The 1153433-nt window shown below is 46.0% G+C and overlaps 3 protein-coding genes and 2 pseudogenes across 10 annotated transcripts in view; 2 read left to right on the forward strand and 3 right to left on the reverse strand.

The window, feature by feature from the left end:
* Window positions 1-40433: 40433 nt before the first annotated feature.
* Window positions 40434-620638, forward strand: CLCN2 (chloride voltage-gated channel 2). Of its 2 annotated transcripts, XM_085635528.1 has the most exons (24): window positions 40434-41052; window positions 266598-266754; window positions 332295-332426; window positions 361114-361242; window positions 367980-368113; window positions 374041-374118; window positions 401358-401436; window positions 411110-411235; window positions 412216-412300; window positions 418873-418974; window positions 426224-426308; window positions 430163-430318; window positions 473781-473850; window positions 482449-482559; window positions 484912-485125; window positions 499958-500091; window positions 535233-535417; window positions 535595-535709; window positions 541841-541911; window positions 544721-544783; window positions 549900-549938; window positions 593826-593930; window positions 615714-615800; window positions 618431-620638. In XM_085635528.1, exons 1-24 carry the CDS (start codon window positions 41002-41004, stop codon window positions 618623-618625), a joined length of 2703 nt encoding a protein of 900 aa, XP_085491654.1. In that variant the 5' UTR covers window positions 40434-41001; the 3' UTR covers window positions 618626-620638. The 2 variants fall into 2 exon arrangements, with proteins under 2 accessions (XP_085491654.1, XP_085491655.1); XM_085635529.1 differs by lacking the exon at window positions 544721-544783 and having other exon boundaries at window positions 40638-41052.
* LOC146786081 (alcohol dehydrogenase class-3-like) lies at window positions 318715-319968 on the reverse strand (annotated as a pseudogene).
* Window positions 620639-625859: 5221 nt separating the features above from the next.
* Window positions 625860-717094, reverse strand: LOC146786082 (heat shock protein beta-7-like). The gene is made up of 3 exons (XM_085635531.1): window positions 716594-717094; window positions 627823-627971; window positions 625860-626191 (listed from the first exon to the last, which is right to left on the reverse strand). Exons 1-3 carry the CDS (start codon window positions 716775-716777, stop codon window positions 626018-626020), a joined length of 507 nt encoding a protein of 168 aa, XP_085491657.1. The 5' UTR covers window positions 716778-717094; the 3' UTR covers window positions 625860-626017.
* An 86639-nt stretch (window positions 717095-803733) lies between these two features.
* FAM131A (family with sequence similarity 131 member A) overlaps window positions 803734-1153433 on the reverse strand; it is a 571148-nt gene continuing 221448 nt past the window's right edge. For 4 of the 7 annotated variants that reach the window (XM_085635533.1, XM_085635534.1, XM_085635532.1 and 1 more), the window contains exons 2-6: window positions 1066088-1066227; window positions 943020-943113; window positions 938023-938205; window positions 870084-870212; window positions 803734-812129 (exon numbers count right to left, since the gene is read on the reverse strand). In XM_085635533.1, the coding sequence (XP_085491659.1) occupies window positions 811621-812129; window positions 870084-870212; window positions 938023-938205; window positions 943020-943089 (891 nt within the window). In that variant the 5' untranslated portion in view covers window positions 943090-943113; window positions 1066088-1066227 and the 3' untranslated portion in view covers window positions 803734-811620. Of the gene's footprint in view, window positions 812130-870083; window positions 870213-938022; window positions 938206-943019; window positions 943114-997368; window positions 999283-1066087; window positions 1066228-1153433 lie in introns of those variants that run through there. The other 3 variants (XM_085635537.1, XM_085635538.1, XM_085635536.1) reach the window with 2 other exon arrangements.
* Window positions 1069651-1070592, forward strand: LOC146786084 (uncharacterized; annotated as a pseudogene).

Here is a 1153433-nt window from a genome sequence, read left to right on the forward strand (position 1 = left end):
GTTGTCCCAACGGACTCCCAGATTTTTTGCCGAGCGACTAGGGGAAGGGGGCGGGCCCATTGCCATCGGCCACCAGAGCTCAGAGGGGGGCGGGGTGCCTTTGCCAAAGAAGAGCACGTCCGTTTTGTCCGCATTTAGCTTTAATTTATTAGTGTTCATCCAGCGCGCCACATCATGAAGACAGCCTTTGAAGCTTGACAGGGCCGCCTCTCACACCTCTGCATATGGGAACACAAGCTGGGTGTCATCGGCATAGGATACTGCATTGACCCCCCAGTTAGCAATAAGCGTAAAGAGTGGGGCCATATAGATATTGAATAATAATGGACTGAGCCCCGAGCCCTGAGGTACACCACAGCATAACGGCTTAGGTGTAGAGGAAGCAGTCCCCAGGGCCACCTTCTGGGTTCTCTGGGACAGGTAGGAATGTAACCAGTCCAGCGCTTGATCCTGTATGCCCACTTCTGCCAATCGCATCATCAACCTTACGTGGTCGACAGTGTCAAAAGCTGCCGAGAGATCCAAGAGCACCAGCAAAGCTGAGTCTCCCGAATCCAACGACCATCTTATTGACTCTGCCACCTCGATCAGAGCTGTCTCGGTACTGAAGCCGGGTCTAAAACCTGACTGTGTCTCATGCAGAATCTTGTTATCCTCTATATATTTACTGAGCTGCCGCTGGATAACTTTCTCCAGCATCTTGCCCGGGGCAGCCAGTAGAGAGATAGGGCGAAGGTTGTTAAGGTCCATAGGATCTCCATTAGGCTTTTTCTTTAGTGGGAGGAGGGTGGCATGTTTCCATATATCAGGGAAAACCCCCGAAGAAATGGACGTATTCCAAACGTGTTGTAGGGAAGGGGCAACAAAATCCGCCATTGTGCACCACAATTTGGGGGGGCAAGGATCGTCCGGCGAGCCCGACTTGCAGCATCTTAATTCCTTCAAAACCGCGGACAAAGTAACTGGTTGAAAACAGGCCAGCGGCCCGCCTGTCAACTCTTTGACAAACTGATCTGTTTTCACTGTTGTTACCTCTGGGCCAAATGAGTCGTAAACACGCTTAATTTTTTGGTCAAAAAAGTCCGAGATTTTATTGCAGAGGGAGACCGAAGGCGGTATCTCCCTTTCAATACATCTAGGTTTGAAAAAGGACTGAACCACCTTGAAAACTTCCTTGCTAATGCCTTGTGAATTGGCCCAAAATATCTAAAATGAGAATAAAATTGGTATATGTATATACAATGAATGCAAATAGAAAGGACTGTGTCCACCTTGGGCTTTTATTTGTAGGATTTGGACATTCCAGGGCAGTCAGAGCCGTTTTAAGGCATGGGCAAAGTGGGCTCTGGCCCAGGGCTCCAGTCCTTCAGGGGGGTCTCTGATACAGCCAGTTCTGTTCTGCTGAGTCTTCTTGCCCTGATGACCTTGAATAATCCTTAAACCTACTATTTTAAATACTAGTTTCCTTCAATTTATTTTTAAGGTGGGTAATGTTTGAGAGTCTTTTACAGACATTTAGATGAGAAATGTGTTTATGGTTCATGCAAAATCCATAAAAAATAGTTCCTTTAAATCACAACAAGACCTCACATATGAGAAATGGGAGGGGGGTCTCAGAGATAATTTGCATTCATATTAGTGAGCTGCTGCTGGGTTACAATATTGAAAATACGCCTCACTGTCCTTGCAGATTAGATGTAAATACATTTAGCAATTGGACGAGTGCGACTGTGCACTGTCAGTGACCTGGGCAAAGAGGGCATGAAAGAGATGAAATTGATTCATAAATTCAAAGCTGTTCCAAACAGGGGCTCCAAAAATACGTTTGGCCCATGGCCCCCGAAATCCTTAAGATGTCCCTGCCAGGGCTGATTCTCATAATGCATGAAATGGGACTCACTCCGGTAGTAACCCCATTCTCTCAAAGGACTTTGTGAATCAGCGCCATTGTGTTCACTTCATCCCACACAGCAGCCTGGGGTTCTGCTCTACAGAAAGGGACCTATCCAGTCCAGCAGGGCTAATGTCAGAGTCGATTAGGTAAAGTTGGTTGTAGATTGCGGCAGGCTGTAGATTCACAATAGGGCTTAGTCTCTTGAATGCAATTTTCCCACGATTTGGGGAGAAGGCTTCCTACCAACAGATACTCAGAATCACAGACAAGTTTTAGAACCAACATCAGCTCAAAAGTGTATAAACTTTTCTGCTTTGGATATTGCTAATAAGGATATGACATTGGCGCCTAAGGTAGAGTAGTTTGGTGCCGCTGGGTAAAACAAAGCCCCATTACTCCGCCAAGATCAGGACCTGAGCTCAGATGAGCTTTAATTACAGCCTGATGTGTTTTGAAGCTGTTTTTTATTGCAGGCTGGGAACAAACACCATTAGAGCGCCGAGGTTCAGTGGGGACGCATTTAACAGGTCAGCACACCTCACCCTAGACTTCTGAGAACACAGTTGTGGAAGGTGGATTATTATGGGCTGTCTCGGAGCATTCACTAACTGTGGCTGAGCAGCAGTAATGCTCTTGAACTGTATACAAGAGCTGTGCTAGAACGTGTTCCACAAGAAATGTTATCAAGTCAAAAAAAACACAGTGCAAGTTTAGTTTGTGAGTTTGTTACTGTAGCTTGAGCTCTGTTTCTGACAACAGTCACGCCGTACTTGAATGAATATTAATGATTTAGCAATTTATAAAGCACGCACAAATGCCCGAAGGCGACAACTGGATAATGCTAACTCAAGAGCACTGACATCATTAATGTTAAATGTATGATTCTTGATAAGATCATAGGCATATAATAAAAAATGAAATTAAGAGGTATTAAAAGGTCAAAGACACAGTGCTCCCAAGGATTGTCTATCGAACACGTACTGAAACTGCATACACTCGACCAGGCCCTCATGCCAACCATGTTGGAAGTATCAGGCAGTAGCATAAAATGAAGTTAACACATCTTGGCTCTCATTATCAGCTGCGGTGAATGGTATAATATGTATTGCACCAGATAACATCTGACTCTGCCCAGTGGAAATTGAAGGAGTTTGATAAACACCAGTCAATTGTGAACCTTTTGGGGAATAACATGCAGATTTTGTTGCCTATCCTCCGGACACCAAGTTTTAGAAGTCGGGTTGAGGGATAATATTAGCACCCCATGCTTACCCTCTTTCTGACATGTTTCCTCCAGCTGGCACCTCTGTTCAAGCAGTTTACTCTCATGCTTAGACCCTGCTGCCTTCCTAGATACCAGGAGCCTGCAGAGAGTCCAAAGAGATAACCACACACCCACCTCTTACTGCTGTTTGCCACAAGGACCTGATGCGTACCATGAACATTGCGCTAATCGCAGATGCTGTGCTGCTGGGGAACAGCGTAGTAATCAATCAATCCACCAATCAATCAATCAGTAGATTTGTAGAGTGCTACTTGTCACCCATGAGGGTATCCAGATGCTGGAAGGGTCCAGTTGATTAGCTGAGTAGCCAGGTCTTCAGGGACTTTCGGAACTCTGGAAGAGATAGGGAGGTCGATCGTGCTGTGGCGCAGCATTCACAGTGGTGACCGCCCTCGGTGCCACAAGATCGATTTCCTGCATGCGCTCTCCTGGGCTAGAGTCAAGTCCACCTTTCTGGTCCACCTGTCTGCAACACCTCTTCCACCAGAGTTGGCCACCCAGACAGAAGATGGGAACACTATATGCACACAGCATGGAATGTCAGCCCCCGTGCAGCAGAGTAAGGCCTTGCAGAACAGTAGGACAATTTCTTTAAGAGTACAGAATTCATACATCCAGAAGATTTAAAGCAATACTTGGAGCAAAAAAAGAGAAAACATTGAACATTACACCAACAAAAAAAGAGACAATGAAGTAAAACACACAACAGCTACAAGGAGAACAAATCAGATGGATTTCTCTCCAAGGTTGACGAGGAACATACATTTAGTAACACCTTGAGGATCATGCCAGAGGAGGGCAGACAGTAAAAAAGGAATGAAATACAGAATAAAATCCAGACGGCAACCATGAAGAGCATTGCAGCAAATGCATAAACTCTCGACAGAGGAGAGATTGGCTTTAGGGAGCCCGTGCAGCTGGTCCAGGTGATGAGATCTGGTAGTGGTACGATGGAGCCTGAACAGCAATCGAGCTGCTAAATCTGCTACCAATTGAAGACATCATACTGGAAAATGAGGGAGGCCAAGGCAAAAAGCATTATAAGATTCCACCAAGGATCCAACAAAAGCCGGAATCACAGTAAATCACAGTAATCAAACCTCCGCAGGGAAGAAATCGAAGAATACTTTTCAGAATTTTCAGGTGAACAAAATAAAATAGAAAAACTGTTGAAGAACAGTGAGACAGACCCTGGTCATAGGCAAAGCCTAGGTTGTGGACTGACCACTCTTGGCGAGACAGCGGCTTAGATTGGGAGGCCAGAAGCTGGTGGGCAAAACAGAAGAACGGCCATCGGCAATCAGGACCTCAGTCTTTTCTGAATTCAGTTACAGGCAATTGCTGTCCAACCATTTATATACAGCGGGCAGTGTAGGAAACTGGGTCTGGACCAGTTGTAATTTGCAGTCCAATCACAAATTGAGTTGCATGTCATGCGCATAAGGCAAAAAAAAAAGGTCAAAAGCCTTTATAACTCTAGCAAGTGGAGCAACATGGATATTAAACAAAGTAGGGCTGAGTGAGGAGTTCTGCAGGACACCGGGGCTCAGAGACTTCAGCGAGGACTGAAACGGGGCAAAGTAACAGCTTCAGAATGAACAAATAGAAAAAAATCAGTCAAACACTTTGTATCTGATTCCAGCCTCTCATAGACGAGAAAGAAGGGCTCTGTCAGACTGACACAGCATCCAAGGACCAGAGAAGCAGAGTTGACCATGTCCATAATCAATCTTAGCTCATTCCGAACAGATCCAAACTTCATCTCTCGGCCATGAAGGTCAGGGAAACCTGCACTAGTGGTGTTGAGAAGTTTACCAGTTTGCAAGAGTGTATAAAAGGAGACAATTGACAGCTGACTTCCATCTCTGCCAGCTGAGTGGCAACAGAAAGCACAGAGATTGGCCAGTACTTGGAGGGCAAAAGACAAGTCAGCAGAATGGATTTTCAATGAAGGGGCATTGAGTGCCTTCTTCGTTCAGCGGGAACTAACTACAGAAAATTAACAATACGAAGTCCACTATGCTGTGAATGCCTTTAACACAGTGGAATGTGGGTACCTAGTAATGGCGGTGTGGTTATTTGTGGTTACACTGATCTTTAGACTGAGAAAATCATTTATTGAGGAATGTAAAGTCTCATACAAACATGGTGGCGAGAGTGGAGCAAATGGTCAACAATCACCAACAGTAGGTGTTCTAGAATGTTGCTTTGTTTGATGATGTCAGCTGGGGTTTAGAGATGTATTGTGACATCACTCACCAGCTGTCCCCAATAAGAAAAGCACTAGACGGGGATACCTTTTGTCTCCTCTGCTCTTTCTGTTGGCTCTGGAGCCAATATTTATTGTCTTCAGAAACAACCATTACGGGATGTGGTTTGGCACCGGACGGAGATGGCTGCCATTTAAGTGAGCTCCGTTGCAAACGCGAAGGAGAATCGGGCCGTTCCCACCAGTGAGATCGCTGGAAGCCCTAGGACAGCAGAAAATGCAAGGATAAAGTTTTCTCCTTCGGCCGGCTCACTGTTGATTCCGCTTCTCCTCTCATTTCGGTAATTACTTTCAGCCGACGGCGTGAGAGCTGACGGATTTGTCGCACCGGCCATTTTGTTTAATAAATGGGGGTGATTCCTCACAGTATTAGACCTCAAAATGATTTTACATTTTCTAGGGGTGGGCGGAATTTGCGAAAGTGACTTTCGCAAATTATCGCGAAAATGTTAAAAATCTCCGCAGACACGCGGAAATATCGCGAAGATGCAGAAGTTTTTTTCCCGCCCGTTCGCGGTATTTTCTGCGTGGTCGCGGCTCGCCAACTTACCCATGTGGTTGCTCGCGGGCGCGGCCATCTTGTTTTCACTCTTCTCGCGGTGCATGATCGCGAGAAGAAAGACGTGATCGCGCGACCAATGACATTACTGCGGGCGCGAACTGTCACGAGACAGCGCAAATGGCTACCAACAATCCAACATCTCGTGGAGAACGCGACCGGATCGGGAAAACTTGTCGGCGAACGCGGGGATTCAGGTAAGGCGATCGCGCGCGCGCAAGAATGTATTATTTTACAGCGCGAGGAAGAAACAAATTATCGCTAAGCTGCGGAATGCGGAAATTTTGACATTTTCGCGCTCTCCGCGGAACGCGAAAATGTAAAATTATCGCAATTTCCGCGAGCGGAACGGAAATTTAGCCCAGGCCTAACATTTTCCAGGAATTTCACATATCATTCCAGGCAATAGATTCTTCATAATTTAAACACAATTCTGGCATTTACTTAGCAATATTCTTTCACTCAGACTGCTATTGTCTGGTATTCACTGTGCCATTTTAATGTGCCATTTAAATTTTGCCTGAAGAGGAAAACTAGAAATTTGAAATTGCATATGCCTGTTTCACCTACTACTGCCAACACCACCGCAGTTGATACTTTTAACTCTTTCCCTACTTTGGATACCCTCATGGAGGCTCCTACAGGTGCACGCCAGGATTCTTATCCTTCTTACACAGCAAATATCATTCCAATCACTAAAATGGCCTCAAATGGTAGTTCAGATTGAAGTGCGGTGGAGTAGGGTAGGTTGGTGTGGGGTGGAGTGCGATCCGATGAAGATGGGGAGCAGTAGTGCCATGAAGAGGGAGGGGCAGCAGTGCCATGAGGAAGTGCACGATTAAGTGCACGTTCATCTCTATTATCAACAGCTGTGTAGGCAATTTGTCTTGAAAAGACAAAAAAAAACTTTTCCAGCCCAGGACACATTTATCCCATGATTGCAGGTACACAAAGAAAAACCCAACTATCTAGTTTCAAACGCTTGGCAGCTGCTTTAAATGTAGGTAATTTGTTAATAAAAACATATTCACATTGTGTAATTTTTTGTCTTTGCATTCAATTTGTGTTGCTCCAGGGAGTCCAGGCAGACAACTGCTATATTGACGAATTCTGTTTCCCTGCATATCAGATTAATTTCTTATTTGTCTAAAACTGCAATGTTGAGAAAGCCATTCCAGGATTTATGTGCATGCCCGTAATGAATGTACGACGGAATCCCGCATGAGTTTAGCATGCATGCTTTCATCAGGCCCGCATTAAAATGAACACGTCGTTAATACGCATTAATTCAGCACACAAGTCGTTATAACGACTTGCCTTAGATCATGGGTTCCCACAAATTTTCTGTCGGGGCCAAAATTACTGCGTGGTGTGAGTCGAGGGCCGCACCTGTAGTGGTGGGGTCAAGGTCTGAGAGGGGGCGGGGCTAGAGTAAAAAAGCATCAAACCCTTTTCAGAACATTAAATAATGCGACAATGCTGTATTTCACAAGCAGATGTAACTACAAAGAGCACATTTTGATAATACATTTTTATTAGCAGACAATAGCAATCTTAAGAGGCATTGCATAGCGTCATACACACTTTGACCCCAATTCCGTCACAGTCTCTCTCTCTCTCAGTCAGTCAGTCAGTCTCACTCAGTCAGTCTCTCTCAGTCAGTCAGTCAGTCTCTCTCTGTCAGTCTCTCTCAGTCAGTCTCTCTCTCTCTTTGTCAGTCTCTCTCTCTGTCAGTCAGTCTCTCTCTCTCTCTCTGTCAGTCTCTCGCTCTCTTTGTCAGTCTCTCTTTCTCATTCAGTATCTCTCTTAGTCAGTCTCTCTCTCTTAGTCAGTCTCTCTCTCTTAGTCAGTCGCTCTTTCTTAGTCAGTCGCTCTCTCTCTTAGTCAGTCTCTCTCTCTTAGTCAGTCAGTCTCTCTCTCTCTTAGTCAGTCTCTCTCTCTTAGTCAGTAAGTCTCTCTCTCTTAGTGTCAGTCTCTCTCTTAGTCAGTCTCTCTTAGTCTCTCTCTCTCAGTCAGTCTCTCTCTCTCTCAGTCAGTCAGTCTCTCTCAGTCAGTCAGTCAGTCAGTCTCTCTCAGTTAGTCTCTCTCTGTCAGTCTCTCTCAGTCAGTCTCTCTCTCCGTCAGTCTCTCTCTCTGTCAGTCTCTCTTTGTCAGTCTCTCTCTCTCTTTGTCAGTCTCTCACTCTTTGTCAGTCTCTCTCTCTCTCTCTCTCTCTCTCTCTGTGCCAGTCTCTCTCTCTCTTTGTCAGTCTCTCTCTCTCAGTCAGTCTCTCTCTTAGTTAGTCTCTCTCTCTTAGTCAGTTTCTCTCTCTTACTCAGTCGCTCTTTCTTAATCAGTCGCTCTCTCTCTTAGTCAGTCTCTCTCTCTTAGTCAGTCTCTCTCTCTTAGTCAGTCGGTATCTCTCTCTCTTTGTCAGTCTCTCTCTCTCTTTGTCAGTCTCTCTCTCTCTTAGTCAGTCAGTCTCTCTCTTAGTCAGTCTCTCTCTCTTAGTCAGTCTCTCTCTCAGTCAGTCTCTCTCTCAGTCAGTCTCACTCTCCCTCAGTCAGTCAGTCTCTCCGTCCCTCAGGCAGTCAGTCTCCCTCTCAGTCTCTCTCTCTCCCTCTCTGTCAGTCAGCCAGTCAGTCTCTCTCTCTCTTTGTCAGTCTCTCTCTCTCAGTCAGTCTTTCTCTCTTGGTCAGTCTCTCTCTCTAAGTCAGTCGCTCTCTCTCTTATTCATTCGCTCTTTATCTCTTAGTCAGTCGCTCTCTCTCTTACTCTCTCTCTCAGTCAGTCTCTCTCTCTCTTAGTCAGTCTCTCTCTCTCTTAGTCAGTCAGTCTCTCACTCTCAGTCAGTCAGTCTCTTTCTTAGTCAGTCTCTCTCTCTTAGTCAGTCAGTCTCTCTCGTAGTCAGTCGCTTTCTCTCTTAGTCAGTCTCCCTCTCATTCAGTCTCTCTCAGTCAGTCTCTCTCTCTCTTAGTCAGTCAGTTTCTCTCTGCCTCTCTCAGTCAGTCAGTCAGTCTCTCTCTGTCAGTCTCTCTCTGTCAGTCTCTCTGTCAGTCTTTGTTAGTCTCTCAGTTAGTCAGTCTCTAAGTCAGTCAGTCTCTCTCAGTCAGTCAGTCTCTCTCTCAGTCAGTCAGTCTCTCTCTTAGTCTCTCTCTCTCTCAGTCAGTCAGTCTCTCAGTCAGTCAGTCCCTCTCTCAGTCAATCAGTCTCTCTTTCAGTCAGTCAGCCTCTCTCTCAGTCATGCAATCTCGCTCTCTCTCAATCAGTCAGTCAGTCTCTGTCTCTCTCTGTCAGCCAGTCAGTCTCTCTCTGATAGTCTCTCTCTCTTAGTAGTCAGTCTCTCAGTCAGTCAGTCTCTCTTAGTCAGTCTCTCAGTCAGTCAGTCTCTCAGTCAGTCAGTCAGCCTCTCAGTCAGTCAGTCAGTCAATCTCTCTACTCTCTCTCCACTGTCTTTCTCCCTCCACTCTCTCTCTCTGCACTCTCTATCTCCACTCTCTCTCCCCCTCCCTCTCTCTCCCTCTCCCCCTCTCTCTCTCTCTCTCTATCACTCTCCCTGGCGCCCTCCACCTATCTCCCTCTGTCTGCCACTAGCGCCCTCTCTCCCACTCCAATTTCTCTCCCTCTCCACTTTCTCTCCCTCTCCACTCTCTCTTTCTCTCCACTCTCTCTCTCCACTCTCTCTCTCTCCACTCTCTCCACTCTCTCTCTCCACTCTCTTCTCTCTCTACACTCTCTCTCTCTCTCCACTCTCGCTCTCTCCACTCTCTCCACTCTCTCTCTCCACTCTCTCCCCACTCTCTCCTCTCTCTCTCTCTCTCTCTCTCTCGCTCTCTCCACTCTCTCTCTCCACTCTCTCACTCCACTTTCTCTCTCTCTCCACTTTCTCTCTCTCCCCACTCTCTCGCTCCACTCTCTCTCTCTCCACTCTCTCTCGCTCTCTCTCTCCACTCTCTCTCTCCTCTCTCTCTCTCTCTCTCTCTCTCTTTACTCTCTCCCTCTCTCCTCTCTCTCTCTCTCTCCCCACTCTCTCTCTCTCTCTCTGGGGGGGCATGGGTACATTACCTGTAAGGTCCGTGGGCCGCCAAAGAAGGCCCGCAGGCCGTACTATGAGTACCAAGGCCTTAGATGGACGCTGGACTTTGGAATAGGATCATTTACTATTCCAACCCCAGTCTGCGTAAAAGTAGGGAAGGTTTCAGACTTTAAATCCAACACTATTCCACCATTGCAGCCCCTCTGAAGCAAGTTGTAACGACTTGAGTGCTGAACGAATGCGTGCTTACGACTCATTTGTTCTATTGCCGGTGTTGTGAACGCACAGCATGATGGTGGCTTCGTCCTAAAGGACGTTTCCCACCCGTAATGCCATGGGATCTAATTGCCAATTTAAGCTGCTTTCTCCTTTTTGGTTGTCTTTTAGCCACACCAGCAATAGGTTTGAAAGTTGCCAGTAGGCAGCGCAGAGTACATGGGCAGTGCGACTGCTGCAGCCGCACCGGGCGCTGACCTGGGGAGGGGGCGCTGACCTCGGGGAGGGCGCTGTGTTTAGCAATAACTTATGATTTAAAAACACATTCAGAAGAGTTACTTGTGCATCCAGTTTTCAGGAAGCAATAATAATGTCAAGGTAACTCTTGTGATTAATGTTCTTGCGAGAGAGAGAGATCAGAGTTTTATCTAGGGGCAGTTTTGACTCACCAAAAAGTAGTGCAGAGGGTTAATGTGCCTGCTGAAAAGAACAGATCTGTATTTTATGTGGATAGCTGAGTGGATTACTGCTTTTGTCACAGAGATCCTTTTGTTACCGTAGTTCATAAGATACCACCCTATTATAGAACAGTGACTCTTATGAACTTTCATCAAAGAGCTGCATGCAAACTGCATAAAATAGGTTAGGACGTTCTGTTTTCCCCCCGCAAGTCTTTCATTATCTATTCCTAATGTTGCTGAAAAGTGTTATAAGTAAAGTCAGCCATAACCTTAAATGCTTTATAGCAAATGCATGTGAGAGAGGGGTTATGGAGAGATGTGAGGGGCACTTACGCCTGGTGGTGGTCGTGAGTAAATCCGAGGAGGTGGTCATGGGGGGGGGGGGTAAAAATGATGGTCGCACCAGGCGCCAACAGCTCTAAAGCCAGCCCTGTTTCAAAATCACTCTCACTTTAAAATCGTTTCAAATTAGTGTTTTATATACTGTACTGTAAGAATTTGCTGTAGCTCAAACTCTGCCTGCAAAACGTTGCAGCTTCTCCTGCTTCCACGTGCGAAGGAGAAGCAACGGCAGCTATTGAGAAGGAGGGTGTGCAGGGTAGTGGGAAGCGATATAGAATACTGAGTCAGTGCATTTGCTTGTTTGTTACTGTGAAAGTAATAGGAACGGAACCTCACTCATATAAAGTGCTTAAATGCAATTAAAGAGTGGCAGGGGTGGGGGAGGTGAAATGGAAATTAAGCAACACAGATGGAGAAAGGAGCGAGTGAAAACACAAGCACTTTTGTGGAGTGCGTAAACACAATAAAGTAGCTCCAAACAACGGTTCAGGGGATGGACACAAGTACTTGGTCCATGCTCTATGGGGAGTGCCAAACACAGGAAGAGGCATGACACATGCATGTCATGGCAAACTGAAACGAAGGATATGATAGTGATGTTGCAGTTAAAAAATGGTAAGCCTGTCGGCGGACTGTAGCCCACTAACTGTAAACAACATGTCTCAAAGAGACAGCACATGCGCTGTCTAACTGAGACATAAACATGTTTAAAGGAGATTACCGAGTTAAAAGCGATGGTGGCCTTCCACAAAAGTAGGATCAATGAGCAAATGTGCTTAGTAAGGAACTTGCAAAACACTCATGTGCAGCCCAAGAGGTATTGCTCTCAATATAGAGAGTTGTCTATGTACATACAGCACTGATGGTGAGTGGGACGCGATGTTCACACTCAGTGGCAAATACATCACCGCTACTACCTTCACTCGTAACAAACATGAAGGATCCTATGATACAAATGAGGATGTTGACTTGGCGGGACTCAACTGGGTGTAACAGAGCCTTGGCCCCCAGATTAAGGAACTTACCGATTGCAAAACACCCTTTGGAAGAAGTTCGGGGAAGGGGGAACAAGAAGTACATCTGAGATACCCATCCCCGACCAGCCAGGAAATTAGGCGTTACCGCAATGATTGGTTGTGAGTTGAGTCTTGTTCTGTATTTATGGTGACTGTAGCTAAAACCTCCTTCTGGAGTGGAGAGGATGAAGACTCCCTGATTAACAAATATATCCATTGGATATGCACAGTCCGCAAGTCCCATTTGTTGATCTGCTCTGATATTTTGTGGGCAAGACACTATCCCCAGTCGACTCCAAGTGCAAACCTTTTAGACTATATTGAATTAGGGTTAATAAAGCAGGAAACTGGCGGATGGGCTCTTTGGGATGGACCTACGCACAAGTTCGCCTGCAAACTCTCTGATACAATTCAATGCAATCGATCACTGGACCTCACATGCACTAATCGACATAATATTACATCTAGGTCATTCACAAGCCCTTGCATGGGATTCAGGGCTAACACAGGTTGACTGGCTGGACAGAATAAGTGCAGAAACCATTAATCTATTTAGCACGCATGTCCAGCTTGGCGTAAAAGAGCATTCCACATCAATACAAGGTATAGGGCACCAGGTCGAAGTGAGTCTATTAGGTACAGATCAGAGGGTGCACATAAGTCGCGCACGCGTTCAAGCTGAAACACCGATCAAGAACTTCAAATATCTTTCTGGAACTTAGCAGGTATAGAATCGAAAGTAGAACTACCAGAATAAGAGTCATAGATAGATCAGTATGACATATGCATTCTCCAAGAGATATCGAGGACCATACCGGTTTTCAGACCAGGTTGCATTCCAGCTCAAATGACAAGCTCTCTGGATAGAAATGGCATTAAACTGCAAATTCAAACAATTAATTGTAAACTACAGGGACATCTTAGGAGTCACTGAGAACCCCCTGAGGTGACACATATTTAATATGTATAATATTCATACCTCTATGGGAAAGAGGGGAATTCAAATTATTAAAGCAAATTGAACTACATGTGTATATATACTCTGAAGCAGGACCCAACATTGTTGAGGGAGCCTTTAATACCACTTTTGAACCCTTAGATAGTAATGAAACATCGATTACAGAAGAGGAAGATGTGAAATGGGCTATAACCGCTACATGCTCCCCGCAATAAAAAAGCGGACCACCTCTGCTCTCCAGTTGACTTCTTTACTATTGGTACAGCGACTCGGCTTACAATGGTTGGGCGCGGGAGATTGGTGGTAGCCTTACTTTCACCAAGAGTAACTGCACAAGCAGAATGAACTATATCCTCGTGATGTGATCGATATTAAAGTAACAGATAGGTGGTATAGCGACTCTAATGCTTTGCACCTTTCTATGAAGGACATTACCTGGGTTGGGGATGTGCCAGGTAGTCAGTCGATAACCTGGGATATACGGGTCTGGAACAACAAACGATCTATTAAATGGGCCCTGGTAGAATGACAGCGAGAAGTGATGGACAATATACATAGAGAGCTGATTGCAGCCACTACCCAAGCCATTGCTGCATCCAAATCTCCCAACAGTATTGGTCTCCAACTAGTTGTATTTATTTACCACTTTAAGAAAGATCTTCCAGAGAAACGCAGGACCCACCCCTAAAAATGCCAGCATAAGCTGTACTTGGTTCAGTAAGGAATGCAAAAGAGCTAAAAGCAATTTAGTGCAGGCAATAAAGAGCAAAGACCAGTTGTGTGTAAGAGAAGCTTGGAAAGCACACAAAATCTCTTGAATAGTGACTCGGAGGAGTTGGATGAGTAACATGGGCAGGACCTACTGATAGCAGCAAACAACAATGGCAGCAAATGGTTCTGGCATAAAGCGGCCAATGGGAGCCATAGTTTACAGAATACAATTGATCATTTCATTCAACCAGGGATCTGCTACAATTGTTTTACTGAGCTGTAGGAATACATTGGTAGAACATCAGTAGCGAAGCAGACCAGGGACTGGGTGCGCTGTCTCCGAATGTAGGGCATCTTGTGATAGACCCCAAAGACACTCTGCACGCAATAAAAATGTTATTCGAGGTAAGGCGCAGGGCCCCGATGGAATACCCAGTGATATTTTCCTACAGGACTCTAGCGGGTAGGAAATTTACAGAAATCTTACAACAAACGCCATATTTGGCGAACAGCCATACCCAGTACTTGGCATGGTGCTGAAATAATTTCATTATACGAGATGGGGGGGGGGTTATCCGTTCAATTATAGACCCTTTAGCCTGGTTGACAGTCTGCAAAACGTTTTCTTTTGCCAAGTTCTCAATAAATTGCATTATTTAATGGAAGAGGGCAAATTCTTTCAATCCTGCAGGCTGGCTTCAGAACAAATATCAGTACTGTCGACCTTGTGTTTAGATTTCTTGCCATATATTGGAGTACCGTGGCTCTCAACATGGGTCATCTGTGCATTGCTTTTGTTGACTTAAAGTTGCATTTGATCTGCTAGTACGTAAAGAATTTGGGTAATTTTTAAGGGAAAGTGGTCCTCGGTAACATAACATCAATATGAATCCATTTACACAATAAGAATCATGCCAGGTGCGGTGGGGCAGCCAGGGCGAATTGACAGAACGGAGTGCGGCAGGGATGCGTTCTGGCCGCAACACTATTTTCCTTGTATCCAAATGATTCTTTTCCATATTTGATTGTTTGCGTAAATGACTCTCCAATGCTCACAGGTAGTAAAGTCCCTTCATTACTCTTTGCAGACGATACTCTGCTGGTCTCAAAAACCCACAGAGGGATACAACTCCTAATGTGCCGCTTTGTGGCGTTCCACACCGAGCGGGGATTGGAGGTAAACTTCTGTAAAGCAAAATATTAGACCATCAGTCTGCACAAATCGTATCGGGGGAGAATATCTTTGGGTGGAGTAAACCTTGGAAGGGTATCTAATTGAGTATCTGGTACAGAATTATTGGAAAATGTGTCTTGGACAAAGGTCATCATTAAGAGCTGCTTAAAACTCCAACTGATCATCTCTGGCATTCTAAGACTTTGAAAATCAACAACAACCAGACCAGCATCACCAGCTCTTCACATCTACCACGGTAAAGCCATAGCAGGACGCATGATGCAGCTGAACTATGGGGCTTCCTGCTGCCAAGCGGTCTTACCACAATCGAAAACAAATGTATACGATCTTCGATCAACCTTCTCCCGAGCTACCCGCTGCTTCTGCTATGTTTGGATTTTGGGGTGAGGAATGTATCCTTATATGTAAACATTAGGTCCCTGATATACTAGCGGAGGTTGTGGTACACCCAAGAACTATTACCACACCATGTAGCCTTAGAAGAGATTATTTCTCTTGAGAGGCAATTTACAATCCCTTGGAGTATAGGTGTGTGCTCAATGTTGACATCGCTTGGTTTGGAAAAGCAGTGCAAACATACGATGGGTTCTCAACTAGGCCTGGGCTAAAATTCCATTCCGCTCGTGTAATTTGCGATAATTTGACATTTTCGTGTTCCGCGGAGAGCGCGAAAATGTCAAAATTTCCGCCATCCGCATTTTACCGGAAATTTTTTGATTGCTCGCTCTGTAAAATAATACATTCTCGCGTGCGCGTGATCGCCTTACCTGAATCCCCGCGTTCACCGACAAGTTTTCCCGATCCGGTCGCATTCTCCACGAGATGTTGGATTGTTAGTAGCCATTTGCGCTGTCTCGCGACAGTTTGCGCCCGCAGTAACGTCATTCGTCGCGCGATCACGTCTTTCTTCTCGCGATAATGCACCACGAGACAAGTGAAAACAAGATGGCCGCGCCCGCGAGCAACCGCATGGGTAAGTTGGCGAGCCGCGACCACGCAGAAAATACCGCGAATGGGCGGGAAATAAACTTCCGCATCTTCGCGATATTTCCGCGTGTTTGCGGAGATTTTTAACATTTTCGTGATAATTTGCGAAAGTGAATTTCGCAAATTCCACCCACCCCTACTCTCAACCTTCAACCAAAGTACAGTTGAAGGAATTATACTGGGACCATGTGTCGGAGAAAGAAATCACCAACTCTCAACTCAAGACTCTACCTGTAGCCTTATTGGGCATTAAATGTACCCGTTCTTATGAACATTATTTTGACTTTATCACTCTTCCAGCGGCTAAGCGATTGTATGTAAAATTTAGATTTGGCACTTTCTTAGTCAATGGCTTTTGTGCCACCTCGCGGAACTTGCATTGACTGCCAGTGCTTCCCCATGCAATTCACCAGCCTCAACAATGCAACCCTGCCAGGTGCCATGCATCCGACGTCCGGCCAACGCATTTCAGTGCCATGGTCCGCATCACAGCACTGAAATGCGAAGTCATGCATTATTGCCTCTCCTCAGCTATCAAGCCAGAGTACTGCTATAATGCACCATAGTGACTGAAAGCTGCAGTGGCGGCGCGCTGCTCCCGGCAGGCTAGGGGGCTGAGTGAGCCGCTTGCAGCTCTAGCTGCTACTCTGCTACTATGTAACACATAATAGGATGCCTTATACCACGTGGCATTACATTCACTCACGTCAGGAGTCAGACACAGTTTAATAGGTGGGTCCGGCCTGCCGCCCGCGGCTCGAGCTGGCGGCTGTTCATTAGACTGCATACAATTTTGGTTGGTGCTTGAAATGGCAGCGGTAAATGATCCCTCGACCAGGACCCAACCCCTCTGGCGCCGGCAGCTGAGTCAAGTGAACCACAGACCATGGCGGCCACCGAGTGGTTCTTCAGCAGCCCAGAGCACACCAGTCCAGTGGGCAGCTGAGCCAGAATCATGCGGAATTGCCACAGGAGTCTACGAGTTGCTGCGGCCACAGCCCGCCAATTGCCACCAGCGGGCTCTCGCCTCACAAAGTAAGTGCATGAGTGTGACAGCGAGGTATCTCCTAGTTAAGTTGCCAAATTCTAATAAAAATCTGCTTTATAGCGGCATGCAGTGTCATGAACATCTTCTGTGCTGCCTACCCTGTGTAACAGCTGAGAGCAGTCTATCTGCTCACTGGCCGTTTTCGGTTGTGTTGGTAGTCGCACTAACTCATTTTGGGGCTCAGCGCCGAGCATCACTAAGTCAGCAGAGCCTGAAGTGTTGCTCTGTGGCAGACTGCGGCTGGTGCGGAGCTGGGCAGGAAGTGGGCGGTGAGCCGGACCAGGGCGGACCGCTCAGCTAATCGTTTTTACAGGAGTGAGCAAGTTGAAGTCTTGCCTGGCTGTGACCTATGTATGCCTCAGCCTCACTCTCCTGAGGGCTTATATGTTTCCTTTGTCTTTATTGCATGATTTTGCTCACGAGAAAGTGTCACTCATAATCGTTGGAATGTCACTCATTTTTTTTTTGTTTTTTAACATACTTTTATTCAGTTTTTGCATAGGAAGAAGCAATGAATTACAATATGTACGAAGCACAGTACATATACAGAGATCTAAGGATAAAACATAGGAATCTTGTGCAGTTTTACAAATGGTGCCCCATAGTTGTCGATGCACACCAATTAAGCCACAGATAAGCTTGAAAGTACATCAGTCCAGCACACCACTATGTATCCGACCATGACTATGTGCTACCTTCACAACCTACAAGGTTCTGAATCTATGGGGGCAATGCCTCCCGAGCAACCCTCCAACTCCCAACCCAATCGTTGGAATGTCACTCATAATTAGATTGAAATTATGAAAATGTCACACATAAGCAATCTGAAATCTTGGCAGCTATCACAATGGCCCAGCTATTGGTATTTTGCACAGCCTACAAAATCCCTAGGAGGAAGTGGCTATATCCGATTTGCCGGTTGTTGGGGGTAAATCAGCATGTAGAGGCGTTAAGGATGTTGAGATCAGATACTTGTGAAATCACTGTATGTTGTTTGACAAAGTACCATATACTGTATGGTGTATCAGGAAAAGTTCAACAGCAGGTCAACTGTACAAGGATCATGATAACAACGGCACATCAGGAAATACTGATAAATTTGACAAAACAGGACGCGTATTGTTGTATGCTCATATTCATATCCCATATTGGTTTATCAATGAGTTTTTATTGCAATATTGATATGAATTTTACAAATGTTGTTTTAAACGTTTTAATTACACCTGCAGCCAGATAGAAGGAATTTGTCCCTAATGTTTTAACTGCATTTGTTATTTGTTTTTATCTTTTATCGTTGTAAATAACCGGAATAAAGATTTATGGCTGGCTGAAATTCCAACATCCTACACGTCACCCTATGTGTCACCATCACCTCTGATGCCCCTAAGGATCTGCAAACGTTTGCCAGGGAGTGTATGTAGGTGTGTGTATGTATGCTACTCCAGATAGAGAGAATTTACCTGAGCTGAACATTAGTGATGGGATCTGTTTCAAAATTGTACTTCGGGTAAAGGATTTAAAGGAGAAATGGGAACAAGGTAAAATGTAGGATTTATCATAGAAAGGCTGATTATATTTTGGGGAATTACCTACCGTAGGAGTTTTACGTTATCCAATAAATTGAGACAAGTTTTCGTTAGTTAAAGATTTTACTGTTTGTTGCATCCGCACTTAGAGCAAGTCAAGAACTTTCTGAAGGACATGATCGTTCAAGAAGGTAAGAAATAGTTCTTGCGCTTTCAGGCAACATGTTCGAACACCTTGCGATCATCGCGTGGCGGAGCAGCCATTTTCTCCCCCCATACCCCACTTCATTTACCTCCTGACATTGCTTACCACATCCCCACAACAATGTACATGGCATGATACATTCTTGCAACTGAAGTCTGCCATCAACAGGCAGGTGCCTCCATTGTCCTCACAACAGTTGCAATGTTCCATTATCAGGCTAGAATGTTGCCACATTCCCTCACTGTGTCAACCAGCAGCAGCAGGGGTCTCATGCCAAAGTGAATGGGATACAGCCTCACCGATAGGCTGCAAGCGAGCCAGTAGGAGCCCAAGGGCAGCGGCTGAGTATCGTGTCACCTCTGGTCTTGGTATGGTTTTACTGCCACTGAAGATAAGCGTATCCGTAATAAATAACTTTTACATGTGCGCAGCCTGTCTAAAGGGCCAGTACATGTTGGGCTTTCATCGATTCCTACAGTGGCGACAAGCTAGATGAGGGATTTGTGGACTTGGGCCAGGTCACAAGAAACAAAAAGAACTTGAAATGTATGTGGCTCAACTGTATCTTATCAACTTCAGAGGGATGGGCAGGTGGTTACAACAGGTGACCAATATTCAGAGTAGAGGGTACCGCAAGGTGTGAGAAGGGGTAAGGAAGCTGCTGAATGGAAGAGCTGCTTTTCAGAAGATTAATAGGAGGTGTTGGCAGGTGGAAGTAAGAGGGCTGGAACGCCAGAGAGAAGATCCTGCTGGAAGAAAGAGTCACTTCAGGAAAATGGACATTGCAGTGTCTTGCACCCAATTCCACCGACCAGCGATGACTTCTGGATGCTAGTCGTGAGCCTTTGGCGGGCACTGCAGTCCCAGTTACTCCTGCAACTTATTGTATTTGCATCAGGAGATGGTTGCCAGTTGTGAAGAGGTAATATATAAATGAATCAGTTTGCCCTTGCGGGTCTGAGTAGGTGTGTACGCTGAATGTTTCTGGTGCATTGGGAACCACATGGCTTTGCACAGTTTAAAATGCACTCCACTAGGTGGTCATGATATAAATCTGAAAGTGGAAACAATTGCATTCAGTTGTTGTGCATGTCTGCATGTGGGGGATTGCTATCCTGGGTCTGGCTTGCATCCTGAATGATCACCATGGGAGCCCACTTTTAATAAGCATGAGAGGACCTTAGGACGATGGACTCAGGCTGCAGCCCTGCTCTTGGGCTTATACATGTGATATAAGATCCAGATCTTGCAATGAGATGTATGCATTGACTATATTATAGACCAAGGCCTGTATATGAATGCAGATTCATCAGAGATAGGATGAGGTATTTATGTATGTATGTAGATTAATGAATTTTTAGAGATTGAACCTAGCTACAAAGCAGTAGGTGCTACAAAGAGCTGGGAGTAAAGGTGATGAGTGAAGTGGGGATGAGGGCTTCTCTACGGTCAGGTCAAGGGTCACTGTCAGTTGGGGGTCCTCATCCAGTGGTCTACACCCAGTGCTTAATTTGAGCTGGTGGTTTCCGGTGCTCGGCACCAGCATTGACTTGTCGACACTGGCACTTATGACAGCTTATCATGTGATGGTGCTGTTTATCTGCTTTTTGTGAGGCACACAACAACAATTGTTTAGTAATTCAATATGCATTAAAATGACTGATGCTTCCACCCAAAGCTATAGGAATATCTTGGGCAGCAGGTGTTAGTCATTTTAATGTATATTTAAAGCCTGTTTGTCACACATGTGAGAGTGCAATGGTTACTTCTGTTGGTACATTCACTGGCAGCGTTGGCGGCGGCAACGTGTGGTGCGAACTACAGTGTCATCACCACAAGGGCCCATGCACTTATTTTTTTACAAATTCAGCACTTGCTACATCCGGATGTGAAGCTTCAAAAGGAGGGACTTGAGTTCCAACCTAATAGGCGCCCTGACGATCTATCCAGATTTGCACTGTGAGAGAGTTTTTGGTGCTAGCGGCACAGAAGGGGAAGGGTTGGTGTCTTGTCTCCCCCTCCCTGCCTTGTTTTGCCTTCAGCCTGATGTGGTTACTGCTGTGAGTGTTACATGCCCGCGCTTGCCAGACATGGTGGAGTGCTCAAGCGTACCACTTTGTAGATGATGCAGCATACTTCGAAGGTGATGAGGGCTGGAGGAAGGAGCCAGTTTAGATTTTTGAGGGTGGGTGAAATTATGTCAAGTTTCATGAAGACCGTGAACATTTGGGTAGTGACGTAAATTATGTATTTTGGGGGGGACTGGTGTGATTATGGGATGTCAGCGAACAGGGTGTTGCCTCCGTTTAGGTGAGATTAGCACAGGCAGTGCTTAACTTGAGCCGGTGGTTTCCGGTGCTTGGCACCGGCACTTAATTGTCAGCACCTGCACTTATGCCCGTTTGCCACATGGTGGTGCTGTTAGAGTAATTTAGAGATAAGCACAGTAACAGTTGTTGATTAATTTATTATACATTAAAATGATGAATACTGGTCACCCAAGCCATTTTTATGGCTTTGGGGTTCTGGAACACTGTGAATTGACAGACTTACAGGAGGACAATGGTTAATAGTTGAGTTGGTACTCACATTGGCGGCACTGACAGGGGAAATGGGTGGCGCATGCTGTAGCGGCCTCCTGAAGAAAGCCCAGGCACTCTTCTTTTTTTTTCACAAATTAAGCACTCAGCTTTAATATTTTACCCCTATTCTGAAGTCTGTCCTGGTGCTCCAGTGCTCTTGGTTGGCCTGGACACTGCAAAAGTGGGGTGAGGAACTTCACTTACGTCCAAGCGATGTCAGTGTTGAAGGGGTTAAGCGGCACTGCCTTTATGATGGAGGTTCAGCTGAGCAGGATCTGTGGCCTTCTAGAGATGCTCCGAGTGGTACCATGTTTAATTTTCTACGAATAACTCTTACAGCCATTCTGGCCACGTTGGGGTATGTGTTTTAAAAAACACTTTTTAAAAATTTTACAGCTAACATTATGGGTGCACTTGAAGAATGAAGTTATCGGGGTCTGGTGGCTTAGTGGAATAATGTGTCTACGGCAGGGGCGTGTGTTCGATCTCATGGTCACAGGTTCAAATCCTGGTGGGTCCACTCAGCCTTTCATCCTTCTGAGGTCAAAAAAATCAGTGCCATTGAGTTGGGTAACAATAAACATCTGTTAGTTAGCACCAAGATACCCTTGGGTGATCATGGGCTTTACAAATACATGTTATGTTATAAAACTCTTATGGTAGTAGTTCCACTACTTTAACCCTAGTCATAATTAGTGCATACATACTTTGAACATTAATAGCAAAGGGTCTCCCGTGTTTTGAATATGTGGGAAGTTATTTACTCAAAGAAAATGCTTATACGGTGCAAGTGTTTCCCGAACTGTGTTATTAGCGCAGTTATTTATGTTCTCTGTTAAGTTTTTTGTGGGCCAGGGAGAGTGCCCATTTGGGTTGCATTTAATTATCTTGTGACTTTCGTGTCCGCGTTTGATATAGTCAGTGCTTAGTTTGTAAATTATTAAGTGCCAGGGCTCTGACCAGGAGGCCACTGCAGCTTGCACCACCCATCGCCCTTGTCATCGCTGCCAAAACAACTACTAACCATCTCTCTCGCATTTAAATGCGACAGTTCAGATTATTCCAGGTCCCCAAAGCTAAAGGAATGGCTGGGGAGGCAGGCATTAGCATTTTTAATGTATATTGCATTCCTAAACTACCGTTGTTCTCTTCATCTCTAAATTAGATGAGCAGCGCCACCATGTGGTGAAGTGTTTTGAGTATGGTGTTGACAATTAGGTGCACGTGCCGAGCACCGGAAACCAATTAAGTGCTTAGCACCGGAAAGCCCCGGCTCAAATTAAGCACTGGATATAGTGCAAGTTATTGAAATGTACGTCTGTGCATGGTACCTTTTAATTGTCATTATATGTAAATTCGTACTGCTATTGAAGTAGACAGTGTGATAGAATGATTGGAAGATAGTCATGATATGACATTATGTTGTGTGTGCAGAATTCCCCTTCAAAGTGGGTGAACGAGGGTTCAAAGGATAGCCCCCCACTTCCCTGGCTGCAGGGGTCAAAAGGATACATAGGGGCTAATTATGGGTTGGTTGGAGCAGAGTTACATTGTGGGATTCTTCTGTGTCTGATTCCAAGTGGGTCGGTTTGCCACACCAGGGGGCAAATTTATGAAAAGTGTTGCTTCTCTGGGGGATACCAGCGATGCAACACGTTTCATAGCTCCATCCTTTTGACGCCATAGATGCGCTGTATTGACTGAACGGTGCTCCGTGTCGCAAGGATTTACAGATACGTCAGCATTCTTTAGGTGCAAAATTGGCGCATTGATGGAGTGTGTCTGGAAACAGGCGCAACTCCAGCAATGTGTCACTTCACATGGGGCAAGCCCCATGTGAAAAGGCCAGCGCCACTCCTTACATCTGCTTTTGACGCAGTGGCGTCTCAGAAGTGGCATAGTGAAATTTCACAGATTTCACTGCGCCACCTCTACGAGGCTTTTGCGGGGGAACGCCCACCCTGCATACATTATACCTGGCGCAGGTATAATGTTAACCAGGGGTTTACAAAGTGACGCATCTGCCTAGATGTGTCACTTTGTAAATAGGGTGCAACATGGTGCACTTTTGAAGCCACCACATCGTCACAAACAGTGGTGCAATAGAGGCATAAGGGCTCATACATAAGGTCCCAGATTTCCAGCTGTGTGAGTTCTAGACCCAAATTTTTCTGACTGGTAATTCCGGCTGGGAAGGAGCACGTAGCTGTCAATGCAGCAGCAGTCAATCTAATTTATTTCTGTCTGTGGGACCATACAATGCTTCAACTGGCAGGAAACATCTTCCCTTTTTCACACTAAGGGCCAGATGTAGATAATCCACAAATATCGAAGTCTTAATACCGAATTTTACCGATTCGGTATTAAGAAATCGGTATTTCTTATGTAGCTAATGAATCGGTAAAAAATACAGATTCCTTAATATTCCTTATTACCGAATCGGTAATACCGATTCGGTAATAAGGAATACCTACCCATTCATTCCCATGGGCTTGGAGGCCCATAGGAATTAATGTAAAGCCATTCTGTATTAGCGATTCGGTATTACCGAATTGGTAATACCGGGAGGTATTTCAAGGGTGCCAGGGTGTCCAAAGGACACCCTGTTGCACCCCTGAAATGTGCCTGTGTGCACATGTGGCACACATACATGTCTTAAGGGCATGGATGTGTGCCACATGGCACTTCAAAAAAAATTAAAAACTGAATTTTTAAAGGAATTTGTTAATTACCACCAACTTGAAGTTGGTGGTAATTAACAAATTCTTAAAGTACATAAGCACTCTTTTATGTGCTTTCTACATTGCATTTACCGATTTGGTAAATACCGAATCATCACCTACATTAGGAATGGCTAAATACCGGTCGGTAACCCTGAAATCTACAGAATTTCGGGGTTACCGACCGGTATTTAGCCACCTACATCGGGCCCTTAGTCTCTCCACCACCACTTCTACACACAACGGTCCCTGCACCCATTTACCACCTGCTCAAACGAAAGGTAAATGTAACGTAAACCCAATCAATTTCAGAATTCCCAGTGGTTTTACGACGAGAAATATCCACATGTTAGTTCCCCTTTCCAGATGATTAAACTTGTGACTGCACTGTACTGGGGCAGATTTGCCCCAGAGTAAAATCAAATGACTGACCCCCTTAGTAAAATCGAATGAGATTCCACTCATAATGAGTTCCAAAGGTGGTTATTCAGGGACAGACATATTGGGATCTCTACTGAAAACCAGCTGAGGGCCTACTCCACTCCCCTGCCAGATTTGGAGGTGGGGGAACTGCTGATTGGACACCAGTGGAGTCCGCCAGCAGCCAATAATTGGAGGCGGTCCATCATTTTTTACTCAGATCCTCCACATTTGCTGGATGTGGGAGATTGACCAATTTAGGGCATCCTCCCGATGCAGATTTTTTTCTTCCTGGTTCCACCAGAGGAGACGCAGATGATTCAGGTGTGGAAATCAACAGCAGCCCCAGTCGTAGGAAGAAAACTCCATGAACGCAAGAGACGATTTTTGTTTTGCTGGGTCTAAAAAAACTTAGCTTGTAAGTTCAATTCTGCAAATCACATTACACTGTCTTTGTTTCATGGTTATTATCGAGTTAGTGTGCTATGGGGGTGAAAGGGTTCTTGTTTGATAGAGGACTTGCAAGTATCAGTGGTAAGAAAAATGCGCACCCATGATTGTTTTCTGGTTTTCAGGCGGCATGTTTTCTGATTATCAGAGCAGGTGAAAAAGTCCCTCTCGTGGTAATGGACGTGTGCCCTCTGACCTGAGTGCCCTTACTGTAATGATACCTGGCCCGATGCTGATTTTCATTGTCATTGGCGAACATGGATCATGCGTGTGCGCCATGACATAGACTTGTCTCACATATTGCAGTCTCTTTGGACCAGGAGGGGCGCCCAGAGCCCCCCCTCATAGTGGTGAAAGGAATTAAGCAGCACAAGCGCGTGGTGGCCGCGCACCGTGTAGTGTCAGTGGAAGTGAATAGGCCTTTTAGCCTCTATCACTGTAGTGAGGCCTACAGGCTCAATCACTCAATCAATCATTTGTAGAGCGCACTACATACCCGTGAGGATCTCAAGGCGCTGGGAGGGGGGGACAGGGGGCCACTACTGGTCGAACTGCCAGGTCTTGAGTAGCCTCCTGAAAGTCAGCAGGTCTTGGGTCTGTCACAGGCTCAGTGGGAGGGTGTTCCAGCTCTTGGTGGCGAGGTGGGAATAGGATCTTCCGCCGGTGGATGTTCTACGGATGCAAGGGACGGTGGCGAGTGCGACATCGGCAGAGCGGAGCTGGCGGTTGGGGATGTAGAAGGAAAATCATCTGTTGAGTTAGGCTGGGCCGGTCTTGTGGAGTGCCTTGTGTGCGTGGATGAGGTGCTTGAAGTATATCCTCTTGTTGACGGGGAGCCAGTGCAGGTTTCTCAGGTGGGGGGTGATGTGGCTGTGGCGTGGTATGTCGAGGATCAGTCGTGCAGAGGCGTTTTGGATGCATTGCAGACGTTTGATGAGCTTGGTCGGGGCTCCCACGTAGAGGGCGTTTCCGTAGTCAAGTCTGCTGCTGAAGAGGGCCTGGGTGACTGTTCTTCTTGTGTCTGCCGGGATCCACCTGTAGATCTTGCGGAGGAGACAGCGTTGACTTGCTTGGTCATGGAGAGCGTTGAGTCGAGGATGATTCCCAGGTTGCGTGCGTGTTCTGTGGGTGTCGGGGCTGCCCCCAGTGCCGTCGGCCACCAGGAGTCGTCCCAGGCTGAAGGGTTGGAGCTGAGGATGAGGACCTCCGTCTTGCCCGTGTTCAGCTTCAGTCGGCTGATCTTCATTCAGTCGGCCACGGCCTTCATTCCTTCGTGAAGGTTGCATTTGGCAGTGATGGGGTCCTTGGTGAGGGAGAGGATCAGTTGAGTGTTGTTGGCGTAGGAGATTATGTTGAGGTGCTGCTGTCGGGCGAAGTGTGCGAGCGGGGCCATGTAGATGTTGAACAGTGTCGGGCTGAGGGAAGATCCCTGGGGTACGCCGCAGGTGATCTCGGAGGCTTTGAATCAGAATGGGGGAAGGTGCATGCTCTGGGTTCTGCCAGAGAGGAAGGAGGTGGTCCATTCCAGAGCCTTGTCTCAGATCCCTACGGCGTGGAGGCACACACGTAGTGTGCAGTGGCAGACGGTGTCGAAGGCGGCGGAGAGGTCCAGGAGGATGAGGGTCGCGGTCTCACCGTTGTCCAGCAGGGTCCTGATGTCGTCGGTGGCGGCGATGAGGGCAGTCTTGGTGCTGTGGTTGCTGCGGAACCCTGACTGGGAAGGGTCCAGGATTTTGTTTTCTTCAAGGTATCGGGTTAGCTGTCTGTTGACGATCTTCTCGATGACCTTGGCAGGGAACGGAAGCAGAGAGATTGGCCGGAAGTTCTTGAGGTCTCTAGGATCCGCCTTGGGTGTTTTGAGTAGGGCGTTGATCTCGGCGTGTTTCCAACTCTCTGGGAAGGTCGCGGTCTCGAGGGAGAGATTGATGACGTTGCATAGGTGGGGTGCGATGGAGCTGCTGGCTTTGTTGAAGATGTAATGTGGGAGTGGGTCTGAGGAGGAGCCGGAGTGGACTGTGCTCATGGTCTTGATGGTGTGATCGAGGCTCACGTTGGCCCAGGCTAGCAAGGGGTCGTGGTCGATGGTGTGCGGAGAGTCTGTTGTGTTGATGTCTATTGGGGCTGTCTGGGTGTTGAAGCTGTCGTGGATGTCTGCTATCTTGCGGTGGAAAAAAGTGGCGAGGGAGTCGCAAAGGGCTTGCGACGGCGGGATGTTGTTGGTGTTGGAGCTGGGGTTGGAAAGTTCCTTCACGATGTTGAAGAGCTCCTTGCTATTGTGTGCGTTGTTGTCGAGGCGGTCTTTGAAGGAGGTCCTCTTGGCAGTCCTGATGAGGTGATGGTGGTTGCGGATGGCGTCCTTGTGGGCTGCGTGGCTGTCCGGAGTCTACTCACTGTGCCATTTCTTTGTTAGTTTCCGGCAGGCTCGCTTGGAGGCTAGGAGTTCTGGGGTGAACCAGCTGGCCCTCTTGCTGGTGTCTCTGTAGGAGGGTTTCTTCAGCGGGGCAAGGGTGTTGGCGCAGTTGTCGATCCAGCGTCTGAGGCTGTGGGCAGCGTTGTCGGTGTTGGAGGGTTCGGTGGGTGGGCTGAGAGTGAGGTTTGTGTGTAGCTGGTCTTCGGTGATTTTGCTCCAGCAGCGGGGAGCGATCTGTTGGGTGCGGTGGTGTGTGGTGGGTTTCTGGAAGGTGAAGTGGATGCAGCAGTGGTCGGTCCAGGGGAGTTCGGTGGTGTGGCTGAAGGAGACGTGGGAGCTTGAGGAGAAGACGGGGTCGAGCGTGTGGCCGGCGGAATGGGTAGGCATTGTGACGAGTTGCTTCAGTCCGAGGTTGGTGAGGTTATTGATCAGGGTGGTGGAGTTGCTGTCATTGTTGCTCTCAAGGTGAAATTTCAGGTCCCCAAGGAGGATGTAGTCGGTGGAGGTCAGGGCGTGCGTGCTGATGAAATCGGCGATGGAGTCGCTGAACTGGGGTCGGGGTCTGTAGACGAGGGTGCCTCTGAGGGTGGAGTTGGGGTCTGCGTGGACCTGGAAATGTATGTGTTCGGTGGTGCTGAGAGTGTCGTCGGTGCCTGTCGAGACCCTGATGCTGTTCTTGTGGACGATGGCGATTCCTCCTCTGACTCCGGTTGGGCGGTCTCTGCGGGTGATCTTGTAGCAGTCTGGGATGGCAATGGCGATGTCGGGTGCGGAGGAGTTGTTCATCCAGGTCTGTGTCAGGAAGGCGACGTCCTGGGATGAAGTGTCGAGCAGGTCCCAGAGCTCGACGGCATGTTTGCGTGCAGAGCGGGTGTTCAGTAGGATGCATCGGAGGTGATTGTGGTCGTTCTTGGCGGGTGGTTCGGCGGCTCTGAGGTTGGTGTAGCTGCAGTTCCGGCAGGTGAAGGTACCTGTGGGCATTTTGGCACGGCTTTGAAGCAGGTGTCGGTCCGTACCAAGTTGAGAGCGTGGAGTGTGCTGACATCGTAGCAGCGGCGGTCGTCGTGGCAGGTGCGGGGACCAGGGGTTCTGGCGCTGGGCGCGGTTCAGGCAAAGACGGGCGCAGACAGACTTGCCTTAGGCGCGCCAGCGGCGCGGCCGCACAGCGGCTGCCATATATGGGGGGGTGGGAAGGAGGAGCAGCTGGGAGGCAGGGCAGGGGCAGCGAATGAGCGGTCAGGGGGCGGGGACGCAGGGGACGCAGCAGCTGGAGCGGGAGCGGTGAGGGGCAGCGAGGGAACAGAAGGCAAGCAGGCACAGAATTACGGGGCAACGAAGGGAACAGAGGCAAAAAACGGGCACAAAATTACGGGGCAACGAAGGGAACAGAGGCAAAAACGGGAAGAGAAACACGGGGACAGCGAGGGGAACAGAAGGAAAGGAGGGCACAGAACAAGTACAGGCACCGGGGGAAGACAGACAACAGCAGTCACAGACACCAAATAGCAATAGAGGCAATGCAGTACGATACAGATGGTGATACAAACCTAGCAGCGGCAGCTGGGGCAAGGACACACAGGGGATGCTGTGCGGAGGGGGAGCGACCTATCTAGCAGGGTCAAGGGTTGCTCCCCACTCATTTAAAGTTCTGATGACGTGTGCTTGTAGTGTAGTGAGGAATGAGGATGTGGCTGCTGCATCGATCGGGTCATTGCCCATGTGCAGGAAAAAGTTGTCGACCCCCATGTGCCAGAGGAGAGCCACAGTGAAGTGAGCTGTGACTAGCGCTACACCGATCGGGTCATCGCTCGCGTCTAGGCTGTGAGTCAGCAAACGTGTATTCCAGGTGAAGAGTGCTGCCTTGCCAATCGGGCCATTTATGTGCAGAACAAGTTGGCAACCCCGTGTGCCAGGTGGGGCTGCCATGCTGTGCCGATCGGGCTGTAGCCCGCATGCAGAGCTATGTGTTTGCGAATGTTGTATTTTACTTTGTGTTTGTACATAAATACTCCTTTTTTCATGAAAGCAAGTGTTTGACTGGACAATCATTTATTGCTGCAGCAGAACGTAGGTTTGTGAGCCTGTGTTCACACCCTTATGTCTACCTCCCCCCCCCCCCCCAGAAGCTTTGGACTGCTCGACCCGCGCTACCACTGAGAGTCAAGTGCTCAAGGGGGACCTGGCCCAGTTTCCCAGGCTCACTAGTAGGTCGAGCCCCAGGACATCAGGAGTAAAGGGCCTCAAGCACCTCGGTTGGTCCCCATAGCTCCTGCTTACCCTGTGGCCCTTTGAAAGGGGTTCTGACAAATAGGTATCATGGTCCATGGTAGGACGATCACCTGTTGATGCAGGGTGAAGGCTAAACCCGTTGTGGTGTGCACCTGTTGAGGTCAAAGAGAGGATCTGTTTTCTATCTTTCAAATTTCTCATTTCAGTGTTGTTTTTTGTCTTTACTCACTCATCCATCGGTTGCTGTACGAGTGTGTGTTTGCGCGTGTGTGTTTGATCCTGTAAACATGCTTGTTTGGAGTATTGGATGGGGGTAAGCAGCTGGACCTCTTGCCCCTATAGATTTTAACGCTGTGCCCTCCTGTTACAATATTTTATAAATATAAATCAGACGGCTGATGTTTTGCTTCAAGATGCAGCTAAGGCGGCAATACCCCTAGGTGGCGCCATTTCCCCATAGTACATTCCTTCTTCATTCCCAGCTGGTCCCTCAATCCAGCATCAAAGAGAGACCCCACAATATTTTCGTCCTTCGGACCCACAAAAACGTGTGACATGCCTGTTTGCAGCCTGTGATGTTTCACAGCTGTCATCTGGTGGGTCCAAGTGGGGCAGAGCTTCTGTGGTTAGGGAAGATATTGTGTCTTGTGTGTTTGTGATCGGGTGTGGGGATGTGGATGTTCGCCTGTTCCCTGCTTGACGTTCCTCATTAAGGACTAGGGTGTGTCCTGTTCTGTGTGCTGTCTTCCTGTTTCAGCCTGTCACTGGTTCTTCTGATGCAAAGCGGGACTTGTGTGTCTGTGATGCACAGCTGGTGCCTTTTAGGTGCAGCCACAAGTCTAACATCAGGAACAAGTGGTGGGTGAGTTCCTTATAATGATGACGATTTACACTCACTCCTGTGTCCATGAGGCCAAGGACTCCCAGAGTTCACCTGGCACTAATCGCCCTCCACACCAGCATGACAGGAGCGATAGCACGCACAAACTGGACGCAAATATTGTTAGGGCAGATTACAACTCATTTTTTTACGTGTAGGAGTAACTGAGTGCAATGCAGGGCCGCACCGCGGCGGAAGAGTTATTGGTTCACGGGCGGTTTTTGTTGCTGTACTTTACGCACATGTCTACATACCCCTTCATAGCGCCTTGTGGATGTGGCCTTAGGGAGTCTATAGGCGACGGATGCCTGTGGCCGAGTTTTACGTCATCATTGGTCCTGATGGGACTTTACTTCTATTCAAGACAGGGGTGACTGGATTAACCAACCTGCACTTTGAAGCTTCCTGACACCGACTCTCCAGCTCCTGCGCCAGGCTCCGGGTTGGATGGGACACTGACCACCCATCCAGGGTGACACAGGCTTTCTGCCTCCTTCTGAAACACCACCCTTGCTCAAAAGTAATCAAGAATGTGAACGATGAATGTCGACACCATTTACAATTTAAAAGCTCTCACTCTCTCTCTACCTCGCTTCTCTCTCTCTCTCTCTCCCCTTCTCTCTTTCTTTCTCTCTCTCTCTCCCCTCTCTCTTTCTCTCTCTCTCTCTCCCTCGCTCCCTCTCTTCTCTCTTCTCTCTCTCCCCTCTCTCTTTCTCTCTCTCTCCCTCTCTTCTCTCTCTCTTTCTCTCTCTCTCTCTCTCTCTCTCTCTCTCCCCTCTCTCTTTCTCTCTCTCTCTCGCTCCCTCTCTTCTCTCTCTCCCCTCTCTCTTTCTCTCTCTCTCCTTCTCTTCTCTCTCTCTCTCACACACACACTTTCTCCTTCTCTTCTCTCTCTCTCTCTCTTCTTCTCCCTCTGTCTCTATCTCCACCCGACCCACCCCCCGCATGATGTTTCATCTGCCAGCATTTGGACGAGCAAACCAGAAACCATGATCAGCCCCGGCAAAAATGTTCAAACATGAACCACATTCCACCAATCACCTTGCAAGTGAGTGTAACAAAGAAATCCATCCTACTTCAAACGGCATGCCGCAGGTGGGGAGGGGCTGTTTTCTACCCCAAAGTAACATTCTACAACAAGCATTAGCAAAGCCAGTAATCCTCACATTTCAAGTGTGCGTGCAGAGCGACTGGCTTGCCAATGTTTGTTTGTTTGGCATACTTTGTAGCCAAAACAATTCAAACAACAAAACCCATGGAACTGCATATGCTTGAAAGGGTAGCAGCAATATTGGACATTTTTATCCAACAATTCCAACATGGCTGCCGATGCAGCTGCATGCCTGTGCGTGCGGTGGCGGCAATCTTGGAATTATTTGTTATAATCGTTAAAAACATACCACAAATGTATTCATACGCCTGGACGTGTATCCGCAGCTATCTTGGATTTTTTTTCAAGCTATATAAAAAAAATTCACGGTGGCTACTGGTGCTTGCTCATGAGTTCACGTTTCTGCTCCAGCAGAGGGGCCATCTTGTCCTTTTTTGTTATACTTTGTTATTAATTTACCATTCCAAGATGGCCTCAGCCATTTTGTGATATTAAATTAATAAATAAAACGTGTGTGGGGATGCTGCACCCTTAGACAATGTGTGAGGCTGCAGCAGTGTGTACCTGCCAGACCGTGGCAAAAAAATTTAAAGAAAAAAGGAAGGGGGGGGGGGGGGCCTTGTTGGCACGCAGAAAGGGGATGTGGTGGTGTGCATTTAATGGGGAAACAGTGGACTGGGGAGAAAGTGAAAAGACACATGAGTTCCCTTGGAGTGTCAAAATAAAAATGAAGCAAGCATTGGCAAAGCCAATACGTCTCGCTTATGTGAGATCTACTGGCTTTGTTTGAGTGGCTTGGAGTAGCATGGCATGGAATGGCATTGTGTAGCGTGGAGTGGCACTGCGTGGTGTGGCATTTTGTGGTATGGAGTGGAATCATGTGGAGTGGTATTGTGTGGGGAGGAGTGGCATTGTGTGGGGTGAGGTGGAGTGGAGTTGAGTAGAGTGACTGTGTGGTGAGGAGTAGAGTAGCATTTTATGGAGTGGGGTAGAATGACATTTTGTGGTGTGGAGTGGAGTGTCATCATGTGGCGTGCAGTGGCATCATGTGGAGTGAAGGGAAATGGAACGGAGCAGAATGGAGTGCAGTGGAGTGGCATCATGTGGAGTGGGGGGGAGTGGCATTGAGGGGAGTGGAGGGGAGTAGAGTTGCATTATGTGGGGTAGAGTGGTATTCAGTGGACTGGAGTAGAGTGGAGTAGAGTACTGTTGTGTGGCGTAGAGTGGAGCGGAATGGCACTGTGTCGCGTGAAGTGGAGTGGAATGGAGTGACATTGTATGGTGTCAAGTGGAGTGGCATTGTGTGATGTGGAATGGAGGGGAATGTCATTGTGTGGCATAGAGTGAAGTGACATTGAGTTGCGTGGAGTGGATTGGCACTATGTGGCATGGAGTGGAATGAAGTTGAATTGTGTGATGTTGAGGGGAGTGGCATTCAGTGGAGTGTCATTGTATGGTGTGGAGTGGCATTGAGTGTCATGGAATGGAGTGGTATTGAATGGAGTAGAGTGGCATTTCGCGGTGTGGAGTGGCATTGAGTGATGTGGAGTGACATTGAGTGGCGTGGAGTGGTATTGCATGAAGTGGAGTGGCATTGTGTAGCGTGGAGTGGAGTGGCATCCTGTGATATTGTGTAGAGTGGAGTGGCATTGTGGGACATGGAAGGTTGTCAAAACACAGGGAGGGCCAGAGGAGGTTTAGAGACCTTCAGGGGTTGACCCCCCTACTCAGAAACCAACAACATAAAAGAAAATCTCCTGGGTCTAAAGAAGAGGAAGAGTACTACTGGAGTGTCCCTTTTAAAGAATCGTTTTCCTCACCTACACGAAGGTGGCATGCTTCATCATAGGGTAAGCGCCTCGCATTATCAATCTAGTCATAATGCGGGATACAACTCCCTCTCTGAGAGGGAGGAGCTTAGGGATGTTTTATGGTAGAAAGGGCTATACTAAATACCTTAGATGAGCTGAGTGTGATGAGGGGTGCAGAGCAAAGTGAGTGTGAAGTAAAACTAGCTCTAGGGTATGCAATAGACTTTATTGGGGTGCCCCTGGACCAGGATTAAAAGCCAAGCCATAACAGGAGGGAATTCAACCTGCCATGGAGAGAAAAATAAGTCCACATGTTTCAGCCTAATACCCTCAAAGGAGGTGTGGCGGCCTTCTTCAGGATCATATGGAAGCTACTGCAAGGTAAACAACGGTGATAGAAAACAAAAAGCAAATTTGCCAGATAGGGAGGAGCCGACCTGACTGTCTGGCAGATCTGTGCATGGTCCAGCTGATGAATGGTCATTGTGGAGCAAGCTGAGCTGTCCAGAGGCCACAAGGAGAGCTCAGATCCTGGGTCCCCACCCTTCGACTGGCCAGGAACAAGAAGTGAGACAGAGATCTACCACTATGCCAGGCCCAGCGGCTGAAGTTGTGCTTCTCAGGCCACCATTTTTAGAGTAGCGGTGGGTCTCCACCTCTATGTTACAGATCCCAGGGAGAAATGATGAAGCATTTGGATCCAATGAATGACCCCTACTTCCAGGACTGTCCCTATTACTGGAAAACAGGGTCGGACTGGGACAAAAAATAGTCCCAAGCACCAAAATAAAAGTGGCCCCCATTAGTGAAGCAAATAGCGAAACAAAAAGCGGTAATATCAGGGAAATCAACAAGGAAAACCGACTCACCTGGCCATTAAACCGGCCCACAACTGCTTAAAACAACAGCCCACACACTGATCTGTCAGACCCATCCATTGGGCACTGCCTGATTGCCCCATAGTGCTACACAAACAAATGATGGATGGAATGCTGAATAAATCATACATTCACCCCCAGTCAAGAGATCTGGGTTAAATCTATCATTCTTTTGATCACTATGTCACCCCAGTTTAGACCCAGCCATATGCAAATCAGTCTTGACTCGGCTCCTCGTGGGAACAGTCCAGTCCGAACTGTTGAGCCATGTCCTCCCTGGACCAGAAACAAGCATCCAAGGATCGGTTCCGGGGTATCACCCCTCATCAGCCAGGCTAGCTTGAATCCAGTGGCAAAGTGAGCAAGGGACCCACATCTGGGCATACCCATCCCACTTAAGGCGAAAAGTTCTACACAAACAAATTGGCCCTTCTGAAAAAATGCGACTATCACTAGCCAGTTTAATGACAAAGGCCCCTAAATGTTGGTACCCTAAGGGAATGCTATGGTGGGGTCTGACCCATTGCTACATCTGCCCCCTCCGTTCAGAACAGTGAGGCCAACTGGGGCATTAATTGGTCTGGAACGAGACTAGGTCCTGATTGAACACCCACCATCGATCCCGAGTAACGCTCTGGAACTGGACACCTTCAAATCTCCATTCACTTAACTCAGGTGGGACCGTTGCTGTTTGCGTGGTTGGTTTTTGGGTACAAAAAATCTGTGACAGTTTATAATGGAAACTCAGCCGCTGAGCCTTCATCCCACTGAGTTGTCCGGCCGTGCACTCAGAGCCAGAGACCATGGATAAAGAGGATGCCCAGGCTTTCAAAACAATACGGCTACACTGTATACCTGTGACCGCTCAGTTCCATTGGCTACAGTATCATAGCAAGGATGCCATGGGCCCCGGTGCACGCATTGAAAATGGCCCCTTTGACTGCTACTGGGGTAGTCAAATACAGCAATTATCAGGGTTCAATAGGTCCCTCAGGGATTTGGTCCCTGGTGCAACTGCACCTGCTGCACCAGTGGTAGTTACGCCTCTGATTAACTGAGAGAATGTTTCTAAACTGAGCTGGGTGTTGATTTTTTACGAAGATCGGCCTCATAGAATAGCATTGGCTTTACGGCCGATGTGGCTGAGAATCTGTGACCAGAGTGTAAACATAATAAATGTTTGGGATCGTATCGCGTCCCTGACGCTGCTATCACCTACTGCTTATCACTGGGGCGTAAAATGGTGGGACGCTGCTAAATACGAGACACGGCAGGGGACACGAGGAAGAGGAAGAAAGGCAGGGGCAGATTGTTGGGCGTTGGAAGGGCAGTTCAGGGGTTATAAGGTGCAAAGAAGAGAACTTAACCTAAATAGTGTCCTCCCTTATAAATCAATGTGATGAGGAGAAAAAAGATACACCTATACTCCACCGCCCTTAGAGGTGGGAAAGGGGTGGGAACACTTTTTTTTATATATAATATAATATTTAAAAAAACATCCTTTTCCCACCTCTAAGTGCGGTGGAGTATAGGTGTATCTTTTTCTCCTCATCACATTGGTTGGGAGGCAGGGGCGTAACACAGACCCCCGCATCCCCCGCATCCCCCGCAGTGTGGGGCGCCCCCAAGCTCCAGGGGCCCCCCTCAGCACTGCACTTTGGCCGGGGAGCTCCTGATAGAGTCCGGAGGGGGACCCGCCACGTATGTTGCAGGGGGGCCCCCTCAATTATCGTTACGCCACTGAAGGGAGGATTCTATTTAGGTTACGGTCGTTGCACCGGGAGTATGTATCCCCTTTCTTTTCAGCCTTGAAAGGATCGCTCTACCCTCTTTGGGGTCTGGAGTTGCGCTCCAGACCCCACTTGGTAAAGGTAAAGATGGAAAGACCCAAACTCTTCTTAAAGCTCAGTCGTGATAAAAACCGAATTCCTTGTGAAGTGCACAGAAAGGGCCATAGGGTGATTAAGAGAAGTGCAGAGAGCATGGAGCGAAGGGGCATGCCTTCAGAGGACATTTCAGGGTGTTACACCCCCAATGTATTTTCTGGAAAATAGCTGGAAACAGGTGCTTTAAGTCAGGTATGGTGAGGTGTCTGTTGGATTTCACAAGGAATTACATAAACACAGACAAAAATGCACACACGCTCTTTACCTCCCTGCTTTGAAAGTCTTCAAAAATGTTGGTTATTTTACAAAATATTGTGTTTTCTCTCACTTAGGGCCGTATGTATCAAAGGTTTTTTCCCATTCTGTGTCTATGGGAAAATGTGTTCATACATATGGCCCTTAGTCCCCCTACCAATCCGCAATTGTTTCCCTTTCCACCAGTGGCGTAGCTAGGGGGGGCCGTGGGGTCGGTCCGCCCCAGGCGGCACTATTTTGGGGGAGGACAAAGGCATTCAGATAAGGCTCTGCTTGCTTTCGTGGACGTTCGTGGACGGGCAGAGAAGGAATAGGGCTCGGGCAATGTCCTCTTCTTTTTTGTGCTGGCAGCTGCCACCCCCCCCCTCTCTTCCTATTATTCCCTCTCTTTCTCTCTTGCTCCTCACTTACTGTGACTTGAAGAAACGGTTCACAACCTCTTTCCTTCTTTCATTTAGTTGCTTCCCTGTGAAATGGATCCAAAAAAGAAAAACACTCTTGCGAGAAATGCCCTTTTTCTGACATTTTTCTATTCTAAAGTGCAGTGGGATGGAGAGAAATAGAGGTTTTAAATATGAAAAATAAATACATAACTAAATAAAGCAAGACAGAGTGGTTGCAAAGTGGCCAGATTGGTTTTATTCACATCCAAACACATCAGCCTCACTTTACAGACTTTGCCAGTGAAGCGCTACTTGTGTTTTCTCGTCTTTCTTTGAGCAGCATTGTTGTTCCCAGGTGGGAAAGTGTACCATTCCTGGAGGTACTGCAATACCTGGTTGATGGGTGGATTGGAAAACAAAATGTGTACCATGGCTCTGTTTATGGATGTGGTCTTTTTAAACCATCCTGCTTACGTTTTGTAAGGATATAAGCAATGGACATTGAAACGGTTCCCTTCAGGGCCCTCTTGTCATGTCCTTAACTTTTCAGGTAAAACCACTTGCTGATTTCTGAATAGTGAGTGAGAGTTCATAAGGTAACCATTTTGTTTCTGCTTACATTTCAAATGCTTTACTTAATCCTGCATTCCCTATGAGTGTTTGCTTTTATTTATTTTTTAGGCAGGATATTACTCTTATCAAGTGCATAATTTGAATTGAGCCACATCCAAGTGTTTATAGCGGGCACAATTAGGTTATAGCTGAAGGCAGTGCGAGTTTCTCTCAGTGGGGAAGTATGGTGTTTAGTGGGGGAGAGGATGTGGCACTATGGCCAGAGCTGTCGAATTTGGAACTGGGGAACCGGGTTCAGCCTTCATGACCAGTCCACCAGACCACTCTACTGAGGGAGCACATTCCCATGCTAGACCTTAGAGGGCCCCACTAGACCTTAGAAGGCTTGATGTCTTAGCACAAGCAGGTGTACCCTAGTGGTGTCAATTGTGTGTTAACCTTGAAGCCCTGTCCACCACAATCCATACTGAAGTTCATCTCCAGTCTTGCGGACAGGCCTACGAAGCAGCACACCCTAGAGCAACAGTGATCCAGTCGCTCTGACTCTCTCACTGAGGTCACATGAACCTTGAGCAGGTTAGGGCGCAAATCGTGTGACCACACTGGGTACCTATTTGGAGTTAGTGCGTAGTGTTTGCAAGTATATTATGGTTTTTAAAAAACTTGCTGCCTCTTTCCTGGCCTCCAGCAATTTTCAGAAACAATAAAAATGTCATGATAACTTTGTGATTAATGTTCTTCCTAGAGAGAGATCGGAGTTTTGTCTAGTGGAAGGGTTGACTCCTGGAATGGTAGCACAGAGGGTTAATGTGCCTGCTGCAAAAAACATGTACAATGCAGATCACAAAGTGCACTGCTTTAATGGGGGGACCATGATGAATGGTCATTTAATGTCAGCTGTAGATGATGGATCCCTGAACAGTGTCATGTATGTGCATGTTTGCATTGTGCTGAGGGGATTACCAGGTAATTATTCACGCAGCTCTCCGATTGATGTCACATGCGGTTTTTCTGAGTCCCCAGATAGATCATGCAGTCTGTGTGTTCTCTTTTGTACTGCCAGTCACTGCCAGCCACCGGTGTATTCAACTGTGTAGCCTTGGACCGTGTCATGTATGTGCATGTAACTTGCATGATCGAGGTAACTATTAGCGGCGATACTACGTGTCTCTCGGACCTCTTTCAAGTGCTCGCTGTCCTTTTTCCCCAGCAACCCCCCCTCCCCAGGGGCGGCAATCTGAGGGATAGCCCCGGGCGCCACAAGCTCTAGCTACGCCTCTGCTTTCCACTGCCTCTTTAGCCCCTCTCATGTGCCCTGCTTGTTGTATCTGGCATTTTAACATTATATGCCAGCCTGATTGTTTGAAAATCTGAAGCTCGCACCCCCCTAATGTTACTGACCAAGCTACGCCCCTGATGAAGCAATGCAGAGTTGCCACGTTTCACAGGTCTATGCCTGACTATTTAGGCCTGTCCAGGTTTTTTCTCAGAATTCTGGGACTGGTAGTTCAGTTTAACCCAGTCTAAAACAAGGACTACCAGTCCCAGAACTGTAAGATAAAACAGGGACTGGCGTACCTAGTCGCGCACGGACCTGGAAACTTGGCAGTTATGGAGGTGCGGAGTGGTGCGGTAGAGATAGGCACAGCAAGGGCGATTTGAGGGGCAGTATCTAAAAGGGCAGAACAATGAGTTAGGGGGTGGGCAGATGTATGAAGTGCTGGTGCTAGCATAAATGCTATGGTAGTCACAGAAACGGAGATGTTTTAAGGCCTTGGCAAAATGAGCTTTGTCCTATGGGCCCCGGCCTTTCAGACGAATATATGACGTTACTTCGCATGCGTTTAGTACGCATGCCATTACTACGCGGTCGTTAGTAAGACCGCGTTTTTAGTTCGCATACCTTTCCTACGCAATTCGGAACAACGACTTGAGGAGCGGGTGCGCTGGATGTTGGAATAGTATAATTTACTATTCCAACTCCAGTCTATGCGGACACTAGGGAAGGTGTTGGTTTTTAAATCCAACACCTTCCCCCCCCTAACGCAAGTCGCTGTTCCGACTTGCTTAGGAAAGGTATGCGAACTAAAAACGTGTGCGTACTAACGTCCGCGTAGTAATGGCATGCGAAGTAACGCATGCTAAGTAAACGCCGTTTACCTTTCAGACGGGCCCCATGAAAGATCGGGCTCTGTTCCCCACACAGTTCTGCCCTGATGACCTTGAATAATTCCTAAACATAGATTGCTGTAAATACCATTGTCCTTTAATTTATTTCTAATGTGGAACATGTGTGAAGGTCTATTACAGACACTTAGAAGAGAAGGGTTGTGTTTATGTTTTTCAACATCAAGCAAAATCCATTCAAAAGTTCTTTTTAGGTCACCACAAGACCTCACACATGAAAAAGGGCAGTGGGTCGAAGAGATTATTCGCACTAATGTCCGTCAGCTGCCGCTATATTACAATATTGAAAACACACAGCACTATCCCCGAATATTAGATGAAAACACATTTAGGGTTTGGACCAGGGTGCCCGTGCAGTGTCAGTGACCTGACCAAAGAGGGCATGCAAGAGCTGAAACAGGATCATAAATTCGAAGCTGTTCCACAGGGGGCCCCCAAAATATGTTTGGTCCAGGGCCCTCAAAACCCTTTAGATGTCCTTCAGTTTTATGTAGTGCAAACTCGATCCAAAGGTATCAGAGCGCTTTACATGAGCACCAGTTGCATTACAGACGGACACATTCATTCCTATTTATTTAAGGCACGGGGAGATTAAGTGATTTGTCCGGAATCACAGGATGTTTGAGCCTCCCGCCAGACTCGAACCTGGTTCCCGAGCTTAGAAGTCGGCCGCTGTAGCCGTTAAACCGCATCCCGTGAAGCAGTTCTAAGTTTTCTTTCCATTTTCAATGTGGTAGTTGTAGTTTTGTGTGCTCTGACTTAACTTTAGGACTACAAGTGCTAGAATGCTTTGAAAAAAATAAACAGAAGTTCCTTGGCCGTGGGTCATGGAAAGTGAAAGTTCTGGGTGACAGTGTGACAGCCCAGGAGGGGCTGTCACGCGGTTCTGCGCATGCCATGTGTGACACTTTGCCCCAGACCTGGGTTTTAGAGCACAGCACGGTGCATGCTGGGATTACCTGCTGATATGTGCACTGAGCCAAAGGCGAAAGGACAAGTCCCAGAATGCCTCGTTCCGGTGGCTTAAAGGCCAGGCTGGCTGCGGTGGCACGCATGGCATGGGGCACTTGACATCTGGGACAGGGTGCAGAGGTGTGCTGGGGGAGGGCCGAAGAGGGGGGCGGGACCCCTGGGAGGGGCAGAAGCACTGTGCCCAGCACAGCTGGGAGGTCCCGGGGCGGTGCTGCCCGGCCCCGGAGTCCCGCAGGCAGTAGAGAGTTGGATCCGGGAGCGGGAGAGAGGGAGCCGGGCAGAGAGCGGACGGGAGGTGGGGACAGGGAGACCGGGGAAGGAGGAGAGCCGCTGCTCCCGGAGCGAGAGGCTGGGCCTGGGCAGGACGGGAGCTGCAGCCGCCGGAGAGGGATCTTGAGCCGGCGGAGGTGGACAGGCTGAGCACAGACAGAAGGAGCCGGACAGCACCGAGGACAGAGAGGTGCCCGACACCCGGGAGAAGCACCGGGAGCCAGGGGTAGAGCCGGGACCCTCCCGGGCAGCATCACACCGAGCCAGGAGAGCACCGAGCCGGGCGCACAGCTCGACATGTCCGGGGACGGGATGGAGCCGCGGGCGCTGCAGTACCAGCAGACCCTGGTAAGAGACCCCCCAGCGCGGCACCCCTAAGACCAGCGCTGCTCGCACTTCTGCTGTTCGGGGACCCCAAATCAGCACTTCACACACGTCTACTGGCAGAACCCGAAATTTATTAGCATCTGGTGCACGTCCGCTGTCAATAGAGCCTTAAAGCGGGCACAGCAGGCTCTCACTCCCAGCCTCCTGCACACCGGGCCCTGGGGGTCAAGATACCACTTAGCAGCACCACAGAATCGGCACCACACACCGATTGTCAAAAGACCCCCAGCAGCAGACACCACACCAGCTACTCTCACCCAGCACCCTCACCCAGCCACCTGTAAACCGGACCCTGGGGTCAAGAGACCCCCAGCAGCTCCCACCTGCACACAGGACACCGGGTGCCAAGAGGCCTATAGCACCCCCCCCCCCCCCAAATCAGCACTTAACAAACTTCCATTGTCATGAGACCCTAGCAGCAAGCATCACACCAGCCTCTCTCACCCAGCCCCTTGCACTCTGGACCGTGGGGTCAAGGGACGCCATAGCAGCTTCTCAAAATAAGCACTTCACAAACATCCGCTGTCAAGAGACCCTAGCAGCACCATCACACCATCCTCCAGCACACAAGACCCTAGCAGCACCATCACACCATCCTCCAGCACACAAGACCCTAGCAGCACCATCACACCATCCTCCAGCACACAAGACCCTAGCAGCATCATCACACCATCCTCCAGCACACAAGACCCTAGCAGCATCATCACACCATCCTCCAGCACACAAGACCCTAGCAGCATCATCACACCATCCTCCAGCACACAAGACCCTAGCAGCACCATCACACCATCCTCCAGCACACAAGACCCTAGCAGCACCATCACACCATCCTCCAGCACACAAGACCCTAGCAGCACCATCACACCATCCTCCAGCACACAAGACCCTAGCAGCATCATTACACCATCCTCCAGCACACAAGACCCTAGCAGCACCATCACACCATCCTCCAGCACACAAGACCCTAGCAGCATCATCACACCATCCTCCAGCACACAAGACCCTAGCAGCATCATCACACCATCCTCCAGCACACAAGACCCTAGCAGCATCATCACACCATCCTCCAGCACACAAGACCCTAGCAGCATCATCACACCATCCTCCAGCACACAAGACCCTAGCAGCACCATCACACCATCCTCCAGCACACAAGACCCTAGCAGCATCATCACACCATCCTCCAGCACACAAGACCCTAGCAGCACCATCACACCATCCTCCAGCACACAAGACCCTAGCAGCACCATCACACCATCCTCCAGCACACAAGACCCTAGCAGCACCATCACACCATCCTCCAGCACACAAGACCCTAGCAGCAGCATCACACCATCCTCCAGCACACAAGACCCTAGCAGCAGCATCACACCATCCTCCAGCACACAAGACCCTAGTGTGAAGAAGCACTTAGAAGGCACGACGCCAGCCTCTCACACCTAGCCTCCTACACACAGGGCACTAGTGTCAAGAGACCACACGGCAGCACTTACATGTCCCTTGTCAAGAGACCCCTAGCAGCCATCCAAGCATCCTTTCACACCAAAGTCTCCTGCACACAGGACATTGGTGTCGAGGGACGCCATAGCAGCACCCCAAAGTCAACACTTCACACAAAGTCTCAGCCGCAGATCACTTGCATCACCACAAAATCCATTTACTCCCTAGACACAACACCAAATCAAAAAAACTGCAAATCAACCCGTTAAACTCCTCACCCATTTGAGGGACCCTCCTGAGTAAAATAAAGCGTCCCTCACACTTAGTGCTGCCAAGACACTCCCGGGACAGGGCTCCCAGGTGAATCCATGTCACCTGCACACCTCAAACCCAGTCCTGGGTTTCATTAACCAGGCCAGTGGCATCTGGGAGTTAAGACCTTTGAACCCATGCACCTAAAACAGTGATTTGTAAAAGGGCCACCTTGGTCAACAACTTGGAAGGAAGTTGTGCCAGAAAACATGGCACCAAGTGGAACCCTAGCCTGGCTAATGCACAAAGGTAATCACTCCTGCTCAGATTCCTCAAACGTGTAACCTGTAAAGAACTCCTCCAAAGTAACCCCAAAAGTTAACACTTTACATGTAGTTTCCCCCAATAGAGCATACTTCAGCAGTATACCGGGTCAAAGATCCCAGCCAACATCCATATGCAACTACTTAAACCCCACCACACTAAAATAACCACTTTGCACAAACCCAAACTAGCCCCCTAAACTTGGTGACATCCCACTCCTGCTTATAGAATATGACATCGTCATCCAGACCCAAGTGGTGTCATACAGTCACCTACTTAAAACCAGTACCTCAAACCTGTCCCCTCATCACCGCTCCGAGAGTCAAGCCGCGCCTTGAAGACTAACCAGTTAACTAACCTAATTTCACTTGTCACCTATCCTTACGGTTTTCTAAATAACCCTCCCAGCCCCATTGACATTCCAGACCCAAATCCCACATTATTGGGGAGACCAGATCACTCCATGTCACCAGGACTCGGTTATTGAGAAATGGACTTCTTTTACAAATCATTTTTAAAAAATATGTTAGTTCAGATGATTTAGTTCAACTGAACTGGACTACATCTCCCAGAATGCACTAATTTAATAAACCAGAGGATGTGGGCTCATGAGATGATTTGGAGGTCCTGCTAGTCATCTATTCAACCATCTTCGGTTTTGTTCAACTCCCCTCCCCCCATGCCATGAAGAACACACATTTCCTTCTTGAAACCCTTCTCCTCTCAGCCTACTAAAAATCCTGTCCAAATCATCTCTAGGCATTTGACCTTTGTGCACTATGACCCAGCCCTCTGAATGACCATGTGCCTGCACCATCAACATCTGAACATTGGTCCTTCCAAAAACGCCTCCTTCCTGTACCATGTCCACTACTCTCATACAAGGATGAACGGAATTTGAGAAGGTTAGGAAGTTCTCTTCTTGGAGAAGTGCTTCAAAGAGAAGTCCAATTAGAGAGACCTGAGGGTGGTGGGGAGAAACCGCATGCGGATGAGTCTTGTCTCTACTGGTTTCTGAAAGCCGGGTCCCAGTTCCGGGAAGTTCCAGATTCCTGCTTCTCAGGCCATTCGACGTGATTTTCAATTGCCAGACCTCCAGTGTGACCAGCTGTGGTTTCTTTGATGGGTTGTTTGTTTATAAATGAAGTTTTTGTTCATGTCTCTTTAGTCGTAGTTTTCGCACTTGCAGGGTACGAGCACGCAGTCAGATGTGTATGATACATGCTTAAAAAGTTAAATCTCTCCTTACAAATTATCATTTACAAAATAGGACCTATGAAAAATTCAGCGCTGAGGTTCATTCAAGACTGTCGAGATTTTGCAAGGTTTGGGAATTTAACTGTAGTCATTATGGTGGCCAAAGGGTGGAGAAATGTGTTTTTCCATACGAGTGGGCAATGCAGAGGTGATGACCCATGTCATGGATTAATTAAAAGTCTTACATGAAAACCAGTGCAGTTACAGTAATCTCGCCCCCAGAATTACTGATGCTAAATGGAACAGTAAAAACCTGATGAGGTCTTTCGAGTTTCAACCATCACAGTGAGGATTAAGCATAGGAATTGTTGTTTGTGGTAGAGTTTCTGAATGATTTCCCCTCATTCTGAATACTTTTGTCTGCACCCATTCCACCTATTTTTCACTGGGGTAATGTGTCTGGGGGAAAAACACAAAGTTGTGAGTTTTATTACAAAACCAGTATTTCGAATTTAGTTTGAATAAGGATTACCAGGAGACACACATGGAGGGCCAATGTCAGAATTTGTGGGAATTTACAAACCTTTTCAATGGTGTTCCAGTACTTACTACAATTTTAAACTTGTGTACATTCCAGGGTGCACATCATATGGGGAAAACGTGGCATTACTGGGTTACACCCCACGCCAAGGACCAAATCTCAGAATGGTGTTGAAATTGCGCACTTGGCGGTGTTGGTATTGACGTAGCGCTGACTTAACGCCCTGGATTGTGTGAATCGTATAGTGACGCTTTCTGTTTATATTCCATAAGCGTAAGCTTGGGGAAAAAGGCATGCTTTGGAATGCTACAAAAATCCATATGTGGAAATCTACGAAAATCCATCTTTTCTCTGGCATTGGCCAAACTTGTATGAAAAGTCGCAAATGTTTGAGTTTAGATGACTTTTTTTCTGTGATCGGTGCAAAGCGTAAGAAATATCTACATTAATAGTGGAAAGAATTCTTATCTGATTTAGTGACAAGTGACCTTATGTTTATTTTGTGAGAACTGGTAAGACGTATGAGTGGAGCTCTTGACTCAACTGGAAACCAGTGGAGAGGCTTCAGGATTGGCGGCATCCCAGAGAGCCTTGTTGCTCCATATGTTGAAGGCCAGGAATGTATTTGTCAGTTTCTGTAATCAAGCACCACATTTTGGGAACTCCAATAAACGGGGGGGGGGCCTGACTACAGGTTGCCTGCAGCAGTCTCCCAACGGGGGTGGGTGTTACAGATCTGTGGGATTCTGAGGTGCCGGTTGTCCGGTATGGAACAACAAACCCATTTAACTGGTAAGAAAAGCAATGGTTGTAAAACCAGAGATTTCCATGGACAGTCTCCGCTTGCTTAGAGCTGGTGGAAAATGTTTGCATGAAAGGCCCCAGAATCTGACATACCTGCAGTGTTTGCTCTGGTAAATCAAAGTCCTGCTGGTTATTCCCCATTCCAGGCCCTGTAAACCATAAAGGATGGAAACTGTTGCATACGCTCTAAGATCATTGATTATATCCCCCCCCTAAAGGCGCGCCAACCTCGGGAAGCGGGCAAGGGTGTTCTAATAGTATTTTTTCTCATTACTTTGCCCTTGCTGCAGTGTCCAGGTGTGACTGCTGATGGTCAGTGTGTATCAGTCCTGATGGATCTACTAAATGGAGTCGCTGACCCCTTCAGCTGTGCGACTCTCCCAGAGGGGGAGGTTTAATCTCTAGTGATGGGGTGTTGAGAGCCGTCAGCTTTGGTTCTGGGTGATTTGTCTTCAGACACTCAGTCTTGGGTGTTCAGCGCTCAGTCTACTGACTCTACAGGTGGGAGTCCAATGCACAGACCTCACTCCTCAGCTGCACGTGTCAAGTACGGAGTCCTCACCCTTAGCTGGGAGTCTTGTACGCTTGGGTTTCAAACAACTCCGCTGGTGGGCTCTGGTTTAAGGTCTTTAAACAGTATGTCTGGTTGTTGAGTCCAGAATTCATCAGGCACGGGTCCCTGGTCCGTAATCTTCAACTGATCAACAGCGCTTCTATGGTGTGTGGACGTCAGTCTTTCACCGTGTGTCTCAGATACATGGTCTTTACACCTCATTTACTGGTCCGCGCACATGGTCTTCAGATTCACCAGCTCTGGGTCTCGGGTACACACGGATTCATCAGTTCTGGGTGTCTGGTACACACAGATTCATCAGCTGTGGGTCTTTTGTACACACAGATTTATCGGCTCTTGGGTACACACGGATTCATCAGCTCTGGGTCTCGGGTACACACAGATTCATTAGCTCTGGGTCTCGGGTACACACAGTTTCATAAGCTCTGGGTCTCGGGAACACACAGATTCATCAGTTGTGTGTATCGGGTACACACGGATTCATCAGCTGTGGGTCTCGGGTACACACGGATTCATTAGCAGTGGGTCTCTGGTACACACAGATTCATCACTCTGGGTCTTGGGTACACAATGAATCATTGCCTGTGGGTCTCTGGTACACACAGATTCATGAGCTCTGGGTCTCTGGTACATACGGATTCATCAGCTCTGGGTCTCGGGTATGCAAAGATTCATCGTCTCTGGTACACACAGATTCTTCAGCTCTGGGTCTCGTGTACATACGGATTCTTCAGCTCTGGGTCTCGTGTACACACGGATTCATTAGCTGTGGGTCTCTGGTACACACGGATTCATCAGCTCTGGGTCTCGGGTACACACAGATTCATCAGCTCTGGGTCTCGGGTACACATGGATTCATCAGCTGTGGGTCTCGGGTACACACAGATTCAACAGTTGTGTGTCTCGGGTACACACGGATTCATCAGCTGTGGGTCTCGGGTACACACGGATTCATTAGCTGTGGGTCTCTGGTACACACAGATTCATCACTCTGGGTCTTGGGTACACAATGAATCATTACCTGTGGGTCTCTGGTACACACAGATTCATTAGCTCTGGGTCTCGGGTACATACAGAATCATCAGCTCTGGGTCTCGGGTATGCAAAGATTCTTCAGCTCTGGGTCTCGTGTACACACAGATTCTTCAGCTCTGGGTCTCTGGTACACACGGATTCATCAGCTCTGGGTCTCGGGTACACACAGATTCATCAGCTCTGGGTCTTGGATACACACGGATTCATTAGCTGTGGGTCTCTGGTACACAGATTCATCAGCTGTGGGTCTCGGGTATACATGGATTCATCAGCTGTGGGTCTCGGGTACACACAGATTCATTAGCTGTGGGTCTCGGGTACACACGGATTCATCAGCTCTGGGTCTCTGGTAGACACGGATTCATCACTCTGGGTCTTGTGTACACACTGATTCATCACTCTGGGTCTTGTGTACACACGGGTTCATCACTCTGGGTCTTGTGTACACACGGGTTCATCACTCTGGGTCTTGTGTACACACGGATTCATCAGCTCTGGGTCTTGTGTACACACGGATTCATCAGCTCTGGGTCTTGTGTACACACGGATTCATCAGCTCTGGGTCTTGGGTACACACGGATTCATCAGCTCTGGGTCTCTGGTACAACCGGATTCATCAGCTCTGGGTCTCTGGTACACACGGATTCATCAGCTCTGTGTCTTGGGTACACACGGATTCATCAGTTCTGTGTCTCGGGTACACACGGATTCATCAGTTCTGTGTCTCGGGTACACACGGATTCATCAGGTCTGGGTCTCGGGTACACACGGATTCATCAGCTCTGGGTCTCGGGTACACACGGATTCATCAGCTCTGGGTCTTGGGTACACACGAATTCATCAGCTCTGGGTCTCTGGTACACACGGATTCATCAGCTCTGGGTCTCTGGTACACACGGATTCATCAGCTCTGTGTCTCGGGTACACACGGATTCATCAGTTCTGTGTCTCGGGTACACACGGATTCATCAGCTCTGGGTCTCTGGTACACACAGATTCATCAGCTCTGGGTCTCTGGTACACACACGGATTCATCAGCTCGGGTCTTGTGTACACAATGAATCATTACCTGTAGGTCTTGGTCAAACTGTCTATGCCTCAGATATGGGTCTCCATCGCTCCCTCAACTCCTGTATTCAGGTGCACGGTCCTGAAATTCTTAAGGTCTCTCTAGATCTTGGGTGTCCGCTCTTTGCTTATTCACTCTGGATATGTGATGCTTCCTCTTTCCTCCTCTTTTGGTCTTGGATGCATAATGTCCACTCAGCTGTGCTCCCCAGGTGCATGTTTTCAGGATTATCAGCTGTGGGTGTGTGACCTTGTGCTTGTCAGCTGTTGATAGGTAGATAGACAGGTAGATTGATTTTATTGCACAATTACTTAGTCATTGCAAAACACTGCGTGAATAAAACACTGATATTACCTTAAAAACACTTTATAGCCCCACTCATCATAAAAACATAAGTTTACAATGTCAGTAGTTTAGAAAAGTGCCCGGAACTGGCGTGCAGGCGACCTTAAAGTTAAGAGGTATATTCGGACTTCGTCAAGGCTATTGTCGCTGTCATAAAATGTGCAGCCATTTGCACCGAGTCACCTCTCATGCACTCTCTCAGTGCATCTTGTCAGCTGCTCTTTCTCTGTGTATTCTCTACACACACACACCACACACCTTGTGTGCAAGGCTCCGTCACCTGTTGTGCCTCCAAGGTGCATTATCTTTACTTATCCATTTTAGTCTTCACATCATAATCATGTCTTTACTCATCTACGGATTTTTGAGAAATTATCTTCAATTTCACCAGTCATTGACCTTGTGTGCATGGCCTTCACTTACCTGACTTTCTTAATTGTATTGTTGTCTCTGATCCACTGCGGGTTTTATATGTAAGCCTGGGCGGTGAACTCCCTCCCGCTTGCGGAGTTTTTCACATCCGCAGAGCTAGCGGCGTTCTGAAAAACTCCGCTCTGAGGAGCGGAGGTTATTCCTCACTCGCGCTCGCCAACAGTAAGTAGGTTAGTGCGAGCGAGGAAAATCCACCGCTAGACCACTCCCCTACGAGATTTCTCAATGCGGGTGGTCACGGATGTTCTCTTCCACTCGCATTGAGAAATCTTTCATTCGCGTTTAGGAAGTTGCTGCTCAAGTAGAACTTCTACTCGAGCAGCAGAAAGAAGCAGCGCCCTCTTGCACTGTGCGAGATGCTGTTCGCACTGATTTTACAGCTCGGGGCAAACACCTGCCGCTAAAAATCAGTGCGAACAGCGCGAGATAACCCACTCCGCTGCTCACTGAACTCCACGTAGCTCTGCAACTTTTTTTTGTCACTTTGCGGAACTCCGTAAACTCCCCGCAGGCTTACTTATATGCATGGTCTTTACCCATCTGATGTGGGCGTCGGGTGCATGTCTACACCCACTGTGGCTCTTGGGTTCAGTGCATGTGTTCCCATATCCCCTATGGTCTTCAGAGCATGGTATTCACTCATTTGTGTTGTGTGAATGTCTTCGATCATCTGTTGTACTTGTATTTATATAGCGCTTACTCCCCCGATGAGGCGTCCAAGCACTTTTCGGCGAGTAACCCACCCAAAAAGGATTTGTGGTGGATTAGTATAGGGAAATATGTGTTGATTTGAGCGGTGGACGTGTAAGTCTGTTGTTGGATTGAATCGGATAATGAAGGGATAGAAGATCGAAGAGGCTGAAAGAGGTATTTGGGAAATTATAGTAGTATAATGAGGTCTGGGATGAGTCAAAGGAGGGATACATGAAGGAAGACATTAGAATGGCTTGTTTGGGAGATCATAGAAGTAAAATGAGGTTTCAGGAGACCAAAGATGGGATAGAGGGGTGAAGAGTTTAGGAAAGGTTTTTTGAGAGATCTTGGTAGTAGAATGAGGTTTGGAATATGTCAGAGAGTGGAGGTAGGGGATATATTGAGAGAGGTAAAGGGTGAGACAGTAGTGCATTGGAGAGATTCAAGGTTTATTTTTTTCCTCTATTCTCCTTCTAAAGTAGGAGTAAAGTAATGCATTTATAGATACATAACTACATAGAAAGGGTATACGCAGTATATATATTTTTTAATTCATTTTTTTCTTCTTCTACCGTAGGAGAAATAAAATAAATATATAAATGCATAACTACACAGAGAGGGCATACATGCATAAGGAAGATAATACATTGAGATTTAAAGTTGTATTGTACAAACTCAGACTTTCAACTGAAGCTGTACTTGAAGCTAATTTATTTATGTTTGCAATGTTATCCTTTTCTCTATATTTCAGTAGTGAAGCTCTTGCCGTGGTCTTCCTTCATCTGAAGTGGGTCGTAGGAGCTCGCCCTTTTCTCATCTGCTGTGGCTCCTCAGCGTATCCCTCCATTCATGCACAGTGCATCTTAGGTGCTTGGTTTTCACCTATCAGCTGTTTTTCTTTGGGGGGTTAATTTGTAAAAAAAAATATATATATATATATATATATATATATATATATATATATATATATATATATATATATATATATATATATATATACCTGGGATCTCGCCACTGAAGCTTGCACCACACATTGCTCCTGCAATGCTGCCAATGACAGTACCAACACAATTACCAACCATCAGACTCCAACAAGTGTGACAGTTCAGACTATTTCAGGCCCCCAAAGCTATATGAATGGCTTGGCCAGCAGCTGATAGTCATTTTTAATGTATATTCAAATAATAATTACCTGTTGTTGTGGTCATCTTGAAATTAGCCTGATAGCACATCTTGTGCCAGACTGTTTCAAGCGCCGGTGTTGACAAATAAGAGCTGGTGCTGAGCACCCGAAACCACCGGCTGAAATTAAGCACTGCTGATAGGCTTGGACCTCACTCCTCTGTGGTGGGTTTTGAGTGCAAGTTTTCACTCATTTGTTCCGGGTGTTAAGTACATGGCCTTTATTTTTATGGGGCTGTTGGAAAATTATGCTCACCTGTGTTACGTGTGTCCTGTGGGCGGTAGGTCTTTACTCACCATAACTCTTTAGAAAGCTCAGTTTTTGACCCATTTGCAGTTCATAGACCATCTGATCCAAAACAACCAATGCTTGTTGGAGTCTTTTAAACACTTTCAAGGGTCTTAACATAAATGAAACGTAGATAAAAATGCATTAAGCTATAGTAAAACAAAAAACTTGTGTATCATACAGACACCGTGGGGTGGACGCCCCTTACCTAGAAAGAGCCGTCCTCACCAGAACACACGTGATGGTACAGGAGAAGAATTCAAGAGCTGCAGTTTTAGGATGATGACCTGGGAGAGCCTGGGAAGGGGTAAACCCCTTAATCACATCACTCCGAAGTGTGTGGTACCCAGCAGTAACCTCATGCAACAGCACTGAGTTAAAAGTGCAAACAGTTATTGGTGAACCTTCACATTCTTGGATGCTTAGATAGTAAACAAGAACACAGGGTAAGTCCAGGGATCTGGTAGCACCATATATTAGGAAAAGATCAAGGCTGTGTTGTCTTAATTAGCTGTTTTTAGGTCTCGCCTGACCCAGCGCATGCGCTACTCTGGCGAGACTTATTGAGAGGGCTCCAAAAAGTGCTACCAGGCCAGCCTAGAGCTATAGTGCATGTGAGCGGCCGCGCTTGACCGCGATTACTTTCACTTTCGCGGCCGCTTGGCATAGCCAATAGGTCTCCCTTTTGGGACCTTATAAGTATTTAGTTGCATGGCTAAACACTTATAAGGTCCCAAAGGCGAGACCTATTGGCTATGCCAATGCTGTTTTAAGTGGCATTGTTGTTGGCTAAATTAAGCATGTTGTCGATCGGCGAATGTGCATAGCTTAGTGGTGCACTTTTCATAGACTAGCACGTGACCGCAGGGAACAGATGTGGCATAGTGGCTGGAGCTGCTGACCTTGAAACCGCTAGGTTCGAATCTTTAACTCACCAATTGACATTGTGTTATTCTGGTCAAATCACTTGATCTCCTTGTGCCTAGAAAAAGTGATCTATAATTGTGAGAAAAGTAACACAAATGTGTAATTCCCGCTTGATGTACGCAATCGTCTCGCAACACCCCTCATAATGAAAGGTACTCAATTGTTCTCTAGGTAGGATTGCATGATATATATGTGTACACATATACATGGACATACATGAATATGTAGAGCGTCACTTGGTTTAGAGGCTCACCTGAGTTTAATAGTGCTTTACTGTGGGGTTCTGGAGACACGGTTACATGGATAGGGCTGAAGGTACTTTGTGTAATACGGCCCCATATAGTGTAAGAAGCTATGTGTCCTGGGTGCGCCGCAGGCGTTTGCGCCAACTGGTCACTTTGGTATCACAGAAGGCACCGCAGACGCTTCTGCGTCCCCATCTGTAATACTGAAAGCACTGGTGCACATACAGCACCAGCGCTTCCTCAAGATGGGCGTTCCCTCATTTGCATGGGGCCGTGGCACCCATGCAAATGAGGGAATCCCTTTGCCTCTGCACCCGCGCCATATTATAGATGTGGGAATTATAGATGTGTCAAAGAAGCTGTCAGGGGGTGCACTGACAGTGCGCTACCTAAAATGTGGCGCAAATGGCAGTGTCACTCTTCTTGTTTGCACCCGGTGCACCTGTTTCAAGTTTGCACCTGGCGCAACAGGGAAAATGCGCCCCATACATAATAGGGCCACTGGTGTCCTAACGACCCCAAAGGGGAACGTACCTTTTATACACACCTAACTGAAGCCGTAGAACCACCGCCCCTATCCTAAGCATCCAAATTGTCCTAGAGACCATTCACCCCTAAATCGTTCCAGAGTGCGGACACTAGACTAAAATGCATTAGTCTAACCCCTGATGCGTGGTGCTTGGCAGGGCTGAAAACGTTCCCGAGTGTTGCACGCACCACACAGCCCAACATTCCTGTTCAACCCCCCAGTGCATCTGTATGTAGACGGAAATCTATTACCTCCGACCTGTTGAGCTGTTGTAACCTATTAAAAGACCGTTCAAAGGCCAGTTTCTTCCTTCCTGGGAGGATCAGAGGTCAGTTTCTCCCTCCTAGGTGACGTAAAGTCGGTGAGGGTCACCTCCAGGTTTGACCATAATCTCGCTGCCTGGTATTCATCGCAGTAAGCCCTTTAGCTCCACTGGGGCATTCATCTGGCCAACTGCTAATAAGCACAGCAGGGCTTTATTAATTTTTTAACTAATTAATCTAATGGAGGAGCCTGTGAACCTGGCATCCAGGCAGACAAAAATCGTTTTAATTTGATCGCATACATTTAACTCGTTGTTTAATTTTTATTTCTTTTCACTTGTTTTTTTTTTTTTTAAATCATAGAAAATTGCTATAGTTGAAATGCAAATTATGTTTAAAAAAAAAGTTTATTGTCTTATATCGGGGGCGACGACGGTTTCTGCTAGCTCAAAAATAGCTTTATAGGCGCCCGAAAAGTTAACGATTTGGCAATGAAAGAAATTGTTTGTATGCATTGTGTCTGTTTCACGGTTGCCAAGTAATGCAGCTAATCTTTGCTATACATTGCCCCGGCCTAGTACATTTTGTTTTTATTGGTGTGTAAATATGTTCCTTTGCTCGATGGCCAGTTCTGTCCAGTTTCAGGAACAGCGTGCACTTTTCACGGTCTTTGCATGTTGTATTTTCACACGTGGCTTCAAAGTCTCAGCTGGAGTCATTTGTTCCAAGTTTCTCTCTTCTCTGAGCCCCTGATTTTTCATCAGACTTGTTTGTGAGATGGCTTCGCCCTCGGGGTGTCTTTTTGTCCAGTTTGACCTGTTAAGCCAGACATTACATTGTTGCAGCCATGACCTGTTACTCTGTCACTTTGACAAATGCTGGCAAAAGCTGCAACTGTCACAACTTCATTTTCTCATTAGTAATTATTATTATTATTTTTTAAATTAACATTTCTGAAAATTGCTCCTGCTTTCCCACTGTTGGCATCGATCCTGGTAACGGAAGATACTGCTGTACTGTTGATCATCGGACAGCAGATCGTGCAAAAGTTGTGAAAATGGTGATAACACTTTTCACTAATTGTTGCCTCCACTGTTTGACCTGGTGGACAAATTATCAGAATTTCCGGAAAATCTACAAAGATGCACATAAAGAGGAAGGGGGGGGGGGGGGCAGCCATGGGGCTTTTTAAATGAGAAATATGGCCTGCCAGCGGCCATCATTGTAATTCCTGCTGTTTCTGGTGCCCTACAAATGTACCCTTTTACCTTATAAATACCCACAATGCAAAGGGCAGTATTGTTTGCATTATTTTAGTTCTGCGTTTCGGAGTGGGAATAACAGTAAAATGCTTCTTTATCTCCATTCCGATGTGCAAAAAGCTAAATCTTTGGGGGGAAACTGTAGGGTATGCCAATGTCTGTGAACCTTGTAAACTTCAATTCAGGCACAAAGTCCCACTTGAGCGGGGTTGGACTGGGAACCCAAAGCAGCCCGGGCAAATGTTGTACGACCAGCCCCGGTACAGTGCATAGTGAGTGCAGAGAGTAAGCGTGACCACTACAAGGGGGGGTTTGAGGCAGCGGCGGCCACTCTATCAGAGCGGAAGAGCACCGCCCCCCCACACCCACCACCTGCAAGTAAAACGATAATAAAACGGGTTTTAAACCTGATTTAGTTTTATCCCCTGGGGTCCCGGGTCCAGGCGATGACACTGCTGGTGGGGGAGTGGTGGGGAATCCCTTCACTGCACATGAGGGTTTGGCCGGCCGTCTCAGACCAACACCAGTGGCGTTGCTGGAGCTGGAGAGAGCAGGCACAGGCTCCCAGTCTGCCTGGGAGGACAAGTTGCCGACGCCCAGGCCAGTCCCGACGCTGCTTTCATGCAGCGTCCGGATTGGCCGCACTGCAGTGTGGTATCCTGTGCCCAGAAGAAGAGCGCGATACGGCAGAGGCGATGCTCAGGGAAGTTGTTTTTAAAAGCAGTAACCCACTGAGCTATGCGCACGAAATGCTGTTCTGTGATCTGCTTGATACACGTCCTTTGCAGCAGGCATATTAACCCTCTGCGCTACCTTAGACGCGTCAAACCTACCACTCTGCTGTCTGCAGCAGGTATGTTAATCATCAGAGCTATCTTGCTATCTTAACACTTTTATTGTTGCCTGAAAACTACTGGATATACAAGGAACTCCGCAGCAAGTCTTTTCAAAAGTTCTGCACTGCTATAAAAAAGACCCCCGTAACAAAACTGCCCCCCTCCCCCACCCTTCCAGCTTCCCGGGGAAACGCTCGATGCCAGGTACAGCCAGTTCGGCCTTGCACCTAAGACCAAATCTACATTACCCCAGGAAGTAAATTGTGCGCCTGTTGTCAGATGTGGGACCATGAGACCTGATTTCTAATGTTGCCTTCCTTCTGTGACCTCAATGAGTGAACATTGGTGTAACACCTCATCGCACCCATCTTGCACAGCAAGATTTTAAGCAGTTAGATGCTCATTAAATCTCAGTTTTGGGGTCTACAAGAAACAGGATATGCGTAGTATTTGTATGGCCTCGAAGGCGCTTACGGACCGGTACGTGGTGTCGAGGGTAAGAGAAGGGACTGGGTGCAGTTGCCGCCACATTGTGGGACCGATCCCTAGTGTCTGTGAGCTTCACCCCTGCTACATTGACTCCACTAGATCTGCTTACCCCTGCATGGACACCACAACAATGTCTCCCTACACCTACATATCTCTTCCCTGCCAACACTACAGTGACCCTGTAAGGCTAAGTTAAGGGGTAGGGTTGGAAATAATGTTTCAGGTTTGTTAAGGGATTGACTTAATGTTGAGGTTCATGCTAGGGTAAAGTTTAGAAGCTGGGAGTAAAGTTGGGGTGATGAGTAGAGTTAGCCTTACTTGTTAGGGGAAGTTTTATTTTAAAGTTAATGTCTGTGTTGTGCTTAATGCCATATATACAGTGGCTAATTACATTACTCAGGCCCCCCCACACCCCTAGCGCCTTGAGACCCTTACGGGTGAGAAGTCATGCTTAACAAACACCTGATTTGATTTGAAACTGGGCTCAAATTGTTATAATTGGAGCCTTTTACTGCTAAGTTATTAAGCTTTACTTCACTACTGAGCCCAAAACTGAGCACCAAGTACAAACCCTTGCGCACTTGGCCCCGGGGGAGGTGACGTCGAGCCGCCCAATGCTTATTCAGAGAGTTGTTGTGGGCTCGATACTCCGCAAAGTAAACAACTTCGGTCAGTAAACCATTGTCCAATCAGTTATTTTTCTTAAAAGGAAAATGACTTTCCTTCTACTCACAGAAATCCATATGGTACATAAATGTTCAGTTCCACCAGAATAGACACAGTTATCTCTGGGTTCTAATCAGAGTGTTGGAGAACCCACGGGTATTGCGTAGATGATTCCAGTAGACACTGGACAGTTTGGGCAAGATAAATTGACCTTAGGGGACTGGGACACCGAAGAATGCTCTCCTCGCTCTCAGGCCGTCTTTTGCATGGACGTCGTGTCCCATTGGTCTGCACGTTGCCCTTTACATTGTTTTACAATCTGTGCACAGTCCATATTTGGAGGCTCCATTGGCATTGGCTGTCCTCACCTGCTGAGACTGGGCCTACTCTACTCCTCCCCACCTGCTTCAGGCTTCAGGATGAGGTTGCGTTGACTACGTACCGGCCAAGGTAGCGTTATAGCTGTCCCTTGCGTTTGTCTCTAGAGGGCTGGTATGCCCTCTAATGAAGGGAGCGGTGGAGCAGCCCGTGCAGATGAGCATCGATCCCACTCCATTACCCGTGATTGATCGGAGACGGTGGATCCTCCTTCCGGTGTCTTCTGCACGCACAGTCACAAACCGGCCCCCAACAAACCAGGCTATGGGAGTGAGGGAAATGAGCTAATGGAGTGGGGAGTGGATGGGAGGATTCCCTTTCAGAGCCACGGGCAAGCAGGCCGCTGCTTGGTGAAGGGATGTAGTTGGGGAGCAGGGTCTTATGGTGGAGTTGGAGGAAGCAGACAATATCTCTGACTGGGTGGGATGGCTAGGGGTGAGCATTGCGACCAGGTTTTGTCGGAAGTGGTGTCTCTTTAGCTGTTTATTGCTGTGGGGGGAGAGTTAAAGCTGGTATCTGAGCAGTGGCGGATGCTGCATAGCTAAAGTGGAGGGTGGGGGAGACACTGGATAAGGGAAATAATTTTAAAAAACGTACCTGTCAACACCGGCCTCCTCGGAGCTATGTTTCGGCTCTTCTTCTGGCTGTCACTAGGACAAGGGCTCACCACCCAATCCCGGCACTGCTCTCATGCTATACCTAGCATGAGAGCAACACTATGATTGGTCTGAGCAGCCTGGGAGTCTGTGCAGTTTCTCCAACCCGGTTGTGCAAACAAGTTGGGTTGGAGAAACCTAAGTGCGCATGTCTGTTTGGCCGGCTAAACCAACATGCGCACTTTACAGTGCCCATCACTCCTCCCCCTGCCATGCTCCGGCCCCACCTTACACTGACATCGGGTCAGTAAGTCAGCTGAAAATAAAATGATAATATTGTTTTATTATCATTTTATTTTTCGCTGACTGAGACTTTGACAGGTGGGGCAATGCTCCTCTGCCATTACAGAGGAGCCGCCTCTGTAGTTGAGTGGTGCTGCAGTTTCCAATGTCTTCCTGGTGCTAGTTGCCACTTCCTGCTGTGGTTGTTAATTTATGACACGTGCATGCATTTGGTTATTTAGGTTGATCTGTCTAACTCTACTGTTTAAGACTGTGAATTCTGTGGATATTTTAATTTTTATTCCCAGCTCTTCCCAAATAAAACTTCAGCCATAAAATGTTACTTAGAATCTACTTGAAAGGGATTGCATGAAAAATAAAGCACTTGAATTGATTAGAAGTGAAGGAAAAAATGATCAATTAATTATAAAACTACCCACAACACGTGAAATGACCTATCTGCAATTATAAAAGTGCCTCAGATTCTCAGCTACTCATTAAAGAACTTGTGTTGAAAGTGACATTTCCTGGCCACGATTTGTTTAAAAAAAAGTTTTGGGGGGAAAGCGAACCCCCAAACATTCCTGGGAAGATCAGGCATGCTGGCACATGATGAAGTGAGCGGAATAATTAATGAGTGCCCCATCAGAACCTAAGGCTTCTTAGCCAGTGTGCTTTACCCATACTTTGTTTACAGCATATTTAGATGCTCCACCGCTGACCATGGTGCCCCTTGAGCAATGCGCCCACACTGTACAAAAACCTACCTCTGCTACTCCATTCACACGCGAGCAGGACACCCATCTGCCCTTCCAGCAGCAATGAACACATTGTCTGTTAACTTCTCTGTCCCCGTCGCTCATGCTCTCTTTGGCTTCTGGCCAAGGCTGTTCCCACCACACTGGGATCTTCTACTGTGCGGGCCGGATACTGCCCGCTCTTGAACACACTGTGCGACGGACAGCATAGGGCACGGGACATGGGCGAACACCATGTGGCAGCAATACTGTGACTGACTTTGCGGTGTGCACTGCCACACCGAAGGTGCGAGCACAGAGCCATGCCCATCTGCAATAGAGCCTCACTGGTGCCGCCTACGTAGGGTAACGTACCATAAAGTTCACTTTAGAAATACACGTTCAATAAGTTTTGGGTCTCTTGACGTTGAACTAACAGATGCTTATTGTTACCCCACTCAACGGTGCACCTTCTATCATTCTTGAGAGTATGAGCTTAGCGGGCCCGCCAGGATTTGAGCCTGCCACCATGAGGTCAAACACAGATCCCTGGAGTGGATGCATTAGTCCGTTGAGCCACCAACCCTTAGTTCCTAAATATGAGCTCAAGGATGGAAACCAGTTCCTCGCTCCGCCCTATCCCCTCTAGAGTGAAACGAGGGACCAGAAGGAAGTCACAAGTGCAGTTGTCCAATCCCACTGCATCAGCTGAGACGGACAGCATTCTAGCCATCAGAGAGCACGGCCCCTGGATCTTGTGTCGGAATAGCGGCGGAGGTCTTAAAGACTGCCAAGATATCCAACATGTTGACCTTAGTTGAAACTCGGGCGACCCCGGCCCAAGGAGTTGCTTCCAGTTAACCCAACTTCAAGGGCTAAATCAGTGTTTTCACCAAATAAGAGATGGAAGGGACACGTTTCAAATCACCAGTCTACCTGAAGACTTCTTTAGGACAGATCAGTGGTTGAGATCACAATTGACATTTTAAATAGTTTTTTGCAAAACATTTCAGAAAAAATTGTAAAGGTGCCATCTCACCTCCTTCAGCTTTAGGGTCAACCTTCATTCTGGAAGAGAAAGCTTTATAATCAGAGTGTCAATGTGTTAACCACTTTCACCTCCCTGAACCTGCCCAGGGTCACAGGCTTTGTGAGGGTGACAAATCAAAATGCAATGTGTCATAATGGCATTGGAACTGTAGATACCTTTTCGAATGAGAGCTGTCAGCAATCGTGTGGAGGGGGGTAGAGGAGTTGACATCGATTTTATAAGCCTACGTGCTCTATGTCTCTTCCGCAATGCGCCACTTTTTTGGCATTGGAATCCCTGTCTACTTGGGCACGTGTTGCGCAACCATCTCTTTGCCAATGTGAACACTGAAATGGAGCACTGCCTATCCTTCGCTGTGCTGAATCTCTTCGATGAAGCAGGGCTCCTGAGGAGGAAGATGCTATATGCTGTGCCTGAGTGATGCCCTCCAGCACCACCCAAGGAGTTGGGTAGTCCACATCATATACGCTGTGCAAACACAGCTCCACCACAAGCCAGCTACTCGTTTGGCCCATGGTCCTCCGCTTTGACTGTTAATGCAGGAGAAAAATGTGTGACTTTAACCTAGACACATCAATATGTTGACCTGACTCCTTCCCCACTCTCCAGCCTAGTCATCTTTTACTATAACTTTAGGGGAGGTAGTTAAATTTACAAATTTGTCATACGTGGACTTATTGAAGGAAGCGCTGAGGAAATGTGGAGTTGAGACAATCAATTGCACATATTGTGCTGCGGCTTATTATTCTTTTTTTTTGCAGATTTATATAGCACAAACGCGACCTGGAGGTATTGGAGAGCTTTACATGAGCACCAGTTACGGTACACAAGGACACAATCATTTTTTGTAGGCACAGGGAGATTAAGTGATTGGCCCAAAATCACAGGTTGTTGAGCCGACGCCGAGGCTCGAACTTGGTTCCCCAGCTCCAAAGTCTGCAGCTCTGGCTGTAGGGCCACATTCTCTCCCCTTGTTTACTCTCTGAGGATCATTGTTTAATTGTTTTCAGTCTTTTTTCATCCTGTAGAAACTTGTGGTTCGTGGCCAGCTGAGATGCTTAAACACCATGGCAATTCTTTTTTTTCTGAAATAGTTATTTATTATTCAAAGTTTTGGAGTTTTTCCAAAAACTGCTACAATTGACTGCATTTCTGTTTAAGCAATAGCAAAAATATTAGAACCCCAATCATTGTTTTTTTAAAAACAGATCATAGATTGAAGGTCTTATTTTGAATTTGGTGGCTAAGATGCTCCATCAAAACCTTACAGATATCCCGTCCACCGTATTACAAGTGTCCTAGGCTGTAATGCACATGTAATATCCTGTCTCCCGTATTACAAGTGCCACAGACTGTAATGCGCGTGTAATATTTTGTCCGCCGTATTACAAGTGTCATAGACAGTAATGCACATGTAATATCCCATCTGCCGTATTACAAGTGCTATAGACTGTAATGCACATGTAATATCCTGTATGCCGTTTTACAAGTGCTGCCAGAAGAATGGCGGAAAACCATAGTCCATGCATTAGTAACATCTAGATTGGACTATGCGAATGGCCTTTATCTGGGCTTGCCAAAGTAACTAATTAGACGTCTTCAGATGGTACAAAATGCGGCTGTGAGACTGATTAGGTGTGTCCCTTTCCGCGAGCATGTCTCTCCGCATTTAAAATAACTCCACTGGCTACCAGTTGCTAAAATAATTGAGTTCAATGCCCTGACGCTTGCATTCCGAGCCACTCCTGGTAAATGCCCCAACTACCTAAAACACAGACTACGCGTTGTCGCAGGACAAGTGAATGCGTGAGGCAGGGTTTATACTGCAGGGGGGGTTTTATTTAGGTACTTTGCACACAAAAGGAAAATACGCCACCGTTCACAGGTTCTCCACTGGGGAATTGGCTCCTCGCTCCTCTGGGGTCGCGTTGTTCCTCACGGACTCTCCCAAGCGGTATGAAAAGACAAAACGAAAGGAGAACACAGCCTTAATATCAGGCGGTTTTGTGACTACGGGGGAGGGGATAGTGAGGGAGCACCAGTACGACGGGGTGTGGGGGGGGGGAACCACCACCGAAATGCTGGCACGCGGTGACACCCACAAGGCTATGGATCCCGCCTGTTAACTGCCACCCGGGAATGAGGCACCCGCCCGTCTCCCAGGCCCCCGGAATCGGTCACGCACCTGTTGGAGCCACGAACCTCCAGGTCCGTGGCTGGGCGCTTGGCGGGAACTGCCTCCTGGCTCCTTGCTGTCCTGCCCGGCATCGGGGTCCCGCTCCGCAGCAGTCGCCCTTCCCTCTCCACGTTCCGCTCCTCCGGGCTTCTCCTCCTCCTTCCTTTCTCCTCCGCTTCCTGGTTGAAAGTCCAGCCTCTAAGAAGAGGTGAATCCTGTCCATCGTTTCCCTTGGGGGCGGGGCCTTGCTGCAGATCAGCTCCGGTGTTAAAGGGCGAACAGCCCGGGATATCCGGAATTCCAGGGTCGCCAATGGCAACCTCCGCTCCCGGAAGCTGCAAACATGAAGAGGGGCGTGCGACAGGTGAGTCCTTGGACTGTTGTCCGGGGGCGGGCGAACCCTGACACGCGTATATAAGCAGTCTAGATCCATAAGGTCCAATTCTCTAAAGCTACTCTGCACACCTCGTTTCAAGAGGGACCGCATGAGGGGCAGATCCTCTATGGTCGGGGCGGCAAAATTGTGGAATTCCTTGCCAAACGATCTCCGCAGTATGGATACAGAACCACTTATTAGAAAATTGGTTTAGACCTGGCTCTTTAGGGCAGAATAATTGGGCCGGGGGCGCGGCTGTCCGGCTTGCCATCTACACACTACTGATTGCTTTAGCGCCGGGACACCTCTGTTTGAGGTAGCTGTCGCACTCTAGAAGTGTCTGTATTATTATAATTAACTGTAATGCACGTGTAATATCCCATCTGCCATAATACAAGTGCCATAGACTGTAACGTACAGATAATCAGCCACATTTGTGATGGAGTGTCTTGTCCTCCAAACTGTAATTGAGGCCCTAAGTCTTTCAAGGTTGGTTGTAGCTAAGAGTTTTATCCGTTCTGTGTCTATGGTGAAAGGAGGTGTTACAGGAATGCCTGGGTTTCTTAGAGAGCTACTCATAGTAACAACTACTCTAGGGTGTGATTAGACCATGATTAGTTTGTGTTTCTGGGAAAATGGCAAATGATCTTGAGGAATGCAACGAGCAGCATCTGTTAGAATGCCTGCCCTCCATGTGCGGACTTATGCACGTGCAGTTGCCACTAATTGTCCCACGACGAGGTTGTCCATGGAATTATCTGGTCAGTTCTTGTGTAGCCGAGATCAACTTACAGGTTGGAGTAATACACCAGGATTTAGAATAAATCAAACTATGGGCTCTAGTTAATGGATGTTCAGAAACATAAAACAATTGTGCAAGTCCCACTTTGGCAATAGAATCTGACAGGCCAGGAAACAACATTTGCATTTCGAAATATTTCAATATCTAAGACTTGTGATTGCAGCAGAATGCAATGCACAGGCCCTGTACTTTGATTCAGTGTGCCCTGATCCGCCCTGCACCCCGAGCTCCTCCAACAGGCTTACAATCTCCCTATATGCATCTAAAGCTGATTACGTTTCTCTCATAATCCTCTGAAAATGCCAAGAAATGCAGGAAATTGCTTTTAACAAACACAATCTCCACAATAAACATTTGTAATACTGTGACTGCATTCTGTAGTGAGATAGGGAGAGATTTGTTTTTACTTTTATTTGCATTTTACTTTAGAGATCTGTGTATTTTATCATTTATTGCTGTAAAATCTGCCTTGCCCCACAAAAGTGTAGTTTGCATACTGTACTGAAGCTTGAATTGCTACATATGGCTGTATCTAATAAAATTAGGCTGTGTGTCGAAAGTCAATCTTGCATTGGGACTAAAAGAAGTTGAGATGTGCCGAGCAGTCCAGGTCAGATGGAACCAGGTCCCACCTCTAAGGAACCGCGCAATATCACACATGTGCACCTGGCCCCCTGATGCAATGGCCTAGGGTTGGGAAAATGCACACTTGACAAGGACCAAATATTGTATTTCTGAGTCCAGTGGGCTATCAATCAAGTCCATGTTATCAATAGCTTGGCCTTTTACCGTGTTTCAATTTAAAACACTACAGGCGGACATAAAGGCCTATTTCGGTTGCATATGTGCGCACTGACCCCCAGCAGCTGTGGCTAGGCTGACATCTCTTTTAAAAAGAAAGATTATGAGAGTGTATAAAAGAGACTTTTTCTCTACACCAGAAGACTTGTGACATCTTCCCGGAAATATTAATTTGAGATTGAAGTCTCTCCTACATGATTTTGATGGACTAATGTTTATCACTTATATAGGGCTCCTCCCTATAAAGTATAAACCTCCATGTGAAGAAATTCTATATTAGGGTACTTTGGTGACTGACCAGTTAGTGCGTTATGGCCCAAGATGTGTAATCCCATGAATGCAGCAGGTACAAAGGGAACTTGCTTTAGCTGCTGAAATTCTCTATGTGGTACCCTCAGATTATGGCCACGTGTAATGGACCGTACTGAAAAATGCAGTGGCGCGCGAGTCTAACATATCGAACTGAGACACCTCCGCACATGAAGACAACGCGTGCACAAACGAGTACTTTACAGATCATGATGGGAGGCTCTGGAGAAGTCCATGAAATGGTTGGCACACACTGAAGCGTATTTGTAGAACCTGGATGCCAACCAAGCATACACTGGATCAAGCTCCTTTGTGATACAAACCTCTGCTTCTTCCTGCATGACGGATGCATATTGTATGGACCTGAGGCTGACATAAATTCAATCTAATGGGGACAATGGCCTTCCCACATGGGTCAACGACGGATGGAGCAGCTGAAATCGGGTGGGAGCCGTATGCGCCCTTGAAGAAGGATTGCCAGTACAAACCAATTGAGGGATCCCACACCCGAACAGTGGGCACTCGCTGAAGGTTCACACCAGCACCATCCATGTGATGACCAGGAGTGGAAATGCAGCTGAAACAAGTCTGCTGACCCGCTAGAGGACTTTGGAGTGTGTCCGCAGATGCAATACCAACCCAACAACATCCGATGGGAGAAGGTTGCAATAGTGAACACACCCGAGCCACATCTTATAAAAACACTCTCATACAACAAGATAAGACATAAACACATGGACTTAAGACCTTGTGCCCAGTGCATGTCAGTAGACCATCAGAAGGCAAATGGAAGCAACAGGGGTGTGTAAGAGATCTCCGCGAGATCTCAACATCAATATGTAGAAACTCTGGGAAAAGCAGGCCCAGAAAAAACAGAAAATCACGGTTTTCATTTTAGTTGCACACAACTGGCTTTACCTCAATAGGAGGGTGAAGTGCTTTCACAATCAAGGCACTTTTTAGAGAGCTTAAGTCAAAGTTAATAAATGTATCCTTTTAAAAGGGTGTGTAGCTAGTGTGACCTGATGAGGTTGTGCCACCAGAGATGCAGCTAACTGTGAAAGAAGCAACGCTTAAGCCGAGTTGTAAACTGTGTCTGAGTGTTGTATTAGAAGATAACGGAGGGCAATAGACTCAGCATTGGAGCGTCCCCAACAAGTCCTTTTGGACCCTGCTCTGACCTTTCATCCACACACAAATCAATGAAAACAAACCCAAGGTTATAAACCCTCATATAACTGGCACAAACACTTCTGCCATTGGCTGTCAGCCTTTTGGCTTTGTCAGCACTTGTTTTGTTTCGTCAGGGGTTTTGCAAATCCATATTGTTGGCGAAGCTGCAGGGCCCTTTTCAATCTAAAAAAAAAAGAACAATAAATAAAAATATGTGTTGGTTTCTAAAAGGCCACATTACCATAGTAGTCACCGGTACTGAAGGGAACTACTTTGTGTGTGGATGTGCTCCTTGTGAAAGGGCAAATGCCATCATTCACTGTGAGGTTACCCAGTGGTTGAAGTGGCCCAGTCCATTGCCTCATGCTGTAGCACGCAGAAGAAAAATGTGAATGACACAATAACAGACGGGAGAATGAAGAGCCAGTTGAAAGCCCCTATAATTAAATATGCTGTACATATAATTTAAGTGAAATTCTAACTTTGTGCCTAACACAAGATCTAAAAGGTCTCCTGTTGTTCATGCCTGAACATGAAAGAAATTCAATTTCTTTGTTGTGGGCGATAACAAATGCATAATCTCAAATGATCCTGTGTCACCCCAGTGATTGTCAACCATTTTTCTTCTGCTAAAAGTTGTAAGCATGCTGGGACTTGTAGGCCCATGCATCAAAGGGAACATTCAAATACAAGTTCTAGGTTGTGTGCTGGGAAATAAGGAAACCAGCCAGACTGAAGGTCCCTGTCCTGACATGGGTCAGCAGACAGCTATGAGTTGTATAGTTGTATCATGGAGATCTGCCTTCTGAAAATGCATATTTACGTGGCAAGGTTGCCTAGTTCAAGAGAAGTACATTTTAGAGCCCTCCATTTTTCCCCAGTGCTGGATAAACAGAATAAGCATCGGCCTGTGAGCCGCGCTTTCCCCTCAAACTGTTGGTCTTTACCAAATCGTGAGCCCAGATCCAAAATGGTCACCCACACAATCAAGAGTCTAACAAATGGAAATTTATTTCAGTGGAAATTTGGAACACCTTCACCAGAGCTATTAGAGCGCATAGCACCCGTCATCAGAAGTTTCCTAATCACCTGAAGGCCAATCGTTCTGAAGATTGAGAAATGGTGAACCAATCACAGTATTGCTTTAGGGTGCACACTCCTGTGGCATCTAAACCTGTGTATACAGGAATTATTGGAGCTGGTCAGTATTGAGGTCCTTGCTCGTTCCAACTCATCCCCCCCCCCGAACTGCAAACCAGTTGTAAAATTCCCCAAAGCATCCTCTTAGCATCATGTGGTACCCCAGAGATGCAGCAGGTGATCCAGGGACCAGCCTAGCTGACCCCCTAGCACCAGGTCATGTATGATGGGGAAGTACTCCCTGAGGAGTCTGACACTAGTCCAAGCTTCAGGAGTCATGCTAGGTTTTCAGGATAACTAAGGACTTTGTAAATGATCCCCATTTCTATGCCTGATGGTTGATTAATCGTATGGACATCTCATTTGCTGCCGTATGTTCAGTAGAATCCATACCATGCAGGTTCAACTTTCTCCAACATGAACGTTGTACGCATCCCAAGAGGGAAGGTCCTCTCTCTGATGTAAATAAATATCCACATCAAAACAGAGCTCAATTTTGCTAAATATCCTTCTAACTGAAAGATGAGCAAGAACCAAAAATGTTTGGGTATAACAACGACAAGTGGCACCCCCGCAAAGTGGACTCTCCCAGTCATTAAAGGTCTTGGGCAATAGATCTTCATCGGGTGAAGACCACACTGTCCAGTAACTCCCAAGTGCCACATGTGCTACATTGCATGTCCTTACTGTGCGCCTTCTTATGCAGAGCATACCTTTGAATTCGATCCGCTCCATGCAACCACAGCAGTGGAGATGAGTGACAGACTCTGGTCTAGTGTACCAGATATTGCCAATCAGAGCAGTAGTACCAGGTTCAAGGCTATGATTGATTGAGGAGTAATCTTGATTGATTAGTATAAACTGTTTTGTATCAAAGTTGTGGACACCTGGTTCGTATACGCTAATATTGCTCTTCCGCTCTAGTCTCTGAGTCGTTTCGTACTGAGCCCTCCGCCACCTCATTGAGATTTCAGAAAACCAGACTAGAAACTTGAAGATTGTGTTGTACATTTAAGTAGTCCTAGCTCAACCATATTATTTGCTCATCTTTCTACTAGTCTGACTTGCTGGTCCGTCTGGTTTCCTCTTACTCCCTTCGAGGTAGGACTCTTTTCTGATCCTCCAACTCTTTTGGAGCCCAAGTTCTCTCCACATTGTTCTGTCTTTCCTAGAGCTTGGCTCTGGGTGCTCTCCCTTCTCTATATATGGGTTCCCTCCCACAGTAGAGGTGGGTTCCTTTCTAGTTCTCAGTCTTTGCGAGGGCTGTCTTACCTCACGTGTCTGCTTACTTCTAACTCAGCGTACGTACTTGTACTTTCAGGAGTTCTCTCTTGTGTGGGACTGAAGTTGCTCCCAAAGGATGGCTCCCCTGCTGGACCGACTCTCTTACACATTACTAGGTTGTCTCAGAGGTCGTCTGTCTTCCCTTGGATGGGTTCCGCCCCAGCGTCTCTGTTTTTTGCGATTTGTCTTCCCTCTCAGGGACCGTGCCCTCTTTGCCTAGGGTTGGTTCATCCGAGGTTCCCTGGAGTTGGATTCCTTCCCGGTTGCCTCTTCTTGTCTGTGGTTGGTTTCTCACTTAGAACTTCTCTGCGATGTGGGGTGGTTTCCTTCAATGGCCTACTAGTTTTCTTGAATTTCGTTTAACTTGTCAATGATAAAAATGCAGTATTATTTCTCTGCGTTGATCCTGGTGCAAGCAGGTTTGAAGACTAGGGCTGTATGTGAACATCCGTGACAAACAGCGGGCACTGTGATTTCAAATTTCAAATTCACAAATTGAATACCCATCTCAACACCCAGCACTACTTTGGAGGCTACCTAAAAGTCCTGCCCCAGTGCCACCTGTTGACACAGCATCCTGCAGGCTGGATGAAAGGCCTGGCCTTCCAGTGGACCTAGGGACCCACAGGCCATTTCAAATCCCTTTCCTATCGATGGACATAGCCTGCAGGTGAACTCCATGCCGCGCCCTTCATGCGGACATATCATTGTGCAGCTTAATGGGAAACCGTGCAATACTGGTGGACCTAACACCCTGCATGTTACCTCAAAGCCCTGTCCTTTCGGAGGACATAATATCCTACAGGCTGGTTCAAAGCACAGTCCTTTGTGTTTCTATACACCGCAGGTTGGCTCAAAGCCCTGCGCTACTGGCCGACGTAATACCTTGATACCTGGCTCAAAGCCCTGTCCTATGTGGAGACGTAATTCCCTTTACGATAAGTCCCAGCGATGCTCAAACTCTCCTCACCTGAGCACATGATAGCCGGCAGGCTGGCTGTGAGCCCTGCCTCATAGGTGACCATGATGTCCTGTATGCTAGATGAAGGTCCTGCCCAACCTATAGCCATGATGCATTTCTATTGGCTCTAAACGAAGCTGCACCTGTGGACATTATTTTCTACAGGTTGACCACATACACTATCCCACTGCAACATTTGGCCATGATGCACTGCCCTTCCTGCTGACGTGACGGCCTGAAGACCGGCAGCCACTTTGCGCCACCGCACCTCTGCCAGCCCTCCACCCCCGTTCCAGTCATCACTTAGAAACTTCTGCAAGATGCAAAATCCTTCTACATCAGAGGGAAAGAGTCAAGCAAGCCCTTAAACGCATTATTTGCACGATAGCTAAAAGGTTTTCAATTACATTCCAAACAAGCATTGATAAAGCCAGGAGGTCTGACCTTTGCAAGCATGCAGTTATTTTGTAAACCGATGCAATAAAAGTGTTACAGTAATAAAAAGTAATACTGCCTCCTAAATGTAGCATGCATGTTTGTAAATAAAAAAAAAAAAGGAGGCAACAATGAACCACTGCAAAAATAACTTGAATAAAAATTAAATGAAAGCAGAAATTGGCCCGCTAGCACTGATCTGCACTAACTTGTAGGCACGTGTTCAACGGCAAATTATATCACTCACATTGAAGAGAGCCTATGGCTGAAGTAGGCTGTCTCCGTGCCTCATGCTATAGGCTGTGTGCTGAAAGCAAATATGAATGGCGCTTGGAAGACCAGCGGACAAAGAGGGCTCAATGAACGCCTTTTGGTGGGAAATATGAGGCTGGGGAGAGAGCTAAAGCTGTTTCTAGGCCAGACCCAAAAGAGAATAGCAACTTGGACAGTCAGACGATCACAAATTCAATTCATTTTGCATATTGTCAACCCAGTTGCGTTTCCCCCCCCTTCCTTGTATCTTGTTTGAGTCACTGAAGAGCCTCCGAGACCTTCACTCCAGTTCACCAAAGGCTCTAACACTTTGCTCTGCTGGTCTCCTAGGCTGAATGTCTGCCCAGCACCCCCCACACCCCCACCCAGGTGGACCTAACCTGGGCAAACACAATCAACAACTTGTGTCTTTCAGATACTGTGCCAGGTCCTAGCCTCAGCCTCGGGGTCCTCATAAATGTTGGTCATAGTCCACCTAAATTAAGCACCACATCTCTGTACAAATTCTACATATATTCCCTACTAAGTCTGTTTCATTCATTGTCTTTGCCAATTGTGCATGATCCGGAAGCCTAGAATTCAACAATGCCCACGCCCTCACCAGCAGAAGTAACTTATCGACAGATCTACAGTTTCTCCTTAGTTCTGCCAATTTAGCCTCCAGAAAACCACAGAGCAGCCTTTTATCTCCCATTTGCTGCTTTATCTGATAAAAGCGCATTAGCATCACTTTCCTTTCCCTCAAAAATGATACCTTTAGGTGATAATTAACTTTGGAAGAAAAAACAATTACCCACAACTTGTAGAATTTGCCAAATGATTTGCAGTGCAGACTGCACAAGTTCCAGGAGTGTAGTGAATTCTTACCTGCTCTTGTTTCTAATCTCTCCAGAATGTGCTGAAACTTGTTGTGGGGTCAGACGTTGTTGAGGGTGCTTGTCGCACACCCCAACAAACAAGTGGGTGCGACCGTGTCAATTTGCAGTGCAAATGGCGATGGAGAAGTCGCAACTTTTTTTTTAATTTATTTTTTTAATTTTTTTAACTCTTTATTTAGGTTTTATGCAGCACAAACCAATAAAAAAATGCAACACACTTGTCCAGACATGGAGGCAATAAAAGAATGACATATTACATGGAATCTTGTACATCGACCATATATATGTTACTACACAACACTGTCCCCCCCAAGGCCATCCCTGATCCCCGAGTCATCCCAGCATAGGCCCCTCCCCTCCCCGATAGGCCCCTCCAATGAGCACCTTCAACAAGCAGTGTGCCCCTAGAGACATCCAGCCGCACTACCTCGTACTGGCAAGTGGCATTCCCGTATGGCTCGCTGTGGCTCTGTGGTGGTATGTTATGTAAGGGTAGCACCGCGGGCGGCCATCGTCTATGCCTCTGCGCTGGCAGCATCCCCACCGCATCCCCTTGGGTAGGACAGGAGCAAAGGATACAATCCCCAAAGGCCTGCACTAAGTGCCTCCCCCCCCGCCGGGGCCAGTAACAGGAGAGTCATCCCTCAACAGAAGCGGGAGGCGATCGCTGGTCGCTGTGTGCTGCGAAGTACTGTGTCAGGGGTCCCCAGATGTCGGGGGCCGGGACGTAGGTGGTAGCAGCCCTGAATACAAAAGGACATTTTCCTGACAGGTAATCAAATCCCGCAGCCATTCCTTGAACTTGGGACTCCTGCCCCGCCCCCACCGGCACGCCACACGGCGCTTAGCAAGCAGCAGCGCACTAGTAACAAAGCGGCGGTCTGGCTTAGGTATGTCTCGAGTATACCCCAGTAGGGCCTGTAAAGGAGAGGGCAGCAACGGGGACCCTAGTATTTCCCCCAAAGCCTCGTATACCTGGCTCCAATATTCATCTATGCTTGGGCAGGTCCAGGCCAGGTGTAAGAAATCCGCTCCAGGAGAGTGACATCTGTCACAGCGATCATTATCACGAAGATGAAACCTATGCATCTGGGCCGGAGTGCAGTAGAGGCGATGCAGGAATTTATAATGGATAACACGGAACCTACTACTAGGGGAGATCATCTCTGTCTGCAAGCAACAGAACTCCCACTGGTCATCCGTAAACACAATGCCAATCTCGGCCTCCCAGCTCGCACGTGACCTCAGTACCTCCCCCCCCCCCCCCCCCCCCCCTCACAATTATATATCCGCCGATAAAGCAAGGAAACCATGTGCGAAGGCGAAGAGGAGTCGAGCATGTGATGAAACGGCTCCAGAACGGGGGTTTCACCCGGGTATGCCGGCAACAGTTTCTGCAGCCCACTGCGAAGCCGAATGAAGGCGAAGGCTTCCAGGGGGGTGGGGACCACGTCCCGGTAGAGGAGCGGGAGATCACGGAACCTACCGTCATGAAAGAGGTCACCCCAGCTCACAATCCTCATCTTATTTTTATTCTCCGGAACATCTCTTCTCCTAAAAGTGGGAGAGACGGATGATACAACCGGGGCATCAACGGAGAATAGAGAAATGACGAGCCCAGACGGTCAGCGATAACACTCCATGCATGCGCCGTAGCATGTACAGGGTTGCGGTCCGCGCGTGACGAAGGCACCTCAGCGAGGGCCACTCCCTCAAGCCGAACCGGATCCGCCAGCCAGTGCTCCACCGCAGTCTGCGGCATGAAGGGCGAGGGCCGATACCAATAGTACGCATAGTGCGCCTGAGCACTGCTATAATATAGTTCGAAGTCCGGTATATCAAATCCGCCCTGCCCGTATGGACGCGTGAGTACAGACCACTTGAGCCGCGGTCTCTTCCCTCCCCACACTAAACCGATAAGCTCCGATCTTAATTCCCGAAAGAAGTAACCTCCCGGATGAAACGGTATGTTGAGGAAGAGGTAGAGCAGCCTAGGGAGTATAACCATCTTTATAAGGGAAATTCGTCCGGCCATGGTCAGCGGCAAAGTCGGTCACATGCGAGCGTATCGCCTCGAGCGCCCTGCCATAATTCATGCGCAGCACCTCCTGTCGGTCCCTGGACACCCACACTCCCAAGTACTTCACGCCCTCGTCGCACCACTCCAATGGATAGTCAAGCGGGACTCTATCAATACCATTCGTGAGAGGGAAGACAGCGGACTTACCCCAGTTAATGTGGATCCCCGAGTACAGCGCGAATAGAACAAACTCTCTAAGGATAGGGTTCAGATTGTCCCGAGGGTGCTTAATGTAGAGTGTGAGATCATCCGCATAGAGTGACAGTAAGATTTGCCGCCGTTGGCATCGCAGGGATGCCGCGAGGTAATTCTGCCGCAGGCGGGACGCCAGAGGCTCTATCGCCAATGCGAAAAGAAGCGGCGACAGTGGGCCCCCCTGTCGAGTACCCCTGGTTACTAGAAAGGGAGCAGAGATGCGGCCATTAATAAGGATTCTTGCCTTGGGGCAGCATTACAAAATCTGAATCCATCTGGAGAATGCCACTGGTATGCCCATATTTTTAAGGATCAGATGAAGATAGTCCCATTCGATCGAATCGAACGCCTTGGTGGCGTCCAGAAAACCGCCACCAGGGCAAGGGAGGGGTCCGCGTTATTCAAGACTGAGAAGAGCATCCGCAAGTTATGGGAGGTAGAGCGGCCCGGAATAAACCCCGCCTGATCCGGCAGTATCAGCCCTCCAATCAGGAGATTGACCCGATTAGCTAGCACCTTGGCCAGGATCTTTACATCGCTATTAATAAGAGAGAGAGGCCGGTATGAATCACAACTATCCGGGGGCTTTCCTGGCTTAAGAAGAGAGACGATGAGAGTCTCTGACATACTGGGCGGCAATGAGCCGGTCTCATTAGCCTCCTCGAACACCTCTCGCAGAACTGCCGCGAGTGGGTCGATGAAAGTTTTATAGTACTCAATGGGGAAGCCGTCCAGACCCGGTGACTTACCCGACGCTGTCTGCATTATGGCCTCCTTAATTTCGGCTAACCCTATAGGAGCCGCCAGGAGTTCCCGCTGAGCATCAGAGAGCCATCCGAGGGTAAGCTCGGACAGGTACTCTGTCATCTCCAAGGGCGATTCACGCTGGGACGTATACAGGGCAGAATAATGAGACACGAAGGTGGACAGTATAGAAGACCTGTCACGTTGCATAGTACCGTCTGGGGCCCTGACGTCCAGGATATGATTAGCGCCGCGCTGAGGGCGGACAGCACCCGCCAAGAACCTGCCAGGTCGCTCACCCTCGCCATATGCGCGCGCAGTGAAGTATTTACCGCGGAAGCACACTTCTCTCTCAGCCGCGAGCTTAAACTCTGTGAGTTTGGTGCGGTAATCCAACTGTGCCGCAGGGTCACCCATAAAATTAGGGTCTGTTTCTAGGGCTTGTAAGGCGCGCTCTAAGGTGGTCAATGTAGCGCGGAGCGAGCGCAGCACTCCCGAGCCCTTAGAAATACACACTCCCCGCATGGTGGCTTTAAAGGCCTCCCACACCGTCGCCACGCAAGCCACCGACCCCCGATTCCGATCTATAAACTCCGTAATCTCCTGGGCCATCTCAAACTTAAACAGTTCGTCCAGTAGGATGTTAGGCTGCATGCGCCATGGAAGCGGGTCACCAACCATTCCAGTCCTAGCCAGAGTGAGGAGCACAGGCGCATGATCAGAATAGGTATGAGGCAAGTGTCGCGCGCCCAGCAGGGAGGGTCCCAGAGTCCTTGACAGGAGCAGGTAATCCAACCGAGCCCAAGTGGAATGCAATGTCGACCAGTGCGTGCCCTTCCGCGTATCCGGGTGAATGTGTCGCCACGCGTCAAGCAGCGAGTGGTGCGCCATTAGGTCAAGCACATAAGCCTGTGAGCGGGGGTGGTGCGCAGTGTCTGCGTTAGAGCGATCCAGGGCAGGGTCTAGGGTAACATTGAAATCCCCTCCCCAAATCAGGTGCGTGGACCCTATGTCTAGTATGGCTTCCCACAGGGAGATGAAATGTGTAGGTCCGTCCACGTTAGGCCCTTAAGAAGATACAATGGTAACGGTAGCATTACCCATCCGTCCCCACACCACACAGAATCATCCCTCAGCGTCAATTTTGTCCCCCAGAGGCACAAACGGGGTATGTTTTTTGACTAGGACGGCCGTCACCCTGGAGTATGTAGAGTATGAAGAAAAGAGGCTATATGCTGCCCACCTTGACCAAATGTAGGTGCCCTACGGGGGTCTGTATGTGTCTCCTGTAGTAGTGCTATGTGGATTTGATGGCGGTCTAGATAACCCAAGACCTGACGACGCTTACGCGGGTCCCCCAGCCCTCTTATGTTCCACGTCAATACATTGATCCTACTATGCGGGTCACTCTGTGCACTTCGCTCCCCCAGCGCCATCACTCGTGGGGACCCCAATGGTCAAAGCCAGGTAGGCCCTGCGGCCAAGCCTCCACGTCCCACTGTCCAACCTGCCTCATGCTAGGAAGGTACCATGACCCCACCCCCAGGCCCCAAAACAGAGATCGCCAAAATTCAGGCCCGAGCAGAGAACAGTGTGTGTGCCAGTACTCAAGTGTGTTGTCATAAATACAAATCCCCCCCCCATCCAGCCCCACCGACTTCCCCAACTCGTCGGGGGGAACCCTCCCCAAATACCATTCCCCTGTAAACGCCTCCATCTCCCATTCCACCCCCTCCCACCGCAGCAGCCCAATCCTGCCGGAATCCAGACCCCCTCCCATCCCTTACAGTGAGCATAACTGTTAAATTGGGGTATACCCTCTACGGGAGACACCAGTGTGCCGGACCTACCCTCCCCAGCCACATCTTTGCACCCACCACACCATCACCCCATTGGGCGAGGAGTCTACGTGGGATAGGGGGGGGGGGGGGGAGTGCCAAGGCGAAACATGTCATCAACGTCCAGACCAGCCCATCGTAAGCATTGGGCATCAGTACATGCGGGTCCCCAGATAGTAATGTCTCCTCATCCCCCACTTCTGAAAGAGAGGTCTAAAGGCTAAAGCAGCCACTTCCATGGCAAAAGCCATCGCCCCAATGAGTGTGGCCACTCCATATCCGCCGCCAAAGGGACGGGTCGGCCAAAGGGAAGATACAAGAGCAAGGAGAAACAGACAGTGCCAAGCAAGGGGGAAAGACGGGCGCAGAGGGAAAGAGATAGAGGAGAAACCATGACAGCAGTACTCATCAGTCTGGAGCAGACGTCGGAGAGCGGGAGCCCGATCGTGTCCCAGGACTGCGCCTCTGTGAGGCAGCAGAGGGTTGTTCTTTTAGGAAGTCCTCCACCTGCTGCGGGTTGCCGAAGAAGAGGGGCTTGCCATGATGAGTGATCTTGGGCTTGGCGGGATACTGCATGGAGTACGGAATGTCCCGTTGTTGCAGCTTCTTCTTTACTCCTGCAAACTTGCGGCGGCCCTCTTGCACCGTCTGGGTAAAGTCCGGATAGAAGGAGATAGTGATATTTTCATGCAGAATCGGTTGCTTCTCCCTGGCCAGGCGCAGCAGATTGTTGCGATCCCTATACTTGAGGAATTTGATGATGACAGGGCGCGGCGGAGCCCCAGGGACCGGTCGGGGCCCCAAGGAGCGGTGGGCACGTTCTACCACCAACTGCGACAAAAAAGAGTCCCGACCAAATTTATCGATCAGCAGCCGCTCAATGAAATCCTCCATGCGGCCCCCACCACTGGACTCCGCAAGGCCAATCAGGCGGACGTTGTTCCATTGGGAACGTGCCTCTAAATCTTCATTTTTCTCAGCAATAACCTTGAGCAGCCGGTCCATCTGTGACACCTTAGCTGCACCAGTCGCGGCACCATCCTCCAGCTCCGATATTCGCCCCTCCGCCTCCTTCAGGCGCTCCCCATGCTGGTCCAGCCGATGCACCACCGCCTCCAGGCGCGTATTCATGTTGTCAATTTTGACGTCTGCATGCCTAACCGGATAGTCTTCCAGTCCACCTCCTCCTCCTCACCGGGGCCCGACTCTCCGCCATCCACAGGTGGCGCACGCGTTTTCTTTTTTGAGGGGTTAAAGTGTATCGTCGATTGCTTAGCGTCTGTCTTGCCCATGTTGACCGCTAGCGAAAGCCCAGGTCACCAACAGCCAGTCCGCACGGTGGTCGCTATGTCGCGACACCCCCTCGGCCCCGCAGGGATAAGGTAGCAACACACCACGCCACAGGCACCGGGGTCCCAACGCGGGCGAAGATCCAAGCGGGAAGCCGGGAAGCCCCTGTCGGGTCCGGTCCGCCGCCGCCTCCCAGCGCAGGTCCAGAGAAGGGACTTCGTCACAGCCCCCACCCCTATGCCGCTCCAGGCGTCTCCGACCACGGCTCCCGAGCGATGCCCAGGCCCAGAAGAGCGCGCATCGGCCTCAGGGTGCGCAGGCCAGGCAGGTAGGGCAACAGCAGGCGCTCCGCCCGGGCCCTCGACACAGTGAGGTCCCACCCTAGGGCCCCAGCTCAATCGTCGCCACAGGTGGTCGCAGGCAGGGCCAATTTAGAAGGGGGAGGCCCAGGCTCACCGCAAGTGTTCAATGAAGGGTCAGCTGCTCCGGCCACAGTCGCCGTCTCGACTGCGGCCTACAAGGCCCAACGAATCCCCAGGCTCGAGTCGGCAGAGGTCGCCACTCCATGGGTCCGCACCGCGCATTGCACTGCGCCCGGTGTCAGCGACTAGCTATATCTCCGCCGCCAGGTCGTCCACTGTCTTCAAACTCGCACCGAGTGGTCCCGCAAAGCTGTGCTGCCCTTCGGTAGCGTAGGGTTGGTGATAAGTGGCCCGGAGGATAGTGCTGCAAGGTTTAGTTTCGCCCGGCCGGCTGGAGCCTCACTGAAGTGCGGCTATGTTGGTCCAGCGCCACCTAGCGCCCCCGAGAAGTAATAACCTTAGTAGGAAAGTGTAACCTACACACGTTGAAAATGTAAGAGTCACTTCTGAGCCTCCAAGCAGTCAAGTGCAAGGTATTGCGGAAGGTTGTAGACCTTCTGCTCTAGGGTAAGCCGAAGATTCCTTCTTTGTAGGGTCAGTAACTTTAATCTGAGCATCACTGTCCGGTGCCTCAAGAGGACCCAAACAGGGCCTTTCTTGCCCAGATACATGACCACATATTGCTTATCCCATCGGTTTATGCCTCAAACCCCTAACCAAATTCATCAAGAACGCCTCCCACCCATGGTGGAGACGCGGCAACCGGTGCCACTCTGCAACCGGCGCTACAGTTTAAGAGAACCAGCAACAAAAACAAGTGAGACTGAACTGTAGAGAACTGAAAGTTCACTTCTGCATCCTGGAAAAAATACTATAGATTCTTTATATTTGGTAGAAGCTATGTTTTGTCTATTATAATGTACTATTAAAAGTCCTACTCGATTCTAAAAGGAGTAGAATGGGCGGGGAGTGGCATGGTGACCTGTTCTCCAGCAAAGTCTAGCACTCTGCTGGTGGCCCGGGTCACCAGCACAGACCAGCACTCTGCTGGTGGTCCATGTCACCAGCACTCTGCTGGTGGTCCATGTCACCAGCACTCTGCTGGTGGTCCATGTCACCAGCACTCTGCTGGTGGTCCATGTCACCAGCACTCTGCTGGTGGTCCATGTCACCAGCACTCTGCTGGTGGTCCATGTCACCAGCACTCTGCTAGTGGTCCATGTCACCAGCACTCTGCTAGTGGTCCAGGTCACCAACACAGTCCAGCACTCTACTAGTGGTCCAAGTCAACAGCACTCTGCTGGTCATCCATGTCACAAAGACAGACCAGCAGTCTGCTAGTGGTCCATGTCACCAGGAACCTGCTAGTGGTCCATGTCACCAGCACAGCCCAGCACTCTGCTGGTGGCTCAGGTCACCAGCACAGCCCAGCACTCTGCTGGTGGCTCAGGTCACCAGCACAGCCCAGCACTCTGCTGGTGGCTCAGGTCACCACCACAGCCCAGCACTCTACTAGTGGTCCAAGTCACCAGCACTCTGCTGGTGATCCATGTCACCAGCACAGACCAGCAGTCTGCTAGTGGTCCAAGTCACCAGCACTCTGCTGGTGATCCATGTCACCAGCACAGACCAGCAGTCTGCTAGTGGTCTGGGTCACGAGCTCAGACCAGCCCTGTGCTGGTGGTCCATTTCACCAGCACTCTGCTAGTGGTCCATGTCACCAGCACTCTGCTAGTGGTCCATGTCACCAGCACTCTGCTAGTGGTCCATGTCACCAGCACTCTGCTAGTGGTCCATGTCACCAGCACTCTGCTAGTGGTCCATGTCACCATCAATCTGCTAGTGGTCCATGTCACCAGCACTCTGCTAGTGGTCCATGTCACCAGCACAGTCGAGCACTCTGCTGGTGGTCCATGTCACCAGCACTCTGCTGGTGGCTCAGGTCACCCGCACAGCCCAGCACTCTGCTAGTGGTCCATGTCACTAGCACTCTGCTAGTGGTCCATGTCACCAGCACTCTGCTGGTGGCTCAGGTCACCAGCCCAGCACTCTGCTAGTGGTCCATGTCACCAGCACAGTCCAGCACTCTACTAGTGGTCCAAGTCACCAGCACTCTGCTGGTGATCCATGTCACCAGCACAGTCCAGCACTCTACTAGTGGTCCAAGTCACGAGCACAGACCAGCACTCTGCTAGTGGTCCATGTCACCAGCACTCTGCTAGTGGTCCATGTCACCAGCACAGACCAGCACTCTGCTAGTGGTCCACGTCACCAGCACTCTGCTAGTGGTCCATGTAACCAGCACAGACCAGCACTCTGCTAGTGGTCCACGTCACCAGCACTCTGCTGGTGATCCACGTCACCAGCACTCTGCTGGTGAGTCACCGGCACAGACCAGCACTCTGCTGGTGGTCCACGTCACCAGCACTCTGCTGGTGATCCATGTCACCGGCACAGACCAGCACTCTGCTGGTGGCCTTCTACTATTCATGGCACTCTTCTCGAACGCGTGTCCCTCAGCAGAAAAGATGCTCGGTGACAATGAGGATGCTATCAGTATCCGGGTGGCAGTGGGGTCCTGTGTCCGGCCCTACAGACCGGCGAGCTTGGTCGCTCATTGCACCGTGGGTTAATCTGAAAACAGTTTGCGGGGCTGCTGGTGGTTCCTCGCCTGGCCCTGTCTGTGCACCATCACAGGTGCCTTCTTACCTAAGCTCTCTGTGCAGGTGCCTTGGCATGGAGCCTGGCTCACACAGCTGTGGCTCGCCTGCCCACTGAAGTTCCTTATGTTTCTTTGAAGCTTTGTTTAAATCTATTCTTGGAAATTCGATTGGTGATGTAAGGTTTCACGGTTTTGCTCGTGGTCTCAGAATGTTTTCAGAGAGGAGAACAGGATTTTCCCACTGATGGCTAAGTTGAGAAGCATATATATCAGAAAACACAATGGTACCTGTGGAGGAAAATAAAACAGAGGCAATATTACTTATAGTAATGATAATTCTTGTGTTTTTTTCTGCTATATAATATGTACCCTGGTTCCTCGTGAGTAGGGTTACCCTTGTTTCTCCTAAACGCGACATTAAGTTGAGATGCAGACATTTATTTATTAAGGGAGTTCCTTCCAATCTCGGATGGATTCGTGTTTTACGGGAGGGGCAAGAGATGGCGTCAAGGGCCCCTCTCTCCTAGAACAAGCGCTCCTAAAACGTCATTAAAATAACGTAGCGGGGCCGGAAACGCCTTCATGACATATTCCCTTTTCTGTGTTTTTTTTTTTATTTTTTTTTTTGGAACTCACTTTGCAGCTCTGTAGATTTTTCTACATATCTTTCTACATATTGAACACCAGTGGGTTTCTGCGGAAACTTATGTGAATCTCAGAACATGCTGTTTGCGTATAAATCAGGATAAAGTGGCCTGTGTGATTCTAGTGATACTGTATTGGTTTGTTAATTAGTTTCTATTTCATCATCTTTGGCAAAACAGCCTCTATGTTCGATCTTACATGCGTTATATTTTAGTCACATTTTATCATTTTATTTTGTTGCTGTTTATGACTTTAAAATCACCAACACTTCCCCCATTCTACTGTAATCCATTTTCTATTATGTTTTCCATATCTCCTGTTCTTCTCATTGCTGGTGATTTACCAGCCCAGCTTCCTTGGTGTCTGATAAATCCAGTATCGGCCCTTCTTTTCTTGTTATAATATGGTGGATTGCTTTTTTTCCCCCTATTGAATTGAGAGAATAAGTATTATGTTAATGTGCTGTGCATCAAAGTGATGTCAGGTCACAACTCATGTAACCCTTTTTGTCCATGGCCTACCTGGCAGCATCAGTAGTCTTTGCCTGCTGTTATGTGCTTTGCTGTTACTGGGTTGGGTGGATGTTTGGTAGGTTTTAGCTTCATGCAAGAGCGGTGCCTTACACAGTCAACCTTGTATCATACCTGCCAACCTGAACGAAAATCTTACAGTGTGAGGAGGGAACAGGGCCTTGGAGGGAGTAGGGCCTTGTGCCAAGAAGCACCCCGCCCCATGCCCCCTCCTTCCCAAAAAAAAAGAAAAACAGCTTGCTGAGGCTGGTGCCAATGTCCTGGAGTGTTTTCACACCGCTTAATGGATGTGTTCTGTTCATAGCCTCAGAGAATGAGCTGGAAAACCATTATTTACAGTGATTTTTCAGCTCGTCTTCCCTGCCACCATGTGATATCGGCTCCTCACCGGGTGACCACGAGATGGGCGTGGATATCGTGTGTCATTCAGATATCTTTGCACCCACTTGGTTCACTCTAAAGGTGGCTTCCACGGTTTCACTTGGCACTAAACCCCACGTGGGATGCAAGCTTAATCTGTGGTTTCTTCTCATCTTTACATGCAGAAATCCTACTCCAAATTTACAGACTCTCACTAAGGTGGTCTGTTTTCAGATCAAGTAAAACACAAGTCTGAGTTTCTGTACCCTTCCTTCCAATTGCTGAGAATACTTTTTGGCGTCTGCCTAATTTTATCACCGCTGAGTGGAAGCTGTTGACATTTCAAGAACCTTGGAGACTTCAAAACATAAACGGTCTATGAAAGACCCTTTCACCGAAGCACATCTCAGGAACTGAGGCATGAGAAAATACCTCCAAATAGTGGTCATGTATATGGCCAGAATTGATCGTCATTTTCCTTATCCTAGAGGACTGGCATTCTACCTTTCCACATGTTGCGGGGAAGGGAGGGGGATCGCTTGCACCCCTTCAGAGACTGCAGGGCTAATCTTCCCGTTCCCCGCATCCTCAGCTGTTCCCCGCATCCTCAGCTGTTCCCCGCATCCTCAGCTGTTCCCCGCATCCTCAGCTGTTCCCCGCATCCTCAGCTGTTCCCCGCATCCTCAGCTGGTCCCCGCATCCTCAGCTGGTCCCCGCATCCTCTGCTGGTCCCCGCATACTCTGCTGGTCCCCGCATACTCTGCTGGTCCCCGCATCATCAGCTGTTCCCCTATGGTACACCTGTGTTAATATTATCTGCCCTTCTTCAAAACATGAATGTCAAAAGTTAGGGCTGATTACCATCTTGGCGGATGGGATACTCAGTCACAAATGTGACGGATATCCCGTCCGCCATGGCACATTTCCATTATATCCTATGGAATTTGTAATACGGTGGACCGGATATCCACCACGTTTGTTATGAAGTATCCCATACACCAAGATCGTAATCGGGCCCTTATTTTTGACCTCCGCTATGATCGGGAAAGTGCCAGCATAAGCATCATGCAATTTTGCAAACTAAAATATTTGGTGACCCAGCAATGCCAAACTCGCCCTAACTGCCTTTAATACATTGACTGAGGCTTCATGTACCACACTTCAAGGGAGCGTCGGTCATATCACAGGCTTGCACCATTAAAATATTTTCCACCGAGAATGACCGATGCTCATCTAATCTACCCTTAATGCAGGTCTGCAAATTCTTATTTCTTTTCTAATGCCCTGGACTGAGCGCGCCAAACCTAAGATCCTGATACGACCCGTTGGAAGGCGTGCGCTTCCTCGAAGAATGGGGAAAACAGAAGTGCTACACCGTAGTTATCAAAGTGAGCTGAGAAAACACAAATATAATGTTGAAAATTGGGAGGGTTGCTGTCCATGGTTTGAGGGTTTCTGGCTATTCTTTGATTACAGCCATGCTTCTTTAGGGCAATCGCCTAATCTTGATTAAGATAGTCTGGAGTAGTACCATAGTCTAGCCATATATGTGTGTACCCCTATGTGCATCTCCAGGCTGTCACCTCCACTTTAAGCAAATTAACAACAGCTGTGCGAGTCTTGGTAATGTGTGTCCTGATTCTCTGATCAGGCCATTTTGTTATTGTTATTTGTTTAGAAAATCTTCAAATTGTCATGGATAACAAAATGTATTATTATTTAAGACCAAATAAATTCAGATTGAAAATCCCCCTTCATAATCATTTCCGTTTCAAGATGATTACAGGTTTCACATCCGAGGTACTACACCAAAGATTGTTCTAGTGTCTCTATCCAAGATACACATTCGTGGTATCCCATTTCTAATACACACGCCACTGAGGATTGTTTTGAGAAGGTGTCTTCCTGGTTAGTCCTGCAAAGGACAAAAGGCGGGATGTTTTGTTGTTTCAATAGACGCTCAATCATTATAAGATATCTTTCTAATTCCATTCTTTCACGTGCATGCGCCCATATCAAATTTATCCTTGCTAAGAGTGATTTTGTAAGTAGTACATGCAGCACTCTATTCCCACACTTCAAATAAATATTTCTTATTATACAGGCTGGTGTTCCTTATAGTGTAATGCTAGGTTGAGCTGTGCCTGTTTTATGCCCATCTGTCTTCAGTGCCTGATTCAACATTTTTCTAAAACCATTAAAGACAGGAAATATGATTCCCCAGGCAATTTGGAGCAAAAAAATCCTTATCTTTCCACTACTCTCTTTGTTGTACCTGCTGAGTCTGCACTTTTCAGAAAAATCATGTCCTGATGTCTTTACTGCTTCATGTACTTTTTTTAAAACCATTATAAATATTACTGCTAATCATATAAATGTTATTAGACATCAGATTTATTTCTAAGGGTTGGTGAATGGTTATTGTCACCTCGCCCAGTGCATTGCCAAGGAACTTTGCTTCACTTTCCTCAATTTATGAACATGTAATGCACCACTTTCAAAAACCCAATATTTTCCAAATGTGTCTCTGCTCTTAACACATTTCTGTTTTGCTACCTAAGTTTGACCGGTCTTTGAGTGACCAGCAAGAATTTTTTTAAGCATTAAAATTTGGTAATGACTTAATACTTTAGTCACCCAATCATGCCGGGGACCCCCATCGCAGTTTTTCACCTGTAATCCTATGTGAGACAAGCCCCTTTTTGAGTGGTCACCCCATTTCTGGGCTGAATTTTATTGTTGGTTTTTAGACTCTGCATACTGGGGAACCTCTGTCCAGCTCTTTTTCAGAACCTCCCCCCCCCCCCCCCCGGATTTCGCGATTTGCCCCAAAAATTGAGAAGTCTGCACTTTTGTAAAAATGCCGTGATTTTTACAAAAGTGCCTCCAAAATATGTTTTTTTTGTTTTTAAAACTGCAGTTCACCCTCTCTTTACTGGCTCTGTGCTGCCACTGAGCCAGTAAAGAGAGGGTGAGCAATGGGCCAGCAGGCAGCTGAGGTGTTAAATGCCTCTGCTGCCTGCCTTTGAAATGTACCTAGCCCCCTCCTGAGCAGAAGCCTGCCACCTCACATGCTTGCGTGCCCCCTGCGGACTAACCCCTAACCTCCCACATGTCTCCTATTGATTTTTTTTTATCTACCCTCAACCTTCTGTGCCGCCACCTCCCACCCGTGCTGCCCTGCACTCATTCTCAGGTTGTCTGATGCCAAAAAGAGCAGGTTTCATATTGTAATCTGCTCTCTTTGACATCAGACACCCTCTGATTCCAGGCGCTGTGCTGCTGGAGACTATCCAGCATTACAAACCGTGACATAACACAGTCTCCAGCAGTGACCGAGCACAAGCTTTCGGAATTTTTGTGGCTGGCACATTCTTTGCCAATCGCAAAAATACTGCAAAGTTTGAAGTTTTGGAACGCAAATTTTGCATTTATTTTTTTTGCTGCGTAATTTGCCACTCATAGCCGCAAAATCCTGGGTGGGACTGCTTCTTGTAGGTGTTTTGACCCCTAAAACATGTAAAAATTGGGTAGTCCCTGATTTACATATTTATAGAACAACTTTTTATTGATTTTCAAGGTTCCCACCATAACCAATACACAGCTTATTCGCCTACAACCTTATAGGCCGGCAGCCAAAGAACTCAGATAATGAAATGCAGGGGTCTAAGAGACAATGAGGCCATACTATAACCCAAGAACAGGTCTAGATACAATCACCCACTTGAACAGAATCCCCCGCCCCAAAAGCTCTATATCCAACCTGGTCAAAACTTCAGATGAACAATATCAGACAAGTGCGGGGGTTCCAGCAAGTAATAGCAGAGGCGAAAGGCGCCGCCCGCGCCCTAAGAGGGCGATAGGCCCTGTTCGGTGCATGACGCTAGGGCAGCCTCCTGGTTTCCAAACCCTTCTTACTGCAATTCCAGCCAGACCTGAGGCTATGCCGCCCTAGAGGTAGCAGCACACCAACAGATCGGGCAGCACCTCCCCACAGGCAGCGGCCATCCAGGAGGACGGTGTCAGGGGGATCTCTTTACCATGCCCCCATCCCATTCTTCAACAGGGGTACCCCTGAGCAAGTCACAATGGCAGGAGTAGAGTCCTATGGAAGCACCAAATCGTTCGCCAATTACTTGCAGAGCATAAAGTGGCACACCAGCTATCAGGCTAGACATGGCAATAGAAAGACAGGCAGTAGGGCAATCCAGCGTTACCTTGGCATGGCGGCGGGCGAACCCTCCGCTGTACTCCCTGAATCAAAGGGTGCCTATACGGCAGTCAACCAACTGAGGCGGGGTGATTTACATATTTAACTCCCCTGTAAGGCCATAGTATAAAGTGTAGATTTTGCACCGGCAGCATGGAAAATGAAATGGCAGCTGTGACTTGCAGCACTTGTTGTGCCGTCCATTAGGGTCACATGAGACACATGGCTTCAGACCTGTCAATGTAGCCTGACTGCCTCTGTTTAAATCCACATCCTGGCCTGTCAAAATGACCCTTTTGAAAAGAGGAACACCTTCATTTTAAGTAGAAATCATCCCTATGTAGACCTCGTAGTTCATAAGGTAAGATGCATGGTATTTAAAACTGGGGCATGTAGAAGTTTAATTGTACCATGGCCATGCAGTGATAACCTTGCAAATGTTCTTTTCCTTATGAAAGACTGTATCAGTCCTATGAGAAAAACTAGACTGCAGATTAAAATATTAATGTTGTTATCTTGGGTTTGGGACAAGGTAGCTAAAGAGGTCCACCTCTTTTTATACTATTCATCACAAATCTAAATCAATGGTGAAGTTAGATTTTTACTAAACATTGAGGGAAAAGTGACTTTGGAAAGGTACCTTTTTCATGTCTGATGCTCCTGGGGGCTAATTTGCATGATCCTGCCAGCAGTTGCCCTGTCAGTATTTACCTTAGTAAACTGTTCCAAGAGGAGAATAATGGGTTAGACCTAGTAACAGAATGGGTTGGGTCTGGGGCAGGTGATCGTTATCAGGTCAGGAAGTGCCTGGTCAGCTTCCAGCAGCTTCATTAACTTGAAATGGACCAATGTGAAGCCTGCCGATTCATAGTTTAGTGAACGGGGAGACTTGAAAAATGAGAAGCCTTTGTTTTTTTTAGAGCCCAACTCAAGCATTTAACAAACAAGCTATAAAATCCAATTTTAGTTGGCTGCTTATTATCGGCCATAGTTGTGGGTAGCATTGGCATTTCAAAATAGTATAGGGCAAACCTCCTTTGGCTTGTTCATCATAACGTATGATGGCAAATCTAGGCACAGTCATTACCAAATTTGAGATATTTTTATCTTGATGTTATTAATGGTTTGTAATAAATTAAATATTTTAGATTTAAAGTGAAACGTGTACATTTGACCCTACTGATGTCATGTTCATCTTAACATGATTCCCTTTTCCTTACATTTGTTGTGTCTGTCAATGCAGCAGAACGCCTATCCTGCTTAACAAGCAACAGCGTGACATTGCTTCTTGCCTAATCAAAACACCCATATACTGTTTCCTTCCCATCTCGTTTAATCAAAACACCCATATACTGTTTCCTTCCTAGTATTTCTGTACGTTACCTAATTTAATTTGCATTACTGTAGACTCAAGTTTCAAGTCTAAGGTTATTAGATATAGAATATAACCATTACACCAATATACTGTGAAAGTTTTCCACTTGTATCACAAGCTGTCTGCATTTTGGTCCAGTAGTATTTGTTAATGTCATAAACCAGACTCCGTATATATCATTATATTTTGAAAAAGGTACACATATGTCAGGAGGAACCTATAAATCAAAGCTGAAGCATTAGTTAAAATGGCCTCCACCAACATCCTACTTATGTCCTTATTCTAATTCACCAGCAGTGAAACACAGTAAAAGTATTATACATTGTTTGTAGACTAGCAGGTATGCAGATGTGTGCAAGAAGTGTTTACCTGTCATGTTGTGTGTGAAGAACAGAGTTGTGAAAGTAAATGTGTTTTTCAAACTGAATATAGTGCTCACTATGGACACATTTAAATAGTTGTTATTGTTTTACCTCCACACTCTTAATATTATTATTAGAAAATAAAGACAAAAGCTTCAACTGGTTTAGTTACTCTGGAAAAAGTTCAGGCCATGATATTTGTTTAAAAAAAATTGTTTGTCAAGTTATTTACATTATAGAGTGCTGACAGAATTTTTAACGTTCTGAAGGGGTTACGAGGGTGCAGTGCTTTAGTGTTGAGGTGTGTGTGTGTGTGTGTGTGTGTGTGATATATATATATATATATATGTATATATATATATATATCCAAAAACTATCGTTCGTCCACTTTCACAAAAACGATGCCTCGACCACAATATCCTTCACAGCGTGTCTTATATTCTTTTACAGCCTTATCACTCTACGCGTTTCGGAGAAACACCTCGTGAACAAGGGGGTGTTTCTCCAAAACGCGTAGAGTGATAAGGCTGTAAAAGAATATAAAACACGCTGTGAAGGATATTGTGGCCGAGGCATCGTTTTTGTGAAAGTGGACGAACATTTTTTTGGGAATATTTGGGTTTCGCTACCCCGCCATGGGCCGCCACTGAAAGCGGCTCGGGGTTTCTAAGCGAACAATTTGAAGTGGATAGATATAGATATAGATATAGATATATGATTAAAAGTGTAGAAAGCAGCAGAATGAAAATCACAACACTGCAATTTCTCCGTATGTTTTCTTCCTGACACCTTGCATGACTACGTATGCCGAAGGGCCAACCCTCGTCGTATGATTGGACAGCGGCTTGTGTCCGAATTCAAAATGTAGAGTTTTGCAGCATGAGCTCTTGCATTGCATTGCTGAGGAACATCTTACCCTACCAGTCTTCTGCATTGCTCAGTTTGAATTGGTTATTGAAAGAAATCACTTTGTGGATGTTGCCACTGCTCAGGATTGTGTCTGTCCCCTTGGCTTCACACCAATCTACACAACTCAGTTCTCAGTTAAGCATTGAGCAAATTCTCTGCCCAGCCTTACACAACCGAAAACTATCAAGTATCGGACACAAGTGATCAATGGCCTTCCCATCTCCACACAAAGGGGCTGCCGTATAGAGAATGTGCCTTCAGTGTCCTAACAGTGGTAATTAGCTCTGTAAAAACGAGAATTGCATAACACCACAATGGCCACAACTGGCAACAACTTCAAAAGAGGGTTTTGTGATTAAAAGTGTCATAAATCTGGACACATCCTCTGGCATGAAAAGAGCATCATTCATCCCCTACATGTGCACCCTCACGCGCCAACTTGGGCCATTAGGCTGTTTCCATTTCATGGCCTGAGTAGCAACAAAGTTGCACCAGAACATTGGAATGTTGAGCGCTCCATTGAAAACCATGGAGTGTTCTGGGCTTCCAATGTTTGTTCACAGCAACAGCTGTGAACAAAGGCCTCACGGAGCCCGAGGGGATTTCAGTCCCTGCGGGCTCCGTGAGGCCTTTGTTTTTACAAATTAGAGCATTCTGCGCACTGAGACAGAATGTATAATAGCATTTGAGCCCGTCGTCACGGTCCTTACCAGCTATTAAAGGCCTATTCCTTTGTTAAAGGACCTCGCCTTCGACTCAGGCCTTTAACACTGCAGCGGGCCTTTAATGGCCAGTATACCCTGCTACGGCGGGATTTAACGCTATATTAGAACATCGGAATGTTGAACGCTCCATTGAAGACAATGCAGTAGCTCTAGGCTTATAATGACTGGTATAAAACTCCTGCTACAACATTCGAATGTTTGTCCTAATGTTTCTCCTTTTCTAATTTAGAACATTCTACCGTTAGTGGGTAGAATGTTCTTATAGCCCTTCTGCCGAGGGCTATACCAGTTGTTAAATGCCCTGTCTCTCAACTCCATTGCAGAGCCATTAACATCTTCTACAGACCTCGGCAGCAAGCAACAAGGCTTTAGTAAATCCAGCTGATGCTTCTGCAGCTTCATACAGCATTGTTGTGGTTGAATAATTTGGCTTGTCCAGCTGCTGTAATGTAGACCTTTTTAGGTCTCGCCTGAGACAGCGCTTTAGCGCTGCTCTCGCGAGAGCTTTTGTAAATGGGGGATCTGGAAGTGCAAACGAGTGCTTTCAGGCCTCCAAATACAGTGCATGTGCGCCGGGCGCGCGCACCCTTTGGCAGCCTGCACACCGTTTGCTTTCACTTTCGCTGGCCGCACGGCCGCTTTGATGTGATCGCGATCACTTTCCCACAGTGCATGTGCGCCGGGCGCGCGCACCATTTGGCAGCCTGCGTGTACATTTCGCGGGCGCTTTGATGTTCTCAGTGAGCCGCACGGCCACTGCGAACATCAAAGCGCCCGCAAAAATAAAACTATTTGTGCTCACTGTACTTCTAGCCTTTTCACTCTCAGCCATAAAAACAGCGGATGGGGACTTGCAGTTTGTGCATTTACTGGCACCAGCGCCGAAAGGGTGCAGGACATTCTCTTGCTAGGAAATGGGGGCAGATCCTTCATATCCGTGCTTCTCTCTTTGTCAGCCTCCATGCGCTGGTGATAACGCCTTGCAAGTTACAAAATGTCTTCTCTGTGACTCAGCTTTCCAGAATCTCCTCTAACTTTAAGCTCGCTTTACACATTCTGGGCCTCAATTCTATGTTTTACTTTGTTGCAGAATTCATTTTTTTATTCGAAACTTCAATTATCTTCCACTACCTGAAAAGATAGCGCTCTTTTTCAACTACCATGTGCTATTTCTTATAACGTACGTGTGGGATTTTTTCACACTTTACTGTTCCTCTTTTTTTTTTTGCATAGGAGACGCGGGATTTGGTGGCTAGCTTCAAGCTATGCTAGCAGATGCTATTAAGTGTCTCTTTCAAACTTATATGCATTCCAGCAGTCGCGCCATATGTTCTTTGTGACCTTTCCTAAACAAAACGAAGCGGCAAGAAAAAAAGCCACCGAGATAATTCAACATTGGAGCGCTGAAAAGAGGATATTATTACACAGGCACTAATCTATACAATATTTAAGGAATTTAAATACAGTAACGAGACGGGGAGAACTCATTGATGTCTTCTCGATCGTAAGTACAGCCTGACAATGAAATTCAAAAGACACACCCGGTCAACTTGCGCGCACACACATTCACACAGAATGTGCACAGGGCGGGGCTCGGAGTTGTAAGGTCTTTTGCAATTTGCAATGCAATAGGTCTCGCATTTACGCGAGTTTGAGCTATTGACATTCCAAATAATAATGCCTTATTTTTTTTTTAAGCATAAATAAAAGGCATTGTTATTTACAATGCCAATAGCTGAAACTCTCGTAACTGCGAGACCTATTGCATTGCAAATGCTTGTTAATTATGTTCTCATTCTCCTAATCACAGTAATCTTAGTATGACCTAAGGGTCCACCATTCTTTCTTTATTCCACTCTGAAAATGAAAGTATTCTTCCTGCCCATGATGATTTGCTTGGCAGTATAGGCTGGACTGTTCCCATGAGGCACAGGGTCAAGACTGATTTGCATATGGCTGGGTTCAAACTGGAATGGCATTATGAGCAAAAACGATAGATTTAGGCTCAGATCTCTGTACTGGGGTGAATGTATGACATTGTTCTGCATTCTGTCCATCAACTGTTGTTTTTGCATTTGTCACCCCGAGTGGGACGGGTATGCTCAGAAGTGAGTCCCGTGCTCTCCTTGCCACTGGAATCAAGCTATCATGGCTGAAGAGGGGGGAAACCCCGAAACCGGTCCTAGGATGCTTGGTTCCAGTCCAGGGAGGACCTGGCTTGGCAGTTCGAGCTGGACTGTTCCCACGAGGTACAGGGTCAAGACTGATTTGCATATGGCTGGGTCTAAACTGGATTGGCATGGTGAGCAAAAAACTATGGATTTAGGCCCGGATCTCTATACTGGGGTGAATGTATGACATTGTTCTGCATTCTGTCCATCAACTGTTGTTTTTGCATGATGATTTGCCTGGTCATTAATTAGGCAGCCTGTCTGGATTAATCTGCTTTAACTGGTTTACATCATGGATGGGAACAGTCTGGGTTACTTGATAATTCCATGTGGTTGGGACACTCTTGTCGTTATAAGTCTTCCCTACAATGTGTGTTAATTCAGTTACCGCTATAGATCCGAGGTATGTGCCCAAGCCAGCAAAGCTGTTTGACATGTAAGTGCAACTGACAGATGCAAAAAGTATTCTTTAGAGTGTAAAACCCCATATACACATCACAAATGTTTGTTTTACGCTCCTAAAGATATTTACTCACACCAAGACTTTCATGTATGCTAATCTACTTCTGTAGGTGTTGAGTGGATGTGGTGGTCTTGTGGCTACTACTTGGGGAGTGGGCATGCCAGGGCTGGTGTACGCTGGGACTACGTTAAACCTAAACGACCACAATTCAAGGGTTAAGGGGCTTCCTATCAGAATTAAAGAAAAATGCATTTGTATGCATGGGAAGGTATTCTCCATTATGCACTCATTAATACATACAGTACTGAAAACGGAAATGCCTATGTGTGTAATTGTAAATTATATTTATACAGTGCTTACTACCCCTGACAAGGCAACAAAGCACTTTGCTGCAAGTAGCACGCTACTCTGGAATCCAAGATTAGAGGTTAGAGGGGGTGACCGCAATTCAAGGAACCAGCACGTAGCACTTTCTACAGAGCCCCTGCCCTGCTCTGGACACACTCAGCACTTTGTGGCCGGTCCCTGGAGAGAATTCAAAGTACCGGTGGCGGCCCTGCTACGCGGGAGACCGCAATTCAAGGAATCAGCACGTAGCACTTTCTACAGAGCCCCTGCCCTGCTCTGGACACACTCAGCACTTTGTGGCCGGTCCCTGGAGGGAATTCAAAGTACCGGCGGCGGTCCCGCTATGCGGGAGACCGCAATTCAAGGAACCAGCGCGTAGCACTTTCTACAGAGCCCCTGCCCTGCTCTGGACGCACTCAGCACTTTGTGGCCGGTCCCTGGAGGGAATTCAAAGTACCGGCGGCGGTCCCGCTATGTGGGAGACCGCAATTCAAGGAACCAGCATGTAGAACTTTCTACAGAGCCCCTGCCCTGCTCTGGACGCACTCAGCACTTTGTGGCCGGTCCCTGGAGGAAATTCAAAGTACCGGCGGCGGTCCAGGGCGAAGACCGGGCCAAGACGAGCCCGTCTTAGCCCGTCTTAGACCGACCAAGGCCGGGCCGGGCCACATCTCTTTCATCCACCATACGTAAGGTACTGTACCTAGGGCTTGACTAGAAAACCCATGCTTTAGGCCTACTTCACAACTATACCGTAGAGTTATTACTGGCAGAACATATAGTTTAACTTGTGCCATCACGCGCCGCTCCCTCCTGAGTTGGAAGGAGGGAAGGAACTAAGTGCGAAGTAAGACTCTGTATTCCGACTGATCGCCACCATATGATCATTGGTTTAAGTACATTAATTTTAAGGGTGCATACATAATTCATTATCCATTTATTCTTTGTTTAACCTTGTTTATTTTGAATTGTACTGTTTTGATTTGCCACCTACTTGATTGATCATGGGGAAAAGAAAACTGCCGACTAATCAGAACAAAATATCAGTAAAGTCGGGAGAACACCCACGCCAGTCATTATTTAATTATTTAACGGGCGCGGTGGGGGCTATTGAACGCCATATAATAACTGTAGAAGAGACTTTGAACCCAGTCATGGAGGGGGGCGTAACTTGGGACATTAATCCCTCAAGTGCAACAGATCGGGGAAGTGTTTCGATTTTAAATGGGTGTGTGGTAAATATCTCTGATCAAATAATTGATGGTGAACAAAATAGCGAACATGATCACGAAATACAACCGCCGACCAAGCGCCCTAGAAATCCTGACGCATGTCCTTCTATTCCCGAGACATCACGTTCAAAACAAAGTAAACCTCTACCTAAATTATGTCAAAAGGCCTCCATAAAAGCTAAGTCCCAGAATCCCGAAAATTGGGAAAAATCATTACTCAGCTCTAATGCGCGTATACAGAGCGAGGTGGGTAAGCTAAAAGTCAAGCTGGAGGCCCTGGAAACGTATATTAGAGATAGTATAAGTAATCTGTTGTCGAGATTTGGGCATGTGGAAGAAAACTTGACCAAATGCTTGGACAAATTGGAGTTTTTTGGGCAGGGGTGTGTTCCCACCCATGAAAGTTTGTTGGGTAAGGCAGTTAATAGACTGAGAACTGATACAAATACCTCTGCCGTAGGCATCGCTAATGACATAGGATCAGGCATACATAACACACTGCATCAGCCCCCCACCATAAATATACGGACCTCCCTGCCAACCACGCCACCAGCTAACATCATGCCTACATGTACTACTATTGGTAATAATTCCAATACCCCACATGAAGGGAAGAAGGACCAGCGTACAACATATCTTGATCTACCTCCAGCCGCCACGCCTTATATCGTGGTGCTGGCAAATGTCCCTAAATTAAATCGTGGGCCAGAAGAGTCATTGGAAACATTAAAAAATAGGTCACTTCATTGGCTTGGCACTAGGACAGGCCTCGCGGGGGAGCTATTCCATGAATTTAAAATGGCAAGGAGAATAGGATGGGTTGGTAGAGGATGGAAAATATTCCCAGGGGATTGCGTAGTCTTGACTTTTAGGACCCCTGGCTTAGTAAATCTGATTGAGTCGAACAGGTAACTACACTACACTTGTACAAGGTATTAATGTGCTCCCATTAGGCTTTTTTTTACCAACCGCCATATAGCAGTCGCGTACGGTCAGATGCGGAACCCCGCATGGTAAACTCCAGCAATCTTTTTAACATCAAACATATAACCGCTTCGATGTATTCATCAACCTCAAGGCGGTAGACTGGGTGCCTTCCCAGATAATAACACCTAGAAATATTGAAAACCGAGCAAGTTTGGGTATGTCAATAACTGTCCTTAATACTGAAATGAACGATATACAAGGAAAAGATACAATGGGATATATACAGGCAAGTGCGGGATTAGCAACAGAAATCCCGGCTGCGACAATTTCATCTTCCCCTGTTCAAACGGGGATTATTAATCTGCAGGGGGGGGGAGGGCCAGGGTGGGAGCAGGGGTATAGACAGGCGAGATACATGCCAGTTCCTATTTTGGAACGTGACTGGTTTAAAAAGCAAGACATCCATTAATATATGGTTGGACTTTATGTGCAAATTTGAGATAATAAGCCTCCAAGAAACTTTGGGTTTTGGAACCAATCCATATAAACGGGTTTAAAACGTTCCATACCCCTGCAATAAGATCCCATCATGGTAGAGCTAAAGGAGGGCTATGTACCTATATCTCTAACCATTTAAACCTGAGGAAAGCGGAACTAACTATAACTAACAGGTACTATCAACTTATAACTTTACAAGCTGATTTAGGCACACAAGTGATTATATTAAATTTTTATAATAACATTCCAATTGATTCGATCGAGACTACATTGCGTAAATTAATTGGTGAGATGAACAAGCTACTACTTCATTCGATTAATTAAGCTATTGTTATATGGGGTGGCTACTTTAACTCCCCGATCTGCCAAAGGGATGCTAAGGGGGCATGTGGAATAATACTTGGAAGAGATATTACTTTGCCTCATTTTCCACATACACCTCTAGGAGACCTACTAAACGAGATCATCTTTTCATACGACCTGGGTTTTGCAAACAATTTATGCTTACAGATGGTCCCTTTTTCCTCAACGTTTAACGGACGAGGTTCATTTTCTACTATTGATTTTATATTGGTAGCATGTAGGCACTCCACACGTGTTAATGCATTTACAACATACAATATGGCCCTAAGTGATCATTACCCGCAGAGCATTGATCTCGTAGTTTGGAAAAAAAGATTCCCATTCGAAAAGCAACCCTAACCAGTTGTTGAAAAACATTACATTAACTAGACAAAATGGGTATGCACTAAGGTGGGAGAAACTGAATATAGAGGACTTTGTTACAAATATTGTCTCGAAATGTAAAAACATGTTTTACTCTTGTTTAAATGAGAAGTCTACTGATCAGGAAATCATTATGAGCTTTCTGAATATTGCCTCTCATATTAAAGACACATTGTGGGTACAAACAAGAGGGAAGAACACACGCAATGAAGGATGGTTTGATTCCCATTGTACAAAAGCCTACACCAAACTTAAGCATGCCCTGAATATGGGGGTATGGATTCAGGATTATATCAGGGAAACCAGAAGGAACTATAGGAGGGTCCTAAACACTAGGAAAAAAACCTTAAAAGAGGAAGCATGGAACGCTTTGCACAAGGCATCAACTGATCGAGACCCTATAGCTTTCTGGAAAGCAGTAAATGCCCCTTTTTTGGTGGAGAGTAACAAAGCAAGCATAGACACTGCTATAACAGAACTGGAGCGGATCTCACACTATTCCAATTTGTATAATAATGTCACTAGAGACTCTAATGAGATCCCGGTAAATGGCGATGTAATGGAACCCCCCCCCGCCCCCAACATTTCTAAAGTTACCTTTGGTTTTTACCCTGAATGAGGTTAATTGCAAGCATGGGGGGAAAGGCGCCAGGGCCAGATGGCATTCCAGTCGATTTATTTAAATCCAATCTGGCCCTGTGGGTACCGATTTAAACGCAAGTTTTTAATGCGTGTTGTTGAGAGGGATTTTTAACGACCTCGTACGATTCCTTAATAGTTCTAATTTTTAAAAAGGGCGATAGGCTGTGTCCAGCCTGCTATCGCCCAATCTCATTATTGGATTCCACAGTGAAGATTTTGGGTCGGGTAATTTTAGAAAGAATGCAGGCTTGGATGGATGAACATAGAATTATAAGTGATCTACAATATGGTTTTCGTCAAGGCTTAGGGACCATCGACCAGGGATTAAATTTATAGATTTTAATTGATAAATATACAAAAGCAAAGGGAGAAAGGTTGTTTTTAACTTTTGTTGATCTAACGGCTGCATTTGATTGCGTTGTGCATGAAAAGCTGTGGTCAATTTTAGGGGAGCAGGGGGCAGATCCTATTTTAATTTCCTTTTTAAGGCAACTTTACATGGGCGCAAGGGCAAGGGTGCGCTTTGGGCCGGACGGGGAATGCACAAAACGTTTTAGAGTTAGGAAGGGTGTTAGGCAAGGCTGGGTCCTTGCCCCCTTCTTATTTACTATGTATATAAATACCTTAGCGACTACCCTTGTAGAGGAGTGCAGGGATTTACCATTAGTATCTACTCGACCCATCCCTGCGCTCCTCTACGCAGACGATGCGGTTCTTATGTCACGTACGCCACTTGGCCTTCAAAGGGTAGTTACTTCTTTTAATAATTTTATGTCCAAACTGGGCCTTACTATTAATTGCTCAAAAACTTTTGTTATGAATTGTGGCACTGGATCAGATAAAAAGAGTAACACTATTTATATTAATAACAAGGCCATAGAACGCTCTAAAACATATTCCTATCTAGGGTTTTTATTCGACCAAAGAGAAAGTTGGACTAGTGCAGTTAAATCTAGAAGACTCCTGTTTAGTAAGTAATTGGCGGCATTGGCAAACTTCAGTAGAAAGTTGGGAAAACGCCCTCTGAGGGAATTACTCCATATATATAAGGCAAAATGCATTGCGATCGTCACTTACGGGGCAGGAATTTGAGGTTTTTCCAACGTCACTATACTGCAAACGACAGAAAACATGTTTCTTAAATTTCTTTTGTCTGTACCAGACAGTACGTCTAATTCTATGTGTCATGCCGAACTTGGCCTACCCTATCTGGAGGACACCATTAAGATCCAGCCTGTCCTCCTTCGGCATAGGGTCTGGACCACAGATGAGTCGATTTTTAAACGCCACATACTAAAAGATGTAATGGGCCTTGATGGAGCAAAAAGTATAAGATGGCTAGAATACGTAAAATTATTCTTAGGCCTGATATGCCATTAGGAATATTATTATGATCCCCACACTTTACGCAAGGTGTCTAGAAAGGACCTAAAGTCTAGTTGCATGAAATTTCTAAGTGAAAAGAGAATTTCGAGTGAAATGGACAAAACAACAGTTCAATCCCATTATCTAACTCTGGCCTTTGAGCATATGCAGCCCTATATTCTAATGGTCACTAGCGATTATGAAAGATTCTTGCTAACTAGATTTAGGCTAAACATTATATTTAGGTCTTTAAGTTTTCCAGAATTGAATGACTGGTCAAGAATTTTATGTAAATACCCGTGTGATGATCTCTCCGCACAATTCTCCTTACACATTTTGTTTTTCTGCAAATTTTATCATAATCCTAGGAAAAGATGGATTGTACCAGTGCTTAAAAAACTAGGATTGAGACCATGCCGTCCTGCATTACTAGCACTACAATTCTTGGATAGTGAATATACAATTGCTGCTTTTTTTAAAAAAAATGTTTTCAAATTGCGGAAATCAATTGTGTTCTGATTAAGCCTGGGCAAAGCACTACGCTACGCTCGCGTAGTTTGCGAAGTTCGCGCTACTTCGCACTACGCGAACTGCACGTAGCACAGTGCGAACACGCGTAGCGTAGTGCTGCGGTCATTTTTTGCTTGCTCGTGGTCCTCAACGTCAAGTTGGCGACCGCGAGCAAGCAAAATGACATCCCGGCGAGACTTTTTCCTTGTTCGCGATCAGCAACATCAAGTTGGCGATCGCGAGCATGGAAAATAAACCTCCCGGCGAGATTCCCAACGCGAGGCGGTCAGGTTTCTCATTGCGAGTGGTCGCGTATGTTCGCGACCGCTCGCGATGAGAAACTACCAGTTTGCGTTGAGAAAGCTGCCGCTCGAGTAAAAATCTACTCGAGCAGCAGAAAACTACAGCTCGCACTGTGCAAGATGCCATTTTCAATGATTGCACAGTGCCGGTTGCTTGTCCGCACTGTGCAATCATTGAAAACGACATCTGGCACAGTGCGAACAAGGTACTACGCAGTTCACAAAGTGCTACGCGTAGCTCGCATAGTGCGAACTGCACTTTGTGTAGCTTCGCGAAGTGCTACTTCGCGAACTACGCCCAGGGTTAGTTCTGATATGATCGTATTATAAACCGTTCCCTGTTATTTTTCTTTCTTTCTTTTTAAACTGTACAAATTATGATATGTGCTTTTATGGTATGCTTATAAAGTATCCGAATAAAGTATTTTGAATTGAATTGATTAGAGGTTAAAAGTAGATTAGTACAATTTGTTTCAGTTTCTTTGTGTATTAGTTGTGTTAGGTTTGTGCTCTTGATTTCTTACGTGTTTAGTAGAGTTTGGAGTGGGGCTAGAACGATGGGAGTGGATTTGTAAGGAGAAGTAGTAAATTGTTTTTAGGTCTCGCCTGACCCAGCGCATGCGCTGGTCTGGCGAGACTTATTGAGAGGGCTCCAAAAAGTGCTACTAGGCCAGCCTAGAGCCACAGTGCATGTGCGCGGGCGCGTGCGCCGCGCTTCACCGCAATTACTTTCACTTTCGCGGCCGCACGGCCGCTTTGATGTTTGATCGCGATCAATGCTTGTGCTGTTTGCCATTGCTAAGTCGGTTCTAGAAGTAGACTTGTTTTATTTTAAAGTCCCGACTCTGCTGCCTAAATTTTGCAAATGGGAAAGGCTTTTTTTAAAAGTAACAACTGCGACTTGGAACCCTAAATCAACCCAGATTAAGTACTGCAAGATTATTACACGCTTGTTGGTTTGAAGACAGAATACCTTCCTGGATGACAGACAGATGTTTGAGTGCTTTCTAGTCATCTGTCTTGAATTAAAACGGCGCATAGCTGTCCCATGTCTTGTCATCACAACGCCTTTTTTGCAAGACAAACCTTTTGTGCGAAAGAAGCACATTTAATTAATTTGGCTGACGTGTCAGCAAGGCACCTTCTGTTTCAAACCCATAGAGAATCTTGGTCACACACCTTCAGGACTGTGAGAACAGCTGCTGCAGAACTCATGTAGTGAGATCTACATCACCCACTTCCAGTAGTGTGCGTGAGTAGAGCTATTGCACGACCTTTGGCAGTAACTTTTGTAATCTACTTTCCGAACTGTGAGCAGAACAGTTTCCGAATCCCCACGGAGAGATCTAGGTAACCCCCTGAACACTTGCTGCACTGCGAGCACTTTATGATTATGTTTGGAACGAGGGCTAAGCCTTCCGTATACATTTACAAGCGAATACAGCAGCTTCACAACGTTTGACAGCCAGGTCTCACACCTTCAGCAGTCTACAAGCACATCCGCTTTCAGTACCTCACTTTAGTTGAAATATCTTTGTAAGAAAATAGAAACTTCAACCGCTCCAATTGTTAGCTAGGTGTGTGCCAAAAAGTATTAATGGGAACACAATAGCTTAAATGGCCCAAACGATAAGACCTAACTACTCATGTAGCAATGTGTGCAGAACAGTTTTCACAGCTCTGGCTTAAGGGTCATATCAGATTAGCAGTCTCGACTATTACACCACACTGTTAGCCTGGGTATTTCAGGGTTATTGGTAAGTGATGTATTCTCTTGTTTTGTACAGCTATGTGTCACAGTCCCTACCGTCTCCTGAACAGATGTCATTCTTACAAGTCTGGCAACATGCTAAGTCCCTGAAATGTCAGTATTATCTCTACCCAAGTCATAAATACCAATCTGTGTCTGTTTGAGGCTCTTTGGGCAGGGTTTGTCTACTCTATTGATAGGCAGTGGGTTGCAGAGTGTAAAGACCGATGCCTTTGGTATGACACTAATGCTTTGAGTACTTTAATATTTGATGTTGTTGAGAACTGTGTGAGTAGTTTGGGGTGGGTGTGTTGAATCTGACGATGCTGGGGCCAAACAGTGCTGATACTAGACACAGCAGATTTAACATAATGTTTTTCTTTGTTGCTTTTCCTGGATTAGTGTTTGTCATTGTTGGTGAAGCTATATTTCTGGGCATGACATTGTGCACTCAGGTGGGGGTTCCCGGCATCTTTCGTTACTTGCATAAATGTGTACAAATCAGTGGTGCTTATATTTATAGCACTGTAAAACAAGCATTGGCATAGCCAATAGGTCTCGCTTTTGGGACCTTATAATTATTTAGGTGTACAGCACAATATCCTTGGTACACCAACATCAACTGTTGCATGGTTAAACACTTATAAGGTCACAATGGCGAGACCTATTGGCTATGCCAATGCTTGTTGTAAGTAGTGGTCGTCTGCGCCTATTGGGTGGGTGACATGGCTAAAAATGGAAGGAAAGTTTGAGAAGGATGTTTGGGGGTTCATAGTAGTAAGAAAGTGTAGGGATGAGTCAGAGAGAGGAGGAATGGGACAAAGGTTGAAAGGAGAAATTATTTTTTCCTCTTTTTAGGTCTCGCCTGGCGAACGCAGCGCGAAGCGCTGCTGTCGCCAGCGAGATCTATTGTTGCTGACTTGCCTCAGAAGTGGGACAGGAGATGGGCCCGCGCAGGCTTTTGGCGGATTGGAGCCTGTGTACGCGCTTCAGGCACGCGGCGTGCACATCTCCTGTCCCTCTTCCCTCGCAAGCCAGCATGCAGTTTCACTTTCGCTTGTGTTTTTTTTTTTTATAAACTCGACATATGGATAATCCCCCACTCACCCGGTCTGCGGGGGGAATCCTTCTGAACGGCGGCTTCCGGAGCACTCCAGCTCCACTACTGCCAGCACGACGCGGGGCTCTCTCCTTAGGAATGGGAGCCCCGTAATGCTATCTTCCGCTCTTCACCCGGGCCCCCTCCTGGGACCCGGGACTTCAGCTCCCACACTTCCTCTCTGGCGGACAGGCGCTGTCTGCACCGGCTGCACGCGAAAGTGACAGGTACTGCGCATGCGCGGGCAGCCCTCGCCCTCCCAGGTCTCCTCCCCAGCTCGGAGCTGCTTTCTGTTTTGCTTGTTATCCATTGAGCTCGACTGCATGACCAGTGGGGAGATAAACCAATGCTTATTTGAGCTACAACTAAAACCGTCCAACCTGCACCAGCCAATGACAGCACCTGCTCATCAATGACAAATGTAACACAATGTTTCTCTAATCAATCCATGCTCTTTTGTCATCCCAGCCAGCCTTTCCAATCCCTGCACTCTACACACAACCCTTCCTGTAATAGCTGAGCCCCTCCTTTCACCTCTCCTCCATCCCAGATATAAGCAGGGAGGGTAGGCCGAACCTACAAAGGAACACAACGCGCTCACTGGGTATCTCGCGCACTCACAGTGATACGACTGTAAATAGGGCGGCTTTGATGAATTCTCCCAAATGTTGCTACTTTATGAATCGAAAAGCATCTGCCTCCTGCTCATCGGATGGATTTACTGAATATTCTAAGGCTGAGAATCCTCCAAGCTCGCCCACAAGTGTGCATTAGTCATCACTTGTTTTACATTAGCATTGTATTGGAATCAATGAAGGGGAGAAAAGTGGTTGAAAAGAAGAAGTAACGTTTCCTCCCACGGATACACGTCACTCCCTGGGAGAGGGCATCATGCTGACGGATGTGCACGCAAGCAGACGGAACACGGTGCATCGCACAGCTTAACTGTCATGAAAGGAATGTTCATACGGGCTGGTAAACTGGCGAGTGGGCGGCACCTTTTGCATCTGGTTATGTACTAAATTGATAATTTACGTAACGACTCTTCAAGCAATTGCCGCAGACTTGTCTTATAAATAGGTTTCTAACAGCGTCTAGTTTTCTATCTTATGGGTAAAGTGGATTTGTTTTGCAATGTATTTCATAAAGAGCACACCAGACATGGACATCCGAGTGCTGAAGGAAAGGCCAAGAACTATAGAGAAACAAGCCTTTGCAATGCAATAGGTCTCGCATTTGCGAAATTTTAAGCTATTGGCATTGTAAATGACAATGCCTTTTATTTATCTGTTTTCAAAACCAACACATAGATAAAAGGTTTGTCATTTACAATGCCAGTAGCTCAGTCTCGCAAATGCGAGACCTATTGCATTGCAAATGCTTGTTTTTAATATTAATGATGTCTTGCGGTTGCTCTAGGAACAACTGTGTGCATCCTGATTGTAGACCAGCACTCTGGGGCAGTCGTATGGGGTGTGAAGCACGTTGTAAACCCCCAGCCCCCTTCAGGGGTATTCCTGGAAGCCTGTGACTTGTGCAATTTTCCAGCAGACCATTGGAAGCCTTCTTGAATTCCAAAAAGTCACAAACTGCAGTATGCACGTGCAGCTTTTCAACTTTTTCTGTAAATTGAGCAGGAAGGCTACAACCCCCAGAATGACTGCATTAATAGTCCAGATTTTAGTGTCCTGGTGACGGTCATCCAGTCACCAAAGCATTATGCCCAAATTCCAGCAGCAAGTACAAGGTTCACAGTGTACTTGGTCATATGGCTGATTACATAAAGAACACTGGCCCCAATGTCCATCTCAGGATGGAATGTCGAAGGGACATGTGTACAGATGCGTTGTTCCAAGAAATCCAGAGGCCGGGAGTCAGGACTTTATCTTTAACAATTACTACAAAACCACAGAAGGAGATGACATGGACATGCCAATAAAATGGATCAAAGGCCTCTATAACAGCAATCTCATGGTTTGGATCCAGGCCATGCCAGGAAGAAAACTAGGAAAGAGAGTTTTGGGATGTGGGCAAATGACCGAATAATGCAGCCGTGCCTGCTCAGGGCAACGTACCTGAACAAATCAACCAAACTACATCAGAATCACTCTAAATCCAGAAACGTCCATCGTAACTTGGGATGGACAGCTTCTCAGACCAAGCAAAACCAGCGACGTCATTGGCTTGTCTTAAAATGGTTCTTTTGCATGGAGTCTGGGGCATTTACTAGAGCAATCCGGTGGAACTTGGATTTGGCAAGGACAAAGGGTGATCTATTGGAAATGCCTCATGGCATGCCACCTACAAATATATACAGATGGGTCCTGGACAGAGTCATGCCACGGAACAATGTAGTGATGTGAAATCTGGAGCATTTACCTGAAAAACCCAAAAGGATGGAGCCAAGAGCTTCACAGTGAGCAACTCAGTCGAATTAGTTCAAGCAAATGTATTTACTTAATTGGAGAACAAGAAATAGAATTTTAAACACATGGGTTGTGCCTAGGACAAGTATTCGTTCAGTGTATGAGACATTAAACTGAGCGGGAGGAGTTATGGAAACCATTGCATGGGGTTGTTTATGGTATCTGCTACATAAGATGTTGTGTGAGAGCAATAACAGCAGAGGAAAGTGGGCACCTTAATACAACAAAGTAGTAGAGTATATACAATTGGCCTGCGCAAGAATTCCTCACTTCCGGAGCGTATACAGAAAATTCTGCATTTATATGGTTTTGAAATTTAGCAGAAATAGTTCAGCTCCATGGCGTGGCCCCTAACTTCTAAGAGGTGGCTTATTAAAGTTCTTTAAGTTTCTTTTCTGTTGGGCTTGCCCTTATTGTCAGTGTAAAAGTATTCCAGTGTGTGGGTCCTAGAAGGCGGGAGGACCAGATGTGAACAGTGTGCACAGGGGTTTCGCTGCAATTATGCGGTACTGAGCAGATGATCTTAACTTGTAGCAGGTAATATATCTGGATACATAGCAGAAAATGTAGCTTCTTGAAGTCCTGCTAATGACTTTGAAGATGAGTTTGTAGAGGCCCTGCTCTTTGTGAAATTTATTGATGTTAATAATGTGAAGCAGGAGTATTTCTAGGGTATTGTATAGAACTGTGGTGGTGAACTTTGACTTGGTCAATGAGGGATGGGCAGGATGAGGAAGGTGCACTGAAACTAAAACTATATTTCAATAGTCCTTTGTGAGGATAACCAGAGAGTTAATTAAGGCTTTGCTTTGCGAAAGGGGATACGAGTTATACTTTAGGCAGGTTTAGGATTTGGTTCACTATGCAGTAACTATGCTGGTGATCAAAGATTCCCCCTGCATGGAGGTGTTGAAAGCATCTCAAGTTTCTTGCGGAACTGACAAAGTGCAGTGTGTCGGGGTGGAGAAGATCGAGCTCAAGGTAGTGGAGATAGCGGAGGAGGAAAAATATACGACCCCCATCTTAGAAGAGTTCAGCATTCGATGTCGAATGGCAGATATACAGGAGTGTAGAAGAGTTGGGAATGTTGGGTAGAGAGATGATTTGCATGTTGTTTGAATATGGGTGTAGGAGAACTCAAAAGAAGAGATTATGTTACCAAGGAAAGCAGTAAAGAGAACTAAAGAGGAGAACCCAAGACACAGCCTTGGAGGGAGGCCGACAGGTAATTGTGTGAGTGGTGAGCTATTGAATTGCCAATTGGTAGACAAGGACAGGTCAGAGAGAGAGGAGGAAAACCAATTGTGGGCTGGACCGGACTATTAATCAACAAGCCACTAGAGCCTTCCTATGGGGGGGGGGGGTAAGGTGCTTCAGCATAGAAACACAAGGACACAAACTGATTGGATGTGTTTCACGACTCCTTTCAGAACTTAATAGAAAGGCCATGCTCCTTGCCATGGCAAAGATGAAAGTACCAACGTGCCTAAATGAGGGTATTTAGTGTGGCGGATTTCATTTTTCAGACTTGGGACCAATTATCATTTTTTTGGTGCTTGTGCAGTTGACTTTAAGGGTATTTGGTGAAACCCTGAGTTCAATTTCCCCAAAGACATCTGGGTGTGGTTTGGGTGTGTTTCTCGTTGTATTTAGGTATGCTTATGTTTCTTTATGTATGTTTGTGTTTTTTGATGATGGTTCATTGTTAGTAGTGTGGGTGTTTGTTCTGCTTGGGTTTTCGGATCAGATAGAATCCGCTCAACAGAGCCTCTCTAACCCAAACCAGAACGTTACCCCCTCCCTAGGGCCTATTTTCACCTAAGAAACCACATATATACGTACCACCTAAGGACAGGGAATTCCTATTACATACATGTATATATACCTACAAGTGGCGGCCTCGCGGTCCCAAACGGACCCAGGACTTCCTGCCCAGACGGCAGCCTCAGACAAGTGGCGGCCTCGCGGTCCCAAACGGACCCAGGACTTCCTGCCCAGACGGCAGCCTCAGACAAGCGGCGGCCTCGCGGTCCCAAACGGACCCAGGACTTCCTGCCCAGACGGCAGCCTCAGACAAGTGGCGGCCTCGCGGTCCCAAACGGACCCAGGACTTCCTGCCCAGACGGCAGCCTCAGACAAGTGGCGGCCTCGCGGTCCCAAACGGACCCAGGACTTCCTGCCCAGACGGCAGCCTCAGACAAGTGGCGGCCTCGCGGTCCCAAACGGACCCAGGACTTCCTGCCCAGACGGCAGCCTCAGACAAGTGGCGGCCTCGCGGTCCCAAACGGACCCAGGACTTCCTGCCCAGACGGCAGCCTCAGACAAGTGGCGGCCTCGCGGTCCCAAACGGACCCAGGACTTCCTGCCCAGACGGCAGCCTCAGACAAGTGGCGGCCTCGCGGTCCCAAACGGACCCAGGACTTCCTGCCCAGACGGCAGCCTCAGACAAGTGGCGGCCTCGCGGTCCCAAACGGACCCAGGACTTCCTGCCCAGACGGCAGCCTCAGACAAGTGGCGGCCTCGCGGTCCCAAACGGACCCAGGACTTCCTGCCCAGACGGCAGCCTCAGACAAGTGGCGGCCTCGCGGTCCCAAACGGACCCAGGACTTCCTGCCCAGACGGCAGCCTCAGACAAGTGGCGGCCTCGCGGTCCCAAACGGACCCAGGACTTCCTGCCCAGACGGCAGCCTCAGACAAGTGGCGGCCTCGCGGTCCCAAACGGACCCAGGACTTCCTGCCCAGACGGCAGCCTCAGACAAGTGGCGGCCTCGCGGTCCCAAACGGACCCAGGACTTCCTGCCCAGACGGCAGCCTCAGACAAGTGGCGACCTCGCGGTCCCAAACGGACCCAGGAGTTCCTGCCCAGACGGCAGCCTTAGCACGAGTTCATCCTATGATTACCACGACATACAACAGGGGAATCAGTGTTAATATGTATCAGATCACACAAAGACTGCTAGTTGAGCACAACCTGTTCTCCAGTTCGAGGGGCTCCTTTCTCCCTTATTCAGTTACCACTTACCTGATCAGGGTTAACATCTGTTCATATCAAGTCACAGCTGACTAGAAGAATAGGCTACCCTCTTATACAAGAACACGCAGCTCATGTTGATTCACGATAAACTGGATACTTTATTTAGTTACTACATACACACTCACAGAACATAATACATATCATAACCTGCAAAGAAAAGTGAAAAGATTAAGTTGTACACTCTAATAAAAAGGGGTTGACATCACCTTGGTCGTATGTAGCCTGCACTCAATGGTCATCTAGGTTCCCTTCTCGTCTGTGCCTCGGCTTCGCCTGGAAGTCACACCTCCGCAGTCACGGATCTACTCCCGTCTCCCTCTCCGAGTCACTGGGACCTCTTCCTCATCGGCTACTCTCTTCTCTTTGGAATATCTATTTCTCGGTTTTTCTCCACCTTCAAGTTTGTCATCTGTCTTCCCTGAAATAAGTAGTAGCTTTACTGCTAACGGCCAGAGGCCGCCTACGGACTAAAAAGCAAGTGCCAGTATCTGCCTCAGACTTTCACTAATATAGAGGTGCATTCTCTCATGGAAAATTCCAGCCCGTAACCTGCCGCCCACCAAATTCTTGTACCTCCCCGTGCCAAGGACACGTTCCCAGCCGGCCGGCCTGATGTAGTGTCTTCGGCATGAAGAAAAATACAATCCTTCGATAAGGGCCGGCCTGAACCGGTTCTCTCCAAGCGAATAACACCTCATAACTAAAACACTGCCTTTGACCTAGAAGCATCCCAAGCTGCCAGAGCAGGAGGAAAGATGGAGTCTCTCCCGTTTAAGGCCTACCAGGCCTGAATTCAGCACGGCTCCATGAAATACCCTCACTACAGAACAGATTACCCCTAATGCTAACGAATCTATCCCCTAGGATATGTATGCAAACCCTGATCTATGGGGAAGAACACAGGATCATGTCGAAGTGCCTAATAAATAGGCTCTATACACTACTCTAACCCTTAGACTTGAATGGAAAGAGACTGAAGTCATATTAATCACCCTTCAACACAATAAGGCCGGAAAAATCGAGCAGTACATTTCACCCTTGACTTCAGTCTATTATACATTAAACAAAGCTAACTGATCTATGTCTAGTACCAAGTGTGCAGAATTGAAGTAGTGAAGGAATACACTGAATAAAGCAACAGATAGAAATCAAAACAGCAACAGCAATCAAAATACCACCTAATGTTTGGCGTAGCATGTGTATATCGGGTAACCAATTAAAGAGCCAGTCAAACCAGCCCTGGTCAACGTGTTTTCTAACTTCTTCCGTTAAGTCATGCAACTTGTCAATATGTGCACGAATGGATTGTGTATGATCAGATAAGTTAAAACAGCAGAGACCTTCGAAGTCAGAGCAGTCATGTCCTTGTTTAAGCAAAAGATAATCAATGGCTGCTCTATTTTGCAAAATGGCCCTACGTTCACCCTGGGCGTCTAATAGCATGTCAGACAAGACTGTAGAAGTATGATTAATAGATTTCACCATCCAGCAGGCCATTTTCCCAATGGATTTGGCATTATAAACCGCCAAAGCAGGAACACCAATAATTGAAACAGCTAAGCTAAGGTATTCAGACTTGGAATATAAATGCAAAGATGAGTCACAATCCTCCTGTAACATCACAGTATCTCGAAGCACACGAGAGTTGGCATTCGGATGTGATGAAAACATCAACAAACTGAGTCTCGTAATGGCACAAGGGCCTCCGGAAATGTTTGCAGGGACATATGGCCAGGAAGTATTACCACATGAGAAAAGCCATCCGGCAGGTAGTAACATCGTGCGATAGTGACTGGGGGTAACTACCAAACTATTGCAAGTCATATTGTTCTGAACTGAAACACATGTGGTCGGTGTCCTTTGAAAGCACAAAGTCCGTTCATGAGACAGCGTCCAAAAGTTCGATGATGAATCCCACGCATCGAAGGAACGCAACACTCGGGTTCTTAGTTCATCCCGGGTTGACGGGATCCCTTCTCTCTCGTCGAACCATCCCAAAAGGAGTCCAGCGCCGACACATCCTGCAGCAACAGTCCAAAGAATGATCTGAAAGAGAACCAAATACAGGCATTAATCATTCTCGTAAATAACATTTGTCAGCTGGGACCGCTTCCCAGCTATCTTTCCCTGGTCTCCTAACCAAAATGGTATTGTCCTGACCGGTGGCAATGATCTCTGCTGGTTCAGGGGGATTCTTAGGCGACTGAACCCAAACCCTAGCCCCAGGGTTATCCGTAGAGCCAAAACCTTTCTGGCCTCGTATAGTTAGCAAAGTTGGGGCAGTGCCTTTCGTAATCTCACCACTGAAAACAGGCATTATGAGTAATTGAGCCACTCGGTCAGTGCGATGTATCAGTAAATCAACCTCACTGCTATTCAGCAGGAGCACCTTAATCTCTCCCTGATAGTCACTGTCAATTATTCCTCCAAGCACCTGAATGCCTTTTACAGCCAGCCCCGATCTAGGGGCGATCAATCCGAAATTCCCAGGTGGTATATGAACACCAACACCAGTAGTAATGATGACCCGGTCCTTGCTTTTGATAACGGTGTCATCCATAGCATGCAAGTCTAAACCTGCCGACCCAGGGGTCGCTCTGCATGGAGCCAAAGCTCCGGGAGTAATTTCCCAATACATCACAGTTTCTCTGATTTCATTAGGCATAGTCTCAACATTCGGGGGAAACAAACGCATAAGTGGAGATTCAGCATTTAAAAAGGACGATTATTCAAAATCAATAGTGCTTGGGGTAGAAAGTCTCGCCAATTTTTATACTTGTCATCTGTTAACTTACGCAACTGGTCCTTTAACAGGCCATTCAATCTCTCCACCAGGCCCGAGGCCTGTGGGTAGTAGGGTATATGGAATATCCATTCAATATTATTTTCCGCACAGAATTCCTGTACCAATCTTCCACGAAAATGGGATGCATTATCAGATTGAATTTGGAATGGCACACCATAATACATCATAATCAATTCTAGTGTTTTAATGGTATTCAATTGGGTAGCTTGCTTACATGGAAGGGCTACCAGCAAGCCACTGTATGTATCGACAATTGTGCAAACATATTGACAATTCCTACTCATAGGAAGTGGACCGATGTAATCAATCTGCCAAATTTGAGCGGGCAGTTTTCCGCGATGTAAATGACCTTTGACAATTTGGGGCACCTTACGCTGTCTGATATGCTGACAAACTGGACAGTGTAAAATAACATTTTTAATTAAATCTAGGGGAATATAAATTCCTCGATCAGCAGCCCACCTGCTAGTGGCCTTCTCTCCAAAATGTCCTGCCTTCTGGTGTGCCCATTTCGCCAATCCCGCAATATCAGAATCTTGCCTGTCCACCACTGCCTCAGCAATTTTAGATTTCTCATCTGCAATGTTATGAAAAAATTTGTCAAGGGAATCTATCGGGGTGTGAGCATCCACATGGAAGATTGTAACAGTACTCTGTGGGAGCATCTCCCAAATCTCTTGCCATAACTCTTTTCCCCACAGTTCTTTGGAATGTAACTTCCAATTATGAGAATGCCAAGTCGGCAACCAAATAGCCAGTCCATTGGCAGTAGACCAAGAATCGGTGAAAATATGACATGTACCAGGTAACTCTTGTTTCAAAACTTGGTAAACAGCGTAAAGCTCGGCAAATTGGCTGCTTTTACCTTCACCAGTTGTGCTCAGCAGTTTCTGTGTGACCGGATTATAGGACACCGCCTTCCAGTGCCGTGTCGTCCCTATAAACCTCGCTGAACCATCTGTGAACCAAACATGGTTTCTTTCCGCTGCGGACAAATCATCAAAAGGCTTACCCCATTTAACAGGAGACTCCTGCGCTAAAGGTACGGAACACTCACTCTCAGTCTCAGTCGACGGTGCTCGCGCCACCTGCTCATGTAAAGAAGCAACTCCTTTCGGGCCCACACGTGCCCTGTCTTGTATGTACCATTTCCATTTAATCACACTCGCCTCTTGAGCATGTCCAATTCGGTGAGTTCTCGGTGAACTCAGAACCCACTGCATGATAGGAATTTCAGGACGCAAAACTATATCATGTCCCAAAGTCAATTGCTCAGTATCCACCAGAGCCCAATAACAAGCAAGTAACTGTTTCTCAAAGGGTGTGTAACGCTCACCAGCATCAGGTAATTTTTTGGTCCAAAAACCTAACGGTACTCTACTCCTGCCTTGTTTCTGCCACAAACTCCAATTTGCATAAGGGCCCTGTACAGACACATTCAAATCCACATCACCATCACGTACAGGCCATAAATCCAGAGCATGTTGAATTGCCTCTTTTGCCAGACTAAACGCATCTTGCTGTGGTTTACCCCATTCAAATGCATTCTTTTTACGCGTAACCCGGTACAAAGGGGCCAATATTTGACTCAAATGAGGAATATGCTGGCGCCAAAAACCAAACAAACCAATGAAGCTCTGGGCTTCTTTCCTATTCCTCGGAACTGCAAAATCAAGAATCCTCTGTTTAACCTGAGGGATCACTTCACGGTGCCCTTCATGCCAATTAATACCCAAAAAATTTACAGCCTGGGACGGACCTTGCAATTTATCCGGATTGATTTCCCAACCTTTCTCACGCAGACACTCAATGACTCTGTCCAATTGTGTCTGAACTTCCTCTTGTGTTTCGCCTTGGATCAAAACATCATCAATATAATGACATATCTGAATTTGGGGATGAACCGGTACCTCAGCCAAATGCTCTGCCACCAGCCGGTGACATATCGTAGGACTATGCACATAGCCCTGGGGAAGACTTCTAAACGTCATCTGACGCCCGTTCCACGTAAAACTGAACTGTTCCTGACACTCAGGGGCAATTGGGATAGAAAAGAAAGCATTAGCAATATCAATGGACGCATACCATGTACCTGGATGTTTTTGAATTCTTTCAATTAGGGTAATAACATCCGGTACTGCAACAGTCAAAGAGGGCGTGTGTTTGTTCAATTCTCGATAATCAACAGTCATGCGCCAAGAATTATCACTCTTACGCACCGGCCAAACAGGATTATTCCAAGCAGAAGTAACTGGAGTTATAACTCCTGCATCCACCAACTCCTGAATAGTGGTACTAATCTCCTCATGGCCACCTGGAATACGATACTGCTTCTGACAAACCACTTTTGTCGCCTGGGGAACTTGTATGGGGGGCATTCTTAAACGACCAACCCGTATAGGCCTGGACGATATATAATGTGTCGTTCCAAATTGGTAACACCCATCATCTAGATGTAACGTCATTCCTTTCAAAATATCAATTCCAATTATGAATTCTAAGAGTGGCACCACTAATACAGAATATTCTTTTCTAGGGATTCTACCTATTCTCATTTTAAGCAAAGTTTGAACTGCAGGGGTTTCTTTTCCACCTAATCCGGTAATAGTAAAAGGCTGACCTGTAAACTTCTTTGATTTTCCATGAATAAGAGTGGCCTCCGCTCCTGTATCTACCAATGCTCGGGCCCTTTGGATATTACGATGTCTCCAATAAATATCAATATCTACATAGGGTCTATTATCTCTGTGAGCCCATCTGTGTACCGGAGCTTGACCTATTTCCTAGTCATTCTTACTGCATTCTGTGTACGAAGACAAATCAGGATAAAGACTCTCACGTTTCTTAGGTATCGGTACCTCCTGTTCATATCCATTCCCCGTACGGAACGGATTCGAGTCTTCAGTATTGTACCGCGGGTTACGATCGACCAAACTGTGACGATCCTCTCTCCTCCTCAACTCAGGGGATTGATCCCTATCATCTCTACGTCTGCTGTAAGCATAATCATTTCTTCCCCTCTCTCTTTCCCCCTCTCTCTCCCTGTCTCTCTCTCGACGGGGGGGACACATCACGTACAGAACGCCGATCATCACGACGATCAGAGCGCCCACGGCGGTCGTCATCACCGCTACCGTCGGAACAACCACGATCACACTCAGTCGTCCGAACACGCCGGGCACCCTCCTTCCGATCCAAACCACGTTTGCGAAACAACTCCCACAAACGAGTAGTGGTCTCACCGTCAATGTCTTCCCTACGTACACCATCGGCCACAAGACCAAAAAAGATATCACGTCTAGTAAGTTTATTCTCACCAGGAGTACGAGTGTCAGGCCGGGACTGACGTTCAGGTTTAAACCACTCACCCAACTCACCGAGTTGGCGCACTGATTCCAACACTGTAGATAACACATTGCCAGTCTGATTAATCAATAAAGTCATCATAACCTGCTTGTAGGCAACAGGAGAAGAACGAATAATACGATTCCGCACAGAAGATGTCAACATCCCATCAAGCAACCTGTCAGCAGTACCCAGAAAAATTGCCGTCTTCATCACCTCCTCTTTGAGACGTTGCGCAGCGTCACGCAGAGTATACCACGGCTTGTCATTGACAGGCCAGTCAGATTCAGTAGGATATTTCAAATTACAACCCTCAGTCGCCAATTGGAGTAAAGAAATTTGAGCGCCATCATTATAGTTACGAAAATGATCCTGCACAGTAGAATCCAAACTCAAGGAACAGAACTTCAAACAATCGCCAGTATCCAGCATAATACCAGCAGCGCCCAGTTCATAAAGGCGCACCATCCATGTGAGTAAGGCCTCACCAGTCCGCTGCCTAAATCGCTGCAAAATATCACTAATTTCCTGTTGCGTAAAGTCTTCCAAACAGTCCAAAGAAACACCCTGCGGAGCATTGGGAGACTGCTGCAACTACCGACGAAAAACTGGATGCGCAGAGTCCGCGGGACGAGCAGCACAAGGAGCCCGATCAGTACTCGTAGAGGGGCAATCAGTGTAAGAGGCCTCGATCCCACCCGAAGAACGAGCGTAATCACAGGGTGCACCATCAGAGGTGCGAGAAGTAGACTTACACTCATGACGGGAACGAGAAGACTCGCGTTTGGCAGACTCCTCACCCGAGGAACAAGAGTCAGTCGAGTTCCAGATATTACCATCCCATTCATCAGGATCCCAATCCAGTCCGGCTTTCGCAACGACTAGACGCACCTTTCGCGTCGAAACCCGACCGCGCCTGTTCTTGTATTTATAACGAGCAATTCGCACAGCCGCCCTTTCGGCAATCGTTTGGTAAGTCTCCAGTTTATCAGCAAGCAACTTATTTTGACACCGCAACAAAGTATGAGAATTCTGAATCTCAACAAAGTGCGCTTCCACATCCTTAAGAGATATCTGTAACTTCAACAACCTCTCATGTAGAATCCTGTACGCAGACAGAACAATCCAACCTCTGCGCCCCAAAATGGGAATCTCCTCACCCTTCGATACGGGTGCCTTCTGTAAACAAGTAATCACATTAGCCGGCTCCGCCAGCTCCAAAGAAGAATTCCAATTCTCACTCAAACCAGTAGAATCAGCCCACTCACGGGCTAAGGCTTCATAAGGCGTTGAATCCCATCCGGGAATATCAACGGGCAACTTAAAAGTAGATTTAGATTTTCTAGAAAACATCGTGAAAAAGAAAGAAGAAAAGAAAGAAAAAGAAAAGAAAGAAGAAGAAAAGCTAGACACACAAGTATACCACAAAGAATATACAAACAAAACCACGCACACGCCGAAAGCAAACACGATACAACACGACGCACACAGGTTTCGTAAACGGTTCGTGACGCCAAATGTTCTGCTTGGGTTTTCGGATCAGATAGAACCCGCTCAACAGAGCCTCTCTAACCCAAACCAGAACGTTACCCCCTCCCTAGGGCCTATTTACACCTAAGAAACCACATATATACGTACCACCTAAGGACAGGGAATTCCTATTACATACATGTATATATACCTACAAGTGGCGGCCTCGCGGTCCCAAACGGACCCAGGACTTCCTGCCCAGACGGCAGCCTCAGACAAGTGGCGGCCTCGCGGTCCCAAACGGACCCAGGACTTCCTGCCCAGACGGCAGCCTCAGACAAGTGGCGGCCTCGCGGTCCCAAACGGACCCAGGACTTCCTGCCCAGACGGCAGCCTCAGACAAGTGGCGGCCTCGCGGTCCCAAACGGACCCAGGACTTCCTGCCCAGACGGCAGCCTCAGACAAGTGGCGGCCTCGCGGTCCCAAACGGACCCAGGACTTCCTGCCCAGACGGCAGCCTCAGACAAGTGGCGGCCTCGCGGTCCCAAACGGACCCAGGACTTCCTGCCCAGACGGCAGCCTCAGACAAGTGGCGGCCTCGCGGTCCCAAACGGACCCAGGACTTCCTGCCCAGACGGCAGCCTCAGACAAGTGGCGGCCTCGCGGTCCCAAACGGACCCAGGACTTCCTGCCCAGACGGCAGCCTCAGACAAGTGGCGGCCTCGCGGTCCCAAACGGACCCAGGACTTCCTGCCCAGACGGCAGCCTCAGACAAGTGGCGGCCTCGCGGTCCCAAACGGACCCAGGACTTCCTGCCCAGACGGCAGCCTTAGCACGAGTTCATCCTATGATTACCACGACATACAACAGGGGAATCAGTGTTAATATGTATCAGATCACACAAAGACTGCTAGTTGAGCACAACCTGTTCTCCAGTTCGAGGGGCTCCTTTCTCCCTTATTCAGTTACCACTTACCTGATCAGGGTTAACATCTGTTCATATCAAGTCACAGCTGACTAGAAGAATAGGCTACCCTCTTATACAAGAACACGCAGCTCATGTTGATTCACGATAAACTGGATACTTTATTTAGTTACTACATACACACTCACAGAACATAATACATATCATAACCTGCAAAGAAAAGTGAAAAGATTAAGTTGTACACTCTAATAAAAAGGGGTTGACATCACCTTGGTCGTATGTAGCCTGCACTCAATGGTCATCTAGGTTCCCTTCTCGTCTGTGCCTCGGCTTCGCCTGGAAGTCACACCTCCGCAGTCACGGATCTACTCCCGTCTCCCTCTCCGAGTCACTGGGACCTCTTCCTCATCGGCTACTCTCTTCTCTTTGGAATATCTATTTCTCGGTTTTTCTCCACCTTCAAGTTTGTCATCTGTCTTCCCTGAAATAAGTAGTAGCTTTACTGCTAACGGCCAGAGGCCGCCTACGGACTAAAAAGCAAGTGCCAGTATCTGCCTCAGACTTTCACTAATATAGAGGTGCATTCTCTCATGGAAAATTCCAGCCCGTAACCTGCCGCCCACCAAATTCTTGTACCTCCCCGTGCCAAGGACACGTTCCCAGCCGGCCGGCCTGATGTAGTGTCTTCGGCATGAAGAAAAATACAATCCTTCGATAAGGGCCGGCCTGAACCGGTTCTCTCCAAGCGAATAACACCTCATAACTAAAACACTGCCTTTGACCTAGAAGCATCCCAAGCTGCCAGAGCAGGAGGAAAGATGGAGTCTCTCCCGTTTAAGGCCTACCAGGCCTGAATTCAGCACGGCTCCATGAAATACCCTCACTACAGAACAGATTACCCCTAATGCTAACGAATCTATCCCCTAGGATATGTATGCAAACCCTGATCTATGGGGAAGAACATAGGATCATGTCGAAGTGCCTAATAAATAGGCTCTATACACTACTCTAACCCTTAGACTTGAATGGAAAGAGACTGAAGTCATATTAATCACCCTTCAACACAATAAGGCCGGAAAAATCGAGCAGTACAGTGTTGTGGTGTGCGGCAGTCTTTTCATATGTGTAGACTGTTCGGTGGCTGTTTTATGTTCTTTGGTTGTGTTTTTCTGTTTGTGTGACCTGTAGGCTGTTTGACTGTGTTGCTACATTTACTTGGTTTATGGGCAGTACTTAATTTGCAAAAACAAATAAATAAATAAGTAGAGGGGCTCAAATTGTTTTAGACCCCGCCTACTGGGGCTGCCAACGCAGGGGTGGGTGAATTGCAAGGCTGTCTAGACTTGATTTCCTCTCATGTCTCTTTGTTTCACCACCATACACTCCAATATCTTTATCTGACTCGTGCAGATTCTTTTTCATCCCTGCGTATTCTCCCTTTGTCATTTCTCTCCTGTCTATCTTCCCACCTCGTCCTCAGTTTTCTTCCTTTCTCTCTCTTGCGATGGGTCAAAGTCTGATTATGGAAAATAAGCCCCAGTTTAAGAAATTGGGTTGTTGGTTGACTGAGGAGTCGGCCCTGGTCAAGCAGTAATGACAAGCCTTGTTAGGGTAAAGCATACCCCAAATGAACCTGTCCTCACCCCCTTGGTAGCTTGGCACAGATCAGTCAAGCTCAACTCAGAGGCAACACTACAAACACTAAAACAGTGAAAACACAGTGCTAAAGGAGCCCACAACAGATTTTTAAAAAATAGAGTAATTGTTAATAAATAAATGTAAAAAAAGACAAAAATCCAATTAATAGAGTCTGAGATATTCAGTTTTAAGTTAAAATAGCGCCCAAAATCCCCAAGCGCTAACTGGGGATATCTGGTTGCGCTAGACCAGGACAAAGTCAAAAGTTCAGATCAACCGCGATGGAGCATGGGCTGGCTACAGGAACCCAGTTAGAACCGCTGAACAAAGTACCTTTAGTCCTGGTTGTGGAGTGATGCGTGGATTGCATCGAAGATGCACCCCGCAGGCTGAGCGTTGCGTCGGTTCATGATGCGGCAAGGCTGCAGTGTGAGGTCCTGTTGTATCGTCATTGAGTATCCCATCGACGGGACTCATGATGTCAAATCCGGCATTGGGAATGCGGCATGCAGCTGGCAAAGCATCAGTTCCGAAGAGCTGCGGGGCTGCGATGCAAAGTCTGGCATGGTTGTCGAGGTTGCCATCGACGAGAGATCGGAGTTCCTGGGCTGTGTATGTGCTGTGCCGTCGGGGCGATGCATTGGTTCCAAGAACTGCGGGAGCGCCGCAGGTCTTTGCAACTGGTCTAATCCACACATCAGCAGGGATGTGTCGGTTCTGCTCGGGGATGTGCCTCTTAGCTGAGGGGATGCGTCCGTTCTGCTCAAGGATTCACTGCTTTGAAGGGAAGATGTGTTTGTTCCGCTGGCGAGCACCTTGGGCCCACTTCCAAGGGTCCAGGACGGAGGTGGCACAACTTGCCTGGGTAGACTCACAGATAGCAGAGTCCAGGTGAAAGGTTGTTGGAAGCCTGTTATGTCCCTGAGGCTTCACATAAGGCGGCCAACCAACTAGTCCTTGGAGTCATTCTAGGTTCTGGATTTAAGAGATCCAAGTCCAGTCCTTCTCACCCAGTCAAGACAGCAGCCGACAGTAGGTCAGCACAGCAAATCTGGAGTCGAGCAGAGTGGCAGTCCTTCCGCCGCACAGCAGTCCTTCCTGGCAGAGTATCTACAAGTCCAGAAGTGTACTGAAGTGGAGCGTCTGAGTTCCTTCTTTTATATATAGTTGTGCCTTTGAAGTGGTGAGCAGCTTCCACAGCATGCCTTTGAAGTGCACAGATGACCTGCTCTGGCTCCAGACCTTCTACAGGGGATATGCAGCCCATTGTGTGGAGACAGGACACAGCCTATTCAGGTGTAAGTGAAGATGGGCCCAGCTGCTCCCTCCTATCCTGCCAGTGGTGGCCCACTCAGTCACACCTAAGCTCCCATTGTGTGTTGCTATCTATGGTGGATACACAAAGCTCAACTGCAAACTACACCCAGCCATGTGACCAGAGACAGACTGCAGGCATCAAATAGCAACAGCAAGAAAATGACAACTTTCTAAAAGTGGCATTTTAAGAATTGTAACTTAAAATCTGACTTCACCATAAGTTAGGATTTTAAATTCGGATTCCAGAAACGCCAAACTTGAATCGGTCATCTTCCCATTTGGAAATTACACTTATAAGATGTAATAAAGGAATCCCAATGTTATCCTATGGGAGAAATAGGCCTAGTGAAAAACTAATTTAAGAGTTTTCACTACCACAACATGTAAAACTTAAAACTACATGTTCAACTTTAAAAATACATTGCATCCTGCCCTCAGGGCTGTCCAGGTCCTACCCTAGGGGTGACTTGTATGTATTAAAAATTAAGGTTTGAGCCTGGCAAAAGGTTTATTTTGCCTGGTCGAAATCGCTGTTTAAACTGCACACACAGGCTCTGCAATGGCAAACCTAAGTCCTCTTTAAAGGGTTACTTAAGTGGGTGGCACTATCAGTGCTGCAGGCCCACCAGTAGCTTTCAATTTAAATGCCCTGGGCACATGTAGTGCAGTGTACTAGGGAATATGCCAATTGGGTTTGAGCCGATGTTGCTATATTTAGAGGAGAGGGCACATGCACTTTAGCACTGGCTAGCAGTGGTAAAGTGCTCAGAGTCCTAACGGCAACAAAATCACATTCAACAAAAAAAAGGCATAGGAAGGCTAAAGGTTTGGGTGTGACCCTGCAAAAAGGACCATTTTCAACACGGAGTCATTTACAATGAGGTGTGTTACCCGTCACCTACAACCATCGGCACCAATTCAGCACTGTGGGCGTACTGTGAGTGTTACGGCTATGTATGCGTGTGTTTGCCTCCATCTCTTTACAGTAGTGTGTATACTTCTATTTTGCTACAAGATTAACTCTGGCACAAAGCTCTTAGGTAGCTCCACATAAGACCAGCCGCATGACAGAAACAAACATTTTTATTGCACGGCAACAACAGCCTGACTGACTGCCCAGGCCTTTGTTTGTGGATAGAGCTTGTCGGGGGGGGGGGGGGCACTGGTTAGCACTAACTCCAGGGAGGGGCCGAGGGGGGGGGGGGTAGTGCCCTGCCGCCCCTCGGCTATCACGTCTTGGCATTCCAATACTTAGTTCCATCTATTTCCAATAGGGACCGATTCCTGGGGCGCAGGATGCTGGGAGACAAAATAAAGCTGTCTGTACTAAGTGTATTCAAGGCTCACTGCACTCCCAGGCTCCTAGATTACCAGTTCTGAAGGCCTCTGGCAGCCAGTGGCTTAGAAGGGGCCAGGGAGGGGTGTGCTTCGGATGTACCCCCTACCACCACTAATCTTCGACTGCCGCCCCATGTGCGGCTGGAGCGTGCTTAGCCCGCGAGGCGGCCCTGGGGCACGCGCGGCGGCTGTCCAGCCGAGGCGCCAGAGTAGCCTGCTGGACCATACCACTTTCAGGTGCCCGGGGTGAACCAGCCCGAACTAAATGGAGACGTATGGAGAGGGGTGACCAGGTGGCGCTATGCCAATGGGAGACCACTTTTCTAATGAATGCGTTTTGATTTTACAAATCATTATTACATTTATTTTCCATTCAATTCAAATTACCGGTATCAGACTACAAATTCCAGAATGCACTTAACTGTTACGTGGAACCCAAAACTGGGCACGAGGCCTGCTTCTCAGCGCTATACTGGCATAATGGCTCGCTGGACTAATACACCCACTGGAGGGGACTATGTTTGAACTCATGGTCGGACAGAGGTTGAAACATTGATGGGTTCACTTGGCCTCTCAGGACGGGGTTTCTCCAGTGGGAAAGTATTTTTTCCTCTGGTGTACCAAAAAGGTGCATTTGCACGCGAGTCAAGCACTTTTACGTCCCCGTCTGTACATTTTGTATAATTACGCAAGAGGGAATGCCTTTCCATGGGTTTAAATGGAAATTCCTAAATTTTCATGGACTAATCCTGTAAACTGACACTGTCACAGCTTTCTGTGAGTAAACCTCCGAGATTCCAATACGGTTTGAACCTACAACCAAAACGATTTACAGTTTTTAAAAAAACTTTCTTAAGAATCGGGGCATTGAGGTCCCAGTGTAAGAAGGGAGATATGGGAGCGCCTAACAGACCCCACCCTAACCTAACTCATCCTCTAACATGGAAGAGGGCAGGCGGCTGGCAGATCTGTAACCCTAGTCTGCTCAAGAGTGTACAAATCCTCAGAAATTCATTGGCACTACGGGCTGTGCAGTTCTGTGTGTAAACACAAAGCCACAAGTTCGACACAACAGGACTGACTCAAGCGAAGAGTTAAAATATTGTTATTTGGAATTCCGGAACATGTCAGTAAAACATAATTTAAAATGTGCCACAGTACAGTGTTTTTATTTACATATGTTCAACCACTGGTGCACCCCGAGACGCTGATCCTTCCGACTTCTGGGGCTCCATTTCAAGGCCCCCCTTCCCGGTTCACGCCGAGCTCCCTGCCTCCCACCCCACCAAAGTTCAGACCAACTTTTGGACATGCCAGTTAAAAACAGTGAAAGGCAACATTCATCCAGCACATTCCTAGGCACGGTCGCCAAATGACTCCTTTTATATAGATGTGTATATTTCTGTGTAAATATTATTCTGGCATATGTATCAAGCCCTTTTCCCGTTCGCAAACCGGCCGATTCTCAGTTTGCCAACGGTAAAAGGCCTTCTGGGATGTATCATCCCAAAAGGGAATCGCAAATTAGAGAATCGCAAAATTTGCGATTCTCTAATTTGCGATTGCATTTAAGGAATCGCAAATTACGATTCCTTAAATGCAATGTAGGAAGCTCAGATTAAGTACGATTTGGCTTTAAGGAATCGCAAATTACCACCAACTTCAAGTCGGTGGTAATTTGTGATTTCTTTGAAAAATGCACTTTTTTGCATTTTCAAAGTGCCATTTGGCGCACATACATGCCCTTAGGGTATGTATGTGTGCCACATGTGCACACATACATATTTCAGGGGTGCAACAGGGTGTCCTTTCGACACCCTGGCATCCTTGGAATTACATTCTCATTTGGAGATTCTATAATTGCGAATCACAAATTGAGAATGTCTTCCCATTCATTCCTATGGGCCTCCTAGCCCATAGGAATGAATGGGAAGGCATCTCTTTATTGCGATTCGCAATTTGCGAATCTCAATTAAAGAATGCCAAGGAATCGCAAAATATTTGTGAATTTTTTATTACATCCTGTTTTGCGATTCTCAAATAGCGATTGTCTAAAAATCGCTATTTGAGAATCGCAATAACGGTATTTGATACATATGCCCCATTCTTATTACTACATGTCTTTATAAACCCTTGTTCTGATGGATACTTCTAACTGCAGATTCCTCACCTTGTCAATATTGCCGGACACCAGACTTGATGTGGTCTTTTCTCAGCATTGCTCATGCTTGCCAGCAGGTTGCATTGTGCGGGTTCTTGTCGGCTTCATCCCGATCCAAAAGTGACATTGGACCACATACAAGTGCTGCCCCTGCTCACTGACGTCTGTTCCTTTCTTTCTGTGCCTTCAGACATGGATCCAAAGATCACTCACAAACTTTTTTTCTTGTCTCTGAAGTGTTCTTTTACTACCAAATTCTTATTCAGTGTGCTAGAGACATGTTCCCTTCTAAAAACACATGGTTTAAGACTTGAAGGGTCTGTCACTAGAAGATGTCTGTGATGGATCCCCACAAGGTGTGACTCTGGCGTCTAGGGTCGTCATATGACTCCAACGCTGGCGAGGACTGCACCCAGATGAACCCCAAGGCCACCTGGACAATGAAGACAAACTCTGTCACTGAACACCGGCGGAAAGTTCGTAAGTTCAGCTCCAGTCGAAGTCGCGTGCCTAGACCTGCCCTCACTCTTGAAGCTGTTCTCTTGACAGATCCTCTTCTCATTTGAAGTCTTCAGGTATGTGCAAGAAGAATATAAGTAAGAAGTCAAAATGGGCATCCTTCCCATCCAGGCCCTCTCGACCCGAGCAGTTGTGTGGACATCAGGGTGGCTCTCGGTGCCAGTTCTCTGCAGAGGAACTGAACCCCCCAATTGATTCAGATTCACCCAGTTCTTCCAGGCCTACAACAATGTTGCAGCAGACCGACGCTTTCAGGGTAGCCATGCAGCGCATATTTGATAACGTTCCGGCTCATTCTGGTGCCTCTGCCGGTCTACAGATCTGAGAAGGCCTCCGTCTGGTTACTGTCGGCGGATCTGCCCTCCATGCCATTTGTGCCGCTTGATCTCACTGTGGGGGTCTGACCTGACTCTGGGGCTTACGCCAAACCCAATTTTGATCCTGGCACCACGACCAATGCCTGTGCCTGCCACGTCAACACCGCCCAGACACCAGAGGAGGACCCGATTTATCTTGTCCAACTCCGAAACTAATCCAACTCTACCTGTACCTCAGTCAACATAATCCCAGAGAGGACATTGAGATGATGTTGGGGATGGTGCCCAATAGTATGATGGTGTGAATTTGAACATAAATTTGCAGAAGGCCAGTAGTTTGACAACTCTAAGGACGCTGGACTGAGTCCACTTCTCCTCAACAAAGGAACCAGATTATTTTGCTGTGGCCATCCGGTGTGTGGTCAAATATTTGGGCCTACAGCTCCCTTCCATTGAGGCCAATCAAGACCAATGTGTTGATAGAATTTATGCAGCCATGACAGGCATTTATAGAGCCACTTCTCTGCTTAAATGAAGCACTCACTGACTCGTTATTGGGCACCTGGGCTAAACCTTGCTCTTGCCTCCTGATATATATTTATTTAGTTTATTTATTTATTTATTTATTTGACAGGTTTTATATATCGCTGGCTAGACCAAGAGGTATCCGAGCGCTTCACAGGTGCCTAAACAAGATTCCAAGAGTTGATCAAAAACTCAGTATATACAATACAACAAAAAAGACGTTCCAGTGAAGTATGAATAACATGGTCACTACAAAAGCATATACATTTGCACATAAAGTGTTGGTGATGGGAACACGCTTTAGGGCTGAGCTATAAACTATAGAATAACAGCAAATGTTTCATTGAGGTCTAGTGAATATATACATAACAAAAGCTGGTAGATATATGTATAAAGTGGTAGATGGGGGGAAACAGGCTTCAGGGGAGGAGGGAGTATTATAGGGAGATAAATGGGGGAGGGGGATGGGTGACGGGGAGGCAAAGAAGTAGAGGAGGGGGAGGTCGGAGAAGGTCAGAGGACTGATTAAGGACCCCAGTATTTGCCTAGAAGGTGTAGTTTCAAGTCTTTTTTTAAGGCACTGTAGGAGGGGTTGCAGCGCAATTTTTTTGGGAGGGCATTCCATATGATCGTCGCGTTTCCAAAGAAGGAGTGAGATTGAGTGGTTTTCTTTTTGAATAAGGGGGGGATGGGGAGGAGGGAATTTGTTCTCCTCATCGTTCTGGCGCAGCACGCTTTTTTCAGTGTGTTCGCGAGGTACAGCGGGGCATTCTGGTGTAGGGATTTGTGTGTGATGCATGCTGTCTTATAGGAGGATCTACCTTCAGCTGGAAGCCAGTTGAGAGCCTTCAGGGATGGGGAGATATGGTCAAAACAATTGTAGCCAGTGATAAGCCTGGCTGCTAGGTGGAGCACAGATCTGAGTGGGGCTAGGTGGACTCTGGGGGTTCCTGCGAGGATAGCATTATCATAGTCAATTTTTGAGAGTACCAGGGATTGGACGACCCATTTGAAATCTTCGGGAGGGATGAGGGGTTTGATTTTCTTCAGGTGACGGAGAGTGAAGAGAGCTCCTTTAGCCAAGTTTTTTATGTGTTTGTTGAGGGTAAGATTTTTGTCAACGGTGAAACCAGGGGATTTCGCTGAGTTAGACAAAGAGAGCGAGCAGTTGAGCGCATTGAGGTCAGAGATCCAGTTTTGGATGGAAAGTCTGTTGTCTTTAGGGGAGAAGAGGACGATTTCAGTTTTCTTGGGGTTGAGTTTGAGATGGTTGGTGTGAAACCAGTGTTGGATCTTGTTTAAGGTGTGGTTAAGATAAGTATATCAGCGTGGGACCTAATTTTGTAGTAAAGTTGTGTGTCGTCGGCATAGAGGTGGTAGTTAATTCCAGCTAGTTTCAGGATGAGCGCAGGAGGTTCCATAAAAAAGTTAGAGTGAAGGGGAGAGAATAGAGCCTTGGGGGACACCTAGGGTGACCGGATGGGGTTTAGATACAGTCGTTCAGTTTGACTTGTTGTGTTCTGTGTTGGAGAAAAGAGGTGAACCATTTAAGGACCTGGCCGTTAAGGCCAAAGCGGGACTCGAGTGAGTTTAGAAGGTAGTTATGGTTGACTGTATCAAAGGCAACCGAGACGTCAAGGAGAATGAGTAGACAGGCTTCATCGTTGTCAAGGGAAGAGTGGATGTCATCGATTATGTTTAGCATGGCGGTTTCCATGCTGCAGCCTTTTCTAAAGTCGGATTGCAGGGCGTCAAGGAGGTTGAAGTTGTTAATGGGTTTATCTAGTTGGAGCAGGGCACATTTTTCCAGGGCTTTGGAAAGGAGAGGTAGGTTGGAGATAGGGCGGAGGTTGTTCATGTCATTTGGGTCTGAGGAGGGATTTTTAGCGATAGGCATGATTTGACTGAGTTGAAGTGAGTCCTGGACACTACCTGTGGAAAAGGAGGTGTTTATGATGTTGGTCCAGTACGGGGCAATGGTGTGGTTGAGATCCTGTATGAGACTAGAGGAGATAGGGTCTTTTGAGTGTGAGGACGGTTTAAACTTGGTTATGATGTTGGAGACTTCGAGTTCGGTTACAGGGTGAAAATTAGTCCAAGATGCATGGTTTTTTAATTGTAGGGGGGTAGGCTGGGTTCAGGAGAGGTATAAGGGAGGGGGGGTAAGGAGACAGAGTCAGGACGGGTGGATCGTTTAGTGTATTGACAGCGACGAGAGGGGAGCTCGGTGGGATCCCATTTAGATGGAAGGAGTGATCGATTTTAGCGACTGTATCCGAGAAGTTGGCAATTTCCTCACATCTAATTATCGAGAAAGTAAGTTTGGGGGCGGCTATGGTTGTTTGTTTGCGAACAATGTTGAATAGTTCTCTGGGTCTGTTTTTAGCTCGATCGAGTTGTATTCAGAAACAAGCATTGGCATAGCCAATAGGTCTCGCCTTTGGGACCTTATAAGTGTTTAGCCATGCAACAGTTGCATAACTAAATACTTATAAGGTCCCAAAAGCGAGACCTATTGGCTATGCCGAGCGGCCGTGCTGCCGCGAAAGTGATCGCGAGCGAACATCAAAGCGGCCGCGAAAGTGAAAGTAATCGCGGTAAAGCGTGGCGCGCGCGCCCGCGCACATGCACTGTAGCTCTAGGCTGGCCTGGTAGCACTTTTTGGAGTCCTCTCAATAAGTCTCGCCAGACCAGCGCATGCGCTGGGTCAGGCGAGACCTAAAAGGAGGGTTTATCCCTGAAGATGTGTTTTTTATAGGATGATCTAGCGTACCTGAGACTGGCAAGGTGGGCGGCTGAGGGGTGTTGTCTCCATGATCTTTCAGACAGTCTGAGTGCTCACCTTTTGTCGTTCAGGTCAGGGTTAAACTAGGATTTGGATTGAATGGTTCTTTGCTTTTTTAGTTTGGGAGGGGCTGGGAGGTCAATGACCTCACTGGCGGTCTTGTTGAAGAGTTTAGTGAGCTCATTTGCGTCTTGGGAGGGGGGGGGTTGAGAAGAAGTTGCGTTTGTAGTTTAGACTCGAGTTCGCCTGGAGGGATTTGGTTAAGGTTTCTGATCCATTTCATGGGAAGTTGGTTTTTGGTATGGGAGGGGAGGGGAGCCGATTCAATATTGAATAGGACGAGGTGGTGATCAGACCAGTCAATGGGAAGGATGCTGGGGGAGGGAGACCAGGTCATTTTTGGATATGATGGCGTCGAGAGTGGCCCCTTTGATGTGGGTGGGCGAGTGACAAAGTTGAACGAGGCCATTGATTTCTAGAATGTTGTTGAGATGGGAGACTGTGGGGTCAGCAGTATTGTTCCAGTGGATGTTAGTCTCCAAGGAAGAAGTTTTTCTCAAGTTGGAGAGAGCAGATTGAGAAAGAAGGTCGGTTAGTTCCTCAGCGAAGGGAATTGGATCACCCGGAGGGTGGTAGATGTTATGTAGTCGAATTGGGGGGGAACCCTGGATAGAGAGATCGACGCCAAGGTATTCAAAGGTTAAGTGTTCAGAGTTTTTAATATAGGAGAGTTGCAGTTTATTTTTGTAAATAATAGCTTGGCCACCTCCAATTCTGTATTGTCTGTCATTCCTAATGATGGAGTAGCCCGGGGGGGGGGGTGAGTATGTCCAGGATGGCCGTTGAGTGGGCGTTAAGCCAGGTTTCTGTAAGGAAGGCAATGTCGATGGATTCACTAAGGAGGGTTTCGGATATTTCAGTTGCTTGTCGGACAGCTGAGCGGCAATTTACTAGCATGCAGGAGATGGGCGTAGGGTTGGCTTTGGCGGTAGTGCACGAGTGTATGGTGTTAAGTTGGGTTGGGGGTCTGGGTGGTATGGGAGAGGAGGGTGTCCTGCTCGTACCCAGAATCCCAGGGATGCGGGAGAAATGGGGGGTATGAGCTGGGGTTTGGGAAGGTAAGAGTTGCATAGGTCCGTAGTGGCCGAGGGGGAAAGGTCGTTCCTAGCACGATGCGGCCTAGAGGATCTTTTTTTGAGGGGAATAGTTTTCCAGAGGTTATGTTGGGAGGGGTGAGAGAGGCATGGGCAGGCGGAGCCGTAATGATTGGGGAGGATCTTGTTGTTCAGACCCCTGACGTCTTCTCTGAGTCTCATAAGTTCAGTCTGAACGATAGAGAGATTCAGTTCAATGTTGGAAAGTGTTAGAGCGATATGGTTGAGAGTTGGGTATGGGGGTTCGATGTTGGCCGGAGATGAGAGCCTTAAGGATGAAGGGAGGAGATGCAGCTTGATGGGGTGGGGGGGAGCTGGTGCAGTTGTACGCTGAGGAGGGAGCTCACTAGTGCTGGTAGGTCGTGGGACCGGGGGGGGGGAGAGAAATGTTGGAGAGAGGGGAGGGCGGCGATGAGGGGTTTGAGCTAGAGCTGTTGGACGCTGTGGTGGGGGGGTCACTAATGTTGGTAGGGCGGTGGGGGGAGGTGCGTTTGAGATAGGGGGAGGTAAGGTTATGGTGAGGGGGAGGAGTGTGATTCTGTGTTGGAGGAATAGGTGTAATGGTGGGAGGGGTGGGCAGCACCGGGTGAGGGGTCTCGGACTTGCATTCCTCCGCATGCGTGGGAGGAGTGTAGTTTGTAGTGGGTGTTGTGTGTTTTGGGAGGGGGGACGTTCAGGGGGGAGGGGTCCTGCAGATGTGGAGAGGCCTACGGCAGTGAGGAAGGTTTGGGGATGTCGATTGGTAGGTGAGGTGGGGATTTGGGTGGTGGGACGTCAGCCAGACGCCACAGACCAGCCCCTTGAGACCTTGTCTTCCTGACCCAGCATCTGACACCTAAAAGCCTGGTTGCCCAGGCCTACACAAGCAGGCTCAATCCCATCGCATTCCCTACAACTTTTCTTGTTAGAGAATCCAAATGAATGGACAGGATCTTCTGTCGCAGCAGCAGGGCAGGGTCCTGCCCCCAGGAGTGAACAATCTATGCATCCCGGCATGAAGATTGACTGCAACAGTTGACTGCTTTTGACCTCCCACCCTAGGTCGTTGATGTCATCTTGGCGACCAAGGGCCATTCTTATACATTTTGTCTTCTGGGTGCTGGGATTTGTTTGCACATTTTAGCAATTGTGCATATTGACAATATAAGGCAAAAAAGGATGAGATTTCCTGATCAATCTTAAATTGCTGCAGTGATGCTCATGTGCTAGCACTGCAATGTTAATGTTCTCACGCGAATGTTGTGACTGCGTAGCGCATTAAAAGCCCGAAGGAATCATAGAGCGCATTTACTAGCTAAATAAAGGTGCAAATGTAATCGAGGCAGCTTTATGTTTTCACTTGTGTTAACATGAAATTTTGATAAAGATCCAGAAGATGAGTAGAGATGAAATATGGATAAATGGAGCTAGCCATGCAAGAATAAATAAATATCACAAACTTGGAAGATCCTACTTTTAATATTTTTTTTTTCCACCGTCCACTCTCCAAACACCGCTACTTCACGGGCATAGTCCCACCACTGCTAAAAATGTTACCTCCCACCTGTTTTCTGTGCTTCGGAGCATCTGTTTGCGTTGCTAATAATTTTAAAGACATATTCAAGTAAGATACACTGTACAGTGAATAATTTGTAAAATACAAACAAAAATAAAACCATAAGTTCCAGGGCCCTCATCAGGAGGGCACTGCAGCTTGCACCCTCCATTGTCCATTCCAGCGCCACCAAAGACAGAACCAACACAACTACTAACCATCACACCCAACAAGTGTGACGATTCAGACTTTTCCAGGACCCTAAAAATGTAAAAAATGGCTTGGGTGGCAGGTATTCGTCATTTTTAATGCATATTGACTTAATAAACAACTGTTGTTGCATTCATTTCTCATTTAGACAAACGGCACCACCATGTGGCAGACTGTCATAAGTGGCGGTGTTGAAAATGGTGTGCCGGTGCTGAGCACCGGAAACCACCAGCACAAATTAAGCACTGGATGAAGGTGCAAAGATTACTGAATCTTTCCTTTCAGTGATCGTGTATCACTTTCTCCAAACAAGTCTTCCTCATCTCTGAAGGTATCCCAGTGAAATCCAAATTGAATTATTCCAATGCGAATCGCCCAGATTTGCACCTTGTTCAAATTAACACTTCATCCTATTTTGGGGGTGACTATGCTATGTTCACTTTGATACCGCACTTGCATCCTCCTCCATGTTGTAATATTTTAATTTACTATTTCTAAATCCTTTAAGTTTACCTGAAATGATTTAACAATTTACACCAAATTTACTGCAAACATTCTGGCTGCCACTCCCCCACGCCCGTTACTTTATCTCACTCTCTTCTTCCTGCAGGGGAGATTTTGTTACTTTGAACTGACCCAGCTCCAAGGAGCTCCCGCCACTTTAAAGAGAACATTTTTATTGCAGCAGGAGCGTCTCAAACAGGTGGTGGTGCATGTGTGAGGTTCGGTTAAGACCTGATTTCAGAGATCAGGATATGACTGGGCAGTACTGGCCAGCACACCACACAGCTGGTTTTTGCATTTTTAAACTATACACATTAATCAGAGGCACATGTCAGAAGAGTGATTTGCCCAGAATCCCATGCGGTCAATGGCTCCTTTGTTCTGCTCGGTCTTGGACACAAGTTCAAAGCTTGCATTCAAAGTTTTGTTGTATAAAGAGTTTCTTTTTATCCCCTGTCGACAACATTATTCTTAGTTCTGTGAGACCTTTCTGCCTCTATTAATCAGTTGTCTCTGGACAAGAAACCATGAATCCAGCTGAGTTTGCCCAAGTAATTTTTTTATACAGGCAAATATTATTTTTGGTGGAGTAGTGGGACTGGAATGGCTAAAGTCAACTGAAGATGGAGTAAACCTGATCTTTGGACCTGGGACAGCCTTGAAGGGATGTGCTCTTCCGAGAGGTGATGATGAAGGTTGGGCATCTTCCTCTGTAGAGCTGGGGTGACCTGGACTCCCCAGTCCCTTTGGAAGAGGGGAGCTCTATCAAACACGCCTGGTCTCCTGCCATGCAGCGTTGGGTACTCATCCGAAATCCAATCATCGAGTTCTGAAAGTGTAACTCTTCACTCTTTTGAAGAGAGAGTGGATGCACAAGGCGCTAAAACTGAAATCCTAAAATAAAAATATGGGGAAAGATGTCAGCAGTATGTGCACTGTGGATCCATTCAAGTCACATTGAAAGGCCGCACTCCTTCCAAACCCAGTCCTGATCCTCTGAAGTGATGGTTGTAGGTATGGTAGGGCGACCACTCTTCACAGGTCCTCTTGAATCTCTGTGGTGGATGAAGCTGGGAGTAGGAGGCCTGCTCAATCGCTCACAATACTTAAAGCCAAGTGCGCGGCAGGGGATCAGCAGTTTGCAAGACCTGTGCTTAGATGGGCACCTGGGCTAGCTGGCAATGGTGGAGGGCAGTGATGAAAGATGCTCATGTCAAAGATAAAATCAACAGGTCATGATGATCAACAAATTTCCTGTTGACTAGTACCATAGCATCTACCAGGTTGAGCAGTTGGTCGGATTCCGATAAGTCTGGGCTCCTGATTGGACCACAGGTGTCATCTGCTCCACCCTTGGGACCAATGCTGCTTGCGTGCCATGGATACAGAAACCCGAGGAACCGGGGAGGTCTGCAGAGTTTGTCCATGTAGTCTTGACCCTAAATCTATGTGAATCCTACAACTGGGGCCCTCAACATAGACTCACGTGGTATTCTTTGTTTAGAACCAGGCTCACTGAATAATACGAGAACCTTTATCGGACTCTTGAGTTCCAAGAGTACTTTCTGTTTGCAGTGTCTGTTGACCTCAACGTCTTTGAATCTGGGTATGCAGTGGGGGTAAAATACACTTGTGAATTTTCGCTTTGTCATCTGCACCCTACCGTACCATAAGGCAACATTTTGTTGTGGCCCAGCCTCACAAAGACTCGCTATAGGCCAGTAAACAAGAAGAAGTCCGGAAGCTATGCAGATTGCCACCCTATCAAGTGTGTGGTGTAAAGAAATGCTTATATCACGTACTATGTACATGGCATTGACTCTTGGCCTCAAACACACGTTGAGTACTAGTTAGGTTACAGTTGTGGTTGTTTGCACCAGTTAGACAAACAGTATGCTCTTTAGGCCTTTATCCAGAGGTTGGGTGTTTGGGTGTGCTAAGAGGGTTCTGGAGTTAAAAGACTTTGGGTGGTTGGCCAAAGGTCTGCCAAATCTCTCTACTAATGTTGGCATTGTGTCGCTTCAGCACAAAGTTGGTGAGCAAGCGAAGCAACTTCTAGGTTTGTGGTGAGCCAGCTGGAAAGGTAGGTGGTGTGCAGCTGTAGGCCTCTGTCAGGAATGTATATATTATATGGTTTTGAAGGTGGCCTTGGTTTGGATGAAAGCTGATTGCAGACCACTGTAGAAGCCAGAGATAGGGGGCTAATAAAGTCCTGCAGGTGGTCAAATTTGTGTTTGGTTTCACTGTAGTCCAGTTTTATGTTGATAACCAAGCAGTTCTGTAGAGATCAGGCCGCAATATCTGGAAGATGTTGCAAAACCTGCAGGTGTGTTGAATTGGATTATTTACTCAACCTTCAAGCGATGGTCTCAACAATTGAGCAGGACCCAAAATTGATTTATTGAATAAATACCCTTCGTAATGTACTAAAATGAAATGGTTGGTCAGCTGGAGAGAGAGAGAAAGAGAGGGAGTGAGTGAGAGTCGCCGAGAGAGAGACGCTCTCTTGCTGTCTCTATCCCCCTTTGTCTCTCTTTTTCTTTGTGTGACCCTTTCTGCCTCTAGGTTGCTATATCTGTCAGTCTTTCTTTTTGTGTCTCTGTGTTTTTCTCTCTTCTGGGTGGAAGCCTTGTCTGTGAAAGAGCAGTGAGTATTGAACATTCTTTATAGTGGTTATTTTTATGGCTCATTCATCTTTTAGGTCCATGTGGAATATGGTGTTTTTGTAGGCTTTGGAGGACTGAAAGAGCATTGTTGTGCTAGTGTTTAGATCTGAATCATTTCTATTGAGTTTGGAACAGCAGTGGGTAGTTTGTTTGTGCCCTGTTTGATTGGTGTTGAACCACCTGTGGTGGTGAATCTCGCTGTAGCTCCACTAGGAGGTTTTGTGTCGGTTGCACTGGAGTGGAGAAGGTACTGATGATCCTATTTTCAGATATGGAAGGGTGAATTCTTTTTGGTAATCCTATATGAAATTCTTCAGTTTAAAGGACAGTAAGAGCATTGAAGAGGATCAAGGAAAGTCCTGTATTAGTGAAGAGGTGTAGACGAGGATAGGATAAGAAACCGAGACGTGTGTCTTGAAGTTTGAAATTGGTGCAATAAAGATCATCTGCGACTGATGGAGGCTATCAAATAATGCCATGTCTGCATTGGGAAGGACAGTAGGTTGTCATGAAACACCTGGAACAGCTGGAGGATGTGTAGGGAGTGTCTCAAACTCAAACTTGAGCGAATGGTAGGTGAAGATAAGGGATTGTTCTCCATTATAAAACGGGTTTCGATCATGACGAGGCGGTCCATGTTCAACCACTGTCTTTGTAGAATGGAAGAGATGACTTTTATATATCACGATACAATGTGGTCTGGAAGCGTGGAGGTGAAGGGGCAGTTAATTGTTAAAAAAAAAAGTACTTTCACAAGGGATCAGTCATATATATGAAATCATTCCATCTCAATACTCTAAAGAGATTGCTAGGTTTATAGTAAAAAATGAATGGTGGGGGGCCGAGCGCGATGGCCGCCACCTAGAGAAGCTCCGGGGACACAGCGATTTCCCCGAGCAATCTGGGCTATAATCTGGACGAAATACGGAACCAAAGGGCCCGCAACGCAATCCGGAGGCGCTGGTGTCCCGATCGCGGCACTTATGCGGAGAGAGTCCAGTCTGGAACGCCGGTTCGACCACAGCGCGAGGAGCGGCCTGGACGTGCACCGGGAGCCGGGGACTCGCCTGACTGCTAGATCCGGTGGAGCGGCGCTCTGCTTCACTACTTCGCTGGGAGGTGCGCAGCGCAGACCCGGTGACCGCTCTTGGAGGGGGCATTAAGGAGTGGCCCTGCCGGCGGACATTCCCCCCCCTCTTGCTACTTGGGTGGCGCTGTGCTGCCCGCCTGGGACCAGCTGCTGGCGAGGCAGGGGCGGGGAGGAGAGAGACAGGTGCCCATGGTGGAAAAAAAACAACAACAAAAAAGGTACTGCCGAATAATAGGACCACAGGGCCCCATCGGCGGAGTGCCCCGGGGCGGGGAAAGGCAGCCCTGAATGCCTAGTGCCGGCCAGTGACGACCAGGTCGGATCAACAGGTGCCATAGACGCCGGCACTGAGAGCAGCGTGGGCATGCGGAAGAGGCCCTTCACTGAAGTTTCTGGAGCCTTGCTTTGGTGCACCAAAACTGGAGAATGCTGGACGGCTCGGAGCTGGACGGCGGCGCTGACTCTGGCCCCTCTGAGCTGCGCTCGGGGGACTAAGGTGCAATAGCCCCTGAAGTGATTGTTGGAAGACCCACGGCCTCGGGGCCTTCCAGGTGCTGGCGCAGCGAGAAAACCAACAGGCCGCACGTGAGACGACAGCCCCGTGGCGGGCGGCGGCGATTACCGACTGCGACAGAACTCATCACGGAAAAATGGGAGGCAGGGGCCCACGCGCGAACACCGAGGGCAAACTGGAGAAGTACGCCTACATGAAAGAAATGCCGGCTTCCGTGTCCTGCAAAGAGGTGCAGGAAAAAGCAGCAAACCAAGGGGAGGCGAGTAAGGTGACGCTTGATGATATTATGGCCGCGCTTTCTCAGGTCCAGTCTACGGTGGGCACCATTTCAACCGATGTGTCTTTTTTGAGAGACGACTTTCAAAAGATGGCGGCGCGAGTCACGGAGGTGGAACACACGACAAAATCCCTGGTTGGTGATACCACAGCGCTGCTTCGGAGGGTGACACACCTTGAGGCCGAGAACAAAACTATGGTGGCGAAGCTCGATGACCAGGAGGGGCGCTCCCGCCGCAATAACGTCCGAATTACGGGCCTTCCCGAGGGTGAAGGGGGTCAGGCCATGGATCTGTACGTTGAAGAACTCATCAAGACACGACTCCAGCCGAGAGGATTATCCACCTTCTTCTCGGTTGAAAGGGCGCATAGGGTGCCGGGTGGTAGGCCTAAACCGGGGGCACCCCCCAGGCCGGTGTTAGCGCGCATCTTTAACTTCTGTGACCGAGATGCCATTTTACAGACTGCAAGAGTGGCCCCACCAATTCGTGTGCATAACTCACTCATCTCCTTTTTCCCGGACTTCACAGATGCAGTCACTAAACGCCGCAGAAGCTTCCTTGAGATCAAAAAGGATCTCCGGCGAAAGGACATTGCCTATTCAATGCTATTTCCGGCGAAGTTGCGAGAAGTAGCTGATGGAAAAACGTGGTTCTTTGATTGCCCAGAGGAGGCCCGAGAGTGGCTTGAGGGGTGGCGACAAGTGAAAGGATGTAAGTGACCAGACAAACATCAGCAGCGGCGACGAGTGGAAGAGAGCCCCGAGGATCGCGAACAGACACGAGAAGGAGGCGCGGAGCAGGATGCAGAGACAGAGAAATGAGAAGAGGAACCATGGATCTCGCATAACTGCACACGCAGAGACAGAATATGATGGTAGGGTAATGCTGCCCAGGTTGATGGTCGGCGGGGGCCTCATGTGATCTTCTATACACACTAAATGGGTGGGCATGGACCCGCCGATGCAGGGTACACATGGCGGCCGCAGAACGGTCTCGAAGAACAATGGCTCTAATGAAGGGGATGGACTGTGGTGAACACCGGACTTCTCACCCCAACACGCAAGTACTGTTACTGGGAACGGGTATAAAGCGCTCTGCAAAGTTGGGGTGGCGTATAGTTGTAAGTCCGTCTAGCAGGGAGGCAGAGTGGGGAGTGGAGGGTTGTGTTTTAATGTTTTGGTTTGGTTTTGTGTTCATGTTTTGTATGCAGGCACTTGGAAATGATATGTCCTCACATGAGAATGGCAGAGACTCCTTCCACACATATCCGTCCCATTGACTATACGTCTTGATGATTATGACAATGTCACACTCGCAGTCCACTGAGCAAGGGCAACGGTCGGACACAAAGGAAAGATCCCTAACACTAATGACGTGGAATGTACGTGGCCTGGGGGATAAAATCAAGAGGGGACTTGTGCTGCAGTGTATTAAGCGAAGCTCCCCAGCTGTTGTCCTGCTGCAAGAGACTCATCTCACTGGGAGTGCATGTCAGGCGTTAGATAGATGGGGGTTCAGGATGGTGGCCCACTCGCAGTTCACGTCAGGATCCAGAGGGGTGGGCATCTTGGTACGTAAACAATCGCCACTTATAATACATTAGACAAAAACGGACACGAATGGCCGCTTTGCGGCTCTGGTGGGACAATGGGAGGGACACTCTATCAACATAGTGTCGGTGTCTATTCCCCCGGCGCTACAGGCAGTTGCGCTTCCGGCCCTGAGTGACTTCCTCCTTGATCTCCCGGAGGGGGAACTGCTGATTGGAGGGGACTTTAACGACGTGGTGGATGGAGATGTGGACCGGCACCCTGTGAGGGAGCGGGCGGTGGGGGGGTCGCGACTCTGGTTTTTTTTGGAGGCAATGGGGCTGGTGGACGCCTGCCGACATCGGCATCCCACGGCGCGTCATTTTACTTTTCATTCTGCGGTACATGATAGCTTATCGAGAATAGACCACTTTGTGGCCTCCGAGGAGAACCTCAGACACGTAGACTCAGTGGACATTCGGCCTAGAGGTATTTCAGACCACTCGCCGGTGGTCTTAAGGTCCACTCCCCGTCCACCCTCTGGGAGGCCTATAAAACGGTACTCCGAGGGCACACTATCTCCTCTATATTGGGGTATAAGCAAGAACAGCGGCTAGAACTCACTGCCTTCGAATCAGAGCTCCAGAAGGCTGACGCACAACATTCACAGGACCCGACTCCCGTTACGGCCCGCACACTACGCCTCCAACAACAATTACACAGGGAACATTTGAGGGGGGTGACTGTACTTAGACTGTCAGCAACGAGGCATAAAGTGTACGAGGCCGGTGATAAAGCAGGGAAGCTGTTGGCGTGGCTCGATAAGAGGGAGAGAGATAGAAAGTGGATAGCACAGCTTAGAACGACAGATAATGCAATGAACGCTGACCCAAGCGCCATAGTCCACAGGCTAGCGCAGCACTTTCAGCAGGTATACATGTCACAGTCAGCGATGACAATGGAAGAGGCACTGACCTATATCGGGGATATTGCGATGCCCAAGATTGTCCCAGAGACAGCCCTCACATTGGAGGCGAATCTGACAACCGAGGAGCTGCAGGTAGCAATTGGCTCCTTGCAGACGGGAAAAGCGCTAAGACCGAATGGAATCTCCGTAGAGCTTCATAAAAATCTGGCGGGGACACTGGCCCCACACCTACTTAACATGTACCGGGACAGCTTGACAAAGGGAGAACTCCCGCGGGATCAACGTGTGGCCACAATAGTGCCGATCCCGAAGCCAGGGAAGCCCTCGGAAGAATGTACATCGTACCGCCCCATTTCCTTAATTAATGCGGAAGCTAAAATATTAGCGAAGGTCCTTGCGCTGCGGCTTACTCCGCATCTCGCAACCCTGGTTCACCCGGATCAATCGGGGTTTATGCCTAATAGGAACACGGCGTTAAATCTGAGGCGCCTGCATGGAGTGATGGCCCGTATACCTTATCTTCAGGAGCCAGCAGTTATCCTGTCATTGGACGCCCGTATGGCGTTCGATGTGGTGGAATGGCCCTTCCTATTTGAGGTTTTGACACACTTGGGGTTTGGCCCACGGTTTTGTGTGTGGGTGCGCCTACTCTACACAAAGCCACTGGCCCACGTAGCGGCTAATGGACACATATCCGAGGACTTCCCACTGTCCCGAGGCACGCGTCAGGGCTGTCTGCTGTCACCGTTACTGTTTGCGCTGGTGCTGGAACCACTGGCGGCATGGATCAGGTGGGAGCCTCAGATCCGCGGACTGAGATGGACAGAAGACTGGGAAGATCGTATATCGCTTTACGTGGATGACGTTCTGCTTTACCTGGCCTCACCCAGACGCTCCATCTTGGTACTTCTCAATTTATGTGACCAATTTGGTCGGGCATCAGGCTATACTATCAATTGGTCCAAATCAATACTTTTCGTACTCCGGGGCCCACCGCCACAGCTCCCGGAGGATTGCCCACTGCAGATCTCGGTGGCGGGATTCCGATATTTGGGAATCTACATCACGGCGGATCCCGATTAATTTTTTAAACAGAATCTTATGCCTCCCCTGGAGCGTCTCAAAAGAGATGCCACCCACTGGGGGACTCTTCCCCTAACGCTGCTGGGGAAGGCAGCGCTTTTTAAGATGATGGCACTGCCTCGATTCCTGTATGCGCTCGAAAATACGCCATTCTCGGTGCCGCCCACCTACTTTAGGCACATTGCGGCTCAAGTCACGGGGCTACTGTGGGGGAACAAACCGGCACGCATCGCACAACGCAAGCTCAACAACGGGTGGTATGATGGGGGCATTGCACTGCCGGACATCCAGCTATATTATTGGGCGGCGCATTTGAAAGTCATTAATCAATGGGTGCATGCTCCACAGGCGAATCCCGCCTATAAGGCAGATAGATATGGGCTTGGGGATAAAGGCATGATGTCCGCACTTTATAACAGAAAGCGTACACCGATACTACTCGGACCCACTAGGCAGACGATTGACATCTGGCATGTAGCATACGCTAAAATGGGATGGGCAGGAAAGATAACACAGCTCATCCCTCTGTGGGTGACACAGCGGCTGGGCGGCTTGGGACACTGCAAGGGCTTAGACAAGTGGGATGCAATTGGAATATCAACAGTGAGTGATATGTGGCATAAGGTAGGAATAGCCACGTTCGAGCATCTCAGGGCGCAATACGACCTGGCGCCCTCTGAGCGCTTTAGATACCTGCAGATCAGACATGCGCTACAGGCGGCCCTACCACCCAGCACAGAGGTCCCTGAGGCCACCCCCTTGGAGGATAGGCTTTTGAAAGACTGCATGTATAAACGAGCCATTTCTTTCACATATAGAAAGTTAGTGAACAATCTCCCGGACCCTCACGGGGCGCTCAGGGGAAAATGGTCACGAGATGTGGGCGATTTCGACGACTATGAATGGCGAGAGGCGCTAGCCTCACCACGGGAGGTGGGGATATCGTCCAGACTTAAACTTGTGCAACTAAAAATCTTACATAGAACTTATTACACTAGACATATCCTACACACAATAGGGTCGGCTCCACATCCGTACTGCCTGAGACGCTGTGGGGAGGAGGGCACTTTCCTCCATACCTTGTGGGAATGTCCCAAGATAGTGGAATACTGGGTAAAAGTGATGAGGACCATATCACAAGGGGTGGAAATATCGTTGGCGCCCGAGCCCAGAAGATGCATTTTAAATGTATGGGAACCGAATGACCTCACACGCCCAGCACAGAACTGGGTAACAATGGGGATAATGGTGGCTAAGCGCAACATCGCACAAAAGCGGGGAGCGAAAGAGACACCGTCACTTGCCGCCTGGTGTGGGGATCTCGATTTGGCCATGGTGGCAGAGAAAGCAATGTTTGTAAATCGTGGCTGTCCGGGGAAATGGAACAAGATATGGGGGGCCTGGAATAAATACAGGGGATACATTTGTGAACCCCCCGACATTGGAGTAGAGGAGGACTCAGATACTGAAAACAGAGGGGTGCTGGAAATGTAATGTGAAGACAGTTACCAATTTATGGAAATGTTTAGGATTTTATAACACCAAGTGCCATAATTTTCAACAATGTAAAGGTAATGATTATATGTATTTGCCTAAATGTGTCAGAAATATCTATGCCTTGAACATGAAAATAATAAAAACAGTTTTCAAAAAAAAAAAAAAATGAATGGTGGCAACTACCACACTCTTAATTGGTACCAACTTGGAGATCATGATGGTTCAAAAGTCATCTAGAGACTCAAGCATTTTAATGGCCAACTGTTTGTTAAAGGAGCTGGGGTGCTCTCCGGCCACAAGGCCCCTGCCTACAAATCTGGAGGTCACATTCGAAAGTGCGCCTGGTATGTCTATATCTACCGTCCTCAATTCGAAGGTTTATACTGTAATATATTTGTGTTATTTTACCACCCGAAACTGATCCTGTCATAGATGCAACAATCAATAACTTGGTATTTTCTTTATTTTGTTTGGTCTTGGGAGACTAAAATTATAAAATGCCACTTCCAAGGTATAGCAACCAGGCTGCTTGCACCTGGGCTGCTCAAGGCATACCGCTTGGGTCTCCAAGGCGTATAACCTGGGCTCCTAGAGTCCTGGCTCACCCACAGCGTATCACCCAGGCTGCTCGAGGTCTACCACCTATCGCTCAAGGCGTTCCGATGCTCCTGAATATAGTTATTAGTGTATGCATTTGCACTATTGGGACACTGTTTATGGGAACGGATATTGGTCTGCATAGGAGGAGCTGAGAAGGGGGAGTTCCATCCTGGAGACCTGGGTTCTGATCCGGGCTTTCGAGTTTCACGTGTTTAAATAAAAATGGTGTGATTGTGGGCAGTTAACTATCACTCACTGTGCCTCGAACTCTAACTTTACGCAACGTTCAAAATATGTGTGATGGGAAATGAAGGACGCATCTTGTGTCATCACAATTCCATCCTAATTTTTCTAGTCTGATTTGAACATGATTTTCCCCTAAGTGAGAGTGTGTGCTCCCCCCCCTTCCCCCAACTCCTTCATGATTAATTAAATTCAAAAGTAAAAGCACTCAACTGTAGTAGGGCACAGGTGGGCAATAGGCCTGTAAAAGTAAAGATCAGTGTTTGTGGCATACGCAAGTAAAAAATACAACTACAAAAAAACGTCTAGGGCAAACTTCTGTCTTCGTTAACTTTGATGCCTAGTCGCCATTCGCTTCCAGTCCCTCAATGTTTCCCACTCTGCTGAATGTTAATTTCACCTGAGCAGCACTTACACAAGGATTTTGGGAGTCCTAAGGCAAAATTACAGTTTGCTCTTCTTAGTAAAATGGTCATCTTTGAGGCTATTTGTTGTAATGTGACTCCCTCTTGTGGCCTGATGCGGTGTTGCAGTAAGACAGCTGCCTACAGCGGTCTTAAAATATACTGCCTCTCCCCATACACCACCGATATGCACCATTCGTAACCCTGCGGTCACAAGCATCCTCTTTCTAGTGATTATGACTCAACGCCATCTCTCTCTCTTGCTTCTGCTTTTCCTTCTTGGTGGTTGCTTCCCTTCCCGTCATGTGGTTGGCTGGTAGAATCTCCGCTACTTGTCATTTCATCTGCTGTGCTGTGATTCACCCTGTGTAACACCACTCAATGTGCTTTCTTCTTGGAGGTAACTGTGCTATATATAGATCAAAATGCAAATAGAGTTCTGTTCTCATAAATGCTGATAATAAATGTGTTTTTTCTTGGTACGAGATGTATCAGAATTGTAGGAATAGCATAAAAAATACCTAATTGTGGCGAAGAATTTGAACACCTTATATTGTTTCCTCCACCCAAGATCTGTGATGTCATTTATTAATCCAAGATATGTAAAGCGCAAACTTATCCAAGCACTGGGGGCTGTCGGAGAGATTAAGTGCCCAGAATCACATGATGCTGAGCCGAGCTGCTGTTTCATTAGTGACAGCCCTGCACAATCTGTGTACTTGGGAGAATTTGTGTTCATTGTGTGGCCAATGTGGGAAGTGTGTATGAGGTATTTGTACAGCACAATCCTAGCCAAATGACAATGAAGCAGTGCACAGGGTCAAAGGTTTGGATACAGTCAACTAGAGATGTCTTGACTTGTACTGCATCGCGATGCGGTGTTCTTCGATGCGTTGCACAGGGTTAGGGTGGTCCTTATGGACCCAGGGATGATGCTCCAGATCCAAATGCAGGATGTCCTGCTCAAGGGCAGTGTCATGAAGGGATTTGTTTGGGAAAGAAGGGCCATTGGAAGGAGACCTCTGAAGGTCTGAAGGACCTCCATGTTGGATCGAGAGGGTCAGTGCCGTGCCAGATTATAAGAACCGTTCATTCTGTAAATGATACACATTTAGTCTTATTTCACGTAAATATATCCCAGGCATCTTTGCAACTTAGTTTAGAATATGGCACCAGAAGACCTCCATTTTAAGCCTCGCTTTAACACTTAACTAAAATGCATAGTTCCAAATGTATCGCTATCCTCGTTTAACTTAGTTCCCACATCTGACCGCTTCTCAGGAGGAACGTGCACACATACAGTGCCTACCTCATAAAAAAAAGGAACACCTTCCTCTGGTGAAGTTCAGTTTAATTATCATTCTTCTATCTCCAGCTCTAAAGCAAGCCCACCACCCAACTAACTGATATAAAGGAGAAACTACTGAAGAACTCACATTTCCCCAGACTTTTGCATGATCACAACCTGGACCATGTTCATTTCCTCAAGTGAATATTCAATCTATCACCGTGGAAAGGCAGGTCGTCCGAGGCCATTGGTCGAATGGTGTGGGACATTGGGAAGGTAGCATAAGCAGTTCCGCTGAAATAAAAATTAATGACGATAGAACCCACAAGGGGACAGCAAAGAGGAGACCGCGACACTAGGAGAGGTGGGCCATACAGGCAACGCCAGACAGTGAAATAGCAAGTTTGACTTAGAACGGGGTTGTAAAGGAGACAAAAATCCAACTAACCAAGAGTACAAGTGAGCTAAGAAAATACTATACTATGAAAGACCGAAGTCCAGGGCGCAAAGGTGGAAGGAAGCCCTTATCAGCAGAACAGCGGTAGATCAGCAGAACAATAATAGTACAACACAATTAACCTTTGCTACAGACTTAACAAGCCAAGAGCAAAGGCAATGAAGTCACAACATTGCAGAGAGAATTAGGCAGAGCTATGAATACAGGGTGTAACCTTCCTAAACATACCGGCTCCAGTAGTTAAACCTTATACTAGAGCCAGCAAGTTCTGTGTTTAATTAGGACAGGGGTAGGTCTTCCACCTTAAATTCAAGTCTTTTTTTCCTTCCGATCTCTGATAAGGACAGTCCAAAGGCAAAGCTTGGTTGCTGACTAGGATTTACTTCCCCATGGGAGAGCTGGAAATTGGAACTGGTAGGCAGCCTTCTAGCGGGAGAATTGAGGTCCTACTTGGTTGACGTACGAGGTGAAATTGGAACATGTGGAATTGGAGGAAATCTCCACAGCGAGCAATTAGCAAGAGTCATGTTGTGGGCATTCTGGTGTTCAGTGGAGGTCCCCAAGTATGCTGGGAAATGTGTTCTCTAAACAACTTCTTAAATCTCTACCGTCTGGTGGGCGTGCAGACCAGTAAAGCTCAGTAAACTCTGGACCTTCATAAAGGAGTTTTTAGGAGTCAAGATCCTACATTATTTAAGCAGAAATCACTGTTTTTGTGTGATTTTGCTCAACAGAAGGAGGTTTTGATCATATATGATGATTCATTTTTCTTTTACAAAATTAATATGAGAAAGCAGGAAGGGACTTAGGTTTATCCTAAACCTGGCTCATGCCTAAATCAGCCTCAGATAGTCACATACAAATAACCAAGCGTCTTTAAAAACACCTACAAGTCATAACTGAGAATATTGTTATCCGTCCAAATTAAATTATTTCCATTCAAAGTGAATGAGATCAGTTAAGTTAAAAAAGAACCAGTTGAAACAGAAGAACAGTAATAGACCGAAACAATATAAAAAGAAAAGTAAAATAACAAGGTAACTTAAGCATCTAAAAAACAAAGAAAACCTCTGGCTTGGGTTAAACCACTCTTGTGTAACAAAATTTTGGACCAAATGATAAGAAAATCCGGGACAAGATGCTGATGAGAGAACACATGCTCACAAGCATAATCAAGTGGCGACGTATCACTGTCAAAAGAACATAGTAGATTAGCCTGGACCAATCTCTGGATTCCATCTTGTCCAGGCAGTTCCTTAACATCCTGAGCACTCTGGTCTCATGCCGTTGAATGACTTCAGTGGGAGCAGACCTTGTCTCAGGCAAGGTTAATATAGAACAGAGTGATGCTACCTCTGGAGGCAGAGCAGATCCTGGTGCATTGAAATTAGATTATGACCAATCGCTCATCGCCTAGAAGACATTAGGCGCCACATAGTCTTAATGGCACCAAGTCAAGTCACCTGGTACCAACTGACAAGGGACTCGTTGTTTGATTAAGACGTGTGCTTTTTCCGCACACAATCTCCATAGTGCAGTTTCTTTGTCAACAACCTTCAGACCCACTCTCTTAACATGGGTCCTTGTAGGATAACTAATCCTGAACATTACTGGGGGCATCCTATCGGTGGTTCCGGTTTAACTACAACTACTTAGAATTGTTTTAAGTGCCAAGTCTTTTATACTTGGCCTTTGCCTCATCTTGTCTTTAAAATATCTCATGGCCACCTGGATAATATTGCAGCCTCCATCTTTCTTGATTGTGAGTTCAGTTTCGGGCCGGGTTGACTCAATTGGAAGAAGTTGCAATTATTTTTTGTTTGTTTGCTTAATTCACCAGGATCTAAACTGCCTCCATCAATCTAGTGATGTGTAGACTAGTGTCCTGAAAAGTTTGCAGAATAGAACTTGGAGCTAAGTGCCACCAGATCTTGGCTGCAGCAGGAGTGCCCATGAGTCTCTCAAGATCACTGGTTGGGAGTGTTGGAGCCTTTAGCACTTCTGTTCAGGAAGGAGCCTCACTTTTCTGTAAGTAGGGATTCAGGCAACAGCAAAAGGGTGATTCTTGGAGTCAAGTTCTTGAAGAGATGAGTCTCAACAAACAGTTCAAGCAGTCAATCTTCCCTTACTCCAGCATCTTGGAGGTAAATGGAAAGCAGCGATGAATGCATCCCTTAACTCTCAAGAGCCACCACTCAGGAATTCACCTTTTCTCTTACTGTCGGCTCTGCAGGAAAGCGAGGAGAGAATATCCTGTAGATTGATCCCAGTTGATATATTCCAATTGAGTTGAGTGCTCTACCCAGATAAAGGAACAAAATGGCTTGGAAGGAGCAGAAACCTGGTCAATAGTCTCCCAAAATCAAAACACCAGAACTTAGTCTCCTCTAAATTCACTCCTCAGTCTCATCTCAGAAAATAAATGAGAAAGTAGTGAAATAAGAAATGGCCGAAAGAAATGGTTTATGGGAGACTCCTTGGTTGTTTCCACACACATGAAATCAAGCATGACAAGATCCCACTAAACACAAAGGATGGACCTGCTCAAATAATAATTAACCCTGGGTGGACAACTACGCTACGCTTGCGAAGTTTGTGTAGTTTGTGCTACTTCGCACTACGCGAATTGCATGTAGCACAGTGCAAAATCGCGTGGCGTAGTTGGCATTGTTTGCTCACTAGCAGTCCTCAACGTCAAGTTTGTGACCGCGAGCAAGCAAAATGACATCTCGGAGAGACTTTTTCCTCATTCGCGATCAGCAACCTCCAGTTGCCGATCGCGAGCGTGGAAAGTAAACCTCCCGGCGAGATTCTCAACGCGGGGAGGTCAGGTTTCTCATTGCGAGTGGTCGCATATGCTCGCGACCACTCATGATGAGAAACTACTAGTCCGCGTTGAGAAATCTGCTGCTCGAGTAAAAATCTACTCGAGCAGCAGAAATGACTGCTTGCACTGTGCAAGATGCCGTTTGCAATGATTGCACAGTGCGGACAAGCATCCGGCACTGTGCAATCATCGCAAACAGCGTACTACGCAGTTCGCGTAGCGCTACGCGTATCTCGCATATTTCTTTACGCATAGCGCTACTATGCGAACTACACCCAGGGTTATAATCTGCATTTTAGGTGGAACTGTACCCATTTCAGGTGTCCTCTAGATGACCTGATGAACCATTGCTCAAAGAGTGGAGGTGCTTGCAATGCAGTCTAAATGGATGAGGGGCCATCACCTGGGTTATGCACCTGTATACATTTGTGGTACATTTCAGGATAGTTGCAGAGGCAGATGTCCTTCCTGCTCCCAGAGTACTGGACTCAGGACCTCAATATTTGAATATCCTGTAAGCTGTGTATGAGCCATGCACACTTTACCCTCTTCTCAACCATTAGAAACAGTTTACTTTCTAGAATGATGGTATTTTGCCCATCACATGGAGTATGAAAGTCAACAGCTAGAGCTTTAGTAGAGTTCAAAATCGATTTTACGCCATCTATCTGGCTTATTCCTTGATGAGATTGATACATCCTGGCAGCGTCTACACCATAGAAGCCTCCTGATACCAACGCAGTGCCTTCATTATACTCGTGTAATGTTCTCTGTTTCTTAAGCGGCTAACAAAGAAGTGCCTTAGAAGAAGTCATGTCAGAGACCCCCTGGAACTCCTTAATTATAATGCTTTAGCCCCCTATGAAAAACATCTAACTAGCACTTGACCAGTGCTAATTCTTGCCACCCCTAAGGGTCACGTGCAGGGCAACACATTTTAGGGAGTCACTCTCACAATATATTTCCGTCTGTTGGTGGAGATGCACCCCCTTCCCCAGACAACAGAAACCTAAGTTAGCCTGCCTCCTTGTAAAAGAGATATCCTGGGGCTCCCCCCTATTTTCAGTGCTCCGTTGCTCCTCACCTAGGATTGTACTATATAAATACTGCTATGTAAATGAAGATCTGTTTTATAGTTGAGCTGTACAGGTTGGCTGCTAAATACAGTGCTTAATTTGAACCGGTGGGTTTGGGTGCTCAGCACCGGCACTTAAATGGCAACACCAGCACTTATGACAGTCTGCCACATGGTAGTGGTGTTTGTCTAAATTTCGAAAGGAGCACAACCACAGTTGTTTATTAATTAATGTACATTAAATATGACTAATACCCACCACCCAAGCCATTCTAATAGCTTTGGGCGTCTGGCTAAGTCTGAATTGTCACACTTGTAGGAGTGTGATGGCTTGTAATTGTGTTGGTACTGTAATTGCCAGCGGTGGCAGGGGCAGTAGGTGGTGTAAGGTGCAGTGGAATCCTGATGAAGGCTCCGGCACTTATTTATTTACAAATTAAGCACTGCTGGAGCATTGGCTTCCTCCAAAATCGAGTGCTCTTGGCCAACCATATATCTATTGTGAGTGTCAGTGAGGACAGGGGAGTAGGCCTCAAACTGAGGCATATAATAAGGGCACATTTTAGTTGTTCATTGTAATCTCTGATTATAAAGGAGGAGGGAACACACTACCTCACATCTCAGCACTCGGTCCACCCAGATGCATTATGGTAAATGCAGTGCCTGATAAAACTTCAGTGAAAGTCTAATTTTCACCATTGTTGGTGCAGCCAGTGCTGTGTATCTCTAGACACGTGTTTTAGGATTGTTGACCTCCTTCAGTAGAGAGTACCGAGTTGTGTAGAAGGGCTGAAAATGCTGCTCTGAGCCTTCTCGAGTCTCTGTCCAACGGATGTATGATGCTACATCGCAAACGTTTACATCGCATGGCATGACATCGCAGTTTTCACATCGCATGTCACTTTACATCGCAAGCATCCACCACGCAAACCATTACGTCGCATTTCCATTGAAATGCATACAAAATACATTTACAACGCACACAAACAACCCGCATGCTTTCACATTGCGATTTTTACCCCTAGGCCGACTCCCCTAAACCCGCAATTCTAAAACCTTTAATTTTTACCTTACACAAGGACCCCCTGACCCAATCCTGAAGCCTAAAACAGTACCCTACAGTACGACCCTTTAACACTTCCCTAAACCCTAATACAGTACCCTACAGTAAGACCCCTGACACTGCCCTAAGCCTACCCTACACTACGACTCCCTAACAATTCCCTAAGCTCTAATACAGTACCCTACAGTAAGACCCCCTGACACTACCCTCAACCCTAGGCCTACCCTACACTACGACCCCCTAACACTTCCCTAAGCCCTAAACTACACTTTAAGCACAATCCATCTTACCTCTCTCTCCTCGTCTCGTCCGCCTCTGTCCCAGTGCTCTGCCCCGCGTCCATTACACCACATGCGATTTAAAAGTGCAGGCGATGTAATGGGACGCGACGCAATGTGTACGCGTCGTAACGTCGCTTGCGTTGTAACGCATGCGACGTAAAGGCATGCCTAGTAATGCCAGCGTTGTAATGGGTTTTCGCTTTCATAGTGCGCAGGCGCATCAACCAGAGCTCGTCAGCTCATCAGCTCAAGGGAGCCTTATCAAGCAAAGGGGGAGGGTGCACACTGCTTCACATCCCACACTGAGTTCACTCAGATGCATTATGGTAAATGCAGTGCCTGGCAACACTTAAGTAAAATCTTTAGTTTTCACTATTTAATGTGCAGACAGGGCTGTGCATCTCAAGACGTGTTTCAGGATTATTGTTCTACATTAGTAAAGAGTAACAAGTTGTTTTAGAGGTGCTGAAAGCGCTTTTACAATAATTGTTTGATAAGTTCCCGAGTTTATAACAAAAGTGATGGGTGGACGGTTTGAATTAATCTCAGCCACTGGTAATTACTCAAGGCTGCATCCCAGTCCATCGTTATTTTGCACGCCATGCCATCTCATATGCAAATCAGCCTTTACCCTGGTCCAATAGAAACAGTCCAGCCTGAACTGCGAGGCTGGGTCCTCCATAAACCAGAACACAAGCAGCCCAGGACCGGTTTCACCCCGATTAAGGCTCTTAAACCGGTTGCAGCTTAGTTCCAGAGGCTTAGTGAGCACAATATAAGGAAGACATCAGTGAAAGGCCGAAGTGCAAGAGAAATTGTCACAAATAACTTTATTATGATGCTGTGGAATGAATATGACACAACATTGTTTAACGATTCAATAAAATATTTCTCAAGGGCACAATAAAACACCGTTCAAGAATATAAATTTTTTCAGTGACGCACGTAAATACTGTTCAGAAACCGACACTGCCTAAATGCACTAACAAATAAATAATTCTCAAAAATTGACAATAAAATCCTATCCAAAGTCACAAAGAAGTGAAGCTTTGCAAATACAAAAATAAAATATTGCTTAGCTAGAAAATGAGTGCTACTTATAGCTGTATACCATACAACACTGATCAAAGTTCTGACCTTAATCCTGCTGAAAAACACAAACCACTACAAAAAAGATGTAAATAATTAACCCACTGAAAGATTCAAGTCAACACTGCACAATAATTGCATAGCTTAATAAATGAACAGTGCTATCTGGAAGTTTGAACAATACCGCACTCATTAAAGATACAAACATGAATCAAATGCTCATTAAAACACTGATAAAGGTGCAAACAGTGCTCGAAGATTAAAGAAAACTAGCAATAAAATATGACTCAAAGTCACAGCAGCTGATCAATGAAACAAAAATACTGCTATCAAGACACCCATGAAAACGGATTACAGATACTACCAAAATACTTTTCATGGCTCCAAACAGTCATTGGTCAGTGAAACAAATGGTAAAACTCTTTAAAAACTACCCAGATGCTGCTCACTGGTTAGAAAAATAAAAAAAATAAAAACTAGTGTAGCTCAAAGACTAATATCCCACTGATCAGATATAAACAGTTAAGCACTAGTCAATGACACAAACAGTAAATCGCAGCTCAAAGGCCAAACACTGCTCAGAGACTAAAACAAACGAGACGTAACTTGTAAGTATTTAGGAATTCCCTGGACCCCAACTGGTGAGCCCCTTTTTTTGATGCCTGGGACTCTTTGTGCTTTAATCTTCACAACCTTTTCTCCGCGACAGAGGTCCAAGCCAAATTTGCTTCCTTTTTAGGTCGAGCATATACTTTGATATATACTTATATATGTATGTACATTTTGGGCTCTGGAGATCAGCCCTAGGACTTGTCTGCTTCCGCTTAGGGACTTTTTTTTTCTTTTGAACTGCCTCTATTTAACTGTCTTGATAGAAAACGACCAGCAGAGGTCAGTAGAATACCAGAATTGCTTTCTGCTGAGGGACTTTCTTTTCTTTATTTTTCTGGCAACTGCCTCTATTCAACTGTCTTGATGGAAAACGACCAGCAGAGGTCAGAAAAATACCAGAATCACTTTAGCATTCTCTAGATTCCAGTCCATAGAAACTGTTTTCCACAAGCACCCGTAGACAATAATATTTTTTTCAAATCTTGTATTTTCAGTGATATGACCACCGATATATTAAAAACAGAGCTTTGGACTATACCATTTCCCGCTGCAAGGCAATTTTTCTTTCCACGTGTTCCCATACCTAGTGTGTCACACAGTTTGGTGCTTACTTTCCCTCCATGTTAAAGAACAGTAGATGTTTCAGCACCCAGGCTAATGTGCTGCATAGCTAAATACATATAAGGTCCCAAAGGCGAGACAGATTGCATTGCAAATGCTTGTTTCACATGTTGTGAGTTGTAAAGGTACCCACTGTTTGTGGTTTCCTTGGAGAGACCCAAATAAATTGCCCGAACATGGCGTTTTTTTAATTGTCCCTAAAAATGGGGACCACGTGTGGTATATTGACATGCGTTTTATTTCTTTTTTTTTATTTCAAAAGAATTTTATTATTTTAAAAGCGCAAATATGAAACATAAGATACAGGCCAAAGTGATACAATTGATATCGGACAATAAAGTAATAAATACATTAAAATAAAATTAATTAATAGGAGAACAAATCAATGTCATTCATTAATCTGCAGACATCAGATAAATAATTACTTAAGGAGGGAAGACCCAAAATGATATCTGGCAAAGAAATATATCAAAAGTATCACCCACAGATGGCAAATTAGGGAAAAGAGGGAAGATAAGAAAGGAAGAAAGAAAAGACAGAAAGAGTAGGAAAGAGAAGAAGAAAGAAAAAGAGAGACAGAGAGGAGAAACGGAAGAGGAGAGGATTTCCAGAGGAATCACCCAAACACAAGACAACACTAACCAGACAAATCAAAGGGAAATTGCGCCACCAACCCTTCAGAGGCCAACTCCATGTATGAATCTAAGGCTTTCCAAACACCAGAGGAAATAGAAGGAGAAAGATGAGCATGGTCCACTGACGTATGAGCACTTCGTAGAAAGGAAACCCAAGCCCACCAAGTATGGTAAGAGACGGACGAAAAGGATTTCCACTCCATGAGAATTACTTTGACTGCAATAGTTAACAAGAGGTCCAACAACTGTAACTCCATGGGATCTAAAGGCAGAGGGACTGGGGTCGCCAATGGACCCAAAAGAATTAATGGAAAAGACAGTTGGCGTTTGATGTTAAAGATGAGCATGAGGTGTTTGTGAACAAAATCCCAAAAGGATTGGAGAAGGGAACAATCAAGGAACATATGTTGAAAATCACCTGGTAAAAGCCCGCAGCTCCAGCACAAATTGTCTTCTTTAAGATTAAGTGCATGCAGACGAATGGGAGTCCAGTGAAGAAGATTAATAGAGAAAAACTTAGACTGCGTTAGGGAAGGGGCAATTTTGTTACGAAGAGAAAATTTACCAATATCTTGCCAGGTATCAGGAGAGATATGAGCAGTAACACTCTGATCAAAATGATGTACCCATTTTTGCTGTGTGACAGTTTGGGAGGGGAGTGTAGAGGACGATAAAAATTTGTAAATCCGAGACGCAACATGACCAGTCCTAATCCAAAGCTGAAAAAGCGTAATCGTAGGGGAAGAAGGATGAAGGTGTACTTTAGCAAGTGCAACTTTAATCTTAAGAAAAGTATAAAAATCTAAATTAGATAAAGAGAATTGTTGAGCAAGGGATGAGAAAGGGGAAGGATCATTATTGGAATCATAGAGATGTTTAACAAGTGAAACACCTTTCCCAGCCCAGTAAGACATCAACTCAGGGTCAATATTAATTTTGATTTTAGAATTGCGCCAAATAGACGACCATCTAGTTTTATGTAAAGGAATTGCTACTCTCTTATCAACCTTACGAACCGCAGCAATAGTGTCTAAAATAATAGAGCGAGAGAATGGAATAGAAAGGGTGTTTGTGGTTAAAAAGGATGCAGTCGGCAGTGGGGAGGCCAATTCCTGTTCTATTGTCAACCATGCTGGAGCATGAATAGATGGAGAAGAAAACCAAAGAGCACCCTGGGACGCCAGAAAAGCAGTTTCATACTTCCCCCAATCAGGAAAATTACAGCCGCCCTTATCATAAGATTTCCGTAAAAATTTATAAGCAATCCTAGCCCTTCTATCATTCCATAAAAATTTAGAAGTAAGCAAATCAAGTTCATGAAAGAAGGAATCAGAAAGCCTTACTGGAAGCATAGAGGAAACAAAATTAATAATAGGAGTGATCATCATTTTAAGAGTCTGCATACGGCCCCACCAAGAAATATGCTTCGGAGACCAATTTTCTAAGAGACGTCTCACCTTAAGAATAGTTTGGGATTCATTATAAATAGCCGTAGCATATAGGGTGGAACAGAAATGGATACCCAGATATTTTAGCTGTTTAGATTGCCATTTAAAGCCCGCCGAACCCATATGAGAGGAGAAGCAATAAGCATTTAAAGGAAACATCTCTGTCTTATCTTTGTTCAGAGTGTATCCTGAAACTTTTGAAAAAAGAGCAATCGTATCCGAAATAGCAGGAATGGCCAGTGCAATATCATCAGAAAAAATGAGAACATCATCTGCGTATGCAGCTGTTTTTATTTGATGAGACCCAAAAGAGAACCCCTTAATATCTGGATGCGAGTCAATCATTCTGAGGAGAGGATCAATGGATAACAAAAATAAGAGAGGGGACAAAGGACACCCTTGTCTAGTGCCCTGACACAGGTTAAAAAAGGAAGACGTAGCACCATTCACCCGTATATTAGCCCTAGGTCGGGAGTAAAGAGACATAACCATACGAATAAAGGAATCACCAAGAATATGTGCACATAGAACAGCTCTTAAAAAAGGCCAAGAGACCTTATCAAAGGCCTTTTCAGCGTCAAGGGCCAAGGCTGCCGCCGGAAGATTAGATCGCTTAGCGGCACCAAGAATATGACAAAAAGTACGAATATTATCCCGTGCAAGACGCCCCTTTACGAAACCTGTTTGTGAGGGATGAACCAATTGGGGAATAAAGGACTCTAATCGTTTAGCTAAAATTTTAGCAAAAATCTTGGCTTCCATGTTAAGAAGGGAAATGGGACGAAAATTTTTGGGATCTGCGTGATACTTCCCTTCTTTGGGGATAACTACAATAGTAGCATCAGCCGCGGAACCAGACACAGAACCATCCTTAATAAAAGCATCAAAAACGGATTGGAGTTTCGGGACAAGCACGGGAATAAAGGTTTTATAAAATGCAATAGGATATCCATCCGGACCAGGAGCTTTACCAGACCGAGTAGCTTTAATCGCGGAAATGATTTCATCAGAAGTAATCGGGCAATTTAATGATTGATTATCTGCCTCCGAAACAACTTTCAAAGGAACCGACTTCAAGAACTCCTGACATTGTTCAAAAGAAGCTTGAGCCGACGGGGTATATAAATTATTATAAAAATCGCGGAAAACATCAAGGATTTCTGCAGTTTGAAATTTTTTCTTACCAAGCTGGTCAGTAATAGAAGGAATTTGGAAAGTATTACAAGAAGATTCCTGAAACTTTAAAGTGACTGCAAGAATCTTGCCCGCACGATTTTTTAACAGCAGTCTCTTAGATTTCTGAGCCTGCAGGCCAATATGAGCTCTCTTAGTGACTATAGTATTGTACGAATACTTTAAATTCTTAATAGATTGGAGGCAGGTCTTGTCCTGAGAATGTCGAAAAAGGGATTCCTGACGTTTGATCTCATCTGCTAAGTCCGTGAGTTCCTTCTTAATGGCTGTGTTTCTCCTTGACATACATTTAATGACCTGACCACGGAAAGTACATTTGAAAGAGTCCCAGAGAACAACAGGGGAACTGACTGACCCAACATTCTCAATAAAAAAAGTCTCAATGTCATTGGAAAACTCTCGCACCAAGGACTCATCATGTAAGATTTCTGTGTTGAGTCTCCACGAACGAGCTCGTGCCCTAGGGACAAAGGACGTAAGAGTAAATGTCACTGCGGCGTGATCAGAAACTAAAATAGGGTGAATAAGCGGAGAAGAAGAAGATTGAACCAAAGAAGAGTGAACCAAAAGATAGTCAATGCGTGAAAAGGACGAATGAGGGGAAGAAAAAAAGGAGAAGTCACTACCAGTGGGATTATGAAGACGCCAAACATCCTGAAGATGGGTAAGAGAACACATATTAGTCATTTGTTTGTGTGCTTTAGGGGGACGAAAGTTAAAGGCAGAATTCCTATCCAAAATAGGGTCCATTGGCAAGTTAAAGTCACCACCTACAATAAGATTGCCAGAGTGAGGGGTATCCTCGAGCTTTTTGGTGATAGCATTCCAAAAGGACGGGTCATCCTTGTTGGGGGCATAAATATTCATGACAAATAAGTCAGCATTACCATTGGATACCTTAGCTAATAACCAACGACCCTCTGTATCCTGTTCAGAGGAAACGATAAATAACCCAGAGTGTTTAGAAACTAAGGTAATTACCCCATTCCTTTTACCACAAGCATCCGAACAAGCAACATCAAAGACCCACTCTTTCTTCAGAAACAACGCCTCCTTGGCAGAGAGCTTTGTCTCCTGAAAAAGGACGAGGTCCGAAGAAAGAGACTTACAGTAGTCCAAAATCTTTGACCTTTTTACTGGATGATTTAACCCTTTAACATTAAGGGAAAGTATATTTAGTCCAGACATAGAACCAATATCAGGAAAAAAAGATATTCCATATGTGACACATGAAGCGCAACAACCAGGAGAGCTAACCAGCAGACATCAACAGCCAACACAAAACAGGGTGAGACCAAAGAGGAAATCCGAAGAGAAAAAAGGAAAGAAGAGGAAAAGGACAGCAAGAGAATACACAGAAAGAGAGAGAGAAGGGCCCATCCGGCAGGTCTGGAAGAGACCAAATTCATACAAGGGGGGACATGGGAAAAAGAGCGAGGGCCAACAGGAGGAATAACAACAATGGCATAAAAAGCCCCAGAACAGAGCATAGCTGATTATACATTGAAAGGAAAGACTATCTAAAAGCTAAGAACTGGAATTAATGATAGCTATTTAGAAAACAAAGCGAAATGAGAGACTATAAAGGCAACACGCTTGACCAAATTAATATATAAATAACAACTAAAATGAATCATAGAGAACGGTAAGAGCAGGAAAGAGAGAGAAAGAAAGCACTTTCAGGCAATAAGAGCTGGTGGAAAGTGAACTAAAAGATAACATTATTATAGGTAGAACCATACCAAAGCAGACTCCATCAAGAGAAAAAGGAACATAATGAAGAGAAAAGAAGAAATACAATCTAAAGCATACTATATGATACAATATGAGAAAAATAAGTGAAACATAATAAAAAACGGTATATAACCTTCTATCAATATTACAGTCAATGAATCCCTATGGCAGTTAAATAAGAGACCTAATACTATATATAAATGTGTAAAATCTATATGCAATCTTATAGATAACTGACCATGAGTAAATAAAGCCATATACACACAAACTAGCAGAATAAATATGCTTGCCTAAGTAAGAGAACATGTAGATAAGAGAGGCATAAATCTATCAAGTACAAAGCATCTATAAAAAACTAACCTACTCGAAAAAGACAATTAATAACGCAATGTAATCAAATCACTCAATGAAAAAATCAATAAAGTAGTTATAACTAGCAACTATATGAACATCACATATTGATTCTAAATATAGCCATAAATAAACACCTAGTAAACATATATGCTTAAAACACCTAGACCCACCATACAACAACACGTTGATAACGCAACGGAAAACACAATGACCTACTCCGTAAAATACGGAATAACAGGAAACAAACATGAAGCAAAAAGACCGACCACAAAGGGATAAGATAAACCAACTTTACCACAAAAATCGACGCACATATCGAAGACATGCAACGGGAGAGGAAAAGGACCATGACCTAATACGTCGAGAGACAAACTGGGGAGGCAAGGAGTAACAAGACGACACGCGAACAGGAGTGAAGTCAAGCCAACAAGAAAAGCTACCACAAAAAATTAAAAGGTTTATACAATAAAACTAACAACACTAAAGACCAACACATCATACCGATAATAGGGAAGCACCAAGAGACGACAAAAATACGTCAAAACCAATAAACGTAAAGACCACCGCGCAGATCTAAAAGCAGCTAGACTTAATAGATCTGACAAAGACAAAAAACAACGCAATATGTATAGCCACATCAGGTGCCAGAGGAACCAGGAACATGTGAAGCCCCTGTTTGAAGATCCATCTGCAACTCCATTTGATTATCCAAAAACGAGGCCAAATCCGCAGGTTCGTCAAAAATTCTGACACGACCTTTGAAAGTAATGCGGAATTTTGAGGGACCAGCAAAAGAGAAGGGGATATTCATCTCAGACAAACGCTTCCGGAGATTAAGAAAGCCCTTTCTCCTTATCACCGTGTCCCTGGCAAAGTCTTGAGAAATTGAGATACGATGGCCATTCCAAGAGACAGCTGTAACCTTCCGCATATGAGCCAAAATCTGCTCTGTATGTTGATGACGCAGCGGTTTAAAAATTATCGCTCTTGGTTGCGTAGCAGACTTGGGGCGAAAGGAGGGGACACGGTGTGCCCGTTCCAGTTCAAAATCTTTATGGAAAGAAATTTGTAGTGTAGATGGAAACCATTGATAAAGAAACTCAATCATGGAAGATGCATCCTTCTCAACATCCTCTGGAAGACCAAAAATACGCAGATTGGATCTACGATTACGATCCTCTTGTTCAGTGAGGTCTTTCCTCAATGCTGCCATGGAACGCTCTATCTGCGTGAGAGATCTAGAGTGCTTTTGCATGGTATCCTCTGCGCCACTAATCCGTGCTTCTGTACCTGAGACACGAAGGGAAAGGGCCTTGAAATCATTCCTGATGGCTAATACCTCCACCTGCAATAAATCTGTATTTGTCTTAGTAGACTGCGCAATTTCATAGACCTCATTAAGGCGCGTCAGGATGGACTCAAGAGTCGAATTAGTGTCTTTAGGAGCAGACTCAGGAGTTGGGGATACCTGTTTGGACCTCTTAAGAGATGCTTTAGAGTCCTTAACGTCTTTAGCATTCGGTGAAGGGGCCATATTCTCAGCCATAGGGCAAACCACCTCCACAGGAACAAAATACACCTCCTCAGATAGAGCGAGAGCAAAAAATGTCAGGGGCTGTAAAACACTCAATGTGCGAGAGGAAAAATGAACAGGAAGGAATAATGTACTTGCATCAAAAGAGCCGAGCAGAGATTATGGCAGGCGATCCCCGTCAGAAAAAAAAAAAGACACCACACAAAAAAAAAAACTCACGTGCTGCAGGCGCCAGTAGGCACACACCGACACCTGAAAACAACCAAAATCAGGCCAAGAGCAAGGAAGTCTCACATAGGGAAGTGGCAGTGCGTCTGACGAAAAATATAGTAGCAGAAACCACAAAAAGATCACGCAGTGGGCAGCACTACAATAGGCGGCAAAAAGAAAGCAAAATAAACTCAAGAAAAGTGAAAAAACGTCACCAGCTCCTGTATGCCTCCATTCCTGACAGGACAGTGCAGTAGCGTCGTCGTGTAGAGGTGATCGTACAAACTCCCTCACAGAAGAAACAAAATGGCGGCCGCTCGTGCAAACATGAAGCGCTACCTCAAAATGCCGATATATGGACTCTGGCCACTCTCCATCACCAGAAAAGTCCCTCGTGGCGTACACGGCAGTTTCCCAAGCAGGATGTCATCCTCTGCGCTGAACAGGGCATTCCTCAGCGGCAGAAATGTCTCCGTCGGCCCCTGCTCTTTACGGAGCTCAAGCGCGATCCGCCATCTCGCAGCGGCGCGCAAGCCACGCCCCCACATGCGTTTTATTTCTAACAACATCAACAAAAGTTTTGCTGTGCTAACATCACCTTGTTCCTAACTTTTAAAAACGTTCATAGTTTCAGTTGCTGTATTTGCAATTTTTTAAGTCGAGATCAATATTTCCTATTTTTATGATGTCTACCTAATTCCAGTTTGAGAGGGAAACCTCTACCAGACTCTTTCCGTCGTTGAAATTTACAGTGTTTGTCGGTTGTCGAAAACCGCAAGATACCCAGAACCACCAACCAGGCTGTGGCTTATCATGATTTTTCATTGTGTTTTTAGAGCGGTCGACCTCGAAGCTGAGGGAACCGGGTTCGAGTCGCAGCATGGACGCTCAACATCCTGTGATTCTGGGCAAATCATTTAATCTCCGCGTGCCTAACAAAATGAATGTGTCCGTCTGTAACGCAACTGGTGCTATTGTAAAGCGCTCTGATACCTTCGGGTCGAGTGTGCGCTATATAAAACTCCCCCAAAAATATTTATATATAATAATCTACTGAATACAACATTTGTATGAAGGAAAGCGGTCAATAGTTTAAATGGTCCTTAGAATCTTGAGTTTAGCAATAGGAGTTATTCATACCACTCAGAATTTTGGTTTACCCATAATATTAGGTTATTCTGAGGGTGTTTAGCTTTGGTAGTATAAAATTTGGAGAAATTCAATAGATGAAAACAATTAGCCTGCTATTCTGCGTTTACAAACTTCTGATGAAACCTGCACTCAACTTATGTGGGTGGGAAACTGCCCGCCACATGAAAGTCCCAAACACACATGAGGAAAACACCCAGATTGTTTTTATTTGAATTACATAAATTCCAGGAATGAGGGTAGCTGCTGGATGTGGACCTAGGCTTGGCCAGCACGCACGGTAAACTACCAACCTCAGACAATAAATTTTTTTTTTTTTAAAATGGGTTATTGTACAGGACATTGTATACTGTCTGCCAATGCCTGTGACAAATTTAAAAATAAGACAACCTGCAGAATCCAGGTTTAATGTATTTCACTACTTTTCCATGCCCAGAATGGAAATTTAGTTTTTTTCAACTTAACTTTTACATTTGTAAGACATAATAGGTAAGTAAATGTGCAGGGACCCACTTAAGCCACAACCCCCTCAGTTCCTCTGGGTCTTCAGAAATGCCTCCGGTTGGTATGGTTTCTTGGTAAATCCTGCAGCCATCCATCATTGAAATGAAGAGGAAACTGTTTTTTGAGCTTACTTGTGACGTTGGCACTGCATTCTGGGTGTGAACCATAGAGGAGCCATGCAGTGCAAAGCACCATGAATTCCAGGGGGTGTCTAGTTTTCAGAAATGTCTTGAATGATGGGTTTCCCTAGGTGCTGGCCAACCTGAGACCAAATACATTAGCCATCGCCCTGGAAATGTTGCGGAAATTGGCTGTTTTTTTGGCATACTTTTGACTTTGACAGGACATTCTGGGTACGAGCATGTAGTAGACCTGTAGTAGCCACACCACCATGGTCTCCACTGGATGTTTTATTTTCAGAAGTGCCTCAGGGTAGTCGTTTGTCCTAGCTGCTTGCCGACCCAGTATCCAAAATTACAGCCTTCGAGTAATTGAAGTCAATATTGACTCCACGTGTGTTTAAGTTTAAGCCCTTTACTCTCCAGTCCGAAAAACCTCACAGCCATGTTGGAAATGATTTTAATTAGAATAATTGTGGAAAAGGTAGCATTCCTTGATGACACATATTGTGAACCTCAGAACAAAATGCCGAAATTTCACTAAATGTGTACATGTCAAATTTCACCCACTTCTTTATTGGGTGTTTCCTTGTCCTGCCTATGGCACATAAGCGATTTAGGAGGCAGACCTAACCCATAGAATGTGGCATGCTTTCTTCTTTGTTGTCTGGCCATCGCACAGCAGGTACTAGTGTGTGAGTGTGTGTGGATTAGATAGTTTATATGGATGGAGGATCCGCACCCACGCAATGTGCCGCGTTTCATCAGCCGGTCCTCAAATCTAGCACTGAGGATTTTTCTTTTGCTGTGTGAAATGCAGTGCTTCATTTGAGCCGGGGCTTTCCGGTGCTAAGCACCAGCACTTAATTGGCTTCCGGTGCTCGGCACCGGCACCTAATTGTCAACAGCATGCATAGAACAGTCTACCACATGGTGACGCTGCTCATCTAATTTAGAGATGAGCAGAACAACTGTTGTTTAGGAATACAATATACATTAAATTTACTAATACCTGCCTCCCAGCCATTCCTTTAACTTTGGGGACCTGGAGGAATCTGAACTGTCATATTTACATGCAATAGAAATGGTTAGTAGTTGTTTTGGCAGTGATGACAAGGGTGATGGGCGGTGCTAGCTGCAGTGGCCTCCTGAGGAGAGCCCTGGCACTTAATATGTTACAAATTAAGCACTGGTGAAATGATAACCGATGCTCCTGTATCTATGAAGGAGAGGTATGTGATTGTAGTATGACCCGAGTAGGGTTTGGTGAAGTGATTTGTGTGTCACAACTACCTTGACCTCCTCTCTTCTACATAATGTTGAGATCTCTTTAACAAGCTAATGCTAGGCTTTGACTCCCTCTTAATGCCTTTTATCTCAATGGGAGACCTGACTTCAGGTCTGTGGGAAGGCTGATGAACTTTTACTGTAGCCCCCACATTGCAATGTGGATGGGCTCAGGAGGGCTGCCTTCATGCACTTTTCGTTCACTCACTGTGTTTAGTAAGAGCCATCCTTGGGGAATTTGAGGTGCTAATAGGCCCCTGGATATGCAGTTGGTTGTCAAGAACACAGTAGATATTTGTCGAAATCCAACTCCTCTCATGGTGTTGGTAGTTAACCTGGGACATTTCTGAAACCTCCCCTCTTTTGACGTGGCGAAAATAATTAAATGTGCCCATAGAGGTAGACTTCCTGAGGTAGACCTTCCTAAATTCACTAAAAACATGTCCAAAAAGATGTACCCTAACAAATCAGAATGTTAGCGAGCAGGCCACGAGTGTCATCAAGATGTACTATTTTTACTTGCACCAGTGCAAACGAAACTGTTTGTTTTTATAAGTAGTAAAGAAAAAGTTAGGGATTATGGTAATTGTTTGGGTGAATACTTTCGTTTATTTTCGAGTTTAGATGGAGCAATTTCAAAGGTAACAGGAAAGTTAAAAAAAAAAAATAGTCCATGGAAGGTATTTATTCTGGAAGATAGATTTGAAGTTGGATACTAACTCACAGACGACTGTTCAGTGTCAGTCAATTTACCATAACTTCAACTTTGTGTGGTATAAAGTATAGCAAGTCAAAGGCACAGACCTTGTTTAGAAGAGCATTGAGGACAGAAGTAACAAGACTACTTACTACTGTCTTTCTTGTCGAGTATAAACTCTTTCTTGCAGTGCTTAATTTGTGCCGGTGATTTCCGGTGCTCAGCACTGGCACTTAATTTTCAGGACCGGCTCCAGTGACTGTCCACCACATGGTGGCACTGTCTTTTTTATTTTGAAATGAGCACAACATCGGTGTTTATTAAGTTAATATACACTGAAAATGAATAATACCAGCCTCTCCTGCCATTATTATAGCTTTGTGTGGCCTGAAATAGCCGGAATTGTCACACTTTTAGGAGTGCGATGGTTGGGTGTTATGTTGGTATTGTCATTGGAAGCGCTAGCGGGGTATGGGTGGTGCAGGCTGCAGTGGCTTTCTTTAAAGGGCCCTGGTACTTGATGTTTTACAAATTAAGCACTGCTTTCTTGATATGGATGATTCTTCATCTCTGCTAGAGGAATGCAGTCAGGAGAGTGTCAATGCTTCACCCTGGTGGTACGCCCAAAAGACTAAGTGGAGGCTTATGCTTGTTTATATCATGGTCATCTTGGTCACTGGTGTACGAGTCAAAGTCGAAGAAGGACTTCAGTCTTCCAGTGGTACTCAGGCAATACACAACATATGATTGTACAATGCCAAATGGACCGTGTGGCTATCCAACTTCTTGCACCAAGTGTGAGTTCCACGAGCCTCATCATACGGTTGAAACAATTGGCCAGTTGAATCTACCCCAACCATGTTCTGTCCTCAAACCGTGACCAGAGAAGTGCTTTCACTATGAACAATAGTGAGCAAATGTACTTCCACTCTTCTTCCCAAAACCTCATTTCTAGCTATCTTTTGCGATGTTTGGCACTGCGCTTACCTTGTTTGAGATTTTTGCAGACAAGCTCTGAGGCAAACATTTGCAGTTTCTTCAAATTGTCCCACGCTGCAGTGCCAGCATTTGACAGTCTGCGAAACAGCTGTTGTCTTCTATAGATAGTGTGTACATAAAGGCTATAACCTTTATGAAAGAGAGAGTGAGCAAAATCCCACAGAATCTTCTCATAAATCCCTAATGAAGAAGGGCACCCAGCAGGCTTTATTTGTAGCCCTTTTCAGTATACACTCTGACTGCATGCGGAACCGGTGGAACTCTCGCGCAACATATCAATGTAGATGCCGCACCAAGCTCTCGTACTAGGTACAAACTGCTTGAACAGAACCCTCTCCTTTGTATAAGATTAAAGACTCATCCACCGCCTTCTTCTACCCTAAGGTATAAACCTCGGGAAACTTCGCTGAGAAATGTCTCATTGCACATGTAAAAAGGTTCTGTTGGATCAGCTTTCAAATAGAATTCAATATATGGGAGTCCAGAATACAGATCCTTCCAATGAGCGAAAATGGTGCCTTCACTTTTCACATATAAGCATAAGTAAAAAGAATTTTTGGGGAAAAAAAAATATATTGTCTTAACAGAATTCATTACATTAAGGAAACATCATGAAAACAAGAAAAATCAGAGAAGGGGTGCTCCGTGCATATGAAGTGCTCATGCAAGGAAGTGTGTGTGATATGACAATTGGTTAGAGATTATTTGACATTCTATCCACAGGACAGATCACAGCACTTAGGGTTGTTTAGTCATAAATACAATCTTCTAGCGACAGCGCTTCGCCCATAATCTTGATGTCTTCCTTTGTCTCATTGGGAGTATCTGAATTTCTGTATTCTGGACTCCCATAAAATGAATTGCATTTGAAAGTTGACCTCATAAAACTCTTTAATATGTTTACTGTACTGAACTCAGGTTCTGAGGAACACAGGGTAACCTCGCAATGTGTTGCGCTTCGAGAAATGTTTCATTACAAGCTAACACTTCAAGAGTCTATAATGATCTCATTTCGGATCGAAGGGAGGTCACCCCAGGATCTGATCAAACCGGGGAAGGGTACAAGATCAAACATGTTTTACCACTCAGGGGGGGGGGGGGAGGAGCGGGGGGATTGAGTCCTATGCCAAAAGGGACCTTCCTCCTCCCACCACACCAAGAAAACAGTCTTGTGGTATCCAGTATAGGATTCCTGTGTGGGGATCACTGTTTGACCATGATCTCCAAGCAGGAGTCCTTTGGGAATGGGCACCATTGCATGCAAATGGGAGACTTTCCCCTCTCCAACTAGCTCTTTCACGATGGGAGGTGTTAAGGGAGGTCCCCCCCCCCCTCCCCAGGACATAGACTGCAAGACTTTCTACAAAGGCCATGTCTTTCGCCCAGATGATGACATTGGTACCCCCCAGTATGCACTGAGCTCATCGTTCTAATGTGACAAAGGAGGAGGCCTCCAGGGCAAACCTTGGAGGCTTCCCCACACACTAGTCAGAGAAAGTGACTTTCACGAAGAACGTGAATGTCACATTCTCTGCACTAAAGGGGTTAAAGACTCGAATATTTAAGAGAATGGGCGTAAAAGTGGTCTTCCTTCATATACACCTGGACTCCCGTCTATTACATTGGCTTCATTTAAAACAGAAGGGAAGCTTCACTATGCATTGCATAACCCACAGAGCAAGTTGCTCTTGGTGTGTGAGATGCCTGTCTAAATTATTCCTCAACTACGAGCCATCTTGCACCTTGAACTGATCATCCCTACATCTTTTAGTAAGTAGGGTACGGGTATGGAAGCCCTTGGAGCATGTAGTCTGAATGCATGGAACGTCCTACCACAGTCTCCGATACAACTGGAGCACCATCTCAAGTTCAGAAGTGAATGAAGTTCATCCTTTTCCTGCAGATTTTCCCTCAGCGCCTCCCTGGTCCACTTGTTATCTATTCATGCCGTTTTTTTGTTTATAAAGCGTGATGCACTCATTTGGAGTCTCCTGGTGTTGCATTGCCACAAGAAGAAGGCAAATATCAGATCGCAGTTTACGAGCTCCATAGCCAAGTTTTAACCCCTTCCCTGCGGGGGTAATTCCCCCACGGAGGGGGGGCGGCGGCGGCGGCGCTATGCTCGTGACGAGCTAAGCTCGTCATGACTCACAGTGGAGCTGTGCTCATGACGAGCTGAGCTCGTCACGACCCCGCCCACTGATTTATTCTCCCGCACAGGTGGGGAATTAATCGTGCGTGGGCGGGCCGCGACGGTTATGACGCGCCCAGCTCGTCATGAGCACAGCTCTACTGTGACTCATGACGAGCTGAGTTCGTCATGAGCACTCAACCAGTTAAGGAGTTTGCAGAATTTCTGGTGATCAGTCACCAACTGCATAAACTGAGGTATGGAGACCCATAATGTTGAATCCAGAATCTGCAAGGACCTTCTACCACAGCAATGTAGTTTATATGTTAGAATTATAAATGTGGGGTTGTTGGAAGATCTCAGGCAGCCTCTTGGCACCACTTTATGAGAACTTCCCTTCAAAAAAGATGGTGCTGTCCCATGAAATGACCAGAATATGACTGTGAATCCGATCCGTGGGCAGACCTATTAATATATGGTTGCTGGCTGAAACATCTCCTGATTGCAGCACAAGGAAGATAGTTATTTCGGTCTTTTTTGCATAGGGAAAAATGTTCAGTTCACCTTGATATATAGACACTTGTCTATAATCTGTGAACTGTGAATATTACTTGTCTTTACCTAAGGACCGACACTTATATTTTTATAAATTGATCCTTGTGTGCATGTATTCTTGTTCTGTTGTCAATTGTGGTCTGGCTATCAGACTTCAGAGACTTCTCTGGTGTGTGGCTTATCTAGAGATTCAAATTTAAGGCCTTGAATATAGTCCATAAGGCCTTACACAATGTGGGTCTAAATTATTTCCAGAAGATTTTTTTCTGGCATGCTCTTAATCGTTATCTGAGATCAGGTACTGCAAAATTAATGGCAATTCAAGATTGGGAGGTAGAAGTTTCTCTTTCCTAGCAGGTAAGCTTTGGAATACTACGCCTCTTTCCTTGAGATCCAATCAAAGACGCTGCTTTTCAGGAAGATGCTAAAAACTTGGCTTTTTTTTCATCCATACCTCATAGATATCTCTGCATACTCATTCGGACGCTAGATCTAAGATGCCTTAGCAGTTGCGCGGCTTGTGGGTGGCACTCCGGAGCTGGACAAAAGGCGCCAACAGGCCGGCCTCTACCACTGACCAGACTGGTAGAACTTTGAGTTCCCAGATGGTGCGGTTCCAGTCGCGTGTACCCTAAAAGGCTGATCTTGAACATATAAAGCCCATGGCATGTTATTTTCTTAAAATTGTTTAGGAATTTGTTTGATGCATTATGAAACTGACCCATTCGCCACAACCCCAAGAGTTGTGATGACCAGGACCAGAACCAGCCCTCAGAGGCCAGCACCTGATGACAGACCTCAGCAAGTTGCACTGAATTGCAGGTGAGGGTGTTGGATGCAGGCACAGTGTGGAAAGTGACAAAAGTTTGTCTTGCGTAGAGTGGTGTTTGTTGAAGCTGCTGGGCAGTGTATGCTCTACATACAGAACCACAGTGGCCACGAGCTTAGTAACGCCTTCTTTACATACCTTTGACTTCGTGGAAGCCCTCGCGGCAAAACTTGCTTTAGATTAATTGATGTTGTTCTGTCAAATAGGTGTTTATATTTCTCCTTTCAATGTATTGAAATGATGCTTTTATGGTTTATTTAACCTGAACCGAATACAGTTTTGAAACGTCTTTACATTCAGACGCGTTGTGAATACAGACCTTGGTAATGTATCCTTTCGTTATGTGGGCATTATGTAAACTGGCATTGTAATGCATGCTTTATATACCTTAACATGTGTGGAAGCTCTCCTCGCAATACATGCTTTACATTTAGAAGCATTATTGATTACTGGCTTGGTAACGTGTTCTTTCGTTAAGAGGGATTTTGGAAACTGGCAGTGTAATGTATGCTTTATATACCTGGGCCTTTCTGAAAGCTGTAATTCAGAAGCATTATGGATACCTACTTGGGAATATGTTCTTTGCATATGGGCAAGTACGGAAATTGGCAGTCTCATGTATGCTGTACATACAAGGGCCTTTTAAGAAGCTGATTATAAAATGTATGTTTTACATATAGAGGAAAGGTGGATATTGTCTTGGAAATATTTTCTGTGTATATAGGGGTATTATGAAAACTGGCATTCCAGTGTATGCTTTATATAAAGTGTTGTCAGGGCATTCTGTGGTTTTACATCCAGGAGCATTGTGGAACTTGTCATGCCATTATATAATTTAAATACAGGGGCCATTGTAGTAACTGTCCTGGTTTTTTTTTTTACGTATGACGACTAACAATCACCCATGACTGCCTGGCACATGAAGCAATAGTCTGTAATATTTGGCCATCACCCTTAGCAGGTTGACATTCTGAGCATCATTGTATAGGCAGCATCCTGGCACAGTCTGTCCGAACAAAGTGTTCAAAACCGAGAGGAGGGGGGTCTAAGGGAAACTTTTTAAGACCGGCGCGGATAAATTCCCCAAAACAACTGTTACAAAACAGCAAATTATCTGCGGGTCTGGCAAGCTTATAGAAGCTCTAAGAACATACAGCACAAGCAAAAGCAGAGACTCCCAGTCATACATGTGGGGAATCCTTTAATAAGGACGGAATCCCATCACCCACCGAAGTATGTCATCACAACCAACCGAAACTGAGACTACTGGATGTTGTAGGTTGTATACGTTCCATCAAACTACCAAGTGTTCTTATGACAATTTTCTTCACTCTTTCACTGTTACGAAGTAGCATTGAACATCTAGGTCCTGAGGAAGGTCACAATCCCATTGAGATCACATTGCCTGAAACATGTAGACCTCTTTTTTGGACAAATGCAGTCAATATTTCTCAACTGCATATGCACTGTTTTTAACTTTGACACCAGGAGTTAATGAATAAAGGTCTTTTCTCTCTTGGTAGCCAATTTTAGATCACATATCACTCCCCTTGTTTGCACTCCGCCCCTCACTCCAATACTATAGCGCTTTACATCTGATGGATTTTAGTAGATCCTACCACTGAGTAGTATCTAAAAAACATCCCAGAGCTCCTCCCTCACAGTAAGTGGGTTGTAGTCCTTGCCGGCACTAGGTGTTGCAACCAAGAGGAGATCCCAGATGATGAAGCATGCCACTTCGGTGGGTGATGGGATTCCGTCCTTATTAAAGGATTCACCACATGTATGACTGAGAGCCTCTGCTTCTACAGTCTGTCAGAACCCTAAACCAGCATTTTTAGCACCCTGAATACTAGAGCAACAGTTACGTATGTCTTGCACCTGCCCTGACAAGAATGAAGGACGGTGCCATTGACTGTGCCTTTATTCACTCACTCATGAGTTTACTGGGCCTTGAACTGGCACAGAAGAAAGTTGTGCGCACTACTTAAAGCTAGTGTTTCTTCCACCACCAGAATGTTACTTTCCGTTCTTTGGAGTGGGACTGAGCTAGGCACATGTGGTGTCTTCATCTTTGCCATGCATTCTCCTCTTAGGGTTATGTCCCCTGCTCCTCACTCAGAGGGACTGTGATGTAATTAGAATGTTGGTGTGGGCCTGGTTTGAGAGATGGTCCGTGGAGTACGTGGACTGAGCAGCAAGGATGCTGCTCCCGGTGGGGGAGGGGGGGGGAGGCTTCCTTCATACCTACTTTACCTGTAACCCGAGACTCCTAACTTATGAATAAACCCGATCCTGTTTCACCTTACTACTGGCTACCATGTATCGTCATTTACCACAACGGCGACGAGGCTTTCCTTGCTACAGGCGCTGGTGTTTTGTATCGACAGCACGTTTTTCCCAAACTGTAATAATTATTTGTCTCCATCTCTGAATAAGTGCCTGTAAGACCTACATTTGTCAAACTGTGCTGTAAAATGCACATTTAAATATTCCAAATGTTTTCTTGGCAGGAGAACCTCTCTCTCCAGCCCCCGGTGATGCGGATGGGCGTGGCTCGCTGCAGTGTGGGGCTGGCAGGGACACTTACCCAGAGTCCACCTTGTGACTCCTGTGTGCATCACAAAATGTGCATGAAGCTCGCTCTGTGTGGGTCGGTGCAAGGTTTGTCTTTATACAGGTGCACATAAGCTCTGGTGTACTTATGTCAATCAAGGACTCACTTCCCTTCTGAGCGGGCACGTTAGTAGGGAAAGTTCGTCACCAGCTTAGGGCACCACCAAGTGTGTGGCATTAAATCACTGACAAAGGGCCGGAAATGTTCCATTTTGTCATTGTACTGGGAGCTCTCCAGTGGGGAAATGCTATTTTGCTTACCTAGTCACTTTGCCATCAGTGCAGCGCCAATTCCTGTTCCTCGCTGGTCCACATAAAGTTTTTTTTTGCTGATAACCATATTCCAGCAAAATGGCTGAATGAATTAATGTTTCACTTAGGTATCAGCTGTGATCTGCCTGTAATGAGTTTCCAGCCATGATAGCCATCTTAGTATAATAAATTAGCGTACCATGAAGTTGGGTAAGAGGAACATCTTTTATTTACAGTGCCTAGAAACCGCAGTGGTGCCATAAGACGCGCTATGTGGAAATACTACATAGGAATATGTTTCCTTCTCTTTATGCCCCCCTTTCTGTGGTTGGGGGTCATGATAACTTTGTTCTTACACTTTGACCACCGGCTGCCCGGTCCTTTATCAAACTTATTCTCAGATCTCGTGTTTTGATTCCCTTTTGAGAGATGCCGACGCATCTCTATTTATTTTGACATAAAAGCGCCTTTTTAAAGCACTAAACAAAAGTGGCATTGTGAGGTGTGGGCAGAGAGGACACTGGCGGCCGGGTGCTGGCAGCTGAGGGGCAGGCGGGTGGGCAGTCCGCTAACCAAGGCCTTTGTAGTGAGATAACATATGAGCAGTTTGTAGCGTCACCCACAGACCTGGGCACCGCTGACCCTGCGTGACCTCTGGGGACGTGGGCGCTGGAGACGCGTGGGCGCTGCGCCGACGCTGGCAGCTGCGACCAGCTGAGAAACGGAGTAAGTTTGGGTCTGAATTGGTGCATAATGGACGAATAATGTATTTCTAAAGAGAAGGAGAGAAAACAACATATCATGGTGGAGAGAAGCCAGAGAGCAGGACAGACAAGGAAAGGGAAAAAGGGGAGAGCTGGAGGTGGTTGGGTGGGGAGGGGGGGGCGGGGGTGAGGGGTCAAGAGGTGACTGGCACATGGACATAAAATAAGAGTAAAAGGTTTTGGTGGAGGTGGATTTCTAGGCGCAGAAAAGTAAGTGCAGCTCTGATAGAAAGTATCGTTTTATGTAGTGTTCACTTTAGATAAATTGAATCTTGGCGCTAGCCATCTCCCTGGGAGCCCAGATAGATTTTCCAGTTTGATAGCGGCCAAAGCAGGTAAAATCTACGTTCTGCGCCTAAACATACGGGCATGGAGCGTCGCAGATAATTCAATGCCACGAGAATGAAAGAAAAATTCCTAAGTGAATTTTCAATCCACTTAATTTAAACCAGAATAGGAGGCATCATAGGAATAAAACAGTACAACCCTAGGCAATCCCAATGAAGTGTTTGCAGACTGGTTCTGTGGGATACGCCCCATGGCACGATGGGAACTGGGTGCATGGGCAAGGGTTTCTGGCACGGGAAACGTCCATTAGAACGAAGCCGGAATCCCGCTGTGCCTTCACAGCGCCGGCAATAGCACGAACGCCTCTTTAGTACGCATTCGTTCAGCACGCAAGTCGCTATAACAACTTGCTTTAGGGGTTGGTATTGGTGGAATGATGTTGGATTTAAAGTCCAACACCCTCTCTACTGTTGCGCAGACTGGAGTTGGAATAGTAAATTAACCTATTCCAAAATCCAGCTCCCCCTAAGGCAAGTAATTATAAGGACTTGTGTGCTGAACGAATGCGTACTAAAGGCACGTTTGTTCTAATGATGGCGCTGTGAAGGAATACCATCATACATTCATCTGGCACAACCCTTGACTAGACTGATACTTCAACCTTAACGTCAAGATCGGTTCTTCTTCTCAAGCATGTTTGGGCATCCTCAAGGGGTCTCTATGGGACCTGGTATTGTTTAATGCTGAAATCCAGCCTTTAGCCCAACGTCTTGAAGTATACAACCCTTACTTGCCAGTGTGTGCCGACGGTCCTCAGATCCATCTGCGACTCGATGAGGCGGAGTAGGAAGACATTCTCTACCGGAAAAGGAGAGCCGCCTTGTTGAAGTGTAGAGATAGGTAGGGATCTTAAAAACTGGTGGTAGCTCTACCAACACCATCCTGTTGATCCAGTCAGGCACTCGGAGAAGCCTCCGTTGCAGCCGAAGAGGCCAAGAATTGACATGGGTATTGACTGGGCATTGTGCTAGGCAGCAACGTGTCCTTCACACTCCATTAGAAGCCATGATCATGGCCAGTTACGCTACGCAGAACAACTCCACTACGCAGAGTTCCGCAAGTGGTAGAGTGAGTTACACCGCACCGTTCATGCTGATTTTTAGCAGCAGGTGTTTGTCCCGCACTGTAAAATCTGCGTGAACAGCACCACGTGCAGCGCTAGAGGGCGCTGTTTCTTTCTGCCACTCAAGTAGATGTTCTTTTCAAGCAGCAGCTTCCTCAACACTAACGGAAGGTTTCTCAGTGCGACCGGTCGCGACCATCCGCGTTGAGAAATTCCACTGGGAGGTGGTCTGGAGTAAGAATTTCCTCACTTGCGCTCGCCAACTTAACGTGGTGAGCGAGGAAAAAACTCTGCTCTGCTGAGTTTTTTTAGAAATCCGTGTGCTACATGGCGCATAGTGGGAAAAGCTCTCCAAACTCCGCGAGCAGAGCGGAATTTCACGCTCAGGCCTACATAGATTAGTGGGAGCTTTAGTGGGAGCTTTAGTGACCAAAGTGCAAAACCTTCATCTGACTGTGTCCAAAATTGTAGAAAAAGCATTCGGTGTAGGGGTGTTGATCCTTGGACGTTTCCCAATGTGTGCGATGACGTACTTTCAATGCTTCTTAAACATATTCTCTCACCCGTAGTCGATGACGCGGGAGTGCTCATGTTTCTTCCCTTTTTACATCACAAGGCTTCTCCTCATAACTACAGACCACTGAATCTTTCACAGGATGCTCTGTTGATATCATTGGCCCCTAAGAAAACTTTATTTGGTTTGTAGGCACGTTGGTTCCTTTTTTCAGTTTAATTGTATTTTTTTATATTCATTGAGGTTTTAATCATACAAAGCAGGGAAAGAAGTATGCAGGACGAATAACGCACTTCTTACATACATTATCACCTACTCAACATCGAGCTTCCAACATACATTATCACCTACTCAACATCGAGCTTCCAACATACAATATCACCTACTCAACATCAAGCTTCCAACATATACTATCACCTACTCAACATTGAGCTTCCAACATACATTATCACCTACTCAACATTGAGCTTCCAACATACATTATCACCTACTCAACATCGAGCTTCCAGCATACATTATCACCTACTCAACATCGAGCTTCCAGCATACATTATCACCTACTCAACATCAAGCTTCCAACATACATTATCGCCTACTCAACATTGAGCTTCCAACATACATTATCACCACCTCAGTGTGCCTAGGTGGCAACAAGTGTGCAACACTCTCTGCAAATGTAATAATAAATATATGAATGTGAAGGCATTAAGCAAGGGAGTACCTGGGACATAGGAATCGGGGAGACAGCCCTAGTTTTGAAAGTTGACATAGATATTCAGCCCAACAAGGAGAGAGGAGTTGGCCTAACGGTTAGGGCGCTCGACCTCGGACCTGGGGAAACTGGGTTCGAGTCTCGGTAACGACGCCAAACCTCCTGTGATTCTGGGCAAAACACTTAATCTCCCGTGCCCCAAAAAAAAAAAAAAAATGAATGTGTGTCCTCATGTAACGTAACTGGTGCTATGTAAAGCGCTCTGATACCTGATTGGATTCGGGTCAAGTTCGCGCTATATAAAACTCTGCTTAAAAAAAAAAACATAACTCCAAATGGAATTGTGGGAAGCATCCATGTTGTACTAAGTTAAAAAGTCGCCTACACCCATCAAGGCCGTGAGGAAGCGATCTTGACGTCGCACGATATGCCGTCAATCCTTATTACTGTGTTCGAGGCCTCAAGATATCAGGGTTTCTCTTATGCGATCATCATAAATTGTCTAGCTTTGCGGCACTCGCAGTACGATGTCACTAACTCAACATAGTGTAGACGGTGGTGCACTTATTTTTTTTTTATATAAAACTTTAAGATGTTGATTATGGTCCTCCTTCACCTCTCCTTCTTATCCAACCCTTTCTCCGTGACCTCATCCTTCCATGGTGCTCTTTGTGAATTCATGAAGCTAGAAGACTCCTGGGACTGGGATGGGAAACAACCATTACAACGCATGCATTACAACGCATACTTTTACCCCGCATGCCATTACAATGAAATGGCTTGCTGTAGGGAGTATAAGGTGTTGGATTTAACTCCAACAACTTCCCTACTGTTGCACAGACTGGAGTTGGAATAGTAAATTATACTATTCCTAACTCCAGCACACCCCGACAGCAAGTCGGTGAAAAGAAATTGCGTTGTAACGGCATGCGGGGTGAAAGCATGCATTGTAACGTCATACAAACGACTGGGACTATATTCCATAGTAATATTTTTGTAATATAATGAGATTTGTAAAACGCTACATATGCTCATAAAGAGGTTCTAGGTGCTGGATACTCAGTGAACAAAAGAGACCGGAGCTGAAAGCATTATACAGAAGAGGCTTAAAGTCTAACTCTGTTGAAAATAACACGTTTTAAGATTTTTCAGGAATCATGAGCGGTCTGCTGTGGCACGGAGGGTGGGAGGCAGGTGATTGCACAGTTTAGCTCCTACCACAGCGGCATAGGTATCTTCTCTCCTGGTATTGTGGTTCATGCTTTCACTGGTGGTAATATCAAAAACAATGGTCCTTATCCAATGATTAATAAATCTGAGATATGTTTTACTTAGTCAGTTAGTTAACTAGTCATGAGCCTAAACACGATTTTTCTTAAACAGAGGCTCGTAATATTCAATAGGTAATTACAAATCAACGAAGGACAACAACCAAAACACTGAAGACCGTTATATATACATTTATTTTATAGTTTTGGCAATTTTCTACAATATTCATAGAACAGAACAAGGTTGCTCCAAGAGAAAACGTACATCAGAGGAAAGTGATTGAAAAGTGCGTGGATAGGACAAGGAATGAAAGATGCATAGTAGTAGGAGTGATCAATAAATTACAATTACAGGCAATGTGAATCGGTTGTAATTCACCGTCCACAAGCCAAAAACCTGGTCACATTTATTGAGTACACAATTAATATATTTCAAAAAAAGACCCCATTGGTGGTCTTGCACGAAGGACTGGAATTGTGTCCCAGGTAGCAAAGGGTGGGCGTCGACGTTTCGACCCGTCTTGATGGCCTATGGGGATTTTAAACCTTGGCCTTGCGGGTCTTCATCAGGACCAATAAGGGGCAACCTGACTGGAGGGTACTTTAATTGAACCACCTGAAATATCAAAACAATGGGGTGTGAGGAAGTTGTTCTAATTAAAAACATTTAAAAGTTGCGGTTTGTAGGGAATTGTTCGCCTACCTAGTGGTATGGTTCCACTGAGAGATTTGCCGGGTTAGAGAGCTTGGTTTGGAAGGGTCTTTTAATTAGTGTCTAATGGAAAAATAATTAGAATCAATAAGGGTAAGTATGCCAGACAACCAATGTAAAACATATTGGATTACGGAGCCTCGGACGAGCTCACACTGCGCCGGGCCCTCAACGGAGACAGACGTGGGACACAATTCCAGTCCTTCGTGCAAGACCACCAATGGGGTCTTTTTTTGAAATATATTGCCTGTAATTGTAATTTATTGATCACTCCTACTACTATGCATCTTTCATTCCTTGTCCTATCCACGCACTTTTCAATCACTTTCCTCTGATGCACGTTTTCTCTTGGAGCAACCTTGTTCTGTTCTATGAATATTGTAGAAAATTGCCAAAACTATAAAATAAATGTATATATAACGGTCTTCAGTGTTTTGGTTGTTGTCCTTCGTTGATTTGTAATTACCTATTGAATATTACGAGCCTCTGTTTAAGAAAAATCGTGTTTAGGCTCATGACTAGTTAACTAACTGACTAAGTAAAACATATCTCAGATTTATTAATCATTGGATAAGGACCATTGTTTTTGATATTACTAATTCACCCAGGTCCTTTTTCCTTGGGTTACCCCATTTTTGTAATTCACTGGTGGTAGGCGTGAATGCAGCGTCACTATTGTTAGTCATGGTGTAAAGCAAGGAAGCTTGATTACTTGTAACTGTAAAGATGGTGAATGAAGCTTGCTGTAGGCCTGGGCGGTAAATTCCGTTCCGCTCGCGGGATTTGTGGAATTTGGGTAATTTCGCGTTCCGCGGAGAACACGGAATTGCCCAAAATTCTGCGTTCCGCGGCTTCACAGAATATTTTGCTTGTTTGCATTCTCAAAATGCGTGTTCGCAAGACATTTTCCCCCGAGCACGCAAACAGCGTTCGCGAACAGGAAAAAAGCATCGCGAACAAGCAATTCCGCGTGTTCATGAAATTTCTGCGAGCTCGCGGAGAATTTTTACCGTTTCGCAGAGCTTTGCGTAGCGTGACTACGCAAATTTCGCCCACCCCTAGCTTGCTGTGCTACTGCTCATGCTGTGTGTGTGTGTGGAAGATGCTTGCACTAGTAGTCGATGTGAATGAAGATTCACTGGCGAGTTCCTGGTGTGAATCACCCAAAGGTCTCCTGGATCCAGGTGGTAAATAGATCTGTTTTGAGGACTTTTCCCTAAAATCAGCCTGGGAAATGGTGACTTTTGGGAACAGTTGAAGGGCATTCCAAACTTGTGGTGCAAGAAAGGAGAAAGAGCATCTGCCCAAAGATTATTTACAGAAACGAGGGATCTTGAGGAGACAGCAATGTGTAGAGCGAAGAGTTGGAACATAAACAAATCTGGAGATTCGGAGACCAGAAAGGCAGGGGCTGAACTTAAAAGGCATTTGTACAGGATACATAAGATTTTGAGCCATGCTCTATTGCATATGTGAAGCCAGTGATGCTGACCCAGACGAGTCTAGCCTTCACCAAAGCAATGATCTCAGAAAACTGATCTTGTTTGATGTTGTATAGAAAATGTTTACTATGTTGCTAGGTGCTAGGAAGCGCCCAACGATGAGAGGTCAAAAAATAAAGGGGCACTAAATACCATACGATTACTGCGAATATTTTTAACATCAACTAGTTGCAGCATACTTTAAGAACTCCTTATGTCTCCGCTTAATAGTACAGGCACATGTCAGTATACAATTTTTTGTTTTCTACAGAAAGTCACATTAGTGGCCAATGTTTTGCCCATCTCTTCCCCAAGGAGTACCCTTACAGGGAGCTGGTGCATGGAGAAGCTTATATCCCAATTGGACGATATTGACCAGGGCTTGAACACAAATATTATACTGAACAAGCTTGAGTCGTATCATTTGCACTGAAATAGCAGAACCTAGGCAGCAAAACTTCCTCAAAAATCCTCCATTCATAGATATTTTAAGACGACCAATTGGAGATGGATGTCTACTCAAAGACATAACTTATGGTAGGCCGCATTTTAATTTTGTAGATTTGCATAAGTTAATTGAAAACAATTCTCCCTATAGAGTTAAGGGTATTGGAGAGAATCCGCATGCTCCAGGGATTTATCACCAAAATTTGTGTAGTGTATTTTGGTCACGTAGATCGCTAGAGACGTTTTATCTAAATCAACACAATTTCTTACTATTTCTAATTTCTGGTGTCTCAGATACCAGTTATACGCCACCCCTCTTTTTTTTCTTCCCAAAGCTAAAATGTATATCTTTAGAAAATTATTTTCCGCATAATTATATAAGACCCGCAAAGTTCTCTGTAGACATAATGGAGTCAAGTAAAATAGAAATACATCATGTGCATTCATAAGAAAATGCATATAATTAGATCCTAATTTGGAAGAAAAAATATTAAAAGACATAAATTGATGTGGAAAGTCTAATGTTTTGAAAATATGAATGGTTCCAGCAGGCAAGACCGTTATTTGCAGCGATAGGAGGAAAAAAACCTTTAGTGCCCGCCAACAAAACTTTACAACGTGCCGAGGGATAAAAGGAAATAATTAACCGTAATAAATTGTCCATAGTACCTATTGCAGACCGTCTTACCCGTACTGTCGGAAAGTCCAACTGATCAAACGCTGTAGCCAGATCAATAAAAGTTGCATATACAACTGGCTTATTTTATCTACATAGTTATCTAAAATAGTGTGTAATACCTCAATATTGTCCGGAACCAGGCAGTTCGATCTGAAGCCAGATTGTTCTAAGAGGATAATGTTGGCCTCATATTCCCAAATTCTCCAGATGTTCCAAACTTCTTCCGGTAAAGATCTTTCCTGTGGCATCGAGTAAGGCAATTTGACGGTAGTTTCCTGAAATGTGTTTTGCATCCCTTTGCATGGAGCAGCATAATACTCCCATTCCAAGATTTCTGGAGGATACCTTTAGTAAAGCAATAAGTTAATAGAGGTGTAATGGTTTTGGACCTCAATTCTTGATACGCTTTGAACTCAGACATCGCAATTTCATCTGGGCCCATCTCAATTTCATCTGGACCCATCACAATTTCATCTGGACCCATCACAATTTCATCTGGACCCATCTCAATTTCATCTGGACAGATCTCAATTTCATCTGGACAGATCTCAATTTCATCTGGACCCATCTCAATTTCATCTGGACCCATCTCAATTTCATCTGGACAGATCTCAATTTCATCTGGACAGATCTCAATTTCATCTGGACCCATAGCAGCTGAGGCTCAGGCTCTTTTTATATAACTGGCCGTCAGGTCACGGGTAGGGGGAGAAATGTAAATCCTCAGTTGGTTATTAAACTGAAACACTTGTACCTCTTTGTTCATTTTGTATAGGTTGGAAATGTAGTCCACCTAAATTGACACATGTATCACAACATTTACCGTAGCCTTGTTTTTAAAGTCACAGCTATGGGCAACAATGCGCCAAAAAGTCCTTGCGCAATTGAGATCCAGCTGTCGTTGCTTGTATGCTGAGTGATTTCTATTTTGTTTTCTCCTGCGCAACCTTATTGTTTTCATACGGGCAGGAGAAAAAGATAAACTGTTTTTAGATTAGGCTGTTTATTTCGACTGATTCATCAAACTTCTTCTTTGTTTTTCACTAATCTCTGAGTGCAAATGCTACAGTTGCCCTCAATTTTTATGCGTTTATCCAGATTTCCCATGAACAACTAGTTAGTGATTGGGTCTCCCCTGATAGTGTCCTGTGATGTCGTATGTACCGACGCAACCACATAATTCAAATAAACAATGTTACTAGGGGGGTTCTAGTGTAGTCTAGCATCTTTTTGTTGGATATCTGCAAGGCTGGAGGCGGTGTTTAGCGGGCAATCCAAATTTGTTTTAAGAGGCAGATTCAGGAGTGTTCACAGAGAGGCATTATCACAATAGGGTGTAGTTATGACATTAATTTCTAAAACCAAATCAAATGTTGTATAAGATACAATCAAATAATTGATGATAGAGGCTCCAAGAGGGCCTTTCCTTGTCATCTTGAATGGTATTTCTGGATCAGTTCTTCCATTTAATTTTATAGCACACAGGGTCCTCGATTCAATTCAATTCAATTCAATTCATAAAGCTTTATTCGGAGCTTGACAACAAAGTCCATAAAAGCAGTACACATAAAAACATCATGATACACATAGGCTAAAAACAAGAGTAATTCATAAAAAACATCATCAAGGTGTTAAAACAGGTAATACATAAAAAACGGCAATATCGATTTTAAAAGATGATAATACTAGGCCTAGCCTTGATTGCTTTTAAAAGGAATGTGGCTGTAAAGAAACAGACATCAGGGGAGGGGTTAAATATCAGTTTCAGGACATCCTTAACTGTTCTGACACCTAGTTTCTTATATAGGGGTTTTAAAAATGCAATACGGTAGTTACCATATAGTGGGCAAAACAATAAAAAGTGCATTGTACTTTGTGCTGTAATTCCATCACAGGGACAAGGACCCATGGGGTATTTTTTGATATTAGGAAACGCCACCAGATGGTGAGCAATTCCAAAGCGCAGTCTGGTTAAAACAAACCTGTGAGATGGCCTAGTAACAAAGCTCAAATAAGATTGATAACCTGACATCTCACAATTGCTGTCATAGAGCTTACAGGTGGATAGATTGCTACCGGCCTTCAAGTGTTCCTCGAACTTTAATGACAACCAAACAGACTTCATTTCGCTTTTAGACATAGTGTTGGCAGCATAACAATCCTCATATAGATTAACACCATATATGTCCTTAAAACTGTGCATAACAAATTTTACCCAGGGGATCTTCAGATGGTTATCTAGAGATAAACAGTCCTTGATAATATCTCTATTCATGGAGGTCTCCTCCTTAGCCCATATCGCACGCCACAGCATTAAAGGTCTATGGGCAATGGAATCTAATAGATGGGATATCCCAAATTCCCTATGGACCAAATGCGTGGATGCTGAAGTAGGCAAACAGAGTAACCTTTTTAAAAACAGGTTTTCCTCCACTTGGAGACTCCCAACCGAAACATGCCCCCAGACACCCGCTCCATAAAGGGCAATTGAAAGGCACCTCATCTGATAGATCTTCAACATATCACTAATTCGTTTTTCCCCGATCTTGCAGGCGAACGTGAATACCCCGTGAGCACATTTCGCCATTCTTGCTCTAACGTGGGTAACTTCGCTGGTCCAGCTACCTGTCTTGGAAAAGGTGATACCCAAGTAGTTAAATGTATCTACCGTCTGTACCCTCTGTCCTTCCATAAAGAATGAATGAGGTTTTTTACGGCCCTTACCACATTCCATGACAAAAGTCTTTGTTTTGTTAATGACCAGTTTCCTCTCCCCAATAAACAAGGAAAACCTGTCCATGAGGCGTTGGAGGCCTACAGGGGTCCTAGAAAGAAGGACTGCATCGTCCGCGTACAATAATACCGGGATATAGGAGTCAAGAATGGTTGGGGCATCAGCCCCCACTGACCTTAAGACAGAGTCCACCTCGTTGATAAAAAGTGTGAAGAGCAATGGGGCTAACACACACCCCTGCCTAATGCCACGCTTAACAGGAAACTTAGGGGTGCGTTCCCCTCCCGGGCCATATCTGACGCTAGAGCTAAGGTTAACGTACAGTCTGGCCAGGAAATGGACAATGCCCTCCGGTGCCCCCATTCTCAGTAGTGTCTCCCAAAGAATCTGATGGTTAACCATATCGAAGGCACTACTGAGATCGGCAAAACAGAGGAAGAGGGAACCCTTCTTGGCCATAGTATATTTCCCAATTAGCAGTTCTAGGTTGAGGCACTGTTCGACTGTGCCTCTGCCCTTCCTAAATCCATATTGGGAATTGGCCAGAATATTGTTATCTTCCGCCCATTCTTCTAATCTGACAAGGAGCACCCGGCTCATGATTTTCACGGACGAATCGAGGAGGGAGATAGGCCGATAGTTCTTAGCATCACCCTTCTCCCCCTTTTTATAGATGGGAATAATAATAGATTCCTCCCATGTAGGCGGTGCACCATGCCTCACAGCAGAGTTAAAAACCTTGGTCAATAGTGGGCCCCAGATTTCAGGTTCTTTTTTATAGATATCCACCGGCACACCATCTGGTCCCTGGGCCTTCCCACCTTTACTTGCAATAATGCATCTCTGAACCTCGGCACATGTTATATCTAGGGGGAGAATTGGCCAGGCCCCACCACCATTGACCATGTGTTTATCAGAATCAAAAATCAGGGAAAAATGGGAAACCCAGCTTTCCACGCTAACGTTAGCAGACAAGATAGGCGCAGTCTCGTCCCTTAAAAAAGGGCTGTTGACTGTGGCCCAAAACAGCGAGGAGTCAGAGGTTTCGGCGGCCCGATCTAACTTATCCCAAGCCTCACGCTTAAGTTCAGCCTTTCTATCTGTGAGGGCTGCCTTATAGGTTGCCCTAAGATGCCGGATGAGTGTAATATCCCTTTGTTTTTCTGCCAATGCCACCTTAAGGCTCTTCAGGGCAGCAGTACAAGCACGATCAAACCACCCCCTCGGCCGATTTGAATCTCCCTTAAGATTTTTGGTGAAAACTGCTTCTATGGAGTGATTGATGTCGACAAATGAATTCAGTATAACCACTGTCGATTCTTCACTCACTAGGATTGTTTCGATTTCTTTAGAGCAGTTCTCAATGATGGTACTAGACAGGAGGTCTGCCTTTTCTCCCTTCCACCTAATTCTATATCCATTAGGTCTATGTGGCTCGATGTTATCCACAATACTAGGTTTGGGATCTGTGTTGGTTTTCCAAAAAGCCAACTCCATGGTCAGGCAGTTGTGATCACTAATCAGATTATCAACTACTAGAGGGGCAGAACACCAAGGAATAAGGCTACTGGAAGTGCAAATAAAATCGATGACGGAGTTAGCGTTTCTGCCCGTGAAGGTAGGGACAATTTCATCATGGATACCCCTCGCATTCCCCATGATCTCCATGTCATATGTCATCAAAATTTTATTTAATGAATCCCCATATGGATTATGTGGAAAATGGGCGACTCCCTCTCCTTGGGTACTTAAAAAACCACAAACCCTTCGGGCAGAGGACACACAGGTAGAAATATTGAAATCACCCAACCAGATAAAATCAAAAGCGATTTCATTACATGTAACAATTTTAACCAAAGCTTCCTCCAAAGCAAAAGCTATACGTTGCCTAGAATTATCAAAAACATTATTATAAAAATTAATTAAAAGGATATTCCTATCCTGCTCCTTATAAAGCCAAAGGATCTGGGAATGGTCCCCCACCGGGACATGTTTCTTTACTACAAACGGGGCGTCAACAGAAATCAGTGTCAGGAGGCCACCCTTGGCTCTTCCAGAACTAGAAGCCACTGCAGGTATTGAATATGAGACAAACCCGTTATAGTTGATGGGGACCAAACTCCAGGTTTCCTGAAAACATAAAATGTTAAAAAGATTGATAAAATCGAACCAACCTAAGCAATCATCCTTGTGGGATAGTCCCGCAACGTTCCAACAGGCTATGACACTAGAACCAGGGTTGACTAAACATGTGGAAGGGTTCTTCGGGGACCTATCCCCGTTCGGGTTTGCCAGATTCCCTTGGTCGCATGCCACAGTAGAGTTCAATTCGCTTACCCCAATATTATTATTAATTAAAGTTGATATCCTGGGTGCCCCAATATGGCTCACTTTGCTCGAGTCCGAGTCCTCCGACCTGACACCATCAGTAGTCGGCTCCAGTCAGTCATTGTAATCAAGCCCACTTAACGGCTGGAATCTATTAAACGTAGAGATAGTGGGTATAGCACCCAGGGCCTGAACTCTAGGCCTATGCCAATGGCGCTCATCAACAGATTGAATAACAGGTTGGGTTGCAAAATCTCTATAAAAGTACCCAAGCGGCCGCAGGGATATACCATGGTCCTCGATTCATCTAAGAGGAGATCTCCGCGTTTACCCACTCTACTTGTTTGTGGGAACCGGAACTCTGGAATATTCCAGCTTTCCACAATTTCTGTGTTCTTGAAAAATTGCATAGATGAATTTGTGATCTTGGCATTCAAATCACCTGCAATAATAACCCAGGTGGTCTTCTCTCTTAAATATTGACTTATTTACAAAAACAAATGCACCAATAAGAGTGGAATTATTTTGTATGCTGGGGAAATGTAACTTGAATAAAAGGAGGGAATGGCCTTGGGCTCTGTTTGACAAAGGAAAGCTGATCACTAAACATTGAAGGTTATTGGTGCAATATAAAATACTGCAGGTTTTCTAATACAAATCAATTGATGTTTAGATGGCAGTAACCTAATGGTAAGCAAAAGACACACAATTGATGGACAGAATGCAGAACAAATCAAAACATTCCCCCCAGTCAAGAGATCTGGGTTAAATCCATCATTCTTTTTCTCACCATGCCACCCCAGTTTAGACCTGGCTATATGCAAATATATATGCCCCATGGGAACAATACAGCCTGAACTGCCAAGTCAGGTCCTCCCTGGACCGGAAACAAGCATCCTAGGACCGGTTTTGGGGTTTCACCCCTCTACAGCCTGGATAGCTTGAATTTATTCTGCATTCCGTCCATCAAGTGTGTGTCTTTTGCTTTCACGCCATAAGTGCGCCGGGTAGGCCCAGACGTGGGTCCTGGGCTCACTGTGCCACTGGAATCAAGCTATCCTGGCTGATGAGGGGTAAAACCCCAAAACCAGTCCTAGAATGCTTGTTTCCGATCCAGGGAGGACCTGGCTTGGCAGTTCGGGCTGGACTGTTCCCATGAGGCACAGGGTCAAGACTGATTTGCATTTGGCTGGGTTCAAACTGGATTGGCATGATGAGCAAAGAAAATATGGATTTAGGCCCAGATCTCTGTACTGGGGTGAATGTATGATATTGTTCTGCATTCTGTCCATCAACTGTTGTTTTTGCATTTGTCACCCCGAGTGGGACGGGTATGCACAGACGTGAGTCCCGTGCTCTCCATGCCAGTGGAATCAAGCTATCTTGGCTGACGAGGGGTGACACCCCGAAACCAGTCCTAGCATGCTTGTTTCCAGTCCAGGGAGGACCTGGCTTGGCAGTTCGGCCTGGACTGTTCCCATGAGGCACAGGGTCAAGACTGATTTGCATATGGCAGGGTTCAAACTGGAATGGCATGGTGAGCAAAAAAACGATGGATTTGGGCCCAGATCTCCGTACTGGGGCGAATGTATGACATTGTTCTACATTCTGTCCATCAACTGTTGTTTTTGCAGTAACCTAATGCTGATCCACTACAAAAACATCCTCTTTTCAAGTTTGCTGAGGACAAGTAATTGTTGATTGTTGAGACCTCCGTTACCTTATTTCCCCATTCTCCAATCCTGACATATTCCTTGAAAGAAGGGTTTTTTTCACGCTAAACAGAGTGATGTGCTTGGGAGTAAGATCTATGCCTATTCAGTGCACCTGAAATCCAGGACCATGAAAGGTCTGAGTTAGACTGCTCGCAAATATACGCTTACGCATGCATTTTTATAGATCTCCCAACTTTGTCTAACTCTGCTACAACTGGCAGGAGTAGATTTAGTAAGACAAGTCATTGGTCAAAGCAGTTACTGGATTCTTGTTCAAGAACTTAAAATCCGGTAATTCCCCAGCACTAATCTCTTTACACGTACTTTCATATAATCCATTACTGGCAATATGTCATACCCATTCCTTCTGAAAAAAATGCAGTACATAAGATAAGCTCATAAGAACTGCATCAAGGACCTAAAACCTGACAATGTTGTACATTTCTTTCCTTGTCGAATGTCACTCTACTCAACAGCACGCCCTTACTGTTCACCCAGCTTACAACTGTAAAATTGTCCTATGATAGGTGATGTGTAACAGTTACCCTTAGGTCAAGCGCACTGTCAAGCTCTGCATGGGGCGCTATATCTATATATAAGACCAATATATAATTACCTTTAGAGAAACAGTAACAGCACTTCCTTGCCGAAAACAGATATTGAGTAAGTAATTGTGTGTGCCCTGTGCTTAGCACTTGCACTGATAAGCAGCGGCGGTCCCTCAATTAGGGCGAAGGAGCACCGCCCCCACCCTGCCACCACCCTCACATAAAACGATAATATTATTTCTTTTATTCCCATAGACCCGCCCCCACTACTCTGACGAGTCTTGGGGGTGGGTCCAGGGGGATACTGCTGGCGGGGGAGGGGTAGTGCGCTCCCTTCACTGCCGATGATGGTTTGGCTCTCCGTCTCAGGCCGGCCAAACCCTCATGCAAAGTGAAGCTCTCTCCAGCCCCAGTTTGTGGTGTGTGTCAGGTAAATGGTCCTTCACTTTCAGACACCCCCCTCTGCGACTGGCTCAGACCTGTCCTGATGCCCTATGTCTCTTAAATCATGCTCACTCCTTCCTTTGATGCCCTGGGAAGCCAGGGACAAAGGTTATCACGCGCACACATTGCTTGTGTAATCACAGCAGTAGTTACAGGTGTTTTATAATACCATGGTATCTGCTCGCTGTGCGACACGTGGGGCTTGTGAAACTTTGTGCACAATGTGATAATCTGCCCCAAAGTTCAAGGCTGCAGATTTCACACGTGGTGACGTCGGCACTTTTTTTTACCAACATTGTTGGACTGATTGCTTCGGGCAGATTGGCACTGCCAGATAGCCAAGCTTGAAGGGGCCACTGTATGGGAGGAATTTCCCTTTAGTGTCCTGTCACCACTCATGGAACGAAAAAACAAGCATTGGAGAAGCCAAAAAGTTTTTCATGCAAGAGCTATTGGCTTTGCCTGAATCTTTTAGCCGTGTTGTAGAGCCGTGCAGCTGCTGTGCAGCATGGCTAAAAGGTCTAAAACAAAAATCACAATGATGCGCTGGCAGTGTCATCGCCTTTTTTTCCCTTATGGCAGGTGGGGCTGGGCAATGACAGACAACAGTCGGAAGGGTGTGAAGGAACAGGCAACACACCGACAGCAAGACGGAGGGTGGACAGTTAAGGACAACAGGACAAAAGGTCTATGATGCAGACAGCATTGGCCGCGTTATAGTGCTTTTTATTCGTATGGTGTGTGGGGATTGTTAACACGGACACCGAGAGAATGGGTGATGGGAGGGGATGAAGCAATGACAACAAAGTGGTTGTAGGGGGAAGAAGGAACACAGACAACAGGGGTGGGACAGGGACGAATCAACACAGATAATGTAGGGGTGGCAAGAGAAGAAGCAACACAAACAATGGGTGTTGGGGGTGGGAGGGGGAAAGAAGCAACACACACATGGGGGTGGGAGGGAAATACACCACATGGGGAGGGGAAAGCAACATGGACAAAGGTAACCTGAAAGAAGAAAAAAAATACTACCTCCATCCCAGCATGATCAGCGAAAAGACAGCAATCAAGCTAAAGCATTCAGTACTTGGTCCGTGCTCCAGCCAAAAGGAGAGGAAGTGAAGCAGGCATGGTCAGGCCAATTAGAAGGTAGCAAATAAGCAATGAAGCCAATGATGGGTAAGCAATGGGCGGGCTGCAAACAACTTGTATACAATATCTCTCGCAGGTAAGAGAGAATGCAGCTAAAACGGCTTCTATCACTCCAACGCTTTCAAGCTGGCCCATTTGGAGGTGCCAGACTGTCAGTCCAACACAGTGCCTTGCAGTCGTACCCTGCATCCACATAGGCTGGAACAGTGCAGCACCACCTCCCTACTAACGCCGGACAGTACTTCCATGCTGCTTGCTTCATTGGCACCTCACCCTTGCACTGCCTCTCACAACTTCCACACTACTAACACACCTTTACACTGAACCTTACTACTTCCACACTACATCACAGCTGTAACACCTTTTCACTTCTTCTCACTGCTTCCAGATTCCCTCCACCACTGCAGTTTAAACTCTGCACCGCCTCTTCCGCCTTCAGCACAGCCTCCATCACTACTTTTGTACCTTTGCACTGCCTTTCATTCCTTTCACACTGCCTCCGTCACTGCCCCCACCCGACTCGGGTTGGCAGGACGGGCAGTCGGGCACCGGCCGAAGGGCCCAAGTCTGAGACTCAGGCACGGGCACTTTTGCCTCAATCTGCCTGGCCCGAATTTCATCACACAACCCAAAGCTGCTGCAGCCTTGGGAAGGTGTGCACAAGTCACACAACGGGTTGTCCCGTTGTCATGCCAGAATGACCACGGCCCAGCTGTGCTTTCATTGTGGCTCCTCGCTCGCTGTGGGGGCAGGGACCTGGAAGGTGGTTCTTTGGGGATACAGAAAATAACGAAAAAAAATTAGAAAAGCAAAAAAGAAATAAGGGGAGATGGCTGAAAGAGAGACTGAAGACAAAAATAAACACAAGCATGTACAGAAGAGAAGGAGACAAAATTAAAAATCAATATTAAGAAAACAAGGGGAAATAAACAGGTGCTTTATGATAAAGCATTAAACGAAAGAAAAATACCATTTTAGATCAGTAAAACAGTAGCAATGTTCTTTGGTTAATCTGAAGGCCAATGGCTTCCAGGCCAGCTCCAGGAGCTTGATTGGTTAATGTCATCAGTGCTAAGATCTCACAGGCTCTAATCTACTTTCAGAGCACTGTGGGTAAACGCACCTACTGCAGAGGTCTGTGCACAGATTCTAATCCCAGCCCGTGGCTCCCCCTGCAGGATGTAATGAGGTGCCCCCGACTCTCGCGTTTCACATATATTCATTGGCCATGGGGGCAATGGGGACCCGTAAATGGATGGGGGCCAAACTTGTTACCTTTGATGTGAACATTTATTGTTGTAAAGTGCTCTGATACCTTCGGGTCCAGCTTAGCCCTATATAAAACTCTTAAATAAATAAATAAATATAAGTGTAGAGTTAGGGGCCCCTGCATCGCAGGGGCTGCTGGAATCTGAGTTACACCCTGGAGACCAGCGGCAATGTTCAGTGAGTGAATACCTTGCTGTTCTTCTTCTAAGCACCCTGGGGACCACAAACCTACACACCTGCCCAAGCTCATGGATACCCTCTCGGGTGATTAGTGCTCTATACAGATCAATATAACATAACCGAACACCTACTCCAGAGCTTTGTGTGTCTCATGATGCAGCTTCTGGTGCGAGGGAGATAGCTGCACTCGCAAGAGTGCACGCTCAGCGAGAGATCTATATAGACAGCATCAGACTGTTCAATAGATGAAACTGGAAAGCAAATTGAAACCTTTACTCAGTGCTTAATTCGTAAAACAATAATTGCCAGGGCTATCATCAGGAGGCCACTGCAGCTTGAATCACACATTGCTCATGCCATGCTGCCACTGATGGTAACAACACAACTACTAACCCTCGCACTCCTACAAATGTGACAATTCCGACTATTTCGGGCCCTCAAAGCTATAAGAATGGCTTGAGTTGCAGGTAATAGTCATTTATATTCAATTATTAATTACCTGTTGTTCTGGTCATCTCTAAATTAGCCAGACAGCGCCACCTTCTGGCAGACTGTGACACGCGCCGGTGTTGACAATTAAGTGCCGGTGTCGAGCACTGGAAACCACGGCTCAAATTAAGCACTGCATTTACTTCTAAAATACAACAATGTTGCACAGAAGACCGCCTCAAAGTCTGACCACCCTAAACTATAAATCTACTCCACATAACACGGGCACCTTGGGTTTTCAGTTCCTCTTCTCAGTTGTGGTTTCATGATTTAATTTATGTCCTTCACCTGGGTATGTTTTGCACACTTGGGGAGGTCAACATCAAGTGAAATATAACCATCTGTATAAAGAGAGCTGTAAGAATTGGGCAAAGCAAGAGGAAAAGATGAAATAAGGAAAGTGTGTAGAGAAAATGGGAGAGAGTGAAATGTAAACCGAGTGTGTGGAGAGGTAGAGATTCATAGAATAGGAGTTATGCGGAGGGGAAGAGGTAAGGAAATTGGGAGATGCTGTAGAGTGAGGGGAAGGGAGTGGAGTTTAGCGATGGGCCAAGTGGTCGCCACCCAGGAGAAAGTTGGAGACCAAGACTAGGGTGAAAGTTTAAAATGCGGAATCTGGCAAAGGGTGAGTGGTGAGACTGAAGGTGGAATCACAGTAGTGTCCGGTAGCAGAGACAGGAGAAGATGGACTGTAGAGTCCGAGGAAGGTGCTCAGGTAGGGGAGTTGGGAAAGGAGACGTGTCTTGGATCCGGAAGGAGAGCCTTTAGTGGTGGCGAGGGTCAGATTGTGGTGGAGTGACAGGAAAGGGGGAAGAGGTGGCCCAACAATAAGCGACCATTTAGTGGACCACTTTGGCCACATTTTGGATACTGGTTATTGGACATGGTGGTCCTATGGAAGAGGAACACAGACGAGAAGACAGACCTTAGGAACAGGAACTCATATTAACACTCAGTGAGCCAGGCTACTTCATGCATGTTCCAGTCCATGGCATGAGTTGCATGACAAAAGGGTGTCTCAACCCTTGATCCACTGCCCTCTACCAGGTTTCAGGCATTACCCATCTCTCCTAGTGTTGTGTACTGGATGTGGCGTTCATGCTCCAGTGGCTCCACTCCCTGCGCCTATTCCATGCCCTCGATGCACTGAAGAATAGAGGTGCTCCAGCTGGATGGCTATTATTGCCATATAACTTCCCTTTCAGACTAGTTTTCACAGCTGTGATGGAATAAAGGTGTTTTCACTATTGACACTGCTGGAACACCATTGCACGGATTGTTACTACTTCCACACTTCCTTCGTCACTGCCGGAACACCTTTGCACTGAGTGTTACTACTTCCACACTGCCTTCGTCACTGCCGGAACACCTTTGCACTGAGTGTTACTACTTCCACACTGCCTTCGTCACTGCTGGAACACCATTGCACGGAGTGTTATTACTTCCACACTTCCTTCGTCACTGCCGGAACACCTTTGCACTGAGTGTTACTACTTCCACACTGCCTTCGTCACTGCTGGAACACCATTGCACGGAGTGTTATTACTTCCACACTGCCTTCCTCACTGCCGGAACACCTTTGCACTGAGTGTTACTATTTCCACACTGCCTTCATCGCTGCTGGAACACCTTTGCACGGAGTGTTACTACTTCCACACTGCCTTCATCACTGCCGGAACACCTTTGCACTGAGTGTTACTACTTCCACACTGCCTTCATCGCTGCTGGAACACCTTTGCACGGAGTGTTACTACTTCCACACTGCCTTCATCACTGCTGGAACACCTTTCCACTGAGTGTTACTACTTCCACACTGCCTTCATCGCTGCTGGAACACCTTTGCACGGAGTGTTACTACTGCCACACTGGCTTCGTCACTGCTGGAACACCTTTGCACTGAGTGTTACTACTTCCACACTGCCTTCGTCACTGCCGGAACACCATTGCACGGATTGTTACTACTTCCACACTTCCTTCGTCACTGCTGGAACACCATTGCACGGAGTGTTATTACTTCCACACTTCCTTCGTCACTGCCGGAACACCTTTGCACTGAGTGTTACTACTTCCACACTGCCTTCGTCACTGCTGGAACACCATTGCACGGAGTGTTATTACTTCCACACTTCCTTCGTCACTGCCGGAACACCTTTGCACTGAGTGTTACTATTTCCACACTGCCTTCGTCACTGCTGGAACACCTTTGCACTGAATGTTACTACTTCCACACTGCCTTCCTCACTGCCGGAACACCTTTGCACTGAGTGTTACTACTTCCACACTGCCTTCGTCACTGCTGGAACACCTTTGCACTGAGTGTTACTACTTCCACACTTCCTTCGTCACTGCCGGAACACCTTTGCACTGAGTGTTACTATTTCCACACTGCCTTCGTCACTGCTGGAACACCTTTGCACTGAATGTTACTACTTCCACACTGCCTTCCTCACTGCCGGAACACCTTTGCACTGAGTGTTACTACTTCCACACTGCCTTCATCGCTGCTGGAACACCTTTGCACGGAGTGTTACTACTTCCACACTGCCTTCATCACTGCTGGAACACCTTTCCACTGAGTGTTACTACTTCCACACTGCCTTCATCGCTGCTGGAACACCTTTGCACGGAGTGTTACTACTGCCACACTGGCTTCGTCACTGCTGGAACACCTTTGCACGGAGTGTTACTACATCCACACTGCCTTCATCGCTGCTGGAACACCTTTGCATGGAGTGTTACTACTTCCACACTGCCTTTGTCACTGCTGGAACACCTTTGCACGGAGTGTTACTACTTCCACACTGCCTTCGTCACTGCCGGAACACCTTTGCACAGAGTGTTACTCCTTCCACACTGCCTTCATCGCTGCTGGAACACCTTTGCACGGAGTGTTACTACTTCCACACTGCCTTCATCACTGCTGGAACACCTTTCCACTGAGTGTTACTACTTCCACACTGCCTTCATCACTGCTGGAACACCTTTCCACTGAGTGTTACTACTTCCACACTGCCTTCATCACTGCTGGAACACCTTTGCATGGAGTGTTACTACTTCCACACTGCCTTTGTCACTGCTGGAACACCTTTGCACGGAGTGTTACTACATCCACACTGCCTTCATCGCTGCTGGAACACCTTTGCATGGAGTGTTACTACATCCACACTGCCTTTGTCACTGCTGGAACACCTTTGCACGGAGTGTTACTACTTCCACACTGCCTTAGTCACTGCCGGAACACCTTGGCACTGAGTGTTACTACTTCCACACTGCCTTCGTCGCTGCTGGAACACCTTTGCACAGAGTGTTACTACTTCCACACTGCCTTTGTCACTGCTGGAACACCTTTGCACGGAGTGTTACTACATCCACACTGCCTTCATCGCTGCTGGAACACCTTTGCATGGAGTGTTACTACATCCACACTGCCTTTGTCACTGCTGGAACACCTTTGCACGGAGTGTTACTACTTCCACACTGCCTTAGTCACTGCCGGAACACCTTGGCACTGAGTGTTACTACTTCCACACTGCCTTCGTCGCTGCTGGAACACCTTTGCACAGAGTGTTACTACTTCCACACTGCCTTCGTCACTGCCAGCATACCTTTGCACTGAATCCTAATGCTTCCACATTTCTCTCAGTATTGCACCCAACTCTGCAATGCTTCCCAATTCTTTCACCTTGCCATCACCACTGCTGCCTCACATGTCAATGTCAAATGTTCTTATTAAGCGCACATATCACCGGGGAGGTCTCATGACGCTGATTTCACCATCTCTGTATATCCACCCTGCCACACCTCTGCTCTCACTGCCTCACACTATTTCCATACTGCCTATAGTTCTGCAGACCCTACTACACACTTATTCTCAAATGTTCCACCTCTGCACTGCCTCTCCTGATAACTTCATCGCCTTGGAAGTGTTACCACTGCTACATGGCTGCTCACTATTTACGCATTGCTTCTTACGTGTTCCACCACAACCTTTTCACTACTGCCAGGGTTCCAGACTCCTCCTACGCTGCTTTGATCTCCGCAGCCCCACATTGCTTCTGCCTATTTCCACTTTGCCTTCAGCACCACATTATTACTGCCTTTCACTATTCCCACACTGCCTGTAGCACTGCCTCGCTACGCATTCATTGTTACCGCCACACTGCCTCTCAGTACCGCCATTGTTTCTTTCTCCTTACTATCATGAACTACGTCCAACTGGTTCTAGCACAGAAGCCCCACTTCCTTAAATCTTATTTACTACCACACTCTCTCATCCTGCTGCCATCACTTCAGCCCCACCTCTTTACTGCCCCTCACAGCACTGCACTAGTTTTAGCACTTTCACACTGCTGCCACACCAACTTACTGTCACTTGCTACTTCCGCCCTGATTCAAGCACCTCTTCACAGCCACCTCACATCTTTACTATCTCTTACTACTTTCACAGCCACCTCACATCATTACTACCTCTCTTAATACCTTCACAGCCACCGCACATCTTTACAACCTCTCTTACTACCTTCACAACCACCTCACATCTTTACTACCTCTCTTACCACATTCACAGCCACCTCACATCTTTACTACCTCCCTTACTACCTTCACGTCCACTGCACATCTTTACTACCTCTCTTACTACCTTCACAGCCACCTCAAATCTTTACTACCTCTCTTACTACCTTCACGGCCCCTGCACATCTTTACTACCTCTCGTACTACCTTCACAGCCACCTCACATCTTTACTACCTCTCTTAATACCTTCACAACCACCTCACATCTTAACTACCTCTCTTACAACCTTCACGACCACCTCACATCTTTACTACCTCTCTTACTACCTTCACAGCCACCTCACATCTTTACTACCTCTCGTACTACTTTCACAGCCACCTCCCATGCCATTACAACGCAAGTCTTTACATCGACTTGCGCTAGATGGCGTGCTAACATTAGAAAAGTGTAATTTACTACTCCAACTCCAGTCCACTTAACAGTAGGGAAGGTGTTGGGATAGTAAACTACACTATTTGTAATGTTAGCACGCCATCTAGCGCAAGTCGATGTAAAGACTTGCGTTGTAATGGCATTGCGTTGTAACATCGCATGCGTTGTAACGCATGCGATGTAAAAGCTGCGCGTGGTAAAAACCATGTTGTAATGGCTGTTCCCCCCCTTCACAGCCACCTCACATCTTTACTACCTCTCTTACTACTCTCACATTGCAACTGACCATGCCACGTTGCTCGCAGGATGACATAGAGGGGACTACAACCTTGCCTTGCTTCCTTGCTGGTCAGAATGGGCCAACTTTGTCTTCAGAGTTTCCGCAGGCCAACAAGGGCGGTCCCTTCCGCCATTTTGTCGTATCACAGGGAGCAGGAAGGCCATGTAAGGGGACAGCAGGAAAAGCGTGGAGTTGTCAGTAGACCATGTGGGTCTTAGCCGCTGAACGGTCTGTATCCCTTTGGGTTTCTTGAACCCGCCCCTTAACCTCCCATCCATTACTTCCCCCAACCACCCCCCTCTTTTCAAAGCATATCTCTTATGCTGACTTGGCCATCATTGAAGTTGGCTTCCTTACAAATAAAGGCCAAGAGTGGTGTTTTGATGCTTGGATTCTGTGACTTGCTGAACTCGTTGTCCGGTGTACCTATGGTACAGAGTTACGGGACCGCGCGGGAAGCACACAGAGTGCATGGTCTGGCAATGGCTGCTAGAAAGGGTGGCAACCACTTTCATATAATGAGCTGCAGGGATAATTACGTGATAGTAGTTTGATTACAAATAGGGCAGCTCTAGCCTTCTCAGGATGGGTTCATCTGTTTGCTGAGCTCATTGCAGGCCCCAGGCTCACCTGAAGCCAACCCAACATGTGTAATCAATAAACATGCAACATAACTCTTTCCAGAAAGACTTTACTGTGTCATTTATTATGTTGCTAGCAGTATTCTTTTAAGCTTTGACTGTTTCTAGCACAGTGCTTTATTTGAGCCGGTGGCTTCTGGTGCTCAGCACCAGCACTTAATCAGCAACACCGGTGCTTTTCATGAGCACCAATTAAGGACACATTAATTTTTGGTAGGCACAGGGCAATGTAAGTAATTTGCCCAGAATCACAAGATGTTGAGCCAACACCAAGACTCCAACATGGTTCCCCAGCTCCGAAGCGGCCCCTTAGCCTTTACGCCACATCCTCTCCCCACGTTCATGGTTCTGTTTTAGGTGGCGCTAACAGGAGAAATGGGCTGGTGCAAGCTGCCTCTTGACGCGAGCCCTGGCGTGTATTATTATTTATTTTTACAAATTAACCACTGAGTCTCACACATCCTCCAAGGGCGCCAGGTAGCAGTGCTATTTTGTAAGCGCTGTCTCCGAATACGTTGCCACCCCACCTCCGCCTGCCGGGAAGTGTAGGCCGTAGCGGTAACATTCAGCCCAGACTGGTTTGTTGATTGGTTGAAGACCTTTGTCTTGAATGCAAGCTGGCGCCGAGGCAGCCTGAGGAAGGAGTGGTTTCCTAGGTTCAGCCCATCTGTTGCCGATTCTTTTTCAGATTTGGACCTTCTTCTGGGCATGAAGTGGATAAGGAGGTCAGTGAGGCTGAGACACCCTTGACTTTGCTCTGCAGCTACTAGGGCTGAGATCCCAGGGTGGACTTGTCTTGCTGTGGTTTTAAATCTCAATCCTGGATTGATCGCCCCTTGGATACTATATGGCAATGACCAGGACCACTTTGACCTCTCAAAACCTGAAATGTATTGTTGTGGTTGCAGACATTGAGGTGATGAATATTGTGTTAAATTGTTAACAGAATATTATTTGTGCAACCTCACACTTTCTCTTACTGTGTTGCATTTTTAATATTTTTCTTTCTCTCTTTCTTACTCTCTCTCTTTTTCTTTCTTTCTTTCTTTTTTCTTTCTTTCTCTTCCTTTTCTTTTTCTCTGTATTTCTCTCTCTCTCTCTCTCTCTCTCTCTCTCTCTCTCTCTTTCTCTCTTTCTCTCTCTTTCTCTCTTTCTCTCTCTTTCTCTCTCTCTCTCTCTCTCTCTCTCTCTCTCTCTCTCTCTCTCTCTCTCTCTCTCTCTCTCTCTTTGTTCTTGGATGTTGTAAATACTTGCAAAATCTTGTACTTGGTGGCAGTAAAGCTCTGATCTCACAGACTTGTGCTCCAGGAAAGCTGATGCCCGGGGTGCCACACTGTGCCCGGCACTGGCCGCTGTCTATAATGCAGATTAGTTTGATTTGGTGACTGCATAAACCCTGCCCATGTTGCACTGGTGGTGAATAGGAATGGTATGCAGAATAAACTCTCAGCTCACCAGGGCCACAGGCCGCCTCCTATAAAATGAATGAATGAATTTACATTTGAGTAGCACAAACCGCTATCAGAGTGTACAGTTGTAGCAACCACACTAAACTGCCTGCTTTAGTTTAGTCCTTTAAAATGAAGTTTTTAAGGCATCTCCTGGAAAGGGTTTTGGAGCCAGCAGAGTATTCCGTATATTTGTCACCACATAATTAAAGATGCACTTACCCCACATAACTTTTCTTATTCTGAGGATTGTTAACAAGCTCTGCTTCAATTATCAAAGTGTTCTTCTGGGCACAATTGTTTTATGAGAGTGGACAGGAAGGTGCTTTAGAGTCTTTTTTAATGCTTTTAGAGGGACAAACAGGTAGCCGAGACAGCCAGAAGTAGAGCAGAGGTCTTCAAACTGTGGCTATCCCTTACATTTGTGTTTTACATTTACTGCCGTAGTGTGAGAATGCATTTCATGAAATGGAATATAAAGTAGGGTTGTCAAAAGAAAAATGACAGCCATGTGTTTTTTTAAAGAGCTTGCAAAGACATTGTCTTGACACTGAATAGGGTTATAAATAAAAAAGTATGTTTGTGACTTTTCTGTCTTTGTTCCCTTTAATTATCAGTCGGGAATCATTCAGGCCGCCCTAGAGCACAATGAAAAGTGCTTTCTATTTATATTTGCTGTTCGAAGTACACACAGATAATTGCTGAAATTACAGCCTTAGGTGACTGTTTATTTTTGTACCGTCTGCGACATCAACATAAGGAGCTGGCAGCCATTATCATAAGACTGGAAGTTTGCTGCAGGATCAGCACATTATTTATTTCCTCCACCCTCGATCCCTGAATAATTCCATAATAGCAATAGTTTAACTTGTATCTGAAACCCTACGCCGCCGTCAATAACAAGCTGAGTTACTTCAAGTGTCTGGGAATGCACCCTGCATCAAGACAACTCACTCCTCACAATGGTCTAGGAGACAGAGGAAAGGAGCGATATTCATAGATAGAGAAGGCATAGAATAGGGAGCACTGTATGGGGACTCATTTTTATGTTTACAAATGGCCAGAGACAGCTTCTTCAGAGAGATACCCCAAAGAAGGGGACAATATAAGTGGGTTTTAAAAAAAAAAAATTAGGGGACATTCATTAGTGAAGCTGGTACTGCTGCCAAGTGTGAAAGTGGCCACTGCTTGTTATCATTAAGTAAGCAGATACAGCAGTACTGGGGCCCAGGAATTTGAGGGGCCCACTGCATGACAGTTATGGCTGTGTACCTTTAAAAAGGGGCCATCAGAGCTCATTTTCCTTTCAAGCATTAGGACCGAGGTGATGATCCGTCATGGTGGGGAAGAGGTCAGAGATGCAGAGGAGATAGCCCACTACTCAAGACTGCAGTTATCATTAGTGCAGCAGGTGTATTTGCATTGGGGTCAAAGAGTGTGAGGGGCTCACAACACCCCAATAATGGGGAGCAGTTTGTTTGGGAAAATATCTGTGTTTGTTCAATGCATTTGCTGTTTTATAAGTCTCATATTTAGTGCGGTTCATAAGCTATAGAAAAAGTATTCCTGAAATCGTCTCATAAGCCCCGCTCCCTGCACACAGCCATGTCCCTCCTGCTCCCCCAATCCTTGCCATAAAGTTTTTGAGGGGGGCCTGACCTCCAAATATTTTGCTTAGGAGGGGCTCAGAGTAAAAAAAGTTTGAAGACCTCTGAATTAGAGGCTTGAAAGATAGCTCTTGATCCAGTTTCAAGCCCACAATCCCTGGCCGAGAGCAGCCATTCTGTATTTCCAGTTCTGTATTTCCACTTTAAGTGAATTCTCAAAGAACCGAATCCCACTTTTCTCAGCATTCGGCTGCATTCATCTGTTCTGCATCCATCTAGCAACTGCACGCAATCAGCTCTGCAAACTATCAGTGATGGGTTTGCCTCCTTTTTGGAACGCCAGTATCAGGTGAATGCCACCTGTGTATGACAGTAGGTTCATACCCCAAGGTTCTACCGCTTGCGACAGCGAGGCCAAATGGATATTGAATTGAGTACGGCTCAAGGCTGAACTACTCCCTGTTGGACGAGAAATAAGGGGGGAGGAGGACAGATTGTTGTGGATTTCAGACATTGTCTAGCTATCTCCCTCTCCCACTTCATTCAACCGTTCAAAGAGGATGGAAAGAGAGACAGTGTTGAGGCGATTGATGGGTTCAAAAGCATTACCATAGATTTCAGGCTAGGGTCTAGCTTAGTTTTTACGAATTCAGCTACTGCCAGCAAGCTAATCTCTGTTCCACAATCTGGACGGAAACCTGAGGAGTAGTAAACATTTTTAGGGATTGATTGAGTATTGTGTTAACCATAAGTTTAAAGAGTAAATACTGTAACATTTTCGGATCCAGGGTGGGCAGGGTATCAATGGGGGAACCCGAGCTACAAGATAAAACTGCCTGGATGTTTTCTGCTAGAGATTTTGTTTAAAAAATACTATAGCCGTATAGCCCGCCGTAGCGGGCTATACCGGCTATTAAAGTCCCGATGCAGCGTTAAAGGCCTGAGCCAAAGGCGAGGGACTTTAACAAGGCAGCGGGACTTTAATAGCCGGTATAGCCCTGCTACGAAGGGCTATAAGGCTATTAGAACATTCTGCCACTAGAGGGCAGAATGTTCTAACAAATTAAACAAAGGCTTCAGGGAGCGCGAGGGGATTGAAATCCCCTCAGGCTCCCTGAAGCCTTTGTTCACAGCCACAAAGAAGCGTTGTAATGTTGGAGCTCCGGGCTTATACCAGCCATTGTAAGCCCGGAGCACTCCATTGTTTTCAATGGCGCTTCCAACGTTCTAATAATGCTTAATCCACCTCTATCACTGGTGCCCCAGGGAACGTTATTATTGCATGGAAGGGTCCGAGGTTTATCAATGGACCTATAGATCTTTTCTACCTTCTTATAAATAATAATCTGCCAAACTGTCATATAATGCTTGAGATGGAAGCCCATCCTGTTGGCAACCACGGGGAGCCTGCCCAGGAACATTGCTTGTCGCTGCAATTTGTGTAGAGAAAGCCTCCACCTCAGCTTTCCGAATAGACTTCCTAAAGCCCTTAAAAACACTCTTTATATAACTTTTTTGCCTCCTAGTCATAACATTACCTCCAGCGCCTTTCTATCTGTGTGCAATTGTGTTTGGCCGCTCTTACTTCGGGGAAACCAAGGGGCAGATGGTTTCAGTCTCCTCCAAGAGCTCCTTCCTAAGAGGGCAGTTTTGTGTTAAGCCCAAAGAAGGGCCTCAGACCAGTAACAGTTTCTATAGGAAGAGCATTTTTTGTGTTGCTAATCACTTTGTTGACAATCTGCACTAAACTTTCATTAGAAAAAAGGTCATCTATCTCGACTCCTTCTTGGACAGGTTCTGTCCCGATCACTCAAGCTGGGACCATGAAAAGGGGAGTTTCAAAACCTTGTTTTCCCATTTTAAATCCCATAGAACATTTTGCTGTCTGATACAGGAAAAAACAGCTTAACAGAATTACACCAAATATGGCAAAAATGTAAAACTTTACTTAGAGTGCGTGCTTTTTATGATTTGATGTAAATCTGTTCAGCTGTTTTCGAGAAATTCACATTTAACCCCTTGCGTGCGGGTTTATTTCTCCCGCTGTGCGGGAGAAATAAACAGCGTTCGCGAACATGACGGCTCCCGGCCGTCATGCGCACACGCCCACCGTAATGCATGACGGCCGGCAGACGTCGTGCGCACTCAAGGGGTTAAAGAGGTACTCTGGGACATCATGAAGGGGTTAAAAAGTTAGGTATTTCTGGACAGTTAGTCCTGTGGGAGTCATGCGGTACACAAAAATTAAAAGAAAAAAGGACCCTCTGATTAGCCAAGGGTGCTTTTTCTCCCATTGGCCATTTCAATACTGCGGGACCGGTACTGAGAGAGCTGATCGGCTGGTCACAACTTGAATGAAAATGTTGCGACCTCCTGTACAGAGCTCTGTCCCCGTATCCTGAAAATGTTTTGGAAATAATGCAGAAGAGGAACCCCCACCACCCCAAGGGCAGTGAACTGGCCAAACAGAGTGTGGCCATCCCCTGAGGTACTGCAGTACTCCTACGAGAGACCCCATTCATGTGGTACTGTGGTACCACATAAACTTCGCAAAACCAAAGGAAATGATGGACGGAGTGTTGAACATTGCAAGCACTCACCCCCAATCAACTGATCTGGGTTTAATCCATCACCGTTCTTTAGCCCACTCTGCCACCCCAGTTCGGACATGGCCATATGCAAATCAGTCTGACCCTGTGCCTCATGGGAACAGTCCAGCATATGGCCATGTCTGAACTGGGGTGGCAGAGTGGGCTAAAGAACGGTGATGGATTAAACCCAGATCAGTTGACTTGCTCACTTTGCCACTGGATTCAAGCAAGCCTGGCTGAAGACGGCTGAAATGCCAGAAACCGGCCCTAGGAAGCTTGTTTCCGGTCCAGGGAAGGCATGGCTTGGCAGTTCGGGCTGGACTGTTCCCATGAGGCACAGGGTCAGACTGATTTGCATATGGCCATGTCTGAACTGGGGTGGCAGAGTGGGCTAAAGAACGGTGATGGATCAAACCCAGATCTGTTGACTGGGGGTGAGTGCTTGCAATGTTCAACACTCCGTCCATCATTTCCTTTGGTTTTTACCACATAAACTTCCTCGTCGGAGGCTTGCATGGTGTTGAAGCTTGAGTGGCTGCAGCCTCGTACCACGGAAAAATAAATAAATATTATAAAGCAAAATGAGAGTTGTGTGTCCGCTGGTGTTTGCCCGTAGCAAACCCCTCACTGCTGTGGTGTCATTTAATATGTCAGTAATGATGTAATTTAATATAAGCAGTGCATAAGGGAGATGTAAGCTATAGCTAGCTCAGTAAACTCCAACTAGTAAATTTCAGTGTTTTGTTTGTTTTTTAAAGCTCGGTTTTTATCTTCTTTCAACACTTAAGTATAACCTAATTTTAAACTTTGTTTTTTAAGCGAAGCCACTTTCTCTCTCTCTCTCTATCGCACCCCCTTTTCTTTCTTCCTCTCTCTTTCTCTCATTCTCCATTTCTCCTGTTCCGATGTCTCAGTGCCGGTACACACTGTTGGTGTAATCAGGTGCTCTACAAATGGAAATTAAAATTAAAAAAATCTCAATCTCCTCTTCTTCATCTATCAGTCTGATCAGCATAAAACGTTTCAGGTCTGTCCATCCACTTTGTCCATTGTCTCTTTTGTTCTATGAGTGACGCACTTTTTCTGATCCCATGTACATCCACCTAAAAAAAAGTGCACTTCTCTGCCTAGTCCGGTGGGCCAATAAACTTTGACAATAATTTTATATTTATATTCTGTACTTTTTTTTTCATTCATTCTTCTGTGTTTGAATTAGGTCTTCTTGATGAGTACTTTTTTTCTTTGCACCAGTAAGAATCATGTGAGCCTTTAAAGTGCATTAAAACTAAAAAAGGTTTCTTTCCATCTTCTAAGTACACCTAAATGCCAGGAATCATCTGTAGTGCTCTATTAAAACTATGTACAATGGTTACTTTATTTATAATTTTAATGTGAAGCTTTTATTGCAAACATAAGTCTGCCGCATTCTGTTGGTGGTTTCTTAATCTCTTTTGTCTCTCTTTATTTTTATGGCATATGCTTGCAATAAAATAAAAAAAGAAATGTAACCTCATTGTCCTAACTTGCCAAGACCTATTAACTTTGCCAGTGCTTATTGCAATTTGGCATGCTAGACGTGTCTTGAGTGTTCTTACAAACGTTTATTGACACTGTCCAGCTAAAGGTCCTACAATGGAGTGCGCAATGGGAAGGAATTGCCAAGGGTTTTGTTGTGAACCCCACTTTGACTGAGGCACAGTGAAAGTATAATTGCTGCTTTATGGGAGCCCTTCTGTCTGTTCTTTATAAGGGTGCTCATAAATACAATTTAACTAGAATGCCATGTCTGAGGTAAGAGGTGATAGTCCAAAGATGTCAGTGAAGCAAAAGGGATGTAATAGACAAAGACAAATGATGAAAAACTGAGAAGAAGGAAGAGAGAAAGAGGGGGGAGAGAAGAAACAACGTATGTCAATGAGAAACAAAATGTGCATGGAAATAAAAAGGAAAGATAGTAAAGGCCAGAAAAAGATTTCTTAGGAGTAGTATATCCCCTCTGAACAAACTCACCTCTCTTGAAAACTCACTCTGTGCCTTAAAGGAATGGTTAAAGTGGGAACCATTTTAATTTTCTGGGTGCACGCTTACCTGTCGGACACAGACGTTTTTAGGTCAAGCCTGGGCAGCGCATGCGCTGCTCTGCAAGGCATGCTGTATTCAGGTATGGACTTGAAGCTCCGCCCACTCTCCCCCCATATTTTTCATTGGTTTGTGTCATTGTCCTTTGGAAACTGTGGCTTTTCATTGGTCAATAGGCGTAGTAGCCCCTCCTTAGTACCACCTTGTCTCATTTTGTAACCTCCCATGAGGACACCCCCTTTTACATGTGTTGTTGCTCTGTTGGCTTTAATTACAGCTCCGAGCACTATTTTGTTTAATGCTGTTGCAGGCAGGGCACTCTCTCTCGCAATGCTTTATTATTATTTTTTTACACAGCACGGCATGCAACTCGGTTAGTGGCGGCCATGCCTTTGCTTTACCTACTTCGCCAAACGAGGCTGCATGTTTTTTTTTCTATTTATTTAATTCTTTTATTTTTAAATTGCCCCATGCCGCACTCGCACTTTAATGACGGCTACGCCCCTTTCCTTAAACAAGCCGAGTCTAAGGAAAGGGGCGAGGCCACCATTAAAGTGAAAGCGCCGCATGGGGTGCTTTTACAAAAAAAAACATTTGTTTGTCAACTTGACTTGCTCTTGTCTCAGGGTAATTGTTTGCACTTTACAAACATTCAAATCAAACCATGAGCATCCTTATGCAGTCACTGATGTTGGAGAAATATTTAAATGAGAGTTAATGGAAAGCTGGCTCCCATTGCACCCCTCGGAGAGGGAGAGCTCAAAGGCACTGCAGTAAGGATCTTATAAAACAAATCTCGTGAAGGTGTTCTACCGATCCCTAACGCGTTGTACTGTCACCTTGTCACCGGATTTGAGGGTATCTTAACGATTTTGTGTAGATATAAGAAGAATTTTTTTTAACTAATATATTGCAATGCTTTTCATTCTTTATATAGTTGACGTGCCCGGCATCATTCATCGCAAACATATTGTATTCTGTAAATAACTTGGGGGGCTTTGGAGCAGCCTCCTTCAGCCATTGGCTTGTTTTTGGCTGCGAAGCATTCAGCAAGAAATTCACACACATCTTGGATCAGCCCACGTGTTATCTTCCCTGATATTATTGGGGTCACACCATGTAGATTTCCTAAGCTCCAAAGGGAAATGCTGCCTTTTTGTTGAAAATAAAAGTAACCTGTGTGACCAGAAATCATATTGGGAATACAACATTGAATTTAACATTGAGCACCATTTTTGGGTTACCTGGAATCATTGGGGTGGCAAACTATAGATTCCCAAAGCCCCAAAAGAAAATTGTGACATTTTTGGAAGAAACAAAAACTGGCAGGCGTATCTCTCGCCCTCCTCACTGGTCCTGTATGGAAGAGTGTTATGAGTCCCACCAACCGGTCAGTGAGTTTGTCATCTGCAGGTTATCATGCAGATCCGGCCCTGAACCCCAAAAGGACTCCAAGCACTCACGGATACACACATGTACCTATTTGTATTTTACTAGTATTTATAGGTGTTGTTCGCCTACTGATAGAGTAAGTATTATCCCCATAATTATTAGTGTATCAGTGCATACAGTAGATAAAAGGGTGAACCCCTAGGTAAACTCCCAATCATGTTGTGTAACCCGTCCCTAACCAGTTAGTCAAATCCTGCCTATGTTCAAATAAGCTGATTTTCAGCCTGGTCATTTTCGAATAGTTTACTCTGAGTCATTCAAAGCTCCCACATTCCTTTATGGCATTGGGGCTGAACTCTCAGACTCACCTTTCAGCATCCCTGCAGCATCTGCCTTTCCCTGTCCCAGTCATCGGTATCTATTATACCTTTTCACATAGCATAACGTGTATTTGTAAAGTGCACGTTCGCCAAAGGGTATCTTGGCGCTGAATAACAGATGTTTATTGTTGCCCAACTCAATGGTACCCATTTTATCGACCTCAGAAGGATGAAAGGCTGAGGGGACCCGCTGGGATTTGAACCTGTAACCAGGAGGTCAGACACAGGCCCCTGCAGTGGACACATTAGTCCACTAAGCCACCAGATCTGACTATATAAGGGAGTTTATGGAGCAAAGCTGCTTTTCCTCATGCTCTGCTCCTTAATTTCTTACATTAGAAGGTGAACAAGTACCGCCATATTGATTTTAGGATGCACAATTAAGCTGGTGCTGTTATCTCTCTCCAGCAGAAACCACAAGGCGATAGAAGGGATGCTTAATGCCATCCACTTCCAGTCACTCCTGGCCACATTCCAGACAATCCTTTTCACCCCCAGTGCCGTTCTAAACCGAGAATTGCCTTCTGCAAATCAGTCTTGGTCCTGCCCAAATAAAACCAGTCTAACACGAATGACCAGGCCATGTCCCTCCAGATGGGAACACCAGCAACGCCGTACCGGTTTTAACCTACTTGGGTCTCATCAGTGAGGGATAGCTTCAGTCCTATGGCTCGGGGAGCACGGGAACCATGTCTGGGCATACCCAACGCAGTTAGGGTGTCTACTACAAAATTAACAAGGTGATGGAAGGAATGCTTGAATTAATCTCAGCCACTGTCAATCACTCTGGACCGCATTCCAGACCATCGTTTTCCACCACTGTCCCAATATAGACCGTTCTATCTCTCCAGTTCCTTTTCTACGGAACCATTACAAGGTTGGTTACCATGTACAACTGACCATCAGTATGCCTGAAATATAAAATACATCGGAGAATAGAAAAAAATCCTTTATCTGGCTTGTTATTGTGAGCAATAGAAACATATCTGGTAATAGAGGACTTATAGTTTGCAAGTTCAATGAGTGCCAACATCAGTAATGATCAGGTATTTCTTCAAATCCCCACATTTTGACCATGCACCTAAATCTTTTGAATGTACAAAAATGATCATGTTAACATACAGCAAGGCCTACATTCTATACAACATTATACAAACTCATAACAAAAGCGATGCCCTCATGTCACAAAGAAGTATTTGATTTTATTTATTTTTCTTTATTTATTTATGTTAGGTTTCTTTCATATACTGTTAACCTAACTGAGAGGTCATCAGAGCTGAGGAATTGAAATAACAGGACTTGGCAGGTTAATCAGCAGCGGCGTAACATAAGCCCCCGCTGCCCCATGATGGGGAGGGGGGATCCTGAGCTCTCTCCAGGGGTTCCCCTCAGTAAAAGTGATAGGTGGTGGGCTGGGAAGTGGGGCCCCCCCGCCGTGTACTTTGGAAGTGGGCCACTCAAGTTTTGTTATGCCGCTGAGGTTAATAGGGTATGGATGGGGACATATGACTAAGTCTGAGCACAGGGTAGTTGGTCCAAGATCTGGAAGAATAGACCAGAAGATGCTTTTTGAGGGGTTGAGTCTTGAGCTGTGTCCTAAATGAAAGGCGGTTTGAGTTCATGGGGAGAGCTTAGGAGATAGAGTTCCAAAGACAGGGCGCCGTGCAGGGGAAAGCTTGGTTGGCAGTTGTACTTTTTCTTGATTTGGGATTTGTGAAATGTTTTCTGTTGGCTGTTTTGGTGTGTCTCACATCCATTCGAATGCACAAGGACTATTTTATATGATGAATGGCACAACAATATGTAGAATTCCATTCCAACATGGCCGCCATGTTTACAATCCATTGGCAAGTGGCTCGGAGGCCTAGCAGTGACAAATCTGGAAAACACATGCTGCAAATAAAAGGTTGTTTTCTCTGTGGTATTCGTTCTTCCGGTGCTTTGGCCAGCACTTGCAACCACTGCTGCTGTGCCCTTTGCTGACTGCTTATAAAAATACCCTATTATTGTTTTAGTTTTCAAAGAAAGCTGCCATGTTTCTAATCTGTTGGCAAGCAGCCTGGCAGCACTTAGAGTTAAAGCTTACAAAAGCATCTGAAAAATGTATGCTACAGAAAATAAAGCAGCTATTTTTATGCCTATTGTTTCAGTACACATAGAGTGGGCATTGGGTCACCCCCTTACCCATTACTAAATGACTTTTTTTTTCTAGCTAGTATTCCTGCTCACCATTTGATGACTTTCTTTCATATTCGTGTGATTATCCTGCCAAAGAACATTTCTGTCTGTGTCCTTATGGGATTACTTGTGCCCTATGTCTGCCAACCATGCTTGCATTTGGGGAGCTGTTTTTTTTCTTCTAGTTAAAGAGCTCATTGAGAGTGTATGTGTTTTAATGCTCTCCCCCCTTGTGCTGCTTTCCCCCACACTTTCCACCTTCCCCTTCTTCTCTATGTTGCTTCTCTACCCCTTTCCCAACTAGCCTTCTGCATCCGTCGCTCCCTATAACACACAATTAATTTTTTTATTATTCCCCTCATGGCGGCCATCTTTGAATGCATTTGTAGTGTTTTACAGCCAGTGATAAGATGCCAGCCGCACATGCATGCATATTCCCAGCGGCTCTGATTTAACTTTAAATTCTTTTTTTTTTTTGGTAGCAATATCTTCTTTATATGAAGTTCAATATTAATTCATGAATTTCTATTACCAGATGTTTAAGGAAGCAGCACATGGCGGAAAATGCCAGCATATTTTATCACTAGAATGATTCCCATGTAGTCTTTCACACAACTGTAGTAGGGTTTATGCACAGGAAGCTCACCTATTTACTAGTCAAGCAATAGAAGATCTCCTATTGGGTGGATGTTTGATACGAGATTGCGGACTGTATCTAGGATTTCATCTTTGCAAAGATGCTCAGTTACTAAAAATTAAACTTCAAAGGCAAGCAGTAAAATTATGAACATAGCAGGTATTCTAGTTAAAACTTCACTTCTTGACATTCCCAGACAATCTGAAATCCTAGTTTGGAGTAAAGGAATTGCTTTGACTTAAGGGAACTTAGACACTTCTGTTCTGGGTGTCGGGGCAAAGACTTGTGTGTTTTCTCTGCTCATTTCCTGTTCTCGGCCCAGATCCAATAGTTCCAAGGGTACAAAATCATCCCTTTGAAGCTCCCCCCTCTAAACTTAAGCCTCGGTGGGAAACACTTACAAGTACCATGTGCCCCAGTTGAAGCTGTACTTCTGTCAATTCCCAATGATCTGAAATCATTGATTGTAATAAAGGCGTTACGTTGACATAAGCAATATCAAACAATTCTGTTCTAGCTGTAGTGGGGAAAAAGTATGTACTCTCAGCTTATACCCTGTTTGAGCTCAGAGCTGATAGTTCCAACGTGTAATCACTTCATAATAATGGAGGATGTCAAATCACCTAAAAACTATGCCCTCTTCTTCCCACCATAATGCAAGTCTGACCTTTTTCTTAGGGTAACATTGGGTTACCTTATTACATTTAGCAAGTGATAACTTTTTCTTGGGAACATGTAGAAATGTCATGTTTAGTCTCTGAAGAATTGTAATTTAAAACCCTCTTTATTGGTGAAGTCAGATTTTAAGTTACAATTCTAAAAATGCCCCTTTTAGAAAGTTGCCATTTTCTTGTCCTAACCATTCGGTGCCTGCAGCCTGTATCCTGGGTTGCATGACTAGGTGAAACTGGCAGTTGACCTTTGTGTATTCCTCCAAGACAGTAGCACAAAAGGGGGCCTCTCTGTAGACCGGATGAGCCATCCTGACCTGATAGAAGGGCCAAAGCTGTCACCTACCACACTTGCACTTCAAATGAGCTGGTTAAACACGCACACACACACTACCGCTGCCGCCACCTCCACCTCCCTCCTCCTCTCCAGAGATCCTGGATCCAGAGAAAGGAAGGCAATTCCAGAACCAGATGTTGGGGGAGATCTAGAAGTTTCTATCGCTTTAAAGCTTGCACCAGGTATAAATATTGGACCCTCAAACTAACTCTTCAGGACACTTGTGGACACATGAATAGTAAAGAAGGACTGCCCTGCTGCTAGAAGACTGCCCTGCTTGCTTAGGCCTGTCCTGCTGTCTGAGAAAGAAGACTTGATCTACCCTCTCATCCCAGGTTACCTGAAGTGACTCCAAGGGTCAGCTGACTCCCATCCTGTTCAAAACTACAGGGACATACTACACTCCATGGATCTCCCTTCAACTACCCACCTGACATGCAGCACTGTACCTGCCTGAGCCCTGATGGAGTGAGTTCCTGATCCCTAAGAGTTACTTCCCAAGTCCTGGATCATTGGTTTGCCATCAGTCAAGGTTCTTCTGGAAAAAAGGAGAAATCCTGAAGTTTTTGGCTCTTCTCAACCAAGCATTGGCCCATTCGCGCCAAGATCTTGCCACTCATGGAGACCGCCAACCCGAAGCTCTGCTGAGCCAGACTCTTCACACTACAGCGACTGGTAGGTAACACAAGATCTGCTTGTCGTGCTACAGCATCGACAGTCCGTAGTGACCGCACACACAAAGCCCCTTCGGTAACCATCCATGATGCCTGACAGGGTCTTAGCGCTTCAGGGATGACCGTCCGTGATGCCTGGCCTGTTGTTCACGCTACAGCGATGACCATCCACAACACTATCCCTGCCTCCTCCACCACCACAAACTGGATTCTTCACTTCAGCCTTTGAAAAGGTGACTTTTTCTGTGGGACTAACCCGGTCCCTCTATGCAACCCGCAATCCATCACGGTTGGCCTGGACTTGTCACTTTGCCATGGTCTGATAAAATCGGACGACCGCTAGTAATGTGTTTTGTTTTTAAGCTCTATATCTTTTTAAATCTATAAAATTGCATATCTTCAGTTTTACTGATTGGAATTTTGTCATTTTTGGTGTCAAGTAATTTATTGCACTTTACTCTATTTTTCTAAATTGGTCTAGAATTTTATCTTGTTTTGTGTTTATACTTTATAACTGTTTAAGTGCTGCATAATCACTTCACACATGGCCTCTAAGTTAAACGTGACTGCTTTGTGCCAAGGTAACAGAGGGTTAAGCACAGATTAATTTAGGGACGTTTTGTGGGTCATCCTGGCAAAAGACTGTGGTTGTTGCTCGAGTTGGATTTCACCCCCTCAACCAATGACCCAATTTCTCACAGTTACCATTTTTCATGCGAGCTTTGGCATGATAACGAACAGAGCATTCTCTATGTGCTTTTACAGAATTTCGATGTACATTGTTTTCACCCTCCTTTTTTATTGCATGCTCAATGTGTGTGCTGGTCCCCCTTTTATGTTATGCTTCACGTAGAGCAAGCTATCTCCAGGAGATTGGTTGAATGCATGAATGAATAAAGGCATTATAGTGCAGTGAACCAGGTTGCTCGCTGTCGACATCTATTGCAACCTGCAAAGGCACGAGTGAGCGTGCCGGCAGTCGGAGTTTAGTCTTTCATCATTCTGAGGTCAACTAAGTGCCATTAAATGGAGTGATAGTAGCAACTTCATTGACACGGTTGAAAATGGCAAAAGTGTGGTATTTAGTGGTATGTAAAGATCATGTTTTTTATTTATATAATACCACATAGCCATACCATGCAAGGGATTTTTACTGTTTTCATTTGACGAGTTTTGATCAGCATAGTATCATTTAGTGTCTCCCTACCAAATTAGCGGAGTAAAATTGGTCAAACCTGTTAGGATTTGCAGACCGCTGTTAAGTGGAATTTGGTGGTTTACCCACAAAGTATTTCAGTTCAGTTCAGAGCAAACTGTGAGGCGTTTCTAGACCAGTGCTTAATTTTTGCTGGTGGTTTCCGGTGCTCCGCACCGGCACTTAATTGCCGGAACCTGCACTTATGACAGCTGACACACGGTGGTGCTGTTTGCGCAGTTTAAAGATGAGCAGAAAAACAGTTGTTTGTTAATTCAATATACATAAAAAACTAATACCTGCCACCCAAGCCATTCTTAAAGCTTTGGCGGCCTCGAACAGTCTGAATTTTCACACTTATAGCAGTGTGGTGGTTAGTAGTTGTCGAAGTACAGTGGCAATGTGTGGTGTAAGCTGCGGTGGCCTTCTGACAAGGGACAGGCACTTATTTGTTTTACAAATTAAGCACTGTTCTAGACACCTCACACTATTAACGTTGGCGAAAACTAGGATTCGAAGACTATTTTACAAGGGGTTTGGGAACCCTCCCCAAGGATGTTTTGAGAAATGCGCTGAAATGTAAGCGAGTTCGGCATGTAGACATACAAGACTCAGTGTAATAAGCCTAATTGAATAACTGAACACAAAGCACTGTCCTTGCGTGTTAAATGGAAGAGAGAAAGATGGAACCTTACAGTCTCTGAACTGTACAATACACAGTCCTGGATTCAAATCCCAGCTGCTCACTTCATCAAATTGTGTGATCCGTGGGCTACTGCTTTACCTCACAAGGTATCATTTTTCTTAACAATCCAATCTGAGTGCACATTGAAGTAATTGCGTCTGCACTCTAAAAACCTACCATATATTAGTTAGTATAAAATAATATTGCTTCACATTCAATAACAATAGACTATATAAATAAAGAACATGATAGACACTTTTTTGTTAACTTGTGGCAACATCGTTAGGACATGGGGTATTCTTGAAAGTTTAATGTTTGAAAATAATATTACTTCCAATAAATGTCACTCAATTCCCTGATATAATAGTATGTACTGGACACTGAGAAATGCTGAATAACATATTTTTTTCATTTTAAAGTCTTTATCATTCTATTTGACAACCTTTGTTGCCTGTTTTACATCCTTTGATGGCTCGGCTTGTGCTTGGCTCTAAGAGCCGGAGCGCCGCCTAGCTATACTCAAGGTTGCCCATGTCCCCCTGCCCAAAAATGTAGTGTCTCCTACGCCCCTTATTCCTAGCCTGTCGGCCACACAGATTGGTTAAAGTAGAACACGTTCCTCTCACATTTGGTGAAATTAATGCATTATTTTCATTTTTTATTTGAATTAACAATGGCCTTTGAGAGACGGAACTTAGTGCAGCGCATGTACCATGGTATGCTTAGTGTTCTCAAGACCCGGAGTTCAGTCCCCAGCTTTTGTAATTTTGTCTGCCGTCTCACAAAAGTCACTCTTCCCTACTGCTCGACTACCACAGAAGCGGAGGATAGGCACATAGCAGCTGACCTGCTGTGCAAACACATGGAGATGATGGACGGAGCGCTGAAACTTTTCAGACACTCACTCCCAGTCACAGATCTGGGTTGAATCCATCATCGTTCTTTAGCTCACTTCACCACCTCAGTTCAGACACGGCTATATGCAAATCAGTCTTGACCCTGTGCCAGGGAGTGGAAGACCTGCGTGACTTATGGTTCAACTTAGCCAAGAAACAAATATTGGCTCTCCACTTCTTAAGTGTCGCAGTTTTACAGAGAGTCACTCCCAGGACCCACAATAATGGCCGGTGGTGTTGCAGTGCGGGTGTCAACTCTCCGCTTATTTTCACTGAATTGCACAACACCCCCACAACTTGTAACACCAGCTGTGCTCGCGCCTCCCCAGAAACGGTGCAGAGTGAGCCCCACCGATGTACAAATCAGATTAGACTCTAAGGGCACCACCGTTTTACAGCATCACGATTTTTAGGTCTTGCCTACCAGAAAGCTTTTAGCCATCTCAATCAACCAATCAGGATTTATAAAGCGCGGCTAGTCACCCAATAGAATATGGAGGCGCTTGCAGGCCCCGGAGGCTTATTCGAACAGCCAAGTCTTGAGGGCCAGTCGGAATTCCAGAAGTGAGGGGATGGTCTGGAGGTGCGTGGGGACCTATCTGTGGGCAAAAACCTATTCGGACCACAGAACTTTTAGCGGGTTGAAAAAGGTGAGGGTCTCTAAAAGGGGCATGGCCTATGTCATTAAGGGCGTTGTTTAAAACATGTGAACTAAAATTCTGTGCTTCACACAGCATGCCACGTAACCAGTATTTTGGTGCTGCGCTGTGAGACTTCTGTTGCTGCGTACAGATGTGTCGCGCAACAGCGAACGCACGCCTAAAACAAGCCAGGCCGTTTGGCCTTGCAAATGCTTGTTAGCAGTTTCATATAAAAAAGTAGCAATAGTGATTTTGTGGTGAATAATTAGAATTGGTAATTACAAATGGTGTATATGTGACCATCACTATGTGCACTGATGAGAGGCCATGTATTGGCTGAGCATGTAATGTGAACACTATTATGCTCCACTGACGGGCGCTGTGAGAAGCACGCACTGCCTTCAACGTGCGCTCCAGCGCACTCCATGAACGCTCTCCCACAACCTGCACTCACTCAGACACCCAGAGGTCACTCAGTTTACAAGCACTATCAGAGTTTGGTAAAGCCAGCAGGTCAGCCTTTTAGGGCCAAAACCCCTTAGCTTTGCCAGTGCTTAGTAAACTAAATTGCAATGACAATGCGTTTACAATCTGCCAACAACTGGACATATAACAAAATGCGCAAAGATAATTGCAGTAAAACAAACCGAGTTTATAAATACCAATCAAGACTTCGAGCAAAAATGAAATGTACTTTGTACAGTAAAAATACTACGACCAATAAAAACTTGGCAAAAAGAAGTCTCTACTATTCTCAAGTCGTTCCTTTCTAGCCAAGCCAAGCTTGACATGAACATTGCCAATGTTTGTTCATCTCCACTTCCTCCATTTGTTACTCTTTTCCCATCTTTTTCTTCCCCCTTATGTCTTTCTCTTTACACTTTGTCTCTTCTACTATTGATGAAAAATAGGTCTTGTTCCCCAAAAAATGAATGCCAGCCCAAATAAAGCGGGATTCTCATGTGAACCCTTCGTGACAGGGCAGGGCCGCTTTTGATGGGGAAGTGGCGGTTTTATGGAAAGACTTGTGGAATGAGAAGCAGTATTACTGCACCGTAAGAGCTCTTTCTGCACCATAATGCAAAATGCAATACATTTCAGAGCTTAACTCTGGCAAGAAAATCTGATATTTCCACTTCACGAGTTCCAGGTCTGGCTTCCCGTTGCTCAGGAAAACAGTCTGACAGGATCTGATCCTGATCGGGACTGAATGGAAATTGATAACCCCACAGTGGGAAACAAACCTTAAAACCGTATAAACTCTTGGCAACAGGAGGTCCACCAAGCGTCTGCAATCCCAGTGAGATAGTACAGTGCCTCAGGTGCCTGCTGCGAGGGTGTGGATGTCACCAACTGAAACATTGTTTTTTTAATGAAGGTAGCGGCTAAAACCTCCAAATAATGGTCACTTAAACGCTATTCAGTGGCATAATTGTCTTTTTATCTGAAATGACGCCTTCACTTTGATGCAAACAATAGTCCACTCCAGTGCTTGAAATGGGAAAATAGAAGTGCAGGTACTCCGTGCCAGAGTACCTGCTTGTTTCTGAGAAGTGCCGGTACTCTCCAATTACAAGTATTACGTCTGTCTTGAGAAATGCTGGTACTCTCCGTCTCAAAATGAAAAAGTGCCGGTAGTCCGTAGCGGACAGTACCGGCCCATTTAAAGCAATGGTCCTCTCTAGTCTCATGCCCCACGCACCTCCAGACCATCCCATCACTTCTGGAATTCCGACTGGACCTCAAGACTTAGTTGTTCGAATAAGCCTCCGGGGACTTCAAGCGCCTCCATATTCTATTGGGTGACTAGCCGCGCTTTATAAATCCTGATTGGTTGATTGAGATGGCTAAAAGCTTTCTGGTAGGCAAGACCTAAAAATCGTGATGCTGTGAAACGGTGGTGCCCTTAGAGTCTAATATACTTTGTACATCGGTGGGGCTCACGCTGCACCGTTTCTGGGGAGGCGCGAGCACAGCTGGTGTTACAAGTTGTGGGGGTGTTGTGCACTTCAGTGAAAATAAGCGGAGAGTTGACACCCCGCACTGCAACACCACGGGCCATTATTGTGGGTCCTGGGACTCTCTGTAAAACTGCGACACTTGAGAAGTGGAGAGCCAATATTTGTTTCTTGGCGAAGTTGAACCATAAGTCACGCAGGTCTTCCACTCCCTGGCACAGGGTCAAGACTGATTTGCATATGGCTGGGTCTGAACTGAGGTGGCGAAGTGAGCTAAAGAACGATGATGGATTCAACCCAGATCTGTGACTGGGGGGTGAGTGTCTGAAAAGTTTCAGCGCTCCGTCCATCATCTCCATGTGTTTGCACAGCAGGTCAGCTGCCATGTACCTATCCTCCACTTCTGTGGTAGTCGAGCAGTAGGGAAGAGTGACTCTTTGTGAGACGGCAGACACAATTACAAAAGCTGGGGAGTGAACTCCAGGTCTTGAGAACACTAAGCATTCCACTGTACATGCGCTGCGCTAAGTTCCATCTCTCAAAGGCCATTTTTAATTCAAATAAAAAATGAAAATAATGCATTAATTTCACCAAATGTGAGAGGAACGTGTTCTACTTTAACTAATCTGTGTGGCCGACAGGCTAGGAATAAGGGGCGTAGGAGACACTACATTTTTGGGCAGGGGGACATGGGCAACCTTGAGTATAGCTGGGCGGCGCTCCGGCTCTTAGAGCCAAGCACAAGCCGAGCCATCAAAGGATGTAAAACAGGCAACAAAGGTTATCAAATAAAATGATAAAGACTTTAAAATGAAAAAAATGTTATTCAGCATTTCTCAGTGTCCAGTACATACTATTATATCAGGGAATTGAGTGACATTTATTGGAAGTAACATTATTTTCAAACATTAAACTTTCAAGAATACCCCATGTCCTAACGATGTTGCCACAAGTTAACAAAAATGTGTCTGTCATGTTCTTTATTTATATAGTCTATTGTTATTGAATGTGAAGCAATATTATTTTATACTAACTAATATATGTTAGGTTTTTAGAGTGCAGACTCAATTACTTCGATGTGCACTCAGATTGGATTGTTAAGAAAATTGATACCTTGTGAAGTAAAGCAGTAGTCCACGGATCACACAATTTGATCAAGTGAGCAGCTGGGATTTGAATCCAGGACTGTGTATTGTACAGTTCAGAGACTGTAAGGTTCCATCTTTCTCTCTTCCATTTAACACCTAAGGACAGTGCTTTGCGTTCAGTTATTCAATTAGGGTTATTACACTGAGTTCAATATATACACTTAGCACACCTTTGATCAAACTGATACTATATATTGTCGTGTGTTTGTCCTAAATAAAGATCAAGGACAACTGTTCCCATGAGTGCTGGTATCCTTACGTTACCGCGAGCTTGTTTGTTATACGTGGTCTCCTTCACTGCATCCGAAAGCACCCGACCACGAGTGGTTGTTTCCCTGGGTGTATAGGTTCAAGAGTACATATGGAAACACCTGTATGGGTGGGTGAGTGTGCGTATAGGTGTGTTGGTGAGTAAATGGATGTCTCAGTGGTGCATGTGTGAGTAACTACATATGTTTTAAAGCAGTATATGCGAGTGTTGGAATATATACATGACTATATGTGAGAGTGAGTGATTGCAAGAGTATCTATATGGATGAGTGTGTTTTTCTATGAGTGATTGTTTAAGAGAGTAAGTATGTGTTAGTATCTGTATAAATAAGTGTGGTGGTGTGTGTACGACTGTATAAGCAAGGAAATGGGTGTGTGATAGTTTCTTTGCATGACTGGCCAGGTGTATGAGTAACTCTTTGGGTTAGTGGCATTGTGTGAGTGTCTATATGGGTTTGAGTGGATATATCAGTGGCTGTATAGATGAATGACTGTATGTATGAGTGACTGTATGGGTTAGTGGGTGGATGTGTGTGTAGACGTAGGAATCACTGAGCAGGTATGTACTAACTGCTATTGGTCTGTCTATGGTTTCGATATTGGTGGTCTGTATTGTAGAGTGGGAGTATAAAAGGTTTTATTAGGGTATGAGGAGGTGCATCAGATGATCACGTAGATGATGTCATCAGTGATGTCATTTGAGATGTCATCAGTGATGTCACTGAGCATGTCATGAGTGATGTATTATGTGATGTCATCAGCAGTGCATTGCGGGGGCGCGAGTTATAGTTAGGTCTACTAACTATAACGGCTAAATTTCCATGGTTTTATTCGAGTGAAATCTCCAACTAACTATAACGTCCCTGAAACCTATGGTTTTTCTCAGTGGATTTCTAAGGTTTTTAAAATGCTAATTTCTAACTATAACGTGCCTGAAACCTATAGTTTTTATAGTGAATATATGTATGTGTGTGTATGTATGTATATATATGTATGTATATATATGTGTATATGTGTGTATATATATATATATTCACTGAAAAAACCATAGGTTTCACACATGTTATAGTTAGCGGAAATTTTACTGATAAAAAACCAATGAAATTCCCCCGTTATAGTTAGTGCAGGAAACTATAACTCACGCGACCGCAATCCTCTGCTGATGCTAATACTGTATTTAGACACTTATTTGCCCATGTCTTCTTCCATACATTTTTAGCTATACATATATCACAAATATTTTTTTTTCATAAAGACACATATGTCATCAGCAGAAGATTGCGGTCGCGTGAGTTATAGTTTCCTGCACTAACTATAACGGGGGAATTTCATTGGTTTTTTATCAGTAAAATTTCCGCTAACTATAACATGTGTGAAACCTATGGTTTTTTCAGTGAATTTGTACGGTTTTTTAAATGCTAAGTTACTTTACGCGATTCGTGGCGTGCGCGCCCACTTAACGCAGTTCGTTCCGTGCGCGCACGGTGCGCTTCGCGCACCGTGCGCGCACAGTGAGCACGCGGTGCGCTTCGCGCACCGCGCGCCCACTTTACGCAGTTAGTGCCGTGCACGCACGGTGGGCACGCGGTGCGCTACGCGCACCGCGTGCCCACGTTACGCTAGATGGGCCATGTACGCACGATGCGCTTCGCGCACCGTGCGCACATGGAGGACATATTATGCGCTTCCTTGTGATAGGTAATCTGTTGAAATTTTTTGGGGAAATGCTGTGCTCTTATATGCCATGCACAAATGGTGGCCTTCGGACAACATTTGCACACGGGGTGGAGAGAGTGGGTTTTTTTTTTTTTAATAATTTTTTACCGTACGCGTACGGTAAGCGTACGGTAAGCGTAATCGGCGAAATTTTCGAAAAATAAAAAATTACCGTTTTTTGCCTTGGGGGATCTTTGAAGACTCAACTAACATGGTTATGTGCATGGGCGCTGTCTAAACAGCCCCTTTATATGTTTTTGGCATTTGTTTATCAGCTCCCCCCTCAGAGTGCGAGAGAGAAAATGGCGGCCGCCGCTTCCTGGTTTCGACCGATTCGAATGTTTACTAAGATCTAAAAACCAATCATAATCACGCTCGCGCACGCCACCGTACGCGTAAGGTAAGCGTACCGTAAGCGCACCGTAAGCTGGCTCAGATATATATATTGATTTAAAGGCTATTTTCTCAGAATCTACTGAACAGATTTACACCAAACCTACAAAAGGCACTTCCTTGACCTGAGGACTACCTCTCTGCCAAATTTCAAGTAATTCTGTTCAGCCGTTCGGGCTGTAGCTGTGTCTAAAGGTCCTATGGAAAAATGCATGGGAAAAACGCGTTTTGGGACCCCCCTTTTATATCAGCCCCCGCTTGACGAATCCCCCCGAGACTTTCAGGGTAGGAGCGGAGCGTAGCGCCCCACCTATTTTGAAAAATTCGCGAGGATTCGTCAACCGGCGCCAAAGTTATTCAAAATAGAATGTTGCGGATTTCCTATGGAAACGTGGTCCTAACTATAACTACCTACTGGCGACCGCCAGTAGGTAATATATATGTGTATATATATATATATATATATATATATATATATATATATATATATATATAGATTGAACAGTATAATTTTAGATTGGCATGTTTACACAGGCACTGAAGATCAAACACTGTAACAGAACTTGCCTGCCTGAAATTCTTCTACAGCTGTACCCTGAGGAGTAAACTCTGTGGGGGCTCCGATTCCTCTTATGTTTTTTCCTAATTATTAATTTGCCGTCATTAAGGTGTTGAGCCTCCTCTAAAATTGGTCAGCCGAGCAAACGGTAACATTTACATAAGAGGGCCTTTTCTTCCTTCTCTTACTCTGCTGGCTTCCCTGGCTTGCCTAACAGAGCCATTTTAGGTGAAGCTTAACACCTCAAAGACTGCAATTAAATAATTTACAAAACAAAGAGGTCTTGGAGCCCCCACTGGGGCTGCTGCTTGGGTTACAGCTTCAAGGTGACCCAGGCCATGTGCAGCAAGGCTTCAAAGAGAATTGTTCTGTCTCCCACTGTTTGTTCATCAGTTTACACTTCAAAAGTGGGAGATATTATCCAGTGTGCCCCTACCCCACTCCACAATCTGATGGGCATAAATCCCCTTCTCCCTTATGGTTCATGGCCTGTGCTAGTAATTGCTCGCTGACGGGCTCCTTGTGTGTGAAAGTAGCGACCACATTTTATGAGGCTTCAGGAGTGGGGGACTAGGAGCCAGGCAACAAGGCTAGTACTGCAGCCCAGGATTGCTCATGCTACATAGACCGTATGGAACAGGTGATGTCATAAGGACAAGTTGGGAAGAAAATAGTCCAGTTACATCAGCTGTGGAAGGATACAAGGCATCCATTGTGAAAAAGCGTTGGGGAGTGCGCTTTTCTCCAAGAGCGGGATAAAATGCAATATGTTATACATTTTTAAAGCGCAGTGGTCACTCCAAACGGGGCGTCCCCGCGCTAGGATTGCCCTACACGAACATCAACAAATATCGGAAAAAGAGAATCTGTTGAGAAAGGGGAGAGAGAACTGAGCCGGGAGCAAGAAAGAGAGGAAAACAAAGAATTGAAAGCAGAAAAGATAAGAAACGCAGCCAATGAAAGAGCCTAAAGCTGGTGGAAAGGTGTAGGGTGCAGTGCTGCCGGCCACACCACTTGTAGAGAGACCACGAAAGAAACCGCAGTGCAGGAGTGAGCTAAAGAGACAGGAAGTGCAGGTGGTGAAAGAAAGAGGCATATGGCTGAATCAAAACTAGGCACTCTCTGTATTGCCAGCCCCAGCCTATGGCAACACCAGTGAAGGGTTACTAAGGAAACCTCTGGGTGGGCCCTACACCTATTTATTTATTTTTTGCAGTTTTATATAGTACAAACTCCACCCGAAGCTATCGGAGCACTTTACATGAGCTCAGTTGCGTTACACATGGACGCATTCATTTTGTTAGGCACCAGGAGATTACTGATTTGCCCAGAATCACAGGATGTTGAGGGTCCCTGCCGAGACTCAAACCCGGTTGCCCAACTTCGAGCTCGACCGCTCTAACTGTTAGGCCACATCCTCTCCCCTATACTTTTGCAGATTGAGAACTTTGTGGGTAGAGGGATTCCTGTTGTCTTTCGGTCACTCTGAGAATGTTCTGCATTCAAACATTTAGCATGGAAAGACTGCTCTTTCTAGTGTTATAGAATTAGGTAAGTAAGTACAGTTTCATATTTAATGGAAAATATTTTTGTAATAATCACTTTCTGCGTAATTGCTCAAGGTGCTTTGAGGAGCAGGCGGCGTGAAGTTTTTCTTTCCAAGTTCTTGATAACGTTTGCTATTATCTATACAGAGTTACATTGATTTTTCTACATTATCTCACAATTAGAAATCCTTTTAAAGACTTTGCAGAGACTTTAACCTTACCATTATTGCTTAACAGTTCTCTCTTATTGGTGTGTTCTTTCCAGTCTTGCTAATCTACTTGGGTGTGTCTCAGTTCTTACAAGGACCCTGCACTTCGCCGGATACAAGTACAATTTCCTGTAGTCCGTTTTATAAATTGCTGAAATTAGAGATGACCCTAGTGACACACTTGAAATTTTTTTGTTTTCAAGCCATTTGCAATAATTAGTAACTTCCTCCCAGCGGCACTTTATCAAAGCGCCTTGCCTGGAAAGTAAATCAATAAACATCATCTGTTAGCGGGCAGCTGGATCATTGGCAAATCCCGATATGTTCCTGGCTTGTGACCATCCCTGAACCCTAAATTCACCCCTACCTTCCTTTAACTCTACCAATCCCTGATCCTTAAAATCACCCTTCCCTCTCTTTACTTCAACCACCGTGGAACTATAAAATCCCACTTAACTCCCGGTATCCAGACCCAATCGGAATTCAAAATTCAGCCTTCACTCCCTTTATCTCTACCCACCCTGATCCCTCAAGTCACCCTCACCTCCCTTTACATCTACCCACCCCTGAAACAACAATTCACCCTCAGCTCCCTTTACATCTACCCACCCCTGAAACAACAATTCACCCTCAACTCCCTTTACATCTACCCTCCCCTGAGCCCTCCAGTCACCCTCACCTCCCTTTACCGCTACCCTACCCATAAACCTCACATCACCCACCCCTCCCGTTACCTCAAGCCACCCTTGAGCATTCGTCACCCTCTCCTCCCTTTACCTATACCTACCCATCACCCTCATCTTCCTTTACATCTACCCATCCTGAACCCTCCGGTCCCCCTCACCTCCGTTTACATCTACACACCCCATAACCCTCAAGTCACCCTCACCTCCCTTTACATCTACCCACCCCTGAAACAACAATTCACCCTCAGCTTCCTTTACATCTACCCACCCCTGAGCCCTCCAGTCACCCTCACCTCACCTCCCTTTACCGCTACCCTACCCATAACCCTCACATCACCCACCCCTCCCGTTACCTCAAGCCACCCTTGAGCATTCGTCACCCTCTCCACCCTTTACTTATACCTACCCATCACCCTCATCTTCCTTTACATCTACCCATCCTGAACCCTCCGGTCCCCCTCACCTCCGTTTACATCTACCCACCCCTGAAACCACAATTCACCCTCTCCACCCTTTATCTCTACCCACCCTGAAAAAACAATTCACCCTCACCTCGTTTTACATCTACCCACCCCTGAAACCACAATTCACCCTCATCCCCCCCTTTATCTCTACCCACCCTGATCCCACAAGTCACCTTCACCTCCCTTTACATCTACACACCCCATAACCCTCAAGTCACCCTCACCTCCCTTTACATCTACCCACCCCTGAAACAACAATTCATCCTCAGCTCCCTTTACATCTACCCACCCCTGAGCCCTCCATTCACCCTCACCTCCCTTTACCGCTACCCTACCCATAACCCTCACATCACCCACCCCTCCCGTTACCTCAAGCCACCCTTGAGCATTCGTCACCCTCTCCTCCCTTTACTTATACCTACCCATGACCCTCATCTTCCTTTACATCTACCCATCCTGAACCCTCAGGTCCCCCTCACCTCCCTTTACATCTACCCACCCCTGATCCCTCCAGTCACCCTCACCTCCCTTTACATCTACCCACCCCTGAGCCCTCCAGTCACCCTCACCTCCCTTTACATCTACCCACCCCTGAGCCCTCCAGTCACCCTCACCTCCCTTTACATCTACACACCCCATAACCCTCAAGTCACCCTCACCTCCCTTTACCACTACCCATCCCTGAGCAGAGCTGTTTTAAGGCATGGTCAAAGTGATCTACTGCTTTATTATAATATTGAAAAGATGTCCCTATCCATAAATATTAGATGTGTAAACATTTCGAATTTAAATCAATTTGCCTGTGCACTGAGGGGGACCCGGTCAAAGAAGGTGTGAAAGAGCTGAGATGTAATCATAGATTCAAGGCTGTTTCAAACAGGCTCCCCAAATTATGTGTGGCCCAGGGCCCCTTAAGTCCCTTCCCCTGAGCCCTCAAGTCACCCTCACCTCCCTTTACCTCTACCCACCCCTGAACCCTCAAGTCACCCTCCACCCCTTTACCCAGGGCTGGACTGGCCGTAGCGGGCACCGGGCAATCCCCCGGTGGGCCGCATGTGTGGGGGCCGGTTTTGGGCCCCTGGGGCCTGTTTTTGTTACAGGGCCGTTTTTGCAGCATAGCTGCAAAATCGGCTCTGTAACAAAAACGGCCGAAAATCGGCCCTGGCAAAGAGCTCGGCGGCACCCCCGGGTGGTTGAGGGTGCCGCCCGAGCACTTGGCCAGGGCCGGTTGTGGTTCCCAGTCCGGCTCTGCCTTTACCTCCACCAAACTCTAAACCCTCAAGTCATCCCCACCTCTCTTTACCTCTGCCCGCCCATGAGCCCTCAAGTCACTCTTACATCCGTTTACCTCTACCCATTCCTAAACCCTAAAATCCTTTTTTTTTACTGAAAAAGTAGGTTATAAAAACAAATACTTGTGTGGTAAAGACTGTGTGGTAAAGGTTGTGTTCCTCTCAGGCAGGACAAATCTATGTCCCTTCCTTTAACATTCTCCTGCTTTCAACTTGAGTCCCCTAAATGTTTTGGAGGCACTGTTGGTTGATTTATGCCCTTCTGTATCTTTGGTGCGTACCTTCGCATCTTAAGCATTTTGCCCCCTCCCTCCTCCACACCCTGCACTTTAAGTCTCTTTGTGAGGCAGTGCATGCTCTGTCACTTGCAAGACTTTTTGTTTACTTACATGGAAGTAAGAGCCCACCCATTGCTTACCTTTGGTGTTCTTCATCACCACTCTCATTTCCTTGCTTTTCTATGGTTTGAGAGAGTTGGCTTCACTTTCTCTTGGTATATTTGTCCCTACCCTGGAGCATGGCTCAAGTACTGCTTCCCTAGCCCAGTATCCTTCCACTGCTTGTACTTTCAGAGGTACTTTTTTCAGTTTTACCTACACTCTCTTCCTCCCACCTACATTGTTGCTTGCCATTCCCCTTATCCTCCTCCTGCATTGTTTCTTGCCCGTTCTGTCTTTGCTCCACCCCTAACCCTTTGGTGCTTGCTTCATCCACTCAGCTTCCCATCCACCTACCACAACCTGCCCCTTTTTTACTTACCTCCTTCAGTCCCACAGAATACAAGGGCCCAGAATTCATGCAAAAGGGTTTGAAGACACTGCAAACAAGTAGATGGTGCTGCTCTCCTTGCTTTGCATGGCCTTTTTGGCACTGTCTGTGTGCTCGGCCAACACTGCCACGGCCATAAGATAATTAAACAGTTTTATTTGTGAAGGCTGAGAATAATCCCATACTAAGAAAATGGATCACTGACCCTCACAGTCAGCGTTGGCCACGTCTTGTCGCTTTTTAGTCGAGCCTGGGCAGCGCATGCGCTGCTCTGCGAGGCATGCTGTATTGAAGTATGGAATAGAAGCCCCTCCCACTCTCTGCCCACATTTGTCATTGGCTTGTTTCACTCCCCTTCTTAAATGCAGGCTTCTGATGCAGTAATCTGCTTTCTGATGTGGTAATCGGTTTGTTAGTCCCTCCTTAGTACCCCCTTGTCTTCATTTGTAACCTCCCATGAGGACTGGCCCTTTTACTTCAGTTGTTGCACGGTATGTCTTATTTAGTCTTTAAGCACTATTTTCTTTAATGAGTTTCTCCTACTGAAGGCACCATGTGCTTTCCTGTAACATTTAGAGCGCAGAGAGGAAAGCTCGGGGAAGAAATGCTTAACATGGGCATTGATCCTCCCATTGTGCATTTTTTAGCTGCCATGCACCAAGATGTGACAGGGAGAGTCCAAAATAAAGCAGGTGGCAAACTTACGACACCAATAAAAATTAATCACGGGGTTCGCTAGGGTTGCGTTCTTGCATCCTTTTTATTTTGCCTGTATTTAAACGACCTAGAAACTTACATTACACAGGGGAAAGTGGACGTTCCCCTGATAGGTCGCAGGCGGTTACCTGCATTGTTATATGCAGATGACTGCTTTTTAATGTCCAGGAATGGGGTGGGGCTGCAGAGGCTTTTAACTAGGTTTAATGATGTTGTGAATGACCTTGGCCTGAAGACTAATGTAGGGAAATCTTATACTATGGTGGTGGGTAAACCCCCCACCGTTTTAAAAACGTGGTTTATAAATAATGAAAAATTGACCTATGTCCCCACATTCTCGTATTTGGGAATTCTCTTTGACCAAAAAAGCACATGGCATCACCTAGTAGAATCTCTGGTTTTAATCGAAAGCTGGAGACGATTTGTAGATTTACTAAAAAATTAGGTTCAAAACCTATGAATGCACTTATTAATATTTATAAAGCCCGCTCATGCGCCGTCACTTTGTATGGTGCTGGAAATTTGGGATTTTGTGACACAGAGGGGCTACAAAGAGTACAGAATATGGTCATGAAACGTCTGATAGTCCCCAAAAGCTCTGCCGACACTTTTTGACATAGTCAACTTGGTTTGACTCCTTTGACTTTTCGAATACAATTAGCCCCGTTATTATTATGGAAATAACATCTGGGCAAAGGAAAAAGCAGTTCTAAATCGCGCTGTCATCTTAGACTGTTTAAAACTGGAGTGCGTGAAAAAAATACCTTGGATTAGCTATATAAAAGAGCAGCTAGAGACCATGGGGCTGGCTGATTGTTTTTACAATCCAAGGAATACTGCCAAGTTGTCAAAAGTAAAGTTGAAAAGAGATTTCTTAACACACTCATATTTGATTAGAGGGTTGTAGAACACTCATTGTTAGTCTGTACTCCAGGCATTGAGCCTTAGCTCTCTTTCTTTTTTACTCACGCTAAATTGTTTTACCTTATAAGGTTCGGGTTTGGCATCTCACACTTTTTGGTCTTATACCCACGCAATGTATATTGTGACGCCAAACTGGACCTATGTACATGTAACTCAGTCAGTCCAGAGCACCTTACATTTTATGTTTTTCTGTACATTTTATATTGTTCCAAGGCGTGCCTTTTTAATACCTTTTTTAAAAAAATTAAACATTAGACCATGTTGGGCTACATTATATCACCTCCAGCTTTTAAAAGATGAATTTACTTGTCTTATGATCTAGAGGTACATCTCTTCGGCTGTTCGGTTACAGGACATTGTCCGAAAATGACTTTATGAATTCATTTACATTTTGTGCCTTGGCTTTAAGATGCTTCCCTGTGGAATTAATTATTTATGATATTGATATTTTGACAATTGAAACTGCCACTGGAATGGATTATTATTATTAGATTTTTGTATCTATATCTGTAATTTTTGTCTGAAATGCTCTTTTATGATGCACTCTTTTATGGCTGGTACACAGCCGAATAAAGACTTTTGACTGACTAGAGTTTGAGCTATTGCCATTGTAAATGACAATGCCTTTTATTTATGTGTTAATTAGTAAAACAGATAAATAAAAGCCATTGTTATTTACAATGCCAATAGCTTAAACTGTTGCAAATGTGAGAACTCTTGCATTGCAAATGCTTGTTTGTTCTACATTTTGGCCATGCTGCACAGCATGGCTAAAAAAATGACTGAGCCAATAGACTCTCCATAGGCGCGACCTATTGACTTTGACAATGCTTGTTATTTTTTGTACATTCCACTCCTTGCTCCTCCCCAAATTCCATCATCAGCAAATAGGTGGCTGTTGAGGGTGCAAGGGTGAGCCTAAAGGGTCAACCCTGAGATGTCATCAGGTATCAGTGTGTGTGATGTAAACTTGGGGGATAACCCTATTTAAAATTCGGACAGGACAACCCCAAATTTGGTGCAGACTGATCAAATTGTTCAAATGTTATAATAGGGCAGAGGGGAGGGGTTTCAAAATGTGTGGCTTTTAAATTGAACATGAGTTTTCCCCCCAGTAAACTTTAGTTGTAAGGTTGAAACCACTGGCAGAATGGGCATAACATTTGAATGGACCAGCATCATCCCATCATTATGTACTTTTCTCAGTTTGATTGATTTTCGTCCAGTCTTTCCTTGAATGTAAGCAAAATTGCACCTGCCTAGTCCAAGCATGGTATATTTCATTAAATGCTTGTGTAATCCATCACGAACTACGAAAAACACACCCTGCACTCACGCACTGGAAAATAATAATTTGTAAACATCTCAAAAGACAAGCAAAAAAGGCAAACACAACTGAAAAGCTGATGCTGTACTATGCATAAGTGCGCAGGCCTTGGGCCGACCATTTATGCAGACCTCTTCCCTGCAAGTCACGCAGGGCTCGAAGAGAAGTACATGAACAAGCATTTGTAATTAGGCCTGGGCCAAAATTCCGTTCTGCTCGCGGAAATTGCGATAATTTGGCATTTTCGCGTTCCGCGCAAAGCGCGAAAATGTCAATTTCTGCAATCCGCATTTTACCAGTAATTTTTTTCTTGCTTGCGCTGTAAAAAAATACATTCTCGCGTGCGCGCGATCTCCTTACCTGAATCCCCGCGTTCGCCGACAAGTTTTCCCGATCCGGTCACGTTCTCCACGAGATGTTGGATTGTTGGTAGCCATTTGCGCTGTCTCGTGACAGTTCGCGCCCGCATTAACTTCCTTTGTCGTGCGATCACGTCTTTCTTCTCGCGATCATGCACCACGAGAGTATGAGAAGATTGAGATCTCGAACACGTCATTCTCCACCGCGAGCGAGAGCAGGCACGTCATATCGAACGCAAGCGGGCGGGACAAGTGAAAACAAGATAGCCGCGCCCGTGAGCAACCGCATGGGTAAGTTGACGAGCCGCGATCACACAAAAAATACCGCGAACAGGCGGGAAAAAAACGTCCGCGTCTTCGCGATATTTCCGGCGTGTTTGCGGAGATTTTCAACATTTTTGCGATAGTTTGCGAAAGTGAATTTCGCAAATTCCACCCACCCCTATTTGTAATGCAATAGGTCTCGCATTTGCGAGAGTTTAAGCTATTGGCATTGTAAATGACAATGCTTTTTATTTATCTGTTTTGATAATTAACACATAAATAAAAGGCATTGTCATTTACAATGCCAATAGCTCAAACCCTTGTAAATGCGACACCTCGGCCGCCATTTTCACGTTCTGCTTGGAAAGTGAAAGCGGGCATGGCGTGCTGAATGTTGCAGGATGTGAACAAAGGACAAGGGAACCCTGTAAGTCAGAAGGGGCCAAGGGTCCCGTATATTAGAGACAGATGTCCCTATCAAGGAAAATATGCAATCATAAGCACAAAGCTACAATCAGAGTTGGGTATGTTAACGTCCAAATAGAAGGTATTCTATTTATTTGCACATTAAATAAACATGAACCAGCATATAGTATCATGCAGTGAGCAGGAAGTGACGGGGTACTGGAACTTAGCAAATTTCCAGACCTCAGGCATAAAGCTATAACGTGACTTTTGGTGGTACATAAGTTACAGTAGTCACAGTAGAAAGAACAGCGTATGCTCCACATAAGTCATGAGTCCGGGTATGGAGTCAAGATTTAGTTGTTGACGACGTTTCGATCCTCAGGGACGGTTATGGGATCATCAACAAAACAAGGGAATCGGAATGCCTGAGAGGTGCTGTCATTCCGGGAAGCGGACCACAAGTTCGGGGGTGTGCAAGAACCGGTGCTCAGCGCGTGGCAGCACGGTACCTCGGTACGTGGAAGTACAAGGTTGCCAAGATCCGGCTGGGTTGGGGGAGATCAATGTCTCGTTTGTGGCGTTTTCCGTAAAGCCCAGAATCGGGCGGCGGTGAAATCTCAGAGAGACTGCTATGCAGATGATCTGGGGGTGTCATGCTTGCAGTGGGAGAAACGCATTAAAGAAAATCGTGCTTACAGACTAAATAAGACCTACCGTGCAACAACAGAAGTAAAAGGGCCAGTCGTCATGGGAGGCTACAAATGAAGACAAGGCGGTACTAAGGAGGAACTAACAAGCGTATTAACAAATCCGAAGCCAGCATTTACAAAGGACAATGACACAAGCTAATTAATAATATGGGTGCAGAGTGGGCGGAGCTTCAAGTCCATACTCTAATACAACATGCCTTGCAGTGAATGCGCTGCCCAGACTGACCTAAGGGCCTTTAACCTCTGTTCTCCAGGTCTCATCAGGACCGAGGGCATGGATACAGATGTTAGCCTCCCTGACATGGTACTGTGGGCCTGCAGGAATGTCTGCGCCCACCCTGCCTCGCCCAGGGATGGGCCAAGCATGGAAAGACGTGAAAGAAAGGGCAGCTTCCAGCTATCCTGGCCATTCTCCGCCCACCCTCCACTCCAAGTCAGGGTCCTGGTAACTAGTTAACTATCCCACCTTTCCTTGAACAGTTTGACCACGTTCTCGCCTGTGTCCAATCGAGTCACTTCATACATGCCAAATCTTAAGAACAGCAAAGTGAGAGATTTTGTAAAAAAAAAAAAAAATGGAGAATTTATTTTTCCTTTTGACTTCTATTGATGCTACGGAAATTTCAGGCGGGAGACAGCTAAAATAACATGTTTAGCTTAAAAAAACGCATGCATTTGGGCTACCAGCATGTATGTGATTTAGGGGAATTCACTACACCTCCCTGCATTTCCCAAGGGCCGATATTTGCCACTTGCCACCACGCCGTGCCCAAGGGTCACTGGTGGGTAGTGGGGGTACAAAAATAAATATGTAGTTTATGAAAAAAAGAGCAACTAACAGCAGCTCTGCTCCTCTGTGGCCCTTTGTACACAGCAGAGAAGAGCAGGGCAGCTCTGAGGGGCGGGGCCAGAGGGACATGTAGAAAGAACAGGGCAGGGACAGAGGACCTCTGACAGGGACAGGGTCAAAGCACACTGGCCAGAGAGGAGCAGGGCAGCTCTGAGAGGCAGGGACAGGTAGAAAGAACAGGGCAGCGACAGAGGAACTCTGACAGGGACAGTGCACACTGTCCAGAGAAGAGCAGGGCAGCTCTGAGGGGCTGGGACAGAGGGACAGGTAGAAAGAATAGGGCAGGGACAGAGAGGGACAGGGAGAGACCACACTGGCCAACAAGACATCTCTGAGGGACGGGAACAGAGGAACAGGGAGAAAGAACAGGGCAGGGACAGAGGACCTCTGACAGGGAGAGAGCGGGACAGAGAGACACTGGCCAGAGAGGAGCAGGGCAGCTCTGAGGGACGGGAACAGAGGGACAGGTAGAAAGAACAGGGCAGGGACAGGGACAGAGCACACTGGCCAAAGAGGAACAGGGCAGCCCTGAGGGAGGGGGACAGAGGGACAGGTGGAAAGGAACAGGGCAGGGACAGAGGACCTCTGACAGGGAGAGAGTGGGACAGAGCGACACTGGCCTGAGAGCAGCAGGGCAGCTCTGAGGGACTGAGAGACGGGGACAGAGGAACAGGTAGAAACAACAGGGCAGGGACAGAGGACCTCTGACAGGGACAGAAAGGGACAGGGACAAAGCACACTGGCCAGAGAGGAGCAGGGCAGCTCTGAGAGGCAGGGACAGGTAGAAAGAACAGGGCAGCGACAGAGGAACTCTGACAGGGACAGTGCACACTGGCCAGAGAAAAGCAGGGCAGCTCTGAGGGGCGGGGACAGCGGGACAGGTAGAAAGAAGAGGGCAGGGACGGAGAGGGACAGGCACAAAGCACACTGGCCAGACAGGAACAAGACATCTCTGAGGGACGGGGACAGAGGAACAGGGCAGCTATAGAGGACCTCAGACACAGACACAGAGGGGCAGGGGTACCGAAGGGGACAGTGACAGAAGACAAGCTCAATGAGCAGAGACCGAAAATGGGACAGGAGTAATTAGGTATAAGTGTAGGAGTTAAATTAGGAGTGAGTAGAAGTGGGAGTAAGAGTAGGTGTTACTAGGAATGAGATGCGGTGGGAGTAGGAGCAGGCATAGATAGGAGTAAGTTGTAAAAGATGCTGTGTGCTGTGGAAGTTTCCTGTGACTGCTCTTTGTGCACAGTAGTGACTCCTTTTCAGATGCACGTGCAGCTAAATGCTGCGCGTGCATTAAAAACTACAGCGCTCAGTAGAAACGTGTTCACTTCTTGGCACAGAACCAGGATCGTCTATATATTTCTCAGCCGAAAGTAAACCATGCTGACCTGAAAACATCTCTGCATCGCTTTTATGGCCACGAACAATCCTTAGCCCAGGCCGGAAACTGCTGCAGGGCAGGGCTTCGAGGGGAGGGGTATGGGTGGTCACTGAACTGGACTGTCACTCAGTGGGCTATCTGGAATTCACAGGGTTGGACTTGTGAGTAACTGTTGGATGTGAAATCAATTCTGGGGGTCTGTGGAATGGACAGTGAGAGGCCAAGCAGTGATGGCCCGGGACTGGTACTTGCTGGACTAGAATGGAGGCCACTTTGATGGGCTAGCTAGAGTTCACGGCGTCAGACTGGCCGTCAGGAGACTTGGTCACTGAAATGGGCTGAGTCTTAGTGACCTGTCTTGGTAGCACTTTTCATCTATCCCCGGTTCTCCTTGGGCCACACCAGTTTGTGGTCAAGGCGACCGGGGCCAGTGTCAGCAAACCTATTGCCATGTTTGTTATTGTTACAGGGCATCTGGGCAGTTGTGACCTCTACCAAACTTCCTTTACCCTGCCATAAAATAGGATGATGGAAGCCAGGGACTACTGACCGTGTCCATGGCACTACGTTAAGTATAGCGAACATGGCGGCAGGAAAAGCTGTGAGCTTCCCCCTTGTTCTCAGCCTGCGCCCCGGCCTATGCGGTCAAAGGAAACCTGACACAGGACCAGTGCTTAATTTCAGCCAGTAGTTTCCAGTGCTCGGCACCAGCACTTAGTTGTCAATACCTGCGCTTGTGACAGTCTGCCACAAGGTGGCGCTGTCTGGCTTCATTTAGAGATGACCACAACAACAGTCAATTATTAATTCAATATACATTAAAAAAGACTATTCCCGGCCACCCAAGCCATTCTTGTAGCTTTGGGGGCCTGAAATAGTCTGAATTGTCACACTTGTAGGAGTGTGGTGGTTAGTAGTTGTGTTGTTACCATCATTGGCAGCACTGGCAGAGGCAATGTGTGGTGCAAGCTGCAATGGCCTCCTGACTAGAGCCCTGGGCTGGCACTTATGTTTTTTTACAAATTAAGCACTGCACAGATCACAACTAGCCCCGTGCCCTCTTTGAATTGGCGTACTGGCCACCGCTTCTCAGATGCCCTCTGCCTCCTCATCCTCAAAAAATGAGGGGGAAGAAGGCCCCTGTGTCCGGAAAGCAGCTTTACCGCACTCCTTTCAATGACGGGCAGGCCCCCGAAAGAAGCTCTCACCTGCCCCCGGCCACCCTGAGCCATGTCATGCTGAGGTAGGGCACAAGTGGCAGCTGCCCAGGGCTAGGTATGCAACTGCGAGCCGTGTACTGTCCCGGGTGGCAGCGGTCATACCCCCCCCCCCCCATTACCTCATAAAAGATGAGGAGCGGGGAGGGCTGGGACAAAGTTATGGTAGTATCTGACGGTCTTCTGAGGCTTAGTGGTGTAGAAACTATTACACCCCTCCAAGGAGATCTGTACTTTAATTGAAAAAATATATTTTTAACATAACCTTATGCAAGCTTCCTCACTATGAGAGATGACGGGGCAATGAGTTGGGCAGAATATTCTGTCATTCTATTTTTTTTTTTTTAGCTCCAAAGGCACCACCGGCTTCATACTACTCCCTTACCGCTCTCCTTTGAGTCTGCGTGGCGTATTTGCTACACTGGATTTTAGTTTGACGCTTGGGTTTTACACAATCCCTATGACTTTAGTGATATAACATTGGTGGCAGAACCCCCGCTCTGAAAATTGTTCCAGCGCCACTGGGTCTGGTGGGTAATAATGACTTGGGTATGGATACCAGAAAGACAATATTTTCTGTGTCAGATGTGAGCTTGCTATTCATTTAATTGGCTGTAGTCCCACAAGACGGCGTTCTTTTTTAAGTTTTGCTTGCAAAATCTCTTGTAAATAAAAAATACTCCTAAAAACGGGCTTCAAGCCTGCTTATTACTTACCGTTACTTACCATTGGTTAGCTCCAATGTCACTCTCTTTTCCTTAATTCTCATTGGGCAGCGCCTACTCCCCATGGGACCCTTTCCCCTTTTTGTCTGCAGTGAAAATATTTTTTAAGAGCAGGCAATGGTCCCATGGTCCACTGCCAACTGTTAAAAAATGAAACCGAAACGTTTCATTGTTCTTTTTTAAATGCATCCTGTTTTTTTTCAGTTCTTCCAGTCTTTGTTGGAGCTTGGATGAAGTAGTTACCTGCCTGCGGCCACTGTCTTCCTGCTGGCCGCCCGCTTGCAAGGGCAATTTTTTTTTCGATTTTAAACTAACACTCCATAAGAGTGCATGTGTTTTAAGACCCTCTCTATCCCTCCCATCTGCCTCCTGATCTTGTTACATGCCCCCTCTCTCCCACCCCCTCCCAAATCATCCTTGCAAGCCTCATTCCTCCCCTTCCTGCTTCCTCCTTGCTTGCCCCCGCCTCTACCCCTTGCTTCGTCCTAGCATTCCAATCTCTCCCACTCCCTACTGCTTCTTTGCATGCCCTCTCTGTTCCACCTTCTACTGCTTCATCCTTACATGCCCCTCCCTCTCACCCCCTACCGCTTCATCCTTACATGCCCCTCCTTCTCACCCCCTACCGCTTCACCCTTACATGCCCCTCCCTCTCACCCCTTCTGCTTCATCCTTACATGCCCCTCCCTCTCACCCATGCCCTCTCTGTTCCACCTTCTACCGCTTCATCCTTACATGCCCCTCCCTCTCACCCCCTACCGCTTCACCCTTACATGCCCCTCCCTCTCACCCCTCCTGCTTCATCCTTACATGCCCCTCCCTCTCACCCATGCCCTCTCTGTTCCACCTCCTACCGCTTCATCCTTACATGCCCCTCCCTCTCACCCCCTACCGCTTCACCCTTACATGCCCCTCCCTCTCACCCATGCCCTCTCTGTTCCAACTCCTCCCGCTTCATCCTTACATGCCCCTCCCTCTCACCCATGCCCTCTCTGTTCCACCTCCTACCGCTTCATCCTTGCATGCCCCTCCCTCTCACCCCCTACCGCTTCATCCTTACATGCCCTCTCTGTTCCACCTCCTACCGCTTCATCCTTACATGCCCCTCCCTCTCACCCCCTACCGCTTCACCCTTACATGCCCCTCCCTCTCACCCCTCCCTCTTCATCCTTACAAGCAGCCTCCCTCCCACCCTCTCCTGCTTCGTCTTTACATGTCTTCTCCCTCCAACCCACTCCTGCTTTGTCCGTACATTGCAAGTTTAGGCAAATGGGCAGAACATCAGACAGGGCCGGACTGGGGGGGGAAAAGCAGGCCTGATTAAAAACAAGCATTGGCAAAGTCAATAGGTTTTGCCTATGCAAAATTCATGCGGTTTGCCAATGTTTTTTACATGTTGCATCATAGCCCTTTATATAAAAAAAAAGATTTAAGCCATGTTGCACAGCAGTTGAGCTGTGCAACATGACTTAATGCTTTTTGTAAATAGATTTTGCATATGTGAAACCTATTGGCTTTTCCAATGCTTGTTCTGAGATCCCAAAACAAATAGAACAAGTACTGACAATGCTTATAGGTCTGGCATATTTCTGTAAGTGACCTATCGGACATTGGTGAGTTTAGGCACTCAGAATGTCATACATGAACTCTCATATATGCACTCTTTCACTCTTCTTTGCATTCATGCATCTATTTCTCGACACATTCACTTATAGCATTTACCAGCTCACTCATCCATAGTAAAACACACACACACACAAACTCAACAAGTGTCTACAAGATAAATTGGGAGAATACAGGTATAAAGAAAAAACATGCCACAGCATAAATATGCAAAAACAACAGTTGATGGACAGAATGGAGAACAATGTCATACATTCACCCCAGTACAGAAATCTGGGCCGAAATCCATCATTTTTTTGCTCACCATGCCAATCCAGTTTGAACCCAGCCATATGCAAATCAGTCTTGACCCTGTTCCTCATGGGAACAGTCCAGCCCGAACTAGCTAGCCTGGCTGAAGAAGGGTGACATACCCTGAAACCGGTCCAAGGATGCTTGTTTCTGGTCCAGGGAGGACCTGGCCTGGCAGTTCGGTCTGGACTTTTCGCATGGGGCACAGGGTCAAGACTGATTTGCATATGGCTGGGTCCAAACTGGGGTGGCGTAGTGGGCAAAAGAACGATGGATTTAACCCAGATCTTTTGACTGGCGGAAAATGTTTGCATTGTTAGCATTCCGTCCATCATTTGTTTGCTGTAACACAGCATAAATATGGCAAGTATGCACTTGCAATAAAAAATACATTAACAAAATTAAACATAGCAGCGAGCTTCCATCTTGGAATGGTACTGTGCCTCGTGTATTATTGCTCTACAAATCCAATGTGGCCAGCACGCTGCTTCTACTAAACATGTTTGCCATGTTTTAAATGGTAATACAATGCTGCACTATGAAAAATACCATTGCAAGATGGCCACCCGATTTAGATGCAGTTGTCGTGAGATGTGGTGCAGATTGCAGATGAAATGAGTAGCAAGCAAGTAGCTCACCAGCATTGACTGGGTAGTTGCTGGGCCCTTCAAAAAACAGCAGGGATCCAAACATTGCCATACACGCAGGGCGCTTGAGGTAAAAAATGCTCAAGTGCAACCAATGCAGGGCGGTCCTACTTTACAGTTCATGGCAGGGAGGGCTGAAACGCAGTCAATGCAGGGCAGTCTTCCCATGCAGTTCAAGGCAGGGAGGGCTCAAATGTCATCAATGCAGGGCGGTCCTCCCATGCAGTTCAAGGCCGGGAGGGCTCAAACGCAGTCAATGCAGGGCGGTCCTCCCATGCAGTTCAAGGCATTAAGACTTTTTTGCAGCCAATGCAGGGTGGTGCTATGTGGTTTTCTATCAGGAAGACCTCTTGTGCAGCCCATGCAGGGTTGTCTTCCCTTGCAGTTAATGGCAGTGAGGCTTCCGTGTAGGGATGGTCCTCCATTGCAGTTTACGCCACGGAGGCCTCGTGCATCTAATGCAGGGTGGTGCCCCTCGCAGTTCATTGCAAGGCCATCCTTGCGCAGCCCATGCAGGGTGGTTATTTCTTTCACTCCATGTCATTGTGGCCCTATCATGTAGTGCATTGGAGGCTGCCTACGCATGCAGCAGCTTGGCCTCTTTGGAGTCAATGTCAGGGTGGTCTTCACCATAGTTCATGGCAGAGAGCTCTCGTGTGCAGCCCATGCATTGCTTGGCATTGTGGGTCATTAGCTTGAAACAGAGCTCGTAGCAGGGTATTCCTCCTCGGCCATTAATGATTTGGTGGCTGCCTGACTAGCCACTTGCAAGTTGCAGTGCATGGCTTTGGGGACTTATCAAGCATTCCAGAGGAGGATTCCTGCGTCCTGGATGGCATGGTGGACTTCCTGGGAGCTCAATGCCATGTGGGCCTCCTGTGGCTGGCATGGTGGACCTCATGTGTGCTGGGTGGCATGGTGGGCCTCCTGTGTACTGGCTGGCATGGTGGGCCTTCTGGGAACTAAATTCCATTGTGTGCCTCCTGTGTGCTGGATGGCATGGTGGACCTCCTGGGAGCTCAATGCCATGGTGGACCTCCTGGGAACTCCATGCCATGGTGGACCTCCTGTGTGCTGATGACATGGTGGACCTCCTGGGAACTCAATGCCATGGTGGGCCTCCTGTGTGCTGGATGGCATGGTGGACTTCCTGGGTGCTCAATGCCATAGTGGGCCTTCTGTGGATGGCATGGTGGACCTCCTGGGAACTCAATGTCCTGGTGGACCTCTTCTGTGCTGATGACATGTTGGATCTCCTGGGAGCTCAATGCCATGGTGAACCTCCTGTGTGCTGGATGGCATGGTGGACCTCCTGTGTGCTGAATGGCATGGTGGGCCTCCTGTGTGCTGGGTGGCATGGTGGACCTCCTGGGAGCTCAATGCCATGGTAGACCTATTGTGCCGGTCAGCAGGGTAAGCCAACTGTGTACCCCATGGCTGGGTGGGCCGGCTGGGTGCTCCATGGTAGGGTGGACCAGCCTTCCACCTCCATGGCTGGGTGGACCAGCTGTGCACTCCATCTTAGGGTGGACCAACGTTCGACCCCATGGCTGGGTGAACCAACCGGTGCACCACATGGCTGGGTGGACCGGCTGTGCACTCCATCGTAGGGTGCACCAGCCTTCCACCCCATGGCTGGATGGACCAGTCGGTGCACCTCATGGCTGTTTGGACCAGCCGTGCACTCCATCATAGGGTGCACCAGCCTTTCACCCATGGCTGGGTGGACCGGCCATGCACTCAATCGTAGGATGGACCAGCCTTCCACCCCATGGCTGGGTGGACCAGCCGGTTCACCCCATGGCAGGTTGGACCAGTCGTGCACCTCATGGCTGTTTGGACCGGCCATGCACTTCCATCGTAGGGTGCACCAGCATTCCACCCCATAGCAGGGTTAACCAGCCGTGCACTCCATCATAGGGTGGACTAGTCTTCCACCTCCATAGCTGGGTGGACCAGCCTTTCACCCATGGCTGGGTGGACCAGCCATGCACTCCATCGAAGGATGGACCAGCCTTCCACCCCATGTCTGGGTGGACTGGCCAGTGCACTCCATGGCTGGTTGGACGGTCTGTGCACTTAATCGTAGGATGGACCATCCTTCCACCCCATGGCTGGGTGGACCATCCTTCCACCCAATGGCTGGGTGGACCAGTCAGTTCACCCCATGGCTGGTTGGACCAGCCGTGCACTCCATCGTAGGGTGCACCAGCCTTCCACCCCAAGTCTGGGTGGACTGGCCAGTACACTCCATGGCTAGTTGGACGGTCCGTGCACTTATCGAGGATGGACCAGCCTTCCACTCCATGGCTGAATGGACCAGTCGGTTCGAACCATGGCCGGTTGGACCAGCCGTGCACTCCATCGTAGGGTGCACCAGCCTTCCACCCCATGGCTGGGTGGACCAGCCGTGCACTCCATCGTAGGGTGCACCAGCCTTCCACCCCATGGCTGGTTGGACCAGCCGTGCACTCCATCGTAGGGTGCACCAGCCTTCCACCCCATGGCTGGGTGGACCAGCCGTGCACTCCATCGTAGGCTGGACCATCCTTCCACAGCATGGCTGGGTGGACCAGCCACGTACGTGCACACACTCGATAACAGGGTGCGCCTCGAGGGTTCTCCATTCACCGCTTGCTTACTTGGATTTATGGGACCCCTGTAGCAGATGCACCTATGCCGGCGGCAGTGAGCCTGCGGCCTACTCCGTGGGTGGGCGTCCTTCTATGCCAGTCCACCTGGCACGGCGGAGCTTCTGTGCACGGAGGTGCACGCACAGTGGAACACCCCCATGGCCTCTGAGAAGCGAGCTTTTGAAAAGTATTGAATGCTCGCGTGCCACAATATTGTTCTCGAAGAATGAGGCCCATTTCGGCAGGATGTTTTTTCTTCGAAGTTCGCTCATTTGCGAGCCAGACTGCGCTCAGACAGGGGAAGTGGTGTGTGTGCGGCCCGGGGCCCCTTATCTCGGGGATTGTTCAGCAGACAGAGGGCCCGGGGCGTGCAGACCCAGGGCGGGGCATTTTGGAAGGATCTTTTGTTTAAAAATATAATGTAGAGGGGAAAGGCGGGGCAGGGACCAAGGGCTTGCTGGAGTGGGGTTAGAAGACCCTTTTACACCCCCCACACCCCTCCGTCAACCCAGGAGCCAAGGAGACCCCAAACCACTCATCTGTCGCAGCGCCTCGATCTGCAGAGATGCTTGAGGCAAAGACGGTCTCTCGGAGGTATCGAGTAGTACACCCAGGAATTATGTGGCGCAAGAGGGCAAAATAATGTGACGGGATTGCCCTACGTTTTGCGGCAAGAAAAGGCAAATTATGCGGCATAATGTGGCACATTTTGTGAGAGTATTACTTCGCTATTTTGTCATTTTAATAATTACGTTATCTGGAGAAAGTTTTCGTCCCATTAGTATCTGTTTAATGCCTAAATAGAGTAATCAGCAACTAAAAGGGGAACTTTTGCAAAGTGCGTGCCACTGCGATCCAACTACTGTGGCAGAGTTTTTAGTCAAGTTTGATCCCTTTAAACTAGAAACAATTATGTTTGCGTAAAAATCTGCAAATTGCGCAGCAGATGATGGATTATGTGGCAAATCCATAATCCTGCAGAAGTTGCCACTGAATGTCATAATTTCCGTGGCCCTACCAGTACCTCAGACAGGCTGAAGTTTGGTGACCGCGTCAAAGCCAATCGCTGCAGCATGCGGTACATGCGGCAGAGGGGCTGAGTTAACTTTAGAGTCCATGTCAGAGCCAGTCTGTTAATCCTCTTAAAACAGACAGGGCAGAGGTCACACAGTGTCTGCAGTAGGGATGTCTGTGCTTCCTTTGCCCAGTGACACAATAACACAGACAAACATAATGTACTTCGCAGTCGCTGTGTGACCAGTGACATGCCCAGACCTGAGGTCGCACCACTGTTTTCGTGGTCAGGCAGGGCTGTGTGTTGCACACGGTACTACAAGCAGACATATTGTAATGTCACATCAGTGTGTAGTCCGGAGGGTCTGTGTGCTACACACAGTTCCACAGGCAGAGCTGCGATCACACCAGTCTCCGTAGGCCACAGGGCTCTGTGCTGCAACCAGTAACACAGGCAAACCTAAGGCCACTACATTGTCCGTAGGCTGGCAGACGTGTGTGCTGCACACACCACAGACAGACCTGGGGTCAGACGGCTGTACAGCGGACCTCTGTGCTGCACTCAGTCCCACAGGCTGACATGGGGTCAGGCGGCTGTACAGCAGAGCTCTGTGCTGCACTGAGCCCCACAGGCAGACCTGGGGTCAGAAGGCTGTACAGCAGAGCCCTGTGCTGCTCTCAGCCCCACAGGCAGACCTGGGGTCAGACAGAGCTCTGTGCTGCACTCAGCCCCACAGGCAGACCTGGGGTCAGACAGAGCTCTGTGCTGCACTCAGCCCCACAGGCAGACCTGGGGTCAGACAGAGCTCTGTGCTGCACTCAGCCCCACAGGCAGACCTGGGGTCAGACAGAGCTCTGTGCTGCACTCAGCCCCACAGGCAGACCTTGGGTCAGATGGCTGTACAGCAGAGCTATATGCTGTACTCCGCCCCACAGGCAGACCTGGGATCAGACGGCTGTACAGCAGGGCATCTGTGCTGCACTGCACTATCTCGCTCCTTCCTGTACTAGCAAAAGCCCTTGAAAACATATCAATCAGCAATCCTTTGATTTTCTTGATACTGATAATGTTCTGCGTGCCTCGCAGACAGGCCTTCACCCCCTCCGCAGCACGGAGGCTTCTCTTTTGCGGGTGACCGATGAACTCTAGGCCAGGGAGGGAAGCACCGAAGAACTCCTTTTGTTGGACTTGAGTGCTGCCTTTGACACTGTGTCCCATCACGTGCTCCTGGGAAGACTCCGGGAATGCCGGATTTGTGACAAGGCTCTGGAGCGGTTTAGACCTTTCTTGGAACGGCAATCTTTGTGGGTAGTCTCAATATCTTTTTCAGCTTCACTAAGACCCATAGCTTCTGATGTACCTCAGGGACCATCAGTGTGCCCGACACTCTTCAGTGTCAGTCACTCCACTGGGACAAACTGTAGAAGTACCTGGCCTTACTTTTGTAACTTGCAACTCGCGATTCCTTATGTAAAGCGCTCTGATACCTCCGGGTCTAGCCAGCGCTAGATAAAACTCAAGAAAAATAAATAAATCTAATATGGGGTTGATACCCAGGTTGTCTTGTTATAGTTCATACTAAGTTCAGGAGAAATATTTCTTATTGTGGTTCTTTCTTACCAGAGTACACTTGCTGCCTTGGTTGTTATTTTATGACTTGTCTTAAGGCTTTTTGTCTTCTGTATCGATAAAGCTTTTATGATATAATCCCAGCTTTTGGCTGAGCCCTAAGCATGTGAGATGGGTGTAATAGATCCAGTATCTGAAGCTAAGATGCCTGTGGGGGTTCAGTGGCACCACTGCATGAGCCGGTAAGGTGTGTCCTTCACCGCTGTCTACAGCCTTTGGCTGTGGTCTTTCTATAACCTGTATTTGCTCAGCCTGCCTTCTTTGAAGATTCTCAGCCGGAACCTATGAAAGAGAATCTACCAGAAGGGGGCTGGATGGAACAATGAATGAATGAATGAAGGAAGATGCCACATGGATTTTGGAAAGTTGGGCAGTGTGACTTTTCACCACCAGATTTCTTTAACTGGCTGGAGTGACCACAGCTTTTTGTCCAACTTTTAGGGGGTTGAAAAGTCTACAGTTTTGCCGCCATTCTTTTAAAATTGTCTTTAATGAGTACAAGTCCCAACACCCAAAGGGACATTAAAGGCTTCCCTGGCACACCCAAGACTGTTCCAAAAATTCAGATAGCCATTTTCAGAATCTATAGATTGCACCCCATTTATGTAAAAATTCTGTTGGAAAATGCACCATATGGCCTGGTTTTTTTTTCTTCCAAAAATGTCTGAGAGAGACAAGCCCTCCTTAATGAAATCGGGGTCTCTTGTTCCAGTTAAAGAAAGGTGTTTATTCCTCACCACTGCTTCTTGCCAGGGCTGGACCACACATCTTTCAGAAATACATTCCCAGGACCATGTCCGTTCTCTGTCCTCACATCTTCAACTCCGTCATCCATTGGGGTGTTCTACGTCCATGCACGAGTGCATGTCTCTCTCACACACTCTCACACTCTCACATTCACACTCTCTCCTCTGCCCCATCCCCCTTCCAGTGGCGTACCGGTACGTCATAGGTCCTACAGCATGGAAGGAAATACCGCCCCCCCTCCCCCGTCTGCCCCTGGCAGCTGTTGAATTCTAAAATTCAGCAATAATAGGGGTTCAGTGGGCCCCTCAGGCCTTTGGGCCACGGTGCCACTGCACCTGCTACACCCAGGAAAGCAACGCCCCTGCCACCCTGGCTGTCTTCTACTAACACGAACTCCCCCCACTCCCTTGACACACACACACCCTCACCTTTCACAGCCCTGCCCCCTCTCTGTATCCTGCCTTCGTGGCACTGGTTCCAAGTTCCCCCTTTCCCCACATTGCCCCCCCTCTTCAGCTATCAATATTTCCCTCACGTCGCTGGAAGTTGCAAGTTTTGTTGCCAGAAGGTTTTGGGTTCATTCCTCGTGTTTTTTTTCTTCTTTAGTTTGAGTTTGTTTGCTCTGTGTGTCCGGTCCGTGTTCCCAGATAACACGAGCTGTCTGCATTCAGTGCCCGTAGCTAGGAACAGTGAGGGACAAAGATGGAGTCAGGCTTGGCAGAGACCACTGTGTACAATAAATAGTTCAACATCAGCAGCCCGGAAGGAAGGGTTCTCCTCTAGCCGGAGGTGTGTCCCCTCATACCTTCAGTTCCCTCTCCTCCAGCCGGAGGTGTGTCCCCTCATACCTTCAGTTCCCTCTCCTCCAGCCGGACGTGTGTCCCCTGAACCCTCTCTCGCTTCAAGACCTTCAATATGTGTCCTCCCACTCTCCATCGACCCCCTCACCTCCAGCCACAAGATCATTTTCCTCTGCTCCTCTCTCCCTTCTTCTCCTCCCGACTTCCCCATCCCTACTTCACTCCATTTCTTCCAGCTGCACCATCTTTTCCCTCTCCTCCCTTCTCCATCGTTTCTCCTCCTCCTGGCTGTTCCTTCCCTCTTAACTCCATCTCTTCCATCCACACTATCTCTTTCCTTTCTCCCCTTTAGATCAGGTTATGCTATGTTTATTTGTAAAAGCGCACTATCACCCAGGTCAGGGCTCGAAAAATCCAAAAAATGGAACTAGTCCTGCAGGTCTAGTACCTTGAAAAATCTCCTTGACCTAACTGCAACCTACTTGACCTCCGACTCTGAAAGGGGCGCAAATGTGGCAAGATAAAGACATCTTTATTGCTCATTCCTTTGCGAGCAATAAAAATACCTTTAAATCTTGTTATCTTGTCACATTTGCTCTGTTTTCAAAGACAGAGGACAGTAGTTTGTCTTCCTACTCGCCAGAAAGGCCAGTAGGACCTAAAAATGGTAAACAACGTTTACCCCAAAACTTTTTCCCCGCTTGGAATCAAAACGCAGTCGTTACAACGTCCGCGTTGTGAATCCGCATACCATTACTCCGCAAGTCGTTCTTCCGACTTGCGGAGGGGGGGAAGGTGTTGGATTTAAAATCCAACACCTTCCCTAGTGTCCGCACACACTGGAGTTGGAATAGTAAATTATACTATTCCAACATCCAGCGCCCCCCCCCTCCACAAGTCGTTGTTCTGACTTGCGGAGTAATGGTATGCGGAATCACAACGCGATCGTTGTAATGACCACGTTGTGATTCCAAGCGGGGAAAAGGCGGCGGAATAACGTCGTAGATTCCCTAAAAATAGCTTGTCCTCATTAATTCTACCTCGCAAATTTGAGCGGGCGAGGGGATTTGTCGAGCCCTGCAGGTGGGTATCCTGGTGCTGAAAGTTGGAGGAGTCTGACCTTGCCCAGGGCTAAGTAGGAAGGCCTATTTGAAGAGGCATGTCTTCATCTTCTTGCGAGGGTTTACAGTTGAGGCTGCTGCTCTAATGTACAACCACAGGTCGTTCCAGGCTTTGGGAGTGATGTAGGAGGAAGTCTGACCGGTGGAGCTGGTTCTGTGTGTGCGTGGCATATGTGCAAGTTGGAGTCCAGCTGAGCGGTGGCGGCTGGTGGATTTATGGAGTGTGATAATGTGATGCAGTTGTTGAGGTAGGCTGGGCCCTTGTTGTGTAGGGCTTAATAGGTGTGCGAGAGGAGTTTGAACTGAGCTTGTTTCTATATTGGAAGCCAGTTTCTGTATTGAAAACTAGTGGAGTTTCCTGAGGTATGGGGTGTTGTGTGCGTGTGTGGCATTCAGGCACGCAACCTTCATAGGGCTAAAAGGGCTTCAGCCCCCCTCCTCCCCCGTCGTGTGTCTCAGCCTGGGCTGCTGCAGCTGGAGCTGCTGCGGGCTCGGCTGGGCAGTGTCTGGAGTGTCCGGCACGCCCAAGTGTTTCACAGGTCTTTAAAGACCATTTGCATATTTACATACCTTTGTAAACTGGATACCGAGGCTTAGTAATTTTTTCCGGTTGCAGTACCCCGGGGACCCGCTGTCAACTGCCGTGAGGAGGGGAGGGCTACTGCTCCCATACTGCCCTGCTGCCCACGCTCGCGCCAGGAGGCGCTGCCGCCATTCCACCGCGCCCGGAGGCCCATAAATCACAGCGCGGCTCCCGCTTCGTGGGAACCGCGGTCAACTGCAGTGAGGAGGGGAGGACTACTGCTCCCATACTGCCCTGCTGCCCACGCTCGCGCCAGGAGGCCCTGCCACCATTCCACCGTGCCCGGAGGCACATAAATCACAGCGCGGCTCCCGCTACGCGGGCGCGCGCCGTGCGAAGCCTGGGCCAAGGGCGGGCCTGTCCGAGGCCGAAGGAGGCTGGGCTGGGCCACGTAATTTGGCCCTGGCGGTAGCAATCAACGTTGTTTTGTCCTTTCATCTCAGGATATCCGGTGTTAAGGTACTGTGAAGCAGCTCACTGCTCATTGTCTTTTTATTTTTTAATGTTTGGTGGGTCCACAATCGTGTAATTGGGCTACTACATTACTATATGATATAAAATGAGCAAACTAAAAGGGGTAGCCGGGACCCTGGACGCATTTATTGTAAGGGCTGAATCGCTTCTAACACATGAAATCCATCTGACCGAAAGACGGATGTCTTTGGACCCTGCCACGCTCCAATCACGTCTGTCGCTGGGTGGTTCTGCTAATGTCAACACAACTTGTCCGAATATACCAAACACATCACCAGCGAGGCCTGACTTTGTTTCCCCCAACCCACTTTTACCATTTGGGGACTCCCCTAATGTGTCTGTTTCAGACGTGCCCTGTATTAACACCAGGGGTAATGCTGCCAAGTCACAAAGGAATATCAAATCAAGTGTTCAATCTACTAAAAAAAAAAGCATGTTGTCACTGCCAAACCCAATTCTAAAAATGCCAAAGGCCGTCAACCTGTTGGCAGTTCAAATATTGACGTGGTCACCATTACAAACTCAGTAGCGACCCAGACACACACTATTTTTAAATTTATGTGTAATGAGTCCAACATAGGTGTCGTGGGGGGGAGTCACACAAACAGGGTCTGCAATGGAAGCACTTGAGACTATGTTGGTTACCTTCAAGGATGTGATTGATAAACATTGTGAACTGTTGTGGGGGAAATTTAAGCAACTGGACCGTATTGTGGATACTTAAGCGGCGGGAGGTTGAACAAAGTTTTTGATGAAGCGGAACGAGGGAATCCTATAACATCCGTGGTCAACAAATATGGTCCTGTTATGCAATCGATGGGTGCTGCTTTCCCCCCCCCCCCCCCCCCCGGTTACCAATTCCTTGGTTGAGTGGAGTACACCAAAGCCTGTGCAGTGTCTATAAAGAAAGTATTTTCTTAAATCCAAACATAGCTGACACCTTGTCAAAAAGGGAGCTTAGAGATGTTCTCTACTCTTTATATAATACAGAAAGGATTGGTCTAGAATCCAAGGAATCTTCTGTTCTTAGTTATATGTCTATTGAACAGCCTCACCATCCCCTACCTATATATCTCACCCTACGCATGAGCCACTGGGAAAGGAGCCTATTATTCCGTTTTAGAGCAGGAACTGTCAGATTTGCACTGTGCTTTCCTCTCGGCTGCCACCTTAATCTTAATCACGTACCATGCCCCTGTGATGGGGTGAGTGGCCAATCAATTTTACATTTTTTATTTTTTTGTAAGTATTATATAAAATATACAAAGTGGCTTTTAAACCCATTTTTTTTAAAGAGAAGACCTATTAGTCTGGACGATGCTTATACATGCTTAGTCTCCCTCGCTGATGAAGAGCTGATCCTTCGCATACGCACCTTTTTGAGAATCGCCACCAGAGCACGTAAGACTATGCCCGATCCCCGAGTTCTCATCTGTCTGGCCATCTCTGTGTAATTGTTAGTTGATATAATGGTTTATTAACAGTAAATTATTTATTTATTACCAATGAAGATCCTTTTTTAATCTGTCATCAAATTTATCAAATGCTATAGTTATATTACTACAAATGTTTGATCACAGTGTACTGTCAATCCTTCATTTTGCTATTCATTTTGTTATGATGTTGTGCTTTTATGTGTATTAAGTTACCCAAATAAAGTTTATGAACTGAGCTGAGCATTTGTATTTTACATTTACTGCCGTAGTGTGAGAACGCATTTCATGAAAAGGAATATAAAGTAGGGTTGGCAAAATAAAAATGGCAGCCATGTGTTGTTTAAAGAGCCAGCAAAGACCTTGTCTTGACACTAAATAGGGTTATAAATAAAAAAGTATGTTTCATTTGAAATGTGACTTTTCTGTCTTTGTTCCCTTTAATTATCAGTCATGGATCATTCAGGTCACCCTAGACCACAATGAAAAGTGCATTCTATTCATATTTGCTGCTCGAAGTGTGCACAGATAAATGCTGAAAATACTGCTTTAGGTGACTGCTTATTTTTGTACCGTCTGCGACATCAAAATAATGAGCTGGCAACCCTAATCCTAAGACTGGAAGTTTGTGGCAGGATCAGCACATTATTTATTTCCTCCACCCTCGATCCCTGAATAATGCCATAATAGCAATAGTTTAACTTATATCGGAAACCCTACGCCGCCGTCGATAACATGCTGAGTTACTTCAAGTGTCTGGGAATGCTCCCTGCAGTCAGACAACTCGCTCCTCATTCTCGCCCTTCACTTTCACACTCACCCTGCACTCACAGCGATCTCAATGCACTCACACTCATCACCATGCACTCACACCATTCACCCGCTTACCCTGCACTCACACTGATCACCATGCACTCACAATGCGCTTGCTCTGTTCACCTTGTACCTCACCCTGCAGTCACACGAGCACACTACTCACTGTGCACTCATGTGACACTTTACCCACTGCTCAATCTGCAGTCTCACTCAAACAAGCCCATCACAAACCATGCATTAATTCGCCCCACTCTGCACTTACAACCGCACCCAAATTCATATGGTCACCTCGCTCGCCTTGCAGTCACTCCTATTACCCTACTCTCACACTGTGCTCGCCGTGCACTCACATAGGCACTTCTGCCACCCACACAGCGCAGAGGGTTAATGTGCCTGCTACAAAGAACATGTACCATGCAGATCACAGAACTGAATGTGAGTAAACTAGGAGCAGCGCTTTAAACAAATGAAACGTTTGTCAGAAAGGTGGTACAGAGAGATGAGGTGCATTGTTGGTGAGTGGTAGTGAGGGAATTCAAGGAGAAGGAGGAAATAGAGGAGGGTCGCCCCCAAAAAATGTGGCTCCGTGTGCAACCAGTGCTAGGGATTGCCCTGGCTAGGAGCGTTAGCCCCCGCGAAGTTCGGGTCTAGTTGCGCCCCTGGTGGCATGGTAGGTGAAGTGTGATCCTGCCTGCAAAGGTCCGTGTGGTTTGGAGTTGTCTAGTTAAGTGCTCTGCTTCCAGCATAGAGAGGGTTCCCATAGTCCAGTTTCCAATCTTTCTACTGCTGCTAGTGCATTGTTCTCAGACTTTGGCGATAGTCCCGGCTTCTACTGGGACGCTGTTCCAGCCTTGCCAGGTGGGTTCTTCTGTTCCAGCCCTCTTTATCTCCTCTTCACTCCATCTCTTCCATGTTCACCATCTCTTTCCTCATTCATTTCTCCCTCACTTCTCCTTCTCCGGCCCCCTCCTTCCCCACTCATTTCTACCATCTCTACCGTCTTCCTTCCCCACGTTTGTCACTCATTTCTCCTTCTGCCCTCCCCTTGCTTCTCCCTCCATCTCTTACACTCACACCATCTCTTTTCTCTCCTGCTTTGTCACTCGTTCCTACGTCTGTCCCTCTCATGCACTGCCTCATCATTCCCTCGTTGAGGCCCCCCTCCCTTCAAGGTACATGAAGGGGCCCCCACTCAGTATTTAAGATGGAACTCTCAGGCCTGCTCGTACTTCCCACGCTATGGTTTTCCTCTACCCCTTTTCTTTTGCCTCTTGCTGTCTCCTTTCCTCTTCCCTCCGCAGTCACCAAATTCACAGCCTCCCATCTTTCCTTGAGGGTTCCTCTCCTGATGTCTTGCAGCTCTGGCCAACAAGCTTGCTTAATCTCCACAATGGCCCCCCCGCGGCGGGATGCCTGGCTTTCACCTTGGGGATGCCCAGTACAGGTTATCTCACAGGGAAAAACCAGGACGGGTTCCCAATGCAAGCGCCAAGATGCCCAAGGGTAAGTTGAGCGCTATATAAGAACACATAATAATAATAATAATAATGTCTCCCCCTCTTTCCCTCAGTCTCACTCACACCTGCTCGCTCGTTCTCCGTCTCGTTGTTGTGTTCCATGAAGCCAGATGTGTCTAACGTCTCATCGGGGGTAAGAGGCATGTGCTGCACCAAACCGGCCCCCTCCAGTGTGTCTTTTTTTGTGCTCTCTCCCCGAGTTTCTGGTGGTTCATACACCTGGGGAGAGGACTCTTTTTGGGGGTTTATCTCTGTCTTCCCCGTTCATTTCATATTTATATCAATGGGGAGCATTGGGCTCCTTTCGACAAGGATTTATTTTATTTATTCATTTAATTATTGCACCATGCCGCACTCGAAGCCTGCTGAACATTCCACACTGGCCTTGACTCACACTGCTCAGTCGCCTGACCCGGTGCATTTCAAGGCGCCAAAGAGTTCTGTTAATCCGAGCGCGCCCGGAAGCAGAGAAAGGAGAAAGTGAGCGCTATGAGATCGATGCACGGCACAGTGCTCTGTTTTGTGCTCACACATTGCAAAATAGATGGGTAGTCGGGGGTTAAACTTTTTGGAGATGACAAGAATACTTGAACACTTCGGGGAGACGGTCTGTGTGTGCTGCGTTTGTGCTGCACTGGTAGAGAGTTTCTGAAGGTCACCGCTTTGATACAAACATGTACTTCATTGCTTTTCTTTTGAGAGCCATCCTAGGCGACCAGACCCATGGGCCTCTAGGACCCCCCCCCCCACCCCCCCCCACACACACACCCCCCATGGACAGCTCTTTCTTCGTGGTCTCCTGACCGTGCCAATTCTAATCACATTTCCAAATGGATTTATAAAAAGTTGCAAACCAGACAAAGTCGCCTGCCCTCTAGTTTTCCCGCCTAACATCACCTTCTGGTTTTCTGCCAATCCCAAACTCTTAATGTTTTCAAGCAGCCAAAATTCTTTCTGCCTTTGCCCAAATCTCTCAAGTGACCAGCCCCTGCGTCCCTCGGGCTTTTCAGCGCGCCCCCTGCAGCCGTTTCCCGCGCTCCTGACCCCACAAAAGCCGCTGTCTTTCAGCCGGGCCCAATTCCCTTCACCTTCCATCTTTTAAATACCAAATGCGGGGTTTAGTCACTGACGTGTTCGCAGGGAACAAAGGCGGCCGTCGCAGCGCCGCATCCGCCAGTGGCCTCGTCCCAAACTGGCCCAGTGGCCGGACTTTGTAGTCAGCCAGTCAAGCATCCGCTTTCAGAGGCCCTGGAGGGTGTCCCATCGCCTCCCGGCTTCTCTGCTTCTCTTTGAAGTCAGGCACTAGTAACATAAAAATGTTAAAAATGAAGTTTTCTCTTTCTACACATATATCCATTCATACACCCACTAAGGCTGAAGCAAGAATGATGCAGACTTTGAACCCCGACCAAAGTCCCACTCAGGGATGGACACCAAAGCACATCCAGATGGTACCCAAGAAGGAGGCGCACAGTTGCTCATACGTCACCGTTGCTGGGGAACATGCCAGCTTACTACGCATTCTTTCCCCCCCCAGGCAATTACAACGCGGCTGTTACAACAACAGCGTTGTAACAACGCATACCATTACTCCGCAAGTTGTAACAACGACTTGCTCTGGGGGGCACTGGATGTTGGAAAAGTATAATTTACTATTCCAACTCCAGTCTGTGCAACAGTAGGGAAGGTGTTGGATTTTAAATCCACCCCTTTCTGACCCCTCCGCAAGTCGTCGTTCCGACTTGCGGGGTAATGGTATGGGTTGTTACTATGCGGTCGTTGTGACAACCGCGTTGTAATTACCTGCGAGGGAAAGGATTCGTAGTAAGCGATGTTTACTGTTGGAGAATATGCCACTTTACTACGACTGCGTTGTAATTGCCAGCGGGTAAAGGGGTTTGTGGCAAGCTATGTTTTCCGTTGGTGGGAGGTAAATTGCCAACACATATATAAAGGGATGATTGCTGGCTTTCAATTTGAAAATTCATAACAAGTTTTGATAAAAAAGAAGAAAAAATGAATTTATTCGGGGTTCCAAGAGAGGAGAAGTTCTTGGGTAGATTGGACTCCCCAAGGTGCTGGAGAGGGCCTCTGGTCAAAGACAGTGCTCTTTGACCCGCTGCTTCTTCTGTGAGGTTGACCAGTTGCCAAAGCCTATAAACTTGCACTCTGCACTTCATTAGGCGTAAAGGTGTTGCGCTTTCGCACTTTACTTCAGTTTGTGTACTTTAAGTTTAACTCTTTTCTCACCATTTCATTACTCACTTTCTGGTCCGCATTCTGGTTGTGGTTGGAGCGCTTTTACTGGCCCCATCTTGACTGGTCCATTTAGAGGCGCCATTTTATTTGTGCGTACTCTAGTTGGCCACCACTGTTTAGTTACCAGCCCAGCCTTAAAAATGAAGGGAGCTGCATGGATAAACCACTGGCGCACCAAAGAATAGCCTAAGCAAAGCCTATATGTGCCCTGCTATTCCCAGCCGGTGTCCGGTACCATGGTGAATCCAAGGATGACTCCATTTGTTACTCATCCAAAGACCTCTTGGCTTTCTGGGTACGTTTTTCTACCCCTTGTCTGCCCTCGATCAGTCTTGCAGATAATGTCCTCATGTATGCATTACCAGCTGCAGCCCGTGCAGGTAAGAGTGGTGGGTCGGTGGGGTCGGCTCGGAAGGGGATTCGACAGACGACCACGAGAGAAAATTAAATAATTAATTTTCCCTTGTCGTCTGTCAAAATCCTCCCCCACCCACCCCCACCGCTCTTACCTGCACGGGTTGCGGCTGTAGATTACCATTTCCCTTTAACTCCAGCAATTTTACTGACCAAATCTACTAATAAATTAAAAGGTCCTCTCAATCAATCAATCAATATTTTATTTGGTTAAATAAAAAACACAAACGTACATCAGATGCATAGGAAAGGTCTTCTCTGATTATTAGCTGCTGCTCTATAGCGGAACATAAACTAGAAATCCTGACTTTTATTGAGGACAACCCCGCCCTGATGCCTTGTTCATAACCGCAACGTGTCTTTGTGCGTGTCTAACGTTGGCTGTTGTAGCAATTCCATAATGGTGCGCGATTGTTAGACAGGGTCTGAATGACAAAAGTGGGGGCGGATTTGCCATCATTTTAAAATCAATCTTTGGGGGCTGCGCGGCTGAATTGCGAGTACCAGACTACAAGGGCGTGATTTTCTTCTTCAAGATTTCCGCAGCTTTCTCTTTTTCTGTCGCCTTGATCTTCTCGTCCACTCCTGGCTTTGCCACCTACTTTTCTCAAGCGTTGCTCGAGGTCTTGGCAGCACGAGCTCTTTAACTTTTCAAGTTTTCAGTACTCTGCGATCTAAATCTTCATTTTGAGGCGACGTACCACCTTGTGGCAGTCAATGCGATTCAGGCCCAAGAAGCTATTGAATTAAAGCAGCTGGTCAAGAACTACACACACATGGCTGGGCATATTTACATGCAATATTTCCAAATCTGTTGTGACTCAAAGTTTAGCCTCCTATTCCTCTTGTTTGGAAGGATAGCTTCACCGTTGCCATGTTTCTAATCCGGCACCTCCCGGCTTCTACCAAGGCCTCTCTTCGAAACACCATTAGATGACGGTCCACTCCTATTCCTTTGGAATTTTGCTCTGTGCTAACCTTCACCAAACCATATATTGGCCAGGCAGTCGCAGAAGCCGACGCCATCATTAAAGGGTGGATCTCGGCTTCTTTAGATAAGTTTGCCCCAGTGACTGACCTTCCTAGAACCACTGCTAAATCTTTTGAACCCTGGTTCGATTCATATCTCCTTGACCTCAAAAAGGGTGTAAAGTACTGAAAGAGAATAGCATAAAAACTAGGATCCTACCTTTAGAAAGAAGTTGAGAGGCTAATAAGGCCTATCGTAAAGTCATTGAAGAGTCACATCATGATTTTTGCAGCCAATATCGGTGGTGATTTCAGTTGGCCAAAGAGACCTTCTCTATTGTAAATCTGTTGGATCCCTGTGCTAGATCTCTGGAGGTTGCTTCCTCAATATCGCATTGCAATAAACTGGTAAGATTTTTCTCTAAAAAGATCTCTGACATCTATGCACCTTTCTCAACAGACGCTTGCAACTGCATGGTTCCAAATGGGTCTTGACCCCCCCCGTGTCCTTTGCCTACATTTAAGGTAATTGAGTCAGCCGACTTTAAGGCCTTACACAAATAGTTTAAATCACGCTTACCCCCGGAACCTGCCTCCTCCACCCCCCATTCCATCGTGAATGCTGCCTCTGAGATGTATCCGGCACGGAGAGATCTTCCTAATCTCTCTATTTCTACAGTAGTGGTACACGCCGCCTGGAAATATGCTCTGGACAAAGCACTCATGAAAAACACATAATTGGACCGCGCGTTCTTAGAAAATTATCGACCGACCAGTATCTCTTCTTTCTTATCTTGCTAAGATCCTTGAAGTATTTTAATTGTCAATTGTCAGATTATCTTGCCAAGAATAATCTTCATTCGTCTCAATCGGGTTTTCGCCCTCATCACAGCACAGAGTTGGCCGTGCTGGTAGTGTTAGAAGTTCTTAGAGGGACCCCTGTTTAGCTGTGATTTCAGTACGATGTTTAACACTGTGTCGAATAACATCCACCGTGGAAGACTCCTTGATGGATGGATTTATAGTGCGGCCTTGGAATGGTTTGCTTCCTTCTTAATAAACAGATTCTTCCAAGTGTTTGAGCTGTCCTTCTCTTCTAGCATTCTTTCACTAACCTGTGGGATTCCACAGGGATCCACTTGAAACCCAACTGGAGAAAGACAGAGGGGATGGTACTGGGTAATAATCCACAGTTCTGGACTCTTGACCCAGTTTCTCATCCAAAGTCAACAGCAAAGATTCCTGGCGTCTGGTCTGATGATGAGCTATCTTTTGGACTCCACATTAGGAAGCTATCTACCGGCTGCTATGACCTTCTTAAGACTCTTCGGAAGATATTATGGACTCTTCCCCCCCCTCCCCCATTCTCAAACCCAAGCCAGGCAGTTGGATGCAATGTTATCCTGTGCTGGTGGCCAGCTCCAAAGACCTTATCCCTTGGGATGGCTTTGTATTGAATGATGCTAAGAGATTAATGGACGGAGGTGGTATTAGAACATCCACTCTTCTTGACGACTTCGAAAACTGTTGTACATTGTGTCAAGCTTGACCTCCTGTGAGTTTTTATCCAAAGACCACCCCCCTGCTGGACAGCCTTGTTCAAGTTTTTTATTTATTAGCAATTGGTAACATATCATTATTCTACAATAAAAAGACCCTAAAATTAGGAAACCTAAAAACTTCTATAAAAGAGAGACAACGGGGCTATAAGATAGAAATTAAATGGTTAGTCACAAAGTGTCTCATACAACAGCAGTATTTCTACACTGTATGTAAAAATGTTAGCTTTAAGACGAATATGTCTGGTAGGGTCTGACAAGCTTACCCCCAAAGCATCTTTCATAATTCAGACATTGTATTTATTTAATACTGGGTTTATCGATAGTCTTTGCAAAACCGTCTTTGCGAACTGCCACACTTGTTCTTCTTAGACCACAACTACACAGTAGCTTTTGCCTCGTAATCCCTTAAAATGAGGCCTCCCAGGGTTCTTCACATTTTTGTGATGGGACCCAGAGATGATTCTAGGCCACTTCAATCTTTACCTGCAGCAGATTGAACTTTGGATGGACAGGAGCATTTAAAAACTTAGTTTATCAAAACTGAAATCCTTCTGTCAAGTAAATGAGCAAAGGTCAGTCGCATTCTGTCCAGAAGCAATTGATGATGAACCTCCTTTCATGATCCAGATTCAACCCAGGTGGTGGTGATGACTCCAAACACACACTGCATACGCAGGTCGGCACTGCGCTTATTTTTGTCCCAGGTGAGAATACTAGAAGTGTTTGCCATTCCTCGCCTTCCACTATAGGGTGGCTCTGATCACTGCATTCATTGAGGAGGGTCAAGACTACCTCAAAAGTATATACTTTGGGATACTGAAAGAATGGCACCACGTACAGAGAAAGCCACGTTTGACTCTTCTCGCAGTTTCTCTGGTTCAATCATGTCACCCCGCAAGCCTTCCTCTCCAGTGAGTCCCATTTGCGCAGTAGGTTGGATTTAAGGCCATATGCTTGGTCTGTAAAGCATTGGCAAGGTTGGAGCCAACCTAACTGCAGAAAAAGGTTTGCCAGATCTGTTCCATCCAGAGCTCTGCGCTCAGCGAAACAATACTCGTTGGCTGCAGCGTAGATCTCCCTGTCACATTTTGTACCCGTTTACGAAGGTCTGGAACACTTTCCTCCTCAACGTTCAGAACGTCATTGGCATATGGGGTTTCACTGTACCATATAGTCCTGGCTGTTCCCATAACTGCCCTTGCTTTGTTCTCACCTTCTTTTGGTGCCAAGATGATTGTAGGCAAATGTTCCGCTCTGTAAAACTCGTAGAGTAACGCGACTCATTACCCCAGCTGGGAAAATACTGAAGTAACCAGCATTATCAAGAAGAGCATTTTGCTGATTCTTTCTAGTATTACTTGCTTTGCGAGAACTAGTTATCTCTTTGTTTAACAGGAGATGAAGTAGGAATCCACCACTCTGTTATGAGCAAACTACTGAAGGTGTAAATGGAGAAAGACTACTACCTGCAGGCACAAAACAAAATCCTCGCTTGTAAAATTAGGATCCGACTGCTCTAATGGGTTAGAGCTACGCCATTCAGGGGAAACAACCTTTACAACGCAGTCATTACATCGCACTACCTTTACAATGCAGTCATTACAACGCAACATCCTTTACATTGCATGCCATTACAACACAGCCATTACATCGCATGTCACTACAACGCATGTCACTACAACGCATACCATTACAACACATACCATTACAACACATACCATTACAACACATAGGTTTTACCCTTACACTATCCAACACTTATCGTACTGTTGCACTCACTGGAGATAGAATAGTAATTTTTACCCCTACACTATCAAACACTTACCCTACTGTTGCACTCACTGGAGTGGGAATAGTAATTTCTACCCCTACACTATCCAACACTTCCCTTAAATGCAATGTAATGGTTTGCGTTGTAATGGTATAATGCGATGTAATGGAATGCGTTGTAAATGTAGTTTCTAAAAATGCGTTGCGATGGCATGCAATGTAATGGATGTTGCGATGTAAAAACTGCATTGTAAAGGCATGCGTTGTAAATGTTTGCGTTATAACGTCATATATTCCCATTCAGAGCTACTCTGAGCCTTCGTAATGAACCACTCCTTGTGAGATATGAACCACACCGTCCAGGGTTGTGTGGTTTAAGCCATTCTAGGGCTGTCAGAACCAGGGCTACGAGGCAAGCAGGGAACACTGGCACCAACAATAAGGGTTGAGGTTTTGTACTCTTGATATCCCGGAGCCCGACCTACTATGAAATCTGAATAATTGGGTCAAGTACCCCTTCTGCACTTGACTCTCGGGGTTGGGTGGGCCGAGCAGTCTAAGGCTCTTATGGTGGGTTGGGGAAGAGGGGGGGGGGTATAGTGAACAGAGGCTCCAAACTCAAAATATGAGCAGCAGCACTAAATCGTTGTCTCACTCTTATGAAAAAATAGAAGTATTGTATTTCTACCGCATACCGCACAAAGGAGAAATAAGATATTCACAAACAGTTCCCCACACACCATTAAGGTGCGACTTCTACTGTTTTTATGGCACTTCCCTGTCCCACTCCCTCCTCATGTTGACAATAGTGGTTATTCCCCATTTATTATTGTTAACATCCGGAATATGCCACATAAGCATTCTGAGTCTCAAGTATCCACTTTGACTCCAATTTGAAGTCAATAGTGTTCCAGCGCTACTGCGCTAACTTAGCAATGACTTCCCCCGGGTCCGACAGGCCCGAAACCAGTCTTTCCCGCACTGGCCGGCCAAGAGGCATCTAGAGTTCCTGAGTGCCCCCCATCCACAGGAGCTCGCCGTGGCTGTAGCTGAGTCGGCCACATGTGGCCCGGTCTGCTATACTTTGCGGGTGCAGTCTGTCACTCACAGTTGTGTTCCTGAAGAGACCAGAGACTCTCTGTGGCTTCTCCAGCGAGGTAAATGCCCAACTCCTCTCCCTATGGGGGTTGGTTGCCATGATCCGGTCTTGAGTCCCTCTCCTAGGGGATGGTACACACTTTATTTTCATTCCTTATAAATTTCTAGTTAAACCTACACTAGAATAGCAACATACTATTAGAATGCATGTTTTAATTTCCTTACAATGCACTTTCTATTGTAAACTTGACTTACAATAATACACTTTTTTTTTTACATAAAACAAGTTTTAAATATTAGCACACTATCCCCAACAAAAACACACATTTCTCAAAACATTGACCGATATGTCAGTAGTCTCTGGCCAACAACCAATAATAAATTGATGATGTTCGACTGTACTAAAATCAATGAATCAGTCGGGTAATATAAAAAATACACGAGGAATGCGTAATATGCTCATATATTGCACCTTGGGGTCCAGTCGACCATCGGCCTCATGTTTTATAAATGTCACCAGAACCCCTCAATCTCAGCTCACCATTTCATTTTCTCTGCAGCCTTCCTTGGTGCCTAGAAGACCCCAGGCTCTACACGTACCCTGTTGATGCTGAGGACATTGGCGTCCTTGACGCGGGGCGGCCACGCGCTGGTGCCAGGGTGCTCCAGCCCGCGGCACAGTGTCTTGTTCTCGGTGCTGTGATGGGAGAAGCTTAGCAGAGCTGCACAATAGCAGCAGATTGCACAATGCCCCTTATCTGCCTTACATTGTTGTCTACCAGGCGCTGGGGACGCCTGCAGTGACCTTGGCCGTGACCTTCCAGGATCTCTTTCTCTCCACAAATTGATTTGTTGTGTTTTCACCTTTGTGAGTGGGAATTCACGCCTATATGGATCTGCCCTCCTGGTCTATCAGGGCCTCTGTTGTGGTCAAAGATGAAGATTAATGTGAGTGTGTCTGACTCTGCCAGTCAGTGTGTGTGTGTGTGTGTGTGTGTGTCAGTCTCTGTGTGCTCATATGTTTGTGATATTGTGCCCAAATAAGTGTCTGAATGTATGTTTGTCTTACTGTGTTTGTGTATGTGTGTTCATCCGGGTTTGCGGGTATATCTCTCTAAGTGTATGTGTGTGTAATTGAATGTCTGTGTGTGTGTGTGTCTGTAATTGAATGTCTATCGGTGTGTGTGTGTCGTTATTGATGTTTTCTCTTCCCTGCTCAATTTTGGCAGAATAGTGAAGACCCCTCCCCCACTGACAGTCCTTTAGCACCTAAAATGGAGGGTGTGCTTGCAGGTTGGAGAGGTTTATGTGACTTATATATCTGAGTTTGATTAAGGGCAGAATGGCCCACCATACACGCCTGGAGCTTTGTGGGGATTCCCTTTTCAGAGCCTTCTCTTGCTCGCTCGTTGGAAGTGCAATCTGTATCGAGTTGGAAGCTCCATCGCACCTCCTACGTGTGCGTCTTCTAAGTCGCTCAACGTTTCTCCGCTCTTGCCTTTCTCCGGAATCAAGAGTCCCCTCAACACAAGGATGGTGTCTATCTGGTGCTACGTCATACAAGAACAGAAAGCCAAGCATATATGGATGGACACTAAATGTTTCTAAGGTCCAACATAAAATCCAAGTCTATCGCAGAGGAAGGACCTTGGCGTTGTTGCCTCTGCTCACTTTACCAATTCCTGGCTTACGCCTCTCTTCTAACGCAGTCGCACATTCTCAATGGCTGGCTCCGCCTTACACGCTCAACCATTTTCTTCAACTGGATGAACTGGGAGACTTTTTGTTTTTGAGAAGCGATGGGGAGGAAAGTTACTCATTATTCAAGACTGTTCCGAAGACTGTGATGATGTCATTGAAATGTGGACAACAGGCAATCGGTCATTTTTACTAGAAATTTGACAATAGTTTTCCAATACTTTATTATGAAAAAACTGATTTTAGCCACTAAAAGGCTAACAAAAAATAATACCTACCCAGTACAGCAGTGTCAAAATTAACTTTCGATATGTACAGGCCCATACACCCACCCCACACCCATCCAACACCGGCGTCCCCGGTCTGGTGACCCTGCCAATAAAAGAGTCCGAGTGCACATGCTCGTGGCCAGGTCCAGTACCTATATACTATGGTGTCAGTTTGCATTAATCTAAGTATGTGGGCCGAGAGCTCACTACTTTACACTGGTTTCGGCACAATGTGAATATGCTAAATTGTCCAAGAAAAAGTTCTCACAGTTGATCGCTCCACCTTTAAACTAACCACGTGAAGGACTCTGTTCCAAAAATGAATTTAAGCGCTGTATGTTTTTTGATTCATTTGCAGAGAATGGTCACATTATTAATAACGATCAAAGCAAAATGAGGGTCTTTCAATGGCGGTTATGGTTTCGCTGTATATCAGTCGCTAACAAAACTATCCTCAAGATAAAAATCTTAGCAAAATTGCTGGAATTGCAACTTTGAGTGTCTCTTCGCTTGAAGGGAACCAACGTATTCTAGCCATCCAGATGGTCCATCCCAGTCATGACAAATAGGAATACTCCAGACAGGAGTGAACTAATGTCTACGGTCAGATATGGATTTTTACGTCACTATGGGAGAGTGTAGTGCGACCAGTGAGTCTTCCCACCCAGCTTTGCAATAATGCATGGATGCTTGTACAAAAGAATCTAAAAGTGCATCAGGTAACATTTTGCCAGACAAACTTCAGAAGTATGGAAAGACAGGTGTTTGGAACCAGTTCAACTTTTCCCCTTTTTGAGTTTGAAATGTAAAGGACCTTGCACGATTCATGGTGAACATATTGTGTTTTATACATGCTCTGCTATGATTCAACATTCTCCGGCAATTAACTTCTTCCTTCTTTTGGGAATCTCCAGTCTTTGGCTTGGATCACTGCCAGTCACATTTTGTATCCGCCCACAATAGTATTTTAGAATCACCTTCTTTCTATTGGCTGTTTAGGTATATCCGCCCACACCCATTGGACTGCAACAGGAACTATTTTATGTTTGAAAAGTACAAAATGTCATCACACGTTTCAATCAATCTATAACTTCCCCATGCATTGTATACACAAAGCAATTCTTTGTAGGCCTTTTTAGGTTGAAGTCTAGCAGATAGAGCAGCTGTCAGGTTGCTAAAGACTTCTTGGGGACATTCTGAAAGCTGATCAAGGAATGCATTCTGCCCATTGCTTACTACTGGCTTTGTGGTTTGCAACTCACATTTGCTTGTTTTTTATTTGCTGGCTTTATTTGTTCTATGCTGTCCAGCATGTCTTTGTCCCTACCGTGGAGCATAGCCTGTTTACTGTATTCTTTCGCAAGTGCTCACTTTCTTAAAACAGACCTTTACATTTTGTTCTTACCTTGTCACATTTGCTCTGCATTCAAAGAACGAGGTCAAAGGTAAAATCCACTCTACAAACTTTGCTCCCCTCAATTCCCCTTTGCTCTATGCTCCTCCGCTATATTCCACTATATGCCACTCCACTCTAGTTCACACTGTGCCACTCCACTCTAGTCCACACTACGCAACTCCAAACTACGTCACTCCACTAAACTGTACTCTACAATTCTTTACTCCACTCTATGCCCCTCTGAGCCCCCGCTCTATGCCATCGCTCTATGCATATCCAATATAAGCTACATTTTTCTCCAGTATACTCTCTACGCCCCTCCAATCCCCTCCATTCTACGCCTTTCCACTCTGACACTCTACACCACTCTATGCCAATCTATACCACTCTGACACTCTACACCCCTTTACTCCACTCTAAGACACTTTACTCTGCTCTATGCCCCGACCACTCCACACCCACCACTCTAAACTCCTCTACTCTACAACACTTTACTCCAGTATACTCTATGCCTTCCTTTTCTACAACATTCTATGACAGTTTACTCCACTCTAAGACACTTTATGCCACTCTACACCCCTCAGCTCCAGTCTATGTCCACTCTACCTTCACTCTGTCACTCTACTCCATTCTGTGCCACTCTCCTCCAAACCACTCTACGCAAATCTATTCTACCCCAACCTATGACAATCCGCTTATCTCTGGGATACTCCTCTCTACAACACTCCGCTCTATGACATACTGTCCTACGATACTCTATCCCCTTCCACGCTATGCCCTTCAACTCTACGTCAATCCACCCTAATCACCCCCACTCTACAACACTCCAGGACACTCTATGCCACTCCACTCTATATACGCCACTGAATAGCACTCTACTCTGACACTATGCCATTCTACTCTGTGCCACTTTACTTTAGGACACTTTACTCCACTCTTCGTTACGGCTCTCCACTGTATGCCACTTCACTCTGTCACTCTACTCTATGCCACTCTACTCTATTCCGCTCTACTCTGCGTCACTCCTCGACACTCTACTCTATGCCCCTCCACTCCTCTCCATGGCACTCTGTCCCACTCTACGCCACTCCACTTCACTCTACACCTGGGGTCTCCAAACCCTTCAGTACGAGGGCCACATCGTATATGTTACAAATATTCACAGGCCTAAAAAAACAGTTTTTTATCTAAAGCACCTATTATCAAGGCCGGACTGGGAACCCAAAGCAGCCCTGGCAAATTTCGTCAGACCAGCCACCGTTTGTTTTGTGACAAGGGAGCAGAGTGAGTGTGCCTGCCCACTAGAAGGGGGATTTGTTGGTTCTTCCCCCCCCTCCACCCCCAAAGAAAATACGAAGACAGATGTCAAAAATGATGCATTCTGCAACACATTTTTCACTATACATTCAATTGTATTGGCTTTTAAGTATAGCAAATAATGACCTTAGAGTGCACCAGGATACAACAATCTTTGTTGGGGCCCTTCAAGGATTCCCTTACTATCACCCTCCAACAATGCCTCTAATCTCTCACATGTATTTTATTTGTTTAATAGCACCTCTCACACCAGTGTAGGGTGTCTGAGCACGTTACATCACACACACATTAAGAAAATGTTACATGAGACAAAGGGGGCTGCAGGGTGTAAGCCTTTTTAAGAGTGCTTGGTCTGGAGAAGCACAAACTCAGGATTGCAAACATAACGAAGTGGTAAGGGTTGGCTTTACTTATAAGAATGTATTTCTACCCAAACAAACCATTTTAAAGCAACATTAGGATAGTGAAAGACTGGGAAAAAACACAATGTTTAATTTGAGCCAGGGTTTCCGGTGCTCAGCATCGGCACTTAATTGTCAACAGCGGCACTTGTGACAGTCTGCCCCAATGTGGCGCTGTTTAGCTACTTTAGAGAATCAACCACGACAACAGTTAATTATTCATTCAATATACATTAAAGATGACTATTACCTGCCACCCAAGTCATTCTTATAGCTTTAGTGGGACTGGAATAGTCTGAATTGTCACACTTGAAGGAGTGTGATGGTTAGTAGTTGTGTTGTTATTATCACTGGCAGCATGGACGGGGGCAATGGGTGGTGCGAGCTACAGAGGCCTCCTGATGAGAGACCCGGTACTTTTTTTTTATACAAATTAAGCACTGGAAAAAACTTACGTTTTTAACATCCTGTACCATGCAGTTTGCATGCAGCTCATTGATGGCAGTTCATTGTTCACTGAGCTAGAATACGTTTGCATTTTATAAACTGCAGAATAACGATAGGATCTATGTGACGAAAGCAGCAACCCACTGAGCTCTGCACATAAAATGCCGTTCTGTGATCTGCGTGATACTCGTGTTTTGCAGCAGGCATATAAGCCTCTGCACTTAGATGAGTCAAAACTGTCACCAGATACATCTCTGATGCCTCTCCCGCAGGAATATTAATCACCAGAGATATCTTGACACTTGTATTGTTGCTGAAACTGTGTTTCTTTAACACGCGGTAGCATTTCAAATTTAGTTCATCAGAATATGATTACATCGCAGCATTTACTTAAAGTGGTAGTTTTCAAGCAAACTTAAAAATAATAATGCCCCCTCACCCCCCACCGCACCATGACGACAATGCTGTTAGTAGTGAATTTTTAAGAGTCAAGTCAACTGCTATATGTGCACCACGCGGGACCATGCCTCCTACGCTCACATTACTAGCTGGAGCAGGAGCGCCTATTCTGATGCAGGAACAGCTGGGCTATGGGCAGCACCCAGCCATGGGGGACCCCAGCTGCAGCCACTTCACCACAGCTATGGCATGGGGCACCTTCCTTCTGTTGTGTCTTAGCCGCGGCCCGTGCAGGTAAGAGCGGTGGGGCCGGTTGAGGGGGGATTAATGTTGAGAGAAAATTAATTATTTAATACATTTTCTCTCGTCCTTGTCCGTTGAAATCCCCCCTCACCTGCACGGGCCGCGGCTGCTGTGTCTCCTGCCTCGGCAGGGCGGAGTATGATTTATTTATTTATCTGTATCTGTTTGCGCAGGAGGGGCCTTTGGCATCGGCAAGCTGGGCACAGGTGTTAATCTCGGTGCCATACGACTCCGAGCTAGGGCCGCCCCTCGATTTGTGGCACCAAGAATCTCCATGCGGAGTATCGGAAAATGCACAGTATTGGCCACTGGTAACACACCCAGATACGGCAGCACAGACGCGGGGAGTAGGGTGACCAACTGGCATTGGTGCAAATTCAGGACGGTGAGTGTAAAAATTCAGGACAAAGGGTCAAAATTCAGGACACAAATTCAGGACAGGATGTCAAAATTCAGGACAAAACTTCAGGACAATAGATAAGTTTTACAGACACATCAGAGGAGGTCGTGCAATAGTATATAAGTAAGCCCACATATTCAACCATTTGCAAACCTATCCATCATGTATCCTTCCATCTATCATTTCACTCATCCATCCCTTCATCCATCCTTTCACTCATCCCTCCATCCACCCTTTCACCCTATCCATCTGTACACTCATCTATCCACTCTTCTACCCATCCATCCATTCACTCATCCATCCAGCCATTTACCCTTTCACCCATCCAGCCATTCTTTCACTTACTCATCCATCCACCCAGTCACTCATCCTTCCACCCATCCACCCGTTCAGTCATCCATCCATCCTCCTTTTCTCTCTCCATCAACCCTTTCACTTAGCCATCCTTCCTTCCATCCACCCACCCATCTACTCATCCACTCATGAATCCATCCATTGACCCTATCACTCATCCATCCTTTCTCTGATCATCTATCCTTTCACTCCTTCACTCATCTATTCATCCTTTTGTCCATCTACCCTCCCTTTCACTCACTCATCCATCCTTACATCCAACCTTTCACTCATCCGTCCATCTATTCACCCTTGCACTTATCAATTCATCAATCCATCCATAATTTCACTCATCCATCCACTCACTCATCATCCACCTTTTCACTCATCCATCCTTTCACTCATCCATCCTTTCACTCATCCATCCACCCTTTAACCTGTCCAGCTACCCTTCCACCCATACATCCAGCTATTTACCTTTTCTCTCATCCATCCTTCCACTCACTCATCAATCCATCCATCCATCCTCTCTCATTCTCCATCTATTCAATCATTCATTCATCCCTTCACCCTTACACTAATTCATCCAGCCATCCACCCATTCCTTCACTTACTCACTCGCCCACCTTTTCATATTAATTTTGAGCTGAGCCTTTTTGAGAAGAGGCCCATCAAGAACTTCACCCTCGCTGCAGGAGCCATTCCAGGGCTGGGGCAGAAGCCACCCAGGGCGGAGACAGGATCCACCACAGGGGGGACAGGAGCCATCACAGGGGGGGGAGGGGGGATGTTAGACGGACCGGGAGGGTCGGCCGAGGACAAGGGGAGAGGTCTCCGGGGAGAGCCGTCTCCAGCGATCGTACAGATAAATAACTTCCCCCCCCCCCACAGACAGACACCACACAAGGAGAAGATTTAGCGTTCTTTATAGGCAATTTCTTACGGTACGATGGAAGGTACAAGGAGGTCTGGACTCAGGGGTCCCCTCGATTCAAGTCTCTCAAGATAGGGAAAGGGTGTAGCGGGACAGTCTGGTTACCAGTCTGGTAGTTGAGGTGGTATGGTGGATGGCTCACAATCCTCGAGCTCGGTGTTCTAGCTGGGACGGGCCGCGGCAGCGCCAGCAGGTCCCGGTGAAGATGGTTGATACACGGTCCGCGGCAGCGCCAGCAGGTCCCGGAGAGATGATCGATGCACGGTCCGCGGCAGCGCCAGCAGGTCCCAGTGAAGATGGTCGTTACAACGGGCCGCGGCAGCGCCAGCAGGTCCCGACGAGGATGGATGTTGCAGAAGGCCGCGGCAGTGCCAGCAGGCAGGACGATAGTTCACAAGATAGGGCTACGGCAGCGCCAGTAGTCCGTCAAGGCTGAGTTCTCTCGGTGTCTCTCGACTCCAGGATACAACTGCCGTCCTGCTCCGGAGCTGCCCTAGTTATAGGTCTGGCGCCCTTTGATGTCCGGACCCTCGCACTTGGAGGTCGGAGGGTCCGGGATGAAGGTGTCCAGACACCCAGCAGGGGGTGGAGCCAGCGCCTGGGGGAGCTGGAGGCGATCGGCACCTGGCGGGGGAGAGCCCTTGACGCTTTGTTCTCCCATTGACCTGCCAAGTGGTCCGCTCACCTCCTGGGTGGATGGTGGTGCCGGGATGTCGGGGCCGGCCAGGCCCAGGGTTAGGGTCGGGTGGAGGCCACGCGGCCTCGTGGCGCAGGGCCCAAGATGGCGGCTTGATCCGGCCGGGGGAGCCGGTGGTGGCTCGGTCCCGTGATACATGGATGTCCGGGGGCAGGAGTTCCGTCGGGAGACGGAGTGCGGGTGATTCGTGTGGGTCACGCCTGGCGGGCCGGGGCTTAGGCCCTGTCATGCGGGGAGGGAGCAAGCCCTTCGTGTGGCCTGTCCAACAGGGGACAGGAGCCACCACATGGGCGGACAGGAGCCATCGGGGGGGGGGGGCAGGAGCCATCACAAGAGGGGGGAACAGGATCCACCAGGGTGGGCACAGGGGTGGGAATGCAGTATTCTAGTATCATCTTGGTCTCTTCCAGGGTGGGGTAGGGCTCCTCACCCCCCCTCCTGGACAAGACAACGAGAAGACAGGCTCTCTTTCCAAAATGTTAGTTTTGCCATCCCCCACTGTGATGTACAGTACTTAAAGGAGATACTCCAAGAGAACGGATTTAACTGATTGTCCTCCATACTTTGTTAATCAGTGTGGGTGCGATTGTGCCATTTCTTTATTGTATTACATTATAGGCTGCATGTTTGCAGAACTGAGGTTTGCTTACAATTTAGTGACAGTAATTAAGCTCTGTGAAGAGAACCAGGTGCTGCCTCCGTGTAATCAGGGCCGGTTCTAGGATGTTTGGGGCCCTGGGCAGAAAGGGAATGTGTGAGGCCCCTCTAAATTGCAGAGACATGAGGCATTCAGGGCTGTTTGCATCTGAATAGATGCCCCTGCGCCTGAAGCTGCAGCCCCTCCCTCTCAGTCACCTTCAAGCACCTTTTAACAGCTCATCAAGGGCTGAAGGTGTGAGGGTTGCCATCCCGCTGTGCCTCTCCAGTGCTGCTGGGGATCTGAGCTTTGGTGCTGCATCTGAGTCTCTTACACCCGACCTCGGCAGCATCGGAGTCAAGCAGGGAAGTTGGTGGAAGCTGTGCCGGCTTTAGGGTGGTGCGATCGGTGCCCGGTTAAAATTACGGACAAATGGCGTCCGTTAAAGAATCCTTCACGGACAACGGACAGACGGCCGAAATTATGGACTGTCCGTGAAATTTACGGACGGTTGGTCACCCTAGCGGGGAGTTGTTGCTCGGTGCTGGAGGAGGCGTCTCAGACCAGCGGCTGGAATGGATTTCTGCACTGCACTAGAGCCGCGCGGCGTGGTGATGAGGCGAGGAACGTGCTTTTAGGTTGAAAGGGAGGTGAGGGCGAGGGCAGGCAGTACAATTTTACCAGGGTTGTCATTGTAGCACTTTTGTGCTCTACTATTGATTGACGGTTCTGAGAGCCAACACACTCCTGTTTGCTGCTGTTTTGAAAGCATTATACCATTTAACATCACCCCTTAGGCTAGAGGTGGTGTTACATTCGATAATGCTTTCTAAACAGCAGCAGTAGAGTGCAGGTGTGAAGTGTTCCCCCCCCCCCCCCCCCCCGGGTGGCTAGAAATTTTCAGGTGAAGCCGCCATCGGAGAGCCGCGCCATATTACAGCCATGCTGACTCTATGGGCCAGATGACATCTCGCAGGCAGGTTGACTCACAGCCAAGCCGACTCTGTGGGCCAGATGGCATCTTTCCAGTAGGTTGACTCTGAAGGCCGGATAAAATGCGGTAACGGGCTGTAGTTTGGAGGCCCCTTCTCTATACCATCCCACCCCACTCCATGACGCTCTACGACCTTCCATTCTGCGACCCACCACTCCACTCTACTTCATCACACTCCATGACGCTCTACGCCCCTTCACTCTATGACCCTCCACTCTACTCTGACACTCTGGTCTACAACACTGTACTCCACTCTACACCACTCTATGCTACTGCACATGACGAAACTCTACTACACCCTGCGACCCTCCACCCTGCGACCCTCCTGCCGTATGCCCCTCCTGCCGTATGCCCCTCCTGCGCTATGCCCCTCCTGCGCTATGCCCCTCCTGCTCTATGCCCCCCTGCTCTATGCACCCCTGCTCTACGCCCCTCCACTCTATGACCGTCCACTCTACTCCGACACTCTGGTCTACAACACTGTACTCCACTCTACTCCACTCTATGCTACTGCACATGACAAAACTCTACTGCACTCTGCGCCTCTCCACCCTGCGGCCCTCCTGCTCTATGCCCCTCCTGCTCTATGCCCCTCCTGCTCTATGCCCCTCCTGCTCTATGCCCCTCCTGCTCTATGCCCCTCCTGCTCTATGCCCCTCCTGCTCTATGCCCCTCCTGCTCTATGCCCCTCCTGCTCTATGCCCCTCCTGCTCTATGCCCCTCCGCTCTATGCCCCTCCGCTCTACGCCCCTCCACTCTTTTGTCCATCCACTCTACGACACGCCAATCCATGCTGTTCCACTCCACACCATTCCACTCTATACCACTCCACTTTGACACTTCTGTACAACACTTCACTCTGCAACACTCCACGACACTCTATGCCACTCTAAGCCACTGTACTCCACTCAACTCAATTGTATGCTCATCTACTCTATGGCCCTCTGCTCTACACCCGTATGCTCCCCTCTGCACCACTCCATGCCACTCTGCTCTACGCCCCTCTGCTCCACCACTCCTCTCTGACACTCTATGCCACTCCACAACACTCAACAACACGCCACTCCACTCCAGTCTGCAACACTTTACTCCATTCTACACTACGCCACTAAGTTCCACTCTGCCAGTCCATTCTAAGCCACCCAGGACACTCCACTCTATCTATTTCCATGACACTCTAAGACACTGCACTCTACGATACAACACTTCACAATACAACACTCCACTCTACGACACTGTACTTCTCTCTGTGGCACCGTACTCCACTCCACTCTACGCCACTCCATTCTTCGGCCCTCCACGTCCCTCCACGATGCACAGTGACCCTGTACTCTTCACGCTGCTTGATACACAATGACCCTCAATGACACACATGATCCTCCACTCTGACACACTACAACCCTCCACGCTGCGACCCTTCACTCTGACACTTTACGCCACTCCACGACACTACATTCCAATGTATGCCACTCCACAACACTCTACTCTATGCAACACCCTGTATGCCACTCCTTGCCACTTTAGTCCACTCTATGCCACTCTACTCTGACACACTACTCCACTCTACACCCCTCCACTCTATGCCACTCTGTGCTACTCCACCATAAAAGATTGTACTTCACTCTATGCCCTCCAATCTACACCACTCCACGGCACTGCTCTCAATTCTGACACTCCACTCTGACATTCCACTGTACTGTACAACACTCTACTATATGACACGACTCTCTGACACTGCACTACACTCTGTGCTTGATACCTCACCCTATGACACTCCACAACCCTCATCTCCACTCTACGCCACTCCATGACAGCCTATGTCACTCCTCTCTATGATACGCTTCTCATCTCTAGGACACTCTACTGTTCTATACTCCCCTCCACGCTGCTCTTCTACATCACTAATATTTTGCCATGCTGAACAGCAGCCATGCTGTTTTTTAAAATGTCTAAAGCTCATTGGCAAAGCCATAGCTCTTGCATTGGTGAGACCTATTGGCTTTGCCAAAGCTTGTTTTCATGGCTTTTCACTGCAGCAGGCATTATTTTTAAACTTCTTTTCTCAATGTTCGAGTCTGAACATCGGTGCTTCGTATTCTTAATCTGTTCATTGTGTGTTATGTCAATAATAATCTGCAATTGATCGCTGGGAGTTTACAGCGATGTATCAGAAATGATGTGCTCAAAGTCTGAAGCCGAACACGCGGCAGGAGTGTGCGTCATTACCCAGCATGCTGCGGAAATCACCGCCCACTCGGGCTTTTATGCAAGTGCCTTAAATCACGTCAGCTAACCTACTCCATTAAAAAAAATGGATGTCTGTGTAGGGCCCTTAGTATAGGAGTTGTGCCAAAAATGTCATTTAGTTTTTCAAAATATACATATTTAATGTTTCACTAGGCTTACAAGAAGGCGTGAATATTTTCCCATGCAGTATTTTCTGAATAAACAGCAAGCATTGAAATCACAATTATTTTGGCCTTCTACCATTTTAAAAAATACCTTTGTGAATGATCCATTGACGCACCTCCTAAATGTCCTAAAAATGTATTCACACCTCAACAGCCGTAGATGCATGCACAGGCATTACCACTCCTAGTTTCAAATTCCACAACATATCTCGACAGAACATGACTTTCATGTTCCTTAGAATCCGCAGGTGTATTTGAGTGTGCCTATGCTTGTTCAGCCATTGACACAAATTCTAGCCAGTCTTTTCTGGCCGAGTTGCTAAATTGGTTGGCCAACCGCAGCACACAATATTTATTGATATGGACGTCTTCAACGGTAACTTGGTCACAGCGTGAGCCATGATGGCATCAGAAACACCCCAACACCAAATATTAAGCCCCCCAACACCCTCCCACACTGCACACGAGACCTTAAATCTTCTACTGAATGTACCCCTTCCTCAGTAGGGCCAGCAGGGTACCAGGATGTGGACACTGGGCAACGCAATATTACAACGTACCTGATGCCAGCGCTACGCATACACAATACTGTTTCAGGGTCTGCCGTGGTCAGTTTTGTCCTTTTCCGTTTATACATGAGTGAGTCCCAACACCCTTCTCAATATTCCCTTAAATGGTGCTAGATATATGAATCCCTCAACTGTATTCTTCAAGAAAGAAGTCCAAGTACTCCTTATGAACAAATTTCTTCCCTAGATACCAAGATACACTTCTTTTCTCAGTCCCACTCATGACTTCTTCTTACCGGCTACTTCAGTGTTTTCGACTTATCAGTCCTGACTTTAACCTCACTTGATCGTACATCTTTCTTGACTATAATATGTTGGTTTTTATTGGTTTATCTCCTCTGCCTTCTGATCATTGTAAAGCATACCCTTTTCTGGATGCCACCTTTATCCTGTATTTTTTTTTTCTTCGAATATGATATTATTGTTATTATTGCCCTGCACACTGCAAATGTGTAAACCGCTCTGTTTCACGCAAGAGTCATGTTTGCACGATAAAAATTCAAAATAAATAAGATCTACGTATTTTCAGTTGTACATTATGAAGTAGGTGTACACCTGAAACATTGTAACCACTAACTCTCAGGATCTGGGTCGTCCGCTGTCGGCCAGTTCCTGCTTTGTAGTCAGACAGTCTGTCGGTTTCAGTGAATTCCCGGGGTCTGTCTGGGCCTCTTACGCTAATGTGTGTCTGGGTCTCCTACCCCTGTTACTTTGTTCTTCTCTCTCTGTCCATGGATTTTGTCTGTCGAGAATCCTTTCTGTCTGTCTATTCTCCATGTCTCAGGATCTGTCCAGCTGCCCTTGCTAACAATTAGTCATTCTGTCTGGCCTCCCCGCTTGATAGTCTGTTGTCTGTTTCTGTTTCTCTGACCGAGAGTCGGCAAGTCTATCTGACTTTCCCTGTCAGAGGCGATGTCTACTTCTCGGTGGAGTAGGTGTTTGCTCTAATGGTCTTCTGCCTCTCCTTCTCTCTCATCTCCCTGTTTGGATGTCTGTTCTTCCATAAGGGTCTCTCTGTCCATCAGGGGGTCATGCTTTCGTCATTGGTTTCACCTGGGCCTTGGTCCTCCGCGATCTCCTGACACCTCTTCCATGTGATGCTTGTTCTCCAGATGTATGGTCGCTACACGCAGGACCTCGGAGTTTTTGCCAAAGAGGAGGCTGCTCGCATCCGGCAGGAGAAGGAACAGTGGAGGACGATCCCACGAGAGCACCCGCGGACAGCTGAGTTCCTGGAGTACGACAAGAACCGCTGTGCGAAGTGTCGAAGTAAGTGCCCCCCCCCCCCGCCTTCTGCAGGGAGTAAACAATACACAAAGTGTGGAACATTTTCTGTGAACTGTGTGTATTTATTTTATTTGTTTAGTAACAATGACATTTCAAAGAGGCTAGGCGGGGCTAGTTTCTCTGCATTTGCGCCTTACACTTGGAATACTCTCCCCCCAGACATTAGATCATCTACCAATTATATGGGCTTTCGAAAGCTTTTTAAAATCTGGCTTTTAAGACAAGCCTATGATTAATTAATTCTGACTGACAGCTGCTGCCTTTATTACCTTAGCGACAAGAGACCTGATGGTGTATGTGCGCTCTATAAATTCAGCGGGCAGGGTGGAACTGAGACGAGCCTAAAATAGGGTGGAGGGCAGAGAGCCAGCACGGGCATGGCGAGGTAGATAGCAGATGTGGAGAAGAGAGAACCATGGGGGCAAAATTGATGCTACAGCAGAACTGAGGCCTAGCAGAAGAACGGAAAAAGAAAGAGTGTGTGTGAGATAGAGAGGAAAATGGAGAAAGTACAGACCTACTGTGTTGCAAGGACAGTATGGTTTGAGTGGGCGGCCTAGTTGTGGATTGGGGGTGCAGTAAAAACAAGAACCCCTTTCCACTAAGGGAGTAAAATAATGTACAAAGAAGAGAATGATTGAGGACCCAATGGGAGAGGTAAAACAACATGTAGAAAGGTGGGAGAAGAAACTGTGGGAGTACAGTAGAGACCACTGGCAAAGGGGAGATGTGGATAGGAATGCACTCTGGTCAGGGGCTGGTAAGAAAGTGGAGGTTTGCAGCTTCGAGACAAGAGTGGGCAGGTCACAGAGGCAATGGGTATTGTATGTGGGTCTCTCTGGTCTCACATGAGCCCCTAGACTGTAGGACCAGTTTGAGGATGTGCATGCTAAGCATGGGTAGAAGGCCAGTATGCTAGGGAACCTTTACAGACAGGGCCTGGGATGATTCTAGATGTTTGGATGAGTCTCTGTTTAGCTATTCTGTCTTGATTGATTCCACTCGAGTCCCCGGTGGGATATGACTCCATCCTGAACAATCAGCCATCCAGCATCTTTTATGTGCCATCACAGCCTTTTCCCTACAAAATATACTGCGGACATAGGTAACATAATCTGCCATTATATGAGGTCTTAAAAGTACTCAGTCACAGGTAGCCTTTTGGCTTCTCCTGAATCCCACAATGCACCAGGACACAGACGTCACTTCCCATTGAGTTTTTTCAGCCTTCGGGTTCCAACATGTCCTAGGACGCTTAGTCCTGCCATGCCTGACGAGTACAATTTAATGGCTAACTTGTGCCACATACACCTCAAACCCATTAAGTGCTTCGGCACAGAGTCAACAGAAGTTTGTTTGAGAATCACACCACTGGTGGCGGGGGGGGGGGGGGGGGGTGCATGACGAACACATCCTTTAAATTATGATTGTCCTGTAATCATAAATTCCTGTTGTCGGATCATTGGTGGTCGGTAGTTGGGTGCACTGTGGGTTTCAGGGGCACCAATTGCCTTGAAACCGAAATGCCCTCATCCAAACTACACAACTTGTAAAGATCCGAGCCCAGCATTAGATAGCAGGAGTGTTTAAAGCATGTGAATCTATAGCATTAAAGGATGCAAACCATTTGTTACAGCCAGGACCACTGGAATTGTGTGATTGTGCAGCGAGTTTCGTATAATTATACATTTGCCGCATAATCCATCATCTGCTGCATTATGTTCAGATTTTAACCAAAAAATATTAACTTCCAGCTCAAAGGGTTCTAAAGTTACTAAAAATGGAACGATTACATCCTCCTTGATTTCAAACTATGGCCATTCGTCCAAGACATGGAAGTAATCTCGTCTACGGACAGCGACCACAATCAGCTATCCCTAAGTATACACCCTTTATGGGAGAAAAACACTGGCCCCATGATCTTGCCAGTTGGTCCACTTATGACTACCCTTGAGGTATGTCCATCTAATTGTGAGAGACGCCTCAAATGGCGCAAAGTGATCCTCGATGAGACGAAAGTCCAGTCGATTGGATCCATCTTGTGTGGCGCACAAGAAGAGTTAGCCTCCATATACTCCCATGAGACCTATCATGCCAAGGTTTCTACGCTTTTCCAAGGCCTCATTAAAGATTTGGGGTCCTTATTTTTAGTAAAAGGCAAAGGCAGACAACTATCAGGGGGGGGTAAGCAGAAATCAGTAGGAGGCTGGTACTCAAAATATTGTAGGCTGAAGAAATCGGCCTTAATTGCAGCCCTTAAAAGCAGAGTTATTTCTGAGATCCAGTTGGCTAGGAGAGAGTATAGGATTAGTGTGGCTGGCGCTAAAAAGGCTTGGGAAGACTCATATTGGCAGACACTAAAGGAAGCTTCCCTTAAGCGGGATTCTGGCCTCTTTTGGAGTACTATTAGGACAAAGAATAGACCTGATCAAGATCTCATCACCTGTAACATCTCTGGTGCGGCTTGGTTTGACCATTTCTCCAAGCTCTATTCATTTTGCCCTGAGAGTGAGGGCGAGCCTCCCTGTTTGGAGGCTCCCACCATTAAGGATTTAGCATCACTTGATCATTTTAGTGAAGGGGAAGTGATTAATGCCATTAAATCCATTGTCCCCCAGAAGGCAGCAGGCCCTGATGGTATTCCCGGGGACATACTTAGACTCGACCCAGTAAGATGGGCGAAGCTCCTTTCAGCTTTAATTAATGCCATTATGAATGGAGCACCGGTCCCGGACTCCTGGAAGGGGGCCGAGGTAGTTCCAATTTTTAAGAAGGGAGGTAGGGATGACCCGGCAAATTACCGCCCTATCAGCCTGATAGATTCAACTCAGAAGGTTGTAGGAAAGGTGATCCTGGAAAGGATGTTATCTTGGATAAGTGATAATAACATCCTCTCAAACTACCAGGCGGGTTTTAGAACCGGGACTGGTACCATAGAGCAAGTCTTTAGACTGCTCCTTATCTACTGGAAGGTTGTTTTTCTTGGGAAAGGTAGTATTTACCTTGCCTTTATAGATCTGAAAACAGCCTTCGACCTAGTCCCCCGTTCAACCCTTTGGAATGTCCTTGCTACTATGAAGATTCCACCATATCTGCTAGCTCTTCTGTATAAATTACATGAGGGGAATTTTGCACAGGTACGCTGGGGTTCCCAAGGCCAAAAAACAGAGAGAATTTCAGTGAACAGGGGCGTCCGCCAGGGATGTGTTCTTGCCCCTACTCTATTTTCACTTTATGTGAATGATGTAGTGGAGCATTTGGCACAAGTTCCCTCTGATGCACCATCCCTGGCGGGCGAACGTATTCCAACTCTCCTGTTCGCTGACGATACTCTCCTAAGATCCAAAACACCTATGGGTCTCCAAACCCTACTGAACAGTTTCCAATCCTTTTGTACCAATAGAGGGCTTATAATAAACTCCTCTAAAACTAAATACCTGATTCTGAACCCACCAAAGAAGTTAGGTCGGCCCCCTATACTAAACTCAGCCGTTTTGGAAAGGGTAAAAGAATTTGACTATTTGGGCATCCGTATTTCCGACAAAATGCAGTGGTCATCACACATACACAAGATGCTCCTAAATCACAAGCGGATTACTGGAGCCCTCATAGAGAGCATCGTTCTTCCTCCTCTAGACCAATAGCTCCCGCCCTTACGATATATAAAGCTAGAGGTGTAAGCTCAGCACTCTATGGAGCTGAACTATGGGGTATGAATAATGTTGATCAGCTCGCTAAATCCGAGTCGACCTTCCTTAAAGAATTGATGGCACTCCCTCAGAGCACACCTGTCACTCCCCTGCTGATGGATTTAGGGTGCCAGGCTCTGAAGGATACGGCAAGAGTTCGCCCTCTCCTTCTTTGGGCCCGCCTCTGGCGTACCCCGGAACTCGCGAAGTATGCTGAGGGTTTGTCCGAAATCCTTTCCATGTCGTGTTGGCATAAGATCAAGTGGTTAAGGGATGTTAAGTCCTTACTGTTTGATCTTGGCCTAAAGGATGCCTGGGTAAATAGAACTTCCCCACCTAAACCTGAATTGAAGTTAATCTATTGGAGATGGGTCACCGCGAGGAGGAATTCAAGTTCCCATGGTGCTCGATGCACCATGGAATTCCTAAGGCTCAAAGAAGAAGTGCGCTTTGAGCCTTATCTCGATACTATTCAGAAGCCCTTTGATCGCGCACTTTATTTTAAATTTAGGGTGGGTACTCTTCCAGTGCGTGAGTTGACCGCGCGCTGGAATCCTCCTTTACAAACATCGCCTTTCTGTCCTTTCTGCGAGACCAAGCCCGAATCAATAGCACACATTTTATTTGCTTGTCCGGAATATAAGCACCCAAGGTCATTCTGGCTTAAACCTTTGTGCAGAAACATGGGGATCAGAGACTATAATCAAGCCTTGCGTATCCTTAGATCAGATACCAGAACCCTCTATGTTTGTGCACTCTCCAAGTTTTTAAGGTGGGCCTGGATTTTAAGATCTAAACGTCTCGCAGTTCAAATGTAATGCAGTTTAATTACTCTGATATAGCTTTTTAACTCAATTGTCCTATTTATTATGTTTATATGTGTTTTAAATTTTATCTGCCTAGGAACCTTGGCGATGCTGGTACTTCTAAATCTCTGTTTTTATGATTGCCAACATTTTTATAATCGTTTGTGCTTTTATGATATCTATGTATCGAAATAAAGCTTATTCAATTCAATACTAAAAATGTAGTGACACGTGTTGCTTCACAGCGTAAGGCCCTTTGCAAAGCTGGACTTGTCACTTTTCTGTTGCTTTTCTGTTGCTTATTGCTATATTCGGGTGTTAAAACGGGTACTAATGAGGTGCAACCAATGCCCAGACAGTGTTACCAAGTTTTAAAATGATGAAATAATCAATTGATACTATTACACAATGTGCCGCATTATGCCGCATAAGTTGCCTTTTCTTGCTGCATAACTTACTCAACCCTAATGCACAACTTGGCACTCTCCTGCCGCATAATTCCAGGGGCCTTGGTTACAGGTTAGTAAAGGTTTCCAGACAAATAATCGGACATTTCTCCAGTGCTGTGTGCATTGAGGCAAATATGCACTTCAACCACAGTACACAATTAAAATAATCGGCCTTAAGCCTTCCTAAAGGTAAGTAGCCGGACAATTCCTCTGAAGCTTGGTTACTTTCTCCAGGCACCGTCCTGGTTTGGAAAGGCTCGTGCGTTTTTTGCAATTACAAAATTAACGCGATTAACCTGATCAGTCACCCATTGTTGCACCTGTCTAATCAATGCTTTCATTATTACACCGTATCTGCTGCGAAACCTTCGAGCCAAAATCCGTGCTGGAGGTGGGTGGGACCCTTAGTTAGACAAGATGTGGTCTCACCGTTCTCTTTTCTGAGGTTTGAAAATCATATTCTTTATGTATGTATAGAGTAAACCTTCATACTTTAGTGAGAGCTAAGTGAGAGATAAGAATCCCGCCCTCGCAATCAGTCTCTCCTGACAGAGGTGATCAGATCTGAGGATTCGCTTCTGTCAATTTCATCAGTGGGCCATCGCACGCCAGAGACGATAGCATATCTAAAATACAGGAATTATTGTTGGTACCAATGTAATGCTGAAATGTGCCACTAGAGGGCGCTCGTGCTCCGTGTGTTGCAAGCCAAGCACAACAGTCTACAAACCAGATGTTAATTGCGGCTATATCTATAAATGTAAACAAAGCGTGTCCTTGGGGGTACGTAGGCCGCCAAACAAAGTTAGTGTTGTGCGCAGAAGCCTGTTATACGAGTGAGAAGGGACTGCAAGTGAGCGGTATAGGGCCGGTAATAACAAGCCAGGCTGCATATGAGATGTACATTGACCTAGTTCAAGTGGTTTGAGGTCGCTTAATCCTTGGGGTCCATATGGGATGACAACCCTATAGTAGTTAATAGGATCCAGCGGTGTGGGGTCTGTACATCCCAGTAGTACGGAGTCCGATCAAATTGGATGCTGTGTCGCTTGCTTTTTAACTTCTTTGCTTTAGTGCTTCTCTGCGCCTACATTCGTCTCACAGCACAGAGTGGGATAGTGACAGACAGGGCTTTAAGTGGGCCGGGTCCTGTCGGTGCTCAACACCGGTAGTTTTAAAAAGCAGGAGCTGAGACGAGTCCCCTTCGGGCTCTCCATTTTTGCCCTCACCCTCCGGGCGGAAAAAAAATCTTACCTCTGCAGCAGCCCCACCCTTCACAGCCTTTGATGTAACTTCGGAGAGACTAGTTAGAGTTCAGTCACAGTCTCCTCATTTCAGAACGGAAGCATTTTAAATATTATACACAACAAAGCAATAGTTGTTGCTCATTTGTCTTATGCAACTATCTGCCATTGAAAAAAGCCAACAGTCCTGGGTTGTTGTAAGTGTCATTTTACTTGTTGTATTGTGTATTTGCATGCAATGACAGAAGCAGGAAAATACCAGTTCGGCAGCACACTGTGCGAAGCACAGCTTATTAGCGTATGTGTTCTGAAGCCACGCCCTTAATAACATCGGCCACGCCCCTTTGAGAGGCCTCCCCCATCGGCCACGCCCCTTTGGGAGGCCCCCCAGTGTTTTCATTCCACTTAAAGCCCTGCTGACAGGGGAGGTGGAAGAGAGGGTCCACGGTGGATGAAAAAGTGAGCAGGATAGCGGGCTAGAGGGGTTGGGGAGGGAACGAGTCGTCTTTGTGTGTGAGGTTTGCGACCCAGTCATAATGAGCCCTTTATCTCTTTGTCCTGGCTCGTCACGGCTTTCCTTCCCAGTTGTCGCCATCTTCTGACTTCAGGGCTGCAGTTGCCTTCTCGACTTAGCTGTAATCCGAGGAAAATGACGTCTTTGGTGATCTCTATATCTGCATTGTCCATTCTGAGACTTACATCTGATTAGTAGTTCAGCCGGTTCTCGTTGACCCAATCCATATTGGTCTCTAAGAGCCAGGATACCCGTTGGGTGACAGCTGCGCTATACAAGAATCTTATACAATGCAATACAATACAAGATTCGTGTTGACATGATTTTTAGTCTTTTTCACAATTGGCTCTAGTCCAGCTGCTATTCTCATAGATCTTGACAATCATTGCTTTGAGGTCTTCTGGACTTTACGCCATCATTGCTTTGAGATCTTCTGCACTTTACGCCATCAGGGTTGTCATCAGCATAACGTCGGTTGTTGATCTTCCTGCTTTCAATTTTGATTCCAGTCTGAACATCATCAAGTCTGGATTTTTTCATTATGTGCTAAGTGCTGAGATGGTACAAATCTGCTGATTGGATACAACCTTGTCAAACACCTTTTGCAACATTGATCCGCTCTGTTGCCGCTTCTTGGCTGGTGTAGAGATGCCTCACGAGGCTGACCAGGTGGGTTGGCACACCCTTGTCTTTTAATACATTCCACAGTTTTCCACCATCAATGCAGACGAAGGCCATGATACAGTCTATAAAGCAGAATAAGACGTATTTCTGAAATTCTCTGGCTTTTTCAATTATCCATCGCATGTTCGAGATCTGGTCACGCGTTCCTGTTCCTTTTCTGGATCCACCTTGTACATCTTACAATTTACACTCCATGTTTGGTTGGAGTCTGTCTTGCGTGATCATCATCATGCTCTTAAAGGCATGTGATTATGGACCTATTCTGTGGTAGTTTGAGCATCTTTTGCATCCCATTTCTTTGGGATTGGTACAAATTTGGATCTCTTTCTGTCTTTCAGCCCTTGCATCCTCCTCCATGTCTGCTGACAAATATCGATCATTGCGTTGATCGAGGATACTCAGTTTTTTTATTAAGAAATTCAATTGGTATTGTATCCATTCCAGCTGTTCTGCACTTAGCTATGAGTTTCAATGCCCATCTAGTCTCACTTCCCAGAATACCAATCCCTGTATCTGAGATTTGATCTTCAAACGTCTCCGACATGATTCCATCTCACTTGTATAGTTCTTCAATTATTTCCTTCCATCTTCTTTTTTTATGTTGTCTCCGTTCAAGAGCTCTTTTTCTTCTTTGTCTTTCAATGTTCCATTAATTGTGCAGAATTTCTTCTTTATCTCCTTGATGTTTGTTAGACCTGGCATCCTTGGTGTTGTTCCCACCCCCCCACTAATTCCCCCCTAACGTTTTGCCTTCAGGCCTCCTGTTTTAGCGTTATTGCCAGCCTTCGGGGACTGCACTCTTTCACACTGCTAACCAGTGCTAACGTGCTTGTGCTCTCTCCTTTAATCATGGTAACATTGGCTTAACCCCAATTGGAATATTTACTTTACTTCTAAGTCCCTAGTAAAGTGCACTATAAGTGCGCAGGGCCTGTAAATTAAATGCTACTAGAGAGCCTGTAGCACCGATTGTGCCACCCACTTAAGTAGTCTCTTAAGCATGTTGTAGACCTGTCATTGCAGAGCTTGTGTGTGTGGTTTACACTGCCATTTCGACCTGGCAAAGTAATCCTTTTGCCCGGCACAAACCTTCTTTTTTTTTTTTTTTTTTTTTTTTGAAAATCTTTATTTCAAAATTCAGGACACAGCTATTCAGCCGACAGCCCGGAGGTTCGGCAGCATTGAGAGTTAGATACAGTGATGTGTCCCCAATACAGTTCAAAGAGTAATGCAAAGGTCCAATTTTAAGTAAACACAGAAAAAACTCACAACAAACCCCAGCAAGGCAAGGACATTGAAAGCCCATGGCGAAAGCCCCCAGGGGAGGCCGGACCCCACTCATCTACTAGTTACAAGACTGTGTACGGAGGAAGAAGGGGGACAGCAGAGGCCCAAAACGGTTCCTAAAACCAAACTGTGCTGGAAAGTAGGTCAGGGGGAAAGCTGTTCCTCGGGAGGTTCCAGATCCGGGGCAAGACATATTCCCCCCCTGTATCGGTTCCACCGCCCCCAGATGGCATGCCACTTCCGGGGGCGACCTCTAGAGCAGTAGACCGTCTTTTCCCTAAAAATGCTCCAGTCCATGTTCTCCTTCCACGCGGTCAGTGTAGGGGGTCCCGAGGAGCCCCACAATCGCGCGATATCCCTTTTAGCAACCATGTTACCCAGAGTCACCCATTGGGTCTGCGCCTCATCGAGGTCAGTGGGCCCCCAGACGTTCAGGAGGCAACACCGCGCCTCCGGCTGTACCGCAGTGCCCGTCACCTCCCCCATAACTGCATGGACTCCCCTCCAGAACTCCACAATGACACCACATTCCCAAATGATGTGCAGGAAAGTACCCACCATACCACATCCCCTTCTGCACAGGCCGTCCTCCGAGAATCCCATGTGGACCAGTCTTGGCCCCGTCACATACACCCGGTGCAGTATTTTAAGCTGCACCAGCCTCAGACGCGACGGGATCGCAACCTCCTTAGGAGAAGAAACCGCTGACTGCCAGTCCTCATTATCCAACTCAAGGCCATCCCTGGTCCACTGTTCTCTCAGCCCCAAAAGCATGTCTGCCCGGACGTTAATCAACTTCTTATATATGAGCGAGATCGTGCTCTCGGGCATATGACCATCAAGGACTCGGTCCTCAAGGGGAGAGGACTCCGGCACCTTCTCACCCTCCACGAGGACTGATCGGAGGGCGTGACGCAGCTGGATATACCTGAAATACTCGGAGGGCCCCAGCTCATACTCAATCTGCAACTCCTCGAAGGACTTCACCCTCCCCTTATGCAGCACATCTCCCACCCTGGATATACCCATCAGGTCCCACTTATCAAAGCCCTTCGTATGCCAGAGTCTTCCCAATCTTTCCGATTCAAACAATGGGGTAGCGAGGGTGAGCCTATCCTTCCAGCCCAACGAGTCAGTCGCCATCTTCCATACACGCACCGCCACACCTGTGGGCCCCGTGAGGGACGAGTCTAAGGACCGCGAATACAACGCCCTGTAGTAGTTGCCGCCACGCAGCAGCCACCTATCCATGGCATACCCAGGGCTGAGGGCAGGGCCATAAAACCCATGATTGATCGCGCTCAGCTGCGTGGCCCAATAGTACCGTCGGATGTCAGGGAGCGCAATGCCCCCATCGTACCATGGGAGCGTCAACTTTGAAATAGCTATTCGCGGCCGCCCATCCCACAGCAACGTCCGTTGGAGGCCTTCAACCTCCCGAAAGTATCTGGCCGGTACCCAGTCCAAGGTGTTCTGGAGGGCGTAGAGGAAGCGGGGAAGAGACATCATTTTGAACAGGGCCGCACGCCCAACAAGGGAGAGCGGCAGCCTCCGCCAACCTTCAACATCTCGCCTCAAGCGTGCCAAGGGGGGGAGCAGATTCCTCTCATAGCGCACAGCAGGATCCATGGATATAAAAATCCCCAAATACACGAAACCCTGCTGGGCAACCTGTATCGAACATGTTCTAGGGATCGGTGGGACCTCGCCACTAAGAACGTACAAGTACGATTTGCCCCAATTAATCACAAGCCCCGAGTTCCTACTGAACGATGCGAGTACGTCACAGACCACTATAAGTGACTTTTTAGGTGAGGCAAGATACAGCAGGATATCATCGGCATAAAGCGAAATACGGTCCTCGTGATCAGGCGACCACCGAAGGCCCCGTATATCCGGGTGACAACGTATCCACGCAGCCAACGGTTCAAGGGCGAGGGCGAACAACAGAGGCGACAGGGGGCAACCCTGCCGAGTACCCCTACCAAGCTGAAACGGAGTAGATGCCCGACCATTCACCACAACATTCGCTAGTGGCCCCTCGTACAGCAACCGAACCCAACTCACAAAACCGCGACCGAAACCAAACTTGGCCAGCACGGCCCATAAGTATGCCCACTCCACCGTGTCAAAGGCCATCGTGGCATCAAGAGATGCCACAATAGCCGGTTCACGCAGCGTGCCCGCCCTGGCGATGACGCCATGAAGACGCCGAAGGTTTAATGCTGTGTTTCGGTGCGGGATGAAGCCAGATTGATCCGGGTGGACCAAATCGCCAAGTACCCTAATCAAACGGGTAGCCAGGAGTTTGGCCAGAATTTTCGGCTCAGCGTTGAGGAGTGAAATGGGCCGATAGGAGGCGCACCTATCTCGGGGTTTACCCTCTTTATGTATGACAACGATCGACGCCAGCCGCTGATCCAACGGAAGGATCCCATCCCCCCGCGCCTCCAAAAACATGGCGCGCAGGTGAGGGGCGACCCTATCTGGGAACAGTTTGTACAGGTCGATCGGCAGTCCATTCGGTCCAGAGGCCTTACCCGAGTTTAAGGCGCGAATCGCCCCCGCCACCTCGTCAACCGTTATGTCACCATCCAAATCGTCCCTATCTATGTCAGAGAGGCAGGGCAACTCGATATCCCGGAGGAGATCAGACGAGTCCTCGGGCGGCCTGTCCGACACCGAGGAATAAACCCTACGAAAATACTCCGCGAAACACTTCACAATCCCCTCAGGTTCCACAATCGCCTCTCCCCACTCTCCCGTCAACTCTGGCACCACTCTATTGACCCGTTCTTTCCTGTCCAACCACGCCAGGAGTTTCCCTGCCTTATCACCAACGTCATACAGGCGGCCCTGTTGTTCCCTACTGAGGGTCTTAGCGGCGTTCGTCACCAGGTCCCTATACTCCGCCTGCTTCAAGCAAAGCTCATGCAGTGAGGACTCTGTAACCTCCTCCTCCATAGCCCCCTCAAGGGCCACGATCTCCTCCTCCACTTGCCGCACCTCGCCATCCCTCCGATTCTTGGCAGCCACCACCAGGGAGAGGGCTTCCCCCCGAAGCACGGTCTTAAAAGCTTCCCACAGCGACACCGCCGAGTCCACGGTTCCCAGATTGTCCTTAAAGTAATTATCTACCTTCTTTACCAGGGCGCTGCGCATCTTGGGGTCTCGGAAATACCATGGGTTAATGGGGGCCACCCTCCCTCCCGACCTAGATCCAGCCGGATCCACACTGGCGAATGGTCAGAGATACCGCGTGCCATGTGCCTCGCCTCGGATATCAACGAGGCATGTGCGGCCAGAGTGAGCAGGTAATCAATCCTGGAGAGGCTACCATGCGCCCCGGAGTGAAACGTGTATTGACTCTGTGTGGGGTGCCGGAGCCTCCAGCAGTCTATCAGACCAAACGTATCCAGGAAGTCTGGAAGCCATTTCTGAGCCCCCCCTGTGTCCCTGGGCGGGTATCTATCCAACAGTCCGGAGCCCACAGCGTTGAAATCCCCTCCCACTACCAGCATTCCCCCCGGGAGAGTTAGCAAAGCCCTGCCCAGTTCAGCGAATGTGGAGGCCTGCAGGGCCGGCGGGACATAAACCGAAACCAAAACCAAAGTCCTTCCTTCCCACCGCCCCGCCACCGCCACAAACCTCCCCCTATCGTCAACAATGGTGGAGTCCACCTCAAAAGGCAACGATGCTCTAACGAGGATGCCCACACCCCTGGACCCAGAAGAGAATCCCGAGTGTGCAATGAATTTATACCCCTTCCTATTCAGGGCATAGCACGTATTACCTATGAGATGCGTTTCCTGCAGCAGGACAACATCTGGCATTGAGCGTTTCAAAAATTGCAAAACAATCCCCCTCTTGATGCGATCCCCCAAACCGTTAACATTCCAGCTTATAACACTTAAGCCTCTACCCCCCATCCTCAAACGGAAAGAGGCCCACCCCACACCCGAGGACCCACCATGGGACAGCCCTGAGGATAATCATCATGCCTTGCAGAAATAAACCCCCCAACAACAAACTCAAAATCCCCAAAACTCCCCCCACCCTGCACCCCTGCTGCAGCTTACAAAGCCCCCCCAACTTGCAGTGTGCCTGTCGCCCTACAAAAACAAAAAATCTACAAAAAGTACCCTAAGGGAGGAAAAAGAGCAACCCTCGTCCTCCCGCAACCCTCCACAGTTACTGCACTCTGTTCAAATCTTCAAGTATGGTCAAATCAAGTCAGGCCGGCTCTGAGATATCAGCCCTGTCCATCCCGGCCACTGTCTCCATGCTCGGCTGTGTCATCCCCCGTCCGTCGCCGGGGCAAAGCGTCCAGCCATTCGTCGGCCATAACAGGAGAGTCAAAAAAGAATGTCCGATCTTCATGCACCACCCATAGTCTGGCAGGGAAAAGCATGGCATACTTCAGATCCAGTTCCCGAAGTCTCCGCTTCACCACCAGGAAGCTCTGTCTCTGTCTCTGCACCTGCTGGGTGAAGTCCGGATAAAAATTCACCGACGCATTCTGGAAGGGGACTGGGCCCATCACCCTCGAAGCTTGCAGGATAGCGTCCCGATCTCGAAAATGAAAGAGCCGGGCGACAATCGGCCGCGGCGGGGCACCCGCCTTGGGCCGCCCGCCTGGCACCCTATGGGCCCTTTCCACCGCAAAAAACTTTCCAAGGCCCTTAGGCTTCAGATGATTGAGGACCAAATCCTCCACCAGCAGGTCCGCCGAAGCCTCATCCGAGGACTCCGGGACCCCGATGACGCGCACGTTGTTGCGCCTGGCCCGGCTCTCGAAGTCCTCCAGCCGGCGGGCGGCGAGGTCACTCTCGGCCCTCAGCTTCTGAACCTCGGTCTGCAGGTCCGCGACATCATCAGTGAGGCCCGTGGTCTTGTGGTCCAGGTTCTTAACGCGTTCGTTCGTCTTGCCCAGGTCCGAGCGGATCAGATTGACATCTACCAGGATGGCATCCACCTTATGCGCCAGGGCCTCGAACTGTCTCCCCATCGAGGTCTGCATCCCGTCAAGCGCGCTCATGACATCCTGTAGGGAGAGCTCCGGTGTCCCAGGCGAGTCCTCCTTCTGGGCATCCGGCGCCTGGCTCGATCCACTCGGCGATGCTTTCAGGAGGGCGTAGCGGTCCATACTGTTGACTTGGGAATATGTTCCCCGCCTGGTGGACTTAGTCTTCAGCCGATCCCCTTCTGCCTTGCCCGACATAATGGACTCCAGGCAGTCCAATGCAGTTAAGACTGTTCCCTCTCAGAGAGAGGAATAAGGAGTGAGCAGGTCTGCCTTGTGCTGCCAGAGTAGCCCGCCGAGCGTCCTTGGGGTAATAAAGCCACCCAGAGCTCTACAGTGTCCGGGCAGACAAAGGGAACGAAATCGAAAGTGAAAGAGCGAGGACCTCCGTCCGACAGTTCACACCTCGCCAGGCCGTTGTTGATCAACTAGGAGTCGGGCATCCTGCCAACTCTAGCCCCTGGCATCCCCGGGAGTTAGGCCGCAATCTTCCGCCAGTCGTAAGTCCGGTTCCCGATGGGCGATCCGACCGCGGGTAGCATCAATCGCCTCCCTGACAACTCAGCAACACGGTGCCATGCATACCATCAGGATTAGAGACAGGATAGTCGACGGAGGGCGCGAGGGTCTCGGGAGCTCTAAGCTCACGCGGCCATCTTGGTCAAGCGCTAGGCTCCTCCCACAAACCTTCTTTTTTAATATATATGTCACCCCTAGGGTAGGCCCTGGGCAGCCCACAGGGCAGGGTGCAATGCATTTAAAAAGTAGGACATGTACCTTTAAGTTTAACTCATCCTGGTAGTGAAAAACTCTCAAATTTAGTTTTTCACTACTGCAAGGCCTACCTCTCCCATAGGATATGATTGAAATTGCTTTATTAACATTTTATAAGTGTAATTGCCAAACAAAAAGAGTTAACTAGTTCATGTTCGGTGCATCTGCAATCCTATTTTAAAATCCTAAATTACAGTGAAGTCTAATTTTAAATCAAACTTCTGAAAATTCCACTTTTAGAAAGTAGTAGAAGCTGCAAAATCCATTACTAACTAACAGTTCACAAGAAACAATGTTTAATAATGTGGTCGCGCAAGTTAATTACTGCGCTCACCCTTTTTTTTTCATCTTAATCCAAAAAGATTTGTTCTTTTTTTACTAACAATCCTAGACTATGGACCAACAAATAGATGTATATCAATACATCAACTTTCTTCATTGCATCATGTTAGACAACCTCAAAAACATTGGACAAAACATATCCAAATAACATTGTTCTAAAAAAATGAATAACAATGCATTGTATGCCAACACAATCGACAAGTGTGCAGCAGTTCTGGACTTTAACCCCCAAATGGAACTTCCAAAGCTTTCATCAATGTTAGTAGCTCCTGCCTATTGGGCCATAACCAATGTCACTTTTGGCAAACCTGTTCCCTGTTTGTCAGTGTTGTCTTATAGATGCACTCTCTGGATCTGAACACGGCCGACACGTTTCAAACCCTCGATCACCAAGAACCGGACACGACTGAATGGATAAAACAACAACAAAGAAAGAGCTGGCTGAGGCCACGTTATAGCTATAAACCCCGGTAGCAATGAGCCAGAAAAGATGATGAGTGAGATGTCCTACCTGGAATCCTGAGCCTCAGGGGCTCCTTGTGAGCTGTACAACTCTGCAGTACAGCTCCACAGCAGCCATGCCTGAATAGTAAAGTATCCTTAATATTGAGCTGTAAGAAGCTGTACATGAGCTGTGCAGCCTTGCAATACTGTATCAGAGCATCCCCTTTGTGAACCCCCTTAATACAGAGCTAGAACAGGCCACGTGTGAGCTATAAATTGTGACTTAAAACCGGTCGAATGTGGTTTGTCCCACTTGTAATACTGAGAGTTATGCGGACAGCAGTGTGGGCAATGGAGGCTCCACCACTGTAGTATTTCTCATTTATATATAGACTTGGAATGCTCAACTTTCCATGACCCCACTGCTTAGGAGTCACAAATATAAGAGAGAGAACTCCTCTTCAAATATTCAAATATTGAAAAGGAGCATGCAGTAAAACATAATTCGTTTGTCAATTATAAAAAATCTCTCCAGAAATTCACACACAAATATTGTGCAAGGTGTCTTGAAATCTTTTTTTCATCAATTATTCATTATTTTCAGTCAAATGCATCAGCCCAGGCTGAGGATGTGTTATGTGACAAATCCATAATTATTGGGAAAATACAGCAGCTGCTAAATCGCTTAATTCCAGTGAACCAGACCAGGTCATGTGAGCTGTAGCGAGCTGTACATCCTTGTCGTACTATTTTACAGTCTTGTTACAGTAAAGCAGATTATACCCTGCCTGAGCTGTTCAGCCTTGCAGTACTGTGACACGCCGTGCCTTGTGTGCGTTGTACACCCTCGTATTACTGTGACAGGCCAGGGCGGTATCACGGCGGCTCTGGGCAGAGCCGAACGGTTTTTAATATACATTTTATTTTTGCCCTTGAAATGTAGACCGAACAAGTCGGAAACGGAGACACACAGTCTCTTCTCACAGATTGACTTTTTCTGCTTTAAGTTCGTGCATTTATTCGGATAAATATCGAATTGTACATCTGAACCCAAGATACCTAGTCTAGCGCCACAAAGCAGGCGCTCGGCGCTGCGCAGTGTTCCTGACACGGCCCCAGGCCTTGTGGGAGCTGTACAGCCGTGTAATACAGAGGCTTAGCAGGTCTCAGTTGAGCTGTACACTGCTGTGTAATGAGGTGCGCTAGCGCCTCTGTGAGCTGTGAAGCCTTGCAAGACTGTGGCAGACCAGGCCGTGTAGGAGCTGTGCAGCTTTAGAGTACTGCGACAGACCAGGCCCTATGTGAGCTGTGCGGCCTTAGAGTACTGCGACAGACCAGGCCCTATGTGAGCTGTGCGGCCTTAGAGTACTGCGACAGACCAGGCCCTATGTGAGCTGTGCGGCCTTAGTGTACTGCGACAGACCAGGCCCTATGTGAGCTGTGCGGCCTTAGTGTACTGTGACTGACCAGGTCCTATGTGAGCTGTGCGGCCTTAGTGTACTGTGACTGACCAGGTCCTATGTGAGCTGTGCGGCCTTAGTGTACTGTGACTGACCAGGTCCTATGTGAGCTGTGCAGCTTTAGAGTACTGCGACAGACCAGGCCCTATGTGAGCTGTGCGGCCTTAGTGTACTGTGACTGACCAGGTCCTATGTGAGCTGTGCGGCCTTAGTGTACTGTGACTGACCAGGTCCTATATAAGCTGTGCAGCTTTAGAGTACTGCGACAGACCAGGCCCTATGTGAGCTGTGCAGCTTTACAGTACTGCGACAGACCAGGTCCTATGTGAGCTGTGCAGCTTTACAATACTGCGACAGACCAGGCCCTATGTGAGCTGTGCAGCTTTACAGTACTGCGACAGACCAGCCAGGCCCTATGTGAGCTGTGCCGCTTTACAGTACTGCGACAGACCAGGTCCTATGTGAGCTGTGCAGCTTTACAGTACTGCGACAGACCAGGCCCTATGTGAGCTGTGCAGCTTTACAGTACTGCGACAGACCAGGTCCTATGTGAGCTGTAAGGCCTCAGAGTACTGCGACAGACCAGCCAGGCCCTATGTGAGCTGTGCCGCTTTACAGTACTGCGACAGACCAGGTCCTATGTGAGCTGTGCGGCCTAAGTGTACTGTGACTGACCAGGTCCTATGTGAGCTGTGCAGCTTTAGAGTACTGCGACAGACCAGGCCCTATGTGAGCTGTGCAGCTTTACAGTACTGCGACAGACCAAGTCCTATGTGAGCTGTGCAGCTTTACAGTACTGCGACAGACCAAGTCCTATGTGAGCTGTGCGGCCTTAGAGTACTGCGACAGACCAGGCCCTATGTGAGCTGTGCAGCTTTACAATACTGCGACAGACCAGGCCCTATGTGAGCTGTGCAGCTTTACAGTACTGCGACAGACCAGCCAGGCCCTATGTGAGCTGTGCCGCTTTACAGTACTGCGACAGACCAGGTCCTATGTGAGCTGTGCAGCTTTAGAGTACTGCGACAGACCAGGTCCTATGTGAGCTGTGCGGCTTTACAGTACTGCGACAGACCAGGTCCTATGTGAGCTGTGCAGCTTTACAGTACTGCGACAGACCAGGCCCTATGTGAGCTGTGCAGCTTTACAGTACTGCGACAGACCAGGTCCTATGTGAGCTGTAAGGCCTCAGAGTACTGCGACAGACCAGCCAGGCCCTATGTGAGCTGTGCCGCTTTACAGTACTGCGACAGACCAGGTCCTATGTGAGCTGTGCGGCCTAAGTGTACTGTGACTGACCAGGTCCTATGTGAGCTGTGCAGCTTTAGAGTACTGCGACAGACCAGGCCCTATGTGAGCTGTGCAGCTTTACAGTACTGCGACAGACCAAGTCCTATGTGAGCTGTGCAGCTTTACAGTACTGCGACAGACCAAGTCCTATGTGAGCTGTGCGGCCTTAGAGTACTGCGACAGACCAGGCCCTATGTGAGCTGTGCAGCTTTACAATACTGCGACAGACCAGGCCCTATGTGAGCTGTGCAGCTTTACAGTACTGCGACAGACCAGCCAGGCCCTATGTGAGCTGTGCCGCTTTACAGTACTGCGACAGACCAGGTCCTATGTGAGCTGTGCAGCTTTAGAGTACTGCGACAGACCAGGTCCTATGTGAGCTGTGCGGCTTTACAGTACTGCGACAGACCAGGCCCTATGTGAGCTGTGCGGCCTTATTGTACTGTGACTGACCAGGTCCTATGTGAGCTGTGCAGCTTTAGAGTACTGCGACAGACCAGGCCCTATGTGAGCTGTGCAGCTTTAGAGTACTGCGACAGACCAGGTCCTATGTGAACTGTGCGGCCTAAGGGTACTGCGACAGACCAGGCCCTATGTGAGCTGTGCAGCTTTAGAGTACTGTGGCAGACCAGGTCCTATGTGAGCTGTGCGGCCTAAGAGTACTGCGACAGACCAGGCCCTATGTGAGCTTTTCTGCCTTAGTGTACTGACACAGACCAGGCCCTATTTGAGCTGTGCGGCCTTATACACTATGACAGACCAGGCCCTATGTGAGCTGTGCGGCCTTATACACTATGACAGACCAGGCCCTATGTGAGCTGTGCGGCCTTATACACTATGACAGACCAGGCCCTATTTGAGCTGTGCGGCCTTGTACACTATGACAGACCAGGCCCTATGTGAGCTGTGCGGCTTTACAGTACTGCGACAGACCAAGCCCTATGTGAGCTGTGCCGCTTAAGAGTACTGTGACAGGCCAGGCCTTATGTGAGCTGTGTGGCCCTAGAGTACTGTGAAAGGCCAGATCTTCTAGGAGCTGTGAAACTTTAGTGTACTGTGATATGCCACGCCCTATGTGAGCTGCGCAGCCTTGGTGTACTGCGACAGACCAGGCCCTATGTGAGCTGTGCAGCTTTAGAGTACTGTGACAGACCAGGTCCTATGTGAGCTGTGCAGCCTTAGTGTACTGTTACATGTATTTAAAGGGAAGGAGGTGTGTGAAGTGTTTACAAGGCTGACATCCTAACATTTGCAAAGCTGGGGCAAGAAAGTAATAAAATGTTGAAATTGGTATGCAGGAGCTTGTATGAGAGGTTTAACACTGAAGGGAGAGAAAATTAACTGGTGCCAAAATGTGTGGCATGTTTGTGCCTCAGACAATTGGAGATTTGAATCCGAGCAAGATTTCCATGAGTAGATGCTATCGAGGAAGCTGCTTGTCCCACAAGCACAGACCATCAGAGGCCTTTCCAGCTCTTCTGACCACTGTGGTCAGAAGAGTACTGTGAAAGGCCAGATCTTCTAGGAGCTGTGAAGCTTTAGTGTACTGTGATATGCCACGCCCTATGTGAGCTGTGTAGCCTTAGTGTGCTGTGACAGACCAGGCCCTATTTGAGCTGTGCAGCTTTAGAGTATGGCGACAGACCAGGTCCTATGTGAGCTGTGCTGTCTTAGGCTGCTGTGGCAGACCAGGCACTATGTGAGCTGTGCGACCTTATACACTATGACAGACCAGGCCCTATGTGAGCTGTGCAGCCTTAGAGTACTGCATCAACCCATAAGGAACACTAACATTGCTGCTATTCTGGATAAAGAAGAACTTAAATGGATAATTCGTACTGACAGTTTACACACCGGGCTCAACCGCCTGGAGGACTGGTCCAATCTTCTGTAATATTATCATTGTATGAATTATCTGTACACCTACTGTGACTGACTTTAATCCCAAGCCAACGAAACCAACAACTACCTTTTTCCCCCCCCCCTTTTTAACCACATATCCCCTTTATTCTAATTCTAATCCAAACCCCGCCCCCCCCACCGTTCCCCCTCCTCCCCTTTTCCCGCACTCACTGCATTCTACCCCCCACCCCAACACTTCACTCCCTTGCCATCAGTGCCTTTTCTTTTCCCCTTTTCACCCACCCCATATCTTATTTACTGATTCATCGTCCTTCCTCCCTTATTACCTTTCCCTACTTCTCCTGGTCCCTCCTGCTTATTTCTCCTATTTTTTAATTTATCTTATCACTGCTCGCCGTGACCCTCTCCCTGGTGCACTGCACCTTCTCCTCTTTCCTCTCTGTATCCACATGACACTGCTCCCTTTCCGTGTCCTTTCTCCCTTTTCACATTATCCACATTCAGGACACGCCCCCACCTCCTACATAGGAGACTTCCTTATGACTGCCCCTTCCGGTCCGTCACTCGCTGCAGACCCGGAAACCTCCATTCGAGTATCGTCCTCGCAACGAAGATTGTGCAGACTGAGCCGATCTCCATTCAGGTAATACAATCGCCTCACTTACGGTCACTGGTTCCCTGTCACCCTTCGTTCCTGTCCGCCTCAGCAGCAACCATTCTAATTATTCCTACCCCTAGATCCGCCATCATGGGCTGCCTCTAATTCCTTCCGGTACGAAGTTTAACTTACACGCGGATATTTATTGCCGGTTTTGCCGCACCAGGAAGCATCCATACTGACCTTGTTCCAATACCAGGTAATTACGATCCTATATCACTACCGGCCACCGCTCTGGTTTTACTATTCGCCATTCTCGGCAATTCCTTACCGTTTCCCTCCCCTTTTCCCGCCATTAGAACAACCACCGCTCGTTCCTTTACGACTGTGCCCCCCGCACAGGCTCATCCAGGAGCGCTTGGAGCATCAACCCTCCAGGTAATTATCACCCTCCCCTCCCCTCCCCTGGCACCAGAACGACACAGTGACACTCCCTCACTCCTTTTTCTCCCACCCTTCTCCCTATCTAAACACAGCAGTACCCCTCACCTCTCCAGAACTGCTATCGAGCAACGTGCGCAATGATTTGCATTCTCTGCTGCAATTGAACAACGTGCCTAGTACGGCTCCTGCATTAATTTGCCTTCAGCTGTCCCCTGTATATTAAGTTCATCTATCTTTTCCTCCTCCCTTCTTCTCATGGCACCACCTCATCCTACGCCCCTTCTGGTTATCCCTACCTTCGGTCATTTCCTTCACTCACACCCCCACTCCGGTAAATTCCCTCACCTTCAATCCCTCTTACTATTATCCCCTTGATTTACACCGCTCTCCCCCTCCGGCATAACTTTATGCTTCAATGCACCACACTATGCTATTACCCACAACTCCTTTACCTTTCCTTTTCCCGCATTTTAACTCCCCTTTAATTTTTTATTTTTTTTTTTTTCTCCCCAAACCCCCCCCTCTTCCTTACCCACCCAGGCTCACTTTCCCAGGCATTCCATTACCTTGTTAGTCCTGAAGAGATCCCACCATCAACTTGGGGATCGAAACGTCGTCGACCTACATCTCTAATCTCTTGATGTTACACTGGAATTTTCTATTCAGAGTATGAGATGTTTCTCAATTGTGACTTTAAATAATCTTTATTTCAGATACACCAAAAGTCACTTTTTAAGTCACTTGCCTGCGGTTAGGAAATCGGCTGATTTCCTTTACTACTCACGGGCTGCTCACTTATTTCACCACGTGCATACTTGTTCTTAGCAACTGTATTATATCTTAAATTCATCTTCTGAATAAAACATTAAATCCAATTTTTGATTGGAAAATTGTGATATTGAAAATTGTATCTATTTTTGAATGGGACCTTGTTTCTTCTAAATATTAGAGTACTGCGACAGACCAGGTCCTATGTGAGCTGTGCGGCTTTACAGTACTGCGACAGACCATGCCCTATGTGAGCTGTGCCGCTTAAGAGTACTGTGACAGGCCAGGCCTTATGTGAGCTGTGTGGCCCTAGAGTACTGTGAAAGGCCAGATCTTCTAGGAGCTGTGAAACTTTAGTGTACTGTGATATGCCACGCCCTATGTGAGCTGCGCAGCCTTGGTGTACTGCGACAGACCAGGCCCTATGTGAGCTGTGCAGCTTTAGAGTACTGTGACAGACCAGGTCCTATGTGAGCTGTGCAGCCTTAGTGTACTGTTACATGTATTTAAAGGGAAGGAGGTGTGTGAAGTGTTTACAAGGCTGACATCCTAACATTTGCAAAGCTGGGGCAAGAAAGTAATAAAATGTTGAAATTGGTATGCAGGAGCTTGTATGAGAGGTTTAACACTGAAGGGAGAGAAAATTAACTGGTGCCAAAATGTGTGGCATGTTTGTGCCTCAGACAATTGGAGATTTGAATCCGAGCAAGATTTCCATGAGTAGATGCTATCGAGGAAGCTGCTTGTCCCACAAGCACAGACCATCAGAGGCCTTTCCAGCTCTTCTGACCACTGTGGGAAATAATTACACATAAGACAGAGCTAAGGAGCGAGATGTTGAAGATGGTGCAGAAACGACCTGGGTCAGCGAAAGGAGATTTAATTTACTTATAAAGGAAGTAATTATGTCTGCGCCACGCTCGGCCCCTTTGATGTTGAGGGGTCTCTCTGTGGTTAGTGGATGCGAGCAGGAGCCGGTTGTACACAGGGCCGGCTTTAGCCCTGGTGGCGCCCGGTGCGAGAATCATTTGTGGCGCCCCCACACCCCATAACCTCCTCCTCCTCTGATTCTCTCACTACCACCAGGCATAAGTGCCCCTCATCTCTCCAATCATAAGTTATTGCTAAACACAGCACCCCCCCATGAGGTTGGCGCCCCCTCTACAGGTCAGCGCCCAGTGCGGCCGCACCAGTCGCACTGCCCTAAAGCCGGCCGAGGTTGTACATGGTTTTGTTTCTGGAGAGTCTGGTAAAGTGTCACGAGGTTCAGTATTGATGTCTAGGGTTTTAACAGGCACAGAGCCGAGTATGCATTTACTGCACCTGAACTGCAGAGGGCAGTGTGGGTGCTGTAGCCAGCACTTTGCCATTATTTGTGGCAATAAAGATTCCAAAGTGTGCACTGATCATAAACTTCTAATTCACATTTTTGCTGTTTCCTGAGGACTCTCACTCCGGGTAGCAAAATTGAGATTGAATGATCATGAGTACAGGTCGGTGATGAAGCTTGTTCTGGAGAAGTGTGATGCTGCAGGGAAGTGTCCACCTCACCTCCGGTCTAGAAGGGTCGGTGGACGGATGGAGAGTCGGAGACAGATGTAGGGGGCTGAGCTGGAGACGCGGGGACACCTGTGAGCAGAACTGTCTCTTTTAGAGAGGAAATGTGGGGCAGTGCCACAGAGAACAGTGTGTTGGAAGAGGTGATGGAGTTTAGGAGAGGGTTGGTGGCTGTCGAGGTAAGAGGTGGAGGTGATGGACCAAGCAGAAGGGGCTTGGCTTGAGTGTGGATAGAGAGGTGGTCGCAGAAGGGGACAGATTTGTTCCAACTTTAGAAATGAGGGGGAAAGTTGTGGAACAGCCCATGGAGGCCATGCTGTTACTACTGGGGGATTATTTTTCCAAGTGGCCTGAGGTTTTTTTACGCCAACAGTAGAGGCCCCTTGTGCTTACTGATCACTGTCCCTGGCACTGCCCTGGTAATAATGCCAATGTCCTCATAATTCCTAGTCCTGAGCACTCTGGGTGGCCCGTCCTTTGGCTCCTGAACACCGGAGGCCCCTTGCCTTTGAGTGTTGACTCTCGCATGCCCTAAGTATTCTGGGTGCTGACTTGCCCTTGTCCCCGAATGGTAACTTGTCCTGGTCTCTGAACACTGACTGCCCCTTGGCCTGGAATACTGACTGCCCCTTGGCCTGGAACACTGACTGCCCCTTGGCCTGGAATACTGACTGCCCCTTGTGCCCGAGTCCTGAATGCCAAGCTGTCAGTGAGTGCTCTTTGACGTTTATCACTAAACACTCAGTGGTTCTAATCTTGAGAGCTGGGTCTTCCTGTCCCTGATTTCTGTCTGCCCTTTGACCCCGATGACCGCTTCCTGTCCGTGAACAATGAGTGCCACTTGTCATTCAGCTCTGGCTGTCCTGGATCACTGACTGTCTCTTGTCCCTGGACACCAACTGGCCTCTGTCCCAGAGCACTGACTGCCCTTTGTCCCAGAGCACTGATCGCCATATCATTGAGCTCTCAGTGCCTCTGGTCCCTGAGCATTGACTGCTTCTTGTCTCAGGGCGATGATTGCCCATGTCATTGAGCTCTCAGTGCCTCTGGTCCCTGAGCACTGGCTGCCCCTTTGTCCCAGAGCACTGATCGCCCATGTCATTGAGCTCTCAGTGCCTCTGGTCCCTGAGCACTGACTGCTTCTGGTCTCAGGGCGATGATTGCCCATGTCATGGAGCTCTCAGTGCCTCTGGTCCCATAGCACTGACTGCCCTTTGTCCCAGAGCACTGATCACCCATGTCATTGAGCTCTCAGTGCCTCTGTCCCAGAGCACTGACTGCCCTTTGTTCCAGAGCACTGATCGCCCATGTCATTGAGCTCTCAGTGCCTCTGGTCCCAGAGCACTGACTGCCCCCTTGTCCCAGAGCACTGATCGCCCATGTCATTGAGCTCTCAGTGCCTCTGGTCCCTGAGCACTGACTGCTTCTTGTCTCAGGGTGATGATCACCCATGTCATTGAGCTCTCAGTGCCTCTGGTCCCTGAGCACTGACTGCTTCTTGTCTCAGGGTGATGATTGCCCATGTCATTGAGCTCTCAGTGCCTCTGGTCCCAGAGCACTGACTGCCCTTTGTCCCAGAGCACTGATCGCCCATATCATTGAGCTCTCAGTGCCTCTGGTACCAGAGCACTGACTGCCCCTTTGTCCCAGAGCACTGATCGCCCATGTCATTGAGCTCTCAGTGCCTCTGGTCCCTGAGCACTGACTGCTTCTTGTCTCAGGGCGATGATTGCCCATGTCATTGAGCTCTCATTACCTCTCATTTGTGAGCACTCACGTTCTCTTGTCCATGAGCACTCTTCTCTTAGCACTCACTGCCCCATCCCCATGTGCTGACTGCCCCTTGTCCCTCAGCTCTGGTTGCCACTGATCACAAACTGCCTCTTGTCCTTGAGCACTGACTGCCCATTGCTCCTGAGTGCTGACTGCTTGTAAACATGACTACTCCTTTCCCCAAGCTATGACTGCCCCCAGAGGGTGACTAATCCATTGCTTTGTTCTTCAAAAAAAGGGGGGAACCCATAATAACCCTCTGGCATCTGGGTACATAAACAATGTAAAAGAGAAAATATAACGCCTCGGGACTAATGATATTTCTTTATTCCGGTGTCGAGATAGATAAATTATCTCGTCCCTTGAGTTATTCTATCCTCAAAATGAACTATGTTGTCTTTATTTTTATTGGTCATCCACGGTAATTCCAACCCAACAACAAATATATATTTCCTTAGATCTGTGTCTAAGTATATTTATTTTGTCTTTCAGCATCAATATATAAAGATCAATCTTTCAGATATATATACATAGAAATTTACAATATTTACAATATTCTCTTTCAAAGAACAAGAAACCAATGAACATATACATCAAAGAAGCCCTATATTTCAATTAGGATGCCTATAGGATTAATTTACTAAAGCATTCCTTCTAACGAAGATCACTCCTAACGAGAACTTTTGAGATCTTTTTCATTATAATCTCCACATTCATTAAAGTACTCTTTTAAAGTATATTCAAAGTAATAAACAATCCAATGAGTGTCTTCCAAATCGTTGTCGACGCGTTTCAGCCAAAAATATCTTAAGGCCTCATCAGGACTAGGGCACATGTATATATAATTTCATCGAATTCCACCTCTTATCAAAGCACTTTTGGTAAAGCGTACTGTTTCACAACGCTAATTAGAGGGGTCCTATTTCTTCAATCCCTCGGTCTGCGAACGTAGTAGAGGTCGTTCTGTAAAAATATCCTGTCGTATATTCGTAATCCTTTACATCCAAATCTCTCTCCAATGTTTGCTTGTTAATTCTTTAATTTTTCGATGCCAGAAGCGCGAGGTAGTGAGACGAACTTCTGAGAACGAGTACGAACAAACAAAGAGGCTGTTTTTTCAGTTAACCGTTTGAATGCCTGTTTCCCTGCTACAGGATGAGGAATTAAATTTCGAAAATTACGCTTTACCAAAAGTGCTTTGATAAGAGGTGGAATTCGATGAAATTATATATACATGTGCCCTAGTCCTGATGAGGCCTTAAGATATTTTTGGCTGAAACGCGTCGACAACGATTTGGAAGACACTCATTGGATTGTTTATTACTTTGAATATACTTTAAAAGAGTACTTTAATGAATGTGGAGATTATAATGAAAAAGATCTCAAAAGTTCTCGTTAGGAGTGATCTTCGTTAGAAGGAATGCTTTAGTAAATTAATCCTATAGGCATCCTAATTGAAATATAGGGTTTCTTTGATGTATATGTTCATTGGTTTCTTGGTCTTTGAAAGAGAATATTGTAAATATTGTAAATTTCTATGTATATATATCTGAAAGATTGATCTTTATATATTGATGCTGAAAGACAAAATAAATATACTTGGACACAGATCTAAGGAAATATATATTTGTTGTTGGGTTGGAATTACCGTGGATGACCATTAAAAATAAAGACAACATAGTTCATTTTGAGGATAGAATAACTCAAGGGACGAGATAATTTGTCTATCTCGATACCGGAATAAAGAAATATCATTAGTCCCGAGGCGTTATATTTTCTCTTTTACATTAATCCATTGCTTTGGGCAGCGACTGCCTCTTGTCACTAAGCACTGACTGCCAGCACATCTGAGTGTGCTTACTGCCCCTTGCCCAAAAGCGGGGGTTTACCCCTTTGACCCAGAGCACTGATTGCCCATGCTATTGAGCACTCAGTGACTCTTGTCTCTGAGCTCGGTATGCCCCTTGTACCTGAGCCCTGACTCCCCTTGCCCTGGTGAGCTGACTATCCCCTGCACGCTAACTGCCCCTTGCCCTCTGAATGTCCGTTGCCCCTGCACGCTCACTGTCCATTGCCCCTGCACATTGACTGCCCCTTACACCTGCGCGCTGACTGCCCCTTGCACCTGCGTGCTGACTGCCCCTTGCACCTGCGCACTGACTGGCCCTTGCACCTGCGCGCTGACTGGCCCTTGCACCTGCGCGCTGACTGGCCCTTTGCACCTGCGCGCTGACTGCCCCTTGCACCTGCGCGCTGACTGCCCCTTGCACCTGCGCGCTGACTGCCCCTTGCACCTGCGCGCTGACTGCCCCTTGCACCTGCGCGCTGACTGCCCCTTGCACCTGCGCGCTGACTGCCCCTTGCACCTGCGCGCTGACTGCCCCTTGCACCTGCGCGCTGACTGCCCCTTGCACCTGCGCGCTGACTGCCCCTTGCACCTGCGCGCTGACTGCCCCTTGCACCTGCGTGCTGACTGCCCCTTTCCCGTGTGCTGTGACTGCCCCTTGCCCGTGTGCTGTGACTGCCCCTTGCCCGTGTGCTGTGACTGCCCCTTGCCCGTGTGCTGTGACTGCCCCTTGCCCGTGTGCTGTGACTGCCCCTTGCCCGTGTGCTGTGACTGCCCCTTGCCCCTGTGCTGTGACTGCCCCTTGCCCCTGTGCGCTGACTTCCCCTTGCCCCTGTGCTGTGACTGCCTCTTGCACCGGTGCACTAATTGCCCGTGTCATTGAGCCCTCAGAGTCCCTTGTCTTCGAGCACTGATTGCTCATGGCATTGAGCTACCAGTGCCTCCTGTCCTGAACACCAACTATCTCTTGCCCCGGACAGTGACAGCCTCTTGTCCTTGAGCACTGACTGCCCTCGTCTTGGAGTGCTGACTGCCCCAAAGCACTGATTATCCATGTCATTGAGCTCTGTGTCCCTACCCCTGAACGCGGCCTTCTCCTTGCCCTATAATACTAATTGCCCCTTATCACTAGGTAGAGACTTCACCTGGTCCCTGAGCTCTCACTAATGCTTTCCCTGTCCACTGACTGCCCCTTGGCCTAGAGCACTGATGGCCCATTTCATTAAGTTCTGTGCCTCTCCTCCCTGAGCACTGACTGCCCCTTGGCACTAGGTAGCGACTTTGTCTAGTCCCTGGGCACTCACTGATGTTGTCCTTTGGCGTAGTGGACTGATTGCCCAGGTCATTGAGCCCTGTGTGCCTCTTTTTCTTGAGCACTCACTGATTTTCTCAGAGCCCTCTGACTCCTGTCTCTGAGCACAGACTGTCCTCATCTTAGAGTGCTCACTGCCCCTTCTCCCTCAGCTTTTCCTATCCCTGATCCCCGGCTTCCTCTTGTCCCTGGGTATCCACCGCCACATATCACTGAGCTCTCAGTGCGTCTTACCCATGAGCACTTACTGCCTCTTCCCCCAAACACTGACTGTGTGCGAGCGCTGGCTGCCCTCACTCCCAGGTGCTGACTGTCCATTGTCCCTCAGCTATGGCTTTACCTGATCACTGGCTATCTTTTGTCTCTGGACACTGACTGCCACTTGTTCCAGGAGCGCTGACTGCCCTTTTGTCTCTGAGCGCTGACTGCCCTTTTGTCTCTGAGCGCTGACTGCCCTTTTGTCTCTGAGCGCTGACTGCCCTTTTGCCTCTGAGCGCTGACTGCCCTTTTGCCTCTGAGCGCTGACTGCCCTTTTGCCTCTGAGCGCTGACTGCCCTTTTGCCTCTGAGCGCTGACTGCCCTTTTGCCTCTGAGCGCTGACTGCCCTTTTGCCTCTGAGCGCTGACTGCCCTTTTGCCTCTGAGCGCTGACTGCCCTTTTGCCTCTGAGCGCTGACTGCCCTTTTGCCTCTGAGCGCTGACTGCCCTTTTGCCTCCTGAGCGCTGACTGCCCTTTTGCCTCCTGAGCGCTGACTGCCCTTTTTCCTCCTGAGCGCTGACTGCCCTTTTTCCTCCTGAGCGCTGACTGCCCTTTTGCCTCCTGAGCGCTGACTGCCCTTTTGCCTCCTGAGCGCTGACTGCCCTTTTGCCTCCTGAGCGCTGACTGCCCTTTTGCCTCCTGAGTGCTGACTGCCCTTTTGCCTCTGAGCGCTGACTGCCCTTTTGCCTCTGAGCGCTGACTGCCCTTTTGCCTCTGAGCGCTGACTGCCCTTTTGCCTCTGAGCGCTGACTGCCCTTTTGCCTCTGAGCGCTGACTGCCCTTTTGCCTCTGAGCGCTGACTGCCCTTTTGCCTCTGAGCGCTGACTGCCCTTTTGCCTCTGAGCGCTGACTGCCCTTTTGCCTCTGAGCGCTGACTGCCCTTTTGCCTCTGAGCGCTGACTGCCCTTTTGCCTCTGAGCGCTGACTGCCCTTTTGCCTCTGAGCGCTGACTGCCCTTTTGCCTCTGAGCGCTGACTGCCCTTTTGCCTCTGAGCGCTGACTGCCCTTTTGCCTCTGAGCGCTGACTGCCCTTTTGCCTCTGAGCGCTGACTGCCCTTTTGCCTCTGAGCGCTGACTGCCCTTTTGCCTCTGAGCGCTGACTGCCCTTTTGCCTCTGAGCGCTGACTGCCCTTGCCCTTTGCCTCTGAGCGCTGACTGCCCTTGCCCTTTTGCCTCTGAGCGCTGACTGCCCTTGCCCTTTGCCTCTGAGCGCTGACTGCCCTTGCCCTTTGCCTCTGAGCGCTGACTGCCCTTGCCCTTTGCCTCTGAGCGCTGACTGCCCTTGCCCTTTGCCTCTGAGCGCTGACTGCCCTTGCCCTTTGCCTCTGAGCGCTGACTGCCCTTGCCCTTTGCCTCTGAGCGCTGACTGCCCTTGCCCTTTGCCTCTGAGCGCTGACTGCCTTTAGTCTCAGAGCTGTGATTGCCCTTTGTCTCTGAGCGCTGACTGCCTTTAGTCTCAGAGCTGTGATTGCCCTTTGTCTCTGAGCGCTGACTGCCTTTAGTCTCAGAGCTGTGATTGCCCTTTGTCTCTGAGCGCTGACTGCCTTTAGTCTCTGAGCGCTGACTGCCCTTTGCCCCTGGTTGCTGAATGCCTTTTGTCTCTGAGCGCTGACTGCCCTTTGCCCCTGGTTGCTGAATGCTTTTTGTCTCAGAGCTGTGATTGCCCATATCAACGAGCTCTCATTGCCCCGTCTCGAAACAAGGACTGACAGCCACTTGTTCCTGTAAGCTGACTGCTCCCAGTCAATGACTATTCATGTTCCAGTGCACTGTCCATTGAGTGTGGACTACCCCTTGTCCTTAATGTCCCTGAGCACTCTGTGCCTCTTGTTATGGTGCATGGACTATCCCTTGCCCACATGCACTGACTGCCCCTTGTCCGTGTGCGCTGACTGCCCCTTGTCCGTGTGCGCTGACTGCCCCTTGTCCGTGTGCGCTGACTGCCCCTTGTCCGTGTGCGCTGACTGCCCCTTGTCCGTGTGCGCTCTGACTGCCCTTTGCCCGGGCACCCTGACTGCCCCTTGCCCGTGTGCGCTGCCTGCCCCTTGCCCGGGCGCCCTGACTGCCCCTTGCCTGACCGCCCTGACTGCCCCTTGGTCGGGTGCCCTGACTGCCCCATGTCATTGTGTGCATGGACTCTCCGAGTCCCATAATGCCGACTGGCCCTTGCTCCTGCTCAAAACCTCCCCCTTATCCTGACTAATAACCTCGCCTTATCCAGAGTAATAACTTCTCCTAAACCTGATTAGTAGCTTTCCCTTATCCACAGTAATAGCTTCCTCCTCTTACCCTGATTAATAGCTTCCCCTTGTCCTGAGCAATAATGACATTGTATCCTGAGTAATAACTTCCCCTTATTCGGAGTAATAACTTTCCCTTACCCTGAGTAATAAAGTCCTCTGATCCTGAATACTAACTTCCCCTTGTCCTGAGTAATAACTTTTCCTTGTCCTGAGCAATAATGACATTGTATCCTGAGTAATAACTTCCCATCATCCTGAGTAATAACTTTCTCTTACCCTGAGTAATAAAGTCCTCTGATCCTGAATAATAACTTCCCCTTATCCTGAGTAATAACTTCTCTTTACCCTGAGTAATAACTCCCCTTACTCAAAGTAATAACTTTCCCTTATCCCGAGTAATAACTTCTCTTTACCCTGAGTAATACCTCCCCTTACTCAAAGTAATAACTTCCCCTTATCCTCAGTAAAATCTTCCACTTATCTTGAGTAATAACGTCCTCTTATCCTGAGTAATAGCTTCCTTTTTTCCTCAATAATGGCACCCCCTTGTCCTTAGTAATAACTTCACCATTCTAGGTCGACCCCGGGCAGTGCATGACCTGCTCTGCGGCATGCTGTTTTGGGGTGTGGCATACAATCTCCGCTCGTCTTTTTAATTGGCTCCTGTTACTGTCCTTGCCAAATGGTTGCTTTTCATTTGTGAATAGGCGGGTTAGTCTCTCCTTGTCTGCATTTGTTACCTCCCTTTACGAATGGACCTTTTACTTGTCTTGTTACACAGTCTGCTTTATAAATCGGTGAGCACTGTTTTGTTTATTGAATAATGGGGACATTGGTAGCTGCTTCTTGTATTTGCAGCGCGCACACAGCACTCGCGGGACAATGGCAGCCGCTTCTCGTATGGAGCGCTATGCGCCCTTTAACTTTATAAGTGGCTGCATCCCGCCACCCACCCACAGCACTCAAGGGACAATGGCGGATGCTTCTTGTTTTTAAAACTTTTACGCAGAGCGTGGTGCCCGTTTCAGGGACACCGCGCTCTCTATCAGCTTTTTTTTTTTTTTTTTACTTTAATGTTGAGCGCGGTGCCCACTTCAGGGACACTGCGCCCTCTGTAATGCAATAGGCCTCGCATTTTCAAAACTTTGACCTATTGGTATTGTAAATGGCAAAATGCCTTTTATTATTGTAAGTTTAACACATAATCAAGGCACTATTGCATTGCAAATGCTTGTTCTGAGTAGTAACTTTACCTAGTCCTGAGTTCCCTCTCCCCCGTTGCCCTGACCTTTGACCTCCTATTTGTTGCTGGTCGCTGTCTTGGGGCTGTCCCTGATGCGATGGTTCTCCCTCTTGGTTACTCTTCTGACCCTCTCCTCACTGTAGCTGGACCCCGAGGAGGCCAGAGTGTTTTGCCTTTTCATGGGTGAAGTAATTGTCACCTCTCCTGTGTAGCCTGGGAGTGAAGGGCCCTTCACACTGTATTTCTGTGTCCCTCGTGCGGTCACCATGGAAACTGCATCCGCCAACCTTTCTCGCAAACTGTTTCTATGGAAACAGAAACCTCCATGAACATCGGACTCCACCAAAGCGAAAACTTTCCCAGATTTGTTACATTTCTTAATTATGAGATTTACAGACTTTAGCAATTAAAATGCAGTGTTAATCCTAAAATGAACAAAAAAGACTGATTTAAAGGGACACACCACTATTCTGTTTCCATTTCTTTCGACGGTTTATACAGCGCTGTCATGCTGCTTTTCACCCACTTCAGAGCACTCTAGATATTGTAGGCAAACCGCAGAAATTGACTACATTTGACGTGAACCCAACATGAAGACGTGTCCTTTCTGTAAATCCTGCCAAGTCAGGATAGGAAACCTGCTTTGTTACCTTGCTTAAACCCCTTCTCATAAAATGAAGTGCACTGTTTGGGAAATAAATGCATAAGCAGTAGCAAGATTCAGAAAACGTAAATAGCTGCTGAAAGAGAGCCAGCATTCTATATCAACGGTGTACATCTTAGGTGTATGTTGGACTTGGCCCTCTGTGCAGGGTCAACACCAAACTTTAACTTCACCATCCTGTTCTTCTGAGCCCATTTACGTTGGCTTTTAGGACTCTGTTCAATTTACCACTGCTAACCAGTGCTAAACTGCTTGCTCTCTCTCCTATAAACATGGTAAAAATAGTTTACACTCAAATGGCACATTTAATTTGAATGCAGCTACTTAGTGGGCCTGCATCGTTCATTGTGCCACCGACTTAAGTAGCTCTTTAAGCATGTCTCTGGGCTACCATTGCAGCCTGTGTGTTGAGTTTTAAAGTGCCATTTCAACCTCGAGAAATTCGTTTTTTGCCAGACCTAAACCTTCCTTTTTTAATGCGTATAAGTCAGCCTTAGGGTAGGCTCTAAATAGCCCAGAGGGCAGGGTACAGTGCATTTAATAAGTCGGGCATGTACTTTCAACTTTTACATGTCCTACAAGTGAAAAACTGTTAGATTCGTTTTTCACTACTACAAGACCTGCCTCTCTCATAAGATAACATTGGGTTAGCTGCTTACATTTAATAAGTGATATCTTTCAAGAGAGCAAAAGACACACAAATGATGGACGGAATGCAGAACAAATCAAAACATTCACTCCCAGCCAAGAGATCTGGGTTTAATCCATAATCGTTCTTTAGCTCACTTCACCACCCTAGTTTCGACCCAGCCATATGCAAATCAGTCCTGACCCTGTGCCTCATGGGGACCTGTCCAGCCCAAACTGCCAAGCCAGGTCCTATCTAAACTGGAAACAAGCATCCTAGGACCGGTTTCAGGGTTTCACCCCTCATCAGCTAGGATAGCTTGAATCCAGTGTCACAGTGAGCCCGGGACCCATGTCTGGTTTGTTCACAATATTTTTCTCTCTTTTTAATCAACCTAAAGTCTTGAATGCCAGGAGAAGATGTAAATGTCATCTCCTACGATATACCAAATGTCACCTTGTGTACAGGCTGCCTCTGTCAGGTGTGCAATATTTATTATAATAACTGTTTTGAGATTAAGTAATGAGGAAAACAACCTTCTCACCGAAGAAGTACCTAATTTATTTAATTAACTGTGACTTACTTACTTCGTGGGAGATGACATTTACATCACGTCCTGGCATTCGAGACTTTGGGTTGATTAAAAAGAGAGAGGAAAATAGTGTGCACAAACCACCAAAACTAGTATCGCACTTACTCACCAACTTTACTAACATTACATACTTTGCAATAAGCAATGTTGTTTCTACCCATCCTTGTACGTTGTTATTTTTGGGTTTCTACAGATTGGCCCCTGAGGAAGGGATTTAGTCCTGAAATGCATTGGTCATGAGAAACAAACTTGTATGTCAAGCCAGCAATTTGAAAGTTGAAGATGTGTATATGTGCTAATATACGTATTATGTACTGACTTTATGTGATCACCAACATATAGAATTGAATAACTCAATTTTATGAACAAAGAGAAGTGAAAATAAATAAGTATAAATATAAATCAAATTGCTGATATTGAAAAAATTGGTGATATTGTTTTTCTTGTGAAATGTGCACATTGGTTTCAAGCAGAGTCACTTGAATTAATGGTACACTCAACTTAGGGTGACCATCTTTTTGGGATCAGATGGATTCCTTGCTGACTTTGCGAGCAGGGGTTGTTCAGGCCGTCTTGAGGACTCTAAAGGGGGAAACTGGAGAGGGTGGGGGGGGTGGGGGGTGGTAGCACTCATGACCATGCGGAAGTCCCCAAATGTTGCCAGTCCAGGTCTAAGAATCTTCATCTTACCTGGCAAAATAGCTCTTTCTCCTGGAGTTCTCCCCATACCCTAAATAAGAGGTATACTGCTGGCTTTTTCAAGTACTTTGGTACAACCAGCAGGTAATATCCTTAGGCAACTTCTTTCCCTCGTGAAAGCAACAACTCTGGCCCTCCCCGACATTTCTATATATTTGCTCGGCCTGGGTGGATTTCGCAGAGGTCTTCTCGGCAGAACTCCACGTAGTGCTGGAAAAACTCTGCCGCACTCTGCGGGGTTCCACCAGCGGTGGAGTCTGTTTAGTCACGATGCTCGCACTGATCTTTAGTGACGGGAGTTTGGCCGGTGCTTTAAATCCTCGCAAACTGCACTACTCGTCATGCCATAGGATGCTGCTGCTTTCTGCCACTCGCGTGGATATTCTACTCGAGCGGCAGCTTCCTCAACTTGAGCGGCAATTTTCTCAATGTGAGCAGTTGCAACCTGTTCCGACCGCCCGAGTTGAGAAATCTAGCTGGGAGGAGGTCAAGCGCAAGACTTTTTCTCACGAGCGCTCTACAACAACGTTGGCGAGCAGCTTGAGAGAAAAAACTCTGCGTCACTTCGGGCATTTTATTCAACTCCGCACTCCACGCCGAGTGGGCAAAACTGCAAATTCTGCCTTTGGAGTGGAATTCTTCGCCCACCCTTAATATTTGCTTTTGTTTCACCAGTGAATCCCACTCCATTGGCTATTGCATGTACCCATATAAGACTAGGCTGCATATGAAGCTGACAAATTGTCCTGGGAAGGTTGAGAACATTCTATATCATGTGACCGCTGCTTTAGGTCCCCCACTTCCCAACCCTTCTCCATAGGCCTTTACTGTTCCTAGTGGACTCGCCTTCATGCCAGATCCGCTGCAGTGCTATGGATACAGGACTCGCGATGGATAGTATTGACAAGCTCTACAAGCATTGACAAGTCAACAGGTCTCGCTTTTTAAAAATGCACGACAGTCACTGGCTGAAATATTCTACAGGTCTCTATGAACTATTTATAGTGCAGCAAACATGAGGTCTTCCAGACAGCTAGTCGTTCGAAGCTAAACCTAAAAAGGAGTCAGAACCTCACTTTCCTCATTTACTTTGGAATGCATGTGATCAACCATGTCGCCGCAGGCCTTCACTTGTCCCGGCTATCAGTCAAGGATATGGCATTTAGTTGATAGGGCAGTCAGTATGGACAGTTGGAAGAGTTCATCTTTCATTCCTACAAGCCAAACAGATGCCTAAGGTTGGCTTAACATTCAGCAACTTGACATCTTTGTGCAAGTGGTTGGGTGGGAGATGGCTCCACACAAAAACTCTTCCCTCTGGAACTTAATGCGAGGCTTGAAGCAGACTTCCTGATTGATCCTCAGAAGGTGGGCATAACGCAGGCCCCTGCAGCCTCTGCGGTGCGGAGGGGCCCCTCAGTCCAGTACTCTGGCCGGAGAGCTCCCGATTTAGTTCGGAGAGGGCCCCTCCATGTACCTTGTAAGGGGGACCCCTCAAGTTTCGTTACACCAGTGGTTCAGGAGCTGTCTTGAAACCAGGGCCGGCTTTAGGGCAGTGCGACTGGTGCGGCCGCACTGGGCGCTGGCCTGTGGAGGGGGCGCTGATCTCAAGGGGGATGGGTTCATTTAGCAATAACTTATGATTGGAGTGATGAGAGGCACTTTTTCCCGGTGGTAGTGAGAGAATCCTAGGACGTGGTCATGGGGTGTTGGGGCACCAAAAATGATTGTCGCACCGGGCGCCACCAGCGCTACAGCCGGCCTTGCTTGAAACCAATCTCTTTTCTGATGTTTGCACCACTCTGGCTGAAGAACGGGCACCTTGACCGGCAAGTGAGCGGAAGCCTCAATTGTATCTGGAAGTGCTTTGAAATGACTATGAAACGGCACAGGATCTACATAATCGTTTATATTTTTTAATTATATAGCACTTCATCCTGCACGTCTGCCAATTTCAAATTAAAGGCGTTGCTATTGCACAACTTAACTGCTCTCAATTTACCAGCGGGGGTAGGGAAGAAGGGAACTTCGGTCGGTAAGTTTGATAGGTTAGTTTAGGTGAGATATGTTATGATAGGTATGGGAGGTAGTTTTGGTATAGTAGGTTAGTTATAGTAGATCAGGTTTAGTAGGGTAGGTGTGATAGACCGGTATGTAGGGTTTAGTTGGGTAGGTATGATTGGTTATGTATGGATAAAGTAGGTTTAAGTGTGGTAGGTCTGCTAGCTAGATATTATAGGAAGATTTAATGGATATGGCTGGCAGGTTTGATAGGTACTTTAGGTCCAGCAGTTTGATATCTCAAATTCGGTGTGGTAGGCATAGTAGATTACATATGCTAGGTCTGTATAATAGGAAGGTAGGTATGTAAGGTTAGATATTGTAGGTTAGATGTAATAGATAAGGTAGGTATGGTATGGGAGGTAAGAAATAGTTCTGTTGGATATGTTTTTTGACCGATATTTAAAATGTTGCACTATTATTACATTTCTTGACTTCTTACTTGTGAATCATAGCATTGTTCATGCGAAGCACAAATACACACATTTATTAATTATGCACACCTTTTTGCTTATCTCTGAGTGGATAATTGCATGCTTGTGGTGTAAATAATGCATGCTTGTTGCTTACAATTCACAACAGGGAACACAGTTCCAGTTATATTGGAGAAGGAAAGGATAGAGCAATTGTATTTAGGTGATTTTCCCTAATAATTCAGCTGTTACTAATGGTAGTAATATTTTATAAAGGCTTCTTGGCTGAAAAGGTTGCATTAGCTTAGTTATGCTGCATTAGCTTAGTTAAGCTGTATCTCCAGAGAGGGGGGTTATGAAAAGGAGTCAGATGATGAAGTTTGTTTTGAAACTCACGACATCGCGACATATTATATAGTCATTACCTTTATCAAAAGGCCGCGATGCATGCTGCTCTTTAAGACCCCTGGTTGCACATCTTTACTCTGTGAAACAAAACAAACCTGTAAATCCAACAGTTCATGGGTACAGCAAATTATAGCAAATGAGCAGGTAAGGGTGAATGGTACACCCCACTCTGACTTTAATTTATGGCGGGCTTAGACAGCCAATCAGCAGGCAGTAAAGCCATGACTCAGCAATTACATTTTCTTTTTGCCATCGAAGTAACTACATCAACGATCACAAACTGGGCGCCAGTTTCAGGGACTAGTCATGCTGCATCTTCATTATGACAATTCATTTCAATTCAAAAAGGTTTATTGCGAGCCAAGCTGAAAAAACAACAATCCTGCATACAGACTGTGTACAACAAATCCAGCTAAAAATATAAAAGCTTGTATATGTTAAAATGCATATATTTAACACAGCGGATATAATGAGAACATCTCAGAAAAGTTATGTTGTGTGCAAAATACAGGACTAGACAATATCACATTAAAAGGGCTGGTGATGGTACCTCAATCCCATTAAAAGATTGATTAATGATCCTGCCCTGCTTTTTTCCTGGTAAGCCATACACTGTGCGAAAATCTAACCAGACAGAACACAATTAAATCCGAGGAGTCCGCCTGCATGATCCTCAATGCCTCCAGGTATGTCCTGAGGCTCACATTAATGCATTGGGTCGGACCCATCTTTTGTGGGCAATTTGCTGTGCAGCGCAGAAGTGGACACGAGGCACTGATTTACAGGCCTGGCTATTGCACATTGCATATAGTGTTAGATGTACTACCACTCAGTGCTTAATTTGAGCCGGCGGTTTCCGGTGCTCGGCACTGGCAAATAACTGTCAGCACAGGCACTTTTGTCAATCTGCCACATGGTGGCGCTATTTGTCTAATTTAGGACCAAGCACAATAGTTGTTTATTTATTCAATATACATTAAAATGATCAATAACTGTTGGCTAAGCCATTCCTATAGCTTTGGGGGCCTCGAACAATCTGAATTGTCACACTTGTAGGAAAGTGATGGTTAGTAGTTGTGTTGTTACTATCATTGGCAACGCTGGCAGGGGCAGTGTGTGGTGCAAGCTGCGGTGGCCGCTTGACGTGACCCCTGGCCGTTACTTATTTGCAAATTAAGCACTGCTACCATTAAACCAGCTAGCAGTTTTATAACAAAGTTTACTTGATTCGTTCACTAAAGTCAAATAGAAACACAAATGAAATAATAAAACCATAATAAAAATGCTATGGACCAAAGGGAATAAGCTGTCTGACCTATGGGACATGCAGACGCCGCAACAGTTGGATGTGTGGTAGAATGATGCTGATGTATCTTTAGCTCTTGTATGCTGCACACTAGGCTTGGCTTTTGTTTTGCTTTGTTTCATAAAAAAAAAACAATAACATGTTGTTTAAAAAAATGCTATGAACTTCAGTGCCAGACCATACAAGTGTTGGTAAACCATTAAAAAAAAACAAAGAATGAAGAAGGCTGCCCCAAGCACACTTTCTCTCTGTTTCTTTATATTATTTTTTTTATATATTGACGGCAAAAGCTCTACAGCGAGATACACAAAGGTCCCCCTTTCATTACTGTGTTTGCTCTCACTGCAGCATCATAAAAGGTAAAATGTTTTAAACAGACTGACTGGCAGGTGCTCACTGGAAGTGCATTGTAATTGTTGATTGAACCACTAGATGGCGGACTGTGCCAGCAATTGCTAGGTTGGATGAAACAGAACACCCTTTATATCTGCAATTCTTAACTTTTTAACTTTTGTGGACCCACTGAAACATCCTGGAATTCGGCTCCTCCCAGTGAGTCATTATTGGAAGTTGGGTCTTAGTAAATTCTATGTTTTGAAAATCAAACCCAAAAATACAAAAACAAGTATACACCAAACCATTGCTCAAGTAGTTAAGCATTTTGTGTAATTCACAATCCAATATAGAAAACTTTTTCAAATTTTGAATTCTGCTTCTTTCTTTATATATACTTTATTAATTTTAGTGTATTCATTTTAATATTATTTAATTTTGTAAAACAGCCAGGGGCACCATGAGTAAGCCTCACGGGCCCTCTGGAGTCTTCAGACCACAGGTTAAGAACCGCCTCTTTAGAATAAATCTTACACTTGTTTTGGCTACTCTGTTGTACCTTGTGAGATGAAAACAGTGGGCAGGATCACAGAAACATGTTTGACTAATGCTATTCCATGTCCTTGGTGGTAAGTTAAGGCAGTGCTTGCTCCAAGCTCTTTCTGCCATCATAATATGTAAAGAGGAGTCTGGATTTGGAAAGCAAGAGCGTTTGTAGATGTTTCTTGTGTGGGTTTTGTTATACTGGTGTCGTGTTCTGTTGTTTTTTATGCTGCTGTGTTTTGTGTTGCATTATTGTAATGTGATGTGGTATTGTGCTGCAGGAGTTGTGTTGCATCTATTTTGACAGTTTTGTTGTGGGCCCTTGTCATATTTTCCATGTTTTATGTTGCTGTGTGTATGTTGTGTTCATTTGTTTATGCCAACAAATGCTGCTACGTTTCCAGCCAAAAGAACCACATTTATTTAATGGCAAGCAGCCATTAATCGTTGCTAGGGTGAAACATATTGGTCCTGCTTTTAAACTACTTAAGACATCAGTCAGCCACAAATTGTGGCAGAGACTGGCCCAGTGTGTGGGACTTTATGGAAGGCACGTGGTGTACAGATTCCACAGACTTTCACGTCACCCTAACCTGTTTTGATTTCATCGACACTCCTTTTTAGGTCTCATCTAGGCATCACTTGTGCTGTGTCTTTGAGACATGTATTCTGAATATTGGCTTTAGCCCCGCCCATGTTCCACTTTTCTCCTTTAACTGTCTTTTGTAAATGTTTTTCTTTCGTTGGTTAATTTGTTCGGTAGTCTCTCCTTAGTTCCTCTCTTTCTACTGTTGTAACCTCCCATAAGGACTGGCTCTGTTATATGTAATCTTACTCGGTATGTTTTATTTATAGTTTGTCAGCACTGTTTTGTTAATGACTTTTTCGTAGTTAGTGTTGCAGCTACACACTTCCCTGACATGTTGTTTGTGTAATTTAAGTTGAGTTTTTTTAACTGTTCCATTGCATTACCACGCGCTGCTCCGTAAAATTGCGTGCAAGGTAAAATTCTATATATTTTTTCTTCAGCTTTGAAAATGGAGGCCGTGCGTCTTTTGTTTTGTTGTGCCTGGCTTTCCCAAATCTAGTTTTACAACATGCAAGGCAACATTCTAATATACTTTTTTTTAAGCAGCGCAGCACGCTGCACTTCAATGTAATAAATGGCAGCTGCAGTCTTGTTTCCGTTGCATTGCGGTGCGCTGCTCCATAAAAGTCTGTACATAGAAACATTCTATCTTGTTTAGGCAGCGCGGAACGCAGCGAATAATCTTTAACAATGGCAGTCACGCACCTTTTGTTTTGTTGTGCGTGGCTTGCACAACTCTATTTATGCAACATGGAGGGCACGCGGCATGCCGCGCTTCAATTTTAACACTGGCGGTCACATGTTCATTATTTTGTTGTGTGTGAGTTGCCGAAATATACAACTTTCTACATCACTCACAAAACACTAAAGCCCTTTGTCTCCTGCACTGTTGCCATTGTTAACAGTTCAAAAGTTCACATTGTTGGCAGCCTGTTATGCCCAGGAGATAGGCAAGGCACCAGCAAACTAAACTCCATTGCACATCACCTGGCAAACCAGCCTCATTACGCTTGCGCATTAAACACCCGGCGCAGGTGCCAGTTATATTATACATCACTTACAAAACACCATAACTGCAGCATTCCTAACTCCCATTCCTACACAACATTTCTCCATTCACACGCTCTCATTTGCAGCCCTTTCTCCTTGCATTATTTATTAGGGTTTAAAGCCAAATAGAGCGCAACGTTCCACTTACGGCCAATTACTGTTGTACCCGCTGTAAATTACCCGCCCTCCGAACTCTGGCGGCTGCCTCTTGAAGGCTTGGGTTCATAAAAACACAAAACGGCTCTGCCAACTCCAGAGGCTTGCTTCCTAATCCCTAGAAGACAAACTCTCGAATTAAACGTAATGTTTATGTAAGCATTTTTCATAGTATATAAACATCTTAAGGAACAATGCTTCTCTATGCAACCCGGTCATCAAAGCACACATATATGCGTCTTTAATAAAATTGCTTTCATTAATCAGATTACAAAACAGCAGTGTTGAATGCTTCAAAACAAAAAACATAAGTAAAAACGTTCTCATTTACAACACCAATAGCTCTAACTTTCACCAATGCGAGACATATTGCATTGCAAATGCTTGTTAATCTTAGCCGAGGCCTTCCCCCTTAAAGCTGCTGCAAGACCAACTTTGTTGTTGTTGTTGCAGTGGACTGTTAGAGGGTTAGTTAAAAACTGGTTATTTCCAACCTAACTTTAATGTCCACCTATTTGTGCCACTGTTAGATAGAGGGTAAATTCAGCAAGAGGTCTAGCTTCTTAATCCACGTGCCAGAAGCACGGTCTAACTCAACAAAAACCTATGAGAGAATACATTCAATCCTAGCAGCGAATAGACTGTCCACCTGTTTCAAGCAGATATCGAAATATTTTAGTATAGAATCACTTGTACCTATAAAATGTTGTTTCTTCCTACAGTTTTCACTTCGTCATATTGCATGGTTTCTTAAAGTTCTTCCTTCCATTGTATTCCTAAAACCCTGAATGAAAAACAGACTTTGACATAAATCTTTAGATTGGTTCCTCTCCTTCTGGTCTATCGAATGACCCTCTCCTTACGTTCCATCCTATGCATCCCTCCACCAACCGCTTCCAAGAACGTACATAGCCCCACTAATGATCACACCTAACTCTTCATTTAATCTACTAGAAAGTAACTGGAGTAACCCTGTGGAACGGTTTCCATGGGAACACACGACGAATATCAATAAGCAACAATAACTTCTGAATTAAAGACTAAGCTTAGATTCCAGAGTAGCAACCTACTCGCCATTAAGCACCAGCACGGCTCATTAGGGGTAGTAAGTGTGACAAAGAAGCAGTGCTTAATTTGAGCTGGTGGTTTCCGGTGCTCGGCACCAGCATCTAATTGTCAACGCCGGCACTTATGGCAGTCTGTCACATGGTGGCACTGTTGGTGTAATTTCGAGGTGAGCACAACAACAGTTGTTTATTAGTACAATGTACATTAAAACAACTAATACCTGCACCCAAGCCATTCTTATGGCTTTGGCGGCCTGGAAGAGTCTGAATTGTCACACTTGTAGGAGTGTGATGGTTAGTAGTTGTGCTTTTACTGTCATTGGCAGCGCAGGCAGGGGCAATGGGTGGTGCACGCTGTAGTGTCCTCTTGACGAGAGCCCGGGCACTTATTGTTTTTTACAAATTAAGCACTGCAAGCAAGAGAGAATGTGAAAGGTGACAGTTGTGCGTGGTAGGTGACACAAAGCAACGACCTGGCGGTTGCCACGTTATGCGACATATAAAGTAAAGCCATGGCTTGAATAAAGGTGTTAAAAAGTGGACGGTAATCATGAATCGGGGTGGGCATTTCACCTACCATAAAAATGTTATTGACCTGTGACCTTTTATAAAGAAACCTCAATATTGCCCGATTGCTCAGGAGCACAGAACTTAAGTGTCCTCCCGCTGCCTGAGTCCCCAGTACCTGTAACAGTTTTTGCTGTAACTGCAATGGAGATGACAAGGGCTCGTTATGTGTCGGAGCCTGGTGGTCGCCGATCTTCTCTATGGAGGCAGCCTGTTCCAGAATGCAGGAGGATTGGCCAGTGCTGCCGCTGCTGGTGTCGACCCGGAGGAGCCCGCAAGCCGCTGCTCTGCGGCCCCTCCTTAGCTCCAGGGCGGAAATTGCCCAGCGCGACGAGAGAGCGGGGGCTGCAGAAACCCGAGCTCCAACACACATCTCTAGCTGCAACCACAAAGTGCACCAGACGCTTCACAACCAAAGGGAAGGGGGTTGCAGGTGGAGAAGCCTTGGCTGGTCAAAGCACAGCAGTAGCGCAGGGGATGGTAACGTTCCTGAGGAATGTGAAAGAAGGGGGCCCTCAGTGGCATCTCTAGAAGCTCTTTTCTCCACCCTCTCAACAGACATTAAGAAGGGGTTCTCAGTCTCCCAGGCCAATCAAGGTGAGATTAGGGTGTTTTGTGAGTCTCTCGAGAAGAAAATCGATCTCCTGAACTCAAGAACACTCGTTTTGGAGAACGCAGTGGGAGATTTAAGAGACGACCAGGGAGCAGCAAAAGTTGATATATCATCTCTTAATACGGAGGAGGTGGTCCTACGTGAAAGGCTCGAGACGCTAGAGAATAACTCTTGGAAAAACAACCTGCCCATTTTGAATGTCCAGGAGGGGAAAGAAGGGGAAGACCTCAAACCCTACACACTAAAAGAATCACTGCAGATCGAGAAATCAGAGCTGGACTTGAAAAAAGATGTTCAAAGAGTTCATAGAGACCCTTTCAGGAGGCACCCTGACAGGACAAAACCTAGGACAATACTCATGAACTTTCTTACCTACTCCTTAAAGGAAAAAATCCTTAATATGGCTCTAGAAATGAAATCATTAAGAGCCAGTGATTTTTCATACGAAATCCGCTCTGACCTTTTGCGTGTCACCTTGAATAGGCAGTAAGAACTGGGCAGGAAGCTGTATGAGTTTAAGAAACTTGGTGTGGTTGCCCAGCTTGAATATCCTGCAATTCTAAAAATTATGCACAATAACAGAATGTATAACATCAGAATAGTGCAAGAAGCGGATGAGTTATTAGACATTCTCGGGAAGTCGTAAAGATGGTGGTTGCTGAGCAGATAGTAACAGCACATTCAGTTGGGATCCAGGATCTTTAGGGAATCTTTAGGGGAGGTTCTTGATATTGAGGTTCCCCCCCACCCACTTGTATATTAGCCCACCTTCAACCGGTTGTACGAGTTATTAGATAGGTAATAGATAGGTAATTAAAATAAATACACATGCATATATTTCTACATTGGGGCTCACATGGGGATATTCAGTTAAGGGTAGTTGATGGTAGGGTCTTAGTTATTTTTCTTTTTTTTTGTGCCTTTTTTTTGTATTTAAAATGGTTAATAAAGGGATAAGGCGGGTTGCCCCTAGACGCAACTACTGGACAACATCTGTCCAGATAAATGTAGGGTTCTCCAGGGAGGGTTTGATTGGGAGGGGTGGAGGGGAGTTGGTGGGCGGTGAGGGTAGCACGGGGTTGGGGGCAAAGGGGTAAAAAATATAAAATTTCCTCATTCACCTCATTATATGGTCAAATAAGCCTAGTTCTATCACGTTTGGTCTGGTATTGTCTACCTCAGAGTCTAAGTCGATTTATAGCCATCCCCTCTAAACCCCCATGAGAACAATTCAGTTCTTGTCCTGGAACGTTAATGGCCTGCGGGTGAAAACCAGAAGGGCTAGAATTTTGCAGTATATAAAAGTTCCTCCCGCACAGGTCATTATCCATCAGGAAACACATCTTTTGAAAGAGGAGATCAAGGGGATATTCAAAAAATTAAAGTGGGTGGAACACATGATTTGCTCTGATCAGACTGCTAACATTAGTGGCATCGCTATCCTAAATAAAAAACAAGCCAATGCCCTTATCCTAGACTCCATGGTTGATCCCAGTGGCAGGTGGGTCATTGTGAAGCTGACTATTGTAGGTGCTTTGCTAACTCTGGTGGGATATTATGGTCCCAACCAGGATGACCCCTCCATTTTGAAGACCATTTTTTCCAATCTCTGGGATTATCCAGACCCAGTTATTCTAGCCGGAGATTTTAACATTGTTCTGGACCCTAGTCTCCTTGCAGTAGAGCTAAGGTGTCTGCCAAGTCCCGGGTATACCTCCAATCTATGATGGCTCAGACTGGTCTCAGCGGTATTTGGAGGCATAGAGCAGGTAATCAGCCAGAGCTCTCATTTTACAACCGCATATATGGCCATAGATCAAGAACCAATTAAATCCTGGTTAGTTACAATCTGAGAGGTAAAGTAAAGGATATTGGCTATTTGACTCCACATTTGTCAGACCATTCTGGGGTCTGGATGGATTTGGCCTTAGTAGAAGGTGATCATCTTAGAGCTTGGACATTCAACCGGACTTTTCTTCTTGATGAAGCTGAGATGAAGTATCTATCTCAGGAGACTGAATACTTCTTGAATACCAATAGGGGCTCAGCTGAGACATCGGTGGTCTGGTACTCATTAAAGGCCTTTTTAAGGGGTATGATCACTAACAGGGTATCCTATAAGAACAGACAATATAGGGAGGAGGTGGCCCATAAGGAGGACGAGATGAAGACCACAGAGTTGAGCTTAATTAGAGAGACTGACCATGAGAAGCGCCAGGAAAATCTTGCAAAACTTAGTAAACTAAAGGAACAATTGGATAACATTACCGGACTAGGGTCACCAGGAGGTGGGAGACGAGCAAGCTTGCTCATTTTGAGTATGGAGAAAGTGCAGGTAAGCTTCTTGCGTGGAAGGCTAAGACTGATAGGACACGAAATTTGATAAAACAAATTGGTAGTTTAAACACTGCAAAAGTATTTACCTCGGATGAAGAGATTGGGGGTGCTTTTTAGGAGTTCTTTCAAGAGTTGTATCAAGAAGATAGCTTGGTTGATAAAACCACAGCAATGGAGTGGTTGGGGAGTAGCACGCTCACCTCTTTTGAGTTTTTCTCAGCAGGAAGACTTGGATCAGGACAGATCTCAGGAAGAGGTCAGGAGGGCCATCTTTGCTGGTGAAGCAGGGAAAGCTGCAGGGCCCGATGGGCTTCCTGCAGAACTCTACAGATCCTTGGGCGAGGTGATTATTCTTACCTTGACATTGCTATTTATTGAAATTTTATCTGTGGGTGTAAGACTGCCCGGTTCGTGGGGAGAAGCTACTATCACACTGATCTTGAAACCAGGTAAGAGCCCAGAGAGTTGTGGATCTTATAGACCCATCTCACTATTAAACGCTGATTATAACAATTTTGCCAAGATCCTGGCTGGGTTTAGTAGTGGGAGAAATACTTTCACCCGGATCAAAAAGGTTTTGTTAAGGGTAGGAATTTAGCGGCCCTCACCTATGATTTGGTTGGTGCAATTGACTTAGCCACTACTTTCTAACCCCCCCTCGCAGCCATGACATTAGATGCTACTAAGGCGTTTGACAGGGTGAACTGGGCATATCTATCGGCAGTCTTGGGAAAATTTAATTTGGGCGAGAATTTTTGCAGAGCTATCCAGCTTATTTATCGGGACCCATTGGCGAGACTCTTGGTCAATTTTAAATTGACTAAAACTTTTAAGATCACTAGGGGCACGAGGCAAGGCTGCCCCCTCTCCCCTCTCCTTTTTGATCTGTATATTGAGCCCTTTGCTCAGCGTTTAAGTGAAGAACCGAACATAAATCCATTCAAGTATGGAGACTGGGAGAGGAAGGTAGCTCTGTATGCTGACTATGTCCTGATTTTCACTGCTGATCTTGCGACCTCTTTTCCCTGTGTCATTAGCCTGGCACAGGATTTCGGGCGAGTATCCAGGTATGAAATCAACGCTGAGAAAACTGAGATTATGACCTGGAATTTGGTGGAGTGTCAGTATCAGACCAAATGTGACATGAGATACCTGGGGGTGAGAATAGTGCAGGACATTGAAAAGATCTCAGGGACCAACTTGGCAATAGTCTCTAGGGAGTGTCAGAAACAAATGAAATCCTGGGCTCATCTCCCATTTACTTTTTTGGGAGGATCTCAAGATGGTTGTCCTGCCAAAAATAGCCTTCCTGTTTAATACTATCCCTCTATTTTTTGAAACTTCAGCCATAGCTAAGCTTCATCAGGCAATACATTTGTTTATTTGGGTGTATAAGGCCACACGGATCGCCTGGAAGAAGCTGAGGCGGAGAAGGGGGCCTTGTGCTCCCAGATCTGTAGTATTATGCATGGGCCTTCCAGCTATCCCACTCAAGAATGCTCTTAAAACCCCCGGATCATACAGGGGCAGGGGCCATGTTCTCTGTAATGTTAAAGGGTGCAGGTCTCTCTCAGGAAAGATTTCTGTTCAAATTTGGAGAACAGAAGTTCTTCAAGAAGATTAGACTGAAAGTCCTCTTGGGAATGGTTCAGACATGGGCCAGTTTGAAACAGCGTACTGGTCTGAATTATTATTCTAGTCAGGCCCCTTTGTGGGACCAAGGCGGGGATCAAGGTGTGGGGGTACCTTGCTACTGACGGTTTACTCTTACCATGGTTGGCATTAAATAATAAGCTAAGAGGGGACATGTCTAAGTTTAAATATATTCAGTTGCAGAGTTGGTCCCAAAATCTAAAAAAATACATAGGTATAGGGAACACCCTTGAGGAACATCTACTGGTTAGACCACCGGGGGAGAAGGAAGTTTCCTTTTTCTATTGGACCATTGAGGAGGCCATCAACGGAGATTTCAAGCTGGATGAAGAATTATGGGTTTTTTTGCCTAATGAACAGTGGGAAGGTTTGTGGCAGACATCTTTCAACATCTTGTTTGCCACTGTAAAGCCAGCATGGCTCAGGAGAAATCACCTGTTCACGGTGCATAGGGCTTATTTATCCCCGATAAGATTGACCAAAATGTCAAAGGGATCTCCAGCTAGCTGTAAAAAATGCGATTTAGAGAGTGCCTCTGATATTCACGTGGAATGCACTGCTATAGCAGAATTTTGGGAAGAAGTAGGCAAAACTATTATGGACATTTTGGGTCGCCCTATTCAACTTACTCTTTCCTTGATAATATTTGGTATATCCAGTGAAATTAAGGGCCCGGCTAGGTCATTTCTTTTTTATGCAATTCTGCTGGCCAGGAGAGAAATTTGCAAAATATGGGTAGAAACTACACCTCCCCTGCATGCTGAGTGGCTATCCTCACTATTTACCACCTCTAGGATAGATATGTGCAGAGCGCAGAGGAAAAAGACAGCTTTTTTGAGTTTTTTTATCAATTTGGTCCAATGTTTAGCTTTGGCAATTTAGTGTGGAGGTTCACAAATTAGAGATCAGAGTGTTTTACTTACAACGGAATATGGCACCAATGATTATTTCTTTGCAACTTTCTTGACTGTGGGGGCGTGGCTTGACGCACGGCAAGATGGCCGCAGAGTAACGCGGCTCTGCCGGCCACCGACACAATCCTCCATCTATCCTGTCTCCTCTCAGTCATCGAACCTGCCAAAGCCAAGGCGTCTGACACATAGACACCGGGCGACAGGATTGTGGTGCTAGTGGAGGGCTTATCGCCACTACTGTTCTCTCTGGCACTCAACCCCTGGCTTGCGTGATCCGTCGAAGACATAGGGAAACGGAACTTAACTTCATCCACCGTCCGGTGGGTATATCACTCTATGCTGACGACATGGTCTTATTCATTAGGGAGCCAGATCGATACCTGACACAAGTACTGAGAGAATAGATTAGATTTGGGCTCTTCTCTGGTCTTGCTATAAATTGGGACAAGTTTGTGGTTATTCCCTTGACAGCCATTACTTCCCCGCCAACTATGGAAAACCCTTTAGTATGGACTTCAGATCCTGTTAAATACTTGGTAGTTTGGGTTCATTGAGACCCGGTGGTTGTCATACAAGAAAATTATGGGCGAGCGTGTGCCGCACTTGATCAACTGTTCGAGAGGTGGATCACTCTGCCGTTATCTCTAGCCGATCGCATCGCAATTATAAAGATGGTCGTCCTCCCGAGATTTTTGTACCTCTTTGCCAATATCCCAATAACACTTCCGCACCATTTCTTCAAAACTATATGCACAGCCTTGCTCAAGCTAGTTTGGGGCGGCAAGCAAGCACGCGTGGGCTGGCCAACCCATACACTTGACTATCCTAAGGGAGGATTCAGCGCACCGGACTTGTATACATACTATCTAAGCGCTCAAGCACAGTATGCATTTTACTGGTTTAACCCACACACTTAACCCCGCACGTGGCAGTGGAAAATGGCGATGCTCATCCGACCCCCCCCATTAGGTATCCTCACTCACACTCAACGTGATACCCCCAAAACTGAAATCAACACAATAGATACCACAATCGCTGCATGGCAGTCCATAGGTCGACTTTCCTCCAAACTTCCCATCTACGCCCCTGCGCTGCCTATAGCACACCATGCTGCTATATCAGTGACACAGGAAGATGGCCCAGTGAAGGCTCTAAGGGAGGTAGGATTAGTTACTATGCCTGACCTGTATCCAGATGGCAAATTCCTCACAGTCGATTATCTTTAGTACATCACCAACCCCACACCTCTATTCCAGTTCTCTGTCCACAGACTTAGAAACGCTGTTAAATCACACTACACTATTTACCCAGATGAACCCCCTGCACTTCAATCTCTACTGATAGTGCTAACTGTTCATTCATGGCGCAAGCTGGTCACTAAACTATACAGGACAATACAGGCCGAAACAATCAGTGTCCCGGACAGGAGCCTTGCCCGCTGGAACAATAAATTATTGCCCACCCCCTCACAATTCCACAATGAGAACATGTATGCAATCTTACCAGTCAACTCATGCCCAACGGCAACCTACGCATCATACATTTTAATTATCTCCACTAGATATATACCACACCTCTCAGACTATGTTATGTTATAAAAGGTTTTATAGCGCGCTCAATTACTCGAGAGTATCCTGGCGCGAGCAGTTATCGGAGAGCCTGAGAGACGGGGAGTTTGAGTAAGTTAATTAAAAAGAAAGGTTTTAAGTTGTTTCTTAAAAGGGCCAAGCTCCTGAATGCTCCGAAAAGTCAGCGGGATGGAATTCCAAAGCGACGCTGTTTTGACTGAAATGGACTGACCTCCCAGCCGAGATCTGCGAAAACGAGGAATGATCATCAAGCGTTGGGAGGCTGAGCGTAAGGCTCGATTGGGAACATAAAAGCTGAACCTCTTCCTAATATACGCAGGATCCACTATACAAATGTGGATTAAGGGAATCTAGCAGATGTGCACGCTGCAATCAACTAGAGGCGGACTTCTGGCACCTTGCATGGGAGTGTGGCTCAGTAGCCAGATTCTGGGGCTACGTGGTGCAGCACATGCACCAAATGGCTGGGATAGAGTTGCAATGTACGCCATTGATATGCTTGCTGTGCTTTGTTCCACATGCGAAGGGGACACTGGGTAAATTTGTAAGAATTGCACTATTGATGGCTAAAAGACGGGTCGCTATAACATGGGGAGGGACGCAAGTGCCGAAAATCGCACACTGGCTCAAAGATATGGTTTATTGCAACGAAAAACTGGAACTGTATGCAGAGGAGTTACCAATGTCTTAAAAGCCCAAAGATATTTGTGAACCCCTGCGTCAATTTTTGATTCAACAAGACCTACGTGGCTCACCAGATATAGTAGCTTGACATACTGTATAATTTTGCGTCATTATTGTAGAATCTATTGTGGTCACTAACTGGATAGCTGTAATATACCGACCCGTGTACCGATCAATCACATGTTGTTTATGTTGGTTCTTTTTCCTGAGCTACCTTACACGGTAGCAGCGATGTTTACCACAATCATTAAAACGCAATAAAATGAGTTTTTAAAAAAACTTTCTTGATTGTGTTGGGTCCCCCAGCTCTGCCTCCCTCTACAGGCCGACATCTACAGTCAGCCGGCGCTGCAAACCGGAAGAGAGTGTGACCACCCCCTTTTTTTACTTCTAGGGGCCAGTGGCATTTTAAGACTGTAATGTGCCGGTAGGCGGGGCGTTTCCACTTGGTCCCCTTCCAGAGCCTACATCTCAGAATATTGAGGAACGGTACTGACCGCTTATTTTGTTCACTAGTGGTTTGAGGTGAATGAGGAGAAGAAAAAATGAATATTGCCCGATTGCTTCTGAGCAGTCCAAGAGTTGGACTCTGAGACCACCTCTTGGTTGTCACCGTCCTAGATAAGCCTCCATCACAGACCCAGCCACAGGTGGGACTTGGTACCAGTGAGGATGAGAGTCGGGAACCGCCCCCTTTATGTTGGGAGGAGTTAAACATGGAGGAGAATTACAGCAGAAGATTTAGTTTGAGTTGTGGTTAGGCAACTCTGTCTCCTGGATGAGGCTAGACTTCTTAAAGTAAAGACTTCAATGATCAAGGAATGAGTATCCTGATAACAAGACACTGAAGGTAGCAAAAAAGAGCCCTCTACGTTGAAGAGAGGAGAGTTGATTATTGTGCGTGCGGCTGCAAAGAACTGGGAATCATTTTTCATTAGCAGGCATCACCCCAGCTAAAGAGAGGGAGGCAGAAAAGGGAGAAGGAAGGCAGAAGAGAAAGCTCTTATTTTTTTTTTCTTTTTTTTCTTTTTCGAGTTATTTATTCATCTTATATTATTCCAGAATGCATGGTTGTGAGATGTGAAGAAATACACAGATTTAGAGTTGCTGATCCTTCCTAATAAAACACTACTTTAATTCCAAATTCTGATTTAATCAAGGTGTGTTCAAAAGATCAAGCCGTCCATGGCAAAGAAAACCAGTGCTGCTGTTAAAGTCCAACTCCAGGTTACTTATAGCACCAGGACACTTCGAATGCTTTCCCCCTTATGCATAAGTTCAAATGCCTTATTGACTTGAGCGAATGGCAGGGTGTGTGTCACAAATTTGTCAACTTTAATTTTCTTTGCCATATATTCACTCATGAGTTTTGGGACACTCTCCACACTCTTCCAACCTCCAAAGGCAGTGCCTTTCCATGTGCGTCCAGTGACAAGTGGGAAGGGCCTGGTAGAAATCTCTTGTCCGGATGCAGCAACTCGAAGGAATAGTCCACTCTCCCATCTGTTAGGTCAATGAGCACCTCCTGGATGGGCTTGTCATGCTCTTTAGGGTTGATGCACTCAGTGGCTCCAAATTCTTTTGCTTTTTTAAATTTGTCTTTATTTATGTCAACACCGATGATCCGAGCAGCACCGGCTACTTTACAGCCCATGATCACTGCAAGGCCGACCCCTCCCAATCCAAAGACAGCACAGTTTTATGGTCTGGTACTTACCCATGTCCCCTACTCTAACACGACTGACCCTGTGATTATGGATAACATTTCCCTCAACCTCAGTGTAACACTTGTGAAACCACACAGATAGTTTTACTTTTGGATTTGGGGGGAGTAACCAATTAATACGCGCCTTCTCCAGAACCTGCCTCTACCTTGCCTGTGTTGACAACAGCACCATAGCCCGTGGAAATGCCACAGCCTAGCAGGCAAACTTTGTCAAAGGGAGCAGAGTCGTCAATCTTTGTAACAGAAATGTCTGCCACCAAGGTCTACTCTGAGAAGGTGCTGGTTCCCATGAAGTGGGAAAGCTGTTTCCCTTTGCAAGTGAAGCGGCTGGTGTTATCTGGCATCATTCCTCTCCCTTGAGTCACTCTGATCTTTTGGCAGAGGTTGGTTTTCGGATTTAAGTGGAATAACATGATCACCTGCTTTTACTCAAGTCACTCCTTCTCCAACACTCTCTACAATTCCAGCTCCTTCTTGACCCAGGATCACTGGAAAGCAGCCTTCAGGGTCAGCACCACTCAGAGTGTAGGCGTCGGTGTGGCATACAGCAGTGGCAACAATCTTAATCCAAACTTCATGAGCTTTTGGTGGTGCGACTTCCACCTCTTCAATGGAAAGCGGTTTTCCTGCATCCCAAGCAACATCAGCCTTGCAGTGGATAATTTTGCCCGCGGTGTCCATGCTGCTTTTCGCTCGGTGTCTGCGAGGAACGAAGTCAGAGAAGAGAAAGTTCTAAAAATGACAAAGAAGGAAAAAGCAGGGCCGTAGAAGAACCTGAAAGCGAGACAAAGACAGGGGAGGAGGACAGTGGAAGAAAGAGCCATGAGGTGGAAGCAAGAGTAATCAGCTTTGGATTCTGCGAACTCCGCATTTGGTGCCAACGATGGTGAACTCTAAGGAGCTTTGGGCAGCTGAACATGCCTTTTTTTAAACAAATTAAGCAGTGGCATAGAGGAGCCATAAGCATCCATGCTGACCCACAGCAACAGAACGATGGCCAGGCACCTCGGCCCTCTGTTGTGCTTCGAGCAGTGCTTGATTTGTAAAAATAAATAAGAGACAGGGCCCACATCAGGAGGCCTCAGCAGCTTGCACCACCCATTGCCACTGCCAGCGCTGCCAATGACAGTACCAACACACCTACTAATCAGGACACTACTACAAGGGTGACAATTCACACTATTCCAGGCCCCCAAAGCTATAAATATGTCTTTTGCTGAAGGCATTAGTTGTTTTTAGTGTATGCTCAATGAATAAACAATTGTTGTCCTGCTCATCCTTAAATTATACAAACAGCGCCACCATGTGGCAGCTTTAATAACTGCTGGTGCCGAGCACCAGACCACCGGCTCAAATTAAGCACTGGTTGAGAGATGCGAGCCATATGAGAGGGTGAAGAGCCTTTGCCTCTCGGGGAGGACTGGGTACCATGGTCCTGAGGTGAGATAGCTTGGTTACATTTCCCAAGAGGAAGTGCTGTGCAGCCCATCCTAGTTCAGTGAGGGAATGCAAACCAGTCCTTGTGCATGACAGGGCGATTTAACCTCTTCGCCGCGGCAGGAATTCCGCCGCGGCGCTGGGAGGGTTTGGGGGCAGTTGCGGTGCCGCTGTGCTCGTGCCGGAACCACTCCGTCACGGGTGAGCTGTGCTCATGACGGAGTGGTTCCGTCACGTCTCCGCCCACTGCACTAATCGCCCGCACAGGCGGGGAATTAGCGCCGCGTGGGCGGAGCGGCTGACAACGGCCGCAGCATGACGGAACCACTCCGTCATGAGCACAGCGCACCCGTGGCTCATGACGGAGTGGTTCCGTCATGAGCACGGAAAGGGTTAATAACTGTTTATTAACCCCACCTGTTCCCCAAACTAAAATACACGACCTATTCAAGAGATGTTAGTAGGTAGCAGGAAGCACCAATTAGGAAGTAGAACTTCACTGTACAGAAGTTAACTTCTTTGGTTCTCTTCCTGCCCCTGACCTAATAGAGGAGCAAACCTAGAAAAATGAAAAGTTAATGTTTGGGGCAGTAGTGATTTGGGGGGGGAGGGCTCACGTGAAAATTATGGTATTGTTGAGGAGCCTATCTTGAAGCCCCCCCTCCCCACACCAAACACCATTTCAGACGATTGATGGACTACAGCAAACTATTAACCCAACGCGTCAGGTACATATATAGTGTTTCTTTCCAGAATTGATTAATGCAGTGTACATTCCGTCCCATTACTGAATGAAACCGAACTTGTTCCATTTCAGAATTGATCCAGTGTACATTTTACGTAATGATAAAGAACTTGTCACATTTCAGAGCTGATTAAAATAGCAACATTCCTTTCTATTCTAAGGCCTAAACAGACACATTCATTGCCGACTACAACATCTCACATTGATTTTCAATACCTAATGAAACAACGCTGAGTTCTTTCCATTACTGGAGCAAAATGAATTTCCATTATGGAAGACCAAGCTGACATACATTCTTTTAGGTGAACCTTCCACCCCATAGCTGAAGAACATAACATAAGTATAGCGCTCATTCACTCACAAAGAGACAAAGAAGGCTCTTGGCGCTATTGACAGACATATAGCCACTTCAATAGTGCTCATATTGTTGTACCAAAGCTGGAAGGATGAAAGGCTGAGTGGACCTGCCAAGATTTCAAACTTGTGGCCATGGGGTCAAACACAGATGCCTGGAGTGAATGTATTCATGCACTGAGCCACAACCCCATGCATGCTCTTTTTTTTACAATCCTGTTTATTCCAGGACAAAAACATTTTTCCATCCTTCTTCTTTCTGACTACAACAGTCTCCAAAACTAAACAAAACAACGTAGCTCATAGCCCACTGCCGAGGGGGCTAAACAAGTTGTTAAAGGCCCTGAACCCGAGTTATGGGCTTGAGCACAGGCGAGGGCCCATAACGAGGGAGAGGGCTTTCAACAACTGGTATAGACCGAGACAGAAGGGCTATAAGGCTATTAGAACATTCCACCCATGAGGGTTGAATCTTCCATAGTAACAAATGAGAAACAGAAAGACAAACTTTAGATTGTTGAACCTCCGGGCTTATGCCAGCCGTTGTTCGTCCTAAGCCAGTTCATTGTCTTCAATGAAGCGCTCAACATTCCAACGGTCAAATTCACATTTCTTTCTCTTACTTGAGCAAAACAGTTTACATTCCTTAAAATTACTGAATAAACCTGTCACACGCTGCCTCTCTTGAACAGAGCAGTGCATGTTACTGAATAAAATGTGTGCATTCCTTTAAAGAGACAATTTAACATTCGATCACCGAACACCTAACCAAAACTGGAAGGGAGTGTTCCTTTGAAAAATGTCCCCTTCCGACCCTGCCAGTGTCTTTCTAAAAAGAGTTCTCTGACCTATGAACACTGTGGCCTACTAATTCAGTGACCGTAGAGCCACATGCATCAAGTCTATTGGCTGGAAGTCTGTGACATCCACCGGCATCTGGACCTGCTCAGGCACTGTGCCATCGCCACTGTGGTCAAGGCAGTATGAAGGTTTGCCAGCCCAAGTCATGCTGAAGTATACAAAGAAGCGAAGGATAGAATGATTGAATTAATCTCAATCACTGGTAATTACACAGGGCCGCTTACCAGTCCATTGTTATTCTGCCCACCATGCCACCTCAGCTTGGACCCAGCCAAATGCAAAGCAGTCTTGATCTTGCTCCAATAGAAACTGTCCAGCCCGAACTGCTAGGCCAGGTCCTGCCTGAACCAGAACACAAGCAACTCAGGACCAATTTCACCCTTATTAGGGCTCATCGGGCGGATATAGCTTGGTACACCATTGTATGAAGCTTTGCATTGAAATAGCTATTTCAGTAGCACTCTAAATGGATTGTTTGATTTCTTTTTTTTTTTATTTCTTTTTGTTGCTTTAAAGAAAAAAAATCTGACATTCATTTGGTCAATGAAATGAGTCTTTTTTCGTCAACTCTCTAAATGGGACACTTACAGTGGAAAAGTCTCACACATATCTGGAATAGTAGCCATGCCAAGAAACCACCATTGAAACATCTTGTGGGGGGTCGGCATTTGAGAGCGCTTGCAAGATCAGGTCTTATACCCCCAACAGAAAAGATATGGTCAAAGAATTTCAACTTTGTCTTTTGGAACTCACAATTGTCTGCATTCGTAGTCAACCTTGCATCCGCAAGTAAATGACATACTTGTGTGAGTTTTATTGTGCTTTTTTTGTGTAGCTCCAAAAAACAATATGTCATTGCTATAATTGAACACATTCATAACAGGCTGCATAATATGTCGAATGACGTCTTTTAAAAGGGCTGCAGCCGATCGCACACCAAAACGTAGTCTTTTATATCGACACAGACCAGAATGTGTAGAAAAGGTACCTGCAATTTTCTTCGAGTTCCAACTGATGATAACCTTTCTTCACATCGAGGTGAGAGAAGGTCTTTGCACCATTTAAATGCGTTCTCATGTCAGCAGTGTGTGGACCCGGATGTCGTTCTCATCCAATGGCCTTGTTTCCCAGATGCATGTCAACGCATATGCGTAAAGCTCCTTCACTGTACTTTTTGGGTACTATCATATGGGAAAACCCCATGGTATGGGACTCGTAGACCGCTCAATGATATCATGCTTAAGTAACGATTCAAGTTCTTTTTCAACAGCATCTTGTAAATGAAAAGCAATTTGTCTATGTCTTTGAGCAACAGGATGGATGTCCTCATTCAAATGCAGCTTTACTTTCACTGTCTTAAGCTTTTCTAAGCCATGAAACAATGAAGGGAATTGGCTTACTATGTCACGGTGAGTATTCATGTTTTAGTTTACGTAAATCAGTCTCGAATCGGCTGCTGTGTTGAAACGGAGTAGACGGACACTTGACGCTGTACCTTGAAGCACATGAATGGTTGCTTTCACCTTCGTTTTCATATGTTTCATCATCACTACATATGAACCCTGACCTTTTAAGGGCATCGATGCAGCCCATGTATACACTTTGGTTTTCAATGGCGTGAGTTGCGGTAATGGAAACAATTCAATATATTTCTTCTCAGGCATGTTCATCAAAGTACCACTGTCGATGATGAAGGTATCGAACAACCATTTATTTTCAGTGTAATCTTCGGACAATGTTTGAATGACTTTGGTGGCGATGGGACCAAGGAACAGAGAGGAGCTGTAATAAAAGATGGAGGATAAACGGTGAAAGAGGGAGACAGAAATAGAAGATAAGAGGACTGGATCGGGTCAAGAGACAGGGAGAGGAAACCTGAGATGTGTAATTCAGATAGGGAACTGCTGTGATTAGTAACTGGTAATCTTCATTACACAATTCCAGCTTCTCCTCGTCAGTCTAGTTTCCCTCCCTCTAGGTCTGTTGCGCAGTCTCTCCTATATCGATGGGGCACAGCTTGAATATTACAAACCACTTCCGGTCTAAAGGCCAATATAATCATTTGGATCAGCTTTTAGGCATTCAACTCGTCAGGACTTATAAACGACATTGGTAAACAGGCTCAGCCCATGGAGTGGCGGTGCCAGAAAAAAAGATAACATCGCCTACAGGTGGCTATGACCTTTCTGCCCTCTGGTAGAAGAGATTGAAGAACCTGCTTGCTATGGTTAGTGGGAGATGTTATAGTTTCTGTCCTGGTGTGTGTCATTGAAAGGCCCTTAAATGGGTGGTGGTATGTGAAGTGTGAGGCAATCCCAGAGGGCAGGTTTGAGGCACCTAGGAAGTTCTGCTTGGGTCTAAGCTCTGAAAAAGTAGAGCGGCTGCAGATTTTTTTTTTTTAACATTTAGATAAATAAGCTTTATTATATTAGTCAAAAAATGATTACAACAAAAATGCTTCAGAAATACATTTGATCATGGTTAAAAACAGAAAAACCACCAAGAGAAGATTCTTTCTAAAATAACAATTAACAATTAGATCTTACAATGGTGTAAACCAAACCTAAAAATCTCATTGATGCATTTATAAATGAAGGCGGTCTCCCCGCCATCGTAACTAACTTTACCCTCCGCCATATTATGATGATGGGCAGACGTGTGGCGGTTGTAAAGACTGACTGCCATGCATCCGACGGGCTCCTTGAACCCAAGGGTGTGGCGGAGGGGCTCGTAGTCCCTACAATGCCGGCGGTGCCTACCAGGCACCGCCGTAGGGATTATGATGTCCCTTTCCGCCAGCCGTTTCATGGCGGGTTACCCGCCATGAAAAGGCCATCGGAAAAAGACATTAGGGGCCCGTAGAGGGCCCCCTTCCCCCTGGCCCTTGGTTGTGGGTGTTTGGGCCCTACATATCCCTGTACCATGTGGCAGGTACTGCATGGTGCCTGCCACGTAGTGCAGGGATAAGTAACATGTCTAGTTTTTACATTGCGGCGTGTGCTGCAGCCAGCAGCGCCCGCCACAATGTAAAATATAGGCATTGTGATCGCCATGGTGGCGGTCGCATTGTAATGCCTACTATGGGACCGCTGACAGCATGTCGGGCAGTCCCAATCCCCGATACGATGGCGGACAGACTGAAGTCCATCCTCCATCGTAATCAGCCCCCTGATTATTAAACCAGAGTTTGACAGATAAGTGTTCGGTTGCCATTGTTGGGATACTGATGGCTGCCTCAGGGCAGTATTGAAGAGCTTTGGCTGAGCTGTTTGGGTCGGCGGTCCAAACAGCAAGGGTGGAGGTCCGCGTTGTGTGCGGTTTCCAGTACCGCAGTAGCAATGGGTCTTGTGCCCCGGCCTCAGGTAGACATGTGGAGATGTGTATGGATTCGGCTTTAGGCTGGCATTTGTCCTACAGCTCCGATTGTAGGTACTCCAGAGGAGCTGTTTGTGGGTTCTATCAGTGGCAGGGCTTAGGTTGCTGCAGGACAGGTTTGTTGTGTGCAGCATGAATCGCTCGCGGCGCTCTGTACAGAACAATGGAGCTGCATGGTAGGAGTCAAGTGCGGTGTCTATCGCATGCTTGGGTCCTATGGGAGGCCAGGTCAGGCTGCTGGGAGAGATTGAAGTGCATTTCCAGAATATTGAATGAGCCCCAGCAGTGGAATGGCAGTGACTGCTATGGAGCGTGGTGGGGATGCATTGTCAACGCAGTGACTGCTATGGAGCGTGGTGGGGATGCATTGTCAACGTTTTGTGCAGTATCGATAAAGCAGATGATGGTGTGGACCCAGAGTGAGTTTCATTAGCGGATTTGTGTTGCGTTTCATTTCAGAAGAAGTGTTTTGGCACAGCTGTATCATTTCAGTTAATGGGATTGCAAAGGATGCTCCAGGCCAAAATTGGATTGAACAGAGACTCGGAACCAATTTCCACAATGAAACCAGCAGTGCCAACTAGTCTGGCTTTCACTTTGATTCCTGACTGAAACATTAAAAAAAAACACACTGCTGCAGTAGAAAAAACAGCACAAATGTTGCTTTCTGTATACAATGCACCTATGGACTAGAAAAACCAATGACTGTGCAGCATTTCAGTGCGCCTTTGAAATGTAAAATAGTCCCTAATGAAGTGCAAAGTCAGTACTTCATATGAGGTGGAATAAAACACCATAAAGCCAGTAGAATGAGGTAAGAGGCAAAGAGTCTCACTTCCGGCCATAAGTTATTAACTTCTTGGTCAAACGCTGCATCCTTAGTATTTTCTTCTACGTCACTTCGCTTTCGTCACCCTGTTCCAGGCCTGCTACGGCCTTAGTCTGTGAGCTTCTAAGATTATCACCTTGGGGTTGAAGTGTTGTCACCTTTTTCCCATCCACCTATGTGCTGTCTGCATGTGGCTGGAACACTAAACGTATTATCGTGGTTACTACTCATTATTACTCTACACTTATCTGTAACTCAGTGTGTAACACAGTAGAAAGTACAATCTAAAACAATATTAATGAGAATGGTATAGCACTATGGCCCCTCAGACATACTAAGCTAACTAAGAGAATAAATAACTACAAAGCAGGTCTGCATTGGGAAACCACCTCCCTACCCACCTCCTTGCAAAAGGGACATTACTTCCTCTTTTGCTCGACATGGAGGTAAAAACTGACCTACCTACTGTGAGTCTTTTTCTTAGTGGTACCTCCCCACCCAATACAACATCTGGGTGTAGGGATGAAAGTACAGACCCAGCAAAGCAATCTCCATTTTCCCCTCTAGCTCCATGTGTTTCCTTTAATTTGTAGGTCTGTTGTTAGCCAAGACCTTTCGATTTACTTAAATTATATGTAGAATATACTTATTTAAAAGGGCTTTCCACGACATCTGTTCATCCACTGGTCTGTTCTTGGCATTAACATTTTGCTTCTGCCCACTACAGCATACAGCACGGGGCAATGGGTCAGCCTATTTCAGCCACTGGCTAACTTGACTTTGAGTGACTGCATTTTGCCCTTTGACAAGAAGCACATCCACACACAAGGTAGTTCCCTTCAGTGCAAGTGTTTTTGTTTTCATTTTATTATTACTTTGGTGTTGCCTTTGTTGGCAGAACCTGATGTACTAGCAGAGCACTTTCTACCAGATGTGAGTCCAGGGCACATTCCAGCGTAAACATTTTCTGTGTCCTGCCAAAGGTTTTCTACATTCTTTTGTTTATTAGACTGCTGCTTTTTCACATCACACCTGCAGCTCACATGAACTCTGAATATGATCTCATGAGAGTGCTCTATTGTTGCAACCCTAACTGTCTTATCTATCTGTCATGCCTTCTTTCTATCCTTAATTCTTTCCTTCCTTCATTCCGTCTTTCTTTCCTTCTTTCTTTCGTACCTCTTTTCTTTCTTTATTTCCTCTTTATTTTCTTCTCTATTTCATTCTTTCCTTTTTCCTTCTCTTTCTTTTCTTCCTTTGTTCGTTAATTCTATTCCTCTTTCTTTCCTTCTTGTTTCTTTCCTTTTTACTTTCCTTCCTTCTCGTTCATCCCTGTTTCCCCCTTTCTTTGCTACTTTCTTTTTCATTTTTTTCCTTATTTTTTTCTTTACTTCCTTTTGCCTACCTTCTTTCTTTCTTTCCTTATCTTTTTCCTTCTATATTTATTTTCCTTTCAGTCTGCCTTTTTTATTTTTCTTTCCTTCATTTCTTTCCTTCCCTCCCAAATGTGCTGTTTAAATTCTATGTTAGTCAAGACCTTTTGATTTTACCTACAGGGGTTTCAGCCAGTCTATTAGTCTGTGGTTTTGTCATTCACTTTTTTCTTCCACCCACTCTAGCATCCATGAAAGGGCAACGTGTCAGCCCACTTCTGCTATTGGCTGACTTCACTATGAGTTGAAGCTTGCTGCCCTTTCCCAAAGAGAACATCAACACACAAAGTAGTCCCCTTCAGTGCCAGGGAATACTAGGCCAATGTGTGCTTTTTTTTTAGACCAAAACAAACATTTTGCTTTTTGCCAATGTTTCTGTTTATATTTATAAGGGCCTGGCTTCTTCTCAAACAATAACATTTTGCAAAAACCATGACAAAAAAACAAGAATTGTGAAAAGTATGAAGTCAAATGACAGACCTATTGGCTTTGCCAATGCTTGTTGTTTTTTGGGTGTATGTTTTGGGGCCCCTAAGCCTAAAACACCTCAAATTGCAGATCTGGTTTTGCTCCACATGCATTCACCTTGTAGTAAACCCTCTTCAATTTCCTCTGTACACGCACTGTCTGGTGGCAGCCCAACTCGTTTTTTGGGGTGCTTAGCTGCCCTTAAAGGAGCTGGCTATTGGCCTCCGCATGTTAAATTAAGTCCACATGTATTGGTACAGACAGTTTTTCTTCCATGCTTATTTTTTAAAATATTTATTAAATTATTACAACCAGTGCGCATGTCTATCAATGTTGCCATCATTACCATGCATTAGAGGAAAGGCTATGCACACATTACCAGTACGCCATTGTTAGGGTTACCTGTAACTGTTTGACCACATTTACTTTTAAAGTAAGAATGGTTTTTGCAAGATGGAGGATGAATGCCCACAAGGAAACCCTGTCCCCCACATCATCTTCCTGCTCATCCTTTGTTTCAGTGAGTATGGAAATAATGCACATAATTTCCCAACACCGAAGTACCTGGAGGGGATTGTCTGACAGAATACCGATGAGAAAAATGTTGTGTGAACAGAATATCATGTCAAATATATCAAGGACCAAAATCTCGACAGGGTAAGTGCAAATAGATGAGTTTATATCGAAGATATAAAAGATATATATATATGGTTATATATCTCTTATATCTGCAAAGTACGTAGATGTGGAGTTAAGAATAGTAAATATATATGTAAATATATATACACACACACATATATATATACACATATATCTATATACAAGTATGCATATTGTCAAGGTCATTATATGTGGAAATAAGTATAGTAAAACTTTGCTTACCCGTACAAACTCACTTTCACAATTTTTTCGGACTTCATATTCTTGACACAATATTTTGTCCACACCATATGCTTTCTCCAATATTTTGTCCAAACATCTCAGAAAGGGACTTTGTTTCACCTGGGTAGATCTCGATCTGCAATCCAAAGTCCTCTTTCAGGGCAGAAAACATTTATGTATTTATTAATGTATTTTTTTGTTAGAGTCGAAGAAACAGTCCCAGCTCTATCACAATATACCATCTGCTGTAGACCGAGTCCTTTGAAATGATATTTCTGAAGTGTCTCAGAAAGATCTTAGGGTTGGGTTTGTTGTGGGTGACTGTTTTTTAAGTAGTGTCAGACAATTTAATGGAGACATAGAAGTGTTAATAATTTTAAAATCCATTTCAGCATTTAGAACTATTAACACTTCTTAATTGGACAGCAAGCTATAAACACCCAGAACAGAACGGATATACTCCTCCAACTCGCTCACAACAACGATGATAACACACATTTTCCTAAAACTGGAAAACCCGAATGAGCAAGACCTGACTACTGTCCCTGTGCTACCAATGAGTGAATACTGAATAGGCCTGGGCGTAGTTCGTGGAGTTTTGTGACGTGGAACTCCACAAAGTTACAAAAAAACTCTGCGAAGTTCTGCGAGTGGCGGAGTGCAGTGCGAACTGCAGTGTGTGCTTGTATTCCTGCAGCTCTGGTAGAATTTCTACCCGAACGGCAGCTCACGCTTGTGAACTTACCATTCACTGTCGCGAACTTACCGTTCGCAAGCGGGGAAAAAAACTCCACTGCACAACGCGAAGCGGAGTTTTCTGCACTCCGCTGAGTGCAGAAAACTCTGCGACCGGAGCGAAGTTCACCGCCCAGGACTAATACCGAATAACCACCTTAATCTTAGCTCCTCCAAAAAAAGAGATCCAGAGCCGGGGAGACTGGAAGACCAACCAAGATAAAGCAATGTGGGGGATGGAAGTTAAAACCCTACCACTGACATCAAATAAAGTTGGAAATTGTGAAGCAGTCACATGCTGTAATTCTTCCTACATCCCTTAAGAGAATATGTTGCTAGAAGCGCCTTCTGCATCTTGTAAACTCTTCAGCACATTTTCCTCCACATATACTTCTCATCAGAAACTGCAGAGCACTATCACTGTTGCGACCGCTCTATGCAAATCGTCATTATGCAGGGGCCCTACTATTCCACTCTTTGCTCATCACTAGTTCTATACTGGACTTGTCCACAAGATGTACTGGGTTGTCTTTGTATGCTTAGATAAAGAAATAAAAATAATTTAAAAAGTTAGATTTTTTTTGCCTTTTATTGCCATATAAATTGAATGTCTTCACCGCATAATGCAGGGATACTTGACTGGACATCTATACCTGTTTTTAAAATAGTTTTTGCTATTCCTTATATATCAAATAATGATTTCAGTCTTGCAGGTATGGTTTCTTTGAATGTTTCTTGCAGTTAATGTAGTTTTCTTGCATTGTTTGTTGTCGCGGCAGGGCGATTTTTATTACTGTTGATTCAGTGTTAAAATATGTGCACTTTATCTTTTAGGTGTAATTTAAGAAGTTGTTGTGTGATAATGAATCTGCGTTATTATATATTTGCTTGGTTGTTCTATTGGTTTTTGGTTGTTCAGTGAATGTGTGGTTTCTACTTTTCTTTGGTGCATTTTATGGTGAGCTTGTGTTTTCCCTTTTGTAGATTAAATATGGAGAGTATGCCACTGTTTTTCATGTGGGTTTTAGAGATGTTTGCAGTGTATTTGTTTGGGATATTTTTCCTGGTGGATGTAGTTTCCAGTGTTGTTGATGCGTTTGTAAAAATGTAATTTGTCTGGTAATATAGCTTTGAGGTTTGTTGCTAATGGAAACTACTTTCTCTCTCGTTGGTCTGGTTTCCAGAGATGTTGCTAAGCGTATTTTGAATGTCTGGTGTGTATAGGTGCAGTTTCTGTTACCTAAAGCTAGGCATGGGGGAAGACCCTGGATATTCTCTTCCATGTGTTATTGGTGGGGTTGCTCCTGGTGTTTCTTCTCTCTTTTATGATTCATTCTTTTGTGATTCATTTTGTGTTTGTAGGTGTCTGCTGTTTTTTACAGGATTGATTTAAGTGAAGTTGTTGTACAAGTGTGTGACATATTTTCTGACATGATAATCCTTTTAGAGCTGCTGTGAAATGTTTCTCCTATTTTAGCTTCTGTGGTTGTTGCAGTTTGATAATGTTCTGTCACTCTTTTAGTTTCGATTCACAAGTTACAGCTGTGTTCTCTACTTGCTTGCTATAGTTGCTGCTGTGTATTTGATTGACAAATTATATTTTATATAGTGCTTTGTTTGCTTCTTGAAGGTGCAACTGTTGGGATGTCTGTTGTGTGTATGTGGATGATTTGTTTGGCATACTGTCTGTTTGTTGCACATGTATTATGCTGTCTATCTTTTCACGGTGTCTGGGATTTCTTTCTTGTAAATGTAGTTTACGGGTTAGAGTGTTTGCAATGTGTTTCCTTCTCATGTGGCTGTAGATTCCGTTATTGTTTTTGTGGGAGTCCTTCTCTCTTTTCTCGTGACCTACCGGCTTCATTTCTGTCCTTAACAGTATCTTTTCCCTTTTTTTCAGTCTGTGTTGTCCGCTGCCAGAAGTTCCTGATCTCCAGAGTGGGTGAAGACTGGATATTCCTGATTCTCCTTGGCCTGCTGATGGCGCTAGTGAGCTGGGTCATGGACTTTGCCATTGCTACCTGTTTGCAAGGTGAACGCATTAGAGGGATGATAGGAGGCGTGCCCCTCCATCCATGGTGCAAACTCACACGTCCAATCCAAGTGCCTCATGTGATGGCCACGTGAATGTGATGCACTTGAGATATCTTGGGCCCGATTCACAGAACTAACTTAAGACAAAATCCTAAACTTACTACCATTTTCGTATTCACAGAAGGCACTTACTCATTTTGGTATTCACAGAAGACACTTACTCACTTCGGTATTCACAGAAGTTAGGAGTCCTAACTTTAGGACTCCTAAATGCCTTCTGTGAATACCGAAAGTCTTAAAATTAGGATTTTTCTCAGTTTAGGATTCCTAAAGATAGGACTCCTAACTTTACTACTACTAAATTGTGAAAAATCCGAATTTTAAGACTTTCGGTATTCACAGAAGGCATTTAGGAGTCCTAAAGTTAGGAGTCCTAACTATACTACTACTAAACTGAGAGAAATCCTCATTTTAAGACTTTCGGTATTCACAGAAGGCATTTAGGAGTCCTAAAGTTAGGACTCCTAACTTCTGTGAATACCGAAATGAGTAAGCGCCTTCTGTGAATACCAAAATGGTAGTAAGTTTAGGATTTTGTCTTAAGTTAGTTCTGTGAATCGGGCCCCTTGTGTCCAGCCCCACTGCAGATAGCTAGATGTTAGAAAAATCTGACATAAGCTCCAGTTCATCTAGAAGAAAACAGACCAACCTAGTTGTGACTCAGCACCATCAGGTTTCCTGAATGTTAAGTAAAGTCACCAATCTGATCTCAGATGCTAAGACGTTCCTGAGGTCAGAGTTTTGTTATAAGGATCCACTTCCCAAGTTAGCATGCTTATCACTAAGCAGGAAAGCGTCCCACTTGGAGCTGATAAAACATCTGATGATTATCTGCGATAATTTGTCTTTTTAATGCATTTCTGTGCTTGACTGTAATTGATTGTTAACTATTGCCAACGAATATCCTTCAAGGCTCCTGTCAGTGTGGTAGCCTGGAGCTGAGCACTTAAGGTCTCTTACAATGACTTCTCCAGCCTGCTCTTTCAGTAAAGGTTCCATCCACCCCCTGCACCTTTAGATAATAAGCTGGTTGCAAATAAGTGCGCTGACTCTTGTCTCCATAGAAATGGACAGTTTTAGCATCCTCCAACCTTGGTAACAGTTGCCAAGGCATGATTCTCAACAGTGAAAAAGAATATTTTGCTTCAATATATCAGATAGCTTTCTTCACTTGCAAGGAGAAATTATGTTTTTGGGTATCAGCCAATCCAGTTTTTTTTAGATCCAAGACTGATTCCAGCTGTAGGGGTCACAACGTCTTTTCACACTTCGTGTCTGTTAGCTATATAAGATTTAATATTAAAGGCTAAGTGAGGTGACGGGGTGGACATAAAAAACAGTACAGACAGACAAGGACCCCGCAGCACCCACATGCAGCACAATGTAGACTGGCCTAGCTTCTCTATACGTATATACATGGACCGCCCTTGTACATACGAGAAAAAACGATTTGAAGGTTGTGTACAGGGCCGGCTTTAGTGCTGGTGGTGCCTGGTGCGACAATCATTTTTGGTGCTTCCCCACCCATGACCACCTCCTCGGATTTACTCACGACCACCAGGCGTAAGTGCCCCTCATCTCTCCATAGCTCCTCTCTCACGCACATTTCATTTGTTTTAAAGCACTGGTAAAGGCAAGGCTGACTTTACTAATAAGAATGTAAATCTACCTAAACAAACACTTTTCAGCAACATCAGTAATAGATAATGAAAGACTGGGCAACAACACAACCTCTAACCTATTTTATGCAGTTTGCATGCAGCTCTTTGATGACAGTTCAAACAGTCACTGTTCTATATCAGGGTTGTATCTTACGAACTGTAGTAAAAAATAGATCTCTGTGACAGAAGCAGTAATCACTCAGCTATCCACATAAAATACAGATCTGTTCTTTGCAGCCGGCATATTATCCCTCTGTGCTACTTTATGGCAAGTCAAAAATGCCCCATGACAAAACTGATCTCTCTCTATCTAACTGAAACATTAATCACAAGAGTTATCTTGACATTTTTATTGCTGCCTGAAAGCTAGATGCAAAAGGAACTCTTCTGAAGGTGTTTTTAAATTGTAAGCTATTGCTAAACACAGCACCCCCCTTGAGGTCAGAGCACCCTCCCCAGGTAAGTGCCCAGTGCGGCTGCACCAGTCGCACTACCATAAAGCCGGCCCTGCTTGTGTTGATAGTTCATCCCCTACCTCTAAAAAACTACACCTTCAATAAAGAAAACAAAAAAATCCACTTAGTAATACCGTCTGATGATGTGCCGGATATGGCTACGTGGTTATCGCAGCACTGTCTTGGCGCCGTGATCTGAAACCAACCTTGGCTGCTGTTCTTTATTTATCAAACTTTAGAAAGAATACTTTTAAAAAATGAACACTTTATCCTAGATTTTCAAATAAAGTGTTTCCCTGCTGGCTGGTGATTCTTTGGCTAATGTGTTGTAAAAAGAAAGCTCTTTTAGCTTTAAAGAACAGGAAATTTACATTCTTGAAACCTAAAGGGGCACTATTGGCTGTGGTCGATGCACAAAGCTAAATACAATCTTTGGACATTAAATGACAGGGAGACTCCGACAAAAATTAGGTTTGCTGTTTTTCATCACCTGTGTGATTTTTTTTTTTCTTTGATGTGTTGGTACCAGTAAAGTAGATGTATTGCTGGAGTACCACCTAGCTCCTCTAGAGGGTGTGATTGGACGTCCAGGCTTCACAGATGTGTTTTGGCTATGAGATAGCCACGTTTAGAGTACATTTGGGTCCCATGGTTAATTTAACTCCCCTGGACTTCTTTTGACAATTTATGAAGCAAAATCTTTTTTGAGCAGATTTAGTGAGAGGTATTTTGCAGCCCAAACCAAATTCTGGATTGTGAGCTAGTGTGAATTAAAGTATCTTGTTGGAGTTCAATGACTGCTTTAAAAGCAACATTTTTGTAGTTGGCCTGTCCTTTTTTAAATATTTGTATCATCACGCTCTTAATTGAACTTTTCAGAATTGCCCTCTTTTATGGCAACTTGCCCATCAACTTTGAGTATCAGGAGGGATTTGCATAATATGTACTATAATTTAATGCATATATATTTTTAACTTAAATAATTTTACTGATCGAACAGTAAAGTACCAAGGTTACAATAAAGCATAAGATGGAACAGTAGAGTAATAAAACGTACATCATCAAAAGATATTATAGTAAGGGACAATGTAATACAAAGATGAGAAAAAAGGGGGTAAAGAAACCATCTTATGGATGAAAAACGAGTAAAAAGAGTTAAGGGTACTTATTAAAACAGGTAATAGCGGAATACATTTTTTGTTTTTTAGAAATAAGGAAGACGAAGAAAGAAAAATAGGGAGGAAAAAAAAACCAAGAAAAGAGGAGAGAGGAAGGGGAAAGATGAGATAAGTAATTAAGGTATGGAAGGGTGGGAAGATATCATTTTATATTTTATTTTTTTTATTTTTCAAGTGCAACATACATCAGAAACTCCTTGTTGGTTCTACCTTAAGGCATAAATCTCATCTTGAGTGAGGAGCTGAGCGACCCAAGCAAATTGTGCAACCAGCAGTATAGTAAGTGTTTCAGGGGTAGAGGGATTAATGGACACAATCTTTAGCGAGTCCCTTTTCCGGGCACAAACGGCAATAGTAAAAGGCATGTTTCTGACCGTATACATGGCGGTCGCATCATAATATGGCGGTCGCATCATAATATGGCGGGTGGAGTCACCGACTACTTGTTGGACGGTCTCCATCCGGCTGCGATGGCGGTCGGACACTCGTACAACCACTATCGTAATGCGGGCCCATGTTTGGTGTTGATGGGTGGTTTAGAGAGAGTGAAAAGCCCCTTATTGTGGTGTTCCACAAGGGGATGAGAGTTTGCCACCCGAATGAGTGAGTGGAGTGTTTGCATCTCGCTCCGTTCCATGCCTAACCGTACCGACATAAAGAGCTCTGTACTAGAGGGCTAAACTAAAGCTGGTCTTTAAATTCACCAGAGCCATCGTGCAGTGAACTCAAATTATGCAACTGATTCCCTTACCTTAATATACTCAAACACGCCTGTGTCAGAAAAAGTAAATTAAATTGCAAGCAAATGAGATAGTAGCATCACCAATCAATGAAATTAAGAAGCATTTAAATGTGCCACATAATCTATGAACAGTTTTAAAGCCTTTTATGATGGAAATGTGGCTGGCCATGAGAAATTAGAGTTTTCCAGGTAGAGCAACCATTGTGTGGGTCCAGTCCTGTAATCCGGCATGGGTCAGGCAGCAGATCCAAGAAAAAGTCAAAAATCTGATAATATCTAAAAGAAAGGTGATTATTTAAGACAGGGATGGATAATTCTGGGTTTTTATCATGATTGTGTGTCTGATGCATTCTTGAACTTGACTGAAAGTTGACCTTTTACATCATCTCAACTAAGGTAATTTAATAGGCTCTTGATTTCTCATAAGCTGTCTAAGATGAAACTTTGTAATGCAGAACGTACAAAAAGAATGAAAATATTGAATACAAAATTTTGTGATCTGGATTTCAGTGCCGTGGGCAATTTCAGAATAGGAGTAAGTTAAATTTGCCGAGTTGAATTCTGCAAACTTCGAGATTTATTTTTTATTTTTATTTTTTTATTTAAATAATCTCTTACTGTCAAAGAGTTTGAGAAATTTAAGAAAAAAAACAGTATTTTAAATATCAAAAAACCTACATTTTGGTAGAAGAATTCTCCTACAAAACTCTGTGGGAATCATCAACAGGCCAAGTTTTCCCATGGTGGCAAACTTTGAAACCCTTAACATAGAACCACCAGCATTAAATTGCGTACAGTGGATCTCAGAAGACTGTAGGAGAGAGTACTTAGCCTCCGGAGAGGACCAGGGTTGGCACTATTTTATATCTGATATACCTCCTGCACAGGTAGATGAGGTTCTGAAGAGGTGAACTCATGCTGAAATGGAAGTGAAAGATGTGCCCTTAGTTTTAGAAGAGAACTTTACATAAAGTGAAACTAATGCTTATAGTAAAATGGAGAAAGGAAGATGTCCACTAGATGGTTGTGCTGCAGGTGAGAGTTTAATATGCCTGAGTAAAGGGGAACTAAATGCAGACATTGCTTAAGAAAGAGAACAACGGGTGATGACAGTACCTTCCACCCACAAAATGTATCATTCTGTACATAAGACAACATGAATAAATCTCTTCCCCCTTTTCATATCTTCGTCATTGCAGCTATGGCTTGCATATCATAGGATTAAGATGAGGGCAGCTAAACTGATGAAAGCAAAAAAGGAAAGGTTATACTGCTGAGGGCTGGTTCTATAAAGCCAACTTGTGGAGCAGGATGAGACTAGGCGAATGGCTTCCATTGGTGACACTGTAGGGCATGGTCGGAAGAGGTGATTAGTTTCCATTTCTGACACTGCATAGCATGGTCGGGAGTGGTGAATCGTTTCCTTTACTAACACTGCAGGTGACTTGAGGTGACTTGCTTCCATTGCCGACACTGCAGGTCATGGCCGGAAGAGGTGAATAGTTTCCATTGCTGACGCTGCAGGGCATGGTCGGAAGAGGTAAATCGCTTCCATTGCTGACACTGCAGGGCATGGTCGGAAGAGGTAAATCGTTTCCATTGCTGACACTGCAGGGCATGGTAGGAAGAGGTGAATCGTTTCCATTGCTGACACTGCAGGGCATGGTCGGAAGAGGTGAATCATTTCCATAGATGCTGCTACAGGGCATTGTCAGAAGAGGTGAATCACTTCCATTGCTGACGAACCAGGGCATGGTCAAAAGAGGTGAATCACTTCCATTGCTGACGAACCAGGGCATGGTCAAAAGAGGTGAATCACTTCCATTGCTGACACTGCAGGGCATGGTCAGAAGAGGTGAATTGCTTCCATTGCTGACACTGCAGGGCATGTCGGAAGAGGTGAATTGCTTCCATTGCTGACGCTGAAGGGCATGCTCAGAAGGGGTGAATTGCTTCCATTGCTGACACTGCAGGGCATGTTCAGAAGGGGTGAATTGCTTCCATTGCTGACACTGCAGGGCATAGTCAGAAGAGGTGAACTGCTTCCATTGCTGACACTGCAGGGCATGGTCAGAAGAGGTGAATTGCTTCCATTGCTGAATCTGAAGGGCATGGTCTGAAAGGGTGAAATGCTTCCATTGCTGACACTGGAGGGCATAGTCAGAAGGGGTGAATTGCTTCCATTGCTGACACTGCAGGGCATGTCGGAAGAGGTGAATTGCTTCCATTGCTGACACTGGAGGGCATGGTCCGAAGGGGTGAATTGCTTACATTGCTGACACTGGAGGGCATGGTCGGAAAAGTATAACCGCTTCCATCACTGACAGTGCAGGGTGTGGCGAAAAAAGGTGGTCACATTCAAAAGCTGGCACTGCAGGACAAGTGCAAGATTAAGGTTTGTGATCCTATTAAAGAATTTAGTGATGTCGATGAGGTGACTAAATCATAATCAGGGATACTTAATTTATAAAATTCTGCAGCCGCAGCATTTTCCGAATAATCATGGTTTTATCGCACTTGTAACACATGCCACCAACTGCTCCATAATTTGTAGTTTTCAATAAAATGAAATATTTTGTTTCTGGTCCCAGACAATGGCAAACGTTTGGAAAAATGTAGCTCACCGTCTGTCAATTGTTGAGTGCTGTATTCAGGTGTCGAACTGGTGCTTTTGAGATGAAACCTTTGTCCAGACAGTACCAGTGTCCCCAGTTAATGGCTTGAGAATAAATTTCAATAGCCCATCCAATTTCAATAGCCCTTTCAATTTCAATTGCCCTTTCTTTTCCACTCCTTTGTAACTCTCACCCACTCAGTCTCTCTACTCCAATATTCATGAAAGCCTTTGACATTGATTTGAATGCAGTTGTTAATTTGAGCCCTCATTGATAACATAGAAAAATCAAAAGAAATGTTACTTCTGGTTTTAAGGTCTGATCGGCGCGTTTGCAGAGTGGTGGAGAAAGGAGGGGTGGCTCCAAAGACCTCTTGGCAGTCCCACTGTGTGGGACTTGCTGGACGTAACAGGAGGGGTAGTTGGCCCACAAGGACTTCCTTGGGGGGCAACTACCCCTCCTATTACCTTCAGTCAGTCCCACACAGCAGCATTGGTAAGTACTCATAGCAGGCCATGCCCCCTTTGCCCACCATTCTGCAAACGCGCTCCTCAGATGGGTATTAAAGTCCCCTTCGATGCTGGGGGTCACCTCCAGTAAGCCCCAGATTGCTGAGAGGTGCACACATTCCACGCCCCCTTTCTGAACCACTCTGAAAACGCACCTCCTGGCGCTCTCCCGGTAGGGGGATGAAGTCTCCTTGCATCCTGAGGGTCCCTGGGGGCCACCTAGCTGGTTTGAGGCCACGCCCCCTTTTACACCACTCTGCAAACGCGCCTCCTGGCGCACTGCTGCTCGGGGGATGAAGTCCACTTTAGTCCTGAGGTCCTCGGGACACATGTGGACCTAATCGCCCCACCAGCAGTGTGCCAAGAGGTGCGTTTGCTGAGTGGTGTAAAAAGGGTCTTGCCCTCGGACCACCTCTCCGCAATCCCTCTGTGTGGGACTTACTGGAGTTACCTGGTGGGCTAGTTGGCTCCCTAGGACCCTTAAGATTCTAGAGGACTTAATCCCCAACCCAGAATGCGCCAGGTGGCGCGTTTGCAGAATGGTGCAGGAAGGGGGCGGTGCATCCGGCAACATGCCTTTTTTTTGCTTAAAAGGGGGACTGTCTGGCCCACCCTTCTCATAATATTTTGTGGCCCTGGGGACCCTATACCCCAGGGCCTTTGGCATATTTAATGGTTTAAAAAACACAAACGGGAAGGGGGCTGCGGGTCCCCTCTCCTGAGTCCTTTTTCGGCCCCAGGGACACCATCCCCCGGGGCTTTGCCTCTTTTTTTAATTAATTAAAAAATATATTTTAATGGGAGGGGGCCGCGTGTCCCCCCTTCCCTGGGCCACTTTTGGCCACGGGGACCCTATCCCTCAGGGCCTGGCCTCATGTTGGGGACCGCGGGGGAGCCAAAATGCCCCCGCGGTCCTAGCCGGCTCCCCATCTCCTGCGGGAGCAGGCATTGTTTTTGGAGAAGGGGAGCTGCTGACATGCAGCTCCCCTTGTCCAAAAGCAATTCTGCTTTGCTTCATGGAAGCGAGAGCAGGTTCCTGCTCTCGCTTCCACGAAGCAAAGCAGTGTTTGATATGGCAGGGCGGGAGCAGTGCTCTCGCCCTGACATAGCAAACTGCACTGTCCCAGGGGTGGGCACCCCGAGACATTGCTAGAGCCTGCCCTGGGGGGTGGCACTCCCCAGGGCCAAAGAGGGCTCCAGGAGGGGGCAGCGTGGACCCCCCTTACCAACGTGAAAATAGCCCCGGGGAGGTGGTGGTCCCCCACCCTTAATTTAAAATTGCCCCAGGGCGGTGGTGGTCCCCAGGGCAGTGTGGGGATGGGGAGGAGCCCCCCCCCCCACTTTCTAATTTTAATTTAAGCCCCAGGGAGGTGGCGGTTCCCGGGGTTAGGGGAGCCTGTGAGGCCCCCCCGCCCATAATAAGAAATGCCCCAGGGAGGTGGCGAGTTAAGAGGGTGCCGAAGAGGAAAAAGATGTGGTTGAAGATGTGCAGATGGACAAGATGTGCAGTGAAAAAGGACATGCATATCTAACATAAAGCGCACATAACTGAAGGCCAAAACTCCTTCCGCAGGCCTCAAAACTACTTAATTCCCAGACTCACAATTTCAGAATTGAAACAAATCCCTGTTCATTATTTATAGAAAATCAATGTTGTTACTCCTTTATCTTAACCCATTCCCTTCTCATGACGGAACCACTCCGTCATGAGCCACGGGCGCCGTGTGCTCATGAGGGAGTGGTTCCGTCATGCTGCGGCCGTTGGCGGCTGCTCCGCCCACGCGGCACTGATTCCCCGCCTGTGCGGGCGATCAATGCGAGTGAGCGGAGTCGTGACGGAACCACTCCGTCATGAGCACAGCGCGCCCGTGGCTCATGACGGAGTGGTTCCGTCACGAGCATGGCAGCGCCGCGCTGACCCCGAACCCCCCCAGCGCCACGGCGGAATTCGTGCCGCGGCGAAGGGGTTAAGCAGCTAACCACCATTGACAATGCCAATCGTACTGCCAGGTCTTAGGCATACGTCAGTTGTGTTATATATCTGGATGCAATTACATCTCAGAGAGATACCAAAATATCTCTCGGTGGCACACTTTGGGAATCACAAAAATTTATTTTACTTGTTCCCTTCAAGAGAGCCCCTGCTTTTTCCATCCCACTTAAAGACCTGTCTGCAAATATTTCTATATGACTGATTGCAGCCACCAGCTGTGGGTTCTTCTTGAAGCCTGGTTACAGCATTTTCTTCCCAAGTTGATGCCACCGCACACACTTTAAAGGGCTGAAGTTATTGTGCTGTACAATTTGCACAGTACAGTAACTGTTGAACATATTGATGCAGTAAGATATGGGGCAGTTTTTAATGTGTTTCATATTTCAAAACTATATTTTCCCCACAGCTTTATAATCCTTGCTTTATCACTAAATTAATTTGCTTTAAAATGCACCACTTGCCAATCTTTTTAAAAACATTTCTCAGGAGGAGCACCCACCCTGAACCCCATGTTTGTCCATTAAGCTGGCTTGCGTCGCTCGCTATATAAAAGTCATACCCAACTTTTATGGCTCACCACTTTTGACTGTCACCAGCCGCCACTGAAATCAATGTATTTTTACATATATGTTGGAAATACTCTGACTATATTAGCACTGGCGTCTGATTTCACAGTTCAAGAATGGGAGCAGCTGGTGGGGCGAGATGAATTGAATTTGGCATTGCAAATGAGCCTCATTCTGAGTAATTCATGTTGTATTAAAGTGCTTTTTTATAAATGTTCTTCGAAATATTGGGGAATTCCATGCCCTGTCATGTAAGAGATAATACATTAATTTATTAATAGAAATTGGCCTAACACAGGTAAAAAATTTAGACATAAATATAAATTAGGATCATTGATTTATGGTTGACAGGGGGCACATGTTTACTGCATTGAATGGCCCCACCTCCAGGCACATATTTAAAGGCCACTCCCCTTACCTGCTCCTACATGAAAAGTATAACAACACTCAGAGAATTATCTACAAATACCCATGTTGTGTTGGTGTTTCTTAATTTCTCAGGCAATAAAGTGTCCCTGACAAGCAAAAAGAGGTTTTAGTATTGATAAAAAGGTGCCATTTTCCTCGGCAGGAAAGGACATATTCCATCATCACCTTATTTATGAGACACTAGCTCAGTTTTTGAAGACCACGTTTAAAAAAAAAAAAAATACTCTTTATTGTTTATATCTGTAATCTTACACATCCTAACATGTTGTAAACTTGTAATTAATTATTGTTTTGTATCTTTGATTTTTAGTACCATTAGTCACAGCATAAACAATGGGCATATAACGTATATTGAATTGCTACATATGAACCAACAACCATGAAATTTAAAAAACACGAGCAACCTAGTAAGTAGGTTGTGTCCTTCTATGTTGCCTCCACCGCGCTCTTGCCTGAACACACAACTCATTTACTTTCCAATGGTGTCCTTCTTTGTTGCCTACACCGCGCTCTTGCCTGAACACACAGCTCATTTACTTTCCAATGGTGTCCTTCTTTGTTGCCTACACCGCGCTCTTGCCTGAACACACAGCTCATTTACTTTCCAATGGTGTCCTTCTTTGTTGCCTACACCGCGCTCTTGCCTGAACACACAGCTCATTTACTTTTCATTATTTGTACTTCCGCCCACATTCGCACCCGCCATCACCCACACGCTCATTTGTTCAGTACACGTACCTTCCATGTTAACATTTCCCGTCTTTCCACTGTGGTTATTCATTTTTATGTAACATCATTATACAGTTATCAATGTCTATACTATTGTCTCAAGGTGCATCATTCAGGGTGGTTTCTCATCCCGTTCAGTTGAGGGGGCACCCACCCCTTCTGTCTTGCGTTGAGTTATGACCACTATCTCAGGCATGGTCCATTTATGCATATCCCATAGCCATCCTTTGACATAGGGGCTTCAGATGATGGGCAGTCCATAGCTATAATCTATTTCTCTGTAATAACTGCTGGACCAATAAACTTACATACAGTTTTGGGTCGCGACAGCCTGATGACCATGCCAAATAAACAGGTAGTCAAGCTGGTCTCTCGATATGTTTACATGTCAATTCAGTGATCAGACATATGAGTGAAAAGTCAACCAGTATTGTTGGATGTTTGGGCAGTCACATACCATATGAAAAAGAAATATGCTCTGTCTTCCCCATATCTGGGATAAGTGGTAGACATTTCTGGGTACATTTTTGTTAGCTTCGACAGGGAGAGGCAAGTGTGCTGGCCAATGTATTGTAGAGTGTTGTCGTCACTGCCTGTTTTTTTTGTGTGCACTATGTGTAGGGAAAAATTAACAAAGAGAGGGAGTGTAGAGGATTCCTAGTAGAACCTACCTCCTATGTCAGACTTTAAATAAACAATGTGGTTCTACTTAATGTGATGTAAAAAATATTTTTTTACGTTTTGTTGTTTTACAATCGTGAATAAACAAGGCAGTGCCTTATTTGAATAAAGGCACTAAGTGTTTTTAAAATACCCCTCACACACTATGAATTCCCATAGTGTCATGCTTCATCATGGGGGTCTTCCTGTCCCTCTACGGGGCAGGGCGTGCTTCGACCAATATATATATATGGGAGCACTGTTGTTAGATGATGGAAGAAGACTATGTGTAAGGTGATGGTGAGTGTGATAGGGTAAGTGAGTGAATACAAAATACTAAAAATCCCCTGGCTAGTGGAAAAAACAGACTTTATTCTATTCCCTAGCTGAGAATGTTAAAAATTGGGGTTGCGTAGGGGGTGTATGTCAATTAGATACTCCCTACTGGGTCAACATGTTTCGTAAGCAGTCCCCACTGCTTTACTCATCAGGACCTAAAAAATATATATATGTCCCTACTACACTCAAAATTATGATAGGATTGTATGCCTATTCAAAATCTTCCAAAAATTGGGGAATAATTAAAGGTACAATGACCTTTGTTGATTGAAAATAGCATTTCCATTGGTATTTCCATCGGGATGATTATCCAAATCCATGAGCTGGCATCTGAGAAAGGGGGCTTTCTACCAATTAATTTTGGTGATTCAAGTCTCACCTCAGCTTTCTGCCGATCCGCTCCGTTGTTTATTCACGATTGTAAAACAACAAAACGTAAAAAAATATTTTTTACATCACATTAAGTAGAACCACTATGTGTAGGGCCACTGGAATTATGCCACATAATCCATCATCTGCAGCATAATCTGCAGATTTTAACAAACCAAAATTCTTTTTAGCGGAAACTGATGGAAAGGTACAAAACATGGCGATGAGTATTTGCCTGTTTTGGAAGACTCTTTGCAAAGTTTAACTGGTCACCTTTCATTTGCTTATTTATATAATTGGTGGTTAAACTGGAACTAATGAGGTAAAATCATTTCGCAGACGGCATTACCATGTGTAAAAATTAATGAAGTAATGCTATCAACAAATGTCCAGCATTATGCCACATAGTTTGCCTTTACTTCCTGCATAATTTAGTGAACTCTGCTGCATAATTTGTGGCTCTCCTGTCGCACAATTCCTGTTCCTGTGTGTCAGAAGAGTGTGTAATACCTAAAAATTGGGGGTTCATTCCTCTCTTCCCCAGGTCAGTTTAATTGCTCTCGCTAGGGCACTTTATGTTAAAAAATGTCCAGGGATGATGCCGAAGTCCTTTCTTAAAGTTTCCAATGTACACAGCATACCATTCGTAAATACATCCCCGCCTGATTTGATATCCGCTTGTTCCCATGGATGTATATTGTGTGTTCTGGGCACGTCTGGTGAAACCGGTACACACAATAAAAGTTTATCTGGGGCATATGGTGTAGATACACCTAGTTTCTTTTGGTGTTTCAGTGAAGAAAGCTCTGCACTGACCTCATGCAATGATCTTGGGTGTGATCTATTTAATGTTACCCTTCTCAAAGACCTTGGTCTTGCTTATCCGTGACATTGCGGTCTCTGTTGTGCAGTTTTTTCGGCTGACCTTAGCTCCATCCATTCTGTTCTCTTGCTTTGAGTCTATGGCTAAGGCTACTTTGTGTAAACTTCTGGAAACCAAAATCTCTGGAGCCTGTGTGTTTGTTGAAGATGGTGACCTCTTCCCAAGTTCGCCCTCTCCCAGGAATAAATACTTTGCTTGTATCTAGAGTTGTTTCTACATATCTGTGAAATGCAATAGATCCCTCTTGGCTCTAATGGATCTGTCCAGGTTTAATTCAATCTCTCTGCCACCAGTTGCTACCAAACCTTTGGAGAGGCGTAGGCCTTTCTAATGAAGGATTTTATGGAGATGCCCAAATGCTTGGGCAATCACCAAGTAGGTTTTTGTCCACTTTGCCTATGAAGACAGCACTGATCTCTGTCTAGAGTTTTTTGCTTGTTTGTGTCTTTTGTCAGCATAACCACAATTTTACTTGATGCATCAATGACCTTTGACACCATCAGCCATGCTATTCTTCTTACCCACCCTACAGAGATCAGTCTGGCCGGACGAGTACTACCATAGACGTATTAACTTTTAGTAGCTCACACCCAGGTGAGGTCTACTCTCTAACCTACTGACCAAGCCTACTCTATCACTTGTGTTCTTCTTGGCCACTCAATCCCATGTGTCTTTTTTAATGCCTATATCCAACCTCTTGCAAAGCTCTTTATCTGCTGTAGGTTTCTATTTTACAACTGCCCTAGCAACACATCGCTCTTCTCCTGACCGATTGTGACGTGGAGGCAGAGGTTTCTTCTTTACAAGTAAGATTCACGCGTAGATGAGTATCGAGTTGCTGATCCGCGATGGATTGGAGGTGTTGTTGGGGGGATAGCATTGAGCTTCACAGCCTTACCTTCTTCATAGAAGCGACGGGCACTCCCCTAAACCTGTCCTCAGGCCAAGAAGATTGGTTCAAGGTTTTCATGCTCATTTGACCCTGGAACCTCCTTTGACAGCATGATTTTTATGAACATCCTTTAATAGATACTACAAGTTATGACTTCTGCATCCAACTTTCCTTCGTGCGGATGCTCTCTAATCAGGGCTTCCTGTGTTTCTTCTGCACAACTCTTCCATGGTGTGCAAAATCCAGCAATCCCTTTGCAAGTTCAAGCATCCTGCCTGTTTTCTCCGCTCCTTGGATCATCTCCAGGTGATCTCCTGAACTTGCCTTATTAAGAATGCAATGGTATTCCCCCTCTGTTAAAGCACTTTACACAGGTGCCCTATAATGTAGGCTGTGCTCTTATATCTGTCCAGCTTAATCTTCATGTGGCGCCTGGCACTAAGGAAGACCTCGAGGCACAGCATTAACTGCACAAGTTCCTTCCCTGTGGAACTCTTGCCGTCTACTGTCTCATTCTCTTTAGTCCGCAAATATCACAACTTTGGGACCTTCCTTCTTTCCAGCTGTTCCTAATCAGCACTCCTAGCTAATTTAATATTTTGAAACACATTTGTAAAGCGGAATTGGCCACTCATACATGTATTGACCTCTCATGCCAGTCTCAGTCCAAAGAAACCAGTGGGTTCACACAAAGAACTGCACATTAAGCAATAGATTCTGAGTTGCGGAGCCTGAGTTGAACCCTCGACAAGTCTGTCTGGTTATTTCCACTTACAAGAAAGAAAGACCCCATTCTCCTAACCCCTAAAATTGCCACCTAATGGGAGGCCACTTCAAATACCTATACAATAGGGGCAATCGCCCATAAATGGATGTTCTAAAGCGCTTAAGTTTTCTGAGCAGCCAGGCGCTGAGATACTTCTTCGGTAGTAGTTGTGCGCTATATCAATATCAAATAACATAAAATAAACTTTGGGTTTTTCAATCTGGGGGAGTGTCTAGTTAAACCTAGGTGTGGTGAGAATAAGGACAATAATTATGTACAAATAGGAAGTGCCTCACGGAAGCAACCACCAGAGGTCTGTTGGATTGTACTACCAACTGGCTGAACTTGGCATCATCTGCACTTTCCTATACATGCAGTGTGTAGGGGAACAGGGATTTTTATTGTTGTAAGCCGGTGAGTGGAAGGCACCCCAGTTTTATCCTTGTTTTTGCCTCTATATTGGTGACCATCCGCCACTGCCAGTGATGAGAAATCTCACCGGGAGGCGGTCTTGAGTACGATTTTCCTTGCTCCGCTCAGCAAACTCCGTGATCGGAGCGGAATTTCATGCCCAGGCCTAAATATGCTTAGGACCGTCATCCCAGTGATAACACTACATGCATTATTATAGGGCGGGGCACAGGAGCAGGTTTATAGGCTTTGCCACAACCCTACTGCCGACCCTGTGGGCAGTAGTATTGGGTGGGGCATCAGGACCGTATTATCGGCTGGGTCATCAATTCTGCTATAATGTTAATCTTGATATTAGTCTTCAGCGTATCATTTTCAATCAAGCAAGGAATTTGTAGAGTGCACTACTCGCCCATGAGGGTCTCAAGGCGCTGGGCTGTGGAGGTGCTGCTACTTCTCGAACAGCCAGGTCTTCAGTAGCCTCCTGAAGGTTAGTAGGTCTTGGGTCTGCCATAGGAGGATGGGGAGGGTATTCCAGGTCTTGGAGGCGAGGTAGGAGAATGATCTGCCGCCGGAGGTCGCTCTTCGGATGCGGGGAATGGTGGCGAGGGCGCGGTCAGCGGAGTGGAGCTGGCGGTTCAGGGTTGTAGAAGGTGAGTCGTCTGAGGTATGCTGGTCCGATTTGATTTCTGTGTTTACTAGTTTTACAGATGTGTTTTATATTTTTGCTTTGTTTCACATGTATAAGACAATCCAGCCTTATGCTTTTGAATTTCTGCTCTTTCCATGTAAATATCAAGCAATATTACGGTATTCTGAGTGGGAACTCATTTATCAAGTACAACATTCACCTGACTGCTTAATTTGAGCTGGTGGTTCCCATTGCTGGGTCACAGGCACTTTTTTGCCAACACCGGCATGTATGACAGCCTACCACATGGTGGCGCTCTTTGTCTAATTTTGTGAAGAGCACAACAGTTGTTCAATAAGTCAATATACATTAAAATGACTCATACCTGCCACTCAAAGCTATAAGAATAGCTAGGACAGCAGGTGTTTTCGTTAATGTGTATTGAAAGTCTTAATTGTCACACTTGTAGGAGTGTGATGGGTTGGCAAGGCAGCGCCGGCAGGGGCAATGGGTGGTGAAAGCTTTGGTGACCTCCTGACCAGGGCCCTGGCGCTAACCATTTTTAGAAATTAAGCACGGATTCACCCAAGGGTTTCTTGACGCTTACTGACTCTTGCCACTAAGTCACACCTCATTCCTGTTTTCCTGTCCTCTCCCCCTTGGCTCTCACCTCTCCTGTCCTCAACCTCCTTCAGGCCTTTTAAACGTATCTTTTTTTTTTTCTTTCTTTATTTCTGATCTCCCTCCTTTCATCTTGCCCTGGGCCCATGTCTCCTCCTTTTCTCTTAAATCTCATTCTTTCTTTTTACCCACCTCGCCCTTCTCTCCTTTCCTCATAGTCGTGCGGTCTATCCTTCCCTGTCTGCAAGAACAATGGTTCTGTCGGAAAATGAACGAAATAGCTTAATAGGTGCTGAATACACTTTTTCAATTATCAAGGACACACACAAAACCAAAGAAACAGGACAGAATCCAAGTCACTTGATAGAATGATATTAATTAATGTATCGAGAGCACCAAAATATTTACAGGGTAAACCAACCAAAAAACACATTCATAGTGAAACAATTGGTGAAACAGTGATAATTTGCACAAAACACATCACATGTAACGAATATGTACAATGGACAATACATAAACATAATCAACAAACAAGGTCCTATTAACAGTACATAAGCCACTTTAGGGTTCAATTTCCTTGCTGCATAAGTGGATTTGCATGAGACGCATAGGACATGTAACGTCGACGTTTCGACCCGAAGTAATTGTGCCAATTAGTATGCATCAAAGGGGGTCTTCATCAGGACAAGCGAGGTTGGGGACCTGTAAGCGCAAAGAGTTTGGTGTCAGGGCAGTGTGTGCGTCACATGTAAAGGGAATAATTAATTTCCCAAATACAGTCAATTAGCTCACCTGGGGAACCGACTTAATTATGAGGAAAAGGATTCCTGTTGTCTCTAATGCAGATGGCCAACATCAAATGTGAGAAAAATTCAACTCCTGCAAGAAATTAAAGAGGAGGGGCTGTTGTAAAGACTCGACAGGCTGCGTTTGGAGATAATTAAAACATACCTGTTTGCAAGCAAGAAGCACGTACCTGTGAGACGGTGATATTTGATTTAGAAGGGAAAGTGGTGCTGTCTCTACAATCGCCACGTACTGTGAACATAAAGGATAGAGGCGTTGCTGAGAAATTGAACAAGGTAATCATTACGAAACAAGATGCCTTTGTATGCATCAACTTAATGTAGAGAGAGGTGTAACTGAGGTATAAGACAATCAAAGGCCCGTAGTCCTTAAACAAAGTTGGGCCAACCTAGAGGCATATTGCATATCCAATGCACGGAGATATAGAGTACTGGTTGTGCCCGGCGCGAAAGCGCGACATTAAACATACATGGTTTTGCCGTATATTAGTGTCATAACGTTCTAGTAGACCAAATACCCATATGCGAGTGAAATCAACAGAATTAGGGGTATTGCCGTGTATTATTGTCATAACGTTCTAGTGGACCAAATACCCATATGCGAGTAAAGTGACATTAATTGCAAGTGGTGTTTCGGTTACGGCTACTAACATGGTATTGCCGCATATTAGTGTCATAACGTTCTAGTAGACCAAATACCCATATGCGAGTGAAATCAACAAAATTAGGGGTATTGCCGTGTATTATTGTCATAACGTTCTAGTGGACCAAATACCCATATGCGAGTAAAGTGACATTAATTGCAAGTGGTGTTTCGGTTACGGCTACTAAGGTTCAAGCGGTGAACGTGACGGCGGGACGCCGACTTACTTCAAGTCCGTGAATGGACAACTTGTTCCGTCAACGGCTCAGCTGCAACTGACAGCGAGCTCACGCCAGAGCTGACTATATGACGTAGTGGGGGCCGTGGGCGTGCGGCTGCCGGAATGAATCAGCAAAAATGGGAAAACCTGGAATGGATTTTTGAGGGGGCTCGCACGGAATACTTAAGAACAGAGAGAATCAGTGTGTTTTAAAGGTATAACAGAGGTATTAAGCAATCGAACGTGTTCGATACGATTTTTTGATGCACTAATGCGGTGAATGCGGATGTGCTTTTGAGGGGGCTCGCACGAAATACTTAAGAACAGAGAGAATCAGTGTGTTTTAAATATATGACAGAGGTATTATGCAAGCGAACGTGTTCGATACGAATGCGGTGAATGCGGATGTGCTTCCAAAAATCAGGCTTGGCAGATATAGGAATTTACATGTTTCAGTGTTCACGAACATATCATCTGTTACGAGCTAGGTGTACAGACATTATGAATGACATTATCCAAAATCACATGACAATGATAATAGCATACGGCATATTGAGCCCTATATGTATAATATGATGGAAAAAAATTTTAAAAATCCTACACAAAACTAAAGTTACAGATATTGTACATGTAAATATCACAATTTAAGCCAAATTCACATCCCATGTCAATAATGCTGGCATAAGGCACAAAGAAGCCTACACATATGTTACGCTGAAAAAAATGAAACATACTCAGGACAAGATTACTGGATGTATACCCAGTAATACATCTACTAGAGAATCTTCAAACAGATCAAGAATGAAGTTTAGAGTTTGCTCATTTGTAAGTAAGTCTCCTCATGCTCATTCAGCCCGGAGTTAGTGGCATCAAGGAGATGGATCCAACGGCACTCCTTATAATTAAGAGAAGTGCCCATGTTACCGCCCCTTCTGTGTAGTGTAACTTTCTCTAGATCCTGGTGTGTGTGTCTTGTGTTCGTGTAGTGTTCAACGAGTGGAGCCCCAAGGGATTTACATTTGATCCTACTCTGATGTTGTTGGATCCTATTTTTGACTTTTTGTGTGGTTTGGCCTACATATATCAAACTGCACGGACATCTAATGGCATAAATCACATTTTGGCTGTTGCAGTTTGAAAAGTGGTTAAGAGAATAGGTCTTTCCCAAGTGATCGAAACTAGTTCCAACCTTGGTGTTTGGACAGACCTTGCAGTGACCACACTTGTGATGTCCTTGGATTTGTGGTAGTTGTAGCAGAGATCTTATGTTGGGTGTGGGTGGGGGTTCAAGGTACGAGGATACTACAAAGTCCTTAACGTTTTTAGCACGTTTAAACGCAAACATAGGGGCTTCGGAATAACCAATATCTGGTCCCACCAAATTCCAATATTTCTTAATGACTTTGTTGATCTCATTACTTCTGGTGTTGAATGTTGTAACACAAATTAATCGCTCAATTTCTTCGTTTTTGGGTTGCACCTCAAGAAGCGTTTCTCTAGGCCTGTACCAGGCCCTTTTGCGTGATCTATTCAGCAGTCCCTTTGGGTATCCTCTCTCTCTCAGTTTGGCAATGAGTATGTCCGTTTCCTTAAAGTAGTCATTTCTTCTTGAACAGTTGCGTCTCAACCTTAGAAATTGTCCGTACGGAAGATTATCCCTTAAGTTTCTGGGATGATGAGAATTATATTGTAACAAGGTGTTGCGGTCTGTGGGCTTCTTGTATAGAGACATCAGAATACTACCTTCTTCCACTTGCAAAGTCAGGTCTAAGAAAGGTATTGATTCATTGTTGTATGTCATGGTGAATTGAATGTTTTGATTTCGTGAGTTCAACCATTCAGCAAAGGTTATTAGTTGGGCTTCTGTCCCAGTCCATAGCATGAGGACGTCGTCTATATATCTCTTCCACGCCGTGATGTTGTCAATGAAAGGGTTCAAAGCAGAGTAGATGGTGCTGTCCTCAAAATAATCCATATAAAGATTCGCTAAGCTCGGCGCGAATCCGGCCCCCATGGCTACTCCTCTACATTGAAAGTAGAACTCGTTGTGGAAGATAAAGTAATTTTTCTCCATCGCAATTTGTAATAGTTTTACAAGAAAGTCTGTGGGAACCCAGTGTGGTCTTGGACGTGAATCTAATACACTACTCATAACTTCTATGGCCTCATTTTGTGGTATGCTGGTGTATAGTGAGCATACATCCAGAGTTGCAAACAATTGCAAGGAACAGTCAAATGGTTGGCCTTCAAAGATTTGGATGGTGTGCATAGTGTCCCTAATGAAAGATCTTGTTTCCAGAACAAACGGTTGTAAAAAACTATCGAGATATTGGTTCAGGGGTTCCAGGATGGAGCCACAGCCAGACACAATGAGTCTTCCGGGGGGTTTTGATAGGTTTGTGTGGACTTTAGGAATGGTGTAGATAGTGGGAATCCTTGGATCGGTTTTATTGAGGAATTTGCTCTCAGATTCCGCGAGGAATCCCTGTTCAACACCGTAAGTTGTAAGATCACGAATGAGCTTCGCAATCTCCTTGGTAGGATCACATGAGATCTTTTTGTAACTGTCAGGACAACTGAGTTGAGAGTTGATCTCTTTTATATAATCTTCTGTGTCTTGTACGACCACCGCTCCACCCTTGTCCGCAGGCTTGATAACAATCGACCTGTTGTTGTTCAATGTAGATAGTGCAGATCTTTCTTCTTTAGTGATATTATGCTTGATGTACTTGGTGTTGTTAAGTATTCCCATCACTTCAAACATCACTACTTTCTCATACGCCAAAATCTTATCATTCATTAAGTATGAAGCCGGTGTAAAAGTAGAAGGCGGACGGAATTCAGTTGCAGTTGTATTCTTTTTGTAGCTGTCATTTTTTGCAAAGAAGTATTTTAGGCGAATCTTCCTGAAGAATTGTTGCAATTCTAGTTTGATGTTAAAGGAGTTTGGAATGGAGGTGGGAACAAAAGACAAACCCCTAGCTAGAATGTCGTGTTCTGCTTTGTTCAGAGTGTATTTCGAGATGTTCAATATAGGGTCCTTTACATTCGTGCCAGACACAGTTGTTCCTTGATGTACGGTTGGGCCTTCCGTGTTAGAGATGTTGTCTGGTATGGGAATTACCACCGATAGGTCTGACGTCTGGTGCGGATCTCCCCATGATTCTGTTGTGCTTGTGCTTGGAAGCGAACTCTGGAGTTGCCCCGTTGGTTCCCACGTGTGGTTATCCTTCCCTGTCTTCTTTTTTTTAATTTTATTTTTTTATAAAAGTGTTATATAGCGCGAACTAGACCCGAGAATTTGGGTATCAGAGCGCTTTACATGAGCACCAGTTTCGTTACAGATCTTCCTGGTCTCACCGCTCTCCCCCCGTCTCTCTAACCCCCCCCCCCCCCCCCGCCTCTCACTGACCCCTCCGCATCTTTCACTCCTCTCGTATGAGTCACCCTGCTGTCCAGTTGAATCCTCTCTCACATCACACAAGCGTCCGGGGCTGCGCCGGGTGTTCTCAGCCCATTTCACGCTCAATTTCAGATTTCTTTCTCTTTAATAAGTGTTTGTTTCCTTGTTTTCATTCCGGGAGAAGCCGCTTCTCCCTCCCCCTCCCCTCCACTCTCCCGTTTTTTTTTCCATTTCTGTTCTGGTCTCTCTCCATGAGTCATGGGGCTGATTGACAGCTCTGGATCTGCAGCAGTTTATTAAAAATGCTTCCAAGGTGCCGAGAATGCACACAGCGAGCCTTGTGAAAGGTGGGGAGACAGTAAGAAACCGAACCAAAAGGAAAAAGAAACGGGGACGTTTTCAGAAAACCCTTTGTGGAGATGCTCACTTGTTGCCAGAGTCGAGCCTTTTCTGACAGCATTTTTTCTTGCTGCTTTTATTCTTTTACTTCAACATAATTTGCCTCAATATATTAACATTAATTTCTCTGATGTCTATTCTTTTTATTCTTTTTATTAAACCTATCTATTTTAAGCTCCTTCACCCACTCCTCCCTCTTCTCCCACTTCTCCCCCTTCTCCCCTTTTCGTTCCAGTGTCTCCTCTTATGCCCCCTTTTCACTTCCGGGTTGCCTCCTTTAACCCCAGGCCCCTTCCTTTGCCAAGAGGTGGCCATTGGTTAGAGTGGGGTCCCCAGACTGCCTGCAGCTGCCCCTAGGCATGGTTTAGGTGCATGGCTTGGCTAGGGTGCAGGAGAACAGCTGACGTAGAGCCCTGGTACCGCCTGGTGAGAGGACATTGCTTGATTTCTTCAATACTCACCTGGAAGTAAAAGAAAAGGATCATGACCTTTGTAGGACCAAGGATTGACTGGGAAGAGGCATCCCTTGAGCCAGGCCCAACCATTGACTGTGCAGGACCTTGATGTGGGAAGAGCCATCAGCACTAACTAAAGACATACAGGGGCTTTATTTATGAGACGCTTGCGCCATCGGAGCGTCACTTTTTTGCACGCTCCGGCGACGTAAACCTCTTAATCATATCTGATGCGACGCACAGCCCCTCTGCGTGGCTTTGCATGGTCTCATAGATATGGAGTAAGACAAAGCTTCGCAAGTCGCTGCCTTGCCTAACTCTGCGGCAAGGAGGCGTTCCATGGGCATTGTGGTGGGTTTTCCCACGCAGCACCCATGGATTTTGACGCTTCCCCAGTATTACTTAATCCCGTAAACCTGGGGTGGTTCCAAAACCTTACGCCTCCCCCGAGCATGTGCAACGGGGAGAAATATTTTTATTTTCCTCGTTTTTTTTTCTTTCAATGTGTGCTTTCTGCAGCACTCCTAGACAGAGGGAAACGCCTCTCGGATTATTTTTGTGCAAGAAGGTGCCCCTTTCGGCACAAAAACAACCCTACCTGCAACAGAGGCACCCTTGCACCATGGTTTAAGAGAGACTGTATTGGCGCTAGGCAGCTAATTGTGCGCCAGTGCAGGGAGAAAAGATAGGAATGCACCGTATTTCATAAATGCCTGCCCTTTCACATTGGTGTTGGGTAGCGCAGCAAGAAGACATGCGGCGCTGCTCTCTGCCAATTCCTCGTAAACGAGGCCCATCATGTATTATGGCATCTGAATAATACACTGCTTTCAAATTGAACCTAGGCCCTGTGATCGATCAGTTGCTTTACTACCATACCACGTTGTGATTCTATGTCTTGTGTGGATAGATCTATGGATAAATTTGACCCACCGGACCATTGTGCTAGATGTAACTATTGGACCCGGGCTCCAGTCTGGGTAAAAGGATCTGTCCTTGTTCGTGTCCATATACACTTGTTTGGGTCTTAGCTCTGACTGTGGTGGGAAAGAGTTGGATTTTAGTTTGTAAATGCCCACTGATGCATATGTTTGTGGGCGCTCATAAACTTACAAGGGTAACCCCTCTTTGTAAGTCCACGTCATCCCCCTTTACGTGGGATTTAATGCTGAGGGTTTCTCTGTACTTGTGGCAAAGAATTCTGCACTGCTACATTTATTTACATCTGCCAGAAGGCCTTTTGTGAATACCTGGCAGCTTAGAAGATGTAGCCTTACGGCTAGAGCGGTCGACCTCGAAGCGGGGGAACCGGGTCCGAGTCTCGGCAACGACGCTCAACATCCTTTGATTCTGGGCAAATCATTTAATCTCCCCTTGCCTAACAAAAATGAATGTGTCCTTGTGTAACGTCACTGGTGCTCATGTATAGTGCTCTGATACCAGATATCCTCGGGTCTAGTTCGAGCTATATAACAAAAAAACAACTCTAAAGGCATTTTCAGTGAAAACCCGTTGTTTATGGCTGAAAGATCTCTTGTGAATTTGACCCTATATATTTATATATCTGCACATATTCTAATGTTTTTTTTAATAGATGAGGCTCGGGAGATAGCTAAAGCTGTTTCTAGCTCAGACTTTAAAAAAAGACCAGAAAAGGTGCTGGTTTCATTGTCCATGACAATAGCATGGTAATTTTATCTCACATTACCAATGATATTAAAAAGCAAGTTCGTCCAATTGTTGACCTCACAGATGCTCCTTACATGTGCTAAAAAAGCATAATGAGGATTTAAGGACTTGAAATGAAATCAAAATTCACTGCTTATAAGAAGACCGGTTAACACATAATTGAAATCGTAATCTCAGAAATTAGTTTTCCTGTGGTGAGTAGTGGTTTAATTAACCACTTTGAAATTAGCCATCCAATTTTATCCCAAAATGTGGATGGCATTGCAATTTATCTAAAGCCTGTGTAGGTCCGTATTTAAAACGGGATCAAACGACTTCCATGAGAGCTAGGGGAGGGGATGTGGTCCGTCGGCTAGACTGCCGACTTTGGTGCTGGAAACCAGGGTTCGAGCCTCGGGGTCGCGGCCACATCCTGTGATTCTGGGCAAATCACTTAATCTCCCCGTGCCTGAATGTGTAATGCAAATACGGTGCTTGTGTAAAGCGCCCCAATTCCTTCGGGTCGAGTTCGCGCTATATAAATATGCAAAAAAAAAAAACACTGACGTTCATAGGCTGGTTTGGCCCTCCATTTTGGGTCTGTTTAGAGCCCATTGGCTTATTCTTGCATTCACAGTCCGACACATCCACAGGACCACACAGACAAACACAGCAATCCATGAAGAAGCAGTTTAACTTATTTAATTTTTTTAAACAAGCATTGGCAAAGCCAATTGGTCTCACTTCTGCGAGAGCTATTTAGTTCACTTTAGCTGTGTTGTACAGCACTGTGGTTGTACAGTATGTTTAAAGTTTTATTCAAAATTGCTAAGAAACAGACATTATACTTTTGTTATTGATTAAAGTGTGAGGGATGGTATTAAGCTTTGAAATAAAATGTGAAATGGTAGAGAAGTATCAACACAAACAACAGCTGTTTTAGAAAAGTATTATGATATAACGAACACTGCACTTTTTATGGGGGCGTTGGCAGTACCTAATATAGAGAATGAGATGGGTAGTGGTAGGAAATAAGTAAGTTGGATAATGACTAGTGTCATAGTAAATCTTCATTGTGTTTGGCGGAAAGTACTGTTTAATTTTAATTCATGAAAGAATTGAATTTAAATTGGTGGAAATGGTGCAAATTAAGTAACATACACATGTAAAAATGGTTAATGACATTTCCTCCATCACATTACAAGTGAAGAGAGGTGGGAAGCACACTTTTTATCTCAAAGGAAACAGAATGCAACAGAGTGTATGTATAACAGGCCAGCAGTTCCCCAAATGTGATAACATGTGCTTGAGCTAAGAATGAATGCCATTTGTTTGAAAAGCACAGTGAAAGTGTGTCCCTGAAGCTAATTTTTTTGGCACAGTAAAGTTCATAATAAAACTTAGATTGTGGGTAAGGTCCAGTCGCAAATGTTGTCTAAAGCTGTCTAACTTAACAAATGGAAGGCAGCATTGTCCAAGGAGTATTTAAAGGTTGAAGGTAAATATTGCCCTCTTGGTCGCTTTTTGGACACCCATAAGGTCAAATAAGTGAACGGTACGATTTTCCTGTGTACCTTGCACACATCCTGGATTTTTGCAGTCACAACTATTGTTTAAAGCTGTCTAACATAGCAATAGAAAGGCAGCATTGTTCGAGGAGGAGGAAAACTAAGCTTGTGGTTGAGATGCAGTCACAAATATTGCATAAAGCTGCCTTAACTTAACAAATGAAAGGCAGCATTGTCCAAGATGAAATAAAGGTAAATAAACAAGCCCTCACATGCAAGGTCACTTTCGTTTGAGATGAGAAAATGTGTTTCCTGTACTGCTTTCGCAAAGGGGAAGGGGGACTGGATTATTCTGTTTTTTACATGTCCAAATTAGCTAATTTGCACCACAATCACAAGAAGTTGTGGCTGTTGCTGGGACTTCAATGGGGTTCTCCAGCTTCAAAGGCCACAGCTCTGCTTACAAAACACACAGCAATGCGGGTCTCGTTATCTGCAGAACAGGCCTTTGAAGCTGGGGAACCAGTAAAGTCCTGTGAAAAAGATGAATGAGAAATTCCCCTATAACGTTGCAGGTAAAGAGAGCGTTGGAAGCACCTATTCTTATCTGCAAGGAAATGGAATGTGACAGAGTGTGTATATAACAGGCAAGCACTTCCCTTAATGTGATAACGTGTGCTTGAGCTAAGAATGAACAAAAACACTCATGTGCAAGGTCCCCTCACAGTCGCACCTTAAACACATAAACTCAGGTAAATTAAAATTGTTTAAAAAAAAAAAACACAGAATGGCTGTGACCAGATGCACCGGCAAACAGTGGTGAAAGCTAAATAAACAAGGGTGGGGGCATGGCATTGGGAGGGAGGGAGCGGGAACAAGCAAGCACAGACAGACAAGGGTTGGAGCTGATGACAGAGCCAGCTAGGAAAGATGCACTCTGTAGAGTGGCTCAACAAAAAGAAAAAAATAGGTCCCAAAAGTGGGAGCAGTGTAGGGACACAAGTACTTGAGCCATGCTCTAGGGGAGGGTCACATGCAAGAAGAGGGAAGTGCCAACCACAGAACTGACCAGCAGGAAGCCAGCAATTGAGGGAGGTGTGAAGCCCACCAATGGTAAATGATGGGAGGGCTCTAAGCCCACAATCAGTAAGCTAAATGTCTCAAAGAGACGGTGCATGCGCTGTCTACGCCAGACCAAAAAAGGCAGACCTGTTCACTTTGTTGGTGCTAGTTTCATGTTTGAGAACAAAAGGGAAATCCCATTACCCAACCAATTATGTAAGAGTACCAATCTTGGCATAGGGAGAGAGATCTAAATGTACCATGTGATGTAAAATACGTTAGTGGTGAATATAAGGTTTCGGGCTTATATTAGTGGAGGGTAGACATTCCTATCTCATGTTAGCAGAGAGTAGAAGATGTCTTGCTGATACTAGTGGTCAGTAGAACATTCCTGGCTAATATTTGTAATGGGAAAATGATTCCTAGCTCAAATTATTGGGGAGCTGACGATTTCTACCTCATGTCAGTGGAGAGTAGGAAATTCCTAGATCATGTTAGTGTAGAGCAGAATATTCCTACCTCATGTGACTGAAGAGTAGAAGTGTCCCGGCTCATATTAATGGTACATACTAGATTCCTGGCTCATATTAGTGGAGAGTAGAGCCTTCCTGGCTCATATTAGTGGAGAGTAGAAGATTGCTAGCTCATATTAGCATTGAGTAGAACATTCCTACTTCATGTTAGCGGAGATATGTTGTCTTTTTTTCTAATTTTACTAACATTCTAGAGGGTCTCCACTGAAGAAGTGGCAAGAATGAGATAAGTAGCCAGATTGATGAGTGAGTGGCCCACCTTGCAATTATCCTTTCTTGTGACCTGCTTCCCCCTCCTCCTCATCACATGAAGTCTTGGGTGGCTTTTACTCCCAATCCCAACCATCAAGAGCATAGGCTGGGACACCGGACTGGGAAAAAGCTCTTGACCACCTCGGAAAAGTGGCCATCCTGTCACGTTTATGACTCGTTCAACTCAAAGTGCTGCAGATAGTGCATTCCATGCAAGCGGACTTGTATCGGGCCTGATCCGTACTGTGTGTAAGAGAGGAGGGAGTTGGACCTCTTTATCACTCTATTGGAATGCGATGATATCCAGACCTTCTGAGGACAGAGTTGGCTCTCATCTCCCTGCCATTCTTAGAGGGGTGATAACTATGACCCCCCCCCCTCCCCCTACTTAGTGTCACTCTTGGGATATGTGGGAACCTTGCCCAATGCAGCTGTAAGTTGGCTTTTTGTGCTATAGTAATGATGGCAGATGGAAGGCGTGTGAGTTTGGAGTGGGGCTGTCCCAGGATGTCACATGTAGACCTATTAGGCCAAGTTATGTGGCTTGTGTACATATGTGTGGCCCAGTTATGTGGCTGGTGTAATGCGTCTGAAAGTAATCTATGAAGGAACAAGCAAGGCCCATACTTTTCTCAAACTATGCAACTGTTAGTAGTGCTTTGGCCTGGTATAAGGTGGAATGAAAACGAAATGGGGTTGAAGTCTCAGTAGGATGAGTTGACGGGTGACCTGCTTCGTGTGTCATTGGTTAGAAGTGGAAGTATCTGTGTATCATTGTGTCGGACATTTGACCGCAACTCGGTATGTATGTATGTATGTATGTATGTATGCATGCTTCTTATATATTGTTCTTTTGCATTGTTTGGTTGTAAACAAAAGAATATGTATTTATGGAAATAGAGTACAAGCTTCTATAGAGTCAACCTACCTTGATAATGAACGTCCAGGTGCATCTTCCTGATAAAGGTTAGCACCAATGTCTCGCTCTGCACCAGAACCAAGCCTATTGGTCCTGGTGTTCCACTTGAACCCACTGTTTGGCTAATGTAACCAGAATATGTTTTTATTTCTAGTTGATAAAAATAGATCTTTAGTTACTGGCTGAGCCAAATGGGTATGAGAATTAAGAAAACATCAAGTAGGGTTGTGACATGAATTACATGATGTCTGTGCTTGCCTATGTCTGTTCCACCACTGACACAAATCCACATTTTTGTCTCCTTACAGCTCAGAAGTGGATGTACAGAGGTCTTGATGCCAACATCTTTCTGCAGTACATGGCCTGGGTCACGTACCCCGTGGTACTCATCACCTTCTCCGCAGGATTCACGCAGATCCTTGCTCCTCAGGCTGTGGGTAGGTGGCTGCTGGAGAAGGCTGTGCTAATGGTGATGAAGGGAGACTTCTAGGTTTCAGAATAGGTAGGCATCTCCTGCCCCCCCCCCCCGACCGTTTACATGGGGTGTCTAGCATAGGTCCATGTTATGCCTTCAGAGTCTACACCTATTAGGATTCCCTTTGATGGCTGATGCGCCGCTACCTGCTGTCATTGTAACCTCTTCTGAGCCTGTGCTCTTAATTCCAAAATGGCGTCCTGTCCCACGTCGCTTCCAGATCATTTAATCAGGGAATCGTACAATCCCAGGTCGTCCATTTTGTAATCTCTTTCAGTTCACTTGTCTGGTTTGGGCTGTGTTACTCAGTCCCACAGACTCTATTGTTTGGCTGCAGTCATGGAAGGAACAGACCATTATTTACACAGAGGTTCATACAAGCTGTCACTGGTTGGAGCAAAAGAGTTTATTATTACAAGCAATGGTTTCCGTTTTAGCCTTTTCCTTTGACAGTCCATGCAGGAGAACTTAAGACAATGCTACTGAGATGACATTTAGTAAAGGGACTTTGCACACTAATCTGGCAGTTCACTGTACAACTTGCAAGTCATTACCATCAGCCCCTGGAGTAAAACTGTAAAATGTGTCATTAGCATACGCATGTCTGAGACTCGCGCTCTAAGCCCAAAATCAATGCCTTCTTGCCAGCTCTTTATCTTAATTGAAGGCCTGCATATGTTCACGCAGTGGAAATTGATGATTAGACTGCACAGTCTAAATCTCCCGGTTTAACAAGATTTGCTACCTTAGCCGGCTAGACTTGTTTCTTGGGGGCACTAAATCCTGATTCTTGAATAGCGTATTTTTTTCTCTCAAAAGTTCATGAACATTTGACAAAATTACACTTTAATGGTGAAATGTGGTGTGCAGGCACCTTTCATAAATTGTTTTCCCCATACCCGCACGTCGTATAAAAAAGTCATGCAAGCTCTAAATTGGGCACCATAGCTCATAGACTCAAACATCTGCTGTCAGTGTGATAAAGAAACTGCGAGCTAAAAACATATGCATGTGAACTCTATTAAGAATTTAGGTTTTTTGGAAGGTAGTAGTCGAAAGAAAGAGTTGAATCGCTGAATTGCAGGACTGATTTTTAAAAAAGCACGTTTTAGTGAGTTTCTAACATAATTTAAACACTCGTTACGTTTGTGTGCAAAAGCAGAGTTGACAACTAAGAAATCGATCTTTACACCATGGAAGTGAGTGGGAGCATCAAGTTTGGTTGACGTGGTATTGAGCTAACGGGATTGGGAACATTGAAAAGTGTGATTTGTACCACATGAAAGAGGAATCCCTTTTTCGGAGGCTAGGAGGGTGGCAGATGGTAATCAAAAGTAGCCAACTATCAAATGTTATTTACCAGAGTGTGAAAAAGAAAAGAAGTTGTTTACCGAATAAATCGTGTCGAGGAGATGGGGGGATAGTGAAAAGTGAAACAATGTTTGGCTTCACGGTCAACGTGAGGTGAATGAAAACCCAGTAGCCTATTTTAAATTCCTTTTTCCTACGATGCTGAATGCGATAGCTGGTACATCATTAAATGTACAAAGAAACCCTTGATCTGGGTCAAGTATGATTGAAGCTTGATCACTATCACAGGCAGAGAGACTTAAATATGCTCTTTATTTAATGCGCTCATTTAATGGAAGCGCTAAAAAGACCAGAGCTCCACTATGGTGGGGTCAAAGAGATTTCGAAGAGCGACTTCCAAGAATAGAACCATGACTAATGATCATCCTGGGAAAATGAGAGAGTTTGTAGATCTGAGCAAAGTTAATGAAATGGAAAATGCTACGAAGGAGGACGGATGATCTGGGTTGTGATTGTTAATGATTTGTTCTTCTGTCTAACTTCAGCAGGTGCTTATTTTTGCCACCTGAATCTGACTAGACACATCCAGTTGCTAGTCCATATAAAATCATCCCTATCCGCTTGCTTTAATATACATATTTATGTTGCTGATTTTCGCCATTACTTCCGTCAGGTGCAGTGTTCTCTGTTATGGTTGCATGAGCAGGTGCCATCACTGGGGCCCTCATGATTGCTTCAACCCCAGTTTTCCATTATATAATGCTTGTGGCCATGTATCATCATGCTTGTCTGCTTTCCTCCCTTTCCTGCTGAATATCTATCTACTACATATTCTTGTTTGATACCATTTGAGATTTCACAGTGTTATCAGCATGGGGACTGATTTTAATACCTTTCCAGTAAAGCGTGGCTATTACAGGACTTACTGTCATGAGACTTAATCTTATGGCATGGGGCATCAAGGGTTTAGGACAGCCACATAACTTGTAAGAGTACCTGCTCACTCGCAAAGACTTAAACCTTCCATAGATTTAAACAGGCGTTGGCGTTGACTCAACCAGGTTTTAAATCCAGTGGGTAGGTGGTATTCCCTACTTCAAAGCTTTTCATAGATAAGGTTTAAAGGAGATTATGAGCCAGATCTCTTAAGATACAAAGATTTCAGACAAACGAGTGACTTATGGGAGCAGATACTTTTCGTGGCGGTGAATGTGATCCCGAGGTATAATATCCAGCTTTAACGGGCAGCCAAGTATAGCCTGTGTTTCTCAAGAAATGTGCAAAAGTTCCTTGCGAGTTGCTGAACATTGTGGAGGAGAAGAAGTGGAAGGGTTTGAATGTGATTGGCTCAACACTAGATAGGAAGTCTGCAGATAGCACCCTCAGTCACATGCTTCAAGTAGAAAGCGTGTGCAATACATGACACATTGCTAAGCTATCCTTCAGGGATTTATTCCTTCTCTCCTGGCCAAGGGTCCAAGTAAAGAGACTAATTTGTTTCTAAAGGTCTTAGACGAAGCATCTTATCATGGAAGAGAGGGATCAAATGTATATTGCATCATGCTCCTCTTCTCTCCTTTTAATTGATAGCATACTTATGTAAAGAGTGATGTATAGAAATGGATATTTAATATAGCCCCATTGGAGGAGGAACATTTTTTTAATCTATGGCTACAAATTTATGGATACATTCTTTGCCAAAGACGATTGAACTATTCCTAACAGCTGTGATGCATATGAAAGAGCCAAATCATACTCACCCAAGCTCAGAAGACATGTAAGGCATAAGTGCTCCTCTCAAACAAACTAAAGTTCTTCACCTTTCAAGGTTACTCCAGTAACCTTGAGAATCTGATCTCTGAAAAGCTTGCTTATAATAATAGGATCACAGAAGTAACCTGCAGATTTTTTTCTCAAGATCAAAACCAAATAATATAAAAGCCAGACTCGGGCTGGAAAATTGTTGACAATTTAGCTTAAAAAAATATAGGAAGTATCGTTCCAAAGTCCATGTCTCCAGAGTAGGGATTGGGGATATGATCACCACTGATGCTGATAGTACTAACTTCTTTGTTGACTTTTATCTGAGTTTACGTATCCCTGGTAAAACTCTGATTCAAAGAAGATATGCAAGTATTTTGAAATACTAGATCAATCATCAGAGAATTAGCAGATGAAAATATTCTGAAACCTAGTTATCATCTACTAGTATTCTGGAACCTAATTAGCAGATACACTATTCTTGAACATGACATCTCTTTTTTGCCGAAGTGTACAAAATCATCTGAAGGGATGAAGATCGAGGCCTTACATCACATTGTTTATCAATCAATGTATATCACCGTCTTGTGGGAATGTTTGCCGTGAAGCTTCTCAAACTTTTCAATTCTATGTAAAAGAAATTCACTAAAGCAATGCTAACTTTTTTTCCCACACCACGAAGCGTTGCTAGTTACCAAAAAGAGGATGTTCAATTTCATTTAAGATTGGAAAAGATGCCACCTCACATCTGGCCAATGTTGAACAAGCTTCTTTAAAGATGGATCAGACGTCAGGAACATTAACCCCCTTTGTCACACCCGTATTGCCTGTTAGTATGGGAAACCAGCTGGCTGCAGCCATGGACTTGAGTGGAGAGAAGCCACTTCATCATATAAGACATGTCGTGATGGATTGATCACCTACCCGGTATGACTGTGGGACACAACTAACCAGGGGCGGCTCCTCCAGTAGGGCGGAGGAACGTCGCCCCACTGCTTTCTCGCAGTGCAAGAAGCAGAAACATTAAATGGTAATGACTACCGTTTTATGTTTCTGCTTCTCGCACTGCGAGGAAGCAGAAGAGTTTGGTTGCGAGTGGGCGGGGCTGCTCTGCGAGCAGGGGAGGAGTGGTGTGCCCACTCCTGAGGGCGCAATGACTGTTTGGTCGGCCCTATGGAGCCGCCCAAACCAGTCATGCGCACTCTTACCTTTCTCCATGCAGGCTGCAATGCAGCCTACATGGAGAAAATGGCCTACCAATACGCCCCTGGCTGTGTGGCGTCCCCACTGATCACAATGCTGACATTGCAGCATTGTGATTGGCTTAGCGGAGGGGAGGGGAGGGAGGCTGCCTGCTTTCTGTTCCTGCCAGAGGCAAGAGAGCAGGAACAGGCGCCAAGTATACGCCGGACCCAGCCTGCGGACATGTACGTTTAAAAAATAAATGACTAAATTAACCCCCTCCCCACACAACCCTCCCCGTGCTATCCCCCGCCCTCAACCCCAAACCCCGACCGTGATTAATGCCGGCCGCAACTTGTAAATAGCTGATATGTCATCCAGGAGGTGACCATGAAACCAGTGTGTTTGTCAGATGGTACACTTGTTTTCTTTCTCCCTCGAAAGAGGTACCCAAGAGGGGTTCCCTTATCCCCCTAACTTCAGATGCTTTCATTAGAACCTCTCTAGAATAAATATTTAACAATTCAAAGATGAGGGTACATAGGCTCATGGAGAGGAGGTGAACATGTTTGCTTGTCCAGATAATATTCTGATCCAAATGAGAAACCACCACTCTTGTCTGAACCCGCTTCACAAAGAAGACAGTACTGCTCCAAGGTCTGTAAAAAAAAAAAAAGAGGACTGGGACTCTTTCTTAGGGCCACATTTATCAGATTTGGAAATAGCAATTACCTAATTGCAATTTTCTGTGAATCGCAATAAGGTAATTGCTATTCCCAATGTATGAAACTCTGTAAGTTATATGTAGCGATTCCTAGTGGTTCGCAAATCGAACTCCTTGTTAATATTCACGAGGTAGGTCGCAATTTTAAATAAAGCAATCAATTTTTTTTAAATGTAGACCGTTTTCCTTAAAGGAAAGCAGGATGCGTTTGAAAAAGAGAAATGAAAAGTTTTCTTTTATTTTTTAAGAGCAGGCAGTGGTTTGTGGGACCTCTGCCTGCTCTTAAAAGATGTTTTTGCTGCCATTCCAAGAGGGTATGGGGTCCCTTGGGGACCCCTTTCCATTTGCAAATGGATTACCACCAATTTGAAGTTGGTGGTAAAATGTGAATATTTTGCATCCACATTCCGGTCACAAAATTTTCATACATACCGCTGCAATTTGGTATTTGAAAGGGACGCCCTAAACCCGCCCCATCCAAATACCGATTCACAAACCCATTTTCTGATTCAGTAACAGGTTACCGAATCGCAAAATAGGGTTTGATGCAGAGGAAAAGCCTTTTTTGCATTACCAAAGGCCTGTTTATACATGTGGCCCTTAGTCTTTCCTATAATAGATGGAACCTAAAACAGTTATTTAGGGTTTAGTTTTTGGCGCAGCAAAGTAGACCTATCTGTTGTCCTTCCCTTGCAGCAGAATAATTAAGAGACAATTTTCAAGCTTGAGGACAGATTTTCTCCTTTTCCCTCTCTTGATGAGGGGGCAACCTTGACACAGTGAGAATCATAACTCCTCCAGTGCTGTAATATCATTTAAGAACTTTGCTGATTACTTTGCGTAAAACTGTCTGCAAATTCATTGATTCCAAGGCATCACAACTACTATAAACTGGTAAATTACTGGATGTACCTCCTCAAAACAAAAAAAGGATGCTGGGAAGGGAGATGTGAAATTGACAGACACATTGCAAAGCTTTTGATTGGTGACTGGTGGGGTGGGTGTCTCTGCACTAGCGAGTCCCAGATGGGTGCATTTTAAAAATAAATTCTTTAACCACCCTACCATTGAGGAAAAGCTTGCATGAATTTTACAAGATTTAGAAACTCATTTCCGGTTGTTACAAATGCTGGAAATGTAATTGGACCATAAGTTCCTCTGTCATGGACAATTCTAAATTTTACATATGCCATTCCTATCTCACCCCCTTGATGGTACAATCCAATACTTAAACTCAGGGGTCTATCTTGTTTTTGTAACTTCTGGTATACGAGTTGGAAAATGACAAAGCCCTTTTGAGAACTGCAGCAGGCATTATTCCCTATGGCGCGTTGTCAGAATACATCCTGTTGCTTCAACTAACATACTGCCTTTTGTCGAGAAATCCTTTAACCTGATGACATTCTTGCTAATTGATGAACCCAAAAGTTTTATCTCTTGAGGAAATGGTAGCTTTAAGGTTCGCCCTGTGGCCAGGTAGATTGGGTGCGGGAAGAGGCGAGCTGTCTTCTTGCTTATGGGAAAGGCTGCAAGAATATGGCTGCTGGTCTATCTCCATCATGCTGGAAGATGCAAGGTGCCCCAGGGTGCAAACATAGGACTAAAACAAGACCCTGCTGTTTGCTGGTCAGTATGGGGATTTGTCTACCTCAGCTGATATTGTGCGTGGACCACACTTGATGGTCATTGAATATCTTGACGTGGCTTCACTTTTCTTCTAGGTTCTGGAATCCCAGAGATGAAGACCATCTTGCGAGGGGTGGTGTTGAAGGAATACCTGACGCTGAAGACGTTTGTGGCCAAGGTGGTGGGCTTGACCTGTGCCCTCGGGAGCGGCATGCCTCTTGGGAAGGAGGTAAGGGAGCAGTCACCATGTTCTGGGATGTGACCCACATATGGCCATCAGGGCTTCAGAAATCACCACACTTACAAGACTTTACAATTAAAAAGTGCAAAACTGGGCCTACAACTCTGGAGTCAATTGAACCACCTATCCCATCAAATAACCTCTCAGTACCTGGAAGATATAATTTATGAAATCGGTTTACACTTTCTTAATCAGATGCCAATTGCACCTCTGTCCATTTGCGATTTTCTGCACAATTATAGATAAACTTAAGTTTGATAGCTCCTATGTTACTTATCTATCCGATCCACATCAGATTTAAAGAATAGCCACATAAAATACATTTGCACATACCGAAATTAAAAGAAACTAATTTAAAAAATCTGTCATAACATATTTTCGTGATCTGTGCCTCATGCACTGGCGTTGGATGCTTAGATATAAGAATAGCGATGTTGGGAAAGAGCCAGAGTCCATTTAAATCTTAGGGTCTGATTCAATAGATTAAGTTACTCTTTCGAGTAAGTTTATACTTTGGAGTAAGTTATTTCTGGTATTCACAAACTACGAGTGTAAACCTATTGCAGAAGTATAACTTGCATGTCTCCACCACCAGAGTAATGCAATTGGCTTACTCTTGTGTGGGAGGGTGACTCCACTCACTAAAATATCCCCAGACTCACCCTAAACCCTTCTCACTTCTCCCTTACCCCATGCATTTTAGTAGTAGGTCTGCCCTTTCCAAACAACTCCCCTGTGTCCCTTCCACATGTACTACTTAAATCTATACTCACATGTCCAGAGATTCTGCAGTTGTGGCAGAGTACTCCGCGCATGCAAGTGTAGTTAAAGTTAATGTTTTGTAGTGCTACAAACGTAATACAAGGTGCAGTTTGGGAATCAGGCCCCCTAGAGACTAGTGATGTGGTGAATGAGTGAGAGTCCACTGAGATCATAGAGACTGCTGGTGTGGGGAATAAACAACAGTCCACTGGCATTTTAGAGATTAGTGATGTAGGGAGAGAGAGTCCACTGACATTTTAGAGACTAGTGACGTGCTTCATCGTGGTTTCCGTCATCATCATCTCCCGCTAGAGTCTGCACGAGTGGAAGTTGGAATTTATACACCCTTAGAAGTAACGGGGTTCTGTATATTCTTGAAAGACACCAGCCTATGTTCTCTTAAGAGTGGTGTGGCACGTTAGGAGTTAAATCGCTTGCATTCCACTGTTGACCCCACCCTGTTGAGGGAACCCACTATGTGCAGGAAGTGTTGGGCCCCAGCTATTGCATGCCAAGGAGGACCAAGTAATCAGTCCAGTCGCGGCTCATGCAGGTAAGAGTGGTGGGGCGGCTGAGGGGGGATTTCGAGCGACGACAATGAGGGGGAATTAATTATTTATTTAATTTTCCCTAGTTGTCTTTCGAAACACACACCCTCACCCGGCCCCACCGCGCTAACACTATTACCTGCACGAGCCACGACTGAATGAGTCATTGTTTTTCTGCCTTGCCCCCTCGTGGATTTTTAGAGAGCAGTGTGGGCCCTGAAGAAGGTGCATGGCCTTTTGGCCGGTTGACACCGAAATGCGCGTTGGCACCTGCACACGCTTGTGCCTAATCCATGAAGACGTGATTGATAATTAAAAGACTGGTTTTAACAAATATGTGTGATGATTTGATGTCAAGGAAAGAATACTAATTAATATGTGAATAAGACAATCTGATTTATTCTGGTAAATAAATTTTCCGCTTGTATACGAGTATGATTACGATTTCCAACAGTATAGCTAAAGGAAATTATCTTGCATCTTCTTGCTAAATAATGTTGAAGCCCAGTATATTTGAAGAAAGTTCTTAACTGTTGTTACGAATGGTATGTGTGTAGTATGAATGCATTTGTTTATGCCAGTGTTGTAATACATTAATTGAAAATATATGTGGATTTTTGTGTAATATTTGTTAACAAATGTTGACACATTGGAATAAAGAAAAATTATTTTTGCAATTAAAATACTACTTTGAACTATTTAGTGGAGCATTGGAGGAGGTGGGTTGTGTGTTTGTTGTTTGGTTATTAGTAGAGACCTGGTGTGCCAAGTCAGTGATGGTGAATTTGTACGTGAGGTCAGTGAGGGTGCATTTGTACGTGAGGTCAGTGATGGTGTATTTGTATGTGCGGTCAGTGAAAGTGTATTTGTATGTGCGGTCAGTGAAAGTGTATTTGTACGTGAGGTCACTAATGGTGCATTTATATGTGAGATTAGTGATGGTGTATTTGTACGTGAGATCAGTGATGGTGCATTTGTACGTGAGGTCAGCGATGGTGCATTTGTATGTGAGATCAATGATGGTGCATTTGTACGTGAGGTCAGTGATGGTGCATTTGTATGTGAGATCAGTGATGATGTATTTGTATGTGCGGTCAGTGAAAGTGCATTTGTGTGAGGTCAGTGATGGTACATTTGTATATGAGGTCAGTGATGGTGCATTTGTATGTGAGGTCAGTGAGGGTGCATTTGTACATGAGGTCAGTGATGATGCATTTGTACGTGAGGTCAGTGATGGTGCATTTGTATGTGAGGTCAGTGATGGTGCATTTGTATGTGAGATCAGTGATGGTGCATTTGTATGTGCGGTCAGTGAAAGTGCATTAGGGGAGTGCTGCAGCTGTGCAAGAAGTCATTGTGTGGGACAGGATTTGTGGCCTGCCTCTGTGCTTGAGCTCACTGATCGGGCAGGAGTGGAGGTTTACTGCTGTGTGTACAGTCAATGATGGGGCAGGAGTAGAGGTGTGCTACTGCGTGTGAGCTCACTGATGGTGCAGGAGGGGAGGAGTTCTGCAATGTGTGAGGTCAGTGACAGTGCAGAAGTTGGAGGTGTGCTGCTGAATGTAAAATCAATGATGGGGCAGGGGTGGAGGTGTGCTGCTGTGTGTGATGTCAGTAATGGTGCAGGAGTGTAGGTGTGCTGCTGTGGGTGAGGTCAGTGATCGTCAGGAGTGGAGGTGTGCTGTGAGTGAGGTCAGTGATCATCAGGAGTGGAGGTGTGCTGCTGTGTGTGAGGTCAGTGATTGTCAGGAGTGGAGGTGTGCTGTGTGTGTGAGGTCAGTGATCGTCAGGAGTGGAGGTGTGCTGTGTGTGAGATCAGTGATCGTCAGGAGTGGAGGTGTGCTGCTGTGTGTGAGGTCAGTGATCATCAGGAGTGGAGGTGTGCTGTGTGTGAGATCAGTGATCGTCAGGAGTGGAGGTGTGCTGCTGTGTGTGAGCTCACTGATGGTGTAGGTGTGCTGCTATGTGTGAGGTCAGTAATGGTGCAGGAGTGTAGGTGTGCTGCTGTGTGTGTGGACGGTGATCGTCAGGAGTGTAGGTGTGCTGCTGTGTGTGAGGTCCGTGATCGTCAGGAGTGAAGGTGTGCTGCTGTGTGTGAGATCAGTGATCGTCAGGAGTGTAGGTGTGCTGCTGTGTGTGTGGTCGGTGATCGTCAGGAGTGTAGGTGTGCTGCTGTGTGTGAGGTCCGTGATCGTCAGGAGTGAAGGTGTGCTGCTGTGTGTGAGATCAGTGATCGTCAGGAGTGGAGGTGTGCTGCTGTGTGTGATTTCAGTGATCGTCAGGAGTGAAGGTGTGCTGCTGTGTGTGAGTTCAGTGATCATCGGGAGTGTAGGTGTGCTGCTGTGTGTGAGCTCACTGATAGTGTAGGTGTGCTGCTGTGTGTGAGCTCACTGATAGTGTAGGTGTGCTGCTGTGTGTGAGGTCAGTAATGGTGCAGGAGTGTAGGTGTGCTGCTGTGTGTGAGGTCAGTGATCGTCAGGAGTGGAGGTGTGCTGCTGTGTGTGAGGTCAGTGATCGTCAGGAGTGGAGGTGTGCTGTGTGTGAGATCAGTGATCGTCAAGAGTGGAGGTGTGCTGTGTGTGGTCAGTGATCGTCGGGAGTAGAGGTGTGCTGCTGTGAGTGAGATCAGTGATCGTCGGGAGTAGAGGTGTGCTGCTGTGTGTGAGTTCAGTGATCGTCAAGGAGTGGAGGTGTGCTGTGTGTGAGATCAGTGAACGTCAGGAGTGGAGGTGTGCTGCTGTGTGTGAGTTCAGTGATCGTCAGGAGTGGAGGTGTGCTGCTGTGTGTGAGGTCAGTGGTGGGCAGGAGTAGAGGTGTGCTGCTGTGTGTGAGGTCAGTGGTGGGCAGGAGTAGAGGTGTGCTGCTGTGTGTGAGGTCACTCATTGGGCAGGAGTAGAGGTGTGCTGCTGTGTGTGAGGTCAGTGATCGTCAGGAGTGGAGGTGTGCTGCTGTGTGTGAGCTCACTGATGGTGTAGGTGTGCTGCTATGTGTGAGGTCAGTAATGGTGCAGGAGTGTAGGTGTGCTGCTGTGTGTGAGATCAGTGATGGGGCAGGAGTGGAGGTGTGCTGCTGTGGGTGAGGTCAGTGATGGGGCAGGAGTGGAGGGTGTGCTGCTGTGTGTGAGTTCAGTGATCGTCGGGAGTGGAGGTGTGCTGTGTGTGAGATCAGTGATCATCAGGAGTGGAGGTGTGCTGCTGTGTGTGAGGTCAGTGATGGGGCAGGAGTGGAGGGTGTGCTGTGTGTGAGGTCAATGGTGGGCAGGAGTAGAGGTGTGCTGCTGTGTGTGAGGTCACTCATGGGGCAGGAGTAGAGGTGTGCTGCTGTGTGTGAGGTCAGTGATGGCGCAGGAGTAGAGGTGTGCTGCTGTGTGTGAGATAAGTGATGGGGCAGGAGTGGAGGTGTGCTGCTGTTTGTGAGGTCAGTGATGGGGCAGGAGTGGAGGGTGTGCTGTGTGTGAGGTCAGTGGTGGGCAGGAGTGGAGGTGTGTTGCTGTGTGTGAGGTTAGTAATGGTGCAGGAGTGTAGGTGTGCTGCTGTGTATGAGGTCAGTGATCATCAGGAGTGGAGGTGTGCTGTGTGTGAGGTCAGTGATCGTCAGGAGTGGAGGTGTGCTGTGTGTGAGATCAGTGATCGTCAGGAGTGGAGGTGTGCTGCTGTGTGTGAGGTCAGTGATCATCAGGAGTGGAGGTGTGCTGCTGTGTGTGAGGTCAGTGATCGTCAGGAGTGGAGGTGTGCTGTGTGCGAGATCAGTGATCATCAGGAGTGGAGGTGTGCTGCTGTGTGTGAGATCAGTGATCGTCAGGAGTGGAGGTGTGCTGTGTGTGAGATCAGTGATCGTCAGGAGTGGAGGTGTGCTGCTGTGTGTGAGGTCAGTGATCATCAGGAGTGGAGGTGTGCTGCTGTGTGTGAGGTCAGTGATCGTCAGGAGTGGAGGTGTGCTGTGTGTGAGATCAGTGATCGTCAGGAGTGGAGGTGTGCTGTGTGTGAGATCAGTGATCGTCAGGAGTGGAGGTGTGCTGTGTGTGGTCAGTGATCGTCAGGAGTGGAGGTGTGCTGTGTGTGAGATCAGTGATCGTCAGGAGTAGAGGTGTGCTGCTGTGTGTGAGGTCAGTGGTGGGCAGGAGTAGAGGTGTGCTGCTGTGTGTGAGGTCACTCATGGGGCAGGAGTAGAGGTGTGCTGCTGTGTGTGAGGTCACTCATGGGGCAGGAGTAGAGGTGTGCTGCTGTGTGTGAGGTCAGTGATGGCGCAGGAGTGGAGGTGTGCTGCTGTGTGTGAGGTCAGTGGTGGGCAGGAGTGGAGGTGTGCTGCTGTGTGTGAGGTCAGTGGTGGGCAGGAGTAGAGGTGTGCTGCTGTGTGTGAGGTAACTCATGGGGCAGGAGTAGAGGTGTGCTGCTGTGTGTGAGGTCAGTGATGGCGCAGGAGTGGAGGTTTGCTGCTGTGTGTGAGGTTAGTGCTGGGGCAGGAGTGCTGCTGCGTGTGAGGTCCGTGATGGTGGTGTGCTTTTGTGCATGAGATCAGCGGCGTGGCAGGGGTGGAGCTGTGATGCTGCTCCCGAGGTCTCTGTATTATTGCCCCTGACATTGTGTCTGTGTTTCATCTTTCTAGGGTCCCTTTGTTCACATCGCCAGCCTATGCGCCACGCTCCTCAGCAAGTTCATGTCCCTGTTTGGAGGAATATACGAGGTGAGTCCAGTGTCTGCTGCAGTGGGGTTATGGGCATGCCGGACACATGCCTGGTACCCTGAGGGCCAGGGGCCGGTGTTCCGGTCTGTGAACCGAGGGCTCTGCCGCAGTCCAGCCTGCACACAGCCCTCAGGGAACACACATGGCTTCCCTGTGGACAGGTGCCTAATGTGCCCTCCTATCCTAGAGTGAGTGAGCTTTGTAAACAAAGCACAGTGACCTTTATGCTCTCTTGTAAGTTTTATCTGTACTTTAGGCAATTTTACCTGAAACCACTTTTTATAAAATATAATGTGAGATCGTTTCGTGCTGCTATGAATTTGCTCATTGCACTGAATGACCCTGGAATATGTTTTTGCCTTGCGTCATACATTTAAAGGAGATTAACCCCTTCGCCGCAGCAGGAATTCCGGCGCGGCGCTGGGGGGGGGTTTGGGGGCAGCGCGGTGGCGCTGTGCTCGTGACGGAACCGCTCCGTCATGAGTCACGGGTGAGCTGTGCTCATGACGGAGTGGTTCCGTCACGTCTCCGCCCACTGCGCTAATCGCCCGCACAGGCGGGGAATTAGCGCCGCGTGGGCAGAGCGGCGGCCAACAGCCGCAGCATGACGGAACCACTCCGTCATGAGCACAGCGCAACCGTGGCTCATGACGGAGTGGTTCCGTCATGAGCGGGGAAGGGGTTAATGTAAGGAAAGGTATTGTTCATGTATGTTGATTTTTAAAGAATATTATTTATTCTGGAATATGTTAATTATACCATCTGAAAGCAATTAATGTAAGGCAGGTACTGTCGCTGTAAAATTATTTTTAAAGATTATTTGTAAGAGAAGGTATTGTCGCTGTAAATGGGTCTTTAAAGAATGTTATTTACGGTGCAATCGCTTTCATGGTTGTTTCACAACCCGAATTAAGTTTATTGAACTAAACTGACTGAAGTCTCAGAGAATTTGTATGTGTTGTGTTCTTGCAAAGATTTTAATTAATCATGCAAATAAAGATTCATTTATTCTAAACTCACTTGGTACAATTTGGGGCTGGAATGAACACATCTTCCGGGACTGCTCTTAGCTGCCCTGACGATGCCCAGGAATCATTCTAACTACGGCTAGACCAGCTCTGGTGGTCGGAGGTGCGGGCGAAGCAGTGCACCGGGCCTTGCCTACACAACCACTCACAGGAATAAAAATGTTTTATTGAAAATCTGTGTTAAATTCTAGTCTGAATGGGGCCCTTATGCTGGTGGGGCCCCCGGGCAACTGCCCAGCGTGCCCATGCATTAAGACGGCGCTGGCAGCTCACAGCAACACATAAGTGGGGGTTCTATGTCAGCAGAGTGACAGCTGTCACAGCTGCATCTTGGTTCCATGGAATAGCAGCTATCTACACAAACATTATCTCTGCTTGACAGATTTGGAATTCTACCTCCAAGGCAAGGATGTAGTGAAACACCGCTTACACCAGCTTGAGCAGGGGTCGACACCCGATGGCCTGAATATTCTTTTGTTGTTCACAACTTTGAAATGTGATCACCAAGTCAGAAAACAGAAGCAGAGCTAATAATGTGCATAGCAAGGAGGTGGATTGTGTGACACAGTTGTGGGTGGAGCCAAGCGATGGGCAAGGAACCAAACGTGGTTACCGAGAGAAGTCGTAGAGGAAACGTGAGAGGGTGAAACGAGTTAAGAAAAATGCAAAGGAGAGTCACAGATGGAAGGAAAAAGAAAGCAGGAGGGAAAGAGCATTGAAAAAAACGAAAGAAAAGTGGAAGAAAGAAAAACATGGAGAGGAGAAAATGGAAGTAAAGTAAGAAGGAAGAAAGGGATCTTTCCTTGGTGGAGCAACTCCTGCAGACCTTCCATGAAGTAATCTGGATCTCAAACTTGCATCTCCACGTGGCTGCCATAGAGTCCGCAGTGCGGGTGTTTTATTTTTCCAGCTTGTCTCTTGCAATAAGGACCCCCAGATTCATATAGAGATATTGGCAAAATGAAGCTATCTCTGACATCAATGTTGACCTTTGCATTCCCCTACCTTGTAGCTCCATCGCCTTCCTGTTTACTGTACAAAGTTGGAGGGCCAATGTCCAGTCTTTCTCCCTATATCCGGCTTCTTCATACGTGTAGTGGCCCCTACAGTGCATTATCCCTCTCAACATTGTCTTAGGTCTTCTACTGCTTGCCATGTCCATGTTGACTCCCACATATCACTCATTCTCCTGCACTCACTCCTTTTGGGAGAATAGTCGTGCTTCCCCCTTCTGAAGTGAATTAGAGCTTTCCCTGTCTCCGCGTGCGGGGCTGTGCAATCGGCCCACGACATGTCCTGTGGTGCTTGCATCAAAGACGCTCCCCCACTGCAGCCGACTGAATACATTACACAGTCACTATTCACTCCTTCGCCTTGACACTTCCATTGAGGTGGGTACAATGGCGCCAGCTCTCGCTTTGTTCCCCACTGCCCGGAATGTTCCTTCGTTTCATGTGAAATGAATTGTCCCCGACACTTTCAAGTGTGGAAACCGAAAGACCCAGCCAGGAGTTGGTGCCAACACGAGTACAGTTTGACAGCTCAGAAAGCTAGTGATCCCTGCGAACTGCGAAAAAGGCACGATGTTGTAAACCGCGTGTTCCTGTTAGGATCCAGCAAGGTGTCAAAGTCACAGGGGATCCTTATGGTTTTTTGCCGGTCTTACTTCTGGACATGTGCCCCTCTACCAGATGCCCTAAATCTTCCCTTAGGAACCGCGAAGAAGGCCTGATGTTGTAAACCGCAAGTTCCTGCTAGGTTCCCGCAAGGTGTCAAAGTCACAGGGGATTCATGGGGATTCATGGTTTTTGCCAGTCGTCATACAGGACACATGTCCCTCTACCAGACGCTCTGTTTTCTGTTCCATCCTTGACCCTCCAGCACTCCTTCAGAGTTTCTTCAGATGGCTAAAATGCTCCATGCTCTCTCCATGAACTTAGCAATTTAAAATTTAGGTGACACAAATCTATACCTAGGTGCTCCAAATTGACCTTCTAAGGAAGATTCTCCTGCAATTTTACACCGTGGTTGAAAATAATGAGGTTGAAATTCTCCTAATTTAAATCCATAGTCTCTCATCCTCCACCCATCCGTCCACCCACTCCTGCTCGAACAGCTTGTTTGTGAACCACGCTGGTCATTACAGTCTCCAGATCTTCCCCAACCGTCCCTTCACCTTCCTCCTCCGTTGGCTTGGACAACTGTGGTTGATGGTCCACTGTCGCATTCTTCTGTCCAGAATGTATTCCTTTCTTAGGTGGTACTCTCTTAAACTTTTCATATTCCTTTCTAAACCACATATGCACAAGATGTCTGCATAAGTGTGTCTTATCTCCTATGTGTGTCTCTTCTTCGCAACATTGTAGGCACTTCTTCAGGTGCAATGATATGCATGGATCCGAATGACCTAAAAACATCAAAACAACATTTTCAGACAAATCATAGTGATCCGACTCTACAAAAGCATTGCTCTCTCCTACAACTAGTAGTATTTAAAAACAAACATGAGGGCAATCTCCTACCTGGCTTTGTGCATTCCTCGGTTGTTCTCAGTCTCACACCCTACAAATGCATGCACAGGGACCCTTGTTTGCACAATTGCAGCTAGGGTTGTAGGCACACTGCACTAGAACCCTGCGGTCTGACAATGTCCTTTAACTATCATGTTTTGGTGCGGCAATTACCAATAAGGTTCTCCATGGCTTGTGCGCCATGAATGTTGCAGAAATTAATGTTCACTTTTTTTTTTATTCACTGCGATGAGGTTCAAATTGAAGAAATAAGAAATTGCCCTTAATTAGACTTTAGCAAACAGGGAAAATAAACATGCCCCAGCGGGCTCCGCAGTGGAAACCGTACCCCAAAGTCTGTCAGTCATGGAACAGTTGGTGTAAGTACCTCAGACCAGCCCCCCTATTTAGGACAGATGTTCTTTTCTTTTCAGGATGCCAGGAACATACCAATGGGCCAAAACAGAAAAAACTCTCAGGATGTCAGGGTCGTTAGTTTTTTCATTATTGTACCAGAAGAGAATCCCACTTTGAGAATTGCAATTCAATTCAAATGTATTATATAATTACTTAAAACCACTACAAATTACATAAAACAGGAATTGTATGAAAAGAAAGTGCACAGTAATCGAGGAGAAGAGCCTTGGAAAAGGCAATTTCTCTACAGAGGCATGTAAAGCAAACAATATAGCACATTGTGTGTTTTGTTTTTTAAAGCATGCAACACTAAAGTGTCAATGTGTGTAGGTATCTTGATAATACAATGCAACGTTACTTGTGAAATGCGACTCATTTATGCCGATAAAAATGAGAGTAGAGTACAATAGAAGATTGCCAGGGTGAGACCGGGTCAGATTGAGAATTTGTTTTTGTAGAATTGTTGGAAATTGCCCTTTTTACAGGGTTATCCCCAAACTTTTTGCTTTTTCCTCCTATTTTCCCTGACATTGTGTGTTGGTTTTAGGATTCTAGGCACTTTACCACTGCTAATCAGTGATAAAGTGCATATGCTCTCTGTGTAAATTGTGTTATGGTTTGGTGTTTCCATGAGTGGTTCTTTGATTTACCTGTTAGCTCCTAGTAAAGGGCACTGCATGTGCCAGGGCTGGTGAATCGAATGCTACCCGGGGGCCTGCAGCACTGGTTGTGCCACCCCCGTGAGTAGCCCTGAAAATGACCTGCCATTGCAGAGTCTGCGCGCAGTTTGTAACTGCCATGTTGACTTGGCCCGTGCACACACTGGCCGGTCCCTAACCTTCCCTTTTCTTACATGTCAGATATCCCTCAGGTAGGCCCAAGGTACCCCTGTGGGCAGGGTGCAATGTATGTGAAAGGTAGGACAGGCCATGGTGTGTGGGGCATGTCCTAATAGTGAATTACAGCCAATTTCGTTTTTCACTATTGCAAGGCTACCAGTTCCCCATAGGGTAGAATGGGAGGTTTGTTTATAACATCTTATAAACATAACTGGCCCCAGGAATTCGGTAAGAAAATAGAATTTAGTATGCCTGAACTCAGAATCTAAAGATGCATCTTTTAGTGAAGGTGATTTATACATTCTGTGTTTGAAAATACCACTTTTAGAAAGTGGGTATTTTCTTGCTCAGTCATCCCGTGTGCCTCTGCTGGAATGTGGATTGCCTGTCTGGGTTTTGGATGACAGAAGACTGAGGGGCTGGAGGGGCTCCAGATAGCCTGGGTAGGTCAGGAAAGGGCTGCGATGGGGGAAGGGGGAGGAGATTTCCTTGCACCTCAAAGGGCCTGCTCTGCCTCTGACAAATGCTGTCTCCACCTCCTGCCAGGAATTCACCCCAGAGTAGGCCAAACTCGTTCTGGCCAGGTACAGGCCCTCTCTGCCTAAGAGTGCAAAGGATTTTTGGACATAAATACGGGGTCCTGGACCACTTAACTTTAGAACTCCTCTGGATCAAGAAGACTGCCAAGAAGAAGAGCCGGAGAAAGCTGCAAGGAGGGACGACTGCTTGGCTGCGTGCTTTGCTGGGACCTGCAGTGGCTGCTTCTGTCTTGGGCAGTGAAAGGTCTGGATTGGACTTTCTGCAACCTAATTTGTGAGTCTCTCCAAGGGCTTGAGGTAGAGCTTGCCCCCTGTTCACGGAGTCTCAGGAACAACAAAGACTCCAGGTTCTTTGACCCGCAGCACTGGGGACTGTGTGTTTCGTGCTGCAACCCGAAGAACACAACCTCGACGACGCCTGTTGACGCCTCCACTGAGCCGCTGCTTGCACCGCGACCTGTGGGCACCGCACTCCACACCGCCTTGCTTCACACCGAAGCTTTGGTACCACAGAGAGCACCACCGCAACACCGTACCGCAACCTTGGTCTCACCGACGACGCCTGTTGACACCGCCACCGAGCCGCTGCTCGCACCGCGACCTGTGGGCACCGCACTCCACACCGCCTTGCTTCACGCCAAAGCATTGGCACCGCAGAGAGCACCGCCACAATACCGCACCGCGACCCTGGTCTCACCGATGACGCCTGTTGACACCGCCACCGAGCCGCTGCTCGCACCGCGACCTGTGGGCACCGCACTCTGCACCGCCTCGCTGCATGACGACGCCGTGGCCTTCCTGACGCCGCCACTTCAAGTCGAAATCGACGCCGCTGGTTGCATCGTGGTTCGAGGGCACCGCTCGTAAGTCACACGACGCACCGCCCTCATCCCGCACCACAGCCTTGGCCTACCGACACCGGAGCCATCGACTCCAGTTTGTCAGCCGACGAAAGCGCTTCAGCAACGACGATGCCGCTGCTTGCACCGTGCACCGTGACGAGCACCGCCTTTATCTCGCACAGCAACCCTGGTCTCACTGATGATGTCATCTGGCACCGCCACCAAGCTGCTGCTCGCACCGCGACCTGGTGACGCCGCACTGCTGCGCTTCACACTGCAGCACCCGACGACTGTTGGCGCCAGCGCTCCTGATCCCATCAGAAAGGAGCTCGACCTGCAACACGAGTCACTTCGAGGGCCCCATCGCCCTGCATCTCTGAAAGGTACTGTTTGCGGGTCTTCTCGACGCCGTAGCTGGCCTGCGACCCCGCGGTCAGCCAGAACTGTTTTTGGATTTGTGTATTCACTACGCTGTGGTAGCCTGGACGGAGCTATCCACACAAGGAACTCTTTTTAATGAACGTATTTTTGAACTGTGAACTTTTAAGTATATTATTGTGGAATTTTATCATGTTTGGTCTTGTTTTCATTATATAAAAATATTGGATATTTTTCTAAACTGGTGTGGTGCGTACACTGTATTACTGTTGGTTATGTGCACATGCTTTACACACTGCCTCTAAGATAAGCCTGGCTGCTCGTGCCAAGCTACCAAGGGGGTGAGCAGGGGTTATTTTAGAAGTGTAACTCCCTTATCCTGACTAGAGTGGTGTTTTTTTGCCTGGCTTTGGCCCATGCCCTAGCCTACCAAAAATCCCATTTCTAACAAGAATAAAAAGGTTTGCTGAGGGACTCTTATCAATATAGTGGGCTATCAGCAAATTTTCAGTGGCTTCAGTGGTGCTGCTGTGGTGGCTGTCCCTCTGAAGGCATAGAGCTGTCCATCAGACATGGGGCATGTCTCAATATGGTGGGCTCTGTGTCCACTGGGGCAGTGGAATACATCCCTCTGCTGCCTTTTCAGAGCCGAGAACAGCCCTCCAGGGTCTAAATGACCTCAAATGTCTCTAGACGGCATCCCTTTCATATGTGCTTAAAGGTTGCAGGGAAATGTGGCATAACAATACTAAATCGATAGAAGATTGTCACATAAAGAATAGTTTTTCAAATCGGACATTTCTGATCTGTTTTTTTCCCTCCAAGCCTGTGTTGCCAGAAGAAAATTCAGAATCTCCAGTTTCCTAAATGTTTAGTTAAAAATCACCCTTTTTGCTACAATCTTGAGTTACAAGCCAGAAAGCCCCTAATGTTTAGAAGGTGGATGAGGCCCCGCACGTACACTTCTATACCCCTGAAGGGTGTCACTTCCCTTGTTAGGTCTCGCTGGCGTTGCAGCGCGAAACGCTGCCGCCAACGAGAACTATTGTTGCCCTGATGCCTCTCAAGGGAGACAGACCGGGGCACGCGCAGCGATCGGGGTCTGTGGACGCGCTTGTGCAGACGCGCACACACACCCCGCCGCCTAGATGCCTCTCAAGGGAGACAGACCGGGGCACGCGCAGCGATTGGGCTCGGGATCTGTGGACGTGCTTGTTTTTATTTCCAGCAATAGTACCAATTCCTACCGTTTTGGTTCAAAAGAAGATGCGCACACGAGTTTGTGATACAAGTTGTGTCCATTTAATGGAGCATTTCCTTGCTAGAGCGCGCCAAATTAACATTGACGAGCAGCCTGAGAGGAAAAAAAAACTACGTTCTATGGAGTTATTAGAAACTCTGAGCTCTAGGAGGTGGGGTACTCTATGAACGGATTAGAATTTTACCCTCTTTATTATAGCATAAATAAGCCCAAATACTCGGAGCCTGACCACAGCAGCCCACTTAAGCAATGCTTTCGCACCTACACGTTATCTGATGCAGTGGATTCACACTTGATCACTTTTCCCGTGCGGTCGTTGGTCCTCTGCAAATTAAGCCCTTGTCTTTCTTTGCCACTCTATGTCCCTAAAGAGTGCTCGTCCCACTTTTCAGAGTATGAATGCCCTCAGCTTAGAACCCATTTCGTTGACCGTAACTTACCTGATACAGTCATTATCACGTACCACTCCGATGGCCTCGCACGTGGGTAGGAGACACTCCTGTAAATGTTGGCTGAAGCCAAAGCGGGTGCAGATCAGGCACCTGCTTAGGTCTAGCAGCAGCCAGCACTGGCAGCTCTCGGGAGTACTGGGTGGAGGATAATCAAAGAAAAGCCGCAGCCGAAGGGAACCTCCACTCGGCACTGACATGCTGCAGGAAGCACGGTAAAGCCCTCCTGGCTTTCCGCACCAGCTCTATCATCGACATAGAAGAAAGACTACAATCCCATCACACGCCGCGCTTGTTTTTGTCTCCAAATGTCTTTAATGCCATTTTATTAAAGGACAGACAGGAGAAGTGGCCAATCTGCATTGGCTTTACGGGCACCTAATCGGTCTGAATGAAATAGGGAGTAAGTGCGGACTAGCGGTTTGAGCCGTCAGCCCTTCGAACCTTGAAATCAGACTCGAATCCTTGGTCTTGGCAAAGCTCATGATTTGTTGCCACCTTACCCACCTCCCCACCCCCACGACTGCGTTTGGCGTGTCCGTGCGAACAATCCGGTGTGAATATGTTACATAGCACAAGGTCACGTGCATTTGTTTTGCTAGGCATAGTTAGATTATACTTCTGTCTGTAGTCATATGACTAGTTGGGGATTTACAAGCCATGGAGTTCTTGGTTGTTCTCATCTGTCTCATCACGCTGTCTGCAGGTCTGTTTTACCCTACGATATGCGGTTTCTTGACTTTATCGTTCCAGGCAGGTGTGAGGCACAGTATAAACCCAGAGAGCACAATTGAACTAGATGACTATATCAGAGATCCCCTGTGAGAGAGTGTTTATTTTACTTTACTCTTCAGTGATTTCGTTCCACTGTATAACTTGTTTTATGTACTATAACATTTTAGTGGTTTGGATTTTTTTGTATTATATTTTTTTTAGGAGGCGTACGTGCCAGATTAACGCCTGTTCGTGTTGAAAGTAAATTGCAGTAGGACCGGGTGTGTAATATTTTTAATATTTTTAACGTTGGTCTTCATCAGGCGCGCAAAACCCATTGGACTCAAAGGGCTTCCGCCCCTCATACCCCCCCCCTCCCCCCCCCACCCTCGTGTGTGGCAGCCCGGGATGAGACAGGTTCCCGGCGCACACACAGCCGCACCCGAGCACTTCACAGGTCTTTAAAAGACCATTTGCATGTTAATGAGGCCTCGCTGTTGTTTCACCCCTTCTAAGAGTCCCTTCAGCTCCACTCTGCCCATTGCTTAAAGATTCAGCCCCCCCCCCCCGAAATTTTTTCTTAGCCCCCTCTGAAATGTGGCACTAGTTGCGCCTCTGGTCTTCATGTTATGGGTTTACGGGTCGTTGTTTCCAGATTTTCGTTATCCGGAAGGATCCTATGATCCAATTGCTGTACGCAGAGTTTAATCTTTGTATAACAAAGAGAACAGTGCCGTCCTGTCGAGTTTGACCTTATATAGACTGTACTGTGAGCCACTCTGGCATCGCCACTCTGGCACCCCCGCTCTTGTCTAGACGTGCTGTCAATACTCTTGTCATCCAGAGTGGATTAACAGCGGCCAGAATCGCACGGACTCCGTCCTACGCACATAGGAAAAGCCTAGGAGCCCCCCCTACCTCAGGAGTTCCCATGGTGGTGATTAAGTGAAGGGTGCAACATTCTCAACACAGGGAAATTCAACCTCAAACCGGCACCGTAACACTCAAATAAACAGCGCCCTAGAACATTAGGAAACTCCTTGCTTGACCTCCAGTGTACCGGTGACGGCTCCAATCTTTATCAGTTAGTCAAAAAGTTGGCATATCGTTTGCACGGAATTGGATTGGATCTCAGGTGATGCCGCTCTTGGCCACTCATCTGTGTGGTGCTTCGCCACATTCTTACTTTATAGGGGTCTCGAAATTTCGACAGACCACCCCTCTTACCACCAGGCTTCACCTTCACCCGATCGCCAATCTAAATCAACATTTGACCCCTTGATGTCTTCTATGCACTCTCCTCCAATTTCATTTCACTCTCACGGAACTAACTTAGGGGCATATTATCAAGAACGGCATTAAAATAATGGGCTTGATAATATGCCCTTGAGAATTCCAATAGACACCCATCTTCTGTTGTTAACCTGGGCTTCTTTTGGAATTGTCAAGGGCGTATTATCAAGCCCATTATTGCCCCTTTAGCGGCAGATTCCTACCGCTAAAGCGGCGATAATTTTAACGTCATTCTTGATAATATGCCCCTTAGTTCCTGTCTGTCTGCTACTCATCATTTCAAATGGTGTCTTTTCTTGGACCGAAATTTAAAGTGATGCGGTACGTCCACAACATGTATTTGACTGCCCTCTGCACATCCAAGCCAGCTTTATACTCTAGTTCCATTGTGCCCTTCACCAAACGATTCAGCCTTTCAACCTGGCCATTGCTCTCGGGGTTATAAAGTGAGGTACACATGTTTTACAAAGCAAGCACAAGGAGATGATGAAAAGAGCACTGAAACTTTTCAGACATTCTCCACCAGTCACAGATCTGGGTTGAATCCATCATAGTTCTTTAGCTCACTTTGCCACCCCAGTTCAGAACCAGCTATATGCAAATCAGTATTGACCCTTTGCCTCATGGGAACAGTCCAGCCCCCACTGCCAAGCCAGGTCTTCCATGGAATGTAAAAAAGCATTCTGGGACCGGTTTCAGGGTAACACCCCTCATCCGCCAAACTAGCTTAAATCCAGTGGCAAAGTGAGCAAGGGACCTACTTCTGGGCATTGCCTGCCAACTTAGGGCTAACAAAGCAAACACATGGAGATGATGGATGATGAAACTTTTCAGACACTCACCCTTAGTCACAGATCTGGGTTGATTCTATCATCGTTCTTTAGCTCACTTCGCCACCCCAGTTCAGACCCAGCTATATGAAAATCAGTCTCAACCCTGAGCCTCATGGGAACAGTCCAGGCAGCCACTCAGTCAGGAACTTTAGCTTCTCAACCGAAGTAAGTTGAGTGCCGTTGTCAGTGATTAATTTCCAAGGTATTTCTTCTCTCCTGAATATCTCTCCCAGCACTGCAATGGTGGCTTTAGTGTTGATACATTTCATGAAAACCACTTCCAACCACCTGGACTTGACAGCAACCAATTCTGCTGCATACCTCTCTTGCTCAGGACGGCACATAAACAGGCTTATAAAATCTAAGCACATCTTCTCCCACACAACATCCACCTTAAGCAGGTGTTGGTCATGTTCCATCACTCCCAGGCCAACCCTTATTCTTTTTTCAGAGTTCTTGCACACCTCAGGTACTTCAACCCACTGTCCTGTCTGAATATCCAATTTCGGCCACCAAACTCTCTCTTGAAGTGTCTTGATCGTGTTTGCCCTAAATGCCCCTTGTGGGCTAATTTTAGGAGTTTCTCCTGAACAGCTGTCTGTGGCACACATTTCTCCTTCCTCATGATCAGTCTATTCCCCACCAGGGATAATTCTCCTAAAACTTTATGGAAAGGTCTAACATCATCAGGTAATGTGCTCTCCCTTCTCATTTCACCCCTTTTTATTTCTCCCATGGCCTCAAAAATCTCATCTCCATCCGTAGCTGTCATCCACTCGTTCTTGGACACACAGCCTTGCAAACCATCAGTTGCCTCTACTATATCAGCCACCACTTCTTCATAGCCATTGGCAGCCTTGTCAGATATTCTTGACATGCAATGTGCCGCTTGATTTCTCCACCCTGGAAGATATTCCAACTCACAATCTTACTCTTGTGTCTACTAATTGCAACGGTGGCTTCTGATAAGTTATTAATATAAACTCTACACCCTAAATGAAAACACTGAAATTTTTTTTGGCCCAGGCAGCATCTAAAGCTTCTCGCTCAATGACTGAATAAGTATTTTCTGCATCTGACAACAAGTGAGAAACCTAAGCTACAGTTTTCTCTGTCCCTTCAGGCATTTGTGAAAGTACAGCTCAAATTGCAGTGGCTCTTGCATCAACTGTAAAAATTGTCCTCGAACCAAATTTGAAAGGAACCAAACGGGTAGCTGTACAGGTGCACATTGAATTGACATTCTAAAAAGACAAACGCCCCCCTAATTTGCTTCTAGGACCAAGAGGAGGGGGGGGGGGGGAAGCAAGAACTAACAAACACCAGGATCTCTTATCTGACCTATATTTATTTGATACGACCTACTTAGGTTCCGACCATGCCAACAATACAATAAAACAAGAATTACCCGAGGAAGTTTTATTATTCATTTATATTTCATCTGTCAAATGTTATTTCATATATAAATTAAAACATTTTGGGGTGTTATTTTTCTCTTTTTTGTGTATACATTTACTACAAAGATACATACATATATACATCTCATTATCTGTGCACTAGATTACTATAGTTTTTTTTAACCAATACAATAAACAAATTGTTAAAGAAAACATATATATCGCCCCACAGCAAATTGTCAAAAAAATCTTTCTCACCAGTCACACTACTCTCATATAATCTCATTCATAATTAAAAGAGATTCAACCCAATGAGGGGTCTCAAAAAGTGTCTAAAGAGAACACAGTTCACTGCTGGAAGATCTCAAAACATCAGTTGATTGTAATGACACTCCTTTCAGGAGCCGCTTCTCATGGGTTAGTGTCTCATCACTATTTATGAAGTTCCTAGAGCCAGAGTAAGTAGCTAATCTATGGATTTATACTTAATCTCTAAGATTAGCTGTCATACGTAAGGAGTGTAGAAAGACAGGAGTGCATATAGCCAAAGCCGAAAACACCGAAGGGTTACGTCCCATCATGAGACAATGGAATCCGAAGATAATTGAGCAAAAACATGAAAAAAGAGAGAATTTAGAAGTTGACTAATAAGTTACCAGAGGGTGTTACCCAGAAAAATGTGATAAAGAGAAAACACTGTCAATGGCTTTCGCTAAAGGAGTGTGGAAGAACGTGATGTCTACATGCTCCCAAGCTAGTTAAATGCTACAATGGGATTACCTGTGATTACCATGCCGGTGGGGGAATGGTTGCAAGTTACTGCAAAGGAGACGTATAGTCTCTAGCATAACCTCCAGTTAATGTAACCGTGCACTGACTGCGCACGCAGGCGAAGTGTTATCTAAAGAGTGGAAAACACATTTAGGGATTGTTTTAGACAAGAGATTTCTGCGCTGTCTGGAAAACACTATATCCAAATTATAGTGTCGCAAGGATTCACTTACCCTCTATCGGTCTTTATTTGGTCTTTGATTCTATGGTGCGAGTCGGCATACACTCAATTTGTTGTGTGTTGCACATTCTTTCACCAAGGTTCTATCCGACACATACTTTCCAGCTGGAATGAGAGGGAATACGTCCTATAAATACTAAATATTTTTCGATACTCAGTTTCTCAAACCTCAAAGAGTTACAAAATATAAGAGCCCGCACTGTGCAGCAGGAAGGAGGGGGCAGGCTACAAGCCCCAGGAGCCTTTACTTTGTGGATGTTGCCGCCACTGCAAATCCACACCCAGAGGTGCTTAAATCTTGCGCTCGGGCCCCACAGCGCTGGCGTGCTGGACAAGGGCAAAGCCCGGGCCCGTCTGCGCCTGGAGGAGGCTGGGCCACCCCTCTAATGCTTGCCACCTAGCCATCGTCTGTTTGCGGTAGCTGAAAGATCTGGTTGAGATGGAGGGGGGGAGGGGGAGGAGCCTTGAGCGACGGTAACCCCTGGGGTAACTATAGTCATCCTCAATTCATTCTTAACTAAAGCCACTAATGCAATTTCTATAGAAATTGCTATAGCAGAGCGAATGCTCTCCCTGGGGGATGCAGCTTGTGTTTCTTTTGTAGGCCTAAGGGCGTGATTCCCACTCACAAGTCTAATGTTGATCCTTGAATACTGGGCATGGGTGTTTCAGATGCTGGTAGAACGTTCTTAATGGTTCTGTTGCCTCAATGGTTAATGCCACGGAAATCATTATGGATAATGCCATACCAATTCCTTCCTCTCTTACAATGAAGTCTACCGTTATACCGCCGGCAAGCGATAAGAGGAAAAAAGGTCCATGTAAAGAGCCAGCCCCCTCAAAAACAAACAGGCATTTGCAATGCAATACGTCTCGCCTTTGCATAAGTTTGAGCTATTGGCATTGGAAATGACAATGCCTTTTATGTGTTTTGAAAACCTGCAAGCGGTGCGTAAACACGCACTTTGTACTTGTAGTCTTTGCTTACGAGAAGCAAGGCTGGCAGTAAAAGAGGCGCAGTTACTGCCAGCCTTGCTTCTCGTAAGCAACGACTATAAGTACAAAGTGCGTGTGTACGCACCACTTAAGCAAAGGGAACAGAAGGCTAGAAGATACAGTATTGGCTAGAAGAGCGCAAAGGGAAGATCAGGATAAGAAGAAGGATGAAGAGGTGACTGGAGCAGAGGTAAATGGAAGCAGGGAACAGATGTGATCAGAGGGAAGAGAAAACTTTTAGAGATAACACAGAAAGCAGGAAATAGAGGATGGAAAATTGAAGATCAGAAGTAGAGAAAATGGAAGAAAGAATAAGGAAGATTAAATAAATGTTTAGGAAAGAGGGGAGAGGAAGCAACTGAAACAGATTGAAGATGAAAAACATTTTTAGAAAATAAGTGAAGAAAACAGATGAAGTAGAAGGGACATGAAATATAATGCTGAAAAAAAGGGGGGTAGCGAAGGAAATACGCTAATGAAAGAAGGGAGGGAAGCAGAAACAAGGCTGACAGTCTTTTACTGCCAGCCTTGATTCTCGTAAGCAAAGACTATACATTCAAAGTGCATGTTTATGCACCGATTGCAGGTTTTAAAAACAGATTAATAAAAGGCATTGTCATTTACAATGCCAATAGCTCCAACTCTCGCAAATGCGAGACCTATTGTATTGCAAATGCTTGTCCTCTTTGCCTTCCACACATACATTTAATTATCAACTTCTTTTTTGCTGTTTTTGTTTATTTTAGAGAGGTGTCAATAAAACCAAATTACATGTACAAAAATGCATCTGCATTATGTTCCTAATCATGAGAACAAGTGAGCAGCAGGGTGACAATGATGTACCCATGGTAACACAGATTGTCATCTCAGCTTTGTGCAGACAGTAATGGTTGTGGGTCAAAATTATCATCATTCAGGTGGCCTTGTTCACAAAGCTGTGTCCTTTGTTCCATGGCAGCAGCAGAAATGCTGACTTGCAAAGTTGTAGTGGGACATATCTACCTTTTTGCACACCAATACCATGCCTTCCGCCCATCTGAATACCTCGAACAAGGAAGGTCCAAGAACTGCTAAAGGAGACTGAGCAAAGCAACAAAAAAAAAGCAGCGGCGGCTCCTCCGTTGGGGGGGAGGAGCGTCGCCCCACTTAAACTCCCCCCAGCCTCCGAGATGAAAAATAAAATGGTTGCTTATTTCCACTTTATTTATTATCCCGAACAGAGTGTCAGGATGGGGGGAGGGGCTGCTGCTGAGTGACAGAATCAGGGAGGAGGGTGGGCTCGTTATGCATTTTTTTCAAAGTGCGCATGTCTCTTCGGCCGGCTGTGTTGCGATAGGCAGCCAGACATGCGCAATTTGAAACCTCTAACCCAGCTGTCCTAAGACATCTGGGTTATAGTAAGTGCAGGCTTCCAGGGCGCTGTAAAACACCAAGTGAAGCCACTCTCACCAATCGTGGCGCTGCTCTCACACCATGAGAGCAGCGGCAGGATTGGTCAAGTGAGTTCCTGCATCCAGTTCCTGTGGGCGCTGGAGAAAGAAGAGCTTAGCAGCTGAGGACGTTGTACAGTAAATCTTTTTAATAAAATTTTGCAAGCGCTTCCGCTAGCCCCGGTAGATACCGGCCACCACTGAAAAACTGTTCTTCCGTTTTCACCATGACATTCGGAAACTTGCATTTTCTAGATTAATTACTGCTGCTCTTGTATTTGGATGTGAAAATCTATGATGCAATAGGATATCTCCCCTCATCCTTGGAAGAAGACTCCTGGATGTTTGTTCTGTGTTTTCCCATAAATATTCATATCCAGTGGATAGAAGGACCCTGCTCTGTGATCACACTGGAGGTCTCTCAAGGCAGCCTGATAGGGTTGCAGGTCACCAGAACACCAAGAACAATCCCAGCACATTGCGGTCTATAGACCGGCTTTACCGTTATTAGTATTTATTTCCACTCAAGTGAAGAATCAATTCCTTACAAATCCCAATGGTTTATTCTAATGTATGGTTCCTTCATAGCTACAAACTTTTGTGAACCTTATAGGTTTGCTATGCTTCATTATTTTAACCCATATAGTTTGGCACCATAAAAACTTCAACATTACAAGAAGCTGCTGGCATCCTTTGAGTCACGTAAGCCTCATTTACATCATTTGGCCCTCAAAGTCTAGAATAAATTGATGTCTGTCCATCTCCATGTCACACTAATAAAAAGGCAACATGAGATTCTTTTTAGAGACCCCCATCTCTATCCTTATGTTTTACACAAGGATAGGACGCGGGTTACAGTGTGAATTGGTCCCAAGAGGGGGGCCGAACATGGAACAAATAGTGAACTGAACCCTTTGTAGAACATTTCACAATCCAGGGCTCATTTTCACAAAATGGTTGATTAAAAGGCATGTCACATAATTAATAGCTCAAACACCACCAAAAATGCAAGTACTGACACACATTCACAAACTCAATTATATTTGTTATGACACAACTGAATCATTGTGATCACCATTTATTTAACCTATTTAAAGATCTTTTAGAGTCCATTAACATAATCAAAAACAAATTCACATATTTTTATATATACAGCGCAAACATAGCCAAAAAAGCATACAAGTGCATAGTCATAATAATCCATGTAAAACACAAACACAATCACATATGTACAAAACAACAAAATATAATATAACTCTCCGAGAAGTATTGTGCACAGATTCTGACTTTTTTGTTTGCTTTTTAGGAGCTTGATATATATTCATCTTGTTACACCATTGATAGCTCCTAACTCAGTGTGCTATAGCCAGGCAGTGCCTGTACAGGACTCAGGGATAATTTACTGCTCTTATAGCATTAAACACGCTAGCATCACTGAGCTCCGGTACTAATTATTTATAATGCAGTTGATTGGTGAAACTACTGCCGACACGTTTCAAACCCTTTTCTCTTTGTGGGTTCCTTATGATCAAGGGTCCTGAAATGATTTGCTGAAAGGTATGTAGGGCTGATTCTGAGCTTTTTTAGCCTGCCTGCATGGTAGAGTTTGCCATACACTAGTCAAAGGGTGGTGTCATTCTTCAATATATGCAAAATTTGCTAGTTGAAAATGACTATAGGAACTCTGAAACAAAAAAATAATGTCTTCACTCCTTCTAAGTCTAAAACATGTTTTTTGAAAGCACAAATCTAAAAAATGAGTAAGCAGTGAGACAGCACTTGGTATCCTTGAGTTAATAAGCATTAGATGCTAACCCCACCCACAATTCAGCAATTTTCTGTGCATTCTTGCCCCATAGAATGCAATGGAAGAAGTACGCATGACAGAAACTGTAACTCAGACAGTGGGATCTCAGCAGGTGCCAGGCTTTTTGATAGAAAGGATTATGAGGACCTTGAAATGATAATATACCTTTCTTGGTTTCTGCTTACAAGTGCCAATCTCAAAAAGAGGCTGAATGCATCAAAAGTGTGAGTACAGTGCGGCCCGAAGGATAAAAGGCATATATAAATTGCTGTGATTTAACAAAATGGCTTTTTAAATAAACGCAATGAAAATTGACAAAAATAATAAAAAAAGGTAAAACAAGTTGACCGAACTACTTGATCTACCACATCAGAAACGTCATAATGTAAAGTCAATATCACAGTGTAACCACTGAAGCTGAGTGTAGCAAGACACTAACAAGGATTTGCGTTTGCGCCTGAACTTAGGAGACGTTCCAGCTGTCCGTGCTGCAGTGGACGGCAAAGTGGTCTGTGAAAGCGTTGGCCGTCCATGGCCGTTGTGCATGGCCATTGTGCATGGTCACCCAGCAGGCAAGAAGAATGTTCTAACCACAGAACAAGAATCTGATGGGGTTGGGCACTGCTGATAGGCTACTCCCAAGCAATCAGAATTACTGGAATAGTAGGTAGTTTACTCAGTTCTGATTGGCTGACCTAAATCAATCAGACCGAGCCTCTATGGTGAGATTAATCTGAGTGGCAGTAGAAGGAACAGTCAATCAATCAATCAGGATTTATAAAGCGCAGCTAATCACCCGCAAGGGTATCCAGGCACTTGCAGGCCCTGGAGGCTCATTCGAGCAGCCAGGTCCGATATGTATTGGCCTGGCCTGCATATCCTGTTTTGTTTGAGCCCACAATCTCACAGCGGCTTCTTAATGTGGCTTTTCAATCAAATTTATGAAACGGCTGAGTTGCCTAGTGATTCACCTCAACATGCTGTCGGCAAAGAAATTAGCCCGCCCCTAGTTTTGCCATAAAGTAATGGGACTGTCTGTCCATGCGGTGAGCTCTTGAGCAGAACAAATTACATAGTCCGACAGCTATTTACTAGTTATTTTGAGGCGGTAGGGATGTATTTTAACGTCCTGGATCAAAGCTGATCCATTTTGCACTCCAGTAGAGCGGAGTTATGTTGCTGTGGGGAGATTTGTGTATTTTTCCCAGGTGTATAACGAAGATGTATTTTACCAGTAACCAGAAAGCGATCACTGTTACCAGCTTTGATGTAATGATTGAACATCCCATACCACGGGTTTCTTTGATCAATTTTTCCTTATGATTGATCAATTGGCTTGGACTTACAAGAAGCACAGCGGTGGTGCTGCCTATTACTGAAAGCTCAATTTATGAAAAGACAGGTCGCAAAAGTGTTTGCAAGTTATGCACAGATTTTTCAATACGACTAACCCTGGGCGTAGTTCACGAAGGAGCACTACGCGGAGCTACGCAAAGTGCACTTCGCGAGCTACGCGTAGCACTTCGCGAACTGCGTAGTACCCTGTTTGCACTGTGCAAGATGTCGTTTTCAATGATTGCACAGTGCGGACAAGCAACCGGCACTGTGCAATCATTGAAAACGGCATCTTGCACAGTGCGAGCTGTAGTTTTCTGCTGCTCGAGTAGATTTTTACTCGAGCAGCAGCTTTCTCAACGCGGACTGGTAGTTTCTCGTCGCAAGCGGTCGCGAGCATACACGACCACTCGCAATGAGAAACATGACCTCCCCGCGTTGAGAATCTAGCCGGGAGGTTTATTTTCCACGGTCGCGATCGCCAACTTGATGTTGCTGATCGCGAACGATTTAAAAGTCTCGCCGGGATGTCATTTTGCTCTCTCGCGGTCGCCAACTTGATGTTGAGGACCGCGAGCAAGCAAAAAATTACCGCTGCACTACGCAACACTACGCTACGCGTGTTTGCACTGTGCTACGTGCAATTCGCGTAGTACGAAGTAACGCAAACTTCGCAAACTACGCGAGCGTAGCGTAGTGCTTTGCCCAGGCTTAAATACGGCCCATGTATTTATAGAGCGCATCGCAAAATCTCGAGCCATGGGGCGGGGGGTTGCTGCACGACTTACCTAATGAATAGTGAATTAGCAGGTCTCTTTTTGCGGCCCCATGTGATAGGCTACAAGCACAGGGAAGGTGGCCTGCATGAAACAGCTGACCACCATTCCCAATTGTATTTCCACAATTGAGATATTTATTTTTTTAAAGCAGCCCATGACACCTAAAGAAACTGGTGCTGTGTGTTGTTTTTTTATTTTTGTATTTTTTAACTCCTGTTTGGGAACACAGGAGGCAGCTTTCATTTAGTGAATGTGTTACCAACTTTTTGAGGAGTTACTAACTGTTTCATAGTTTCCAACAAACCATTGAAAAATAGCATTCTGATCACCAGTTTGGAGGGGATGCCCCTTTTGCGTCCCTTCCTAATTTTGATCTGGGTCAGTAAACCATTTCGTGATTTGGAAATTGGTTTTTTTCTGAGTCGTTAAATGGGTTTAGTAAAAAGAAAAAAATTATTTTGTGATCACAAAAACTGTGTTTTGAAATCATTGGGGTAATCACCCCAAAATGACTTTGTAGATCTGGCCCTTAATCTCCAACTGGGTGGTCATGATTACTTATGACCTGATTAAGGGTTTGGTGGTAACCGATAAAACTTCCAAAATCTGGAGGAAACTGAATAACTGAGTTGAATTTTCCATAAGAACTTCCATTTCTATACCATATCCATGGCAGGGCAAATGAAACCGGTGGATCCTTCTCTGTATTTACTTTCCTCTAAAAATTGGAAGATTTTTATCTACCACCAAACTCTAAATCAAGACCTTAATATCTTCATATGTAATTACATTATGTCTAACAGCCACACTAAAAACACAGTTACTTCCCTAGAATGAGTGTGGTTTGCTCCTTAGTTCTGCTGTGATGAGCTGTATATTTCCCAAAACGCAACTTAAAAAAACATTGGCAAAGCTAAGAGGGCTGACAATGGCAGTCAGCCTTTTGGCTTTGTAAATGCATATTGTTTGTTTCATGGTTTTTAAAAACTTTATTTTGGGCAAAGCTGTCGGGCACTCATCAGTTAAAAAAAAAGAAAATACATTGAGTAAAAGCAAAAATATTTTTGGGGTCTCAAAAGTCACTCATTCTGATAGTAGTCCCTGGGACTTGGGGGAACTACTTTGTGTGCTTCTTGTGAAAGAGCAGAATGCTGTCAATCATAGTGAAGATAGCCGGTGGCTGTAGTGGGCTGACCAATTACCCCATGCTGTGTACTGTAGGTGGTGGAAGAAAAACGTGAATGACACAATAACAGACCAATGGATGAAGGGTAAAATCCTTACAAGTAAATATATTATAAATGTTATGTTAGCAAAATCAAAAGGTCTTGGCTTTGCCAGACCTAAAAAACAAATCACCCACAAACAGGATCCCCGCTTGAATTTCAGTCCATGGCCCTTATAATCATCCTGTGGTTTGTGCATCATGCATTTGTGATCATCACATATAATAATTATAATAATAAAACAGAGTTTTATAGAGCGCGAACAGCTACCTCACGCGGAGGTGTCCCGGCGCTAGACACAGGCAGAGAGCCAAATATCGAAATTCAAGTCATTAGCGGGGTTGGGTAAAGAGCCAAGTTTTCAGCATTATTTTAAAACGGGGTTCAGAGGGGGCTTGTTGAAGCTCAAGGGGGAGTGAGTTCCAAAGCCTCGCTACATTGGCCGAGAACGTTCTACCGCCCAGACAAGCCTTTTTTATTCGAGGAACAGCTAATTGGGTCCGGCAGTTGGAACGAAGAGAGCGGGACTGTGAGTATCTTGGCAGCCGATCCCTCAGATATATTGGACACGAGCCAAACAAGGATCTGAAGGCTAATGTAAGTGCCTTGAATTTGATCCTGTGGGCCACTGGTAACCAATGAAGTGATCGAAGATCCGGAGAGACAGGGTGCTTGAATGGGATATGCATTAACAGCCTCGCAGCCGCATTCTGGACCACTTGCAAACGTTGGATTAAGTATTTGGGCAGACCCAGGAGCAAACCATTCGCATAATCCAATCTAGATGTAACTGTCGCTTGGATTACCGTTTTACGGCAGTTCACCGGAAGGAGTCGCAGAATTTTGCGAAGATTCCTAAGTTTTCCCAGACAGCATCCCATCAGCTGTTGTGTGTGCGAGACAAAGGACAAATTGTTGTCCCAACGCACCCCCAGATTTTTTGCCGAGGGACTAGGTGAAGGGGCCGGGCCCATTGCCAACGGCCACCAGAGCTCAGAGGGGGGCGGGGTGCCTTTACCAAAGAAGAGCACCTCCGTTTTATCAGCATTGAGCTTTAGTTTATCAGTGTTCATCCAACGCGCCACATCAAGAAGACAGCCTTTGAAACTTGACAGGGCTGCCTCAGACGCCTCTGCATATGGAAACACAAGCTGAGTGTCGTCGGCATAGGATACTGCCTTAACCCCCCAGTTACCAATAAGCGTGAAGAGTGGGGCCATATAAATATTGAATAAAAGTGGACTGAGCGCCGAGCCCTGAGGTACACCGCAGCATAACGGCTTGGGAGTGGAAAAAACAGTCCCTAGGACCACCTTCTGGGTTCTCTGGGACAAGTAAGAGTGAAGCCAGTCCAGTGTAGGCCCACTTCTGCCAATCGCATCATCAGCCTTGCGTGGTCGACAGTGTCAAAAGCTGCCGAAAGATCCAGGAGCACCAGCAGTGCTGAGTCTCCCGAATCCAACGACCATCTTATTGACTCTGCCACCTCAATCAGGGCTGTTTCGGTACTAAAGCCGGGTCTAAAGCCCGACTGAGTCTCATGTAGGATCTTATTGTCCTCTATATATTTACTGAGCTGCCGCTGGATAACTTTCTCCAGCATCTTGCCCGGGGCAGCCAGTAGGGAGATAGGACGAAGGTTGCTAAGATCCTTAGGATCCCCATTAGGCTTTTTCTTTAGTGGGAGGAGGGTAGCATGTTTCCATATATCTGGGAAAACCCCTGAGGCAATGGAAGTGTTCCAAACATGTTGCAAAGAGGGGGCCACAAAAACCGCCATTGTACACCACAATTTGGGGGGGCAAGGGTCGTCCGGCGAACCAGATTTGCAGCACCTTAATTCCTTCATGACCGCGGACAGAGTTATTGGTTGAAAACAGACTAATGGTCCGCTTGTCAGCTCTTTAACAGACTGATCTGTTTTCACCGTGGTTACCTCTGGGCCGAATGAGTCGTATACACGCTGAATTTTTTGATCAAAGAAGTCCGAGATTTGATTACAAAGGATGGCCGAAGGCGGTATCTCCCTTTCAATGCATCTAGGTTTGAAGAATGACTGAACCACCTTGAAGACTTCTTTGCTGGAGTGTTCTGCCTGTTGAATAGAAACTGCAAAAAACTGTTTTTTTGCTTTCCTGACAGCCTTTTGAAATTTATGGGAGGCCACCTTATATTGTGTCCTTTCCAGGGATCCATAGTTTATCCTCCACAGCCTCTCTAACCGTCTCTAACATATGTGCTCAATTCACTCAAATCCATCACTTGACTGGAAAACCTTGGACTGGGCACACAACTGGGTGCCAGCCTTTTAGATACAGAAGAGCATGTCATACTTTTCATGCCCCTTTGATGCCGTTTACAAGGTATGTGACTGGTGCTGCAAACAAGCACAAGTTGCTTTAGCATCTCACAAATTGTAGACGGGCGGGGGGGGGCATGAGGGACCAGCAGAAAATAGGTGGTTGCGGAAGGATGAAGTAATGAGGGTTGGAGGAATGAGAAACAGTCAATGACACTGAGCTTACAGTCTGCTACTAAATGTGCATTATTTTTTACCAGCTCTGCCCCAAACAAATGAATTGACGGAAAAAATGCTATAGTAGGGCTGTTCTGACTTATTTTCTTGATCACCGAATATGTTTGAAGGTAGCTTAAGGGGTAAATGCACTGGTCTTAGACATCTGTATATCTCTAGTTACAGGCCATAACTTGCGCAGCATTGCTTCTAACCTACAGGTCACAGGCTCAGATCCTAATAGGATAGTTTAGGGCATTTGTTGCAAACCTCTTTGTTTGAGGTACCTCACATGCTGCATTTCAGGCATAATAGCACAGTGGGTTTAGCGGCCATTGCAAACATCTGTATGTAACCTGCAATCAGGGTCGGCTTTAGGGCTGGTAGCGTCCAGTGCAACAATCTTTGTTGTCAACCCCCTCCCAAAACCTCTTTCTCCATGAATTCCCTCACTACCACGCTCCATCAGTGCCCCTCATCTCTCCATGGCCCCTGTTGTACATGCATCTCATTTGTTTTATAGCGCTACTCATACCAGTATAGTGTGTCAGAGGACTTTACATCACACACACATTTAGAGCCAATGAATCATACGTGTGTAAATTAGTCCATAGGCAATGAATACTACAACAAGAGCTTTTGGTCTGGAGAAGCACAAACTCAGGATTTAAAACACACCACAGTGATTGGCTTTACCCTTATTAGCAACATTAAAATAATGAAAGACTGGAGGGGAAAAAAAAACTTTTATAACTTATATAATGCAGCTCTCACTTAATGGGCGCCACAGACTGGTCCACTTTAAATTCCTCAACCGGGTTTATCATACCCCGGAGCGATTACACCGCTTTGGTCTACGCGACAGCCCCCAGTGTGATAGATGCGGAGAGCCTACAGCTGATTTTCTGCATGTGGCCTGGACCTGCCCGGGGATTGCGCACTTCTGGGGTGATATATTCTTGGAGATTAATCGCGTTACGGACATGTCTCTGTCCCCTGACCCGCTCCTAGCTCTACTAGGCTATTCACAACCACTCCCCAAGAAACATAGACGCCTTGTTGATATGGCACTGCTACTCGCAAAGAGATGTGTAGCGGTCTGTTGGCTTCGTGGCCCAACGCCGACTTTGACTCAGTGGACTAGAGATATGCTTTACTGTTGTACACAAACCGAAAATTATAGCGAATTATTGCCGCCCCGTAACAGGCCTAAAAACTTTTGGGCCCTATATGTTGCCCGGAAACCGCCTCCTGCTATTTCTGAGCAGGGAGAGGATACATCCCCGTCGGGGGCTACTTCCAACTCTTAGGATCTGACAGGACTGTACAACCTATGTTACGTACTGCTCGCCCTTGCCCACTCCCTCTTTCTCCATTACACGGCGATACACAGGTTAGGGTGCTACGGCTTGTTTAGTTGTTGGGACCGATCTTTTGTTTTCATTCTAAATCCTCTTTACCTATTATTGCTTGACTTATTCTATGACATGTGTTTTGTATATATGTATAGGATTTGCTGCAGGAGGCTGTTTATGTTTGGACTGTGTCTATGCTTTTATTATTGTTTGTAATGCTTGCTAATTTTCTATTGAAAATTTAATAAAAATATTAATAAAAAAAAAAACTTGTATAATGCAGCTTGAATGCAGCTGTCTAATGAACGTTCATAGCTCAATGTGCTATATTAGAGTTGCAATTTATGAACTGGAAAACGATCTCTGTGACAAAAGCAGTAACCTACTGAGCTAGCCACAGAAAATACAGTACGGTGATTTACGTTGTACACCTTCATTGCCGCAGGCATATTAACACTGTGCTACTTTAGCATGAGTAGAAACTGCCACAAGACAAAACTCTCTCCAGCAGGAACATTAGTCACCAGTTATCTTGACATTTTTATTGTTGCCTCGAAAACTGCAGGACACTTAAGGAACTCTGCAGCAGGTGCTTTTAAAATCTGTGTTATTTCTAAACAGGGTGCCCCCCCGAATTCTGCGCCAGGTGCGGCTGCACCGGTCGCACAGCTATAGAGCCGGCCCTGCCTGCAATGAAAAACTTGGAGGTTTTAAGTAAATTCTGTCATCCATCTAGGATTCGTAGAATGGTCATTATTTAAACAGTACTTAACATCTGTTGTTAAGTTCCAAGAAGGAATAGTGACCTATACAAATGGTCATTTTTAGTGTCACTGCACACATATCAATGTAAAGCTTGCTCACTTACAGACCTTAAGAAAAAAAAAAAGACACCTTCTTATGTAAGTTTACTTTGTGGCCAAAGTGTAAAGTGTCCCGCAAAGGGCCCTATACACAAACTTACATTTTCGTGTGTAGACTCATAGTAAATTTACTTTAACCCCCTTGGAGTAACTTTTACTGCTTTTCACTACTTCCCATTTCCACATGTAAAATCAGTCCAAAGAGCAGACTTTAGTTTTCCCACCCCTGACCGGAGACCTTATCAGTTTCTTATAATTAGCGCACCCGGTTTTATGGTATTTTTTTTTTTCTTTTACATTTGTCTGTATTTATCTTTATTTATTTTAGGGCCATTTTATTGGTATTTATCCATATTTATTTTATGTTTTGAGATTTAATGGAGTTGCAAAATGGTATCTTTCCATGTTTATTTAGCTGATAAACATGCACTCCTTCTTTGATGCCTGTCGTGCTTTAGAAAATTATACAGCCAAATATAACAAAACACTACAGCGACAGGTAAATATTGCCATTATATACAAATATATGTTAACATAGTCCTGTATGAAAAGGAATCATGCCCTATTTTTACATCCCCATGGTGTCTATCTGCTTAGCAGTTGGTCTGGAGTTCATTAAGGACAACAAAGAGTCACTCACAGGAAGCACAATTTCCTGTAGTTTCACCTGTTTAAAATAAATAAAGACTGGAAATAGATTGTTTTCTGTCTGTATTTATCTGTAAAAATCAGTAAAAACTAACAACTGAAAGCCTTACTTATAATGCCCCATGACATTAAGGATCTGAGCACCCTCTGCACGTGATTGGATGCAGCGAGGAGTCCTTCTATACTATGGGATTCTTTCTACTCTCACTTACATTGAGGCAACATTGTTGGTATTGCAGCAATATTTATTTCTAGCCAAACAAACCCACGCAAATAAAGCGTGTAACGTGTTGCAAGTCCCGTCTGTATGCTCTTTGGAGTCTCCTTCACTCACTTCCTCTTTGGTCTGATCCTTGTTTCTGCATTTTCCTTCCTCTGCTTCTTTTCTCAGCTTGCATTTGCACCTTATATTCCTTTCTGTCCTCAGGGTTGTGATTCATTGGTTAACTCTGTTGCGTTTTGTGTTGCGGCGTGATCCTGGTGACTCTTTCTTTTATATCTTTTTAATGGTGTTCTGGTACACACCTGGCTCCTTGTCAATCTGTCCCCCTTACCATCAGCAATCTCCTTCTCGCTGCAAAGATCTGCTTATGAAGCGCTTTCCTCTCCACAAAGACATCTCCATAAGGTCGAAGGCTCATTTCTACAAGTAGCCAGACCTAACCAGCTGCTTTTGAGTGCCACTCCATTATGTGCCCGTCTCTGGAGGCAAGAGGCCTCTCACCGCGCACTCAACTCTTGATTCCCTCCTGTTGTTTCCTCTCTTTCTGCAGAACGAGTCCCGAAACATTGAGATGCTGGCCGCGGCCTGCGCTGTCGGGGTTGGCTGTTGCTTTGCCGCTCCTATTGGAGGTAGAAATATTATTATTATTTGTCGTTGCTATTTTTGTTGTTGTTATTGCTATTATTAGTGTTGTTGCTATTTTTGTTGTTGTTATTGCTATTATTAGTTTATTTTGTTATTAATATTTTAATTATTGTTCTTTTTTCAATATTGTTGATATTTTTGTTGCTGTTATTTTTATTCTTATTGATTCTATTGTATATGTCACTATTGTTATTTTTATACCTAGGGTTTACTCTTATTATTGTAATGTTTATGTATTACAGTTAATGTGGCACTATTAATGTAATATTATATTGTAAATAATGAATGGAGAGAAACTATAGGGAACAAAATTCATAGGTAGCTGTACAGTTTTTCCTTTCCCTACATTATATTTTTTTTGCTGGAGTTCCACCGTGTTTCACCTTTTTTTGGTTGAGTTTCATGACCTAATCCAAAAAGGCTGGGTGGCAAATCTAGTCCCCCTTAGGCCTTAGACTCCTCTTTGTTGTGAGGGGTACCTAGGATACTGGTGTGCTGTGAGGGGTATAGTGGAGACCATATGTTAACCGCTAAACACCCTGTTGAATCGAGAGGCACCCCTGAATTTCACACTTGTCCTATCTTGAAATGCAATTCTTTCATTTGCGGTTAATACCACGTAAATGAAGTCCTCTGGATCAAATGTTATGTCGCGTCTTTTTTAAAGTTCATGCACACCATTCTTGGTGCTGCATCACCAGACGATAACATGGGACTCTGCCTGCCTTCAATTGAACAGATAGGTTTTTACTCATTTCCTGAAGCAGCCCAGGTAGGACTCCATTCGCAGATTCAAGGGACGAGGGTTCCATCTTTTCACAGCCTCAGTGGAAAAAGAGAAGCCACCCAAAGCAAGTGTGTTACTTCGAGTTAGGACAAGAAGCCCCCGCTGGTTAGATCTTCAAGATCGACAAGCTTTATACCACATGAACTTAAATACCATAAAGTCAGGGAAGCCTTGGTAAATGATTCTATGGATGATAACCATCGCCTTTAAGACAGCCCTACTAGTCAGGGGCAACCGCTGCAAACATCTTAAAATTGGGGAGATGTGACGGCATCTGGGAACTTCTCAAATTGGACAGGCAGCTTTATATTGAATCGGGTGGCGGCATTTCAAGATTTTTTGGTGAGTCCGAATAATAGATTGCATCGCCATAGTGCAATTGAGACTGGATCGGGGCAATCATTACACGAACATGATTTCTTTTTTCACCTCAAACAAGAATGTGGGGAAGAGTATTTAACTAGGAGAAAAAAAAAGTACTCACAATCTTTGCTTCCTGAGTTTCAAACTATAGATTAGAGTCCGGATGAATGCCCAAATTATGAATTGCTAGTAAGTGGATGACCCATTCTGGGTGACCAGGAGAGGTTTTCTGGAGCCTTGGCTGTGCAAGTGGTAATATGTATCTCGGTTTTGGTCAGGAAATTTGTGCCATTAAATTTTCAGGCATCCGCCAGCGAACCAGAGACTTGCTGCCATAATGGAGTAGATCTGCATGCATATGAAATCTGACCCCAACTTCATCAAGAAGCCAGATGACACATGTAGATGTTGAACAAAGTTTGATCAATATTGACCCCTATGGGGTATCACACTTAGGGTATTTTAGATTTAAGTTTAAAGGGGGAAGCATGACCAAATGGTGCCACTCTTTCTGATAGGATGTCAGCCAACTAAGCACAGTACCAGTCACACCAGAATTATTGGGTTCGCTGGAGAGGATGGTATGGTCGATGGTATCAAAGGCCGTAGATAAGTCCAAAAGGACCAGGGGCCCCACAAGTCTAGAGTCTCTATCGGTCATCAGTGATTGAGTCCAAACCCTGTTCACTGCTTCCATCTGGGCAGAAAGCCACATTTGGATGAATCGAATATAGCATTTTCTTCCACACGTCTCCAAAGTTGCAAGAAGACTAGTTTCTTTAGGAGTGTGCCCAATAGGGTAAGAGGGGTTTGGGTCTAAAATGATTTATAGCCAAAAGACTCGAAGATGGCTTTTGTAGAAGTGGTTTGGCATCCGGGTTATAAATTTGTAGCTTTTTTAAATCTGGGTGAATGTTCACAACCATTATCTACACTACATTTGCAAAAAGTGATCACTAGCACTGGAATAAAAGCAAACATAAAAGCAGAATGCTGTCACCTTCACTGCACTTGTTGTTAGGGTTACCAGCAGATCAATGTGTAAACATCTTCCGATGTGGATGGAAGGTGGGGTGGCTGCTGCGCAGAGACAAGGAGACCCACCTCCTTCTCTTCCCCTCTTCTCCTTTGTCACCAGGATCTTTGTGAGGGGAACACACAAGGTTTCATGCCACAGGAGACTCCCAAGGAATGTATCTATTTGTTCTCACAGAGGTGCCTGGCCCCTACAGTGTTTTCTGGGAGCAGGGCAAGGCCTGCTGTCTGCACCATACTCCTATAAGGGTTTTGGTGTTCTACCCCAATATGTTCTGGAAGTTAGAGCTGTTGTTTGAACTCCAAGGATGCACCAGCTCTCTCTGGCACTGGGCTGCTCTTCAACAGCTGCAGGCTGGACATATAAGCAGGATTCCCCACTTCAGCAACTGGAAGTTCTACATCAGCTAAGACCTGCTAATATATCCTGTCCGCCAAAATATAAATCCCATTGTATTCTATGAGATTTATATTTCGGCGGACGGGATATCCATCACCGTTGGGATGAAGTAACCCATCCATTGAGCTCTATATTCGGCCCCTGTCAGCTGTGCTGCGGAAATTCTGCTGGCCTACCCTGCGTCTGACCTTGCCTGTGTGGAAGCCCTTAGCCAATCTAATGTGTCCAGAGACCATAGATGCTGCTATGGTGCATCAAGAAGTCCTCTACTGCTCACTAGACACCAGGTAAGGCCTGCCCAAGACCATCCACAAAGGAGCAGGTGAGCCGAATGGTGACTCCAGCTGATGAGCACACTATCTTCCTATGGCAGGTTGCTTGTTGATGTTATGGGGCCCACACTCGCCTTTCGCTGGGTCTAGCCAGCCATCTTCTAGTGAGTTCTAGTAACTTATCCTACAACAACATTAATAAGTAGATTTCTGTGGAATAATATACCTAACTGCTTCAGATGTACATCCTCCACCATAAGCCATTAGCTATAGTTGTATCCTTCTTTTTATGGTAATGCTAGGCTCTGTTGTGTTTCTTTATTTGAGTGCAAAGCCTTCCCTGTGCTGAAAAGAGGAGCACAGGGGAACCAAGCTGGACGACTGGAAAACTACAAGCATAGAAAGATTTTCAACATCTTATTAAAGACAGGGTAGTTTTCAATTTTCATACAATTATAAGCCAAATTATGCCACAATTGTGGCATCAAGTACTGGAGAACATTTCTGCTGATGTGTTCTATCTTTAGTCGAAGGTGTAATTGATGGGCTGGTTTTCAGATTTTCCGGGTGCAAGCTGCGTAGGTATGTACCTTTTCTTGCCTCAAAACAGAAAACACAGTGGGGCTTCTCAAATGCACTTAAAAGTGCTCTCTCTCTCCACCCTCAGATGACTGTTTCAGACTGTTAGAGTAGGAAGTTCTTGAAAGCATATGTGCATTTGTGTCACTCAGGTCTACCATGTTTACGGTTCTGTGACACTTTCGGAGTCCGGGCGCCTGGTTTCTGTCTGGGATTTTAGTATTGGTCTCTTGTCTTCTTCAAAGTGGATTCCCCATTCTCCAGAAGATTCAGCACGTCAACTGTATCCTAACAGCCTGGAGCAACCTTCCACAGTTGTGGACTCTGTTTGTGGATACCCTATCGGGTGATTAGCTGCGCTTTATAAATTCAGATTGATTGATTGTTTTCCAAAGGATCTCTTGCCACCTTCTTCACTTTTCACTCTGAATCCTCTTATAATTTGCTCTTAGGGACAGGGCTAGAAGCAGGGAATGGTCTTCCTGCTCATCAGTGATTGGTCGGTCAGCTATGAAGTCTACACCTGCTGCAAGGAAACATTAGTTATAGTTTGCGGTGGAAGACTCCATGCAAATCTCAGATATCACTCCTCTCATGGCCCCCGTTGCCAGGGATTCCAGGGGGTAATAATTAGTTCCATTCGACTAATGCCTTGGAGCACAGAAGGAGATTGGTGAATTTTATGGACTCTGAGACTTGAGATTTTTACTGTAGTTATCGAATCATATCTGTACACAAGACTTGTTGTGTGACATAATTTGCTGGCGTAGTTTAAGGGATGCATGAGCACCTGAAGGAAGGACATCCGGTGCTTGTTTATATAAATTCAGATTGTGAGATACCAGAACTTCTGTCCAACTGACTTTACTACTACTACTACTCCTATTTCTCCTCCTCTTTATTGTGTGGTTAATAAAAGCCTCTGCAAAAATATACAATGGATGTTCTAATAATTATTCATCATAAAAAAGTTTCTAAGAAGAATAAAATAGAATACCAATAATTTGTATCCATACTAGCAATTCAGTTCCACCTTTTTTGCATTGAACTAGTTGCTAATAATTTTGCTAAAATCACTTTAAAATAAAAAAAAACGCCACTGTGTGGTGGTGTTGCTTGTTTGCAGCAGAATGGTCTGATGTCATCATGGTAGTGAAGTAAGGATGGAATTATATGTATGTAATGAGGGAAGTCCATGAATGGCATTGAAGTGGAAGTTGGTACACAGAGGAAGTTGTTTTCTCTCTGTGCAGAGTTAAGTAAGAAAGGTGGTTACTTACCAAAGTGACGTTGCATCTTCACTGCAAAATTAGCGACAAACTCAACTCTATGGAGGACCCGGCGTGCAGTGCAGGATTTATCCGGAGGATTGACGGAGTTAAGAGTGTTTTTTTTGCCGGGATAGACAACCGTGAAGATTTGCTTAGAAGAATCGTAGGAGCTTGCTTCAGTTCAAAGGACTGTAGGTCTGCTTACAGTGAAGCGTACGGAGAGGCATCTCTGTCAAGATGGTACAGGGTGTTGTCTGCAGCACGGAGCAGCAGGATATGCCGTACGGCATCTATATTCCAAAGTGCCGTTGCATCTTCACTATATACTGGCCCGTTGCATGTCCGCTGGGTTGAAACATGGCTTTAATGCTGAAGAGCAGAATCTGATCTTTAATTGTCTGAATGATGGAAATAAAAGTATGATTTGTTCTTTCGTCCTGAGGCTGTGCTTGCAGCAAATTACATGGACCAGTGATTCCTTCCTGTAAGGACAAAAACGACATCTTGTAAGCGGGCGAGCCTATTTCCATAATTGCCTCATCTCACCCAGGTCAAATAGTCCAATTCTCAATCTCGCAAGATCACATTTCAATTTGAGTGATATTGCCTTCATCAAATAGGGTTGCCCTGAGTCTTGGACATAAGGATTCAGTTAAGTAGCGACGTGCTTAAAAGGGAGACGGCATATAGTGGCTTTAATAAGAAACCCGTTAAATTGCTCGCTAGTTGGTACGGGCTGCAACAATTTGATGGTAGAAGATATTTCATGGAGGACTTTTCCTAAGAGTATTTTGCAGTTGTTTCTGACTTTTATGCTTGGTTCTCACAGACAACATTGCCACAGTGCTCCTGGTCAGCTGGGCGCCATGTTTCCTTTACAGGCAGGGTCGTAGGAAGGGGGGTGCAGTGGGTGCGGGCCACCTCGGGTGTCATCACTGAGGGGGGTGAAAAAATTGCAAAAATATGTGTTTTAAACACATATTTTTGCCATTTTGTCAAGCCGGGGGTGACAAGAAGTTTCCGCACCGGGTACCACCTGACCTTGTTACCCCACCGTTTACAGGGTTTTGATTTCAAACCCTAAAGAATTCTAAAATGAACAAACTCCTTCGTTTGAACTACTAATGGACTTAACAGTAATGATTCAGAGATGTGTTCTAGTGGGTGATCTTTGGAGTTCAGAAGCTGGGGAGGTTCTAATCCCGGCTTCGGTGCTTGGCTAAAAATTGTGTTATTTTGAGCAAATCACTTAACCTGCCTTTGCCTATAATTGCAACTGTGGAACATAATGGTGTTGTAAAACTGTAGCATAGCACACTTGTGTAATTCAGTACTTCAAGATATTGTATTGACTCCCATCAACCATTAATGTACAGCGCTCCTTTGCCCTCGCGTTGGGTTAACGATAAATCATTGACCATATGGTATAAGCGACTGGGCCTATTAAGAATATATTACTGGCACTAGCTGTGTTTTTTTTCTGTTAATGCTACCAAATAGTTGTGAAGTTAATATTTCCCGTCACAATTGAACGGAACAGTCTTTGAGCCATCATCAAATCGATGAAAGATATTGGAACCAGTTTCAAAATATCTCTCGACCAATGCCCCGACATCGGAAATTCTCCCTGAAACCTGCCTCCGAGTTATCGATACAGACTGGAATCTGCAGATACTTTGAGTCCATATTCGAATTCTGTTCAGAAGGACAAGACGCGTAAAGTGCCAAATCTTCAATCAAATAATACATGTTTCTGTTATAGGCTCTAATAAGGCAATTCTATTTTACAGAAAGACCAGAAGGTGGTTGGTAAAAGTAGGAAGCTCTGTTTCCCTTCTGGTACCCAAACAGGATGATAAGCAGACAAGTGTGTAGTTCAGTCAGCATTCAATGACACAGAGCGAGTGTAAAAAATCAGCATCCGTGGGAAAGTTCTCCGTCAAAACAAGAGGAAGGACTCAAAGGATAAAAAAATCCTGTAGTGAAGAACATTTTCCAAGAATTCAGCTTGGTGCTCTGAGACCAACTAGCCTGTTCCGAGCTAATTTTATATTCAGTACTAAAAGGAAAACTACAAAAAAAAAAAAGCGCCAACTCCAACCTGAAGGCATGCCGCTAACTGATCAATAATTCATCCCCGCATAGCACATTCTCTATAAATTATGCAAACATAAAATAGCTGAGCTTAAATTTTAAGTTGCACCGCTCTTCCAATTCTCTGAAGAGCGGCAGGCGCTCTGGATCCCTTTTCGTTTCTCTCATTAGCGGCGCCAAGGAATGGGCCGGCTGGATGGACCTGACACTTCTTATGTGCGTCAAATTCTGTGTTTCAATGTTCCTTCCTGTGACCCAGTCCATGTTCTCCCCATGATCAATGGAATTTTAGATCTTACCCTAGGATCCCAAAAGCAAAGCGAGCTAGGTATCGCAGGCGGTGAGATCTTCATCTGTTTTCTAAATGATTTCTCCTGTAAAAGATTTCTCTGATTAAATCAGGTTATGTCTTTGCAACAGCATCATTGCAAGAACACCCTATGTTGTGTCACATTCATATTCATTTTCCCTCCAAAATATTCCCAAATCTTTCCTTGGACCTCTGAGCGAGTAGAAGTGTGCCATCTCTCAGTTCATTCATTTTATTATATTCAAAAGTGTGTGCTTCTGCTCTTCAGTGCATGTGTTTTCATTTTTAAAATGAAGGCTGCATTTCCCTCCCCCTCATCAGTAGTGGGTGCTCACAATTTTCTAGGTTTTCTTCTTGGCGGAGCATCGTCATCGAATCTAGCCCTAATCTGGGTGCACGTGCACCCTTCCTTTGCAAAGGATTTGCAGCCACCATATCAGCAGAGATGTGCAGTAATTGGGGATCTCTGGCTGAGACTTAAATTAGCATAATAAAATGGTGCTGACAACTACTGTGTATCATTAAATAATTTTCTTAAAATAGCAGTGTGCTCTCTGCCATTGCATAAACTTAAAGGTTGCTTCATTGGGCAAGCAAGGTTCAACCCATTGAATAACATGGTACCTTATTAGATTAATTTCCATAAAGATGCTCAGCTGTAAGTCTTATGAAAATGGTACAACTGAAGTAAGTTTTCTCATCCCTGGTTCTAGACAGAGCTGCACTCAAAGGCCTGAATGACAGATCCCTGTTTGAGCCACAGTGCATCCTTTTATTTGGTGTAACCAGTGCAGCCACAAACCAGCGCATAAACTGGAAACCGCGCATTCGTAAAAGGTGAATATTAAGTTTGAAGATGCTGGTCTGTGTTTTACTGTAGACTGACCATCCTACCTCCCTTTTAAGTGAGTTCAAGGAACCCGCTGCCAAAGGGAACCATATGGGACTGCTCCTGCCTGCAAGAAGATCCCTGGGACCCTCTTTACACCCGCTCAGTGGACTGCCGATGAGGGTGTTCTGGCTGTGCGCACAGTCAGGGTGCCTCCCTACAGGATTCTAACCTCTAGACCTCCACCTGTAATGTGACTCAGGAGCAGTGGTTAATTTGTGAGAGAAAAGAAGAAGTGCTGTGGCTCTCATCAGGAGGCAGCTTGCACCAGCCCATTGCTCCTATTAGTGTCGCCTGTAACAGAGCTAACTACTAACCATGAAACCCTACAAGTGGGGGAGAGGATGTGGCGTAACAGCCAGACCTGCCGACTTTGGAGCTGGGGAACCAGTTTAGTCTCGGCGTTGGCTCAACATCCTGTGTTTCTAGGCACATCACTTAATCACCCCGTGCTTCAAAAAATGAATGCATCCTTAACTGGTGCTCCTGAAAGGCGATCCAATACCTTTGGGTCGGAGCTATAAGCTTCTCTGTTGACGATTAAGTGCCGGTGCCGAGCACCGGAAACGACCGGCCCAAATTAAGTACTGCATAGGTGCAAAAGGTTCCCTCATTTGCATTGGGTATGGCAACCTACAAAAGCGGGAACACCCCTTTGTTATCGTGATGGTGCGATCTGTATTATAGAAAGGCCGTCCGAGCATCTGAGGATCCTTCTGTAATAACAAAGTGTCCATCAGCGTATAAAGTAGGCAGAAATGCCCATTGCACCCCTGGGACGCTTTGCATCAACTGGCCCAAGGTGAGTTACTGAATGTTAAGAAGTCATTTGGAAAAGTATATATGCAGCCATGAGGGACATGTCACGACTCACTACTGCTAGGTTCAAATGGCAGAGGGACAAGAAGCAGGGAGAGGCGGTGTTTAACACATGTGGTAAATACCTCCTATGCCGAGCTTTCAGCTTCAAAATGAGGCGTATCATACAGAATCGGTATTTAACACACAGAATTCTGCATGTTTTTTGCCTTTTTTATGGAATGTTTGCCTCCATAAGTTTCTTACATCCTCTGGCTGCTCCCCAGAAAATGTCATACAGCCTCCTTCATGAAACCATGTTGATGAGTCGAACAACATATCTGATCTCCTATAGGTTCTATGTTGATGTGACACTGAAGAGAAGCCAGAAGTGAACCCATAGGTGCCCTACCAGTCTTTTGCAAGAGGACTGAGCTGGCTGGGTGTAACTGTGGAAACAGAATTCATATATCATGTGACTGCACTCTTGCACTTGCCGTGTGTTTGTGTGTGTGTGTGTGTGTGTGTGTGTGTAAACACATATGTTCATGTTGTGATACCTGTATAGCACAGACCTAGCAGGAATGCAACAGAGCTCTGAAGAAAGGACTAGAGTATGGTTCAGATTGTTTGCAGTGAGAGAGGTAATGTGTGGTGCTACTGGATGGGTGTGTAATGCTCCTTGTTGAAGGTTGTGTCCCACACAAAGGGTCATGGATCCTGACTCTTGCTACACGTCTGAGCACCTTTGCAATTATTAGGGGGCACTGACTCCTGCAATCTTTGTCTGTGCAATGCTATAAATGTCCTGTGTTCCTAAGTCATCCTCTGCTGTCTGCACTTTTTCACGCTTCCCCAGGCGTCCTCTTCAGCATTGAGGTCACATCCACCTTTTTTGCTGTAAGGAATTATTGGCGTGGCTTCTTCGCAGCAACATTCAGCGCTTTTATCTTCCGCGTGCTGGCCGTGTGGAATCGCGATGAAGGTATACAGCTTTTTTAATGTCCATATATATATCACCAATTTTTAAGATTACTACTGGACATGGGATGTTGCAAATGATTGTAAAGAGAAGAGTGAATGTGAGGCAAGACGTCTAAGTGGGAGGAGGGGTTCTCCAGAGCAGGATTAGGTGACTTGAAGAATTGTGACTCAATGGAGAGGTCTAGCTTGGAAGAAGAACATCTAATAAGAGCGGGCAGTGGGAGAATCATTACCAAGTGTAAACAATATGATGGAGCATGAAAGGTAAGGATAATAGCCCGAGGGGTATGGCCAAGCAGCAGGAGAGTGAGTCTTGGGGTTTCTTAGTCTTAAAGGCATAAAGTGAGTCTTAAAGGCTTCAGTTGAAGGCGAAAGCCCTACGGTAGAGCCCTGAGAAGGGAATGGAGCATCTATGGGGAGAGGTCTGACTGGGAAGAAAGTGACTTAGTGTGGAAAGGCCTTTCAAGGGAAGGAACATTCTGACGGTGAGGCCTTATTGGATCCCTGAAGTGATTTTGCGTAGAGATAACGTAATGAGAAACGCGGCATGGGAGGGTAGAGTGGCATATGAAGGGAGAGCTCTGATGCTGAGCCCTGAGACAATCTGATGCCTCATAGCTGATTACATATTGTGTTGATAGAGGCCTCATGGCTCGAGACTGGGTGGGGGCGCACTGGGGTGCGTGAGAATTTTAATGGCATCTTTGCGATGATGGTGTAGTGAGAGTAGAAGCCATGCAGGGTAGCGTGTGTGAACGATCGAAGGCACCCATGAACAACAAGGGAGGGCAGAAGGACCAGTAGGAAATTTAAGAAGTGGTGAAATAGAAAGAGGACAGCAGCCTTTTCATGGTTGGTCTGGTTACCAGTAGTCATCCTCTGTCATACTTGGGTCTTGTGAAGCCTTCTCCGTAGACTGGTTCTCTCTGCCTGGTAACATTCCTCAAAGAACTACTCATTTTTCTTTCATTTGTCTTTCAGAAACCATTACAGCGTTATTCAAAACCCGCTTCCGCCTGGACTTCCCGTTTGACCTGCAGGAGTTACCCGCCTTTGCTGTGATTGGGTGAGGGGTATAGCTACTCTTGATGACCTCACCAGAGCATCACAACAAACTGATGATGAGCCACCACCAGAACACAGGAGAGTGCCTATGCGCGTGGGTCAATTCACCCTACAATGTAGAGCATAACGAGCCTTATCCAGCCATCGATCATACCCATGCATCAAGACTCATCAAGAAATAGAACAAATTTCTAAGTAAATTCACCCCAAAATATGAATCGGAGAATCACAAAACATAGGGCTCATATGACAATCCAGTTCACAGCTCAGGAAGATTGACCGTAGCTCAGCACCAGAACACTTGGGATTCTGAGTACACCCAAGACAATCACCCACAAAATACTGCTAGTAGCAGAGAACATAAAGACATACCACACTACATGAATAGGGGAGGAATTATCCCGGAACACAGTGAGGTCACAGGGCTGCCTAGATAAAGCACTTGAAAACACGTAGGGATCATAGGCACCCCCACTTCCAATGGCGGAGAAAATCTTTGCCTTTTGTTGTAAGACCTCCCCATTTCAAAATTCAATAGATGGGTTAGCTAGCATCATCGACTGCCAGACGTGGCCTAAAAGTAGCCAATCTACAACCAGACAAATATTATTAACTTCAAAACCCCTATCAGTAAATTAGGTTGGCTGCTAATATTACTACATTGCTTAAATTCATAGATCAATAAATAACAAGGCTCACACACCTAATTAAATAATCACAAAAAGGAAGATATACCAGATAGGAGTAGGTTATTTATACCACCAGGGATAATACTTCTAGTGTGCAGAATACAGACCTTACGTCTAACATTCCAATCGATGTCCCTGTCAGAAGAGCATATAGTATTGTGTGTGTTGGTGAAGACACCTGGACTTTCAAATTCACCTTAATAAATAATGATAAACCTTTCGATATTTTTCATTGCCATTATATATTCAGAAATCACTGTGAGTTATGGGAAAAGCAGAGAAACTGCAATACTTTTTTACTCTGCGTATGAATCATAACCATGGATGGATAAACATCTGTCGTCCTCGACAAGTAGTCCGTGTTGGAGTCCAGATGTAGGCCATATTGTGATTGATGCGTATTTTTGTGTTGGAATAACATTTCCAACCAGTATCCCTGCACATAAATCCAGGTATTACAAATGAATCCACACAAAATAAGGAACAGGAAATGACTGGGCAGACCCGTTTGTTGGGTTGAATTGCATGCCCCGCCCCGTGATATAAAAGAGGATCTGATGAGAGTCAGGGACCGCATTTTTCAGCCAATAAATTGGGTCCTGTATTCCCATACCCGGAAAATCTGGGTGCAGGAATACCAGATTAGTTATAATTGAGTGAAGTGGTATCCGGGACCACGTATACTGCTCCATCCAAGTTGCATTTAGAGCCGTTTTGTGTACACGTGTTGGCCTATTGTAAAGTGTGAGAGGGCACTCTGGCCGCCTGTCTTTTCTCAAGCCACACAGAATCAAATAGCTGAAAGAAAGAGTTATTTCAAGGTCATTTAGTATGCCTGGTCAATTTTTCGGCGAATGTCTTGATCACATCACATAATTCTTTCTTTTACTCAGGCAAAGATTTAGGACCACCTAGCATTCTGACCTCATAGTTTAGGGGAGATTTGGGTACAGAAAATAAGGAATATCTGTAAAACTAGGCAATCCAGACCCAGGATTGAATGATAATTGAAGAATTGCTAGACATGCAGCCCCTGTATGCAAGGGAAGTCGACTACCCACACAGAACAACAAGGGAATTCACAACATCCAGTAACTTAGTATTGGTCTAGTATTGATTACTAACCAGTCCCCACCTACATGTCCACGACCACCAGACTTTCCAGCTCCAAACTAGAAGGGAAACCCAAACCCTTTAGAAAATCTAGCACTAGAATAGATAATCCACTCTGATTCACTCGGTAATCCAGCAGTAGATACCAGGGGAGGATCTGGTTCTATACTAACAAATAACGGTTCAACAACCAGAGGGTCTGAGGGAAAATTTTAAAGACCACACAGGGTTTGTTCCCCCAAAAAACAGAATAAGAAACAGTATGAAACCCGGGGGTCTGTAAAGAGTTTGGAAAGTGTGAAAACCAGTATATCAGCATACAATCAAAAATGTGCAAAAAATCTGGAAGTGAAACGCCACCTAAATAAGTAAATGGGCATATCCCTTTAAAGGACGAAATCCCTCACTCACAAAAGGTGACATTCTTCATCATTTGGGATTCTCCATCCCAGAGGAAACACCTAGTTCCTCTGGGGGCTACAACTCCCTCACTGTGAGGGAGGAGCTCAGGAATGTTTTGATAATTAAGATGTTAGGATATACTAAATCCACAAATGTAAAGCTAATGGTATGAGTGAGAGCGCAGCGCAAAGAAAATATTATAGTAAGTGCAAGTGAAGTTGAAGTTAAAACTAGCTCAAGTACGTGAGACACAACTTTATTCGTAATACGTGCTTGGCTAGAGTTAAAATAATAGTGCACCAGCAGTCAACGGATATTTCAGACCATGGTGATGGTATAACTTGTCAACATGTTTCAGCCATAAAGCCTCTAGGAAGGCACGGCTTTCATCAGGACATAGACAGCTACTGCGTGCAAATGAACCCAAGTAAAGGATACTATAGGTATACGTTCTTTCGATACGTTCATAAATGGTGTATAATGCCCGTAAATACTGGGTAAGTCACCACACCTCTACCTGGCAGCCGCTCAGGAAAGGAGCACTGCCGGTACGCCGGCGCTTCAGTGAGCCTGAAGCCGGAGGATCTGGTTCACCTGACACATAGACTGCTATTCTCATTACCCTAAAAACATGGGTATCTCTCTTAAGCAAAAGGTTTTAAAATCTGTGTTCATCGGTACAGGTTTTGTATTTCAAGATCTAGATGTGTAATATGTTTGTTACATGGAATGGTTGAGAAATTCTAAAATTCACTGGTTCTAGGAGTATAACTCTACCTTTTTCATTTATGTTTGTTGCTGTTGTTGTAATTTATCATATGTTGGCACCAATCTTCTGGAGTTTCATAAAACCTACATGACACCATAACTAGCAAAAACCCAGCACCAGTGGTGAGGATTCCCCAGAGATTACTTGGAAAGATTGCAGTTCTTTGTATTTCTATGCACTGACTGAGGCTGACTTTATTGTTAATAAGACAGTTCTTCCAGATGGCTTCTTCACTTAGGCCCTGTTAGCCTTCGGTGCAGATGCCCACCAGGGATTAAACAAAGCACAGATACTACCTATATTCAACATTCATTAAAGTCATTGGTGTGACACCCCAGGACATCACGTGCCTTTTTTACTTTTGTGCATTTGTGTGATGTCTCCCCACACCGTACAGAAGGCATAGAAATGCCAGAAAATCCCAGCATAGGATCACTTTTAAAATCTTTCATGTAGCCTTGTCCTCTCCTTGGACAATTCAGAACGTTTTAGCTGCATCTCATGGCACAGACCTTAATGAATGCCTAGCTCCTGGCACCGGGTGACCAGAAATGCATAGCCAACCAACAACTGTTCATGGACCATGTGAGGGAAGAAATAAGGGGATGCAGCGCATGAATCTCTGTAGTGCAAGAGTGTGCAGAGGTGATAACATTTGATCTGGCACATCAACAACATCAAACTGGGTATCCAGGCACTTGCCCCAGACAGAGCGCACTTTCATCGTATTACAGATAGTTGGATGTAGAGAATCCCGTTGGTTAGTCGCCAGGGGTGAAAAAGTTAGACTAGCAATCAAGGCCCAAGGAAACCAAGGAACAACTAGAAGATGTGCAGGAGAGGACCTCAAGCAGCATAATGGGGGACACCTCTTGAACCTAGAGCCTAGAAGTAGGGGAGCCTTACGGGATAATTCCATATGTACAATATACGAAGAATTGAAAATAGTCTGTCAACAGTCAATGAAACTTAGCAGGATGGCTGTTGATGATTCCTCTTTTTGAAATACCAACAGTTGGACAGGCTGACACATTTTGGCTCCACTGCATTACCATAGTGCAGTTATAAAAATATTTAAGTCAAAACTATAGGTTTACAGTAGATGATAGGCAGGTAAGGACATTTTTTGTAGGAGATTTCCAGATAAAAAAGTAAATCAAATTAGGTTTAAAAAGTCAAGGACAAAAAGTTAACTGATTTAAAAAAATAAAAAAATAAATCAGCAAAAATGTTAACTTATGAGGGTAAAGTGCCCATAGTAATGGGCTACCAAGGGCTGTTCCAAAGAGATTGAGTACCACAGAAGGTGATCCCTTAACTCTTATCAGAGTTGAGGTGAAGATGGTTTAAGCTCATCTAAGTGGAAACAACCAATGGACCGATTTAAACCTCTCAGGGATAGGAGTGGTTGATGACTAATGAAGTCTCATGAGTAGCCGAGTGTCATCTGCGTAGCAATAAAGTCAAATCCATGATCTCCAATGCCATGCACCAAGGGCGAGACCGATCACAAGAGTAGAGCTTACAGCAGAGCCTGGAGGTACCCCGAGTAGTACCAGATACAGAAAAGAGGATTGGTGAGGTGTAATCAATGCGGCCAGAGAGTGATCCTTCAGGAACGAAGGTAGACAGCCAAAGACACTGCTTCCCACTCTAGCATTCCCACTCCCATATTCTAAGGAACAAAATGGAGAGGGAGACGGTGTCGAAAGAGACCATCCAATCCAATGAAATCTGAAGAGTTGATTCACCGTGATCCAGAGACCAATAGATACAGACAAGAGCTGCAACTTACTCTTAGACGCTCCTATCCCTCAATGAGACAGCTACTGACAACCTGGCAATGAAGTAAGAAAAGGCCCACACCCATGTTCAGTGATAAACAAATAGCCTCTTTGTGAATAAATCTTTCAAAGACAGTCTATTTAGGTGACCACATGTATGCTAGGCGTGCATCACTGTGCACATGTGGGGAATGTAATCCGACCCTCCACATAAGTACTTTCAGGTCCAGCCTTTGTGAAATATGAGAAACTCTCATACAGGAGCTTAAAGAACATCAACTACCATGTACCATATAAGCCTTTTCATGCCCTATGTACCCCATTGACAATATACAAGTAGACCAAATAGTTTTTAAGTGTGTGTGATTGTGTAAACTGGTCTATTGTGAGAGTTGTCTCCCTTCTAACAAGCACTGCTTCGGTCTGTTCTTCCATCAAAAAATTATTCATGGTGAATACCAAGGCTGTGTAGTCTTGAATCCACCTGGTGTCTGTGATCATGTCTCTAGTCCACATCCAACAAGCTGAACAAAGATGTCTTCTTTATTCGATACGCATCAGCAAGCAATGGTTTCTGAAAGGCTGACTTGTAGAGCCGGCTTTGTGGGGAGGGGGGGTTTCGCTTCAGCACCCTGTACTTCAGGACTAAAGGCCGCCTTTCTTTAAGTTACTGATGTTCTAAAAAGAGTTCCTTCCTTCCATCCAGATATGTAAAATGATAGTAGTCTGTGTGATAACTTTGTACGCCTTAAGGCCCTCGACAGATGATAGTCCAGAAAAAGGATGCTGATGGACATGGCGTCTGCATATCTTAGCCTTTGAGACCTCTGACATTTCACACTCTGGACCTGAGCACCTAACTCACATTCCCAGAGGCTCTAGCATTTGTGATTACTGGATGTCTTGGACAGGAGTATAAAAGTTTACAACCAAGGTTTGGTTCCACACCAATCATTCAGGATTACTAGGCAACCTAATCCACACTTTGAAGGAAACCTGGTTTACAGGTAATCCAATCAGCAATATTAGACAAACCAGGATTAACAGGCACTTCAACCCCAACATACAAAGGAAGTTCATGACCAACAGGCAATCCAATCAAAAAGTGTAAGAAAATGCCAGGTTTAACAGGCATCCCACCACAAAAAAGAGTGAATACAGGATTAGTAGGTAAATCAGCCTCGCCATATGCATTCAGAATCCTTTGAAACGCCAGCACCATTGAACAAATTATGTTCCCTAAGTTTTGTGTTGATTTTCAGATAAATCACTCCCAGAACTCTGGAGGAATTCCCAGCTTGGAGAATAAATGAATAGCAGCGCCAGAACGCAGGAGATTTTCAGGAGATTTCTTTACCGTTATCATAGTATCCAAGAGAAGCTGAGAATTGCCCCACAATCCAGTCCATATCGCAGGAGATTTAAAAATCGACATTTGATATAATCATGGAGTACAGGGGACATTCATTGTGACCAAGAAATGCACCCTGACCCGGGACAATTTCAGTTTTGAATTTCATGACTGCCCAAGAACGCAAGGGAGTCAACCAGCCTTCGTATCCCTCAAACTCCTGGGATGAGTTGTAAATCACAGGTGATTCAATTCAAAGCACAAGAAATTGTAGCCACAACAGGAATTTGGCCCCATAAAAATTATCTCCACATTTGCAAAAAGGCTTAGGACCCTGTGACCATCAGTTTAAGTAGACCTTTTCTAAAACTGTCTTTCTGAGTTCCTTGAGGGCTCTGGTACATATTCAGTGGCGCTAGGTAATGTCTCGGCAATCCTTCAACAGTTTCTCCTTTCTCCTTGCAGGATTGTCAGTGGCTTCGGAGGGGCACTCTTTGTGTATTTGAACCGCAAGATTGTCCAGTTTATGAGGAAGCAAAAGGTCATCAACAGGTTTTTGATGAAGAAGTAAGTACCCCACACTTCTACTACTGGTTGTAAGTCAGATTTCCTTTTTCCTGCCCACCTGATAAATACATGTCCTTTCCATATTCTCAATTTCCCACCTGTGGTGCCCACTGTATATCTGCTCACTACCTGCGGTATGCCCTGCCTGTTTCCTCCCCTTAACATGATGAAGTAAGCACCTTCTTTATCTTCAACACTCAATGAAGCATACGTCCTCCACATCTGTCCCAATGTTTGTACCAAATGTAGTATGTGTTCTCCCATCACTTCATCGTCTGATGGAGTAAATCTGCTTCTCTTCCCAGTCTTCTGATCAACAGCGTCCACTCCTCTCCACCTGATGAATAAGTCAACATTTATTTATTTAGTTTATTTTAAATCAACATGTATTTAGTCAACATTTATTTCCCTCCCTCACTTGTTGACCTGCTCAATGAAGTATGTTGTTCAGAGCTCTTATGATGAAATCTGCCCCATCTCCTGATTACACAATATTAAGTTTGTGAACACTATTTCCTCTTTTCAACAAACCCTCATCCTCTCATTCCTTATGCCTATATTAGGTCCTTTCATTACTCGATGAAGGATAGCCACTTGTTTTCTCTTTTCTTCTCTGATAATTTGCATCCTCCTTCTCTCCCATCTCCATCATCTGATCTGTTATGTCCAGGGCTTTACGTGGCATGAGAATACTATGGGGGGTCTCTCAAAGGGGCATGGCCAATGTAAATAAGGGCGTGGCTTTATAAAATGTAAGCTTAAAACCTGTGCTTAGCATAGTGTGCCGCCCGACAGGTATTTTGCTGCTTCTGTCATTGCATCCAGATATATAATACAACAAGTAACATTACATCTACAACAAACCAAGACTATTGGCTTTGTCACTGGATAAGATAAATAATCGACAACTATGGATTCGTTGTATATAATATGAAAATCCTTCAGTTCTGAAATGATGAGAATGTGAAAGAACTATACAGAGTCCCTTTGAAGTTACATCAAAGGCAGTGAAGTGTGGCCTGCTGCAGAGTTGAGATTTTTTTCCCACGCTGAGGGTGAGGGCAAAAATGGAGAACCCGATTGGGACCCGTCTCAGCACCTGCTTTTTAGAACTGCCAGTGCCGAGCACCAGCAGAACCCGTCCCACTTAAAGCCCTGTTTATGTCCTCATCAATTTCTCTCCTCAATTTAACATATGTGCCTACTATCTCTGGTCCATAGTGGAATGCACCCTTCCAGTCGCTTATAATTTGATGAAGTACGTACCCCTGTACCTTCACCTCATGAAGTATGCTTCCACACTACTCTCTAATCAAAACCAGATGATGTTTTCCAGATGATTACCCGATGAAGTCTGTCTTCTATTTTCCTCTTCTCATTACTCACATAAATAAAGTGGGCACCAGTTCATCGTCTGGTTTCATCTTGATGTCTCTGTCCTCCTTTCCACTTCCTTAGTATACTATCAGTGTCACTGCTCCCTCCTCGCCACCTTAGAAAATCTGGAATAATATTACTTGCCCTCCCTTTCACATGTCCTGGTCAATGCAACAGACATGTATTACAAACTTCCATTTTTGGCTGGCAAGTCAGAGACAATTTCTCAAAAGCATTCCAAAGTCATACCGCTGTCTGCTCATCCCTTTAAACCAGGCACCCCTTGGCATTTCCATCCCTTGCACTGTCTTCTGAACAATATCACAGCTATTCACCTCCTGCATGTTGTGTTACTTTTGATGCCATTAGCCACTCGCATCTTTTTCTGGCCACAAGTTTGAGTAAAAAACATTTGACATCCATAGTGACCTATGTGAGCCTGACCTTCACAGGATCCTCTGTTAGCCTGACCTTCACAGGATCCTCTATTAGCCTGACCTTCACAGGATTCTCTGTTAGCCTGACCTTCACAGGATTCTCTGTTAGCCTGGCCTTCACAGGATTCTCTGTTAGCCTGGCCTTCACAGGATCCTCTGTTAGCCTGACCTTCACAGGATCCTCTGTTAGCCTGGCCTTCACAGGATTCTCTGTTAGCCTGGCCTTCACAGGATCCTCTGTCAGCTTAACTTTCGCGAGGACCCTTTGCTTACATGCTCTTTCTGGCTTTGGGATCTCTGTTCTCTTCCATGGCAGATTTACTTCATCTGATACTCCTTTTCTGGGTGTCTGGAGGACCCATTGCAACAATCCTGGTAGGTCAGGCTTGTTCATTCATTTTACTATCTGTCCCTCTCTGAGAACGAAGCCAAAGCCACAGTGGGTGAGGATGTGGCATAATGGCTAGAGCGGTCGACCTCGAAGCTGGGGAACTGGGTTCGAATCTCAGCAGGGACGCTCAACATCCTGTGATTCTGGGCAAATCACTTAATTTCCCCGTGCCTATGAAAAAGGAACGTATCTGCCTGTAACGCAACTGGTGCTCGTATAGAGGCTCTGATACCTTCGGGTCAAGTTCACGCTATATAAAACTCCCCCCAAAAAATGGTCGCCTTGGCTCATGTACCCTCTAAGCATAGAGAGAAAGACTAGATTTCTGCGGCAATAGTCTTATGCACAAACAATAGTGGGGAGAATTCCGAGCCCCCATGGTGCTGGAAACCGATGACCGAAAAGCAATGCGTGAGCATCCTCCCCTCTTTGTCTGGCTTCGTGTACAAACAGGAGCCCTCGGGCCCCGACCATACAGATTCCAGGGGACCAGTACAGTATCTACTATACCAGGTTGCCAATCCAGAGCCTGATGAAATCTGTTTGGAGGAGATGTTGTCTAGTGGCTACGTTCTTGGCTTTGAATCTGGGGACCTGGATTCCAATTCCCTTTCCAGCACTTCACTTGAAATCTTGTGTACCTGGATAAATCACACCACCTCCCTGGCTTATAGATTGAAATCTGAGAAATGTAATGTAATTGTAAACATGTTAATGGAATTGAAAATGTGTAAAATTTACCTCTTGATGTCCATGATCATGCACCGGCTCCCAAACCTCACAGTAATGGCCACGCTCCACTGCCTTCCAGCTAGGTTTGTGCTCTGTAAATTCGAATACGTTCATAGATACATAGAAATACAGCAACATATCCATGCAAGCACGTTTCTAGCCATGCACGCCGATGTTGTTGCTTTCTCTTACTCATTTTCTCTCTCATCCCGCTATTTCCCTCACACGCATCCTTCTGCGCCTCCTTGGCAAAGGAGCAGGCTTGCGAGTTTCATCAAAAGAATAACTAAAAATGACTCCTAGAGACCTAGGAATGTCTTCAGAGTGGAGGCCAATGGACTTCTGAACCCACTCCATCTGGAAAATGCTGTGAATGGGCAACTTAAATTCAGCATTCCTCTTCCTTAGACCTTTTTTCAGCCCTGTCAACTCTCACGGTGCCAGCGAGTGTCACACAATATCTGCTCCATTCACATGGTCTCCCGGTGAAAAGTAGATATCACACAGTGTGTCCAAGTCCACTTCTCCCCAGACAATATAGCTACCCTAGAAGATCTTTCAGCAAATACAGAAGCTATTCAACTCGAAGCTGAAATTTCTAAGACTCTAGATACTTTTGCACCCAAACTCACATTCCAGGCCAGAAACAAATCTCTTTCTGAAAAGTGGTATTCACAGGATCTTAAGACACTGAAACGGAAGTGTAAATCACTAGAACACTCCTGAAGAATGTGGAAATTAGAATCAGACAGAATAAACTATAGGACTGATTTAAGGATATACAATAATACCATTAAAGCAGCAAAGAAGACCTACTTCTCCTCCCGGATAAAAGAAAACTGTAACTCGGCCAAGGAACTTTTTAGAATTGTGAAGGAGCTTTGCAAACCAGCCAGTCTGTCTCAAACCCTGCCTCCTTCTGTGGAAAATTGTGAGAAGATTAGCGAGTTCTTCTCCAATAAGATCAGTACAATCTATTCATCATTTACCAACGATCCCTCCCTACCCCAATCCAACTGGGAATATCTTCCTCCATTTCCAGTTGGCGTGACACACATGGGCAACTTCGCCCCTTTTACAGAACTAGAGGTCGGAAAAGCTATGGCGGAAGTAAAATCAGGATCCCCCTTAGATTCATGCCCCCATTACATATTTTCTCAGATCACCCCGACAATATGCCCCTACGTTACTCATCTCCTTAATAAATCACTGGATACAACAGTATTCCCAGAAATATGGAAACAGGCTGTAGTGACCCCCCTGCTAAAGAAAGCTGGAACAAACGTTCATAATCCTGAAAGTTATCGTCCTATTTCCCAGCTCCCATACCTCTCTAAGGTTCTGGAGAAACTAGTAAACAGACAACTGGCCAACTACCTGGAGACTAATGAACTCTTAGACTGTTCCCAAACTGGCTTCAGAGCCACCAACAGCACAGAGACCACCCTCTTGGCGGTCCTCGACGACATAAGATCATCGACGGATAAGGGTAAAGCTGTTGCCCTGATCCTACTGGACTTGGCGGCGTTCGACACGGTATCACATGACCTTTTGTTAAAAATCCTTTATGAAAAGGGTATCCATGCCAAAGCCCTTCAATGGCTTAACTCTTTTCTCAAAAACAGAACCCAGATGGTACAAATGGGTCAGTTCTCCTCGACATCAGCTGTGGTGTCCCCCAGGGAGCTTCCCTAAGCCTGACACTTTTCAATGCCTATGTCTCATCCTTGGCATTGATTAGTAGGAAATGGGGACTTAATATCTGCTCTTATGCAGACGATACACAGCTGATGATTACCATAGAAGACAGACATGAAGACACCAAGGTCAAGCTAAACAACTGCCTTTCAGAGATGGCAACATGGATGACCAAACACTGTCTCAAATTGTACGCAGGGAAATCAGAGATACTACTCTTTGGTGGAGCACATTTAATCTGGGACCCAACCTGGTGGCCACAATCCTTGGGAGTGGGCCCCAGCCCCAAACAGTGCGCAAAAAACTTGGGTATAACCATTGCCAACACTCTGCCCATGCAGGACCATGTGCGGGCCCTGTGTGGAAGAGGTTTTGCTATCCTAAAACTCCTAAGAAGGCTGTTCCCTTGGATCCCGTTAGAATGCAGAAGGACGGTCACACAGGCATTGCTTACTAGCAGATTGGACTACGGTAACGCCCTGTATGTGGGCATGGCAGATTACCTCTTCTCACGTTTACAGGTGCTGCAAAACACGGCTGCTAGGCTTGTTTGTAATAAAGATAGACTCAGCTCTGCGTCCGCATGCATGAAAGAACTCCACTGGCTACCCATGCGCCAAAGAGCACGGTTCAAACTGAGTCACGCGCATAGGGCACTGCACAACGTCGGACCTAAAACCCTTCAGAACAAAATTGAATTCTATGTCCCCACAAGATGCCTGAGATCAAGACACCAAGTATTAGCCAGACCCAAGCGCATAAAAAGAGCTAGAGCCGGTGGTCGGTCATTCTCTTACCTGGCAGCTAAACACTGGAATAAACTTCCTCTGTATCTGCGACTCTTCGAAAATTATACGTCTTTCAGGAAGCAGTTAAAATCGCACCTTTTTCCAAGGCCATAGGGACAAGTAGCTGAAGACCCCCTATACAACCTATCATATGTTCTGCTAAATAGCGCCGTGATATCAGTCAGAATGAATGTCGCGCTTTATAAGTACAAATACAAGGTGATCTGAGAAACCATGCAGAAAGGAGGTTTGTAGCTCTTGCGTGGAGGCTCTGCACAGCTGAGGTCCAGGGCCGGACTGGCTGTAGCGGGCATCGGGCGTTTCCCCAGGAGGGTGGGGGCCGGTTTGCACTGGTGGGGCTGGTTTTGTTACTGGGAGCCGGTTTTGCATCTGTGCTGCAATATCAGAACCCAGTAACAAAAGCAGCGGTGCTTCACACTTGCAGCCTCCACTGGTCCCCGGGGGGGGGGGGGGGGGCTGGTTCGACAAAATTGCCAGGGCTGCTTTGGATTCCCAGCCGGCCCTACTTATGTCCATTAGAAAGTTTGGCCACTTCAGAAGAATTTGTCACATGTTTTTGTTGGAGGTCTGCTCAGGTAGTGCTCAGGGTGGAATTCTGGAACAAAAACATACATCAACATATAACAGAGGTTTATGAGGCAGTGGCGTCTCCTCCGCTAAGGCGGAAGATCGTTGACCCACTGCCATGAAGCAGCAAAAGAAAGGAAAAAATAAAATGATAATATGTTATCATTTTATTTTGTCCTCCTGCTGTGACAGCGTGCGTGAGGGGGCGGGGCAGGGCTGCAGAGCAGGGGAAGAGTGAACTCTCCTAAGTGCGCATGATGCTTTAACCTGCCCTCTCGAGCCGCCCAAACCAGTCATGCACAGGTTCCCCCTTCTCCATGTAGGCTGCATTACAGCCTGCATGGAGAACATGCGCACCCCTACAGCCCCTGGCTAAGCGCCGTGTCACGGTGTTCAGACCAATCACAATGCTGCATTGCACCATTGTGATTGGCTGCATGGAGCGTGGGAGTCCTGGTCCTTTCTGCTTCCTGTTTTTCACAAGAAGCCAGGAGAGGAGGACGCAGTACAGGTGTCGGCGGCCGGCCGGGAGGTAAGTTTTTTTTCAAACCGAATCCCCCCCTTCCCCCTAACCAGCCCCCCACTCCACTGCTGCTTCCAAGCAGCAGCCACAACTGTTCTGAGGTGTATACCTTTATTGCAGGCACTGTAAAATTCACCCATAATGACACTCTGCATAGCTAAAACATCACAGACATATCCTGGCTCATCACCTAGAGCTTACAAATGATTATAAATCTGGCTAGCTAGTTGTCATAACCGGTTATATAACCTAAATTAGCTTAATTGGCTTTCTGCAAAACCATATCTGTGTTTTGGTGTCAGAATACTCCTCTGTTTCGTCAGTAGTGCCACTTTCTGTAGTTCTTGCCACCATGAATGTATTTTGTTGTTGTTTCACAGATGTCAGCCTGGATTCATGTGCTCTTTTTCCACAGGTATTGCTCGTGGTGGATTTGCTTAGCTTTTGCTGTCTGCTTTAGTTCATGTGGTTGTTTGTTGTGCCAGCCACAATTGGGGCTCTGCCTTTCTGGTGTGAAAATGTCAGCATGTGTTGATTTCTTTTATTTTGTATCACCAAATTTAAAGTTTTTTTTATAGTTATTGGCGTGTAGGTGCCCGGTCTGATGGAAGTGATTTGTTTTTGTAGTGTGTTTGGTGTTGTCTCTTCCGTGATGTTTCACTTATTATTGTTGCTTCATCCTTAATTGATGCTTTTTGTATCTTTTGTTACACAGGCGTTTACTGTTCCCTGCACTGGTGACTCTTCTGATTGCAACCTTCACTTTCCCTCCCGGCTTCGGACAATTCATGGCTGGAGAGGTACCTTCATTATCCTGGATTCTATCTTAGATGCCCTGTGATGTATTCCATTGTGGTAGAGCCATTCTAGAAGATGTGTTATGCATACCGACCCACGTTTGGACACATTTTGGGGGGGGGCAGCCATTTTCTTGCATTGGTCACCTCTACACTAGCCCAATGTGCTAGGCATAGTGTACCTGACCCCCTCCAGAAAATGACCTGTTTGGGATGCCCTCTAGGATTGGCTTCAAGATGTATTTGAATTCTTCTATGGATGTATTGCAGCCGCGCTCTTAGATGGCCGGTTGCTGGTTCGATGTCTTTTTCCCAGTGGATCTTGAGATAAGCTGGTTTGTGTGTGTGCAGGTCTAGGGGAGTCTCAGACACCCCCTTATGGTCACAAGTGCTGCTTCTAAAGAGGTGGTCTTAGTAGGCCAAGCCTTCACCCTTGGAGGAGTGAGTGGGCTTCAGGGTTGTGACACTTTCATGTCTAGGTCCTCTGTGTTCCTGCTGTTAAACTTTGGGCAACCATACACCAGCACCTGTGCCTTCGTAGGCAACGTGTGTGAGGCAATGACTTGTCCAGATCATAGCTGATATTTCATGTGCACCTCTCACTCCAGGTTTGTCTTACCACTGCTGATGACTAGAACCAAACGCTGTGGTTGCTTTTGACCTCTGTTTTGGGTTCCATGTATGCTGGGAAGCATTCATAGCACTTTGTACATTTGCAGTTTCTAGAGAAGGTCTGTGCCGAGACCAGTCCACCTTCTACAACACTGAGATAATTTGGTCTATCACTTGACCTGCATCTGCTCCCTTTGATGTTGTCATCCGCACAGCTCCAGCGCAGTTCACACATTCCTTCTAGAGCTTCTCTGTCAAGAATCACTTCTAATGAAAAAGTGTCCAAGTGACTTTTTTACTTCATCTTGAAACACCAATTTCCTGCCATTTTAGACCCGATAGCACCAGCTGTGATACCAGGGTAATCAATGGCTCTGAAGTGAACACACAATCACAAGTGACCATTGATTATTCAACTATGACACAGCCCTGTAAGTGGAATTGTGACGTACTACTATCCGAGAGGTGGTAGGTATTGTGCCCTGTCTCCATTTATGTCTCCATCAGGGATTCCATACCTCAATCTATCAACAGAGCTTCCGCTGTAACTACTCGATGGAGATAGCAACTGCTCGATGGAGATAGAAAGTGGTCCGCCGGCTAGACTGCCGACTTTGGTGCTGGAAACCAGGGTTCGAGCCTCGGGGTCGCGTCCACATCCTGTGATTCTGGGCAAATCACTTAATCTCCCCGTGCCTGAATATGTAATGTAAATACGATGCTCCTGTACAGCGCTCCAATACCTTCGGGTCGAGTTCGCGCTATATAAAAGATGCAAAAAAAACCCCAAAAAAAGATATAAGAGAGGAAGAGATAGCTGCGGCTATCTCAGAAATGCCATACAACAAAACTCTGGGAGATTATAGTTTCCCCATAGTTTTACAAGTAGAACAAACAAACAGTGACCCCAATCCTGCACCGGATTTTCAAAGAGGGCAAAGAACGTAGTGGATTCACATCGGAAAACAAGAAAGCAAACAAAGACCCTACCGACAGCAGCAGTTACTGCCCAATATCGTTTCTTAATATGGAAATGAAAATCTTGACCCAGGTCCTAGCGACCCTGCTTGAGAAAGTCCTGCCTAGCCTGATAATTCATTCACCGGTGGGATTTGTCTCGGGCCGCTCTTCCAGAAACCACATACGTGCATTAGTGCACACACTGTGGAAGGTACATGGTGGAAGAGATCAAAAGATGGTACTCTCGCTAGATACCAAGTAGCCGTTCCATCATGTTGAATGGGGGATATCTATTCCACACGCAGGAGAGAGCGGGACTGGGTCCGGGTTTCATGGTAAACCTCGGTAGATATGTTTGAATCCTTTCCCACAAATAGACTGTGGAGGATTTATGTCCCAAACCTTCCCAGTACACAGAGGTATCAGACAGGATTGCCTGCGGTCTCCTCCTCTTTTCGTTTTAGCCCTGGAACTCTTAGCGGTGGCCATCAGGCAGTGTGGTAGAGTCCAGGTCAATGCTACACCGACGGGGGAAATGAAGATACAATTGTATGCGGACGATATCCTCCTCGCGCTCTCCAGCTGAGTACATCTCTCACAGCGCTAATGTCGCTCGTAGTTTTGTTTCTTCGGGTATGAAATCAACTAGGGGAAGAGTGAGGCCTCCCCAATCATGAACTACATGCCCAAAAAAAACTTACGGAGCCTTCGCTTTAAAGTGGAGAGCAGAAAAACTAAAATATTTGGAGATTCTGGTGTAGAGAGGGCTTGAGAACATGACCATGGACAGTTTGCGTTCTTTGAGAGCGCCCACACGCCTAGATTGGACGACAGAATTGTTCTGCCTAGGCATGTGTGAGTGAAGTATTTACAAACTGCTAGACCAGCTCCAGAAGTTTGAGGAGATGTTGGGACTTTTCCTACACCATATAGACCCCTCTATAGCCCATGAGAGACGTGTGGGGTCAAAAGAGATGGGATGAACAAGGCAGGACACCAAGTGAATCGCACTGCTATTGTAAGTTTCGCATTGACATCGATAATTGTAGGTTATGCTTTTATCATACCCTGATGGACTATGCATGCACATACGGAATCTGTTAGATTGTAATATCTTTGGAAAAATCAATAAATAAAAGTTCCAAACAAAAAACAGAGCTGCTACCAAGTCCTCTCTTAGTGCTCAGGCACCGATAGACCCAGAGATGGATTTTCTCTCGTTCAGATCCACGAATCAGCGCTCTAGTATTTTCCACTCCAGTTAATTTCCATGAGTATTCAGGAAAAGTCCAAGGATTCTTAGCGTTATTTCAGTTTCGTGCATTAAAATCCATTAAAAAAATGTCATTGCTTAGGACTCCAAGAAGCACCCATGAAAGCAGTAAAAGTAGCACCAGTGACTTTAACTTGGTTTCATGCCTATACCTTGTTGACCAAGACCAAGTCAAAGGAACAGAGTTTTCAAATAGGTGTAACCATGTTCTTCCTTAGTATTGAGTTACCATAAATTGTTGACATTGCAAATTTACTTTGTGGGTCGAATCAGCGTTTCCATAAGGTCTACTCCAGAAATCTTACCCGGTCTTCTGTTTCTGTCATATCTTTGACCTTCGAGTTGGTACCCCTTCTCCTTGTCAATTTCTCCTTTAGAATTCAAATCTACACGTTTCCAAGGAATTTGCACCCTCACAAGAGCTGCTTTATGTGCAATAAGTGACCTTTTTCAATCTTGATCATTTTCTAATGTAACGGTCACTTCTCCCCTGGTGACCGTCCTTAGATTTCCTCAACTATTGCTGAAACTGTGAATTACTTGGCTTTTGAAATTTAAGGTTCTTTCGTCTTTTGATGCATCTCTCATTAACATTTTACCTTCTGTTTCCTTGGCAATGGCTCCTGCACTACTGCAGGTGGTAAATGTATCTCTCCCTTCTGCATCAGGGCTGCTTGTCTTCAGTATTGCCATTCTTTCTCCTCTGCTGAACAGTTCTGGGCACTGGACCCAGCTGATCCCTTTAAATGTTGTCCTGTTTTTCTTTTACGATTGGAAGAGATCTGGAGAATATGTTTCATTCTCTGTTTCACACATAGTTGAAGAATTGTGAAAGCTTTGATAATTGCAAGATTGGCTTTTGCCCTTAATTAGCATTTGCGAATGGTTAAATGCAGAACAGTGTAGCACTTATTAAGAAATGTGTAAATTCCATAGGGGAAGGTGGTTTTGATGAGTCAAAATATTTGAGGACTAGTGGCAAAGCTAATGAACCATGAATCGTCTGTTACAGTTGACTCAGAAGGAAACGCTGGTCACCCTCTTCGACAACCGAACCTGGGCGAAGCAAGGGGCAGTAGTGGAGCCAGACTACGCTGGAATTTACGAAGCCTGGAGGCACCCCCAGTCCAATGTCTTTGTGACCCTTGTGGTGTTCATCATTATGAAGGTGCGTCTAATACCTACAACAGAGGCGGGAAAGTAGAGGCAAAAGATGTTAAAGAGGTCTGTATTGTACCCCCTTTTCTCCACCAGTCACTGATCATCATTGAATTATGTTGTATTGATGGGCAATTAATCCAGAAAGAACTTTAAGATGAAGGGTCAAAAGGCATATGAAAAAACAGAAAATACAAAAGACAAGAGCAGGGGGGGGGGGGGAAGACCTTCTCTAGTCAAGTCAACATGCTCTGGAATTCTCCTCCTGAACATTTGGGACTATGTCAAAAAAACACTTTCATTTAGGAAGTCATTAAATCCTATTCTGGTAGGGATATATGGACTGCCTGAGAAGTGCTTGGTTACCTGTGGGTAATATAGCACTATTTAAATTATCTGACTGATTGGTTGATTTTTGATGGGTTATGATTGGTTGTTCTGCCTTGTCATGCCAAACCAGGATTTCTTGGTTAATAAAGTGGTGCACATGCTGCAGTAGATGGAGGCCAATGTTTCTGATGCTCCTCTGAATCCATCTTTTGCAGCTTATTGACCTTATTAGTGTCAGTGGGGCTTTGGAGTGACCCAGTGAGGCAAACTTTACTTGAGATCTGCAAACAGTGGGACCAAAAATTGAAGCATATTAGTAGGATGCTGTAAGTGATGTAGTACATCTTCTTTGCCCGTTCTTGTTTTGATGATGGAGCTTAAGCCACTGGGCCTGATCGCTGTGGTGTAGCGGTTCACAATTGTCTTCGTCACAGCTTCCCAGTGAGGCTCCGAGTACTATGAATGTGAACATTTCTCTATTGATATTGCCAATTCGAATCGTGCTTACTAAGCATTTTAAGAAAAAATATGCACGGGTCGCAAAGTAATTCGCAAACATATTTGTTGATTGAGAAGTTACCCACCTCAGAATCAGCCCTTATGATGTCTTACTAAGAAGTCTGAAATGGCAAGTCCAGCCTGTTGTGGTTGATGTTTTTGGTATATGGTTTCACAAGATCAAGAACTGACGGCTGAACCAGTAAGATGACATCTTTAGTGACCACTGAGTCTGAGGGCTCATGTTAAAGGCCATTGGTCGCTCCATAGAAAATTACAATTTTCTATTGGAGTGAAGGGAGCCTCTTCCGTATCTCGATGGAAGGGTGTTGCGATTGGGGTACAGTGTGAATATGTGGAACAGTGTCCTATATGGGGATGGTGTTGTCAGGCCTACATCAAGGTGTAATTAGTTTTCTTAGTCCAGATGCAAGTAATGCTGACCCTAGGAAAATTCTCCCACCCTTTATTTATTTTATTTATTTAGAAAGTTTTATAGAGCGCGAACAAGATCCTTGCGGATATCAGAGCGCTTTACATAACACTGGCTGTAAGAGGAACAAAACAGAAATATGCAGTGAACAATCATATAAAACCACAATGAGATCAAATATAGAAGGAGGAGTTACAGCAAGCAGTGCTCATGTAAATTTTGCCATGAGGAGCGCTTTGACTTCTTTTTTTAAAGCGGCGGAGGAGGCATTCCGTCTGGTTTCGGGGGGAAGTGTTCCAAATTTTGGGCGCCATCCCAGAGAAGGATCAATTATATGTTTTCTTTTTGTTGAACCTTTGAGGTTTCAGTAAAAGGTTTTCGGCACTCCTGGAAGTCCGTAGACCACCAGAGATTGTCAGTTTCTGCGCGAGGTAGCTGGGAGAGTTGTGGTGTAAGGCTTTATGAGTCATGCACGCCACTTTTAGGTGGATTCTAGCTTCAAATGGAAGCCTATTCAAGGATTTTAAGTCCGGGGTAATGTGTGCAGTTCTTTTCGAGCCAGTGATGAGTCTTGCCGCGGCGTTGATAGACGCTCTTAAGGGCGCTGCTGCAGCTTTTAGTAGTCCACAAGGTCATTGTGGTCCTTGAAGGTCATATGCGTGTTCAGTGAACAGCAGTTTACCTAGAAGCTGATTCACCAAATGAAGTAACACCTTGGACACTTTGACAACTGATGTAGGGTGACATCTCATTCCAGGTCATCGTGGACACTCTTTCACTCCTGGACTTTGTGTAACAGCTTAATGCATTCTGGGTACTGTAGTCTTCTTTTGCTTCCATTGAACTGAAATCAATGATATACAGGTGAAAAGGCCTGGACTGGAGATAGTGTCCATAATGACATATTTGGCATTATCACTTACACCACTCTCCTCCCATGGACTGCCTGCCCCCCCTTTGCTTTTGAGGGGCTAGAGCAGGAATACTCAAAGTATGGCACGGGGCTGCTAGCAGACCCTCCTGACCGAAGCTGGCAGTGCCCGGGTGAGCAGTGGCAATGGGCTGCTGTTTACTTGACTGAGCACTAACATCTAAACAAGCATTTGCAATACAATAGGTCTCACATTTTTTGGAGTTAGAGCTATTAAGATTGTAAATGACAATGCTTTTTATGTATGTGTTGTTTTTAAAACAGATAAAATAAAGGCATTGTCATTTACAATGCCAATAGCTTAAACTCTCGCAAATGGGAGACCTATTGCATTACAAATGCGTGCTATAAAAATAAAAAAAGCGTTAGGAGAGAGAGTGACCTGCCTGCAACAGCTATTTGAGAAAATAGTGCTCGGAGGCTGTGATTAAATCCTACCGAGCAACAACACGTAACGGAGGTGTCGCCATGGGAGGTCGCAAAATGAGAAAAGGCGGTACTAAGCCTTTTGACCAATGAGCAGCCACAGTTTGTAGTGGACAATGACACAAGCCAATGAAAAATGTGGGCGGAGTGGCCGAAGCTTCAAGTCCCTACCTCAATCCAGCATGCCTCGCAGAGCAGCGCATGCGCTACCCAGACTCAACCTAAAAACTGTTAAACAGCCATGCATTTATTCACATACTAATTCAAGTAAAGAAAAAGAAGCAAAGGTGTCCATTACCACTTATCTTTCGATATGCCTTCATTGTTAATGACATTATGCAACAAAAAAATAAAAATAGGAAAAGGTCTCTGCAAAATTTTTAAAAAGTGTATTTCATTGACATGCAGTACTATTTCACCTTAGTACAACAGAATATATCACTGCATTTCGATGCATTTATTGAAAGTGGTAGCTTTCAAACATGCTCTGTGAAACGTTTCTGCCTTCCCCTGCCCTGACAACAATGCCATTAGGGAACCAGGAGGCAAGGCAGTTGTCATGTGCACCCTTTGGGTGGCCTAGTTTGTTATCATACATGAAACATTCTAGTTTATTAAATCAAACACAAGAGAATGTTTTGTACAGCGCGCATCCAGCTTTTGTATTTCAAGGTGCTCTCATATGTGATTATGAAGAAAAAGGAGGCAAAGTGAAATAAAACAATTGCCTAGGATCACACAATTTCATCAAGTGATCACGGGTTTTCTGTTTTCATACTGTGGAAATCAGCCACAAGATGGCTATCTCTTTCCCTCTCCTTTTACATCAAAAGGTAGTGCTTTGTCCTTAATTCTTGGTGCATGAGTTGACATCGTGGGTGGCAAACCGAAGCCAGATGAAGGCTCGGCTTGGCTTCTGCTCGAGGATCCAAGAGACGCTCGAGCTGTGCTAGGAAGAGGTATTTGGCTCAGGCTCGGCTCGAGCCTTTAGTTGCTCGCTCACTTCTGGCACTTGGGGGGCAAAATCGTAGGAAGGATATGATTTGACTATCACCAAACAATTTGGGGAAGCAGGAGTACCAATACCACAGTGCAGGACAGACGACGGAATAGGGAATATATGATAAAGAAAAACATTTACCTTGTGCTCGCCGCATCACCGACTTGAGCGCAAGGTAAGTGGTTTAATTAATTTTTTTATTTACCCTAATCCGTCGTCTGTCGACTACCCGCCCCACCGCTCTTAACCGCACCGGCCGCGCCTGTTTCTGGAGTCCTAACTTTCTCACTACAACATATTTTTGTGAGTGAACTACGAGACTGGGTGTTCTCTCCCACAAGGGTAAAATCAGATGATCGTTTGGTTACAGTCCTGTTCTGTTATCACATACTTTCTACCATTATTTAATTTCAATTGCATTTTTCCAGTCTCTGTTTTAAAAAAAAGTTGCTGAGAAATATGTTCAGAAAGTGATTACCCAAAAGTGCACAATTTGTTACAAGGGGAAGACGAGATTAATGAAACAAAATGCCTTCTGATTCTATAGTTTCCATCTTGCTCATTACAATTTGTTTCTAATTTTGAGACTCCCGGATTACTCTCACCAAAGATATACCACTGTGCCACGGAACCTGATCCGACTTTAAATTCAGAGTTCACAATCAACATAATTTGACAAAGTGGTAAAAACAGGATTAAACGTGAAATCTTGTAGTGACCTGGCTAAAACGTTTCCCACTGTCCTATGTCTAGTGGTGGAGTTTGGGTGTTTGTGTCTGCCCACCTCCATGAATTGCTCATCTTTTTGGGGTGTCTTTGTCACTGATTTTTATAGCGCCTGCTACCTTAACTGAGCCTGCTTCTAAGCACTCCTAGTGTTTACAAATAAGACACAAAGCATAAGGAGATTATTAGGCCCAAGATTCTATTTCATTCCAATTCAATATTGTTTACTTCCTTTGTACACTTGACTTGCCAAAGGTAGTGACAGCAAGCAGATAAGGCTTACCCCAGAGTGCGGTAGAAGGATGGCGACTCCAATACAGCATAACAAGTATTGTCAAATCTATGACTCTTCTAGAGACTGGGGGCTTAATGTGGAGCGAAGTATGTAATGAAACCCTCGCCATAACCCCACAGTTCACTATCAACACCATGCACATGCTTCACTTCCCCTACGCTCAGCTAATACACCATGGCCCCCACTTTGTTGTCATCCATGCAGTCCTTGATCACAGCAAAGCACACACTGTGTTTCATTGCATTTTTAGTTTCCAACCAAGCATGAAGCAGTGAGTCTGGACCCAAGGAGAATGATGCTCGTTACGATGCTGTTTGAAGGAGCTCTGCGGGCCTGTCCCCTGCGGCCGCAGAACCTGCGACGTCATCAGTCGGCTTCAATCAGCCTTGGTCCCAGTGATGGGTCTGACGAGGATGCTGACCGGCCACTTCTCTCTGCCGCAGTCCTGCTGAATGCAATAATCAATGAAAATGTAGCTTTCATTTTATGCGACAGCGGCCACCCTGTCCTGGCTAGGCTTCCGCCCGTCCTTTCTCTGAAAGTCAAGTGAACCTGTGCTAACCAGGGCGGGGATGCCACGGTTCTATGAGACTGTTCCTACAGCCTGGGCCTTGTATGGGACCCCAAACCAAGGCATCTATTTACCTTCTGTTCCAGAGACCCACTATACAGACAGGGAAAGCTCTTTTCCTTGCTCAAAGCCATTGATTAAGACAAATCTCTGGTTACTAATTAAAAATATAATCAATACACGCACAAAAATATAGTCTAGTACACGCCAAACATAGGCACGCAAAATGATCTTCCAAATTTGCCTTCAAGCACCATAAAGTACATGGAAATATCTCAGGTCATTAACGAAATACCTCTTCTGATGTCGGTCTGCTGGCCTTTACCTAGTGCGCAAACCACCTCAATTGGTCGGCTGTCTGAGGGGTCCCATCTGTAGGCCCCTCACCATTGCTTACTGTCTTCAGAGTCCTCCCATAGTAGTCCCTGTCCTGTTGGGAAGTTTGAGTTGAGGTGTTTGTGGATTGGGTTTGGGGCTTGTTGGTGCTATTGTTCCATAATGAAACCACCTGTCTTCTCCTCTAGCCTTCTGTGTATTCCCTGGTCATAGAGTTGCGATACTGAAGGTAGATTGTCCCCTATCAAGAATCATGTTCATTGTGATCCTCCCTCTTGTCCACCAGCATCCATCTTGTGACTTCCAAGTCATGAAGTTCTAATTCTAAAATGGAGGCGACCCACATGTTTCCGGTGAACAGGGGAAATGCCACTTTGAGGGACATAAACAAATGGCACAATATATAGACTCGTACCAGGAATTACTCACTTTCCAGGCATCCTCCAAGAGAGAATGGATGCAGATCTGTGCTCAACACGGCTTTGGTGCATCTGCCCCAACCCTCCACTCACGTTCACCCTCAAAGCAGGCAATCCTCAGTTCCTCGCCATTAAACTGGATAGCAAATGGGCTTCTTCGTCTGTTCTTGTGACACGTGTGTTCCACCAGTGCCTCCTCGTATGAACCCTTCAAACACACATATCTCCCTCCTACCTGCGGGAAACGGGGCGGTGATGACTGTTTTGAACAGCCTCCATCTTTTAAGCACAACTTCGAAATTGCTACGATTCTATTCTATAGGAGCTTATATAGCGCCTGGCAAACCGGAGGCGTCCCAGCGCTGTTAGCGCACCACAGAATATTAAAAGGGAGGTACAGCGCATCATTTTGGAAAAGCCATGGCTTTAGTGCTTTTCTTAAAGGAAGTTCATTTTCCAGAAGGAATGGTTGCAACCAAGCAGGAACGCCGTGTGGGCGTTTTACGCTGCACGTTTATCGCCAGGTATAATATGGAAATCGTGTGGAATAAAACAGCAGCATTCTGAGCTCGTGCTCCTCGGAATTGCGAGCACACACTGCATTACTGCACCATCCCCATTACGAGGTGCGGGAATCAGAATTATAGGGCAATACAACATCCGGTAAACACTGCGGTATTACCACACAAATTTCCAGAGTGAGATGTATGAGGAGAGGTAGCTCAGCGTAGACAGGATAGTAGCCAAGGATGTTCTGCACAACCAGCTCACGGCAGAAAAGGCGACCCTCGACGTCACCCAGATCACAGACCCCTCAGAGGGGGCCCAGTTACACCTTTCTGACCGGTCATGAGTATGTGTAAGTCACAGTAAGAACACAGCGCGTTTCACACTTATTTGCCGCTCGCTATAAACATTCACCGCTTTTCGCTCATTTGCGCACGTTACACTAAGCGTAAAGAGCCTTTCACACCTGTGTACATGTCACAAAAAGCACACTGCTCCTTTGGCACCTTGGTCACAAAACGATACAGCTCTTTCAGCCCAGGGTCCTGGTCACAATCTGCATGCAGCTTTTTTAACAGACACATGTGGGTCTCGGTAAGAATGCAGTGGTACTTTTCGCACATATGTCTAAATCAATGTGCAGACGGCTGTTTTCATACCTACGTGCAGGTCACAATAAGGTTTCAGCTCTTTCCACACCTATGTGCAGGTCATAGTAAGGGCCCATCTCTTTTCTACCCTACAGAAGGTGCAGGTCACAAGAAGGACGCAGCTCTGTTCACACCTACAGAATATGCACGTCACAATAAGGTTCTAGCTATTTTCACACCAGAGAATGTTCGGGTTACAACAATAAGGTTCCAGCTCTTCTCACACCTACAGAATGTACAGGTCACTAGAAGGATGCAGCTCTTTTCACACCTCCAGAATGTGCAGGTCACTAGAAGGATGCAGCTCTTTTCACACCTCCAGAATGTGCAGGTCACTAGAAGGATGCAGCTCTTTTCACACCTCCAGAATGTGCAGGTCACTAGAAGGATGCAGCTCTGTTCACACCTTCAGAATGTGCAGGTCACTAGAAGGATGCAGCTCTTTTCACACCTCCAGAATGTGCAGGTCACTAGAAGGATGCAGATCTTTTCACACCTACAGAATGTGCAGGACACTAGAAGGATGCAGCTCTTTTCACACCTCCAGAATGTGCAGGTCACTAGAAGGATGCAGCTCTGTTCACACCTTCAGAATGTGCAGGTCACTAGAAGGATGCAGCTCTTTTCACACCTCCAGAATGTACAGGTCACAAAAAGGATGCAGCTCTTTTCACCCCTACAGAATGTGCAGGTCACAAGAAGGATGCAGCTCTTTTCACACCTCCAGAATGTACAGGTCACAAGAAGGATGCAGCTCTTTTCACACCTCCAGAATGTACAGGTCACTAGAAGGATGCAGCTCTTTTCACACCTCCAGAATGTGCAGGTCACAAGAAGGATGCAGCTCTTTTCACACCTCCAGGATGTACAGGTCACAAGAAGGATGTAGCTCTTTTCACCCTTACAGAATGTGCAGGTCACAAGAAGGTTCCAGGTCTTTTCACACCTCCAGAATGTGCAGGTCACTAGAAGGATGCAGCTCTTTTCACACCTACAGAATGTACAAGTCACTAGAAGGATGCAGCTCATTTCACACCTACAGAATGTGCAGGTCACTAGAAGGATGCAGCTCGTTTCACACCTCCAGAATTTACAGGTCACTAGAAGGATGCAGCTCTTTTCACACCTACAGAATGTACAGCTCACTAGAAGTATGCAGCTCTTTTCACACCTTCAGAATGTGCAGGTCACTAGAAGGATGCAGCTCTTTTCACACCTCCAGAATGTACAGGTCACTAGAAGGATGCAGCTCTTTTCACACCTCCCGAATGTACAGGTCACTAGAAGGATGCAGCTCTTTTCACACCTCCAGAATGTGCAGGTCACAAGAAGGATGCAGCTCTTTTCACACCTTCAGAATGTGCAGGTCACAAGAAGGATGCAGCTCGTTTCACACCTCCAGAATGTGCAGGTCACAAGAAGGATGCAGCTTTTTTCACATCTCCAGAATGTGCAGGTCACTAGAAGGATGCAGCTCTTTTCACACCTACAGAATGTACAGGTCACAAGAAGGATGTAGCTCTTTCACCGCTATAGAATGTGCAGGTCACAAGAAGGATGCAGCTCTTTTCACACCTCCAGAATGTGCAGGTTACTAGAAGGATGCAGCTCTTTTCACACCTACAGAATGTACAGGTCACAAGAAGGTTCCAGGTCATTTCACACCTCCAGAATGTGCAGGTCACTAGAAGGATGCAGCTCTTTTCACGCCTACAGAATGTACAGCTCACTAGAAGTATGCAGCTCTTTTCACACCTACAGAATGTACAGCTCACTAGAAGGATGCAGCTCTTTTCACACCTCCAGAATGTGCAGGTCACAAGAAGGATGCAGCTCGTTTAACACCTCCAGAATGTGCAGGTCACTAGGAGGATGCAACTCTTTTCACACCTACAGAATGTGCAGGTCACTAGAAGGATGCAGCTCTTTTCACACCTTCAGAATGTGCAGGTCACTAGAAGGATGCAGCTCTTTTCACACCTACAGAATGTGCAGGTCACTAGAAGGATGCAGCTCTTTTCAAACCTACAGAATGTACAGGTCACAAGAAGGATGCAGCTCTTTTCACACCTATAGAATGTGCAGGTCACAAGAAGGATGCAGCTCTTTTCACACCTCCAAAATGTGCAGGTTACTAGAAGGATGCAGCTCTTTTCACACCTCCAGAATGTGCAGGTCACTAGAAGGATGCAGCTCTTTTCACACCTTCAGAATGTGCAGGTCACTAGAAGGATGCAGCTCATTTCACACCTACAGAATGTACAGGTCACAAGAAGGTTCCAGGTCTTTCACACCTCCAGAATGTGCAAGTCACTAGAAGGATGCAGCTCTTTTCACACCTCCAGAATGTGCAGGTCACTAGAAGGATGCAGCTCTTTTCACACCTACACAATGTGCAGGTCACTAAAAGGATGCAGCTCTTTTCACACCTACAGAATGTGCAGGTCACTAGAAGGATGCAGCTCTTTTCACACCTCCAGAATGTGCAGGTCACTAGACGGGTGCAGCTATTTTCACACCTACAGAGTGTACAGGTCACAAGAAGGTTCCAGGTCTTTTCACACCTTCAGAATGTGCAGGTCACTAGAAGGATGCAGCTCTTTTCACACCTCCAGAATGTGCAGTTCACAAGAAGGTTCCAGGTCTTTTCACGCCTACAGAATGGTTACAATAAGGTTCCAGGTCTTTTCACACCTACAGAATGCGCAGGTCACAATAATGTTCCAACTCTTTTCACACCTACAGAATTTGCAGGTTACTAGAAGGATGCAGCTCTTTTTACACCTATGTGCACTTTGCACTAAGCATTCAGCGCTCTCGAAGGTGAAGAATGAATCCGGCGTGTGGGAGGGAAGTGGGCGTTTTAATGCTTGTCTTAAGGCCCCTGGAAACCGTACTATGGCCCTTAATTTCCTATACAGCTCTTTTCCTCCCTCTCTTTCCCTAGTCTGGCACCCCTCTCCCCTCGCCTTCCCCTCGCCTTCCCCCCGCCTTCCTTAATACAGCGCTGCGCCAAGCAGCCAGGGCCCCCCTGATTTAGCCGGAGGCTCGACCACTGCTAATCACACACACACGTCACTGTATTATTGATCCAACACTACTCACAAACCCAAGGCTGCTTTCGTTTTGAAACCAATTTGTTCCTATTTCTGTGACTGCTTACTAAACAATGCCATTGTTAGGGCAAGTAAGACGAATTGGAAACAAGCATTTCACAGAACTTGGACCATTAAAAAGACATAATGTGATGACCCCCAAAAATCTATCTTTATTTGTCATGGAGTTAAGGGTCAGCTCTTCTGAACGCCCTCATTAGGAGACCCCGTGGCAGGGCCATTGATGACTTTTACTACATCTTGCTGTGGGCAGTGTTTCATTTGAGCAGGTGTTTGCCAGGACTCAGTGCCTGAACTCATTTAGAGCACCAGAACCTATTGAGATGCTTGCACTCATGATTGCAATGAGTGTGCAGCCGCCAGGTAGCTGTGCATTTCAGGAAAGTACCTCTGCAGCTGGGAAGCATTAGTAACCCTACGAGGGACACTCATTTTTTGGTCGAAGCCTACTAGATCAGCCCAGCTGTCTGGATTGCTGAAGACATCTTGGAGACATTCGGAAAACTTCTTTGGGAATGCATTCTTCCCACTGCTTACCATTGGCCTTGTGTTTTGTAACTCACAATTGTTCCTTTCTAATTGCTAGCTTTATTTGTTTTAGGCTGTACAGCTTGAATTAGTCCCTGCCATGGAGCAAAGTTTGTTTAATGTATTCTTCCACGTGTTCTTGCTTGCTCTAAACAGTCCTTCAAATATTTTTCTTATCCTGTCACATTTGCTGTCCATTCAAAGACAGAGGCTAAGTGTTCAGACTCTCTCCTGTATGAGAGCATGGTGTTTACCTTTCCTTCCCGGATGTAAAAGTGAGGGGGTTAATATTACAATCTGTAGTTGTGAAAGGAAAGGCTTTTTTCTAGCACCCCATACAATGTAAATGCCTGTCAATGAACAGTGCAGATATTTCAGAGTATATTAGAATTAGGAAAGCACAAGTTAAACACATTTTTGTAATTCTGAGGTGTGGTCAAGACAAAGCAATGCACCAGGTGATGCCATTACCACACATTATCGTTTGTGGGCTGTATAGTTTTATCAGTAAAACGGTATGTGTGCGTGCCCAAATGTAATGGTCATTTCAATGGAAAATGTGTTGTCTGTAATGACAGTACACTACCACACCATTCATACTCCACGCCACGCCACTCCACTCTACTCCACGTTATGCCATTCTACGCCCCTCCACTCTACGCCACTATACTCCACACTACGACCTGCCACTCCACTCTGCCAAGCCACTCTACGATACGCCACTCTATGCCATGCCACTCTTCTCCACTCCATCCTACCCCACTCTACTAGTCTTTACTCCACTCTACAGCACTCTACACCAATATACTCCATTCAACTCAATGCCACTCTACTCCTCTACACTCCATTCAACTCTATGCCACTCTACTCCACTAAACTCTATTCAACTCTATGCCACTCTACTCCTCTACATTCTAAGCAACCCCCTCTAAGCCACTCTACTCCATTTTATGCTATTCTACGCCCCTCCACTCTACGCCGCTGTACTCCACACTACGACCTGCCACTCCACTCTGACAAGCCACTCTACGATATGCCACTCTATGCCATGCCACTCTTCGCCACTCCATCCTACCCCACCATACTAGTCTTTACTCCACTCTAGAGCACTCTACACCAATACACTCCATTCAACTCAATGCCACTCTACTCCTCTACACTCCATTCAACTCCATGCCACTCTACTCCTCTACACTCCATTCAACTCCATGCCACTCTACTCCTCCACACTCCATTCAACTCAATGCCACTCTACTCCTCTACACTCCATTCAACTCAATGCCACTCTACTCCACTAAACTCTATTCAACTCAATGCCACTCTACTCCTCTACACTCCATTCAACTCTATGCCACTCTACTCCTCTACACTCCGTTCAACTCCATGCCACTCTACTCCTCTACACTCCATTCAACTCAATGCCACTCTACTCCTCTACACTCCATTCAACTCAATGCCACTCTACTCCTCTACACTCCATTCAACTCAATGCCACTCTACTCCTCTACACTCCATTCAACTCCATGCCACTCTACTCCTCTACACTCCATTCAACTCAATGCCACTCTACTCCTCTACACTCCATTCAACTCCATGCCACTCTACTCCTCTACACTCCATTCAACTCAATGCCACTCTACTCCTCTACACTCCATTCAACTCCATGCCACTCTACTCCTCTACACTCCATTCAACTCTATGCCACTCTACTACTCTACACTCTATCCAACTCTATGCCACTCTACTCCTCTACACTCCATTCAACTCTATGCCACTCTACTCCTCTACACTCCATTCAACTCAATGCCACTCTACTCCTCTACACTCTATTCAACTCTATGCCACTCTACTCCACTACACTCCATTCAACTCTATGCCACTCTACTCCTCTACACTCTAAGCAACCCCCTCTAAGCCACTCCACTCCACATTACTCCACTCTACTCCAAGACACACTACTGCACTCTACACTACTCCACTCAGGTGCGTAGTTTGGGGTTGTTTTGGGTGTTCCGACCCCTGATAATTGGATTTTCTGATAAATAGTAGGGTACAGGTGCTTTCAGTCGGGTATGACGAGATGTGTGTTGGATTTCAGAAGGAAGTTTTCCATACACACAGATAAAAATGCACACAGCCTCTCTCCCTCTCTATTTTGAGAGTCTTCAAAAATGTTAGTTACTTTACAGAATATTGTATTTTAACATTATATGTCCGCTTGTTGGAAAATCTGAAGCTCACACCTCCACGATCTCGCTGACGAAGCTACGCCCCTGGCTCCGCTCTACTTCTGATCCATGCTTTGTAAATCATGGCTGCACATCTGGGCAGAACACCCATCGGCGGGGGCTAGACTTCAGGCTGAGGGCTGTTTGACATGGCCTGCCCCTGCAGTGCCAGTGTGTGAGATACTACTCTGCGGCCACCTCTCTCTTTAATATTTTAGTGAAAGCTTCAGTATCGGAGTGCAGATAAATGACACATTGGCATATTATCATATTGATATTCAACTCATTTCATTCAGAACACACTCACCTTTCCCTACTATCTCCAACTTTTCTTCCAACCTTTTGCCTTCCTTTTTCTTCCCACGTTCCAGTCGTTTTTTATTTCTCCCCGTCCTTCTACTTCTGATCCATTTTTCCAGCTCTAAAACTCCCTCTCTTTTAGTTTCTCCGCCTCCCTTCATTTTTTACTAATTCTTTCTCCTTTCCTTTTTCACGTTTCGTTCCCTGTTCCCTTCGTTCACTTAGCCCTATTTCTCTATTTCCAGTTTCATTCTCTCTGCCTTCTTTGTCACTCAAGGTTCTCCTCCTCCCCTTATTTTTTTTCCATTTTCCTTTCTCTTTTTTCTTTAATCTGTTCTTCTTTATCACGCCTCACTCCTTTCGTTCGACACTTCCACATATTTTCAAAAGTTGTACCTTTGTCTTTTTCGCCCTCATGCCTTTCTCTTCTGTAATCCTACATTTGTTATTTTCTCTTCATCTCGCTCCTTTCCTCCCCCTCGCTCCGGCTCCTTTCTCTCGCCTTTCCTTCCCCTCACTCAGGTCCCTCCTGCTCGCTCCATTCCTGCTCCCTCCTATCTCTCCTCCTCGCTTTTCTTCCCCTTCGCTCTTCCCCCTCCTTTCACTCCGTTTTTCCCACCCTCGAATTCCTTTTTCTCCTTCCTGCCCCCTTCCCTCGCTCCCCTGCCCCCTTCCCTCGCTCCCCTGCCCCCTTCATTACCTGCAGTCTCCAGGAGGGAGGCGGAGGCCCTGTGGCCAGGCTCATTAGCCACGCGCCGCTCCTAGCCTGCGCTTGGCCGCGAGCCGCCGCGCGCCGGGCTCAAATACTCGCGCGCACTGCGACTCCATCAACGCGGCGCCAATTAGTCATTTAATGGGCCCGCTCTGTGTTTGTAAACGTGTGGTTGGCTGGGGCTCCCTGCAGGTGGCGCGTGGGCGGGCGAGGCCCACGCGGCGGGGCTGCAGCATCTTGTGCACACGGGATCTCTGCCCGGGAACTCTGGGACGGCCACGTGCAGGCCCTTGGTCTGCCACCCACCATTAGATGCACTAACACACGGCGACGTACTGCCACACGGCGACGTAACATGCAGTGACATTAACAAAGCGGTATACTGGCACGCGGCGACGTAACATGCAGTGACATTAACAAAGCGGTATACTGGCACGCGGCGACGTAACATGCAGTGACATTAGCAAAGCGGTATACTGGCACGCGGCGACGTAACAGGCAGTGACACTAAAACGGGGACAAAATGACATTCCTTATACATTGATGTATGATAGTGGTACGCGCACAGCCACTTTTTGTACAAAAGTTAAAATGTTTATTCAGTGCCGCCTGGGTGTCTCTCTCTGAATACGAGTGATGTTACATACAACCTAGCTGCATTCCCAAAACTTTGGGCTATGTCCCCAGGGCTCCGATTGGTGCATTCCTTAGCCGAGGTTAATGAACATTGAATATGACTGTTCAAGTAATGCTCTTAGTCAAGACGCTGTTCCAAATTGATTATATTGTTAAATTTCACAATATAACTAGTGTACTGCATGCATGCTGGGAAATGTAGTGTTGACTACACTAGTTATGTTGTGAATTTAACAATATAATCAATTTGGAACAGCGTCTTGACTAAGAGCATTACTTGAACAGTCATATTCAATGTTCATTAACCTCGGCTGAGGAATGCACCAATCAGCGCCCTGGGGACATAGCCCAGAGTTTTGGCAATGCAGCTAGATTCCTTATACATTGTCACGTGCTAGTATACAGTAACAACATGCTAACACACAGTGATTCACACAGTGATAGACTAACACACAGGCACACCAGCACAGGCTTAAATTAATCCCAGCCACAGATATTTGCTCAGGACCGCATTATAGTCCATCTAGTTTTTTTGCCCTGGGTGCCACTCTTCACAGTGCCTGCTGTCTAACCCCTTACGGGGCGGGGGGAGTAGGTAGTGAGGTGTAGAAGGGTCAATGGTGCAAGCGGGAGCTGCAGGGCTCAGGATGGGGGCTGGGGTCTTTTGCCTCTTACGTCCAGGGGTCCGTCCTACTATGTTCCTGCAAACTGGTCCAAGTGCATCCCCTTCATCACTTGGCCATCAGGGGTAGCGGTGGCGAGCAGTCACAGGCTTCTCAAGGTAGTGTGGGGGAGCTTCAAGCTCAGAACTCAACCATGAGCCAGCAGTGCAAAAGCAGATTGTCTAGCCCTGTGCTTATCTTTTATATGAAAAAAAGTACTTGTACTTTAATAAACTAAATACCGCACACTATAACATGCAGGTACTGGTACAGGTACCTACTGGTGTGCAGCCGCTGTACACCGGAATCGGGGTTTCCTCCTTCCCCCTCTCCTCTCTCTCCCAAACTTTGGGTTTGACTAGTATGGCAGGTTTAAGTCACAGGATCAGGGTTACTGCTCTCTTTTAGAGATTGTCCGCTAGGCTAGCAGTCTCAGTGTTCCTCTCTCACCCATGCAAATTCTTAGGAGGTGCTGGCCATGGCTAGGACCCACAGAACATATCTTGTTCTCTCTCCCTCCTCTGGTTGAAAATGCCCGGTTCCAAGTGGTTTGACAGTCTTGTCGAGTACTCCGATACAGCAGTGGAGGCCACCACCTGCAATCTGTTCTGGTGGGCAGGCTTCAGCGTCTTTGAGGGCATCCGGCTAGTTTTACACCCTTTTCTATGCATTGGGTGGTGATTTGTGGAGTCAGAGGTCACGGGCGGTACATCTGTGGCATCCGCCCAGCTTCGGCTCAACCCACGGGGATGGGACACCCGCACAATCTTCACAGGTCCAGGCACTCATCACAGAGGTGTAGTTGGCTTTAGCCACAACTTCCAGACTTGCTGCAGCATGGACCACTTAAGCACAGCTGCGGTCCGTGCAGGTAACAGTGGTGGGGCGGTGGGGTCGGGTAAAGGGGGAATCCGAGGGACGATGCAGAGGGAAAATTAAGTAAATAATTAATTTTCCCTCCGCATCGTCCCTCGAAATCCCCCCTTACCGCCCCAACGGCTACCTGCACGGACCACGGCTGCTTAAGCACTCTTCAAGGTAGAACCAAGGTGCAGGCTACTTTGGGATCACAGAAGTGCAGTCCACTTGCGCACACTTCAGTGCAAAGCCACAGTGTAGGCTGCTTAGGTACATCGTCCAGGTTACAGCCGCTCCATACCCTTGGGCACACGGTGGGGCAGTGCCATGTTGTAGACCACTTGGGTGGGTAAGTCTGCACTCCGGTCCTGGGAGTAAAGTAAGTCGCTCCCTTCAGAGTCTCTATGGGCGGACAGACCCTCAGCTCTGGGGTCAGGCGTATCTGCTCATGCTGGTGGGTCGCTCCTGCAGTAGGGTCGTCCACTCCTTCCATTCTTCTCAGGTACATCAGCCTGCAGGCTCATCTGGACAGGGAGGCCGCTCTTCTTTCCATGTCATACTCCTGGTGATGTCCCCTCATCTTGGCTGTCTGGCAAACACCAACTTTTGTTGCACTGCAGTCCACGGAATACTCTGCTAAGTCCCTCCTTCTGAGGTCAAAGAGAACTTGGAGCTGAAACACCAAGTGGGTCACCAGGTCCCACTTTTTTTTTTTTTTTGCAAAAACAATTTTTATTGCATATTTTCAGTTACAATTACCTTTCATTAATTACCCTCATGCTGATGGACATATCCGACTTCCGGAAATCAATGTGTTATATGATATAATTCGCTGTCATCCAGATATTCTGTACCCATCAGCACTCCTATATGCATTTTCACCCTACCAGGTCCCACTTTTATACGGTCAAAGCAGGAAGAGGATGCGTATTATATGTCTGCACTCTCAGAACTGCTTTGGGAGGTTCCTCTTTCATGTGTTCTTTCCAAGCTGTCTTTCAGACACGGCCTTTATGTAGAGTGATGTTGCTCACAGCATAACCATCTCTTGTTTGGAGCACCCGCAATAGAGGCACATAGAGGTGAGAGGTTTCTGCACCTGGCTATCGACAGCCACACTGATCAGTGACCAGGAAAGACTAATCTCTCTCCCCTCTCAAGAAAGGGAGCCCTGTCTCCAGTGCCTGGGTCGCCTCCGTCCAGGCTCAAGGATGTCAGCAAAACGCTTCCACTGTGTAGGAAAACAGCCTCACCTCCATCTTGCGCACATGGACAGGCAGGGGTTTTCAAAATGTGATCCGCAGGTCTCCATTGCTCTTGTTTACTTGGTACACAAAACTCTATGTGCCACACAGGCTACACACATGCACATAACACACACTGGGATCACCAGGACCTGAATTGGAGCAAGAGAAGTGGAACTTTAAATGAGTGGGCCAGTTGGCTTCCACTCCAGTGACGCGGATTAAAAGGTCTGGTTACAAATACAGATTCACAGTGCTCAGTATTTTGCTATCACTGCTCTACATGCTAAACCCAGGACACGGCTGGTATTCCACCAGCATGCAAATGAGGGCATGCTTAGAGTGCCCCTCCTGGTCCAGGACCTCACTCCTTTCACGGGACAGGCTGGGTCTTTGCACACTCACTAGACTAGAGTGAGGCTGGGGAAAAATTAAAAAACTAGGATAGCAGATGCTCCTAGTTGAGCACGCAGGGCAGGGAACCCCAACTGTACACCATTCCAGCCACAAGGGAGCTATTTGTGCATCAGCCTTTGTCCTGCTCCAGACATGGGTCCCGTGCACACTGAGCCGTAGGAATCGGGCGGTGCCGCACTAATCAAGCCTAAATAGGCTAAAACCTTTGAAAGGTTGTCTCTTTTCCCATCTGGGAGGAGCCTAGTCTGGCAGCTCGGCTGGACTGTACTTAATGGAGCAAGGACAAGGCTGATTTGCATGTGGCTGGGGTCATAGTAGGCAAAAGTGTGAGGGACTACAATGAGGCCACAAGCAATTCCCAGTGGCTGAAATTAATTCAGACAGTTCTCCCATCACATTTGTGTTTCCATACCGGTGCACCAGAACAGCTTACCACAGTGTGATCCGGACATACTTTGATATATGCATGCATACACATGGTCATATGCTATGACAGTGCCATGAATTACCTCATTTGTTCTAACTCTTGTTGCAAAATTGTTGTTTGTACAGTTAAGAGCACAAAAAAAGGGTCCCGATAGAGACAATTTAAATGTGAGGTTTTCATTACTGCCAGTTCTGAGTACAACGGGACACGCTACTCCTATAGCCCTGCTGGTAATGGTAAGGAGAAGCTATGGAAGGGAAACAGGGCTTTTAGGGACCTCTTTGCTTATTTTTCCCGCTCCCGCCTTCATGACCTGAGTCCAGGGGTAGCATGTTAAGTGTCACGGGTACCAAACACAAGCCTGGGGTAGCAGCTTCTGACATGAAAAATGTCCCCTTAACACCCTTCTCTGTTCACCCCTACATCTGTTTCTAACTGTGACATTGGTCAATGCCTTTTGTTTCTTTTAAAATGTTATGCATCGTATACTTAGTTATAGGTCCTTTCAGGCAGCCTATTTCTCCATTGGTTTTCTGTTGTATTCACATATTGTGTGCCCTCTACAGCCTACAACAACATGGGGCAGCGAGTCAACCCTCTCCAGCCATTGGCTGTCATCACTGTGAGTGACCGCGTTCTGCCCTTTCACAATGTGCAAATACAGACACAGAGTAGTTTCCTTCAGTGCTAGAGAGAACTGTGGCAGTGGGTACTTTTTTTAGAGTAGTTTTTATTATTATACTTTTAGCTACTTGGTTTTCTTTTTATTATATATTTATTTTATTTAGATTGACGGGACACAGCACCTTCCCCATCAACAAAGTTGCAAATCTAATGACGGAAGAGGAGACAAACATTGACAAAGCACAGAGGTCATCAGTGGATGCTGGGCTCTCTGGTTTTGCCAATGCCTGTTGTTTGTCTGCAGTCACGTCCCTTGCCTCTCTCCCCTCACTCCCCGGCTCAGCGCACCTTCCCCAGCCGAGCCTCGTGTCTAAGCTGCGGAGACAGGCACCAGGACACGGTTTTGGCGGGAATCCGAGGCGACACCTGCCTGCTGCCGCCTGCACCTGCCGGGACCGGGCCTCGCGCCCTCGGCCGCGCGCCCCCCTGGCTCGCGCCCCCGCTTGATCCTAATGCGCTCGGCCTCCTGTCTCACAGCCGTTTCCCGATTTTCCGCTGAGCTGTTCCCCTGTCTCCTCTCGGTACCTCCTCAGCCCCTGATGGATATACATCCGTTCCGGGCCCGGCGCGCGCCTTCACTCTGCACGAGCGCCGCTGCTACATCTGTTCAGAGCACAAAAGCAATGTTTAATCTGAATTATCGGCTGCCGCGGCAATTAGCTGTAGCTAACGGGTGATTTAATGTCTGCACCGTGGACGCATTTCACACCCTGCGGGCGAGGGTAATGAGATGTGATGGCATTGTGGTCGATGGAGGTGGCGTGCCAAGCCATGTGACGTCATCGAGCTCACTCTTTCTTTACATTAAATCGAAATCTCATCAGAAGCTCTGTTTGCAGGCTCCAGAAAGGCGTGTTTTAAATAAACCTGCACCCTAGAGATTTCGGACCACAGCATTGAGAACACATGTCCAAAACACTAGAAATTTGGTTAAAATATATATTTGTGGGGAGCAGAGACGGTGGGTGATGTGCCTTAGAAGAAGGTTCAACTTCAAGGCACACCGGAAGAGGCTAGCGAGCTCCGTATGCACCCAAGAATTGAAACTGAATGTATGGATATCCAAATAGGCTTTCCAGATCCATACGAACTCTCATAGGACGAATCACAAATGCATTTCTGAGTGTGGGAAATAGTACTCCAGGCGGACTCTTTTACACACTCTCGCATACCAGGAGGACTCTTTTACACACTCTCACAAACCTTGGTGAATCGGCCCTGTAAAGACCAACTCCCTTTTAGTAAAAGTGCAAAGAGGGCATAGTCCTAGCTAGATATGAAAATTACCATTTTTGAATGTTTTGGGGTCAGTTACCTAAGGCATTTAAGAGTATGTGACAGAGAGTACTATATGAGTGCCACTGTATGTATGCCAGGCTACCTTTGTAAATACGTCTGTTGGTCTCAGCTTGTGCAGACATGGATATTTCTTTCTAGAGAGGCCAGTTTTATCTCCGTTCAGTTGTATAATTCATGCTCGCTTTCATGTGTATAATCACCATATGTTTACCCAACTAGCCCTTACAATATCTACGTTTATGATGTTGTGCTAAGAGTTGTACATACTAATGCCTTTAAGCAGGGAAAGGGTCTGTCTGTCCACATCCCGCGCTGTGAGGATTGCTCGGTTCTCTTAGCGTGGGTTATCCTTGTTAGAACCAGACAAACACTATCTGTGTGAGGACCCGTCCCCCTAGTGTGTTTAGGTACTTTCGACCGAGTATATGAACACACTTAAGCACAGTTAGGTTTGCCTCAGTCCGCTTTTTAACCTACCCTACTATCAACTCGCGTGTGGCGTTAGAATAGTAATTGCACACTTCATTATGCTCAATTGACAGTCCTCATAAAGATAGGTATATTATGTTGTGTATGTTAAGCCTGGGCAAAGCACTACGCTACGCTCGCGTAGTTTGGGAAGTTCGCGCTACTTCGCACTATGCGAACTGCACGTAGCACAGTGCGAACACGCGTAGCGTAGTGTTGCGTAGTGCTGCGGTCATTTTTTGCTTGCTCGCGGTCCTCAACGTCAAGTTGGCGACCGCGAGCAAGCAAAATGATATCCCGGCGAGACTTTTTCCTTGTTCGCGATCAGCAACATCAAGTTGGCGATTGCGAGCATGGAAAATAAACCTCCCGGCGAGATTCCCAACGCGAGGAGGTCAGGTTTCTCATTGCGAGTGGTCGCGTATGCTCGCGACCGCTCGCGATGAGAAACTACCAGTTCGCGTTGAGAAAGCTGCCGCTCGAGTAAAAATCTACTCGAGCAGCAGAAAACTACAGCTCGCACTGTGCAAGATGCCATTTTCAATGATTGCACAGTGCCGGTTGCTTGTCCGCGCTGTGCAATCATTGAAAACGACATCTGGCACAGTGCGAACAAGGTACTACGCAGTTCGCGACGTGCTACGCGTAGCTCGCGTAGTGCGAACTGCACTTTGCGTAGCTTCGCGAAGTGCTACTTCGCGAACTACGCCCAGGGTTAGTGTAGGTGTTGGACACAGAAATGTGATGCACTGTTGGTTGTAGGTAAGAGATAAGAATATAACTAGGTTTGGGGCTACCAGGATCTCACCCACTGTTCTGGTCATCTTAGTTGCCCAAAGTGAGCCTGCGGTTGTTGTCAGAGAACTTGATTTCAGGATGAAATCCCGCCTATTGCGTGCATTCTGCAGCCGCTTACATATTTTCGTTTTAGTCTGTTAACAGTTAGGCCAGCAAGCCCAATGTGCCAAGTCACCGTGACATAATGACACGCATGTGTCTGCGTGCCAAGCAGTGCCTGAAGTGTGACCATCTGTCTGCTAGACTGTAGTCATTCAGGCCTGAGAACAGGCACCGCTTCCTTGTCCAAGCCATTATCAAACTCCCAGCAGGAGGGGCATTCATTTTGACTGTCCTGGGCATTCTGGTACACTGTCTGAATATCGAGCTCTCCGAACTACGCTACAAAAATATCTTACCCGGTTTATCCACCACCAAATAATTGTGGCAGTAAGTATTTATAGGTAAGCAATATAATGGGGTAGGTATTACCAAGGTATTGTTAGGTATGTATATTTTGTGTGTGTGTGTGTGTGTGTGTGTGTGTGTGTGTGTGTGTATATATATTCACTAAAAAAAACATAGGTTTTAGGGAAAGTTATAGTTAGTTGGACATTTCACTCGTACAAAACCAGAGAAATTCACCTGTTATAGTTAGTTCAGCTAACTATAACTCGCGCCCCCGCAATGCACTGCTGATGACGTCACATATTACATCACTCATGAGATGGTCAGTGACATCACTGATGACATCATCCATGTATCCATGTGATAATTTGATGCATCTTCTCACACCCTAATATAACCTTTGATACACCCACTCTAAATTACAGACTGCCATTCTCAAAACCATAGACACTCCAACACCAATAACTACATACCCACTCACTGATTCTTAGGTTTACACACACACATCCACTCACTCACCCGTACAGTCGCTCATACTTATGGTCACTCAGTACAGGACTATCATATGCACTCATACACCTATATAGAAACTCATCCTAGTCAGTCATGCAAATAATTAATCACACTGCCATTTACTCACCTATACAGTTATACACACACCAGCTCACTTACTCATACAAATACTAGCACATACTTACGCTCTTATACAATCACTGATACAAGCACAGACTCATCCATACAGCCACTCTCACAATCACACACTCTCACTTATAGCCATTTATATCCTCCAACACACATATACTTCCTCTTACATATGTAGTTACTCACACATATACATTCACTCACTAACACACCTATACACACACTCACCCACCCATACAGTCCATCACAGATGAACTCTTGAAACCATGCACTCAGTGAATCACCCACTCACACATCTATGTACAGTCACCCACACAAACACTCAGTCACCCATACAGATACTCAGACAACCAATCAATAATCCATATAGACACTCATGTAGCTATTAGCAAACCCATGCAGCTGCTTGCACACCAACAGACAGACGGATACAGACATTCACAAAGTTTACTCACTAAACCATGCATTCAGTAAGATAAGTTTAATCACTCACTTATAGAGTCAGTCACGCACCTACTAAATCATCTATTCAGACACTTATACACCCACTCATTCTTCAATACTCCTTTCCCTATATATATTAAACATATTTAAACTTTACAGAAACACACAGTCACTGGATGATGTCATTTGAGATGTCATTAGTGATGTCATCAGTGATGTCACTGACCATGTCATGAGTGATGTAATATGTGACATCAGCAGTGCATTGCGGGGTCGCGAGTTTTAGTTAGCTGAACTAACTATAACTGGGGAATTTCTATGGTTTTGTACGAGTGAAATGACCAACTAACTATAACTTTCCCTAAAACCTACGTTTTTTTCAGTGAATTTCTAAGGTTTTTTTAAATGCTAATTTCTAACTATAACTCCCCTGAAACCTATGGCTTTTTCAGTGAATTTCAAAGGTTTTTTAAATGCTAGTTTCTAACTATGCCTACAGAGGTAGGACATGTGATGAAAGAAGAAACAACGCACAGAAAGAAAAAAAAGAAATGCAGAAAGAAGCAACAGAAGTCCACAAAGACGAAGAAAAGTGCAGGAAGAAGAACCAACAGAGGAGCAGAAAGTCCTCCTGTGCCCACAACTTTTTCAGATGGGTACTGGTGGTAACTGACTCTGACTAACCAGGCCTAGAGCCAGTGCTATGCTAAAATACACTTAGAATACAGTGAAAACACCTACATACACTAGGGAACACTATGCGTTGGGTTACCCCTGTGATTAGCATGACCTCCTCTTTAAGACCCTAGTACAGAATAGGGCAGGGGGATCAAACCGACCTCTTAAAACGCGCCACAGGGTGCGTTTGCACACTGGTGAAGGTAGGGGGTGGCCTGAGGTGACGTGTGCAAACACGCCCTGTGGCCGTTTTTAGTTGGGGGATAAAGTCCCCTTGAATGCTGACGGTCCCTGGGGTCCACTATCCCACCAGATACCTGCAGTATGCGCCAGGGAGCTGCGTTGCAGAGAGGTGGTCCAGGCAAAGCCCCTTTTTACACCTCTCTGCAATGCAACTCTGTGGCACTTACTGGACATACCTGATTGGTTAGTGTGGCCCCCCTTCCTTTCCTATTTTATTGGCCCTGGGGACCCCATCCCCCAGGGCCTGACCCCTATTTTTTTTATTAAATTATTGGAGGGGGGCTGCGTGGCCCCCCTCCTCAGGCCATTTATGGCCCCGGGAACCACATCCCCCGGGGCCCGGCCTTTTCGTGTTATTAAAAAAAAAATGTATTTTATAATGAGGGGCCACCCCCGGGGCCTGGCCTCTCATTGGGGACTGTGGGGGGGGTCCCCAATTACCCCATGGTCCCGCCGGCTCCCCGCCTCCTGCGGGAGCCGGTAGTGCTTTTCCACACGGGGAGCTGCTAAGATGCAGCTCCCCGTGTGGAAAAGCAATGTGGTTTGGATTTTGAAAGCTTGAGCAGGTTTCCTGCTCTCGCTTTCAAAACCCAAACCAGAGTTTGCAATGACAGGGCGGGAGCCGCGAGGCTCCCGCCCTGTCATTGCAAACAGCAGTGTCCCGGGGGTGGGCACCCCGGGACACTGCAGGAGCCTGCCCTTGGGGGTGGCGGTCTTCAGGGCCATCACTGGCTCCAGGAGGGGGGCTACGCAGCCCCCCTCCCAACATTAGCAAAGCCCCAGGGAGGTGGTGGTCCCCGGGGCTCGGGGTCCGTAACGGACCCCCAAATTTGCATAGTTAGTGCCGCGGGGAGGTAGCGGTCCCCGTGGCGGGTGGGGCGGTTCGAGCCCCCCCCCACAGGTAGTTTAAAAAAAAAAAAAAAAAGCTCCGGGGGATGGTGGTCCCTGGGGCTGGGGGGGGGGCCGTGAGCCCCCTGCAAATATTTTAGAAAAGCCCTGGGGGGGTGGTGGTCCCCTGGGCTTGGGGGGGCCTTGGAGGGGCCTTGGAGGCTCCCCACCCATTTATGAGACAAGCCCCAGGGGTTGGCGGTCCCCGGGGCTGTGGGGGGGACTGTGTGCCCACTGCAAATATTTATAGAAAGCCCCAGGGTGTGCAGGTCCCCGGAACTGCAGGGGTCCCCCTGGGCCCCAGCAAATATATTTTTAATATGCCCCCGGGACTTGGCCCACCTGGGGGCTAATTAATACCAAAGCGCAGGAGACCGCGCTTCGATTTGTTTATTTTTGCAGCCGGATCCGCGGATCCTCCGCGCATCCCGCAATTGTTTTCTTTTTAAAAAAAAAATGCTTTTTTGGGGGGGGGGTCCTTGTGGGACCCCTAAGCAGGCCTAGGGGGTCAGGGTGTTTCTACCCTGCCCCCTTTTCTTGTTTTTCGAGTTTGTTTTACTGATTTCTTGTGCCTCGGTTCTACCAAGGCACAAGATGGCTGCCAACACTTCCTGGTTTGAAGTGTTGACCGCCAATTAGAATGCAGCTCGTGATCGGGAGGGTGCGCGGATCCACCGTGCCTCTATATATTGAAACTTTTATTTTTGATTTTCTCAGCAACTACTGAACGGATTTACCCCATATAAAGGTTGCTTTCTGAGCCAAGCAGTACCTTTTTGCCAAATTTGGGGTAAATCCGTTCAGTAGTTACGGCTGTAGCCTTGCATAAAGTTTCCTATGGGAAAAACGATTTTCCGACCTCTATTTTTTTGAATTTCTCAGAAACTACTGAACGAATTTACACCATTTTAAAAAAAAAGGTTTCTTTCTGAATCGAGGGCTACCTTCTTGCCAAATTTGGTGTAATTCCGTTCAGCAGCTGTAGTCGTGTCTAAAATTTCCTATGGGAATTAACATGGAGAAAACACGTTTTGGGACCCCCCTTTTTTCTCGACCCCCGCTTTCTGAATCACCCTGAAACTTTTAAGATAGGAGCTGACCGCAGCGGGCCATAAGTATTGTAAAGTTTGAGAATGATCGTCAACCGGCGCCAAAGTTATTGGGAAAACAAAACGCTTTTTGAATAGAAACAAGGTCCTAACTAAAACTACCTACTGGCGAGTGCCAGTAGGTAATATATATGTGTGTGTGTATATATGTGTGTGTGTATGTATATATGTATACATAGGTGTGTGTATATATATATATATGTGTGTGTGTGTGTGTGTGTGTGTGTGTGTGTGTGTGTGTATATATATATATTCACTTAAAAAACCATAGGTTTCACACATGTTGTAGTTAGCTGTACATTTCACTCGTAAAAAACCAATGAAATTCCACGTTATAGTTAGATCAGGTAACTATAACTTGCGCGCCCACAATAAACTGCTGATGACGTCACATATTACATCACTCATGACATGGTCAGTGACATCACTCATCACATCAATGATGACATCTGAAATGACACATTGTGGATTGCGGTCGCGCAAGTTATAGTTACCTGATCTAACTATAACGTGGAATTTCATTGGTTTTTTACGAGTAAAATGTACAGCTAACTATAACATGTGTGAAACCTATGGTTTTTTAAGTGAATTTGCAAGGTTTTTTAAATGCAAATTCCTAACTATAACGTGTGTGAAACCTATGTTTTTTTCAGTGAATTTGTACGGTTTTTTAAATGCTAAGTTATGTATTTATTTATTTATTTATTTTCTGGCTTTTCACCGTGCGCACACCCTGCGTGCACGGTGTGCTGCGCGCACCGTGCGCTTCGCGCACCGTGCGCGCGCTGTGGGCACTCGGTGCGCTTCGTGCACCGAGCGCCCACATTGCGCAGTTCATACCGTGCGCGCCTCGCCTTTTTTTACACAGTAACAATTTTTTTTTTTCCCTTGCGGGTCCTTCAATTTATTTAATAAATGTGATTGTTATTTCGTTTTGTTTTTTTTGCCGTGCGCGTACGGTAAGCTTACCGTACACGCACTCCGCGATTTTTTTTAAAAATTATTAAATGTATTTTTCGTACTTTTTGGTCCTTCGTGGACCCCCTGACAAACGCTAGGGGGTCTGCAACTCTCTTCGTTGCCCCCTTTTCACGTTATCCACCTTTGTTTTTCAGTGCGAGAGACAGAAAATGGCGGCCGACACTTTCTGATTTCGACCGATTCGAATGTTTACAGTCATGTAACCACCAATCAGAATTGAGCTCGCGCACGGCACCGTACGCGTACGGTAAGCTTACCGTAAGCGCACGGAGCGCGCTTACAGATATATATATTGATTTAAATGCTATTTTCTCAGGACCTACTGAACAGATTTACACCAGACCTGCAAAAGGCACATCTCTGACCTGAGGACTACCTCTCTGCCAAATTTCAAGTAATTCTGTTCAGCCGTTCGGGCTGTAGCTCGGACTAAAGGTCCTATGCGAAAATGCATGGGGAAAACGCGTTTTGGGACCCCCTTTTTTCTCAGCCCCCGCTTGACGAATCCCCCCGAGACTTTCAGGGTAGGAGCGGAGCGGAGCGCCACACCTATTTTGAAACTTTTGCGAGGATTCGTCAACCGGCGCCAAAGTTATTCCAAATAGAATGTTGCGGATTTCCTATGGAAACACGGTCCTAACTATAACTATCTACTGGCGACCGCCAGTAGATAATATATATATATATATATATATATATATATATATATACACACACACATACATACATACAGGCAACTTTCCGATGTGCGTCTGATCGCGGTCCTCAGACGACAAGTTTGCCAAACTCGTCATTTACTGCAAACACAAATTCTTTCCAGCCGCGTATTCTTGCAAAGGAAAGCCGGCACTTGAGTGGATTTATTCATATTTAATATGGGATCCAGTGACTCGAACTGCTTTTAGTGGTCTCCTGGGAGAACTTCCTATTTTATTTTCTGCAGGAAGGAGTGGCCGGTGTTTCTTGTTTGCTGTTCTGAGTGGTGGGAACAGATCTCTGACCATTTCCCTGCCCAGAAAAGAACCAATGTTGAAGAAAAGAACCTGTTCCTACCAACTGCAGCTGAAGCGGAGTGGCAAGCGGTGCAGAGCAATGTGGAGCGGGGTGCTGCTTGGGATGTGCTGCGGGCCGGAGGCTCAACGTCTCTCACTCTATTCTATTGGGGGCTCACCACGGTTGCTGTACCTGCGGAGAGTGACGAGATTCTTTGGCGTGTCAGGCCCGCTTCACCTTCGCCTTCCGACCGGCGCACCAGTGAGGCGCGGTATGGGAGGGCGGGTAGCTTCGAATGCTAGAGCTGCGGCACAACTGGCCTCGTAGAGGCAGCCTGCAATAGGCCAGTGCAGCTTGCGAGCCAGCGTGACCGCTCTCAGCCCGCCTGCCTTGGCTTCACCAGCAGAAATAGTTTGCCAGTGCTGGTGCCCTCTCCTGTTACCCCCGCCCTCCAACCCGTGCTCTCCCTACTGGCGTTGCACGCGGCGGGCTCTGAGGTGGGGGAAACTGAGCTTGTTGTGAGGAGCTGCGAAGATCATAAGAGTTCCGGAGCCCCTCAGCCTGCCGCGAAGAGTTCCACAGACTGGCTCCCCAGCCTGCAGCGTTCGCAGAAGGTCATAGTCCACAGAAGACCAACATGACACTAACTGACAGACATTGGGTAGGCACGACCGTGCTTAAAAAAAAAAAAAAAAAAAAAAAAAAGAGAGACCGGAGAGGATGTGCAATAATTTAGCCACAATCTGTTAATTGGTCTTAGTGTGCACTAGCAGAAGACACATTTGACATTGGGGGTGTATAACCCAAACATATCTTCACCTCAACTAGGTTATCCCCCCATCTGCCAACCCACATCCTGTCTGGAGGTGAATTCCTCACCAGTAAGTGGGAGGCTGGAATTTCCCCTCCGCCAAGAAGATAATGGGCTGTACAAGGAATCAAGACCTGATAGTGTCCCACCTCCTCCCCTTCTACTAGTGGAGGCTACTGGTAAGTGACAGGCAGACAGCCTCACTAAGCTACTATTAAAAAACTATGATGAGGTCAGGAAGAACAAGGAAAGAAACGGTGTTCAAGTGGAACAAGTGGTACAAAGAAAAGATCAAAGAGTCCTTGTACCCGGGGTGGCAACATCACTCCCCACCTTCACGCCACCTCTCTGAACTCCAGGGCATCCAGCCCCCCTTCAGGTTGTACAATAGAGGCGGAAACTATACCATCGAACGACCAATCAAATAAACAATATTACAAGCATGTCGAAGCAGCAGTGGGTGCACAAAAGAGGACCCTCAGAGACTACTTTGAGAAAAGTGGAATTAAAGCCCTATGTTCAAATAACCCCAACGAAACGACGATCCCTCCTGTACAGTCCCAGCGAGCACGCCTGGAAGTGGATCTTGCGCCAATTAAAGTCCAGGCTCTGATCCACGAGCAGCCCTACATGCAGGACATTGGTTCACCTGAGGACAGCCCCTTCAAAGGGAACGAGCATCATACCCCAGCCATCCTCAGTTTAAGACCAAACCTCCCAGTCAGGGGACAAATTCAAAATCCAATATGGTACAAATTTCGGCGACGATAACCATCCTAAGGGACGACTCCTCTATTAACCTGAGGTCACCCCTGCAGCAGGAACTCAACTTAAACACCAACAGCATAGACCCATCAGAAAAGAAGAACATTTTTAGACCTCAATCAGCGCAATGGACAAGGGTTTCGCCCGGCAACAATAAATTGCTAACTCCAACTATGCCTCCAGCCCAGGCTTATCATGGCCTTCCTGAAATAAAGCAAGGACAGCACAACAATCACTCCCTTCTGGACTTGTCCTTCTTCAAGACAGATTTGAAAAAGGAAGTGGATACATACCAATGACTCGACTCGACAGTGGCCGAGCCCAATGTCCCCTGGCCTCAACCTCTGCTAACTTAACAATCTACAGTAAAGGCATTAAATTACCATTCTGATAAACTTGATCTACAAGTTGACCTTTTAAATATACTCGCAGTCTTTATGGCAGGGATCGATAATAAACTGGAAGGGCTCAATAAACTGATATTAAAAGCACAATCCAACGCTAACATGGTATAATCAGTATGCTGCTGTTCTCCAATAATTGACAGTCTGTCCTCCCTTCCCCAGTTCCTGACCACGGTGCTGACAGAAATGAGGAAATCATCAGCCGGTCTGCAGTCTCAGCCCCATCATCTGCGCACACATCCACCCGATTTAACTGCCCAGACATCGTTTACTAAGCAGAGCGCAGAGCGGGAAATCATCACAGGAAACGAGGACCCAGCAGTAAATGTTAACACCCCGCCAACAGAAGTTCCCAACGCTCAACCGGTAGCCCTGTCTTCCAACAATCTATGTCCGATCTTTAACCCTAGATCTTTTCAACAAGCTAAATTAGATAATAAAGATCAGACTCTGACAAACGTAGAACCACAGACCTCGCCAAGGTCTCTGTCAACATGGGGCATTGGGGACACCATCCCAGGGAATGAAACAGTGAATAAATCCCCCCCCAAAAACATCTGACTAAAAGCGAAAAGAAAAGACTGCAGAAAAAGCGCAATAAGCGCAGTGCAGTGTCTCAAAATATAATCAGCAACCCCCCACCAATTTTTAAAACCATCCCGCGCACTGGCTCAACTAGTACCGTAAACAACGCCCAACCCAGTCTTTCAATGTGCTCGTAGAACATCAACGGTCTTATTACAAAACTTGAGTCATTGGGTGTGATAAAGTTCCTGAAAAACCATGAGGTTATACTTCTTTAGGAAGCTTGGTCAGAGGTAGCCTCCCAATAGAAGATACCTGGAATACAGGCCTCCTGCTTCAAGATCACACAAGTTTGGTAGACTCCGGGGTGGCCTCTCCATTTATGTCGCTCGCAAGTTAAGTGTGAAATTTGACCAGTGTGAGAAAGTGCCATCTTTCTTGCATGCTATGCCACCACTTTTTGCTGAATTGCTCAATGTACTGCGACTGAGTGTGCCCTGGACTCCTGCCAATCAGGTGCCCAGGGCCTATGTTCCTTACCTAAAAACTATGCTGAAACCTAAAACCCCAATTGGCAAACCCTGGCCACGTGTCAGCCCCTGTTAAATGGTACACTAGGTACCCAGGGCCTTGTGACCAGGGAAGGCCCCTAAGGGCTGCAGCACTTATTGTGCCACCCTTAGAGGCCCTGTACCCTGACACAAACACACTGCTCTTGCAGGCTGAGTTTCTGGGCATAGAACAAAACAGAGAGTCGACATGGCACACATCCCTGTGTGCCATGCCCACAACCTACACTGCCCTGGCATACATCAGCCACCGCTCTAGCTGGGTGCCCTATGCCAGTGGTGTGGGTACAGGAGCATGAGCCCTGTGCCCCTACAGTACCCAGGTCCATTCCTGGGCACTGTAAGGGCAGTGCTGCCATTTAAGAGTATATGGTGCTGGGAGATCGTCAACACGAACTTCACAGCACCATGATGGCTTCACTGAAGACTGAGAAGTTTGGTATCAAACTTCTCAGCACATTAAACCCGCACTGATGCCAGTGCAGGATTTAATGTACAATGCACGACAGAGGGCATCTTAGAGATGCCCCCTGAACCTAACCTACAATCCACATCTGGTCTGAGGGGCTGCCTAGGCTGCCACACAGCAGACATGTTGCTGGACCCCAGGGTAGAGAGCCATCCGCTCTCCTGGGCCTGCAACAATGCACATCCTGGGTGAGGTGCTAGTTCTCCTCCCCCAGGATGGGCAGGGGAAGCTTCAAAGGCATGCCGCCTTTGTGAGCTTCTCCAGGCCACTTGCTGTACCCAGCAACTGACCCCTACCGGTTCTAAACTCCCTCACTGGCGGGAAGACTGGCCGGAAACCCCAAGGAAGGACAGGGGGTGTGCCAGCCTCTGCCAACCCCACCCCTCAGGTGGGGGAGGCGAGGCGAAGCACTTCCCCGGGCTTTCGCCATCTTGAAGAAGGGGAGCTCTACCCAATCAGGACTAGGCCACTGCCCCCCCTCCCACAGGAGAGTGGCAGGATAGGGGGTGTACGCACTCCAGGGCAGGGACCCAGCGGTCCCTGCCCTTTACCTACCTGTAACGCCCCTAAATTTAGTATTTAGGGGCACCCTGAACCTTCCTTCCTTAGATTCCAGATTCCGAAACAGCAAAGAAGATCAAGAAGCAAGAAGACCTGCCGTGCAGCTGCTAACAAGAGGAAGACACCAACTGCTTTGGCCCCAGCCCTACCGGACTGTCAACCCTCGAACCTGCTCCTGCTAAATCCCGGCATCTCCTGTGGCCAGCAACCTCACAAACCCTGGAGGACCTAGCTACCTTGTGACTCTGAGCATCTGGGACTCCCACGAGCAGTGGCACTGCTCAAAGCAAGTAACTGACCCCTGGCACCAGCCAGGAACCACGAACCCTGCACACTCTGCACCCGTCAAACCTGGCCTGTGCTGGAGTGGACAAAGACCCTGAGGACGTCCACACGGCAACTGTGACCCTGAATACGGCACCCAAGGACCCACCTCGACGCTCCTGACGACGCCTGCAGCCTCGAAACCAGGGACTCCCCCAACCGCGATCAACAGAGGGTAAGATTTCCTGACATCAAAAGGCACCCCTGCACCCGGCGCCCTGCGGCCCCCTGTGCTCAACTCCTGGGTACCTACCTATCCTCCAACTACCCAACTTACCTCACAAAGTGGTGGTCACACCTGAAGAATCTCCGTCCCCGAGCTTGCAGCCTTTGTTCGTCCTTGAGCTTTTCCATTGCAATCCATTGAGCGCCCAACGGCTCAAAAGCACCCTGCACCCAGCCGCCCAAGTGGCCCTAGCAGTGCAACTTCTTCTAGTACCTACTTCCCCATTTGCCCTGAGCAAGTGACCAGGAGCCCAGCTCCCACAGCCGCGTGGCCTGCTAGTCAGCAGCCACCAACCAAGGACCCACTGCCTTCCATAGGATAACATTGGGCCTAACTCACTCTGCACCCGGCTGTCCCTGTGCCGCTGAGGGTGTAACAACTGTACTTACCTGACCCTGGGAGACCCCTGAGTCTATGCCCAGAACCTTAACTCTGCCAGTCGAGTGCTTACCCAAAAGCCGATAACTCACTTTTTTTCCATCGGGTAACATTGACTGGTTTCACTTGAAATTTCTTCTAAGTGTGGAGTTTCTAAACTTTAAAATATTCACCTAAAATCAACAGAGTAACAAACGGAAATACTCACCTGCTATCAGGAGAGATCCCAGTGCTGGATCTTGATGCCCAGCACTGACCCTGAAAAGTACTTACAACCGTACTTACCACTAACTCAATTTTCTTCCATAGGAAACCATTGACTGTTTTTCTATGAAATTTCTTCTGTCGATTTTTACAAACTACAAATATTCTTTAAAAATTGTACCAACTGTGAAAACGTAATTACTTACCTGTTTTAGATAGATGTCCCAGTACTGAGCCTAGGAGCCCAGCACTGGATTACAAAAGTAACGAGAACATACTTTACCCGTAACTTGAATTTTTTTCCATAGGAAATCATTGACTTTTTTTCTGTGAAATTTCTTCTGTCGATTTCTCAAACTTATAAATATTCGTTAAAATTCGCCAGTATAACTTAAACGCAGTTACTCAACTGCTTACAGGTGGTACACTAGTGCTAGATCCAGGGTCCAACACTGACCTAGAAAAAGTAACCATAACCCCACTTACCTGTTAAGTGAATTTCCTCCAATAGGATAACATTGGTAATTTGATTAGAAAAAGTTGGTCAACTTTTAAAATAGCAAAATATTGCTTAAATATCACAACAGTAACTAAAACGTATTTACTCATTTGTTTCCAAGAACTGTCCCAGGACTGAATCTAGGATCCAGTCCTGGAGTTAGAAAAGTAATCCTGAAAGTAATCAATTGCATATAACTTAAAATTCCCATTGAGCTCAATGTATTATTGTGTTTGAAATTGTGTTGCCTATTGCAGCAAACTGTAACTATTGCATTCAAAAGTCAATTGCCTATTGCAAAGTATTTAACTAAAGCATCTCATTCTGAGAAAGTATATTTTGATACCTATTGTTGGTTCTAAAATTAAACAACCATATATTTTTATATATCAACCATTGGTCTAGAGTTCAGTTCTTGAGTGTGTGAGACCATTTGCTGACTGAGTGTGTACAACAAATGCTTTACACTGTCCTCTGATACTGCCTTACTGCTCGACCAAGCAACCACTTTAGAGAGTAAGGTTATATCTAACTTTAGCCTCTGCCAAACCTCTGGGGGCTGTGGACTCTGTGCACACTGTACCTATTTGGGAACAGTATATACAGAGCCACTTTCCTACAACCAGCTACAATTCGAAGAAGATTGGATCACTGGCATAAGGATCAGAAGCTCTAAGTCAGCAAACAAATGCTCTTGATCAACGTATGCATTTCACCAAGCGCCAGAGAGAAAAGCCTCAAGTTCGAGCACCTGATCTGGATCATGTGTAAACTATTAAGCGATTACGGACATACAGCCTGTCTGATAACCAGCGATTATAATACAAACCTCTTTCAAGACGTCCCAGACTAGCACGATGTAATAAACCCACCTATTATGGAACAATCAAAGCCCAATGGCAATAAATACAGTAAACCTGGTGAATATGTGGTACTACAGTTCAACATTCTCAGCTTTATAACTTTGACTGGTCGTTTTCCTATGGACAACCCTTCAAACGGCACAAAACAAATGTCCGTACTTACTCCTTTTTAGATTACACTATATGTAATAAGGAGATGCTCCCTCTGATCGAAAATTACACCATCACTGCGTGAGGCGATGATCACCATGGACCGCAAGTAATCACCCTGTGACATAGTGTAGCTCGGCATACTACGACAAGTCTGGCAACAAAAGAAATCTTTACAGAGAACCTGATAAGGTTAAAATGGTCAGACTCTTTGATATCGACAATAATGACAGCATGTAGATCCCAGTTAGGTACAAGGAGCCTCGATGATACTCCGCTCACCACATTGTGGGAGATCTTTTCTATCCAACTGCTTACAATATTTTCGTACTCTTCACAAAAAACTAAACAAAGTAACCCAACCATTACATCTGTTGAAATCAGGAAATTAAACCTCTGCATAACTCAACATTGAGATATGTATGGAGGTGCACGGGGACGACCAGCTATTTAACATCTACAAACATGCCAAAAATGTATTCAGGAAATTAATATTTCTAGAGTCACACAAACGCTCTGACCAGTTCTGGTTAAAATTAGTCCATGCAAGTAAAAATCATAACTCAAAGACCTTTTGGTCCCTTGTGAATGGGAGAATAAACAGCCAAGGAGGTCAAAGTAGCGCGAATAACCACGAAGACGAATGGTTATCCTTTCTAACAGCCCACTTTAATGTGTTTGATAAGGAAGTTGTTTACCCTCAAAATCAGTTCTCCGTATCAACCCAAGTCAACTGCTGCTTCCTCCTGGCACAGCCCATGCTGGGACATCAGAGCAACTTGTATACATGGCCACCTGGAAGCAAATAGTAACCAATGCTAAATCCTCGCACCAGCGGGAGGTGTCCTTCCAACAAGCGTCAAAAGCATCAGAGGCACTGACTACTCGAATGGCACGCATTATAATTAAAAGCTGCTCAGACGGGGCTCCTGGGACAAATGGCCTTCCACAGGCACTGTACAAGCAGGATACTGACTTTTGGGCTGAACAACTGGCATCCTTATTCGGCTACTGTTGGATTAACTAGCTCATACCCGAGTCCTGGCGCGGAGCCGTTAAACATCCAATTTCCAAAGGCGGCAAGAGATCCAATCCGAGAAATTACAGGATGATTGCACTTTTGGGACGTCAAATCCAAATATTATGCCAATCTGTTGCTTCAAGACCTGTCATTGTGGGCTATAAAAAAACCATCTCATAAGCTTCAATCAGACAGGATTCGTGGCAAAATCAGGAAGTATTACAAACTTGCTTGCAATATCAGTACTGTTGGACAAAGCTGCCGCCTCAAAATGCCAATTCATTGCTGCTTCGTTGACTTCAAGGCAGCTTTCGATCGTGTGCTCAGGGGACAATTATGGTCCAAACTGCAGAGATGGAGGATTCCACCCTGTCCTCCTAAAGGCCATAATCCAGTTACATACAAATACATGGATTCGTATAAAACTGGGTGACCGTTCCCACATCTCTAGAGAAATACAAACAACACGGGGGATAAAATAAGGTTGTGTGTTGGCACCCCTCCTTTTCAACCTTTTCATCTCTGATCTATCGCAGTCACTTAAAGATGTTAACTCCCATCCTCCAAAACTTGGGGGGGACTAGGATCAGTAACATTTTCTATCCAGATGACCTTGCCCTGCTCAGTCACACCAGGGTCGGCTTGCAGAGGCTGCTTGATTGGTTGTTCATTTATACCACCTTAAATGATTTGGCATTAAACCTATCAAAGTCAAGGGTACATACCTATGGGTTAAGGAAATTTCAAGGAGGTAGATGGCAGTTTAATGGAAAAAGCATCAAAAAGGCCGCCGCATACAAATTCTTAGGGGTTCGCATGGACAGAAGGTGCACCTTCTCTAAACACAGGGAAGAGGTCGGAGTCAAAGCACTGAACATCCAGGTAGTACTCATGAAGCTTGCAAAGCAGTTATCCGACCCAAGCCTCTCCCCCCTAATATCTGTTTTGAAAGCCAAAATCCCCAACTACCTTACTAACAGTCAGGAGATTATGTTAGGGAAGGACAAAAGTTTGGTGAACAAAAAAACAAGAAGGATTTTTAAGCAAGTGCTGAGCTTACCAAAATCTTTGTCCCTGCACAGATACAACTTGAGTTTGGCCTCCAAGATCATCGAGCAGTTGGGGCCAGAGCATTTATCAAGTTGTGCAACAAGCTACGCTCATCCAGAAAATCAAGCCTGGAGGCTATGCTGTGGCAGGAAATATCATCAGGGACGATCATATCACCACTATCTAGATGATTCCTTACAACTTCTGGAGGCAAAAGAAATTTGGGGCACCAATACACCTCAACAAGTCCTCAAAATGTTCATTTAAAACTAACGTTCGTTCCTGGTCTTTTCATTCAGACTGGGCACAACTGGCCCATTGTAAAATCACTTGGACGGTCGTATCGCGGTTTAAGCCAGGGGTTGAGGCCTGATATCTGTCGTATACCTATGCAGTGTATTGGAAAAAAAGATTCCTGGCTCTCCGAATGAGGGAATGGCCCCACCTGCATCACCATCCCAGCTGGCGCCATACAGATGATAATACAATGTGCGGGGGGTGCGGGAGTAGCAAAGAATCCATTGAGCACGTGGTTTCTCTTTGCCCTGTATTTCTTAATGACAGAAAAATACTGCAACGTGGTGAATGGAACAAGCTTGGCGTTTGCTCATGTCGACAAGCTACCCTTACATCCATGAACCCAGAGAACCAGATGCTTAACATCCGGTTCACTGCGTTTGTTACAAGAGTGGCAAAAAGACTTACTCAATTTGAGAACCAGCGAGCCAATAATTGCTAGCCAGCATTGGGCCGCTCTAATTTTCTAAAAATGCTAACCTGCACATTCTTCTGTTCCCCTTGTAGTTTATCAGTATAATGTAAGTGGGATTGTTAGTAGCAGTGCTTTAAATGGGGGCAAAATAGTGCAGGCACTCATTTAAATGTGGTGAGTGGGCGGGGCTTGGGGGCGGGGCTTAGGGCAAGACATGCCAATACTTATTGACTTCGATATTACTTGCAGCACATACCAAAACACATGGGTAATGTCTTTCAATGAACAAAGCAGGTTTGTTTACTTATAACAAAAAACACGAAACCCAAACACGGCGATATTTCAACTTTTCGTTGTTTTGTAAAATGTGCAACATAAATTGTTGCTGTTCTCGAGTGACACAGAAAGAAACAAGCAGACATGCACCGACAAAACATTCCACACATTTCCGCTAATATAACTTCCAAGAGTGTCTCTATTGTCTCCCCCCTCCTCTCATTTTTCTCAACAATCACAGGCAAGCAAACATAAGCAGTCACTTAACAAAAGAATCGGTACGCTTTAAAGCCATTTGAACCTGGTTACCTCCCATGGCTTTCTTAATTACGCTATCACTGGGCTGCCTCGATGTCTGTGAACACCGAGATGGTATGCAAATGAGCCCACGCTGAATTGTTCAGCTGGGCTCCGCGCAGGTCTATAGAGGTGCCTTAGTAATCAAAAAAAGGCCGCCCGCGTTTCATGAGTACCGGTACTCTTCTCGGCAGTAGAGAAGTGCCGGTACTCCGAGTGATAAATCTAAGAAGTGCCGGTACTCAGTACCGGTGAGTACCGGCCCATTTAAAGCACTGGTTAGTAGGCTTTTTAGTAAAGACTAGAGTTCTGCCCCACACTTTTTAGTAGGATGTTAAAATTCAACAAACTATTATTGTCTCTTAACTGTTACATAATTGAAGAGGTCTTTGATTTAGAACTAACCCTGTGATGCAGTCTCACTTGACGTAGAATGAACCTAGAGAGCCTACGAGATTTTAATAGGCGCTGATCGGGTTTTACGCAATTATTACCGACGAATATTACATGCTTCTATTCACTGCTACCATACGTGGTACTTTTAATGGGCCAAGGGCCGTATTTGGGATTTTATAGGAAATCATGTAGCATGAATTCAGAAATCAGTGAGATTAATTCTTATTATTTCTATCGTGTGTTAACATCTTAACCATTAATTGATACATGTTTTAGTATTTGTATGCTAATATTGTAATGATTTTTATAAATCAAACAATAAATGGTACTTGCATATGTTGTTGCATCAGTGATACCATACACCTAAAAAAGAGGAACAACGCGTTTCGGCTGAATGTGCAGCCTTTTTCACTGTGAAAAAAGGCTATGAATTTAGCCAAACGTGTTTTTGTTTGTGTATATATATATATATATATATATATAGCCAACACATGTCGCCTCCTTCTATATACGACAGGGGACCCAATGCCTCATAAACAGGTGAGTTTATTCTGTAATTAGCATGACGCCTTTCGGTAAATACCTTCTTCAGATGCTAGCAACATACTGCACTGGTGCCAGCAACAGTCCTGTATTAAATAGCGAGTGCTGCCTCCCCATTGGTGGATATTCCAGGACTGCAGGATCCAACATCCATCTGGGTGGATGACTGAAAGGGCTACCAGGACCCAGTGTCTGTGGGTTGCCCAAACGTATCTGCTCGAAAACGAGGCACCCATGAGCAAGGAGCAGGAGCTCCGAAACGTGTTGAGTGAGGGAGGAAATATCCTGATGTGCATGACAGTATGATGAATAAAGACTTTGCTGCGCAAGCTGAGGTCTGTCTTTCATCGTGTACGCTTTCAAGTTTGGGCAACCTTTGGAAGATATATATATATATATATATATATATATATATATATTTTTTTTTTTTGGTACATAGAGCTCAACATACCTCTATACACTTATATGACGATATTTTCATTGTCAGTATTCTGGCTATGATATTTCGGTACCACAATATTTTTGTGCTCGATATTCAGACATACAACCCACTGTGTACCCCGAAAGTTTTGATGAGTATTCAAGCAGCTAAAATTGTGTTCTATAAATGCCCTCAATCCTTACTCGGGCCTTTAAACTTACTATTGGTAGTAGCAGAAGATAAGAGAGGCTTGTCATAGGCTCAGCTAGAGAGTAGCTCGCGGCCATCATGCAAGCTTTTCTCCATCGTTTGTCCCTCAAAAACAAGAGAATGGTTTGTCCTCTTGAGAGGGGGGTCTGCAGCACATTGCAACAGATAGTCTGAACAGGGTTGACTCACTCTTCCAACTGGCAGGACGCATTTTAGGAATCTTTTAAATTAAAAAAAGCTTCAAGTTCAGCACAACAATTACCACACCTAGAAAGGGTGTGAAGATGCGCGGCCTGACTCTTAAAGTGACTGCTCACAGTGCAGTGCAATGCTCTGCATTCTACTGTGTGCAACTTTGCACTTGTACAGTGAAGGATTCACAAATCCTTCGGTGTACAAAGGGCCAGCATGCAGTGACTTGCAAACTGCCTACCTTACGAATATCAGCTGAAGGGTAATTGGGGGTCAGCCTTGTGCATTGGTGGTGGCCCCCAAGGGACAGCAGACTTCTACCTCTGCTTTCCTATTCACAATGTGCGAGCCTTGTGACCCCCTCCCCTGTTAACGGAGCTGGAGTCATAGTGCCTTAAAAAGTGTTGCATTGTGTAAAGAATAACCCTGGGCGTAGTGGGTGTAGTGGGCGTAATGGGGCTACGTGGAGCATCGCGTAGTGTGGCCAAATCTACGCACACTCGCGTGCTCCCCGTAGCCCCACTACGCGCCGCCCGCCTCCCGCCCGCCCTCCTTTTAAAATAAGTTAAACTATGATAAAAAATAAGATAAAATGCCTTACCAGCAGCGCTGCGTCCCGGGGCGTGCGCGGACGCCCGCGCATGCGCATTTCTCGCGAGAAATGTGCATGCGCGGGCGTCCGCGCATGCGCATTTGTGAAAAGAAGTTGTCGTCAACGAGGAAGAGGGAGCCCCGGGACGCCGCGCCGCAGGTAAGGCATTTTTTTTTTATCATAGTTTACCTTATTTTAAAAGGAGGGTGGGCGGGAGGCGGGCGGCAGGCAGCTCTGCTTTGCCCTGGCGTGTGCGTAGCGCTGCCTGCTACGCCTACTTCGTAAACCGCGAAGCAGGCAGCGCTACGTACACTCCGTGGGCGAAGCGGAGTACTACGCCCGGGGTTAGTAAAGAGCCCTTGGGGCTGTATTATATATGTGATACATTTTCTTGGTTAGCGCTGGGCGCACCTTTCAAAAGGTGCGCCCAGCGCTAGCCAGAAAATGTGCCGCAAGATGGTGAATGGGCCACCCCAAAAACAGCCCTGAACTTGCGCTGAAGTGAGGGCAGCACATTCCTGTGAAAAACGACCCTCTGCTTTCAAGACGCTTCTTGTTTTCACAGTGCATGTGGCACCCGCCTGCACTTTTAAAAGGGAATAAATATCCCCTTGCAGGCGGGTGCAGTGAGTGACTGCATCCAACCTGCTAGGGGATATCTGGGGTGGTGCACTGTCAGAGCGCCTCCTGAGAGCTTCTTTGCCTCTGCACCCACGTCTGTAATACAGCACGGGCGCCGAGGCAAAGGGATTCCCTCATTTGCATGGGGCCACGCCCCCATGGAAATGAGGGAACGCCCTCTTGAGCAAGTGCTGGCGCTGTATGTGCGCCAGCGCTATAAGTATTACAGAAGTGTCTGCGGCCAGTTCTCTAATACCAAAGTGCCCCAGGGGCATGCAAAGCCGGTGCAAACGCCCGTTGCGCCCCCAGGGCACTTCTATAATACGCCCCTTAGACCCCATGTTACGTGAGCTATCCTATTTGCACATGTAGAGTGTAACCTGTCATACGTTAGCAGCCTGCACTTTGCAAATGGTCGCTGCCTGCTCCCGGCAGTCGAAAATAATGCCATGGTTTAGTGGTTGCAGCACATTTGTGAATAACCTTGAAAGTCACAAGGAGTGAATGCAACCTAGTGCCCCCCCCCCCCCCCCCCCCCCAGGACTTGGGTGTTTCACTGTGTGCATTGTGATTTACAAAGGCAGTTGTAGATTGCAATGTGCATTACTAATTGAGACTTTGCATTTTCTTTTGCATTTACTTTGCGAATGCAGACATGTGATTGGTCTCTCCTGCACCTATCAGAGGATCTCTCAAGCGATGTGGTACTATTCTGCTGATTTCTGCATCTTCAAGGTGTGTGTGTGGGGGGTGAGGTGTTCCTTTTGTGGCCGTCGTGATGACGTATGGAGACCTGGTACTGTTCCGCCCCTGTCACGTGGGGACATGCAGTATCCTTGTGTGCCATAATGGCTGTGAGTCCCAAGTTGTAATACGATTGGCTTGCTTGAATGTGGTAGCGTTAGAGATACGTTTCCATAGTTACTCTCAGGGATAGTACATGTGAAGTTACCTTCATTGCCCTCTCTAGGGTCAAAGGGTGTTGACCTGTATTGCTTTTGCGCTTCTTGGAATTTATTTCTGGTTCTAGGACAAGGCAATTGAAGGCAGCCATCTTGGATGTCTCCAGCCGAGGCTGCCAGGATTTCTTCCTCAAGCAACAAATGTTTTGCCATCCCAGGGGAGGTGGCAGCAAAATGTCACTTTACCGAGAGCCGTAACTATCCTTGTAGTCAGGGCTTTAAATGGGTTGAAAAAACGTGGGGGTCTTTCAAAGGGGCGTGGCCAATGTAATTAAGGGCGTGGCTTAAAAACATACAAGATAATAATCTGTGCTTAGCAAAGTGTGCAGCCCGACTTGCATTTTGCTGTTTGTCATTGCATCCAGATATATGTTTCAACAAGTAACATCATACCTACAACAAGTCAGGACTATTGGCTTTGTCAATGGTTGTTAGTTGCATAAGATAAATTGGTAGCAACTATGGCTTGTATATAATATTGAAAAAGCTTCCATTCAAAGGCCTGGTGACACCACTACAATGTTGCTGCTCCTAAGAGAAGGGAAATTTAGAGAGAAAATGACTCTCTTTAAAGGATTTCCCTTCCCCTACAACGCTCACCTGGCATGATGTCATACCGTAGCTTCTCCACTAGTGAGAAGTGAGCAGTGTGAGCACGCGCACATCGATGCGCCTGCTGTCACTGCAGTCCGGAAAAAATGGACCCCCTGCTCCAGGGCTCAAAACAGAGCCCGATAGGGACCTGTTTCGAGACCCCCCTTTAAAAAACTGCTGGTGCTCAGCACCAGTGAGACCCAGCCCACTTAACCTCTTGAGTGCCCATGACGAGATGGTCTCGTCATGGGCCGCGGTTGCGCTGTGCCCATGACGCGACTATCTCGTCATGAACCCCGCCCGCTAATGAAAGGGCCGGCACAGGGCGGGGAAAGGGCGGGGCACTCAAGGGGTTAAAGCCCTGCGTGTAGTGGATATGACAGGGGGTGGAAAATGTTGACTTATTGTTGTCATCGCAATCAATGAAAGCTTTTTAATATATATATTTATTTTTTTACAAAGAAATTAAAGTTCATAACGCTTCTTTTCTTTCATTGTTTTCCTATTTCCACTTTACAAATACTTGCTTTAAATTAGTTTTTTCTTGTCAACTTTTTTTTGCTTGTTTTCGGTTCTTTTCTCATATTTCTTATTTTTCATACTCCCTTTCCATTTCACTCTGATTTTTTACATTTCCCTATCTCTTTCTCTTACCCCCGCTGCCCGGCCTATGATTCTCTTGTTCCATCACCATTCCCCTATTCCTTTGACCTCCTTTTGCCTGGTTCACTCTCCAGGTTTTGTCGTCTCTCTGCCTGGTTTTATGCCTGTGTTTTATCCGCCCTATCCGTGGCTGTCTATCTGTCTACTTGTCTGTCTGTGTCTATCTCACTACCTATATCTGTTGAATACCTCTTTTACTATTCATTTATAAGACTTGCCACTCTTATTTGTCTCCTTCTTTCTCGCCAATCTCTGTTTCTTACTCTCTCTCTCCACCTCTGATTCTTACCTCTTTTTCTTCCTCCTCTAGTTCTGGATGTCCGCCCTGGTGACAACCATCCCTGTGCCCTGCGGCGCCTTCATGCCCGTCTTTGTCATTGGTAAGTTTGACATTTTTAAACTAAGTGTGCACCCCCTATATTAGCATTGAGCATCCTTATGCACTCACTGAGACACCTGAGACCAGTACTTAATTTGAGACGGTGGTTTCCGGTGCTCGGCACCGGCACTTAGTTGAAACACAGGCAATTATGACCATCTGCCACATGGCAGCTCTGTTTGTCCAATTTAGAGACAAGTGCAACAACAGTTGTTTATTAATTCAATATGCTTTGAAATGATTAATACCTACTACCAAATCCATTCTTATAACTTTGGGGCCTGGAATAGTCATATTTGTCAAAACTGTAGGAGTGTGATGGTTAGTAGTTGTGTTGTTACTGTAGTTGGCAGCATGGTAGGGGCAATAGGTAGTGCAGCCAGAAGTGACCTCCTGATGAGGGCCCAGGCACTAATTAATATACAAATTAAGTGCTGCCTGCGACTGACTCTCATGGGATTGCACTGACTTAATTTCCCCCAAATCACTGAGGTGTAGTGTGACATTCATTAACCCTATGATGACCAATTAAACTGCAGCAAGAAACATCACATTACTTTAGTTCAACCATTAACCTGTTGCCCGTGGGATTGTATAGTCTTTGATATAGATTGGTGCGTTCCTAAGGCTTTATTTCCATTTTTAGGTCGAGCCTAGGCAGCGTGCATGCGCTGCCTGCAAGACCTGTTATCTCCTCTATCGGCTTTTGGTATGCCAGTGAATTGCCATTTGTTCATTGGTGTGCCATTTAGAAATACGGTGATTTTATTGGTGCATTGGGTCTGATTCTCCCGCCTTTGTGTGTTTGGGTCACGCCCAGGCGATTCAACTCATTGTTTGCTTGCCTTGGCCATCCCAATATCTCCGCGGTTCGTCCTGGTCATCCTGATCTGCCTTTTTTATTTTGTAGGCTATCAACATCGTTTTAGGCTTTCAGGCCGTTTCACATAGCAATGCTCTGTTCGGCACCTGCAAAGTGGCAATTTCTGTCCGGTACCTGTTGAGCTATGCCAATAACCCTAACTCAAATAAAATGCGAGACTATTGCATTTCTAATGCTTGTTGAGTGGTGCTGCTACACAGATGTGTTAACGAAGAGTCGGTATTAGCAAGTGTAGACCCGAGCATTTACAATTTGCACTTAAAAGGCTGAATAGTCCTTCACCAAGAAAACCTGATAAGGGTTCAAATCTGTGCAGTCAGAAGAAATATCAGTGCTTGAGCCTGCTTCAGAGCATGGTAAAATTGGTCCAGTCTGCAAACTCAGAACGTTATTCCCCCCTACACTGATGGCTCTGCGTCGCAGGGAGCTACGTGAAGTTCTCTGCAACATCAGTCGCTATATTGTCCAGTAGGCATAATAAGTACAATGAATGTGAGCTAACTTACTTAGAAAAATAGGGTATGGTTAATTAATCATATTAATTTCATTGATTCCAAATACAATAAAGTTACGCTTAAGAGTATGAATTTAATGTAATGTAAATTAGAACTATTCAGTACCATGGTATTTCATTTAATATAGTTAGGTTTATTTGAGGAATGATTAAATATTTCATTTAATTGTGTGTCTGTAATATACACAAATAATTTTTCATATTTTGTTTGAACTGTTTGATGCTGAGAGAGATAGATGTGTATTTAATTTTAAAAAAGATGTATTTTTATTATAAAAATGTTATGTATTTGGTTTGGTTTTCAGACTTTGTAAAGGCTTTTCATTTTACTCGGATTTATTTTAATGTAAATAAATTTAGGGTTGGGTTTAAAACATAAATATTTATCATCAAATGTACATTTTTTTAATAACACTTAAAATCAAGTTGGTTGAAGTTATTTATTTAATTTTATTCTGAGTAAAGGGTTTAGGTTGGTGTTTGATTTAGATTAAGGTCACATTTAAATTACAATAATATCAAATTAGGGAGAAATGAGGCTTGTATTAGAGAGAAGTCATGGATAATTGATGACCCTAAGTAACTTTACCCAAAGGCTAAGGATTTAATTAAATTCCAATGTAAATTATTTATATATTTCAATGAGGGATCCTTAATGTTATGTTATTCTTGCTTATTTGAATAAAGGATTAGGAGTAATTGTTTAACACAATTTAGTTTTAGTAGTTAGGAGAGAAGGTTATGTTGGTATTAATAATTAAATTAAGGTCTGGGTATTATGTTGGATCTAGCAGTAAAATGCGATATGAACTCCCCTTTGTAATGTAAGGGCACTCGGCGGAGTGAGAAGGGTGCAGTTGTACTTCGATGTAGAAGAACATCAAGGTAATAACAGACAACCTTCAGATTACAATCTCAAATTACAACTCGGAACAAAGAGGAGGAAGATCATTCTTCGATATGACAAGTAAAAGATTGGAACATGTGGTATAATGGCGACTCCATAGCGCTAGAATGTGATTTGTTAATTCCTGAGTTGTATTAAAAATAAGTATTGTGACTAATAAAGTGTGAATGATGGTCTACTAATATTGGGTAAAGAGGCCAAATATGAATGGTGGATTCAGGTTCTCTTCTGGTGATTGTAGGATGGACCAAAAACATCTGTTTTTTTCTGATTGGCTTACTAGCTTATTAATGATTGTAAGTGCTTACAAATACATTATATACAGCTGTATGGAAATTAAATGACTTAATGGAAATTTCTCAAAAGTGAATGCATTTCTCTGGACTCCACTTAATGTAAATATCTTGTTATACCCCCTCCACAACACATCGATATATGTAAGACCTTGTTCTTGGTCATGTATGGAAATTGAGCATACAAGGGCTCCCCTCAATGGATGCCCTGGCACTGTCTTTCTAAAGACTGTCACTCTGTTTTGTATAGAAATGTTTTCCAACATCTGCAAAGCCCTTCTAACACACAGAGCTGAAGCTGTAGTGTTCTCATTAAAAGATAAATTATAGCACACATTACTCTTTTTCCTCATAACCCACCTCTCCGCCTCCCGCTTGTTAACATACCTAACACATTTTGTCTCTGTGATTCATGAAATATGCAAATGTCTTCTCTGTTTGATTCTCTTTACTACACTGTGTTCCCTGCTTTACTGTTTTTCAAATATGTATGATTGTCTGCCCAGCTGTTGCTTGTTTAGTAAATCTGCTGACTTTTTTGCTTGCAACCCTTGTGTTACTTTCCTTATATACCATTGTTTCTTTTTTTATTAATTTGTTTTTAATACCTGCCTTTTTTAAATGTGTGAGATCTGAATGATGGCTCTTTCCATTGGTCAGGTTTCAGCATCTTTGGCAGACTCACCCCATTGGCTTTCCTTAAGTTCTGATCCTATTGGTTGACTATGTGTTGACTGGAATGCTGCTCTTGATTTGGAAAACATTCTTCGGTGGCCTCAGGGTGCCAAATGGTCCTTTATCTCAGTGTCTGTGTCCATGTGGTTACTGGCGAGAACTACCGATGCCTTGTTCTGAAACATTGATAGGGCAACACGTCAACATGTCAGACATGAACATGGTGGTCATACAACTGACCAGACACCTGTGGTCTGAACACAGATTTCATTATGAAAAAGAAAGTGTTTTTCATTGTGAGAGGTGGGAGGAGGCCTGTTTGCATCTTTGGGGACTTTTATTATCTGCCATTTCTAAATTCTAATGTGACAGTCAAATGTCGCTAGGGGAGTGGTTGCCGGGCAACAAAAGCGACTTGCTAAACAAACATGAAGTACAAATAGCTGTGATAAAAATATAAATTTTTATTTTCAAAACATTTTTTAAAAACCTAAAACTACATCACTGGATTATTGCCGTCCATACAAATTATTTTCAAAGCTGTATCAATGTAACCCCATTATATTGTATGTCATATAGGTTTATGGCTACAGTACTGCGAGGAGAGTTAGTACTCTCACAATCTGCTTTTTAACTTCTCCCGTTCCAAGAGGAAAATTGCCAAAATCAAAAGATTATTCCTACGCCCATATGAGGCATATTTCTCAACGTTTCGGGTCTTCATTTTAGTAGTATCCTCCTTCATCAGGAGAATAATTAATTTGGTGTGAACATTCTTATTATGTAATATGTGCCAAACCCACCATAACCAAGCTATGTAGATATAGGAAATTGCCGCTTCTGTGGTAATCCCAGAGTTCATTCTTAATCCACAAAGGTTTGTTGTACTTCTATTGCTTGTACATCCTATTATTGGAATAGCCCTCACTCAAAGTCAAGTGGGTTCTCATGGGCAAAATTATATCATGCCACCATGGGCTGGCTGAAAGCACACCATTAACCATGACACCATAATCCCTTGCTATAACAATGGCCAAGATTGACCTTGCTTGTCCAAGCAAGGCTGCTGACAGAGAAAACAGCTATTAACTATGAGCAAAAGATATCAGTGTTTGAGGCCATCTAGGAAACCCTTCATCCTAACTTTTGGTGCTAATATACACCGCTAGGAGATCAGAGTGAGGGATAGCACAGAAGACCGATTCCTTTATTGATTTGTTTTAATGATTACCACTTAATATGTTGTCAATTTTCAATGTTTTCCCATGTGACGCTTGGATTATTTTCTCCATTATTTGTATATCTACAATAACACTTATTAATATAATCTGCACTAGAATGGGCTTTAATGTATAATAAAGTGTTTTGAAATATATAGTGTGGATTTCTTGCGTGCCTCCATCTTTTGGGGAACGGCATTGCAGAATCTGCTAATATATAAATGTACTCCAGGGAGTCCCTGATAGAATGAATTGATCCTTACCCATTACATGTTCTCTCCAGGTAAGTAATGGGAGATGTGTGGGTCACAGCCTGTCTGTCATCTCAGTGCAAGTTGGTAAATGAGTCCAACCCTAAGCTGCTCAGGGCCTCGGGAAGTCTGTCTGGGAGGTATTTACACACAGACACGTGAAGACATTTCACACAAACTGCTGTAGCCCAGAAATCTACAGGTGTTGCTATTAAGTGGATGCCTCAACCTATATTTGTGACGTCGCATCCAAATGTATGTTCATCAATAAGCGGTTCTCTTTTTAGGTAGATTTTGCCATACTGCGTGGTCAGGTTAATTTTATTTTTTTGTACTTTCATTAATATCTGTTATCTTTTTGTGGGAAATCAATGAGGTTTTGATGGTACGTTTATCTTGTAAGTTTTCTCCCCACTTTTCATACTCAAATCTCTTCTTTTGGAATAATCATTAATAGAACATTAATTTGTATGTGAGGGAAGGGATAGGAGCGATACATACAATAAAGTAGATACACCTGTTGCAGGTGAGATTTGTAAACAAATGTTTGCTTCCGCTAATAAACGATTATTTTGAAGACGTCTCCAGACCTCAACTGGCCGTGCACGGGCCTCCCCATGCTGGAATTTGGAACCCAGAATTAAACTTCACAGATGTAGTATATACACATGTACCTTGGTTGTCTCGTGTTTGTATGCCGCGTGTATGTATGAGTTATTAGAGTGGTAGTATGTCATGGGTAGGGATTCTAGGTTCTAGAGTGTGGGTGAGACTGGTGCTGGAGTTGGAAAGGAGTAGTTGTGTTCCCTGGCGCTCGCCTGTTCCTGTATTCGACTTTCATTTAATAAACAACGTATGTTCTTCAACCTGCTTCATTTCATCACTTCAACAGACCACAGTGTTATTCATATGAAGCTGCAAGTGAGAATTGTCCTGCACAGAGTGTGAGATTTTGCACTGCAGAGGTGCATTCATTAATTTGAAGCTTTCATACGTCTCATATTTAGAACATCAGGTGTTGGAAAGATTAACATTGAACAGTTTCAAAATGAAAGCTTGATCAACCGGAAGTAAAATGTGACCCTGTGACTGGTACGGTGAGGGAAAGGGAAGAGATCTGTGAGGAGGCGAGGGGGCTGTGAGACTAAAGTGGGGCGAATAGCAGGGAGCGGTGAGAAAGCGAAGCTATGAGAGCATTGTGAGACACACGTGGGGTGAATAGACAACCGCTGCAAGCAAGCTAGTGTGTTGTGAGACAAACGTGGGGTGAATAGCCGAGCGCTGTGAGGAAGCGAGTGTGCTGTGAGACAAACGTGGGGTGAATAGACAAGCGCTGCAAGCAAGCTAGTGTGTTGTGAGACAAACGTGGGGTGACTAGCCGAGAGCTGTGAGGAAAGGAGGGTGTTGTGAGACAAAAGTGCGGTGAAGAGACAAGCGCTGCAAGCAAGCGAGGGTGTTGTGAGACAAAATTAAAATGAATGTGAATAGACCAGCGCTGTGAGCAAGCAGGGTGTTGCGAGACAAAAGTGGGGTGAATTGACGAACGCTGTGAGGAAACGAGTGAGGATAATTAAGAAAGTTTAAGACGTTCCGTTCAAAATAATTAATTTTTCAACCAGCTGAATGCTTTTCAAATTAAAGGTTTCAAACAACATGTGCGATACTGGACAATAAATGTCGTAATCTGTTCCCGCTGCAAGGCAAGGGATTATATTAATTGCACGCATTGCTACCACAAAATCCTTTCGTACACTCGGGTCTCTTGTCTTTTCACTGACCCCCCAGACACCAACCCAATGCACCCCCCTCTGGAGCGCTCATGATCCCACACCTTCCTGCAGACAAACCACCCTCCTGCACCTTCCTGCAGACATTCCATCCTGCTGACCTTCTTGCAGACCACCCATCCTCCTGCACCATCCTGCAGATATGTCCTTCTGCACCTTCCTGCAGACAACCCGTCCATCCTGCACCTACCAGCAGACAACCCATCCTCCTGCAACTTCCTGCAGACAACCCATCCTCCTACACCTACCAACAGATGACCCGTTCTCCTGCAGACAACCCAGACAATCCGTCCTCCTCCACCTACTAGAAAACAACCCGTCCCCCTTCAAATTCCTGTAGACAACCCATTCTCCTGCACCCTCCTGCAGACAACACGTCCTCTTGCACCTTCCTGCAGGCAACCCGTCCTCCTGCACCTTCCTGCAGGCATCCCATCTTCCTGCACATCCTCCTGCACCTTCCTGCAACCAATCCATGCGCCTGGCTCGCCCCAGAGCCCCCGTGTCTGCAGATCTGGTGAATCTAGATCAACTGGTTGTGCCAGCAGATGATGCTTGTGGGCAGCACAGCTGAATTCAACTGTACAAATAGTGTTCAGTTACACAGAACCTTCTGGGTAAATAAATAATTAATTTGGTTTTCCTTCAACCCACTGTTTTCTACCTCGTAAGCAAGTGGATACGGAGAGAGAGAGAGAGGCCAACCTGTAACCAGGGGCGCAGTTTAAAGGGGGGTGTTAGGGGTGTTGCACCCCACTAATAAATGGATTCTCTAGTCAATAGTTTGGGTGCAGGTGCTTTCAGTCGGGTATGGTGAAGTGGCTGTCGGATTTCACCTGATATTTTGACATTCACTCAAACGTACGCACACCCAGAGATACTCTCTCTCTCTGTGTTTTGAAGTTCTTAAAACTGCTGATTATTTACAACATATTGGGGCAGATTTACCAACATTTAGCCCTGTGCTTCAGTCACAAAAGTGACCCAAACCTGCACAAAAATTATTTTCTATTATTTATTTTCCAGCACACAATTTGTTTTGTGCTGGAAATTACCTTAAAAGTAACGCAAAGTAGCACTTGACTTCAAAGGGGGTGTTACATGGTCGTTTGCCGCATGCTTTTTGATGCAAAACCCTATATACCAAAAAACGTAGACAGGGTTTTGCGTAAAAAAGTAGCTCCTTTTGAAAGCAGCCGTTAAAGAAAGAAATGTTTTCCTTTCTCCTTCCTTTTCTAATTTTCCATTTGTGCTGCACTGTACAGCATAAATACGAAGTAGGAAAAGTTTTAAAACTTGTCTAGGCATAGTATTTTATACTGGACGGGAAGCCTTCCAGTACAAAACCCATGCTAGACTCACGCGCACACCCTTGCACTATGGTGTAAAAGTGTGCATGAGGCACACTGCAATCACATTTTGCGCCCACACTAGGGAGAGGGGAGAAGGCCATATCTCCTGTGTGGATATGGAGCTCTCCTGGTCCCCCCCTGTCACGCAGCGCGGCATTCTTGGCTGCTGCGCTGCGTTCCATGAAATGTTGTATTGTCTTTGAAGTTACCCTAACAATCCGCACTACTCTTGTTTACACTGCCCCTATTCCCCTCATGCCCTCTTGCTAATGTAATATATGTTATCAAGATATGCCAGCGTGATTGTTGGGAAATTTGAACCTCATCAACCCCCCGCATTGAACTGACCAAGAAAGACCCCTACCTCTAACCTCAAAGAGCAGGAATAACGCCTGGCTACGGATTTGATTCAAAATGCCCCAACTTGTATCCTTCCTTTCATGTCATCACAAGGACCACTCTATGTAGACTTTGAATTAATCCTGCTATAATTTGTTTAGTCAACCAGTGTTCATTGTAGCCACCATGTTCAATATGCAGTTCATGAAAGATTTTTGTAGCTTTTTTTTTTGTTCCTTCTCTCCTCGTGATTGTAAAGACATAGATCTTGCCTTGCTCACAGCCTTTACGTGGAGTATTTCTGTGTCTTGTGTGCTTCTCCAAACCCCAGGTATAGGTTCACCCATCTCCAATCACGAAGATGCCTTCTCTTTTCAGGGGCAGCTTTTGGGCGCTTGATTGGCGAGAGCATGGCGGCGTGGTTTCCAGATGGCATCCATGCAGATGGCAACACGTACCGGATTGTCCCTGGTGGCTATGCGGTGGTAGGTAAGAACTCTGGCTCACTCAGACATTCCAGCTCTCTTTCCCCTTATTAAGTCTGCTTTTCTTCCCAGCTAACATTTTTCATATCTTTCCTTTGCATATTCTTTTTGTCTCTCTTGCATTTTATCTCTCTTGCTCTCGCTCTCTCTATCTCCTCTTCAGCTTCTTTTTCTCTCTTGCCATTTTATGCGAACAGAATGTGATGCTAGAAGATGACTTGACATCTACGTTTCCGTGTATATGATGACCACGTGTAGAGCACAAAGTCTGTAGCTTTTCTTTTGTTTTTCTATGCATTATTAACAGTACTGCTTCCCCAAGTCTACACAAAACATTTCTGAGTTCATGGATTATTTTTGTTTCCATCACCACCATTGGTGAGAGTTGGTGGTGGAAAGGGATAAGAGTTTTTCATTTGAAAGCATAATTTCAAATGTTAATCTCTCAAACCCACACTCTTTTTTGTTTCTCTTTTCACGTCGTCCCCTCTGCCCCTTCTTTTGCTTTTCTCTCTCCTCTGGTTTGCATGTTTGTCTCTTTCCTTTCTTTTTAAGAACAATCCTACAAAGTGCAAAATAACTTAAAAATTCTCAAGCACTTTGATCGTCAAAGCACAAACCTTATGACACAAACTGGCAAAAAACCTTATTAAAACTGCAGTTAAGTTTACTTTTCATCATTCAGTAGACCGGTTTATGTGATCATCGGGGTAGCAAGCAGCAATGTTGGGCTACTCATTGTGACCCCTGGCTTCCCTTAAAGTATGTCCAGATGAGGAAATAAGCAATGGGGACACTTGGAAATATTGGGGAACCCCCAGCATGCGCTTGAAGGACCTTTCAACCAATGCCTGTGTTTATTTATCTAAGGAGTCATTTTAGCTGCTTCATTCTTGACCCCGACTGATCACTCCAGGGCAGAAGTGCCAGCATCCTATATATAGTTCATACCATGGAATTGTAAACATTCTGCAAATGTCACTTTTTGCATTAGTTGAAATCACTCTAGTTCAACCCTTCCTGTAGTTCTGAACATGTGCAGAACCAAAACATGCCAGTTTTTGGCATTTGAAGAAGCACCTCATCATAACACCCAATTTTCTAGACTTACATAAATGATTTTCTCTCTTCTGGGGAAAAAAAAAAGATTCCACACATCCAGCTTAGGTGGTAAACTCTACTAAAGCCCTACTGCTTGACATTGTAGCGACACCCTACATACTTCACCCTTATCTCTCAGACTAGTAAATAGCTTCGTAGAGCGCCAGGTGCCACCAGGGGTAAGTTGTGCGGGCAGTCCTCACACATTGGGCACTAGTTTCTTTTTAGTAAAATGCCCTGAAAATAACTTTATACAGTCATTGAATGCAATATATGCCCTCTAAGAATAAATCTAGGAGATTACAACAGTACCACTAGATCGATGAAGTGACCCGAAGGCTGCTTGCACTAAAACACACTATAAAATTACTCAATAAGTAATTAAATAAATCTTGTGATTTTCTTCTGACTTTCCCAGCTAGTTGATGGAGGCTGGCCAGAGGTACCACAGATTTACCGTAAATAAACCAAACTGCACTGACTGGTGCAGACACCCGAACACACTTGAATCTGAACAACGCACTTAACAGCTGTGCGCAATTCAAAAGGCGTGCAGGAGAAAGATCTTATTTTATCTCAATCCCATTGTCTCACTCTTTTCTTCCACTGTTCGTTATTTATCATTCTTCCTCTGCCACAAATTTTCTATTTCTTTGCTTTGTCGCTCTTCTGTTTCTTTTCCACTCAAAGCTTTCTCGCATCCCACCTCCCTTCTGCCTGTTTCTCTCTCCCCTGCTCATCTTCATTCTGGAGTTGATCTAGTTTCTAATTTTTACTGAAAACAGACATTCTCAGGTTATGAACTAAGCCTGTGGGGCATCAACATCCTACTTGGCGTGGCTGTCTCCCCCTCATCTGTGTTTGAGAAAGGGGTAATCTGAAGTAGCATCTCTTCCACTGATAAACATCTTGGTAGGGCTCTGGGCCCACCTACAAGAGATCCCTCTCTCAACTCCTTGGCGTAACATAGCCCCCGCAGCCCCGCGTGATGGGGGCCCGAGCTCCAGGGGCCTCCCTCAGCACAGTACCGTCCTGAGAGCTCCTGCTTGAGTCCGGAGGAGGTCCCCTCCATGTACCTTGCAGTGGGCCCACTCAAGTTTCATTACTCCACTGTCTCAACTTGTCCATGTTCCTCAATCGCCACTTCTCCTCTACTGAAGCAACCCTCCACTATTTGCCCGCTAGTTTTGTCTCATGCATATCTTGACTCGCACATGCTTACGTACCTTGCACCATCTGCTCATTTCCACAACAGGTGCCGCCGCTCTCTCCGGCGCTGTGACCCACACTGTGTCCACGGCGGTCATCGTCTTCGAGTTGACGGGTCAGATCTCTCACATCCTACCGGTGATGATAGCGGTGATCCTGGCCAACGCGGTGGCCCAGAGCCTGCAGCCGTCGCTCTACGACAGCATCATTCGGATTAAGAAGCTCCCATACCTGCCGGAGTTGGGCTGGGGTCACCAGGAGTAAGTACACCATGGACAGAAAAGTCACGTTTGTTTGGCAATGCAACTCATAAGATGATTCAACATTAGATCTCACTATTAATAACCTGAGTAATTTATACAGTTTTACTTCCGGGATTCAGTCCCTCTGAAAAATGACAGATATTTTTGTTGTTCAGAGCAGTGCTTAATTTGTAAAAATAATTAGTGCCAGGGCCCTCGTCAGGAGGCCACCACAGCTGGCACCCCCCATTGCCGCTGCCAATAAAAGTACCTACACAACTACTAACCATCACACTGCTACAAGTTTGACAGTTCAGACTGTTTGAGACCCCCAAAGCTATAAGAATGGCTTGAGTGGCAGTTTATTTTAATGTATATTGAATTAATACACATCTGTTGTTCTGCTCATCTGTGAACTGCACAAACAGCGCCACCATGTGGTAGCTGTCATAAGTGCTGGTGTTGACAATTAAGTGCCGGTGCGGAGCTCTGGAAACCATGGGCTCAAATTAAGCACTGGTCCAGAGGGTTTGTGTTTGGCGCGAATGCTGCCGAAAACCACTTTCTATATAGGAATAATGTCCACGAGACAAAGTTACTTTTTGCCTAATTAATTGGCAAGTAAAATGACCCAAGGCCAGGGTGTAAAAATCTTATTCACTAAATGTTCACCGAACAAAAAAGTATAGGAAAATTAAATAACCCATTAGATAGATATTTGCTGTTAAAAACAATTTACAGTTCTTTAAATGGTGACCCTGTTCTGCTGTAGCAAAAGCTGTATAAATAAAACACAATTATTCTGAGTAAGAATCCTCTTTAGGGAAATATTAATAAATTAGCATGACCGTGTAAAGGGAATTGTGCATTTCTTTTTTTCCACATAGCAGATTCAAGCTTTGTGGCAATCCTTCAGTGAATGGCCACGCAGTTTCCACCTATTACATTTAATGGCAAGGGGGGTTCATTTGGTGGGTGAGCACTGGTGATCCTGGGTGGGCTGTGGGGGAGACCTGACCTTGTGGCTAAAGTGCAAACTTCTGATGTAAAAACGGAGTGTTTGAATCCCACCTCTTCAACTTGGCCACTTTCAGTTATATTTATGAAGCTTTGATATTAGCTTTTCATGCATAGCTTGCAAAACAATTAATTACGTGTAAAACACAAATATTAAACTCCCCAGCTATAAAAAAAACACTTTAAAATATCTGCATAAACTAAAGCAAATGTGTAAATTGTCTGCCCTGCACAGAGGCTGAAAAGTTTCACCCTTCTTTCTCGTCGTTGATTTTATAAAACTCAGGCGCTGAATGCACCTTCTGTGACATGTAAGTGCAGGACCGGCGTAAAATGCGTCTTTCTTTGCCATTTTTATGCTGGTGCAATGTTGATCTTTTTTAACTGAGGCATATTTGTGAGCCCTTGCTGAATAAAATCGATAAATCCAGGGTTTAACAACATAATCAATCGCACCACCTGCGCCCCCCCCCCCCCCGTTCTAATTAAACTGCATTTTACCAAGAATTGTTTTGTTTCTGACTGGGAGTAATTTGTTTATCTGTTTGCCATGCTGCAAACATTTCTGCTTACTTAATTTCAGAACGGCTTGTCCAATTAATTGCTGTGTCCTCGACTATTCCAAGAATTTCTTCGACGTTACCTTCTTTTGCTTTAAATGTAAATGTTACATCTTATGTATATATTTAATTTGCATTTATTGAAAGGATATGGGCTCGGTCAGTTGGGGCTAAGGAACCAAACACAGATGGTGCTCTTAATCAAATCCAGATAACATAACATTTCCTTCTGTATTATGTTATAAACGCTTGCTTTATTATATGTTTTTCTTTTATTTCAGCTCCACTTCTCTATTGTTCACCGTAGGGTAATGTGGTAGAATGTTAAAATGGTTCTAAGATTAGAATTCCTTTACTGAAGGTTTGTCAGTTGTGTTAGTGTCAAGGTTACAGCCAACGCGTTTCGTACAGCTAATATTTGCCGGTGAGAAGCTGAAGGAGCATGTGATGATGTGAAGGGACACACAGATTCAGGTGTTATAATTGGGGATTCATTTCCTTACTCAAGCCCAAAAGGATGGTATTGGTGCCACAATCCAATATGGTGGCATGCATCAGAATGGAGTCTTTTTCTGAAAAGAGATATATTCGATATAAACTCAAAAATAAGCCCTGATGAAGTTCAGTTCAGCTGAACGAAACGCGTTGGTTGTAACCGTTCCTGTATTTAAGGAAAACAAAATATAACTTTCCCAACAAAGAAAGTAACCAACATACAAAAATAACTTTTGACTTTTTTTGTGGGTGCACCATCCTGTGGTTTATTTTTATGTATTTCTGCTCAGCAGCGGTGTTAAGCAACGACTGACACCATGGGTGTAGTGCACCAGTATTCAATTAAAAGGAACTGTGTGGGAGATGTGGTTCCAGGTGTCTGTCGTTGCAGCTGTTGATTATATAGTTTTGTTAGTGTGTTCTGTTTGCATAAGAAGTATGTAGTATGTCTCTGGTTACGAAACAAAAAGAAACCGACTCCTCCTGGTGTGTCCTTGTACGGAGGTCTGAATCAACAATCTCTCCACTGCATGCTTCAGAACATACTCAAGGCACAAAGCTTTTGATTCAGGGCCTATTTTAAAGCTGGGCACTTGGGGTAAGATAGTTCACACTGTGAGGACTGTGGTTGTGCGTTGCACTTTTGAGTGGCGGGCCCGTGGTCGCCAACACGCGGAGTGAACTTTCTCGTTCAAGTAAATGGCCAACAACTGTGAGCCTTGGTTCCATGAACTGGAAGTAGGTAACTGTGAACATTTCCTTTGAATAAAATTTGCCACAGACTGTTAAGTGAAAATAAAGCTTAATACCTAAGCGCTGTAAGTGCTATAATAATATTTAGGATGAGATTTCTTGTTTTCTTTATGTATCTATATTTTCTGTGTTGTATTTAGTTATATGTAGTTTCTTTTTTTTTTAACCACAAAAAGCCCTGACCGAAGCGGTTCACTTATTTAGTGACATTGCGCCCAATTATGATGTCGAACGGACCGCCACCAACAGGCTGTCAGTGGCAGTCCGCCCGCCCTGACATTCAGGGCCACGGTCCGATTGCCCGATTATGATGCCCGGTAGTTGGAGCGCTGTGATGATGCCGGCAGTCGGAGCGCTGTGGTCAGGGGGAAAGACCACCGCCTCCAACAGGATCAGAGATCCCGTCGGGGTGGCGGTCAGACAAGTAATCCCTGAATGACGGCAGTGCCTGCCCAGACACTGCCATCAGGATTTCTATGTCCATTTCCCACTGCCTTTTCATGGCGGTCCGACCCCCCTGGGCCTCCATTATAGTGCCCCCCAAAAACATCCATGCACCCTGTGCCAGGCACCAAATAGTGCCTGGTGCATGGTGCAGGGTTGGTTGTAAACATATCTTTTGCCATTGGGGCTTGAGCTGCGTCCCTTTCCAGGGCCGCAATTCAAGTCTCAATGGCAAAAGGCATGTTCTCGACCACCTACACTGTGGTTGGATCATAATTTGGTGGGCGGGACCGGTGACTACCTGCCGGCCAATCCGAATCCCACAACGATGTTGGTCGGATACTCGGCCGACTGTCTGCATAATGAGGCCCATTGTTGTGTGATAATGTGTTCTTAGTGTGCAAGCTTCATCCTGTCCATGAGTAAGCCTTGGACTGCCCTGCCTCAAAGTGCCAAGAGGCAAGTGCTAAAAAGGACTACTCGGTGATCCAGTTTGGGCTCCAATAGAAAGATGGCCACAGGACGTCAGTGGTACACAAATGTGATTGGCACAATTGGAGACTAGTTACCCCTGATAACCTGGGACCAAAGGAACCTGGTTAACGGTGATCAAATCTAATTTCCTAAGATCCCTTCTTTGTATAAATCCTCTCTTTGTTTTTTGTTCTAGCATGACCATTATTCAATCATTGATCATTTACCTTTGTGAAGAAATGTGAATTAAATGTCTGTGGGAAAGCGGGATCTACAGACACTGTGCATTAGTGTGTACATGTATGTGGTATTTGAATGACACAAACCAGTCTTTATGGCAATGGAGGATTGCACAGGGTCAAAGGCAAAGATACAGTCAATGTATGCTTAGGCCTATAATAGTAGAAGGATGCTGTACCTTGATGTGGTGTTCTTCAAAGAGGTGTGTCTTCTGCTCTTTGCTAAATTGGGGCAAACCCCCATATCACAGGTTTCCCTCCAACACCCCCACTGTCTGCAGCACCAAGCCCGCCTACATTTTTCTCTGTAATAGCATTTGAATGATTTTCTGGGTGGGTTTTCATGCCTTTCCTATAAATGGTAGTCTATTACAAATGCTCATCTTGTAGACGTATGCTTTTGTCAGTGTAGGACCGCGAGTTGACGCTTTTGTTGGGTATTATGCACTTACAGTTGTATACTCACAGTACTTTGTAGGGTCATCTTTCACGTGAAGTCTGTTTCTTTGCCGCCATTTCTTTCCCTGAATCGTTTACATTTCGCCAAAAAGTGGCCGACTCCAAGGTGTCTGACTTGCTGTGTTCCAATGAATCTCCTGGGCCTGAAATAATGAACTTCAAGGCGCCTGATGTAGAAGTTTCTCACTCTTCTTCCATCTGAGCCTTTACAGCTTGCTGCCATATTGATTGCCTCTCCAGCACTTGACACAGCCTGATCCTGACCTTTCCTCAGCTTGAACTGTGGTATTTGATGCTCCATTGATTGACTCCGCATCGCCCGCCGCAGTCTTCTGCTGACCACTCTTTTCTTTGAGCCTTGGCATTTGATGCGTCCGGAGCTCATTCAATGGATTGCAGACGCGCCGGAAGCTCAAATGTGAGCAGATTCTTTTTTTTTTGTATATATTTATTAATTTAGATTTTTCTTCAAAGCTCCAACGAGTCCCAGCTTGGCCGCCTCAGAGACCATTTCAACTACTTTTGCGTATTGTCAGAAGACGCGACGCTGTGGGGTTCAGCGTGCTCATTGAAACCGAGCACACACTTTTCCGCATAGCTTCTGGTAACCATGCCACTGGAGCTTTTATCAACAGGATGCCAAACTTTTCCATATGACCCAATGCTGATGGCTCTCGATCACAAAGATGCCGGCAGAGCTATACACATCTCTTGAATAGGTCATTGGAAAAGGGAGTTGAGAGCCAGCAATATCCCGCGGGCAAACAGCCTTATTGAGTCCGTACTCTTGCGGATCCATGATTTCTCTCCATGTTGACGTTGGCTCTAGGCCCTTGCCAAGTGCTGAGGGGACCCGGGGCCCATGGTGACCTCACCGCCTCTGCTTCCTCCCTCTCAAAAGATCAGGTTATGGGCAGTACTTGAAGAAATCTGTGCTTGCTGCAGCACTTAAATAAGGGTAGAAGAACCTGGGTTGTTGCTGCTGGTGTTGGGAAGGAAGGAGAAGAAAGGCTGACTGTCATGTTATTGGCACATCATCCAGCTGTCAATTCTAGTCCTCAGTCAATGAAAGCATCTTTTACTTTGTTTCCTGCGCAGTAGCAAACGTGATACCCAGGTGCTATTGCAGTATCGTGGCTACATTTTAGGAAAAGTATTTGCACCGTTCAATGCTCTTATGGGTAAATGCGCACATGCTTAATTCCATGGAACCCTTCTCCTCCATGATTGGAAATTAAAAAGGGACAACTACCAACATTTGGGTTCCTTTTTTGTACTCCACGCGCATGCTCTTGTGTTCCAGTAGCATTTCTGGCATCTAGAAAAGATTTTTTTTCTCTTTGTCATATCAATTCTGTATTTATCACTTTGTGTCTCCTGATCACCAACAAGCAGGATGCTACATGTAGGTAAGTTTTTTAGAGAAATTACCAGATTGGCAAAAATATGAATATATTCGACTGAGTGGGAGAACAGTTTGCAAAACCAAGGGTTTCCTGCTTATCCAGTAGCTCAAAGGTTTGCAGGCCCACAACTCCACTGCAACATGTACTTAATGTTATTAGTTTTTGGGCCTGGGCTGTATCAGCCCAGGTGGCAAATAGACCTATTGCTAACAGCATACACTGAGTGGGCTTCGGGTGTGCCTCTTTAAACCATTGGCTTTCTTCAGCCAGTCTTTTCCAGCTATTGGCTGGAGACATTATGAACCAGGTCTTGACTCAGCCTGGTAGAGGATGCATTTCTCACCAAATGCTATTGGCTGTATGGGTGTATCCCTCCGTCCACACAGTTGCTTCCATTGTTCTGCTTGAGGCACTTTTAAAAAAAAATGTAGACCTCTGTCCACTCCTGCTGGCTGCCTTTTTGTGTGTCAATCCAAGTCCAATTCTGTTGTGCTAATGCTACACGTGGTAGCACACTAAACCCAGACCTGTTGGCTTTGTCAGTACTTGATTTAATTGATTTGCCACAATGCTGACATTGTAATACTAAAATTAGTGATATGCAAAATTAAAAATTCACTGGAGAAGTTTTACATAGGTAATGAACTTCAGTAGGTTGTGAAGCTTGTCACTTTTCCAAATCTCGACGGATAGACACAATTTCTAAGAAAAAAAACAGATTTAGTGGTATATATTTTTCACCATGAAAAGCTTTTATTGCAAAAAAATTCTTCCACTAAACAGTAGGTTTCGCTGCTTCCCCATACAAAATCGAAATTTTTCAATATTTTTTATCCCATATTTTTTACGACTTCGAAAATTTCCTAACTATGCAACTTTTATAAACACTTTGCTAAAATATATTCGGCCCTTTTCCTGCAGCTCAAATAATGGTGTGTTATGGTAGTAAAACGTACAGAGTGCACGTACATCCAAGGGTATCTTGGCGTTGTGACAACCAGGAGGGCCCAGGCTGATCAAAAGTTTGCTTGGAGTTATCTGTTCATTTTTCTTTTCATCGGTTTCATTATTCCAATCGACTAAACCCCCAATAAGACCATTAGAGTATATTGACAAAATATCATACTTCCCTTAAGCAGAAAATAAAATCCTGCAAACCTCAAATTCTTTCGATTTGACTTAACATCATCCAGATGATATTATCATACAAAATTCCTATTTTTCCATTCAACTCTGGACTGGTCTCTTTTCTTTCCACTTCAGAGGTAGAAAATAAGTTGGAGTGCTTCTGCCTCTATAGTTTTTTCCGGTTATAATATTTATTTGAAAAACAGGAAGATGTAAGCAGTTCTAGATGACCAAATAGGCAAAGTAGGCACCGGCCTATGGGCCCCACTCCTTTTAGGGGCCCGCGACAGCTGATCAAATTAATATTGAATTGATCTTAAATACAATCAAACTTTCTTTTTTGAAAATTTATTTTTATTTCCAGTAAACAATAAAATACCAATAATCAGGAGGCACACGATCAAAACATGTAAGTATCCCGGTAATCCACCTAAAATGGAGCTTGGATTTTGAAAGACAGACAATCAAGCTTTCTTAATTACATTGTCCAAAAGATAAAAAAAGAATGAATCAACTCAAAGAAACAAACTTTACATTAAAGACTATAGAGAAAATATTCTAATAATGAAATGTTCCCATAAACAACTTAAAGTACATAAACCAGAGACATCAGATTCACATAAGTTTGTCTCTTAAAAGCTCAAAAAAAACGGTGTATTGCGTATTAGGAGATCATTTCATTTCATTAGTCTTTATTGTCGATGCATTTCATCATAAAAGACAATTACAAAACATTAAAAATGTAAATACATATTTTGAAAACACGGTTTTTAAAAAGAAACATAATCAAAATGGTTAAAAATGAGTCAATGACTTAATGTCTCTTGAGATCATATGTGAGGGGCGTCCCAAAATTTCGACTGCTTAGGGGCCTCCACTGGGTTTAATACAACACTGGATGTAAGCGGTTTATAGAACTATAATGAGTTAATTTTTTTACAAAAAATCGGTTCAAACAAAAAAATTCTACATGTGGTAAAATAACAAGCGTTATATGTAAGTAAAGGGTGATTAAAGTTAAAATAAAACTTGCTTATTGGTTATCACTTCACTGACCTTTGAAGGACTAGATCTTAAGTTGGCCTATCATGGTGTTAAACCCATGACCATTCTCTGCACAAAGGTCTCGCGATCTTGTGCAGCAACCCACACAATCTGAGTTGGCCCTTGTGGTATTTAACTAGTTTTCAATTACTGACCTTGGTGGTACTTTTTTATTGTGCTCAGGAGGATGAAAGGAGGAGCGAACTCTAATGTGTGACCTCAACTAAACACACAGGCTGCTGGACTAGTCACCTTAAAATTCTGCTTGTGACACATCCCAGCATTGAAGTTAGCTACCTGCCGAGGTCCAGGGATATCATAGTTACATTAAGTGTGTTTGCGCCTTGGTTCATAATAGAGAGAGCGATCGAGGCAGATGATGCTGTGTAGATGGTACTTGTTGGCTTGGTTATTGGACTCCCGGGGACACACGTGTGGTTGTTCCTGGAGCACACTGTTGTTGCCCTTTGCGATGGAGCTTGTTTTGCAGTGTGCATTTTTTTCTGGATTCACATGCTGTGCATTATTCTGCCATCTAGTGGTTGGGTCTAGAATTCTCCACTCTTTTGTAGTCCTCCTTCTATTTTAGTTTTTTGTTGGTGGGCGTCGACGGACCCCCATTGGGTGTCTCTTGTGACGTCGTGCTGCTTGCTTGGGATGGAAGCAGCTGCATTGATCATGTGTTTTGCTCTAGCCTCCCTGCTCCCCACCTTCATTTGCTTCCACACTGCTCCAGATAACAGGAGATGAAAGTAGAAGGAAGCCTGGATGCAACAGGGTGGTGGTGGTGCTAGTGTGTAGTTGCCTGGTTGGGAAAAATTAGCATTGTTCGCTTTCACCTGCTTGCTCCTGTTTTGATTTCTGGGCTTGTTCTCTCATTCCACCCACAGCACTGTGCTGGGAAGATAAAATGCAGCTTCCTGTAGCACTGCTGCCATCTGGAAGGCATAAACCACTCGAGTGAGGAGGAACCAACTGTTCTGTGAGTGGGTGAGGCACACCTCATTGGTTTGAGTGCTCAATCTGCTCTGCTGCTGGTCCTCTTGCCGGATAGGTTGCAGATGAAGAGTGGTCAACTCTCTGAAGGCACACACATCATTCCAATTGCTACAGTCTCCTGCAGGACTGGGATATCTACTTCTTTTGAAACAGATGTTTTGTTGTCTTGTTTTGCATTTCACTCACCTGGGGCCCACGCTTCAATGCACCACATTTTGTACCCGGTGGCAACATGTCCATTTTGTTTTCCCTCTTCGACCTAATAGGACCTATCTTTGGCATCTGTGTGTTGGCCATGTTACTTGGAGATCAAATTATTGCTGTGCAAAAATTAAACTAAATCAATAAAATATCATAAAAACAGTTTGGGGAAATGATTTCCTTCATCTTCCTAAATCTAATTTAAAAGGTGCCCTCACAAGCCCAATAAACGTTGGATACTGTTACCCAATCGATTGTTCGAGGAAAGGAGACATCATATACCTGTAACAGATCCACGTTGCCAGTTGTTTACACATTTCATCTGGCAGATGATTATCAGAATAGTTGGAAAGCTTTTGAAAAAAACGCGTTGAGTCAAAGGCTTACATGCATTGCTTAATTTGAGCCTGTGGTTTCCGGTGCTCGGAACCGGAACTTGTATGTGAGCACCGGCACTTACGACAGCTGCCACATGGTGGTGCTGTTTGTGTAAGTTATAAATGAGCAGAACACAGTTGCTTATTCATTCAGTATGCATCAATGGCTTGATCTGTTGCTCAAGCCATTCTTGTAGCCTTGGGGGCCTCGAACTGTCTGTATTGTCGCACATGTAGCAGTGTGATGGCTAGTAGTCGTGTAGGTGTTGGTATTGACAGCGCTGGCAGTGGCAATGGCTGGTGCAAGCTGCGGTGACCTCCTGATGAGGTCCCTGGCACTTACGTTTTTACAAATGAAGCACTGCTTATATGTACCCACATCGTATTGTAAACCGTGCGCTTACTTCACTGAATTGTCCCTAGACTCCCTTTTCAATTCTCTATTACTATTTGAATAATAATAAGCATCTCATATTTGTCGTATAGTGCTTCATACCACACCGCTGCCATTTCTGAGCGCTGTAAACAACAAGTGATCCAATTACCCGGATAATTGTACTCACTTTACCATCTTCGAAAGTATGAGGAAAAGTAGGTCGCACACCGCTCGTCACACCAGCAAGTTGCCCCAAAGGACTGTGGGAAATGTAGTGGCGACGGCGGGTACGCCTATGCCACAAAATGTAAATAGAACAGTATGTGTATGCGTTAGCCATCCCTGGACACGTGTTTCGAGGTAGTTGCCTCTCGTCAGCAGGGAGCAGGTCAATGTAAAGGGGTGCCGCGTGGACTGCCAAATGTAATTAAAAGCAGGTTAAGTACCTCTCCTGGCGCGCAGGTGCAGACTCAAGGCTCGTCAGCCCGTTAGCTTAAGGAAGCCGTTTAAATTGAGGAAAAGTAGGTCGCACACCGCTCGTCACACCAGCAAGTTGCCCCAAAGGACTGTGGGAAATGTAGTGGCGACGGCGGGTACGCCTATGCCACAAAATGTAAATAGAACAGTATGTGTATGCGTTAGCCATCCCTGGACACGTGTTTCGAGGTAGTTGCCTCTCGTCAGCAGGGAGCAGGTCAATGTAAAGGGGTGCCGCGTGGACTGCCAAATGTAATTAAAAGCAGGTTAAGTACCTCTCCTGGCGCGCAGGTGCAGACTCAAGGCTCGTCAGCCCGTTAGCTTAAGGAAGCCGTTTAAATTGAGGAAAAGTAGGTCGCACACCGCTCGTCACACCAGCAAGTTGGCCCAAAGGACTATGGGAAATGTAGTGGCAACGGCGGGTACGCCTATGCCACAAAATGTAAATAGAACAGTATGTGTATGCGTTAGCCATCCCTGGACACGTGTTTCGAGGTAGTTGCCTCTCGTCAGCAGGGAGCAGGTCAATGTAAAGGGGTGCCGCGTGGACTGCCAAATGTAATTAAAAGCAGGTTAAGTACCTCTCCTGGCGCGCAGGTGCAGACTCAAGGCTCGTCAGCCCGTTAGCTTAAGGAAGCCGTTTAAATTGAGGAAAAGTAGGTCGCACACCGCTCGTCACACCAGCAAGTTGCCCCAAAGGACTGTGGGAAATGTAGTGGCGACGGCGGGTACGCCTATGCCACAAAATGTAAATAGAACAGTATGTGTATGCGTTAGCCATCCCTGGACACGTGTTTCGAGGTAGTTGCCTCTCGTCAGCAGGGAGCAGGTCAATGTAAAGGGGTGCCGCGTGGACTGCCAAATGTAATTAAAAGCAGGTTAAGTACCTCTCCTGGCGCGCAGGTGCAGACTCAAGGCTCGTCTGCCCGTTAGCTTAAGGAAGCCGTTTAAATTGAGGAAAAGTAGGTCGCACACCGCTCGTCACACCAGCAAGTTGCCCCAAAGGACTGTGGGAAATGTAGTGGCGACGGCGGGTACGCCTATGCCACAAAATGTAAATAGAACAGTATGTGTATGCGTTAGCCATCCCTGGACACGTGTTTCGAGGTAGTTGCCTCTCGTCAGCAGGGAGCAGGTCAATGTAAAGGGGTGCCGCGTGGACTGCCAAATGTAATTAAAAGCAGGTTAAGTACCTCTCCTGGCGCGCAGGTGCAGACTCAAGGCTCGTCAGCCCGTTAGCTTAAGGAAGCCGTTTAAATTGAGGAAAAGTAGGTCGCACACCGCTCGTCACACCAGCAAGTTGCCCCAAAGGACTGTGGGAAATGTAGTGGCGACGGCGGGTACGCCTATGCCACAAAATGTAAATAGAACCGTATGTGTATGCGTTAGCCATCCCTGGACACGTGTTTCGAGGTAGTTGCCTGCGCGCGATGAGAGGTACTTGACCTGTTTTAATTACATTTTGGCAGTCCACACGGCACCCCTTTACACTGACCTGCTCCCTGCTGACGAGAGGCAACTACCTCGAAACACGTGTCCAGGGATGGCTAACGCAACACATACTGTTCTTTATACATCGTGGCATAGGCGTACCCGCCGTCGCCACTACATTTACCACAGTCCTTTGGGGCAACTTGCTGGTGTGACGAGCAGTGTGCGACCAACCTTTGCACAATTTATTACGGCTCCCTTGAGCCAACGGGCTGACGAGCCTTGGATCTGCACCTGCGCGCCATGAGAGGTACTTGACCTGTTTTAATTACATTTTGGCAGTCCACACGGCACCCCTTTACACTGACCTGCTCCCTGCTGACGAGAGGCAACTACCTCGAAACACGTGTCCAGGGATGGCTAACGCAACACATACTGTTCTTTATACATAGTGGCATAGGCGTACCCGCCGTCGCCACTACATTTACCACAGTCCTTTGGGGCAACTTGCTGGTGTGACGAGCAGTGTGCGACCAACCTTTGCACAATTTATTACGGCTCCCTTGAGCCAACGGGCTGACGAGCCTTGGATCTGCACCTGCGCGCCATGAGAGGTACTTGACCTGTTTTAATTACATTTTGGCAGTCCACACGGCACCCCTTTACACTGACCTGCTCCCTGCTGACGAGAGGCAACTACCTCGAAACACGTGTCCAGGGATGGCTAACGCAACACATACTGTTCTTTATACATCGTGGCATAGGCGTACCCGCCGTCGCCACTACATTTACCACAGTCCTTTGGGGCAACTTGCTGGTGTGACGAGCAGTGTGCGACCAACCTTTGCACAATTTATTACGGCTCCCTTGAGCCAACGGGCTGACGAGCCTTGGATCTGCACCTGCGCGCCATGAGAGGTACTTGACCTGTTTTAATTACATTTTGGCAGTCCACACGGCACCCCTTTACACTGACCTGCTCCCTGCTGACGAGAGGCAACTACCTTGAAACACGTGTCCAGGGATGGCTAACGCAACACATACTGTTCTTTATACATCGTGGCATAGGCGTACCCGCCGTCGCCACTACATTTACCACAGTCCTTTGGGGCAACTTGCTGGTGTGACGAGCAGTGTGCGACCAACCTTTGCACAATCTTCGAAAGTATGGACAGCTGAGTTGTCCTTGCTTGGAGTCAAATTTGTGCCTAGCACCACATGAAAGATGGTCTTGTCGACGTTTAACTCACTGAGCCATCTTGACGGCTAATAAGGCATCTCTTTCAACCTTTTCCATGGCAACGGCCCTGAGAGTCGAATGTTCAATAAATATATTTGTAAACAACTGGAAAAATCCCTGTGTAATACGATTTGTACAATTTGAATTAATGCAGCGGTTTGCAGGCACGCGAAGATTACAATTAGTAAGTGTTTTGTTTTGAACTGTCATTGTTTTATCCGTTCAGTCTACTTTCACTTACTTTCTAAACCCAATGTTTTTTTTCTAGTCCACTTAATTGAATTGTGAATGTTTAGTGTCATATTTTTCTTTTAAATTTAAGTTTGAAAATTCTTTAAAAAGTTAGCTCACCTTGTTGTTGAATTTATTGTTAGGATTAATGTTCATGGTTGACATGAAAACACTAGTTAGAGTGTGGTATGGAAATCTCTTTGCCTTCCAATCTTGAATGTTTCATTTGCAATTGCCACATTTTTTTCTACAAATTAGAAAAAAAAGTTGCTGTCAACCAAATTTATGTCAAGAATGACTAATTATGATCCTGTCTTGTAGCCAGTGGCGGCTGGCACAGGTATGAGTGGTGAGCGGCAGGGCGGTGGTGGGGGGAAGTCGACAGATGACGGGAAGTCGACAGATGACAGGGTAGGTCAAATTAAATAAAAAATAAATAAAACCACTTACCTTGCGCTCGGCTAGCCCACATATCTCTTCAATGAAGAGAATTGTGGAGCAGTTGGCAGTGTCATAGTGTGTGCTTCTAGACACGCCTTTGGTTGACACCCACTTTTTCCTTTCATGGAAAAACAAAATGGCAGCCGAAGCATCAGATGGCCAAGGTATGCACAGCATGTGAATCTGCAAAACTACTGCTACGGGTAAGTAACTTTTTTTTATCTTGAAGCCACTTATCTTATGAAAAATTCTTTGGCTGTAATCTGGAGGATTTACTTTATGCATATTAATTTCACAGATTTGTGCAGCTATATTTGAATGTCAGAGGTTTGAAGCTTCTACCATTTCTCCTTAATTCATAATCAAATGAAATAAAAACTGCACCCAGACTGCCATGGTCGCCGCAAGTGAAGTGATGCATTGTTCGGAGTCTCTCAGTCAGTGCTTAATTTGAGCCAGTGGTTTCCAGTGCTCGGCAGTGGCACTTAATTGTCAACCCCACATTTATGACAGTCTGCCACATGGCGGCGCTGCTCATCTAATTTATAGATGAGCATAACAACGGTTGTTTATTAATACAATATAAATAAAAAATTGATAATACCTGCCTCCCGAGCCATTCCTTTAGCGACCTGGAATAATCTAAACTACCGCACTTGCAGGCAAGAGAGATGGTTAATAGTTGTTTTGGCAGCGATGACCGGGGCGATGGGTGGTGCGAGCTGCAGTGGACTCCTGTTCGGGGCCCGAGCATTTATTATTTTACAAATTAAGCACTGCTCTTAGTGGGTGTGGGCTATCCGGCACCCGGTCCATTCCAAGCTGGGCTGTATTGCTCTCTGGGAGCCGTGGCATGTTGATGGGGAGCCGGTACAGCAGGTGTTCCATGGATGTCTACAATTCACTGTGATCCAGCACTCCACAAAGTTATTTTATGATCATAAAATGTGTCTGTCCATTCAGCAGGTGTTGTTTCAAAGTTATTTCCTTATTGAATTCTTCTCCTTTTTACATCCATGGATGTCTAACTTCTATGTTGTGCGCTTGTGCGCTTGCAGGAGGTATCACATCCGGGTGGAGGACATCATGGTGCGGGACGTGCGCTACGTCACCCTGAACTGCAAGTACCGCGACCTGCAGGACCTTCTGCAGAGCTGCAAGCTGAAGACCTTGGCGCTGGTGGAGTCTGCTGGTAAGTTCCAACCCCTCGAAGGAAAAGGTAAACAAGACCATTTCCTTTCCAGACAGAAGTAAATCTAATGTTGATATTGATTTGTTTTTGTGCACAAATGAAATTGAAGACGAAACCCGCACATAAACCCTTCCCCTCCTTCTCCCGCATGACTCCCTTGAAGTCGAGCCTGCCAGACAGTGCAAACAGTCGGGCGTCAAAAGTCCTGTGGTCAGCTTACCAAGAACTTACAGTCGGCTTAAACCCACCCATTAATTACCATTGGTTGGCATTATTGTCACTCATTTGCTTGCTTCTTATTGAATAGCTTGCCTGGCTCTTCATGTATTTGGGTTAGCCTTCCAATGCTCGCCCTTTGGGAGCTAATGTTTACTGTTTGCTCAAGAACTCCGTGAGAGTGCATGGGTTTTCCAGCTGTCTCCTTGGCTTCTCTACCCCTTGCTCTCTATGTTGTGCTCTCTCCCCACTGTGCTCCGTGTTGCTCTCTCTTACCCATGTTTCTCTTCCCACCATGCTCCATCTTGCTCTCTCGTCAGTGTGCTTCTCTCCTTACCGTGCTCCATGTTGCTCTCTCTCCCCATCTGTTTCTTTCCCCTCCATGCTCCGTGTTGCTCTCTCTTACCCGTGTGTTTCTTTTCCTACTGTGCTCCATGTTGCTCTCTCTCACCCATGTGTTTCTCTTCCCATCGTGCTCCATGTTGCTCGCTCTCGTCCATGTGCTTCTCTCCCCATCGTGTTGCTCTCTCTCACCCATGTGTTTCTCTTCCCATTGGTCTGTCTGTGTTGCTGTCTCCCTCATACGCTTTCCCCAATCATCCCTCTTGCTCCCGCCCCAATCTCCTCTTCCACAGCACTCCTCTGTTGACCCCACTTCTGCTGTTAATTTTTTTGGGGAGGTTCAAGCAGCAAATTGGTGCTAACCATCATCAAAACTGCTTTCACCCACTTACAGGTTCTTCTGCTTTTTATTGACCGATGTAAGTGGTGCCTGCAATCTTGGATCGATCAATAAAAAAATAAAAGAAAAGGGTGCCTTTGTGATTTTGTAGGCGCACACATGCGTCATCACCTCAGAATGACGCAAGCAGCTGCATCACTGCCCCTTTTTTTAAATGACAGGAAACCGCATCAGCAAAAAACATTGCTTTTTACAGATGTTGCTCACCAGTCACACATCTGTACCACTGCTTCTACCATACTGCCATGTCAGTACTCCTCTGATGACACACATCCTATACCGATGCTGCTGTAGCCCAGTTGCTTGGATGCTGCAGCTGCGCTAATTATCCGTTAACACTCAGTGCCTAATTTTAGCGGGTGGTTTCTGGTGCGCAGCACCTGCACTTAACTATCAACACCAGCACTTTTCATGAGCACCAGTTAAGGTCACATTTATGGTAGGCACAGGGAGATTGAGTGATTTGCCCAGAATCACAGGATGTTGAGCCAGCGCCGAGACTCGAATCTGGTTCCTCAGCTCCGAAGTCGGCAGCTCTGGCAATTACACCACATCCTTTCCCCACTTTCGTGGTTAGTAGTTGGTTCTGTTTTAGGCAGCGCAAACAGGAGAAATGGCTTGGTGCAAGTTGCCTCCTGACGAGATCCCCGGCACGTATTTTATTTTTTTACAAATTAACCACTGATAACACTACTCATTGCGTGTTACGGCTGTAAAGTTACTGCAATGACATTTGACTGCCGTCAGACAGCATTACTAAAGAAAGCCGAAGGATGAGAGTTCAGCGTAATCCAATAGAAAGATGCCTTTCATGAGCACCAGTTAAGGAGTCGGACACATTCATTTATAGTAGGCACGGGGAGATTAAGTGATTTGCCCAGAATCACGGGATGTTGAACCAACACCGAGATTCGAACCTGGTTCCCCAGCTCTGAAGTCGGCAGCTCTAGCCATTACGCCACATCCTCTCCCCACTTACATGGTTAGTAGTTAGTTCTGTTTTAGGCAGCACTAACAGGAGAAATGTGCTGGTGCAAGTGCCTCCGGACAAGAGCCCCGGCACTTATTGTTTTACAAATTAAGCACTGGTTGGTTAGTCGTTTTATGTGCATGCGGCCAATTGTTCACTTCTCACTTGATGATTGAAAGGTAAAATGCTGACCACTGGTCACAAAGCTGGTGGTACAACTCCTCCACGCCTTTTAGACACTTTTGTTAGGCCCACAGCAACAGCTAGATATGGGCCCTGATGCAAAAAACCTGGGTTCAGTCCCTGCTTCCCAAATTGACCAAATTGTGTGACCCTAGACTGTTTTCTTGTACGGTGCTCCCTTTTCCACTGTAATTACATTTGAAATCACTGTGAAATAATTCGGTTCATGGTGCACATTGTACAAAACCCTCTTGTGTATGTGGTTTAATACATAATAATGTTTCTCCATCTAGAACAGCACTAAAGGCCTATACAGAAGTCACTAAACAATTGACTAGCCTCTTGATTCACTAATCAAATTGTTGTCAGGGCTGAAGGGGGGTGGTTCACAAATAATTCTAATAAAGGCCACTCCTTGCTGTGATATGTTGTAATGTGCTGAATTGAAACAACAAATTCAATCCTCAGACTCCGCGGCAATCAGCAGCACTTGCTGGGCGAGAAGCCCAGGATGAGCTCACACCTGCATTAGAAAAAGAATAAAAAAATAAAATAAAAAGATTTATAGAAAAAGAAAAAACTGTTTCTCTTGACTCTTCAGCCTCCATGGCAAAGGTCTTGCAGACAGAGGAGTCGTGTGCCAGGAGGGAACAGAGGTGTGCCTGCTGCAGGGAATTATTGGATCCATCCATCCCGTTACTACCACTGACCTTTTGGCACTGTTAGCAAAGTAGGAGAACCTTGTGTGATTTGGTTAAAGGGCACTTGTCCAGACTTCTCATAATAAAATTTAGATTCATGACAACCCAACAAATAGTTTGTGATCTGGCCCGCAGAACTAAAAAACAATACTTCAAAGTTTCAGTCACTAATAATAATAATAAAAATATTGTGCCTTCTTCAGGACAGAGAACATTTACCAACTCGGATTTCTGCCGGTTATTTGTGTTGGTTCAGTGTTTCTTTGAAGTTGTAACTTGTACTACACCCACAACTGTGTTGGTAATAGATGAAATACTAATTCATGCCAACAATCTAATTATTTTGGTGGCTGGCAATTTGAGATCCTCCGGAGTTAATCCTTTGATAAAAACCACCTGCAATTCGATTATGATTTTCTTTTATCAAAGCACGCCCGACCGTCACATGGGAGTCAAAAGGGAGAATTAAACTCGTTGTGGGTAGATCTTTCCTCCCCTCCTCTCTCTAACTAGACACATACCTGGCCTTTGATAAGTTGCATGTAAAATTGTTAGTGTGTATCAATGCTGAATGCTTGTATTTTTCTTTTAAGGGCTGCAAGTGCACCCCTCATTCTTTCTGCAGCTCGGCTCATACTAGCAAAGATAATGTATTTATTCGATCTTCACTTTTCATTGAGGCCGATGTGAACTCCTCCCCCACCCGCAGGTTATATAAGCGTGACCGTTTCCTCATCACTGTGTCTTAAAGATTTTATTTGGAGAACCTCCTATTGGAGCAACAGCAACTGGTGTTAATTTGACCAGCCTGTACATGTCATCCTCTTCCAAGTTCCCATGTTTGTGCAGTGTGATCTTATTGGACCGCATCAGTCCTCTGAACCCCCTTATGCCGCCATAGATTGAACCATCCAACAGTTAATCGATCAGCGATGCTACAGCATGAGATCTTTGACTCATTGGTCAACTGTTCTTGTAAAGGCATAGTCACATGATTATTACCATGATTCACATTGTTTATATCCGATAGCTGGTATGTTCTCATTGACAGCTATGCTGCTGTCAGTACGGCTATACGCCGTGTTGTGCATGCATGGTTTCTCAACAGAGGTCTATGTTAAAAGATTTAACATGAAGACCAGATCTATGTGTGGCCTCAGAAAGCACTGCACTTCTGTCAGTTGCCGGTGAAAATAAGAGTTGTTGCCATTCTGGATCAAGCACAGTTGTCTCATGAATAGTAATTAGGGATCATCATCAAGGGGTTAGTCCTGTGCTGTATAGTCCTGTGTGACCAAGGACACCACAGACTCATGGACTAACCAAAGTAAACAAACATTATGGTAAACTTGAGTTTGCAAAGTCTGATTAAACACCCAAACCCTTGGCCTATTGACTAACATGGGCCATAGGGTCCATTCTATTTAGGACTTTGATATATGCGCTATATTAGTGTTTGGGTGACATTTCTACCTCTGTGTGTCTCTGTGCATCCTGATTTTAAATGCCCTGACTTTCCTGCATGTAAATACAGATCTGTTCTGAAGCTATAGCTCTCAAAGGACATTTAGTTTATTAAGCTTAATTACTTCTCCAGTACAGCATCTGAATTCCAAGCTTCCTCCCATCACTTGCAGTAAGCACCGAGTGCTTTACTCACTCTACGGGGAGAGTCTAGATTACCCAGAGAATATCTTGGCTATCCGATTGGAGTTCAGTAGTACCTGGGAGCCTGGGGAGCTTTTCGTAGCGAGAATGCAAAGGGACAAATCTAGGGGACCGCCCCTAGTAAACCGGACCATGCACGGATAGCATTTCCTGCTGTATCAAGCGCTGATCGTTGGATTCCAAAAGTAATAAGGAACCTGTGGAGGCTGATAAGTGGGGATCTGCTGACCACAAAGCCAGCCTGGTCCACTCTCATGGTCTATTTCTTGGCCTTCTTTACATGTTGACTCTCCCGAGCTCCTGCTCTTTTAAATCTCTTTCCCCCTCCTCGATCTCAGCCCCTCCCTCCATTGTGTACCCCTCCCGGGCCGGACTGGCCGTAGCAGACACCGGCATTTCCCTGGTGGTCCGGAAGCGTGGGTTGCAGTTTTGGACAGGTGGGAGTCGTTTTTGCAGCATTATTCATGATGATCATGTACCTCACATTGTCTCTTAACTCTTTTCAATGTCTTATCTGTTTTGATATATTCCCTCGCCCTTTTGGTGTTCCAGCGCGTGTTCATACTCCTCCGTGGCCTGTTATGACCATGAACCCCATGTCCTCTTAACCTATGACTTCTTACCCCTTGTGCTATTTTACCCTGTCTCATATCTTATTCCCCAACAATTGATTCCTTTTAAATTCGATAATAACCAGTAGCGGCTGCTACCGGATGGGGGTAGTGGGTGCCGCGGAAGTGGGTTGGCGTATTTGGAAACAAAAGGGACTTACCTGGAATGGCCAGCCGCCAAGAGCGTCGGCCACACAGTCATGAGCACTTAGGGAGTGGAAACCACTCTGCTGACGCCAGCCCTGCCTCGCAACTGACTGCAATAGGGAAAATAAAATGATGATAATGTTACGTTATTTTAATTTTATTTTTCTGTTTGAGCAGTGGGGCGATGCTCCTCCGCCTTAGCAGAGGAGCCGCCACTGGTAATAACGCCTGTAATTGGTTTTAGAAGCGAGTGGGGGAATGACTTACCTGGAACGGCCAGCTGCCAAGAGGGTCAGCCACACAGTCATGAGCACTTAGGGAGTGGAAACCACTCTGCTGACGCCAGCCCCGCCTCGCAACTGATTGCAATAGGGACAATAAAATGATAATAATGTTACGTTATTTTCATTTTATTTTTCCGTTTGAGCAGTGGGGCGATGCTCCTCCGCCTTAGCAGAGGAGCCGCCACTGGTGATAACGCCTGTAATTGTTTTTTAGAAGCGAGCGGGCGAATGACCGTATAAAAGAATAAGGCTGAAGGCCAACATCCTTAATGAGTTTACAGAACTCTGAGATAAAATGCAATATACTTATATTGTTCAATAGGGGGTGTCTTATTTCTTATAATAGATTTTCAGCAAATCACATTTTTAATACTTTATCTTTGGCTCCCTTTCAAAGAAAAACTGTGGTTGCGACTATGTAAGATGAATGTGTAATCTGTACTAGAAAAGAAAAAACAATATGCAATTTGGACTTTGTTGCAAAACTTTTTTGAAGCACTACAGTGACATCACTTTCATATCCGGTTGTAGTTCAGAATGAGTGCAGATGCACACAGATTTGGTGGTATGTCACAATATCGAGCAACAACAAATGATCCTACAATAATACTGTGTGCAGGACACAGTTTGCCACAAATATTGTGAAGGTAAGCCTATATAGGTAAGGATAGATTAGCTATGCTTAGCTCCACATGCATGCAGCTTAATGTAGTTATGTATATCGACAGGGTGTGTACTTGTGGCATTACATAGCGAATCTGGCCTTACCTATATGCAACCACCTACATAATATTATGGGCACGACATTCTGGCAAACCATACTTAAAGTTTGATCCTTTAGTGGAATGCCAGCAGATTGATGCTTTCGTGTTACAAGCTTCAACCATGAATTTCAGGGTAAAGTGGTTCCCAAGAGAGGGGACAGTAAAGCCTGTTATTCTTGTACTTGTTTAAGCTATCCCTGTGATGCTTTTCACGCTCTATCCCTGTGATGCTTTTCACACTGTCTGCTGGCTGTGACTGCATGCATTGTGACTTCAGAACTCATTTGTAATAATTTATTAAAGCAGAGTAACTGTGTTGCTTTTTTATTACAGTTGATTATCTGTGGCACACGTAGACTGTAATAAGAAATCTATACACATGTTTTACCCCCTTATTTGAGGATATCATATATTCTTTGTACATTTAGTATTAATGCTAACTCCCAATCATTACGACCATGACCTCTTAATCCCATATGATCTCTCACTACCTGTTTTATTACATTTTTTCTCTCTAACGCCTCCTGTTTTATTACCTACCCTGTACATTTTCTTCTCGTTTCTTTCGAAGGCCTCACTCAGCCTTTCCTCATCTAATCCGCCCCCTTTTCGCCCTTTTTCCCCCCACACTGTCGCCCACCTGCACCTGTGAGAGACATCCAGTAATCTCTCATCAGCTTGTTTTGAATATATGTATCAGAACCCTTTTCCAATTCCGGCCCACGCAGAAAAAAAGTCCCTGAAGGGATATTTTTAGTCCCGTGACATTTATCTGCGATGTCCGCTTCATCGGTCTTCAGTTGCCATGGAAACAGGGGATGCTTTGTTGTCATAGCGACCAGTTAAGTTTTAAACAGAAAAACAAGGACCAAACTCCTGAAATGTAATGAGGGAAGGATCAGGGGACGAGGAGGAATAGATACCGGAGAACATAAGACATGCAGGACATAGTTCAGGATGGAGAAGCAAAAGAGAGGAAAAAACACAGTGAGGGGAAAAGTGGTATTTTGACGGGGAGAAGGAAGAGGATGGAGAACATGAGTAGTTAAGAGGGGGGGGAGAAATATGAGGGGAAGATAGTATTTCATTGAAAGAAGAGATGAAGCAAAAGAGTGAGAAAGAAGAGAGGGGAGAGGGGAAAGAAGAGAGTTGTGATGAAGAGAAGAGGGTCGAGCGCAGGGTGCGAAGGGGCAGAAGTGTTGAATGTGGGGAGTGACGGGGAAGGGGCCGATAAATGTGTGAAGAACACAGAAGAAAAAGGGTGGAGAGGATTCTCTAAAGAATCGGAGAGAGTGAGGGGGAGGGATCCGGCAGGCAAGGGTGAAACTGAATGGACAGTCTTGTTTTTCTGTATTTCCCAGTCCTGGACCACAGGTGGCGCTAGAGGCCTGACAGGAGCTCTAATGCAAAACTTCTTTAATGCAACAAAGAGCACGAGTAGAGTCTAGGCCAAGACTGGGATGTGAGAAAGTGCCATCTTTCTTGCATGGTATGCCCCCACTTTTTGCTGAATTGCTGAATGTACTTTGACTGAGTGTGCCCTGGACTCCCGCCAATCAGGTGCCCAGGGCCTATGTTCCTTCCCTAAAACAAACCAAAACCAAATTGGCAAACCCTGGCCACATGTCAGCCCCTGGTAAATGGTACCCTAGGTACCCAGGGCCTTGTGACCAGGGAAGGCCTCTAAGGGCTGCAGCACTCCTTGTGCCACCCTTAGAGGCCCTGTACCCTAACACACACACACTGCCCTTGCAGGCTGAATGTTTGGGTGCAGGACAAAAACAAAGTCGACATAACACACATCCCTGTGTGCCATGCCCATCACCTACACTGCCATGGCATATATCAGCCACCCCTCTAGCTGGGTGCCTTATGCCAATGGTGTGGGCACAGGAGCAGGAGCCCTGTGCCCCTACAGTGCCCAGGTCCATTCCAGAGCACTGTAAGTGCAGTGCTGCCATTTAAGAGTACATGGTGCTGAGTGCTCGTCAAACACGAGCTACACAGCACCATAATGGCAACACTGAAGACTGAGAAGTTTCGTATCAAACTTCTCAGCACATTAAACCCACACTGATGCCAGTGTGGGATTTAATGTACCAAGCACCCCAGAGGGCATCTTAGAGATGCGCCCTTAAACCTAACCTACAATCCACGTCTGCTCTGAGGCTGCCTAAGCTGCCACACAGCAGACATGTTGCTGGACCCCTGGGTGGGAGAGCCCCTGCTCTCCTGGGCCTGCAACAATGCACATCCTGGGCGAGGTGCTAAATCTCCTCCCCCAAGTTGGGCAGGGGGAAGCTTCAAAGGCATGCCGCCTCTGTGAGCTTCCCCAGGCCACTGCAACCCCCCACTCTGGCGGGAAGCTTTGGCCGGAAACCCCAAATAAGGACAGGGGATGTGCCAGCCTGCCAACCCCACCCCTCAGGTGGGGGAGGCGAGGTGAAGCACATCTCCGGGCTCTCGCCATCTTGAAGATGGGGAGCCCTACCTATCAGGACTAGGCTACTGCCCCCCTCCCACAGGAGAGAGGCAGGATAGGGGGTGTACCCACCCCAGGACAGGGACCCATTGGTCCCTGCCCTTCACCTACCTGTAACGCCCCTAAATCTAGTATTTAGGGGCACCCTGAACATTCGTTCCCCAGATTCCAGATTCAAAACTACAAAGAAGAGCAAGAAGAAAGAAGACCTGCCCTGCAGCTGCTAAAAAGAGAAAGACACCAACTGCTTTGGCCCCAGCCCTACCGGCCTATCGACCCTCGAACCTGCTCCTGCTCCAACCCGGCATCTCTTGTGGCCAGCAATCTCACAAACCCCGGAGGACCTGGCTACCTTTTGGCTCTAAGCCCCTGGTACTCCCATGAGTAGAGGCTCTACTCAAAACCTACCTCTAATCCATGGCAGCAGCCCGGAACCGCGAGCCCAGCACACTCTGCACCAGCCAAGCCTGGCCAGTGCCTGAGTGAACAAAGACCACGGGGACGACCCCACGGCGACTATGACCCGAGTCCGGCACCTAAAGACCTCCCTCGACACTCTTGAAGAAGCCTGCAGCCTCAGAACAAGGTGCCCCCCCTACCGCGATCAACAGAGGGTAAGATTTCCCGACACCAAAAGGCCCCCCTGCATGCGGCGCCCCGCGGCCCCCTGTGCCCAATCCCGGGGTACCTACCTATCCTCCAACTACCCAAATTATTATTATTATTACATTTATATTGCGCACGAATCATCCCCAGAGGGATCTCTCGGCGCCTATGAAGGCAGGCTTTGACGGCCCCGGCAGCTCAGCTAAATAGCCAGGTCTTTAAATGTTTCTTGAAGATGGTTAAATCTGTGCAGGAACGCAAATCCCAAGGCAGGGGATTCCAATATTTGGGCGCCAGATAGGAAAAAGCACGCCCCCCCCATTTTTATCTTCTTGATTCTTTGCGTTTGAAGACATTTTTGGTCGCTATATCGTAGGCACCGGACCGGAGCGTGCCAAACCAGCTTCTTTGTGAGATAAGCCGGCCCCTGTCCGACCCGTGCCTTGAAAGCTAGGCAAAGAAGTTTAAAGAGCGCCCTCTTTCTGATAGGTAGCCAATGTAGGTCTCTCAAAAGCGGGGCAGACGGTGTAACTGGAGGTTTATTCAAAGCCAAACGGGCCGCCGTATTTTGTACGACTTGTAGCCTTGACAATCGATCCTCCCTAAGTCCTACCAGAAGAGCGTTCCCATAATCAAGTCTACTGACTAGCAGTGACTGGATCAGAACCCTTCTCGCAGAGAGAGGAACCCACGGAAAAATCTTCTTTAGAGTGCGCATCAGGCCGAAACATTTCCCTGTTAAAATTTTGACATGTTGTTCCATGGATAGATTTTTATCCATAATTGCGCCCAGATTTTTTACCCATTTTTTTGGGAGAGGTGGGGAGCCTAATATCTCTGGCCACCATTCATCTGTCCATAGTTCCTCTGCCTTCCCAAACAATAAAATCTCCGTCTTGTTGGGATTAAGTTGGAGATAGTTGTCTTTCATCCAACTGGAGATTTTGATCATGCAGCTCTTAAATCTCTCTCTAGTCAATAGGTGATCCTTTTCTATGGGGATAAGCTCCTGAGTGTCATCCGGATAGGAGATAGTTTGGAAACCACAGGGTTCTATAGTGGCAGCCAATGAGGCCACATAGATGTTAAACAGTGTAGGGCTCAAAATAGAACCCTGCGGTACCCCCTTCTCCACTATTGTAGACTGAGAGGTGAAAGAGTCTATCTGCACACACTGGGATCTGTCTGATAAGAAACTCCGCATCCACTCCCAGGCCGCTCCAGTGACACCTATCTCCCGCAGTCTATTCAAAAGAATTCTGTGGGAGATGGTGTCGAAGGCCGCTGACAGATCAAGTAGGACCAGCACAACTGGGGTCCCACCGTCCAGCAAAAGCCTGATGGTATCTGTTACCTCTACCAGTGCGGCCTCTGTGCTATAACCAGCACGGAAGCCCGACTGCGAGGGATCTAACAGGTTGTGCTGAGCCAGATGAGCCGAAAGCTGGCGGTTTATCAGCGCCTCCGTAATTTTGGAGCAGCCTGGGAGGAGCGAGATGGGTCTGTAGTTCTGCAGATCAGCACAGTCTAGCGATGGTTTCTTAGGCAGAGGTTTAATAAAAGCTTTCTTCCAACTAGCCGGGAAAGAGGAAGTCGCCAGTGACAGATTACAAACTTCTGTCATTGGGTTGACAAGCTCTATGGCTAAATCTGACAGCACATAAGGGGGGGCTATATCTGACGGCGACCCTGACTTCAGGCCTTTCAATAGTGGTAATACCTGTTCCCTGGTAATGGCTGCAAACGCCTCAATCAATCAATCAATCAAAGACATTTATAGAGCGCACTACTTACCCGTAGGGTCTCAAGGCGCTTAGGGGGGGGGGGTGCCGTTACTGCTCGAACAGCCAGGTCTTGAGCTTCTTCCTGAAGGAGAGGTGGTCTTGGGTCAGGCGCAGGTCGGCCGGGAGGGAGTTCCAGGTCTTGGCAGCCAGGTAGGAGAAGGACCTTCCTCCTGTTGTCGCTCTACGGATGCGTGGGACGGCGGCGAGGGCGTGGCTGGCTGATCGGAGGTGGCGTTTGGGAGTGTAGAAGTTGATTCGGTTGTTGAGGTAGCTCGGGCCTTGATCGTGTAGGGCTTTGTGTGCGTGGGTGAGGAGCCGGAAGGTGATTCTTTTGTTGACGGGGAGCCAGTGCAGGTCTCTCAGGTGTCCGGAGATGTGGCTGTTTTGTGGGATGTCGAGGATGAGTCTGGCTGAGGTGTTCTGGATCCGCTGGAGTCTCTTCTGGAGCTTGGCGGTGGTTCCGGCGTAGAGGGCGTTGCCGTGGTCCAGTCGGCTGGTGACGAGGGCCTGGGTGACGGTCTTCCTGGTCTCCGTGGGGATCCACCAGAAGATCTTCCGAACCATGCGCAGGATGTTGAAGCAAGACGAGGAGACGGCGTTGACTTGCCTGGTCATGGAGAGGGAGGAGTCCAGGATGAAGCCCAGGTTGCGTGCGTGGCCCGTCGGTTTGGGTGCGGTGCCCAGGGTGGGGGGCCACCAGGAGTCGTCCCAGGCGGAGGGCGAGGAGCCCAGGATGAGGACCTCCGTCTTGTCTGAGTTCAGTTTCAGGCGGCTGGTCGTCATCCACTCGGCTACCTCTTTCATCCCTTCGTGCAGGTTGGCTCTGGCGGCGGCGGGGTCGTTGGTCAGGGAGAGGATCAGCTGGGTGTCATCGGCGTAGGAGATTATGTTGAGGTTGTGTTGGCGTGCGATGGCCGCGAGGGGGCTCATGTAGACGTTGAAGAGGGTAGGGCTCAGCGAGGATCCTTGAGGGACGCCGCAGATGACTTCGGTGGCCTCTGACTTGTACGGAGGTAGGCGGACTCTCTGCGTTCTTCCGTCGAGGAAGGAGACGATCCATTCCAATGCCTTCTCCTGGATTCCGACGTTGCTGAGGCGCTGCACTAGGGTGTGGTGGCAGACCGTGTCGAAAGCCGCGGAGAGGTCTAGGAGGATGAGGGCCGCTGTTTCTCCGTTGTCCATCAGGGCTCGGATGTCGTCGGTGGCGGCGATGAGGGCGGTCTCGGTGCTGTGGTTGGCTCGGAAGCCGGACTGTGAGGGGTCGAGGGATCCGTTTGTCTCGAGGAAGGCGGCCAGCTGTTTGTTGACGGTCTTCTCGATGACTTTGGCTGGAAACGGGAGTAGCGAGATGGGGCGGTAATTCTTGAGTTCGGTGGGGTCTGCTGTAGGTTTCTTGAGTAGAGCGCTGAGTTCGGTGTGCTTCCAGCTCTCGGGGAAGGTGGCGGTGTCGAAGGAGGTGTTGATAATGTCCCGCAGGTGGGGTGCGATGACAGCGTCGGCTTTGTTGAAGACGTGGTGAGGGCAGGGGTCGGTCGGAGATCCGGAGTGGACGGAGTTCATCATGCGGACGGTGTCTTCGGTGCTGATCGGAGTCCAGGCTCGGAGGGTGGTGGTGGGCGGTGTTGTTGTGGTCGTGGCGTGCGTCGGTTGGATGCTGAAGCTGTTGTGTATGTCCGCGATCTTGTTGTGGAAGTAGGAGGCGAGGGAGTTGCAGAGGTCTTGCGATGGGGTGATGTCGTTGTTTCCGGCGTTGGGGTTGGAGAGCTCTTTCACGATGTTGAAGAGTTCCTTGCAGTTGTGTGCGTTGTTGTCCAGTCGGTTCTTGAAGGCCGTTTTCTTGGCTGCGCGGATCAGTTGGTGGTGCTTCCGGGTGGCGAGCTTGAGGGTGGTCCTGTTGTCCGGTGTGGGTTCCTTTCTCCAGACTTTCTCGAGGGCTCGGCAGTTCTTCTTGGAGCTCTTGAGTTCGTCGGTAAACCATGGGGCTTTCTTGCTGCCGGGTCTGCTGGGCGGGGTCCTCATAGGGGCGAGTTCGCCTGCGCAGTTGCTGATCCACTTCGTGAGGTTGTCGGCGGCCTGGCTGGGGTTCGCTAAGCTGGCAGGAGGGTGCTGGCTCAGGGAGGCGGCGAGCTGGTCGGCGGTGATCTTGTTCCAGCTTCTACGGGCAACCTGTTGCTGGTGGTGGTGGATCGTCGTTCTTTCGAAGGTGAAGTGGACACAGCTGTGGTCACGGACACAGCTGTGGTCCGTCCAGTGGAGTTCTGTGGCGTGGCTGAAGGCGATGTCTTTGCTGGATGAGAAGACGGCGTCGAGTGTGTGTCCGGCGAGGTGGGTGGGGGTGCTCACCAGTTGCTGGAGTCCAAGGTTGGCGAGGTTGTCGAGCAGGGTGCTGGTGTTGCGGTCATTGTTATTCTCCAGGTGGAAGTTGAGGTCCCCCAGGAGGATGTAGTCAGCGGAGGGGAGGGCGTGCGGGCTGATGAACTCGGCGATGTCCTCGCTGAATTGAGTGCATGGTCCCGGGGGTCGGTAGATCAGGGTGCCTCTGAGGGTGGTCTTCGGGTCGGTGTGGATCTGGAAATGCAGGTGTTCGGCGGTGGTTAGGGTGTTGTCGGTGCTGGTCGTGATACGGATGGTGTTCCTGTGGATGATGGCGATGCCTCCTCCCACCTGGTTGGCGGTGCGGTCCCTCCGGGTGATCTTGTAGCCCTCTGGGATGGCGATGGCGATGTCGGGCGCTGAAGAGGCGTTCATCCAGGTCTCCGTGAGGAAGGCAACGTCCGGGGCTGTGGTGTCTAGGAGGTTCCAGAGTTCGATGGCGTGTCTGTGGACGGAGCGGGTGTTGAGGAGGATGCACTTGAGGTGGTTGCTGCTGGTGTTCGGCTTGGCGGGCGCTGGTGTGGGGCAGGTCCGGATGCAGGTGAACTTGCAGGCGTGACAGCTGAAGGGTCCGTGGGTGCGTCTCGGGGTGGCTTGGTGGCATCCTGGGAATCGGCCGGTGTTGAGTGCGATGAGGGTGGCGGCGGTGTACGTCAGGTGGGTTGGCCGGGGTCCTCGTAGGCCAGGGGTCCTGGCACTGGGCGCGGTCCAGGCGCGGACGGGCGTAGACGGGCTTACCTTTGGCGCACCTTTGGCGCTCAATCGGCGCGCCCACTGCGCGTGACCGCTGCGCGTTCGCACGGTCGCCAAATATGGCGAAGTGCGCGGGGGGGCGGAGCAGCTGGGAGGCGGGAGCGGGGAGGGTACAGAAAGAAAAAAAGGGGCGGGGTCAGCGGTGGTGGCGGGAAGCGGGGAGCGGGGAGGGATGAGACGGGGGCGGCTGAAAAGGAAAGGCAAAACAGGCAAAAATGGGGGAAAAAAATCAAATGAACAGCAAAGTTCATCCACAATTACAGAAGAGACAGTGACACAGGGCAGGAAGCGAGCACAGACCACGCCGCTCGATGGCAGGGGGCGTGGTCACGCGGCGGAGCCGGGGCAGCGAGGCAGAAGGCGGGGAGGCACACGCAGCAGCTGGTGGCCGTGCGGCGCGGGGGTGTCCTAGAACTAGGTCTCCAGTCTTACAGGCGCGGAACTCAGTGTTCTGACTTTCCTCCCAGTTTTCTGGTAACGGCTCAAAAGAGTCATAGATACTGTCTATTTTGTTTTTAAAATGACTCGCTAGCTTGTCACAGAATTCCTGGGAGGAGGGACACGAGGAGTTGGTTGCACTAGGTGCAGTGAATTCCTTTAAGATCCTAAACAATTCTTTAGAGGAGCCCCTTGCCCCCTCTATGCGAGTGACCAGAAAAGTTCTTCTTGCCAAATTACAATTATTTAGGTACCTCCTGTGCATGATGTTATATGCCATTCTATCTATGTCAGTTTTAGTTTTTCTCCACCTTCTTTCTTTTATCCTACATGCAGCCTTTTCAGTCTTTAGAGTATCTGAATACCACGGGGCTGGGCACTTTTTATCGTAAATTATAAACTGATTTAATTGGGGCGATCTTATCGAAGGTCCTACTGACCTCTATCTCTAATTTCTCTAGCACTGAATTTATGTCCTGGCATTCACTGAGCTGGGGGGGAGAAAATAATGTATCAAAACTCTTAGGAGAGACCTTCCTCCATTGTCTACGCAACACTCTTCGTCCTTGCGCTTTTTTCAGACCCTTCGGTGCCATAAAAGAAAAGCTCAAGGCCCTATGGTCCGACCAACTCACCACTAAGGGAGGTTCTGTAACCAAGCTAGGTATATTAGTGAAAATATTATCTAGCGTGTGGCCTGCTGAATGAGTGGGGCCAACTACTCTAGGCAATAACTCTAGTGATTCCAAAGCTGTTAACAGGTCAATAGTATCTGTGTCAGAGTTCATATCAAAATGAAAGTTAAAATCTCCTAGGAGGAAAAAATCCTTTGCTTGCAGGGCATGTGGAGCCAGAATTTCTAATAGCGCAGGACAGAAATCCTTCTTGTTTTCCCCCGGCGGGCGGTACACGATCGCTCCTATTACTTTATGATTGTGTGCCAGTTCAATGGACACAATCATCAGCTCCAGCGTGGGGGATAATATTGTGTCTAACACCTTTAACATTACCCCTAATCAAACGCAATAGCCAATCCCCCCCCCCCTCGTTTTCCTATTCTATCCAGCCTTAATACTCTATAATCCGGAGGAAAGGCAATCGCTAGGGACGGGGCCGAGTGTGTTTGTAACCATGTCTCTGTGAAAAAACATATCTCCGGTTTCCAATCTTCCAACAAATCCCAAATTTCAGAGGCATGTTTAGAAATAGATCCGGCGTTAATATATAGTCCTTTACAGACATTATCTGCTCTTAAGCCTTTATTCATGCCCTCCCCCCTAGGTCGTATTCCTGATCCCTTGCCGCCCTGCTGGCCCAATCTTATTTCCGGATGCCCCAGCTCTCTGGGGCTGGCTAACTGGCCATTGACAACGGGGGTGGCAATGTTTAAAGACTCTAGAATCTAAGCATGACCTACCGTCGCATTCCTCACCACAGTTTATTGTCCCTAGTTCCAACAGATTATCTCTGGAATACATTAAAGGTGACATTGCTGCGATACGGAGATAATAAGATTTTTTGGCTGCTGGCAGCGTCCAGGAGCGTCCAGGCGCATCCGCTGCGTGCCCGCGATTAGCGCGTTTTTAAGTGACTCGGCGGTGGACCACTAGAGCGCTGACTTTCAAAGATGGCGCCCGTTAGTGTCCTATTTCCGCTCCTCCCCAATGCGTTCCCCACAATAGGCAGTAGAGAAATACAATCAGGTTGTTTGTTCCCGCTTTGCCAACCCCCTTCTCAACTTTCCCCACAAAGTAAGTACAAATATTTAAAATGCCACAATGTATAAGGTTTAAAATCATTCAACGTCCTGGTGCAAATAGCTTATGCTGCGAGGGAAACAAAGCCTGCTACCTCTCGAAGTGGTGGTGGCACCTGAAGAATCCTCGTCCCCGAGCTTGCAGTCTTTTTCTAAACAAGAGATTTCCCATTGAAATCAATTGAGCACCCGAAGGCTCAAAAGAACCCTGCACCCAGCCGCCCGAGTGGCCCTGGCAGTGAAAACTCTACACCTACCTACTTCCCCACTTGCCCTGAGTAAGTGACCAGGAGCCCAGCTCCCACAGCCGTGTGGCTTGCCAGTCAGCAGCCACCAACCAAGGCCCCCCTATCCCTCATAGGATAACATTGGGCCTAACTCTCTCTGCACCCGGCCGCCCTAGAGCCGCTGAGGGTGAACCAACTGTACCTACCGGACCCTGGGGGACCCCTGAGTCTATGCCCAGAACCTCAACTCTGCCAGTTGAGTACTTACCCTTAAACCGATAACTCTATTTTCCTCATAGGGTAACATTGACTGGCTTTTTCCTGAAATTCCTTCTAAGTGTGGACTTTTCAAATCTTAAAATATTCACCAAAAATCAGCCGAGTGACACAAACGAAATTACTCACCTGCTCTTAGGTGAGCTCCCAGTGCTGGATCTTGTTGCCCTGCACTGACTCTGAAAAATACTTACAACTGTACTTACCCGTAACCCAATTTTCTTCTATAGGAAATCATTTACTGTTTTTCTGTGAAATTTCTTCTAAGTGTCAATTTCTTCAATCTTTAAATATTCTTCAAAAATCATATAATATCTGAAAACGTAATTACTTACCTGTTTTGGATAAAGGTCCCAGTACTGAGTCTAGGCACCCAGTACTGGATTACAAAAGTAACGAAAACATACTGTACCTGCAACTTGAATTTTCTTCCATAGGGAATCATTGACTGTTTTCTTTGAAATATTTTCTGTCAACTTTTAAAATAGCTAAATATTGTTTAAAAATCATTACAGTAATTAAGTCGACTTTCATCACTTGATTCTGAGTACTGACCCAGGACTGAATCTAGGATGCAGTCCTGGAATTCCAAAGTAATCTAAAAAGTAATCTGTTGCAAATAACTTGAATTTTGCACTGAGCATTGTTGTGTTTAAAATAGAGTTGCCTATTGCAACCACTTGTAACTGTTTACAAAAGTCAATTGCATATTGCAAAAGTATTTATATGAAACATCTCATTCTGAGAAAGTATATTTTAAATCCAAGTGTCTGTCCTAAAATAAAACAAGCATATATTTTTTTATATATAAACCATTGGCCTAGAGTTCAGTTATTGAGTGTGTGAGACCATTTGCTGACTGAGTGTGTACAACAAATGCTTTACACTGTCCTCTAATACTGCCTTACTGCTCGACCAAGCTACCACTTTAGAGAGTAAGGTTATATCTAACTTTAGCCTCTGTCAAACCCTGGGGGACTGTGGACTCTGTACACCCTGTACCTATTAAGGAACAGTATATACAAAGCCACTTTCTCACATGGGGTACATGGATAGAGTTGTCTGTGTGCGCCTCCACGCGATCGGTGATGGCCGCTGTGAGCCAGGATTGCGGTGCCTTAGCAGAGATGTGTGTGCGCCACCACTAGATCAATGATGGCTGCTGGGAGCCAGGATTGAGGTGCTTTAGCAGAGATGTGTGCACCACTACTAGATCAATGATGGCTGCTGGGAGCCAGGATTGAGGTGCCTTAGCAGAGATGTGTGTGCGCCACCACTAGATCAATGATGGCTGCTGTGAGCCGGGATTGAGGTGCTTTAGCAGAGATGTGTGCGCCACCACTAGATCAATGACGGCTGCTGTGAGCCAGGATTGAGGTGCCTTAGCAGAGATGTGTGTGCGCCACTACTAGATCAATGATGGCTTCTGGGAGCCGGGATTGAGGTGCCTTAGCAGAGATGTGTGTGCGCCACCACTAGATCAATGATGGCTGTTGGGAGCCAGGGCTGAGGTGCCTTAGCAGAGATGCGTGTGCGCCATCACTAGATCAATGATGGCTGCTGGGAGCCAGGATTGCGGTGCCTTAGCAGAGATGTGTGTGCACCACCACTAGATCAATGACGGCTGCTGGGAGCCGGGATTGAGGTGCCTTAGCAGAGATGTGTGTGCGCCACCACTAGATCAATGATGGCTGTTGGGAGCCAGGGCTGAGGTGCCTTAGCAGAGATGCGTGTGCGCCATCACTAGATCAATGACGGCTGCTGGGAGCCGGGATTGAGGTGCCTTAGCAGAGATGTGTGTGCGCCACCACTAGATCAATGATGGCTGCTGGGAGCCAGGATTGCGGTGCCTTAGCAGAGATGTGTGTGCGCCACCACTAGATCAATTATGGCTGTTGGGAGCCAGGGCTGAGGTGCCTTAGCAGAGATGCGTGTGCGCCATCACTAGATCAATGATGGCTGCTGGGAGCCAAGATTGAGGTGCCTTAGCAGAGATGTGTGTGCGCCACCACTCGATCAATGACGGCTGCTGGGAGCCAAGATTGAGGTGCCTTAGCAGAGATGTGTGTGCGCTACCACTAGATTAATGACAGCTGCTGATCTGTATTTCATTCCTAGATAAGTGATGGTTTCTGCAGGTTTGGATCGAGGAGCATCGGCAGAGACTTTCCATTATTAGATCACTGATGGTTGCTGTGGGCCACGCATTGATGTGTGTGGTCGTTGTTCTGGATGTTACAGGTCAGGATTGGGGTGCATTGGTGGAGAGATGTGTATTCCATTACTAGATACGTGGTGGTTGCTGTAGGTCCAGATTGAGTTGCATTGTTGGTGAGATGTGTGTTCCATTTCCAGATCAGTGATGGATTCTGAATGTCAGGAAGGAGGTGCATTGGAGGAGAGATGCATATTCCATTCCTAGATCAGTGATTGTTGCTGTAGTTCAGCACTGAGGTGCATTGGTGGATCGACATGTATTCTATTCCACTATTTCGGTCAAGATTGAGGAGCCTTGGCATGGACGTGCCATTATTAGTTCAGTGATGGTTACTGTAGGTCATGACTGAGGCTCATTGGTGGAGAGTCATGTCTTGCATCAATTTCTATGGGGTTCCTGAAGGTAAGGCTTGATGTGCACTGGCAGAGATGTTTGTGTGTTACCTTATCATATTTGTGACGTATCACTGGAACAGCATTGAGGTGCAAAGGCAAAGCAGTTTGTATGCTCCATCAAAAGGCTAGTTGTGGTAACTCTGTCAGGGCTGAAGCAGTGCCTAATTTGAGCTGGTAGTTTCCGGTGCTCGGCACCAGCACTTAATTGTCAACACCAGCACTTATGACAGTCTGCCACAAGGTGGTGCTGTCTGTCAAATTTAGAGATGAGCAGAAGAACAGCTTATTGTCAGTACAATATATATTTAAAATGACTAATAGCGGCCCTCGAAGTCATTTTTATAGCTTTGGGGGCGTGCAATTGTCTGACTTGTCATTGGCAGAGCTGGCAGGGGCAATGGATGGAGCAAGCTGCAATGGCCCCCTGACGAGCGCCCTGGCACTTATTTTTCTACAAATTAAGCATTGGGCTGAAGACGTGATATTGCTAGATCCGTTTGGATTGCTTTACTGTCTAGTTTTGGTCTGGTGGACACATCTCTGTCTCTGGACCCTGGGTACTTGGGCCCAGATGTATGAAGCCATCTAGCAGTAGGAAAGACTGCTATTCACTACATCACAGGGTTTGCCCCACTAAATGGCTTTTTAAAGTTACTAAACACATTTTGCAATTCCGTGACATGTTACCAAATCACAAAATGGGTTATAAATGCATTTCAGATCAGTTTGGATGGCACTTGTCTATGGCGTCCATTCAAATAGGATTCCCAATGGTTTGTGAACCCAATTTCGGTCTGGACCATTTCCAGGACACCAGCTCCTCAAAGGAGGTGGTGATCCATTCATAAATATGAATGGAAAAAAAATGTTTTGGGGTCAACAGTGGTTCAGGCAACCACAGCCAACTTTTAAATAAACATTTTTCAAAAGAGTGATTGCTTTTCCAGAAATGTAGCCCCATTTCCTATAAGGGAAACAGGCTACATTAAAACCAAATACTTTACTTAAATGCAATCACAAGCATGGTGATTTGTTGACCCAAGCAGGCCACCATCCCTGTGATACCGTACAATCAGGGTATGTCAGAACTGTGACTGACACCAAGATGAGTTTGCGAACAGACCAACTAGTACGTAGGTCAGTTTGCAAAATCTCTTTGGATTTGCAAGAAGTTGGTGTGGAATTTAAGACATTTTGAGAATCCAATTTCCGTACATCTGGCCCCATGTTCTAATGACGGCTTCTGTAGTTTACTAACATTTGTGCCAAACAAAGGCATTTATGAGTACCTACAATTGTAGATATGTGAAATGTGAAAGTGTATAAAATGTACGCGCGATCTTTTATCATCTCACGATGCTCAATTAATGTACAGTTTTTCCTTACACATATGCTCGGTGTGTACTACACACTATCTGTATACATATATGCAGGTCAGGTTTGATGTGCATTGGCTGGGCTGTTTGTGTTCCTTCATTAGATGAGTTGTGGTTTCTGTATGTCCGGAATGATGCACATTGGTAGAGTGGATTCTGCTTCGTGTTGCTACATTGGCATGAAATGTTCTAAGTCGGCATTGAGGTGCAATTATAAGGTCATGTGCATTCACCATACTTTAATTACAGGTCTGGATTTAGCTGTGTTGGAAGAACTGTGTCAATCAATCAATCAGGTTACTTGTAAAGCGCGATGACTCGCCCGCAAGGGTCACCAGGTGCTGTGTGCGGGGGAGGAGGGCCTGCTGTTCAGTCAAAGAGGCAGGTCTTGAGGTCTTCCCTAAATTGCGGCAGCGATGCTGATTGCCTGAGATGCAGAGGAAAGGAGGTCCAGGTACTTACAGTGAGGTAGCAGAAGGATCTTCCTCCAGTGGTGGTCCTGCGGATCCGTGGGATAGTGGTCAGGGCCAGTTGGGCGGAGCAGAGATGTCTGGTGGGAGTGTAGAAGGAGAGGAGTGGTTGAGGTATGCGGGTCCGGTGGTGCTTTGCAGGCATGCGTGAGGGGCTTGTAGTTGATCCTTTTGTTGACCGGGAGCCAGTGGTGGTCTCTCAGGTGGTCGGTGATGCGGCTGCGGTAAGGGATGTTCAGGATGAGTCTGGAAGAGGTGTTTTGGATGTTTTGCAGCTTCGTTTGGAGTTTAGTCTGTTGCCATAGTCGATTCTGCTGATGACGAGTGATTTGAAGGTTCGCTGTCAGACAGGAAGGGATTCTTTAGGAGATGTACCAGTATTTGTAGATAGAAATCTGGTCGCAAAACATAATAAACTGAGACTCCTGAGCTGGAGTGGTAAGCCATCAGCAAAATTAAATTAGTCCCCATTGGGACACCTTCCTCTTTTTGAATTGAAAGAAAAATAGTTTGTTGGAGAGGAGATGCTTGTTCCAGGGTGCCACTGCCAACCCTCACCCCCATCCTGAAGCCCTCCATTGCCTGCTTTTGCCACCCATACCAGCTTCAAAAGCATCATCATCATTTACAAACGCATCATGATCAACACTCGTTTATCGTGCAAACAAGTGCGCCATCTCTGGTACTTTGTGGCACAACCGCAGCTATGACAACATCAGATTGCAAACTAAGAAGTGTAAAAAAAGAGAAAATAAGAAACCAGGCTTTTTCCAGCTGTGCATTCAGGATCTGGAACAACATCCCCTTACCCCTAAGGACTGCCCCAACATTGCCCCAAATTAAAAAAGTGTTTCCTTTTATCGCACACTACATTGCAATGCATTAATATCCGACAAACCAGCTACCTCTCCTATGACCCATGAACTTTATGCTGATCTTTGATCCCGTACGGCACTCCGCTGCCTTTCGGCTAGGTTCATGCTGTAGAACATAACACATACATACAAAGTTCGAAATATTGGAAATCAAGAAATACTGAAAGGAAAACACTAGGGACTCTATTACAGATAGGACGCTTTGTCTTTGTTGAGCCACGGGGCACCTCTAAACAGGCACATGGTGCACAAACAGGCACTGTGCACCCTAATGTGCTGCCCTCAGGGCAGCTACGAACCTGCGCCTGCCCTGGGGTCTGAGCGTTTAGTGAATACGGAGCAGCTTTTTGCAAACCGCTCCGTGTTTCGCGTGCCGGCGGGATGCTGCTTGCCCTTTACAGTGGGGAGAGAGATCCCCTAGCAGGCATGTGCGGTGAGTGTTGCACCTGCCTGCAGGGGAGTTTCTGGGGGGGGGGGGTCCAAGGGACCCCCTGCAAAAGACTGCACTGATGGGGCACACTGACAGTGCGCTGTCTTTTTGTGGCACACTGTAAATGAGTCTCCTAAGGGCATGTTTGCCTCTGACTTATGTGCATAATTCTCCATATGCTCTGAGACAAAGTGAGGGCCACGCCCCCAAGCAAATGGGGGCAAATCCTATGAAGATAGCAGCAGCGCAGTCAGTATTACAGAAGGGGCTGCGGCTTCTTTTGTAACACCCTAGTGCCCCGGTGAGGCAAAGCGTGGGATTACATGTCCACTGCGTCCCTGGAGCACTATGTGTAATACGGCCCCAGAAGTCAAGATTCTAAACCTTGCAATTGGGATCTGCCGTAACACCCCGCCACAGATCAGAACCACCCTCTCGCTCCTCCAATTCAAAATGTAGTTGAAAAGGCAGCTCTTTAAGCGTCTTCCTGTCCACCTACCTCATGAATATTAATGAGGTAGTTCACATCCCACCAAACAATATACACCAAGAAAAGTGAACTGAAGTTGATGTCACATAAAAAAGATTGAGATCCTGATTGGTCATTTGCCCCTTAAGTGCTGCAGTGTCTGCACACTTTTGCACCAGGCACTTCCTCCAATGTTTGCATAGATCCTGTTCAAAGTTGGTGGTGTACATTCTTGTTCTATGTGGCTGATACTTGTAACATATATGTGTCATATGGGTGTACTGGATACACATTTTATGACCTACATATACATCAATATGGCAGCCACTGATTACATAGCAAGAACCTAGCAGAAAGGGTTAAATCTGCCCAATGAGACCCTATCTCAGTGCACAAAGTTGCATTTAGAAGTGTTAAAATAGTCCCTCTTCAGCACAGACTTGAATCATCCATCACCCTTTGGAGAGTGCTTTGTGGTTTCCTAGCCAGGTTAATGCTGTGTAATATATACTCTGCATAGATACAGCAGGCGACTGTCTGCATCCATGTTTGAGCATGTCACTGCTCTTGGCTCACATGTCCTCCCGCTGGCTGAATGCGGTTAACTGGTTTGCGCTCACACGGTGAGCATCCTTGCCAAAGGTGAGTAGAGTGTGTACCTCATCAGTCTACAGCAGCCTTCAAGGACCCCATTTACTATTCAGCCTATGAGGGCTCTAATGACCACTCAGGTTCATGGCCCTGTTTAAATTCTGGTCTGTGCATAGATTAGCATGGGGCCCCCTTTGCTTGTGGGAGCCCCGAGCAACTGCCCAGCGTGCCCATGCATCAAGACGGCACTGCCCCAGTGTCCACCCTGACTAGTTGTACCAACCACTGGCTGCGCTGCGTGCCTTGTTTACAAAAGACCTTCTGTCTTTAGCTTCTGTATTGATTCAGCAACATAGCACAGATGCTGCACACAGAGCTGCATAGAAACACAACTTGGTGGCCACCTGAAGCGGTTTCCCTGCTTGTGACCTATGACCCATGGGGGCAATGATATCAAGCAAGCAACCCAGCAGAGGGATGCGGGCAGCCCCCTCGATGAGGTTCCTGGGGTAGTGCATGGCATACTGCTTGCGACCCACTAACATTCAACCCTGTGGGTGAAGGAGGGCGTGGTCTAACTAATTGTGTGCCACCACCTGGGTGGTACAAAGGTAGCATAATCTTTCAGGGCCTTTTTGCCCATGCTATAAGATTGTGATATGGTTTAGGTGCACATACAAAGATATCTCTTGATTTGCCAGGTGCCATGCCCCATGCATATAAGGAATTGGTCACTTTGTGCATGAGAAGTAGGCACTACAAACTGAGCCACATAATTGTGTGTGACAGCGCTTGATTTGTAAAAAATAAAAGTGACAGGGCTCTCGTCAGGAGGCCACTGCATCTAGCACCACACATTGCCCCTACCATGCTGCCAATGACAGTAACAACTAACTACTAACCATCACACTCCTACAAGAGTGACAATTTGGACTATTTCAGGCCCCCAAAGCTATAAGAATGGCTTGGGCGGCAGGTAATAGTCATTTTTAGTGCATATTGAATTAATAATTGAGTGTTGTTGTGGTCATCTCTAAATTAGCCAAACAGCGCTACCTTGTGGCAGAGTGTCACAAGCGCTGATGTTGACGGTGCCGAGCACCGTAAACTACCAGCACAAATTAAGCACTGCTCTGTGAACTCTTCATTGATATCAAAGTACCCCCAAAGTGCTCTAAAATATATGAGAACCGGAGCATTTGGTGATCCAGACGCTGATGCTCAAAGTCCTCTTGCCTGGTAGCCATGTTTGATCAAGGGAGTCCAGTGGATTTTAGCATGGCGACTAGTGGGGTCTTAGTATTATTATGGGGTCAGATGAAGGGTGAAGGGGAGAGTCCAGCAGTAAATGATGAAGGGGCAGCTCAAGTGGGGTTGGGGGGTCATCTATGATTGCACCCTCCTGTGCGATGGTAACTGAGTAGTCCATGGGGAAGATGTACCACGCGGGTAATTTTTGTATGCAAGACGTATTTCAGGTAGATTTTTTACCCGAGCAAACTGTTAGGATCATGTTTGGGCGCAAAACTACACATCCAAACGCGAGCAGCAGTGTTTTGAACGTGAACGTCAGTTCCTTTTACCTCAGGTAGATTTTTTTACCTGAGTGGACCGTTCAGGTAATTTTTTAATGCAAAACTACAAATCCGAATGTGTGGGGCAGTATTTTGAACATGAGCTACTGGAAATCATCTTGAAATTATACTTTTGAGTTGAGCTTTCATTCAAGGGACAGCTCGGGTATCTATTTGAATGTGAGATGCATTTTGCATAATTACACATAATTTTGTTACATTTTGCTCTAATTTCACGTAATTACTCGACAGCAAATTATGCACGTTTTTTCTCACCTCTAATTCTTTCTAACTCTTTCCCTCGTTTTCTTTGAATCGGGAAACAGTTCAACATCTGCTGGTTTTACATCTTCATGTTATAAATCTCTGTCTCATAAAGTCAAGGAAATCTCCCTTTGGGACTCGATTTAAAAACAGAAGGCGCAATCAATCACTCATAATTATCACCAACACGCCACAATCAATTGCCCCCTCACTTTCAACCACATTTCAGTGCCACGTCCTCTAAAGTTTCTTAGATATGTAATATTGCATAAATCACCCACATGTGACAATTGGAAATAATGCAAGAGTTAAAAATGCCACAGCATCAACACCTGTTCAGACAATGTGATACCAATTTGAAAACACCAATATGTGGAACATATAAAAACCATCATCATTTAAAAACACAGAGTTTTATCATGACGTGACACAATTAAGACAAGGAAGAGAACATAAGAGACATTAATATCTATCTTGCTATCCGTTCAAATCGATGTGTTGAATGCCTGACTTTGCATAAAATCCTCTTTTGATTCAAAGTCAGGCATCCAGCACATTGATTTGCTGTGACATTTTTAACTCTTGCATTATTTCCAATTGTAACGTGGGTGATTTGTGCAACATTCAATATTTAAGAAACTTTAGACGTCGTGGCACTGAAATTTGGTTGACAGTGAGAGGGCAATTGATTGTGACTTGTTGGTGATATTTATGAGCGATTGATTGAGCCTTCTGTTTTTATAATTGTGTCCCATAGGGAGATTTCCTTGACTCTATAAGTCTCTCCCTTTGGCTTCTGGGGGACCCCTCTCTACATATTGTAGCAGATAATCTCTAACCCCCCGGATACCTGATAATCTCATAATTTCTTCCGTGGTGCTCTAATTAATGGCGGTTTAGCTGCAAACTACTGTGCACCGGCTACCTACCTTGAGATACCTATCTCAAGGTAGGTAGCCGGTGTATCACTGAAGCATGGTTTCATGACGACAAGCCAGATATTTTAAATGATATCCCTCCGTGAGGTTACTCCGTGCTATCCTTCCGCCGCAAAGGGAACTGAGGCGTCGGGTTGGATACAAATGCTTACATTTCTGCGCTTTTTGCCTACAGCCATCTTTCTTTAGAAATGATGGATGTAAAGGTTTTGTCACATTCACGGGTGTCCTGGACTTTTCTCTTGGCCTACAGACCACCTCAGAAGCAAACAAACTGCTCACCCACCGCCTTCTTTGAATCCAAATTTGAGACGTCTTAAGTAATCGTCTCAGGGGATTTTAATATACACTTTGAAAATTCAGCCGTCTCGTTGACGAGTACTTATGTTGATTTATTTAAAACTTTTAATCTAGCTATGAGCACTCCATACCCCCCTTGATGTTAAGGGGTGTGCGTTACACATCATTTGCTGTTATTCCCCTCAGGTGCTGTCTTTTCTGTCACTCTCTCTCTCCTGGGCAGACCATTTCCACGTACCCTTTGTCTGTTGACTCCTAAAAGGGTTGCAAGGAGGGGTGTGCCTACAAAAGTCAAATAGGAAAGCTGCTTAGCCCAAAAATCTAGTTCCCATCATGTCTCACGAACCCCAGAAGACTGTGAGTGACTCTCACTTGGGACTGAAGTCGCTATATCCACCTGAGCATCTCATTGGGTAGCTCCATTGTGGGAAAGAAGCATGCAGCTTCACGCGCCTCTCCTAAGTGCCTCTCGTAAGTGCCTCCTAAGTGCTAGCTGACCTGCGGAGAGAAGTTCGGGGGAGGGGGTAATGCAGCGCTGTTGGCAACGGGTTCACAACCCCACTGTTAAGGCAGAATGGAAACACCACAATTACATCTATAAACACTCTATTCAGAAGACAAAAGTGTGTTTCTTTTCCACCCATATTTTTTCAGCTTCTCCCCCATTCCCCCCACCCCCAACATGGCAGCAGCCATTTTCTCTTCACTTAGTAAGCTATGTGGCCCACTATTACCATCTTCTGATTAGGATTCTGGGAATTAGGGTAACCCGGTTACAGACTATTTAGAAGAGGAAATCTAGCCATCATGACCAGCACACCACCACATTTGCCTTCTTATGGCAATTTTCTGGCCCGGGATCCATTAATAATTGCTGGGATTTAACACAGTTCTCCCTTTTGATCAATGAAGAGTTTCTTCAACTGATGAATGAAAGAAATTAAATTAAAATATGATTTATCGAGCGCAAACATACGCTACAGAGGGAGCTTCTAGGCGCTGCAAGCGAAGCTTCCAGATCTCCTAAACATCCCCTTCTTCTTTTGAAAGATATTCCTACATTGGATCCATTCCTGACCCTTCTAAACCTCTTCTTAATGTGTCTCCGTCATCTCGGAGTTCAGATATGCAGCAGTTACGCATCTGCTGAAGAAGGTGTGGCTGGACTCTGAAGTTCTTGCTAACTACTTCCCTATATTTCAGGTGCCTTACCTGGCTTAGCTACTGGAGAGAGCAGTTTATCCCCAGACGTCTGCTTTTGTTGAGTTGCTTCCCCTCCAAGTAGGATTTTATCCCGGGGAAGCATGCATATCATTCCAGCATTAAATGTTACATGACTGAGTTCAGATGCTAATCTTCCTGTGGCGCTGATTATTTTTTTCCCTTACTGTGGCCTTCGATACAGTCAACCGTCAGAGGCTATTAGACCATACCTGGTCCTGGTTTGATAGCTTTTATCTAGAATGACTTTACAGTTCTCAGTGGGAGCCTTCACCTCCATAGTTTGATCATTATCCTACGGGGTCCCTCAAAGGTCCATTGTCCCCCCCTCTTATAATCTATACATGGCCCCCCGGGCTCAGCTAATTTAGTCATCTTGGTTTAATTTGCAGTATGCTGAAAACACTCAGATCATTAAACAAATTACTATTGATCCAGATGCCAAATCTAGTCAATTTCAATCCTAAGGGTTCCGCCTTCGACGAATGACGAGCATCTTATACTAAATTCAAGCCAGATAAAGGCACTATGCCCTTTGAGGCTGTTACCTTTTTAAAACATCTCATTTTACATGTCTTTTCTAGGACCTAATCCTATCCCGGTTTTTACCGTGAAGAATTTAGTAGTCAAATTTGATTCTGTTTTGTCCATGACTGATCAGGTGAAGACTGGGTCGGGTTTTTGCTTTTTCACCTCAGAAAACTGAAAAGGATTCTTGACCTGTACTCCTTCTCCCAGAGAGTGAAGATTTTGAATGCTTATTTTTCATCCCGCCTTGGTAGTTATAAGGCTCCATATCTTGATCTCCCTTAAATAAGGGCTTCCGGTTTCATGGTATTTATTGTTTTAATATTTAAGTCTGTAATTTTCCATATTTATTTTGTGTTTTGAGAATAAATGGAGACGTAAAAATGGAATATTTCCTCATTTATTTAACTGATAAACACAGTCTCATTCTGTGATGTCGATCACGTTTTAGCCAATTAAACAGCCACATATAACAAACCACTACACCCACAGGTACATTTTAGCTTTATATACAAGTATTTGTTAACATATGCCTGTAATCAAGGAAAGGTAATCCTGTTTTCTCCAAGTCTCCATTATGTCTGTCTGCTCAGCTGTTGGCCTAGAATTTATCAAGAACAGCATGGAGAGTCACTCACAAAAAGCACAATTTTCTGTATTTTTCCACTTTTAAAAATTAATACAGACAGGAAACGCATTGTCTTCTGCCTGGTTTTATCTGTAAAAATCAGTAAAAACGGAATACTGGGAGCCTTACTCATAAATCTCAAGTGGTTCAGAATTATGCTGCCAGATTGGCTGTAGGGTTAAGAGCCAGTGCATGCATTTCACATGCTCTAGCCTCCCTGTACTGTCTGCAATTGAAGGAGAAGGTGATTTTAAGTCATTCTGCATATTGCATAAAGCTGTACATTACCCCAGAGTGGTCCTTTTTGAGCCATTGTTACACTCTTTACCAACTTCAATGCCAGTTGAGATCGAGTGATCTCTCTTGATAGGTGGTTCCCGCTTCCAGCGGCCCTTGCTTGGAGGACAAGCCTTCTCAATCGCCACTGCACAACATTCGAATAAATTGCCTAGACACCTTAGGAAGGAACACACCCTCTTTGGGTTAGAAAGACTCTAAAAATGTAGCTTTTTCTGAAAACATCAGGAAGGCTGAGTGTTACATTTCAGGAATTTGTGTCTCACAGTTTCTCAAACCTATGATTTGGTTCTAGCACCAGCCTACCACATATTGTGGTGACTTTTCTACGCTTTATAAATGTACATACACAAACATAAACATGTCTTTCCTCGGGTCAGCAGATACAACTCCTGGCTATAGTTTGACTAGATAGGTGGCTAGAGTGGCCACGCCTTGGAGATAAAGCCCTCGTCTTGCATTTTGTTAAATCCTGTCCCTGTGGCTCTTTCCTGTTTAACAAAGAATTATGGGAAACTTTTGGGTCAAAGGAATATGGCTTGCTGGGCCTGAGTACAGTATCCCATATAAGCTGGAAGCCTTGAAGGCTGCACATTTTTCATTGCCATTAGCTACAAGGTGGTTGTATAAATTGAGGCCTGTGAACAGTGAGTGCCCTAATAGTCAGTACAGTAGTAGGAAAGACTAGGTGGTCTAAAGAAAAAGAGTCTACCTCAGCATGGTGTGAGTAAGTAAGCATTTGTTAACGCATCATTCGCTGAATGGCATCTTGGCAGTAAATTGCCCCAACACATGTAAGGTCACCCGCAAGTGCTAATTAATAAAAACAAATCGGGTCTAGAAGACCTTATAGAAAGGTTTGTACGGTCACTCGCACGTTTTTGGACTGACGCTGCTGTTTTTCGACTCTAAGAGTGTACTGAGACCTGCAAACCCGACCTCACTGCCAGTTCCCTGACCCCATAACGGGAATGTTACATTGGCTACACCTAATTGGCATAGGCTAACTTGCTGACAAGTCCATGGTATATGGTACCCAGGGCATGTGTGTTAGAGAATCATCCCAGGGATTGCAGCACTGGTTGTGCCACCCTGGGTGTGCCACAGGTAAACCAAGTCCGCCATTGCAGGCCGGACGAGCAGTTTGAAACTGTTATCATCACTTTCTCCTTTAATCCAATGGCAAAGCCAAGCCTCCCCCTGCAATATGTGTAAGGCACCCCTATGGCAGGTCTACCAAGCCCTAAGGTAGGGTGCAGCATATTTCATGGGCAGAACATGTATTTTACATATTCTGGCATTAAAAATGTGAAACTGTCATTTTTACTAAGGAGAGACTTGGTCTCCCCATTGGCGAGTAAAGGGTTACACTCTGACCCCTCAGGTGAGCTAATTCCTGAATGGTGTAACCAAAGTTGATACTCCAACGTATGAAGTAACTTGTTATGTTAAGCCCAACTTGACTCTAAAGTCACAATTAATGGAAGAATTAACAGTGTGCAACGTTTACAAAGCTGACACGTTGTTGCCTTTAATCCCCTGTGCCCTTAACAGTTAGACAAGGAGCTTGAGCCCGAGACAGCTTTCTCTCCTTCCGTGGAGACATGCAGGGCCACAACAGCTGAGAATCCTGCTGGGGCAAGTGGGTAGCCCAGAATCTACTGACTGCCACCGTGCAGCACCAGAGACCAGGTCCCTATGCTCAAAGTTGCACCCGAGTTTGCTTAGCCCAGGAGAGTTTTCGGAGTGCAGCTTAGCCATCCAGGAGCTTAGTTATAGTCCAGGGATTTGGATGTAACCATTATACAAGGTGACTAGTAGTCCAACAGCAACTGGATTTCTAAAAGCACTAAGAGAACTTTAAGGGATGTTGACCCTGTGACCAGGACCACTTCACCCGCTTTGTAACTAAAGAGTAGCTCCAGGAAGACCCCCACTGATCTCGTCGCATCCCCAGCATCCTTGAACATCTTCAGCATCCTTCATCCCTTGCATCAGTACTACTTCCATAGGAATCCATTGCTAAAGGGAACGGCCTGGACACTGCTTCATCTGTGGAGGTAACTGACTCTGAGGACCTTGCTGGTGCTCCTGACTGGCCTACTGACTGGCCTAGCTAATGGTGTTGGCTGCCTAAAGTGACTCTAAGTGACTGCAATACAATTAGCCAAACCTTTTGGTGAAAACGTTTCTAAGGGGCCGATTCCGATCTGGGTCGGAAGGGCTCCTAACGCGATCCGTACGTAAAAAGTACGAGCCATACGCTTGTTTACCGACTGATTCGTACAGCTGTATGAGTGAGCAAGTACGATGCGAGAAACCCAAAATCGCCGACCGACTTGTTTCCGGGTCCGAACCGTATGCCTCGTCCGTAAGCAAACCGTGCCATGCAATGGAGACGAATTCTGACCCAGCCAGTACAATGCACGCGCCAGACAGGCGGATCGAGCCGAAGTTTCCAGCTCGCAAAACATCCGGGAATCTGCCTTAGGGGGTCCGCGTCGGACCCCCCCGTCACCCGCAGCCTTACGACTCGGACACAGGGGGAGACCCAAGGTTCTCCCCAACACAGGCATGTATGGTACGGATGGCACCGACGCGTACCCACTGTAGGGGGCGCCCTTGTGCGAGACGTACCCATTCAGTCAATGGGAGCCCATGTACACGTCGTACGACCGGCTCCTATTGACTTCTATGGGAGGCCGACCGAACCGAGTCCGGCAGCATGCGGCCACATCGTACTCGCTCGGTCGGACTGCAGGAGTCCGCTTCGGTCAGAAAACACTCCGGGTCCGGCTCGGTCGGAGAGCTTTCCGACCCATATCGGAATCGGCCCCTTAGTGTTACATTCGTAGAGTATGCCAATGCTTGTTCGAGGTTGAGTGAAATACTTTGATTTATTATTTCTTGTAAATTCCGTATCCCCAAAATCCTTAGGTAGATCTTTTTTTCATTGTGGTGTCAAAAACTACATACAAATCCATCTTATTTTCATAAATTGGTGCTGGATTTCTTGAGTGTCTTGTCAATTTCTTGTCACTTGTTCCTTTGTGTAAGTCTTGCTGCTCAGAGCCGCAGATACCCAGGATTGAGCTGAAAGTTTGATAAACAAAACCTACTGGTCCTAAAGGGATTGGTAAGTGTATTACATGGTGAGGTCGCACAACCACACCATATAATACACTCATTTCCTCACAGTAGAAGTGGGAGTTCCTTTGAATATTGCGGGTACCAGACTCGAACAAGTCACTCCACTAGCATGGGCCCAGTTAAAAAACACTGTAAAAAGCAATTTAGGCACTAGAAACCAAGTGTCCGACTTTAGAGGTGGATTGAGAATACTGAAGATGTTTCGCTGGAATACCCCAGGGTCCTTGCAAATAAAATGGCCCATTGGCCTGAAAGTGGATCCCTTGAGGCACCAGAAGGCAGTGTGGACCCGGCCGGGCCTCCGAGAATGAGTTAAAATTCCTATTGGGCGTTTAACTCCACTGGTCCCTCTACGGTGCTCAGTACTGGCATTAGACAAATTTACACCTTAAAATGGGTCCCAAATGGCCCACCATTTCTATCCTCAGTCATAAGGGAAAAAAACAAAAAAGGAGGGGCTGGAGTTTGAACAGAAAGGCCTTTATCTTAATGTGTGCACAGCTAGAGATGGCGAGGAGCCCTCTCAATAATTGGTTAACTACTTGCAATTACATAACACTCTTTCTAAATTTTATTTTGTCAAGTTGGGTGTAAATAACATGCATGCTGTGGCAGTTAAAATAAGTGCAAAGGTCACATTTGAGTTTATTACCACAAAACTGCAAACCTGACATTACAAAAATGTATTTTACTTCCTATCAATGTGATGTCACCATACTGCACAAATGTAACTCTTTGCATCTTGGTTTTTGGTTAAATACCATTTGTTAAAACAAGTAAACATGTAAAAATACCTTGTCATAAACTGTATGTACAAAGGTGCTGGGTGTTTTATTCTGTGTATTAATTGTAATTTCAGTGTATTATTTGTAAGAGGGTAGTACAATTTTCCAGACTGTAACATTTGGTATCCAAATTTTAAAGGCTCAATGATGTATCTTCCAGTGCTCTCTAGTGATAGGTGTTTTATATATTTGAGCAGGATCAAGTTATGGTCTGCCTTGAATAATTTAATTGTTGTATTCATCATAACATTTATCATGCCAAATACTCCCCATTTATCCGCCTTCTGATTATTATTTTTTTATTATCTTGGAGATTTTTATTGCCTCAATGTGGCTTTTGTTGGAATTTGAAAGATATTTTTGACAGTCATTTCTATCCATGTCTCCTAAAGCAGATTTCTTTAATGTATGTAAGTTGTCTTCATTGGGCAACTTTGGGCAGACATTAGATTTGATCATGAGACTGCTGTCATGAGTATCTGCATAATCAGTTTCCATACCATGAGTAATAGTTTGAAGATCAAATTTATCTGAGAATGTCATTGATAAGGTCGTCTGTATATCAACCTGATCTCTTATAGTGTAATTGGAGATTTCCAAAGGTGGGGATTTGCCTAAAATCCTTATTTGGTGTAATTTCAATAATTTATTTTAGTTTTAACTGTTTGGCAAATATAAACAAATCAATGTTAAATTAAACAAAGTTAACTTGTTCCAATGAAACATTACTGAAACCGTTATTCAGTATTTTTATTTCATGCATTGCTAAGGAACACTCTAAAAAAAAACTGTGAACTATATTCATCTCTTTGCTTCTTGTCTCTTTGTGATCTTTCTTTCATTATTTCTGTGTTTACCTATCTTCTCCTATTTCTTTTCTTTCCTTCTCTTTTCTTCCACTGATGGTGTTCTCCTCTTTTGATTGATTCCATAATGATTTGTTTCTCTGCATTCCTTTCATACTTTTTTCTTCTAAGTAATCATTTGTTTAAGCACTGTAGCTGTACTGGTATATAGTTCACACACTCTAGTTGCACTGCTACATTCATGGATTGTTGGTTTTACTTGTTGCACTCTTGTTAAGATTAGCAGTGCCAGCTATGTTCTTAGCAAGGGTCTATGCATCCCATCTTGTAGTCAGTCGATCTCCTCTTTGGGAAGACTGGATTTCTTTAGAATGTTCTCTGGAATAGTATAGTTCTGTTCTGCTAGGTTATATAGATTTAGATAATCGTTTTCTTTCTTTAGTTCTGTGATTTCTAATTGAAGTTTCGTAATGTGTACATTAATAGATATTTCTAAACAACATATACTTGAAACCTTCCTCTTTAAAGGTGCAAACTGTAATCTCTGTACCATGCACAGACCTATTTCAAGTATAAGTACATTATGCTACTAATGGAATGTAAAAGATCAGGCATGTCTTTTGGAGGGATAAGGGACAGGCAGTGAACAACTCCTACTGTACCCCTCCTTGTAACAGACACACAGAAACTCCTTTGTGATGGAGGTGAAAGTGCAATGTGGTGAAAAGGCGACTTGTCATTGCTGCCTTAATCTAGTTCTTAATATTACAGATTTTGTAGAGCAGCAAATGTCCATCTCCAATCTCAGCAGACTGGCACATGAGAATTCCTTTGTGTCTCTTCAGAGTCCATGATCTTACTGGGATCTATTGAGCGGTCGCAGCTGGTCTGCTTGCTCCGGGCCCAGCTCAGCACCTACCGGCGCCTGAACTACCTCAGAGAAAAGATCCTGGCGGAGAAGAAGGCCACGCCAGAGAAGAACTCTTCCGATGAGAACCAGAAACCCTCAGATGTTGGGGTTCGCTTCCAGGCAAGCACCCTGTCTTCTACTGTTTAATAAAATCTTGCAGCTTCTAGTCTAGTCTTGTGCACTAAAATATATTATTGATGTTGTTAATGCTTGCGGTTGTTACCTGAATGCTTTAATCCACCACTGACCTTTCATTCTATTTCACTACAAATCCATCTTCTCTCTTCTTCGATCCAGATCTCTACGGATGAGTCCACGTATTCTCCAACACGCGGGGAGTCGCGGAAGCCTCTGAAGCCGGCTCTGAAGAGAATCTCCAGTACTGCCAGTAACATGTTGGAGATCCCTGGAGGTGAAGGCTCTGACCCTCGTGTGGTGGGAGGTGTTCTGTATTTTATTCTTGGTGAACTGGTCTCCGTTACCCATCACAGGGCATGTTTCTGTTTTATACCCAAGGCCTGCGGGTGAACGACATTGGCTGCCGTATTGAAAAAAAAGTAAAGGAAGACCAAAGACCCAATTTCAAGAGTGTGGTTTTTGAGATTTTGACCTCTAGCCTTGTAGTGGCCATATTAGCACTGATAGGTTATTTTGTCTACCAGAGCTCATTTCCAGAAAAGATTAAGAGCCTAATAACGATTTTGGCGCAGTTGTGCCAGCTCCCCGCCGACACAGCTGAGCCAAAGCCGTGCAAGGGCCACCTGCCGTATTACGAGTTGAACTCGTGTACAGCGGACGGTACTTCGCCTTTCCCATGGCAGTGCCTGGAAAACAGGCAACGCAGTGGGAACGGCAATAAAGTTCCAGCACGGCATGGACAGTGACGTCCATTCCGTGCTGGAACTTTGGGGAATACAGACCTGAATTTATCCTTATGGCGAGGGGTACATGGGAGCCCTGTAAGGGGCCCGCTTCGATCCTACACCGCCAGCCTTTTCAGGGCGGGGTTCCCGCCAAGAAATGGCTGGCCGTGGCGGAACTTGTAATATGCTGAGCGGGACTGCGCCAGTCCCGCTCAGCAAGTTACATTTTGGCGCAGCCCCGCCACCACCAGGGAACGACATTTGAAGTCGTAATCGGGGCCTTCGCTTTTTCTCATGCTACATATATGTTTCCAGGTGCCTGCAGTTGGGTCCTGTCTAGGAGTCTTTAATGTGTCTTGCCAGCTGTTCTGGGGAGGCTTGCGTACTCTGAATCGGAGTTGCCTGATCAAGAAGAAATTCTGGTTTCCTGACCGGTTCCCCTTTACTGTCTGGATTGTTTACAAAAAACATTAAAGTCCAGAATATGTGCGGAGACCACTATGACAGCATTTACGTCCAGTTTGAAGGTCCATTATGTGCATCGAGTACAGAGCGCCCTCTGATCTCCTCTGCTGTGCTAGGCACTGGCAGTACATAAGAGAAGCAAGTAAATGATGATTGGATGGGCACTTGTGGTCTTTTCATCACACTCCATGTCGTTGCATCTTCTCATTGCAATTTTTCCAGCCCCATGTATGGCTATTCATCACTTAAGCCACATCTCTAGAAATGAAAACAGTTATTATGTGGTACAATTGATCTCCATCAACTCTATATGCAATAAAAACTTGGCAGAGCACGTAGGTCAATTAAAAAAAAAAAAAAGCCTTGATAAAGTCTAGACAATATTGTGCCACATGTCCAGGTAGGATCCTTTTTACGTCTCGCCCATAGACCGCTTCAGCTCTCTATTGTGGAAAGACTTCTAGTGAATATTACCAATACTAAGAGGGGGCTTTCGGTTAGTCCATTGTTTCTCATTGGCTGTCTTTCTTCTCAATATTATTTGTTTGCTCATGTGCAATGTCTTTCCTTCCCCTGCTTATTTTTCTCCTTACCGTAGAGCATATCTTTTCTTACCAGCCATTTGACTACATGACTAGTATATTTACACTGCTGCCTGTTCATAACCCCTTCGGCCTTTTTATTTTTAGGTGTTGCCTGAGACCGCGTTGTATGGTGGGAAACATTGTTAACTTACAGTGGGCTTAGAAGCCCGCCCTGTGCTTACCATTGGTTGGCTTTATCGCTACTCTTATTTGAATGCTTCTTATTCGTCTGCTTCCATGGGCTTTCATTCCACTTTAATGTTAGTCCCTTCCCAGATTCATTAACCCATTACTTGTATCCATCCACTGCTCACTTTTCGGGCGCTACTTTTTTTGGTGGTGGTTAGGCACTCTACAAAAGTGCATGTGTTTTCAAGCTGTCTCCCTCAGTACTTTATGTTCCTCTTTCTCATCCATATATTTCTCACCCTCCCTCCCACAGTTGCCGTTATTGCTTCCTTCCGGCCTCCCTTTACCTTTCTTGCTTATACACCCTTCTTCGTCGTCGTCCACGTGCTTCCCCATCAGCCACCGGACCAACTTCCAATGTCTGTTCTTCCTCATCCTCGACTGCCCACCCTACGTTGTGTGTTTTTCCATCCCCAACTGCCCACCCGCCATTGCATGTGTGATTCCTCAAGGTTGTCTCTCACTTATACAACTCTCCCCCACCTGGATCCTTCTGTCTCGCTCTCCCTTCCTTCGTGTTGCCTAATCCCCTGCCCACTTCCCACCCAAACCCCCTATTCGTTTTTTTTATTTTTAAAAAAGAGTGCATTAGTACAATATCAAAGAAAATGCATTAGTCTATATCCAAAAAGTGCCTTGGTGCAATTTTTTATTTCCTTATCCATCTCGGATTGGTTCATAAAAAGAACAAAGACTCGCTGCATTTTGTGTTGGCGCATGTCTACAAACTGGTGCGGCGGATGCATTATAGCACTTTTTGGTTTACATTATGTGTACAGCAATGCTACTGTGCTGCATGCCTAAAAATCATTGCCAAAGCCGATAGGTCTGAAAGCTGAGACCTATTGGCTTTGACAATGCTCGTTTTTCCTACTGCCACTCTTCCATTGCTTACTTGTCCAACTCTCCCCTTTCCATTTTTAATCTTTAATTTTTTCCTTCTTAGAGGGCCTGATAGCAAATTCTATTTACCGTTCCCAGAAAGGGGTCTATCATCTTAAAATAGTATTTGAAAAATTAGTTATTGCAGCTTAGCAGTGGCAACAAGTATTATTATTTTCATTTTTTGTTGCTGATGCTCTTCAGTGCCATCAACAAGCATTGGCAAAGCCAAATGTTCAAAATCCCAAAAAATAAAGGATATAAGATCTTGAAGTAATCTTATAGAGAGGTTATAAGGAATCAAAGTTATAAATAGTAAATAAAGGTAAAAATGGGACCCTTTGGAAGTTTGATTATTACTGTTAATCATAAATAAAGTGTCATGGGGAAGGAGAACGGACACACTGCCTCGCTCACTTGTAGTCTCTATGGGATTGAATCCCTGATTCGCGAGAGGAGCGTCAATCTCTGCGTTGGTCGGCCCATGAGGAGTCGAGTACCGATCTCTGCAGTGACTGCATGTTCATCCTGCTCCCTCAGGTAAGAACCACTCTCGGAAGACCTTTTCTGTCCATAAATGGCTTCCACTTCTGTGCAGCTTGTGCAACTCTCACTGGGGCGCGTGTGCCTAGAGCCTTGAGGGGTGTCCATCGCTGTGTCTAAATGGGGTGTAAACAGAGCCACTAGAACTCTGTGGCAGGGGAGGACCAAATTATGTGGCAGTGCAGACTAAATTATGCAGCAAGAAAACGCAAATTATGCGGCATAATGCAGTACATTTTGTTATAGTCTTAGTTCATTATTTGTCGTTTTTATACAGATTAACACTGTGTGGCAAAGGTTTCACCTCATCACTACCAACCAGTATAACACCTCAATACAGCAATAAGCAACAGAAACGTGGCCAGTTACCTTTTGACAAGAACGTCAACTCACTTCTGCGTTTTTAGTAACTTTTGATCAGTTTGAGTTAGAATTTTTTTTTGTTATAATCAGCAGATTATACATCAGATGCTGGATTATGTTGCAAATGCAGTAAATTCAAAATGATGTGGGAAACAGTGGCCTCAAATTTGCATAACTCCAGTGGCCCTGGGTATAGAACCGTAATCTGTGTGAAGACAGGGAAATGGCCTGCCTTCAATGGTAGAGAGGCCCCGAGCTCTCTACTAATCAATGCAGTGCGCCTAGAGTACCTTTGTGAGATCGATGGAGCGAAGCCCCACTCTACTGGAAGCGAAGATTCGCACGTCAATGGGTTCATGGGTGGCCGCCATCTTGCAGAGGGCGCTGTACACTAACCCTTTGTCTCTTTTCATCCCACCCATGATTCAACCGGAACCAGTTCACCTTGTACAAGCATAACCTCCCTTGACTGAAAGTGGCCCTCGAGGACTGCAATACACCCTTTCATTTATCTATTGTTGGTCACACCACGAACTTCCAGACTTCCCCAATTTCCCACAAGTCAATAAGAACCTCAAGATGAACTTCAAGGAGTGTCATAACTACGAATCCCATGTTCATTTTTAGGTCTCGCCTGACCCAGCGCATGCGCTGTCCTGGCGAGACTTTTTGAGAGGGCTCCAAAAAGTGCTACCAGGCCAGCCTAGAGCTACAGTGCATGTGCGTGGGCACGCGCGCCCGGTTACTTTCGCAGCCGCACGGCCGCTTTGATGATTGATCGCAATCACTTTCGCGGCCGCACGGCCGCTTGGCATAGCCAATAGGTCTCGCTTTTGGGACCTTATAAGTATTTAGTTATGCAACTGTTGCATGGCTAAACACTTATAAGGTCCCAAAGGCGAGACCTATTGGCTATGCCAATGCTTGTTATATATTTTGTCAATGCTTCTCCTGCCCAGCTTACCACGCTCTTCCACACCCTTCACGCGCCTGCCAGGAGTTTATGGACTATTTTAACTCCAGGTCCAATTAAGTCCCCTTGAAAACTTTACAATTAGATGAAAGTAAATGTCATTCATCAAAGGAGTGAATGAAAACAGATTTAAGTAGGAAAAAGCTGCACATGCTTTTTGGGAACGACCCCTGCAGTGTGCTTTAGCCGCCCACAGGTGGTGGTCTACATCCTCCTGTAAACCTGGTCCCCATGGTGATGCTAACATCCGTGCTCAATTGTCTGCGCAAACCCCGCCGACACAGACTCGCATAGACAGATGTACATACACCAATAATTTGTAGGCAAAAATAACTGGATATTAGGTACGCTACGCTTTGGCTCCAGTCTCTGTTGGTCACCAGGATCCTAATGTCCGCCTGTGTTACTTCAATTCAACCCATGTCTGTTTTCCAATATCTGATAGAGACCAAAAGCTGCAGACTCCTTACCAGAAACTCTTGCATGAGCAATACACCTGCGCGCATTTGGGAGGCTATGTTCGGCTCCGCGTTCCGTCTTTGGTCACCTGTATAGGTGCCACACAGGCACGCAGACATCAGTTACTTTTCACTTTTTCCACGCCAGAAGTGCAGAGCCATGAAGTGAAATGACTAGTGTCTGTCAAAACTAGGGCCCTGTAGATGGAGCAACCCTAACCCTATAAATGAGTCAGCAGAGCGGGGAGGCATGGGCGGGTCTGTAAGGAATCTGCAGTTAGATATTGTCTCTACCAGGTAATGCGTTACTGAAGGTAAGTAACTTGTTCATCTGATAGACTTCTAGCTGCAGATTCCTTACCTTTGAATAGATAGATAACCAAGCCATACTTTCTGGCTGAGGGCTGCGGACAGATTACAAGACTAGAAAGTCCTACGGGGCCGAACGGGTGAAATGCCCATCCCTGCCGACGAGACAGGCCTGGCAGCAGTGTTTACCAAACATGTGCAGCAAAGCCCACATTGCAGCCTGGCAGAAGTGCAGGACTGGCAGTCCACGAGCAAATGCCGTGGTCGCAGCTTTCCTTCTGGTAGAATGGGACCGCAAGCCCTCAGGAGGCTGCTTCTTTGCAAGAACATAGCAGATCCTAATACAGATATCGACAAAGCACAAAATGGTTTGTTTCTGCCCTGCCCGCCCTTTATTTGCTCCTACATAACCCACACAGAGTTTGCGTCCACCTGGAACTCTTTTGTGCGGTCAAGGTCGAACAACAATGCTCTTTTTGGGCCCAGACGATGGAGACACGCCTCTTCCTTATACAAATGTGAAGGAGTAAAAGACGTGGGCAGTGTCTATTGTCCTGTTAATGATGTGCAATTTGCTCTGTCATTTTTCTTCATGTTTTTTTAAAACGTGCTTGACCTAGTTAGCCCAGTGTTTTTTCTTTCTGGCCTCTCACAGTGTGATCTTTGGTTGATGTCAGGTTAGCATATTTTGTGTTCTCTTCCTTTAATCATGTTCTTTAATTACCCTTTTTCTTGTACCTTCAGATAGGATTACATTGTGTGTATTCTAACTGCCTTCATTTACTTCAGTTTAGTGTTTTATTCTCCTTTTTACCATGCTAATACAAAGTTGTGCGTTCTCATGTTGAGCTTGAGCATTTGCCCCATTACCTCGCCTGCCACTGACTTCTTGTTTTCCTTCTCACCCTCTGCAGAGAACTTGAATCACTCCGGGAGCTCCTTGAAGAGCCTCTTCTGTGCTCAGCCGGTCATCGACCCCGATGAGGTCAGTTCTCATTGTCTTCCTTTGAGCTCCTATTCTCTGCCTTCCCCTCTACCCCCTCTCCTCTCTCTTTTGTTCCTTTGAATTCCTATTCACTCCACAATCCCTGGATGGTGTGAGGTGGAGAAAATGACCAAGGATATGTCATGGCGCAGGTTTCCTTGCGCCAGATGATGGGAAAGAAAAGGCCTCCGTGTGGGCCACAGTTGGAGCGGGCCTGGACCTGTGGGCCAGTTGGAGGTGGGGATGGCAGGTCGCTTTAAGCAGTGGGGAGAAGCAGAAGGAAAACCCACTTAAGTACAACTGAGAATGAGAGAGGGACTGACCAATGGGAAAGCCATCCACTTGTCCAGTGAGCCAGTGCCTTTGAGAGACTACCTGGGGATAGGGTCATTCACTTGCAAGGTGGAGTGTGATGTGACCAATCCTTGCACAGAAGCTCCAGCCCTACAAATTATGTGATTTCCTTCTAGACCAGTCAGTCTCTGCCAGATTTATTGAATGAGGAGACAACACTAATCTGTGGAGATTAAGAAGTTTCAACAGTAAAGTTAACTGAAGCATCAGCAACCACCCTACATCTCATTAAGGCTGTGTGTTGGCCACCAGGTAAGAGCACCCGCGAACCATCTGGTAAGCCTCAAGATGGCTCTGTCTGCCATAATTTCAAAGGCAAAGGCTCTTCCTCACCCTCCATCATCCTACAAGTGATTGAATCAGTCATGACAGACTCCAAGCTCCCCCAATGACCAGAGAGAGCCGCTTGTTTACCACCATGCCAACCACATGCTAGGAGGTACGCCTTGTGCTGCTGTAGGATAACTCCCTGTTGGTGTTTACCAGATGTTAACACAATGCATGATACCGCTCCCTTAGCACACTACTAGTCGACAGAAAAGGAAGAAAACTGTAAAACGAATAAGCATTGGATGGTAGGTAACAGCACATGCACAATGCACATCACTTCATCTTCTTCCACACCGTAAAAAGTGATTCATGGTGGTGAGCCCCTTCTAGTGAGATGTAGCTGATGTGATGCTCGGGTGCCACATGCTTGGCGGCTGGGTACGTGCAGCATCTTCTTCTGTCCTCTTCAACAGGAGACCTTTGGGAACGTAGAATTGGCCACAAATGCCAGGCGATACTTGATTTGATGTCCACTCTCTTCTGACTCATCAAATACTCGTCCTTTTTATGATGCCTCACGGATCCGCCAACCCAGTTCCCTCCCCAACCACCTTAAAATTCTAAAAGGTGTGCCCACCATCTGGTGTGGTAGAGCCAAAGAGGTGCCCAGCAGGAGAATACTTCAACCTGGCTCAAGTCATTGATGTTTGAGACAATTACTGGGTGCAGGCAATGTCTTCATAGTAGAAAGAAAATGGTCCCAGAAGATACAAACTTTGAAAACCTGAACAGGGTCAGCAAAATAACTATCGCAACAAATAAGGCATATCGAAGTGTTATTTAATCACACCTGGATCGAACACATGAATGTGTATGGAAAATCACATTATTCAAAAAAGTGCAGGGTGCCACGGGGAAGGGGAGGGAGTGACGAGTTAGGTAGGGTAGTAGGATAAGTGACATACAAATATTCACAACAGTAATACAAATCAATTGTTGGGCACATTAATATCGTGCCAAATAGTCAGGATGAAATTCATTCATTAACAAGATTGAATGTTTTGCCAAAAAACCATATACAAGTGAAGATACACAGTGCTCATTGCTCAGCCCGGTTTAACGTCACGCGGCGCGTGGCGTTCTCCTTATGAGGGCGTCTCCCCACGGGTCCAGTGCTTTGTCTGAATCGAGCACCGCATTCATGGATGCCGTTTAAAGAGGCCGATTTCCCCGTGATTTATTTCACTCAACGCACCGATCTACGTCACGGCGTGTTATGATGGAGTAATCAATCCCTCCTTTGTGATTCTATTAATATCCGTGCTTGTCACTCCCACCCGTCTCTGGAGCCTTCCTGCCCTTGCGCCTTTGGACGCCAAGCTGACACTGATTAGATGTCCGTTCTCTAACTTGGTGCCTACCCTTCCTGTTTCACCATCCTCTTTGTCCTGAGGAAGACCCCACCCGTAAGGATCAAATCAACCTACCTTGGCAGAGGGGTCGAAACGTCGACATTTAACTATGCCAGTACCTTCAATAGTGCAATGAGCACTGTGTATCTTCACTTGTATATGGTTTTTTGGCAAAACATTCAATCTTGTTAATGAATGAATTTCATCCTGACTATTTGGCACGATATTAATGTGCCCAACAATTGATTTGTATTACTGTTGTGAATATTTGTATGTCACTTATCCTACTACCCTACCTAACTCGTCACTCCCTCCCCTTCCCCGTGGCACCCTGCACTTTTTTGAATAATGTGATTTTCCATACACATTCATGTGTTCGATCCAGGTGTGATTAAATAACACTTCGATATGCCTTATTTGTTGCGATAGTTATTTTGCTGACCCTGTTCAGGTTTTCAAAGTTTGTATGTTCTGGGACCATTTTCTTTCTACTGTTTGATACCCAGGTCCCAGTGACTTTTGGGTTTGCCCTTTGTTTTAACGGGCAATGTCTTCATAGCATTTTATCCTCTTCTTTCCCCAGTTTTGCATAAATGTCCTGTTCTATTGTGGTGGCCCTTCAGATTTAGCAGGAATGATATGTGTGTCCTCTTCTCCAGGCAGTGATAGAAGATTAGCAATTCTCTGTCTTGGACTTGTCACTTTCATGGGTTCCTTCCTGTCTGGTTTGTAACCTGTTCTGTCTTTTTCTTTGGGAATTGATCAAAATGAAGGATGTTGAAAAAGCAGATTCGCCCGAAAAACGCAAGGGCAAACGAGTCCGCATATCCAAGGCGGTAAGTCACAACCCCATCTTCAAGCCTCAACCCCCAAAAATCAATGCAATGGCCATTGAACCCTTCTGATGGACTCCTGCTCTGTGCTGGCCAATCCTTGGAACAGTAGGCTAAAGGCAGAATCCTGGCCACCACCTCATAGAGAAAAACTAGCCCCCTTTGTTAAAAGCTTAGCATTCGCCCACCTCCCCCAAATAAGAATTTCAGAAGGACATACTTAAAAACACATTGTTTGACTGTAAATAAATCAAAGTACAAACTCCCGAAACACATGCTGTGTTATTGCATTGGCCTTTGTCCATGTACATCACTGCCCTTTGCATCATAAGATGGCAAGAAGTCAAGACCCAAATACAATAGAAATTAATACACTTTTTAATATGTCAGTAGGGAGAAAATGGGGGAATTTGCTTTTACGCATTTTTTCTTATTTGTGCAATAGTAGACCATGGATAATGTTTCTTCAATTTTCAAATGTGTAAAATATAATATAATTGAGGCAAAATCCAGTCACTCCGTTGTTTTGTGTGTAATTCTGAAAAGGGTGCAAACGCAGTTTGCTCCATTTTGGGCCCTCAAGTGCTGTGAGAGCAGGCCTCGCCTCTGTATTTGTATTGGAGTATAGTGCAGATGAAAATAAAAATAAAGAAATGGGAGTAAAAGCATTTGTTCCAAAGTATAGTGGAAAATATGGATTTCCTATGATATTCTAAGTACCAGGTAACCTACCCTAAAACACCATCACCCCCACCACGCCCCTGCCTGCCTTCTATTTGGGTCCGACCCACCTCCAAATTTAGATGGCAGCAAGTAAAAAAAAAAAGCTCCCCAAAAACATATTTTTATTTAGGTGTTTTGTAAAGCGCTGTGTGTCAGCTGGGCCACTCCAGAGCAATAAATAGTAAAGGAAAACCTTACTACGGTGGGAAAAAAACAACTGATTTATACTCTGATGAGATATTTTAGTGTGTTTTTGAGATGTAAGATAGTACCTCATGCTTGAGGTGAAATGATACAGGAGACATTCAATAGCATGAGGTCAGACTGTAAAACTCCTGTGAGGATGAGCCAATAAGCCAGGTTCCATGGTATGAATAGAAATGTATTATATTTTAACCAAAAAAAACCACTCCAAATAGCTGGTGGAACCAACATTTCGTGAGAACCAATTTCCCCTCACCCCAGACTCGCTCACTAGAACAAGCATGTGTTTATAGCAGGGGTGCCAGGTCCTTACCAGATTTTCATGATATCCATGTAAGATACATTTGCACACAAGCCATTTAAATAAATCTCATTTATCTAGTCTGTGGTTATCATGATGATATGGCATGGATCTAGCTCACCTGGTGCCAGGTTCAACCCCCTTGGTTTGAGATGTGTAAAAATAAATGAATAACTCATCATTCATGTAGAGTCGGATAGGATCCTCTTTATTCCAGCATGATCCTGTTCGGTCTGGCCACCCTTTACGGACAATAGGATATTAGTCACACCTGGGTACCAAGGGGCTTCCTGGAGATGAATAGGCCATTTAAACCCTGACGACCTTCTCCGAAGGACTGGATCTCCCCAACGTCCGTGTTCCATGAGGATTTCCCAGCACAGTGCGAGTCCGACAGATCTGTTCAATGCCTTGTTCCTAAATCAGAGCCAAAATAATATTTAAGCCACTTGCCTGTAAATTGATTACGATGGCCGCCAAATCCATGCCTGTTTAGTCCACAAGTCAGACAATCCTTTCCAGGTAATCATTCCCAAAATCTTCCTAAGCAAATCTAGCCAATCAAGCATCTGACTTAATTTGCTACGTGTCTTTATGTGAAACAACCAATCACGCGACGCCTGCTGCTAATTGGTCAATCCTGCGGCATGCCAAGGCCAGTGATCCAATGCCAAGTGTTCTTTCGAAGCCATGACCTGCATCATGCCAATTAAGAAATCCACTGGTAATTTCCTACATTTCTCAAACGTCAATCAACCAGTCCCTTCTGCTCCCGCCTTCCATGATCCGCTGCAATCAACCAACAGCTTATAATTGTCAGTGGTGCTCAGTGACCAGCAATTGACCAACTTCCACCTTCCAAGTCACGCACGATTACAATCAGCCAATCAGAATCTGCAAATTTCTGATGATGTCTTTTGATCCAAACCATCATTAACTTGTTTGCTAAATGACCTCTGTCCAAGTCATATATTGCCCACTGTGAGGCCTCTAGCTAGCCAAATTGCTTTCTTGACTGCAGCCAGACAGTGCCCATGTGAACAGAAATGAGGGGCAGAGCAGATTTAATTATAGGGTTATTCCAAACAAGTAGGTAATGTGTTTACTGTTACAGGTAAGTGTTGTGTGATCAGTCGGGGGGTGTATTATGATGTCTTTGGAGGTGACAGATGGGCTTACTGGTAAGTGACATTCAAAATCCGAGTGATTGGGAAGTGAATGAGATGCAGTCACGAAAGGTTGTATGTTGTAGTGCTTTGCTGGCATGTACACTCCATGGAGAGTATTCTTCGGTGGCAGAGAGGCTCTCTGGTATGTGGCGTGCACCCTTCAGCGGTAAATGAGAAGTTCCTGACAGGTGTCATACATGTATTTCCTGGAAAGTGAGGTACAGTGATGGAGATTGTATGGCACGAGGCACCCGGGCAGAGGGATTCCATGATAAAGACTAACACTGTATGTTGAGATCCTGTGGAAATTGAATTGCAATGGTAAATGGCATTCGATGATTGGACTCCTTAATAAGTGGCACACAGTGACGGGTCCCTGCTCCGCGGCCTGTTGTGACAGGTAGCTTCCATGGTTGATGGCATGCAGTAATGGGGATGTCCATCCTGAATGCCATGCATTGATGGATCCCATGGTAAGTGACTGTTGACTTTCCTGATAAGTGATCAGGGAATTTCCTGGCTGGAAGGGCTGCAAGGTAAGTGCCATTCAGTCACTTAGGGTTGGTTTCCAAAAATTGGCATTCCGTGATAGAGCGTTCCTTAATAAATTCAATGTCCGGATGGTGTTCCTTGGTAAGTGCCATGGCCTGATTGCCCGGGAACCCCGGTAAGAAACATGGACTGAGAGGAGGGTTTCTAGGTAAGTTCTTCGTTGAGACAGGAGCGTGTTTGGTGGTACTGCGTGTGCAGTAAAACCTGCTTACTTGTTAAATGGCGTGGAGTGAGCAGGGATTTCCTAGGCACTGGAATGCATGGATGTCTATTCCTTAGTATGTTAGATTACCAGCCTTTGTTTAGTTCATCTCTAGTATTTGGGAAAAAGTGTTGGAGTCAGAACCATTGGCTGTTGTTTGATGACGGTGTTGTATGTGGCTGGCTGGATCTGGAGTCGAAACCATTGACGTGTTGTTTGATGACGGTGTCCTGTGTGGCTGGCTGGATGTGGAGTCGCAACCATTGACATGTTGTTTGATGACGGTGTCCTGTGTGGCTGGCTGGATGTGGAGTCTCAACCATTGACATGTTGTTTGATGACGGTGTCCTGTGTGGCTGGCTGGATGTGGAGTCGGAACCTTTGATGTGTTGTTTGATGACGGTGTCCTGTGTGGCTGACTGGGTGTGCTCTAGGGCTTTAACGTTTAATTCACACAATGGAGTTGAAAAGTTCTCAAGCTGTGTTAGGATCAAGGAGGAGACCCTTTTGACTATTCTCCAGCTACAAGGTGTTATGTGTGTGGGTGTTTAAAGCAATAGCTAGCATGTTCTGTTTGCTTTGTCTGATAAAATGTAGAATGTGGTTGTGTGGCAGCATGTACCTGCACACGTGAGGTTGTGCTGTGGTCTCACTTAGAAGTTCTATTCACTCTGAAAGGAAAGTTTGGGTGAGTAGAGTAAGGGACCTCTGTTGAGACGTCAACTTTCTGCCAACTCTGTGACTTTGGTGCTTTGTTGTGTGACAAGGTCGGTCTAATGAGTTTTGTTGACTTGGACCTGATTTTTTTTTTATCATAACCAACTTTTCAACCACCAGTTGCGCTGGTGGTTGGTAAGTGATACAAGATCTTGGTAGACACAATGTGAACCTTGGAAAAACTTGATGACCTCAAAAGGCCTTGCTAAGCCACACAACTCGAGGGCTGTGCAGACCAAGTAAAATGGCTTCATGAGTTCTGTTTTTGCAGCATGCAGGGTGCGGTAGTTCAGTAAGTGTTGTGCGGGCTGTGTGATTAGTTAAGCACGCAGAGTCCATGATGGCATCTTGGGAAGAAACAGGTTTGTAGGGGAAAATGACCAACAATTTCTGCACCCGCCTTCTTGGAAAAGTGCTGTATTTTGATCGAACTGGCTGTATTTGTGGAGTCTGTTAGGAAATACATGTGCCACCCAGCAACAGAATCCTTGATACTTTGCATACAGCGACAAGAGTTATGGGTAAGGAGCATTATTTGGTAGAAGGTAGAATGGTGAGTGCAGAGTTGTATGAAGGGAAGGATTCCTGGGGGCTAGCATACAGTGACGGCAGCGTGCCACAATACATGCCATGTCATGAGAGTTGCACACTGCCATCCCCAATGCACTTGTCATACATGCACCTACAGCTGCACACTTCCTTCCGGGTTGCTTTTTATCCCATATACACAGCGCATGCTGAGGTGATGTGGTCCTGTTTGGACACACCCACATTGATGCATGCTCCCTAGCATGCTGCACCTGTCCTGGGTGTGCAGAGATACATTCTCCTTGCAGTGTTTCACTTGTTTGACATGCGCATTTCCCGTCTTACCACACCAGCCCTACATATACACAGGCAGGGCCATCTTGGCAGCATTACAGACGCCCCGGTCAAAGCAGTGCACTGGGCCCTGCCTACACAACCGCTCACAGGAATAAAAATGTTTAAGGGCAAATTTGTGTTAAATTCTGGTCTGCATGGGGCCCGTATGCTCGTGGGGCTCCCGGGCAACTGCCCGGCGTGCCCATGCGTAAAGAGGGCACTGTACACAAGTGAATATTGCTTGCCTTGCATAACACACAGAGGTGCATGTTGTGCAGCACCTGTGCTGTGATGCTTAGGAGGCTGGGAAGTCTGCAGCACTGCTGTGGTTATAGCCAGGAGCACCCATGAACCAGCTCATCCCCTGTCGCTCTCTCTCTCTTACAGAAAGAACGCGAGTTTGAAGATGGCATGACCGCCTCGGAGGTGAGTACATTACTAACACTGACTTGCTCCTCCGTTGCATGGCCGAAGGTAGGGAGTGCTCACACTAAGCTCTCACCAGCCAACCAACTTTGTGTGTGGATCACTGAATAAGAAACCAAAAATGTCTGTGGACTCTTGTACCTTGTTTTGTGGAGAGTTCCTGGCCTTTGTACAGTGCATGTGACAGGATGAGGACATCATGGTATGTGGTGTTCCTATTTCTCTGAAGTTTGAGTAAGTAACACCATTTTTGTTAACCACGCCACAGACCACACCGCCTTTTTGGCATGAACCGACCAGGTACAGAAACTCTGACTCAGGCTACCAGGTGGCATTTAATAATTTTCATGATGCGGAGGTAGTCTTAAATTAGAGTTTGGTGGACAGGTGACATACCACTGCAGTACCCCATACCGAGATCACCAGTTCCGTATTACCAAGTAGGCAAAGTAGGCATCGGCCTATAACCCCACTCCTTTTAGGGGCCCCTCAACAACGGATCAAAATAACTTTGATTTGATCTTTAAAGAAAATTACAAACAAGCTTTCTTAAATTGTTTCCAAAAGATAGCAAAAAACGAATCAACTCAAAGAGACTAAAACTTTACATTAAAGACACGGAAGAGAAAATACTGTATTAATGTAATGTACCCATTAACAACTTAAAGTACATAAAGCAGAGACATCAGAGTCACATACGTTTGTCTCTTAAAAGCTCATCTTCTGGCAGCAGACAGTTTGTTTAAAAATCTGGTGCAAAACTACGTATGTGTTAATTATTAAACTTGCTGGTTGGTAAAATTAAAAAGGTATTAGGAGATCATTTGTGAGGGGGGGGGGCTGAAATCTCGTCTGCCTAGGGGTCTCCACAGGGCCGCCACAGTTGTCCATCCTCAACTCTTGAGTGCAAGGTATTTCTTAATTGAGGTTTGTCCTCAACCTCCCAGAGGTGAAGAAGTGGGCTGCAGCGGAGTGGCTTCGAGTGGTATGCAAGATGTCACATAGAAAAGGATGGCTGCTGCCATGTGCTCTATAAATGCAGATAACATAACAAATGTAATAGGGAATCTTTGTTGTGCAGCACATGGTGAGAGCAAGGCAAGATGGCAGTGGCATCATTTTCTACGACCAAAGATGCAGTTAATGGTAATGGGTGCACTTTCCATTTCCTGTTTTGTGATGTGAGATTGCTGCATTATAACTAAGTTATGTGGTCCTTTGGGAGATTGTGAAGCATGATTTCAAGGTGCACGCCTTGTGTCCAGCTTTTGATGGGTTACGAAACGTGCTAATCCATAGTGGCTCGTTATTTATAGGAATCGTGCAGCGGGTACACATGCACTGTCCACTCACAAGTACACACACTCACCCACCATACAACAAGCCCACTCACTCATGCCCATCCATCCACAAGTGTGCACATATACTCACCGTCACCCATAAACAGGCACCAACACCCATTCATTCACAAGCGTGCACACTTACTCACACCCACCATTCGCGTGCATTCACATGCACATACTTGCAGACACCCATTCACATGTGCACAAATACGCGTACATTCATACATATGTACATGCACCCAAACATTCAAGAATCACCTACAAGGCTGCTGCAGTAACAATAGGACCCGGTGTGGCGGAGGGAGAAGCATGAAGGCATGGAAGGAGCTGGAGGCTTCAGTGAGGGAAGTGAAAAACAGAAGGTCATGCCGCCTTCCCTCTTTTGCTAACCTTTCATGAGTCAGAAAATGAAAGGAGGACCTTCCCTAACTCATCACAGAGTAGAGTGGGGTCACTGAGACTTGCTGACCCCACTGTATGACAAGTGCTGTTGAAAGTTATCACTTAGCATTATAGGGCTTAAAACCTGAAACTCAGAGAACTGACTATTGGGGGGGGCTCTTGCTCATGATAAGTGAGAGGACCTCACCGGGCGTTGCTCGGTTGATAAGGTCACTGCCCTCAGGGCTGTGATACCTTCAGCCTGGCAAACCTTGGCACAGGCTGCCAGGTACCTGCACATGTAAAACTCCATGCTAGCTAACCCTGACATTGTGAGTGCCTGCCAGGCTGACCTCTGCTTAGCCTGATGCACACTTTCCATACTTTGCAAAATGGAGGAGGGCAGAACTCCAGTGCCCAGAATGGTGGGCCGCCACTGGTGCTAATATTAAGGTTTAGATGATGGAGACTGGTGAGGTGGCTAACAGGAGGTTTGTCATCAGCTTTTGAATGGTACAGTACCTGATCTAATGGCGTTCTATGTAGTTTATGTAACACTGCGTGTTGCTGTTACTGTCACAATCAAACAAAACCAATAAAAGATATTTAAACAAAAATGAATGGTCCAGTACCTGGAACAGATCATTAAACCATTAACAATGGCAGTATTTGCCACCCATAACTGTAAGTGGCTCTGCAGCCATTGCTGACTTAATGCAGCCAACAATGTGTCTTGCATGCTCAGACACTCACCCGTGCACTCATGCATTCATTTATCTAAAACTTATCTCACACACGCATTCACTCACTCACCCATCCAAAATAAAACTCACACAAACTCAACAAGCATATGCAAGATAAATTAAAAGAACACATTCAGAAAAAAACTGATCCCTAAATGTGGTAAGTATTTGCTTGCACGAAAATAGTGAAGTAAAAAATTCAATACAGCAATAGACGGCCATCTTGGAATGGTAGTGTGCAAGTGTACACTCAGTGTAATAACTTATTGCCTTTCATATTTTTTTTTTGCTGTAACGTTTCAGAAAAACAGATCGTACCTAGGGCAGCTGACATAAGATTTCCATAAGTACTGATCAGGCCAGCCGCCTTTATTGTTAGCTAATAACCAACTCAAGCCTGCTAGTTTTAGCATAAGCTGTCCCGCAACGCATTCATCATTCAAACATTCATAAAATTACATAGATGTACACAATTATAATTGGCAAAACAACTCGACCAGAAAGGTATCAGATCGCTTTATATGAGCACCAGTTGCGTTACAGACCCACCCATTCTTTTTGTTAGGCAAGGTAGATTAAGTGATTTGCCCAGAATCACAGGATGTTGAGCGTCCCTGCCGAGACTCGAACCCGGTTCCCCAGCTTTAAGGTCGACCACTCTAGCCGTTAGGCCACATGGTTTTTTCGGGCCAGTAAGCTACACTCAAGAGCACTGAACATTTGTTAATCAAACCCGTTTACCCTCCAGGATGTTCATTTACTGCCGCTTGCTCCGAAGCCAATAGATAAACATATAGATAATGAATTTACGTCCTTTAGGTCTGGGGTATAGACAGATGTAGCTGTTTGTTGGCCAGACCTGTTATCTCAGATACATAACATACCATAGAGTGGGCTTAAAGCCCCTTGCCCAGGACTGTGAGGCTGTGTCATCAGTCTCTGTTGTCTGCTCCGGTTCTATGGCTTTCCCTCCTGACCCTGTCTTTGTCCCACCCAGAAGTAGTTTGGTCCTACAGAATCTTGATTGGATGAGTTGTTATCCTTTCACTGCATACAAGAGAGAATTGTTATTGTTTTTTCATTTTAAATTCACCACTCCATGGGAGGCCATGGTTTTTACCGCCTCCTCCTCCTTTTTTCCACGTACTCCTTTCATCCAGCACTGCCCCCCCCATTCCCTGTTGCTCCACACTCTTTGCTCCTCAGCTCTTTCCTGTGATTTTATTTGCACTTTTTCTCACTTGTGTGCTCCTTTTATTTCACTAGCTCTCTCCCCTCCCACTCTTCTGTATTCCCAGCTTCACTTTCTGTCACACTCTCATCATTTATTTTAACTTCTTTTTATTATTTATATTTTTATGGGGGCCAACAGCTGAAAGTGGCTCACTTCCTTTTTTGTGCATACACGGCACACACTTTTCTTCTTTTATTTATGTTATAACATTAAATAAAAATGGCATGCATAGCCAGGCGTTCATGGCTTTTTAATTCCTGGCCCTGAGACGCTGGGCCCTTTTACATGTTACAGGGGCCACAGGATGTAGAAATTATGCAATATGGTCATCTGTGGTCATCTGTGGTGGTCCTGGTTTCCTGCTCTGGGGCTGGACGAGGAACTATTTCTGCGGATTATCTTACCCTGCGGCTGGCACACTTCGATGTTGGTTAGAAGTAGTGTGTGCGAAATTCATGCAATTTGCTTTCGCATAATTGCTCAATTTCAGCAAAATGACACGTAATTATGCAAAATGCACATCTGTCATTTTGAGCTATATGTTAGCGTGAAATGCGTCCTCATCAATTTGCTGGCACAAAAACAAATGTTCAGAGTTTGTGCTAAAAAAAAAAATAAAAAAAGTGCAAATGCACTGCAAACTAGAGCCGCTCACATCCGTTGTTCCCATGCGTTTGTTGTAAATGTTTCTTGCAAATGATACATTTAAGGTAAATTGTTACTGCATGTTGCTTAATTATGCGAAGTGGCATAAAGGCAAGATCTCCAGTAACAAGCATAGCATGAAATTCCCGAAATTCTGCAAATTACACCAGCATCATTTAAATTTACCGCAGGCGCAGTCATAAATTGAAGCCGCACTTCTAAGCTCTCTGGGGGAGCCTTGTACTGCCCCTTACCTTGCCTGCCCAGGTCAGAGGGCAGAGTGCACGTTTCTTGCCTCTGCTGCAGACTGCACAGTGTCTCCTTCTCTGTTTTCTGGGTCTTTATTTTCCTTCCCAGGTCAGAGGGCAGAGTGCAAGTTTCTTGCCTCTGCTGCAGACTGCACAGTGTCTCCTTCTCTGTTTTCTGGGTCTTTATTTTCCTTCCCAGGTCAGAGGGCAGAGTGCACGTTTCTTGCCTCTGCTGCAGACTGCACAGTGTCTCCTTCTCTGTTTTCTGGGTCTTTATTTTCCTTCCCAGGTCAGAGGGCAGAGCGCACGTTTCTTACCTCCGCTGCAGACTGCACAGTGTCTCCTTCTCTGTTTTCTGGGTCTTTATTTTCCTTCCCAGGTCAGAGGGCAGAGCGCACGTTTCTTACCTCCGCTGCAGACTGCACAGTGTCTCCTTCTCTGTTTTCTGGGTCTTTATTTTCCTTCCCAGGTCAGAGGGCAGAGCGCACGTTTCTTGCCTCCGCTGCAGACTGCACAGTGTCTACTTCTCTGTTTTCTGGGTCTTTATTTTCCTTCCCAGGTCAGAGGGCAGAGTGCAAGTTTCTTGCCTCTGCTGCAGACTGCACAGTGTCTCCTTCTCTGTTTTCTAGGTCTTTATTTTCCTTCCCAGGTCAGAGGGCAGAGTGCACGTTTCTTGCCTCTGCTGCAGACTGCACAGTGTCTCCTTCTCTGTTTTCTGGGTCTTTATTTTCCTTCCCAGGTCAGAGGGCAGAGTGCACGTTTCTTGCCTCTGCTGCAGACTGCACAGTGTCTCCTTCTCTGTTTTCTGGGTCTTTATTTTCCTTCCCAGGTCAGAGGGCAGAGTGCAAGTTTCTTGCCTCTGCTGCAGACTGCACAGTGTCTCCTTCTCTGTTTTCTGGGTCTTTATTTTCCTTCCCAGGTCAGAGGGCAGAGTGCACGTTTCTTGCCTCTGCTGCAGACTGCAGAGTGTCTCCTTCTCTGTTTTCTGGGTCTTTATTTTCCTTCCCAGGTCAGAGGGCAGAGCGCACGTTTCTTACCTCCGCTGCAGACTGCACAGTGTCTCCTTCTCTGTTTTCTGGGTCTTTATTTTCCTTCCCAGGTCAGAGGGCAGAGCGCACGTTTCTTGCCTCTGCTGCAGACTGCACAGTGTCTACTTCTCTGTTTTCTGGGTCTTTATTTTCCTTCCCAGGTCGGAGGGCAGAGTGCACGTTTCTTGCCTCTGCTGCAGACTGCACAGTGTCTCCTTCTCTGTTTTCTGGGTCTTTATTTTCCTTCCCAGGTCAGAGGGCAGAGCGCACGTTTCTTACCTCCGCTGCAGACTGCACAGTGTCTCCTTCTCTGTTTTCTGGGTCTTTATTTTCCTTCCCAGGTCAGAGGGCAGAGCGCACGTTTCTTGCCTCCGCTGCAGACTGCACAGTGTCTACTTCTCTGTTTTCTGGGTCTTTATTTTCCTTCCCAGGTCAGAGGGCAGAGCGCACGTTTCTTGCCTCTGCTGCAGACTGCACAGTGTCTCCTTCTCTGTTTTCTGGGTCTTTATTTTCCTTCCCAGGTCAGAGGGCAGAGCGCACGTTTCTTGCCTCTGCTGCAGACAGCACAGTGTCTACTGCTCTGTTTTCTGGGTCTTTATTTTCCTTCCCAGGTCAGAGGGCAGAGCGCACGTTTCTTGCCTCCGCTGCAGACTGCACAGTGTCTCCTTCTCTGTTTTCTGGGTCTTTATTTTCCTTCCCAGGTCAGAGGGTAGAGTGCACGTTTCTTGCCTCTGCTGCAGACTGCACAGTGTCTCCTTCTCTGTTTTCTGGGTCTTTATTTTCCTTCCCAGGTCAGAGGGCAGAGTGCACGTTTCTTGCCTCTGCTGCAGACTGCACAGTGTCTACTGCTCTGTTTTCTGGGTCTTTATTTTCCTTCCCAGGTCAGAGGGCAGAGCGCACGTTTCTTGCCTCCGCTGCAGACTGCACAGTGTCTCCTTCTCTGTTTTCTGGGTCTTTATTTTCCTGCCCAGGTCAGAGGGCAGAGCGCACGTTTCTTGCCTCTGCTGCAGACTGCACAGTGTCTCCTTCTCTGTTTTCTGGGTCTTTATTTTCCTTCCCAGGTCAGAGGGCAGAGTGCACGTTTCTTGCCTCTGCTGCAGACTGCACAGTGTCTACTGCTCTGTTTTCTGGGTCTTTATTTTCCTTCCCAGGTCAGAGGGCAGAGCGCACGTTTCTTGCCTCTGCTGCAGACTGCACAGTGTCTACTTCTCTGTTTTCTGGGTCTTTATTTTCCTTCCCAGGTCGGAGGGCAGAGTGCACGTTTCTTGCCTCTGCTGCAGACTGCACAGTGTCTCCTTCTCTGTTTTCTGGGTCTTTATTTTCCTTCCCAGGTCAGAGGGCAGAGCGCACGTTTCTTGCCTCTGCTGCAGACTGCACAGTGTCTACTTCTCTGTTTTCTGGGTCTTTATTTTCCTTCCCAGGTCAGAGGGCAGAGCGCACGTTTCTTGCCTCTGCTGCAGACTGCACAGTGTCTCCTTCTCTGTTTTCTGGGTCTTTATTTTCCTTCCCAGGTCGGAGGGCAGAGTGCACGTTTGTTGCCTCTGCTGCAGACTGCACAGTGTCTCCTTCTCTGTTTTCTGGGTCTTTATTTTCCTTCCCAGGTCAGAGGGCAGAGCGCACGTTTCTTGCCTCTGCTGCAGACTGCACAGTGTCTACTTCTCTGTTTTCTGGGTCTTTATTTTCCTTCCCAGGTCAGAGGGCAGAGCGCACGTTTCTTGCCTCTGCTGCAGACTGCACAGTGTCTCCTTCTCTGTTTTCTGGGTCTTTATTTTCCTTCCCAGGTCAGAGGGCAGAGCGCACGTTTCTTGCCTCTGCTGCAGACTGCACAGTGTCTCCTTCTCTGTTTTCTGGGTCTTTATTTTCCTTCCCAGGTCAGAGGGCAGAGTGCACGTTTCTTGCCTCTGCTGCAGACTGCACAGTGTCTCCTTCTCTGTTTTCTGGGTCTTTATTTTCCTTCCCAGGTCAGAGGGCAGAGCGCACGTTTCTTGCCTCTGCTGCAGACTGCACAGTGTCTACTTCTCTGTTTTCTGGGTCTTTATTTTCCTTCCCAGGTCGGAGGGCAGAGCGCACGTTTCTTGCCTCTGCTGCAGACTGCACAGTGTCTCCTTCTCTGTTTTCTGGGTCTTTATTTTCCTTCCCAGGTCGGAGGGCAGAGCGCACGTTTCTTGCCTCTGCTGCAGACTGCACAGTGTCTCCTTCTCTGTTTTCTGGGTCTTTATTTTCCTTCCCAGGTCAGAGGGCAGAGCGCACGTTTCTTGCCTCTGCTGCAGACTGCACAGTGTCTCCTTCTCTGTTTTCTGGGTCTTTATTTTCCTTCCCAGGTCAGAGGGCAGAGCGCACGTTTCTTGCCTCTGCTGCAGACTGCACAGTGTCTACTGCGCTGTTTTCTGGGTCTTTATTTTCCTTCCCAGGTCAGAGGGCAGAGTGCACGTTTCTTGCCTCTGCTGCAGACTGCACAGTGTCTCCTTCTCTGTTTTCTGGGTCTTTATTTTCCTTCCCAGGTCACAGGGCAGAGTGCATGTTTCTTGCTTCTGCTGCAGACTGCACAGTGTCTCCTTCTCTGTTTTCTGGGTCTTTATTTTCCTTCCCAGGTCAGAGGGCAGAGCGCACGTTTCTTGCCTCTGCTGCAGACTGCACAGTGTCTCCTTCTCTGTTTTCTAGGTCTTTATTTTCCTTCCCAGGTCAGAGGGCAGAGCGCACGTTTCTTGCCTCTGCTGCAGACTGCACAGTGTCTCCTTCTCTGTTTTCTGGGTCTTTATTTTCCTTCCCAGGTCAGAGGGCAGAGCACACGTTTCTTGCCTCTGCTGCAGACTGCACAGTGTCTCCTTCTCTGTTTTCTGGGTCTTTATTTTCCTTCCCAGGTCAGAGGGCAGAGCGCACGTTTCTTGCCTCTGCTGCAAACTGCACAGTGTCTCCTTCTCTGTTTTCTGGGTCTTTATTTTCCTTCCCAGGTCAGAGGGCAGAGCGCACGTTTCTTGCCTCTGCTGCAGACTGCACAGTGTCTACTTCTCTGTTTTCTGGGTCTTTATTTTCCTTCCCAGGTCAGAGGGTAGAGCGCACGTTGCTTGCCTCTGCTGCAGACTGCACAGTGTCTCCTTCTCTGTTTTCTGGGTCTTTATTTTCCTTCCCAGGTCGGAGGGCAGAGTGCACGTTTCTTGCCTCTGCTGCAGACAGCACAGTGTCTACTGCTCTGTTTTCTGGGTCTTTATTTTCCTTCCCAGGTCAGAGGGCAGAGCGCACGTTTCTTGCCTCCGCTGCAGACTGCACAGTGTCTACTTCTCTGTTTTCTGGGTCTTTATTTTCCTTCCCAGGTCAGAGGGCAGAGTGCACGTTTCTTGCCTCTGCTGCAGACTGCAGAGTGTCTACTGCTCTGTTTTCTGGGTCTTTATTTTCCTTCCCAGGTCAGAGGGCAGAGTGCACGTTTCTTGCCTCCGCTGCAGACTGCACAGTGTCTCCTTCTCTGTTTTCTGGGTCTTTATTTTCCTTCCCAGGTCAGAGGGCAGAGCGCACGTTTCTTGCCTCTGCTGCAGACAGCACAGTGTCTCCTTCTCTGTTTTCTGGGTCTTTATTTTCCTTCCCAGGTCGGAGGGCAGAGCGCACGTTTCTTGCCTCTGCTGCAGACTGCACAGTGTCTCCTTCTCTGTTTTCTGGGTCTTTATTTTCCTTCCCAGGTCAGAGGGCAGAGCGCACGTTTCTTGCCTCTGCTGCAGACTGCACAGTGTCTACTGCTCTGTTTTCTGGGTCTGTATTTTCTGCAATGTTTACCGAGAGCACATAACTGATTTAGCCTCCAGGGTGGATATCGATTTTCCATCAGGGGAACAATTCCTCAACCCTGACTCCCCCCTTTACCTGCAAGTGAGAAAAGATTCCGCTGACTGAAGCTGGCGCTCTCCATCGCCATCACATCAAGCAAAGAGCAACCCTCTGTCCCAGCTTTATTAGACCTCTGATGACCCCAACACAACCAGTGCCAAGTGAGGGTAAACAAGTAATGGCAAGTGCAAAGGATGGAAGGTGACAGAAGGGGGAGGGGGGTCAGAGGAGAGGGTGGGCGATGAGACACACCATGTGAATGAGTAGAAAAAAAGATGGGGGAGTAAACAGGAAAAAGGGAAAGTAGGGAAGAGAGACTGGAATGGTGCAGGGAAGGTAAGGAGAAGAGAGAGACAAAGAAACAGGAAAGAGGGGCGCATGGAAAAGACTGGTGGGGGGATGTGTGCAAGAGCAGGTGATAGAGGGATGGGACCGACAAGATGAGGAATCAAGAAACATAAGTGGACTTAGAAATATTATGTGAAATACTGAAGAACTAACCAGAGGAGTGTAAGAGATAGAGGAGGCTACAATGGGTGGATGAGGCCCACCCCCATCCCTTGGGTCTCCCGTCTGCCTCTGCCCCTGCCCCCCCCCCCCCCCGAGAATGTCCCACACGATGAACAAGTGCATCTTGTGTTATCCACCAGGAGTGTCTCCTCCATTTGAGCGGAGGAGCATCGCCCCACAAGCCCCAGAGCTGAAAAAGAAAACGCTAATAAAGTTTATTTATTACCGTTTCATTTTTCAGCAACCCGTCCTGAACTAAGTGTCAGGACAGGGTGGGGCCAGCGCTGCTCAGTGGCAGCAGCAGGGAGCTGTGTGCTTTAAAATCGTGAGACGGCAAGACAGATATGCACATTTTAAAGTTATCTAACCTACCTGTCTTAGACATCTTGGTTAAAGAAAGTGAGGCCTCCTGTGCTCTTAGGAGCACTGAGAGAGCCTGCTCTATCCAATCCTGGCGCTGCTCTTATGCTGTGTGAGCAGCACCAGGATTAGGTAGTGGAGTTTTCTGCATCTGGAGCATCCTGGGAGACACCCAAGGGAGGAGGACGTAGCGCTGCGGAGAGAAGTGCTTTTTTTTTTGTGCCCAACCACCTTTGGTACAAGCCAGCCGCCACTTTGGTCCACGCCGTTCGTCCTGAGCCCACTTTGGGCGTTTGCGCCCGGTGCTGATGCTACCCGCGGCTACTGCATTCACCTGAGCTGACAGTTATAATGTGACTTCTGATAATGTATATAAATCAAATGGGGGGAGAAAGAAGGGCTTGTGACCCACTCAGCTTCTTTTTCTCAAATGTCAAAATATCAGGTAGAGAGTGGATCACTGGTCCTGAAAGAACCAGGATAAACATAAATGGTACAGAGTACTGTTTCGAAACCCTCAATCACGTTTTTTTCAGGTGGAATTCAGCGGTATATTTTGATATGCTAATCAGTCTTGACCCTGTGCCTCATGGGAACAGTCCACTTAGAAACCGGTCCTAGGATGCTTGATTCCGGTCCAGGGAAGACATGGCTTGGCAGTTCGGGCTGGACTTTGCCCATGAGGCACAGGGTCGACTGATTTGCATAGGGCCATGTCTGAACTGGGGTGGCATGGTGAGCAAAATAACGATGGATTAAACCTAGATCTGTGACTGGGGGTGAATGTTTTGCCAATAGGCAACATTCCGTCCATCATCTTGTGTGTTTTGCCATTTCTATAGCAGGAACATAGCCCCATTACATTAAAGCAATGTAGAGGGTCAGCCGGCCTAGCTGCCAGGAACTGACAAGAGCATCTGCATAACCAAAGGTCCGAGGACCTGAAGAGAAGCATTCCAGGACAGGGGATGTGGCAATTCAGCAATGCCCATGACCTGCTCAATACCACCCTTGTCTTGGTGGGCACACACCTACCTACCTTTTTCCAGCCCAAGAGAGTCACAAGTGTTTCACTTACAAATGTAGCCTTTCAATGATTCACCAAACGATGTCTTTACACCGTGTTGTGTAATTGCACCACGTTCACAGTAAAATTATAGTTCAGGTGCAAGGGAACAACGCGCACTGCCAGAACGCGAGCAGCTGTTGTTCACGCCCCTCTTGATTTTTGTACTTTTTTTTTTAACTGTGAAATGAATTCTTGTGCCCAAAACAGATGGGTAGAAAATTTTCATGCTAAAAAATAGTGCTTATACCGGATTTGCATTTTGAGTAATTATGCATGATTTTCAGAAAATGTCACATAATTGAGCGAAAGCAAATTGAAGAAATGTCACACACCCCTAGCGACCTGGCCTGGTAGTTCAGAATGGACTATTCCTATTGGAGGAAGGTCCAAGACTTTATTTGCAAATGACATGCCTTTGTCTAGAATGGGAAAATGGTCACCAAAAAAATGGTCTGGAATGTGGCGCGAGCGATCATCAATTGTTAACCTTAATTTGAGCATTCCTTTTTTGGGGGGAGTTTTATATAGCGCAAACTCGACCCGACTGTATCAGAGCGCTTCACATGAGCACCAGTTGAATTACAGACGAACACATTCATTTTGTTAGGCACGGGGAGATTACGTGATTTGCCAGAATCACAGGATGTTGAGCGTCCCTGCCGAGACTCAAACCCGGCTCCCCAGCTTCGAGGTCGACCGCTCAAGCCTTTAGACCACATTGTATCCATTCCTTCCATCACTTCGTTTGCTGCACCATCATGGTGAGGCATTCATTCCTTCTAATGCTGCGAGGCCCCTCTGCAGCTCTGAACCACACTGTCCATTTTCAACAGCTGAAGTGTGGTAAGTCAACTGTATCCTTTCTTGATAACAGAAGAACCGTTGTCGCTCTAGGGCTATTTCGGTCACCATGGTTGAATGACTAACATGGGCTCCTGATTGCCTCTTTCTCCTTCCGATGTGTATGCGCGCCCTCTGTGTCCGCAGCTGACAGAGCAAGGCACATATATTGACAGTCACACTTATATTCATTTTGTACCTGAACTTTGGAAAGGGTTTGCCAATCCATGGATCATTTCTGGAGTGCAGGAGAATAAACTGGTTAAACAAGATTGGTTCAAAAGGTGGGATTTTACTCTATTTCGCTTCTCATAATAAACCATGGGTTAGGGTGACATAGTCTTCTTTCATGGTTGGAACTGTGACTATTCCAACATTTGATAAAAATAAACTTCAGGGAGTTTACCTTGAAGTCCCAATAATGTGATGTCACATTATCAGAAGTCAAAATATCAGATAGAGAGTGGATCACTGGTCCTGAAAGAACCAGGGTAAACATAAACGGTACAGAGTACTGTTAAGAAACCCTCAATCACGTTTTTTGCAGGTGGAATTCAGCGGAATATTTTGATTATCCGCTCTGTGCTTGACAACGTGACAGCATCATCATCGGGTTAATGAATGCTTCCTCCACCCGAAGGTTTTTCCTCTGGTTTTTTCAGTAGTGATCGTAGATAAGTGTAGGTGTGTGATGAAGTGATTTATAGTGAATAAAGATTAAGAAACTCGTAAAACCCGTATGTTATTTTAATAAAACTGGGTTCGAGTTGGCTAAAAACGCTTTTCATGCACAAGGCAGACGAATTAAGGTCTAGTGCACTATAAAAATATGTCCATAAAAGAGGTCGACATGTTTCAGCCCTATCTAGTGCCCCGAAGGGTCAAGTGGGCTTTCATCAGGACCTTGTCTATGTGAAGGGGACACTAATATTAATGGGTCTCCTGGTGAAAAAAATGGAAAAGGTTGTTCCACAAAAATGTTCGATTTGAACCTGTTTCAAGAAAAAATAGGGGGGGGGGGGGAATTTGGAAAGAACAAACTGTATTAAGTCGGTATGCATGCTGTAAAGATGCTCAAAATTCACGGCATCAACCGTTGTAGCAACTAGAAAATGACAATACTTCAAATGTAAATTAACAAATTGGCAATCAAACTCATTTTCACGTTCAATAATGGCAAAATCAACCCTCTTTTATATTAATCTGTAATAATGGAAGGCAAAAAGCAAAATCAAAGACTGACACAACATCCATTTTGTCATACATAACTATAAGCAGTCATGTGTACCTAGAAACGGTATTGGGATTAAGGCGCCTCTATGCACACCCACGGGACTGTTCACGTGAGGTACACATAACCAAAGATGTAAATATGATGTAACATCCTGCTATTGTAAATAGCGAGGGGTGTATTTGTGCAAATCAAAACTAATCATGTTAAAAGTAGCCAGAATATCCAGCCTACATGCCAGATTAGTTGATTACAGCAAATCGGTAACTTTGGATCTCAACTGGTCATTGGTAGTAACCAGAGTAGACAAAGAACGGTTAAACACAAAGTGTCACACAATTTCATAATCTCACAATACATGTTATGAGTAAAAATGCCACGAGCATAAGAGGGAACTCCTGAGTTATTAGAAAAGGCTCTCATAGTTGATGTTTTATACAGGTTACTAGAGAAGGTACCACATATTTACAAACAAGGTATTGCTCATTTTCTTAACCTCCCACGTTCTCTTCTAGGCTATTGTCCTACGTGCATAAGGGGGAACCTTCAGATTATTAAGAAGGCTATCATTTTAGGTGGTTTAAAAAGAAAAGAAGGTGTCACAAAGATTTGGACGTGTGGTACAACTAGGTCAGAGGGGTACACTACTGATTATGTATTTATCAATAAATACACTTAAGTTTTCTCAAAATGTCTAGTTTCCCAGGCTATGTTACGAGTTATAATATTCCAAACTGAGTCGGAGAGCCTAAGTAGCTGACACGACTGCCGTCATTGATATTTCAAAAAAGTGCCATACGGACTTAAAAGCGGAATGGAAAGAGGGGGGGGGGGGGGTTGACAAGTACGCTCTACATGCTAGGTAGCGTTTTTTCAGGGGCCCCTTAAGAGTAAAAAATGCTGCACACAGAGATGAAATGAAATTTCTTACACACGCAGGGTCAGCATGCGTAACTGCCAACATTTGACAAGGAGAAAGAAGAAAAAATATACCTTGTATCCTCTAGTCGAGGGTTACATCGGGTGAGAAGGGTCTTTCCCGCTCTTAAAGATGATGAGAAGACAGGGAACAGAAAGAAAAGATATTAGAAGGTTTTATACATTACGATTCTTCGGCGGCGTCCTCGTGTGCTGGTACCGATACCTTTTTGACGGGAAAACGCGGCTTGTTCTGTCGCTGCCTCTTCTTACCCGGTACTTTAAGCAATGTTACCAGGCTGAGTTTTAAGGAGGCAGAGTCATTCATACAAAAGACATTCGAGATCACTGCGAGGCTCGTTTTGTATGTAATAGGGCGTCGTTTCGCAAACATTCCAAGAACTTAGGAAAAGATGCCCTTTTTCTTAAATGGTATCTGCGGCATAATTATTAGTGATAGTGTCGAAGAGGAGGTCAGACGTTCAAATGATTCCTTTAAACATGCCATATTAAATCTTCACAATAAAGTTGTATGAAAAGTTCTGGGTTCTTGAAAGATAAGTAAAGTAGACAATTTGAAACAGTGAGATCACTCCCTATCCGTAATGAGGTTTTTGATAAAGTAGTGTTGGCACTTTTTATCAGAGATGTTAATAACCCTTGTCAGTGCCATGTTTAGTACGGTAAAGTAAGTATGAGAAGATTAAAGGTCCCTTGTTCATGGCCTGATTCTTAGTTGTCAATACTGATGTTTTTAAGGGGCTTTTCGTAGGGATGAGATTGACATCTCTGATAAATAGTGCCAACACTACTTTATCAAAAACCTCATTACGGATAGGGAGTGATCTCACTGTTTCAAATTGTCTACTTTACTTTTCTTTCAAGAACCCAGAACTTTTCATACAACTTTATTGTGAAGATTTAATATGGCGTGTTTAAAGGAGTCATTTGAACGTCTGACCTCCTCTTCGACACTATCACTAATAATTATGCCGCAGATACCATTTAAGAAAAAGGGCATCTTTTCCTAAGTTCTTGGCATGTTTTGCGAAACGACGCCCCATTACATACGAAACGACCCTCGCAGTGATCTCGAATGTCTTTTTTCCTTTTTTATGAATGACTGCCTCCTTAGAACTCAGCCTCCTTAAAACTCAGCCTGGTAACATTGCTTAATGTACCGGGTAAGAAGAGGCAGCTACAGAACAAGCCGCGTTTTCCCGTCAAAAAGATATCGGTACCAGCACACGAGGACGCCGCCGAAGAATCGTAATGTATAAAACCTCCTAATATCTTTTCTTTCTGTTCCCTGTCTTCTCATCATCTTTAAGAGCGGGAAAGACCCTTCTCACCCGATGTAACCCTCGACTAGAGGATACAAGGTATATTTTTTCTTCTTTCTCCTTGTCAAATGTTGGCAGTTACGCATGCTGACCCTGCGTGTGTAAGAAATTTCATTTCATCTCTGTGTGCAGCATTTTTTACTCTTAAGGGCCCCCTGAAAAAATGCTACCTAGCATGTAGAGAGTACTTGTCAAACCCCCCCCCCCCCCTCTTTCCATTCCGCTTTTAAGTCCATATGGCACTTTTTTGAAATATCAATGACGGCAGTCGTGTCAGCTACTTAGGCTCTCTGACTCAGTTTGGAATATTATATCTCGTAACATAGCCTGGGAAACTAGACATTTTGAGAAAACTTAAGTGTATTTATTGATAAATACATAATCAGTACCCCTCTGACCTAGTTATACCACACGTCCAAATCTTTGTGACACCTTCTTTTCTTTTTAAACCACCTAAAATGATAGCCTTCTTAATAATCTGAAGGTTCCCCCTTATGCACGTAGGACAATAGCCTAGAAGATAACGTGGGAGGTTAAGAAAATGAGCGATACCTTGTTTGTAAATATGCGGTACCTTCTCTAGTAACCTGTATAAAACATCAACTATGAGAGCCTTTTCTAATAACTCAGGAGTTCCCTCTTATGCTCGTGGCATTTTTACTCATAACATGTATTGTGAGATTATGAAATTGTGTGACACTTTGTGTTTAACCGTTCTTTGTCTACTCTGGTTACTACCAATGACCAGTTGAGATCCAAAGTTACCGATTTGCTGTAATCAACTAATCTGGCATGTAGGCTGGATATTCTGGCTACTTTTAACATGATTAGTTTTGATTTGCACAAATACACCCCTCGCTATTTACAATAGCAGGATGTTACATCATATTTACATCTTTGGTTCTGTATACCTCACGTGAACAGTCCCGTGGGTGTGCATAGAGGCGCCTTAATCCCAATACCGTTTCTAGGTACACATGACTGCTTATAGTTATGTATGACAAAATGGATGTTGTGTCAGTCTTTGCTTTTGCTTTTTGCCTTCCATTATTACAGATTAATATAAAAGAGGGTTGATTTTGCCATTATTGAACGTGAAAATGAGTTTGATTGCCAATTTGTTAATTTACATTTGAAGTATTGTCATTTTCTAGTTGCTACAACGGTTGATGCCGTGAATTTTGAGCATCTTTACAGCATGCATACCGACTTAATACAGTTTGTTCTTTCCAAATTTCCCCCCCCCCCTATTTTTTCTTGAAACAGGTTCAAATCGAACATTTTTGTGGAACAACCTTTTCCATTTTTTTCACCAAGAGACCCATTAATATTAGTGTCCCCTTCACATAGACAAGGTCCTGATGAAAGCCCACTTGACCCTTCGGGGCACTAGATAGGGCTGAAACATGTCGACCTCTTTTATGGACATATTTTTATAGTGCACTAGACCTTAATTCGTCTGCCTTGTGCATGAAAAGCGTTTTTAGCCAACTCGAACCCAGTTTTATTAAAATAACATACGGGTTTTACGAGTTTCTTAATCTTTATTCACTATAAATCACTTCATCACACACCTACACTTATCTACGATCACTACTGAAAAAACCAGAGGAAAAACCTTCGGGTGGAGGAAGCATTCATTAACCCGATGATGATGCTGTCACGTTGTCAAGCACAGAGCGGATAATCAAAATATTCCGCTGAATTCCACCTGCAAAAAACATGATTGAGGGTTTCTTAACAGTACTCTGTACCGTTTATGTTTACCCTGGTTCTTTCAGGACCAGTGATCCACTCTACCTGATATTTTGACTTCTGATAATGTGACATCACATTACTGGGACTTCAAGGTAAACTCCCTGAAGTTTATTTTTATCAAATGTTGGAATAGTCACAGTTCCAACCATGAAAGAAGACTATGTCACCCTAACCCATGGTTTATTATGAGAAGCGAAATAGAGTAAAATCCCACCTTTTGAACCAATCTTGTTTAACCAGTTTATTCTCCTGCAATCCAGAAATGATCCATGGATTGGCAAACCCTTTCCAAAGTTCAGGTACAAAATGAATATAAGTGTGACTGTCAATATATGTGCCTTGCTCTGTCAGCTGCGGACACAGAGGGCGCGCATACACATCGGAAGGAGAAAGAGGCAATCAGGAGCCCATGTTAGTCATTCAACCATGGTGACCGAAATAGCCCTAGAGCGACAACGGTTCTTCTGTTATCAAGAAAGGATACAGTTGACTTACCACACTTCAGCTGTTGAAAATGGACAGTGTGGTTCAGCTGCAGAGGGGCCTCGCAGCATTAGAAGGAATGAATGCCTCACCATGATGGTGCAGCAAACGAAGTGATGGAAGGAATGGATACAATGTGGTCTAAAGGCTTGAGCGGTCGACCTCGAAACTGGGGAGCCGGGTTTGAGTCTCGGCAGGGACGCTCAACATCCTGTGATTCTGGCAAATCACGTAATCTCCCCGTGCCTAACAAAATGAATGTGTTCGTCTGTAATTCAACTGGTGCTCATGTGAAGCGCTCTGATACCGTTGGGTCGAGTTTGCGCTATATAAAACTCCCCCCAAAAAAGGAATGCTCAAATTAAGGTTAACAATTGATGATCGCTCGCGCCACATTCCAGACCATTTTTTTGGTGACCATTTTCCCATTCTAGACAAAGGCATGTCATTTGCAAATAAAGTCTTGGACCTTGATCCAATAGGAATAGTCCATTCTGAACTACCAGGCCAGGTCGCTAGGGGTGTGGGACATTTCTTCAATTTGCTTTCGCTCAATTATGTGACATGTTCTGAAAATCATGCATAATTACTCAAAATGCAAATCCGGTATAAACACTATTTTTTAGCATGAACATTTTCTACCCATCTGTTTTCGGCACAAGAATGCATTTCACAGTTAAAAAAAAAAAAAAAGTACAAAAATCAAGAGGGGCGTGAACAACAGCTGCTCGCGTTCTGGCAGTGCGCGTTGGTCCCTTGCTCCTGAACTATAATTTTACTGTGAACGTGGTGCAATTACACAACACGGTGTAAAGACATAGTTTGGTGAATCATTGAAAGGCTACATTTGTAAGTGAAACACTTGTGACTCTCTTGGGCTGGAAAAAGGTAGGTAGGTGTGTGCCCACCAAGACAAGGGTGGTATTGAGCAGGTCATGGGCATTGCTGAATTGCCACATCCCCTGTCCTGGAATGCTTCTCTTCAGGTCCTCGGACCTTTGGTTATGCGGATGCTTGTTTGTCCTTCCTGGCAGCTAGGCCGGTTGACCCTCTACATTGTTTTAATGTAATTTGGCTATGTTCCTGCTATAGAAATACCATATACATACATACATCTTGGCTGTTGTGCAGCTCCTTTCCTAGAGACATAACGTGTATTTGTAAAGCGCACGTTCACCCGTAGGCATCTTGGCACTGAATAACAGATGTTTATTGTTACCCAACTCAATGGTATTCATTTTATCGACCTCAGATGGATGAAAGGCTGAGTGGACCTGCCGGGATATGAACCTGCGACCATGAGGTCAAACACAGGCCCCTGTAGTGGACGCATTAGCCCACTGAGCCACTAGACCTGGCTTCCACACAGGCTTCACTCGGCAAGGCCTTGTTACTTGGCATCCTCTACAGGTGCCTTTTCCTCTCCACGCCCAGGAGACCCCAGCTTCCTCTTCTTTCATGGAGGGCCACAGCTCCATGGCCTCCGCAGGGGCCTGGTCATATTCACGATCTCCAGGTTAAGGCGTCATGGCAATATGCTGAGCCCTGTTTGTATGGAACTGTCTGTCTTCTGTGGTGCACAAAGATTCTTTTAAAAGTTTAGGTGAAGTAGAACCACTCTCTGGATTGGGTCAGTTTTTTTATCTTGTTTGGGGTACCCTGTTGTAGTGCTTAATTTGAGCCAGTAGTTTCCGGTGCTGTGCATTGGCACTTAATTATCAACCCCTGCATTTTTCATGAGCATCTCATTTACCAGTAGGACAGGGAGTTTAAGTGATTTGCCCAGAATCACAGGCTGCTGAGCCGACGCTGAGACTCAACCCTTCTACCCCAGCTCCAAGGTCAACAGTGTAGGAAGGTGGCTATCTGACTATGGTTACCCCCAACTTTTTGCCTAGTGTCTAACTGGTTTTTCGACTTAGTTGGCCTGAGACCCTGCCATTCAGGGTCTCAGGCTGTCTGCTCTCTCTTTAAAATGGACTCCATGTACGCTAGGTACATTCCCAATTGGTAAGGATCACCTTATTGGACCCTGTACAGTGTACCCTAGGTACCCAGGGCATAGGTGTACCCTAGGCCTCCCAGGGGCTGCAGCATGTATTATGCCACCCCTGGTCTGGCCTTCCAATCAGACACAACTGGCTGATCACTCAGCTGGGGCAAGGTCGTGTAATCACCCCTTGCTTAGATACAGTATGCCTATATCTACCCTTGTATATAGACACATGTATACCTATCAGTCACTCCTATGGCAGGCCTTAACAGTCCTGGAGGCAGAGTGCTTGGTAACATGTGAGATGGTGCTCTAGCATGAGCTGAGCCTGTCTGCAGCTTTCGGAACCATGTCCTTATAGCTGTTCTATGATATAGCCTACCATATACTCTTAAAGTGCCTTATAATCTTAAACGGTTATGGTAACTATGGTTTGGCTTTATCAAAACATGTCGTGTAAGGTGTCTAACACTTTGGAATAATACCCCCATACCATTTCTGGTGATGAGGATATTATTCCCCCCTTCTAGAGGGAGAGACATGTTAAAATCCTACTTTGCTGTTTAACTCTAACCAAAGCCTCAGCATCACAAAATGGATGCTGCTGCCACAGACACAAGTCTGACCTCCTGCTGCTGGGAGTGATCCCGGCAAGGGAGGCTTGGACAATAGGTTTCCTGCTTGGGGAGGTGCTAGCACCTCCCCAGACAGACTTTAGTGTATTGGGGCAGGGAGGGCTGAAAGGAATGAGATATGCCTGGGGCACACAAGGTGTCCCATGCATAGTCCAGTTCAAACCGGTGCTGGGGCACTCCAGCCCCAGTCCTGGTGCGAAACTGGACAAAGGGAAGGGGGTGTAACCACCCCCCTCCCAGGTCCCACCCATAAGGCGTGACCTAGCAGGTAACCCAGCCCCCCAGATTAGTATAAGAGTGGTAGCTGAGCCCCAGGAGATTAGATTATCCTGAACCTGCTACTTGAACAGAAACTCTGGGCCTTCGACATTCGACGAAAGAAGAAGACTGAAGAATCTCCCTTGTGGCCAAGGAGTGGCTACCCTGTGCAAACAGGCACCATCAAGAGACTACCCTTTGCTATGCTGAAGTTCTACGAGGGACCGACTGCAGAGCCCGACCAGAGCCTTGACTTCCAGACTCCTCAGACCCTGATCCACATCCACAGCCGAGCTGAGATCCGTGGAGGCGGCGAGAGACGTGGGACCGGCTACCTGGGAAAAGTAGCGAGTATCTTCCAGCGCAGCTTCTGAGGCACCCTCAAAGTTGTGCACCGAGGATTGAGAAGCCCCAACCCCAAGCACCATCTGCACCGAAGATCAGCTCCCCACACTCCACGAGTCCTGCGTGGGGCCCTTCTGCATTTTCCTGCTTGCCGCGCCTGTCCGGTTGCTTGCCCGTTGGCTAGTGGCCTTTGTGACGACGCATCCAGAAATCTTCACTGCTGGTTTGGCTCCTCCAGACTGGCTCCTGCTTCCTTGCAAAAGAGAAGCACCCCAGACCTTCCTGGTCTGCACCAGAAGCAAGTCCTCCGTTCTTCGTGGGTTCCGCTTGCCAAGGCTTGGTGAGTCCTAGTCCAACTTCGACGACGCCGACAGCAAGAGCCTTCGTGGGACAGCTCGCCTCCTTGTCCTGGTCGTCCTCGACGTTCCCTGGTCCTCGTGGCTGCAGTGACAAGCTTCACCTTCACCTGCAATCTTCACGACATCGCCTGGTTCCTTCCTGGTTCCACGTGGTCACTGGCTAGTGACCTTGACTCTGTCCCCTCTGCTTGCAGGTCTCCTCTCTTCTTGATCCCAGCCTTGGGATCCACCGGACACTCTTCACTGACTGCCTGTCAGCAACTTTCCTTCAGGCATCCATAGAAGTCCACGACGAAACCTGACGCAAGTTCACACCTATGCACCCGCAGTTCGTGGGCTAGGTAACTTGGGTACTTCGGTGCTCACAAAGGTAGTGACTATCCTAGGGTCTAGTTTCCGAGTCTCGACTCTCTAGCTGCTTCAGAAGTGTCCTTAAACTGTTAATTTCTAACTGCTAGTAATTCTATCGACTTTTACGCATTACGCGTGAGGGTTTCCACTCTGCACCTGAATCCCGTGGGCCTCCCACTTCCTAACTATTGCTAGTACAGTGTAGCCCCAGCGATTCCCTAGGCCTAGGCCTATCCTATTTCCGTGACAGTGGTCCTTATACCACTTACTTAGTATATGGTTTGCGTGGCCCCTAGGGCCTAACTGTATTACTTACCTGTGTGACTTAATGTATGCTTGAATAAGACTGTGTTGTACTTACCTCTAATCTCATAAAGAGTGCTGAGGGTTTGACTAGAATAAATACACTTTATTGTATATATATATATACCTGTTGTGGTGTCCTTTCACTTGGTATTCAAGGGATTATATATGGTATCACAGCTGGCTTCACATGCCATTCAGAGTTTAGCCTAAGACTGCTCTTGTCCATGCTACCACTAGGATAGCTGGTCTATAAGGTTGACTTTACAACCAATCACCATAAGGGTTGTTTGGACTGATATAAGGTGTACACTAGAACTAGTGAAATCATACATCAGGCCAACTTCTCACAAACAGCTCTATCCATTAAGCCACATCCTATTCCCACTTTGATAATTAGTCGTTTTTTCTGTTTTAGGCAGCACTAACAGGAGAAAGACTGGTGCAAGCTGCCTTCTGACGAGCGCCCCGGGACTTATTTTCTTACAAATTAACCCCTGCCCTTTTGTGAAGCCAGGGTCGACCAAAGCCAGGCTTCATTTAAAGTAGGAACACTCAGCCAATCAGGAAAGAAACATCTTAACAAGCTTTTTGGGGTGGGCAGAAGGAGAGGCTAGTTTACCTGTGACGAAACTACACACCTAGACCAGATTTCTAGAAGCTAGTCGGTCCCCGCCACAAAAGTTGAAGGGGGAAGTCGAGCACAGGGAACGGAGCAGGCAGAAACTAGCTCGTAGGGAAGCAGATGTATATTCCCAAGTCCACCATTTCTGCTGTCACATCTTTAGCTAAGGTGTAGGACAACCTGCGGAGTAACCACCAGTTTGTGCAAGTACGTACCGTGACCCTTTTAGGACCCCACTAGCACTTAATACATTCTTGCATGTACACAGTGGATAAGCAAACAGTGACTCGCATCACACAGCAGGGAAAGGAAAGACCCCAGTGTTCAGGGCTGGCACAGAATTTTCAGAAGAGAGGATGGTACCGCCTCTTCCTTTCAGGAGTGCATGGAAAAACGCCTGTTGCTTGAACCTTTAACAGGCTGCAACCGGTGGCCAGGTCTACAATTGCATCCTCTAAGTTGCATGTTCATCTTGAACCTCAAAGAAGTGGTGGGGGCCCCAATAATGCCATACCAAGGAAAAAGAAGACTTCTATTCCCCCTTCTTGGCAATGTAAGCCCAGTGCTTAATTTGAGCTGGTGTTTTCCGGTGCTCGGCACCGGCACTTAATTGTCACCACCTGCGTTTGATACAGCCTACCACTAGGTGGCGATGTCTAGCTAATTTAGAGATGACCACAACAACAGTTAATTATTAAATTGAATTATTATTATTAAAAAAATTACATGATGCCCAAGCCATTCTTTTAGCTTTGGGGGCCGGGAATAGTCCGAATTGTCACACTTGTAGGAGTGCAATGGTTAGTAGTTGTGTTTGTACTATCATTGGCAGCATGGCAGGGGCAATGTGTGATGCAAGCCACAGTGGCTTCCTGATGGGAGCTCTGGTACCTATGCCTCATGGGAACAGTCCAGCCCGAACTGCCAAGCCATGTCTTCCCTGGACCGGAATCAAGCATCCTAGGACCGGTTTCTGGCTATCAGCCGTCATCAGCCAGGATAGCTTGACTCCAGTGGCGTAGTGAGCACGGGTCCCACGTCGGGGAAGTGGGATGGGTATTCCCAGACGTGGGACCCGTGCTCACTACGCCACTGGAGTCAAGCTATCCTGGCTGATGACGGCTGATAGCCAGAAACCGGTCCTAGGATGCTTGATTCCGGTCCAGGGAAGACATGGCTTGGCAGTTCGGGCTGGACTGTTCCCATGAGGCACAGGGTCAAGACTGATTTGCATATGGCCATGTCTAAACTGGGGTGGCGTGGTGGGCAAAAGAACGATGGATTTAACCCAGATCTCTTGACTGGGGGAGAATGTCTGCATTATCAACATTCCGTCCATCATTTGTTTGTTGTAACATAATACCATTCACAGCACAGGACCTGCAGCCGTGTAATGATACCACTCACCGCACAGGATTTGCAGACCTGTAATAATAGCACTCACAACACAGGACATCCTGCCGTGTAATAATACCACTCACAGGACAGGACCTGCAGCTGTGTAATAATACCACTCACAGCACAGGACCTGTAGCCGTGTAATGATACCACTCACAGCACAGGATTTGCAGACCTGTAATAATAGCACTCACAACACAGGACATCCTGCCGTGTAATAATACCACTCACAGCACAGGACCTGCAGCCGTGTAATGATACCACTCACAGCACAGGACATGCAGCTGTGTACTAATACCACTCACAGCCCAGGACCTGCAGTCCTTTAGTAACACCCCTCACAGTGCAGGACCCCCAGACCTGTAATAATAAACCTTATAGCACTGGGTCTAAATTCCTATACCCCTTACAGGACAGGACATGCAGCTCTGTAATAATACCCCTCACAGCACAGCACAGGACCTGCAGACATGTAATAATACCACTCACAACACAGGACCTGCAATAACACCACTCAGCACAGTACCTGCACACCCGTAATAATACCCCTCACAGCACAGCATAGGACCTGCAGACCTGTAATAATACCACTCACAGCACAGTACCTGCAGACCCGTGATAATACCACTCACAGCACAGCATAGGACCTGCGGCCATGTAATAATACCACTCACAGGACATGCAGACCTGTAATAATACCACTCGCAGCACAGGACCTGCAGCTGTGTAAAAAAACTACTCGCAGCACAGGACATGCAGACTTGTAATAATACCACTCACAGCACAGTACCTGCAGACCCGTAATAATACCACTCACAGCACAGGAAATGCAGACCTGTAATAATACCACTCACAGCACAGCATAGGACCTGCAGACCTGTAATAATACCACTCACAGCACAGGACCTGCAGCCGTGTAATAATACCATTCACAGCACAGGACCTGCAGCCGTGTAATGATACCACTCACAACACAGGACATGCTGCCGTGTAATAATACCATTCACAGCACAGGACCTGCAGCCGTGTAATGATACCGCTCACAACAGAGGACATGCTGCCGTGTAATGATACCATTCACAGCACAGGACCTGCAGCCGTATAATGATACCACTCACAACAGAGGACATGCTGCCGTGTAATAATACCACTCACAGCACAGGACCTGCAGTCCTTTAGTAACACCCCTCACAGTGCAGGACCCCAGACCTGTAATAATACACCTTATAGCACTGGGTCTAAACTCCTATACCCCTTACAGAATAGGACATGCAGCTCCGTAATAATACCCCTCACAGCACAGGACATGCAGCCATGTAATAACACCACTCACAACACAGGACCTGCAGACATGTAATAACACCACTCAGCACAGTACCTGCACACCCGTAATAATACCCCTCACAGCATAGGACCTGCAGATCTGTAATAATACCACTCACAGCATAGTTCCTGCAGACCCGTAATAATACCACTCACAGCACAGGACATGCGGCCGTGTAATAATACCACTCACAGCACAGGACCTGCAGCTGTGTAAAAAAAACTACTCACAGCACAGGACATGCAGACTTGTAATAATACCACTCACAGCACAGGACATGCAGACCTGTAATAATACCACTCACAGCACAGTACCTGCAGACCCATAATAATACCACTCACAGCACAGCATAGGGCCTGCAGACCTGTAATAATAACACTCACAGCACAGTACATGCAGACCTGTAATAATATCACTCACAGCACAGCATAGGACCTGCAGAACTGTAATAATACCACTCACAGCACAGGACATGCAGACCTGTAATAATACCACTCACAGCACAGTACCTGCAGACCTGAAATAATACCACTCACAGGACATGCGGCCGTGTAATAATAACACTCACGGCACAGGACATGCAGACCTGTAATAATACCACTCACAACACGTGAACTGCAGACCTGTAATAATACCACTCACAGCACAGGACCTGCAGCTGTGTTCTAATACCACTCACAGCACAGGACCTGCAGCTGTGTGATAATACCACTCACATCACAGGACCCACAGCCATGTAATAATACCATTCACAGTGCAGGACCCCCAGACATGTAATAATAAACCTTATAGCACACGGTCTAAACTCCTTTACCCCTTACAGAACAGGACATGCAGCTCTGTTATAATACTTCTCACAGCAGAGGACACGATGACCTGTAATAACACCACTCACAGCACAGGACCTGCAGACCCGTGATAATACCCCTAACAGCACAGCATAGGACCTGCAGACCTGTAATAATACCACTCACAGCACAGGACCTGCAGACATGTAATAACACCACTCACAGCACAGTACCTGCAGACCCGTGATAATACCCCTAACAGCACAGCATAGGACCTGCAGACCTGTAATAATACCACTCACAGCACAGTACCTGCAGACCCGTGATAATACCACTCACATCACAGGACCCGCAGCTATGTAATAATACTACTCACAGCACAGGACCTGCAGACATGTAATAACACCACTCACAGCACAGTACCTGCAGACCCGTGATAATACCCCTAACAGCACAGCATAGGACCTGCAGACCTGTAATAATACCACTCACAGCACAGTGCCTGCAGACCCGTGATAATACCACTCACATCACAGGACCCGCAGCTATGTAATAATACCACTCACAGCACAGGACATGCAGACCTGTAACAATACCACTCTTAGCACAGGACATGAAGAACGGTAACCAAACAATTCGCAGCACAGCACCAGCAGCCATGTAATAATACCATTCACAACACAGGACCTGCAGTCTTCTAGTAATACCCCTCACAGTGAAGGACCCCCAGACCTGCAATAATACCCCTTGTATCACAGGGTCTAAACTCCTATACCCCTTACAAAACAGGACATGCAGCCATGTAATACCACTCACAGCACGTGACCTGCAGACCTGCAATAATACACCTTATATCAATCAATCAATCACTGCATTTGTAAAGCGCGCTACATACCCGAGAGGGTCTCAAGGTGCTGGGGAGGGGGGGTGCTAATGGTCGAAGAGCCAGGTCTTGAGGAGTCTTCTGAAGGCCAGCAGGTCCTGGGTCTGTCGTAGGATGGTGGGGAGAGTGTTCCAGGTCTTGGCGGCGTGGTAGGAGAAGGATCTGCTGCCGGCGGTGGTTTTTCGGATGCGGTGGACTGTGGCGAGGGCGAGGCTGGCTGAGCGGTTGTTGAGGTAGGTGGGTCCGGTGTTGTGCAGTGCTTTGTGTGCCTCAAAGAAGTGGTGGGGGCCCCAATAATGCCATACCAAGTGATAATACCCCTTACAAGAACGGGTCTGTACTCCTATAATACCCCTAACAGAAGATGCCCTTCAGCCCTGAACTAACACCCCTCAGAGCACAAAACATGCAGTCCTGTTACAATCGCTCTCACTGCAGAGAGCCTGCAGTTCTGTAATATTACCACTCACACAGCTAGATCTACAAATCTGTAATATCATCCATGGTGCAGGGCCTCCAGTCCTGTAATAATGCCCCTTGCAGCACAGGGCCTGCACTCCTATAATTCCCTTGACAGAACTGCACCTGTAGCCTTGGAATAATACTCCGCACAGGGTGGGTGGTCCCATAACACCCCTCACAGCACACATGTAGTCCAGAACACACCTCACAGCACAGGACCTGCAGTCCTGAACCACTAAGCCTCACAGAACACGGCCTGCAGTGTTATAATAACCACTCACACTGCACGGCCTACACTCTTGGCTTGGGTCCCTCAAAAACTCTCTCAGTATAGGATGCGTAGACCTGTAAAATCCCTCACAGCACTTACCCTGTAGTCCTTCAATAACTCACCTCAGCACAGGACCCTCAGCTATATAATACTAATCACAGCACAAGACCATCAGACATGTAATAACACCACTCATATCACAGGACATGCAGCCCTGTAATAACAGCATTCATAGTACAGGATCTGCAGACCTGTAATAATACCACTCACAGCACAGCTTAGGACCTGCAGACCTGTAATAATACCACTCACAGCACAGGACATGCAGACCTGTAACAATACCACTCACAGGACATGCAGACCTGTAATAATACCACTCACAGCAAAGGACATGCGGCTGTGTAATACACCACTCGTATCACAGGACATGCAGCCCTGTAATAATAGCACTCATAGTACAGGACCTGCAGACCTGTAATAATACCACTCACAGCACAGCTTAGGACCTGCAGCCCTGTAATAATAGCACTCCTATCACAGGACCTGCAGCCCTGTAATAATAGCACTCCTATCACAGGACCTGCAGCCCTGTAATAATAGCACTCATATCACAGGACCTGCAGCCCTGTAATAATAGCACTCATATCACAGGACCTGCAGCCCTGTAATAATAGCACTCATAGTCCAAGACCTGCAGGCCTGTAATAATGGCACTCATAGTACAGGACCTGAAGACCTGTAATACCACCACTCATATCACACGACCGGCAGCCCTGTAATAATAGCACTCATAGTGCAGGAACTGCAGACCTGTAATACCACCACTCATATCACAGGACCTGCAGCCCTGTAATAATGGCACTCATAGTCCAAAACCTGCAGACCTGTAATACCACCACTCATATAACACGACCGGCAGCCCTGTAATAATAGCACTCATGGTACAGGACCTGAAGACCTGTAATACCACCACTCATATCACACGACCAGCAGCCCTGTAATAATAGCACTCATAGTACAGGAACCGCAGACCTGTAATGCCACCACTCATATTACAGGACCTGCAGACCTGTAATACCACCTCTCATATCAAAGGACCTGCAGCCCTGTAATAATAGCACTCATAGTACAGGAACTGCAGACCTGTAATAATGGCACTCATATCACAGTACCTGCAGACCTGTAATACCACCACTCATATCACAGGACTGGCAGCCCTGTAATAATGGCACTCATATCACAGGACCTGTAGACCTGTAATACCACCACTCATATCACAGGACCTGCAGCCCTGTAATACCACCACTCATATCACAGGACCTGCAGACCTGTAATACCACCACTCATATCACAGGACCTGCAGCACTGTAATAATGGCACTCATAGTACAGGACCTGCAGGCTCTCAGCACAGGATCTGTAGTGCGGTAATACCACTCACACAGCCCGTGCCCACAGCCCTTCAATAATGTCCCTTCATAGTAGAGGTCCTCAGTCCTGTAGTAGTAGCATAGTGGCTGCAGTTTTATACTACCTGTGACCAGTGGTGGCTCCTCCGCTAAGGCGCAGGAGCATCGCCCTACTGCTCATGGAGTAGTGTAAACGTAAAGATAAAATGATAATAACAAAAGTTATTTTCGTTTATTTTTCGTATCATCAGGCTAGGGCGGGGCGGGGCTTCGCTTCCCTGACGGGGAGGAGGAGTGGTTGCGCATGCCGTAAAGTGCGCATGATTGTTTGACCGGCCCTCTCGGCCTGGCAAACATTCATGCTCACTTAGCATGTTCTCCATGCAGGCTGCATTACAGCCTGCATGGAGAACATGCCCAGGCCCCCATTCCCTGGCTGAGCGCCCAACCACGGCGCTCAGGCCAAACACAACGCTGCATTGCAGCGTTGTGATTGGTTCGGGGGAGCCTGGGTGCATACCAATCACATTCAAACCCTCCCTTGTCCCAACCTCCACTCACCGCCCCCGTACCTTACCGGCAGCCACTGCCTATCACAATACATGGGCTGCAGTTTAATAATTAAAGGCTTTATGTTTTTACTGATTTTTACAGATAAAAACAGACAGAAAACAATGTGTTTCCTCTCAGTATTATTTTTAAAAGAGGAAAAATACAGGAAATTGTGCTTTTTGTGAGTGACTCTGTGCTGTTCTTGGTAAATTCCAGGCCAACAGTTGAGCAGACAGACATAATAGAGAGAGATATAAAAAATCAGGATTACATTTCCTTAAATATGGGCATATGTTAACAACTATTTGTATATAATGCTAATATTTTCCTGTGGGTGTAGTGTTTTGTTATATGTGGCTGCTTAATTGGCTAAAACATGATAGATCTCAAAGGAGAAGTGTCTGCTTATATGTTAAATAAACATGAAAATATACCAGTTTACATCTCCATTTATTCTCACAACACAAAATAAATATGGAAAAATACCAATAAAATGGGAAAAAAATAAATATGGATGAATACAGGCGGAAATGTAGAAATACAAAGTACCATAAAGCCGGGAGCCCAATTTATTACACCCTTCACAGAACAGGCCCTCGGTTTTATTACACCTCTGACAGCGTAGTCTGCAGTTGTATAACACCATTGACAGTGCAGGTAATAACAAGGCCCCCGAGAGCTCATCGCCTACAGTTTCCCGAGTCCGTGACATAAAGGGAAGTTTTATTGTACCCCTGACAGACAATGCAGAGCGTGCAGATATGTTACAATGACACTGACAGCACGGGGCCTGCGGGCATTCAGTCCCTCTCACGGAGACCGTATATAAACAGCAGACTCCTCTCGCTTCTGACGCCGTGCCTTCAGCCCCTGGGCAGCTGCACAGGGCCTGATGTCGCAGATCACACGGTGTGAAACAGATTGCTGTGCGCTGACGCTGAAGGAAACATCCGGAGCTACGGTTTCTCTGTCCCCGAGGGTGATCTGAGAGTTGTCTGCCGTGGTCCCCGTGCCGGGGCCTGGGAGGGGGCTTATCCGAGGACAGAGCCGCCCCCACTGCCCTCCAGATGCATTTTAGCAGGCCGAGCCAGGAATAGACGCAGCCGGTCGGAGGGCTGTCAGCGCCGCGCTGTGCTGATGATAACCCCAGCCTCGGTGACGCAAGGCACGCTGGGATTCGTGGCCGCAGGTGGGGTGCGGTGACGTGCGGACCCGGGCCTGATTGCCTCCCGCCTGGGCCCCATCAAGGGGTGTCCGGAGGCTGTGTCCCAGTCAGGGGGCGATGAGGAGCCATGCGGGGCAGGAAGGACCCAGGCGGGGCAGGAAGGACCCAGGCAGGGCCTTCTCTGGCTCTTCCCCAGATGTGGGGCAGGCTGACGTGAGAAAGGGCAGGCCCCAGCCACAGATGAGAATTGAGAACAATAATCTTCATCACAAAGAAGGGGGGGTGGGGGGAGGCAGGCTGTCCTTGAACAAGACATCAGACTTACATTGCATCTTATTTGTTTTGTTGACAAATAATTCGTGAGAAATGCCTGTGGTTTCAAGCGTGCACGTCAATTCGCCAACATGCCAGAGGTAGCGGAAGTTACATCACACGCCCTATGACCTCCACTTTGACACACACACACACACACACACACACACACACACACGCACGCATATTTATACACACACATTCACACTCACACTCCTACATAAAAAAACATTGTCACAGCAAGCACACAACATCCATTCAAAAGCATTTTTTTTTTACATATCTCAGCTGCCAGGGATAGTCATGTTTCAGCTAAATGAACTCAATTTTTCCAAAACTAATTGTATAAAAAAAATATATATATATATTTAAGATAGGAAACAATTCTGCTGCCTCACGACAGGTCGATTTTGTTTGGAAGGAACGCACTCACTCGTATTTTCAGAAGTTCAAGGCGGCTTTATTTTACAATCATTGCCGTACCCAACGCGTTTCGCCTTGCCCTCAAGGCTCCCGTGAACAAGCCTTGAGGGCAAGGCGAAACGCGTACGGCAATGATTGTAAAATAAAGCCGCCTTGAACTTCTGAAAATACGAGTGAGTGCGCTCCTTCCAAACAAAATCGACCTGTCGTGAGGCAGCAGAATTGTTCCCATCTTAAATACAAACCGGCGTGGCCCTGCCGGAGACAAACGCACTGTTATAATGAAAGATGTCTCGTAGACAGGTCATGTAGAACAAGTTGTAGGTTTATTGGTTAAGTCACAAAGTCCATGCAATGTTCATATAAAGCCCAAGTAGAACTCCTGTAAAGCCCCTATATAAGCCCCACCAGGAGCAGCCTCCCTGCTGCTCAGCCCATCTCTTCCAACTGCCAACTCCTCCAGTCCCACACACTCAACATTCCAAGTGACATCACTCATGGCTGAGCAGCAAGGGACAGAACAGTAATAAGGAAGATGCACCAATAACAATAGGTTATAGCACACACCATCTTGAAATTGAGCACCGGCGTCAACCTTTGGGCTACAATGTGGCAATATGTGTATATATATATATATATATATATTCACTGAAAAAAACCATAGGTTTCACACATGTTATAATTAGCGGAAATTTTACTGATAAAAAACCAATGAAATTCCCCCGTTATAGTTAGTGCAGGCAACTATAACTCACGCGACCGCAATCCTCTGCTGATGCTAATACTGTATTTAGACACTTATTTGCCCATGTCTTCTTCCATAAATTTTTAGCTATACATATATTACAAATATTTTTTTTTCATAAAGACACATATGTCATCAGCAGAAGATTGCGGTCGTGTGAGTTATAGTTGCCTGCACTAACTATAACGGGGGAATTTCATTGGTTTTTTATCAGTAAAATTTCCGCTAACTATAACATGTGTGAAACCTATGGTTTTTTCAGTGAATTTGCAAGGTTTTTTAAATGCTAATTCCTAACTATAACGTGTGTGAAACCTATGGTTTTTTCAGTGAATTTGTACGGTTTTTTAAATGCTAAGTTACTTTACGCCATTCGTGGCGTGCGCGCCCACTTAACGCAGTTCGTTCCGTGCGCGCACGGTGAGCACGCGGTGCGCTTCGCGCACCGTGCGCTTCGCGCACCGTGCGCCCACTTTACGCAGTTAGTGCCGTGCACGCACGGTGGGCACGCGGTGCGCTACGCGCACCGCGTGCCCACGTTACGCTAGATGGGCCATGTACGCACGATGCGCTTCGCGGCGTGCGCGCCCATTCATGGCGTGCGCGCCCACTTAACGCAGTTCATACCGTGCGCGCACAGTGAGCACGCGGTGCACGAAGTTAGTGCCGTGCACGCACGGTGGGCACGCGGTGCGCTACGCGCACTGCGTGCCCACGTTACGCCAGATGGGCCATGTACGCACGATGCGCTTCGCGCACCGTGCGCACATGGAGGACATATGATGCGCTTCGTTGTGAAAGGTAATATTTTAATTTTTCACATCGGTGATATGCCATGCACAAATGGTGCCCTTCGGGCACCATTTGCACATGGGGTGGGGAGAGTATGGATAATTTAAAAAAAAATTTTTTTTTTACCGTACGGTAAGCGTAATCGGCGAAATTATCGAAAATATTAAAATTCAGTTTTTGGCCTTGGGGGATCTTTGGGGACTCCCCCAACATGGCTAGGTGCTTAGGAGCTGTCTAAACAGCCCCTTTACATGTTTTGGTCCTTTGTTTTTTAATCCCCACTCAGAGTGCGAGAGAGAAAATGGCGGCCGCCGCTTCCTGGTTTCGACCGATTCGAATGTTTACTAAGATCTAACATCCAATCAGAATCGCGCTCGCGCACGTCACCGTACGCGTACGGTAAGCTTACCGTAAGCGCACGGTAAGCGCACCGTAAGCTGCCACAGATATATATATTGATTTAAATGCTATTTTCTCAGGAACTACTGAACAGATTTACACCAGACCTACAAAAGGCACTTCCTTGACCTGAGGACTACCTCTCTGCCAAATTTCAAGTAACTCTGTTCAGCCGTTCGGGCTGTAGCTGTGTCTAAAGGTCCTATGGAAAAATGCATGGGAAAAACGCGTTTTGGGACCCCCCTTTTTTCTCAGCCCCCGCTTGACGAATCCCCCCGAGACTTTCAGGGTAGGAGCGGAGCGTAGCGCCCCACCTATTTTGAAAATTTCGCGAGGATTTGTCGACCGGCGCCAAAGTTATTCCAAATAGAATGTTGCGGATTTCCTATGGAAACAGGGTCCTAACTATAACTACCTACTGGCGACCGCCAGTAGGTAATATATATATATATATATATATATCCCAAACACAAAGAGTTGCCTCCAACGAAAGAAACCTCACAAGGTATGATTATTTGCTGATTTATTGGGCGAAGGCTGCAGTCAGGAAATTTCAGACACAGAAGCATCAGCGTACGAGCCTGACGCGTTTCGTGATACATTCACTTCTTCAAAGGCTCGGTGTTACAGGAATCGCGCTGCCACAGGTGCCACTATTTAACGTACGATAACCAGTCCTCAGTGGGTGTGGCCATAACAATGGCTTTCTGGGATCTGTAGTGACAACACTTCTTGCTACAGTGAGCTGGCGCGGGATTCTGTCATAAAACATGATTATTTCCCCAGTGGGTTGCTTTCATGGCGGTCTTTCCACTGCTGCACCTTGCTGCCATCGTCCTACAAGCACCTCGCCCATTATTCGCACTCACCAGCCTGGCGATGCAAGGGTCCGTTCTGACACGGCGGGTTTCCTTCACGGCCAGGCACGACCGTTAAAATCCCAAACACCCACACCCACACCCACTGAGGACTGGTTATCGTACGTTAAATAGTGGCACCTGTGGCAGCGCGATTCCTGTAACACCGAGCCTTTGAAGAAGTGAATGTATCACGAAACGCGTCAGGCTCGTACGCTTATGCTTCTGTGTCTGAAATTTCCTGACTGCAGCCTTCGCCCAATAAATCAGCAAATAATCATACCTTGTGAGGTTTCTTTCGTTGGAGGCAACTCTTTGTGTTTGGGATACATATATATATATATATATATATATATATATATATATATATATATATATATATATATCCACTATTAATGTTACAGTATAATTAACAGAATACAAAGGGAGTGAAGTCCTAACTGACTTCCAGAAGGACGAGCTTCCACTGTGTTCCTGGCACTGATTTTGCCGCCTCTGAGGCCAGGGGTCTCAAAGGCAGAGCCAGGGGTAGCAAGGGGCAAGCCAAGGGTTGCAACTGCTGCAACCCCTGAATGACATCCATGGTTTCAAGCCCTCCAAGGAAGGACGGACGAGCAGAGTTGACTTTATAAGGGACAGGCTACAGCCAGATCTGAGGATTGAGTGTGACAAGTTTCGACCCAGCCCGACTGGGGCGAGCGAGTCTGACGCGGGATGGACAGGCTGCCTTAGACATGGTGGGTGGTAGCCACAGTTGTGGAACTCCTTGAACATTTCTCAGCAGGGGCGAGCTGGGTTCATCTTCAAAAGGACAGGCTACTTACGTAGTCAAGGGAGGCATAGGGCGGGTTTTACACAAGAGGACAGGAAACTTGTTTACCTTTGGAAGGACACGCTACAGCCGCAGGCAAGGAAGGCGAGGTCCAAGCTTTAAGAAGATATGAGCCCTGCTCTGCTGGCCTTCGAAAGGACAGGCTCGTGACACAGGCGAGGAAGGGGTAGGCCAGGCTTTAAGAAGATGTGAGCCCTGCTCTGCTAGCCTTCGAAAGGACAGGCTCCAGTCGCAGGCGAGGAAGGGGTAGGCCAGGCTTTAAGATGATATGAGCCATGCTCTGCTGGGCTTAGAAAGGACAGGCTCCTGCCACAGGCGAGGAAGGGGTAGGCCAGGCTTTAAGATGATATGAGCCATGCTCTGCTGGGCTTAGAAAGGACAGGCTCCTGACGCAGGCGAGGAAGGGGTAGGCCAGGCTTTAAGAAGCTATGAGCCCTGCTCTGCTTGCCTTCGAAAGGACAGGCTCCAGTCGCAGGTGAGGAAGGGGAAGTCCAGGCTTTAAGAAGATATGAGCCCTGCTCTGCTAGCCTTCGTAAGGACAGGCTCCTGCCACAGGCGAGGAAGGGGTAGGCCAGGCTTTAAGAAGATATGAGCCCTGCTCTGCTAGCCTTCGTAAGGACAGGCTCCTGCCACAGGCGAGGAAGGGGTAGGCCAGGCTTTAAGAGCATATGAACCCTGCTCTACTGGGCTTAGAAAGGACAGGCTCCTGCCACAGGCGAGGAAGGGGTAGGCCGGGCTTTAACCCTGGTGCTCCCTAACCCAGAATCATAGAAACAGCGAAGCCTCTGCAGTGATCTCAGGGATGCATTTCTGAGCTTAGACTTGTGTTAAAAATACCAGTATCAAAGAATGCAGAGAATGCCGCTTTCACTTACCATCGAAACGTGCCCTTTATAACATCTTTATAAAAAAACGTTACCTTGCTTGCAACAATGATGGCCTAATTTAATGTAGTGCTCATGACACAGTCGCTGACAGGAAGGAAGGCTGGGTAGACGGGTGGCCTGCAGGTCAAACCGGTCTCAGCAGCGAGCGCTTATGACATCACTTCCTGTGACATTCCGGGCACTCTTATGCTAATTAGCCACCTCACTTATTTGTTAAGGACAAGTGCCCAGTTTGACATTGAGATAAATTAATGCCCGAGGCAGGGTCAGAAATGCTGCATGATGACAGGTGCCACTCTTACAGACTACCCAGCCTTCTCGCCTCCATTCCGCATTATTTGCTGACAATGTGGAAAAGCAGGTGCAGTGTAAATGCTCTCTCAATCAATCCACAATCCAACTCCCGTTGTCGCGGAGGCGGGGTAAAAATGGTTTCTGTACTTGTTTCACCATGCTTTCCAGATGGAGAAAATAGCAGAAAAATTGCAAAATGCTTGAAGCTACTCTAAGTGCATGGGTAAAATGTAAAGTCAGTGGAGATAGTGTCGGGTGGTGGAAGAAAGACCCAAGCGATGGAATCAAGACTAGGCAGCCTTGATGTTCGGCAGAAACCGTAATGAGCTTTGGGCCCTTCACTGTTTTTTTGTATTTTAACAAATTAAACACTGTGAGGGCAATTATATGGCAACTTGGCACTTACTGTCTCATTATAGTAGTTCTGGAGCTGGGTCATCGGGTCACACCCTGCATCATGCTCCTCAAAGCAAGCAGCGTATATAGTTAGGGCCACTGGAATTATGTAATATTGTCTGTGTGGTATTTTCCACATAATTATGGATTTGCCGCATTTACCAGACAATGCATAATTTGCAGCTTTCAGCTTAAAAAATGTGTGTAGCTCACACAGATCAAAAGTTACTAAAAATGCAGCAACATGTGTTGTCAGGCAGTGGACGGCCCCTCGCAAAGGTTGCCTTGTCACCTTTCTTTTGCATATTTCTGTATTTGATTGCCAAAGTAGTACTATTGAGGTGAAACATTTGCCCAGATAGTGTTAACATGTGTACGAATGCCAAAATAATGAGGTAATACTAACATAAAATGTGCCACATTACCATGCAAAATTAGGCATTTTTTTGCTGCATAATTTAGTTAACACTTCTGCATAATTTGGTCCTCCCCTGCCGCATAATTCTGGTGGCCCTGCTTGTAGGTTTAGGATATGGATTGTGATGGGGAAGGGAATCTTTTGGAGACACTAGTTTAGTGGTGGCTCAGAGCGGTAGACAGCTCAGGGGTTAATGTCGAGGAGTTACCTCTGCAAACGTGTGGCAGCTCCCAAAGTGCCTTACTCCTGGACCTCCTTGTAGCTGACTGGAGGGTCAAAGCATCATGAGACGCCATCTTAAAAGTGTATTTTTTTTCTTACTTTGTCAACTTTATTTCGGTCACTGGGACCATAAAAGAATACAACAAGTGTACATAAAAATATATCACACATGATTAAATTAAAATCAATCATAAAACAATTAATCTAATATTGTCAAAAGTATTCAGTCAACTGTGTTTAGCTTTATACATCGGTTATGACTAGACCAGATTGCTGTTAAAAATTTTGCAACTGCAAATACAATTGGGGCCGATAAGTCTGTTTTTAAAATTCTGAATGCTGGGAAGTACTGCCTAAAACCAAGATTTTTGAGGAGTGGGACGAGCCAATAGTTCCTTGCCCTTTGATAAGCTGGACAGAAGAATATGATGTGCAAATCAGTCTCTCGCGAATGAGCACAAGCTGGGCATTGCACTGTAGGCTGGGGATATGTCGAGCGGTCTGTGTACGCCCTGAGGGGGAGAATACTATATCGCCATTGCATATATTACTTCCTTGTATTCAAGGGCAGATATCATCAAAAGCAAACTCCAGGTGATATGAGTCTTTAAACCCCAAAAAGTGTTCAGATAAGGACCCCTCCCGAACTCTCTTGATTGAGACACGTAAATTGTGCTCATAGTAAGCCTTGGAGATAGATTTGCGTGAGATCCTACAGCATGCATTTCCTGGATCAAACCACAAATCCGATCTTCCTAGTGACTCGCATATTTGTTTGATATATCTTAGCCATGGGATTTGTACGGCTTTTGCAAGGCGCAGAATCTCTTGAAGCTCAGCTCTGTAATTAGATAATTCCGGTGTGCTCCATATTTTGCGCCAGAAAGTTATGGGTTTGAGTCCCAACTCCTCTGTAATGGGTCTTAAGCCCAAATCTAGTCTTAGTGGAAGGAGTGGGGTGCTAGATGGTAAAGCTGTCAATTGCCTTAGGAAGTTGTTCTCCGTAACCTGCAATTTCTGGACTGCAGTATGCCCCCATATTTCACCCCCATATATCACTGCCCCTCTTGCCTGGGTTTTATAGATTTGGAGGCGGGGACCAAATGGCTTATAGGTCAATCCTCTTGTCATCCTAGATATACCACCCGTCATCTGAATCAGTTTCAAATTTGCCTTAGTTCGGTGTGAATCCCAAGTCATAGACTGGTTGATTGTTACCCCCAGATAATCGAACGTGTAATCCCTCTCTAATCTGGAGGACCCTATCAAGGGACTCGGGCGTGTTGAGGAGGGCGGGTTGAAGATCATATACTTGGTTTTAGAAGCATTAATCTCCAATCCACGCTTCACACAGAAGTTCGCAAATCCGTCCAACACCCGTTGTATGCCCATAGGGGATTTGGAAAGCAGCAGGGTGTCATCTGCGAACATAATGGCAGGAATCCTGCTGCCAGCCAACCTGGGGGCATCGATGTTGCTCAACCCATTAAGATGGCTAATGACCCTGTTGACAAAGAGGCAGAAAAGGGTTGGTGCAAGCACACAGCCCTGTCTAACCCCCTTGTCAACGGGGAAACCATCCGAAAGAGTTCCCCCTCTTCCGCACCTTACCCTGGCAACATTTCCCTGGTGTAATCTTTTCAGAATTAATAAAATATCTGCAGGAACCCCCAAGTCCGTCAGGACGGCCCTTAATTTATCCCTGGGCACTAAATCGAAGGCCGCCCGCAAGACCACGAACACCGTGTACAAGCTGCCGCCCTCGATTAACACAGTCTTCCAATATAAAAGATTAAAACGGAAAATCTGGTCAGTAGTTGAAATGCCTCTTCTGAACCCTGCTTGATAAGGACTCATGATTTCACATTCTTCAATCCAATCTTGAAGGCGATTGAGCATTAGTCTGCCGAAAATCTTTTGAGGAACATCAATAAGACTAATGTGTCTGTAGTTGGCTGGGAGCAGAGGCGAACCCTTTTTAAATATAGGGACAATCTCTGCGCCCAGCCAAGTGTCTGGCACCTCCATACCCCCCAAAATGGAATTAAATAAAATCGTTAAATAGGGTGCCCAAACATCCGGTTCTTGTTTAAATAGATCACCTGGCAGGCCATCCAGGCCTGGTGCCTTGCCTGATGCCAACCCGGCAATAGCTGCTCGAACCTCCTTTGTTGTGAATGGCACCCCTTTCGAAATAGTACTAGCCGTCTGGGTGGGAGTAGTCCTTTCCCCTGAAAGTGTATTTACTAGGATGCAGGGATTACACATGCATATAGCAGTGGAAGTGGGGAGCAAGGAGAGGCAGGAAGTGACACACCTGCCCTCCACCTCAACCTAAGAGGTTGCCATCCCCTGTCTAAAAATAGTGAGGTGCACCATCAGTTGTGCCCATTCGCCAATGGCAGACTGCACTGATTACTAGGCTCCTGCATAGATATCCTCTCCATGGCAGCTACCAGGCTGGTGCTTTCTGCTGTCATCACCTGGAGGCGGGAGGAGAATGCACTGTGCTGTCAGTCATTCATTAGATTGGATCTGGTAGGTGGGTGGGAGGAACACATACACTTCGAGCGTCCTAACCTCTTTTTTCAACTATAACAGAATTAATTAAAGAATAATTCTCACTGTTGTAATGTGAATACTAAAGTCACAAACAACAAGTCAATGCAATGTACAGGACAAGAGAAACACAAAGTTCTCAACAAAAGGAGAAGTTTTCCATGTTTTCTTTTCTTCTTGTGCCTGAGGGTCAGACAGACACACTGGGATGTTGTGGAGAGGTACGAGAGTGAGTCTTGAGGTCCTACTTATTTCAAAGCGCTCACTCTTGAACCCTTCCATAGACAGTGAGTCTGTGTGCCTTGGACAGTTTTGCATCATTTTAAGCAGAAAGACAATTTAGCAAAACATGTTGTTTTGGTTTGTTGTAAATCACTTTTGTATTTTTGAGATATTGGCGAGTAAAAAGTAATTACTTGCCTTTCCAGAGAGGTAGAAAATGCTGTCTTTCTTAAAAAGTCTTCTCTTGCGGTTTAGTAATGACCACACAATTCATATTCTATTTTCACACATATCCACGAAACATGTGATGATCACAGCCAAGTATCATCCACACACCTCTTATTGTTTGGCGATAAGTCAGTCAATCAATCAGGGGTTGGTAAAGCGTAGCTACTCACCTGCGAGGGTCTCAAGGCATCTGGGGGGGAGGGGGGGTGGCTCCGTTGAGTGCTGGGGTCAATCGAAGAGGCAGGTCTTGAGGTCCTTCCGGAACTGGTGCAGTGTGGGGACTTGCCGGAGGTGGAGGTCGTTCCAGGCCTTGGCTGCGAGGTAGGAGAAGGACTTTCCCCCGTTCTGGTCTTGTAGATGGGTGGGACGGTGGCCAGAGAGCGGTCAGCTGATCAGAGATGTCTCTTGGGTGCGTGAAAGGAGAGGGAGTTGTTTAGGTACGCTGTTCCGATGTTGTGGAGGGCCTTGTATGTGTGAGTGTGAATCTTGAAAGTTATTCCCCTTTCGAGGGGGAGCCAGTGGAGATCATGGAGGCGTTGGGTGATGTGGTTGTGACGGGGGATGTCTAGGGTCATTCTTGCTGTGGCGTTCTGGACTGTCTAGAGTTTGCAGAATAGCTTCTTGTTATTTCCGGCGAAGAGATTGTTGCCGTAGTCCAGTCTGCTACTGATGAGGGCGTGCGTGACCGTTTTTCTGGATTCGGATGGCATCCATCTGTACGTTTTTAAGAGTATGCAGAGGGTGTTGAAGCAGGTCGAGGATACGGAGTTGATCTGGTGGTTCATCGTGAGCGATTAGTCAAGTATGATGCTGAGTTTTTATGCGTTATCTGTTGGGGGGGTGGGTTCTGAGGGTGGGGGCCACCAGGTGCCCCACATGGAGGGGGTGGAGCCAAGGATGAGGACTTCTGTATTCTCTGAGTTGAGTTTCAGGCAGCTCTTCTTCATCCAGGTAGCGACTGCTTTCATCCCTTCTTGGAAGTTGTGTCTGGTGATGTTGGGTTCTTTGGTAAGGGAGAGGATGAGCTGGGTGTCGTCGGCATAGGAGACAATATTGAGCCCGTGGTTTCTGACAATGGTTGCGAGGGGGGTGTATATGTTAAAGTGGATGGTGCTGAGTGAGGATCCCTGAGGTACTCCACATCTGGTCTCTGTTGGTTCCGAGAGGTAGGGCGGGAGTCTGACTTAATGAGTTCTGCTTGTGAGAAATGAGCATATCCAGTCGAGAGCCTTTCCGTAGATGCCGGTGTCGTGGAGTCTGGTGGCTCGTGTGCAGTGGGAGACGATGTCGAAGGCAGCTGAGAGGTCCAGGAGGAAGAGGGCTTCCATTTGGCCCTGGTCGAGGAGGGTAGTGCTACAGATTTACTATGTTGTTGGTATCTCATTTTCACCAGTCTAGTGATAACGATTTAGTTATGTCCCCGGGGGATCCATAAACATCAAATACATGTCTTAAAAACTATGATTAAAAACGCTCCAAAAAATTTACTAAAAATACTTTGGTTGCAATCAACTAAAACATTTAAAAAAAAAAAATCTTTCGATATGATCAAAGCAACCAGCTATTAAAATTGTTTTAAAATTAGTCTTTTTTTCATGTCCACCATGGCAGGAACAAAGATTACACACCTAAATTGGAAAGGAGAAGAAAAAGACAACAAGGAAAATTGAAAAAGGGCCTGGGTGGCCAAGCGGAATAGGGCTGTGGTGGGCAGTGTTGCCATCTCTCTCTGCAAAACTATAAACAACCCCATAGTCCTTCAGTGAGTCACCAGTGACAGAAATGTCCTGCTTGTACCCAGGATGACCAGGCTTTTCAGCTGAAATCCAATGGCTGAGTACTTCTATGAAGTAGCTATTACTAGTATCCTGAGATTTGACCCTACCCTAAACGTAACTGAGATAAAGCAAGAGAAGTCACCCTCACAGAGTCCAATAAGTGTGACCTGGAATTCACAGTAGCAACACTGAGTAAAATTTCTACTGGGAGTCCAGATGCTGTGTCAGATTCTGTTAAAGCCCAATTAGCTGTTTCTGGGGTATGGAAAGTTAACCAAAGCCTTATACTGATGAATATTACTGATGTATGCTGAGATTTAATATCTGGAAATTCAGAGCCACCCAAAACCGTAGAGATTTGATTTTATCACAAGCTGATGGAAACCTATTCTGGCACATTTTAGAAAAATATTGCTCCCATCGAGAGTATATAGTATTGATTAAGGATAGATGAAGAAGAAATATATAGTGAGGGCCAGGGGCTCGGTGACTCCGCCCATACTTTCTGACTGGTAAACTGACCTGGACTGGTGCCTGCGGGGAGAAAAGATAGTCTACCAAAGTAGAGGTTGCCCGAAGAAATGGGAGAAGATCTGGGGAGCATGGCTAGCATATAGGGGATTCTGATGTTGTAAGGGAGAGTGGGTGCAGGGTTTGTGTCTTGTCCAAGGGCTGTACCAGGGTTTTTGTAGTTTTGATTACTCCACTGCCCTACGAGGTTGGTCTCTGTCATTCGTAATGTTTCTACTATGTTATTTGACATGTTCAAATGTGCCGCCTTCTGCGCTGAGCAAGTTTGTAATAAAAAGAATTTAAAAAAACAAAAATACCGATACAACTTAATACATATCTGATTCTGGGAAATAAATTCATTTGAATAATCCCAGATGTTAAACTGATGAGGATTTTCTTCTGTCTTTCAGTATCCACTTTCATAGAAAATTAATTTAGTAATGGTTATAAAAGATTTTCTCGATTTTTGAACAATATAATGCCCAGATATTGGGTTGCTTATGCTTCCCATTTAATCCCCGTCTGTGCAGATTGCCCGTAGAGGGCGCCAGGTGGTGGGGTGCACTCATTGCGAGCCCTTGTAGCTTGCTCCTGGTTGTGTTACCTTATTGTCATCTTGCTTTGTTGCCTTACCTTATTGTCATCTTGCTTTGTTGCCTTTTTGCTGTCTAGTTTTGTTAACTTTTTGCTTCTTGTTGTAGTTTCTTTGTTGGTGTCTGACCTGGTTGCTTTGTTTTCTTCAGTCTTTCCTCCATTGTTGCTTTCATGCATAACCTAGCTTTGTTGCAATCTGTATTTGTTGTATTTTGGTTACCAGTGTTCTTGCCCTACTTTCTGACTTTGCTGCCTTGTTGCTTGCTTTGTGTGTGTGTTTCCATGTTGATTGGTTACTGTGGTGGCCAGTTTATGTCTTCCTAACTTGTCTTAATTTCACTTTCAGATCGTGGAATGGGAAGAAAGACAGTTGGATGAACCAGTGAACTTTGGGAGCTGCAAGATTGACCCCGCTCCATTCCAGCTGGTGGAGCGCACCTCGCTGCACAAGGTATAGAATAACGGGGAGCCCTGTATGCAAGCACAACCACCTGTTCAACACCTATGGCATGAGACACTGAGACAAGCACAGCTTTGAAACGTCTCCCTCGCAACATACAGCCCAGCAGACATAGGCCCTTATTAAGATGGTGGTCGGACGAACATCCGACCGCCATTGCAGCAGGATTGGGAGCGCCCGACAAGTAGTCTGTCATCCCACCCTCCATATTTTGATACGACTGTCCTGTAGGTGGTCGGAAACATGCCTTTTTCTATTACAGCTTGTGCTGCAGCCCAGAAAAGGGCTGCAGCACAAGCCGTAGTAGAAAAAGGCATGTTTTTAAACATCTTTGCACTGTGTGACAGACACCATGTGGTGCCTGGCTCGCGGTGCTTGGATGTTTGGGGTGCCCCACATGTTCCCGGCTGGCCAAGTGGCCCATGGGACTGGGGCCCCCAAAGTCTCTTTTCTTCTGCTTTTACATGGCAGTGGGACCGCCATGTGCAGGCTGAGGGAAAGGGACATCGTAATCCATACAACCGTGTCTGCGCAGGCACCACCTCCATTGTAGGGATCGCAGTCTGACCGCTGCCCCCCCCCCCCACCCCCGATCGGCTCCTTGACCCTGTGGGAGGCAGCGGTCTTTAACCCTGCCCTCTGTGCTCCAACCGATGGTATTGTAATCCGGTAGTCGGACCGCTGCCCTAGATGTCGGGTGGACCGCCACCGATGGTCTCTCAATGGGGGTCAGCCTGACACCGTAATGAGGGCCCTAATGACAAACACTAGGATGGCTTCTGCTGAAGTCATAGTACCTCACAGGACAGACCAGGTACATACTGAGTACTGCTTCCTACCAAAGGAACAAAAGAAGAGACACCCAGCGAGTTGCACTCACACTCTCACCACCTTCCTATCCACCAGATGCAACTCACCAAGCCACTACAACACGCCAACCCCACACCAAACCACAGCAGACACCTTGTAGATGCAGACACACATTAACCATTGCCTCCTTGCTCAACTACCATTATGGAAATGTGCATTTGTATACCCTGTGACAGCCTCTGTGCAAAATTGTGAGGTAATTTACCCATCACGGAAAATAGACCATAATTCTATTATTTTATTAGTACATTTTTTGTTTGAGCAAAACTCATGCCCTCGAAGCAATGTTAACATTAAGAAGGAAAAAAAACAAGGTTGCAGCAGAGGTCTATGGACATGACAGAGGACATGAGAAAAGCATACTTTATAGGTTGTCGACACCTCTAAAAATTTGTGTGAGCGAAGTACTATATATGCGTACAGATGATAATTGTGTTGGAAAAATAGAAATAGTGGCATGCCTGCTGAGATTCACCAAAAATGTAGGTTAAACTGGTGATGAATAGTGATTGAATGCATGACAAAAGAGAGAGCTGGAATTTAACCCTTTACCTTCAGGCTCAGAGGCAGAGACCTTAATCACAGGCCTTAAGAGAACAGCGCTCCAATGATGATACCTGTGGTACTTATTGATCGTTCAGTAGGCCAAGTATTGTGCGGATGATACAAGATATACATGCACAGCAGTTCATACCAACAAAACATCAGAAACATGCAACATGTACGTCTAGGTTTATCCTGGTATAGCTGCAACTATATCTACTTCTGAGGTCATGGAATAAATAAATAAATGGGAGATGAAATTAGCTTAGCCAACTAATCTTGACGTTTTCTTTTAGATTAGTGACGAGGTGGGACTGCACAAGGGGAAAACTGAATCATGTGATTTTTGATCTCCCAAAAAAACAGGCACCCCTTTTCTCTACGGCTGCCCCAATAATGTAACTTCATTACAGTGGAGTGGTACAGTTCTGCTGGCACAGCTATAGGGGTAAGTAGGCTGCTGTGATACACATAGAAGTCTTAAAAGAGGTGCAAATGCTGCAAACACCAAGGATGTGTGCTGCCCACTCACGCCCATTGGGCTCTCCCCTTCACTAGGCATCCATATACATCTCCATCTGACCCTCAAGCACAAATGCATAAAGGGGGTGAACAGTCTGAAATGACTTTGAATGACCCCGCTGGCATGGGCAGATATGCACTCCACTGCTTGAGAAACCAGAACCAACTGCCCTGCACAAGAGATGGAACCGGCAGGCCTGCACAAAAAATAGAACCGTCTCCCCTGCACAATGGATAGAACCGGCTGCCCTTCACAAGGGATGGGCCCAGCTGCCCTGCACAAGAAATCGAACCGACTGCTTTTCACAAGAGATGGGACTGGATTCACTGTACAAGGGATGGACCCAGCAGCCCTGCACAGAAAAATAGAACTGTCTGCCCTGCATAAGGGATGGAACGGGCTGTCCTGCGCCAGGGATAGAACTGGCTGCCCTGCACAAGGGATAGAACTGGCTGCCCTGCACAAGGGATAGAACCGGTGACTCTGCACAAGATGTTGAATCTGCTATCCTGCACACAAGAGTGAGAACCATCTGCCCTGCATAAGGGATGGGACTGGCTGCCCTGCACAAGGGATGGGACTGGCTGCCCTGCACAAGGGATGGGACTGGCTGCCCTGCACAAGAGATGGGACTGGTTGCTGTTCACAAGAGATGGGACTGGCTGCCCTGCACGAGAGATGGGACCGGCTGCCCTGCACGAGAGATTGGACCGGTTGCTGTTCACAAGGGATGGGACCGGCTGCCCTGCACAAGGGATGGGACCGGCTGCCCTGCACAAGGGATGGGACCGGCTGGCCCTCAAAAGAGATGGGACCAGCAGGCCTGCACAAAAAATAGAACCGTCTCCCCTGCATAGAGGATAGAACCTGCTGCCCTTCACAAGGGATGGGCCCAGCTCCCCTGCACAAGAGATGGGACCGTCTCCCCTGCACAAGGGATGGGACCGGCTGCCCTGCACAAGGGATGGGACCGGCTGCCCTGCACGAGAGATGGGACTGGCTGCCCTGCACAAGGGATGGGACCGGCTGCTCTGCACGAGAGATGGGACCGCCTGCCCTGCACGAGAGATGGGACCGCCTGCCCTGCACGAGAGATGGGACCGGCTGCCCTGCACGAGAGATGGGACCGGCTGCCCTGCACGAGAGATGGGACCGGCTGCCCTGCACGAGAGATGGGACTGGCTGCCCTGCACGAGAGATGGGACCGGCTGCTCTGCACGAGAGATGGGACCGCCTGCCCTGCACGAGAGATGGGACCGGCTGCCCTGCACGAGAGATGGGACCGGCTGCCCTGCACGAGAGATGAGACCAGCTGCCCTTCAAAAGAAATGGGACCACCTGCCCTTCCCGAGAGATGGGCCCGCCTGCCCTGTACAACAGATGTACGTTTCTGTGACGTCACTAAATCATTTCCTGTTGTCTCCTGGATTCCCTTCATCTCCAGGTATCTACCTGGTGTCTTTCCATCACCAAATAAATGTAATGCTTTGTAAACACTCCTTTCGCATTGAAATAATTCCCCCACCCCCAATACCACCACCAGGACTTCTTTTCATCAGTCCCAAAGCAAGAGAGAGAGAGGCAGAAAATGGAGATCAGAAAACAGTGACAAAGGGCGAAATCGGGGACGAAAAAGAACCTTAGAGGATGAGATAGAGACAGGATGTGTAGGGTGGTGGAAAAACAAGATCTTTGGAATCAAGATTAGACTGCCTTGGTATTCGGCAACCCCGGCATGCACAAGCATTGGAGGCTTCTAGGAAAAACTTTGGGCTGATAGCAATTTTTTGTATTTTTGCACATTAACTGCTAGGATTCTAGAAACCTGTGATGTCCACCAGGGATCAGGGCTGTCTCCATTTTTGTTTTGCGCATCCACCCGTAAACCAAAATAATTTTCTCTTTGAGTCTACCTTTTAAAAACAGAGCTGTACTTTTCAACAGGGGTGGCCCCTTCGATCACCAAAGTGCCAGAACAGTGGGAAGGGGGCCCCTCTCCAGTGGACGGATGCACGAACTTGGTTGGTCCTGGGAGTTTTGTGGAAGGAACCACATACTATATGTGGAGGGGTGGCAGGGGACAAACATTTGATGGGCTTGTATATAGTTTACTGAAGTAGGGCGCTAATATTTAGCCTCCATCAAGCTGAGACAATACATCTTCTATGCTTGCTCCATAATTGTAAGCGATTGGCGCCAGATCAATTTATTGAGCTATTTTCAGCTTATACATTTTATCTTCAGTTCAAAAATCCCATCTCCAGCTCAGTTTGTAGCTTCATTTATGTATTATGTACATTTTTGTATTTTTTCTCTTACATTTGTCCATCACTTGAGTTAAGCTATTTTTGAGTCCTTTGTCCTACTCGGATATTTACACAATTTAGCTTGAAATGCGATTCTGTTCTCTAACTCATATTTTATATCCAAAAATTGATTTTTGGATTTCTTTCTTATTTTGTACCCAATGGTGCTGCCCTAATTCTCATTGGACACAGGGTCAGGTCAGAGACTTCACTTCGAGCTGGGTTTTTTTGTTCTATGTCTGTTTTTTTATCTGTTTGATTTCCCCTAGCTGCATTTTTCTCATGGATCTTTTATTGCCTACTGGGACAGAGACCTTTTCCTGTGTTGCTGCCAAAACATGGAATTTGTATGGAATTCGATTCCTGTAGTCAAACTTCATTGATTCAGTTTAGGAATCTGAATCAATTCAATTGGCAATCAGCCAGGGGCGGCCACTGCCAACGTAAAGTGGCGGGGCGGGGGAGGCAAATAATAATTTTTAAAAAGCGCTTACGTGCCACTCACGCTGCTGGCCGCCTCTGTGCACTTCTTTTCGTGGAAGACGTCCAAGGGCCAGCTCATACTCCCCACCCAATCCAGGCGCTGCTCTCATGCTATGAGAGCAGTACCAGGATTGGTCTGAGAGGCCTGGTTAGGTGATCCCTAAGGGACTGAGAGCCTGTGCCATTTCTCCACCCGGCTGCACAATAAAGCTGGGTTTGAGAAATCTAAGTGTGCATGTCAGTTTGGCTATCCTAAGACGCCGACCAAAGCAACATGCGCACTTACAGTGCTGCTGTCTGTCCATAGAAGACAGCCCAGCCACATGCCAAACTCGGCAGCATCGACTGCCAGTGAAAAATAAAAACGATAGTAAAATTGTTTTATTATCGTTTTATTTTTCATCTGCAGTGGGGCAGCGCTCCTCCGCCATTACGGAGGAGCCGCCGCTGCTGACTCAGCAGATAGTCTCCCTCATAGACAAGAAGCTCTATGCGAAGGCTGCACTCTATAAATAACTATAACATAATGTGTGAAAACACAGGCTCCCACGGCATCGTCTGCAGTGACCTCGGCTGTCAACATTTCTACCCCATAGATAACTCATCGCGATAGCTTAGACCTGTATAATTTCCAACTCTAGCAAATTTGAAAGCCAAATATTATATAATGCAGGCTCTGATATTCTTTCTCTTTAATATCATAGTAGCAATCCAGGTTGAAGAATGCAGATTATGGTCTTTAGTGAATGCATGAAAAATATTCCCAATTTGGAGTTTGTTTACCCCGGAGAAAAAGTTATCACAGTGTCTAAAGTTTAAAAATAAATCCCGCTCAAGGACCGGTTCTAGAATTTAGGGCGCTCTGGGTGACCCCACCCCCCCCTCCCCGCCCAACTTATTTACTGTCGCAACAGGGGTATGTTCAAGCCACTAGAATTATGCGGCTGCAGACACACATTCTGAGGCAAAGTTGAGTAAATTTTACAGCAAGAAAAGTCCAATTATGTGGCACAATGTGGCACATTTTGTAATGAAATTATTTCGTCATTTTTTAAATTGGTAACACTGTATGGGCATTGATTGCACCTCATTGTTATCAGTTTAAGCCCCAATGTATATCTTTAAGCAACAGAAAAGTGATCAGTCAGCCTTGTAAAGTACCTTCCACTGCGTGGCAACTGGTGTTGCTGCACTTTTATTAACTTTTGAACCGTTTGAGCTAATAAAAAAATGTTGTTTTTTTCAAATCTGTAGATTATGTGGCAGATGATGGATTATGTGGTAAATTGTGGCAAATCTATAATAATGCAAAAATAGCCGCGGCCGCACAATTGCATAATTCCAGTGGCCATGGGTATATTTAACTCCTTGTGTTGGCTCTCTGGCGCTCCGGAGTGGCGCCCTTTGCAGCTGCCCGTAGAAGCTGCCGTGCATGAAATGGAGAAAGTGTCAGTGAGAGGAAGGAACGGGGTGGAACCGAGTCCCGCGAGTCACCGAACATTTACACTATGTTCTGTCTTCCAAAGAGAAAGCCGAGAAGGCGTGAAAGGTGGCCATGAATATTTAAAGGTTTTGTAATTGGCAAGGAGGCTGGCCCAGCCGTTGGAACAGCACGCAGGGCGCTGAAACCCGGTGTTGACTTGGCAACGAGATGTGGCGAACGAGAACTTGTCGCGCTTTCTAACTCGTTCTTCTGTTCCGTGGTTTCATATTTATCAGTGTTCTGTGAACAAACGTTACATTGGAACTAAATTGCATAATGTATTATTTATTTGAACTCTATTTTTTATATTTAAAAAAACTGCAATAATTGGTTTTGCCAGTGCTGGTTTTGCCTGTGCTGGTATTCTCCTTGACTAGGTGAGTTTCTCATTGATCGATGCTCATTAGGACTCACATGCCCCAGGTCTCCTCTGCTGTTCCAGTGGTGCCGAGTATATGCCTCTCTTGCTCTGAAACTGATTAAGTCTCTCTTTCATGTTTATTCTCGTCTGCACGCCAGGAGTAGGGTGACCAGAATTTTAAAGCAAAAAACTGGGACATGTCACAAAAAATAGAAGGACTATAACAGGCAGTAAGAACATACATAAGATGCAATTTTTAAACCCAGTAGCTTCCTGTGAATTAAATTGCTTTCTTGGAACAACTGCTAACTATCTCTGCTTTGTGAAACTTAAAAAAAACACCTCCTCCCGTTTTTAGTCGGCCCTCTCCAAAAACACAGGGCCGGACTGGCCATAGTGGGCACCGTGCGTTTCCCGGCCGCTACAGTGGGGACCAGTTTTGGGCCCCTGGGGGGCCGTTTTTAGGTCTCGCCTGACCCAGCGCATGCGCTGGTCTGGCGAGGGCTCCAAAAAGTGCTACCAGGCCAGCCTAGAGCTACAGTGCATGTGCGCGGGGCGCACGTGCCGCGCTTGACCGCGATTACTTTCACTTTTGCGGCCGTACGGCCGCTCTGATGTTTGATCGCCGCCAATAGGTCTCGCTTTTGGGACCTTATAAGTATTTAGTTATGCAACTGTTGCATGGCTAAACACTTATAAGGTCCCAAAGGCGAGACCTATTGGCTATGCCAATGCTTGTTTTACCGGGGGTCGGCAATATCGCCCCCCTGGAACAAAGTCGGCCGAAACCGGTCCTAGCAAACTGCTCGGCTGCACCCTCCCTCACCCCAGGGGGGGCAGCTAAGCAGTTTGCCAGGGCCGGTTTCTGTTCCCAGTCCGGCCCTGCCAGGACATGAGCTAAATTTCTTGAAATCTGCCCGGACAGCTGGTGAAAAACAGGGACCGTCCTGGCAAATCCGGGGCGCCTGGTCACCCGAGCCAGGAGGCAAGGACCACCTCTTCCTCAGCCAGCTGCACTCATCATTTCACCAAACCCGACACCAGTGCCTCGTCTGTCCTCTGCTTTTCTTTTCTAATGGGCCTGAAAAACCTGTTAATTTGTTCATTTATTTTGGTGTTTGGATGGGGCCTGTGTCACTCTCCATTTTTTTTGTAGTTGTATACAGCGTAGGGTGACCAGATCGTGCGATCCAAAAAACGGGACATTTCGCAAAAATAGAGGAAGGACTAAAAATTTACAACAATAAAGTGGCAAAGAATGGCAACCCTCATCCCCATAGAAACACAAAAGAGACACTAAGAAAATAAATAAAATGTAATTTTTAAAACTAGCGTCATACCTGTTAATGTAATTGCTGACTCATAACTGCTGCTTCCTAGCCCTGCTTTGGAACACCTAAAAAAGGTGCCTCACTGTGTTCAGTTTACCTTCTAAAAAAACGGGACATGAGGCACTTTTACCGAAATCTGCCGGGACAGCTGGTGAAAAACCGTGACCGTCCAGGCAAATCCGGGACGCCTGACCACCTTAATATAGCGCCAAGATGGCCCAAGGAAATTGGAGTGTTTTACTTGAGCAGCAAATTACATTACGCAAGGTCAGATTAATTTTTTAGGCATGGGTAGACTAAGTGATTTGCCCAGAATCACAGCACATTGAGCCAACGCGGGGACTCGAACCTGGTTGCCCAGTTCCAAAGGCCGCAGCTCTGGCCTTTAGGTCACATCTCTTCCTGTGAATGTGAGACACAGAAGAGTGAAAGGCTGAACTAAGGACAGAGTGCACAGGAGTAAGAGAGAATGTAGGAACATGAGGCAAAGCTAGGGAGTGAAGGAAAAGTGAGATTGTGCTGGGTTTAAGGTAGGGATCAGCAGTGCTTAATTAAAAAAACAAAATAAGTGCCAAGGCCCAAGGTATTTCTCACGTGGCAACTGCAGGTTGGTGCCGCCCACATGCCACTTTAAACTTCAGGTTTAAGTCCAAGTTTTTAAAATTTTTAAAGATAAATGAAACAATTAAATGCGCCACTAATGAACTTTGTTTGTAAATTACACACACAGCGCCACCATGTGGTGGATTCTCATTATTAGGAACCAGTTTTTACGAATAACTGCCGAGCACCAGAAAACACCAGCACAAATTAAGCAGTGGCCAGACTGGAACAATAAAATCCCTAGAAAGTGTAGCAGAAGGGGTACATGTTATTGTGGGCGGGGGGGTAAAGAGGGAGGAGGAGGCCTATAGTAGTGTTTGAGACATCTTATGCCGCACCCTAATCTGTACTTGTTCCTGCAAAGCCTAGAGATTGAGAGAGATTTTAAGGGAAGGAAAGTTGTGGAAAGATGGGGTGCTACAAACTCTATTATTCACTTCAGTGGAGACAGCTTCTGGAAGGACAGATACCCGGGTCTATACTTTCCCATGGTACTGATGGACAGGCCCTCAAACACACGCGGTCTGTCCTAGCAGACCAGAAGGATGCTTCATTGAGACCCTCTTTTTGTAGCTCTTCAAGTACTGTGTCTGGCGTGCTAGCCACGCAGAGTGCCTGGTGGGAAGCAGTGCAAGTGTCACTACGGGGTTCCTGCAGCAACAGAAGTCAGTGCCAACAAGTAACCAATCTATTGTGTAACTCACACAGAAAAAACACAGTAGAGTGGGGACCTGACCTCTGACTACCATGATTTTTTTACTGATGCAAGTTCACAACATCGGACCAGCATACCTAAACAATTGCCTCTCCCTCCACGCACCCAATGGACACCTCCGATCAGACGGTTCAGTGCCGCTGTGTAGGGTGGGATGAGGGCTTGCTGTGGGATGAAAAAGGGGACAGGGCCCTAAACAGATGTTGCTTGTGAAGGCTTTTCATGAGGTGTGAAATAGAGTCCTGTATTTGACAAAGTCATAAACGTGGTCTCCCTGGCACAATCGGAATCAGCAGGATATTTTATTAAATAGTTTATACAGCACCAGGGCCAGAAGCAATAAAACAACCTCTCGAGGTATGTTTAAAAGTAAGTGGCAATATTCAGTTATTCAGTTGAAATGAAATAATGCTTTAGGCCCTGGGTAACCTGTGGCAAACAGTAGCCACATGTCGCTTAGTCCCTGTGTCACAAAAGGGACTTCTGGTCAGTGCTTAATTTGAGCCGGTGGTTTCCGGTGCTCGACACCTGTACTTAATTGTCAAAAGCGGCGCCTGTGAAAGTCTGCCACAAGGTGGCGCTGTATGGCTAATTTAGAGATGACCACAACAGTTAATTATTAATTAAATATACATTAACATGGCTATTACCTGCCGCCAAAGCCATTCTTATACCTTTGGGTGCCTTAAACAGTCTGAATTGTCCCACTTGTAGGAGTGTGATGGTTAGTAGTTGTGTTGTTACTATCACTGGCAGAATGGCAGGGACAATGGATGGTGCAAGCTGCAGTGGCCTCCAGACGAGAGCCCTGGCACGTATATATTTTTTTCCTTCAAATTAAGCACAGCTTCTGATGGCATTGCAATGCAGCACTATCATGAGACTGGCTGGAAGAAAGCTCATTTAACTTTAACAGGTGAATGACAGAAATAGAGGGCCCCAAGGGCCAGAGTTCAATGTGCATTGTGTTTTTGGCTTTGCCAGGGCCTGGCACTGGCACGCTTGGAGCCCTGGGTTGGAGTAGGGAGTCAGTAACACCCCCCCCCCCCACGCACACACTCCTGCCATGATGCATATTTTTAATTTTTTAATTTTTTAAATTTATTTTTGAAGGATTTATATAGCGCTGGCTAGACCCAGAGGTATCAGAGCGCTTTACAAGATAGGACACATAGGGAATAAAAGCATATGAAAGGTAGCGCAACAAAAAATTGAAATATACAAAGTACAAACAACAAGAGCATTATACAAATCAAGATAAATAAACAGGGCAGGAGCTATACATTTAAGGAATTAGGTAAATGGTGAACAGGAGAACAGGGTATATATTACTGAACAAATATAGTGTGATTGATAAGAGATCAGGATTAGGACACAGGTTCGGAACCCCAATAATAATTGAGGAGGTGTGTTTTGATGATGCATAGTACAGGTCAGGGCTGTTTACACTCTCTGCTGCTGCTGTGAGCCTCATATGCTGTTATAAGCCTTTGGCTTGAGGACATTTTGAAATGCCACAGTAAGTCTGTGTTTGTGTGGGGTGCCTTATGCTTTATTTCGTGGGGAGTGGAGGGGCCCCGGCCTTGTTTTCTTCTGTTTTATATGTGATGTTGACTGGGAGTCAGGAAGTCTTTCACCCTGGTGTCTCTATACCCCTGTCTGACGACCTGTCACAGGCCACAGTTCCTCCCAGTTGGAAGTGCCTGTCCCTTGCTGTGTTTGTCTTTCTCGCAGTTAAATTCCATGGCTTGGTGGGAACAGGTGGAACCAGCTTTCTTGTGCACAGCCTGGCTCTCCTAATATGTCTGAGGTGTGTTTGCATGCAGACTTAGCTGTGCTTGTTTCAGAGTAGGAAGGGGCATTTTGCCACAGTAGGACTGAGGGGGGAGTCAATAGCTGGGGGTGGTGTAAAGGGTGGCAAAGACTGAAACTGGAAGTCCTTGATGATATGTTACTGGTATATGCACATACATGACCTGTTGCATAGTAATGATGTCATGAGCTCTGATGCAAGCACGGAAAATGCCCCTTTGTAGGGTATTTAATAGCAGCCATAATAAGGGTTTAGGGAGCCTTTCCTACTTTTGGGCTGTGGTGCGACTACACCTGCTGCGCTAATAACAGTGCATAATCTAACAAAGGTAGGGCCCTGAATATGACCTCGTAGCTCTAACCGCTGTCTGGGGGTTGCATTACCAGGCGCTTACATGACTTCCGCGGCTGGACATAGTCGAGGAAGCATGTGATGGTTTCTTTTGGGTATAGTGCTGTAGGCATCCATTGTGCTGTGTTGTATCGTTTTAGCACCAGAAAGGTGTGGCTGAGAGCTTTACTGGGTGGTCGGGTACCTCTGTGGTCAGTGCCCTTCCCATGGCCCAGCAGTTACAAGCAGAGCTCTGTGCTGCTGCCCTGTGTTACAACCCTGCTCTGGTGGATGTGTGTGTTGTGTTCTGTCTGTGCTTTTTCTGTTTGTGGTGCATGTGTGCTGTTTTGTCTCATTTGATCTTTGTAATTAAGATGCATATGTCTCTCTGGTTCTTTATACTGTTGGCGCTCCTGTGTTACTCTGTTGAACAGATGTGTGTGGGATGTTCTGTGTTCTGGTGTTTTTGGGTCAGACCTTTCATTGGCCAATACTGTTGGTAGCAATGTGATAGACAAAACTAATAATGTCCGAGTAGTGTTAGCTTTATAGGAAATATTTTGTCTTCTATGTTCTATGGCTTCAAGGAAGCAAGAACATTAATATGAGATTATTTGCAAATGGGACACACTTGGAAGCCACCAATAACATATAGTTGTGGTGTGCTGGGTGTAAGTGAGATGTTCTGCTTCATCTATTAAAGTGAGGGCTTGTTTGTGGTGTTTCTACCGGTCTGTTTAAAAGTGGCCTTTTAAATGCTGTCCTTTTGCAAACACTTGTTGCCACATGGATCCTGGCCATAAGAGGTGCAAGTCTTATCACTCCCAGTAGTTACTGAGTGCTGCAAAGTCTTCACCCTCTGTTAAATTTTGTCAGGTCAGACATTATGAAATTGAACAAGGTAAAAAGACCTGGTCTTTAGTGCAATGTAGATTTTATGTCCTGTAGGCACCAAAATCCACGTTATTGTCCAAAAAGTCAAAATAGTTAATAATAATCACACCCGATGAATTCAGGACATCTCGATGTCCGATGTTATTGGTTCCAATAATTGTCATATCCCACACTGGGATATGACTCGATGGCAAAAGATGGTGTGCGGCACGTGCTTGGAAAGGATGATATTGAATCATATATATATATATATATATATATAAAAAATTATTTTACAGAGTTTTATATAGCATGAACTTGACCCGTATCGGGTATCCGAACGCTTTACATGAGCACCAGTTACGTTACATGAGGACACATTCATTTCTGTGAGGCACGGGGAGATTAAGCGATTTGCCCAGAATCACAGGATGTTCAGCGTCATTGCCGAGACTGGAACCCGGTTCCCCAGATTCGAGGTCGACCGCCCTAGCCGTTAGGCCAACTCATCTATATCATGGAGGCATCTTTACATAAACCCTCAGAGGTCTGATCTTGGACTCGAAGTATGTGAGAGGTAGCATGCTCAGAAATAGTTTTTTCATTATCACATTTAAGGATGGGCGTCTGGCACTTTTAACAGAGTTGCAAATTGAGTTTACTTAATTGGAACCTTTGCTCCTCCATTTTGTGAGAAGCTTGAACTATTTCTTCCTGCTTTATACTGGTTTTGTGCACGGGTGCATTGTCCAGCTGCTGTGCTTGTTGCTCTTGTTGTGTGAGGGAGCCTTGCTCTGCTGTGTCCTATCCTCTACCAGTTGTGTGAGGGATCAGAGCTGCTAACAGTGATATGTATATTGCTTTTACTGCAAACTCCTCTCCTGTACTGTTTTGTGAGCTAGTCTTGTACTGCCACTTCCAGGCTGTGATGGAGGCTTGCACAACTGCTGGCCTTCCAGTATCTATTTTATGAGAGGAAGCTTGCTCAACTGCTGCCCATCCAGTGCCTGTTTTATGAGAGGAAGCTTGCACAACTGCTGCCCACCCAGTTCCTGTTTTATGAGAGGAAGCATGCACAACTGCTGCCCATCCAGTACCTGTTTTATGAGAGGAAGCTTGTCCAACCGCTGGCCTTACAGTACCTGTTTCATGAGAGGAATCTTCCCCAACTGCTGCCCATCCAGAACCTGTTTTATGGGAGGAAGCTTGCTCAACTGCTGCCCATCCAGTACCTGTGTTATGAGAGGAAGCTTGCAGAACTGCTGCCCATCCAGTACCTGTGTTATGAGAGGAAGCTTGCACTACTTTTTACCTGGGACAAAAATGCGGACTCTGTTCTTCCAATCCAACATTGTCTCTCTTCTATTTTCAAATGGTTGGCGGCTGCACAACTCGAGTGCAATGAAGAGAAGTCCGAGATTCTCCTCTTTGGGAAATTTCCTTCCAACTTCCGAGATTCTCTTTGGCCACCTGAGTTCCCCTTGCCCACCTCTACAGGGAAGCCTGCTAAAAATCTGGGGGTGTGGTTTGATGAGTCTTTCCTTCTCGACGCATATTAAGAAGATGGCCAGCAGTTGTTTCGGTCTTCTTAAATCCCTAAAAAAATTCTTTCATCGCCTACCCCAGGCAGCGAGGGAAACGGTTACTTGTGCACTGATTTTGTCTCGGCTGGACTACACCAATGCCCTTTACGTTGGTATCCCGGGCTACCTGTTGAAAAAGCTCCAGGTGGTCCAAAATACGGCAGCCAGACTTCTTCTGGGCATTTCTGCCAGGAACAGCGTCCACCATCAGTTGCGCTCACTACACTTGCTCCCCGTGATTGATAGAGTAACATTTAAATCGCTGGTTCTGGCCCACCGTGCTCTTCACGGCAAGGGTCCTTCCTACTTGCAGAAGCGCTTCTCCTTTTATGTTCCTTTGTGACCCCTGCTGTCTGTCCCTACGTTTCGCTCAGGTTCCTCGCTTCAAATACTAGAGGCTAGGGGGCAGCTCTTTTGCTCTGAAGGCTGCGGCTGCTTGGAATACCCTCCCTCTCGCCTTGCGTAATATTCAGGACCCAGTGGCTTTTAAGAGGAATCTGAAAACACACCTCTTTGTTTAAAGTCCATTTTCCCACCCCGCAAGGCACCGCGCCGGGACACTCGTGAGTATCTGTGCGAGCTACAAATATATGTAACATAACTACTGCTTCCCATGCTAGGGCAGGTTTGTGTGAGGGAGTCTTGTACTGCTGCTGCCGCAGGAAATATTTTGTGCTAATGTGCACTGTTGCCTCCTGTGCTGTGCTTGTGTTTTGTGAGAGAGGCCGGTGTTGCCGGAGTGACTGCTGCCATGTGTTAGCTAGCATTGGTGTAAGAGGCTTGAGTTAGATAGCCTTGGTGTAAGAGAAGCTTGCACAGCTGCTGGCAATGCTGCACCTGGTTTTCCAGGATAGCTCCCATTATCACTTGTGGCACTCTACCTGTTTTGCGAAGGAGACGTGCGCTGCAGCATCTCAAGCTGTGCTCATTTTTAGAGATCATTGCAGTGGTCCTTTTCACATGTGCAATTAAATGGTGGAGAACTGTATAGTTATCTGTAATTTGCAGCCCTTGTGTCTTGAAGAAAGTAAGCCAGGACGAATGTGTTACTCTGTCATTATTTAAGGGCAGGTCAAGTGTACGTTTGCATGCTGTGACAATGGGCAAAACAGGGCAGTGCCAGTCTCTCTTACCAGATGGACAAATTTGCTACCTGATTTGATATGATCTGCCACATCTGTAACCTTCCCTATCTCTGGACCCATGAGCAACCCAACCCGCGCCCCACACAATAATCAAATAGGCACATTTGAGCAGCCCTACTGGCACACTGAGCAGCCCCACTGGCACACTGAGCACCACTGGCCCATTGAGCAGCCCTGCTGGCACACTGAGCACTCCACAGGCACATTTAACACCACCTCTGGCACATTGCGAAGCTCCACTGGCACATTGAGAAGCTCCACTGGCACATTGAGCAGCTCCACTGGCACATTGAGCAGCTCCACTGGCACACTGGGCAGCTCCACTTGCACATTGGACACCTCCACACACATTGAGCAGCACCACTTGCACATTGAGCAGCTCCACTCGCACATTGAACACCTCCACACACATTGAGCAGCTCCACTTGCACATTAAGCAGCTCAGCACGCACATTGGACACCTCCACTCGCACATTGGACACCTCCACTCGCACATTGAGCAGCTCCACTCGCACATTGAGCAGCTCCACTGGCACACTGGGCAGCTCCACTTGCACATTGGACACCTCCACACACATTGAGCAGCACCACTTGCACATTGAGCAGCTCCACTCGCACATTGAACACCTCCACACACATTGAGCAGCACCACTTGCACATTGAGCAGCTCCACTCGCACATTGAGCAGCTCCACTCGCACATTGAGCAGCTCCACTCGCACATTGAGCAGCTCCACTCGCACATTGAGCAGCTCCACTGGCACACTGGGCAGCTCCACTTGCACATTGGACACCTCCACACACATTGAGCAGCACCACTTGCACATTGAGCAGCTCCACTTGCACATTAAGCAGCTCAACTCGCACATTGGACACCTCCACACACATTGAGCAGCTCCACATGCACATTGAGTAGCTCCACTCGCACATTGGACACCTCCACACACATTGAGTAGCTCCACTAGCACATTGAACACCTCCACTCACATTGAGCAGCTCCACTTGCACATTGAGCAGCTCCACTTGCACATTGAGCAGCTCCACTCGCACATTGAACACCTCCACACACATTGAGCAGCTCCACTCGCACATTGAGCAGCTCCCCTGGCACATTGAGCAGCTCCACTCGCACATTGAGCAGCCCTAGATTGTTATAAACAGTCCTGAGAGCATAATGACTAGATTAATGTATGTCATGAAACAGATCTATTTGAGCAACATCTTGGAATACCTGAGCATCACTCATGTTTATTCAGTGTACTCTGGCATTTGCCAGCAGCACGCTAGCGTAGTCTTTAGTGTGCCAGAGGATACAATAAAACCTGAACTGATGCTGCTGTACAGTAGTCGCAGCAAATTCGATGCTATGTTGTTCTTGCATTGGGGGTGAGATTATAATGGATACAGGATCAATACCGGGCTTGCTGTATCACACACTGCTGCTCCTAGATCACAAATAATATGACATTTGCTTCAGGATAACGGGGCAAATTCTGAGGTATATGCGTATTCCCTGCACTCTCCTTCCTGAACTACTTCCGAAACCTCTGAATGTCTAGCCAATTTCTTTGGGACATTGTGTTCTACAGGGCAGCATTTGGCCCAATTTTCGTGAACTTGTCTTTGTGGAGAACCCTCCTGAAATGTTTAGGATAATTTGCTGCTATATGGATGTAGTGTAGCCTCACATATCTCAATGTTTACCCGTAGTCACTGGCACGCTTTCTGGCTCTCTGAGAAACAGCTGAGGAGACCGAGGTACATAGAGTTTTGCCCAGGACTGCACAGTTTGATAAAGAAGAGGGAAGGGATTTGTACCAGGCCTCCTAGTTTTGAATTTGCAAGCTACTACACGCCAGAAGGAAGGAAAACCAGTGCTTAATCACAGGAGTGTAGGCAGCGATATTGTTAGTGGAGTCTCCACTTTTTGTTGGGAACTTTAATTTGCATCTGCACATCCCTTATAAAGTAACTCCTAAAATGTGCATTGATTTAAGATTCTCCATCATGAGATCTTCCCAGACCTTGAATATCTCTACAAATGGGCAGGAATCCTGGAGATAAAACCTCTTTACATTCCTTAATGCAAATGTAAAGGCAACAATTCAGCGTGTGTACTTAGTTGCCGTCCTGTTTTTGAATTTAAGTTTTTTGTTCAAAATTAGAAAAAAAAAACATTCTTCATGACGGGGATAAAAACATTGTTTTAAAGGTCAAAATCAGAATTAGTGGAAAGAAAACTCTGGAAATTTAGCCAACTTTCAGTCTCCAATGAAATAACATTTAACACTACTTCTTGAGGGCCTAGAATCTACTTCGCCTCATGAAGCAATGCAGCTGTAAATGTAGGCCAGTTTTCTTTTCTGCTTCTGTGGGAAGGATATGTAGACACTCGCTTTTACCATTTCTTTTCCATTTCCCAAAAGTTGCATTCATTTGTTATTAGAACATTGGAATGTTTGGCGCTCCATTGAAGACGTTGGAATGCCCCGAGCTTCTAAAGGCTGGTAGAGGCCCAGAGAGCAACAGTCCAATGCTTTTTTCATTTCACAGCTGTTGCTGTGAACAAAGGCCTCTCGGAGCCCGAGGAGATTTAAATCCCCTCGAGCGCCGAAAGGCCTTTGTGATTTTTTGCAAATTAGAATATTCTACCCTCTAGGGGCGGAATGTTCTATTAGCCTTAGAGCCCTCTATAGCTGGCTCTACCGGCCATTAAAGGCCTGCTCCAACGTTAAAGGCCATTGGCTCTGACCTTTAACGCTGGACCGGGCCTCTAATGGCCGATAGAGCCAGCTGCGTCAGGCTGTAACGCTATATTAAACCATTTGCACCTTAGTCAGCTCTTGGGTGTCCTTTTGCCTTCTCCTTTCTTTTATAAGAATATATCCCATTTTTTATATTTTTGCATTTTTTTTGCGTTGTCATGAAGCTAGTGTGAACTCACAGTTTCTGTAGAGTTATTAACATGGGAGATAAAAGTTGGCAAACGACCTCTCCATTCGGTGTCCGACTGATTCACATAAAGTAGTTGAGTGCTTCTTTTGTCAATGTTGGTCAGTTCTGTGGATCAAAGTCAGAGACAGCAGAACCCTGCAAAGGAGGCTAGAAGATACCAGGAGAAGGAATCCTGCCTCGGACCTTGACCTGCCGTCTCCGCCTTCTGCTTTGCCTAGAGGAGGATTGCCCTCCACCTCGAAGTATGGTTGACTTTTTCCTGAGCCTCCGCGAAGACCATCTGAGAAACCAACCTATCCTCCAGCTCCCGCTATCCTCTTTCGATCACGAGGGCATTGCTGTCTATCTGTTTCACACCATTACATCTAACCAGTACAAGTTACATCATCAGCATCCAGTCATTCTTCAACATCAAGAACCCTTTCAACATTGGAGCAATCCTCAGCAACTACTCCATTGAAGTTGGTATGCTGTTGCTTTTGAGCGAAATTGTTGTAAGGCTCTCCTTCATGTTACTGAGCTACAAACCGGATGGCGTAGGCTTCCTAAAGGATCTTTTTGCTTCTGAAAAAGTCTGTGCCTTTGACATCATTAAAGATGGGTTCCTTTGGCGAGAACACACCCTGCAGAAGATTTAATGCCCATACTGTGATAGCATCAAGGAGAAAGAGATGTCCACCATTGAAAGAGCCACCTTTGAAGAAAGTCAGTAGAGCTGCCCACAAGTGAGGTAAAGGGGAGTTGTACTCCATTCTGACATAGGAGCCGCTCTTCTTGAAAAGTCCAGACCACACATACAGATGCTTTTTCTAAGTTCCCTTTTGAAACATTTTCATCCACCTTCCAAGCTATGTTTGCCTTAGGGGATTCTGCATTGCTGTCACTGCAACATTCCATGATTTCCTACCAGGGGGCAGCCATACCGATTGAATAACCATAGCTTTACCCCTCTGTGACTTAGGCTCTCCCCGTTCAAACACCATATAAATGATTCCTACTGTTAGTTCCTTGTCACCCAAAACAAGACCTGGAGATTTACCTAATGCATGGTAAAACCATAATTTTGATACCAAGTGCCTTATTTAGATCTCAATGGATTGAATACTCTGTCACAAACGTGATGGATATCCCGTCCGCCATATTACGATCTCCATAGGATATAATGGGATCGTAATACGGCAGACGGGATCTCCGTCAGATTTGTGATAGAGTATTCCACTCTGCCAAGATCTAAATTAGGCTGGTGACAAATGTAGACCTCCTGAGCTAGGTGAACTTTTCGTGTGATGTGGGATTCAGCAAAATTCAATCTTTTCTCAACAGTACACAGGCGGTACCCACTTGGTCTGTACTTCTGGAGAAGTATTGGCACATTTATTGGGAGGGGAAGTCTTCTTTCCCAAAAGCATAACGGCACACTTTCAGGAAGGCCATGCCTGCCATCAAGGGGCTAGGTTTCTCGACAATGCAGGTACGTGAAATATAGCGCCAGTTGGAGAATGCATTCTGAGTTCCCTTGTTGCTGCTCACACATACACCACATCTTCGGGGCATGATGGCATTGCTGTCAAGGTGCTTTCCCCTTAGAAGTGCCAAAAGGCACTGCTTCGAGGGGCGGCATGGGGAGAGACCGCCTCATGGTTAGAATCTCTAAGTGTGATGAACCACCTTCTGTCGGCATGGCTAAGATGTTTGCCCTGACTCACCAACAGCTGGCTGAGCGAAATGCTAAATGACCCCTTAGTGTGGCATTGATCCTTGGCATAGTGCCAGAGCTTGGCTTGGTTCTTAACTATTTGTGCCGCAGAGTAAAGATAGTGTGGTGATGGTGGACAGTGATAATGATCTCTGCCGCAGAGCTGGGATTCAGTATGATAATCTTTGTCACAGAGCAGGGATTCGGTGTGATAGTGATCTGTGTCACAGAGCAGGGATTCAGTGTGAAATCATTACTGTCACAGAGCAGGGACTGGTGTGATAATGATCTGTGTTGCAGAGCAGGAATTCGGTGTGATAATCTGTGTGGCGGAGCAGAGATTCTGTGTGATAATGATCTGTGTCGCAGAGCAGGGATTCAGTGTGATAATGATCTGTGTCGCAGAGTAGGGATTCGGTGTGATAATCATCTGTCACAGAGCAGGGATTCAGTGTGGTAGTGATCTGTGTCACAGAGCAGGGATTCAGTGTGATAGTAATCACTGGCGCAGAGCGGGGATTTGATGTGATAATGATCTGTGTCGCAGAGTAGGGATTCGGTGTGATCATGATCTGTGTCACAGAGCAGGGATTTGGTGTGATATGATCTGTGTCGCAGAGCAGGGATTCAGTGTGATAATGATCTATGTCAGTGAGCAGGGATTTGATGTGATAATGATCTCTGTGCCAACCCCCGATAGTGATCTCTGTCACAGAGTGGGGGTTCGATGTGATAATGATCTCTATCACAGATCAGGGATTCAGTGGGATAGTGATCTCTGTCAAAGCGAATGGATTCAGTGTGATACTAATCTCTGTTGTAGAGCAGGGATTCGGAAAGATAATACTCTGTCGCAGAGCATGGATTCAGTATGATAATCTCTCTCGCAGAGCAGGTATTCAGTGTGATAATTTTCTCTGTCGCAGAGCATGGATTCAGTGTGCCAATTATCTCTGTTGCAGAGCAGTGATTCGGTGTGATAATGATCTCTGTCGCAGAGCAGGGATTCAGTGTGATAATTATCTATGTCGCTGAGTAGGGATTTGGTGTGAGAATGATCTATCTCGCAGAGCAGGGATTGGGTATGATAGTGATCTCTGTCACAGATCAGGCATTCAGTGTGATAATGATCTCTGTCACAGATCAAGCATTCCTTGTGATAATGATCTCTGTCACAGAGCAGGCATTCAGTGTGATAATGATCTCTGTCGCAGAGCAGGCATTCACTGTGATAATCTCTGCCACAGATCAGGGATTCAGTGTGATAATGATCTGTGTCACAGAGCAGGGATTCAGTGTGTTCAGTGTGATAATGATCTCTGTCAAAGATAAGGCATTCAGTGTGATAATGAGCTCTGTCACAGAACAGGCATTCAGTGTGATAATGATCTCTGTCACAGAGCAGGGATTCCGTGTGATAATGATCTGTGTCACGGAGCAGGGATTCAGTGTGTTCAGTGTGATAATGATCTCTGTCACAGATCAGGCATTCAGTGTGCTAATAATCTCTTTCAAAGAGCTTGGATTCAGTGTGATAATAATCTGTCGCAGAGCAGGGATTCTGAAAGATAATACTCTGTCGCAGAGCATGGATTCAGTGTGATGATCTCTCTCGCAGAGCAGGGATTCAGTGTGATAATTTTCTCTGTCGCAGAGCATGGATTCAGTGTGCCAATTATCTCTGCCACAGAGCAGTCATTTAGTGTGATAATCGTCTGTGTCTTAGAGCAGGGATTTGGTGTGATGGCGATCTCTGTCACAGATCAGGCATTCAGTGTGATGATGATCTGCGTCACAGAGCAGGGATTCAGTGTGATAATGATCTGTGTCACAGAGCAGGGATTCAGTGTGATAATAATCATTTTGACTACGTGTCAGAAAACAGTTTAATTAGGAGTTCTGCCAGAGAGCAGGGATTTATGGTGAAGTAGCTTAGGTGATGGAGGAATGGTTGAGTTTGGTAAGGCCCATGTGACAAAGAATAATAGGTGGGGTTTGAGGTTAAGCACCATGCAAAATTACACAAAGCTATTATTTTTCTCATTGATTAAGCAAGAGAAAGAAAGTTAACCTTCTACTTTTTTGTTTGATATACATCGATATCACTGATCGGGACTACTCTACCGCTTCTAAATTAACCATTTCTTGTCTTCTGTTTCCAGACTCACACAGTGTTCTCGCTTCTTGGCATTGAGCACGCCTACGTCACCAGCATTGGCCGCCTCATTGGAAGGGTCTCCTTGAAGGAGGTGAGAGAGGTTGTCATGAGGAAGCCTTGATAAACCTGCCTAGATGTTTATTACCAGCCCACCTTAGCCAATTTTGAAAGCACACATCCTAATCAACGCAGAAAAAAGCCAATCACCCCTCCTTTCTGTAATAGTGAGTTTTATTTCAATAAATGCTAGCGATATACTTTCTAGAAACACCACTAAGTGAATCAAACATGATAGATACAAATGGTGAACGATTTAACTTACCTCTCCAAATGTAAGTTGAGGTAGCTAAAAGGGCACTTGTTTCCAACACAGCGGGTCACCCATGTAAGCACTAATAAGCCCCTCTCCACCAGAGTGGATGGACATAGTGCCAGGATTCAGGGTGGTCCTTCAAAGAGTAGGGCGAACAATGTGTTAACCAGAGAAGTACATTAACAACAAATGGGCAAAACTAAATATGATATTGCAGAAATGGTTTCTTTGTTATGATAACTCATATTTCGGTTGTTAGCTTTCCAGACCACAAGGGTCCAGACCTCAGGTCATTACTGCTCCTGGACAGGTGCCTCCTTGTCGAAGAGGCCATGTCTACAAGCAGTCAGTTTTAGGGCGTCACTTCACGTCCACTGTGGCTTTCTTGAAGCTAAAGCTTACATGTTGCTTTCAAGGATCCACCATATTGGACATTTCACCTACCCTACTATCGGCTTACCTTGAATGGAGTAGGAGTGAGGGTTCCGGTAAAGGTAGGTGTCAGAATAATTGTGAGTTTCTACCTGGATTTCTGATCTATACCTATTGGGGTGAAGATGGTCCTATGTTTCAGAAGGGAGTCAATATATTGGCTCACATGAACCATCTGAACATAGCATCCATCTTAACATGTTTAATGAGTGCCCCTTCCAAAATGGATGCCGTCCTGTTGCACCCGGAAGTAAAGTCTGAAGACGATAAGGAGCGAGTCCTTTATAGCTGAAGGAAAGATGGATGACAAGCAGAGTCCAATCCACTTTTGCCCAAGCTGCTGTAGGCTACATTTCTGGACAGCATCCTCATTGGCCATTGGTGGATGCTGCTCTATACCATGGGGTCTCCCACTTTCCTGCTCATGGTCTGATCAGCTCAGAGGGGATGACAGATGTGCATGTACCTGGTTAGAAGTCCTTCCTGACACCTGCCGCGCTCCGTCTATAATGCGAATTCACTGGAGCACCCTCACGCCCCACTACCATCTTTCAATGAAGGAAAGGAATTGTGTGACAATAAGGCAGATAGCTCAAAGAGAGAGAGAGAAAAATAATGTTCCGTTCTAATGTTTCTATCTTCCCTCTCCTTTAAAACGTGGGAAGCAACTTGTTCTTCTACCCCCCATCCCCTACTTGGTTCTCATTTCATTCCATACGAACACCTCCACAATCCTCTCACCACATAATACCTGTTAGTCTGACCGCCTTATACTAACATTCACACTTGCACCAAATGCCCTATCCTCGCTCAACAACAATCCCTCATCAATCATTATTCATATAGTACCTACTCTCATCCTCTTCCGGCATACACATTACTGTCACATCATTCACTTTCAAAGTATTGTCCCTCCAGCTCCACACTTGTATAGTACCTGGTCACCTGCCCCCATGTGCATTCCAAATATCTGATCTGCTGCCGCCCAGGCATGCCCAACCACTTGCTACCTCTTCTGCCCTTCTTAGAAAGTGCCTTTTCAAGCGCACGCCCTCAACCCCGCATACTCGCACTAAGTATTTGGTCCCCTGCCTGTCTCCCTCACAAGTTGCCCCATCTCCAGTAGAGCACATGCACTTGTCTGCTGCAGCATCACTGCAGGGGTGCCGTACTCCGAAGGGTTCATGCACTCAGCTCAATGCCATGAGCTTCAGAGCCCTGCAGAGAGGAAATCACTGCTGCTTCACCGATGCTGATACCTTCAAGCATGAGGAAGAATGAGTACCTAATTTGAGCCAGTGGTTTCCGGTGCTCGGCACCGGCACGTAATTGTCAACACCGGCACTTATGACAGTCTGCCACATGGTGGTGCTGTTCATCTAATTTAGAAAGTAGCACAACATCTGTAATTGTTCATTCAATATAATTTAATAATGACTAATACCTGTCGCCCAAGTCAGTCTTATAGCTTTGGCAGCCTGGAATATCCTGAACGGTCACACTTGTAGGAGTGTGATGGCAAGTAGTTGTGTTGGTATCGTCATTGGCAACACTGGCAGAGGTAATGCATGGTGCAAGCAGCAGTGGCCTCCTGACAAGAGCCCTGGCACTTAATTTGTTTTACAAATTGAACACTGGGAAGAACAAAATATGAAATACCCCTCTTCCAGCTGCCGCTCTGGCTCTTGCATACAGATGCCATTGGCAGCCATCTAGCTGGATATGGGTAACTCCACAATTGCCATTTGCAACATTCACTGCTAAACATGACTTGAGAGAATATCAAGAGTTGTCTAAACTTCCTTGGGATTGTCCAAGGCCTGGATATCTGTTTGCTGATTGGTCCTTTACTGTTGTGTCCCAGATAACAGTGGGCATCATGCCTTAGTCTGACCCCTCACTGCAGAATCTATGCAAGAACATGCTCATGAATAAGTACAGCTAACAGTTTTATTGTTCTCCCTCTTTACCCACAGCTCAGGAAAGCCATTGAGGGCTCAGTGCACGTGAAAGGGGCAAAAGTGCGCCCACCACTCGCCAGCTTCCGAGACAGTGCCACAAGCAGCAGTGAAACAGAGACCACCGAAATGCACAAACTCTGGAGCCGCCAGGAGCGGCATGCCATCCCTCGCGATTCCAGCCCTTCCGACACAGACGACAAATGTCAATGAAGAGAACACTGGGGGATCTTGAGTGATCGCTTCCTGCTAGTGCTTCCAGCGAGACACAGAACGAGATACCCCTGGGACGTCCAGCAACTTTGCCCGAGCACCAGGTGTAGGAAGCAGCTCAGTGCACCAACAGAGGATTCTGAGAACAAGACATGTTGCCGAACATTGACCATCACCGAGATGCCAAACCTTAATTTATGTTGTCTCATCTCCCATCAGTCTTCCTTCTTAGCCAGAAACCTTCTTTACTTGGAAGCCAACCAACCTTCCCTCATCCACGTAGGAAAGTAAAGAAGTATTTCTGTACCTTCTGTGATACATTCCTAAAAGGACAACTTCTGTGGGACATCATCTCAGGAAGGTTAGCATCCCTGTATAACTGTTGCTTCCAGGTCCCCATCTGTTCAACCACACTCTTCTTCCTTCATGTCTTGGCCACAAGCGCGTTCTCTTGACAGGAGCAAATGACCAGTCCTGCCTTGAATTCTGGATTTGTGCTCCTGTAGTGATTCCTGCAGCTCTTGATTCATGTTGCTGAGATGATTTAGTCTAATTCTGTCCGGCCTGTAAGGAAGCCATGGTGCCGCCACCTGGCCAGGCCAGAGCTGAGCAGCGGAAGAACAGACTGTCCGGGTGATGTCTTGAATGCCCTTGAAAGCTTCAGGACTCTGTTGATGCGACTGATTTCTCATAAGAGGTGGTAGAAATATGGATTGTTCTATTGCCCAGATAATGCTCCGGTCGCCCCATTACCTGGTTTATTGAGAACACGCAGTGACTATTCTTGTTCCTTTCCTTTTCAGACTCCAAGGTACGTGGAGGGTGGGAAAGGTATCTCTAGTTGGCTCGAAGGCCTAATCAGGGTTCTCCAAGATTGACTTGAAGCTTTCAGTGTGCGCTATGTTTTCATCCCACCAATTCTCTCTTCTCAAGCATTCTGCCTTAAACCCAGCAAGCAAGTGGTTGGGGACGTGTGTCTCCAGAGGGCGAGGACATTAGGAAGTGAATGCCAGAGCCAGATTTCCAGAATGGGGGCTTCCATTGGGACCTGTGTGTGTCTGATTCCATCAGTCATGGATTTGTTGAGATCTGTACTTTTGAGACATTTATGTAAGTGTGGTATGCCACACTTGAGGAATGGGCAGAAGCTCCAGATATGAAGACAGTGTTTCTTCGGTGTGACGTGTAAAGGTAACCGGTTCTAGGTATCCCTGATCAAGTTGGATCTGTGAACAGAAGCAGCCTTTCATTCATCATATATTCTGTTTACCAGTAGAGGGAAATAATCTTAAAATATACAAGTATTTTCTGATCTCTGGGGAGTGGCTGTGGTATGGGAATGTTCGAGCATTAAACTGCAACAATCCTACCATGCCCATATTTGATTTGTGCATCATGGGTAATTTGCCTACATCAGCCCGTCTGTTGACACCAGTGACCTTCAGTCTGTCTTCAGGGGGGTAGCAGCACTGAGATAACTTTAACCAGGTCTGTAAAGGTAAAGTCATGTAGATGCCTATACCTCATGACCAGTATGGGTCAGGAGTTTACAGAGTGCCTCTCAATGTCAGGAGATCTAGAAGCAGCAGTTTTGGGGTGCTTACTCGTCTGCTTGGCCATCACGGTCGGCCATTTTTAACTAGATATGCCTCAGTTTGTCCTTTACGGTGTATCAGCCTGACAGATATAATCTCTGAGCATTATTTGTAAAGAGTAGGTTCTCTATTTGACCTCAGAAGGTAGGTAATGACATTATTTTGAGGAGAATAGTGCAGAGATTACCATTCCAGTGTGCCAGGAATTATTTTTTCCCTCCCCTAAGAGGTTCTCTCCCAGCAGCTTGGTGGCATCTCTTTAGGGACTCTGTTGGGAATTGATTAATGATTTATTATCTATTAAATGGATCTGAGATTGAGTGGCCTCATGATATGTGATTGTCACAATCCTGGGATCTGTCTGGATGTACATAACAAAGAATTTTATATTAATTTAATAAAACAGAACTTTTTAAAATATAGCGCGTTGCTTCTTCAATGTATCTGACCAGTTATGCACCATGTTTCTACTCTATGCTCTTCCGATGTATCTCAGAAGAGATGAGGATATTTTGACACCAACAGTTAGAAAGACCACTCCTGCAGTTAAAAATTTCTAATGTGATAAACTTTGTGCCTGTGCATACTTGGTTGGCCAGAGAAACCAGAATGAGAACCAGGGGCTCCTTTGTTACGCTGTTGCTTCTCTCCACCACCCCCGGTAAGACAAGGTTTCTAGCAAGTTGGTATTGAAGATCAGCCTTCTTCTGGTCTTATGGTGTTTTCTCGAATAGTGTTCTGTGGACAGCAGTCATTACTTTAAATGCAATGCATGTCTTCACTAGATCCCATTGAAGATGACCTGGAACAGAATTCATATGCATCCTCTTCCGGGTCCCAGTGACTAAGCACGCTTCCTGACTTTGAATCATATTGAGCCAATGGAGCAGAGCCCAAGGCAGCTCGATATATACTGCAATACAGTACTGAAGCCTGGTCTCTAAATCGCTTCTGGCCACTATCAAAGGATGCCATACGGCAAGGACATACTGGTGTTACTGGCTTGAGAAAATGCATTGTAGAACTGAACACGGAAGTGATGTGAGCGATTAACCACATAGTAAAGAATAACTCCTGATTTTACTTTTCAAACATTTTGAATTGTTTTTACTAGTTACAGAAGAATATAATTAATTAAGGCTGTTGATGTTTTTTCAAACTAGAATATTTTTTATAATGTAATGAAAACAGGAAATGAGACAGGATCACCTGGGAGCTTATGGGATAGATGGGCGTTGTCAAAGTAGGCAAGAAAACAAACACCACACCTTAAAACTAGCTTTTGCAGGAACTATGTCAGTCAGTCAGTCAAAAATCTTTATTCGGCTAAATTATAGCCATAAAAGAACAGACTATGTATAAATCTTAAACTAAGGAAGGGAAAGACAAGTGTCTTGAGAAACATCACATCTCACTGGGTACTAGTCAAAAGGGCACCCTTCCAATGTGACACAATTCACTCTGTCAGATACAAAAAGCACACCTATATCCCATATTCACTAGTATTTCCTGCCAGAAAACACAACAATTTTAGCTGTGAGACTACAAAATATATTTAGTCCAACACATTAAAAACAAGCATTGGCAAAGCTAATCGGTCTGGTGCTGGCTGCCCTCCTTTGGCTTTGCCTGTGCTTATTTGGTTTGTGAATGGTTTTTGTATAAAGACACAAGTGGTTCAATAGCAGTGTTGGGTGAAATACATACATATACATACATCTATATATATATATATTTATATATATATATATATATATATATATATACACATAAATATATGCACACACACACACACACACACACACACACATATATATATAGATACACATATATATATATATATATATATATATATATATATATATATATATCTCCAAATGCACTAAAAACAAAACTGGTACAAATATTTCATTTTTCTTAGCTCAAAACACGTGTTTCATTCTTCATGAGCACTTCGACGAAGCACAGCAGGTACTGAGCGCCAAACTTATTAACAGCATAACATTCAAAGACCAGTGTCTTCTTAACGGTCCAACAAACAGCACGTTACTGCATGGGTCATCCTCCGCTGGTGCAAGCCTATGGCCCTGGGAACCATTTTATGCAAAACAGCCTACATGTGTCCACATTCAAAACAGGGCTTGCACTTGCCAAGAGCCGTCAACTATGAGTTTTGAGTGACCCAAGATTCAGTAGCCCTCCCAGTGCATTCTGGTCAGTGTGGTCCTTCTTTGCAAAGTTCCAGTTCTTCCAGTGGAACAAAGCTTGACAACAGATAATTGCTTTCAAGTATTTCATTTCTCTCAGCCTCAGACACGTTTCACTTTTCATGAACACTTCGCTGTGGCAAAGCAGGTATTAAGCACCAAACTTGTTTGCAGCATAATATTTGAAAAACAGTATGTCCTTCACTGTCCAATAAACACCATCTACTGCATTGGCCATGCCCCACTTGTACAAGCCATTGGCCCTGAGAACGGTTTTTATCCTAAACAACTTCCATGTGGCCGCAGTGGTCCTGGCTTCTGGCCAGACCAAGTACCCAATCTCTCTATGAGTGGCTGGCCAACTCCCATGGGGAACTGTGCCCAGCCCCTCAAACACAGCCAACCCATCACTGCACATGGCACAGTAGGGGTGTGGCAGCAGGGCCCAGCCTCCTGCTGCAGTGGCCACCCCCTCCCCTTCCCCCCCCCCCACTGCAGTTGGCTTGTTCTGAACATGGCCTTCTGTCATGCGCAGTGGGGGTTTGCCCCGCCCCCAACTCACTGCAGATGACCAACCTCCAATGTGACGATTGGCCACTGAGTTTGGTCTGTAGTCGGACCCTTCTGACTTTTTAAAATGTTTTTTCGGTATCATACTTGGTTGGAACCACAGTACCACACACAAGGACCTCGCTAGGTACTCTGGGTCCAGCCACTGTACCTTTGACTCCGCAGCTAAAAGTATATTTTTTTTAAATTTTGACATAAGGGAGAGTCCCTTTGGTACCCCACCACATGGGCCTTCAGAGGAGAAATGGGTGGTCAGGGTCTGCCCCTTTTTAATTTTTTTCAGGACCTGGGAACCAAGTTCTTGATTGCCATTATGGCAGCCAAAAACATTTCTCGTTAGTCCTTATGTGCCCTTGTTGTTTGCCTGCCCTAAAAGGGACCCCCCCACCACCACTCTGCACTCCCTTCTGGCACAAAGAATATGGCTAAAACTAATATTTAAAAGGTAGAAAAATACTTGTCACTTGTCCTAAAACCAGACCTATGAAATTCATAACTCAGTCTGCAAACATGGTGTTAGTATGGAGCAGAAACCACCAGTCATTGTGCCAAGATTTCTAATCAACCACAATCTCTGGTCGCAAAACACTGGCGACAGAGAAGCTTTTCTGTGCTCCTGAGTTGGCGCTGCTGACTACCAACTCCCTTTTGTAAGGTTTGGCAACCGGAACCTGGCATTTCTGATACCTTCTCTGAGTCTGTTTGCCTGACTGGGAGCTTAGGAGGGGTTGGGGGAATTCCCTTGCATGTAGTAGAGGCTGCCTAGAGAATGATGACCATGAGGAGCTCGGGCAGGAGGAACAGAATATAGCCCTATGGACCTGGGTAAAGAATCTGCACTGCAGTGCTGTGTAGTCAGGGGCGGCTCCTCGTCAATGGCGGAGGAGCATCGCCCCACTGATCAAAGTCACTCACAGAAAAATAAAATGATATTAAAACCATAATATCATTTTATTTTTCTCTGACTGTCTCTGGCTGGCATGCCTTTATAGGATGGGCCGGGCCATGAAATGGAGGAGTGGTGGGCACTTAAAAGTGCGTATGTTAGTTTGGCCGGCTGTGTTCACAGCCGGGTTGGAGAAAAGCTGCTGGCTCCCAGGCACGGTCTGATCAGCTGACCAGGTCACTCAGACCAATCCTGGTGCAGCTCTCATAGCATGAGAGCAGTGTCTGGATTGGGTGAGAAGCCTGTGCATTCCAGTGACGGCGGGAACAGGTACATTTTGCTTTTGATTATTTTCTTCCCTCATTCCCCCCTCCCCCGCCCCACTTGCGTTTTGCATCAGCCGACAGTGCGTGAAACCCTTGTGTCCCAGCAGCATGCCCAGAATATGAAGCACCTGTAATGCTTAATGTTCCTAAAATCATCTGCTGTGGTTTCCCCAAAGAAGAACAATGCTGGTGACTAACTGGCACCTGGAAAAATGTGCATTTCACTGGTTGTGCTGAAAGAAGCCAAAGTGCCTAGAGAAGGTTGCTACTACATCAAGACCGCATTTCACAGCTGAAGGTTGCATGTGAATGCAGAAATTTGTAAAGTGTGCACCTGCTCTAAAAGAGTTTCCTGGTGCTATATGGAGAGTAACGAGGAAAAGAAAATTGAAAGTCTAAGGAGTAAAAAGCCGGGTCTTAAGTTTCTTTCTGATGGGCCCCTTGCCTTCAATTTGTCGCAGTTCTACTGGAAGCCTACTCCGGGCCTGTGGTCCAAGGAGAGAGAAGGACCTGCCACCTGATTCAGTTAGTCGAACCCCAGGGATTATAGCCAAGTGACTGATGGATGAGCATAGGGTTCTGTTGGGAGAGTAGTGACATATCCTGGATGACAGGTAAGTGGGCCAGAGTGATTCATTGCTCTGTGCATTAGGAGTAAGGTCTCAAATAAGACTCGTTTATGCACAAGGAGCCAACGCAGGTTTCTCAAATGCGGCAAAACATGTGCATCAACCTCCCTTGGCTCACCAGTACAACTCTGGGTGGGCTGTTTGCTTTGATTGGGTGATGGGCCTGTGTTTGGGCCAGAGGACTAACTTCAGGACAATGGCCACCTGATAAGCCAGCAGACTGCATCATCCCACCACCTCTTTGTGTGCCACCCCGTAGCCTTAGCCAGAAGCCCGTGTATGAACACAAGACACTCAGTAAAGGCTCCCATAAGATTTGTAATTTTAGGACAAATGGGTAGTACAAGAACCAGGAGACAAAGGAACACACAGAAATTGTGTGTCAAGCATGGGTGACATGCCTGGCAGCAAGCATGGTGGTCAACAGGACTGTAAGATGGACAATCACATTTCAGCAGTACATGGGTTGAGCTAGTGTTCTTGTGGGGTGCTTGAGATGTGTACCTTTAAGCTATAGGTATGAAGTGCATCTGCAAATAACGTGTGAAGAGCACAGGAGGAACTCATATGATGAAAATGGATGTTAGATGTGGATGATTTGTGAATGGGAAAAAATAGCCCAATGCTCCTGAACCACTTCCTTCAAAAAAAGATACTATTTTATGAATGACCGACTGCCCACAGAGGCACCTTCACTGTACGAAGGAAGAGCCAGTCGGCGATAAGCAAGATTTGTTGATTGACTTTTCAGAGGTGTATCCTACATCTCAGCGGCATTCATGGCCATCCTCAAGTATATGGTCTTCTGTCATAGCCTAGCAAAGGGGTCCACTTTAGTTTGGGGGCATTCTACCTTTTCAGCTTTGCACTGTCTCTCAAGCTGCCCTGAAAAGGACCTCCCACAGAGGAGGTCCAAAAAGACAGACGTCACATAAAAGGGTCTGTTACCTGGGCTTGTTATCCTGGGTCTTCCACCTTCTCCAGTGCCGCAAAAACATACAAGATTCACAAGTAGACCGTGGCATTTATTACAAGTTTAATTGAGATTTATGGGTGCATTTGAGATGACAACAATCTTCATGTGGGGTTGTTGGATTCATAAATATTAGTCGATCCGCTCTGTCCTCTGGTTGGTGGCACACTTATGTGGTGAGGCGTTGACACATGATCACACCTCGTTCAAAACTTGGCCTCGCTGCGGTACAATGGCTCAGCTGGCAGGGGGTTGCGCTTAGCCGTGATCACCAGCATGCCATTATCTGCCAGAGCGCAGCTCACAGACATATGGTCCATGTCCTCCGGGAGCTGGCACTTATGGGTGAAGGTGTTGGTGATGGTTCCATCATCGGCCATCTGGAGAAGAAAACAGAACAACCAGAATCCGCTTTATACAGCATTTCAGTGGACAGTAGCGCGCCACGTCTGAGGGGCACTCATGATTATACTCAAGAATGTGGTCTTCTGTCACAACCCAGCAATAAAAACCCAAAGATGGAACAGGCAGACCATGAAAGACCCCCTCTATAGACCAGCGCCGCTAAGCCCAAGACTTTGTATGTTTCAAGATTTAGGGCCAGTTTAGCAAATGGAGAGGATCTGAGGGTCCCTGTGCTTGAAGACAATGCAACAAATCCTTAGACTTGATCTCAAAACCCTGATAGTTCCTCTTTAAAGAGATCACAAAGGAAACCATAAGGGTTTAGGGTGTCGATGTTCAGAGAGTTAACCTTCCGTCAGTGGCTATTCATATGGCAGAGAAGCATTTTTAAAATCTGTTGCATTACCTACAACTCTTTAAGGGGTAAAGGCGCCACATATCTGCAGCAGAAACGTAAACGCTATTTACCTACCAGACGCCCACGGTCTTTGGATAAAGCTTTGTTGAGTGTACCGATATCCGTTGAACTAGATGTGGAGGCAGAGACTTTTCTTACCTGGCTCTGCTCTACTAGAACAACTTTTCTCTTTGTTTAGAAAATTGCTGAAAACGTCCTTATTTTAATTGAATTCTCTCTTGCTTGTATCTGATGGCAGCGCTGAGATGCTCTTTGGGTGAGTCAAGCACTATATGAAATTTAATGAACATAACATATGTTCAGAGAGGTAACAACAGCAAATCAAATAGTGATGCTCAAGGTGTAACCCTGAGAGCACCTATGTGTGGAGGTGTCATAGCACATTATCAAACTTTGGGAATGGGAACCCTTGCACGATTTCCAAGGCTTGGAGAAAGTGCCCTAATTCTAGAGACTACAACTCCGAACAAGCAAGCATCCTTAAGAACCACAGCAGATCGTGAAGCGACGCTGGTCTGATCGAGGGAATGTTCAGCAGCGATACAAAGTGAGCCTCGCAGATCTTGAGTCTGAGGCACACTCGGGTATTCTGAGTCCAATCCTGAGTGTCTGGTGTTGGTATACTCAGGGTCTGAACCGAAGGCTTTGCTTGCTTTGGTCACATCAATTGTTTGGCCCTCAACCCAAACTTTGCTGAAGTATCTCCATATGTGGTGACTCCCCTGATGTGTCCCATCATAGGATTTTCTCTACCAACTCCATTTGCAGTGACTAATAACAATCTGGATGACTGCCTGAGAATGTACTTTGCCCAAGTATCTGAGAAGCTCACAACATAGTGAGACCTCAGAATCGGAGCACAAGTTTTGCATTTCTACATAGACATTGATGAGAGATGGGCACTACCAGGTCAACCGGGCACCTATTTCGAAGTCTGTCTCAACACTGTAGATTCTTGTGGCTCCAACTCTATCTAGTCTCCAGCTGTCCAATGACAGAGGGTACTCTTTGTCTACTCATGTCATGCCTTTTGCTCGTCTCTTCCTTTATCTTCTCCCCCTCCACACACACACTGGTGAATTCCAATATCAGATTGCCTCAAAGTTTTCTGGCCTCTCTCGACCCACCACATTCTTCAAGGTGACCGCTCTTCCAGGTATTTGATCCCTGCCCCTCCCCTTCTCTTACCTTCTCTGCCTGGATGACGATGTTGAAGTTGTACGTCAACACCACAATGTCTTGCGGTTCGAAGGGGCTCACGTCAGCAGTGACCTGGTAGGTGTCGCCCACAGTCATGACTTTTCCAAGGCCAGCGGGGCACGCAGTCACTGGTGGATCTGCATGGGAAAGAAAAGGAGGAAAGTGGAGTGATGTGGATGGAGTGGAGCAAAACCGGTTAAGGATTGAAAGACAGGACTCGTTGTCGGAGAATGACAAACAGATGAGGAGAAGGTAATGGCAGAAAGAGTGTAAAACATGAGGTGCAATAGAGGAGTGTAATGGAAATGTGTGTATGCAGTCGGTGAGGAATGAGGGTGTGTGAAGAACAGACCAGGAGGAAAAGGTAAGACACTCAACTCTTTAGAGTTCAGTGATATTTCAGCATGATTAACTGTGAGACCATGGCCTAGGCTTCTCATTACCCACCAACTTTGTCTAGTGTGTGCATGGTACTGTTCACTGTATCTCGACCAAGAGAGTGGTTCCCGCTACCACTCACACAATGTACATATTCAACTTTTAAGTGATTCAGCCTTACTGGGGAACCAGTGTATTGCCTGTTCCAGAACTCCAAGTTGTAACCCAAAAAATGGAGTTCCTGACAATTGTAGCTTCGGAATCTACAGGGGATTGACCGACCTTATCGGTCTCAGGCCAGAACTTGCCTAACATTCCATATGTAGTTCAACAATCCTAATGCGAGTACTGTCTACTTCTTGGACTCCACTTCGTGATAGCGTATCCAGTAGTCTCGATTGCCCTAAAGAAAAAGGTTACTTCACTTCTAGGGAACTTAGTCCATCCGAGTTGGAGGATATTGCAGTCCTACCCATCTGAATGCATGAGGAAAGGTTAAAAGTTTATCTAAGAGTCGACGCCGCCCCAGTGCCACAGGATGGCCAGGCAGTCTCAGCTGGCCCTCTACCACCTCCAGGTGCTTATATGCAGTGGGTCACTCTCCAACACCTGCTATGAAAACTGTACACTTTTGTGTACTTGTTTTTTTTAATTTAGCACTCCAACTCCGATCTGTAAATAAAAAGAATAAAAGCTCCTGCAACATTTTGCAGGAGTGTGCTGTGCCCACCTGCAAAATGGTATATCATAGGCTTTTAAAAACCTTTTCTTTAGTGAAGCTGCACAGCATCGCAAAAAAACATTGGCAAAACCAACGGGTTCCACAGGCGAGACCTATTGGCTCTGCCAATGCATTTTCCATATTTTGCTGTGGCATGAGCTCTGGCAAACAGCTGAAGCAGCCTCTATCCAGACCTAAATATGGTTGGGAAAAGCTGCTTCTGCAGTACATGTGTAGACATCAGGTATCGAAGAAAAACATCGCTTTGCAGGTAAATATTTTTGCCAACTCTGATAAATAAGGTACTTGTGTTACAGTGCTGATTTTTGACTCAGTCATTTTACTGCCTCTCTACCCTGACACTGCTCGCAGCTCGCTGCTGATGACCCAGTAGCCAGTGTCCTACTCGACCTTCAATCAATGAATCATTTGTAAAGCACAGAAACCACCTGTGAGGGTCTCAAGGCGCTGGAGCTGCTAGCTGCTACGTGGTGATCTGATCATTCAACCAACCAGGTCTTGAGTCCTTTCCTGAATTGCTGGAGCGATGGAGTGGCCCTGAGGTGCAGGGAAGGTTGTTCCAAGCTTTGGATGCCAGATGTGAGAAGGAGCGCCCTCCACTGTTGGCTAGATTAATTGGGGGGGGGTGGGGTCTGCGAGGAAGAGGGAGGCGGATCATAGGTGTCTGGTCAGTTGGTGGAAGTCAACTCTTATAGTGGAGACTAGGCTGCTTACAGTTGTATGGTAGTAGAAGCCTGCTGCCATCATATCCGTGCCAGTAATGCTTTGTGAATACTTGCAGACCATTGTGATTATTAGCACTTACAAGCAAGAACTGTTTGCCTCTAGTGTTGCCACAGCCAGAGCTGGGCATCTCTAGATGTGTGCTTCTTGCCCCTTGCCATTCATCAGCTGAGAGTAGTCTTTTTTGTTTGGGGGTGCTTGGCAAGCTGCTTGTAGTAGTTGCGGTCAGGGCTAGGTGGGATGTCAATGTGCTACCCTCGCAGCCCTTTTAGGTGCGACAGGGTTCACTATATGTCCTTCTGGTCCAGTCCAGCCAGACAGGGGGATTAGGACCTCCCTAGGCCTGTAGCTAACATGTAAATAGTTTTGAAAATGTGGTTGCTGTATTTTGAGTTATCTCAGAGCAAAGACAGAAGAACTTGCACACTAGTCATTGAGAATCACAGGTATATAAGATGCAGATCATTTGAAACAGGCGGGTACCAAACCTTTGTCACGCCCGGGGTAGAAATATTTGACTGGTCCCCCCAAATTTTGTTTCAGTTTTTATCTTTATTGGGCATATGACACATGCACTCCCCCTTTCCAATGCCCTTATTCCCTCCACATTCACCTCTCCTCTGCATCACTGTAAGTCTGTCTGTCTGTTTTGTTTATTTAGCCACATCCAGATGCCAGAAGATTCCTATCACCTGAAGAGTCCCGCAGGGCTCCACCCGGTCTCATTTCATCAACCTCTACATGGACCCCATTGGGGCTCTACCCACAAATAAGAGCATCAAGATTCACCAATATGACTAAAATAAACAACTTTACCTAAGTTCCCCTGCTCCAGACATTTAACTCCTCAAACACCGCCTGCACTTCATTCAGACCTGGATGTCCAAGGCCTACCTGAAGCTCAACCCAACCAACTGTTATTTGCAAAGAACAAGCAGTAAACAAAAGTCATGTGGATTCACCTTGGACACCAACCTCACCATCAAGGAACATATTGCCCCAAAAATAACAAAGCCACTGATCTCTGATTTGTGGCATCCCTGAAGCTGTGCAGCATGGCTAAAGTGAAACAGAAAAACATGGCTACCAGAGTCATTCTGTAGGTTCATGCACCATGCACGCGCATGCCTACAAAATGACATGTAAAGTTTCCAAAAAGTGATGGATGGAATGTTTGAATTAATCTCAGCCACTGGAAATTATTCGGGCCACATCCGAAACCATCGATATTTTGCACACCATGCCACCTCAGTTTGGGCCCAGCTATTTCCAATTCAGTCCTGACTCTGCTCCAGGACCTGGGTTCCTTGTGTTCTGTTTCAGGGAGGACCTGGTTTGGCAGTTTGTGCTGGACTGTTCCCATTGGATTAGGGTCAAGACTGATTTGCATATAGCTTATCACACGCTATCTTTATGTTTGTCCTGGACTCTAAGCGGTAGGCCTGTGCCGCAAGTTTCATGCTCTGTCGCATGCAGTCACCGATCTAAACTGCACTAAGCACTTTAGCAATGATCAGGACCTCTCTGAAATAGGCTTTTAATTGTTTTTAAAGAAAGCTTTTAACTAAGACACTAGCGCGAATTTGCACTTACCCATATTTCTTGTGTTCTGTGCCCTGTTCCACCGCGGCTGGTGCCGTTTGCTGTGGAGGGCAGACTGAACCGGAAATTCTTGTCTGACTTCCGGGTCAAAGGGGGCAGTCACTCGCTTGCCCGCCAATTTCCCTGCCACATTCATACAAATACAGGATGCAGCAGTGGACGTGCAGCGGGCGTGCACAGCGGGTGCGCCGCATGCGCGCCAAAGGAGCACCGAAGGCAAGCTCGTCTGCGCCCGTCCGCGCCTGGACCGGGCCCAGGGCCATGACTCCTGTCCATCACATTTCAAAAACAGGGACCACACTGACGTACTCCAATGTCACTCTTCTGAACCTCAACAAAAGAAATCTTAAACCACCCTGTCATCAGCTCGACCTATCCAATGAGCCCAAATCATGCCCCCCCTGCAACGTAAAGTTTCTCTTCACGAAAACCACAGCATGTTCCACAGAAAACTATGTAGCAGATGGGCAATCACCAGCACCCAAGACATTCACAGGCTTGCTCATCAATACCCACTCCCTAATAAAATACAACATAGAATTCTCAGAACTACTGACCACACACAAAGTAGATATGGCCTTCGTAACCGAATCCTGGGCTAATAGCACCTCTGACTTTGACCTGGCCATAGCTACTCCTCAAGGATTCTCAATTATCAAAAACGATAGACAAGACAGACGGAGAGGAGGACTATAGATCATAGTCAACAACTCCTTGGAGCTAAAGGGATCCCTGGCAGCAAGTAGCCCTGATTGCGAACTACTTTTCTTCAAAATCACCCTGAGTGCTAATTACACCTTTAATGGCACACTACTTTATAGACCTTCCAACTCGAAAAGTAAAAACAAATTTGAGGAAATCATCAGCCCAATAATAGAATCAAGCACCAACTCAGAGGACTACTGTATACTAGGTGGTTTCAACTACCACCTCGAAGACTTAGAAGATCACAATACAGCATCATTAATGGAGATGATGTCGAATGCTTCACTGGAACAGAAAGTAACTCACCCCACATATGATGCAGGGCACACTCTAGATGGATTATTCACATCCAATCCCCATCTTAAACTACAAGAAATTCTGTCAATTCCATGGTCAGACCATAGAGCCATCCTGTTCACAATAACCACCACACATCACATCCCCAGTGCGCATATACCCCTTAAGATAATCAAAGGATGCAACTGGAGGAATATTGACCTCCAGCAGATGCAATACATTATGGCATCCTCTGAACCCGACCTAAAACATGAGACCGATCAAGCGACATGGAACTTCACCAACTGGATTAAATCCGCAGTAAATTTATTAGCACCAGAAAAATGCATCAACAGCAAGTGCACAAAGAAATCCGAGCCCTAGTTCTGTGATGCCTTATGCAAACAGCAACAACTCTGCAGAAAGGCCGAGAAACGCTGGAGAAGCAACTACTCAATAACCGATAACATTTTATACTCCCAAACTTTGAGCATCTATAAAAAGATGTTACTGGACAAGAAAAGTAGCTATTTTTCAGATAAAATCCGGAAGCTGTCAACTCCAGCAAAGCTATTTTTTCAACATTGAAGAAACTGGTCAAACTCCCCGAACCACAAAAAAAGGATATTAGCGTGGCTTTCTGCAACCAACTTGCAGTGTTTTTTAAGGACAAAGTACAAATCATCTTTGAATCCCTCTCAGACCGGGACGACGGCACGGTAGTCACCCCTGACACAATCTCCCCATGCCCCACCCATGCTTTGGACTCCTTCACACCACCAAACATAGAACAGGTAGATCAGGCAATTAAATCAATTCAATCCGGAGCACCCTCAGACCCCTGTCCTCCCAACATATTTAATATGGCACCAGATACAATCAGTGAACAACTTAGTATACTTTTTGAAGAAACAATCATCTCCGGTGTCTTTCCAGACACATGGAAAATAGTATCAATTCTTCCAATATTGAAAAAACCCAATCTTGATCCCAACGACAAAAGCAGTTACAGACCAATTGCCAGGATCCCCTTCCCGGCCAAGGCCCTGGAAAAAATTCTTAACTCCCAACTAACGACCTTCATCTCCTCGGCAGCCCTGCTGGACTCCTCACAGTATGGTTTCCGACAAAGTCATGGCACTGAAACCGCCCTGATCATGGCAGCAGAGGAGATTCGGGCAATACTGGACACGGGTGCCAAGGTCGCTTTGATCCTGCTGGATCTGTCGGCGGCCTTCAACACCGTGAACCATGACATCCTAATCAGAAGGCTCCAAGAGGTGGGAATCAAGAACTCCGCTCAAAAACTGATCAAATCCTTTTTGAACAACAGATACCAATATGTCCAGGTTGGGGACTCCTGCTCAGAGCAGTTTAAGCTGCCTTGTGGGGTGCCGCAGGGCTCTTCTTTAAGCCCCACCCTGTTCAACCTTTATGTGACCCCTTTAGCAAAGGTCATCGGGCAATTTGGCTTCACACTTATATCTTATGCTGATGACACCCAAATTGTGGTGTCCATCTCCAGTAAGCCTGAGGAAACAGCTGAGCGTTTTAACCAATGCATGTCCCACATAAACCAGTGGATGGGGACAAACTGTCTAAAACTTAATGGAACCAAAACTGAGGTCCTCCTACTGGGCCCTGACACATCCTTCTGGTCTCAGAACTGGTGGCCTTCCAGTATGGGTGCTCACCCCACCCCAGTTCACAAAGTGAGGAACCTGGGTGTCATTTTTGATGACAGACTGACCTTCAAACACTAGGTCAACAAAGTGGTCTCTTCGGTGTTTCTCACACTAAAATCAATCCGTAAAGTGCGCTCCTTTATTCCCCCTGCAGCAGTAAAAACAATAGTAACGGCCCTAGCCATGGCCAGACGGGACTATGGAAATGCACTATACTCAGGCCTTCAAAAACAGCACATGGTTAAACTTCAGCAAGCACAAAACGCGGCTGCCAGAATGCTGCTCGACGTTCCCAAATTCTAGTCCATCTCAGAAGGCTTGAAAAACCTCCATTGGCTCCCCATGAAGAAAAGAATAGATTTCAAAGCCGATGTCGAACATACAAAGCTGTTCATGGAAATGGACCAGCATTTTTGAAGCAACACATCACATGGTACCATCCATCAAAGCACCTACACTCAGCACAGAGCAAACTCCTCAAGACACCAACATTCAAGAAAGCGAGCTGGGGAGGAAGAAGCTTTGTTTTGGGTACTGTGAGGCTGTGGAACCTGCTTCCTTTAAATATCAAAAGCTGCCCAACACTGCTCGGTTTCAGAAAACTACTAAAGACATGGCTCTTTTCAAACTAATTTTACCATCTCCGGCATTCTCCTCCGCAAAGCGCCTAGATGCCCCTGGGCATTGGTGCGCTCTATAAATTCCAAAATCAAAACACTCTGTCCAGCTCCCCTCTGCTTTGTGGCTAGGTTTGCACTATACAAGTGCATTTCATGCACGTCTCGCATTCAGTTCTCTTTAGCATTCCTCTCTTCTATATATCGCTCCTCTCTGCACTTTTCTTCTCCCTCCTTTACCTCATCTCTCGACTGCCCTGCGCACCTAAGCCTTGGCCAGCTCTCCTGTCCCCATCCTGTGATTCACCAGAATGACTCTCACCTTTCCAGACTGGTACATTGGAGCAGATTTATGTTTCCTGGCGCATTCCTGCAAATCAGCAGGGATGCGCCAGGAAAGATGCGTCACGCAAGTTTACCCTTGCGCCACGACAGATGCGCCGCATTTACAATGCAGCGCATCATGGCGCAAGGATAAACAGATGCGCGACGCATCTGATGGCGTAAGGGCGGCACATTGCTGGAATCGTGTCGCAAGCATGACGCAACTCCAGCAATGCTCAGGGGCTGCCCATACCTAACATGCTGCGTCGTGCCTTACGCCTGTTTCAAGCAGGCGCAGGGTTTTGACGCAGCAGCGTCGGAAAAGTGACTCAGTGAAATCTTGTAGATTTCACTGCGTCACTTTTCCAAGGCTTTTTCCGACGGAACGCCCACCCTGCATACATTAAACCTGACGCAGGTTTAATGTAGCGCAGGGCTTTACAACGTGACGCATCTCCCTAGATGCGTCACGTTGTAAATAAGGCGCAACATGGCGCATGGTTGACACCACCGCTGCGTCACAGAAGTGATGCAACGGCGGCATAAATGTCTCGCAAGGGGCTTGTAAATTTGCCCCAAAGTGATTTAGAGTCGCTGGAAGAGTTTAAGACCTGCACACCTCTGCCAGTGTCCCTTACTACTCTTCGGTAGCGCCCTTGAAGTTTAGACTAGAGTCTCATCAACAGTACTGTCAAAGTGCCTCAGTTCTGATTAGTAGCACACATGGAATTCCAAGCCAGAGACCAATAAACAGCTCAGCCAGTGCCCCTCCTTTCTGACTAGAATTAGGCCATGCTGCCCCGTAACTGAATCCCACACAGAGCCAGTGGAGTAACTGAGGGGGGCGGTCCGCCCTGGGCGGCATTGTTTTTGGGGTAGGTGGGAGTTTTGTCTGTCAACTATCACCATCCCCCCGGAACAAGTTGTCCATCGGCCGCCACCCCTCCCACCCCCGCCCCACCCCCGGAACAAGTCATCTGCCACCCGACACCCCCACCCCCCGCTTTTACGTGCACCCGGGCAGCAAACTTAGGAAACACCCCGGGTGGCAGTACATCTAGCTACGCCTCTGGGCAATGCAGGTCAGTGCAGAGTGGATTTACAATCTTTAAATATATAATAATCCCAATAAATAACACAGTTTACAATGTGGACTGATGAAAATTGTTGAAAAATGTATTTTTGAAACCTTCCCTTAATTCCCATAATTCCCATAATTGTGGCTGTGCCCCTCCATTCAGGGCGTACACCTGCTCCGATAGGGTTCCTGCTAGGGGCGGGCGGAACTTGCAGAGTTTCTTTTGGCAGAATTTTGCAGAGGTACAGAAAAACTGCGCGATTTTGCAGAATTCCTCCAACAGGTGAAAAATGCAGCTTGTGCTGCAATTTAGCACCGTTAGTGCAAGCAGCACTGGAAATCTGCGTGAACGTCACCATGTGTTGCGCAAGACGGAACGGCCATTCAAGTTGATTTTGCTGCCGCTCGAGTAGAGAATCTACTCGAGCTGCAGCAAATCTACTCGAACTGCAGCTCTCTGACCACAACCGCACAAACGCCAGCAAGCGCCCTCATTAGAAACCCGCACTAGGGGATGCCAAATCTCGCTCACCAGCATGCATATTCTGGAGTCTCGCAGAAGAAAAATTATGCCACGCGGCAACTGGCGGAATTTGGCCTGAACTCTGCATTAGAGAGTAAAGCGGAGTGGCCAAAATTCAGCCAATTCCGCAGGGGAAACAGAACATTCCACTCACCCCTAATTTCTGCACATATCCCTCAAACCCCTACCTTCCAGGGGATGCAGGGATTCAATCAAAAGTAATGCTGTCCTTGCACAAAAATGTGCTGCAAGTCACAGGATGTTTTTTTATTTAATTAAAGGAGGCAGTGAGGCCCTTCAAAGTAACTGGGAAGTTGGTAAACCTGCAGGGAATGGTCTGTACGAAGTGCGGGCCCAGGTCAGTTAGCCCCGGGTGCGCCCCCTTGTGCTGGCCCTGACTTGAAGCAGCTCTTTGCTCCTGTCTGTTGAGCTCACTGCTAGGTATGTGCTTTCTCCCTTCACACAGTTTCCAGGTTTCCTGATTTGATTCACTTTCACCTGTGCAAGTTTTTTCCGCTCACTGCGATATAGTGTTCACCACATTGTGAGGCATTTTTTTTCATTAATCTCAGTCAAGATCAAAAATGAAACGACTTTTTCTATGAAGATTCGTAAATATATACTGCCCCCCCCACCACGTTTACTTTTTGAGACCTAATCTGAACAAAATCACAATTTGTATGCAAATTTGGAAAATTGTAAAACGTAGTGAGCAGTTGTACATGGTCGAGAGTTTGCACCCAGGAAGGAGAGCACTTGTGATCTCGGACTGACAGAGTAAAACGAATCGATTCTTGATGAAACTAAAAAGTAGCAGGGATTAAGTGGGACCCAAAATATGTTCCATAGTACAAGTGCTTAATTTGAGCCGGTGGGATCCGGTGCTCGGAACCGGCACTTAATTGTCAACACTGCATGTATGACAGCTGCCACTTGGTGGTGCTGTTTTGTTAAGTTAGAAATGAGCACAACAACAGTTGTTTATTAGTTCAGCATATAATAAAATGACTTGTATCTGCCACCCAAGCTGCTCTTTTAGCTTTGGGGGCCTGGAATAGTCCAAATTTTCACACTTGTAAGAGTGTGATGGTTAGGAGTTGTGTTGGTACTGTTATTGGCAGCACTGGCACAAGTAATCTGTGTTGCAAGCTGCAATGGCCTCCTGACAAGGGCCCTGGCACTTATTTTTTCACAAATTAAGCACTGTATAGAACCAAACATAGCAGTTTCTTTAGAAGCGGAAAACTGTCCGCCTTCGAGGGGCTACTACATGACCACATTCATTGTCTGAGTGCGGAGAGACTGGATGGCCCAGCACACTTGTGTCGTTTTAGTTCTCCTTTCCTGCAGAGTCTTGGGGGCGGGCACTGGGGCGGTGATGGCACTGAGCAGAGTTGTGGTGCACTCCCTTCACTGTGCATGATGCTTTGGCCAGCTGTCTCAGGCCGGTCAAACCATCATGCGCAGTGAGCCTCTCTCCGATCCCAGCTGCACTGCTGGGGATGGAGAGAGCAGGCACAGACTCCCAGTCTGTCCTGGAGCGCCAATCGAGGGCGCTCAGTGAGAGCAGCTTCAGGATTGGCCGCAGGGCAGCTCTCTCCTGCCTCAGCTGCACTGCTGGGGTTGGAGAGAGCAGGCACAGACTCCCAGTCTGTCCTGGAGCGCCAATTGAGGGCACTCAGACCAATCCTGCAGCTGCACTCATGTGAGAGCAGCTTCAGGATTGGACGCAGGGCATTCTGGGAGCCTGTGCCTGTCTGAAGCAGAGGAGCGTGATGCGGCCGGCTGAAGGTACGTTTTTTATTATTATTCTTTATTTTTGTCCCCCCTCCCTTTGCGACACCTATGCCCCCTCCTACCCCCTCCCCACCCACCCCGCTACTTGTCCCAAACACGAGCCGCTACTGAAAAAAGATACCACCCTATTGCCACTACAGATACTGCATGTTCATGGTTCTAGTCAGGGCCACTGGAATTGTGCAATCCTGCAGCCGCTGCTTTCTTCGCATAATTATAGGTTTGCCACAATTGCCACATAATCTATCATCTGCTGCATAATCTGCAGACTTGAACAAAAAAAAAATCAGTTTCTAGCTCTGACTGATAAAAAGTTACTAAAAACAGAGCAACATGTGTTGGTGCGCTGTGGGAGGCCCTTCGCAAAGGTTAGCTGGTCATCTTTCAGTTGTTTATTTCTGTTTTTGGTAGTTACACTGGTACTAAGGAAGTGAGAACTTTGCCCAGACAGTATTACCATGTGTACAAATGACAAAATAATGAAACAATACTATAAAAAAGTGTTGAATTATGCCGCATAATTTGACTTTCCGTGCTGCATAATTTAGTAAACTCTGATGCATAATTTGGTGCTTCCTGCTGCATAATTCCAGTGACCCTGGTTATCGTTGGATTTCTAGGCACGGCCACTCCTGGGTGGTCGTATTCATTCACCCATTTATTCATGTCTCGGTTTCACGCAGAGGGCATAACTGACATACACAAAGGTGAACTATATTATTTTGTCAGAAATCTTCCAAAACAGTCTCCCCGGATTGGCTTTTGCTTATATAATATTTGTTCATGCAAATCCATCTGCCTATAGTTCAGCTATAAAAGAGAGGAGTTTCACTAGCACTGGGAACACGCCAGAGTGATGCGAATAAAGCTTGCGCACCGTAAACATGTGGAGAGTTGGGAGGGGTAGGTTGTGAGGAGGCGGTGGATCCCCCACACAGCTCTACCAACCACATACTGCTGTAGGGTCCTTCGGACGCCTCCGCCAGGGCCATCATAACCGCATTATAGGACCCCGTGTAAAGTAATGCACTGGGCCCTGCCTACACAACCACTCACAGGAATGAAAATGTAAATTATCAATAAAATAAACTAATATTTATAGTATGAAATTAGCATGGGGCCCCTATGCACACGGGGCCTATGTGCAACTGCCCAGCATGCCCATGCATTAATATGGCACTGGCCTCCACCCCCCTCCCACATGGTTCTTGGCACTCCGGGGGGACATTTTAGCCCGCTCAGGAATGTTGATTTCTCATCTGGGGCTCCTGCTTCGCTCCTTGGTCATCCCCATAGCTGGGGTCCTCTTTGCATTACCCCCCCCCCCTCCTTCTCACCCATCCTCCTGCTCAGTCTCCCCCCCTCTCTATGCCTGCTGCAATTAACCTAGGAGAGCTGCGGAAAGTAGAAAGACCCTGTAGGCTGCGCCGGCTCTTGAAAAAGTAGGTCTCCAGTGGGTCCATCAACCCCGGGGAAATGCCCAGTGGGAACAGTGGCCAGTCCGGCCATCTGCATCTCCTAACGCCGCCGCTTTGTCGTCGTGGCACACTGTGCCCTCGTCTTTGACGTGCATGTTTAATCGCAAGTCCCAGCAACAAGCTGCATTCTCCCCAGGGCTCATTTACATTTCTGAAAGATATGCAGAAATAATTAATCTAATTAGATTTCCGACCGGCTGTAATTTGCCTGCGCAGATGCCATGGAATCCTCTCGTTAAGTGTGGGAGGGTCTGTTTTCCACCTCCCCCCCCCCCCCCCCCATTCGATAAGGCTGTTGGTGGCCCTTGTAGTGGGTGCTTCCAGGGAGTCAAAGGCCCTTAATCCCAACCCGCTCACTTTTTGTCTGTACAGACCCATTTCGAGGGGTGTTGCGCAGGCCCGCGCAGCGCACGGTCTCCCCTCCCTCCTGGGACCCTCTCATTCACCCTAAGGCCTGTCAGTGAAATGTAGGTGTCTCGGGGGTCCCTCACCACATTCTGCAGGGGACGTGGGGTATTATTTGCACAGTGCTTAATTTGTAGTAAAATGAGTGCCAGGGCCCTCGTCAGGAGGCCAATGTTGCTTGCACCACCCATTGCCACTGCCAGCGCTGCCAATGACAGTACCTACACACCTACCAACCATCACACAACTACAAGTGTGTCAGTTCAGACTATTCTAGGCCCCCAGAGCTATAACAATGTCTCGGGCAGCAGGTATTAGTCATTGTTAATTTTTATTGAGTTAATAAACAACTGTTGTTGTGCTCATCTCTAAATTAGATGAGTAGTGCCACCATGTGGCAGACTGTCATAAGTGCCGGTGCTGAGCACCGGAAAACACCAGCTCAAATTAAGCACTGATTTTGCGTTACACTACCGCCGCTTTCTGCATCCCTTCTCTCTTGCATCTCTTATTGCTTCTCTTTTTCCTCCCTACAGTTTGCCCTATCTCTTTCTTCACAAGGTTTACAAAATTGGATTATTCCAGCCGGTTTCTGTTGGGTCACCTCACAATCTCATCCACAGGGGGCTCACACGGCAAAACTCTGTGGCTCGAAAGTTCCCCAACTCACAGAGATGAACTTTCATATCTTCATTGCTGCACTATGTGCACAGCACCCCTATCAGTCATAAATTTTGATTCAATTTTATTGACATTGAGTGTAGTGCCCCCGCTACAAGCTTTATCGTCTCAAGGCACATCAGCCACTTATGCCGTTGCTGTCATTTTCTTCTTGCTAGATATCAGATTGACAGTTTGCTACATCATGCCTGCTTGTATCTTCTTGCTTGCTGGCTACACCATGCTTGCTAGATACATTTTGCAACATCGAGCCTGTCTGCTATATCATGCCTGCTTGTATCTTCTTGCTTGCTGGTTACACCATGCTTGCTTGATACATTTTGCAACATCGAGCCTGTCTGCTACATCATGCCTGCTTGTATCTTCTGACTTGCTGGCTACACCATGCTTGCTAGATACATTTTGCAACATCGAGCCTGTCTGCTACATCATGCCTGCTTGTATCTTCTTGCTTGCTGGCTACACCATGCTTGCTAGAAACATTTCGCTACATCGAGCCTGTCTTCTACATCATGCCTGCTTGTATCTTCTTGCTTGCTGTTTACACCATGCTTGCTAGATACATTTTGCAACATCGAGCCTGTCTGCTACATCATGCCTGCTTGTATCTTCTTGCTTGCTGGCTACACCATGCTTGCTAGATACATTTTGCAACATCGAGCCTGTCTGCTACATCATGCCTGCTTGTATCTTCTTGCTTGCTGGCTACACCATGCTTGCTAGAAACATTTCGCTACATCGAGCCTGTCTTCTACATCATGCCTGCTTGTATCTTCTTGCTTGCTGTTTACACCATGCTTGCTAGATACATTTTGCAACATCGAGCCTGTCTGCTACATCATGCCTGCTTGTATCTTCTTGCTTGCTGGTTGCACCATGCTTGCTAGATACATTTTGCAACATCGAGCCTGTCTGCTACATCATGCCTGCTTGTATCTTCTTGCTTGCTGGTTACACCATGCTTGCTAGATACATTTTGCTACATCAAGCTCGTCTGCTTCATTGTTGTTGCTTACTACATCATGTCTGTTTGCTATATAATGCTTCTCTGTTGCAGCACACCGGCGAGCTGCGTCATGCTTGCACTTACAGTCCGTACGGTGCTGCTAAGAATATAACTACCGTGCTATGTTCACGCGCCGGAGAGACAGCACTGTGCAGCCAGGGCTGTAACCACAGTGATATGGGCACGTGCCGAAGAGACATTACTTGCAGCCAGGGCTGTAACCACAGTGCTATGTTCACGCGCCGAAGAGACAGCACTGTGCATCCAGGGCTGTAACCACAGTGGTATGGCCATGTGCCGAAGAGACAGCACTGTGCAGCCAGGGCTGTGACCACAGTGGTATGGGCACGTGCCGAAGAGAGAGCACTGTGCAGCCAGGGCTGTGACCACAGTGGTATGGGCACGTGCCGAAGAGACGGCACTGTGCAGCCAGGGCTATACCCACAGTGATATGGGCACGTGCCAAAGAAACAGCCCTGTGCAGCCAGGGCTATGCTCACAGTGATATGGACACGTGCCGAAGAGAGAGCACTGTGCAGCCAGGGCTGTAACCACAGTGGTATGGGCACGTGCCGAAGAGACGGCACTGTGCAGCCAGGGCTATAACCACAGTGATATGGACACGTGCCGAAGAGAGAGCACTGTGCAGCCAGGGCTGTAACCACAGTGGTATGGCCACGTGCCGAAGACACAGCACTGTGCAGCCAGGGCTATGAACACAGTGCTATATTGTGAATGAATTTATATATCACTTATGACTCCTGATGATGCATTGAAGTGCTTTTTAGGGGAGTAGCACGATGTTCCGGAATCCAAGGTTAGTGGTTAGTAGGTTAAATACAATTACTTTTCTTTTCTTTTTTTCATACTACTGTTCTAACCACGAAGGAGGAAGAACTGTCTAGATCAGGAGGTGGACCAGGCACTTAGGGATAGACGCCCAGCCCTACCTAATAGAACCAAGGACACTAAATTGTGGGTTGCATATATTCTGTGTAGAGTGTACAGTTCATGTGTACATTAAAATTCCTTTCTTTCTTGAAAGTCTAGCACTGGGTTAGTTACTGTATGTATATATATATATATATATATATATATATATATATATATCCAACATCACATTTCCGTACGAAATAAATGGCACGCATTCACAGGCTCTGAAATCTTTATCCCCAAGGTTCTTTATTCAGCTTATTCCGTTTCAGAAATGAGGGACAAACCAACGCGTTTTGCTATCAGCCGATAGCTTGATCACGGTTAGTATTCCTTCTTCAAACCAACCAATAAAAACAATGTGATGCGAGGTCACGTGATTAGTAATGTCAATCATCTTGCTACCTCTTCCCAATGACTTATGGTCCCTGTAGTTAACACCAACAATGTACCGTGAATAATGACTGCTGATTAAATGTTAAAGTGCAATTCGTTTTTTTCTATATATATATACACATACCGAAAAACTGAATTGAACCATTCCCTCTGCAGGATTTTGAAATCAACAAGCCCATGAGTAAATATGATGAGCGTTAATCTCTTTTGTCAGTAAACATTTCTACCCATACCACGTTTAACTGAGCCTTCGCCACAAATAAAATTTGGCATAATTCACTGCTTTCAATTGTTTAAACCTTTGGCATATGCATTTAACAATTTATCAATGATGTGCCCTCCAGTGGGCATATATTGCTCATGACAGTTATGACCTCAACAGTCTGAGTTGTTTCTACACGGACATTTGATAGGGAAAAAAAAGGGGGTTTTAAGCAACCCGCAATATGGGCATCATTACCATTGATCTTGACATTGTGGTCGATACCACTATATACCCTTCCTCAAACCAGACAGCATCGCGACAGGGAGACCAATCGTTAGAATTTCTTACAGGTGAACATATAATTCCTCACTTTGGTTCAACCCCCACGGGGTATAAGTTCTGAAGTTCAATATTTGACGTGATTCACGACGTCTCAAGTTTTTTTCCCGATCTCCTCCTCTCTCATGTGCAGGGATTGTCTCCAAAGCGTAAAAACAAAGTGATTTCCAGTCACTACCATGATGGATTTCCATGTGTTTAGCAACAGCATTGCTCCTGTCTTTGTTCACCGTTGCTCTCACATGTTCAAGTATCCTCTTTTTTAGTTCACACTTGGTGCTCCCGATATACTTGAGTGAGCACGGACATTCGATCACGTACACCACAAACTGGCTTTTACAGGTGATCAGTTCTTTTATTTGCCACTTTTTATTGTTTCCTTCCTGAATTGGAACCTCTGTTACATTTTTGGCAAGTTGGCACACTTTGCACGAATGGCACTTTTTGAAACCCTTGGTTGTAAGCCATTGTGTTCCTTTCTTTTTGATGTTATCCTGATGGTGACTGTGCACTAGTTTGTCCCGTAAATTCTTTGCACGACGAAATGTGATGTAGGGGTGCTTCCCCATGATTTCGCTTACTACTGGGTCTAGTTGCAGGAGCTTCCAATTCCTACGCAGGATGTCTCCTATTTGTTTTGCTTCCTTTGAATGATCCAAGATAAGTCTTATAGGTGTTGATTGATTCATCTTTGTGCTTTTTTCCTTGTTTTTGGTGTGCAAGATGGTTAGTCTCTTTTTTTCATTGGCACGCCTCCAGCATTTTTGGATGGTCCCTTTTTTATATCCACGATGTTTAAATCTCATGGCTGAGTTTTTGCTGTGTTGTTCCCACTCATGTTGTTCCGAGCAAATGCGGCGTAGCCTCAGAAATTCCCCGTATGGAATGTTATCCTTTACTGCTGATTGGTGGAAACTGTTAGCATGTAGGGTTGAATTGGTCGATGTTTCTTTTCTATGTAGTGTGGTTTCTAGCTTATTGTCGGCAACATAGATCTTGTATCCAGAAAGACGATTCTGTCATTACTGATGTTATATGTGAATTTGATGTTTGCATCCGTGGAGTTCAAGATTTTAAAGTATTCCTCAAATTCTTGCGCCGTGCCATCCCACAGTATAAGTAAATCGTCAATGTATCGTAACCACTTCATGATCTTCTCCACGTGTTTATCATTATTTGGGTGCCATGCTATCTGTTGCTCCCACCAACCCATAGTTAGACATGCATATCCCGGGCTGAAAGAGAAACCCATCGCACATCCCTTGGTTTGTAGGTAAATTTCTTCTCCAAAAAGAAACACATTTTGAGTCAAGCACATCTGGATCATATCTATCAGCATCTGGTTGTGATGTTTAAATTTGATCTCTCTTTCTTTCAAAAAGAAGCTACATGCAGTCAGACCAATGTCGTTGTCAATGTTAGTATATAGTGATGTCACGTCCATCGTGATTAGCAAGTATGACGTTTGCCAAGGTAGTTCCTGTAAATGTCTCAGGAGGTCTGTTGTATCTTGTATGTATGAGTTTAGGTTGAGCACAAAGGGCATCAGAAAATGGTCGATGTAACTGGCTATTGGTTCCATTAATGATCCTTTGGCTGACACTATAGGGCGGCCTGGAGGTTTCTGGGGATTCTTATGTACCTTGGGTAGGAAATATATAGTTGCCATATTTGGATGTTCCGTGATCAGAAATCTTTTCTCATCTTCATCTATTAGGTTTTGTTTTTGCCATTGGAGTATATTTTTGTCCAAATTCTCTTTGAAGATTTTTGTTGGATTCCTGTCTAATTTAGTGTAGTATTCCTTATTATCCAATTGGCAATGGGCTTCCATTACGTAGTCTTCCGTATTTTGGATGACAATATTTCCTCCCTTGTCCGCCATTTTTATGGTAATGGTTTTATCCTCCATTAGTATTTTGAGGGCCATTCTTTCTTCTTTTTTCAAATTGTCCTTATATTTTAATCCTTTGATGTTATAGATTTCTTGAACTACTGCCTCTTGAAAGATGTCGATTTTTTTCCCTTCTGGTAATTGTGGATAAAAGCGTGAGGATGGTTTTTCCCACTCAGCCCAGCTCCCAGTTGCGGGCATGCTGTGGATTCATCAGTCATCTCTGGTTCTTCCATTACATCCAAGTTAATCAAAGTCAGAAGTGCCGGCATATCTGTGGTTTGCAAGAGTGATTTTTTGTGCTTAATTCAGTTCTCTTCTGATTTTGTTTCTCAATGAATTTAGCCATTTCTTGATTTTCCTTAAAGATCTTTGCCAATTTGATTTTTCTGACATGTTTATAAAGATCAATTCTGGTCTGTGCAAGGTCCATCGTTTGTATAGGGCAGAAATTAATACCATGTTTAAGTAGGGATATGGCATCATTTGTTAGTACCTGGTTGGATAAGTTCATTATTGCCAATTCTTCCTTATCCTCCGGGACAGCCGTCCAATCTATTTCGAGGTCTTCTGTCGCATGCTCCTGGTTTTGGTTCCTGTCTCCTCGGATCCACTAATCACGATGGACGTGACATCACTATATACTAACATTGACAACGACATTGGTCTGACTGCATGTAGCTTCTTTTTGAAAGAAAGAGAGATCAAATTTAAACATCACAACCAGATGCTGATAGATATGATCCAGATGTGCTTGACTCAAAATGTGTTTCTTTTTGTAGAAGAAATTTACCTACAAACCAAGGGATGTGCGATGGGTTTCTCTTTCAGCCCGGGATATGCATGTCTAACTATGGGTTGGTGGGAGCAACAGATAGCATGGCACCCAAATAATGATAAACACGTGGAGAAGATCATGAAGTGGTTACGATACATTGACGATTTACTTAAAGTGTGGGATGGCACGGCGCAAGAATTTGAGGAATACTTTAAAATCTTGAACTCCACGGATGCAACATCAAATTCACATATAACATCAGTAATGACAGAATCGTCTTTCTGGATACAGAGATCTATGTTGCCGACAATAAGCTAGAAACCACACTACATAGAAAAGAAACATCGACCAATTCAACCCTACATGCTAACAGTTTCCACCAATCAGCAGTAAAGGATAACATTCCATACGGGGAATTTCTGAGGCTACGCTGCATTTGCTCGGAACAACATGAGTGGGAACAACACAGCAAAAACTCAGCCATGAGATTTAAACATCGTGGATATAAAAAAGGGACCATCCAAAAATGCTGGAGGCGTGCCAATGAAAAAAAGAGACTAACCATCTTGCACACCAAAAACAAGGAAAAAAGCACAAAGATGAATCAATCAACACCTATAAGACTTATCTTGGATCATTCAAAGGAAGCAAAACAAATAGGAGACATCCTGCGTAGGAATTGGAAGCTCCTGCAACTAGACCCAGTAGTAAGCGAAATCATGGGGAAGCACCCCTACATCACATTTCGTCGTGCAAAGAATTTACGGGACAAACTAGTGCACAGTCACCATCAGGATAACATCAAAAAGAAAGGAACACAATGGCTTACAACCAAGGGTTTCAAAAAGTGCCATTCGTGCAAAGTGTGCCAAATTGCCAAAAATGTAACAGAGGTTCCAATTCAGGAAGGAAACAATAAAAAGTGGCAAATAAAAGAACTGATCCCCTGTAAAAGCCAGTTTGTGGTGTACGTGATCGAATGTCCGTGCTCACTCAAGTATATCGGGAGCACCAAGTGTGAACTAAAAAAGAGGATACTTGAACATGTGAGAGCAACGGTGAACAAAGACAGGAGCAATGCTGTTGCTAAACACATGGAAATCCATCATGGTAGTGACTGGAAATCACTTTGTTTTTACGCTTTGGAGACAATCCCTGCACATGAGAGAGGAGGAGATCGGGAAAAAAACTTGAGACGTCGTGAATCACGTCAAATATTGAACTTCAGAACTTATACCCCGTGGGGGTTGAACCAAAGTGAGGAATTATATGTTCACCTGTAAGAAATTCTAACGATTGGTCTCCCTGTCGCGATGCTGTCTGGTTTGAGGAAGGGTATATAGTGGTATCGACCACAATGTCAAGATCAATGGTAATGATGCCCATATTGCGGGTTGCTTAAAACCCCCTTTTTTTTTCCCTATCAAATGTCCGTGTAGAAACAACTCAGACTGTTGAGGTCATAACTGTCATGAGCAATATATGCCCACTGGAGGGCACATCATTGATAAATTGTTAAATGCATATGCCAAAGGTTTAAACAATTGAAAGCAGTGAATTATGCCAAATTTTATTTGTGGCGAAGGCTCAGTTAAACGTGGTATGGGTAGAAATGTTTACTGACAAAAGAGATTAACGCTCATCATATTTACTCATGGGCTTGTTGATTTCAAAATCCTGCAGAGGGAATGGTTAAATTCAGTTTTTCGGTATGTGTATATATATATATAGAAAAAAACGAATTGCACTTTAACATGACATTTAATCAGCAGTCATTAATCACGGTACATTGTTGGTGTTAACTACAGGGACCATAAGTCATTGGGAAGAGGTAGCAAGATGATTGACATTACTAATCACGTGACCTCGCATTAAATTGTTTTTATTGGTTGGTTTGAAGAAGGAATACTAACCGTGATCAAGCTATCGGCTGATAGCAAAACGCGTTGGTTTGTCCCTCATTTCTGAAACGGAATAAGCTGAATAAAGAACCTTGGGGATAAAGATTTCAGAGCCTGTGAGTGCGTGCCATTTATTTCGTACGGAAATGTGATGTTGGATTTATGACAGCGTGGCTCTGCTGAGGCGTCGCACCGGATAACAGAAGCGCCAGGGGTCCACAACACGGAGCCAGTTTGTATATATATATATATATATGAAAAGTGTACTCGATCTCCCAAAGCTTGCACTTCCTTTGCGGCGGTAAGAGAGACCCGGACTCCAAGATACGTGGCAAATAGGTTGTTTATTTCTTCAAGCCGTTATATGACGCGTTTCGAGCACCTCCGTGCCCTTGATCACATATATATATATATATATTATCTACTGGCAGTCGCCAGTAGATAGTTATAGTTAGGACCTATTTTCCATAGGAAATCCACAACATTCTATTGGGAATATCTTTGGCACCGATTGACGAATCTTCGCAAAATTTTCCAAACTTTTGGCCAGCTCCGCTCCGCTCCTACCCTGAATGTTTTGCGGTGATTCGTCAAGCGGGGGCCGAGAAAAAAGGGGGGTCCCAAAACGCGTTTTCCCCATGCAATTTCCCCTAGGATCTGTTGTCGCAGCTACAGCCCGAACCGCTGAACGGAATGACACCAAATTTGGCAAAGAGGTAGTCCTCAGTTCGGACTCGTGCCTTTTGCATATATGGTGTGAATCTGTTCAGTAGTTCCTGAGAAAATTAGGGTAAAAAAGTTAGTGATATCTATGGCCGCAGAGGATCCGCGGACCGTACATGCACCGTACGCGCACCCTCCCCGAACCGAGCGCGCACCCTCCCGATCGCGCGCTGAATGCTAATTGGCAGTCGAGTGTCTCTCTACATTCGAAACCAGGAACTGTTGGCAGCCATTTTCTGCCTCGGTAGAAGCAAGGCTGAAGAAGCAAGGGGAAAAAGTGTGTAAAACATATAAAGGGGGCAGAGTGGAAATACTCTGACCCTCTAGAGGTGCTTAGGGGGTCCTAGAAGGCCCTGGGGCCCCCTTTTTTTTTTTTTTTTTAAACGGCGAAATGCGTGCACGGTGCGCGCATTCTATTGCGTTGGGTGCACGGATTCTCTCGCGTTGGGTGAGCAGTTCCTAACGCGTTGGGTGCGCAGATCCAAAAAACATGGAAAGAAAATATAAAATAAAGTTTTGAACATAAAGTTAAAAAAATATTTTGAAAAATATAAAAAAATATGTTTGAAAAACCCATTAAGTTCAAATAATATTTTTTTAATTTTTAAAAGAATTAATTGAAAAAATAAGTTTAAAAAATGGTGATAAAGTATTAAAAAAAAATTAATTAATGAAATTGACACACTGAATTTGAAAAATATAGAAATCCAATCAAAATCATTAAACATGATATCTTCAGAGATAAGTTATAGATAGGAATTAGCATTTAAACAACCTTTGAAATTCACTGAAAAAACCATAGGTTTCATGCACGTTATAGTTAAGAATTAGCATTTAAAAAACCTTAGAAATTCACTGAAAAAAACATAGGTTTCAGGGACGTTATAGTTAGCTGGACATTTCCCTCGTACAAAACCCTAGAAATTCCCCTGTTATAGTTAGTTCGGCTAACTCTAACTCGAGCCCCCGCAATGCACTGCTGATGACATCACATATTACATCACTCATGACATGGTCAGTGACATCACTGATGACATCACTGATGACATCTCAAATTACATCACTGATGACATCACTGATGACATCAACCATGTGATAAATTAGTGCGTCTTCTCACACCCTAATATAACCTTTGATACACCAATAACTACACACCCACTCATTGACTTTTAGGTCTACATACATGTCCACTCACTCACCTGTACAGTCACTCATACTTACAGTCACTCTGTGCATTTATACACCTATATAGACACTCACAAACCGCCAATCATCCATTGAGGTACTGACCCATCTAGTCAGTCATGCACATAATTAATCACAGTCCAATTTACTCACCTATACAGTTAAACACACTCAAGTTCACTTACTCATAAAAATACTAACAAATTCTGTGTCTTCCTGCAGAAAAACAAACAGCACATGACACAGATATCCTTGCACTATGGCGCATACAGCCACTCCCAAAATCACACACTCTCACATATAGATAGTTATATACACTTACATACATATACACTGCGTTTCACATATGTAGTTACTGACACATGTACAACTGAGATATACATTCAATCACTAACACACCCATACATACACTCACCCAACCATACAGTCCATCACAGATGCACTCTTAAACCCATGCACCCACTGAATCACCCACTCACACATCTAGTCACAGAGTCACACACACCCTACCCACACAAACACTCAGGCACCCATACAGATACTCAGACAACCAATCAATAACCCACATAGACACTCATATAGCTATTCACAAAACCATGCAGCCACTTATACACCATCACACAGACACATACAGACATTCACACAGTTTAGTCAATAGTCTGCAGTAAGATACATTTAATGACTCACTTATAGAGTCAGTTACGCACCTAGAAAATCATCCATTCACACACTTGTACACCCACTTATTTTTCAACAGGCCGTTCCCTATATATATTAAACATATTAAAACTGTTCAGAAACACATACTCAATGGATGATGTCATCAGTGATGTCATTTGAGATGTCATCAGTGATGTCATCCGTGATGTCACTGACCATGTCATGAGTGATGTAATATGTGACGTCATCAGCAGTGCATTGCGGGGGCTCGAGTTATAGTTAGCTGAACTAACTATAACAGGGGAATTTCTAAGGTTTTGTACGAGGGAAATGTCCAGCTAACTATATCACCCCTGAAACCTATGTTTTTTTCAGTGAATATATATATATATATATATATATATATATATATATATTCTACAGACATCAATTCTTCGTAAGTACCCAGACTTTCCAACCCACTATATACTTCTGTGCCAAGGTTCCTTTGTTATCCTGATTTTGGATTTCTTTAAATTCAATGAAATGTCCTTGTACTGAGGGAATTGACGTAGATGAGGGTACATCTAGTGGTAGTATTCTGAGATGATGACCATACATACTAAACAAGGGTGTCACTCCTGTGGCAGAATTTTCAATATTGTTTTAGGTTCATTCTGCTAAACACAACATCTTTTCCAATCCTCTTCTTGGGACAAAGTTTGATATTTCAAGCTCTGTTCATCACATTGATTCAATCATTCTGTCCTTCAGCCTCTCTGAGGATAACTAGTAATAAAGAGGAATTTCACGTATAGTTCTTTACACAATACGGTTCCAAATTTAGAGGTAAGCTGAGGACCCCACTGGGGTATCAAATTTGTGGTGTTCCTTGTAAACAAATGGTATGATGTGCAAAGATTTGTGTTAACTTTTTAAAGGAGAGCAACCAGGTTAATTCAATTAAATGCTTCATCTTTGTCAAAAGTCAATGACTAGTACAGTGACACACCATTTTGATGTTTTGGTATCTCTATCAGTCCATGAATATTGAAAGCTGAGACATGGGTGGAACAGGTAAAGGTCTCAAACCAACAGTAGGTTTAGTATCTGCACTCTTAGTTTGAGCACAAATTCAACATGTCTGAACATATATTTAGTTAGTCCAGCAGTTTTAGAATTGTTCAGCCAACTCATAGCCCATAGTCCTAAATGGACGGAAGGTAAATACAGAGCCGGCCCTTGACTCGGCCTTGTCACTTCTTCCTTCCTTTTTTGTCTGCTCCAGGCTTCTTCATCAATAGACTGTGATGTCTGTAATCAATGTCAACTTTGTTGTGTGCCTGACTCCTATTACATCATTCCTCCATTCTTCAAAGAGTTACCACATTTTCCTAATTTCTAATAGTGTCATTTAATCCTGGTAGTAAAACCGGTTAGGAAAGTTAGGACATTGAATGCACCTATCGGGCTGCTAGATTTCTGTGGGACAAAGCTCCTAGCATAGGATAATTTGAAGCATCTTTTTAAAGAATAAATGGAAGATAAACATTTAGGTGTTGCAAAAAGGGGCATAAAACCAGCTGGATCAACCTCTTTGGACCATAAAAAGGCAACTCCTGTATGAAGAAGTATGGTAATGGGCCTGGCACTTACAGAGAACTGATGAATGAATCATCTATTACAGTCAGCAAAGTCTAGGAGACTTTAAACACCTTTTCCAGAGAATTGTTTAGGTTAGTATTGAATTATTCCTGAGCCATTCTTCACAATCATTTGAGCATCTTGAGTGTTGATCCTATACCCCATACATTCCACTGAAGTAGGCTAATGTGAGCCCCATCGCTGAATAGTTAAAATTGCTTCTGTCCATGAAAATCTATCCTGCTTTCAGATGTCCGTGTTGCTACAGCTAGAACGATAAAATCACCGACTGCTCCCTCTTATCTTTAGACGTCAAAGCTCCCACAATGCAGACCATGCCCAGGTGTGCGACCAGGCAGAGCCGCAATATCCAGTGTCCCCGTTTCTCTCTCCTTTCCGTGTCCCCTTTCCCTAGGTCTACTTCTAACCAATATGTTAGCAGTGTACGGCTATCAGTGGCTTCAGAGATGTGTGGAATCGCACAATAGGCCCATTGGATCCAGACTGAAAGGTTGATGCCCCCAGACACTAATGCCCAGGATGGGATCTCAAGCCTTATCTTCTGTCCTTCAAAAGGACCACCAAAGGGTGTCTCATTGTTACCAACCCTCAACGATAGTCTACAAACCCTCAACGATAGTCTACAAACCCTCAACGATAGCCTACCAACCCTCAATGATAGCCTACCAACCCTCAACGATAGTCTACGAACCCTCAACGATAGTCTACCAACCCTCAATGATAGTCTACAACCCTCAATAATAGTCTACAACCCTCAACAATAGTCTACCAACCCTCAACGATAGTCTACCAACCCTCAACGATAGTCTACCAACCCTCAACAGTAGTCTACAAACCCTCAACGATAGTCTACCAACCCTCAATGACAGTCTACCAAGTACCAACCTCAGTGATATTCTACCAAACCTAAACGGTAGTCTACCAAATCTCAACGATAGTCTACCAAGTACCAACCCTCAATGACAGTCTAACAACCCTCAACGATTGTCTACTAACCCTCAATGTAGAATCCCTCCTACTTTGCAAAAGGGCCGAGCTGAGGTGTGCCAATATGCCATGCTCCTGCCCATTTCAATCCCTAGAGCTAGTGGGGATTCCTGTATCCCTCCACCCCTCCCACAGCGTAGAATACCTCCTCAACCTTGCCTAATGGCTGGGATGGATGCGACCTTGGCTGCTGCCATCAATATACCCAGCACTTTGCCCAAGGGCCAGGAAAACCAACTCCGGGCTACTAACAGTTGCACCAGTAAAGTTATTCTTATCTCCTCAACATGTACATGGGAAAGAGGACTGTGGCAGCTGGCACTAGGCTTGGCATCCGACACTGGCCCATTGACCGTACCTGCCCTGGTGTCTGGCTTGCTATAGGTATCAAGATTGAGGCAGCTGTTAGCTTCGCCGATACTCCTTTTCTCACAACAGCGGGTGTGAAATGGAGGACGTGGGCAGCTGGCTTCAGCCCCAGTGTCCTGTTTCTAATGATGACCCTGTGGCAGCCTTGAACTTCCCAGCACTTGGATGGTGCTTACTGGGGCACAGGAACCCTACCCGTCTCCTGGACAAATCCAGGAAGCACGAGGGGCAGAAAAACTTCCTGGCATCTAAACAAGACCAGGAGAGCCAGTGCCCTTTTAGTCTGCAGGGAGATGGCCTCCCCCATAGACTCTCCAAACAAAACTAAAAAAAATATAAACAAATTGCTGTTGTGTCAGGCTCGGTGCCCGCCCAGAGCATTACAACTTAAAGGGAAAAGAGGTGTTTCCTTCTTTCTCATTTAAAATCTCATCGAACAGAATGAAACTATGAGTGTCGAAGTACTGCACCAGGAGCGGCTGGTGTGAACTTGGCAGGACGAGGGGTAAGGGCAAAGAAAACAGTAAAAAAAAAAAAAAGAAGAACTTACCAGCTGCATCGTGCCCGCTAAAACGCCGCTCTTCTGCTTCTTCCTCGCTGCGGGCACAGACTCCCAGACACCCCTGCAGCCAATCCTGATTCTGCTCTCATGCATGAGAGCAGCACCAGGATTGGCCTGAGCGCCGATGATGTGCGCTCCCAGGGAGCCTTGGAGCCTCTGCCTGCTCTCGCTCCAAGCCAGCCATGCAGCTCCGGTTAGAGACCGCTTCACTGCGCATGTGGGTCCGGCCAGCCTGAGATGGCCGGCCAAACCCACATGCGAAGTGAAGGCAGTGCCCCCCACTCCCCTCCTGACTGCCCCCACCCCCAAGCCTCATTAAATGAAAGAAAAATAAAACGATAATAAACAAGTTTTATTATAGTTTTATTTTTCAAAATGTGAGGAGGGCAACGCTCCTCCGCCATAGCAGAGGAGCCGCCACTGTTTAACTGCACTCTCCCTACTGTGGCTTGAGAACTGCAATTGTAGTACTCGACCCACCTCAAGAGCGATTAAAAACAAAAGCATATTTAAAAACCAGAAAAATAAAATTAAGAATTTTCTACTACAGTCTGAGCCCTAATGAGTATTTCTGTTTATTACTGCCTGGAGCAATTGATGTTCAGCACTGCCTGGGGACACCTGCTCATTTCTATCTGGAGCCATTAAGGCTCATCACTGCCTGGGCCATTATTGTTCATTAGTGCTTAATGCCTATCATTCTGCAGGTTAGTGTCTGGGGTCACTGATGCTCATCACGATTCGGAAAAGACAACTACCCAAGGATTAATTTAGGGCAAACATAAGGTGTAAGCTCGTGCACTGGCTGAGTAAACCTCTTCCTCCTCAGCACTTTGGCAGTTCTATTAATAGCACTCCTGTTCCCACCTGTGCTGTGTAGATTTACTCATGAGTAAGTCATGTTTCACTGCTCTTTGCCGCAGAAGTGTTTCCCAGTGCTTGGGTGTCCGTACTCCAGTGGTTTACCTGGTAGTATCCCGCGCACCCTTCTGAGTGGGTTCAGTCACTGTTAAGTGTGCGTGTTGTCCCTCACAGTGAGCAGCTCGCGCCCCCTATTCCACTCTTCTAACTTTATCTGTGCTGCATGTCTAAGATCACACAGTGACCCTTCGCCTCTTTTATGGTCCGTGGCTCTTCCAGCTCCTTCAGCAACCCAAAATGTTATGTTAAGATATGTCATGTTATGTCATGTCATTACATGTCATGTTATGATGTTATGTCATGTTGCATTATGATATGTGATGTCATTACATGTCATGTTATATTGTATGTCATGTTATGTTATGTCATGATATGTCATTACATGGCATGATATGTTATACCATGTTACGTTATATGACATGTCATGTTATATGTTATGTCATGTCATTACATGTCATGGTATATGTTATGTCATGCTACGCTATGTCATGTTATGATGTTATTTCATGTTACGTTATGTCATTACATGTCATGTTATGATATGTTATGTCATGTTATGTTATGTCTTGTTATATGTCATGTTATGTCATTATATGTCATGGTATGATATATCGTGTCATGTCGTCTTATGTTATGTCATGTTATATGTCACGTTATATGTTATATTACATTATATGGGCATCCATACAATAGGTTTAATTAAACAATTATATTCAATACAAACCCTAAGAAACGTTTTAGTTGTGCCCCAGGTACTCTATCAATCAATCAATCATAGCATTTGTAAAGCGCACTACATACCCGTGAGAGTCTCAAGGCGCTAGGGGGGGGGGGGGGGAACGCTGCCACTGTTCGAAGAGCCAGGTCTTGAGGAGTCTCCTGAAGGTTAGAAGGTCTTCGGTCTGCCGTAGGCGGATGGGGAGGGTGTTCCACGTCTTGACGGCGAGGTGGGAGAATGATCTGCCGCCGGCGGTCACTCTTCGGATGCGGGGGACGGTGGCGAGGGCGTGGTCTGCAGAGCTGGCGGGCAGGGGTGTAGAGGCCGAGTCGTCTGTTGAGGTATGCTGGTCCGGTGTCGTGGACTGCCTTGCGTGCGTGGGTGAGGAGCTTGAAGGTTATCCTCTTGTTAATGGGGAGCCAGTGCAGGTCTTTCAGGTGGGGTGTGATGTGGCTGCGGCGGGGGATGTCGAGGATCAGGCATGCAGAGGCGTTCTGGATGCGTTGGAGTCGTTTCAGGAGTTTGGTTGGGGCTCCTGCGTAGAGTGTGTTGCCGTAGTTCAGTCTGCTGCTGAGGGCCTGGGTGACCGTCCTTCTAGTTTGGGTGGGGATCCACTTGAAGATCCTGCGAAGCATGCAGAGGGTGTTGAAGCATGAGGAGTAGACGGCGTTGACCTGCTTTGTCATGGAGAGTGTGGAGTCGAGGATGATCCCTAGGTTTCGTGCATGGTTGGTGGGTGTAGGGGGTGCTCCTAGTGCCGTCGGCCACCAGGAGTCGTCCCAGGCCGAGGGGATGGAGCCGAGGATGAGGACCTCTGTCTTTTTCGAGTTCAGCTTCAGTCGGCTGTTCCTAATCAAGTCGGCGACGGCCTTCATTCCTTCGCGGAGGTTGGTTTTGGCGGTGTGGGGGTCCTTGGTGAGTGAGAGTCTCAGCTGGGTGTCATCGGCATAGGAGATGATGTTTAGGTCGTGCTGTCGGGCAACGTGGGCGAGTGGTGCCATGTAGATGTTGAACAACATTGGGCTGAGAGATGAGCCTTGGGGTACGCCGCAGATGATCTCGGTGGCTTCGGAGCGGAAGGGGGGAAGCAGACGCTCTAGGTTCTCCCGGAGAGGAAGGAGGTGGTCCAGTCCAGGGCCTTCTGTTGGATTCCGGCGTCATGGAGGCGTGCTCTTAGTGAGTGTGCGGTGGCAGACTGTGTTGAAAGCTGCTGACAGGTCCAGGAGGATGAGGGCTGCGGCTACTCCGTTGTAGAGCATGATCCTGATGTCGTCGGTGGCGGCGATGAGGGCAGTTTCGGTGCTGTGATTGCTGCGGAACCCGGACTGGGACGGGTCCAAGATGTTGTTCTCTTCGAGGAAGCTGATCAGTTGTTTGTTGACGGCCTTTTCAATGACCTTCGCTGGGAACGGGAGCAGGGAGATGGGTCGGAAGTTCTTGAGGTCCTTGGGTTTCTTTAGTAAGGCGTTGATCTCTGCGTGCTTCCAGCTCTCCGGGAAGGTCGCTGTCTCGAAGGAGATGTTGATGGTTTTCCGGAGGTGGGGTGCGATGGTGCTGCTGGCATTGTTGAAGATGTGGTGTGGGCAGGGGTCTTCCGGGGATCTCTATGAATAAAGGACCCCTTTTGGTATGCCTGTAGGTATTTTTAACCTTCTAATGCTTTTCTGGATCCATACTTAGCCAGTCAGATTTAATCTAAGAACTCCCATTGCCTTTTGGTTGACTCTGTCATGGTGGTATTATCCTACCAGGGTGTGGATAGGCACCGATGAGGAAGCATGTCACAATAGAGTGAGCGAGGCATCTACTCCAATATCTTTGGAAACCCAAGAGGTACGAGGAAAGAGCTTTCTTCCTAGAATAGGATCCAAACTTTTCTCTTTCTTTACCTTTTCCATTTGTTCTTCTGTGTGACTGATTTTAGGAGAATGAAGCCGGTCTCATAGTCTCTTGCTCTCCAGTTGTGTGACAACATGATACGTTATATGTCAAGTTATGTTATGTTACATTACAGCATCTTTAAAGCACAACAAACGCCAATGCAGATGTCCTGGTGCTACCAGAGCCTGAAAAGAAAACACAGGAGCAAAGAAGGAAAACATAGCTCCTTCAAAGCAACTGCATCAAGGCTTTCCTGAAATGCAGCAGCAGAGGGATCTTACGAAGAGTGATGAGAAGTTAATTCCAAAGTTTAGTGCTGTTACTGAAAATGACTCGCCCCAGGAGCGTGACCACCGGACTCTTGCGATGGTAAGTAGAAGAGCCTCCTTAGACCGAAGAGGTAAATTTCTTCCTCAAATAATGAGGACCAATAGGGTGGACCACGTTGATGACGTGCCAAAATGAGTATGTAGCATACTTTTGGAGGCTACTCAGTACTGAGTATCATTCGAAGGGTATGCAAACTATGCATGCTTTGTCCGTTGTTGTAAACTGTTTGCCTGCTGTCTTATGTGTACTACCCGCAGGATCAGGTGAATTAAGTTTTATACTGAAAGGTATTGTTCTTTTTTTAAAGTAATTGCTTGTTATTTCAGGGTGGGTAGCATCAATCTCCCTTGTTTTTGAGCACTGTGTTCATGTTTTTATGTGGTTGCATGCAACATCGTGGAAATTCTGTAGTCCTATTTTGAATTTAAGAGGTTGTTTTTATTATTTACGCCTCGATAATGCTTCTTTGGTGGTCCATTCAGAACCTCAGGAATCATGTTTGTGTAATTTATACCAATATAATCAACTAGCCTGTGAAATCACTACAGGTATGTTTCTCTTTCAAGTAGAATGTCAACACTATATCAGTGCTGTATCACCTGAAGGAGGCTCAGTCCAAAAATTGACAGAAGGGGTCGAAACATTGACAAAGACGACACCAACAGGTCACTAGAATGCAAATTGTTATTAACCAGCATTATTGTACTCTTACAATAGTGGCCGCAGGAAAGGGAAATCGGTGGGGCCGGGGGGAGATAAAAAAATAAAATAAACAAAACCTCTTCAGCTGGATGTCCGCCGCCTCCTCAGCTCCTATGTTTGCACAGGCTCTCAGAGTCCCCCGCGCTAATCCAGATGTTACTCTCATGCTGGTATTACCCAGCATGAGAGAAGAGTTAGGATTTGGCAGAGCGGGCTGGTTCCACACCCCACCAGGGACTTATAGTCTATGCTCCTGAACCTGCCGATCATTCCTAGCAACAGCCTGGAGATATCCAATGCGCTTGCCGGTTTGGCCGGCCGTCAAGCGGCAGGTGCACAGCACTCCTTCTGCTGACCCCGCCCTCAATACTCAGCTGCAGCTCAGCTCTGGAGTAAAATAAAATGATAATAAAGCAGTTTTAAAACTTCTTTATTATCATTGTATTTGACATGGGTCTGCCGGTTCCAGCAGTGGGGAAACGCTCATCCGCCATAACGGAGGAGCCGCCACCCCTGTATTCTTAGTTGTCCTTCTGCAGAAACTGTTGCTTTTTTAAACTGAATTCATAATTGTTTTATTGTTTTATCCACTAAAACACTAATCACTGCATCAATAACACGCGCGTACACCGGATTGTACTGCCCTGTTGGACAATCTGACTGCGCGAGAAAGGCTGGTCTTGAAGGACAGTGTTTGGGCCAGTTTTGGGGATGAGTGTGGGGCTGGTTTAATGGTGGGGTGAGTCTGTTTTGTAGGTGTGTTGGACCTGTTTTGTGAAACTCTTTTCATACCGAAAAGGATGCAGCAGGGAATACGGTGCAGGCAATGGTGCGATGTACTGGGCATATAGAACAGCACAGTCTAGGCGGTGCTCAAGGTATAGAGAAAATGCATCAGGTTACATGAGATGTGTGCTGCGGCAGGCGGTGCAGTGGTATTTTGAAAATAAATGAACGGCCACACAGGTCACAATAACTGCCACACGCACCTTCTCCAAGTGTCCCAGTCTACAGCTCCACCCTGCCCCCAGACAGGTAGGGTCCTGAATGCACCAGTGAATGCGTCAGTGAAGTGCCTCATCTCCCCTCATGAATCAGTAGCAGCTAATTGTGGGAGGTAGAGGGGTGGTGTCAGCAGTGGTGGCCGCCACACAACGAAAGTGGAGGGGAATTTACAGTAAAAGTAATAATTTTAAAAAACTTACTTGGCGCTGCTGTGATACCAGCGGCCACCTCGATGCTTCGCTACCAGCAGTCACTGAGAAAGCAAAGGTCTGAGCAGCCTGGTCTGCCTCTCAGACAGTGCCCGGGAGCCTGCGGCTTTTCTCCAACCCGGCTGTGCAACACAGCTGGGTTGGAGAAATAGAGGTGCGCATGTCTGTTTGGCCAGCCTAAGATGGCAAATGGTGCAACGAGGGAGTAGCTTTGATTTATTCCAATGTCTTTTCAGATCTCTTCCTTGAAGTTTTAATTTGGAAATGCTTGGCTTCTGAGAAAGCAAGGAGGTACGAGTACAAATTACTCTCTTTTCAAGACGTACTTGGATTTCCTCGAGTGCCTCCAAATTGACGGGAGGTGAGTTCCGAAGCGGGTGTGTGAAATCAGTAGGTTGGAATGTAAGTTTATGAGGAGCGTAAAACTGTGGGGCAAAGAACCAGTTTTATTACAAAATGCGCTTTCAGTGGAAAACGGTATTTAGACCGTAGTGTGACCAAGATAACTGTTGGGCACCAATAAGATGGATCACAAGCATCATGGAAAATAGTAGGAGGAAGTAACCCTCTCCTGGATAGGTTAGGACATTGACCATTTGGAAGGTCCCAAGGGTGTAAATTTCTTCCATGATGTTTTGGATGTGCAAGTTGAAAGGATTGTTTGCCAGATATGCAGTAATGAGCAGGCTATGCCAGCCTGCAGCAGTGCACCAGTAGTGACACATCTGACAGTAGTGAAATGCATAGAGCCATAACATGGGTGCTATGGGCCCTCAAGTAAGTAATGGAACCAATTCCACATGCCAACGATTGAATATCACGATAGACCACCGACATCTCCCCAGTGCATTCCCTCATCCCTCCTCCTCGCCTATCTTCCCAAGTTGCTTCTCACCATGCCTTTCTCTCCCCTCATCTCCTGCCTCTCAGCCCCCCTCCGCTGAACTTGCATTCAGGATTGCAAAAGTGCTTAGCCTGTAGACCAGTGTAGAAAGAAGAAAAATTAGAACGCTGGAATGTTGGGAGCTCCTCTGAAAACAATGGATTGCTCCAGGCTTCTAATGACTGGTAGAAGCCCGGAGCTCCAACATTTCAATGTATGATTACAGATGTTGCTGTGACCAAAGGCCTCATGGAGCCCCCAGGATTTGAACCCCCTCACGCCCTGGGAGGCAGTTGTTTTATAAATTAGAATGTTCTGCCCTCTAGGGGTGGGAAGTTCTAATAGCCTTGGAGCCCTCCGTAACGGACTCTAGCAGCCATTAAAGGCCCGCACCCTTGTTAAAGGCCATCACCTTCGGCTCGGGACTTTAACGCTGGAGCAGGCCTTTAATGGCCGGTAGAGCTCGCTAGGGCGGGCTCTAAAGCTATAATAAAATCCTCCAGTACCGATTCCTACATCCAGGGAAGCCGGAGTACAGTGTTACTGCCTTTGGTGTGGGAGTCCCACACATATGGAATATGCCACAGTGGGACATCTCTTAAAAGACCCTTCTAGCTACCCATAGTCAGGTAATGGGAAACATATAAAAATAATATGACCGCCTCCATCAATGCACTAGCATCGCTGTTGCTCAATGTCGAATATTGATAGGACCTGCTCTTGCCCATTTCCACTACTTGCTATTCTCTTGGGGATGATGACATTAGAACATGCAGCCAATCCATGGAACGGATACCAGTTTTACAAGGTGGAGTGGCTCGGGGCTTCTTCACTTAATCCTGCTTTTCCCTTCAGCTCAATTTTCTGAAGAGAAAATCTACCCAGACTTTAATATCCACTCTCTGGGACAGACAGACTTCTTCACCAGTGCTAAATTTGTAAACAAATAAGTGCCGGGCCCTCGTCAGGGGCCACAGCCGCTTGGACCACCCACTGGACCTGCCAGCACTGCAAATGACAGTACCAACACAACTGCTAACCCTCACACCCTACAAGTGTAACAATTCAGACTATTCCCGGCCCCCAAAGCTATAAGAATGGCTTGGGTGGCAGGTTTTAGTCATTTTAGTGTACACTGAATTAATAAACAACTGTTGTTGTGCTCATATCCAAATTAGACAAACAGTGCCACCACGTGGCAGACTGTCATAAGTGCCAATGTTGACAATTAAGTGCTAGTATAGAGCACCGGAAATCACTGGCTCAAATTAAGCATTGTTCTTGGCTCCTTCAGGCCAGGATGCATTCTTTTCTTGCTATTTTTTAGGGTTGTCTCATTAAGACAGCAATGTTTTCTTCCACTCTGTGGAGCGACTGGCCCATGCACAGCCACTTACTGCAAACAGATATTTCCCAGAATTACTTGGTATGAATGCAATTGTTAAACCAGCACCCCACTTACTGAATTGTAATTTTGTTCAACTACTTTACATGAGTGAGGTTTACCAGTCTAATTGTAAGAGGTGGAACGAGGAAGGTGTGGTCTGTGCCATCCACACACCTGCCCTGCCTCTGCTTTCATTTGTCTTAAGAGGCAGCTGGCACCCAGATTCACCTTCATTGAAGATACAAAACTGGGTACATGCCTTTACTGCAGAGCCATGTGGCATACTCTTCAATCTTGTAAATATTTACAGGGTTTCAGTTTCAAACCTACCAAAGGTTGGGTTAGCCCTTTTGCCGAAAGTGAAATCTGTAGATTAACTTTTGCCCCTTTAAGCACTCCATTTTATCATGAGTAGGTGAGTATATAGACACAGACACCTCTCCTTATTTGTGCTTCTTTTCACCTGCTTCTATTTTTTTGCAGCTTAATAGCAATGGTAATATGAGTTAATGATACCAAACTCAGTAGGCTTCGTTGACAGCAACAAGATTCCGCCACGCCATCTTGAGATTGCCCTCTGTATTCTGACGAAATTTTGTATAAAAAATATAATGGTTCACAAATATTGTCTCAAAATATTCTCAGAGGGAATATAGAAGGTAAGAATAGCGTTGTTTTACTTATTTAATATTTTTTTTAAATATATTTGTATATATCATTTTATTTAATACAGTTACATTAAATACAATTTTAAATGAGTTGATAAATGTTATTTTAGTATCATGAGTAATTAATATTGGAATAATATTTGTGTTTGTTTGAGTATAGGCTATAAATACATTTTTATGTGAAAAGTATTTTTTTTAAATTAAATTAGAATTGTTACTTTAGTAGTGGATTGTTAGATTTTTAGAGCATTAGGGTGGGCATTTTTTTCAAATATGAATTGTTCATTTTAATTTCACATTTTGTTTTAACTAATTATTTTTTTTATTGATGATTATGTAAATTCATTTATTGTTATCTTACTAAGTTGCTGTTTTTTTTATCAATATTGAAACGGTTGATCGGCTTTACTTGATTAAATTGGTTTTAATTAATTTTATATTTAATATTTGCTTCAATTCTAATTTTTATTAACTTATTAATATTGTTTCATTTTATATTTTGTATTAATTGTCTCTCAGTGCTTGATTTAGAGGAGTAGGGAGAGCAATGTTTTCATTCAAAATATTTTCAATATTTTTAAAAGTTTTCTTTTTTATTTGCAATGTAAAAGTTGTATTTTTTAAATTTAATTTATTTCATATTTAATGACTACATTTATTCTTTCAGTTATGTTTTGCATTATTTTGGTATTTAAACATTTAGGAGTGGAAATAGTAACTCTGACATCTCAAAAGTCAAACACATTCCCTACTTTTGGCTGGGTTGGAGTGGAAATAGTCAATTTGACCCCTTCAAAGTTGCACACTTTCCCCACTGTTGCTCAGATTGCAGGAGGAACAGTAAATGGGATCACTCCAAACTCCAGCACCTACCCTAATTGTGCCCACATTGGAGTTGGAATAGTAAAACTGACCCCTCCAAAGTCTATCACTTTTGCTACTTTTGCTTAGATTGGAGTGGGAATTGTAAATCTAATCCCTAAAAGATCCAACACTTTCCCTGCTTTTGTTTACGTGGGAGTGGGAATAGCAAATCTGACCCCGCCAAGTCCAAAACAGCTTGGAGTGGGAGTAGTGAATATTATCTCTCCAAGCCTAATTCTTCTGATTGTTTAAAAGGTGTTTTCATAAACACCTTTCGTTTTAATTTTAAAATTAGTTTAGATTGTTTGTCTTATTAATTTGTTTGTTATTTTATTTTTACATAGTTGTCTGTTATTGTATATATCATTTATTTTTTTATATCTAGTTTTGCTATATTAACATTATTTTAATGTTTATTTTTAAATAATGTAATTAGTATTATTGTGGTAAATATTATTTTTGCCGAAACTGAATTTCATACGGAATCTTTAAAATAAAGTAAAATAGCTCAGAATAACAAGAGGCAGAATCCGTGGTATAAGAGGTTTTCTAAATGGGCTTTATTCCATCCAAAATGGCCGACTCGAGTCGCGGCCTTCAGGTTCCGTCACCACGAGGGTTCAGGAAGTGAAGTACAATACTTTATTGACAAGAAGTAACTTTTATAGGTCATACATTTACAATGAAACAAGTGCAAAAAGGCGTAACAATTGATAAGATAAATTAACATAGTGATACGTAATTGAAACTAGGCGTAATAAGGAGCAAAAAGAAACATGATTGGCTCTGATTATCTTACATAGGTGGATCTATACGATAATACTTAACATGGATGCGTGCGCAGCAGCATGACGTGTGATTGACGTGCAACTAGGGGGTGAAGGGGACTTGACATTTAGCTCTACATGTGGAGACGAGAAGTCTAGGGGGTCATGTCAACCTAATCCCAAATCATATCTAACATCCTATGTTTAGAGAACTATGTTATCCACAAGGAAGGACTCTCGGACCGAATCTATTCTATACTAACAGTATGTGCGTGTACAAGCGTCTAAGTGTCTATATGAGAAGCGAGGGGCAGAAAACTTTCCATGGCAACAGGGCTATGAATCACTTGCAGGAGGACGGAAAGGCTGAGTCCTTTGCTTGTGAGTTAAAGGAAATGTTTACCTAAATCACTAGACAGGAATGCATCGGCTGAAGAGCAAAATAGATAATTCGAAGGTGAAATACAGCTTCTTGGCAGGCAGGCGAAAACTGGCCGAGGCAGGCACCGTTAGCTGCACAGGGAGTAGGACAAAGTTCATGGATACAGATGCGAGCTCAAGCTGATACTGTCAGAGACAGAGAGCAGGGAAAGGCTTTGAGGAAAGAATCGGGCCTACTTGCCTGAACTGTAAAAATGGAGTACCTTAGCCATATAAAGTCGGTGGCTTTTCATACTTAGGAATTGAGTATCCAGCCCATTGATGGCGGATCTGACAGAGAACATGTCGACGGTAGACACACATATGTTTGCGTCTTGGAAACTGGAACTGGAGGGAACATACATGTACTTGTGACATGCACATAGAATCGTTGGGGTCCAAGATAGGGGACATAACTGATCAGGAAAATCCACATTTCCACATTCCCTCCTTGTCCCCTACTTGCCCTTCAAGAGATATCAATCTTCATTATTCCATCGATTTGCTCATGGAGCATCATTTCTTCTTCCTTCTTTTTCCGGCATTTTGAACGAGAACTTTGATATGGAATGCATGATGTGGCACACAGACCACAAATCGCTGGTCCACATTGCAGGCATAAACAACAACTGAAGAGCATAAGAAGGCCAATACCTAGGAAGGATAGAACTCTCCATCCCCAGGCTGATATCACACTCCAAAACCACCCGGACCACGTCCAAGTGCCTGGATTCTCGTGTATCTGGCTTACAATCTTATGAAGGCGTGTTATAGCTTTATATACAGATGGCGAATTTTCTGGTATGAATATGCAGCAGCTGGATCCGATGACCCTGCAAGCTCCGCCCCTATCGGCCAGGATGACGTCAAGGACAAGACGATTCTGGAGAACAACAATTCTCATCACTGATTGTTCCTCTGTCAGATTGCCTAGGGCGGCTATAGTCTCGTTTACTACAGCTTCAAGAGTCTTGGTGAGTCTGCGTATCAGCTTACTATTTGATATTGTACCTATATAGGGAAAGATACCTTTATTGAAATCTACATACTTGTCCCATGCCGTCTCAGTATAATCGACAACTGGGAGATCTCTACGCTCTCTTTTGTGTACTAAATGAACATTTCGATAATAATCAGGGGGAGCTAGGAAAACAGGTGGCAAAAGGAATGCTATGTAACAGGTACCATCCCAATCTAGAGGCAGACGCATATATGCCGTCTGACCACATATAAAGTAAGAATGGCGAGAAGCTCTAAATGAAGATTTCCCTTGATCACTATATTCTACTGTAGTAACGCATTTGCTATGGCCCATGTGTATGGAACCAACTTTTCTCACACATAATTCACCCTTAACTGGAAATACTGACATAGTGGGCAGAATTAATTCAACTTCGGATTTGACGTTCAAAATCATGAGGTTAGGCGTAAAATTACCTAATTTATACACTTCATTTTCTAAATCAGTTCCTGTTCTACTGGGGTGACCCTCCTTATTAGGGTGACAGACTTTGAATAAAACTAGATTCAGATTTCCCCATATCCAATGTTGTTGATAAACTGCTGTGTCTGGGTCTATGGAATTTAGTAAACTAAACCATGCTCCACAGGAGCCATTGTGTGTGAACGGATGTGGAAAGAGAGGCAGAACTCCTTTGTTATTCTGATAGGGAGGGAGTCGGCCACACACCCAACAATTGGTGGCATTACTAGTCTGATGGGAATGATGTAACATACTAATGAAGGTGTTATTGCGCAGCGCAAGTCTATAAGATAATTCATGTGGCGGTAGGTCACTAAAAGAATGTTCAGCAGTAATATTATAAACATGTCTAGAAATAGGATGATATATGTGCAAAATCACACTCGTAATGATTATTAAAACACTTAATAAAAACAGAATTAATAATGTCCTCACACAATAGCTACGCAGTGATTTACAATACGCCTGTCGTTTCAACATTTCTCTGGTATTTTCTCTACTCAGGTCCAAGGGATACATGTCAGAGACAATTCAACCGCTTCACCTTGGAGAGGACTTAAACAATCAAATTGCTCGACTGTTTGGGCCTAAGTTTTAATTTATAGTTCTGAGAGTCATTCCTTTCAACAAAGGGAAGTTTTGAATCAGTCTGTGAGGGAGTGCAGGGCACAGTGTCTATATCCGAGGATAGTCCATGAAATTTCTTAACGTGACTGGAATGTATCCATCCTTTGCGGCCCTCCACTTTCACGGCTGTTCTTGTGGTCAGCAGGACTAGCTTCGGTGCTTTCCACCTGGGCTCCAATTGGGTTTTCCGATCGAAATTCCTCACAAACACCAGATCCCCCGGAGCAACGTCATGGGGTTTCACCTCAGTGTTGTCAGGAAAAGCTGCAGCTACCTGTGAACGACAAGATTGTAGTGCAGACATCAAGGAAGCCAGGTAATCTGTCAGCATATTACAATTAACATCAGTTATTTTACGTGGTACAGGCGTCCCCCACATATTTGGTGGCCTTCCGAAGATCACCTCATACGGGGATAGCCCTGTTCGAGAGTGTGCTACCATTCTTATGTAAAATAGTGCAACTGGTAAGGCTACTATCCAGTCAACACCTTTCTCCTTACATATTTTAGACAATCTGATTTTCAAAATTTGATTATGTCGTTCCACGAGACCTGCTGCCTCGGGGTGTCGGACACAGTGGAACTTCCACTGATATCCCAACAAAAGTGAGACATGTTTCATTAATTCGGATGAGAAAGGCTGGCCGTTATCTGAATATACAACACGTGGTAGCCCGTACCGTGGGAAGAATTCTCGAACTAACTGTTTGGCAGTAGTCGGGGCCGTGTAATCTGATACTGGGTACGCCTCAGTCCATCGGGAGAGAGCGCAGACAACTACAAGAACATATTTGAATCCTCGACATCGTTCCATCTGGATATAATCCATTTGGAGCACTTCAAAAGGATGATCAGGAGTCTGGAATCCACCCTGTTCTACGGGAACACTTTTTCCCGGGTTGAACTGACAACATATCATACAGGTACGGACCTTTTGTTTAGCTGCTGCTCGTAAATGTTTATTGAACCAAATGTGTTGAATGCTATCTAGCATAGCTTTTTCTCCTAGATGCGCCGGGCTGTGAATTGTAGCTATAATGGCTTGGACCATAGAGTCAGGAAGAAACCATACAGATTTCTCCTTCGTCATCCATCCCTGATCTGTCTGGATCCCTCCTAGTTCAGTCCATTTCTTTAATTCTTCTGCAGTAGCATGTGTCTGTATGTCAATTACGTCAAGTGCGGGATCCTTAATTGTCATACACTGTGTTGGTGTCTGAACTATTGGCTTTGTCATGTCTAATGTGCGATTCTGAGCAGTCTGTTTAGCTGTTCTGTCAGCTAAATCATTGCCTTGAGAAATGATATCAGTAACCTTCGTGTGTGCTTTACATTTCATAATCGATATAGCAGTGGGTAGATGTATTGCGTCTAACAAGGCATGAATGAGGGGTCCGTGCTGAATGTGGGCACCATGGGAGGTTAAATAACCTCTCTCTCGCCACAGTACGCCGAAGTCGTGTACAACTCCGAATGCATAACGTGAGTCAGTGTATACATTAACTTTCTTATTTGTGGCTTGAATACAGGCTTGTGTTAGAGCAATAAGTTCTGCTGCTTGGGCTGACAAAGTATCTATACAATTTGTCTCAATAACTTCAGTGTCTGTTGTGACTGCATACGCGGCCACTAAATCTCCTGTACTTGTTCTCATGCACGATCCGTCTACATACAACGTCAGGTCTGGATCTAACAATGGAACGTCTGTCAAGTCTTGTCTAGGTTTCGTCTTTATTTCAATGATCTCAACACAATCATGAGCTAGTGGGTCTGTTCCAATTACAGGTAATAGTGTAGCAGGATTCAATGTATTACACCGTCGGATCTCTATGTGTGGTTGAAACAATGTCAGTTCATAACCGGTAAGTCTTGCTATGGTCAAGTGTTGTGTTTGTGTTCGGTTCACAAGAACCTCTACTGCATGTGGTACTTGTACTGTCAATGGATGTCCTAATACTATGGCATCGCTTTGTCTGATTGCTAAAGCTGTCGCCGCCACTGATTTCAGGCATGCAGGCAAAGCCTGAGCTACGGGATCTAATGTACTGGAAAAATAAGCACATGGCTTGCGTGATCCTGCTTGATCCTGAGTGAGTACTGACAAGGCAGTACCTTCACGTTCTGTAACAAAAAGTGTAAAATGTTTGCTATAACATGGTGTTGCTAAAACAGGTGCTTGACATAAAGCTTCCTTTAGGCTTTCAAAAGCTTGTGTATGTTCCTGAGTCCAAGGGAGAACAGTCGATGTGGCTGCCTCCTGTGTGGTTAACTGAATGAGTGGTTTTGCTAGAAATGCGTACTGAGGGATCCACTGCCTACAATATGAAGTGAGGCCTATAAAAGCCCGCACTTCCTTTTGTGTCTGGGGTATTGACATGTTAGCAATTAACTGAATGCGGTCGGGTGTAAGCTGCCTTCCCTCCTTGGACAGCGAGTGACCAAGATAAATAACTCGCTGGACACAGAATTGCAGCTTAGAAGGAGACACCTTGTGCCCCTTGTCGGCTAGAAAATGTAAAACTGTCAGAGAAGCCCTTTCACATTCAGGTTCGCTTCTCGCGGTGATCAGCAGATCATCGACATATTGAAGCAGTGCAGTATTGACTGGCATGTGGATACTGTCAAGTTCTCGTTTCAGTGCTTGGCTGTAGATGCTGGGGCTTTCTGTGAATCCTTGGGGAGCGCGTGAGAATTTAAAGCTGCGCCCATTTAAACTGAATCCGAACAAATATTGGCTTTCCGGATCTATTGGGACGCTGAAAAAGGCATTCTTGAGATCAATTACAGTAAAGAATGTTGCTTCGTAATCAATTGCTGTCAATAATGATGATATATCAGGGACCACAGGAAATTGTGGTACAATGCACTTGTTTAGTTCACGCAAATCAATAACCAATCGGTATACTGGTGGGGCAGTAGGATCAGTTCGTTTAAGAATCGGAATTATCGGTGAATTACATACATTGGAGTCTGTTTCTACAACTACTCCCTGGGCAATTAGCTCATCAATGATTTTCAGCAAAGCCACTACAGCATCATGCGGTAACTTGTATTGTCGCATTCGTGGTAGTACCACTCCTGCTTTCAATGTGACTCGGTATGGTGTAATGTTCATGCAGCCAACATCCGTAGGGCCTTGTGCCCATAGATGTACTGGTAAAGTCTGTAGTCGGGGATCCATGTCCCTAGACACATAGTGACCTTTAAAATCACGTAGAAACAACCTTACTCCTTCCGGAGAACAACATATTATGGCTCCTAGTGCTTTCAGAGTTTTAATTCCTAACAGATTTTCTGGGCATGATTTAGTAAGCAATAAATCTGTAGTTCGTGTCAAAGGTCCTATCGTAAGTGGGAGAGGCTGTGATACTTCATTAACAATAGGTTTTCCTGAAAAACCAAGGGAAACATTTTGAGAGCCTGAGAGGGGTGCCCCTGGAACTTCACTACGTTTTATAGTTGTTCGACTTGCCCCTGTATCGAGTAAGAATTTTCTATCTTGACCTAACAATTCACTATGTACATACGGTCCTTCTTGATCTACAGGAATCTCGATGAGCGGTAAGTCAACTTCCCTCTCTAGGCTTGTTCATGCGTAACGCTGATACTCAGGATATTCATATTGTGCAGTCTGATACATTTGTCGTGTTGTGGTTTGTGTGGCAGTAGCAGGCAACGGTGGTGCAGCTGGCACAAACTGTATGGGCTGCTGTGAGGCTGGCATGGACTGTTGCTGAACTGGCATGGACTGTCCATGCTGCATAGCTCCTTGTTCATTCTGATCTTGTCTAACTAATCGTGGTCTCTCTTTTGCAATACCTGTAGCTATATTACGTTTCAGGACTGGACAATCGTGTACATAATGGCCTAGTTGCTTACAGTAATTGCAGGTTCCTTTTACAGGAGCTGCAGAATCACCAGAATGTGTCACACCCTTTTTGTGACCCTCTGCTGGTACTGTCTGAGAAACTAGCATTTTCATTTTTGTATCCTTCATGCGTCTATGCTCGTGTTCTTGTTCATCCCTAATTCTATTGTGATGATACTGTAACATTTGTAGCATTTGTGACGGAGTGTTACTTTGCCAGGTACTCTCGAATTTCAATATTCTATTCTTCACTGGAGGCAATGCATTTTCCACTAATTTTGTCACAAATAAATGTGGATATGAGTCACTACTTGCTTTTATACCACTGTTTATACCAAAACATTTTTCAAATCGAGCATAATAATCGCTTGTGTCTTCATCTTGCTTTTGTTTGCAGGCTGTGATTGCACCCCAATCTTCCTTTTTTGTAGTTAATAGACGTGGCAGTACCTGTACTAGTAAACCTGGTAACAGTTTAACTTTATCCCCGAGCCCTGAACCTGCAGTTCGGGCCCTTTCTTCCTCTGCTAATGCTGTCCAGTCTATCTTTTGGTCTCCCACTTCCCACTCTTTTTCTTTCAGTTTTTCATAGATGCCAGCAGGCAAAAGCACCTTTAATATCGTCATAATATCAGGAAAGGTGTACTCTCCCAATAGTAACATGTCTTTAATTTCTCGGTGGAAACCCGCTGGGTCTTTGTCATGACTAGGTACTACTTTCTTCATTTCTAATAATTCCATTTTTGATATGGGTGTGTAAACAAATACACGGTGAAACTCATTGTCTTCGCCTTTTATTGGGTGCACTTCTCGTAAAGGATTTTGTCTATCCATATAGTACGGCGTTCTTTCTCTGTGGGGCAGCGAGAGAGAATCCGGATTTACAAAAAGGACATACTGTTTACGTGACACTAATATCTCTTTAATTAGCTTGTTACTAGAACCTCTCCATCTGTTCGTGAGTAGTTCCGTTAATATATCAGGTAAAGGACCAGGGTCAGCATGTTGGCTCTTATATAATATAAGGAGTTGCTGAATCATATAGATTCCAGCTAAACGTTGTTCGTCTGCACTGAGATTAAAAAACGTGTGTGCTACGGTCTCATCACCGTATTTTTCAGGACTGTCAATCCAGTGAACAGCTGATCTGGCTAATTCTTGCTCATCCATGGAATCGAGGAGGTGGTAACCCCTTCGTTCTCGTAGTATTTTATCTACGGCTTGAAACAAATGTTCAGGAGACTTCAGATTTATTACAGGCGTCGGATACGTTCTGCTATTATTTGGGCATACAGAGTGTATGGGATCAGAAAAACATCTAGCATTTTCACAGGATCTTCCTCTGCCTACATAGGCTATGGTCTCTGACTGTCTTGCGGAATTCCCTGATTCGGACACTTCATCTTGCTCGAACTCGTCTGTTCCCAATCTTTCTTCATGAATACGCTCTATTTCTCTACGTATTTTTCGGCACATGGCTATTATACAATTTTGCTTATCGTGTCTCCCTTCTGATATATTCTGGCTCCATCTTGTAAGAATAAGCATTGCATTCGGGTCTACCCCCGGACGGTCTTGATTTCTGATCACACAGTTTATGAGGAAACGTAACAGTTCCCCCTGTATCTTCTACTTTCTGGAATTCCATAGCTCTGTTAATACATCCTGGATCTCGTCCTGTTTGAACAAAATGGTATATGTTATCTAGATGCGTAGTCATTCCTGGTAACCTTGCTAAATACTCTGCGGCTCGCCTGATGCGTAATGATGCCAGGACCATTTCGTCCTCTTTACCAACCACCGGGTCATATCTACAATTTACAAGGAGTTCCTTAAGCGTACGTTCACTTACGAATTTAGGTGTACGTGAATGCGCTGATTCTTGAAAGACAAGTTTATTTATTCTGGGTGGTGTAAAGGTATTGCTAGCACCTCCCGTGGCCCCATCTGGGGCATCGGGTGTGAATGGGTTCGTTGAACGTGACACAGCAACTATGGGTGTCGATACCACTGTAGAATCGACTGCGGGGACAGATGTGCTTGCCGAAGCTTGTATCGGGACTTGCTGTGGCACGGGGTCGGATACCTGATCCTGACGTTGAACCCCTCCGCCAGACGGTCTATGTAGTGTGGCGTTAGCATACTCGGGAGCTGTGTCGTCTAGATATGAGGAAAGAAAAACATCTACTGCGGTTCTGGGATGCCCTTTTTGATGTACCTTAATTGGAAATAACGGGGGTGGCAAGTCTTTTGGCATCCCTGGAACAGCCTTTGGTAGTCCTTCGGCTAGAAGGGGATACATACCATTCATAAGAGCATTTCTTTGTCTATCTACTTGTTCTGACTTCACTCGGATACCTTCCTCAATTAATAGATTTTCTTGAACTTTATTTGAACTTTCTTTACTCCTCTCTTCTTGTCTACGTGCTTTTTCTGTACGTCTATGAGATTCTTTACGCCATAACTCAACAGCGTCTTTCTGTGACTGTCTGACCTTTCTTTTCCATAACTCTTCCTCCACTTTCATGATGCACTCTGCATCCCAGGTTCCCGCTGCGGGCCACCTTTGACTTTCCGGCAATCCCTTGGTATAATCTACCCATAGATCAAGAAACAATATGGCATCTAAGCCATGCTTGTGGTACATAAAATGCCCTGGAGTGTCCCTAGGAGGAATAGGAACTGCTTCTTCAAGCACCCCTTTTCTGGTAGTAATCTGTCTTAACTTCGAGAAGAGCGGCATATTGACAACTGATCTGATACTTACTCTTGAATTCACTAAATACGAAAAGCACAATAATGAACAGCGAACAAAGAACAATCATTCATACCACAATATGCAAGACATTTGAACACTTTAAACATTGAACATTAAACATTTTAACAATAACCGACAATGATGACAGTCTGCCTAACTAATCACCACGCTGAATTCTTGACAATAACTGAATACTTCGGAATACTTGATATACTGCTAAACAGTACATATACACTGCTAAACAGTGCAGACCGGATTTGTGTACCCAAATCCGTCTTGACCGGCACAACCTATGTGCGCGTCAACACGCCTCCTCGGCGATGGTACTCACCGAGTAGCTCCTTGAAACGGAAGGCCTCAGAGAATGGACAGGACTCGATGACTGCGGACAGCGGACCCTCTGGACATCGGGATTTCGGAAAACCTGGTGGGCTTCTGTATACCTCGGATCTTGCTCTCTCAGCTAGGCTCTGGTCGGGATACTTCGCACTTCTCACCGCCTCGTCTGGGTTGATCGCAGCCTCAGTCGCCCCCGCTTGACCGGAGGGAGCTTACAGGAAATCCTGCTGGTACGCGTTTATGGTCCGTCCAGCTGTGGCAGGAGACCGGGCCTGCAACGCACCGCCGGCGCGTGAGATGAGAAAGTGTCCCTGTTCGGGCGCCATTATGTGGTAAATATTCTTTTTACCGAAACTGAATTTCATACGGAATCTTTAAAATAAAGTAAAATAGCTCAGAATAACAAGAGGCAGAATCCGTGGTATAAGAGGTTTTCTAAATGGGCTTTATTCCATCCAAAATGGCCGACTCGAGTCGCGGCCTTCAGGTTCCGTCACCACGAGGGTTCAGGAAGTGAAGTACAATACTTTATTGACAAGAAGTAACTTTTATAGGTCATACATTTACAATGAAACAAGTGCAAAAAGGCGTAACAATTGATAAGATAAATTAACATAGTGATACGTAATTGAAACTAGGCGTAATAAGGAGCAAAAAGAAACATGATTGGCTCTGATTATCTTACATAGGTGGATCTATACGATAATACTTAACATGGATGCGTGCGCAGCAGCATGACGTGTGATTGACGTGCAACTAGGGGGTGAAGGGGACTTGACATTTAGCTCTACATGTGGAGACGAGAAGTCTAGGGGGTCATGTCAACCTAATCCCAAATCATATCTAACATCCTATGTTTAGAGAACTATGTTATCCACAAGGAAGGACTCTCGGACCGAATCTATTCTATACTAACAGTATGTGCGTGTACAAGCGTCTAAGTGTCTATATGAGAAGCGAGGGGCAGAAAACTTTCCATGGCAACAGGGCTATGAATCACTTGCAGGAGGACGGAAAGGCTGAGTCCTTTGCTTGTGAGTTAAAGGAAATGTTTACCTAAATCACTAGACAGGAATGCATCGGCTGAAGAGCAAAATAGATAATTCGAAGGTGAAATACAGCTTCTTGGCAGGCAGGCGAAAACTGGCCGAGGCAGGCACCGTTAGCTGCACAGGGAGTAGGACAAAGTTCATGGATACAGATGCGAGCTCAAGCTGAAACTGTCAGAGACAGAGAGCAGGGAAAGGCTTTGAGGAAAGAATCGGGCCTACTTGCCTGAACTGTAAAAATGGAGTACCTTAGCCATATAAAGTCGGTGGCTTTTCATACTTAGGAATTGAGTATCCAGCCCATTGATGGCGGATCTGACAGAGAACATGTCGACGGTAGACACACATATGTTTGCGTCTTGGAAACTGGAACTGGAGGGAACATACATGTACTTGTGACATGCACATAGAATCGTTGGGGTCCAAGATAGGGGACATAACTGATCAGGAAAATCCACATTTCCACATTCCCTCCTTGTCCCCTACTTGCCCTTCAAGAGATATCAATCTTCATTATTCCATCGATTTGCTCATGGAGCATCATTTCTTCTTCCTTCTTTTTCCGGCATTTTGAACGAGAACTTTGATATGGAATGCATGATGTGGCACACAGACCACAAATCGCTGGTCCACATTGCAGGCATAAACAACAACTGAAGAGCATAAGAAGGCCAATACCTAGGAAGGATAGAACTCTCCATCCCCAGGCTGATATCACACTCCAAAACCACCCGGACCACGTCCAAGTGCCTGGATTCTCGTGTATCTGGCTTACAATCTTATGAAGGCGTGTTATAGCTTTATATACAGATGGCGAATTTTCTGGTATGAATATGCAGCAGCTGGATCCGATGACCCTGCAAGCTCCGCCCCTATCGGCCAGGATGACGTCAAGGACAAGACGATTCTGGAGAACAACAATTCTCATCACTGATTGTTCCTCTGTCAGATTGCCTAGGGCGGCTATAGTCTCGTTTACTACAGCTTCAAGAGTCTTGGTGAGTCTGCGTATCAGCTTACTATTTGATATTGTACCTATATAGGGAAAGATACCTTTATTGAAATCTACATACTTGTCCCATGCCGTCTCAGTATAATCGACAACTGGGAGATCTCTACGCTCTCTTTTGTGTACTAAATGAACATTTCGATAATAATCAGGGGGAGCTAGGAAAACAGGTGGCAAAAGGAATGCTATGTAACAGGTACCATCCCAATCTAGAGGCAGACGCATATATGCCGTCTGACCACATATAAAGTAAGAATGGCGAGAAGCTCTAAATGAAGATTTCCCTTGATCACTATATTCTACTGTAGTAACGCATTTGCTATGGCCCATGTGTATGGAACCAACTTTTCTCACACATAATTCACCCTTAACTGGAAATACTGACATAGTGGGCAGAATTAATTCAACTTCGGATTTGACGTTCAAAATCATGAGGTTAGGCGTAAAATTACCTAATTTATACACTTCATTTTCTAAATCAGTTCCTGTTCTACTGGGGTGACCCTCCTTATTAGGGTGACAGACTTTGAATAAAACTAGATTCAGATTTCCCCATATCCAATGTTGTTGATAAACTGCTGTGTCTGGGTCTATGGAATTTAGTAAACTAAACCATGCTCCACAGGAGCCATTGTGTGTGAACGGATGTGGAAAGAGAGGCAGAACTCCTTTGTTATTCTGATAGGGAGGGAGTCGGCCACACACCCAACAATTGGTGGCATTACTAGTCTGATGGGAATGATGTAACATACTAATGAAGGTGTTATTGCGCAGCGCAAGTCTATAAGATAATTCATGTGGCGGTAGGTCACTAAAAGAATGTTCAGCAGTAATATTATAAACATGTCTAGAAATAGGATGATATATGTGCAAAATCACACTCGTAATGATTATTAAAACACTTAATAAAAACAGAATTAATAATGTCCTCACACAATAGCTACGCAGTGATTTACAATACGCCTGTCGTTTCAACATTTCTCTGGTATTTTCTCTACTCAGGTCCAAGGGATACATGTCAGAGACAATTCAACCGCTTCACCTTGGAGAGGACTTAAACAATCAAATTGCTCGACTGTTTGGGCCTAAGTTTTAATTTATAGTTCTGAGAGTCATTCCTTTCAACAAAGGGAAGTTTTGAATCAGTCTGTGAGGGAGTGCAGGGCACAGTGTCTATATCCGAGGATAGTCCATGAAATTTCTTAACGTGACTGGAATGTATCCATCCTTTGCGGCCCTCCACTTTCACGGCTGTTCTTGTGGTCAGCAGGACTAGCTTCGGTGCTTTCCACCTGGGCTCCAATTGGGTTTTCCGATCGAAATTCCTCACAAACACCAGATCCCCCGGAGCAACGTCATGGGGTTTCACCTCAGTGTTGTCAGGAAAAGCTGCAGCTACCTGTGAACGACAAGATTGTAGTGCAGACATCAAGGAAGCCAGGTAATCTGTCAGCATATTACAATTAACATCAGTTATTTTACGTGGTACAGGCGTCCCCCACATATTTGGTGGCCTTCCGAAGATCACCTCATACGGGGATAGCCCTGTTCGAGAGTGTGCTACCATTCTTATGTAAAATAGTGCAACTGGTAAGGCTACTATCCAGTCAACACCTTTCTCCTTACATATTTTAGACAATCTGATTTTCAAAATTTGATTATGTCGTTCCACGAGACCTGCTGCCTCGGGGTGTCGGACACAGTGGAACTTCCACTGATATCCCAACAAAAGTGAGACATGTTTCATTAATTCGGATGAGAAAGGCTGGCCGTTATCTGAATATACAACACGTGGTAGCCCGTACCGTGGGAAGAATTCTCGAACTAACTGTTTGGCAGTAGTCGGGGCCGTGTAATCTGATACTGGGTACGCCTCAGTCCATCGGGAGAGAGCGCAGACAACTACAAGAACATATTTGAATCCTCGACATCGTTCCATCTGGATATAATCCATTTGGAGCACTTCAAAAGGATGATCAGGAGTCTGGAATCCACCCTGTTCTACGGGAACACTTTTTCCCGGGTTGAACTGACAACATATCATACAGGTACGGACCTTTTGTTTAGCTGCTGCTCGTAAATGTTTATTGAACCAAATGTGTTGAATGCTATCTAGCATAGCTTTTTCTCCTAGATGCGCCGGGCTGTGAATTGTAGCTATAATGGCTTGGACCATAGAGTCAGGAAGAAACCATACAGATTTCTCCTTCGTCATCCATCCCTGATCTGTCTGGATCCCTCCTAGTTCAGTCCATTTCTTTAATTCTTCTGCAGTAGCATGTGTCTGTATGTCAATTACGTCAAGTGCGGGATCCTTAATTGTCATACACTGTGTTGGTGTCTGAACTATTGGCTTTGTCATGTCTAATGTGCGATTCTGAGCAGTCTGTTTAGCTGTTCTGTCAGCTAAATCATTGCCTTGAGAAATGATATCAGTAACCTTCGTGTGTGCTTTACATTTCATAATCGATATAGCAGTGGGTAGATGTATTGCGTCTAACAAGGCATGAATGAGGGGTCCGTGCTGAATGTGGGCACCATGGGAGGTTAAATAACCTCTCTCTCGCCACAGTACGCCGAAGTCGTGTACAACTCCGAATGCATAACGTGAGTCAGTGTATACATTAACTTTCTTATTTGTGGCTTGAATACAGGCTTGTGTTAGAGCAATAAGTTCTGCTGCTTGGGCTGACAAAGTATCTATACAATTTGTCTCAATAACTTCAGTGTCTGTTGTGACTGCATACGCGGCCACTAAATCTCCTGTACTTGTTCTCATGCACGATCCGTCTACATACAACGTCAGGTCTGGATCTAACAATGGAACGTCTGTCAAGTCTTGTCTAGGTTTCGTCTTTATTTCAATGATCTCAACACAATCATGAGCTAGTGGGTCTGTTCCAATTACAGGTAATAGTGTAGCAGGATTCAATGTATTACACCGTCGGATCTCTATGTGTGGTTGAAACAATGTCAGTTCATAACCGGTAAGTCTTGCTATGGTCAAGTGTTGTGTTTGTGTTCGGTTCACAAGAACCTCTACTGCATGTGGTACTTGTACTGTCAATGGATGTCCTAATACTATGGCATCGCTTTGTCTGATTGCTAAAGCTGTCGCCGCCACTGATTTCAGGCATGCAGGCAAAGCCTGAGCTACGGGATCTAATGTACTGGAAAAATAAGCACATGGCTTGCGTGATCCTGCTTGATCCTGAGTGAGTACTGACAAGGCAGTACCTTCACGTTCTGTAACAAAAAGTGTAAAATGTTTGCTATAACATGGTGTTGCTAAAACAGGTGCTTGACATAAAGCTTCCTTTAGGCTTTCAAAAGCTTGTGTATGTTCCTGAGTCCAAGGGAGAACAGTCGATGTGGCTGCCTCCTGTGTGGTTAACTGAATGAGTGGTTTTGCTAGAAATGCGTACTGAGGGATCCACTGCCTACAATATGAAGTGAGGCCTATAAAAGCCCGCACTTCCTTTTGTGTCTGGGGTATTGACATGTTAGCAATTAACTGAATGCGGTCGGGTGTAAGCTGCCTTCCCTCCTTGGACAGCGAGTGACCAAGATAAATAACTCGCTGGACACAGAATTGCAGCTTAGAAGGAGACACCTTGTGCCCCTTGTCGGCTAGAAAATGTAAAACTGTCAGAGAAGCCCTTTCACATTCAGGTTCGCTTCTCGCGGTGATCAGCAGATCATCGACATATTGAAGCAGTGCAGTATTGACTGGCATGTGGATACTGTCAAGTTCTCGTTTCAGTGCTTGGCTGTAGATGCTGGGGCTTTCTGTGAATCCTTGGGGAGCGCGTGAGAATTTAAAGCTGCGCCCATTTAAACTGAATCCGAACAAATATTGGCTTTCCGGATCTATTGGGACGCTGAAAAAGGCATTCTTGAGATCAATTACAGTAAAGAATGTTGCTTCGTAATCAATTGCTGTCAATAATGATGATATATCAGGGACCACAGGAAATTGTGGTACAATGCACTTGTTTAGTTCACGCAAATCAATAACCAATCGGTATACTGGTGGGGCAGTAGGATCAGTTCGTTTAAGAATCGGAATTATCGGTGAATTACATACATTGGAGTCTGTTTCTACAACTACTCCCTGGGCAATTAGCTCATCAATGATTTTCAGCAAAGCCACTACAGCATCATGCGGTAACTTGTATTGTCGCATTCGTGGTAGTACCACTCCTGCTTTCAATGTGACTCGGTATGGTGTAATGTTCATGCAGCCAACATCCGTAGGGCCTTGTGCCCATAGATGTACTGGTAAAGTCTGTAGTCGGGGATCCATGTCCCTAGACACATAGTGACCTTTAAAATCACGTAGAAACAACCTTACTCCTTCCGGAGAACAACATATTATGGCTCCTAGTGCTTTCAGAGTTTTAATTCCTAACAGATTTTCTGGGCATGATTTAGTAAGCAATAAATCTGTAGTTCGTGTCAAAGGTCCTATCGTAAGTGGGAGAGGCTGTGATACTTCATTAACAATAGGTTTTCCTGAAAAACCAAGGGAAACATTTTGAGAGCCTGAGAGGGGTGCCCCTGGAACTTCACTACGTTTTATAGTTGTTCGACTTGCCCCTGTATCGAGTAAGAATTTTCTATCTTGACCTAACAATTCACTATGTACATACGGTCCTTCTTGATCTACAGGAATCTCGATGAGCGGTAAGTCAACTTCCCTCTCTAGGCTTGTTCATGCGTAACGCTGATACTCAGGATATTCATATTGTGCAGTCTGATACATTTGTCGTGTTGTGGTTTGTGTGGCAGTAGCAGGCAACGGTGGTGCAGCTGGCACAAACTGTATGGGCTGCTGTGAGGCTGGCATGGACTGTTGCTGAACTGGCATGGACTGTCCATGCTGCATAGCTCCTTGTTCATTCTGATCTTGTCTAACTAATCGTGGTCTCTCTTTTGCAATACCTGTAGCTATATTACGTTTCAGGACTGGACAATCGTGTACATAATGGCCTAGTTGCTTACAGTAATTGCAGGTTCCTTTTACAGGAGCTGCAGAATCACCAGAATGTGTCACACCCTTTTTGTGACCCTCTGCTGGTACTGTCTGAGAAACTAGCATTTTCATTTTTGTATCCTTCATGCGTCTATGCTCGTGTTCTTGTTCATCCCTAATTCTATTGTGATGATACTGTAACATTTGTAGCATTTGTGACGGAGTGTTACTTTGCCAGGTACTCTCGAATTTCAATATTCTATTCTTCACTGGAGGCAATGCATTTTCCACTAATTTTGTCACAAATAAATGTGGATATGAGTCACTACTTGCTTTTATACCACTGTTTATACCAAAACATTTTTCAAATCGAGCATAATAATCGCTTGTGTCTTCATCTTGCTTTTGTTTGCAGGCTGTGATTGCACCCCAATCTTCCTTTTTTGTAGTTAATAGACGTGGCAGTACCTGTACTAGTAAACCTGGTAACAGTTTAACTTTATCCCCGAGCCCTGAACCTGCAGTTCGGGCCCTTTCTTCCTCTGCTAATGCTGTCCAGTCTATCTTTTGGTCTCCCACTTCCCACTCTTTTTCTTTCAGTTTTTCATAGATGCCAGCAGGCAAAAGCACCTTTAATATCGTCATAATATCAGGAAAGGTGTACTCTCCCAATAGTAACATGTCTTTAATTTCTCGGTGGAAACCCGCTGGGTCTTTGTCATGACTAGGTACTACTTTCTTCATTTCTAATAATTCCATTTTTGATATGGGTGTGTAAACAAATACACGGTGAAACTCATTGTCTTCGCCTTTTATTGGGTGCACTTCTCGTAAAGGATTTTGTCTATCCATATAGTACGGCGTTCTTTCTCTGTGGGGCAGCGAGAGAGAATCCGGATTTACAAAAAGGACATACTGTTTACGTGACACTAATATCTCTTTAATTAGCTTGTTACTAGAACCTCTCCATCTGTTCGTGAGTAGTTCCGTTAATATATCAGGTAAAGGACCAGGGTCAGCATGTTGGCTCTTATATAATATAAGGAGTTGCTGAATCATATAGATTCCAGCTAAACGTTGTTCGTCTGCACTGAGATTAAAAAACGTGTGTGCTACGGTCTCATCACCGTATTTTTCAGGACTGTCAATCCAGTGAACAGCTGATCTGGCTAATTCTTGCTCATCCATGGAATCGAGGAGGTGGTAACCCCTTCGTTCTCGTAGTATTTTATCTGCGGCTTGAAACAAATGTTCAGGAGACTTCAGATTTATTACAGGCGTCGGATACGTTCTGCTATTATTTGGGCATACAGAGTGTATGGGATCAGAAAAACATCTAGCATTTTCACAGGATCTTCCTCTGCCTACATAGGCTATGGTCTCTGACTGTCTTGCGGAATTCCCTGATTCGGACACTTCATCTTGCTCGAACTCGTCTGTTCCCAATCTTTCTTCATGAATACGCTCTATTTCTCTACGTATTTTTCGGCACATGGCTATTATACAATTTTGCTTATCGTGTCTCCCTTCTGATATATTCTGGCTCCATCTTGTAAGAATAAGCATTGCATTCGGGTCTACCCCCGGACGGTCTTGATTTCTGATCACACAGTTTATGAGGAAACGTAACAGTTCCCCCTGTATCTTCTACTTTCTGGAATTCCATAGCTCTGTTAATACATCCTGGATCTCGTCCTGTTTGAACAAAATGGTATATGTTATCTAGATGCGTAGTCATTCCTGGTAACCTTGCTAAATACTCTGCGGCTCGCCTGATGCGTAATGATGCCAGGACCATTTCGTCCTCTTTACCAACCACCGGGTCATATCTACAATTTACAAGGAGTTCCTTAAGCGTACGTTCACTTACGAATTTAGGTGTACGTGAATGCGCTGATTCTTGAAAGACAAGTTTATTTATTCTGGGTGGTGTAAAGGTATTGCTAGCACCTCCCGTGGCCCCATCTGGGGCATCGGGTGTGAATGGGTTCGTTGAACGTGACACAGCAACTATGGGTGTCGATACCACTGTAGAATCGACTGCGGGGACAGATGTGCTTGCCGAAGCTTGTATCGGGACTTGCTGTGGCACGGGGTCGGATACCTGATCCTGACGTTGAACCCCTCCGCCAGACGGTCTATGTAGTGTGGCGTTAGCATACTCGGGAGCTGTGTCGTCTAGATATGAGGAAAGAAAAACATCTACTGCGGTTCTGGGATGCCCTTTTTGATGTACCTTAATTGGAAATAACGGGGGTGGCAAGTCTTTTGGCATCCCTGGAACAGCCTTTGGTAGTCCTTCGGCTAGAAGGGGATACATACCATTCATAAGAGCATTTCTTTGTCTATCTACTTGTTCTGACTTCACTCGGATACCTTCCTCAATTAATAGATTTTCTTGAACTTTATTTGAACTTTCTTTACTCCTCTCTTCTTGTCTACGTGCTTTTTCTGTACGTCTATGAGATTCTTTACGCCATAACTCAACAGCGTCTTTCTGTGACTGTCTGACCTTTCTTTTCCATAACTCTTCCTCCACTTTCATGATGCACTCTGCATCCCAGGTTCCCGCTGCGGGCCACCTTTGACTTTCCGGCAATCCCTTGGTATAATCTACCCATAGATCAAGAAACAATATGGCATCTAAGCCATGCTTGTGGTACATAAAATGCCCTGGAGTGTCCCTAGGAGGAATAGGAACTGCTTCTTCAAGCACCCCTTTTCTGGTAGTAATCTGTCTTAACTTCGAGAAGAGCGGCATATTGACAACTGATCTGATACTTACTCTTGAATTCACTAAATACGAAAAGCACAATAATGAACAGCGAACAAAGAACAATCATTCATACCACAATATGCAAGACATTTGAACACTTTAAACATTGAACATTAAACATTTTAACAATAACCGACAATGATGACAGTCTGCCTAACTAATCACCACGCTGAATTCTTGACAATAACTGAATACTTCGGAATACTTGATATACTGCTAAACAGTACATATACACTGCTAAACAGTGCAGACCGGATTTGTGTACCCAAATCCGTCTTGACCGGCACAACCTATGTGCGCGTCAACACGCCTCCTCGGCGATGGTACTCACCGAGTAGCTCCTTGAAACGGAAGGCCTCAGAGAATGGACAGGACTCGATGACTGCGGACAGCGGACCCTCTGGACATCGGGATTTCGGAAAACCTGGTGGGCTTCTGTATACCTCGGATCTTGCTCTCTCAGCTAGGCTCTGGTCGGGATACTTCGCACTTCTCACCGCCTCGTCTGGGTTGATCGCAGCCTCAGTCGCCCCCGCTTGACCGGAGGGAGCTTACAGGAAATCCTGCTGGTACGCGTTTATGGTCCGTCCAGCTGTGGCAGGAGACCGGGCCTGCAACGCACCGCCGGCGCGTGAGATGAGAAAGTGTCCCTGTTCGGGCGCCATTATGTGGTAAATATTCTTTTTACCGAAACTGAATTTCATACGGAATCTTTAAAATAAAGTAAAATAGCTCAGAATAACAAGAGGCAGAATCCGTGGTATAAGAGGTTTTCTAAATGGGCTTTATTCCATCCAAAATGGCCGACTCGAGTCGCGGCCTTCAGGTTCCGTCACCACGAGGGTTCAGGAAGTGAAGTACAATACTTTATTGACAAGAAGTAACTTTTATAGGTCATACATTTACAATGAAACAAGTGCAAAAAGGCGTAACAATTGATAAGATAAATTAACATAGTGATACGTAATTGAAACTAGGCGTAATAAGGAGCAAAAAGAAACATGATTGGCTCTGATTATCTTACATAGGTGGATCTATACGATAATACTTAACATGGATGCGTGCGCAGCAGCATGACGTGTGATTGACGTGCAACTAGGGGGTGAAGGGGACTTGACATTTAGCTCTACATGTGGAGACGAGAAGTCTAGGGGGTCATGTCAACCTAATCCCAAATCATATCTAACATCCTATGTTTAGAGAACTATGTTATCCACAAGGAAGGACTCTCGGACCGAATCTATTCTATACTAACAGTATGTGCGTGTACAAGCGTCTAAGTGTCTATATGAGAAGCGAGGGGCAGAAAACTTTCCATGGCAACAGGGCTATGAATCACTTGCAGGAGGACGGAAAGGCTGAGTCCTTTGCTTGTGAGTTAAAGGAAATGTTTACCTAAATCACTAGACAGGAATGCATCGGCTGAAGAGCAAAATAGATAATTCGAAGGTGAAATACAGCTTCTTGGCAGGCAGGCGAAAACTGGCCGAGGCAGGCACCGTTAGCTGCACAGGGAGTAGGACAAAGTTCATGGATACAGATGCGAGCTCAAGCTGAAACTGTCAGAGACAGAGAGCAGGGAAAGGCTTTGAGGAAAGAATCGGGCCTACTTGCCTGAACTGTAAAAATGGAGTACCTTAGCCATATAAAGTCGGTGGCTTTTCATACTTAGGAATTGAGTATCCAGCCCATTGATGGCGGATCTGACAGAGAACATGTCGACGGTAGACACACATATGTTTGCGTCTTGGAAACTGGAACTGGAGGGAACATACATGTACTTGTGACATGCACATAGAATCGTTGGGGTCCAAGATAGGGGACATAACTGATCAGGAAAATCCACATTTCCACATTCCCTCCTTGTCCCCTACTTGCCCTTCAAGAGATATCAATCTTCATTATTCCATCGATTTGCTCATGGAGCATCATTTCTTCTTCCTTCTTTTTCCGGCATTTTGAACGAGAACTTTGATATGGAATGCATGATGTGGCACACAGACCACAAATCGCTGGTCCACATTGCAGGCATAAACAACAACTGAAGAGCATAAGAAGGCCAATACCTAGGAAGGATAGAACTCTCCATCCCCAGGCTGATATCACACTCCAAAACCACCCGGACCACGTCCAAGTGCCTGGATTCTCGTGTATCTGGCTTACAATCTTATGAAGGCGTGTTATAGCTTTATATACAGATGGCGAATTTTCTGGTATGAATATGCAGCAGCTGGATCCGATGACCCTGCAAGCTCCGCCCCTATCGGCCAGGATGACGTCAAGGACAAGACGATTCTGGAGAACAACAATTCTCATCACTGATTGTTCCTCTGTCAGATTACCTAGGGCGGCTATAGTCTCGTTTACTACAGCTTCAAGAGTCTTGGTGAGTCTGCGTATCAGCTTACTATTTGATATTGTACCTATATAGGGAAAGATACCTTTATTGAAATCTACATACTTGTCCCATGCCGTCTCAGTATAATCGACAACTGGGAGATCTCTACGCTCTCTTTTGTGTACTAAATGAACATTTCGATAATAATCAGGGGGAGCTAGGAAAACAGGTGGCAAAAGGAATGCTATGTAACAGGTACCATCCCAATCTAGAGGCAGACGCATATATGCCGTCTGACCACATATAAAGTAAGAATGGCGAGAAGCTCTAAATGAAGATTTCCCTTGATCACTATATTCTACTGTAGTAACGCATTTGCTATGGCCCATGTGTATGGAACCAACTTTTCTCACACATAATTCACCCTTAACTGGAAATACTGACATAGTGGGCAGAATTAATTCAACTTCGGATTTGACGTTCAAAATCATGAGGTTAGGCGTAAAATTACCTAATTTATACACTTCATTTTCTAAATCAGTTCCTGTTCTACTGGGGTGACCCTCCTTATTAGGGTGACAGACTTTGAATAAAACTAGATTCAGATTTCCCCATATCCAATGTTGTTGATAAACTGCTGTGTCTGGGTCTATGGAATTTAGTAAACTAAACCATGCTCCACAGGAGCCATTGTGTGTGAACGGATGTGGAAAGAGAGGCAGAACTCCTTTGTTATTCTGATAGGGAGGGAGTCGGCCACACACCCAACAATTGGTGGCATTACTAGTCTGATGGGAATGATGTAACATACTAATGAAGGTGTTATTGCGCAGCGCAAGTCTATAAGATAATTCATGTGGCGGTAGGTCACTAAAAGAATGTTCAGCAGTAATATTATAAACATGTCTAGAAATAGGATGATATATGTGCAAAATCACACTCGTAATGATTATTAAAACACTTAATAAAAACAGAATTAATAATGTCCTCACACAATAGCTACGCAGTGATTTACAATACGCCTGTCGTTTCAACATTTCTCTGGTATTTTCTCTACTCAGGTCCAAGGGATACATGTCAGAGACAATTCAACCGCTTCACCTTGGAGAGGACTTAAACAATCAAATTGCTCGACTGTTTGGGCCTAAGTTTTAATTTATAGTTCTGAGAGTCATTCCTTTCAACAAAGGGAAGTTTTGAATCAGTCTGTGAGGGAGTGCAGGGCACAGTGTCTATATCCGAGGATAGTCCATGAAATTTCTTAACGTGACTGGAATGTATCCATCCTTTGCGGCCCTCCACTTTCACGGCTGTTCTTGTGGTCAGCAGGACTAGCTTCGGTGCTTTCCACCTGGGCTCCAATTGGGTTTTCCGATCGAAATTCCTCACAAACACCATCATTTTATTTAATACAGTTACATTAAATACAATTTTAAATGAGTTGATAAATGTTATTTTAGTATCATGAGTAATTAATATTGGAATAATATTTGTGTTTGTTTGAGTATAGGCTATAAATACATTTTTATGTGAAAAGTATTTTTTTTAAATTAAATTAGAATTGTTACTTTAGTAGTGGATTGTTAGATTTTTAGAGCATTAGGGTGGGCATTTTTTTCAAATATGAATTGTTCATTTTAATTTCACATTTTGTTTTAACTAATTATTTTTTTTATTGATGATTATGTAAATTCATTTATTGTTATCTTACTAAGTTGCTGTTTTTTTTATCAATATTGAAACGGTTGATCGGCTTTACTTGATTAAATTGGTTTTAATTAATTTTATATTTAATATTTGCTTCAATTCTAATTTTTATTAACTTATTAATATTGTTTCATTTTATATTTTGTATTAATTGTCTCTCAGTGCTTGATTTAGAGGAGTAGGGAGAGCAATGTTTTCATTCAAAATATTTTCAATATTTTTAAAAGTTTTCTTTTTTATTTGCAATGTAAAAGTTGTATTTTTTAAATTTAATTTATTTCATATTTAATGACTACATTTATTCTTTCAGTTATGTTTTGCATTATTTTGGTATTTAAACATTTAGGAGTGGAAATAGTAACTCTGACATCTCAAAAGTCAAACACATTCCCTACTTTTGGCTGGGTTGGAGTGGAAATAGTCAATTTGACCCCTTCAAAGTTGCACACTTTCCCCACTGTTGCTCAGATTGCAGGAGGAACAGTAAATGGGATCACTCCAAACTCCAGCACCTACCCTAATTGTGCCCACATTGGAGTTGGAATAGTAAAACTGACCCCTCCAAAGTCTATCACTTTTGCTACTGTTGCTTAGATTGGAGTGGGAATTGTAAATCTAATCCCTAAAAGATCCAACACTTTCCCTGCTTTTGTTTACGTGGGAGTGGGAATAGCAAATCTGACCCCGCCAAGTCCAAAACAGCTTGGAGTGGGAGTAGTGAATATTATCTCTCCAAGCCTAATTCTTCTGATTGTTTAAAAGGTGTTTTCATAAACACCTTTCGTTTTAATTTTAAAATTAGTTTAGATTGTTTGTCTTATTAATTTGTTTGTTATTTTATTTTTACATAGTTGTCTGTTATTGTATATATCATTTATTTTTTTATATCTAGTTTTGCTATATTAACATTATTTTAATGTTTATTTTTAAATAATGTAATTAGTATTATGTTAAATTTTTTGATTATTTTAATGTATATATTTTTATTTAATGTTTGTAAATTATACCTTTTATAGATTTTTATACTATAAGTATGTTTTACAAACATTTAATATATGTTTTAAAGGTAATGTAATGTATTAAAGTTAAAATGTAATACACCTACCTTTTCTTTAATTATATTGTGCTTTTCTATTTTTATGTTGTCGATATCGCAAGTTTGAATAATTAAAATAGCTGCAGGTGCCTGCTGTGAAGCACTGCATGTAACCTTCCAATCATATATTCGAATTCTAGAAAGATGAAGCAGTCACTTCAAAGTACTGAGATGGGCAGTTGAGGTGAAAAAGTAGTTCAAGGAGAGAGGAAAGGAGGGGGGATTGGGAGAATGGGGGAGATGCACTGTGGATACTATTATCTCTTCATAGGCGGCTTTGACAACCCTGACGTCGGGAGGCAGGTGGACTGACAAGGCAATAAACGTTGGAGGTGGGAGCTCGTCCTCCCTGCCGGGGGCCTCTGCCCCCCCTCCCTTGGTTCTCCATCCCTCCTGCGTCTCCTCTTCTCATACTGCATAGAGGAGCAGTGTCAGTAATGTCACTGTAAGATGCAGCAACCATAATTGTGATGGAAGCTGGGCAGATTTTTGATGTTCATTGTGATACGGTCCATTCGTTCTTCTTAATATGGCAGAAACAAGATCAAATATGTGCCCCTAATTATTGAATAATATGTTGATAAAACACTGATGTTAGTATTCTGGTGCAGACACTATGTAACAGGGACGGCTTTAGCACTGGTGGCATTCGGTGAGACAATCTTTTGTGGTGACCCCCTCCCCCATATAATCTCCTGCTAGGATTTCTTCACTACCACCCAGCAAAAGTGCCCCTCATCTCTCCATAGCCCCTCTCTCAAATATACTTAATTTGCTTTAAAGCACTGGTAAAGGCTGGCTCTACTAATCCACTCAGTTATCCACCTAAAATGCAGATCTGTTCTTTGCAGCAGGCATGTTAACCCTCTGTGCTACTTTATGGTGAGTCAAAACTGCCACTAGTCACAACTCCGACCTCTCTCTCAAGCAGGAACATTAATCACCAGTTATCTTGACATGTTTATTGCTTCCTGATAGCTGGATGCACTAGGAACTCTGCAGTAGGTACTTTTAAATCACATATTATTCCTAAACAAAGCACCCCCCAGAGGCCAGTGTCCCCCTCCAGGTCAGCGCCCAGTGTGGCTGCACCGGTCGCACCGCCCTAAAGCCGGCCCTGGTAACAGAACTGAAGATACAAGTCATCTAAGGTGTATGAATGTCGGGATTGGAAGGCTGAGTGCTGTGCTTGCATCCTGCTATAGTTCATACACACTATATGACAAGCATCATTCAACTGACTGTAACACCAGCAATTGGAAAACTAAAAAAGAAAGTGTTCATAAAAAAAAGCAGCTTTGACAGGGCAATACCATGCTGCAGGCAGGAGAGCAGTGGTGCAGGAATGTTTTTTTAACAGGGAAGGAACATAGTCAATTTCACTACTGGAATTTTCCCTAATATTAACACAACCATTGGCTGTAGCAAGCACACATGCCTGGGGCTCCCCACTCACAGACCACCTGGACAGCTTGTCCTAGAACATTGAAGCTTCCTTGAAATACAAATGTGGTGCCTTGTTATTATCACTCTGCTCACAATGAAGAGCCACTTTTATTTTGCTACCTGGGCCTATTTTCTCTCTTACTCCAACTCTGCATGTACATATTCATCGTCTGTCACAGTTTCCCTGAACAAATGACACAAGATTGTTTCCTTTATAAGACTAGATCTTGACAAATAATTTGGCTGTTCTTATTAGCATGAGTCTTCCTTGCCACTTAAAATATATATATATATATATATATTACCTACTGGCAGTCGCCAGTAGGTAGTTATAGTTAGGACCCTGTTTCCATAGGAAATCCGCAACATTCTATTTGGAATAACTTTGGCGCCGGTCGACGAATCCTCGCGAAATTTTCAAAACTAATGGGGCGCTACGCTCCGCTCCTACCCTGAAAGTCTCGGGGGGATTCGTCAAGTGGGGGCTGAGAAAAAAGGGGGGTCCCAAAACGCGTTTTCCCCATGCATTTTTCCATAGGACCTTTAGACACAGCTACAGCCCGAACGGCTGAACAGAGTTACATGAAATTTGGCAGAGAGGTAGTCTACAGGTCAAGGAAGTGCCTTTTGTAGGTCTGGTGTAAATCTGTTCAGTAGTTCCTGAGAAAATAGCATTTAAATCAATATATATATCTGTGACAGCGCTCCGTGCGCTTACCGTGCGCTTACGGTAAGCTTACTGTGCGCGTACGGTGCCGTGCGCGAGCGCGATTCTGATTGGCTGTTAGATCTTAGTAAACATTCGAATCGGTCGAAACCAGGAAGTGGCGGCCGCCATTTTCTCTCTCGCACTCTGAGGGGGGGAGGAAAAACAAAGTTTGAAAACATGTAAAGGGGCAGGCTAGACAGCTCCTAACCACCTAGCCTTGATTAAGGTGTCCCAAAAGAACCCCCAAGGCCAAAAATTCAATTTTTTGTTTTTTCGAAAAAACGCAGATTACGCTTACCGTACGCGTATGGTAAAAATTAATTAAAACAAAAATAATTATCCACATTTTCCCACCCCCGTGTACAAAAGGTGCCCGCAGGGCACCTTTTGTGCCTGGCATATAACTCAATGGAACATTTAATAGATTACCTTTCACAACGAAGCGCATAATATGTCCTCCGTGTGCGGACGGTGCGCGAAGCGCATCGTGCATACATGGCCCATCCACCGTGCGTGCACGGCACTAACTGCGTAAAGTGGGCGCGCGGTGCGCAAAGCGCACCGCGTGCTCACTGTGCGCGCACCGTGCGCGAAGCGCACCGTGCGCGCACGGAACGAACTGCGTTAAGTGGGCGCGCACGCTACGAACGGCGTAAAGTAACTTAGCATTTAAAAAAACGTACAAATTCACTGAAAAAACCATAGGTTTCACACACGTTATAGTTAGGAATTAGCATTTAAAAAACCTTGCAAATTCACTGAAAAAACCATAGCTTTCACACATGTTATAGTTAGCTGGACATTTTACTCATAAAAAACCAATGAAATTCCCCCGTTATAGTTAGTGCAGGAAACTATAACTCACGCGACCGCAATCCTCTGCTGATGACATATGTGTCTTTATGAAAAAAAAATATTTGTAATATATGTATAGCTAAAATTTAATGGAAGAAGACATGGGCAAATAAGTGTCTAAATACAGTATTAGCATCAGCAGAGGATTGCGGTCGCGTGAGTTATAGTTGCCTGCACTAACTATAACGGGGGAATTTCATTGGTTTTTTATGAGTAAAATGTCCAGCTAACTATAACATGTGTGAAACCTATGGTTTTTTCAGTGAATGTATATATATATATATATATATATATATATGTATTCACTTAAAAAACCATAGGTTTCACACATGTTCTAGTTAGGTGGACATTTCACTCGTAAAAAACCAATGAAATTCCACCGTTATAGTTAGTTCAGATAACTATAACACGCGCGCCCGCAATCCAGTGCTCATGACGTCACATATTACATCACTCATGACATGGTCAGTGGCATCACTCATGACATCATTGATGACATCATCCTTGTGATAGAGTGGCGGTCGCACGAGTTATAGTTATCTGAACTAACTATAACGGTGGAATTTCATTGGTTTTTTACGAGTGAAATGTCCACCTAACTATAACATGTGTGAAACCTATGGTTTTTTAAGTGAATTTGCAAGGTTTTTTAAATGCTAATTCCTAACTATAACGTGTGTGAAACCTATGGTTTTTTAAGTGAATTCGTACGGTTTTTTAAATGCTAATTTTTTTTATTTTTTTTATATTTTTTTTATGGTTTTTCACCGTGCGCGCAACCCGCGATTTAAAAAAAAAAAAAAAATGTTTTTCACCCTTCGGGGTCCTTTAGGGACCCCCTGACAAAGGCTAGGGGGTCAGTAACTCTCTACCCTGCCCCCTTTTCACGTTCGGCACCTCTATTTTTCACTCTCGCACCCACAACAAACAAAACGGAGGCCGACACTTCCTGATTTTGACCGATTCGAACGTTGACTGACATGTAACAAACAATCAGAATTACGCTTGCGCACGTTAGGGTGCGCGCACGGTGTGCGCACGTTAGGGTGCGCGCACGGTGTGCGCACGGTGCGCGGCTATAGAAACTTATGTGCTTTAACTGCAATTTTCTCAGGAACTACTGAACAGAATGACTCCATATATGCAAAAGGCACATCCCTGATCTGAGAACTACCTCTCTGCCAAATTTCAAGTAATTCTGTTCAGCCGTTCGGGCTGTACCTTCGACTAAAGGTCCTACGGGAAAATGCATGGGGAAAACGCATTTTGGGACCCCCCTTTTTTCTCGGCCCCCGCTTGACGAATCACCCCAAGACTTTCAGGGTAGGAGCTGAGCGGAGTGCCCCATTAGTTTTGAAAATTTCGCGAGGATTCGTCAACCGGCGCCAAAGTTATTCAAAATAGAATTTTCAGATTTCCTATGGAAACACGGTCCTAACTATAACTATCTACTGGCGACTATATATATATATATATATATATATATATATGTGCAATTCCTTTGAAAACCCTCAAAAATTACAATGGTTAGGTGAGAATCTAAATTGCTTTTTTTGTCAACGTCGCATCTATGCGTTTCGGGTGACTCGCAGCCTTGTTCACCAGTAGTGAGATGCCATTTTTACAACATATTAACACCTGTGCACCAAATCGTGTGACCTAGTAAAAACTGTAAACAGACTGGCCAATATTCAATGCTTTTACATACTTTTTTCTTTTTCTTTCTAAAGTTTTTTTTATGTTTTTATCATTTTTCTTCATTTAAAAAGTATAACTTTAGTAAGCTTTTGGACACAATAAACAAAATAAATTAAGTGTGTCGTGATATAAGGTTCAATAATAAATGTTGAAGGTAATTCAGTCCATCGAACACCACAATGGTGCATTCACATCAATGAAACATATAACCTGTTTCCCACATAGTGTATGTTATGGACTCATATATTCAGTCAATTGGAAATACTCAGTATATATAAAAAATCATGTATAGAATATGTATATAAAAAATATATGAAAATGATAAAATGTATGAAAACGTCAGCACTTTCAACAGTCCTTTTTTAATTATTTAGAATTCTAACATGTCTTTGACAAATACATAAACACACATTACTTGAGTCTAAAAGTTTATTTACTTTAGCAGAGAATTGTTAACTAATAAGATTATAAAATAAAGTAAAAACTATTAGCATTTCACCCTATTCAGCATTACACTCCTTAAACAATTCATACTTTTTTTTAAGTTAGCAATTATAATGTCCTTTTAGCACGAGAAGGGAAAGGAAAGGCATGCCTTTGCTCCACGATTTAATTTATATCAATGACATTAATGGATTTGTGTTATTAATCTATCTTACTGGGACTTGGTGCACAATAATAGAGGATGTTCTACAGTCATTACTGGCATGGGACATTAATACTCGTTAATTCATGTGAACATTGACTGGGGTCACTAATGTTTATTACTCCAAGGGGCCATTATGGCTCATTACACCTAGGTTCATTAATATATGTTGGGCCATTACAACTCCTTACAGGCTGGGGACGTCATCGCGCATTAAACCCAGAGGTTATTCAAAGTACTTCCCAATAAGATCCATTGATACTCGCAGGAAGCTGCCATTAACCCACCAACAGTGCCTGGAACCATTCATGCTAATTTCTATAGAGAACAAATAAAGTGCAGTCCTACAGAGGACATCCGCCCTCATTAAGTCCAGGGCTGATGCTATGGGATTGAGTTTGGAACCATAAAAAAGCAATGAAAATAATTGGAAAAATCTTAAGTTACAGTTGTATTCATTAAGCTTGACTTGAAGTGGCAAGTATATGCAACAGAAACTTAACAGAAATGCAACAATTAAGATAAGTTAAACTTGATTCCCACCCACAAGAAGCCATAGTTATAAACTCATTAAGCAACAACATTGCTTTATGTGTAACACAAGACAATTATAGGCCTAATGTTTAAAATAGGATGGAAATACACTTACAATGGATGAAACAGCAGCAAACTATGTCAAAACTACAAATATTGACTGTTATGTAATAATTAATAACGGACGATAACACTCATTAGAATATGAAGACGCCTATCAATAATTTCGTCAACATGAGATGCTTTGAGGAAACAACACATACTAAGAAGAGACATGCAATTGTGGAATCACCAATTATATTTATCACTCCACCTGTTTCATATTTGATCTGTGAAAGCGTCACACACTTAGCGACATATTGAGTCTCTTACAATGTGTGCTAGACACTTGCACACATGAAGGCTGGGGTGGGACTTTGAGTTGTCTTACTCCTGTAACACTTGTATTTCCTATTCTTTTAATGTTGTTGGTGTTGTGTGCATTATTCCCTTTCTGTACCCATAACTCAACCTTAACTAAAGCTTTTCAGTGAATATACATTTTTGTGTAAATATATTTCTTTAATGATTGCATTCTATTTCTTTCTTGAACTTTTACATTATCACTAAACTGTGACTTTACCTTTATTTATTTCCGCTTACTTACTGTCTCTTATTTGTTTTGTTTTTAAATTTGCTCTTACTCCTTCTTGCACTCTCTCACTTTTTCCCCCATTCTATTGCAATCTTCCTCCTCCATGTAGACTGTCACGCTTTCTCGACCTATTGCTCTGGTTCTTTTTCTTGACCTATTTATACCCGCTCTCTTACCCACCAGCACAATTTAATTATTTATGTGATTGTATAGAGCAAGAACATGGACTGTCAGCATTAGAGCACTGAAAATGAAAAAAGGAAAAGCCACATAATGATTGAAATGACACTAGAGCAATCATTACAAGTGGCCCTCATAATTTCAGTATGAGCGCTAATACGTGTTACCATATAAACTGAGTTTGTCGGATAACAATGTACTGCTACTTTTTTTTACTGGATACGTTTCGTTAATTCGTACTGAAATTTATATGGGAAAATGTCTGATAATTGCAGGGACATGCGGATCTGATGTGGAAAGCACCAACACATGCAAGTGATTCCCCATTATTGGGGACACATTCCTAATTGGGTGCTGTTTATTGCATCCAATGAATTCCAACCCAGTGGTGTTAGATTACATCTGATACTGTAAATATAGTACCAAATACCTGGCTACTCATATTCGGGCCTGTAATTATAACATAATAAAACCTATCAGTCTATAATAGCACAAAATATACATAAGGGTGGGTAAAAATACTAGTGAACAATGTTTAATGATTAAAGAAACCTGAGAAGTATATAGAATACTAAATAGTCTATATGTACCCCAATCTGTTTTCTCCATCACTGTCTCCCAAATTCTCTTAGTTTCTTTGGCTCTCTTTATTTCTTGGTCCTTCTCATCTACATTAACTTAAAAGCCTATTCATAAAGGTAAATATATATGTGTATGATTATAACTACACCTAGGTGTTACAGTGTAACTCTACCAATTTTTACTATTCACCATTTCTGAATGTTGAATTACGCCTTGGTGTAGGCTTACATGTTTGTACACCGCCAAATCAGGAGCAGAGCGTCCTACAACAGGATTTATATGTGTACATTTAATAACAGTAATTGGGGACATTTAGGTTGAAATCTCTACAACAATACACGAGATCTCCCAAAAAGAAAATGTAGCAAAACTATTTTAAGGTTAGCAGTGTCTAAAAAAAAGTTAGAAAAATGTTTTAATATAAATTACAGCAAACTAAATAATAAAATTAAATATGTATTATATAATTCATCAATGTAAACATATGATTGTGATTTATAAATAATTGTTGACCACAATTTCCAACACATAAATCTTTTTATTGTTATTTAATATGTAGTACATTTTATTAGAGATTCTGTTTAATTTAAATGATTTACATTTTTAAATACAAGTTTAAAAGTTTATTAACTTTGGTATTAACGTTTGAAATAATGAAATACTAATATTTATATATTTGTTTAACAGTTATAGTTATATATATATATATATATATATATATATACACATATGAGAAGAACTCCGTCGCAAACCTCCAAGATACTGGACAGACGAAACGGACCCAATCTTCTGAGTGCAAGGTATTTATTTAATCCATTAGTGTACCACGCACCACCATGACGCGTTTCGGCCCCAAAAAAGAGGCCTTCATCAAGGACACTCAACCATCCTTTGGAGACACCTATACCTTGCTCTCAACCACACTTGGGTTACGGAGTATCTACCTTTTTCCCATTAGGAACTGTTACCATTTTGCTATACATATTGTCTTAGGAGCACAGGTACAGGACCTCTTTTTCTAAACTCAGCTCCAAGTCCCCCCTTTTTGTGATATTGTTACAAAATGCAGCAGCCAGCATGGCCTTGGGGCCCCCTATTTTCTCTCCAACATCTGAGGCCCTAAAATCCCTGCATTGGCTATCGGTGAGAAAGAGGGGGATCTTTAAGTTCCTTTGCCTTATATTTAAAGCAGTTTATCGCAGTGGACCTCTGCCGGTGAGCCTGAAGCATCGCGATTTTTGCTCCATTGCGCTGGTTGTTCCCAGATTTAAACCGGTTTGTCCACATGGCAAAGCCTTTTCAATGAGGGCGCTAAAGCTCTGTAAATAACTACCAGCTCACGTTCAGAGTGCACCTTTCTTGCTAAGGTTCAGGAAGGCTTTGAAGACCTGGCTTTTCAATAACTAATACCTGTCAAGCTGATCCCCAGTTGGTTGACAGCGCTGTCTCTGTGCTTTGATTCAGACGCTTCCTTCCCTGTTTTTATTTGTGCCTGGACACTTTTTTTTATATATTTGTTGCTCTTTATAAATATGGTAACGTATCATAACAAAACGTAAAATAATGTAACATAACAATTAACATAATATAACCATGAAACATAACAAAACGACGACATGACATAACATAACCATTACCATAAACATTAATATAACAAACACATAAACATATTTTTGTGAATTGAAATTTTTTGTCCATGTATGTTTTGTTTTAGCAAGTATCTCATAAACCCCTCCTTAAAACCCTCCAGTTTAGTGCTAAGTATTCACCAATGCCCAGCCTCCCTCCTTTGCCCCCCCCCCCACATTTACTACTAAAACGTATACACCACTGGACAGAGTACTGAAACTTTTCAAACACTCACCCCCCAGTCACAGATCTGGATTTAATCCATAGTTATTTTGCTCCCAATGTCACCCCAGATTGGGCACAGCCATATGCAAATCAGTCTTGACCCTGTGCCTCATGGGAGCAGTCCAGCCTGAACTGCCAGGCCAGGTCTTCCCTGGACCGGAAAAAAAGCATCTTGGAATCGGTTTTGGGGTAACACCTCTCATCAGCCAGGCTAGCTTGAATCGTGTGCACTGCAAGCAAGGGACCCTCCTCTGGACAAAACCTTAGCCACTTAGGGCACACATAGCAACATCACAAAATAAAATTATGGACAGACTGTTGAAACTTTTCAAACACTCACCCCCAGTCACAGATCTGGGTTAAATCCATTGTTATTTTCGTCACCATGCCACCCCAGTTTGGACCCAGGCATATGCAAATCAGTCTTGACCCTGTACTTCATGGGAACAGTCCAGCCCGAACTGCCAAGGCAGGTCTTCCCTGAATCGGAAACAAGCATCCTGGGACCGATTTCGTAGTGTCACCCCTCATCAGCCAGGCTAGCTTGAATCCAGTGGCACAGTGAGCCTGGAACCCACATCTGGGCATACATTGCCAATGGTCTCTGGCTGCCTGGTCTCTGATTCCATCTCTCCCCTTTCTCTCTTTCAGTCCCAATTTTGATACTAAAAAATGCAGAGCATCAACAGGCCCCTAGACTCACTCACACTCACAATGTTGTACTTTGCCGGCTCTCTAATTCCATATCAGTCTCTTGTACACTCCCTCCCTCACATTTGCCGCATCATTCCCAATCTCTCTTCTTTTCAGCATTTTCTAAGTCTTGTCCTTTTCTCTCTCCGTTGGCAGACTCTTTTCTCCGATCAATAATGCTTTATTACCAGGGGTTACTGGATTGAGAGTGTTGAAAGAATATTTTTTTCAGTTGCTACAAGTAGCAGGTGCACCGCGCCCCCAACCGGCTGATCGAGAATGATTAACGTTTCTGTTTGTTCTCGCCCCTTGCCCTGCTCTTCTAGCGCCCTGAAGCGTCCATCCGTCGCCATATAAATCATATTTTTTTTTTTACATAATAGCTTCGTGTCTCTCTCTCGCTGCTCGCGCCACGTGCGCCTGGAGTCGCACGCGCCCTCCCTCTTCCCCCATGCCCCGCCTCCAGCCCCTCCTCCCTCCCTCTCTATTTTCTCCTTGCTTTAAGTCTCCGGATTGTTTCAGTCCATTTCCCTTTATGGTTGTGACTGGAATACAAGTGTTTCCAGGCCCAGCGCACTACGATAAGATTAATGATTTGGAAAATCGAATGTCTTATCACCTGTGAAAATCATTACAAACACTCCCAGCCTCTCTCTAGGGGGTGAAGGGGCCAGCTAGCCAAGGGCAGATTACCGCGTCTCGGGGGGGAGGGGGCCCCCCCAGCCCTCGCGTGCATCGTTTACCTCACGCGCTGCCCCTGGCGGCTTTCAGGCAATCTTCTTTTCACCACATGACAGTCCCTGATGGGCTCCCCCAGCGCCGCTCACCACGCCGTCCAGCCCGCCTATCCACTCACTTCGGGCACTTCTTCTCTCGCTGACACCGTAAGTCCTGACTCGAACCTTTAGAGCCCTGAAACATAGCTCCTCAGCACTCTTGCACCGCCGGAGACCCTCCCGGATCTTCAAACCACTCATGCAAGTCAGAGCTCCACACTGCTCATGAAGCGCCAAGAAACCTCACAGAAGTACACATCACTCGGGCACCTCCATGGAACTTCACACAGCTCCTCGCATGCAACTTCAAGGCGCCTCGAAGAGCTCCACGCTATTGAGGCAACTCAAAGGAACTCAGCAGTGCTCCAAACTACTCGCACAACTACAAGGAACCTAACGGAACTACAAAGTACTCAAGCAGCACCATAGAACCTTCTAGTGCTCCTCGCCACTCATGCAACTTCAAGGAACTTCCCAGAGCGCCAAACGTCTCCTCAAACTCCAAAAACCTCATAGAGTACCACATCACTCACGAAATCTCATCGAGCTCCACAGCCCCATTTACCTCTAAGCAACCTCAGAATGCTCCACACCCCTCAATCAGTTCCATGAAACCTAATGAAGCTCCAGACCAATCCGGTGACGTCAAGGAACCTCGGAGTGTGCCATACCGCACAAGCAAATCCAAGGAACCTCACGAAGAGCTACACCACTTGTGCATCACCAAGGAACCTCAGAGAGATCTACACCACTTGTGCATCACCAAGGAACCTCAGAGAGATCTACACCACTTGTGCATCACCAAGGAACCTCACAGAGCGCTCCACCACTTGTGCATCACCAAGGAACCCCACAGAGCGCCCCATCATTGTGCATCACCAAGGAACCTCACAGAACGCTCCACCACTTGTGCATCACCAAGGAACCTTAGAGAGCTCTACACCACTTGTGCATCACCAAGGAATCTCACAGACCACTACAACACTTGTGCATCACCAAGGAACATCAGAGAGCTCTACACCACTTGTGCATCACCAAGGAACCTCACAGAGCACTACACCACTTGTGCATCACCAAGGAACCTCAAAGAGATCTACACCACTTGTGCATCACCAAGGAACCTCAGAGAGATCTACAACACTTGTGCATCACCAAGGAACCTCACAGAGCGCTACAACACTTGTGCATCACCAGGAACCTTAGAGAGCTCTACACCACTTGTGCATCACCAAGGAACCTCAGAGAGCTCTACACCACTTGTGCATCACCAAGGAACCTCACAGAGCGCTACACCACTTGTGCATCACCAAGGAACCTCACAGAGCGCTACACCACTTGTGCATCACCAAGGAACCTCAGAGAGCTCTACATCACTTGTGCATCACCAAGGAACCTCAGAGAGCTCTACACCACTTGTGCATCACCAATGAACCTCACAGAGCGCTACACCACTTGTGCATCACCAAGGAACCTCAGAGAGCGCTACACCACTTGTGCATCACCAAGGAACCTCAGAGAGCTCTACACCACTTGTGCATCACCAATGAACCTGACAGAGCGCTCCACCACTTGTGCATCACCAAGGAACCTCAGAGAGCGCTACACCACTTGTGCATCACCAAGGAACCTCAGAGAGCTCTACACCACTTGTGCATCACCAAGGAACCTGACAGAGCGCTCCACCACTTGTGCATCACCAAGGAACCTCAGAGAGCACTACACCCCTTGTGCATCACCAAGGAACCTCAGAGAGCTCTACACCACTTGTGCATCACCAAGGAATCTCAGAGAGTGCTACACCACTTGTGCATCACCAAGGAACCTCACAGAGCTCTACACCACTTGTGCATCACCAAGGAACTTCAGAGAGCTCTACACCACTTGTGCATCACCAAGGAACCTCAGAGAGCTCTACACCACTTGTGCATCACCAAGGAACCTCACAGAGCACTACACCACTTGTGCATCACCAAGGAACCTCAGAGAGCTCAACACCGTCACGCAACACCAAAGACTCTCACAGAATCCCAAACCATTCTTGCAATGCCAATGACCCTCGCAGACCTTCACATCCTTCATACAACCCAAATGAACCCCGTGGAGGATCACACAGCTCCAGCAGACGCAAGGAGCCTCCCAGAGCTTCACATCACTCATGCAATACCAGTGAACCTCACAGAACCAAACACCACTTGTGCACCTCACTGTAATGTTTCAAAGCTCCACTCCACTGATGCGCTGCCAAGAGACCTCAGGAGCACCACAGCACATTGAAAGAACCTCACAAAACTCCACATCACTCATGGAACTCCAAGTAACCTAACAGAGCTTCACACCACTTACGCAGCTCCAATGAACCCTACAGACCCCCACATCAGCAGGAAAGTCTAAGGAACCTCAAAGAACTACACCCGACGGCAACTTCAAGCAACAAAACAGAGCTTCACACCAACCATGTAATACCAATAAACTTCAGAGTGCTGCCAAACCAATGCAAATCCAATGGAGCTATCAGAACCTTACAATACTGATGCAAATTCATGGAATGATGTAGAGCTCCACACCACGTATGCAATTCCAAGAAACTTAATACAGCTCCACACCACTCAAGCAACTCCAAGTAACCTCAGGAACTACACACCATGCATGCCACCCCAAGGGACCTTGCATATCTCCACATCACTCAAGCAACTTCAAAGGAACCTCACAGAGCTCCTCGCCACTCTACGAACTCCACTGAACACCAGAGAGCACCACACTACTCATCAAACTCCAAATAGCCTCACAGAGCTCCTCACACTCAACAAACTCCACTGAACATCAAAGAGCTCCACACTACTCATCAAACTACCAAGGAACCTCACAGAGCTCCACACCACCCATGCAACTGCAAGGAACTTAACAGAGCTCCACAGCCCCATGAAACTCTAAAGAACCACTCTGGGCTCCACACCCCTCATGCAATTCCCTGCAACCTGACAGATCGCTACACCAATCATGTAACATCAGGGGTCCGCATAGACCTCCACAACCCGCATGCAGTTCCATGAAATCTCACAGAGCTCTTCACCAACCATGTAACACCAAGAAACCCTACAGACCTCAACACCTCCCATGCAATTCCATGCAGTGAAACTTGAGTCCACATCAGTCATGAAATGGCAAAGATGTCACATAGTTCCACACCACTCATGCAATGCCAGTTACCCTAACAGACGTAGAACACGTTTACAACTCCATGGAATCTTGTAGAGCTCGACTCCACTGACACAATGCCAAGGACACCTCTTGTGTCACTTCAAGGAGACTCACAAGGCTCCACACACATTCATGGAACTCCAAGGAACTTCTCAGAGCTTCACAAAACGTATGCAACTCCAATGAGCCTCACAGACCTCCACATTCCCATTAAACTCTAAGACATTGTATAGCGCTCCACATCCCTAATGCATCTCTAGGCACCATAACTGAGCTCTACACCAATCACGTAAGCCCAAGGAATCTCATACAAATCCAAGAGGCCTCACAGAGCTACACAAAACCACAACCATCAGCAAGCAACCTCGGAAAGCTCAAAACCATTCATGTAACTCCAAAAAGATAACTTTAAATTCTAAACCATGTTTGCTATGCCAAAGAACCTCACAGTGCTTTATGCAACTCATGCAACGCAAAAGAACACCATAGAGTGCCACACAGCTCATGCAGCTCTACGGAACCTCCCGGAGCTCTACTCCACTCAGACCACATTAATTAACCTCACAGAGCTACACACCACTCATGTAGATCCATAGAATGCTACAGAGCTCCACACATCTCATGTAGATCCATAGAATACTACAGAGCTCCACACCACTCATGTAGATCCATAGAATGCTACAGAGCTCCACACCACTCATGTAGATCCATAGAATGCTACAGAGCTCCACACCACTCATGTAGATCCATAGAATGCTACAGAGCTCCACACCACTCTTGTAGATCCATAGAATGCTACAGAGCTCCACACCACTCCTGTAGATCCATAGAATGGTACAGAGCTCCACACCACTCATGTAGATCCATAGAATGCTACAGAGCTCCACACCACTCATGTAGATCGATAGAATGCTACAGAGCTCCACACCACTCGTGTAGATCCATAGAATGCTACAGAGCTACACACCACTCATGTAGATCCATAGAATGCTACAGAGCTACACACCACTCATATAGATCCATAGAATGCTACAGAGCTACACACCACTCATGTAGATCCATAGAATGCTACAGAGCTCCACACCACTCTTGCAATACAAAGGAATCTCACAGAACTCCAAACCATTGATGTAAATCTAAGGAACCTCATAGAGATGTGTCCCACGTGTACAATTCCAAGGACCTCACAGATATTCTAACAACTGATACAACTCCAAGGGGCCTCGGAGAACTTAACAACCCTCGCCCAGCTCCAAGGAGTTTCACATCCTTTGTGCTAACAGATCTAGTCTCCACCTATCTAACTCCAAGAAACTCACAGAACTCCATATCATTCCTACAACTAAATGGGCCCTCACAGACCTCAAAGCCACTCATGCATCTCCAAAGAACCTCTCTCTCGATTTACAAACTAATTGTGCAACTTCTAGGAGCCTCAATGGGCTCCACACCACTCTTGCAACTCCAAGACACCTTACAGAGCACCACATTACTCATGCTACTCCAGGGTAACTCAGAGTGAGTTCCACACTTGTAACACAAGTAACATTACCATCTTGGATCTACATATTCCATGGAATCTCACACAAGTCTACTCCACTCATACTACTCCAAGGTACCCTACACAGCCCCACATGTCTAACACAACCCACAAAACCACCATAGAGCATCACACCACTCCAGAGGGCGGTGTGGGCATATCAGCCAGTCCTGGGTTTGCCTACTACTTGTGCAGCTCAGTGGAATCTCACACAGCTCCGCTCATACTAGTCCAAGGTACCTTACACAGCGCCACACATCTCACACAACCCACAAAACCACCATAGAGCATCACGCCACTCCAGAGGGCGGTGTGGGCATATCAGCCAGTCCTGGTTCTCCAACGAGCCAGGGAGATAATGGAGGCAGAGGTTCCATATCCACCAATTCTTAAGAGTGTCTTCCTGCCTAACAGACAACCCCATGTTAGGCCAATTATAAGCTTTGACTCCGCAATGATGTTCATTCAGGAGCAAATTTTAGATCTGGAAGATAGAAGAAGGCCTCCTGTGGACCGTTTGATTTTTATAAAATGCCACACCCAATCGATGGGAATAAGGGGAACTCTAATAAGGTAGAAAGAGTCTTAGTTGTGTAGTAGAGGATACCATTTTAAAGATTTTTTCTATCTGATGGTCCCCAGGAATTTGGATTATTTCTCAACACTCATCTGTTACCATTATTAGAGCTGGTTTTAGAGTTTGGTCTGTAATGTCAGGTTCGCAACCTTTGTTTCGGGTCACCAGATGCTGTGGCAGTTTCCTAGTGACTAGAGGGTGAATAGAAACAGACAAGGGACAACTGCATTTACCTTAATGGTAATGCGGCTGCATTTTTCTTAGTTGGGTGCCCATCTCTGGTAAGCTCCTTTTGACATGGCCTACCTCTCTGGACACAGTATTGACCCAAGTGAGTTTGGGTAACCTGAGGCAGGTGTTTGTGGACCAACCTTAGTGCAGACACAGGTTAACACTATTCCCAAGTAGCCCTTTATCATCTGTACTACCTCTTTCAGATATCCTCTACCTTGCATCAGGACCATCATAGAGTGCTCATTCGGGCTGCTGTACAGTCCAGAATGTATTACTGCATGACAGTGTTACTTGGAGTTGCATAAAAAGGTATTGTTTGAATTACAGGCCATTCAAAATTGAACCGAGCCCCTGATTTCTCATCTTAGAACAAAAGGGCATCTATTTGAGATTCAGAGTAAATTGTCATGGTTACCAATCGATACCCAGGTTAAGATGAGGACACTCTGAAATGAGAATTAATTAATTTGCTGCACCTGAATACACTTATGACTCTTCGTGAACGAAAAAACATCTGCTTTCCTGTTTAGATCTGAGGCACAATCTGGCCAAATGAGCTAAAATATTGGCGCGGAGAGCCAAGGTAATGATGGCCAAATGATGGTACGAGGTCGCCAAAGAGATCCGATCTTTTTCCTATTATAAAAGGGAAGGAAGCAAATGATGGAAGGAATGCTGAACAATGCAAACATTCACCCCCAGTCACAAGCATCTGGGATTAATCCATTGTTTCTTTTGCTCACTACGCCACCCCAGATGTGGGACCCTTGCTCACTGTGCCACTGGAGTCAAGCTATCCTGGCTGATGACGGCTGATAGCCAGAAACCGGTCCCAGGATGCTTGTTTCCGGTCCAGGGAGGACCTGGCTTGGCAGTTCGGGCTGGACTGTTCCCATGAGGAGCAGGGTCAAGCCTGATTTGCATGTGGCTGGGTCTAAACTGGGGTGGCATGGTGAGCAAAAGAAGGATGGATTTAACCCATATCTCTTGACTGGGGGTGAATGTATGATTTATTCAGCATTCTGTCCATCATTTGTTTTGCGTAGCTCTGTTCCTATTATGGCAAATTAAATTCCAAAGTTATCAATGGCATTTTTGAGTTTCTTCTTGTTAATGTTTTTCTTTTTGCTGTTAAGGGCGACATGTTTTATGCTATTAAATTTGATCAAATAGGTTATTTGCGTTACTAATTTTACTTCTGAATTTTGGTAACATTTAGTACATTTTGTGGTAGCGCCTCGAGGCTGTCACGGCAGGCAGTGCTATATTAGGAAAATAAAGACACGCATTGCATGTATGACACTGACACCCAAAAAAAAGCCACCTTCCTACATATTGCCCCATTTACCTACAAATAAGCTTGGACAAGTGGCCCTCTGTTTAAAAAAATGTTGCATGAATGGCATTTGTAAATCATGAGACTTCCACGGGCTTCTGAATTTCAAGAATTATATTTGATTATTGAAAACTCATACCTTCTTCCGCCATTCCTGACCCTCCCTCGTCTGCTAGTGCTAAGTGTGCCAATGAGCAGATTCCATACTGCCCAATTTACCGACTAGGCAGTTCATCAGCTGATGCCCATGCAGCTTCTCATAGACAAAGTGTCATCGGCCCTGGCCAATGAATGGCTTTGTGGATGAAGCATCATCAGTCCCAGCCCATGGAAGTCTTAATGGGTGTTAGACAGGCCACATGAAGGGCTTGCTCCCTCCCCGCATGACACGGCCCAAGCCCCGGCCCTCCAGGTGTGACCCACAGGACCAACCCGCAACCCGTCTCCAGACGGAACTCCTGCCCCCGGACATCTATGTATCACGGGGCCGACCCACTCCCGGCTCCCCCGTCCGGACCAGCCGCCATCTTGGACACTGCACCACGAGGCCGCGTGGCCTCAGCTCGACCCTATCCCTGGGCCTGGCCAGGCCCCGCCATCCCGGCACCATCATCCACCCAGGAGGTGAACGGACCACTTGGCAGGTCGATGGGAGAAAGGAGTGTCGATGGCTCTCCCCCGCCAGGTGCCGATCACCCTCCAGCTCCCCCGGGCGCTGGCTCCACCCCCTGCTGGGTGTCTGGACTCCCTCATCCTGGACCTCCCGACCTCCAAGTGCGAGGGTCCGGACATCAAAGGGCGCCAGACCTATAACTAGGGCAGCTCCAGAGCAGGGAGGCAGTTGTATCCTGGAGTCGAGAGACACCGAGAAGAACTCATCCTTGACGGACTACCGGCGCTGCCGTAGCCCTGCCTTGTGAACTATCGTCCTGCCTGCTGGCGCTGCCGCGGCCTTCTGCATCCTCCATCCTCGTCGGGACCTGCTGGCGCTGCCGCGGACCGTTGTAACCACCATCTTCATCGGGACCTGCTGGCGCTGCCGCGGACCGTGTAACGACCACCTTCACCGGGACCTGCTGGCGCTGCCGCGGACCGTGTAACGACCACCTTCACCGGGACCTGCTGGCGCTGCCGCGGCCCGTCCAAGCTAGAACACCGAGCTCGAGGATTGTGAGCTATCCATCATCACATCTACCAGATTGGTAACCAGACTGCCCCGCTACCCCCTTTCCCAAACCCAGAGACTAGAATCGAGGGGACCCCTGAGTCCAGACCTCCTTGTACCATTCCATCGTACCTTAAGAAACTACTTATAAAGAACGTTAAAGCCTATCCTTGTGTGGTGTACACCTGTGGGGGGGAAGTTATTCGTCTGTACGATCGCTGGAGACGGCTCTCCCCGGAGACCTCTCCCCTTGTCCTCGGCCGACCCTCCCGGTCCATCTAACATTGGTGGCCAGCGGCGCGATCCGAATCAACGCGTAATCGTACAGAGAGTAGCTCACCCCACGACAAAACCACAATGTCAACCAAAGAGAGCGGATCCACCGAGAAATTCCAGATGGATAAATTGGAAGAGTACAGCCATCGTGAATTAAAACAATTCTGCATGGAACTAGGCATTGCTACCACCGGCCTGAGTACCAAAGGCGATTTCAAGCACGCCATTGAGTCGTGGGCAGAAACCGGGGTCACCAGATCCCCAGACCGAAACAGTGCAGCATCAGAGAGGATCGCCACGGCTCCCGAGGAGCGAGGAACGGGCCTCTCACAGGAAGAGATCCAAGAAAGAGAAAAAAACAGACTACATGAGTTAGAAATGGCACGACTCAAAATGGACGGTGAACTAAAATTAGCCGAGCAAAAACTGAACCTAGAACATCTGTGGCTCCGAGAAGAACGGGAAGAAAAACAGAGGCAGAGAGAGCTCGAAGAAAAGAGACTAGCGTACGAACACGAGCGCAAACTGGCAGAAATAGACCTACGGAAGCAGAACAAAGAACCGGAGGTGCCCGAGCGACCGCGCACCCCGGGAGCGACAGAAAAGAAAGTCCACATCCCCAAGGATGTCGTTCGAGAGTATGTCCGAGAGGACGACATACAACAGTGGTTCAAGGCCTACGAGATCGCCATGACCTCCCACCGGATCGATCGAAGTGACTGGGGAGCCGGTCTATGGGAGAGGTTCGTCAACGAAGGCCGTGATGCCCTGCTACAGCTCCCAGACCATCAGATGTCATCCTATGACCACATGAAGGCTGCCCTCCTCACCCGATATGGGCTCACGCCCGAAATGTACCGCCAGAGGTTTCGAGACTGCACCCGGATCCCGGGTACAACTTGGGTGGAATATGTCAACTATTTCAGCCGAGCCTTCGAGGGGTGGATCAAGGGAAGCCACGTAACGACCTACGAGCAACTTTTTAATCTTATGGTGCACCTCTCTAACAACTGCTTCGTCGAGCTCAGGCAGCACCTCCTCGACAGTAAATTGACTGACCCACGGCAACTCGCCGCCGAAGCTGACCGGTGGGAAAGCACCCGAGTGGGCCGGAGAGGGCCACACGAGCAGAACCGGAACCACCAAGGTCAGCACCGTCCCCGAGGAGGAGGCCAGGGGCGAGGGAGAGACACCGTCCCGGCCACTCCCGCTGCCAGCACCCCGCCCCCGGCCGGCCGGGGCAACCCCCCGATGCGCCCGGGGTTCCGAGCCAACGTCACATGTCACCGATGCCAGCGAGTCGGCCACTACGCCAATGACCCGTACTGCCCGCAGAACCAAACGCCAAAACCCCGCCAGGTAGCTGCCGCCGCCCTGGGGGGAGAACAAATCTCCGAAGAACAAGAAGAATATGAGCAGGCACAACAAGAGTGGGAACCGGCCGCCATGGTTCTAGCGTGCCTAGGGGGAAGAGACATGGTCCCGCGGGCTCCCCTACCCGCCAACACCAGAAAATATAGCCAGAGGGTGAACATTAATGGGCGCCGGGCCGAAGCACTACGTGACACAGGGGCCAGTGTGACGGCCGTCCGCTGTCACCTGGTAAAACCAGAGCAGATCCTGCCGAACATTCTCTGCCCCGTCCGTTCGGCCGACAATTCAGAAAGTCTATGTCGGATGGCCTGCGTCCCCTTCGAATGGGGAGGAGTTTCCGGCATGTTGAAGGTGACGGTCCGGGATGATGCCCCCGTGGACTGTCTCCTGGGGAATGATCTTGAGAGTTCCCCGTGGGCCGCCGTCGAAAGAAGAGAGCATTTGGGGATGTTGGGCCTCCCGGACTGGGCGTGCGTAACCACCCGGTCCATGGCCGCCCGTACCATCCCCCGACCAGAAGAACCAGAATGGCCAACACCTCCTCCCCCGATCACTCCAGTAGAAGACACCGACTATACCGACCCCCCAGAGCAAACCCCCGAAGGGGTCGCCCAGCCCCAGGACCTTCCCGACCTGGCTCAGTGGCGTCAAGAAGGGGGGCCCACCCAGGAACAGTTCCGTCAAGAGCAAAAGACCTGTCCTTCCCTCGAGGGACTCCGCCAGCAAGCCCTCGCCCAAAGCGCAGGGGACACCACCGGAGCCCATTGGATCTATTGGGACAATGACCTACTATACAGTGAACAGAGAATCGCGGAGTTATGGGCCAGTCGAGTGTTGGTCGTGCCCCTCCGTTTTAGAGACTTCCTGCTAAATTTGGCCCACGATGTCCCTCTGGCTGGACACCTGGGCCAGGACAAAACCTACAGTCGCCTGGTGACACACTTTTTCTGGCCGAAGATGAGAAACGACGTCCTCAACCACTGCCGGTCCTGCCCCACGTGCCAGGCCAGCGGGAAGAGCGGCCGCAAACTCAAAGCACCTCTGCAGCCCTTCCCAGTTGTCACCACCCCGTTCGAGAGGGTGGGAATAGACATTGTGGGGCCCCTGGACCCCCGTACAGCACAAGGACATCGGTTCATCCTGGTACTGGTGGACCACGCCACCCGCTACCCCGAGGCTGTGCCCCTGCGAACTGTAACAGCCCCGGTGGTCGGCCGGGCCTTAATGGGGATCTTCTCCCGGGTGGGCTTCCCCCGCGAAGTCGTCAGCGACAGAGGCACAAACTTTATCTCGAAATATATGAAGTCCCTCTGGCAACAGTGCGGGGTCACCTACCGATTCACGACCCCCTATCACCCTCAAGGAAACGGACTAGTTGAGCGATTCAACCGCACGCTCAAGGGAATGATTGGGGGGTTGGAAGAGCCCCTCCGTCGCCAGTGGGATGTACTACTTCCGTGCCTCCTCTTCGCCTATCGGGAAGTTCCCCAGAAGTCCCTCGGCTTTAGCCCGTTCGAACTCTTGTACGGGCACCCTGTGCGAGGGCCCCTCAGCCTAGTCAAAGAAGGTTGGGAGGTCCGGACCAGCCGCCATCTTGGACACTGCACCACGAGGCCGCGTGGCCTCAGCTCGACCCTAACCCTGGGCCTGGCCAGGCCCCGCCATCCCGGCACCACCATCCACCCAGGAGGTGAACGGACCACTTGGCAGGTCGATGGGAGAAAGGAGTGTCGATGGCTCTCCCCCGCCAGGTGCCGATCGCCCTCCAGCTCCCCCGGGCGCTGGCTCCACCCCCTGCTGGGTGTCTGGACTCCCTCATCCCGGACCTCCCGACCTCCAAGTGCGAGGGTCCGGACATCAAAGGGCGCCAGACCTATAACTAGGGCAGCTCCAGAGCAGGGAGGCAGTTGTATCCTGGAGTCGAGAGACACCGAGAAGAACTCATCCTTGACGGACTACCGGCGCTGCCGTAGCCCTGCCTTGTGAACTATCGTCCTGCCTGCTGGCGCTGCCGCGGCCTTCTGCATCCTCCATCCTCGTCGGGACCTGCTGGCGCTGCCGCGGACCGTTGTAACCACCATCTTCATCGGGACCGGCTGGCGCTGCCGCGGACCGTGTAACGACCACCTTCATCGGGACCTGCTGGCGCTGCCGCGGACCGTGTAACGACCACCTTCACCGGGACCTGCTGGCGCTGCCGCGGACCGTGTAATGACCACCTTCACCGGGACCTGCTGGCGCTGCCGCGGCCCGTCCAAGCTAGAACACCGAGCTCGAGGATTGTGAGCTATCCATCATCGCATCTACCAGATTGGTAACCAGACTGTCCCGCTACCCCCTTTCCCAAACCCAGAGACTAGAATCGAGGGGACCCCTGAGTCCAGACCTCCTTGTACCATTCCATCGTACCTTAAGAAACTACTTATAAAGAACGTTAAAGCCTATCCTTGTGTGGTGTACACCTGTGGGGGGGAAGTTATTCATCTGTACGATCGCTGGAGACGGCTCTCCCCGGAGACCTCTCCCCTTGTCCTCGGCCGACCCTCCCGGTCCGTCTAACAATGGGTGATGTGTCACCGGCTTGATGCTTGACGGGAAATTTCGTTGGGACTCCCCAATCAAAGTCTTTTTGGGTGAAGCGTCATCAGCCCTGGACCAAGAATGCCCTTGTAGATGAAGTCATAAGCCTTTGTCCATGAGTTGGAATTTCCTGACTCCCAGCCCTTGCCCCATCTTGTCTGGAGGCACAAAAGATGGTGTCAAACCCTTTGTAAGTGTGCTGAGGCAAAGTCTTTGTGATGTGCAAGTGGTAGATGACAGTCCGCCCCCTATCAAGTCAGAGATTGCCCATCTTGCCAACACCTATTCCCCCTTTGTCTCACTGTCTGGGAGCAGTACACAAAACCAACTGCCAGTTACACCTAGTCATGTGACCCAGGATATAGTCTGTATGCACCAAATGGTAAGAACAAAAAAATGCCTACTTTCTAAAAGTGGCATTTTCAGAATTGAGACTTGAAATCTGAGTGTACGACTAAAGAGGGTTTTAAATTGCAATTCTTTATACAACAAACTTGACATTCTACTTACTCCTAACTGAAAGTTCACACTTATTGAAGGTAATAAGGTAACCCAATGTTATCCTATGGGAGAGGTAGGACTTACAGTAGTGAAATCAAATTGTAGAGTTTTTTTTTTACTACTAGGACATGTAAAACTTAAAAGTACATGTCCAACTTTTTAAATACATTGCACCCTGCCCTATGGGCTGTTTAGGGCCTACATGAGGGGTGACTTATATGTATTAAAAATAATGGTTGGGTCTGGGAAAAGATTATTTTACCAGGCCGAAATGGCAGTTTAAAGCTGCACACACAGGCTGCAATGACAGACATGAGACATGTTGGAAAGGGCTACATCAGTGGGTGGCACAATCAGTGCTTCAGGCCCACTAGTAGCATTTAATTTACAGGCCCTGGGTACGGGTAGTACCATTTTACTATGGACTTACAAATAAATTAAATGTGTCAATTGAGTGTATGTCCATTTTACCATGTTTAAAGGGGAGCGCACAAGTACTTTAGCACTGATTAGCAGTGGTAATTTGCAGAGTACTAAAAGCCAACAAACATGGGTTCAGAAAACAAGAGGGTGACTGCAAAAGGTTTAGGGATACCCCCCCCCCCCCCAATTATCGTCCCACTTTGGTGTTTTTTCAATCAGCAAAGCCCCATGACACCCAGTGATTCCACTCACCCCATTGTCATCACTTTCCCTGCCCACCTCGGACCAAGATTTTTTCCTTTCTTTCTATACCTCTCTTCTTAGTTTCTCACCTACCACTAGTTCAAAGATACAGCACGCACTGAGGTAGTCATGACTTTGTCAATTGTCTCCACTGTGAATAAGTGTCAACTATGATATAATGTATTTTATATTTGTAGAGTGGTCCCTCCAGCAACCCATATGACATATATTTGATGTTATAAATATTTTTACGTGAAAAACATGGAGCAGAACATTGTTGCTGACTCATCCCGTTTGTAAAGTGTGCACACTGTTTCATCGAAAAACAAAAGTATTGAAAAATGCCTATAAAGATAAAAAAAATCAGTCCTGGTTCATATGGTTCTGTTGGATGAGGTGTCATCAGCCCACCTGGTTAGCAAAAGATCCTTGAGAAGGAATGGTATCAGTCCTGGTTCCTGCTGGGAGACCATTCTAAGCCTAGGATTATTCTGGTTCTTCTGGAATAGGTTTCCAATAACCTAGTCCATACTGGCCATGCCGGAAAATGTTTCTAATTATAGTGCCATCCTGCTCCTTCTGGAATAGGTTTCCACTTCCATTGTCCGTGCAGGTCACGCTGAAGGACATTTCTAAGCCTAGGATCGTCCTGGTCTAACTGAATAGGTTTCAACCGCCCTAGCCCATGCTGTCCTACTGAAGGATGCTTCTAAGTTTAGGATGATTCTGGTCCTGATGGAATAGGTTTCCACTGCCCTTGTCCGTGCAGGTTGTGATTGAGAGCGTTTCCAAGCCTAGGACCGCCCTGATCCAATGGAATAGGTTTCCATTGCCCTGACTCACACGGTCATACTGGAAGACATCTCTAACTCTAGGGTCATCCTGATCCTACTGGAATAGGTTATCCCTGCCATGGCTCATACTGAAAGACATCTCTAAATCTAGGGCAATCCTGATCCAACTGGAATAGTTTATCCCTGCCATGGCTCAAGCTGGAAGACATCTCTAACTCTAGGGTCATCCTGATCCTACTGGAATAGGTTATCCCTGCCATGGCTCATGCTGGAAGACATCTCTAACCCTAGGGTCATCCTGATCCTACTGGAATAGGTTATCCCTGCCATGTCTCATGCTGGAAGACATCTCTAACCCTAGGGTCATCCTGATCCTACTGGAATAGGTTACCCCTGACATGGCTCATGCTGGAAGACATCTCTAACCCTAGGGTCATCCTGATCCTACTGGAATAGGTTATCCCTGCCATGGCTCATGCTGGAAGACATCTCTAACCCTAGGGTCATCCTGATCCTCCTGGAATAGGTTATCCCTGCCATGGCTCATGCTGGAAGACATCTCTAACCCTAGGGTCATCCTGATCCTACTGGAATAGGTTATCCCTGCCATGGCTCATGCTGGAAGACATCTCTAACCCTAGGGTCATCCTGATCTTACTGGAATAGGTTATCCCTGCCATGTCTCATGCTGGAAGACATCTCTAACCCTAGGGTCAACCTGATCCTACTGGAATAGGTTATCCCTGCCATGGCTCATGCTGGAAGACATCTCTAACCCTAGGGTCATCCTGATCCTACTGGAATAGGTTATCCCTGCCATGGCTCATGCTGGAAGACATCTCTAACCCTAGGGTCATCCTGATCCTACTGGAATAGGTTATCCCTGCCATGGCTCATGCTGGAAGACATCTCTAACCCTAGGGTCATCCTGATCCTACTGGAATAGGTTATCCCTGCCATGGCTCATGCTGGAAGACATCTCTAACCCTAGGGTCATCCTGATCCTACTGGAATAGGTTATCCCTGCCATGGCTCATACTGGAAGACATGTCTAACCCTAGGGTCATCCTGATCCTACTGGAATACGTTATCCCTGCCATCGCTCATGCGGGGGGATGTTTCTAAGCTAACGGTGATCCTGGTCCTTCTGGAATAGGTTTCCCCCACCATGGTCCATTCATGTCATGCTGGTAGAGTTGCCTCAGTCCATTTTCAGGCAGGTCCTACTGGACAAGGCCATGGTGTCACCATCCATGACAGATTGAGGTCCTCATACATGAAGTTACCCAAGCCAGGGTCCCTCAAGCTCACACATGTATGGGTAATTGCCCACTTGAAATCGTCAAACTTATCCCAGATTAGGTGTCCCCGCCCCTGGCAGGAAAAGGTTTTTCGGGGTTATTGGGTTACTGATCACAAACCATTAGGATCACCTCTAAATGAATTTTCCTCAGTCCTGACCTATAAAGGCCCCATTGAGAAGGTTTCTCCAGGCCTGGCCAATGAAAGATCCGCTTGATTTTTTCCCTTGAAGATTCCTCTGAAGAGTTACCCAGATCTGGTCCTCAAAGTCCTCCATGGCCGACACTTCACCAGTCCGGGCCTTTAAAGGCACCACGGGCATGCACTGATGAGCCGCTGATGGTTTTCCTCTGGATTCCTCACCCTGGACCATGAAGGTCACTCCCAGGGGTGCAGCTACGATTAGTGAAGCAGGTGCAGTAGCATCGGGGACTTTGGATTTTAGGTGCCAACTGTCCACCTTCTACAGCTGTCCGAGGGGATTAGAGCCCCATTTAGCGTGGATCTTATAGGGCACAAGTTACATTTGCTAAACACTTGTCGCACCTGGGCTGGAAGGGGACCACTGATTACTCTTTCTGAGCCCTGACTGATCGATTTGTCTGTAGAAAAGCTCTCTACCCCATGGAGGTCACCCCTAAACATGGTACCCTCAGTTCTGGTCCATGAAGATCATCCCTGGAATACTTCTAAACCCCCAAGAAAGCCCACTGCGTTAGAAGCACGCGAACTGCAGGTCCTCAGTCCAAAACCCAGGAAGTCCAATGTATTAATCTGAGGTCCAGAATTTGGGCATCAGTAAATCTCATGATGACAACACCAGCCATTTATAGCGTGTAAAGATGCCAACAATCGCGGTGGGAAGCGCTATCTAAAACAAGCATTGGCAAAGCCAGTAGGTCTCACTAGCATTTTGAGTCCTGAATAAAAGATTTGAAAAAATCTGATGGAGTGAAAACACAAAATAAAAAAGTATTGCTTTCTCTCGACAAAAAAATTGTGATATAAAGATATGCAATGATTCATTGTATTTTGGGATGTGATGCACGGACTCCATTGGAGGCTAAATGATACATCAAACAGCTAACTTCATGAGGGAAGAACGACTACTCTCCTGATAACCCAAAGTCAAATCGGTGTATATTTTAAAGAACCATTAACTATAGGTCTAACAGCTGTGCTTGTCAAGCAGCCAGACCTAAAAAAAAACACCCTTCCTCTGATTTGACCCACCTGAGTATCTGAAGGGCTCCCGGGGCGGGATTCCGAAGGAGCTGCGCCGCAGGCCGCTGTGGTCCAGAGCCCGCGTGCTCTCCATCAGCGGCTCGAAGCAGCTGGGCTCGCCCGAGGAGTTGGAACCGAAAGCGCTGTAGCGCTGCGAGGAGCGGTAGGTGGACGAGGAGCTGCGGGACGACATGACGAGGGAGAGAGTGAAGGTAGGAAACAGGGGGAAGAGAGGTAGGGACAGGAAGGCAGGGGAAGAGAGGAGGGAAACGAGTTTAGAAAGCCGGGCCACGAGGGAAGGGCGAATAGAGAAAAGTCAACAGTGATGGGCAGAGGGAAACACAACGAGAGATGGAGGGATACAGAAAGATGCGGAAGGAACAGGAGGCACGGCGAGCCAGGCTGAGACCGTGAAAGGGCAAGTCAGGGGCGCTGCTCTCGGGGAGGCACCTCTCGGAGAGATCTGCGGTGGGGGGGCAGCGGGAGCCTCGCTATGCCCATACTTAGAGGTGGTACTCCGCAGACACCGCTCCTCTTCACAGAATAAGAGTGAGGTGCCCGCGTCGGACTCCGAGGAATGTCAGATAAGGCCTCGCTGCGGTGATAGGCAGAGTGGCAGGGTCTGAGGCAGCAGGGGGGTTAGGAAGGGGTGGGGGTGGCAGGGGGTCGGGGTGCACACCACTGCTGACGTTCTGTATTGATCTGTGGAGCTCAGAACTAAAGAGTGATGGATGGACTGGTTGAATTAATCTCGGCCGCTAGTAATTACTTGGGCATCATTCCAGTCTATCCTTTTGTTTTTGGGCAGCATGCCACCTCAGAGGAACTAGCCATATTCAAAGCAGCCTTTGGCCTTGCTCCAATAGGAGAAGTCCAGTGTGGCCAGGTGCCTTCATATCCGAACACAGGACCAAGATCTGGGCATAACCATCCATCGCACTTATGGCGTTACACTCAGTGATCGAAGTGGGGGAAAAAAAGTAGGGGAACTGTGTGCCGAGAATCAGTGGGCGGGAATAACCTAAGGATTGGGTCAGTGGGCGGAGTTAGAGGTGTGACAGAAAGAGCAAAATATCCCAATTTGTAACATTTGTTTCCCATTTTACTAACCGGTTACAGCTTATTACATTATTTAATTTAAGCAATAGATACACATGTTTATTTAAGGTTTAATATGAGTTATTGACTTAAAATACATTCACAAAGTGGGCTACGTTTCCAATCCCAGAATGTCCCAAATATCCCTAAAAATGGAATCGCAAGGCATTTCTCTCGCAGCCATGGAGTTTCTGTCATCAGCACTTCTCCTCCCTTGTTGAATAAGAGCAGTTCAAACATGAATGGCAAACTATCCTAGTTTGCAAATGTTTTCCACATAATTATGACTGCCATATTTGCCACATAATACATCATCTGCTGCATAATCTGACGATTTTAACTAATTAATTGTTTATAGCTCAAACGGATCAAAAGTTACTAAAAAATGTGACTTGTGCTGCTGTGAAGTGGAGGGCCCTTTGCAAAGGTTAACTGGTCACCTTTCTCACTGCTGCAGTTGTATGTTTCACTGGTACTAATGAGGACAAATCTTTGCAGAGACTGTTGGCATGTGTAAAAATGTCACAATATTAAAGTATCGGAAAATTTACAGCACCACTCATACCAGTGTAGGGTGTCAGAGCACTTTATATCACACATATTACAGAGAGACAATCAATCGTGTGTAAATCACTGTCTAGGAAATGTTACATGAGACAAAGGACTACAAGGTGTAGGAGTCACATGACAACCATACTAGTAGGCAGCATAGTTTAATAGTGATTGGTCTGGAGAAACACAAGCTCAGAATTTTAAACATAATACCATGGCTGGGGGTTCTCTTTAATAATCAGAATTGATTTCTATCCAAATGAACCCTTTTTTGCAACATTAGGATAATCAAAGACTTTGGGGAAAAAGCATAACACTCTAATTTATACCTTGGAGTTTGCATGCAGCTCTTACATGGCAGTTAATAGCTCACTGTTCTATGTAAGGATTTTAACTTATAAACTGCAAGTAACAATAGGGTCTCTGACAAAAGAAGTAACCCACTGACCTATTTACATTATGTGCACTTTGTGATCTGCATGGTACATGTTCTTAGCAGAAGGCACATTAACCATCTGTGCTTCCTATTAATGAGTCAAAATTTCCACTAGACAAAACAACATCTCTCTCTAATAAGAACATTAATCACTGGAGTAATGTTGACATTTTTATTGTTGCCAAAAATTGTTGGAGGCCAGGAAAGAGGCAGCAAGTTCTTTTAAAACCATATTATACTTGCAAACACGACGCCCCCGCCTGAAGTCAGCGCCTGGTGTGGTCGCACTGCCCTAGAGCGACCCTGCTCAAGGGTCCTGTGACCTTAGTGACAGAGTCACTGTCACTGTATGGTGTGTTGCTTCATAGGCCTGCCTCCAAGACTGGAGGTGAACATCACAATTAATTGTGGCGAATAGGCCTTCAATGTTCACCCACACTTGCCGCTCCTAGGGTCCACCTGCTGGTGCTAAGACACCAGGGCTTTTAAGATCTTGCGGGGCCTTCTAAGGTCTAGCATGGGAATGTTCTCCCTCAAGGGAAGTGTTCTGGTGGACTGGTCATGAAGGCTGAATCTGGTTTCCCAGTTCCAAATTCAGCAGCTCTGACCATAGTGCCACATCCTCTCCCCCACTGAACACCATACTTCCCCACTGAGAGAAACTTGCACTGCCCCCCTATAAACACCTGGATGTGACTCAATGCAAATCACGCACTAGACAAGAGCAATATGCTGCATGCAAAAAGTAACAACATCCTAGAAAAACAAACACTCATAGGAAATGCAAGACTAAGTCAAGGATGTTAGATGTAAGCAGGAACAACATGGTTACCTTTTTCCTTTTACACTTATTCAGAAATTAGTGAGTGCTTGTGCCCAAAAAGTTAAGGCCATGACCACAGGGCAGAGAAGGGACCCGTTTTGATGCCCATTGCTTATATCCTTACAAAACGTAAGCAGTATGGTTTAAAAAGACTTTAAAAAAAAAACATTTCCCTTTTGTGCCCTAGGTTTAGAATTATATTCAAACAGTGTACACTGAACCAAGTTCACTCTATGCAATCAAAGCAAAACAAGTTTTTTATATACATACAACTGAATTAAACAAATAATGAGTCTCTAATTTTTTTCACTCTATTAGAAAAGGATTTTATTTCATTTTATCCAAATGTTTTCTCATGAAAATTATACATTTATAAATTTATAATTTTCATGAACATTTTTGGATATATGAATAAAATTCTAAACGTATGGCACAAGGTTTAACTTGGGTAACTCTCTCTTTCTTATTGGTTTAAAAAGACCACATTCGTGAACACACAGCCGCAGTACACATTTTGTTTTCCAATTCATTCACCCATCAAGCAGGTATTTCAGTACCTCCAGGAAAGGTGCACTTTCCCACCCAGGGAAAACAATGTTATTCAAAGAGAGACGAGAAAACAAAAGTAGCGCTTCACTGGCAAACACTGTAAAGTGGCGCTAATGTGTTTAGGTGTAAATAAATCAAGCTGGCCACCTTGCAACCACTGTGTCTTGCTTTAGTTCGTTTTTTTTCATATTTGGAATGTTTTATTTCTCTCCACCCGAAGGCTGCACTTAGAAATTGAAAAATGTCAGAAAAAGACGACGTTTCCAGCAAAAGTGTTATTCTTTTTGGATCCATTTCACAGGGGAGCAAATAAACGAAAGGAGGAAAGAGAGGGTAATACCCGTTTCTTGAAGTCTTGATTTTCACTAAATGAGGAGGAGCGAGACAGAAAGGGAGGGAATAGGGGGGACAAGGAGAGGAGGGGCCGCTGCCAGCCGCAGGAGAACTGGACACTGTCCTGGTCTTCTCTGGGCACGAAGGAAAAGACAGAGTCCTGTTCCTTCTCTGCCCGTTCCGCCCGTCCCCAGAAGCCGAGCCTTAACTATCGGCCTTGGCAATTTTGCCGTCCGGCAGGCATGGTTAAGATGATAAAGAAGGGGGAACGGAATCTATGACATTAGAGAAGGGGGAACGGAATTTATGACATTAGAAAAGTAGTGGCACGCCGTGCCCTGCCGATCGCGCCCACTTCGACCACTGGTTACACTGGGGAAAACCAAAAAGGGATGGGTGGGATTTTTGATTTAAATTCAGCCACTGGTAATTGCTTCGCATTCCAATCCTTTGTGTTTTTTGCCTACCATTCCACCTCAGCCAGGAGCCAGTTTTATGGTGTTGCTTGCTCTGTGTAGTGCTACTATCACCAGTCGTGGCACTAAGCTGCACGCTCATAAAGAGTGAGAAATGCAAGAGGCGCAGGCACTGAGGGTTTATTTATGTCTGGGCATTTTGGACTGCCCTGGTAATGTGAGCTTTAAAAATCATTTAAAGGCTCTATCGTGTCTGTTAAATAGCATTCCAACAGTGCTTAATTTGTACAAAGTAAGTGCCAGGACCCTCGTCAGGAGGCCACCGCAGCTTCCTGCACCCATTGCTCCTGCCAGCGCTGCCAATGACAGCACCTACACAACTACACACCATCACACTCCTACTTGTGTGACAAGTAAGAATACTCCAGGCCCCCAAAGCTTTAGAAAAAGCTTGGACGCAGGTCGTTGTCTTTTCTAATGTATAGTGTAACAATAAACAACTGTTGTTGTACTCATCTGTAAATTTAACTAAAAGCGCCACCATGTGGAAGACTGTCATAAGTGCCGGTGAATACAATTATGGGGCGGTTCCGAGCACCGGAAACCACTGGTTCAAATTAAGCAAATCATTCTAATGTGCCTTTGATTATTTATTCATTAATGTTTTTGTGTGGAGATTTTACTGACTAGTGTTATCAACAGAGCAAGGAAGCACAACATTTCCCAGGAGGCTGAAGATCATTGCCCCATTATACTGTTGTAAAAACCGGGACAAAAAGGTGCATTTTACACTGTGGTTTAAGTGCAAAATAAGTATGAGAACTATGCTGTAGGATGCAAATCTGTGGGGGCGCGTACGATGATGGCACCAGGGCAGGGTCTGTATCCACAGTGTGGCTTGAAAGAGCCCTAGTACCAAAAGATAACTATAACTTCAAATACAAACAAGCATTTGCAATGCAATAGGTCTCACATTACTGATATTTTGAGGTACTGGAATTGCAAATAATAATGCAACCCCAATAGCTCATACTTTCAGTATTACAAGACCTAGTGCATTGCAAATGCTTGCATAGTGAGCCAGGAACCAGCATTGTATGTCTCAGTGCAGTACCACAAGCTGCTCCCAGAGCTCCATAGTGAGCCAGGAACCAGCATTGTATGTCTCAGTGCAGTGCCGCAAACTGCTCCTAGAGGTCCCTAGTGAGCAAGGCACCAGCACTGCATGTCTAGGTGCAGTACCGCAAGCTGCTCCCAGAGGTCCCTAGTCAGCAAGGCACCAGCACTGCATGTCTAGGTGCCGTACCACAAGCTGCTCCCAGAGTCCCTAGTGAGCAAGGCATCAGAACGTCTAGGTGCAGTACTGCAAGTTGCTCCTAGAGGTCCCTAGTGAGCAAGGCACCAGCTATGCTCCTAGAGGTCCCTAGTGAGCAAGGCACCAGCACTGCATGTCTAAGTGCAGTGCCGCAAGCTGCTCCTAGAGGTCCCTAGTGAGTAAGGCACCAGCACTGCTCCTAGAGGTCCCTAGTGAGCAAGGCACCAGCACAGCTTGTCTAGATGCAGTGCCGCAAGCAGCTCTTAGAGGTCCCTAGTGAGCAAGGCACCAGCACTGCATGTCTAGGTGCGGCACTGCAAGCTGCTCGTAGAGGTCTGTAGTGAGCAAGGCACACTCACTGCATATCCAGGTGCAGTACCGCAAGCTGCTCGTAGAGATCCCTAGTGAGCAAGGCACTAGCACTGCATGTCTAGGTGCGGTACCGCAAACTGCTCCTAGAGGTCCCTAGTGAGCAAGGCACCAGCACTGCATGTCTAGGTGTGGTACCGCAAACTGCTCCTAGAGGTCCCTAGTGAGCAAGGCACCAGCACTGCATGTCTAGGTGTGGTACAGCAAACTGTTCCTAGAGGTCCCTAGTGAGCAAGGCACACTCTCTGCATATCCAGCTGCGATACCGAAAAATGCTCCTAGAGATCCCTAGTGAGCAAGGCACCAGTGCTGCTCCTAGAGGTCTCTTGTGGTAGTATTACTGTTGTGTGTGTTTTAAAGTGTTATTTCGACAACTAGGATTTATTGAATGTGACTTTAGGATCTTGTTAAAAGTATCATACGAATATGTTTATTACTAGGGCATGCGGCTAGACAGCATTAACCCTGGGCGGGCAACTACGCTACGCTCGCGAAGTTTGCGTAGTTTGTGCTACTTCACGCTACGCAAATTGCAGTGCAAAATCATGTAGCGTAGCGCAGTTGGCATTTTTTGCTCGCTCGCGGTCCTCAACGTCAAGTTGGCGACCGCGAGCGAGCAAAATGACATCCAGGAGAGACTTTTTCCTCGTTCGCGATCAGCAACATCAAGTTGCCGATCGCGAGCGTGGAAAATAAACCTCCCGGCGAGATTCTCAACGCGGGGAGGTCAGGTTTCTCATTGCGAGTGGTCGAGAAACTACCAGTCCGCGTTGAGAAAGCTGCCGCTCGAGTAAAAATCTACTCGAGCGGCAGAAAACGACAACTCGCACTGTGCAAGATGGCGTTTTCAATGATTGCACAGTGCCGGATGCTTGTCCACACTGTGCAATCATCGCGAACAGCGCACTACGCAGTTCGCGTAGTGTGATGCGTATCTCGCATAGTGCACTTCTCGTAGCTACGTGTAGCGCTACTACGCGAACTACGCCCAGGGTTAGATAGCGTTTGATCCACATATTTTCAAAGGGGAGTTTAAGTTTCAAGGTTTTTTACCTAGCCTTATGTGGCCAAAAGGGGACCTCTGTTGGTCACATACAGTACTGCACCCTGTAGAAGATATGGTAAATCAATCCTACCCATAATGCGTTGCATGCAAGACAGTACTACGAGTACATTCAAATAGCTATGTCCATATATACAATTAGTACCTTTGAAATGTGGCAATAGAATTATTACATTATTTTGGGATTAGGTTGTACTCTATGTGGAGCTGATGAAAGGAACTTTACAGATGGATCATATAAATGTGAGATGTTCTAGTGAGTGTAGTAACCGCTGCTAGCTTAGCTTAGGACCAAGTGTGTGTCCTGCCTGAAGCCTTTGAAGAAAATAGTGCCTTGAAGCTGTAATTAAAACCAATGGAGTAACAACACATGTAACAGGGTTGGTCCTCATGGGAGTTTACAAGAAGAGACAAGGCGGTACTAAGGAGGAACTGTTAAGCCTACTGCTCAGTGAAAAGCCAACATTTACAAAGGACAGCGACAGTTGCCAATTAAAAAGATGGGCAGAAAGTGGGCAAAGCTTTATGCCCATATCCTGAATACAGTATGCCTCGAAGAGACAGCGCAAGTGCTACCTAGGCGAGACCTAAAAATGACAAGTCCCAGAATGCACGTTGTTGGTAAAAATCCAGTCCTGGATTACAGTGTTATGCATGACATGGGGCCGTCTGGAAGCTTAGAAATGGAGAGACACATTCTTGGATGAACAGTTGTGGAACAGAGGGCATCAACGGCCTTTCAAGTGCAGATGTGCGCATTAAGATGCTACTGCCAAAACATTTACATGCACTTGGAGCAAAAGGGTTTGCTAACTTGCCTTGTTGCCCAGTTCAGTAAGAACCCAAGGGGCTCTGTCCATAGGCCCTGGAAGTTGGGGTGTGGGGGGAGCTTCATATCTATGCAAATTTGGTGTCCATTCAATGGAACTTTTGAGGTCTGTAAATGACAGTGCGCTACCACACTAGTGCTTGCGAATGCACCACCGGCTGCATACCACACCCATACCACTTTCCTGCCGAATGGGCGTGGCACATTTGCTAAACTTATTTGTGTGGCGCTTAGACTTTTCACAATCCCTATGACTGCAGTGATATAACATTAGTGGCAGCACGCCGACTCTGAAAATTGTTCCAGCACCACTGTCTCTATCCTCAGGGTGAAAATTCCCTGCAGTCCCACACTTTCCAGGGCCAGAGTGTGAGTGAAGGCACTATCCTCTGTGCAGGCACTCCTTTCTGGCTCAGCACAGGCTAGGGTGCTTTGAGAATGCCCATGCTGCTGCTACAGGAGCCTACTGCCATATGGACAAAAGTTCCCTTTTTCACAAAGTAGGGTTTTAGGTTATTAAATTAAAAAGCAAAGGAACACCAATCCCGGACGTTCCCGCCCACATCAACCTCTCATTTCTTAGTACAAATTCCTTAGAAATTGTCCAAAGAGCCACACTCCTCTTTCATATAAGGTCTGCAGAGGAGCTTGTGAACTATTCCTCAATTTCTAAGACTGGTGTAGCACTCAGGAGTAGCATTATCTGCCATAGTAAATCACATTGTGTCTATCTGAAGACGTGGCACCGTGTATAAATTCTGTGGCCCTGGTTTGCTAGTTTTTTGCACGAGGACAAACGTGACACTGAAGAAAGAAATTACAACTTTGATCAAAATATCCGCTTTGCCATACCTGATGTCAATCAAACAACTTTGTTCGAAAAGATTGAGGTGCACTCATTAATTACCCTATAAGCAGCTTTATCCACAAAAATCCAAAGCTTGGACAACACATTTAACAATTTACATAGCTTCCTAAGGACCTCAAATAGTTTACATAGTCTATATAAAATAAAATATTAAATTGCATAATCAATCCATGAAATTATATGCATTCATAAAATATTGCCTTTATTGTCAATATGCTATTTTTTCTTTTGCAATGTATCATTAGGTGTGGAAAAAAAATCTATTTATCACTCATTTATTCAGCACTGGTAAAACACAATAGGCTGAAATTTCAAGTGTTAGCACTTTTACTCAGTGTTAACATCCCATTACTGAATAGAATACATTATTTAATCACATTAGCCTCACATGCATATATCAATATTGTTATTTTTGAATCCTCTAAAACTCTTTGAATAATATCACAACATTCTCAATTTCAAAAGATAATATAAATTTATAAATGAGTGCTTTCATTGCCAAGTGCCAAACAGTTTTGCACAATATGGCTGTGCTCCCCGTATACATAAAACTAAGCTGCCCATCGCCGAAAAGTCCCAGCGTGAATATACTCAATATTTTTCTCCAATTATATAAGTTTTAGAACAGTTTTATTGACATTTAATGGAAAAAGAAGAGCTACAATTTCACATTCACAATATATCATCTGCAATTTTATTTTACCATATAACCTGTTGCTATGGAGACCACCTATTTTGGATGCTAGTGTTTTAAGGGATCGCTAGCCTATATTCAAGATATAGGGGTCTATTAGGATGGAGAGCGGATGTCCTCCGCCGGGTGGGCGGTAGCAACCGCCGGATCGGCGGCGGACATCCGCCCACCATCGAAGCCCTGGACACCGCCGGTCCGATTAGCATTGCAGTAGTGACCGCAGTGGTGTGATTTTCCGCCCGCCACTTTTCCTCCGGTTGCAGTCTGCCCGCTTGCCTGGCGTGCAGCGCTGGACCGCTACAATTGTGGTGGATCAGGGCCAAGCACCGCCGGCACGATTATGATGCCGGCGGTAGCCAGCTTTCCGAGGCATGCAGAGAATGTCTTTGGGGGTCCACTGCGACCCCCAATGTGTGGGGGGGGTGTGGGTGCACTGGGGGGGTACCCATGGTACCCCCCTACATGTTCCTGTACAAGGTGGCAGGCACTGTGCCGTGCCTGCAACACAGTGCAGGAACATGCAGGACATGCTTGTTTGGACATCGCGGCGGTGCTGCTGGCAGCACCTCCCGCCACAATGTTAACCATCGCTATCTGACCGCCGCAGTCGGATTTCCACTGCGCAGCATAATAATTGAACCGGCGGTTTACCCGTGGTCCTGGCAGGCGGTGTTTTCCCGCTACCATGCTAATAGACCTCATAGTGTTCTGTAAGACAGAGTAGAAAATTTGGCTGAAATGCACATTCCCAGTATGCAATAGAGAGCCGCAATAAATGGTGTGGTCTTCAAGATATCTCACTCATTAAATATTATTATTCAGGATCCGTCCCATAATGTAATCTATAGCTTTCACTTCTTAAACAATCATTGATTATTTTGCCTTAGTCTAATAGTTTCAAACATACCATAATTAAGTTGGCCTATTATCAGTGAAGTTCCAGTTCAGTGTCAAGGCACTGTAAGAGAAAATGGGGGACACAATTTTACATTCATAATATCAAATCTAAAAAATATTTCTTTACAAAAGTTGAAAATGTCAGTATACTGTGTATTTTCATTGTTGAATCAATGAGTGATTTTACCCTGCAATATGTAGAATCTCAAATGAAGAAACATATATATATATGACAAAGTAGGTAAATAGGTTATTAAAACCTACACTTTCATGAATTAATTATATGTTTTATTGGTTTAAAAAAAAATGTAACGTCTTAACTATATGAGGCTCTGAGGAAGTTACATATATTGCAAAACACAATTTTCTATGCATATCATTTGTCATTTTTCAAAAATTGCACATTATGCGATTAATTTTTAGGTGTTTTTTTACATGAAGAGAATTACATTTATGGATGTTCCTTGAGTACAAAACTCCCACCAGGCACCATTCGCTCTGCCTTTGCATTGCGTTGTTGAGCATCATGCAAACATGGCGTCATTGTGTTTGCGGAATGCACCGCTAGAAATCTTCACACAGCGGTTCATGAATCTTGGTACATTTGCCTCTGGGTGCTCTACGCGAGAAGTCGTGCATCACGGGCACAGCATGCCACTGCCCCAACACAACAACTGTCACTCATAAATCGTTTGTCAGGAGGAATAACATCAAATTTCACACCAGGAGATATAAATGGCCCCCATTGTTCGTGTCCCAGTTAAAAACTCCTCAACATTTCAGTGGCAGAATCCCTGCTATATCATGCCACATTCTACCCATATACGTATTACTCTAACATTACAAGGAGGCTGTCCATGATATCCAGATGTGCATATTTGTGTCCAGCCTGCTTACCTTGGTGTACTTACTCACAATCTTCAAATATTCTATGTTAGCTCTTAATACATTTATAAAAATACTTATAAAGACAGTAATGTAAGAGGTACCTACGGAGATCCAAAATGCAATTCCCCATTAAAAGTCTTACATTTATTGTAGAGATTATGGTCTAATGCAACTAAACATGGTTCTCCAAAGTCAGTCCTGGAGGTCCAGATCCATGCCAGATTTTTAAGATAACTACATTTACGTAAATGTGGATATGCTAAAAATCTGGCATGGATCCGGCCCTCCAGGACTGACTTTGAAGAACCCTGCAATAAACAAACTGTTCATTTGAAGTTCTACAATTGTAAAATATTTTACATCTTTAGCAGTGAGTGTCTTCATCTATATCAGCAAACCGACAGAACAAATATATAGATAGCACCGGTACCCCTCTTACATTCGGGTATATTCAACATTCAGTGTATTTGTATTAGAAGAGTAAATATCACATTGAGGTGCATCTAGTAATGTACTACAGCTCAATATTACCCCCCCCCCCCCATCTTTTGTGCTATATAAAAATAAGCATTGAAATTCTGTGGTGCATTCAAGGGACCAGATCACAAGTCAGCAGGTTTGAAGGTCCAGCTATACCGGGTTACTGGATTTGAAGGAATTATTTAGTTATTCTGGAATAACATGCCAACCCGGTTTTACCAAGTCGAAGACCGGATGTGAATCCCTATTCCAGGCTGAACAGACAACGGCCCCTTTTCCACTCTCATTTAGCATTTGTTTTGAGTTTGTGGTAAATGGGATCAGGTGGATCGCTTTGGGTCCGAGGAATGGGATGGGATCTGGGGCAGGCTCTGTGTCAGCTTGGGAGAGTGTTCCACGCTCCCCCATTAGTATTGATGGTTGGTCATTTAGGGGCAGAAACCGAGAAATGCAGTGACCCAGAGGACAGTTATTATTATTTTTATATTTGTAGAGTGTGAACAGCTACCCTAAAGATGGTGCCCTGGACCCAAGAGGACTCTCCTGCAGGGGTGACTTAAAAACTCAGAGATTGATTACTGATGAAAAGGGCATTTTTAAAATATGTTTTTTAACAGACCGAAATTGGACAAGAGATAATGGAAGAAGGAAGTGAGTTCCAGTTTTTGGCAGCCAGATAGAAGGCGCGGCCACTGAATTTGCATAGATGAATCCAAGGGATGACTGCATGATTGCACCCGCTTGGGTGATAGGATACGAGTTTTTTGTTAAGGTAAGCTGGGCCAGTGTGATTAAAGAGCTTGTGCACAAAGCACAACATTTTTAAAAGAGAGTGCTGGCCAATGTGTTTCTTAATCTTGTCAAGGTGCGTGGGCCAAGAGTTATTAATTCTCCCTTATGTTTTCCTGTCTGTTTCTAGTCTCCCCCTTTACACCTGCCTCCTTCCCATCCTGTTCTCACCCAGTTATGGCATAGGAGCAGGGCTTTTTCTTATTTCTCTCTTCTTGGAATGTGATATTTTAATGATGATCACTGTGATATCTGTGTTTGTGTAGAGGCCTGGGGAGAGGAGGTGTTGAGATGGTCGGTGGCGGAGCGTGAAGCGCTGCACCGGGAGGAGAGTCGAGGGCTGCGAAAGCGTCCTATATCCCTAGAATGGGCACATTTGACTGAGCTGTTTTAAGGTGAGGTGGAGGAGGGCGAGGGGGCTATAGGGAATAGTCCCCGGAAACCCCCTGTATGAGCTAGGGTACATGTCGGCGGATGTGACTGGTGATTACTGGAACCTGTCCCCCGGTACTGGGTGATGTAGTCTTCCGAATGATTGAAGCCACCTCCTGGTGGGTGGTGGGGTACGCCTTCCCCCCCTGTTTCATTTGCTCTCATCTATTTAGGTCCCCCCTCTTGCTGCACGGTTCGGCCTTCCTCCTTCCCCTACCGCACGCCTAGGGTGCGGTTCCCCCCCCCCCCTCCATTTCCCCCCCTCCAGGGGGATGCTCTACGGCCCTCAGACTGAATTTTAGTGGCATGGTTTGGGTAGGGGGGTGGGTCCAGGGTGGGAGTTGGGGGGTTGTTGGGTGGGCATCGCGCCCCATAGATATAGTGTCTTGAAGGATGGGAATGTAGCGCATAATAATGTATATGGCTGGTGACCTTCCAAGCGGTCTTGTGTCATTATCAAAGTGTATTGTAGGCTATACTGCAGAAGTTACAGGGTTGCACAAGATGTCTGCGTTGTATCCTCTGACTTTTACACACTTAATGTGATAAATGCAGTTTGTAACTCTGTGATCCTTCCCATGTAAAATCTTAATAACATTTTGTGGAAAAAAAAGTGAAATCTGTGTTTGGGCAGTTTTTATGCAACAATTTAATAGAGGTGTATAGTATTTACTCATGCTACCTTTTTGAGTATTTTGTTTAATTTACACTTGAAATTGATCAGGTCTATCCCAGTGTGTTCAGGCACTATCCAGCTCCTTGATAACTAATTTCAATATTCATGAGATCACTTAAAAAGTGTTCCTCACAGTTAAAATTAAGAAATTAAGAATTGTAGTTTTTAGTTAAATGTGTCAGGTATCTAGATACTTTCCTATTTAAATATTTTATCTACAGTAGCTTTGTTTGTCTTTCAGGTGCAGATTAATTAATCAGAGTGACTTACTGCAGAAAGGGCTATTGCTCGCCATAGATTGTGAATAAGAAGGCGACTTATTAAACTTATTGATAGATTTGGGGTAATTTGTTATGACCAGGGAGCCAGAAGGTGCCTCATCTATGGCTCCAATGCAAATAAAGGTCAAAGGTAAGATTCTCATCTTTGCCATTAATATTAATTTAGAACATAGTTGAAGGCTTATGAAGCATCAGTCATTAATAATTCTGAAGGCTTCCTTCGTTGAATGTTATATCTAAGTACATTAGGTCCAGAACATGACTACGATTTATTTTGTACGTCAAAAAACCATGTTATTCCTCTCGATATTACGGCCTGTAATTCTTGTCGCCCTATTTGCTTAAACAGAAACATGGGAATTTGCATCGATATTGAACGATAAAGTAGAAATCAGGATCAGCCAACATGGGAGTACGATATGTTGCTCCATTGAAAAGACCTTACCTGCAATATAACCACAGTGAGACCTACATGCAGTGGAGGTCTTTCAGGGTATTGTCGCCTCCCCGCAGCAGAGAGACACAGAGTATATTTCAAAGACACGAGAATCAATGCATAGCATGACTGAACTCAATAAAGGAAGGACTTGATGACCTACAAGAATGGGACTCAGTACTTGGTTCATCAGTCTTCCTACATGCTTTCTGCTGCCTCTATAAGGGAACGTTTTCTGAAATGTGTTGTTAGTTCAGATATTTTTTCATTGTATAACTGTTATCGGGCGACTCGCAGCCTGTGTTATTCATTTACCTCTCTGACCCTTTATGTATTTTAAAACTCCTAGAGTGTCTGTGGGCCGAATGTTAAAAAACAGCACATAACCCATGTGCCAATCTCGTAGTTTCTCTGCCCTATTTAAAGTTTCAGCTGGTGCCACAGTCAGAAACATATACCCTGATGTCCCATCCACCACAGAGCTGCCACTACTTAAAGATTAACATTTCTAAAAGCACAATCATGTGCTTTCATGGGAAGAAGAAACCCAAATAAGGTAATTTTACATGGCTCCTGGGTGCACAATAGTTACAAATTATGAAATCTACACCGTTTTGGGGATGATAACGAGTGGGACCCTTAATGAGGAGGCCCATATTGAAAACAGCATGAGCAATTTGGGCGTTCTATGTAGGGCGACCGGGAGAAGACACTTCTCTCATCTTTTTGAGGTCTACAAAGCTAAAATCCCTGCTTCTCTGCTCTACAGACTGGAGCCGATTGAAGTAACTAAAAGGGGCGTCTTAGATATGATGGAACGACGAGACCTCAGAAATGTATCTTCTATTAATTCAGTGACCCCAGTGGCACCCTTATGGTTGGAAATGGGCTTGAGAAGTGCTAATGTTCAAGGCCCGGTAGGGGGTGATACGCTGGATTTCCGGTCAAGCGAGAAGCGAAGATGATACCTTAAGGTCCATTATAAAGAAAGAAATCTTGGTTGTCAACGAGAATGAGTCAATAATCCGTACAAACTTTTCTTAGGCTGTTGATATGCTTCAACTAGATCCCAACCTGGTTCTTGCACTAACAATGCCGCAAAAAAAAATGCCAGTTTAAAATAAGCCACATGGACCTTAAGCTTTCGTTTGGACAGGGAGGCGTGCCTCAAAAAAAGGGGTTTTCAGAATATAATAGACTCCATCTTAGTAAACAAAGCACAACCTTATATTACTTGGAATGTGCCACATGGGCAGAGATGCTTTTGGATTCTGTTGAGCCAGGGTATGCGCCTGCTTAATCCCCTTTTGGCCGGATGGTATGGAATCCCAGCTAAATGTAATTTATGTCTACCTGAACCACGTTCTCTTTGTCTGCCCAGCACTTTTATTATACCGTCGAAAATGGCTGAGACCCATAAGACTTCAGTCATCTATACTCTCTGCCTCACATGTACTACAGTCACTTTATTTACCCCTTCATTAAATGTTTTGTTACAGTATTTGTGACTTTTTAAAGTGTTTTTTAATTTGTATTAATCTCATTATACACATAGTATTGTGGTTTGTATGGTGTTTTGGCTGTTAAATTTCTAAGAGGAACTTATTGAGCATGAATTTTTTTATGTCTTTCGAGCATATGTATATCGGCTAATGTTTTATGTGAATCCCTTCGGAGTTCCGTAACATAAATAAAATAAACTTGAAACATGAAGGCAGAGTAACTTGCTCAGAGGACACAGGCTACTTTCACCAGCTCTGCAATGCAACAAACGGCAACAAATTTCGAAAGTAGGATAAAAAAAAGGAACAAATCTATGGCCTTAACATGAGGGAGTTCACTCACTGCATGTTCTGGCCTCTAACTCATTTCCCTACCCAAAAAAAGGAGGGAAATCCAGAGATGATTGCAATGCACCAAGTATGGACGGGGTAACTAATAGCTGCTTCATAAACATACTAACACTTTCCAATTCTTCTCCCACCCAGGCTTCAAGGTTTTCAAGTGCAGTTTCTAGTTCACTTTTTAAGCTCATGATCATCCTTTTGTCCCTCTGTGTCCTCCCTGTTATCAAAAACCAAATTTGGATGAGGACTGTTGGGTGTGGAGGTCCCTGTCACCTACCCATGCCACCAAATGCTGGAGGTGTGCGCCCTTGACCCCTCAATTCAACGTTAGGCTAAGTAAGGATACCGTCTGAGATAGCCCTGCTCACCTCCTTAGTAGCTTGGCACGAGCAGCCAGGCTTATCTCCAAGGCACAAGTGTTCAGTATGTGCAACCACGCTCACAATAACCCCATGATGTAATCACAAATAGACTCCACACGAGTATTGATAAAATGAGTATAATCTTTATATAAGAAAATATACGATACGACCACACGATACAAAATCAACATATAAGAATAGGTAGCATTCCTTCCGGTGGGTTGGTAGGTTCTAATCCCAACCACCGCGTCTAACCAGCAGTTAAGCTCTTCTCTAACCGTTTCCCTAAAGGTTAGACCAGTCATATTGCTAGAAACACACATGTTGTAAAAGGTAACAATACTGCAATGCGTAAAAATATTCTCTTATACTGTGCAACAGAGATATAATGCCATACGTAGCGCCACAGTCATGTACTTTGCAATTGAAGGAATAATGCAATGCGTATCACCACCACCAGCATGCACTGTACCAGGAAGGAACAAAGCAATGCATCACGCTACAATCCTGTACGGTGCAATTAAGGAATAATACACTGCGCCACGTTATACTCAGATACTGTGCACTGACAAAATCATACAATGCCCCACGTTACAATCAAATAATATGCAAGGGAGAAATAACGCAGTGCGTAGCGCATCAAGCATAAAGTTCGTTAGGCACAAATGAGGTCGGGCGTCATACGACAATTCGATAGTTAGTTAGCAGAAATAATGCAAAGTGTAATACAACAGTTTTACGTGCTCCAGTAACAATGCCCCCATTATGGATTAAATGATGACACACAAAGTACTGCTTCCCACTCCTGCCCCAGTACTGCCCCGTCCTGGGTCAGCATGGGCCGGGATCTGAGCTGAAGCAACGGCTCGCGCAGCTGACTGAGCGGGAGGCTGAGAGAGTGTCCCTCCAGGCCCGCACCCCACCCCAGGTATTGATCCACGTTACCTGGGGGTGCGATCCCACTCTCCTCCGCGACGTCAGCGACTTGGGCCTTGATCCAGAACTCAGTCACAGGCTTTGGCGGACTCGGGCCGGCGGCTCAGCTCTTTTGTGGCTGCCGGTCCAGGCCGCTACTGATGGACTCCAAGGGCCCCAATGACTTGGCCCTCACTCCGGCGGTCTCAGTCCACACCGAGACCTGCCCTCAGCACTGTGGAGACTTTACTTCAGTTCGGTGCACAACCTAACCCGGCACTCCTCACCAGCCCCTCAGGTTGCACTTCGACACGCACACCGCGCGTCCGAGACTTGCCTCTTCTCTGGTGCTCGCGATGATCCGGCACTCTTCACCAATGCTCCGCTTGCACCTCAACACGCACCCTGCGCGTTCGAGCCTCGCCTCTTCTCCCGGTGCCCATGATGTCCGGGCACTCTTCACTAACGCCCTGGCTGCACCACGACATGGACTCATGCACGTCCGAGTCTCACCTCTTCTTCCCGATGCACACGATGTCCAGGCGCTCTTCCCTAATGCCCTGGCTGCACCACGACACACACCCTTGCACGTCAGAGACTCACTTCTTCCGCTGGTGCATACGATGTCCAGGCGCTCCTCACCAACACCCTGGCTGCACCACAACACGCACACTGCGTGTCCGAGTCTTGCTCCTTACTTTGGTGCACACGAGTCCCAGGCACTCTTCACTAGCACCGAGGCTGCACCACGACACACACCCTTTCACATCCGAGCGTCGCTTCATCTCCCTGTGCACACCACGATCAGACGCTCCTCACCAACGTCTTGGCCTGCACCACGACACGCACACTGCACGTCTCAGACTTAGCTTACTCCTGCGTGCCCACGATCACAAGGCACAACATCTGAGGGTCTCAAGCGGCACAAAGCACGCGCACACCGTGTTGCTTGGGACATCTCCGGAAACCTTTATGATCCTGTATTTCCAAACAGGGAGCCAGCCCACCTCGGGATTTTGGGGTTACAAGACACAGCACAAAGCACAGTCTTCTTCAAGCAGGGGGACCCAGCGCCTCCAAGCACAGTCCAAACAGCCTCTTTCTTAGTTAGAACAGAAAACTGCAGACCAGCCCCAGATCATAAAGCAAGGATTGGTCTTTCCACAGCAGTCTCTTCAGTTGTTCCTTCTTTAGCAGAGGTTCCTCTTGACCACAAAATGATTCCAAGCCTTTTCAGTCTCAATCCATATCTGTTTCATTCCCACGTTCAGGGGTTTCAGCTCTCATAGTTATACCCCTTAATGTTTTTGAAGTTTGTATGTGCTCAGCGGTCCCTGACCCCTCCCTAAATCAGTTCTGGATGTCTCCCTCCCAGTGTCACCTCTCTCCCTTTGATACTGGGGGTCTAGATCCTTAATCACTCAGCAGGAGATGGGTCAATTGGTTTATAGCACCAGCCCAGGCCTTTTCACCCCCCGGGCTTCTCCTTCCCCTACTCTCCAGATGCAGGGCAGCCTGGTGCCATCTCAACACCTCCCTGGGTCAAGACCTCTCCCAGCTCCTCTCACCTTTCAGTTCCAGACAGACAACCATATTTCAGTAACACACAGAAATGCTCAGAGCACAAAAAATCAGCCACTTTCTAAAAGAGTGGTTTACAAACACACAGTGATAAAACCACCTTTACAGAAAGATGCATTATAATACTGTGAGCTCGTACATACCAAACTTCACCTCTCCATTATAAACTGACAGGAAACTAGGCTACCAAACACATCACCCAGCCTCCCCCATTCTGTCCCATGGGCAGAATGGCCTTTCAGCAGTGAAAAACAAAATGGAGAGTTTTTCACTGCCAGAAAATAACACAGACCTCAGTTTATGTTTTGCCTTTTACCTGCTCTGCACGCTGCCCAGGGGTTACCTGAGACCTACCACGGGGTTCCCCCATGTGTAAGTAAAAGGGAAAGTCTGGCCTGACCAGTGGTTCAATTGTCAGGACAACATGCTAACTTAGCAATCTGCGCGCAGGCCCTACACTGAAGGCCTGAGTTCCTTCTCTGCGCGCCCTTGCATTACTCGCCCTTGCACACACAGTGCACATCACCAGGGACTTTTATTAGTAAGGCAAACATACCAATCATGGCCAGCCAATCACCATACATTTTACATAGGGAACTACTGTACTTTGACACTGATCAGCAGTGGTAAAGTACCCAAAGCATCTAAATTGGCATCTCTAGGTCAGGAAAACGGTCTAGGGGGAAAGCAAAATGTTTAGGGAACTTTAACCAAAAAGGCCAAGTCCTACGAGGACCCTTTCAAACTCCAAGTACTAAAAGGCGACATTTTAAAGTCCAAGGAAAAAATCAACATACCTGGTCACTGATGGGGAGATCGATTTCCTTTAGGTCGCATCAGAAAAAACGAGGTGCAACCTACCCCCACATAATCCAAAATTGCCCCTTCCATTGGAGATTTATGTGTGCATGATGTCAGAGATTCCAATGGTAGTCTCCCATTTGCTATAATACAATCATTGTCTTTCAGTTGATCAAATAGAAGCTTCCCTATTATGTCTCCTCTTTTTCATCATCACATAGGTGCTGCAAGGCATAATTGGATACTTTGCAATATAGATCCCCTACCAATAATTCATGGAGGACCCGCTGCTTATTGAGAGTTTTTTTTATAAAAGAGAAAAAAGTATGTAAGAGTACACCATAGGTTGCATCTGGTGGAATGTAAGCATTTGCCAGTAAAAGGGGTGATTTACCGAGTTACCCTCCTGAATTGAACAAAGTTACTGCCATAAATAAATTGCCTGGGTCCCTATAACATTCATACTTCCATTTAAGCCTATTGGACAACTTTCATGCCAGTCCCCGCTTTGCTTGACACCTCCTAGTCAGCCTAGCTTTCCGAATCCAAAATGAAGTATTCTTCACACAAAAACTCCCCATCAAACCATGTCTCCTGGAGAAAAATCAAGTCTGCCTTTTGCAAACTAAAAAAGTAAAACTTCTCCCTGCTGTTCTTTATTCCCGCTGCATTCCAGGAAACAATCTTAAGCTCATTGCTTATTGTAAACCCGCAGCGAATGACTGTCCAAGCATGCACTATTTAGAACACCAGGTAACCAGTTCCATCTATATAATTAATCATTTATATCTTGAATAGAGGAGTTTATGAGTTCTCTGAATGACACCTGTCTGCCATTTTTCCCTAGGTGAACATTCAACCCCTGATAGTCCACTAGGGACCCACCTCTGGGTGACGGAGGCAAAAAGGGGCACCGCCCACTACCCCCTCACCACTCTGATGAGATATCCTACCTACATTGTGTCTCCCCTTCGCCTTTAGTATTGGTAAGACATCAATACACCTGCATTGAAAACATTCAGAGTTTTGTAATATCGTATTTGCAGAGAGTTTAGAATAAAAGGCCACCCTTGATTTACATCCTAACTCTGAGTGCAATAAAAAAAACAAATTAATATCATTATTTAGGATTAAATCTAAAGTCTCAAAGTCCAAGAAGGATTTAAGCAGAGAGGACCCATTAAAAATTAAGTCTGCATCAGAGAGAGGAATAAAGTCTGATATGCTGGCAGTGGCGGCTGGTCGGGAAAGGTGGGGGGGTTAGGAAAGAAAAAAATAAATAAAACGTACCTGGGGTCGCCGTCGCCAGCGGCTGCCTCTCCTTCAACGCAGTAACCAGGAAGAACACAGCCTCCCTGAATCCCCTGACCAACCACAACACTGCCCTACATCAGTATTGTGATTGGTCTGAGTATCGTGGTTCGCCACTCAGATACTCAGCCTCAGTAATGTAAAATACAGCCTCTGGAGAACATGCGCAGTGCGCATGAGGGTTTGGCCGGCTGGCCAACCCCTCATGTGCACTTAAGGTGCAGCCACTCCTCCTCCTCCCTCGATGGACGTCAGGGGAGCCTGGTCCCTCCCACTCTAAAAACCTGGCTGGCTGAGTGCTACTCCAATACTAGATACAATTATAACAAAAGGGTTTTGTTATTATCATTTTATTTTTTGTTTCCACTGCTTTAAGCAGTGTGGCGATGCTCCCCCTTCTTAGCGGAGGAGCCACCCCTGTATGGAAGTCTTAACTTTACACCCCATGGAGCTTTTTGCTCCAAATTTAGGTGACTAGGAGGGACTCTTCTTCGTGCCTGAGTCCCCAAATGGTTTGGCCATTGGATTTAGAGAAGACGGCATGCAAGGTGGTTGGACAGTAATGGCCTCTACCTCTGAAACCTCTAAGATCCTCTCATGTGACAGGTTTGAGGATCCATATACGGAGCCCACCGCCAGTTGGACAGATTGAAGATTTTGCAATGTCCCTTTTGGCCTTCGTGGAATATCTGCCTCCTCTCTAAATAGGAATTTACTCCGTCCCCTCTTTGAGATTCTGCGATTGGATCTTTTCATTCCTGTTCATTTTTTCCTCAAGCTTTGGCTGAGGTGCACATAACTCACCAACCCTTATGTCCTGCCTCGAGCGGGATTTAAAAATTGGGAACACTTCCTGTTCCACACTTGGGTTTCTTCCAACTGAACCCCTCCTGGCAGGTATGGTGTCAAAGATAAATCTTATGGAGCTGATTGGACTTCTTTTGGGGACTCTTTACCCTGCGGTTTTCCTGACTGGAAAACAAAATCAATTTGGTTACGTACATATTTATGGTCCGCTATTCTGGCTGTTGTCCGAGTCACTTCTATTGGGGCTAGCTGTCCATGGCCAGATCCCTTGCCCTTCTTGCCATTGATCTGTTCCTTTAATATTGCCATCACAGTATCGAAGATGCAATCCGACCCTCCTACAAATTTTTCCAGCAAATTTAAGATAGAAGATAGGAGTCCCTCTAAGCAGACTAAAGAGGCGGAGACCTTTACCTCATGATCGGGGGAGGTGACACAGCTTATTGTCACTTACTTCCAAGTCTGGTGTCGCAGACAAGTGAGATTTTAGAGATGGATGATCTGAGGGGGTACTACTGAATATTTGCAGCCCCTTAGGTAATATCAGGGGAGGAGACACCCCGGCTGAAATGTATGATCCTTCTCTTGTGGCCCATATCTCCTGCATAGTTATATATCCAGATCTGGCAATGTCATCCCAAGACCCCAAAGCTACTATTCGAGGGGAACCCTTGAGAGGTGCTGTAGGAGATGTCTCCACCACGTTAGGGACTAGTAATGGAGTAGCCGTAAAGGGGGAGAGAGCTTATAAAGAAGTGTGGGGATCGCTAATGAGGATCATGATCTTCTTTTTTGGGGAGGGCCCGTGTGAAGCATTGTAGTTACCAAGTCATCCTCATGGGGTATTGTGGTTAAAATAACCCACTCAGATCTTGTCCCATTAGGGCTTTCAGGCTGCTTAGCTCCATTTAACCCCCCGTAGGAGTTTGCATTAGTTTTCAGATCCTCTTGCATTATCTTCTCTTTTTCCCATAGCATAAAGATTTGATTCTTGCCCTTCAATGCCATGACAAAAGCGCCTCTGTTTCATTATGTGTCTCTGTTCCGTTATGGGTTGGATTTGGTTTTTATACATGCCCTCCCTAAAAGCAGGCGCCCAGATCAGATCTCAGCTTCTTTGGGGTCATCGTGCTCCTCTGGTGCCTCAAATGCCTGCATTTCAAACCTGTTTTTTTTTCTGAGTTTTATATAGCGTGAAATTGACCCGAAGATATCAGATATTAAAGGTCTTTACATGAGCACCAGTTGCGTTACACAAGAACACATTCATTTTTTGTTAGGCACGGGGAGATTAAGTGATTTGCTCAGAATCACAAGATGTCGAGTGCCATTGCAGAGGCTCGTACCCGGTTCCCCAGATTTGAGGTCGACCGCCCTAGCCGTTAGACCACACCCTCTCTCGATTTCTCATATTCAGGAGGATAAGTGACTCCTCAGGTCCCTTTATAACGTATGGCCTTGGTCCCTATACCAGCCGGGGAGCGCCCTGCTCCGTCCTCTTTCTATTCGGGCTGCTGCCCCTTGCAACCTCCACTGATCTCAGGAGCACATCACCAGCCTGCAAACCCCTATGGGGGGTGTTTGGAGTGTTATACCCCCCCCCCCCCAGTAAATATATTTTCTGGTAAATGGTTGGGGACAAGTCTTTTCAGTCAGGTATGGTGAGGTGTCTGTCTGATTTTACCAGGATTTTTTTAAACCCACACACACTCTTTCCCTCTCTCTGTTTTGAAAGTCTTCTAAACTGTTGGTTATTTTACAAAAATTTCTCTCACTTAGTACACCTATCAATCCTTATTCCTTTCCTATTCCACTGCCCCTTATGTCCCTCTCATGCACCCTGCCCCCATATATTATGTATTTTAACATATGCCAATATGATTGTTGGAAAATCTGAAGCTCCCCCCAACAGTCTTACTGACCAAGTTTTTCACCAGCTGTCCTGGCCAATTTCAGTAAATTTGGCTTGTGTCCCGTTTTTTTTTTTGTGAGGGTCAACTGAAAACAGTGGAAGTCAGATTTGTATGTGCTACAAAGCAGGGCTAGTTAGAAAATGTTGTACAAACGCAATGTAATTAACAGGTATCTTACTGGGTTACAAAATTGCATTTTATGTATTTTCTTGGTACCTGTTTTGCATTTCTATGTTGATGAGCACTAGCATTCTGTGGAGGTCGGATGATGTAAAATTGTAGTCCTTCTTCTATTTTTGGGAAAAGTCCCGGTTTTTTGTTTTTAAAATCTGGTCACCCTACCTTTGACCTTAAGTTTGGGCAGGTTGTACACCCAACCTTAAATTTACCCCCTTCTAGTTTCAGAATTTGACATACAGTTCATGTACATTTTGCAACCAAACCAAAATTGTTTTACCTGCATCTAAAATGACTGGAAAGTTTTTAGAGCTCATCTTTATAAGAAAACCTGTCTTCTGACACTGCTTTGGAAATATTCTATCATAATTAATTGTTACCACAGAACAAAGTTACTAGCAATGGTTACACATTTAGCCCATGTGCTTCATACATATGTATTCTTCCACAAGGCTGCCACATAATTTCTTTATTCAGAACATGCATCAGCACAGTGTGCGAATTTGATCATAGTAATAATAATAATAATCCACATTTGTAAAGTGCGAACAATCACCCGTAAGGGTCTCTAGGCGCTGGGGGCCGTCGGGAAGATTAAGCAAGCTACTGCCCAGAGTCACATGGGGCTGGGCTAATCAGCCGCTGGCGCCGGGGATCAAACCGTGATCCCCAGATTCCGAAATCAGTCGCCCTGGCCGTGGCGCCACACCTCTTCATAGTTGTACTGATGTTTGGAGTAACCTCCTCTGAAGTTTTTAATGGTGCTATACTGCCATTTGTGTTTCCTTATGCAGCATGGTAAGCAATGTAAGTTATGGCATAATTCTGCGCTGAAGCATAGGCCCAGTGGATATCTGTTTTGGAAATGATTTGGGACTTTGACACTGCGTGATATCTGTTGTATATTTGGCAGGTGGATCCAACCCATGAGATAGTCTTTCTTCTCCTTTCCGATGATGATGATCATAGTTTATGAAACATGACTGGAACCCCTAGGTGTTTTCTGGTGTCTTCCTGCTGCATGCCTTCCGGTTCATCTCCCATCCGTTCGCACAGCTAGAACACCGACTGTCTTAACCATGCACTTGCGTGGTTAAGGCACATGCGTGGTTAAGGCATTTGCGTGGTTAAGGCAAGCATTATTCAGCTTGCGGGGAAATGGCACACATGATTAAAGCTGCGTTGTAAAGGCTGTTTCCCTTCCGGAGATTGGTTAGAATTTAGCGAGAAGCTATAGAATACTGATTGGGTGTAAAATCATAGCAGACCTGTAGCACATTGGATTGGCTCCTTAAATGAAGAGGCAGCGTATCCCAGTCCAGGCCTATCTCACTTTGAGGATAGTGGAAACCCATAGCAGGAAACCAGGAGGGGGAGCTAAGTTTATGAAGAGGAGATACCAGGATAATCTAGATTACCGAAGTGTGTACGGCCCTGTGACAGGTACCCAGGGATTTCGAAAAGCACAATTTTGCTACAGCGCCAATGTTCATTATGAGGAGCATGATACTCTGTTCGTGGTGAGACAGGCCAAGTACAGAATACACAGCTCCATTTTGGATCGGCTTGGACGTTGACATAGAAGGCAGGCTTAAGTAGAGTAAATTGCCATCAAGATGGGAGGTAACCACCCCAGTGGAAGCTGACACATGTAAAGTGGTAGGGGTGTGGGGGAGGGGAAAGCGTGGGGGTGGCGTGCGTTAAAAAAAACAAATTACCTGATGCGGTTTCCGCTGCCTGGCTCCTCATGCTCCTCTGCTTCCTGGTCCCAGCAGCCCCTGGGACAGAGTCAGAGACTCCCTCTGCTAACCCTGTGTTGAAGCATAAGAGCAGCGCGGGGATTGGCGTGTCGGGGTTGTTTAATGTTCGTTCGGGCACAGGGAGTTTGTGCAGTTTCTCCAACCTGACTGTGCAATACAGCTGTGTTGGAGAAACCTAACTGCTTGTCTGTTTTGCCGGACTAAGACAGCCGGCCCAACAGGCACGCAAAGTTAGCAATGCACATTGCTCCGCCCCCTCCGATGGCCCGGCCCACCCATCCCTACACATGCTGGCATAGCCAGAAGCTGAAAAATAAAAAATAATAAAATATTGTTTTACTTTTTCAGCTGCTAGCTCGGAGTCAGTGGGGCGACGCTCCTCCGCCATTGCAGAGGAGCCGCCGCCGAACCCACCCCTGAACCATAGAATTCTTTTATTCTTTTGTCAGTAGCAGAAGAATGTTACCTGCAGTCTGCAAAGAATGCACTTACTCTAAAGCTCCACTCATAGATGTTCGGTTATTAGGAGGCAGTTTGCCTCAGGATTTGGTTGCTTCCCAAGTCCGCATTCATGAACCTGCTCCTCTTACATCTGAAGTGCTCGACCCCTTTAGATTGCTTCAGGTGCCCCCTCTACCCAAGCATTGTAGTGAAATGTACGAACTTATCATGGATATCAAATTTGATTTATTTTTTATAAAATAAATCTAGCTCTGAAATACTTGTGGACCATATGGTCTTAGATTCATATAAAATTCCAGATGAGGGCCAGGAAAATATGGTAGGAAGCGGGAGGCCATTATTTATAGGCGGCATTTTAAGATATCTCAGGTTGAGTTGATTAGTAACTTACAAGCAGAAGTTCTCCTCTTTAATTTAAATTTTGCCCGCACTCCAGTTTCTTTTATAATGGGTCTACTAATTTGTCATGCTCCAGATGCAGCAGGTAATTTCAGTAATGCTTTGCACTCCTTATTTCTCTGCTTGCTCTTTCTGCCTCCAAGCTCCATATATTAGGAGATTTTAATATCAGAGCAAATAATTTCTCCTCTTCAGCTGCTGAAGGTCTCAAAAATCAAAATCAATTGATTACATCACCCAGCACCAGGAAGGAACACATAATGACCTTATTTGCATAATCTCTCCTCTTATGAAACAGTTAAATAACTCCTCTTTACTCTGGGCTGATAGGTATCTCTTTATGTTCCAGTTAGTCATTACTTATGAAGCAAACTCTTCTAGCAGACGTTTCTGCATCTACTAAAAGAAATTCCGCAAAGGTAACGCTGTCTATTTTTAATTCCTTACTCTTACTAGAAACTCCATATTTAAAATTCAAATGTTGAGGCTTTTAATACCAATACTCATTTATGGATTTCTGAGGCATTTGACAAGATTGCACTATTGAGGAAAGTTAAATCTTATAGCAAAATACCTTCAGCCCCTCAGTATATAGAGGATTTTAGAGAAGATAAATCCTCATAATAAAACAAAAGAAGGGCTCCAGTGTGAGAAGTACAATTTGGCAAGCAGTCATAAAGAATTATGGAAATTATTGAACCAAGTTTGCAAAGAATTTTACTCTGCATAAATTATAGCAGGTACCAATGCCATGAGTTCCCTCATTTAAGCAGTGCAAATCTACTTTTCTTTCATCTAAAATGAAAGCAGTCTATGATTATATTTTCACCTTCCATAGACACTTCCTGGCTGGAAAGTATACAACTCATTGATTGAAACCCATTCTCACAAAATTGGCCAAAGAGAGTGTTGAATACATATCAACCACTGGTCCGGCTACTAAGTCGGGCTCCACTACATTCTTGGGCAGAGGAAAATTAAATGCAATTGCTCCCCTTCTTACCACTCTCATTTCTACTTCTTTTCCCATGGCTTCTGTTCCTTCTTGTTGCAAACAAGCAATGCTGTTGCTAAAAAAGCCCATTGCTGATCCCATTCTCTCTAGTTACTAAGAAACCATCTCTCTGCTGCCTTTTATAGCAAACATTGCAGAGCTAAATTTGAATAAACAGATAACACATTTCTATGACTCAAATGCTGTCTTGGGTGAGGCACAAAATGCTTTTGGTTCAGTTCACAGACCTGAAATTGCCCACATAGCGGTCGTGGATCAATCACTGATGGTTTGAGATGGGGGCGTATAATGATACTTATTCTCTTAGATCCATCGGCTGCTCTTGACTCCCTGTCTCATTCAGTCTTGATAGATTGAGTGCTAGAGGAGTCTGTTGTCGGATGAGGATATTGGCTGAATTATATTCTTTCGGTCCAGACCTACCCAATCGATACATATATCCGCTTTCATCAACTAATTTTGTAATCTGGTCTAAAGAGAGCTGCGAGTTTCTACCTTGAGCCAAAAACGATTTAACATGTGTGTCACCCCTTTAGCAAAGCTAATTGGAACCTTAATTTGGAAGTCATGACCTTTGTCGGGGACAAGGAAATTATTCCCACAATGGATGGAGATGTGTACACCCTACAATCCAGAGTCTAGAGTAAGACCCTCCATGAAGTTTAATTCAGATAAATCTGAGGTCATGATTGTCGGATGGTCATCTTCAGCCTCTTCTCATGACTGTTGGCCCAATTCATTGTTCACTTGCCCAGCCCCTGTGGCCACAGTATGCAATTTGGGCCAGATATTTCATGATAAATTAGACTGCTGAGCCCAAATTAACATGCTTAGTTCCCCTTTGTCTTCTCCACTTTTGACTCCTGAGGAAGGCATTGCCTTACCATCCTATGGATGTGAGATTCCAAGTGAGTCACGGGGCTGCAGGATGACAGCTTGGCTATTGTAATGCACTCAATTTGGCCCTCCGTAAATATCAGTTGCCATGTGTCAGAAGTTGGCCTGGTATATGCCGTCCACTAGTTATAGTGGGCACCTTGCACCAGTCCAAACAACCCTTATTGATAATTAGATTAAAGACAAACTTTATTGAAGGCTATCCTAGTGGTAGCTATGGAGAGCAGCCTTCAGGCTAAGTCTCGAAGGAATGTAAAGCAGCTTGGTTTACCAGATTATAACATCCTGAATGACCAAATGAAAGGAGAACCACACAAGGTATATATAAAATATATGTATATATTTCTAAACACTCTCTACTAACCTCTTTATGAGATTAGAGTACAAGGCATACAATCATACAGTTATTAAACGACAGTAAATAGCACAATATACAATAGGCCCCAGTGGGAGACCAAACCATATATTAAAAAAGTGGTATAAGAACCACGAGTTGACCAGACACAGTGCCTAGAGCATGTAGAATCACTGGGACCCCAAGGAACCACCCAAGGCATTGACACAGGAGACCCACGTGGGACGTGTGCAGTGTGAGAACACAGCCGCGAGCCTCGTACAATTCAATTGGAAAGTCGCGGTTGGAATTTTAAAGAATAGGGACACTTAGGAGAGGACTTTGAGCAAACCCTTTTAGACTTAGAGGATTCTAGGGCCAGCACCCACGGAAGCACCGGAGTACTCATGTTACCTCACCCAGGAAAGCCAGGTGCATAGGAGTCAAATGGTGTCGGGAATCGTCGTTGATTTCAATGGCGATGTGCAGCAAAGTGCTGCTTCCGCGGAAAGGAGAAGTGTCCGGGATGATCCAAGCCTGGAGCGAAGATGCAAAGAACCTGAAAGCAGAGGGGACAGAGTCTGGGTCACTTGCCAGTGACCAGGGGCACGATAGACGAATGCCCACCGATGTCGGGTGTTTCAGGTGCAAAGAGGTGAAGCTTGACTCCAATGCCACAGAACCAGGAGGCATTGACGATGACCACAGTCGGCAGGCGAGCTGTCCCACGAAAGATGTCGCGTGCTGGGGGGTCGGTGTCTGGATTGGAGACCAACAAACCTTGGCAACGGCAACCCACGCGGTGAGAGAAAATGGCTTCGGTGTGGAACAGCAACGTACTGTGGACTCCAAGCGATGGAGAGTCAGGGCATGTCTGGAGCAAACAGGAAAGCCCATTGAAAGCTAAAGTACCCTTCTCAGGGACCCACAAGTCGACAGACAAGGGATCGCAAAGGGACCTCGAGAGGAATCACTAAATACCAGCCCACGGGTCACTCAAGGAGAGTAGGCCAGTAATCTTCGGTGGAATCACTGCTCAGGGTCTGGACTACAAGTAGCCCAAAGCACAGCCTTAGGGGTCGCCAAAAAGCATATGCTGCTGCAAATGGCCGCGGTGTCCAGGGGTTCAGGTTGGACGGTCCCCAAGAGGGTTATGGATCTACAGTTTGCTGAGAGCACGGATCGGCCTCAGGGAAGCTTGGAAACCCACCTCCTGTGTTGCAAAAACTTCGGAGTCCTTCAGGAACTGTGTAGTTGCCAACTGGACAGTTGCGTCTTTGGTGCCTGCCTTGCAGTGGAATAACTCCTTTACTCCAAGGGAGATTCTTCGGTCATCCAACGTCGTATAGATAGTAGAAGTTCTGCCAGGTAAATCTAAAGTCCTGTAGTCAGGGGTTCCTACTTTATACCCAAGGAATGGGTGGGACAAACTCTGGGGACCCACCTATGGGAGGGTCAGGACAGAGGGGTGGCTACACCCATATCCTTTGTCCAGTTTCACGCCAGAGCTGGGGCTGGTAGCCCCTGCAACTGGTTTGAGCTGGACTATGCACAGGGACATCAAATGTGCCCCCAGTGCAGACTTCAAAGCACTCTTGGAGTGCACCCACCCAGCCCCAATACACTAAAGCCTGTCTAGGAGGTGATCACACCTCCCTGTGACAGGAAACCTATTGTCCAGGCCTCCCCTGCCGGAGCTTTGTCCAGCAGCAGGAGGGCAGATTCATGTCTGTGGCTGGCAGCATCCATTTTGTGATGCCAGGGCTTGCAAAGCTGATACCTGGTATACAGGTGCCGTCCTATTTCTCCCTCTAGTAGGGTGGAATCATACCTCCCACACCAGTTACTGGCGTGGGGATATGATTCCAAGGTGCTTGACACAAAACATGACATGTTTCCGTGTAGCCATTCCAAAGTTAACATTTACCTTTTAGGTTATAATGCACTTAAGAGTATATGGTCTGGCTGCATCACAAACAACCCGGGAATAAAGGTTCCGAAGGCTGCAGAGGGGCTCTGCTGCTCATGCATGGGCACCCTCTCACATAAAACCCAGCACCCTGCCTTTAGGATTGATAAGGCCTGCCATAGGGGTGACTGATAGGTTTATATGTGCAGTGATATGGAGAGATATAGGGAACCTATATCTCAGTAAGGGGTGCATACACCACCTTACACAGGCTGCTGTAGCAGACCTGTTGGTTCATTTTAAATGGCTTCCCAGGGGTGGCACAATACATGCTGCAGTCCCTGGTAGGCCTCTGGGGTTCCTATGCCCTGGGTACATAGTATACCACATACTAGGGACTTATAAGGGTACCCAAGAATCCAATCTGGAGTGTACGTAAAGTACATGCAATCAATTTAGAGAGGAAGCAGCTAGGCTGGGGCCCTGGATAGCAGGGTACAAGCCAGACTAAAGTCGAAAAATAGTGAAACATCAGCAAAAAGTGGGGGTAACTATAAGAAGCAGATCCTACTCTCCTACACAACACCCCCCTCCCCCCAAACGCAGGGACATTAAACTAACCTTGACCAGTTGAGTCTTCATGTTCTAAGTGGAAATATCTGGAGAGTCCATCTGCATTTGCATGGTTACTCCCAGGTCTATGTTCCACTGTATAGTCCATCCCCTGTAGGGAAATGGACCACCTCAAAAGTTTGGGATTTCCACCCTTCATCTGTTTTAGCCAGAAGAGGGGCTTATGGTCTGTCTGAACAATGAAGTGAGTGCCAAACAAATATTGCCTCAACTTCTTCAGAGCCCAACCCACAGCAAAGGCCTCCCTCTCAATAGCTGACCAATGTCTCTCTCTGGGGGTCAGCCTTCTGCTAATAAAAGCTACTGGCTGATCCTGACCCTCATCATTCAATTGTGATAACACAGCCCCTACCCCCAACTCAGATGCATCTGTTTGGACAATTAATTCTTTGGAGTAGTTAGGACTTTGCAGAATGGGAGCAGTACACATGGCCTGCTTCAGGTCATCAAATGCCTTTTGACAGCTGACTTTCCACTGAACTTTCTTGAGCATTTTCTTTGAAGTTAAGTCATTCAAAGGGGTCACTATGGGTCCATAACCTTTGACAAATCTTCTGTAGTACCCAGTCAGGCCCAAGAAAGCTCTGACCTGAGTCTGGGTAGTTGGCGCAACCCAGTCCATTATGGTCTGGATTTTGCTCTGCAATGGTTGAACCTGGCCTCCACCCACTAGGTGGCCCAGGTACACAACATGACTCTGCCCTATCTGGCACTTGTTGGCCTTGATAGTTAGGCCTGCTTTCTGCAGGGCCTCCAAAACATTTCTCAGGTGGACCAGGTGATCCTCCCAGGTGAAGCTAAAGACAGCAATATCATCAAGATATGCTGCACTATAGGCTTCCAGACCTGTAAGGACTTTGTTCACAAACCTTTGAAAAGTGGCAGGTGCCTTTTCAAACCAAAGGGCATCACCACAAATTGGTAATGTCCACTAGGGGTAGAAATTGCTGTCTTTGGCTTTGCATCATCAGCTAGTCTGATCTGCAAGTAGCCAGCTATCAAGTCAAATGTGCTCAGAAACCTGGCTGAGGCCAAAGTGTCTATAAGCTCATCTGCCCTTGGGATTGGATGGGCATCAGTCCTAGTGACTGCATTGAGACCCCTGTTGTCTACACTAAACCTCATCTCTCTTTCCATCTTTGGTGTGAGGTTTAGGCACTAAGACTACTGGACTAGCCCAAGGGCTATCTGAAGGTTCAATGACTCCCAATTCCAACATCTTCTGGACTTCAGGCCTGATACAGCTCCTGACATGGTCAGGTTGCCTGTAAATCTTACTTTTAACAGGCAGACTGTCCCCAGTGTCCACTTCATGAGTGCACCAGGTAGTCTGACTTGGATTCAGTGCAAACATATGTCTGAACTGATTGAGAACGTTTCTGCAATCAGTTTGCTGCTGGACAGTGAGGCTGCCTGCCAAGGCTACACCATCTACTGATCCATCATCCGGGTTCTGTGGGAGCAGGTCAGGGAGTGGATCACTCTCTTCCTCCTGTCCCTCATCAGTAGCCATGAGCAAGCCCATGTCTGCCCTGTTAACATATGGTTTGAGACTGTTGACATGGAGCACCCTATGGGGGTTCCTGGGAGTTCCTAGGTCCACCAGGTAGGTGATCTCTCCTTTCTGCTCAATTATGGTATGGGGGCCACTCCATTTGTCCTGGAGGGCTGCTAGGGCCACAGGCTCCAACACCCATACTTTCTGCCCTGGCTGGTAAACAGTCAGCACAGCCTTTTGGTCATGCCAGGCCTTTTGTAATTCCTGGCAAGCCTCAAGGTTTTTAGTTGCCTTCTTCATGTACTCAGCCATCCTGGAGCGGAGACCAAGTACATAGTCCACAATATCCTGTTTAGGGGGTTTGAGAGGTAATTCCCATCCCTCCTTCACTAGACACAACGGACCCCTAACTGGATGTCCAAACAAGTTCAAATGGGCTGTAACCAACCCCCTTCTGAGGAACCTCTCTGTAGGCAAAGAGAAGGTAAGGGAAAAGTATGTCTCATCTGCGCCTAAGCTTTTCTGGGAGACCTTTGATCATGCCCTTGAGGGTTTTGTTGAACCTTTCAACTAACCCATTGCATTGTGGGTGATAAGGGGTGGTGGATTTGTAATTCACTCCACACTCCTTCCACATAGCAGTCAGGTAACTAGACATTAAGTTTGCACCCTTGTCTGATACCATCTCCTTAGGGAAATCCACTCTGGAAAATATTCCCAGGAGGGCCCTTGCTACCACAGGTGCTGTGGTGGTCTGTAACGCCCTGAACGTCTCAGGATCGTTTAACAGACACGACAATGAGGACGCAACCACTTGTGAAGGGTTAGTTCTTTTAATGAAGGCAAATAAAATACAAAGAACAAACAAAAGTTATAGTCACTGGAATCCTCCAGGCTAAGTACGTTACCAGCCCACAGCACGGATGGTCCTAACCGTCCTCTGCATATACGCCGATCCCGGCGTATGCCAACAGAGGGCAGAAATGAAATGGCCGACAATGCCAATCGGTAGGCTGTGAGGGGCACGAAGAGTGTTGGGGAGAATCGAGGAGTCAGGGAAACACCCAGCCGGGGTCTCTACCTGAAGGGAGCAGCCGCTCAACCTCTTCCTCAGGCTGCACCGGGACGCGGAGTCACCTCCTGGTGATGCGTCACCGATACCCCAATCACAAGCAAGAAGACTGAACCGAGAGCAGCCGCTCGATCGATCCTGTGGACTTCCGAGTCTGTAACGCGGCAAACACCTCCTGGTGTGCGTTACAGCTGGCAGTCCCTGTGTCTCTGGTCGGGCTGGGAGTTACGACTCCAACCAGCAAAAGCGCCACTGCGCTTGGACTCAGCCGAGTCAAAAAGCGAAGCTCAATGGTTGACCGGTAGAGCTTCCGGGTCCTTCACAGGTGACGATGGGGCAAGACACGGCCCAGGGAGTAACGACTCGACCTACCTCCGTTCTTGCCTTACTGGAGCACCACTCCGGAACACTGCTCTTCACGAAGCAGGTACGTCGGTGTAAACACAATATCCGACAGCCTTGTACCTCCCGGTTCCTCCCTTTATAGGGCGTGTTTTCCTTGAGTTATGTAACAGCTCTCCTGTTTACATAAGGGCGTGTTTCCCTTGAGTTATGTAACGGCTCTCCTGTTTACATAAGGGCGTGTTTCCCTTGGGTTATGTAACAGCTCTCCTGTTTACATAAGGGCGTGTTTCCCTTGAGTTATGTAACAGCTCTCCTGTTTACATAAGGGCGTGTTTCCCTTGAGTTATGTAACAGCTCTCCTGTTTACATAAGGGCGTGTTTCCCTTGTATGACAGGAATTCTTGACAGTACATCCTCCCTCTCAGCGGCTCCCCACGGGTCCAGCGCTGGCAGGAAAACGCCGATGGAACAAGGAGACCAAGCGCGGAGCATGAACCCCTTCAGCCGGTTCCCATGAATGCTCCTCCGGGCCATAGCCTTTCCACGCAACCAGGTACCACAGCTTCCCCCTGCGCCATTTGGATGCCCGTATGCCCGACACTTCATACTCCACCTCCGACTCCACGCATACCGGCCTAGGTGTCCCAGACGGCTTGGAGGGTGCTGGTTTGAGCAATGATACATGAAAGACAGGGTGTATCCGCAATGACTGGGGCAAGCACACCTTCACGTTCACGGGACCCATACACTTGGTAATTCGATAGGGGCCCATGTACTTGGGATGGAACACACTGTTCTTTCGAAACCTCATGTTTCTTGTGGATATCCAGACGTAGTCTCCAGTGCGGTACAGTGGCCCGGGCCTTCTCTTCCTATCTGCCACAGCCTTGTATCTTCTCTTGGCCTCTATTAGGACAGCCCTTGAGCGCATCAACGTGTCTTTTATGTGTGCCACCCTGTCCGCTGTGGCGGGAATCCTGTCCTCTCTGAACGGATGTAGAAATGGCAAGAACCTGGGATGTTGGCCATAGTTGCTATAGAACGGAGATGACTGTGTGGAGCTGTGAGTGGCGTTGTTATAGGCTATCTCTGCAACCCATAGCAAGTCGACCCATTCTTCCCTGCCCTGGTCCACAAAACATCGCAGATACTGTTTGAGCGTTTGGTTCAGGCGCTCGGTTTGGCCGTCCGTTTGAGGGTGGTAGCTGGTGGACAGGGCGGTCTTAACATGCAGCGCAGTGCACCAAGTCTTCCAGAATTGCGCAGTAAACTGCGACCCCCGGTCCGACACGATCACCCCAGGTAATCCATGCAGTCGTACCACATTCTTTAGGAGTAGTGACGCCAATTCCCCGGCCGTAGGGACTCTCTTGCAGGGGATGAAGTGCCCCATTTTCGTCAAGTAATCCACCACCACCAGTATTGCCGTCATCCCCTGGTCTACCGGTAGGCCCACCACGAAGTCCAGTGATATGCTATCCCATGGTCTATCCGGGGTCGGAAGTGGATGTAAGAGCCCTTGCGTTCGGCCATGGTCGGCCTTCATGGTAGCACACGTAGGACACTCCTGTCCCCACCTCCTGACATCCACTCTCATGGTTGGCCACCAGAAATGCCGTCCCATGCTAGCCACCGTTTTTTCAAAGCCCAAATGACCTGCGCATGGAGAGTCATGGCACCAGATGAATGCTTGTTTCCTTAGCCTAGGCGTGGGTATCAATAGGCACCTGCCCTTCAGGGGTATCCCGTCCTTCAGCTGCCATTCTCTGTGACTGAGGAGCCACCTCCGCCATGCGAATGACCTGATCCCTCTCTTTATTCCCCTCAGGAAAGTATCCGGTTGGATAACCCCCAATACCATCCTCGGGGAAATGATGGAACGCTCGGTTGCAGGCAATGGTTCCTTAACTGCAGATTGACGGGACAGGGCGTCCGCCTTCCGGTTTTCCGTCCCCGGCCGATATGTGATGCGGAAGTTGAACCCCGCAAAGAAGATCATCCACCGCAGCTGCCTGGGAGAAAGGTGTCTAGTGGCCGTCATGAACTGTAGGTTCCGATGGTCCGTGTACACCGATACCACATGTCTTGCCCCCATCAACCAATGCCTCCATTCGGTGAAGGCGTCCTTGATTGCGAGAAGCTCCTTCTCCGCAATATGGTAGTTGCGTTCGGCGTCGTTGAGTTTGCGGGACATGTACGCAACGGGATGAAGCACCCCTGTGTCGTGGTTGCGTTGGGACAAGATAGCCCCCAGCGCCACATCCGACGCGTCCGCTTTCACCACGTAGGGGAGATCCGGATCGGGGTGAGCCAACACCGGCGCCTTACCAAAGGCGCTTTTCAGGGCCTCAAAGGCTTTGTTCGCTTCAGGGGACCAGACAAACTCCTTGGACTTCCTCAGTAGCTGTGTGATTGGGGCCACCACTCCTGAAAATCCATCTATAAACCGCCTGTAAAAGTTGGCGAAGCCAATGAAACTTTGGACGTCCTTCACGCTTTGGGGCACCGGCCATTCTTTCACCGCCTTGATCTTTCGTTCTGCCATCTCCTGTCCCTTTGGACTCAGCATCACTCCGAGGAATTCCACGGATGTGACGTGGAAGTCACACTTGCTGAGTTTACAAAACAGCATGTTTTCCCTCAGCTTTTGGAGCACAGCTTTGACGTGGTGTACGTGCTCCTCCACACTGGACGAATAGATGAGGATGTCGTCGATATATACGACCACGTAGATATCCAACTCCTCTCTGAATACCTCATTCAAAAAGTACTGAAAGGCTGCCGGGGTGTTGCACAGACCGAACGGCATGACGAGGTACTCAAAAAGGCCGAACCTGGTCTTAAAGGCGGTCTTCCACTCGTCTCCGTCCCTCATGCGCACCAGATGGTATGCCCCTTTCAAATCCAACTTGGTGTAGATACGAGCTTTCTTGACCTGTTCCAGAAGTACACTGATGAGAGGCAAGGGGTACCGATTTTTTATGGTTATCGCATTCAATGCCCTAAAGTCCACACAGGCTCTCAGCTCCCCATTAGCCTTCGGGATGAAGAAGAGCGGCGAGGCGGCCGGAGACTTGGACGGGCGGATGAATCCTAGCTTGAGGAGTTTATCCAGGTACCCCCGGAGATGCACGTTTTCAGGCTCCGTCAGGGCATACAGCCTGCCGCTGGGAACGCTGGCCCCTGGCACCAGGTCGATCTGGCAGTCAAACTGTCTATGTGGTGGTAGCACTTCCGCCTTCACCTCATCAAATACATCCTCAAAACTGTGATAAGCCTGGGGGAGAGCCACATCTTTTTCTGCCGCTGTAGCCACCGTCTGACTCCCGCTCTCATCTGCGTCAAGGGATTCCGTTCTTATTCCACAATGCAGGATGCAATACGGTGACGTCATTTCGATGTGATGTGTTGGCCAATCCACAAAGGGTTTGTGTTTCTGTAGCCACGGCAATCCCAATATGATGCCATATTGGGGCGCTCGGATGATGTTAAAATCGATTTGTTCCAAATGGTTCCTCCCATATCTCATCGGAAGGACCCCCGTGTGCTGTCCGATGGGCCCCGTCACCAATCGCCTTCCGTCTACCGCATAGACGTCTTCGGGTACTGCTTTGGGAAGAAGCACTAGCCCTAGCCTGCATGCCTCGTTGTGGTCCATAAACATGCCAGTGGCCCCTGAATCCACCATGGCCACAACGGGTATCCACTGGTCATGCACTCCCACGTGCACCGTGATAAACAGGTGTCGTTGTCCCTTAGTGACCGAGTTGGAAAGTGAAGGGATGGATGAGTGACTCCGAGATGCCCCTTCTTTGGTCTGGGAGTCCTCTAGTTTTCCGCCGGTATGTCCACCACGGCTGTTACCGACCGGTTGGCCCGATAACGTGACGTCTTCGGTTTGGCAGGGCATTCACGTACGTAGTGGCCTTTTTTGCCACAATATAGGCACAATCCTTGTTTACGGCGTGACTCTTTCTCCGTGGCTGTGAGGCTCGCTCGTATTGCGCTGATGTCCATGGGTTCTCCCTTGGATGCGGTGGAAGTTTCAGGACTTCCCACCGTCACATAGGATGGAAGGGATTTTCCTTTTCTCCCATGATCCCCCTTTCTTTCACTTAGCCTATGTTCCAGCCGTAATACCAGGTTGATAAGGCCCTCACATGTCTTGGGTTGAGGGTCAATATGAGCCACGGCGTCCTTGAGCTCATCGCACAGCCCTTGATGGAAGAGCGCCGTCTGTTTAGCAACAGGCCACTTGGTTTCCGCAACCAGCCTTCGGAACGCGTTGAGATACTGCACCAGGTCGTTGGATCCCTGTCTCAACTCAAGCATTTCACGGTCCGCCGTGTACGAGTCAGCCCTTCTGTCGAATACCTTCAGGAATTCCTCGCGAAAAGCACCCCAATCACATAAGAGGGGGTCGTCCCTGCTCACCAGAGGTACGGCCCATTGTGCCGCGTTTCCAGCCAAATAGGATATAAGGAAAGCCACACGAGCCTGACTCGTGGGGAACGCCTTTGGTTTGCACGATAAATGTAGCGCCACTTGTGTGAGGAATACCTGCACTGTGTTAGGATCCCCACTGTACCTCTCTGGTGTTGCCAAGGGGATGGCTACCGGCATTTCCACTACTACCGCAGGGGTCTGGTTCGTGAGGGAGGTGCTGGGCGTGAGCGGGTCCAATTGGATAGCATCCAGTCTGGCTTTTACATCGGCTGTTTCTTGCCTAGAGGCAGCCACTTCAACTTGCATGGCCGCTAAAGCAGCCAGCACATCATCAAGTGTTGCCATGTCTGTTATCGACCGGGAGACAGTTAGTGTTATTAAGGTCGGATATTTTGTAACGCCCTGAACGTCTCAGGATCGTTTAACAGACACAACAATGAGGACGCAACCACTTGTGAAGGGTTAGTTCTTTTAATGAAGGCAAATAAAATACAAAGAACAAACAAAAGTTATAGTCACTGGAATCCTCCAGGCTAAGTACGTTACCAGCCCACAGCACGGATGGTCCTAACCGTCCTCTGCATATACGCCGATCCCGGCGTATGCCAACAGAGGGTAGAAATGAAATGGCCGACAATGCCAATCGGTAGGCTGTGAGGGGCACGAAGAGTGTTGGGGAGAATCGAGGAGTCAGGGAAACACCCAGCCGGGGTCTCTACCTGAAGGGAGCAGCCGCTCAACCTCTTCCTCAGGCTGCACCGGGACGCGGAGTCACCTCCTGGTGATGCGTCACCGATACCCCAATCACAAGCAAGAAGACTGAACCGAGAGCAGCCGCTCGATCGATCCTGTGGACTTCCGAGTCTGTAACGCGGCAAACACCTCCTGGTGTGCGTTACAGCTGGCAGTCCCTGTGTCTCTGGTCGGGCTGGGAGTTACGACTCCAACCAGCAAAAGCGCCACTGCGCTTGGACTCAGCCGAGTCAAAAAGCGAAGCTCAATGGTTGACCGGTAGAGCTTCCGGGTCCTTCACAGGTGACGATGGGGCAAGACACGGCCCAGGGAGTAACGACTCGACCTACCTCCGTTCTTGCCTTACTGGAGCACCACTCCGGAACACTGCTCTTCACGAAGCAGGTACGTCGGTGTAAACACAATATCCGACAGCCTTGTACCTCCCGGTTCCTCCCTTTATAGGGCGTGTTTTCCTTGAGTTATGTAACAGCTCTCCTGTTTACATAAGGGCGTGTTTCCCTTGAGTTATGTAACAGCTCTCCTGTTTACATAAGGGCGTGTTTCCCTTGAGTTATGTAACGGCTCTCCTGTTTACATAAGGGCGTGTTTCCCTTGGGTTATGTAACAGCTCTCCTGTTTACATAAGGGCGTGTTTCCCTTGAGTTATGTAACAGCTCTCCTGTTTACATAAGGGCGTGTTTCCCTTGAGTTATGTAACAGCTCTCCTGTTTACATAAGGGCGTGTTTCCCTTGTATGACAGGAATTCTTGACATGGTCCTAAGGAGAATTGCTTCTGGGTACCTAGTGGCATGGTCCACCACCACCAGGATAAATCTGGGCTGTGCCCAGAGGCTGTCTGAGGATCCATGGGACCAACTATATAAATCCCAACCCTCTCAAAGGGAACCCCCACCACAGGTAGTGGTATTAGGGGGGCCTTTGTGGTTCCACCTGCCTTCCCAATGGCTTGACAGGTGACACAGGAGCGACAAAACTCCTTGGTGTCTTCAGACATGTGGGGCCAATGAAAGTGAGGAACAATTCTGTCCCGGGTCTTGTTTTGGCCCAGGTGACCTGCTAAGTGAATATCATGGGCTAGTGTTAATAGGAGGCCCCTAAACGTCAGAGGCATAACCAACCTCCTGGTGGCTCCAGGCTTGGGGTCTCTGCTCTCTGAGTATAGGAGTCCATCATCCCAATAGATACTATGGGTTCCACTAGCATTCCCAGCAGCCTCTGCAGCAGCCTGCTGTCTGAGGGGATCAAGAGAAGGGCAGCTCAGCTGCTCCTGGCTCAGATCTGCCCTGGAAGGTCCCCCTGTCCCCAAGAACTCGACCTGGTCAAGCTCAAGCGGGACTGTTCCTCCTCAGGACTGAGGTCACCTCCCTCAAGAGACTTATCTGCTTGAGACACTGCCTTACCCCTACTGCTCCTTTTCTTGGAAGGCGCCTGGTCCATTCTTCCAGGATCCATGGCCTGTTCAGCTTTTGACATTTTGGCCTGTGACCTGGTCACAGCAAACAAATGTGCAGGGATTCCCAACATTTCTGCATGGGTCTTAAGCTCCACTTCAGCCCAAGCTGAAGTTTCTAAATCATTGCCAAGCAAGCATTCAACAGGGAGGTCTGCACTTACCACAACCTTCGTAGGGCTAGTTACCCCTCCCCAGGAGAAATTAACAAATGCCAAGGAATGGTCTGTCCTGACATTGCTAGCATTGGTCACTTGGTACCTTTCACCAAGTATGATTTGCTCAGGAGCCACAAGATCTTTTGTCACCATTGTGACACTTGCTCCTGTGTCCCTGAATGCCAAGGCCTCTCTTCCATTGATTAAAGGCTGCTGTCTGTATTTTCCCAGATTACTGGGACTGACAAAGGAGGACATGTCCATGCCTCCATCACAGATCAGTACAGCCTGACTTGGAACTCTGACTAGGCCAGAGTCTACCTCAGATCCCAGGGTTAACCTTACTACACCCTTATTCTGAGTACCACCACTTTGAGCTGAACCAGGGGGAACAGTTGTCTTAGGGGCAATGGAGTTGGGCCCTTGGACTTGGTACAATCACTTGTCCAATGGGTTTTCTGCTTACAGATTTTACACCATGGTTTCTTTTGGCCTTTTCCTTTATTAGATTGGGACTCCCCACCAGATGCCGATTTTTGGGGCCCTTGAGAAGACTTCTGGTCTTTACCTTTTCCCCACCCTTATCAGAGTTTTTAGAATCCTGCTTCTTGGAGTCACTACCTTGGTTCTGAACCTTCTGCCTCACCAGTTATTGGTGTGGGGGGATGATTCCAAGGTGTGCGACACTAAATACAACATGTTTCCGTGCAGCCATTCCAAAGTTACCATTTACCGCGAGGTTATAAGGTACTTAAGAGTATATGGTCTGGCTGCATCACAAACAATGCAGGAATAAAGGTTCCGAAGGCTGCAGAGGAGCTCTGCTCATGCATGGGCACCCTCTCACATAAAACCCAGCACCCTGCCTTCAGGATTGATAAGGCCTGCCATAGGGGTGACTGATAGGTTTATATGTGCAGTGATATGGAGAGATATAGGGAACCTATATCTCAGTAAGGTGTGCAGACACCACCTTACTCAGGCTGCTGTAGCATACCAGTTGTGTCATTTAAAATGGCTTCCCAGGGGTGACACAATACATGCTGCAGTCCCTGGTAGGCCTCTGGGGTACCTATGCCCTGGGTACATAGTATACCATGTACTAGGGACTTATAATGGTACCCGAGAATCCAATCTGGAGTGTACGTAAAGTACATACAATCAATTTAGAAAGGAAGCAGCTAGGGTGGGGTCCTGGATAGCAGGTGCCCAGCCAGACTAAAGTAGAAAAACAGTGAAACATAAGCAAAAAGTGGGGGTAACTATAAGAAGCAGATCCTACTCTCCTACACCATAGTTTCGGCTTAATCATTATCTGATGGAGAGACTGCTGCAGGGACTTCTCTCTGGTAACCCGTCTCTCACAACATGAAGTAACTTACTTGGCTTCCTAAAGCCAAACAAGAACTCCTGTACATCTGCCATACGGCCATTTATGGCAGTGGCCCATTTTTCACTATCAATGAATCGTTCTCTATCAATCCACAAGTCCTCTGTTCTGTTGTGTGCTCTAGTGCCACAAAGATTTAAGATTTAAAGAACTAGGGCTGGGAGATTAATATTTTTGTTTCCCCCTTTGTCTGTGCCCGATGCCTGACCATCTGGTATTTGGAAAGTTTAATTGCATTTATATAGCGCTTACTACCCCATACGAGGTGTCAAACTGCTTTTTTGGCGAGTAGCACACTGCTCCAGAACCTAAAAAGGATTAGTGGTGAATTAGTATAGGGAAATATGAAATTAATTTGAGCTGTGGACATGTGAGTCTGTTAGTTGAATTGAAAAGGATAGTGGAGGGATAGTAGAAGGAAGGGTTTCAAAGTGTTCATTTGGGGATCATAGCAGCAGGAGGAGGTTTGGGATGAGTAAAGGGGAGATGAAGGGGGAAGAGTCTGAGAGAAGGGTTTAAAAAGGCTTGTTTGGGAGATTTCAATAGTAAAAGAAGTTTGAGATGATGAAAGGAGGGGTAGAAAAGGAAAGAGTCTAGAAAGGGTTATTTTGGGGATCGTAGTAGGTGAATGAGGTTTGGGGTGAGTCGGAGAGTGGAGGTATAGGATATATTGGGAAGGTATAGGGCATGAAATAGGGTAGTTCATTGGAGAGAATAGTAGAATGAGATTTGGGATGAATCAGAGAGTCGAAGTAGAGGATAAATTGAGAGAGGTATAGGGTGAGAAATAGGGTAGTGCATTGGAGATGATGAATTAGAAGTAAAGTAATAAATATAAAGAGTGGCAGCCACGGGCAGTAAAGGTATGTGTTCACCACTTGGACTCTGAAGCAGAGGAAAGTGTTTACCTGTAACACTCTACTCCTTCTCGCTCACTCTTGAGATCTTCACTCCTTGAATGGAGGCATCTTCAGGAAATAGTTTCGTCTTAATTCTAGCAGCCTACCCTGAGGTATGAACTCATCACTCACCTTGGATGAGATTCTAAACCACCCTTACTTTTGCTGTGTTGCCTATTAGAAAAGTGCTGTTATGTGGCATGACATATAATATTTCTTAATTCTAGATATACCTTTTTATTCACAGAAATTTCCTAAGACACTGATTTCACTGGGCTGGAAGTATTTTGAATGGACGAGTTTCCTTCTCTTGCACTGATTGGGCCCTTTCTCAGGCTCCATTTATTTTGGTTTGATGTTGGCCATACTTTACCATTTATGCAGGATGGTGCTTCTTAAAAATCCATAATTTTTTAATTGGACCCCTTTGTGACCTTTCTGTGAACCAGTAAGCACCTTCCGTTACTTACTTTCTCTACACACAAAATGTACTTGACTTAACCTGACCATTGTGACTATATGCACTTTATCTTTTTCTTTTTTCTAGTTATAATCATTGCATAGTAGCTGACTACACTTGTCTGTCCCGAGGCTGACCCAACAATTAATATGAGGATGTTGACACTGGTTCAAGTGCACAGAGGGCAGCTCACGTGGTCGCTCAATTCAACTACCATACTGTGCCCTGCGGCGTTACCAGGGCTTGGTGGGACCGTCTTGGCCCTGCCAAACATATTACGAGTTTCCTCACCACCACACTTTTCATGGCGGTGCGACCACCATGAAAAGTGTGGCAGTGAGGAAACAAGGGGGGCCCTATAGGGTGCATGCAGGGAGGCACATGTTGTGCCTCTCTTTGTGCATAGACCCCAGTACTTGCATGGCACGGACTGCAGCAGTCTGTCGTGCAGGTACTGATTTTGACATTCACATTGTGGTGCATATTTCATAGGCACCACCTAAGGAACACCAAAGAACCACCCGCCAGACGGCAGAAAACTTCTAATCTGGGGGGCAGTTCAGCAACGGGTTTGACTGTGCAGGAGCAGGACGGTACCACTCCTGTACCAACAAACCCATAATGAGGCCATTAGAAAATACTTGTATTCTCTTGATTTCCTTGTGATTCAGTTTTTCACTACCATATCACATAATTCACACCCTGTTTAACTAATTGGCACTAGTGTCTGTTGGCCAGGTGCACCAACACCTGAAATCTCATTTGTGATGGGTTTGTGGATCAGTGGTTGAGTTTTCCTGGCCTACAGGTCCTTGTTCACAGTCTTGACCACGTGCACGCACAGTTCCAGGAAATGTGCAAAGTTTCCACTATTGTGTTCCACGGCCCTTATTGTGGGAAGGTCAGCAAGCACAAACTCATCAGCATGGACTGGCTTCCTTGAACCAGGTGGGTGGGGTGATGCGGGGCTGTTGATGTCAGGAGGCTACTAGTTCTTCTTCCACTTCACTTATGGTTGTGGCATTGACAACTATGGGCCTTTAATATCCTGTAATTCTCGATGCATTAGCACTCTATGCCTAAATGAGGGGTAGTAATTTCAATCTGAGCTTCACTGCTCATGGATTGCTTGAGCAGTGGTATATGTGGCTTTTGCCTTTTCAGCAGGGGGCACTGCACACCAACCTGCCCCAGACCTGTGTTTAAGCAGGCCTGACCTAGAAGACGGATTAGAACTTTGGAATGTTTAGCGCGCCATTGAAGACGAGGGAGTGCTCAGGGCTTCTGATGGCTGGTAGAAGCCCGGAGCATCAACATTCCAATGTTTGTTCACAGCTGCTGCTGTGACCAAAGGCCTCACAGAGCCCACAGAGATGTGAACCCCCTCACGCCCTGGGAGGCCGTTGTTTTACAAATTATAACATTTTGCCCTCTAGGGGAAGAATGTTCTAATAGCCTTAGAGTCCTCCGAAGCAGGCTCTAATGGCCAATTAAGGCCCTCTTCCTTGTTATCGGCCCTTGCCGAAACAAGCCTATATTGGCCGGTACAGCCTGTTATGTCGGGCTATATTATGTAACAGGCTTACATTCCACCACATTCATTTGTGAAGAAGCAATGCAGTTAGATTTGCACCTTTTCACCACTAACTCCATCCCAAAAGCATTTTTTGGATAGTGGCTGATGCAGGGAAAGATGCAAACTGCCAACCTTTGTGAGTGTCCACCCATTTTTTCATTTTGGTAGATCTGTTTCAGCTGAAGCTGCATGCTTTCTGTCCCTTTCAGTGCCCATCATTTGATTTGCCATTCTGTCCTATTTTCTACCTACATTCATCCAGTCTTTCTATCCTATTCATGACTCTGACTTTAATTTCTCTCCTATTGTTGCCATGGTCCAACAAGAAACTTGTTTCCCCTCTGATGGCGAGCCAAGTGCATGGAGCACAGCTCTGATTTCAGCAGCACTTCCCTCCTTCTCCATTAATTCCATTTAATTGGATGCATTCTCCTTTCTAAGGCTGGTATGTTGTTGCAGGTTTTTATTCATAGTTCACCTAACGCGCCTTTGCTTTTTAATATGTAAATCAATGCTAGATATGATAATGCTGATAAACATCTTGCATTTATCCATAAATAACACCACTGACCTATTTGGGAAAGTATTCAAAATAATCAATGCAGACTACTGTTCGTGTTTTTATGGAAAGCAGTATAAGCTTCTTTGCCCCAGTGTAATATCCTTCAGGTGCTTTTGAGGTCTAGATTTTATATTATAAAATAGAGTTGTTCACTGATTTTATGGATCTGATGTTCAAAGAACAGACTGGTTTCTTATTAGCAAAAAAGGCAATTTCACTGCCAAGGAATTAACAAAATGTCACGTACTCAAAAAGTGATTGTTAGAATTCTCTATTTAAGAATAAAATTCTCAGGGTATCAGAGCCATTCACCTATTACAAATGTCGCTCTGTCTCACGGTTATGACATCATCGAACCAGGAAGTGAAGTTGTAGGAGTGCAGCAGGCCACAGCAGGGAAGCACTGTGAAAGTTTGGAACAATCCACTGCTATCCACCCCTATCCTGCACCTCTGCTAGACAGAACCCTAAAGAATATGGAAGTAGGAAACGAAAATAGGAAGTTTACTTGACAGGAGCGTGTTGCTAAAATGCTGAACTCTTGGGAAAGGCTTCACTAGCTTTGCCTGAATCTACAACAAGAAAATCATGACCACAAATACAGAAGAGGAAAAATACAACTGGTGTAACGAACAGGACTGTTGAAGGGTACGCAAAAGAGGTAGGACCTCCGTTCACGCACACAATGAAGAGTTGCGGTGTAAAGGCAAGACGCTGCGGCTACAGGAGGTGGCCCGAATAGAACCACCACCACCAACGTCCCTGGAGGAACTCCTAGAGTCAACACTCCTGACAGAGGCTGTGAACGGTGTCTGTACCATCAACCCATCAGCAACCACTGCAACTTCAGGAGGTAAGTGACATGTTATGAGTGCTGCATTGTAAGCATGAAAGTTAATTCGCTTTATGTGCACATAACAAAACATACACACATGCAAGACAACTAGTCACTGTCATTGTTGAAGGTGAACCTGTTTGCAGATCCATTACATGTTTTGCAAACTGGAGACTCTTGAAATGCATTATTGTGCATCTAGCACACAGCAGTAAAGATATTGTATTCCATTAGGCCAAGCTTTGTAACGATGCTTTACATTTTCCATACAACTAATCTTAGGACGAATGCATATATTTAGCAAGCCTAGAAGGAGCAAAAGGCCATTAATTATTGTTTTTGTGCAGGAAGGTGTCCCTTCCTGTTCAAACGCAATCATCCCTGCAACGCAGGTACCCTTGCAACATGCTGCAAGGGCCTGCGCTGGTGCTATGTAGCTTTTTTTGCGCCGGAGCAGGCGAGAGCACAGGGGTGCACCATATTCTTCTTAATACGGCGCATCCCAGCGTTTTTGAAATGACACAGCGTGGTGCAGCTAAATTGCTTGCAGCGCCGCGCTGCGCCATTTCATTGTAAATATCCCCCTAATGTTTGCTCTCAATCACACTACCGATTGCTATTTACCATAAATGCCATTGCCATCGGGCGATTGCGAGACCTCGAGGCCTAGGCCTGCGAAACATTGCGAATATGTTTTTAAGTTCATGGTCCTGACACATTTCAATGACATTTCAACCCATCTCTCTCCTTACAGATCACACAATTGCTGATGTCACTCAGGACACAGAAGGACAAATAGTAGGAGAAGAAATTAGCACAGCATTTGAGAGAAACAGGTCTGAATATACAAGGAGCCAGCAAAATAGGTTTAGAGTCCCCACCACCACCACTGTCACTGTGCAATCAAGGAGCTTAGGGCCAGATGGATGGGTGTTTTTAGAGGTCACGAATAGGAAATCAGGCCGTTTGTGACTGCTAAAAAGGTTTGTAGCATGTACAAATCATATTTTGCGAGTCAGTAACCAATTACCAACTCGCAAAATTTGTTTTGCGAGTTGCTATAAGGAAGAGGCATGCCAAGGGTGTCTCTTGCTAATGCGAGTTGCAGGGGGTTGTAAGATTGTTTTGCGACCACATACACAGTCGCCAAACAATCGCAGTTACCACCAACTTCAAGTTGGTGGTTAGCCAGTCGCAAAGGGGAAGGAGACCCCTTCCCCTTTGTGTTTCGCAGTGAAACTATTTTTTACGAGCAGGCAGTGGACCCAGGGACCACTGCCAGCCCTTAAAAAATGAAAAGAAAACTTTAATTTGTTTTCTTTTAAACGCATTCTGTTTTCCTTTAAGGAAAACGAGTTGCATTTGGGGGAAAAAGTTGCTTTATTTAAAAGCAAACACAGACATGGGGGTCTGCTGTCCCCAGCAGGCCACCGTCCCTGTGTTAATGCCCATTCGCAATGATTCGCAACTTGCAACCGGCCTGAATATTGATGATGCAGGTCATTTGCAACCCCACTGGGAATCGCTAAATATATCTGAGATACATTAGTACATTCAGTTTTGCGAGTTGCAAAAAATAGCAATTAGCGACCGGTAAAACGCACTGGTCGTAAATCTGTCCCTTCGTGTTGGCCACACCTCGTTTAGCTCCAACGGCGGAGAAGTAAGGGGAGGGCTCTGGGTAGCACCAGATGTACTGAAGTTATTGCTGGTGTGCACTCAGCTGCAGGATTTGAAAGAGTAGAAAGGAAGATGCCAAGGTTGCAGGAACAGCAACAGAAGGCCTTTTGTGAAATTAGCCGAAAGGTTGGTGACTTAAAAGGCTCATTATAGGAAGGGTTTGCAGCACTGGCTCAAAACATTACTGTAATTTTGCAGGAAATAAGTAATCTTTCTAATCCCTTAGATGAGGAACTTACCCAGACAAGAACAACGTTATACCAGACACAGACGGCAAGCTTTTCGTAGGACTGCAGATCGCGTTACCACTTCCTCACACATTCTGTGCCCGACATACTACCACTTGGAGGTTGAACTGGTAAGACAAAGATGGGATCTACCAAGAGGTCCTACCCAAGTTACTAATGTCCTAAAGAAATTACAAAACTCCAATGCCTCTATGTTCAGACCAATGCTACCACCTGAAAGTGACGAGGGCTTTGGTGTGAGTGAGACATCAGTAGCAGAAGCTGCTGGTGTAAGGGAAAAAGGCATGGAGTTAAGGCAAGCTCAGCAAACCACTGGCGAATGAAGGGAAAAATACATATCTTTCTGATTTATAACATAAATTCCTTTATTTTCTTATATTCTGCTTCACAAACATTAGTTTATTTTCCAATTACAGTTGAATGTTTCTGGTTTACTTTTTTGTAAGGATGGAAGTCCTTCTTAAGTTCGCAAGAAGCTGAAAACCTGGCTCTTCCTATTAGCACCTTAGAGCCGCACACCTACACACCTTGCCCAAGTGCTTAGATGCCCTCTCGAGTGATTAGTGCGCTATACAAATCAACATAACATAACAAGTTATCCTTCATCCGTGAATAAACAACATACTATTTACAACCTTTTAAAATTATCCCACATCTTTATTTTATCTATGTGTGCAAAAAAATCTCACCTTAAATATATAATTATTTATGATGTCTGTTCAGCGTGGCCTGCCCTCTTCGGTCAAAGCTGCCTCTTGTCCAGGTTGTGTTGGATAAGAGATGAATATTCCTCCTCTTCCAAATTACTGCCCTTAGATTGAAGTGTTAGCTCCTTTCTCATTGGTTGTTGTGCAGCGCAGCACAAGTATATGTTATTTTACAGCGGGTTTATGGGGTGTGCTGCAGTGCACCTCCGCTTTTATGTAGGCACCGAAACACACCCTTAAGAATTTTTCAAAGTACGCTCTATGGCGATATGAAAAGACAAGAGGCAGTAGACCAAAGAGGTTGCCGCAAGTAAACCATTATCTCCCAAAATATTTGCAAAAATGTATATCTCTCTGTGTGCACTCCCTTGAGACACCTTCTGCCAAAAGTGCCACTCTAGACTGGGGAGAATCAATAAACATTAGAACCAGAGATGCACCACAATTACAGTAATTACAATGATTGCAAAATGTTTCCACAAAGTTCAAGAATTCGTAAAAAATCTTCTCTTTATTATTGCTTCATATGTGCACAGTAAAACCAGCCAGCATGTTTCGTCCATATACAAATGGACTTCTTCAGGGCACAACAATAGTAATAAAATCCAATCTCATAAAAAACTGTTTGTTTCATCTGTTTCAACCGTCATTGTGGACATAAGTCTTCCTAATCATCTAAGAAGATGGTATTTGTTTTGTTTTATTGCATTCTTATTTATTTTCACTATTATAAATATTACTCTATATTGGCCTTACTCATCCAGTTTAAAAATTATTACAATTGGAGTTAGATTTACACCCATACTTTTGCGCTACTCTTTTTTTCAATTTTAATTATTTAAAATCTTCACAAGCAACCTGTTGGTAAGGGCAAATAAAAACAAATACATTAAAACAATCAAAATGTAGCTGCATGTATCGGCAGACTATAAAACACTTTTTTAAATGCACAAGAATAAAATGTGCCTCTTCAAACAACCTGGACAGAGAAAGGTAGTCAACAGATTTTGCACAGCTAAAAAACAAAGAAGATAATAAAATACTATTAAAAAAAACATACTTTTGCCACATTCAGAGCTTCTCCGGCTATCCCTTCTTTTGTATACTGCGAATTCATCGCAGGGAGGGCTTGTAGAGTGTCGGTCCTCTGCTACATTCTCACCTTGTCTCATTTGCTTCACATCTAAATGATCTCGCAAGACTAGGCTTGATGTGTCTTCCAAGCCGAAGTCTGATTATCTTGATTTTTTTTTTTGCTATTTCATATTCTACATTGTGGAGATTGATATTTCATCTTCTGTCTGTTTTATTGGTCACTTTGTTTTAAAAAAAATCTGTTTTAAACACAAGGAATATTTTTAGCCACTTCTTTTGTACCACGGACAATTCGGAACTGAAAATGTCTTATTTTAATTTTAGCTAATTATAAAAATATTTTTTTGTGTTGACTATCTTAAATTTGTCGACAGACGAGTGCATTTTGATCTTCTTGAATCAGTGCCAGGTTAAAAATTAAAATTGAGAAATGTACACTTCCTATTCCCAACTTTCAGCTTTTTACTGTAATAAAATGTTATTTTGCCCAGAAGTTGAGTAATATATACCTAGATTCTCGAAGGTCTTTCTCTATTTGATTGGCATCTGCAAGATCCCTGCATTTGTCATGGGTATTGCTTCAACTACAATTGATTCAACCCATTACCTAGTGCTAGAATAACTTCCCAAAAACGTAGTAACAATTTTGAAAAAAAATGTTTTACCTTCTTTACGCCTTCGGCTCCTTCTGAAACTCTAATTAGAACATTGGAATATTGGAAGCTCCATTGAAAACAATGGAGTGCTCCGGGCTCATAATGGCTGCTATAAGCCCGGAGCTCCAACATTCCAATGTTTCTTTGTTCACATCTCTGGCTGTGAACAAAGGCTTCAGGGAGCATGAGGGGATTTCAATCCCCTCGCGCTCCCGGAAGCCTTTGTTTAATTTGTTAGAACATTCTGCCCTCTCGTGGCAGAATGTTCTAATAGCCTTGTAGCCCTTCATAGCAGGGTTATACCGGCTATTAAAGTCACGCTGCCTTAGGCTCAGGCCTTTAACGCTGCAGAAGGCCTTTAAATAGCCTTTATAGCCCACTACGGCAGGCTATAAGGCTATATTAGAACATTGGAATGTTGGAAGCTCCATTGAAAACAATGGAGTGCTCCGGGCTTATAATGGCTGGTAAAAGCCCGGAGCGACAACATTCCAATGCTGCTTTGTTCACAGCTGTGGCTGTAAACAAAGGCTTCAGGGAGCCTGAGGGGATTTGAATCCCCTCGCGTTCCCTGAAGGCTTTGTTTAATTTGTTAGAACATTCTGCCCTCTAGTGGTATCTGTATTCTAATATCCTCACCCAGTGAGGCGTTGTGCTCAAGCACCTAGCCATATTGTAGAAAATTACCTGTGACTGCTATATCTGTCACCCTGCTAAAGACACTCCATCCGGGGTGTTGGGAACAATAATAGCGTCCGAGTGCTGTCAATTTATAGTTGCAGAACGCATCATTGGGTGAGGATATTAGAATACAGATGACGTAATATCCACACGGGAGGTCCACAATATGACATTTTCATTATCCAGCATGACTCTGCCTTTTATTTCTTTTTGTCTCACTCGATGTGAATGTTTGAAGGTTGATTCAATATATATATCTTGGGACCCCTAGTAGTATAATATATAGGTCATATTGGGTCTCATTCTCTAAAACAACATACACGCCCTAAATTTAAGGGGAGCATGTCATTAAATATTCTCTGTTTGGTGAGTAGCAGAGAATCTTTGGGTATTCCTTTCAATCCGTTAAAGCGAAGCCCCAGCACGTATGAATGTGATTATTCTCTTTGCATTGTTGGCACTTGAGGTGATGGTTCTATGACACGGTCCAATGAGGAGCATTCTCTTGTTAGGTCTCGCGTGGCAGCGCTAAGCGCTGCACGCCTCGGCGAGATTTATTGTTAACAAGGAGTTTCAGTAGAGGGCTTGAAGTCCCGCCCCTCATTTCCATTGGATGGCGTCACCGTTTATGCTAAACGGTGGCCTGCCATTGGAAATGAGGGTTTTTGGGTAACGCCCTTTGGCCTCTGAGCCGGACTGGGTCGCCTACTTTGCTGCTGTCGCAAAGCAGTTTCTTATCTTTAGGGGGCCATGTGTTTCTAATTAGAAACACATAGCCCCATAAAAACAGGAGATCCCCATGCTCCGGCTGCAGCACGGTCCTCTTTCACTTTTGGGACCGCGCTTGTTTTAACTATAGACACTCTGTTAAACTGAGAACGGTTGGGAAGATTTGCGTGGCATGCTGTGCGTCCCCTACGGCTCATCGAGTCGTTTGGTGCTGCTTGTTAATGTTTGAGGCAGTTGTCTTGGGGAATGTGGGTTCATACTCCAGAACGTTTGCAAAGGGGATCCCTGACTCTTTTACTAGTGATAGTCCGTTATCTAGTTTCAGACGTAACTTCCCGCTGGTTCCGAGGAGTCAACATGGCTGCGCCCTGTGAGTCGGATGTGCAATCGGACCCCGCTCTGCCGCCACTGAAGATTCCGAAGCGCGAGGCCATGTCCCCTAATTCACCGGGGTTGAGTGATGGACACCCATCGTTGTCGGCGCCTTCTACCCCAAACCATTTGTCGCCTCTAGAGGGAAGGCGCCGGTGGTCTGGGCCTTGCCTTGTTGCCCTCAGTCTCCTTTACCACGTCTGCCGCTTGTCGCGGCATGTCCTGGACCCCAGCAGAAACTAACGCGCTTATAGCCGTATGGGGCAACGAGCGATTGGTGGAGGCACACTACCAGCAACTGGAGGGCTCAAGCACCCTATTTGCCAGCAAGGCTCCTGGCCCCGCCATGTATGAGCGGGTGTCCCGAGCCCTGGCCGAACTGGGCTACGAGCGGACTCCGTCGCCATGCCGGGAACGCATGAAGGTAAGGATTGGGTGAATAGGAGAATGTGCGGGGTCGTGAGATAAAGATCGATGTTCGCAAGTAAGATAAGCTTTTGGTACAGCATCACCCATGGCTAGAAATCCAACCTATGATTGTGTGGGAAACCGTATCGGTGCACTAATGAGCTTTGTAAAAAGACATCCCGTGATTGTTGAAGCTAATAGAGAGGTGGCCTAAGGAGTCACCTGCCAGAAGCATGAGTTCGTAACAAATGACAACGGGGGATGCCGAAACATGGGGGCTGCAGCCACCACTGAGTTATATACAGCGCACGGTTTTTGTTTTAGTACACCACGTAATTAGCTTTTCAAGGGTTCGTTTGTTATTGGAAGAGATACCGTTTTGTAAAAACCCAGCCTGTATCTATAGTTTGGCACATCCAAGGCTCTCCTTCCGCTTTAATATTTAGCTGCAGTTCTTAATAATATGAAAGCGTGCTTGTATGTGTACGCTTCTTGTTCAGCCTTTCTCTGTACGTCTCCTATGAATGTGTCTGTCCCTCACAGCAGGTGATGGCGTCTCCATGGCTGCTGTATGCTCTTCTGAGTCTCCAGTGTGATCTGGCAGGCAAGAGACTGCTGGTACAGATGGTGATGGTATGCATGTGGGATCATTGACTCCCTCCATGCCTAAGGTACTGTCTTATGGCGCCTCATGTTTGGACTCTTGCCCTCTCTTGGACGATACATATGAGATGTATACATATTTGTATCACTATGCTGAACTTTGAAGCATCAGGTATTTTTCCCAAACTTTCCATTAAACATTTCTATAATGGCTCCACACAGTCTTAAAGTACTTTGACATGTTTTAATGCATATTTCTTTCTGTTATAAAAACGAATTAATTGTGACACGTCCACTAAAGTGTCTGCACTACAGCTCCCATAATGCATCAGGGATTTAAGAATAAGCATTATTCTTGAGTGTTTTTATAAATGGTATTCAGTTTAATATAGGACCGTAGCCAGAAATACACATTATTGGGGGACATGGCCCCACATAAAGACTGCATGTGGTTCCGGGTGGGATGTAATAGTTTCTTTCTGCAGAATCGGTTTGAAAGAATCTATAATTTTGGTGATATTTGAAAACAGGCAGTTTTTTTTGTATATGTGGCTAATGTATGAGGATATTTGAACGAAATAGGTGACAATTGTTAATTTTAAAACATGCTAGTCAAAAGTGAACATTATACAATAAAACATATTGGAGCAATCACAATTAACACATGAATCATTATAGGATATAATATAAATATGGCTACACATTGGATTTGGGGTCTATTGGGGTTTGAGCAAAAATTATGGAAAATGTCAAACGGCATATGGTACAATATTATTTGATTGAAGGATTTTATTAAAGATAACTTCATATGTATGGTTGCCCATGGTCCACTAAGCAATGGTAGGCTAAAATATGTGTAAGCTAGTACATTCCAAATTACACTGCATAGTGGGGCTGATAATTGCCAAAACTAACATTACAAATATAAGCATTATTTATGTTTCTCGTCTTCACTGCCAGTGTACCATGGTCTGCACATTAATGCACACCTTGTAGGTTTTAAAAACACATACATTAAACGCATTGTAATTACAATGAAAATAGCTCTCAACATCTTGGAAATAAAATAAGTATCACATTTACGTAATGCTATTAGCATTGGAAATGCATTATATTAATGTTGTTAAAAAAACAATCACATTAATAAAAGCCCGTACCATTTACAATGCCAATAGCTCACACTAGTGTAAATGCAATGCAATAGATTTCGCGTTTAACATTTTTTTAGCTATTGCAATTTAAAATTGCAATGAATTTTATTTATGTTTTACAAAAGAAAACAAAAACAAAAAAACAATGTCATTTACAATGTCAATAGCTCAAAATAATGTCAGTGCGAGACCTATTGCATTGTAAATGCTTGTTTTTAAAGTAGATAGAAGGAGAAATGTAAGATATATCCGGGGGCGTATTTAAAAAAAATTAATTTATCTTCTCCCATTATCTTTTTTATTCTCAGATTCCCCCTTCCTTCAGCCATTATAAATCATAAAATAATAGGTCCTGAAGAAGATGAATTATTTAGTCCATTGAAACGTACGTCCGCCAGAGAGTGTGACACCCCAGTTACCAGTACAGCAACCGAGGGTTGATGTTATCGCCCCCTGTTTTCCATCTGTGCATGCAGTGTTGTTCTGGGATGTGGAGTGACAGTGTGTAGTGTGTTAGTGATATGGTTGTGGATGTGAGAGGTGTGTGTGTGGGGGGGACTGTTTATTTGTTTCATTATACAATTTCAGTTGTTGCTATACAAGTGTTGAAATTAGATGGAATATATAGATCATATTAGCGATGACATTTATAGCAATGTACATGCAGAGTTTTGGAAATAGAAATGAAATGATTATATGCAAAGTGTGATATTTATGAAAAAAACAAAATAAAATATGAAATAATATAAACAAATATATTTTGTGTGGAGAAGAATATTATCAATGCCCCGTATTTGAGCTTGTGAGAGCCAATAACAAAGAAATATAGGTCATGAGGGAGTGTGTTCTTGTACTTTTGATTGTTTTTTCCCCTTTTCTCCCTGACCTTTAAAGCAATTTTTTTAGGGGGTCGCCTTGTCAGCTTAACAAGGTTGGCCCATCCCGTGGATCACCCGTTGATCAATAGAGAGGGTTTTCAACGATATAGGTTTGACCACTAGTAACCAGTGAAGAGCTTCAGAGCAGGGTTTATGAGGTTCCTTGTCTTTAGGTTAAGGACTTGTAGAGCTCCTGTGCATTTCAGTCTATGTAACATTCCCATTTGCAGGGTGCATGCTGGTATCACTAGTGCCAGCAACACCTGTACCCTGTGTAAGAGCCCTTGGTAAGCAAAGAGGCTACAATTGAATCTTTTATAGAATACAGTCTCTTGACACGTTCTTGATTTAGGATTAAAGTGAGAGGTTCAAGTCCATCATTACGCCTAAGTTTAAGAAGATCTTAGTATTGTGGGCCTAGTTGTAGGATGTGTGATTGAAAAAATTCAAACTGTTTGGAGAGGCGGTAGGTAGACTTTAAAAGCAGGGCTGTGATTTTTGAGCCTTTTGAGAGGTCTATTTGAAAGATGTAGGGTGACTAGTTAAAAGGAGGTAGTGATACAATTTGGAACCCGTCTATCAGGTCGGATCTTATATACTTGAGCACAGTGCCCTGGATACCAGTGTGATAAATTCTTTGGCTAGTTTGTGGTTGGTGGTCGACCATTCCAATTGCTGACTGTAGGTTAAGGTAGAGCAGTGATACCAATATTATCTACAGAGCTCTTGCGGTCGTCCCAGATGGAGATCGGTGCTTATTCTGTACCTTTTCTTGGTCTCAAACTGCTCTGTCTCTCTGATAGGAGTCTGTACTGAGTGATTAATGAAGAGATCTAGCAGAAAGCTGCCTTTCCTAGAACTTTTCACAGAAAGGGACCGTTTGATATGGGTCTGTCATTTGTTTGGTCAACCAGGTCAAGTCCCTATCTCTTGAGTTTCCTCTGGGATGGCAGCAGGAAACCCAAGGAGACTGGTTTTCAAGATGTTTGAAGGGTAAGAACCTGTCATGTCATGTACATGCCTTTGATTCTGTTTTTAGATTCTTTTTTCAGTCATTTTACATGCTTGTGAGCCTCTTATTGTTTGCCTTTCACTGGAGTTTAAGTTTAGAAGCTTTTTCACTGTAATGTTTTGTTAGGGTGGTGTCACAGAGTTCTTTAGAGTGGCTATACTTATTTAAGTACTGGCTGGATTACACAATTATTTGGCTATTTTGAAGAACTCTTTGGTTGGGCGTGTATTGTTACTAACTGGTTGCACATAGTGTAATTTCTTAATCCTTTTCAATGAGGGTTTTGTAGATTCTTCATTGCCTTTGAAGCTGCTTTGTATCAACGAGGATGTATGTTTTTCTCCATATATTTTTTTGATGGATCTAGTTTTTATTTTTGAAGGTTTATGTAAGAATTTAGCCATCCCATCTTCCTTCTGTGGGGGTCTAGCCCTGTTATTTTGAGAGCGATCACAATGTTGATTGCCCGAGTTACGCATCAGTCAATCTCTTTGACTGACAGTTCCGGGTCCAATGGGAGGGACGCAGATATTTTATTTTGAAATAGGTTCTTCCAGGTTGAAATCATTCCATGATACAATGGCAATGGTTGTATTGAATTCTGATGGTGCTTGCATTGCCAAAAGGAGGTTAAGCTGAACATGGATGATGTGGTGGCCACTCAATAATGAACTGAGCTTCCTGTGAAAAAGAAGGTGATTTCTTTGGCACTTAATAGTATGGGGTGCATGAACATGTGGATTGCTTCCTGTAGAATATGTGCTGCATTGTCGCCAAACCAGGGATCTGTAATTATAAGGTGGTCTGCTTTGCAGTACGTTAGTAGGCCAGCAATGTGATTTCTGTCTTGTTTTGTGATCTAGCGTTGATTGCGACTTTCATGATATTGCCTCTTAGACATTTGTTTGATTTTAGTGACTTGTTTGAACCATTGTTCTCCTTTTCCTCCACGATGTGATTATTGCTGTAAGATAAGTGCCCTCAATTTTCCCTTTAAGAAAAGCATCCAGAGGTGCGTGGCCTGGGCCACATTGCCACGTGAACGTATTTTAGGGAGGGCTCCCACGTCCAAAACTAAAATCCTTCGAAATATAGCCCCAGTGCTGTCAGCGGTCCCTGAAATTTCTAAACACATTCAGGCAATCACCGTCCCTGCCTCAAATCAGGAAGGACCTCAAGACCTGGCTCTTTGACTGAACCGCAGATCCATCCCCCTGAACCGCCCCACCCCGAACCTTGAGACCCTAACGGGTGAGAAGTCAGGTCATACAAGAAACCTGATTAATTGATTGATTGATTGGGCATGTAGCGACATTCCCAGAGCAATAGTGGCCTGGTCTTTAAGTGGGTTGGGTCTCAGACCCGGTAGTAATTAAAAACTGACCTTGAATCTGCTCCCTTTCAGGCCCCCACATTGATGTCCTAAACTTCACAGGTGAAAACACTGATCGATTTCTGAACAATGAGTATAAAACCGTTAATTTAATCCATGTCGTTTCTGTTAATAGTTCACATGCTTTACTTGATCTTCAATTCCCTACAAAAGTTAGCTTTTTCAAAAATGTTTTGTAAGAGTTTTTTTTTATAATGTACCATATTACTCTTGTATGGTGCATGCTTTGGACTGAGTCGTCTCGAGGTGTTTATAAATAATAACACGATTGAGAGCCCAGGAGTTTAGGCTGAAGGCTCTGTGAGTTTCTCACCGTGTCTATCAGTTGGTCAAAAAGGTGTTCAGAATGCATGATCATCGAATCCTTGGCCTCTCTGCAAAGCGCGCAGAGCAATGGTGGTGCATGCCAGTTACAGTTGTTATTCTATACCAATGTGTGGGGAGGGTGGTACCTGAATTTTAGTTTACATGTTTAAGCCACACCCTTAACTATAAAGGCAACACCCCTATTTGGGATCCCCATTTTTTCATCCCACTTAAAGCCCGGACAGTGCCACTTGTAGTGAATCAGTGGGGCCTTTGCTGAATGAGAAGCTCTGGGCTGGGAGTCTATGTGAGTGTATGGCCTACGGGGCGCGGACTAATCGGAAAGCCGAGATGCAGCAGAGCAGTGTGGCAAACTGAATAGTAGGCCTGGGACTACGCTTAGTGACCAAAAAACCAAAAGTCAGAGTTCTGCAAGCAGTAGAGTGCCTTTGGTCATGCCAATCTCTTTGGCGCAAATAGCACCATACACAGTACAAGAGGGAACTGCTTCTTTTCTTGCCGGTCGATTAGAGTTTCCACCCGAGCAGCAGCTTTCTCAAAGTGAACGGAAGGTTTCTGAACTCGAGCGGTTGTGACCATCCGAGACCGCCCGCATAGAGAAATCTGACCTCCCATGTTGAGAAATATCTTTGGGAGGTGGATTTTCCTCAATCGCGCTCGCCAAATTGACATTGGCTAGCGCTAGGAAGGAAAAAATTCTACATCGCGGATCAGAGATTTTCGGAACTCTACGTGCTCCGCGGAGCGCAGAAAACTCCGTAAACGGAGCGGAGTTCACCGCCCAGGCCTACTGAATAGACAGAGGCAGGCACTGCCACAGGGGGGCCTACAGCCACAGAGGTCAACGGTGAGACCTGGAACGTGGGGCGGTGGCAACAGCTAAGCAATTGGAGACAATCTGTGCTGTCGGTACCCCCGTAAGGCTGTAATGCTCAAATGAGACAGACTGGCTCAGCATGAAATGATGCACGGGGCTGATACGCAGTAAGGAGAATGTTGTCCCATCTGGACGGCCCTGAGGATCCAGTGAACTGTGAGTAACATTGTGTGGCGATTGATGCCTGAGCCTGGAACAATCTATGTGAAGGCGCGGTGGATAATTAATACGAGGGAGAAGTGCCCCCCCACTTCTCCATTTGTTTATTTACCTTTTGGAACCCCTTATGCAAACCATACAAGTTCACAAGTTGGAGCTTTTGGTGTAAGGAAAGGAACATAGGGCACTACATTGTGAACTGTTTTGAAAGCTCCAAGATGGGCATTTGGTCAAGTAACTTGGGGTGCTTGTGATCTCGTGGTCCCTTACTGTGCCTTGCAGCCCTCCCATGAAGGGTTTGCTCACTGAATGTCCTGCTCCTAGAATAAAGCATGGTTGAGTGCAGGTCTGACCACGGAGTAGTAAAACAGGAAAGTGTACATCACAAGTTAAAAGGCCCCTGCCTCGAAAAGACAATACTGGAGCAGTGAGGATAGAGAAGCCCAAGGGAGCGACACCAATGGAGCAGGGGCCTGTAGGGACAACCCTGGTGCCTGCTGTAAACAAAGATGCTGAAATACAAGAGATATTCGCCATGAATGAGGTGGTATGGAATATCCAGAAAACTGGGGGTAAGTTTGATGCAATATTGGCAGCAATAGTGGCCTCAAGAGTAGCGTTAGAAGCAAAAATCCTTGGTGCGGTAATTGACCTCAATCTGCTGAGAGTAGATCAATCAAAGTTAGCTGATGGAATAATGGAGGATTTCGAGGAGTTGTGCCCACTCCGCGTTCCGCATGGAACGTGGAGATCTGGCAACCACCCCCCCCCCCCCCCCCTTCCCCCAGCCACTGCATGGCAGAGTTTTTTCTTGCGTGTGGCTCATATTAAGTTGGTGAGTGTGAGCGAGAATTCGCATCATCTAGTGCAATTTGTGCATGCTAGAACGCCTCCCTGCGAGATTACTCAACGCAAGCATTTGCAGCAGGTCCTGACCGTTTGCGTTGAGAAAACTGCTGCTCGAGAAAAAAATCTACGTGAGTGGCAGAAAGAAGCAGCGCCCTCTGACACGCCGCGTGGTGCAGTTCGTGTGGGTTTTACAGAACGCAGCAAGCTCCAGGCGCTGAAAATTAGCACAACGTGCTGAATTCCTCCCGCTTGCCGAATCTTGTGGAGTTTTTATGTAACTCTGCGAGTTCCGCCAACCACTAGATATTTTGAAACTTGAAAAGGGATTATCTGTTCTAGATAAAAATAGGGTGAAAATATTTAAAAAAACACCAAAGTCTTATTGAAGAGTATCTGCCGCCATTGTGAGCTGGTAACTAGCCTATGGAGGCTGGAATTTCAAGAATCAATCATGAGAAAAATATGGAGGGAGACAAGCCTAGTCACTTATTAGTGTGGTTGATCTGGAACGAGGAAGGAATAGGGTTCAATAGTGATATCTCAAACTAATAAATATAAAAATAAATTAATGGCAAAATATGGTTCCTTTCTATATCATAGCGAGGAGAGATGTGGGGGCAGCCTGAAGAGGCGGTGTGTCTCTACTGCGGGAGTAACTAAATTTAACAAAATATAGGAAAGGAGCTAGAGTCACTTTTATCTGCAGAAGAGTTTAGAGGTGCAATTAAGGAGTTGGCATCTGGGAAAATACTAGGTGGAGATGGACTCCCTGCAGAAATTTAACCTTGCATATGCAGAGGCACTCGCACCTAAATTACAGAAAATGTATGTAGCTGCACGTATTAGGCGAACCTTGCCATTGACTATGTGAGAGGTGATCGTAGTGGCCATCTCTAAGATAGGACAGGACTTGTTAAAATGTAAGCCATATCACCCCCTTTTGATGCTTAAATGTGATTATAAGGTACTCAGCGAAGTAATTGCCAACCGATTGACACCGTTGATGACGTAGCTGGTTCACCTGCAGCAGTCTTGGTCTACGAGATGTACGGCACAAATGTCTAGCACCTTATGCATGTGTTGGAGGAATTCTAATTGATGGAGGTGTAGGTGGTTTTAATGTCTCAGCTATATAGTCTAACACTCTGAATTGGGAGTGCTTATTTACAGTACTGGCAGAGATGGTGTTTGATTAAGAGATACTTGGTTGGATCTGCCATCTACCGAGCCAACCAATGGCCATGGTGAAGATGGGCAGGGAAATATCGGAAGCGAGACAGGTTGATTGAAAGAGTGACGCAGCAGGGATGGCCGCTTTCCTTCTATTGTTTGCTCAGGCGATGGAGCCATTGATGGCAAATTGAAACAGAAGGCAGAGAACTGGAGAGTCCACAAAAGTTAGGAGATGCTTATTATTTCACCATATGCTGATGAAGACTTATATGTGAGACATGCAGATGAGAATTTGGATCGGGGAGTTAGTGTGCCAAAGGTTTTCTATTCAGTGTCAGAGTTAAAGTTGAATTTGAACAAGATATATCGTTACCAAATGTAACAGCAAGAGGAGAACCCCTACGAAGCCTTAGAGGATTTAAGCATCGAGTGGGAAAGGGACCCATTTAAGCAGTGGCGGCTGGCATCTACAGGGAGGGGGGAGTGGACATGCTTGCTTAAAATAATATATAAAAATAAATAAAACTCACCTTAACTTAGTGACTTCCTCACTCCAGAACTCTTCTGTCTGCACAGGAACCGGAAGCAGCAACTCCCTTGGCCAATCATGGGGCTGCTCTCACCAGCATGAGAGCAGCCCCAGGATTGGCACTGCACAGCACTCTGGAAGCTTTGACTTACTCTAACCCAGCTGTCTTAAGACAGCTGGGTTAGAGCTGTTTAAAGTGACCATGTGTGGCTGGACGTCGCAAGACAGTCGGCCAAAAAGAAATGTGATCTTTAAACAGAGCCTTTCCAGCCCACCCTTCTCCCTTTTGAGTGACATGCTTCTGTCACTTAGCAGCAACCCGCCCCTTCCCCCGACCAGATGCTCGGAATGGGGGAGGAAAGTAAAATGGTAACTAATTACTATTTTATTTTTCAGCTCTGGGGTTTTTTAAGTGAGGTGCCACTCCTCCGCTCAATCAATGGAGCCACCCCTGCATTTAAGTACCTGAGTGTGCAGATTTACAGATGAGAGAAGGGTCTATAAGTGTGTAACATACAGAGAGCTCTGTCAGGGATAAGAGGGTATTTTGGATTCTGGAAGAGTCTATCAAGCTCAACCCAGGGTTGGATCGCCATAGCTTTGCAGTATTACCCATGAAACTACCAGTGAGCCTGTTTTGGTAGGCTTAATAGTCTGCTAGCAGACCTGATCTGGGGACGACATAGGGGCTTACTGGAAAAATGCAAGTCGTAAAGTGGGTTGGAGGCACCCAATCTGGAGTTCTGTTACCTTGCAGCACAGCTTTAGTGGGTGGCCCAGTGGCTGTCTGGTTCATTGAGTGCAGACTTAAAGCATGCCCCAGCAGGTCATGAAAGAACTGACGTGTTGTTCTGTCTGTTGGAGCTGACGTCATGTGTCCCATGCCGCATTAGTGACAGCTGCATGATATTGTATGATAGAATGCTGAATTGTACGAGGACTGGCGTACCCTTCACCCCTGAGCTACCATGCTGGTCTGAAGCAATATTTCATAGAGTAAGGGAGAGTGTGGATGCAAGAGCCTGGAACTCACCGGGGGGATATTCGGTGCCCTGATTGAGAATGGTAGGTTCCGCACGTCTCAAACGCTCAATACATCTGGGACAATTTCTGTCCTTGAGTGCGGGGGTGGAGGCAATACAAAAGACATGGGGCTATAGAACTGATCCCCCTACAGTGAGCACAGCAATGGATAGATACAATGCTGAAAATGGGAAACACACGTAGAGTGGTGACGCAACTTCATGGGATGTTGATGTCTACTACCAAGATGTGTCTGACCAGGTTAAGAGTGATCTGGGTGAGGTTGTTGCGGACAATATCATGACCAGTGACTGGTGGAAAGTAGTTAAGTAACCTAGTGAAGTAGCAGACCATGTACGGTTTAAATAGGTACAATGTAATGTGTTTCACTGAACATTTGTGACTCCATGTAGGTTGTACAGAAGGTTTCCTGTCTTACAGGATAGATGTCCTTGATGCTGTACATCAGGAACAGATTTATTGGATATATTTCTAACCTGTCCTAGACTCCTGAACTGTTGGGCTTCTGATTTTGAGAACATACAAGCGATGACTGGCCATGCTTTGCAGATGGTGCTGATTGTGTCTCTGTTGGGACCTTTCCGGAGGCCAAAGCATTACAAGACTGCGTCTAAATAAGCTGTTTCGGCTTTACTATTCTCTATAAAACAAACAGCGATGAGCTGGAAGAGTGAAGATGCCGCGTCTGTGACCAGATGGTCTGCAGAACTGCGCAGATGGTAAGCGGCGGAGATGATGACCCTGGCTGCTCTGGTCCAGATCAGGGCTGTGTGGAGGGGAGGGGGGAAGAGGGGAGTCAGTGATTGGGCTAGGCATTTGCTGAAATTGGAGGACAAGAATGACACCAGACCACCATGGGGATTAGGGTATGGTCTTGAAATGTAGAAAAGCACAATATAGACTGTGTGTTGTTATCGGGTGATATCAAGGATTGGCACAATGCTCATGATTAATGCCTGCTGGTGTTTTAGTGATCCCTATAAGCAGTAAAGGTCGGATTCGTATGTCGCGTCTGTTAATGCCCTGCTACAAACCTGGATATTTTCTGTGACGTTATGTAAACTGCCCTACATCAGAATGGATGAACCCACCTTCTCATGTTTGTTGGTTATACAAAGTGTTAAAAATGTTAATAACATTTATTTTCTAAAAAGAACTCCACACAAACTACCCGAGTATGCCGATTTGTTTTGTGTTTCCAGTTTGTTGCCTCTCGTTCTTTCATTAAGCAATGTTGTAGTCCAGGGTTTCTTCACTTTCCCATAAGTGTAGTTTGTGCCTCAACTTGCTTTGCATTTTTTGACCTTTTTAATCTTCTTTTTCCCCCACTGGGTTTAAGAGTGGAGTCTGCCTGGCTGTTAGGTGTCCCCTGTATTCCAGCTGGAGGTGGAAGATCTGCGGTTCATAATCATCTTCTAATATCTTTTGTTTCAGGTCTGGCCCCAACTCTTCAACGTTGATGCTGTTCCTCTGATGGTGGGTTTCTGTGCCGGGTTTGGTGCTTCCTCTTGAGCTTGGTTGATTTTTTTTCTTCCCATTGTAATGTATGTTTAGGTCTCGCGAGCCAAAGGCTCGAAGAGACATTTTGTATATGGGCTGCAAAAAGTGCTACCAGGCCAGCCTAGACCTACAGTGCATGTGCGCGGGCGCGCGCTTGCACTGCTTACTTTCACTTTCTCGGCCGCTTTGATCGCGATCACGATCACTTTCACTTTCGCGGTTTTGCTGCGCAGACCCAGCCTCCTCTGCCGGCACACCCACTGTTTTCATTGAATCACCTTCAACGCCACTTGTTGCTTCTTACTTTGCTACCCTTTCTCCTCTACCTTCCTCTCCTTTTAATCTGCCTTCACCGTATATCCTTTGCTCTCCTCCCTTCCTTCTTTACAACCTTCCTTACTTTTTTCATCCTTCCTTCATCCGCTTTCTCGTCTATGCCTTCCATTCCTAACCTTCCTTATTTTCCCTACTTACCTACTTTACTTCATTCCTTTTTATAACTTACGTATCGACCCTGCCTGCATTTTTTTCTGTGCCATGCTCCTTTTCTTACCTCTTGTTCAATCTGCTCATCAGCTACTACAAAATCTCGCTGAAGTATGTACGGCAGCTCACACGGCGTTTCCTTGAGCTTGTCTTTATTTTGAAAGTGTGACCAGTGCTGATACAGTATGATACTGCGGCCTCACTTGTCTCTCCCGCCCGCGTTGTGTGTCTCTGTGCAGGCGGCGCTGTTTACTTGTCTGGTTGTTGGGACGGCGATCCCGGCAGATCACGTGATGGTGGAAAGCTTTAGTCTTATACACAGAGGGGCAGATTTATGAAACCCTTGCGCCTCATTTACGCCGCCGTTGCGTCACTTTTGTGACGCAGCAGCCGCGCAAATCCTGCGCCATGGTGCGGGGTATTTATAACGTGACGCATCTGGGAGATGCGTCACGTTGTAAAGCCCTGCGCCACATGTAAGCGTTCCAGGGCAGGTGGGGGCGTTCCGGCGCAGGAACGCCTCCTAAAAGTGGCTGAGTGAAATCTACAAGATTTCACTCAGTCACTTTTGAGCCCATGCTGCGTCAAAACCCTGCGCCTGCTTGAAGCAGGCGTAAGGATTGACGCAGCATTGTGCAGATAGGGCCCCCCAGAGCATTGCTGGAGCTGCGTCGCGCTTGCGACACAACTCCAGCAATGCGCCACTTTTACGGCACAGATGCGTGACGCATCTGTGCCGTTTTTGCCCCATGGTGCGCCGCATTATAAATGCGGCGCATCCATGATGGCGGAGCTGGGGCGCAAAATAACTGGCGGATCCCTGCTGATATGCAGGGATGCGTCAGTTATTATAAATATGCCCCAGAAACTGTAATTTTCAGGGCTGCCAGGCAAATAAAACCTTGCAAAACCAATACAGCCAGAAGCAATCAGTCATACAACCGTGGTAAACAGAAGCACTGGCAGGCATCCGCCATTATATAATGACCTTATATGTTGTATGTAGTCTGGTTCTACACAGAGTACTTTGTGACAACATTTTTTGTTTATTTGCCTGTGTAATCTATTCCTTCCAGTTGGTTGTATTCTTTTGAAACCAGCCTCCTTCAATTTCTTGATTATTCCTAGTAAATTGTTCCTTCGTGAGAGTGTTTTGTTTTGAAAGTGGTGACATTTCCTGCACAGTCGTACACGGCAGGAAAAACTCATACTGTGCCGAATTAGTTACACCAGTCTCTGTAGCCAGTTCACTTTAACTTTTAAAGCGTATACACTCCTGGAGGAAACATAATTGATGGGGTTTCAGAATGCGTTACAACTAGCAGACGCCTGTGGCCTATTACATGATACAGTTCTCAGTGTAGATGCCAGAAACACGAAACAATTTCATACATATTGAGTGTAGAGAAGCCTGCTGGACCTTGCATAGGATGTTGTTTCTATATGTCTAGTAGCCGAGAAGAGCCTGCTGCAGGAGAATGCTGGAAGCCTCATGTGAGCTAGTTGCAGTGAATGAACCGTATTGGAAACTTTGTGCAATTGATTTGGTCTCGGGGCATACACTGTAAAACTTATTTTTACGGTGTTTTATTCTAATAAACTTTGGCCCTTTCAAAATCGCTGGTCCCGAGAACCTATACATGATGCATGGCCATGATTAGAACCATGCTAACCATGATCCCTTGGGGTTATGGTAGTTTCTGATCACCACATCGAACACAGTGCATTCTGTGTTCTCTGTGGTTGCAATCCGAATTTATCTATTCATCAGTGCCACCAAGTCCGAACATCTGGTGGACTTAGAGGTTACATTGTGCAACAGTATTAATGTTTAGTCTTGTTGTACTTCATTTGAATCCCTATCAACCGGGAAATACATCCCCCATGATTCTGCGGGGTTTTGTGTTCCCTGTGGTAACGTGGCGCAGTAGATGCGCGCCGGTCAAGTGAGATTGAATTCACCTGCAGATGCGGGTTTTTTCTACCTAACTCTCCTCACACTTTATAAGAGACTTGAGCCCGGCCCACCGGCACTCACGCCGGGAGTAGCAGACCCTAGTAGGTGTCGCCGCGGGGCCAGGATCCTTGAAGTAGTAAGTGGAGGATCCAACAGATATGGATATATGGGTGTGCAAGTGAGCATTCAGCATTGGGTTTATTGAATCGATGTTATAATTTTTCTCACATTGACTCCCTCCCTAGAGTTTGACTATAGGAATGCCCCTTCTCTGCACTTGTGAGAAGTGTTTTGTCCATTTCAATTGGGTAAGAGCTTTAGTCTTTTCTGTACACTTTGATATTCAATATGGGTGTTAGATACAAAAGGAAGTACGCTTCACCACAAGAGCACCTGTTTGTATATAAAGGTGATAATGTCATGACATCGAATCCTGTGTCATGACATCGGATCCTGTTCATTCTACCTCTCAGCTGCGTAAATACACGTTTATAATATTATCTAACGATAAGGGGCCCTGTCATTCCTGTTCACAGCCGCTCCTGCTTTCATGCATGCCCTCTCCCTGCGCCCGCCACCTTCCTGAGAGCGCATTTCATGAGACAGTGTTGTGTCGTCCGTCGCAGCCCAGCTGATAGTCGTGGTCGGGTACTGTGTAGTCCTGAATTTCCTTGGGACCAGTGGAATCCTCAGTAGGAACAAGCTCTTTGCCGACCCTTTATCAGTGCAGTTTCCTGTACAGAGTCTGCCACGCCTACAAATTTTAGCGTTGCGGTATATATGTATAAAGTACTGCATGAGCAAAATTACAAAAAACCCTAAAAAACTGTACTGTTGCGTGATAGTTTTTCATTTACTCGCAAGTTTCAACAAGCATTTGCAATGCAATAGGTCTCGCATTTGCGAGAGTTTAAGCTATTGGCATTGTTAAATGCCTTCTATTTATGTTTTGAAAATCAAAACATAAATAAAGGCATTGTCATTTACAATACCAATAGCTCAAACTCTCGTAAATGCGAGACCTATTGCATTGCAAATGCTTGTTTTTTATTGTCCTCTGTCAAGACAAGATTATTCTTCAATCCGGATTTGGGTTAATAGGTTTCCTATTTCATTGACTTCTTTATTTTTGGTAATTCTACTTTTCCCTTCTCTCTTGACTGCAAGTAAAGAGGTGTCAAACTAGGGGCCTTATTTATATGTTGGTGGACGAGTTAGTCTGTCACAATGGTGACGGATATTCTGTACACCAAAATATAAATACCATAGGATATAATCGATTTTTTTTTTTTCGGGCAGTATATCTGTCACCGTTGTGACGGAGTAACCCATCTGCCAAGACCCAAATCGGGCCCATCGTCTTTTTAGAGCTCGATACATAGTTCATCATTGCCTTCATGACAAGTTATTTGGTTGTCAATTCCAGGATGCTGGATTCTAATACCTCCTCTAAGAACCATTCTTAGGTTTTTGTAGTGGAGGTTTCAGCCCTTTGTTTGACCTGGGAGCAGGCCCTCGGAAATCCCACACCCAAAGATTTTGTAGCTGAGTTCTGAATGTGGTGGGTGGTATGTTACATACTCTCCAATGTGTCTGCCTCCTGCATCCCCAGATACTGCTACAGTGCTCCTAGCTTCGCCCCCTCTTCCTGCTGGACAAAGGGTGTGGTTTGGCAGAATCCACAGCTGTCCCAGATCTGGTCAAACAGGTCCAGGGAAGGGCAAGGAGCTCTTGATGAACTCCACCCTGATCATGCAGAAGGCATGCAGGCATGATTGGACGAGGCTCTACATTGTAAACACTGCACAGGGTCATTGCTCAGCCCAAGAATACATAAAAGGCTGTTCACCTTTTTGGTGTGTCACAGTTTCTCATTGACTAGAGAAGGGGCCTTAGACCACTGACATCCACAACATTGCTGTGCTCCAGGACAGGAATCTGATTGCTTGCCACTCTTCCGGTTAGGACCCCTACAAGTAGACTGCGGCCTTTGCGTAGAAAGAAGTGCTGTCTGGCAAAGAGAAGGAGTTGCTGCCCTGCATCCCCAGAGTAGGTGCTTCCTTTTTGGAAGTTCATCAGACCAGCTGCCTCAGGACATCTGGGGCTGTGCTTAAAATGCTACCTGGACTAACTTGAGGGAAGAAGCCAGCTTCCTGTGCAGGGGCCACTTTAGAGGGCCCATGCAGAAGCAACCAGCTTATAAAAGGAGCCCAGCTTCCTGGGAGGAAGGAGCTGGACAGGGCGAGCTGGAAACCACAACATCTGTATTAAATGTGGTCCAGGAAGGTTCAGCGCTTCAAGAATGTTGTGATGAGCCCCTTTTGTGTCAATGTGGACAGTTTGCACCTAGTTCACTCTAAACACAACCTCAAAACTAGTCACTCCTCTATTCAGGCCTCAATGTGTGTTTGAGGGTCGGCTAGACGATGCAAAGCCTAGCTCAACTCCACAAACTGCATCCAGTTCCACACAGCAGTTGCAGACTTATCACCTAATGAAGGTCCTACTTGGGGGTGTCTTTGTTGTCCACCTGACTGTTCCCCTGGAAGTTTCTGGCAAAGGAACAAGCTTTATGCGAACTGTGGTTTACTAGCTCTGTGCTTTAGAAGTCCAGCAGTGTTGCAAATCTGTAACCGGGATCAATAGTTTAGAATAATTTGGGGGCTAGCGACAAACTACATTTTGTAGTATGTTTTTTTCATACTACAATAGTACTAAAAATGTTCTACAAAATGCTATTCACAAACCTACCTGTGGGGTTTCAGCCTCTGCCTCTCCTATCTTCTTCTGTGGTTTGATCTTTGCCTCAACTGTGGAGTCTTCGCACACGGAAGTATAAATGTGGGAGGAACGGGGGAGTGGCTGCAAAATGGGGAATATTTGCTACTAAAGGGGTGTGATTTATGCAGTAGTAAGGAGGGATTAGGGTTGGGTTAGCGAGGGGTTTAGAGAGGATGTGTACCCACCCACAAAAAGCCCACTGAAATTCACTAACTGTCCTTCTAAAGTTACTACAGCCAAAAAGAGACTCAATATGATAGTAAATTACTCCAGAACAGATGTGAAATCCGTCCAGCACCAGACAGGGTCCACTTAAAATAAAATCTCATAGGAAATAATTTACATTTCTTAAAATAGTTTAAAAAAATTAATAAATAGAATGCAATGTAAAACAAATATGTTAACAAAAACTTTGCATAAAATTACTTTGACTACATTTGAATAATTTATTATCAAATTACTTTTAATTAATTCTGTACACCACTTTTAATAATTATTAATGCCTAATATTTTTTTACTTTAAATTGGCATCATTTTTTAATTTAAACTTCAACAAAATAATTTTAATTAAATATAAGTTACATGTGCTGGAGCATTTTTGCTCTCTATGTCTACATGTAAAATAAATATATATAATTAATTCACTATGATATTTAAAATATAAACATTTTAGCATTTTTTTCCAAGTTTCATAAACTTCTTTACTTTTCTATACTTTACCCTAGGGAGGCTCAGCATTCATGGAGGTGATCACCATATGGTAAAAAATAGGACTCCCAAAAGTTAAGACCAAAAAAGGCTTCATTTTATCATTCTCCCACCTAAAATTGCCTTTGCTTCCATGTAAGTAAATGTTTCCTCGATTTATTTTTCAAAATCTCAAACTTTCCAGTTTTAAAATGTTGCCATTTATGGTATTCTATTTATGTTTTTATTGCTTAGCTTTATTCTAATTGTTCTTATGTATATCATCTTTGATTCTTATTATGTCAATGTTCTGCACATGAACGCCATGTTAATATTTCTATGTGAAGTGCGCTGACGCGGTTGGGCCCCCTATGTACTATACAAAACTATACAATAAATACATTTTGTTGCAGTAAACTGTGATTGCTTGAATACTCTTGGCCTAAAACTAGGTTATTTTTCTTATGGGGATCTTGTGTTTTTGGTTAACATGTCTTGGTTATGATATTTGCTCAGCTGCTTTTCTAAACTTGATAACAATTAAAATAACACAATTACCAAAGGTGCTTTAAGATGCACCATTTTGGACTAGTTTTCAGGCGTGGCTGCTGCCAATATGCAGTGGCGGGGCAACAGGGCAGAAGCAGAGGTGGGGGTGGCAGGGGGAGGGGGGAATTAAATTAAACAAAGAAGACTTACCTGATGCTGCCAGCCACCTCATGCCTCAGTGCTCCTCTGATCTCCTGCTGCTCCTGGCAGTCCCTTGGACAGACTCCTCATCCAATCCAGATGCTGCTGTCATGCTATAAGTGCAAAAACAACAATTGATGGACAGAATGCAGAACAATGTCCTACATTCACCCCAGTACAGAGATCTGGGCCTACATCCATCGTTTTTTTGCTCACCATGCCATTCCAGTTTGAACCCAGCCATATGCAAATCAGTCTTGACCCTGTGCCTCATGGGAACAGTCCAGCCCGAACTGCCAACTGGAGTCAAGCTATCCTGGCTGAAGAGGGGTGAAACCCCGAAACCGGTCCTAGGATGCTTGATTCCGGTCCAGGGAAGACATGGCTTGGCAGTTCGGGCTGCACTGTTCCCATGAGGCACAGGGTAAAGACTGATTTGCATGTGGCCATGTCTGAACTGGGGTGGCGTGGTGAGCATGAGCAAAATAACGATGGATTAAACCGAGATCTGTGACTGGGGGTGAATGTTTTGCCAATGTGCAACCTTCCGTCCATCATCTTTTGTGTTTTGCTGTTCGCCCTATGTGGGAAGGGTATGCCCAGACGTGGGTCCCGTGCTCACTACGCCACTGGAGTCAAGCTATCCTGGCTGAAGAGGGGTGAAACCCCGAAACCAGTCCGGGGATGCTTGATTCCGGTCCAGGGAAGACATGGCTTGGCAGTTCGGGCTGTACTGTTCCCATGAGGCACAGGGTCAAGACTGATTTGCATATGGCCATGTCTGAACTGGGGTGGCGTGGTGAGCATGAGCAAAATAACGATGGATTAAACCCAGATCTGTGACTGGGGGTGAATGTTTTGCTATTGTGCAACATTCCGTCCATCATCTTGTGTGTTTTGTCATGCTATAAGACCAGAACCGGAATTAGCCTGACCGGGATTGTTTAACCCTTGCTCAGGCACAGAGAGTCTGTATCGTTTCTCCACCTGGCTGTAGAATACAGCTGGGTTGGAAAAACCTAAGTGTGCATGTCTGTTTGGCCATCCTAAGACGGGTGGCCAGACTGACATGCGCACTTATAAGTGCCCACCACTCCTCCACATCTGTCATAGCTCGGCCCCGTCCCTCCCTACACACGCATGGCTCAGCCAGCGCCTGAAAAAACAAAATGATAATAAAAGTAATAAAATATAATTTTATTTTTCAGCTGCTGGCTCTGAGCCAGTGAGGCAGCGCTGCTCCGCCATTGCAGAGTGGCCGCCGCTGCTAGTTTTAATAATCCTTATTGATAGGAGAGCCATCTTTCACCTCCACCACAGGGCTGCCTGCACCACAACTCTTCTTAGATCTATCACCTTGTTCCTTTGACACACACACCGAAAACAAATGAGAGAGAACACTTGAGGCTAATGACTCAATCACCTCCAAGCCTGAGCCTATTGGAAGGAGCATCTGTTTTCTATTTATGGTACAAGAGCCCTGAACCTGGTGGTTCATATTGTTTATTTGTAATTTGTTTCCTTGCTATAGTGATGCAGATGTGCAGTCAAGTTTCATATAGTACATAATGCTGCAGATCAGAGGAGTAGATAACAATAGTGCAGCAGGTGCAGTGACACCAGTGCAAGGTCTGTTAGGGGCCCACTGCATCACAATTATAGCTAGTTTTGACAAGGGGACGGAAAGACCAAGGGCTTAAGAAAAAATATTGCGACCTGGCACTTTTTGGTTTCCAATGAATCAGTGATTCTAGCACTAAGATGGTAAACTGCTCTGCCAACCTATTAAGGTCTTGTTGTGCAGCTTTTCCACTATTCCAGTACCGAGCTGCAAAGCATGTATGCCTTGGGCCCTGGTGCATGCAAGGAAAATGGGACCCCTCAGCCACTAGTTGTGTTATGAAATAGTTATGATTGGGGTTCAGTGGGACCCTAAGGCCGTGATGCCCCTGCATCTGATGCACTATTTATAACTATGCCCTGAGGAAGAGCATGGCTCTGACAATGTACCTCAATGCTGAGCTGCAACAACTCTGCGCATTCCAGCAGGGGGGTATTGCTCTTCTGAAGTACCTCGTGTGAGAAAGTGGGTTTCTGTTGCAGTAAACCCCCCCTTTTGTTTTTTTTGCCAGACTACTGATACTCTTTGACTTGATGTGCTCTGGGGCCCTGCCAATCAGGACCCCAGGGCCTGTGTTCTTTCCCCAAAACAAAACCCAATTGGCATCTCTGGCCACATATCAGCCCCTGGTAAATGGTACCATAGGTACCCAGGGCACTGTGACCAGAGAAGGCCCCTAACGACTGCAGCACTTATTGTGCCACCCTTAGAGGCCCTATACCCTGACACACACACACTGCCTTTGCAGAATGGGTGTCTAGGTGCAGAACCAAACAAAGAGTCCACATGGCACACATCCCTGTGTGCCATGCCCACAAACAACTTCCCTGGCATACATCAGTCACCCCTCTAGCTGGGTGCCCTATGCCAGTGGTGAGGGTACATGTGCATGAGCCCTGTACCCCTACAGTACCCAGGTCCATTCATAGGCCACGTAAGTGCAGTGCTGCCATTAAGAGTATATGGTGCTGGGAGTTTGTCATTCCGAACTCCACAGCACCATAATGGCTACACTGAAGACTGGGAAGTTTGGTATCAAACTTTTCAGCACATTAAACCCACACTGATGCCAGTGTGGGATTTAACTTAAGATGCACCACAGAGGGCATCTTAGAGATGCCCCCTGAAAAACGACCAACTACCAGTGACCTGACTGAGTGGCTGCGCAGGCTGCCACCACCAGACATGTTTCTGGACCCCTGGGTCGAGAGCCTGCTGCTCTCTGGGGCCTGAAACAATGCACATCCTGGGAGGAGGTGCCTCCTCCCCCAGGATGGGCAGGGTTCACGAAGGAGAAGCTTCAAAGGCATGCTGCCTTTGTGAGCCTCTCCAGACCATTTGCTGCTTCAGCAACCTGTCCCCACTGGTTCTACCCCCCACTTTGGGCGGGAGAACCGGCAAGAAAAACAAGTGAGGAAGAGAGGTGTGCCCACCTTTGCCAACTCCACCCCTAAGGTGGGGAGGCGAGGTGAAGCACAACCTCAAGTCCCTGCCATCTTGAGGATGGGGGGACCCAGCCAACCAGGGACAGGCTCCTGCCCCCCTCCCACTGGAGAGTGGCGGAATATAGGGTTTACCCACACCAGGGAAGGGACCCATTGGTCCCTGCCCTTTACCTACCTGTAACGCCCCTAAATTCAGTATTTAGGGGCACCCTGCACCTTCCTTCCTCCGATTCCCGCAACCCAAGAAGAAAAAGGACGAAAGAAGACGCCCAGCAGAGAAGACTGCAGAGAACAACTGACTTGGCCCCAGCCCACCCGGTCCGTCTGCAGTTTCCAGAGATCCTGCACCAAAACTCGTCTTGTCCTGCAGCTAGCAACCTCCAGAATCTCTGGGAGGACTGACTGCCTTCAACAAAGACTGTGAACAGCAGCCCTGTTCAAAAGAAACTCCGAAAACAGACTCTGAGTCTGCTAAGAACAAAGAAACTACCACTGCACCCGTCGCCAAAGGCCCGAGTACAAGTGGCCCACTACTCCCTTCGAGGTCCCCCAGCGCTCCAGAGTCCGAGTCCACCGTTGGTTGACCCCTTCAGGACTCCCTGACGTCGCCTGCAGCCTCTGCACAGAGAAACCACCCAACCTAGAGTGGCCCGGTAAGGTGAAATCTGACCTCAAAAGACACCCCTGCATCCAGCCGCCCTGCGCCCTGGAGAAAAGGACCGAGATGCACCTACGTCCCCAAGCCCTCCAACTTACCTGCCCAGCTGTTGGTTCCTCCCGGAAGTCTTCCTGGACGGAGCCTGCAGCTGAAAACCAAAACCAAAAATCTCCATTGAAATCAACAGGGCACCCGACCTCAAAACAGCACCCTGCACCCAGCTGCTCTAGCGCCGCTGAAGGTGCCCCTTTGGTACTAACTTGGTCTCCAACTTGCCCTGAGCTTAACCCTAGGAGCTTTGCTCCCACAACCCCGTGTCCTGCTTGCCAGCCGCCACCAACCGGAGCCCCCCTATCCTTCATAGGATAACATTTGGGCCTCAACACTGCACCCGGCCGCTCTAGTGCCGCTGGAGTGCAACAACAGTGCATCACTGACCCTGGGAGACCCCTGAGTCTAACCCCAGAACCTTAACTCAAAAGACCGATTACTTACCTCGAGACCGATAACTCACTTTTCCTCATATGATAAATTGACACTTTTTCTCCCAAAAAGTTTCTAAGTATCAACTTTTGCAAACTTAAAAATCGAACAAATAACCTAACCGAATTTTCTCAACTGTTTGCAGGAAAGGTCCCAGTGCTGAACCTAGGTGTCTAGCACTGAGTAAGAAAAGTAACTAGAAAGTAACTTACCTGTGAATTGAATTTCCTTCCATAGGATAACAAGTGTCAACTTTTGAAATATAAGAATATTCTTTAAAAATCGTACAAAGTACAAAAACGTAATTACTTACCTGTTTTAAGTAAATGTCCCAGTGCTGAATCTAGGAATCCAGCACTGGATTACAAAAGTAACGCAAAAGAAACTTACCTGCTAAGTGAATTTCCTCCCATAGGATAACATTGGTGATTCTATTTGATAAAGTTTCTGTCAACTTTTGAAATGCAAAAATATTTTTAAAAACCGTACCTTTAACCAAAACGCATTTACTCACCTGATTTCAGGAAATGTCCCATGGCTGAATCTAGGATCAAGTCCTGTGGTTAGAAAAGTAATCTGAAAAGTAATTAACTGCATTTTACTGAAAAAGCCCATTCAACTGAATGTACTATACCTGCAATGTGTTGCAAATTGATTTCTTAAACCTGTAATCAAAACCAGTACAAGTTATACTGCAATTCTGAACGGTGTTCATACAAGTCAATTACTACTGCAAAGTATTTTATGCTTACCTGTACCAGGCTTGCTTGGTTGTAGAAATAAAACAGTATATTTTTTTATACAAGAGAATTGGCCTAGAGTTCAGTTCTTGAGTGTGTGAGACCATTTGTTGATTAAGTGTGTACATCAAATGCTTTACACTTTACACTGTCCTCTGATACTGCCTTACTGCTCGACCAAGCTACCACTTTAGAGAGTAAGGTTCTATCTAACTTTAACCTCTGCCAAACCTCTGGAGACTCTGGGACTCTATACACACTGTACCTCACTTTGGTGCAGTATATATAAAGCCAGTTTCTTACACCTCCGTACTGAACTGTCTGCTGCAGGCCCAACTATATCCAGCACCAGTCTGCGACTGTATACACCAGCCTCTGCGTGCAGTCTGAACCTGCAGCACAGCCACTTCCTTCCACCGTGACCAGGTGAGAGTCAATGATGGTAGGTAGATTACCGTCTGCCCCAGCCCTGCTCCTTTATTTATTTATAACGTTTTATATAGCGCGAACAAGATCCTGAGGTATAACAGAGCGCTTTACAATATGAGGGAGGACAAAAGCAATATCTATAACAATATCCATAAGAGGAAGGGAGAGAGGGAAAATACAATGTAAAAAACACAACTAGGAGGGTAATAGAATAAAACAGGTGTAGGCTGGCAGCAAGGGTGAAACACAGTGTACAAGGGGGAGCTGAATCAAAAGTAAGAACAAAGTCAACAGGTGCAATGTCAACGGGCCCGTGAGTCTAACCCTATTAGGGTATGAATTTGTTCATTAGGAATCTTTTGCCTTCCACTTTGAACGCCGAAAAGGAGGAGATTCTGCAAACTTCCAGTGGGACAGAGTTCCAAATCTTGGGGGCAGCTCCGGAGAAAGCTCGGTGACAACTTCTCTTTTTCTTAAGGATGAGTGGCTTCAGGAGGAGGGTAGAGGCACGTCTTGAAGCTCGTGCGCCACAGGATAGTTTAAGTTTTTGCGCAAGGTACGTAGGAGTATTAAGGTGAAGGGCTTTGTGTGTAAGAACAGCAATCTTTAATTGAATTTGTGCTTCAAAGGGAAACCAATTGAGGGATTTTAGGACTGGGGATATATGATCTTTTCGCTTGGTATCAGTAACCAGTCTAGCAGCCGAGTTAAGTGCAGCCCTTAGTGGAGCCAGAGCGTATTTGGTAAGGCCACAAAGAGTAGCACTGCCGTAATCTAACCTCGGCAAGACCAGCGCTTGGACCACTTGCTTGAAATCATTTAGAGGAAGGAAAGGTTTAATGTTGCTGAGGGATCTCATCAGGTGGTTAGCTCCTTTGCATACATTGCTGTTATGACCTTTCATGTTCAGGTGCTTGTCCATGGTGATACCGAGAGACTTGGCTGCGTCAACAATGAGAGGCGTACAGTTGAAAGCAGTGAGGTGATTCAGCCAGAGTTCTAACTTGGGGATGAGATTCGGAGGGGAGATGAGCAGGAATTCCGTTTTAGAGTTGTTGAGCAGTAGGTGATTCTCTGTTAACCAGTTTTGTGTAAACATTAGGGTAGTATTGAGTGAAATTATGTTTTCCGAGGATGAGATTTTCAGATATAATTGCGTGTCGTCCGCATACATGTGGAAGAGAATGTTCATGGAATTTAGAGAGTGTGCAAGAGGTTCCAAGAAAAGATTGAAGAGGATAGGAGATAGAGCGGATCCTTGGGGGACCCCCATGAGTACGGGAGAGGGCTGGGAGAGAGAGTGGTGTGCCTTGACTCTTTGAGCTCTGTGATAAAGGAAGGATGAGAACCATTGTAACTCCTGATCAGAAAAACCCATTCTATTTTGCAAGATGGATAGGAGGTTTTCATGATTAACCGTGTCAAATGCAGAGGAAAGGCCGAGGAGGATCAGGAGGCAGGATTCATTTTGGTCGAGCATAATTAAAATGTCATCAAAAACTTGAGTGAGAGCCGATTCGGTGCTGTGCCACTTCCCAAAGCCCGATTGATGCTGGTCTAGGAGTTGGTAATTCTCTATGTGGACACAGAGTTGGGATTGCACACATTTTTCTAGTAGTTTCGCTAAAGTGGGGATGTTGGAAATGGGGCGGAAGTTATTGAGATCAGATTTGTCACCGTTAGGTTTTTTTAGCATGGTTGTTACCCGAGCTGCTTTTAGACATTCTGGGATCGTGCCTTGAGCTAGGGAAGCATTAACAATCCTAGTCCAAGTGGGGATCAGTGCATTCTTGATTTCTTTGAAGATAGGGGGGGCAGCGGGTCGCTGAAGTGGTTGGAAGGGTTGATATTCTGAAGAATCTTGAAGATATCATATTCACTAAATGTGGTAAAGCTGCCCCATGAAGCATTGTTCTTGGAATTCGTGGAGGTCGATTTACACCTAACAGAGGAGTCAATAGGTGAGGCAGCAATGGAAGAAAGTAGTAGAGCCTTCTTAGAGGCGAGGTCAATGGAGATTATTCTTGATTTCTCCTTGAAGAAGGTGGCAAGATCATCGCAAGAGGGTGGGTTGCCCCCAGGATCAGATTGGTTAGACCCTACGACTGATTGCTGTTTGACCAATTCGAAGAGTTTCTTGGGGCGGTTTGCCGCTTGATCCAGTTGGTGTCTGAAGTAAGTCGCTTTAGCACTCTTGATTTGTTTGTTGTATTGGCTCCTCGCATCTCTAAGAAGTTTTAGTTGGTCCGAGGAGGTATTGACTCGCCATTACCATTCAAATGCCCTAAGGTTGCGGCGTTCTGGGTTTAAGTTTTCGTTATACCAAGGTTTGGATATTTTTGTTGAGTCGTTTTTTTATTGGAGTGGAGCAATATTCTCCATGATGTTGGAGATGGTTGAATTATAGGTGTCGGTGAGTGATTTTACCTCGACTATGTCAGCTTGGAAGGAGAGGGCAGATATACAATGGGCAGCTAGTTCGTCAGAGTTTATAGCTCTTATGTCCCTTTTCCAGATCGTAGATTTTAGTGGTTGAGCCTTCCTTATCACTACCTCCCTGTTGATATAAAAAATCATGCAGTGATGGTAGGACCAGTCACAAGGGGTGATAGAATCTATGGAGATAGACTGCTCTTTAGAGATAATGAGGTCTAACGTTTCTCCTTTGTCATGAGTCGGTTGGGCACAGTGCTGAGTCCGATCTTGATCAATTAAAAAAGATTTAATGCAAGATACAGCGGGGTCGTTTGGGTTAGACCAATGAAGGTTGAAATCACCAAGGAAAATTTGCGACACTGCTGAATCAACATTAGTCGAGATGATTTACATTAGTTGCTCAGTGAAAGGGAGATTGTCACCCAGGGGGTGATAAAAGGTGTGAAGTTTGCAGATATAGTGAGACAGAGGTATTCACAGGAGGTAGGCGTCGAAGAGTCTGAGTGAGAAACCAAAAGTGTGTTTCTGTGAATACATGCAGGTACCCCGCCCAGTTTCAGAGCTCTGTCAAGCCTAATACTGTCATGAGTGGGGGATACTAGGAGGTGTAAGATAGGAGTGGAAGCTGGATTTAGCCAAGTTTCAGTGAGGATGATAATGTCTAAATCATTGTGTTGGATGAGGTCGAAGATATCGGTGGCGTGTTTACTGGCTGACCTGCAGTTAAGTAGTACACATTTAAGACAGGGTGGATTTGGGGGGAGATGTCTGGGTGACGTTCACGCAAGTGAGGTCATTAGTATTGCTGCAACTAAGATTGCAACGGGGTTCTCTGTACGGGTTAGAGGGGATGGAAGGAATTTTTCTTGGAGGGTCGAGGTTAGGTTCTGACCAAGGTCGTGCTAGAGTTGTGAGTCATGTGGATCAGTGGTCGAAGGGTGGAACTCAGATCCACTGTGACAGGCATTGGCGTTGGGTATTGTGGTAAGTTTGGAAAAGGTCGTGTTAGAGTTGTGAGAGTCAAGTGGATCAGTGGTCGAGGGTTGGGACTCCGATCCCCTGTGACAGGCGTTGACGTTGGGTAGTGGGATAGATTCGGGGGTGGAGGGAACTATAGGCTGGACCATGTGATCAGTAGTCCTAGAGGCCTTTCTAGGCCCGTTCGTAGATGAGAGGAGAGAAATGATCATAGGGAAGAGGTCAGTTGAAAGGGCTTTCAGCTCATGTAGTTCAGAGGAGAGAAGGTGTAGCTGTAAAGATATATCATCAAGGCGCGTAGTCAAGTCAGAGTGTTGGGCGAGGGGAGGAAGGAGTGGGGGAAAGGTGATCGGTGACGAGGAACCTTGAGGAAGGCCTGTGGGGGCTTGTGGGGTCGATCGAGGACCAGACTGAAGACTAGTGTGAGGCAGGGTTATAGGGTAGGGGAGGGGGACATCATCTGGAAAACGAGAGGACTGTAAGACTAGATCTGAAATAAGAGGACTGTGAGACTAGAGGGAGCAGCTCCGCTCTAGAGTCTTCCTGTGACTAATTGAAAGTAGGAGAAGAGATTGAGGCTATTGGGACTCGAGGGAGCAACTACGCTTTAAAGTCTACAAGTGACAAGCTGACAGAAGGTGAGGCCATTGGGTCTTGAGAGGGGGATCGATGCCCAGACTCAAGTATAGTATGAGGCAAAGTTATAGGATTGGTGAGAGGGACAGTATCTGTTACATGGGAAGACTGTAAGATTTGTGGACGTATCTCAACTCGGGAGTCATCGTGTGTCGAACTGACAGTCAGAGAGGAGATAGAGGCCATAGATTCGTCATCCAGTTGAGGAGGTGAAGTGATGAGATGAAGGGATCCGACTGGGGACATGGTGGCTATGTGATTATCTAGCTGAGGTGTGGGGTATAGGGAGACTGGGGTACTCCGGACAGTTAAAGAGGGTGTTCTAGGGAGTTGAGGTAATCTGACTGGGGACAGGGAGGTTGTGGACTCAGTAGGAGGAGGTGAGGGGTTTAGGGAGAGATCTCATTCTCAACGCCCTCCCCACGTTACCCTCCCACTTTGACACCAGGACATTCATTGACTTCAGTGAGAGACACCAGAGGCCGTATCGCATAAAGGGGCTTATTTACATTTCAGCGGACGGGATACTCCGCCACAAGCATGATGGATATTCAGCCGCCATAATACAAGTGCCATAGGATATAATGTTCTTATAATACAGCGGACGGGATATCTGTCACGTTCGTGCAGAGTATCCCACACGCGGAAAAAATAAACCGGCCCAAAGACCGCACTGGAAGCTCGAATTTAAGACTCAGTTTGTGCCACTGTTTTGGAGTGACTGGTGTCCTAAGTAGTTGGAGAGGTGGAACAGTATTATTTACAACCTGACTGATAAATGTATGCTTTTCACTGGAACGTCCAAGGCCTGTTCTGTTTTTAGTTGAAAAGTACTAGAATTTGTTGATATATCTAAAGTAAGCACCAGACCATAACACATTAACATACACAAAGCAACAGAAAAAAAGAATTGAATCATAACAGGGCACAACAAAACTAAATAGTCAAAACAGAATGCAACACACTAAAAACACATTGCAGTTATGCAGCACAAAATCACAGCAGTTTAAAAACAGCAGAACACATCACAGCTGCAACAAAATTCTACACAGCACAATGTGTACAAATGTTCTCATCACACATTACCACCTCCAGAAGCCATCTTTCATAATACCGTGGTAAAAGGTATTTGGAGCAAGCTCTGCCTTACCTTAACACCAAAGACATGAAATAGCGCCAGTCAAAGATGTTGTGCGATCTGGCCCTAGGAGTAGTCTGGAATGTCTGGAGATTCCTGGACACACAACAAATTGGAGCAGCATTTTGGCAGTCCAGATGGGGATGGGGATGTTGTTCCAGATCCCGGGTGAAAAGGACTTTAGATTTTTTTTTGATTTTTTTTTACAATTCCTAGTCTGCAGTCTGGTGTCCTGGATGCGGAGAACCACCAGAGAAGGTGAGCTTGCCTGCAAGATAAGCAGGGGTGCTGGTTGTGATGGGTTTGTAAATTATGTAGATATTTGTGATGATGGTGCAAGTGGCATGGAGATGCAGGGGCGTTCCATCAGGGTGGGGGTGAGGTGCTCAAATTTCTCCAGACCCCGATTGAGATGTGCCGCGGCATGTAAGATGTCCCTAATGGGTGCCAGTGCGGAGTCTGGAATGCTATAGAGTAGGGCATTACCAACATCCAGGTGCAAGAGTACAAGGGCTTTTCACAGCAGTTCTGAATTCACTTTCTGGAAGAAACAGATTGACATTCTTTAGAAGAGAGAGCTGGTACCAGGCCGTCTTTGTTTTTTTTTTGTTTGTTATGTGTTCTTTTCGGAGAGGTTGGTGTCCAGGGTGAATCCAAGTGATTTGACATTTGGTGGGAGTTGTTTTCCAAAACCATCAAGGTTCATGTCACTGAGCCAGGTCTGTTCTGTATCTTGCTTGTTATTCTTAGAAAATAACACAAATTCTTTTTGGTTGGGTTGGCCTTGAGGTAGGTGCTAGACATCCATGTCTGGTGATGTGAAAGCAGTGTTTGAGCGCTAAATGTCTGAAATAGAGTTGTGAATTATCGGCTTACTGGTGAATCATGATTCTGTTATCTGTGAGTAGATTACCAAGATGCTCCAGGTAAAGGGTTGAAGATGACAGGAGACAGTATGGCACCCTCGGGAACTCCACATATAATAGGGATCTTTTGTGCCCTGAAGGCGCCCATGCGTAGAAACTGGGGTTAGTCTGAGAGGCAGGAGGAGAACCAGTGAAGGACATTGCCGTAGAATCCCATTTGTGTCTCTTGGGTGCATTTGAATGTGGGACAGTCGACTGTCGAAGGTATCTGGGAGGTCAAGCAATATCAGGAGGCAGGAGACATCTTCATCTGTGGTGAATAGTGCACCATCTACGATGTGGAAGGTGTCGTCTCCATGTTGTAGCATGATTTGAAGCCGGCCCGGTAGACGTGCAGGAGATGGTTAGCAGTGATGTGATCTTGGAGTTGAAAACATTATGAAGCAAATGGCTCAGTAACGTGAATTAAAACTGCATATGTTTCAAATTTAATATTTGCAATTTAACTGTGGAATGTGACACTCCATCCCCAAAAAACACCTGGAAAGAAATACACACAAATACATTTTAAATTAATATAAACTGAAGGAGAGCAGTGATTAGGGTGGCACAAGCTTCTCACAAAAGCAGCAGACACAGCCTGGGCAGATGTAGTGCAAGCTTTACTTATACATAAACAAGTTACACCACAAGAGCAGCAGTGCAAGCTTCCTCCATATAAAGAATTAGTAAAGCAAGGGCAGTAGTAACAGAAAGGTGAATGCACAGAAAGAAACAGCACAACAGCATAGAGGCAACAGTGCATCCCCAAGCCGCAATAGGTACAGCACAGTTAACAGCAGCGCGCATTCCCCTCACCGAAGAGGTGCAGCATAGACTGCAGCATTGCAGGATTCAGGCATTCTCACACACACACACACACACAAAGCTTCTGTCTCACACATACTCCATCTCTCTCACACATACACACTCTGTCTCTCATACACACTCCACCTGTCTCTCTCTCTCTCTCTCACACACACACACACACAGTCTGTCTCACACACACACACAAGCTACTATAGTATTAAGTGCAGAAGTGCAAGCTTTACTAAGAGAAGCAGCTATAGGTGCAGCACCATTGAAATATTAACTTACACATACATTGAAGACAGCTTGGACACCAGCATTGCAAGATTCATGCACGAACAGCATAAAACAAAAACAGCAGCAGAGCAATCACACACAACAAACAGGTTCAGCACAGCAGCAGCAAGGTCCTCACCCCCTGCAAACATACAACTGGTACCTTATGAATAGTAACAGTATATACATATGTGGTATTTGTGTAGTGTGAACCTTGCCAAAATGCAGCAGATCGCTGTACAGGGTCAGAGGCAACGATACATTCAATGAGTGGTTGGAGGGGTAGCTGGGTTGTGAAAGTGGGTTTGTACTTTATCATGACATACTGTTTTCTTCAAAGAAGTGTGTGCTGAGCCCTTCCCTTGTATGGAGGTGGTTTGGGCAGACGGGATAGATATAGGCCTGTCATTCCAGGGCCTGGTGCACGCGTCCTTACTTCCCGAACTGATTCAGTACAGGGAGTGCACGCTTTCCTCATGGAAACACACGGTCCGAACTGGTACAACATGGCAGCAGTTTAGTCTTCCCTCACACTTAGAAAGCAGGTACACTACCGGTAGCAGCAGTGTGAGCACAGAAGTGCAGCACAGGCTTCCCTTGTGCACAGGCTTCCCTTGTGCACAGACCATCTGTATTCGGAAGCTTCTGGTTGTCATTCACGCACTGCATGCTGTAGTGTCTTGCGAAATAGAAATGATGGAACCCTTTGGGCTCCAGATGAACTCCGTAGAACTGGGATGTAAGTGTCAGAGCGGAATGCACTGAAGGCTGCTTTAGAATGTTGAGTTTGTGGCTACATGCAGACGAATAAAGACGTGTATTACTAAGCTCTGTGTATGGTGTAGTCCTGTGCGGGTACCCAGGTTGGGGAGGACACCACACATGCCTACAAGAAATAGACTGATCAAAGAGTAACACACATTACCTCTGCTTGAATGTAGGCAAGACATTGAATCATCTTTTTGGCAGCCATCTTTGGTCCCCACTGGGCTGGGCACGCTCTTATGTTTTTGGGTCTCCACCTCGGGTTGTACAGTCAGTGAGAGTCCTGGCTGTTATTTTTCAAACTAATTTGTCTTTAGATCTGAATTTATTTGCAAGTTCAAACTTTGGAGCATAACTTTAGGTGGGTGTAAAACTTTTGTTGTTTCAGTGTAATCTCATATAATCACTGCCTTCACCTTAATTGAACTACTCGTCACTTCCCAAAACTTTTAAATGTGTGTGATTTTTGCCTGCGGGAGAGGGGTTTGAGTGGGAAATGTCTCGCTGATAGACATTCTCTTCTCCAACAAGAAATGTTCTTCACCAACCAGTCTCCTGCTGGTGTCTCAATTGACTTTCTGGTGCATGCTATTACCTCACAGCAAAAAGTCACTCGAGATGCTGGTGTTTTGAGTAATTTTGGTAATTTCGTGAATATTATCTGTATTTCATGGAAATTTATTTTGTTAATTTCCCGGAACCCTACGTTTATCCACTCTATGAAAAACATATTTTTATTGAGTTACTGCTCTCACGCCCTTGGCACATTGGTGATATTTTTTAGAGTTTTATACGGCCGTATTTCTAAATCGGACCTAATCTCAATAGACAAACTTCAGTCCAAAATCTTTCTGTCTGAACAATATTTCCCTAAAAATATTGTAATTTTCCTAAATATCGTGGACAGTTAGAGCAGCTTCAATTTCACTATCTGATGAAATTAAGGGTCTTGTGTGCAACCTAGAACGTGACCTCTCGGCAAAAGATCTGATGTGGCAATTCTATGCCAGCAACATGCCAGAACTATGCGTTATGTTGTGGATTGCAAAATTGGGGGCCATATTTATAAAGTTTTCGTGTCGCCCTTGCGCTGGAAAATCGAAGTGAGATCTATCAAGTCACGCACGGCCACTTTAAACGTCCCTGGCTTGATAAATCTAGTGTAGCGCAAGGCAACACAAATCGCTGCCTTGCATTACTCTGTGGCGGATAGGCGTTCCTTGGGTGAAGCGCGGGTGTTCCCACGCATCCACCCATGGATTTTGGTGCATTCCCAGATTTACCATTGGTAGTAGACCTGGGAATGTGTCAAAATGCTATGCCTTCCCCGGTGAGGTGTAACGAGGAGAAATATCTTTATTTTTCATTGTTTTTATTCCTCTTTCTATGTGTGCTGCATGCTTCAGCACACATAGAAATAGAGAAATGCCTCTTAGGATAGTTTTTGTGCATAAAGATGTCCCGTCCTGCACAAGAACAATCCTGCCTACAACGCAGGCAACCTTGCAATATAACAGAAGGGTGCCTGTGTTGGCACCAGGCAGCCAGAAATGTGCCTGCACAAGGAAGGACAGGAGTGCGCTGTATAATGTTAAATACAGTGCATACCTACCTTTTCCCTTTCACACAGTGGCTTGCTGCGTTGCGCTGCGTGAAAAATGTATAAATATGTCCTGTATATGGGCAAAAACTCATAGCCATATTGATCAAAATTTTCCGTCGCCCTCGCACCATGCAAGGTAACGCAAGGGTGACACAAAACCTAGATGAGATTTACGAAGACGCGCGCGCAAGGCCACCTTGAATGGCTGCACTGCTTTGTATATCTAGAGTATCACACGGCAGCGCAAGTGGCGGCCTTGCATTACTCTGACCCCGAGATGCGTTCCATGGGTTGAGCGTGGGTGTTCCAACGCATCCACCCATGGGTTTTGGTGCATTCCCAGATTTACCATTGGTAGTAGACCTGGGAATGTGTCAAAATGCTATGTCTTCCCCAGTGAGGTGTAACAAGGAGAAATATCTTTATTTTTCATTGTTTTTTTCCTCTTTCTATGTGTGCTGCATTCTTCAGCACACATAGAAATAGAGAAATGCCTCTTAGGATAGTTTTTGTGCATAAAGATGCCCCGTCCTGCACAAGAACAATCCTGCCTACAACGCAGGCAACCTTGCAATATGACAGAAGGGTACCTGTGTTGGCACTAGGCAGCCAAATATGTGCCTGCACAAGGAAAGGACAGGAGTGCGCTGTATAATGTTAAATACAGTGCATACCTAGCTTTTCCCTTTCACACAGTGCAGCAAGGTGGCTTGCTGCGTTGCGCTGCCTGAAAAATTGTATAAATATGCCCTGTATCTGGGCAAAAACTCAGAGCCATATTTATCAAAATTTTCCGTTGCCCTTGCACCATGCAAGGTAACGCAAGGGTGACGCAAAACCTAGATGAGATTTACAAAGCCGCACAAGGCCACCTTGAATGACTGCACTGCTTGGTATATCTAGAGTATCGCACGGCAGCGCAAGTGGCGGCCTTGCATTACTCTGACCCCGGGATGCGTTCCATGGGTTGAGCGTGGGTGTTCCAACGCATCCACCCATGGGTTTTGGTGCATTCCCAGATTTACCCCGATTGATAGATCTGGGAAGGCGTCAAAATAAAATATCTTTATTTCTCCTGGTTTTTTCTTCCTCTGAAGGTGCTGCATTCTGCAGCATGCATAGAAAGAGGAAAAAGCCTCAAAGGAATGTTTCTGTGCTGGAAGGTGTGCATTATACAAAACAATCCTGCCTGCATTCGTCCTAGGCAGCACAAGGAGAGGACAGGAATGCGCTGTATAATGTTAAATATAGTGAATTCCTGCCTTTTCCGTGTCACGCAGCACAGCTTAGCAAGGTGTCTTGCTGTGCTACATTGTGATGCATCTTGATAAATATGCCCCTCAGTGTTGTAGCTGTCATATCACAGAATCAGCTACCTGCACCAGTCACTCGGTGCTTTTAAAGGTTTGTTGCATTTCTTGTGTTCATTTTTCAACCATAGTTTTAGTGTCTATTTCTTCTTAGATGTTCAACGCTTGTGACTGTTGATTTTTTTTTTTTACTGTTGTTTAATCTTCTACCACTGAAACTTTTATCATTTGTTGTCAAGTAGGAGGGGGGATTTCCTGTCATTGTTGTTTCAAATGTATTGTATACTCGTCTTGTTTGTGTTGTGTTTTTGTTTTGTTGGCCTTCTATAGTTGGGAAGTCCTCCATGTCGTTCGCTGTACAAGTGTACATTGTGACGCGCTCATGATGGAGGGTCGGTCCAAATGTGGTGCTCTGGTCTTCTCCGTTTCCAAATGTTTCTGAGATGGTTCCTGTAGATTAATTTTCCCAGACTCAATTGCAAGGATCTTGGAGCCTGGGGAACCTTTCCTTGAGAAAGGCAGGAAGTACAGAATTTGAGTTGAGTAAAGAATGGCACAGAAATTTGAGCACCCTCTTGTGGTGCCACACTGGAACCATGCCCAGCACTTTGAAGGAGTTCAGAAAACAGAGTGAAATACCATTACTAACTTTTATTAGACTGTGACAGGATAGGCTGTCGTAACAAAGAGCATGTTCTTCAAAGACAAAATATATTCCCATCTTGACGGCCAATGAAAACAGTACAATGTAAACCATTCACGATATGAAAGTGCAAAGGCTAGGAACACTTGGATCAGAACCGAAGAACTCACAGTGACAATTCCCAAGAAACAGGACCCTGTAAAAAGTGAGGCTTCACTGGCCCCATCTCGTGGCAATGTACACGCTCCACCGTGCTCTGGGTCACAGACCGCATCAAATTCCTCTTCCGTCTGTGGGTTTGCACGCGCACCTTCATGAGCGTTGGAGCCCACCAGCCCTTACTGAAGGACGCTGTCTTCCCACAGCCACGCTTGTGCTACGTTCACTGCATTCTCACGCACACACACACTGTCATGGAGTGGAAGGTAGGTTGAATCCTTCCTTGAGGGCTCATGCTGCAGGTAAGAATGCGAAGGTGAATGGCTTCCAGAGTCGCGGCACCAGTGGTAGGTGGCATGTTTTGTTCAAAATACATATGGACAGGTGTGAGTGTAGACGGAGAAGGATATAGGCATCGGGTGGCAGAGAAACCTCTGAGATTAGTGTCCTGACCCACACAGGCTGAGGCCACCTGAAATGGGAGGGGGTATTCAGCGTCAATTGTCAGGAACAAGTTTAGTGTATTAGGAAAAGGAACTCTTTCGATAGACCTCTCTGAACTTTTCAAATTAAGCACCGGCTCTCAAGTGTTGGGACGAGGATGAATGAAGTCGCGTGTGAGCGAGGGAGTTTTGTTTGTTGAGTGGGACATTGTTCAGTGCAACGCTCAAGTGCATGTGAGTAGGAGCAGATCCCTGTCATTTGGGAGGCAATGTGTGGTAGGGCATTGTACTCCGTGCCAGCGTGGCATGGCCAACGCTACATGGCATTATCAGAGCTTCACGGCATGACCAGAGTGGATTCTGCCTCATCCTTACGAGAACAAGCTATTTAAATGAGATGAAACCTGGTTGTTCTTCCATCAGGAGGTTGTTCTACAAGAATGATGCCAGGCTGACCTAGGTTCCTTGTGACATTTGTCTAATTGCCATGAAATATGATTGGACAGGAGTTGTGTGCGATAGTAGGAGAAGGGTTGGATTGTGTGGAAGAAATACTCTTATTCCAGAAAGTAGTCATGTTGGTAGTGCAGTGTTACATGACTCCACCTTGTGTTTGTTTTTTTTAGGAGGGATTAGGGCAGATCGCCAGCTGTGCTTGGATTCACAGCATATCCTAGATCTGGCTGTCCTTTTCAGAGGGAAGATGAAGGTTCATTGCAGGTGGAGAAGGACAAGCTCATGTCCGTGTAATGCATTAGGAAAAGATAGGACTGACAAGGAGAAGATTTCATATTGACCACAGTTGGTACCAGAGACTTGTGGTTGCGAGTGGAGCACTGAGCGCAGGCCTTTTTTTGTTGCAAGGATTGAGCTTGGGATGTTCTTAGGGTGAGGAGGGTGGAGGACTTACTCTGGTTCTTCTTGCAGGTGGTGATGAGAAATACCAGGTTGTTTTACAGAGAAGACTTATGTTCCTACTGTTAGCAAGAAAGATTAGTGACTCTGTTTCAGAAAGCATGGGGGTAGACAGAACAACATTTCAGACGGCAGATGTAGAGGATTAGAGACTAGAGCTCAGAATGAACCTGCAGATGTGAGCATAGCAGAGCTCAGGCAAGAGGGGCCTTCGGTTGAGTCGATACTGTAGGTGAGAACAAGGCTGGAGCTCAGACTGCACTTATAGAGTGAGATACGCTAATCAGGGGTGGCTCTTATAAAGGTGTTGACTGTAGTCAAGCTATTTCTGAAGATGGAAGGTCAACGAGGCCCTGATTCCAGAAGAGAAGATGAATTTTGAGCTGAGGCTGACCTTCCAGTGGACCAAAGAGAGGGCTGGTGCCTGAATGCCTGTTGCTTCAAGGGAAGTGCTGTCTTGCCACACCAGTAAGCTCTCTGTGAAAAACAGTCCATCTAGGTGTGTTATAAGTTGGTTGGTACTGCCAATAAAGCCTGCCTTTGTGACCTGACAACTAGAAATGTACCACTATGTTGAAATCTCTTCGCATGTCTCTGTGTCTTCAACTTCCTGAAATCTTGAGGCAGTTCACAGAGAGCCCCCTTTGGCGACAAGTGAAAAGTGAGTACGCTAAATAGACTCTTGACCTGCCTGTCTCAAAACTGCCAGAGTCAAATTGTTGACCCATGAACAATCTCTGCAGCTTGTCCCTGAGAATGAAAATATATTTCTTAAGGACAGTTCAAGTTGTATGTTCCTAAGGCAAGGGTGTGCACACCAGACCCCAGGATTACAAGTCCTACATTGTGTTGTATCCAGGCACAGTTATGAGTGGTCTGGACCTCATGGTGAGGAAGGTAGGTAGGAAGAGCACCGCCACAGCTAAACAGCAAGTAGGATCTGAGTGTTACAGCAGATATGACAGTCCGAAAGTAACTGAGCCTAAGTCTTAGCACAAGCTCAGCACAATTGACTTTTTGTCGTATTTTGAAAAGCTATTCGCTCTCTGGGAGTTACTACAACTTAAATGACCAGAAACATGGTCCCAAGAAGACTGCCATTCGGAGCCGGTGGTTATCAAAATCTTAACTAGTGTTTGAAGATGGTTCCGGAACTGAGAATTGTGCTCGAAACTGTCTTTTACTTGGAGGCAGGAGATGAGTTTGAATAAAATACAGAGTGTGAGATCAGGATTGGGGGAGTGGTCACTGAAGACTGAGTTACAGAGTAGGTATAAGAGATAGCTAAAGTTTTAAAGGGCTGTAACATTATTGTAGTCAATTGTAAGTGTGCTATAGTTGGAACTATGATCTTTATCAGCCAAACATACGTGAAATGTTTTTGAATCAAGAGGTAACAATATCCAATCAAGGACGCGCAGTGAAATCCACCAGCAGCTCTGATCTCAGAGAATAGTTTCGTGGGTTTGACACTTGGGTAAGGAATTTTTGTGGACTCTACGATAACAGAAACACTAGGATAAAACTGACTGAGTGCTTGGTTAGGGAAATAGGCTGGTTTTTGAGTCTGGGTATTTTATTGTTTTGTAGTTTGTGATGATCTTCTGATAAATGTCAGGTTTGGGTGCTGGAATAAACTATGTTTGTGGAGAGGGCATTTTGAGATGCACCTGATGTATGTGGTAAATTTTCTAACACAAGAAGCATATGGTTTATGACATAAGTTTTGATAGAGTTAGACTAGGCAGATAGTCATGGTAGACGCGTATACTGAGTTTTCATGAGGCTGCAGTTCAGAAGAGGTTATTCATACAGAGAGAGAGAGGATATATTCCTTCAGTGGATTAAGGAGGATGAAATGGAAGGGGAAGAGAGCATTCTGTGTTTGATCAAGTTGAGATTAGATTTGGGGATAATGTAGGGTTGCATTTTTGGATGAGTTTATTGGTAGAAAAGCTTAAATGTTTGCTTGCTGGCTAATTAATTATTATTAGACCAGGAAAGATTGTTTGGGTCAAGTATTTTGTAGATATACACTTGAGCATAGTGTACTGAGTACTAGCTATGAAACGGGTCATATTTCCAACAAAGTCGTCTTTGAAATACAGACTGACTTGGAGGCCCAAGTCTAAGCCGTTGCTTGAGAAACTAGCACTGGGTTACACGTGGAGGTTGAGATGGAGTCATGTGAATTCATGAAATAGAACGTTGTGCAATGGTAACAAGTATGGAGAAAGAGGGTAGTATTCTGTTTGGTGTTGACGAAAGGACAGAGTTGGATAAAGTATGGCAAGCATTCTTTGCTGGAAGGACTGAATTAGTTTATGAAGGACAGTGAGTTGTAGCTTGGGAGATGTTGGCATAGTGTTACATATAAAAGTTAACTTGAAGGACAGGTTCATGGTTGCTTGGAATATATATATTTACGGTTTATCCTGAGTTTAGGGTTTAAAATGACAGGATTGAGTGAACAATACGACGAGGGTCTGATGTGGCATCAAATTGGGAAATAGTATATTTACAACCTGTCTGGGGTTATGTCAACAGTACAATAAGGGATGCCCTAGCGTCAACAACAGTGAGTAGCATTGTAAGTAAATTCCTGGTCTCACACTGTGGATGGATGGAGTGAGAGTAGTGTTATAAAAAATGATTGGGTTATGTGTGATATATAATCTAACTGTGGAAAGTGGTGTGAGTCCTGTGTCATGATAATCTTAGATTTAGGTCTGTGTCAAGCAACAAAAGTTTGATTAATATGTTGGTTAGGCTTGTTCATAGGGTAGGACTGGTTAGTAGAGAGGTGAAGGAGCAGATGTTATGTTTTGGTTGGAAGATGGCAGAATACAGATAGTAGTAGTAGTTGATGATTGGGGAGGCAGGGATAGAGATATGATAGCAACAGATTTGAGAATGGAGTTATGCTGCCTTCCTGGAAGGAGAAAGGATTAGTCCAAGAATTAGTTTAGGAATAAGATATGTCCTATTTTAGTGAAACACAAGGTGAATTGTGGATCGCAATTTTGAAATCTTGTTATTATTAAGATTGAAAATGTGGCAAAGAATGTAGCAGGATCAGCCAGTTAAATGCATGCTACTGATAAATGGGATGACATGTAGGTCACAAGGTAAAATCCTGGCCAGGTCATCACAGGTAAGTTAGACCCAAATTTGGGTATGAAAACAGAAGGGAGTTTGCAGCTAGTTTATGGCTACCGTAGGTTGTTTTTCTAAGTTAGATGATCATTTGAGATTGACTTGTTCATGGAAAGTGTAATGTTCGTACGAGATATAGTTTGCTATAGAACTTGGCATTATGAGCCAAACTGAACGGTGGTATACATTTTGACATTCATCCTGTTGCACATCATTCCATTACTTAAAGGTCAGTCAATGTTTGAGCTATATGGAAACCTATTTAGTTTTAGTTGACTGCATTATGTGAAGCCATTTGACAATATGGGCCAGTAAAAGCATCATGCTACTTTGACTATGTCCTGACATTCTGGACGGCATGAGTCGAAAGACAAGGGAATAATGAATTTGTCTTCTATCCAAAGCCCTTGAACTGAGTCCTGGAGCCTTCTTCTCCTCAAATCTCTAGTGGAAAATGTTAGGAGGAGTGAAGGAAAGGAGCCCTTTGTACAATGATTTTCAAGTGGTCAACTGACTATTAGACCACGAAAGTCATGCAGACTCTGTGGATGAATAAAGGTGTCTGGAACAGGAGAACAATAGTGAAACCACATTGGATCCCAACCCCAAACTTCCCTTACCTCACCCACCAATACCACCCGCCCACCACCATCACCACTTAAGAAGACAACAGGAACCACTTCATGAAAAAACGCAAACACAACCAAAGAAATAAAAGAGATCAAAAATATCCATTCCTAGCAAAGAAAGAAATAAGGAGGGGTTTGAAGAAATAATTTACGTTGACAGCACCCAAAGCATTTCGTGCAACCATCTGAGACCAATGAAAGCAGACACCAATACAAAAATATAGAGGAAAAAAGATCCGACTCTGGAAAAGGAGGTGGGCTGCATCCCCCCCTGAAGTTGACCACACTGGTCCTCCCTACTCCTTTCCAACATGTCCCCAGACCTCATTACCAAAGGGGTGTAATGAGGGAGAGGACCAAAAGAGGTTGTAGGGATGGAGACAAGACCAGTCCTCTAGGGGTGGCAGGGAGATTCCCCACTTTCTGAGTTTGTAAACTGTATCATGTTCTGATGGCCTTCTTGTGAAGGCGCTTTCCCTCTCCAATCCGTGCTGAGGGGAACGTAGACACCTGCTTCGTTATTGGCCAGACTTCTTTATCAGTACCTCAACCCACGTTGGCATGCAATATATAACAAGAGAAGCCCTTGGACAATGACTTTCTGTGGTCGGATGCAGCAAGGTTTGTCACTGAAGATCTCTCCTCCATGTTCCATCCCCTGACTTTCTTCCTTTCTTGTTCCAACCTTTAATCAATACCAGAGGTCCACTCCTACTTCTTTCCAACCTGTTCCAAACTAGATATCGCCCGGACTGCGAACAGACGAGACAGCTACCCAAACCAGCACTACTGCCCCACTCTTTTTTCAAGGCATTCACCTAGTATTCAGGGCTGGAAGAGGAAGAGTGATTACAAACGTATGTCCTCGTTTTAGACCCACATCTTGCTTTGATTTCCTCTTAAGACGGTAGCATTCCACAAAGCCATGCCAAACAGCCAGTGCCAATGCACTCCTCCCTGTGGAAAAAACAAGCAGGTTGCCGACTGAGCTTGACCCTAGGGCCATTCTGGCAAAAAGTCTTGGAGGCAAGGCATTTGAGCAAAATTCACCACATGCGAAGGACAGACTTCGGCCATTCCGTTGTGTCTGATCCCACGAGGCTCCCACAGCCACCACGCCTTTCATGCAAAGGACACAAAGGTAAAGAAGGTGGAGGGGTGACCACTGTCCCCGGACCACCATCGTGGAACCTCAAGGCGCAAGGAGAAGTGTTGGCACCAAGGCCGGCGCATTGCTCCCACAAATGGAGGTGCCTGCATAGCGCCTCTCGGAGAGGTTGGAATACACCCCTTTCCTGAACAGTTGGGTTGGGACTGCGCTGAGAATCTTGAGGTTTGTAGAAGGGGAGGTGGTGACAGGTGAGTAAGCATGCTTAGAACGCAGGAGACGTTCAGTGTTCTTCAGCCTCATCCTCCTCCTCCTCCTCTTCGTCTACGGCTTCCTCCTCGTCCAGCGACACGACGCCAGAGGAGGCTACGTCGGAGACTTTCCGCCGCACCTGGCAGTCCTCCCCACCCATTTTACAGACTGTGTGGTAGTCCTGGCAGGAAAGAATGTCCTCCTCGGTGGGGGAAAGGCAAGATTCGGTAAAGGACATGGAGTACGTGGAGTCCTCACATCCTATCTGTCCCAGGCTGCGGAAGGTGTCGGGTGGCGGAAGCTTGGACAAAAGGCCTTCCTCTGCCAGCAGCTTAGCAGCCAGTTCTGTTGGAGATCCCAGTTCCTTAAGGAGGGGGTGGTCTTCCAGACTGCATAGACTGGAGCACAGAGTCTCAGGGGAGACAGTCTGGGAGGTGTCGCTCTCTGGCTCCCAGGAGTGCTGCCGCACAGCGAGTTGGCACAGGCGAGACTGCAGGAAGTCCTTCAGGTAGTTGCCGGCCTGGAGCTGTCCTGCGTTATCTGGAAGAGAAAGGAAGACCAAAGCTTCAGTAAAAGGAAACAAGATGGATGTCCCACCATCATCACCATCAGTGTTTTCAAGAACCCTCTTTTTAATATCTTCATAAGGGTCCTGTTTAAACCCATTTTCAGAACTCTTTGGATAAAGCCCCCCTTAGAATGCCTCAGGGGCCCCCTGTCTAACACGCTCCTTGCTGGCCCTCTGCATACCACAATCCCTAAAAAGCCCATTATACAATAATCTCTTTTAAGACCCTCTGTATAACACCCTGCTCAGAGGCCTCTCTAGTCAGAGACCCCTTTCACCACATCCCCCTGAGGCCCTCTGTATATCACTCGTCTAATTGACCTTAACCAAAACCTTAGAGCTTTTAATGCCCTCTGTATAACGCTCCCTTGAAGGACATTCTGCACATAGGCATCCTTAACATCCTCCCCTGAGGCCCTTTGTATACATCTATCCTCACAGACCCTCTTGATAATGTGCTGTTTGAGAGACCCTGTGAATAACACCCTTATACCTCTCACCTCACAAGGTCACAGCCTCTTCAGAGTCCTTCTGGATAACACCCTTCAAAGGGGCCCACTTGACATCTCTCTCTACAGAAAGGGGCATATTTACTAATATGTCATGCAGCGCAGCAAGGCGCTTCCCTGCGCTGCGTGATGGGGAAAGGGCAGGAATGCACCATATTTAACACAATACAGCGCATTCTAGCCTTTTACCAGCGAAGGCGCACAATGTGCTGCCAACGCAGGCACTCTTGCACTATGGTGCAAGAGTGCCTGCATAGTAAGCAGGATTGCTTTTGTCCAGAAAGGGCCACCTTCCTGCACAAAAACAATCCCCTGAGGCAGTTTTCTCTCTCTATGTGTACTGCAGAATGCCTCCCTGTGGCAGAGAAACACAACACAGCAATTTGCGCTGCGTTGCGTTACACTGGATTTATCAAGACACTCAGGGCCATGCAAGGTGGCCTTGCGTAGTTTGATAAATCCCATTTAAGGGTTGCGTCGTACATGCACCCCGCTGCGTGGTGCAAAAGCAATGCAACCCTTTGCAGAAATATGGCCCATACTCTTTGTTTAACATACCTTTGGGGGGTTTCTGCACTGATGCTTTCCTCAGGTCCTCTGCATAACACGTTTGTACAGTCCCCCTAAGGCAGTCCCTGTTGTGTCTACCGTAATCTTTGGAATGACTCTCTTCCACAGGAGAGATTCTGTAATGCTGAATATTATCTACAGATCATCCTTAACAATTAGCACTCACAAGTGGTCACCCCTGCCACTAGGCATTGTGCATGAGGCAACCTTACCTACTGGTGTTGTGAAGGAAGTGCCCCGTCAGCCAGTGCTGTGCAGGGATCCCCATACCCCAATGTTTGAGCAGGGTACAGGTACATGTCTGGGGGTATTAAGGTATAGGTATATGTGTAGAGGTATTAGAATGTAGGAAAGGCAGATGTACTAAGGTACACGTAGGACTCCAGGGCAGATGTTTGCCAGTTTTATGCTGGATTATCCCTTTTAAGCCAGTCCTGTCCAGGTATCACCGCATTGAAGAAGTATTGTACAGGTGTCACCTCTGTAGGAATTAGGGTATATGTAACTTAATGGTCGTACCTCAGGTAGTATTTGTAGGGGTGCCACCATTCTTGGGCAAGCCGCTTCTCTGCAGCCTTTACCAACATAGTCCAGTACCGGGGACCGTACCTCTTCAAAGGCTCAGACTGGACCTCTGATGGAGCACATGGGCTATTTCACCCCAATACAGTCCACAGCCAGTAGTACCACTCGAGTATGCGATGGACCGATGCTTTGTTACAGTAACTTGCTTGATGGAAAGTTGCACTTTGGAGAACCATCCAGCAAGAATCCACCCAGGATTGCACCCGGGATCCGCTGGGACCAGGCACTTGGCCATTTCTTCTATTGCTTTTAACACTTTTTTTTTTTTTTTACAATAATCCCATATCTTGGCCCTTCCCCCAATGCAAGGATCTAATCCCTTCAATTCACGTTTTACTCGAAGGGCCATTGAGCGGCAATGCATGTTGCCTCAAAGTTCAGTGAGAATTGTTTCCTAAACTAGGTTCCTCGTTTGCAGACGGCTTCTTCTCCGAGGCATTTTTGGTGTCCATATTCTAACATACTAATAAGTGCCTCTTTGGAGCTTTAGGCTCTCTTTGCCTTTTATGTTCTATTTGGGTATTGCTTGGAGGACGGAGGCAATAGTCTTAGCGGCTGATTACAACTACGGCGGTCCATTGTACCACTGTAGTCACTGTGGCGTACGCCCACCATATTACGACTTTGGCGGTTGGACCACCACTGGACCGCTGCACCTGCCAGGGATCTGTAATCTGCAGCGGTAGCGCAGCGGTCAGAGGAAGTAATATGTTGGGGGTGCCGCAAGAATAAACTCGCAATCTGGCGGGCGGTCTGATTACGGATTTGGCGTCTTCATGCGGGGTGCTGGTGTGGCGGCCCAAAGGAAGACCACGAAACTCATAATCAGGCCCTTCGTAATGAAAGCTATTGATACGCTATGATATGGGCCACTGCACCTATTGACTAGTTGCGGAGCAAATTATGTGGCAAACACAACAAGCACATTATGCGGCACAAGGAGGCGTGTTCCATGGCAGCACTGCTTCGCTATTTTAACACTCATTAGTGCTGCATGGATAAAAGGTTCACCTTACTAATACCGTTTTAAAACATAAAAAAAGAAAGCAACAAATAAAATATAACTACTTAACTTTTGTAAAGGGCTTGACACTGTGTGACCCTTTTATGCTCTTTTTTAACTACCTTTTGATCCCTTTGAGCTAGAAACAGGTTTATTTTGTTGATATTTTAAACTGTGCAGCAGACATTGGGGTAAGTGCAAGTAAGAGAAATTTATAACTATATGAAATCTCTGCAGAATCACATAATTCCAGTGGCCCTGGCTACAAGGGAAAGACCATGAACTGATTCAAAGGGCCATATTTTGAAAAAAATACACGCAACATAGCGCAGCACCCAAAGAGACTGTGCTGCGTGACAGGGAGGGAGCAGGAAAGCACCATAGCAACAGAGATACGGCTGTCTCCTCCCCTCTCCCTAGCGCCGGCACAAATTTCAGCTGCCGTGCACCAGGCACAAACTTTAGCGCCATAGCGCTAAGAAGTGTGTGTGAGTCTTGCATGGGTTTAGTTTAGGAAGGATACCCTTCCTGTACACATTACAACACCTAGACAAGTGTAAAAGCTTTTCTCACTTTGTATGTGTGCAGCACGCATGCAAAGTTGGAAAAGAAAGGAGAAAGTAAAAAACATTTCGCCTGTTAGCGCCTTTGAAGTCGTGTTAACTGTTGGCACTAAACCCTGTTTACAATTCTTTATAGATAGGGTTTTCCGTCAAAGGGCATGGGTGGTTTCATGGAACACGCATGTACCACCCATGTAACGCCCCCTCGGTGCTAAGTAACGCAAAACAGTGCTTCTCGCTAATTTTTTCCGGGTACTTTCAAGTGCAAAATAAGTTTTGCGCTGGAAAGTAAATTCCACCCCCCCCCCCCCCCCCCCAAATTTTTGTGCTGGGTAGTGTCACTTTTGTGAAGCTAACCAAGCGCAAAATGTTTGAAAATCTACCTCCCTAGCCTCTAAATTCTGTGAAGTAGACATCCAGATTATATGAACTACTTTTGTGCAAAAGGATAAAACAGGCATGTCTGAGAAAAAAAGCACTTTATTTCTATATTTTCAATATAGAAAATGTTGAAATGTTTGATGAAATATTTGGGTTATAACCCAGTGACATGTTTTCAAGTGTCATGGTATGCCTTAATACTAAAGACTGAGTGGTGAGAATTTCTTTTTTTTTTTTTTTTTTTAAGTTTTGAAAAACCTTTATTGAGACATTACGATACACAGCAAAGAGCCAACAACCCATCGGGCCGGCCGCGAAAAACACATTTGGATGAATATCTGATCACACAGCCCTATGCCGTCAACCCGGATGTACGGCGGCGTTACGGAGCGCACGGGTATCGTGAGGTAAGGAAGAGCGTTGTTTGTCTCAGACTTAGCAAACAATCACGGCATAAGGCAGATTGCCAGGAGGTATACAGTGCAGGAACTTACCAACTCCCCCCCCCCCCCCCGAACCGTCGATCAGCACTGCGTTTTCATGTGTGCCCTTGGCTAGCCAGCGCTCTCTATCCCCTCTCCAGCTCCCTAAGTTGCGATGAGACGGGTCTAAACGTCTCCAGGGTCATCCTGCACAATGGAGGGAGGCTCGCAGATTCCTCCCCTAAAATCATTCCACTTGGACCACACCTCGACCCACTTGCGCGGGCACCCCCTAGCCACATACACTGTCTTTTCCTGCAGCATGCACCAGTCCATGTCGCTGGCCCAATCGGAAAGTTTCGGTGGAACAGCACTACCCCAGAGCCTGGCAATGTTCCGTTTTGCTATTATTTGCCCAAGTGTAACCCAGATCCTCCCTTTTGGCGACAGGTCAGTTGGTTCCCATATGTTGAGGAGGCACCTCTTGGCCTCCGGGCGTATCCCCACCTCCCACACCTCTTCCATCTCCCGCACCACCCTCCTCCAGTACCTCTGAATCTTGGGGCAGTCCCACAGCACGTGGAAAAAGGTTCCGACACCCCCGCACCCCCTCCTACATAGCGTTGTGTCAGCCCTGCCCATCATATGTAATCTAGTGCAAGATATATAAACTCTGTGCAGGACCTTCAATTGTATGAGCCGCAATCTGGCCGATATCGCGACCTCACGCGGAGAGGCCAAAGCGTGCGTCCACTCCTCGTCATCTATTTCCAGCCCTTCGGCGATCCACTTGTCTCTGAGGGGGAGGAGCAGGTCTGGGGGGTTGTTAATAAGCTTTTTATAGGTGAGGGATATGGCATGTTCCGCGAGGAGCCCGTCAAGTAATCTATCCTCGAGCGGGGAGGCTGGCGGCAGCTTGACCTCCGGTGGGATATTTGCCTGCAAGGAGTGGCGCACCTGCAAGTATCTATAATGTTCGGCATCTGCCAATTCGTAGGCTTCCTGCATTTGGGCGAATGAGCGGACCCCAGCGGGTCCCCACATATCTTGATTTGAGAGATGCCGATAAGGTCCCACTCACGGAATCCTTTGGTGCGCCGCAGGTTACCCAACGCTTCCGAGGCCCATAGTGGCGTGGCCATCGTGAGGACTCCGGACCATCCGAGCTTTTTCTGTGCGATGTGCCACAGCTGTACCGAGTGCAGCGTCGGGCCGGTGAGTGTGCGCGCCCCCCGCCTAGAGTAGAGCGCTATTTCGTAATTGCCTCCGGGCAGCAGCCATCTATCCATCCCGTAAGCCGGGTCATTCCCGTCCCCGTAAGTCCCTTGGTTGATTGCGGATAGGTGGGCCGCCCAGTAGTACTTGCGAATATCGGGGAGAGCGATGCCGCCATCGTACCACCCCAGCGTTAGTTTGGCCAATGAGATTCGTGGCTGCCCAGCCCAGAGGAGTTCGCGGAGCGCCGCTTCGATTGCCAGAAAGTAGCTGTTTGGGACCAGGTGCGGGTAATTTTGAAGGGCATATAGAAACCGCGGGAGCGAGAGCATCTTAAATAGGGCTGCCCTGCCCAGCAATGACAAGGGCAGATGCTGCCAGGATTTCGCCTCCCGTTGAAGCCGAAGGAGCGGCGGCTTGAGGTTGTGTTCATAGAGCAGAGCTTTATCAAGGGTAATATACACTCCGAGATATTTGAACCCGTCCTCTGCCACCCGAATAGGGCAAGAGGCAGGGAGCCTGGGAGGGTCCCCACGGAGGACGTATAAATGCGATTTGGCCCAGTTGACTCGGAAGCCAGAATTGCGGCCGAAACTGTCCAATATATTCAGCGCCGCGATCAATGACCCGCGCGGCTTCGAGAGGTAAAGAAGTATGTCGTCGGCATATAAAGATATCTTATCCTCCCATCAGTCCGTCCATGTTATGCCCTGCACAGTGGCCACCTGTCTTATCCAGGCCGCGAGCGGTTCAAGGGAGAGGGCGAATAGGAGGGGGGACAGGGGACAGCCCTGTCGAGTTCCTCTGGCCAGCGTGAATACTGCAGACACCTTGTTATTTACAAGCACCTGCGCCAGGGGTTCCGCGTAGAGTAGACGCACCCAAGCGATAAACTGAGGTCCAAAGCCCAACTTGCGGAGGACTGCGAACATGTAGGGCCACTCTAGGGTGTCGAAGGCCATGGTGGCATCCAACGAGACCACCACCGCGTCCTCTTGCAGACTGTGGCACTGCCCCAGCACCCCATGCAATCTTCTGATATTGAGGGCCGTGTTGCGGTGGGGCATGAATCCCGATTGGTCAGGGTGTATTAGCGACGAGAGCACCGGCTTGAGCCGGTTGGCCAGCGTTTTGGCAAGTATTTTAGGTTCCGCGTTTAGAAGCGAGATGGGTCTGTATGATGCGCAAGCGTCTTTAGGTTTACCTTCTTTCGGAATCGCGACTATGGTCGCCAACCGCTGGTCCCGGGGCAACCGCCCTTGTGTTTTACAGCTATCGAACATGAGTTTGAGGTACCTACTGGTGACGTCTGGCTGGAGTTTGTAGAGCTCTATGGGTATGCCGTTCGGTCCGAGCGCTTTACCAGGACGGAGGTCACCGATCGCCTGCTGGAGCTCAGTCTCGGTGAGCGGGCTGTCAAGAGCCTCCCGATCCGTGTCCGAGAGAGTAGGCAGTCGTATGTCCGCAAGGAGGTCCATGGAGTCCTCCTCCGGCCTGTCCGACTCTCGCCTGTACACCTGCCGGTAATAGTCGGCGAACTGTTGTACTATTTCCCGGGGTTCCGTGAGCACTCTCCCCGAGTCAGTGCGGAGCTCCGGCACCACCCTGCTGGCCTGCTGTTTCCGCTCAAGCCAGGCAATAAGTTTCCCGGCTTTATCGCCCTGGTCATATATCCTGCCGATCCTATGACGAGCCACCGTCTGGGCCTCCTGAGAGACCAGCTCTCTGTACTCCGCCGCCTTTAGCTGCATCGCGTGCCTGAGTTCCCGGTCGCCGCTGGTCGGTGCCTCCCTTTCAAGTTCCCCGAGTTGCTCCTCTAGCGCTACGGTCTGCTGGCTACGTTCCCGTCGCCGAGCCGCGATAGCCGACAGAGCCTCGCCTCGCACCACAGTCTTAATCGCCTCCCACAGGGTGGCAGGGGAGGCGACCGACCCATCATTCTCCATAAAGTAGCGCGAGATTGAGGTGGATATGTGTTTACTAGTGACCTCGTGTTTTAGGTGCCAGGGATTAATGGGCGCAATGCAGCCCTCCCGTCTATTCCCGAATATAAGCTGTGCAAGGAGCGGTGAATGATCGGAGATACCCCGGGGTAGGAGTTCGGCCTCTGATATCGCCATGTCGTGTTGGAGCAGGGCGAGGATGTAGTCCAGCCGCGAGAAGGAGTGGTGTGCGCCGGAGAAGAAACTGAAGCTACTGTCAGTGGGGTGGAGTAGGCGCCAGACGTCCGTCAGCCCGAAGGACTCGAGGAAGTCCGGCAGCCACCGTTGCCCCTGGGGCAGGTCTCTAGGTGGCGATCTGTCTTGTGTTCCCGATGCCACAGCATTCAAGTCCCCTCCCAGAACGAGCCGACCATCGGGTAGCGACAGTAGGAGTGAGCCCAGGTCTTCGAAGGCCCGGGCCTGTAGGCCTGGGGGGATATAGACTGAGAGGAGATTGAGCACCTGGCCCTCCCATCGCCCCGACACAGCCGCGAAGCGGCCCTGCGGGTCGGTCTTGATGGTGTCTACATGGAGGGGCAGGGAGCGACGCAGGAGAATACCTACTCCTCTCGATCCAGTGGTGAAACCGGAGTGCACTATTAGAGTGTACCCATATCTATTTAGAGCGTGACAGACATTCCCCAACAGGTGGGTTTCCTGCAGAAGCACCACGTCTGGCTGGTGCCGTTTGAGGAACTGCAATACTATAGTACGCTTGAGTCTGTCCCCTAGACCGTTGACGTTCCAGCTGAGAATCTTGAGGCTTTTTTCCTACCGTCTAGCCATGGCCGTGTCGTAAGAGGGTGTCTTGTCCCACCACCCGGGCTACAGTCGTGTGATAGCAATGTGCGTGACCGTAATGGATCCCCAACTCCCACCCCTCCCTGAGTTCCACCCCCCCATAATAAATCAGACATATAACAACAACCCCAACAAGTCTGACGTTGAACCCCCTCCCTCCCGGGGCTGGCCTTGACCTCCCAGCCCCCCCACTCGAGAACACCTCCCCCCACCATGCCCCCTGCTCCGTGGGTCTAGAACTGCCCACCACCCCAATTAGCAGAGCGCCTGTCGCCCCACCCCCCCCCGGTGAACCCACCGAGAAACTCAACTTGGGAAGTTCGTGGGCTAGTCCCCTGTGGTCGCCCTTCCGCAGTGTCCCAGTTCGTGCAGCCCCCTTGTTACGGAGTCACCCATAGAGGGAAGTCACCCATGCAGGCAGTGAGGCGGCCCGTGCACCCAGAGTTATTAACAAGTCTCAAAATAAAGGCACGTGAGGTATACATACTGTCTGGTATCTTCAGCGCTATTACTCAAGGCCTCGGCGCGGCGTCCCTTCTCTGGACGAGCCCCAGCGGGGACTGTTGGACCTGGAACGCCAGGACCGCTGACTCGGCGCACCACCCTCGGGCCGGCCTGACGCCGACTCCGTGACGGGCTGGCCCGCCTCTTGCCGCTGTAAGTCGCCCCTACGGGAGTCCTGCGTCGCCTCTCCCCCATCCAGCCACTCCTGCACCGCTTCCGGCGTGGTGAAAAAGAGGGATCTCCCACCGGTGATGACCTTCAGTTTGGCGGGGAAAAACATCATATATTTGATCCCACGCTCGCGGAGCGCCACCTTAACCCCTTGGAAGGAGCGTCTTTCCCGCTGGACCTGGAGCGTGAAGTCGGGAAAGAATCGGACTGTGGCCCCCTCATATCGCAGGTCACCGTGCTGTCTTGCCGCCTGAAGTATTGCGTCTCGGTCTCGGAAATTCAGGATTTTTGCAATGATCGTCCGTGGCATGGCTCCCGGCTTGGGTCGTGGGATAGGGGCCCTGTGCGCCCGCTCAATGGTGAAGAGTTTCGAGAGACGCTTGGGTTTAAGGTGCCGTAGGATCAGATCCTCCAGGAATAGCTCCACACTGTCTCCTTCAAGGCCTTCCGCAACACCCACGACGCGGATATTACTTCTCCGAGCCCTCCCCTCTTGATCATCGAGCCGCAGGGCCATAAGGCGGTGTTGGTGTATTAGTTCATTCACCCGTCCCTCAAGTCGCTTCTCCGAGTCCTGTAGGGCCTTAATATCGACTTCATTAGCCTTGGAGCGGTCAGTAGTTTTCCCGAGGTCAGCTCGGAGCAGGGCCACCTCAATAGTGATCTTATCCATCTTGGTTTCCAAGTTCGTGCCCAAGGTCTGAATAGCCGCCATGATGGACTTCAGGGAAGGGTCCGCGGGGTCCGCGTCTTCCTTCGGGGCTCTCTCCGCCGGAGGTGGCGCCTTGGCTACTGTGTATTGGTCTAGCTTGTTGGCCTGAGTTGCGGCTCCGCTCTTGGGTCGCATGGCGGTCCGGGCACCCTGCGGGCCGCAGGCGGCACCGCCCTCCGCAGCACCGAGGCGTCCCGCGGTCCGATCAGCGCTCACAGTCACAGCCCCTGGGCCCCGCTTTCGCCCCGGGACCAAGAGAGGAAGGAGACCTCCGCCGCCACCAGAGAGGCCCAGGATCCGCCACAGTACCCCGTCTCGCCCCGGGTCAGCCAGGCGGTGTGCAGTTCCAGTCGCGGCTGCGGCCTTACCGGGTGTGTGGGCCGGGCGCTCCCAGGCAGCAGACAACCTACTGCTCGGCAAATTAGCGTCTCCTCCTCTGCCCGGGGATCACTCCTCCGCAGCCCCAATCACGGGCGTTCTCCTCCTCCAGGTCATCCAGGGGTACCCTCCACAGCGCCCAGGCGTCCCCGGCTCCGGGTTGAGGTCGACGGACGGAGGCTGGAGCTCAAAGTAGTCTGCCAGGGAGCGACAGGGGGAAGAGGGTCCCCGTCGCCACCAGTCGGGTCCGGGGAAGGGTAGAGCGTTCCGTCCCTTCTCCCAGCCAGGTGGTGCGCAATCCAAGGCGCGCTCCGAAGTCTCACCGGAGGGCAGGGCAGGGCGTCCCTCGGCTATAGGCCTTCCTCCGCTCCCTTGCGGTCGATAAATGGCGCCCTCCTCACGGCCCGGGATGTAGTCCGTCGCGACCCCAGTCGCGATCCACACCTGCTCCGGTGCATCCGATGTTTTCCGGCTCTGATCCGCGACGTCAGCCGCTTGTCCCCAAACCGCGTTGCTTTGTGCGCGTCAGCGCGTAGGCCCTCGCCGGGGCCTCACGTATCTTCAGGAGCCGCAGCAGAGTTCCGGAGCCAGGGCGTCCGGCCGCCGTCGACCTCCGCAGCCACCCTCCTTGGTCGTGTGGGCGTCGCCTGGGGCCACCGAGCCGCCCCTCCGGGCACTTGGTCAGGGGGAGCCGGGGGGGGTTCCAGTGGCGCTCCCCACGGCGCGGATTAGGTCCGGATTTCAATGGGACATCTACGGTCCCGGCGGAGCTCCGGGATCAGGCGGCCATTCACATCGGCGCCTAGCCACGCCCCCATCGAGAATTTCTTTTTTAATCATGCATTTCAAAATGAGAATTTTGTACAATATATTACTTTGTTCCACATTTATATTAAAAAAGTGATTTATTTTTACGCTCCCAGGTAAAAAGTACAACTAAGAGTTAGTCAGGCTGAGACAGATATTGAAGTCACAGACCCCTAAAACATTTATCTGAGACTAAAGTTCTTGGGGGGTTAATATTAATATATTTTAAGTAGTCCCAGGTGTTTTTTGTTAACACAAATGTAATCTTGCCTCACTCTCGATTATTGGGTTATGCATTTTTCATATACTTTTTTCTTGCTCTCACACTTTTACTTTCTGCTTAAATGTTCCTGCCGGAAGAAGTATTGGAGGAGAACACGTAAAGTTGGCTATGTGCTTCGCCTGATTGTGCTAGCACAGATCTCTGCGCGACATTAAAAACTGTATGAAAATTCACCATGTTGGTAATTCACGCAACTTTTGTTTGTGAGGGCATGACTTATGTACAATTTTCATGCAGATGACCGACAAGTATAATTTGCATAATAAGCATAATTTTCATGAAAACTACGATTTTTACAGACAAAAAAATGACACAAGTTTGTCCATTCCTACTTGTGAGGGATTCGCCCTCATGGGAAACCAAGGATCCGGATTACTTTTATCGGGGATACAGCCTTTGTCTTACCGGCCTTGAGAACAAGTGCATCAAGGCCATACTAGGACCTTTGCGAGGGAACAGGCTCAGGTTCGACTACCTTTTGAGTTACAGAATCATGGGATCATGAAGAAGCAATGGGCCCGGATCTATTTTTATCATCTGATACAAGTGATTTTTTCAGAGCAATCTGAAGGAATGTTGGTGGATTACCAGGTGATCAAGGTAATTTTCCTGGATTAGGGCGGATTGAATGAATTATCCGATAGTGAAGGATTGGAATTGCAAAACGTCAATTGAGGATCTCCTGTTCAGTGACTACTACTACTAGCAACCAAACTAAGTGATGCACGCTTCTGACCAGTATGCCAACTTGTCTCTCATCAGTATTGCGCAACGTTCTAAGCACCTTACCGTACCTTTAGCATTCCTTATCCGATTCACAATAAAGATAGCGTGGGTAAACAGAGTGAAAAGACATAGTAAGCAGAAACCTAGACTTAAAAACACCTACTGCCAAAATATCTACCATATTCAAAAATATTGCTGCAAAAAAAAAAAAAAACATGCACCTAAACCCACTATTAGGCTCTCGTCCACTTGAGTTTTGCTCTGTTTAGACATTTAAAACATATTGAAACGTTGTACAGAGATTTTTATGAATGGTAGATTTTGACAGTAGATGTTTTTGAGCCTTTTTAGTTCTAGGCTAGACATTGCATGCGCTGTCTCGAAGAGACATGTTGTTTAATTTTTGTGGGTTTAGGCCCACCCATAGGATTACAGTTTTTTCGCTTCATTGTCACTCTCGTATCCTTCATTCTCATTTGTCCATGGGATGCATGCGTCATTCCTCTTCATGTGTTTAGCCCTCCCCAGAACATGGACCAAGTACTTGTGTCCCTCCTCTGCTCCCATTTAAGGAGCTACTTTTTTCATTGAGCACTCCACACGAGTGCTGATGTATTCACTCGCTCTGTCCTTCGTCTCCTTCCACCCACCCTCCATTTGTGTTGCCTCTTCCCCCTCCCACCCCATCCCAACCCCAGACAGATCTCCCTCACATCTGCACGTAGTCCAACTCCGTTTATAAGGTTCATGATTTAAAAACTATTAATGTTATGGTGAGAGGTAAACGGTCATAAACTGGTTACAATGCACGGCATAAGTCACTGACAAACAAACCGGAATCTAAATGTATTTAGCCACATATTTACTTCAAACTATTCTCTTTTTTTTTTTTAGCTATTCCTACATAAGAAAAATGCTCCCTGGTTATATGCAAAGAGCTGTGTGTGCCCTCATTTTAGGTTTCGTCTACTCTCTTTTCGTCCGCCCCTTTCGTTTTGCTCCTCGATTGTCTTAAAGCGGAACCACTGAAAAAGGGCGCTACAAAAACCCCATCTTTGAACAGAATCGTCATTTACAAAATATACACCGACAATAGCAACTCAGTTTATAATATTTGTGCGGATTTCTGCTTCCTTTCAGTCTTTTCCACAGAATTGACCCACCAAGCACAAAAAATGCTCCTCTTTCAAAATGGTCTTTGCCCTAAAGGACGGCCTTCACCTCATACCTGCCTTTGAGTTGTGCGTTTGTCCCTTTTCTATGTTGCTGACAGAGACGCCACTCTAGTTTTGAACAGTCTCCTGCCTGTGATTCTGAGGATGTGTCGCTATCAGAGCATCTGCAGGAATCTGCGTTTAATTTGAGCCGGGGTGGTGGAAGGAATGGGAAGATCTGAAGCCGCCAGAGGTTTGTGGCTGATGGCTCTGTGTCAGCTATGACAAGCAGCCAGGCTCCACTTCCTCTGCACATTTCTCTGATCGGATAAATATTGGTGCACACTGGAAAGTTCTACATAATCTGACTCTGGCTGCAAGTTTGTGACTTCATCTGTCACAAATCTTTCCAGGGTTCTGAAGTGAGCTGAGACCTGATTTTACCATGAAAAGCTGCCCAAGAAAAGGCTAGCTGTTTCATCTAGCGTACATAAAAGAAATAAAGGCACAGCAAAAACAACTGCTATAATTTATTCTATAACTTTACACTTCATACTTCCTCTGTTCAAGGGGACAGTTTCTCACAAATATTATTTTCGAAATGCAAGCGGAAAGATAAGTGTACCACCTCTACTCAGGGTGTGGTGTTACGATCAGAGCTTCCGACCAGGGCCAGACTGGCTGTAGCGGGCATCGGGTGTTTCCCCGGTAGACTGGAAGGGTGGGGGCTGATCTTGCAGTGGTGGGGCCAGTTTTTGTTACTGGGGGCCAGCTTTGCAGCAGTGCTGCGATATCGGCCCCTAGTAACAAAAGCACCAGGGGTGATGATCCGTCAACATTGCCAGGGCAGCTCTGGATTCCAAGTCCGGCCCTGCTTTCGACTGTGGAATTGGGGAACTAGGTTCAAGTCTTGACGTAGGCTCAAAATCCTGTAATTCTGGTCACATCATTTAATCTTCTCATGCCTGTAAATAATGCATGTGGGTTAGTGTAATGTAACTAGTGCTCATGTAAAGCGCACTGCATTCAGTCAAAAGACAAATAGATACTTATTTTCTGGCTGATTTCTACAAAGTGAGACCAGAAAATGAGGATAAATCATGCCTTCCCTGCTTATATTCTGTGAGCTTGGGCTACATGGCTAAAAGACACTAACATTGACAAAACCAATAGCGCTTGCTTGGCCGAGACCTATTGGCTTTGCCAATGCTTGTTTTTAGTTTGTCTTCTCAGGGACCCCAAAACGAGGTCTCCTGCCTCCTCGGCTCTTCAAGAGGCTCCCAGCTATGTGACAGCACAGTAGTATTGTATTGTATTGTAACAGTACTTGTTAAGCGCGATTGCTGCCCGAAAGCGTCCAAGCGCTGAGTAGAAGCAGGGAGTGAACTAGAGGCAATCTAGGAGGGGTCGGATTTGGCAAACAATAGGGTCTTTACATTTTTACGAAATGAGAGGAGGTCAGGGTTGGAACGGAGTGAGATGGGGAGGGCATTCCAGAGTTTGGCGGTGTTCAAAGAGAACAGCCTGCCCCCCGACCTGGCTCGCTTCACTCTGGGAACAACAGCAAGGAACGCCTCCGTCGACCGAAGGTTCCTATTAGGTTGGTAAGGAATGATAAGGTCGGAGTTGATGTCTGGGGCTGTTTTCCAAAAGGCGTGGTGCGCCAAGCACAGCGCCTTGAAGGTAACTCTCTGCCTCACTGGCAGCCAATGGAGAGTTTTCAGGGCGGGTCTGGCTGATTGAGTGCGCGAGATTTCCAGCAATGTGCGGGCTGCACAGTTTTGAACGACCTGCAGTTTTCGAAGGGTTATCTCTGGTGCCCCTACATATAAGGCATTGTTCGAATCCAGACGAGACTGTATGAGGCCTTGTACCGCCACCTTTTTAGCCTCTAAGGGGAGTAGCGGGAGAACCTTCCTCAAGATCCTAAGTAGGCCAAAGCAGGTGGAAGACAGTTTTTTGGCCTGAGTAGAGAAGGAGAGTTTATTGTCCAGCCACACCCCCAGGCTTTTAACACTGTCCTTGGGGGTGGGTGGGGAGCCCAGAACACTGGGCCACAGAGAAGTGAAGGATACGGGAGAGGAAGGGCCTAGGAGGAGAAGCTCCGTCTTATCACCGTTTAGTTTTAGGGAGGAGTTGGTCATCCATCCCTTGACGTCCACCAGGCAGTTTAGGAGGTCGGCTGCGGAATGCCTATTGTTCTTCGTAGCCAACGAGACCACAAGCTGGGTGTCGTCGGCATATGACACAATTTTAATGCCATATGGTTCGACAACACCCGCCAGCGGCCTCATGTATACGTTGAACAATACAGGGCTCAGAGAAGAGCCCTGTGGTACTCCCCAGCTCAGAGGTTTACTCGAGGACACCATCTCTCCGTCGAAGATCTGAAACGACCTACCAGACAAGAAGGAATCGAACCACCTTAAAGCGTCACCTGAGACTCCGATGTTATGGAGACGGTCCAGCAGAGTGGTATAGCTGACCGTATCGAAGGCGGCACTTAGATCAAGGAGGATCACTGCCACTGATCCTCCCTGGTCCAGTATCCTTCGAGTTTCTTCGGTGACGGCTAGCAAGGCGGTTTCAGTACCATGCTTTGGTCTAAAGTCTGTCTGGGATGTGTGTAGTAGGGAGTGGTCCTCCAGAAACTGGACTAGCTGTTTGTTTATATGCTTCTCTAACACCTTGCTGGTCCAAGGAAGAAGCGAAATGGGACGGTAGTTGGAATAGTCGTTTGGGTCCAGACTAGGCTTCTTCAGCAGCGCCCGTACCATGGCCTGCTTCCACGCTGTGGGGACTGAGCATGCGGAAATAGAGGTGTTAAGAAGATCCCGGATGACAGGCAGAGTGGCTGGGCTTGCCTGCAATAGAATTTCTGGAGGGGCGGGATCACGGGGGGAGCCAGATTTTACTTGTCGTGCCACCTTGCTTAGAGTGTCAAGGTCCAGAGGAGCAAAATGTTCAAAGGAAGGCTGATCTGGGTACCGAGGTGCTTTAGGGGGGGAAGAGTGAAGTATATCCAGAGTTATGTCTGAGGTGGGGAAGGTGGAGTAAATTTTTGTGACTTTATTATAAAAGAAATCCGCAAGCTCGTCACATTGATCCTTGGTTTTGTTGGATGGGGGGGCCGTATTGGCGATGGAACAATGTTTTATAATCTGGAAAATTTCTTTAGGTTTATATTTGGCTTCTAGAATTTTCACAGAATAATAAGTTGCCTGGGCCGTTCTAATCCCTTCTTTATAGACTTTAATCGCCTCTTTATAGGAGGCCTTTTTGTCTGGGGAGAAGTCTAAGCGCCAGGCTCGCTCTCGTTGTCTGCAGAGGCGTTTTAGTTGTTTTAGAGAGTCAGAAAACCAAGGGGCAGATTTCTGTAATCTATTCGACGAGGATTTGCGAACCGGGAGGGTCGAGTCTAAAGAATGGGTGATCCAGTTTTCGTAGTGAGAGTTGGCCACATTAGGATCTGGGCCAAGTGAAGGGGAGGTGGAGTCTAGTTTGAGCAGCCAGGACTCCAAAGGAAGTTTGGACCAGATCCTCCTAGAGGAGACTTGAGGAGGGAGCAGGGGGGTTTTGTGTTTGACCCAGGTAAAAGGGACCAGAAGATGGTCCGACCATGGGATAGGGATGGGTTGATCGGCAATTAAATCCGAACAGTTACTGAATATGGGGTCGAGTAAATTGCCTTTTTCCTGAGTCGGGGCAGCAACCAGTTGGGACAGTTGGAGGGCTTCCAGATCATCTAATAAGTCCTGAGCAGTGTGGTCAGAGGGGGAATTAAAATGGAGATTAAGGTCTCCTAAAATCGTGTAGTTGGCGGCAGAGAGAATTCTTCCCGCTATGGTCTCAGGAAGAGACCTATGGAACTCTTTTACAGGTTCCGGGGGGCGGTATATCAAGGTACCAGAAAAGGTGTTGTTGGCGTTAAACTCTATGCAGAATGCTATGCTCTCACATTCAGGAATAGTCTCTGCTGTGGTATGACAACGGTACTGGCTCTTCAAAATGATCGCCAGACCTCCGCCTCTCCCAAAATCAATGGGCGTTGCGTGGGATACCCATGCAACGCCCATGGAACACCTTCCCAGGGCAGAGTAGAGCAAGGCAGCAATTTGTGCTGCGTTGCATTACTCCTGATTTATCAAGCCACTCAGGGCCACGCCAAGTAGCCGTGTGTGGCTTGATCAATGGCATTTTAAGGTTTGCTTTGTGAATGCACCACGTTGCATGGTGCAAACGCAATGCAAACCCATGAAAAATATGCCCCTTCATGGCCATTTCAGTGGAAAATGTGTAGTCTGTAAATGACAGTGCGTTACCACACCAGTGCTCGCATATGCATCACCGGCTATATACTTCACCCTTACCCCTCGCCTGCTGAGTGGGCGATGGTCACTACTAACACTTGTTCTTTGTGTGACACTTTGATTTTTCACAATCCTTAGGCCTGCAGGATTGAAACATAATAGCAGCACACTCACTCTGAAATGTGTTCCAGCCACACTCACTGTATTGTGTGGTGCGGTGTGCATTTAATAAAGCTCCTGGGGCCAGATGTCCAACCTTTTTGCTGCTTGCAAATGGCCAAATTCGCAAAATCGGGCTGTTTGTGACCAGAACAAAGCATCTTCTAATGGACTAAACCCTATTTGCGATTCAGTAACCTATTATCGAATCGCAAATAGGGTTTGCGAGTCGCTATTAGGAAGGGGCATGTTAAGGGAGTCCCTTCCTAATAGCGAGCTGCACTGTTATGCAGGAACGTGTTATGACTGGGTTTGCGGCCGCAAAACATTCTCAGTTACCACCAACCTCAAGTTGGTGGAAACCCATTCATAAGTGGGGGACCCCTTCCCCTTTGTGAATGTGGGTGCCAACATTTTTTTAAGAGCACCAATGCCTACTCTTAATAAATGAAAGGGTAGCTTTTCATTTTAATTTGTAAAAAGCATCCAGGAAAACGGGCTATATTACAAAAATAAAAAGGCTTTATTTATAAAATAATCTCAGACACGGTGGTCTGCTGACCCTAGCAGGCCACCATCCCTGTGAGTGCAGGCCATTCCCATTAGGTCGCATAGCAAGACCTACCTCATGAATAATAATGAGGTAGGTGTATTTGCAACCCACTGGGAATCGCAAAATGTGTCTACGACACATTTGCACATGAGGGTTTGTGATTTCCTAATTGCAAATCGCAACAATTCGCAATTAGGAAATCGCTAACTGACTTATGTACAGCTGGCCATTAGTACCCCTGGATTAACAAGAGCACCAGGAGAAGTTAAGCACAATATTCATTGATAGTTCCATAGAATATCTTTACTTAAATAATATGACAGCCAATGCTCATCACGTTTACGAAGGAGCAGAGAACAGATTTTTAAACGCTGAAAAACTGTTCTGAAATCGGAAATATGGCCCCTTAGCGGTTTCTTGCCTCCTGCTCTCCGCACAGCTTTATATTGACACAGCTTTGCAGTTCCCTCTTGCAATGTTTGTTTGCACAGCTGTTTCTGCTTAAATGTGCCTCGTCCTGAGCCACTGTAGCTGAGAGACTGAGGACAACCTGTGTAGTTTGCTTCTATTTTTCAGTTTTTGCACTTTTTAGATTATTTTTAAGGCTGTACTATTATGCGCCATATCCTTTTGCAGTCGTCAGTGCTGTTTCTCAGCAGCACAAAAATATGGGCCCAGTGATTAATTTGTGGAAAAAAAAAAAAGTGCCAGGGCTCTCGTCAGGAGGCAGCTTGCACTAGCCCATTTCTCCTGTTAGAGCCACCTAAAAATGAACCAACCACTTACTATGAAACTGGGAAGAGGATGTGGTGCAGTGGCCAGAGCTGCCGACTTCGGAGCTGGGGAACCAGGGTCGAGTATCGGCGTTGGCTCAACATCCTGTGATTCTGGACAAATCACTTAATCTCCCTGTAAATGAATGTGTCCTTGGCTGGTGCTCGAGAAAAGTGCTGGTGTTGATTATTAAGTGCCAGTGCTGAGCACCGTAAACCACCGGCTCAAATTAAGCACTGTATGGGCCACAAGTATCAAGCTTTTTTCCGGTCGCAAATGGGCTGATTTGCAGAATCGGGCCGTTTGCGCCCACATAAAAGCATTTTGGAATATATCAAACCCAAACTGAGTCGGTAGCAAGTTACCGAATCACAATTTTGGTTTTCAACCACCTACCGTTTCAGTATTTGGAGGTGCGTAAGTCCCTTCCAAATACTGAATTGGAATGGTATGTATTAATGTTTTGCAACCGTATATGGGTTGCAGAACATTAATAATTTACCACTACCGAAGCGTAGTGGTGATGCATTCGCAGATGGTAAACGGTTCCCTTGGACCCTTTCCATTTGTGAATGTAAAAAAATGTTTGTTTAAGAGCAGGCGTGTTCCACGGAACCACTGCATCTTCTTAAACAAACAAAATTAAATCAAATAAACTTTTCTTTTTAAACGCATCAGATTTTCCATTAAAGAAAACGGGTTGCATTTATTAAAAAAAGGCTGCTTTATTTAAAAGCAATCACAGACATGGAGGTCTGCTGACCACCATCCCTGTGAAGGCGTTGATTCCTCATGGCTCACAAATTGTGACTTACCTCATTGTTATTAATGAGGTAGGTCAATTTGGCGACCCACTAGGAATCGCTAAATAAAACTCTGAGTTGCATACATTAGGAATACCGATTACCTAATTGCGATGCGCAGAGAATCACAATTAGATCATCGGTGTTCCTAATAATTGATACATCTGGCCCCTGACTCATATTTTGTCAACACAAATAAAACATCGATTTTTGCTGCTGCAGACCACCAAGAATTGATCGAAATAGCACAAGGGCACTATTTAGCAAGATTGTATATGCTGCTAAAAATGTATATAAAACTTAGTGCAAATTAACACCCCCTCTGGCACTTTTTTCAATATGGACGCTACAGCTTTGTTGACCTTTGGCCCCTGCCAAAGCTTTTTAACAGGCTCTGAATAGTTAAAAGATGTTTAGTAAAAAAACGTTAAAGATGCTAAAAAAACTATGAATAACGAAGTCACAACGGTGGTATGTAAGAATGAAGAAAGAATACGTCCTGGCAGGAGAAGTGGTATTGAGAGCTCAAAGAATTAGTTTGTGATTGACATAAAATGTGGAACAAGAGTTTACAGTCTAAAGAAGAGAACCACACCTTCTCTGACGACGAAAGTTGCGTCAATGTCACACTAATAAGTTGATTTAGAGCCCCTTGTTCTTACCTGGTGTTAAAACACAGGGGGGTTTATGTACAAGCCCCTATCGCCACCAGAGCGTCACTTTATTTTACGCTCCGGTGGCGTAGTGCCATTTCCCATATTTATGCCACCTTGTAAATATGCCCCTTTCTTCCGCAGTCTTCTGTGGCAAAGGGATGTGCAACGTGTGTTGCTGTAGGCGTTCCATCCCAACACCCATTGCTTTTTGACGCTGCCCCAGATTTACAAGGCTGAGGCAGCAGCATAAGCTAATGCAATGGAATACCAGGAGTTAGAATGGTGCTAAGAGGAGAAATTATGAATTTCTCCTTGTTTTTTGCTCTCTTTTGCATTGTGCAGCACACATAGAAAGAGCAAATCACCATTATCGATTGTTTATGTGCAGGAAGGTGTCCCTTCCTGCACATAAACAATCATCCTTGCAGCGCAGGCACCCTTGCGATATGGCCGCAAGGTGCCTACACTTGCCTTAAGCAGCTTTTTTTGCACCAGCGCAAGGGGAATCTGTTGTGCGCCGTATTTATATGAATACGGCACATCCCTATATTTTAAAAACGTTGGGGCGTTGCGCTGCCAAATTTGGCGTAGCTCCGCGCTCCAAACTTTTTTTGTAAATATGCCTCACGGTGTTACAAATGTGCCAAGTGCGGTGTTTCGGCACTTGATTTATCGATCTTTATTTTAACAGATGGTGACTATAATTTGCAAACAGTATTTAAGCCCATTTTGCAAATCATTACACCAATTTTACATGTTTTGCTATTACTATTACCTCCAGCGTAAAGCTTGTGGTTACCACCGATGCAAACGCCAACAAGTGCAGTGCCCGCTCAGCTATATACAGGCTCTAGTGTAAACACGGATGTACACCTCATTTGCACCTATTTTTGTCCTGGCACGAGGCTCAAAAGTGATGTGATCATTTTATAAAACTTCTGTTAAAATGTTTAGGTATTGCATCATTTATATGCTCGTCGATATCCCTATTCTTTTAGAACTTTGCCCCTAAATATTGTTTTACAACTACATGTCTTTATTTGTATTTAATTTTTGATGTAAGGACCATCAACACATCCTATTGTTTCATCCACAGTCATAATGTTGCTCTGCCCTTGCAGTTCAAAGTAAAAAAAATTGTGCCAAATCGTGAATATTGTATGGACTCACTATTTGCTTCGGATTTTTTGGGGCCAAATGTACGACCTTCAGTGTTTGCGACACGCAAATTGCAGTTTTTTGCGACTCGCAAATTGTGTGTCACAAATAATGATGTACTACAGTGTCTGAGATACTGTTTGCATTTCCCAAATGGGTCGCAAAGGACCTCCCTCATTAATATTCATGAGGAAGATTGCAAATTACAACCCACTGGGAATGGCCGGCACTCACAGGGATGGTGGCCTGCTGGGGTCAACAGACCACCATGTCTCTGACTGCTTTTTCAATAAGTTCAAGAAAAAACAGGAGAACCCTACTCACAAAGGAACCAGGGTAATAGTTATATAGGAAAAACAATGGTTCCTGTGGAATAATATACTATGAGGTTATGATACATAAGCACAATCGCGATATAGAGGGTTAGATAATGGCCGAGCGCGAAGGAACCACTAACACACCGATTACAGTGTAGTATATTTTATGGATTTTTTTAAACAATAAAGTTAGGAGTAAACATTATACATCAAAACAACATTTGTGCATAGTGTCCCGAGTGACAAAGGTAACCTAAACCTCAGTGACAATGTGAATATTAAATACAAGGTTTCCACAGTTTGTACAAGTCGACCATTATCATAATAATTCCATATGAACAGCAGCCATATAAAGTGATATGTGCTGGGGAAATGGTTCGCTTCTTCTGTTTCTCGACGGCGTTTCGACCCTCAAAACAATGTGGGGTCTCTTCAGGACTATTGATGAAGGGACATCTGAATATATGGTTGTGCACCCGTGTGAAAATGATGTGCCACGCGTAAAGAAAAGAGGAAAAAGGTTTACTCACATGAGGACCCGTCCGGGCACTCAATGTGAGGACAGGCTGTCAATCCAATGGGGTATGTAGGTGGGCCAGAGGGGCTCAATTAATTATATGCCACTGCCGTAGCGTTGTAGAATCCCTTTGTGGATTAACAATGACAATGCACTGAGAGTTTCTCTCGGTAGAAGATTAGAAAAGCTGGACAGCGCTCCGCGTGTAGATTCAGAAAAAGCCGCGTCATTCAGCTTGATCGGGTACAATGAGCTTTTTCAATAAAGCATTTTCTTAAAATGCAGCCTGTTTTCCTTAAAGGAAAACGGGATGCATTTAAAAATAAAAATAAAACGTTTCAGTGTCATTTTTTTAAGAGCAGGCAGTGGTCCGTGGGACCACTGCCTGCTCTTAAAAAACATTTTTGCTGCAAATCACAAGGGGGAAAGGTCCCCAGGGGACCCCTTACCGTTTACATCTTGCTTACCACCAATTTGAAATTGGTGGTTGCGGTCGCCAAACAATCTTTCATCCCCCCCGGACTCGCTTTTAGGAAGGGGCGCCCATGGCACGCCTCTTTCTAATAGCAACTTGCGAAAACTATTTTGCCAGTCAGTAACAGGTTACCGACTCACAAAATAGGTTTGGCACATGCTACAACCCTTTTTAATGGTCGCACAAGGGTCGATTTCCCGTTTGCGACCGCTAAAAATGGTCGTACATCTGGCCCTTAGAGTCCTGAATAGGGATAGTTTGGCGGTGGGGGCAAGGGCAGAACAGATGTGGTGAGGACTGCAGAAGCAACAGCTGGCACAGTGACCTGCCCCGGCTCGTGCCAGCAAAGAGAGTAAAGACCAACACAGCTGTGCGGAAATGTGCTATGTAGATGAGCATGGGTGGAAATATTGCTGTAAAGCACATTTCCAGAGACTCTTAAATAATGTATGAGCTATATATAAGCTGTAGGTGCCCACATCACAGCCTCAGCAGCAGATAAACACACTGGCTGCTGCCGTGTAAAAATATTAACTTATCTACAGGGAAGCCGCTTGGGGCATGTGTACAAAGGAAACACATATTTCACAAACAGTATGTTTAAAAAAAAAATAATAAGCTATGCATTGCAGGTCCGACATGAATGTTTATGTTCCTGGTGGTGACTAAAAGGTCAAGGAAACCCCATGTACTTATATGATTATTTATTTTTAGCGTTATGCAACATTTAACCTGGTTGGCATCATTTTATGAAGTAGACAAATTGGACACCTTGGGAACCTGCAACATTTGTCGATTTGAAAAAGATTTGCCTGCAGGTGAAAGTTCCTGCAAAAATACAAAAATGAAGGACATTCATTGGCCCCTCAAACTTTTTTGGGGGTAGAAGAGTTCCTATTTAAATGTTCACAAATCTTAAATTTGTGAAAGTTTTAAAAAACGTGTAAAATCTAGCAAAACGAATGTTGCTAATTTACCTTGCACTAAAATATTTATCAAGTGGGCGCTATCTTGAACATGGCTCTATTTACAGTTTTGTGAAGGTGTGGGTGTGAAGTGTCAACTATGGCCGGACTGGCCAGCAGGGCATGCGGGCAATCCCCCAGGAGGCCTGTTTTGACACTTGGAGGCCGGTTTCAGCCTCCAGGAGTGGTGGTGCACGTTACGCGATTCCAGAGGCAACTGTAAAAAGTTGTTCTGGTTCTAGCGCACATTAGCACTTCTAGACACGGGGCTGAAGTTAGAATTTTTGCAAGGACAGGCCCTGGTGTCAACTTGAGCCAGTGGTGTAACAAAATTTGAGGGGGCCCACCTGCAAAGTACATGTAGGGGGCCACCACACTCCAGACACAGTCAGGAGCTCTCAGGCCAGGGAGATGATGGACTGTGCACAGTGTCAGAGGGCCCCCGCCCCCACGCTGTGGGGGATTTTGTTACACCACTGACTAGAACTTTAGGATTGCCATCAACGTTGTTTGTGGGCCTTCCAAAACTTCTAAGGCAAACCACATCTTGGAACGCCTTCTCCTACTCCTGATTGGGAATTATTACTTTGTGTTCATTGTGGCGGAGAAATGCACAGCATCCCCTTGTGAAATCCTGCCAGGCATAAACAATATACTTTCACCGGTAAGTGTAGGCTTACAGCTAGAACTACTCTTGTGAACAGAGAACCTAACAGTCTAACTCCTATGATGCCCCCATAAAACACTGCCTTTACTCTAGGATCATGTTGTCATGTCCAGGACTATCCTTTGGGCAGTGCTTTGAATGGGAAAAGATATGTGCAGGTACTCATTAAAATTAGCTAGAGGTGCTGCGAGTGGGCGGGGTAGGGGCAGGGCTAAGCACATGACATTGTGATACCTAATTACTTTTATACCAGCAGCACATACCAAAACAAAATGAGAAATGCATTCATAAAAACAAAACAGGTTAACTCGTTTGACAAAATGAAAGCCAAATGCAATGATATGTTAACACTTCCTTGTTTTGTAATATTTGCAGCTTCTTAATGCCATACTGTTATTTGCTGTTGTTTTAGCACAAACTATATATCCTCAAGCGTGCACATACACAGGAAGAAACAAGCACACAAAGCATTCACACATTTCCTGAGAGTGTCCCGATTCTCTTCCTCGTTCTCTCGCTTTTCTCTCACACGAAAACACGCAGACAAACACACAGACATAATCAGGCACTCACATAAAAGACTCCGGTTGGATTAAAGCCATTTTAAACTCTTTACCTCCCATGGCTTTCTTCACTACTGTTGTCAATGGGCTACCTCGATTCCCGTGTTTGCACAAATGCACTCAATAGTATGAATGCTATTGACAGCACAGGGCCGGATGGGACGCTGCTCTGTCAAACACAGCGTGCTGGTGAACACGGGACGTTATGCAAATGAGCCCACTCTGAATAGTTCAGCGGCGGCTCAGCTCAGGGCTACAGATGCACCTTGGCTGTCAAGAGAGGGGTTCCACTCTGGTCGTGCTCACCAGCACTAGCAGCTAATGAGCCTACCCTTTCATGAGAACTGGGACTCTCCTCAGCAGTAGAGAAGCGCCGGGGCTCAGAGTGATAACAATATGAAGTGCTGGTACTCAGTACCTGTAAGGGCCGGCCCATTTAAAGCAGTTCCAGAGGGGAAAGGAAAGGGACACTAGGACCTTACGGATCCCACCTGACCATTTGCAAACTGCACACTCTTTCCTGTGTGTAGATGGGGAAATCAGGAAGTAGGAGGACAAAGGCCTCTAGCATTCAGAATAGAGTAGGGCTCACATGGGTAGAGAACAGCCCTCCCTGAAGTATATGAACAGGTGTATCTGAGAGAGCTCATTAATAAAGATGTTGTTTATAAACACACCTGGGTTAATGTTGTCACTCAAACTACGCTATGGAAAACAACAAGGACTGTGGCTGCTACTGAATGCAGCGTGACACACAATAGCCTTAATTACAAGCAGAACTTTACAGTGGTGGCGTGGCGGCGGGGTAAATAAAAAGTCAAATTAAACTTACTTCCTAGCCGCGTCCTCCTCGTCGCATCTCTCCTCCTCGTCCCTCCGGCCGGAACAGGAAGCACCCAGGCTCCCCTGAGCCAATCACAACGCTGCAATGCAGTGTTGTGATTGTCTGAGCACCGTGGTTTGGCACTCAGGTGTGGACTGAGAGCCGGGGCATGTTCTCTACCCAGGCTGTAATGCAGCCCGGGTGGAGAACATGCTAAGTGAGAATGAATGTTTGGCCGGCCCGAGACGGCCGGCCAAACATTCATGCACACTTAGGGAGTGAAAACCACTCCTCCCCTCCCCCGTCAGAAGAGCAGCCCCGCCTGGCAAAACTGCCACTCCCCGCAACAGGAAAAAATAAAATGATAATAACATTGAGCTATTATCATTTAATTTTTTATTACACTGCTGAAAAGCAGTGGGGCGATGTTCCTCCGCCTTAACAGAGGAGCCACTACTGGAAGTTTATACAGGGATCAGAATTACATATTCTTTGATAAATATCACAGCATCACAGTTTTCCTGGAATATATACTGGCAGGTCAAACCTACCAAAATATATCGGGGGAAAAGGCGAAGAAGAAAAAAAAAAACATGCTAAATTGTGTGTCTTAAATACTGTGGACCTTAATCACAAAGGTAAACTTACACTTTTGGTGTAAGTTTACAAATTTTTTTTATATTCACAAACTACAAGTGTAGTTTTACGACTGCAGAGACTGCCCTAGGTTTTAATGTGCGGAGTTCTCCACAGTCGTAAAGATACCACACGTAAAATAACACGCATAGTTTGTGAATAACAAAAAAATACTCAACTTCCACCAAAAGTGTAAGTTTACTTGTGTTTCTAAGCCTCCATTCTGTGTTTTATATCTCATTAGAACATTGGAATGTTGGAAGCTCCATTGAAAACAATGGAGCCCTCCGGGCTTATAATGGCTGGTAAAAGCCCAGAGCTCCAACATTCCAATGTGTCTTTGTTCACAGCTGTGGCAGTAAACAAAGGCTTCAGGGAGCCTGAGGGGATTTGAATCCCCTCGCGCTCCCTGAATGCTTTGTTTTGTTAGAACATTCTGCCTTCTAGTGGCAGAATGTTCTAATAGCCTTATAGCCCTTCGTAGCAGGGCTATACCAGCTTTTAAAGTCCCTCTGCTTTGTTAAAGTCCTTCGCCTCGGGCCTTTAACGCTGCAGCGGGCCTTTTACAGCCGGTATAGCCCGCTACGGCGGGCTATAAGGCTATATTAACAAATCTAAATCTTGAGAATAGGAGGAGGTTACGACACGTGGTAAATATCTCACCCCTACACGTGGCAAATACCTCACCCCAGGATAATGGTATTACCTGGGTGTGGTAAATACCATGCCCTATTCCGCGCAACTTGTAATGAGGGCCCTTCTGGTATAAAGCATCTCCTGGCAGTATTGCAGCCGCTGTTGAGTTGGGGGGGGGCATCTCTCTGCCTCTGCAGCAAAAGGCATCACCTGCACAGGTTAAAAAATCTCTTGTGCTATAAGCGAGGCAGACAGTGGGGTCACTTGAGCTTTTGGCACCCGGGGCGATCCCCGAGTTTGCCGCCCAGTGATGGCCGGTGCAGGTAAGAGTCACCCCAAAAAAGCGCCGCCCGGGGCAGACCGTCCCCCCAGCTACACCGCTGGAAGCAGATATGCGTTTGTGGCGGGTGGCTAGAAGGAGGAGGGAGTGATGGGGAGAGATGCTGAATTTATGCAAATCCAAAGATATTTGTTCAAAAGAAATCACTCTTCGGGAATACGAGCACTTCAAAGACTCTTAAACAGGCAGCAACACTTTGCTGGTGGGTCATGAGAAAATGCAAACAGAAATGCTCTCAGGCTAATCTGCATAATCAATGAACTTTGAAGCACAGCAATGGGAGGGATAAGAATCAATTATACAAGTCCTTGGAGAGAGGGATAAACTCAGGGCAACACTACTGCTAACAATATCTAAAGACCTCAGTTCTGGACTTGGAGATAAACTCTCCCCACTCACCCACACACATACAATTAGGTCATATTCCTGGAGTCACAGCTCCTGCCTCTGCAGAATATAGTATGCAATCATAAATACTATCTTCTTTGGGATGGAAATGTGTAAAACAGCAGCACCTGTAGCAAATCTCAGACCCTATTCACCAAAAACACATAATGTTTCTCTTGCAGATATATACTTATATTAGTAGCAAATTAAAAAAGGCTTCGCTCTTAATTCCCTGTCCATTAATATTACTTTCTCCACTTTACTCAACAGTCCTTGGTTATTGTATTAGAACATTGATTTTTTTATTGATGGGATTTAAGTCTACCAGGTGCACTAGTCCAGCTTTGAAGTTCTGTTTTCTCTTCTCGAGCTTGATCTGCCTTCCCTTTTCATCAAGTCAGAGCAAATTTTATACCAATGCAAAGGGTAACATCAGTCGGACAATTAGTAAATATGCTAACACGTACCGGTCCCAGTAGTGACCCTCCTCCACTTGTAACTTGTGTGTGAAGCTGCTTCAACTATTCCTATGGCCACTCAAACCACGTGTAATCCTTACCCCCGTGGAGCAGCTCCAGCCAGTTCCCAGGTTATGTTGTCATGGAATGCAGTCTACTAAAGTCAATCCAAACCAAATCAGCCATTTTTAAAAACAACAGCAAATTGTTCTAAAAAGCAGCCTGATCGCTAGTAGATGTTTTGGTATAAATCCGTATGATAACTATGTAGTAATTTGCCTTCTTTCAGATGCTACCTAACAATGCTTTTGTTATTTTTTTAATGATTTATAGGTATGGTGACAGCTAAAACCTTTTCAGTCTAGTAAAATTACATGTATAATATGTTTAGGTATATGGGCTTTCAGCCATCCCTCTTTATCCATTAGTCTGTTGCTGTTTCATTCACATTTTTCTTCTGCCCACTACAGCATACAGCATGGGTAAGCGGGTCAGCTCACTTCAGCCATTGGCTAACTTCACAGTGAGTGATGGCATTCTGCTCTTTCACTAGGAGCACGCACACACACTGAGTTTTCATCTTCAGTGCTCAGGACTACTGTGTGTGTTTTTTAAGATAAAAAACTATTTTAGCTTTTAGCAATACTGTTTATGATTTTGTATGTTGGTGAGGGCCAGCAGCTTCTCCAACAATAATGTTTTATAACAAAACAAGCACTGACAAAGTCAAAAAGGGCAGCAGCCAACGCCCAACTGATTGGCTTTGTCAATGCTTGTTCAGATATTGAAGCCTGGATTTGTCAATGCTTGTTCAGAAATTGAAGCCAATGCCACCAGATCTTAACTTCCATTGAAACTTTTGTTATCTTATTGATACATTCACCACTTTTGTAACTATCTCTAAGGACCGAACTTACTAGGGCTTGGGCTGCGATGCAATTACTCTGTTTTGCACATCAAGTAGTTTAGAACTAAGGCTTACTTTGTGGTGCTCTGGATGTACAATCTATCACAATTCAAAATGGACTTTTAGTAGGATTCATACAAATCCTGTATCTTACATATTAATGAGCCAGGATTCCCTTTATGAATCCTACTAAAACGGCTCTGAATACAAAGATGGAGGCCTGAGAGGCAAAGTAGACCTCTATTACTGCCTTTGAAGTCACAAAATGCTAAAATTATAACTCCTCCCCCTTAAAGGGACAGGGGTTGCAGTTTAAAAAAAGTATGATGATGTAAATTACCGCTGTAGGCTCCACAGAATGCCTACAGCCATCACTCAAAAAGTGCAAGTTGTCCCTTATGGACAGCTTCCACTTTGCAAATGGTGGCACTCTTTCTACTATCGGTATCCAATCATGGGTTTACAATTGAAATTGAGATTGCTAGCCATTCATAACTTTCATCGTGTTTATCTAGTAAGGGGGACTTCCATGTTATGTCCTTGTTTCCTATCGATTGATCATGAGTTGCAATTTGTACATTGTGAGTTGCAAAGACTTTGCACCTTTAGTACATTCAATCTTTGGGCCTAATTACGATATCAATCGGTAAGCCTCCAACAGCTTGTCGGAGGCATACCGACCGACATGACAGGTTTACATTCTGACCTCCGAATTATAATGTCAGTGGTCGTAGTGTAAACTGGCCGGTCCAACCGACTAGGTTCTGACAGGCTCAAGGAGCCCGTCAGCCAGTTGGAAGTCGCACATAATCCCTAACGGACGGCGTTTCCGCCATCAGGATTATGATGCCAGATTCCAACAGCATTCCCATGTTGGCCTTTCCGACTTGGAAAGGCTGTCGGACAGAAACTTTGGGGGTCCCTAGCAGGACACCCTTCTCCCCTGGCCTTACGTTTGAGGCCCTGGGGGGCACCTATGGGCCCTCCTTCACATCCCTGCACCGTGTGGCAGGCACCATGAGGTGCCTTCTACACGGTGCTGGGATGTGCAAAAACTTCCATTTCACAATGGGAGCTTGCGCTGCGGGCGGTTTCGGACCACCGCCAAGCTACCATTGTAAAATGGAAGTTTGCGGTTTAGGGACCGTTGACCAGAGGTCGGTTGGCTCCGCATCCACTGCGATGTCGATCGGAGGGAACTCTGACAGACATCGTAATGAGCCAGTTTGTGTTTTGAGGGTGAAAAGCCAGCACTTTCGCGATTTACAGACTTGGCAGCCCCAAACATTTTTAGTACGTTTGGGCCACAGATCGGTACGAAATATGCTTAGTGTGCATTCTCTTACTCAGTTTAATACTATAGCAACATGGTAATTGCACAACTCTTCTATATCTGAGTCATCCTTTACATATTAGTTCCTGCCTTGTAGGTCCACACTCATCTTCCATATCAGGCCAAACTCTTCTCCTTTCCACAGAGCTGGCATCATTTGGCTTTGCAACATCACAAACACACGACTGGACAAAGTGAACCACTGCACACATTTTGCAAACTATCAAAGCTCAGTTCCAGCCCGTCCGTGAAAAACAATTATGTTTGACTGAACCTATCTGGCTCACAAGCTCAGCATCTCTGGTGGCTCCTAACCCACCGTCAGCTCGCACACGAAGAGACTGAAGAGAAAGAAGTGTCAAAAACATAAACAGCAAAGCAGAAGGGCATTTCCATCTAAGCACCCAATATTTGTAACAACATCACGGTATCCATCAGGACTGCTCCAATTTGGGAATGGATTCAAGACTGACCTCTTTAAAGAATGGGTTCTCCAAAGTCGGTCCTAAAGGGCCGGATCCATGCCATACTTTTAGCATATCCACATGTAGATAAATGTAGTTGTCTTAAAAATCTGCCATGAAACCGGCAGTCCAGGACCTACTTAGGAGAACCCTGCTTTAAAGAACCCTATGCCAAGATGTAGTAACAGTCAACTTCTGCACTCAGAACCCAGGTAACTCTCCAACCACTCGTGGTCTGTGGCCTTGCCTTTGACCCTATAGTACTCTGCTACCTTATAGTTAGGTTTGTTCTACAAAAATAACTCACACATACATACAACATGGTGTGTTCCAGTGCTGAAGAAATGTGGTATAATATGTGAAAGGTTTGTGTACTTGAATTTGTGAACCCTCGTCTCTGCTTACTTCTTGTTACAAGCAGTGCTTAATTTGAGCCGGCGGTTTCCGGTGCTCGGCACCGGCACTTAATTGTCAGCACCGGCACCTATGACAGTCTACCACATAGTGGCGCTGTTTCTCTTACTTACAGATGAGTACAACAACAGTTGTTTATAAATTCAATATACATTGAAAAGTCTGAATCCTCACACTTGTAGGAGTATGATGGTTAGTAGGTGTGCTTGTAATGTCATAGGCAGTGCTGGCAGGGGCAAACGGAAGTGGCCCTTTGGCGAGGGCCCTGGCACTTATGTTTTTTTACAAATTGAGCACTGGTTACACGGATGGTGCTGACTCGGGGAATGAGTGGTCCCATTGCTCTTGGGCACCAGATTTGCACTTCTTTCAGTGGTGCGTCGAGATCTCCCTTAGGGCCCCGAGACTGCCGCAGCCCCTTTTACACTGAGACTTTCGGCCCTTTGAAGGATTGAACTCTTATTGGTGGCTGCAAGTCAGTGGTTGTGGCTCCAGTGGGATCCTAAATGCACCAGAGTCAACAACTCTACTTTTTAGTGCACAGCTGCTGTAGTTATATTCCAGATGCATGATTTCTGCCATTAGAGAGTTTTTTTTTAATGAACGAATTCCCTTTTTATTGTGGGATTGATTAAAAATCATTGCACTTCCTTCTCAATAAACTCTAGTATTGCACATTATTCTGCATCTTTCCAGCTTAGATCCTCGCACTTTATTTCTTGCGCTTTTTTGTGCATGTCGGTCTTATTGAATTTGGCCTTTTAGAGCAGATGTTAAGACATTATTGATGAAAAGTCTCACTCTGCCTTGATAGGTTTAATGCATAGGCAGATTTCGAACAGGGTGGGGGTCACTCTTTCAGCACAGACCCCTGTTGACTTTGCACTTACTTTTGCGCTTTTTGCACAGTTTTACGGAACCCGGTCACTTAGAATAGCGAGCCTGACGCTAAGGAGGAAAAGGTTTAATGCCACCCCTCGCCAGTTGAATATGCAATTTTAAGCACAGCTGCTTGTTTACCCATTGGACATGATCTTTTATTCTATTCTACATGTTATGGAGGATTTTATTATTATGCAACTTTATGCCTATATATTATTTAGTCGTTATTTAATAGAAACAGAACTGGCATACATATACTGTAGCAGGTTATTTACATAACTGCATTCTGTTTGCTTTTTATTATGTAATATTGTATTTATTGAGCAGGCATTGAAATGATTTTAATCAATCACGTAATAAAAACGTATTCATTCATTCTCTCACTATGGTAGTACATACTGTTCTTAACTACTGTGCTATTGGTGTGGCAGGACAGATGCCAGAGCCTAGTGTAATACTAAGTCCAATTATTTCCATCCAGGTGTTGTTTACTGTCGGCCATGTTTATTCCCATACTAATGATTTCAAGCCTCCCTGGTAATGTCTGCTAGAGCTCAACACAGCAGCTGATCACTCATTACTGCTGTTAAACACCTGGAAAACCTGCTGCACCCCCTTTCCAGCCCGATGAATCCCTGATAGTGAGCGGGCTGGACTATTGCAATAGCGGGAACTCTTGTAATACTCTCTGGCCTCAAACTAAGGGGCGTATATATAAGAGCCTTGCGTCACGTTTGCACCACGCAGAGTGGTACATTGCGTGACGCATGGGTCTGAGTCAGATGTACGAAGCCACACAAAGTCAAATTGTGTGGCTTTGAGTGGCCTCATAAATCTTGAGTAACGCAACGCAGTGCAAATCGCCACATTGCGTTGCATTACGCAGCCCTGGCAAAGCGTTCAATGGACATTGCGTGGGTGTTCCCATGCAACTCCCATGAGTTTTGACGCAATCCCAGATTTACAAGGACTTGTTAACCTGGGAATGCACCAAAATGTTATGCCTCCCCAGGGCATGCGTAACCAGGAAAAGATATCTTTATTTCTCCTAGTTTTTCCCTTTCTGTGTGTGTTGCATTTTGCACAACACATAGAAGGAGGAAGACGCCTCTATAGATTGTTTTTGAGCAGGAAGGTGCCTCTTCCTGCAGGAAAAACATCCTCCCTACAACACAGGCATCCTTGAACCATGGTGCAAAGGTGCCTGCATTGGCTCTAGTGCTCAAACAGCACCAGCGCACGGGGAAACGATAGGAAGGCACCATATTGGATTAATACGGTGCATGCCTGCACTTTCACTTTGTTGTAGGGTAGCGCAGCAAGGTGACCTGCTGCGCTGCCCTAAGCCACAACCCCATAAATGAGGCCCTAAGTAACCACCTTTGCTCTTCCACACTAATATGCATCTCTACTATGGACACAAGGCTGGCGGACTGTGCCCTAAAACACAGGCCTCGGTTTGAAGGACTCATGCTGGTTATTAAGGCAGCGCATGAAGCTCTCCAAATGACCTCTCTCAAAGCCACTAACACTAGGCCCCAACACACTCACTTCCCCCTAACCAGCCACCGTGTTCTGTCTGTTCACAAACCACCAGGCGTCTCATACACTTTAAAGTCCTACAAACGTCTGTGACCCCTCCACTGAGATGCACCCCTATCAAAATTCACTTGTGGAAGAGGTGTGGCACAATGGCCAGGGCGACTGTCTCCGGAAGCCGGGGGCTCACGGTTCGATCCCCGGTGCCGGCGGCAGATCAGCCCAGCACCATGTGACTCTGGGCAATAGCTCGCTTAATCTTCCCGATGGCCCCCAGCGCCTTGGCACCTTCGGGTAATTGTTCGCGCTTTATAAATACTAAACATTTACTCCCCCACGTCCTCAGATCCAACCTGTCCTTAAAGCACCGTTCTTCTGGACTGAGCCCAGGTGAGAACCATTTGTCGTTTTTCATCTCTTTATCCTGGTTACCCTATGAAAATATAGAATGGAATTATTATTTGCCCCGTATGGTATTGTCTTTGTATGCGCTTCACTTACTATAAACCATGTCTCATGGCGTCATCTATAGTTGACTACCTACCCACCAATGTCCTTGTAGATGTAGGCAATGTTTCTGATCAGCATGATACTGATATCATTCAATGGATACTATTGAATAGAAGCATATCCCAAACACACATTTCACATAGTGTTCAAGTGTCTCCTCTCTATGTAAACTTCTCTCACTGTTAATGGGTGCTCAAGGCTCAATAAAGGCAAAGTGTTCCTCCTTCTACTCAGCCATCATAACCTCATGTTAACTTCTCTGGAAGCATGAAGGTTCTGGCTTAACATGACTAATGCTTTTGTTGCCACCAGGGTTGTCATTGTTTTCTCTTCTGTTGTCTCCTTTCCTGTTTTCTTCTTCTCTGTCCCACTTCCAATTACTTTAGTCCTTTGTTCTATAGCTCTGACTCATGTCCAGGGAAGGCTGACTCAGTTGCACATTGTAATAAGAGTCTGTAAAAGGGATGATTTCTTTGTTTTCCTTTTAAAGCACTGCCCTATTATTATCCGCTAGGGTGACTCATGGTGACTTAGTCTCACCTCCTGCATGATCTGAGCTTATCAGTACATGGCTAGTTTGTGATCTCTTCTGCCTTTGGCATGTTAGCGTGTAATTACTGAAGTCAGAGCTGCAGCTTCCTGGCACATGTGCAATCAGTGCTGTCTCCTCCTGGGCTATGCCTCGTCCGATTCACATCTTGAAGCACAGCACAATGCGGCTGCCTTCAGGCCTCCTCTTTCTACCATATTGTTTTAACTCTGATTGGCAAACACTGTATTATGCAATTCACAAATATCTCACACATAATCAAGAATCCAAAAAAGGGCGATAGGACTGATTTGGACCTCACTGATGAGGTACAACACGTCCAAAATCAGCCTAGGATTGTATGTGTCCCTGTTTGGGGGAGGAGGGGTATAGTGGCTCAACAGGTTACAGTGGACTGTTCCTTTTGAGGCACTACGAAAAGTGATTTGCATAGGTTGGGCTCTGTGTAGAGCAGAACGGGGAGCAAGGAATGATGGACTGGAATGTAGCCCAGAGTAATTACCAGTGACGGTGAAAATTCAAGCATTCTGTCCATAACATTTTTTGTACTTCCCAGTGAGATGCCCTATAGGTGACGGATGTGCCTCGACAAGGGTCTGATGTTGACTGGGTCACAAGACTCAAATTGAACCTCTCTGAAGTGTTGCATTACCCTGGCTCATGCACGCTCATTGCCGCATCCTCCTGGCGCATTCATTGTAAGTGCTGCATCACCCTGGCTCATGCATTGTAAGTGTTGCATCACCCTGGCTCATGCATGGTCATTGCCACATCCTCCTGGTGCATGCATTGTATGTGCTGCATCACCCTGGCTCATGCACACTCATTGCCGCATCTTCCTGGCGCATGCATTGTAAGTGCTGCATCACCCTGGCTCATGCGTGGTCATTGCTGCATCCTCCTGGCACATGCACTGTAAGTGCTGCATCACCCTGGCTCATGCGCACTCATTGCCGCATCCTCCTGGCGCATGCATTGTAAGTGCTGCAGGGTGATGCAGCATGGTCATTGACGCATCCTCCTGGGCCATGCATTGTAAGTGCTGCATCACCCTGGCTCATGCATGGTCATTGACGCATCCTCCTGGGCCATGCATTGTAAGTGCTGCATCACCCTGGCTCATGCATGGTCATTGACGTATCCTCCTGGGCCATGCATTGTAAGTGCTGCATCACCCTGGCTCATGCATGGTCATTGACGCATCCTCCTGGGCCATGCATTGTAAGTGCTGCGTCACCCTGGCTCATGCATGGTCATTGACGCATCCTCCTGGGCCATGCATTGTAAGTGCTGCATCACCCTGGCTCATGCATGGTTGTTGACGTATCCTCCTGAGCCATGCATTGTAAGTGCTGCATCACCCTAGCTCATGCATGGTCATTGACGTATCCTCCTGGGCCATGCATTGTAAGTGCTGCATCACCCTGGCTCATGCATGGTCATTGACGCATCCTCCGGGGCCATGCATTGTAAGTGCTGCGTCACCCTGGCTCATGCATGGTCATTGACGCATCCTCCTGGGCCATGCATTGTAAGTGCTGAATCACCCTGGCTCATGCATGGTCATTGACGCATCCTCCTGGGCCATGCATTGTAAGTGCTGCATCACCCTGGCTCATGCATGGTCATTGCCGCATCCTCCTGGCCCATGCATTGTAAGTGCTGCATCAGCTTTGCTCATGCCCACTCATTGCCACATCCTCCTGGCACATGCATTGTAAGTGCTGCATCACCCTGGCTCGTGCATGGTCATTGACGCATCCTCCTGGGCCATGCATTGTAAGTGCTGCATCACCCTGGCTCATGCATGGTCATTGACGCATCCTCCTGGGCCATGCATTGTAAGTGCTGCGTCACCCTGGCTCATGCATGGTCATTGACGCATCCTCCTGGGCCATGCATTGTAAGTGCTGCATCACCCTGGCTCAAGCATGGTCATTGCCGCATCCTCCTGGCCCATGCGTTGTAAGTGCTGCATCAGCTTTGCTCATGCACACTCATTGCACATCCTCCTGGCGCATGCATTGTAAGTGCTGCATCACCCTGGCTCATGCATGGTCATTGACGCATCCTCCTGGGCCATGCATTGTAAGTGCGGCATCACCCTGGCTCATGCATGGTCATTGACGCATCCTCCTGGGCCATGCATTGTAAGTGCTGCGTCACCCTGGCTCATGCATGGTCATTGACGCATCCTCCTGGGCCATGCATTGTAAGTGCTGCGTCACCCTGGCTCATGAATGGTCAGTGACGCATCCTCCTGGTGCATGCATTGTAAGTGCGGCATCACCCTGGCTCATGCATGGTCATTGACGCATCCTCCTGGGCCATGCATTGTAAGTGCGGCATCACCCTGGCTCATGCATGGTCATTGACGCATCCTCCTGGGCCATGCATTGTAAGTGCTGCGTCACCCTGGCTCATGCATGGTCATTGACGCATCCTCCTGGGCCATGCATGTAAGTGCTGCATCACCCTGGCTCATGCATGGTCATTGACGCATCCTCCTGGGCCATGCATTGTAAGTGCTGCATCACCCTGGCTCATGCATGGTCATTGACGCATTCTCCTGGGCCATGCATTGTAAGTGCTGCATCACCCTGGCTCATGCATGGTCATTGACGCATCCTCCTGGGCCATGCATTGTAAGTGCTGCATCACCCTGGCTCATGCATGGTCATTGACGCATCCTCCTGGGCCATGCATTGTAAGTGCTGCGTCACCCTGGCTCATGCATGGTCATTGACGTATCCTCCTGGCGCATGCATTGTAAGTGCTGCATCACCCTGGCTCATTCACACTCCTTGCCACATCCTCCTGGCCTGTGCATTGAAGGTGTTGCATCATTCTGGCTCATGTGTGGTCATTGACGCTTTCACCCGCCTAATGTTTGCTCGCCAGGGCTAATACACTGAGTGCATAATCCTCCTGGTGCATGCACAGTCCTGCACAGTCCGTGGTGCATGTTCTTGATCATTGTGTAACCTATGATGGGTCGGTACGCTTTACCTAGGAAATCATGCCACAGCTCATTGTTGGTCACCTCTACCTCGTCCTGGTGCATGCATGGTCAGTGCCGGAGCCCCTTGGTCATGCGTGGACAGTGCTATGGTCTCTTGATCATGTGATCTCCATCTTCTCTTCTAACATGTGGCTCATGGGTGGCCTGTGTGCTATGTCTTGGTATCCCATGCACAGCTCCTGGTCTTCAATTCTACCTCGTTCCGTTGCATTTATGAACGGGCAATGCTGCAGTCATTGGATCGAACGGTCTCCGTGGTCTCTATTAATGGATAGCCGGTGTGCTCTCTCTTGGAATGCGATGCTCAGATCTGGCCTGGTGATTGCAAGAAGACAACTGTGCATCATCTTGGATGTCTGGTCCTCTCATATTTTACCAAGCAGCCTCTCCTCTCAGAATATGTTTTCCCCGACCACTGTCCACTGATAAAACCTAATCAAGGTGTCCTCTGGGATAAAGGCCTGGATTCACCATTTCACTCATAGCCAGTTAAAAATGGCATTTAGCAAATATTTCAACTCAGAAGAAGACTTTCCCTTCCTGAGGAGGAACTAGTTCGCCCGTCTTAGTTGCTGTTGTAAAGTACCCTGGGCCTATTGCAACACCATTTATGGAGACCTGTCGCATGAAAACCCCATATCTGGTCCATGGAAAATCAGACCCTACTGCGGAGGCCAACAGGCCCTCCGTGGACTCTCCCACGGTATGTTTTAAAGTGTTCATTCTTGCCTTCAAGTGCTTTGATCTAGCCAAAAGGCAGTGGAGCGCTGTACATGGTCAAAGGCAAGGTTAAATTCAACAAGTAATAAGCGCGAATGCTGAGTTGTGACCAGTTAATGCATTGTAATTTAGTGTTCTTTAAAGAAGTGAGTCTTCAACTCTTTCCTAATTGGAGCACTGTGGTGGCTGTTCTGATGGATGTGGGTGTGTTGTTCCAGTTCTTGGGTGCACAGGTGGATTAAGCATTTTTTTTTCTTTTTTACACTTCTGAGTCTTTAGTCTGATGGTGTCCTGGCTGCGGTTGTGCCAAAAACCATCAGAGATGGTGAGGTTGTCTGTAGGCTAAGGAGGAGTGCTGGCCATGATGGCTTTGTAAATGATGCAGCTGGGTACCAGATGGTGCCGGATGGAACCAATGGAGGCCCATCAGGGGCGGTGTAATGTGAGCATTTTTCTTCAGGACCTGCTGTGGCATGTAGGATGCCCCTAAAGGGTGCCAGTGTAGAGTCTGGGGAGGCCATGGAGTAGGGCATTCAAGGGAGCAGCCAGAAAAATAAAATACCCCGCACTTTGACCCATATATAGTAATAGATGTGCAAGTAAAGTGAGTGACACAACTCTTCCCATGAAGAGCCACGGGAATTGTACCCTCGGGTAAAATTTGTACAAATTGGTGCAAATTTACGAATCTTACAGAAAGATTTTAAAGGAATTTGGCCAAAAACCACACATTTATTTTTCTCATTTATCCATTCCATCTTCTTTCTTACCTTTTATGCTTCTTTCCATCATCTTTCCTTTGTGTGTATTCATATATCATTCTTTCTTTCCTTCTGTCTATTCTTTTCTCATTCCATCTGACCTTTTTCTAGTTTTCCATCCTTCTCAACATCCCTTTATTTATTCTTATCATGCTTCACACCTTATTTCCATCTTTTCTTTTTATAATCCCTACATTAATTATTTTATCTCTTCTTTCCTTCAGTCACCTATCCTTTTGTCTCACATCTCTTTTTAATTGCAGTACATTTTACTGCTTTCCTTCTTTGCCTACTTTCATTTTTCTTATTTATTTTATTGTACCTTCCTTTTCTTCTTTCCACCCTTAATTTTTTTCTTTTTTGCATTTTTCCTTCCTTTACATCTTTTGCCATATTTCCCATGTACTTTTGTACTTTCTTTCCTCCATGCTTTTTACCTTCCTTCGTTCATTATTTGAATGTTACTTTCTTTCCTTTATGCTGTTTCAATTTATCTGCATCTATCTTATATTTTCTTTGTCATTTTAATATTTTTCTTTCTCTCTGTCACCCTTTCTCTTTCTGGCTTACGTTGACCTGCGAGCCCAAGATAAAAGTTAAGACCGGTCATAAAACAATAGTATCTGCTTCTGCAGCACCCCCACTTAAGCTGATATAGCCGGTGGTCAAAAACAATAGAATCGGCTTCTGTAGCACCCCCGCTTAAGCTGATATAGCTGGTGGTCATAAAACAATAGAATCTGCTTCTGTAGCACCCCTGCTTAAGCTGATATAGCTGGTGGTCATGAAACAATAGAATCTGCTTCTGTAGCAACCCCACTTAAGCTGATAGAGCGGTTGGTCATAAAACAATAGAATCTGCTTCTGTAGCACCCCCGTTTAAGCTGATAGAGCGGGTGGTCATAAAACAATAGAATCTGCTTCTGTAGCACCCCCGCTTAAGCTGATATAGCGGGTGGTCATAAAACAATAGAATCTGCTTCTGTAGCACCCCCGCTTAAGCTGATAGAGCGGGTGGTCATAAAACAATAGAATCTGCTTCTGTAGCACCCCCGCTTAAGCTGATAGAGCGGGTGGTCATAAAACAATAGAATCTGCTTCTGTAGCTCCCCGCTTAAGATAATATAGCGGGTGGTCATAAAACAATAGAATCTGCTTCTGTAGCACCCCCGCTTAAGCTGATAGAGCGGGTGGTCATAAAACAATAGAATCTGCTTCTGTAGCTCCCCGCTTAAGCTGATAGAGCGGGTGGTCATAAAACAATAGACTCTGCTTCTGTAGCACCCCCGCTTAAGATAATATAGCGGGTGGTCATAAAACAATAGAATCTGCTTCTGTAGCACCCCCGCTTAAGCTGATAGAGCGGGTGGTCATAAAACAATAGACTCTGCTTCTGTAGCACCCCCGCTTAAGATAATATAGCGGGTGGTCATAAAACAATAGAATCTGCTTCTGTAGCACCCCCGCTTAAGCTGATATCGCGGGTGGTTAACTACGCTCTGAGGGCCTTACCACCATCCAGATGCCTGAGTCCAAGGGCTTGAACAGTATTATGCATGTATATTTTTAGAGCTGACTGACACTTGGGAGTGTCTTCATTGCGGGGTGGCTTGCTACTGGCAGCCAGGGGAGTTTTTGAAGTTCTGCTGTGGTGTTCTCTCTTGGGTGAAGGTGAAGTAGTCATTTGGCTACAGTGTATTTGATCTTTGGAACGCGTGCTTTTGAGCGACAGTGCTGAAAACGGCTGTAAGTCTTAGTTTAGTTTAGTTTAAAGGAGTTTGTAGAGCGCTTGGTAACACCTCCCGGTGTGTCCCCGCGCTATGGAGAGAGAATGCAGCAGTAGAGGAAAAAAGAAGAAGGAACCAGTTCACACAGCAAAGAGGCAAGTTTTCAGTCTCTTCCTGAATACGATTTCATTACTCTCCAGCCTGATATCTAGAGGCAGGAGGTTCCATTGCTTAGCAGCTAAGGTGCGGAATGATCTGCCACCCATTTTAGCTTTTTTGGGGCAGGTAGTTTTGAGTAGACCCATTCCTTTGGATCTAAGAGATCTGTTAGGTTCGTACACAGACACCAAATCAGACATATATGCCGGAGCTCTGTGATGAATTATTTTATGGCACCAGAGCATAGCTTTAAAAACAATCCTCTTACTGATCGGTAGCCAGTGGAGGGCTGCTAGAGTGGGACGTGAAGGAGCTCGACGGGGAAGCCTAAGCACCAGGCGAGCTGCCGAGTTTTGTAGAACCTGTAGCTTTTTTATGTTTTTCACTGATGTCCCCATGAGTAGTACATTGCCGTAATCAATACGGGACGTTATTAATGCCTGCGTCATGGTACGCCTGGAGTTAATGGGTAACAGGTCGAGGGTGCGGTTGAGGGTTTTCATCACCCCAAAACACTTGCCAACAGTCTTCTTTACGTGGCTGTCAAAGGACAGTTTATTGTCCACCCATACACCTAAGTTCTTCGCCTCTCGTGTAGGCGAGGGCAGAGGACCCAGACAGCTGGGCCACCACTCTGTCGTCCATTTAACCTCATTGCCTCCCATAATGAGGACCTCTGTTTTTGTCCCATTAAGTTTCAGACAGTGTTCATTCATCCACATAGCCAGTTTGGACATACAGGCGTTGAAGTTATCAGCTTCCTTAGAAGGAGCATGGGTCAGCGATATGAGGAGTTGCGTGTCGTCGGCGTAGGAGACAAGCTCCACGCCGAACGACTGCACCACTTCTGCCAGAGGGGCCATGTAGAGATTGAACAGGGTGGGACTCAGGGCGGAGCCCTGAGGAACCCCCTGTTCCAGCATCACCCTGTCAGAGAGGAAAGTTCCTCTTTGGACTTGGAAGGTCCTGTTAATCAAGAAAGACCTCAGCCACCCCAGTGCCTTGTTGGTAACTCCCGCTTTATTTAGACACTGTAGCAGGATGGAGTGTGCTACAGTGTCAAAAGCGGCACTGAGATCAAGCATAATGAGGGCCATTGTCTTTCCCTTATCTGCTCCCTCACGTAAGGTTTCAGTGGCCCTCAGGAGAGCTGTCTCCGTAGAGAAGCCAGTTCTAAAACCCGACTGAGATTTATGGAGAACATTATGGGTCTCAAGATGTTCCATGAGTTGACTGTTAGCGATTTTCTCTGCTAACTTGGCCACATAAGGTAGCAGGGATATAGGTCGCAGGTTGTCCATTATGTCCATGCTGATGTTTGATTTTTTCTTAATGGGTAATACTATTGCCTGTTTCCATTCCTCCGGAAGGCAGGAGGTAGTAAAGGAGGTGTGTAATAAGTGCCTAAAATGAGGTTCTAATACAGGGAAGGCTTCAGCTAAAATTTTCGGGGGTGCCGGGTCTCTAGGAGATCCCGATTTGATTTTGTTGCACATTTTGGACAAGATTTCATAAGAAGGAACTACAAAAGAGTTTAAACATGCAGGTGTATTTACAAGTTTGTCATTTTCTATGAAGTCCGTGGCCGAATCTGTCTGGTTAGAGAAACTAGTATAGATTTTATGGATTTTGCCTGCAAAATACTGTGCAATATTATTGCACGCTTCCACAGAATCATTGTGAGCGGGGGAGGTCACGTCCACTATGGATATCTCTTTGTATATCAGAAACAGTTCCTTGGAGGAATTGCCTGCTTCCATAATACGGGTATGATAATGCTCTGCTTTGGCCAGACGAACTGATTTATAATATGCTCTCTGTGCTGTTTTATATTGTATTTTAATATCTGCACAGAGATTCTGGCGCCAAGCTCTCTCAAGTTTCTTACAGGCCGTTTTCATGGCCTGCAATTCTTGGCTAAACCAAGGAGCAGTTTTCTTAAGCCTCCTGGCATTGGACAGGGTGCGACTTGGGGCTGTGATGTCCAGGGCCTTGGTGACGATATTGTTTAAATTGTCATTAGCTGCCTCACAGTCGACCCCTTTGGGAGGGCCTTCGTCATGAACAATTTGCTTAAATGAATCAAGAGAGAAGGTCTTCCATTTTCTTCGTTTGTATCGCAGGGATTGATGACGAACAATCTCCGTTCTGTCAAGCTGGATTGTGATGGGAATAATATAATGGTCCGACCAAGGTATGGGTATAGGATCAGAAGTATGCACTCCCTGCCAGTTTCCAAAAACGGGGTCTAGTAAGTGTCCTCGTTGATGAGAAGGTTCTTTATTTTTTAGATCAAGCTGAACAGATTGCAATTCCAATCGGATATCATCAGCGTTTTTATCTAAATGATCTTCGAAATGAACATTGAGATCCCCTAGCACTAACAGTCTGGATTTCCTCAGTGCTAGATGAGTAATCGCTTCCATTAGGGTCGATGTGAACTCATATAGTGTACCTGGTGGTCGGTATATCAGAATACCAGAGATCGAATGATTGGGGCTAGTGTTTATTGTGAAGGTGCCAGCTTCACTGTGATCAACCTGAGTGTGTACTAGGGAACAGACTAGAGGAGCTTTTGTGGCTATGGCGATGCCGCCTCCTCTGCCGTCCTTCCTGTCCAGTCTAGATAGGGAATAGCCGTTGGGCATGGCCTGGATAATATCCGGGTCCGAATGATCATCTAGCCAGGTTTCAGTTAGGAATAGGATATTAAGATTTTGGTCCTCTAGTAAGTGGTAGATTTCTAGAGCATGCTTCCGTAGGGATCTACAATTCAATAGTGCAGCTTTGATGATAGGGCCTGAGTTAGTGTCTGGGATTAGAGGGAGAGGTTCAAAGCGGCACCTCGTGCATTTTATAATTGACTGGGCAGGCATGGCGTGTTTGCAGTCGACAGGTGTGTCGGGTTGTAGAGCAAGTAGTGCGTGTCGGCCATACCTTATGGTGTTTAGAGCTGAACTGCCAGGGTTTGTGGCCCCGCGCCCCGTCCGGCCGCGGACGGGCGCAGACGGGCTGGACTTTGGCTCAACTTCGGCGCGCTTCCGGCGCGCCCGCTGCGCCAGCCCGCTGCGCCGTCTGGGTGGTCGACACATGATACAGGGAGGAGGAGGGTGGGAGGCCGGCCCGACTTGAGCGCTGACCTCGCCTTCCTCACTCAAGATGGCGCCCACCGCCGAGTGAAGTATGAAACAAAATCGGGTTGAGGCTCGATTAAAGGAAAGTAAAGGTGTGTAGGGTGTCAGAGTGCCTGTTTATTCAATTCCCCTTGCTATAACAGCCCCCAGAATACAGAAACGGCGATTTTTTAAAACGAATAAAATCGTTCCAAAATGTATTTATAAAATCCTAAAATCAGTATGCATAAGTTCGTGCTTCCTCCTGTCTCCTCAGCTGCTCGCAGCCCCAGCAGTACCCTCGCTAGGGAGAGCTTCTGTAAGTCTAAAGGCTTTTCCTTGCAACTTTCAGACTGGGTGGATGTTGCCGTTATTTTTTTCTCCGCGCGCGCGACCTAAAAATGTTGTGAAAGTTCTGATTTTAACGTGAAAAACCTTGTGCACAAAGGTTAAGAACTATTAATCGAAACTGTAGTATTCGCGAGAATTATAAGATGCTCGCGTGAGAAAAAGTTAAAATCTTCACACATCCCTACAGATATGAACGACGTTTCGGCTCGAAAGGTACCCACGTGCAGAGGACATTATGTGCACAGGAATTTAATGTTGCACAAAGGGTAGAAATTGATTTTTATTATTAAAAAGAACCCCCAGCTGTGGTGTTCCGTTTTCAATTCTGAGTTTGCGCTTCTCCTGACCCCGCCCTCTTAAACTATACTGTCTACCAGTATGGATGACTCCTCAAACCTTGCAGTCCTCTGTTTTATGTAAAATTTCCTATACACTAATTTATACACGTATGATTGATTGACTCTGCGTAATGTGTACGTGATACAAAGTGCTCTGACACCCTACACTGGTATGACGCTATATAACTATTTAAATGCATCTGAAAGAGAGTGGTTATGGAGACTTGAGGGTCGCTGTTAAAAGGTGGTGAGGGAATCTGTGGTCACCACCTCCACCACAGATGGGGGGGAGGGCGACAACAACCATTGTCCCACAGGGCGCCACCAGCGATAAAGCCGGCCCTGTTTACGTGCACAGGAAGTTGCATGCTGAGGAGATCACACGTGGTCTCGCTTGCAGCAATACCCGCACACAGAAAGTCACACTGTCACGCACAAGATGTTACATACCTGCTAACTCACTCAGTAGCACGTGTGACACACGAGATTGGCTCCCATCACAGGGTCACCAGGTGAGGAGCCCAGATCACACGGTGGCAGGGAAAACGAGCTGAAAACCCCTGTAAATGGTGGTTTTCGAGAGGCTTTGAAATGTGGACGTCCATTAAGGGGTGTGAAAACACCCCAGGACATGGGCACCAGTCTTGACATGCCTTTTTTTTTAGGGGGGGGGGGGAGCTTGGGGGCGGCGTCAGGTTTAAAAGTGCCTCCTAGGTACTTATTGGCACGAGGCCCCGCCCCCCTCCTCACACTGTGAGATTGTTCTTCAAGTTGGCAGGTATGATGTTAGGACCACAGGAAGTTGTACTTTTGGGCCGCCACGTGTGCACGCCACAACATACATAGGACGTCACGTTTATAGCGCACCCCCGCCACCTGCGAGGTTCAGCGCCTCCACAATGAACATGTAATTACGAACATTACAGCTCGAGGCGTAAAAATATCCGGCACGAGGCCGACCACCGAAGTTTCCACCGAGCCGAGGAGGCAGGCGATGAAAGGCGCTCTCCGTGCTCCCCCTTTCATGCTAATTATACCAAACGCAATTAGAACTTTCTCTGAGCACACAGGAAGGGCCGTTACCGCTCGACGCCTTTGAAATGCAAATGAGACCGGATTAGCTGTCATCTAATTACAGGCAGATTTAAATACAGATGGGCGGAAGGGCACAGATTATAATATTTTTAGAGGCGTACGCACCAGCATGTTCTCCCAGAAGGCTATAGGGGCCAAGGGTGCGCGTTTCCCTAATGATAGCCATCGTGTGGCCATGTTCTTCCGCCTGCGGCCAGCAGGGGGCGGTAGGTGCTTCAGCAGCTCTGGGAGCGGGAAAGTTAGGGCTCAGTGATGCGGAACTTTTCACCACGAGGGCACGAAGGATCAGGGTGTTGGAGCAGGTACACGAGGACTAGCAGGGAGGGGTGAGGGTCAGGGGTCCATAAAATTAATCTCTAGGGCACAGGGGATACAGGGGATTGGCACAAGCGAAGGGACGCATTTAATCATTAGACCTACTTAGCTCTGCGGTTTGTGAAACGGGTGCCGGACTACCTCTACAAAAGCATGGCTCGGTGGACTGGCGTAGGGGGTTTTAACATTTCACCTCTACTTTACGATTACACCAGTACAGAGCACTTCCGGGGGCATTCCGGGGATTGGAAACGAGAGCCTTTCCCTGTAGAGCTTGACGCGTCTGGGTAACTGTGACAGGCGTCCGCCCACAGAATGAATGGTGCTTCGAGGACTCAATGGCATCTCATCACCCCCCTCCCCCCCCCCCCCCCATCATTCCTCTTACCTCCTCCTGCACTCTGCTGAAGTTTTACTGTTCATCTTCCCGTCTTGTTGTTATTCTCTCGATGTATCATTTCTCTCACCTGACTTATTGCTACTCCTTCCCCGCTCTCCCCACTCGCTACCCCTAGATCCCCCTCCCCCACATTTTCCCCTGCATTCTGATGACGTTTTACTGTTTACTTTCTCATCCTATTGTTATCCTTTCAAACTATAACTTGATCTAGTGTAATGTGTTTATGAAAAGCGCCTACAAGCCTCTGGGCGCTAGTGCGCTATATACGAATACTAAATGCGGGGTGCCGGCCTGAGGATGGAGAGGTGACAACTCTAGGAGAAGGATGGCTCAGTAGACTAGCGCCTCGAGGACTCAATGACTAAGGGGACTGGAAAAAACCTAAAAGCCTTTCCCTCTTGGCTTCATAACCCTAGGAGGAAAGACGATAATATACAGTCACCTCCAGAGATGGCTGGCACCAGAACACTCGCATCTAGGGTTCACGGACTGGCACAGAAGATTCCAAGTCTAGGCTCAATTGACTCCGAGAACTGGCACAAGGATACAAGAACCTTTCACCTCTAGGGTGTAAGTGGGCCCGGTGCTTGGCATAAGGGTTCCGAGTATTCAGGTTCTATGTTCCGATGATTGATAGGACTGGCATAAGGGACAAGTTCATGTTATAAGGCTCATTGATCCTGGGGACTGGCACAAGAAACAATAACCTTTCACCTCAAGGGTGTAAGTGGGCCCGGTGCTTGGCATAAGAGAACACAGTATTCAGCCTCAAGGCTCCGATGATTCAGGGAGCTGGCATAATGGCACAGAACAATTAACTCTACTGCTCCATTGATTCTGGTGACTGGCACAAAAAACAAGAACCTGTCACCTCTAGCTTGTTGCTGGCTCTAGGGACTGGCCGATCCCCGAGCGGCTTTCTTGATTGGCTCCGAGCTAGAGTCTTTTGACCTCTAAGAGGCATTGTCTCAGAAGAGGGATGTAGCAGTACAGAGCCTTTCGCGTCTAGGACTGAATGCAGCCAGGTGATTGGTCAACGAGTAGAGACCCCTTCACATGCAGGAATGGATGGCTCATGTGGTACTTTCACTGCTCAGAATGGGAGTCTCTCAGGACAGACACGGGCAGGATAACCTTTCACCCCTGGCACTCAGTGGGTCTGGGGTAATCACAAGGATCAGGAAGCTGTGAGCCATGGGACTCGTGGCACAGGTTCAGAGCAGGAGCACAGATCTTATCACACATTAGAAAATAAACCCAAAGGAGGAGATTCTCAGACATTTTGAGCTGCGTTGGCATAAAAAGTGACGCTAACCAGCACAAAATGTTTGTTTCCTCATTCACTTTCCAGTGCAAAACTTGGGGGCATATTATCAAGCAGGGCGTTAAAATTATCGCCGCTCTAGCGGCAGAAAACTGCAGCTAAAGCGGCGATAATGGGTTTGATAATATGCCGCAGAGAATTCCAATAGAAGCCCATGTTGACACCAGATAATTTTAACTCCGTTTCTTGATAACATGCCCCTTGGTTTGCGCTGGAAAGTACCCAAAAGTAACACAAAGCAGCGCGAAACGCTACTGTGCATCAAGGGGGCGCATACATGGGCATTCCTATGCCACCACCCATGCTTTTTGACTCTAAACGCAGGGGCATATTTACAAGGAGATTGCGCCACCGTAGCGTCACTGTTTACAATGCTCCGGTGGCGCAATGCCCTTCTCTATATTTACAAAGCGGCGTTAAGCACTTTGTTGGCGTTAACGCTGCCTTGTAAATATGGTACCCTTTCATGCTGTTTTCTGCATCCAAGGGGAATGCAATGGGTGTTGCTGTGGGCGTACCCATGTAACACCCATTGCGTATTGACACTGCCCCAGATTTACAAAACATGGTAAATCTGAGGCAGCGCCAAAAACTAACGCCATTGAAAGGGTGATGTTGGAATGGCACAACAAGGAGAAATACTTGTATTTCTCGTGGTTTGCTCTTTCTATGTGTGCCGCCTGGCACACAACAGCTGAAATCAGTACCGGTGCTAGGGCGAGAGGGGAGGAGAGAGCCATGTCTCTGTGAATAAGGCTCTCCTGCTCTCTCCCTGTCACACAGCGCATCATTTGTGGCTGCTGCGCTGCGTTCCGTGATACCTTTGAGAATCGTATTGCTAAAGAGACAGAGAGGGTCTCCCCTTTAGAAGTGGATAGTTTGGGACTTTGCACATGGACGCAGAGTCCTTGGCCCTTACACCTCTTGTCTGGGAGTTCTTCTGAAGAGACAGAGAGCTTCTCCAGTGGCAACTTCTAGGGGGGTGAGACTCAGGCATTTATCCTAGGAATGCACACCCATAGGAAAGTGCAGAAATAACCAGTGCTTAATTTGTAAAATATTATGTGCCAGGGCTCCTACCAGGAGGCCACTGCAGCTTGCACCACTCATCGCCCTTGTCATCGCTGCCAAAACAACTTCTAACCATCTCTCTCACAGGTAAATGCGACAGCTCAGATTATTCCAGCTCCCAAAGCTAAAGGAATGGCTGGGGAGGCAGGTATTAGTTATTTTTTATGTACATTGTTTTCCTAAACAACTGTTATACTGCTCATCTCTAAATTACATGAGCAGCGCCACCTTGTGGCAGACTGCCCTAAGTGTGGTGTTGACAATTAGGTGCCGGTGCCGAGCACGGGAAACCAATTAAGTGCCGGTGCTCAGCACCGGAAATCTCCGGTTCAAATTAAGCACTGGAAATAACACAGCACCTGCCTCCGCTAGGCTCCAGTGGCTCGGCGTGGGCGGGACCAGCTTAGGAGACTCCCACCATTGGATCTGATAGAATGAGAGAATTGTGACAAGGGTTCAAAACCTCTAAATACCTTTAAAAATGATAAAAGTAGGACCTACAGTTTAAGGTGACAAGTGGGCGGTGCCAGTTGCATAGCATTCGTATGAAATACTTTGGGCTCTGGCACTTACATTTTTTTTAATATATAAGTCAAGTAATTCGACCACGTAAAGCACAGGATGTTGTCTTCTCCGATGCACACGGCTTCCTGTTATCCTGGAAGGAAAAAGCAACTGTAAGTTCTGCCGCTGCTTCCTGCGCCTCACAGCTGATGCTGCGGGTTTGCAAGTGAAGTCCAGCCAAATATAAATTACTGCCTCTGGATGCCAATCTTTGACCATCAGGTAGGCACTGCTACACTGCCAGGGCCCAATCAAAAGATTGATCAACTTCAGAATCTATGACGCCAGCCAATCAGAGCTGGGGATATCTTCACAAGCATGTTCTTGGCTTTTCTGCTCACTAGAGACCACTATAATAATAATTTCTATTTGTAAAGCACAAAAATATCACCCCTTAAGGTTTCAAGGCGCTGGGGGCCTTCGGGGAGATTATGTGAGCTATTGCCAGAGTCACATGGTGCTGAGCTGACCTGCCGCCGGTGCCGGGGATCGAACCGTGAGCCCCATGCTCTGGAGTCAGCCACTCTGGCTGCTGCGCCACACCTCCCCCGCACACAGGCACCTATTCAGACTTCTTAGCTGTGGTTGGCTCTTGCTGTGCAGATTGCTCAGGACACCCAAATCGGTTCCGGCTAGTGCCTTGTTCGAGGGACAGGTTCCTGGCCTTACTGCTGTTTGCTGTAAAACTCAGCATCTCTAAGGTGCCGGCCCACATGAATGCGCTAAAGCTTGTAAAGCTAGCATAGATTTAAGTTCGATCCAGGAAAGCACTATATTGTGCGACACGTTATTCGCGCGCACTGTCCCTGTGTCACCACATGTGTTGCAAAGTGCTCTGACTCAGATGCTCTGTATAGACCTGTTATTTTTGATCTGAACATTTAATGTTGTGAAGTGCTCCGATACCTTCGGGTCTAGCTAGCGCTACATAAAACTCTCAAATACATAAATAATATGTCCACCACCACTGGAATGGGAGACGCACCAGCTTTTACCAAAAGGGCTGGTAGCCATCTCTCCGTGGGACTATGTTATATCCTTTTTCGTTTATTCACTTGAGCACTGTAGCAGCAGCATCCGTTTAGGTCCTGAAGAAATCCTTGCCCGACTTGGGGGCACTTGTAGGCTGAAACATGTTGACCATTATTGTCCATCATATTACTGCGACTTTAACCCATGTCGCTGGTGCACTGTTTTTAATCCTGGCAGTGGGTGCTCTCTGATAAAACATAGTGTCTTTTTGCGCCCCCTAGCTAGTTTTATCTGCACTTTCTGCACATTCTGTATTTTCTTTGCGCTGTGCCCTCGCTCACACTACTTTGCTGATCACATGTGGATTTAGAATATCCTAAAAATAGAAATTCAAAACATCCCCGAGCTCCTCCCTCTCAGAGAGGGGGTTGTAGCCCTCAAGAGAGCTAGGTCTTTCTCTTTAGAGGAGAATCCCATATAATGAAGCATGTCACCTATGGTGAGTGAGGGATATCGTCCTGAAAAGGGAATTTCCCACAGTTAGGTCTGTGTGGTGTAGTCTGTGGCTTATTAAAATTGTATTTCTTTAAATATTCTAACTATATTAGACCCAAGGATTTTGTACGTTTTTCTGTTTTTTCTGCCCACTGTGTTTAGAAGGCCTCTGTTACCCTGTAGCACTCAGATGTCACCAGCCATGGGTTTACCCCTCATCCTGGAGAGGGCTTGTAGTGGTGATAGACTTAAGGATGCCACTTTTGTACAGCAGTGTCTTGTGTTCTCTACGGGAGAAAAGAAAAGCACTGAATCACACTCAACTGAGGGGGAAGAGGAAAAACTCCTACATCAACCTCCACTACCAATAACCAAAAACAAAAAAAGAGGTAGGAGTATACGAAGTTATGCTATAAAGTTTAGTGGCAAACGTTATCTGTTTGAAAAACTGCCCTCACCCACAATTTTGTGGCATGCTTCATCATAGGGCTTGCTAAACAACACCCTTGTGCAGACCAACGCCTGGGGTGGAGCTAAAGAGAGGGGGAAGATAATGCAAACATAAAAATAGTAGGGATCAAAAGAAGAAATAAAAGTGCAGAATGTAGAGTTTAAAACTGGAACGGGAATACCCACCTTACTACTTTATTCCCAGATTTCCCGGTCAGGATTAAAAGAGAAAAAGGATGGTTTTATATACTTATATTTCTTTTTTGACCTTACAGTTGCATACTTTGGTCAGAAGAAGTAGGCACATGCTACTACTTATTGGTAGCTCCCACTGACTTAATTCCAAGTAGGTTTCACTCACAGTGACCCATTTGGTCTGGTCTGGGATCCTCCCTCAGAGCTGTCTTGGATCAAGACATGGCTCTGGGTGCCATCTGTGTGCAAGGCATTGAGGGTATGTCTCCAAATGATGCATCACAACAGCTTCACATCTGCATTGTACAATGGAGACAGCTGTGCAGACCCATAGGGGACCCCATAGGCACCAGTAGCCAGTTATGACACCTTGGAGCCTTCCAACCCTTGGCTGCAAGAGTGAGGCAGCAAACAGTTGCGAGTCCAACTGTTACAAAATAAAGCCCTTGAGGTTCATCACTATAAACCTCAGAATTAATAGTGTCGAAGACAAATCATAATCTTAATATCGACAGAATGTAGCCCTACTCTCTACTTTCCCACAACTGACCAGAGAGGATGTCATGGCTGTGGCAACCTCAATTAAATCAGGCTCACCGCTCGACCCAGCCCCAATTGGCATCCTCTTGAAGGGGGGCATTGTGATGCTCACCGCCCTGACCGATCTGTATAATCTTTCCCTGAAGAACTGCAGCATTCCAGAAGAGTGGAAACACACTATCATCCGTCCACTACTAAAGAAACCTAATGTAGATCCTGAAATGATAGGTAATTATAGACCCATCTCTGTATTGCCTGGTATCGGTACAATTCTAAGGTAAGCAATCAATAGGTACATCACAGATCATCTGGAAACCAACAACATTCTTCGTCCTACCCAGACATGTTTCCGCGTTGGCTGCAGAACAGAAACAGCACTTTTGAGGGCCACAGAGGATCTCAAAATAATTTTTGACCAGGGTGGATCAGTGGCACTGACCCTCCTGGATCCGAGTGCCACCATTGATACGGTTTCCTATTCTATTCTTCATCGACTGGAAGAAGTAGGTATGACAGGGAAGGCCCTCAGGTGGCTTGCTTCATATTTGTACAAACGCAGCTTTCAGGTTAGCGAGGGGCCCTTCCTGTCATGCATCAGCTGCACAGTGGAGTTCCGCAGGGCTGGTCTCTGAGCCGTACGCTTTTTAAAATTTATGTCCGCCCTCTATCAGATATCATCTGTTCCTTTGGCTTTTAAATGGTATCTTACACGGATGACACCCAGTTGAATGTCACGCTGTCATCATACATGCACCCTATCCCCGTGAGACTCAACATCTACCTATAAAAGGTGTCTGGGTGGATGGCATCCAGCTGCTTGAAGTTGAATGGTGAAAAGCCAACGCTCTGGGATCAGACCTGCTGGCCCTCTCCTGTAAGAGGACGTCCAGTCCCCAAGTCAGACGTAAAGATCCTAGGGATAACCTTGGACAATCAGCTACCCATGGCCACCCAAGCACAAAAGTGTCTGGGAGCTGTTTCGACCTTTTGAGAGCCCTGAGAAAGGTCATGAAATGGCTCCCGACAGAGTCACTTAGAATCGCGATTCAAGGTCTGAGCCTGTCTCACCTTGATTATGGCAACTCTCTTTACTTAGGCAGTCGAAAGTCAGTGACTAAAAACTCCAGATTATTCAGAAAGCTGCGGCCCGGATACTGTTCGCATTCCGAAAATACAATCAGCAGGTGCTGTGCTCAGAACTCTTCACTGGCTGCCCATAAGTTGCAGGGAACAATTCAAGGCACGATGCATTATTCATCAGGCAAAGCACAACACAGGTCCATTTGTTCTTCAGCAATTGGCCACCCCTTACTGTGCCATAGGGACCTGAGGTCAAACAACCTTGAGCTACTCCTTGTCCCCAGAATCAAGAGAGCTAGGAGTGGAGGTTGGTCTTTAACTTACCCCGCACCCAAGCTTTGGAACGCTCTGCCTACTCGCCTCAGAATGGAGGACAATTTCATGAATTTCAGGAAAAAATTAAAGATCTATCTCTTACCTTAACCCCTTTAGCTCTTTTATTCTCTCACTCCAACCACTCTGATAGCGCTGGGAAGCCTGATGCTCGGGTAGCCATGCGCTCTACAAAATTGGTGAATAGAAAAGCCCCAGTCAATGGAGGTTATGAGAGACCAGCAGTGGCGGTTCCTGCATAGGGGCAAAAGGGTGTTGACCCACTGCTTGGATCCACCAGCCACTGGGCATGGATAAAACACATGTTTGGCGGGGCTTCATACCCCGGCAGTACTGGGCTGCAATGGTATATTTAAATGCCATCATGAAGGGAGGGGGTGTGGCTGTTGCCATGGAAACTGAAGCACTGTGTAGTTGAAGTGCGCATGACAGACTGACTGGGGTCTTAACTCGGCGAGCCGGACATGCATATTTCAGGCTCCTCACTCCAAATCCACTCTGTGTTGAGGCCATGGGCTGGTGTATCAAAAGCACCTCTCCGTGCCTTCACTGGGGCGCTGTGTTTACTTGCCTATCCAATCCCAGCACAGCTCTTATGCTATATAAACTTCATAAGAGCTGTGTTGGGATTGGCTCCTGACTTTAGAGCCAAGCAACCCCACGCTCTCAGACAGTGGATCCAGACGGCACGGGGGCAGGTAGATCTGCAACATGGCCAATTATGGGGCCACTTTTTTTTTTAAGCGCACAACAATTCGCTGTTTTTTTTTATTCTGCCCGGCTTCCTTCCTGGTAACATTTGGGAAGATATTGACTGGAGAGGTGCGTGCTGGCAGATTACAATGACCATCGCGATCAAAGTCCAAACATTTATTTGGAAATTATAATGAAGTAAAGTGCCTTTTTTTGAAGCCTCATGTGCTTCGGGAGACAAGCATGTAAAACAATAAGAGGATGTGGCATCATGGTCAGAGCTGCTGACTTTAGAGTGGGAGAACTAGGTTCGAGTCTCAGCGTCGGCTTGACATGCTATGATTCTGCACAAGTAATGTAAGCTCGCCATACCTTAAAAAAAACAATGAACGTGACGTTGTCTGTTTTAACTGGTGCTTCTTTAAAGCGCTCCAGTACCTTTCGGTCGAGTCGCGCTATATCAGAACTGCACTGAGGTAAGGTGCCTTTGCCGAAGCCTCATGTCCCTTCAGGAGACAGACCAGTACAACAATAGGAGGATGTGGCGTCATGGTCAGAGCTGCTGACTTTGGATTGGGGAGACTAGGGTGGAGTCTTGGCGTCAGCTCAGATTCTATGGAAATCATTTATTCTCCCTCTACCTAAAAAAAAGTATGAATATGACCTTGTCTAATGCAACTGGTTCTCATGCAAAGCGCTCCAGTACCCCAGGGTCGAGTCGCGGTATATAAAAACTGCAAAAACAAAACAAATGTAAGTTGGCAATTGTGTCCAAGTTGACAGATATCCCTGTTATCCAATATAAATTGTCTTCAGACTGAGGCACTATATGTCAGACTTTAAAAACTATTACCCCCTCCATAGCATAATTAAAAACAACGGGAGCGAGTTAAAATTGCATTTTCCGATCACTTCAGGTATCATTGCAGTCTCTTAATGGCTTCCTCATATCTCATATATTCATTATCTAAGTTAGGAATAATCAAATTTGGAAGTTCATAAGTGGTTCATATCAAAGAGACATACCTCGGAAAGGGGTCAGTGAAAAAGGTGGACATGGATCGCTACTAGAAATGTGCATGCAAGGAAAGCTGTCATAATGTGCGGTATTATTTCACATCTAGAGGAACCCTGAAGGAAAAGGAAAAGGAAAAGGAGGAAAAGGAAAAGGAGGAAAAGGAAAAGGAGGAAAAGGGAAAGGAAAAGGAAAAGGAGGAAAAGGGAAAGGGAAAGGAAAAGAAGGGAAAGGAAAAGGAAAAGGAGGAAAAGGAAAAGGAAAAGGAGGAAAAGGAAAAGGAGGAAAAGGAAAAGGAAAAGGAGGAAAAGGAAAAGGAAAAGGAAAAGGAAAAGGAGGAAAAGGAAAAGGAGGAAAAGGAAAAGGAAAAGGAGGAAAAGGAAAAGGGAGAAAAGGAAAAGGGAGAAAAGGAAAAGGAAAAGGAAAAGGGGATGGATGGATGAATGGATGGATGGATGGATGGATAGATGGATGGATGGATGGATGGATATTTTCCAAGCATGTGTGCGGGCTTTGCTTGCCTTCCTTCTAATGCTTCTTTGAGGAGACACTGCAGACAAGTAAGGTGCCTGAGGCCGCAGTCCTGGACAGGCACACAAGGCCAAGCTGTTATGCAATGAATATGCAAGTGAAAGGACAGTACTGTGTGCATAAAGTAACTGGGTAAATTAGGGCAAAAGGCCAATGTTGTCCATCATTTACTAAAGTTCTCTAATAAAGTAATTACAATGTGCCTTCCCATCGCTTCAGAGGTATGTTTTGGGATTATGCTAATGTAAAGCTCATTTGAATACATTTGCCTGTGTAGTGAATGCAAAGTCAATGTTCTTTAGCCTGAAACCCCCTTGTGTCAGTTGGTGTCACTCGCTTCGCTCACTCGGAGACAGTCGAAGATGATTTTTATACCTCACCACTTTCAAAAGCCACTAGCCGCCACTGCTGACCAGTGCACACTCAGCCCCTTGGCTGACTCTAAACACAGAGGGCCCGATTCACAAAGGCAAAGTCAGACTTTTGGTGTAAAGTTATACCAAATGTCTAAGTGTACGACTTTGGGAATTCACAAAGGGCATTCAAAATTACTATCTTTATGTCCGCACTTGATGCGGAGATCCAGCCCCAGAGAGGACATAAAGATAGTACTCATAAATTCCCTTTGTGAATTCCCAAAGTCGTAGACGTTTGGTCTAAGTTTAGACCAAACGTCTAAGTTTACGACTCTGGGAATTCACAAAGGGCATTCACGAGTACTCTCTGTATGTCTGCACTTGGGGTGGAGATGTCTCAGAGCAGAAACCCTCCTCTATGGTCTTACCCCAAAATGCTAAGAAAGAGGCTGAATAACAGTGGTAATGACTTAACATTAAACCAGAAACGTGATTAGGGAAAACAGTCCGCCCTTTCCACGATCTGGTACAATTTATACATCTTGAAGCTACTTTTCTCAATGCCACCTTACGGAGTCACGCACCGAGACACGTAATCCAGGTCCTCCCTCTCCTGAGCTCTATAAGGTCCAGAATACAGACAAATCTGTATTTCTTGAGACAAGACGTGCTTCAAGGTTGATGTGTCCCAAGTGACTACTCTCTGGACCTACAGCAGAACAGATGCTGTCAAACATTCCTAAAAGAGCACACCAAAATTGGCTGCATCTCTACTCAAAAGAGCACATTTTACTGACTTTCCTGCCCATATGAATCAGGCTGCCCATCACCCAGAACAGCTGTGCAGAATGAGTCTTTGATAAGGTGATCCTCGGGGAACCATAAAGCTTCCTCCGCGTAGCACCCAATTAACTGGCCATGCATACAGTCTCATCGACACCCTACTAAGGGATCGCCAATGGCTCTCCTTGTGAAATTCCTGTCTTAGATCTCCAAGTACACTATAATGCCACTAACATCCAAAGGGGTACCACTGAGGCATGAAGAGACATCCACCAAGATACATGCAATGAGCAAAGTTGTTCCAAGCCACAAAATCATTGCTACCGTCCTCCAAGGACCGCTGGTAAATATAGGCTCCGAAGACGGCATCAAAGCTACAGGGCTTGAGCGCTCTCTCAGGTTGGACCCAAGATTCACCAGCATGTCTCTTCCAGTTAAGATGAGTGAGTGGACCCACTGCCCACAACATATCAGTCTCTCCTTAGGACAAATGAAAATATATTATCTCCTAAACTTGGAACCTGGGCATAGATCAGATCTGTGTGTGTCTGTGTGCAGGCGTCTGTTCACACATTAATACTAACCACAGTGCTTGATATTTCCATAGGAACACATCTTTCTCAAACCCACCTGCCATAAATCGCCTCCTTAAGGCATGTGTACACCACCTTATAATCAAGAACACAACACACTTCGCTTGGTTGCCCTAAGCCATAAAAAGAAGGTCTAAATAGCCAGCCCTCCTGACTTAGATATTAGCGCTTTACACGATAAACCAGATCTTCATATGACTTTTCTAGTTTTTTGTGTCATTGCAACAACTACTTTCAATATTCTCCCAATCAATGCAATCCATCCTGTGTTTCTCTTCTGTCTCCAACTATTGTCCCTTCATCCCTCTGTCCTCAGACATCTATGTCTAATTTCTTATTTCCCGCTCCCCTACCACATAAATATTTACCGGCTAGCTGCGTGCTGTCACTGGTGGATGCAAAGTCCTCATCGTAGGAGTCATCGTTGGAATCTTCCCCGTCGACTGATGACCATGCTCTCAGCTTGGCTTCGGCGATGGCAAACTGTTCAGCTACCCCTACAAAGGATGCAAGGAGAGAGAGACAAACAGCAAGAGCGTGAGAGGGCAACTGGTTGTGATGCTCTGTGCAAGAACATGATTCTGTGCACGCCTGGGAAAGACGGGGAAATATCTCCGCCTCCACATTGGAATAATAGGACAACAGCTCTCTAGGTGGAGTCATCCAGGAATAGTATGGACAATACCATCCCTGAGGATTCCCATGGGAACAATGTACATATCGCCTTTGCCTATGGAATTTTAGTTGACCTCAGCTTCCTTCATGTTAACACACAGGATGGGAATCTCAACTCAATGCATGAAATTATATGGGAAAAGCAAAACCCTCACCTTTCATTTGGGATTATGGGAACAGCATGTACAGCTTACCCCTTCATGAAATGATATGTACTTAAGGCTTGGTCATAGACTTGCATGGGGTTTGTATGGGAATAGAATGGACTTCTGTTCTCCTAGTGGAATGCCATGGACCTCACATCATCTACATTCTTGGGATCATATCAGAAGAACATTAATGTTATCTCGGCCGCTCATCAGTAGAATTATGTGGGAATCACAAGAGCATCATTATCCACATACAATCAATTGGAAATTTCACTAGGACATGAAACTGCATAGGATATTCATGGGTAACGCCTGTGCACATGAGCTCACATAGCTATGTCATGACCATCACTTTCCGAAATGTAATATCTGTGACTATCATGGGCATACGCCCCCCTCAAAAAAGTGAGCATGGCAACAGCATGGACTATCCTCGTGACATCCTCAGGGAATCACAAGGGGGTTACGCCCCATCATGGACTCCAGTGAGGACAACCTGAGCATCAATCACTACCCCATCTGGACTTACATGTGACAAACAAGGACATCACCGTCTCTCAATGGATGACAAGGGAACAGAACAGACATCATCTACCCGCATGGAATTCCAGGGGAATGACCAAGGCATCACCGTCTCTCAAAGGATGACAAGGGAACAGAACAAACATCATCTACCCGCATGGAATTCCAGGGGAATGACCAAGGCATCACCGTCTCTCAATGGATGACAAGGGAACAGAACAGACATCATCTACCCGCATGGAATTCCAGGGGAATGACCAAGGCATCACCGTCTCTCAATGGATGACAAGGGAACAGAACAGACATCATCTACCCGCATGGAATTCCAGGGGAATGACCAAGGCATCACTTCCCCCAATGGATGACAAGGGAACAGAACAGACATCATCTACCCGCATGGAATTCCAGGGGAATGACCAAGGCATCACTTCCCCCAATGGAATCACATGGGATTTAAAGTACATCACCTTCCCCCGCGGAATCATCTGTCAATAGCATGGAGGTCACCTCCCCACATGGAATCATCTGGGAATAGAAAAAACATCAACAGCCCTCATGGAATCGCACGATGATCGACTACAGCAGCAGCACCCAACCTCGAATAATGACCTGGAGCTAAAATAGGGATCACTCTTTGGAATGGAAACACCTGGGAATGGAACACACACTGGCCCTAGTCTATTTCTGATTGTTATGTAGATCATCTGCCCTCATTAGATGACACGGGAAAACAAAGTGATCACACTCATAGAAGCATTTGGGAATATCAATCTAATCGACTCCCATCATGGAATGGCATTGGGATTACAAAGAATCCTGTGCCACATAAAAACCTCTCTGAAGATGGATTTCACCCCCTTGCAAAGATTTCTGGGCAGATTTACAAGAAAGTGACGCATCTATAGAGATGCATCACTTTCCTTGCGCCACCCTGAAAAAAGGTTGCGCTACCATGGATGCGCCGTTTTTACAATACAGCGCACCATGGCGGAAGGATTGACAGATGCGTCTGAAATTCTGACGCATCTGTTGGGGCAAAAGTCACGCATTCCTGAAGTCGTGTCGCAAGCACGACGCAACTCTAGAAATGCATTTTGTGGCCTATTCCCACTACACTACGTCGCCCCTTATGCCCGCTTCAAGTAGGTGTAAGGTTTTGACGCAATGGCGTCCTTAAAGTGACGCAGTGAAATCTTGTAGATTTCACTGCGTCATTTTTACAAGACTTTCATGCGTGGGAACGCCCCCCCTGCATACATTATACCTGACGCAGGTATAATGTGATGTAGGGCTTTCCAACGTGACGCATCTAGGGAGGTGTAAATAGGGCGCATTGTTTGCGCCGCCATTGCGTCAAAAAGGTGACGCTATGGTGGCGCAAGGGGCTTGTAAATTTGCCCCTTCATATTTCCTCATAAACTCATCACTGGATATCATGTCTATTACATCGCCTCATAGAAGGACGCTGGTGTGTTATGCAACTCGCATGCCTACAAGGATTAACCTATAAGAGCAAGGGCATCGCGGTGAGATGGCTGGGACGTAGCGCGGGCAACTTCTGCCCTCAAGGAATCAAATGAGGCTAGCAACCCATCACTCCACACTCAAGGAATCACATGGGAACAGCATGAAGCCCTCCACAATGGGTCCAGCTTCTCTTCAGTGCACCAGCACTTGTGCAGACATTACTGGCTCAATGGAGCAGACCAGGCAGTTGTACTTTTCCTGCCCATTCCCCAATGGTCAGTCCATCAACCAACAACTATTTGATGTGCCGATTAGATGCCTCGTGGCCGGCCACTATGTGGTAGTTGGAATCTATTCCACACTTCTAGGCATACTTCACCCGGGTGTCCTTCGAAGGGCATCTTCTAAGAGTATTACTGTTAGCGTCTATTTGTGGTTGCAGAAGACGCGATCCAGGCAGGTACCCTGCTCTTAGGTCGAATATAATGGAGCCCACAAATTATATAATAATGCCTCCAAAAGTCAAGACTACTCCAGCCATGGAAAACACAGTAAGGGGGGGGTGATAGCCTCTTGTCGTGGAGAGCTTTGTTGACTAAAAGGCCTATAGGAAGGAATACCCAACACACTGCAGAATTGAAACAGAAACTTGGTTACCGGAAAATCCCCACATTTTTTAAATGATATACTCTCAGCAGAGTTTGCAATGTTTTCTTTGCTCATTTTGCTGGAATTGAAATTGCTCAGCAAAGTTTTTCAAACTTTCGACCAGCTTATTGTAAAATGTGGTGAAGATGTTGAGCTTCCTGGGATCACTGTGGAACATTATTGCCGTCATCTTTGTAGGAGAAATGGCTTATCTCAATGTTATGATATCCATGTAAGCTTTTACTCTTTAGACACATAAATTGTTATATTAAGGAATTTTAAAATAAGGACTGATTTTAAGTATTCTTTTTTTTAAAAAAAGTGTCATAGCCTTACTGGATTCTTTTGGTCTCATCTAATTTACAGAGGACTCTACATACGAAGCAGACAAGTGAAAGGCTTAATTCTTGATTCTAATTTCTGTCCTATCAATCATTCAATTTCTTCTTTATTATGCCCACACCATGCTTTGATTTGATTCTTTATATCTGTGCCCCAAAATTAAGTCAGATCCTAGATTTCAATTAAAGGACTTGGTGGTCTTTGCGGTAATATCTAAACCTACAGTGTCAGAATTTAATGCACTTGGGCGGGCGCCCCATTGGGACGTTGGGTGTATCGTTGCCAAAAAGCACAACTCAAATTGCAATGATGGCATATTTCCTGCCTCTTCAGAAAATAAAAATAAAACTTTATGCTCTGACATCTCTAGTCTAATAAATGCCTTTCTTGGGCATGTGGTTTAGTCTGGCACTCTTAAGAGAGCTACTTGACTCCGCTAATTAAAAATGTGTGGACCCAAAGTTGCCTACTAATTACAGGCCTATTCCTACCTGGTCTTTTCTGGATAAAATACATTAATGACTAGTGATGCCTCAAGTCCAGGATTATCTGGAACATAATAATCTTTTCTTTTTCAATCTAGGTTTAATCTAAGTTTTGGATATCAAAGCAGCTTCACAGCTCCCCGATGAAGGATGGTCTTATATCTACCATTGCAACCAATGTTATGTTATGTTATGTTAGGGGCATTTGTAGTGCGCACAGCTGCCCCAGCTAAGGGGCGTCCTGGCGCATGACAAGGTAAAACATAGCAACACCTAACAAAACAAGAAAAACTAAAGGAACACAGCACAAAAGGGGAGAAGTTAAAATAAAAAGGTTTTTATGGCTTTGCGGAACAAAAGAAGGTCTTCCATCAAGCGAATCTCTATCGGGAGAGAGTTCCACAGCACTGCTGCTTTCACCCGAAAGGACCGACCTCCCACGCAACTGAGCCTAAACCTCGGCACCACCGCGAGTGCTTGGCCCAATGATCTCAGCGAGCGAGTTGGTACATAGCAGGACAGGGGATTCGAAAGAATCCGAGGGGCTAAGCCCTTCAAGATCTTAAAGGCCAGACATAAGACTTTGAAGTTAATTCTAGTTTTAACCGGTAGCCAATGCAAGGATCGAAGGGTACTGGAGACCGAGCAGAACCTGGGCAAGCCAACTATGACTCTGGCTGCTGCGTTTTGGACACGTTGCAGGCGGCTGATTTCTGCCTGGTTAGCCCCAACCAGGAGTGAGCTGGCATAATCTAAGCGAGATATTACAGTTGCCTGAACCACCAGCTGCCTGGTGGGGGGATCAAAAAACTTCAGGACAGATCTTAAACCGCGGAGAACCCCAAAACAGCAGGCCGCGGTTTTCTTAGAGTGCCCCACAAAACTGAGAGTGGGCTCCAACCACACTCCCAGATTTCTCAACTCCGTTACCGGAATTGGAGCCGGCCCAAGCCCCGGTGGCCACCATCTATCCCCCCAGAGCTCCTTCCCCTTCCCGACAACCATAACCTCAGTCTTCTTAGCGTTGAGCTGGAGACAGTTTACATTCATCCAGCTCGCCACCGCCCTCAGTCCACTCTGGAACCTGGGGGCATCATGCTCAACATCCCCGCTGATAGTAACCGCTAGCTGAGTGTCGTCAGCATAAGAGACCATAGTCATGCCCCACTGCTTGACGACATCAGCCAGCGGTCTCACATAGAGATTGAATAGCGTGGGACTCAGCGAGGAACCCTGCGGCACCCCCAGGTCCAGAGGATGGAATTTGGACTGGTGTGGTGGTATGGCAACGCAAAAGGAACGGTCGTCGAGGAAGGAACGGAACCACTGTAGGGCGAGCCCGCCGATGCCTATCTCCTCCAGGCGACGCAGAAGGATGCGGTGTGAAACAGTATCGAAGGCGGCGCTCAGATCTAATAATACTAGCGCCGCCGTCTGTCCCACATCCAACACCATTCACAGATGTTCGGTCATGGCGAGGAGGGCTGTCTCCGTGCTATGTCCAGCACGGAACCCATTCTGGGTATCATCCAGAATGTTGGCTCGGGTGAGATGGTCAGAGAGAGCCTGGTTGACATGGGCCTCCATAACTTTTGCCGGCCAGGGGAGCAAGGAAATAGGCCGGTAATTCTCCGGTTTCGAAGGGTCCAATGAGGGCTTCTTCAAGATAGGAGAAACTACTGCCCGCTTCCATTTAGCTGGAACCATGCCCGTCGCCAGCGAGGTGTTAATGAGAGAGCGCACTATAGGGCGTCCCACAAAAGACTGATCTCTAAAGAGGGCAGGTCTTAATGGATCCAGAGGTGATCCAGATTTAATTTTTTGGGTCACCTTATCAAATTCCTCAGGTAGGAGCAGAGGAAAAGACTCCATGGTAGGGAGACCCGGGATAATATCCAGGGTCCCCGATGGTGGCCCCATAAGGGGAAAAGCCCGGTAAATACCTTGCACTTTCTCCAAAAAAAAGGATGCCAAAGCCTCGCAATGAGAGGTAGAAGCCAGTGCCGGAGAAGAGGTTCTTTTAGCCAAAAGATCTTTGAGGGCCTGGAATATTGATTTAGATGGATTAGAACTGTTGCGGAATTCTACAGAGTAGAACGCCGCGCGAGCTCTGCATATGGCACGATGGTAAACCTTAACGGAGGTCAAATACAACGCTTTCTTAACCGTGTCATAATGCCTCCGCCACTCTCTCTCAGCCCGCCTACAAGTGCCCTTCAAAACACGAAGGGCACTGTCATACCAGGGGCTCGATTCTCTAGAGCGAGATTTACTTGCCACAACGGAAATCAGTGAATCAAGTGCCCTAGTGATCCACTGACAAAACTGGCCGTAGCCCAATTCAACATTGTCCAAAGGTCCCAACGGATCTTCAGCCAAGACATTATGTAAATCCTCTAATCTAAGTTTATTCCAATGCCTTCTAAAGACTAATCTAGAAGGAAGAATAGAGGGAGTCTCAGGCAGAGGGGCCCGAATGGCCACTAGAAAATGATCCGTCCACCCCAAGGGTGTTATGGAAGAAACTGTAACTTCCATAAGATTAGTGAAGAAGGGATCTAACGTATGCCCTCCTACATGAGTGGGGTGTACTACCTTTTGAGACAATTGAAGGGCCTCAAGGTCAGCTAAAATATTATTGACAGCCGACGTGCTCTTATTATCAAAGTGGAGATTGAGGTCTCCCAAGATAGAAAAGTTGGCGCAGCCCATTGCCAAAGAGCTAACGGCATCAGGGAAGGCTTCTCTAAATGCAACGTCACTGCCTGGGGGTCGATAGACCACCATCCCCGAGATCGAAAACTGGGGGCTAATCAAGATCTTAAAAGAGGCGCTTTCACATCCAGCAATATTTAAAACCTTCCAACTACAGGGGAAACTGGATTTAACAGCCAGGGCGATACCCCCTCCTCTAGTCGAGCGGTTTAGAGTAAAAATGGAGTACTCAGGGGGGAAGGCCAAGTTAATAATGGCTGCATCGTGCTCCTGCAACCAAGTTTCCGTGATCGCAAATATGTCTGGAGTCTCATCCTGTATGAGGCCAAAAACGGCTAGATGATGTTGTACCAAAGACCTAACATTCAGGCTAAATATTCGAAGTGCAGGCGCTACGCCATTGCCTCGAGAGGCTGAAGAGAAAGACCACTGACGGGTGCATACGGGAGAGCCAAGTGCCCATCTACATGTGCACCGATAGGGGCCGCTTAACGGATAAATATGCGGCAGATCACACTTCGGAATGGTCAGTCCAATAGACGGTAGAGTGTCATTGGAATAGGTGATCATCGCGACACCAAATACGCGAAGAGCCGGAGAAGATAACCGCTGCGCCCCGTGCGTCCAAGCGCGGACGGGCGCAGATGGGCAGGACTCTGGCACGACTCCGGCTAAGCGACGGCGTCCCACTGCGCGACCTCGCTGTGCGGGAGGAGCGACTTTAAATAGGTGTCCCGCGAGGCTGTCCGAGCGCAGGAACGCTCACAATGGCGCCCGCCGGGAGATAGAGAAGCCAACCCAACCAAAGATGGCGCCCAACCAGGACTACGGACCCACCCGTGACCCGGACCCACCAAAACGGCGGTGATTGTACAATTTTAAGTGCGATAAGAGGAAGGGGAACACCCTACCTGATCCCAGTTTAAAACCAGGGCTAATAAATTAAAATTAAACAAAATACAAAAACGGGAAAGTTTTAAAAAGCACAGCGATCACAGCAGCGCAGCGCAAGCGCTGCTATAACAATACCTTGTCTAATGTTACTACATCATCACCACCAAAATAGGAGGAACTGTTTTGTTATAAACCTTAAATCACTTACCGATGTGGAGCTGTTTCAAACATATCTGATCATTAATATAGATTTAGACGACTTGTTGCATCAATTTAACTCCAAATGCAAGCTTACTCTAGCTAGCATAGCCCATGCTAACCTGAAAATGTGATTCATAATAGATAACGTTCACACCAGTAGTGGCTCTTAATAATGGGCACAAGGCTCTGCCCTACCAATAATGAATAGAACAGCATAGAGTAAACAAAAATAAATCACCCTGCTGCTACGTAAGCAAAGATCTGAATGTTACTCTCTTTTCTTAAGTGTGTTACGGTCCTTGCTTAATCGTGCAGGATCCACAAACAAACTGTTTGTTATGCGCGACAGGACGCTCTATTCGCCATCCCTAAATCACCCAGGGAGGCAAAGGAAAACATGGAGGGGAAGCGGCCCAGCGTAAGAGAACCTCCATGGGCGCTCAACGTAACAGCCCAGCGTCATACGGATGACGTCGGTCGTTTCCCGCCCATCAGCATAAAAAACAACTCGACTACCCTTACTGATGTCGCTATGGAAGCCAGTCACAGTGAAGATTTGTAGATAGCAGCATAGTGCAAAATGGTGCCCCCCCACCTCATGCAGAATGTGATGAAGAGCCCCTGAGTCTTCCATATCCCACAGATATCTCTTGACTTTGACGTGAATGGGGGCCTCTGATAGGGTGGGGGTCCTGAAGGCGTGGGGGTGGGGCCCCGGCACCGCAGGGGCTTATGTTACGCTACGGTTCGTAGACGCGGAGCGTTTCAACGCTGCTGTCTGAGGCAAATATGAAAGTAATGAGTTAGGGTCCCAGTAGACACTCACTCCATAGCAAGGGCGCACGTGCTCTGCATTGAAAACATAAACAGCTGTTATCGGCCCTGCTGGATTCAATAACATGAAAAATATAATGCCCAAGACCGAATGAGCGCGCGCTCCCATGGTCATAAAAACAAAGCTTTGTTCCTAACCATCCATTTTCACAGCCGCTTTGCTGAGAGATTTCTGTCAGTAGAAATGATTTTGCTCTTTGCAATGTAACGAGCCTTTCAGAGATAAAATAATTATAAATTAATTTTTAATTTGACTGAACTTGCCGTGAAGCCGTCCACTCTGCATGTGAGCTCCGACGGCTGCCTTGTAACTACAAGGGTACAGCCAGACAGGAAACCCTCTAGAGGCGGATGTTGACAACAGTGTCTGTCTTCTGCTTCCCACCCACGCTCTCCCCCCATTCCCCAGAATTAAAGACAGAGCATTAACCTTTGAAGCAAAATGAGTGAGAGAAAGAGATAGCCATCTAGTGGTTGAATTGCACAACGTGAAACCTGAAACACTTGGCAATCCCGGCTTATCCACTTGCCAAATCGTGTGATCCTGGGCATAGTGCCAATTTCGGCAACACTCACCATCCCCATACAGCATTCTCTTAGCGAAATAACCAGACAAGACACCTTCTTTGTGGAGAAAATTGCTGCAGGTTTATTAGCATTACAACAATGCCAAGATTGGTGGGTTAGCTTACGGGCGATCCTAAGGCAGGCAGCCCCTTGCCGCCTGCCACCTGATGAGCCAAATTACACCGTGGCCAATCCAATCGATGTTAGTTAGATTTGGGGGAGGGGCGACCCCTCCCACCGGTGGACCGCCAGTCCACTCCCTTGCTCTCGCCCCAGAGAAGGGCGGAGTCTTCCAGGGAACCCCCGGTTGCTCAGGTCCACAACCGCCCGTAGGACTAACGGGGCGCCGTCGCTCCTCCAGGGTCCAACTCGAGGACCTCCCTGGGGATATTTGGCTTTAGCACCCTTCTTGTGCTCGTGCAGAGGGTACCCTTCTGTACCTTACAACCTCTGGATCGCCCTGTAACTCCCCCTGCAACATTAAAGAATACATTATACAAAAACTCCCCCCGCCCACACCCTGTCTTAACGCCGGGTATGCGGTAGGGAGGGAAACGGCGTCAGGGGTAGTGGGCAAAGAGGGCGCCCAGTGGGCAGGGAAAGGTATATATACCTCACCCCTGCCCACTCTACCCGGAAGTGACGCTGCATACTGGACCCCTGAGGGTCCCAAACACTAGGAGGCTGCCTCCTGTGCCTTCTTGTGGCACTAAGGGCAGCCGCCCTCTTAGCGGGTCTCCTGCGTGGACCCCGGGCAGCCGGCGTAGTGCCAATATTGGCAACACTCACCATCCCCCATACAGGATGTTTGGCTTTAGCACCCTTCTTGTGCTCGTGCAGAGGGTTCCCTTCTGTACCTTACAGCCTCTGGATCGCCCTGTAACTCCGCCACAGCTCTGGGTGTGGCCACCGTCACCCCAGAGCCCCCCACCAAGATAGGCTTCCTTACTTACACCCTGCTGTCTCTAAGGCTTCCCCCAGATCAAGTAAGAACAGGTCAATACCCACTCTGGACAGGTGTACCCCATCTTCATCAAAACACTCTGTGGTCTTAGTGTGCAGTAACCATGACGGATGAAGGCAAACCCCCGTTCTCAGTAAATATCCTCATGGCGCTGTTAACCTTCCTGCGAGAGAGCTCCATGGCTTCCCTGGATTGTGTGCCCTGCCACACCCTGGGGCGTTATCTCAGACCACCATATCTCACAGGCAGGTCCCCAGCTGGTTGCTCAACTTACACATGGTGACTGTACTGCTTGAAACCGTGCCCTTCTCCCCAGAGATGCCAGATTATTCGCTCCCAGGTGTATGGCCAGCACATTAAGAGGAGGAATCCCACCCCCCCAAGACTCTGCTGTAGCTTCTTCAGCAAGCTGGTCCAGCGCATGCCTGGGTATCCTAGCCAAATAACGTCTATTTTGTACAGTGAATTACGCATGGTGCGGTAAACTCTTTTGCGTGAGGCTTCCTGGCCTCCCTTGACCGGGTTCCTTGCTTCACTAAGCAAGGGGTTATTCTTGACCCCTATAACTCACATGGCCCTCGTGCCACCCATGAAGACGCACAAAAGGCCATATACCCCACCATTGATCCTGGCAAAATAAAGAAATGCTGGGTTGCTTAACACCCTTAATTGAGCACTGCACACCTTTCTGTACACTCCAGTTTGCACCTAAGCCTATTTACCTACATCCGGTTTGCTCGAGCCCCTCTCCAGGTCCAGCAAACATGTCCATGCCCCCTCTGGACAAGGGTAGGCATCTTTATCTACATCCAGCTGATGCCCGGGCCTCTCCCCGGTCCAGCAAACACTTTTAGCAGGTGTAACCCCATCTTCTTCATAACACCCTGTGAACTGGCATGGAAAACTCACATGCCCCCAATAGTAGCCTAACTTACACATGGAGGACTTCATCTCCTGCACAGATCCCTCTTCCCCAAGAGAGTCAAGTGGCTCGAGGCTAGTGAAGCCCTGTAGTAAATGATCCAAATAACTTGCCTGCCCCATCTTTTCGATGCAGGAGTGGAAAAGTAGGAGCACTAGGACACTATCATCCAGAGTTCTCCCACAAGTTTACCCACACGCTGAGGATCTTGCCCCCCTTCAAGGGCAACCGCTCCTACCCATCTGGCACACCGGGGTACCTTCGGTATACTCACAATTCGCCTGTACATAAAACGCTTAACCTGTCTTCCGGCCACTCCCCTGGGTGGCTTACGGTTGGATGTACGTCTTAAAACCATGGGATTCCTATCGTCCCATCTGTAAACTTTGATCCGCGGACAAGCCAGCCCTGACCGCTGTGGTTGCTGTCCCTATCCTAACTGAGTGACTGCACCAGCGCTTGTCTGGACACGCATTGCCCGACATATTTAAGCATGCCTATATTACCTGTACAACCTGAAAATCGGAAATGGTCATGCCAAGTATTCTTGAGACACTGTAGCCCCTGTGTGCTTTTACCGCGTGTTACCAGGGTGCCGGGGAAGTAAGTAAATGCTGTGGAGTTGAGGATGGAGAACATAAAGCAAATTTGCTCGCCCCATCGAACTATGACTGCAAACGTGTTCTGGTAGCAGTGTTCTTGGCGCTTCAAACCCATATTTTCAAAACTTGCAGCACCGACACCTATCTTTGGCGTGACAATCCAAGCAACCCCCCTGGCTGGCAGGGTGGATCAAACAAATGAAGCCCACAAGCCAGCGGTCGCTAGAGGTATACAAGTGTGTCCCACAGGGCCGGTGCTCTTGGCTAGTGGAGCCCTGGAGTAAATTGTACGCATTACTTGCCTGCCCACTTATTTGATTTCCTGCAAGTTCATCACCGCCTGAAAGCGATCTAAAGATGCAGAGTCACCTTGCTACTGTCCCCACCCTGGCGTGAGTAGTCCCTTGCCCAACTTACGGTAATGAAAACCAGGAAGCAGACCAGTGGATGGCGAGAACGGAAGGACAGTCTGCACCGAATCCAAACCCAGTCTGACTGCAGACTTTGATGGATGTTGTGAAGCCGTGCCGGTGCACCCACCCTGGTGTGGATTACCCAGCCCCCGGGTTGAAATATAGGATCTTTAATATACTTAGTCAGCCTGAGTACTCCAGCAAGTGTACCCCATACCTTGAGGACCCTGCCCCCCTCTAAGAGCAACCACTCCTACCCACCTGGCTGGTCCAGCTAAGGGGCAGGCAGTTACTACCCATAAGGGAAGTGTCCTGTGGTACCCACTGCTTATGCTGAGCGCCATCCCCGTTACTGGCCACTTCATAACTTGGCCATTGCGCGCTAGCCCCACACCTTCTGTCTGTGAATATAAGTGCTGGGATTCCAGGCTGCTGTCTCCTCCTAGCGCAGTCATTCTCCTAAAAATGTTCTGCCAGAGTGAAACCAAGGCGCAGTCAAGTGGATGGAGGGGGCACAGTAAGACAGCTAGACTAATGGGCATGCCAACGTTTCTTGATCCCTAGAAGCCTTTTAGTGCTCTACTACCCTGTTTCTCCAAGAATAATAACTGTGCATGGTACACCCCGTACAATTTTATCACACGCAAAGAGTGAAAGAATGAGCTGGCTACTCATGCACTGCACATCACAGGTGGGGTTAGCAGCAGGCACATACCCTAGTGAGCTATCTCGTTTGGAAAGGATCTTTGACCTGGGGATACACCTCGAACTCTATGCCAACTGCAAGAACAACCTAAGAAATGTACTAGTATTCAAATGTGAGACCTATAGCTGTATATACCTGCTACATAACATGGCCATAATGCGTGCTACCCCCTCACTTCTGCCTGTGAATATAACTGCTGTGATTCCAGGCTGATATCCCTCCCTCGTGCACGTCCTGCATTTCAAAACTTCTGCCAATGGGAAACCATACCACGGACCAGTATCTATGGTTGTCCGGGCAGGGAATGTTGTTTAACTGAAGTATCCTGTAACATGGTGAATACATGAATGTAGTCAATCTGGATTAAGGGATGGTTCGTAAGTGCCCCCATTGCAGTCACTGCACCTCGTGTGGGGGGACCCTTACACAGCCCATCCTGCTTACTTGCTGTAGTCCTATCCCAGGTAACCCTACCTGCTGACCAACAGTGACCCTTGGTGCTGAACCAACAATAGCTCTGGTTCCCTTTGTATCGCCCGGATTCCTAGCCCTCCACAGGAAGTGTGAGAAATGGGCGCGCATGTATACCGAAGGTACTGGAGGATGTATGTAATTTGCAGTTCTTGTGCTATGCCGTGCCCTTACATAAACATGCATTAGATTTGTGCGCTGATTGCAGCAAGGAGCTATGCCCATGTAACTGCCCCTTGCCCCCCGGTAGAAATCTGGAAAGTGTGCATCACTATGCTTTATAATGGCAGGGGTGGAAATGATTGAGTCCCTCCCCCTGCAGTATACAAAACCAATTGACTATTCCAAGCCCCAACGGCTAAAAGCAAGGCATGGGCAGCGCACACTAGTAATTTCAATATGGTCCGCCCTGCCCAAAGACTGGTGCAATTAGGAGCATGGGGCCTAGCAATGGGTCTCTTTTAGAACAGAAAACTGGCCACGCAAAGAACCATGGTTGGACCCTTAGATGTCGCTGCGGTGGGGAGTTGTGGTACATATATAGATATGTATATAGACAGATGCCTGGCTCTGGCTCATCTCGAGGTTCCCTTGGATCCTCAAGCCTAGGGGAGAGGAGCTGGCCTAACGTTAGGGCGCTCGACCTTGGACCTGGGGGAACTGGGTTCGAGACTCGGTAACAACGCTAAACCTCCTGTGATTCTAGGCAAATCACTTAATCTCCCAGAGCCTAACAAAAAAATGAATGTGTGTCCTCATGTAACGTAACTGGTGCTATGTAAAGCGCTCTGATACCTGATTGGATTCGGGTTAAGTTAGCGCTATATAAAACTCTGCTAACAAAAAAAAAAGAATAAGCCAAGCATTCATGAGACATCTGTATGCCTCAAACGCTTTAACCTCGTCGGACAAGACTTCAAAACAACACATTACATTTGATGTAAAACGAGAGTGAGAAAGAGATACCATCTAGTGACCAATCCCAGCTTCCCCGCTTGACCAAATTGTGTGACTCTAGGATATTGTTTTATTTCACCATGCCACCCTTTTCTTCTTTGAGATGTGAAACACCTTGAAATGCCTTTCTTCAAGATGTGCCCTATACATAAACTTCTCATGTGTTTGATTTAATACACTATAATATTGTTCCGTATGTGATAACTACTTAGGCCTCATAGGGGATGCGCATAATGACTGACTTTATTAATTCATATATGAAAATTGTTACTTGTAATAAGCGCCACTCAATGCAGTGATATAATCGGCTGAATTAAGGCAAAACCTTCTGTATGTTAAAGATATACAGTTTTGAATTTTGAGGACAGTTTGATGTTTCTACATGTTCGTTGCACAAGGTGTTTAAACATGAACGTGCTCTTAAAGATAAGCGGTGCTGGACACCGGGATTTGTTTTCCTTTTTAATCCATTAACGAGTACATTTATGTTTACCAGTTCGTTTGACATCTCTCTCCTTGTCCATGATCAGTCTGGTAAGCAGCATCTCAGAGCTGCTATTGGCCAGAGGGCCACATTTAGAGGTCCACACCATGAGAATCTCAGGGCTAGGGCCACAGTCCAAAACAAGGACACCAGATTCTGTCTGGCACTCACTTTAGGGTAACCCTGGGCGTAGTTCGCGAAGTAGCACTACGCGAAGCTTCGCAAAGTGCACTACGCGAGCTATGCGTAGCACTTCGTAAACTGCGTCGTACCCTGTTCGCACTGTGCAAGATGCCGTTTTCAATGATTGCACAGTGCAAAGAAGCATTCGGCACTGTGCAATCATTGAAAACGGCATCTTGCACAGTGCGAGCTGTAGTTTTCTGCTTCTCGAGTATATTTTTACTCGAGCGGCAGATTTCTCAACGCGGACTGGTAGTTTCTCGTCGCGAGCATACGCGACCACTCGCAATGAGAAACCTGACCTCCTCGCGTTGAGAATCTCGCCGGGATGTTGTTTATTTTCCATGCTCGCGATCGGCAACTTGATGTTGCTGATCGCGAACAAGGAAAAAGTCTCGCCGGGATGTCATTTTGCTTGCTCGCGGTCGCCAACTTGATGTTGAGGACCGCGAGCAAGCAAAAAATGACCGCAATGCTACGCTACGCATGTTTGCACTGTGCTACGTGCAATTCGCGTAGTGCGAAGTAGCGCAAACTTCGCAAACTACGCGAGCGTAGCGTAGTGCTTTGCCCAGGCTTACTTTAGGGGAGCATATCTGTACTCCATGAAGTGGCCATTTCAAAAACAGATGTTTCCAGGATTGGTAGACAACAGACCCTGGGCCTAGGACCACAAGCAGCCTCCAGTTGCCAACCGCAGAATTTGAAATCTGTTTACCATTTTGACCCTTCAGTATACATATACCGGGGATGTGTGTAACGGCGCCGGTGTCTGGAACAAAGTAACCAGAAGCCTTTAGTCATAGAGAGAACACAGAATTACTCTTCATATTTTGGTTTGCACTCCAAATATTTCTTGTTGGGGAAGGGGCCAAGTCTGATCTTGAAAGCCTCAACACCTTTGGGCAGTAACTGAAGGCCTGCTCTCCTGTCCTAAGGGACGTGCACAGTGCCAAGTCATGAAATGCCCCCTTTCTTAACCCCTGCTCCCTACATTTTCCATTTCTCCTCCCTTCGGTGTGCGGCTTCTGTTGCCACAGAGAATCTCTGTGCTGACTGCAGGTCATTTAAGCTTCTCCTCACTAACAGGGCCACAGAACATGCCCCAGAGCGCCCCCTGGAGACGAGCTGTGAACCACTGAGGGGTGGCATATGGGGACAGCCTTGAAAAACACCATTATGAGTTTTTATTATAGAAGTGTCATACAGTAAAGCCCACCGATATTTATAGTAAGAGCAATGCCTGCTATTTGCTGGAACATGTGTAGCATGGCATGGTAAGCCTCGACATCTACGTTACTCCCCAAAACTAAAATAATTGGTTGGTATCCGACATTTTTTGACTCTGAGTAGTCGGATTATATTAGGTGCAATAAATTTCACACCAATTACAGGCTGCTTGTGATGACGACTTTAGTAACCAGATATAAAATAGAAACAACTCGGTTAAACATTTGCTTCTGAAATGCGGAGATATTTTGGAGGAGTATTGAAAAATTGTTGAATTTGCCATGTGTTTTAGACGGACATAGACCGGCGAAAGTTCTAGGTTCGTGGGAAAGGATGTAGCTTATTGTTACATACTTTGTAACCAAGAGAGATTGATTTAAATCCCAGCTTCCCCACCTTTGCAAATTGTGTGATCTCGATTTCTCAGTTTGTCAAAATGTTTGATGAGCGAGAGGCGATTTAGTTTGCATTATGATGTCAACAAAATATATTCATTTAAACTGACCCATTGCGAAGCTCTCATCTCTCTACATGTGAGGGCTGAGTCTCCCTCAGTTATCCCCCTTGCCTCTTCGGTGTATCTTTTTATTTAATTTTTTTTAAATATCTGTATTGCGTTTTTCATACTTATCCCAGAGTCAACGTGAACTACATTTATATATGTATTAGGGGACATTTCACTTCACATTACATGATAAGGATTTACATTTTCACCGCATACATGCGGCATATGGAATCTGACGTTGGTTCTACATATCAGGAGAAACAGCTATACCAAATGTCCACTGTGCGCCAGGTCGCATAGCAATGTCCGAATGATTGCATCTCTGTGTCTTTCTGCTGGTCATGATGCTCATCTCGTCTGTTTCCGTATTATCCTTTATCCTTGTGCCCTATGAGGCGTACTTGTGAATGTCTACTTCTGAACATGCCATTGGGACCAAAGGAGAAATCAAAACAAGATATAATTTCTAAAAACTAACTAAAAGTGCCATCATCAACTCACCATGCCTGGGTCAATGTGTGTACAGCATACTTGTTTCGTTCCCAACGCCTCCCAAGTAGATTTGCTATTCCGTCCGTGCCATAAGGGACACATCTTGACAGATAGTTTTGCGTCTGCTGTGGCACCCCTCATTTTTTTTTTTATATAGCACGAACTCGACCTGAAGGTATTGGAGCGCTTTACATGAGCACCGTATTTACATTACACAATCAGGCACAGGGGGATTAAGTGATTTGCCCAGAATCACAGGATGTGGACGCGACCCCGAGGCTCGAACCCTGGTTTCCAGCACCAAAGTCGGCAGACTAGCCGTTGGGCTGCAGAGGCTCATGCACCCGCCTGGTAAACATTGCTCGACTACTACCCCTTCGGTACCTGGCCTCTTTGAAAAAGGAGTCGGAGACCAAGCTCGCTCGGCCGCCGAAGCTCCCGCCCACTGAGATCACTCGCCAGACTTCTCACCTATGCGGTGATCAACACTGCAGTGATAGGCCCGGTTGGCCTGTTGAGACCCAGCAGGGCCCGAAACCCCAGGCCCATTTGACTCCTGCGCGCCTGGTACTGATTAGGGCTGCCCCCTGAAACGCAGGGTTGGTACAGGAACTCCGTAGCGCCAGCACTGCATGGAACGGTACAGGCCAGGCCTTGGCCCCCACCGCTCTTGGAACCACGAGCCCCGGGAGGGGGGGGTGGCTGCGCGGCCCTCCGGGAGACAGACCCGGTCTAGCCATGGGCACCTCTACCGCGTGGGCAGAGGCCTCCCGGCAACGCTGCTGGCTAGGGGCCCTGCCTCGCCTCCTTCCACACCGGAGGGGGCGAGCCTCTAACTCCACCACCCGTGACGCCATGAGCTGCCCAGACCCCCCCCTCCGACGGGCCGTTCAGCCCAAGGTGCTACCCGGGACTTGGGAGACCGGGCGGGGGGAGGGGGGTATGCACTGGAGATGCAGCAGCTCAGGGGACACGACCGAAAGAGCGTCAGGGGTAGTGCAGAGGCGTAGCTAGAGCTTGTGGCGCCCGGGGCTATCCCTCAGATTGTCCCCCCCCTGGGGGGGGGTGGCTGGGAAAAAGGACGGCGAACACTTGAAAGAGGTCCAAGAGACACGTAGTATCAACACCAATAGTTACCTCGATCATGCAAGTTACATGCACATACATAACACGGTCCAAGGCTACACAGTTGAATACACCGGTGACTGGCAGTACAATGGAAAAGACACAGACTGCATGATCTATCTGGGGACTCAGAAAAACCGCATGCGACATCCATCAGAGAGCTGCGTGAACGAATACCTGGTAATCCCCTCAGCACAATGCAAACATGCACATACATGACACTGTTCGGGGATCCATCATCTACAGCTGACATTAAATTACCAAATATCATAGTCTCCCCAATTAACTGGCTCCATTTTAGCTTCTGTATCTATTAGTTAATAGAAAGCTTTTCAATTGCAGAAAAGAAAACAACGAGCAAAAGCAATATATCTATCTATCTATCTATCTAATTATTGATCTATCTATGGGCAATTTGTCATCTATTATTTGTCAGCAATGTTCTGGATGGGAGGGGAAGTGATTTACAAGAAGCAAAGCCTCAAGTGTATCATGAGGACTATTCCCTAACTCAAGATTGGTAGTACATAATACGTTACCCTTTGCATACTTTATGTATGGCTTGTTTAGTAGTTATAAACAAATACATTTATATATAATAAACATTTAAGAGGAGATAGTGGATTAAATCCGTATGCACACTGAATAGGCCTTGTGAGCATCAGCAGAGATAGTATACTCTAAAGACATAATAGCAAATAATCTCTGAGGAAGAAGAGTGTTTTTTCCACATTAGATGGGTTGCTCTATGGCAATAATATAACATCTGACATTTGTTCTGTGGTATAAAATGGGAGTGTGGGGGAGGGCATACATGTATTAGTATACATTCTCCCCAGTAGCATATTTAATTTAGCCGCATTAATGTTCACTGTTATAGCATAGATGTATATATTGTTCCACTAACATAGATGCCCATAGATATACCCTTTCTCTTTACTTATACACATACTTATGTACACATCACAAGCACAAATGCACATCAATATACTGCTATTGATTGGTATTTATATGAAATCTGTTGCCTATTTTGAATACGCACTTAGGCAACCGTTCTCTTCTGCTCCAGAGCCCAAACTAGTTCTGTTTTAGACTCAACACAAAATGGCTTCAGTTTCTGGTAAATTATATAAACAAGCATTTGCAATACAATAGGTCTCGCATTTACGCAAGTTTAAGCTATTGGCATTGTAAATGACAATGCCTTTTATTTCTGTTTTAAAAACTAAAACAAATAAAAGGCTTTGTTATTTGCAATGTCAATAGCTCAAACTTGCATAAATGCGAGACCTACTGCATTACAAATGCTTGTTTTATAGGACTGGTTTGTGAACTGTCTGCCACTCTGCCACTCACTAAAGATCCTTTCCTCCCCTCTGAAAACCGTTTAGCTCTTACCTCACTCAGCCTCCTGTACTGCAGCAGCCAGGGTATCTATGATAGAGGTTGGCCAGCACTGACAAAGTCAAAAGCTGGTAGCCAGCTACAGACCTAATGGTTTTGCCAGTGCTTGTTTTTAATAAAGCATTGTACACCTGCTTTTTGGGAACTTCATCAACCTTTGTTCGAAGATGTTAGAACAACATTGAAGGGATTCTGCACACATGGAAATATTTTGATAGCTCTGCTCATTAAAGGGCTCACAGAGCCAAGCCAGAGCATCGGCTGGGTTTTCCCAGTTTATTTGTTGGGTGAGTTGGGCAGGACAGAAGAAAAGAAAGGAAGAAGGGAGGATGGAAGAAAAGAAATAAGGCAAGAAGGAAGGAAAGAAAGAAGAAAAGGCCAAAAGGAAGGAAATAGGAAAGAAAGATGGAAACAAAGATATAACAAAGGCAAGAAAAAGGAAGGAAAAAAGAAAGCAAAAAGGAAAGAAATAACGAAGGCTCAAAAAGGAGAAAGTAAAAAGAAAGGAAAGAAAGGAGCCAAGAAAGAAAAAGGAAGATAGCAAGACAGAAAGTAAAAAAGAAAGAAAGCAAGAACAAAAGCAATAAAGAATGAAAGCCAGAAAGAAGGAAAAAGGAAAGAAAGGAAAGACTGCAAGAAAGAAAGAAGGCATAACTTAATACAGAAATCTACACAATCTATTATGCTGCGAAGTAGCTTAAGTCAGATAAACAAAGCGCACTCCAACAGCTATTTTCAACACCATTGGCAGGATAACAGAACTGATGAGACCGGACTGTGCCTTTCTTACATTAAAAGCGTCCTGCTATCACATCAGGCTCTAAAAACAAAGGCAACACTGAAGTGATTATAAAGTAAGAACAAAAACACTAGCACTGAAGAGAACTCTCTTATGTGTGGATGTGCTCATTGTGAAAGAGCAAAATGCAGTCACTCAAAGTGAAGTTAACCAGTAGCTTAAGTAGGATGACCCATTGTAAGTAAGTATGTGATACATTCATTTTAGTGAAGTCAAAAGGTTTTGACTAACACCAGATCTAATTATTAATATTGGATGGAAGTGTTTTGCAGGCCTTGCGCATCGAAATCTGGATCATTAGCGAACCCCAGAGTTTGCGATCTGAAGAAGTAACCTTTTAATTCTTTCAACTGGGGAGCCCAAGGTAGCCTTGCACATTTTCAATTTCTATGGCTAAAATAAATTTTAAAAACAAACAAACCTTTGTTCTTCGAATATTACATGTTGGATCGTATGTCCAGTAAAGCAACAAAGCACACGTTGTTGCCCCACATTGTGCTAGTAGCTGTTACCTAATCGACACGCCCGTATGATTTAAACAAACCAGCAGGCTTGAAAGCGAAGGCAAGCCAGTCTCCTTAATTTCATCATATTCACATAACCTTCTACTGGAAACGTTAATTGCAAAGCAAACAGCTTGATAATTAAAAACATGCCCTCTGGTTTTCTCTTTAGAGTCTTGTGTCCCAATGAATTGCCATAAAAACATTTTTTTAAATCCTCCGATTGTATATAGCTGGGACGGACTCACAAGCACCCACAAACGCGGTAAATATCACAGACATAAATTCAAACTTCAAAGCCTGTACGTACCACAATACAGACCCTTGCGCGCCTCTGTTTGATTGCCTGCACACACGTACACCGGCCTATGAAGCGGAGGGCTCGTCGGCTGGATCCCGGACCCTGAGCTGAGAAAGCTCATTAGACTTTTCCCTCTGACCTTGGTCGCGGCGTGCGCACGACCACACCACCACAACTACGCTAGGTGGTGGTGAGTGCAATGCAGGCACATAGCTGCCAAGGTTTCAGATTGCTGTGTGTGACATATTCATAATTTCAGTGTAATTATGAGTGACATTTGAAAGACTGTGAGTGACACTTTCTCGCGAGTAAAACCAAGCAATGAAGACAAGCTAAAACATATAAATATCAGAAATTACACCCATCTGAGCAACGAGAAACTCTTAAGACGCTAACTGCTGCAAAGTACCAGAAATTGAAAGGCACTAACCTAGTGCCTTTGCAACCTGAAGTGATATTTGAGCTCAATGGAACTGACTGGTGATTGCTTGCCTATGGTGCAATTAGAGGAGAACTCCAAAGCTGTCCTGTAGAGATGGCAGGATAATGGTACATCTACCAAAAACGAATGGCTAAAAAATATGTCTTACCTCTAAGCACCCCCACAGTACCGCAACTCCTCATTCAGAGGTTGCATACATCGGTGTGTCCGATTCTGAATTGTACAGTAGCTCCATCCTCATAGAAGCCTTGCAGGAGTGGTGTGGGGCGTCAGCTGCTACAATTTGGTATGGCATTACATAAGAGGGCAAACCAAATCTGCTGTGTTTTTTTTCTTCATTCACGATGCAGAACATGGGGGTGCTGATAATGGAAAAATTATTAACGGCTGCTGACTTTGGCACTGGGAGCCAGGTTCGAGTCTCAACGAACCAGCCCAAAATCTTGTGATTCTGGAAAAATCTGGGAAGTTAATTTCCATGTGCCAAACAACAAATTAATGTGTCCTTGTAATGTAACTGTGGGGCAAGTAAAGCCCTCCAATAACATCGTGTCGCGTTCGCGCCATATAAAACTGCAAAATAAAACAAGCTCTGGGAGAAAAGTGAAGTCCCGGTGTGTTTGCAAATCTAGCTGAATACTGTCAAATAAATAAGGCCCCGCCTGAAACCTCCTTCACTTTGGGGGTCTCGTGAAAAAGCCAACTGAATCACCAGGATACCCTGGCGGGTGATGGTGTACTTTCAAAATACAAATCTCCACCGCCACCGAGTGCCACCGTAGATTAGGGAACACTTAAAAATGTCAATAAAAGTGCTCACGTCGTTTGAGAGGTGAAGTCCAAGTTGGGCACGAGGCTGAAGGATCAGCGGTGACAGGTACTCTAACTCGACACTCCAGTAGCTTGGCAAGTCTGAATGAGGCCGAAATTATTTAGAAATAGTGAAGGTGGCTGCAATAATTTCGGCGGGCCCGGGAGTAAATTAACAGCTGAGCTACAGGCACGGTGACAGCTCGGGTCGGTGCGAGGTGCCTGCAGCAGCGTTGTGAACTCCGGCGCCATCATTCAATTTGCGGCACCACCAGCAAAACGGCCAGCACGGAGGCGTTCACCTTGCTCAAATCTCCCGGCCCGCTCCAGCAGCAGGATGTGACGTTCCCCGCGGCGCTGCAAAGTAGCACAACCTGGCGTTCTAGTCATTGGATCATGACGCCAGGCTTTCGTCAGAGCCGCGCCGCGGGTGAATGATTACAATAGTGCAGTTGAGTGAGCTCAGGCGGCGTTCATAATTTATTTGGGGACACTGACACTACTGTAATGATTCACTGTAGTGTCAGTGAGTGTCCCCAATTAAATTATAAAGACCGCCGCAATGGGCCACCAGTGTGCCGCCTCCTAATAGTGCCGCCTGGGGCGGTCCGCCCCCACCGCCCCCCCCTAGCTACGCCACTGGGGTAGTGGGCAAAGAGGGCGCCGAGTGGGCAGGGAAAGGTATATATACACCTCACCCCCGCCCCCTCTACCCGGAAGTGATGCTGCATACTGGACCCCTGAGGGTCCCAAACACTAGGAGGCTGCCTCCTGTGCCTTCTTAGCGGGTCTCCTGCGTGGACCCCGGGCAGCCGGCAATCATTTTATTTTGTCATGCCTCCTTTTTCTTCATTATCACATATTAGAGCATTGAGGGCATCATCAAATACATGAGTTCAAGATAAGAGCTCTACAAAACATGTCTTGTCATTAATAGAAAATGTTGCTCTGTGTACAATGACAACTTAGGTGCGCATGGCAACTGATTTGCCCCTTGGTTCACTACTTCGTCATCAGTGGAGGAAGGAATGAATATTTACTTAAAAACTATAATTTCTAATAAATGCCTCTCAATGTACTGATATAATCAAGCAATCAAAATCAGCTTTATTCGACGTTCATGAAAACCATAAAAGCATACAATACAGATATAAAGTGCACAATCAAATGCATAAACACTGTGAAAATCGATTAAATATTAAAAAGTGGACAGGAACGCATCACTGCTGAACAGCCCATTTCTTCCTTATTCGTATCACTGACTACAAAAAGCTGGACATCCTACAGCAAATTGTTACAGAGGACAACTGTTGTAAAAATAATAATGTGGGGCGACATTGTTTAAAATTCAATTCACGAAGAATTGGCACTATAAAAGTTCTTCGAGGAATGTTATAGAAGGTACAAAAAAAGGTAATGTGCAAGGTGCCTTGACTAGATGAATTCTCACAGGGGCATTTAATCAGTGCGTCTGTCCAGTCATTCGTGACAGGAAAGGTAACTAAACGATGCACAATGTCTAATCTAAAACAAGTTAACACAAACCTGTGCTGACAATTCTGCACAAAACTGAGGTATGGTTGCACACTCGTAACAAGAAGCATCTGGTTTTTGGAATCACTAGGGGGACATATTTGCAATGCCCCTGCGGCACTTTTACGGCACTCCGGAGGCACAGTGTGCCAGCCCATGCGTGGCTTTTCATGGCCTTGTAAATATGGCTCATTTCACGCATTACTATGCATGAAAGGAGCGTTCCACCCATGGAATCTGACGCATTCCCAGATTTACAAGGTTTCGTAAACCTGAACGCATACGACTCTAATGCCTCCACAGGGGAGGCGTTTAAGTAGTGTAACGAGGAGAAATACCTTTATTTCTCATTGTTTTTTGCTCTTTATATATGTGCTGCATTCTGCAGCACGCATAGGAGGAAAGGGTTCCCTTCCTGCACAAAAACAATCCTGCCTGCAAAGCAGGCGTGCCAGGGGGCCTGTGTTGGTGCTAGGCAGCCATTTGTGCGCCAGCGCAGAGGAAAGCACAGGGATGCGTCATATTGCTGTAAATACGACAAATCCCTGCACTTTTCTAATGATGCAGCTCGGCACAGCAAGATGGTGCAGCACCGCACTGCACTGCACCATTTTCTAGTAAATAAGCCCCTAGGTCAGTGCTTAATTTGTAAAATATTAAGTGCCGGGGCTCTGACCAGGAGGCCACTAGGGCTTGCGCCACACATCGCCCTTGTCATCGCTGCCAAAACAACTACTGAACATCTCTCTCGCATGTAAATGCAACAGTTTAGATTATTCCAGGTCCCCAAAGCTAAAGGAATGGCTGGGGAGGTAGGTATTATTTATTTTGAATGAATATTTTATTCATAAACAACCGCTGTTCTGCTCATCTCTAAATTAGATGAACAGTGCCACCATGTGGTAGACTGTCAACACCATACTTAGAACAGTTAGGTGCCGGTGCCGAGCACCAGAAACCAATTAAGTGCTGGTGTTGAGCACCGGAAAGCACCGGCTCAAATTAAGCACTGCCCTAGGTTTCACCACTTTCTGAGACAGCATTTGGTCTTCGAGTAAAAATGAACATTGTTTCTATAAATCGTTTCAACTATCATTTTGTAGTGCTTCAGGAGTAGTACAATATTCTACATGCCCACGTCTAATAAGAACTGTTTGACAAATTTAAACCAGGGAATAAAATGAGACCCAGTCAACTTACGACAAACATTAACCCCTTCCCTGCGGGGGTAATTCCCCCGTGGTGTGGGGGGGGGGGGGGTGCGGCGCCGCTGTGCACATGACGAGCTCAGATCGTCAGGACTCACAGTGGAGCTGTGCTCATGACGAGCTGAGCTCGTCACGACCCCGCCCACTCATTAATTCTCCCGCACAGGCAGGGAATCAATCGCACGTGGGCGGGCCGCTGCAGTTATGACGAGCTCAGCTAGTCATGAGCACAGCTCCACTGTGACTCATGACGAGCTGAGCTCGTCATGAGCACTGAACGGGTTAATAAACATGCGATCTAAAACAGTGACTTTGGAAGGCCATACTTTATGCCATAATAGGATTGGCTGAATTCTGATAAAATCAGATAAAAATGTATCCCTGAGTTCAGAATGACATACGAATGTAGACCGACTTTTAGGGACAGGCAAAAAGTTTCTTTAAAAAGGCGTTCTCACCCCTCTGGAGCTGATTGACATTAGGGTGGTCCCAAATACTAGCTCTAAATACAGCTACAGAAACATTTTGCATTGTACTCTGTTAGCATCTCCTTCACGGGTCTGTTGTCGAATTTGGTTGCAAAATGTAAGAGCGCGGTCACAGATTTATTAAAATGCAGCTTTCGGTTATTTACAGCTTAAGACCATGTACCATGTTCATCAAAAAAAATACCCAAGTAGGGGAAAGTTGAGGTACAACTTAGCTTAGCATCGCCAGCCATAATTTCACAACACTTCCTAACTTTTCTCCCACACTTCATGACAAAGGTCTTACTTTTGTTAGCGATCAAACCAAGTTCTGATGTGTTAATGAAACAGGTAAGTAACCGCTGCAAACCCATGGGGGTGCGTGACATGAGGACAGCATCGTCGGCGTAAAGCAGACAAGGAATGGGTCTATGGCCAATTTGTGCAAGATCTTTGCAGTTTTTAATTAATGCAGGACCCAAGCTGTTAAGGTACAAGCTGAATAAAAAAGGAGCGAGAACAAAGCCCTGTCTGACCCCTCTTTCGAGATTGAGAGCACCAGCACATTCACAGCTTCGGCCAAAGCGCACCCTAGCCTTGCCCCTTGAGTATATTTCTCTAATGACTACGATTATCTGAAGATCCACCCCAAGTTCTGATAAAATGACCCACAGTTTTCTAAGAAGGACACAGTCGAAAGCACTCGACAGATCGACAAAAGCTGGGATCAGCTGACCTTTTTTCATTAAAGTGTATTTACCTATAATTAAGGCTCCCTGTTTTCTGTTTTTACTGATTTTTACAGATAAATACAGACAGAAAACCATTTATTTTCCTGTCTGCATTTATTTATAAATGTGGATAAAAACAGAATTTGGGTTTATTTTGAGTGATTCTAAATGCTGTCAGTCATGACTTCCAGGCCAATAGCTGTGCACATTGACACGCATGGGTATTAAAAAAATAAAATAATTTTAGGAAAGAGCTTTAAACAGCAGTAGATTTACACAACCTTGGTACTAAAATGTGCAAATTTTATCATCCGAGTGTGTACATATCATTGAAAACCATCAGGCGTTCAGGCATGAGCGTACATTAACTGGTTAAATAAATGCAGAAATATACACATTTCAGCTTCATTATTTCAACAAACCTAAAATAAATATGGATATATACAGGTAAAATTAGCAAAAAATAAATATGGATAAATACAGACGGAAAAGACAAAAATATAAATACCTTAAAACCGGGAGGCCTACCTATAACCAAGTTAAGGTTTAGCCCCTGCTCAGTTGTTACCAGACCTCTGCGAAACCCGTACTGCAGGTCTGAGAGAATGTTGGTGGCTTCGGCCCACTCTTCAAGTCGATTCAATAAAACTTTCCCAGTGACTTTCAGCAGTGAGTCGAGTAATAATATGGGGTGATAACTGGCGGTATTTGAGTGATCGCCTTTCTTAAAAATGGGAACAATAACAGACTCTCACCGGGAGTTCAGTATGCCTGAACGCAACAGGCCTCCAACACCCAGGTCGAAATTGGGCCCAACAGAGGTATGTTGGCCTTAAACAGGTCGATTGGAATCCAATCCGGCCCTGGGGCTTTACCTCCCTTACCGCACAACAACGCCAAAATGATATCCTCCAGAATCAAAGATAAATTACTAGAGCCTTGCGACACCATCAGCTATGACAAGGCTTGAGCCCTGCATATGCATGGTAGACATAGAGTAAATCCCAGAGAAACGAGCAAACCAGTCAGACTCATGAATGACCAACTCTAATCTGGTGGCGCTGTCATTCTGTAATAAGGGGCCGTTAATTACGTGCCAAAAAGTTGAAATGTCCCTTGTCAGGCTAGCTCGGATCAAAGATTCCCACGACATGAACTTCTCCTTCTTCCTGGTCTTCAAAATTAAATTATACTCCTGCCTACACCTTCCCACTTCCACAGGACAGTGCAGCATCTTGTGAAGGGCGGTCATAAGAAGCTTGTGGACGTTCGTACAATTACTACTGAACCATCCTGGCCTAACTGTTTGAGACTGCGCAGGACTCTGGTTAAAGCTTCTTTAATCCCACGGGAAATCTTCAGGAAAGCCACCTTAACATCTTCATCACTGGCTGAATCATCTAAACAGATATCAAAGGCACCCCTATAAGAAGGGATACATTTTTCAAGGAAATTATCAGAATTAACCCACAACCAAAGTAACGAGGTACTATCAGGGGCGGCTCCTCCACTAGGAAGGAGGAGCGACGCCCCATTGCTTTCTCGCAGTGCGAGAAGCAGAAACATAAAATGGTTAAGCAGAAGTGTTTGATTGGGGGCGGGCCGGTGGGCGGGTCTGCTCTAGGAAAGGGGAGGAGTGGCTTGACCACTGCTGAAGGCGCTGACTGTTTGGGCAGAGGGCCGACCAAACCGGTCATGCGCACTCTAACCTTTCTCCATGCAGCCTACATGGAGAAAATGGCCTCCCCATAGGAACCTGGCTGGCCAGCATCCCGACCAATCACAATGCTGCCATTGCAGCATTGTGACTGGCTTAGGGGAGGGGATGGAGGGAGGCTGCCTGCTTCTTGTTCCAGGACAGCAGGTCAGGAGCAGAGACGACGCAGGACCCGGCAAGGTAAGCTTATTTTATTGTTCAATTAAACACCCCCCGTGCACCCCCCCAGCCCACCCCGCAAGTCATGCCGGCCGCGACTCGGTACCGTTTTGGGTAGTTAACAGAGTGTTATCAAGAGGACGATCAACATGATTACTTTTCGAGCCCCACACCTGTTTTACTTTTATACTCCGAGGGTTGTGATCACTCATAACAATGGGGTGGGTAAGGAAATCACATAATAATTTTTCAAGCTTGTGAGTGACAAGAATGTAATCAGTAACAGTGTTGTGGTAGCGGCCATTGAAGGTGGGATAAAAAGGAAATGGTGGGGTACATAATTCATTAGAAAAGACACGATCAAACGTGATCAATGGGTTGGTCAATTTCATTCCATAATCACTGTGGCTGAAATCACTTTGGTCATTGTCATTAATATCCACCATGCCACACACCCTTTTTGGGGGGGAAAATGACATAAACCTGTATTAAAATCACAACCCTATAATAAAAATGTTTCTTTCCCTTCAGCACAACATAACTTGTCCAAAACTTGTTCAAGTTGGGCTAATACAGATATCAGATAACAAAGCATTATTGACATAGACATAATGTGTCCATCACCAGCCATGAATGGATCACATAGAAGTAGTGTGCCCATCACCTGCTGTTATAGGATCACGTAGAAGCACTATATCCATCACCGGCCATCATAGGATCACATGGAAGTAGTGTGTCCATCACCTGCCATGAATGGATCACATGGAAGTAGTGTGTCCGTTACCTGCCATTATAGGATCACATATAAGCAGTGTGTCCATCACCGGCCATTATACGATCACATGGAAGTAGTGTGTCCATCACCTGCCATGAATGGATCACATGGAAGTAGTGTGTCCATCACCTGCCGTTATAGGGTCACATAGAAGTAGTGTGTCCATCACCTGCCATGAATGGATCACATGGAAGTAGTGTGTCCATCACCTGCCATGAATGGATCACATGGAAGTAGTGTGTCGGTTACCTGCCATTATAGGATCACATATAAGCAGTGTTTCCATCACCGGCCATTATACGATCACATGGAAGTAGTGTGTCCATCACCGGCTATTATAGGATCACATGGAAGCAGTGCGTCCATCACCTGCCATTATAGGGTTACATAAAAGTAATGTGTCCATGATTTGCCGTTATAGGATAACATAGAAATAGTGTGTTGATCACCTGCCATTATAGAATCAAATAGAAGTAATGTGTCCATCACCTGCCATTATAGGATCACGTAGAAGTAGTGTGTCCATCACCTGCCATTATAGGGTCACATAGAAGTAGTGCGTCCATCACCTGCCATGAATGGATCACGTAGAAGTAGTGTGTCCATCACCTGACATTATAGGATCATATACAACTAGTGTGCCCATCACCTGCCGGCATAGGGTCACATAGAAGTAGTGTGTCCATCACCCGCCGTTATAGGGTCACATAGAAGTAACGTATCCATCACTGGCCATTATAGAATCACTTGGAGGTAATGTGTCCATCCCCTGCCATTATAGGATCGCGTAGAAGTAGTGTGTACATCACCTGCCATTATAGGATCACGTAGAAGTAGTGTGCCCATCACCTGCCATTATAGGATCATATAGAAGTAGTGTGTCCATCACCTGCCGTTATCGGGTCACTAGAAGTAGTGTGTCCATCACCTGCCATTATAGGGTCACATAAAAGTAAAGTGTCCATAAATTGCCATTATAGGATCACATGGAAGTAGTGTGTCCATCACATGCCATTATAGGGTCACATAGAAGTAGTGTGTCCATCACCTGCCATGAATGGATCACGTAGAAGTAGCGCGTCTATCACCTGCCATTTTAGGATCACATGGAAGTAGTGCGTCCATCACCTGCCGTTATAGGGTCACATAGAAGTGGTGTGTCCATCACCTGCCATGAATGGATCACGTAGAAGTAGTGTGTCCATCACCAACCGTTATAGGGTCACATTCGAATAGTACGACCATTACCAGGCCTTATAGGCAAATAGTGCAAACAACACCACCGTCTAATATGGAATTACATGAAATTAGTAAATAATTCACATGCTGTTAAGAAATATCATGGGAATAGTGTGGACAGAACCTGCTATCAGAGAACACTACTTCGCTTCTGGGGCCCCATGGCAGCAGTATGAGCATGGCCTGCCCTAACAGGACAATCTAATCTTATGGACAGCACCGAGATGGTGCCAGGGAAGTCGGTATTCCTGGTCCTGACTGCCCAATATTTACCTAGTATTACACCTGTTCAATAAGTAATAGTGCTACCACGCCCGGCTGTCGTGATATTACAGCATCTGGCAACCGTGATATTACAGCATCTGGCAATCGTGATATTACAGCATCTGGCAACCGTGATATTACAGCATCTGGCAATCGTGATATTACAGCATCTGGCAACCGTGATATTACAGCATCCGGCAGTCGTGATATTACAGCATCCGGCAACCGTGATATTACAGCATCCGGCAGTCGTGATATTACAGCATCCGGCAACCGTGATATTACAGCATCCGGCAGTCGTGATATTACAGCATCCGGCAACTGTGATATTACAGCATCCGGCAACCGTGATATTACAGCATCTGGCAATCGTGATATTACGGCATCTGGCAATCGTGATATTACAGCATCTGGCAACCGTGATATTACCACAAAAAAGCAGCACTTAGCACCATATTTTGCTGGTTTTAACTGACAGATCTTTCCCGATCTGTAAAAAGTGGTATTGTAGCACTTTTTAGTGCATGAAAATCCCTGGTGAAAAATGTAGAATTGCACCTTGTTTTTAGTGGGTCAATAACACATCAACGTAAATAGCAACAAGCATTGGCGAAGTCAATAGGTTTCACCCATGTGAGGTGTATTGCCTTTGTCAATGTTTTTTTACAGATGTTGCACAGCAGCCGGCTCGTTCAGCGAGGCCCAGAAATAAATTCAGCGGCAAGTGTCTGAAATGGCTAAGAGTGAAGTGCAGGAAACCCTCGACCCCAGCCTCTAAAATGCAGACGCTGCTCTCATGCTGGTAATACTATTGCCCAGCATGAGAGCAGCTCCAGGATTTATCTGAGCGGGCTGGTTTGGTGCTCAGTGGCGTAACAAGGCTCGGGGGTAAGGTGGGTGGGCGATCCACCCCGGGCGGCATGAGTGTTGGGGCAGAGGCCTCCCCCTCGCTCTTACTTGTGGGACGGCCATCACGGGAATCACCAACACCCCCCTCGCTCTTACATGCGGCCGCCGTGAGGCGAACGCAGTGACCGCCACGGACGGCACAACGTCTAGCTATGCCAGGGAGCCTGCGGCTGTTTTTGAACTCGCTGTGCAGCACAGCTCAGGTTGGAGAAATCTAAGTGCATGTGTTGGTTTGGGCGTCCGTAGACAGTCGGCTAAACAGGCATGCGCACTTTCAGTGATCACCACTCCTCCCTGCTGCAGTCCATCTGGATGGCCCCGCCTCACCCTAAGACTCGGCTGGCTCAGTGAAAAATAAAATGATAATTACATTATTTTATTATCATTTTATTTTTCATGTTTGCATCTCTTGACTTTCAGCAGTGGGGCGACGCACTCTGCCACCCTAACGGAGGAGCCGCCGCTGGGTAGGTGCCAGTTGCATAATGCAAAATTATGCCTCCAATCCCCTGTAGTATGCAAAGGTGCCTCAAAGACGACAGAGGGAGGAAAAGACAGCAAGGGAGGGGGCAACCTATGGGGCCCATTGGCAGTTCATTGTGGAGGAGGAGACAGTAGAACCATTGTTTGAAACATTGATTACCTGTGTGTTCACCTGGCACCTTATCTGCAGTGCAGGAGAGCTAAGGGGTCAAGCTGCCAGCATCTCTTGCCCTCGCTCTGCCACAGTAAAACAATCTTCTTTCACCCCGCAAAGCCACAGAAAGATGTGGGCTTGTTAAAAATGTTGCAGCTGAAATAAAATCACAGAAAATTGCACGTTTTGGCAGAAACCTGTTTAATTCTCAGTAGCTTATAAAGAAATGTATTTGAAATGATTAATTAACAATAGTAGGGCTGGCGAAAGCATGACATGGGAGCAGGATGCTATTGCAGAGATATGCCAGTACCATGAGGAGCTTGCAGCCAGTGGGAGGACACTGGTCAGAGAGTAAACAGTACTTGGTCCATGCTCCACAGCCCAGACTGAATGCTGAAGCATCAGGAGGAAGCAGGAAGGAGCAGGAGGCGCTGCCCAATCACAATCAAGGAAACAAAAGCAACGTGGGAGCCAACCAGTGGCAAGTACTGGTAAGTAATGGGCTGGCTTTAAGCACCTTTTAATTTTATTTTCCTTTTTGTTTACAAGAGATTTCGCAAGCACACTGTGCAGGCAAAACTGAAAAAAGAAAGTGTTAGCTGTGCCTCTGCTGTGCAATGCCAGTTCCAGAGCCAAGGTCAGACAAATATCCAGGGGTAACCACATGTCGCAGCTCACACCAGGCCTCACAGGCAGAGCCGAAGCCCCCCTGAGAGTGACTGCTCTCCCCTTGCAAGGCAGCAATCACTGGCAAAGCCCAGCCTTGAGTGTCAGGCCTGCAAAACCCAGCCCTGTCCCTTTAATGGTCTGATGGCACTTTCTCTTTCGCAGAAAGGAAATGCTGACATTTCTTGAAGCTCTAACAATATGAGGCGGGAGGGGGGGGGAGGGGGATTCCAGCCAAATGTCCCATTCACTGCGGACTTCCATCATGCATAATTGAATTGAACGGAAAAACTGCTGAGGCAGCAGTACAAGCCAGCATGAGTGGTGCATCTTCATGGAGACGACATGAAGGTCACCGTGGTGGTCCCTGCAGCCTGGGGCTGAGCGAGAATAGCTGCAGCTCGGTTACTGTACAGGCTGCCATTGGACCCTGCATCCTGTGAAAGAAGCTGTGCAGAGCTGAGTCAGTACACAGGCTACCATAGGACCTTGCATCCTGTGGAAGGAGCCGGCAGACGAGCTGCAGAGCTGAGTCAGTACACAGGCTACCATAGGACCTTGCATCCTGTGGAAGGAGCCCGGCAGACGAGCTGCAGAGCTGAGTCAGTACACAGGCTACCATAGGACCTTGCATCCTGTGGAAGGAGCCGGGCAGACGAGCTGCAGAGCTGAGTCAGTACACAGGCTACCATAGGACCTTGCATCCTGTGGAAGGAGCCGGGCAGACGAGCTGCAGAGCTGAGTCAGTACACAGGCTACCATAGGACCTTGCATCCTGTGGAAGGAGCCGGGCAGACGAGCTGCAGAGCTGAGTCAGTACACAGGCTACCATAGGACCTTGCATCCTGTGGAAGGAGCCGGGCAGACGAGCTGTAGAGCTGAGTCAGTACACAGGCTGCCATAGGACCCTGCATCCTGTGAAAGAAGCTGTGCAGAGCTGAGTCAGTACACAGGCTGCCATAGGACCCTGCATCCTGTGAAAGAAGCTGTGCAGACGTGCTGTAGAGCTGGGTCAGTACACAGGCTGCCATAGGACCCTGCATCCTGTGAAAGAAGCTGTGCAGAGCTGAGTCAGTACACAGGCTGCCATAGGACCCTGCATCCTGTGAAAGAAGCTGTGCAGACGTGCTGTAGAGCTGGGTCAGTACACAGGCTGCCATAGGACCCTGCATCCTGTGAAAGAAGCTGTGCAGAGCTGAGTCAGTACACAGGCTGCCATAGGACCCTGCATCCTGTGAAAGAAGCTGTGCAGACGTGCTGTAGAGCTGGGTCAGTACACAGGCTGCCATAGGACCCTGCATCCTGTGAAAGAAGCAGTGCAGAGCTGAGTCAGTACACAGGCTGCCATAGGACCCTGCATCCTGTGAAAGAAGCTGTGCAGATGAGCTATAGAGCTGAGTCAGTACACGGGCTACCATAGGACCTTGCATCCTGTGGGAGGAGCCGGGCAGACGTGCTGCAGAGCTGGGTTAGGCTGTAGGACCCTGCATCCTGTGAAAGAAGCTGTGCAGACGAGCTGCAGAGCTGGGTTAGTACACAGGCTGTAGGACCCTGCATCCTGTGGAAGGAGCCGGGCAGACGAGCTGCAGAGCTGGGTTAGTACACAGGCTGTAGGACCCTGCATCCTGTGGAAGGAGCCGGGCAGACGAGCTGCAGAGCTGGGTTAGTACACAGGCTGTAGGACCCTGCATCCTGTGAAAGAAGCTGTGCAGACGAGCTGCAGAGCTGAGTCAGTACACAGGCTGCCATAGGACCCTGCATCCTGTGAAAGAAGCTGTGCAGATGAGCTGTAGAGCTGAGTCAGTACACAGGCTACCATAGGACCCTGCATCCTGTGAAAGAAGCTGTGCAGATGAGCTGTAGAGCTGAGTCAGTACACAGGCTACCATAGGACCCTGCATCATGTGAAAGAAGCTGTGCAGAGCTGAGTTAGTACACAAGCTGCCATAGGACCCTGCATCCTGTGAAAGAAGCTGTGCAGATGAGCTGTAGAGCTGAGTCAGTACACAGGCTACCATAGGACCTTGCATCCTGTGAAAGAAGCTGTGCAGGTGAGCTGTAGAGCTGGGTCAGTACACAGGCTACCATAGGACCGTGCATCCTACGGAAGGAGCAGTGCAGACGAGCTGTAGAGCCTGGTTAGTACACAGCCTACCTTAGGACCCTGCATCCTGTGGAAGGCGCCGGGCAGACGAGTTGTAGAGCTGGGTTAGTACACAGCCTACTATAGGACCCTGCATCCTGTGAAAGAAGCTGTGCAGATGAGCTGTAGAGCTGGGTTAGTACACAGGCTACCATAGGACCTTGCATCCTATGGAAGCAGCCGGGCAGACGAGCTGCAGAGCTGGGTTAGTACACAGGCTGTAGGACCTTGCATCGTATGGAAGGAGCCGGGCAGACGAGCTGCAAAGCTGGGTTAGTACACAGCCTACCTTAGGACCCTGCATCCTGTGGAAGGAGCCGGGCAGACGAGCTGCAGAGCTGGGTTAGTACACAGGCTGTAGGACCCTGCATCCTGTGGAAGGAGCCGGGCAGACGAGCTGCAGAGCTGGGTTAGTACACAGCCTACCTTAGGACCCTGCATCCTGTAGAAGGAGCCGGGCAGAAGAGCTGTAGAGCTGGGTTAGTACACAGGCTACCATAGGACCATGCATCCATACAGAACACTTTGTATATCCTATAGTCTGGGTAGGCTTTGTCAGAGGCTGCCCAGGCTGGGATAGTATACAGCACACTTTGTATATCCTATAGTCTGGGCAGGCTGTGTCAGAGGAGCCCCATGCTGGGTTAATCTATACAGAACACTTTGTATATCCTATAGTCTGGGCAGGCTGTGTCAGAGGAGCCCCAGGCTGGGTTAATATATACAGAACACTTTGTATATCCTATAGTCTGAGCAGGCTGTGTCAGAGCAGCCCCAGGCTGGGGTTAATATATACAGAACACTTTGTATACCCTATAGTCTGGGCAGGCTGTGTCAGAGGAGTTCCAGGCTGGTTTATTCTATACAGAAAACTTTGTATATCCTATAGTCTGGGTAGGCTGTGTCAGAAGAGCTCCAGGCTGGGTTAATATATACAGAACACTCTGTATATCCTATAGTCTGGGCAGGCTGTGTCAGAGGCGCTCCAGGCTGGGATAGTATACAGCACACTTTGTATATCCTATAGTCTGGGCAGGCTGTGTCAGAGGAGCCCCAAGCTGGGTTAATATATACAGAACACTTTGTATATCCTATAGTCTGGGCAGGCTGTGTCAGAGCAGCCCCAGGCTGGGGTTAATATATACAGAACACTTTGTATACCCTATAGTCTGGGCAGGCTGTGTCAGAGGAGCTCCAGGCTGGGTTAATATATACCGAACACTCTGTATATCCTATAGTCTGGGTAGGCTGTATCAGAGGCGCTCCAGGCTGGGATAGTATACAGCACACTTTGTATATCCTATAGTCTGGGCAGGCTGTGTCAGAGGAGCCCCAGGCTGGGTTAATATATACAGAACACTTTGTATATCCTATAGTCTGGGCAGGCTGTGTCAGAGGAGTTCCAGGCTGGGATAGTATACAGAACACTTTGTATACCCTATAGTCTGGGCAGGCTGTGTCATATGAGCTCCAGGCTGGGATAGTATACCGAACACTTTGTATATCCTATAGGCTGGGCAGGCTGTGTCAGAGGAGCTCCAGGCTGGGTTAATCTATACAGAACACTTTGTATATCCTATAGTCTGGGCAGGCTGTGTCAGAGGAGCTCCAGGCTGGGTTAATATATACAGAACATACAGAACACTCTGTATATCCTATAGTCTGGGTAGGCTGTGTCAGAGGAGCTCCTGGCTGGGATAATATGCAGAACACTTTGCATATCCTGTAGGGTGGGCTGGCTGTGCCAGGGGTACTCTAGTTTGGGTTGGTATACACAATTCCCTGTATACCCGATAGGTGGGTGGCCCCTCTGTGTCAGTAGAGCAGCAAGGATGGGTTAGTGTACAAGACACCCTCTTCAGCTAAAACTCATATAGGATGTTAGTAAACATCAGACTCTTTCTTCAGTTACTCTGCATGACCCTCTTTCTTCACGTCACCCTTTTTGCTATGCTGTCAGAGGAGCTCACAGGATGAGTTAATATGCATGACATCCTTTTGTCAGCTCGCACTCAGCCACCCTGTGCTATCAGAGAAGCTCGCAAGAGGGTTTAATCAACAGCTCATCCTCGCTTCAGCTCACACTCAGCCATCCTTTGCTCTCAGAGCAGCTCACAGGATGTGTTAGTAAGCATTACATCTTCTCTTTAGCTCACAATCAGCCATGCTGTGCTATCGGAGGAGCTCCGATGATGATTTAGTAAACAGCAGCTCTCAACTGACCCTCTGCCATGCTGTGCTGTGAGAGGAACTCCCAGGATGGCTTAGTGAACAGCAGCTCTCAGCTCACCTTTGGCCGCACTGTGCTGTGAGAGGAGTTCACACAATCGTTTGGTAAACAGGAGCTCTCAGCTCACCCTCAGCCACACTGTGCTGTCAGAGGAGCTCATACAATGATTTGGTAAACAGCAGCTCTCAGCTCACACTCAGTCACGCCGTGCTGTGAGAGGAACTCACACTGTGGTTTAGCAATCAGCAGCTCACAGCTCACCCTCGGCCAGGCTGTGCTGTGAGAGGAGCTTGCAGGATGGTTTAGTAAACAGCAGCCCTCAGCACACCCTCGGCCACACTGTGCTGTGAGTAGAGCTCACAGGACAGGTTAGTAAACAGTAGCTCTCAGCGCACCCTCGGCCAGGAGCTCTCAGAATGGTTAAGTAAACAGCAGCGCACAGCTCACACTCGGCCATGCTGTGCTGTGAGAGGAGCTCACGTGATGGTTTAGTAAACAGCAGCTCTCAGCTCAGCCCCGGCAACAATGTGCTGTGAGAGAAGCTCACATGGTGGTTTAGTAACACAGCAGGTCTCAGCTCACCCTCGGCCACGCTGTGCTGTGAGAGGAGCTCACATGATGTTTTAGTAAACAGCAGCCCTCAGCGCGCCCTCAGCCATGCTGTGCTGTGAGAGGAGCTCTCAGGATGGTTTAGTAGACAGCAGTGTGCAGGTCCCACTCGGCTACGCTGTGCTGTGAGAGAAGCTCACTGGATAGTTTAGTAAACAGCACCCTCGGCCACGCTGTGGTGTGAGAGAAGGTCATGGGATGGTTTAGGAAACAGCAGCTCTCAGCGTGCCCTCGGCCATGCTGTGCTGTTAGAGAAGCTCACAGGATGGGTTAGTAAACAGCAGATCTCAGTTCACCTTTGGCAACGCTGTGCTGTCAGAGGAGCTCTCTGGATGGTTTAGTAGACAGCTGCGTGCAGGTCCCACGTGGCCAGGCTGTGCTGTGAGAGAAGCTCACTAGATAGTTTAGTAAACAGCAGCTCTCAGCACACCCTCAGCTACGCTGTGATGTGAGAGAAGCTCATGGGATGTTTTAGTAAATAGCAGCCCTCAGCGTGCCCTTGACCACGCTGTGCTGTGAGAAGAGCTCACAGGATGGGTTAGTAAACAGCAGCTCACCATGGTCACACAGTGCTGTTAGAGGAGCTCACAGAATAGTTTAGTAAACAGCAGTTCTCAGCTCACCCTTGGCCACGCTCTGCTGTGAGAGGAGCTCACAGGATGGTTTAGTAAACAGCAGCCCTCAGCGTGCCCTCAGCCACACTGTGCTGTGAGAGGAGCTCTCAGGATGTTTAGTAAACAGCAGCGTGCAGCTCACACTCGGCCACGCTGTGCTCTCAGAGGAGCTCACAGGATGGTTTAGTAAACAGCAGCCTTCAGCATGCCGTCAGCCATGCTGTAATGTGAGAGGAGCTTTCAAAATGGTTTAGTAAACCGCAGCGTGCAGCTCACACTCGACCATGCTGTGCTGTGAGAGAAGCTCACGGGTTGGTTTAGTAAACAGCAGCTCTCCCTCGGCCATGCTGTGAGAGAAGCTCACAGGATGGTTTAGTAAACAGCAGCTCTCAGTGCGCTCTCGGCCATGCTGTTCTGTGAGAGGAGATCACAGGACGGGTTAGTAAACAGCAGCTCTCAGCTCACCCTCTGCCACACTGTGCTGTGAGAGGGGCTCACATGGCGGTTTAGTAAACAGCAGCTCTCAGCTCACCCTCAGCTACGCTGTGCTGTGGGAGGAGCTCACGGGATGGTTTAGTAAACAGCAGCCCTCAGCGCACCCTTGGCCACACTGTGCTGTGAGAGGAGCTGTCAGGATCGTTTAGTGAACAGCAGCACGCAGCTCATACTCGGTCACACTGTGCTGTGAGAGAAGCTCACGTGTTGGTTTAGTCAACAGCAGCTCTCAGCTCACCCTCAGCCACGCAGTGCTGTGAGAGGTGCTCACAGGACGGGTTAGTAAACAGCCGCTCTCAGCTCACCCTCGGCCACGCTGTGCTGTAAGAGGCGCTCACAGGACGGGTTAGTAAACAGCAGCTCTCAGCTCGTCAATGGCCACGCTGCCAGCAGACCCCGGCCCTCATCAGTATGCAGCTCTTGCAGACCTGCTTGGAATGGAGGGCACGCACACTGCAGGAGGGACCTCGGCGGAGGAACTGCATAGCAGCAGAATACTAAGGAGGCCTCAGTCCTTCTGGAGGTTCCTCCGTATGTCCACGCAAAGCCATGGAATTTTTTTTCATTTAAAAAAATACCCGGGCTTAGTTTAAAGGCTTCACACAAGCCCTGTTGGTAAGCATTTCTTCCCAGTCTTCTAGTGAATCCCAGCCGCCTCACACATGCACAGGCACCTTGCACTCCTCACCAGTCCAATATTTCATGATGCACAGGCTCTCCGCAGCCCACACTGCACTGAAATCTTCACTGCATGAAACACTAGTCAAACCCTCTCGCACAGAAACCACTCTAGAAACGTATCCAGACCCACGTGCCAGCACTACCACCACACCCAAGGCTACCCTTCACTGCTGCCAGGAGTTTCCAAACCCAGTGACAACTGCCAACCTCACTTGGGTTACAGCTCTTTGCTGTCTTCGGCACACCCTCAGCTCTCTCTTGATGCTGACGTCAATTTGGCTCGCCGAGGGGCATATTTACAAGGGGATATTGCCTATAGAACGTGAAATTTAGCGGCGTTCTGGTTGTGCTATGCCCTTCTCTATATTTACAAAGCAGCTTATAAATAAGGCCCCTAAACACGCATCACTTAGCGTGAAATGGGCGTGCAATTGGTGTTGCTGTGGGCGTTCCACAGCAACACCCATTGTTTTTAATGCTGCCCCAGATTTAGAAAGATGTGTAAATCTGAGGCAGCGTCAAAAACTAATGCCATGCAAAAGCAGGCGTTAGAATGGCGCAACGAGGAGAAATACTTTTATTTTTCCTCGTTTTTGCTTTTTCTATGTGTGCTATAGAAAGAGCAAAATAAATACCATTAATTATTGTTTATGTGCAGGAAGGTATTGTTTCCTGCATATAAACAATCATTAAATAATAACGATTTGCTACTTCTGTGTGCGCTGCTTTCTGCAGCACACATAGAAGTTACATATGCACATTAGTGATTGTTTATCTGTAGGACCTTCCTGCACATATGATAATTCCCTGCAACACAGGCAAGGGTGTCTGCAATGGTGCCAGGCAGCTAAATTTAGGGGCAGCCCTAGGGAAAACACAGGGGTGCGCCCTATTCTTGTGAATACTGCACATTCCTGCGTTTTAAAATGTTGGAGTGCGGCGCTACCAAATTTGGGGCAGCTCCGCACTCCAACAATTTCTTGTAAATATGCCTCAGTATTCGGAGTATATGGCAAGGCCACTGGAATTATGTGGCAGACAAGGACCGAACGATGCAACAGGGTTGACTAGATTATGTGGCAACAAAAGGCAAATTAGTGAGTGTAGTGCTGCACTTTTTGTGATAGTATTACTTTGTTATTTTGACATTTTCACACAGGTAAACACTCTCTAGACAAAGGTTTCACCTCATAAGTACCAGTTTAACACCCAAATACAGCACCAAGCAACAGGAAAAGGAACCAGTTAACCTTTGCAAAAGTCCTTCAACTGCGTTACAACACATTTTTATTTTTTTGTAACATTTGATCCGTTTGAGCTAGAAGCATTTTTTTGTGCAAATCTACAGACTATGGAGAAGATTGTGGATTATGTTGCAAACATGGCAAATCCCTAATTATGCGGAAAATACAGCGACTGCAAAATCGATTGATTCCACTGGCCCTGGTATATGGTCAGTTTATTGGGCGCACCGACGCCCGTTTACATATGAATGTGGTTTCATGTCGCAGTCACGTCATGTGAAAACAAGTGATTGGTGAAGCCAGCACTCCTGTGGTCCATGCCGGAGCGCGCACGGGATGCGGCCTTCTCCAAGAGATAAATGAACGTGCTGGCAGAGAAGATGCCCTGTTACATTAAACACCTTTGTTCTTTCAATGGGACCCATTGCAGCTGCTAGAGGAGGACTGAGGCTTCTAGGCGCCCCCATCTGTTCATATCCAGCCTGGGGTGTACCACCTGCCCTGGCAGACCCTGCAGGGCTGTGTGGCACTCGAACAATCATTGTTATTTCTTCAATAAATCGCTGAACATAGAACTCTCAAAGAGTCATCAATTCTTTGGCCCTAAATCCTGGCTTTCTGAATTCGGTGCAGGCAGTGCTAAGGAAGGGACATTCCGGCTTTGAGGTCCTGCTGCCGGGCCATCTCTCTTTACTTGCCTCCCCGCCCCCCCCCCCCATCCCTCCCGCCCCCATTTATTTACGAAATATAAGCACAAATATCCTCCATAAATTCAGGATGTTGATACATATGCGCCTTTTATAAATAACCACTAACTATATTCATTATTTTCTGTATGTGGTTTTGATTAAATGTATTTACCCGTCAATCGGATATACATGTTTATTATCCCATAGGTGAATTTAATAATATTAAAATGAACTCTCCGGGATCTCGTTGTTTCTAAAGCATTAGGCCTTAACCGGCATATAGAACATGAACATGTAAGTGCATTTTTTCCCCCACATATTTACTCTTTGTAAAGAAGGCTTGTCACCCGCCATATCTTTAGATTTAAAAAATCCCTAAGTTCTCAATATTTTCATTTTTTTTTAAGACAAGTAATTAAGGCTTCTTACATTCTTTGCAAGGATACAGGAAGCCAATGTTCCTTTTTTTTTTTTTTTAGCAGATAAAGCACTGAAAAGGGGTTAAAGACATTGCTGGTGAATTTTCTTCAATAGGTCTGTCTTTAAAGGAATGGTGCATGGTACTGTGAAGCATTATAAGTAGATTGCAGGGGGATGGAAATGTATTTGTGTGGAATCAAAGAACTGCAGAATAATATAGGTTAAGGTTAAAAGGTCAGATGACAGTTGCACCTTCAAGCCAGATCTAAACCTTTTTCTAGGTTAAAGACTGCCCTTTTCCCATCTCTGCTGCTGCCAGAAAAAATACATAAATTATCTAGTTATCTGGGACACTTTATTAGCTTCCAATGTCATGTGTGTGCCCCTGAAGGTTCAAGCTCAGGCAGCGGGATAAATAAACTAAATGATCACAGCTGCGTGGAGGCAAGCACTTTTTGAGGAAGCGCACAGCTTATGCCCAATCAAAACATGTACTCCAGTCTCCCATCATGTGGGCGGAGCCAAAGCCCCTCTCCAGTGATCCTCACACAATTGTCTGGTGGCAGCTGTGTTGTCAAGCCAGACCATAAAAAGGCGGTTGAATTGCAATGACACACCCATGTTTTTCCAGAAAGTTAAAAATGTAGTGATGCTATTTCATACTCTTCAAAGTAATGCTGTGGTAATATACTGGATAAAGTATCCCCTCCCTATGTTACAAGTGGTTCAGTGACTAAATATCGAGAGACATAATATAGAATGCCCAAAATATCGACTCCAAAATATAGAAGTACAGAATATAGAATCCCTATCTACAAACAGGTAAGTACTAAAATATTGATTCCAAAATATAGAATGTTAAAATATAGTTAGCTAAAATATCGAATTTTTTTAGTGTATTAAAATAATGTAAAAGTAATTAAATATTAAAAACAATTAAATAAAACATACTTAAAATAATATAAAAAAGCTTAAAATGTAAAAGTAATAAATGTAATGTAAAAAAAAGTAGAGATTTTGTTGGATAGTGAGAGCGTAAAAATTACTATTCCCACTCCAGTGAGTGCAACAGTAGGGAAAACGTTGGATAGCGGGAAGGGAAAAATTACTATTCCCACTCCAAAGAGTGCAACAGTAGGAAAAGCGTTGGATAGCGGGAGGGTACAAATTACTATTCCAACTCCAGAGAGAGCAACAGTAGGGAAAGTGTTGGATAGCGTAGGGGTAAAAATTACTATTCCCACTCCAGAGAGTGCAACAGTAGGGAAAACGTTGGATAGCGTAGGGGTTAAAAATTACTATTCCCACTCCAGTGAGTGGAACAGTAGGGAAAGCCTTGGATAGCGGGAGGGTAAAAATTACTATTCCCACTCCAAAGAGTGCAACAGTAGGGAAAGCGTTGGATAGCGGGAGGATAAAAATTACTATTCACACTCCAGAGAGTGCAACAGTAGGGAAAGCGTTGGATAGCGGGAAGGTAAAAATTACTATTCCCACTCAAGTGAGTGCAACAGTAGGGAAAGCGTTGGATAGGGTAGGGGTAAAAATTACTATTCCCACTCCAAAGAGTGCAACAGTAGGGAAAAGCGTTGGATAGCGGGAGGGTAAAAATTACTATTCCCTCTCCAGTGAGTGCAACAGTAGGGAAAGCGTTGGATAGCGGGAGGGTAAAAATTACTATTCCCACTCCTGAGAGTGCAACAGTAGGGAAAGTAATGATTTAAAATTAAAATAAGATTAAATTAATTATCAATACCAATAAAAAATTAATTAACAATAATTACCAATTAATACAAATTAATTACCATTGGGAAAAAATTAATTAGCAATGAATAAAAATTAATTACCAATTAATAATTATCAATTAATTATCAATACATATAAATAAAAATTAATATTTACTTTATTACAATTAATTTACTTCCCACCCAATTCCCCTATAAACCCACAACCCACTCCCAATTATAAAAAATACAATTAACATTATCAATTAATCAATTAATAAAAATTAATTAGCAATTAATAAAAATAATTACCAATTAATAATTATCAATTAATTATCAATACAGATAAATAAAAATGTATATTTAAATTTATTACAATTAAATTACTTCCCACCCAATTCCCTTATAAACCCACAACCCGCTCCTATTAATAAAAAATACAATTAACATAATTATCAATTAATCAATTTATAAAAATTAATTACCAATGAATAAAATTAATTACCAATTAATAAAATTAATTACTCATTAATAATTAATTCTCAATCAATTAATTATCAATACGTATAAATAAAAATGTATATTTAATTTACTATAATTAAATTACTTCCCACCCTATTCCCCTATAAACCCACAACCCTCTACGGAATTAAATTACGCAAAAATTAAATTACATAACATTCGTTACTTTAAAAAAATTAAACATACATTAAAGAAATAATACATCATTTTAACACATATACTACCATACATAACACTAAAAAAAAAATCGATATTATGGAAATCTATATTTTTTAATGCAATATTATGGAAATCGATATTTCATACCCCAATTTCGATATTCTGTCCTATCTATATTTTAGTAATTCGATATTCTGTGGTATCTCTATTTTAGAGTCGATATTCTGTCCTGTCTATATTTTGGATCCTATATTTTGGTTGTTCACCGTTACAAGTATATTGCCAATCACCAAGAAGTTGGTTTATAAGTGCAGGCTTCTGTGTTTGAGTCCACAGTAAATCTTTCCCTGGCAAGCGCTCAGGTGGGGTTTTAAGGCACCCAGGCTAACATTACGTGAAGAACCCGAGCTAGCTGGCACTCTGATTAAAATTTAGTTGATCAAATAAATATCCATGTGCTTCAGAAATATGTTGCCGACACGTTTCGCTTGGATTATTTGAAACCTGGTGCTTCTTCAAGGCAATTATGTCTGAGCCATTAATATACGTCTCCCGTGCTCCAGACTCTGTCAGAGCCTTAGCAGAGTGGCACAGGGGAGGGACTTCGCCAACTTAAGGTGGAAGTCATTCTGTAGGATCAAGTGGGACAAACTTCATGGAGAAAGGTCATGGCAGTCGGTTAGTCTAGGGTACTTTTTTATCCCTTCACATGAAAAGTCCAGATTTTATTCAATCTCGCATCCAAACATACACCCCCATTAAAAATCTTAGATCGACCTATCTACACTATTTAGTGATCCCTCAATTCAATAGGAAAAGGACAGTTGGAGCAGATTTTCGTCATTGCGCCTCGGGAACTCCCTGCCCTTGGAACTCGGGACTACTCCCGATTATGGGAAATTCAGACAGCCTTGTAGACCTGGCTCTTCAAGCAAACCTATCAATAGCATTCCGTGCCGTGTTGGGTCAGTCACCTCCGCGCCAAGACACCGTTTGGTGTATGTGCGCTCTACAAGTTATAGTAACATAACATAACATTTGATTTTTTAAGGGATAGTTATATAGGCTCTGCAATGGAGAACCAGGGTGCAATAAGGCAATACAAATAAGGTTAATACATATAGTTATTAATATTAACAATAATCATAGCGACTGGATGAGAGCGAGCTACAGCGAGCATTGGAAGGAGAGGAGGAGGAGCAAAGGGTTAAGGAAAGGGTCGGTGGGTTGAAAGAACCCAGGATAGGGCAGTATTCCCATCTTTCTGGACTCAATGTAGAGCCAGGGAGGGTCTGAGATGGAGTGTCTGCCAGGGCCGGACTGGCCGTAGCGGGCACCGGGCAATCCCCCGCTGCGCCGCACGGGTGAGGGCCGGTTTTGGGCCCCTGGGGGGCCGATTTTGTTACAGGGCAAATCGGCCCTGCAACAAAATCGGGTGAAAACCGGCCCAGGCAAAGAGCTCGGCGGCGCCCCCAAATCCCCTCGGTGGTGGGGGTGGGGGAGGGGGCGGCCGAGCACTTTGCCAGGGCCGGTTTTGGTTCCCAGTCCGGCCCTGGTGTCTGCTGATTCCAACAGTGTGGAGCACGAGGACAAGGCCACTTTCCAAGTCTGTTCTCTGTGCATTTTTTTATTTTTTAATCAAGGAACCCTATCATGATCGGGATCCCTGCACCGACACAGAAGGGTCTGCGCGTTTCTTATTCCCATCTTCAGCAAATACATTCACTCCGAAAATCTCTGAGTTAGTGCATGGGCTGCAGACAGCAGAGCTCGGGGTCAGAGGGCAGTAATTGCCTCTTATGTGTTCGTGCACGCGATCTGCAGCCTGTGCATTAAATCAGAGATTATTCTAGTTAATGTATGCGCTGTAGAGGGGAAAAAAGAAGTGTGCAGATCCCTTCTGCAGCCCAGAGGCAATCACGGTCCTGAGTTTCTGAGCTCTGCTCTCTGCAGCCCATGCACTAGCGCTGAGATTGTTCGAGTTAATGTATGCAACGTAGACAGAGAGACCCCCTTCTGCGTCTGCGCAGCACAAAGAAAGGGATCGGTATAGGGCCCAGGATCTTGCAGGAGAGGAGCCGAGGGTTGTGTTGTTGGAACCAGAAATGTGGTTCTTGCATGCTCTGAGTCAGGTTACCCAGAAGGTTGTATGACACAATCACGCTTTCCTTTCCCACACGTTCCTTAACAATGAATGCGTCTGAACCACGCATTCCATAATGCACGTCATTACAACGACTTGCCTTTCGGAGGGGCTGGACTTCGGAATAGTATAATTTACTATTCCAACTCCAGTTCCCACAACAATTGAGAAAGCGTTGGACTTTAAAGACCAACGCCGCTTTACCTAACGCATGTCGTAACGACTTACGTAGTATATGGAATGCGTGGTTCAGATGCATTCGTTGTTCCGCCCGCGTTGTAAAGGCAACGTGTTGTTCGTTGGTCGTGGTATTTCCTTGTTTCCCTACCTGGTATGCTTCGGGTGTGCTAATGTCCGGAAGAGGGAACCTGCGCAGATGTTTCAGGCTTGGGGTGATGTGTTTCGAATTTCTGGTAAGCCGGCCTGCAATCTTTTAAGTGTGATGCTTTCCAGAGAAAGGTGTTTCAGAGCTGGGGTAATTTAAATTCCCTCGGTTGGTGATGAGCCTGCCGCATCATGTTTTTGGGGGTACCAGGATGGTGTCTGTGAGCACTGCACAGCCCCACGTGTGGCTGACTCAAAGACGGACAGGGCAGGGGAGCAGTGTCCTCGCGCTCTCTGTGGCCCGGAAGCGGCATGGAGCATAGTACCCCCAGGGGCACCCCGCTTTCCCCCCTCCCCCAAATTAGGTTACCCAAAGAAGACACAAGAAACAGTTGTAAGTGGGTAACAAATGCTGCAGGTTTTATTACATAATTCCAGGATATGTAATAGGTGGGTTATCTTACGGGCGATCCAAGGGCAGGCGGCCATCTACTTCACCTGCCCCGCCTGATGAGCCGGGCAGCACGGGAACGACCCGCAAGTGCTGCCCCCCAAGTGATTCTTTTTTCGATCACGTGCCGTTGAGATTCTACTCACACCCCCCCTCTCGGGGCGGAGCGTCGCATAGCAAGCCCCCGGTTGTTCAGGCCCACAACCGCCCGCAGGCCTAGCGGGGCGCCGACCGGCTTCCGGGACCTCTCTGGAGGCTCCTCGTTTTGGCTCAGGCACCACGTGGTGCCGCGCAGAGGTACCCTTTGTACCGGCCTGCTTCCAGATCGCCCTGTAACTCCGCCTGCAACGAAAAGGAAACATTAAAACGTTCAGCAAAAAACCCCACCCCACCACACCTACGCCGGGTAAGCGGTAGGGAGGGTAAAAAGGCGAGGTGGGCGACAAAGAGGTCGCCAGTGAGGGTGGGGGAAGGCTAAATAGCCTCCCCCTCACACCTGGGCCCGGAAGTGACGCGCATTGCGCGTCACTTCCGGCCCCTGACACGGAGGGGGGCAACAGTCCAGATCCCTGCCCCCGCCCCCCCCCCCGAAGGAGGGAGTGGGGAGGGGTGACAGGGGCCCCGGGGCCACTAAGGCGCCGACCGCCGAGTGGCCCCCTGCGGGGGCCGCGGTCAGCGGCAAACAGGCCACTCACAGAGCGGGGTGTGCACCGCGCATGCGCACGCGCTGGCGCGCCCGGTAACATTCGTAAGTGATGGAATCTATTATGAAAAGCACCTGAGTGTAAAGAGCGCGGTAACAAGTCGGCTCAGGCACAGGAGAAAGCGTGACTGATGTGTTCTGACACATCACAGACACAGACCTCACATCCCTTCAGGGATCCAATAAAAACAATAGGGCCGAGATGACAGCTGAGGGCTGCACTTTGATGTGCAAGATATACTAACGTGGAAAGATAATTGGACGCGCTATGCTATGCATTTCAGAAATAGATATATGCTCCGCGGCATACCTGGATTAATGCAGCTAAAATTAGGAAATAAAGACCAGGGCTGCTGTGCACAGACCTGCAGTGAGTGAAGAACCACGCGCCAATGTCACTGCTGAAAAATGAGGTTTGTGTGGAACATTTATGGTGCATTTTATTTGCCACCTCGGTCTTTGAATAATTTATTGCAAAGAGCTGATAATTAGAATATTATCCGTTCATATAGCTCTTCCACAAACAAAATATTTACTTTGGGCTTTGCCAACAATTCTTGATGGTACGCGACTCAAAGGAACTCGTGTTAGCAGCCTCAGAAGGATGAGAGGCTGAGTAGGCCCTTCCAGATTCAGATTGATGTCCTGTAGGTCACACACCGATCTCCGAGGGGAGGACTCAACAGAAGAAACTTCCATATGAGTCAGTGAAAAATATAAATACAGTTTATTCAGATTTGGTTATATGTATCCTAAGGAAAACTAGAACATGTTCATTTTTACACGATGCTCGTTGCATGATTTACTCAAGGCAACTGTTTCCAGGACTCCGCTCGTGCATGGGCTCATGAAGCCAGAAACGACCCTTGCCTCGGCTTTGGTATCCCTGGTAATTCGTTGGTTTGACACCTTTAATATAAAGTAAAGTGACATATTTCTGAGAGACCGGTTTACTTCCTGTGTTTCTTGCCCCGTACGTTAATACCCGAGCAGTAAAAGAAGAGGTTTCTGATGGGCTATAGGAGGGACCTGTGATGTCACAGGAGGTCAAAGGAGGTGTGTGTGATGTCACATCCGCTATTGTAGTGAGTCGACTTGCAAGCATGCAGCCCGCTGTGGCCCTCAGCCTGCTCCAGAGATGGGAGTATAGAGGGAGGCTGGGTGGTGTGAGTATGCAAGGGTATGAGGGGGAGGAGAGACTCTCACACTCCCATCACCCCCTGCCTGCCAGGAGTGACACGTAGTGGAACGTGCCGCGCGCCAATATGGAGACATGCAAAAATAGCATCGGAGTGACTCACGCCCCCGTCAGTGTGAGTGACTAGGAGAGAAGGAGTGAGTGGAGGGTACGAGAGACTGTGACGAGCAACAGAGGAGGGGGGCTGCCCAAGGGGAAGCGTTGTGGCGAGAGTGTAGGAGAAACATTGTTCCAGTCGTGGCATCTCTACATCGAGTCCCTGGCACCCCAACTAAGTGGAGCCCACCAACCTGCCCTCATAGGCACCCAAAACTCCCATTGCCCACAGCTCACACCTCTAGTGGGTCCCTGCTTGTGGAGGTCACTCCCACCTAAACGGTTAGGGTTGGGCCTGCCCCGGTATTGGACTGGGCCGCCACTTAAGAATGGATGCAACAGTCTTTCTGCTCTCATGGGGGGTGCCTTGCTTACCCCAATCTGTCACCGGAATTGGTTAGGCTGTGTCTCCACCACAGAAAACACCCAACACTCTGTCTACTGCCCCAGACACAGACTGGGGCAATTTACCCTCATTCTGCTCCCAGGGAGTAGAAATCCCATTAGAAATTATGCAAATATTTGGTAAAAAAAAGGGATTGGTGCAGCCCTCCCAGGCATCTAACCTACACCCAATCTAAGGGTCTTTCTGCCCACCCGGGGCCCAGAGCATTCCCATCCCCATGGCAAGCAAGACAAATGTGATTCTTTTGGGGGGTAGAATTGATGAATTAGCCAGCAGAGTGTCAGTAAATCCAAGTTTCTCTCTCTTGCCTTGGTGAATGGCTGCTCTAGTTGGGGTCAGCGCTAGGCCTGGGTGGTAAATTCCGTTCCGCTCGGGGAATTTGGGGAATTTCACGTTCCACGGAGAACGCAAAATTGCCCAAAATTCTGCTTTCCGCGACTTCGCAAAATTTTTTGCTTGTTCGCGTTCTCAAAATGCGTGTTCGCAAGATATTTCTTCCCGAGCACGCAAACAGCGATTGTGAACAGGAAAAAAGCATTGCGAACAAGCAATTACGTGTGTTCGCGGAATTTCTGCATGTACGCGGAGATTTTTTTACCGTTTCGCGGAGATTTGCGTAACGCGATTCCGCCCACCCCTAGTCAGCGCTAGCCAGCAGCATGGTCTTCACATGGTCCCTGGTTTGATCCTTTTCTTTCGAGGGCACTCGGCTGCTCCACACAAGTGATGGACTCTGCCTTCGCTCGCATCGCGGATCGGTGCTAGTGGGCACGACTCTACCTCCCAAGCACCAATAAACACGGCAGAGGCAATGTCCCCATTCCAGCGCTGTCCATCACTGGCCCTTCCCCTGTTCCACTCTGATCACCGCAATATCACTAGAATCAAGGAGGATAGATGGAAAAACCCTCGCCGGAGGCGACCAATCAACGAAGGACATTGTCTTCACTATCACCAACTCTTGAGGTGCTGAGATTTATGTTCCACCCCTAAACCTCTCCTGCTCGGTTCCGAAGCGATTCCACAGAGGGGCAGATTTACGAGCCCGTTGCGCCACTTTTGCGGCCGTTGCATCACTTCTGTGATGCAGCGGCGGCGTAAACCATGCGCCACGGTGCACCCTATTTACAACGTGACGCATCTAGGGAGATGCGTCACGTTGTAAAGCCCTGCGCCACATGAAACCTACGTCAGGTTTCATGTGGGCGTTCCGGTGCTGGGGGGGGGGGGTTCCGGCGCAGTAAAGCCTCGGAAAAGTGCCGGAGTGAAATCTACTGCGTCAAAACCTTGCGCCTGCTTGAAGCAGGTGTAAGGCGTGACGCACCACGTTCTGTATGGGCAGGCCACGAGCGTTGCTGGAGGTGCGTCGCGCTTGCGACAACACTACAGCAATGCGCCACCCTTCCGACGGGAGATGCGTCACGCATCTGTTTATCCTTGTGCCATGATGCGCTGCATAGTAATTGCGGCCCATCTGTGGTGGCGCAAGAGTAAACTTGCGTGACGCATCTTACCTGGCGCATCCCTGCTGATTTGCAGGGATGCGCCAGTCGTCATAAATCTACCCCAGAGTGTTTAAAGAAAGAAGGAGTGGACATCAGGGATAGTGGATGCTGTCCAAATCCGGCATCTAAACTCCCTGCCCAAATAACATGAATCAAAAGAATTATAAAAATATTTGAGTTTCTCCTTCTCAGCTTTGCTATCACCCCAATGTATTTTTGTATTATTGCAGGGCCACTGCAATTGTGCGATTCCGTTTCTGCTGCTTTTTTCGTATAACTATAGATTTGCCGCAATAGCCACATAAGTGATCATCTGCTGCATAATCTGCAGATTTGGTTTAAAAAAAATGTTTCGAGCTCAAATGAATCAAAAGTCACTAAAAACGTGTTTATTCGTGCACAGTGGAAGGCCCTTCGCAAAGGTTAACTGGTCATTTTTGCAGTTGCTAATTCTGTATTTGGTTGTTAAACTGAAACTAATGAGGTGAAATCTTTGTCAGACAGTATTACCATGTGTAAAAATGACAAAATAATGAAGTAATACTAACAAAAAAGTGATGTTTTAAGCCACATAATTTATGTTTTCTTGCCACATAATATAGCAAATCTGCCTCATAATTGGTGCTGCTCTGCCACAATTCCAGCGGCCCTGATTATTTTGTGTTTCACAAATGTTCTTTACTGTACATTCAAATTGTCAATATACCCATTTCTTTTTGTGAAAGGCCTTTATCTGAAACAAAAATACCAGGGCCTATTGACAAAGGTAAGCTTACATGTGAGTAAATTTGCTTGTGTAAGGTTACTTTCACACCTTTGAGTAACTTTACAACTTTAGGCTATTCACCATTTACAAGAATAAAGGTAATCTAAAGTGTAGACGTACATGTCCCCACCCCTGAGTTGAGGGGGTGGAGTTTAATGTACAAGTGTAACGTTACAACTTGTCACTTGTCACACATAGGCAGAGATCTCCCTATGGTTAAATGTGGGCTTTACCTTTGGCACCATTTCTGGTTTTGCCACTGAAACTCAGAGTTAGGGTATTATTGCACTACAGAAGTGGATCAAGGAACAGAAAGGTACAGTCTACCTCACAATGCCTACCTCCACAAAAGAGTTATTCCTGTAAATCAAGCCGTAGTATATATTGAGGTCAGAATACCAACACGCAGAGCCAGCTTAAGAACAAGACAGGCCGTGCGACAACATTTAAACTGTGCAACGGAGCCTCCACCATACACCCATCTTACTTATAACCTACGCTACCCCTCCAGCCCATACTAAACTTACACCATTAAATCTTCCAACATACCATCCGCCAAACCATACTTCTCCACCTATGCCCAGCATGCCACCTACAACCTATGCCACAAGCATACACTCTACACCATTCATTTACACCTGCACAACCAACATTTACCCACACCACAATTAACACCCTATTCACCTACCTCCAATATACACCTCCGCATAGACCCACCCCACACTTACCTCCATTGCCTGCAGCCTACAACTAGCACCACCTGCTTCTTACACTGAACACACCTCACAACTCTTAAACTCCCTACGCTCACTCCAAGGCCATGTCTACCGATCCACAGCAGTGGTCGCTGCTTCTCCCGGACTTGCATAGGACACTTGTGAGCCCAGGTTGGAGTAGATGGGAGCACTAGTTACCCTGCCTGCAACCCAGTTTTTTGTTTTTTTTACAGTTTTATAGAGCGCGACCTCGACCCGAAGGTATTGGAGCGCTTCACATGAGCACCAGTTACATCACACAAGGACACATTCATTTTTGATAGGCACGGGGAAGTTAAGTGCTTTGCCCAGAATCACAGGATGTTGATTGAGCGTCATTGCCGAGACTCGAACCCGGTTCCCCAGCTTTAATGTCGGCCGCTCTGGCCGGTAAGCCACACCCGCCCCCCCCCCCATTCCTATAGAGCAAGTTGCTTCCTCGCTCCTTTCACACACCGCCAACTCCACTGCAGTCTGACCCCAAACCAGCACTTATATCCAGGGTCGTTGGAATTATGTAGAAATGAAACACGACATTCGCCGAAGAGCAGAGTGAATCATGCAGCAAAAAACAATAAACTATTCAACATATTATTCGATAAAAAGGGAAATGACTCTGCCCCTTCTTTGGCTCTGCCTAGTAATTTTGACAATTGACACTTATGGATATTGATACACAATGGATCCCACTGCTATCGACATTACCAATGTGAATTAAAATGGAAAACTGTGCATTCACCATTGTCTGCGCGACTATCAGACCTGACACACCCCTAGTTCAAAGGTCACATTAAATAGTGGCAGGAAAATGTTTAGAATAGAAAATGCCCCGCAGCAAAAATTAGTTTTACAGTTTCCATGGCGCCCCTTCTCCTTATCACGGTCTGTTACAACAAAAATACGATGGAAACTGTAACTAGCTGAATTAAGAAATGATTTAAAAAATGCATCGGCCTATTGACAGGAATTACAAGAAGCTATGCTCGCAAACACAATATTTCTCTGGTGCCCAGCCTGCACAGTTCTTGTAATAAAAGTTGCACCTCTCCCAGTAAAGTGTTAAAGCTTGCCGCTGGGACCTCAGTGGCAGGTTTATTTGGCGTGCACACCCTAGGTTTGTGGAAGCCCCTCTCCCCACCAGGTAATGCCCCACAGGACTGTACACTGCATGTTTATTCTGAGCGTTCCTCTGAAAGGGCACTTTCAGATTCTAGACTTGAGGCACTGGAACAGAAGCATACTGCGGGGGGCCTTGTAAACCCTGTCAGCCTTGTTTACATGTCCACTTCCTTAAGGATACAGTGACATAAACATGGATTGGTGCATGCATAGTCAAACACAATACTATCTTAACAAAGAAAGAGTAGTTATTTCCACTTTCTTTCAGTTGGATTCAGAAAGTTAGTACTTATGGTTCTTGGTAAAATCGCGTACTTCCGCCTTCGGAGTTTGTGATTTTATTTGGCTGTTAACACCACCTGGAAACAATTCCCTGAATACAGCAATCTGCCAGCGCAAGAAGGCGGTCCCCCTTTGCAGCGTTCCACAACGGGAAACATCTTTACCCCGCATGCGAAACAACGCGGGCCATTACAACGTGGTCAGTTCAACGACCGTGTTGTGACATCGCATGCCATTACAACGCAATCCATTACAACGACTTGCTGTAGGGGGCAGAAGGTGTTGGATTTTAAATCCAAGACCTTCCCTACTGTTGCACAGACTGGAGTTGGAATAGTAAATTATACTATTCCAACATCCAGCGCCCCCCTTAGAGCAAGTCGTTGTAATCACTTGCATTGTAATGGTATGCGATGTAACAACGCAGTCGTAGTAATGACCGCGTTGTAATGGCATGGGTTCTAAACGTATGCGTTATAACGTAGCCTATTCTTCCACAACCTACAATACAGTTGAAAGACAGTGCTTTTAGCCAGCTGTTACAGATGTGAACTAAAAACATCATTTTTGATGAAATTTGCAAATTTGGCAGTCAATGGTGAATAAGGTGGAAAATTAACCACTTAAAGAACTAAGCAGAAAATGTCCCACCTGTGGAATCACCATTTTCCGGTGGTCAGGCCTATATCCTAAACCACTAGTTACAAACTCTACCATTGACTTCCTATACAATAACCATACACCAAAACCCCCTACTCCGCCAACTACAATCTACTCCATCGCTCACAATACCACTTCACCCTTAACAAATACATAAACACAAGAAATCTAACTACACAATCCTCTACGCATGCCCTACGCCACCACTGCACTTTGCATCACAATGTACACCCTGCACCACCTAACCCGTAAATTCCCTACACCCTCTGTCCTGCAATACGTACAACCATTATAGACCCACACCAGCTCCCGCATCCTACGCCACCACCTACACACAGGCTGCCTACATCCTGCACCACTACATTCTACACTTCAACTTGCACCCTACAACTTTACCTACATCAACATTCAACCTGCACATTCACCAGACCCAACATTGACCACACCCTAAATCCCTTACAAACATCATACGCTGGAACAAGTTTACCTGAACCTACACCTCTGCCACCACATCACTCTACCCCACCACACACACAGTACGCACCCCCCTGGTGAACGACCTCTACAACGCGGTCGTTACACCGCGGTATCTTTACATCGCTGTCATTACAACGACTTGCACTGGATGGCGCTATGCACTAAGGGATAGCATGATTTACTATTCCAACACCTTCCCTACTGTTACGTAGGCTGGAGTTGGAATAGTAAATCATGCTATCCCTTAGTGCATAGCGCCATCCAGCGCAAGTCGTTGTAACGACTTGCATTGTAATAACTGCGATGTAACGTACTGCGGTCTAACGACTGCGTTGTAACGTCACATATTCCACCCACCTACACTATCACCTACGTACACCACATAGACCCTACATCACACTGTACACCCTACAATACCACCAAACTACAGCCTACATAGGTTAAAACCACAATACACCGGCACCACCTACAATCTGCACTACCCTACATAAAAAACTACCACAAACACCAGTACATACACGCTATAGTACCTAAATGCCACAATCCCTTTACTAACAACCCCACCCTAGGTCACCTATGATTAATGTCACCAAAACCTACAACACTTCCTATATTTTAGACCACCACCTACACCAAGCGCCGTCATCTAAGCCCTACACCACATCACCGAGTACATACACAACATCTGCACAATTCGATGAAAGCAAGTGCTTCATTTTTGCATTTTCTAATTGCCTACATTTACCCAGTCTCGTGAAAGAAACCTGGCTGTCAGAAGTTGGATTGAAATTCTCCTTGCATTGCACTGATAGAATGACCATTCCAAGATGGCCGACTGCGGGAAGAGGTAATATGCTGCAGCTGCCAATCCAAGTCCTTCCTCTATCTCCACTGCATCCTGTTGATCTGTCATGAGTTTATAAATGAGGGATGTGCATTTCATGCGCGGCCTGTCAGCGGTTATCGCGAAGTGTGGATCTGGGTGGAACCACGGGCGCGGATCTGTTTCCTGAGCTGACATTTTGCCAGAAGAATACTCTTTGGAATGAGGACACATAACCATGTGCCTTGGCAAGTACCGGTGTGTGAGGAAGGGGAACCTTTGTGGGTTCTTCCCTCTCACTTTTCGTTCCTCAATGGAGAGGCCAAGGCTCTTCTGGAGTAGTGCTCACCATTGACCATATTTCCTGTTTTATACCACTCTCCGTTGCACACTTTCTTCGTGTCCCTGCTGTCTAGGAGTCTTGTTCAATTGGTCCCAATGGTTCTTTTACCTCTTTGAATGAAAAAGCGTTCTCCAAGAAGGCCAAAATGTCCCCACTGGGCACTCCTATAGTTTTTTTGTATAGATAAATCAATTCATCCTAAGGTAATTAGGTTGCACTCGAAGTGATACACGCTTACGAGGCAGCATTGATACGATCTCATGCTGAATGTCAAGAACCATCCCCTGATGAAGGGCCTTAGCCCAAAATGCATCGGGTTCCCCAATATTTGAACAAGTTTAAACAAACCTAACACTGTAGTGTGAATTTCAACATTATATTTCTGGAAATGATGAAAAAGAATAAAGAAAAATTGCAACCTAATTACCTTTGGATAAATTGATTTTTCTAAATAAAAAACTATAGGACTGCCCAGTGGGGACGTTTCGGCCTTCTTGGAAAACGCTTTTCATTCATAGATAATATTACACCTCTTAATCAGGAGGTGATACCCACAGGCCCCTCAAAAAAATCTATTACAATTTACTGATTGTTAAACCTGGAGTAAACAGGGGGGCCCCTGTAATCTCATTATTTTCTCTAAGCTTTCACTTCTTTCCCATCAGGGGTTTGGACGCTGGTTGTCTGTGGTGCGTTTGTGTGTCTCTTGATACTGCCAATAGTGCAACTCTTCTGTGCAAGAGAAAGAACATTCTGCTCATGCTGCAACCGTACTAGCGCTATGCATGAGCGTAATTTGCACCTCTGCTACCAGTATTATACCTGATCTGTGTCTGTGCGAATTTTGCACTACTGCTACCGGTATTATATCTGATTGTGCTTGTGGGAAGCTTGGACTAATGCTACCAGTATTATATCCGATGTGTGTGTGCTACTTCAGCTGTACGTGTTCTGTGTGTGAGGGAAGCTTGAACTGCTGCTGCCCTTGCTGTACGTGTTCTGTGTGTGAGGGTAGCTTGAACTGCTGCTACCTTTGCTGTAAATGTTCTATGTGAAGGAAGCTTGCACTGCTGCTACCTTTGCTCTATGTGCAATGTGTGTGAGGGAAGCTTGACCTGCTACTGCATTTGCTCTATGTGTTATGTGTGTGAGGGAAGCCTGACCTGCTGCTGCCTTTGCTGTAAGTGTTATGTGTGTGAAGAAAGTTTGACCTGCTGTTGCATTGTCTGTAACTGTTCTGTGTGAGGGAAGCCTGAACTGCTGCTGCCTTTGACTTAACTGTTCTGTGTGAGGGAAACATGGCCTGCTGCTACATTTGCTGTTTGCTTTCTGTGTTTGTGAGGTAAGCTTTACCAGCTGCTCCATTTGCTGGAAGTGTTTTGTGTGTGAAGCAAGCTAGACCTACTACTTCCTTTGCTATAGCTATTCTGTTTGTGAGGGAAGCATGCACTGCTGCTGCTTTTCCTGTAAGCGTTCTGTGTGTGAAGGAAGCTTGACCTACTGCCCTCTTTGCAGTAAGTGTTCTGTGTGTGAGGAAACTTTACCCACTGCTGCCTTTGCTGTAAGTGTATTGTGCATGAGGGAAGCTTAACCCACTGCTTGCTTTGCCGTAAGTGTTCTGTGTGTGAAGCAAGCTTGACCTACTGCTACCTTTGCTGTAGGTTTTCTGTGTGTGAGGAAAGCTTGACCTGCTGCCCTCTTTGCAGTAGGTGTTCTGTGTGTGTTGGAAGCTTGCACTACCGCTTCTAGTATTATACCTGATCTGTGTGTGTGGGAAGCTTGCACTACTGCTACCAGTATTATTCCTGATCTGTGTGTGCTGCTTTTGCTGTACGTATTCTGTGTGTGAGGAAAGCTTGACCGGCTGTGGCCTTTGCTGTATGTGTTCTGTGTATGGGAAGCTTGCACTGCCTTTTCTGCAAGTGTTCGGTGTATGAAGGAAGCTTGACCAGCTGCACTCTTTGCAGTAAGTGTTCTGTGTGTGAGGGAAGCTTGAGCTGCTGCCCTCTTTGCAGTAAGTGTTCGGTGTGTAAGGGAAGCTTGACCCACTGCTGCCTTTGTTTTAAGTGTTCTGTGCTCTAGGGAAGCTTAACCCGCTGCTTCCTTTGCTGTAAGTCTTCTGTGTGTGAAGGAAGCTTAACCTACTGCTACCTTTGCTGTAGCTGTTCTGTGTGTGAAGGAAGCTTGACCTGCTGCCCTCTTTGCAGTAAGTGTTCCGTGTGAGAGAGAAGCTTGCACTGATGCTGCCTCTGCTTTAAATGTTAGTAAGATAGACTGTCACTGCTGTTGCCGTACTATACTCATTTTGTACACATTCAGGAGAAACATGCACTGCAACTGTCATACTGTACCTTCACTCTATGTGTTAGGGACACTCGAGAAAGCATTTTGTCTATGAAAAAGACCAAACTAGGGCATTTGCTTCCACATGTCTCTTATGGCCACAGGAGAATGGTGTTGAGTAATTTTTTTGAACAATATTGCTGGCGGGAAGAGCCTGCACTTTATCAATCCTATAAAGGACTCACTACCTCCCCACACTCCATATCCCATGGTCTGAGTCCAGGCCTCACAAGGTCATCCAAGGAAACAAGGGTGCTACCTCCCTAGGGAGTTACAATTCATTATCCTATCTTGTTACCTGGAATGCCTACATCTGTCAAGGGTTCACATAGAACATTAGGTAGTGGGGGTAAACCGGGTCACCTTGTGTCCACGCTACATATAGGGAATCTTAAAGAAACATTTTCAGAAATAAGATCAGCCGTTTCCACCTTTGCATGTGACCCTAGAAAAAGTGCACTAATACTGTTAAATTTGCATCCAAGTCCTATAAAATAGACATGATTTCTGCAACAACACAAATCTGCCAGTGGGTGGCAGCATTTTCTTTTGAAAATAGATAACATGTTGAAGCTTGCCAACATTACCATTGCCAAATGTACCCTTTCCAAAGCCTGACTCTTTTCCTTGTTCTTGTTTTCCAGCATTCTCCATTGTAAGGCAAGACAGGAGGCTAGCATTATGCATTAATCTTTCGTTCACTCTTCTAAGCAGAAATACTTCAAAGTTTCCAGAATCAGAACTTTAGAACTACATCACAATAAATAGAGCTCTCAAGTCCTCTTAAATCCCTCTTTCCACCATTTTCTTCCTCTTTTGTTTGCTGCTTCTGAGCAGATACGCTTATAGCATTCAATGTTTATTATAGTTTTAAGGATTAAAATGTATTTTATGGATTTAATAATTAAGATGTGTATAGGTTTTACACATTTAAGCTGGTTACCATTACCACTGCCATACGTACCCTTTACAAAGCCTGACTCTTTACCTTATTTCTGTTTTGTATCATTCTGGATTCTCCAAGCCCATATCTTAGTCAATAACCAGGTCTGTGTTGAAAAGAGACACTGGACTCTCAATGTGGCAATAAAAGTTGACTCTTTATCCCGGTAGGATAATAATAATTTTTGATATCTTCATAGAGAGCGCAAAGTTTTTTTTCTTAAATTTGACGTTGACTTTTGTTTGGGTTGTGTGGTTAACATTTAAAGAGACATTAATAAATTCCCGGTGAATCCATCGTCACCTCTGGTTTTCCCTCTTTTAATGAGTAAATGGCATTGTGGTGTCTTGCAAACTAACATCTTAACCTAGGTCTTTTCTCTTTGCATCTCAGATTCACTTCAGATTCACTTGAAAGTGTATCATTTTATTCAGGAGAAGCTCTTTTCCTCTACACATATCTTCATGGATTTCTCTATATTGGCCATTCCCTTAACCATTTTCCCCAATCATTACCCTCTGAATCTCATACACAATGCACCTAAATACATCTGTTCAACCTCTGTGTACGTTTATACATATGTATTACATGGTATTTCTATAGTGCGCAGTTTGCCAAAAGGCAGGGGAGCCTGTGAGTTAAAAATGTGCTACATTTAACAGCACTTTCCAAGTTAATATAATAAACATAGCACACTGTATTGTTTTGCATCCTTCTTGTGATGCTTGATGATTTGTTTTTTTACTTTCCACTTGTTTTCTAATGCTTGTTTAATTTAATATAATTTTGTTACTTTCCACTTTTTTTCTAACGCTTTTTTAATTGTCTACCCACTCCAATAAATGCATCCAGTAAGATTTCTAGGTATTTCTGCTCATTCATCTACATAATAGATTTTGAAATTTAATAATATAATACTCCGCATTCAAAAATTAAGATTGATTGCCTTTGTCTCCCAAATTTCCATAGCAACCTCCTGAGCTCCAAGAACACTCGTTCCCTCCTGTTCTCTTCAACTCCCAAGTGGCTCCAATCATGTCCTTTTTAAGCAACCACAAGATTAATTACTATTTTTACAATAACAATGCACAGTTACGTGTTAGACAGCATACGGAGATGGATAGCGCCGTTCTGTCGCTATTTGCTGCTCTTATAGTTATCAACTGGTTTTGCCACCATGAGGAAAAAAATAGCTCCTGCGACTGCATATTCGGGACCCTACGGTGCTCCTACTACAGCGGCGCCCCAGTATCGGTGATCATCCGAACCAAATAGGTTTGGTTAGAAACCGGGGGATAATTTTTTACCCAGAGCTCTCATTCATCCACTGATAACTACATCACCAAAAATATGTTTCACCTGCTTCGATGCGTTCATGGGATCACCCCACTATTTCTGGCAAAAACCAGATTATTTGTCATGGCTCGAGCAATCATAAACATCGCAAAGAATGATGGTGTGCATTCTATCAGTTAATTTTGACAAAACCAGAAAACTGGCGTCAACCTAGAAGCGGCTCGTTCGCCCATCAGATACTGCAATGATTCTAATGAGGATCTGTCTACCAAAACACTGACCAAGCTCCAAACAACACAAATATTTGCTGGTCCCTTATTCTCCGCTCATGCCGATAAACATATTCCACCATTTCACCTTTCGGAAGTCCACACACCCAAGTGTGAATCGGCGTGTGAAGATGTGCTAACAGTAGTATATTTTATGGTTCTATTACAGTTTAAAAACACTAAGAGTAATTTGTCCAATTTTACATAGTTGCACATTATAATAAAGTTAAAAAAAATATGAAATTACCTGTGTCAATTTCCATTCACTATCTGGTGGAAAGGTTTCTTTAATACCCATTATCCATTTAGGATGTGATAACAAGCTCAACATCTGCTCAACACCCCGTCGATGCTGCACTGCATGCCTGATTCTGCAGAACGCACCACATTGCTAGGTTTCCTCCTAGAGAAGACCTTGAACCGCCAATTGCATATTAATGTGATCCCAAAGGGGGACTGGGCCAGAATCCTACAAAGAATAATAGCCCTCAATCCCGAATAAGATGTCAATCTAGAAATCCAATCTCTAGTGCTATCAAGGTTGGACTATGGGAATTGTCTGCTCATAGGAGTCCCCAAGGTCCACTTAGCCGTGTTCAAGATGGTTCTACACGCCGCTGTCAGGTTAAATAGGGTTATGAGTATATAAGATCCCATTAAACCACATCTCATTATCCTCAAATGGCTCCCTGTAGAAGCAAGAAGCTTTCTCAAAGGTACATGCTTCACCTACGAAGTGATCCATGTAGCTTCTCCAAAATACATCGCTAACACTCTCCATTATGGGCAGTCAATGCTCCTCCGGGACTTTGGGCGGAAGTCTACTGGAAACCTCTTCTTCTACATAGAAGAACAATAAAACAATATTTTCTGAATCAATAGTGCGGAACTTCCATTTTTTGGCCATGAGAGGAATCATTGCCTACGATACCTTTACAACAGAATTGAAATGCCAGGGTCTTCCCGCCCACCTACCTGGCCGTCCGGTTGCCCGTTTTAGATGTTGGAGTTCAATGGGTGAGAAGACCGCCGCTGTCCAGCCCACTCCAGGTCGCGACAGGAGACGGGTCGCCAGCACAGAAGACCGCCACCGTTGCGGTGTTCTGTGTATCGTGTATACCTCTAAATACGGTGGGCGGGACTCCACCAACCCGACAGAGTACTGGAGCCTGCTGCTGCCGCGGGTTGGCAATTCCATCCGCCAAGATCTAAACCAGGCCCAGAATTCCTGTTATTCGTCAAGAACTACAAGCAACGGCTGGTCAAAACCTGGTTCAATTACATGAACCTTGATAGCTTCAAACCCCAAATTTCAGCAATGTCAAGTAATCTAACATCAAGTAATATAGGAAGTAAATCTCACCCCAAGGAACACATGCCCTGGGAGCACTTCTCCCTACTAAAGAAGGTGACGCCTTTCCTCCCATGAAGGCGACATCATAACTTATCATAACTTCTGTTCAAGCCCTCTCATATCTGAATGGGGGAAAAGTGTTGCTCCAGGGTCTCCACACTCAACCCTTTAAGGACATCCTACATGCTGCAGTAGGTGTCATCTGCGTCCCGAAGACAAATGACCACAGACCTCCTCTTGGGGGCCTGTACAATCCTCAAAACCATCTGCATCATTGACAGAGTCCTCGTGACCTGCACCACGGCCAATCTGGCTAACAAGCTCCAGATCCCAGGTGGCTCTCAGCACACCCGCAGCCAGGATACCATCAGACTACAGGCAATGTAGTGTAAAAAAAAACACAACAAAGCAGCGGCCTTTTCCATTTATGCACCCAGGATTTGGAACAACATCCCTGATCCCATCACAATTGCCACAGCCCTTCTCCCATCTAGAAATAAGCTAAATACGCATCTCTTTAAAGAACACTACATCACAACACAGTAACACTTCACTCCTGCACTCTGACCCCAGCTGCCGCTTCAGTCATTTGTTGACTGCATCTTTGCCTTTGACCATGTACAGCGCTCATGCTGCACGGATACCGCAAACATGCCCACATTTCAAATTGTAGTCAGCATTTTATGTAGTTATTAATATTATTTACCAAAGTGCCTGTGATATCAATAAAAATGCATTATATTATATATAGGGCCCCCATTTTTATGATATTTATTTTTTCACATTTCCATCTGTATTTATCCTTATTTATTTTTGCTTATTTTATCTGTATTTACTTATATCTATTGGGGTGTTTTGTGAAAAAAAAGGCTGTTTATTTAATCAATAAATGAACATTCATACTTGACTGGTTTTAATGGTATCTGATGTTATGTGATACATCAATATATATATACACAAATATTAAAACTATGGGCCTCATTACGATGTCAGGCAGCACCTTTCTGCCTGACAACGTCTTAGATTCTGGAACCAGCTGACTCATGGTCAGCGGCTCCACCCGACTGATGACGATGCGATCGAACACTGTTCGGCCGAGGCCCATTGTTCCCTATGGGAGCCCGTGTTCTGCCCAACAACACTGGCGCCTATGGGGAAATGGGCTGTGTGTAGAAAACCCTGCACCCTGTCGCGTGCACCCCCACGGTGCCTGCCACACAGAGCAGGGTTTTAAAGGGGATTTCCTTAGGTACCCCTCGGCCCCCAACCAGAGGCCGCAGGATGAAGGGGGCCCTGCCAGGGGCCACCAAAGTCACTTTCCGACAGCCTTTTGTGTTGGACAGGCCGACTTGCAAAGGCTGTTGGAAATCGACATAATAATCGGTCAGTTGGAAACGCTGTTCGTAGAGTTGCACAATGCAGTTCCGACTGACACAAATTCTCTGAGAGCCAGTCGGAACCGATTCGGAATGACCCCGTGGTTTACTTTCCAACAACAAACATCATAATCGGTCGGGCTGATTGTAAACCCAACGAGTCGGTTGGAAGGGTTCCGACGTGGTCTAGGAAATTCCAACATCGTAATGAGACCCTATATTTTAATAGTATGTGAAATCTCAATATATTCACATGAAAGCATGAGCATGGTTGTATATATACAATGTGCACATTAGCTAGCTGCTGTTTAAGCATCAGTAGGCAACTGGCCTGCAAGCTTGGCTGAGAGCATTGAAAATAATTTCCAAATATCTGCTTTCTGTTTTATTCTTATTTAAAAGAAATTACAGATAGGAAATACGTTTTTGTGGCTATGTTTATCTGTTAACATCAGTAGAAAAGTAAAACTAACAGTCTTAATAGTATTACACAAAATGGCAGTAACATTAAGAAGTGTGAGGTATACTGCCAACAAATTAAACTACTAACTTCTAACTTTATATTACATTATACATGACTATAAGTTTAAATTAAATCACAAACAAAATAAAATGTTGTTTGTATCCAAGATTGTGGCAAATTTAACCCAAATGATGTTGCAAGGGAGTGAAAGAGGAAAAATACAATTTACTATATTTAAAAAAAGAAACATTAAAAAATAACTAGTTTAAAATGTATTAATATGTCACATTTTAGTAGCGGTGTGTTGTCCCTGGTTACTGTGGTAGTTGTAGGTAAATAGGAATAAGGGGAATTTGTTTTAGTATTTTAATATTAAAGAAATAAATAGGATTTATTTGTATTCATTTAAAATTAATTTTGTTAAACTTCCCTATTACTTTTTACAGGGGGGTCTACAGCCCAGGGGTTCAGAGGTCTACAAACAGGTAGAAAAGGACTAAAGGTAACTTTTCAGAAATACCTTCAGTCACAGGACTCTCCGCCCCTCTTTTGAGGGGGTGGAGCCTCGTAAGCCTACAACCAGGTGTAGATCTCCGCTCAGAAATAGTGAATTCCATCGATGAGGAAATCTACACGCATGTGTAAATGCAGACTTCCGCATAAGGCGGTCTACCGTGTGAGCTTACCTTGGTGAGTAAGGCCCCGCATAACCATTTGCATCGACAATGCACTGCGACACGGTTAATGAAATTACGTATTCACCACGCATTTTGTATGCATTACTATCCTCTAAAACAATTTCCTCATAACTGCCATCCCTTCTGCCACATGTGCGGCAAAGCCTGCCCAGAATGGTGCATTCATTATGCATATGTAAATAACGCCTCTGCATGCCTAATGTAACTCTGGAATGTCACTAACATTACGCATGCTTCTGTGATGACTCATCTCACAAGTCACTGCATTGTGTTGACAGAGCTTAAGAAAGAGAATGTGTTGCATGTTTTAATAGGACAAGGAGACAATACCCCTAGAACACAATGACAAGCTGAATCAGACTTCGTGAAAAGTCAACGACTGTCATAAGTGCCACAAGGCCCTACAAGTGGCAGAGTGTGCGCTATACAGATGTCAATAACAACGCAGCTACCCATCCTCCCTCCTTCAGCTGTGCTTCATTTTCCCCCACCCCCTCACTCTGTATTTCAGGTTATGAAAGTACAGCAGTTATATGCCCTAAGGCCTCATCCCTAACATGAATTCCTACTTAATGTTCCGGAGAAACCTGCTACTCGCCGGAAAAGCGCTTCAACACCTCATCAGCGGTGGCAAGCGCTATATAAATGCAAACATTTTCCCTCTTCTATCCCTTCACTATCCTTCTCAATCCTAATAACTGACTAACATATCCACACAAATTACTTTCATATTTCAGCACTAATTCTATTCTGGTTCCGGAGTACCATGCTACTCGCCGAAAAAGTGCTTCAACACCCCTTCAGGGGTAGCAAGCGATTATATAAATACAAACCTTTTTCCCTCTTCTAGCCCTCCACTATCCTTCTCAATCCAAATAACTGATTAACATATCCATCACTCAAAATACTTTCATATTGCACTATAATAATTCACCTCTAACCCTTTATGGGTTCCGGAGTAGCGTGCTACTCGCCAAAAAAGCGCTGTGACACCTCATCAGGAGTAGTAAGCGCTATATAAATGCAATTACCATACAATTCAATGCACATTGAACAATTAACTCACCCTGTTCCCATAGCATCACTGTGTTCACTTTTGTCACATTGATTTCCTAATTAAAGTCCTTTGCATGAGTAATGCTGCTTGATTTAAAACAGAAAACCAAGCTTCAGTCACTGTAATGTTAGCGTGAAGCTTGCAACTGCTGTCAGTTCAAATAGTTGATTTAAAATGAACAACTTTACTAGGGCCAGCGAGTAACTATAAATGGTGCAGAAGGTGCAGTGCTACCAGGCCCAGGTAATACACCCTAATTATGTCTATTTTTTACTATCAGACTAGGGCCACAGTTCCCCTTTGACTTGTTTGCATTAGGGCCCACTGCACTATTGCTACACCCCTGACAAACACTAAGGTACACCTAGTGCTGGTAAAGAATCCTACTTACACCCACAACCTTTGAGAAATCTGGCAAGCGAGGGGCCTAACCGCAAAGGCGTGCAACAGTACCCCAAAGAGTACTCGTGTAATACTACTGTCCATACTCCTCAAGGTGTTTGTGAACCAGCCACATAGTTGGCACATAACTTCAAATCTGCTAAAAACTGTTTCTGAAAACACACATCAAATGACAACAAAAATGACAGGACATAGTATGACCAATGAATGGCTTCATATCCGCAACAGCATCAAAGATGACATCGTTAGATAATTGACATCTCACAAATCCAATGTGCACACTCCTTTCCATTTTCTCCCCTTCTATACCTTTCTTCAGTTTTCCTTCCTCCCTCTCTCACACTATCTTCCCCCTTTCGCTTTATACCGTCCTCTCTTCTTTCTTTCTAATCCTCTCTCTTCTCTTCCTTTCTCACTGCCTTTCTGATTTTGATTGTCCCATTTTCCTACACTCCCTCACTTTCTTCCTCCCAAGCCCTCCATAAACTTTTTCCTTCCTTCTATTTCTTCATCTTTTCCCTTCTCGAGACCTCCCTTTATTTCTCCTTACTGTTATCGTGTTGCCGCTCATATACTTCTTACCTTCGTCCCTCCCGTTTACTCTCTTTCGTTCTTCCTTTCAAATGGTTTCCCTTCTGTCTTACTTCAACTCATTCTTACCTTATTTCCTCACTTTCTTCTTCCCACTCTCCCATTACACATCCATTAACTCCTTCCTATATATAATTAACCCTTCTTGCCTTCATCCATTCTGCCCCTTCGTTTCTTATCCTCCCCTTTCCTCCCTTCCTTCCTCAAATCATTCCTCCCTCGTTCCCTTCATCATTCTGTCATTCTTCATGTTTTCCTTCATTTCTTTCCCTACTTTCCTTTCCTTGTATAACTCCCCTTTCTTCTTTCCCTTTGTCCTTTGTTCTCCCTTCCTCTCCTCCTTTCTTCTTTTCTTCATTACTTCCTTACCTTCCTTTGTTCCCTTTCCTCTTGTCTTTGACTTCCTTTCCTTCAACCCTCCTTTCTTCTTTTCTCCTTTGCTTCTCTTTCCTCCTCTATTCCTTCCCCTCTCATTCTATTCATACAGCTCTCTCATCGTTCTTTTATTTCTCCCTTTCCTTTCTCTATCCTTTCATCAGATATTTTCCTCACCACTCTCTCGCATCCTTCTTGCCCCCCTTCCCTTCTCCCTTCTTTTCCTCATCCTTCTTTGCTCCTTCCATCCGTTTTTCTTTCCACCTCCTTTTCTCAACTTCCGGCCTCCCTCCTAGTTCCCTGGCTTTTTCACTCCATGTCCTTAGGGCATGCGCCTCCTGTGAACCTTGATCCCTCCTTCCCACCCTCCTCTTCCTCATCCTTACCTCCCTTACTCCTTTTTCCTCTATATCCTTACTCCCTCAAATCACGGCCTTACCTGCTGCAAACCTCGCCTCCTGCTCCCCTTCGCTCAGGTCGGAGTAAGAGTTGAAGTCACTCTCCAGGGCCGCCGGCGAGTCCAGCGGCTTACACCAGCCTTTCCACTCGATGAGGTGGGCCACTCTTCCCTGCGCCATGGCCGTGGGCTTGGTGACATGGTCCTTCACCACCTGCGAGATACCTGGGGACCAAAGAAGGGTAGATCAGTCTCCTGTGGGCGCCATGTTTGCATGGTTACAAATCCCTGCTCTACAGGCAATCTCCCACTGCCACGGTGGGCTTTGCAGTCTCACCTCTTTTTAATGATATCGGGTGGGGTCCCCCAACCTCTCCACCCTCTCCAGGAATCTGCCCACCGCGACAAGATTCCTACAGTTCTAAAGACGTCCTCGTACAACAAGTGCTTAATTTGTGGCGGTGGTTTCCGGTGCTCGGCATCTACACTTAATTGTCAACACCGGCACTTATGACAGCTGCCACATGCTGGCGCTGTTTGTCTAATTTAGTAATGAGCACAACAGTTGTTTATTTATTCAGTATACATCAAAAGAACTAATACCTGCCGCTCAAGCCATTCTTATAGGGCTGGGTGCCTGGAATAGTCTGAATTGTCACGCTTGGAGGAGTGTGATAGTAGTTGTATTGGTACTGTCATTGGCAGTGCTGGCAGGGGCAATGGGTGGTGCAAGCAGTATTGACCTCCCGACAAGGGCCCTGGCTCTTTTTTTGGGGACATATTAAACACTGTAATAAAAGTAGGCCGCCCCCTGCCAGCAGATGCCCACCTCTTATGCTTACAAAGACACTCTGATACCTTCACGGCTCCCACCAGCGTCAACATGGCCGTACCCCTATCACACATATTTACATCCATCTTTACCAAGACCTCCTCACCATCACAGGTAACTTGCTCATGTCACAGACACCCTCCTGCCGCTACACCAGCCCATTGGTTAGTGGCGGCCGCCGCACAACAAAAGTGGTGAGATGCTGGAGGACAGGATGGGGAATTGAGGGTAAAAATAATATTGAAAAAAAACTTACGTCTCACTGCCCTGACGCCGATGGCTGCCTTGGTGCTTCTCTCCCGGCAGTCTCGGGGAAAGCACAGGCTCCCACACAATCCAGACCCTGCTCTCATGCTATGAGAGCAGCACCAGGATTGGTCCGGGCGGCCTGGTCTGCCACTCAGACAGTGCCCGGGAGCCTGCAGTTTTTCCCAAACCCGGCTATGCAACACAGCTGGGTTGCAGAAATAGAAGTGCGCATGTCTGCTTTGCCGGCCTAAGACGGCTGGCCAAACTGACATGCGCACTTCTAAGTACCCATCACTCCTCCTTGTCATGGTCCGGCCTCGCCCCGACCCACACACGCCACAGAAAAATTAAATATTATTGTTTTAATATAATTTTATTTTTCTGTGACTGACCAGTAGGGCAACACTCCTCCACCATTAAGGAGAAGCCGCCCCTGCCATTGGTCATGACCATAGAAGCCCAAACAGGCCTGGTCCATTGCGACCCTACATACAAGGAACATGGGCCCTTACTATGCTGAGTACGAGGCAAGCAGTGCTTAATCTGACAAAGAAAATAGGTGCCAGGCCCAAATATTGTCTAAGGAGGTCACTACTGGTCTGCCTCCTGCTGGGGCTTGTTGTAGCAACTGCCAGAGCCGCAATCATGTCTGTCTCTCTGTCTTATATAGTTCCAATGGTTGCCCTTTTGCTATGTACAGGGCTCTAATGAACCCTAGCAAGATGTCTGCAGCACTCCAGAAATACCAATAAATACATTACATTGCAATGCACTATCAGTGTAGCCATGACTGCATGTCCTGGTGAACATATACTTTGATTAAGCACCCCTAAGAAAAACGTTTGTCTCCTACACTTATTCATTATTCTTATTTTTACAAATCAAGTACTGGAGGAGAGAGTGTTGTCTCTGCCCTCTTTCTCCAAAGGAATCACGTGATTGTGTTTGTCAGCTCCAGGGCCGTCAGTCTGACCCCACCTTCCCTTCCTATTGAACAATCAGTCAAACCGGGGTCAGAGGGCACAAGTGAAGGATGGAGGGAGGCATGAATGGAGCTAGCCTGCCCAAGGAAGTAGTGTAAAGGCAACTGTTGACGCCCACTTTGATTCAACTCGCTGATTTATGCATGTATGGGCGATTCTAAAGCTAGGCCAGCTGGACAGTAATTGAGTGCGGTATCTCCATATATATTACATGTTTGAAGATGTCGGGTGTCTGCTAGGATCTAGGGGTGCTCATTCGGGTAATCCGATGTCTGTTGGAGTATTAGACAGCCGCGGTCGGTAGTAGGAGTAACTGCAGGGCGGTGACGTGGGGAGGGGGAGGGGTGGTAAACTATGGATTACGGAGGTTTACAGGTAAATTAACATATAAATTAATAAAACAAATTTTGTTGTGTGCACTGCATCCCCAAATGTAATGCTGTGCAAGCAACGAAATTCGTTTTATTAATTTATATGTTAACTTACCTGTAAACCTCCGTAATCCATAGTTTACTACCCCCCACCCTTCCCCACGTCACCGCCCTGCAGTTACTCCTACTACCGACAGCGGCTGGTATTAGACTGTGAGCCTACGTCATATAACGAAGCGTGACGTGAACTGCGTCAAAGCATGCTGGCAGATCTGAGGGCCAGAAGGCGGAAGGACAGAGGTGTAAGAGATTACCAGGGCTTCATCTGTGGCCAGGGGGTGGTCACAGTCTCTGTGCTGCAGGGTGGACAGGAGCGTTAGTCAGCATCCCTAGTAGTGGGGCCACTGACAGTGGGCGTTGGGTTTAGGCAATGACAATTGCAGCTAGTAGCCCTGGGCGGAGTTCGCAGAGTTCCACTGAACTCCAAGCAGTGACCAAAAAACTCAGCCGCACAACGTGCAGTTCTGCAAGTGGCGGAGTGCATTTTGTCATGTCGTTTGTGTTGATTTTCAGCGCCATGTGTTTGTTCCGCGCTGTAAAATCAGCCCGAATGGCACCATGCACCGTGTAAGCGGCCCTGCTTCTTTTCTTGCCGCTCGAGTAGATTTTCTGCCCGAGCAGAAGCTCTCTCGACGAGAACAGAAGGTTTCTCAACGTGATCGGTCGCGACCATCCGTGACCGGCCTTGTTGACAAATCTGACCCCCACTTTGAGAAATCTTGCCGGGAGGTGGATTTTCCTCACTCGCGGTCGCCGACCGAGGAAGATTTTGGGAACTCCGTGTGCTCAGCAGAGTATGGAAATCTCTGTGAACGGAGCGGAGTTCACCGCCTGGGCCTAGCAGCTAGGGCACATAAAATATGATCTATTTATTCTACATGTAATATTTTGAAAGAGAAGGCCTGTCATTTATCGAGCCAGGTTATCTGGTATGTCTTTATTTTTCCTTAGCGCCAACTGTGGAATGCCCCACCCCTCGTGCACTGCAGCCAATCCAATCACGCTTCCTTCAGCAAACATCTACTTAAGGCCTTTCTGTTCCCCGCCTTCATTTCTTCATCTGCTCTCCACTCAGGTTTCACTTTGGATCTGTAACTCCAGGGTATCTTTTGGAGATACTTTGGCGGTGTACCCGACATATCATAGGGTGAGGATGTGGCGTAAAGGCCAGAGCTGCCGAATTTGAAGCTGGGTTCAAGTCCCTGCGTCGGCTCAACATCCAGTGATTCTAGGAAAATCACTGAATCTCCTTGTGCCTATGGACAGTGCCTGAATACCCTCACAGGTGATTAGCCAAGATATACAAATCCAAGTATTATATTACAGCCCTTAATTTATTCATTCATTCCAAAGAAGGAGAAACAACGTATCCTGGATTTAAAGCAGCAATCGAAACAACCCCTGGACTAACTACTAGGAAAACACTCAAAACTCACCACGGACACCCAACCAGCCGCCTCACCTGACTGTAGAAACAAGGACTGTGGTTTCACTCTAAACATCTGCTGGAAGCCTGCGTCACAGCACTGCTGTTCTCATTGGACGGCAGTGACTGGACCCCTTTCTTCCAGTTACTGTGCACAAGAACCCAACATTTGATACAAGAGATTGAGAGGCAGGGGGAAGGGGATTGGTGATCTGTTGAGGGGTGGGGCATGGGGATTGGTGGTCTGGAGGGGGGGGGGGAAGGGGATTGGTGATCTGTTGAGGGGTGGGGCATGGGGATTGGTGGGCTGGAGGGGGGAAACGGATTGGTGATCTGGAGGGGTATTGTGGTCTGCAGGGAGGAAGGGGATTGATGGTCTGGAGGGGTGGAAGGGTGAAAGGGGGTTGGTGGTCTTGGGAGGAACGGGATTGGTGGTCTGGGGAGGGGAAAGGGGATTGGTGGTCTGTAGGGGTGAAAGGGGATTGGTGGTCTGGAGGGAGGAAGGGGATTGATGGTCTCGGGAGGGGTGTGGGAAGGGATTGATGGTCTAGAGGCGGGGAGAGGGGGTTGGTGGTCTTGGGAGGGACGGGATTGGTGGTCTGGGGAGGGGAAAGGGGATTGGTGGTCTGAGAAGGGATGGGGCAATGGGATTGGTGTTATGTGGAGGGGGATGGCGGGGATTGGTTGTCTGGAGGGGGAAACAGATTGGTGATCTGGAGGGGTATTGTGGTCTGCAAGGAGGAAGGGGATCGGTGGTCTGGAGGGGTGGAAGGGGATTGGTGGTCTGGAGGGAGGAAGGGGATTGGTGGTCTCGGGAGGGGTGGGGGAAGGGGATTGATGGTCTAGAGGCAGGGAGAGCGGGTTGGTGGTCTTGGGAGGAACGGGATTGGTGGTCTGGGGAGGGGAAAGGGGATTAGTGGTCTGTAGGGGTGAAAGGGGACTGGTGGTCTGGAGGGAGGAAGGGGATTGATGGTCTCGGGAGGGGTGGGGGAAGGGATTGATGGTCTAGAGGCAGGGAGAGGGGGTTGGTGGTCTTGGGAGGGACGGGATTGGTGTTCTGTGGAGGGGGATGACGGGGATTGGTGTTCTGGGGAGGGGGTGAATGAGGCCCAGCTCACCGTGCAGTGACGATCTGGCCAGCGCAGCGATCTCCTGGATCGTGAGAGCTCGACGCGATTTGGGCAACATTTCAGTTGTGTCTTCAACATTTACCTGAAATAAGAAAAACAAGACAGGTGTGATTGAACTCTACGTCGATAAAGCTTTAAAACTGTCAGTTTCATTGCACTGTACAGTGCACGTTTCAAATATTAAACTTTTATATCAAACGTTGGCATGAGTTTTTTTGGTCATACATTTCGCCATTTTAAGAAAAAAAACAATAAATGGGTTATTTAACTTCCTACATTTATTGCCTCTCGGTCCAGTGCTACTGGGACATAGCCAGGGTCGCTGGATTTATGTGGCAGGGGTTGACTAAAGTATGCAACAGAGTTAACTAAATTATGCGGCAAGAAAAGGCAAATTATCTGGCGTAATGCGACAGTTTGTGATAGTATTATTTTGTCATTTGTACACAGGTTAACTCTGTCTGAGCAAAAGTTTCATCTCATTAGCATCAGTTTAACACCCAAATACACAATAAGAAACAGAAAGGGATCAGTCAACTTTGCAAAGGGCCTTCCGCACTGTGCGGCAACACGTCACTGCGTTTTTAGGAACTTCTGATCTGTTTGAGCCAGAAACAAGAATTTCATTTGCTAAACTCTAGTAACTTCTGATCTGTTTGAGCCAGAAACAAGAATTTCATTTGCTAAACTCTGCAGATTAAGTGTCAGATGATGGGTTATGTGGCAACAAAACCGCATAATTCCAGAGGCTCTGGGCATAGTTGGCAGCTATAATATATATGTGGAGGTTAAAAGGAAGCCTTATTGATATTTCGAATTCCAACATCAAGTACTGTAGCCCTGGTACCTCTCTCTGTATATTACATTTGTACGTCAATTACAAGACAAGTGTCGCCTCCCATCACCCTTTCATCAGACATTGATCAAAGAATGCCCGTATGTTCTGTTGATGAACTCCGTGCCACACAGGCATAGTAATCGAGCTCAGATCACTAGGAGCCTTGCATTCCCTGCACTGCGGCAGTGCAGTTTCATGTTCCATGCAGCAGCTTAGACACTGCACATGCCAATCCAACTGAAACAGTGCAGACACTGCACATTCCATGCTCTTTGCACATTCCATGCTCACTGCAACAGTACAGACACTGCACATTCCATGCTCACTGCAACAGTGCAGATACTGCACATTCCATGCTCTTTGCACATATTATGCTCACTGCAACAGTGCAGATACTGCACATTCCATGCTCTTTGCACACTCCCTGCTCACTGCAACAGTACAGACACTTCAGATTCCAATCCCTGCTTACTTTGGGAGTGCAAACAGTGCAAATTCCAAGCTCAATGCAACAGTGCAGACACCGCACATTCCGAGCTCACTGCAGCAGCCCAGATCAATCACATTCCAATCCCTGCTTACTCTATGAGTGCCGACACTGCACAATTCAAATCTACTGCAGCACTGCAAAACATTGACATTCTAATCCTATTCCAGCAGTGCTGACACTGTACATTTCAAATCTAATGCAGCACTGCATATCATTTGCATTATAATCCTATTCCAGCAGGGCCGACACTGCACATTTCAAATCTACTGCAGCACTGCAAATCATTTGCATTCTAATCCTAGTCCAGCAGTGTGGAAACTGCGCATTCCAATTCTACTGCAGAACTGTAGATCATTCACATTTGAATCCTATTCCAGCAGTGCAGAAACTGCACATTCCAAATCTACTTCAGACAATTCACATTCCAAACCTACTGCAGATCATTCACATTCTAACCTATTGCAGCAGTGCAGACACTGCACATTCCAAATCTACCGCAGCACTGCAGATCATTCACATTCTAACCTATTCCAGCAGTACAGACACCGCGCATTCCAAATCTACTGCAGCACTGCAGACCATTCACATTCTAACCTATTCCAGCAGTGCAGACACCGCACATTCCAAATCTACTGCAGATCATTTGCATTCTAACCTATTGCAGCAGTGCAGACACTGCAAATTCCAAATCTACTGCAGAAGTGCAGATCATTCACATTCTAACCTATTCCAGCAGTGCAGACACCGCACATTCTAAATCTACTGCAGCACTGCAGATCATTCGCATTCTAACCTATTCCAGCAGTGCAGACACCACACATTCCAAATCTGCTGCAGCACTGCAGATCATTTGCATTCTAACCTATTGCAGCAGTGCAGACACCGCACATTCCAAATCTACTGCACCACTGCAGATCATTTACATTCTAACCTATTCCAGCAGTGCAGATACTGCGCATTTCAAATCTACTGCAGCACTGCAGATCATTCACATTCTAACCTATTCCAGCAGTGCAAACACCGCACATTCCAAATCTACTGCAGCACTGCAGATCATTTACATTCTAACCTATTCCAGCAGTGCAGATACTGCGCATTTCAAATCTACTGCAGCACTGCAGATCATTCACATTCTAACCTATTCCAGCAGTGCAGACACCGCACATTCCAAATTTACTGCAGCACTGCAGATCATTTGCATTCTAATCTATTGCTGCAGTGCAGACACTGCACATTCCAAATCTACTGCGGCACTGCAGATCATTTGCATTCTAACCTATTGCAGCAGTGCAGACACTGCACATTCCAAATCTACTGCAGCACTGCAGATCATTTACATTCTAACCTATTTCAGCAGTGCAGACACCGCACACGCCACGCTCACTGCAGCAGTGGAGCTCAAACACATTCACTGCTTACTCTAGGGGTGCACGGACTGTGCAGTCTAAATCTAACGCAGCAGTGCAGGGAAAGATGGCTCAAAAAGGACAATTAATGGAAACAATAAAAGCATTGGGAACCTAAAGCCATGGCGTCATCAAGTGAAAAGGCAGGATTCTGTGAATTATGCAGAGGAGGAGTCCAAGATTCAGCCCATGTGCTGTACATTTGTCCCAACAAAGAACTGGTAGAAGCTAGGCATCGCTTTTTAAAACCTATATGTTTTAGATATAATTAGGGCTCCCGGTTTTATGGTATTTATTTTTTTGCCATTTTCGGCTGTATTTATCCATATTTATTTTTTGCTAATTTTATCTGTATTTAATCATATTTATTTTGGGTTTTGAGGGAAAATTAAGCTGAAATGTGTATATTTCCACATTTATTTAACCGAGAAATATGCCCTTATGCTTGAATGTCTGACAGGTTTCATTGCTGTGAACACCCGCAGAAGATAAATCAGTGCACTTATATGAAAATATGCAAATTTCAGTATCAAACCTTATGCATATCTGCTGCTGTTAAAGCCTCTTTACTAAAATTCCTCTCTTTTTTAGCCCTCTTAACTATCAATCCGCAAATCTATTGGCCTGGCAGTCATGGCAGACAGTATTTAGAATTACTCAAAAAGCAACTCAATTTCCGTTTTTATCCACACTTAAAAATAAATGCAGACAAGAAAGTGAATGTTATCTGTCTGTATTTATCTGTAAAAATCAGTAAAAACGGAAAACAGGGAGTCTTAGATATAATCGATTAACTATTAATGATCTGATTGTTTTAATTAAATTCTCCCAAATGAATTTGTCTGGTACAATTTGTATAAATTCTTAAAATCTTTTTTATCATTATTTTAAAAAATAAATTATGAATATGGTCTGTAAAAGGTTTGTAAAATGTATTGGTTTTGTATTCATCTTAAATTGTTGATCTCTAAAGAGGTCGAAATCTGTAAAACTGAATTGAATTGTGGCATCATCATCTCTGGAAGTGAAGTGCATTCCTTTGTAGATGGATGTGCAGATGTGAGTAGGAATATTTCATCCCTCACAGTGCAAGAGAGCCAATGGCGTAAGAGGGCGGACTCAAAGCTCAATGCTGTATGGTGCGTGGGTGAAAGTGAACAGGATTGACAGTTAAACAGACCAATGACTGAAGAGGGCAAACCCAAAGCCCCTCTAACCTTGCAGAGATGCATGTATTTTGTGTTTATGATTTTTTTTTTAAATTACTGACTAAAAAGCTAAACCTGTGTCTACGCCAGACCTAAAAAGCGCTGGTAAAATCTAAAATCAGGCGGAACACGCTCTGAATGACTCAAAACTACAGTCTATTAAGATGCCATTGGCACAGTCACATGTAGGGGGTTATGGGTAAACAGTAATAAAAGAAAACTGTACTTTACGGAACATAAAAATACTGAAATTCCGGACAGTTCCTTTTTACAGAACAGCCTCTAGATTTCCCACCCATGCACCAACACAGAGACCATATCATCACTTTACTATGATTCTATTACTTGGTAAACAACTTGCAAGCGTAGAACTTGCCAACATTACTAGAGCAGAACACAAACGGTTACTCTTATTCTTGGGGACACAGTAGTAGTCAAACTTTCTGCAACAAAATCTAGAAAACCCATTAATATCCAGACCAGGTTTTTCTGGAGTCCTGGATTGAATGTTTGTCTTTAATTTTTGCTGCTCTGAGGGGAGCCCAGGGATTGTAGGCTTGTGTTTTTCCTTTAAATATCCGGAGGGGCGGAGTCAGCTCCAACAAGACAGTGACTTTGACCCCGCAACCTCATTTGCATTGACAAGGTAGACATCCTCTTATGCTTACATCCCCTATTGGCAGAAGTCTGTCTATTATGTCCATGAAGGGGCGGGCCAAAGGCAGATGTCGTATACAGACATCACAGGACAAAGATCCTAAGTTCAATGGCCCAGAAATAAAATTCATCATATGCAGATAACCTGAGCGTTCTTCCACCCGTACAATAAGAACTTCTACACAACCTACGCCTGGTGGGAAATAAATATAGAACATGGCACCTGGAACTACATTTTAAAAGAATACTACAAATATAATTTTCTATAAAAAAATCAAAGACCAACCAAAAGAGATTAAAGGTGCAGACATCGAAGCATACCATGGAATACTCTTACCAAGACTTAGAATACATGTAACAGAGTTGTAAATAAGGCATACAGGGGGCAGGAACGAAGATGTTTGGGTTTCTTTAGTGTTCCTGCTAGGTTTCTAACCAATGCCTGGCTGTGCACAGCAGGGGATTATGGTGCGCGGCCTTCGTCCATGCGCAGTGGGGGTTGGCCACAAGGCCTGGCCTGTGGCCAAAACCTGTGACCAACTCCACCAAAAGGCAGCCTGCCTCACGCTGCCCAGGGCCGTCAGTCGGGCGCGGGAGGTAGCTAGCCACAAGGACTGGCCCTGGGGATCCCTTTCCCAGGGCCTTTTTTTGTAAAGGGGAGGGGGCCGTATGGCCCCTGTACCGAGTTTCAATAGTCCCTTGGAACTCCATCCCCAGGGCCAGGGGAGGGGGGCCTCTAGACTCTCCTACCTGAGCCTATTATGGCCCTCCCCTTATGCAACCCATGGTTGCATAAGGGGAGGTGAGCCTTGCACCCCCCCCCTCCACCTTAAGGTACATATTAAGGTAAGGTAAGATATTAACCTTCACAATTATAAAACCTATAAATGCCTGGTTTAGATGGTGGCAGCCAATCAGATCTCACTTTACAATCTATCGTCTCATGGATCATCTGCGGACTGAAATATAATTTTTTTTTAAACTTACATTTCTCCAAAACTACTGAAAGGATTTACACCAAAAGCACTCTGAGTATAAAAGTGTTAGTGTTCCAGAAAACAAGTCACTTACAAATGTTGTATTGAGATCAACAGATGACATAAACATTCAGCAAATAAAATCTCCCACTATTAAAATGATCAGAATCTCTCCCTCCCGGGAAGTCACCACCCGACTACTCCAGGTTGCGCTATCCACCTCCGTCCTGAGGTTTAGGTCACCGACTTCTAGGACACTGACAATGTCACTGTGCCCACTCTGGATTCAATGGCAGCCTGGCAGCTTCGTCCCCATAGAAAACCAATCTTTTACCCTTGTGCAAAACCTCCAACAGGGACGGATATACCATTGGCACCTGGATTCCCTTCGTCACTGATTTCTTCCTAACTTCTTAAACTCTCTGTTCCTAAGAAGTATATCTTGGCGCGTCAGGGAAGAAATGGAGACAATGATTGTCATCTACCAGATTTTTGACCCACTGCTGCACTCAGTTTAGACTCACAACTTTCATGTGAGGCCAAAACAATCCTCATGTTGCCCCGGTCACCTTTTGTTCCCCTTCTTTCCATCCTCAAGCCTATATGCACGGTGACCTTTCCCAAAAATTATCTCTTCTGGAGATCCCATAAATTCTCTCAGCACCAGATCTATCATCTGAGACAAGGGGGCATATTTACAAGGAGATATCGCCACCAGAACGTCACTTTTAGTGATGTACTGGTGGCGATATCGCCTTCTCCTTATTTATGAAGCAGTGTTAAGCCACGTAACTTAGCTTAACGCCGCCTTGTAAATAAGGCCTCTTTTCACGCTTCACTTAGCCTGAAAGCGACGTGCAATGGCTGTTGCCGTGAGCGTTCTGCCGCAACACTCATTGCTTTTTGACGCTGCCCCATATTTACGGGGATGGGGCAACGCCAAAAACGAAGGCCTAGTAAAACCTCGTCTTGGATGGCGATGCGAGGAGAGATTATTCATTTCTCCTCGTTTTTGCTCTTTCTATGCATGCTGCATTCTGCAGCACACATAGAAACAGTAAATTGCCTTCAAAGATTGTTTATGCGCAGGAAGGTGTCCCTTCCTGCACACAGACAATCGCCCCTGCAGTGCAGGCACCCTCGCAAAATGGCACAAGGGTGCCTACGATGGCGCTAGGCAGCTTTTTCAGGGCCAGTGCTAGGGGAAATGCAGGAGTGAGCCGTATTTTTGTAAATACGGCGCATCCCTGCATTTAAATAATGTCGGAGCAGAGTCACAGATTTTGGTATCCCCAGGATTCAACGCTGAGTGCCTCGCCTTGTATTAGCCAGCAACTCAAAGCATCGTTCCAACTTCTCCAAGTCACTCCCGGCACTGTCCTAACATTTCTCCATCAGTCAGGGCTGCTTTACTGGTGTGTTCATGGCCTTCAACCCGTGTCATCACAGCAGACGACGCTGTGGACACCTGCTCCACCTACCCCAGATGGTTCGATAAGCCTTCCGTTTTTAATTCCACGGCTTGTAAGCCGGTATCTATTTTGGCAGAGGTCGGTTCCAGGTTGGAATGTAACACACCGATGAACCTCAGGCTGGTGCGTTCACCTGCTCTTTCCATAGGAAATGCATTATTTGTGTTGCTAATAACTTTAGCCCCGTTTGACACATCTCCATGACACATTCCAAAGAAGTGCTACTTTTTGACTAGTTTACAAAAGGAATGTTTCGTGGTGATCCGTCAAACAGGGGCCTAGAAAAGGGGAGGTCCAATATGCTTTTTCCGTATTCATTTTTCCATTTGAACTTTCGAAACTGATACAGCCCAAACCGCTTAATCGATTTACATCAAATTTGACAGAAAGCTAGACCCTGGTCGAGAGAGAGTGCTTTTTGTGTTTTAGTGTAAATCCATTCAGTCGTTTTACAGAAATTTAAGGTTAAACAAAATGTATATTTCACACCTCAGAGGATCCATGGATACAACTGTAAAGTGAGACCTGATTTGCTGCCACCATCTAAACCAGGAAGTGGTGGCAGCCATCTTAGGACTTGCGACTCAGTCCTGAGTCCTACAAAAAGGTAAAAAAAAGACATTAGGGGGCATTGTTGAGATATCCTGACCCCTATGCCTGGGGCCAAAAACGTTTTATCTTAATTTTGCTGCAAATATGCAGAGGATCCGCAAATTCACAGCAACATTTTTAAACCCCCTGGGTTGGTCCAGGTCCCGGGGGGACAACACTTTTTTTTTGTTTTCGGAGAGGGGGAACTGGTGTATCCCCCTCACTATGACTGTTTTTGGCCCTGGGGTCCCATACCCTGGGCCTGAAGTATTTTTGGGGGGGATGGGGGCACGCAGCTCCCCTTCCTAGGACGTTTTCAGAATTGGGGACCTGATCCCCTAGGGCATAAATTATATTTTAATGGGAGGGGGTGCATGCGCCCCCCTCACCCCGAGCTGCTTTTGGCCCCTGGGAACCCCGTCCCCGACTTTTGATCTGTTTCGGGCAGGGAAACAGATCAAGATATTCCTCCCGCCTGTTAGTAACAGCATAACTAGCTGCTCCCTGCGGGCGGGAGCAATGCTGGCTCCCGCACCCTGCGGGGAACCGGTTAGGTCCGTGAGGCCCTAGTGCTTCCCCAAAGACGTTCACGCAAGATGCAATACGTACAGCGACGCGAGGAGGAGGATGATGGAAGAAGGGAGACACCGCAGCGAGGAGGAGGGCAGTCAGAAGACAAGATAAGTGTTGTTTTAAAAAAAAGAAATTATGACGGCTGGCCTCGTGCTCCGCTCTGCCACGGAGTCAGAGTTTTGCCCAACTTCGCGTTCCCAGCGGAACGCAGAGTTGGTAAAACTCCACAAACTCTGCTGGCGGAGCGGAGTACAACGCCAAGTCTTAGTAAATATCTCCTATTCTAAGTTTTCTTTAAGAAATGAGACATAACATGTAGAATCGGTACATCACACACCGAATTGTGCATCTTTCGCTTTTATGGTAATATTCATGCAACTCCTTACACTGTACAAACAAGGATTGGAATTTAGTCCTGACCTTGTAATCACAGCCTTAGTGGAAAATTAATAAAACTTAAATTCCCTTCCAAACCTACAAAAGATTCAATTTCAAAGCGTAACTCAGGAGCAACCCCAGATCTACCATGCATCCCTAGTAGGCTCCAAAGCATGGGGCATATGAACAAGGACTAAACGCCACCAGAACGTCACTTTTTAAGACCATCTGGTGGCGTTAAGTCCATTGCCTTATTTACAAGACGGTGTCAAGCGACTTAACGTCGCTTAATGCCACCTTGTAAATAAGGCCCCCTTTCACGCTACACTTAGCGTGAAAGGGGTGGGCTATTGGTGTTGCGGTGGGCGTTCCGCTGCAACATCCATTGATTCGGACGCTGCCCCCTATTTACAAAGGTGGCGTTAATATGGGGCAGCACAAAAATTAAGACAAAAAAAAACCAGGCCTTAACATGGCGAAACGACGAGAAATGTTCAATTTCTCCTCGTTTTTGCTGTTTCTATGCAGCACACCTAGAAACAGCAAATCGCCATGAATGATTGTTCATGTGCAATAAGGTGTCCCTTCCTTCACATAAACTATCATTCAAAAAATGACTATTGGCCACTTCTTTGTGTGATGCACAATGCAGCACATATAGGAGTCACAAATCACCATTCTGGAGTGTTTATGTGCAGAAAGGGACACCTTCCTTCACATAAACAATCATTAAAAAAATGACTATTTGCAACTTTTTGTGTGATGCACAATGCAGCACATATAGGAGTCACAAATCACCATTCTGGAGTGTTTATGTGCAGAAAGGGACACCTTCCTCACATAAACAATCATTCCCCCCATTGCAGGCACTATGGTGCGATGGTGCCTGCGTTGACACTAGACAGCTTAATTTACCGCCGGCGCTAGGGGAAACGCAGCGGTGCACTGTCTCATTGCGTTTTTTAACTAACGGAGCGCTGCGTTAGCAATTTTGGAGCTAACCGGTGCTCCGCCAGTTTATTGTACATATACCCCCATGCGTTTTGTTAGAGAGTGATTCTCCTGGGTGGATTGGTATATTCAAGATACATGTAAATCACATTCTTTCCAGATCTGAATGTGAACTTTAATATATGCCTCTGTAAGTAAGTTAGGTGATGCAAAAATCCCTTATTTGACATTTTTAAGCAGTACATAGCTAAGCTAATGAGGCTTTCTGGGAGAATAGATTTACAGACCTGACATTGCCATATGTCATGTGCTATAAAGTCTGGAAACAAATCACAAACCATCTCATGGGCACATTCAAAAGAAAATCGCATAATTTGAGAATTTGTGAGGCCGCACAGTTGGACCTGATATTTTAAGCACACAATATACGGGGAAAACTTTCACATCAATGCTACACATTTTGAAAGTTTTTGTCTGTTTGTGACTTTAAACACTTTCAAAATGCTCTTTTTGAAAAATCACCAGCAAATATAATTCATCTCGTTGTCCCACCCACCTTCTGGATGGTTCTAGATTCCCCGCCCACTCAACCATCAATGCTTCCTCTGTGCAGGAAAAAGACCCCCCATTGTTGCTTTCAGCCATCAGTGGGCGAACCAACCTACCCATGGGCCTAGGAAAAAAAATCCACCATAAGCAAATATAGCAAAACCTGACCTTTTTTTTTTTAGCAGAAAGGAAAAATTTGCTCTACAATTTGCTTCCACTATTTACAAACAAAACAAACATTGGCAAGGCAAAGCAAGTGCATCCGATGTTGTCTGCCATCCTTTCGGATCTGTCAATGTTCTTTTGTTTAACCATGGTTTTTGTAAAACTGTGTTTTTTTTAAAGCTGCTCTGCCGCCATCAATTTACAAATAACATTTAAAAAAACATTGGCTAAGATCAAAAACAATTTATAGTCTCTCAAAGAGTACATATCCAGAGTAGACTCTGGCCCTTGTGGAAACTACTTAGGGGCCGATTCCGCTTTCAGCTGGAAGGGCTCCGAATGATGGTCGGAGCCCTTCCGACCGAATCGGAACGTGTCGGCCGGATTCCTTTCCGACCGAGCCATTCCGATGGGCTCGGTCAGAAAGGAATCCGACTCGGATTTCCGGATAGCGGACGACAGGCTCGGAGAACCCGTCCACCATCCGGAAATCCCTCAGTATTCCCCCGGCCGCCTCCTTACGACCGAGGGAGTACGATGGCAGTTTTTCACTGCCTTTTCGTGCCGGTCTTTCCGGCACGTAAAGGCAGTCGGAAACTGTCTTTGGGGGCCCACAGTAGGGGCCCCATAGGTGCGAGGCTGCCGAATGGCGGCCTGGGGGCACCTATGGTGCCCCTCTGTGGATCCATGCACCCTGTTGGCGGACACCTTGGGGTGCCGGCCACAGGGTGCAGGGATGAACTGCACCCCTGCTTTTCACAATGCAAGCATGCATTCCGGTCGGAATGCATGCTCTCATTGTGAAGTATACGAACGCGACCAAACCCTGTTCAGTCGCATCGTACTTCCAGGGCCGTAACCAACGACAGCAGGCCGGTCGGTTAGGTCCGTCCGACATCGGAATCGGCCCTTAAGTGTATAGGTGTGGTGTAAGGTATGCTCCTTGTGACTGGGTAAAATGCCGTCACCCACAACATGGCTGAGCTGGGCAGACCCACTGCCCCATGCGGTATCATGCAGTGGGCGGATGAAAAATGTGAATGACACAATAACAGGCCAATAGATGAAAGGGACTGGGTGAAAATCCGTATAGGTAAGGGTAGTATAGATATAATTTAATAGATCCAAAAGGGAATTGGCAAATGAAGACCTAAAAAGCTGAAATGGTTGTATTTATTAAACAGGGCGGGTGTAGCACCGAATATGCAGTTAAAAGAAAGAAAAAATGAAGAAAAATCGAATAAATAAAAAAAAAAAGAATATTTTCAAAGTCCGTTTTAGGTTAAATACAATTACTGAAAGAAGGCGATACGCCAGATGGTAAAGCCTGGTGAGACAATATGGCAGAACACAGAGGCAGAAGGGGCTATAAATGGACTAAAGAGGGGGCTACTGGAAATATCCCCTGATCAGTAATACCAAGTGAAGATATATTAGAAAGGGGGAAATTCCTACCAAGCTAAAGAATAATATATGCATTTTACGTTTCGGTCTTTTACATTTTTTAATTTTTCTATTTTTACATAGAGTCATAGGATCTGTATGGTAAGTAAGTTGCCATGTGACATCGCAAACTTCAAAACATGGACAGCAAAAATTAATGTAGGCTGCAAAAATAAAGGCCATACTAAAATAGACATTTACAAACATAATCTGTAAAAAATTCTCAGATGTGGAGAACTCATTTGCTACCTCCAAAGAGGCTGGTTAAACTCAAAATCAAGTCTCCGTAAGTACTTCATGGTAGGAGTGGGTACTAACCAGTTGTTTAAATTTAGTTCAATGACTCACTGTTTTGGTTTCAAAGCATTGTTAACACAGGTGTTGCTATCACTACAATTAATAATAACTAATCGACCTCGGAAGGAGGACAGACAGAGTTGGCATTGCCAAGATTCAATCTCTGAATTAGAGAGCGCTTAACTCGCTGAGCAATCTTGCTTATGTTTGCAGTATACAGTTTTGATACTTTACTTTTAGAGTAAAAACTTCTAGCTGTACAAAAAAAGCTCTAGACAACCAATCCGCAGAAGGCCAGATCCAGATGCTGGTAACGACCATAATATGAGTGGGCGATCTGGACTCAGTCTTTTAAGTAGGGGGGCTGGAATTATGCGGCAGGAGAGGACCAAATTATGGAACAGGGGTGAGTAAATTATGCGGCAAGAAAAGGCAAATTATGTGGTGTAATGCGACACATTTTTTAATACTAGCAATACTTATTTTATACTTTTTACATTTGTTAATACTGTCTGGTTCACCTCATTAGTACCAATTTAACACCCAAATAAACCAATAAGCAACAGAAAAGTGACCAGTCAACCTCTGCAGAAGGCAACACGTGCCACTGCGTTTTTAGTAACTTTTTAACTGTTTGAGCTGGAAACAAGACTTTTGTTAAAATCTTCAGATTATGCAGCAGATGATAGATTATGTGGCAAATCGGTAATTATGTGAACATCACTGTGGCTGCACGACCACGTAATTCCAGTGTCTATGCTATAAGACTGGCATAGGGCCTCTGTATTTCAAATTTCAGTGTCCCTCGTTCTGTTCAGTGCTGAAAATTACCCACAATAAACCCCATAGGACGACTCATGGTGCTGCCCCGTGGCGGTTTTACTGCCTTAGTCTAAATTTTACAGGTTGAAATGGGGAATAACATGCGTAATTTGATTTCCTGCACCTGAGCTTCACGCATTTTGCCTTGTTCTGACCTGCCATATGTCTAGTCTCCATTAATCTGTATGTCTCATAAAAAAATGGGGTGAAAGCGCTGCTCTTCAGCCAACTTCTTTAATATTTTTGTAACTTTTGCACGAGAAAGTATTTTTTTTTAGGCGAGGAGGAGTTAAGGTTTAAACGTATTGGTCAAAGAGCACACATTAGCCTACTTTTCCTTTCAAAAAACAATCTCACAAAAATTGTAAATTTAGTATTCATGTTTTCATTCCGCCAGAGGATTCAGAAGTAAAATAACCCAGATCTGTCAACTCAAATTGAAAATTCATGTTCCCTCTCTAGCGCTTCTGTAAAATGCACTCGGAGGCAAAGAGACATTTAACAAGAGCGGATTTTGTTTTCATATTTTTTCGATCAGGATATTTAATGAAACCAGAGAATACCCTTCAAAGCGAGACAAAGTGGAAAACAACCTTAATGTCAACAGCAATTCCCCCAAAGTAAAAAAAAGTTTGCCTGCCTTGCCCATTCTCATATCAGAAACAGTGAAACTACAAGTCCCAGCATGCCTGGCGCTATTGGCTATGAACTACAAGAGTACCTGCAGGTCACCCACATGACATGGGGTCAGGTAGCTTAACTCCCTTGTTGAGGTAACTCAGTGGCAGCTTGGAAACATGGCCGCCACTATCTCACCTTTAGTCAGGGCCGGCTTTAGTTCTGGTGGTGCCTGGCGCAACAGTCGTTTTTTGGTGTCCCCCATGACCTCCTCCTCGGATTCCCTCACTACCACCTAGCAACAGGGCTCCCCTCAACTCTCCATAGCCCCTCTCTCACATACATATCATTTGTTGTAAAGGCTGGCTCTACTAATCCACTCAGTCATCCATGTAAAATACAGATCTGTTCTTTGCAGCAGGCATGTTAACCCTCTGTGCTACTTTATGGTGAGTCAAAACTGCCACTAGTCAAAACTCTGATTTCTCTCTAGCAGGAACATTAATCACAAGAGTTATCCTGACATTTTTATTGCTGTCTGAAATCTGGACGCACAAGGAACTTAGCAGCAGGTTTTTTTTATATGCTAAGTTGTTGCTAAACACAGCGCCCCCTCTTAGGTCAGCATCCCCCCCTCCACCTCCTCCAGGTCTGCGCCCAGTGCGGCTGCACCAGTCGCACCGCCCTGAAGTCGGCCCTGCCTTTAGTTAAGGTAGGAAGAGGCCTGTTTTGTTTGCTCAACCCCAGAAGGGATTGTGGCGTTAGAGGGCCCCTGTGCTTCCTTAATGCCCAAGTGCTTCTAGGCGTTAACAGCTGTTAGTAGCTTTTTTTCCCTTTTTTTGCGCATACCTTTGATCCCAGGTCCAGGGCTTTAAGTGGGCCGGGTCTCACGGGGTCTGAGTACCTACAGTTTTTTTTAGGGGGCGTCGAAACAGGTCTCTATGGGGTCTGTTTTATGCCCTGGCACAGGCGGGGTCTGTTTTTTTCCTGGCTGTAGTGACAGCAGCAGACACATAGATGTGCGCTGCTCACACTGCCCACTTCTCACTAGTGGAGAAGTTACGGCATGACGTCATGCCAGGTGAGCGCTGTAGGGGAAGGGAAATCCTTTAAAGAGAGTCATTTTCTCTCTGGGTTTCCCTTCTCTTTTTGAAACTCAGGAGCAGCAACATTGTCGTGGTGTCACCAGGGCTTTAAGTGGATGTTTTTTCAATATTATATACCAGCCATAGTTGCTGCTTATTTATCTTATGCAACTAGCAACCATTGACAAAGCCAATAGTCCTGACTTGTAGGTATGATGTGACTTGTTGTATCATATATCTGGACGCAATGACAGGAACAGCAAAATGCAAGTCGAGCGGCACACTATGCTAAGCACAGATTTGTAGCTTAGGTGTTTTTAAGCCACGCCCTTAATTACATTGACCACGCCCCTTTGAGAGACCCCCCCCCCCCCAGTTTTTTCATCCCACTTAAAGCCCTGCCCGGGTCCCTAACTGCAGAGTGGGCAATTGAAAGAGGTCACTTCCCTTAGCAGGGGCCATTAACCAATGTTAATGCCCAGAGCAGAGGGCAGGAAACTCAATCAGCACAATACTGAAGGCATAAAAGGCAGTCACTTTCCACAGAATTCAGTCCATACCTACTCACACAGCCCTGGAATTTGTTTCGGAAAACATGAGCCAATCGTATACCTCCGGCAGTGAACAGAGGAGGCATTGTTGGGGGTGGGAGAGAAAATGAGGCAGGAACAAAAATAAAAGCAACAGAATGGGGTTGATAGTCATTGTCGGCACATTCCAGGCTACTGGCATCGCTAATTATGGAGACAGTCATTAACTAGCATTATCGACCGCTCCCTGGTCAATAATATATTACAGGCCGGCTGTCACATTAGAGGAAGGTTAGAGAATGGAAATCTGGTGCCAGGAATGTCAGCCCCCGCGTGCCCTGGATTCACACTGCTGCTCTACATTGGAATATTAATCTATTTTTTTTTTTTACATTTTCCGGCCATCCATACACTGAACCTCAGCAAGTTAAGATCCTGGACTCCATCTGAGACTCTTCACCGCTTCTTGACAGGCGTTTGAATGAGAGAACCAGTCAAGGGATGCCCTCTATTAGCACCCACTGCAGGCTCCATCCCCAGGGGCACCTGAGGGGAGAGCTGCAGGGCAGAAAATAATGGGAGGGCAAAAAGGGAAGGATGGAACAGTATTGCATTTTCAGGGATCGGTTAAAAATAGATCTCACGCGGTTGCCCGGTGACCCCATGTCACGCATGGCAGCTTCAATCAATGTTTTTTTCTCCTTTTAAATGTATATGTATAGTGCCAACCTGGCTCCAAGCGACTTCACAGCACTTTACATGGAACATTCTCATTGGAGCAGGGGCATCTCGCATTGGGAACACTGTACATTGTCACAGCTCCCAGTTTCATGAATAAGAACCTCCTTAAGTCTAGGATGTTTTCTCACTTTCTGATCTTTGTAGTCTTATTAACCCATTATAAACTCAGGACATCACAAACCAGAAAAAACAAGCATTGGCATAGCCAATAGGTCTCGCCTTTGGGACCTTATAAGTGTTTAGCCATGCAACAGTTGTATAACTAAATACTTATAAGGTCCCAAAAGCGAGACCTATTGGCTATGCCAAGCGGCATTGCAGCTGCGAAAGTGATCGCGATCAAACATCAAAGCGGCCGTGAAATTGAAAGTAATCGCGGTCAAGCGCGGCGCGCGCGCCCGCGCACATGCACTGTAGCTCTAGGCTGGCCTGGTAGCACTTTTTGGAGCCCTCTCAATAACTCTCGCCAGACCTGCGCATGCGCTGAGTCAGGCAAGACCTAAAAATCAAAGAAATGACCTGAACTGGATGAGCTCAGTGGTCATCGTGTCAGAAAACGTTAGAGATGTGTGAGATCGGCCGCTCCCCTCCACGTCATCATGGATACTGCTTCCAGTCCTGGAGTATTCAGTGGGAGTCTTTGGGATTGGCTGTGTTTGTCTGTTTAGTTCAATGCAAGCAAAACAGGACTACGATACCCAGAATGCCTTATGTTGTCACACGAAATCCCAGCATTGGAGCATGTTATCTGATAGCGCATGGAGAGAGATAACCAGCCAAGCTCCACACACAGCCCCATAATGTGTGGGTCAGGCCTCATCAAGGTCATGATGGGGCCAGGGGGTGATAAGAGGGCATACCCTAGTGAGAGTCCTACAGAGAACACTGGACAGCAAGATGTGTACATCTTTACATTTCAGATTTGCAATTTGAGTGAAAGGACAATAGACAATGTGCCCAGACAAAGAATTATCTCACTGTTACCACTTTGCATTTTGGGACTTGTAGTTTCTCTTTACAGAAAGGAGTCTACAATTCACAGCATGCATTGGGTGTTTGGCTAAATAGCTAGGATTGGTTCAAGATGTCACACATGATACGTGAGCCCAACAGCAGTGTGCCCTACGTCACTCAGGCGGAAGCAGAGAATCTGGGTAGCTCATGGTTTTTCCAGATCTTTCCACAATCGCAGGGTACCCTGATTCCAGTCCTTGGATTGTATTTAAAAAATGAGTGTTTTCTGGGAGTTGTGGTCTTAATTTACTGGCAAGTAACAATTTGAGGTTACAGAATTTTAAAACTATAACTTGTGAATGGAGGGCACAAGACTGGAAGAAAGTGACCAGCTGACATCTTTTTCTTAAAGGTAAAAAGGGTACCAGTTTTACAGCATCATCTGGTATATAAGTATATAAGTAGTAATTATTTTATTTCTAAGAAATAATTTTATAGAAGTATAAGATAAAGAGTACATTTAAATTCAATTAAGAGAAATAGACAGAGTAGAACTAATCAATAATTACAGTCACAACTTGGAACTGCAAATTAATTCCTCTAGTCACGGCAAAAAAATATCTACAATATAGTAGTCATTAAGCGTAAAATAATTTCCTAAAAGTCACAATTACAGTCTTAATTTCATTTAGCATAAAATAGACATTCTAAGAAAAGCAATTACAGTCTGGAATTTATTATTGCATCTTAAAAAGACGTCCTCTGAGTTGAGCCCATTAATCTAGCAATAGCCACGGTAATTACAAAATGTTTTATGGAAAACAAAATAGATAGGGCTTCCAAGCTGTGGAAGAAAATGTGCATTGTGCATTAACTGACCCTCAAAAATGCAACGGTTCTTAGTTAAATTAATCCTACATTTTAGTCAGTGGATTCCACAAATAGAGTCAATGCCTATACGCCTAAGTAAAATTCTGTCCCGCATCCCCTTATTGGAAATATTTATCAAATATGAAGAAAAAAATTGTCACCCAAATATTTCAGAGAATACATTACAAATTATTTCATTGTTACATAAGCGTTATCTCTTTGTTCACTTAGTTCTCTTACCCACTCATTTAAAGCCCCTTCAACTTAACCCCAGAGACATCCCTCTCCCTTGTGGTTATGTCTATAGCAAGAGTGGAATTACGCATTAAATTACACATAGGGGTCGAAAAGGCATCTACAAGGCTTTCAATTTCCTCTGACAAATGGGTAGAAAGTTTATTGTTGTGCACACTTCTCTTAATGAGAATATGAGCTGTAATGCATGAGAAAGTGCCAACAGACCTCAAGAATACAGCCTCATTCCAATTCTTAAGGCCTCAACCTTGAGTTGCTTGGAATATTACAAAATCTCTTTAAAACTAAGCTTTCCATCTTCTCTGAGCTCACAGTGCAACCTAGGGATAGCAGCTCTGCTCCTTAAAGGGTCTGTTGGGGTGATAGGCGTAGTGTAGCTTTCTTTACGGTTCGACTGATAAGCCACCATACCACATGTCAAAACTTTTCAGTACATTTGCTGTCAACTTTGGAGAGGTTTTTAATACATCAAAAAGCCATTTTAAGTTTTCAGCAAAGTCAACCCCAAGATACTTATAGACTCTTACCTGATCTAATGACACATTTAAAAAAAAAATTCACACACAATCATTGGTCTCTTTGAGAAAATCAGAGTCTTTGTTTTATTTGTGTTCACTGTCAGACCATTCCTAAATCCGGTATTTGTTAGGCGTGATCTACTCACCCTTACGGGTCTCAAGGCGCTGGGGGCCGTCGTGGAAATTAAGCGAGCTATTGCCCAGAGTCACATGGTGCTGAGCTGAGCTGCCGGAGCCGGGGATCAAACCGTGAACGCTGTGCTCTGAAGTCAGCTGCTCTGGCCGCTGCACCACAACTTTCCAATTGGACTCACAGTCATCGCCTAATACTATACGGTGCCACTGTAGGCCTATTGGCGTACAGCCCATTAAAATGAAATCGTCGGCATGATGTGTGATTTACCAATTTATGGGGAGAGCAAATTTGTCTTAGCTAGAGTCATGGGGAGACCTAAAGAGACTATATAACAAAGGTGCCAACACACAATCTTGTTGCAAACCCTTATATACTGGGATTTTTTTCAGACAGGTTTCCTTCCCCAGAAAAATATACTTGTACCCAAAAGCAGCAAAGTTTGCTCGATGTATACAAGGATTTCATCACAATATATGGTACCGCACCGTCCCACACGACCTATATTACTTCATATGGAGCTAATGGTGGCTCCCGTTGCTGGCCCTGCGTAAATTACCCACTACAATAATTCATATAGTCTTTTTTTTAATTTTTTTTTATTGTTTTCTTATGAACAAAACAGCACAACACTTGATTATACAGTTTTCCCGTATATAGTCTTTTTTTTTATCAAACTATTTTCTTTTCTTTTTATTTTTTAGTTTGTTTGATCTCTTTATACATATTACAGATCTCAATCGAATTATACATAAAACATGATATAGATACATATATTCTGTACAACACAGGACAATATCTTGAAAGCAAACAAATGGCCCTTTGATTATTTATTTTTATTTCATTTTGAACGGTAGTATCTACAACCCTTCGGTGAAGAGACATACAAAATTACACAAACAATTGTTTTGATCGAAAATGAATACCTCCTACCATTCTTACAACCAATAAACATACTCCCTTCAATTCCAAACACCACTCTCTCCTTACATCCGTACACCGTCATACATTCACTTATCGCAATCATACCGATCCCAACCAATCGTTACAATCGCTATCCATAGGCAACGGGAAACAGATTCGTTTTTCAGCCATTGTTGTGTTGTGGGTTGGAATCTTCTTCACTCCAGTCAAAATGTCATTGATGATTTTATCGCCGCCGCCTATAGGACTATACAATGATCAACAATCTAATAATTGGGCAAAAAATTGCTTTGTTCTCTGGGGATTTGACTGAAGAGAAAGCCTACCTCTCAATTTGTAATAGGAGAATTTTAGGGTAGATCTTAGATGATGTATCTATGGGTGAAATTAACTTTAATTTGCCAGGATTGCCCTGGTTGCTTTTTTTATAAAATGGTTTAATGACAGCACCTAACTATTAGTCTGAAATACTTCATATGGAGGTCCCTGTTTCAAAAATGGTCCAAGTAAGCCATCTAGTGGTGATGCCAAGTTACTGCTAAAGTCCCAGGAATGTCCTTTCTCTGTGCATGGGAAGCGTTCTAGAAAGCACATTTTTGTTCTACCTGAAGCACCCATAATCCCTGCATCGTACCGGCTGATGTAGCGCCATTTACCATCCTTGGCTATATATCCGATCATTGTACTGGAACTTCTGAGGTCCCATGGGTAGAGGAAGTGAAATAGATTTTTAGTATAAAGCATACCCTAGAAGAGGCAGGCAACTTGTCAACAATTTACCCTTAGGCATAGTTGTCAACTGGTCCTATAGCATGGAAACTGGCTATAGCGACTACCAACTGCCCTTTAATGGCACAAAGGATGCTGGGACTTGTAGGCCAATACATATAAACAATGCGATACAGGCCCCAAGACGCATAGGGGAATGGATGGCTGACTGAAAACCCCCTCAAGGCACTGGGTCAGGCAACAGATATGCTTGTGACGCAATGTAAATATGTACTCACTTATTGACACATGACGGTGGTTACAAACTTCAGGTGCTGTTTTTATCAGTTTTACTTGACTGGTGATTTCTGCCTTAGATCTTACAGAAAATCTGAGCTGTGGAGTAGCTTCATGCCCCATGCAAAACTTACAAAGAGCTTTTTCACTTTAATAACTATCTATTTTAGGTAGAAAAAAATCCTGAGGTCATTGAAGGTGGCTCCAAAGGTCACCACATGTTTAAACATGTTATCAAAGAGTACAAGACATGACCTAACATGCAACAGAAGTCAAACGACTTTCCAACAGAAAGAGGAGTGGGGCCAGGCTCTGAGCCCAAACGCACTGGGAGAACTTTTATTTTTAAAACAAAAATAATGAGGAGCCCGTGAATCAATTATACTGTCCTGTCTTTCAAGCTCTAATGCATCGGTGCTGCTCTGGGGCATCCAGGAGTCCTGTATTGCTGCCAATTTACTGACTGCGCTGTCGTCTGTCATCAGCATTGTGTCTGAAACTCAACCCAACAAAGAGTGAATGTGTCCTCGTTAACAGAGGCATCCTAGAGAGGTTCAACAATATGGCCTTGATGTCTCCGGCATCTGTCTTTGTTTACTAAATCCCTGGGCTTTCTCGCTGACCCTGCCTTGTCCTTCAAGGTTCACACCAAGAACATGGAACTTTCAGCCTGTTGAGTTTTCCGTCATCTCATGACAGACGCACGGAGGGGGTAGGTGTAGAGGAGGTAGCACCCCGGCGAATTCTTCCGGTAATGTGCGGGCGTCTCTGGCTTTTGCCAGTGGAGGTTCCTTTACGAAACAGCGGGGTTTTCATCAGGAGCGTTGTTTCATCATGCAGCTGTAGCCATATCTTAGGTATATAGGTTACTGCCCTGCCCTGTTTGATATTAAGGGTTTAGTAATAACTTTTTTATCACGTGCATTTCAAATATTCTTGTTCTGGTCCTGAAGAAGCGCCAACGACCCTTATGGCGAAACATTTTGACCTATGACCTTTTGACGCCTGGGCATAGTGTGCCTCTTGGACAAGATTTCATGTAGCAGTTTATCTGCAAAGGGTTTACAATTTATACATTCGATTCATGTTTACCCTTTATTTAATATTTTTAATCACCTTGCACGCACCCTTTTTTACCCTTTTTTAGACCCATACCCCACACACCCACATGCACCATCCGGCAGTTCTTTAAAAGATCTCCGACAAAGAGACCCTTCGGGGGACCCGTGGGGAATTGCAGCGCCGGGCCCACGAGGAGCAACTGCCCGATGATGAAGCATGACACCTCTTTGGGTGTGTGAGGGCAACAGAGGACAAACAAATGGTTGTTCCACTTCACTATTGGGTCACTTTTACCTAGGATGTCTTTTGTTTCTTTTCTTCTTCTTTTTTTACTTTTTCACCCTTTTTTATTCTTTTTGCACGAGTGACTATTTGCACCCTTGAGTATGGGTGACATTTTTGCATCCTGCTATAGGAACAGTGTCCCTTTGTGAAATTGAACATTGATGAAGGCAACACAAAGGTGTCTCTTCCTGCACAAAACCAATCCTGCCTACATGGGGCAATGGTGTCTGCATTGGTGCTAGCGTGCAAAAAGTGTGCAAGGTAAGGACAGGAATGTGCTGTATGTTAGTAAATATGGTGCATTCCTGCCCTCACTATTTCACACAGCGCAGCAACTTGTCTTGCTGCGCTGATGACAAAGATGACAAATCCGCACCTCAGGGCCAGATGTTCCAATTTCCCACAAAGTGCAGTACAGCAGTCGCAAATGCTGCGCTGTGTGAAGAGAGAGCAGGAGGGTGCCAATTTACTGAAATATGCCACTCTCCTCCACTCTCACTAGCGCCAGTGCTCAAAGTAGGTGCCATGCACCACAGAAACACCTTTGCACCATCAGTGGTGTAGCGGGCAGTCTGCCCTGGGCGGCATGAGTTTTGGGGATGGCAGCTTCCCCCATTATCTCCAGCTGCACAGGGCAGTAAACGCAGGATTCGTTCGCAAGCACCCCCCCCCCCCCGCTGTTATGGCCACCGTGGGGCGGCAAAGGCTGGGGCCACCACAGGCGACAAAAGGCCTAGCTAAGCCACTGTGCGCCATAGTGCAAGGGTATCTCTGTGATTCACGCATAGGTTTCATCTTGGAGGGATAACCTTCCAGTACAAAATATTCTGTTTAGGCTATTAAACATTTTCCCTCTTTGTATGTGTGCCATACAGTGCATTTCTCCTTCATAGCGCCTGGTTGAAGGGTGCGCTATTTTCTGACGCTAAACCATGTCTACTTTATTTAGTAAATTGGGTTTAGCGTCAGAAGCCTTGGGTGGTTGGGAACGCCCATGCATCACCCATGGTATGCCCCCTTGGCACTAAGTAATACAAAGCTGTGCTATGCGTTGCTTAGCATAACTTTCACGTTATTTTCAGCGCGCTGGAAATAAAATCGAACAAACAGATTTTGCGGCGATTGTGATGCAAACATGGCGTAAAATCTTAGTAAAGTTATCAAACTGTGGTGAAAGGCTCTCCGTAGACAAAGGATGTGGTGCCCTTGTTTGAGATTAGAGCAAACACAAGATGATGGGCGGAGCGCTGAAACTTTTCAGACACTCACCCCCAGTCACAGGTCTGGCCTGAGTCCATCATCGTTCTTTAGCTCACTTCACCATCTCAGTTCAGACATGGCCATATGCAAATCAGTCTTGACCCTGTGCCTCATGGGAATAGTCCAGCCCGAACTGCCAAGCCAGGTGTTCTCTGAACTGGAAACAAGCATCCTGGGACCAGTTTGGAGTAACACCCTCATCAGCCAGGCTAGCTTGAATCCAATGGCAAATTGAGCAAGGGACGCACGTCTGCGCAGACCCTGCCATAAGTTCCAGCACTCCGTTCATCATCTCCTTGTGTTTGCAATGTTTTTGCCACTGGATTCAAGGTAGCCTGGCTGGTGAGGAGTGTTTCCCTGAAACCGGTCCCAGGATGCTTGTTTCCAGTTCAGGGAGGACCTGGCATGGCAGTCTGGGCTGGACTGTTCCCATTGGGCACAGGGTCAAGACTGATTTGCATATGGCTGCATCTGAACTGGGGTGGCGAAGTGAGCTAAAGAACAATGATGGATTCAACCCGGATGTCCATCATCTCCTTGTGATTGCTTTGCCTGAGATTAGCAGAATATAAATCCCGTGTACTGCAGCTCAGAGGGCCGTGCACCGGCTGCTGGTGGAAAGGAAGAATAACATTCCAGATCCTACCTTTGGATATTCCCGCCACAAGCCTAAAAAGAGATCACTGCTTTATGGCCTCTGTGCTCGCGTTATACTAAATACCTGAGTAAAACGACAAAGTTTGACCGACGTCGAGCCGCAGCCTCGCTCGTTCTTCTAGCGCCACTGCCCTTTGGAATAATCCACCAGGCACTTCTGAGATATGGCCCAGCATATGTCCTCCTCGCAAGCACTAAACGCATTTCTCTTCTAGGGTCATTGGGGAAGGCTCATTCCAGCGCTTTGAGCCCGGGGGTAATTAGCGCTATACGGATCCATCTTGGTGCTGATGAGCCCTGGGCACTCCAGCTCCGGCCTGGCCCGGTCCTCGGACGGAGACAGAGAACAATTAATCATCCTGTTATTTTTCCCCCAGGATCCCACCGTTCTGGGGTTCCCACAGCATACGCCGGTCGTTACCAGCCCCACTTCCGCGTTCTCACGTGTCCCCGTGCCTCTGAAGAGGGAGGCGGGAAGCCACCTGTAGTACGACTTGCACACACTAAAATATTGATTATTTTGCACAATTTCAATCTCTTGATGCAAATATTTGATCTCTCTTTCCTAAATATCAAATTCTTGTTCTACGCAAAGTGCCATCTATTAACGCCCCCTCCCCTTCACCAATCAAAAGCTCATAATAGTGGGCGTTTCTGATGTTTTTGGTGCACCGTTGGGTTCTGTTTTGTCGAAGTATGACGTCATCTAAGTGCCTTGAAGCAGAAGATTGACCCTGTAACTGAAGAGGGTCTGAAATTGATTTAGAGGACACAGATGTTCACAGTGCTTAATTTGTAAAATAATAAGTGCCAGGGCTCTGGCCAGGAGGCCACTGCAGCTTGTACCACCCATCGCCCCTGTCATCGTTCCAAAACAACCACTAACCATCTCTCTCCCATGTAAATGCGACAGTTTAGATTATTCTAGGTCCCCAAAGCTAAAGGAATGGCTGGGGAGGCAGGTATTAGTAATTTTTTATGTATATTGTTTTCCTAAACAACTGTTAATCTGCTCCTCTCTAAATTACATGAGCAGTGCCACCTTGTGGCAGACTGCCCTAAGTGTGGTGTTGACAATTAGGTCCAGGTGCCGAGCACCGGAAACTAATTAAGTGCCGGTGCTCAGCACCGGAAAGCTCCGGCTCAAATTAAGCAGTACCGTGTTCAAGAAATCTGCCCAAAATTGTTGTAGGCCTTGCCCTGTCTGCCGTGCACGTGGTTCCCACCTCAGGCTGCGGATCGGCCTCATTTCCGATGCTGGCGCCCGGGCACCAGCCCACACCATAAGCCCAAATCACCATAGCATATGGGGCCACTCAGCCGTTCATCCTTCCGAGGTCGAACAAACGTCTGCTTTTTTCAGCGCCAGGATACCGTTCACGCGGAGGCTGAGTTTACAAAATACACATATTAGTTTACACTGTGTCTGCGTGGCCTTGTTATGACAAGTACATCGACGCAATGTTTTGCAACACTTCGTGCCAGGCGACCCCCCACGTGATACAATGATAAATAACCCAGTAATGAGGATTCACTGGTGAGTTAGAAACTACTAGATCGGAGGTCCCACTCACAAATGTGCACAACCGTCCTGTAATCCAAAACTAGGCAAGGCGTGAGCGCAGTTATGAGTTATTAATTAGTGCACACAGCCCTCTTAGAAGGCCCCCATCTTTGTGTGGAGGCAGTGCCACGAGGCAAAGTTTCACTAAAGAATGTGCACTGTCCTCCTCATGAGGTATCTTTAATGAGTGTTCACAATACTCCTGGCGAAACAGTGAAACCTTCCTCGTGCATGCAGAGAGTACACATGCGGTCTCAGTAAGAAGTGCACACAATAGTCCAGGTGAAGTCTCACTAGTGGCTGCACACAATGCAGCAGAGAAGGCCTCACTATTCAGTGCAAAAATTATTCAAGGTAGGTAATCTCACAAATGTGCACAAGCAGTAGGGAAGGGAAGGTCCCACCAGTGACTGTATACAATACTCTGAGTGAGGTCTCTCCAATGAATACAGACTTCACCCTAGAGAAGATTTCACTAATGTGAGCACACAGTGCGCCTGGTGAGGTATCACCAATCACTGCAAACAACATTCAAGGTGATCTCACTAATGTGCACAAGCAGTAGGGAAGGTAAGGTCCCACCAGTGACTGTATACAATACTCTGAGTGAGGTCTCTCCAATGAAGAACACACCACCATAGAAAAGATCTCAGTACTGTGTGCACACAGTGCGCTTGATGAGGTATCACAAATCACTGCAAACAACATTCAAGGTGATCACACTAATGTGCACAAGCAGTAGGGAAGGTACGGTCCCAGCAGTGACTGCATACACTACTCTGAGTGAGGTCTCTCCAATGAATAAGCACATCACCCTAGAGAAGATCTCACTAATGTGTGCACACAGTGCGCCTGGTGAGGTATCACTAATGAGTGCAAACAATATTCAAGAATGTCTCACTAAGACGCACCAGCAGTACGGACGGTGAGGTCCCACCAGTAACTACATACACTACTCAGAGTGAGGTCTCACCACTGAATACAACACATCACCCTAGAAAAGATCTCACTACTGTGTGCAAACATTGCTCCGTGTGAGAGATCACTAATCAATGCAAATAATATTCAAGGTAATCTCACTAATGAGCACAAGCAGTAGGGAAGGTACGGTCCCAGCAGTGACTGCATACACTACTCTGAGTGAGGTCTCTCCAATGAATAACACACCACCACAGAAAAGATCTCAGTACTGTGTGCACACAGTGTGCCTGGTGAGGTATCACCAATCACTGCAAACAACATTCAAGGTGATCTCACTAATGTGCACAAGCAGTAGGGAAGGTACGGTCCCAGCAGTGACTGCATACACTACTCTGAGTGAGGTCTCTCCAATGAATAAGTACATCACCCTAGAGAAGATCTCACTAATGTGTGCACACAGTGCGCCTGGTGAGGTATCACTAATGAGTGCAAACAATATTCAAGAATGTCTCACTAAGAAGCACCAGCAGTACGGACGGTGAGGTCCCACCAGTGACTGCATACACTACTCAGAGTGAGGTCTCACCACTGAATACAACACATCACCCTAGAAAAGATGTCACTAATGTGTTCACACAGTGCTCCGTGTGAGATATCACTAATCAGTGCAAATAATATTCAAGGTGATCTCACTAATGTGCACAAGCAGTACGGAAGGTGAAGGCCCACCAGTGACTGCATAGAATACGGAGTGAGATCTTGCCAATAAATATACACATCACCCTAGAAAAGATCTCACTACTGTGTGCAAACATTGCTCCGTGTGAGAGATCACTAATCAGTGCAAATAATATTCAAGGTAATCTCACTAATGAGCACAAGCAGTAGGGAAGGTAAGGTCCCACCAGTGACTGTATACAATACTCTGAGTGAGGTCTCTCCAATGAATAACACACCACCACAGAAAAGATCTCAGTACTGTGTGCACACAGTGCGCCTGATGAGTTATCACCAATCACTGCAAACAACATTCAAGGTGATCTCACTAATGTGCACAAGCAGTAGGGAAGGTACGGTCCCAGCAGTGACTGCATACACTACTCTGAGTGAGGTCTCTCCAATGAATAAGCACATCACCCTAGAGAAGATCTCACTAATGTGTGCACACAGTGCGCCTGGTGAGGTATCACTAATGAGTGCAAACAATATTCAAGAATGTCTCACTAAGAAGCACCAGCAGTACGGACGGTGAGGTCCCACCAGTAACTACATACACTACTCAGAGTGAGGTCTCACCACTGAATACAACACATCACCCTAGAAAAGATCTCACTACTGTGTGCAAACATTGCTCCGTGTGAGAGATCACTAATCAGTGCAAATAATATTCAAGGTAATCTCACTAATGAGCACAAGCAGTAGGGAAGGGAAGGTCCCACCAGTGACTGTATACAATACTCAGAGTGAGGTCTCACCACTGAATACAACACATCACCCTAGAAAAGATGTCACTAATGTGTTCACACAGTGCTCCGTGTGAGATATCACTAATCAGTGCAAATAATATTCAAGGTGATCTCACTAATGTGCACAAGCAGTACGGAAGGTGAAGGCCCACCAGTGACTGCATAGAATACGGAGTGAGATCTTGCCAATAAATATACACATCACCCTAGAAAAGATCTCACTACTGTGTGCAAACAGTGCTCCTGGTGAGGTCTCACTAACCAGTGCAAACAATATTCAAGGTGATCTCACTAATGAGCACAAGCAGTAAAAGATGAGGTCCCACCAGTAACTGCATACAAAACTCTGAATGAGGTCTCTCCAATGAATAAGCACACCACCCTAGAGAAGATTTCACTAATGTGTGCACACAGTGCGCCTGGTGAGGTATCACCAATCACTGCAAACAACATTCAAGGTAATCTCACTAATGAGCACACGCAGTAAAAGATGAGGTTCCACCAGTAACTGCATACAAAACTCTGAATGAGGTCTCGCCAATGAATAAACACACCCCCTAAAAAAGATCTCACTACTGTGTGCAAACAGTGCTCCTGGTGAGGCCTCACTAATCAGTGCAAACAATGTTCAAGGTAATCTCACTAATGAGCACACGCAGTAAAAGATGAGGTTCCACCAGTAACTGCATACAAAACTCTGAATGAGGTCTCGCCTATGAATAAACACACCACCCTAGAAAAGATCTCACTACTGTGTGCAAACAGTGCTCCTGGTGAGGCCACACTAATCAGTGCAAACAATGTTCAAGGTAATCTCACTAATGAGCACAAGCAGTAAAAGATGAGGTCCCACCAGTAACTGCATACAAAACTCTGAATGAGGTCTCGCCAATGAATCAACACACCCCCTAGAAAAGATCTCACTACTGTGTGCAAACAGTGCTCCTGGTGAGGCCACACTAATCAGTGCAAACAATGTTCAAGGTAATCTCACTAATGAGCACAAGCAGTAAAAGATGAGGTCCCACCAGTAACTGCATACAAAACTCTGAATGAGGTCTCGCCAATGAATAAACACACCACCCTAGAAAAGATCTCACTACTGTGTGCAAACAGTGCTCCTGGTGAGGCCTCACTAATCAGTGCAAACAATGTTCAAGGTAATCTCACTAATGAGCACACGCAGTAAAAGATGAGGTTCCACCAGTAACTGCATACAAAACTCTGAATGAGGTCTCGCCTATGAATAAACACACCACCCTAGAAAAGATCTCACTACTGTGTGCAAACAGTGCTCCTGGTGAGGCCACACTAATCAGTGCAAACAATGTTCAAGGTAATCTCACTAATGAGCACAAGCAGTAAAAGATGAGGTCCCACCAGTAACTGCATACAAAACTCTGAATGAGGTCTCGCCAATGAATCAACACACCCCCTAGAAAAGATCTCACTACTGTGTGCAAACAGTGCTCCTGGTGAGGCCACACTAATCAGTGCAAACAATGTTCAAGGTAATCTCACTAATGAGCACAAGCAGTAAAAGATGAGGTCCCACCAGTAACTGCATACAAAACTCTGAATGAGGTCTCGCCAATGAATAAACACACCACCCTAGAAAAGATCTCACTACTGTGTGCAAACAGTGCTCCTGGTGAGGCCTCACTAATCAGTGCAAACAATGTTCAAGGTAATCTCACTAATGAGCACATGCAGTAAAAGATGAGGTCCCACCAGTAACTGCATACAAAACTCTGAATGAGATCTCGCCAATGAATAAACACACCACCCTAGAAAAGATCTCACTACTGTGTGCAAACAGTGCTCCTGGTGAGGCCTCACTAATCAGTGCAAACAATGTTCAAGGTAATCTCACTAATGAGCACACGCAGTAAAAGATGAGGTCCCACCAGTAACTGCATACAAAACTCTGAATGAGGTCTCGCCAATGAATCAACACACCCCCTAGAAAAGATCTCACTACTGTGTGCAAACAGTGCTCCTGGTGAGGCCACACTAATCAGTGCAAACAATGTTCAAGGTAATCTCACTAATGAGCACACACAGTAAAAGATGAGGTCCCACCAGTAACTGCATACAAAACTCTGAATGAGGTCTCGCCTATGAATAAACACACCACCCTAGAAAAGATCTCACTACTGTGTGCAAACAGTGCTCCTGGTGAGGCCACACTAATCAGTGCAAACAATGTTCAAGGTAATCTCACTTATGAGCACACGCAGTAAAAGATGAGGTCCCACCAGTAACTGCATACAAAACTCTGAATGAGGTCTCGCCTATGAATAAACACACCACTCTAGAAAAGATCTCACTACTGTGTGCAAACAGTGCTCCTGGTGAGGCCACACTAATCAGTGCAAACAATGTTCAAGGTAATCTCACTAATGAGCACAAGCAGTAAAAGATGAGGTCCCACCAGTAACTGCATACAAAACTCTGAATGAGGTCTCGCCAATGAATAAACACACCACCCTAGAAAAGATCTCACTACTGTGTGCAAACAGTGCTCCTGGTGAGGCCTCACTAATCAGTGCAAACAATGTTCAAGGTAATCTCACTAATGAGCACAAGCAGTAAAAGATGAGGTCCCACCAGTAACTGCATACAAAACTCTGAATGAGGTCTCGCCAATGAATAAACACACCACCCTAGAAAAGATCTCACTACTGTGTGCAAACAGTGCTCCTGGTGAGGCCTCACTAATCAGTGCAAACAATGTTCAAGGTGATCTCACTAATGAGCACACGCAGTAAAAGATGAGGTCCCACCAGTAACTGCATACAAAACTCTGAATGAGGTCTCGCCAATGAATCAACACACCCCCTAGAAAAGATCTCACTACTGTGTGCAAACAGTGCTCCTCGTGAGGTCCTGCGCACGAGTACATAATGCACCTGGTACAGTGTCACTAACACGAGCACACAATACTCTTGTAAAGACATCCCCCGCTGTAAATCGCTTTACTCTCCACAAATGACAGGTTTCCTTTCCTGATTGGAAATAGGATTCCCTGAAGGCCAAGCTAGGAAACAATTGCAGCCTTTATGGCTTTCTGCTGGGACAACAGCAGAATCCTAAAACCCCTCTTCCAAGACTCACTAGCCTTTATTGGTCTCGGTGATGGAGGAGTGAAGGTTTGCACCAATCCCCTCTCTGTGGTAAGCCAATCACTGTTGCCCTTTACGGACAATGCGTGGCATCTTTGGAACTTCCACTGACAGCCAGCTCGCCCTTGCCCATATTCTGCAAGCAGCCCCATTACATACAACATGCTGCTTACCTAGAACAACATGACAGATCTTGACTTGTCACAGTTGTGTTTAGAAAAGGAGGTTTATTCAACCCTTGCACCACATTTGGGAGAGTTGGGCTGAAGACACAAGTCGATGCCTAGGGTAAACCTTTAAGCATGCTCATAGCATGTTTACACCGCTATTGCCTCCATGCTAGAACTATGCTGTGGCAAGGCAGCTCTGGGGCCCTTCAGGAACAGAGATGGTTGTAAGAGGGTCTGAAATACCCAAGGAGTAGGGCCTTGGCTGAGATAAACAGAGCAAAGGGAAGGAGCTGCTGGGGTCAGCAGAGGGCAGAGGGCTCTCCTGCAAGGTGGTGAATCAGCAGAATAATCAGTGATCACGCACATCCTTCCTGTGTCCACATCCCTCTCTGCAGGGGTGTGGAGAAGCCCCTATGGGGCTTCAGGGGCAGGCGTGAAGCAGCCGGAAGCAGGAAATGTGTCCACTCTGGGCACTCTGCTGGTTGCAGCCAATCTACCCTTGTCCTGGCTCTGCAGCCTTCAGAAAAGCCGCCATTAAAACATACCTCTCCCCCTCGGCTTGGCCCTCCTCTCTTCCCTATGTGCACTATTTGTTTGCGCCGACTTGCCCAGTTTCTTAGCCTCTATGTTCGTCGGCTGTCAGCGCCGGGACGCCTCTTCGCTGCGGCAGCTGTGCGCTATATAAGTCTAGTTAACATAACATAACATCTGAAGAGGCAGGAAATGGAATCAAGGCAGGCAGGTGTGTGCATTTTTAAAGAGGGATGACCATTTGGGACTTTTAGAATTCCAGATCATAATAATTTCATAATTGAAAGGCTGCTTACAGCTTCCGGGGGGTGGGGGGTGGGGGGTGGGGCAATGATATGACTGAGACCCTCAGGCAGCCATCGAGCTGCAGCCATCAGCACTGCATGCTGGGACCTGTAAGTCCACAGGTATAATGGGAAGGGGAAAAGTACAAATAAAAATACTAGATTACAAAATAAAGATAAGGCTTGCTTGAAAGTGTTAAAAGCATCATATACCCATTTGTCAGCACTGCGGATTTTTATGTTACACCAGGCTTTAGGAGCCAGGCACTGACGTCTCTCATAGATCAACAACAATCACTGACGGAGAACAGCTTCACTGATGGCTTCTACCTGGCCCGAAAGGTCACTCTACCTGTATATAAGCATCATCATTGTCGCTTCTTACTGCTTCTAGTGCCAACTACTCGTGAGCTATACATTATGTACTCTATAATGCAAGGTGTACTTAACACACCGCGTAAGGATGTACAGAGCCCATTTCCCCATCTAGACAGTACACATTTCTGCCAACCCAGCACCTGTAGCCAGAATGTCTACTTTACCATGTCGCGACTGAAGAATGGCTCTGGTCCTCAAGCATGGCCGCCATCTTTTACCATACAGAACACCTACAACCCTGCGCCTACCAACTATACATAAAGCGCTACTCTCAGTGGCGGCTGCCTCCGAACAGGGATGGCGAAGCATGGGATGGCTTAAAATTATTTTTTTTTTTTTAAAGTACCTTCTCCACCAGGCTGCCTCTCCTCCATCCTTGGTCTGCTGGAAGCACCCAGGCATCTGGACTCTCGTCGTGATTGGTCTGAGCATCCTGTTTGGCTGCTCAGGCAGCGCCTGGGAGCCTGGGCATGTTTTCCACGGCGCTTTGCAACACAGCCCAATGGAGAACATGCCAAGTGCACAGGCTGGTTTGTCCGGCCCGAGAAGGCCGGCCAAACCATCATGTACCCTTAGAGGAGTGCAAACCACTCCTCCCATGCTCTGGCATCACAGAGCCCAGCCCTACCCAACTCCCACATCGAAAAATAAAATGATAATACCATCATAATATTGTAACTTTATTTTTATTTTTTGCACCGCTGAAATAGCAGTGGGGCGACGCTCCTCCGCCTTAGCGGAAGAACCACCACTGGCTACGCTGCTTCTGTCCATGCCTCACTCTAAACCATCACACTTTGTTGCAGCATCGGCTTCGCTGTGACACACTCGGACCACATCTATGGCCCCTATACATAGCACTTAACTATTCCCACATTGAACACCCACAAACAGGCTCCTTCCGAACGTGCATGACATTGCTGCCCTACGTCTGCCAGAATCTCACGATGAAACCAGCCCGCTTTATCGCAACAGCAACTTCATGCTTTATTGCAATTTCGATGTGTCGCTTCGAAGCACATCTCTGGCCACTCATGCACCACACTTAACTGTTGCCCTGCACCCATGCTGCTAAACATGCCAACATGGCTTGCAAGGCCACCAGACAGCGTAACAACACTTTGTTCCCATGTAAGTGGCAACAGCGCACTAGAGGCTTGGCTGTTGACTACAATAACACACATCGCAGAGTACCAACCCCTATACGATCACGGCCAATAACATAACTGTGGCCCTTATGATGAGTGGCCCGACTGCCAAGTCGAAATGTATCAGGTGTGATGAATATCATCCAATTTCAACTTTTTGTGGGATAACATCAGAGCTTTGGTGCCTACTGCACCAAAATCTGCATGTGCTGGTAAAACTGGGCTTTTTTGGCCCGATAAATATCAGTAAATCTGATGTTTATCACAAAGCTCATAATTGCTACATGTGTGCGTGCAGTGCTTAATTTGAGCCAGTGGTTCCCAGTGCTCGGCACCGGCACTGAATTGTGAAACACCAGTGCTTATGATAGTCTACCATATGGTGGCGCTGTTTGTCTAATACAAAGACGAGCCCAACAACAGTTGGTTATTAATTTAAAATACCTAAAAATGGCTATTACCTGGCTTCCAAGCCATTCCTACAGCTTTGGTGACCTGAACAGTCTGAATTGTTGCACTTTTAGGGTTTCACGGTTAGTAATTGTGTTGGTACTGTCATAGGCAGCGCTGATAGGAGCAATGGGTTTGGTGCAAGCTGCAGAGGCCTTCTGAAGAGGGCAGGCACTTATTTTTTCACAAATTAAGCACTGCATGGGTGGTAACAGAAATTAGAGCATATATGGTAATTAATCGGGCAATTTAAAGAGAGAGGCCCTGCGTGTGAAAAAATGCACACCTCAAAGGTTCACATGGAAAGATGCACGCTTATCTGTTGTGCGGCTTTTTGTAGGAAATGCCGCGTAAAGGTTCTAGGGCCAAGGGCAGATCTGGTGAAACAGATCTAAAACTCTACAGTGTATTAAGCAGATCAGGTTAATTTCCAGTGACATTCAGCACGCAGGCCCAGATGATAAGGTGGAATGTATCTTTTCTACTGCACGTCACAGGGGATAGGAGAAGAAAAAACACTTGGCCTCTGAGGCTGCCATAACTTTATCAGCGCCATTTAAAAAACAAGCATGGCTGCTGGGCGCGCTGACAGCTGCAGGCATTCACGACGGCAGACGCCTGCGCAGCACCACAATAAAAGCCGGCTAATTGCCGCGGCTTATGAGGGGGGCTTGACACAGACGCAATTATCTCTCTGTGCAGGCGCCCCCCCTCTGCCAGCAAGATGTAAGAGGCTGACAGGGCCGGGGAGCTGCCGGAAAACAGGCAGTCACTGACTACTGCCCTGCGCAGGCAAGGCTCGCTACACCAGTGCTTAATTTGTTGAAAAAATAAGTGCCAGGGCCCTTGTCAGGAGGCCATCACAGTCGGTACCACACATTGGCACTGTACTAACCCAACTACTAACATCACACTGCTACACGTTGACAATTCAGACTGTTCGAGGCTCCCAAAGGTATAAGAATGGCTTGGGCGGCAGGTATTAGTTGTTTTTAATGTATATTGACTTAACAATCAGCTGTGCTTCTGCTCATCTTTAAATTACACAAACAGCGCCACCAAGTGGCAGCTGTCATAAGTGTAGTTTCTGGAAATTAAGTGTTGGCACCGGCAATTAAGTGCTGGTGCCGAGCCCCGGAAACCAATGGCTCAAATTAAGCACTGTGCTGCTACCTTCTGCAACTAACCAAGCACTGTTAAAGCCAGCAGGCATAGCTTTTGCACGTACACCATAGGACAGAAATTTGTTACATATGAAGCCTGTTGACAGGGATGCCTTTATTCAGGGTTTGGAATTATGTGATTCTGTGGATGTAGAGTTTTCCCGCATAATTATGGATTTGCCACTTATGGCTTGCAAAAGAACGATGAATTTAACCCAGATCTCTTGACGGGGTGAATGTTTGATTTGCTCTGTATTCTGTCCATCATTTGTGTGTCTTTTGCTTTCTTGCCCTAAGTGCACCAGTTATGCCCAGACGTGGGTCCCAGGCTCACTATGCCACTGGATTCAACAGCATTGGCATGTATTCCTATTTATTTACTTGTAAACTTTTCATAACAATAATTCACATACATAAAAATCACAAAAACCGAAACACTGCTTTGATAGTTTTATATATTAAAAGTGATTTGGTTCAAATATGTAATCGTGATTTTATGTATGTGAGTTATTGTTATAAAAACATTTTTTTTAATGAGAATACATACCAATGCTGTTTGGATATCATATTTTATGTGTATAAGATTTGTTGAAATATATTTTGGCTGTACCCTGTATCTTTAAATTTCCAGCACATATCCAGTGAGTTTTTAAGCATAGTGCCCAATCTTTGATTTAGTATATATAAAAGGGAAATTCATTTTTTGGTTTAAAAAAAACATACCGAGTATACAAGGAATGGTAATATAATTTGAGCGACCTATGTGGAATGGACATTCCTATAATATAAAACGATGGGGCTCAATGGTCTTTCAAAGACATCTGGGTGGGGTCCCAAAGACATCTTTTATAAATACATTCTGATGAATATCCTTATTCCGAATGTAATGACTCATAATGTACACAACTGATTAACACATTGTTTTTTTTCTATTCAATCTTATATAACTATCAGCACCATGTTAATTGAGTATACGTTAATATATAGTTTCTGGAATTACATCTTGATAAAAAAAATCAAAAATCAAAGACATCGTCATCATGTTGAGAGCCTGAGTAAATTGTGAGTTTGGGATTAAGTAGGGTCTTTGTAGTTAAAACAGGAAGAGAAGTGTGCAGGCTAGGTAGGCCCTGAGTACCTTGCCTACAATCAATTATGTTTATGTCACAAAACATATATGGCTGCTCTCTTGCAAACTGTAATTCAATAATGCTCGGAGTTAAGATATTGCCTAAAAATTGTCCATTAAAATACAAAGAATACTATTTTGTACCAACTTTCCAATGTGTATAGCTAATTTTTCTTTCTGACGTTACTTTAAACCCTCTATATTGCCATTGTGCTCTGTATATTATATAGTTGGTTATTATTCCATGGGAGCCATTGTTTCCTTTTAAAAATTAGCACCCAGGCTCCATGCGAGTAGGGTTCCCTTGTTCTTTGATCATATTGTCCCCATGCAGGCATACTGTATTCTTTATAGGGAACGTGCAGTTTGGATCAATAATGCATTTTACAGAGCATTTACTTTGGTGACAAATTGCATTTTATTTGCTGATTTGTGTTTTATGAGACATGCTTTCATTTTGGATGTGCAACTGTGGGAGAAGATGTGGCATAACGGCTAGAGCGGATGACCTTGAAGCTGGGGAACCGGGTTCGAGTCACAGAAACGACGCTCAACATCCTGTGATTCTGGGCAAATCACTTAGGGGCATATTATCAAGCCAGGCGATAAAATTATCGTCGCTTTAGCGGCAGAAAACTGCTGCTAAAACGGCGATTATGGGCTTGATAATATGCTCTATGGAATTCCAATTGAAGCCCATGTTAGACGTCCTTCACATCTAACATGGGCTTCAATTGGAATTCCAAAGAGCACATTATCACGCCAATTATCGCCGTTTTAGCGGCAGTTGTCTGCCGCTAAAGCGGCGATAATTTTATCGCCTGGCTTGATAATATGCCCCCTTAATCTCCCCGTGCCTAATAAAATAAATGTGTCCTTGTGTAACGAAACTGGTGCTCATGTAAAGCGCTCTGATATCTAGTTCGCGCTATATAAAACTCTAAAAAAAAAAGAAACTGTCTTAAAAACAGTGATATGCACCAATCACCTCTGCATTTGTTACACCTTGCTCTCACTGTAACTTATTAGCTTCATGGCTTTTTTTGTACATAAAGTAAACGCAAAAGTAGCCTTCTTTAGAGATGCTACAGAAATGCTGGCCCTTTTTTGAAAGAATCGACTATTTAAATGTTTGCTGTGTATGACTTTTCAGCTCAGTTCATCACTTTTCATAACCCTCTTCTTTGTGGGTACCCCTAAACTCTGCTCATCCTGTCTGTTCGATATAGGGACCCAGCTCCCAGCATTTACACTTTTATAGGCCAAGATGTTTCTTCATTACGAGGTTTTATTTCTAGGACATCTGGGGGCAGTACCTACAAAGTCACTCAACTGTTAGCAAACACTTCCCCTGGCTAAAAGCCAGACCATCTGCTTTGTAAAGGCCTGTTTATAAATCATTTTCATTTCCAAACTTGCTATATTTTGCTACTTTTTCATTTATTATATGAGCTAGATAAATAAACCCTGTACAATACGAAATCCACTTTTTTCTCTTGACAGTGCTCGTCACCTACCAAGGGATGACACTCCTGGTGGAAAGAAAAAGGCAGATGGAATGAAGAAGCTTTTCTTCTGTTCATATTATTGTGTTTAATTAAGAAACGTTTCTTAACACCATAGAGCCAAAGCTCTTCAAACGATTCAAACAGAAATAATATCAAATAAACCGTGTCAAAGGGGGGAATGCACCACTGCAGTCAGTGTTGTACTGCAGGGAGGAAAGTTTGAACTGCTATGTTTTGTTACTGCTCAACTGCAGCCCGTACTGTATCAGTGTGTGAAGGAAGCTTGCCCATGTGAAACCCATGCTGTACTCGTGTGTAAGGGAAGCAATGTACTGCTGCAGTGCAATCTGTTCCTTTGCCTCAAGGAAGCTTGCACGGCTGCGGACCATGAGTTAGGGAAGCTGTCACTGTTTCAGCCTGTGGTGTATAAGTGTGAGAGCCGCTAACACATTTGCAGCCCTTGAGTGCGTGAAGCTTTCACTATTTCAGGCTATGGTGCATCTTTGTGTGAGAGAAGCTTCCACTGCTGCAGCCCATGAGTGAGGGAAGCTTTCACTGTTTCAGCCTGTGGTGTATCTTTGTGTGAGGGACCCTTGCAGTTCTGCAGACCATGATGTGCCTTGGAGTGAAGGAAGCTTTCACGGTTTCAGTCTGTGGTGTATCTTTGTGTGAGGGACGCTTGCACGGCTGCAGCCCATGAGTGAGTGAAGCTTTCACTGTTTCAGTCCATGGTGTATCTTTGTGTGAGGGACACTTGCACTTCTGCAGCCCATGAGTGAGTAAAGCTTTCACTGTTTCAGTCCATGGTGTATCTTTGTGTGAGAGAAGCTTGCACTGCTGCAGCCCATGAATGAGGGAAGCTTTCACGATTTCGGCCCATAGTGTATGTTTCTGTGAGGGACGCTTTCACTGCTGCAAACCAAGCGTCATCCATTTGTGAAGGAACATGGCACTGCAGGAGCCCCTGCTGCCTTTCCATCTCAAGTAAACTTGCGCCCCTGCAGCCCAGAAGGTATCTGCAAGTGAGGCAAGCTTGCGTTCCTTCACCCTATGTTGTACCTCAGCATTAAGGAAACATTCACTGCTGCAGACCAGGCTGTGCTTGTGAGTGAAGCTTGCACTGTTGCAGTCAGTGCTCCGGCCGTGCTGGGGATAGCGGAGATCCGTACTCCTTCTGCTCACCCAGTAACCTCTGTGTTGTGAAGGAAGCTTGCACTACTGCCGCTGCGACGGTTCCCACTCTTTGTGCATGTGTGAGAGTGCAGGAGCATCTTTCACCTGTTCTATGATACATTGTAAATGGGTTTGGTTTTCAAATATTGGCAGTTTTGAAATGAAAATGTACAAATGTCCTTTAGAGAATGGTCGTAAAATGTTCTATGCCGGAAGGCATTAAGAAAGAGCGAACCGGGGGGTGAATAGCTGGTTTTGCGCAGGATGCCCAAGTGCAGGAGGAAACCCCGGCAGGGTTTGATTGGGATTAGAACTCGACCCGGGCACGCTAAGAAAAGTGGCCCACATTTGCATATTGCCTTTCCTCAAAACACTACTTCAGCAAAGTTTTATAAACACCTGAAAACAAGTGAGGCCACTTCTGCTCAGGCCCCCTGCCCCCGCTCAGGTGCACACATTAATGGGCCGGCCAGCGAGAGAAAGGGAGTGACACCTCTGCCCGTTGACAAAAGGGAGGTAATGGACGCCCATCTGCTTCCAGCAAGGCCACTCTGGGCCCACTGGGCCGCTGGCGACACCTGAACACACCAGACGCAGCCCAAATCGGTTCCCCAGGCTGCCAAAAAAGCAGCCCACAGCTGGAACTTCGATACCAGCCCCTCGGCCATTGCCAGAGTGCCCGCTTTACCAATCTGACCCCGGTGCCGACAGATGTCACAGTAAGACAGGTGCATACGACTCAAAGAAACAACTGCAGCGCCAGGGCTTTAAATGGGAAGTAAAAACTGGGTGGGCGGGGGTGCCTTTCAAAGGGGCGTGGCCAATGTAATCGAGGGATGCCCTAAAACATGTAAACTGAAAATCTGTGCTTAGCATAGTGTGCCGTCCGACTGAGATCTTGCTGCTTTTGTCATTGCATCCAGATATATAATACAACAAGTAACATTACACCTACAAGAAGTCAGGACTATTGGCTTTGTCAATGGTTGTTAGTTGCATACGATAAATAAGCAATAACAATGGCTTCGTTGTGTATAATATTGAAAATCCTTCAGTTCTGAATTGAGACTGTGAAAGAGATATACCCAGTCTCTTTGAAGTTCCCTCAAAGGCACTGAAAGGTGGCACAGCTGCAGAGTTCAGATTTTATTTTTTTTTACCCTGAGGGTGAGGGCAAGTATGGGGAGCCCGATAGGGTAGAACTGCCGGTGATGAGCACTGGCAGGACCCGGCCCACTTAAAGCTCCATGCAGCGCACTGCACGGCAAAAGGGGGCTGGCGTAGAGCCTCTGAGAACTGTGCAGTCCGACCCACGGCAGACACCCAGCCAAGCAGACACCCCGACTAACCTGGCATACCGACCGTGTCCATGACTCAGCCCAGTGGACTCTCTCACACAAACCCTGCTACCGGACAAAAAGCCCAGACACCCCCCTCACCAAGTGCGTCTCTTGACTCCAACCTTCTGACGACAGACACAACGGTCTCTGCTACGAACTCCCGCCCCTACCCCATCTTGACTCTCTCAAAGTCTTACTGCAATATTTATTTCGCTTTATGTGAATTAAGTGGTTCACAGCGCTCACACAAGGTACTGAAATCCCCACAGCCCACGGGCCTACAGCACTTAACACGGTGCCTGGGGGGCGGGGGCGTTACTGTGCAAACGACAGCAAGCTTCACACCGCGGCGGCAACGCCGGCGCCTCCCACACACGGAGCGGCGGGGCCAGCCCCTCCACACACCGCACTCCACCACACACCGGGCTACAGCATGCTTCACTCAACGAGCAGCGGGACCAGACCCGTCACATACCGCACTGCACCACACACCCGGCTGGCCCAACCAGCCCCCCCCACACACTGCACAACGGGCCGCACCATGCTTCACACACTGAGCAGCGGGGCCAGCCCCTCCACACACCGCACTCCACCACACACCGGGCTACAGCATGCTTCACTCAACGAGCAGCGGCACCAGACCCGCCACATACCGCACTCCACCACACACCGGCTGCACCAACCAGCCCCACCACACACTGCACAACGGGCCGCACCATGCTTCACACACTGAGCAGCGGGGCCAGCCCCTCCACACACCGCACTCCACCACACACCGGGCTACCGCATGCTTCACTCAACGAGCAGCGGGACCAGACCCGACACATACCGCACTCCATAAAACACCCGGCTGCACCAACCAACCCCTCCGCACCATGCTTCACACACCGAGCAGCTGGGCCAGCCCCTCCACACACCGCACTCCACCACACACCGGGCTACAGCATGCTTCACTCAATGAGCAGCGGGACCAGACCCGACACATACCGCACTCCACCACACATCCGGCTGCACCAACCAGCCCCTCCGCCCCATGCTTCACACACCGAGCAGCGGGGCCAGCCACTCCACACACCGCACTCCACCACACACCGGGCTACAGCATGCTTCACACACCGAGCAGCGGGTCCAGCCCCTCCACACACCGCACTCCACCACACACCGGGCTACAGCATGCTTCACTCAACGAGCAGCGGGACCAGACCCTTCACATGCCGCACTCCACCACACACCCGGCTGGCCCAACCAGCCCCTCCACACACTGCACAACGGGCCGCACCATGCTTCACACACTGAGCAGCGGGGCCATCCCCTCCACACACCGCACTCCACCACACACCGGGCTACCGCATGCTTCACTCAACGAGCAGCGGCACCGGACCCGCCACATACCGCACTCCACCACACACCGGCTGCACCAACCAGCCCCTCCACACACTGCACAACGGGCCGCACCATGCTTCACACACTGAGCAGCGGGGCCAGCTCCTCCACACACCGCACTCCACCACACACTGGGCTACCGCATGCTTCACTCAACGAGCAGCGGGACCAGACCCGTCACATACCGCACTCCACCACACACCCGGCTGCACCAACCAGCCCCTCCGCCCCATGCTTCACACACCGAGCAGCGGGGCCAGCCCCTCCACACACCGCACTCCACCACACACCGGGCTACAGCATGCTTCACACACGAGCAGCGGGTCCAGCCCCTCCACACACCGCACTCCACCACACACCGGGCTACAGCATGCTTCACTCAACGAGCAGCGGGACCAGACCCTTCACATGCCGCACTCCACCACACACCCGGCTGGCCCAACCAGCCCCTCCACACACTGCACAACGGGCCGCACCATGCTTCACACACCAAGCAGCGGGGCCAGCCCCTCCACACACCGCACTCCACCACACACCGGGCTACCGCATGCTTCACTCAACGAGCAGCGGCACCAGACCTGCCACATACCGCACTCCACCACACACCGGCTGCACCAACCAGCCCCTCCACACACTGCACAACGGGCCGCACCATGCTTCACACACTGAGCAGCGGGGCCAGCTCCTCCACACACCGCACTCCACCACACACCGGGCTGCAGCATGCTTCACTCAACGAGCAGCGGGACCAGACCCTTCACATGCCGCACTCCACCACACACCCGGCTGGCCCAACCAGCCCCTCCACACACTGCACAACGGGCCGCACCATGCTTCACACACCAAGCAGCGGGGCCAGCCCCTTCTCACACCGCACACCGGGCTACATCATGCTTCACTCAATGAGCAGCGGGGCCAGCCCCTTCTCACACTGCTCTCCACCACACACCCTGCTGCGCCTTACTTCACACATGGTGCTGCACAGGGTACAAGCCCTAAAAAACAGAAGTGGGGGGGACTAACCAGGTTAGGCAGTATGTAAGTAAAATTCTGATGTGTGCCATCACAGCGCATGATGTCACGACGCGTGACATTGCAGGTGACATCACAGGAAGTGACCTTACTGGAAGTGACATCAGAAAAAGTGACATCAGATGTTAAGACCTCACACATATGTTTATCAGTTACATCATGAGTACATGTAAGCGCATTATGAGATTTAACAAATGAGATTTGGCGTCGGGGTTGTGGCAAAAGGGTGGTGCAATCCAGACGCAAAATCTGGGCCTCAACTAATACATTTATGTTTGTAAACCCTGCCACAAAGAAATTGCCAACAAGGAGAAGCTTGGTTGTAGGTCTGTCCTGCTTCATTGGTTGCAAAGTCTACATTTTAAAATATTTGATTGGGATAAGGCGTCTGCTGTGAAGGTGCCAGTAAATCTCAGGGAATAGTAATAACAGTGAGATAACTGGAGTTTAATCATTTGCCGGAGAGATCTGTGTTTTGTGAAGTCCCAGATTTGAATCGAAGTAGTATAAGGTTAATGTGTCTCCCGCAAAGCACATCACGTAACACGCAGATGACAGATTTTTATTTTATGTAGATAGTAAAGAGGGTTACTGCTTTTAACTGCTTTTATGTTATCTGCCGTTCATAAATTGTAATCCTTGTAATATAGCACCGTGAGCTATGAAGGGCACGTGATTCCTACACCTTGTAACCCTCACTGTCTCTTCATCTTGCACATTGCTTTACACATGTATATGATTTATTGTCAATGTATAATGTGTGTGTTCCATAAAGCGCTCTGACACCCTGCATTGGGTTGTGTAGCGCTATAAAAGAAATGGAATAGTGCTGTTGAAATTGTCATTTGTGTAAATACTGGGACAGACCAACTCATCTGACATGCTTTCAGTGCATGCATCTCTTATACACGGGGACTGAACAAAGGCGGACATGCGCCTCTCTCAGCTACCTGTGAAGAGAGAAGCTGTGAGCGTTTGCTTCCCCTCTGTGGCATTTACATTTAAGTGTGAGGTTCCAATCCCTCCAATCAGGATATTCAAATAAAAGGAGTCCTGACGCCCCTTAACTTCGGCCCAGCTGGAGGTGATAAAAAGCTCCCTTCCTTCTGCACATTGCTGCTGGGAATTGAAAGCAGACAAGGTGCAGGCGCTGCTGAATGTGTCCCGGTGTCTTAAACCGGGACACGTTCAGCATATTTCTGTGGGGCCCCACTTCTTGGCAGGAGGTACGGTGTCCACCCTATGAAAAGAGTGGGTGGACGCCGTGTACCTGCTTGTATCCCTGACTTGTGCCCTGGTCCTGCACCACCCTCCACACACGAGGCAGCAAGACTCCCACCACCTGAATAAGAATGCTTCTAACTACTGCAACAGCTTCTAAGCACTAGCCTGCACCACATTCCACTCACTGTGCAACCGGACCTAACAAGAGAGTGCTGCATCACCCATCACACTGTGAGCAGCAGAGTTGACAAACACACACGGGCTACACCACACACACAGAAGCACAACACTGTGTGCAGCAGAGTTGACACACACACACGGGCTACACCACACACACAGAAGCACAACACAGAGCAGCAGAATTAACACACACACACGCGAGCTACACCACACACACAGAAGCACAACACTGTGTGCAGCCGAGTTGACACACACACACGGGCTACACCAGACACACAGAAGCACACCACTGTGTGCAGCAGTTTTGACACACACACATGGGCTACACCGCACACACAAGCACAACACTGTGAGCAGCAGAGTTGACACACACACATGGGCTACACCACACACATAAGCACAATACTGTGAGCAGCCGAGTTGACACACACAAACAGGCTACACCACATACACAGAAGCACTACACTTCACACACACGCTGGGCACTAACACCCCACACACCATGAATAAGTGTGCTCTAAACTGCAGCAACACAATGGGATGCACCACCCTTTCCTCAGTGGCGTAACACAGGCCCCCGCAGCTCCTGCAGTGCAGGGGGGGCCCAAGCTCCAGGGGGCCCCCTCCGCCAGGGCCGGACTGAGAACACACACCAGCCCTGGCAACTAAGTTGGACCGGACGGCGGTGGGGGGGAGGGCTTTGGGCCGCTGCCGATATTGCAGCACCACTGCAAAGCCATCCGCCAGTACCGAAAATGGCCCCCACCGGCCCAAACCAGCTCCCACCATTCCGGCGGGAAAACGCCCGGTGCACACTACGGCCAGACCGGCCCTGCCCTCAGCACAATACTCTGGCCAGAGAGCTCCTGTTTGAACCCGGAGTTGGGCCCTCAATGAACCTTGCAGGGGGGCCCCTCAAGTTTCGTTACGCCAGTGCCTTTCACCACCGAGGAGCAGAATCTAAAAAACACAAGTCTGCACCGCCCTTCACACACCACACAGCAGCCGCTCTGTACATAGGATTACACCACCTCCGCACACTGGGCAGCAGGTCCTACTTGGACCAACTGCATGGCCTTTCACCACTGAGCACTAACACCTCATACTTTGCTGCATTGCGTTTTACACACCGAGCAGCAGCCACCACACACCAGCTGCACCTCCTTTCACACTACGACTAGCAGCCACAAAAGCCTACACCACTTCACATCTGAGCAGCAGGGCCTTCACACAACAGGAAACGTCACCCTTCACACACTGACTGCATCACCCTCCACACTGGGCTGCAGGTGCCTCAAAACATTTGGCTAAATCAAATTTCAAACACACCCCGCGCAGCAACACCCTCACACAATGGGAAGGAGTATGTTTGAAACACCAGGTAGTGGTACCTTTAACAAAGCTCGGTAGGGCACCTTCCATACAGCCTGCCGTTGGCAACTTCCAGTCCACCCACCTACCCACCAAGGCAGGGCGAGAATCCAAACACTGGGTTGCAACACCATCCATAGACCTGCCTGCAACACCATCCATAGACCTGCCTGCAACACCATCCACAGACATGGCTGCAACACCATCCACAGACCTGCCTGCAACACCATCCACACGCCTGGCTGCAACACCATCCACAGGCCTGGCTGCAACACCATCCACAGGCCTGGCTGCAACACCATCCACAGGCCTGGCTGCAACACCATCCAAAGAACTGGCAGCAACACCATCCACAGACCTGGCAGCAACACCATCCACAGACCTGGCTGCAACACCATCCACAGACCTGGCTGCAACACCATCCACAGACCTGGCTGCAACACCATCCACAGCCCTGGCTGCAACACCATCCACAGACCTGGCTGCAACACCATCCACAGACCTGGCTGCAACACCATCCACAGACCTGGCTGCAACACCATCCACAGACCTGGCTGCAACACCATCCACAGACCTGACTGCAACACCATCCACAGACCTGACTGCAACACCATCCACAGACCTGCCTGCAACACCATCCAAGGACCTGGCTGCACCACCATCCACGGACCTGGCTGCAACACCATCCGCAGACCTGGCTGCAACACCATCCGCGGTCCTGGCTGCAACACCATCCGCGGTCCTGGCTGCAACACCATCCGCTGTCCTGGCTGCAACACCATCCACAGACCTGGCTGCAACGCCATCCACAGACCTGGCTGCAACGCCATCCACAGACCTGGCTGCATCGCCATCCACAGACCTGGCTGCATCGCCATCCACAGACCTGGCTGCATCGCCATCCACAGACCTGGCTGCAACACCATCCACTGGCTGCATCATCATCCACAGACCTGGCTGCAACACCATCCACAGACCTGCCTGCAACAGCATCCACAGACCTGCCTGCAACACCATCCACAGACCTGGCTGCAACACCATCCACAGACCTGGCTGCACCACCATCCACAGACCTGGCTGCAACACCATCCACAGACCTGGCTGCAACACCATCCACAGACCTGGCTGCATCACCATCCACAAACCTGGCTGCAACAACATCCACAGTCCTGGTTGCAACACCATCCACAGACATGCCTACAACACCATCCACAGACCTGGCTGCAACGCCATCCACAGACCTGGCTGCAACGCCATCCACAGACCTGGCTGCAACGCTATCCACAGACCTGGCTGTAAAGCCATCCACAGACCTGCAAACCTGGCTGCCACGCTATCCACAGACCTGGCTGCAACACTATCCACAGACCTGGCTGTAACACCATCCACAGACCTGCAACACCATCCACAGACCTGGCTGCAACACCATCCACAGACCTGGCTGCAACACCATCCACAGACCTGGCTGCAACACCATCCACAGACCTGGCTGCAACACCATCCACAGACCTGGCTGCAACGCCATCCACAAACCTGGCTGCAACACCATCCACAGACCTGGCTGCCACACCATCCATAGACCTGGCTGCCACACCATCCATAGACCTGGCTGCCACACCATCCATAGACCTGGCTGCCACACCATCCACAGTCCTGGCTGCAACACCATCCACAGACCTGGCTGCAACACCATCCACAGACCTGGCTGCAACCTCATCCACAGACCTGGCTGCAACGCCATCCACAGACCTGCAAACCTGGCTGCAACGCTATCCACAGACCTGGCTGCAACACTATCCACAGACCTGGCTGCAACACCATCCACAGACCTGCAACACCATCCACAGACCTGGCTGCAACACCATCCACAGACCTGGCTGCAACACCATCCACAGACCTGGCTGCAACACCATCCACAGACCTGGCTGCAACGCCATCCACAGACCTGGCTGCAACGCCATCCACAGACCTGGCTGCAATACCATCCACAGACCTGGCTGCCACACCATCCACAGACCTGCCCGCAACGCTATCCACAGACCTGGCTGCCACACCATCCATAGACCTGGCTGCCACACCATCCATAGACCTGGCTGCCACACCATCCATAGACCTGGCTGCCACACCATCCATAGACCTGGCTGCCACACCATCCACAGACCTGCCTGCAATGCTATCCACAGACCTGGCTGCAACGCCATCTACAGTCCTGGCTGCAATGCCATCTACAGTCCTGGCTGCAACGCCATCCACAGACCTGGCTGCAACACCATCCACAGACCTGGCTGCAACACCATCCACTGACCTGCCTGCAACACCATCTACAGTCCTGGCTGCAACGCCATCTACAGTCCTGGCTGCAACGCCATCCACAGACCTGGCTGCAATACTATCCACAGACCTGGCTGCAACGCCATCCACAGACCTGCCTGCAACGCCATCCACAGACCTGCCTGCAACGCCATCCACAGACCTGGCTGCAACGCCATCCACAGACCTGGCTGCAACGCCATCCACAGACCTGGCTGCAACGCCATCCACAGTCCTGGCTGCAACACCATCCATATACTTGGCTGCAACACCATCCACATACCTGGCTGCAACACCATCCACATACCTGGCTGCAACACCATCCACAGTCCTGGCTGCAACACCATCCACAGTCCTGGCTGCAACACCATCCACAGTCCTGGCTGCAACACCATCCACAGTCCTGGCTGCAACACCATCCACAGACCTGCCTGCAACGCCATCCACAGACCTGGCTGCAACACCATCCACAGACCTGGCTGCAACGCCATCCACAGACCTGGCTGCAACGCCATCCACAGACCTGGCTGCAACACCATCCACAGACCTGGCTGCAACACCATCCACAGACCTGGCTGCAACACCATCCACAGACCTGGCTGCAACACCATCCACAGACCTGGCTGCAACGCCATCCACAGACCTGGCTGCAACGCCATCCACAGACCTGGCTGCAACGCCATCCACAGACCTGGCTGCAACACCATCCACAGTCCTGGCTGCAACACCATCCACATACTTGGCTGCAACACCATCCACATACCTGGCTGCAACACCATCCACATACCTGGCTGCAACACCATCCACAGTCCTGGCTGCAACACCATCCACAGTCCTGGCTGCAACACCATCCACAGTCCTGGCTGCAACACCATCCACAGTCCTGGCTGCAACACCATCCACAGTCCTGGCTGCAACACCATCCACAGACCTGCCTGCAACGCCATCCACAGACCTGCCTGCAACGCCATCCACAGACCTGCCTGCAACGCCATCCACAGACCTGCCTGCAACGCCATCCACAGACCTGGCTGCAACACCATCCACAGACCTGCCTGCAACGCCATCCACAGACCTGGCTGCAACACCATCCACAGTCCTGGCTACAACGCCAATCACAGACTTGGTTGCAATGTCATCCACAGACCTGGCTGCAACACCATCCACAGACCTGCAACACCATCCACAGACCTGGCTGCAACACCATCCACAGACCTGGCTGCAACACCATCCACAGACCTGGCTGCAACACCATCCACAGACCTGGCTGCAACACCATCCACAGACCTGGCTGCAACACCATCCACAGACCTGGCTGCAACGCCATCCACAGACCTGGCTGCAACGCCATCCACAGACCTGGCTGCAATACCATCCACAGACCTGGCTGCCACACCATCCACAGACCTGCCTGCAACGCTATCCACAGACCTGGCTGCCACACCATCCATAGACCTGGCTGCCACACCATCCATAGACCTGGCTGCCACACCATCCATAGACCTGGCTGCCACACCATCCACAGACCTGCCTGCAACGCTATCCACAGACCTGGCTGCAACACCATCTACAGTCCTGGCTGCAACGCCATCTACAATCCTGGCTGCAACGCCATCCACAGACCTGGCTGCAACACCATCCACAGACCTGCCTGCAACACCATCCACAGACCTGCCTGCAACACCATCCACAGACCTGCCTGCAACGCTATCCACAGACCTGGCTGCAACACCATCTACAGTCCTGGCTGCAAGGCCATCTACAGTCCTGGCTGCAACGCCATCCACAGACCTGGCTGCAATACTATCCACAGACCTGGCTGCAACGCCATCCCCAGACCTGCCTGCAACGCCATCCACAGACCTGCCTGCAACGCCATCCACAGACCTGCCTGCAACGCCATCCACAGACCTGGCTGCAACACCATCCACAGTCCTGGCTGCAACACCATCCACATACTTGGCTGCAACACCATCCACATACCTGGCTGCAACACCATCCACATACCTGGCTGCAACACCATCCACAGTCCTGGCTGCAACACCATCCACAGTCCTGGCTGCAACACCATCCACAGTCCTGGCTGCAACACCATCCACAGACCTGCCTGCAACGCCATCCACAGACCTGCCTGCAACGCCATCCACAGACCTGCCTGCAACGCCATCCACAGACCTGGCTGCAACACCATCCACAGACCTGCCTGCAACGCCATCAACAGACCTGCCTGCAACGCCATCCACAGACCTGGCTGCAACACCATCCACAGTCCTGGCTACAACGCCAATCACAGACTTGGTTGCAATGTCATCCACAGACCTGGCTGCAACACCATCCACAGACCTGCCTGCAACGCCATCCACAGACCTGCCTGCAACGCCATCCACAGACCTGGCTGCAACACCATCCACAGACTTGGCTGCAACACCATCCACATACCTGGCTGGAACACCATCCACATACCTGGCTGGAACACCATCCACAGACCTGGCTGCAACACCACCGCTCAATGTGGGAGAGCACGTTGGAAACAGCAGGCGGTAACAATGGTGCGGCAAAGCTATAACGGGCATTGGCACAAGTAAGGTAAATGCCCCCCAGTGAGCTGGCTGGGTAGTAACATACAGCTATAATTCGGTACACTTGGTCTATAAGGTCCCCGGTCCCCGGTGCTACAGCACATGCTGCACAATTGATAGATATGTCCGGGCTGAGACAACTTCCACAGCACCTCATCAGGGGTAGTAAGCGCTATATAAATGCAACTACCATCACAGTCTGGTGCAAATCACCCCAGGAAGTAGCAGGTTCCAAACAGAGGGCACACTTTCCTCTCACCAGAAAACAACAACTCTCACGCCAGACTAGGGCCATCTCAAAGTTTTCTGGGGCCAAGGGTGAGGCATGTTTTGAGACCACTTCTTCAAGTCAACTTTGATTTTATTATCCAGTTTCTGTTAACTCAAGTCCTCCTACTGCCAAACAACAATGAATTATTCATTGTATTGCATTGTAATTACATCTATATAGCGCTTACTACCCTAGACGAGGTGTTCATGACACTTTCAGAAATGGGGGCACTCAAAAAAAGTGAAAATATCCGGCTGTCTGACATCCAGCAGCGGTGAGCATCAAAAGAGGGCATAAACAACCATTGGGAAAGCAATTCATCTTTGCACTTGAATCTAGATTTTTTTTATCTTGCAACCTTAACATTTTGTGTGGAATTCAGAGTCTCGCCAGCCTGTTCCTCACACTGTAGGAAAGACATGCTCTGATTTCACATTACATCGGGTGGCATGGAGAGAACAATGATGACGTAAGGAGGCAGACGTAATGTAGAGAAAGAGGTGAGGCTGATTCAGAGACAGAGAGAGTGTGAGGGAGAGAGAGAGTAAGGGGTGAGGTTCGGAGAGGTAGAGACCCGAAGGTATCAGAGCGCTGTACAAGAGCACCAGTTGTGTTGTTGTTGGACACATTCACTTTCTTAGGCAGGGGGGGGTTAAGTGATGTGCCCAGAATCACAGGATGTTGAGCGTCCCTGCCGAGACTCAAACCCGGTTCCCCAGCTTCTAGGTCGACCGCTCTAGCCATTAGGCAGGGCTTTAACTGGGATGAAAAGACTTGAGAGACCCCCCACGCCAAGGGGCGTGGCCGATGTAACTAAGGGCGTGGCTTAAAAGCACCTAAGCTAAAAATCTAGGCTTAGTTTAGTATGCCACCCGACTAGTATTTGGCTACTTCTGTCATTACAGCCAGATATATAATACAGCAGTAACATTATACTTACATCAAGCCGGTACTATTGGTTTTGTCAATGGTTCTTAGTTGCGTAACATGAATAAGCAACAACTATGCCTTCTTTGTATTTAATTTTGAAAATGCGTCCGTTCTGAAACGATGAGGCTGTGAATGAACTCTAACGAGTCTCTTTGAAGTTACATCACAGGCAGTGAAGGGTGGCACTGCTCTGCAGAGTTAAGATTTAAGTTTTTGATCCTGAGTGTGAGGGCAAAAATGGAGAGCCGGATAGGGACCTGTCTCAGCACCTGCTTTTTAGAACTACCGGTGCTGAGCACAGGCAGGACCCGGCTCACTTAAAGCCCTGCCCTTCGGCCACATCCTCTCCTCTACAGTTGCGTCAACAAACCGTGCTGCAGCGCTCCAGGCAGCCTTGCTTAGATCCATCCATTCACCTGCTTCCGCACCTGACTACACAACGTTCCACACACCCGCTGCAGCCCCTTTCATCCAACTTTTGCCCACTATGGGCAGCAGCACTTTCGCACATGTGGTGACAGCACTTTCCACACAGGCAGCAACAGTGTCCACAGCATGGGCTGCAGCACGCACCAGACTGTAGCGCCCCCACACACACACACACACACACACACACACGCTGAGCGCCTTCCACACACCGGTGGCAGCACCCGCCACACACCGGACAAAGAAAGGAATCACCCACCAACCGCAGTACCCTCCATGCACCGGACTGCAGCATGATGCACGCGCCAGCCTGCAGCACATTCCACATACACCACACACCCCGGCTCAGCATTTTCCACACCCCAGGCTGCAGGACCCCACGCTAGACTGCAGCACACACCACAGTACAGCCCAGTTCCCACAATTGACTGCAAAACCCGTCATACACCGGCTAGAACACCCTCCACAGACCAGGCAGCAGCACCCGCCACAGACCAGGCAGCAGCACCCGCCACAGACCAGTCTACAACAAAAACCACACACACGAGGCTGCAGGACTCCCCACAGACCAGCCTGCAGCACCCTCCACAGACCAGCCTGCAGCACTCTACACACGTCAGGATATAACAAAATCGACACACACGAAGCTGCAGCACCCTCCACAGACCAGGCTATAACAAAAACCACACACATGAAGCTGCAGCACCCTCCACAGATCAGGCTATAACAAAATCGACACACATGAAGCTGCATCACCCTCCACGGACCAGGCTATAACAAAATCGACACACACGAAGTTGCAGCACCCTCCACAGACCAGGCTATAACAAAAAAAAACACACACACGACTGCAGCACCCTCCACAGACCAACCTGCAACACTCTCCACACAGCAAGAGGAGGCAAAGTCCACACACACGCGGCTGCAGCACCCTCCATAGACCACCCTGCAGGACCCTTCACAGACCAGGCTATAACAAAAACCACACACACGCGGCTGCAGAACCCTCCACGGACCATCCTGCAGCACTTTCCACACACCAGGCTATAACAAAACAAACACACACACAAGGCTGCAGCACCCTCCACAGACCACCATGCAGGACCTCAACACACCAGGCTACAAAATCCACACTCACGAGGCGTAGCACCCTCAACGGACCAGGGTGAAGAGCAGTTCACACATACTAGTCTGCAGCACACTCCACAGACCAGCTTGTAGCACCCTCAACTGACCAGGGTGAAGAGCAGTTCACACATACTGGGCTGCAGCACACTCCACAGACCGGCCTGTAGCACACACCAGGGTGAAGAGCAGTTTACACATACTAGGCTGCAGCACACTCCACAGACCAGCCTGTAGCACCCTCCACACACCAGGGTGAAGAGCAGTTTACACATACTGGGCTGCAGCACACTCCACAGACCGGCCTGTAGCACACACCAGGGTGAAGAGCAGTTCACACATACTAGTCTGCAGCACACTCCACAGACCAGCTTGTAGCACCCTCAACTGACCAGGGTGAAGAGCAGTTCACACATACTGGGCTGCAGCACACTCCACAGACCAGCCTGTAGCACACACCAGGGTGAAGAGCAGTTTACACATACTAGGCTGCAGCACACTCCACAGACCAGCCTGTAGCACCCTCCACACACCAGGGTGAAGAGCAGTTTACACATACTAGGCTGCAGCACACTCCACAGACCAGCCTGTAGCACCCTCCACACACCAGGGTGAAGAGCAGTTCACACATACTAGGCTGCAGCAGTTTCTAAATTTCTGGCGCGAGCACCTCACACACATTGGCCGCAGCATACACAGACCAGACTGCAGCACCCACCAAATAAAGGGGTGCAGCACACTCCACACACACACTGGGCTGTAGCACCTCACACACCAAACAACATTCTTTGCCACACACCAGCGGCAGCGCCTTTCACACACCAGGCTGCAGCCCCATCAGACGCCGGGACACACCACATGCCACACACCGGGCTGCAGCTTCAGTCCTACCACATTCCACCCCGGGCAGCCCCCTACACACCTGGGCTGCTGCTCCTTCCCAACGCCGGCCGCTGCAGCCACCCACACAGGGCTGCTGCACCCACCCAACACCGGGCAGCTGCACCCACCCAACACCGGGCAGCTGCACCCACCCAACACCGGGCAGCTGCACCCACCTAACACCGGGCAGCTGCACCCACCTAACACCGGGCAGCTGCACCCACCTAACAACTGGCTGCGGCACCCACCTAACACCGGGCTGCTGCACCCACCCAACACCTGGCTGCTGCACCCACCTAACACCGGAAGTGAAGTCCTGACAGACCTGTTCGAAGACCCTTTCAGCACCTGGACAGCTCCAATGGTGCACGTGCTGGAACACTGCCCCGGCCACCCCATACCATGTCCGCCCTCTGGTGCTCCCAGCTCACCTTCTGCGCCCCACAATCAACACACTACCAGCAAGGCACCCTCCGCTCCGCTCACCGACCCACGCCAGCTCCCCCGCAACCTCTGCTCGCCCAAACCCTACTGACAGATGCGGAAGGCTGCGGTCTCACCTCAGAAAACCAGACGGGGCGCCTCGGGCAGCTCTGGCGCCTCCAGCTGCACAGCGCTCAGTGACAGGATCCGGCTCTGTCAGATTGCTATATGCATCTCCTTGGTTACAGCAGCTGTGTCCATCAGGGCGCTATATGTGCAGCTCCTTGGTTACGGAAACTGTCTCCATCAAGGTGCTATATGCAGCTCCTTGGTTACGGAAGCTGTCTCCATAAAGACGCTATATGCAGCTCCTTGGTTACGGCAGCTGTATCCATCAAGGTGCTATATGCATCTCCTTAGTTACAGCAGCTGTGTCCATCAGGGCGCTATATGGATCTCCTTGGGCACAGCAGCTGTGTCCATCAGGGCGCTATATGGATCTCCTTGGGCACAGCAGCTGTGTCCATCAGGGCGCTATATGGATCTCCTTGGGTACATCAGTTGTGTCCATGAGGGCGCTATACGCATCTCCTTGGGTACAGCAGCTGTCTGCATCAAGGTGCTATAGGCATTGTGTTCCTAGTTACAGCAGCGGTTTCCATCGGGGAGTTATATGCAGCTCCTTGGTACCGGCAGATGTGCCCATCAAGGCGCTATATGCTGCCACTTAGTTACATCAGATGTCTCTATGGTAACCCATCGGTTTTAAAAGATGTCTCTCCGAGATCGCCGACTGAGGCCCCTGTCTTTGGTTGCACCCTGGGATGTTGACTACCCCAGACTAACCTTTGCAGCTTCTCGAGAGTAGGGCTTGTCTCTCACAGGGCCTTGTCTCTAGTCCTGAGGAACATGCTCTCTCCCTCAGGATGGCGCGCGCAGCTCCCTAAAAAGAGGATGTGTCTCTCCAGGGTGTTTCTTGTAGCGCCTCGTGGACGGGATCTGTGCGCCCCAGGTTGGTCCACAGAACCCTCTGTGCTTGAATGCAGTCTGCAGCCCAGGGTGACGCTCTCCGGAGTGGTGAGTGAGTGCCGCTGGCATTCATTCAGTGCACCCCCAACTACAAGTTCTGCTTCCCGCCGGATGGCATCTGTTGCTCAGTTTCCCTCGTCACCCCCACGCACAGGTTCGGTACCTCACTGGCTGCGTCCCTTCAGGGCAACCCCCAGTCACAGGTTATTTTTTCCATAGAATGTCATTTGCAGTTCATGTTCTGTCTGCACAACCCTCAGGTGCGGGGTTTGGTCTGTGACAGAATGGGGTCTCCTGTAGGGCGCCCGTGGGCTACAGTTTCCGTCTCTCGCGGGATTCCTGTTCGGTCAGTACCTCCACCCTGGGTGAAGGTTCTCTTAGTCCAGGGTGTTGCCGGCGGCCCCGGTTCGGTCCGTGCCTTGCTCGGGGACAGGCCTCGTATTCACAGGCTGGCTGTGTGTGTGCACCCGCAGTCCTTGAAAGATTAATGAAGCTCCCCTGAGGACAGGCGCCCGCTCTCCAAGGGCGGGGTGGACAGGCGCCCGCTCTCCAAGGGCGGAATGGACAGGCGCCCGCTCTCCAAGGGCGGTGCGGACAGGCTCCCGCCCTCCAAGGGTGGGTAGACAGGCGCCCGCTTTCCAAGGGCAGGGTGGACAGGCTCCTTCTCTCCAGGGGTGGGGTGGCCAGGCTTGCTCTCCCAATGTGTTATGGCCAGGCTACCACTCTTCCACGCTGGAATGGACAAACTCCCGCTCTCCAAGGGTGGTACGGACAGGCTCCTGCTCTCCAAGGGTGGTACGGGCAGGCTCCCGCTCACCAAGGGTGGTACAGGCAGACTCCCGCTATTCAAGGGTGGTACGGGCGGGCTCCCGCTCTTCAAGGATGGTACGGGCAGGCTCCCGCTCTCCAAGGATTTTATGGACAGGCTGCAGCTCTCCCATGCAACGCCCTGCACAGTCCCGCAGCCGAGCCCCGAGCTCACTTCCTAAAGCCACGTAGCCTGCACAGAGGAGATGCTCGGATTCCCAGTCTCCAACAAAGGTGTATTTCCATGGCAACCAGTCACCATAGCCCGTGCTCTCCCGGGATACAGCCGGGCTCGGACGTCACCGTCAGCGGCGGCGGCGGGACTGGGCATGCGTAAACAGGCCTTTAAATGAGAGAACTACAAGTGAATACAGAGCACCCGAGCCGGGGAGGAGGAGGAAGATGCTGCCGCGTGGAGCGCAGCTGTACTGGTCCAGGGACCGGGGGAGCCTGGCGAGGTTCACGTCAGCCATCTTCTCTCTGCGGGTGGGCACCGTGGGTAGTGCCCTCAAAGTGTGCGGGCTCCATGGGCAGTGCCCCAAGAAGAGTGTGTGGACTCTATGAGCTACTGCCCTCCAACAGAGCAGGCTGCATGGACATGACCCCTCTCGTAGGGAGGGCGTCATGGAAATGTGTCCACCAGTAGGGTGGGGCACGTGTCCAATAGCTGCTGCAAAATCTGCAGATTTTAACCCAAAAAATAAAGTTTCTACCTCAAACGGATCAAAAGTTATTCAAAATGCAACCGACACGTGTTGCTGCGCAGTGAAGGCCCTTAGACAAAGGTTGACGGGTCACCTTTCTGTTGCTTATTGCTGGATTTAATTGTCAGACTGGTACTAATGCAGAGGGTTCTTTACCCAGACAGTGTAAACCTGTAAAAATAACAACATTATGAGGCAATACTGTCACAAAATGTGCTGAACTGTACATTGTTTGCCTTTTCTTGCCGCATAATTTAGTCGACAGTACCGCATAATTTGGTCCTCTCCTGCCACATAATTCCAAAGGCCTCAATTATTTGGTGCTGCCAGTACAACCAAGGTGCACCTCACTGCCATTACCTGCGTAGGCACTGCCAGTAATGCCCCTTCAGCACTCATTAAGCCACCAATGTAAATCTAATGCATCCGGAAACACAATTGCCCCGTGGCATTAAAGAGAGACCAAGAAAAGCTGCTGGTGGGTGACTAGTGACACCTGCCCCCCCTTTGTGTAAGGAGTGCCCCATTTTTGTAGCTCTCTCAGTAGACAAATATGCTGTGGGGGGGGGTTCTGAAGCACTGGGTGTCTGCAGGACAACAGGAAATTGCAAAATAGCAGTTTGTTGCCAGATACGTGTAATTTTCATGAAAATTATGCAAAACTGCATGCATTTTGTGAAATGGAGTAGGCAGGGAGCTGGCCTGAAAATTTAATGTATGGGCTTTACTCATATAAAAAAGCCACATGGAGAGACTGCTTCAAGCAGAGCGTGTCTCAGCAGCAGTTTTACAGTTTCAGTGAGACATTTTCTACATCAATCAGTTTCTCCTAGAAGAAAAGGCCACACAATTTGTGTGAATCAGTCCTTTGACTCAGCAATGTGCTTATTTTTAGTGGATACACTATCTCAAAATAAAAAAATAGGTATGGACCCGATGTCTAAAACGATTAGTTTCTAAGATAAGTCACACATTGTGCACCGACATTTTGCGATCAGTTTTTAATTTTGTGATACGATCTGATGTACTTATAGTTCACTTTGCAAAATGTCCAGTTGCAGGATGTTTCAGAAGGACCTACTTAAAGGATATAAGTTGTAATGCCCTGTGACTAGTTACAAACATACGTACGGTGGCCTGCTAGGATCAGCAGACCTCCAGCCTTGTGTTTGCATTCCCAAATGGGATTTTTTATTTAAAACAACACATGTTCTGCTTTAAAGATAATTACATTTGGGAACATATTGGGGGGTGGGGAACATAGGAACACCGCCTGCTCCCCCAATCCTGAGCTCCCTGACATAATTCCCAAAGGGGAAGCTGTCCCACTCCCAACGCCTCCTTTGAGGCGTCAGTAACTTCCAGATGATTTGTGACCGCAACTGCAGCAACAAACCATTGATACATGCCATAGCGATTCACAAATAGGGGGGTTCATGCCACTTCCTAATTGTAATTCTGAAAGGGTTAGTAAACCAATATTTTGAGCCAGAATTATTTTCTGATGTGTAAGTTGGTGTAGTATATAGTGAAAGCCATTAAGTGGTAGCAAATTCTGTAATTGTGCAAAATGCATGGTTTACATCTACAAAATGGCTTTGCACATCTAGCCCCTAGTGCTGCGAGTGTTATCACCTTGTATTGCACTGCCTCAGTGTAATCTATATATCTTTTTGCAGTTTTATATAGTGCAAACTCAACCCGAAGAGCGCTTTATGCAAGCACCAGTTGCATTACAGTCGGACACATTCATTTTTAGGCACGGGGAGATTAAGAGCAGAATCACAGGCTGTTCAGCGTCCCTGCCAAGATTCAAACCTGGTTCCCCAGCTTCAAAGTCGCCGCTCTAGCCGTTAAGCCGCATCCTATGCACTGTTACACAAAAGATAGCAGTTTATATATGTTGAAACTGATGTGAGGTTATTCATTCCACAGACACAGTATTAACTTTTGAAGAAAACGTGATTTGAATGGAAAACTTAAATGCAGCATACTCCCTTGCCTCTGAATTTTACACATACACAAAGTTTATTTGCTCTGTCACAATAAGACCAACGAATTTGCATTCAGTGGTAGCAAGACAAATGGTATGGAAGATTTTATCACTTGCAGAACTGAATGCATAATATATCTAATTATTTGACTCTAAAATACAATATACGAAGAGAGCGCCAAACACAACACATGGGGCAGACGGAATACTTGAGAATCAATAAGAGAATAGAATGAGGCGGTTTTGTTGACCTGCATTTTGCAAGTCACTCTCACCTAAATAAATAAAAAAAATTGCCGAGCATCACAATACTGCAGTGAGCTTCCTAAAATACATACTGTAAAGCTTTAGACAATTCATATGGATCTTGTACCTTTTACCTGCTGATTTGGTTTAAATCATAATACAAAAATGAACAAGAAAAATAAAGTGATCAAATCTCTGACCAAATAAAAAGACGTGTCTTAAAAATTTTGATACCATTGAAATATTTAACCCTCTGTTTCAACGAAATAATTATTTCTTCTCTGTCAAGGAGGTTTTGCATTTAGTGTATATTTTGAAAATATTTGATAAAGTTCTTTATTAACATGTTTATCTTTCTAATTTCTGATTTATCTAGAAATGGCAGGTAGCCTAATTGTAGAATTTTAGTGTCTGATAAATATACAAATATTATAGCGTCCACACCTACCCGCATTCCCACTACTAACAGCTCACGATAATCATATATATATATTAGACCGAGACAACTGTGAACCTGCAAACCCATCAACCAGTCCCTCTTCAATAAAAAAAATTGCCTGAAATTCAGAAAATTGCACAGCTAAAGGGTCTCAGTATCTGAAGCTCTTTGAACTTAAGAAATATTGTAAAAAGTAAATGTGGCCCACACTCAATGCGAGTATACAACATTAAACATTACTGTCTCTTAAAGGGGTGACAATTGAGTAACAAATAGGTAAGATGACTACCAACTAGTTCACATCTTGTGTTTATGGCTATTACCTTTCCTTCCATATGCACCTTTTGTGTGTAAATAGCAGATATTCAAGGATACAAACAAGGTAGGGAGTGCAGCCATTCATAAAATATTGAATCCTATATTGTTTGATCTTTTGAAAGAAATGAGTTTCATCTGCTGAAGATATACTAGTCAGGCACTTAAGTAAAGTTGTGTAAGGCAGCTGGCAAAAGTGGCAACCAGGAGTGATGGGCAGATATGAGGTCTACATAATGTTGGCACAACTCAAACACATGATAAGTGCTATGGTCAGTGCATAGGTGAAATTCATATGAGGTGCAACTGAAATGCTTAGTGAAATATCCTCATTCTAAAAATAAGATGTCCATGTTTTCAGAAGATTCCATTTAGTAACACACTTGTTGATGCAATGGTATATCTGGTCCAGGAGATTCTCTTAAAAAGGTCTATTGTTGTTTTGGAATCAGAAGAGACAGTCTAACAATTTGTCAAAATCTGGTGAACACATAGGACGATCTTCACCTCACGCCTCTCTCGCTAAACCACAATGCAGTGCACGCCCTAGAGGTTCTACAAACAGTTCTCCTTGTGGTACACTACTCCAGGGTCAATAATACTACATTGGTTCCAGTGGGTTTAGGATGTACTTTGCATCACAACTGACAGCCAGAAATGTAAACCTCAGAATTCAGAAATGCGAACATATCTCAACTTAACTAAATTCCATGTTGAATGTATCATTGTTCGGAACCTAAGCGTATAACTCAACTTATCTATTAAACCACCCAAAATTATCGCACATCATTCATGAATCAACCCATAAAACCACATCATGTAAGATGTTCCATTTCATCACACTAGAGAAGATCTTTTTCAAACACATCCATAAATTGGTTACCATAAGCGGGAACAAACCTGGTGCCCATGTTTGTGCCTCCTTTAGGAACAAGAATATTAAAACATAAAATACTTTTCCTCATAAAACTAATGAAACTAACAGCTTGATTTAGAGTTTGGTGGATAGGTTGATCCATCACATCATGATTGATGTCATGTCCACCTTATTACAAGTGCATTATATTCTATGGCACTTGTAATAGGGTGGACAGGAGATCCGTCACATTTGTGATGGAGTATGCATCTGTCAAACTCTAAACCAGGCCCGACGTCACCTAGGAATCTTTCACATTAAATCTGCAGAAAAATCCTGCCACATTAATACGTGATGTGTGTCTGGTGCGTGCAAATTAATGTTTGAAATCTAGAACGACCAAAGCACAATCATGAGAACATGGCATTTGCTTAAGCTTGTTTTGACTGCGAGCTACATGCTTGAAGTGAGCTAGACGATCATTGCAAGCAGCGTGAAATACTTTAGATCTACAACGTGGTGCTTCAATAATAACACAAGAAGCGGAATTCACTGCTTGCGTCTGGTCCTTACTTTAATTCAAATGTAAGCCCCCTTTTAATAAACGTGTATACCAGTATATAGTGACGTGCCGTTGTTACTGTTATTCTTACATACATTTACATACATTTCAGGGTCCGCTGAGAGAAGGCCCTGAACTCTCTGAAGATTTTCTTCTGATTATCACAGATCATTTTTTAAATTTTAGGCCGTCAATTAGAGTTTGATAACAGGAAGAATGGCTCTGAGGAATTTGGTTGAGCAAAAATTAAACACTTTGATTTGTTTTGACCATTGCAAGCACAAGTCACTCATTGCCTGTCAGAAATACAATAATATAATATTGAACATTGAAATCTTATAAGAATAAGGTATCCATCAGGATATACAATACTTTAGACTGATTATGGAGTTCATTAGATCACATCACTACTTGTACTTTATGTAAGTGGTGCTGTTGTAATCTGCAAAGTGAGACATAGTTGGGGCAAAGTATAAACAGATGGAATAAAAACATCCCTGGCTGACTTAATATTCGAAGAAGGGGACAGCCAAGAAAGTTACATTTTTGTAAAGATAATTTGCCACAGTAACTCAGACCAACAAGCACTGGCACAGCCAATAGGTCTCGCCTTTGGGACCTTATAAGTGCTTAGCCATGCAACACTTGATGTTGTTGCACCAAGGATATTGTGCTGCATAACTAAATACTTATAAGGTCCCAAAAGCGAGACCTATTGGCTATGTCAGTGCTTGTTTAAATGTTTTTTTATTTTTTTTTAAACAGCCCTTGTCCATTTAAGGCACATGCTGCTTTAAAAAAAAGATTTCCTGCATGGAAGACGTTGAGGGCAAGCAAGCAGTGATCCCATGGACTATACTGCTTGAACCCCCTGCGGCTGTCTGACGCAATAACCAAAGTTGAAGCTGTGCCTGGGGTAGCTTCCTCTTTGTAAATTGGTGACCACTTCAACTTGAGAGGTGACAGATTTTCAATGGTTTGCAATAGTATTTGAGGTCACAAAACATAGATATTTTACCTAGCGACTCACAAAGAGGAGGGGAACGCCTCTTTCACGTCCCCCATTTGCGATTTTCAAATCGGTTTTGAAATTTGTGTACAGGTCACAAGCACGATTCACAAGCTTTGTCCCCACAAAAAAACTTTAATACGAGGCCACTAGACTCAAATGTGCTCACACCATGAGGTATAAATCTCAAAGTGCCAGTGTATGGAAAACTGAGTAAACCCCTGAACTCAGCTCACCTTGAGTGTCCTATTTACATATTCATGGCACCTCCATAAGACAAATATTTTGTAGGATTTAACCAACATCAGTGTTTTAGAATACGGCACCAAACCTCTTCGATTTCTTCCTATCATAGTAAGGATGCCGGCGAGGAAAACAAAAATAAGTTATGAAGAAATCTTGCTGTAGAGGACTGCGTGAGGGGTTAGAATGCATAAAAGAGGCCCACTTCATGGGATTTTAGTGAAAACAAATGTGAGAACGTCTCCCCCTCATAACTGCAAAGTCTCCTCTAGTATCTGTGGCGAAACTCCTTTTCCTTTTTACCTATATGCTTGCATTCTAATTTTCCATTGGCGATCATAAAATACAAGGAGTTTTCCTGGCAGTCTACAAATCGAGTGTTCTTTAGTGATCTTCCTTACACATTGAGGGGCAGATTTACAAGCCCCTTGCGCCTCTTTTACGCCGCCGCGGAGTCACTTTTGTGACGCAGCGGCGGCGCAAAGCCAGCGCCATGGTGCGGGGTACTTACAACGTGATGCATCTGGGAGATGCGTTACGTTGTAAAGCCCTGCGCCACATGTAGGCGTTCCGGCACAGGGGAGGTCGTTCCGGCGCAGGAACGCCTCCTAAAAGTGGCTGAGTGAAATCTACAAGATTTCACTCAGCCACTTTTAAGGCCATGCTGCGTCAAAACCCTGCGCCTGCTTGAAGCAGGCGTAAGGATTGATGCAGCATTTTAAAGATAGGGCGCCCCCGAGCCTTGCTGGAGCTGCGTTGCGCTTGCGACGCAACTCCAGCAATGTGCCGCCTTTACAGCAGCAGATGCGTTACGCATCTGTCTATTTTTGCCCCATGCTGCGCCGCATTGTAAATGCGGCGCATCCACGGTGGCCGAGCCATGACGCACAATAACTGGCGCATCCCTGCTGATATGCAGGGATGCGCCAGTTATTGTAAATCTGCCCCTTAGAGTTTTAGCTCCTAAAATTGGAAATTGTATTTGTATGAATTGCTTCATAGTTTGAAGATATGTAGAGTTTAGACTAGAAGATGGAAGAAGTTAGTTTCTTCCTGTAGTCCAAAGCTACAGTGAATGTAACTCTTTCTCATAAATGTTAGCATAGGCAAAGCTGATCCAGCATCATTTTGCTTGTGTAACCTTTCTGAAAAATGTTTAAGAATCATTTACAATCTCAATTAAATGTTGTCTAAATCTTGCTGATGGAAGGGTGATGGTTCTATTTAGGAATGGTCTGAATGTCACTCCTATGATGTGCCATGTAAAAGCAAGGAACACATACTAACAAGAAGATTAGGGTTGCGTTGTAAATGGTAAATTTAAAACGCACACAGAATAAAAAAATAGCATTGCTTATACTTTGACTAAAGGCAGGTATATCTGTTGCATCTTTAGGAAGCCTTCCTGTGCGTTTGACGTCACCTTTGAACAAAACAAGCTATAAATTCAACAAAATATTTTCAGACCTCCAAAGTGAAATTATAGTAATTCTTTACAACAGTGTGGAGCACCAAAACTGCACGCACTTTCTAAACAAAAAAAATCCATAAACCAGTAATTTCACATTTTTTAAGCAAAATAATCTGCACTATATAAAATCACAAATACATAAAGTAAACATATAAAAGACCAAACTCTCAGTCTCAGTTACAAGCGACTTGACATATCTGGAGTCTAACAAGAGTGAAGTGTCACTTATGCCACGTCATCAAAACGGAAACACCAAAAGGGACAACACTGCAACCATCCTCAAAATGTCATGTCCTTACCAGACAGATCATCCGCGCACTGGCAAGCAATGAAAACCAAAGGAAGCTAATATCTGAGGGGCTGATGCAAAGCGCACTCTCTTTGGACTACTACTTATTTTACATCTTTGTAAAGTATTGATAGCATGAGGTCTGCAAAAACAGAGCTGTCTGTAGAAACCCAATGAACGAGAGACTGCCCACGTTACTTGATTTTGCACTGCACACAAGCGCGGCATAGATGGCGTCCCTGAGAAGTCGGAGCTGCTGCTACTATATAGAGATGCATCTTCCTATTTTAGAGGGAAATGTCACTGTACTGCTGTGTCTTCCTACACATCTGGGTCCCAGCATACAGCTGTGTGCTGCGTTTGTAATAAGAGAAAAGCGGCAGCCTTGTTCGCACATTCATGCGATCTGAAAAGCAAATGCTGGTGCAGCAAGAGGCAGTCGGGGAATGTCAGACTGACATAGAAAGGCGTCAAGCTGCAGGCGCTAGGCTCCCGTCCGCCGACGATAAATGCTGAACCACTGACGCCTGCTCGGTCCCAGCTTCTCGACGCCTAATCTCTCAGGCATTAGAGCTCCCAGTTATCCACAAAAAGGACTTTCTCAATGCATTTTCTTGCTTGATCCTTCTTCCTTGCGGAGTCTGAATCATATGCGCCCTTTAGGGACCTGGAGATTTCAAACGCTCAAAGTGCGCAATACAAAAGCTCTTAGCGTACCATATGTCAAGTATGACCTGATATCCGAGGCAATGACCTAGGCTATAGAAGAAATACTACAATTAAGGACATACATGGACCTACACGAAATACAAGACGTAGGTATACAACGAGGATGGGTGCACCCTTACACAGGTGAAATGGAAACAAGCATTGGCCGCGCGGCCGTGAAAGTGACACGGCCGCGCGGCCCGCAAAAGTGAAAGTGATCACGATCAACGGAGGAAAGACAGATGGCGGCTGCGTGCGTGCACGCACGCTCACGTGCACGCAAACTTTAGGCCACCAAAAGCCTGTGGCAGCACTTTGAAAATCCACCTACTAAATGTCTCGCAGAGCAGCGCATGTGCTGGCTCAGGCGAGACCTAATATTAGGCACTCAGGTAAAATTTCCGCCGCGTTGTTGAGTTATTCAGGGCATCAGCAACAGGGCCAAGAATAGCATCCTAGTGGTTAAAGGGCAAATATATAAAAAGAAATCTCCTGGCAGGGTTTTAAGATATAATTTTGAATTGGGCATAGTGGTTCATTAGATAATATGTATTATCATGAGGAGACACGGGGACAGTCACAAGGGGTTGTATGTTTGTATGTAGTTTAATAGAAAAAACATTTAATGGACTGCATTACTGAACAGCCATTTCAATTAAATGGTTTCGTTTAAATGGTTTAACGGTTTGAGGATGAATGACATTTACCATTTCATAGAAACCAATTCATAGAATGTATTTATTTCTAAATTGGATTCTGCATACCTATTTTTAAGGGGTAAATGAAATGGGTGCAGGTCTCACTTTCAAAAACATTTTTGTCAAAGCTATTTATTTAAATCCTTTACATCAGGGAATATAATGTCAGATTTATATCTTTTACATTGTCAAACAATTACTAAAGATGCTTTTAATTAGATGAACCCCCACCACCCCTAAACACCACCCATCTCTGCCCCCTATAAAAGCCTCCCCATGCATAAACCCCACCCATCCCTGACCCCCCAAACTCCACTGATCCATGAACCCTAAAAGCCCTTTCTAACCCTAAACTCCACCCATCTCTGAACCCTAAACTCCACCCATCCCTGAACCCTTAAAGCCCTTTCCACTCCTAAACTCTACCCATCTCTTAACCTAAAACCCCCTCACTACTTAAACTCCACCCATTCCTGAAGCCTAAAAACCTTTTCAATGCCTAAACACCTCCCATCTCTGATCCCTTAAAATCCTGCACCACCCCTAAACTCCACTCATCCCTCAGCCCTATAATTGCCCACACCATCCCTGAAAACAACCCATTCATGACCCCTAAAACGTATCACTTCTAAACTCCCCCATCCCTGAACCCTAAAAACCCTTTCTACATATAAACTTCATGTATCCCGAAGCCTTAAACTCCCACACCACCCTAAACTCTACCCATTCCCAAGCAAAATAAACCCTTTACCACCCCCAAACTCTATCCATTATTGAACCTTAAAACCCTCCTCAGCCCAAAGCTGCACCCATATGTAAAACCTAAAAAAAAACCACAACACTTCTACATGCCACCCATCCCTAAACCCTAAAAACCCCTCACTTTTCATAAACTCCACTCATCCATGAACCCTAAAAACCCTTCACCACCTTAAACTCTAACCATGCCTGATCCTTAAAAACCCTCACCACCCCAAAACTTCATCCATCCCTGAACCCAAAAAAACCATCACTACCCCTAATCTTCAACTAAGTGTGTGATTTTGAATGTTTACTTACAATTATGTTTCCTTTAAAATGTTTCTTTTCATTTTATGATTTATTTGGGTTTCTTTAATATTGTCTTTCCTTAAAATAATTTTTCCATGATCTGAGCACCTGATTATTTTTCAGGTCCCTTTCATGGAAATACAAGTTAGCCCTATTCTTAATATAACGTTTGAGGCCTGCAACATATTTGAAGTTATACATTGTGGGCCAGATTAGAAAGGTGAATTTACAAGTACAGATTTTTCTACAAGTAAATTTTGAGTAACTTTACCAATTTTGGCTACTCACCATTTACAAGTGTAAAGTTACTCACAAGTGTAGACTTGCATGTCTGCATCCACTAAATTCAGAGGGTGGACCCTAATTTAAGACTGTAAAGTTACAGCTTGCAATTTTTCACTCATGGGCGAAGGCATTTGCCTTTGGGGCAAAGACATCCTTATGGTAAAGTATAGGGAAAAGTTTCCAACCTTATTAAACAAAAAAACACTTGTGAAAATATATTCAAGTATTAATGAATATTAAGTACATTTTTAATTTAAATCTAGAACAAAACTAAATAACAGCATTATTAGTTTGATTTTCAATTAAATAAGTAATAGGTTTGAATAAATTAAATTATGTTCAAATTATTTTTCTTAAGATTTAAATTAAAAAAAGTCCCACTGAAAGTATAAAACGTATATGCATTTATTATGGAGCAACAATGATTAAAATATATGTAGAATTAATGTAAATTATTTATTTTAAAAAAATAAAGGTGATCAACACATTTTCTAATAAACTAATAATTATGTTCTTTAATATATAATTTAGCATTAAATTAAATATTTTTATAATTTTAAAAAGTTAAAATAAGTTAATTTAATTTAACATAAGGTCCTATGGGCTTTTGTTTTACCTCTCATCTTCTTTATTTTCTATGGGATGGTATTTCAGTATGAGTGGTTGGCCATGTGTGGTGTTGGACTTGCTCCAGCTCTAAGCTAGCGTACATCTACTACTGTTTAAGATCACTTTTGGCTGTAGAAGCTATAGAAGTGGCGTTTAAGAATGGCAATGGTTTACTGTATCGTGGGTGAGTTCATGTCCCAGCGAAACCCCTCCTTCCTTCCACGTCCCCTAACCCCTCCCATTTAGTAGTAAGCATTCCCCGTTTTCTAGTCCCTCCCCTGCCCTCCCACATTCACTACTAAAATCTATACGTGCATGTGCAAAGATACCCGTAGTAGCGGCAGAGATATCCGCACATAAAATATAGGAGAGGTCAAAGCATAGACTTCCACATGTAGATTGGTGAATAGCATTTTTTCGTTATGTCACTAGTATTATACTACTGCTGAACGTCCTACAAAATGCAGTTTATGAACAGACCCCTGTGTACACAGGTGGTGCTGGAAATGCCCCGGATGTGGGTATTGGCTCTGGGTTAGTAAAACCAACAGTGCCACCCTGTCTGGCAAGCCATCAAGGCATAATGAACTGGTTGAAACTTCTTTCTGTTTTGCAAAAGCTGAATCCAAGTGCATGGAATACATATTGAATGGAGTGTGTGGAAATAAGTGTACTGGAAAATAAAAAAGCAATGCCTATGACATGCTATGGGCAGTTTTTTTATATCGCCAACCTGGGACGGTCATGGAGCGCATGACTGGCCCGGACTTGAAAAACGCTGGAGAAAATGGTGGAAAAATGGCCTCCTCAGATATCCCTTCCCCCCCCCCCCCCCCCCCCAGTGGTTCTTCTAGAGTGAAGGCTTTTTCGACAACAGAGCTGCTGACGGCCCCATAATGCCATAACACTAAACAATGCAAAAGTGACCCCACCCCGCCGCCAAGAACCTTCATTGGGCAGCCTACTCAGTTGCTGAATTATTTGGAAGCATTTTTAGGTTAAAAAAACTAATTTTTAAAGGGACAAGAAAATAAAACCTTTTCAGATGCCTTTTCCCTACCACGTGGACTGTGCCAATAGCAACGGTAGCTTGCAGCCGCCTTGTCATCTCCGAAAGATATTACAATGTATAAATTTCCATTTCTTGAAAGGTGGCACTCAGGTGTCTTCTACGTTGCCTTTTTCAAACACAGGTTGATTACAATTGTGCAAATTAGACTATTTATCTAAAAGGCAATTGTTAATTTAATTGATGTGATTTTAGCATGTTAGCTGTGGGTTAGTGACAGCTTTAGGTGCATCGCCAGCCTCATGTAATAAAGAAGTTTAAATTAAGAAATACATCCATATATACATACAAAGGCTTTGGGTACACCCACTTCATCCATTGGTCTATTCAATCGTCTTTCACATTTTATTTACTACCACTACATCATTTGGGTCTGCCCAGTCACACCTTTGGCTTTCTTGTACTCTGAGTGATCGCATTTTGCCTGGTCACATGACCAATACTCTGAAAAGAAGTATTGCCAGGGCTGGTGGATCAAGACTTCACTTTGCCAATGTACTTCTGTTTATTCTTTATCTGTTTTTTACATATTTTACTCATCCTTGGGTGTTTAAACCATTCCTTCATGTACAGCACTGTGTTTCCGATAGTACCTTTTATTTGCACCCAAACGAATCATATTTCCCTGTGATATGAAAATAAAAGTAAAAAGAGTTTCTTTACCTGGCTAACATATACCGGGCTTTTAGGAAGCCTCCATTATTTTTCTCTTAAATTTAAAATATTTGTTGCAAGGATAAAGAGGCCTCATTTAACCAATGGAATGTTTTCTTCACTTTTCTTTTTGGTGGCATACGCTTTGAATATAAAATAAATAATGTAACCATTGTAATAGCTTGCCAAGTACAGACGTATTGGCTTTGCAAATGCTTGTTGAGTACATTAGCCTGTCGACTTCAAGCTGACTCTAGCCATTTTTTACGCTCGAAGTTAGCTTGACAGCAAGCTAAAAAACTGAAGCTATAAGATGTAAGACATGCCTTGAGTAGCAGCAGCCTGTTACATGCTGCGGCCCGTGTTGTAACTTATACCAGGTCTGGTAAGATTGTAAGGTTCACATGAGAAAAGTCTGTAGGAACAATAACTGGACCCACTAACACAGGGGTAATAAGAGCTACTTATTTTCAATAAAAATCATCCTGAACTACAAATAAATATTGTTGTTGTTGTAATAGTGACCACATCAGACAAGATAACATTAGTGGACGCGTCGTGCAAGATTACCAGTACCAAGGACCTCCGTGCATCAGTAGTATTGAGAAAACATGCCTCCTCATCACGGGTACCACCGAACAACCATAGCTGCAATGCCCGTATCACCAATGCAATAATTTCAGCAATAAGTCTTACTAATGCAGAATACGTTTATCATTGAAATATCAATTTAGAATATTTTTCAGAAATTCAAATATTTTCTACAAATATCAGCTGATGAGTTCTGAAAAGACACAGATTTTCAAATTTTCAATACATATCTTTGCGACTTCGTGAAGTACCGTGTAGCGCAACTCTGCAAACTCTACCCAAGCAAAAGCTTCTATTTTAATAGGCTGGGCTGCACAGAAGGAAGCAGCTTACTGATAGCCAGAGAGCTGCCTTTCGCTGATGAGCCACTGGTTGGAGAACAAAAAGGTAATGTGCCAACAAGGGATTTTGTTTAAAGAAATTGTATCTTTTTTTAGTTTTAAAAAATTAATTCGGAAATGAGTTCAAGACTGATACTCAACAACATGTTAATTAGCTGAATTAATCAAATATGAAAAACACACACGAGGTATCTATTTCGTGAAAAAATCACAAATCATTTTATATATGCAATCAATTAAAATGTTATCCACATTTCATGACACAAAGTGTCATGAAATGTGGATAACATTTATTCTTTTCTCTTTTCATGTGACACCGCACATTTAATTGTTCATTTGTACTCCTTTTAATTGATTGCATATATAAAATGATTTGTGATTTTTTCACGAAATAGATACCTCGTGTGTGTTTTTCATATTTGATTAATTCAGCTAATTAACATGTTGTTGAGTATCAGTCTTGAACTCATTTCCGAATTAATTTTTTAAAACTAAAAAAAGATACAATTTCTTTAAACAAAATCCCTTGTTGGCACATTACCTTTTTGTTTAAACTTGCCCAAGCCCTCAAGGGTATATTGGGTCTTTCCCTACAGTTACACTGGTTGGAGAAGGCAGCACTAACATATAACTGGACCATCATCATTACCAATGACCCCATAATCGAAGCCCACGGACCGGCGAGTCCCTGCTGGAAGAGGCCTTGGCTTGGTGAAATAGCAAGGCCAGAACTTGGGAAACTTGGAGAGGATCTAAGTTGCAGATTGGGGTCCACTCAAAGACTGCGGGTCTAAATAAAAAAAGAAGTGTAATAGTACGTGTCACATCCACCCTAGCTCTGGAGCACGTAAATGACTACGCCACATGCAGAGCTCGGTAGCATACATCTTTGTTCATCAAAATGCAACCGGTAACTGAACACATTGTGCCATAAACTTTATTGACCACACCCAGATCCCCCCCCCTAACCGATGGCGTAACTGGTCCACATGGGTCCTACTGCACATGGTCACACGACACTAGAGTACATATTGACATTCACAGCTCTCCTTGAGCATATTTTACACATCTTTTTGCAATTCACAAACAGTATCAGTCTGAGATCTCTAAAGCTACCCTAGACGCAGGTCTCCATGCACACTACTCTAATGTTACCCAACATATTTCCCAAGCTCCTGTTCTCCAGTGCAGAATTGCACATATTGCACAATTCTACAGCGTGGAAAGACAGCCAGATATGCAAACGGACATTGCTTTTCTTTGATTTTATCCATGAGGAAATGCTAATGGAAAAGCCCCTTCGTCTGAACCTCTACTTTGTAACTGGGTCTGGTGGCTCAGTAGACTAATGTGTCCACTGTAGGGGCCTGTGTCTGACCTCATTGTCACAGGTTCAAATCCCAGAGGATCCATTCAGCCTTTCGTCCTTCTGAGGTCAATAAAATGATCACCATTGAGTTGGGCATCAATAAACATCGGATATTCAGTGCCAAGATACCCTTCTGGGTGAACATGTGCTTTACAAATATGTGTTCTGTTATGTATCAGGTGGATGTGTTCCCTTTTCCAAGCGGGAAGGGTGATACTCCAGCGGTGGACTAAAACTCTGACCATTTCCAGGGTAGAAAACTGTTGGATCGGAGTTTGTGGATGCCCGCAAACACATATATTGTAGTTATACCCAATTTACGGGGCTCACCACGACTTGTTCCACTCAAATCTCACCCCGTATGTGTAACTTACTATGCGGAGAAATCAGCACTTGTGGTGGAGAAATCCACAGTAGTAAAATTATTTACGCCTGCCAGCATTCCCTCGGTAACTTCCTGAAAGGTGAGCATTTTCAACCTTAAATACAATCTTACAACCACAAATGAGCCTGAGCTTATGTATTATCTGCTGACGTGAAAGTAACATGCCAGAGGTTCTACAGTGCAGGAGGGAATAGAAAAAAAAGGTAGCCCCCAAAACGTATTAATAACTCTACGTTAACACGCACTCCTGGAGAAATGATTGATGGATTCACACAGCTAGATTCCCCAGGTCCACCACAGATTGGCCCAGTTTAAGACCAGAAGCTAAAAACAAAGGATTGGCCTTTGAGACCTCCTTCTTGGCTGACAGAGAGACTTATTTGTGCACATTTATACTTACTTCTACCTTCTTCTATTCATGTGTACTTCTCTGCAGTGTCACAGTTCAATTTCCCACCATGTTTGCTGGAATTCCTCCTATTTATTCAATCCTTCCTAGTTTCTAGAAGCACAAACTATCTTTTTTACAGTTTTATCGGACTGGTTACATGGAGTTTATGTATTTTTTCTGATGCACCAAACACCAGATGTTCCATGAGTGCTTGATAATGAAAATGAAATGCAATCTTAAATATAGTATTTATCAATTTTAACAATGCTGGTATATTTGAATATAGGCCTGTGACCCGCTGCTGGGGTCTATACTGGTTGTTAAAGGTCCTGAACCCAAGTTATAGTCCTGAACCACCAGGGAGGGCCTATAACGTTGGAAATGCGCTTTAACATCTGGTAAAGCAGAAGGACTAAGAGGCTATTAAAATATTGTTGGCAACTCTGCGGTCCTGGGAATCACAGGCACCAGTGACTTGGAATATTCTGCCACTTGACTTGTAAAAAGTGAAACTTTCTGGTGGCAAACACTCCTCAAGGAAGAACATCTTGGCTTCTGGAGCAGAAGCCAGTTACTGTGTACAACTACCATAAGAAAATGTTAGCATGAATCCGGCATTCAGTAGAGTAACATAAAAAGAGTGCATTGATAAATAAAAGATGACAAGTGACTGGCATTGCTCCTGTCTTCCTCATCCCCAGATGTGCAGAGACCAGAGTCTAGAGTGAAAGGGTGGATGGTCTGACTTCTTCTCTTGCTCTCCCCAGAGACCTGAGGGATGCTTTAGAATGGTAGGTGATGGTTTTGCATCACTGTCCACCCTTTCTCCTGCTTCCCATGGGTCTGTGCATACCTTTGGAAGACAGTAAACCTGTGCAGTGGACCTGCATTTCAATGTGACAACAGCTGCTGATCATGAAGGATGCTACCACACTCCCAGAGAGTCAGAACATGGCTCAGGTAAACAAGGAGTCGAGGGAGGGTAAGAGGGAAGTTGGGGAGAACAGCTGGATGTAGGAGGATGCAGGTTTTTAAAGATATTTAGAAAGGGCAAGGGACTACAACAAGGAGGTGGTGGAGAGTGGCAGAATGGCAAGTATTTCTTTAAACATAGGGAGGAGTGGAGACAGAGAAAAGTAGGGAAGAGTGACAGAACACCAGTTTATTTTTTGTAAATAATTGAAGGAGTGGAGAGGCAAAAACCTTGAGGGACTTAGAGAAGAGTGACAGTATGTCAGTAATTTTATATTCATTTAGTATGCAGGTTGGGTGGGTGGATGGGCATGGGCCACTGGGGACACTGAGAAGGGTACCACAGAGCTGCATTTGATTCAAGGAGCCCATCTTTTGTATAGCGCCCCAAGACTCCGATACTGCTCCACAGCAGGTCTCCTGTGTCAGCTTGGAAGGCTCTCGTGGGAGGGGACCAGAGCATACACAAGATAAAGTTGCACTACAGTGTTGGAGATGGCCATTATTAGGGGAATTTACCACAAAACCTTTAGCTTTTTCCTTCTAGTCTTTTCTGACTCCCTCCACATGACGTAGGATTCTGGGCACCTTCCCCTGTACCGCATTTGGCAAGGGGTGCATATGCAATGGGTTTAGGTAACGTACCTCTGTGTGACCTGTAAACAGGTACACCACACACCCAGGGCGGGTATGGTACTGGCTAGTAATGGGACGTTGCACTGAGAGTAGCACCTACCGGCTAGCCTGTCAACCATGTATCGGGCCTGCCATTGCAGGCCTGTGGGGCGTCATTGCCCCCCTGACTAGGTTGGCATCACTTATGCCTCAGCCAACCCTGAGGTGGTCATCCCATACCCAGAGGGCACCCCCCAGGGAAGCCCTGATGGGCGCAGGGGCATGGTAGGCTGAAGGCCGGATGGGTATATATGGATGTTCCCTGCCCAGGTAGTGAGAACCCCCCATGTGGGGCTTCCACTGCCTTGGAGTTCGGCTCTTCCCAGGGGGATACTCCTAGGGTGTTGCTGATTTTCTTGTGTGGCTTCAGGGATCAGAGCACATCCTCACTGTCCAGGCAGTGGGTGTGTGTGCCCTCCTAAGCAGACTAGGAAGAGGTGCTAACACAGTGTTCTGAAATATGGGCCAGTCTGCCAATGCAAACCTGGGAGTGCGCACTTGCACCTGTGGTGGGTTAACTATATGCTCAGCCTGCCATTATAAGCCTGGGTGTGATCACCGGCCCTTATGCTGTCTCAAATACATGTCCAGCTAGCTGTTGCAGGCTTGTGGATGCGCTCTGGCACCTTTGGTATTTTGGATAGGTGCCCAGCCTGCCAACGTGGGCCTGTGAGTGCACACCTGCATCCCTGGCATTCTAACACCAGAGTCAGGCCTGCTATTGCAGGCCTGTGCCTGTGGGCTTGCACCCATGGTGCTAGTGGCACGGTGCCCGGTCTACTGTTGCAGGCCGGACGTGCAAAATTGCACCCGTAAGGGGGTCAACCTATGTCCGGCTGACTCGGGCAGGGTGGTGTGCACGCACTCACATCTAAGGTGCTAGGGCCTGGGTAAGCCCTTGTGTCCACCCTGTGAGTGCACACTGGCATCTATCATGGCCAGCCTGCCACTGCAGGCTGCTTTACTTGAGCACCTGCACTTATGGTGCCCGTGATTGCGCGCGCAGCCTATCATCGCAGACCTGTGCGTGCACACTGACACCTGTATTAGTAAACCTGTGTCCAGTCTGCCGTTGCAGGCTCGTGCGAGTGCAATTGCACCCATGGTGCTCGGGACTATGTGTCCAATCTGTAATTGCAGGTCTGTGTGCGTACTAGACCATGTGCGCCCATGTAGTGAGGAATGAATATTTGCGTGTGCTTTCACAACCTATGAGGCTTGCTCTTCCCACAGATTAACATGGGGAAGTGGTTGACATTACTTTGGGCTGCAATAGTGGATTGCAATGGAGCAGCCTCATGATGTTTCCTATCAATGGATTCACCATGGCAAACCCTTTCCAGTGGTAAAGGTTTTTTGGGCATAACTCGCTTAGAAATGCCACACATAGAATATCGACATTTCTATGCTTTAAGATTCTTGTATGCCATGGCGCCTGGCTCCAGTGGACACCAGGGGTCGGGGGAGCACATCTGTGCCTTCCCCAGCGATAGCCATAAACCATGTCATCAATGATGTCATCAGTGATTTCAATGACCTTGTCATGGGGGATGTAATATGTGAGGTCATAAGCAGTGCATTACAGGGGCGTGAGTTATAGTTATCTCAGGTAGCTATAATTGTTGAATTTCACTGGTTTTGTGCTAGTAAAATCTGAGCCAAACTACAACGCCGTGTAACGTTTGGTTTTTTTAAGTGAATTTTGAAGGATTTTTAAATGTATTCCCTAACTATAACACCCCTGTAACCTTTGTTTTTTTCAATGTATTTCTATGGTTTTTTAGTGTAATTTTCGAACTAGAACTTCCCTGTAACCTTTGTTTTTTTTTAATGAATTCTTAAGTTTTAAATTTTGTCAAATTCCTATCTTGAACCTGTAACCTTTGTGAGTGGATGTGTGAATGGCTGTATAGATCGCTGAGTGGGTGTGGGAGTGGCTCTATGGGTCTGTGAGTGGGTGTGTGAGAGGTGTTCTATGTGTGTGAGTGGGCATATGAGTGGCTGTATGGGTCGATGATAGGATGTGTGCCTGACTGAATGGTCTGAGAGGCTGTGTGAATAGCTGTATGGGTTTGTAAGTGGCTGTATGGGTCTGTGAGTGGGTGTGTGGATAGGTGTATGGGTAGGTGACTGGGTGTTTAACTGGCTGGATGGGTCTGTGAGTGGGTGTGTGAGTGGCTGTATGGCTCTGTAAATGGGGGCATGAGTGGCTGTATAGCTCTGTAAGTGGGTGTGGGGGTGGCTGTATGGGTGCGTGAGTGGGTGTGGGAATAGTTTTCTGGGTGTGTGAGTGGCTGTGTGGGTGTGTACGTGGCTTTATGTGTCTGTGAGTGGGTGCATGAGTCGTTATGTGGGTGACTGGGTGTGTGTGTGCGTGGCTTTATGCGTCTGTGAGTGGGTGCATGAGTCGTTATGTGGGTGACTGGGTGTATGAGTGGTTCTATGGATCTCTGAATGGGTGTGTTAGTGGTTTTGTGGGTGTGTGAGTGACTGTATGGGTGTGTGAGTGTCTGTGTGTCAGTAGCTGTGTGAGTGACTGGACCAGAACAGAATCTCACCTGTCTCTTTATCTAACAGGAGTCCACAATTTTTCACACAATATCTACCCAACTGGAGTACTTTCTACTGTTAATTACTAAGTGCTACCTCCTTGGATGAATGTCCAGTGAGTATTCTACACTACATCTATGTAATGGTCCACAAGGAAATGTTTCCTGTGACATTGTGTGCGTTTTGGCAGTGTGACTGTTCCTTGTGTGTTCTCATCTAGAAATCTGTGATAACATGAATCCTCCCATAAAGAAGTGAACGAGACTACAAAAAGGTAAATATCCACCAGACAAGGGTCTTTTCTGTTAATCATATGAAGTAAGTGCTTTTTTGTTTGGTGGAGATGTCCTCATATTCTTCAGCATCAAGAATGCATCTCCACACTCGGCGAGAAATGCGCCGGGGTATCTTTTAGTAAGCTGTCCATCATCCTGGTAAAAAGACAGGAAGACCTTTGTATACTACTAAGGTGGATGGGGGACCGTCAAAAGGGCGGAGCTTCCAGGTGATTTGCACATTTGCAGTAATTTAAAGGGAGAACCACCTACTCTGATCTCACCTGGGGAGGCCAAGAAACAACCCACTGCAGATTGCACTCCAATAGATCAACAATGCATTCACCTCCATGAAGGATTTCAGATTGTCTTTCAATGTGGAATTGCATAGAAAATACACTTGCTTTGCATTCGCCAAGCCAAGGAAGTTAAGATCATTTGTCCTTTACAGAAGTGAAGCTTCAACTGGGGCACCTGCTATGTTTATATTTGTAAGTGCCTCCCGTTGAGGTTTAATTTCTGTAAAATGAGCATCAGGGCCAGAACCACCCGGCCAAATCCTTAATGAGGGAGGGAGGGAGGCTGGCCATGTGGCCCCCCTCCCCAGACTGATTTTGGACCCAGGAACCCCATCCCCTGGGGCCTGACCAAACTGTAATGCCACACGGCCCTCCTCCCTGGGCCAATTTCAGCCCTGGGGACATCATCCCCCAGGGCATGGCCTCTCTATACTGGGTGCCCTGGAGCCCACTCAGGGCACCCAGCGCACTACGTTGGGGACCACAGGGAGCCTCAATGCCCTCCGCTCCCTGCCGACTCACCACCTCCAACAGGAGCTGGCATTCCTCCCACATGCATGGTGCAGCCAAAAATGTTGGTCCCTGGATGTGGGAGCAATCCTTTCGCCTGTGTGCCTGCCCAAGCTGAAGACGTTTGCCTGCTCCTGCCCACTGAGAGCGGACATACTGTTTGCTCTTGCTTGGTGGGAGCTGAAAAATCTCCTGCCAAGTGGGAGCAAACAGTTATGTTCCTGGAGCGGGCACCCCGGCACATAGGGTGCCTGTTCTGGTTTGTGGCCATCCCCAGGGCCGTATATGGCCTGGGATAGAGGCCGTGCAACCTCTCCCGCTCCTATTATAATTTCTGGCCCCAGGGAAATTGTGGTCCCTAGGGCCCTCCCTAAGAATGGAGGGTGGTCCACACGGCACCCCTCCAATATTTGCAATAAAGTCCCAGGTAGGTGGTGATCCCAGGGCCCTTAGGAGCTGAGGAGGGGGGCCACGCAGCCCCTCCAATTAAAAGTTGTTTTGGCCTGCAACGGGGCCTTGGGGAAGTAGGGCTGCATGTACCGCCTCCCTGTTATTTATTATTAAATATCCCCTAGGGACCTGGTCCACCCGGGAGCTGAGTTTTAAAGAAGCGTGGGAGACCACGTCTGTTTTGCCGTAAACTCACAAATATTTGCAATTTCTCAGAGACATTTGTTAAAACAAATGTCCTCGTAAGGTCCTAGGGGCACCCCATTATCAAGGCTAGGGGGTCAAGGTATTCCTACTCTTCCCCCTTTTCTTTTTTTAAATCTTAAATGTTTCGGATTCAGCTGAGGCCGAGTCCCAAGATGGCTGCCAACACTTCCTGGTTGAAGTGTTGGCATCCAATCACATCTCTGCACAAGATCTGCAAAATTCGCAAAGGCTTTATGACCCTAGATATACAAATTAGTATTTTCATTAATATCTCAAAATCTACTGAATGGATTTACAGCAAATATCTAAAAAAAACACCTTTCTGGAGCAAGAGCTACCTTTCTGCCAAATGTGGTGTAATTCCGTCCAACGGTGTTGGCTGTAGTCATAATCAAAATCCCAAAGGGAATTAACATGGGAAATGCACTTTTTTGACCTTCCCTTTTTCTCAGTCCGCTTGGCAGACAATCCGGAAACTTTCCATGCACAATAATACCCAACATGGCACTTTTTGGGGAAAATTATGTGAAGATTTGTCAACCGGTGCCGAAGATATAGACAAATCAAAAAACGCTTTTTCTATGGGAACTAGGTCCTACCTATAATTACCTACTTGCGACCACCAGTAGGATATATTTATATCAGTAGAAATCCTGTCCTTCTTCTCCAAAAAGCAGGCACTGGCAACATTTTCTGATATATTGATAGATATATATATATATATTTTTTTTTTCAGCAGTTCTAGTTAACTGAGCTAACTATAACTCATGCCCCCGCAATGCACTGCTTATGACCTCACATATTACATCACTCGTGACATGGTCAGTGACATCACTGATGAGATCCCAAATGACATCACTGATGACATCATCCAGTGACTGAGAGTGTTTTTAAAAAGTTTATGAGATAGATAGATAGATAGATAGATAGATAGATAGATAGATAGATAGATAGATAGATAGATAGATAGATAGATAGATAGATAGATAGATAGATAGATAGATAGATAGATAGATAGATAGATAGATAGATAGATAGAATGGGTGAGTTAGGTGATTGATTGTCTGAGTACCTGTATGGGTGTCTGAGCACCTGTATGGGTGTCTGAGCTTCTGTCTGGGTGGGTGATGGGGTATGTGACTGCCTGTATGGATAAATGAGTGGGTGAGTCAGTGGCTTTATGGGTTAATGAGTGTGTGTATGGCTGTGTGGGTGAGTGAGTGGATTTGTCAGTGGTATATGGGTAGATAACTAGGCATGTGCAAGACAGAATGATGAGGTATATGAGTGACTGTATGGGTGAGTGAGTGAATGTGAGAGTAGCTGTATGGGTGAGTGTGTGCTTGCGTCAGTGACTGTATGGGGAGTGAGTACATGTTAGTATCTGTATGAATAAGTAAGTGGGTATGTGGCTGTGTGACTGACTGTATCGGTGAGTGAGTAAGTGTGTGAGTAGCTCTATGGGCGACTGACTCAGTGTGTAAGTGGCCCAAGTGTGTATGAGCGGATGTCAGTGGCTGTATTAGTGAGTGAGTGGGTGTATGAGTGGCTGTAAGGGTGAGTGAGTGAATGTGTATATAGTTCTATGAATCAGTGAGTGGGTGTGTAAGTGCTGGTATGGGACAGTGAATGGGTTTGTGAATGGTTGTGTGGGAGTTGGTGTTTTAAAGGTTCTATGGGGTGTCAGTGGGTGTGTTCAGGGATTTTTTTTGGATCATGTCATCAGTGATGTCATTTGAAATGTTATCAGTGATGTCACTGATCATGTCATGAGTGATGTGATATGGGAGGTCATAAGCAGTGCATTGCAAGACTCAGCTAACTATAACTGCTGAATTTCACTGGTTTTGTGCAAGTGAAACCTGAGCCTAAATATACTGTGCCTGTAACCTTTGGTTTTTTCAGTGAATTTCGAAGTTTTTTTTAATTCTATTTCCTACCTTTAACGTCCCTGTAACCTTTGGTTTTTCTGTGAATTTCTAAGGTTTTCTAAATGGAAATTCCTAACTATAGCATCCCTATAACTTTTGTTTTTTTCTGAGAATTTCTCAGTTTTTTTAAGTAGTATTCATGTTTGCAGAGTGGTGGAGAAAAGGGGGGCCTCCAATAAGCTCTCTGGAATCCCGCTGTGTAGGATTTACAGGAGGTACCAGGAGGACTTCTTGGCCCCCCAAGGTCCCTCAGTATCCAAGATGACTTCATTCTCCAACTAGTAGCGCACCAGGAGGCACGTTTGCAGAGTGGTGGCGAAAGGGGGCGTGACCTCTGAAATCCTCTTAGCAATCCAACTGTGAGGGACTTACTGGAGGTAACAGGAGAGGTTGTACGCCCCCCAAGGACCTTCAGCGGCCAAGGGGACTACATCCCCCAACTAGTAAGGTGCCAGGAGGTGTGCTTGCAGAGTGGTAGAGAAAGGGGGCGGGGCCACACAGACCTCTAAGCAATCCCACTATGTGGGACTTACTGCAGGTGACAGGAGGGGTAGTTAGCCTGCAAGGACGTCCTTTGGGACCAACAACTCCTCCTGTTACCTCCAATAAGTCCCACACAGCATGACTACTGACATGTCTTCAGAGGCCATGCTCCCTTTCTCCGACACTCTGCAAACGCACCTTGTGGTGCACTGCTAGGTGGGGAATGAAGTCCCCTTGACTGCTGAGGATCCTTGGTTGCCGAACAAGCACTCCTATTACCTCCAGTAGGTCCCACACAGTGAGATGGCTGAGAGGTCTTCAGAGGCAACGCCCACTTTTCCACCACTCTGCAAACACGGCTCCTGGTGCCCTACTGGTTTTGGGATGAAGTCTACTTTACTCCTGAAGGTCCATGTGGGTCAACTACCCTCCTATTACCTCCCGTAATTCCCACACAGCTAGATTGCTAAGAAGTTGTCAGAGGCCATGCCCCCTTTCTCCACCACTCTGCAAATGCACCGCCTGGTGCACTACTGGTTGGGGTAAGAAGTCCACTTCAGTCCTGAGGCCCTCGGAAGTAAAGTGGAATTCATGCCCCAACAAGTAGTGCGCCAGGAGGAGCGATTGCAGAGTGGTGCAGAAAGGGGACGGGGCCTCCAGCGTCATGCTGTTTCTTTTTCTTTTTTCTTAAATTATAAGGGAAGAGGGGCTGTGTGGTCCCCCTTCCCTGGGCCAATTTTAGCCCCAGGGACATCATTCCCCAGGGCCCAGCTTTTTCTTTTTTTTTAAATTTGTATTTTTAATAAAGGAAGGCGGGACACATGGCCCCCCTTTCTTGGGTCAATTTTGGATCCAGGAACCCCATCCCCTGGGGCCTGCCCTTTATTTATTTTTTTAAACTTGGGAGGGAGGCCTCCCGGACAGATTATAGACTCTGAACACTATCCCCCGGGGCCTGGCCACAATACTGGCTGCCCTGATCACACCCAGTTTCTCACATTGCTTCCTGCAGGAGCTGGCATTACTTTTGAAAAGAGGGAGCTGCTGAACAAGCAGCTCCCTATGTCCAAAAGCAATTTTGCTCTGCTTCTAATAAGGGAGAGCATTTTTTCTGTTCTCACTTGCTAGAAACGGAGTAGAGTTTCTTATGACTTGATGGGATCGGTAAAGCTCCCACCAAGCCATAGCAAACTGCAGTGTCCCAGGGGTGGGCACCCCGGGACATTGCAGGAGTGTGGCAGTCCCCAGGGCCATTATTGGCTCCAGGTAAGGGGCTTCGTGGCCCCACTCCTTTTTTGTCATTGCCCCGGGGAAGTGGTGCTCCCCAGGCTATGGGGGTGTGCGCTGCCCCACCTGCATTCAAATTTGTAAAAGTTCTGGGGAGGTAGTGATTGCCTGTGCTGAGGAAGGGTGCACATGGCTCCCCCATTCATTAAAGTTAAAGCCCCGGGGAGGTGGCTGGGGGATCCAAGAGTTCCCCGCCATGTAAAAAAATGAATACGGTGGTGGTCCCCTTAGGCAGTGATGAAGGCTGTACGCACCCCCCCCCCCCCCCCCCACATTCATTGTTAAAGAAGCTCAGGGGAGGTGGTTCCAGGGCAAAATTTATCCCCAGAAGGGAGGCCTGTGCGCCCCCCCTGCATTATTTAAAAAAATGCCCCTTTGACCTGGCCCATCCGGGTGCCGATAATAAACAAACCCAGAGAGCCTTTGCTTTGTTTTTTTTTAAAAATGTTACTGAAAATTTGCGAATTCATTGCACCCTTACGGTAATTGTTTTTTAAGTTTCAAAAGCTAAGTTTATTGAATGTATACATAAGAAGAGAATCCAAGTATTATGACTTACAATAGTAGCATAGTGGCAGGAAATCTTACAAAAAAAGCAATTTATAACAGGAATAAAAATAAGTGTATAAATCGATAGAAACAGGTTCACAAATTCGTAAGTGTATAGCTAGATCGAGCGTAAGTAGAGCAGGATAAAAGTAATAATAGTCATAAAATTTAAGCAGGCTGAGTAACTTCTTACATACGAGGGACAGGAGCAAACTTTTTTCAGCACTATTATCTAAGAAATGCATAATAGGAGACCATAGTTGTAATCTTTTCTTGGCAAGGGATATGGGGAATACAAAGGTTGTGTCTAATCTGTGATTGTGACAAACAGAGTACCACCAAGCTAAGTACGAGAGTTTGGAAGCATCTTTCCAATGTTTTGTAATCTGCTGAAAAGCAGCTGCCAGTAGTAAGTCAATGATTTGCGATTGTGCTTTCATGCTTGTCCAACCAGTGAGAAGGCTACCCAGAAAAACGTTTGCAAAAGATGGGGGAATGTTAGTGCTGAAAATGGTGTTAATTTGTGACCAAACTTGGTTCCAAAAATGTAAAAGTTGTGGACATGAAAAAAGGAAGTGTTGAAGGTCTGCCTGTGTAAATGAACAGGACTAGCAAGTGTTGGGACTATCGGGATGCATTTTTTAATGCTTTTTTTGGGGGGTGGGGGTCCTAGAGGGACCTTAAGACCATGGCTTAGGGATCAGGGTATTCATACCCTGCACCCCTTTCTATATTTTCAATTTTTTGTGGGGACTCGGTGAAGTCCTAAGATGGCTGCCAGAAGTTCCTAGTTGAAGTGTTGGCAGCCAATAAAAGCTGTGCATGTCCCTGCAGGAGCTCGTATTTTTTCACAAAGGCTTCGAGGCCAGAGATATCCCTAACTTTTTCTTCTTAAATTTCTCAAAAACTCCTAAATGGATTTTAACCAAATAACAAAATGCACAATCTGTGTAACAACATCCACCTTCCTGCCACATTTGGTGTAATTCCATCCAGTGGTTTGTGCTGTAGGTTCAACTATGAGTCCTATGGGAATTAAAATGGGATAACACTCGGTTTTTGAGCCCCATTTTTCTCGGCCCCCACTTAACAGATAAGCCCAAAACATCCCATGCACAACAAGACTTTGTATGACACATTTTGGGAAAATGTTTTAAACATTCGCCAACTGAAGTCAAAGATATAGACAAGTCAAAAAATGCTTTTCCTGTGGAAACTAGGTCCTAACTATATATATATATATATATATATATATATATATATATATATATATATATATATACACATATATATGCCTGCTCCAATGTACCTTTTGAAACGGATCACTCGCTGGCGGGTGCTGCTCGCACGGTGGTGCCCCGTGTATAATATCTCGCTCCAAGGTTTACCTCTCTCCCGTCCGGGAAGAAGATAGCTGCACTCACGGGTTAGGTTGGTAACCAGTTTTTATTTAGCGCTTCACAAACGCGTTTCGGGTCTTCCCTTCGTCAGTGTGTTATATGACAGATACAGCGCGGCGCCATTTTATATACAAAAAATACATCACATTGACCATTACGGGCACTGGAAAGCAAGGAAGGACTGTTGCCACATAGTTTGTATGGGCGCCATCTTTCAGTATACATATATCGTATTCACACTTGTTTGTTAATAAAGTTATATACAATATTTACAACAATGTTATCGACAAAATTCATTCTTTATCAAGTGTGCTTCATCATAAGTTAAATCTTAATGAAATTAATATCTCGCCGTGGATCGGCATTAGTGGTTCCATTGAACCACCCTATTCCTCCTCGCTTTCTTTTATCTCGCCGTGTATCGGCTAAAACCCCCAGAATGTGTGTACTTTATATTAAGAGGTATATACAGTTTTGTCTATCTTTTTAGTTTAACACCTAGACCCCCAGGTGCACCGTTAACTCTTCATTACTATTCAGACCTTTCGGGCTTTTTGTTTGTAGATCAATGATAAATCTCGACTCCAATCTCCTCAATTTGAGTACCCTGTCTCCTCCTCTGGTATGGAGAGGCACATGATCTAGCCCCAAAAATTGAAGTAGGTTCCTGTTGCTTTGGTGTTTGATGGCAAAGTGTCTCGCCACTGGATAGCTCATGTCCCTGTTTGTTATAGCACGCATGTGCTCTAGAATCCTGATTTTAACACTGTGTATAGTGCTCCCAATGTATCTTAGCTTACAGGGACACATCAGACAATAAACTAATCCACCTGGCAGACCCATAGTCTCATCATTGGGCAGTCTAACAGAAAAATTGTCAGTCTTTGTGGACCATTTTTTATTTCAATTTGTCCTACAGTTGTCCTCTTATATAAGAGATACTAAAGATTTCATTTCATGCATTGAAAATGTTAGATGGGAGTCATCGTTTGTTCTTATAACATTGGATATCACAGGACTATACACATGCATAGACCACAAACAGGGACTGGAGGCGGTGGAATATTTCCTGAATAAAAGGGCGATCAAACTACTAGAACATAGTAAGATGCTAATTGAGCTCATACGGTTCTGCCTATATAACAACATATTTCTTTTCCAAGGTGACCTCTATAGGCAGGTGTCGGGGACCGCAATGGGTACCTGCTTCGCCCCCAGCTACGCGAACTTGTTCGTGGGCTGGTGGGAGGAACAGGTGGTCCGGTCCCCTACTAATGCCGTATGGACAGCCAATATAGTGACCTGGCACAGGTACATGGACGACCTTTTTATAGTCTGGAGAGGGTCTGTCAATAGTGCCAAAGACTATATAGCCCATCTCAACAACAACAATCTTAATCTACACTTCACAGGCGAGATTAGTTCGGTGGCAGTGAACTATCTCGACCTGGAAGTGAGGATTTAAGAGAACAGGATCACTACGGCTCTATATCGAAAGCCGACTGCAGGCAATAGTACTTTACACGCAACTAGTGGCCATTCAGAAAAATTGAAGAGAAGCATCCCATACGGGGAACTCCTGCGCTTGAAACGCAACTGCTCAAGGCAATGCGATTTCTTAAATGCAGCCAAAGAGAGCATTGATAGATTCGCTGCCAGAGGCTATGACTTAAAGTTACTAGACAACACCTTAGAAAAGGTCAATAAGATACCGAGAGAAAAACTGCTGGAGGTTAACGTAAAGGAAGGAAAGAAAGAAAGAAGAGGGCAAATTCCGTATAATTACGACCTTTTCTGAGGATGCAGATTCCTTAAGACGCATTTTCAGAAAAAATTGGCACATTTTGAAAACTGATCAGATTATTGGGAAAGATATCCCACCTGTCCCATTAATGACTTTTAGAAAGGCGAGATCACTAAAAGACAAATTGGTCCATAGCCATCTAGAAAATCCCACAGCTAAACAAGGGGCATTTGGTGAATTAAGGGGATTTTTCCCGTGTGGGAAATGCAAAGCCTGTGCATTCAGTAAAAGAACCCTTAACTATGAAATCAAGGGTATGAAAGAAAGACAAACCATCAAAAAATTCATTACATGTCAAACTACACATGTAGTTTATTGTCTGATGTGTCCCTGTAAGCTAAGATACATTGGGAGCACTATACACAGTGTTAAAATCAGGATTCTAGAGCACATGCGTGCTATAACAAACAGGGACATGAGCTATCCAGTGGCGAGACACTTTGCCATCAAACACCAAAGCAACAGGAACCTACTTCAATTTTTTGGGCTAGATCATGTGCCTCTCCATACCAGAGGAGGAGACAGGGTACTCAAATTGAGGAGATTGGAGTCGAGATTTATCATTGATCTACAAACAAAAAGCCCGAAAGGTCTGAATAGTAATGAAGAGTTAACGGTGCACCTGGGGGTCTAGGTGATAAACTAAAAAGATAGACAAAACTGTATATACCTCTTAATATAAAGTACACACATTCTGGGGGTTTTAGCCGATACACGGCGAGATAAAAGAAAGCGAGGAGGAATAGGGTGGTTCAATGGAACCACTAATGCCGATCCACGGCGAGATATTAATTTCATTAAGATTTAACTTATGATGAAGCACACTTGATAAAGAATGAATTTTGTCGATAACATTGTTGTAAATATTGTATATAACTTTATTAACAAACAAGTGTGAATACGATATATGTATACTGAAAGATGGCGCCCATAAAAACTATGTGGCAACAGTCCTTCCTTGGTTTCCAGTGCCCGTAATGGTCAATGTGATGTATTTTTTGTATATAAAATGGCTCCGCGCTGTATCTGTCATATAACACACTGACGAAGGGAAGACCCGAAACGCGTTTGTGAAGCGCTAAATAAAAAACTGGTTACCAACCTAACCCGTGAGTGCAGCTATCTTCTTCCCGGACGGGAGAGAGGTAAACCTTGGAGCGAGATATACATATATATATATATATATATATATAAATATTCCAAAACAAAGCACCAGATTTGGAGAGGCACGCACCTTGTGTAATCCTTTATTTCTGCAAGGCAGCTCTGCTCAGGACCAGCAAACACACAGAATTCTTGTGCCAATATTTTAATCCTTACGCGTTTCGGGCGTCATGCGTCCTTGATCACAGGTGTATGGCCAAATGCGGGAAGGCAGCATGCCGCAACTCTTAAATATCAGTTCATTGGTTCTCGCCTACTGGGCGTATCCGCAAAGTGCATCCTGGTATTTTGAGTTCATTTCACAGGTAAGTTTGTAATCACTACGGCTGCCAGTTCCACATTGTTAAAATTCAAATACCTAAGTAGGTTTCTCTGTTGGTTACCAACAGAGAAACCTACTTAGGTATTTGAAACCTACTTAGGTATTTGAATTTTAACAATGTGGAACTGGCAGCCGTAGTGATTACAAACTTACCTGTGAAATGAACTCAAAATACCAGGATGCACTTTGCGGATACGCCCAGTAGGCGAGAACCAATGAACTGATATTTAAGAGTTGCGGCATGCTGCCTTCCCGCATTTGGCCATACACCTGTGATCAAGGGCGCATGACGCCCGAAACGCGTAAGGATTAAAATATTGGCACAAGAATTCTGTGTGTTTGCTGGTCCTGAGCAGAGCTGCCTTGCAGAAATAAAGGATTACACAAGGTGCGTGCCTCTCCAAATCTGGTGCTTTGTTTTGGAATTGAATTGTGGCCCGACCAGGGTCGCGGAGAGGCCCCCCCACGAATGTAGCGGTGTCCAGCGTGTTACTTAACAATGCGATACGGAGCTTTGTGGTTTCTGCACCAAAGGAGAAAAACAGCCCTGCCGTAACCAGTAACCAACAGAGAAACCTACTTAGGTATTTGAATTTTAACAATGTGGAACTGGCAGCCGTAGTGATTACAAACTTACCTGTGAAATGAACTCAAAATACCAGGATGCACTTTGCGGATACGCCCAGTAGGCGAGAACCAATGAACTGATATTTAAGAGTTGCGGCATGCTGCCTTCCCGCATTTGGCCATACACCTGTGATCAAGGGCGCATGACGCCCGAAACGCGTAAGGATTAAAATATTGGCACAAGAATTCTGTGTGTTTGCTGGTCCTGAGCAGAGCTGCCTTGCAGAAATAAAGGATTACACAAGGTGCGTGCCTCTCCAAATCTGGTGCTTTGTTTTGGAATTGAATTGTGGCCCGACCAGGGTCGCGGAGAGGCCCCCCCACGAATGTAGCGGTGTCCAGCGTGTTACTTAACAATGCGATACGGAGCTTTGTGGTTTCTGCACCAAAGGAGAAAAACAGCCCTGCCGTAACCAGTAACCAACAGAGAAACCTACTTAGGTATTTGAATTTTAACAATGTGGAACTGGCAGCCGTAGTGATTACAAACTTACCTGTGAAATGAACTCAAAATACCAGGATGCACTTTGCGGATACGCCCAGTAGGCGAGAACCAATGAACTGATATTTAAGAGTTGCGGCATGCTGCCTTCCCGCATTTGGCCATACACCTGTGATCAAGGGCGCATGACGCCCGAAACGCGTAAGGATTAAAATATTGGCACAAGAATTCTGTGTGTTTGCTGGTCCTGAGCAGAGCTGCCTTGCAGAAATAAAGGATTACACAAGGTGCGTGCCTCTCCAAATCTGGTGCTTTGTTTTGGAATATATATAGATATATAGATATATATATATATATATATATATATATATATAGAGAGAGAGAGAGAGATATATATAGAGAGATAGATATAGATATAGATTCCAAGATTTCGTCCCTTCCAAAGGAATTAAAGATGAAGTGGCACACTAGCTCCTTGCAAGGATTTATTGCACAAAAGAACGTCGTGTTTCAGCTATGCAGTAGCTTTTGTCAAGTTAGAAAAAATACACATATGCACTTTCATTAAAAAACGAAAATCACGTATGGACATAGAAGGCCTACTTTTTATCTGGCCAGGAAACATGACTGAGTGATGCACATGATTATTTCATATTGAGAAATCATGAGTATATACATATTTTCTACATTCGTTTTCTATAACTGTTAATTAAGCATGCAAATTAATAAAAAGAATAAAAAAGAAACATCAGTGATTCATTGACATAGAAGTGAGGCCGAAATCCAGCCCGATCCCACAGTGTGAAGCCATTAGCAATGCATCAGAATATATAATACAAGTTCATAAGTACATGTATTCAAGGGCAGTGCAAATCACCTTCAATAATATTAGATAACAAACATAATGTTCTAGTTTGTGAACAAAGAGATGGGACTGTACATAGCCCAATCTCCCTCACAGAGACTGATGCATAATGGCATTCAAGTTGATAATATGCCTAGTAAGAACCTTCTGTCCTAAGTGATTTATGAAACAAAATACTGACACGGGTATCCAACCTCACAATTACACCCCCTGGGTATAATAGTCCTTGTGTATATGCTTGCTGTTCATACGGGATCTGAAAAAGACATTACTAATGAATCAATTATAAATGGTGTGATTCTAAAAGTGTGATTCCCAATCAAAATATAATTTTTTTTAAATCCGATTGGAAAAAAACCTTTTCCCGAAAGACCCTATCAGCCAAGTGAATAAATATATGAGAAAAATAATGCAGAAAACTGGACAGGTCCCATTATTAAATAATACTGGATATAGAGTCTCAATGAAATGTATGCGGATCGATTAAAGCTGGTGTGACAATGCACATATAGGTACATATAGGTACTGCCTGTGCATGGCTGGATAGATGGGGCCGTACATCATAACTAACTTGTATGAAATAGTTCATACTGCAGTAAGGAGATTCCCAATGTAAGTTAAACATAAATACATTGCATGTGTATCCCCTAAAATGCCCCTTGGAGATACGAATGTAAAATGTAGCATAACCGATCTGTCCAGGGAGGATAAAAACAGGTGCAGTTCAGGTAAGTGAAAAGAACGAAGGAAATGTTGCAGAACACAGAGCTTTGGAGATCGAGAGCACTAGCTGCCTGATACGGAACCATGGATGGAGGTAAAATAGGAGCACTAGGTTCCAATGTGTTCGGATAATTCCTCGTCACAGTTTAATCCATAGGGACACATGGAATTCAGCTGAATTACATATCTTGATTCCAAGATTCTCAGTGATTTTTCGTGATCATCCCCTCTGGTTGTTTTCAAGATTCTGTCAATGCACATGTATCGCAATAGGCTACTGTCACTGTTGTCTTTCAAATAGAAGTGCCGTGCTACCGAATTCCTTTTTAATGGCTCGGAGGTGCACATGAACCATTTTCTTGACCTGCAGTTTAGTACTGCCCAGATAGCATAGATCGCAAGGACATGTTTTTCCAATCTGATAAAAAAAAAAGTTTACGATTTGATTGTGAAAGTAATTAGACCAAGTGCAAGCCGTTACTGGCACACGCGTCGTCTGGCAGAAAGTGGCACTCTTGAAACTTAATGGCTGTATATCTATATACAAATCACCTCTGATAGTTTCAAAAAAGCATGGAACATGCACTCCCCTCCAGCAAAAATAATTGCTTTCTCCAATTCACATATATATATATATACATATCACAGAAAAGGTTGCCCTCGAACGGAAGTGAACACACAAACCAGGTTTGTAATTTTATTCCGAGCTGCAACAGAGACAAACAACATGCAGGGAATTCATTTTTAGAGGCCTTACGCGTTTCAGACATCCCTGTCCTTGATCACAGGCCAAATGCGTGGCTATTCTGAAAAGAACATTGCGAGCACCTGTTAACATTCTGCCCTTAAGTATACATTGCAGAACTTTAACTACCTACATGCACTGGCTTGTACTCACTAGGGGGGCCCACTTAAGGGCAGAATGTTAACAGGTGCTCGCAATGTTCTTTTCTGAACATGGTTAATGGCAAGCTGCCTGTACCTTTTTTAACAGCCTCTCATTCTTTGCCCCTTGCTCAATGGTTCACCCATCTGATTGGCCCCCCTTTGTAATGTCACAGTTGAGCAATGAAACGATGGACTGCAATCGAGTGGTTCTGCTCAACTCCAGCATTCCATCCATCCCTTATTTGATGCTTTTGTGAGCTGGCCTACATCCCTACAAGTTGTGGCTGTGCCCAGACAGCAGTCCCTATAGGGTTTAGTGTCCAGCACTTTCCCTGAATTTAGTTATATTGGAATAGGAATAGCGATTTTTAAGGTTTGGTGTTCAGCACTTTCCCTGAATTTAGTGATACTGGAGTAGGAATAGTAATACTTAAGGTTTGGTGTTCAACACTTTCCCTGAATTTAGTGATACTGGAGTAGGAATAGTAATTTTTAAGGTTTGGTGTTCATCACTTTCCCTGAATTTAGTGATATTGGAGTAGGAATAGTAATATTTTAGGTTGAGTGTCCAGCACTTTCCCTGAATTTAGTGATATTGGAGTAGGAATAGTAATATTTAAGGTTGAGTGTCCAGCACTTATCCTGAATTTAGTGATATTGGAGTAGGAATAGTAATATTTAAGGTTTGGTGTTCAGCACTGTAGGAACCTGGGGTCACCAGGCCCTAAGGGCGGTAACGTGGCGCGAGCCGGTCGGGCAACCAGAGGGCTATGTGTTAAGCAACCATACACCACACGCTTCCCATGGACTAGGGACACACACAATAAGGGACGCCACACCGTTTAACTTATGCAAATACTTCAAGTTTATCCAAGTATAGCTGGTCAGTTGCAGTTCAGGAAAGAACAAGGCGATACATGCATCCTAATACCATCAATCAGTAGATACAGCAATCTTGGCGATACATATGCAGTGCCTAACCTTATTCATATACCCACGCCAGTTGGATAAGTGCGGGTGATTATAGCGCTGTGCGCGCTAAGAGAGGTCTTTCCCTGAACAGGCCGTCTAACACAGCACGATACTCGTAACGGGTGACATTGGGTACATTAACATGGAGCCTGTAGAACTGAGCGCTCCTCGTAATCAATGGCCCCTAATCCTGTGAAGTAAAGCATATAAAACAAAGCGCTACGCGCAACCATTTGCAGGCAATTACGTTTGAGCAGAGCATATAATACAACACGTTACTCGTGATCCCTGGTATGGAATTACCTTCGAGCAGAACATATAACACAATGCGCTACGCGCACTCTTTGGCATGTAATTACTTTCGAGTAGAGCATATAACACAAGGCGCTACTCGCATTCCCTGGCATACAATTACTGTCGAGCAGAGCATATAATCACCATGCGCTACTCGCATTCCTTGGCATGTAATTACGTTCGAGCAGAGCATATAACATAACACGCTACTCGTGATCATCGGCATGTAAATACTTGCGAGCAGAGCATATAACATAACACGCTACTCGTAGTCATCGGCATGTAACTACTTGCGAGCAGAGCATATAACATAACACGCTACTCGTAGTCCCGGTCTCTCAGGACGTGGAAGCAGAGTCGGTGGCGTGAAGCGCCACACGAGGGTAATGTCAGTCCTTACTTGGGACGGCTTCCAGCGGGGAGGGTTACCGGACTTGAGGAGCGGGTCCTGATGCTCCGGTGCAGTTCACAGAGCACCGCGCTCAGTATCGTGAAAGGGGGGCACGGACAGGATCCCTCGGCGGGGTCTCTCCGTCGCGCAGGCAGGGTAGGGGACTCCCACGGAGGGGACAACCCGGGCCAAGTGCGGTGTGGTTCCCCGACCAGCAGGGGGCGCACCAGGGGGGATCTCGGCCTCCGGGCTTACCTCCGTCTCGGCGTCAGCATGCGTCCGTCCTCACGACGATGGGGGAACTCGGCCCCGACCTTGCGCACCTCCTCACACGGCTGCGACGGCAGCGACGGGGCCCCGGGCTTCTCCTGGGCCTCGCGACACAGCAGGGCACTTCTCCAGGGCCTCGCGACACAGCTGGGCACTTCTCCAGGGCCTCGCGACACAGCAGGGCACTTCTCCAGGCCTCCAGGCCGCGGCGGTGAGTGCGCTGGCTTCGTCGTCGCAGGGGGGGGCTCAAGTTCAGGATGGGGATATGGTGCTCAGCGGAGCACGCTGCCGGGGGTCCCAGACCAGGGCAGGGAGCGCGGGGGTCACAGCGCTAGTACCTGGTCGATCCCCGGTGGCCTGGCAATCGGCTTAGCATTTAGTTTGATGGGTCAGCTTGGACACGCAGTCTCAGCTCTAGCATTCAAGGCTTACAGCTCGCTCTTGTCATGCAGTCTTACAGTTAGGTTTCAGTCCTCAGTTGACAGATGAAGTCTTTTGGCGCAGATGTATCTGGCGCCCTTAAGGGGTTCTGTTACAGGGGGTAGGAATGGAGAGGGCGACTAGATCCTTCCTAGTCAGGCTGGCAGAGAGTCTCTGGGTCCTCCTACTACTGGGCAAGATCAGTGGGATTCACAGGGCACCTCACTCACTTAAGAGGCAGTACCTAAATCCTGTCACTCTCAGAGGCATAAGTCCCTGGCTAGGCCCTACCGCCTACACTCCTGGTGGATTCTTCCAGCTCTGCTTCACCCCAATGGCCAACTCACCACACAAGTTTCCCTCCCACTCTTAAGTAGCCCTAGGTCAGGTGACCTCTAGCCAAGGCGGCAAAAGTAAAACCCCACCTCCCTTCTAGAAGGTTCCAGCTTCTTCCAGGAGCTTCCCCACTCTAACTATGGGACAAAAAGGCGGGCTGGTGTCGCAACATTGTTGTGGGTCCCAGCCAGCTCCTGGCAGCTAGGGTGCTACTATGAAAAACGACCACTCTGCAGTAGCTGGGGTCTGTGGCAGCCATCTTGGGCGAAGTAAGCACCTGCACCTTAACATTACAAAAACGAAAAAAATGAGGGAACAAGGGCCAAGTCCAACAAGCACTTTCCCTGAATTTAGTGATACTGGAGTGGGAATAGTAATATTTAAGGTTTAGTGTGCAGCACTTTCCCTGAATTTAGTGATATTGGAGTAGGAATAGTAATATTTAAGGTTGAGTGTCCAGCACTTTCCCTGAATTTAGTGATATTGGAGTAGGAATAGTAATATTTAAGGTTGAGTGTCCAGCACTTATCCTGAATTTAGTGATAATGGAGTAGGAATAGTAATATTTAAGGTTTGGTGTTCAGCACTTTCCCTGAATTTAGTGATACTTGAGTAGGAATAGTAATTTTTAAGGTTTGGTGTTCAGCACTTATCCTGAATTTAGTGATATTGGAGTAGGAATAATAATATTTAAGGTTGAGTGTTCAGCACTTATCCTGAATTTAGTGATATTGGAGTAGGAATAGTGCCCCAAAGAACCCAAGGTGAACCTCAATAATGATGTCCAACAAGGAGTGGTTTGTCTTCCCGTTAGAAAGGGTCGTGTGCTGGCAGTTCAGGCTGGACCGCTCGTTTCAGGTAGGACCAAAAATGATTACATATAATTGGTCCCTTTCTTTAATGGGATAGATGAGAGACAAATGATGGGTGTGGGATGCGCTTAGAGTACTTACCAGGGGTTTACATTAATTCAGACATTTCCATCCATCAATTGATTGCTAAGCGACTCCCTCTTTCAATACAATTGCAAATAACCGTTCAGATGAATGTATTTCAGTGTGGTGCCATTTCATATTTTAGAAATGGCTTGATTTATTCATATTTAGAATTTCCAGCTATTTTCTGCTAGTACGTTTAAGTTTAATGTACTTGGTTGTTGAATGCAAAAACAGGCATACACTCGTTCTCCTACGAATGGCCTGCAGTTGCCTTTTTCTGTGGTGATCTTACAAAGGAAAGCTATAGTATGGCAGGATTAGTCAAATTTGTGTTTTGTGCAATTTTCTGTTTTGCTGAATATTTTCTTGGGGCGTGTGTTTCAACGCCCAGCGACGAGTCCCTCAATCAAAAACACTTTGAAACTGACCTCCCGGGAATCTTTACAAAGATGATTGGCAATAACTGCCCGACCTTGGAAGAAATGTGAACTTGCCACAAAGACGAGATGTGGAAAATGAACTACAAACAGCTGCAAACCTAAGGGATGGTGGATAAACTAGTATGGCAGTGTTCACCTCCCATATCATTAAGGCATTATGAGTAGCATTTGCAATCAGAACACAACAAACATTTGCAGTTAGTAACACACCTATCCCATATAACAACCAATGAACAAAGCAAAGGGAGCAGAGACATTATTTACATATAAAGAGCACTATCGTGGGAGAATTGCTTCATCTCTTGTTGGGAGCAATTGTTCTTTTCAGATTTGAAATGGAGTAGATTCGGGTAGATTGAAGTGGTGTAGATTGGTGTGGAGTAGATTGGGGAGGATAAGTTAAGGCATTGATTTTTTTCAGTATGCCAGGCATACAGCAATGTGCATAGAGACACAGAGGACAGCAATGGAAGCCTGTGTGAGGCTGATTAACTGTGATGGTTAGGCCCATAGGAATGAATGGGAACCAATTCCTTAATTGCGACTCGCAATTTGCGACGCGCAATTAAGGAATTTGTAGGAATCGCTAATTTATTAGAGATTTCTACATGCATAGCCAATAGCGAATCCTTAATTGCGATTCCTTAAAAAACGCAATTAAGGATTCGCTATTGGCTATTTTGATGCATGTGCACGATAATATGTTTTGGCCTTGTGCATTCTTTTACTGCAAAAGTAATACCTTCCCCCAAGTGATCCTGTAGCATCGTTACATCGAAACTACCAAGAAATACACTATGGAGGGGAGAGCGAAGCACCGTGATTGCCAAACTTTTTCGACCCATGGCTCCCTTGACCCATGGGTCATTGCCAGTGATTCCTCACTGTTACGTTTTTTGGGAGGCTGGGCTAGATGTAAGCCCAGCCGTGGGAGTACTTGCATTTTTCTCCCTGAAAATAACTGGAATGAAGCTGATGAAGGTATTTTAATGACATACGCAGGGTGTTTCGTATTACTAAGGCGTGCCGCTAATGAAATATTCCTAGCTACACTTCTTTGCCCATGCTGTTTTTAGAGTACCCTCTCAAATTTTTTATCCCACTTACAGTGCTAGATAACACCCCTATGCATGTAGGCCCCATTGCCAAAATGTTCCTGCGCTTAAAGAATATTTGCATGCATGCACTTCCACTTCTACCCATGTCATCCGTGCTAACACTCCTGTCTCAGCAGGGTGACTCACGATTTATTAAACCACATACAGCTTTATTTTTGTTGTCTCCTCCCTAAAATTACCTTCAAATCAATGCAAGTAAAATAAATTCCTCAGATTTTTTTTTTAAGTCCCTCTTTCTTGCTTCCAAATGTTGGCATTAATGCCATATATGGTGTTTTACTTCCCTGTCTGTGCTCATGGAGAGAGCAGGCCTGTCTGGAAAAGTGTGTACTGAAAGAAATGTGTACTGGAAGTACCTATGATTCAAGTGCAAATGTCAATACTTAATAATACTTAATAGACAGGACAACTGTACTTTAATGATGATGGGCATTGGTGTAAAATGCACTTGGAAAAAAACGAAACTATTAACAAGTCTAACAAAATAAATCAGGCATCTTCCGCTTACTTTGGGAGCGTTGGAATGTTGGGATCCAGTGAAATATGGAGGTCATCTCCATCAACATGCCATCAAATAAGCACTACATTTACAGCTTTAGGCATGTCACTTACAAATCATCACAAATCCAGATATTGGAAGATCCACACACTCACATGTATAAAAAAGTGTTATCCGGTATTTTTATAGTTGGTGCAGATTGGTATAATCTCCTGAGTAAGAGATTTGAATATATGAACTAACACAGCATTTTCCCAGCCTGTGGAAAGCGGCCCCAATCTGCAACCACTCCAATCTACCCCACTCCACCCCAATCTATCCCCCTCTACCCCAATCTACCCCACTCAACCCCAACCCAAACTACGCCACACCATTCCAATCTACCCCACTCCACCCCAATCTATCCCTCTCTACTCCAATCTACCCAACTCAACCCCAACCCAAACTACACCACAACATTCTAATCTATTCTACTCCCCCAATCTACCCCACTCAACTCCAATTGACCCAATCCAAACTACCACAAATGACCCCCCATTCCATTCCATTCTACCCTTGTATAATCCACCCAATCTACCCCACTCCACTCCAATCTACTCCACACCAATCTACCCACCCTAACCCAATCTACCCCACTCCATGACAATCTACCCCACTCATATCTACCACAATCTATCCCACTCCAACCTACTACACTCCAATCCACCATATATACCTCACTCCTCTCCAATATACCCCAATATATCGCATTCCAATCTACCCCACTCTACTCCAATATATACCCCACTCCACCCTAATCTACTCCACTTCACCCCATCTACCCCACTCCTCCATGCCAATCCTTACCATTTCAATCCACTCCACTCCACTCCACTCCGGAGTAGATTGGGGTATTTTGAAGTGGGGTAGATTGGAGCAGAGCAAATTGAATTGAGGTGTAGTGAACTAGTTTTGGATAAAGTGTGGGTAGATTGGTGTGGGAGAGGAGTGGGATATATTGTGGTATATTGGAGTGGAGAGGGTTAGCTTGGGGAAGAGTGGAGTGCAGTGGATTGGGGTAGATTGGAGTGGAGTAGAATGGAGTGGGGTTTATTGGTTAGAGTGGGGTAGATAGGAGTGGAGATGAGTAGATTTAAGTGGAGTGGGGTAGATTAGGATGGAGTGAGTAATTTGGAATGGGATAGATTGGGTATCTTATGGTAGGGTAGATTGGAGTTGAGTGGGGCCGTTTGGAGTGGTGTGGGGTAGATCGGGATGGGGTGGGGTTTGTTGGAGGGGGACAGATTGGGTTAGGGTGGGGTATATTGGAGTAGAGTACAATGGAATGGGGTAGTTTAGAGTAGGGCAGATTTGGGTGGAGTAGGGTACATTAGGGAGTGGGGTAGATTGGGATGGGTAGAGTGGGGCAGATTAGAGAGAAGTAGATTGGGGTAGTTTGAAGTGGTGTAGATTGGTGTGGGGGAGTTGGGTAGATCAAATTGTGGTAGATAGGGGTTAAGTGGAGTAGATTAGGGTGGAGTGGTGTAGATTAAAGTGTAGTGGGGTAGATTGGAATGGGATATATTGGGGTACATTGGAGTGGGGTAGATTGGGTGGATTGGAGTGTGGTAGATTGGAGTGGGGTAGATTGGAGTGAGGTAGATTGTGGTGGAGTGGGGTGGAGAGGAGTTGGAGAGATTGCAGTGGACTTTGGAGTGGAGTGGTGTATATTGGAATGGAGTGGGGCAGATTGGAGTGGGGTAGATAGGAGTGGAGTGAGTTTGATTGGGGTATATTGGAGTAAGGTGGATTGGGGTAGATTGGAGTGGGTTAAAGTTTAGTGGAGTGGGGTAGATTGGAGCAGATTGGGTTGATTTAAGTGGAGTGCAGTAGATTGGGGTGGAGTGGGATAGATTGGAGTGGGGAGAGGTTAATTGGATTAAATGAGTGGAGTGGGGTAGATTGGAGTGGAGTGGGGTAGACTGGAGTGGGGTGGGGTAGATTGGATTGTGGAGGAGTGGATTGGGGTAGATTGGGTTAGAGTGGGATAGATGTAAGTGAAGTAGATTGAAGTGGGGTTGGGTAAAATGGGGGTTAGATTTGAGTGGGGTAGATTGGATGGAGTGGAGTGGGGTAGATTGGAGTGGAGTAGATTGGGGTACATTTTAGTGAAGTGGGATGGGGTACATTGGGGTACATTAGAGAGAAGTGGAGTGGCATAGAGTGGAATGGCGTTTTGTGTTGTGGAGTGATTGGTTTAGATTGGAGTTGCATGGATTTGCGTGGTGTGTCGTAGAGTGTCTTAGAATGGAGGATCGTGGAGTGGAGTGGCATATCTTTGGGTGGAGTGAAGTGGCGTAGAATGGAGTGGTGTGGCATAGAGTGGAAGGGCAAAGAGTGGATTGGTGCAGTGTAGAGTATGCAAGGTGTGTTAGCACACTGCAATTACAGACAACACATTTTCAATTGAAATGACCATTACATTTGCTCTGAAAACCGGTCTTACTGCACACAAACAATGTTTGCAAATGTCATTACCTAGTGTATTGACGTTTTGATCAAATTCAAATATTTGTTTCCACCATACTTCAGAATTACAAAAGAAAGGTGCTTCATTCGTACTAATTCTGATATTTTCTGAAACAGCAGCACAGTTCATTTATTTTTGTGGCTAAAAAGTAAAACATCCTACACCCTCTCCTCTCACATGGATACTCACCAGCATTGTCATATAAATTCTCTCACTTTGAAGTAAGAGCAAGAAAAGTAAACACCAAGCTCCCTCGGAAGACAGAGCCTGACAGTTGACCTCCGTCTTTGAATGCACAGCAAATACGAGAAGATAAGAACAAGATTTAAAGACCTGTTTACAGAAAGCGAGTTTGTGTAATCAAACAGTACAACAGGTTTGGGCAATGGGAGGGAGGAACTCAAGCTTGACAGCCTAAAGCAAATAAAGCCAGCAAATAGAAAGCCTTAAAATGTGAGCTACAAACCACAACACCATTGATAATCAATGGGTCAAATGGATTCCTGGTTCAGCTTACTGAAAGTCCCCAAGATGTCTTTAGCAAACCAGGCAGGCTTCGATGTGAAAAGTATACAAATGTAATTTTTTTAATTAGCATTTACAAAACTTGACGGTTGATCTATGATTAGTAAGCCCTAAACTGGATTTTCTCAAAAATCCTGCAGCATTTCTCCAGCCCAAACAATGAGACAGTTTCGTTATATTAAAAAAAATTACATTTGGAAATAGGCCGAGGACAAAGTTCCCGTTCTGAAGGTGTGAAGAAGGCAGAACTAGGGAAGCAGAACTAATGACAAAAAAAATCGATCCAGACAATAGGAAATGGAAGTGAAAATCTAAATCCAAAAAGGGACTCTAAAATTCTACTTCAAGTCCGAAGAACAGAAACGCCTGAATATCATCAGATCAATAGCCCCGCTGATGAGCCCGAGAAAGACGGACTGGAAGCAATATTCTGAGACACAAGATGGATTGCTTTGGGCAACACACCTAGTTTTTCTGTTATTTAGTTATTTGTTTAATTTATTTATTTATAAAGTTTTATATAGCGCAAACAAGATCCCGAAGGATATCAGAGCGCTTTACAAAAAGGATGGAAGGAGGGTAACGCATACAATATCGACATTAAGTAGGAATAAAAGCAAGAATAATCCCATAATTACAAGACGCATGGGTCAAAGGAGAGTAATACAATAAGCAGGTACATAGCGGACTAAACGGGGGGCAGATAAAGATAAAGCAGAGCCGCATCCAATGATGGTCCAATGGTTGTAGGATCAATGCTCTTGAGCAAGTTCTTTGACTGTAGTTCATATTTTGTCCCATGCCATACGGTAATGCCAATTGTTTGTTTGTGCTTTTAAGTCATTTAAGGACTACATTTCTTGATTGCTGTAGTTCTTGGACCAGCTCACATAGGCACACGAGTAAAAAGCGTAGAAAGACAAAGAGAAGGCAGGAACCTAGAGCAAAGGCATGTCTAACTTGTCACGTTGACCCAAATTAAATCAACTTTTTTCGGTCAGAAATATGTACGATGCCCAATTAAAAATGAGTCCTTTGAGAGGTATCACAAAACACATAGTCCCTTGGGAAAATCAAGGACTGCGCTGCTCACACTCCCGAAAAAGATGTATTCTGAAGGAATTTCCTAGCTTCACCGTCTCTCACTGTAGAGCTTCTATGTACAGTCCACGTGGGGGATGCTGAAAGTGCCCATTGTCGTCCTTAATAGCTCTGGCGTGTCAGTTTCCCCTCCTTGGACGGTGTCTCTCGCGGGACACAGTGTCTGGTGGGAAAGCTTTCCCTCAGTTTTTGAACAGCACCTTTTTTACGGCAGCTCAGCCCCAGGGACTTGTTAATCAGCCATTTATGGACATATGGGATGGTGGTTAACATGTCTACTGAGGAACCCTTGAAATTGTTTCCCCTGCTTTTGGAGAGGTAGCGGAAGTGACGTCACTCACCCAGTGGATGCTGCTACCTCACAGGACTGCCCCCGTGCCCCACCCATAGCAACATCCTATGAGCCACTGAAACCCTGGGGAGGAGAGCAAAGAGATGAACCTTTATTATTATTTGTAATTTTTATATAGCGCTTGCTAGACCCGAAGGTATCAGAGCGCTTTACAAAATCGTGACCAGAAAATACCCTGGCACTGCCTTCATGATCTATGGATATGAGGAAGCAAGGGCAGTGCCAAGCGGTCCAAACGACAATCAACACAGCTACCCCTAATTGCTATCCATGATGGCTGATCCTGTGCACATCGCTTTATGGTCCTGCGCATCAATCCCCTTATCTGCAGACATGGGATTGCTTGCAACCTTTTATAGTGCTACATCAAAACTGGATATTTAAATTTAAAAGCTATGATGCTTAAGTTGTTAAAAGTTAAGTGCCGGTGCCAAAAAATGTACACACCACAGTGTTGCCTCTGACGGAACAGCCAAAAATTAACGGAAAGGGCACACACAAGCTCAGGTTGTGGAGTGTCCACGATTCAACATACTGCCTCTGGTGATCTTTGAAAATGGTGACTTGTAATCCCTGACTTGAATCTGAGTAAATGGAGCCATCCTCAAGTGGGACTTGAACGTGATCTCCTTGAAAGTTTGAAAAGATGGGGTAAAATAGTGTATTTAACGCACGATTTCTCATAAAATTACTAAAAAGCCATAAATCGTTGAAGGATCCTTCTGAACAATTCCAGGACCCTCATGGTTTGCCAATAACCCTGGTCCCCGCCACCCCTTGGAATGTTGCAGTTTTGCCAGTCTGAAGATAACTTTGAGAAAATTGTGTACTTTACTAAACATGGTCAAGATTCAAGTAAAAAGTCCTACATTTTAGAGCGCTGTAAAAAGTGAGAAAAGCTTGCACAGCTAGGAGAGCAATTAGTGATCTGTCGCCACAACTCTCCGCCTTCTAAAGACACAAACACTCTAGTGCTTAAAGGCAATTCAGAGGGCGGTCCATGATTGATTCAATGTATGGTCTTGTCGTTTTACTTTTCCTTCAGCAGAGCATGGAAAGCTGGAAATACCCAGTCCACGGCCAACAAAGCCGGCCAAGAGGCCAACTGTAGAAGGACCGGTTGTTCATGGCGACCCCGTCAACCCAATGTCTAGCAGTAGAGATGGCGGTGAATCGGGCAGTGTTATTCAGTAAGAGGGTGTCAAAGGGTAGGGCATTTACTAGGGGTTGGAGGGTATTCACGGTGAAGGGGTATAGGGACCCTGGTTCAGTTGTCTTGAAAGTGGGTAAAAAAAGGGCAGGCAGTAGAGTACCTCTATGACGATGCCCAAATATGTGATCATTGTGAATTTCTTCTTGCGATTGACTGTGGTGACTGAGAAGTTGAAAAGGATGTCGATGAAGAAAGTTGGTTTGGAGGGTGCACCAGTAGAGCATTTGTGTGAAAGATCTGAGCTTTTTTCTCCTATTGTGCGAATTCATAGTAGGTACCACGACTAAACACTGCACACAAAAAACGACGACTCAGGCAGGCGGGGAGTTTTCTCACTGTGCATGAGGGCTATTGGGTAATTTCCCGAACTAAGACCCCCATGCCTCATACGGTGGTCCCAAGCAGGGATATCTGGTGGTGGTTGCTCTGCCCTAAAGGGGGCTGATTACTGTCACTACGTCCAGACAGCCCTTCATCGCACTCCAAGTGATCCTAGGAGTTCTTTATAGATTAACTCAGTTGTGTTTTTTGTGCCAGTTGTTACACAAGTTAGGTTAAGTTTAAGGTTTGGTTAAGATTGTTTGGACCTGATAGGACCTCATTGCCTGCTCACCTCAAAACTCTGGGCTCTCTCTCACCAAAGCCTATTCTTTTAGTTCCCTACAAAGGTATTGTGGGACTGGGTAATGGGAAGATGTGTGGTATGGTGAGAGTATTCGAAGCGTATCAACACAAAAGTGTTCTCTTCTTAAAATGGACGGAGGTGGTGCCGTAGCAAGTCGCAAGAGGCGGGATTTGTAATGACATTACCTATTAAGCTGCCGGGTGTAATGGTGCCACCTACTTGGATCAAAACCTTTATTGGCTGACTTTTGTATTTTGTGCCTAGGGAGGGGCTTGGTGTTGTTAGGGATGCTTACTTGTTATGGTAATTTCGTTTGATTTATTTGGTTTCATAATGAGCTTTCTACATATGGAAGCTGAATGTTGGTAAGGGTAAGATGCAATGGAGGATGCAATGTGTAATTTGGAACGTGAAGATTATACAGCTGTCACTTATAGGATCAGGCGCGATGGCATAGCTTGTTCATGGACTGACTACGTTTCACCTATTGGTCCACAAAAGCTGGGTTTTCCTGGCAACCGTGTCCACCAACTGTCCTTTGAGGGGCTCGCACAGTGGGCTCGTATGCTTTCAATTCCTGCCCATTCCTCACTATCTTAGGGGGGCATTTGTGTGGAGGGGTTCACATCATTATTAAAAACAGGGTCAGTTTTTCATAATTATAAAAATAATGTAGATTTTAGTATCAAGTCATCAGCTACTTATTTCATGCCTTTGGGAAAGAACAAGTTATTAACTTAATTGATGACTATGACCCACAAATATCTCAAGTGACAGTTGTTGTTTCTACTTGGAGAGACAGCTATTTCTTTGAAGGGAAAAGTCTCAAGAGCAGAGAGCTCAGGGGCAAGGAACCACTTGAAGGTCACAAAACAGTTGTGGAAGATCCAAGCTAGAGGCATTGAATGAGGCCACAAAAACATAATACACTGAGTACACGGAAGAGAAATACTAGTTGTGCAAGTAGGAGGTGATGTCCACTTGCAAGACTGAACCAGGACTTTATCTGGACTTGTTTGAAAGGACTTGGAGTTGTGGAATCTTCTACCGTCTCCATCTTCTCAAGATGTCCTCTTCTCCATTCTCTTATGTCTCATACTTCAATTCACCCCACTCTACCCCTCTACCCCACCCCATCCCAATCTACCCCACACCACTCAATCCAACTCCACGACAATCTATTTCACTCCAATATACCCCACCCCAATCTACCCTACTCCAAACTACCCTACTCCTATCTCACACTGGCGTAACGAAACTTGAGGGGGCCCCCAGCAAGGTACGTGGAGGGGCCCCCTCCAAACTAAATCGGGAGCTCTCTGGCCAGAGTTCTTTGCTGAGGGGGCCCCCCGGAGTTTGGGCCCCCCCCGCATGGCGGAGGATGCGAGGGGCTGTGTTACTCCACTGCTATCTCATTTCAATCTACCCCACTTCACTCCAGTCTACTGTACCATAAAGCTACCAATCTATCTCACTCCAATCTATCCCAATGCCCCCTAATCTACCCACTCCACTGAAATCCATCCTGTCCACTCCTATCTACTCCACTCTACTCCAATCTACCCTAATCTACTGCACTCCACTCTTCCCCAATCTACCCACCCCACCCCAATACACACAAATATATCCCACTCCACTCTACCTCACTCCAATATACCCCACTCTACCCCAATCTACTCCACTTCACCCCAATCTACTCCAATTCAATTTACTTCATGCTAGTCTACCCCACTTTAATATACCCCAATCTACTCCACTTCAATATACCCAACTCCGCCCCAGTCTGTCCCACTCTACCCCACTCCAATATACCCCACCCCAATCTACCCCAAACCACTCCAATCCACCCCACTCCCCAAACTTCCCTACTCCAAACTACCTCAATCTACCCCCATTCCATTCCATTCTATCCTGCTATAATCCACCCAATCTACCTAACTGCACTTCACTTTAATCTAGCCGACTCCAGTCCAGTCTAACCCAATCTATTCCAATCTACCCCAGTCCAACCCACTCTTCCCAAATCTACCCCATTCCACTCCAGTCTACCCAATATATCTCACCCCACTCTACTGCAATCTTCCCTACCACAATCTACCCCCACTCTAATCTACCCCACTTTACTCAATCTACCCCAATTTACCCCACTCCAATCTACCACACTAATCTAACCAACTCTCCCAATCTACCACACACCAATCTACCCCAATCCACTCCATTCTACCCCCACTCCACCCTACACCAACCATCTTCACTATACCCCAGTCTAACCCAGTCTTCCCCCATTCCACTCTGCCCTAATCAGCCTCACTCCAACCTACCTCACCCCACTCCATGCCACTAACTTTTAGGCATGCGGAACAGCAGCCACACAGGTGTACATAATGGCTAAAACACATTGCCAACGTCAATAGCTTTTACGTAAGCTAAACTTATTGACTTTGCCAATGCTTGTTCTGTATGCTTCCTAGTGACAAAATGAGGTAAGGGATCACAAACCTTCTCACCATAAGTCTTGCCTACAGGCAGCTTTTGTGAACGACCTATTGAGAACAATATCGGTACTCAGAGTGGGTTTGTGGTCAGCCCATTTGTCATAATTGGTTGACTTACTTGACTATCTCATTTGCTTGCTTCTAATTTAACAACTTTCCTTCCTCCCCTTGTATTTGGCCCTTCCCTGCAGCATAGCTGCTTTACATTGTTTCTGATTTGATGAGTTCTATTCTTCCACTGCTTACATTTCTGTACTGTTTCTTTCACCACTCCAGAATGTATCTGTTTTATTACTCTCTAGCTAATGTGCTGCTTCGTCCTCCAATACCTGCCCAACATGCTGTCTGTGTATCCCCATCAGCTAGTACATTGCTTCCCTCACTCCAGGTGCCACTTTGCTTTTTTCTATTTTTGGTCTCGGCTAGACAGCGCATGCTCTGTCTCTTCAAGACATGTTGTTTACAATCAGTGAGCTTACAGCCCGCCCATGGCTTACCATTTGTTAGCTCTGCGGTTGCTTTCATATCCTTCGTTCCTGTTTGTCATGGCATGCATGCGTCATGCCTCTTCTTGTTTTTGGCCCTCCCCTAGAGCATAGACCAAATACTAGTGTCCATCCACTGCTACCGTTTTTGGAGCTGCTTTTTAGTTGTGTTCAAGAATTCTATATTGCTCGTGTTTTCAGTCGCTCATTTCCAGACCATGTTGTGCATTTTTTAATATTTATTGGGCAGTCGTTTTAATAGTTCCTACTTTTCTGTAAATGTCAGATTTAGCTGGAATATATTTTTTGATAGAGGTTTGTCTCACTGGATATTGTAAGCATGCTTGTATTTGTCTTATATGTGTACTTGGGCACTTCTGGCACTTCTGCTGTCAGGTATTTACTCTCGCCTTCCTTCATGTGTGTTTTATGGTATACATTGTGTACTTCTCTATATTATTAACACCCTCTGCTATATGTTTACATTTAACTGTTTTTATGAGTACATGTGTACCAATTATGTATATGTTGTCGAGGGTGATGTTTAATAGGTACTTTATAGGGCTGTCATAATTCACAGTTTATTTTCTCTGTGGAAGGTGGGGGCAAAGGTACATGGAGTGCTGAAGCTGAAAAGACATCCGCTTCCAAGCAGCATCTGGTTGCTTTCACGGTGTTGTTTGCAGTTCCCTGCCTTACAAATTCCTTGGGGCCCTAAGTCTGTGTTTTTGTTGGGGGGAGGGGACAAGGTTTCCCTTTCTCCTTATCAATTTATGTTTTAGAGAGAAAACGCAGTGCTGCGACACCCCAGTTTATAAAAAAAAAACAGATGGTTTTTCTGTCTAGTCCTCTTTTAGTGTAGGCTGGGCGATTTAACATGAAGATTACAAGACTTTATATATTCTGTGAGATGGCGTCTGAGCCCAGAACTGCGCCCAACTGAATGTCCTTCCCAAAGTAAATAGGGAAAAACACTTGTGATGAACTTCAGTTTAAAATCGCAACGTGGGCGCAAAGAGGTTGAAAGAAAGAGGGAGATTTTCAATCCTCTCCAGCATTTTCCTCCTAATATCAGGGACGGCTCCTCCACGTGGGCGTCAGCGCGTCGCCCCACTGCTTTCTCGCAGTGCGAGAAGCAGAAACGTAAAATGGTATAACTACCATTTTACATTTCTTCTTCTCGCACTGCGAGAATACAGAAGAAGGGTATGCCTGGTTGGGGGCGGGTTGGGGAGGAGTGGCTAGCCCAATGTTATGGGCGCTGACTGTTTGGGCGGCCCCAGGGCTGCGCAGCCTGCATGAAGAAAACGGCTTCCCCGTAGAGGCCTGTAAGGACGACATCCTAGCCAATCACAACACTGCCATTGCAGCATTGTGATTGGCTATGGGGACGAGAGGGAGGCTGCCTGCCTCTGCTTCCTGTGAGCAGAGAGCAGGAGACGGGACGCAGGAGTCCGGGACCGGAGGCAACTTTTTTTTAGTTATTAAATTACCCCTCCTCCCTGCGCGACCCCTGCCCCCCACCCGCGATTTATACCGGTCACGACTGCCTAATATGTTGTCCTCCAATGCATGTGGGTATCCCGGCCCCCATCCATGTTGCTTCTTTTCCCCTCCACCCCCGGCCCCCATCAAATATGTGATGTTACAACGCATGTGAAAACATCGCATGCCATTGCAACGCAAAACTTTACACCACCTTGCTGTCGGGTTGCGCTGGAAGTTGTAATAGATTAATTTTCTATTCCAACTCCAGTGTGTGCAATAGCAGGCAAGGTGTTGGAGTTAAATTCAACTCCTTCTACCCACTGCTGCACACCTTTTGCGTTGCAAAGACATGCGATGTAATCGCATGCGTTGTAACGGTTGCTTCGACAAAGCCTGTTTCCCAGCCCCTATCCATTTCTTCTCTAGCTCCAGCCCTCGTTGATCGTTTTTTACTTTTCTACATACAAGTCTGATCCCCCCACCCATTTTCTGTGTGTTGCACCTCACTCCTGTTGTCCCAACAACCATAACAAAAAGCGCTATGGAGCAGACACCTCTGGAAGCATCATAGGCTATAGCGCCTTTCTTGTACCTTCTTACTACGCGCCCTCCCATGTTGTGTTGCTTGCCCCACCCCTACGTTGTGTTCCTTAGCCCTTCCCTCCTCCCAGACAAAAAAGCACTATCATGCGGCCAGAGCTGAAAAAAGACATTAACAACGCTAATAGATCTCCCATTGCCTAGACCTGTTGCCTTTGCAACAGCTTGTTTTATTTTCTACCCAATTTCCATGCTCCTCCATTGCTCCCCTGCCTCTTCCTTTCCTGTTTGTTTTCCTTTTTTTGTACTGCCTGGAAACTGCGATGTGCTCATGGGATGCATCTTTATAATCTATAAGGTGCTGTTGCACATTTTTATTTTCTCATTTAATTTACCTCTCCAAGATGAGCATCTGCCATTTAGGAACTTTAATGTAAAAGTTGAAAAATACACCCACTGCAGTGTCATGACGCATGTACGTGCATATGTGGTGACGCATGTGCTAATATTAGCACACCTATGAAAAACAAATGCATTGTTATCTTTCTGCACATGTTGGTTGTAGATGCCTGATTGTGTCTTACACTTTTTTGCAACATATGGTACACGTGAGCTCTGCACCGCCACACAGCTTGCACGTGTAGCACCTTTATGTATGATCTCATTCATTCTGTTAGCGTCAAGTTTAAACAAGCATTGATAAAGCCATAGGTTTGGTTGTGAACAGTCCACTGACACAGAGTCATGCAACATATGGACACAATTACAGACACCCATGCTCACAGGCCAAGGAACAAACAGGCACCCATGCTCACAGGCCAAGGAACAAACAGGCACCCAAAAACACAGATCAACAAAGAAACACATGCCCAGTCAGGAAAGCCGTCAGCGATAGATAACCCTTTGCAACAAGGCGTGGATAGTAATACGCAGCAAAGGAACATGGCGTGACATGTAACAGAGATGAACAGGGCGTAAAGCAGATCACAGCCTTTAAGAACATCAATGACTTGGAGGAGTCTGAGTCCCAAACACCCCAGAAAGAAGATGGTTTGTTTTCCCTAAAACACAGCTCGGTCTGATCTTGGAAGAGTGGTGAAGCCACCAGGCATCTTCCAGCTTGATGACCCCTTGAAGGAGGCGTAGCGCATTCTCACATCAGTGACACAGGAACGGAGAGTCCCCTGAGCACCGGTAGATTCCAAGGAGTTTCTTCCGAGGTCCCCCTACATCTCAAAGAATGACTCCAGGTCAATTCCAGGTAGGTGTTGGCAATTTTATTTTGGTTCTCAGTAGGTGGAAGTGAATCCAAAGGTGATTCTGCCTTTTCAGGGATCCAGTTCCACTTCCGCCCTCCTCAAACAATGGGACCAGCGGACGGTAAGCTGGAACGGCCCACAGACCACTGCAGCATTGCCGCAAGCATCCAAGTCCCTAGAAGTATTCCGCTATTCTGATCACCTCTTGCAGCAGTTCAGAGTGTACACCAGGCTTCTCCAACCAGTGGCTCATGAGCTACAGGCAGCTCTCCCACTATCAGTAAGCAGCTCCCTCTGTGCAGCCCAGCCTATTAAAACAGAAGCTTTTGCTGGGTTTAACTAAGATATGTATGCAAAATTGGAAAATGTTTGTATTTTCAGGACTCATAGGCTGATATTTGTACGAAATATTAGAATATCTGAAGAATATTAAAAGTTGATATTTCAATGGTAAATTATACTGCATTAGGAAGGCTTATTGCTAAACTTATTACGTTGGTGATACGGGCATTGCAGCTATGGTTGTTCGGTGGTACCCGTGATGAGGAGGCATGTTTTCTCAATACTACTGATGCACGGAGGTCCTTGGTACTGGTAATCTTGCACGACGCGTCCACTAATGTTATCTTGTCTGATGTGGTCACTATTACAACAACAATAATATGTATTTGTAGTTCAGGATGACTTTATTGAACATAAGTAGCTCTTATTACAGGAAAGGTTGGAGACCCCTCTTGTAAACCAGCCAGAGGTCCCTGCTTTAGGACCATTCTGTTTCGCAGTCTTTGTTGTGGGCATGGTTGGCCCAACCACAGCGACACTCTTGTAGGACGGCATCGCCTGGGTCCTTGGAACTCCTAACATACGTTGCTCCTCACCTCTCCTGATCCTTGCAAGCAGATGCTCTTTGCCTGTTTGCATCTACTCACTACCTGTAACTCCTCACCCGCTGCAGCGTCTCACCCGCTTCACCATACATGTCAACTCACAGGGTGCTACCGTGTGCCACACGATATTGACTTTCTTCACACATTCTCCCAGCGAAGAGCTGACATCACGGTGGAATCAAGTGATCTGGACACCCCTGCTGGGAGATGGTTTCCAACTCATGTTTGGAGCCTCTGGTCAGCTGACATCCATCAGGGGTTTTACAACCTCCCCATGGCCTCAGAAACAACCCACAGGCCTTTATTGTTGGTTTTGGTGGGAGAGTCGGCTTGGGCAGCAGCGGGATTTAAGCTCCGCCCATTCTATGGTTGGCCAGGGGGTGATGGTCTCAAAGCCCTGCCCCCCACTCCAGACCTTTCCCTTTCATGGCCTCGGCCACTCACATGGTAGCATTCTTTCTAAAGTTGGTAGGCCAGCTTCACTAACGCCATTTCGAATGCTGAAGAACAGTGACGCTCTCATGACTGCTCCTGTGTTCAGACTATACATCAATCTAAAGATTCAATATATACAAACTGCCTGCCCGCAGCAAGTTACTTGAGCATATGATCTGAAGGGTAGACGACTAGAGCTGGGGGAAAGGAAAACATAGCACTAGAATACAGCACCCTGTGCCTGCAACCCTTTATGGAATGTATGCATACCCATGATCCTTTGCAGAATTAACATTTTAATTATCATGAAAATAAATCTTCCTTGTACTGTTTGAACTACAGAAGAATATGCACAGTGATCTTCTGTCCCTCTGTTTGAAGACTGATATTCCATCAGCTCTTCCGAATATAATTCACTTTTTACTCATGGGGGGCGTTCTTCAGCTTGAGGGTGATTGACATAATTGAGTGAGTGATAATTCGTATAGCGCCCACCACCTGTTCAGGGTTTATTGACACTAGTCCACCCAAGCAGAGAAGACTTCAGCTTTTTGCATTATGAAAGTGAGGGGAAGAACAGAAGGGGGTACTAGTAGTGATGCGATTTACATAGTATAAGCTGCATAGTAGGGTAGAGAACATAACAAAGGTGCATAGGTACATAACTTGCAATGTAGTTACTCTGTACAAGAAAGGAGGAGCCAGGGGTGGGCAGATGAGGCTACAATGACCACGCCCAGAAAGTATATAAGGGTTCAAATGTATATCGCACCGGTGAGGCAAATATTAACACGTACAATATACGAAATAATATATAGGTGAGAAATTGGACAGCAAACACGTGTGGGAGAAGAGGATGGGTGGAATCAAGGGGTCAAACAGACTCCCCCTAACTCACACATACGCAGAAGTAGCGCTTTATATTTGTAAGTCCTTTAGGCACTCTCTTGGCACCCCAAAAGGACCGGTGTGCTAAAATTTCTTTTTGTTCATTCATACATATATTCTTTCATGCAGGCATGTCATCTACCATTATGAATGACGTGAAAAAAGAAAGCCTTCCCAGTTGAAAACCCCGTAAATTTTAGAAAATAAAAAAACTATCACTTTAAGATGTATTTTAGTTTTTAGGCCTCACTTACAGATAGCTGTAGTTGTCTGCTGAAAAAGATATTGTGAATAAATAAGTACATAGGGTGGGTTTTGGGTCAACCCCTTGCTCATGATTGGGTGGCTTTCTTGTCTCTCTGCTTCCTGCTCTAAAATCAGTGGCATTCCCTCCTATTCTTGTACGCGTCCAGCCCCTGGAGCAGAGCTCATCTACCATGCTTTTAAGTTGATGGCTTGTGTCCTTGCTCTGCTGACACAAGGGAACTAGTGGTTGTGTTTTTCTTTTAGCACTCTAGAAGAGTGCATGGCTTCATCCACCTTCTCTCTCTCCCATCCACTTACCACCACCCTGGCCTCCTCTCATCCGTTGTTCTCCCACTCCTCCACGGCCACTCTCCCTTGCTTTTTTTATACACATATTTTTTGATAATTGATTGAGTGGGTGCATGGCAGCAGCACCTTACTACTGTGATGCTTGCTTCTCCGCTCGCCTGTTACTCTTTGCTCATGCTTTATTATATATATTTTTTATTATTTCTCTAACATGGCCAGTTGCACAGCTACAAGGCTGCTAGCTCCTTCTGCTTTGTAGGGCACACATGCATATATATATATATTTTTAACTTTACAGCTCTTAAATCACTTTTGGCTATCTTAGAATGGTAACTTAAACTTAAAAAAATATTCCAAAATTGGCAGTGGTTTGTCACAATGCAGGCATGTACAGGCATAAATGGCTAACTTAGAATTCTTTTTATTTATTAGAAAGAAAATCTAAGATAGCCACTTATGGGTGTGCCTGAGATCACACTGGTGGCCATTTTAGCTCTTTTGTTTCTGCCAATGTAAACAAGCATTAGCAAAGCAAATAGCTTACCAATCATATTTAGGTCTCGCCTGCGACAGCGCAGGCGCTCTCTCTTGCAAGAGATATTGTATATAACAAGTGGCTTGCAGCCCACCCATTTCTTAACATTAGTCAGCTTCACTGTCACTCTTATTTTCTGCCTTCTAATTGGCCAGTATGTGCTGGCTTCACTTCCTATTCTTTCAGCTGGAGCATGAACCAAGTATTAATTACTTCAGCTTCATGGGTGTCCTTCAGCTGATCACTGTGTGATTGAGGAACAGCTTTTAGTTTTTCTATTTCCTTTTTGACCATCTTGTCATTTGTAGCTGTTTCTCTATGCCACACACTTTTCAAGGAAGCCATTTTCTTCTTTGAAATGGATGTTTATTGTGACAACGGATGTTATCTGCTTTGATTGTTATAACATTTGTTGTCTTTATGTAAACAGTTTCTTTTTTGCGTGAGATTAACTAATTTGCTCCGAATCACAAGGTGTTGTGCTAAGACCTAACAAGTATTGGCAAGGTCAATAAGTCTTGCCTTTGCGGCTATTGACTCTGTCATTGCCTTTTCTTCATTCTGTACAGCATTGGCATTGCTGGCGTTGGCAATGATTTGTAGCCATACTACATAGCAGCATGGCTAAAATAAAAAATAAAAAAAAGACTATGATGCATCCCGTGCTAAAGCACTTTAGAAAAAAAGCGCATTAGCCCTGGCTGCGTCATGGCGCTTTTAAAAATTTGTTTTAACCACACTGCAAACCCTCTGCGTTGCTGTACAACATAGGTACAAAACATTGCCATAGCCAATAGCTTTCATAGGCGAGAGCTACTGGCTTTGCCAATGCTTGTTAAAACTAAGCCCTATTGGCTTGCCAGTGCTTGTTGTTTTCTTGGGGGCAGCCAACTGAGGCTGGAAATGTGTTGATGTTGATACATTTAAGCTTCCATAACAGTGTTAATAGCTCAAACATTACATTGCCTTAAGTGAACTCCTGACTCCTTTCTCACGGTCTCCCATCCCATTTACTGCCATTCCTGCAAACCTCAGCTAATCAACCAGCTGTAAAACATTAATGCTGTTTCCAGAACAGAGGTAAAGTAAAAAACAAAAACCTTAATTGAATTGTTGAACAAATTGCTGCATTAAAAAAAGAAAGAAGTGTACCTTGAAGTGCTGGGCACAAGTAGGCACAACATCAGCGACCAGGGATGGCGCAGGTCCTGTAAAATCCCCTAGTGATGCCACTGCACAAATGAGGGGCGAACAGGGCCTAGGGGGGCATGTTTATTACTAAATACGCTGGACCACAGAATCAGCTCTCCCTCCAGTCCAGTCATCAATTATTGAATCATCCAGTGTCCTTCCAGCTACCCTCCATCTCGACCACTGAGGGGTCTGTAGGGTGGAGGAGTGGGTAATGGGGTACCAAATATTCACTTTTGGGGATTAAGGAAAGAGCAGAGGGTGTAGTCCCCATCCCACAAATGTCTTATATAAACCCTTGTGGTAGCCTTTGCTCTTCCTCATTCGTCCACAACATTGCAAGGAAATAGCCCAGCTCCTGAGTTAAAACCTCCTCTGAAAAGGCCTGGATGGCCAATCTGGTCATGGAGAGTGGGTCGCGCCCCAGTTCGCTATCAAAACAGAACTCATCAAAGGAGGGCCAGGGCACACTGATTATCAGCCAGCAGATGCCCGGTGGATTGGTGGCCCCTCTTCATGCATCCCTCACAAACGGGTGTGTTGTGCAGTCCAGATAGGTGTAATAACTCCCATCCCAGCATGACAGTTCATTTATTTGAAATTGGGAGGAGTAGGGGTACCAAGACTTCACATCTGCACAAAGACACACAAAGCAAGGCAAAGTCTTGAAAGGGTAATTGCTTTCCAGCACACATCGTATTTTGCACTAGAAAGGTGACCTTTTCTCTGTGCAAACTGCACTTTCCACTGATTTGTACCACTTTGCATCAAAAGAATGTTAATTGGGTGTGACATGGGTGATTTTCCGCAAACACCCATATCATCTTGGTGCAAAGCCTCATCTAAGAAGATAGACCGGGCTTTGCATAAAAAATAGCACTTCCTTCAAACAGACATAAAGGTGCAGCAATGTTTTCCTCCAAACCATCACACATGACGTGACATGCGCACTGCTCTTTACAGCACGCATCCAGTGTGTGGAATCTATTAGAAATTGTGTAAAAATAGGATTTGCTGGAAGGGTATACATCCAGTAGAAAACCTGTTCTAGGCATCAGGCACACACCTTTGCATCATGGTGCAACGGTTATGCACTGTGCTAAGCAGGCTGTTTGTGCGCCAGCGCAGGGGATGTGAACAGCACCAGGCCAGTTTGTAATAAATATGGCTCTGCCCTGCTTTTCCCCCTTGTGCAAAGTAGAACAGCAACTTGCACAATGTTGCTGTGCTGTGTTGCTTGAAACAAAAAATAAATGGAGTGTTTTAACCTAGATGTACTGCAACATTGAGCAGGGCAAGGCGCACTCTTTTTTTGTGGGTATATCTAAGTCAGCCTGCCCTAGGATGGATCGCTTGGTCTTTCAAAATACATTTCATTGTAGTGCCACTAAAATGCCAACTAATTTGCAATGCAATAGATCTCACATTTGTGAGAGTTGCAGCTATTGGTGTTCTAAATGATAATGTCTTTTAGCCATGTGTTTTGGTTTGCAGTGGCGTGGATGCATAAAAAACAAGAAAGATAAAAGCAGGCACCGTGCTGAAACATGAAACGTTATGCCTGTGTAGATAAAAGTTATGCGTTCGCCGGCCCGTGCAGCAGGCACTGAGGTGAAGAAATAAACAGATGCATGCTACTACAAACAGGCACCCACAGTGTAACACGAGCAGGAAATAAAACAAGTAGTCCCCAAAGGAGCACATAAACACCTACAGCGTAAGGAAACTGTAGTTGGCCGGTGCACCTGAGTGAAACATGGAAGTGATGTATTGGGAGCCACAACCAATGAGGAGCCAGCAAAAAAGAGCAATACAGGAATGAACAAATGGCAAGTCGCAGGCAGGAATACAGTCCATATAGTAATTACAGCAGGTCTTCCACACAGCGCATGCGTGCTGCCTAGGCTCGACCTAAAAATACAAAGGGAACTCATCACTGTTTCCATAAAAAGAATCCTGCACCCCAGTAAAGACAAGAATCAGATTCAAAGTATTAGGACTGGCAATAAAAATGCCATGCAGCACTATCCCAGGCCAGCACACACACTGTTGCAACAAATTGAAACCTGGTGCTGCAACAAACGTCTATAGATAATCTAGAACCCACCTCTGGCCCTCCACAAATTCATTCAACCCCCATAAACTAAATGCTAAAATTAATGAACAATTATATATTGTCACATTGCCAGTCTTCATACTGCCCAAAAAAAGGACATACTGACATGTCAGAATCCCGAGTACCCTAGAAATGCATATGTTAATATGCCATTTTCAAGCTTCTCAGTGAAGCACATATTATATTTTCAAGCCGGTATTCACAGACATGTTTCATTACAGCTCATGATGTCATGCCATTATTAATGACACTGTCCAGCAGAGTACACACTTATTTGTAGGGCATGCCTGTTGGCACGGTGCCCCAGTAAAACTGTATATAGACAATTATTCTAAAGAGATAAACACAATACGTGTGTGATGTAATTATTCACAATGAGAGGTGTGATGTAATAGTTCACAATAAGAGGTGTGATGTAATACGATCATAATAAGAGGTGTGCAGTAATAGTACACATAAATAGTTGTGATGTAATAGTTTACAAAAAGAGGTGTAATGTAATAGCACAGACTAAGAGGTGTGACGTAATAGTTCGCAAAAAGAGGTGTAATGTAATAGCACACACTAAGAGGTGTGATGTAATAGTTCACAAAAAGATGTGTGATGTAACAGTTCACATAAAAAGATGTGATGTAATAGGCTCATAATAAGAGGTGTGATATAATAGTTAACAATGAGAGGTGTGATGTAATAGTTCACAAAAAAGAGGTGTGACGTAATAGGTCAAAATAAGTGTGATGTAATAGCTCACAATAAGAGGTGTGACGTAATTGTTCAACATAAGAGGTGTGATGTAATAATTCAACCACAACAAAGCGAAGCAGCAAAGCAAGCTTGGAACAAATCGAAAGAAGAAGATTGACAAGGAAGATCAACGTTGGCCAAGAAGACGACAATGTCATGCCCCTACCACGCCACCAAGTAAAACCACATGGTCAAGCCACGATTCACACTGCTCAGTAAAATCACACACTGTTGTCCCAGTTGGCATGACAGTTACATCACTGCCAAGTAATCCCACATGTCATGCCAGTTTTCATGTCAGTATGGCGGTAATAGGTATTTCCACGCAGTTCAGAGATATTACCACTTTCTACTTGGCCATGTCTCCACAGTACCCAAAATGTCATATAGTTTCTGCATGTTCTAATATTTGTTGTTCTCTTTACGCAGTGGTACATATACAATGATTGTCGTGTACTCCAAATCGCTGTTTTCTGCCACTGCCATTGCAGAGTGTCACATTACACAGATATTGCGAGTTTCTACATTGCAGTAATATTGCTTATACTCAGAGTTGATGCATTATCACAGTTTGAAAATCTCCATCTACACTAAGTTCTCCGTTTTGGTTATTTTTATTTATTTTTTGGACGTATTCGTGTTTTACCTCATTTATAATCTGGTGCCCCGACTAACCATCAGCCACAAATACTGTGTTTGAAATGTGTTCCCCTCTGCATCTCAGGGCTGCTGCAGCTAACATGAACCTGGTCTGTCACCAGGCTGCTACCAAGGTGGGTTAGATATTAATAAGAATTCTGCAGCTGAATGTGTACACCATCACTGTGACTCAGTTACATTTTGGACCTATCAGAGCCCACACGTGTCAACGGACGATCCCCAAAGAATGAAATGTTTGTAATGGCCTCAAGTGAGTCACACAGAAAGCTGACCAGGTCTGCCTGCAGCTCTTTCTATCTTTCCTAAAGAATAACAAGCATTGGCATAGCCATTAGGTCTCGCCTTTGGGACCTTATAAGTGTTTAGCCATGCAGCACTTGATGTTGTTGCACCAAGAATATTGTGCTGGATAACTAAACACTTATAAGGTCCCAATGGCGAGACCTATTGGCTATGCCAATGCTTGTTTTTTTAAACGGTCGTGACATACAAACACCAGCCATGTCAATACAATACTGGCCAGGAAGCAACACTATGCCGTATTAACTTATATGTTGTCTATATTTATTTATTTATTTATTTATTTAAGTATTTATAGAGCGCGACAGCTACTTCCAACGGAAGTGTCCCGGCGCTAGCGTCCTACAGGTACAAGGGATAGAGCAGGGAGAGGATAGCGACGATCTCTAGGGCATTCTGAACAACCAGGTCTTAAGTGCCTTTCTGAATGGCAGTTCCTTGTCCAGCTGTCTGATGTCATTGGGTAGGGTGTTCCATAACATTGTGGTTTTCACTGTGAAGGCACGCCCACCTGTCCTAGCCTTCCTAAACCTTGGAATAATTAAAAGATTTTGGTTGCAGGATCTGAGAGTTCTTGCGGGAAGATATTTCTGAAGTCTCTGTCTCAGATAGTGGGGGCCAACCCCTCTCGTTGCTTTGTGGGCCAAGACAAGGGCCTTAAACTGCACTCTTTTTCTTACCGGCAACCAGTGCAGGCTGTGCAGATGAGGCGAGATATGATACCGTAACGGCACATTCCTCAACAGCCTGGCTGCTGCATATTAAGTAGCTTCCATATACAATGTGGGAACACCACCACCTTGTGGACAGTTGTAGTAACAAAGAGCAACAAGGAAGCTATCGACTTCAGGAATGTGAAAGAAAGCTCTCTTATCTTGAAAGCTGATGACCCATGTCGAGAGAGGAAAGCCATATGGCGCCTCTGCTCGTAAGCGCGTGCCTGCGCACATGCACGCAAGCTCTAGGCCACAGTGTAGCACTTTGAAAAGCCCCTTACTAAAAGCCGAGCAGCAGCGCATGCGCTGCTCTAGGCTCGACCTAAAAACAAATAATGTCCCTTAAATTCATAAAACAGGTATTGTGAATGTTCCCTTTTCAAGGATGTATGGAGTTTGGTAGGATATGACCAAACCTAAAAAACAGACATGTAGGCCTTTATGTATCAACACATGTCCACACAGAATACGTAAAATCGTTTGACAGTTTTTAAGATATGAAAGATGTCATATTTTGCACCCTTGTCCCAATCGTGGCGTACAGATGCAACTATACTTCTGCTTGGGAAGAAACTGACCTCATATAACCCATCTTCCAGGGGCAAACTGGGCCACGTGCATCATTAAAGACTTTCTACACAAAGGCAGAAAATGGGGAGGAGTTCATGTCCACCTGACCGGAAGGAGAGGATTGTTGTCCGTCACCTCCTTGGATACACCTTTGGGTCCCTCCCACGCTTGACATCATCGCTCCCTGCAGTGCTACTGGATCACACTGGGATTACTTTTCCATGCAGAGAGAGGACTTGACTTGGTGACCATGAGAAGGTTTAGGGTTTGGAAAGAGCTTTGTCCAGCCAATAGAGGATTCTACCATTCGGGATTTTTATGAAAAACACTCTGGCCTTACATCAATTCTTGCACAAAGAGAATATACAGGCTCTGGTTTGGACATTTGCAGTGGGGTCCTGTGGAAATAGCAGGACAGTTAATGTTTACTTTAAGGATATCTTCCAGTGACCACGTTTTCTGATCCATTTAAGAAAGCACTTATCTATATACTGTTATTGGTAAAAAAGGGTAAAGGGACATTCCTGGTGTGATGAAACAACATATCCTGTTATTCCTGTTGGATGAAAACTGGTTATCCTGACTTTAAGCATGAACCTCTGCTCCCACAGACTTTCTACAGGTTGGGAAGAATTACAGAGACTAATTTTCTGCTGTTGACATCTTGTTCTGCCTCCTGTGGATTTAGTTGTGTTTTGAGGTGCTTGGAAGGTGCATGGTAGGTGCAAAGGCCCTGATTCAGAGAGAACTTGCTAACCATTTTGGAAATTGCCTATTACGTGGTAAGCTAATGTGAAAACCTGGGACAGTTGAAGGCAAACACCTTGTACTCTTTCCTGGGGAATAAGTCCTAGAATTGGCGTTAAAGCAATTGATGAGACAATCTAACCATATGTGTGAGTTGGAGGAGACCTGGGTGAGCCCAGAGCATCCAACTTTGTTGACCTCATTATCAGCAGTTTCCCTCTCTGAGCTTCCGCTTCCCTGCAAAAGAATTGACTTCAAACTTTGAGCTCACCTAGCCCAGTACAGCCCACTAATGTGACCTTCTAACTTTATTTGACCTTGAAGGAACTCACAGAAACATAACCAGCTGAGGGAAGGTCCAACACTCATCTTACATTATTGCATCGGGCATCACCCGTTCATCATAGAAATCGAAGGCTCGCCGCGCCCTCCTGCCCGACATATCTAAGGTCCCGCAGCCATCCTGAGCATGGCTTCATCTTCATCCGCTAGACATGACTTTAGCTTTGGAGGATGTTTTCAGTCTGACAGTATAAACCTTGACTGGCTCAAGCCAACTTATTGAATCCGACCATGGGTACATGTGGGCGAGCCGCACTTCTGAGTAAGTTTTTCCAGTTGATTTCTTTAGGATCACTTTTACTTTCTTAATAACTTTTGAACTCCTTATCTACTATTTTTCATTTTATGACCTCTTCCTATGTCCTTTTGAGAGTGTAACCAACCATGGGTTGGACCATTAAGTTCTTTATTTTGCTTACTGTGTCATATTTAGTTTATTCGTTACACACACACACCCGAGGCATATTTCGAATGGTATAGCCCAGCCGCTAAGGCCATGCTATCCCAGGTGAGCAATGGTTACTCTTAGGGCCCCCTTGTTTACATTTGTGAGTTTTCTGTATAATCATTGAGAAAGCGAAGGACCAGATTTAGAGTTTGATAGATGAGTTACTTCATCACTAATATGATAGATAAACCATCCGCCTTATTACGAGTGCATTATATCCTGTTGGACTAGTAATGAGGCTTAGTTTAAAGCTGCCAATGAAACCGTAGCACATGTTCTTTTTGCCTGTGCGGCATACTCTTGCTTAAGATCCACCTGGATCAAGCCGGTTAGCTGGTAGTTGGGCACACGCCAGCATGTGGGTTTTTTTCTTTCTAAGTTTTATATAGCGCAAACTTGACCCGAAGGTATCAGGTATCAGAGCGCCTTACATGAGCACCAGCTGCGTTGCACAAGGACATACATTTTTTTTATTTTTGTTGTTAGGCATGGGGAGATTAAGTGATTTGCGAAGAATCACAGGATGTTGAGCGTCGGTGCGGAGACACAAATCCGGATTCCCGGGTTGTTTTTTTAAGCTGACCGCCCTAGCCCTTGGTTGCTATGAGAACACTAATACCTGATCCCAGTCCTGTGTAAGTTTACGCTGTCGCTAAAGTTTTGGGTAGAATGAGGACCGCAAGGAGAAAGGCCATATCAATCCAGGCGTAAAACTAATAGATGTCACCCACCTTAGATCTACCCTGCGCACCATTGTGCTGCCGAACTACAGAGTTTGCGTACGTACTATATGTATTCTGCACTTTATGGTCAAGTTGGAACGTAGTTCCTACGTACTGAAATAGACGCTCTATTGCCCTGTTATAAAATGAACCATGCCATTCTTAGCCAGCTCTTTCCTTTACCTATTGTCCTCTACAAATGCCATTCTTAGCCAGCTCTTTCCTTTACCTATTGTCCTCTACAAATACCCTAGACTTGTAAAATCTGTAACGCGCACTTTATGGTGAAGTTGTAATGTAATACTTTGAAAAAAGCAAAGGAAAAAGTAGCAAATCTGGCTTCACAATGATTTTTGAGAATACCTAGGTTTATTACACCTTGACACAAATTGAACTTCCTATGCTGGAATTGCTATTGAAATTATGTCTTTTCAGCCAGTTAAATAAAACCTTTTGCCGGGACATGTATGATTAAGGATAGTGGTATTGTAATATGGCCCTGCATTTTTGCCTCTTATATTTTCTTTTAAGGATTAGCTTATAGTACACCATAACACACATTTCATTGCATTGTCCCAATTTTTCAACCATTGTTACTTGTGCTTTCATCCAGAAGATTTGTTAGGTTATATTATTGATCTTGTAGTTTCTGGCAATCTATTGGGCCTTGCCCAAACGGTGATACTTTATACTCAAGATAAAATGCACAAACTCCTAGACTGTCTAAATTATAGTTCTGGTTTGGAAACCCTGTAACGATGATTGACCTTTAGATAGAATTTCTGCTAAATGTCTATCGAGATTTGTGCGTTTTTTTAATATAAATATTAGTTTTTAGTGTACTGTTTGTTCAAAACTGTTATGGCACCTGTTGCCAAAATAAAGTTATTTATGAAAGGAATATGCTTCTGTTTGTCTGTTGGTGAGATGGGGATAGACAGTCCGTCTCTAGTCTGGCTGAAGAGCCCATAAAAAGGACAAAACCGGTCCTAGGATGCTTGTATTCATGTTCAGGGAGGACCTGGCTTGGCAGCTCAGGCTAGGCTATTCCCATTGGAGCAGTGTTAAGACTGATTTGCATATGGGTGGGTCCAAACTGAGGTGGCATGATGGGTGAAAAACGATGAATTGGGATGCGGCCCGAGCTATTGCCAGTGGCTAAGATTAGGTCAAGCATTCCATCCATCACCTTGCTGTTGCTGCAGTTGACCTCTCTAATCTCCGGCATATGAGCAAATGATGCGGCTACTGCCCGAGTCGTCATCTCTTTTTCTACTCAAGGTGAACCACTGCTGTCCACCACCCAAGGCCAGGCATCTTGTTAAGAATGGGGTGAGGGGCGAGCATCCGCCACAGGTCTGCCACTTCTACCTGCCAACCAATAGCTAAAGGCTATGTTTGAAAGGTGAAATTGAACACAGCAGCACAAAAGCTCTTCAAGTGGTCCTGCAGCAGTCTTCCTGTAATATTGCTCTTGCCTGAAACCTCAGAGATGACAAACCTCATTGTGTTGCTGTTTCAGTGGTATTTTTGATGTTTTTGCCAGATGACAGCTCGGTCCTCCCAATTATGTACTTGTAGAACCTTAAACAACTGGGGTTCCTACTGCCATGTTCAACAATACTCATTTTGCTGAACCCTCTGGTGTCTCAGCACGACGCTGTTGAAAGCACAATCCAAGGACCAACACAGACAAACCAAATACGGATTCCATCAATGTATAATGAGCTGTGACTCTGAGTCTAATGTGATGTGCATCTGTAAAGAATAGAAGCTGTGTCTTACATATGTGTCTGTCTCCATTATGCTGGTCATAATTGTGATTTGTTGTTTAACAAAAATTATATCTAATTGATATGTATTGTATGATGCTTTTTAAATAATTTTGTTTTAATTATTTTGATATGATATGTGATTTTATTTTGTCTTGAAATAATAAGAAAAATATTTTTCTAAATAAAACCATTTTTATATAGAATTGGGACATAGTATTTTATGTTTTGTTATTAGTTATAACATACTGATATTGAAATTTTAGGATCAAGGGAAATCTTCCTTTTTTTTTTATCTCAGCACAGATTACACAATGTCAGGTTAACCTCCTCCCAGGAAAGACCGACGGATCTGAAAATAGCCCTTTAGATAGATTTATATAGTTAATCGACAGCGCAGTGCAAAAGAAAAGCTTTCATACCTCTATTGAGTCCTGGCTGTCTACAGAAGTCTGGCGAGCCAGTCTCCGCACTAGTGACGTTCTGGTCTGTCCCAAAGGCACGAAAGCTGGGCTGGGGCTCACTTCTGTCCACTCCACCTGGAGAGTTGTGTCCACTGCCACTGAAGGGGAAAACAAGAGACCGAGAATATCCATCAGAGGACAAAAATCCCACTGATGATGAAATGTCTTCTCACATATAAGCGGGGCCACTGGAATTATGCAATTGTGCGGCTACGCCAAATTTGGCAAGATTTTAGATTTGCAGCATTTGCCACATAATCCATCATCTGCCGCATAATCTGCATATTTTAACAAAAGAAATGTGTTTCTAGCTCACACAGTTCAAAAGTTACTAAAAATGCAGTGACGTATGTTGCAGCACAGTGGAAGGCCCTTTCAAAACTGGACTGGTCACCTTTCTTTTGCTTATTGCTATATTTGGGTGTTAAACTGGTACTAATGGGGTGCAACTAATGCCCAGACAGTGTTAGCAAGTTTAAAAATGACAAAATAATGAAACAATACTTTTACAAAATCTGCCGCATTATGCCCCATAATTTGGCTTTTCTTGTTGCATAATTTACTAAACCCTGCCGCATTATTTGGCCCTCTTCTGCCGCATAATTCCAGTGGCACTGCATATAAGCAGATCAGCAAAGAGTGCAGCACTCCAGAGGTTGAGGCAAACCAAGCAGAGAGAGACATAGCAATCCAGGCATTCCTTCAGAGCAAAGTAATATGTGCCAATGGACATTATATCAGACAGATCAGCAGATATTAATGACACTTGATGACAAGAGTGACCCGATGGTCACATCTAGGCAATCTTCAGCTACTCTTAAGCTCAAACAAGTATGGAACTAATGGGCACACATACGCACAGCTCTCCAGTTACTACTTTTGAGCTTTGGAGAAAGGGCCAATGAAAAGACTTACATTTGTTTTATGGAAAAGATATAGAGAATGAAACAGCAGTGAAGCCCTCACTCACTTTTGGAGCTAGCGCTTAAAAGCCCAGAAAAGAATGAACAATGCACACAACTTTAAAGCATCCTTAGCTACCAGTGAAAAGGCCTGGAGCAAAGTTACTCAGTGCCTACATCATCTAGGAGGAACAATCCAATTTACAGATCTCCAGGGAAGGAAGGACACACAGAGGTGCACCCTCACTTACCTGGAGGGGTGGCATCCTGGGGACAGACAGTTTTAACACAGATACTAGACACTTTATATGCAGACTACTTAAAAAAAGATTTACTTCACAGAGTAAAGCACCTAGGGGCTCCCTAAAACTATTGGTGAGGAAAAGCTCATTGGGTACAGGCGACCCTCAACTTTAAACCCTATAACATATGGTATTGGTCACATAACAGAACACTCACAATGAATACAAGCAGGTACCTAGCTGAGCTCATGAGAACTAGGGATAAGGTCTTCAAAAGTTGCAAATATGTAAATAGTTTTCGCCTGAGTAACTTTTTGGAGTTTCTTGACTCTAGTGTCAATACTACCAATGCCTTAGTGTCAGAGACATTCACATCTTGAGGGCAATGTTAACATGAGCAGAACAACCTGTCTCAAGCAGTTTACAGCCACACCTAAAAGGGCAGATTCATTTCAGATATGTACCTACTTGAGCAGGGGTAGCTCCTCCACTGGAGCGGAGGAGCATCGTCCCACTTAAATGCCCCCAGAAAAGCCCTAGGGATGATTGAGACGGCCATCCTGACATGCGCACTGTAGACCTCTCAACCCAACTGCCTTAGACAGTTGGGTTGAGAGCCTGCACAGGCCTCTACTGTCCCCGGGAGCACCAAGAGACACCCCTTGCTCCAATCCTGGAGCTTCTTTCATGCTGAGAGCAACACCAGGATTGGTTAAATAGGTTAGCTGGGGCCCTGGACGTGACATCGGAAAAGAAGAGGACCGGAGCGAGGAGGAGGTGTTTTTTTTAAATCTATTTAATGTATTTATTTTGTTGTGTGTATTTTTTTTGTATGCTCTCACCCATTTGCCCTTCCCTCCAATCGGCGTACTTGCCAGCCGCCTCTGTACTTGAGCTCCACAGTAGGTTAAGTCTGCGAATCCTAATACAACTTAGAGGCTGCCCAAAGTTCCCACCTGAAGACTGGCCAGAGCTACATATAGAGAAAAGAAATCCCAGTAAAGTAGGATCTACGTTCAGGGCCAAGAGGCGGAAGAATAATTAACTCCCTGGATTACCCAACTGAGTATCTTTTCAAAAAGAGAAATAGAGAACTGTGGAGCAAAAACCACATTTTATTCTCTCAAAAATCAAATAATCGGGATAATGTAAATGTGAACGTGGGCAGTCAAAACAGAAACATCCAAGCACAATTCAATAGTTTCTCATTGTTTTGATAGTGACTAAAAAGCAATGTCATATGGTATAGTATAGTAAGTTTAATAGTATTTTAAACAGATTAGAAACAGGTGCCTAGAAAGAAAAGAACATCACAGTATAGGAAAAGTTGTTAAAAAAAAGAAAGGGAATACAATTAAATAATTCTATGGCAGTCCATAGAGGCTCCGATTATGCTTCTCTTTGCGTTACTGCGAAACACAGCAGCCAATAAACAACTTTAAACTCAGCATTCCCCGGAAGTACAACCCCCTCCATAGTATACACCAATCACTATCAGTCCATTAGTGTATATAGTTTGTAACAAGCACAGCACTTCCTCTTTCTTTGCTGCTGCAGCAGCGAGTTAAGTGATTTTCTACTTCTTCTTGTTTCTGTTAATTTCATGTACCGCTAATTGACTTGTGGTAGTATGGTATGCGGTGCGTGTGCGGCTCGGTTTATTAATTAGTTATCGGCGCTCCGGCGCTTCTGGTGGCAGCGTATTTATCGTGGAGCGGTAGCGGGACAGATGCGCGCTACGCGCTTGAGGGGGCAGTCCGTGTTCTAATGCCCCGCGGTCCGCGCATGCGCGAACGCCCGTATCGGGAAGATTACTACCGATCGGGTTCAACACTGCGTGGACCGTTTGCCTGCCTCTACCCTCAGATCCTGAACGCCCGACGGGGCGCAAAATCGTATGAAGCCACTACCTTAGGAGGAAATAGGGGTGGCTCCCTCCACTTTAATCTATCTGGGTCAGATTCTCAGTAGTTAGCCTCAGGGTGAGTATACACCAGTCGCAGGGGAAGTGTATTCAGGATTATCTGACCTCAGTATCACCCCTGGTTTTTTTTCCCCCACCGGAAGTTCCTCCTCCCTCCTAGTTCTCTACGATGGCGTACTACACCGAGGAGGCAGACCAGTGGGCAGAATACGCGGATGATGTGGAGTATGATGAGGTGCCCAATGAGCACCAGCTGGAGGAACACTTAGTGGAAGCCCTCGATTCCCACGTCCAGGGTTCAGTGAACAAGGCGTCGATTAAAGCCTTAACGCCATTTACGCAGCCCCTGCAGAACTACGGCAAGTGTAAATTTAAAGCTTCCCATGGCGGACCGTCACATCATCGTTTATCCGAAGTACTTGCCAGAGATGGCAGATAATATCCTTAATGACCATGGTGGCTATGGGAATTCATCGTCCGGCGTCTAGCGCATCCCTGACGTATCAGGGGGACGATGATGACTCCTCCTCATCACTCACAGGCACTTCTGACGCTGACCAATCGGAGGCGCCTAGGAAGGCACCGAAGAAGAAGCGCAAGTCGCAACCAGAGAATACCCTCCCTCCCAGCAAGAACTTTCTCTTCAACCCAAATAATATTGTACACCCAAGGTCCACCGAATGGGTGCCATGTGTAGAGGTGGCACACTGTGTCCAAGGCAATCTACGGCAGGGATTCGAGTGCGAGGTTCGTGCCGTTCTAAGGTCTGAATGCCCCAGGCCAGCCCTCTTAGGCAAGGTGACGGAAACTCCAGAGCTGGACCCAAACATGGCCACATTCCTCAATAAATTCTCCAAGGACCCCAAGAAAGGATTGGACAGGGCATGGAGGGGCTGTCAGGAAAAACTTCTCGACGTGTGTGGGCCCCTCACAAAAATCTTGGACGCGGCAGTGCAAGCCAAAGAATCCAACACGCCTCTAGATGCGACGGAGTTCCTAGAATGGGCGCAGAGGGCTCTCTGCTTTTTAGGCAATGCCAATTGTGCCGTGTCTACGTAACGGCGGCATTCTTTCCTTATGCGCATTGATCCGCAACTGGCAGACATGGCCTCAACAGAGGAGGATATCATGGCGAATGGTTTACTCTTCGGAGATAAGTTCATTAAGGAACTAGGGAAATACGTCTCCACTTTTTCAGCCCTTGACAAAGTCCAGAGCAACATCAAGAAGGTCATCCACGCTGGCCTTTTTACCAGGGCCGGATGCTCCAAGGGTCGGGCGGCTGGCCGTGTTTTCAATCAGACATCAAGAGGCACAGAGCAGCGAGGACGTGGGGGCTCCCACCACTCCAACTTTTATCCCACCAGAAATCGTGGGGGTAGAGGCAGAGGCTAGAAAGGAGGATACAGAGGTCACAACAATGACAGAGACATCTCCTATTCAGGTAAATTTAATTCAGGGGGGAGATGTCAAGGTGGGGGGTCAGATTGCAGGGTTTGCTCACAGGTGGAGAACCCTGACGGGCGACCTTTGGATACTGCAGATGGTTCAAGGTTTTCGGATAGATTTTTACGACACTCCCCGACAGACACACACACCACATCCACTACATTTTACCCATGTAGAGAGGTCTTTCATAGACGACGAAGTGGCATCTCTGATGCAGAAAGGGGCTGTTGTGCGAACTACGCCTCACGAACACGGATTCACCAGCACGGTTTTCCTCGTACCCAAAAAAGATCTGAGGTATCGTCTGATGTTAAATCTAAAAGAGTTCAACACTTGGGTAGTTTATCGCCACTTCAAGATGGAAGGCATACACTTACTTCGGGATCTACTCTTAGAGAGGGATTGGATGGTGCGTCTTGATTTAAAAGACGCCTGCTCGGCAGTTCCTATATTTTCGCCCCACAGGAGGTTTGTGCAGTTTCAATGGGGAGGTGTTTGGTACGAGTACGCCGCCCTGCCATTCGGACTCTCGTCCGCCCCTTGGTGTTTCACCAAGCTCCTCAAACCAGTAGTACAATTCTTGAGAGAGTGAGGAGTCAGGCTCATCATCTACCTAGACGAAATCCTGATAATGGCTCAGAGTATCACTACAGTGCTTCGTCATCTAGCCTGGACGACGCAACTCCTTCAGGAGTTAGGGTTCGTCATCTATGTAGACAAATCGGTCATGATGCCGTCACAGTCGATGGAGTTCCTGGGGTTCCAGGTGGACTCAGTCTCTGCTCAACTTTTGTTGCCTCTCAAGAAACGAATTGCCATCAAGAAAGAGTTGAGGAGAGCATTGTCTGCTCCGACCATATCATTGAGGACGTTGGCCAGGCTGGTGGGTCTGTTAGCCTCATCCATTCAGGCTATTTTCCCGGGTCCCCTTCATTACAGGGCACTCCAGAGGTTGAAAATTCTACACTTACGCAAGGATCTCCGTTATACAGAACAGATTCTGATAAGGCAGAAGGCCAGGACAGACATCTCGTGGTGGTTAGATAACATGGACGCCTGGAATGGCAAGGCCATCTTTGCATCAGCCCCAGAGATAGTGATCGAATCAGATGCCAGCAGATGGGGCTGGGGAGCCCGTTGTGGGAAGGTGGAGACTGGGGGCCGTTGGTTCCAGGAGGAGCTGAAACTCCACATAAATTGCCTGGAACTCTTGGCGGGTTTGTTTGCGATTCGAACCCTGTCGCCACACAAGGTGAGTTGTTGTATACTGCTCTGAATGGACAATGTCTCAGCAGTACGATATATCAATCGTCTAGGTGGCACGAGGTCACGCTTACTAGTAGAAATAGCCAAGGACTTCTGGCACTATTGCCTACAAAATCACATATCGGTGACAGCGGAGTATATTCCGGGTTGCACCAACGTGGTAGCGGACTGGAACTCCCGCTTCCTGCGGGACTTCAGCAATTGGCATCTTCATCCTAGAGCTTTTCATCAACTCAACGCCAAGTGGGGCCCTTGTACAATTGATCTCTTTGCCTCCAGGCTCAATACACAACTGCCCCAGTTTTACAGTTGGCGGCCGGACCCTCTAGCGAGCAACTCGGACGCCTTTCCTCAATCATGGACGATGGGTATGCTTTATGCATTTCTTCCGTTTGCCATGATTCAGAGAACGTTGGCACAGATCCGCAGACAGAGTGCGGCGGTGATTCTAATATCCCCGTGTTGGAGCACAGGCGTGGTTCCCAGCAGCACTGGCCCTGTCGTGTGCCTTCCCAGTTCGTCTGCGGTCCTTTCCCGAGATTCTAACAGACCCGCTGGGTCAACCTCATCCACTCATCCTACAGCATCTGTTGTCCCTCATGGTGTGGAGACTTTCCGGAGACGCTGGAAAATGGCAGGAGTTTCGGAGGACACTTTGTACTTCCTGTCCCAATCCTGGGCGCCTGCTACACATAAGTGATATGAGCCTGCTTGGCATAAATGGGTTAGTTGGTATACTGCACAACAAGGGGATCCCTTGAGATCTGGTATCCACATGATTGTTAACTTCCTATCGGAGATGGCAAGTACAGGTTTGGCGTATAGGACGATTAACAACTTCAGGTCAGCAATTTCGGCGGGTCATCCTCATGTGGATGGTAAACCAGTGGGAGAGCATCCACTGGTCTATAAAGTGGTGCGTGGTATCAGGTTGGTCAATCCTCCCACACCCCGGTACTCCCAGTTGTGGGATGTGAATGTGGTATTACGTTTCCTTCGGAATTGGCAGGCGAATGAAGGTCTTTCACATAAGTAATTATCGGCCAAATTGACGCTTTTGTTATGTTTGATATCATGTAGACACGTCTCAGATGTTCGTGCCCTGGACATAGCAGGTAGAGTTTTCACTCCTTCGGGGGTGCCGTTTACTATTTCTAAGTGCACTAAAACCAATTCTGAATGTATTTCCTATCCTGCATTCCCACATCACAGTAAGTTATGTGTTGTTCAATATTTGAAGTGTTATGAAGATTGGACTAGAGAATTTAGGACAGATGTTGCAGGACAGTTGTTGATTTCTTTACAGAAACGCTTCCCCCCAGTCACGGCCGCGACTCTAGCCAGGTGGGTCTCCTGGTTGTTGCAGTTGGCAGATATTGACACTTCAGCCTTTGGCGCTCATTCAGTGAGAGGGGCTATGGCTTCCAAGGCTTTGGCTACAGGTTCTCGCTTAGAGGATATCATGACTGCGGCGGATTGGTCTTCTGATTCTACATTCAAAACGTTTTATCATAAACCAATTGTAGATGTTGCTACTAATGTGGTGGGTCAACTTTAAACTAGCATAATCAGAGCCTCCGTGGACTGCCATAGAATAAAAACATTTCTAGATATCGCGACAAAGAATTTTCAATTCTATTAAGGACACGGAGGCGAGGATTATCCCACTCATTAAACTGTGTTTTTTCAATATGTTCTTGGACTTTTGTCATATTGTTGATAATGATGTTTGTATTATGTATTTATTTAGGGTTTCATCCCGCCCATTTTGTTGAGGACATACATTCGGTGAATGGTATATTACGACATATATTCTCGTTTTAGGAGAACAGAACATGCCGAAATAAGGCACAGGTGACATCGACTCTGTTTCCGGAGATGAAATTCCGTGCTCAAGTTTGGACTCATGTCGATGAAGAAATCGGTGGTCCAGTGTTCAACAGTCAAGTTTGTGGACTGTGTTAAAAGTTTGATGCAAAGAACGAGGAAGTGATGTGCTTGTTACGAACTATATACTCTAATGGACCAATAGTGATTGGTGCATACTATGGAGGGGGTTGTACTTTCGGGGTATGCTGAGTTTAAAGTTGTTTATTGGCTGCTGTGTTTTGCAGTAAAGCAAAGAGGAGCATAATCCTCGCCTCCGTGTCCTTAATAGAATTGAAAATTCTTTGTTGCGATAGCTAGCAACATTTTTATTCCACTGTTATGTGCAATCTTTGAGCAGTCTGTGGTTAAAGAAAACATTGCTCTTTGGCATACTATTGTAATAAATTTATATAACTGTTTCAGTCATAGAGCAATCTAGCTACCCGGCCTTCTCCAGGACTATAGACTTAACATACATGAACTTGAAATACAGATAAAACCTCATGATCATGTTCAATGTATGTAACCATTGTTTACCCATGATCACCAGTAGTTAACAGCGTACAACCAAACAATAATTATCAGTCTATTCTAGTGGAAGGGAAGAAATGGAGGTAGTGAATAGAGAGGAAGGTTAAACAGTCTGGTAAGGAAATAGCTATCAATTAAAATTGTGGTATGGAAATTAACAGTTTAGCAGATTAAATATGCAACCATATGTCAGAGTTAACTCCCTGGCCAACCCATTCACATTCAATTCTCAGTGAACATGTGTATTGGTTGTCTCTGCTTGCTAAAAAGATGAAGTTTACTACATATTTGGAGTAGAGACAGGCTCACTAGGGAAGCTCCCCAGGTCTCAAGTGAGGCGGATGTGCATACAGAGCATCCATTGACTAATAACCCAATCACAGCCTTTGTAGCATTTGATTGTTGAATGTGTAGGGCTCTAGGAATGGTGCAGTCTGAGGAGCTCCTTGCACCGTAGGATTTGTGCATAGGTCAGTGCAGCAGTCTTCAAGCTGCTAAAATTCACAAACGTGATTGATATGAAATGGGGCCTATAATTCATTTAGCTATAAGGAGATGCATCAGGAGGGGTGCAGCAGGAAATACTTGTACATATTCCGTCATTGCATTTTTGAGACACTCTCTGCATGACTTAAATCAAAGTGGAGGAGGTAATAGGGTTTACCCAAAAGTACAACTCTCAAGTTCACTGTGTTAATGTTCCTATTGTGCTTGACTGGCCATTAGGATATATCACCAGAATATCACAATTAAATTAAATAAATATCATGTCTTATGCATTGTTTACAACAATATTGCCCCATTGGAGTTAATAATAGAAAATCTACACACAATGTATTGATATTTTTATCAATGATATGTAAGACACAATACTTTGTAAGACAATTGTTTTGTTAACAATATTCTGACACACAAATCATGTTGATCCATCACAAACATCCTATAACTAATGGTATGCCTTTATTTTTGTCTTTCGCTTTGTTCCCATAATTCTAGCTAAGTCATCATTTGTGGAGCATCCTCATGCTCTGGTCCTGAAGAGAGGATCTACTGCCCCTACTGGTTATACTCGGTCATGTATGGAGCTGACCAATCAAGCTACATGGAATATGTAGGAGGCGGAGCATGCCCGAGTGGTGAATGAGCAGAAAGTGAGTATGCAGTTGTCTAACTATGTATGTCTGCTAGCCATGCCTGGATCTCAGAAGCCAAATGATGACTGTTAAAAATTAAAAAGAGGACAACACAGAGCAATGTAAGATAACTATACAGCAATCAAATACCACTTTGCCCCACAACTTTTAACCACTCTTACCCCTCTTATTCTGCAACTGGAAAGGTTGATTTTCTAACTCAGGTCCTCAGAAAATCAAGAATTGGCCAAGTCAGTAGCCTGACTTTCATTAGGGAACATGTTTCAATCATTGTTGGGTGATTTTGAGTGTGCAGCGCCCAGCTGTTATTGAAAAGAAATTCCAGAAAGAAGCACTATTTTGGGCCACAAAGTTATGGAAGCACAGAGTAGTTTCATTTTGCTCACCAGATTCCACAAGCAGAGTAAAGATGTACCCTCAAAGAACAGTGTCAAAGAGAGTCGGGAGAGGATGTATGTGTTGTAATTGCGGAGTCAAAAATACATATACTGAAAAATATCCCACAATAGATACTTTTGACCAAAGGGTTATGCTGTGTGTTATGAAAGCTCAGGCGCCTATACATTTTTTTAAAGAAGTATGTTGTAAATAATATCACAAGTGTTTAGTAAAATACATGATAGGCTAAGGCATCAAAGCAGCAAGCACTTCCTAAACAAAAAAAACATAAATTGGCAATTAAAATGTCATCATGTCAGCAAAGTAAATAGATCAAAGAACACCCACTAGTTGAAAATGACAAGCTACAAGTCCTCTTGCATCTTCAGTCTATCAACATTACCACTTGATTCTCTATCACCATAACCTATGGGGAACACAATGGACAGTATAACCATCTTCAAAAAATTCCATGATCTTAATGACAGCCCATCCAAGCAATGGCAAGAACAAAAAACACATGAAAGCTAGTGACTGAAGGGGGTTGGCATAAAGTCCACTCTCTTTGTGTACTTCTTATTTGACTTCTTTGAAGAATTGATAATGTAAAGAACCAAAGCGGTCTTGAGAAAGACCTATCTAACCTTCTACTGCATTAAGGGAGCACGGTCCCATTTCTAATCATATGGTCTCAATCCTTGCAAGCGCAGTAAAGAAAATGTATTCTTGAGGCTTTTGTTCTATAGGGGCTTGAAATAGGGGATTTGGTCAAAATCAATAGAGCTGCTCCATATAAAGCAAGGCTGGGGGGGGCATCTTTGCCAATAATTTGAGAGCTGAAGTCAGTCAGCCTATTTGGTAAAATTAGGGTTTTAGAACAAATTCTATCTCCTCTGGCCCACCAGATCAAAATACCCTCAAATGGTACCCTCCAGGATGCTGGCTCAATAAAAGGTATAGAAGGTAACTTCACCAAGCCGCTACTTGTATGGATTTCTTCCCCTACCGGAACTCTGTCTTTTAGTGAACAAGGAGTTTGTTAGTCTTGCAGTATAACTCCAAGAGGTTTAACTGATGTTGGTGCCCTAGAGAGTGCAATCTAAGATGACCAGATTGTCCGCATATAAATGTACATTATATACATACCACTGGCTGTTGCTGGGAACCCCTAGTTTCTGACACAACAAGTGACCGATTAACACCAATCAAGAGAAAAACAATTGCTCTCATACCGATCTCAGCTTGAGGCCATAAATAAATGTCTATCCAGTCATAAAGTTGTCCCTCCTTCCCCCCTTGCACTTTAGTCCAAGCCACCCTTCCAGGCTTCACACTTAACCCACCTGGTGAGTTCCACCTGCTTGCCGCCATCTTATTAAATCTCAATATCAATCCAACAGCCATCTTAGGTGAGTGAAAACACCACTAGAAATAACAGGGTTATTGTACTAACACTAAGGTCATTATTACAAGCTGCCCACATCTTCATCCCGTGGCGGGTGGGGGGGGGGGGGGGGTTACGGTTCTAAGTAACCCTGAGTTCTCAGGTGTTTCTGGGCCCAAAATTACTGGCTCTGGAAATATCTCACCTGGTTTTACTGAATAGATCGCTATAAAGGAGGAACCAAAGCCCGTTTAATACACTTTTTAAGACTTTAAGAGCTCCGACACACCGACAAAGCTAACTTTAGGCAGACCTAAAAACGGAGTCGTATATACCCGTGTAAAGGTAGAGCCAATATGTATACCTTTAGGCATCCGCGTGGCTCTCAGCCTCCCACCTGGACTACAGACTCTAATGGTGGCCGTGTGACTCTATGCTTCCTGTCTGCACTTCAGACCCCACGCGTCTGAAGCCTCAGAGTACAAGATACTGTTCATCCCAGAGTCAGAGCATGTCCATTATTAATGTCTTTTATTTGGCATCTCTTGTATTGGGCCGCAAATATATCCTGTGTCTTCAGATACTCTGGAGAACCTAACGAGGAGCGGGTCAGGAAGGTGGGGTAACGGGGGACGACGGAGAAAAATAGAAAAAAAAAAAAAAGAACTTGCCTGCCGCCCTCCAGCACCTCGTTGCGCTCTTCTGCTCCTCTCATCTTCACTGCAGGGAGGCACAGGCTCCCAGCCTGCCCTGCGGCCAATCCTGAAGCTGGTCTCATGCATGAGAGCAGCTTCAGGATTGGTCTGAGCGCTGATAATTGCGCTCCAGGCAGGGCCGGACTGGGAATCGAAACCAACCCTGGCAAACCGCTCCCCCGGCCACTGGGGGGGGGGGGGGGCAGGGGGTGCGGCTGTGCTGTTGCCGGCCCCAGTAACAAAAACGCCCCCCCAGGGCCCCAAAACCGGCCCCCACCCTGGCAGCCCACCGGGGAAACGTCCCAGTGCCCACTACTGCCAGTCCGGCCCTGGCTCCGAGACAGATTGGGAGCCTGTGCCTGCTCTCTCCAGCCCCAGCAACGCAGCTGTGGTTGAAGGGAGCTTCACTGCGCATGTGGGATTGGCCAGCCTCAGACGGCCGGCCAAATCCACATGCGCAGTGAAGGCAGTGCCCAGAACTGTCACCACGCTGGCCCCGCCCCCAAGCCTCAACACAAGGAAAATAAATTGATAATAAAACAGGTTTAAAGTCCGTTTTATTATCGTTTTATTTTTCAAATTTTTTAAAGTGATGGCATGTGAGGGACTGCGACGTACCTCCGCCATAGCTGAGGAGCCACCACTGAGCCTAACCAGAAATATTACAGATACATGCAAGTAGTGAGTGTGAAACTGTGCTCTAGTGAAAGTGAAAGTTATGTTCAACTTTGTGAAACATGTCAATCCTCTCTTTATTTGGGTGAGAACATAACTTTAGACCAGGTGTACTTTAAAAGTGGTATCAATAAGTGTTCGCAAGTTGCATACTGATTTCTTGTGACTATTTCATTTTCCAACTGACCTACGTTCTAATAGGTCAGTTTTTAAAATAATGAATTGTAGGTGGCTGCAGAACAACAATCTTCCTTGGGCAGAGCACAATTTGAGAACCACTATGATTAGCCACAATACCGGGAGTGGTGGCCTGCAAGGGACAGCAGACGGTCATACCAATGACCTGTATTTCATAATTTAAAAAGTATTTTTTAAAGTAGCCTGTGTTTTCTAACATAAACAGGGCTGGTAAAAATTTAGTGAGGGCATGCAGTGGTCCTTTGGGCCACTACCTACCCCCGTGAAACGGCCCCCCTGATTATTAAAAAAGACGGGATCAAACTAGGAGCGCTTGCACTTTGGGAATCTGTTACCACCCCAACTTGGGAGTTGGGAACTGATCAATGGTTTACAAACTGAATGACAGTCACAAACTATTGATACATAGGTTACTGAATCTCAATTCGGAAGGGACCCCACTTAACATGCCCCTAACACATTGCAAGTCAGTGATAATTTAAAAAAACTTTTTGCGAGTGGAAAAACGTAATAGTATTAGCGCATCAGTACCAGGAAAACTGTGACACAGGCCCTCATCACCAGCCGACTAGACTATGGCAATGTACTCTATGCAGGCACCACCACCGAACCCATGCAAGGACTCCGGGCGATCAAGAATGCAGCAGCCAAACTGATCCTCAAGCTGCCCAAGAGGACACACATTACCCAGCACCCGAAGGACCTTCCCTGGCTCCCCGTCCAGAAGACATGCCATTTCAAGCTTCTGACCCACGCCTACAAAGCCCTCCATGACCAAGGACCATCCTTCATGAACCACCGCCTGCACTTCCACCGACCGACCAGAAATCTCCGCTCCGCACACCTTGCCCTCGCACAGATACCACGTATACACCGCTGCTACTCTGGAGCACGCTCCTTCTCCCACCTCACCACCAAAAGCCTGGAGCGCCCTCCCCCTTCAGCTCCGCACCGCACCCTCGCTGACCCACTTCAGGAAGGGGATCAAGACCTGGCTCTTTGACTGATACCTGCAGCACAGTGCCTCGATACCCTCTGGGGTGATCAGCCGTGCTATACAAGTACTGCTTGCTTGCTTGCTAAAAGGATTTTTGCGGTCGCAAATCCTGTATTTTACCCAATCCGAAGTTTGCAACTGGAAAAGCCATTTGCCCTGCTCTTTGTTTTTAAATTTGGATCAAAATCAGACTCAATCGAATAAGTAGGCTGCCTTTGATAAGCAATTGTAAATAGTTTCTGAATGTATTAATTTCTTAACTCCTATGATCAAGATCTGAGTGACGTTGATGATTGCACTGCTAGCATAAGCAGCAGCCCGTTTTTATAGTACGGAGGCAGCGCACCACCGTAACCCGGAAAGGAAGTATCAGCGTTCAGGAGTACGATGGAGGGTCAGCTTCCTGTCGTATAACCCCACTACCCTGCAGACACAAAAAGTCAATGATGAAACAAGAGCTGTGGTGGATGTTTAGTCATGATCCTATGGTGCGTCCCTGAAGCGAACTTTTGGCGTATACAAAGTGCGGATAGCACTAAATGGTATATGCTTCTTAAGGAACAACAAGCTACATCATATGTGCAATAAGAGCCACTGACCAATTCAAGGTGTGCTTTTTTCTCGGGTGCCAGGGTTTTTGTTTCGGATCATGTGTAGGTAAGGATAATCCGCGGCTTTTGCCTCGGTCGCCAATGTTATACCGCGGTAACATGAGTCTAGCAAACAACGCGCGTGAGACGGCCAATGTGATATTCCGCATAAGCTGTCAGCTAGCCCCATGCTTTGGGGGGTAGTTTCAGCCAGTGGCGTAGCTAGACCTACTGCCACCCGGGGAGGCCCCTAAGTTTGTCGCCCAGTGCACGTAAGAGCGGTGGGGGTGGCTGCCGGCAGCCGACTTGTTCTGTGGTGGGGGGGGGGCAGCTGACGTACGACTTGTTCTCGGGGCGATGGTGGTTGTCGTCAGACACGACTTGCTCACCTCTGCCCCTCCCTAGCTACGCCACCGCTTTCAGCCACAATAGTGTTATTGTGAATAAAACTTTAGAAGGACCATGGATGTCAGTGAACTGCACCCTTTACCCCTAGTGTGACCTCTGGTACTCCTGTTACTCCCTTGCTACCCCTGCCCTCACGGTCAATGGGTAAGGAGGACAGCAGCAGCTCTGAGAGCCCAGTCTATATACTTGCCACTGCTTGCTCGCCCCCTACCTCTCTGCAGCAACAGCAGTGTGTTAGAGGGCCGGCTAAGCCTCGAAGAAGAGATCAAGCCTATGAATAAGGGTTCACGGGTGCATGACGTCACTTCCGCTACCCCGTTTTGGTGAATTGATGTCCATGCCTTTGCTCATGTCTTAGGTGAACAGGCCATTAAAAGGATGATCACAGGTGGGTCACACAAAAGGGCTTTTGGTTTTTCCCGCCTGTCCCCACCCCCAAAGGCTGGGCTTGTAATTCATACTGAGCCTTCGTGATACACCTGCCGCGGAAATGACGAGGCCTTGGCTGGGCTTGTGCCATAAATCAATATTTGGCCTGTCTACAGCAGAACACGTCAGTGGGGTACACCATGTTCAGCAGCCATTGTTTACGTTTCTCGTTTGTCTCTTTATTTTATTATTTATGACCTCTATGACTGCTGCGATGTACGTGCATTGTACAAATACATCAAAAGCTATTTCTGGGTCTCGCTACAGGCAGCTTTATCTATCTGAATACCTCATGTTACCAACATTTAAAACAGGACAGTGAAAGAGAGGGGGTTTGGGGTCAGCCAATGACTCCCATTGGCCTGCATGTGTTTTTGGTGGTTTGCCACTGCTTGGAATAAGTGTCCATCAAGGCCTGGCATTTCACGGATTTTTACATTTTTCCATTTGTTTTCCCATTGGTGCATTAAATTTACTGGCATGATGATATTTTAATTGCTGATTTATAGTTTTTTTTGTTTCTGAACGCTGCCCTACTCTTCTCTATGGCAGGGTAAGGCTATTCACTAATCACCCTTACAAGCTCATTTGTTTTATTTTGCAAGTCTTCATAACAAGTTGCTAAATTATCAGCAATTTTCTTCACAAAGTTTTATCAAATGTTTCTAAGTATCTACTATAGCATTAGAGCCCAGCCTTGCCGATTCTACCAACCATTGAAGGCACGCTGTAGCTTTGTCAAGGGAGCGGGCCGTTAATGTTCGGTAGAGCCCGCTACGGCTATTAGAACATTCTGCCCCTAAAGGGCAGAATGTTCTAATTGGTAAAACAAAGGCCTCATGGAGACTGAGGGGGCTGAAATCCCCTCAGGCTTCTTGAGGCCTTTGTTCACAGCAACAACGGTGAACAAACATTGGAATGTTGGAGCTTTGGGCTTCTACCGGCCACTAGAAGCCGAGGGCACTCAATTGTCTTCAATGGAGCACTCAGCATTCCAGTGTTCTAACATGCAATGTTTTGCTGCTTAAGGCTTTTAAGTTCACCAGTAAACTTCATCTTTTGATTCCTTTTTTGAATGGCACTCTTCTTCAAGGACTCAGCTTAACTTTGCTAATACAGTCGGTTAAGGGACACTTCTCCCAGCTTCCATAATGTTGTTGCCCAAGCAGTTGCTTCGTTATGGTATTTTCTATCTGGGGCAGCAGGAGGCACCACATAAAAGTCACCCAACTTTTATCAAGCTCTTCCCCCAAGAAAAATCCTAGAAATATTAGCTTTGCCACTGCATGTTGACCTTTTTGCTTTGGACCTGGGATTGGCAGTCATTTTAATCATTAGACTTTGACCCAGAACAAGAGAAAGAAAGTCAGAAAAGAGAAAAAAAGGAGGAAGAGAATGACTGAAGAACAGTGATAAAGGGAGAAAGCAGAGACGAAAAAGAATCTGCAGGAGTGAGCTAGAGGGACAGGGAGTGTACTCAGATGGATGAAAGAGGCATGAGGAGAAATCAAGATCAGACCGCCTTGGTAGTTGGCATCCCCAACATTCAGCAGTGCCGGCCTCAGACTTCTGAGAAAAATTGCCACCGGCACTGATTATTCTACACTGGTGCCTGCTGCCCTATCTTTGCCCCAGTAATGTGTGCATTGGCTCTCACCATCTGGGCCAAAGGTCCTACAAACACAGCAAATAGCAGTGGCGATAGAGGGCAGCCTTGCTTTGGATCAGAGATGGGTGCAAAAGAACATCATATACCCCCAGGCCAGCTCCGAGAGAGATATAACCACAAACCTATTTGCAAAATTGTTTCAGAGTTTCTATTAGGTATGGCCAGTGTAGACCTATTGAACACTTTTTAAGCATTAATAACAACCAGGAAAGCATTTTTGGGGGATGTCTGCACATTATCTTTAATGTGAAGTACCCTATTCGTGGGTCTATACATCCCCTCTCAGGAATGAAGCCCACCTGGTCAGGATCCACCAGACCTGGCATATAGGGGTTCAACCTGGTCGCCAACACACCGATAAAGGTTTTTGCATTAATAGTGATAAGTAAGATGGGTTTATACGAGCTGTATTGTACATTATTTTTGCCTGGCTTGGGGATAACTGCTATAGAGGTCTGTAGCACAGATGGTGGGAAACCATCTCTGTTGGCGAAGGAATAAAAAAAATCTAGCAAGAATTGATGCTGAGCTCTGACAGAAGGTGTTGTAGAAATATGGTGTGAATCCATCAGGACCCGAAGCCTTGTTGGGCTTTAGTTTAGCAATCCCTGCGACTACTGCGTCTAGTGCAATGAGTCTAGAGTCTCAGCGTGTTGTAGGGGCAATCTAGTGAAGTGGCTTTGCTCCAGGTTGTTGGAAGTGGGAGTCCTTATCGTTTACCACCGCCACCAAATGCTGGAGGCGGGAGTCCCCGACCCCTCACTTCAACGTTAGGCTAAGTAAGGACACCGTCTGAGAAAGCCCTGCTCAGCCCGTTAGTAGCTTAGCACGAGCATCCAGGCTTATCTCCAAGGCACGAGTGTACAGTATGTGCAACCACGCTCACAGTAACCCAATGATGTCACCACAAATAGACTCCACACGAGTTTTTATAAAATGATTATAATCTTTTTATAAGAAATTTTACGATACGACCACAATATACAAAATCAACATAGAAGAATGGGTATTATTCTTTCCGGTGGGTTGGTAGGTTCTGATCCCAACCACCGCTTCTAACCAACAGTTAAGCTCACTTCTAACCGTTTCCAAAAGGTTAGGCAAGTCGTATTGCTAGAATCACACACGTTGCAAAAGAAAACAAATACTGGAATGTGTAACGATATTCTCTGGTACTGTGCAACACAGAAACAATGCCATACGTAGCGCCACAGTCATGTACTTTGCAATTGAAGGAATAATGCAATGCGTATCACTATCAGCATGCCCTGTACCAGGAAGAAACAAAGCAATGCGTCACGCTACAATCCTGTACTGTGCAATGAAGAAACAATGCACTGCGCTACGTTATAAGCAGATACTGTGCAATGAAGAAATAATGCAATGCGCCATGTTACAATCGGGTAATCTGCAAGGGAAAAATAACGCAGTGAGTAGCGCACCAAGCATGTCGTTCGTCAGCCACAAATGAGGTCAGGCGTCCTACGACAGTTCGATAGTTCGTTAGCAGCAATAATGCAAAGTGTGATACGACAGTTTTAGGTGCTCCGTTAACAGTGCCCCCCGTATGGATCAAAAGTACTGCTTCCCACTCCGACCCCAGTACTGTCCCTCCTTGGGTCAGCACGGGCCGAGAGTCGGGCCGAGAGTCGAGCCGAAGCAACAGGCTCGCGCAGATGACAGAAGCGAAAGGCCGAGAGAGTGTTTGTCCGGGCCCGCACCCCCCCCAGATGGTGATCCACGTTACCTGGGGGGCGCAATCCCATTCTCCTCTCCGACTTCAGCGACTTGGGCCTTGATCCAGAACTCCGTCACGGGGTGCAGCGGGCTTGGGCCGGCGGCTCAGCTCTTCCGGGGCTGACGGTTTGGGCCGCTGCTGTGTTACTCCGAGGGTCCAATGACTTGGCCCTCTCTTCGGCGGTCTCACTGAACACCGAGACCCGCCTTCAGCACTGTGGCGACCTTACTTCAAATTCGGTGCACACTCTACCCAGGCACTCTTCACCAGTGCCTACAGGTTGCACCTCGACACGCACACTGTGCGTCCGAGACTCGCCTCTTCTCTGGTGCTCACGATGACCCGGCGCTCTTCACCAATGCCCCGCTTGCACCTTGACACTCACCCTGCGCGTCCGAGTCTCTCTTCTTCTTTTGGTGCACACAATGTTCAGGTGCTCTTCACCAAAGCCCTGGCTGCACCACGACATGCACTCTGCGTGTCCGAGTCTCACCTCTTCTCCCGGTGCACACGATGACCAGGCGCTCTTCACCAATGCCCTGGCTGCACCACGACACGCACGCTGCACGTCTGAGGCTCACTTCTTTTTTTGGTACACACAATTACCAGGCGCTCCTCACCAACGCCCTGGCCTGCACCACGACACGCACACAGCGCGTCCGAGACTCAGCTTACTCCTGCGTGCCCACGATCACAAGGCACAACTTCTGAGGGTCTCAAGCTGCAAAAGCATGCACACACCACGTTGTTTGGGACTTCTCTGGAAACTTTTATGATCCTGTATTTCCAAACAGGGAGCCAGCTCACATCGGGCCCTTGGGGTTACAAGACACAGCACAAAGCACAGTCTTCTTCAAGCAGGGGGACCCAGCACCTCCAAGATCAGTCCCAACAGCCTCTCCCTTAGTTAGAACAGCAAACTGCAGACCAGCCCCAGATCACGAAGCAAGGATTGGTCTTTCCACAGCAGTCTCTTCAGTTGCTCCTTCTTTAGCAGAGGTTCCTCTTGACCACAGAATGGGTCCAAGCCTATTCAGTCTCAATCCATATCTGTTTCATTCAAACGTTCAGGGGTTTCAGCTCTCATAGTTATACCCCTTAATGCCTTTGAAGTTTGTTTGTGCTCAGGGGTCCCTGACCCCTCCCTAAATCAGTTCTGGGAGTCTCCCTCCCAGTGTCACCTCTCTCCCTTTGATACTGGGGGTCTGGATCCTTAATCACTCAGCAGGAGATGGGTCAATTGGTTTAAAGCACCAGCCCAGGCCTTTTCACCTCCCGGGCTACTCCTCCCCCTACTCTCCAGATGCAGGGCAGCCTGGTCCCATCTCAACCCCTCCCTGGGTCAAGACCTCTCCCAACTCCTCTCACCTTTCAGTTCCAGACAGACAATCTACATTTCAGAGACACACAGAAATACCTAGAGCACAAAACTCAGCCACTTTCTAAAAGAGTGGTTTCTGAACACACAGTGACAAAACCACCTTCACAGAAAGATGTGTTATGACAATGTGAGTTCATACATACTAAACTTAACCTCTCCATTATAAACTGACAGAAAAATAGGCCAACAAACACAACACCCAGCCTTCCCCATTCTGTCCCATGGGCAGGATGGCCTTTCGGCAGTGAAAAATGAAATGGAGTGTTTTTCACTGTCAGGACATAACACACCTCAGTATATGTCCTGCCTTTTACCTACGCTGCACCCTGCCCAGAGATTACCCGGGACCTACCACAGGGGTGCCCAATGTGTATGTAAAAGGGAAAGTCAGGCCTGACAAGTGATTGCACTTGTCAGGCCAACATGCTAACTTAGCACTCTGTGCGCAGGCCCTACACTGCAGGCCTGAGTTCCCTTCTCTGCGCGCCTTTGCATTACTAGCCCTGGCACACACAGTGCACATCACTAGGGACTTTACTAGTAAGGCAAACATACCAATCATGGCCAACCAATCACCATTACATTTTACATAGGGAACTACTGTACTTTGACACTGATCAGCAGTGGCAAAGTACCCAAAGCATCTAAATTGGCATCTCTATGTCAGGAAAACGGTCAAGGGGGAAAGCAAAAAGTTTAAGGAACTTTAACCACAAAGGCCAAGTCCTACACAGGTATTGACCAATATCTTCGTGTGAAAGTGAGAACGTGGCACACTAAGGTAAGTTTCTTGTTCATGATTTATTTAAGTCTTATCCAAACACCTCAACCAGCTAGGCACAGCCAGTCTTCACCGAGCCAGCTCACCAACTGGCCGCAGTTCTACATTCTAAGAACCCCTCGCTTACCTAGCAACATGCCAGGCCCCGTATGCGCTGGGATTCTAACCAGCACTTCCTAGATACCACACTGCTGTAATGTTATCTTGTGCTGCATAGAGAGACCAGGAGCAGTCTTTCAGTGCTGCTGCTATTTGTTCATCGCCAGCAGTGGCGGCCCCTAGCTGGGGAAATCGGTGATGCAGCGTGGAGGAGGAAGTAAAAAATAAAAAAATAAACTGCCTGACATCCCCCGCCTCACCGCCTCTTCCGACGATGCTCACACAGGCTCCGAGAGTCCCCTGTACCAATCCAGACGCTAATCTCCTGCTGGTATTACCCAGCATGAGAGAAGCATAGGGATTGGACGGAGCGGGCTGGTTCCACGCTCCAGCAGGGACTGGTAGCATGTGCTCCTGAGCCCTGCCGATATCTCTAAGCAATAGCTTGGAGATATCCAAGTGCGCATGTCGGTTTGGGAGTCCTAAGACGGTGGGAGAAACCTACATGCGCACTGGCAGGGCCCTGAGCCCACCACTTCTCCTGCTCCTGACGGCACTCAAGGCTTGGCGGCGACTCTGGAATAAAATCAAATAAAATTATAATAAAGCAGTTTTATTAACTGTGCTATTATCATTTTATTTCACCTGTGTCTGCTGGTTCCAGCAGTGGGGCGACGCTCCCCCACCATAACGGATTCGCCAGTGACGTTTTTCTCTCTGTGGTTCCCCATGGATTTAACTCTTTCCCTGGCTATCTGGTTGCAGAATCTATGTGCCTGCGATTTCCTACTTTTGTTAATCCTGCAATAGCAAGAGATCAAACCTGTGAATAAGGGCCAAACCGCACATGATGTCACTTCCGGTACCCCATTTTGGTGGATTGATGTCCATGCCGTTGCTCATGTCTTTGGTGAACAGGCCATTAAAATGATGATCACAGGGGGGTCACACAAAAGGGCTTTTGGTTTTTCCCGCCTGTCCCCACCCCCAAAGGCTGGGCTTGTAATTCATACTGAGCCTTCGTGATACACCTGCCGCGGAATGACGAGGCCTTGGCTGGGCTGGAGTCATAAATCAATATTTGGCCTGTCTACAGCAGAACACGTCAGTGGGGAACACCATGTTCAGCAGCCATTGTTTACGGTTCTCGTTTGTCTCTTTATTTTATTATTTATGACCTCTATGACTGCTGCTATGTACGTGCATTGTACAAATAAATCAAATGCCATTTTGGGTCTTGCTACAGGCAGCTTAAGCTATCTGGAAGACCTCATGTTACATATACTTCAAAAAGGAAAGAGAGAGTGAGAGAGAGAAAGGGGGGGTGTGGGGTCAGCCCATGATTCATATGGGCTTTCGTGTGTTTTTTGTGCCTTGCCACTGCTTGGAACGAGTGTCCATCAAGGATTTTTACATTTTGTTCTTTATTTTCCCATCGGTGATGGTGCTCAAGTTGTCCTTTCGTAAGACTGCTGAGCAACATGGGCTATTGCTTGCAATTCAATCAGTGTGTGTTCGTTGAATTAGTTACTGTACTGACATAATTTCATTTTAATTGCTGATTTATTGTTTTTTTTTCTTTCATAGGGTGTCCTGGTGTTCTCTATCGCAGGTTAATTCTATTCACCCTTGCAAGTTCATTTGTTTTTACTTTGCTGTGTTGATAATGTGTTGTTGAATTTCAATTTATTTTAGACACAAAAATCTGTCAAATGTATCTAAGTATCTAGTATGCAATGGTTTGCTTCTTGAGGCGTTTAGGTTCACTGGTAAATTGTACCTTTGTACTCCTTCTTCTAATACTCTTCTTTGAGGGCACATCTTAACTTTGCCAGTCAGTAACTTTGTTACTTTGTACTCAGTTACAGACTTTGTTACAGACTTTGTAGTCAGTTAACGGAAACTCCTCCTAGCTTCCATCTTCTTGGAGCCCCAGCAGTTGCTTCATTATGGTATTTTCTTTCCAGGACATCAGGAAGCATGTTAGACGGACCGGGAGGGTCGGCCGAGGACAGGGGGAGAGGTCTCCGGGGAGAGCAGTCTCCAGCGATCGTACAGACGAGTAACTTCCCCCCCCCACAGATGTACACCACACGAAGATAAGGTTTAACGTTCTTTATAAGCAATCCTTAGGTACGATAGAATGGTACAAGGAGGTAGGACTCAGGGGTCCCCTCGATTCTAGTCTCTTGGTTGGGAAAGGGGGTAGCGGAACAGTCTTGTTACCAATCTGGTAGATGCGATGATATGATGGTTTAGCCCACAATCCTCGAGCTCGGCGTTCTAGATGGACGGGCCGCGGCAGCGCCAGCAGGTCCCGGTGAAGGTGGTGGTTACAACGGTCCGCGGCAGCGCCAGCAGGTCCCGACGAGAATGAAGGTTGCAGAAGGTTGCGGCAGCGCCAGCAGGCAGGACGATAGTTCGCAAGGCAGGGCTACGGCAGCGCCAGTAGTCCGTCAAGGACGAGTTCTTCACGGTGTCTCTCGACTCCAGGATACAACTGCCTTCCTGCTCTGGAGCTGCCCCAGTTATAGGTCTGGCGCCCTTTGATGTCCGGGCCCTCGCACTTGGAGGTCGGGAGGTCCGGGATGAGGGAGTCCAGACACCCAGCAGGGGGGTGGAGCCAGCGCCCGGGGGAGCTGGGGGGCGATCGGCACCTGGCGGGGGAGAGCCATCGACACTTCTTTCTCCCATTGACCTGCCAAGTGGTCCGTTCACCTCCTGGGTGGATGGTGGTGCCGGGACGTCGGGGCCTGGCCAGGCCCAGGGTTAGGGTCGAGCTGAGGCCACGCGGCCTCGTGGTGCAGTGTCCAAGATGGCGGCCGGGCCGGCCGAGGGAGCCGGTAGTGGTTCGGCCCCATGATACAGAGAGGTCCGGGGACAGGAGTCCCGTATGAGACGGGGTGCGGGTTGCTTCTGTGGGTAACACCTGGGGGGCCGGGGCTCGGGCCCTGTCATGCGGGGAGGGAGCAAGCCCTTTATGTGGCCTGTCCAACATGCGTCCCCCCCAGCTGAAGGCGGGGAGAGTCACCCATCCTCCTGGGGACTCTCCTCGTCGAGGCGGAAAAAGCGTGACAGGCCATCCGCGTTGGCGTGGTCTTGGCCAGGTCGATGTTCCACAGTGAAGTCCATCCCCTGCAGGGAGATGGACCAACGCAACAGTTTGGGGTTTTCCCCCCGCATCTGCATTAGCCACTGCAGGGGCCGATGATCTGTTTGCACCCGGAAGTGGGTACCGAAGAGATAGGGCCGGAGCTTTTTGAGGGCCCACACCACTGCGAAGGCCTCCCTCTCGATGGTGCTCCAGCGCTGTTCTCGGGCCAGGAGGCATCTGCTAAGGGTCAGGAGGTACTTGAAGACGTCTGGAGGGGTCTTTAGGGGGGGCCATCTCCCAACCTTCTTTGACTAGGCTGAGGGGCCCTCGCACAGGGTGTCCGTACAGGAGTTCGAAAGGGCTGAAGCCGAGGGACTTCTGGGGGACTTCTCGATATGCGAAGAGGAGGCACGGGAGTAGCACATCCCACTGGCGACGGAGGGGCTCTTCCAACCCCCCAATCATTCCCTTGAGTGTGCGGTTGAACCGCTCGACTAGTCCGTTTCCTTGAGGGTGATAGGGGGTCGTGAATCGGTAGGTGACCCCGCACTGTTGCCAGAGGGACTTCATATATTTTGAAATAAAGTTTGTGCCTCTGTCGCTGACGACTTCTCGGGGGAAGCCCACCCGGGAGAAGATCCCCATTAAGGCCCGGCCGACCACCGGGGCTGTTACCGTTCGCAGGGGAACAGCCTCGGGGTAGCGGGTGGCGTGGTCCACCAGTACCAGGATGAACCGATGTCCTTGTGCTGTACGGGGGTCCAGGGGCCCCACAATGTCTATTCCCACCCTCTCGAACGGGGTGGTGACCACTGGGAAGGGTTGCAGAGGTGCTTTAAGTTTGCAGCCGCTCTTCCCGCTGGCCTGGCACGTGGGGCAGGACCGGCAGTGGTTGAGGACGTCTTTCTCATCTTTGGCCAGAAAAAGTGGGTCACCAGGCGACTGTAGGTTTTGTCCTGGCCCAGGTGTCCAGCCAGAGGGACATCGTGGGCCAAATTTAACAAGAAGTCTCTAAAACGGAGGGCCACCACCAGCACTCGACTGGCCCCTAACTCCGCGATTCTCTGTTCACTGTACAACAGGTCGTTGTCCCAATAGATCCAATGGGCTCCGGTGGTGTCCCCTGCGCTCTGGGCGAGGGCTTGCTGGCGGAGTCCCTCGAGGGAGGGACAGGCCTTCTGCTCTTGACGGAACTGTTCCTGGGTGGGCCCCCCCTCTTGACGCCACTGAGCCAGGTCGGGAAGGTCCTGGGGCTGAGCGAGCCCTTCGGGGGTTTGCTCTGGGGGGTCGGTATGGTCGGTGTCCTCTACTGGAGCGATCGGGGGAGGAGGTGCTGGCCATTCTGGTTCTTCTGGTCGGGGGGTGGCACGGGCGGCCATGGACCGGGTGGTTACGCACGCCCAGTCCGGGAGGCCCAACATCCCCAGGTGCTCTCTTCTTTCTACGGCGGCCCACGGGGAACTCTCAAGATCATTCCCCAGGAGACAGTCCACGGGGGCATCATCTCGGACCGTCACCTTCAACATGCCGGAGACTCCTCCCCATTCGAAGGGGACGCAGGCCATCCGACATAGGCTCTCCGAATTGTCGGCTGAACGGACGGGGCAGAGAATGTTCGGCAGGATCTGTTCTGGGGTCACCAGGTGACAGCGGACGGCCGTCACACTGGCCCCCGTGTCACGTAGTGCTTAGGCCCTGCGTCCATTAATGTTCACCCACTGACTATATTTTCTGGAGTTGGCGGGTAGGGGAGCCCGCGGGACCATGTCTCTTCCTCCTAGGCACGCTAGAATCATGGCGGCCGGTTCCCACTCTTGTTGTTCTTGTTCGCATTCTTCCTGTTCTTCGGAGATTTGTTCTCCCCCCAGGGCGGCGGCAGCTACCTGGCGGGGTCTCGGAGTTTGGTTCTGTGGACAGTTCGGGTCATTGGCGTAGTGGCCGACTCGCTGGCATCGGTGACACGTGACATTGGCTCGGAACCCCGGGCGCATCGGGGGGTTGCCCCGGCTGGCCGGGGGCAGGGTGCTGGCAGCGGGGGCGGCCGGGACGGTGTCTCTTCCACGTCCCTGGCCTCCTCCTCCTCCTCGGGGACGGTGCTGACCTTGGTTGTTCCGGTTCTGTTCGTGCGGCCCCCTCCGGCCTACTCGGGTGCTCTCCCACCGGTCAGCTTCGGCGGCGAGCTGCCGTGGGTCAGTCAATTTACTGTCGAGGAGGTGCTGCCGGAGCTCGACGAAGCAGTTGTTAGAGAGGTGCTCCCACACCATGAGATTAAAAAGTTGCTCGTAGGTCGTTACGTGGCTTCCCTTGATCCAACCCTCGAAGGCTCGGCTGAAATAGTTTACATATTCCACCCAAGTTGTACCCGGGATCCGGGTGCAGTCTCGGAACCTCTGGCGGTACATTTCGGGTGTGAGCCCATATCGGGTGAGGAGGGCAGCCTTCATGTGGTCGTAGGATGTCATCAGATGGTCTGGGAGCTGTAACAGGGCATCGCGGCCTTCATTGACGAACCTCCCCCATAGACCGGCTCCCCAGTCACTTCGATCGATCCGGTGGGAGGTCATGGCGATCTCGTAGGCCTTGAACCACTGTTGTATGTCGTCATCTCGGAAATACTCTCGAACGACATCCTTGGGGATGTGGACTTTCTTTTCTGTCGCTCCTGGGGTGCGCGGTGGCTCGGGCACCCCCAGTTCTTTGTTCTGCTTCCGTAGGTCTATTTCTGCCAGTTTGCGCTCGTGTTCGTACGCTAATGTCTTTTCTTCGAGCTCTCTCTGCCTCTGTTTTTCTTCCCGTTCTTCTCGGAGCCGCAGATGTTCTAGGTTCAGTTTTTGTTCGGCTAATTTTAGTTCACCGTCCATTTTGAGCCGTGCCATTTCTAATTCATGTAGTCTGCTTTTTTCTCTCTCTTGGATCTCTTCCTGCGAGAGACCCGTTCTTCGCTCCTCGGGAGCCGGGGTGTTCCTCTCTGATGCTGCAATGTTTTGGTCCGGGGGTCTGGCGGCCCCGGTTTCTGCCCACGACTCAATGGCGTGCTTGAAATCGTCTTTGGTACTCAGACCGGTGGTAGCAATGCCTAGTTCAATGCAGAATTGTTTCAACTCACGATGGCTGTACTCTTCCAATTTCTCCATCTGGAATTTCTCGGTGGATCCGCTCTCTTTGGTTGTCATTGTGGTTTCGTCGTGGGGTGAGCTACTCTCTGTACGATTACGCGTTGATTCGGATCGCGCCGCTGGCCACCAATGTTAGACAGACCGGGAGGGTCGGCCGAGGACAGGGGGAGAGGTCTCCGGGGAGAGCCGTCTCCAGCGATCGTACAGACGAGTAACTTCCCCCCCCACAGATGTACACCACACGAAGATAAGGTTTAACGTTCTTTATAAGCAATCCTTAGGTACGATAGAATGGTACAAGGAGGTCAGGACTCAGGGGTCCCCTCGATTCTAGTCTCTTGTTTGGGAAAGGGGGTAGCGGAACAGTCTTGTTACCAATATGGTAGATGCGATGATATGATGGTTTAGCCCACAATCCTCGAGCTCGGCGTTCTAGATGGACGGGCCGCGGCAGCGGCAGCAGGTCCCGGTGAAGGTGGTGGTTACAACGGTCCGCGGCAGCGCCAGCAGGTCCCGACGAGGATGAAGGTTGCAGAAGGTTGCGGCAGCGCCAGCAGGCAGGACGATAGTTCGCAAGGCAGGGCTACGGCAGCGCCAGTAGTCCGTCGAGGACGAGTTCTTCACGGTGTCTCTCGACTCCAGGATACAACTGCCTTCCTGCTCTGGAGCTGCCCCAGTTACAGGTCTGGCGCCCTTTGATGTCCGGGCCCTCGCACTTGGAGGTCGGGAGGTCCGGGATGAGGGAGTCCAGACACCCAGCAGGGGGGTGGAGCCAGCGCCCGGGGGAGCTGGGGGGCGATCGGCACCTGGCGGGGGAGAGCCATCGACACTTCTTTCTCCCATTGACCTGCCAAGTGGTCCGTTCACCTCCTGGGTGGATGGTGGTGCCGGGACGTCGGGGCCTGGCCAGGCCCAGGGTTAGGGTTGAGCTGAGGCCACGCGGCCTCGTGGTGCAGTGTCCAAGATGGCGGCCGGGCCAGCCGAGGGAGCCGGTAGTGGTTCGGCCCCATGATACAGAGAGGTCCGGGGACAGGAGTCCCGTATGAGACGGGGTGCGGGTTGCTTCTGTGGGTAACACCTGGGGGGCAGGGGCTCGGGCCCTGTCATGCGGGGAGGGAGCAAGCCCTTTATGTGGCCTGTCCAACAAAGCAAAACACAGAAGTCACCCAACTTTTACTAATCACTTAACAAAACAAAAATCCCAGAAATATTAGCTTTGCCACGGTTTGTTGAACTTTTGGCCCTGAAAGATTCTCTTTGTTTGGATCTATTCTGTTTTATTAACACATTTTCAGTACATACCAAAAAGCAGATAAGTCGTAACATACCTGAAATCTCTCACCCATGCCAACCCTATCGCTCACGATAATGGACAAAAAGAAAACACTCCATACATTTAGTTGTACCCTTGACATGGTTAGAGTCCGGCATCCATCAGCTGCTGCTCAGAAAAACTATGAACCACTTTTACCCTAGTGTTTTCACCCTTAATCCCTTAATCCAGTGAGTGTAGTATATGCAGGTGTTTAGGGCAGGTTAGTTAGCAAAACTCAGCAGACAGAAAAGTGATAAAAGTAGTCCCCACCCCTCAGAAGTCTTCGTCTTGTGTTCGAAGGACATCGTAAGCTTCTCCATGCCCAACAAGTCCCATCATTTGTAGAGACAGTTCTTATGTTCCAGGATTTCATGAGTTCCCCACTGGGAGAGAATCTCTTGCTGCGCTGCACACAGTGCAAGGGTGAATAGTCGGTCTTTTATTGATCTTATGGGAATGTCTGCTTATTGGGAAGGCCAAGCAATGAGCATGCAGGAAAGAATGGACCTGTACCTTGCATATCATGTCGACGCCATCAAGGATAGTTTTCCAATTTCGAGTCAGGTTAGGGCAGTTCAAAGGAGATGGAGCAGTGACCATGTTCTGCATCTCCTCCAAAATTCCTATTTCTTCTCTGGGTACCATTTATGCAGCCAGGATGGCGTGTGATGCTAGGATAACATCTTGGTCATAGTCTCTGCTCGATACACATCTTGCTGTGTGACATGTTCTCCAAAAGACATCCTTCCGTTCCATACCTGTGAGGGTGCGCCCCAGCTTATTCTCCCACTTCTGCTAGCCTGCTGACTTCTTTTTCGGGGTGGACTGTGTCAATGAGTTGTATATGTCAGGGAGCGGGTGACTATCAATGTTTCTTGATAATAGCCACCTTTCAAATGCTGTTAATTATTTACTTGGTAGAGCTATTATTCGCCCAGTGTATGATCTGTGCGTATTGCATAGGGTCTGATGCAGTGAGGCCATAATCTTTCTTTAGCTCTTCGGAGAAGAGAGTACCTGTTGCATCCAATAGATTATAGTATCTTTTGAAACGCCCGTTTTGCCAGTTCCAAAACGGATCCCCAGACATGGCCGGAGAAAAAGTCAGAGTTTGATGTTATTGACGTACGTGGTGACAGGAATGTCGTCAAGCTTTTCTTTGTATCCAGTTTTATCCCAGACAGCTAGGGTGGAGCTGGTTACTGGAGTGGAATCGAGACCCAGGCCCTGGGCCTTCTGTGCAGACAAGGGACCTTCCATATGTGTGACCTGCAACTAGCTGGTCTAGGAAGCACCAATGTTTCTCCAACAAGTCCCTCCCCCACTCTACCATGTAGCTCAGTTGGTTTGATACTAATGAATGATGTTAGGCACTCCCAGCCCTCCATCCTTAGGTGTCCATATTACAGATGTGGTTTCTGCCTCTTTGGAAGAATCTGTTCAATTCTTTTTTGCAGGTCATTTTAAGCATATTCCAGGGTGGCTGGAGGGGGAGTGTCTGAAACACAAACAGACTCTTAGGGAGGGCACAACTCTTCCAAGTAAGGGCAGCTTCTATTGCAATCAGCGGCTGAGATCCTACCTTAATTGTAAGAGGTAGGATGTGGTAGCTCATGGTAGCTGTTATTGAGAGGTTGTTTGTCACCGATAGCCCCAAATGTGGAATAAAGTGCTTCGCCCATTCTGTTTGGAAGTGGAAGCGGAGTGTCTCCTGTTCTTCAGGGACAGACTGCTTGAGTATTTGTCATTTCTGCAGGTTAAGTTTAAACCTTGAAATGGCATCACATTTCTGAATCTCTCCCACCAGAGCAGCCAAGGATGACCTACCCAGCTGCCATCTTGTCCTCGCCTTTGCTGTTTTTATTTTTTAATGATTGCATAGCACAGGAACACAGGAGAGTCTGTTGGAGATTTCATTAGCCGGTGTGAGGGGCAGCTCCTCCATTATGGCAGAGAAGTGTTGCCCCACTGATCAGAGCAGCGTCGCCCCACTGATCAGAGCAGCGTCGCCCCACGGATCAGAGCAGCGTCGCCCCACTGATCAGAGCAGCGTCGCCCCTCGGATCAGAGCCAGGAGATTAAAAAAAATTAAATGATAGTAAAATTATTTATGATCATTACATTTTTCCCTGGTTGAGCCGGGTGGCCCAAGTCTATGGCAGGGCCATTGTCTATGATGGCAGCAGGCTGAGCAAGGAGGAGGAGAGTTGTGCACTGTAAGTGCGCATGTCAGTTGGACCCGCAGTCTTAGGATGGCCAAACCGACATGCGCACTTTCATTTCTCCAACCCAGCATAAGTCCAGCCCGCTCAGACCGATTCCGGGGCTGCTCTCATGCATGAGAGCGGTGTCTGGATTGGGTGGGGAGCCTGGGAGCCTGGGAGCCTGTGCAGTGCATGGTCGTGGAAGGAGCTGGACTCCGGCAGCAGCCGATAAGTCCTTTTTAAATAAATATTATTCCTTCCCCCACCCCACCCCACGCAGCCCCGACACTTGGTTTTGGTAGCAGCCGCTACTGGCAGGTGTTATGTTTCTTCCAGATGCTTTGTGATAGTTTTAACCACTATTTGTATGGGGAGACTGTGAAGCCTCCCCGCATGCTGTACAGTGGAACTGTCCAAGCACGTGCCTGAAGGATAGTTCATTTCATACAGAATGAGATGGAAAGAGCGCCTGCCAGCAGCCTGGCCACAGCAAAGTGTAATTTGGAGGCCATGGGTTAATATTCCTGCGCGGTTGGTCAGTGTGTTATCTTTTGGGGGTTCATCAATAAGCAGCCAGTTTTTTTCTGGCTCGTATGTGCTGTTTTAAACTTTGAAAAACATCAAGGCGTTTCAAAGGAAATAATGTGTATTGCATTAGTAAAGCTATAAAAATAACACACCGTTCAAAAACATACTGACAAAACTATTAGAACCTGATTATTTTTTGCTGCAGTTCTGTCTGAATCTGCTAATCTTCCTGGCTGCGTTGATGTCTAACATAGAATTAAACGCTGAGGGGAAGTGCCTACATTTTGTGCAAGGAAATACAGGGCCGGACTGGGAACCCAAAGCAGCCCTTGCAATGTTGTCAGACCGGCCCCCACCCCCAGGTGAGGGGGGAGGGGCAGCATGAAGCACTACTTCTAATCAAAACTGGCCCCCAGCACTGCTGCTTTTGTGACTGGGGCCCAAGATTGCAGCATCGCTGCCAGGGCCGGACTGGGACCCAAAACCGGCCCTGGCAAAGTGCTCAGCCGGCACCCCGAGGCTTGGGGGTGCCGCCGAGCTCTTTGCCAGGGCCGGTTTTCAGCCGATTTTGTTACAGGGCCGATTTTGCAGCTATGCTGCAAAAACGGCCCTGTAACAAAAATGGACCCCAGGGGCCCAAAACCGGCCCCCACCCGGGGGATTGCCCGGTGCCCGCTACGGCCAGTCCGGGCCTGATAGCTGCACAACCGGCCCCACCCTTCCAGTCTCCCGGGCAAACGCCCGATGCCCGCTACGGCCAGCTTTATTGGAAATAAATGCCCTGTGATTGCTCCTCTGTGCTGAAGGACCTGCCTGGTTGACCCACGAGTACGGCACAAGTCGAGGGTACACGCGGGTACACGCGGGTACACTGCGGCTTCCCACTATTTTCACCCTGCCAAGAGGGTGGGTCCCACAGAAAATGCTGAACTTGTCCTGGTGAAATTTTCAGGCACCCGGACAATTTCAGCAGCTCGGCACGATGGCTGCTTTTTTTTCCGAGCAGCAACTTGCAGGCAGGAAGGGGCTTATCAGATCCCAGCTGGGCCCATAACATACGCCAAAGTTAAGGGGCCGTCAGACCTCCCTGTGGTGGAATCTATCCGGAACCTCACACCGAGATGCAATGGAGGGGAAACAAAGGCACACAGCTTATCACTTCACAGGTACCTGAGAGGCATGCTTTTGACTTTGTTCAGTCCCTTCATATAAGAGATATGCAGGCACTGTAAGAATGTCAGATGTGTTGGTCTGCCCCAGTATGTAAACATATAGCAATTAAAATACCACTATTTTGACCCGCTTACTTATGTACATAAAACAGAAATCTGTCATATGCTTGTTACACTATGTGCTTTGCAGGAGACATTTTAACCCTCTATGCTACTTTGATTCAAATCTGGGACTAGACAAAACACAGATCTCTCCAGCAAATACCTTATCCTCCAGAGTTATCTTACCATCATTATTATTCCCTGAGATGTAGCTGGCACACAAAGATCTCAGCAGCAGGTACCAATCAAGCATAGCAGATTTACTGCCTCATTTCACTGTTTTGCCAATTTCTTTGTGGCAGGGTTTTAAAAAATAAATGTATAAGTTGAGGCCCAGATTTTGGTTTGTGGCTGTGTCAATTTATGCTAAACATATGTGAGGTCTTAAGAACTGATGTCACTTCCTGGGAGGTCATGGGCTGTGATGCCACGTGCGATCTCATGCGCCATGATGTCACATGCCATGATGTCACTTGCAAACTGCCTACCTTTTTTAGTCCTCCCACTTCTGTTTTTTAGGACTTGAGCCCTGCCCAGAGACAGAGAATACCTGGAAAGGTTGAGAGGGCGACCACTGGTGTGTATGGAGTTTTCTGGCAACAGAGACTAATGCTGATGTTGCTTGCAGGAAACTTGCTGTGAGGGAGCGTGCCCTGGCAGTGTCAGAAACAAGGCCCACCGTGAAGAGTGGGCCGGGCAGTGTTGGGAAGGAAACCTATGTTGGCAGAGTTAGTCCGAACAGTGTCCGAAAAGAAGGCCTTCTTTGGGGAGCAGGTTGGGCAATGGCGGGAAGGGGGTCTATACTAGGGAAGAGAGTCCTGCCAATGCCAGAAAGGAGGCGGGTGCTGGTGGAGTGGGTCCTGGCAGTGCCCAGAAGGAGGCTGCTGTGGGGCGGGGGTTGGGTAATCTCGGGAAGGAGGCCTACTGTACAGAGCGGGTGAAATTGGCCCGGAGGTTGTTGTGAGGTGTTCTTTCTTAGGAGCTCATGCCCGTCCTCGTCATATTCAAGTGAGGTCGGAGCCTTTAGGCCCGTGCCTGGAGGAAGCCTGCAGTGAGGGTATGTGGGGCAGTGGGTCCTGGTAGCGTTCGGAGGCCTGTGCTGAGGAGCAGGATCTAGGAGAGAGGCCTGCAGTTGGGGAGAGTCCTGCCAGTGTCATTAGGAGGCCGTCACAGGGGAGGGAGTCCTGGAAAGAAGGTAAGTGCTCATGGAAAGGGTTCTGGCAGTGTTGGGTAGGAAGCCTTGTGAAGAGCAGTGGACCCTGGCTGTCAGGATTCCTGCCAGAGCTCACCTCTCTTGACTATCACAGTATACCGGCATGACTCATATTATTTCTTCCAACACTTATGAATGAACAAACCTCTTGTACACTGACTTTTGACCATATTACATACTGTTGGTAATAGCTAGCTGCAACTGGTGTTCCCCAGACTGTTTGAATAGGCTTAATAGCTTTTACAAATGTATTCCCATGCATATGCAAGGTCAGGTTTCAGGTCCCACGGAAGCATCCAGAAAATGCACCAGAATAAGCATCAAGCAACCGGCATAGATGACCGCAACGTGAACCTTCGGGAAGACAGCCCTCATCACATTAATCCCCTTCACCTGTTCCTTGCTGCAAGCAATTATAATGTGACCTTTATAAACATTCTAAAACACCTTCTAGAAGACAGCCTCGTCAAGTTAACCATCTGCACCTGTTCCATGGGAAGGAGCCCTTGTGAAGGGCAGTGGACCCTGGCAGTGTCAAGAAGGAGCCCTTGTGAAGGGCAGTGGACCCTGGTAGTGTTGGGAAGGAGCCCTTGTGAAGGGCAGTGGACCCTGGCAGTGTTGGGAAGGAGCCCTTGTGAAGGGAAGGGGACCCTGGCAGTGTTGGGTAGGAGCCCATGTGAAGGGCAGTGGACCCTGGCAGTGTTGGGAAAGAACCTCTGTGAAGGGCAGTGGACCCGGGCAGTGTTGCAAAGGAGGTCTGATATCGGAGGTGGGTCATGACAGAGTTTGGTAGGTGATCAGTGCTAGCAAGAGTGTCAGTCACTGTGAGAAAACAGTATTGCAGTGGAGGAGAGGTTCCAAGCAGGATGTGGAGGGAGACATGCTGCGAGGAGCAAATTGTGGCAGTGATGGGAATAATGCCCGCAGCGGGAGAGGGCAGCTATTAATGTTGGATGATGGTCTGTGCTGGGGGAGGGAGCTGAGAACTTTGGAAAGGAGGCCTGAGCTGTGGGTGTGGTTCCAGGAGATGTTGGGAAGGCCTATAATAAAGGGGTAAGCACATGTACATATGAATGGGAGGCCTGTGTAGATGTGAGAGTACAGGTCAGTTATAATCTCCATCAAATTACATCACAGCATTTTGACAGGAGGTGACACTTTTCAGACAGATGTCGCTCCCCCTAGCCAAAAATCCCTCTCATCTCCCTCGATAAAATCCCTTTGTACTGTGTCAATAGCCTCTGGAGTTTTGTGGACTTCGTATCTCGCCTGAGACTTTCATTTAAGGAGTCAGCACTTTTGCCACAAAGCTGCCAGTTTAGAGGAGGCTACACTCAGTTGTGTGGCAGCCATGTTGGGGGAATCCTAACTCCATTCTAAGGCATGTTGCATCCTTTATCAAAAAAGTAAATTTGAGAGTCTATTCCTTACCTACCCCATAACATGGGTTTAATGTGTATTAGGTACATCCTCTCTTGGGGAGAGGATGTAGCCTTACGGCTAGAGCGGTCGACCTCGAAGCTGGAGAACCGGGTTTGAGTCTCGGCAACGATGCTCAACATCCTGTGATTCTGGGAAAATCACAATCTCCCTGTGCCTCACAAAAATGAATGTGTCCGTCTGTAACACAACTGGTGCTCATGTAAAGTGCTCTGATGCCCGATGTCTCGGATCAAATTTGCGCTATATAAAATTCTAAAAAAAAAAAATGTGTTGTAGAGTGGAACATAGGTTCAGCCCAACTTTTGAAGAGGTTCAAGAGGACACACTTCTGGAGACAGGGAAATACAACAATTCCCCTCGCATAATATAAGGGTGGTGGGTCAAGGGAGTCAATGGCTCGTTTCCCCATCCCCTAAAATACATCCATTCACTCCACACCATCCAGGGCTGTTGAGTCACGAGAGGCCGAACGGCCTGGGGGTGTTTGAGGAGCGACCTGTTCCACAGCAGGGGCCATGAGCCACTGGACCAATGAGAAGAAAGCACCCAGATCCCTTGGCACACCGTGTGCCTTATAAAGGGCAGAGTCCTGCAGCTGATGGCGGAACTCACAGAGGGTAAGATCCCTGCGATGAGCGTTTGAAGGTCTCTGCGCCGTGTACCCTGCGGCACAGCAGGAGACCAGGGCTAAGCAGCCTGATCTCTGAAGGACACCCCTTCACATGAGAAGCAAACCTTCTGGACTGATGAATCACCGGCCAAACCTTCATCAATGACACCGATGCAACACACCAGTACAAATAGTCCAAAGTCCAAGGCTGAAGTAACACATTTTGCTAAAGAGCACTTGTGCAAACAGGAATGAAGGCCATCTCGAAAGCAAATATTAGGAAACTTATTGTACTGTTTCTATGGAGGCACCACAACTAATGACACGACAGGAGTCATCTGTTTATTGTAAACGTTGGTACTTCATGTCAATATTGGGCCAGCTCCCAATCACCTCGCACCACCCCGTGCACTCTCACTCCCACCCCACCCCTTGCCTGATAGACCCTTCCCTTGCTGCCCTGTCTCTCCCAGCCCACCCCTTGCCTGCTAGACCCTTCCCTTGCTGCCCTGTCTCTCCCAGCCCACCCCTTGCCTGCTAGACCCTTCCCTTGCTGCCCTGTCTCTCCCAGCCCACCCCTTGCCTGCTAGACCCTTCCCTTGTTGCACTGTCTCTCCCACCCCACCCCTTGCCTGCTAGACCCTTCCCTTGTTGCACTGTCTCTCCCGCCCCAGCCCTTGCCTGCTAGACCCTTCCCTTGCTGCACTCTCTCTCCCACCCCTTGCCTGCTAGACCCTTCCCTTGCTGCACTCTCTCTCCCACCCCACCCTGTGCCTGCTAGACCCTTCCCTTGCTGCACTCTCTCTCCCGCCCCAGCCCTTGCCTGCTAGACCCTTCCCTTGCTGTACTCTCTATCCCGCCTCACCCCATGCCTGCTAGACACTTCCCTTGCTGTACTCTCTCCACCCCCACCCCTTGCCTTCTAGACCCTTCCCTTGCTGCACTCTCTCTCCCGCTCTACCCCTTGCCTGCTAGACCCTTCCCTTGCTGCCCTGTCTCTCCCACCCCTTGCGTGCTAGACCCTTCGCTTGTTGCACTCTCTCTCCCAGCCCACCCCTTGCATGCTAGACCCTTCCCTTGTTGCACTCTCTCTCCCACCCCACCCCTTGCCTGCTAGACCCTTCCCATGTTGCACTCTCTCCCACCCCTTGCCTGCTAGACCCTTCCCTTGTTGCACTCTCTCTCCCAGCCCACCCCTTGCCTGCTAGACCCTTCCCTTGCTGCACTCTCTCTCCCACCCTACCCTGTGCCTGCTAGACCCTTCCCTTGCTGCACTCTCTCTCCCACCCCTTGCCTGCTAGACCCTTCCCTTGTTGCACTTTCTCTCCCAGCCCACCCCTTGCCTGCTAGACCCTTCCCTTGCTGCACTCTCTCTCCCAGCCCACCCCTTGCCTGCTAGACCCTTCCCTTGCTGCACTCTCTCTCCCACCCTACCCTGTGCCTGCTAGACCCTTCCCTTGCTGCACTCTCTCTCCCACCCCTTGCCTGCTAGACCCTTCCCTTGTTGCACTTTCTCTTCCGCCCCACCCCTTGCCTGCTAGACCCTTCCCTTGCTGCACTCTCTCTCCCACCCCTTGCCTGCTAGACCCTTCCCTTGTTGCGCCCTCCCTCCCAACCCACCCCTTGCCTGCTAAACCCTTCCCTTGTTGCACTCTCTCCCACCCCTTTCCTGCTACACCCTTCCCTTGTTGCACTCTCTCTCCCACCCCTTTCCTGCTACACCCTTCCCTTGATGCACTCTCTCTCCCACCCCTTCCCTGCTAGACCCTTCCCTTGTTGCGCCCTCCCTCTCACCCCACCCCTTGCCTGCTAGACCCTTTCCTTGCTGCACTCTCTCTCCCACTCCTTTCCTTCTAGAACCTTCCCTTGCTGCCCTGTCTCTCCCACCCCTTGCCTTATAGACCCCTCCCTTGTTGTGCACTCCCTCCTGCCCCACCCCTTGCCTGCTAGACCCTTCCCTTGTTGCACTCTCTCTCCTACCCCACCCCTTGCCTGCTAGATCCTTCCCTTGCTGCCCTGTCTCTCCCAGCCCACCCCTTGCCTGCTAGACCCATCCCTTGCTGCACTCTCTCTCCCACCCCTTGCCTGCTAGACCCTTCCCTTGCTGCACTCTCTCTCCCACCCCTTGCCTGCTAGATCCTTCCCTTGCTGCACTCTCTCTCCCACCCCTTGCCTGCTAGACCCTTCCCTTGCTGCACTCTCTCTCCCGCCCCAGCCCTTGCCTGCTTGACCCTTCCCTTGCTGCACTCTCTCTCCCACCCCTTGCCTGCTAGACCCTTCCCTTGTTGTACTCTCTCCCCCACCCCTTGCCTGCTAGACCCTTCCCTTGTTGTACTCTCTCCCCCACCCCTTGCCTGCTAGACCCTTCCCTCGTTGCGCCCTCTCCCCCACCCCTTGCCTGCTAGACCCTTCCCTTGTTGCACTCTCTTTCCCACCTGTTGCTGCTGGGCCCTCTGCCTCTTCCAAACCTTGCCAGCTTGCCCTTCCCTCGTCGCTCTGCCTCTCTCATCAGTAGCTGCTGGGCCCTCCCCCACCCCCAGTCTCCCCTCTCCTGTGCTGCTCCTGCTGTGCAGTAGGCGTTGTGAGTGGGCAGACACATTCACCATATTTAGCTCTCTCTGTTGACTGCAGATTTCCCCTCTCTGGCTATGGAGTTGGGTTTATGGACACCCAGTAATTACCTCTCTCCTTTGCCATGGAGACAGAGACAGCTCAGGAAAACCAGCGCTCACGCTGCTCTTGTCAGCTCTCTGCAGGGTCTCTCCGCCCCTCCACACCGCCTCCCTCTCCCCTCCCCCTGAGTCCTTTACATTTCTTGTTTCCATGCTTCCCCTCTCTGTCCCCTCGTTCCTTTATCCCCAGCCCCTCTTAACACACATTCCCTCTTTTTTCCCCTCTAATGCTCCCTTTTCCTCTTTATTCTCTGCTTCCTCTCTTCACTCATCTTCTCTCTTTCTCAACACGTGCCCTACTTTTGCTCTCCACCCACAAGTTTCCCATGTCCCCTCTCTTCAGGCTAGCATCACCCTTTTCCCATGCACCCTCCTCCACCTTTCAGTTTTCCTCATTCACTCATGTTATGTTATATACATTTATTACGCCTACAGTTACTCAAGAGTATCCCGGCGCGAGCCTATAAGGGTACTATATTCAACTTCAAACAAAAAGATAGGTTTTCAGTTTTGCACTTTAAACTTCCGCCTTGTCTCACCCTGGCCCTCCTGCCTGCCCCAACCACGCCTTCTTCTGCTTCTCACTCTGCCCTCACACCTTATCCATTTTCTACATCTTCGAGTTCCTCCTTTCATCTGATACTTTACTTTCTCTTCTCTGCGTCCCCTCTGTTTCTGAGATCCTCTTGGTTTTCCCATGTTCTCCTTGGTTCTCGCAGATGTCTTCTACAATCAAGCGTCCACCCTCAGACAAGCCTGGGGTTGTTTCAACTAAGAGGACAGATGCAATATCTAAGAATTCTTCCAATAAGGGATGGAAGAAATTCAGCTTGGAGAGGATCGCCCTCCCAAAGAGGCCTTCCTTTGGATTACATCCACACCGTAGACTCACGATTCAAACCAGGGAATTTCCACTTGGAATGTGGCATCTCAATGCACATTTAAAGACTCACCCTCCAAAAGCGGCATTTTGGGGGGAATCAATGGTTGGTTCTCTCAAATAAGACATTATCTTCGGTATCCTAGGATTCTGCCTTCACTGAGGTATCTCACTGAATATCTAGGGATTCATTCTTCAGGGTAGAGGCCTCTATTTTTAATCTAGGGATTCATTCTTCAGAGAAGAGACTTCTTTTTTTTTCTTTTTTTTTTTAATCTAGGGATTAATTCACCAGAGTGGAAATCTCTTTTTTTATCTAGGGATTCCTTCTCCAGAGTGGAGACCTCCATTTTTTTTATCTAGGGATTCCTTCTCCAGAGTGGAGACCTCTATTTTTTTATCTAGGGATTCCTTCTCCAGAGTGGAGCCCTCCGTTATTTTTATCTAGGGATTCCTTCTCCAGAGTGGAGACCTCCATTTTTTTTATCTAGGGATTCCTTCTCCAGAGTGGAGACCTCTATTTTTTTATCTAGGGATTCCTTCTCCAGAGTGGAGCCCTCCGTTATTTTTATCTAGGGATTCCTTCTCCAGAGTGGAGACCTCTATTTTTTTATCTAGGGATTCCTTCTCCAGAGTGGAGCCCTCCGTTATTTTTATCTAGGGATTCCTTCTCCAGAGTGGAGCCCTCCATTTTTTTTATCTAGGGATTCCTTCTCCAGAGTGGAGCACTCCATTTTTTTTTTATCTAGGGATTCCTTCTCCAGAGTGGAGCCCTCCATTTGGTTATCTAGGGATTCATTCTCTAGAGTGGAGACCTCTATATTTGTTTTTTTTTTACCGTCTCGAGATTCCTCTGCCAAAATAAAAAGCATCATTCACTAGCCCTGCTATCTCTTTACGGATGACCTCATCCAAATCTAAAAAGGAGCCAGCGCATTGAACAGCTAGGGATGTCTCCTTCGAAATGAGACGATGCCTCGCATATCCAAGGAAACCTCCTTCAAGTGAGACATCTCTTAGAACATCCAGGTATCCCTCCTAAACCTGTCCGGAACTCTTGTCTGACCACAGTGGTCCTAGCATCAAGGATCCTGAACCAACAGAAAGAACAGGCAGTTTTCACAGCTGCCGCTTCTAGGTGCTAATTACAAGCCACAGGATCTGGGGAAGGGCGAATCGAGGAGTGAGGAGGCCAAAGTCAGCAAGTTTCTGGCTATGAGGTGGAGGTTCCACACCACTAAATAGTATAGGTTTGCAGCATGCAATATACTTGAAGTATAATTTGAGATTAACATTGATAGTCATCCTTACTGGAAACCCTTTGGCGACCGTGTGTCTATTCACGTCGGCACCCTACATCGATTGCAATTACATATTACTGAACACTGTAGGGGTGTGCAATCTAAATTTCCAATTTTTGGCTTTTTCTTTTTGCTGATGTTTTCTAATGTCATTGGAATTCAGTGTGAAGTCAGGAGGGAATTATAACAAGCATTGGCAAAGCCAGTAGGTCTTGCCCATACAGGAGCTATTGGCTTTGGCAATCTGGTTTTGCCATGTTGTACACCAGTGTGACTGCAGTTTAGCATAGGTAGAAATTAGTGGCGTGGAGTGTCCTAAAGAGGAGTGGGGGGAGTAGAGTGTCGTAGACTGGATTTGTTGGAGTAGAGTGTCGTCGAGTGGAGATGGGGGGAGTAGAGAGTCGTAGAGTTGAGTACAGGAGAGTAGAGTTCAGTGTTTCAGTGGCAGAGAGTATCATAGAATGCAGAGTCAGAGTGGAATGTTGTATAGTGAAGTGGTGTAGAGTGGAGTGTCGTACAGTGGAGTGGCGTAGAGTGGAGTGGCGTACAGTGGAGTGGCGTACAGTGGAGTGAAATGGGGAGGAATAGGGTGAAGTGGACTGGAGTGGGATAGAAATTGGGTGGATTGAAATGGGGTGAGGTGGATTGATTAGATTGGTGTGGTTTGGATTGTGATGGGGTGGGGTGTACTGGATTAGAGGAGGGTGGTTTGGAGTGGAGTGAATTAGAGTGGAGGGGGATGGATTGGATTTGGCTGAAGGGGGTGGAGTGGCGGGATTAGATCGGAGTGGGGTGGGTTGGATAGAAGATGAGTGGATTGGAGTGGGGTGGATTGGACTGGAGTGGGGTGGATTGCTTTGGACTATGGTGGGCTGGATGTATTGGATTGAGTGGGGTGGACTGAACTAGGGAGGGGTGGAGTGGATTGCATTGGGTTAGAGTGGGGTGGATTGGAGTAGAGTGGATTGGACTGCGGTGGATTGGAGTGGGCAGACCGGATGGGGTGGATTAGATTGGAGTGGGGTGGGGTGGGGTGGAATGAAATGAGGTGGGCGGGTGTATTGGATTGGGTTGGACTGGAGTGGGATGGGTTGGATTAGAGTGAGATTGACTGGAGTGGGGTGGACTAGACTGAGGTGGAATGGAGTGGGGGTAGGGTAGGGTGAATGGGAGAGGGGTGGATTGGATTTGTGTGGGGTGAATTGGACTGGAGTGAAGTGCTTTGTATTGCAGCGGAGTGGATTAGATTGGATTAGAGTGGTGTGAACTAGGGTGGGGTGGATTGGATTGAGGTGGATTGGATTGGGGTGGGGTGGATTCTGGTAGGGTGGAGTGGATTGGTTTGGGGCGGGTGGATTGGAATGGGATAGATTGGATTTGGCTGGATTGGGGTGGATTGGATTGATGTGGGGTTGATTGGTTTGGATTGAGGTGGATTGGATTGGTGTGGGGTGGATTGGTTTGGAGTGGGGTGGATTGGTTTGGAGTGGGGTGGGGTGTATTGGATTGGAGTGGGGTGTATTGGATTGGAGTGGGGTGGATTGGATTGGGACAGATTGGAGTGGGGCAGATTGTTTTGGGTTGGAGTGGAACAGACTGTTTTGGGTTGGAGTGGGGTAGATTGTTTGGGGTTGGAGTGGAGCAGATTGTTCTGGATTGGAATGGGGCAGATTGGAATGGTGCAGATTGGTGTGGAACAGATTGTTTTGGATTAGAGTGGGGTGGATTGTGATAGCTTGGATTGGAGTGGGATGGGGTGCATTGGGGTTGATTGGATTGGGGTGAGCTGGATTGGAGTGGGGTAGATGTGATTGGGGTGGATTGCATTGGTGTGGGGTGGATTGGATTGGGGTGGGGTGGACTGTGGTGGATTGGAATGGGGCAGATTGTTTTGGATTAAGTGGAGCAGATTGTGAATGAATTAAGCAAGGATCTGAGCACACAGGACCCCGTGCAACTCTTTTGGGCCTCTCTCATATGATGAGATTCTAATTAGGGGATAGGAAATTGGGAGATTGTTCTCTGGAACTTCTGGAATTGCTTGCAAAAACTACAAAAATACCTGAATGTCGCACAGGTCCACCTAATTTAGACTTTTGTGAGTATTTTGCACACAAGTATAACTTGATTTTTGTAAAGTATAAGGTATACAGTTACGTACAAAACACTCGCAAGTTACTAGCACAGCACAGTTCCAGAGTAATCGTAAGAAAAAGGTAATCTAGGTATGCACTTGCTTACAAAACTGTTCCGGCTATGGGCACCATCTCGCAAGAGAAAACCAGGCATTGGAGAAGTAGGGAACACACTGAAGTAAAGGAAGGACAAAAATAAGTAACACAACAAAACTGTGCTCACATAATACAAACGTTTTTCACTCTTCATCTGATCAAGGCTTGGAGCTGAGACCACTTAGTTTGACTCTGGCTCGGTGATACACCCTTCGCAAGTATGCAGGGTACCTTGAGGACCCTAGGGCCAGATGTACATAGACTTCCATTTGCGATTTTCAAATAGCAAATTTTTGCGATTCTCTATAAGGAAATTGCAAACAGCATTGTACAAAAGTGTGTTTTTACACCGTTTGCGATTCCCAACGGGTCGCACGGGAACTGCCTCACTATTGTTCATGAGGCAGGCCCCTTGCGACCCATTGGGAATGGCCAGCACTCACAGGGATGGTGGGCTGCTGGGGACAGCAGTTTTTATTTTTAAATGCAGCCCGCTTTCCTTAAGGTAAAAGGGGCTGCATTTAAAAACAGAAAAGTGAAATGTTTCCTTTTCATTTTCTAAGAGTCGGCAGTGATCCCTGGGATCACTGCCTGCTCTTAAAAAATGTTGGCGCCCACATTCACAAAGGGGAAGGGTTCCCTTGGGTACCCCTTCCCGTTTGCGAATGGGTCACCACCAACTTAAAGTTAGTGGTAACTGTGAAAGCTTTGCGACTGCATTTCTGGTCGCAAAACATTCCTACATACCAGTGTGACTCGCTATTAGGTAGGGACGCCCTTGGCATGCCTCCTCCTAATAGTGACTTGAAAACCCAATTTGTGAATCGGCAATAGCTTACCGAATCCCAAATAGGGCTTTTTACATTTAAAAATTCTTTTATTTAGGTTGCAAACAGCCCGATTCATTCGTGAGCTGAAAAAAGCTTTGTACATCTGGCCCCTAATCCCTCAAATTAATAGGATAAGGCGCTCACTTTATCCAACCTCATACAGGTTTCAGGAGCTCTGATCATGATTTCTATGTGTGCAGGGATTAGCTTTAACCTGTCCAGCTCCGCCCACATAGAAACATCAGTCTAGACTGGCAGAAACATGAATTCAGTCTCAGGGGTGCCAGGGAAAGAGACACAAAATTCTGTGCCATCTGCATACTAATGACACTTCAGATTGTGCCCCCGCATCATGTCTGCCAGGAGCCTTCCATGCACATTGAGTACCTGAGGGCGATAAAACTGACCGCTGCAGCAACAACCCCAGTTGATATAAGGGACCCATGCCTACTTGATGATGCTAACCTTCACAAGAGATGGCAGAAACCTTCCTGAATACGCAAAAAAACAAGGGTTGCGTATAACAGCCTTAAACACACCTGCCTGGTGAGGTACATCGGTGATTCTCAACATTTTGACTTCTGTGGACCCCCACTAAATCACTATTGGAAGGCGATGACCTTGACTTAGGAAATTTCTAAGATCTGAACCACAAAACAATACACAAAAAATGCAGAAACAGATATATATCTAACAAGAACACAAATTATGAAATAATATATTTAATTAACAAATAAAAACATTCATAAAAATTGAAAATTTAATTTTCATGAGAAGGTCGGTACTTTTCAATATTTGGTATTATTTCTAAAAGAAGAGGCAGTATGCTAGAAACAAGCATATCACCTTGCCCCTAATTACCACCTGGAGACCTCAAGATTAGAGGCGGCCTATCAACCTGCAGTGGGAGATTCAACTGATAAATGATTGAGGAGAGGCTGTGGCCTAACAGATAGAGCAGCCGACCTTGTAGTGTTGCGCTCTAGTCCTCGTGCGGTTACGTAGCACGCGAGGACAGCGCTAACGGGGCTACTGCGCATGCGCGAGTCGAAATAAGACCGCGAGGTCGTGTCTTGCCCGGCGCTCTCCCGCTGTAAGCCTAATAAAGTGCATATATGATCATTCTCACTTCTGGCGTCAGTTGTAGTTACTCAGGCATTGCCAGCAACATTACAGTGGCGACGAGGACGGGATTTTGGAGGAACAGGTGGTGAGGAAGAGTGAAAGAACGTAGCCACCATCCCTGAGAGCACAGGCCAGCCTGGAGGCCACCACCAGGGACCACAGGAAGGAAGACCACCACCAAGGTGCGCAACACGGCGGGAGAGTGCGGCAGAGGCAGCAAGAAGGGACAGAAGCCTACCACAGGGTGAGGTACCTGTAGTGGGGTAGTAGGCAAGATAAGGACAGAGAAAAACTCCGACCCAAAGAGATCCTGGCGGAAGCAGCAGCACGCAGAGACAGGGGAGCAGGAGAAACCCGACAGGATCAGGCGCAAAATGAAAGCGCGGATGCGCCAGGCAGTCCGAGAGGCCCAGGGGCGGAACCAGAAAGACGCGCCGCGATGAGCACGCAGGCATCTTCACTGACGACGCCAATCCCATTCCTGCCGAGACCAGGAGTACCCCAAATGAAGTGGGAGGATTGGAGAGAGTACTTCAACAACTACATTGCAGCTCTAGAAGATGAAAATGGGGAGGCCTTCCCCAGCACGAGGAAGAAAAGGATTCTCATGCACAACTTAGGCCCGGAAGGCAGAAGGGTCTTTCAGAACCTGGTTCCCACACCTAGACAGAACGCCGCTGACGACGTATTCAAGCACGCCATAGAAGATCTCGACAATCACTACCGCCCCGCGGTGTGTGTTTCCATTGACCGGTACAATTTCCAGCAAAGGAAACAAGAAACCGGTGAATCCATAGATGATTATGTGGCAGCGTTGAGAAAGTTGGCGGTGACATGCAAGTACGGAGTACTGCATGACGAATTTATAAAAGATCAAATAGTCATGCACACCACCAACAAAACAGTGCAAGACAAGTTGTGGGCGAACAGTGAGGCATCGCTTAAAGAAGTAATTGCCATGGTAAAAAAGGCGGAATTGTCAAAAAGGTGTGCTGACGCAGCGAAAAGGGAGACCCTTCAGAAGACCATGGTGAACAAGGTGGACGACGCTGAACCACAGGGAAGGAGCAAAACCATGCCGCCGGAAGGGAAAGGACCAAATAAATGGAAAGGGAAACAAGCATGGAAGCAGAATAGAGACAACAACACGATGTGCTACAGGTGCGGAAGTCAAGCACATGCAGCCCAGGACAAACGTTGTCCAGCGTTCCGAGCGAAATGTATGTTCTGTGGCATAATGGGGCATTACGAAAAGGTTTGTCGCCGGAAAACGAAGAGACAAATGGTGAAGTACGTCATGCAAGATCAACAGGAGGAAGAAGAAGAACAAGAGGAGGAAGATGGTGTACTATGCGTGGAGGAACTGCTTGGAATTGAAGGCAAGCGCTCCCGCAAACCGCAATGCGACATGGTGATAGGAGGAGTGAGAATCAAGATAGTAGTAGACTCAGGATCCCCATACACCATCGTCCAAAGAGCAGTGTGGAAGGAAGAATTCGAGCCCAGTTTGGGATCAAGGTTAGAACCACCGGATATACGACCAGTATCGTACACAGGCGAACCCATTCCCATGGTGGGATACAGGAAGTTGAACTTCGAATTTAAAGGAAGAAGCGCGGAGTGCAAGTTATATGTAGCAGAGAAGGGCCCATCCGTCCTAGGGTGGATGGATCAAGGTGACCTCGGGATCAAGTTAGACCCAGGAGGGGACACGCAAGTGCTTATGACAGCACCCGGGAGCTGGCCGGAACTGGAAGAGATGAAAAGCAACTTCCCAAAGGTATTTGGCGGGAAGGTTGGAAAACTGGAGAAATTTACACACAAAATTGTACTCAAAGAGAACTCCAGACCGGTATCCCACAAAGTCCGCAATCTGCCTCTAGCCATAAAAGAAGCAGTACAACTGGAACTTCGCAGACTGGAGGAAAATGGGATAATAGAGCCTATAGACAGCTCAGAATGGCTCGCCCCCTTGGTAGTGGCATTGAAACCCAATGGCAAAGTCCGCCTATGTGTAGACCTTCGAGAACTGAACAAATGCCTAATAGTGGAAAAATTCCCATTGCCACGCATTGAAGAAATGTTATCCAAGACTAAGGGTGTAAAGTGGTTCTCCACTATTGACCTTACTTCTGCCTATCACCAGATAGATCTACATCCAACAAGCCGGAAACTGACATCCTTTATAACACCCTTCGGATGCTACAAATTCCGCAGAATGCCGTTTGGCCTCGCCTCAGCAGTGGCAGTGTTCCAGAAATTGATGCATCGCCTATTCCAGGACATCGAGGGTATTCAGTACTTCCAAGACGACATACTGGTGATGGGGACAGACAGGCAAGACCATGATAAGAAGTTAGATAAGGTACTCCGAGTGCTAGAAAACAACGGCCTGACCGCAGAGTGGGAAAAGTGCCGACTGAGAATGACGTCCGTCACCTACTTAGGACATGAAATAGGAGGCCAGGGCATCACGCCCAAACGCGCTAATGTGAAAGCGATTAGCAATGCGATGGCTCCGTCCAACAAAGAAGAGGTGAGATCCTTCCTAGGGATGGCAGAATATTATAGCAAATTTGTGCAACACTTTGCCACCAAGACACACCACCTACGACTATTGACAAGGGACAAAACAGCATTCAAGTGGACAGAAGAAAAAACAAAGAGAATTTGAAGCCTTGAAGAGTGACATTAGCCAAGCCGTGCCACTGCAGGGATATGACCCACAGGGACTGTCGGTATTGACGACGGATGCCAGTGAGAAAGGATTGGGGGCTGTCCTCATGCAGGAGAGGAGAGAAGGAACGACGGAGACCCCCAGTTTCGCATCAAGATCTCTATCACCCACAGAACAGAAATATAGCGTAATCGAGAAGGAGATGTTAGCGGTGGTGTGGGCCATGGGGAAGTTCCGCCAATTTCTAAGGGGCACGAGGTTCAAACTCAAAACTGATCACAAGCCATTAGTCAAAGTGCTCACCTCGAGTGGGCATGCCAGTGCCACGCCGCGCATCGCCAAGATAACACTAAAACTACTAGAGTACAGGTATGATGTAGAGTACATACCAGGGACACAAAACAAAGTAGCCGATTACCTCAGTAGAGCGGCAGCTATGGAAGAAGCTCCGAACCCAGCAACAGAAGAGGAAGAAATGGTAGCGGTGATGGAAGATCCAGAAAGAGTGATAAGTAATCAAGAGTGGACCCAAGCCTACGAAGAAGCTAGGGAGATTAGTGAGGTCAAAGAGAACATAATACATGGATGGTCTGAGAAAAGACGGTTGCGGGAGGCGCTCAGGAAATACTATGAAGTCAGAGAGGAACTGTCAGGGGGACAAAGGCATATTCCTGTACAGAGGTGACAAAGTTATTCCCCCGGCAGCGTTAGTTTCTCGACTGATCACGCTATTACACGAAGGACACCTAGGAATAGTGAAAACCAAGATGAGAGCGAAGCACATGTACTGGTGGCCAGGAATGGACGTCCAGGTGGAGAGACACGTAAGAGAATGCGATCAATGCCAAAGAGCTGACAAAACACTGAATCCCTTACGACCGGCATTGGGGAAGTTCACACTACCGAGTGGCCCGTGGCAAGAAGTGGCAGTGGACATTCTGGGACCCGTGCTGGACACCCAAGGAACGCCCAAATATCTATGCGTTCTGGTCGACAAGTACTCGAAATGGCCGGAGATACACATCCAGGAAGTAATGGATGCGGAGACAGTGATTACGTTTCTAACTTCAGTTTTCTCCAGGGAAGGTATCCCGAGAACCATCCTGAGCGACAACGGACCTCAATTCACCTCGGAAAAGTGGTACAAGTATGCCAAGAGGAACGTATTGTAATCAAATTACAAAACACCTCCGTGTATCATCCGTCGAGTAATGGACAAGTGGAACGATTCAATAGAGTCATAATGGGGTCCATACAAGCAGCCATCATGATGGGCAAGGATTGGGAGAAAGAGATACAGAACATGATATGGGCATACCGCATCACCCCCACCGGCACGGGGTATAGCCCTTTTCAAATCTTAAGAGGAAGAAATCCCTTCACCAAGGACAACGTAACATGGAGAGAGAAGACGATCACTAGCAAATGGTCTCCTGCGGTGGTGCAGCACAATCTAGAGAAGGCCCAGAGAATATATACGGAGTACTACAATCAGAGGAGAAAAGTGAAGGGAACGACACTGGAGAGAGGAGAATGGGTGAGAGTCAGATTAGCTATACGGAAAAGGAAAGGAGACAGCAAGTACAGCTCACCTCTACAAGTGAAAGAAGTGTATGATAGAGCAGCATTGCTCAGCGATGGGAACGTGTGGTCCCAAGACCGCATGTCCAAATGCAACAAGATCCTAAGATGGCCCCTGGAAGAGAATGAAAAGACACAACAAGACCCAAAGCCGAGAGAAAATGAAGGAAGTAACCCAGCCGAAGAATGGGACATGAAAGCAGAGGGGAGCTGCGAGGAGAGTGGACATCAAGTGACAACCGAGATGGAGGAACAGCTTGGAGAGGAGAGCGGGACCCCGAGGAGAGAAGAACGGAGTACACTGAGAGACAAGGTGGGGAGCCCCGCAGAGGATGGTACCCCAGACGCTTCCTCCACTCCGGTAAGGCGTACAAGAGCAGGCAGAGTGGTGGTAAGACCAAACCACTTCCGAGACTTTGAACTAGAGGGAAGCTAAGCAACCCGAAGGACTTTAGGGACTACATAATCTTTGTTTAACAAAAGGGGGGAGATATGTAGTGTTGCGCTCTAGTCCTCGCACGCTACGCGGTTACGTAGCGCGCGAGGACAGCGCTAACGGGGCTACTGAACATGCGCGAGTCGGAATAAGACCGCGAGGTCGCGTCTTGCCCGGCGCTCTCCCGCTGTAAGCCTAATAAAGTGCATATATGATCATTCTCACTTCTGGCGTCAATTGTAGTTACTCAGGCATTGCCAGCAACATTACAGACCTCTGAGCTGGGGAACCGGGTTCAAGTTTTGGCAGGGACGCTCAACATTCTGTGATTCTGGGCAAATCACTTAATCTCCCCGTGCCTAACAAAAATGAATGTGTCCGTCTGTAACACAACTGGTGCTCATATATAGTTTGAGCTATGTAAAACTCCCCCCAAAAAAGGCATGGTGGGTCCTTCAGGATATAGTGTTCCATACTCTGGAAAACTCTCACATACTTTGACTTTAAGCCCTTCAGAATTCTGTCCAAGCATGCTGGGAAGTTTTAAGATGTGTCATGGTATGCACAGTGTTAATGTGTACAGAAGTGTGCCCATGGCCCTACCAACATTTATTCTGGGAGACTGGGACTCTTTGTGGCCCTGCAGCTGTTCTGCTGATCTTCATTGCACGCCATGACCCTAGAGAGGCATTAATTATTAAATAATTTTGAAACCGGTCTCTACCGGGCCTTGTACTTAAGGTAATCCATGTCAGCAAGGCAGTCCCTAATTACATTTCATACAGCATACTTCATCTTGCATTCACTAAGAGTATCTGCTTTTTCCAGAGTTTGTGTTTCAGTAGTTATGTATTTCATTCAACATATCTCTCTTTTATAGTGCTTTCTGTAAACAGAGTCAGTTCTAGGTGCCTGGGTGAGTTCAGGTTGTGGGTTTGTGTTTTTGACTGGTACGACTGAGAGCACTGGACTTGAGGCTGTGGAGTTTCCCACAGCATCGGTCAGTGGATCATAAGGTGCTCGGAATACATGCTCATCCAATCCTTGGCGTCTTTGCCAAGAGCACAGAGGGAGGCTCACATATGTGCAGGTTGTAATTACAGTTCTATGAGAAAGTGTAGGCAGGTGTACACAGCTCTTAAAATACTAAATGCACCCAAGAATAAGAAAATGCTTTGCTCAAAAGCAAGGAGACTGTTGCGTCTGTGAGAGAGAAGGGATGGGGAAGGCAAGGTGATGTAAGCAAAATAAAGCAGATGGATATAATTAAAAGGTGGCAATTTGAAAAAGATGAAATGTGAGATAAGCAGATGGAAGAAGGGTTACAGAAAGACAGGCGTGGGAAGAAAAGGTGTACCACTATCAAAGAGAAATATTGCAGAGTAAAGTGATGTGAAGAAGAGAACAAGAGTGATAGAGACACTGAGAAGACCACTCTCCCTTCTACAGAACTTTGTAATATTTAATTCACAGTCTCATATTTTCAGAATTGAAGCATTTTTTGTTCAATTATTATTATCATAATGTTGGACCTGACGTCCTTGGCATGGTTTTACCTCAACTTTTTGCCTTCAGACCTCCTGCTTTTTCTGACTTTGTTTTTGCTGGCCTTATGACTCTGCGCACTTTACCACTGCTAACCAGTGCTAAAGTGCTTGTGCTCTGTCCTTAAAATATGGTAACATTGGCTCACACTCAGTTGCCACATTTAATTTAATTATGATCCCTTTGTAAAGTGGTGCTACACGTACCCAGGTACTGTAAATTAAATGCAACTTGTGGGCCTGCAGGATATATTGTGCCACCCACTTAGGTAGGCCTTTAAGTGTGACTCATTCCTGCCATTGCAGCCTGTGTGTGCAGTTTTAAACTGCCATTTCAAGCTGGCAATATAAACCTCTTGCGAGACCCAAATCTCCCTTTTGAATACATATATGTCACCCCTAGTGCCAGACTTAAACAGCCCACAGGGTAGGATGTAGTGTATTGAAAATGTTGGACATGTACTTTCAAGTTTTTAATGTCCTGGAAGTGAAAAACTCCTGAATTAGTTTGTCACTACTGTGAGGCCTACCTTTCCCACAGGATAACATTGGGTACCCTTACTACATTTAATAAATGATAACTTTCAGTTGGGAGCAGATAGAAATATCAAGTTTGGTGTCTATACAATTGTATTTAAAAATCCTCTTTGATGCTAATGTAGGGTTTTCAGTCAAACAATTCTGAAAATGATACTTTTAGAAAGTTTTCATTTTTTTGTCCTAACCTTTTGCTGCCAACCTGGGTCACATAACTAGGGTGTAATTAACAGTTGTTTTTTGTGTATTACTCCCATACAGTGAGACAAAAGGGAAATAGGTGTTGGCATGGTGGGCCATCTCTGACTTGATGAGGGGGAGGAGCTGTCACCACCACACTTGCACATCAGAAAACTTCTGCCAGAGTACACTCACAAAGGGTTTGACACTAGTCTTTTGTGAGCACAGACAAGCTGGGGTCAGGGCAAGGAGGCAGGCGATTCCAGACACCTCTGGGAGTGGAGACCTCCAGAACACCCTCCTACTTCAATATGGGCACCAAGTATAAATATTGAGCCCTCAGATTCAACCTTTCAGTACACCTCTGGACCTGTGCAAGTCTCAGAAGGACTAGTGCGCTGCTCTGCAATAAGACTGATACTCTGTTGCCCTGCCGCCTGAATGAAACAGACTGAAGCTGCATCTTGAACCCAGGACTACCAGAGTGACTCCAAGGGCTAGTTGGCTGGCCTCCTGATCAGAGCCAAAGGAACACAAAAGGCTCTAACCACCTTGAACCTAGCAACTGAACTCTCTCTGCTGTAAGTCCTACCCCCACCCCAAGTGGTGCCACCCCAGTCTTGGGCCCTTGGAAGTGGGCCTGAAGGTGCTCTGCCAGCCCAGCTATGGTCCTGTGGGCAAAACCAATGCAGCTCGACACATCAACTTGCAGCCCCGCTGCAGCACGACTTATCCCCGATGCCGAACCTCACATCCCAGCCCGCAGCCACCTCAGAACCACTGCTGCGGGATGCATCCTCGACACATTCCTTGGCATCACAAGCCCCTTATCAACGGCATCCTCGACAATGATGCAGGACTCTGCAGCGCAGCCCCACACCTGTCTTGAACCTGCTGCTTCTGCTATACAACACATCCTTGACACAGGAACTTGTAACCCTTCAAAAAACAGGATTTAAGGTACTCAGTTGAACAGGTCTAACTGGGTCCCTGTCTCTGGCCTGCACTCCATTGCAATCACCCTGAACTTGTTGTGACTCTTTCCCAGTCTGGTAGTACGTGAAGGGTAAGCCCAATACACCCTTGAGGGCTTAGGCAGGTAAATTGAAATAGTGAGATTGCCAACAAGGGATTTTACTTGAGGTTACTTAGTTCTATTTCTTTGTTATTAAGATTGAAAGTGTATTTTAGATCAATTATACACATACAATAAATGTTATCAAAGATGAAAAGTACACACACGGGAATGATTGTGAATAAAACACAAGTCTTTTTATATATCAATCAAAATCAAGATAAGGGGGATACACAAGGGAACAATAAATTTCAGGCAGTGTAACATGAAAGATGGGTTAACTTAAATCCACATTTCATCAAAAAACATCTATTTCCAGGTAGTTTTAACAGAGATTAATTTCATGAATGAAAAGAAATCAGCTGTAATTATCAAATAATACGGAATTTAGATGATGGTGTCGACGTTTCGGTCTTGGTGGCAGAAGTCCGTTAGACCATCTTCAGGACAGTTAATATTTGCACAAATAACCCTTTGTGAATTCGGGAAGAGCCAACAGCTCAATCTTCGTTTTTATATATTTTTGTCAAACCGTATTGGATGAATCTAATTGTTGACAAAGTAACTCCTACATGGAGATCCGTATATGAAAGATCCTCGTTTGTTCTGATGTCTTTTTATTTTTAGGTTTTCAATCAGACTCGAAAAAGCGACCAACCACAGTTGGCACTTTGTGCTTCTGGGCACTGTTTTTATCTAAAACTCTGAAATTGTATATCTCCAGTTTTACTGATTGGATTTTTGTCGTTTTTTGTCTTAAAAATGTATTCAATTCTACACTATTTGTCTAAACAAGTGTGGGATTTTTCTTGTATTGTAATTTCCGATGATAACAGTTTTACATAAATACTTTACACATTGCCTCTAAGTTAAGCCTGACTGTTTTTGTGCCATGTTACCAGAGAGTTAAGCACAGGTTGCTTTGGGATGCGCTTGTGTTTCACCCTGACAAGAATTGTCACCCTCCCTCAACCAGTAACCATACCAGTAGCTCCTGAGCTACCCGTTGGGAGTAGCCTGGTCTAACTCCATCCTCTTTGTGTATGACACTACCCACCTCTCTCTTCTCAGAAGTTTAAACGTTCTGTTGCTACAGCCTCTCCTTAGTAAAGTTTAATATTTTAAATTAAAACATTTTTTTAAAAACCTCTGTGCATACGCCAGCCCTTACCCTCCACCTAAAGTTGACCATGAAAGTACTGCCATGGTTCTCAAGTGTCCATTCAGAAACTTTAACATTTTAGCACATGTGGTGGATGAAGTGAGTTGAGTTAGTAGAAGATGTGAGCATTGGTCTCATAACAAACATTTGGGGCACCTGCATATATTTTTCTACAAATTAAGCCATGGGTCTGCATAGTGAGAATATTGCCAAAGGTGGCCAACAACTCCTGGCTGGACCTGACATTCCATGCCCAATGGAGCACATATGCACTACTTTAATTTTAGGGAAAACTTTACTCTGAATTTTGGTCCAAAATGCCTTCCTACATTCTCACTCTTTTCAGCAGGCTTGTAGCTTGTTGTCTGTCCAGGGCTGAAATTGATGAGGAGCCAACTAGTCCTATAGCCAGAGATTACCCAAAGCCAACTAATGCTATAGACAGAGATTACCCCAAACCCAGTAATGCTGTGGCAAGAGATTACCCAAAATGAACTAATGCTATAGCCAGAGATTACCCAAAGCAAACTAATGCTATAGCCAGAGATTACCAAACGTCAACTAATTCTATAGCCAGATATTACCCAAAGCCAACTAATGCTACAGCCAGTGATTACCCAAAGCCACTAATGCTATAGCGAGGGAATACCCAAAGCCAACAAATTATATAGCCAGCGATTACCCAAAGCCAACTAATGCTATAGCCAGAGATTATCCATGGCCAACTAATGCTACAGCCAGAGATTACCCAAAGCCACTAATGCTATAGCGAGGGAATACCCAAAGCCAACAAATTATATAGCCAGCGATTACCCAAAGCCAACTAATGCTATAGCCAGAGATTATCCATGGCCAACTAATGCTACAGCCAGAGATTACCCAAAGCCAACTAATTCTACAGCCAGAGATTACCCAAAGCCAACTAATGAAACAGCCAGAGATTACCAAAAGGCAACTAATGCTACAGCCAGAGATTACCCAAAACCAACTAAGTCTACAGTCAAAGATCACCCATGGCCAACTAATGCTACAGTCAGGGATTACCCATGGCCAACTAATGCTGCAGCCAGAGATAACCCAACGTCAACTAATGCTACAGCCACAGATTACCCAAAGCCAACTAATGCTATAGCCAGAGATTATCCATGGCCAACTAATGCTACAGCCAGAGATTACCCAAAGCCAACTAATTCTACAGGCAGAGATTACCCAAAGCCAACTAATGCTACAGCCAGAGATTACCCAAAGCCAACTAATGAAACAGCCAGAGATTACCAAAAGGCAACTAATGCTACAGCCAGAGATTACCCAAAACCAACTAAGTCTACAGTCAAAGATCACCCATGGCCAACTAATGCTACAGTCAGGGATTACCCATGGCCAACTAATGCTGCAGCCAGAGATAACCCAACGTCAACTAATGCTACAGCCACAGATTACCCAAAGCAAACTAATGCTACAGCCAGAGATTACCCAAAACCAACTAAATCTACAGCCAAAAATCACCCATGGCCAACTAATGCTACAGTCAGGGATTACCCATTGCCAACTAATGCTGCAGCCAGAGATTACCCAAAGTCAACTAATGCTACAGCCACAGATTACCCCAAAGCAACTAATGCTACAGCCAGAGATTACCCTGGGCCAACTAATGCTGCAGCCAGAGATTACCCAAAACCAACTAATGCTCCAACCAGAGATTACAGAAAGCAAACTAATGCAACAGCCAGAGATTACCCTGGGCCAACTAATGATGCAGCCAGAGATTGCCCAAAACCCACTAATGCTCCAGCTAGAGATTACCCAATGTCAACTAATGCTACAGCCAGAGACTACCCACGTCCAACTAATGCTCCAGTCAGAGATTACCCAATGCCAACTAATGCTACAGTCAGAGATTACCCAAATCCTATTAATGCTACAGCCAAAGACTACCATAAACCAACTAATGCTACAGACAGAAATTACCCAAAGCCAACTAATGCTACAGCCAGAAATTACCCAAAACCAACTAATGCTCCAACCAGAGTTTACAGAAAGCAAACTAATGCAACAGCCAGAGATTACCCTGGGCCAACTAATGATGCAGCCAGAGATTGCCCAAAACCCACTAATGCTCCAGCTAGAGATTACCCAATGTCAACTAATGCTACAGCCAGAGACTACCCACGTCCAACTAATGCTCCAGTCAGAGATTACCCAATGCCAACTAATGCTACAGTCAGAGATTACCCAAATCCTATTAATGCTACAGCCAAAGACTACCATAAACCAACTAATGCTACAGACAGAAATTACCCAAAGCCAACTAATGCTACAGCCAGAAATTACCCAAAACCAACTAATGTTACAGCCAGAGATTACCCAGAACCAACTAATTCTACAGCCAGAGATTAAGCAAGCCAACTAATTCTACAGCCAGAGATTACCCAAAACCAACTAATGTTACAGCAGCCAGATATTACCCAAAGCCAACTAATGCTACAGCCAGAGATTACCCAAAGCCAACTAATGCTACAACCAGAGATTATCCAAAAACAACTAATGCTATAGCCATGGTTTATCCAAAACCAACTAATTCTACAGCCAAAGATTACCCAAAGACAACTAGTGCTACAGCTAGAGTTTACCCAAAGCCAATTATTGCTGCAGCCAGAGATTGCCCAAAGACAACTAATGCTGCTGCCAGATTTTGCCCAAAGCCAACTAATGCTACAACCAGACATTACCTGAAGCCAATTAAAGCTACAGCCAGAGATTACCCAAAACCAACTATTGCTAAAGCCAGAATTTTACCAAAACTCAACTAATGCTACAGCCAGAAATTACCCAAAGCCAACTAATGATATAGCCATAGATTACCCAAAGTCAACTAATGCTACAGCCAGATATTACCCAAAACCAACTAATGCTGCAGCCAGAGATTACCCAAAGCCAACTAATGCTACAGCCAGAGATTACCCAAAACCAACTAGTGTTAAAACCAGAGATTACCGAAAATCAACTAATGCTACACCCAGAGATTACCCAAAAACAACTAATGATATAACCAGAAAGTACCCAAAATCAACTAATGCTACAGCCAGAGATTACCCAAAGACAACTAATGATATAGCCAGAGTTTACCCAAAGCAAACTAATGCTGTGGGCAGATATTACTTAAAGTCAACTAATGCTACAGCCAAAGACTACCCAAATCCAACTAATGCTACAGCCATATTACCCTAAACCAACTAATGCTACAGACAGAAATTACCCAAGGCCAAGTAATGCTACAGCCAGAGATTACCCAACGCCAATTAATGCTATAGCCAAAGATTACCCAAAGACAACTGATGCTACAACCGTAGATTACCCTAAACCAACAATGCTGCAGCCAGAGATTACCCAAAGACAAGTAATGCTACAGCCAGAGATTACCCAAAACCAACTAATGCTATAGCCAGAGATTACCCAATGCCAACTAATGCTATAGCCAGAGATTACCCTTCCACAAAGACATCTTGAGCTATTACTCGGGAAGCCCCTCCACCAATACATGGACCACTGGTGAAAAAATTTGAAACCATCTTAATATCTGAAGGTGGTGGATGTCAATGGGACCAACAATCAGGGTCAGACTAACTAAGAGAATACCATGGAGAAGAATCTATGATTTAGGTACAACAACACCCACAAAATTGGGTGGCTGGGGTATCTAACTCAAGTGGAGAAGTTCTAAAACACTAACAGGCTTTTTAGACCTTAGTAGACAGAGCACCATGTGCTACATAGAAATCCCCACTCCTGGTGGGAATCTCTGTGCTGTGAAGGAAGACGCCGCAGCTCCCTCCACACCTCAGAAGGTCTTACGAGCAGGAGTAGGCATCCTTTTTAAAGCACCCACTCAGCAAACGTCTTCATTCAGAGAAAACACCCAGGGAATTCCTTCTCCGTGAGTGAGGGCCATTGAGCATTTTCCATGTCTGTTCGCCATGCCTTTCAGGTAAAGTGGGGCAACCATGACTGTAATCTGGCATCCCTTTGGTGGCCATCTGCTAGGTCAGAGGTTTACACTGGTGGGTCCAGAAGAGGCTCCCAACGGTGTAACCCTGGTGCTTCCTCAACTCTAAAGGGACATGGGGAACCCCGAGTATGGTGGTGAGGGAGCATCTGCAATTTGTGGTGGTGCTGCCCCTCAGCCAAATTGCACTTGAGATGCTAAATATGTTAGGTCCTGGGGTTAGTTCCGAAAGAATAAAAATACATCCACATACTCTGGTACTTGTCGTACCCCAAAACTCCAGCCTTACAGGTAAAACTAGATCCACTGGATCTTCAAAGCAATTGGCTTAAGAAATGAATCAATGGTTGAACTCGAGGACAAAAGTTGTCTGCTATTGTGATGTTACTTAAATTGTCTGAACTCTCCTAGAGATACAACGTCCTTTTGCAACCGTATCAGTGCATTTACTAAATCACACCCTTCTATTTGGGTAAAGCGTTGCTTTTTATTGAATTTCAAAACCTGAACTGCACCTCCTGGTCAAAACATTTACAGGATATCCCACTGTAGTATTGACGCATTTACTCAAAGGCCACAAAATGGCAATTTACAGATCATATCATGATCAAAGCTGCCCTTTGACCCCGTGTCATATGTGATAACTTCAGCAGTTCCTGGTGTCAATTTTCAGTAACCATGTAAGGGCATAAATGTCCAAACTTGCAAATTTTAGTTGGTTGAAAAGCAAAGGATGGGTAAGTATGTCAGACACTCTGTACTATCGTTTGTACGTCAGAATATCAATAACAAAAATATTATGTGACATAAAATACTGTGAACCAAATATCAAAACATATATTCCCATTGTATGTAGATTTTCGATTTACTCCAACATGGCAATAATTTTGTAAACAATATTTAGGACACTATATATTTCTCAGAATGATAAAACGTACTCCGTTCAAGAATATATCCTGTGTATTTTGGGGCCTGTTTGGGCACAATATGGGAAAATGGGAGACAGCGTTCACAACGCCCGCGTTGTTACCACGCATGGCATTACAACGCAAGTCATTTCAACGACTTGCGCTAGGTGGCATGCAACACCAGGGAATGTGTTGGATTTTAAATCCAACGCCTTCCCTGCTGTTGCGCTAACTGGATTAGGAATAGTAATTTATACTAATTCCTAAATCCAGCGCGCCATCTAACGCAAGTCGCTGACACGACTTGCGATGTAATGCCACGCGTGGTAACAACGCGGTTGTTGTAACAACCGCGTTGTTACCTACGGCGTGGTAACACCACGCGTTGTAACATCATACATTTGGGAAAATATGGGGCTTTAGCATGAACCAAGAATCTTTCAAACATATTTTGCCACTCTCCCAGGTGGGCACACCCCACCGAATGTGCCAGCACCAACTTGACAAAAGAGGGCGTGTGTACAATTTAAAGATTAGGCGTGAAAATGACAGAAATGTGGCTGCCCGTGCAGTGGAAGCTCCCCCGCTAAGGCAGAGGAGCGTCACCCTACTGCTTTAAAGTAGTGCAAAGGAAAGATGAAATGATCATAACGGAAAATTATTATCATTTTGTTTTTAGTTTTGAGCTTGCAGTTGCAGCCACGTTAGGCGGGGCTGGGCTTCCAAAACCCAGAGACAGGAGGAGGAGTGTTGCTGCACCTTAAGGTCACATGACGGCTTGGCCGGCCATCTTGGGCAGGCCAGTCATGCACACTGTGCATGTTTTACACTGGCTGTATTGCACAGCCTTGGTCGAGAACATGCACAGCCTCCCAGTCCCTCTCTGAGCACCGAATCACAGCGTTCTGACAAATCACAAGGCTGCTGTAATGCAGCGTTGTGATTGGCTAGGGGAGTCTGGGAGCATGTGTGCTTCATGGTTCCTGCATCGGAAGAGAGGCAGCGGCTGGCGACCGGCAAACAGCAGGTACGTTTTTTCTTTTCTTTCTTTATTTTTTCTAAGCCCCCACCCTGTTCACTACCAGCTGCTACTGTGCATTTGTGCAAATAACGGTGTGCCAACCCCTGTTTGCCGAGGTGCAGCTGTCCATGCTGCTGCCCCTCTTGCCATTTGGAGCCAATCATGCTAGCTTTCAGATTTGGTTGAGGCTGCAGCTGGGAATATGACAGCTGTGCTTGTTCATCTTCTGGGGTTGTCTGTGAATTTGAGAAAGTGACTGGACAATTGGCGCTGTGATGGAGCATCAGTGGTTCCCCCTATGTAGTTCAACCTGTGCCTGTGCATTTAAGGATGCGCCAGGGAGTATGAAGGCTTTTTCTAGACGTACGGTGGATGTGCCAGAGCAAACAAGGATATTTCTTGGCTTATATTGGTTGAACCCAAGAATACGATTGTGTCTTACTATTTTACATGTGATTGGGTATTTGCAACTTCATTCGGCACTTACGACTGGATGTAGGCATGCCATGGCTGCACTTGGGCCAAAGATGGTTGACTTGGGCATTTCATGGCTGTGATCTAGGCTCATGAAAGCGCAGCACCCAGCCTCTGACAACTATTTTTAGGGCAATATCATAGTTGTACCTGTGGCACACCAAGGCAACACGCTAGTTAATTAGAATCTCCTGTGATGTCATCAGGATCAATGGCCATGCGCTGCTACTTTGTCTGATACAACGAGCACAACCAAAGGTGCCCCTGAGACCATAAATAAGAATATATTCACTTGGAGTCTAGACACAGTACGTTGCCTACACTTGAGTTCCACTACGGAACAGTATTACATCAAGAAAAACTTTTTTACAACTGTGAGTCTGGATATACATAAGCTGGTTATCATCACCAATGAGATTTTATCCAAGAGGTTATATTTAATATTTTTAATTCAATTGTTTAGAACCATTGACACTTTTTTATTTCTTTTCATTGTTACAAAAATGTTACAAAAATTAAAACACCACAAAAAAACATTATTAAATCATAATTGGAGTTGAGAAAGTGCGATTAAACCAAAAAGTGAGCCAACGCATTTCGACCTTCAAATGTGAGGACCACAACGATTCCTGTGAGCCGCGACTGGAGCCAAACATTTTGGATATTGGCCAGTTTACGCACAACACTTACTCCACAAAGAAGAGAGCACGCACACGAGGGCTAGATGAAAGGTTTTTTATTGCATTGGGCCTCCTCCGACCCAGCAGGAGAGACGCGTTGCGGCTATCACAGCAGCCTTTCTCAATCTGAGATTTAAAACCACAGCCAGCGGCTGCCGCCTACTTTTAGAACAAATTGGTTTCTTCAAAAAGCGATCTTCTATTCAATCTTTTCAGTGTCCTACACAAAGTAGTACAGCCCTGAGGAAGACCTTCCTAGAAATCGTTGTGGTCCTCACATTTGAAGGTCAAAACGCGTCGGCTCACTTTTTGGTTTAATCGCACTTTCTCAACTTCACATAATCTTCCCCTTTCTTCATGCACGAGGTCAAGAGCAGCAACAGGACACAAGTTTTGGAGACTTTATGAAATGTCAAAGTGTACTGAATTAATTGTGGTATAGCTGTTTACAATCTATTCCAATGCTATATCTGACCTTTTTCTTTCTGGACCGCTAAATTCAAATTTAATCGAGGAAATAATGATGTGTGACTTTCCCGATGTATGATATATATCTGTTTTTTCCAATTTCAGGACCAAAAAGATGTTAAGAATTTGTGTATATTTCACTATTTATGTATCAATTATGATTTAATCATGTTTTTTTGTGGTGTTTTAATTTTTGTAACAATGAAATGGTATTTCTTTAAAGAGAAATAAAAAAGTGGCAATGGTTATAAACAATTGAATTAAAAATATTAAATATAACCTCTTGGATAAAATCTCGTTGGTGATGATAATCAGCTTATGTATATCCAGACTCACAGTTGTACAAAAGGTTTTCTTGATGCAATATTGTTCCGTAGTGGAACTCAAGTGTAGGCAACGTACTGTGTCTAGACTCCAAGTGAATATATTCTTATTTATGGTCTCAGGGTCACCTTTGGTTGTGCTCGTTGTATTAAGAATTCCAGCCCCTGTTGTTCCTCAACTGAATTAGGACCCCCCCCATTTTTTCCTAGGTACTTTGTCTGATGGCATGAGGTCAAAGGGCATGTGATGTCACTTTCGCTATCCCCGGCACTGTCATGAAACAATCAAACTAATACATAATGTGGGGATCAGGTGTGGATCCAAGCAGGTCCACTCAGCTTTTCATTCTTATGAGGCCAATACGAGGAGCACAATTGAGATGGGTAACAAAAATCATCTGGTATCACCATTAACACCAACACTTCCCTCCCATAAGGCGATAGCGTGAGCTACAATTACGTCTGCTATGCTATTGTGGTGTAAAGGATCTGCAGAATCACAAACCTACTCCTAATATGTAAATATTTACTGTTCCTATGAATGTATATCACCTTTACCGGAGATCAAACTATAGCGCTTTATATGCTCACTTTTGTAAAAATCCACCATGCGGCTGTAACCAGCATGTGTCAGCGTGTTGCACCGTGCTCTTTGTAATATGCTTTAATGAGATCAGTGTTACAGCAAACAAATGATAGACGGAATGCTGACAATGCAAACATTCTCCCCCAGTCAAAAGATCTGGGTTATATCAATTGTTCTTTTGCCCACTACGACCCCCCTGTTTGGACCCAGCCATATGCAAATCAGTCTTGACCCTGTGCCCCATGGGAACAGTCCAGACTGAACTGCCAGGCCAGGTCCTCCATGGACCGTAAACGAGCATCCTGGGACCGGTTTCAGGGTATGTCACCCTTCTTCAGCCAGGCTTGCTTGAATCCTGTGGCGCAGTGAGCAAGGGACCCACGTCTGGACATACCCATCCCACTTAGGGCGAAAAGTGTTACAGCACACAAATGATGGACGGAATGCTGACAATGCAAACATTCAGGGCTGGGTCCACGCTAATAAAATAAATAAATAAACTAGGTTCTGGTAACGGCCTCCTGGTCCCAAAACAGGTGGTGTGCCTTGCACTCCAGGGCAGACACAATAACAACTATGGGCCTCATTACGATGTCAGTCGGAAAGCAAACTGACTGACTCCTTGTCGGAATCGGTTCCGACCGACTCGCATTCGGCGAGTCCGAACGACCGATTACGATGCTTCCGAACACCGTTTGAAAAGTCTCCCATTGACTTCAATGAGAGCCTGTGTTCCAACCGACAATACAGGCTCCCATTGAAAAAAGTGCATGGTTGCGGAAAACTTTGCACCCTGTGGCGGACACCCCATGGTGCCTGCCACATTGTGCATCGTTTTACAGGTGGTCCCTTGGATACCCCCAGGGCCCCCTAACGGAGGCCTCAGGATGAAGGGGGGCCTGCTAGGGGCCCCCAAAGCCCCTTTCCGACAGCCTTTTCATTTTCGACACACTGAGTCGGAAAGGCTGTCAAAATCAGACATCATAATACGTTAACTTTTTCCGTAGAGCTGTACGATTTGGCTTCAACCGACTCAGAGTTTCCAAATGCCGGTCAGAACCGATTCAGACTGACCAAACGGTTTGCTTTCCGACAGAGATCATCGTAATCGGTCGGTCAGAAATGTTTCCGATCGAGACGGGAACATAGGTTCCGACACGGTTTAGGGGAATCTGACTGCTGTTCGGAGCCTTTCCGACTGACATCGTAATCAGCCCCTATCTGTGCCAATGAATCCTGCCAATCGGGGACAGAGTGTGCATAATAGGGAATTGTAGTATAACAACAGGAACTGTCTATGGAGGGGCTATATACTCTCCACACACAAGGGTTATTGCTACCGGTATGTGCTGCTGCAATATACGCAGCTCAAGTCAAAATTACATTTTGCAGTTTGTTCGCTCCCTCCATCTCTTTCATTTTGAGGCCATTTGTTGCAGTCTGGTGCCTTCTTTTGCTGATACCTTAAGGCAGCTGCCCACAGTTGCCTTAAAGTAGAAACAGCCCAGGCATGTATACAGCATTTCTGGATACTCGCCTAATCCTCTTCCCACTTTTTATGGTGCTGTAAATAATTGTTTACATGCTTCTAAGCACCAATCGGTGAAGACATCAAAGTGGGTTCCTTATTACACCAGGACTTATTGTCTTTCCTTTCAGATCTCACATTGAGATGGTAGTCCATCATGCAAGGCCCCAGTACCACAGCTGCTTCAGGCTGAGCAGATGAAGGCCACTCACCCCCCCCCCCCTCCATACACCATGGTGGGGTACAGCACCACGAGCTCCTTGAAAGGAGTATTTATTCACCATTCATTACTGAAGATCCCAGAATGCCTAGCCTTCTTTAGGATCATTAACACCAGATGGGGTGGCCAATGAGAGTTCTACTGCTTGGAGCCTAGAGGCACCACGATGACAACTCAACCTGCTATATGTACACATTTATAATGGTATTGGCAGCACACGAGGAACACTTGTCCCTCCTAAAACAGCCATTTCCTGCCTATGAAACACCATATTGTCAGAGCAACTGGAATTATGCTGTTCTGCGGCAGCAGCATTTTCTGCATCATTATGGAGTTGCCGCATTTGCCACATAATCTATCTGCTGCTGCATAATCTGCAGACTAATAAGAAAAATGTTGTTTTTAGCTCAATGGATCAAAAGTTACAAAAAACGCGGTGACATGTTTTTGCTCAGTGGAAGGCCCTTCACAGAAGTTCACAGGTCCTGTTTTAGTTGCTTAATGGTGTATTTGGTTGTTAAACTAGTACTGATGAGGCTAAATATTTGCATAGACAGGATTACCATGAGTAAAAATGTCAAAATAACGAAGTAATACTACCATTAAATGTGCCACATTACACTGCATATTTTACTTTTGCTTACTGCAAAATTTAGTCAACTCTGCCGCATAAAGCTGCATAATTCCAAAGGCCCAGCATACATTTTACTTAGTAACCAGGTCTATCTTTGTTCTTACAATATGTGTAACACCCCACAAATCCCCCACATTCGTTCTGAGTATTTTCAGATCTTCTTCCTGCTTGTACTCAGCAGCGACCTGTGCAGGAAAGCTGCTCCATGAATCTACAAGCCCTCTCTCATTGCTCTCCAACTCCCCGAGTCCCTGCATGAGAAGCTCATCCACTCCAGGATTTCTCTGTGCATTCTGGTACTTGTAGTCCTGTATTTATAGTGAGCTAATGGGACTACAAGCACCAGAATGCTAGCAGAGATCCTGAACTGCATGTGCTACTCACACATGGAATCAGGAATTTTGAGAGCTCAGCTGACAAGCTTTTGTATGTTGCTCCGGTGTTTAAAACTGCAAATCCTATTTTATGTACTCGGGTGGGGGCTTATTTACAAGCCCCTTGAGCGGCCGGTATGCACTTTTTCCAGGGCCGGACTGAGAACACAAGGCAGCCCTGGAAATTCTATCAGACCAGCCACTGGGGTGGGGGGTGCTAGTGTAAAGCCTCCACACCCAGCCCCCTGTACTGATGCTTTTGTTACTGGGGGTCAATTTTGCAGCACTGCTGCAAAGCCAGCCCACAGTAACAAAAACGCCCCCCACCACCCCGAAATCGCCCTCCACCCTTCACGCCTACTGGGAAAATGCCTGATACCCACTACAGCCAGTCGGGCTCTGGCTTTTTCCCATATTAAAAGTGACGCACCGGCAGAGCAAGGGGCTTGTAAATAAGCCCATGGGTGTTTAGGGCTATGTCTCAACTGCGATATTAGTTTTCTAATAGGCCTGAAGTTCTGCCTCTCTCTTGGTACTGCGATTTAATGCTTCAACGCAGTGCAGGAAATGAGGTGGAATCGAGTCAGATCTTGAATCCGGCACACATTATTGGGCCAGAATCGGGGCCGTACTGGACTCACTGAAATAGGCTGAAATTCAAAGGCACGGGAGATACTAAAGTTCAGAGTGGGACATGCACAGCCTTGCCAAGAGATAAGCCAGGGACGTGGTTTGGCTCCAAGAGCCAAAAGTTGAGCCGAGAAATCAAACAAGCATTGGCAGAGCAATAGTTGTCTTTGGGACCTTATAAGTGTTTAGCCATGCAGCGCATTATCTTGGGTGCCGTGCCACCAGGGATTGAAGAGCTATACAATCGCTACACACTAGGTCATGCAGTCTGATTCAGGAATACATGCTTGCCTCTGCCGCGGGCTTCTTCTTCCTGGGCGGCATTGTAATAAAGACTGGGAAGGCTGAGGGTGTTTGGGAATTAAAAGCCACAATGGGAGGGTGGGGGCAAATTGAAAGCGACTACAGAAGGGTGGGAGAAAACTGAAAGCAACGTTGGGATGATGAGGCGAATCTAAAGCAGCAATGGGAGGGTGGGGGGATTAAAAAACAACAAAGGAAGCAGGGCCGGACTGGCCGTGGCGGGCACCGGGCAATTCCCCAGTGCGCCGCACGGGTGGGGGCTGATTTTGCAAAATCGGCCCTGTAACAAAATCGGCCGAAAACCGGCCCTGGCAAAGAGCTCGGCGGCACCCCCAAGCCCCGGCCAGGGCCGGTTTTGGTTCCAGTCCGGCCCTGAAAGGAAGGGTGAGAAGATTTGAAAACATGGTTCCTAAAACTAATGGTTCCAGCCTGCAGCAGATCAGACGTGCATCAGGGTAATCTCGTGATTTTTGCAAATACTGCATTAGCAATTAGGACAGGGTATATGTTATCAAAGATGACACTCTCTTGCGTTCTACTGACCCGGGCTGCTGGGCTCGTGGTGTGACAGAATGCGTGTCTCTGCAACTGTAACCATGCACAACCACAGCACTGTCCAGTTCTTGACACCCTTCTCCAACTCCAGCCAACGATTCCAACAAGAGCGCTACAGCTAGGCTGCTCATAATGCCTCGTCCTCCCACTTTCTCGTTTACGCAGTAACTAAACAAATTACGATTTCACATGTTTTAATATAAAAGATAAAAGTTCTAACTGCGCACAGATCACACTCACGAGTCTGTGCTGAGGTCACGCCTTGTGGGTATATCCTGTCTAGTGATTCAGCTTCAGAGATCGTGGCCAGTAGTTTTGGATTCTCGCTTGAGCAACCAATAAGGCGTTGGGCACAAAGAGTACTCTTCACATGGCTACCAATTATTAGAGCCTACCATCAGGGTCACTGGAATTATGCGGCAGCGTGGGCCAAATTATGCAGCAAGTTGACTATATTATGCAGCAAGAAAAGGCAAATTATGTGGCATAATGCACCACATTTTCTGAAAGTACTAATTCATCATTTTGTTATTTTTGCTCGTGTCAACACGGCCTGGGCAAGGGTTTCACCTCATTAGAACCAGTGAACACCCAAACACAACAATAAGCAACTGATCAGCCAAACTTTGGGAAGTACCTTCCATTGCGCAGCAGCACGTGTTGCAGCGTTTTTAGTAACTTTTGATCCGTTTGAGCTAGAAGCAAAAGTTTTTGTTAAAATCTGCAGATTATGTAATATATGAGGGATTATGTGGCAAATCCATAATTATACAGAAATGGTAGGGCGCAAAACTGCATAATTCCAATGGTCCTGCCTACAGTCGATTTAGCTGGATAAATAAAAAAAAATTACTGCTGATAAAATGTTCTGTAATGATGAACAGCACAGTTACACCATCATTTATTTGGGTCATAGGAAGGAGACTGGATGTTGCAAGGAGTACACAAACCCTGCATGGCCGCTTCTCTTTAAAAAACATATAGGAAAGTGAAAGGGCGAAGTTTATTGTGACTCAGACCGTGGGCGAGGCTTCTCCAGTCACTGAAAGAAATAGCAGTTAAAATTCACAGTACGGAGAGACCAAACTCATTCTTCTCTGGCATTTTGCCTCACACGGTCCAACCCAATCCCAAGCAGAAAAATAACTACAGCCTGGTTACACTAGGCTTGGTATCCCAAGTAGCAGAAAGCAGGCTTCCAAGTGCTTGAAAGTTAGAAGATGTGTGTGCACTGAATGAGGCACACAAACAACTCTACCAAACCCGAACACAGCATTCAGTGTAAGTGTAGTCCATCTCCCTCAATTGGACCCATCCATCTCGCTCGGGCATTCCCCCATAAAGTTCTCTGCATTAGTTTTCTTTGTGAAAGTTTTATCTTTTGCTGTGAAGTTTTAAAGCCTTGTTTCCATTAACAACTCAAAACAAAGCAATGGACAAGTATTACAAACTGATCAGCTACTGAGTCAACAATCCTGAAAGCACCATGAGCCTTGCAATGGGTTGGCAAGCATTCAACAAATGCCAATACCACACATGCATCCACAACACAGATTTCCAGTGTGGGCTTTCCATTTATTAGCTTGATGCAGCCTGGGAGCGCTAGTTCAAGATTACCACAATCAGAACAAGTAACGTGGTGGGAGGGGTGAGGGACAGGAGCACCAGGCACAAGGGGGAGTGGAAAGGGCATGCAGCAACATGGGAGGAGGAGGGAGGGACGAATACTGCATTCAAATGCAAGCAGCTACGGGCGGCAAAGTTGAACACAGGCAAACACTGACACGAGCCAGAAACCAAGAAAAAAATAGTCCCCTAAACGAACAGATAAACAACAAAATCGTAAAGATACAGTACTTGGTCCCTGCTCCGTGGGAGGAATCAAAAGATACACAAAAGAGGGACAAAGAGGACTGATTCACAACTAGCAAGCAAGCATTTTGGAAGGACAATCCAAGTAACAAATTAAAAGCAATGGGTGGGATGTACGCCCAAAAGTGTATATAACAGGTCTTGGAGGCTTGGCTTTGAAAGGTAAAACTAGGAACAAACGGGATTAAAAAAATATAATAATTACTTTAAAATGAAAACATATTTTTCAAGATTTCTGTCTCAATTAAATACACAAAATTATATCACTGAATTGAGTGACAGTTATGGGGAAGTAATATTTTTTTTTATGTGAAACATTCTGCAATACTCCCATGCCCCGATATCGTTGCTACGAGTTACCCATGTTCTTTATTTATATTATTACTGGTGAAGCAAGTTTACTGTGAATTAACTATATTTGTGAGATGTTTGTAGAGTGCTGATCCAGTACTGAAATACTTCAATGTGGTCTCAAAGTGGGTGGTTAAGGAAAACTATGCATAGTGACGTAAAGTGAAAGCTGTGGTTAACACAATTTGGTCAATTGGGGCAGCCGGGAATTGAGTCTAGGATTACATAAGATATTGTACAGTTCAGAGACTGTAGGGTTACATTCTTCTCTCTTCTGTTTAACACCTAAGGTCAGTGCTTTGTGTTCAGTTATTCAATCAGTGTTATTACACAGAGTTCAATAAATACACTTATCACACCTTAAATCAAACTTACACTAAATACACATATATATTGGAGCAGTCATGAGATTTAAATGTGATCTTTTTTTGTTTTGGAATGTTTCCTCAGACACTGATGATCAAGCACAGAGGCAGAACATGTCTGTCTGGAGTCTTGCTGAACTTTGCACCCCTTCTTTGAAGAGTTGTAACCTAAGGTGCGACCTCACTGGAGGCTCCAAGATCTCTCAGTTTTTGCCAATTATTGAATTGTGGTCATTGAGATGTTGATCTTCTCCTAAAATGGCTTTCTCAAGTTAGCAGACCTGGCAGAAACATTAAAATAAAAAAGCATTTCCTGCCTCCTCTTACTCTAGGCTCGCCTGCTTTGTCAAACAGAACAATTTTAGGAGAGGCTCAACACCTCAAGGGCCACAATCAAATAATTAACAGAACAAAGAGGACACAGAGTCCCACAGCGTTTGCTTGTCAGGTTCCAGGCATTAAGAAGACCTAGGTGATGTGCCATGACCTCAAAGAGACATGCTCGGTCTGACACTGTTTATTCGTCAGGTTACACGTCAAACTCAGAGGAGAGATTAACCAGTGCCTCATCCCAACTCCATAATCTGGGGGTGGATAAATTCCTCCTGTTCTCCACGGTGCCTATGCTCATTTAGAGCAAGAGGTTCATGCATCTTGCCTGTACAGGAAGCCCCGTCAACAGAAGAAGTGGCCCCGCATGTGTGGGCAGGCTGGCTCCGTGAGGGGTCTCATACAAGCACAGCCGCCACTGCACATTTATGCACCTTTCAGTAAGATGAATGAATGACTGTCGGCTTTGATGGAGTCCTGAGGGGTGTCAAGGGAATAAAAAAACATACTGGTTGGCAGAGCCAAAAAATGTGTAGTGTTTGTGCAGCCATGAATAGATGGGAGACAAGTCCATTATCAACAAATGGACATGGGCACTTGTCTCTGCCGTGGAGCAGGGGATCTTTTAGGGGCTAAACAAGACGGGGTACCTGAGCATGACAAATTGATGGTAGAGCTGAACATATATAGATTTTTAATATGGACCGTGAGGGAAATAGTAACCTGAAAAAAGGATGCTTCATACAGTTTCTACCAAAGGCAACTAGACCTAGATGTACCCTGAATTCAAGAGATACACCTGCACACAGACAGAAGGACAAAATGAACACAGGAGATAGAAGCACTGGAAGCCAAACTAATTCAAGAATGAAGTTAATTAAACGTCAAGTCAGGCTTGTGAAGGTTTTATTCTTGCTCACTTTATTTTGTATTAATTGATCCAAAACTCGATTGCCTGAGTTTAATATTTAACTTAATTTTTACAGAACTCAACTGGCCAACACGTTTCGCACCATATACACATATGATGCTTCATCAGGGCCTTAATACGCGTGAAAGGGATGATACAAGGAATGGTTCATTTCAGTCATCAAGTATTACCGTTCTACTTCTCATTACAATTGCAATGTTCTGTGCGATCAATCTGACAATCACCAGAAAAGAAAATTCAAGAAGTTTCATCACCAACCAGCATGATAACCGCCTCCTGCTAACCTGCTTAAATGAAGCGATTGCTCACACAGATCTCTAGATGGAAAGGTCAACTCACTAGTCCTCATTCCCGAGGGGGACATAATGCGTATCGGGCCCAATGTCCCATTCACACCAGGTTGAATACGCAGACATGGAAGGAAGGTTTGTGATAGGATACGGACTGCTAAATGGTACCCCTTTCTTGAACATTTTGCTACATGCCCCACATACCTCAAAGACAGAACTTGTTACTACTCTGCTCACACATAATCTGATATTAGTACCTGTGCTGGACTTGTGGGGAGAGGAATTTAATTATGCAGTAGACTTGACCCGTGAAAAGATCCCTTCCTCCACTATCTGAAACCAGCGTGGCGAAAACATCAGAGGTATTGGGGCATCGCTCAGGAGTTAGAGCCTTATTGATACATGGAGATTACTACATCCTATGGACATACAATATTACTTTGATGCACACTAGACTCAGTGTGGTCCTTCACTCTACCCACCTACAGAGAGCAATGTCTCAAGTGGAATATCTAGGAAGATCGTTGTCCAATGACAAAAACTACGTGGAGGCTGAAAGCAGCCTCTTTGACTGACTCCACTTTCAGGAGTAGTGTTGGGGACCACATTTTATACGGCTATAAAGAAAATGCTGAAAGCACACTGAATGAGTGAAAGATCATTAACCTTTTTATTCATGGGATCTGCATTGAGACATCATCTGGATTTAAGACTACCCTTGATAGAGGACCTTCTGGCATGGAAGATGAGATGAGGGCTCTAGAATGATCAGTGGTGACAGAGGTAGCATATGTAAGAGAAGACTTTACATGAAAGAGATCAGAAAATAAGGGAATACTGGAACGTTTGCGCCTCATCGATTTTAAGGAGTACACAGCTAGACAGCACAATAAAGAAGATGTAGCGAGCTGCCTACTCGATTGGTTGGCCCACACAGAAGATGTACGCTTGCCCGTAGTGGTAATGAGTTCACCGGAAGGGGTGTTGCTCTTCACCCACAGTGACAAACAAAAAGTGTCCTTTTACTATAGGCAGCTCTACTAAACCCCCACTGGGTGTGATGAGGACGCCCTCAGATATCACGTTTGGACACAGGTCTGAGTAAACTGACAGCCGAACAGATGGAGGTGCTTGAAGCCCCTTTGGATTTAGTGCAGCTCAGACTGGCGATAAAAGATCTGGCACCAAGCAAGGTCCCCGATAACTATGTTCTTCGTTCTCAGCTCTAAAATGCATGTCCATGTACGCAGAGGCAGACAAAAGGGGTGTCTTGCCTCCCACAAGTAAAGAGGCAATACTGGTAGAACTCCCTAAACTACACAGAAAACATTGGACTTGTACTCCAATTGACTACAGTTAATGGTCAACCTGGATTGCAAAATATTGCAGAAAAGATTGGCAAAGAGGATCCCGCTGATGGTCCCAGCTTTGATTCACCCAGACCAGATGGGCTTTGTTCCTCTCAGAAACTTGGCCTTAAATGTAAAGCACCTTTTTCCATGCCATGAATATTTGTCTTTCGGAGGCACAATGACTGACAGTGGCATATTTTGATATGCGGAAGGTGTTCAACACTTTATAGTGGAGCTATCAGTTTGTGCTGCAAGATGTGATGGCTTCAGCCAAGTAATAAAGGGTTGAATTAAGTTACTATATCTTAGCTCAATGGCATATGTGAGATCAAGGAAAGTTGTATCCGACGCCTGTCCCATATCACCGGGCATCAGACAACGCTGCCCACTTTCCTCGCTCCTGTTTGCATTGGCGAAGGGGCCGTTGGTGAAGTTGCTTCATCGGAAGAACTTGAAGGGGAAAATGGTGGGAAGACGTATGCACATTATCTGTGTGTGCAGATGACTTACTGTTATATCTACGTGATGCAAACCCATTTCTGATAATCTCCGGGAGATTTGAGGAAATGTCAATTCTAATCAGCAGGAGGCAAAATCATGTCTTTTCCCCCTTGGACCACCCCAGATGGGGACCAGGAGCCCCCCAAGCTAGTGCAGTCCTCAAAGCAAGACACTTTCCATTATATGGAGATACAGGTGTACCACTGAGACATTAATTGTATCCATGGAAACCTGATGAAAATAGCAGTGAACATTCACTCTGTGGAGACCTTCTGGAAATGCCTACTCTTAGGATAAGATGCAGAGAGGCTCTAACCAAAGGATAGTCCTACCACCACTCCTCTACCGCTTTCCTACCACTCCGCTTAGGATCCCACAGTGAGTGTTCAGTGACATTAATTGCCTGTATAGTACCTGGCCTGGGGCAGGCACAGCATCTCTCTGAGCCAACTCTCCGTGGTGGACTCGGGGTTCGAGACGTTGAATAACTTTTTCTGGCTGTGCAGCTTCAATGTGTAGTCAGGTGGGTCGGTAACATGGAGAGTGTTTAGAGGCGCTACACACTTCAGACACTAAGCCCATCCTTGTACGTTTATCTGAACACAGAAACATCTCTGGACATAAAAGTTGCAAGATACAGCCAGACGCTGTTGGCATCTGGTATTAAAATGAACGGGCACAAAAGTGGCTTATGCACCTGCGATGCCACAATGAGGATCGCCCAGATATGCAAACATAGCCAAAAATGTCGATCCCTCCATAGGGACAAGAGTAGGCAACACAATATTGTGTGACCTATGGGTGAGGACAGCTTACCAGGGGTGGCTCTTCCATTGGAGCGGAGGAGCGTCGCACCACTTAAATGCCCCCAAGATGAAAAAAAAATGGTAATTTATTACCCTTTTATTTTTCAATAACCCCCATCCTGAGCCAAGTCAGGATGGGGGAGGGACCGCTGCTGAGTGACAGCAGCAGGGAGGAGGGTGGGCTGCCTTTGCACTGTTTAAAATGCACATTTCTCTTTGGCCAGCCGTCACTTTAAAGCTCTCAACCCAATCTTAAGACAGCCGGGTTGAGAGTAAGTGCAGGCCTCTAGTGCACTGTGGAGTGCTGAGATAGGCCGCTACGTCCAATCAGGGCGCTGCTCTCATGCTGTGAGCAGCGCCAGGATTGGTTAAGTGAGTTTGCTGAGGCCTGCTTTCCAGTCACGACGAGGCCCGGAGTGTGGTTTTGTTATAACCAGACAAGTGTTATTTTTAATCCTATTTTTGCACGCGTGTGCGCCCGGACCCCCTATACTGTAGATGCCAGCCGCCACTAAGTTTACACACATTCTATATTCTCAAAGAAGAGTTTGGGATCCGTCGGGTCAGTTCTTGGTGTTTGGTTCGCTGTCCAGACTTTATACAGATGTTTGAGGTCGGGGGTTGAACAACCTCAGGCATACACAGTATTAGCACGGCTGCTTGATGTAGGAAGAGACAGGAGGTCCTTGTCTCAAACATACTCCAACCTACTTTAAAAGAACTTGAGATGAAGATGTAGTAAGGGAGGTGACAGACAGAGAGGTAAAAGAGACATAATGCATGGTAGGGTGTTGAGGAAAGCCAAAAGCATGGTGCTTACTGCATGCCCAGCCACCTCCACAAAGTGGATCCCACTATAAGAGATATATGCCCAAGGTGTCCAACCAAAGAGGCAACGTAAAACCATATGGTGTGATTGTGACATACTTTGACTTCCTTCTGACAAGTGGCGGTTCCTCCATGGGAGCAGAGGAGTGCCCCCCCCCCCACACACTGCTGCGCAGAATGCTGGAAAAATAAAATGATAATAAAAAGATTTTATAACAATTGTGTTTTTTCTGGCTTTCTGCTGAACGGAGGGCAGGGCGGGGCCAGTGCATCATTGCTGCTGATTGGCCACAATGACGAGTGGCCCCTTCAGTATGAATTGCACATGTCAGTTCGACCGGCTACCTTGCTACGGCCAAACCGGCATGAAGTGGCGTAACACAGGCCCCCACGGTGCGGGGGACCCCGACTGCAGGTGGCCCCCTCAGCACAGTACTCAGGCCTGAGAGCTCCATATTAATATGGAGTGGGGTCCCCTTCATGGACCTTGAAGGGGGGCTCCCTCAAATTTCATTATGCCAACACCAATGCACAGTTCAAACTCTCCAGACAGCCAGGTGGAGAGCAGACACAGGCCTTCAGTGCTCTTTGGAGCGCTGAAGCAGCATGCTTCAGCCAATCCAGATGCTTCACTCATGCAGCATAAGAGCAGTGTCTGGATTGGATAAGTGGGACCTGTGGGACCTCGCGCTCGACGAGTCTGGAGCCGGGGCTGGGAAACACCGAGGACGAGCTGCAGGCTAAGGTAAGTGAAACTTTTCTTTTTTCACTTTTCAATGTTCATGTTTATATGTGTGTTTTTAATTGTATTTATGTCGACCCATCATTTTTGTGGGTCACCAACCGCCACTGCTACTAACAAGGGGTTCTGAACCTGATTGATCAGTTATCAGGCAGAAAGGGCATTGGTACTTACTAAGCAGCTAAATGCCATGATGTCGAAATCCAGCGAGGCCAGTAATATGGAGGTGGAAAAGTGAAACTTCTAGATGGGTGGAATGTGAAAATACAGTCCTGTCAGCCCAACCGAGGAAGAGAGGTGGGAATGCTGGACCCGCGGTCTAGGGCAAGGTCCCACTTCAACTGAACAAGAAGATTGACAAAGAAAGCTCACCCCTAGCAAAGAAGTGGGCACATTATAATGTTCACAAATGTATAATGACATTAACCCTGGGCGTAGTTTGCCTAGTAGAGCTACGCTACGCGAAGTGCACTTCGCAAGCTACGCGTAGCTATGCGAGCTGCGTAGTGTAGTAGGGAAAATGCTGTTCGCACTGATTGCACAGTGCCGGATGCTTGGCCGCACTGTGCAATCATTGCAAACGGCATCTTGCACAGTGCAACCGGTCGTTTTCTGCCGCTCGAGTAGATTTGTACTCGAGCGGCAGTTTTCTCAACGCGGACTGGTAGTTTCTCATCGCGAGCGGTCGTGAGCATGCGCGACCACTCGCAATGAGAAACCTGACCTCCCTGCATTGAGAATCTTGCCGGGATGTTTATTTTCCACGCTCGCGATCGGCAACTTGATGTTGCTGATCACGAACGAGAAAAAAAGCCTCGCCGGGATGTCATTTTGCTCGCTCTGCGGTCACCAACTTGATGTTGAGGACCGTGAGCAAGCAAAAAATGCCTGCTACGCTACGTGCTTTTGCACTGTGCTACGTGCAATTCGCGTAGCAAACTAGGCGAGCGTTAAATGCCCAGGGTTAAATGACAAGGATGATGAAGTAAACACATTCTAACCTGCACACATTTATAAAGACAAGGATGTTGTAGTGACCAGCTGCCAATTACTGCACACATTGACACTGCTGTCACTCCTGTTGTGATACTACTGTGCAGCCCAAAACCACCTACCAACAAGCTGACAGAGTACCCGGCTCTACGGTAGATAGTTTGCCAATTGACATGATTCTTCAATTATATATTTCGTTGATTTACGGATGGTTATTTATTCAACATGAAAAACTGTAATACATATATATATATATAATATATATATTTAATGTAGCGAAATGCCAGGGTTGGAGCGAGTAACATCAGTAGGGTTATCAACGCACTAAAATCAAAGACACTGGGGCACATGCATCAAGAAAAGGAATTGCGAGTCCTTAATAGCGATTTTTAAGGAATCGCTATTTAAGAGTCGCAATTCCTTCCGCATGTAGGTTTCGCAAAAATAATAGCGATTCCTACACATTCCCTGATAGTAAATTGCAAATAGCGATTCGGTATTAGGGAATGCTTTCCCATTCATTTCTATGGGCCTCTGGGCCCATAGTAATGAATGGGAAAGCATTGGCAATTTGCGATTACCAAATAGGTAATCGCAAATTGCAAATGCAATTGCAAGGGTGCTAGGGGGCCTAAGGCCCCCCTGATCCACCCCCAAAACAGTTAAGTGTACACATGTGGTGCACACACATGCCCTGTGTATGCGCCACATGACACTTAAAAAAAATGCCATTTTGTCCATTTTTCTAAAGATTTGCAAATTAGCATCAAGTTGAAGTCCTTAATGCAAAGTCGCATTTTGAAAATGCTTCTCGCATTGCATTTAGGGAATCGCAAATTGCGATTCCCTAAATGCATTCACAAAATGGGTCATCGTAAAAATTGCAATTACCTACTTTGCAAATGCATTTTGGCTTGATGCATCGGATATGGCTTTCCTATCGGTTGCGAATCGGCCCGTTTGCGACCGGTAAAAAGCTTGATGCATGTGCCCCACTGTTTCCTGTCCTCGGATTTAAATCTACAAATCTTTGGTATCTGGTGTGCTGTCTAATTTACTGGTGTCCAGCTTCAGTCCAGGAGGTCCAGACCCACATGAGATTTTCAAGATAACTATTGACTTTGAAAGTGAGTTAAATTTAGATTCATTGCAAGTAAATATATTCTAATGAGGAGATCCTCAAAACCTGACATGGATCTGGCCTTCCTGGTCTAATTCATACAATGGCAGGAACTGGGTCTGCATCACCCAGAATGCATTAGGTTGTCACGTGAAAGTCCTGGACTGGAAAACGTGTTTGTAATGACATGGAGTAAGGTACTCCCCCTTTAGCACACGCCCTTTGACCTCCAGTGACCCCATTAGTTAGATTTCTGTGTTCATCAACAGTCTCGAGTTTGCTGTGGAAGAACTGGGAGAAGGTAAAAGAGCACAAGCCGGGGAGTAACTTATATTGGGGCAGCAGGTGCAGGTGCAGTGGCACCAGGGACCAGAGCCCTGTCAATATTTTATTTTACTACCCCAACAGTAGTCAGAGGGGGCATATTCCTTGCTTTTGCCAGGGCCCATTGAATCCTTGCTATGCCAATGGTGGAGGCTAAGGAAAGTATACATCATGATAATAAATAAACATGGCTCTTAGAGCCTCATTTATGTGCTGTTCGTACCATTGCCCTAATGAAGGCAGAAGCCTGGGGTGGCAAGGGCAGTGCCAGGAATACCAAAGGGCAAACCACGTGCAGCAGCTGCAGCGCTCTCAAGTTTCCCAGGTCCATGTGCGAGAGGTTATCCAGTCCTGCTTCTGTATTACATTTTGGAACTCATTGTTGTGAGAAAGTGCCATCTTTCTTGCATGGTATGCCCCCACTTTTTGCTGAATTGCTGAATGTACTTTGACTGAGTGTGCCCTGGACTCCTGCCAATCAGGTGCCCAGGGCCTATGTTCCTTCCCTAAAAACCTCAAACCCAAATTGGTAAACCCTGGCCACATGTCAGCCCTAGTAAATGGTACCCTAGGTACCCAGGGCCTTGTGACCAGGGAAGGCCTCTATGGGCTGCAGCACTCATTGTGCCACCCTTAGAGGCCCTGTACCCTAACACAAACACACTGCCTTGGCAGGCTGAGTGTTTGGGTACAAGACAAAACAAAGAGACAACATGGCAAACATCCCTGTGTGCCATGCCCACCACCTACACTGCCCTGGCATACATCAGCCACCCTTCAAGCTGGGTGACCTATGCCAGTGGTGTGGGCACAGGAGCATGAGCCCTGTGCCCCCACAGTACCCAGGTCCATTCCTGGGCACTGTAAGTGCAGTGCTGCCATTTAAGAGTACATGGTGCTGAGAGCTCGTCAAACACGAACTCCGCAGCACCATAATGGCAACACTGAAGACTGAGAAGTTTGGTATCAAACTTCTCAGCACATTAAACCTGCACTGATGCCAGTGTGGGATTTAATGTACCAAGCACCCCAGAGGGCATCTTAGAGATGCCCCCTGAAACCTAACCTGCAATCCACGTCTGGTCTGGGAGTGCTGCCTAGGCTGCCACACAGTTGCTGGACCCCTGGGTAGGAGAGCCCCTGCTCTCCTGGGCCTGCAACAATGCACATCCTGGGTGAGGTGCTAGGTCTCCTCCCCCAGGATGGACAGGGGGAAGCTTCAAAGGCATGCCACCTCTGTGAGCTTCCCCAGGCCACTTGCTGCCCCCACTCTGGCAGGAAGCCTGGTCTGAAACCCCAAATAAGGACAGGGGATGTGCCAGCCTGCCAACCCCACCCCTCAGGTGGGGGAGGCGAGGTGAAGCACATCTCCAGGCGCTCGCCATCTTGAAGATGGGAGGCCCTGCCCAATCAGGACTAGGCTACTGCACCCCTCTCACAGGAGAGTGGCAGGATAGGGGGTGTACCCACCCCAGGGCAGGGACCCATTGGTCCCTGTCCTTTACCTACCTGTAACGCCCCTAAATCTAGTATTTAGGGGCACCCTGAACCTTCCTTCTTTAGATTCCAGATTCCGAAAAACTAAGAAGAGCAAGAAGAAAGAAGACCTGCCGTGCAGCTGCTAAGAAGAGGAAGACACCAACTGCTTTGGCCCCAGCCCTACCGGCCTGTCGACCCTCGAACCTGCTCCTGCTCCATCCCGGTACCTCTTGTGGCCAGCAACCTCACCAACCCCGGAGGACCTGGCTACCTTTTGGCTCTAAGCACCTGACACTCTCATGAGCAGAGGTTCTGCTCAAAACCAGCTTCTAACCCCTGGCATCAGCCCGGAACCGCGAACCTTGCACACTCTGCACCCGCCAAGCCTGGCCTGTGCCGGAATGAACAAAGACCCTTAGGACGTCCCCCCGGTGACTGTGACCCCGAATCCAGCACCCAAGGACCCACCTCGACGCTCCTGACGACGCTGCAGCCTCAGAACCAGGGACCCCTCCAACCGCGACCAGCAGAGGGTAAGATTTCCCGACACCAAAAGGCACCCCTGCACCCGGCGCCCTTTGGCCCCCTGTGCCCAACTCCTGGGTACCTACCTATCCTCCAACTACCCAACTTACCTCTCGAAGTGGTGGTGGCACCTGAAGAATCTTCGTCCCCGAGCTTGCAGCCTTTTTTCAACCAGGAGCTTTCCCATTGAAATCCATTGAGCGCCCGAAGGCTCAAAAGCACCCTGCACCCAGCCGCCCGAGTGGCCCTGGCTGTGTAACCTCTACACCTATCTGCTTCCCCATTTGCCCTGAGCAAGTGACCAGGAGCCCAGCTCCCACAGCCGCGTGGCCTGCTAGTCAGCAGCCACCAACCAAGGCCCCCCTGCCTCCCATAGGATAACATTGGGCCTAACTCACCCTGCACCCGGCTGCCCCTGTGCCGCTGAGGGTGTAACAACTGTACTTACCTGACCCTGGGAGACCCCTGAGTCTGTGCCCAGAACCTTAACTCTGCCAGTCGAGTACTTACCCAAAAGCCGATAACCCAATTTTCCTCCCTAGGGTAACATTGACTGGTTTCTTCTAAAATGTCTTGTGTGTGGAGTTTCTAAAACTTAAAATATTCACCAAAAATCAACCGAGTAACGAAAACGAAAATACTCACCTGCTATTAGGAGTAATCCCAGTGCTGGATCTTGGTGCCCAGCACTGACCCTGAAAAATATTCACAACCGTACTTACCAGTAACCCAATTTTCTTCCATAAGAAATCATTGACTGTTTTTCTGTGAAATTTCTTCTGTCGATTTTTGCAAACTTCAAATATTCTTTAAAAATCGTACCAACTGTGGAAACGTAATTACTTACCTGTTTTAGATAGAGGTCTCAGTACTGAGTCTAGGAACCCAGTACTGGATTACAAAAGTAACGAGAACATACTTTACCTGTAACTTGAATTTTCTCCCATAGGGAATCATTGACTGTTTTTCTATGAAATTTCTTGTGTCAACTTTTAAAATAACAAAATACTGCCTAAAAATCACAACAGTAACTAAGTCGACTTTTATCACTTGCTTCTAAGAACTGTCCCAGGACTGAATCTAGGATCCAGTCCTGGAGTTACAAAAGTAATCCTGAAAGTAATCTATTGCAAATAACTTAAAACTTCCATTGAACTCAATGCATTATTGTGTTTGAAATTGTGTTGCCTATTGCAACAACCTGTAAACAGTATTTACAAAAGTTAATTGCATATTGCAAAAGTATTCACCTAAAGCATCTCATTCTGTGAAAGTATATTTTAATACCTATTGTTGGTTCTAAAATAAAACAAACATATATTTTTTATATAAACCATTGGCCTAGATTTCAGTTATTGAGTGTGTGAGACCATTTGCTGACTGAGTGTGTACAACAAATGCTTTACACTGTCCTGTGATTCTGCCGTACTGCTCGACCAAGCTACCACTTTAGAGAGTAAGGTTATATCTAACTTTAGCCTCTGCCAAACCACTGGGGACTGTGGACTCTGTACATACTGTACCTATTTGGGAACAGTATATACAGAGCCACTTTCTCACAATTGTTTATAGCATCATAGAAGCAGGACTACAAAACCCAGCATGCAAAGCAAACACCTGGCCTTAATAAGCAACTCTGGCATGGACCTAGGAAACTCAAGAGCTCTTCGGGGGTGACAAGAAGATTGAGTCTGTATTAAAAGAACTGGGGAGTTGGTGACCGGATGGGGGTCAGTTTTAATGTCAAATTTTAAACTGCTTTTATGTATTTATTTTTTAAAGACAAGAGTCTAAACATGAATAAACTTGAACTCGAGAGCTTTGCAGCTACAGCCCATGGTTCTAACCAATCCATGGGTTTTTGCCGTAAGCGCCTAGAATCAACCACATCGGCGCATGGATGCAGGAGCCCTCTGAGTGATGCTGTGATGTCTTGGCCGCCTCCCGCATCCCACTCTGTGGACCGGCTGGTGACATCACAGCGCTCTCCCACAAACCAGCCTCAGCTGCGCCGCCTCCCTGACACTCTCTGGCTAATCTGTGTCAACACTGGCAGCTTTCCACCGAGCTCGCGCGCGCGCGCGCGCGGAGGGGAAGGAGCGCAGCTGCTGTTTACACGGATCAGCCTTGGAAAGGCTTCGCAGCTCTTCGCCTTTTCCCGCCAGCTAGAAAAGGCCCTTGGTGAGGGAAGCGAGAGTGCCACTCCCGGGGCAGGGCTGCCTCTGACTGGAGCTCTTAACTCCCGCCCTTGGCCCTCTCCAACAACCCTCCATACAGGGTCGGACAGGGAACAGCACCTGCCCTGGCTGATTGCTGCTCCACCGGCCCTGGGAAGGGGGGGGGGGGGGGGGTGGGGGGGGTGCTGTGAAAAAGCACCACTCCCACTTTTGTTACAGGGGGCCGATGTGGCAGCACTGCTGTATAACTGGCCCCCACAGCCAGAAAACCGCCCCCACCCTTCCGGCCCACCGGGGAAAAGCCCAGTGCCCACAACAGCCAGTCCAGCCCCGCCTCCATATAATAGTTACTTACATCACAAATACACCAGGCCTATTTTATGCCTGGGATTTTAGGCTGCAGTTTATTTAGCATGTATGATTTACACGTGCCCCTTTGACATGGGGCCATAAAACATTTTACAGGGGGCGTCCTAAATCACACCCTGTCATTAATCACTCACTGGTTAATTGTACATCATGTCATAAATCATTAATAAGCCACAGATCATACATGTCAACTTGGGAGATAAATAGAGTTCTTTGTGCTGGGTTTTCTGTCCGCGAGCGGGGTAACTTCTCAACTGATGTTAGGGTCAACTCGCTACCTTGTCTGTTCATGTGTGCCCTGCCGTCCAGTGGCATCTGGTATTAAAACAAACGGCCAGAAACCTGGCTTATGCACCTGCGATGCCATAGTGAGGATCATATACTGATGATGACAAACCTACTTGGTAAGGTAGGATAGAAAAATCAAAACTTTATACAAAACTCACAATCCCAGGCCATCGACAGGCTCACGCAACACTGCGTCTACTCGAGGGATGTCGACCTCAGAGGTTCAGAAAGCAGACACCTTCCATCAAATCCATCTAATATTCCCAAGCCGCAGACAGAGGAAAGATTATATCATACAACGCTTTATTAAATATTGATGATGAAATGCCTAGACGCAAGTCAAAAATGAGTAGACAAAGCAATAAGTGCCCTCCGGTACCAAGATCCCCATTGTGCCCCCAAGCGATGCATCACTTGCCAGTCAACTATCAATGTTAGATCTGTTTCAGAAATGCAACCAAGTTGCCCCTGATCAGCCAGTTTTTGAAAACACACACATTTTGTACCGCATATATTTTTCATTTTGTAGAAATAAGTTCAATTCTCTCTGCCTTTGACAGTCATGGTGCACTCTTATGTATTATGTCAACAAAAGAACATATCTAGCTTTTATGTCCATTTATCACCATCAAATACCAGGATGCCATCTTATTAACAGAGATTTCCTCCACAATTATGCCAGGGACAGACAGACAGACTTATGACAGGTACACCACCATAATGACAAGCCTGGTCGCCATTAGCCCCTGGTGACCCCATCTATTATGCAAGGGATAGCCATGAATTCATCAAGTCTACCCTCAGAATGGCCAGGGGGCACAATTAGGCCTGGCCGTCCCTTGTGCCAGTGATGGGCTCAGTAAAGGGCAGAATGTCCTTAATTAGTTACGCATAATCACCATCAAGCCAGAGCCTTAATTATGCCAGGGATAAACACAAGTATGTTGTGTGATCAAAATATATCAACATGGGTTGCATTCTGTCAGGGCCATGATTCCATTGATATTACATGCATGCTTTCTACATGACAAGGATCATCACCTTTATGTGAGATCCAGAGTGTTGTAAACATTGCCTGTAATATAGCTGAAAAGGGCCACAATTATGCCAGCAATAGACAATATGTTGCCCAGAATGCACACAATATGTCAAGGACTTATATACTTTTATGCCTGAGATAGTGAATGTTGTCATGAATGCACACATATGTCAAGTAATGGCCACTTTTATGCCTGAGATAGAGAAATGTTCTTAAGAATGCACACAATAAGAATAAGTGATTTGTAAAGCGCTTGGTTACACCAGCATGGTGTGTTCCTGCGCTGAGAACAAAACCTGCGAAAGGCTGAAGAGATACACAGTTGGCACATGTAGGCAGGAAGCACAAGAAACAGAATACTAAGGGGAGCAGGACAACCACGTTTTTAGTTTGATCCTGAACATATTCTCATAGGGTCCATCTCTCAGGTAAGGCGGTAGCGGGTTCCAGGCTTTAGAGGCCAGAAAGGCAAAAGAACATGCCCCAAGTCTGGCCCTGTGGACCCGGGGCACCTGTGCCAGCTTGGCTGAGGAAGACCTAAGGTCACAGGAAGGAGCATGAGGTTGGATCAAGGAGCGAAGATATTTGGGACCTTGCTGGGAGAGAATTCTGCGACAAAAGCACACGGCTTTAAAACGGATTCTTTTTTTCCATTGGAAGCCAGTGAAGATGGACAAGGGCCACTGACGCTGATGAGCTTCGAGGGAGGTGAGGAACCAGGCATGGCGCTGCATTTTGGACTCTTTGAAGCTTTTTCAGATTGCCCTTAGGGGCTCCCAGATATAAGACTTTACAGTAATCTAGCTGTGACGTTATTAGGGCATGAACAATAGTCCGTGACTCCAGAGGGAGTAAATCAAGGACTTTTCTTAGAGTCTTAAGAGTACCGAAGCATTTTCCGGCTACACTGCTGTTCTGATTTTCAAAGGTAAGCTTGGAATCAAACCATACACCTAGGTTTTTGACTTTGGGTTTGGGTTCCGGGATCTGGCCATGGGCATCCGGCCACCAGGCCAATGTCCAGATCGATGGGAGCTTGCCCACTAACAGGATTTCCATTTTATTGGTGTTTAATTTCAGGCAGCTGTAAGCCTTCCAGGTGGCTACCTCTGACAGGCAAGATTTAAATTGTTTCGCTGATTCACCTTCAGACTGCGAGAGCGTGACAATTAATTGAGTGTCATCGGCATACAATACACATTTCCCCTTGTGCATGTCAATGATCTCTGCTAAGGGGTGGATGTATATGTTAAACAAAGTGGGGCTAAGAATAGAACCCTGGAGGACTCCCTGAGGTAGAATAAGAGTCTCAGGTGCACAAGGCTTCCGGATGACCTGGAAGGTATGAGCTCATAAAAAGGAAGTAAATTATTTAAGCGCTGTGCTGCCAACGCCGCACCCCCTAGCCTCTGTACCAAGAGGTCGTGGGAGATGGTGTTGATAGCTGGGCTCAGGTCAAGCAATATCAGGGCTGACGTCTGAGCTTTATCTGCGCTCTGTCTCAGTGTTTCCCCCTGCAAGAAGTAGGGCTGACTGGTGGAACGGTCTGCCCTAAACTCCAATTGGGAGGAAAGAAGCAGGTCAGTGGTCTCTATACTAGGGTGAATGTATGACATTGTTCTGCATTCTGTCCATCAATTGTTCTTTTTGCATTTGTCACCCAGAGTGGGACGGGTATGCCCAGCCATGGGTCCCGTGCTCTCCATGCCACTGGAGTCGAGCTATCCTGGCTGATGAGGGCTGAAAGCCTGTTTGTTTCCAGTCCAGGGAGGACCTGGCTTGGCAGTTCGGGCTGGACTGTTCCCATGAGGCACAGAGTCAAGACTGATTTGCATATGGCTGGGTCCAAACTGGAATGGCATGTTGAGCAAAAAAACGATGGATTTAGGCCCAGATCTCTGTACTGGGGTGAATGTATGATATTGTTCGGCATTCTGTCCATCAACTGTTGTTTTTGCATTTGTCACCCCGAGTGGGACGGGTATGCTCAGACGTGGGTCCCGTGCTCTCCATGCCACTGGAATCAAGCTATCCAGGCTCAAGAGGGGTGAAACCCCGAAACCGGTCCTTGGATGCTTGTTTTCAGTCCAAGGCGGACCTGGCCTGGCAGTTCGGGCTGGACTGTTCCCATGAGGCACAGGGTCAAGACTGATTTGCATATGGCTGGGTTCAAACTGGAATGGCATGGTGAGCACAAAAACGATGGATTTAGGCCCAGATCACTGTTCTGTGGTGAATGTATGACATTGTTCTGCCTTCTGTCCATCAACAGTTCTTTTTGAAGTGGTTTCGATAAAGAATGTTAGCTGGTTATTTATGTGCTTTTCAAGAATTTTCACAAAGAACGGCAGAAGAGAAATGGGTCTCAGATTTTCCAAATCAAGGGATCTAATGAGAGTTTCTTGCGTATAGGGAGCACCATATCGTGCTTCCCTTTCTTGGGGACTTTTCCTAAATTAAGGGACATGGTAATCAACTTTTTAAGGTGAGGAAGGATAGCTGCTATGTCTAGGGCACAGAATTCTAGGTGGAGCGGGGTCAAGAGGGAGCCCGATTTAATTTGAAAGAAAAGAGCTTGCAATTTATCAAGGGAGGGGCAAGCGAAATTGACCAGCCCGGCAGAGTTGATCATTTCTTCTTCCGTAGCTGGTAAATAGCGCGCCTCGGTAGGAAGTAAGTCATAGATCTTAGCCACTTTCAAGGCAAAGAAGGTGCCTATATTGTTGCAGTTTTCTATGGACGGAGTAGCAGTTGTAGACACACGTTCAAGAGAAGACAGTGACTCAAGTATGGAGAAGAGTTCTTTAGACGATTTATCCACACCGTCGATTTCCTGTGCGTATAACTCGCTGCAAGAGCTTCTGATGAGCTTATGGTACTATTTAAGCGCAAGTTTATGGCGGGAGGGGCTGGTCGGACTGTAGTCTTTTCTCCAGTCACGTTCAAGGCGTTTACAATATTTCTTAGCTGCCGAGAGCTGCTCATAGTACCAGGGTGCAGAGGGGAAGGTTTGAGGTTTGCGCTTACGAGCCAAGGGGGCCATACCGTCTAAGGCTGCGGTGAGCCATTTATCTAAGGTGTTCTCCGCTAGGTCTATGTCTATGACCTCGCCTAAGATAGGATAAGTGACAGCTAGAGCTTCAGTGAAGGTCTCAGAGTCAATCTTGGCCCCTTTCCTAGATAGCACAGATTAGTCATTGTTTGCGCCAAGGGTGGGTTCAGAAAGTGGAAAGTAAAAAGGAATTATATAGTGGTCCGACCAGGTCAAGATGATGGGGGTTTCACTAGAAGTGAAGTAAAGTTGGGAAAAAACAGGGTCAAGAGTGTGGCCTTTGACATGTGTATGTCCTGAAACTCGTTGGAGCAAATAAAGGATTTCAAGGATGTCGCGGATTGGCCACTTTTATGCCTCAGCTAGTGAAATGTTGTCAATAATGCACACAATATGTCAAGGATTGGACACTTTTAAGCCTGAGATAGTGAAATGTTGTGAAGAATACACACAATATGTCAAGGATTGGACACTTTTAACCCTGAGATACTGAAAAGTTGTGAAGAATACACACAATATGTGAAGGACTGGCCACTTTTATGCCTGAGATAGTGAAATGTGAAGAATGCACACAATATGTCAAGGATTGGCCACTTCTATGCCCGAGATAGTGAAATGTTGTGAAGAATACACACAATATGTCAAGGATTGGACACTTTTAAGCCTGAGATAGTGAAATGCTGTGAAGAATACACACAATATGTCAAGGATTGGCCACTTCTATGCCTGAGATAGTGAAATGTTGTCAAGAATACACACAATATGTGAAGGATTGGACACTTTTAAGCCTGAGATAGTGAAATGCTGTGAAGAATACACACAATATGTCAAGGATTGGCCACTTTTAACCCTGAGATACTGAAAAGTTGTGAAGAATACACACAATATGTCAAGGATTGGACATTTTTATGCCTGAGATAGTGAAATGTTGTGAAGAATACACACAATATGTCAAGGATTGGCCACTTTTAACCCTGAGATACTGAAAAGTTGTGAAGAATACACACAATATGTCAAGGACTGGCCACTTTTATGCCTGAGATAGTGAAATGTGAAGAATACACACAATATGTCAA

This window comes from Triturus cristatus, chromosome 11 (assembly GCF_964204655.1).
Source record: "Triturus cristatus chromosome 11, aTriCri1.1, whole genome shotgun sequence".
NCBI classification, from domain to species: domain Eukaryota; kingdom Metazoa; phylum Chordata; class Amphibia; order Caudata; family Salamandridae; genus Triturus; species Triturus cristatus.

Coding starts and splice junctions, on each gene's coding strand:
- CLCN2 (XM_085635528.1), top strand. CDS start 41,002: ATGTCCGGGGACGGGATGGAGCCGCGGGCGCTGCAGTACCAGCAGACC. Junction 368,114..374,040: donor GCATGCCTCTTGGGAAGGAG/GTAAGGGAGCAG, acceptor TCATCTTTCTAG/GGTCCCTTTGTTCACATCGC. Junction 426,309..430,162: donor GACAATTCATGGCTGGAGAG/GTACCTTCATTA, acceptor CGTCTGTTACAG/TTGACTCAGAAGGAAACGCT.
- LOC146786082 (XM_085635531.1), bottom strand. CDS start 716,777: ATGTCGTCCCGCAGCTCCTCGTCCACCTACCGCTCCTCGCAGCGCTAC. Junction 627,972..716,593: donor GGAGCCCTTCAGATACTCAG/GTGGGTCAAATC, acceptor TTTCCCATGCAG/ATCCACCAGTGACTGCGTGC. Junction 626,192..627,822: donor TCGTCATCCAGGCAGAGAAG/GTAAGAGAAGGG, acceptor TTTCTTCTCCAG/ATGGCCGATGATGGAACCAT.